At 37.8% G+C, this 1,052,360-nt stretch overlaps 5 protein-coding genes, 1 long non-coding RNA gene, 1 other non-coding gene and 2 pseudogenes across 16 annotated transcripts; 3 read left to right on the forward strand and 6 right to left on the reverse strand.

The window, feature by feature from the left end:
* Positions 1 to 718: 718 nt before the first annotated feature.
* Positions 719 to 184,748, reverse strand: KAT6B (lysine acetyltransferase 6B). 5 transcript variants are annotated; one of them, XM_058543124.1, is made up of 18 exons: positions 184,506 to 184,748; positions 173,720 to 173,789; positions 169,958 to 170,836; positions 69,576 to 69,684; positions 60,753 to 60,868; positions 60,429 to 60,510; positions 57,847 to 57,979; positions 54,124 to 55,055; positions 53,014 to 53,135; positions 51,068 to 51,183; positions 48,624 to 48,765; positions 45,226 to 45,387; positions 41,999 to 42,092; positions 11,611 to 11,842; positions 11,135 to 11,294; positions 10,196 to 10,540; positions 7,749 to 8,040; positions 719 to 4,641 (listed from the first exon to the last, which is right to left on the reverse strand). In XM_058543124.1, the coding sequence occupies exons 3-18, from the start codon at positions 170,576 to 170,578 to the stop codon at positions 2,093 to 2,095; spliced, it is 6,207 nt and encodes a 2,068-aa protein (XP_058399107.1). In that variant the 5' UTR covers positions 170,579 to 170,836; positions 173,720 to 173,789; positions 184,506 to 184,748; the 3' UTR covers positions 719 to 2,092. The 5 variants fall into 5 exon arrangements, with proteins under 5 accessions (XP_058399107.1, XP_058399106.1, XP_058399105.1 ...); XM_058543123.1 differs by lacking the exon at positions 184,506 to 184,748 and adding an exon at positions 184,192 to 184,293; XM_058543122.1 differs by lacking the exon at positions 184,506 to 184,748 and adding an exon at positions 183,087 to 183,540.
* A 103,380-nt stretch (positions 184,749 to 288,128) lies between these two features.
* On the reverse strand, positions 288,129 to 832,569 carry ADK (adenosine kinase). Of its 3 annotated transcripts, none has more exons than XM_058543130.1 (11): positions 832,504 to 832,569; positions 769,056 to 769,130; positions 742,032 to 742,085; positions 639,086 to 639,164; positions 545,074 to 545,246; positions 541,158 to 541,266; positions 447,624 to 447,794; positions 388,456 to 388,491; positions 373,149 to 373,263; positions 324,257 to 324,343; positions 288,129 to 288,947 (listed from the first exon to the last, which is right to left on the reverse strand). In XM_058543130.1, the coding sequence occupies exons 1-11, from the start codon at positions 832,566 to 832,568 to the stop codon at positions 288,823 to 288,825; spliced, it is 1,089 nt and encodes a 362-aa protein (XP_058399113.1). In that variant the 5' UTR covers position 832,569; the 3' UTR covers positions 288,129 to 288,822. The 3 variants fall into 3 exon arrangements, with proteins under 3 accessions (XP_058399113.1, XP_058399110.1, XP_058399112.1); XM_058543127.1 differs by lacking the exon at positions 832,504 to 832,569 and adding an exon at positions 791,451 to 791,595; XM_058543129.1 differs by lacking the exons at positions 324,257 to 324,343; positions 832,504 to 832,569 and adding an exon at positions 791,451 to 791,596.
* On the forward strand, positions 679,925 to 680,782 carry LOC131406853 (small ribosomal subunit protein uS5-like; annotated as a pseudogene).
* Positions 816,984 to 828,447, reverse strand: LOC131407079 (uncharacterized). The gene is made up of 2 exons (XR_009220444.1): positions 827,149 to 828,447; positions 816,984 to 819,697 (listed from the first exon to the last, which is right to left on the reverse strand). It is a non-coding gene; the product is annotated as an uncharacterized LOC131407079 (long non-coding RNA).
* Positions 832,570 to 832,825: 256 nt separating the features above from the next.
* AP3M1 (adaptor related protein complex 3 subunit mu 1) lies at positions 832,826 to 855,928 on the forward strand. Of its 3 annotated transcripts, XM_058543134.1 has the most exons (10): positions 832,826 to 833,098; positions 839,981 to 840,075; positions 844,035 to 844,310; positions 845,002 to 845,173; positions 848,550 to 848,687; positions 849,868 to 849,953; positions 850,634 to 850,767; positions 851,666 to 851,873; positions 853,168 to 853,312; positions 853,794 to 855,928. In XM_058543134.1, the coding sequence occupies exons 3-10, from the start codon at positions 844,038 to 844,040 to the stop codon at positions 853,892 to 853,894; spliced, it is 1,257 nt and encodes a 418-aa protein (XP_058399117.1). In that variant the 5' UTR covers positions 832,826 to 833,098; positions 839,981 to 840,075; positions 844,035 to 844,037; the 3' UTR covers positions 853,895 to 855,928. The 3 variants fall into 3 exon arrangements, with proteins under 3 accessions (XP_058399117.1, XP_058399116.1, XP_058399118.1); XM_058543133.1 differs by lacking the exon at positions 839,981 to 840,075; XM_058543135.1 differs by lacking the exons at positions 832,826 to 833,098; positions 839,981 to 840,075 and adding an exon at positions 833,256 to 833,785.
* VCL (vinculin) lies at positions 854,874 to 959,300 on the reverse strand. 2 transcript variants are annotated; one of them, XM_058543132.1, is made up of 22 exons: positions 959,040 to 959,300; positions 923,079 to 923,149; positions 902,259 to 902,409; positions 901,989 to 902,097; positions 900,199 to 900,321; positions 898,749 to 898,909; positions 890,592 to 890,682; positions 889,622 to 889,769; positions 885,707 to 885,860; positions 884,836 to 885,011; positions 881,710 to 881,900; positions 879,927 to 880,126; positions 878,359 to 878,487; positions 874,530 to 874,679; positions 872,835 to 872,943; positions 871,422 to 871,724; positions 869,809 to 869,933; positions 868,193 to 868,378; positions 864,678 to 864,881; positions 862,444 to 862,647; positions 861,957 to 862,061; positions 854,874 to 859,329 (listed from the first exon to the last, which is right to left on the reverse strand). In XM_058543132.1, exons 1-22 carry the CDS (start codon positions 959,205 to 959,207, stop codon positions 859,183 to 859,185), a joined length of 3,405 nt encoding a protein of 1,134 aa, XP_058399115.1. In that variant the 5' UTR covers positions 959,208 to 959,300; the 3' UTR covers positions 854,874 to 859,182. The 2 variants fall into 2 exon arrangements, with proteins under 2 accessions (XP_058399115.1, XP_058399114.1); XM_058543131.1 differs by lacking the exon at positions 864,678 to 864,881 and having other exon boundaries at positions 959,040 to 959,298.
* On the forward strand, positions 929,441 to 930,180 carry LOC131406854 (V-type proton ATPase subunit E 1-like; annotated as a pseudogene).
* A 59,296-nt stretch (positions 959,301 to 1,018,596) lies between the features above and the next one.
* Positions 1,018,597 to 1,024,440, reverse strand: PLAU (plasminogen activator, urokinase). Its single transcript, XM_058543136.1, has 11 exons — positions 1,024,337 to 1,024,440; positions 1,023,920 to 1,024,007; positions 1,023,435 to 1,023,468; positions 1,023,177 to 1,023,284; positions 1,022,671 to 1,022,845; positions 1,022,390 to 1,022,481; positions 1,021,983 to 1,022,202; positions 1,021,626 to 1,021,774; positions 1,020,896 to 1,021,036; positions 1,020,398 to 1,020,546; positions 1,018,597 to 1,019,739 (listed from the first exon to the last, which is right to left on the reverse strand). The coding sequence occupies exons 2-11, from the start codon at positions 1,023,974 to 1,023,976 to the stop codon at positions 1,019,563 to 1,019,565; spliced, it is 1,302 nt and encodes a 433-aa protein (XP_058399119.1). The 5' UTR covers positions 1,023,977 to 1,024,007; positions 1,024,337 to 1,024,440; the 3' UTR covers positions 1,018,597 to 1,019,562.
* A 22,521-nt stretch (positions 1,024,441 to 1,046,961) lies between these two features.
* On the reverse strand, positions 1,046,962 to 1,047,064 carry LOC131407747 (U6 spliceosomal RNA). Its single transcript, XR_009220615.1, has one exon. It is a non-coding gene; the product is annotated as a U6 spliceosomal RNA (small nuclear RNA).
* Between the last annotated feature and the right edge of the window lie 5,296 nt (positions 1,047,065 to 1,052,360).

Genomic DNA, 1,052,360 nt, shown 5'->3' on the forward strand with positions numbered 1-1,052,360 from the left:
CCTGATTTTCTGTGTTGACCACTGGTGGAAAAGTTCTTCCTCCAAGAGTGTGAAAGTAGTGACCAGCTTCACGGAGAGCCGTGAGCACCGTTCAGACACTTTGAGAGCTTAACGGGCCAGTTTCACATGGGTGCCGAGTCAAGCATTCATCTCTAGGCTTGTCACTTGAATAATCAGATGTTTTAACAGTCAGACCGAACTTTCTCTGAATTCCATAATGTTTGTGAACATGGACATTTTTTTTTTTTTTGGCCTAAACTTTAGACTTGAAAGAAAACATCCAATCACTCATTCACAACAAAGCAAAACTTTCACACCTTTTTTAAGAAAATGATTTTTCAAACACACAACTCCAAATTGGGTGCTTTTTTTGTATTAATGTTTATAAAAATGAAGTTTGCTACTACTGTACTAGGCCCTGAGGGGAGTTACTACAGACTGAACAAATGAGGCAAATGGGTATTTGTGCAGGATCTCTTTGCAAATGAAGATCAAAGTCAAAAAGAAAAAAACAAATTCACTTTATTTTAAAGACAATGATTGGCATACAGAAGGTATGCACTAGCATAAAATAAACTTTCATGAAAAGCATTAAAATCCATTATAAATTAATTTATTAAATAGGTATTTGGTATATGTGATGGTTTTATAAGATATTACTCTTATTTATTGCCAACCCCCTCCCCCAAAGTCAAAACAAATCAGAAAATCTCATAACTCCAATTTACACTAAATAATTTATTTTCCCAAAATGTGTATGTGTTTTGAGATGTGACACTTGATACAGTTCAATTGGTCATTCTCTATCAATCATAATATGACAGGACACAAGAGGCTAAAAATGGCTCATCATAATTTATTTTATGTTAAAATGTACAGCTTTTTTTTGTTTTTTTTTTTTTGTTTTTTTTTTTTTGAAGTGACTGACTAAAAAGAGAACAGATAAATACAAGAGTGTTGCTGGCTCCTATTTTATACAAGGATTTCGCCTCTCCTCCTTGGCCCTTACAGTCACCCTGTACAGGTACAAAGGCTACAAAAAAGGAAGCAATATAAACAGACACAAATAACTTTTTTGCTTTTTTACATGCGATTTGTAAGCTTAGTTTGAGCTATTCACAAGCTACTTCTCTATTTTTCCTTAAAAAATAACTCCAATATTTTATAAAGATAGAAAAATCTACAGATGGAATGAAAATGTAAAGTTAGAGGCATTTCCATAAAATAGCAACTTTACACCAAATTCACTATTTTTTTTTAAATCCTGCCAAGTATTTGGACATATATGAAATGTTTCAAAACCTGACAGATAAACACTGAGATATGCTTCATTCAATAAACAGAAGTCTGCATTTATAAAACAGAAAGCTGCCTTTTTTCCCCAAAGAAATCTGTCACCAAAATGGAAAAGGGTCTCAACTTTACACCAAACATTTAGCAATAAAACCCTTTTGACTAACCAAATGGGAATAGCTTTTATAGCTCTTTACAGTTTTATAATTAACAAAAATATAGTTTTTTTTAAACCCTCAAATTAGGGCACCCTAATCAAGGCAAAAAACTTAAGAAATGGCTTACTGTTAGCACAACACTTGTACAGTACTACAAAATGCACTGTCACTAACAAAGACATTAGCGGCATGCTGAAGTGTCACCTTAAACAAAATATACAATAACTGAAATGCTAAAGGCATTTACATGGAGTGGACAGGGAAGAAATAAAAAAGCTCTAGGTTCAGTATTAAAACAGATGATTGGGGGGGTGGGGCTTGATATCCACATTGTTTAATGGAAGCAGGCACGACAAGTGGCTGCCTCCAAACTGTAGTTCAAAGAGAGGCCTTCCTTTGCAGAGAATTTCATATAAAAGTAACAGAAACAAAGGTACCAAAAAAGAAAAAGGAAAAAAAGAAAAAACAACTTGTATAAGGCTTTCTGCTGCATACAGCTTTTTTTTTTTTTTTTAAATGGTGCCAACAAATGTTTTTGCATTCACACCAATTGCTGGTTTTGAAATCGTACTCTTCGAAGGTTATTTGTGCAGATCAATCCAAGAGTGATGCCCAGGGGGTTTTGTGATTGCTCAGGTTGCCTACCTTCTCATGTAGGACCCATTGAGAGACTGTTTGGACATGCCCGTGTTCATGTAGCCGTGATGCCCGGGGGCCGTGTACATCATATTACCGTGGGGCGGGGTCTGCATTGGCTGCTGGGCATATGGCTGGGTTCCCATCATGCCCATCTGCATCTGCATAGGGTATTGGGGCGTTTGATTCATGTAGCCATGGTTGCTGTGGTAGCCACTGTTCATCATCGGCTGGGACATGCTGTACCCATTCATGGCATTGAGAGTGTTCATGTTCATGTTCACAGAGTTGACATTGTAGGCTGGGGCGGGCATCAGGTTCACACTCATGTTCATGCCTCTTTGCATCGTTAAAGTCCGTGCAGGACCCTGCATGGCTACAGTCTGGGAGCGCCCATAGATTTGCGACTGATGGGTGGCAGCGGCTGGTGACAGAGATGCCGATTTGGTTCTCATGGAGACGTGGCCCTTGCTGGCAATCTGGGTTTGCAGTCTTTGGCTGTGGGAGATGCCAATATTTGATGCAGCCATGTTCCGTTGCAAAAGAGGCGGTGGCAGATTCATCGGAGGAGGAGTCAGGTTGGGGGGTGGGGTCATGGTAGCTTGTGCTTGGGGTCCCCCAGGGACGGAGTGTGGAGACTGGGAAAGCTGAACAAGCCCTGTGTTACTTAATGGTGTGGACAAAGAGGCACTGTTTGCATAGGAAGTTACAGCAGCGGAATGGCTGTAAGGCAATGAATGATCAATAAGTGTATTAGTTAACTGCTGTAGTTTGGCAAGGCTGAAGGTGGCTGATGGCTGTGGGTAATGCCCAGCCCCAAAATCACTTTGACCCATTCGTTCATATAAGCCAATGTTGGCATTGCCGGTCTCGGGGATCTCAGCCAGCTGCATCGGTGGGGTGAAGTTAGCAGCCATGCTACACTGAGCCAGCTGCTGGCTGCTGCTCGGAGGCCGCTCCACCACACAGCCTTGAGGAGACTTGACGCTGCAGGTCGGGGGAGAACTGATGCTGGTTTGTTGCAGCATGCTGCAGCTCCCGCTGATGTTGGACATCTGCTGGGTGACAGCACAGCTGCTCTGTGTCAGATTGCTAGAGGTGAGGTTGCTATAGGAGCAGCTGTTCTGTGAAGAGCCGTTTCCACAAATGCTGCCACCCATAGTGGAATCATAGCTGCTGGGGTTTTCGTAGTTCTCAGTTGTGCTCTCAATACTGCCCAGGTCACTAAATCCACTGTCCACAACTTGCTGTGAGTGATCTGAAACTGACGGAACATCCATCATTGGACTGGTTTCCATGTTCTGCAAAGATGGCACTGAGATGGCACTTTGATCTGGGCTGATTTGGGCATAGCTGTTTTCCAGGGCAGGAACGCTTGGGCTGTTGACAGAACGTACTGACTGGCCAGGATGGGAATGGACGGATGAAACCGGGCTACTGTGGTCTGACTGCTGGCAGTCATCCAGAGTGGCAGCGATTTGTGGACTTTGGTCTGCATGGGTGTAGTTCTGTAGGCTTCTACAGGCCTCTTGAGTCTCAGCACAATCCTGAAAGGTGTCATCCTGTTCACTGTTCTCCTGGGTCAAAGACTGAACTGCCTGGACTGTCTCAGAGTCGATTTCGATAGTTGCTGTATTTCCCTCTTTGAACTCAGAATCTACTTCTTCATTGTTCTTTTGGTCCTGCTTCTGTGCCTGTTCTTCTGGGGGTTCCTCATCAGATTCAGGAGCAGTTTCAGTGTCTCCAGCAAGCTCCTTAGGTTCAGTGTTACATGAAGCTGCAAGGTCAACGCCACAGTCCATTAAGACCTCTGGGTTTGAATGACCTGGCTGGACACTAAGGTCTAAAAAAGCCTCCTGGTTTTCCAGTACTTCTTTGAAGGCTTCTCGTGGGTGTTCTTCCTTCTCCGCTTCTGCAGACTCCATGTGACTGTCGTCTTCATCATCTGCATCATGACCCTCGTTCTGAGATGGTTCTTCATCCTCTTCCTCCTCCTCTTCATGATCATCCAAATGCACAGGATCTTCTTTGTCCATGCAGACTTCTGGTTCCTCTTTTTCCTGACTTTTAGCACCACCAGGATCTTTTTCTACATTTCCTTCTTCTTCTTCCTCCTCCTCTTCTTCTTCTTCCTCCTCTTCCTCCTCCTCCTCCTCCTCTTCCTCCTCAGGTTTGATTAGATCATCTTCTTGTTTTTCACCTGGTGATTTATTTGGACTTATAGGTGCGCATGTCTCCTCCCTTCTGTTTTCATCCGGAGGCAGCAGGGGTTGCACAGCTTCCTTGACCTCCTCCTCAATCCTGGTGGGAGTGGGGCTGATTTTGTCCTCTGGAGTCTCCTTCTGTTCTTCCACTGTTACTGGGTCATCAGGTTCCATGGGAGTTTCTGGCGGGGTGTACAAGTTCAGTTTAAATCCTGTCTTCCTCTCTTTGTTTGGCCTCCACTTAGACAGACCACGCTTTGTTCCTTTTGGCCATACTTGTTTGCACTTTAGAGGTTCAGGATTGTCTCTATTGCCTTCTTTCAAATTATCTGCATCATCATCGATATTGTCTTAGTGAGGAGACAGAGAGAAAGGGGAGCAAGAAAAACAAAGTCTTAAAAAGCATAACCATGAACAACTTGAATTCATTCTTCTAAATTAATTAGCAAACATTGCTTTCAATTCAGCAGTTTAAGAGTTGATAGTAAAGACATAATTAAAAGTAATATAGAATAATATTGTGGTCTAAACCGAGTAAACAACCTAGGCCTAGGAAAATAATATATGCTACACACACACTCTTAAAAGAAAGTTGTACTTTTTATAGGAAGCACATGGATAAAGGCAACTATAATAAACTTATTTGAGTTTAACAAACAAGACATTCTATGATGCAAAAGCCTGGAATTCCACGATGAAAAATAAAACCATTTGAACATTTATAAATTAGGAAATACAGGGGAATGGGGTTAATGCTAGCTCATATCCAAATCACCACTATACTAAAGAAATGAATAGAAGCCCAACTTGCATATTTATCCTGAGAAAGTGAACTTCTGTTTGTGGACATTTACTGGATTTAAATGATCTCAGATGACATTATTTACTCTGATTTTAATATTCTCTCTGGTATAAAAATAAACTATGTTCCTCTGAAACAAATGAATAAAATAACTAAATACACAAAACACAGATGTATCTGTAATCTACTAAAGGATCATCATTTTTACATGACACAAACTATACAGTATTTACCATGAAATTATTTTTTTTATTTTTTATTTTTTATAATTTTCTTTATTTATTTATTCCCCCAAAGCCCCAGTAGATAGTTGTATGTCATAGCTGCACATCCTTCTAATTGCTGTATGTGGGACACGGCCTCAGCACGGCCAGAGAAGCGGTGCGTAGGTGCGCGCCCAGGACCGAACCCAGGCCGCCAGCAGCGGAGCGCGCGCACTTAACCACTAAGCCACGGGGCCGGCCCTACCATGAAATTATTAAACATTTAAAATACAGGTATTCTTTTTATCACTCTTTCTATCCTCATTATATTCTGGATCAATCTTCTGCTCAAATGTATGATTTGAATATTAAAGTAAATAAGAAACAAACCATAACTATGTCAAGTTCATTTTAGTTCAGCTAATCTTATGTTTACTGTACCTGTGTGCACATATGAATATACATAAATATGTAAGTATATTTATATAAATATAAGGAAGCAAACAAATAAATATATGAATAAATATAAAACACCCAAGTCTTCTCAAGATCTTCAGAAAATTAAAGATCATACTGATCTCTTGGAGGGGTCAATTTAAAGGAAAAGAGAAATAGCCTTATTAGAAATATTATTTTGGAGAACAAAAACAAGATCTAATAATCAATGTGGAACAGAGATCCCTTTTGCCAGAATGGAGTGATTTCTAATCCAATCAGTGCAAAGCAGGGTACATTCTTAGCTCATTTATGTAATAAAAGGATTACACATAAACTTACCTGCAAATATTACATTCAAATTGGCTAGCTGAAAAGAACACATATGTCATGTGGACTGATTCCTTCAGAAGTGTAAAGTACAATACCTAGTTAACAGACATCTCAAGTGTTCAAATGGTTTCATTTCTCTTCACACAGTCAGGTAACAGCCATGCCAGTGCCCCTGGATTCCACATTCTTATTCCATATGCTATTGGACCTACCAGCTTTTATAGGAACACCTCTCTAAACAGAAGATGAGTTTTCTGATAACTACTTTTTAAGAAAGAAGATCTTGGGGCCAGCCCCATGGCGTAGCAGTTAAGTGCGTGTGCTCCGCTGCTGGCAGCCTGGGTTCGGATCCTGGGCACGCACCGACCCACCGCTTATCAGGCCATGCTGTGGCGGTGCCTCATATAAAGTAGAGGAAGATGGGCACGCATGTTAGCCCAGGGCCAGTCTTCCTCAGCAAAAAGAGGAGGATTGGCATGGATGTTAGCTCAGGGCTGATCTTCCTCAAAAAAAAAAAAAAAACCAAAGAAGATCCTGAAAGGAATCTAATGTAATATGGCCACTTAGAATTTTTAAAGGCAAATGGCACAAAGTGGAGAATGAAGGCAGTGATGATTCAATTATAGGCTCTTGAGAAGACAGCTAAGAAGTGGAAATAAGGCTCAATTTCTACAAAAAAATCATCTCCTACTGCAGTTCGTTGTTGTTGTTTACATGTTTGTTCATTTAAAGAAACTAAAGAACAAGGCTTGGTTTCTCTAAACCCAAGGTAAGATGCCATTCCCTCAGCAAAATATTGTCTGCAGCAATAGTATTCCTATTAATTAAGAAAGTCAAGTAGATGCTTGCTCAAGTTCTTAAAATTTGTGGCTTTTCAAAAGCAAGAGAGAGAACCTGTGGTTCTCAGGGAAATGAGATGGCCTGTTCCCTAGATGAGAATAAAGTAGAGTTTCAAATAGAGTCATTTCAGCAGTAGAGTAGGGAGCTTGTCCCACAAATCCTTATGATTCAGCTGGGAGCACAACTTCCCAGCACAACAGGCAAGGGACGGTTGCTTTTAAACAGGGCATCAAAGACGATGCACTGGTGTTTAGTATTTTTTCTAGAGGATGGGGTGGGGTATCCCTGCCAACAGCAATTGTAAAATCAGCAATTTCCTGATTTCTACATTATCCTATATTATCAAAGCTAACAGTGATGGTGTAGGTAAGTTTAGATGATTCTCGATAGTAATATAGCCTAAGACACTACTGATTATAAGATGCACCATCGATTTACTAATATTTGTTTTTCAGGACAAAAGAAACTACTGCATTCAATGTTCACGTTGATAATAATATATACCTTGATTCAGAAATACTAAGTGTGAAAAAAAATACATATTAGAATCAAGGAAATGCAGTAGGCTTCAAAGTTTTCGAGGATAAGCCAATTTCTGGAAAGTAAGATGAACCCACCTAGAGGAATGTTCTGGCCTTAGAAGTTGTTTAACATAAAATCCAATTCCAGGAAGAAGGGATAGAACTTTCTATAAATGAGAAAGGACAGATGAGTACTTATTCCTGGTGGGTGGGCACAACCTCAGGGATGACCTTGGATATAACTCCAGGATATAACTGCCTACTTTTTGGCAGTAATAGACAGATATTCACAAGGGTAAGATTTTTATAATTTCTCCACTTACTTCTACAAGGGTCAGTATTCTTAAAGCAATGATTGTCTTTTCCTTCCTCTTCCTCTGTTTGTCTTTTCTTCCCAGGCTGATGCTGGAATGCTTTTCTCAGGACTGGCTTCCTGCCATCTTCCTCCACTTCAATCTCACAGGTAGGCTCCAGCTGTGGCATTGGCCTCTCTTCATCTGAGTTGTCAAAGGGCTCATTCAGTACTTCTGTCGTCTCAGATATGGTCTCAGTCGTTACACTGCTGTTGATCCTCCTGCGTTTACGACCTCTTTTCTTCTTTAGCACAAAAGGCCTCTGAAATTAAATCCAAACATAACACATAAGAGCTCATGAGAAATTAAATGGTTGAGTTGATATGCAGCAAATATGTACTGAACACGTGCCTGAGAATCTTACACGTAGAGACTTCTGTAATGCCTTTGTACTTAACCTTCCATTTGATGTTTAACACCCCTCTTGGGCTCCAACTACACAGGCAAGTGTTTTCCAAATAAAACAGTTGTTTACTCAAGCAGATGCTGTGAGAGGGAACATCCTAGCAGCTTAACTGCTAAAGTTTGCTTTTCTAGCATATATTTTCCAACGGTACTTGCTGGCTTCCTTATCCTGTACACCATGGCTATTAAGTCATCAAGGACACCACTGTTTCTATAAATGATATAATAATCAACCAGCCACTGGGTCACTCATTTAATACTTGTTAACGGTTCAAGAAGCACCTACTACATGCAAAGCACTATAGGAAATACTATGGTGTACAAGACTAGCCTCCTTGTCCCCCATTTCATAGGACTTCAGGAACAATGAAAAGGGAAGAAAAAAGGCTACTTGAAGAAAGGATTACTCTACTGTTTAAAATGTTAACAGAGTCAAGAATTGATGGCTGCAGGGATGTTGGTAACTAATAATTTTACAAAATATTTCAATATAGAAGGCATTTAAAAAATTAACAGACGTGAGATCTGTTATTTATAAGATATAAATTTTTTTTTCTAATTGCACTAAAGGTTGGCACCAATGACTCTCCATAAATGCAATTATAAAATATTTTTTCCCAAGCAAAAAGTATTTAATGATACAAAATTCAAATACAGGAATAACAGGTAGATTTGCTGCTAAAATGTAATCTGTCAATAATGGGCCTGAAAAATTACTGAAAATACATTGTAAAGACGGTTCAGCATGCTTGGTTAAAACTCAAACTCTAAGTAAACTGTATCCAAGAATTATTGTGTCTCACGTTTTTAACTCTTTGAATGTTCAATGACGTGCACATATAAGCCAAATAATCATAGTCTGTAATTTAACATTTGGTTATCAATCCTCCCAGTTGGCTGCCCTCCCTAATCCACTAGAGTTTTCCCAAACATGAGTACAGATAATATAAAGAACTGGTTTTCTTTAGGCTGAGTCCATTTATATGATGGCAGTCCATATCATATCTTGGATGATTCTGGTTTCTGGTTTTTAAAACAGACTTCCTTGGTTATAAACATAACACGTGAAGGCATTTTCCTTGTAAGAAATCAAAACATTATTCATAAGCCCAAAGTCCAGTTTATGGGCTGCTCCTTTCTGCCAGCTCCCCACAGCTGCCCTTCTACTAGAAGACTGCCAGGCTTAGAAGAAAGCGCACCAAGCTGGGAGTCAGAACAGCAGGTTCTTTGACAGACACCACACAGGATGGCTTTGGGGCTGAGCCTTAACTTGTGTTTTCTGTATTAATCTTGGCTATACTAACGATATCTGGCCCCACTCTGTCACAGATAGATACTGAAGACAAAGATATCAGATCTGGGTTGAGCAATTACCTGAAGACAAAATCAATTTTTTACCTTCTGCACAGGGTGTATCTAGAGAAACCACCAGGCTACTAAGCTATGAGACATTTCACTAATGTGTACTTGGCCACAATACAAAATATCAGCATCAAAATGAAAGGCCTGAAATACCTTCTAACAATTCTATGTGAAGAACAAGAAAAAGAAATAGCACTGGGAGTGCTGGGCGTGGCGTTTGAGCACTCATCTGGTCAAACAACTCACCTCTAATGAATTGTTTGACCTTGGACAAGTCTCCTAGCCTCGCCAAGCCTTGGTGTTTTCATTAAAATTTGTGGAAGGGTGATTTAAGCGCTCTCCAGGGCCCTTTTCTGTTCCCATAGCCCGATTTACTCTAGTCCCACAAACCAGCAGGTGGCAGCAACTCCAAGACTAGAAAGCTGGCCTGTTCCTGGTTTCCTGTCACAGCACTAACAAACCTCAAAAAGTAAACACAATCATAACTGTAAGAGAAACGATGATGATATATGATCAGTGGGACTGGATACAAATAAACTACATTTAAAGAATAGAGAGTGAAACAAATACTAATAGATAGAATGCTTGCAAAGACAAATAAGATTTGATTGAAACTGACTCACAGACTGAAAATCTAAACAGACACATACCTTTCTCTTTATGGCAACTGACTGCGGTTTAGTCAATCTTGGAGGAGAGCTCTGAATATTTTCTTCTTCCTCCTCCTCCTCCTCCTCCTCTTCTTCCTCCTCCTCCTCTTCTTCCTCTTCCTCTTCCTCCTCCTCCTCCTCTTCCTCTTCCTCCTCTTCACTGCTCTCTTTAGACAGCTCCATCAGCTGCCCTCGCTCCCCTACCACTGGCCGGCTCTCCGGGGAATGCAAATATTTATTTTTCGATTGTACTTTTGCAGGTGATTGCCTACTGTTAGCTCTAGGTGACAGGATTTCTTGCTCCTCCTTTTCCCAGCAGCTGGCTTGTTCCATTAGCCGCTCAGCCTGAGGGGGGAGGGTAAAAATGGCAGGCCCGTGAGAGGGCAGTTAAGCAGCCAGAGCCTCTAAGGATCAAAGGCAAAGGATCGCTAAGTCATTTCTGATCTGGACAGTCAGGCAGCCAAAAAACATTCCAGCTGCATCATCTCAGGACTCTTTTGCATCAGTTAGGATAACAAATCAAAGAAGATTGGGTTTCATGGGATATTTAGCAGTATTAATGATGCAGCGAATTGATTTGAGTCCTTTATCACTACATTACATGCTTACTGGCATGGAGCACTTTAAGCAAGTTCATAAACACAAAGAATCGATTGACATTGCAGCCTTGGAGCTCAGCACCAAACTTGATCTGATTACATGCTGTCAGTAGTGAAAAATGCTGCTTTGTAATCAATGATAAATGTTTCATTTTTCATACTCAATTCAATAAAATTATGTCTTACCATGCAACCTCAGTTAGGATAAATTAGTGCCATATCATTTCACAAGTTCTCTCTACATAACCAAGCTTTTGACAATGATGTTAATGACTTTCTCAGCTTAAGAATGCTTCAAGATGGAAGTTACACAACTTAAGCTGATGAAGCCAATCATTACCTCTTTTTCAGCTTCTCGCTCTTCTTCAGAAACTGCAGCATTAGAAATTAAAATTGGGGTCCACCTCAGACTCTCTGGATCAAGTTCATTGGTCCGGGAACAGGTTTTCAGCTTTTCCATGTGACCCAATATCAACTTTTCTCTTCTAATGATGACAAATCTGTAATGTGATGAGGCAGAACAAAGTGCAATCAAAAGCTGAAATTTCATTTCACCTTCACATACTGACATATGCTAGCACTGACATTGCCTCGGTTAGGAAAAATCAGAAAGCTCATGAATGAAAGGGTATAGCAAATTGAAATCTGATTAGCAAAAGAGTGTCATTTCCTGTTTTCTTTCTAGGAGAAAGGTTTTGATAATACCGTTGGGGAACCTCTTATCTTTAACTGGAAGAATCTGCCTAACTCCAGAGGCCCTTTCTGGTATAAGATGCTTGAGAGGTAGCCAGGGTGGTCTAGGGCACCAGTACTCACCTGCCATCCCTCTTGTCAATCATGTGGAGGTGCTGCAGAGTGGTGGCGATGTCGTGTGGGCACATGCCCGTAGCCCTGCTGATCGCCTTGATGCTGATGTGCCTCTCATGGTGGTGGTAGAGGTATTCTAAGATGACACTCTTCCAATAGGCCAGGTAGGAGAGACGGCCCAGATCAGAGAGTGGCTTTTCAGGAGACCCTGCTTGGCCTTCTCTTCTAGAAAGCAAATAGCCTAGGGCAGAAAGAGCAAAAGTTGACCTCACTGCGGTGTTTTCAGACACTGGAACACGGGCCACTCGAAATAATATAAGTAGCAACCAGGTAAAAACACATCGGAGAAGCGCATTAATTTTATGTATGCAGTCTCTTCCCAGTGACGGTGATTTGACGTCGATGAAGTTTATGCTTCAGAACATTTTACAGTGGCACCGTAAGTCAATTCCCGTAACTAGCAGCAGCATTCCAAACACACACTGTGGCACAGTTAACAAAACTAAGGTTGAAGACATAACTTCTGGTAAGTCTCAGCATCCAAGTCTCCTACCAGCTTTAGATTCTTTCAAAAACTACATGTCAGGCACTTACTCAGAAATCCTGTCAAGGGACCACCCCAAACATTAACGAGCAAGTTGTTTTCCGCAGGAAGGACCTAATGACCCTTTGACAGCTGGGTCTTAATAAAAGAGAAGGGCCTCTGTTGACTCAGATTCTATATTGCTTATTACATTTAACTAGCAGGCTAATCTGAAGCTTTGTTTTAGGACTAATAAAGGAATGTCTTCTAAGTCAACTGCTACAATTCATATCAGCTCCACTAGCTCTATTTTCACGTTTTTCATGGAAATTAATTTATAATCCAACCCCAGAATTTGTTGCTCCTACAAATTAAAACAAAACAAAACAACCTCTTTAAAACAAACTGTTTTGTGTATACCCAGAAAATCCCCGAGCACGGTAAGCTTTCTGCAGTAACGTGCATTCTGCAGCGTTACTGTGAAGGTTCTTTGGCAAAGGAACTTTAAAATGAGAAAAACTTTAAATCCACTTGAAGGTAATGAATGAAAGCTGGCGGCTGTCTCAGTAATTAAGAGCCACTTATGGAGTAGAGAAGAAATGCTATAAACTAATGACGTCTACCTTGCTCTAATTATCTATTTCAGCAGCCTCATCTTCATGAACTTCCTAAATTTAAACAAACATCAACCACATACAGTAGGTGGCAGCAATTACAAAATCATGCTGCTCTGTAAACCAGCCAAATCTTCAGCATTTTTCTTCATCTACATTTCCAAAATGGCTGCATTCTCAAGAATTTTCTCAATTTTGGATTTTTTGTTGGAAGGAGAAATCAATGCCTCCGATGCATTTTCCTGCCTCTCAAAATCACTGTAAATAATGCAGAAATATAGGATAAGAAATCTAAGCTGACCCTACAGGGGTATAACCACAATATTTTGCATTTAGACGGTTTTAATCTGAATGCCATTATAAAAAGTAGGCATATATTTAACTTTAGGTTTTGCTGAAGTTTTTGACTTATTTATGTCTTTAACTCATGTTTAAGTGCAAGGTATCTGATTGAATGCAAACAAGCACCACAAAATTTTACAGTCAAATCACTGTCGACACGTCATCCAGCTGCACACAGAGGCTTTCAAGAGCAGCGTGTCAGGAATGCTAACAGTGATGGCCACTGTGCCGAACCCAGCCCACATCATGCCCTGTCAATATGGGGAAGAGCTCTCTGTCGCCAGAGTACAAAGGGTGCCCAAACCTCAGAACACAGATAATTGGCACATCCGTCACCTGCCTCCTAAGTGCTTAGCACATGCTGAGAAATTTACTCAGTCGGCTGGAGGTCCCAGCTCTGTACTCCAGTGCGGGGAGAGAACCATAGTATCGTGAATATGAAACTATTCCCCTTTTGTCCATAAGATCCCACAATTAAAAGTTCCCTGCAGTGACTGTGAAATTCTCCAGCCCCTCACTGGGTCTTATCTGAACTCCAAAGCTAGGGAGGGAAAGCACCCCCTCAGCCTAGCAGAAAGACTTCTGTCCAACCAAAGTGGTCAGAAGGTGGTATGTGCCCTCCCTACATTATGTCCCCCACCACGATGAGCAACCTTACCCAGGAAGCACATGTATTTTTTTTTTTTGGGGGGGGGAGGGGTGAGGAAGAGTGGCCCTGAGCCAACATCTGTTGCCAATCCTCCTCCTTTTGCTGAGGAAGATTAGCTCTGAGCTAACATCTGTGCCCATCTTCCTCTATTTTTATGTGGGACGCTGCCACAGCATGGCTTGATGAGCGGTGCATTGGTCCGTGCCTGGGATTTGAACCTGCAAACCCTGGGCTGCCAAAGCAGAGCACATGAACCCAACCACTACACCACCAGACTGGCCTCACACATATATTTCTTTGTTCTGTCTTCTCTTCCCACAATCTCTACTCTGGGCTAAGAGGAAGCAGCCAGAATCCCCCCAAAACATATTTGACACAGCTGTTCACGTTTTCACACACTGAGGTAGTACAGATACACCTTATCAGGGCCTGAGCCTAAACAAGGTAGGCCACTGCAACTATCAGGCAACTTGTGGTCTGTGGAGAGCATTTAGGTATGAAACTTTCAGCACCTGCTACTCCCACCATGTTAAGTGGCTGTCTCCTGGGACACTCCCTCCGACACAGTCTGCAGTCTGTGCTGACATTGCCACAGAAGAGTCCAGGGCCTGAGGGGACCAGGGGAGCGGGCAGCAGGGCAATGAGCCCCGACAAGCATGCGTACACCAAGCCCAGTAGACTTGCACAGCAAACACCTCCATACTAAGCTAGCAAAGGCTACAAAGCAGTAAAGCTACCAACACCTACCAGGAAGTGATCCTTTCCTGGGTGTGGGGAGAAAAAACTGCAAACCAAACTCCAACAGGAAACCTCAAGCAGGTTTTCAGGGATGATGGGCAGCAACAATAATATACCACACAGTACCATTGCCTGCAGTTCGTTTTTCCTTCTCTCTGACTCATGAGACCCTCAAGGAGCTCACGCCAATGAAAGGAACTTATTGTTATGCTAAGAGCCATCTGTAAGTCCACAGAGTCTCCTCCTGCAGGAGAAATTTTTTGTTTAAATGGAATCCATTTCAACAATCAAAATAACCCAGGATAAATTTCTGATTCCTTACTAGTTAAGTGAAATCACTTGTAATATATTAAAATATAGAGCTTAGAAGAAAAAGTTGTGTCGTGTCTACTCTGTGCACTAGGTGGATGTAATATATAATTTAAATTTTACCTGCAGCAGGCACTTTCCCTCAAAAAAGCTGTACCTTCACTATTCTGACCTTCATAACATGGAATGTTTTAAATAATGAATTTCTTGCCATCTTTTGTTTCCTTCTACTTTTTCTAGGCTCCTCAAATTACTATATAGCCCATTGACAGAATAATTTTTGGTAAGAACATTTACTTATTAAGTGATTATAGAGATGTGGTGGTTTAAGTTACAGCTCTTAAATTTAACTTACCAAAAAGATTCCAAATAATTGATCTAAGATGCAGGGAAATAAAAAGCACTTATCTTGGAAGCCGGTGTATTATCCTGAAGCATCTGAAACAAGTACAATACACCCCTGGTGAATAGATTCCCATGGTGCTCTAACACCTCGCCTTAACTCAGGATACTTTCAATCAGAAACCTGAACTATCCCTGGGGAAACCTGGCTGTTCAGACTGAAAACAAAGTGATATTTGGAGGACAAATCCCAGTAGCTGCAGTATAATTAATCGCTGGTGAAATTATTCCCTTTAAATTGTCTGTGAGCCAGAGGTGCTGGTGAACAGCACGTACTCTGTGATCAGGAGACTTGTAATTGAAAGCTGACTAGCCCATAAACCCCTCACCTACATCCACTATCCTGATACTAGCAAAAGCTGGCTTCCTCTTTGGCTTCACTGGAACTACTTACCCAGGGAAGGTGAGGTCTGAGTCTCAGTGTATGCATCACACACTTAATTCAAAAGATTATCAAGGTGTTTGCTTAAAGGGAAAATAAGGACAATGTGATGTCTGCAAAAAGTAAGCATTTCTAAGTTGGAGTACTGCATGGGACCCAAATTTATCTCACCTCTATTAAGGCTGACCTACCTGTAGTAAGAGAATCAGTTTTCATGTTAACTAGCCCTGATCCCGCGAATTTGAAATGGTTAACTCCCTCCCAGGGGGAGAAAAAAAAAGTGGTAGAAGAGTTGCCTTCGTGTAGACAGATGCATTAGGATAAGGAAGGAACTACCTAGACAAGGTCAAGATTTGTTTTCGCAGACCTAAATTCCCAAGTTAATTGAACTCCCAGCATATTAATTGCAAGTTAACCCTCGTTTAATATGAGACATTCCTTCCTTTTAAACTAGTAATATTTCAAGATTGCAGACTGGACCAGACGTGGGATAACGTACTTAGGCAAGGATAACGATTTACCCCCACAAAAGCAGCCACCCTCACCCTTGCACACCTTCATCTTCTACCACGTGGAACCAAACCATATGAACTTTCTCAAACACAAAAGTGTAAACTTTGGCAAGCTACTCCCAACTCCCATTTGTCTGGATTATGTGAATTTGGTCACTAGCTGCTTTTAGGAGAAGATAATCTTCAAGGATTACACACCTTTCATCAGACACCTGTTTAGCTCAGCAAACCCTGCTGAAAGGTTCCTATCAGTAGACAGCAGCGGGTTTGTGAGCCTGGGAACTGACACCAGGCCAGGGATTTATGGCTGCTCTTGAGCAGAGGAAATCCAATGGCTCTAACCATGTATCTCGTACTTGGGGATGGAAATTCACTGGTCCACACTCATCTGTTACTGGTTTCTGGGGTTAAGCAGCTCTGTGACCAAGTGGATGAATGGCATGTTATCAGTTTAAATCATGACAAACGAACTTGACAGGCTATTTATGTCTCCTCGCTGAAATTTTGCGGTGATTTTGCAATTAGTAAAGAAGGAAGCTGAGCCTTTGCTTTCCCATTGTTTAAGGGAATAGGAGTGTTTTTTTAAATGACCTGTGACCCTCCTGAATTCTTATTGCTTTCCATTTACTAAAAGATATAGATACCTCCCTAGCAAAAATGGAAGTTTTGAATTTTTCAGATATTTTATATTTTAAGAGATTGGTTTTGAAAATGTGGAAATTTAAGACATCTCTCCCCTAGTTCTATGGGCTTGAAGTAATTATACAACAACTTGAATAACTATTGCTTGACTTCTCAACAGACTTCTCAGTCTACTCTCTATATACTCAGAGGGTGGAGTGTGGTCCCCTAGACCAGCAATATCAGCATCACCTGGGAACTTGTTAGAACTGCAAATTCTCAGACCTACCAAGCAGAAACTTTGGGGGCTGGACCCAGTGCCTGTGCTTTAACAAGCCCTCCAGGTGATTCTGATGCACACAAGTTTGAGGACCACTGCTATAAACTCTGCTATAGAGCTGCTGGGTTTGATAAGCATGTGAAAACCATCTTGCACAGGAGGAGCCACTGAATAGACGGTGGGACTGAAGGACCTCACATAGGTGAGGAGACCTCACCCAGCTCGTAGGTGGTAGAGAACTGAGGACAGGAATCTCCAGAGCCCCACTAGACTGAAATTTAGCTAGAGGCCACTGAACTGCTGAGCGGCTTCGTCCATAGGTTCTATGCCTGTGCTTCTCAACCTTCACTGTGCAATCACCTCTTGCTACAAAGTGGATTCTGATTTGGTAGGTCTGGGGTGGAGGGGCTGAGATTCTGCATTTCTAACAAGTTCCTATACCATGGACCACGCTTGAATAGCAATGGTTTAAGCCATTACATCCGTGGTTCTCCAACTTTTTGGTCTCAGGACCTCTTTCCATTAAAAAAAAAATATTTGAGGGAACAGCCCGGTAGTGCAGTGGTTGAGTTCATGCGCTCTGCTTTGGCAGCCTGGGGTTTGCAGGTTTGTATCCTGGGCGCAGACCTACACGCCACTCATCAAGCCACGCTGTGGCGGCATCCCATATACAAAATAGAGGAAGATGGGCACAGATGTTAGCTCAGGGCTAATCTTCCTCAGCAAAAAGAGGAGGATTGGCAATGGATGTTAGCTCAGAGCCAGTCATCCTCACAAAAAAAAAAAAAAAAAATTGAGAGCGTCCATTTAAAAGGGCTATATCGATTCATTTTATTGAGAAATTTGACAAATATTTATTTATTAATTCATTAAAAAACCCAATACACCCATGTGTTAACACTTTTTTATGAAAAAAATTACATTTTCTAAAATACAAAAAATTAGTGAGAAGAGTGGCATTGTTTTACACTTCTCAAATCTCTTGAACATATGGCTAAAGAGAAAACAGCTAGATTCTCATATCTGCTTTAGTATTCAGTCTGTTGTGATATCACAGGTCATAAAATTTCTTGAACTCCACTGTACACTCATGAGAGTATAAGAGTGAAAAGGACAAATAGCATATTAGTGTTACTTTGTAAACAGTTATGACCTGCAGACTCCATGAAAGGGCCTTGGGGATCCCCAAGGGTCCCTGGACCATACTTTAAGACCATCTGCATTAAATAAAAGATGAGAAGAATTTTTAAAAGTTGGAAAACGAGGCCACAGGTATTTTAAAACAATATGGCATTTATTGATTACAGTATGACAGATCATAGAGGTACTATAGGTTGGTTAAGAGCAAGGGTTCTAGAACCAGACTGCCTGGAATGGAATCCAGGGTCTACCATGTACGAGCTGCGTGAGCTTGGGCAAGTTCTTTAACCTCTCTGGAGTCAGATCCCCCATCCATAAAATGTGGAGAATAATCATACCTATCTCTTAGGGTTGTTGTAAGAATTAAATGAATTAATACAAAGCATGTAGAACAGTGCTTGGCATATTACAGAAACCCTATATAAGTGTTAGCTATTCTTCTTATTATTATTTAACATACTGAATGAATGAAATCTCAAGGTGATCATTTGGGTGACTAGATGTCCTTAATGTAGGGGAAAGAAATGAAATTTGAAGAGAAGGAAGCAGACAGACTGCTCTATGGAGTCAGATTGAGAAAAGCTACCTTTCTTTTCCTACTTTTGTCTGAGGCAGCTGAAAACCACTCCATTCACTCCATTGCCTCAGACAGACGTCCCTCCCTCCCCCAGCTAACCATAAATTTAATTAATGGAAGAAGCAATGAAAAAAAAAAAACCTTATTCTGCCTCAGGAATGATCTCAAGAAACTGGCAACTGAAAGTTCCCAGCAGGCACAGTTCTGTGCCCCCCTCCAATTCCCTCTGGCTCTTAGGTTCTTAACTTCAAGGACCACCCTCAGGAAACAACAAGCCCATCAAACCACAATAACAATGACTGCTTGAAGGCTTCAGCAGAACCCAGAGACAGTCCCAGGACAGATGAAACAAAGACCCAAATGTTCTAGAAGACCCAAGTGTGTCCCTGAGAAAATGGCCTGAGCCAGTGAAACCCAGAGAATGGAGACAGCAGGTCTTTGGGGAAGGAAGGCTGGATGCCCTGGGTCACATACCACTCTTTCTCTAAGCCCCTTTTTAAGATCTCCCCTCTCAAAGATCCCACAAGCTTCAGCATACTGCTCTGGTACTGAGCTTCTCCTCAATTACATAAAGGGGCCACTGGTCTTTCTTACTGAACGCTCCCTGCCCCCAAGTCCACTTGGGAGAGGAATGATGTTCCTTCGACACCCCTAAGGTGTATGGTAGGTGCATGACTCCTCTGCTGCTGGGGTGTGTGTGTGTGTGCGCGCGCACCATGCTGGAATTTACTATGAGTTCGATGATTCTGTGAGTGGTGGATTCCCTTGAAGGGAGTGGTCCTTCTGTGTGTCAGTCACTCAGGGAAAAGATAGGTGCTTATATGAACTCACAAAGTGAACTCACAAATAGGGCATCAGGCGGCAGGAAAGGGAACTCTCCTCCCTCTGTAACACCCTTGTGTTGAGGAGGATGAACATCTGTGAATGAGGTTCTGAGTAGGGGGGTGACCAGGGCCAGAGACAGACCCCTGTTAGACAGCCACAGATGGCCAAAGATGAGTCAATGGTATTTTTATAACTGATAATCTAATTCAGTGAGAATGTCTCTCTTTATTTCTCCTTTTTCTATCCTCTAGTCTAGCCCAATGGTTCTCGACCCTAGCTACACATTAGAATCACTTACTTTTAAAAACTTTTAATGGCTTTTAAAACACCACAGATGTCTGGAAGTGAAAGTCTTGCTGTTGGCAGACAACATGATTTTATATATAGAAAACCCTAAGTATCCATCAGAAAACTATTAGAAATAATCAATAACTATAGCAAAGTTGCAGAGTACAAAATCGACTTAAAAAATCAGTTGTATTTCTATACTCTAATAACGAACTAACAGAAAGAGAACTCAAGAATACAATCCCATTTACAATCGCAACCAAAAGAATAAAATATCTAGGACTAAATTTAACCAAGGAGGTGAAAGACCTATACAATGAAAACTATGATGACATAAAGAAATGGAAAGATATTCCATGCACATGGATTGGAAGAATAAATATAGTTAAAATGTCCATACTACCTAAAGCAATCTACAGATTCAATGCAATCCCAATCAGAATCCCAATGACATTCTTCATGGAAATAGAACAAAGAATCCTAAAATTCACATGGGGCAACAAAAGACCCCGAATAGCTAAAGCAATCCTGAGGAAAAACAACAAAGCTGGAGGCATCACAATCCCTGACTTCAAAATATACTACAAAGCTACAGTAATTAAAATAGCATGGTACTGGTACAAAAACAGACACAGAGATCAATGGAACAGAATTGAAAGCCCAGAAATAAAACCACACACCTATGGACAGCTAATCTTTGACAGAGGAGCTAAGAACATGCAACAGAGAAAGGAAAGTCTCTTCAATAAATGGTGTTGGGAAAACTGGACAGCCACATGCAAAAGAATGAAAGTAGACCATTATCTTTCACCATACACAAAAATTAACTCAAAATGGATCAAAGACTTGAAGGTAAGACCTGAAACCACAAAACTCCTAAAAGAAAATATAGGCATTACACTCTTTGACATTAGTCTTGGAAGGATCTTTTCGAATACCATGTCTACTCGGACAAGGGAAACAAAAGAAAAAATAAACAAGTGGGACTCATCAGACTAAAGAACTTCTGCAAGACAAAGGAAACCAGGAACAAAACGAAAAGACAAGACACCAATTGGGAGAAAATATTTGCAAATCATATATCCAACAAGGGGTTAATCTCCAAAATATATAAAGAACTCACACAACTGAACAACAGAAAAACAAACAACCCAATCAAAAAATGGGCAGAGGATATGAACAGACATTTTTCCAAAGAAGATATACAGATGGCCAACAGGCACAAGAAAAGATGTTCAACATCACTAATCATCAGGGAAATGCACATCAAAACTACACTAAGATATCACCTTACACCCATTAGAATGGCTATAATCACCAAGACAAAAAATAACAAATGTTGGAGAGGATGTGGAGAAAAGGGAACCCTCATACAATGCTGGTGGGAATGCAAACTGGTGCAACCACTATGGAAAACAGTATGGAGATTTCTCAGAGAATTAAAAACAGAAATACTATACGACCTAGCTATTCCACTACTGGGTATTTATCCTAAGGACCTGAAATCAACAATTCAAAGAGATTTATGTACTCCTATGTTCACTGCAGCATTACTCACTATAGCCAAGAAATGGAAGCAACCCAAGTACCCATCGACTGATGACTGGATAAAGAAGACGTGGTATATATATACAATGGAATACTACTCAGCCATAAAAAAGACAAAATTGTCCCATTCGCAACAACATGGATGGACCTTGAGGGTATTACATTAAGTGAAATAAGCCAGACAGAGAAAGACAAACACCATTTGATTTCACTCATATGTGGAAGATAAACTAACACATGGACAAAGAGAACCGTTTAGTGGTTACCAGAGGGGAAGGGCGTTGGGGGGTGGGCACAAGGGATGAAGGGGCACATTTATGTAGTGACTGACAAATAATAATGTACAACTGAAATTTCACAATGTTACAAACTATTATGACCTCAATTAAAAAAAAAAAAACTACAGATGTCTGTATCTCACTCAATCTCAACTCTTGCCCATCTCGGGCCAGGCTGGTCTCAGATGCATTATGGGTTATATTAAACAAAACGTCTTGGGTACTATATCTTGCCCAGAATGTTAAATGGTGGTGCAACACCAATCCCACTTCTCCCCTTCTGCCACCCCAAAGGGCTGTGGAGGTAGCAGTGGTACCTAATGAGAGATCCACGTAGAAGGAAAAGGAGACATCTAAGAGTTGAGGCTAGGGAGGAGATGGTCACTTGGTAAAGAGAGCTCTGTGGCAGACTTCACAGAGGTTTCATTTATTTAAACATTTAGGGGCCGGCCCCGTGGCTTAGTGGTTAAGTGCGCATGCTCCACTACTGGCGGCCCGGGGTTCAGATCCCGGGCGCGCACCGACGCACCACTTCTCCGGCCATGCTGAGGCCGTGTCCCACATACAGCAACTAGAAGGATGTGCAACTATGACATACAACTATCTACTGGGGCTTTTGGCTGGGGGGGGGGGGGGGGATTGGCAATAGATGTTAGCTCAGAGCCAGTCTTCCTCAGCAAAAAGAGGAGGATTAGCACGGATGTTAGCTCAGGGCTGATCTTCCTCACAAAATAAATAAATAAATAAAAATAAATAAATAAATTTAAACATTTAACTGAGGAATGTTTGTTTATGTATGACCTGTCACCATCCCAGCAAGGTCCTGGTCTGGTGTATTAGAAGAATATGGTTTTTCTTTCTAAGAAGATGACCATGTATGAAATAGGTTCAGTCCCTCGGTTTCCTTGTTAGGAAAATAAGGCACCTCAGACAAAGGACAAAATGATCATGGAACAAGATCGCAGTATCAATATCGCTTACAGACTAAAATCATTTGGGAAAGGCAAGAATTTTTTAAAATATCTTTCCTTAAATATATTTGGGGAGTAACCAGATTCTTCATGAAGCCCATGGCCTATTATAAATCTAATAAAGCTCTGATTTGTCACTCAGAGGCACTTCCAATTAGGTTATGGGAAAGTACCAGTACCATGGCCTCCAAAGTGACGGAAATTAGAAAGATATGTCAGAACAATGTCCTTCTCTTTGACCTTCTTTGATTTTCCACAGTTCAAACCACCTTTAAATTTGGGAAAGTTTTAGGAAAAACAAATTTACAAGAAAAATTTTTTAAAGATGAAGTAATTTGGCATTTTAAAATTATTTCCTCTCTCACAAATAGGCAAAAGTCCACATTAGAGATTTCAATCTGAAAAACTATTTCAGAAACTAATTTAATTCTTCCAAGTTGAAACCTGGATAAAATTTTCACATCTAAGTTACAAAATCCTGGTAACAAGAATTTACCAGTGCAAAGTTATAAGATTTTAAACACTGCTTTAAACACATACACACTGCAAATAAAGCATCTGCTCCAAGCAAGTAACCACATGTATTGCATCACTTGTAAGACCATTCTCCTGTTGCTAAAATGTAACAATTGAACTTTCCCTTAAATAAACTACTAAAAGCAAAAACTAGAGTTTCTTTTGCCCACTTTTATAGGTCTGAGGTTCTGTGGGGGCAGCTGAGATAGTTCACTCTAATATCTAGTCGTCTGGTCTAATCCTACCCGGCAGACTGAGGGGGAGTGTTTATATCAGCGTGGACACTGCCACTGATTTCAGAACCGAACTTTGGGAGACAGGACGGTTAGAAGAGCAACTTGGCTTTCCATTTGCTCTCCCACAACCCCCTAAAATACTGTGTGTGTGCACGTGTGTGTGTGTGTGTGTACTAGCTTTAATTTTCAAAAACTGGACAAAGTATGCTATAATTCCAATTCTGGGTGATGAGTTTTCAGACAGCAAACACAAATATACAGCAAGCCTAAAGAAAGAAAAAAGCGGGAATACAAATCTCTCTAAAATGTTTCTTTGGTTTCAAAGTACATTTCAAAAGGGAATCTGTCAGTCTTTGACATAACTTTCTAAAATCAAAACACAGCCCATCACCCAATCTGATTGATCAACTGACGCTGAAAATGTAAAGCAGAGAAACTATCTCTAGTTGTCCTCAGGTCATCTAGACAAACAGTCTTATACCACTGGTCTATAGAAATCAAAAACTTCTCTTCTCACTTATTTATTTATCTCCCATAAGCTTTCCAACAGGATTTGAGGTAAAAAGCCTCTGGTGTCCCCACAGTGTTACTGATGAGCCCCATTTTGACAGACATGCAGCACACATGACATGCAGGCTGGGGATGGGAGCTGGGGCGGGATGAGGTGTTCAGTGAAGGGAGTAGCTGGTTCCCCAGTGGATGTGGTGTCATGTAGGTATCTGGCCTTTAATCCTAAAGGAATCTTAAAGCCCAAATTGGCTACAGTTAGATGTTAGCTGTTGGAAAAACAAAAACATATGAAATATCCTCACTAGCACTGTTAAAAGACAAAATTACTACCTCTTAGGTTAGTAGGCAATACCTTTCTCAAAATCCACTGTTTAGAGGGGCTCCCTAATACTAGCAGTACTTAAGAGTTGAGACTTCAGTAACAATATAGTAACATTAGCACAGCATTAGCCATAATAAGCTAATATTATCCCCACGAGCCTTTATCCTGTGTGGTCACTGTTAATCAGAGAATCTCCATTCAACTTTCAAAGGATTGGAATGGTTTAGTACTGTGTTCAACATTTGAGTGCCTACTGTGTCCTAGGCACTTTTCTAGTTAAGTTGTATATAAACACTCCATTTTCCAAATTTAATAAGGAAAAAAGCTCTGGGAGTTTAATTTGTTAACTAGCATGCAACTGCTGAACTCAAGAACCACAAACTACGTAAATAACAGGAACTCAAATAGACATGTTAACAGCTCAAGTTCATTTTTTAAGAATCAATTCAATATGCTACATGCAAGCAATCAATCACACTGCAATCATCATTTACAAATCAAAGGACAACGCAGATACTCACAGGGGATATACAACGAGGTGGAAGTGTGTGATTATGACGAGCAGATTGAAACTGTAAATTATGTAACTGTCTCTTGTAATTACCCTGCTTGAGAACCAAAAGAGACTTCCTGTATAATTTTGCAAGAGAATGGGGATGGAGATACAGAATCGCTTTTTAGTTGGCTTTAACCCTTCAACAGCTATTTAATTATGTGTGATGAGGTCAAAGAAAGTTTATGCTTAATTCATGAAAAGTTGGCAGGGAGGTATTTCAAAGTAATCCTCTGAAAAGCTCCAGATTATTAACAAGACCTGATGATTTCTCTTCCTCTTCAAGAAAGATTTCTATAAATTATTTGGTAAAATAAACAACATTTAAAACGAATTCACAGGCGTCAATTCATTTTATTTCCTCTCTAAAAACATTCATTATGGTCTTCAAGTTTTTAAGTGATGCAGCTGAAAAGCTGCAGGGGTAGAAGGCTGTCAGAGTCCTCAGACATGTCTTCCGCTTTGGTAGGGAAAAAAATCTCATTAACTTCCTTAAATTCAAGGGGAAAAGCTCCAAAACTGGGCAAACCACAGGGCAGGACTTCTAAGCTATGAACAGAGAATCATCTTCTTAAGAACGAAGGCTGTTTTTGCAATAAATAATCAGCAGAATCTCATTTCAGCATATTTTAAGACATTCTAGCCTTTTCCTTTCCTTTTCTTAAAAATCTAACTTTAAACATCTTTTCTCTTCTGTAAGCACTGTTTCTAGTGCCTAAAGATCTGCCCCAAATTGGAACTGCTGAAGACCCAGCATTCTAGGAGGAAGGTAGGGCAATTTCCTACACTTACAGCATCTGTCAGTATTGCTTTCCCTCATTTCAGATCTTTAAAAAAAAAGAAAGAAAGAAAAAGAAAGGCAAAACAGAAAGAACAAGAAAAGTTCCAATGCTGCAATGTCTCTTCTTTATCTCTTTTGGCCTCTCTGTTCCATATTTTCTCTTCAGTCCACCCCTATTCTGCACAGCCATTCCTTGTCTGAATCCTCTATTTAACACCATTCTGTTATCACCATACAACCCTTCAATTATGTTTCTTCAGGTTTAAGAGTGGAAGCATAATTTATAGGAATGCTATTCTTTAATGGACTTGACTCAACACTTGAGAAGATATGATTCTAGTAAATTTCAGTACATTTCCTTCTCATAAAAATGGTTCTGCAAAGTCAGACATGGAGTTGACGCCAATACACCACACACTTGTGTACTCATGTTTTGATCTTAAAGCAGCAAAGGTAAAAAACTCTCTCTCTTTTAAAAACATCACTAATATAATGTTACCAATAAATCAAAAAAGTTTTCCAGGTTTAAGAGTTACAAAAATCTAAGCTCTAAAACAGATATCATAGGGCGTGACCTCTCATTTTAAGACCATCACTTTCTTTAAAAAAACAACAACAAAAGCAAAAATAAAACAGATACATAAAACTACACTAAACAAATATATAGCTTAATGGATTATAAGACAATCACCCTTGTAACCATCACCCAGCATCAAGAAATAGAAGTTTGCCAGCTACCCCAAAAAACCCTCCATTTGTCCCATGCCAATCACGCCTCCTTTCTCCCTCATAAGTAACCACTATCCTGACTTTAATAGTAATCCCTTGTGTTTCTTTATACTTTATCATCAAAATATCCCCAGGCACTATAGTACAATCCTGTCCATAAAAAAGAAAAAAAGGTTTTTTAAATCTATGGGATCCCCCCTCCACCCCTTTCTTTTCCTTATAATTTATCTGTTGATGAACTGGGGCCATTTGACCTATCAAGTTTACAGAGCCTGGATTCTGCTGACTGCATACACACAGTGCAGTTCAATTGGTTCATCTTTCTTCTGTGCTCCCGCAAAACGGCAGCTGGACCCAGAGGCTTGATCAGACCTGGGTTCCATCCTTTGGCAAAACTACAAGGAGCCACGTTCCTTGATCAGGAAGCACGTAATTTCTAATTATGCCCCCTTTTGCAATATTTGCTGCTGTTGATATTCAACGTCTGGAGCCATTAGTTCACTGGCAGAATTGCAAAATGGTGATGTCTTAATTCTATCATTTCATTTAATTTCATTTGTTAGCTACAATAAGTTTATAAAAAGAAGCTTCCCCTCATTTACTATATGGTGACTAGTGGTATAGTTCATATAGGAAAGGCAGGTTAAATGCTTTATTCGCCAGTTTTCAAGATAATGAATTGGTTCTTATCATCCTCTTAAGTTTGTCTTTAAATGTCATTATGAATGTGTGAGTTTAAAAATCTGATGAGTTTCAATCAATTGCAATTATTATCTTTATTATTATATTTATTGTCCAGTGGGAGCCTCTTCAGGTTGAATCCTGAGTCCTTTTGATAAGAGCCTAATAATTTTTGCCTCCTTGCTGTCTAGTGTGAAAAGAAGGATCACTCCTTTGTATAGAAAGAACTCTTACTTCAATTTGAATGATGATTCAATTCGTCCCACAAAAAGGACATATGCAATACATTGTGTACAGTGAGGTCTACCTATTACGTTTTCTCAAGGTCTCAGCAACACTTTTTTCAACACCTTCTGCTGTATAATCACTCTGCATATTTTTTTCAATGTGGACAAATAGTTACATGCATCACTGAATTACTTTTAATCCACTCAACTATTTTTAAACACTTTATATTATAAACATTAACTTAAAACAATTTTGTTGAAAAAAGAAGCTCCTCTATGATGTTAACCCAAAGCAGGATTCAATACAAATAATTATAAGACTGAGGTTTTTATATTGGTAAACATGAAAATGTAGCACTAATATTAGAGTAGAAACATGTTAACCACAAATCTATGGGGGAGAAAAAAAATTAGATTCCTAACTAGTATTTTCCTAATAGAATTTTAAACAATTGAAAGAAACTCTTTTGCTTTACCCAAAACAAATTGATGTAAAAAAAAAAAATACTACCTTACAACCAGCTGAAATTATAAATGTGTTGGTTAGAAATACCATCATAAGAGGATGTTATCAAACTATCTTAGAATATTCTACTTCCAATATAATACTGCAAGCTGGAAAATATGTTTAAGGGGAATAGTTCCCTTGAAACCAAAACCAGGTAAAGCACCAATTTTAACCAATCAGAACAAAATCTTTATCTTGTTTTAATAATGGAAAAATGCTTCCCTTGCACATATCTTCACTGGGAAAATGGAAGAGAGTTGGAAGCATTTTCTCCTCTGCCCTGGCAGAGCCCTGTGTGCACCCTCACACGCAGCATCGCATGGCTGGGATGAATCCTCTGTGTGTCTGATCGTCCACTACCCTGTGGCAAGGGCTGGATCCTTTATCCTATGGTCTCATCACCTAGGCTGACCCTGGCAGAGTCCATGTAAAGCATGTTTGCTGAAGGAAGGGACGAAGGGATAAATAAGTGAAAAAAAACAAAGACTGAGAGGAGATCTGAGATCAAGCACCAATTCTGCCATAAGCTAGCCGGGTGAATCTGGTACGTGTTGTCAGTGACACAAAGAAGATTGACTAGATTTGGCCATTCATTTAGTCATTTACTCCCTCAACAAACCTTTTTGGGCACACACACTATGTGCGTGGCATTGTGCTCATGGCTTGGAGTTCAGCAGTGACAAGTCACTGACTTCACGATGGCGTTGGTAAGGTGCCATTAACGGTCGAAGATTACGTTTTTCTCATACCAATTATCTGAATGGAATTTGCCCATTAGTGGGTTTCAGAATGACTCACTGCAAATGCCTGTCAATGTTAGAAATCCCAACAGACAAAAGATTTGTAAAAAAATACACCTGCATGCCAAAACTTGAAAAAATTCTGAGCTATGTAAAGCAAAACGGTAGCTACAGACCGTATGTTTCATATTTATAATGTTTTCATTGAAGCAATGAATACAAACTATTCTATAAGAGCTATTTATTTGCTCTTATTTATGACAAGCTTAGTTAAAAAAAGATACATAAATAAATCGTTAGCTGCAGTGCCTCATTTCAATGCATTCAGTCAACTTCTAAATAAATCACTGAGAGCTCCACTTTCAACCCTGATGTTATCTTTAGCATATTAAATATATTGTACTTCAGTCCAATACATAAAACAGTCATGACAAAGGCAACATTATAATGAGAAAATAAGGAAAAATAGCCATTTTCCTTATTATATTATAAACTGGAATGCTATTAAAACATATGTCATCATTATACTTGATTACACAGGTCAAAACATGTCTTCCAAAACCCAGCAAAAGTCTGAGGATACAGCTGCTGGTCCTATCCTCCAACAAGTGTTATGGTGGAGGTGGGGGGAGGGGGTTCCTATCTTAGAAAAGGTTATAAAGGACTCAAGCACCATTTCAAAAGCATAACTTATTATTCTTTAATGATGGCCTTGACTGTGCTCACCCAGGGAGGATAGCTGCTTGGGAAAGCTATGCAAAGAGGGAAGCTTTCTTGACAGTTTCTGAAGACTAGAGTTGGAATTTTCCTTCTAAAATCAATGCATGAAGCAATGAATTATCTGACAAAAGTAAGGAAAAGCAAAGTGTCTCTTTAGCCAACTGTGTATAAATGTGAATTTTGTCACAGCTCTCATTTCTCTGCCCAAGATATATAGTAGATAACGACAATCTTCTTTCTGATGCAACTTAAATGATCCTAAGATAGAGGCTGCACTTGAACAAAAATACCAGACCTCAAAAGAAGTCAGGGCACATCTGACAACATTTGGGAGTAAGTAAACCACACCTGATTGATTATGTTCTAATAAAACAAAATTCTTCTCCTGAAGAATCACATATGAGAAGAGAAAATACATTAAGAAAGCTCTTCCCATGGTAACTGATTTAACATTTGTTTAACAATAATAAGGGCCTATTAAGTGCCAAGCTCTTCCAGGAGGTGAGACTGCAGCAGAGAACAAAGTCTCTACCCCCATGAAGCTTACTTTTGGTGAAGGAGATGGACAATAAATAATAAATATATAAAAGACATATGTAACTTTCCAAGTAACTTTGCACTTGCTTAGTCTAGAGCTTTTTTTTTTATGGTCAGTGTCACTGAAAAAAGAGAAAACTATTAAATAAAAATTGCATAAGGAGTTAAGTACCACATGCCAAATTTATAGCTCTTTCATTCAATTTGCTTAACTCCTCCCAGGGAGTCAGAGTGTTTCAGTCATATAACCTAAGAGACACTGTCATGGTCCCTCAAAACACACCTTTGATGCTTGGTTTGTGGGACTCATAAATGGGGGAAAGTGAAATATTTATCCTGCAGCCTACCCAAGAGAAAGTTTATTCCCCAAGTAAATGCTTCATGACCTCTGCCCCATCATGGATAAGACAGAATTCACCTATCTTGCTGGGGTAAAAGGATGAGGCTGCTCAGGGTGAGGTGACAGGCATCAGAGTTCTGGCCACCCTGGGGCTGAAGGTAGTACTGTCTGTCTCTTGTACCCATTCCCAGGTCACCCGTTGGGAAGTGCAGCCCTATGTCAACCACAACAGTGCAGAGATACCCAGAGACTGTCGCTAGAGAGGTGGGGTGTCTCACTAGGACCTGTGAGGCAAGGGCCCAGCTCCTGGGGAGAATCTGCTTACTCTGATACTGTACTCAACTTGCTCTCTGAGAGAGGCTAGTGACTCCTGTACAATCTTAGTTCCTTAGTGTTTACCAACAGTCAGGTAAAACATGGCTTACTGGAACCCAACCAACCCAATTCCTAAATTTAAAACTCCTACTTTCTATAGGAGATTGGCCAGGCAGTTTCAAAAATTTGTTCCAAAAGAGCCATTTTCAGGTAGGATGAAATCACCCTAAATCTTTGCATGAAAGTATTCTTAAGTTTTTCTTGGGGCCAGCCCCATTGCCGAGTGGTTAGAATTTTGCACACTCCGCTTCAGTGGCCTGGGTTCTCGGGTTTGGGTCCTGGGTACAGACCTGCTCCACTCATCAGCCATGCTGTGGAGGCATCCCACACAAAAAATAGAGGAAAACTGGCACAGATGTTAGCTCAGGGCTAATCTTCTTCAAGCAAAAAAAGGAGGAAGATTGCCAATGGATGTTAGCTCAGGGCAAATCTTCCTCACCAAAAAGAAAAGTATTCTTAAGTTTTCCTTAAATTGTGTTTTGAGAAGGTTTGTTAGTTCTTTTAAAGCAGACTATTGAAGGCACACTGTTAAAATCGGAAGTTGTTAGCTGGCAATCTGAACTATGAAATGTATTCCTGTATTTAGATGTCATATAATACAACATTTAAGCCAGTAGCTAGCATGTAAGATACAGCGGAAGAAGTTTTCTCTTTGAGAGAGTGGACATGATTAGCCTGCCTCTCAACATCAGACCCTGTTAGGTGGAGACGAAGTATGTGGCTTTCTTCCTAACTCTACTTGATGGACCTAGAAAGGCACAGAAGCAGGGAGCTAGAAACCAGACAGAAGATGCTTTCTAGTCCTAAGTGGTGCTTCCTCAAGAACCCAGCCAAGAGCTATAAAGAGGCTAAAGGAAAGATAAGCCTGGGACTATTTATGTACCTAACTAAAAGATCTCTGTCATTAGAACCAGAAAGGGGAAAGAATGAAGGCAGGGAAAATTAACTCGTTAATTTTCAGTGAGAAAGAGACTAGATATTAAATTGTACCCAAAAGCATCTTTCCTTAAAAAGTTTATTGTATTTTTTATTTTTCTTAAATCCAGGTGTGTGTATGTGTGTGTGTGTGCCATTTATAAGAAGAGAGAACAAGCAGAAGGACACTGCTAACCACACTGCGACATGACCAAGTTCATAACCTGGCAGGCACAAAAGCGGGTCGCCTGTACCCATCTTCTAGCAGTACACACTAATGACAGACTCAGTTTTTAAATAGCATACATTCCTCACGAAAGCCAAGGTGAAACCCTTCAACATATAAGATCATAGAAAAGGCCAACAACGAGGACTTCCTGAAGTGCGTGCCTAATTCATTCAATCACCCCTACTTCCTCCAGATAGAGTTCTCTTCCATGAAGGAGAACCCTGGGACAACGCACAATCTTTCAATACTGAATAAAGAAAGCCAAGAATTAAATCTGCTTCCCAGCTTCTATGATTAGTCTACAAATAGACACTAATTTTAAAAATGACTGAATGTACAGTTAACTGATAACTGACGTAATTGATAAGCTTGTCATCTATATATCAGTTTAAATAAACTATAGATGTAAGTTTGTAGACTTTTGGACCCAACTGTCAACTACCCTTTATAGCTTGCCCAAGATTAAGCCAAGGCTGAAACAAAGAAGAAAAAGTTAATATAAGATTTCGAGTTCTTATAATTCTAGTTAGCATATATGATTATTTTAAATTAGAAAAGAATGTTGAATTTCATCAACTGCCTTTTCTGAATTTGTAATAAACAACCCATCTGGATATCACTTTTTGTGTTCTCCTTAATCTTCCTGCATTATCACTCCCTTCTCTTCTTTCCACAAATGCTCCAGTCTATAGTTTCCTCCAGTCTCTCTGGCTTAAAAACAAAAACAACCAGGTTCCTGTGCTCCCAGCCCTTGATGGTCAAGTATTTTGAATCCACTTCTTTAAATTCCACTTAAACTACAGTCCTCCAAAGTATACTTCTTACACCTTATCTTAACATTCTTCTCTGGAGCACTGAACACTGGCTGGGGGGTGATCTTAGACAAGTTTCTTCGTGTCTCTGTGCCCTGAAAAGAGAGATGATAACAGTAACCAGCCTCCTCGGGTCTTTGCAAGGATTGAGTTAATGTGTGTAATTCAGGTGACAGGGCCTGACACATAGTAAGTGCTCTAGAAATGTCTGCTATAATTATGACTATTGTTGTTGAAATGCTGACCTCTTTTGGAGTCCCTGACACCCTTCTCTCCTGCTCCTCTTCCTACTTATGGACCTTTTTCAATGTCCTTGATGACTTCCTCATCCTCTATTAGCCCCTTAAACGTTGGAACTCCAAGCACTCCATCCTCAGCCCCGTTTCCCTGCACTCTCCCTGGGTTGTCCTCATCCACATGTACAGTTTCAACCACTGCACACCCATGACTCCTGGTAGCTCCCTCTAATGCACACCCCAGCTGAGCTCTGAACTCCAAGGAAAGCTGCATGTGGATGTCCAAAATCACAGCACAGGCAGCGTAGCCAAAGCTGCACTCACTGCCTTTCCAAGCTCAGTATTTACCGAGCATCACTAGGCACCAGGCAGAGCTCTACCTGCTGCAGAATGAACAGGAAAATACCTTCCTCGTTTCCACGCATCCTCATGCCACTGCCCTAGGTCAGGCCTTCAATGACTCTTGCTTCTTAAATTAATTTTCTTTTCAGTCACAGCAGAAAGTATGAATAAGAAAATAAAAATTGCCTGTAATTCTAATTCTAGAGATAATCTTTCCTTTGTATATACTTTTTACATAATTGAGAACATATTATATATACAATTTTGAAAGCCACTTATTTATCATAAGCATTCTCCTATTTTATTAACCATTCTTCAGAATATAATTCTTAATGGCTAATAATATTCCATTATACGGATGTACTATAATTTTCTCAGGGGAATGGTTCTCTCCTACCTTTGAAAATTGAGGCTGTTTCAGGGTTTTTTTTCCTATTGTAAATAATGACACTATGAAGGACAAATGTACCAAAACATTAACTCTTTGAGTAACAGAATTGTGGGGGATTTCCTTTTCTCTTGGTATTATATCTACATTTTTCTAACCTTCCACTATGAGTCTATATTGCTATAATTGGGGGAGGGAGGGTTAAGGGAAGGAAAGTCCACTATTGAAAATAAATAATGCAGGGGCCGGCCCGGTTGCGCAAGCGGTTAAGTGCGTGCACTCCGCTGCGGCAGCTCGGGGTTCACCGGTTCGGATCCAGGGCGCGCAGTGACACACTGCTTGGCAAGACATGCTGCGGCGGCGTCCCATATAAAGTAGAGGAAGATGGGCATGGGTGTTAGCTCAGGGCCAGTCTTCCTCAGCAAAAAGAGGAGGATTGGCAGATGTTAGTTCAGGGCCAATCTTCCTCACAAAAATAAATAGATAAATAAATAATGCAAAACAAAACAATGTCATTATATTAAGTATGAAATTAATGCATATTGACTCAAGTATGTTTATTTCCTTAGAATAAATTCCTTTCAAAAATAAGTGTTAGGTGTTTTTGATACACCTAAGTTCTGGAAAATGTCAAGCAATGACATCTGGAAAATGTCCACCAATTTATCCTTTCTCCAGTGTAAATATAATAGTGCCCATCTTTGTCAACTTATTTAGATTTGGGTAAACTTAAAAGTCTTTGCTAATTTGCTAGGCAAACATTGTAATCTTGCAGTTATTTGAATTTGCATTTCTAAATCACCAACAATTTTTTTTGACCTTTTAATTGGCCATTTATACTTGACAGGCTTCGGAGTGTAGTGGCTAAGAGTCAAAGTGCTTGGACTCAATTTGCAGCTATGCACTTATTTGTGTAATTGTGCCTCAGTTTCCTCACCCATACAATGAAGTTTAAAGTGCACATCTCGACCACTGAATGAGTCACTACTCTTAGGAAAGTGCTGGCACATATGAGGTACTCAGTAATGTCAGCAATGTTGCTGCCACCAATGATTTTCCTTTTCTGCATGTTCTGTGTTCATGTCCTCTGCTCATTTTTCTATTAGAGTTTATGTTTTCACACTAACAAACCTTTCCTATACTAGAGATATCAAACCTTTGCCTGGCACATTTGTTGCAAACATCCTTCCCATTATGTTTGCTTTTAAATATTAATACTTTTTACTACATAGAAGTTTTACATTTTTATACAGTCAAGTCCATCTGTATATTATTTTGTGATTTCTTTCATTGCTTTAATGTTTAGGATGTCCTCGACCATCTAAAGACAGGATAAATAATTATATATCCTTTCTTCCACTTTTTAAAATGTTTTTGTGTGTTTGTTTTTTGTTAATCATTTAAATCTTTAATCTACCCAGAGCTTCTTTTTTAGTTACTCAAACATCTAACATGTTTCCTCACATGGTCATGCTTTTGAATATGCTGGTTCCCTCAGCCTGGAATGTTTTCACTTCACCTTCTTGTGAGCTCTCAGTGTATACTGTATAAACATACTGTCTAGCAATTGTTGACTTGTCAGTGAGCTTGATCACTCAGCAAGAGCTATGTCTTCATTTTTATCACTGGTGTTCAGCAGAGTGTAGTCTAGGGTGCCCCAATCAACAAAGTTTGAATGAAGAGAAAAAATGAATGAAGTGACTCTTCTCCTCCTCCTCCACTGTCCAGTTTAGAAACAGATAAATGCATTTACACAAACACACAGGTAAGTGATGATGCCAACCTCTTTCACTACCGCCTCACACAATGTTCTGCAACCTACTGCTCAATCAGCTGGCTTTCCCTGGGTCTGGGAGGGTCTTTCCTAGATTAGCTAAGGAGGATGGGTTTTGCATCCTGCTCCCCAGGCAAGGTTCTGGCTCTGACGGCTTGAGTAAAAGACAATTCATTATCTGCTCCCCCATTGCCCAGCCAAGCAGAGTCTTAAACAACTACAAGTATATATAACAGACTATAACTGTTCCATAAGTATATACCAGTCAAAATATGCCCAAGGCTACTTACTACAGCACTTTAAAAATTGTGAAATATTGGAAACAACCTATATGCCCACACCTAGGAGAGTAGGAATAAACTATGTACATCCACACAATGGAGCACTGTGCAGCTGCAGGAGAGAAGAAGAAGATCTCCATGAAGTAGTTTGGAGTGATTCCCAAGATATGTTGTTAAGTGAAAAAAAAAAATGTAACAGACTATCTATAATAGGCTACCTTTTGTATAAGAAAGGAGGAGAAATTAGAAATACACATCTATCTTCTCATTTGTACAAAAAGAAACATGGGAAGGATAAACTAGATACTAATGAGATTGGTGACCTGCAGGAAAAGATCAGGGAATGGGAACGAGTGGAGGGAATGGGGGAGGCGAGTGACACTTCTCTGAGGATACCCTTTAATATAGTTTCTACTTTGAAAATCATGTTAACGTTTTAACATTCTAAAAAAAAGGCAATGAGAAAAAACTAAAGTGGACAACAGAAACAAATAAGCCTAACTGTATTTCAAATGAATAATATAACCACACTAAAGGGGGAAAAGTTACAAAGAACTAACCCCAGTAACATTTGAACACAGTATTTTGACTAAATGTACTCGGGGTAAAGTCAAAAAGAGCTGTATACAAATAGTGACCTCTAGTTAGGAGGTCTGTTTCTCACAGTGGTATGAGTTAGCAATTCTGAAGCTACTTAATGTGTATTCTAGGGCTGAGCACATAAGTAAATATACTGTAGATAATGGAAGTCAGGTTTCTCACTGTCAGAGAAGAGAGTTACAAATATGGAAATGTGAAAGGATAGAATAAAACCTTGTAGTGGTGTTGATCTGGAATGCGCAAGGTTACAGTGTAAACACATGATAGGGTGTGTGTGTACGTATGTATGCGTATATATGTGTGTATATATATATGTACACGTGTGTGTATACACACATACACACACACAGAATTCATTCTTTCTTAGTTCTGCCCCCTGAGAGGCCCTAGAAGCAGTGATACCCCAGTAGCAATAAGCACACCTAAGTGTCCAGCTCTTGGTTTCTATACTGTTCTCCACTATAAAAAACCAAGGACTGTAGGAGAAATGGGTGATTCCAGACCCAGGTCAGAGAAAGAAGATGAATCTGGAACATCATGTTGTACCAGAAAGTAAGGAAGTGTTCAAAAGGATGGGACATGTCAGAAGGACACAGGAACCAACTTGAAGCAGTTCCCACTGAATAAATCTGGGACAATCTGAACATCAAAATAAATAATGGCAGCAAGTTATAATTCATAGAATAAAATAAAAATTCATGAGTTCATAATTATATAAATAAATGAAGTAATTATTCAATTAAAAAATTAATAAAGAAAGCTCTTCCTTACAGTAAATGTCAACTAATAAGTAGAAGAAACAATGGAATTAGAAAACCACCAACTGGTGACTACCATAGTAATAACTATTTTAGACAAGAATCATAAATGAATGCTAAAACTAGTAGCTCAAAATTGGATGACAAACAGGATATTTACACAATCCCAAAGTATCTTACTAGATATTTACCGATTACAAAGGGGAAAAGGTTATTTTACAATGAAGAAACCTGGCAGACACCACTTTAAGCCAGTAATGTGACAAATAAATTATCGTATGATCTTGATACTGATAAGATGCACCCAGGAAGACACAGCATCACTTCTGTGGTATTCCTGCCAAAAATATGTATAACTTGAATCTAACCATGAGGAAACATTAGATCAGCCTAAATTGAGGGACACTGTACTAAAGAAGTGGCCTGTATACTTCAAAAATGCCACGGTGAAAAACGAAACAAAAAAATGACTGAGGTGCTATTCCAGATTACTCAAGAGACGTAATAACTAAATGCAACATGTGATCTTAGACTAGGGAAATTTTTTTTTTCCTAAAAAGGGCGTTAGTGAAAACTGGCAAAATTTGAAATTTGAACAAGGTAGGTAGATTAGATAATAGTGCTGAGTCAACACCAATTTCTTGATTTTGATGATTTGTAGTTATATATAAGAGCATCTCTGTTTTTAGAAAAACACACTGAAATATTTAGGGGTAAAGGTACAACAGGTCTGCAATCTACTCTCAAATGATTCAGGAAAAGAATTATATACATATCATTTATATATATATCACACATATATATATCAATATGATAGGGGGGCATTGGGGAAGGAGAGGAAGGGAGATTGAGAACAATAAAGCAGAAAGCAGATGTGAAAAGATGTTAACATCTGGGGAATCTGGGTGGAGAGTATGAGAATTCTTGGTACTGTTTTTGTCACTTTTCTCTAAGTCTGAAATTATTTCAAAATTAAAGGAAAAAATGGGGAGCTGGAGAAGGCACTGATGGGCAGCTCTGTCAGCAGGGGCAGGCCATGGCCTGGCAGGGAACACTCTAGTACCCAGCACTCAGCAATACCCTGGGAGGAAGAGAAGCTACCTGCCTTGTCCTGGGAGGCTCCAAAGCAGGAATAACAAGTTTTGCAGGAAGGGGGCTTCTCTGAATTCTTAAGACGTCTGGTAGGGATGGAGAGTGGTGTGTGTGGGTGTGTGTGTGTGGACAGAGATGGTGAGGATTTTTAAATTTTCTGACAGAGGAAGAGAGGGAATCTCAGAATCCAGATGAATGAGATGTGCTATCACCTTCAATCCATGACAGTCACTCCTCCCCCTCTACCCACTTAAGTTTGGGGCAAAGAGTCACAAAACCCACGAAGTGGTTTATGAGCAGGCTGGCAGTTGGTACCCTTTAGTCACTCTGGCCAAACTCTGCAAATGACCTTCTGGGGAGCCCTGCTCTGACAAATCCCAGACAAAACTGTCCTAGGAAGAGAAAAACAATAACTTACTCCAAGGGCAGCATTTGGTGCCGTGGATGGCCATTCCAACTCTCTTGACTGTCCTGGAGAACAGTGTTCAAAGCTTTGGATTCACAGTTCTTTATATACACACAACACATTATATTTCACCCATGTCTACGATCCAGTGTGCAAGTAGGCAGCTGGGCAGCTATGGCTTTCTTCCGGCTGGTATCTTGTTTCAGCTTCCTAAACTAGCAGTTACTATAGACAAAATGAAGATTTTCCTGCCTTACAATTTTCTTTGAATTACTGAAAATACCCCATGACCAAAAGACCCTCAGGCTCATGTACAAAATAAAAATAAAATAAATCCAACCATTAAAAGGTCCCTTAAAAAAACAAGCAGATTTTAGAAAACTTGTAACCCTGGTTATCTGTTTTGCCCTAAATTCTGAATTATGAGGTTGACAAGGATTATGAGAGGCCATGGGGTTTATCTCCTCCTTCTGCAAAAGATTAGGTCTAAATCGTTCTAGAAAAATATTTATCTACTATTATTTTAAGTAACTCCAAAGAATGAGATGCTGTCAATATTTTCAGCAGCCTACTCCATCTTCTTTAAAACCTTTGAAGTCAAGGAATTTTTTTGGTTTTAAATTGAATTTCTATTGGGTTTATACCAGTTCCCATTTTCTTTGAGTGTTATCAAATTCTTCCCCTAGTCTCCTCTTCTCTTAAGAAATAACACCAACTCCATTTCAACTTTATTCAAATCATTCGCCACACTCCTTAACCCACTCCAGTGTAGGGGCAATGCCAAGGGTAGAGGAAAGAGAAAATCTAAAATTACACCCTCAGCACTGCATTGCCTGGAGGCACCCTAATGGATGGCATTCACCATGATGGCCCTAAGCCACCCAGAAAGGTTCCATTGTGTTCCATAGTTCATGTTTAAAAATACAAGGTAGGGGGCTGGCCCAGTGGCGTAGCGGTTAAGTTCGTGTGCTCCGCTGCAGCAGCCTGGGGTTCGTGGGTTCAGATCCCAGGCACAGACATACACACCGCTCATCAAGCCATCCTGTGGTGGTATCCCACATACAAAATAGAGGAAGATTGGCAACAGATGTTAGGTCAGGGCCAATCTCCCTCACGAAAAAAAAAAAAAAAACTGGGGGCCGGCCTGGTGGTGTAGTGATTAAGTTCGTGCGCTCTGCTTTGGCGGCCCAGGGTTTGCGGGTTCAGATCCTGGGCGCGGACCTATGCACCGCTTATTAAGCCATGCTGTGGTGGCGTCCCATATAAAGTTGATGAAGATGGGCATGGATGTTAACCCAGGGCCAGTCTTCCTCAGCAAAAAGAGGAGGATTGGCAATGGATGTTAGCTCCGGGCTAATCTTCCTCACAAAAACAAAAACAAAAACAAGGTAGACTCTAATACAGTTTTCATTAAAATGGTTAACATAAAGATTTAGCATTTGAAGGGAATGTCTTTGTTCCTGGGTTGTTCTCTTACGTAGAAGATCTCAGTGCCAGATCATGCTGTACAAACAAGATGATACTGTATTTAGAGACTTGCATTTTTACCTGGTAAGTACCAGTCCATTTTTAATTTTGGGTAGAAAATTATTGTGGGCACCAAACCACTTTGGAGATTCAATTCAAATCAACAAAAATACATCTAGTGCAGTTTACTGAGTTCACTACCCTATTGAATACAAAGAAGAAGGTATTCAAGAAGGTTACAGTAAGTTGGAAGTATGACACTTACATCAATAATTACCACAAAAGGGTGAACTGAGTCTAACTGCTATACTACAGAGATGTGAGCCAAGAAGGGAAAGGGATGAAACTCCAGGAGGTGGGATCAAAAAGAAGAGGCTCTTGAGCTGGCTCTTAAATTCTTTTTTTAAATTTTTTTTTTATTATTTTTTTTTGTGAGGAAGATCAGCCCTGAGCTAACATCCATGCTAATCCTCCTCTTTTTGCTGAGAAAGACCGGCTCTGAGCTAACATCTATTGCCAATCCTCCTCCTTTTTTTTTTTTTTCCCCTTTTTCTCCCCAAAGCCCCAGTAGATAGTTGTACGCCATAGTTGCACATCCTTCTAGTTGCTGTATGTGGGACGCGGCCTCAGCATGGCCGGCAAAGCAGTGCGTTGGTGCGCACCCGGGATCCGAACCCGGGCCGCCAGTAGCGGAGTGCGCGCACTTAACCGCTAAGCCACGGGGCCAGCCCAGGCTGGCTCTTAACAATGGGTAGGATTTTGAACAGACAGAGGCTGGGGAAGGAGCAAGTGGTCATTTCAGGGAAGAGACTCCACAGACAAAGAATGGAAGTATGGGAACATGCTCAGAATATTTGAAAAAGAGGAAATCAGTAGATGAAAAAGCCTACAAAATAGGCTGGAACTAGGTGTTGGAAGATCTTGAATATTGAGCTAACGAGTTTGCCTTATTTTGTAGGTATGCAGATACTATCAAAAGTTTAAGGCCTGAATGGCAGCTATGTATACCAGAAATTATAATATTTATGAACAACTTATGAATGGTGGCCAAAAGAACTCCAGAACATGACAATTGGATTTGCCCTTAGAACTGATTACAACTAGGACTCTGTAAAATAAAAACGGTGAAGTGCTGCTAAGACGGCCCTCCATGGGATAACTAGATCAGAAAAGAATAAATAAGACTAGGGTAACATTTATTTTAATAACTAAAATGTTATCTGAAAATATAAAAATAATCAATGAAAAATACTTCAAAAAAGAATAATATCCTTCAATGTCAACAAATTATACAAATCAGTCCAAAACTACTAAACAGTTATTTTACACCCAGACTTTAATATTTTAATATCTAATAATACAGATTTAGACACAACATATTTCTTCATGATTTTCCTTGAGGATATTTACATAGTGGTTTTTGCATTTGATGTACTTTACGAAGATTACATGATTTCCTAAATTTTCCTTCTTCCAGTTTAAAATCAGACAAACTATAATCTGGTAATGAAGAAGTACACAGTTGCTAGTGATAGATTTTTACATGGTCAGAAATGACTATTATCATCAGATACGAGACCTTCGTGTTATTTGGATATTTTGATTCACTTCTCCAAATGTAGCCTTAACACTACACTTACACATCCAATATAACATAAACAAGGAGAAAAAAAACTACCAATATTTTTTTAAAATTATCCTGGGCATACTTTTATATATTATTCCAGTTTTAATTGAGGAGACTCAAAAGATACAAATGTGTATAAAAAATATTTCTTGGGCAACCTCTAGATACAAACATTGTAATAATTTCCATAACAGAAAAGGGAAATTAACAAAACAAGACAGTTATTTCTACTAGAGAGGCTCAAAGGATATGCTACCTAAAGAACTGTTTTTCTAAATAGAAATATCCCTTTCCTGCTCTGTACTGTACAAGATTATAGGCAAAATTTTAGGAAGCTGCAAATCTTTTAAATAACACTTCCTTTAGCTTTAATCGCAAATAATTGCCTCTTTTGGTGCTAATGAGCATGAGCACCACGGAACGGAATGTAATTCTGCCGGTTCATTCAGGGTAATGGCTTTGTGAGCTAGTGACACTGCAGAGAGATCTAGTCTCAATTTCCTAGAGTACAATAAGTGAGCAGCAGTAAATTTTTCACTTGAGGAAGATTTTCTAACCTATGTAAACATAAACAGAAAACCCATTATCTATTGATAAAAACAACAAAGTAGATTAAATAAAGTTTTATCTGTTACTCTTTCCTTTTACAGCCATCAGTTCCCTGGATCATGAAAGTAAATAAAGCACTTCACTTACTGAAATCAATGAGAAACCGTCCAAATCCTTGCCGTTGGTGCTGGGGCATGATCATTATGCAGGAGACATTATACTTCTGCTGGCAAAGCTTTTCCTGAGGGAAGGAGGAACAAATCAAGTATGTCAGAGCTCTGCTGAAGTGGGCAATTCCCTGCACCTGCCACCGTCCCTGTACAATAGTCCACTAAGGTGAGCCAATGTGTTAGGTCAGGATCAAGCAGAATAATCCTACTGTCTTCATCAATCAAACTATCAGCTAATGACAAAACATCAACTCCAGGCATGCCTCTCCATTATATCTTTATTCTTGAAAGTCAATACCATCAAATATGAAAAAAGAATCCAAGGAAATATGAGCCAAATGAAAGAGAACACAAACAGTATGGAAGAAATGCTTTCCTTGCTCAAACAACTTGGGAGATAGGGGAAAAAAAAAACATCCAGAGAGTCACTCAGCAGGTTAAGTTAGGACTTAGCCAGCTATCTTGCTAAATAACTTACAACTCTGCAACAGCAATCTGTCTTCTGCCTTTAATCAAATGCCCCAGTGAAACTAAAATAGTATATGCGTGGGTAGATTTGCACAAATATATTTCACCTATGAATAAAAAGTCAAAGTAGAAAGCTAGAGAAACAATTAGTTTGCATTTCAAACCAGGAAAACAAAACAAAAAAGACAACAGCAACAAGACACCCCAAAGCCTCCAAACAAAAGTGAGGACAAAATATTACCAACAGGCTGAAACCAGGAGGAAGACAGGGAAGAATACAGTGGGAAACAGTTCTTATAGTTAAGGAAAAATCTGAAATTTTCATGGCATGTGGCATCAGAGCAGCAATATTTTATTCAGAGTACACAGAAGCCGCCAAAACCTACACAGAGGAAATCTAGAAAAGGCTTTTGAGGTTGTGAATGCTCTGGCCAAATATAAACCACAAATAAGACTGACCACAAATGGTACTAACCACATCAAAGAATTACTTCAGAACACCCAGATCTTTCATGAACCTATTTGAAAGATCACAGGAAATGGTTGTGCAAAAAACCCTACAGGGCAAAATTAGATTTCTTTGTGAAAAAGACGTGCTCCCAACTTTTACACATTTGTAGCTGTCTATGGAGTCTCTAAGAAACAAAGGGGAAGAAATAATGTGTGTCAGTTTTCCTATGAAACTGGATTGTCCATCACTAGATATACACATCAGTGACAAAGGTTCAAATAATTAGTCTATTTTGCAAAGTTAGATAAATGGGTCACTTTTTCTAAAAAGAGATGTACTCTTGGTTAAAAGGATTCAACCTTGATACCATTCTTTTCTTTGTCCCAAACTATTCCTACCTTTAGGAGATTTTTAAAAATCCAACCCAACAATGGTCCTCCCCTCACCATCCTCCACCCTTTAACACACGTTACTACAGCTAAATTTTAAACTATGGACAAAATAACTGCTCCTTCTTCCCTTCCTGTTTAGAGTCATGTATTACGTGCTTGGAAAGTCATATGCATATAATGATTTACAGTGAACTTTTTCTAGGTCATCTTCGCCATCCTCTGGCTATAACCTCTAGAATTTGGTGTAAGTATAACCCCAAAAGGCCATAGTCTTTCACATTCCAAATGACATGTTAGAATATGGTTTAATTTGCATCTACAAGCCTTTAACATGGTTATTTTTTACATTAATTTTTGTTTTATTACACTGCCAAAGAATACTAGTATTCTGAGTATGGTAAGAAATGACAGTAGTTGCTGCCATACTATGAAAGAAACTGACGAAATGAGAAAAGTTTAGCTTGTTCTAAGTAAAATGTTGGGTCTCCTGTGAGAAAGAGAGGCAGAGACTCAAACCACAGGAGTCGCCATCAACTGTAGATCCAGATGCCAACTTGAGACAAGGCGGGACAAGGACAGCAGGCACCTTGAATTTATGTTTAAACTCAGATGCATTTAAAGAAACACCGCTTTCTAACAGGAAGAACAATCATGACCACTATTCTTTTTAACTCTTTGGAGAAAAAAGATCTTTACACACCTATATAACAAGTCAGACATTTTATAAATTATATAAATAGATCTCCTATTTATTGTTTTATTTTGTGTTAATTCTTTGTCATCTTTTGAATCTGTAACGTGCAAATTAACTTTCTTCTTTTTCGTTTTAGAGCTTTACCAAATATGTGGATTAAAATATTCAGGCTGTTTCCCATGAGTGCTATCACTTATTTGTATTTTTCTCTCCGGTCCCTGGGTTGATTCTTAAATTTAGAAAAACTACAGTTTGCAAAGGACCTTCATTTATATTCTATCTTTTGATCTTCCACGAAAATAACACTTCTATAAGGCATTCCATTTACATTATGCAAGAGTAGGTTCATTAAAATTCACTTATCTTATCACCTAATATGTAAAAATATATCATAAAATAAATAAAATACAGGGTTCGGATCATTTACCTTCTGCCTGGAAGTCTTAGTTACCCTCTTGGCACATTAAACTATTTCCTTGGTGCCTAAGAAAAGTTAAGGTCATTACCTGGTAAATATCTCCAAACTCAGCTTTCCTTTATTGCATATGAGTTATTGTTTCTCAGAAGCCTTTGAACAGAAGAATGTGAGAGAATCGCTCTGAACCAGTGAAAAAGACAAACTATATCCACTCAATATGTCAAGGGCTTCCCTGTGTTAACAGCTGGAGATACTCAGGCTTTCTAAAGGTGAGGCTGCTTTAGATCTTAAAACAATAGCACAGAGTGTAAGAGACGAAAGGATAAAACTAGTCATTATATCAGCTTGACTGTCCAAATGCCAACGTTCCAACTCATTGCGATACTGATGACCACAGAGGGAATGCAATGAGGAGAAACGAGAATCTCTTAAATGCTACATTACACTGAAACCTTCTGGTTGACACCATTTAGAGGGAAAAGGGAAATAAGCTTAACATTTAGAAAATCAAAGATACTAGGTGGTCTGCCAGGCAGCAACTATAAGGTTAGGTGGGTGCTGACAGTCAAGACAGCAAACAGTGATGAAGTCCTTTACACACTTCCTAGGCACAATGTTTATTGTTTTTGTTTTAAATGAGCTCTGAACAAGAATGTGAGCTTTTCAGAAACATGTGTCACTTATTCAAATTATAGTCATAAAAAAGCCCTGTTCAAAGAATTGGGCTCTACCAAAAACATTTTGCAAAAGAAAATGAAAGTCATACTGGCTCTTGTTTTACCTTAGAGAAGTATCCAACCAGATGACAGCCCTTTTCATCATTTTTTGTAAGGACATAAAAAAGGAATGGCTCGACATCATAATACAACGTTTTGTGGTCCAGGAAGAGCTTGGCTAACAAGCAAAGGTTTTGGCAATAAATTTTGCTCATATTCCCATCAACCTAGCAAAGAGAAACAGACAACATTATTTAACATAAAAATACCACTCAATGTAAAATTGTTTCTTTTACATGGTATTTTGGAAAGTATACAATTTTATTTCCAAATCCCAAACTGAGAGATTAAAACAGTCCATTAAACAAGTATAAAGTTAACCAGTAAACAGCTGTCAGTTGGCAAAGGAGAATTCCACCTTTTCTCTTAAATTAGAGTAAATTTAAGGTAGCTTAAATTTCTCTTTAAGCTACCTGAAGACAGGCCATATCACTAGCAGAGGAGTAATTTTTATTTGCAATTTATTATGAGTAAATAATGATCAAGCATGCCCTCTCTATCTGAACCAAGTAAATCTGAATTAAAGAAATGTAAACAGATCAGAATACTGCTCAATAAGTTAAACTTTATGTTAGTTTTCAAAAAGGTTTCACTTTAAAATAAATGAACTATATTATTCTGATTCCTCAGAAGTGTGGATTAGCAAAAGAGGCTTCCATTTTTATTTTATCCCAAGCATCGTTTTAAATATAATTGGAAAATATAAAATTTCTATGTTGGGAGTACTTACAGAGAAAGTGAGATGAATGTCAACCTACAATAAGTACCATAATTACCATCTACTTCTCTTCAAAATAAAAAAATCAAGCTGTGATACTGATGGTTATAGACAGGAGGCTAGGCACAGATGCCAATTTCTTTGATCAAATGTAGTTACTTGTTGAAAACACAAAGCACAGCAAATTCAAGAAGAATTTCCCTAGCACTTTTCTTAGGGGAAATGGATATTTGCTAACCAGAGCTCTTGAACAATGAACTTGACCATTCCCAAGTCTCCTGTGGACCATACAGGTTTCTCACATTGCACAAATTATTTTTAGACTTCATATAACTATTTCCCTTGGATGAAACCTAGGTCCCACACATAGCAACATAATCAAATATGGGCAACGGACACAGAGGATACAATTCTCTCTTTAATTAAAGGAAGTTTCTATGTATTTGGGAGTATGGTTCTTTTGGAAATGGTAGTACATTACAAAAAGGAAAGATGGAGATGTATGTATCTGTGAACCAGAAAAGCAGAGATGACAATGCTGAAGCAAAATTCTTATCAGTTGTGAAAAGTCTAATATGGCCTGCTTTCAAGAGAGATAAAGAGAAGACTGGAAAGTAGTAATCTGTGATTATTCTTCATTTATTTTATAAGTTACTTAGGAAACTACTAAGAGAAAAGTTTCCTACATGCTCTACTCTAAGTATTAACTCAGATTCTAAAATAGTGACCTTGACACTTATCCAATCCAATTCCTTCAATTATTTTTATGAATAAATTTTACAAATCTGCTCCTGATTTTTTCCTTTCATCTCTGTATGATCCAAAAGCACTTGCCCTGAAATAGCAGATCATTCTTATCAGCCATTCCTATCAGCCTAACAAGATTGATTCTCTTACCCCTGAGAAGACTCTCCCTGGATTTATGAGAGCTTCAACTCCACAGGCAGATTCACGCTGATTTATTTAACAATTACTTAAAGCCAACAATGTGTTTTGTCTTTTGGGAAAAATGAGACAATGATTTTCATTTTATTTTGGTTAGAAGCAAGGATCCAAGAAAGGCAATAACGAAGGAGCCCATAGGAAAGTTGAACTTGTGACATTAGTTAAGTCTCAATTGAGAACAACTCTGTTGTCTCAACTGGTTGGAGCTGCGTAGCATCCCAAGACTAGCAACAGGAAGGACAAGCAACATGAATTTGGCTTTCCCTCTAGCCCAGTGGTCCTCACTGGGGGTGATTTTGCCGCCCAAGGGACACTGGCCATGTCTGGAGACATTTTGGGTTGTTACAACTGGAGAGGATGTGGTGCTACTGACTTTTAGTGCGTAGTGGCCAGGGATGCTGCTAAACATCCTACAATGCACAGGAAGCTCCCAACACCAAAGAATTATCCGGCCTGAAATGCGAACTGTACCTAGGTTGAGAAACCCTGTCCCCACCCTTTACTAAGAACTAACATATAATCAAATCTTCTTAGCAACAATACCTTCCTTCCTTCAAGCTTGCCAAAAGAGCCTGCTATAACTAGAAAGAAGGGACTCAAAAAAACCCATAAGACACAGCTGGAGTTACCTGTGTTCTCTGATCGGTCTTGGGAAAAAGTAGTGGGCCTAAACTTGTCTGACAGAGGGAACCTGGTCCACGAGAGAAACCTATGCATGACCCTCCTATACTAAATATAATGCAAGACATTACAGACCAGAACTAAAGAGAAATGTGCGGCAGAATAATACATTTCAGTCTGAACAATTCAGAAAAAGAGAATCCTACAGTAAAACTGTATTTCAGAGATAGAAGATATGTCTGCTATGCAAGGAAGGCTTGTTCTGAGCACCCAGGAACAAAAACAATGCACCAAAATGAGTAACAGAGAAGAAAATAAGTCAAGGAAATAGAAGTGCTCAACTAGAGTGAAGAAAATAAAGGAGAGAATTAAGAAGTCCCATGAACAGGCAGTAAGATGAAAGAAAGGCATGGCCTCCTCACAGTACAACTGACTCAGCTAAACTGGATCCCTGAAACTAACAATAGAACATGATTAAACAATGAAACGATATAGAGGCAAAGACCTTATGCTACTAAATCAATTCTGAAAACACAAAACGTCTTTAAGAACCCACAATGACAAACACACGGCCACAAGGGGTTCCTGTGAACAGCAGAGTTCTCCAGGGGTGGCCATCCACCCAGACTGGGGGGAGTCCCAACATCTGCTGGGGTCTCACCAACAGGATTATCCACCCTGCCAAGAAATGGGTGGAAACACAGGTGGTTGTGTATTGAGGAGATATGTACAGCTGCTCAATTCCCTGCAAGAGTGAGCACCTGCCAGACATTGGCTAGAGCTGCTGAACAAAGCTAATTTCTCCTGCCAAAGAAAGTAGAATTTACAAAGAGCTGAGGAGATCATAAATTCACTGGTGAATATATCTGGTGCAGACAGGGATTTGGGGGAAGGCAAAATAAGTTAATGTGATGAAGTAGGAATTTATCATCAATATAACTGGTTGCTTAATATGGTTAGATAAACATTCCAAAACATGGAGATATTTTAAAGAGCTGTCTGAATTTCAGTGCCAAAATTGAATATACTTTGCACCTTCTAGAAACAAATCAGTACACAGTCAACACTTAGAAGTACTAGGTTTCAAAAGCTGAGTTTTTTTTATTTACACATGCTTACCTCAAATACTGAAAGGTCTTTCCTTCGGTAAATTTCATTTGCTGGAGGATGAAACCATCCACATTTCTTTGAGTGTCTTAACAAAATATTTTTACTTTTCATATATTTAAGACAGAATTCACACAGGTAAAGCTTTGGTAATCTGTTAAAATTTTAAAATCAAAGAATCAGATCGATGCTACTGTTCAGGGGAAAATATTAAATATTGTTCAATTTTCTCTAAGTCATAAAAAGGCTATAAAATAGTATTTGAAAGAAGTAGTTTCAAAAAAAAAGAAAAGAAAAAAGAAAGCCAGTAGTAAATAGAATGTACAAACCTTACATTATTTTTCAATATAATAATATTTGCTGTCTTTACTTTGTGAACAAATCATTTGTTTCCTTAGAAATATCCTACTGAAAGAAAGGTTTTCAGACTTGAAATCACTACTCTAAAAATCAACAATAAGATGGCATCCTGTCAGGTTAACTATGTATATTTCTTAAATTTCAGATTTAATGTCATAGTTTCAATAGTATATATGGTCAGTAGTGTAACTATAAGAATCTTTTATTCAGAGAGAAGTGAATTCATTATTTTTAAAAATGATATGCATACTTATAATGCAGAGAAGTCCTAGAATTGAGATGTTTCCATTTCTATTAATGGATGATGTAACTTTAAAGTTATTATCATAGTTAGATATGGTGTAAAGCAATAAATGTAGAAAAGTCAAAAGACATTATTTGTTTCTACCAATGCCACTGACTCTTTGAGTAACATTAGCCAAACAGTTTTCTCTCCCCTACCGACTTTTTCTCCACCTTAGAAATTATAACATTAAAAAAAATCGTAAGATCTTTTACTTGTACCCTATCACACTTAAATGGACATTGCTAGTCTTTACAAGAAAATGTTTAGAAGCACATTCAACGTCTTTGAAGTATAAGAATGGGGAAAAAGGTTTTGGGGAGAGTTAGATACAGACTCAGATAATAGTAATTTCAAATCTTGGAGTTATATGCAAATTTTATTCAAAGCTCTCAGAACACATGACTTATGATTACCCATGCAAATTAAAGCTCATAAGTGTCTTTTATTTTATTTTATTTTTGGCTGAGGAAGACTGGCCCTGGGCTAACATCTGTGCCCATGTTCCTCTACTTTATATGTGAGATGCCTGCTGCAGCACGGCTTGATAAGTGGTATGTAGGTCCGTGCCCAGGATCCGAACCTGCAAACCCCAGGCCGCAAAAGCAGACTGTGTGAACTTAACCACTACGCCACCAGGCTGGCCTCCATCATAAGTGTCTTCTAACAATTGTTCAAGAACACACAGCCAAGTGATACCAGCTGAGAAGAGAAACCAAGACTCCTGACTCTTAGTTTGCCACTTAACTTCTAGAACACCCTCCCCATTTTCTCCAGTTAGATGACTGGCCAGACATTCACATAGTAGAGAAAAGGACAATAACTATTCTAGAAGAAAAGCAAGTTTGTGATTATCAGAAACTTTGTAGGCTAAAAAATTTCAGAAGATACTAATAAAGTATACCCTGATGTACCTGAAATCTGTTTACAAGATATCCACTTTTAGATGTATTAATTCAGGACAATTTCACATCTAATCTTAGTTTAAGACAAGAGAAAACTCTAGTACCATTATTTTCTCTTCATTTTTAACAAGTTAGTTACAAACGGCTCTAAAACTCTAAAAGTAAAGATTTGGGTAAGGGTCTCTTAAGGCTACTCACTCCCAGATACTTTCTTCCATTTTTCCTTCTTTTGCTACATTTCTGTAAGAAACTTGAAAATAACATGCCAGAAATCAGAGACAAAACTAATAGGCCTAATTAGAAAAATGAAAAAGGCAAATGAGAAGAAACTATCCAATACTTTACAAAGGCTTTTTTTTCCTAATTTGGTTTCATATACAAATAACATTTACCCAATTAACCAAAGAGAGAAAGCATGGTGTAGAAGCTAAAAGGCAAAATTTACAATGCCTGTGTACCTAAGGAGTCTACACGGAACAGTGAATACTATAAAAAGGTGCTGGCAAAAGTAATGGTTTTGGAAACACTTAGAATCAGCTATCAAAATTTACGTCTTAAAAGTCATCTTATTCCTGCTTTAGAATCAAGAATTTTCCTTCCTCAGGGGCCAGGCTGGTGGCGTGGTGGTTAAGTTCGACACTCTGCTCTGGGGCCCGGGGTTCAAAAGTTTGGCTCCCAGGCGTGGACCTATGCACCGCTTAGCAAGCCATGCTGTGGCAGGCGTCCCACATATGAAAGTAGAGAAGATGGGCACAGATGTTAGCCCAGGGCCAATCTTCCTCAGCAAAAAGAGGAGGATCGGCAACTGATGTTAGCTCAAGGCTAATCTTTCTCACACACACACAAAAAAATTTCCTTCCTCACACATATGACATTAAAGTTATATACCTGCCAGGCTTATTCATTACCTTGCATATTCCTGTGGGTAAGGCGAGGAGTACCAGGTTTGGATTTCATATTTCCCAAATTCTATTACAGAAGGGTACCGGCCACAGTCTTCCACTCCACTTTCACACTCTATTTTCTGTCAGAGAGAGAGAAAAGAAAACAAATAAAATATAAGTAATAGAAGAGGATTTTTTCACTTACATTTTGGTTCTCTGACCAATGGATATGACCAGAATACTAATCTTAACTGTGAATTTTCGTGTTGAAAAAACACTATAGGTGTCTATGAAATAATAATCAACTTTGTGTAAGATTCATATATAAACAGATTAAGACCCTAAAAAACAGTATCACCAAGATAGAAAATGAGTATGACGTAAACATACACGAATGTCTATTGAACTGAATTCAACCATCTGTTGCAATGTATTAAAACTGAGGAAATCATAAGATGATGTGGCTGTTATACACTCTTACAATCTCTTGTTCCTCCACGAAGTAGTGTTTATCCCAATTGTAATTAAATAATCAATTGAGAAGTCTGGAGCTTAACATCCATCTCCTCTTACTCCCCTGACTCCCATGCAGTGAGCTATACGAGGTGAAGACTCTGCCTGCCTGATTCGCTGTGCTATTCCCAGGGTTTAGCACAGTGCCTGACACAGACAAGAAATGTTCATGAATGGAAAAGCCAGTGTTACCGTGTTGGAAAGAAAGGGCTTTAGATTTAACTGTATCTTTCAGATAATAGCCTGCTGCTGTTCATCATGTCTGTCTATGAATGCCAGAAGCAGGCTGAAAAAATGGTAATATTTAAGGACTTCAAATCTCAAAGACTGGGGGAAATTTTGACATTTATCTTAGCAAAAGGAAAAACAATACAAAGCATACTGATGGGGCAGAATGAGAAACGGAAATATCCAATAGCCTCTAAAGTAGAAACATCAGAAGTATTTCGCCCAAGTGGCTGCTACTAAAAATAAAGCTTAAGAACCTATGGATAGGGCTGGCCCCGTGGCTTAGCGGTTAAGTGCTCGCACTCCAATGCTGGCAGCCCGGGTGTGTCGCACCGACACACCGCTTCTCCGGCCGTGCTGAGGCCGCGTCCCACATAACAGCAACCAGAAGGATGTGCAACTATGACATACAACTGTCTACTGGGGCTTTGGGGGCAAAAATAAATAAATAAAATTAAAAAAAAAAAAAAAAAGTTGGGATCACTGGGCTATAAAAAAAAAAAAAGAACCTATGGATAGCCCCCTCCCCGCCAAAAAAGAAAGTGAGGTGGGGCAGGAGTCTATCCGTGACTACTGGGCCATAGCAACTGAAGGTGGTCTCCTGACATAAAAAAGTCACAGTCCATAACAAATTTGTCTTGAGAAGTCCAATAAGCTTTACTTTTCAATGTTTTGCTGACAATAAGCTAAGTAGAGTTAATATTTTAAGCAGAATCATTTAAAGAAATTTTTGGACAATGAATATAAAAGTGACTACCAACTGATCATGTGATACAATATTGCCTTCACCAATGCCAAAGAGTTAAAATTATGAGACATTTTTCATATGGCTGGCCATCTGTGTTGGAAGAAGCATTAGTAAATTTAAAAGCGACGGACTTCTTTTTGTTAATGATTTAAAATTGCTATTTTCTAAATCTGAACAAAAATAATCAGAAATCTATTGCTTCACACCTAGAAGCGTTTTTCAAAATCTGCCTCAACTACTGCTACTCTGGCCTATTTTCTGAGTCCAGCTGAGCCCTTTCCAACTTTTAAGAGTGGAGATAACTCTACAAAGTTATTGCTTTTGAAGGTACAGTCAACAAAAATTATCATGTAACAGTTAAAGAACCACAAGGGATTCTGAGGGAGAGTCTCTGTAAAATCAAAACAGCAATTTCATAATAGTCACACATACAAAAGTCACATATCATCCTTGTTACTATAATGTGGTATCCTGGCCTTACCTCCCAAGAAAGTTCCTGGGCCTGCTTAAAAACATCCAAATCCTCTTCAGTAACGGTATCCTTGTTTCCAATCACATTTATATCTGTACTTTCTTCTTTGATGCTTATTTTGATTTCATTATCTGTCATTTAAAACCAGCAGAAAGGGTATTCACTGACTTGAATCACAAGTAACCACTATATATAACCAAAACGGTACCAAATTAGTATAGTGGGCAAATAGGGATCCTTTTTTTTTTAAGCTTTATAAGCTTTTAGATATAAGCATTGCTCATAGATCCAGCAGTACCCTTTCCCTGCTGTGCCCAAATTTTTAATTGAATTATCACTGTCATCTTTTTATAGCTTCAATAAATAAATGAGGGACAGTAAGAACAACACAAAGCAAAATCATATTTTTCAACCAAGATTAGAAGTTATATCAATGTCTAGCTATGGAATTCCCACTATCACTTTTGAGAGAATAAAATCTACCACTTTGTCCAAATGACATTTTTGTTTTTTTGTTTTATAAATGGTAACAAATCTAATGGGCCAACTTGTTAAATGAAATTATGAAGTAAGTTTTCTCCCTAAGGTGAATACACAAATAGACACACACACATCCAAAAGCACACTTCACAGAATCACAGATCAGGCTTTGTTGAGAAGGAAGCAGGATGAACTTTGTCACGAGAAAGCAATGGAGCAGAGGGAAATGAGGAGCTGACATCCCCCCTGTTGGAAGCACTGACAGCACACGACCAAACAGGGCTGTGGCTGAAGAGGCGGCATGGGAAAGAACATGGCAGAAGCGTGACAGTGGCTAGTCATGCGGGACTACAAAGCCATAAGCAACGCTATGAAGGCATCTGGGGGTCCTAGTGTCACTACGAATGGAAATAAATAATAAAAGGTGGGAGAGTATTAGTTGGAAAAGCAACATTTTGGAGGTTTAGTCAGCATTAGAAAAAGGTCAAAGTTTCACTGCTTCTGTATGAAAGTGAAGTGAGAACAAGAGAAATAGCTAAGACCTATGTGACAAATAGGAATTGATTTATTTATTTTTTTCGGGGTTGGGGAGAAAGGGACGGGACGCAGGTTTGGTTGGAGCTTTGACCTTTTGCTTACCATCATCCTGATCAGGTTTAATCCTTCCGTCTGTCAAGCTCCCCTTCCCTGGTGAGGGGGTCCCCATCTGAGGGGTCACTTTATATTTTAATCTGCCTAGCATCCTGTGCTTTTTAAGGAAAGTTGTTCGCTTGAAGTGAGCAATTGCTTTAAAAATACGTCCTCTAGCCATCCCCCAGCTAGAGGAGGAGGCGTGAGTAATAAACCTACTTCTAATATCTCGTTTTCCAAAGAAATGGGCTTTAGATTTTGCCGTGGAAGATAATTCAGTTTTACGACGCATACGTTTGGGTGGTGCATAACTTGGGTGTCCCTTCTTTCGAGACTGTCCCTGAGTGGTATAGATATGAGAAAGTCCATCAAAGAGTGCCTTCAGCTGGCTGTTATTAGTAAGACTGCTAAAGGAGGGCACACTGGACTGGCTGGAAGAACTCTGCGGGGAGGTAGAAGAAGTGGAAGTGCTGGACTTTTGTGAACTGGGGCTCTGACCAGAGATGGGGGTTGGGGGTAGAAGTGAAGAAGGTGGAGGTTTTAGCTTTTGTGTGGTACCTGTAGCCAACACATGAGAAGTGCATGACTGTTTCTGAGAGACCTTTTTCCTTGGACGATAGTGCTTTGAAAAGTCTATTATTTCACCTCGTGATCTGCGACCATCAGGTGATGGTGTAAAAAACTTAGTAAGGCCATCAATGAGCCCTTTGGTTTTCTTGTTAACTTTAAGTGTAGAGGCAGAAATGTAGGTGGAGGTGGTGGTGATTTTGGTGGTGGCACCAGGCCGAGTGGGGTCTGTAACAGCCAATCTGCTGCTTGAGTCCTTCCCAGATGCAGCATGACCAGATGAAGGTGTGGTACAGACTTTAGTCTTTTGACCCCTACCAGGTGACCCCCTTCCTGTGAATGCATTCATGGATCCTTCATCACTGGTTACAGACCTAGGCAAAAATTTAGAGAATAGTATCAGCATTTAATAATAGAATTATAAAGGTATCTAAAACAAATTTATAGCAACTAGAGGCATTCAATGTGCTTAAACTTAAGAAACGGAATTGCAACCCTAAGAACTGTTTTCGTGTGTGTGCCTCCACTTAGATGTTTCTCTGCTGAAGCAGGTAGCAGCAACTGCATTTCATGTCATGATTCTCCCAGGGCCCATCCAACAGGTACTGGAAAAATCCATGTGGACCCAAGGGCAATATACGTTAAGAAACTTTTGGAAGAGACTAAAAGAACACCCAATGCTTTCATTATAATTAAATAAAAATGCTACCCCTTGTGTTGTCACAAGTAATTATGATTTCCTGAAATGTCTTTTTTAAAGTATTAAAGGAAATAAGTCCTAAGTGTTACAAAAGAATAAGCTTATCTCATCTTTACTTAGAAGCAATTTTAACTCAATTTGAAAATTATGTCAATCGAATTTGGGTTTTTTTAAAAATAGAAAACATTAAAAGATACCCTCTTTCTCTCAGCATTTTATGCTTAGAATGATAACCAATAATACTCTCTAAGTAGAGGAGACAATTAATTACAGCATAAAATATTGCTGAAAAAAGGACAACAATAGCAAAAAACTGAAGAAATGATTAAAGAAAAGCTACAGCGGGTCAGACATGACATGGAAAGTCTGGTGAAGAAGCAGCACATTTACCATGGTCATTATCAGACACTGGCGTCAGAATCTTTATACGCTGGTTCTGACTGCTAGTTCAGTTCATTTCACGCTGGTTCTGCCCATACAGCTGTGTGGTCACCAGAGACTGGAGGTCATTCCACTAACACAGCTGCTTACAGGAACAGCAGCTGCCTGCCTTCACCTCAGGCTAGAACTTGCAAAGCTACCCATTTTGCAGCAGAATTATATACAATAGAAACATTTGTACATGAATTATGGCAGTGCTGGGGCCCAAGAATGCACTTCAAAAATTATCAATTTAGCTGAAGGCTAATAATGAAGAAATGGAAGCCTGAAAATATGATACTGAATTATAAAAATATCTTAAGTAATTACAAATAGAAGAGCACATTTTAGTGGTCATCTTGTACATAAAGATTTAATGAACAGTTTTGGCAGTCTGCTGAAGGGGAGGCTGGTGCAGATCAACGGGTCAAGCTACCAGGCTCATCTAAGGTGGCTCAACCACCAGGAGCTTTGCCCGACGCCACCGATTCAGCCAAATCAGGTTAACGCTGGAGATCTCTAGTGTCACAGCGAGGGTTACCAATAAACAACTCATCCAGGCTACAATGTTTCGCATTTGAATGCTGCATTTGGACTGTATCTGGAATCGATTGCCCAGAAAGGATAATATGCTTATAAAGCATGTAAAAAGGAAAACTCCCTAGACTGTCTTAAAAATTCCTAAGCTCAAAGGACAATTTTGGACAAACAAAAAGTTAGGATTGGTGCCAGATGTAATTTTCAGCTGTGTCCTTTGTTTAGAAAGTTTATATCCTAATTTGGTTTTTTTAATTGGGCCCTGAGGATACAGTCCCATTTTAAGAACAATGCTTACACAGAATGAATGCAAAAACATATAATTTCTACTTCAAATGATGCTAATATGAAAGATTTTATTCACAAATGTTTCATGTTTGCCTCCAGAAATTAACAAAAATTCCACTTAAAACTGTCCACCAGTTAGAGGATTTTCATAGAAAACTCTAGAAAGGAACATCATACATTTTCTATGTCGCCTTTGAGAGATAAAGGTGCAGGAGGATACTGTTTTTCAGAGAGCAGGGATACAGTGAATTGCTTCAGATAAAATTAGGGGGAAAAGAGTAAGCAAGCGAGCAAGATACCTGGTGTTCGTTCACGGTGTGTGGTGTGTGCGGAGCACCTCATTTCTACATCACAATGGCCCTTTCACTAAGCCTAAAGAGACGGGCAATGGTCTTACTGATAGAACTGCCTCAGATATGCAAGTCGACTGATTTCATGTGTAAACACCTTATTTAATGCTGACAGTCAAATCTATACTCGATACAGGTTAAAAAAATACACCCATTTCACTTCTTCTCTTTTCTCTACTTCTCCAAGTAACTCCTGCTAAATGTTCTACTGGGCTTTAGTGGCAACTATATGGCAACAGGCTAGTGGAAATGGGGTTATCACAGTAGGTCATTGCAAATAGAGTATTTTGTATGTCTGTTTGCACACATGTGCACATACCAAATGGTCCTGTCTAACTCTTCGGGGACAAACATGAGGACAGTCATTTGCAGGTTTCTCAGAAGCTCCAATTTCATTAAAGGGATCCTAAAAAGTTGTAATACTAACTAAATCAGCATAGAAAAGAGAAGTATTTTGCTAAAATGTTATCTGGAGCAATAAAAAAGATTCATAATAGGCATGGACAAATCCCTCTCTTGTTTTAAAATTCCCATAAAAATGCTTATATAATTAAGCACTTCTAATGTACAGCCAGTAATAAAGTAGGCTGAATGACTGTTTCCAATTCTTACATTCTGCTTCCATCCTGCAGCTTGAAAAATGTCGCTTAGCATCACAAATACTGCCAAAAGAAGACCCCAAAATGCCAATTGTAATTAAAAATGTTATTTTCAAAAAATTTCCACAGCTTATGCTAATAGGAGAAATAGTCCTCATCCCTTGAGTTTGTAAAAATGATGCTAAAAAGTTAATGGAATCTAAGGGGGTTACAATCACCTATATTTTAAAGCACAACATAAAAGATTTCTTTTGATAAGATCTCAACCTACAACAATCGTTGCTTTAATTTATTTTTCGGTCGTCCAATGGGTTTTGCATATCGTCGTTTTATTTGTGCAGCTTTCTCATGAAGTAGTTTTCTTCCCTTTTTCTTTGGTCTGCAGACTTGGCAAATCCACATCCCTGAATTAATATATATATGAGAAAAATATTTTAATGTTTCATTTTAGGAGAGAGATTAAATATAAACTGCAGCTGTAATAAGCTGCCCAAGGATGCCTGTATGCAGAACTAGACTCCAGAAGGTGGATCGTTCCCTTTTGTTATTCTCCTCAGGAAGACGTCATTAACGGTCAGTATCCCCTGGGTCAAGTCAGTGAGAGCAGAGGGCTGCCCCTATCTCAGGACCCTTCCATTAGGCTTTTCCCAACATGTCACCAAGCCTCCCTCTACCACATAAACACACATGAAAACCCGATCATGTCAGATATATCTTTTGATTTGAGGAAGATATTTTCAAGTCAATCAGTTTTTGGAACTTCTGGAAAAAAATATTTGTTTTATCGTCTCTGGAAATTTTCCACACTAAAAAAAATTATCTGTATAAAATATAATTTTTAAATTAAAACTGAAAAATTTTAAGTACAATGGAACTACAATAATTAAAACTATACATCTGGCACAGGGAAATAGATCAACGGATGAGAACTGAAAGACCAGAACAACGGAAGCCTATAGAAAAATTCAGCTTATCCAAAAAGGTCTTATTTCAAATCAGTGAGGAAAGGATAAAATGATTCAGTAAGTGGTGACAGAACAAACAGTTATCTATCTGGAAGGAAAAGAATTATTTCCTATCCTTTATGAAAATAAATGCTAGGCAGATGAATATTATAATATGCCAAATTTAAATGTTACAAGTACCAGGCAAAATATGTGGATATTTATATAAGCTAAGCGTGACTGACATGTAAGACTGAAGCCATAAAGAAAATGATTCATGGATTTGACTACATAAAAATATAGAGAGCTTCTGCAAATCAGTAAGAAAAAGGTGAAAAACCCCAATAGAAAAATGATTAATGGATAAAAACAGGCACTTTACAAAGATGATATACAAACAGCCAATAATCAAACACAAAAAAGTTCAATCTCACTGCTTAAAGAAAAAAATTATTGGACATCTTTTTTCTATTATCAAATTGGTAAAAATTTAAAATAATAACACGATTTCATTGAATCTAAGACACTACTGACTATCAGATACATCTGATTTCAAAGACATTAAACGTAAATAAAGTGTGTCTTAGTCTCAATGATATATAGTAATGGTGAGTGTTGATCATAACACAGGGAAACAGGTATTCTCATACACTGGTGGTGGGTCCGAAAACTGATACACGCTTTCACGTACATAGCCTTTTCCAGCAATTCCTCCCCTAGGAATTTATCTTAAGGCAATAACTGTGTACGGAAAAAATTGGAAACATTTGTAATGTCCACCATGGGGCATTGGTTAAATAAGTTATGGTTTTTTTTATACATGGGGTTGCAAAATCAGATATGTTCAGGAACTACCCAGGTACAATATATGTGACTGAAGCAAGCTAGAATGTAAGACAATAGAGAGTAGTGAGATTGGGGCAAATTGGAGCACACATACTCTACCTAAGGACTCGAATTCAAAATTTTTAACATACTGTACCAGCTCTTCTATAATACATTTAGAGAACTCTTTAAAATATATATAATATGATATTGTACCAACAAAGCATATCTGTGTCCCACAGTCACCAAGTCTATAACCCCCACTCTATATACTATGGAGTTCTATATACTACACACTTATTAAAAACTATGTTTAGGAAAATATTTAACGATGTGGGAATGCTAGAATCTATTGTTAGGAGGGTAAAAGCATAATGTTACAAAAATATGTACAGAATGTTCCGTTTCTTTTTAAAAGGGTGTGTGGAGGCAGAGAAGGAATTTCTAATTGATTGTTCTTTTTATTTCTTTTTGTCAATCTGTATTTTCTAAATCTTTCACAATGAAAATTTATAAATTTTGTAATAAGGCAAAGTTATTTTTAATGTTTAACATATTATAAAATGAGAAAAAGGAGACTGAGGTAGGCTTGCTTACACAATAGAGACGAAAATCCTTATTCTATACGGATATATCTATAGGACAGTTCAGACGCTCATGTTCAAAATATCAACTAATGGCCAAGAAAATGGTGATGGCTCCTCTCATGGGACTGTGGAGTCATCACTATCACCATCATCAAAAATAGGTAATTTCCCACCTCTGAACACAGTACTGAATAATATGGAGAGTGTTCTAAACTTCTGACCTACCTAAACTTATTCTAATAGGGGAGTGCTTTCCAGAGAGGAATGGTCTTTTTTATCCCTGTTTCTAAATTAGAGTCTTTATTACATACATTACCCTCAAACTAAATGCTTTTACACTCCTCTGTTCACAACCTGTGCCAAACCCACAAGTATAAGGAAGGTGGGAGGGATGAAAATATGCCTCAGGAACCTGTCTACCTCTGGGTTGTTAGACATCGGGACAAGGCTAATGAGTAGGTAATAAAACACATTTTTAGTATGGTTTAAAAGTTCACCTTTTGGCATTCTGGAAAGTGGGGGGTCACAGCACTCCATATGGAATCCTCTATCACAGGAGTCACAAAAAAGCATATTATCCTGTAATATAGCATATTAGAGACTAATTGAGACTGAAACCAACGGTAAAGGCCACAAATTCTTATGTTATCTGACTTACAGTAATAAAATATAATGAAGGAGCACCACGATCCCTGTTGAAATTTGACATTTATGTATTTAAAACTTAGGAAAGAAAATAGCAACAGTCTACAAAAAAGAAAAACTTTAACACTGAAAACTAACAATTTACCTGGAGATGGACTATTGAGAGCCGTACTTACTGCATTTTTGCCTTGGATTCTACATGCACTGCAGGTCTTGCATTCGATGCACTGCCATCTTAAGGCCTTTACATTTGTTGTTAATTCAGGACAAAATTTCAAACAGGATGGGTGTCCTATAAGAATAAAAAGCAAACTGCTTTATGGGAATGGTGCCTGCCATTTTTTAAACTCCCATTCCCTAATACTTAATAGATAGCAATGACGCCAGCCAAAGAACCTTAAGAACTTGAAAATACAAAAAGATCAGAGAATCCAAGGTATACTTTCCTTTCTGCTTTTTCTTTCCCTGCATGTATCGCAGTGACTGTAAAAATGTTTTCCCTGAGAGAAATTTGGAAAATTTATACCAATTCCAATCACAAGTCTTGGAGAACTTGAAGATAACGTATGCTCAGATCATATTCTCAACCCTGTGTCTTCTGTTAAATCTCCTGCCCTCCCCATCTTCATCAACCACCATTTACCCAAAGTTTTCTGGTTTGCCAGACTGTGAGGGGAGTGCTGAAGTTCAAACAATTCCTGCTCTCTGTGTGTGATGAAATCATAAAACTTAAAACTACAGTTAGCTAAATAAAAAACTGGGGCTGCTTAACACAATACAACTATGAATGCCAAAAACAACAACAACAAAAAAAACCAATAGTATACAAAGAATATCCCATTGCTGGGATATAGAAGGAAGATACTATTGCCACCTTGCCCCCAAATTCCTGAATTTAAACTCTGGAAGTAAGAGCAGAAATAGCGAATTTGAGAACTAAGAAGCTGAAAGATCCAGGTCACTAGACTATGTCAAGAAGCACACCCTCAGCAGGCTTCCCCCATTTTTCTGAGTATTTAGCCTTTCCACACTGTTTTGAGCACACTTGTCATCTAGCAGCTCTCACTTCACAGAGGAAATCTGGAGACCCCCAGGGGCAACGTCATTCAAGGAAGCCAGCCAGGCTGCACTGAGGAATCGATTTCTCCAAAAGGCTTGGGGAGTGTGAGCCTAGACTCTTTGAAAGGCAGTTCAGTTTAAAATCTGATGGTCTTTTATCACATAAACCTGAGATCTCCAAACTTGATTTTATTTTTCTAAATCTGGTTTTAAAATAGTAAGAACATTAGTAAATCCCATGTGAAAGAACTTATAACCAAGCTGCAAAAGAAATCCGAGGAGTAATAAAAAAAGCAGATTCTGCAATTTCAAAACTGTTTTATAATTTCCTGACTTTGGCAGGCTCATTGTTTAAATATGTATTTTGGGTTGCTGCCAAAAAGGTCCTCCTCCCTAAAGCTTAACAGGTGCTTCATAAAATTCCACCCACCAGGAGATTGGGCTTTTTGAAGTAAAAACATTCAAAATCAATCATCAGTGCCGTTAATAAAAGCACACTATTCCTGAGTTAAAAAAAAAAAAGTCTCAACATCTGTATTTAAGATGTTGAGCAAATAAAATGTTGTCATAGGATTGCGACCTCAGGCAGAAGAGACACCCAGGCAAATGCATTTAACCTACCACACCACTCTTTTACAAGGGCTTCTCTCATTCAAATGAATGCCTGGGGGTAGGGAGGCGTTAAATATATAAAAATGATATCAATCACCTCTTTCTGCTCAGGAACAGCAAAGATAGCTTGCTTGTCGACTTTGAGAAGTATACTCTGAAGGGGGAGGGGAGAGGTCTACTTTGATCAGGGATTTTTTTTTTCCCCTTATATAGTGAGGGGGGTAAAAACTCAAGTTTTAAAGAACAGCAATTTAAATTCCATCCTTAAAATGGGTCCCATCAGTTTAAAAGTATACCATTTACTTTTTTTTCCTGCCTTTTTATTACTTCCTGTAAGTCATACATCACTAGCACATATGACCTCAATTTCATGCACTAAATTTTTCTCTACACTAAAATCTGCTTTTGTACTCTGTAGTTTAATAGTAACTAAGGTAATTCACATCATATTACAGCTTACTATTTATTCTCACATCTATTCTATGAAAAATACTTTTTAATAATTATACATTTTGAAGATTAATGGGTTTCAGCTACTTTCAATCAAGAGCGAGGAATATTCTTCCTCTTATTGCTTTCCCTCACTTTAAGCAATATTATTTATCTCAACTAGTACTATTTAAGCTATCCTATCAAATTCTAAAATCTCCAGCCTATCTTTCCTTTAGGCAGCAATCTTACCTTTATTTAGCTCAAGAGAATTGGCCATAGATCCCTTCCAGCTCTAAATTTCTAAGATTCTGTAAAGGATGCTGAGGGATGAAGAAATATTTCCATTTTATTTTCTCATGGCCAACTTTAAAATAACACAAAAGACTGTAACTGAGTCTTGATATACTACTCACAATCTATAGTAATTAGATAAAGGACAACAGTGCTATTGATAATGCAATTTCTTACCTCTCAGTTAGCCATTCCATAAACTCAACAATTCCCTCTAAAATTTGGGTTCTTTCTGCTGACACAGTTCTTGATGGTCTGTCTTTCTGTAGTTTGTTTCACTTTTGTGGTTTGTAATTTATCAGATTTCAGAGCATAATATGTATTCATTCACTCATTCATTCTTATTACAAACACATACTAAACACTAGTAGCTTATAACGGTTTCATCTAGCAAAACCAAAGGAAAACTGTTTAAAATTAAACAAGTACCGATGAGACCACAAACCAGTAGAAATGATTTTTGAAGGAACTACTGTGGGAGAAAAAAAGCACAGGCTCTGTAGTAGACAGAATAATGGCCCCCAAAGATGTCTCTGCTGTAATCTCTGTAGCCTGCTTGACATGGCAAAAGGGACTTTGCAAATGTGACTAAGGGTACAGGGTTTGTGATGGGGAGATTATCCTGGCTTATCTGGGTGGGCCCAATCTAACCACAAGTACTTAAAAGCAGAGAATCTTTTCCAGCTGGGTTAGTACAACAAGATGAAAGAAGGAGGAGGAGAGGTTCAAAGCAGGAGACAGACTCCACCCAGCTTTGTCAGCTTTGAATAGGGACGGGGGGGGGGGGGGGGGCACAAGCCAAGGAATATGGGCTGCCTCTAGAAGCAGGGAACGACATTCACCTGACAGCTAGCAAGAAAATGGGAATCTCAGTCCTACAAACACAAGGAACTAAATTCTGTCAACAACTTTGTGGTAATTTGTTACAGCAGCAGTGAAAAACTAATAAAGACTCAGACACTGGGTCCCTCGGACTAGCTATCTAACCAACCACCAGTCTATCTGAGACACAGTGAGGAAAAGGACAGACAATTCAGATCAATAGTCTAACGGGAAAGACAGACACTAAACACGAATTAAATTAACACGTGATGACAGGGTAGCTCAGAGATATGGAAGAATCTAGCAGGAGGTTAAAGGAAGACCTTCCTAAAGAAGAGACCCAAAGGATGAGTGAGGTTAGATGGGACCAGAGGAGGGGCAGGACAGGAGAAGTTAGCATGTGCAGAGGAAGAGAAGAGCATGGTACATTTAAGGAGTGGAAAGAGGTTGAATATAACTAGTGTGCATAATATGAAGGGGATAGTGATGTGGAATGGGGTTAACAGGAGCCCAATCTGGGAGAGTTTTTTAGGGCTATATTAAAGAATGGATTTCCTAAGGGTAATTGGTAACTACTGAAAAATTCTGTGATTAGATTTACAATTTACAAAAGTAACAGGCTGCAGTATGGAAAATGGATGAGGGGAAAAAGGGTCAAGATTAGATTTAGGTTATTATAATAGCAGACTGAGTGGGTTTGGTGGGGGTGTGTGGATATACTGAGGATGTGGGATATATATTAGGACACAGAATCAATGCGTTTTTGGTGATTCCTTGGTGTGAGAGAAAAGGACAGAGGATGGTTTGTGGAACTGAATGAGTAGCCGGTGGGTGCCATTTGCTGAAATGAGAAATCCCTGAGGAGAAGTTAGATGTTGGTTGTTTGCTGAGATTTCTGTTGTTATTGTTGTGGTCGTTGTTTTTGGGTGGAGGCAGCAGTGCAAGCCTGATAAGCTGTTTTGGATATTAACTCTGAGGAGCCTATGGGGCGTCCAAGTGGAGAAGTTCTGGAGGCATTTACATCTAAGGGTCCAGAGCTCAGAAGAAGACATGAAGCAAAGTAAGAAACACAGGGCCAAGGACAGAAGCCTGAAGAAACACTGAGGTGAGGAGATGCAGAGAGGCCTAGGAGCTAACAAAAGATGTGGAAGGAAGTGGTAGAGAGAAAACACGGAGAACACCGTATCACAGAAGCCAAAGGAAGAGAACATTTCAAGGAAAAAGATTCTCAACAGGTCAAATATGGCTGAGAAGAGTATTTGGTGTGGATTGAATGATGTCCACTAGATTCTCACGAAGACTGAAAAGCGACCTTTAGATTTGGCTACGTGGAGGTCACTGTTAATCCTGACAGGCACAATTTTAGTGAAACAACAGGCCAGAAGCAAGCTTTCTGCTTCCTGTTTCTCCACTTGGATGGACAATCCAGCTTTGGGCTTGTGGAGGGTGAGGCTCATCAATCCTTCCTCCTCCATTTCTATCTATTCCTCTTTGGATTCCATCTTTAGGTTTCTTTCTAGTCAAGGGTCTCCTTCTCAACCTCGTTATTCAAACTGTGTCTACTCAGTGTGAAACTGGATGACTAACCAACCAATCCCTGGGTTTTCTCACAGTGACCTTAACAAACTAGCGATCTTTTTTTTATACCTATATATCCATATAATGCACCACCTAGCTCACTCTGGGAGCAGAAGGTAGGCCAAGTTTTGTTCAGGGTTAACACACAAATAAAGACAAACCCAGAAGAGACTTCAGGTCTCCTGAGAGCAGATTGTTATTCGACCCCACAGCTCTTGCTCCCTTTACTGTACAAAGGTGATTTTTCTTTCTCTCCCAGCTGCATCACAGCAGTCTTTCTCTGTCTTCAGTTTCAACGAGCTTCCACTTAGAATGATGCTGTAATTTTGAACTGTACACTTATCTTAGATTTGCTAATTTGAAAACACACATGCACACAACTCATCTGTAAGTAAGATTTAACCACCCAGCAATCTGAGCAGCAGACACAAAATTTCATTTGGTATAATATCTAATACTTATGTGAAGCTAATTAAAGATAATTTGGTCTTAATGAGGCAAAGAGAATATAACAGTGTTAATTTCAAAGTAGGCTGATCCATGAAAGTCAAGTAAAATCTCTTCCTAGTCCCAACATTTCCATAGACCTAAAGACTATCTGATGATTCTCACATTCATATTAGTGGTTAGAATGATCCTCCACGTTTGTGTAATGTTTCATAGTTACTGATAATCTTCACATCATTACCTCACTGGATCCTCACAACAGTCCTGTGGATGCAGGGTGCAGACGTCATCCTCTGCATTTTACAGATATGGAAAACTGCAGTTAAACCTCCGGCAAGCAGAAGAGAACTGGAACACCACATTTGGGGCTCCTTGCATTATGCACCTCACCTCACATTTTTCCTACCTGCAAACTTGATTTTCAAAAGAACTTTTAGCAGGAAAAACAGTTAACAAAAATACTGCCCATTTGCAGCACTGAGCCATCTTAAAAATAGAGAAATTTCTAATTGGCTTTACTTTATGATGTAAGCAGAAGAAACATTTATTACTTCCATCTCTGAAATCTAAGTAGAGTCTAAATGTGACATCATACAAACGGTACTTCAGATAGAGGTGACCAAAAAGCAACAGGCACATATGGGAAACACATTTAAGAATGATCCTCTTTATGGGCTGCCATCTATCTATACTTCCTTTTTTTTTTTTGGTTTTATACTACCATGGGTATTTTTTTCACATAAACATCTTACATCAGGGATTCCTTGGATCATTACAAAGTCTCAGTTCAATCCTAGAACCAACAGACTCTTCTACGTGTGAGACAGCGGCCATTTCCATAAGGCCAACTAAAGGTACCAAAAACTCTGTAATTCCCACTTGAGAAACTGGACTGGACCATGACACCGGGGCTTCCACCATTATTAGTGGGCACTTTTGAGCCATGCCAGCCTATTTTATTCTTTTATCCCTATAATCACCAAGGTGTCATAACAGATCACTATAACTACAAGAATTCCCCCAAGCTCTCTAAGAAGAACCATATTTTATTTTGATCCTTCTATTTAAAGACTAGCAAATAACAAAGTCCACTCATCTGATCTACTAGATGAAGTAAATGTCTACAGTGCATCTCCCTGAGTTAGGAACAAAGGTTTTTTTGACTTAAGTAGCTAAATCCAGAATGGCACAGTACACTCAAGGGAAGATTAAGTGAACCTCAACACTAGAGCCGGATCCCACTGTGGAGTCCAGAGAAGCACTCTGAGCCATCCTCAATACTAAACAAAGGGAAACGATGACCCCAGGGCTTGAATTTCTGCCATGACCCATACCTCAACCCCAAGCTTCTGGCTCTTTCTACCTGAAGGGAAGGGGAAAGACTGGCTTACAAAATGACTCTAGCTATATAAGCCTCTAGACACTATTCTCAATCCATTCTTCTCCATTTGTTAAAAGAGAAAACAAGAGAGTGTTTTTGAAAAGAGAAAACATAACACTACACCTACACACCCTGGAAAAATAAGAAACTTTAGAGGAAAAAAATTTCAGTGACCTCAAAGTATAAAGGAGATCAAACCTCTCCTTTGGCAGGTCTTCAATCTGGGAAAGACAAGGGGAGATTGATTACATCAGAAAATCTAAGATCTGCCTGCTTAGAATTACACCTTTATGCCCTGTGAAAGAGGCCCTGAAGTTGTGATCTAGAAGATAATGATCTCGAATTCCTTATCAACTCATGTAAGTGTATCACCAGAGGTAAGGAAATATATGAAGGGAACTTTTCTTCCCACATTAAGTGCATCTTTAATCTGTCTTGGCGCCCAGACAAATAAATACTCAAGAAATAAAATAATGAAAGGTGTTTTTAAAGTACCACCTTAACAATCACAAAGGGTAAACCCTAGACAAGGGAACACCATTAAATTGATCAGGCAGTTAAACAAAAGAATAATTCATTCAGAATGAGCCTCGTGAGAAAACCCAAAAGATAACTACAGAGTCAGAACTGATGAGTGAGGCACTACCTCACCAGGATAAAACAGGGAGATTGTAGGGTTGAAATTTATTAAAATGAACATACAGATAATGTTTCCATGCCCTTTTGTCACTATCCATGATACCATGGGCAGGTAAAAGAATTTTAATGAATCTGTAAAGCCCATCAAAAAGAGTGTCAGAATGCATTTCTTAAGCAGAGTTTGAAATGTCTTATTTCCAAGGCTCTCCTCTCCTAGTCAGGTCCTGAAAGCTGCGGAACCACATAGGGCCTATCAGGTTAAACCTTCACAGGAGGAGGAAGGATCGTTACACAACAACGTCATTCTTCAGTGTGAAACATTTCCTCTATCCAACCATCAAGCAGCTGTCTTAAATGGTGATAAGATTTAAATTACTCACAGCAATCAAGGACAACAATATCAAACATGCCAAATAATAACAATGGCTGACATTTATAGTTCACTTACCATAGTTCTTGTAGACCCTGTGCTAGGCTATTTACTTGTGTTCTCTCATTTAACTCCCACAAAACCCAAGAGATAGGTGCTACCATTATCTAATTTTCTAATGAGGAAACTCAGGCTCAGAATGGTTAAATAACTAACTCAAGGAAGAGGAGCTGGACTATGGCTGGCTCTCAAGTTGGCTCTTAACCACTATACTATACTGACATCCTAAATGAGTATGTTAGGGTGTTGCGCAGGTTTGCTGTTGTTTCTAAAGATAACTATAACTAGAGAACTACTTGGTCATGAATTTTAAAATAACACTTTGGGGATAAAAGTTTCAGTAGTCTAGGGGAAGAAAATTTTAAAAATTAAAACGAAGAGATTAATTTTTAAAAATCCAATAACTTCCACTTAATTTGTTGATATATATATTTGTGTATGTGTACGTATATAAGTATGTGTATATGTGTGTGTATATACATACATCTAACCATATATCTATCTCACCTAGGCAACTATCACCTGCTTAACAAGAAGGAAGACTGGCTTGGTAAGACAAATTCTTTTAATGTAAGCACAATTTGACTTTTAATCTCCATTATAAAAGTGGAGATGTGGTCTTAAAATCTTATGCTGAGAAAAAGGCAGAGGTGACAGCTACCTTGAAAGCATTTTGGGTATTGGCGTTTGACAACGGTCCAGTGTCCCTACCCAGCAATTCCTTAATTTCAATATCACCTTCTGCATAGATCACTCTTTTCCTATCTTATTCTAGGCAATTTGAATTTCTTTCATGCCTGATGATTTCTTGATTCTATCATTGCAGTTTCCAGAACACTGTCCCTTTCATTTGGAGTCACACAGAGCTGGGCTGTTATATTATATTTCACCAGTAGGTGTCATGACCTGAAACACTATATATTCCAACTCAAATCTCTCTTAAATTGAGACTTCAGGTTATAGAAAACAAGTGATTCTGATTGTATTCAGCTTGAAAACTTAGAATTCTCTACATTGAATTTAAACTGCAATGTAGAATACTCCACACTGAATTACCAATGCTGGGTATGAAATCAAAGCTTAATTATAAATATTAATATATAGTGTTATATCAACATATATCTTTATGTCAGTGCTAATATACTCACACTTTTTTTCCCCTCTATCTGCACTTACTTTTTAAACTTAAAACCTACGCTATTACCAAATAATTGCTTTAAATAACAAACACAGTTTTGATAAAGAGATAAATGGCATGTAGCTATAATGGGGAGTCATTGTACATACACACAAAAAATACCAACTTACCACTACTGCCACAATCTGCACAAGAGAGGAGTTCTTCTGGTTTCTTCTCACGATTTGATTCTTTAGTCCCCAAACAGAAGCTACATATTGGAATGGGATCGGCACGGGGCTATGACAGAATTAAAATGAAAAAATACTGTTAGTTTTCCATTTCAAAATTAAAAACAAAATATTCAAGTCAAAAGCTTCTTATAAATTTAACCAAAAAAACCTGCTAAATAAGGTATTCAACATTTTCTGCTAATAAAAAAAGCTCTTAAATTATTTGATACTAAAGTATTACCTAAATAATATATTCAAGTGCAATATATAAAATTCAGAAGTAATTTTCATTATACCAATGAAATCTAAGACGTTTATATATTATATAACCTTCCTGAAATGAACATTATTAAGGATTCATTTGAAATCTCAATCGTACCTATAAGCTATATGCCTATAAAAAATTGATTCATCTATTCAGTATTATAATCTATGAATATCATCCAGTTAGGTCAGATTGTTTAAGCTTTATTAAACGTTTTAGTGCAGGTTACTATTATTCATCTATTAAACATTTGACATAAAATCTTGCTATGTTTTTAGGTGACATAGAGTTAGAACTAAGCAGGAACTTTAAAATTCTATAGGATCACTTGAGAAGATCAAAAGACCATTAACAAGGCCTCTCTGGCATGTCTTTAAAAGTAAACCACACCATGCCACACAAAGGAGATAAACTCTCAATCTCTGACATTTCCACTTTAATAAAAGAAACAACAGAACATTTGTCTAACCCCCTAGCACCCTCGAACTCTCACTAAGGAAACTGCTTTTAACTATGTATAAATCTGCATACATTTTAGTGTGTCCATTGTTATTTATGACTACCAACAATGTTAGTATTCCATACATATGAATAGTTGACTGTGCCTACAGATCTGGTCAAATTATTTTCAACAGCCAAAACTGTATGAAAACTAAAATTTTATTGCATATTCCAAGCCTTCACACATGTTGTCTGCTGGCCATCTGAATGTAACTATAATGTATTTGTATTTGAATCTCATGAATCAAAAATTCAGGGCAAGAAAACTTAGCATAATCACAAATGTTTTTTAATATAAATTAAAAACAAGATTTTGCTATGTCTAACTTTCTAAATATACATCAGCACAGAATAAACCTCATTTGTTCAGCTACTCTATCCCAAATGCCTAGTACATTGTCTGATGCACAGTAGGCACTCAAAATATACTTGCTAACTGAATAAATGAAAGAAACACATACTAGTTAAAAAAACCCTCATCTCTAAGATAATATTTCAAATGGTTATAATTCCAACAAATATCTTGGTTCACTGTGACAACATGTCATCAAAAAACAGAATTCATCTTATGACCAAGCATTTGTAAAATTGTTCAATATGACTGTTAATTTCACCTTACAATATGAGTGTTCATTATCTTGCCCTTGTTTTTGGTTTAATTTGTTCTTTTAATATGCACAGGCTTTACTTTCTGAGGTAACTATGCAAATGTATTTTTGTAGCCCCAGTTAAAAAGCAGAATATAAAACACTCTGTACTAGAAAAACCAAAAAAGACAAGCTACAGCAAATTGGTCACTGACTCCAGCCACAATTTTTTAAATGCCAGATAATCAGCACTGCATAATTATGGATTCACAGTTATTACTTGCAACCGCTCAACTGCAGTACCTTGGGAACACTTTTGTTCCTTTAAATAGCAATTAAAAGAACAATCTGGTTTTAAAGTGACAACATTCCCCTGATAGATTCTAGCTAAAACCCAGTCCTTGTACTAATGGGATTACTGCTTTCATTTGACATAACAATGCTCAAGCCATTGCTGCCATCCTTGCAGTGATAAATAATTTACAAAATGTCACATATCATTCATGCAATGAAACAAATCCAAATCTGCAATCCATTTTTCTTTCCCAGATGAATTTTTAGTTGTAAGAAAGACATGGCCATCAGCCAGCATTCAGCTCATTTTTCGTTTTTAACTAAAGGTAACATAAAGGACAAAGGTTGCTAGTAGTTCATGGCCAGAAAGACTGATGTCCCACACTCTTCCCAATAATAGAAAGCATAGATGCTATCACTTCACGCTACATTCAAGTGAACCCCTCCACGCTGAAGTATGCTCACATCCATTTATTTTAGGGATAACTATCTCACAATACTCTATAAAACCACTGCATTATACAGAAATGTCTGCCCTGCTGAATTATTGATAACTCAAAGCACTTTTTGCTAACCTCAGTATAGCCGAGTCTAATTAACTTTAAAAAATTGTCACTTGCATGAAATGAAACTTTTACAGTAATGCATGTAAATGGGTCCCAGAATTATTATGATTCACTATTCCCAATCAGACTACATATAGACTGTTTCAAAAAATAATCCCTGGTAATAGATTAAAATGGATTGCCGTCAGAAAGAGGTGTGAACAAATAGCAACTGGATTCTACACAAGTCACTACAGACAGATCATATTAAGAGGTCTGAAAACAGAATCAAAGATCTCCCAATTCTTAATTCCTTTCTTTGAAATTTCACAAAGGCTCCTAACTTGTTGATCACATGTGCTTATCAACATGCCTGTATATTTCAGAGAATTAACACTCATGAACAGGTTTAAACTCTACAAACTGCTCAGGAAGCACCTCTTCCTTGTCTCCCAAGTAATAGTCCTGGGGGAGCTGCTAGGTTAGAGGCCACTCATATACTATATATCTCATCTAATCACCTTAACAATCCTGCCAAGAATGTTATGTTATTATACCCATTTTAGGAAGGAAACTGATGATCTGAGAAGTTAGGTAACTTTTCTAAAGTTGTATAGGTTTAACTGTGGAGCTGGGATTTAAACACAAGTCTGTCTTCACTAAAGCCCATTTCTCACCTGTTCTACCTACCCTCCTCTTCTCTCCTCTCTCAGGAAAACAAATGTTTAAAAATTATCTTTCCATCAGTGGCAATAACTCTTTACTAATGTGCTCATAATCTCTTCCATCCAATTTGTCCCATGACCGATGGCATATGTTTTTAAAACTATTAAAAAAGCAACCACTAAGATGCTATACATTATTTATTAATTACAATGGGGGAAAGGTACCTTTACATGGAGAAATCTGGTAGACACCTCCTTAACCAAGTGATCAAAGCTATCACCAATATGGGACAAGCTGACATCATGCAACTGAGCGCTGCACTGAAGGACTCAGCACTGCCTATGCAGTATTCTTGCTGGAAACATCTACCCTGAATCTAATCATAAGGAAACAATCAGCCAAATCCAAATTTAGGGGCATTCTGTAAAACAAGTGGCCTGGACTCTTCAAAAAATGTCAATGTCATGTTAAGACCCAAAAAAGGTCAGAACCAATTTAGGCAACTAACAGGGTATGAAAACTAAATACGATTTGTGATCCTTGCTTGGATTCTGATTTAAAAAACAATACTCACAGCTATAAAGGACATTATTTGGATAATTACGGAAATATGCACTAAATAGTAGATAACATAAACTAGATATAACAAATTTCTTGAGTCAACATAATTATGATTGTATAGCAAAATGTCCTTGTTCTTAGGATTTATGTGCTTAAATATTTTGCAGTAAAGTGTTATGACATCTATAACTTAAGCTCAAATGATGCAGGGGGTGGAAAACCTATGTGTCTTTGTATGTGTGTGTGCAGAGTGGGAGAGAGAAAGCAAATGTGGCAACATATAAATGGCTGGTGAATCTATGTAAATGGTACATGGGTATTCATTATATTATTCTTTCCATTTTTCTGCATGTTTATAATTTTCCAAACAAAAAGTTGATGGGGAAAAAATTGTATCCCCTCCACTCCCAAAATAGATCAAGAATGAATTACTATATAGTTGGATTACAAGCGTTTATAAAATTAAATATCTCAACTCAATTACTGACTCACAGGAAATACAGAGGACAGAGGAACATGTCAATCTATATAGCAGGGGGATGCAAATACCAAAACTCCCGAGGACAAATGACCCAGTTTCTTCAACAAATAAATTAAAAGGGAGACAGAGTGAGCAAGCAAGGCTTATCAGCCAATCAAAATGTATAGTCCTTATCTTGATCAGGATACAAATAAATTATAAAACAAACAAAACAGGATGAGCTACTGAAGGAACTGGGGCTAGTTAGCCCTGAAGAGACTGTTGGGAGGGAACAAGATGGGTGTCTTCATGCAGGGGGAAAGGCTAGATCTGTTCTCCATGGCTCCAGAGTACAAAACTTGGACCAATAGGGGTTATTGCAGAGGGAATTAAACGTTCCAACAGAGCTGTCCAGCAACAGAATGGATTATTTTTTTCCTGCTTCCTTTATTTACTCATTTTATTTTTTAAATTGTGACAAAATATACATAATATAAAATTTACCAGCTCAACCATTTTTAAGTATACAGTTCAGTAGTATTTTTTTTTTTTAGATTTTATTTATTTATTTTTTTTCCCCCCAAAGCCCCAGTAGATAGTTCTATGTCATAGCTGCACATCCTTCTATAGTTGCTATATGTGGGCCTCGGCCTCAGCATGGCTGGAGAAGCAGTGTGTCAGTGCGCACCCGGGATCCGAACCCGGGCCGCCAGCAGCGGAGCACGTGCACTTAACCGCTAAGCCAGGGGGCCGGCCCCAGTTCAGTAGTATTAAGTATATTCACACTGTTGTACAACCATCATCACCACCCATCTCCAGAACGTTTTCATCTTCCCAAACGGACACTCTGTCCTCATTAAATACTAACTTCCCATTTCCCCCTCCCCCACAGTCTCAGGCAACCACTTTCCACTTTCTGTCTCCATGAATTTGACTCCACTAGGTACCTCATGTAAGTGGAATCATACAGTCCTCATGAAATGGATTATTCTTGCAGGATGGTGAAGATGCCACAGTGGACAAAGGAAGGAGCCTTGTACAAGTTAGAGGTCTGGGATTCTTCAAAGGTCCTTTCTAGAACAAATATTTTAATGGTTCTATGGCTGGATAATCTCTAAAGCTCTTCCCAATCTAATTTTTTATTGATTCCTCTATCATACTTGAAAAGACATTTTAAGAGTCTTCAGGACTCTCGACTTCAAAATAAAATAACCTTTTCTGAGCAAACATTCTTTAAATCCATGACAACGCGTTTTTGAGAAATTTTATATTTGCTTATGATTACTTTTGTTTCTGCTCTGAAGGAAATAACTTCATTTGTTAGTCTTATTAGTCTAAGAAACTGGACAAAAATAAATGAAAGCTCACGCACTAGATCAGAGCCAGGGGTATTCAGGCTCACATCCTCTTTCCGACAATGACACAAAAAGGAGTTTTGTCCCCATGGTCTCCATGCACAATGATCAGGGATATAGCCCTCTCTTTCCATAATCCCCTATGGAGTCATCTCCTTGAGTCATCTGCAACTTCTTGAATCTACTTACAAAACATACCATTTTAGTAATTCCAAGTGTTGAAAACAATTCAGCATTTTTCACTCATGTATTCGTACTTGTATCATGGGAAGACCTGGATTTAAATTTTGTTCTCTGAGCCTTAGATTTCCTCATTTGTAAAAGGGCACAATATTGTCCATGTTGTCTAGCGCTAGGGTTGCTAAAGTTCAAATGTGAGTGAGTGTGTGAAGTATTTTGTAAACTATAAATTATAGTTCTATTGAAACATTGTTACGATTATTGCAAAATTCACTTTGGCTATAAAAACAAAAAAAGCAAACAAATAACTTCAAGTCTTTAATAAACATCAGCACAAATGAATTGCTGTGGAGCTCAGAATTACTCTACAAAAAGACTTTGATTCTGTGAGCCCCCATCATCAATATTAATCTTAGAGGGTTTCTTTTGTTTTTTTTTTTCAAGAATGAATTAATCAGGGAGTACGAGAACAGGGTAGAAATGCCTCAACCGGGAGCCAAGAGGCCTGTAGCTGATTTAATAAAAGGAAAGCTCAAAGTAAAAGAAAAGAAAAAGGTGTCAAAGGAAGAAAAGCACAAATATAAAATCTTAAATGAATAATACCATAAAAGCGAACAAAGATTAATATAAATCCCTCACACTCAAGTAGCAAAAAGTTCATCTTTGGAGAATGTTCTCTACACTTTAGCTCAGACAACTCAATTCAGTACCTGCAAAAGAAGTTGTATGAAAGGGCTGTTTTAAGACTTTTCTGTATATATCTCTTTAATTTGCACCCCTGTATTATTTTGCACTGAAATTTGAAGTTTAGGTAATGCTTCTCTGTTTACCAAAATGCTTTTCTTAAATTTCTTACTTGCGCCAAACACCAACCCTATGAGACAGGCCTGGTAGCTCTTGCTGACTCCATTTTACAGGTTAAGTTAAATGCCTCTCTACGGTCACAGAGCTATTAAGACAGAGGGGCCCCAGCCTGCTGACTACAAGCCCTTCGCTCTTTCACTTTCCCCATGGTTGGTCTTTCCTTTCATTTGGAGCTTGATTCAGATACCACCTTATCAAAGAGCTATGCTATCCCTTACCATTCTCTCTGAAATTGCCCTCTATCAGCACCTCTGGATCCTCCAGGCCTTGCTTTATTTTCTGCACAGCACTCATCATCATCTGATATATTATGTATCATTTGTCTATTTTGTTTCATTTACTAAACTATAAAGGCTCCATCACTAGGGCAGAGACTCTGTTCATTGCTGTAGCTCCAGCCTCCAAGTACATTTTTGAATAAACGAATGAACAAATGAACAAACTGCTTTCAGGTTAGGAACCGGTTCCTCCAGTTTAACAGGTCCCAAAACACTGACTACTGTTCTTTGTTTTAATGTGTATCCTTAATGGCTACCATATGACGTATGAAGCAACCACTGATGGCAAGGTGGGTTCCATTACTATCTAATCTGAAGGTTTTTTTCCTACTCTGACCATTTGTAATCAATGACATGTTTGGGCATAATTGAACTTCTCTGGGTATAATCTGACAAGAGAGAACCAAAATTTAAAAATAGCTGGGAGGAAATTACCTGGCCACTACCACAAGTAGTAACTATTAGGGATCGCTCAGTAATAGTCACTATAGGTTGTGTTTAAAATAGATTTGGGGCCACGCCCAGTTGACAGTACCTAACTGTGACCCCTCCCCCTTCTTTCCCTCTCAGGAAAGAATACAAGTCAAAAAATAAAAAAAAGAAGTCAAGGAAGATGAATGCACTGCAGAGGTTAAATTATAATAAGAGAACGAATCTGTTCAACCTATTTAAAAAAAAATTTACAAACTCTGGTGCTTTATTATTGGTCATGAATTATTTTCCACAAACTTCACAACTGACAGTACTGGGACAGAGGTTGAAAATGGTTTGTGTTGCTTTTAGGGTAACATGCTAACTTTTTTTTTGGCCACTTCAGGACTCTACCAGACATTTATCTATTAAGGAGCTGGACTTCATTTCTTGCCACTTAACCCACTTATTCAAGTGATCTCTGTCTGAACAGATCAAGCCCACTCCTAATTAGGATACAGATCACACACACTCAGGGTTTTCGTTTATAGCAATCTGCTTAAGATGTGTTCCTTGGAAATATAGTAACTTTAAAAGCAGAAACTTCCTAAATTGTCTTATTTTTTAAGAGCATTGTCTTGTTCCTGATGGCACGTGCTGTAACTGTAATCAGTGCAGCCATTCCTCTGAAAGAAGGTTTAGTGACCAGCTCGCCTCATAGCAGATCCTTCAGTGCACAACAGAACTCTGTTTACGACGGTCTATCATCATGTTCTCTATACTCATGTACCCTTTTGTTTTATTCTAAGGCTATTCTTGCAATTCTGTCATGAATTTTTGACCTGAATAGATGCCTAAATAATTTTTTCCAGAAAATAATTGGAGATATACTTATTATAAGACTTTTCACAGACAACAATTTTACCATAATTTTACTCTCATAGATTTCTACTGTATCACCTCCCCTGCTCATTATACTTCTCTGTGGGTAATTGGTTCTGTGAGGGAGCACTACAGATTCAAGTTCTGTATTACTCTGGGCAACAGGATTTATTATTGTTAATGTACGGAGATCTTGGATGTGATTGCGTATTTTACCTCCTTGTCACAGTGAAGAGGATTCTCTTTATTTTAAGAGTGGCAACAAGTAAATTAAATCTAATAAAATAAAAATATTTAAAAGCATCCCTACACATATCCATAAATACATTACTTCTTTTTTCATTTAGAGAAACATTTAGGAACAAAAACAATATCAATGACCACATACTGGGAAATTCCCATAATCAAAGGCTGATTCAGAAGTACAGAATAATAAAAGCTTAGCCACAAAAGAGAAGGGAAGACTTTCTAAGAACATCAGCCATCACAGTTATCAATTGTGTGGATCTAATTGAAATGCTCACACTGTATCCTGTAGTCTAGAACTTGTTCTAATTAGGCAGGTGTGCCATTTATAAGAGTGCTGATTAAGGAAAGTGATTCTATTGGAAGGAAACAAATCTAATCCTGCACACTGCATTTAACAATAGCATCTCATTTGTTCTTTTTTGGGGGGTGGCGAGTAAATGAAGCCTACAAATTCGGAGCGGAGGAGGGAGTGGGAAGGACAATGAAACAACTGCCTTCCCCCAGGGTCTTTAATTTCTTATCTGGACAGAGACTTGGCTTTTCAGATTTCATCTGAAAGTCTCTCCACCACCCCAACCCTTAGAAACTGCAGATATTGCATTTATCTTCTTAAGAGGGATCAAAGTCTGATTCAACACAGCTGGAAATTCAACACATGGTTACAGGAAGTCTGCTTAGGATTTACAAACTATCCTCTGCGGCAAGTATGTCATAATATTAGCAATATAATACAAACGCTACTCTAGATTTTGAAAAATGGAATTTTAAAATCAATTCATATTCAAGTGTCACAAATCTTTAATGGTTTCTCTCTCTTTTTTTCTTTTTTTAGACTTTATTTTTTTTAGAGCAGTTTTAGGTTCAGAGCAAAATTGAGGGGAAGGTACAGAAATTTCCCATATACCTCCTGCCCCCACATATGCAGAGCCTCCCCTATTATCAACATCCCTCACCAGAGTGATCATTTGTTACAATTGATGAACCTCCACTGACATATCATTATCACCCAAAGTCCACAGGTTACATTAGGGTTCTCTCTTGGTGTTGTATATTCTATGGCTCTGGACAAATTTATGATGACATGTATCTACCATTATAGTATCATACAGAGTATTTTCACTGCCTTAAAAAGTCCTTGTGTTCCGCCCACTCATCTTTCTCTCCCCTCTAACCTCTGGCAACCACTTATCTTTTTTTACTGTATCCGTGGTTTTGCCTTTTCCAGAATGTCATATAGTTGGAATCATACAGCTGGCTTCCTCGGTTGCCCGAAGGCATCCATTTTAATCTAGATGTGGTGCCTATAACCCCACCTAGGCATGATGTGAGCGTAGATACTCTCATTACCAATTCCACCAAGAGAAATCTGCATTAACTGCTCAGAGGAGACACAGGCAACTGAAATGATTGTAATTAGATCCAAACAGGGAAGTAGAAGAGAAGAGACAAAGGTAGGTGGATATTAACAAGCTAGAAAAGTCATGTTAGTCACTTTCTCAACAATATCACCACCACCACCACCCCAACAATGTTCTACATTCACAGAGATTTACATGGCAGTTGAGATGCTATGCACTGTTCAGTAAGTCACTAATATTTACTCAGCATCCAAGTATGCCAAGTAGAATATAACTGGTATTCCAAGTGCTTGTCCTCACAGAACCAATAAAAGGAGTGTAATTCTATTACCACATTTAATTCTCAATAGCCCTGCGGGCACATAAACCATCTGGTGTACAGAATTTCCAGGCCCCTGACTTTTTTGCTTTGGGTTTTCCTCACTTTCAGACTACGTCTGACCCTTTCAATTACAGTAGTCATAAGCAGGAGGCAAAGAGGATTGCTAGGATAATTACTACCTGAATGTCAAGAGTTCTGACCTTGTTTGTTGGACTCTTCCCTAAATCTCTTTCAGTGGAGCCTCTCCATCTACTAATGCTTTAGGCCAGGCACCACCCTGAGCACTCAGATGAACATTATTGGTGACACTGCTCTCTAGTGCTCCAGCATCACTGCAGGCTGTATGGGAACTGCACAAAACATAAGCCCCTCCCCTACCCAAGCAAGCTACAGCAAGGCCAAGAAGAGAAACACCAGATGTGACAGGCTTTCCCCCCAGGGCAAGGATTTTTAAGCTCAATTTCTTAGAACTTTAAGAGTCTACACTGGCCTACTAAAGGATATACAGTAGGTGCAAAAAAGCTCTTTATTTTTGTGAAATCAATTTTTTTGCATATTTTAAGTCAAAGCTCAGTACACTATGAGCTCTCTGAAGGAAATTCTTGTTTGGTTCACTTAATTACCACACATAATGAGGAACCACACACACTGTAGATGCTTGATAAATATTTGTAGAATATATAAATGTAACGTTATTTCTCATACTTGGTACTTTCTCATCGTTTTCTATACTACATTCTTGCTGTAGTATATAAATGGTAAACAAAGAAAGAATAATAGAACAGCACATGGTTATGGGGGAAAACAAACACTTAATATATTTGCCCATTTAGAATCTTCACATCTACCCACTTACATTTTTTAAATTGTAAAATATACATAACATAAAAGGTACCGTTTTAACTATTTTTAAGTGTAAAGTTCAGTGGCACTAAGTACATTCACACTGTTGTACAACTAAGTTAAGGTATATTTTATATACAATGAAATGTACAGTTTAAAGAGCTTTGAATACACTCATATAACCCACATCTCTATCAAGATATAAAACACTCCATATTCCCAGAAAGTGGTCTCTTGCCTCTTCCCAGTCAATCCCTTCTCATTCTCCTTCCCAAGCAACCACTATTCTGATTTCTACCACCATAGTTTGGTTTGGTCTGTTCTAGAATTTCATATAAATGGAACCAGACACTGAATTCTTTTGCATAGGGCTTCTTTTCACTCACTGTATTGTCAGATTCATTCATACTGTCGCATATATCAGTAACTCATTTCTTTTTATTACTGAGTAGTATTTTATTGTAAAATATACAAAAATTTGCTTATTCTCTCTATAGGTGATCAGCATTTAAGCTGTTTTCAGTTTAGGGCTAAAATGAATAAAACTGTTATGAACATTCTTATATAAGTATTTTTGTGGATATGTGTTTTCATCTCTCAAGTAAATACCTAGGAGGGAAACTACTGGGTCATAAGGTAGCTAGATGCTTAGCTTTATTAGAAACCTCTAGCTAGACTATTCAAGAAAAAGAAAAATGCTCATTACCAATATCAGGAAGTAAAAGAGGATATCACTACAGATCTTGGAGACAATAAAATGATGGGAAATATTATAAACAGCTTTATGCCAATAAATTAGACAACTTAGATAAAACAGACAACTTCATTTGATAGACCAAATTAACAAAACTAACACAGAGGAAATTAAAAATCAGAATAACTCTAAATCCGTTAAAGAAAATGATTCATAACTTAAAACCTCCCTACAAAGAACTCCAGGCCCAGATAGGTTTGCTGGTGAACTCTTTCAAAGATTTAAGAACACAATACCAATCTTACATGATACATTTCAAAACACAGAGGAGGAGAAAATATTTCTCAACTAATTTTATGACAGGCCAGTATAATTCTGATGCCAAAATCAGACAAAGACATTACAAGAAAGGAAAGTTAAAAGAACAACCAATATCCCTCATGAACATAAACCCCCATTTGTTTTACTTCTTAAATTTTACTTTGAAAAAAAAATAAACTTTACTGAGATGTAATTTATATATAATAAAATGTACCCTTTTAAAGTTTGGACAAATACATATATCCACATAATTATCACAACAATTAAGAAATAGAACCCACGGGCCGGCCTGGTGGCCCAAGCGGTTAAGTGCTCGCGCTCCGCTGCAGCGGCCTGGGGTTCGCCAGTTCGGATCCCTGGCGTGCACTGACGCACCGCTTGTCAAGCCATGCTGTGGCGGCGTGCCATATAAAGTGGAGGAAGATGGGCATGGATATTAGCCCAGGGCCAGTCTTCCTCAGCAAAAAAAAGAGGAGGATTGGCAGATGTTAGCTCAGGGCTGATCTTCCTCACAAAAAAAGAAAGAAAGAAAAGAAATAGAACCCTTTTATCACCCCAAAAGTTCCCTCAAGCCCTTCTGAAATCCTATCTCCTCTGCAGACCCAGGCCACTACTGATCTGCCATCTACCACTATAGATTATTTTGCCTGTTCTAGAATTTCATATATGAAATCATATAGTATGTACTCTTTTGTGACTTTCTTACACTCAGCAGGTTTTTGAGATTCATCCATGTTGTTGCATGCTTGAGTAGTTTATTTTTTTTAATGTTACACAGTATCTCATTATATCAATATACCTAAATTAATTCATCCATTTATCTTTTGACGGACATTTGCACTCTACAGTTTTGAGCTGTATGGATGAAGTTAATATGAATATTTGTGTAAAAGTCTTTTTGCATATGTGTTTTCATTTCTCTTTGGTAAATACCCAGGAGTAGAACTGCTGGGTCATATGGTAAGTGTATGTTTAACTTTATAAGTTACTGGCAAAGTGTTTTCCAAAGTGACTAAACCATTTTACACTCCCAGTTGCACTTGGTATTGCGTCTTTTTAATTTTAACCATTTCAGAGAGTGTGTAGGAGTGTCTCATTGTGGTTTTACTTTGCATATTCTTGATGGCTAATGATGTAAATGTTTTCATGTGCTTAATGGCCATTCACATATCTTCTTTTGTACAGTTTCTGTTAGACTCTTCTGCCCATCATCGTCTACTGCAATACATCACCAGACCCTCTTTCAGTGAAAAACCTGTTGCCCTGAGAATGTTACAGGCAGTTTTCAGTTGTCACTCCCTTCAGAGACTGCTTCAGCTGCAGTCATGTCACCCAAGGACATGCCCCTTCCTGGGGTGGCTCACATCCAAGTGGTACAGGTCCTCATCACTGAGTGATACAGAAATATAAAGGCCTGGTCATCTTGGCCCAACTTTGTCCCAACTCTGAAGGACCAATCTAGCTCCAGAGCTACGTATGAAGTCAGCCAAGGCTGTTATTGAGCTGTACCACTGCTCAACTCCTCCCTCTACCCAATGCTGCTTTGTTGCCCTTCCTCCCACAAGAGTTGATAATACTAAATAATTATTAATAAATATTCTGGGGCCAGCCCCGTGGCTTAGTGGTTAAGTGCGCGCGCTCCACTACTGGCAGCCTGGGCACGCACCAATGCACCGCTTCTCCAGCCATGCTGAGGCCGCATCCCACATACAGCAACTAGAAGGATGTGCAACTACGACATACAACTGTCTACTGGGGCTTTGGGGGAAAAAAAAAAAGGAGTAGTATTGGCAATAGATATTAGCTCAGATCCAGTCTTCCTCAGCAAGAGGAGGATTAGCATGGATGTTAGCTCAGGGCTGATCTTCCTCACAAATAAATAAATAAATAAATAAATAAATAAATATTCTACACACAAAACTTTACTTCAGTGTCTGCTTCCTGAGGAACACAACCTGTAACACCTATTTTTTAAATTGGGTTGTTTGTCTTATTATTAAGTTGTAAGAGTTCCTTATATATATAATGGGTACAAGTCCTTTGTATGTATATATATACATACAAGACATATGTATTGTGAATATTTTCTCTCATTCTGTGGCTTGTTTCTTCATTTTCCTAATAATTTCTTTTGAAAAACATCAGTTTTTAATCTTGATTAGGTCTCATTTATCAATTTTTCTACTTTTTTTGTCTAGTCTAAGAAAAGTTGCAAAGGTTTTATCCTATATTTTCCTCTAGTTTCATGGTTTTGGTTTTTAAATGAAGTCTGTGATCCATTTTTAGTTAATTTTTGTGTATGGAGTGAGGTAATGGTCAAGATTCCCTTTTTTTCCATATGTATATCCAGTTATTCCAGGACCATTTGTTGAAAGATGTTTTTCTTCCCAGTGAATTAGTCCTTCGACTTTGGTCTTCTTTTTCAAAATTTGTTTTAGCTATTCTAGGTCCTTGGCATTGCCATATAAAATTTTAATCAGCTTGTCAATTTCTAGAAGAAAGCTTGCCGAGATCTTTATTGAGATTGCACTGGCTGCATAGATCAATTTGGGGTGTACTGACTTTGTCACATTATTGAGTCTTCCAATCCATAAACACAGACGTTTCTTCTTTTGTTTAGGTCTTCTTTAAGTTCTTTCAACAATGCTTTATAGTTTTCAGGGTACACATTTTGTCCATATTTTTCTAAATTTATCCCTGTATACTTTCATATAGTTTGATGCTACTGTAAATGGTATTTCAATTTCCAAATGTTCATTACTACTACATAGAAATACAGTTGGGTTTTGTATGTTAACCCTGTATCCTTGCTAAATTCTCTCTAGTTTTAGTAGCTTTCTTAAAGATTCCTTAAGATTTTCTATATAGACAATCATGTGGTCTGAAACTAGAGACAATTTCAGTTCTTCCTCTCAGTCTGCATGCCTTGCATTTTTTTCCCTGCCTTATTGCAATGGCTAGGAACTCTAGTACAATGCTGAATAGAAATAATGAAAGGGGACATACTTATCTTACTCCTCACCTTAGGAAGAAAGTATTTGGTCTTTCACCATTATTAATGATGTTAGCTATGGTTTTTCTTTTTTGTGTGTGTAAGGAAGACCAGCCCTGATCTAACATCTGCCAATCCTCCTCTTTTTGCTGAGGAAGACTGGCCCTGGGCTAACATCCATGCCCATCTTCCTCCACTTTATATGAGACACCGCCACAGCATGGCTCTACCAGCGGTGCGTCAGTGCGCACCCAGGATCCGAACCGGTGAACCCCGGGCCGCCACAGTGGAGCACGCACACTCAACCACTTGCACCACTGGGCCGGCCCCTGGTTTTTCCTTTTTTAGATGCCTTTCATCAGGCTAACAAAGTTCTTTCTATTCCTAGTTCGCTGCGAGTTTTTATCACAAATGGATTTTTAGTTTTGTCAGCTGCTTTTCCTATATCTATTGAGCTGATCATATGTTTTCTTTATTTTAGAATACTATATCAACCTTACATTTCTGGATAATCCCATTCTGGATAAAATATATTATCCTTTTCATATATTTCTGGATTTGCTAATTATTTTGAAATATTTTTGTGTTTTCATGAGGAATATGGTTCCATAGTTTCCTTTTTCTGCAATGTCTTTGGTTAGTTTTGGTATCAAAGTAATGCTCGTCTCATAAAATGAATTAGGATATGTTTCCTCCTACTTTCTGAAAGAATTTATCCAACATTTGCATTGTTAAATGTTTGACAGATTTCACCATTAAAGTTGTCTGTTGTCTAAGCCTAGAGTTTTCTTTGTAGTACACTTTTAAATTATAAACTCAATTTCTTTAATAGATATAGAGCTATTCAGATTTTCTATTTTGTGTGTGTGTCAGTTGTGGTAATTTGGGTATTCAAGGAATTTTCCCATTTCATCTAAGTTGCCCAATTTATTGGCATAAAATTGCTCATAATATTCCCTTATTATTCTTTTTTATGTCTTCGGTGATATCCCCTCTCCTATCCCTGGTATTGGCAATTTATGTTTTCTCCCTTTTTTGATCAGTCTAGCTAGAGATTTCTGAATTTTATTGATGTTTTCAAAGAACCAGCTTTTGATCTCCCCTATTTACTTTCAATGTTCTTTATTTGCAGAAAATGGTGATTCTAATGCAGAAGTCTGATTTGTTATCATCACTATCGTTATCATTATTATTCTAATACAACACAGAAAGCCATGAGGCTATTTAGAGGGACACTCCCTTTTCCTTGGATGTAGAGTAGGAGGTCCACTCACTCTACTCTGGTGCCACATCTATATCACTCTGGAGGTGTGTGGGTGTGGGAGTGGGGGCAAGGTTAGTAACAGCTGGTGGTTTAGTAAAAAGGAATCCTACCAAGAATTGCTCTCTAGACAGTGGTTCTCAACCAAGTGTGAACATCAAAATCACCTATATAGCTCTTTAAAAATGTACATACCTAAGCCACACCCATAGATTTTGATTCAATAGGTCTTGGGTTGACTTAGGCATCTTCATTTCTTAACAGCTTCAAGGAGATTCTGATGGTACTCTGGGCTGAGAGTCATAGCTTTGAATGATTAGGACATCAGGCAGTCGATGCTCAGGAGAGTCTAAGGAGTGGGAGAGTAAATACAGAGCAGTGAGGCTACTGAGAATTTGTTGCCCACTCTTATAACTATGGGTCTGAGGGCCCCAGAGACATAAATGAGGTTACGTACATGAACACACTTTAAAAGCGGGAAAAAAACGGCCAGCCTGGTGGCATAGTGGTTAGGTTTGTGTGCTCTGCTTCGGTGGTCCAGGGTTCACAGTTTCGGATCCCAGGCGCAGACCTACGCACCCTTGTCAAGCCATGCTGTGGCAGGTGTCCCATATAAAGTAGAGGAGGATGGGCACAGATGTTAGCCCAGGGCCAGTCTTCCTCAGCAAAAAAAGAGGAGGACTGGCAACTGATGTTAGCTCAGGGCTAATCTTCCTCACCAAAAAAAAAAAAAAAAAAAAAAGTGGGGAAAAAAAATACATGAGTTTTAAAGACATGGCTTAGTGCTAGGGCTATTTTGTTGATTTTAAAGTACTACATATACATGGTTTAAAAAAAATTCCAAACAGTACAAAGATATACAGAATGGAAAATAAGTTTTCCTCCTGTGTCTAACCCCTGGACACTCAAATCACCTTTCCAAAGGTTCACTGAGACACTTTCATTGATAGACCTGGCACATATAAACATATAATATCTTAAAGGAAAACACTTGAGGTACATAAACCAGCTTCATCCTAATAGATATTGAGGGTTATCACTACTCTTTTGCTTCTACAAAAATGTAAACAGGTACATTTGCATGTGCATATATACCTGTAGGATAAATTCCTAGATACGAGATTGCTGGGTCACAGAACAAGGGCATTTTTGACTGCATGAGGTTGTGCCACTGTATACTCTTAACATATTTTAACAAATTTTTTTCCTCGCCAATTTAACTGTTGAAAACTATACCATATTTTAACTTAAATCTGTTTTTCAAATCTACTCTTAAAAAATAGATTCCAAGAGCCAGCCCTGATGGCCTAGTGGTTAAAGTTCAGCATGCTCTGCTTTGGCGGCCCAGGTTCGGTTCCTGGTTGTGGAACCACACCACTTGTCTGTCAGTAGCCATGCTGTGGCAGCGGATCACACAGAACTAGAAGGACCTACAACTAGAATATACAACTATGTACTGGGGCTCTGGGAAGGGAAAAAAAATGGATTCCAAGATCATATTTTAAGTCACAAAGGAGTAATTTTCCTTATCTTCTAGTATATGATAACACAAATAAAGCTATGCCTCCACAACCATCCACAATTCATGGTTAATCAAAAACCAATGTTCTTATGCATCTTCACAATCTTTACATTGGAGGAGAAAAACCACACAAAGGCAAAAGCACTAGCAGAAGGACAGAGAGAACAGTAAATGAAACTCTACTCTCCTATCCAATGATCTTTCAGGATCAGCACATTAAGAACATCATCCTCACAACAAAAAGTTAATGAAAACATGATTATAAGAGGATTGCACTGTGTACATGTGTGTTTAAGAAAATAAGGGGTGTGTAATAACTTTTGAGACCATGAGTTAAAAGGAAACTCTCCAAAGTAAGTTTGACAGATCACTGAAACTTACGAGGTCACAGAAATTTTTTGCCAGCCCATAAAATTTCAGTATTCCTTTCCATATTCAGTGTCACAATAGAGAACAATCCAAAATCAGTTTGAGTACAATCTGAGAACAATCTGAAAACACTCTTGAGCATAGACTCATCTACAGAATTGTATCAGTATTGTCAGGCATGGTTTTTCTTCCTCCCTCCTTCCTCCCTCTTTCCACCATCTGTTCTTTCTAATTACCTACCATATCTTTATTTTGAGGGCCTGGCTTACATGATACTGCTGATAGTCATCTCTAAATTATTCAGATGATTTTGAGGATAGCTGGGAGGGAGGGGGTTAGGAAATGATGTAGATCAGTGCTTCTCAAACTTTAATATACAAACAAAACACCTAGAGATCTTGTTAAAATGCAGATTCTGATTCAGCAGCTCTGGGATGGGGCCAAAGATTCTCCATTTCTAACAAGGTCTGCGGCGATCTTGATGCTGCTGATCTGTGGCCCACACCTTTGAGTAACAAGAATATGGACACTTTTAAAAAGTAACCCCAGGGCCGGCCCTGTGGCTTAGCAGTTAAGTGCGTGCGCTCTGCTACTGGCGGCCCTGGTTCGGATCCCAGGCGTGCACTGACGCACCGCTTCTCCGGCCATGCTGAGACTGCGTCCCACATACAGCAACTAGAAGGATGTGCAGCTATGACATACAACTATCTACTGGGGCTTTGGGGGGAAAAAATAAATAAATAAACAAATAAAATCTTTAAAAAATAAATAAATAAAAAGTAACCCCAAAATTACTCACATTCAACTTTGAGATATGTTTTACCATTTCAATATGAGGATTCACCAAAGAGCAAAACCGTGGAGTTAATGCACAGGAGGAGCTATTGTAATTGTAGTAGTTGGTGTGTAGCAGTTGTAGTAAATAGCAGTAGTAGCAGCAGTAGCAGCAGTAACAGTAATAATTAGCAGCATCAAACATCTGAAGAGCACTTACTATGAACGTATATTCAGGTAAGCACTTCACTGATCATTTAAATGCCAGAAGGTAGGTACTATTATCTCCACATTACAGATAAGAAAACCAAAGTTAACTTTCCCAAGATGGTTAGCCTCCAGGACCACCGCAGTACCCTGTCTCCAGTTATCAAGGTCACCATCACTATATTGTTAGTAATGGACGTCATCATTTCTCAAGTTGACACATAGGAGGGGGCAATTGTTTAAAGGCCTTATTTTCTAGCTCCTATAAAGTCTAGCTTAGATAAATAAATAGATCATTGTAACTAATCAGTCTGGGTCAAGGTCAGGTAGAATTTAAACCTATTATTTGACACTACAGACAATCTACCCTTGGATAATCAAGACTGGCTGTACAGTCAGAGGCCATAGAGATGATAATGTTGTTGTTTTAAATCTCTTGGCTTTATTGGTTAACTAAGGAAGGTGTGATAGAGTGGAATAGCTTGCTTTTGAAGTTATCTGATGACTAACTTTGGTTACAATATGAGTTCCAGCATATTTGGCTTCAAAGCTACATTTTACGCTTTTTAGAGATCAAGCTAAACATACAGTTCTCAGTCACAAAGCCCTGTAGAGTAACCCGATCAGAGCAGGGGCGCTTTAACTCACTGCCAAATAAAAAGCATGATCGCCTTATTCCACACACACAAATACTATTCTAGGATAGGCCAATTAATCATGAATATAACTTTTCAGACATTACATAATTTCACATAGACTTGCTTCTAATGCCTGCCAAAGAAAACAGCAATTTGTATCACTAGGAATAAATCTACACTTGAAAAGAAATGAAAGTTACAAACGTGAAACAGTATAACTCTGGCCACCTCTTTTCATGCCACCCTCCCTCATAATTTCTCTACTAATTTTATTTCACAAAACCGGCATTAATAAAACAACCTAAAATGATATAAGCAGTAAAATTACATAACTAAATGAAAATAGAGAAATCCAAGTAATTTTATACCTATAAGAGTAGTAACCTCTAAGATATGATTAATGGCACTAAAAAAATATATAATAAAGTTGTATGCACACTGCATACTTCTGGGTCCTCCAATATTACACAAAAAACACTAGTATATTACACCATTTATTATTATTTTTAAAGGATTTCATTTTCCTATCTAAAACTAATCCTATTTTCTAAATAAATGTTTCACTGATACATCCCTGGTAAATCAGGAATAAGTGATTAATTTGAAAGCAATCCACCAATATCTACAGTCAACATTTTCAAATATAAATAATCAACATAAGCTTGGTAAGTAGTCTGTTTAGAAAATATTACCTGTCAGCCCAAGATTACCTTCAGCATGTTTACAAAATTCCTTAATATTTACAAGCAACAAAACTAGGAAAACAAAAGCAATTAATTATCCTCATGCTAAATAATGGCTGTGAAGATATATCAGACTTTAAAGGGGGTATGGATAAACTCATGACAGATTTATTTGAATAGTGCCCTTCTACAGTCATTTTTAAAAAGTGTTCTCCTTCACACTACCCTTTTTAAAAAAATTAATTTCTCTTTCATTTACTTAAAATTGGGAGGACTAGTGGGGTTGGTCCAGTGGCATACTGGTTAAGTTTGCACACTCTGCTTTGGCAGCCTGGGGTTCACGGGTTCTGATCCCAGGTGTGGACCTACACACCTTTCATCAAGGCATACTGTGGCTGCGTGCCACATACAAAACAGAGGAAGACTGGTACAAATGTTAGCTCAACGACAATCTTCCTCAAGCAAAAGGAGGAAGATTGCAACAGATGTTAACTCAGAGGCCAGTCTTCCTCAACAAAAAAAAAGTTGATTCTTAAAAGAAAAAAAAAATTGGGTGGACTAGCGCCTGCTTTTGAAACTTTCTTAAGGAAAATTTGTCACCATGATCATTATCAAGCAAAAGTATGCAAGTACCCATACATACATAGGGGCTCTGGTGCTTTTAAACCAAGACCAAACCACTAATAGCAGATCTTTAGTAGGTATGCAGAAACAACTGGTACCGTGCTTCACAACCTTTGTTTAAACTCTTGCCTCACCAGCCAGGATTTTGTTCAACTTTATGTGTTTTGCATTTAAAATATGTATTTTTGATATTCTAAAAAAGAAATTATATCACAATTCTGAATGTTTTTCCAAACTATGTAACTATGTATGCATATGCAGATGTGTGGACGCACATGTGCGTGTGTGTGTGTGTGTGTGTATAAACACGGGAGTGTGCTCTTCATTCTTTCCCGCCAGCTAATAAATAAAAATAATAACAGCTAATATTTATTGTATGCTTACAATGTGCCAGGTATTGTGTGAAGTGCTTATGTTATTTCAACAATCCCAGGTTGGTGTTATTATTGTCCCAGTCTTATTAAGGAGGAAACTATGGCACAGAAAGGTTAAATAACAGGCCCAAAGGAGCACAGCTGCAAGCAGCAGAGCTCAGATTCCAAGTCAGGTGGTTGACCTCAGAACCTGCTTTCTTCACTCCTGTGTGAGTCTCTAAATTAGGAACAGTAACCAGAACAGGGATGGGATATACTGTTATTAACACATAAGTCAAGGGCAAGGGTCATTTTGGAAGTTGGAAGCAGAGGTGAGTTTATAATGGGGGTAGGTATTAGAGGAAAAAGCTATGGGAGGTCTATTATTGTCAGAGTAGACGAAGAGGAGACCATCAGCAATTCTCAGCTTAATTCAAAATGACTTTTACAAAGATGGGATTTCAGGAGTTATTTAGAACAGAAGAAAAAAGGACAGTTTGTGGAGAAGAGAGTCTAAGAAAATGATAGTGCTTGGGAGATGGCTCAAAAGACTAATGTAATGAGTTCACAAGGAAGGTGCTACCTAGAGGAACTTAAAACAAATGGAGAGAGAGAAGGCTGGGGACCTAAGCAGCAGATGAGGGAAATGAGATAATCCAGAGCCTGCTGGTGACTGGCTCTGATGTATGGGGTGAACAGTTAGAGTAGATGCAAAAGGAAATGAGAAGCCACGTAAAGATTTAAGGAAGGGGCTGGCATGGTCAGGAAGTCCAGACAGCAGGAGGTAATAACAGCCCATTCTAGGAACTTGGAAGAGAAGGAAAGGAGAAGAGAACAACAGGCTTAGAAGCTACAGAGTTTAGTGGATTTCATGATGATTTCTTCAAGACTGGTGTTATTCTGGACAAGTCTGTATGCTGAGGGAAAGAAGTCAGCCAGAAACTGCTCTAAATACAACAAAGTCTTCAGAAAAAAATGCCAAGGCAAAAAACTTCCTAGTGACTCTGTCAGTACAGCTAATTGCCTGGCAATTACTGGCCATGATCATAACAGAAATTGCAGACATTTAAAAACTCTTACACTGTGAGGAACTACGCCTCAAAGCCCTTGAGATTTTTATTAGTATTTGGGCATGCTCTGAGCAAAGTTCTCTACCCATGTCACCAGAATAAAGATGATAATTTTCCAAAGAAAATTGTTACGCTATCTCTTCCATTAAACCAGTTATCCTCAGTGAAGATGTACATATGAATAATTTATATTCACCTGGAATGGTTAACGTGAGCATACTGTTCCAAAGACACAGCTTGTTTTCTTAACAGTCCAGATCATAGAAATTCCTAACAGTTATTTTCATTTAGTTAAAGGGATAAAATACAAACATTTACGGGGGAAAAACAACTTTAGTAGCTTATTGATTTAACTTTAGGAGTATTTTACAACTGAGTCCTTTTTAACAGCATACAACCAGGGGCATATGTCTAATCAATACTGAACATCTACCTTGCAGTTGGGGCTCATGAATTAATCAACATCACTCAAACTTAAACCATCAGGCAAAAATCAACAGTGACCTACATCTCTTTGAACACCATAGAACCACTCACAAACAATGTTATCATTTACGATAATGACAACAAACTCAAACCCTAACTGCAAGCACCCAAACTAGTGTCTCCACTCGTGATTTATATATTTCTAGGTTCTCTCTTTTTTCCAAGGAACTAATAGCAGGAATTAAGGTTGTCACATGCAACACTGCCTATATTGCTGTATTAGCCCCATCATGTAACAATACAAACCAAAAGCTATAGAAAGGGCAGTGGATAACCTCAAGGCCACACAGCAAAATTAGGGGGTATGGGGAATCTGGATCTCTCCACCCGATTCAATAGTCTATTGGTAGGCAAAGTAACCTGTTTCCCAATCAGCATGTGAAACAACACAGGAAAAAACGGTGTGTAAGCAGAAAGTCTTTCCTCATGAGCTGCAAATTATATAAAGAAGGTTTTATTTCTAATTATGGTCATATAATTACAGACACTTTAAGAAGAGCCTGTTTGTTCTCCCTGGTGTGAGCAACTCACTGATTTAGGCTCTCTTGAAGCCAGCAGCCAAGTGGCAGTGGCACAGATCCAGGAGTTCCTGGAGGAGAACAGATGGACAGCTATCCTATAAAAAGAGCTCCCTGATGTCACCAAGCAATGAGATGTGAGAGTTGGATAACCATACCATCCTCATTCAGGTATTACATGTATAAAATGAAAGGGTTCACAGCATAAATAGATATTTTTCTCACTGGGGAGCAGACAATACCATGGTTGGTCTCCCATTCTCTCTCATTTTCTAATGAGGCCTTCCCAAGGCTTCCTATTTAGCATAAATCTACTTCCTCTAAGGATTATTTTTTAGTTTACCATTTAGTTTGGTTAAGAGAAAATTCATAGTTCATCAAAGTTTTCAGAACATTACAGCAAGTTTCTGAAAGGTTGTTGACCCACATTCTAGTAAAGGAATTAAGGGCATAGAATTTGGAATCAGACTCCCTGGGTTTGATCCCTAACTCTACCATTTTCTAGTTGTGTGACCTTAGCCAAGTATTTGACTCCTCCTTTAGTTTCTACATCTGTAAAATGAGAATAACGATAGTTGAGTGAATTTCACAAGATCACATATTTAAAGTGCTTAAAAAAGCATATAGCACGTGGTAACTGCTCAAAAGATGTCAGCAGCTATGAGTTTTGTATTAGATGTAGATATTTTGGCCAATCAACATTTTTTTCAGCACCTGCTACTTACTTCAACTGTACAAGAGCACAGACTCTCGATCTACTATGCATAATTCCACAAACACACATGTTTCTTTCTTCAATAGTATATTCTGTGGAAAGTTGGCAAGTCACACTCTCAAATGTCAGTTCCTCTATCCCTTTTAAAACAAAGGAATGGTGAACAGTTTTGAAAATTAAACATGTCAAGAATTGTCACATGTCAATTATATCTCAATAAAACTGAGGGAAAAAAAGAATTGTTATTTGTTTATATAAGTTCATTTGGCTAAAGAAATATTTGAGCACTTACATACAGGACACTATATTTGATTTTAAAATTCAGGCTTTTCAAGTTTTATTTCATTAAAATTAGATAGAACATAAATTATCAATAGAAGTACAAAAGTTGGGTAGAGTCAATCCATAGGGCTTCTATAAGGAGGTGAATTTTGATGTAAATTTTAAAATGAAGGGTGGGAGAGAACAAACGGCAGAGGTGAAGGACAGTAGTCAGGGGTGGAAAGGGGAGGGTGGCGGCTGTGACGATTAAAATACACGGACTTGAGCAAAGATTCATGTAGGGACAGGAAAAGAAAGGAGGTCCTTTAGATGGAGAGCCAACTTGGCAAGAGCCTCAAATTAAGAAAAACAAAGCTCTCCTAACTGACCACCATGTGACGGCCTCACCACTCCAGAGCTCTTTATTTCCCCACAAAATGCTTAACACTAGTGGCTAATAAGCTATTGTCTAGGACATCCGAGCGCTTCTGTTTCCACCTGTTGAGTTCTGTGCTTAACTGTGTTTGTTTTCAAATCTGTTTATGTCAGTTATGCCTGTTACTATAATTAAGTATCTTAATTAAACACTATTTTCCAACATCCAATAAACTATGTGTACAAAAAGAGTTGTAGCCTCTACGGATACTTAGTTGAATGTTTTTAGACAGATTTGACTAACAGTGAAAAAAAACTGTACAAGATTTGGAGGAAATTACAAGCTAGAAGAATTCTGCATTCAGACTGCTTCACAAACACCTTTAAAGAAACTGAGACTGAAAATTATTGAGAAAAAAGATGGGAAACTCCAACCCACGCTCAAAAGAAAAGCCCAGAGCTTCCATCAAACAACTGGCAAATATATATACATAATACATATCTTCTAAGTTAAAATATTAATAAAATATTTACATAATACCATTTTTTATTCCTTACTTTTAACCAACTTTTTGGATTAACCAACCAATTCTTACCACATCAAATAAAAAGCTTTTACTGTAACGAAATCAAGTGCACCATGCCATCATTCTGGAAAGACAATTAGCAAAAAACTATACCCATACACAGGTGGGAAAAATTTTATTCATATACATAAATTTTTATATCTATACTCACTACGTCTCCTTTCAGCTAAGTCTATGTGAGTCAAAATAACAGGTAAATTAAATATAAACTTTGTTAAATATTTTGCCCACAAAACTCTAATCTGAATATTGAATTTAAACAGACATTTGCATTGTATAGACCCAACCTTAATACATTTTCATTTTACCTAATGCAAAATAAATACTTTATATCTAGCACAAAGAAGTCTAAATAGATATTAAGCATTTTCAAAGTATCTTAAAATAATAAAGATAAGATAGATACTGCAAGGATAATCAGTCTGTGAAAAGCAATCATTTTTCAAAAATATAATTTGCTATTGACTGATTTTGAGAGCTAAATAATATAAACATAAAGAATGGTAGCTACCACCTATTTGTGTTCACTTTTTTCTTAAGTGGGTTAAAACACAGATAAGAACCAAACCTAGGATGTATTAATAAGAATTATTTTATTTACTATGAATTCTTTTGAATATACACTTACTGCTTCTATATCTGAAACTATCAGCCCAGTAGGAGCCACATATTTTTTCCCATTAATTACCCAGAGCAGGTTATTAATCATAATTGCAAACAATTTGCCCAACTGATGGCTCCTTGGTTTTTCTGACATGACCATTTCACAGATAATTAGACTGTAAAACCACTAAATAGGGATTGTGTCTTGGACTATGTCCTGTCCACAATGATGAATACATGTGGCACTCAGTCAATGTATGACTAATGATAACACTGCCATTTGTTTATTTTTCAAATACTTTATGTTCACTGAAAAATATTTATCACAGGATTTCACTGTATGCAAGAGCATCTGTAGCACAGGATAGAAACGGAATGTTTTCAAAACAGAGCGCCTGGAAACATTAGCCAGAACTCAGGCGGCCAGTATTTGGGGATTTTTTGGCAGGCATATAAAATAGATCAGACATTCTGGTTAGAAAACTAAATTCCCCAGCAATAGGTAGAAGAAACCAATTTCATTTAAAATAAATGATTACATTTAAATTCCATTAAGAGGAAAGAATCTCTGTTTGATAGAGACAGGCATAAAATCGTGAAACACAGTATCAGATATAAGAGATGAGGCCCAAACCACCACCACTTCATATTATGTAGCATTTCCCATTATGGAGCCCCAAAAGCTCTGCAAATTTTTATCTAATTAATTATAAATCACTAAACAAATCCTGACAATGGTGAGAATGCAGCTTGGACAGAAACAGTCTGAACATTTCTAACTCCAAGTTCTACCACACAACAAAAGAGAAAAATATTCAGCGAGGGAAAACAAAGGTTCTTGGCTAAAAGCTCAACTCACCATCTTGTACTTATCAAAGTCATCTTAGGGAGGCATTATTCCAGGCTTTCTTTACTGTTGTCTAAAAACTAAAAAATGTACATGCGTTGGCCCAAGGTCAGTAGTCAATAAATACGTGTTGACTTGATGTCTTAATTTTTCAAGAAAAGGGCTATGAAGCCTTTAAAGTTTTAATAGCTATGTATGAAAACCAAAGATTTCTTTCTCCAAAAAGGTAAGTTCATATGTCAAATGACATAAATAAGCTAAGAATTTTAAAGTATAGAATAAAAACCAGGCTTTCCACTGGTGATTAAATCAGTGATTCAAGTTCTTGTTCCTGACAGGAGAATAGAAAATATTACAAGTATTTATTTCTTCTGTAGTAGTGAATTTTACTAAATAATATTTATCTTTCATCTCTCTTCCTTCTTACATGCATAGCACTTAAAACTGAAACCACACACTATTATACTTGATTACTATTCAAAATATCTAGCATTCTCTAACTGTTTCACATGCATAAATCTTATCCATTCAATCACACCACTAGTTTCTTGAGAGAGGTCTTACACTTTTTATATCCTCTTCAGGGCCTAATGCACCATCAGGATATAACAGACTTTGAAAAAACTACTTATTTATCAAGTAAGTAATAATTTAACCAGGGAAAGAGAAAGTAAACTCCTGCACCTGGCACAAGCAATGGATACATGCTTTATTCCAATATCCTGGTTCACAGAGTAAGATTAACAATTTCACAAAATTTGAGCCGAGTTAAAAAATTATTGCAGCTATACAAAACACAATTTACTTTTTCTTCAGTTTTGCATTGCACATCCTTGCATTATTACCCTTGATGAAATAGAGGACTGCCTAGTTAAAAGAAATTTTCAAATAATAAAATGCCAGGTAGGCCATTTCTTTTTCCTGGAGCACTCTGTTGATGAGTTTGGACGTCTGGCTCATGATCCGGGTTAGCTTGCATAAGCCTGTGGAGTCCTCTCGAGTTTAGGGCAGCTCAGAGGGTCTCCTGTATCTACGAGCACTGGAAAGCAGCACATGACCACTTGGTCTGCATACTTCCTAGGCTGGAGAACACAGGGTCAAAGAGCAAAGGTCACTGTGGAAGCTGCCAATAGTCTCCTGATAGCACTGAATTGGTGCTGGATCCTTGTAAATGGCAAAGTACATCAACAAAGGCAAATGGGTAGGACAAACAGCGTCTACTCCAAGCTAGCATGAGAAAGACATCTGAGGAAGGGTGAGGGGTGAGGGGCTGGGGAAATGGGCTACTAAGAGAACCCGGAGCCCCCTGAGGCTTTACGCCCACAACCCAACCAGTGAATAATCCAGCCCATCACTACTTGCTAAGATTCTGAATCAAAAAGGATTTCAAATTATCTTTTTCAAAAAGGAGATTTTCCGGCCGGCCTGGTGGCGCAAGCGGTGAAGTGCGCGCGCTCCGCTGCAGCAGCCCTGCGGCGGCTTGGAGTTCGTCGGTTCGGATCCCGGGCGCGCACTGACGCACTGCTTGGCAAGCCATGCTGTGGTGGCGTCCCATATAAAGTGGAGGAAGATGGGCATGGATGTTAGCCCAGGGCCAGTTTTCCTCAGCAAAAAGAGGAGGATTGGCAGATGTTAGCGCAGGGCTGATCTTCCTCACAAAACAAACAAACAAAAAAAACAAAAAGGAGATTTTCAATTTCCCCAATAAGTCTGTCAGAGCCAAAATAGGTTTCTTACAGAAGGCTCTAGTCAGCCAAGGAGAGGTGCCTCCTGCTGAGCCAGTGGCTCCCCAGTTCAGACTTCCTGAATCATTCAGGCTCTCATGAGAGGTTTCTTTATACCCACAGAAACAGTGAGGTCTCACTCCGCAGGGATCATCTCTAGGCAGTCCCTTGTCAGTTGAAAGATATAACTCCTAATTCATTAGCAGTCTGTACTAGTGGGGTGGTGGGTTGAAGAGATGTACAGAAGCCTGAAAGGGGCCTTGTCAAGCACCTATACTGGGTCAACACTAATTGGTAGAGAATTGTTTATTACATCAACATCTAGGTCAAACCTAGAACACTGGTATCCTCAGTAAGATTTTGTAATTATATTTCTGGAATGTGTATTCTAAGGAACAACAATAGTGTAGTAATAATTAATGTTGATTATGATGATTCCATTGCCTTACATTTATTGAATATGCGTAACCCTTACTTCATTATTACATTCGATCCTGACAACCCTGTGTGAGATGAGGAAGAATAAATATCTCAAAATAAAGGAATGGGACACAGAGCTGACTTGACTAGAGGTCACTCCTTCCTGGGAGAGCCAGAACAGAGGACTCTGGTGTGCACCGAAGAAGGTACATAAACAGGTACATTCATTCATTACACAAATCTCTGTCCAATACCTTCATGCAAAGTGGGAAACCAAGCTCCAAGATTTCACACATAAATATAACAGGGTCTTGTCCTTAAAAAGTTTGAGATGATATGGAAAGAACAAGGTGGCATTTAGGCTGGGTCTTGAAGGGTAGGTGGGCGTTGCTGGATGAAGAAGGCTAGAACAAACGTGTGGAGGCATGGACTCAAGAAAGGACTTGGGTCAGGTTATTAAAAAATATATATATATATAAAATAGAATAAGTAGTTTACATTTACTCTGATAGGCAATATAGACACAATGTCTTTTTTTAAAAAAAATAATACCACATTCCATTTTTAACTAGTCTAAAACCTCAAGTGTCTATCCAATTTCAAAATCAAATTCAACAATTATTTATTGTGTTCACAGTATACATGAATATACATGAATAAATATATTGTGATATTAGGTACCCAGTTACACAATCATTGTGCCCTGCACCTATTGTCATTGTAATTGCATGGCTATCCGTGTGATTATTTGTTTACTGGTTCCCCTGCCCTCCACCCTGCCGTGGGCTGTAAGTTCTAGGCAGTACGAACTGCATATGTTCTGCTTACCACTCCATCTCCTACACACATGCTGTGTCTGCGTCCCAAACATAAAGAGCTCAATACACTCAACACATTCTTTCAATGAATGAAAAAATGCATATCAGGCACTACGTTATAAAAGAATTCCCAGCAGAATAGAATGACACCTAAAAATTAATGATAACACTGTGTAATGAGTGTTATAAGACTTATTGTTAAAGAGCTTTGAAAACACAGATAAAAAAGGCAAATAATCCAGTTCAGATATCCTCCTACACATTCACCCTGTATAGACAGTTTCCACCCTTTAATAATTTGCTTTTATAACAAATACTCATCCAACAGAATCTATGTTATTCTGTGAAGGAAATTCAAGCAATAAAGGAGACTCAATTTCCAGGTTTAGGTTTCACGCTGTTTCACTTGCTCTATTCTCTGTCAACCACTGTGATTACCAGTGCCTTCGTCAGGATTATGAAAAAGAATGTCATTAAAAAGAAAGACTGGAACAAGACTAACCTTAGACCTGCTTATTAGGAAATCCTCTTCATTGAAATTAATGTAAATTTGGGGGATGCAGGGGTGGGGGTGGAGGCTAAGGGAAGGGTGTGGGTGGAATGATTATTCCACAATAAAAAAGAGATTTTACATTTTGGTTTGGACACAGAAGCTAAAAGGTCTCCTTTAGCATCCCCCCAAATTCCAATATTAGAGCTTTAGCTTTCAGATGTTGAGAAACAGTTTTATGTCCCAAAGGCTCAATTAAAACAAATTTGAAATAAAATAATTCAATAGAGCAAACTGACAGGTTCCATCATCTGATTTCATCATAGAGCAGTAGGAAGCATTTAACTGGCCTACGGAGATACAGAAGAGTGGTTCTCTTGGCTGGAAGGCACAAAATCCAACTTTCTGTTTTTGGCAAAAGGAAGAATGTCCAATCAGCATAGCAGGAAGCAAGTCATAGAATTTCTAATTTTAAAAAGTCAATTTCATGGTTAAGAAGTAATGCTTTGATGGTAATGAATATCTTTTCATTTTTAAAACCCAACCGTGAGAATTAAAGTAGGGAATACCCAACCAAGATAGTTATTTCCAAGGGTAATGTCCCCTCCTCTCAAAGTTAAAACTCTTAATATTCACTTGGCTTGGAATATGTTTTTTAGTCATTCTCATTCTTTGAATCTTTGCCTAATACAAGCTTTCATTTGGATACACCACTCCCATTGATGTTTATAAGAATGTCATGCTATTAACCTCTAACCCAATTAGTCACCAAATTGGCAGACTGCATTGCTATTTGGAAGCCAATAGCTTACGAAGGAAGTTAAAAAAAAAAAATTTGAGCAAAATGAACTATATTATGACTACTTTATTTATAGTTTTTAAAAAAGTATTCCAGGAAATCTACAGTAACATATTGAGAATAAAAGCAAGTTCAGGTTCTTTGTGTGCACTGGGGCAGGGACCGGGGCTATTTTAAATAACAATCAGTTAAAAAAATTTAAAGGTGCAGTCCACCATCCACCATACACCATCTTTCCACTTTACTCTCCTCCTCCTATCTCTGTTCATCTCAGTAAATGATAACTTCATCCTTCCAGTTACTCAGGCCAATAACCTTGAAGTCTTCCCTTTTTCTAACACTGTACATCAAAGTCTATCTACAAATTCTGTTGGCTCTACTTCAAAATATATCCAGAATCTGTCCACTTGTCACCATTCTCTCCACCATCAACTCTAACCTAAGCCATCTTATCTCTTGCTTGATTTACAGCAATACCCTCCTAGCTGGCCTCCTTGGTGCCACCCTATAGTTTATTCTCAACACAGCAGCCAGAATATCTTGATAAAACATAAATCCATCAGATCATGTCTCTAATCTGCTCAAAACCTTGCAAAGGCTTCCCATCTTATTCCCAGCAAAGCCAGAGGCCTTCCTTCCACTGGTTCCTGAGGCCTGGCATGATCTGGGGCCTCCATTCCCCTCTCTGCCCTATTTCTTACTACTCTCCTCTCTCCCTCCACCCCAGCCACAATGGCCTCCTTTCTGTTTCTCAAACGTGAGAGCACACTCTCATCCTCACGGTCATTGTACTTGCTATTCTCTCCATCTAGAACGCTTCTTCCCCAAGCATGGCATGACCCCTCACTTCCTTCTGAATCAAATGTCACTTTCTCAGGGAGGCCATTCCTAATCAAACTATTTAAAATAGCAATCTTGCCTCCCCAACCTTGTCACTCCCTAACTCTGCTTTATTTATCTCTATAGCATTTATCTCTAGCTGACATGCTATATATTTATTGTTTTTTCCTCCCCCAAAGCCCCAGCAGATAGTTTTATGTCATAGGTGCACATCCTTCTAGTTGCTGTACGTGGGACGCGGCACCAGCACGGCTGAAGAAGCAGTGCGTCGGGGTACACCTGGGATCCGAACCCGGGCCGCCAGCAGCGGAGCACGCGCACCCAACCGCTAAGCCACGGGGCCGGCCCTATTTATTGTTTATAATCTGTCTCTTCCTATTAGAATGTAAGTGAATTTCATGAGGGCAGAGACCCATCTATTTTGTTCCTTGCTATATCCCCAATACCTACAACAGTGCCTGACATACAGCGGGTGCTCAGGAAATATTGGTTGAATTAATGAATAAAAACATGAATGAATGCCAGATTTCTCTCGTTTACTTCTCCCACTCCTCTCCATACTACTTCTAACAATAGAAGTATTTACCCATGATTCATCAATAAAATTGTCTTGTGTTTATTTCTCAAACATCTGTTTTAAACAAAGCTCTTATTATCCTACCTAAGCCTAAACCCAATAAGCAACCAGGAACTTAAGAAACCAACTAACTTACCTTCTAGCTAAACATCAGGGACTTGACTCTTTCCAGTAATCTCTGCCTGCTTCTGAGGGCCTACAGTTTCTCCGCCACAGTGTTCAGACAGCGCTTCCCAATCCGAGTCATTCTCAGACCATCCTCTAAAATTTTGCTTCATCTGTGCTATTATTTTCTTAATATTTTTAACTTGGTTCACTTTCGTTCTTTTAAAAAAAATGTATGTAACAAGTAACTCATCTTAAGCAATACTGTCCATGAAATGACAGGTTTGAAGCAGGTTTTTTTCCCCTAATACATATTAAAATAAAAGTAGGACTACAGAAATGAAGTATTTGTCCATGGTCCACCACCGGTGGTACAATACCATACTCTAGGATTCACTGATACAAGCCAAAAAGTTTACCAGGGGGCCTGCAATACCTTTAGGAAGTAACACACACACACACACACACACACACACACACGGACACTCCCCTTTGCTTTACACCATGTAAGTTAAGAATTCTAATCACAATAGTATCAGACCGTCTACAGACTCAAAATATATCATGAAGAATTGTCTGAATTCCTGGTCAGATTTATTTAGACCATCAAAACTAAGCTCTTTTTTTTTTTTTTTTAAGATTTTATTTATTTATTTATTTCCCCCCCCAAAGCCCCAGCAGATAGTTGTATGTCACAGCTGCACATCCTTGCTGTATGTGGGACGCGGCCTCAGCATGGCCGGAGAAGTGGCGCCTTGGTACGCGCCCGGGATCTGAACCCCGGCCGCAAGCAGCAGAGCGCACGCACTTAACCGCTAAGCCATAGCGCCGGCCCCAAAACTAAGCTCTTAAAGAGAAAATCTGTTTAATTATCTTTGAGCCCTTTTGCAAAATAATATTTGCTAAAATGCTCCGGTAACAAGCAAACTTGCATGCTTTTCTGGAGAAGTTCTTTTTTTGAGCACCATTCTATCTGTCTGTCTTTCTATCTATCTTTCTTCTTTCCTTCCTTCTTCCCTCCCTCCTTTCTTTTCTTTTAGGAGGGGGTTGGTTGAAGCGAAAGGACCTGGGAGACATTTCCTAAACTTGATAGATTTCTTCATAAGAGCAATTTTGCAGTTTATTTCTAGTGCTTTATCAAATTTGACTTCTAAAGATTACTTGTCTATTTTAGAGAATCTCTGGTTGAGAACAATGATCTTTTACAGACTATAAAGCCATCCTTATATTCAAACATTTTTTAAAATGTGAGCAGTATTTTAAACTTGCTTCAGACAACCCATACAATCACAAGAGTTCTTTGAGGAAAAAGACTCAGATGGACATGTCTAGGGAAGCTAATACTAATGTGCTATTCTTCCAATGAAAAGGTTACTGACCTATCGGTAGGAGTTGTCTTTTCTGGCAGAGATGACAGATTTGCCTTGTCTTATCTACACTCCCTACTCTGTCCCCATAATGAGCCATGGCATACATGTGCAAGACAGCTGGCAAGGGGGAGTCTGGGTCTGTGGCCACAGGCCAGAGCAAAGCTTACCAGCCCATTCAGAGCCTGGACCTATGACCTGCGTCTCATTAGCACCTTGCTCCAAGCAACTGAGCTGCCACAAAAATCAACAGTGGCTTAAGCCATTTTGTTTAGAAGTGAAACAAATCAGGTCATTCTGACAACCAATAGTTCAAGCAGCCACTAGAGAATTGCCAAAAGTACAGAAGAACCAATGGTGAGGAGGAATTATAAGGGTCTTGAAGTCCTGGTTTTGAGGTGGCCCCCTGCCCCCCCAGCAAGGATGAATTTGGAAGAAGAATGAGAATGTAATAGGCAAGTCCATTTTTAATATACCAGGTATTCAGTGCACATTAATGAAAGACAATAAAAGAAGAAAAGCACGCCTATAACTTCCTAAGTGATACCCTTCTTACTCAGTGGTTAGAACAACACCTGATAGGTGCACAAAAAAGAGCAAAGGACAGTTTGTGCTTTGAAATTGCAAGCTTAAAAAACCTATGGTCTAAAAATACTTGGATTACAGTAATCCATTTATATTAGGAAACCATTTGATCTCAAGGCAAAATGAAAGAAACAAAAATAAATCCACAGCAAATCAAGCTCAAAAGAAATTATATGAATATTTTCATTACTAAAATTTTGGATTTCCAAAACATCCAAGTAATCTTTCCTTTTAGAATACACACAAATTAATTTTCAGAAAAGCTCCCTACGTACCATTTTATGCCAGAGTTTTAGTGGTTAGTATAACTAGGGCTATCCCATCTTGGGATGGAACAGCAAGGAGAGGAGAAAAATGGACATGGCATTTTTAAATTATAACAAATCTCTCTTTGAAGGACAAAAGCAGCCTTATAAACAAAGAAGAGAAATCACGGAGGTTGGAAAATTGTCCCTTTAATCGGTCAACTGACCAAGAGATGGTTGTAGAGAACCAACTATTCAGTTACCATTACATTAAATGCTATGCGAGATGGATAAGAAATACTAGACAAAGCCCTTATCCACAAAGCTTATGATCTGTTGAAAACCTAAGATTACCAAATGTTAAAAACCAAACAATCCAACCAAAATACTGAACTGTCTAGTTTAGGTAGTAAATGCTGGAGGCACTCTTCTGTTAGGCACTCACTTTTCTATTCTGGCCGAATAGAAAATTCATACCAATCCTCCTGCTAAAGACAATGTAAAAAGCTGGACAATATAAATATATCTTCACACAAGCAACAAAGAGCTAATGAGACAGAGTTAAATTATCTGTCCAAGATTGGTGAGGATAGGAGGCCAGAGAGATAAGCCCAACACTCAGAGACACTTTTGTCCTAAGGTTATTTGGCAATTCAGGAAAAGAAGCTGAGATGAAATTTTGGTGGCCTCTGAGGCCTAAGAAGTTGGGGTCTCCAGTAGGCCAACCCCTACTGTAAGCTGGGCCACACATAAGGAGGGAAGTAAATGATAAATAACTAGCCATACATGGATTTGCAGCCCAACTCACAACACTTGAACCATGGACCTGGATTAAGGAGGCCTTAAACTGTTCAACTAGGCATAAGACAAAAGCACATGGAAATTCTAGACCTCAAGTTATTTCTATAAATATTTTTTCAAAAATAATATCCAACATATAATCAGGCACATGAAGAGACAAGACACCATGAGTCAGAACTAGCAGAAACAAGAAACAACAGAATCAGATCCACAGAAATTTCAGATATTGAAAATACAGGCAAAGATTTTTTAAAAATTATGTTTACCATATTCAAAGAGATGAAAACAAAGCTTAAAGATTTGGCAAGGAACTGTCAACTACAAAATGTGACAAATTTGAAAAATAATTAAGTAAGAATTCTATAAGTGAAACATACAATAACTGAATTTAGGAACTCAATGAATGAGTTTAATGGTTGATTAGATACATTTGAATAAAGAATTAGTAAACTGCAATTGAGAAGAAATTATTCTGAGTGCAGCTCAGAGAAGAGAAGAAGATGAAAACTACAGAAGACAGGGTAAGAGACATAAGGCATCCAGTGAGAAATTCTAACATGTTTAATTGGAAACCCAAAAAAAGAGAAGAAAGAGGATGAAGCAGAAACAATATGTGAAGAAACAATGGTTGAGGATTTTCCTGAACTAATGAAAGATACCAATCCTCAGATCCCACAGAATAAATAAAAAGATATCCATATCTAGATATATCATAGCAAAAGTAAAAACCAAAGAAAATATTTTAAAAAGCAGCCACAGAAAAGGCAGTTGCCTTAGACTCACGAATAAAGGCAGAAAACAATGGAATATTTTCAGTGTGTGTCCAAAGAAAATAACCACCCAGAATTCTATACCTAGCAAAAATAATCTTCAAGAAGGAATACGAAATAAAGATAAAATTATTTGTGCCAGCAAACCTGTGCTCAATGAACTTCTTTTCTTCCTTCAAGACCCAGTCACTTATTTATTTATTTTTGTACCCCCTGAGCACCTAGATGCAATGCATTACACATGGCAGGCAGTCAACACATGCTTGCTGAACTGAACTGCCACCTTAACTCAAATATATTATAACTAGAACCAATAGAATGCATTAGAACAGCAGGAAGCTTTCTCTGTTTTCTTTGCTGCTATGTCTCTCATCTAAAACAGTGTCTGTCAAACAATAGGTGCTCAATAAATATTATAAAATGAATTCATATTTTTATTATTAACAGAATTAAAAAGATATTAGATGCTACATAACAGCTGAACATAATTATTTGTTCCCTGTTTCTCCAAAATCACAACAAAATTTTAATGTTGTACACTCTGAAATTAGAAACACTAATTACAAATTAAATGCTCATAGGTATGGTTAACTTGAAATTAAAAAAAAAAAAAAGCCAAAAACTTACCTCATAAGTATGAGGATAAACTCTTTATTAAAAAGCAATAAAAAAAGGTGGTCCCTAACTACGTTTCTAGTTTCATTTCTGACTATGCTCTGCACATTCCCTATGCTCCATTCATATTAAGCGATTTGCCAGTCTACAGAGTCACCAGTCTTTCATGCATTCACGCCAAATACTGTTGCCTCTGTCCACAATGTCCTTCTCTTCCCTGCCAGTTCTCCAAAAAGAAAAGTTCTCTCATTTTTTAAGACCCAGATCTAATGTCGTTTCTTCTGAAAAGGCTGCCTCAACACTGTCACCAGTGAGTTTGTAACTCTTTCCTCTCTATTCAGATAGTACAAAGGCCTTTTACAGAAGGTAGTACATTGTGTTGACATTACTTGTATATATGATGTCTACCTCATTAGAGCTGGAAGGTAAGGGCCATGTCTTTTCTATTCTTTTATCTCCCTACCCCCAAGCAACAATCTTAGTGACTAGGACATAGTAAGTATCTAAAACTGTTTCCTAAGGAGATGAAATATAAAGAGTGAGGAACTATATAACACATTGGAGGAGACAAAGAAGAAACAACAACCAAAGGCAACATGGGAACCTGGATTGGATCCTGGGACAGAAAAAATACAATAGGTAAAAAACTGGTGAAATTCAAATAAGAACTGTAGTTTACTTAATAGCATTGTACAAATGAATTTCTGGTTTTGATAGCTGTACTATGGTTATGTAAGTTAGGGGAAGCTGGCTAAAGGGTATGTATGAATTCTATTTTTGTAACTTTTCTGTATTATTTTCAAAATAATTGTTTTTAAAGTGCTTGCTTGATTGAATTATTTTATCAAATTTTAGAAACATCACCAAGAAATGTTCAGTTTTATATAAATTGCTCAGATTAACAATGTAAATAAATAATGGAACAGGTCAAAGGAACTGTTGCCATATCTATACTATCTGAATATTCACCAAGAATGAATTCATATGAACATGTATCAAGTATAAATAAAAAACAAAGCTAAGGGGGCTGGCCCCATGGCCTACTGGCTAAGTTCAGCACGCTCTGCTTCGGTGGCCTGCGTTTGGTTCCCGGGTGCGGACCTACACCACTTGTCAGCAGCCGTGCTGTTGTAGCAACCCACATACAAAATAGAAGACTGGCACAGATGTTATCACTCAGGGCAAATCTTCCTCAAGTAAAAAGAGAAAGACTGGCAACAGATGTCAGCTCCAGGCAAACCTTTCTCAGCAAAAAAAAAAAAAAGCCAGGCAAATAAATTATGTGAGAGGTACAAAGCAAATTTAATATAGCTGCAAATGTGTCTATGGCCAGAGCAGTGAATAAAGACACATGACTCTGAGCCACCACTATAAGCACTCTCTGGTTAATATGGAACTCAGTGATATACAGAAGAATATGTAAATCATAATACATGAAATCCAGAACTATTGGGCAGATACTTCATTCTGACACATCATTGCACATGAACCCAAGCTCCAAAGCACTGTGCCTTGCTACAGAATAGAATAAGAAAATGTGTCCCTGATAAAATTGTTGAGATTATAAAAATACAAATGTTGAGAGGTTGGTTTAACTTAGGGAAAAATATGAATTAACAAAGAAAGCACCAACTCCATAAAACATTTAGAACTACAGATAAAAGTGAAAGTGCAAAAGTGATCTACAAGACAAGTTACCATTAAGGCATTATGATGTCTCACACAGGGTCACTACACGGAAACACCAGTATAAAAAATTACAGATTTTAAATACCACCATCACAAGCAATATAAGTGAATTTTAAATCATCTTTCGAACATCAATAATGGTGGCAATGGGCAGCAATACAGGAGTGGTGGATTTGAATTGATCCACCAGCACAGGTAACCTTTTGGTTACCAAAACGTAACCAACTGAATTGTTTTAATTTAAGACAAAAGTAACTAGATAATTCTTTATCTGAAAGACTGATGATGAAGAAAGGAAACACTCTTTCATTCTACAGATATTCACTGCAACTTAATGTGTCAGGCACCGTGGTAGTGTTGGGGATACAAAAAGATATGGTCCCTGCCTTAATGGAGTTTACAATGAAACAATATTAATAAATGTGATGATCTTATGTTAGTGAAAAATAAGAGGCAATGGAAGCTCAGAACCTAGTCAGGGAAGGCCTCACGGATTCCAGTTACATTTACACTGAGATCTAAAGGATGAGTGAGAGTTAGCTAGACAAAGGGAGTGGCGGTGTGGAATGGGGTTCTTGGCAGATGAGGCAGCTTACGTGAAGGAAGATCTGGAAGTACATGGAGCACGGCATATTCAAGGAAGTGAGGAAAATTCAGAACACTAGAATGTACAGCGGGATGAGGTAGAACATACATTTTCAGCCTGTAGCATGATTCTCAAAAGTACATAGAGACTTACATGGATGCTTTAAACAACTGATTCTCTTAAACTACATACAGTTAATAGATCACTACTTTTGCCAAAGTAAGAACATGTTTTAATCAAAAGCTGTTTTTTCTGTGTGTACGTGTGTGAGGAAGATTAGCCCTGAGCTAACGTCCGCTGCCAATCCTTCTCTTTTTTTTTTTGCTGAGGGAGATGGGCCCTGGGCTAACATCTGTGCCCATCCTCCTCTACTTTATATGGGACGCTGCTACAGCATCACTTCATAAGTGGTGTGCCAGTCCACACCCGGGATCCGAACCAGTGAACCCTGGGCCGCCAAAGCGGAGAGCACGAACCTAACCATTATGCCACTGGGCCTGCCCCCGAAAAGCTGTATTTTTAAAGATGTTTTCTTTTCTTTTAAGGAAATTGTATAAACTAGACTTTGAAAGCAAAGTAGAATGTGTCAATGGAAAAAAAAATTAATTTGCACTGAGTATACACTGGAATCATAACTTAATTATACAGGACTTTTAAATTGTTGAATTAAAAAAAAAGATGGTTCATTATTAAAGAAATTCCTAATTTCTTGAGCCAACTGCCTGAAAAAGTTACCAATTTTGGTTTAAGTCCCTTACTCATAAGTAAATTTTCCTAAAATTTTCCAGAAGAAATAAATTGATTTAACCTTTGCAGTAAATAAGAATTAAATATTATAAATACTGAATTAACCAAATCCAAATTAGTTCTTAGCATTTAATATTGAGAAAATTATGTTGAAAGCTGTCCACACTGACCAACTGAACAATTCCAATTGAACAATTCTTCAATTTAAAAAGAATTCATTTAAATAATAAATCTGATTGAATTTTATTTCTCATTTTTTGTGAGAATAGCATCTGTTTTCTGTTCATAGGACTTTTAATTTCTGGAGTAACTAATCATACTTTGAGAAAGCACAGTGATACACTGTATGAAGAAACTGCTACAGACTTGGTAAATACATAACACTTAAAGCTCATGCTCCGCTTGAGGACAGGTCTAGTGTACCGGCCTGAGGGAACTGGATAAGCAGGAGATGCAGGCCCTGGGCAGAGCTCTCTGCTGGGGAAGCCCCTGAGTGCTCCCTGCAGATCTATTAGTGGGCCTCAGGGATACAAGTTTTCTTTCACCTTTGTGCACTCTCTCTCAAAAGGGCAAATTTCTAAAATACAAGTTGTTGCTTGACTTACGTTAGGTAGTGTGCTTCTTTACAAAAGATCCAAGTTTAATTCAACCCTTGTGAATTCTAGAAGCAATTAACATTATAAGAGTATTTAAAAATCTAAATCTATTTCCAAGTTTACCAGGGGGATGCTTAACTTCAGATTTCCCTAACAAAATATATCTGCAGAGTTCTCTAACATACAAAATAAGTACACTGAATAGTTACACCAAACCTCTCCCTCAAACTACTCACCTACCACTTTCTTTCTCTTCACACCCCAAATTCAAATCATACATCACATGACACTTATTTCCCTGCAGGATTATCATATAACTACCATTTATGGTTAGATCCATTTTTTCACACTTAACTGAACAACCGGATCAATAGCAACAAGGACACTCTGCTGTCAAAAGCAGACGGCCGCTCCAGCTGCTGGTTCCCCTGGGGCCAATGTTGGGGAACCATGTTTGAGAGCCCTGCCAGGCTGGCACAATGTGACACAATCACTCTGCTCCATCACAGAGACACCAACATCAGGCAGAGCACTAAATCACATGGGTCATTAATGAACTTGACCACAATTAGTTAATGCTACAGAATAAGAAATGAAGGAAAGTATCCCAATATGTGCACAAATACAGGACAATATTTCATAACTTCCTTTGTACTTGTAATTTTGAAAGCCTAAAAATTAGATATGGCTGCCCATATTATGAACTGCAATCACAGCTATTATAACTGATGTTAAAGAAGGAGAAATAGGAGAAAGCAAAATGCTCACATAATAAATAACTTTTCTACCATACAAGCAGAGTGCTAAATACAATACACATGGCTGAACTTTTGTGTAAATAGATCCACAATATAGGAAGTTATATTATCTGAATGACTATTTAATAGAAAATCTATTCAAAGTTAGAATTCCGCCTCCAATCCTATCCCCTTCAACCTTTAACTATCACACATATATATGCAGGACAATCGAGTAACATGCCCAAATAGCCTAGAAATTAGGATATTTGTAGGCTGAACTCAACAGCCACTGAAGAACACACTTAGACAGAAAACCAGTCTAGAAATCCTTTGTAATACAAAAGGGAATATAATTTTAGAAAACAGAATCTGCTTTTAAAAAAGTAATCTCAAACATTTACTGTGTTTTTCCCCCAGATTATGGACATAATACACATTCTAGAAAATGTATCAAAATATTTTTAAAAGAAACAAAATTTGAAATGGATGAAAGAATCTCAAATATTACAAAATAATAATAAAAAATCATGATGAGAAGAAAGGGAAGGCATGAAGAGAAACCAATGACATGGTTCTATAAAAATGGCATGGAACAGCAGGTGGATTAAGGTCTAAAGTGAGTAAAGATGGTTGAAAATTATGTTCAGTCAATTAAAAAAAATATGTTCACACATACACACAGTCACATACACATAATATGCTGTCATTTAAGAGCATGAGTCCCAAAGGAATACAAACAGTGTCTATCAATTGTCCTCACACATATGATACTCTGCTAGGCTACCCATGGAAATCAAAGAAAAATAAAGTTACTTTGAAGATTTCAGAGGAAGGATGTTTTACAAAATAAAGTACCCAATCTCAAAATATATTTTAAATAATACATTCTTTCAAGAATGAAGAAAATACAGAAGATCTTCCATCAAGAGTCAAAGAAAAAGATCTTGAAAATGGCAAGGGGTAGGCTAGATAAGATAAACACCTCAAACCCAAGATCAGGAAGAAATGGTAAGAGACAACATAGCTTCTCTGTGTATATGTAATTACTCCTTGCCTTCGTCCATAAAAGATGAGTGGTGATTCTGTTTTATACAAGTTTAAGTTTCCAGACCCAGACAAATTTTCTCTTAAACTCAAGAGGACTTTTCAGGGAGCCTGCAGATCTACAGTCCATTCAGTTTGAAAAGTCAGGGAGAGTAGCTGAGATGCCAGAAGTCCGAATATGAGCAAATACCAACAACAGCAACAAAAAAAAAAGTAAAGGAAGAAAATTCAGAAAATAATAGACAAGAAAATAACGCACTTATCCTCAGCAAAAACTTTAGAAACAATTAAACAGATTATTTCTGAGTACCCAGAAGCGAAGTATCTTTAGAAGCCAAGATGGAGTCACTAAGCACTAAATCTCAAAAACTAAGCTCCTTTCTCCTCCTGATAAGGTTATAGGACACTGAGTCACAGAAAATGCCACAGACAAAAAAGGCAGGTAAATTCTTTAAACTATTTTTTCTCTCTTCTCCATAATTATAGCATGAAAAGATAGTTAGGTGATTTCACTAATTGACTGAAAAACTACAATATAACCAGAGTAGACTGATTAATAGAGCAACAACAATGGGAGGTCTTTCCTTTGTCCCACCCTCCTCAACAGATATATGACCTCCATAAAGCAGGAGAGGAAAACAGAACATTAGGGGAAAAAAGAAACAGCTGAATACAAAAGCACATTAACCTCCTCCCCTTCAAGTAGTTTGGGACCTAAGTGGTTTGGAGTGGGGCTTGGAAGCTGAGTACACTGCGCATCCTGTAAATACTACAACTCCACAAAATTTCCTATGAAACAAAGAACAGATAAAAGAGCACTGAGCACTCCATGAAATATGCACAAAGAATTTGAGGGAAGAAATTTAGGTCTGCTGTAGAACCCAAGCTGGCCCAAACTTAAGTCAAAAAGTACCTTTGGCCATAGCACCCTCCCTCCTCATCCAGGAGGCCAGTATCCATACATAACCCAAGATAGCTAAAAGGAAAGAAGCACACAGTCACCAGGGAGAGGAAGTGAGGTAGGAGCTTATGCACAAAGTGGGAAGATTATCCAGGAAAGATGTGGGCGTCCAGTTCTGGTATAATGCTAACTCAAATCTGAGTAGTTCAGCTTGGTATCCAGCCAATAAAGAGCTGCACAGGGCACAATTCTGTACAATCAAGAGGATAAACTCTAAAACTGACTTCAGGGAACAGGCCTGGCCTTATTTACATTTTAATAAGGTCAAGATGACCATCTTTTACTATTACTTTTCAGATTTCTCACGTCCCCAATTACTTACTTTTCCCCCTAACCTCATCATATGTATACTTGTGAATATCATGATTAAGAAACCTTGGTTCAGGGGCTGGCCCAGTGGCTTAGCGGTTAAGCGTGCGCGCACTCTGCTACTGGCAGCCCGGGTCCAGATCCCAGGCGCGCACCGACGCACGGCTTCTCTGGCCATGCTGAGGCCGTGTCCCACATACAGCAACTAGAAGGATGTGCAACTATGACCTACAATTATCTACTGAGGCTTTGGGGGAAAAAAAAGGAGGAGGATTGGCAATAAATGTTAGCTCAGAGCCTGTCTTCCTCAGCAAAAAGAGGAGGATTAGCATGGATGTTAGCTCAGGGCTGATCTTCCTCACAAAAAAAAAAAAAAAAGAAAAAAGAAAGAAACCTTGGTTCAGAGTCCAAAAAGGAGAAAGGTTGGGGAAAAATCTGTAGTTCATTTGGGGAAGAAAAGCCAAGGCAGAATTTGAGCTGTAGTGGGCCAAGTCCCTGGGGCCTACCAGAGTAAAGACAGACATAAAATAATAAAAAATATATATAAAAGGAAAAAAGGAACCAAGAACTTATATTTAGGATTTAAGTGATGAGGTTATTTAAAGCAGAACGTATAAACTGGAAAAGCAGAGAATCAGGGGGAATATATTAGGTTGACCCATATAAAATTGCCATTTTTTACAGGTCAAAAATTGTCTCATCAGCAATTTTATAAGTTCAAATGAATAACTATACAGTGTGTTGCACTAGAAAAGATTGACTTATTCACTGTAACTTCACCGGAGAGCACCAGAATGAAGAGAAGTTTTAGGCTCAAAATGAAGAATGCACCTCTGACAAACAGGGCAGCCCACACTGGGAACTGGAGGTGTGCAAACCGAACAGGGTAACCCCCTCTCAAGAGATTTTTGTACTGAATGGTCTCTAAGAATCCCTTCTGAAATATTCTGAAAGTTCTTGCCCACTCAATCTAAGCAACTTCTGGTGGGTTTCGTTTTCCCTGTAGTAGGAGTAGAGAAGACAGGCAGACGCGAAAGGAGCACATCCTGAAAAGAGAATGGGACAAGAGAAACTCACGGAAGCAAGAAAATGACCATTTCCACCATTTTCAGCCCACCCTCTGCAGGACCGGGAGATCATCTTGCCTTGACCACAGTGAAATCTCAACCAACATCTGTAGACAGGAAGAAGAATGAGCTCTATAAGCAAGAGCTGTAAATTTAAAGAAAAAATTTAGCACCACTAAAATGTACTAAAGGGGTCTGGAATGGAAGGCTTCGCTGAGCAAAAGGAACTTAAACTGCAAAACTGCGACCAGGTAGGTTTGGGATGGGTAGTTTGAGACACGCAGAGTGGAGAGCAATCCAGGAGTTGAAGCTCAAGAAGAAGCCCAGCAGGAGCAGGAGACAACAAATTTAGCCGGAACAGAGAGTCTGGGGTGTTAAGTCAGGGAAAGTGGGCTGACGCCAAGACTGTGAACCATCTTGATTGTCAAGCTCAGGCTTACACTATAAGTCTGTTCACTATAGTCTTTCAAACAGTTTATAGACAAAATGGAAGACTGATTGCTTCATTTTTCTATTTTCAGGTCAGATTTTGCTACATTTTAGTCTTAATAGTTTACAATCCATCCCAAAAATGTCTCATTATTTTTATTACACCAATTTTTCTACACACTTCAACCACAAATGTTATTAGACCATGTTCACCTAGGATTTCCTCTCTAAAGAAAACATACACCTCAGCTCAAACATGAGAGGAGCAGTAACGGTATACATTTTTGAGCACTCACATGCAAGGCAGTGGCATTTCAAAGGGTGAGTGGAAGGAGTGGTTCACCCAGGGTGCAGGCAATAAGAGGGTACCTAGTCTGTAGAGAATTTAAAAACAGTAATGAACCCACTAAAAGTCAGTCTGCTTTTTGTTATCACTTTGCACTGGCAATTCTAAACAATTCTCTAACTCCTCCCTGCTGGGGCTGATGGCTCCCATCACAGCCACCTCTCCTTGGTCCACCACTAGTCCTAGTGCTCAGCGTCATATTAAGTGTTTTACTGGGACTCTTTTAACCCTCATTTTACAGACAGGAAAGGAGAGGCTCGTGAGACTGAGGTAAATAGGAGACGGAGGATTTACCCCAGGCAGCCTGATTCCCAGGTCTGCACATTTAACCTACATGCTACTACCACTCAGAGAAAATAAGCAAAAGGCAGCAGAAACCCCCAGTTCAGCTCAGCAGAGAGTCAACAGCTGAGTTTGAATGTCGTCTTCCATTAGCCTACCTCTTACTTTTTCTGTCAGTCAATCAACAACTGACCGCCTATAGCTCAGAGAACACTTTTTACTTATTAATTCATTGCCCATTTTTTGACAGTTTCCCTAGAAAGCGAGGCAGGTTAACTCGGCTACATCCCTGGCCACTATGGCCTGAGGCAATGATCTCTCACAACAGACAAGGATTGGCAAAAATCTACCTCCTGATAAACCTTCTGGACTCCTTAGCATTCCTTTTAATGGGCAAGGACATCTATTGTTTATGTACTGTCAAAATCCCCATAATAGAAATTTTTTTCTTAATTACTTTAATTTTAGACTATGCCTTTACCGGAAGTTATCATATTGAGAGAATGCAGAATATAAATAAGAAACAATGTGCTTGCATTTCTTCAATGGTTAATAATTTAACTGTGCAAACAACTCATTTCCTCTTTTCAGCTTTTCCATCTATTAAGTAGAATGCTAAGTTACAATTCTCAAAAGTTCAGTGAGGGTAGAATTTCTCTAATAATCTAAAATCTTTACAACATAAAACGACAAACAGAGGCCACTGCTGTCAGGATCCTGGAAATTACAGTGAAGACATTTCTGCTCATCCCATCCCCCAACTACCAAAGGGGGAAAGACAGAAATAAAACTGCCTTTTACAAATTTAAACTACAAAATCAACACATACCGAATATGAGCAGAACTATATAGTCACTTTAGAGATGCAAAATAGCTTCCAAGCCTGGGCTTCCAAACACTGGATGTGTTAACACAGCTAAAGAAAGAAGGTGTCAAACAGCACGGTGGTCAGTCAGCAATGGTGCAGAGACTAAGGCAGTGGTAGGCAGAGTTCTAAGATGGCCCCTAGTATATACGTCCTCTATAATTCCTTCCTTTTGAGTGTGGTCAGGATTGTGAATATGATGGATTTCACTCCCATGATTAGGTTACGTTATATGACCAAAGTGAGACAATTTTGCAGATGTAATTAAGGTCTCAAATCCATTGATTTTGAGCCCATCAAGAGGGAGATCACCCAGGGTGTGCCTGACTTAATCAGACAGAGGCTTTTAAAAGGATCATAGATTGGAAAGATTGGAAGTGTATGAGAGATTCTCAAATTGACCTTCAAGAAGCAAAAAGCTATGTTGTGGAGAGGGCCAAGTGGCAGGGTGACCTCTATGAGCAGAGGGCCTCAGTCCTACAACCCCAAGGAACTGAACTCTGCCCAAAGTCAGTGAGTTTGGAAGAAGACCTCAACTCTCAGATGAGATCACAGCCCCAGCTGACATCTTGATTTCAGCCTGGTGAGACCATGAGCAGAGGACCCAACTAATCCATGTCTGCACTCCTGACCCACAGAAACTGTGAGATAATAAATGGGTTGTTTTAAGCTGCTAAATTGTGATGATTTGTTAATACAATAATTGGAAACTAATACAGCGAGTGTCCAGATAAGGTGGCAGTGCCCATATAAACACTGTACAGGACATAGGGAAGGCATCTCTGTTGTGAGACAGAAAAACTGTAATTATCTAACTAACTCTTCTGGTTAGATGCCATGCTCACTAATACAAGCTTGGTTTCCTACACAGGTCTGCCTTCAGTGAGAAATATACTGACCATTCAAACTGAGTATCTTGGTCCCTGAGACAACTACTTCTCAGGCAAATAAACAAATAAATATACTGGCCTCTTGATTTCATACATCAGTTTCTTTAGCTAGGCTAGCCTCTACAAAAGAGCTCTGCCCTTGATATCCAGAAAAAAAGTAAGGATAAAATTTGACAGGGGCCGGCCCCATGGTGTAGCGGTTAAGCGTACGCGCTCTGCTGCTGGCAGCCTGGGTTCGGATCCCGGGTGTGCACCGATGCACCGCTTGTCAAACCATGCTGTGGCAGTGCCCCATATAAAGTGGAGGAAGATGGGCACGGACATTAACCCAAGGACAGTCTTCCTCAGCAAAAACAGGAGGATTGGCATGAATGTTAGCACAAGGCTGATCTTCCTCACAAAAAAAAAAAAAATTGACAAAGCTAAGAATCAACCAGACCCTGGACTGTATTAGTTTTCTACTGCCACAAACAGTGGCTGAAAACTACACCTATTTATTATTTCACAGTTCTGTAGGTCAGAAGTCCAGGCAGGCTCGACTGGGTTCTCTGCTTAAGGTCTCACAGAGCCAAAATGAAGGTGTTTGGCCAGGCTGGGCTCTTATCTGGACCCTCTTGGGAAGAAACCACTTCCAAGCTACTTTAGGTTGTTGGCAGCACTCGGTTCCTAGTGGTTGTAGAACTGAGGTCCTCATTTCTTTGCTGGCTGTCAGCTGGGGGCCACACTCAGCTTCTAGAAGCTACCCACATTCCTTGGTACATGGTCCCCTCCATCTTCAAAGCCAGCAACAACACCGTGAATTGAATCCTACTCATACTTCGAATCTCTCTTTCTTCCCACTAGCCATAAAAAACTGTTTTTAATGGGCTTGTATGATTAGGTTAGCCCACCTCAACACCCTCCCTTTTGCCATACAAGGTAATATAATCATGGGAGTGCTATCTCAGCATTTTCACAGGTCCCACCTATACACAAAGGGGAGGAGAGTATACCAAGGGCAAGGGTCACTGGGGGTCATTCTTAGGATTCTGCCTACCACACTGGACCATGGCAAATCCAACCAGATAATTAATGAATGCTACCCAGGGAGGGCTCCTGAAAGAACGAGCCAGCTTCCTACAGGAGACACCTCATACCTGATGTGGACTGCCAAACTTCTCGTTAGTTTTAAAGCAATCAGGATATTTCCCTATTCCTTTTCCATATCAGCATATTAGCTTATGCATACATATTGTTACTGTTTATTTCTCTGAGCTGAAACCTTATCAATGTATTTCGAGCACAAAGAAATTTTCATAAAAATTAAGCAAAAAGCATGTACTAGTTTACTGTACATCTATTTAGTATGAGGCACTATGTGAAACACTGTGAAGGATGGAAATATATACAAGTTAACTCCTCTCAAAGGGGTTGATAAATAATGCAAGTCAAAGAGAAGACAATATAAAATGGTTAATGATGCCACGCATTAATGTTCGTCAAAGGCCAAGAATTAATAAAATATTCACATCAAACTGCACAGCTTTTAATACAAGTCTCATAGCCAGAGTATTCCTACAAATGTCACTGGTGACAAGTAGATATGAAGACCTTTAAAATATTATGAATATGATTCTAAATTTTGGGAGTGTTTAATGTGCATATAATTTTTATGTGTAAACCAGAAAAAACATAAGAGGAAATATACCAAAGTGGTTAGTTATTTGAGTAGTGGAATTATACGAAATTTTAATTGCATTTTTATTAATTTTTTAATTTTCTCATTTTTTCCAATAAGCATGTAGCACTTTTATAACCAGAAAAAAAAATATATATATATATGTAAGCCTTCATATTGGGCAAGTCATGGTATTTGGTCCAACCAAGCTTTCCTTCAAGCCAAAATATGTCCTGTGCATAGCCCCCAACTCTAGAAAACCCAGGCAATTTTGGCATGGCACAAAAAAGACTAGTAGAAACCTGGCTATCTGGAATCTGAACAAGGAAACAAACTTGTTAACAGCAAGTACTAGAGCTGAAAAGATACAAGAGAGTTGAAACTAATAAGGGCCACAGCAAACTGTGGCATGAGAGGACAGGAATGATGAATAAGCAGAAGCTATGGGGTAGAGGAAAAGATACGGAACAGAGAGTGAGGAAGCAACAGATGAGAGCAGAGCAAGCAGTGTGCAGAGGAAGGCAAAGACAGAGCGAGACCAGAGGGGAGAAGAGGAGAGTGTATGGGCAGGTTGGTGGGCAGACAGACAGGAGGATCAAGGGATGGACAGACACACAGACAGAATACCAGAGCTAGCTTCTAGTTCTCCTAGGGCTCCTTTGATTTCTGAGAATTTTCCAGCCCCCTTTTTTAATAAATGATTTTTCATGCCTTTCAACCAAAATGAGCTCAACTAAAATGACATTAAAAACATTATTTCATGGGGCCGGCCCCGTGGCTTAGCGGTTGAGTGTGCACGCTCTGCTACTGGCGGCTGGGGTTGGGATCTGGGCGCGCACCAATGCACCACTTGTCCGGCCATGCTGAGGCCGCATCCCACATACAGCAACTAGAAGGATGTGCAGCTATGACATACAACTATCTACTGGGGCTTTGGGGGGAAAAAGGGAAAAAAGGGGGAGGGCTGGCAATAGACGTTAGCTCAGGGTCGGTCTTCCTCAACAAAAAGAGGAAGACTGGCATGGATGTTAGCTCAGCACTGATCTTCCTCACAAAACAAAACAAAAACAAAACAAAACATTATTTCCAGGGGCCGGCCCCGTGGCATAGTGGTAAGTGCGCGTGCTCTGCTGCTGGCGGCTTGGGGTTGGGATTCCAGGCACACACAACACACCACTTGTCAAGCCACACTGTGGCAGCGTCCCATATAAAGTGGAGGAAGATGGGCACAGATGTTAGCCCAGGGCCAGTCTTCCTCAGCAAAAAGAGGAGTATTGGCACGGATGTTAGCTCAAAGCTGATCTTCCTCACAAAAAAAAAAAAAAAAAAAAAAAAACCACATTATTTCCAGAAGGCTAAAAATTAAAACAAAAGACAAGTTTTTAAAAGTCTTCTAAAAGAAAATTTCTTTTTTTTTTTTCCCCCAAAGCCCCAGCAGATAGTTGTATGTCATAGCTGCACAGCCTTCCAGCTGCTGTATGTGGGACGCGGCCTGAGCATGGCCAGAGAAGCGGTGCGTCGGTGGGCGCCCGGGATCCGAACCCGGGCCGCCAGCAGCTGAGCGCACGCACTTAACCACTAAGCCATGGGGCCGGTCCAGAAAATTTCTTAATTTAGATTTTTTTTATTTCTTCAAATCTAGTTCCTCCCAAAAGCTGGTGGGAATCTGGGAATCTATGAATCTCCCCACTCCCAGCACTCACAAACAGAACAATCCTAGCCAGAAAAGGATTTGCCTATTAGCCACGCTATCTCCACCAAGACAGCAGCCTTATTAAATTACAACTGTTTGAACAAGGTCAAGCACTCAGAGTTTAATTCAAAGTGTTTCCAGGTATAATGCTGTCAGGTCAACTTAAACAAGCCAACAGAGGCTTGGAGCCTGATTAAATATTAAAACAGAATCTTTCACATCTGTTTTTACCCAAGGATGAAATTACTGTACATCACTTCAACCAGCTCATTAATACACTATACACACATCTTGCCTCAAAGGTTACAGGAATATCAATGCTTCAGAGGCCTGCAGTGAAACCTGCCCACACAGCCAGAAGTGAGGTCACTGCATACTTTACAGGATGTCAATATCTCTATCAAATGTGAGAGAGAATCAGTTAGACATAGACACATTTTAAATTAAAGGATGAAAACCTCCCTGAAGTTAAGCCAGTTGCTTTTGATCTGAACTTTTTAATCATTCATTCAGTTGGCTTTGATAGGTAACTTGATAGCACATGTTGAGCAAAAATTTTGATTCAACAGTAATTATTTTGTAAAATGGAGAATTGTCACATCCAAATAGATGGCCATGGTGATTACATTTTTAGCTTACAAAAACATAAATATAAAAGGTACATATAAATATTTCAAAGCACAACACTTGGACACTCAGAGTATATACTTTCATGGAGTATTTGGTAAAAGAGCAGTTGAAGATTTGCTGCTTTAAAAACTCCTCTAACAGAGAATGACACCTGAACAAACAGTCTAGAATTACTTCTCTGTGTTTAATGCCCCCATACCTGAACGCAGTGAACAATTTCGAAACTGTTTTGCAGGACTATCTATGTCATAGACTACAAGCTATTATTTGTAGCTGCTGTGCACATTTGCCACCCTCTCCTCTTTCTTTGGTACATCACTCCCTTTCTTCTAGGGAACTCTACTTCCACTCCTGGTCCTGGGGAACTGTCAATCACAGTGCCCTCACCCCCAGCTACATGGATGGGCACATCCTCCAAACCATAGTTCCCGGGCTTCCCATGACAGTGGCTGGTCTAAGCGGTGGGAACATGCCTCAGGCAAGCTATTTCTATATGCATATTGGGAGAGAAAAGTCTTTGGGGGCTGGAATCGCTCACCTGGCAGGATGTATGGGCAGCCATTTTCCCATCCCCAAGGAGAAAGCCAATACGCATAACGAGCATACATACAGAGAGAGCAGAGCTCAAAATACAGAGAAACAGCTCTGACCACATCCTCTGAGCAACAGGAGCCAATTGAGCCTAATCCACCTCCACTTTCTGTTTTGAAGATTAGATGTCTCTAGATAATATTAACATTAGTTAATGTCAGATGTATCTGTGTTTAGCTATTAGCAATAAGATAATAGAAAAACTGCTATTCTGACCCCAGGTGCAGCTAAACTCACACTTTCTCTAGGAAATCCTACTGATCTCTCTTTTCTGAAGTTGTACAGAACTTCAACTTCTACATTACCAACAGATTTTATCTTGCACTGCTTTCTTACTGTTTCATATATGTAACTGATTTAAAGTTTTAAATCTCTTGTTGCTACATATTAAAAAGAATATAAAGGCTGCCTAAATCTAAGATATTTTAAGTCAGTTTGTTCAATATAGACTAGGATAAGGATGATAAATTCCAGCTATGTAATATTTGACCAAAAATAACGACACTGGTATTGATGTGTTACTTGTGGAGTGTGTTTCATTGTGATATTGCCATACCTCACATATTCAGGTTTCTTTTCAAAAAAAGAGATGATCACTCATTTATTCAGGAGTAGAGGTCAACTTCACACCCAAAGAAGAGTGGTTACAGTGCACAGACCCCAAGTGATAAAACCTTCACAATCCAACTTACATACTCGAGGCTAAGGAAAAATTATTCAAGAACCCTTTGTTGGATAATGGAGTTTTTAAAATCCATTTAGAATGGTGATATATTGTCTAATTTTTTCATAGAAACAGCAGTTGATTCCATAAATATATGAAAAACATTTTCTTTCTTTGGATTAATTGACTATAAGTAAAGGAATGATTTGCGAGACAAAAAAATCAAAGGTTCATTTTTTTCCCCAAAGATATAATTACACTGGAAAATGAAGGTTGACTATAAGCAGAGAACTGTTTTATGCTTCTTTTTTTCTGCCATAGCACAATATGAAACAGTATTTCAGTGGGACAACCATGGGACGCGCAGCCAGGGGACCCAAGCTAGAGCTCTTGTTCTGTCACTGACCGGCCATGTGAAGACAAAACAGAGAAGGCACAAAACTTCTCTTGAACCTGTTTCTTTGCTGCACAAGAGTAATGCCCACCTTACTCACACCCACCATATAAGTGGGCAGTGAAGATCCATTGAGATGAAGTAAAAATAAATAAAAGAGCATCATCTGAAAGCAACACACAAATGTAAAGTCACTGTCTAGAAAAAATAAATTAGTTAATATCATGTGCCGCGTTCAAACATGATCCTAATCCTCTTCCAATTTTATAAATGAGAAAACAAAGCTCAAAGAGGTTAATCCTAACTCTTGCAAAGTCACACAGCAGGTACAAGAAGCAGGTCAGCCCACAGCACACGTTCTTCCCAGCACAACCTTGCCTCCAGTGACTACAGAACAAGGAAGTGGCACACCTCGACTCACGAGAATCCAAATTCTAGGTGGCTTTGCCTAGTTTACAGATGCATTTCACATTTGTTGAGAAGATAAAACGTCTATAATAAGCACTTCATTGTTGTTCTTTATTATTAACAAAGAAAAGGTTCAGCAAATATACACAGGAGCTTATTGTGTTTCGTAGAACAAAATAATTTTAAAGTGTCTGTTTGTCTGCTATGCCTGGTATGGTTAAGAAGCTAATTTAACATGGCAAAAAATATCTGCAACTGAACTATAGTTAATTTCCTATGGAGTTTTCAAGTTCTAAGAAACAAAATAGCTCCCAAATTTTCAATTTTTGAAGACAAAAAAAGCAACATAGATCCCTGCTTATAGGTTTATAGTGTTCATTTACTGAATGTAAACCATGAAGAATATATTTAAATTTTTAATAGGATGTATTTTTTATAGAAAAGCTGAAATTTTCTGACTAGTGATTTAAATCATGACGCAAGTTGGAATCATTTAAAAATCAAATCCATCTTGGATGAAGTTCACTGCTAACACACAAAATAGATGCTAGGTCTACCTTTTATATTCTGTAGGATGCAAGCAACATGGCTTGTTAGGAGGTAATAGAAAAAAGAAAGTCTCCAGGTAGTCGTGACTTACTGGATTTCCTCTGCCCACAATGCTTAACGGAAGTAAAAGGAACTAATCAAGGTAATGGGACTAAGGGATAGGAGGTATGCCTGTGGGCCACCACAGTCGGGAGGGGAGGGACAACACAATGGCTACTAGACTTGGGCCACCACTCTAGGTACACAATCAGATTGTTTCTGGGAGAGACATTTCGTGTCATGTTGATGTGAGGAGTAGGGGAGAAGAAAGGGCTCACTGAGGTGCATGCCAGAGTGTATGTCTGTGCCTGGGCTTGTTTCAAGGGTGGAGAAGGATACACTGAAACCAGAAGGTTAGGCTGCAGGATTATAATAAAAGCATTTGAACACTCAGGAAAAAATGCTTTTTGAAATCTTAAACCATTAAATTTAAAAATCAGTAGTTAATAATACACAAAGCAATTTGTTTAACAGAAAACAGAATTCCAATACAGCACAAACTTATAACACACACAAAATCACACTTGAATGATATAATCAAGCAGAGTAAACTATACTAAATGTAATGTCAATAAATTCTTTTTTGATTGTTGAGCCCCACCACCACCCCCAAAGAAAAGACTATAAGGAATTTAACAGAAGGAAATTAATCATCATAATACTTTGGTTCAATACTGATCTACAGTGAAATAATTTGGGCATTAGTACAGTTTACTTGAAATAAGATTTAAAGCAGCACATTTAAAAGAAGCAGAACTCATTAAGCAACCTCTCAAAAGGATCATTTCCTCTAATTATTGCTTTTATAACAGAAGAGAAAGGCAACCCAATGTAAGTTCATAAAATCTACAATTAGCTGCCAAAATCTTAGCAGATAAAATTAGAAGGGAAAGGATATTTAGAAGCACAATTGGGAAAAAGTTCTGTTATTTCTAAAAAGGCATTTGTTCTTTCTTTCTACCCATAATCATTTAAAGCAAACACTATAGGCCAGATATTGTGGTAGGGCCACAGCAAACAAGGAATAAAAACACAAGACCAAGCTGGGTGCTCCACAAGCTTAGTCTTGGGGTGGAAGTGAGGAGAGTTATAAAAATCCTCACAATACCTCTGGACAAGTGTTCTTTTTTTTTTTTTTTTAATAATTTTATTTATTTATTTTTTTCCCCCAAAGCCCCAGTAGATAGTTGTACGTCATAGCTGTACATCCTTCTAGTTGCTGTACGTGGGACGCGGCCTCAGCACGGCCGGAGAAGCGGTGCGTCGGTGCGCACCTGGGATCCGAACCCGGGCCACCAGCAGCGGAGTGCGCGCACTCAACCGTCAAGCCACGGGGCCGGCCCTGGACAAGCGTTCTAACCTAGGTTCTACGTAAGAAGCTATGGAAGAACGAAGCTGCTGACTGAATGGTTGATTGGAAAATCTTCACATCTGAGCTGAGTCTTAAAGGAGAAGAAGGAGAATGAGCCTGAAATATAAAGTAAAGCAAGATGGAAAGTAAGGCATTCCATATTCCATGCAAAAAAAAAAAAAAAAAACAAAAAAACAGTGTGTTAAAGGGTACAAAAGGATGAAATAGAATATTTTTAGGAATCTTTGGACAGAGGAGGATTGGGGGAGAATAAGGAAGAATGATGATGGGGTGCACAAAGCTGGAAAGACTGATAGGAACTGACAGGAACAAGATTATGGAGGAAGAGCATTTTAGTCAAACTCTGGAATTAATTCAAACTTTAGGTCTTACTCAACAGGGCCTACTGGGAAGATATCGAAGATCTGATCAAAACCTGTCATATAATTTCCTAAACGTTTCAGTATTCCAAAGTATTTAATAATTATAATTAATGTTGTTTTTTTGTGTGAGGAAGATCAGCCCTGAGCTAACACCATGCCAATCTTCCTTTTTTTCTTTTTTTTTTTTTTAGCTGAGGAAGACTGGCCCTGAGCTAACATCCGTGCCCATCTTCCTCTACTTTATGTGGGACACCACCACAGCATAGCCTGACAAGCGATGCATCAGTGCGCGCCCAGGATCCGAACCCGGGCCGCCAGCAGCAGCGCGCACACACTTAACCACTGCACCATGGGGCCAGCCCCTATAATTAATATTTTAACTGCAAAAACCATGATTAAAAGACAGAGTGAAAAGGCAACCTATGAAATGGGAAAAAACATTTTCAAACCATATATCTGATAAAGGGTTAATATCCAGAATATATAAAGAACTGCTACAACTCAACGACCAGAAAAAACAAACAATCCAATTACAAAATCGGCAAAGGACTTGAACAGACATTTCTTCAAAGAAGTTATACAGATGGCCAAGAAGCATATGAAAAGACACTCAACATCACTAACCATAAGAGAAATGCAAATCAAAACCACAATGGGAAATCACCTCACACCCATCAGGATGGCCGCTATCAAAAGAACAGAAAATAATAAGTGTTGCTGAGGATGTGGAGAAATCAGATCCTTGTGCACTGTTGGTGGGAATGTAAAATGGTGCAGCTGCTTTGAAAACAGTATAGAGGTTCCTCAAAAAATTAAAAATAGAATTAACACATGATCCAACAATCCCACTTCCGGGAATATATCCAAAAAAATTGAAAACAGTATTTAAAAGAGATATTTGCACAACCGTGTTCACTGAGGCATTATTCACAACAGCCAAGAGATAGAAACAACTCAAATGTCCATTAATGGATGAATGAGTAAAGAAAATGTGGTATATACATACAATGGAATATTATTCAGCCTTAAAAAAAGAAGGAAATCCTGTCATATGCTATAATATGAATGAACTTTGAAGATATTATGGTAAGTGAAAAACGCCAGTCACAAAAAGACAAATATTGCATGATTCCACTTATATGAGATATCTAAAGTAATCAAACTCTCAGAAACAGAAAGTAGAAGGTGACTGCTGAGGGCTTGGGGGACGGGGAAAAGGGGAGGGGGCATTAGTGTTTAATGGGTATAGAGTTTCAGTTTTACAAGATGAAAAAGTTCTAGAGATCCGTTGCATAACAATGTGCACACAGTAAACACTAATGTACTATACACTTTAAAAATGTACTCTACTATGTACTTGACACCTTAAAAATGGTTTAGATGGTAAATTTTTTGTTTTTCACCATAATTTAAAAATAAATAAATAAACCAATAACATCAAAAACAAAAATTATAACTAAAAATTGCAGGGCCAGCTCCGTGGCTTAGCGGTTAGGTGCGCGCGCTCCGCTGCTGGCGGCCCGGGTTCGGATTCCGGGCGCACACCGACGCACCGCTTCGCTGGCCATGCTGAGGCCGCGTCCCACATACAGCAACTAGAAGGATGTGCAACTATGACATACAGCTATCTACTGGGGCTTTGGGGGGAAAAATAAATAAATAAAAATCTTTAAAAAAAAAAATTAAAAATTGCAAAGTTGCAGGCTAATTCATAAGGCTAATATGGGATATGATCTGTATTAGCTGTAGCTGAAATTTACAGTGTTCAACTTATCATGAAATTTCAAGTTTCTGAGATGACACAGTAATTGCTGGCAAGTCGTATGCTTGAAATCTGCAGGGTACAAAATAAGGGAAATTGTACTTAGTGATAAAACCTAGCTCTAGGCTACTGGTGCCGAGATGGCTGATTGTGCCATCAAGGTAGGATTTTTCAGGATTTGGTAACTTAGAACTACTGATTTGTAACTGGAAGTTTTAAAAAGAAATTATTATCTTAAATAAAGTCAAACTTTCAGGTGTTAAAAGTCCAATCTGGTCTAAACCAAAACTAATTTCATCCAATGTGAAGCTTTTCCCCTGAGACCAGCAGTGAGAAAAGGGTGGGGGGCCAGAGAGCGAAAGAGGCAAATATAAGGAAAGGGCAACAAAAAAGTCTATCCACTTGTCTGTGGTCCCCTGGCCTGTAAAACATCTGCCACTTGCAGGAGTTCAAATGCCGGATCTCACTCATGAGACCCCTTCACTGGGACCTCCATGCTGCCTGAGGCAGGCAATGAGGGCCCTTTGGCTCCTCTCTCAGCCTCCTCTGAGCTCCTGCCCCTGTGGTTCACCCACAGCCTCTTTCTGCTAGAATCCTACACCTGGTAGGCAGTTTTCTTATGCAGAGAAGGTCTTTCAAGATGACTCACACTGCTGCCCACAGCTGCTGCCCTCCAGGTAGACCTCCTGGCCAGCAGAAAATGTCAAGCATTTGCAGCTCCCTCTCTGTACACACTGCCCCACTATGGTTCTACCCTGGGTAACTCCAGCCACACTGCTGCTTTCAGGTGAGAGGAAGACACTAGTCTCTGCGTTCACAGACATCTCCAAACTCCAGGAGAGACACACCACACTCTCTGAAGAACTCTTTCTCAGATTCCATTCTAATCCCACAGTAGCACCTGGCTGGTGACTGCAGTTCAATAAAATGTCAATCTCCTTTCGCAATCAACCCCAATCTCTTCCTTATTCTCTTGGGGCCTCTCTCGAATGACTAGGGGGAGGACAGAGAGAGGGAAACCCCCACTTCCCTCAGGGAAGAGCACTCTCTACCCTAGGAGTTCCTTGCATGTACTCCATTTCTAATCTTCTTGACATAGGCTGGGTTACAAGGTGGAGGGTGTAATAGTTGCTAGACCCATTTGGCCAACTCTTGTCAAGCTCTGCAATGGATGCTTCTAAAATCTCTCTTCAGACTATGTGGGGACTTACCATCTATCGGCTACAGCTTTGGGACTTTGGCCAAAATTTTAGACAACAGGAAAACGCCCACTTAAATCTTACCATATATATTTGTATAGTAATAGGATATAAAAATGATAAGGACTATATCAAACTGAGGTACTGTTATTAGGTGCCCAAAGTATCTCCATGAAGCCTAAAACTCCTTCAAGGACAGTCTGAAATTCAACTCTATTGAATATTCAAATAACTGCACAAATAACTACTGTTGCACAGAAAAAGATGTCAACACTGCTGAACCCAAACTGTTAGCTGGCAAGCAGTGTCACCATGCAATAGCTTGAACTGTCTGTCATCCAATGCTTAAAGTTCTAATCATGTGCACAAAAGGTGGTTAGACATACCAGTGCAAAATGTACAAAAGAAAAAGCTAAGCCCACCTGTATTAACATTGATGTGTACAACTAGGACTATCCAGGAAAGAAATCTTGGTAATTTCAGTAACTCTACTGCCACTCTTAACTATCCCTGCATTTTGTAACATTCTCTCCAGATTCAAACTCCAGGTGAAAGCAGCCAGCAGGCTGAGCCTAAGCAGTGAGCCCACCTCTGTAACTCACAGGAGGCAAGAACAGGAAATGCTCATTTGACCTGTGCGGGCTTCCACAGCAGAAGGCAGACCTCACCACGGCCCACCAGTGGGCAACCTATAGTGGACAGCAAATGTCCATTACAGATTCTATCATCTTCCTGAAAGAACTCAGAATATAAATCAAAACAACACTGGCAATGATAAACAATGTTATTTCTGCCAGTCAACATTACATGCTAATATCATTCTAAGAAATAATTTATAAAAGCATATCACTACCACAATCTGCCATCATCAGTCAGAATCAACAAAAAAATGACAGCTCCCAGAAGGGCTAAAATCATTAATGCAATGCTGATGACAAAGATGCTGGGAGATTATTTAATTTTTTATGTCAGATCATGTTAATTGTCATGTTGAAATTTGCAAACTGTTGCTTGGTAAAATATTCATTTACTAAAATAATAAATAATACATGTTGGACATATTAGTGAAATTACCATTTTTAAAAGCATCATAGAAACAGATGAAAAACCATTTCAGTGCAACTCCTTGTACCATTTAGGGAAAAACAAGAGAATCTGGTAAGTTACATTGTGGCAGAAAAAGCAAGAATTGCTACCATATTTCCTTACCCCAAACTGACCTTCCACAAATTCCTAAAGTCAGCTCAGTTCAGCAAGGCACCTGGGGAGCCAAAACCAAAATCCAGAAAGTTGACTGGAGGCTTCCTGCCAAAGGTAGCACTTGAAGCAGCAGCACCAGCTAACACTGAAATTGAGCTGGCCATGGAAAGGTAGCCAGGTTTAAAAGAAAGGCTGTTAAGGAATTGCCAGGACAAGAGAAGCTGTTCCAAATCGTACTGTAGTAAAGGTAACAAGATCACAGCTTTCCCTAAACAACGTTCACCATTTTCATCTCCTGTTAATCTTACTCGGTAAATCTTTCATGTTCACCTTTTCATATAGGGCTCAGTTCTTCATTTTCATTGAATGGGGATAAATACTAGGCTCTCCTATAATCTCATTTGAAAGAGAAGTGGTTATTTGCAAATGCTGGAAGGTTGGTAGTACAAACAAAGCTTGCAGCACAAATTTAATTTTGAAATTAAACCATTTATATGCAAAAAAAACCCCTATGCTCTACATATTTTTAACACAAGATTTGAACATATATCATAAAACCCTTAGAAAATAAACTTGAAGTGACTGAATTAAAAAAAAAAAAATCAAACCAATGATGGTATAAAAATACTTGGTAACCAAAAGATTAAATGTAAAACATGTGCCTACTGAATCAAGGTCAAAGTCCTAAACCTGGCATTCTCAGCTCTTCATGGTCTGGCCGTAACCTACGTTTTAAAATCTTACTTCCTACCACTTCCCTCCAGAGCAGAGCATACCCATCCTCCAATCTCTGGCAGGTCATCTCCTACCTGCCTTGTAACCTCCCTCAGATTTAAAAGTCCATTTACTCCTTTGGCTCTTCCTCACTAGGGCTTATTAGTTCTCTACCCAGACAATGCATTTTCCTTTCAATGGCATCAGGTAATGCTCCTTGGTTTGACCTATTTTCTGCCTCACCATAAAATTCCCTTATCCAAACAGTGGATGGTACACCATCAACAGGGCTTGCCTCAGGGAACCCCCAGCTGGTGGAGGGGTAACCCTACAGTGATTATCCCTGGCTAACCTGGCAGCACCTTGCAGACTGAGACCTTCAACCTCTTCACACAGAAAGTAAAGGTTATGATGGAGCAACTGGTCCTGGGCTCTAGAATCCTACTCCCCTCTCTTCTTGGATCTCAGCTCTCCATTCTCTCTCCCTGAATCTTCACAACTACTTAACTTCTTAATAGAGCTGAACAATCTCTCAGCCATCCAGGCCTTCAAGTGCTCAGATGAGGCTGAGTATCAAGTATAATGGCAGACGTAGAGAAACGGCTCTGACACAGATATCTAGGCAACTCTCTCTCTTCTAACATATATATATAATTCTACGTTACACAATAAGTAATACATTTTCACTGTTAAAAAAAATTCAAGGGCCGGCCCATGGCCAAGTGGTTAAAGTTCTGCACGTTCCACTTTGGTGGCCCAGGTTTGCCGGTTCGGATCCTGGGCGCAGACATATACCACTCGTCAACCCATGCTGTGGCAGCAACCCACATACAAAGTAGAGGAAGACTGGCACACGTTAGCTCAGGGCTAATCTTCCTCAGCAAAAAAACACTAATAATAATCAAATAATACAAACGATACAGATGAAGTCAAGTCTCTACTGACCTCCTCAAAATCCCATCCCTTTCCTTCCTTAGAGTCCTTTATCAATAAATTTACATATTATCTTTCATTAAATCTAAAATCTTATCACTTATGATACCATGTTTCACCAAGAAAGAAAAAAGTTTAACTATCCCACTAATTGTCAGATACACTGATTTCTGAAATGTTGAAATGTGAAAAACGTGTTTTAGAATCCATGAAATGTATCTAAATGGGATTTTAAATACATCTAAAATGAATTTATTTTACAGATTTCATGTATATGATACATATAGAATCTATAAAAAGCAATACATATAGAAACATACCTAGTTTTGAGGAATTTTTTTATATAAATGTGATGATTTTATAATTTTTTTCCACTAAAAATATACCTGGGAGAGCTTCACATACTAGTTGCATATAGATCTACCACACTCTTTTCCGGTGCTGCCTAATATTCCATATGCTGGCTGTACCACTGTGCATTTAGTTATTCTAATATTTCACCATTACTAACGATGATGGAATAAGTGTGTACCCACGTGTATTTTGCTAGAGGCAAAATTACTGAATCAAAGGTATGTGATTTTATTTTCATAGATACTGACAAACTGCCCTCCCAACAGGTCTGAACAATTTATACACTTACTCTATGTAAAGTATACCTATTTTTCCTCATTGCTGCAAAACAGAATATTATTAATCTTTTTAATTTCTGCCAATCTAATGAGAGAAAATCATACCTGATTATTTTGCAGAAGATTCCTTACATTCTTTATATTTAACTATTTTCTACTAGTCTATTATTTTTCTTTTAATTATATTTGCAGTTTTGCCTTTGGTGATATAGACATTTACAATTTTTTTTGTGTGTGTGAGGAAGATAAGCCCTGAGCTAACATCCACGCTAACCCTCCTCTTTTTGCTGAGGAAGACTGGTTCTGAGCTCACATCTATTGCCAATCCTCCTCGTTTTTTTTCCCCAAAGCCCCAGTAGATAGTTGTATGTCATAGTTGCACATCCTTCTAGTTGCTGTATGTGGGACGCCACCTCAGCATGGCCGGAGAAGCGGTGCATCGGTGTGCGCCCGGGATCCGAACCCGGGCCGCCAGTAGCGGAGCGCGTGCACTTAACCGCTAAGCCACGGGGCCGGACCCTTAAATTTTTAAACAGTCAAATTTACCCATCATTTCCCATCTTTACCCAAGATTATTTACATATAGGTAATATTTTCTTCTAATAGGTAACACATTCTTTGCAACCCCACGGGATTTTGGCCTGGCTGTGTCTGGAGGGAGATGGAATACACTCCCACAACCACACACTGGAGAATTTCCACACAGCTATCCTGAGACCACCTCTGAAAGGGGCAGGTGCCAGTCAGTGCTCTGCCAGCCTGTAGGCACTATTTCAGGAAGGACTAGGCAGTTCCCTTCCTTAATGTCTGAGACAGAAGCCTAACCCATTCCAGGCTATGTGTGCCAACCTGGTCAGCCTGACATTGTGGCCCAAGGCCATAGATCAAGGACCAGACACACAGAGAGGCAAGCATCCCATTATGTGGCTGAGTTCTTGAGCCAGGAGTGTCTGGACACCTTGTGTAAAGATTGCCAACCCATTCCCCCTCTCCCTCAGACTCAGATATAAGAGGCTGCCTGTCGAACTGCATCCCTGACCTGGCAAAAACAAACCCCAGAGCATTGGGTAACTCTGGTGACTAGATCCTGACAAGCCCAGCTGCCAAGAGACACTCCATGTGACACAGGCCCCTGTCCCCAGGGAGCCAAGGGGAAAAGGCTGGCTCCTTTCCCTCCACATCTGCACCATGAGATCAGATCATTAATTCCTCTGTGTCCAGCTCCCCACTGTTTACACAGTCTCCCTCTCTTACTCCATAACCTACTACTCCCCGCCTGTGTGAGCTTCACCCTCCAGGCCCTCATGACTCACCCAACTGCCAGAAAGAGGGCCCAGGACAGTTAGGTTCCAAGTTCCCTGACTCCAAGCAGCACTAAGTGAGCTCTGGTTAGTGGCATGATGGGAAGACACGGGACTGTAGATGAGTCATAGACTGGTAGGAACACACACCTCTCTACTATAAGTTCATGATTTATTTAGCCAAAGACATAGAACTTTAATGGGCAAATAAGGTGGCTACATAGGAGAAGCAGATGCAGACGATTTTTCTGTGGCTTTTCCTTTGCCCCTGGGTTTCCAACTAAGAGCACAGCCAAGTAAACTCAACAGGGTCTTGCCAGATTTGGAAAGACAAAAAAAAAAAAAGGAGAATTCTTGCTGTGATTTTTCAAAAGTCTGGCTTACCTAACAACCTCTATACTGTTTAAGGGAATATTTATATACATTACACACTCCTGGTTGTTGAGCCAAGCTCAGCATTATCAAGAATTCCTCCTCACCTAGGTGAAGGGGAGTGTGTGTAAGGAAGGATCCATGGCGGATGTCTCTGCCTCCAGCTTCCCAGAGTCTTGGGAAAGTCCATCTCCCAGAAGCAGTGAAGACCTGAGGCCCTGCTGGAACACAGCTGGAACTCAGTAGAGCTTCTCGCAGCGCACACCTGGAGAAATCGCTTGGGACTCAATCCCACCTCAACACTCTCTCATCTAAAATTAACCTTGCATGTCAGAGTTCATATGCAACTTAACGTTCCCTGATGTAAACAGCTCCTCCTTATGCTGATACAGCCCCAGCCATCCTACAAAGTACTGAAGCCAACTCCTAATGTTAACAGCCTGATGATAATACCCCATTTGGTATTCTGTACTCTAGAAGGTACCCCCTGCCTTGGACAGAGCTCACCCCATGGTCCATCAAAGCCTCCCTAGGAAAATGCAAATAGAAAGCTCCTTGAGTGGACCACCTAAATTCCATTCACCTCGCCTCTACATTTAGTACAGTTCTTTATGCATAAGAAATATTTTCTAAATATTTGTTCAATTAATTATATTAGAATTATTTTTGGAATGAATACTTGAGTTCTCAAAGAACTTCATTTCTCATATATTTAAGTCTAATAAACTTACATCTTTGTTAAAGAAGTCTCTGCCTTTGGCTAATGGCAATCCTATCCATTATCAACTTCAAATTTAACCAGTCTCAACTTCCCAACCAAAAACAAGGAAACTTGAGAGCCCAGGATGCCATTACACTAAATGGAGATTTTCTACATGCTCTTGATCTGTGCTGTCCAATATGGTAACCACTAACTACATGTGCCTGTTTAAATTTTAAAGAAATTTCCTCGGTCTCACTAGCCACATTTAAGGGCTCAACAGCCACATGTGGCTACCATACTGGACAGTGTAGATACAGAGTATTTCCATCACTCTTTTGGTCAGCACTGCTCTAGATGCATTATAAATGTTGAACACCCGAAGAATTCTTAGCTTGCAGCCAGGAAGTATCAGATCATCAAAGTGCTATAATTAAATTTAAAAATATACTGCTCCTTTAATTAAAACAACAGAAGGAAACACTCTCACTGATGAGTAGAGCTTTTATAATAATAGATTTGTCTCATCACAATGAAAAATTTAAATGCGGCATAACTCTCATCTATCTCTGGTTGCCAAAATTAATAAACTATGCAGAGGGCAATGCATACTTGGAGCTGCATGAATCCTTTCTCTGGACAGATAAAATTTTCTGGTTAATGGTCACTTAGGGAACTAATTTTTATATAACCCTTAATGCCTTAGGCAGAGTAGAGTGTGCAAACATCTAGAAAATTTTCAGCCCAGGGATTTCAAAACATATGCATACAAAACCAAAATACCTAAGTCTTCTACGAGTTCAGAATTTGAAGCTAGGAGAAAGGTTGCCATGAATATGTTAAGTGAGTATGTAAATTAGAACAAAGGAAGCACTTATGTGGGGCATCTCCCACTCCCACTCCCCACTAATGCCAACATTCCTTAACAGATAAAAAATACCCATAGGGAGTTAGAGAAAAGGGATCTTCTATTTCTACACTGCAATAGAAAAGTCTTCCCCCAACAGTGAAGCAATGAGAGGTATAATAAGTGCACAATGAAAAATAAATCAAAACTGAAGAGGATAATGATGGACAAAAGGATAGGCCTGAAGATAAAAGACAAAATAACAACTTACCCAGGAGTGTCAAGGTATAAAATAGTGCGCTAGAGTCTGAATTTTACACATTTGTGACATTTTCATTGGGCTGTCCACCACAGCATCTAATAAATTGAGCTTTAATTACCCAAGGTCACTCACCAATTCTTACTGAAATGTCCTGTACCTTAAGGACCTCTCAAGCAGATCACAAACAACTTGACTTTGTTTTCAGCTCAGTTTTCTGCTGGATCCTCAAGCCTACGACTTTCTACTAAAGGAAATTCAAAGGAAATACATCCCTAAGACACAGGAGGGCAGCTGGAGATATTAGGGACAGCCAACAACTGGGAGCTTGGTGATGTCAACTTTACCTTTCATCTCACCTTTTCCCCTCCACAGCATCTCACAGTCCTAAAACAGTGATCACCCTTTTACACCTGACTCCTGTGTCCTTGAAGAGCTATTTATCACCAATAAATCAAATTATATTTCCTCCTTTGGGAACATACATGTGACAAACCAGGAAATCCTCAGACCATGGTGGGTAGCACCATATCGGGCTCACATACTGACCTTGACTTCACTGGGAAATTTTAAGCGGTAAAAATTTCATCAAGGTAAGAGAGGAACAAACGAGGAACATTTTTCCCTTCCATTTTACACATCCATTATTTCAATTCCATTGCCAACTGTTCGTAATCTTTTTATAAACTCTCAGGAACTCAAGAGAAAACAGTGCATGAGTCACTATCCCAACAGCATATAAATGATAAGGAATACATCACCATATGCGTACTATCATTCATTGAAATTTTGTTTTAGCTGTTTTTAATAAAGAAGACCCATATGATCATCAAAAGTACATTGTAAGATTCTAGTACAGATTTCTGTACCAGAAATCTCAGAAAAAAGGTTTAAATTCTCAGAAAAAAGGTTTAAAACATTAAAAACAAAATTTTTTAACTAGAATTTATCAAATTTACTAAAAAATTTCTTTACTGAGACATTAGAGTAGAAATTAACTTTTTAAACAAAGACAACTTTTAAAAGTAAGCAATCTTACAAATGTTTATCTAACATAATCCAGGCATGCTGGCTACAGCATCTCTATTGACATACCTAAAAAACCACAAATTACTATGAAATAGGTCTGGAAACATGTGGTCCATGCAGAAAAAGTCTTTAACAAAGAAAGGTTTCTTTCTAAATTACATTAGTATTCACAAAGTGGAACAACTTGTTATGGAATCGCAGCATTAGTCTCATATTCAGTAATATCTTTAATAAGAGAATATGTCCGAATATCACTTATTTTTTTTTTTTTTTTTACAAAACGTAATTATCAGGGCCGGCCCGGTGGCTTAGCGGTTAAGTGCGCGCGCTCCGCTACTGGCGGCCCGGGTTCGGATCCCGGGCGCGCACCGACGCACCGCTTCTCCCGCCATGCTGAGGCCACATCCCACACACAGCAACTAGAAGGATGTGCAACTATGACACACAACTATCCACTGGGGCTTTGGGGAAGGAAAAAAAGGAGGAGGATTGGCAATAGATGTTAGCTCAGAGCCGGTCTTCCTCAGCAAAAAGAGGAGGATTAGCATGGAGGATGTTAGCTCAGGGCTGCTCTCCCTCACAAAAAAAAAAAAACAAAACAAAAAAAAAAAACACGTAATTATCAGAGGCTAGAATTCCAGGATATCAGATAAGAAGATGGCTACAGAATGAAATTATCATTAAATATTAACTAAAAGTCAAACATGCAAGAAAACATAAAATATGCATCAGACAGTTTTAGGATGAGGTTAAGGAAAAGAGGCAGTGAACCAGATTACTATTAACAGTAAGAGGAGAAATAAGAGGAATCGCTTTTCAAACAGGGAAGGGACAACAGCAGAGGAAACTCAAGAAGGGACAGAGCTCCAGGCTCTTCCTGAAGTAAAGAGGAGGATCCGACTCCCGCAGCCCCAGCAGACAGTCCAGGTCTCAGCTGCAGGCAGAGAAGCGGGGGAGGGGAGAGAAGGTTCTTTCTGACCCTATTTTCCATTCCATGTCACCCACTAAAGGTCTACATTAAGGCTGCTTTCAGGCCAACCGCAGCAGGAAGCCTGTTGAGCCCAGAGGGCCTCTAGTATGTAAAACTCCACCTCCATCTGTGTGCTAGCTAGTGGCATGCCTGCTACATAGATTTAACATGTAAATTCTGCCTGAGATAACACACAGTTCTTTTCATTATAACCAGTCAATTAATCAAAAGTATCAGTGAGTGATATCAGATTCTTGTGTTTTGACTAAAGGAAAGAAGGCAGAGAACAGAAGTTAAGGGGTGTTTGAAGCTGGCCAGAAGGCAAAGGCAGGAAGCTCAGGGCAGTGGAACTGCCACTGTTGAGTGACTGCAGGCTATGGGCCAGCACCTCACTTCATGCAGGTTATCTCAGTTAAGCCTCACAATAATCCTCCACTCTGAGGTGGAGGAGTCAAGTGAGGGCAACTCTGATGTATACCCACCAAATCTGGGAAGACTAACACAGTCTAGTAAGAGTCAAACTATAAAAATCTCTGAGTTATCAGAGATAACAGTCTCTTTAAAGAATCAGAGTAGGATTTGTCTGAAGACTCATCAATTTCACTCCCAGGTATATTCCAAGAGAATATAGGTATATTCCAAGAGATCTGAAAACATGTGTCCATCCAAAAACTTGTACACAAATGCTCACAGCAGCATTATTCAAAATAGCCAGAAAGTAGAAAAAACATCAACTCATAAATGGATAAACAAAATGTGGTATATCCATATAATGGAATATTATTCAGCAATTAAAAGGAATGCAGTACTGATACATGCTACAACTTGGATGAACCTGAAAACATTATGCTAAGTGAAAGAAGCCAGACACCAAAAAGGCCATATACTGTATGATGCCATTTAAATGAAATGTCCAGAACAGGCAAATCCATAGAGACAGAAAGTAAACTAATGGTTGCCAGCAGCTGAGGGTAATAGGGTATAGGCAGTTACTGTTAATAGGTACAGGGTTTCACTTTGGAGTAATGAAAATGTTCTGGAATTAGGTAATGGTGAAAAGTTACATGACTTTGTGAATATACTGAAAAAAAAACCCCACTGAATTGTACACTTTAAAAGGGTGAATTTTATGATATGTGAATTATACCTCAATTAAAAAAAGATTTGCCTGAAGACAATAACATATCCAAAGACTGTCCATCAGAAGGGGAGACTTGTCAGCAACAGTAGCTCAGAAAGTGGGGGGGGAACAAAAATGGCACTGTCTAGGGGAGAAGTTTCATGGGCAGAGGAACTAGAAACACTGAGCTCAGTCCCACTGGAAAGGCTTTTCTGAGCAGTATTAGCACTACAGAATCAATCCCAGGGGGGATTAATTGTGAACAGGGCCCCCTAGAGGTGGGTAACATAGCAGCCCTAAGATCCCTTGTCAAAATCTCACATGCACTAAGCAGCTCCGTGGAGTTCTGCTTCCAGTATGCTCCAATGATCCAATATCACTTATTTTGTATAATTTATTATTAAATTATTATTTGATATTATTAGATTATTATTAAAATTAAATTATTAAGCTCCCTTTCAATCTTTGTAAACCCAATCAAGGTGGCTCTATCCTCAAGAGATGACGCACTTCCATATTTTTAGACCAAAAGAATATGGGCAAGAACAACACCCTTGTTTTCCTAGTACTGTCCAGGTTATAACATTGAAAGTCCTGCATCCCAGGAAATCTCTCAATTGGGCAACTAGGACAGCTGGTCACCCTAGATAAGACCCTGAAGTTGGTAACTATACCAAGATAATGTCGCCCTAACAAGGGCAGATACTGTATAGACTGACTAATGCAAACCCATTCCCACCACCCTCTCCTTTGTCTTCTAACCAAAGAGACTAAATTCTTGACCTCCCTGACTACCTGCAGCTAGTGATGGCCATGTGACTCAGCTCAAGGCAAAGAAATACAGGCAGAAGCCCCTGTGGAGGGAGGGGGTTGCCTCATTTCCTGAATAAAAGGAAAAACCTCACTAGGAGAAAGCCTTTGCTCTTACCCTTGGCCCTTTCCCTCTTTTCCTTGCTGGAACAAAGAAGTGATGCCTAGACATGAAGAAGCTATTCTGTGATAGCGAGAAGAGCATGAGGAAGGCCTCTATGCTAAGGACAGTGAAGCAGAAAGATACAAAGACCCTGGGACCTGATGGCATCATATTATCAGGGGCAGCTGGCTGTCCCAGCCTTGGAGAGCCTACTCCGGGCTGCTGCTAGAGAAAAAGGACCCTACCTGTTCAATCTCCACTGAAGCTCTCTATTATTTGAGTTGAGCACATCCCTAACTTATATTACCTATGAAACTTAAGAAAGAGCCAGCAGGCCACTCCAGGCTTAAATGTAGTCACAGAAAACAACTTAAAAGAGTAAACTGTTCTCATTTTTTAAGCATTTTTTTTTTTATAGCAGATACGTATATTTTACCAAAAAAAAAAGCTCAGAAATGGAATAAGCCTTGAGTCAGACATGGGATAGGGGTGTACACTGGGTATACAACTAGGTAATTTTTTAAAAGCTGAAAGGTTAATAGTTTGTTTTCCACGGTTAGGAAATAGGTGTGAATGTCAAATCTACATCAAAATGGTCTCTTCAAAATGTTATGTGGCCTTCTTGGAGATATTCCGTTTTGAATCAATAAATCTTTTATTGCTTCAGTAGATACTAATCTTTCCACTTCACAGGTGAGAAGACTAAGGCTCAGAGATAAAGTAAAAGGCCCAGAGTCAAATAGGTAGAACGTGGAGGAGCCAGTATTAAAACCTAGCACCAGCCCAAAGACTCTCTCTTCCTCTGCCCCAGGCATGTGGGCAGTGAAGGAAGGTGCCTTGAAAGATGCACCATTTTGCCTAAATGAGGAGAGAACAAGTGGAGGCTCTACATAGTGGCACATACAACTTCATTGCGATTTCTTTAAAAAAAAAAAAAAAAGATTTAAACAAGTCTCATTTTATGGTAAAGAGGCTTTACTCTTTAAAGACTTAAGTTTTTTTTTTTGCTAGGAAGATCAGCCCTGAGCTAACATCCAATGTCAATTCTCCTCTTTTTTGCTGAGGAAGATTGGCCCCGGGCTAACATGCGTGCCCATCTTCCTCTACTTTATATGGGACGCTGCCACAGCATGGCTTGACAAGCGGTGCCTCAGTGCACGCCCGGGATCCGAACCTGCGAACCCTGGGCCACCGAAGCGGAGCGCATGCACTTAACCACTGCGCCACCAGGCCAGCCCCAAGACTTAAATATTTATATATATTAGATAATAAGGTATCTTGTGGATAAAAATAAACTGTCTGTTAAAATATTTACTTACACAACTATCACTTATAGGGAACAAAATGAGAAGTAAAATTGCTCAGAATACCCAATAATATGAAGAACAGGCCCACTTCCTGGGCTAATTCTTGAATGCTGGTATTCCCAGAGACCTGTTCTCTCCTCTGCAACCATCATCCTTCACAGACTCCTCTCCCCTATCCCACACAACTTAGATTTGAAACTAACACTTCAGTCCATCCTCTCAACCCACACAGACACTGCTCTATACCCAAGACCCCGGTTCTCCCTTACCTCAATTAGCATACCACTCCCTGCCACCAATTTCTCTACCCCACAATCAATGTTTCATGCTTCCACCTGTTATGTATCTAAAGCATAAATCTTTCCTCCTCTGCTTAAAAGTCTACTTACAGGGCCGGCCCCGTGGCTTAGCGGTTAAGTGCACGCGCTCCGCTGCTGGTGGCCTCGGTTCGGATCCCGGGCACGAACCGACCACCGCTTCTCCGGCCATGCTGAGGCCGCGTCCCACATACAGCAACTAGAAGGATGTGCAGCTGTGACATACAACTATCTACTGGGGCTTTGGGTAGGGGGGGAAGTCTACTTACAGAATAAAGTCGAAATTTCTTCACTGGACAGAACACTACCATCTTCATAACTTCATATTCCATCACACTTCCCCGTCCCTGAGCCATACCTTCTGTTCAGCCATATGCTACTTACCATTGCCCAAACATGCATTCTGGATCACACCCCCGAAACTCTGTGCTCGCTATTCCCTCTGCCTAGAATGCCTTCCCCATTTTGGGGCTGTCTGGTACACCCTGACACTAAATCTCAACCTAAAAGTTCCTCCCTCTGCAAAGCCTTCCCCAGCAAAACAGATTTCTCCTTCTTTGTGCTCTCAAGGTAATCTCTTCACCCCAAGCCCAGGCACTTAGCTCACAACATTAGCATTAGTTGTATGCTTAGTTATTGAGGCAACCCACTAGAGTGTCCCTGGTTGACCACTACGTACTATATCCATAATAGATAGGTACTTAGTAAATGAATGAACATGAAAGATTTGATGAGTCACCGACTGAACAAGCGACCTCCATTCATCTTTGAGTTTCTTAAGGGAAGGAGTGGTATCTTACCTATTTCTGTATCCCTAACACCAGCAAATCTGAGATGCCCAATAAATGTTTGCTAAACTCAGTATCATCATAGCTCCTTACAAAAATGTCTCCATTGAGGTGTGATTTAATGCCATTCTTTTCTGTGAACTGAGGAATGGGAAATGAGAAATGTCTACTTGGACAAGGGTTTAGTACCATTCAGGGAGACTTCATTTCGATACATGTATTTCTGATTTGTTGGAAATTTTTCTTTTTGTACAATCAGCATGCATTATTTTTATAATCAGGTATTTCCCTTTTGGGTGAGAGGAGAGAGAAGAGTGGGAAGAAAGACTGTCGATGTTATTATCCATAAATTACCCTTGAATTCAGAAAAAGCAGGAAAAAAACTCCCTCTCTTCAAACTTCTATGCTTCCATATCTAATAATGAGACTCATAAACCACATCTTTCTCTTTTGTCCTTAACTTCGCAGATGTTTAGAATTAAATTATTCATTCTAGACACACGGTTTATCTGTTCTTTCACCCTAATTATCTTTGATGCTTTGAAAAAAGATGAGTATATTAAGTACACTTTAATGACCTAAGTGACCTAAATCATTTTTGGAGGCAAGCATAGTATAACCACCATATAATAGCCGAAATTAGGCAGAGCCACTTTCTGCAGCATCAACACTGCAGTAAAGCCTTGAAAAAAATTATACATCTCCCAAATCTTGGCAAAATCATCCCCCCCACTTTCTAAATTATTTCAATGCATTTTTAACAAGCTTTTTAGTTTCCACTGGGATCTTTAAACCATCATGTATCTAAGCATCATTAAAATCTTCTTTTGTAAAGCAGCAGACTGCCCACATTGACACACAAAACCTTAGCTCTTCGTTATTCTGCTCCCAGAAACCCTTGTGGTTGGTTTCATTTTGCCTTGGAATAAAAGGTCTACTTAAATTGAGAAATAATTCTGTATGATAACTACCAAAGCAATAACTCCTCAAAATAAAATATTGCCTTAGTACTTGGAGATGCCTAAGAAATAGTACTACAAAAAGCAACAAAAAATGAAAGTGAAGATTAACTTTTAATTAAACAAGTCTTTGTATGAAAAAAAGTAATGCCAGTCACAAAGAAAGAACACTTATATGTATCCACATTCCCTACAAAACAGAACAGACATGGTCCTAAGAAGTTGAAGACTATTTTTCTACTGCCATAGTAAAAAAATGGAGATATATTTACATTTTCAGAGCTCTTCAAATAGTGGGCAATGTTGACACAAAGTTGCAAGTGTAAATATTTGTTCCCTTCTTGGTTTATAAATTTCATGTTGATAAAATTCTGTATATAGAGCCACTAATTAAAAAGGAATCTATTTGCCTTGTAGGATGCTTGAGGTTGTATGTTTATTCGAGATGAAGAAAATGGTGTGCACTAGAATGGAACGGGCATTAGAATTTTGAACTTTATTGGTTTAGTAAGTTCCTCCTGGGAAGGAAAAGAGATTTCATCTGTCAAATCTAAGAAGCTCCCTCAAATGATAATTTGTGTGAAGACGTAGCAGTGTAGTAAAAATTAATATCTCCCCTTGCCCTTGAAAGGAAGGAAGGATGATGTGTGATGAAGAAACAGCAAATTAAATGTTTCAGGAAAAGGAAGACAATTTTCTGTTACTTTTATTTTAGGGTCACTTGATAACACCTTTTACGGGGACCTAGTAAAACAAGGTCCTCTCCTTGTTCAAGATTGCTTTATTATGCTACTCAGAGAACTAGCTAAACAAAACCGATTACCACATAGCACACAGAGATAAACCACCAGAACTACTACTATTTACTTCTAGAATAATCTGGAATCCACACCTTAAGCTTGAATTGATTTCTTATAATAAGAACCATCACTGCAAACAACTATCAGTTATTGAGTTCTTATTATGTGCCAGGGACTGTCCACAGCACTCTATGTGTATTAACTAATTTGATTTACCAAACAGCTCTGTGAAATGAGTACTATTATCCCCAATTTATGAAATAAAGAAATTTAAAAAAACATATATCTCACACAATGAACTAATTTCTCAAGATAAGTAACTTTCCTTACTGCTAGGAGGTTCAGGACTCAAAAATAGGGAAGCAACTCTACATAAATTGATATTGGGCCCCCTCCTCCTGCCTCCACAAAACATCTTCTCTAGGCTCTGGCATGGCTTTCCTTCTTTCTCACTGATGCTCCTTCTTTCTCTTAACTGCCCTGGGAATCTGGGCTCAGGCCCCTGATCTTCTAATCTACTCTCCCCCAGGTAAGCTCATCAGGCCCCATTCCTTTAAATATCAGCTATACACTGATGGCTCTCAAACCTGTACCTCCAATTCAGACTTCTTACCCAAGATCTCTACTATCCAACTGACCACCCTGGGTCTCCATTTGGATGTCCAATAGGCCTCTCAAATTCACAGTCAGGAACAGAACTACTGATTTTTTTTTTTTTCTCAAATCACATTTCTACATCATCCTCCAGCCTTCCCTACCAGCAAATGGCATCATCCACCCAGATTCATCCCTAAGTCCCTTCCCTCTACATCCTACATCCAATCCATTATTAAGTCGTGTTGGCTTTATCTCCAAAAAATATCCTAAATCTGACCTCCTCTTCTTCCACTCTCCCTGGATCCCCAGATTAGAGTTACGTGGGCTATCTTTCTACCCCTCTAACACCCTTGGCTTGTTTTCAACTCATAGCTTTTGCCTGGGCTGCTGCTTTTGCTTGGGACATTGTTCCCTGAAGCAAAGCTGCATCTTCAGTTTCACTCAGGTCTGAACTCAAATGTCACCTTCTCAGAGAGGCCTTCCAAGACCAGTCCCACTAAATCTTTAGAGCACCTATCACTTAATAGAAATGAAGAAACCTTATGGTTTCACTTGGTAACATGTTTCAATGTAAGCTCCTTGAGGGTCATGTCTGTCCTGCTCATTGCTATTGCCTAGAACAACGCCTGGCACACAGCAGACATTCAATATTTGTTGACCTCGAGACTGGAAGTAGAGGATAAGTATGAAGCCAACTAAGAAAACACTGACTTACAGCCCATCAATCATTAAAGAAATAAACAACACAGGACAGCCAACAGCAGCCACCCAAGTGAGTTTGTCTTTTGCTTTCTTATTCCCATGGGGACTGCAAGACCTCTGTTTACAATAATCCTTTTGATGGTAACTCAAAGCAAATAACACGTTTTACATCATGACCTAGAATACACATACATACATATTTAACTAAAACAGAAGTTCCATGAAACAGTACTTACCCTTTGTACATGGGACATGCTATCATTTTTAGTGTTTTTTTCCCCCCTTTAATGCTGGCAGCAACCCACTACACATTGATTTCACAAACAACTAATGGGAGAGAATTCAGTTTGAAGAACACTGATCTCAGGCGTATGTTTTAGTCTTCTATGTAAAATTTCTGCCTACACCTGATAACTTCAAACGAGCCACTTCACCTCCCTGAGCCTCACCTCACCTATGAAATAAATCCCTCTGTTACCTATTCATAGAGTGTCTGACTTGAGTAGAACAGATTGGGGGTGACAGCTTAGAATTCAGTCTGTAACCATCAGACTGTGGGGCAACCTCTACCTCCCTCTCTCCCTCTTGGCCACCACATCCAATTCATCAGCAAGTTCCATTAGTTTCACCTCCAAAACATTTCAGATCTGTCTTCTTCTCTTCATCCCCACTGTTCACCCCAGCCATGCCTCCATCATCCCAACAGCCTCCTCCCAGACCTGCCTGCCTCTCTCACCCCCTATAACTCCTCCCACATTCAGCAGCCTCAGCGACCTTTAAAGTTCTATTTTAAAAAAATGTCAAGCCTGTAGAAAAGTTGCAAGAATATTACAATAAACACCCATATGCTCTCAACAGTTTGCCACCTTCTACTCCTCTCTCTCTTTTCTTTTCTAAATCATTTGAGAATAAGACGCAAAGATCATGACCCTTCACCTCTCTTGAGAACAAGGACATTCTCTTCAAAACCACAACTGGTTATCAAATTCAGGAAATTTCACATTGATACAATACTATTATCTGATATTCAGTCCACATTCAAATTATGCCATTTATTCCAATACTGTCCTTTATAGCAACTGTTTTTTTTTCTAATCCAGGATCACACATTTAATTTACTTGTCACGTCTTTCATCTCCCAGTGATCTTAAAAACACGAATCAGATCGTGTCTTTTCCCAACTTGAAACTCTGCTGCTCTTCCCTGGGTCTCTCTGCTATAGCCAGATGAACTGCCTTTTTCTTCCTCAAACACTGGACCTTTCCCTCCCTGAGCCCTTCAGCTCTTCCCACAGCTGACCCTGCCTCATCCTTTCATCTATCCTGAGGAACTTTCCAGAGCACAACGTCTATAGCCCCACTCCTTGGTTTTTCTCTCTCACTTCGCTCTTGATTTCCTTCATGTCACCTAACACAGTCTGTAACTACCTTATTGGTTTATTTGCTTATCATCACCTCTCCCAATATAATATAAATTCCACAAAAAAAGGGGGCATCTGTGAGAACAGTGCTTGGCTCAGAGTAGGTACTCAATAAATATTTTTGAATGAATAAAAGAAAGAATTAATAAATAAACTGCTAAAAACAAGAAAGTGCCCGTGTCTATGACATCACTGTAAGTGTAAGCCTTACACCTCAGTGTAAGGCTGCACACTGATAGGTACAAGTCAGTAAGACCCCTTTTCTTCCACAGGACAGTACAGTATGTGGTCACAGTCAGGGTGCATCTGACATTAACACTCACCCTAAGGTAAGCACTGTGAAGGTTACCAAGATGAATAAGAACAATATGGTTTAAAGTGCTGGAAAGAAACACATCCTCAGCTCAAAAGGGGAAGCCCACAGCATTACAAAGAAAGACCTGGCTCTGGAGTCAGAAGACGGATTTGACTCCCATCTGTGTGGCCATAAGTCTCTCTGGGCCTCAATTTCCTCATGTGTTTAGTAAGGATAATGCCTACTCCTTAGTCCATTGAGAGGAGAGGATGCTGCAAGAAAGAGACTGGGCGGGAAATTCCAGTTTCCATTTACTCTCCAAGGACTCAAAGGCCTCTCTTTTACCCCTAAGTTCAAAATTAGTTTTTAAAATGTCAGAGATTGAGATGACTTTTGTTTTTACTTGGTTCTTTCTACTTTTTTCCATCTGCAGATGTCTACAGATTATCTTAGTAAGATTTTTATAATACCAGGCTGTTGGCTTTCTTATACACCTAAAGTATCTAATTTTAGACCTTCCTAATAATCACTATATATCCCACAGGGTTATGTATAACATACACTGTCTCTTCTTTTAACCAAATTTTAGCCTCAGATATTGACAGATCATAATTTCTTTTACACTACAAACATTTGCATTGTTTGTTAGCTCACAAAAGTGTTTCACAGAAGAAAAATAGCAATTAAAGTGATCTCTTTCAATAGCCAACTTACGTTTAAACAAGCAAAATGAAAATGAAAAGATCAAATGTATCTATTTCAAATTAGCTGATATCTGATTAGGAGATTCACCGGTCATCGTTAAACAAAGAGATTCTTGTTGCCACTCATCCTAGATCAAGATACGGAGTAGCCCAAGTGAGAAGCTACTCAACTCTAAAATGCAAACCAAGGTCTGCAATTCTGATACCTGCCCTTAGGACTTCGTTAGGTCTCATGTTTAAAATCTTTGTACATTACCTCTGACACAGGATCAGAAAACATGACACATGTCTTCTGATCATCCTAAACACACTCTCCAAAAACCCTCCACGTTTGGTGAAAATCTGTCCAACTGTTTCTGAACAGATTGTGTGTTTCTGCAGTGGAGTAACAGACAAATGGAAACTTAATTTTAGCTAATAAATAGCATAACTACTTGCACTCATTCAACAGAGGTGAGCAAAGAGATAAGGTCTCTATCTTTGTGGAGCTTTTCCATCTAGAGGAGACAACTGAAGTTAAAAAATAACCAGACAGGGCCGGCCCCGTGGCTTAGCGGTTAAGTGCTCGTGCTCCGCTACTGGCGGCCTGGGTTCGACCCCGGGTGCGCACCGAGGCACTGCTTCTCTGGCCATGCTGAGGCCGTGTCCCACGTACAGCAACTAGAAGGATGTGCAGCTATGACATACAACTATCTACTGGGCTTTGGGGGAAAAAATAAATAAATAAAATTATTAAAAAAATAAATAACCAAATAAATCTATAGACTGTAATAATTGCTAATAAGAAAAAGTATAGGGTACTTTGCTGGAATTATTAAAGGGACTTCATTTAGATTGGGAGGTACAAAGAGATTAGGAAAAGCATTTTTAAAGAATGACATTTAAAATGGAAAATATTCATGAACTAATAGTACGGTTTTTAAAAAGCAGAATATATAGCTGCAGACATGCTTTCATTATAGTCATGGAAAAGGACATGCACGCAGGCAAATGTGAAAGAGAAAAACAAAATAGTTGTGTTAGGGTGGTAAGATTATGGACAGTGTTCACACTTCAAAATTTCTCTTTAATGTTGTTATATTATTTTTACCATAATTAAGACAAGCATCGACATAGAATCTAAAGGCCTAAAAGAGAACTTTTAGTTTACTCTTAAGCTTGACCGAAAAACTGTGGCTCAGTAACAAGGTTGATCTTCATTAAAACAGCAGCAGGGAAGAGGGGCGCATGAGCCTTGGAGGCTGAAAGTCCTGGACTCCAATATGGCCCAGCCAGTAATTAGCTGTGTGATACTCGATGAGTTACTCACCCTCCCCAGGAGGCTGTTTCACCATCTCTGAGATGGAGCTAATAAGACCTACCTCCTAAAGTTGCTGTGAGGATAAAATCAAAGAGTATATGTAAAGGGCCAAGTCCAGTGCCCAGCACCGAATATGTGCTTAATAAATGTTGGTGGACATTATGATGATTACAAGCATATAAACCTGAATGAAAACATGGGCTCTGAATCAAAAGTCTCCAGGGCACAACAGATGACCAAATTAATCAGATGACTTCTCATCAATCACTGTTAAATAATTTCTCTCTGATAATAAGCAAATCAACTAGTGGCTATAGTCATTTTCTCTGAGGCCACCTACACTGTACCCTGAGTGAAAGCAAAAAGATAGTCCAAGAAAAATTCTCCCAAAGGAGAAATGAGCCACAATTTTGCCAATTTACTAAAACAATTAAGAACTCCTTTATTAAAAATGAAGCCTCCTGAAACAGTTTCTAGAACTTGAGATAGAATCCATATAAAAATATGGCAGATTCAAAATAAAATAACCCCACAAACAAAAATTATGCTGCTGGACTTTGCCAAGAGATGATATCACTAAGGCATGTTTTTAGATTCCAGAATATTTACAAAAATAAACCAAAAAAAAACAAGAAGTCTATCACGCATCTTCAAACATAGACGCGGCCATAAAATTAGAATGCCTCAAACATCAAATATTATAAGATATTTTCCTCAACTTAACACATTAGGTAAAAAAAAATTCTCAGGCCTTCATCCAAACACTCAATGAAACCATTGCTTTAAATCATTTAGTTAATTGAGCAAAAAGTAAAAATGTTTTTGTTCATTCACTTCCACTGGAACAGAAAACGGTGTCAAAAGAGGAAAAAGGCTTTCACTATTGCTTTGTCGAATACCTGGATTAGACTGACCACCCTTTAAGACAGTCTTTGTGTACTTCAAAACCCAGACCAAGCCACACAGAGCAGCTGCTCACTGACCAACTGGTCTGCAGAATTCAATGAACGACAAAAGGTTACCTTAATTCAATAAGATAATCAGCACACATTTACCCACCACCCAGAGTCTAACCATCTGCAAGGCGGCAGAGCCAAATGCCTATAAAACAACTGGCAGCGTGCAGACATGTCCTCATGTCCCTCACGTCAATGAAATTTCTCTCTTAGCAACAGCTAAAAAGAAGCTGAGCTTTCAAAAAATTTCAAGATATCATGATCCAACAACTTGTTAGTAAGTTATTTTGAGTGCCACTGAGATTTCCAGGCCAGATGGGTAATATGTTTTATTCAATTGAGTCTTGTATGGGGATAACAAAATGTGAGACAGACACGATCTGGATCCTTTCATTGTTCAAGAGGCAAACCGACCTAGTAGCTTCCAAATAACAGCAGGACAATGTAGCAGGAAAGAAAAGCAAGAAGGAGGAAAAAAAAACAGCAAAAACCCAACTACAAAAGCAACTTCAGAGCAAGAAACCAGTAACAATTCAGACTGCAGAATCTGACATCTGCCTTAGGGCAGGATACCATTGAGCTAAACACGCATCTTGTAGTCATCAAAACTACCAAATAATGATGATGATGATAATTCAACATAGAAGTTTAAAATAAAAAAAAAGACATAATGTGCAATATAAACAGAATTCAACATGAAGTTTGTTTTCTTTCTAATACATTACACTTAAATCAACAGATGCAATATTTCCCAAAGTGTAAGATTCAAGATGCTTTGAGGCAAGACTTGAGATGATTTGAGATGATCTGAATCACACAGAATGAGAAAGCTCTCTCTTTCAATTGTTCCTTTTTCAATTTTCTCTCAGACCTTCTCATTAAGTCAAGTCTCAGTTTGGTGCTAATATATCTTTCACACCTCTCTAATGTTGGCTAATCTTCCTTTGAGCGAGCAGGCCTCAGGCTCAGACCCTTGGAAGATAACAGTATCCAGCCACATTTTACTAAAACTTTTTTTAATAATAACTTTTACAAGTTACCTTCTATTTATAACAAGGAATACTTGTTTTCCACTTATGGTAATGATATAGTTTCTTTTCTCAACAGATCTATTAAAGTAAAGTAAGTGAGGCAGTTTAATTTTTAATGAGTATTCTAAACACATTTATTTTTCCAAATTTACATTTTGAAAACCTTTCAAGCCTACGGAAAAGTTGCAGGGGGCCGGCCCCATGGCGTAACGGTTAAGTGCGTATGCTCTGCTGCTGGCGGCCCGGGTTCGGATCCCGGGCGCCCAGCGAGGCACCACTCGGCAGGCCATGCTGTGTCGGTGTCCCATATAAAGGGGAGGAAGATAGGCACAGATGCTAGCCCAGGGCCAATCCTCCTCAGCAAAAAGAGGAAGGATTGGCATGGATGTTAGCTCAGGGCTGATCTTCCTCACAAAAAGAAAAAAAGAAAGAAAAGTTGCAGTAGTACAATGAATGCTTGAATACCCTTCACCTAGATTCACCAGTTGTTAACATTTTTGCCTCACAGCTTTCTCTACACCTATATCTACCTATACTCACACATATATATTTATATACACATACTTTTGTTATGGTTGTTGCTGAGCCATTTGAAAGTAAGCTGCAGCAGCACGTCACTTCACCATTAAATACCTCAGAAGGTATTTCCTAACTCATAAAGACATACCAAAATGCCATCATCATATGAAGAACATTAACATTAATGTCTTAATTTCCGCTAATATCTTGTCCAAATTCAAATGCATCTAATTGTCCTCCAATTTCTGGTACAGAATTCAACCAAGGTTCATGAATGGCATTTGGTTGTTACGCCTCTTTAGTGGGGCAATCTGAAAGAAAATATTAAGAAAATAATTAATACGGACATATATGAAACTGGCAAAAATTGTAATGGAGGCATACTTTGGTTTGAAAAACACTGAACTAACCAATGCCTTGAGAGGAGTAGGAGAGAAGTAACCTAAATAATTAATAAAGAAAAAGAAAAACAAAACATCTCTGCTGTTAAACCAAACTCATTTATAGCACACAAAGCTATAAAGGAAAATATTTAAGACCTTCTCTTTTTTTATAGGGCCTTGAAAAAGGACGTAGTAAATCAAAAGATCACTGTCAAAACATACAATTATATGCCAAAATGTGCTTCATTAAAAATTCCAGAGCTGATACATGTTCAAAATAACTAGCTCATCTCTTTTATTGAATGGGCACTATATTCGGTACTCAAATGCATTATCTTATTAAATCTTAATTGACAGCCCTATGAAGAATATTTTATTATTCCTATTTATAGATGAGATGACAGAGATTCAAGGAGTTAGCATAGGTCTGTTTTCTTTCTATTATTAGAACTTTTTCAAGAAGAATGTACTTATGTACTTCTTATATATCTAAAAAAAATAAATTACAAAAGAACAAAAAATGTCAAAAGTATGAATCTATTTTTTGTTAAAATATGTATACAAATGTATGTATAATATTTATTTACAACTGCTTTAAAAGAGCTTGGAAGAATACATACAAATCACTAACTGTGGTCATCTTTGGAAAGCTGTTTTAAGGGGAAGAACACTCAGGGAGTTTATAACTTCTTAAAAGTCAAAAAATGCAAAATTTTAAATTTAAAATGCCCATATTCTTTCAGTCGTACTATGCGGCCACCAATACGTTTCAAGTACTATCACCCATTAGACATATTTGGTTTTAATTTAATGGTAAAAAAATTATTATATTATAGTTTGTTACAACAAAGATTTGGATATACCATGCATTACAATGTATTATATCGTAGCTTCTAAAATCCAATACTGTGTTTTATCTCTCTTGCATGAGGTTATGTTCTCTCTCCCTCCTTCTCCTTTCCCCTCTCCCTCCCTCCCTCCCTCCCTCTCTCTCTCTCACACACACACACACACACAAACACACACACACACAGACTCACACGTGCAGTCTGGTCCCCTAATAGGAGCGTAACAAAAGGATGGGCAACAGGGAATAAGCTTGCTAATAAGAACACTTCTTTACTGAATAGACATGTTTCTAAAATGTTACGGGCGAATTTATTAAGACTGAAATTTTTAAATATGCCAAGAAAATTTACTACTCAAAGGAATGAATTAAACTTACTAAACATGTGGGATTCATACTCAGAAAGCAAGGATGGTTAAATACTAGGAAACCAGTTATTATAATTAATCATATGAAAGATCAAAGGAGAAAATTCATATCTCCATAAATGCTGGAAAGACATTTGACAAAATTAAAAATCCATACCCAATAAAACTTCTTTAACATAATAAGTACATAAGCCAGTATCATGTTTAATGGGGATATATTGAAGTATTCCCCAAAAACATATCCACTATCACCAATATTCTCTAACATCAATAAGAAGGTATTAGAGCTGATAAAAATCAGACAAGAGAAAGATTTAAGATATATAAATTAGGAAAGAGGAATTAAAATTTTTACATTTTGCAAACTTGGGAAATTCAAAATAAACTAAGAATTATTATAAACAAAAAGAGAATTCAGTAAGGTGGCTAGGCACAAAATTAATATATAAAAATCAATAACTTTCTTATATTAAAAAAAGAGCCAATTAGAAACTTTAATGGAAGATTCCATTTACAATAGCAACCCAAAAAAGATCATACCTAGGAATTAATTTAACAGAAAGTTAAAATCCTTCATATACACTACCAACACTCTATACTCTCTACACATCCATACTCACGTACAAAAGACTTTAAATGGATGATAATGGTTATATTACAGAAATATTTACAAATGAAATGATACACTGTCTGGGATTTGCTTCAAAATAATTCAGTAGTGGCAGGGGCTAGAGGGAGTGGGTAGGGATATAACTGAACAAGAGTGGTCATGAGCTAATTATTTTCATAGCTGGTAATGAGTGAGCATTGCTCTTGATTTTTATGTATGCTTAAAACTCTCCACAATAAAAAAAATTTAAGTAAAAGAATAGATTAAAAAAGTGGAAAGATCTACCTGTTCTTGGATATAAGACTCAATATTATAATAATGCCATTCTATAAACTGAAAACTCCAATAAAATTACAACAAGATCTTTTGAGTACTAAACAGCTGATTCTAAAGTCTATGCGGAAAAATAAGCAAGCAGAATTAGCTGTGAAGATTCTGAAAAAGAAAATAAAGGAGCATTAGCCTACCAAGAAAGAAGGAGAGAGAAAATAAAAAGTGTTAGTGAGAATGCGGGGAAATTTAAACCCTCACACATTGCTTGTAGGAATGTAAAATGGTACAGCCACTGCTGTTGAAAGCAGTTAGGGAGTTCCTCAAAAAGTTAAGCATAGAATTATCATATGATCCAATAATTCCTGGGCATATATCAAAAAGAACTGAAAACAAATATTTTTACATGAGTGTTCATAGCAGCACTAATTATGCTGTCTACAAGAGATACACTTTAGATTCAAAGACTTAAATAGGTTGAAAGTAAAAGAATGGAAAAACATATACCACGCATACAGTAACCAAAGAAAGGTGAATGGCTATATTAATATCAGAAAAAAGACTTTAGCATGAAAGTTGTTACTAGAAACAAAAAGGACATTGTATATGATGAAAGGGTCAACACATCAAGAAAACATAACAACTATAAATACTTGTATATATGCACATACCAATAGCACCTCAAAATACATTAAGAAAAAATGACAATATTAAAAGAAGAAACAGATAATTCAAGAATAATAGTTGGAGTCTTCAATACTACACTTTTAATTATAGAATAATCAAGCAGAAGATCAGCAAGGAAATGTAAGTCTTGAATAGCACTACAAACCAACTAGACCTAATAGACACCTACAGATGTCTCCAACGAACAACAGCAGAATACACATCATTCTCAAGTGCACATGGAACATTTTTCAGGATAGATTATATGTTAGGCCATAAAGCAAGCCTCAGTAAATGTAAAAGGACTGAAATCATACAAGTATGTTCTCCAACCACAATGGAATGAAATTAGAAATCAATAACAGAAGTAAATTTAGGAAAGTCACAGCCCAGTGTAAACCTTTGGGCAATACTGAATGCGAGTGAGGTGGCTGGAGAGATCAGATGGCAGGTAGGGGCCAGAGTCTGATGGGCAACAGCTCAAGGCATGCCATACAGAAAACTCACTCTCTTCCAACTGTGTCAGATTCGATACAGCAAAGATCGCGGACAAACGCACTTCTACATCATTACAGCCAACAGCTAATCAGCTAAAATAAGCCCTTTTCTGAACCCTCATGTTCATAAAATGATCATAAGGAATTAGTGAAACACAGGCTGACATATAGGGCTAGCTAAGACCCTCTAGAGACCCACAGAATTTAAGGGGCAAATGATTTCAGTAATCTATGTATTCCAGAAATCCTTGGAAACGGTAATACTGTACCATGGAGGCCATTTGCCTCTTGCCTCCTCCCTCCTCCCCTACATTCCAAAGCAAAACTGGAGACAGCTCCACAGGTTAAATGAGGTTAAGTGAAATGCAAGTTGGAAAGTTAATTGAATTAAAATTTTCAAAGACAAAAGTGAAGCTGTGTATTGCGATCTAGATTTCTGGTAGATATAAAGCTATTATGTGATTTCTTTTTTTTAAAGGCATCATAAATTAGTGAGGAAAGTAAGAATTTTAATATATGATCCTGGAACATTCAGTCAGCTATTAAAAACAAAAGAAAGAGATGCTTACACCATTTACCAAAATAAAAATTGCAGATGATTTTAAGCATTTAATTATAACACCACTAAAGACAAACAAAAAACTATAAGGAACTCCTAGTAAATGCCTCTCTGAACTCAGGAGGGGGAAGAACTTTCTAAAAATAACCAAAAAAAAAAAAATCACAAAAATTGATAACAGTATACTTCATAGCTCAACTGAATAGTATTTACATACTCATAAAAATATAAACACTGAATACAAATACTGACCTAAGCAAAAACGATGACTTAATTATACTGAGATGAGAAGGGCAATGGGAAAGGGAAGGCTGTATGTGTATAAGAGACCTTTATCCTTATTTTCCTTGGCAAGAAGTCAATAGAAAATGTCTAAAATTGAAAATGAAGAAATAGCATTATAAGAATGTTGTTTAAAAATACAGAACTCTAACTTCCAGAAGAAATGACTAAATACAGTTGAAAGAGTTGAAGATGGTTGCCTCCAGGGTATAGGAATGAAGGATGGGGAGACAACCACAACACTAGTATTTGAGCAATGACCATTAACATAAAAAATGTTCAAGTCATTCATAATCAAAGAAATTCAAAGTAAAGTAACAGGAATCTACTCTTCCCTCTGGCACATTAACAAGATAAAAAGTGAGGTCCAGGAAACAAGGAGATGCCCATGGCCCCTCGTACTCTGCCCAAGAGTATAAATTGGTATGACCTTTTTGAACATTTTTTGACAATATGTTCCAAAAGTCTTAGAAAAAGAACTCATATTTATGCCCCAGTAATACTCTCTCTAATAACCTATCTTATAGGAAATACTTACCCTTGCATACACAAATTTTTAGTAATAATATTATTTGTAATAGCAAAAAAGTTAGGAATATCCTAAATATTGACCGAGAAAGACACAAAAAATACTACCAGCCATTTAAAGTCACACTTGAAAGAATAATCGAGAATATGGGAAAAGGCTCACAATGGATTTTAAATACAGAAAGATACAAAATTACATAGCTAGCATATTCCTCTTTTTATTTAAATATTACAAATATATACCTGTAGGAAAAATCAAACTATTAACAGTAGTTATCTTTGGAGTGAAATTTGCCATCATAGTGTATCATCCTTGAAACTTTCTGTATTTTTCTGTGTTTTTCAAAGTCTGTACAATGAGCAGGAGTTAACTCCAAAAAACACAGACTCTTTTTCTGATTATTTAAATAACAAGAAGTGGGGAAAAAAACAAAACACAGAAACATGGATTTTAGCCATTCATGGCCTATGTGACCAGAGCAAGTCTCCAAAAGGAGAGGCGATCTTCACTGGATGGTGATAAAAACACACCAACCTACGCTTTTCCTTCAAGAGCAGGATAGCCAGGGAGGAAGTGCCTGCTGCCCCTCCCACAGCCCTGGACTCTGCTCAGCTGCCCTTTCTATCACAGCTCAGGAAAAGCTCACTACCTCACTATCTCGGGGCCATGCAGTTGCCGCAAACTATCCCTATGCAGTCTGTGCTATTATTATCTCCATTTGTCAGCTAAGGAAACCAAGTCAGACTGTACTTGCCCAGTGGAAAAGTCAGGATTTAAACCTAAGCATTCTGGCTCCAGAGCCACTTCCCCATAAGACTCCTTTTAGAATGATCTCTTTCAGTAAAAACGAGGGCCCCGCCTAATTAACACTTCTAGACTGTTTCCTCAACCACAGAAGTAGCCCCTGTTTGTTCACCTATAAAAGAAGAAAGTTAGCCTTGGACAGTGACTTTGCTGCACATTGGCATCACCTAGGGATCCTCAAAAAGTCTGAATGCCTGGCTCCCACCCCTGAGAGTCTGATTTAACAGGTGTGGGGTGTGATCTGGGCATCAGAATGTTTTTAAAGCTCCTCAGATGATTCTAATGTGCAGCAAAGTCTGGGAACACTGGCCTAAGTCAAATGACCTGTTGAAGGGAGGGAGAGGTGAGAGGCTCCAGAAAATTACTCATAAATATATAAACCCAACATTTTGCATACAATTTCAGAAGTTCACAAACTCCCTGAAGGGGGTCCTTGGATCTCATCTTAAAACCCCTGAACTTGGTGAACTCAAAGATACGCTGCAACTCTAAAATTTTATTCTGGGCCGGCGCCGTGGCTTAGCGGTTAAGTGTGCGAACTCCGCTGCTGGAGGCCCGGGTCCGCTGCTGGAGGCCCGGGTCCGTTCCCGGGCGCGCACCGACGCACCGCTTCTCGGGCCATGCTGAGGCCACGTCCCACATACAGCAACTAGAAGGAGGTGCAGCTATGACCTACAACTATCTGCTGGGGCTTTGGGGGAAAAAATAAATAAAAATAAAATTAAAATTTTATTCTACAGTTGAAGAATTATCACACGACAGTTTTACTAAATTAATTCATAATAGAGACAAGGGGTGAATCTGATGATTTTTGGTTTTCTATTCTGAGGCACAAACTCTAAGTTCAATTAATCAGTGGTGTCCTTTGGTTTGTGTATTTGGAAGAAATGAGGAAAGGAATTAGCAGTATAATCTTACATCAGCACTGTCTGAGCTGTGTTGAACCAAATACAAAGATTTCTAGAAAAGTGAACAGCTGTTGTGAGGAGAAAGGGAGAGAAGAGGGCCCATCATCAAATTATCTTGGGACACTGTGGTTTAAGCAAGTTAAATTTCAAAACTTCTCAGAGACTGTAAATCTCAGAACATTATTAGCATCATTAACAGATGCACTTCTTTCTACCTCAGAACATGGGGTGGGAAAAGCTACCTTAAATGATGTCACATTATAAATGTTAAGTTTTTTCAGTTACTCCTATTACACACACTAAAAAGGCACTTAGAGGTCCAGGTTTCTAAGAACCTAATGTTAGGCTCTTTTCAATACCTTTTCTTTAAAAGAAGTTTTCCTTTATGAGGAAAATAAGAGGCAGTGTAGCGTAACGGTTAAGTGTACAGACAACGGAGCCAAGATGCCTGGGTTTGAATCCTGGCTCCACTACACAATAGCTATGTGACCTTGGGCAAGTCCTTTAGCCTCATGTGCCTCAGCTCCCTCCCTTGTAAACTAAGAACAAAAAGAAGTACTACTTCACTGGCGAGTTACTATACTTAAAGCACTTGGGCCAGCCCCGTGGCTTAGCGGTTAAGTGCGCGTGCTCTGCTGCTGGCGGCCTGGGTTCAGATCCCGGGCGCGCACCAACACACCGCTTCTCCGGCCATGCTGAGGCCGTGTCCCACATACAGCAACTAGAAGGATGTGCAGCTATGACATACAACTATCTACTGGGGCTTTGGGGGAAAAATAAATAAATAAAATTAAAAAAATAAATAAATAAAGCACTTTAAGTAGTGCCTGTCTCATAGTCAGCAATATGTAAATGTTAGCTGCTATTATTCATTCCTAAACAAAAGAAAATTTCAATCATTCTGAAAATGAAGATCACCCCAGTGGTCATTTGAGAAGGAATCACATAGCTGCATTCTTGGCATGTTTCAACTGGTAATTTTAATTACCATTTGAATATGGTTTATATTTTCTAACTTCTGTAATGCCTAGTACAGTGCTTTATATGTTACAAGAATTCAATAGATATGTTGATTTCATCCAAACAAATGAGAGGCCTAGAAGGCGGTTAAGTGGCTGTACTCCAACCTGTGTGCCAGGATTGAAACACCAGCTCCAACAATTCCTGTGTACTCTTGGGCAACGTACCTTCTCTGGCCTGTTTCTTCACCTGTAAAATTCGATTAATAACAGTACTAATCTCTCAGGGTTCATATAAAATTATTTTGTATATATTAAATAGTTAGAACATTATCTGGTACATAGTAAGCACTTGGTGTTTAATATTAAAATCTTCTTGCATGTTTTCTTTAGAGCCTTCAAATCTAATACGAACTGTTTATTATGCACACTTGACAAGGCAGAAGTACGTATTTTAACCATGTTCTTTGGCTTATGTTGTATATCACAGACAAAACGGGGAACTTAAATGGTCACAGACACAAATCATGGATTTTAGGAGAGTCAAGGCACTTCCTGCAAGATACATGGTGACATTCTACTATGCCAGATTAAAAGACGACCTAAAAAGTGGTGGCCTCGATGATAACTATTTCATTTTGCTCTGAAATTTTTAGAAGCTAGAAAAATACATACAATTTGCATCTGATCAATGTTCTGCAAACTGCCTGCAGGCTTGTGTTCATACCCTAGCAAGATTTATTGCTAACCAACATGCCATGCTAAATTGAAATCAAGATATTACACAGTTTTCCAATAAAGAGGTGATTTTATAAGTTGGTATAAATGCTTTGTGAGGATGTAATTGTTATATTTCAGTAGCTGATGGAAAATAAGATAAGATGGAAGGTTTACAGAGGGTCAGAGCTCATCAGATGAGAAGATCATCTTTTATTATCAGCTCTAGAAAGCACATTTATAGGCTGATAACTAAACAGTTATTCTTTAACAATTGGAACAGTCAGTATTTCCAAAGCATTCCAATTAACTGCAGCTACTGCCAAAGATTCTACTAAAACACTGTGAAATGAAAGGAAATGAAGAATTCTTGAGGTTAATTGCGTTTGTGAATCTTGATTTGATATTTATTTTTTCTGAGTTTTTACTAAGAACTGAAAGAATATAATATACATCCATCTTCATGATATTTTTTTCCAACTTGAGATATAACTGAGGTATAATTGACATACAACATTGTGAGCATGATATTGTTCTTTTTAAAATAAGTCAGTTTCTGTCTCAGTCTATTTAGAGTTCTCTAGTTGGGGATTCAAATTTAAATAATAAACATAAAATTCTTCAAATGTTACTTAGTCTTTAAAATGTCACCAAAGAGCCTCTTCTTATTAAGTTGACATACATTTTCATGCACTCTGTGGGCACTTAAATGAAAGACACTTCTCTACAACTTTAAATGCACTTCTCAGAAAACATTTTGGATATCCAAAATGTTTTAACAATATTGTTAAAAACTCTCAAGCTATTACTGCCAAATTCATTCTTCAGTTCTTGGACTTGTGAGTAAAGAAACACTAAACGGAAGCAGGAAGCAGTCCCTGTTCCTGCCTTCATGGAAATGATTCAAGATGTACCATCAGACCTAGAACTCAGGCCTCTTGACCCCCAGCCTTCAGCTAGCATTACTCCCATAAACCATGATTCATTCCTTTCTACGCAGACTTAGACCACGTTATGCCATAGCTCCAACCTTCAAAGATCTGCAACCCCCAATGCAAAAACTGATTTAGGAGAGGATACTAAAACCACTGTGTGGCAGGCAGAATAATACCCCCACCCCGGCCCCGAAACGTCCACTTTCTAATGCCAAGAACTTGTGAATCTGTCACCTTACGTGGCAAAAATGACCTTACTGATGTGGTTAAGTGAAGCACTTTAAGATGGGGAGATTATGCTGGATTATCTAATTGGCCCCAATCTAATCACACAAATCCTTTAAAAGCTGAGACCCTGTCCAGGCTATGGTCAGAAAGGGATGTGACTATGGAAAAATGGTCAAAGAGATGTGATGCTGCTGGCTTTGAAGATGGAGGGAAGGGGCCATGAGCTAAGGAATGCAGGTAGCCTGTAGACACTGGAAAAGGTGAAGAAACAGATTCTCCCCTACAGCCTCCAGAAAGGAACCAACCCTGCTGACTCCTTGATTCTAACCCAGTGAGACCCACGTTGGACTTCCAACCTACAGAACTGTAAAACAATAAACCTGTGTTGTTTTAAGCCACTAAGTTTGTGGTAATTTGTTATGGCAGTAATAGAAAACTAATACACACTGAATGCAAGGTTATTCACATGGTCTCAGAATATCACTGTACAGATTACTTATTAACAACAAAAGGGAAAAGATGCCTTTATAAAGAGAGATCTGGGACACCACCTTAAGCAACTGATCAAATAAGCACTGCCAGTAATGAGACAACCTGAAAGGATTTATCTCCTGATATGACCAAAGAGGAAACACGACATCACCCAGGCAGTATTCTTGCCAAAAATGTTTACCCTGAATCTAGTCCTGAGGACACAATCAGACAAACACTAACTGTGGGACATCCTGCAAGACACCTAGCCTAGACTCTTCAAAAATGTCACTGACAGGAGAAGCAAAAAAAAAGAGGGAAAACTGTTCTCTGTTAAAGGAGATATAACAACCAAATGCAATACATGATCCTTAACTGGATCCTAATCAAAAATAAAAGCTATAAATGACATTTTGGGGCCATTTGGGGAAATATAAACTATCATACTTAACACTTGTTTCACTACTGAATGTCTTACATGAGATAATAGTATTGTGGTTATACAGGAGAATGTTCCTTGATATATAATTATTATTATAATTTAATATCATAAGATCTTAATATCATAATGTCTGCTATTTATTTTCAAATAGTTCAGCCAAAAAATATAATTATGTGTATATATGTGTGTATATATACACACATATAAAAATGTACACACACATAGGGGAGAGAAAGAACAAATGTGGCAAAATATTAACAATTGATGAATCTAGAAAGAAATACAGCACTTATTGTACTACCCTTTCAACTTTTCTGCAATACTGCCAATTTTGTAAATCACAAAGTTAAGGAGGAAGTATCTCCCTGGCTCCCTCCACTGCCTACCTTTCCTGTCTCCTCATATCCTCCAGCAGTCTAACTGGACTAGCTTATGTTCTTCAGACAGCCCACACTCTTCCACTAGCAGATCCTATCTTCTGCTGCTTTACTCACATCTCAAGGCTCAATAGCTAGGGTTGGGTTTTGATATAAGGTAGAAGATCCTACATGATTTTAAAACACCAGTTTTGGAAACAAGTTGATCAAATATCAAATAGGAATCATCATTTGATGTCCTTAATACTGGATTTCAGTTTGAGCATTCTACGTCTCTCTTACTATTATTTCTCTTACCCCATATAATCTTGACTCTCTGTCTCTTGAACTCTATCATTCCCTTTATGAGCTGAGAGGGTCACAAGCATGACAGTAAACCATGGATAAAAATCAGGACTGGCCACATCAGAAACTACTACAGAAACATTCAAGTGCTGTCTCTGGCTCCCAGCCCACATTGCTCCGAGTGTCACAGGCAACCCAGACCAAGGCTCACCTCCTTCCTGTAGGCCTCATTGCTTTCCATATGGCAGCTTACTGACATCAAAGAAGATGGAAGAAATTATCTAAATTCACCAGGCTAGTCTCATTCCCTCCCTTGAACTGTGGAAGAGTCATTGATATCTCAATTACCTCTTCTGCAATACCTTTTTCCCTGCATGCTAAGATTTTGCAGTGCTAAAAAAAGGGGGGCTGCGGAGTGTACTGGACTAACAGATGGAGGATTAAGAACAAAGACCACCCTGACAGGGGGAACAAGAACTAAAATGTTTGTATACCTACAATAATAGTACAGAGGAACAAAAATTGAACTTGTAAATAAAATTAAGTTGCTCTTCTGAAATGCCTGTCTAGCTACAGACAGGAAAAGGCCCAGCATGGTTTCTATGTATGCTTATGCTGTTTCTAATAGAAAGGACACAATCAAGCCAAAACAAACATCTGCTAACCAGTTAAGTTTGTTAATGAAACAAAATTGCAGCTGGTTTTATCAAAGATCAAAAGTGAAGCAAATTAGAGAAAGGATGTATGAACAAAGCTGGTTTCTAAAAAATAATGGCTAAAGAATTCTAAACCCACTTGTCAAATTAACACAAATCCTTCCTGGATTTTGCTTAGACCACTGATTAGTATTTATTTTGTATCTTTGTAGAGACCAGCCTCACAGTTTAAATCTAACAGCATTCATTCTAGAACTCTGTCTATATAGTTCATTTTACAGATTTTTCAAACTATTACCTTTCATAAAACAAAAAAAGTTATACTCTACATTAATATTCCGCTAATTAAAGAGTCACTTACAAAAGGAAAAATAATAGTGTGGAGTCTGCAACTCATGGAGAGCTCTCTGGGCAAGTAGTCCAGTCCCAAGCAGAAGCATAATAACAGGGATCAGCATTTCACACCATGCACACTGGCCAGACCTCCTTTTCCTACACTTACAAACTCCCATCACCACCTCAAGACAGCAAGATAAGAGCACCCATACACAAATAAAATCATACTTTCCTCATGGCCCTGCTAACTCAAAATGTCACAAACAAATTACATGGCTGACTCATTTGCTAACTTCAATTTAGTGAGCTAATTGATGTTTATGTACTTAGAAACATTAATAGATTAGAAAGATCAAAGTACCTGAGAAGATACAGATTCACATTTTAAATGCTGGTGTAACTAGAGAAGAATAGTTTCATCAAATCTACTGTAGTTTAATGTACAGGCCAAGAAAATTAAGTTTATAAACAAAACAAAAAGCTATGAATTTTATAATCAAAATTTTCTATTGCAATGATAAAACAATTTTCTTGTGTATCTGTTATATATTACCATGTACAAAGATAAAATACATAAAAAGAATGTAGACCTTCATTCTGAGAAACATTGAAATGTACTATTTATTAAATAAAGCTTGAAGGGAAAGGATGAATAAAAATCTTTGCCATCCAAAATACAATGAGAATAAATCAGCAAACAGTACTTAATTGTTAAATAACTTCAAAGTTATAAAATATAGATTTTCTTAGCCCAGAAAGTATCACAAATGTAGCTGTTATAAGACAAATAAGTATATGGAATGCAACAATACATTCCTGAAAGCTGCTGAAAATATCCAAAATTAGTCAAAAATCCATACCCTGGGCCAGCCCTGCGGCTTAGCGGTTAAGTGCGCGCGCTCCGCTACTGGCAGCCCGGGTTCAGATCCCAGGTGCGCACCGACGCACCGCTTCTCCGGCCATGCTGAGGCCGCGTCCCACATCCTAGAAGGATGTGCAACTATGACATACAACTATCTACTGGGGCTTTGGGGAAAAAAAGGAGGAGGATTGGCAATAGATGTTAGCTCAGGGCTGATCTTCCTCACAAAAAAAAAAAAAATCCATACTCTTAGTATCCTCAATGCTTGGAAGATAATACCATTAGGAAATCAGAAAATAGACTGATCTATGTATCACTCAGGATAGAATCATGTGTTGTAGAAAAGGCAGCAATACAGTATCAAACACATCCAAGATCCAAAGAGTTAAAAAGAATGTTTAACACTCATTTTAACTGTCAAAACTCCTCTGACATAATGTTTCTACTTTACCTGAAGCCTATTTCATTAGAAGTCTAGACAAGTCCCATCTTGATAAAAGCTCAAAAGTGGAACAAGCTGTCATGCCTCAGGGTGCAACAGAAAGACTCATTCACTCTTCATTTTATCTTTCCCTTGACCCAACTAACTAGCTTGAGACAATCCAAGTGTTCTCTCAACAATGTCTCAAGAACTGGTACTATCTGCTCACAAAAGCAGTCCTCAGATACTCTGCTATTTTGAAGAACTTCTGAAGCTTAATTATAGGAAAAACATGAACTATAATTTTTTTTCCTTCCCTGACCCTGGAACAGCAAGCAGCTGATCCAGCTAGTCCCTCACATTATAATACGTCTCTGTCTGACTTTAGTCATTCTAAAACTGACTTTCATCCATACCAATCCTAAAATTCAGGTTACATGGAAGAATGTATTTTGCAATATTAGAGCTTAATCCAACTTCCGGCTGACTACACATAGCTAAGCACTCTGAGAAATGTGGCATCTGCAATACCAAGGACATCAATTCAAAGGAAAACTAAGGTCAACAGAGAGGAGGACATCTGGATTCTCTATAATTAGCAGATAAAAAAATACACACATTTCTGCCAAAAAGATCCAAAAAGATCGAGTTGTCTGAGACTATGAACAATTCCCCTAAGGCTGAGAGACTTCTGGAAGACTGCCACATCAAAGAACAATATGGACTAGTGAATGGTCCTTCACAAAGTACAGGCGATTGGAAAAGTCCCAGAGAGAGATGAAGAGGGTCTCTCTAGGGCATGGATAATGTGACTGGAGAGCAGAGGACAGAATGGAGAAAACTGAAGAAAGGAAAATCTAAAAATAAAGTTCTTCAATTTATGGCATTTACATAACACAAGAAACTGATGTAGGATGTACATTAATCTTATATTTATAGAAATATTTCATAATAATAACATTGCCAAAGGCCATAATAAAATATCTCCCGAAAAGGGAGTAGGGGACAAATGGAATAAACAACTGAACAAGCCAAGACCATGACAAGTGATTTTAACATCGTTTCCTCTCTCGGTCCCATTTCTGATCATCTGTGCTCCTTTTAAAACTCATCTTGGGGCTGGTCCCAGGGTGTAGTGGTTAAAGTTCAGCGCACTCTGCTTGGGCTTCATGGGTTCGGAGCCTGGGAGCTGACTTAGACAACTCGTCAGCCATGCTGTGGCAGTGACCCACATACAAAATAGAGTAAGACTGGCACGGATGTTAGCTCAGGGCTGATCTTCCTCAAGCAAAAAAAGAGGAAGACTGGCTACAGATGTTAGCTCAGAGCCAATCTTCCTCAGCAAAAAAAAAAAAAATCTTTATTTTTTTAATGACAGTATCATTGTTTTTGTAGTTATGTTTGAAGGTTTTTGTAAGACTCTAACACAGCTATTTCCTTTTTTCAAGAAAAAAGCATCAAAAGCCCTACCTGATATTAGTAGTGTCTCCCTTTCCACCTACAGCAGCCTAGAATGAGAGTTCCCATATTACGTACTACAATAGAAACATACCAGGATCTGACACTTAATAAACTTTAGGAAGATATTCTTAATAAAGTGAAATACCAAAGAATCTGTTTAAAATTGAACTAAACTGATTTTATAAAAAATGCTAAAGCCCAAACGTTCAAATGGAATCTTAATGCTACAGAGTGTGTGGTGATAAATGAAGTCTCTCTTAGAATATCTGACTTTCCACAGTCTTCATAATCTGACCTAATTGAGCTTTACCACTTTTAATGAGAAACACTAATACTATCTTTTAGGAGTTCCCTCACTAAGTCAAAGATAAAGTTTTATCTTCAGTGGTTTAATTCATTTCCACATCACCTCACCAAGTAGAGCTTTCTTAAACAAATACAAAGAAGTTATGCTAAGGAGCCAGTGCTGTAATATCCAATTTGAATTCTAGACTATCAGAAGATGTGCAATTACATTTCAGAAAGGAAGGAGCCCTTCTATTTTAACTTGCATTGTATTCCTCCTAGCCATCATGCATAGCAATGATGATGATGTTAAACCTAATTAGACATAGATTTACTACTTTCCCTACTGCTTTCCCATATTGCTAATATTATAAATAGCATCTGCTTTAAAAACGGTAAGGAGCTCATTGTAACTACCAAATTTAAAATGCCAGATATCTATTTGTTGGGAGAAAACTGCTTCTAAGCATTTGAGGAACTGGAAGAGCTATTTTTGCTGTTGATGAAAAGCCATCCCTGTTGACCAGTACACAGCCCAGCAGTGAAGAGCTCTGGAATCAGACTGTCTCCTTAGAATCTTGGCTTCACCACTCACCAGCTCTATGAGTGACCTTGGGCAAATTACTTAGGCTTTGCGCCTGAGTTTTTCTTTTTTCTTTTTTTTTTTTTTTTTCTTGTGAGGAGATCAGCCCTGAGCTAACATCCGCCAATCCTCCTCTTTTTTTTTTTTTTGCTGAGGAAGACGGCCCTGGGCTAACATCTGTGCCCATCTTCCTCCACTTTATATGGGACGCCGCCACAGCATAGCTTACCAAGCAGTGCGTCGGTGCGCGCCCGGGATCCGAACCAGCGAACCCCGGGCCGCCACAGCGGAGCACGCGCACTTAACCGCTTGCGCCACCGGGCCGGCCCCGCGCCTGAGTTTTTCATCTGTAAAATACGGATAATAATCTATGATCTTCACAGTTATTATGATAAGGACGTAATAAATATAAAGCACTTGGAATAGTGCCAGCATTTAACACTTAAGAAATGTTATTTTTGGGGCGGGCCTGGTGGCGTAGCGGTTAAGTGCGCACGCTCTGCTGCAGCGGCCCGGGGTTCAGATCCCCAGCGCGCACCGACACACTGCTTGTCAAGCCATGCTGTGGCGGTGTCCCATATAAAGTGGAGGACGATGGGCACTGAGGTTAGCCCAGGGCCAGTCTTCTTCAGCAAAAAGAGGAGGATTGGAGACAGATGTCAGCTCAGGGCTGATCTTCCTCACAAAAAATAATAAAAATAATAAATTTTTTTTATAATTAAATGAAACTGCTTAGCAAAAGTAACTAGAATAACAGCTTCTTTGAAAGACATTAGTTGACTAAACTGTAATTGAGATTACTCTATCTCTGTACAAACACTGCCATTTATATCATAAACGTCCTCCCACAATGCAAACTCTACAGACTTCTAGCATATCAAGAACTACAATAATCTGTATTCCGAATATATAAGAAAAAGTCCTATATACATGAAACTACAGTACAACCAATCTACATACAGATCCAAGTTCAGCAGCTGAAGCAAGAATAACCAAAAGCCAACCATTACCATATTACAGTTTTAGCATAAGAAACTCAAAATATTTTCTACAGTACAAAAATGTTCGCATTGGCTATTTGACATTTCGGATCCCTCGGAGAATCTGATAAACGATAAACGCTGACCCTAGAAAAACGTGGATACACATGACTTTACATTTGATTTCAGGGGATTTGTGGCCTACCTACTCCAAACTCATTCATGGATCCCAGGTTAAGAATTTCTATTACATTTACCTTATTAGCAAGTTTACACGGTTTTAAACTATTTACCACTTGTAATTTCAAAGGGCAATATATTATGATGTGGCTTTAATTACATTTTTTCAAGGAAAAGTGCTACTGTAATATACAATACAAACAATACAATACATTGTGGTCAAATTGATTTGACCTGATATTTATTTTTATTTGTTCTTTTTTAAGAATTAGATTATGATTATTCAACTCAACTGATCTCCAAATTTGATCAAGTAAAAATTCTAGGACACATATTCTCAGCTTTCCTTGTTATATGATGATGCTAACTGGACAATTTAAACATCAGCATCATAAAAAGAGCAGTAACAATTGCATGCTAAGCAATAAATTACTCTGTTCTCAACCCAAGACACTTTCAGACATGAATTTTCCTTTAGACTAAAAATACTTCCATACAGATGCTGTATGAAAAAAATTTGATAAGGTTAGCAAGACATGATGGGCAAGGTTAAAGAGAAGGATAAGAAAGGGTCTGTGGAAAATCTATACTGACTTCTCTATCACGAGTAAAGAGATCCCCTCTATCACCAAATCATTGAAACGTACTATTAAATGCTTAAAGCTGCCTGAATTAGTCCATGTACCCGATAATTATAAAACTTTAATATACCTTAGGGTAGTGTATATATTTTAAAAACAAAGATATCCAAATCCATCAAGAAATGGCTCTATATTCCCTTAAGGAATTTCCTCATGGTATAAGCTTTTGTAAAAATATTTAATGAGAAACAGAAGTGCTTAATGTGGCTGTGTCAGACACAAGAATTAGGATTTGAGTCACTTGCTGTATTTTTTTGAAACAAACGTTATTAAAAAGAAAATTTCGTAGGTTTACTTCTATCTTTATGCCCACATTCTCTCACAAAGAATGGGGAGTTGGTTACCCAAACACAAATACCACCAAAATAAATGTTGAGGAAAACTAATAAAATAAAAATACGGTTAAGAAATAAATGCTAGGGTTTAGATTCGTCCGTGGAAGGGCAAACCACCTGGTCCTGTCCAGTTTCTAGAGCTGGGCCTCCCTCAGCTTAAAGCACGGAGGGAAGCAGGGTCTAACTCAAGGGTTGGTGGCATCCAAAGAGGAAACACAAGCCGTCAGGAGCACAACTTTTCACAACACTGGTGTTTCCATCTTTCTAAAAATGTACATACAACCACACTTTCTATCAACAATGGTTAATGGTTTACAAGATGTAAAGTTAACTGATATCGATGTATCCACTCACCCAAAGGACAGACAACCCCAAAGCTGGAGGGCCTGAATGATTATCATAAACAATCTGCTGTTGCTCTACTTTGGTTTTAGTTTGGGAAGTAATTTCAGTAGCTCTGAAACGAAACACTGGAAAACCCTACTCAACCAAAGACACAAAATTGTAGCAGTAACTTAAGGGGAAATCTGTCACATATTTATAAATACTATAGAAATAACATTAGGCCCGGAGAGACCAAAAGAGTGTTAGAAAAGATACAGTATGAGACAAAATAAATATTCACTTTCACCCACTGAGATGTGGACAATAATAAATGACTTTAAATTGAAACAGGCAGGATATTTAGGTCACATATTAAAACAATTCCAGGAATGCACAGACTATCAGTATTAAAATAATTAGTCTACAGATTCTTCTTCCCTGAAAGTAGCAATACAGAGAAAAATATGTCAATTATACCTCAATAAAGCTGGAAAAAATAAAAATAATAAATAATAAATTTTTTAAAAAGGAAAATATACGATGGCCTTTCTTAGATTTTTGAAATATATATGATCCTGCCTTGAGGAAGGAGAATTAAAGTTATCTATCCTGGTCCCTTCAACCACTCACCGATTAGGAATTAGAGTTTAAAAAACAAATCCCATAATCATCATGTTAAATTCTTAGTCAACCAATGAGCAAGCCCTCAATACGCTGTACAACAATACAGAACAATTTATATTGTAAAACAATATATACATTTTAAAATATAAAAGGCTGCTCTGACGCAAAACATTTGATTTTATCAAATTTTACTCAGAACTTTTGTCCATATGAAATTTAACTGAAACTATACAAGTCAAACGGGTAATACTTCGAATGTATTAACATTCGCTCTTCACTTACCTGGTCTTTCTCATGGGGTAGAAGGCTGACAGGTGGGAGTGAGGATGGGAAAGCACTGGGATATTTGGGAGCCCCTTTGCCATCTAAGCTTCCATAATTGACCCTGTACTGCGGCCCGTCTTTCAGTAACCTCCCATTGTTCACTGCGCGTTTGGCCCCCAGTCGCAGCCTCTGCTGAAAGGCTGGGTTGGTGGTGGTGCTTGTGAGATCACTTTGACTTCTGAGATACTTCTCTATGTTCTTCAGGGAGGAGCCATTTGGCTCCTCAAGTCCTTCAATTGCTCTCCTTAAAAGTTTATTCCAATCCACGTTGCGGAGATCATTACATGATCCTCTAGACCCCTTGGTTGACTTAGGAAAAGTGCCTGGTTTAACTGATGAAAAGCGCCCAGGGTTGTCTGGGTCCTTATAGGAGGCAAGGCCTTTGTTGGTGACTTTGAGAACTGAGCCATCCTGAACACTGAGTTCCAGCTGTTCAGAGACTGTCTTCTTATCCAGCCCATGGGAAGTGCTCACTGCATGGCAGATTCTCTCTTCAGAGGGCCTTTGCTTTTGCTTTTTTATTTTCTGTATAGCTTCAAGAATCCACTCTGTATAAAGTGGGTTTGCAAGTTTTACCATGGTTGACAAATGACTTCTTCAATACAAAAGTTACCCATAGAGGTTCTCCTTGTATTTAACAGAACTTGCACATTTAGAAGTCATTTACAAGTCAACAAATGAGCCGAGTATTCCAGACCATATAAGCAACATCTTACAAACATCCATTCTTAAGAGATTAAAAAGAGGGACAAACAGGCGATGTTGATAGTTGTCTTATCTGACCAACACGAAAGACTGCATTCGGGTGAAGACCATCTTTAACTAGGAAATCAAGACCTTAAACGATAAAAGGGAGGGGAAGGCTCTTAATAATGGATCCTCTAAAAACAAATTAAAAGACTCTTTAGTATTACTTTTTCAGATGCAAAATGACCACAGAAGTAATGACAGGCAGGTATTATGTAACAAAGCTCAGTGACCATATTTTCCAACCAGAAATTGGGTCACAGTCTGAGAAGCAATTTTTTTTAGGATTTTTCACTTTTATTTATATGAAGTCACTCATGGGGCATTTAAGAGATGACATCTAATTTACATATTTAATAGATAAATTTGATTGAAATGAATAAAATTACATGAAAATGGTTCAAGATATACATCTATCATAAACATAAAATCAACATCACGTAAGTCTATGATACAAAATCTGATGGAAGTACCTTAAACTTACTTCAAGAAATCTTAAACTCAAAAAAAGGGCAATAATTCTAATTCTTCTATTTCAGCTAGATATTATATTTCCCAAGTCTCACACATTAGAAAATTTCCCAACTAGCCACTTCTATAGAATTATATCCTCTCAGCCCTTTGAAAAGAGTCTGTGACACTCTAACCCACAGGCTGGAAAACTGAAACTAATAATAGTAACATAACCCTTCACCTTTTAAATAATGTAGGAGTCTAGGTATCTTAGCACCTGGTTAGCTCAAGAAACTGCTCAGCACAAGGAAGGTTCGTACAAATCTGATTCCAGGTAGACAATGCTATTGCTCTGAGAGCCTCCTGGTGTACACAAAAACCACCCTAGATCTCCAATCTAGTATGGACTACACTGCAAAGAGCACCAGGAGAAAGTGCCTGGCCTGGGAGTCAGGTCAGATCTGGGCTCTAATCTTGCTCTCTACTGATAATATCCACATCTTAACTCTTTTTTTGTAGTTTAAAATTTACCAAGTGTGCTCACATACAATGCTTGTCATTTAATCTACAGGACGACTCTATGGGTAAACTGAGGCTCAGGGGAAACTGGAACTCACTCAAAGTCAGTCAATAGTGGACTTAAGGCTCAAACGCCATTATTCAGGAATCTAAGTCCAGCACTATCTTCACCTGAGCCACAACTGCCTGCTCTAGCTAGTTCTGCCTCTGCAATCAGACTAATGGTATGAATCCCAGCTCTACCAATGTCTAGCGGAGAAACTCCGAGTAAGTGACTTAAGTTTCAGTCACTTTACCTGTAGGGCAATAATAGTACATCCCTCACAGGATTGTTGAGAGAATTAAGTGAACACAGTATCTAATATTCAATACACAGAAGCTATCATTACTGCCATCAAATGCAATGTCTACACACTGTGAAAAATGCCTCATAAAATACAAAATTAAAGATCTCTCTGGTTATTTACTTAGATTTAATGTACCTAAAAAGGGAAAACAATGTCTCCTCAAAACATTAGCCAGATATACTGAAGAATAGAACATTTGCTCTCAAAGATTCTGTCGCTAAAAAACACTGGGCCTTGAACTATACTTTTTCACTCAGCTTGAAAGAGGCAGTTTTAAAAAGGACCGTCCTCTTTGCAATTAGTAAACTGTAGGTTCACTCCATTTTTTTCTCCTCAGATTCAGAAATTTGAGGCTGAAGGCACCTTGGAGGTCATCCAGTCCAACCTCCAGTTATCCAGTAAATGACCCCTTTTCAACATCCCCAAGTGATGGGTCATCAAGTCTCCAAATACTTCCAGTGATTGAGAATTTGTCACTCTTGGAGGCAGCTCATTCCACTGTTGGACAGCTCTAACTGTAACATATTTCCAGCTCACAGGAGCCAAAATCTGCCTTCCCATAACTCCTAAACACTAGTCCTAGTTCTCCTGAAACAATCTAAAGAAATTCTTACTAATTCTTTAATATGACAGGCCTTCCAATATTTGAAAACAAGTATCTTTTGAAAATTACTAACAATCAAACCCCATTCTACCTCTAGCCCCACCTTAGATCACACATACCCCAGTTCCTAACATTTCCACATACCACATGGTTTCCAAGCACTCCTTCTCTTGGTTGCTCACTAGTCTGGCTAATGCCCATCTTAAAATCTGGCAATCCAGGCATTATCCAATTATAAATGCAATCCAAGGTTTCACGAACTTTCTTAACAGCCACACAACTGGCTCAGGCTAAGAATGCAGTCCAACTAAAAATCCCAGATCTTATTTCAAAAATGCTGTCAAGCTGAGTCTTTTCATTCCCTTCCTTGCACAAGGAAGGGATTTAAAATTTGCTGGGATTTAAAATTTATTACAGTTCATCTTGTTGGTTTGAGTCTATCTTCCAACCTATTAAAGACTGTTTTGAATCCTGATGCTGTCATCTATGTCTTCTGCAAATCTAATAAGCATTCCCTTTTGTGTCATTATATAAATCATTGACAAAAATGTTAGACTTGGAACACAGTGTGTTTAGGAATGAAATCATTGGCTTTCATAGTGCAACCACTTTCACGATAGAACACAGGAATCATTATATGTAAGTTTAGAACAGGAAGCTGATCTTTCCAAAGTAAAATGATTTGGGGCAAAATTTCATTAGAAGACATTTCACTGTTTAAGTCATTATTTCATCTTTCATCATTCATTCAGGATGAATCAACTAATTTAATGTGACTGTGCAAAATACAACTGCAGGAAGCAGAGGGGTCACAGAAAAGCATCCAATATTGCAAAGTTGCTTTCAAGCATTTTGGTTACATAAGTAAATGAACATACATTAAAACAAAACACATTTCATAATTAATAAATACTCAAAATATACCTTAATAACAAGCTATTACCACAATCCTTACCCACAATCGAAAGAATCATTCATATCCATTACCAACACATTTCAATAAGACTGTCACTTTATATGTCAAAAATATAATAAAATAAAGGAAAATACCAGAATTGGAACTCCAAATATTTTAACAGTCCATGACAAAAATGAAGATTGTCCAGATCTTCAGGCAAATCTACCAAAAGAAAAAAAGTAAATGTTAATCTGGGCATAAGGACAACCCTCTAATCCAGCAACTACCTACGATCTCCACAACTATTCAACACCAGCAGCTGCAATGAGTTTATTAGTACACTACACTTAGTGATACACATCAACTCTTTCATACCACTAAAGGATATTTAAGAATATGAAATTCAGGACAGGAAATGAAGCCCCAAAGCAAATGCCTGAAGAAATAAATTTCACTCTTCTTTAAGGCCAGCCCTATTCTCCAAATTTTAAAAATCAGGTTTGTGATAGAGTCTAAGAAAGAATCCCATCAAGAAACAAAAAATCCTGCTATTATTTAAACAGCCAGGCAGGTAATAACATCTTATCTGGGAAAAAAAAAAGTCAAAAGTTGTTTGAAAGGTCAGTATTAACTTTCCCAGGCAACATTCACTATTTGTCCCAAAGGTCACCTGGCATCTAGGTACTGATTAGACTACCAGGATATGGCCAATAACTGCAAGTAAGAGGAGGATGTGCCAGTTTGCACAATAGTAAGTACGTGTTGACACAGGCCACATTTTAGGACAGTAGTGATCATTTTTACTTCAAAGGCAAAAAATAAATTTAAAATAACACTCTGAATAACTTTATTTTGATCTTTTATATAAAACAGCCAAGCAATGTTAGATCCTCCTTCTCCCGTCCCCCAGCCACAGACACACACCCCACTCCTCAATTTAATCTCAAAATTAGCTCTCATCTGACACCAACCAACAGAGTTAATTAGGCAGAAGCAGATGTATCTCAGCAGCTCTTTGCTACAAGCAGAATCAGTATTAAAAAACACACACACAGCTAGGAGAGGAACAAAATCAGAAGTCTCTTATGTGTAGCCAATTCTCAACTAAACACATGTATACTATCCACTGCAAATGTTTTAATCTTAGGCTGGTTTGTTTCTGACATCCCACTGGCCCCACTGTAAATTGGTGTATGCTAAGAGAATAGATTGAAACCCAATTTAATTTTAGTCTAAGCAGTATCTAACTAGAAAGACAAATCTACAGGAAAAAAAACGCATAGTTCATTCAAAAGCCAAATAGAAATGCTTTTTTTTCCTGATTCAGAATTATCCATGCCACTTCTTTTTTTCAGAGCACTAGGATTTGTTTCATATGTAGATAGGACATTCTATCACAAGTACAACGCTAAAAATCATTATTCTCTTGTCATTTTTTTCTATAAAAACTTGAAAGTTGGACTAAAAGTCTATCAAAAGTGAGCAAATCATTCCAAATTAATTCTAGGGACTCATGCTACATCAAATTAAATTACCCTATTTTCTGAGGTTTTGAATCATTTTATTTTTAACTACAAAATAATATCAGTAAATTATACGGTTGTATCATACAGTCTTATAATAAAACACTATTTACATCATTCATTACAGACTATTCTAAACAGATCTAGAGAAATGCTTAGTCCAACACTGAGCTTTTGGCTTCATTAGTATTATATAACTATCAACACTATTCAGAAATATTCATGTCAGCATAATAAGAGTCAAAATATCCTGGATCATAAATATTATGTGAAGCCTCCTCTAAGCTTTTACTAAAGCTGTGTGTTGTTTCAAAATCAATGTCATAACACTCGAGTCATGAGATCATGGATGAGCCAAAAACAGTGGTAAAAAAAATAAAGCTTAATAATAGACTTTACTCTTTTGTCATCCTGAGTTTTACTTGCTAATAGTTATTTTTAGCTCTCTCACTTTCATATGCTCCTGGATTGTTTTCATAGCCTATTATGTAACTGAGTGAGATCCACAAATCTTAACAGTATCTTCTGAAACAGAACATACTGACTTCTTTTCTTCTATAACCACCCAGAACAGACTACTGGCACAGTTGCTCAAAATAGTGTCCTCGGTTAACAAATATCTGCTGTCTGACAACATCAAACATCATCCATATGGTGATATTTGTTAACTTTCAAGTCCTGGATGCATCTATTTCCTCTAAAATTAATGCTCAAGGCCCAAAACGTGAATTGGGAGGTGAGGTTATAAATACTAATCAAAGGACAGTGAATAAATAGCGAGATGTTGTTCTGTGTCTGCAGAACAACAGGTTGGTGCTATGGGGATGAGAAGCAATTAAGAAGTAACAAAGCACTGGGTGGCATTTCCTCAAAAAGTTAAACATAAAATTACCATATGACCTCGCAATTCCACTTCTAGGTATATACCCTAAATAACTGAAAACAAATACTCAAATAAGTACACATACACAGATGTTCATAACAGCACTATTCACAACAGCCAAAAAGTGGAAACAGCCTACATGTCCATCAACAGATGACTGGATTAACAAAATGTGGTATATCCATACATTGGCATACTAGTCAGTCATAAAACAAGAATTAAGTACTGATACATGCTATAACGTGGATGAACCTCAAAAAGATGTTGTGAAAGAAGCCAGACACAAAAGGTCACATATCATATAATTCCATAATATATGAAACATCCAGAATAGATAAACCCACAGAGAGAACATAGATTGGTGGGGCTAGGGGGTGAGGGAGATGAGTAGAAACTGCTTAATGGGTAAGAGATTGTACATTGGATGAAAATGTTTTGGAACTAGATAGAAGTGGTGGTCACACAACACTGTGTATGTACTAAATGTCACTAAATTGTTCCCTTAAAATGGTTAATTTTATGGTATGTGAATTTCGTCTCAATAAATTATTTTTTTAAAAAGAAATAAAGCACTAAACTATAATAATACCAACCATTTTCTGACACCTACTGCAGGCCAGGCACTTCACACAGATTATCAAGTAAACCTTAAAACAACCCTGTGAGGTAGCATTGTTGCCCTACTTTGCAAAAGGAAAAGTGAGACATGACTTGGCCAAGACCTCAGACCACTAAATCAGGAAGGATTTTAATTCAGATGCTAAACCCTAAACTTTCCTGTCTCTCCAATGGTTTTCAAACTAGATTCCTTAGACCTCTTGTGAGAAAATGTTTTGGGCATCACCTGCAGGTGCCCCTTGTGGGTTAAACACTAGGGCCACAACCCCTTGGACCCAACAAAGCAGCTCCACCTTAACCGTTCTATATAGTTGGCTTCTCCACAAGATTCATTTCAAAGAAAGGGTTCCACTGATTACAGAAGGAAAAAAGTATGGAAACAACTGTGACTATACTTTGCTAAGTGTGGATGGGTAGAACACCATTTGGACGGATGGGACTTAAACTGGACCTTGAAAGACAAGACAGAACTTGGGTAACTGTCTGGTCTCTCCAATCAAATTCAAATCTTTCATGGCCCAGGGCAAACGACACCTTCTCAGTAGCCCCACAGATCTTTGTCTAACAGGAAGCTTTTAGCTTTCTTACTATTTTGGCATTCATTTCCTACTTTGTCTTATGCTTATTTGTGTACTGACCTCATCTCCCTTACTAGACTGTAAAATTCTTAAGAACAGGATTCATGGATTCATGTTTGATTCATCTTTGTATGTCCCAAGATTGCCCAGGACCACAACCTGAACATAAGAGGGGTTCAATGCCTATTTGTTAAATAAATGCATCAGTGAATGTGTGAAGGGAATCTAGGAGCAGGCACAGAAACTGAGAGAGAGTTGTCAGCCAAAATGGACACTGAGTCCATCCACGTGCATGCCTAGAGCAGGTATGTGTTGAAGAGGAATAAGAAATACAGTCGGCTGTCGCAAAAGCTAGGCTGAGGCATGTGAACATGACAGATGAAGTGGTGATACAATAAGGCATAGTGGAGTGCGCACACACACACACATATTTGTTGAATGTCTACATCACTCTAGCAATAGTATCCATCCAGTATAGGTTGGAGGGAAGAATGATTGAAGGAATAAACAAAAGCAACCAGTATTTCATCTCTTCAAATATCAACCTTGTTCAACTTATATTTATGAGTCTAACTCAGCAGCAAGCCCAGAGTAGGCACTCAATAAATGTCAGTTGAATTGAATATTTAATTCTCCATCTTTTTAGAATAATACTAAGTTCTTTCTCACTACTCATTAACATAGACACTTTTCAATTCATAAGCTAATAATGTTTTCCAAGGATTTCTAAGAGGCTAAATCACCATGAAAATTATCATTTCAACTAATACATATTATATTAATTGGAAGTTTAATTTTTCATGTCATGCTCTCCTAGTTGACAATATCCTTGTTATGTCATTAAACTATAATTGTGTAAATCTGCTTCAACAAACAGTAAGTGAACCATCAATAAACTATTACAGCTTCCATAATCCTTAGCATAGATTAGTTTCAACATCATCATCATAAATTAGTAGAGACATGTCCCAAATCTCCTGGTGAAGCCCATGAATTAGGTTTGCATAGTCATCCCTTCATTTAAGTGCTCAATAGTTTCAGTCTCTAAACTTTAATCACACTGTTAGGAACCTCCCAGGACATTTGATCCCTTGTAAAACAGAGGATTTTAGAGACAAGATGAAAAGTCATTTGAAGTCATCAGGCCTTTGGAGCCTGGGTACATTGATTAGTAATGATGATATATTATAACTAAGCACTTTCACTTAAGAAATAATCAATTAAATTTAGAGTGATGTTTTGCATCTAAAATTCCATTCAATCCTAGATTTCTTTCTAATTACAAATTAGCTTTAGCTGGGTTTTAATGACAAAGACTGAACAACATATTAAGAAAAAAATCTGACATCTGAATTTTTAAAAGATTACTTTTGAAAACAGATCATTTCAGAATTCAGTGTTAATTTTATCACAAATGTCTTCAAACAGGGCATCCAGTATAGCCTGAAAACAAATTAGGGTTCCCTTTGAGAATCTGAAAAAAATTATAGATCTATTTTTTAAAATGAACACATGGGGGCCAGCCTGGTGGCTTAGCGGTTAAGTGCGCGTGCTCCGCTACTGGCAGCCCGGGTTGGGATCGGCGCGCGCATTGACCCACCGCTTGTCGAGCCATGCTGAGGCGGCGTCCCACATGCAGCAACCGGCAGAATGTGCAACCGTTAATATGCAACTATCTGCTGGGGCTTTGGGGAGAGAAAGGGAAAAACAGGAGGACGATTGGCAATAGGTGTTAGCTCAGGGCCAGTCTTCCTCAGCAAAAAGAGGAGGATTAGCATGGATGTTAGCTCAGGGCTGATCTTCCTCACAAAAAATAAATAAATAAATAAAAAATAAAACAAACACATGTACAAACAGATATCTGCACACGATTTCAAGGGCTTACAGAACCTCTACGGCCACCCAAGAAACCCTGAACGTCCGTTATCTACTCTAACTTTACTTACTTTAACATACACAGTGAGGTCAATAATTTTATCCAGTTTCACAATAATTATCTCTATGTGTGCTTAATTAGGACATGTGACATTAAAAGTAAGAAAGTTATTCTCATTGGTTTTGGATATTATCAAATACAGCAGTGAAATCTTATTCAACAAGGAGGTGTGCTATGATGGGATGTATCTAGAGAATTCAGGGATCCAGTCTCCACTTTGCCAGCTACCTAAACTGTGGAATATTGGATATGTTATTTAATCAATCTCAATTTTCTCATCTGTAAAAATGAGAATATATCCTCGTTTTGCAGAACTGTAAAGATGAATAATTGAGATAACAAATATGAAAGAACCAAGGATGGTGGCAGACACATAGCAGGAACACAGTAAAATGCTAGCTTATAAAAGGAAAAAGGGCAATCCAGTCAGCTGGAGACCTGTAAAATCTAATCTGGCTAAACTTTGTCTATATGACCATTTTCTCCTAAGAGAAGAGGAAGTCAGCACCTGGCTCTTAGTTATAGATATAGACAAGTAGAAATTCAAGACAGAGGAAAAAAGAAAGTGAAGAAAAGCAAAACAGATTTGTAATGGTTAAGAATGGGGTCAAGAAGAGTATATTTTACTCATAATCATATATCTTTTAAGGTCAATAAAGCTTTTAGAAGATAATACTGCATAGAAGAATATCTACTTGACCTGAGGGTAGGAAAAGAGTCTTAAAATAAGACACAAAAGCACTAACTATAAAGAAAAGACCAATAAACTTGACTCCATTAAAATTAAGAACTTGTGTTCATTAAAAGACATTATAAAGAGAGTGAAAAGGCAAGCCACAGGACTGAAGAAGGCATTTGCAACATACACACACAACAAAGGATTTGTATCTAGAGTACATAAAGAACTTCTAAATAGCAATAAAAGACACAAGGTCCAATTTAAAAAAAATAAATAGGGGGCAGACTTGCACAGGAACTTTACAAATGAGGAAATCCAAATAGCCAACAAATGTATGAAAAGCTATTCAGCCTGATTACTAATCAGGTAAAGGCAAAGTTTACCAGATTAGCTAATTTGAAAAGCTAACAAAACTGAGAGTTGGAGAGGACAAGAAGCAATGGGAACTCTCATATACCACTGGAGGGAGTGTGACCTGGTACAATGCTGGAAAACAGTTTGATTGGTACGTAGGAAGGGTGAAGACAAGCATACTCCACAGCTAGGGTGACAATACAACTCACCTCATCCAAATCCAGACACTTTTAAGAATTAAAGGTGTTACATTAATAATTACACCGGGACAATAGGCATAAACTGGGATAAATAGTCACCCTGCCTTTGAAACAGCAATTCCATTCCTGGCGGCACACCTTAGAGAAACCTGTACACGTGCACCAGATGACAGGTACAGGAACGCTCAGAGCAGCTTTGTTCACAATTTCCCCAAACTGCAAACAACTCAAACATCTTGCAACAGTGGAATGGATGATACAAAAACTGTGGAAGACTGTGGGAGTCCTATAAAAAGGTGCTTAAAGGTGCTTTGGAAATGCAAATTAAAGCATTATAAGGAACAACTATCCTTTCATCACACTTCTCCATCTATGCATCATTTACCATTCTGCAAGCAAAGACTGATCACTATAGCTCACACATCCCTACTTTCATAAAAACAATTTCCTTTTCTCTCACTTTATACAAATACAGGCATCTGTATGCAGGAAAACTGAAGGTATCTTAGATACTGAAAAGTCACCTGTTAGGAATCCTGGCACTTAATAAAGCCAGGTCAGTTAGTCAGTCTTCTAAGTGGTATGTGCAAGTCCATGAAAGTTTCAAAATACATTAAAATTATTTATTCAAACTTCCTCAACTACTTTCCTCTACTCAGAGGCCTGGGTATGGCTGGTAGGCAAAACTTCTACTGGCCATGTCATCATCACCAGCCAGTTATTCCCCTAAGTTCCTCCTTGTACGTTAAAACCTTCCTCTGTCTCTATATTTTCTTCTTTTTTTTTAAACCATCCCTTCACCTCCCCAGCCTTGAAGCCTAAGCAGAAGTTCTCAGGTAAGAATCTTATCTTTTACTGAAACGTGCAATATTATCCTTCCCCTCTTAAAAACATAAAAAGACTGCCCCAATTCATTTTGATACATGTGTGAAGAATATAAATAAGATTGGAGTATTTTATTTCAGAGCTATCCCAGAAAATCTAAGGTACACAAGACAGGAAGAATGTACTTTACTCATAGTCATATCAAAAAAAAACAACACCGGGACCAGACCCGTGGCTTAGCGGTTAAGTGCGCGCGCTCTGCTGCTGGCGGCCCGGGTTCGGATCCCGGGCGCGCACCGACGCACCGCTCCTCCAGCCATGCTGAGGCCGCGTCCCACTTACAGCAACTAGAAGGATGTGCAGCTATGACAGACAACTATCTACTGGGGCTTTGGGGGGAACAAAACAAATAAAATAAAATCTTAAAAAAAAAAATAAAAAACACCTTTGTTGGAGCAACACAGAACTAATATTATCCCAACATAACTAATTCCTGTACATATATGTAAGAGTCTTCACATACTCTTTACCTTGAATTTCCTGGTACCTCCACCCCAAACATACTTGGTTCATTGGTTCTCTTTTCTTATTTTCCACATCTGTAATTCCTTATCACTACCTATTCACAACCTCTGTCCAATACTCTCTTTATCACATCCCAATACCCTCTCCCAATTGCAGGACTTAAAACTCCTTCATGGGGCATAGGAGGCCATTTGCCTTTGTCCCTTTTCTCCCACCACTCCCTGCACTCTGGCCATACCAACGTACTTACAAATTCAAAAATACACAGTATCCTTTCCCAAGGTAGTACAGGAGCCTCATCCTGAGACAGAAACCCTGCTCCCCCTCTCCCGCCCCACCTTCAAGACTCCAGCTCAAGTTTCACCCAAGAAATCTAGCCTATCAAACAACTCTGTCTCCCAAACTAACACCTTTGCCCCATCCTCAGTCCTGGTGCAGTCCACCAAATCACATTCACCCAGACCTACTGCCCAGCCCCACCCATCTTTCTTCACACCTACCGTCTTTTACCACTCCCCCAAATCCCCTGTCCCCACGCGATTTTCTGCTACACACATATTTTGCAAGTTCTAAGTAGCCTCCTTTCACATTTAAGTCTGCTCTGCTGTCTTATCATCTTTCGGAGACTCTCCCAGGCATATCCATCCCACCCTTCCATGTTTATTTAATGCTTCATATACCCCAAAGCTAGCAAACCTCCTTTCTATTCCAACATGCCGATTCACCCAGATATCTCTTTCCCACCACAGCAATTGTACCTGCTCCTCATATTCCCCCAATACTTTCCCCAATCCAATATCTACTCTGCACTGCGTTCTCAACTCTACTCCACATCCACCACACCCAAATCCATTCTTACTCTGCCCTCAGATAACTGCAATCTCACCCTTCTACATCATTTCAGCTGCCCTCACATACCCTTGATCCCCCCTTCCACATCTCCAATATCGTGCCTCTCCCGATTCTCCCTTCTGCACCTGCTTGGACACCTCCACTTTCCCCTCCCATCCACCCCCTCACCAGTCCTCCCCAAACACTCGCCGGCCTCCCACCGTTCCTACCAGGTCACTCTCACTCAGAAAACCCCTCCCAAGCCCCCCCTCACGCCGCCTTCCGACCACCACAGCCCCGCCCCCACCTCGATATCGCCCCGCCCTCTCCACCCTCGAGCCCCGCCCCTTGCCCTGGAGGCCCCGCTAAGGGGCGGGGCCTGTCCCTCCTCCCCTTTCCCCCCGCCCCCTACCGTCACGCTCAGGGGCAGCCTGACCCCGAGCGGCCCCGCGGTGACCCTCGCGCAGAGGCCTGTGGGAGGGGCGTCATAAGCCCCCGATTTCCCCCCCTTCCGCCCCCTCCCGTCCAGTCTCCTCCCCCTGGGAACGCGCGGGGTGGGTGACAGACCTGGCTGCGCGCCACCGCCACCGCGCCTGCCGGGGGTGCTGCCGCTGCCTGAGAAAAAAGCCGCGGCTGCCGCCTGGAGGAGGTACCGTCGCCTCCGCCACCGCTGCCGCCGCCGCCAGGGGTAGGAGCTAAGCCGCCGCCATTTTGTGTCCCCCTGTTGTTGTCGTTGACATGAATCCGACATGACACTGATTACAGCCCAATGGAGTCTCATTAAACCCGAGCCGCGGCCCCGCCCCGGCGCTGCTCCATTGGACGAGACCGCAGACACTTAGGGCCACCCGTTGGCCTACGGGTCTGTCCGTCACCCACACACTAACCACTCTGCAGCCCATTGGGGCAGGTTCCTGCCGGTCATCTCGCCTCCGCATAGACACACCCCTCGACCCATCATCCCCCCTCCGGCACCACCCCGGGGGAGGGTCCACTGCCAGTACCAATCAACAGACCGCTGGGCCCGCCTCTTCTATGCACCTATTGGTCCAGCCCTTTTTTTCTGTCCTAGACACCGCGCCACCTCTACTTCCACCTACCCGCCCCCTCTACCTCTAGAAATGGATTGGGTCTACTCACAGGAGAGGCACTTAGCCTTATTGGCTGCAGACAACGCCAATCAGAGGGCCTTTTCCCTCTCCCCTCCCCCACTCAACCCCAAACCCCCTAGCCCGCAGCTAAAGTTTGTGTGAGAGCTGATCGCTGGCGGCGGCCGCAGGATTTAGGGGTGGGCGCGGGCGGGCGCGCGCGGGCGGGCACGCGAAGTTAAAATTCGAGGTTCTCAGTCGCCAGCTCCCGCGGTAGAGCGCGCGGACGGGCCCGCCGCCCGGAGCGTTCCATCCCGCCCCCTCCTCCACCCTCTCCCGTCCCGTCCCGGGCGACTACTCGCCCGCCCCCTGGCTCGCATCCTTACCCCCCACACACCCCTACCCTGCAAGCCCCAGGCCGGGTGCAGGCGGAACGATGTCGCTGCAGCCTCCTCTCCATCCCACGCCGAGGGGGAGCAAGCCCCTACCCGCCGGGTGTGCACCCCCCGGCTCCACACTCGCCCGTGTCTGCAAGCACGTGCACCGTTCGCCGCTGCCTCCAGCCACCCCGGTCCCCGGCTAACCTCGCCTGCAGCCCGGCCAATCGCTTGCTGCCCTTTGTTGCTGCAGCCCGGGTCTCCCCGCTGCCTTCCTCAGCCTCCGCCTCGTCCTTTGCCAGCCGCCCGGGTCCGCAGCGCCGCGCTCCCCCCGCCCGGGACCCACCGCCGCCGCCTCCTTCTCCTCCTCCGCCTCCTCCTCCTCGGCTCCGGGCTGCAGCGCACAGAGCCCGAGGCAGCGCCGCCCAGCCCCGCTCCCCCCGCGCCGCCAGCTAGCCCGCCCGGCCCGGCCGGGGGCGCAGCCTGGACCCCGCCCGCCCCAGTCCCCGCCCCGGGGGTACCTGCCTCCGCCCTGGGGGGCTCCACTCGCCGCCCTCGGGGGAGGGCGGAGATGCCGGTGTCTGCGGGAGGATGGGGACGCCTGGGCCGTTTGGGGCGGGGAGTGTGCCCGCCAGGGCTGGGACTGAGAGGTGCAGTCCTCGCCAATGCGCCCCCCCTCCCGCCGCTGTGGGCCCCAAACTTCGTCCTCCGCCGGGGCCTTGCACCCTCGGGCGATCGCGCCAGTTTTGGGGTGGGGGATGCCTCGGGAGCTGTGTCTACCCTGATCGGGAGGAAGAGGGAGCAGTGACATTCAGCGACTGCGGACAGGGCACGGCGGCGGCATCCTTGGGTGGGAGTGGGGATGTCAGACGCGGGCTGGAGGGGGAAGGTGCCCCTCAAGATGCCCTCTCCCGGCCTGCGAGGAGCTGGAGAGCTCTGAGCTGCGTTCTGAGTGCTTTCTTGGGCGGTGCAGCCGGATGGCAGCGGTGCTGGGGGGCGGGGGGAGTCGGGGGAAGACCGCTGGGGGGCCCTTCCCCCTCTCCTCTAGCCAGCGCTCGAAGGAAGGCTGATGGCGAAGTTCGGTTTTCCAGGCTTCCCCTGGGCCCCCCGAGTTCCTGAGGCCCACATGAGGGAGGCTGGGGGCCTCCTCTGGTCTCTCAGGCAAGGCCACTCTGACGCTGCCCACATGCCTTCCAGCGCCCTCCAGACTCTGAAGAGATCGTCCCTCATTCTTCCCGGAGATGGGTGGGATATGGGCAGAGGAGACTTTAGAAAATAGGAAAAGTAGGCTCAAGAAATGGCTCCTACTGAGTTTGAGTATGAAGTTTTCCTTCCGAGGCGCCATTTCTTCCACCGGAGGGAGGAGAATTATGGCTTTGTAAAAGAACCAAGTTGCAGGCACGGTGGCCTGGGTGGAAAACCACCTGTTGACTGAAGTCTGTCCCTGAAGTCAGGGCAATCTTGGGCCCTGGCAGGGTGACACAAGTGCCAGGGAGAGGAGGCCCCAGGCTTCCTGCACTGGTTGACTCCAGCATCCTCGTGCCACTGACAGTGCAGCAGCAGCATCTCCAGCTCCCCGTTAGAAAGCACTGTACAAACTAGGTAGGTACTTTGTTAGAGCAACTTATCTCAGACAAACAAAACAAGCAGCACAGGCTTGTCAAATGCAGAGCACAATACACGCTTCACTTTTAAAGACGGTCTGCTCCTTTGGGGTGTGAGCTGCCTCTACTTATATGCTTCTTGGCAGCAAGGTGAGAAAGGAGCTAAGACAAAGGGCACAGAGTTGGATGAAAGTATAGAAAAAGGGAGGGGGGAGCAGAAGAGTTGTAATACTAAACGCAAAACTGTCACCGGTTCCATTATAAACCCCTTTTATAGGTGTTTTATTACTTGGTTGTTAGTTTTTAAAACACAAGCCTCTTTAGATTAAATCTTGGCATTCACAGGCTTAGCTCAGGCAAACAAAACACAGGGAAAGCTCGCCATCCGCCATCGATTTGGCTACTTTTGAGTTACATTACTGATCAAACAAACAAACAGCAGGTTGGGTTTCCTCAGAGTCTCTCTCTACCTCTTATTTAGTATCTTCAGTAGCTGGCTCAAGGTGAATTTTTACAAGCCATTAGTTCATAATTCAGTCTAGTTCATGTAGGTATTTCAAAGAGAAGGACATTTATAAGGTGTGGTTTTCTTATAATGCAGGTGCTGGGATTTTTATTCTCCAAGAAGTTACTAAGTAAACTTAAGAATCCTGGCAGACACGTTAGCATTTATGTTCTTTTTTTTTTTTTCTATGATCTGCCCAGATGCACTTTATTTTGTAACTTAGATTTGAGTGCCCAGACTGCATTTTATCTCAAGCAATAAAAATAAACCCTGTCTTAATTAAAAACAAGTTTCAAAACCCCAAATCTGTACACTCAAACTAAAGTATGCTAAAGAAGCAACCAAAGACAATAAAAGCCAAAAAGTCCACATTTAAGATGTCTTCAGCCAATGAATGGTGGGAGATTTATGAGCATCTAACACTTGTTATCACTAATGAGTTAGCCACATGGATTTCCAGTGCATCAAAAGTGAAGAGACACCTTAGAGAGAAATGGATCTTGTTCGCCTAAACTTGAGCTCCTGTAACCCCAGGAGCTGGCGAACACAGAACAGAGAAATATCTTGATGTATTTTCTGAGGTTCTTTTCTTAACAAACATAGTTCTCTAACAGGGGCATGGCAAGAAAAGGGAATGTGTTGCTTTCCCATTGATACTCCCCTCTAAGGTTACTTGTCCTCTGAGAAATCCTGGCTCTTCAGATAAGTGGGACTGGAAAGGATAACAGAGACACAGCCAGAGATACTTAATGCTACTCCTAAACCTCTCTGTTATCTATGGTATCTCAAGTCCTCTGCTGAGCTAAACAGCTCAATTAAGAAGTTAACCTAGAAATAACCCGAATTGAAAACCAAGCATTGTGCAAAATTTGCAAGCTGACTGTTCTGAAGGATTGTGCATCCACAGGCTCATCTGACCAGTCCTCCTCCCTCCCCCAAAACAGCAGCCGACGACGGCCCCCACTGCCAGAACTACTGACAACTACAGTTATACTGCTCAGTGTGATCCACAGATCACTGGCATCAGAATGATCTGGGAGGGCTGGCCCCGTGGCTTAGCGGTTAAATGAGGGCACTCCACTACTGGTGGCCCGGGTTGGGATCCCGGGCGTGCACCAATGCACCACTTCTCCCGCCATGCTGAGGCCGCGTCCCACATACAGCAACTAGAAGGATGTGCAACTATGACATACAACTATCTACTGGGGCTTTGGGGGAAAAAAAGGAGGAGGTTTGGCAATAGATGTTAGCTCACAGCTGGTCTTCCTCAGCAAAAAGAGGAGGATTAGTATGAATGTTAGCTCAAGGCTGATCTTCCTCACACACAGACACACACACACACACACAAAAAAAGAATGATCTGGGAATGAGAGCTTAAAACAGTTACCTGGGGCCGGCCGGGTGGCGCAGCGGTTAAGTGCGCACGCATCCCCTGCACCGGCCCGGGCTTCAGATCCCGGGCGCGCACCCATGCACCGCTTGTCAAGCCATGCTGTGGCAGCATCCCATATAAAGTGGAGGAAGATGAGCATAGATGTTAGCCCAGGGCCAGTCTTCCTCAGCAAAAAGAGGGGGATTGGCGGATAGCTCAGGGCCGATCTTCCTCACACAAAAAAAAGTTTCCTTAGCCTAACCCCAGAGATTCTGAATCAGTAGGTCTGGAGTGGGGCTCCCAAATCTACATTATTAGCCCATTACTTGACTTTAAGCTTATGATCACTGAATTTGAGAACCACTGGACTAGGCTGAACCCTCTTCTTCGCCAACTGAAAAGGAGTGTTTCTTCTGAGAGTGTCTAAGCCAGAAGATTATAGTCCCTAGTACTGGGATGACTCCATGGTCTCACCTATTTGTCCTTGAGTCCTGAGTAAGGGTAAAAAAAAAATAGAGTAGCTTCAGGAGCTGAAGGGAACCTGGAGGGTTTGATCTTTTGGGTTTGTTTACTTGCTCTGAGACAAGTCAGACAAACAGCCTGATAAGAGGTGTCACATCCACAGATGCACTAACAAGTCCTTCTGAAGGAAATTGGGTAAGGAGGCAGCAAGCAGGGATCCAGAAATGATTTGTCCAGGCCTCAGCCCAAGATGAATTCTATTTACATTTGATCAGTCACTTAAAAAACACTGGTCTATACCTCCCCTTCCAACTGCCACATGGAATCCTCTCTCTTCATTGACCGGAAACTCCTCCACAGTGTCTGGTAAAGTAAGTCAAGGGCAGAAGGGGTGTGGGATGACCAGTCAAACCATTAGTTTTAAATAGGCTAGCAAATTCAAGCTATAGCTCTGTGTATGAACAGCCTGTATTATCTTAAATACCGGTATTCTGCACCCACACCCCATTTGTGCTGCTCAAAAACCTTTACTGTCTTTTAAATGCATTTGGGATCAAGTCTAAACTCCTTAGTCTACTGCTAAGGCTATGCACATCTGCACCCAACCAATATCTCATCTCTAGTTTCTCCCAGCTCAGCACACTCCTCCATGCCCAGCACTCACTGTTCCCTCTGCAGCCATGCCCGCCCTCCCTACCTTATCTGATGAAGACCTTGAAGAAGGATTCCTCCAAATCCCTGCTGGGCTGCTGCCTCCTCTGACAAGTTTTCCTGGGCTTTGCAGGTGGCCCACAAGACTTTGAGCACACCTTTACTCTAGCCCTGGCACTTGTTAAGTGCTCTGTCATTATTTGTTGAATTATGGAATAAATAAAAGCATTTACCACGCTCTGTTGTCCCATTTAGCTTTCCTCCTGCATAGACCAGCTTGTTCATTTGTGTAACTACCCTAGTGCTGATGCATAGAAGCTACTTAATAGAGAAACACCATCCATACCTGTGGTTCCCATCCCTGGACACACATTAGAATCACCTGAGGAATTTTTGAACCAGCCTAGCCCTTAAGTCCCACCTGAGGCCACTTAAATAAGAATATCTGGGGGTGGGGCCCATTCGTCAGTATTTTTTTTTAAAGCACCCTATGTAGTCAGAGTAGAGAACCATTGATTTATATAAACCAGGAGGATGTCTCAGCATCGAGTGAGAAATTCTGAAGAAGACAGGAGAGGGGTAAAAGATCGTAAAATTAGCAAAATGTTACTGAGAGGACGGAGTTGTCAGGGATCTTTTTGTTTTTGTTTTGAAACTCAAAGGTGTGGTGGCCTTTCACTAATCATCACAAGAGAGTCTTAATAAAGACTCAGTTTTTGAGCCAGCCCTGATGGCCTAGCGGTTAAAGTTTGGCGCTCTCACCACTTCAGAGGCCCAGGTTCCTTTCTCAGTTGTGGAATCACACCACCCATCTGTCAGTTGCCATGCTGTGGTGGCTGCTCACATAGAAGAACTAGAAGGACTTACAACTAGAATAAACAACCATGCATTGGGGCTTTGGGGAGGGGAAAAAAAAAAGAGGAAGATTGGCAGCAGATGTTAGTTCAGGGCGAATCGTTCCCTACAAAAAAAATAAATAAGACTCAGTCTTTAGCACCAGACTATACTAAAGAAAATTTGAACTACCTCAATACTTAATTTAATAATTCCCAGTCATTTGGATTTTGAAATTTTGTGGGAACTGACAGAACTGCCAATTTTTAATTTTGATAATAAGGACATTTGTAAAAAGAACTAAGTGCCATCCACTGTCTGCATCATTTCATAGAAGAAAGGACATTTTAACCCCCAAAATAGAAAGAAGAACATACTCTCTAAATAAAAGCCCCTCCTGTTAAAAGGAAAGTGGGCAACTTTACATCGCATGTACATTTTCTTTCTTCCTCTTTTTTTCATTTCAATGCAGACAGTGGAACTTCATCTCTGAGTCTGGCTACCTGACCAGAGTACATTTAGGAATTACTGGACTATTTTGTACTTTTCCAGGGGTTCGATCTAATCACTAACAATTTTCTGCAATATGCACAACCCAATGTGCTCAACTAATGCAAGACAGTTTTCTCCCATTCTGCGTTGAGTACAGAAAGAAAATACATAGCTCAGAGGGCCAGTGGCACAGGAATATGGAAGAGAGCACCAAATTAAAAGTGGGACACCAGATTTTTATCCATCTCTGCCACCAACTCAAGTGTGTTCTTGGGCAAATCACAGAGTGGCATTGTCTTATAACTTGGATTTTCTATGAGACAGTAAGCCCCATGTGGGCAGCTGTGTCCTCAGAGCCTAGCACAATGCCTGGTACACAGTAGATGTTCAATAAATATTTGTTAAATTAATGAATAGATTAAATCAAGGGAGTTATTTTATGTTACCTCTAAAGTCTTAGCCAGGCCCCAAATCCTACAACTTATTTAAATAGTAAATTACAAATCACTGCCCTCAGTAATTTATTATTAACTTACCCTGTGATTCCCAAAAGGTCATTATTCTTGTATACAAAGTGCCTAAAGAATTAATGAAAGAATGAAACTTCTGAATAACTTTCTTTTTTTCCTACCACATTCTTAATTATAAAATTTTTATACATATATGTTATAGAAAGTGTGGATAATAAAGAAAAAGAGAGAAAAAAAGGGGAAAAATTAGTTGTAGGTCCTGACACTGAAAGATAATATTTTGGCACATATTCTTCTAATTTTTTACCTCAGTCAGTATTTCTGTTGTGACTGGAGGTTGGGATAAAATTTTCAGTTAAGGAAACTAGAGTAGTAAAAAGTAACTTACTAGAACTTACTACAATATTGAGCTCCCTCAGAGAGTTTGCATGTATCATAATCATTCCATGTCTGGCAATATTCTAATTCTTCAACAGAATTGCAGAGAGAGGGCCTGAATTATCCTTTCCAGTTATAAGGTGCTAAATGAAATCAACATCCCATCATTCAAGTTAGCAAGTCTAAAACATCCCAAAGAAGGCCAAGGGGATAAGTCTGGTGAGCCATTTCAGCAGCTTGATACCTTTCCTGGTATTAGCAACAAAAGACTTGGGAGAATGTGGTTGAGCTTGATCATAACACTCGAGGCCAGAAACTCCTTCAGGGTTAGGATTGGGTTTGGTTCATCTTTATATTGCCCAAATTGCCTTGCACATGCTAGTAATGAATGATGTTGAGTAAAATAAAAGGTTAAAGATCTGTTATCCATCTGCTTATCTAAAGCCTACCTTTTAAAATTCATAAATTAAACTGTAAACTTCATAAGCTTAAAGATTTCTTGTATAGAATGGCTATAAACATCATAGCCATTCATTGAATGTATGAAGGTTGGATAAATATATTTCCTAACCACTGTAAAAGAGTACTTCCTATTACCCAAAGTAAAACCACTTTTTCTAAGCTATGTTTGTTGGGGAGTGTCTTTAAACACTTAACACTGTAAAATTTGATCAATGGGTGTGGTTTATTTATTACATACCACATTTGCTATTTTTTTCCCTACTATGTATATATGTATATACATAGACTAGGAACCACTCCCATCTCAGTTTCTCTCTTTCTAAGATCAAGAGTACCATATTTTGAGGAGCTCTTCTCTACTGCCACAATTGTTTTAACTGCCGCCTTCTGGAATTTGCTGCCTATTAATCTGTTCCATGTACCTCACTCCAGTGGCTGATGTAACTTGGCATATCTACTGGCTGGGACCTAAATCTTCTGTTTTCTTTCAACTGCAATGGCACACATCGAGTGATAACCTTTATCACATGATAACCTTTAGTAAATAGTCAATAATGGCTCCTGATTTTGTTTCCTAAATCATAACCGATGACCTGAAATAATAACTCCAAGTTCAGTTTATTTGTAGTTTGTAGTATCTCAATCTATGGCAGAGAAATCAGTGTTCCCCAACTATTCCCTGTGCTTCCCTATATTTCATAGTCTTCCTTTCAATTAGGTTAGAACCATGTAGCTAGTTTCAGCCAATGAGTGATGAGCAGAAGTGGTATGTATTACTTCTGGGTCAAGGAAATTAAGAACTAAGATGACCGTTCTCCATTTCTCTCTTTCCCTTCTGAAGCATCTCAGAATCCATGTGTTCCAGATGAGGAGCTACAAGTTGGCAGGGCCACTATTAGCCTGGACCCCTGAGTGAATGAATGGAGCAGACTCCCCCCTCCCACCACCACTTGTTTTGACATGTAACAGGAGAAATAAATTTTGTTGTGTTAAGCCAAAGAGATGTTGAAGTTTGTCTACTACAGCAGGTAGTAATGTTGCATGACCTAAATTAATATATTCCCTAAATGCAATACTTCACAAACACCTTTCATAAGTTTCACTGACTGTGTCATTGAGGTAAACGCACTTCCTGCTCCGCTAATTATCCTCTTCTCCAAGCACCCCAGCTGACTGCCCATTGGCCATGGTTGTGATGGATATATCAGATATATATCAGATATATATGTTATGTTGGACCTTCCTCATAGTACTTTAGTAAAACTATTGATGAGATGGAGAGAGTTAAAAAGCAGATCAGTTTCTCCAAGTAAATAAAAGCTGTGAAAGCCTTGGGCAGCAGGGTCATTCTCAGGCTAGAATCTACTGCATTTTCCCCTGAAAGGAGAGAAAAGCAAGTCAGAATCACCTTAGTACTTCAGCGTGGCTTTGTTAGCTTACAAATAATTAACTTTCTCACCACTGTAAGTTGAGTTTTTTGGAAATAAGGATGTTTCTTGGGAATATGGCTGCTTCTTAAGAGAAAGAAATCCTACCCCAGTCCATTCAGTACCCTCTTTGCAGCTTCTCAGCCTAGTCTTGCAGCTCTAAGAAATGACAAATGACCTATGAGCTGATTTGCAAGGTGGCTAGAAGCATATTTTATTCCCATCAATTAAAGGAGTAGGGGGACTCATGTTTGGCATGGTGCTGTGTAATTCTGGGGCACCACTCAAAACCTCTAAAGATAAATAGTGTGGAAACTCAGGATGTTGAAGTGGACTGAGGGAGCATTGTTTGCTGAACATGGCTTTGGAGTGTTTGGTGTAACAATATTATTAATAATAGCTACCACTTATGGAGTACTTACAGTGCTAAGTGATTTCCCTGAATTGGCTCATTTAAGCCTCACAAAAATCCCTTTTAAATACTTCTATTATCCCCCATTTACAGACAAGGAAACTGTGGCCCTGAGGTGTTGAGCAGTTGGCAGGAGGTCAGAATTCCCACCCAGGCTCTTCAGCATTACACTCTACCTGCCCCTCAATGACGTCTGAACTCAAAGCCCAGGCCTGACGTGGCTGCTCCATGAGGGTGGCCTTGTGGGGCTGTTCAGGGGTCCAGGCAGCCACTGACCAACATGCCCTCCCTCCACTGCCCAGATGGCGCCTGTGGACCAGAAGCAACCCCGCGGCGCCCACGACCTCACCCAGGCACCGAAGCCCCAGGCTCCTGGCCAGAGAGGAGGTTGGCTCCATCAAAGATCGGAAGGCACGAAGGCAAGACGCTAGGGAAGGCAAAATGGCCTCTGGGGCAGAAGGAAAGAGTCCTGCACTTGATGGAAAAGAGGAAGAGAAGGTGCTGCTGGCAGCGACAGAGAAAAGAACCATCCCAGGCCAGGCCTTGAGGAGGCCTGTAAGTCCAACCACTTCCAGGCTGTGAAGACACTGGAATAACCACTTTTTGGCTTGCAAAAGCCTATCACTTAATTCCTACAAGAATTATTTTACAGAGAGAGGCGGAAGGAGCGAGGACACCACTGCTTCCTCCAAACAGCTGCTGAAGCAGGGGCTCCTCGGCAGCCCCGCGCCCACGTTGCCCTCCCCCGCCACCGGGCGATGCTCTGCGCCTTTGTCATTCCGCATCCCACGGTGCCAGCTAAGTCACTCAGCTGTCACAATCAGGCCTGGAGCTGCAGGATACAAAATAACTCCGGGGAGACCTCCCGGAGGCAAGGGCGGGGGCCGGAAGGCCCGGCCTTTTCGGCGCAAAAAGGAGCGCCAGCTGCATCTCGCAAGTTTCTAAATTAGCCAGGCTGTTGTTTTGCTTTTAATTTTTGTGTGAATTCAAGAATAGGTCGCGGATGTCTTGGCAGCGTGTGAATGAGACCCTTTCTGAAAGAATTCACCTTGCTGATGGGCCGCTGTCAGGCGCACAAAACTCGCAGTGAGCAGCAGGCTTTGACAGAAGCTTCCTGCTCGCCCTCCCCTGCCGGGTTACGTGGCCTCCCTTCCCGGCGGACCTGCCTCCCAGAACCTCGCGCCTCGGGGCCACCGGCTCCCTTCCAGCCCGGTCGGAAGACCCCGCCCCGGGCCTGGGCCTGGCGTGGCCTCTGCGCCCTCTGCAGCCAGGGAACCCGCGCCCCACCTTCCTCCTCCTCGCCGGACATGACCCCAGCAGCCTGCGCAGAAGGAAGAAGGGAAAGGGGGCAGAAGGTTCTGGAAACTGACAGGCTTGCCCCTGGACGCCCTCTGTACACTGCACCAAAAATGTGCCTTCGTCCGGGTGTCCCAGCCAGCAAGTCCTGTGGCCATCACCAGCCTGACATCAGCAAAGGGCCGTTCCAGTGATGATGGCCGCAGACATTTGTTGCTCTAGCAGAAAGCAATACATAGATGGTTCATCTTAGTGTTGGTTTGCTTTTGTTTGTTTGTTTTTTGTGAGGAAGAGCAGCCCTGAGCTAACATCCATGCTAATCCTCCTCTTTTTGCTGAGGAAGACTGGCTCTGAGCTAACATCTATTGCCAATCCTCCTCCTTTCCCCCCACCCCCAAAGCCCCAGTGGATAGTTGTATGTCATAGTTGCACATCCTTCTTTTTTTTTTTTATTTTTTTATTTTTTTTTTTTTTTCATTTTTATTTATTTATTTATTTTTCCCCCAAAGCCCCAGTAGATAGTTGTATGTCATAGCTGCACATCCTTCTAGTTGCTCTATGTGGGATGCGGCCTCAGCATGGCCGGAGAAGCGGTGCCTCGGTGCACGCCCAGGATCCCAACCCGGGCTGCCAGTAGCAGAGCACACGCACTTAACAGCTAAGCCACGGGGCTGGCCCGTTAGTGTTGGTTTTGTTTAAGCATCACATCTGACTCCTTGCTGTCACCTTTCTCAATCTGAATGCTCACGATTTCTCCCATGATAGCCCCAGGCCTCCTGGACTTGTATCTCCAGCCTAAAGCCAAGGAAACGGACTCCGACATGAGAGCCAGAACAACCCATCCGGTTGCCTGGGCTGCTGCTTTTGCCTGCAGGAGCCAGTATCTTTACTAAGAACTAGATAAGAATTGACATGTTACATTTTAAAGAAAGTTTTACGTATTTTAAAAAATATATAGTCCAACATGTACACTTAACAAAAGAGGAAAAGTACAAATAGCTAATAAACATATGAAAATGTTCAGATTCACAAGTTATCGAAGACCTGTGAGTTGCTATTTTTTCCCTTCCAATTTGGCAAAATGAAATATGAAATATGAAATATGAAAATATGGAATCCCCCACACTGGCCTGGGTGTGGCAAGTTTGGCACTTTCAGTGGGAGTGTAAACTGATATGAGGCTTCTGGAAAGTAATTTGACCATGTTTATCAAGAGCCTTAAAAATGCCCCATGCAGATGAGTGGGCTCTAAAGCAGGGACTTGGGAGCCAAACAGATGTGAATTCCCTGCCATTCCAGCTTGTGCCCTAGGCCAAGTCACTTCACCTCCTTAAACTCCTTTCCCCAAGTATGAGGAAAATGGAAGTGTTCCTCTCTGCCTCACAGGGCTGTTGGGAGGAGGAAGAGAAAAAAATACATGCTGCTTAACAAATGGTGATGATTGTTGCGATGTTTGCTATCATAAATTCTCTTTGGCCCAGTAATCTGGACCGTCCCGAGGAAATAATCCAAGATGTGGACAAAGATTCATGCACAAAAGATGTCTATCCAGCATTACTTATAATCATAAAAACATAGAAACAACTTACCTAGCATTAAGGGAAAAGTCAAGAAAATTATGGTACAGCCCTGTGATTTTATATATAAACTCAACTGATAGCATATGATATGTACTCTTCCTTACCTTGCTTTTTTCATTTAACAGTATGACATTTTGCAAGTTTTAAGTGTGTCTGCAGGGTAAGTGCCTAGCATTGGAAATGTTGGGTCAAAGGATGTGCATTTAAAACTTTGACAGCTATGGCCAACTGGCCCCACAGAGAGGTTGTTCCATTGCACACTCGTGACAGAGATATCCCAGAGCCTGTTTCCCCAGCTCTCTACACAGTGTTATCAACCTTTATTCTTGGCCAAGGTGAAAATGGTATCCCGTTGAAATTTCAATTTGCATTTCTCTTATTATGAGTGAGGTTGAGCACCTTTTCAGATGTTTAAGAGCCATTTGTATTTCCTTTTCATTGAATTGTCTGCTCAAGTACCTTTGGCCTCAGTTTCTATTAGGTAGTAGGTATTTTTTTTTCATTGATTTAGCCCTTCCGCTGACACATTATGCAAATTTTTTTTGTCCTCCAGTTTGTCACTTATCTTTTAACTTTTTTTTTGGTGGTTTTTGCCATTCAGCTTAAAAATATATATATTTTCTAGGTTCTAGGCAATTGTTCTTTCTGTGCTATGACACACCATAGTGTCTTAACCCACTGATTCTTCTCACTTTCTCTGAGCTCCTTGAGGGCAGGGACCGTGACTATTTAGTTCACCACTTGAACTCCCAGTAGGCACCCAAAAGTTACTTGTTCACTGACTGTAGTTCCACTTTGTGAGTGAGTGCCAAGAACCTGTGGCTTCCTAGGTAAATTTGCATAGTACACAAAGAAAAAACATTCTTGTGATCTGTCAGCTTCTGCCACGAAACAGGCATGTTGAACTTGTGCCAAAAATGTAGTGAATTTTCAAGGTATTACCCCAACCTCAGAGATCAGCAGTCTCAACATTCAAGGGCATGTGACTCCAGCCTCCCACCTGACCCAGTCCTAGTCCAGCCCGGTGTCTGACACACTCTCCCAGCTCCTCCCAGACTCGCTGTACTCTGGCTCTCCTCTGAGCAGGCTGACCCCCATCCACAGGGCCTGGGGCAGCTTCAGGAGACCCTCAACTTGTCTTCTGAGGGGCATAGGAGGAAAAGGAAAGTTCTTTTCTAACAGCAAAGAACAGGGTGGCCCAGATTGTGTCATGCAAATGATTAACTCTAATCTATGGAACCTTCGGAGCATTCCTGGCCTCCCCAGGAAGAACCAAGAAAATTCAAATTAAGAAAAAAGGAAAAGGAAGAGAGTACAGAACAACTTCTAGCCTTTAGCAGAGGTGGACGAGGCCAGGCATTGCTGCCAGGGTCTCATATATTACTTGCTGTTCAGGGGCAAAATTGGGCAAAGGTACAAAGTTAAACTTTGTCCCCAAAGCTGATTTCATTTTGGAGCTTGGACATCGGTATTGTTTTTCTAAGAGCCACATTCCATGAGCAAGGGACATCCGTGTTGACACTAGGAGGGCAGTGTTCAGGCATCCATGCTGCTCCACTTGCATGGTTAGCCCCCTCTTTGCAGAAAGCATGAATGAGCTAAACAATGACCCTTACCATACCAGAGATATTGCAGATATCTTTATATCTTTACATATCTTAAAAGGCTTTTTTGTTTTTAACTTTTTATTTTAAAAACATGTCAAATTTATAGAAAAATTGCAAAAACAATTCAATGAATTCCCATATACTCCTCACCTAGATTCACCAATGTTCTTATTTTTGCTACACTTGTTTTATCACTTTATACAATATATACTATTATTATTATCTTTTTAATGACCTATTTGAGAGCAAATTGTAGACTTTTACCCCTAAATATTTCCATCTTCACTGCTAACATTAAGGACGTCTTCTTAAATAATCACAGTAAAATGATCAAATCCAGAAAATTTGACATTGTTAAATTACTGTTATCTAATCTGCAGTTCATATTGAAATTTCACTAATTGTCCCAATAAATCCCTTTATAGTTTTTTCTTTCCTAAACCAGGATCCAATCCAGGATCACATGTTGCATTTAGTTGTTTTGTCTTCTTAATTTCCTTTAATCTGGAAGAGTTCCTCAGCCTAGTCTTTATGACCTTGATTTTTTAAAGATTACAGGCCAGTTGTTTTGTAGAATTTCTTTTTTAGTTTGGGTTTGTCTGACGTTTCCTCGTGATTAGATTCAAATTACGCACTTTTGATAAAAATACTATTAATTGTTAATGATTCTTGTATATTATAACCAAATTATCAGATGAGTCACATTTTGAAACAGGTTTTTCCATTATAGTTCATGTTAATTTGCTGCTTACTTTCTACTACGTTGTTTTTCTACATTTTGGTACTATCTCCTTTGGTAATCTTTAAACATGATAAAATAATTTTTCTGCATTTAGTGTTTATTCTTTTGAAGACAGATCAAGGTGTTTCTCTTGCTGGCTCACTCTCTTTTTGTTAGTTCTGTTTTTGCATCTGTTTATAATATTTTGGTATTGACAGTTCATTTTGAAATAAAAAAGTTGTTTCCCCCCAGACCAAGTCTCTTGTTCTTTGTTGTATCCCTGTGTCTGGCAACAATACCTGCCAACACTCAGGAAGACTTCGAGAAACATCGATTGAGTCAGTGAATTAATTTAGTGGCTACACACTGAATTTTCCAAATTCAGGTCCTATGCAGGAAATAACTTTGGTTATTATTAATTACTGTACACATTGAGAAGTATAGGAATTCAGGTATTAAAATTTTACAAAAATTTCTTCTACTAGGAATTTAAGTGTCTCAATCTTCTGATGACCCCCAAATCCGCCGTCTTTTTTTTTTTTTTTTAGATTAAATACATTTCTTTTTTTTTCGTGAGAAAGATAAGCCCTGAGCTAACATCCATGCTAATCCTCCTCTTTTCGCTGAGGAAGACCGGCTCTGAGCTAACATCTATTGCCAATCCTCCTCCTTTTTTTTTTCTCCCCCAAAGCCCCAGCAGATAGTTGTACGTCACAGTTGCAGATCCTTCTAGTTGCTGTATTTGGGACGTGGCCTCAGCATGGCTGGAGAAGCGGTGTGTCGGTGCGGGCCCGGTATTCGGGCCCGGGCCGCCAGTAGGGGAGCGCTTGCACTCAACCGCTAAGCCACGGGGCCGGCCCTCCACCGTCTTTGATTGAAACCCTACTTAAGCACTGGTGCATCTGAAGGAGGAAGGCTGGTGGGGTGGAGGGTTTGGCTGTTCTGAAGCCGGGCTTCTCTGGGGAACGGCGCCTCCCAGAAATGAAAACAGAGGGAGGCTGGGGGCGTTCAGGCTCTACTACAGGACACCAAGTCTGAATCCAGAGAATTTAGCCTAGTCACTCCTTGGTTTGAATTTTCTAGCTTGTAGGATGGTCCAGCTGCCTCAGCCAGAGGCTCAAGACACTTGCCATCTAGAGCCAGCCCACCTCTCCAGGCTCAGGCTTTCCCTCCCCATTGTTCCTCTACATCGCCTTCTCCATTCCCTCCCTGAACTTCTGATGTTTGGTTAATAGAGGAAAAGAGGCTCAAACTCACAGAGAATTAAACAAATTTAAATTTAAATTTTATAATGAAATATCAGTTTAAATTTATCAGATTGGCAAAGATTAGATAGATTAATTATACCCAGGAATATGGCAAAAGAAGTGCTTTTATACACTTTTCATACATTTTACAGCATCTGTTTAAACTTAAGATGCCTTTACCTGTGGACAAAGCAATTCCAGTTCTGGGACTCTGGGACTCAGTTCTGTAGAAATACTTGCACAAGTGCAGAAAGAATGAAAAGATGGACACTGCTCACACAACTGTCCGCCAATAGAGACTGGTTAATAGATCATGGCACAGCATATAACATAACACAATCTGGCTGTAAAAAAAAACAAGGTAGAGCTGCATGATCTAATATGGAACATGTCCAGGATATATTGTTAAATGGAAAAAGCAATTTGCAAAACAGATTAAAAAGATTAATAATATTGTGAAAATATTAGTTTATATGTTAATATATGCACAGCAAAACATCCGAAAAAACCTACACTAAACTGTGAACAATGATTATCTCAGAAATGTGGGATTATGGGAGGCTTTCACATTCTTTGTTCAGTACTTTTATGATGTTTGATATTTTTTTAAAAAATATTATTTAAAAATCAGAAAAAAACAAAGATTTAAAAAGCCCATGAGTCAAAAAAGTGGTAGTGTGTGGGGTCAGGGAGTTGGTGGGGGTCCAGATGCAACAAGATTGAGCATATGTTGGCAGCTGCTGAAGCTATGGGAGAGGTACATAGGGGTTCCTTGTATTTTCTACTTTTGTATATGTTAGAGTCTTCCATAATAAAAAGTGAAACAAACAAACAAACAAACAAAAACAGGAGCCAGCCCTGATGGCCTAGTTGTTAAAGTTCGGCCTGCTCCACTTCCTCAGCCCAGGTTTGTTCCCAGGCATGGAACCACACCACTCGTCGTCAGTAGCCATGCTGTGGCAGTGGCTCACATAGAAGAACCAGAAGGACTTACAACTGGAATATACAACTATGTACTGGGGCTTTGGGGAAGAAAAAAAAAGATTGGTAACAGATGTTAGCTCAGGGCAAATCTTCCCCCCCCAAAAAAAAGTTAAAAAAAAAAAAACTTGCAACATGTAGGGGAAAGCAAGTGTGTATGTCAGTTGCAAAAGGATACAGTTCTGTGGAGTTCTTTAAACATCTAAGTTTAGATTTTAGTAGGTAGAGAATGATGCTCATTATTAACTTTTTAAAAGTATGAAAAGTGATGTTTAGAAAGATTACTTTGTATAATTTGAGTTGGAGGACAGAGGGATTAGAGGTGAGGAGACAGACTAGAAATCGCTCTGCTACAGACCAGTAGCAGTAAGGTAGAAAGGAAGGGTCACTTGGTGGAGGTCGCATGCAAACGTCATGGTGACTGTTGGGGAGGGCCGAGGTGAGAGAGGTGTCCCAGGCAACATCTCAGTCCTTCTTCAGAGGCCCTGGGAGGCTAGTGCAGCCATTAACAGACTTAGACAGAGATCAGTTTCTCCATCCACTTCCCCCTCAGGGAAACCTCCCCACCTCCAGCTGCGTTTTAGCCGGCTCTAGCCTGGTTCAGGTGGGGCTTGAACAACTGGCTTCTACCTTGATTCCACTTTTTTCTCTCTATTCCTACCAACACCATTTTCTATTTCTCGTAGGGCTCCCTATTTGGCTATACGAGTTAGCAGGAGGTTTTTTTTTTTAATGTTCATTTATTCATCAAATATCTTTAATTATGTACCACAAGCCCAGACATTGTTTGAGTACACACAATAGTGAATAGAACAGACAAGTCACTTGTCTCCTGGAGCTTACAGTCTATTCTTCCATCATCACGTAAGTAGTTTTGTTTGTTTGTTTTCTCCTTTAAAAAATTATTATTATCATTGTGGTCAAATGTATATATCATAAAATTTACCATCCTAACTATTTTTTGTTTTTGTTTTGTGAGGAAGATCAGCACTGAGCTAACATCTGATGTCAATCCTCCTCTTTTTTTGCTGAGGAAGATTGGCCCTGAGCTAACATCCATGCCCATCTTCCTTTACTTTATATGGGACGCCACCACAGCATGGCTCTACAAGCAGTGCATTGCTGCATGCCCGGGATCTAAACCAGTGACCCCGGGCAGCCACAGCAGAGCGCGCACACTTAACTGCTTGCGCCACTGGGCTGGCCCCCTCACCATTTTTAAGTGTACAGTTTTGTGGCATTGTTTACATTCATATCTGGCAAGACTGAAACTCTGTACCTACTAAATAATAATTTCCTATTCCACTCCTTCCCCCAGTCCCCGGCAACCACCATTCTACTTTCTATCCCTATATATTTGTCTACTCATTTTTTGTTTGTTTGTTTGTTTTGTGAGGAAGATCAGCCCTGAGCTAATATCTATGCCAATCCTCCTCTTTTTGCTGTGGAAGACTGGCCCTAAGCTAGCATCCATTACCAATCTCCTCCTTTTTTTCCCTTTTTCTCCCCAAAGCCCCAGTAGATAGTTGTATGTCATAGTTGTACATTCTTCCAGTTGCTGTATGTGGGACGCCGCCTCAGCATGGCCTGACAAGCGGTGCGTCGGTGCGTGCCCGGGATCTGAACCTGAGCCGCCAGTAGCAGAGCGCGCGCACTTCACCGCTAAGCCACGGGGCCAGCCCTGTCTACTCTTGATACTTCATATAAGTGTAATCAAACAGTATTTGTCTTTTTGTGTCTGGCTTATTTCACTTAGTATATTGTCCTCAAGGTTCATCCATGCTATAGTATGTGTCAGAACTTCCTCCCTTTTTGAGGCTGAGTCAACCTTCCACAGTATGTATATACCATATTTTTTTGGGTTGCTCCCACCTTTTGGCTATTGTGATAGTGCATTTGTGAATGTGAGTCTACATATATTTCTTTGAATCTCTGCTTTCAAGTCCTTGGGTATATACCCAGAAGTGGAATTGCTTGATCATATCGTAATTCTAATTTTTTGAGGAACTGCTATACTGTTTGCCGTAGCAACTGCACTATTTTACATTCTCACCAATAGTGCACCACAGAGGTTCTAATTTCTCCACATCCTCGCCAACACTTGTTATGTTGTTTGTTTTTATAGTAGCCATCCTAACGGGTGGGAAGTGGTAGGATGGGTTTTAAAATATAAAATTTATTTACAACTAATATTGCTCAAAGATACATGACTTTTAATTCAAAAGGTTCTTTTCCCCCGTATTAAACCACTGTAATAGAGGCAGAAAGCTTTGGAGGGAAAAGCAGTTGAATCACCTTCTTTCCAGGAGTCTAATCCCAGTGTACTGAATGCAGCACACTTGGAGGGTTCAATTCAGTCCCTCTAGGGTTGTTCCTTAGATCAGTTTCCTCATCTATAAAATGGGAATAATAAAAGTATCTACCTCATAGGGTTGTTATAAAGATTAAATGAATTAATTAATACAAAGCACTTAGAACCTGACATATTGTAGGCTCTATATAAGCACCCGTTAAAATAATTAAAATGTTTTTCCACTTACGTGGCTTCTTTGAGGTGCTAATGCAATGTAAGAATTGTGTATTACACTGGAAGGAAACATTAATTTATCAAACCTTTACTGAAAGCCTGTATGTCCCGGATTGTTCTAGGCACTAGGAGGGGACATAGAAGATGCCTCAGCACTGCCCAGGGGCTGAGGCTCCCCAGTGAGAGCAGCTTCTGAACTTCAAGTTTCAGCTTCTCCAGAATTAAAAACACAACCCCTCTGGGGCTGGCCCAGCAGAAAAGTGGTTAAGTTTGCGGGCTCTGATTCAGTAGCCCGGGGTTCTTGGGTTTGGATCCCGGGTATGGACCTATGCTGCTTATCAATTCATGCTGTGGAAGGCGTCTTGCATATAGAGTAGAAGAAGATGGGCGTGAATGTTAGCCCAGGGCCAATCTTCCTCAGCAGAAGGAGGAGGATTGGCAATGGATGTTAGCTCAGGGCTAATCTTCCTCACCAAAAAAAAACAAACAACAAAAAAACCACAACTGTTTAGCTTGCACAGACCCTGTAGCAGCACCGCATGCTGGGCATAGTCCTGGGCATTTTATATGCCACTTCTAATCCCTACAACAACCTTGTAAAGCAGGGATTATTAATACCAGTTTACAGATGATGAAATTGAAGCTCTGAGGGGTTAAGTGACTTGCCCAAGATGGGGAGCATGGTGGGAGATAAGTCTAGGACAGAGGCAAGGCCAGCTCACCCCAGAGCTTGAGACCTTCAGGGGTTAATGAACATCCACCATTTACTGAGCTCTGCCACATGCCAGCCCAGGCTAAGCCTTTACACATGAAACTCTTCATGGGACTCACCATTTGTAGAATAATTCTTCCAGGGAAGGACTTTTACTAAAGAGGAATTGGAGGCAGAGAGAGCCTAAATCATCAGCTGGCAAAAAGTGAGTTCCTTCCCCTGTTGCCAGCCACCTAGGAGGGTGGCTCCCTAGGAGTTTTAAAAGGAGGCCTCTTGTATCAAGATCACCTGGGTTATATATCAACATGCAGATTCCTGGGCCCCACCCCAGGCGCATTCAGTAAAAATCTGCCTAGGATTTGGACGTTTCAGTAAGGTTTTCCCTGGATTCTGGAAATAAGGAGACTACAACTGTCCACAGAGAGTTAAACCATGAAATCAGCATTAAAGAATCCAGGCAAGATATGCAAAGTCACCTCCAAAGGGACAGATCAGACTTCCCCTTCCCTCTTAACACTAACCAGATTGATTGTATTAACAAATATAGAGGAAGAATGACTAGGAGAAAATGTTATGACCATGGCATAGAGGGGCATTTCTTAAACAAGAAGCAAAAAGTACAAGCCTTAAAAGAAAATGATTCAAATATTCAATCATATAAAAATTAAAAACTTCTGTAGAACAAAGGATGCATAAAAAAAGTAAAGACAAGCCAGAAAAGGGGAGAAGATATTTGCATTACAAATAATCAACAACAGATTGTGTATAATCAACAAAAGATCAGTATCTAGAATATATAAAGAACTTTTAAAAATCAATTTTAAAAAAGGTAGAAATATCTCCGTAGACTAATGATCAAAAGATATGAACAGGCAATTAGAAGAAAAGCCCAAACCACAAATAAACACATGAAAAGGTGTTCAACTTTACCAGGGACAGAGAAATGCAAATTAAAACCGCAAAGAGATATTTCAAGAGCTGGCGAGGCTGTGCAGCAAATGAAACTTTTATATACACTGCCAGTGTAAAGTGGGACGTACTCTTTGCAGAGCAATTTGGCAATAGCTAATAACATTTAAGAGGCAAATAGCCCACAATCCAGTAATTCCCCTCCAAGAAAAATTCTCCCACATGTGCTCCAAGGAACAAATACAAAAATGTCCACTGCAGCATTGTGTATAACAAAAATGGAGACAATTTAAATGTCCACTAATAGGAGAGTGAATAAATAAATGCATGATCCTACAACACTATGCAAAAATTAAAATAAATGAACCAGAGTTATGTGTAATAACATTTTAAAATGTAAGTCAGATCATATCTCTCCTCTGGTCCCCAAGCCCTTCACTGGCTCCCCACTTCATTCCAATGACAGCAAAATCCTCACACAGGCCTACAAGCTCCTCCATGATTGGCATTCCCCACCCCACCTATTATTTTTCTGACGTTACCTGGAATGCCCTCCATGGCTCTCTCCTTCAGCTCCATCAAGTCTTGGTTCAAATGTCAGTTTCTGCAAGAAGCTCTCCCCAGCCACTCAATTTACAGTTTACAATCGCAAATGCCTCTCCCCTTGATACTCTCAAGCTCACCTGCCCCGCTCTGCTTTTCCTTTCTCTCTAGCATGATCTCCTTTCAAACATACGATATAATTCACATATAATCTTTAATGTTTACTTCCTGTCTTCCCTTGCTAGAATATAAGTTGCACAAGGGCAGAGATCTTTGTCATCTTTGTTTATTGATGTATTCAAAACACCAAGAATGAACGAACATGGCTGAATCTCAAAATCATGTTCACCGATAAAATCATGATGCAGAAGGATATTTATGGTATGATATCTATATAAAGTTTTAAGACGTGTAAAACAACACTATAGATTGTTTATATATATATACATATGTAGTAAAAGTATAAAAACTTAAAGGAATGATACATTTAGAATAGTAATTATCTCTGGTTTTGGGGGTGACGGGGATGGATTGCAACTGATTTATAATGTTTTGTCTTAAAAAATTGATCTGAAACAGATATGACAAAATCTTGAGATTTGACAAACCTGAGAAATGAGATGTGGTATCAGTTCTGTTTTCTCTTTGTATAGTCTTGAAATATTTCATAACTTTAGAAGAAAGAAATAATAAATGAATCAAAAAAAGTTAGGTTGGTCATGCTAACCTCTACAAGGACAAGTCCTGGAGAGAAGCTGTCCCACAGAAAATCATTGCAGTTCCTTTAGCTAAAACCATCCTATTCTGAAAGGAAGGTGTCAGCTACTAAGCACTGAGCCACTAAAGACCAATAAGTGCTGGTGAGGATGTGGAGTGATTGGCATTCTCATACACGCTGGAAAACTATCTGTCAGCATTATTAAAGCTGAACAGTTCATGTCCCATGATGCCGCAGTTCCACTCTCCAGGATATGTCTAACGGAAATGCATATGTAAGACCTCAAAAGGCATGTACAAGAATATTCACAGCAGCATCATTCATTATAGCCCCAAACTGGAAACAACCCAAATGTCCATCAAGAGAAGAACAGATACAAAAATGGCAGTGTATACAGATACAACAGTGAAAATACATTAACTACAACTACATACACCACCACAGGTAAATGTTGAACCGAAAAAACTGGACGCCAAAAAAATACATACTGCGCAATTTCATTTATATACAGTTAAAAACCAGCAAAACAAATCTGTGGTTTTGGAAGCCCTGAAAGTGTTTAGTTTGGGGAGGAGGGAGGAGGTAGTCTTTGGGAGGGGTCATCCGGTGGTGGGGCTTCTTGGAAACAGGAATGTTGGATTTCTTGACTGGGGTAGGGGGTGGTTACAAGGTAATATTCACTTTGTGACAGTTCATTTAGCTGTACTTTTATAAATTTTACATTTATATGGCTGTATGTTCCATGAGTTTAGCAGGGACAATGCTAGTCTCCGCATTGTTCCAACTTCTATTTACACGCTATCAAGGTGCATCTCATATATATGTTATATGTCAACTTAAAATTTTTAAATAGAATGTTTGAATTACTTAACTAACTCCCCTTGTTCCTATTCCACCAATCAACTTTCTGAATATGATTTAGTTTCTGAAGGGAGAGAAAGTGCTAGCCGTATTATTTGGGTATTCCTCTCTTGGCAAGTTATGCATTCATCATTTCGACAACTATTTATCCACTGCCTGCCCTGTGTTGAGCCCTCTGCTACATGGAGGACATACAGTGATGAACAAAATCAGACATGGTGCTTGTGTTCATGGGGCTTACAAACACATGCTATATGCAGTGCTAATGAAACGCTCACATAAAGGGCACTACTTTTCACATTAAGTACATAAACTGGCTTTTGGCTGTGATGAATATTGCTGTTATAAAGTTTGTGTGCAAGTGTTTTGTGTGAACATGTGTTCTCATTTCTCTTGGTATTTGCCTAGCCCAGGAGCGGCTGTGTCATATGGTAACTCTATGTTTAACCTTTGGAGGATCTGCCAGACCTTTTTCTAAGGAGAGTGCCTTTACATTCCCATCAGCAATGTACAAGAGTTCCAGTTTCTCCACATTCTTGCCAATGTTTGTTATTTCTGTCTTTTTGATTGTAGCCATCCTACTGGGTATGACGTGGTATCTCCTTGTGGGTTTGATTCACATTTCTGTGATGGCTATGGTGTTAAAAAGCATCTTTTCACGTGCTTATTGGCTATATGTATACTATCTTTGGAGAAATATCTACTCAGATCCTTTGCTCATTTTTAATTAGGTTATTTACCTTTGTATTATTAAGCCAACAATATTTTACAGTTTTCTATGTAACATGTTGTACTTCTTTTGTTAATTTTATTCCTAAGTATTTTATTCTTTTTGAATAAAATTGTAAGTTGTAAATTTGTTCTCTTAATTTCATTTTTGGATTGGTCAATGCCAGTTTTAGAAATGCAGTTGACTTGAGTACATTGATCTTGTGTCCTGCAACCTTTCCAAATTTGTTTATTGGTTCTAATAGTTTTTTGGTGGATTTCACAGGATTTTTTGTATACAAGATCATGTCATCTGCGAAAGAGATAGTTTTATTTTTTCCTTTCCAAATCTGGATGCCTTTTTTATCTTTTCTTGCCTAATTGTCTTTGCTAAAACATCCAATACAATGTTGAATACAAGCGGCAAGAACAGACATCTTTGTCTTGTTCCTGATGTAAGAGGAAAAGCTTTCAATCTTTCACAATTAAGTATGATGTTAGCTGTGAGTTTTTCACAGATGGCCTTTTTCAGGTTGAGGAAGTTCCTAGTTTGGTGAGTATTTGTATCATGAAAGGATGGTGGATATTGTCAAATGCTTTTTCTGCAACTATTGAGATCATCATTTGTTTTGTCCTTTATTCTATATTCTACAAATATGGTGAGTTACATTGACTGATTTTTGTATGTTAAACCAACCTTGGATTCCTGGGATAAATTCTACTTGGTTGGGGAGTATAACCCTTTTGATATATCACTAAATTTGGTTTGCTAGTATTTTGTTGAGGATTTTTGCATATATATTCTTAAGGGATATTGGTCTGTAGTTTTATGTCTGATTTTGGTATGAGGGTAATACTGGTCTCACCGAATGAGTTGAGAAGTAATCCCCCCTCTTGTATTTCTTGGAAGACTTTATGAAGGATTCTTATTAATTCTTTAAACGTTTGGTAGAATTCACCAGTGAAGCCATCTGGTCCTGAGATTTTCTTTGTGGGGAAGTTTTTGATGACTGATTCAGTCTCTTTACTTGTTATAGGTCTATTCAGATTTTCTATTTCTTCTTGAGGCAGTTTCAGTAGTTTATTCTTTCTAGGAATTGTCACTTTCATCTAGGTTGTCTGATTTGTTGGCATACAATTGTTCAGAGAATACTCTTTTTTTTTTTGTACAATTAGTAATGATATGCTATCTTTCATTTCTGATTTTAATAATTTGAGTGTCATTTCTTTTTTTCTAGATGAGTCTAGCTAAATATTTGTCAATTTTGCTGATCTTTTCAAAGAACCAACTTTGGGTTGTTAATTTTCCTTGTTTTTCTATTCTCTATTTCATTTACTTCTGCTCTAATTTTTATTATTTCTTTCCTTCTACTTGCTTAGAGTTGAGTTTGCTCTTCTTTTTCTTATTTCTTAAGGTGAAAGTTTAGGTTATTAATTTGAGCCTTTCTTCTTTTTAATATAGGTGTGTAAAGCCATATATTTCCTCTTAAGCACTGCTTTCATTGCATTCCATAGGTTTTGGCATGTTGGATTTTCCTTTTGATTCATCTCAAGGTATTTTGTAATTTCCCTTGTGACTTCTTTGATCCACTGATTGTTTGAGTGTATTGTATAATTTCCACATATTCATGAATTTCCTAAATTTTCTTCTGATACAGATTTGTACTTTCATTTCATTATGATCAGAGGCATATTTGTATGATTTCAATCTTTTAAAATTTATTGAAAAAAATTTTATGGCCTAGCATATGGTCTATCCTGGGAAATATACCATGTGCACTTGAGAAGAAAGTGTATTCTGCTATTATTAGAGTATTCTATAGATGTCTGTCAGGTGATTTATAGTGTTCAATTCTTCTATTTCCTTGTTGATCTGCTACCTAGTTATTCTATTTGTTATTGAAAACAGAATATTAAAATCTTTATTATTATTAAATTGTCTATTTCTCCCTTCTATTGTGACTGTTTTTGCTTCATGTATTTTGGGGCTCTGTTGTATATATATCCATAGACGTATAATTGTTACATGTTCTTGATATATTGGCCATTTTATAATTATATAATCTTCTTCTTTGTCTCTAGTAACAATTTTTATTATAAAGTCCATTTTTTCTGATATGTATATTGACATTCTAGCTCTCTTTTCGTTACTGTTTGCATGGTATATCTTTTTCCATCTCTTTTCTTTCAACCTATCTGTGTCTTTGATTCTAAAATGCGTCTCTTGGGGCTGGCCCAGTGGCGTAAGCGGTTGAATGCACGCACTCCACTGCAGCAGCCCAGGTTTTGCCGGTTCGGATCCTGGGCGCGCACCAATGCACCACTTGTCAGGCCATGCTGTGGTGGCGTCCCGTATAAAGTGGAGGAAGATAGGCATGGATGTTAGCCCAGAGCCAGTCTTCCTCAGCAAAAAAAAGAGGAGGATTGGCAGATGTTAGCTCAGGGCTGATCTTCCTCACAAAATAAAAAATAAAAAAATAAAATGTGTCTCTTGTAGACAGCATATAGTTGGATTTTCTTTTATGCTTTCTGAAAATCTCTGCCTGTTGGTTGGAGTGTTTAGTCCATCTACATTTAATTGCTGATAAGGTAGGATTTACATCTGTCATTTTGCTATTTGTTTGTTGTATGCCTTAAGTCTTTTTTATTCCTCTAGTCCTCCATTACTTCCTTCTGTTCTAAGCAGATATTTTCTACTGTACCATTTTAATTTCATTGTCATTTCTTTTACCATTTTTTTAGTTTTCTTTGTGGTTCCTTGGGGATTGCAATTCACATCTTAACTTAAACCAATCCAGTTTGGGATGATTTCAACTTAATTTCAAAAATATACAAAAACTTTGCTCCTATATAACTCCATTCCCTCCCCCTTCCTTTGTGCTATTAGTGTCAAGCAAATACATCTTTATACAGTATGTGTTCTTCAACATATGTTTTGTATAGTTTATAATTAGTGCTTTATGCAGTTGTCTTTTATTTTATTTTACTTTTTTTCTTTTTGTGAGGAAGATTGTCCCTGAGCTAACATCTGCCAATCCTCCTCTTTTTTTTGCTGAGGAAGACTGGCCCTGGGCTAACATCCATGCCCATCTTCCTCCACTTTATATGGGACGCCACCACAGCATGGCTTGCCAAGTGGTGTGTTGGTGCATGCCCAGGATCCGAACTGGTGAACCCTGGGCCACTACAGCAGAGCACGCGCACTTAACCGCTTGTGCCACCAGGCCGGCCCCACAGCTGTCTTTTAAATTGGGGAGAAAAAGAGTTACAAACAAAATATACGTGTATACTGTCTTTTGTGTTTACTTATTTAGTCACCTCTTCCGATTCACTTCATTTCTTCATGTGGATTTGAATTACTCTCTAGTCCTCTTTCATTTCAGCTCTTTTGTTAATGCCTCCCTTTAATATTTTCTGTAGGTTAGGTGTGCTACTGACAAATTCTCTCAGTTTGTTTTTTTTTTTTAAATCTGGGACTGTCTTAATTTCTCCTTAATTTTTTCTTGCTGTTTTTTGAACAGTGTATTTTTCTTATTGTGGTAAAATGTACAGATCATAAAATTTACTATTTCAACCATTTTTAAGTGTAGAGTTCTGTGGCATTAAGAACGTTCATATTGTTGTGCAACCATCACCACCTTCCATCTCCAGAACTTTTTCATCTTCCCTAGTTGACACTCTGTATCCATTCAATGTGAACTCTCAATCCCTCTTCCCCCCAGCCCTTGGCAAGCACCTTCATTCAATTTTATGTTTCTACAAATTTGCCTACTCTAGTACCTCATATAAGTGGAATCATACAATATTTGTCTTTTTGTGTCTGGCTTATTTCACTTAGGATAATGTCTTCAAGGTTCATTCACGTAGCATGTGTCAGAATTTCATTTCTTTGTATGTATATACCACATTTTGTTTATTCATTTGTCTGTCAACAGACATTTGGGTTGTTTCTACCTTTTGGCTCTTGTAAATAATGCTGTTATGAAAATTGGTATACAAATATTTTTTGAGTTCTCCTTAGTTTTTGAAGGATAGTTTTACTGGATATAGAATTCTTGGTTGACAGTTTTTTCTTTCAACACTTTGAATATGTCATCCCACTGCCTTTCGGCCTCCTTGATTTCTTTCTTTTTTTTTTTTTTGCTGGAAAAGATTTGCTCTGAGCTAACATCTGTTGCCAATCTTCCTCTCTCTTTTTTTTTCTCCCCAAAGCCCCAGTACATAGTTGTATATTCTAGTTGTAAGTCCTTCTGGTCCTTTGATGTGAGCTGTTGCCACAGCATGGCTACTGACAGACAAGTGGTGTCGTTCCATGCCCAGGAACCAAACCTGGACCGCCAGAGTGGAGTGCAACGAACTTTAACTGCTAGGCCATCAGGGCTGGCTTGGGCCTCCTTGATTTCTGATGAAAAGTAGGCTGTTAATTTATTGAGGATCTCTTATCTGTGATGTGTTGCTTCTGCCTTGCTGTTTTCCAGATTCTATCTTTGTCTTTCACTTTCAAGAGTTTGCTTATGATGTGACCAGGTTAAGGTCTCCTTGAATTTATGCTACATTGACTTTGTTGAGCTTCTTGGATATGCAGATTATTGGCGTTTTTTCCTCAAATTTTGGAAGTTTTTGGCCATTATTTGTTCAAATATTCTTTCTGTCCCTTTCTCTCTCCTCTCCTTCTGAGACTCTTATTATGCACATGTTGATATACTTGAAGGTTTCCCACAGGTCTCTGAGGTTCTGTTCTTTTTCTCCAGTTATTTTTCTTTCTAGTCCTCAGACTGGAGAATCTCAATTGACCTAGTTTCAAGTCCTTTGACTCTTTTTTTTTATAACAACTTTATTGAGATACAATTTACATACTTACAATTCACCCAAAGTATACAATTCAGTGGTTTTTAGTGCATGCACAGAGTTGTGCAACAATCACAATTAATTTTAGAATATTTTTGCCACTGAAAAATAAACTCTGTACCCATTGGCTATCATACCCCAAAACCTCCAGCCATGGGCACCCACAAATCTATTCTCTTTCCTTATTTATTTTCCTGCAGTGAACATTCCATGTTTTTTTTTTTTTTTTAATAATTTTATTTATTTATTTATTTTTCCCCCAAAGCCCCAGTAGATAGTTGTATGTCATAGCTGCACATCCTTCCAGCTTCTGTATGTGGGACGCAGCCTCAGCATGGCCAGAGAGGCAGTGTGTCGGTGCGCACCCGGGATCCGAACCCGGGCCGCCAGCAGCAGAGTACACGCACTTAACCACTAAGCCACGGGGCTGGCCTGAACATTCCATGTTTTCAATTGAAGGGTTTCTAGGGAATGGATTTGGCCTGGTCATCGGACCCAGCCCACCCACTGCCTAAAGGGAATCAGGTTATTCTTTCTTCATTCCCCCATCTCAGAGACACAGGCTTCCTGCATCTTCCTTGTCCTCCTCCCTCACTTGCTTCTCTATTCTTCTGATCCACACCCTTACTTCTTCTTCCTGTTTGCCTCTTCTCCCTTCTTCCTCCTCTTTGCTCTACACTTTCCTTCCACTTCCCCTCTCTCTCCCTTGCTCTTCCCACATCTGCTCTAGTAATGCAACTTGACTTAGTGAATGTGCTCAGGTTTTGGCACCAGAAAGATCTGAGTTTGAATCCCAGTGTGAGTTTGGGAATGAACTTCTGTTGCTCACTTGTAAGATAGATTTAATAACAATTAACTTGCTGTGTTGTGGTGAGAAATAAATGAAATAATACATGTAAGATTGGCACGTGGTAAATGCTCAACAATAAAACATTATCTTTATTCATATATAAAGGTAATATTATAGAGTCATTATTTCTTCTATGACTATGTTATCAATTTTGTTTCCTTTTTCACCTTTTTTTTAAATTTTGTGTTTATTGCAGTAACATTGGTTTATAACATTGTATAAATTTCAGGTGTACATCATTATACTTCTATTTCTGCATAGATTACATCATGTTCACCACCCAAATACTAATTACAACCCATCACCACACACATGTGCCGAATTATCCCTTTCACCCTCCTCCCTCCCCCCTTCCCCTCTGGTAACCACCAATCCAATCTCTGTCTCTATGTGTTTGTTTGTTGTTGTTATTATCTACTACTTAATGAAGGAAATCATACAGTATTTGACCTTCTCCCTCTGACTTATTTCACTTTGCATTATACCCTCAATGTCCATCCATGTTGTCACAAATGGCTGGATTTCATCGTTTCTTATGGCTGAGTAGTATTCCATTGTGTATATATACCACAGCTTCTTTATCCATTCACCCCTTGGTGGGCACTTAGGTTGCTTCCAAGTCTTGGCTATTGTGAATAACGCTGCAATGAACACAGGGGTGCATGTATCTTTATGCACTGGTGTTTTCAAGTTCTTTGGATAAATACCCAGCAGTGGAATAGCTGGATCATAAAGTAGTTTCTATCCTTGATTTTTTGAGGAATCTCCATACTGTTTTCCATAGTGGCTGCACCAGTTTGCACTCAGTCCCTTTAACGTTTCTTGTAGCACTGGTTTCTTGGTGACAAACTCCTTTAATTTTTGCTTGTCTGGGAAATTTTTGATCTCTCCTTCCATTTTGAATGATAACCTTGCTGGGTAGAGTGTTCTTGGCTGTAAGTGTTTTCCTTTTAGCACTTTAAATATATCATGCCACTATCTTCTAGCGTGTAAGTTTTCTGCTGAGAAGTCAGCTGATAGCCTTATGGGATTTCCTTTGTATGTAACTTGACTTTCTCTTGCGGCTTTTAGGATTCTCTCTTTATCTTTAATTCTGGACATTTTGATTATGATGTGTCTTGGTGTGGGCCTCTTTGGGTTTATCTTGTTTGGGGCTCTCTGTGATTCATGTACCTGGATTTCTGTTTTCTTCCTCAGGTTAGGGAAGTTTTCATCTATTATTTCTTGAAATAGAGTCTCTGCCACTTTGTCTCGCTCTTCTCCTTCCAAGACACCTATAACACGGATGTTAGTGCGCTTGATGTTGTCCCAGAGGTCCCTTAGACTGTCCTCACTCTTTTTTAATTCTTTTCTCTTTTACCTATTCAGCTTGGGTAATTTCCTCTAGTCTTTCGTCCAGCTCGCAGACCCGTTCTGTATCCTCTACTCTGCTTTTGAGTCCCTCTAGTGAATTTCTCATTTCCAGTATTGTAGTCTTCATTTCTGATTGGTTCTTTTCTATATCTTCCATTTCTTTGTTGACATTCTCACTGAGTTCATCTATTCTTCTCCCCAGATCAGTGAGCATCCTTAACACTCTTTGTTTGAATTCTCTGTTGGGTAGGTTGCTCATTTCTGTTTCACTTAGTTCCTTTTCTGGGGTTTTGTCCTGTTCCCTTACTTGGAATGTATTCCTTTGCTTCCTCATTTTGCCTCTTTCCCTGTGCTTGTGTCTACGTATTAGGTAGGTCAGCTATGTCTCCTGCTCTTGGATATGTAAGTGATGCCTTAGGGGGCCTGCAGTGTTTTTCCCTCAGTTCTCAATGTTCCAGGGGTGACCCTTATGTAGGCTACGTGTGTCCTTCTGTTGTGGCCTGTTTGCTCTCCCTGTAGGCGCCCAGGGAGGCCAAGTTATGCTCCTGGCCAGCTGTTGTAATGCTCAGCTGCTTGTAGTTGTTGTGGGCCCTTCAGTCTCTTTATCAGGTGTGGGAAGCCCCAGTACAGTTGGCTGCAAGTTCTTTTTTTTTTTTTTTAATTTTATTTATTTTTTCCCCCAAAGCCTCAGTAGATAGTTGTATGTCATAGCTGCACTTCCTTCTAGTTGCTGTATGTGGGATGCGGCCTCAGCATGGCCGGAGAAGCAGTGCGTCGGTGCGCTCCCGGGATCTGAACCCGGGCCGCCAGCCGCGGAGCGCACACACTTAACCGCTAAGCCACGGGGCCGGCCCAAGCTGCAAGTTCTAATACCACATTTGTGTTGCAGTATTTCTTTTATGTGAGTAGGCCCCCAGCGTGGCAGGTTGTTAGGCTCAGGGCCTTATAATTGCTATAAGCCTCCAGTCTTTAGGTCTCTTGTCAGCTCTCTGAGGATTGCAGCTGGGTGGGGCTGGCCTCAGGCATGGGAGCACCCAATTGTTTCAGGCTTTGGAAGGTGGGGCAAACCCCCTATGTGGGTCTTTGAGAAGCACAAGTCTTCTGCAGCTGACAAGCCCTGCCGCCCACAGGTCCACACACACAGTCAACACAGTCCTGCCCCGTGTGCGCGCCCTCACCTCCCCAAGCAGACCCAGTGTCTCCCCGGGGGGAGCCCCACACACTCCACCACTGCCCCACACTCTCCACCTGCTCCTTGTGCACGCCCTGCAGAGAATCCAGTCACCAATCTATGCAGGCCCACAAGTTGTCCGAGGGCTTGTTGTTGGGTGGGGCCAGTCTCTAGGGTGGGCTGTCTGCCCTGGCTGAGCTGGATTAAATCGGTGCGCCAGCGGGTGGGGTAGAGGGTGGGGCAGACCCTGGGCTAGCAGGCCTCAGGGAGAACTCCAATGGCGTCTGCATCAGCACGCCCACACCAGGCCACAACAATGCCCGCCGCCAATGTCCCAGTCCCTGGAGAGGTCTCACCTCTCACCGAGATGCATTCAGGGCCTATCAGGTGAGTCTCTTTTCACCAAAGCACTGTGCACCTTTCTTTCTGGTGATTTTAGGTTGCTTCCTGAAATGGGTGAGTTTGCGTGTGGGCCCTTTAAGAGCCGGTTTTAATTTCTTTGTGTACCAGCTTTTCTGGGGGTACTCCCCAATGTTTTAGTAGCAGGCAAAGTCAGATATTATGCCACTTGTCTTGATTGTGCTGGGTCCACAAAATGCCCATAGCAGGGGCGCTCCCGGGCTCGGGCCACTCCTCCAGGGAGGGCTGTGGACCTTTGGGCTGTTCCCTGTGGCCGTGAGGCACTGCAGCTTGTGAAGGTGGCGTTTTTCCTCTCCAGAAGGGAGTTTCCGCCTCTTCTACCTCAATTAGGATTGTGCTTTGTTGCAGGAGTCCCTCTTATCCAGCCCTCAGCTCTGTCCCAGGGGTAATCCTTCCAGGAGTAGTTGTAAATTGGCTGTGTCCGCGGGAGGAGGTGAGCTCAGAGTCTGCCTATGCCACCATCTGACTTCCTCTCACCTGTTTCCTTTTTTTCTGATTGTTAAATGTTTGTATAATTTACTATCCATTTTTTTTTAATTTTTATTTGTTTAGTATTCCCCCAAAGCCCCAGTTGATAGTTGTATGTCATAGCTGCACATCCTTCTAGTTGCTGTATGTGGGACGCCGCCTCAGCATGGCCGGAGAAGCAGTGCGTGGGTCCGCGCCTGGGATCCGAATCCGGGCCGCCAGTAGCGGAGCGTGCGCACTTCACCGCTAAGCCACGGGGCCGGCCCTTTACTATCCATTGTTTTAAAGCATCTATTTCTTTTATGACCTCATGTCTTGATCCCTTTTTTCGCTTACCATGGCATATGGTCCCTATCTCTTTAATTGTCTGTATCCTCTGCTAAGCTGTAGATCCTCAAGGGCAAGGACCATACCTTGTTCACCATCAGATGCCTGGGCCTTGGACAGTGTCTAGAACATTACCGGGGCCCAAAAAACATTTTCTAAAGTTGAATGAATGAATGAGTGAATGAACCTGTTCCCATTCTAGGACAGAAAGAAGTGCCCAGCAGGCCCAGGACACCTGTCTCTGCTCTGGTTGTTTCCCAGATACCAATGGGGTATCAGTATCACTGCTTTACCATTAGCTGAGGGCCAACCATGCTATTATTTATTAAAAGTTTTATTTAAATGAACTTGCTGTTTTACTGAAAGATAGTCAAAAGGGAAATTTTTATCACTATCATAAGTAGAAAAGCCAGTATCACTTGTCTGTATTCATTAACATACCCATATTAATGTTCCAAATTAAAAAAAGATTCCTTTGTGTATCCCCTACAGTGATCTTGGGTACTGTACTTTGGGAAATATTACTTCTCATTCAGCACTTTTCCCACCCAATACACAGGCCATTTACTTGGCATATTGGAATTTCTGATTTTTCTCTGTCCTTTCCCTTCCCAAGGCCTGAGATGCTGTGTCCTATGGAAAATGAAATTTCTTTGGTTTCTCTTAACTTGAATTTATTTGGGGTCAACTCAGGATGGTCGAGCAGAGCCCGTCAGGCTTTGGGGTCCAGGTATGCACTCTGCTGCCCTTGGGGCTTGGCCCTTGATGTTCTTATTTCATTGCATCTTTTTGGGGCCCACCCCTGGGTGAGGCTGCCGTGACCTGCCTCTGAGCACAAGGCATTAGATTTTTATAATTTGTAGATCCGATTACACAGAAAGATCAGGATAAGGGCCCAGGTGAATACTTAGACCCACAAGGAAAACGAAACATGTCATTATTATATACCATGTCATTCTTTCCAATCAGCCCAGAACTGGTGTTTTATGTTATGGAACATAACGTATCTCTAAACATCATAGGGGAAATTTTTTCTTGTAAAATATCCTTCATAATTATATCACTTCTGCTGATTTGTAATTTCCATTAGAACCAAGTTTGCTGAGAAGTTCATAACTCTGCTTAGTTTCCATAAAGTGCCTTTTTGACAGGTACATTGTTGAAATTGATGCAAATCCTCTCTCTAAATTAAGTGAAAACTTGTTACGTCACTTTATTTAGATCGAGGAGGGATTTTGATCTGTTTTTGGAGAAAGCACAGAAAATTTTTTATCCTGCCACTTCTCACAGCTATAGAAGCTGTTTTACAAGGAGAAATTGGGGAAGTTCGCCTTGGTTTACATGAATAAGTACTGCTGAAAACTAGAAGGTCCTTCTCCTTCTGGGATGCTGAAGGGCAGAACTGCCAGGCGACAGGGAGCTGGGACTCATTACCCCATGCTCTGCTAAGGGAGAGCCGTTGCCTGCCTGCACGCGTGTGCTCCACCTGCAGGTGAGGCCCCCAGAGGTCCTGCCCCCAGCTCTGCGCCTGCTCCCTGGCTGTGGTCACCACAGTTCTTTTCTGGCATGAAGCAGCCATGAGTGTCAGCATCTTTGGTCTTTGCCTCCTGCAGAATTTGATTAGAAGAACCTTAGGGGCCCTTGTGAGAGGGACAGGTCCTCTGGTCAATCCGAGTGGCTGGTTTACTTTGCCAAACTGACAAGTGACTGTGACAAATAAATCACAATCACTAATTTTGAAATAGAAAGTCTAAAACTTCCATCTAGACTCTCTGAAAGAACATTAGCCAGAATTTTTTCTTCTAGGGCTACAGTGAAGTCAACGATAGAGTGGTTTTCTGCTTCCCTTGTGTAGGTCGCCTCTCAAGTGGGTGTGAAGGGGAAGGAAGGCGCATCTTGACACCTTCTGTTTGCATTTGTCCTTTTGAGCATTTTTGTTCCTTGGTGACAGCAGCTCAGTGACCACACAGAGACCCTGCCTTCGGTCTGAGTCACGCCCATGTGCTCACATTTTTGTGTTCACACAGAATAATTCCCATGAAGAGAGTTCACTGTCCTCTTGTTGACACACCAGTGATTGCCACTTCTCCCGACTCTAGATGGTGGCGTCCTATGTGTTGGAGGGGGCCGGGTTTCCTGGGCTGGTGCCCTTTGTCATCCTGTTTCTTCTACATGGAAAACCCATTCTTGTTTTCAATTGCCCATCTCAAATGCCATCTCAGCCAGGTTGTTTTTCCATTTCTCTCTACTTTAAATCTCCATAGCACTTTGTGAGTTTCTTCTAGAGCTTCCCTCACTCTGTGATATGTGGCCTGTGGTCTCTGCCCATTGGGTTGTGTGCACCTTGAAAACAGAATCTTTGCCGTCTGACATCCTATATCCACCCTCCACCCTCCCCAGAAGGGCTGAGTACATTATTTGTTGAATTAAACCAAACAGCATCTATCTTTGTTTCTTTATTTTCTATTTTTTCCCCCATTCAATCCCTTAGCTTCAGTCTTCACTAATTTCTGGATATACCTTCTCTTTCTATTCATTCATCTCTTCATTTGTTGAGCAGACATTTATTGTGTGCCTTCCAAGTGTCAGGCACTGGACTAGGCAGTGGGGAGTTCATAGTGAACAAAACATTGTCCCAGGAGCCAAGAAGCCCACCATCCAAGAGGAAGGATGGGGAGGAGGGAAGGGCACGCTGCATGGGGGGCTGTGGATGCAGTTTGGGGAAGTCAGGGGAGGCTTTCCAGGGCTGTGATGTCTAAGCGGAGCCGCTGGCATTGGCTCATGTATTCCCTATGCCTGGATGTATCCTCTTCACCCCCTGGGACCAACTCCACATGGCTCCCCTCCCCTCCAAACCCTTCTGGAGGTGGTCTCCTCTCTCATCCTTCAAGACGGTTGCCTTCCTGAGCCTCCAACATCCTGGTCTCTTTGTCAGCATCCAACAGCATTGGCAAAGTTTTGTTCTTGACCTTTTCCTCATTCTTCCTTTTTCGTCTCTCGCCTCGATGCAGATGACGTCTCGATATGTGTCTCTAAGCCCCCTCTTCTTGCTTGAGGTACATCACTACTTGCCTGCTGGATCCAGCCTTCTACAGACATTCTCCTATTTCCTCAAAATTTGGTACATCCAGAACAGATGTGGTGTTCTTCTTCTGAGTTCCCACTCCTGAGAATGATTCAGGGGATCGTGGTATCCTCCAGACATGTTAGGCTGAAGCTGGGGAGGAGGCAGGCTGTCACTTGCTTTTGTCTTTTTACATAACCTGATGCAAAGTCTACTCTTGTCATGTTCTCCCCCGCTTAGAGACATTCTTTTGTGACATGTATAACCATACTATTATTTGTCTCTATTCATAGTTAATTGCTACATCAAGAAGTTGCCCCAGCTAGTAGCCTACTTCTCAGATATGCACAACAGTGGCAAGGGGTTGCTGTGGGCTGAGCTCTGATTGGCTGGGTTTGCTTGTGGTCAGTTGTCTGAATACCAGTGAGCTCTGATAGTTTAGGGTGGTCACCTACTATTCACCAAATACTTTTAGCTCTCTGCCTCCTGTCTGGGACATGGAAGAATTGCATTTTTTGGCCCTCTTGTGGTTGAGTGGGGCCATGTAACTCGTTCTTGTTCATAAGCCCTGAATGGAAGTACGGTGCCTGGGCTCAGGCATTTAACTGTGAGTGCAAGACCCTTACCAGAGCTCTTTCTCTTTGCTGTGGCGACTGGCAATGTTTGTGATAACAGCCTGGGTCTAGAATAAGAAGACAGGGAGCAGTGGCCCCGGCCAGCTCATGATAGACACATAGCTCGAGTGAGAAATAAACCTTTGTTGTTATAAATCACTAAGGTTTGGGTGTTGTAACATAACTCATCCTGAGTAGCACTTTACTAGTGTGAAGCGAAGTCATATTTAGCACCTTTTATAGTTCAAGCACACATTTGTTTTTATAGGTGAATAGCTGACATATCCATTTCCATGAACTTTGTAGATGTAGTTCCCAAAAGCAATAGGTTTCTCTATTTCAAACAATGGCTGAAAATATATACACATTGACATAGCACATTTTACATAAACTTCACACTTCCACTGTGTGAAATCGGAGTGTGTTCCTCACTTAATGAGTAAATAAGTTAGGCTGGGACCACACTTACTATCGAGTTTGCCTTAAACTACAGCTGCCTCTGCCATCACACCACACACTTGATCTGCTGCTCAGATCTGACTCTGAGTCCACAGGACCCAGCACGTGGTGGCTGCCTTGTTTCCATTGCGGCTCGCTTTGATTAGTCAGAAGTGGTGTTTCCACTGGTGTCAGCCCCTCTGACCTTTCTCATTCCTGTTCCAACCTGCGACCAGAGTTTCAAGTTAGAAGGGCCGCTAGCTGTTACATACCTACCTCTCAAACCCCAGAATGGAGAGAGAGAAACCAGATGAGGACCATGTATTAGTGGCAGAGGACAGACACTCGGAATCCAAGCAAGCACAGTCCTTGCAGATCCTACAATAGACCAGGACTCATTCCCTCAGCCTCAAATGCTGTTCCATCTGCCTGAAGCTGGGTGGCTAACTCCCCCATCTTCAGGTCTCTGCTTAAATGTGGTCCTCCAATGAGGCCCACTCTGCCTCCTAGATTTAAAATTCCAACCAGCTTCTCTCACCTTCCTTAATTCTCTTTAACTCCCTAGCCCTATGTCTTTCCTCCATGGCATTTAACTCCTTATAACATCCATATCATTTACTAATTTGTTGTGTTTATTGTTTCTTTCTCTCTCCACTAGAACATGAGCTCCACAGAAGCAGGGAATTTTGTCTTTTTTTTTTTTTGTCAGTCTTGTATCCCAAGTAAACAGAACAGTGCCTGGCACAAAAAAGATGCTTAATGAATGTTTGTTGAATGAATGAATAGGGTGGGGCTGGGCATCTGTGGTTTTGACAGCCTTCCCAAGTGAGTCCAAGCAGAGCAGGGTGGAGAACCACTGCCACATAGTCCCTAGTTCACTGGTGGTGTGCGTAGTTCTTGCCCTTTTCTTGATTTGGACCTAAGTGGCCAAGCATGTTCTGGTTTATTCCTGGACAGCATCCCTCTCATAGCCGTGGCAGAGCAAGGAAATGCAGTTGGTTCTGTGTGAGCCCGTGATGGCTGTTCTCTAAGTGCTCGTGTTCTAAATGGACACATACTAAAAAGAACACAAATCACGTGATGCAGAATAATTTTTAGTGACAATTAAATTTGGGATGGAAGTGGAGGACACATTTCTTTCCCCATTAAATTTTCAGAGGAGAGGTCTCCCGTGGCTGTCAGGAGAGCGTTTGATGCCTATCGTATTGGTCTTGTTCTGAATATTGGCGTAGCAACAGGGAGACACAGTGCCATGACATCATCTGTCCTTTTAGGAGAGGAAACATCATAGGTGGCAAGCACACAGACTCTTTAAAAAATTTTTTTAAGTTCTTTTTATTTAAAGGGTACCATTTGTTAATAATTTTTTGCGTGATTTGTGCTACAGTCTTGTGTATTTTTTTTTTAATTTTTTGTTTATTGCAGTAACGTTGGTTTATAACATTGTAAAAATTTCAGGTGTACATCATTGTACTTCTATTTATGCATAGATTACGTCATGTTCACCACCAAAATACTAATTACAACCCATCACCACACACATGTGCCGAATTATCCCTTTCACCCTCCTCCCTCCCCCCTTCCCCTCTGGTAACCACCAATCCAATCTCTGTCTCTATGTGTTTGTTTATTGTTGTTTTGTTGTTATTATCTACTACTTAATGAAGGAAATCATACGGTATTTGACCTTCTCCCTCTGACTTATTTCACTTTGCATTATACCCTCAATGTCCATCCATGATGTCACAAATGGCTGGATTTCATCGTTTCTTATGGCTGAGTAGTATTCCATTGTGTATATATACCACAGCTTCTTTATCCATTCACCCCTTGGTGGGCACTTAGGTTGCTTCCAAGTCTTGGCTATTGTGAATAACGCTGCAATGAACACAGGGGTGCATGTACCTTTACAAATTGGTGTTTTTCAAGTTCTTTGGATAAATACCCAGCAGTGGGATAGCTGGATCATATGGTAGTTCTATCCTTGATTTTTTGAGGAATCTCCATACTGTTTTCCATAGTGGCTGCACCAGCTTGCACTCCCACCAGCAGTGTATGAGAGTTCCCTTCTCTCCACATCCTCTCCAACACATGTTGTTTCCTGTCTTGTTAATTATAGCCATTCTGACCGGCGTCAGGTGATATCTCATTGTAGTTTTGATTTGCATTTCCCTGATAGTTAATGATTTTGAACATCTTTTCATGTGTCTGTTGGCCATCTGTATATCTTCTTTGGAGAAATGTCTGTTCAGGTCTTTTGCCCATTTTTTAATTGGGTTGGTAGTTTTTTTGTTGGTAAGATGCATGAGTTCTTTATATATTTTGGAGATTAAGCCCTTATCAGATGTATGGTTTGCAAATATCTTCTCCCAATTGTTAGGTTGTCTTTTCGTTTTGTTGATGGTTTCCTTTGCTGTGCAGAAGCTTTTTAGTTTGATGTAGTCCCATTTGTTTATTTTTTCTATTGTTTCTCTTGCCCAGTCAGACGTGGTGTTTGAGAAGATGTTGCTAAGACCGATGTCGCAGAGCGTACTGCCTATGCTTTCTTCTAGAAGTTTCACAGTTTCAGGTCTTACATTCAAGTCTTTAATCCATTTGGAGTTAATTTTTGTGTATGGTGTAAGGTAAGGGTCTACTTTCATTTTTTTGCATATGGCTATCCAGTTTTCCCAACACCATTTGTTGAAGAGACTTTCTTTTCCCCATTGTATGTTCTTGGCTCCTTTGTCAAAGATTAGCTGTCCATAGATGTGTGGGTTTATTTCTGGGCTTTTGATTCTATTCCATTGATCTGTGTGTCTGTTTTTGTGCCAGTACCATGCTGTTTTGGTTACTACAGCTTTGTAGTATATTTTGAAATCAGGGAGTGTGATACCTCCAGCTTTGTTCTTTTTTCTCAGGATTCCTTTAGCTATTCGGGGTCTTTTGTTGTTCCATATAAATTTTAGGATTCTTTGTTCTATTTCTGTGAAAAACGTTGTTGGAACTTTGATAGGGATTGCATTGAATCTATAGATGGCTTTAGGAAGTATGGACATCTTAACTATGTTAATTCTTTCAATCCAAGAGCATGGAATATCTTTCCATTTCTTTGTGCCTTCTTCAATTTCTTTCAGAAATGTTTTATAGTTTTTGGTGTACAGATCTTTCACCTCTTTGGTTAAGTTTATTCCTAGGTATTTTATTCTTTTTGTTACAATTGTAAATGGGATGGTATTCTTAATTTCTCTTACTGCTACTTCGTTGTTAGTGTACAGAAATGCAACTGATTTTTGTATGTTGATTTTGTATCCTGCAACTTTACCATATTCGTTTATTACTTCTAAAAGTTTTCTGGTGAATTCTTTAGGGTTTTCTCTATATAAAATCATGTCATCTGCAAATAGTGACAGTTTCACTTCTTCCTTTCCAATTTGGATCCCTTTTATTTCTTTCTCTTGCCTGATTGCTCTGGCTAGGACTTCCAGTACTATGTTAAATAGGAGTGGTGACAGTGGGCATCCTTGTCTGGTTCCTGTTCTTAGAGGGATAGCTTTCAGTTTTTCACCATTGAGGATGATATTAGCTGTGGGTTTGTCATATATGGTCTTTATTATGTTGAGGTACTTTCCTTCTATACCTATTTTATTTAGAGTTTTTATCATAAATGGATGCTGTATCTTGTCAAATGCTTTCTCTGCATCTATTGAGATGATCATGTGATTTTTATTCTTCATTTTATTAATGTGGTGTATTACGTTGATTGATTTGCGAATGTTAAACCATCCCTGCATCCCTGGAATAAATCCCACTTGATCATGGTGTATAATCTTTTTTTTTTTTTATTGATGTTTTAATGGTTTCTAACATTGTGAAATTTCGGGTTGTACATTTTTGTTTGTCCATCACCCCATATATGACTCCCTTCACCCCTTGTGCCCACCCCCACCCCCACTTCCCGGGTAACCACAGTCCAGTTTTCTCTGTCCATGTGTTGGTTTATATTCCACATATGAGTGAGATCATACAGTGTTTGTCTTTCTCTTTCTGGCTTATTTCACTTAACATAATACGCTCCAGGCCCATCCATGTTGTTGCAAATGGGACGATTTTGTCTTTTTTTATGGCTGAGTAGTATTCCATTGTATATATATACCACATTTTCTTAATCCAATCGTCAGTCGAGGGACACTTAGGTTGCTTCCACTTCTTGGCTATGGTGAATAATGCTGCAATGAACATAGGGGTGCATAAGCCTCTTTGGATTGTTGATTTCAGGTGCGTTGGATAGATTCCCAGTAGTGGGATGGCTGGATCATAGGGCATCTCTATTTTTAATTCTTTGAGGAATCTCCATACCGTTTTCCATAGAGGCTGCACCAATTTGCATTCCCACCAGCTGTGTATGAGGGTTGCTGTTTCTCCACATCCTCTCCAACATTTGTTGTTTTTTGTCTTGGTGATTATAGCCATTCTAACGGGCGTGAGGTGGTATCTTAGTGTTGTTTTGATTTGCATTTCCCTGATGATTAGTGATGTTGAGCATCTTTTCATGTGCCTATTGGCCATCTGTATATCTTCCTTGGAGAAGTGTCTGTTCATTTCCTCTGCCCATTTTTTGATCGGGTTGTTTGTTTTTTTGTTGTTCAATTGTGTGAGTTCTTTATATATTATGGAGATCAACCCCTTGTCAGATGTATGTTTTGCAAATATTCTCTCCCAGCTGGTTGGTTGTTTGTTCATCTTGATTCTGGTTTCATTTGTCTTATAAAAGCTCTTTAGTCTGATAAAGTCCCACTTGTTTATTTTTTCTTTAGTTTCCCTAGTCTGGGTAGGCATGTCATCCGAAAAGATTCCTTTAAAACCAATGTCACATAGTGTGTTGCCTATATTTTCTTCTATGAGTTTTATAGTTTCAGGTCTCACCTTCAGGTCTTTGATCCATTTTGAGTTAATTTTTGTGAATGGCGATAGCACATGGTCCACTTTCATTCTTTTGCATGTGGCTGTCCAGTTTTCCCAACACCATTTATTGAAGAGACTTTCCTTTCTCCATTGCATGTTCTTAGCACCTTTGTCGAAAATTAGCTGTCCGTATATGTGTGGTTTTATTTCTGGGCTTTCAATTCTGTTCCATTGATCTGTGTGTCTGTTTTTGTACCAGTACCATGCTGTTTTGATTACTATTGCTTTGTAGTATGTTTTGAAGTCAGGAATTGTGATGCCTCCTGCTTTGTTCTTTTTCTTTAGGATTTCTTTAGCTATTCGGGGTCTTTTGTTGCCCCATATAAATTTAGTATTCTTTTTTCTATTTCTGTGAAGAATGTCATTGGGATTCTGATTGGGATTGCATTGAATCTGTAGATTGCTTTAGGTAATATAGACATTTTAACTATGTTTATTCTTCCAATCCACGTGCATGGGATATCTTTCCATTTCTTTATGTCATCGTGGATTTCCCTCAATAATGTCTTGTAGTTCTCATTGTATAGGTCCTTCACCTCCTTGGTAAGATTTATTCCTAGGTATTTTATTCTTTTTGATGCAATTGTAAATGGTATTATCTTTTTGAGCTCTCTTTCTGTTAGTTCATTATTAGCATATAGAAATGCAACTGATTTTTGTAGATTGATTTTGTACCCTGCAACTTTGCTGTAGTTGTTGATTGTTTCTAACAGTTTTCCAACAGATTCTTTAGGGTTTTCTATATATACAATCATGTCATCTGCAAATAGTGAGAGTTTCACTTCTTCGTTACCTATTTGGATTCCTTTTATTCCTTTTTCTTGCCTAATTGCTCTGGCCAAAACCTCCAGTACTATGTTGAACAGGAGTGGTGAGAGTGGGCAGCCCTGCCTCGTTTCTGTTCTCAGAGGAATGGCTTTCAGTCTTTCCCCGTTGAGTATGATGTTAGCTGTGGGTTTGTCATATATGGCCTTTATTATGTTGAGGTACTTTCCTTCTATTCCCATTTTATTGAGAGTTTTTATCATAAATGGATGTTGTATCTTGTCAAATGCCTTCTCTGCGTCTATTGAGACGATCATGTGGTTTTTATTCTTTGTTTTGTTGATGTGATGTATCACGTTGATTGATTTGCGGATGTTGAACCATCCCTGCGTCTCTGGTATAAATCCCACTTGATCATGGTGTATAATCTTTTTAACGTATTGTAGTATGCGATTTGCTAGTATTTTATTGAGGATTTTTGCATCGATGTTCATCAGTGATATTGGCCTGTAATTTTCTTTTTTTGTGTTGTCCTTGTCTGGTTTTGGTATCAGGGTAATGTCAGCTTCGTAGAATGAGTTAGGGAGCTTCCCCCCCTCCTCAATTTTTTGGAAGAGTTTGAGAAGGATAGGTATTAAGTCTTCTTTGAATGTTTGGGAGAATTCACCAGGGAAGCCATCTGGTCCTGGACTTTTATTTTTGGGGAGGTTTGTGATTACTGTTTCGATCTCCTTACTGGTGATTGGCCTATTCAAATTCTCTACTTCTTCTTGTTCCAGTTTTGGAAGGTTGTATGATTCTAAGAATTTATCCATTTCTTCCAGATTGTCGAATTGGTTGGCATATAGCTTTTCATAGTATTCTCTTATAATCTTTTGTATTTCTGAGGTGTCTGTTGTAACCTCTCCTCTTTCATTTCTGATTTTACTTATTTGTGCCTTCTCTCTTTTTTTCTTGGTGAGTCTAGCTAAAGGTTTGTCAATTTTGTTGATCTTTTCAAAGACCCAGCTCTTGGTTTTATTAATTTTTTCTATTGTTTTTTTGGTCTCTATTTCATTTATTTCTGCTCTGATTTTTATTATTTCACTTCTTCTACTGATTTTGGGTTTTGTTTGTTCTTGTTTTTCCAATTCCTTCAGGTGCATTGTTAGATTGTTTATTTGAGATTTTTCTTGTTTGTTGAGATAGGCCTGTATCGCTATAAACTTCCCTCTTAGAACTGCTTTTGCTGTATCCCATAAATTCTGGCATGTCGTATTTTCATTTTCATTTGTCTCCAGGTATTTTTTGATTTCTTCTTTGATTTCTTCGTTGACCCAGTCGTTGTTCAGTAGCATTTTGTTTAATCTCCACGTATTTGTGGCTTTTCTGATTTTCTTCCTATAGTTGATTTCTAGTTTCATACCGTTGTGGTCAGAAAAGATGCTTGGTATTATTTCAATCTTCTTAAATTTATGGAGACTTGTTTTGTGGCCTAATATGTGATCAATCCTGGAGAATGTCCCATGTGCCTTTGAAAAGAACGTGTATTCTTCGGTTTTTGGATGGAATGCTCTGTATATATCTACTAGGTCCATCTGTTCTAGTGTGTCGTTTAAGGCCAATGTTTCCTTATTAATCTTCTGTTTGGATGATCTATCCGTTGGTGTAAGTGGAGTGTTAAAGTCCCCTACTATTATTGTGTTACTGTCTATTTCTGTTTTTATGTCTGTTAAGAATTGCTTTATATATTTAGGTGCACCTACATTGGGTGCGTAGATATTTACAAGTGTTATATCCTCTTGGTGGGTTGTTCCCTTGATCATTATGTAATGCCCTTCTTTGTCTCTTTTTACAGTTTTTGTTTTAAAGTCTATTTTGTCTGATATGAGTACTGCTACCCCAGCTTTCTTTTCATTGCCATTTGCGTGGAGTATCTTTTTCCATCCTTTCACTTTCAGTTTGTGAGTGTCTTTAGGTCTGAAGTGTGTCTCTTGTATGCAGCATATATATGGGTCTTGTTTTTTTATCCAGTCAGCCACCCTATGCCTTTTAATTGGAGCATTTAGTCCATTGACGTTTAAAGTAGCTATTGATAAGTATGTACTTACTGCCATTTTTTAACTTTTTTTTTTTTCTCAGTTTTAGTAGTCCTTCTCTGTTCCTTTCTTCTTCTATACAGAATTGATGGTCACTTTAGTTTGACCTCTGTCTGAAAGCTGTACTCTTTAACTCCCCTCCTCCCTCATGTTTTTGATATCATATCTAACCTCTCTGTTGTGCATTTGTATCCATTACGTTCTAATCATGGAAATAGATAATTTTTCCTATTTGTGGTCTTTTCTTTTCCCCTTAAATAAGTCCCTTTAACATTTCTTGTAGCCCTGGTTTCTTGGTGACAAACTCCTTTAATTTTTGCTTGTCTGGGAAAATTTTGATCTCTCCTTCCATTTTGAATGATAACCTTGCTGGGTAGAGTATTCTTGGCTGTAAGTTTTTTCCTTTTAGCACTTTAAATATATCGTGCCATTCTCTTCTAGCCTGTAAGGTTTCTGCTGAGAAGTCAGCTGATAGCCTTATGGGGTTTCCTTTGTACGTAACTTGACATTCTCTTGCGGCTTTTAGGATTCTCTCTTTGTCTTTAATTCTGGACATTTTGATTATGATGTGTCTTGGTGTGGGCCTCTTTGGGTTTATCTTGTTTGGGGCTCTCTGTGCTTCCTGTACCTGGATGTCTGTTTCCTTCCTTAGGTTAGGGAAGTTTTCATCTATTATTTCTTGAAATAGATTCTCTGACCCCTTGTCTCGCTCTTCTCCTTCCGGGACACCTATAACACGGATGTTAGTGCGCTTGATGTTGTCCCAGAGGTCCCTTAGACTGTCCTCAGTCTTTTTAATTCTTTTCTCTTTTACCTGTTTACCTCGGGTAATTTCTTCTAGTCTTTCGTCCAGCTCACAGATCCGTTCTTCTGTATCCTCTACTCTGCTTTTGAGTCCCTCTAACGAATTTTTCATTTCCAGTATTGTATTCTTCATTTCTGATTGGTTCTTTTTTATATCTTCCATTTCTTTGTTGACATTCTCACTGAGTTCATCTATTCTTCTCCCCAGATCAGGGAGCATCCTTAACACTCTTAGTTTGAACTCTCTGTCGGGTAGGTTGCTCATTTCTGTTTCACTTAGTTCCTTTTCTGGGGTTTTGTCCTGTTCCCTTACTTGGAATGTATTCTTTTGCCTCTTCATTTTGTCTCTTTCCCTGTGCTTGTGTCTACGTATTAGGTAGGTCAGCTATGTCTCCTGCTCTTGGATAGGTGACCTTATGTAAGTGATGGCTTAGGAGGCTTCCAGTGTGCTTCCCTCAGTTCTCAATGTTCCAGGGGTCACCCCTATGTGGGCTACGTGTATCCTTCTGCTGTGGCCTGTTTGCTTTCCCTGTAGGCGCCCAGGAAGGCTGAGTTATGCTCCTGGCCCGCTGTTGTAATGCTCAGCTGTTTGTAGTTGTTGTGGGCCCTTCAGTCTCTTTATCAGGTGTGGGGAGCCCCAGCACAGTTGGCTGCAAGTTCTAATACCACATTTGTGTTGCAGTATTTCTTTTACGTGAGTAGGCCCCCACCGTGGCAGGTTGTTAGGCTCAGGGCCTTACAATTGCTGTAAGCCTCTAGCCTATTAGGTCTCTTGTCAGCTCTCTGAGGATTGCAGCTGGGTGGGACTGGCCTCAGGCACACGAGCACCCAATTGTTTCAGGTTTTGGAAGGTGGAGCAAACCTCCTACGTGGGTCTTTGAGAAGCACAAGTCTTCTGCGGCTGAGAAGCCCTGCCGCCCACAGGTCCACACACACAGTCAACACAGTCCTGCCCAGTGTGAGCGCCCCGACCTCCCCAAGCGGACCCAGTCTCTCCACGGCAGGAGCCCCACACACTCTGCCACCACCCCACACTCTCCACCCGCTCCTTGTGCACACCCTGCGCCGCTCAAGTCGGCTCAGTTGCCAGGCTGAAGAGAATCCAGTCACCAATCTATGCAGGCCCACAAGGTGCCTGAGGGCTTGTTGTTGGGTGGGGCCAGTCTCTAGGGTGGGCTGTCTGCCCTGGCTGAGCTGGATTAAATCGGTGCTCTAGAGGGTGGGGCAGACCCTGGGCTAGCAGGCCTCAGGGAGAACTCCAATGGCGTCTGTGTCAGCATGCCCACACCAGGCCACAACAATGGCTGCCGCCAATGTCCCAGTCCCTGGAGAGGTCTCACCCCTCACCGAGATGCACTCAGGGCCTATTAGGTGAGTCTCTTGTCACCAAAGCACTGTGCACCTTTCTTTCTGGTGATTTTAGGATGCTTCCTGAAACGGGTGAGTTTGGGTGCGGGCCCTTTAAGAGCCAGTTTTAGTTTCTTTGTGAACCGGGTTTTCTGGGGGTGCTCCCCAGTGTTTTAGTAGCAGGCACAGTCAGATATTATGCCGCTGGTGTAGATTGTGCTGGGTCCACAAAATGCCCACAGTGGGGGCGCTCCCCGGCTCAGGGCCCCGCGCCTCCAGGGAGGGCTGCATACCTGTGAGCTGCTCCCGGTGGCCGTGAAGCTGGCGGCTTGTGAAGGCGGCGTTTTTCCTCTCCAGGAGGGTGTCTCTGCCTCTTCTACCTCAGTTAGGATTGTCCGTTGTTGCAGGAGTTCCTCTCATCCAGTTTTCAGTTCTGTCTCAGGGGTCATTTTTCCACCAGTAGTTGTAAATTGGCTGTGTCCACGGGAGGAGGTGAGTTCCGAGTGTGCCTACGCCGCCATCTTGACTCCGCCCTCCGTGTATTTTTTTATCTGTCTTCTGTTTGCCATATTCTTTTCCTTAGGTTTTTTTTTTGAATCAATAGACTTTTTACAGCAGTTTTAGGTTTACACTAAATTGAGCGGATGGTAGGGCATATATGCCCTCCCAACATACTAGTTTCCCCTATTATTAACATCTTGCATTATGTGGTATATTTGTTAAAATTGATAAATCAGTATTAATACACTATTATTAGGTAAGGTCCATAGTTTATGTTAGGGTTCACTCTTTGTGTTGTACATTTTCTATGAGTTTTATATAATTTTTTTAATATAATTTTATTTTATTTATTTTTTCCCCAAAGCCCCAGTAGATAGTTGTATGTCATAGCTGCACATCCTTCTAGCTGCGTATGTGGGACACGGCCTCAGCATGGCTGGAGAGGTGGTGCGTCGGTGTGTGCCCGGGATCCGAACCCGGGCCGCCAGCAGCGGAGCGTGCGCACTTAACCGCTAAGCCACAGGGCCGGCCCTCTATGAGTTTTGACAAACGTGTAATATCATGCATCCACCATTACAGTATCATACAGAATAATTTCAGTGCCTTAAAAATCGTTCATGCTCCACCTAGTCATCTCTCCCTCCTTCCCCCAAACTCTTGGCAACCACTGATCCTTTTACTGTCTCTATAGTTTTTCCTTTTCCAGAATGTCATATAGTTGGAATCATATACTATGTAGCTTTCTCCAACTGGCTTCTTTTACTAAGCACCATGCATTCAAGGTTCCTTCATGTCCTTTTGTGGCTTGATAGATCACTTCTTTTTATTATTGAATAATATTCCATTACATGGATTACCACAATTTGTTTATCCATTCACCTTTTGAAGGACATCTTGGTTGCTTTTAATTTTTAGCAGTTATGAGTAAAGCTGCTATAAACACTCATGTGCAGGTTTCTAAGTGGACATAAATTTTCAACCCATTTGGGTAAGTACCTTGGAGCGCCATGCTGGATCGTACAGTAGGACTATGTTTAGCTTTGGAAGAAACTGCCGAACTGTCTTCTGAAGTGGCTACACCATTTTGCATTCCCACCAGCAATGAATCAGAGTTCTTGTTGCTCCCTATCCTTGCTAGCATTTGGTATTTTCTGTTCTTTGGATTTTTGGTCATTCTAATAGGTGTGAAGTTGTTTAATTCGCAATTCCCGAATGACATATGATGTTGAGCATCTTTTCATATGCTTGTTTTCCATCTTCATAACTTCTTGGGTGAGAATCTGTTCAGATCTTTTGCGCATTTTTTTTTTTTCCCACTGAGGCAGATTCGCTCTGAGCCAACATCTGTTGCCGATCTTCCCCTTTTTGCTTGAGGAAGACTCACCCTGAGCTAACAACTGTGCCAATCTTCCTCTATTTTGTATGTGGGTCACTGCCACAGCATGGCCACCAACGAGTGGTGTAGGTCCAAGCCCAGAACTGAACCCGGGCCGCCAAAGCGGAGCTCGCTAAACTTAATCACTAGGCCATGGGGCCGGCGCCTCTTTTACCCATTTTTTAACTGGGTTGTTTGTTTTCTTATTGTTGAGTTTTAAGAGCTCTTTGCATATTCTTGACATAATTCCTTTATCAGGTATGTGTTTTGCAATCTTTTTTTAATAGAACAGCTTTATAATTCACACACCATACAATTCATCATTTAGTATAAGTGTATAATTCAATGATGTTTAGTATATCTAGAGTTGGGCAAATGTAACCAAAATTAATTTTAGAACATTTTCATCATGTCAAAAAGAAACCCATGGCTATTAGCAGTCACCCCCTATTTCTCCCCAACACCTCTAGCCTTATGCAAGCATTAATTTACTTTCTGTTTCTATAGATTTGTTTATTCTGGACATTGCATGTGGAATCATATAACATGTGATCTTTTGTGACTAGCATCTTTCATTTAGAATAATTTTTCAAGATTCATCCATGCTGTAGCTTTTATCAATACTTTATTTCTTTATATGGGCAAATAATGTTCCATTGAATTAGTGTACCATGTTTTGTTTATTCACTTATGTTGCTATGGACATTTGTGAGGATGTATGTTTTTATTTCTCTTGGGTATATACCTAACAGTGTAATTGCTGGGTCATATAGGGCAGCACTATGTTTAACTTTTTGAGGAACTGCCAAACTGTTTTCCAAAATGGTGGCACAGTTTTACACAGCAGTAGTGATATATGAAGATTCTAATTTCTCCACCTTCTCATCAACACTTGTTATTGTCCATCTTTTTGGTTATTGTCATCTTAGATGGTGTGAAGTGGTATCTCATCGTGGTTTTGATTTGCATTTTCATAATGACTAATGATGTTAAGCATCTTCTCATAGCATTTTATTCACCATTTGTATGTCTTTGGAGAAATGCCTACTCTGATCCTTTTCCCATTTTTAAATTGAGTTGTTTTTTCTTTTTGTTATTTAGTTGTAAGGGTTTTTTATATATTCTAGACACTAGACCCTTATCAAATATATAACTTGGAGACATTTCCTCCCATTCAGTGAGCTGTCTTTTCGCTTTCTTGATAGTGTCCTTTGAAGCACAAAAGGTTTTAATTTTGAAGAAGTTTAATTTGTCAGTTTTCCTTTTGTGGCTTATACTTTTGGTGTTATATCTAAGAAGCTATTGCCTAAAGCAAAGTCATGAAGATTAATATGTATGTTTTCTTCTAAGAGTTTTATAGTTTTAATTCTTACATTTAGGTCTTAGATCCATTTTGAATTAATTTTTGCATATTGTGCATGTGAGGAGGGAGTCCACCTTCACTCTTTTGCATGTGGATATCCAGTAATCCCAGCATCATTTGTTGAAATGACAGTGCACAGACTTTTAATGAAGAAGCTAATGTTACCCTTGAAAGAGGCAGAATGGAGCTTCTTCAGCCAGGTCTTCTGATTCTGTATTTTCCTTTGGGGCCACTTTTGGGGCAAGTGCTGATAGTGGCTGTGGTCAACTCTTCCCATCTTTCAATGCTCATCTCCTTCATTCCACACCAATTTCCTTCATCTTCTAGTGCACTTAGAATAAAACAGAATCTCCATAAAAGGTCCTTACAGCTCTAGCCTGATCCACTTTCTGAGGCTTGAATCTTTCTCACAGGATCCTGGATAAATTGCTGGCTTGTCTCTCTTTAGATACTGGCAAGAGGCAAGTCACTTCTTTCAAAGTGGTAAGTTCAATTAGTGGATGGCTTGGTAATAATAATGATAATAACAACAACTCCAACCACTATTTTCTGAGGCCTTACATTATGATAAGTTCAGATCCTGGGCCAGGATCTGAACCTGGGCCGCCAGCAGCGGAGTGCGCACTTAACTGCTACACCACGGGGCCAGCCCCTAAGGACTTTCAAAATAATAATTTCGTCCCATTTACAGATTCAATTAAATACCTTTAACCATTTAAAACCACGTTTACAAATGTGATATATTTTTTGTCCTCTTAAAAGTACTTCAGGGGGCCGGCTGGGTGGCCCAAGTGGTTAAGTGCATGCGCTCCTCTGCGGCGGCCCGGGGTTCACCGGTTCGGATCCCGGGTGCGCACAGATGCACTGCTTGTCAAGCCATGCTGTGGCGGCATCCCATATAAAGCGGAGGAAGATGGGCAAGGATGTTAGCCCAGGGCCAGTCTTCCTCAGCAAAAAGAGGAGGATTGGCAGATGTTAGCTCAGGGCTGATCTCCTCACACACACACAAAAAAAAAGTACCTCAGTTGTCTAACTGATAAACTCTCCCAAGTACATAAGTAATTTTTATAAATCTAATAAATTAAATATGTAGATATGGTGAACCTAATTTTTCTGAAATGTTTCACTACTGTATATAAACTTGGTAAGATTTCTACTTAAAAATCATAAATCTAAATCAATTACCCGATTACACTTTTTTTTTCCTGAGGAAGATTTGCCCTGAGCTAACATCTGTTGCCAATCTTCCTCTTTTCGCTTGAGGAAGATTTGCCCTGAGCTAAATTCTGTGCCAGTCTTCCTCTGTTTTGTATGTGGGTTGCTGCCACAGCATGGCTGCTGGCAAGTGGTGTAGGTCCATGCCTGGGAACTGAACCCGGGCCACCAAAGCAGAGCACACTGAACTTAACCACTAGGCCATGGGGCCAGCCCCTGATTACACATTTTTGATACAAACACAAACTTATAGAAAAGTTGAAAGTACAGTCCAAAATGGTTTTTTCTGAACCATTTGAGAGTAAGTTGCCAATTTGATGCCCTATCACCTTCAAATATTTTAGTGTGTTTTTCCCTACAAAAAAGGACATTCTCCTACATAACCACAACACAGCCATTAAAATCAGGAGATTAACACTGATACGTTACTACTATTAACTCCTTAGAACCCATTCAAGTTTTGTCGATAGCCCTAATGATGTTTTTTGTAGCAAAAGGATCAAGTTCAGAACCACGTGTTCATTTAGTTGTCATGTCTCTTTATTCTCCTTCACTCTGGAACAGTTCCTCAGCCTTTCTTTGACTTTCATATTCTTGATATTTTTGAAGGTTGGAGACCGATTATCTTGCAGAATATTCCCCAGGTTGGGTAAGTCTGAGCCTCATGATGAGGTTCAGGGTATGTGTCTTGGGCAGAAGTATCGCAGATGCAATGTTGTGTTCCTATTGCCTTCTGTCAATTTGTGTGATTTCATTTTTTCTCATTACTGATCACGTTCACTTTGATCACTCAATTAAGGTGGTGTCTTCCAGTTTTCACTGTAAACTTAACTTTTTTAGTCCCTTTGTAACTAATCAGTATTTTGAAGCTATGTAAATATCTTGCTTTTGTAAAAGTTCTAATAAAACTTTCAATATATTCATTTATTTTTTTATGTCTGTATATTTCATATTTTATTCAATGGGTTATAATCCATTACTATCATTCTTTATTTTGATTCTCATATCATCTCTAATCAAGCAGGCTTTTTCCTTTTGACATATCTTGTCATTTTTTGAGCACTCTTGTGCTTTCTGCCACAATAAGATGTTGCAGGTTTATAGTGCACCTTCCCTACCTTAGCCCTGGAATCATCCATTTCTCCAAGCAGCCATGGAAAATAGTATTTAGAAGCCCAGACCGGGGCTGTAGGTGTGCTCACTGTCATTGGGGTGATGCTGCTCCCGGGTTCTTTCAGTCAACAGGAACAGAGAGAAACCTGGCTTCCATTACTCTTAATATGTGCATTTATTTGATCAATACCTGTGTACAAAATTAATCTCCCACCTGGGCTGCCACCCTCTTTTCCCTGCTTGGACTCTGACTCTCTACTCTAGGCTCCCCTTCCTTGGATCCCCTCCTGACCCTGCTTGGGATCTGACACTGCTCTGGGCCACTGCAGCTCCTCCCTTTCTTTCTGAAGGTACAGTCGATTCTCATTCATGGTTGTAGTGTTCTATCAAGTCACCATAAATACTGAATTAGTGAATGCTGAACCATTATTCCTAAGGGAAATATAGTATTAAGTTCCTGAGAGACTCTGGTCGTGACATTTTTGTCAACTGATCAACACATACCTCATTTTATGTGTATTTCTGTTTAAAGTACCCTATTTAATAGATATTGTTGATTCATTAACATTGAACTCACAGCCAACAGCACTGTAATCCATGCCTGAATGAAGCTTATCTAACACACATATTTTCTCTGTAAGGCTCTTCACAGCCTTCTTGCACTTAGGAATAGTAGACAGCATTTCAAGTCTGCACTTGGGCCATTTTAAACAGCGAAATCAGCAATAAAAAGGATAAAACTGTGGAAAATATGGCACTAAATAGACCAAGGAAAGGACACTTGTTTACAGTATGTGAGCTGAAATAAGATGGCAGAGCATGGTCTTGTTAAACCTCAAATGGGAAGGTGCACTGGGGGTGACAAAGTTTTTGCTGCTCTGTGCATGTCCATGAATGACTGCAAAGGTGTTGTTTTGGGGTTACAAATAAATTTTAGTGAGTAGGCGAATTTGCAAATACGGGATCCACAAATAATGAGAATCGACCTCACCCAGTGGCTTTTGGACTGACAGGGAAGGAAAGGGAAGGGAAGGGAGAGGAAGAGCTTGATTATGTGTTTGAAATTGAAGTCACAAGGCTGAGCTGTTATACAATAGGCTAAATTCTTTTGAGCATTATAAGTACATAAAAAACCAAATATGTACAAACATCTTAACTCAAAAATATTAATGCTATAAGTTTTCTTCTTTTAAACACTTCCATACTTAATTCTAAACCATACCAGGTTTGAAAGATACTTATCCATTAAGGGAATTATTATATTATCTCACACAATTTTTGGAGTTATCTTCTGATATAATTTTTGTTTGTTTGTTTATTGAGGTAACATTTGTTTATAACATTGTGTAAATTTCAAGTGTATATCATTATACTTCTATTTCTGCATGGATTACATCAAGTCCTCATGTTCACCACCCAAAGACTAATTACAATCCATCACCACACACATGTGCCTAATTATCTCTTTCGCCCTCCTCCCTCCCCACTTCCCCTCTGGTAATCACCAAGCAAATCTCTGTCTCTATGTGTTTGTTTGTTCTTTTTATCTACTACTTAATGAGTGAGATCATACAGTATTTGAACTCCTCCCTCTGACTTATTTCACTTTGCATAATACCCTCAATGTCCATCCATGTTGTCACAAACGGCTGGATTTCATCGTTTCTTACGGCTGAGTAGTATTCCACTGTGTATATATACCACATCTTCTTTATCCATTCACCCCTTGGTGGGCACTTAGGTTGCTTCCAAGTCTTGGCTATTGTGAATAACACTGCAATGAACACAGGGGTGCATGTATCTTTACGCACTGGTGTTTTCACATTCTTTGGATAAATACCCAGCAGTGGAATAGCTGGATCGTATGGTAGTTCTATCCTTAATTTTTTGAGGAATCTCCATACTGTTTTCCATAGTGGCTGCACCAGTTTGCACTCCCATCAGCAGTGTATGAGAGTTCCCTTATCTCCACATCCTCTCCAACACTTGTTGTTTCCTGTCTTGTTAATTATAGCCATTCTGACAGGCGTGAGGTGATATCTCATTGTAGTTTTGATTTGCATTTCCTTGATACTTAATAATGTTGAACATCTTTTCATGTGCCTGTTGGCCATCTGTATATCTTCTTTGGAGAAATGTCTGTTCAGGTCTTTGCCCATTTTTTAATTAGGTTGTTAGTTTTTTTGTTGTTGAGATGCATGAGTTCTTTATATATTTTGGAGATTAACCCCTTATCAGATATATGGTTTGCAAATATCTTCTCTCAATTGTTAAGTTGTCTTTTCATTTTGTTGGTGGTTTCCTTTGCTGTGCAGAAGCTTTTTAGTTTGATGTAGTCCCATTTGTTTATTTTTTCTATTGTTTCTCTTGCCCGGTCAGACATGGTGCTTGAAAATATGTTGCTAAGACCGATGTCGAAGAGCATACTGCCTATGTTTTCTTCTAGAAGTTTCACAGTTTCAGGACTTACATTCAAGTCTTCAATCCATTTTGAGTTAATTTTTGTGTATGGTGTAAGGTAATGGTCTAATTTGATTTTTTTGCATGTAGCTGTCCAGTTTTCCCAACACCATTTGTTGGAGAGACTTTCCTTTCTCCATTGTATGTTCTTGGCTCCTTTGTTGAAGATTAGCTGTCCGTAGATGTGTGGGTGTTTTTCTGGGATTTTGATTCTATTACATTGATCTGTGTGTCTATTGTTGTGCCAGTACCATGCTGTTTTGGTTACTATGGCTTTGTAGCATGTTTTGAAATCAGGGAGTGTGATACCTCCAGCTTTGTTCTTTATTCTCGGGATTCCTCTAGCTATTTGGGGTCTTTTGTTGTTCCATATAAATTTTAGGATTCTTTGTTCTGTTTCTGTGAAAAATGTTGTTGGAACTTGGATAGTGATTGCATTGAATCTATAGATTGCTTTAGGAAGTATGGACATCTTAACTATGTTAATTCTTCCAATCCAAGAGCACGGAATATCTTTCCATTCTTTGTGTCTTCTTCAATTTCTTTCAGCAATGTTTTATAGTTTTCAGTGTAGAGATCTTTCACCTCTTTGGTTAAGTTTATTCCTAGGTATTTTATTCTTTTTGTTACAATTGTAAATGGGATGGTATTCTTAATTTCTCTTTCTGCTACTTCGTTGTTAGTGTATTGAAATGCAACTGATTTTTGTATGTTGATTTTGTGTCCTGCAACTTTACCATATTCGTTTATTACTTGTAAAAGATTTTGGTGGATTCTTTAGGGTTTTCTCTATATAAAATCATGTCATCTGCAAATAGTGACAGTTTCACTTCTTCCTTTCCAATTTGGATCCCTTTTATTTCTTTCTCTTGCCTGATTGCTCTGGCCAGGACTTCCAATACTATGTTAAATAGGAGTGCTGAGAGTGGGCATCCTTGTCTGGTTCCTGTTCTTAGAGGGATAGCTTTCAGTTTTTCACCATTGAGGATGATATTAGCTGTGGGTTTCTCATATATGGCCTTTATTATGTTGAGGTACTTTCCTTCTATACCCATTTTATTCAGAGTTTTCATCATAAATGGATGCTGTATCTTGTCAAATGCTTTTTCTGCATCTATTGAGATGATCATGTGATTTTCATTCTTCATTTTATTGTTGTGGTGTATCATGTTGGTGATTTGCAAATGTTGAACCATCCCTGCATCCCTGGAATAAATCCCACCTGATCATGGTGTATAATCTTTCTAATGTATTATTGTATGCGATTTGCTAGCATTTTGTTGAGGATTTTGTGTCGATATTCATCAGTGATATGGGCCTGTAATTTTCTTTTTTTTGTGTTATCTTTGTCTGGTTTTGGTATTAGGGTAATGTCAGCTTCGTAGAATGAGTTAGGGAGCTTCCCTCCCCTCCTCAATTTTTTGGGAGAGTTTGAGAAGGATAGGTATTAAGTCTTCTTTGAATGTTTGGTAGAATTCACCAAGGAAGCCCTCTTGTCCTGGACTTTTATTTTTGGGGAGGTTTTTGATTACTGTTTTGGTCTCCTTACTGGTGATTGGTCTATTCAAATTCTCTATTTCTTCTTGATCCAGTTTTGGAAGGTTGTATAATTCTAAGAATTTATCCATTTCTTCCAGACTGTCCAATTTGTTGTCACATAGCTTTTCATAGTATTCTCTTATAATCTTTTGTATTTCTGAGGTGTCCATTGTGATTTCTCCTCTTTCATTTCTGATTTTACTTATTTGAGGCTTCTCTCTTTTTTTCTTGGTGAGTCTAGCTAAAAGTTTGTCAATTTTATTTATCTTTTGAAAGAACCAGCTCTTGGTTTTATTAATTTTTTCTATTGTTTTTTTTAGTCTCTATTTCATTTATTTCTGCTCTGATTTTTATTATTCCCCTTCTTCTACTGATTTTAGGCTTTGTTTGTTCTTCTTTTTCCAGTTCCTTTAGGTGCATTGTTAGAGTGTTTATTTGAGTTTTTTCTTGTTTGTTTGGGTAGGCCTGCTATAAACTTCCCTCCTAGAACTGCTTTTGCTGTATCCCATAAATTCTGGCATGTCGTATTTTCATTTTCATTTGTCTCCAGGTGTTTTTTGATTTCTCCTTTGATTTCTTCATTGACCCAATCATTGTTCAGTAGCATTTTGTTTAATCTCCACATATTCGTGGCTTTTCTGATTTTCTTCCTATAGTTGATTTCTAGTTTCATGCTGTTGTGGTCAGAAAAGATGCTTGGTATTATTTCAATCTTCTCAAATTTATGGAGACTTGTTTTGTGGCCTAATATGTGATCAATCCTGGAGAATGTTCCATGTGCATTTGAAAAGAATGTGTAATCTTTGGTTTTTGAATGGAATGTTCTGTGTATATCTACTAGGTCCATCTGTTCTAGTGTGTCACTTAAGGCCTATGTTTCCTTATTGACCTTCTGTTTGGATGATCTATCCATTGGTATAAGTGAAGTGTTCAAGTCCCCTACTATTATTGTGTTACTGTCTATTTCTCTTTTTATGTCTGTTAATAATTTCTTTATACATTTAGGTGCTCCTGCATTGGGTCATAGATATTTAGAAGTGTTATATCGTCTTGTTGGATTGTTCCCTTGATCAGTATGTAGTGCCCTTCTTTGTCTCTTGTTACAGTTTTTGTTTTAAAGTCTATTTTATCTGATATGAGTATTTCTACCCCAGCTTTCTTTTCATTGCCCTTTGCATGGAGTATCTTTTTCTGCCCCTTCACTTTCAGTTTGTGTGTCTTTAAGTCTGAAGTGTGTCTCTTGTATGCAGCATATATATGGGTCTTGTTTTTTTTTTATCAAATCAGCCACCCTGTGCCTTTTAATTGGAGCATTTAGTCCATTGACATTTAAAGTAGCTAGTGAGAGCTGGTCCCGTGGCGTAGCAGTTGGGTATGCGTGCTCCACTGCTGGCGGCCTGGGTTTAGATCCCAGGCACTCACTGACGCACTGCTTCTCCAGCCATGCTGAGGCTGCGTCCCGCATACAGCAACTAGAAGGATGTGCAGCTATGACATACAACTATCTACTGGGGCTTTGGGGGAAAAATAAATAAATAAATAAAAGTAAAAAAAAATAAAGTAGCTATTGATAAGTATGTACTTACTGCCATTTTTTAACTTTTTTTCCTCGGTATTTTAGTAGTTCTTCTCTGTTCCTTTCTTCTTCTCTTGCTCTCTTCCCTTGTGGTTTGATGGCTGTCTTTAATATTATGTTTGGGTTCTTTCTGTTAGTTTTTTGTGTTTTTATTATAGGTTTCTGGTTTGTGATGACCGTGGGGTTCATACACAGTAACCTACTTATATAGCAATCTTTATTACGTTGATGGTCTCTTTAGTTTGACCTCTGTCTGAAAGCTCTACTCTTTAGTTCCCCTCCTCCCACATTTTATGTTTTTGATATCATATCTAATCTCTTTTTCGTGCATTTGTATCCATTACCCTCTTATCATGGAAATAGATAATTTTTCCTATTTGTGGTCTCTTTTCCCCTTAAATAAATCCTTTTAGCATTTCTTGTAGTACTGGTTTCTTGGTGACAAACTCCTTTAATTTTTGCTTGTCTGGGAAATTTTCTCTCTCTCCTTCCATTTTTGAATGATAATCTTGCCAGGTAGAGTATTCTTGGTTGTAAGTTTTTTCCTTTTAGCACTTTAAATATATCGTGCCATTCTCTTCTAGCCTGTAAGGTTTCTGCTGAGAAGTCAGCTGATAGCCTTATGGGGTTTCCTTTGTATGTAACTTGACATTCTCTTGCGGCTTTTAGGATTCTCTCTTTATCTTTAATTCTGGACATTTTAATTACGATGTGTCTTGGTGTGGGCCTCTTTGGGTTTATCTTGTTTTGTGCTCTCTGTGCTTCCTGTACCTGGATGTCTGTTTCCTTCCTTAGGTTAGGGAAGTTTTCAGCTATTATTTCTTTAAATAGATTCTCTGCCACTTTGTCTCGCTCTTCTCCTTCTGGGACACCTATAACACAGATGTTAGTGAGCTGATGTTGTCCCAGAGGTCCCTTAGACTGTCCTCATTGTTTTTAATTCTTTTTTCTTTTATCTGTTCAGCTTGGGTGATTTCTTCTAGTCTTTTGTCCAGCTCGCAGATCCATTCTTCTGTATCCTCTACTCCGATTTTGAGACCCTCTAGTGAATTTTTCATTTCCAGGATTGTATTCTTCATTTGTGATTGGTTCTTTTTTATATCTTGCATTTCTTTGTTGACTTTCTCACTGAGTTCATCTATTCTTCTCCCAATATCACTCTTTGTTTGAACTCTCTGTCAGGTAGGTTGCTCATTTCTGTTTCACTTAGTTCCTTTTCTGGGGTTTTGTCCTGTTCCCTTACTTGGAACGTATTCCTTTGCCTTCTCATTTTGCCTCTTTCTCTGTGTTTGTGTCTATGTATTAGGTAGATCAGCTATGTCTCCTGCTCTTGGAGAGGTGACTTTATATAAGTGATGACTTATGAGGCCTGGCAGTGTGCTTCCTTCAGTTCTGAATGTTCCGGGAGTGACCCCTATGTAGACTCCATGTGTCCTTCTGTTGTGGCGTGGTTGCTCTTCCCATAGGTGCCCAGGGAAGCTGAGCTATGCCCCTGGCCAGCTGTTGTAATGCTCAGCTGCTTGTAGTTGTTGTGGGCCCTTCAGTCTCTTTATCAGGTGTGGGGTGCCCCAGCACAGTTGGCTGCAAATTCTAATAGCACATTACTGTTGCAGTATTTCTATTAAGTGAGTAGGCCCCCAGCGTGGCAGGTTGTTAGGCTAGGGGCTTACAATTTCTATAAGCCTCCAGCCTTTAGGTCTCTTGTCAGCTCTCTGAGGATTGCAGCTGGGTGGGGCTGGCCTCAGGCACAGGAGCACCCAATTGTTTCAGGCTTTGGAAGATGGGGCAAACCACCTATATGGCTCTTTGAGAAGCACAAGTCTTCTGCAGCTGACAAGCCCCACCACCCACAGGTCCACACACACAGTCAACATAGTCCTTCCCCATGCACGTGCCCAGGCCCCCTGAAGTGGACCCAGTCTCTCCAAGGCGGGAGCACCACACACTCCACCACCGCCCCACACTCTCCACCTGCTCCTTGCTCACACTCTGCCCCGCAGAGGTGGGCCCATTGCCAGGCTGCTGAGAATCCAGGCAGCTCACTTAGCAGGCCCACAAGTTGCCTGAGGGCTTGTTGTTGGGTGGGGCCAGTCCCTAGGGTAGGCTACCTGCCCTGGCTGAGCTGGATTAAATCTGTGCTCTAGTGGGTGGGGCAGAGCCTGGGCTAGCAGTCCCCAGGGAGAATTCCAATGGCGTCAGCCAGTGTCAGTGTCAGCATGCCCACACCAGGCCACTACAATGGCTGCCGCCAATGTCCCAGTCCCTGGAGAGGTCTCACCTCTCACCGAGATGCACTCAGAGCCTATCAGGTGAGTCTCTTTTCACCAAAGCACTGTGCACCTTTCCTTCTGGTGATTTTAGGTTGCTTTCCGAAACAGGTGAATTTGTGAATGGGCCCTTTAAGAGCTGGCTTTAATTTCTTTGTGAACCAGCTTTTCTGGGGGTACTCCCCAATGTTTTAGTAGCAGGCAAAGTCAGATATTATGCCACTCATCTCGATTGTGCTGGGTCCAAAACATGCCTATAGCGGGGGCGCTCCCCGGCTCAGGACCCACTCCTCCAGGGAAGGCTGCATATCTCTGGGCTGCTCCTGGGTGGCCGTGAAGCTGGCAGCTTGTGGAGGTGGTGTTTTTTCTCTCCAGAAGGGAATTTCTGCCTCTTCCACCTCAATTAGGATTGTCGTTTGTTGAAGGAGTTCCTCTTATGCAGTTTTCAGTTCTCTCTCAGGGGTAATTTTTCCACCAGTAGTTGTAAATCAGCTGTGTCCGTCGGAGGAGGTGAGTTCAGAGTCTGCCTACGCCGCCACCTTGACCTTTCTCTCTGATATAAATTTTTTTGGTTGCCTTATTGACTTACTTAAGGTTGCAAAACTACCAGAGAAGTAGGCTGCTGGCATTCTTGTTGGCGACTCTGACAGGATTCGGGAAATTAGCGTGTGCTGGAGCCACTTGCACAGGCTCACAAGATGGCTATGCCATCTCTTCCCAATCCTGTATTCCAAGCCTCGCATTAGTAGTTTGAAATTGGCTGTAGTGGGTGTATTTACAACATGGAAATCTGCAAATGCTACGAGTCAGGGCTTTTTTTGGAGAACTGGTTGTTAAACCTTAACCAGCATAACTCTGCTCTGAATTCTATTTGTAGTTGCTGCACCAGTGACTTCATAACCCAGAAAGGGAGTGCTCACATAGCCAGAAACCCTTCTCACCTCTACTCACAGAAGTCTTCAACCCTTATATCACTTGTTTGGATAATGCTTTCTTTGGATCTTAAGATATGTAACCTCAACTCTAAAGATTTGATGGATTCCTGCATTCTTTCCCCTTCCTAGGACCACACAACTCTTACAACCATGGAAATAAAATCTGACTGAGTCCAGACCCTCTTCCTTAGCTTTGTTCAGCTCACTCATGACCTCCAAAGTCATCCTACGTCCCCCCACTTCAACCTCTACCCCAGCGCACATCCTCCTGCAGCATCAAGCCCAGAATCCTCGTGCTATATATAAACTTTCCTCATTTCTTTTTTCTTGTTTAGGGTCCAGACGAAGCCTCCTTTTGCAGACAAGTCCTCTGGACTCACAGCTTGGGGCTCAGGCACCCCTTGCCCCTCCCCCACCTGCAGGTCTCCTCCAGCCGGGGGAGCCACCACAGCCAGTTCCCCTAACACCTGGCACCAGCATGTGGACAAAGAACTCATGCTGTTGTGCTGATCCTGGTGACTCAGCCTGTAAAACTGCAGGCCAAGTTGTTAAACCCAGATTCAGGTAGACAGCCAAACAGGGCTAAGGCTGCCCTGCATCTGGGTTTTGGCAGACAGAGCAGTTTCCCCATCTGTGGGAGGCTTACTGTGGCCTTTCCCTCCAGGAGGCAACGCCGGTATAATTTATTGGGCCATAATTGTTGAAAGGAACAGTCCTTGGGGCCATTCATTCAGGCCAAAAATATTTCTTTATTGAGCATTCTCAGTGTTCTCAGCCTTGTGCTATGTGGAGTGTGTGTGTGTGTGTGTGTGTGTGTGTTGAAGGGAGAGTCACAAAAAAGACCAAGACCCAGTTCCTCTTGTGTAGTTTACCAGTCAAGCAACAATAAAAAGCAAAATCTTGTAAATGCCAAATAAGTAGTAGAAACAGAAAATGCTAAAGAATTTCAAAGGAAGAACTTCACATAGTGACCTTCAATTTCACAAGGGTTTGAAGGATGAATGGGATTTAGTCAGTGAAAAGTAAGGCGAGGGCACCTCACTGAGAGAAGAGCTCATAGGCTGGGTACAGAAGGGCCTATGACACGTCCAGGGAGTGGCAGGTCATAAGTATGGCATTTCTAAGTTGGGGGCTCCTGGGGAAGGTCTCCTGAGAGAAGAGCTGAAGATATGGGGAGAGGCCAAGGGGAGGGGACCTCGAATTATAGGCAAAGGAGTTCGAACTCCATTTTGTAAGAAACAGGAACCTTCATTGAAAGTTTTTAAGGAGAGGAGTGGCATGATCTGGTCTGTGTCACATGATAGCAAAATTGGGATTTCTGCTCCCACCATTGGAGGTATTTTCTCTAAGAGGAGCTTTAGCAACGTGCTGAGGTTACCGGGCTGAGTGGGTCATGAGTGAAGGAAGAAGGTAGGGTGTGTGTGTTTCCAAGAGCATCTTTTCTGTGCTCACGTTGTCCAGTCACCAACTGCAGTAGATGTCAGAAATAATAACGTGATTCATCATCGTAATAATAACCATAAAAGTAATAAGTATAGGTAAAATTTATTGAGCGATCCTATGTGCTAGACCCTGAGCTAAGCACTCTACATGTATAATTTTGTAAAATACTTACATCAACTCTGTGAAATAGATACTAGTTTTATCTCCATTTTACAGATGAGAAAACTAAAGCACAGAGAAGTGAAGAGATTTGCCCAAGGGCACACAGACAGGAAGTGGCAGGGGGAAGATGAGAGCCCAGCACTGACTCTAGAGCTTGAGCTCTACCCTTCTACATTGTATACACCCCCTTCTGAGAAGAGGTGCTTCCTCTATGGAGCAGTCCCCAGGGTATCTGGGCAAGATGGCGAATGAGAGGCTGGATGTCAACCCAAGTAAGTGGTTTGGTAGGTGGTTGAAGGACCACATCTCCAGAGGGCGCTGGAGAATGAATTCAGAACGACCTGGAGGGAGGTTTCCAGTGTACGTCACAGGCTCTGACCAGCATCCTTACAGTTCAATTAGTTTAATGATGAATGAATGAGTTAATTAAGTTATTGCTAACTGGTGGCCCATAGGACATCTATTCTACAGACATTTTTGTCCCACATGCTGTTAAAAAAACATACAGTCAATGTTTTAAAATTTAAAATTCTTAAAATCCAGAATTCCAGATTTTCTTACAGAAGCTGGGGATCTGGCAATAGTGCATTTGCATTCCTGCAGACCAGCAGTCAGCTGGAGCAAGTAGCAGCTGCCACCATGCCAAGGCGCTCTTGCTCCCCTGTTCACAGAGCTCATGTCATTCACACGGTTGTGCACTTACACCCAGCCTCGGTGATCCACTTATGTTATTTCCATGGCCTCTATAGGTATTTGATTTTGAGGCCCTGTTGACAGATGTTTCCCCAAATAATCACAGGTGAAATGAAAGTGGGAGGAATAGCAAGAAAATGGATAACAACATCAAGATCCAGAAAGATCTAGTCAACAGATGTGCATCTAGTGAAAGTTTAATAGAGATAAATGTAAGGTCTTGTAATTGTCCATTAAATCAACTGTACTAGTAGGGACACAGGGATATGGCTTAACAGTAATAAACTGAAAAAACAAAAACCCCCACAAGTTTTAGTTGATAAAAACTTCAATATGAATCCACAGTATGATGTGTGTCAAAAAAAGCTGTGACTTAGGCTACATTAATAGAAGTATATAGCAAATGTTTGGCTTCCTTGTAACAGGGATTAGAGGTGTACTGCATAGCCTCCCAGGAAGAGTATGAATTAATTTCACAGGGTAGAGACTAAGGGAGGACAGATATGGGCTGCCCAGAGCTGTCCCAAGACAGAAGAGCTGCTCAGCAGGTGGTTCATTTCCTGGAAACTGGTGTGTTCAAGAATGAACGGGATGACCACTTGGCAAAAAGATGGAGTAGTGAGGGAATCATCAGAGGATGATTGGTCTCAGAGAACTTCAAGTCTCTTTTGACCCTCACATTCCATGATTCCAGGTATTAGAAGTCTCTTTGGAGAAAGGGATATGAGTATTAACCACTTTGTGCTGTTTCACATTTGAGAGCTACACATATGGCACTAGTTTAGAAGAAAGCACTGGTTAACTGTGAAAGCATATGGCAATATCTGATAGCTAAGGACTCCCTGACTTAGTCTCATCATCTGAGGGTCCACTGTGGCACTTCCGACATGGGTTGGGCTGAAGATGGCATTTTGCTCCACATCCTAGTTTTGTGGTGTGGCCAAACTTTGCAATGGAGACATGGTGTACATTTAGGAGAAACATAGGCTTTGAGGAATTAAGTGACAGCCACTATATACTAACAACTTGCCAGATATTGGGAGTCCTTGTGCAGTCTCAAACCAAATCTGGAAGTCTGCTCCCTGACAACACTTTGTAACCAAGGGGTTACAGTGGGTCAGCAATGGGTTTGTGGTATCCAATGCACATAATCACAGCACACATGAGGTGATGCTCTGTAGTGGGAAAGAACACAGGCTCTGGAGTCAGACAGCCTGGGATCAAATCCTGATCCAGGTTACTCATGTGGTAAAATGAGGATAATCACACCTACATACAAGATAATACATAAGGTGTTTGTAACTTGGTAAATGATCAACAGAAAATAACCTAAGACTTAGTTTTCTTTGTAAGTATTTTAAGACCAGACTTACTTTTTTTTGTTTTCATCCTATTGTGGCTTTGCCTATGAGGCTGCTTGCATTTCATGCTTCGGCTCTTTAAAAAACATGTGTTGAGGAGACTCGATGGAGGAATTAGAAGTTATGAGCTCCAATTACGGGCAGGATCAACCCACCGTTCACATGAAGAGATCATCACCAGCAATTTTGTGTGTGTGTGAGGAAGATTAGCCCTGAGCTAACATCTGTTGCTAATCCTCCTCTTTTTGCTGAGGAAGATTGGCTCTGGGCTAACATCCGTGCCCATCTTCCTCTACTTTATATGGGACGCTGCCACAGCATGGCTTGTTGAGTGGTGCGTCAGTCCACACCCAAGATGCTGAAACTGTGAACCCTGGGCCACCGAAGTGGAGCACGCGAATTTAACGGCTATGCCACCAGGCCAGCCTCCATCGCCAGCAATTTTAATAGGAAGTGCCTTATTCCATCTAACTCAGTATGTCCTGTAAGAGTCTCCCCAGGAGGAGTTTCTGTCACCAGCTCCTCGAAGTGCCACCTGTGGGTCCCTAAACATACCAGGCACATCCCCAACCAGGGCCTTTTTGCTTGCTGTTTCTTCTGCCTGAAACTTTTGCCTCGGATTGTGCATGAGTCAGTCTCTTTCTTCATTCACATATTGACTCGTCAGAGGAAATTTCCCTGAGCAGTCCAAATAGAATAGCATCTTTCCCCTCGTCCTGATTTTTCTCCTTTACCCTGAACACCACGTGACATATGATGTAATTATTTATTATCTTTATTGCCCCATTGAATGTGTTTTCCTTGAGAGTGGGGACATGGTTTTAAACAGAGCTCTTTTACCAGGGCCTGGAACCTGCTGCCAGACGTTAGGTCTCAATGAACATTTTTGGATTGTGTGGTTTACAGTGGCTTTCTGGATGGCTTTATTACTTTCCAGGAAAACTATACCCTAAACCATCCTGAGTTCACTCTGAGTAACGGGTCTGCAGCCAAACGGCAATTTCTAGAAAGAGAATGCTACCCTCTCAGCACTGGGTTGGGCCTGTTTTGTGGCTGACTTGACCTTTGCTTCCCTGCTGCTGATAAGGTTAACCAGTAACAGCAAGAGACTGAGAGCAGGCACACGGGCTCCTAGAAGAATGAGACATTTACTCACATAAAGGAAAAGCAAGACAAAGTGCTCTATTTCTACCGAGCTGCGGCACAGAATAATCCCTGGAAATGGGTAGCACTTCCCAGTCCTGTCTTTCAGTGGTCCAATTGTCTGGCACCACAGAGCTGGTAAAGCTGTTTATAGATGGGCTTTCGCACTCAAGCAAGGAAAGAGTCTCCTTCTGATGGTGCAGCTGAAGGTAAACCTTTAATATGTCTCATCTATACACAACCATTGCATTTTATTCACACAGAAGATCACGTTTACTCCTTTGGCCCTTAAAAGGCTGATCCTGTTGAAGCAATTATTCACCAGCAGTTCACGTGCTGTCTAAACCTGTATTTCAAAGCTGTGTTTGACATTGGAAATAAACTCGATCGGCTTGGAGGAGTTTTTCCTGTTGGCATTTGGCCTTGCTGAGCACAGGTAGCTTTTGAGCTGACAATTTAAACAATATCTTCTGATGGAAAGTGGTCAAATGGATATGGCTGTGGGTCTTAAAGGAGGAAATATTTTTGGATTACTATCGATATAATTATGTTTTGCATGACAATGTTAAAAAAATCTATCTGATAAAAGTAAACAACTCACAGGCTAGGGGAGTGAGGGCTGAAAAACAACACTTAAACTTTAGTAAGATAATTAACTCAGCAATTAGCTATATTTTGTATTCTGCATTTGTCCTTCATAACATGCAGCATGTGCAAGTGTTTGTCCTCGTCACCAGACCTTGCTGTAAGGTAACTCTGGCCACAGAGAATGGACAGAGGCTCCTGCCTTGAAACGCCTTTCCTTCAGGATAGGGGGGTGAAAATGTGGTGGATGTATGTGTTGATGACTCCTAGTATATTCATTTCCCATTTACTGAACTATAAAAATGGCTGAGGTCCAGATAGGAGAGAGGCAGAGACCATGGCCTTTTATTAAGGACCTTTAAGCGTGTTATAAACCAACTCTAGAACAAGGACACCCATACCCATTTCCGTCTTTGTGCTACCGACCCTGTCTCACTCAATAAGATGGTGGGTCCTTAAATGGTAGGGTCTATGAATCATTCCCCTTGGCCTAGAGAGTGCCTCGCAGAGGGTGCTCAGTAATGATTGTTGAATAGAATTGAATGATCACAAAACAGAATTTTAGAAACGGAGGGACTTCCGAGCATCCAGGCCAAGAACCTGATTTCACAGAGAAGGGCCTGCAGAGGTATGGTGATTTGCCTAAGATCTCATAAGGCTGGCAGTCACCAACCACCAGGGCTTTTGCTTCCTTGCAAGACCTTTTTCCACTAGAAAAACAGAAGTTTCAGAACTGGAAGTGGCCTTGGCATTCGTGAAACATCTTTCAGTTGTGTGTGTCTGTGTTTGTGGGTCACGACTAATTTCTTTCTACTTGCAGTACAAAAAATCATCCCTCTAAGGCTCTCATTTTATAGATGAGGAGGTTGAGGTCCAGAGTCACAACTCAGTTTCCCGGGGTTACCTGGTTGGCTGTGTGGCAGGCAGAGCCAGGACCTCCTCATTCTCTGGGAGCTAAGCCTGGGGTTTTCCTGGGCAACCGAGTGCCAGGCCCTCGAGAACCGATCAAAGCGCCCACAGGGAGGTGAGACTACGTCACCCAACCACAATAAAACACTCCCTGAGGGCAAAGACTTTAGGCCTGTGGTAGTGCTTAGCACATACTAGGTGCTCAGAAAGTATTTGTTGAATGAATGAAGTACTAAAGGTATTTTGAAGTGGACCATGTAGAGAATGGCTATAAAGTTACAGCATAAAAAACAACATATACTTTAACAGAACATTACACTGAAGTGAGCCTTGTCTTTCAAAGAATTCACCCTTCGAGGTGAATGCTACTGTTCAAAGCAGTTTTAAAAGCTCTCTTTTGGAACTTCTTCCTGAGTTTTTTAGTTAAGTCCTATAAAATCAAGGTTTCCTTATGTTATAGTCACATCTTTTTTTGACCTAAACAGACTTTTCTCAGTCAAATCCCCCATCGTATTCATCATATTTTATTTATTCAAAGATGTTGATTAAATGTCTTTCATATGCCAGCGTTACTGACTTCAAGATTTAGAATCCAATCATACTACATATAAGAGCAGTGAATATTCATTGAATACCAGGCAGTGTGTTTATAAGCATTTCACAGAAAATGATTTTTTAATCCCTACAACAACTTTAAAAGGTAAGTATGGAAACTGAGGCTTAGAGAGGTTAAACAGATTGCCCCATGGCAGAAAACTGGGAAGAGACGAGTTGGAATCCAGGTCTGACTCCAGAGCCCAGTGGTTGAACATTCTGATATTTACCAAGACAGAACACACTCTTCAACATGATTTTTTAAGAGCTCTGTAGTATTCAATCATATATGTGGACCATAATTTACCAAAGCAGCCTTCTGTTGCAGAATATTTCAGTTATTTCTTTTTTTTTTAATTTTTGTTTATTGCAGTAACATTGGTTTATAACATTGTAAAAATTTCAGGTGTACATCATTATACTTCTATTTCTGCATAGATTACATCATGTTCACCACCCAAATACTAATTACAACCCATCACCACACACATGTGCCGAATTATCCCTTTCACCCTCCTCCCTCCCCCCTTCCCCTCTGGTAACCACCAATCCAATCTCTGTCTCTATGTGTTTGTTTATTGTTGTTATTATCTACTACTTAATGAAGGAAATCATACGGTATTTGACCTTCTCCCTCTGACTTATTTCACTTTGCATTATACCCTCAATGTCCATCCATGTTGTCACAAATGGCTGGATTTCACCGTTTCTTATGGCTGAGTAGTATTCCATTGTGTATATATACCACAGCTTCTTTATCCATTCGTCCCTTGATGGGCACTTAGGTTGCTTCCAAGTCTTGGCTATTGTGAATAACGCTGCAATGAACACATGGGTGCATGTACCTTTACAAATTGGTGTTTTCAAGTTCTTTGGATAAATACCCAACAGTGGAATAGCTGGATTATATGGTAGTTCTATCCTTGATTTTTTGAGGAATCTCCATACTGTTTTCCATAGTAGCTGCACCAGTTTGCACTCCCACCAGCAGTGTATGAGAGTTCCCTTCTCTCCACATCCTCTCCAACACATGTTGTTTCCTGTCTTGTTAATTATAGCCATTCTGACGGGCGTGAGGTGATATCTCATTGTAGTTTTGATTTGCATTTCCCTGATAGTTAGTGATTTTGAACATCTTTTCATGTGTCTGTTGGCCATCTGTATATCTTCTTTGGAGAAATGTCTGTTCAGGTCTTTTGCCCATTTTTTAATTGGGTTGGTAGTTGTTTTGTTGTTGAGATGCATGAGTTCTTTATATATTTTGGAGATTAAGCCCTTATCAGATGTATGGTTTGCAAATATCTTCTCCCAATTGTTAGGTTGTCTTTTTGTTTTGTTGATGGTTTCCTTTGCTGTGCAGAAGCTTTTTAGTTTGACGTAGTCCCATTTGTTTATTTTTTCTATTGCTTCTCTTGCCCGGTCAGACATGGTGTTTGAAAAGATGTTGCTAAGACCGATGTCGAAGAGCGTACTGCCTATGTTTTCTTCTAGAAGTTTCACAGTTTCAGGTCTTACATTCAAGTCTTTAATCCATTTGGAGTTAATTTTTGTGTATGGTGTAAGGTAAGGGTCTACTTTCATTTTTTTGCATGTGGCTATCCAGTTTTCCCAACACCATTTGTTGAAGAGACTTTCTTTTCCCCATTGTATGTTCTTGGCTCCTTTGTCAAAGATTAGCTGTCCATAGATGTGTGGGTTTATTTCTGGGCTTTCGATTCTATTCCGTTGATCTGTGTGTCTGTTTTTGTGCCAGTACCATGCTGTTTTGGTTACTATAGCTTTATAGTATATTTTGAAATCAGGGAGTGTGATATCTCCAGCTTTGTTCTTTTTTCTCAGGATTCCTTTAGCTATTCGGGGTCTTTTCTTGTTCCATATAAATTTTAGGATTCTTTGTTCTATTTCTGTGAAAAATGTTGTTGGAACTTTGATAGGGATTGCATTGAATCTATAGATGGCTTTAGGAAGTATGGACATCTTAACTATGTTAATTCTTCCAATCCAAGAGCGTGGAATATCTTTCCATTTCTTTGTGCCGTCTTCAATTTCTTTCAGAAATGTTTTATAGTTTTTGGTGTACAGATCTTTCACCTCTTTGGTTAAGTTTATTCCTAGGTATTTTATTCTTTTTGTTGCAATTGTAAATGGGATGGTATTCTTAATTTCTCTTTCTGCTACTTTGTTGTTAGTGTACAGAAATGCAACTGATTTTTGTATGTTGATTTTGTATCCTGCAACTTTACCATATTCGTTTATTACTTCTAAAGTTTTCTGATGGATTCTTTAGGGTTTTCTGTATATAAAATCATGTCATCTGCAAATAGTGACAGTTTCACTTCTTCCTGTCCAATTTGGATCCCTTTTATTTCTTTCTGTTGCCTGATTGCTCTGGCTAGGACTTCCAGTACTATGTTAAATAGGAGTGGTAACAGTGGGCATCCTTGTCTGGTTCCTGTTCTTAGAGGGATAGCTTTCAGTTTTTCACCATTGAGGATGGTATTAGCTGTGGGTTTGTCATATATGGTCTTTATTATGTTGAGGTACTTTCCTTCTATATCCATTTTATTCAGAGTTTTTATCGTAAATGGGTGCTGTATCTTGTCAAATGCTTTCTCTGCATCTATTGAGATGATCATGTGATTTTTATTCTTCATTTTATTAACGTGGTGTATTACATTGATTGATTTGCGAATGTTAAACCATCCCTGCATACCTGGAATAAATCCCACTTGATCATGGTGTATAATCTTTTTAACGTATTGTTGTATGCGATTTGCTAGTATTTTGTTGAGGATTTTGCATCGATGTTCATCAGTGATATTGGCCTGTAATTTTCTTTTTTTGTGTTGTCCTTGTCTGGTTTTGGTATCAGGGTAATGTCAGCTTCGTAGAATGAGTTAGGGAGCTTCCCCCCCTCCTCAATTTTTTGGAAGAGTTTGAGAAGGATAGGTATTAAGTCTTCTTTGAATGTTTGGTAGAATTCACCAGGGGAGCCGTCTAGTCCTGGACTTTTATTTTTGGGGAGGTTTGTGATTACTGTTTTGATCTCCTTACTGGTGATTGGTCTATTCAAATTCTCTACTTCTTCTTGATTCAGTTTTGGAAGGTTGTATGATTCTAAGAATTTATCCATTTCTTCCAGATTGTCGAATTGGTTGGCATATAGCTTTTCATAGTATTCTCTTATAATCTTTTGTATTTCTGAGGTGTCTGTGGTAACCTCTCCTCTTTCATTTCTGATTTTACTTATTTGTGCCTTCTCTCTTTTTCTCTTGGAGAGTCTAGCTAAAGGTTTGTCAATTTTGTTGATCTTTTCAAAGACCCAGCTCTTGGTTGTATTAATTTTTTCTATTGTTTTTTTGGTCTCTATTTCATTTATTTCTGCTCTGATTTTTATTATTTCCCTTCTTCTACTGATTTTGGGCTTTGTATGTTTTTCTCTTTCCAGTTCCTTTAGGTGCAATGTTAGATTGTTTATTTGAGATTTTTCTTGTTTGTTGAGATAGGCCTGTATCGCTATAAACTTCCCTCTTAGAACCACTTTTGCTGTATCCCATAAATTCTGGCATGTCGTATTTTCATTTTCATTTGTCTCCAGGTATTTTTTGATTTCTTCTTTGATTTCTTCGTTGACCCAGTCGTTGTTCAGTAGCATTTTGTTTAATCTCCACGTATTTGTGGCTTTTCTGATTTTCTTCCTATAGTTGATTTCTAGTTTCATACCGTTGTGGTCAGAAAAGATGCTTGGTATTATTTCAATCTTCTTAAATTTATGGAGACTTGTTTTGTGGCCTAATATGTGATCAATCCTGGAGAATGTCCCATGTGCATTTGAAAAGAACGTGTATTCTTCGGTTTTTGGATGGAATGCTCTGTATATACCTACTAGGTCCATCTGTTCTAGTGTGTCGTTTAAGGCCAATGTTTCCTTATTGATCTTCTGTTTGGATGATCTATCCATTGGTGTAAGTGGAGTGTTAAAGTCCCCTACTGTTATTGTGTTACTGTCTATTTCTGTTTTTATGTCTGTTAAGAATTGCTTTATATATTTAGGTGCACCTACATTGGGTGCGTAGATATTTACAAGTGTTATATCCTCTTGGTGGGTTGTTCCCTTGATCATTATGTAATGCCCTTCTTTGTCTCTTTTTACGTTTTTTTTTAAAGTCTATTTTATCTGATATGAGTACTGCTACCCCAGCTTTCTTTTCATTGCTATTTGCGTGGAGTATTTTTTTCCATCCCTTCACTTTCAGTTTGTGAGTGTCTTTAGGTGTGAAGTGTGTCTCTTGTATGCAGCATATATATGGGTCCTGTTTTTTCATCCAGTCAGCCACCCTATGCTCTTTAATTGGAGCATTTAGTCCATGGACATTTAAAGTAGCTATTGATAAGTATGTACTTACTGCCATTTAAAAAAATTTTTTTTTTCCTCAGTGTTTTAGTAGTCCTTCTCTGTTCCTTTCTTCTTCTATACAGAATTGATGGTCACTTTAGTTTGACCTCTGTCTGAAAGCTGTACTCTTTAACTCCCCTCCTCCCTCCTTTTATGTTTTTGATATCATATCTAACCTCTTTTTGTGCATTTGTATCCATTACATGCTTATCATGGAAATAGATAATTTTTCCTATTTGTGGTCTTCTCTTTTCCCCTTAAATCAGTCCCTTTAACATTTCTTGTAGCACTGGTTTCTTGGTGACAAACTCCTTTAATTTTTGCTTATCTGGGAAAATTTTGATCTCTCCTTCCATTTTGAATGATAACCTTGCTGGGTAGAGTATTCTTGGCTGTAAGTTTTTTCCTTTTAGCACTTTAAATATATCGTGCCATTCTCTTCTAGCCTGTAAGGTTTCTGCTGAGAAGTCAGCTGATAGCCTTATGGGGTTTCCTTTGTATGTAACTTGACATTCTCTTGCGGCTTTTAGGATTCTCTCTTTATCTTTAATTCTGGACATTTTGATTATGATGTGTCTTGGTGTGGGCCTCTTTGGGTTTATCTTGTTTGGGGCTCTCTGTGATTCCTGTACCTGGATGTCTGTTTCCTTCCTTAGGTTAGGGAAGTTTTCATCTATTATTTCTTGAAATAGATTCTCTGCCTCCTTGTCTCGGTCTACTCCTTCTGGGACACCTATAACACGGATGTTAGTGCGCTTGATGTTGTCCCAGAGGTCCCTTAGACTGTCCTCACTCTTTTTAATTCTTTTCTCTTTTACCTGTTCACCTTGGGTAATTTCTTCTAGTCTTTCATCCAGCTCACAGATCCGTTCTTCTGTATCCTCTACTCTGCTTTTGAGTCCCTCTAATGAATTTTTCATTTCCAGTATTATATTCTTCATTTCTGATGGGTTCTTTTTTATATCTTCCATTTCTGTGTTGACATTCTCACTGAGTTCATCTATTCTTCTCCCAAGATCAATGAGCATCCTTAACACTCTTAGTTTGAACTCTCTGTCGGGTAGGTTGCTCATTTCTTTCACTTAGTTCCCTTTCTCGGGTTTTGTCCTGTTCCCTTACTTGGAATGTATTCCTTTGCCTCCTCATTTTGCCTCTTTCCCTGTGCTTGTGTCTACGTATTAGGTAGGTCAGCTACGTCTCCTGCTCTTGGATAGGTGACCTTATGTAAGTGATGCCTTAGGAGGCTTCCAGTGTGCTTCCCTCAGTTCTCAATGTTCCAGGGGTCACCCCTATGTGGGCTACGTGTGTCCTTCTGTTGTGGCCTGTTTGCTCTCCCTGTAGGTGCCCAGGGAGGCCGAGTTATGCTCCTGGCCAGCTGTTGTAATGCTCAGCTGTTTGTAGTTGTTGTGGGCCCTTCAGTCTCTTTATCAGGTGTGGGGAGCCCCAGCACAGTTGGCTGCAAGTTCTAAGACCACATTTGCGTTGCAGTAGTTCTTTTACGTGAGTAGGCCCCCAGCATGGCAGGTTGTTAGGCTCAGGGCCTTACAATTGCTGTAAGCCTCTAGCCTGTTAGGTCTCTTGTCAGCTCTCTGAGGATTGCAGCTGGGTGGGGCTGGCCTCAGGCACGGGAGCACCCAATTTTTTCAGGCTTTGGAAGGTGCGGCAAACCCCCTATGTGGGTCTTTGAGAAGCACAAGTCTTCTGCAGCTGACAAGCCCTGCTGCCCACAGGTCCACACACAGTCAACACAGTCCTGCCCCGTGTGAGCGCCCCGACCCCCAAGCGGACCCAGTGTCTCCACGGCAGGAGCCCCACATACTCCACCACCACCCCACACTCTCCACCCGCTCCTTGTGCACACTCTGCCCCGCTAAAGTCGGCTCAGTTGCCAGGCTGCAGAAAATCCAGTCACCAATCTATGCAGGCCCACAAGTTGTCCGAGGGCTTGTTGTTGGGTGGGGCCAGTCTCTATGGTGGGCTGTCTGCCCTGGCTGAGCTGGATTTAATCGGTGCTCTAGCAGGTGGGGCAGACCCTGGGCTAGCAGGCCTCAGGGAGAACTCCAATGGCGTCTGTGTCAGCATGCCCACACCAGGCCTCAACAATGGCTGCCGCCAATGTCCCAGTCCCTGGAGTGTTCTCACCCCTCACCGAGATGCACTCAGGGCCTATTAGGTGAGTCTCTTTTCACCAAAGCACTGTGCACTTTTCTTTCTGGTGATTTTAGGATGCTTTCTGAAACGGGTGAGTTTGCGTGTGGGCCCTTTAAGAGCCGGTTTTAGTTTCTTTGTGAACGGGGTTTTCTGGGCGTACTCCCCAATGTTTTAGCAGCAGGCAAAGTCAGATATTATGCCACTCGTCTCGATTGTGCTGGGTCCACAAAATGCCCACAGCGGGGGTGCTCCCCGGCTCAGGGTCCCGCGCCTCCAGGGAGGCTGCGTACCTGTGGGCTGCTCCGGGGCAGCCGTGAAGCTGACGGCTTGTGAAGGCGGCGTTTTTCCTCTCCAGAAGGGTGTCTCTGCCTCTTCCACCTCAGTTAGGATTGTCCGTTGTTGCAGGAGTTCCTCTTATCCAGTTTTCAGTTCTGTCTCAGGTGTAATTTTGCACGAGCAGTTGTAAATTGGCTGTGTCTGCGGGAGGAGGTGAGTTCAGAGTCTGCCTACGCTGCCATCTTGACTCTCTCCTCAGTTATTTTTATTAAAAATATTTTAAAGAATTCTGTGATGAAGATCCTTGGCCATAAATCTTTACATATGTTGCTTGACCTTTTCTTCAGAAAAAAATTCTAGATGCAGCATTTCCAGGTCATATTTTTAAGGTTTTTAACCACCTTCTATAGTATATGAAGCCTTGCTTCCAGTACTTAGATTATCATTATTTAAATCATTGCCAATTTGAGAGGTATAAAAAGATATTTTATTTGGATTTGCATTTCTGTGTTCATTAGTGAGAATAAACATTTTTTTTTCACTTGTATTCTTCTTTTGTGAATTGCTTTTTGTTTGTTTTGTCTAATAGGATATATGTCTTTTTCCTTCTGCTTTGCAAGAGTCTTTTTTAAGTTAAGGATATGAAGCTTTGTCTATCTTTCATACTGCCACATTTTATCCTTGTTTGTCGTTTGCCTTTTCATTTTTTTAAAGTCAAATATAAGTTTTAAATTTTTATGTAGGCCTATGCATCTTTTATGATTTTTGCTTTGGGCATTATGCTTTGAAAAACCTTTATGACTCAAGATTACATAAACACTTTCCATATTCTCTAGTTATTTAAGGTATTTTTAAAAAATAACATCTATTTGGAACTTTACCTTGATGATTGGCATGCAGTGTGAACTCTAGTTTAATTTTCCCAAACAGAAACCAACTATCCCAGCACTACTTGCTTGAATAATACTTTCTCCCTCTGATTTTTTTATTGAGAAATAATTGACATATAACATTATATTAGTTTCAGATGTACAACATAATGATTCGATATTTGTATATATTGCAAAATGATGACCACAATAAGTCTAGTTAACATCTGTCACCATATTTACAAATTTTTTTTCTTTTGATGAGAACTTTTAAGATCTCTCTTAGAAACCTTCAAATATGCAATAGAGTGTTATTAACTATAGTCACCATGCTGTACATTACATCCCCATGACTTGTTTTATAACTGGAAGGTTTTTTTTGTTTTTTGTGAGGAAGATCGGCCCTGAGCTAACATCTGCCAATCCTCCTCTTTTTGCTGAGGAAGACTGGCCCTGGGCTAACATCCATGCCCATCTTCCTCCACTTTATATGGGACACTGCCACAGCATGCATTACCAAGCGGTGCGTAGGTGCGTGCCTGGGATCCGAACCGGTGAACCCCAGGCGCTGCAGTGGAGCGTGTGCACTTAACCGCTTGCGCCACCAGGCAGGCCCCTATAACTGGAATTTTGTACCTTTTGACCCCCTTCATCAATTTCACCCATCCACCTACCTCTGATTTTAAATGCTATTTTTATCCTATACTAAATATTTGTATATACTTGGGTCTGTTTCAAGGTTTTAACTTTTATTTTACTGATCTGTCTATTCTATGCCAAATCTTGCTGTTTTAATTACTCAGCTTTATAAGAGGTTTTAATACTTAATTATGCAAATATCCCTTCATATTTCTTTTTTTTCCCCAAAAGTTCATTGACTCACCTCTCCCAAAATCTCTTTTTGATTTTAATGGGACCTCCACTACATTTATAAATTAGTTTGAGAAGAACTGACATCTTTATAATATTGCATTTTCTTATCCAGGGATCTGACATGTCTCTCGTGTAGTTATCTTTGTTTTGCTGAGGAATATTGGCCCTGAGCTAACGTCTGTTGCCAATCTTCCTCTTTTTGCTTGAGGAAAATTTGCCCTGAGCTAACATCTGTGCCAGTCTTCCTCTATTTTGTATGTGGGTCGCTGCCTCAGCATGGCTGCTGACGAGTGGTGTATGTCTGCACCTGGGAACCAAACCTGGGCCGCTGAAGTGGAGCATGCTGAACTTAACCAGGCCACGGGGCTGGCCCCTATCTATTTTTTATTAAAACACAACATGTTTTATTTTTTGTTTTCAGGAACATTTCAGAAATATTTTATTTTTCCAGCTTTATTGAGGTAGAATTGACTATTAAAAATTGTACTTTTAATTGTATTTAAGATGTACAACTTAATGATTTGATACATGTATTCATGTGAAATAATCGCCACAATCAAGATAATTAACATATCCATCACTTCACATAATCTTTTTCTTTCTTTTCTTTTTTTTGTTGTGAGAACACTAAGATCTACCCACTTAGCAAATTTCAAGTATACAATACAGTACTGTTACCTATAATCGCATTGTTGTACATGTATTTATCTTTTTTTATGTACCTTGGTAAAATTTTGCTCTTTCCTTTAAGTAGATCTTATATACATTTTACTAAGTTTATTCTTGAGTGATATGTATACATGTACACACACATACACACACACATAAACACACACAAATACACACATACACATTTTTGTATATTTATATAAAATTGCTACTTGAATGAGATCTTTTTTTCTCATTTTATTTTCAAACAGATTATTGATAGTGAATATTTATTTAGTCATTCAACAAATACTTATTGTCTACTGTATGCCGGGCACTATGCTAGACACCAGAACTATGCTAGTGTACAAAACAGACACAATCTCTATATAGTATTAATAAATTCTAAAATATTGATCATCCTTGCATTTCTGGGCCAAGCCTTGCTTGGTAATGGAATATTATTATTTTAATATATTGTACTGATGAATTAGATTTGGTAATATTCCATGTAGTATGTATATCTATAAATTCAATATAAATACCTTAAGTGAGATTACTCTGGTCTGGCCTGTGTTGTGTGTGTGTATGTCAGCTTTGTAAAGTAAATTGGAAACCTTGCCATTATTTCTGTAGTTTATATAGCATTGGAATTAAGTGTTTCATCCTTATTCCTTGACAATCACATTAAATCACAAAGTTCAAACTAGAAGGCTAGAGTTGAGAAAAAGCCCCAGGTTTTTTGAATCTCAGACTTTTGAAAGAATTTATGGAAATGCGACAGAATGGAGATTTATACAACAACAAGCCAGATGACAAGAAATGTATTTCTTGTTTTGGTCCTGTTCCCTCAGAGGGGAACAGCAGCCTTTTATGTTCACTCCTTGAAAGGACCAGCTTTTTTTCTAGGGAGGACAGCAAGTAAGCCCCCATCCTAGAGCTGTTCAATGCTCTAGGCCAGCACAAGACTGGATTGATGCTTTGAGGTAGAGGGGACAGATTGGCTGTGTATGAGATGAGTAGAAAACCAGTGAGGGCAAGCTGAGAGCAACAAGCAGCACAATTGCTATTTCTTTCTCATAGAACCTCCCCCATCAGACACAAATAGGAGTCCAATATCTCCCACGTCTGTGTCTTTCTGAATTTGTACCATTGCAGCTAAATCTATCAGGCCTATTCCATGCAGGCTGCGGAGTCCAATGTCAGGGCCAACCTTTGAGCCCAAAGCCCTGATTCTGTGTCCTTCTGTGATGTAATATAATCCCTCTCATTTTTATTCATATCCCTCAATGTGTCTTCCAATTTTTAAATTTAAGCACCATCCCCCTTACCTTCCCTAAGAACCTTTTAAGCACATGAGGCTCTTAAATCTCGTTCCAATAGCTCTTATATTAATTTTCTATTGCCAAGTAACAGATGGTCACAAATTAAGAAGATTAAAACAACACCCGTTTATTATCCCAGAGTTTTGTAGTCAGAAGTCTATGGGATTTGGCAAGGTACTCTCTTTCAGATCGCAAAATGCCGAAATCAAGGTGTCAGCAGGGCTTTGTGCCCTACTGGAGTCTCTGGGGAAGAATCCACCGACAAGCTCACTCCGGTTGTTGGTCAAATTCGGTTCCTTCTGGTTGTAGGGCTGAGGTTTCATTTCCTTTCCAGCTGGAGTCCCTCCCAGCTCCTTAAGGTTTCCCGTACTCCTTAACGAATTGCTTCTACATGTTCAAAGCCAGCAAAGGTGCAACGTGTCCTTCTCTTGCTTCAGATCTGAATTCTCCTTCTGCCTCATCTCTGCTGCCTCCTGCCAGAGAAAGTTCTCTGCTTTTAAAGGCTCATGTGATTAGACTGGGCTCACCTAGATCATCCAGAATCATCTCCTTATTTTAAAGTCTGTAACCTTAATTACATCTGCAATGTCTCGTTAACCATGTTACATAATATGCTTACAGGTTTGAGGGATTAGGGCATGGACATCTTCATGGGACCATTATGTTTATCAAAGCTTTTATCTCTTTATTTTCTATGCAGAATATTTTAGGATCATCTTTTCCTTTGAAAAAGAGTGGAAGACAGTTTCATGCTTTTGGAAAAAATAAACTACCAGTCAGTATCATGCCCCAGACTCACACAGATATCATGCTTTCAGCTTATGACCATAAATTTCTTTGATTCTGGCAACAAACTCAGTAAAATTCATTTGGTGTATTTAAGATTTGAGACAGCCAAGTATTGACACACCATTAGGTGGCACTTGATGAGAAAGCTTGCTTCTGTCTGAACCTTCCCCAGGCAGCAATCTGACAAGATGGAAAAGAAACTCTGATGTAAATGGGGCAGCGTGGGGGATGGCATCCTTAGTGACTGCAAGAAAAATCCTTAAAGGCAAAAAGTATCCAACGCTTGAAAGTAATCTGTACATTCAAGCTAACTTGAGAGAATTTAATTATTACTTGGCAGATGTAAATAGAGTATTTAAAATCTTTTATACATGATAGTTTTTAAAAATCCTGGGGTCACAAAATTACCTCTAATATATTTTTATTGGCTGTAACATTTGTCCTATGTTAACAATGAACAAATATTCCTGGAGCACTTATTCTGTGCGGGGCAGGCATATAACGAGCACCACTATGTCCTCTGCTTCCCTCTCGCCCATATTTTGCACTAAGCTGTGTTCCTCTGAAATAGCACTGTGCAACAGAAATATAATATCAGCCACATATGTAATTTTTAACAGCTTTTTTGAGATATAATTTACATAATTTATAATTTATAATTACCATAAAGTTCACCTGTTTAAAGCGTATGATTCAATAGTTTTTAGTGTATTTACAGAATTGTGCAACCATCACCATAATCTAGTTTTAGAACTTTTTCATCATCCCCAAAAGAAAGCTTGTACCCTTTAGTAGTTACTTCCCCTCCTCTCTACCCTCAGGCCTAGACAACCACTAATCCACTCTCTGTCTCTACAGATTTTCCTATTCTGGACTTTCTATATAAATGGGATCATATAATATGTAGTGTTCTGTGATAGCTCTTTCATTTATCATAACATTTTTCAGGTTCATTCATGTTGTAGCATGCATCAGTACTTAATTCATCTTTATGGCTGAATAATATTCCATTGTATAGATATAGCATATTTGTTTATCCATTTACTAATTGATGGACATTTGAGCTGCTTCTGATTTTTGGCTATTATGAATAATGCTGCTACAGAGATTCATTCACAAGTTTCTTTGTGTAGACATATATTTTCATTTCCCTTGGGTAGCTATATAAGGTGGAATTGCTGGGTTAGATGGTAACTCCATGTTTAGCTTTTTGAGGAACTGCCCAACTGTTTGCCAAATAGCTGTATCATTTTACATTACCAACACATTTATAATTTAAAAAATAGCTTTATTGAGGTATAATTGACATACAATGAAATGTACATATATAAAGTATATGACTTGGCAAGCTTTGATGTATGTATACACCTGTGAAACCATCACCACAACCAAGAGAATGAACATATACATCACTCCAAAATTTCCCTTGTGCCTCTTTGAAATCCATTCTTCCCACCTTTCCCTACTCCATCACCCCATTATTCCCAAGTGATCACTGATCTGCTTTCTGTCACTATGGTTGAGTTTGCAATTTCTAGAATTTAATATAAATGAAATCATACAGTATGTACTCCTTTTTTTCTGGCATTCTTCATTGAATATAATTATTTTAAGATTTATCATGTTGTTGAATATATCAGTAATCCATTCTTTTTATTGATGAATATTATTCTGTTGTATGTATATACCTCAATTTGTTTACCCGTTCATCCCTTGATGGACATTTGGGTTTTTTTCCGGTTTAGGGCTATTACAAATAAAGCTGCTATGAACATTCATGTACAGGTCTTTGTATGGACATATACTTTCATTTTTCTTGGATAAATACCTGAGTGGAATGTTTGGATTACGTGGTAGGTATATATTTATCATTTTAAGAAACTTCCAAACTGTTTTCCAAAGTGGTTGTACTATTTTATATTCTGACCAGCAGTAGATGAGAGTTCCAGTTCCTCCACATCCTCACCAACACTTGATATGGTCAGTTTTTTTTTTTTTTGAGGAAGATCAGCCCTGAGCTAACATCCATGCCAATCCTCCTCTTTTTGCTGAGGAAGACTGGCCCTGAGCTAACATCCATGCCCATCTTCCTCCACTTTATGTGGGACGCCGCCACAGCATGGCCTGACAAGTGGTGCATCAGTGCGCACCTGGGATCCGAACCCAGGCCGCCAGCAGCGGAGCACGCGCACTTAACCGCTACGCCACAGGGCTGGGCCCTGGTCAGTTTTTTAAATTCTATTGATTCTAATAGTTGTGAAGAGGTACTTTTTTGTGGTTTTAAAGTGCATTTTCTTTTTTTTTTTTTTTTGGTTAGGAAGATTGTCCCTGAGCTAACATCTGTTGGCTATCTTCCTCTTTTTGCCTGAGGATGATTGTCACTGAGTTAACATCTGTGCCAATCTTCCTCTATTTGGTATATGGGACACCACCACAGCATGGCTTGATGAGTGGTGTGTAGGTCCACACCCAGGATCCGAATCTGAGAACCCTGGGCCACCAAAGCAGAGCATGCGAACTTAACTGCTGCACCACCCGGCCGGCCTTAATGTGCATTTTCTTAATGATCAATGATGCTGAGCGTTTTTTCAAATGCTTATTTGGCAAAGTATGTGTTCAAATCTTTGTCTGTTTATAATGTTATAAGCCAATATGACCTGAATAAAAAAAACTCTTGATCTGTAAAACTGGGGATTTTTTAAATTGAGTTTTGAGAGTTTGTTATATATTCTTGCTACACGTCCTTTATCAGATATGTGTTTTGCAAATATATTTTCCCATTCTAGGGCTTATTTTTTCACTCTCTTGATAGTACCTTTTGAAGAGTAGAGATTTTTGATTTTAATGAAGTACAAATTATCAGTTTTTGGGATTGTGCTTTTGGTATCATATTTAAAGATTTTTGCCTAATCAACCACAAAGATTTTTGCCTATTTTTTATTTGTAGAAGTTTTATAGTTTTGGGCTTTATATGTAGGTCTATGGTTTATTTTGAGATAATTTTTGTGTACGAGATATACAAGATATAAATTATAATATATGAATTGAAGGGTTTTTGTTTTGTTTTGTGTTTTTTTGGCTTAAAAATATCCACTTGTTTCAGTACCATTTGTTGATAAAACTATCCCTTCTTCACCAAATTGCTTTTGGACTTTTAACAAAAGTCAGTTGCCACAGAATTAAAATTTCAGAAATAAACCCATACATTTATGGTCAATTGTTGTTTCTTCAGTTATTTTATTGGGGTCATAATCGTTTATAACATTGTGTAATTTCAAGCGTACATTATTATTTACCAGTTTCTGTATAGACTGTATCGTGCTTTCCACCAATAGTCTAATTTTTAGCTGTCGCCATATATATGTGCCCCTTTACCCCTTTCTCCCACCTCCCCACCCCCTTCCCCTCTGCTAACCACTAATCTGTTCTCTTTATCCACGTGTTTGTTTACCTTCCACATATGAGTGAGATCATGCGGTGTTTGTCTTTCTCTGTCTGGCTTATTTCACTTAACATAATACCTGCAAGGTCCATCCATGTTGTTGCAAATGGCACAATTTTGTCTTGTTTTATGGCTGAGTAGTATTCCATTGTACATATATACCACATCTTCTTTATCCATTCATCAATTGATGGGCACTTGGGTTGCTTTCACATCTTGGCTATTGTGAATAATACTACAACGAACATAGGGGTGCATAAACCTCTTTGAATTGTTGATTTCAAGTTCTTTGGATAAATACCCAGTAGTGGGATAGCTGGATCATATGGTATTTCTATTTTTAATTTTTTGAGAAATCTCCATACTGTTTTCCATAATGGCTGCGCCCATTTGCATTCCCACCAACAGTGTATGAGGGTTCCTTTTTTCTTCACATCCTCTCCAACAATTTTTTTTGGTGAGGAAGATTGTCGTTGAGCTAACATCTGTGCCAATCTTCCTCTATTTTGTATGTGCGACGCCACCATAGCATGGCTTGATGAGCAGTGTATAGGTCTGTGCCTGGGATCCGAACCTTCGAATCCTGGGCTGCCAAAGTGGCACATGCGAACTTAACCACTACACCACCAGGCCAGCCCCTGTTATTTTTTGTCTTGGTAATTATAGACATTCTGAAATGTGTAAGGTGATGTCTCATTGTAATTTTGATTTGCAGTTCCCTGATATTTAGTGATGTTGAACGTCTTTTCATGTGCCTGTTGGCCATCTGTATATCTTCTTTGGAAAAATCTCTGTTCATATCCTCTGCCTATTTTTTGATTGGATTGTTTTTATTGTTGTTGATGAGTTGTATGAGTTCTTTATATATTTTGGAAATTAACCCCTTGTCAGATATATGATTTGCAAATATTTTCTCCCAGTTGATAGGCTGTCTTTTCGTTTTGTTCAGGGTTTCCTTTGCCTTGCAGAAGCTGATGTAGTCCCATTTGTTTATTTTTTCTTTTGTTTCCCATGCCTGAGTACACAAAGTATTCGAAAAGATACTCCTAAGTCTGATGTCAAAGAGTGTACTGCCTATATTTTCTTCTAGGAGTTTTATGGTGTCCAGTCTTACATTCAAGTCTTTAATCGATTTTGAGTTAATTTTTGTGTATGGTGTAAGGTAATGGTCTACTTTCATTCTTTTGCATGTGGCTGTCCAGTTTTCCCAATACCATTTATTGAAGAGACTTTCCTTTCTCCATTGTATGTTTTTGGCTCCTTTGTCAAAGATAAGCTGTTCATAGATGTGTGGTTTTAATTCTGGGCTTTCAATTCTGTTCCGTTGATTTGTGTGTCTATTTTTGTGCCAGTACCATGCTCTTTTGATTACTATAGCTTTGTAGTACATTTTGAGGTCAGGGATTGTGATGCTTCCAGCTTTGTTCATTTTTCTCAGGATTGCTTTGGCTGTTTGGGGTTTTTTGTTGTTCTATATAAATTTTAGGATTCTTTGCTCTATTTCCATGAAGAAAGTCATTGGGATTCTGACTGGGATTGCATTGAATCTGTAGATTGCTTTAGGTAATGTGGACATTTTAACTACGTTTAGTCTTCCAATCCATGAGCGTGGAATAGCTTTCCATTTCTTTATGTCTTATCCCATTTCTTTCAATAATGTCTTATAGTTTTCAGTGTATAGGTCTTTCACTTCCTTGGTTAAATTCATTCCTAGATATTTTATTCTTTTTTCTGCAATTGTAAATGGGATTGTATTTTTGACTTCTTTTTCTGCTAGTTCATAATTAGTGTATAGAAATGTAACTGATTTTTGTAAGTTGATTTTGTACCCTGCAACTTTGCTGTAGTTGATTATTTCTAATAGTTTTCTGGTGGATTCTTTAGGCTTTTCTACATATAGGATTATGTCATTTTTCTATAGGTGGGATCATGTTGTCTGCAAACAGCAAGAGTTTTACTTCTTCCTTTCCAACTTGGATATCTTTTATTTCTTTTTCTTGCCTAATTGCTCTGGCCAAAACCTCCAGTACAATGTTGAATAGGAGTCGTGGGAGTGGGCATCCTTGTCTTGTTCCTGTTCTCAGAGGGATGGCTTTCAGTTTTTCACAGTTGAGTATGCTATTGGCTGTGGGTTTGTCATATACGGCCTTTATTATGTTGAGGTACTTTCCTTCTATCCCCATTTTATTGAGAGTTTTTGTCATAAATGGATGTTGGATCTTGTCAGATGCTCTCTCTGTATCTATTGAGATGATCATGTGGTTTTTATTCCTCATTTTGTTAATGTGGTATATCACAGTGATTGATTTGTGGATGTTGAACTATCTGTGCGCCCCTGGTATAAATCCCATTTGATCATAGTGTATGATCCTTTTAATGTTTTGCTGTATTCTCATCAGTAATATTGGCCTGTAATTTTCCTTCTTTGTGTTGTCCTTGTCTGGTTTTGGCATCAGGGTGATGTTGGCCTCATAGAATGAGTTGGAAGCATTCTGTCTTCTTCAATTTTTTGGAATAGTTTGAGAAGGATAGGTATTAAATCTTCTTCTAATGTTTGGTAGAATTCTCCAGAGAAGCCATCTGGTCCTGGACTTTTGGTTTTGGGGAGGTTTTTGATTACTGTTTCAATCTCTTTACTCGTGATTGGTCTATTCAGATTCTCTATTTCTTCTTCTTCTTTTTTTTTGCTGAGGAAGATTCGCTCTGAGCTAGCATCTGTTGCCAATCTTCCTCTATTTTTTATGTGGGCTGCTGCCACAGCATGGCCACTGAGAGATGAGTGGTGTAGGTCCACACCCAGGATCCGAACCTGGGTCCCAAAGTGGAGCGTGCCAAACTTACCCACTAGGCCACTAGGGCTGGTCTATTTCTTCTTGATTCAGTTTTGGGAGGTTGTATGAGTCTAAGAATTTATCCATTTCTTCTAGGTTATCCAACTTGTTGGCATATAGTTTTTCATAGTTTTCTCTTATAATGCTTTGTATTTTTGTGATATCTGTTGTAATTTCTCCTCTTTCACTTCTAATTTCATTTATTTGAGCTTTCTTTCTTTTTTTCTTAGTGATTCTGGCTAAAGGTTTGTCAATTTTCTTTATCTTCTCGAAGAACCAGCTCTTAGTTTCCTTGATCCTTTCTACTGTTTTTTTTTTTTTTTTTGGTCTGTTTTATTTATTTCTGCTCTAATTTTTATTATTTCCCTCCTTCTGCTGACTTTGGGCTTTGTTTGTTCTTCTTTTTCTAGTTCTGTTAAGTGTAGTTTAAGGTTACTTATTTGAGATTTTTCTTATTTGTTGAGGTGGGCCTATATTGCTATGAATTTCCCTCTTAGAACTGCTTTTGCTGCATCCTGTAAGAGTTGGTATGAGGTATTTTCATTTTCATTTGTCTCCAGGTATTTTTTTATTTCTCCTTTGATTCCTTCATTGATCCAATGGTTGTTCAGTAGCATGTTGTTTAGTCTCCACATATTTGTGACTTTCTCAGCTTTTTTCTTATAGTTGATTTCTAGTTTCATAGCACTGTGGTCAGAAAAGATGCTTAATATGAATTCAATCTTCTTAAATTTATTGGGGCTGCCTTGTTTCCCTACATGTGATCTATCTTCGAGAACATTCCATGCGTACTTGAGAAGAACATGTATTTTGCTGTTTTTGGATAAATGTTCTATATATATCTATTAAGTCTATATGGTCTAGTTTTTCATTTTAAGTACACTATTTCCTTGTTGATTTTTTTGTCTGGATGATCTATCCGTTGATGTAAGTGGGGTGTTGAGGTCCCCTAATATTATTGTTGCTGTTAATTTCTCCCTTTAGGTCTGTTAATAGTTGCTTTATATACTTTGGTGCTTCTGTGTTAGGTGCATATATGTTCATAAGTGTTATGTCTTCTTGGTGGAATGTCTGTTTTATCATTATATACTGTCCCTCTTTGTCTCTCATTGCCTTTTTTATCTTGAAGTCTGCTTTGTCTGATATAAATATGACAACACCGGCTTTCTTTTGCTTGCCATTTGCTTGGAGTATTGTCTTCCATCCTTTCACTCTGAGCCTGTGTTTGTCTTTTACTATTATATGCCTTGGAGAAGGTCTTTTTGCATTGATGTAATTAGGAGTTCTATTGGTTTCATATACTAGTAAGTCCAGTTTCTTCCCCAGGTTTGGGAGGTTCTCAGCTATTATTTCTTTGAAGAAGCTCTCTGCTCCTTTTTCCCTTTTCTTCCTCTGGCATACCTATAATCCTTACATTGTATTTCCTAATCGTGTCAGATATTTCTCAAAGAACTTTTTCATTTTTTTTAAGTCTTAGTTCTCTCTCCTCTTCCACTTGAAGCATTTCTATATTTCTGTCCTCTAAATTACTAATTCTGTCCTCCATAACGTCAGCTCTGTTTTTTTAAGGTTTCTAGATGGTTTTTTGTCTCAGTCATTGTTTTCTTCATCTCCAGAATTTCTGTTCAGTTTTTTTCTAGAGCTTCAATCTCTTTGGTGCAGTATTCCTTCAGCTCATTAATTTTATTCCTGAGTTCATTGAACTGTCTTTCTGAGTTTTCTTGTAACTCAATTGAGTTTCTTTATGACAACTATTTTGAATTCCCTGTCATTTAGATTGTAAATTTCTGTGACTTCAGGATTGGTTTCTGGAGACTTGTCATTTTCCTTCTGCTCTGAAGTGTTAATGTAGTTCTTCATGGTGTTTGCTGAAGTGATCCCTTGCCAGTGCATAGTGGTAGTATCAGGTGTTTGCTGAAGTGATCCTTTGCCAGTGCATAGTGGTAGTATCAGGTTGCAGATTCCACTTGCCACCTCTGGCGGTGGGGCAGGAACTGTGTTTTCTGAACCTGCCACATCTGCTGGAAGTTGTACCTATAGAGCTTGTCTGTGTTTTCCTGCTGGGGCTGCAGGCACTTGGCGGGTCACACATGCACACGTAGGTGCTCTCGTGCAGAACTGCTGCCTTGGCTGGGGACTGGCCAAGCTGCTGCACTAAGCGGGAGGGGAGGGATGCTTTTGTGTGCATGGGCCCACTTTGCACTCATGGGTGGTTGGCCTGGGCTGCTGCACTTGGTGGGGGCGCCCATGCAGTGGCTGAAGTGCACCACTTGGTGTGGAGCATTTCTGTGGGTCAGGCTGCAATTCTGAAAGTGAAAGCATAAGTATTTATGCACAGACCTGTCTGCTCCCCTGCCTCCTCTTACAGTAGTGCACTGGCTGCTGTGTGAGGACCTGTGACCTAGATCCCTGCTGCTGGGGAGGGGGTGGGGTTGTGCTCACCTCCTTCCACTGCTTCCCACGGATCCAGTACCCCCACCTTCAGATGTATGGCTGCATGGACCTCTCAGATGTCCTATTGTACTTTGTAGGAAATCCTCTGTTTTTTTTTTTATTGCAGTAACATTGGTTTACAACATTGTATAAATTTCAGGTGTACATCATTATACTTCTATTTATGCATAGATTACATCATGTTCACCACCCAAAAACTAATTACAATCCATCACCACACACATGCCTAATCATCCCTTTCACCCTCCTCCCACCCCCCTTCCCTTCTGGTAACCACCAATCCAATCTCTGTTTCTATGTGTTTGTTTGTGGTTGTTTTTATCTTCTACTTATGAGTGAGATCATACAGTATTTGGCCTTCTCCCTCTGACTTATTTCACTTAGCATAATACCCTCAATGTCCACCCATGTTGTCACAAATGGCTGGATTTCAGTGTTTCTTATGGCTAAGTAGTATTCCATTGTGTATATGTACCACATCTTCTTTATCCATTCATCTCTTGATGGGCACTTAGGTTGCTTCCAAGTCTTGGCTATTGTGAGTAATGCTTCAATGAACAGGAATCCTCTGTTGGTTAATGAATGTCCGGTTGGTTGTAACTTAGGGGAGATAGACTAAGGGAATAGTTCACTCCACCACAATGCTGACGTCACTCTGCCTGGTAAATTTTTTTTTGACAAGAGTGCCAAGACAATTCACTCAGGAGAGAATTGTGCTGGAACAAATGGATATTCAGATACAAAAGAAGGAATTTGGGCCTCTACCTCACACTATACACAAAAATTATCTTAAAATAACTCATAAACCTAAATGTAAGAGCTAAAACTATAAAAGATTTAGAAGAAAATGAAGAAATAAATATTTGTCACCTTGGGCTAGGCAATGGTATCTTAGACATGATACCAAAAGCACAAGTGACAGAAGAAAAAAAAATAGATAAACTGAGCTACATCAAAATTAAAATCTTTTGTGCTGCAAATGATACCATCAAGAAAGTGAAAGGACAGCCTACAGAATAGGAGAAAATATTTGTAGATCATATATCCGATAAAGGAATTCCATTCAGAATATGTAAAAAACACTTTCAACTTTCACAAAAACAAATAACCCCATTAAAAATGAGCTAAGGATTTGGAAATACATTCATCCAAAGAATACATATAAATGCCTGATAGCACATGAAAAGATGGTCAACATTATTAGTCATTAGGGAAATGGAAATCAAAACCACAATGAGATTCCATTTCACACCTACTAGGATGGCTACAATATTACAATGAAACAAAACCAAAACAACAAAACCCAGAAAGTAACAAAAGTTGATTAGGATGTAGAGAGACTGTAAATCTTGTACATCGCTGGCAGGAATGTAAAAATGGTTCTTCCACTGTGGAAAACAGTATGGTGGTTTCTCAAAGAGTTAAAATTACAATTACCAGATGACCCTGCAATTCCACTCCTAAGTATATACCCAAAAGTATTGAAAACAAGTACTCAAATTTGTATGACAAGATACTTGTATGACAATGATCATTGTAGCATTATTCACAACAGCCAAAAGGCAGAAATAATTCAAGCGTCCATCAACAGATAAATGGATAAACAAAATGGGGTATATACATGCAGTGGAATAGTATTCAGCCAGAAAAAGGAATAATGTTCTGATACATGCTATACCATGGATAAATTCTGAAAACATTATGCTAAGTGAAATAAGCCAGAGACAAAAAGACAAATATTGTATGATTCCACTTATACGGAATATCTAGAATAGGCAAATTAATGGCAACAGAAAGTAGATTAGAGGTTACCAGGAGCTGGTAGCAAAGGGGACGGAGAGTTATTGCTTATTGGGTACAAAGTTTCTGCTTGGGGTGATGGAAAAGTTTTGGAAAGAGACAGTGGTGGTGGTGGTTGTGCAACAATGTGAATGTAATTAATGCCACTAAATTATATACTTAAAATGGTTAAAAGAGAATATTTTATGTTATATGTATTTTACCACAATAAAAAAAACCATAGGAAGATACCACTTCACATTCATTAGGACGGCTATAATCAAAAAGACAAGCAATAACAAGTGTTGGCAAGGATGTGGAGAAATTGCAACTCTAATACACTTCTGGCAGGAATGTAAAATTTTGCGGTTGTTTTGGAAAATAGTTTGCAGTTCCTTAAAAAGGAAAACATAGAGTTTATGTGATCCAACAATTCTACAACTACATATCTAGCCAAGAGAAATTAAAACATGTCCACACAAAAATTTTTGCACAAATGTCCATAGCAGCATTATTCACAGTAGCCAAAAAGTGGGAACAACCCCAGTTCCATCAACTGATGAATGAATAAAGTGTCCTTTGTTTATCTTTACAATGTAATATTATTTGGCAATTGAAAGGAGTGGAATACTTATGCATGCTACAATATAGATGAACCTTGAAAAAATTATGTTAAGTGAAAGAAGCCAATCACAGAAGACCAAATATTCTATGATTCTGTTTATACAAAATGTCTAGAATAAGCAAATCTGTACAGACAGAAAGTAGATTAGTGGTTGCTTAGGGCTGAGGCGGCAGGTAGTGGGGAAATGTGAGTGACTGCTAATAAGTACAGGGTTTCTTTTTGAGTGGACAAAACTGTTCTATAGATTGTGGTGATTGTTGCACAACCCAGTGAACTTACTAAAAAACATTGAATTGTACATTTTAAATGAGTGAATAGTATGGTTTGTAAATTATATCTCATAAAGCTGTTAAAGAATCACTTGTCCGTATATATGTGGGTCTATTTCTGGACCCTATATTCTGTTCTACTTATCAATTTGTCTATCTTTATGCCAATGCCACACTGTTTTGATTACTGTGGCTTTATAATATGCCTTGAGCTGATCAGGTAGTGTAAACCCTCTGACTGCTCTTCTTTTTCCAAGTTGTTTTGCCTGTTCTAAGTCCTGTGCCCTTTCATATGAATTTTAGAATCAGCTTGTCTGTTTTCACAAAAAAGCCTGTTGGAATTTTTATTGTGATTGCATAGCATCTATAGATCACTTTGGGGACAGTTGATGTCTTAATATTGTTGTCTTCTGACCAATGAAGATATATCTATTTATTTAGGTCTTTAATTTCTCTCAACAGTGTTTTCTAGTTTCCAATGTAAAGGACTTTCACATATTTTGTCAGATTTATCCCCAAGTATTTAATATTTTTTATGCTTTTATAAATGACATTTTATTAATTTTAATTTCTAATATTTTTACTGTTAGAATATAGAAATACAATTAATTTTTGTATGTTTATCTTGTGTCCTTCAAACTTGCTAAACTCACTTATTAGTTCTAGTTGCTTTTTTCTAGATTTCATTGGATTTCTACATAGAAAATTGTGTTATCTGCAAATAGAGACAGTTTTACTTCTCCAATCTGACTGCGTTTTTTTCCTTTTTCTTGCTTGGCAACAGTGGCCAGACCCCCAGTACAATGTTGAATAGAAACGGAAAGAGCAGATATCTTTGTCTTGTTCCTGGTCTTAGGGAGAAACTATTCAGTTTTTCGCCATTAAGTATCATGCTAGCTGCAGGGTTTTTGTAGATTCACTTTTTCATGTTTCCTTTCTATTTCAAGTTTACCGAGAGTTTTTATCAGGAATGGATATCAGATTTTGTCAAATGCTTTTTCTGTGTCTATTAAGATGATCATATTGTTTTCTTTTTTAGTTTATTAATATGGTGAATTACATTGATTGATTTTGAATGTTAAACCAACCCTATATTCCTGGGGTAAACCCCATTTGATCATGATGTAGTAACCTTTTAATATATTGTTGGATTCGATTTGCTGAAAAAAAATTTTTTTAAAATTTTTGATCAATGTTCAGGTGATATTGGTTTGTTATTTTCTTCTAATGCCTTGATCTGCTTTTGGCACTGGCCTCATAGAATGAATTGGGAAGAATTCCATTGTCTTCAATGTTTTTTGGAAGAGTATATGTAGAATGGTATTTTTTCATCTTTAAATGTTTGGTAGAATTCATTAGTAAAACCATATAGGCCTGGAGTTTTCTTTGTGGGAAGATTTTTCAACTGCAAATTCAATTTCTTTAATATACACAGGGTGATTAATGTTATCTTTTTGTTTGTTTCAAAGTAATTTTTATTGAGATACAATTCATATATCATAAAATTCATCTTTTAATGTGTACAATTCAGTGGTTTTTAATACATTCAGGTTGTGCAACCACTACTGCTATCTAGTTCCAGAATATTTTCATCACTCCAAAAAGAAATTCCATAACCATTAGCAGTCAGTCCCCATTCCTCCCATGCTCCCAGTCACCAGCAACCACTAATCTACTTTCCGTTTCTATGATCAGATTATTACCAATTTAGCTTCAACAGTATACAAAATCTTTGCTCCTCTATTGCCTCATCTTCCCCTTTATGTTGTTATTGTTACAAATTATATCTTTATACATTGTATATCCATCACATATAATTATTGCTTTATGCAGTTTTCTTTTAAATAAGATAGGACAAAAGAAGAGTTACAATAAAAATATATTATTTAAAAAATATTTATCTGTGTAGTCTTTTATATTTACTATGTAGTTACCCTTACCAGTGTTCTTTCTATGGATTCAAGTTACTGTCTACTGTCCTTTCATTTCAGCCTGAAGGACACCGTTTAGTGTATCTTCCAGGGCAGGTTGGCCAGCAATGAACACTCTCAGCTTTTGTTTATCTGGGAATGTCTCAATTTCACATTCACTTTTTTTTTTTTGTGAGGAAGATCGGCCCTGAGCTAACATCTGCCAATCTTCCTCTTTTTTTTTTTTGCTGAGGAAGACTGGCCCTGGGCTAATATCCATGCCCATCTTCCTCCACTTTATAAGGGACGCCGCCACAGTATGGCTTGACAAGCCGTGCGTCGGTATGCGCCCGGGATCCGAACCAGTGAACCCTGGGCCACCGTAGCCAAGCGCGTGTGCTTAACCGCTTGCACAGACGGGCCGGCCCCACTTTCACATTCACTTTTGAAGGATATTTTTGCTGGATTCTTGGTTAATATTTTTTTTTTCTGTCATCACTTTGAATGTCATCCCATAGTTTTTAATTTTTAATAGATTTTATGTTTTAGAGTAGTTTTAAGTTCACAGCAAAATTAAATAGAAAGTACAAGGAATTACCATACACTCTTTGCCTCCCCTCCATACAGTCTCCTCCACTATTAACATCCTACACCAGAGTGGTACATTTGTTACAATTGATGAACCTACATTGAGGGGTTCAATGTAGGTTCAATCACCCAAAGTTCAGTTTATGTTAGGAATCACTCTTGGTGTTGTACATTCTATGGGTTTGGACAAATGTATAATGACATGTATCCATTTTTATAGTATCATACAGAATAGTTTCACTGCCCTAAAATTCCTCTGTGCTCTGCTTATTCATTCCCTGCCACCCCGGCCTCTGGCAAACACAGATCTTTCTACTGTCTCCGTAGTTTTTCCTTTTCCAAAATGTCAGATAGCCTTTCATATTGGCTTTTTTCACTTAGTAATATGCATTTAAGGTTTTATCATGTCTTTTCAATGCTTGATAGCTCATTTCTTTTTAACGCTGAATAATATTCCATTATCTGGTTGCACCACAGTTTATTTATCTATTCCTCTGTTGAAGACGTCTTGGTTGCTTCCAAGTTTTGTCAATTATGAATACAGCTGCTTTAAACATCTGTGTATAAGGTTTCATGTGGACGTAAGTTTTCAACTCCTTTAGGTGAATAGCAAGGAGCATAATTGCTGGATCATATGATAAGAGTATGTTTAGTTTCCTAAGAAACTGTCAAACTGTTTTCCAAAGTGACTGTATCATTTTGTATTCCCACCAGCAAGGAATGCAAGTTTCTGTTGCTTCACATTCTCATCAGCATTTCATGTTGTCAGTGTTCTGGGTTCTGGCCTTTGTGATAGATGTGAAGCTGTTATTTTAATTTGCAATTCCCTAGTGACATATGTTGTTGAGCATCTTTTCCTATAGTTATTTTTCATTTGTATAACTTCTATGGTGAGGTGTCTGCTCAGGTCTTTCCTGATGAGAAATTGGCTGTTAATCTTGTTTGAGGATTCCTTGTACGTTTTTATGTGAATCTCTTTGAGTTTATCCTACTTGAAGTTTATTGATTTTATTGGATGTGTAGATTAATGTTTGTCATCAAATCTGGGGAGTTTTCAGCCATTATTTCTTCATATAGTCTTTCTTTCTCTTCTCATCTTCTGGGATTCCTATTACGCATATGTTGGTACACTTGACGGTGTCCCTTAGGTCTCTTAGGCACTGTTCATCTTCATTCTTGTTCTCTCTGTTCCTCAGATTAGATCATCTCAATTGACCTGCCTTCAAGGCCTCTGGTTCTTTCTTCTGCCTGTTCAACTCTGCTGTTGAGCCCCTCTTGTGTATTTTCCATTTGAGTTATTGTAATTTTCAATTCCAGAGTATCTATTCGGTTCCTTTTTATATTTTCTATCTCCTTATTGATAATCTCTATTTGGTGAGATATCATGCTTTCTTTTAGTTCTTTAGACATATTTTCTTTTAGCTATTTGAACATACTCAAAATGGCTGATTTAAAGTCTTGTCCAGTGGGGCTGGCACAGTGGCATAGCAGTTAAGTTCGTGCATTCTGCCTTGGCGGCTCAGGGTTTGCCAGTTCGGATCCTGGGTGCAGACTTATTCACCATTCATCAAGCCATGCTGAGGCAGCATCCCACGTAGAACAACTAGAAGGGCCTACAACCAGGATATACAACTATGTACTGGAGCTTTGGGGAGAAAAAAAAGAAAAAGAGGAAGATTGGCAACAGATGTTAACTCAGGGCCAACCTCCCTCAAAACAAAAAACAAAAAAACTTAAAGTCTTGTCCAGTAAGTCCAATGTCTAGGCTTCCCAGGGACAGTTTTATATTGCTTGCTTTTTTCTCCGGGTATGAGCCCTACTTTCTTGTTTCTTGCATTCCTTTGAGTTGACGGGGATGAGACTAGGGCAAGTTAAAATGTCACAAAGCTCACTGTTCTTACCAAGATGCAGCCATTATTCTTAAAAAAGTGATCCTCAAGTTGCTTCAAGTTTTTAATTATTGTCCAGAGTCCTGAAAAAGTTGATTCTGACAGTTTTTGAGTTGCTTTTATAGAGTGACAGACTTTTGGCATTCTTGACTCTGTCATTTTCACTCATGTCTCTGTTCTAAGTCTTTAAAATCTGGTTTACTTTATACTTGCAGCACTACTCTTCCAATTAGCCACATTTGAAGTGCTCAAGAGCCAAATGGGTCTAGAAGCTATTATACTGGACAGTGCAGGTCTATAAGAAAGTTTCCAAGCAAAATTATTTAAAGAAACATAGATGATAAATGAAGACTCTAATCTAATTGCTCTCTTGTACCTGGACCAGAGTTGATTTTCACGGCATGGTAAGTAACCTATGAACCGTAGGTAGCAAATAACAATAGCCACCACTTCTTAAGCACTTTACTTAACTCCAGATAACATTTTAAGACTTACATGTATTAACAATTTTATTCTTTACAACAACCTAATGGGTAGATATTGTTGTGCTTTAAAGAGGCAGAAACACCAAGAAGTTAAGCAACTTACCCAATGTTTCACAGCTAAAAAGTGGCAGGATTCAAACCTTGAAAGTCTGGATTTAAAGCCCATGCTGTTAACCACCACTCTATGCTACTTAGCAGACCTTAAAGGAAGAATTCAGAGAAAACTTGTTTTGGCCAAGGGAGAACAGCGTGGGGAGGAAACAGCACTATACAGAATATTAAGAGCATAAGAAAGTTCCAAAACAGGCTTGCAAGAAAACAAACTCACATTTTTATTGAGTGCTATATACCTGCACCTAGCACATTACTTGATATTTAGTAAGCAGTCAGTGAATGTTTGTTGAATGAATGAATGAATGAGTGCTACATATTTATACATTGTGCTAGGTCTTTACAAATGTCTCTCACCACGTCATTTTAAAGAGGAGAAACTGAAGCTCAGAGTGGTGGTATCATTTTCCTAGTGCAGGGATTAGACTGGAGCCCACTCCTCAAATTCCAGGTCCCCTACACTACAGCTTTTTCTTAGTTGAGAAAGGAACAAAGTCACAAAGGATAAATGCTTACATCATACCACATGATCACATTTCATTTATGTGCATGTAGATTATGTGACTGGGGAGGGGGAGAGAAGGTGATCCAGTTGTGGCCATCTGGGTGCCCTTTTCTCTTGCCCACTTAGGGGACAGACTTCTACAAATGGAGCAGAATAGGGAAGAAGGAAGAGGTCCAGTATGGAGAATGTGAGCAGAAGTATAACTAGATAATATGAACAATTATAGCTGTTCTGGCAGCTAAAATCCTTGGTGACCTGCCATTCCTAAGTCTCTAACTCACTGCAGAGATGTGGAGAAGTGAAAAAGGCCTTCACTGAACATTTATTCAGCATCCACTATGTGGCAATGGATAGTCCAACCTTAGAAGACATATACATTAATAAACAATTATATGATACACCATGATTGTACAGACTACAATACGGAAATATGCAATGTACTTGGAGAGAAAAAAGGATGGAGCAGCAACTAATTGCCTGGGAGGTTTAGAGAAAACTTTTTAAAGGACCCCACTTTTGAACTAGATCTTTAAACATGAGTAGTTGTAGAAGGAAAACAGTAATCCAGATAGAGGCATGAGCACATTTATAATGTATGTTTGGGCTGGAGTGAAGGGTTATGAGCAGGGATGGCCGTAGGAAGGCTGTTAAAGTGGTTAAGGGTGGAGGGTCAAGGAATTACAACAGACCAGAGAATGTGATTGTGTTTCTGCTTTAGCATGGCATCCTCCACGGTGAAGGGGACTGACTAATGAAGGGGAAGAACCAAAGTAGGGGAAATTAATTAGACATGATGATCTAAATTACACCTGAGGGGATGAAGAGGTGAGGAAGCGATTTAAGAGAGGTAGAACTGATAGAACTTGGTGATCAATTAGATATGTGGGTGAGGAAGGGAGAAAGTCAGGAACAATTATTTCTATTAATGGGGAGAGAGAAAGTAGGAAGACTAGAATGGGTTGGGATGTTCAAGAGATGGTGAGTTCTGTTTTGACAATCAATGTGTCTGCAGAGTATTCCAAGGGGCTGGCCTGTAGGTTTCAAGCTTAAAGCTCAGGAGGGGATCAGGTTAGAAACAGAGATTTCGAGAGTAATTAGGTGACAGATGAATTCGTGGGAGTCAAACTGGTCACCTAGGAGGAACTTACAGAGTTACAAAAGGCTTGTGAGGGTGGAGGCTCCTTAACACTGAAGAGAAGGACAGAGGAGCTGTTCCTAAAGCAGACTAAGAAGAGGCTGTAAAGGAGTAAGATAATGAGGAAGAAGTGGTTGTGTAAAAGTGAAGGGAAAAGAAGTTTCAAGCGAGTGTGGTCCTCCAAGTCAGATGCTGAGAAAAGATGAGGTAGGGTAAGGACTGAAAATTGGCCGTTGGATTTGACAATTAGGAATTTTCTAATCAGGAGAAGGGATGCTTCAGAGGAGGTGGAAGCAGATTGCAGACGTTACAGGAGTCTGGGTGGGGAGAGGTCTGGTGGTGTTTGCAGGGGTGCTTCATGAATATTCCAATTACCAGCTTGGTTGGGGGATGAAGAGAGAGTGTTCCATACTCACAAGAGGAGCTTGGAGATTGTGTAGCCCCAAGAAACCATGCAGCAGCCAAAGATTGGCTCATTTTGTCATGTAATTCATGTTAAAAATTACATTTTGAAGTAAATAATGTTTGGTTTTGTATTAACGTGCAGTTTTTTCTTCTTCATGCGATGCTGCAATCATTCAAGTTTAACGGATTTTCCTAAGTACTTTATATTTTTCCCAGCATTAGGAAAAATTTCAACCATACAGAAATGTTGAAAAGTATTATAGAGCAAACATCCATCTATTTACTACCTAGATTCTGCAATTAATATTTTGTTATATTTGGGCCGGCCCGGTGGCTTAGCGGTTAAGTGCGCGCGCTCTGCTGCTGGTGGCCCGGGTTCGGATCCCGGGCGCGCACCGACGCACCGCTTCTCCGGCCATGCTGAGGCCATGTCCCACATACAGCAACTGGAAGGATGTGCATCTATGACATACAACTATCTACTGGGGCTTTGGGGGGGAAAAAATAAATAAAATCTTTAAAAAAAATATTTTGTTATATTTGCCTTATCACTTATCTACTCATATTTCCATCCCTCTTTCCATTCATCTTATTTTTTGATGCACTTCACTGTTAAGTTGAAGACATCAATACACTTCATCTCTATCAATATGCGTATCATTACTTACAGTCTGATATTTGCTTAGGGTTCTTTTTTTGCATGTGTATGAGATTAAAAAATCACACAACTTAAGTGGCATATTCCCTGAGTTTTGACAAATGCATACACCTGTGTAACCCTTATTAATGACATGAAGCATCACTGTCAGCTTAGAAAGTTCCCTCATTTCCCTTCCCAGTCAGTTTCCACTTCTCCCCTCTCCCACAAAGCCAACTCTTTTTCTCACTTTTTTCACTATGGGTTGGTTTTGCCTGCTCTAGAACTTCATATATATGGAATCTCAGTTTGCACTCTTTCGTACCTGGCTTCTTTCACTCAGTAAAATGTTTCTGAGATTGATTCATGTTGTTTCATCAGTAGTTAACTTCTTTCTTTTGCTGAGTATTATTCCATTGTTTGAATATACCACAGTTTTTATTCTCCTGCTGATGGAAAACTACTGTTTCCAGCTTTTGTAAACAATGAATAAAACCACTATAAATAGTTGAATACAAGTCTTTTTGTGGATATATTCTTTCATTTCTCTTGGATAAATACCAGGAATGGAATGGCTGGATCAAAGAATAGGTGTGTTTAATTTTATAAGAGACTTCCAGGCCTTGTTCCAAAATGGTTGTTCCATTTTACACTTCCACTAGCAACGTTGCTTCACATCCTCTCCAACATTTGGTGTTGTCATTTTAATTTTAGTCATTCTAGTGCAGTAGCATCTCATTGAGGTTTTAACATTCATTTCTCTCATGACTAATGATGTTGAATACTTCATCATGTGCTTACTGGCCATTCATATATTTTCTAGGGTCATCTGTTTGTCTTTTTATTATTGAGTTGTGAAAGTTTTTAATACATTCTGGATATAAGTTCTTTGTCAGACATATGCATTAAGAATATTTTATCCTGGCCTGTGGCCTGTTTATTCTTAATGGTGTTGAAGAACAAAAAGTTTAAATTTTTTTTTAGTTCAACTTATCAATATTTTTTCTTTTTTGGTTAGTGCTTTCAATGTCCTCTCCAAGAAACTTTTGCCTACCCCAAAGCTGTGAAATATTCTCCTATGTTTTCTTCTAGAAGTTTAAGTTTTAGCTTTTATGTTATGGCCATGACCCAGCTCCAATTTTTATGTATGGTGTGAGATCAGGGTCAAAGGCTCGTTTTTTTCCCATATAGATATCAAGTTGTTATAGCATTATCTATTGAAAAGACTTTCCTTTCCCCATTGGGTTGCTTTAGTGTCTTTGTGAAATAAACTACTTCACATTTAAATTTATTTTACTATTTATAAAATGTTTTTACTTACACATTCTCTTAACACTCTCACTGGAGGTGGATATATTTTCCTCATTTTACAGTTGAGAAAACCAAGGTTTAGAGTAGTTCAAGAACTTGTCCAAGGGGACACAAAGCCAAGGACTTGAACATAGAACTACTAATGAATCATAAAGAAATTGTTTACATTTTAAACCTATTTTATCCAGTGGAAATATTATTAAATGGACACATTTTCTGAGGGTGATGGAGTAACAGAAATGAATAAGTGCATATTTTTATATTTCAACACTGGAGGTATTTTTAGACTGCCAGCCAAACACATGCTTCCTTTGTAGGCTTGCGTATGTCTAAAATAATCTTTATATTACGCGTCTGTTTGAAAAGGTAAGAAAATACAATACTTGCTTTGCAAAACTGTGTAAGAATAATAGCTTTTAGCCATAAGTCTTACTCTGATTCTTTCAGAGAAATTAAGCAGTAAAGAAACATATGATGAAGACAGATGTAAAAACTGGAAGAAAACACAATAGCAACTCTAGCTCTTTTTTCTTTCTCTCCTACTCTGGTACCTTATATTCGGGAACCCAGCCTGCCTCCAAATGATTGGTACCACCTTCTTTTCCAACTCATGGAAGCAGTTTTCTGGCAACCTTGGTCACTTGGTGAGACTAGGCCAACTTCAACGTTCTAACTCTCCCGATCACCTATGCCTGCACCTTAGGGTATCAGTTTCCCCCATGCCTACCTCATCAGCCAACTGTGACACACAAATGAATAGCCTGTCTTTCTGGCTCACTCCTCAAGTAAGAACCACTTTTTCCCACATGCAAGAGGCAACACTGTTAAAACCACTGGTCCATAATATAACTATACTTTAAGGACGTCACAACTACAGCATCCATGCCTTGTGAGTTACATAGACTAAGAGGGTCACACAGCTATTTCAAGCCAACCTGGGGCCAGAACCCAAGTCTTCTTGACAACTTCATTGTTTTTCCCCCATACTATCTGTCCTCCCTTAAATATCTGTTAAACCAAGATGCTATAAAGTGGGGCTAGGTTAACTCCTCCTCATTCCAAGACAGAAAAATTCAGACCACAGAGGGGAATGCCTAACAATCAGTCAAAGGCAGCTTTCCTGAATCCCAGTTTGCTAGTAGCCTAGGAAAACCTTATTTTTCCTTTGTGCTGTATCAAAACAGAGAATTAAAAAAGTATGCTGTAAACTCAAAGATAAAATACACAAATCCCAGTGACTATCCTTTATTATAAGAAATGCATGTGATCTCTGTGAATATTACCAAATAGCATACTTTGTTTTGTTTTTTTTAATATATTTTTTAATTATTTATTTATTTTTTTCCCCCAAAGCCCCAGTAGATAGTTGTATGTCATAGCTGCACATCCTTCTAGTTGCTGTATGTGGGACGTGGCCTCAGCATGGCCGGACAAGCGGTGCGTCGGTACGCGCCTGGGATCGAACCCGGGCTGCCAGCAGGGAGCGTGCGCACTTAACCGCTAAGCCACGGGGCCGGCCCCCAAATGGCATACTTTGGAATCTCCAAATAGTGGCTGTCAGAAAAGCCTAGTTAGTGAGTGGTACTTCAACAATAGTCTTGGGGTAAGAGACTTTCTCATCCAAAAAGGGGCAGGAAAGGTTTGTCAGTGTCCCTCCTACTTATCTAAGAGGAAGACATTCTGTACTGCTTCTAATATGATAAAGATACTCTAGCATTCAAACTAATTGTTCTCGAGGGACAAAGTTGGAAGACTCACACTTCCTGATTTCAAAACCTACTCAAAGCTCCAGTAATCAAGACAGTCTAGAACGGCATAAGGTTAGACATACAGACCAATGGAATAGAATCAAGAGTCCAGAAATAAAACCTCACATTTATGGTCAACTGAATTTTGACATGGGGGCCAAGATAATTCAATAGTAGCTAAAACAGTCTTTTCAATAAGGTGTTGGAACAACTGAATATCCACAAGTAAGAGAATTAATTTAGAATTCCCTACCTCACATATATACAAAAATAAACTCAAAATGGATCACAGACTGAAATGTAAGAGTAAAAACTATAAAACTCTTAGACGAGAACAAAGACGTAATTCTTCACAACCTTGGATTAAGCAATGGTTTCTTAGATATGAAACCAAAAGTACAAGTGACAAAAGGAAAAATAGATAAATTGGACTAATACAAATTAAATATCAATTAAAAACATTTTGTGCTTTAAATGACACTATCAGGAAAGTGAAAACACAACCCACAGAATGGAAGAAAATATTTGTAGACCATGTATCTGAGAAGACACTTATATCTAGAATATGTAAAGAACTCTTACAACTCAATAATCAAAAGACAAATCACTCAATTTAAAAAATGGGCAAGGGATCTAAGTAGACATTTCTCCAAAGAAAAAATATAAATGGCCAATAAGCACATAAAAAGATGCTCAACATGATTAGTCATTAGGGAAATGCAAATCAAAACCACAATGAGATATCATTTCATACATACCAAGATGACTATAATTGAACAGAGAGACAATAGCAAGCATTGGCAAGGGTGTGAAGAAATTAGAACCCTTAAACCTTGCTGGTGAGAATGCGAAATGGTGCAATCCCTTTGGAAAAAATTTTGGCAGTTTCTCAAAAAGTTAAACATAGGGTTACCATGTGACCCAGCAATTCAATTCCTACATATATACCCAAAAGAACTGAAAACATATATCCACACAAAAAACTTACATGTGAATGTTCACAGCAGCATTATTCATAATAGCCAAAAACTCGAAACAACTCAAATGCCCATCAACTGATGAATGGATAAACAAAATGTGGTATACCTATACAATGGAATATTATTTGGCAATAAAAAGAAATGAAGTACTGATACATGCTACAAGATGGGTGAACCTTGAAAACATGCTAAGAAGCCAGACACAAAAGAACACACATTACATGACTCCATTTTTATGAATGTCCAGAGTAGGCAAATCTATAGAGACAGAAAATAGATTAGTAGTTGCCAGGGGATGGAGAATGGGGTGAATTGGGAGATACAGAGTTTCTTTTTGGGGTAATGAAAATGTTCTTGATTTAGATAATGGTGATGGCTGTGCAATTTTGTGAATATACTAAAAACCACTGAATTGTATATTTTAACACGGAAAATTTTATGGTACATGAATTATATCTCAATAATAAAAAGACAAGCAAGCATAAGAGGTCTTAAAGTTTAGCTAAACGTAAAACAAAAACTTGGCGGCCAGCCCAGTGGTGTAGTGGTTAAATGCATGTGCTCTGCTTTGGCAGCCCAGGGTTTGCGGGTTCGGATCCCAGGCACGCACCAATGCACTGCTTGTCATGCCATGCTGTGGCGGCGTTCCACATAAAGTAGAGGAAGATGGGCATAGATCTTAGCTCCGGGCCAATCTTCCTCACCAAAAAAAAAAAACAAAAAAACCTTGAATGCTTTTCTATGGTTTGAATTCAGTTTTATAAATATTATGTTTTCCTCTTTCAGCAATAATTATCATGATAAAAATAGCAGGTACTTATTAAGCACTCATTAGGCATTGTACCAAGCATGTTTTTTTCTTTTTGAGGAAGATCAGCCCTGAGCTAACATCCATGCCAATCCTGCTCTTTTTGCTGAGGAAGACCGGCCCTGAGCTAACATCTATTGCCAATCTTCCTCCTTTTTTTTTTCTTCCTTTTTTCCTCCCAAAGCCCCATTAGATAGCTGTATGTCATAGTTGCACATCCTTCCAGTTGCTGTATGTGGGATGCTGCCTCAGCATGGCCAGACAAGCGGTGTGTCGGCGTGCGCCCGGGATCCGAACCCAGGCCGCCAGTAGTGGAGTGCGCGCACTTAACCACTAAGCCACAGGGCCGGCCCCTGTACCAAGCATTTTATACTTGGTATTCTCTCTCAAATCATCTCAATGACCTTGTATATAGAGGTTATTATCCCATTTTATAGAAAGGAAATTGACACTCAAAAAAGCTGAGTAATTTGCCCAAGGTCATGTAAACGTAATTAAGTCTGACTCCAGAGGTTCTATTATATCATTTGTCTTCCTTAAAACAGTGACTTATTGGTCTCCAATGCTAAGTTATTTTTCAATGTATTGTATTATTCTTCTTTCTATCTCCATTAACAAGTTAGATATCATTTCAGGGCCCAGTATTAAGTAATGATCTTTCTTCATTAGTTTGTTGAGCACAGGGCAAAGACAGAAAAACATTCCTTTATGACAATTTTTATTTGTATCAAATTACAGAGTAACATAAGTATATAAGATAATAATTTGAATATTGTAATATAACATAATTTGGCAAATTATTTAATTATCCAAAGTTTATTACATGTTTGAGCAAGCACTGAAGAGATTATTTGGCATATCTTGGCAGGATAAATATTTCTGTACTTTGACCATTTATCATGTATATATGTGGTACATATATGTATGTGTGTGTGTATATGTGTCACATACACACATAGGTACTCCTAAATTAAGTATACTTGTATAAAAAGCTAAAGATTGATGTGTTAGGATTAATTTCTTTTTAAAAATCTATTATATTAAATTGCATCTGCATTCAAAGCAGAAATGTAGGGAAAAAAACTGATCAATTTGCTAAATACATGTGATTTTACAAAGTAACTGAAAATGAAATAAAAATTTCTATTGAAATGTTATACTTCTGTTTAATTGACATTTTTAAGTGGCACTATCAAACCATGGAAATAAACATTTTTTTAGGTTATTGAGAGAATAATGATTCTACTGAGCATTACTGTATCCTCTAAATTAAGAATGAACATTATTATAGTAGGAAAAGATGGCAGATAATTTTCTTCTTTATTGATATGAGAATTCTCAGGAAGCAATCAGGGTAGTGTCTGTACTTCTGGTCTTGGGTTTCCTGCTTTTCAATCAGTGGAAGTCTGGTTTCTCAGGAAAGGTGCAGCCAGTCCGCCTAATTATGACGCTTGCTGCATAGTGGCCGGCACGAATGCATTCAGTCAGGGGCTTGTCAGAGACCAGCTGAGACAGAAAACCTGGAACACAGACAAAAGGGAAGAAGGTGAGTATTGTGTAACAGTGTCAGAAATGTCATATTGGGGCCGGCCCCGTGGCTTAGCGGTTAAGTGCGTGCGCTCTGATGCAGGCTGCCCGGGTTCGGATCCCGGGCGCGCACAGACGCACTGCTTCTCCGGCCATGCTGAGGCCGCGTCCCACATACAGCAACTAGAAGGATGTGCAACTATGACATACAACTATCGCCTGGGGCTTTAGGGGGAAAAAAAAAAAAAAAGAAATGTCATATTGGGTCAGACCAAAAAATGGTCTATGCATCTATCCTTTTATTTAGTCTTGATAGAAAGTGTTAAACCTCAAGGGTTAGGGAGGTCTTCCCCTAAACATCACGAGCTTCCCCTAATATTTCTTTTAAAGAGCTCCAATTAGGACATGACAAGTTACCATCAAGTCAATCTAGTCTTTCTAAGTCTAAACTATCATGCTTTCCTTTAGCTTTGAGATTAGAAGGTTATGAGTAAGAAATACCAGCCAAATAATATTACCTTGGGTCTTTATAGCTGAGAAGTTATTAGTTATCCTTCTCCCCTTCTCTCTGGATTCCCCTTCTGTATCGTTGTTATTCCTAGCATATTGATATCTGGACAAAATTCTATCATCTGGATATCTCTCCAAGTATAAATTCAAGAGTTGAAAAGTTATGAAGCACCTTACATCTTCCTTTCACTCCCAGAAGTGACAGTGAAAATTTCTATAGTCAAGCACCACAGACCGGTATGACATTAAAATAAATATGATAAGGTAGAAAACAGTGTTGAGGACTTCTGCTTCTGACCAAGATAAAACGAAAGGAACCAGATTTACCCTTTCTCTAGAAACCACTAAAGACAAAGCATATGAATAAAGTTTTTCAAATATTGTACATTAGCCGCAAAGGATCCATGAAAGAAGGGAAACAAGCAAGGTAAACTGTAAAATTGCTCTAGCTTACTACCTAGAGAGAGTTACCAGGCTATAACACAAGGAGGGACAAGCTAGGTAGAGTCCAACAGTCTCAATGAGTAGAGAAAATGGAATTGGGAGTCCAAATAGGATAAAATTAAACATCTAGGCAGACTGATCAGAAAAAAAAGAGAGAAGACATAAATTACCAATATCGAGAATAAGAGAGAGGATATCACTATAGAATTTACAGACACTAAAAGAATAATAAGGAAATGTTATTAACAATTTTATGCCAATAGATTTGACAAGTTACATGAATTGGACAAATTCCTGGAAAGAAACAAACTACCAAAGCTCACTCAGGAAGAAATAGATAACCTAAATAGCCTTGTATCTATTAAATATATTGATTTGGCAGTTAAAAAGCTTCCCATAAAGAAAATTCCAGGTCCAGATGGTATCACTAGTGAATTTGAATAAACATTTAAGGAAGAAAAATAATATCAATGCTATATAAACTCTTCAGAAAACTGAAAAGGAGGGAATACTTCCCAACTCATTCTTTGAGGCCAGCATTACTCTGATACCAGAATCAGAAAAGAAAACTACAGATCAATAATCCTCATGAACATGGATACAAATATTCCGAAGAAAATTTTAGCAAATCAAATCCAATAGTATATTAAAAAAGGTAATAAATCATGATCAGGTGGGGTTTATCCTAGGAATGCAAGGTTGGTTTAACATTCAAAAATCAATCAATGTAGGGGCCAGCCCCGTGGCCTAATGGTTAAGTTTGGTGTGCTACACTTTGGCAGCCCGGGTTCGGTTCCTGGGTGCTGACCTACACCACTTGGCAGCAGCCATGTTAGCTCAGGGCAAATCTTCCTCAGTAAAAAAAAAAAAAAAAAAAAAAAAAAGAAAAAAGAAAAAACAATCAATCAAGGTAATTTACCATATAAACTAAGAAAACCATAAGATCATCTTAATAGATGCAGAAAAAGCATCAGACAAAATCCAATATCCACTGCAATAAAAACTTTCAGCAAACTAGGAATAGAAGAGAACTTCCTCAACCTGATAAAGGGCACTTATGAAAAACTTATAGTTAACATCATTCTTAATGGTGGATGACGAAATGTTTCCCCCTTAGGATCAAGAACAAGGCAAGAATGTTTGCTCTTAAACACTGTCCTGGAGACTCTAGTCAGTGCAATAAAGCAAACAAAATAAAAAAATAAAAGGCATCAACATTGAAAAAGAAGTAAAACTATCTTTATTTGTAGATGGCATGATTGTCTATGTCTCTGGTTCTCAAAAGTGGGCAATTTTGCCCCCCAGGGGACATTTGGCAAAGTCTGAAGACATTTTTGATTGTTACAACTGGGGTAGGGGTGCTACTGGCATCTAGTGGGTAGAGTCCAGAGATGCTGTTAAATATCCTAGAATGTCTATAATGCTGAGATTGAGAAATCCTGGTCTATGTAGAAAATCGTATGGAATCTAGAAAAAAGTTACTAGAACTACTAAGTGAGTTTAGTAAAGTTGCAGGATATAGGATCACTATACAAAAATAAATTGAATTTCCATACTGGTAATGTGTGTATATGTAGCAATTGTATATATTAGCAATGAATAATCAGAAATTGATATTAAAAATACTATTTACCATACCATCAAATATGAGAAACACCTAGGGATAAATCTCACAAAAGTTGTGTAAGACCTGCATACTGAAAATGACAAAACAATACTGAGAGAAATAAAAGAAATCTAAATAAATGGAGAGATATAAAGTGTTCATAGATCAGAATATTCAATATTGTTATCAGCTTTGCAGAAATTTTTCTACTGATTCAATATAATACCAATCAAAATTCTAGCAGGCTTTTCTTATAGAAACTGACAAGTTGATTCTAAAATTTATGTGGAAATGCAAAGGACTTAGACTAGTCACAAGACAACTTTGAAAAAGAAGACTACTTGATTTAAAACTTATTACAGGACTAAAATAATCAAGACATTATGGTATTGGCATAAAGACAGACATATAGATCAATGCAACTGAATAGAGAGTCCTGAAATAAACCTACTTCTATATGGTCAATTGAATTTTTTTTTTTTTAAAGATTTTATTTATTTATTTTCTTTCCCCTCAAAGCCCCAGTAGATAGTTGTATGTCATAGCTGCACATCCTTCTAGTTGCTGTATGTGGGACGTGGCCTCAGCATGGCCAGAGAAGCGGTGCGTCGGTGTGCGCCCGGGATCCGAACCCGGGCTGCCAGCAGCGGAGTGCGCGCACTTAACCGCTAAGCCACGGGGCCGGCCCTGGTCAATTGAATTTTGACAAAGATATCAAAGCAATTCAATGTAGAAAGAATAATCTTTTAAACAAATAGTCTTAGAACAGCTGGATACCACATGTGGGAAAAAAAAACCCCACTTCAACCCTTATCTCACACCATCTACAAAAATTAACTTGATATGGATCATAGATCTAAACGTAAGAGCTAAAACTATAAAACTCTGAGAAGAAAACATAGGAGAAAATCTTAATGATTTTGAATTTGCCAAAGATCTAAGTAAGACATAAGAAGCACAAACTTTTATAAAAGGGAAAATAATTAAGATTTTGCCAAATTAAACACTTTTATACCTAAATAACAAGAAACAACCCAATAAAAAATGGGCAAAAGTGTTGAACAAACAGTTTAGCAAAGAAGATAAACAGATGCCAAAGAAGCAAATGAAATGATGTTCAACCTCATTATTCATTAGAGAAATGCAAATCAAAACTATAATTAGATACCATTGCCCACCCACTACAATGATTAAAATTAAAAAGATAGACCATCTCAAGTGCTGACAAGCATGTGGATCAACTGGAACTCTCATACACTGATATGGGAATATAAAATGATAAGACCACTTTTGAAAACCATTGGTCAGTGTCTTAAAAAGGTAAACATGGGGGCCAGCCCGGTGGCATAGTGGTTAAGTTCGCACGCTCCACTTTGGCAGCCTGAAATTCACAGGTTTGGATCCCAGGCATGGACCTTGTCAGGCCATGCTGTGGCGGCATCCCACATGCAAAGTAGAGGAAGATGAGCACAGATGTTGGCTCAGGGCTAATCTTCCTCACCAAAAAGTGGGGGATTGGCAATGGATGTTAGCTCAGAGCCAGTCTTCCTCACACACACACACACAAAAATGTTAAACATACACCTACCATATGACCCAGTCATTCTATTTGTAGGTATTTAACTCAAGGTAAATGAAAGCATATATCCACACAAAAATCTGTAAAAGAATGTTCATAGCAGCTTTATTTGTAATAGCTCCAAACTGGAAATAATCCAAATGGGGATGAGAAAGGGTAGGAAGGCAGGATTACAAAAGAGCATGGGAGGGCTGGCCCCGTGGCTTAGCGGTTGAGTGTGCGTGCTCCGCTGCTGGGGGCCGGGTTTGGATCCCGGGCGCGCACTGACGCACTACTTGTTCGGCCATGCTGAGGCCACGTCCCACATACAGCAACTAGAAGGATGTGCAGCTATGACATACAACTACCTACTGGGGCTTTGGGGGAAAAAAATAAAATAAATAAAATTAAAAAAAAATTTAAAAGAGCATGGGAGTAGTGGATATGTCCATAGTGATGGTTTCATGGGTGTATACATATGTCAACATTTATAAAATTGTGCACTTTAAATACGTGCACTTTATTGTAGTCAATTATATTGCAATAAAACTATAAAAGAAGAAAAAATTGTTGTCGTTACAAATAAGGTAGGTCAAGAACAGAAGAATCTGGGGCTACTTTCCCCCTAGGGGAAACCTGAGCTGCTGTGGCAGTACACCCAAAAGAACAGATGATAATGAGAAACTGTTCTGTTGCCAGACTTCTAGGCCTTCTCCTAGGCCCTGGGCAGCCTGGGGGGTGAAGGTTAATTGAGAAGCTGTGGTATAATGACCTGAAGAGAGCATTGTAAGAGATTTATGTCCTTTCTTTTACCATTCTGACCACACAGGCATCTCCCTGTCAGATTTGGGGAATGCTCTGTATCTGATAAAATAAGTAAGTATTCCCAACCAAAGAATAAAATTAATTTGGTTAATAGAGTGATGTACTTTGAAGACATTTGCTTAGAACGTGAAAACACTCTGTCAAGAGGTTTAGTAAGAGTACTTTATCATTTGAGTTTTCAGGTAACAGTCAAAGGTCAATATTAACTTTCAGCCAAACCGTGAGACTAAAATGCTCAGCCTACACAGTGAATGGAGCAGATGCCAAATTCAGATCCAGATCAGTTTACAATGGAAACACGTCTATTAGAAGTCTTATAGGCAACATTTTTTTTCCTCATTCCTCCTGGTATGATCTTTGAAATATTTTTGTGAATCATAAGTACCAGCATTCTCTTTCTAAGAGAAGAGCTAGCTGATGACTGAAGTGAAGTACTCTGAAGAGACATTTGTTTTGACAAGTGGAAAATCTGGATACAGAAAAAAGCTAAGACCTTTGCCCCGGGTGAATATCAGTCTTTCAATAATCTATTTTTAAAAACCAACTGAGATGAACTACAGATATTATATAACAAATTATAAGTGGAACTTTCATAAAGTAGCTGATAACGAATCTCAAAAATTGTGTAAAACTGTTTAAGTAAACAAAAGGAGCTTATATTTAAAGAATCACAGGGAAGCCTTTTACAATATGAATAAATATCCCCGAGAAAGGTTTTTTTGTGTAAAATATACATAACCTAAAATTTACCATTTTAACCATTTTTAAGTGTACAATTCATGGCATTAAATACATTTTGCAATGTTTAACCATCATCTCTGTCAATTTCCAGAACTTGTTCATCACTCCAACAGAAACTCGATACTTGTTAAACAATAACTCTCCATTCCCCCCTATTCCTGGCCTCTGATAACTGCTATTCTGCTTTCTGTCTCTATGAATTTGCTATTCTAGGTACCTCATATCAGTAGGACCATACAACATTTGTCCTTTTGTGTCTGGCTTATTTCACTTAGCATAATGTTTCCCAATATAATTTTTTAAGTTTAGATTTTTAATTATTAGCTGGTCTAAAGTGTATTTTTAAAACACTTTATTTGGAAATAATTTCAAATTCAAAGAGAAGTTGCAAGAATAAAAATTGTACAAAAAGCACCTATATATCCTTTATTCAGATGCACTTATAAACATTTTGCTCCTTTTGCACACAAATATTCTCTCTTTATATAATTGTTTCCCCCTGAACTATTCAATAACAAGTTGCATTTATCATGCTTCTTTACCTTTAAATCCATCACTGCGTGTTTCCTGGGAATAAGGCTATTCTCTTATATAACAACAATCCAGTTATCAACTTCAGCAAACACTGTTATAATACTGTTATCTAACCTACTTTCCATATTCCGATTTTGTCAATGACCCAATAATATCCTTGATAGCATTTTTTTTCCTTCCAGGATAGAATCTAGTCTAGGATTTGTCATATTTTTAGTCTTCTTTAATCTTGAACATTTCCTCAGTCTTTCTTTGGCTTTTGCAACAAGGACGTTTTTGAAGCATACACACGGACATCCCTTATTCCCTTTTTAATAGAGTGACTCTCATTTTGGGTTTGTCTGATATTTCCTCACGATTAAATTCAGATTATGCATTCCTGGCCAGAATACTAGAAAAATTATGAGTTGTGTCCTTCTCAGGGTATCACATTTAGAGGCACATTATGTTCAGCTGCTGTTCACTGGTGATGTTAATTCTGATCCCTGATCAAGATGTTGTCCTATTTCTCATTGTATAGTTACTATTTTTTCCCTTCCATCTAACAACCAGTCTGTTGATAGACACTTTAGGACCATGCAAATACTCTGTTCCTCATCAAAAGTCCCCATCCCCTCTCCCGGACTTAGTATCCATTCATGATTCTTAACTGAAGCAACTTATACTGTGATGATTTTCCCACTCCAGCACTCCTTTCACATTTAACAGTCAGCTCTTGGCATTCTACTATATGCAAGAGCCTACCCTTTTACCTATTTGTTATTTTTAATCTGTTTATTATCAATAAGGCGGCACAGATTCTTTTTTATCAATGGTTTATAATTTATTACAACTCAATTCATTTGGTGCTCAAATGTCCTAGTTTTTGCCAGTGGCAGCCCCTTCAAACTGGCTCCAGTGTCCTTGGACATGCCTTCAGACTATTTTTGAGCACTTCCTTACTTTCTGGCATAATGTTCTGAGCTCATTTTATACCCACCCTACCCCAGGCCTGGAATCAGCCATTTCTCCAAGGATACCTCGTTCCTATTAGAGTCCAAGATGTGGGTGGTAGGAGCGTTCTTTGCTTCTGGACGCTGTCAGTGAATAAAGCTAGGAAGTATGGATGTATACACACTCACAGATATACATACACACTTATATCACAGACTTATTTTAGAAACTGAGTTGACATTGATACTTCCAATTCCAATCCATCCCAACAGGGTTCTTTCTTACCTTTCCCCATTCCATTATTATTATTATGTTCCTTCTTCTACAGTGAGAATCCTAGCTCTCAACAATATTTATTTATTTTCTCAGTTTTATAATACATCTAAAACAGCTTCAAAATCGCTTCACTCCAGATCTACTAAAAAGAGTTCAGGATTGGTTTGCCTTTCTCTCATGTACTCAAATACTGTGTTCAGTATGTTACTTAGATTAGTTTTCCCTTTTTACCCCACTTCAGGGTGGCTCATTGTACTTAAGATTGAAAAAAATGTTGGGTTCATGTGTTTCAGTTTGTTTTCAGTTTTAGTCCCCCACTTCTATCCTTGTTAATTTAATTTTTTTTTTTTTTTTTTGGTGAGGAGATCAGCCCTGAGCTAACATCCGCCAATCCTCCTCTTTTTTTGCTGAGGAAGACGGCCCTGGGCTAACATCGGTGCCCATCTTCCTCCACTTTATATGGGACGCCGCCACAGCATGGCTTACCAAGCAGTACTTCGGTGCGCGCCCGGGATCCGAACCAGCGAACCCCGGGCCGCCGCAGCGGAGCGCGCGCACTTAACCGCTTACGCCACCGGGCCGGCCCCTATCCTTGTTAATTTAATTTTTAAGAAATATGTAGGACATTAACATGTTTCCAAAAGTAAAAAACTCTAAAGAAGATATACTCGGAGAAGTGTCACTTTCTTTTACCCTTTGACGCTTCCCCATCCCTTGTAGGTACCCAATTTTACTTTTTTCTGGTTTGTCTTCCTGTGTTTCTTTATGTAAAGGTAAGTAGATCTTATTTCCTTTTTTTTTTTTTTTACACAAATGGAGATACAGTATATATACTCTTCTGCACTTTACTTTTTTCACTTAAAAATATCTCCTGGAAATTACTGTATATCAATTCATAGAGATCTTCCTCATTCTGTTTTACAGCTGCATAGCACCTAAAATTGTATGGATACACCATAGTTTATTCACTCCACCTCCTATGTGTGGATATTCGTATAATTTCCAATGTTTTGCAATTACAAATAATGTTGCAATGAATCATCTTCTGCGTATGTATTTTTGTGTCATTGAGGGTGTATCTTCAGGATAAATTTCTAGAAGTAAAATTTCTATGCTGAAGGGTACATACATGAGTAGTTTTGTTACATATTGCCAAATTCCCCTTCACAGGAGTTGAACCATTTTTATTTCCACTAGTAATGTTTAAGAGGGCCTATTTCCCCACAACTTCACCAACAAGTGTACTGTCAAACTTTTGAGTTTTTGCCAGTCTGATGGGTTAGAAATGCCATCTCAGTGTAATTTTAATTTGTTTTTCTCTTATTATGAGTGAGGCTGAACACCTTTTTATATGTATAAAGAACAAATATTGTTCTGTGAATTGTTTGTTCTTATTTTTTGCTTATTTTTCTATAGGATTTTTCATCTTTGCCCCCCTTATTTTTAAAAGATCTTCGAGTTTTAGAAATATTATTCCTATAAAGTATTTTTTTAGGTAGGAAAAAATACCAACGATAATAATATGCTATTAATATATACAAACACTGTATTAGCAAGTAAACAAAGTGCTTATTCGTATTTCATTCACTGAATGTGATGAATTATAAAGTGTGGTTGGCAAACACTATAGTAGATAAATATGGTTTGCGGATATACAAATAAAAGAAGCTTGCTCTCTTTTAGTAAAGATTTTGGGTCTACCAAGAGTTCAAGAAGCAAACTCTTAAATAACTGTCTTAACATGTGTGCTCAATATGAAAAAGTCCCTTAGGAGCCCTTTTGCTGGTGCCATCAGCTTATGGTCCTTGTAGTACTTCATCTTGAAATGAAGAGTAAGGCTCTGTATATATGCCTTTCAACATAGCTAAGAGAACAAGAGAACATAACACTGGAGAAAATGAAACATCAACACAGCTTTCCAAATCAAGAACTCATATGCTGACGTAGTTGTTGCCTTTCTACTTTGGATCCTTCTCTCTGTGACCTCTTAACTCCTCTCTCATCCTTTTACAGAGAGGCTTATCCCAGGGCCTCTTAGACTTTTCCCAACTTTAGGCCATGTCATGGACGTTAGGCCTCTAGCTGTTGAGGCATAGGGTGGGTAAAGGCTTCTTGCTGACACTGAATTTGGTTCCTAGGGCTAGTGTCGGCTGGCCCTGAATCTTGGAACAATCATAGATGCAGAGCTCTCAGAATAAACCTCTGTCCATTAACAATTGGTACAGCTTATTATCTTTTTGTTAATTTCATTTGAACTTTTCCTTCACTGATGTTAAAGAGTGCTCAATTTTAGTATAACTGAATCCAGTGTCTGAGATGAGGCCTAAAACATATATTTAAACTCTGCCGGCCAGCCCCGTGGCATAGCGGTTAAGTGCGTGTGCTCCACTGCTGGCGGCCCGGGTTCAGATCCTGGGTGCGCACCTAAACACCGCTTGTCAAGCCATGCTGTGGCGGCGTCCCACATAAAGTGGAGGAAGATGGGCATGGATGTTAGCTCAGGGCCAGTCTCCCTCAGCAAAAAGAGCAGGATTGGGGGCCGGCCCCGTGGCTTAGTGGTTAAGTGCGCGTGCTCTGCTGCTGGTGGCCCGGGTTCGGATCCCGGGCGCGCACCGATGCACCACTTCTCCGGCCATGCTGAGGCTGCGTCCCACATACAGCAACTAGAAGGATGTGCAACTATGACATACAACTATCTACTGGGGCTTTGGGGGAAAAATAAATAAATAAAATTATTAAAAAAAAAAAAAAGAGCAGGATTGGCATGGATGTTAGCTCAGGGCTGATCCTCCTCACACACACACACACACACACAAAAGAAAAAGCATGTTTACAATTTAAAACTCTGCAGAGAAGGTGCTAAACTACTTTCCTCAAAGCACATAGATGTTGAATGGCTGGTGTGTACAAAAGGCAAAGTGATTTCCTAACTTAAGTTGTCCATTCCATGTAGAAGAGATAACAGCATCTAGAATTTTCTTAGTGTCATTTACAGAGAATTGAGAAATATTGTCAGTAGGTATGGAAGCCTTAAGGGAGACACTTAAGAGCTAGGGATCTTAGAAGGAAATGAACAAAGTCCACAAGTCAATTTTTTCTTTTTCATATATGGTTCCTTCACTAATAGTTTTCATGGTGGCTGGAACTAAAAACCCAGTAGACTCCACTACTGTTAATTCAACATTCACAGCAAGAAGGATGACTTAGCTTTTCTGGTTGTCATCAAATAAGAAAGCTGTGCCACACTGACTTTATAAACTTGGAAGAATGAAGTTTTAATAATTCACTTTTTATAAGTGTTCGCATCTTGTATTATTCTCAAATTGTTTCCCCAATGATATTGCATAAGTACACATCAGTGACTATGTCTTTATTTCTTAGATAGTCCCCAAAGACCTTTAATATACAGTAGACCACAATATGTATATGTAGAGTAAAACATTTTAAAGCATTTTTGAATATATATAATTTGCTTAAATAATCTCATTTTATGCTAAATTTAAATTATTATACATCCAGGTGGTACAGTACTTCGTTCACCTGGCAATATATACAAATGTACATATGTTGAAAATGGATTTTAAGCCGTATAACTTAAAAGTCAGAGAAAACTAACACTGTGAAATAGAGTAATACCTCACATATAAGACTTGAAACAATAGCAGCTTTCATAGCTATGCATATTACACCTACAGAGAACCCTCAGGCCTTCACTAAGAGCCTAATTAATTTATATTTAAGAAAGTGAGGAAAAAAACCTTTTCCTCGCTGTAAAAGTAATACCCAATAACTGTAGAAAAAGTGGAAAAAACAAAATAGAATTAAGAAGTAAATACAACACACACATAGTACCATTACAAAGAATAATCAATGCTATTTAATATAGCATGGAGATCCTAACAAGAGCAATAAGACTAAAAAGAAATTAAGAATTATAAAGGAAGAAATAAGTTTGTCATTATTTTCAGTTAAGAGGATTGTATATAGAAAACTTCAAAGAATCTATGAATTGTTGGACTTAAGAGTTTTGAAAGATTGCTAGATACAAGAGAAATATACAAAAGTCAATTATTCATATATATATAAAAGCAACATTAAAACAAAAGGAATTTGAAAAAAGATACAAAAGCAACACAAATTATGCCAGTCTCTAATGAAGAAAATTATAAAACCTTATTGAAAGACATTATAAAAGACCTAAATAAATAGATATGTCAAGATCCTCTATAAGATTCATTAACGCAAATTCAATCAAAATCTCAACATGGTTTTGGGGAACCTGACAAGTTGATTCTATGTGTATGAGGGCCGGCCCTGTGGCTTAGCGGTTAAGTGCTCGCACTCCGATGCTGGCGGCCCAGGGTTCGGATCCCGGGCACGCACCAACGCACCACTTCTCCGGCCATGCTGAGGCCGCGTCCCACATACAGCAACTAGAAGGATGTGCAGCTATGACATACAACTATCTACTGGGGCTTTGGGGGGAAAAATAAAAATAAATAAATTAATTAAAAATTAAAAATAAAATTTGTATGAAAATGCAAAGGATCAAGAATAGACAAACACTCCTACTGAAGAATAACAAGGTAGGAAAGACTTGCCTTACCAGATTCGACACTTATAATAAAACTATAATAATAAATACAGTGTGGTATTGGCATAGATATAGATAAATAGTGCAAAGGAAAACAAGAGATAATCCAAAAACAGATCTATGCAAATGTGGAAACTCGAGCTACAACAGAGGTTAGCATTGTGAATCCATAGGGAAGGATGGTTTATTAGAAAATAGTGTTGAGGCAACTAGTTTTTAATTTGGAAAAATAAAATTACCTCATTCTGTATTAAAAAAACAATTCCAGATGTATCAAGGAATTAAATGTGAATCACAAAACTGTAAGACTTTTAGAAGAAAATAAAGAATACATTAATGTTGTAGAGGTAAGAAGGATTTCTTAAATAAGACACAAAAACCAAACTATAAAGTAAAAGATTAAAAAATCCAACCATGGTAAAATGAAAACTTCTGTTCCTCAAAAGATACATTTAAAGACAGAGAAAAAACAAAATTTGTTTTCTGTATACTAACAAAGTATCAGTTTCTAGAATATCTAAGATATTCTATAAATTAAGAAAAACAACCCAATAGAAAAATAAGAAAACATCTTGAACGGACATTTCAGAAGGAAACATAAGATGTTCAATCTCATTAGTAATGAGGGAAAATGCAAATTAAAACCACAATGAGATTCTACTATAAATGCGCTGGATTAACAACACTTTAAAAGTCTGGGCCGGCCCCATGGCTTAGCGGTTAAGTGCGTGCGCTCCGCTACTGGCGGCCCTGGTTCGGATCCCAGGCGCGCACTGACGCCCCGGTTCTCCGGCCATGCTGAGTCCGCGTCCCACATACAGCAACTAGAAGGATGTGCAACTATGACATGCAACTATCTACTGGGGCTTTGGGGGAAAAAACAAAGAGGAGGATTTGCAACAGATGTTAGCTCAGAGCCGGTCTTCCTCAGCAAAAAGAGGAGGATTAGCATGGATGTTAGCTCAGGGCTGATCTTCCTCACAAAAAACAAAATAAATAAATAAACTGTTAAAAAAAAAAAAGTCTGACAATACCACTTGATGATGAGGATGCCTTATAATCTTTATACACAGCTAATAGGAGTTTAAATTGGTACAGTGGATTAGGTAAATGGTTTGGCATAGTAAAGTTGACTAAGCCTTTTTTACAACTAGGTATACATCCTAGAGAAACTTGTGCCACTAGGACACATGTATAAGAATGTTCATAAACACATTGGTAATAATAGCAAAAAGCTGGAAACAACTCAAGTGTCCATCAACTGCAAACTGGATTAATTAATTGTAGCATATTCCTACAATGAAATTGAACAAATTATAGCTATATACATGAACATGGGTGAGTTCTCACACTGCTTAGGAATCCATAAATATGTGACAAATTTACAAGAAAAGTCAGAAAACAATACTTAGGAAATAGTTACTTCTGGTGCTGGGGACCTAATTGGGGTAGGGTATACAGGGGCTTCAAAGGTATTAGTAAAGGGGCTTCAAAGGTATTAGTAAATGTTCTATTTCTCAACCTGGATGTAGGTAGAGGCCTGCTCATTTATTATTATTTGTATTTGATTATACATATTAGTCAATATTTCAATTCAATACATAATATTCAATATATGTGTGTGTCTGTGTATACACACATATGTGTATACATATGTGTGTCTCTGTGTGTGTATATAGTGTATATATACACATATATATGCAATATCACTATAGATATTGTCTTTTTTAATTTCTTTTTTTTTTAATAATTTTATTTATTTATTTATTTTTCCCCCAAAGCCCCAGTAGATAGTTGTATGTCATAGTTGCACATCCTTCTAGTTGCTGTGTGTGGGACGCGGCCTCAGCATGGCCGGAGAAGCGGTACGTCGGTGTGCGCCCGGGATCCGAACCCAGGTCGCCAGCAGCAGAGCGCGCGCACTTAACCGCTAAGCCACGGGGCCGGCCCTGATTTCTTTTTTTTTTTAATTGAGGTAACATTGGTTTATAACATTATATACATTTCAGGTGTACATCATTATATTTCAACTTCTGTACAGACTATATCATGTTCACTACCAAAAATCTAGATGCCATTCATCACTGTACACATGTGCCTCTCTACCCCTTTTCCCTCCCCACACCCCCTTTCCTTCTGGTAATCACCAATCTGTTCTCTGCATCCAAGTGTGTGTTTGTCTTCCACATATGAGTGAAATCATATGGTATTTGTCTTTCTCCATCTGACTTAATAACACCCTCAAGGTCCACCCATGCTGTCGCAAATGGCAAGATTCCATCTTTTTTTTTTTCACAGCTGAGTAGTATTCCATTGTGTATATATACACCACATCTTCTTTATCCATTTATCCATTGACGGGCACTTAGGTTGTTTCCAAGTCTTGGCTATTGTGAATAATGCTGCAATGAGCATAGGGGTGCATTATCTTTTTGACTTAGTTTTCTCACGTTCTTTGGATAAATACTCAGAAGTGGAATAGCTAGATCATACGGTGGTCCTATTTTGGGGGAATCTCCATACTGTTTTCCATAATGGCTGCACCAATTTACACTCCCATCAATAGTGCATGAAGGTTCCCTTTTCTCTACATCCTCTCTAATACTTGTTATTTCTTGTCTTTTTAATAATAGCCATTCTGACAGGCGTGAAGTTTTGATTTGCATTTCCCTAATAATTAGTGATATTGAACATCTTTTCATGTGCCTATTGGTCATCTGTATATCTTCTTTGGAAAAATGTCTGTTCAGATCCTCTGCCCATTTTTTAATAAGGCTGTTTGTTTTTTGTTGTTGAGTTGTATGAGTTCTTTATATATTTTGGATATTAACCCCTTATCGGAGAGATGATTTGCAAATATCTTCTCCCAATTGGTAGGTTGTCTTTTTGTTTTGTTGATGGTTTCCTTTGCCGTGCAGAAGCTTTTTATTTTGATATAGTACTATTTATTTATTTTTTCTTTTGTTTCCCCTGCCTGAGGAGACATACTCAAAAAAACACTGCTAACATCAATGTCAAAGAGTATACTGCCTATATTTTCTTCTAAGAGTTTTATGATTTCAGGTCTTATATTCAAGTCTTTAATCCATTCTGAATTAATTTTTGTGTATGGTGTAAGATAATGGTCTATTTTCACTCTTTTTTTTCTTTTTTTTTGAGGAAGATTGGCCCTGAGCTAACATCTGTTGCCAATCTCCCTCTTTTTGCCTGAAGAAGATTGTTGCTGAGCTAACATCTGTGCCAATCTTCCTCTCTTTTTTGTATGTGGGATGTCACCACAGCACAGCTTGATGAGGGGTGTGTAGGTCCACGCCCATGATCTAAACCTGCAAACCCCAGGCCCTTGAAGTGGAGGGGGGGATCTTAACCACTATGCCACTGGGCTGGCCCCTCTACTTTCATTCTTTTTCATGTGGTTGTCCAGTTTTCGCAACACCATTTATCAGAGACTTTCCTTGCTCCACTGTATGTTCTTGGTTCCTTTTTTGAAAATTAGCTGTCCATAAATGTATGAGTTTATTTCTGGGCTCTCGATTCTGTTCCATTGATCTGTGTGTGTCTTTTTGTGCCAGTACCATGCTGGTTTTTGTTGTTCTTGTTTGTTTGTTTTTTCTGCTGAGGAATATTCGCCCTGAGCTAACATCTGTGCCAATCTTCCTCTATTTTTTTGTATGTGGGACACTGCCACAGCATGGCTGGTGAGTCGAGTAGGTCTGTGCCCAGGATATGAACCTGCAAAGCCGGGCCGCTGAAGCAGAGAGTATGGAACTTTAACCACTCGGCCGCGGGGCGAGGCACAGTACCATGCTCTTTTGATTACTACAGCTTTGTAGTATATTCTGAAACCATGGAGTGTGATATTTTCAGCTTTGTTCTTTTTTCTCAGGATTGCTTTGGCTATTCGGGGTCTTTTGTTGTTCCACAGAAATTTTAGGATTCTTTATGCTATTTCCGTGAAAAAAGTCATTGGGATTGTGATAGGGATTGCACTCAATCTGTAGACTGCTTTAAGTAACATAAACATTTTAACTACATGAATTCTTCCAATCCATGAGAACAAAATATTTTTCCATTTCTTTGTGCCTTTGATTTCTTTCAACAATGTCTTAATAGTTTTCAGTGTACAGGTCTTTCACCTCCTTGGTTAAATTTATTACTAGGTATTTTATTCTTTTTGTTGCAATTATAAATGGGATTGTGTTCTTGATTTCTCTTTCTGCTAGTTCACTGTTAGTGTGTAGACATGCAACTGATCTTTGTATGTTGATTTTGTACCCTATAACTTTACTGTATTTGTTAATTATTTCTACACCATATTCTATATATAGAATCATGTCATCTGCAAATAGTGACAGTTTTATTTCTTCCTTTCCAATTTGCATGCCTTTTCTTTTTCTTGCCGAATTGCTCTGGCTAGGACTTCCAATACTATGTTGAATGAGAGTGGTAGGAGTGGGCATCCTTGTCTTGTTCCTGTTCTTAGAGGGATAGCTTTCAGTTTTTCACCACTGAGGATGATGTTAGCTGTGAGTTTGTCATATATGGCCTTTCTTTTGTTGAGGTACTTTCCTTCTACACCCATCTTATTGAGAGTTTTTTTCATAAATGGATGCTGAATCTTGTCAAATGCTTTCTCTGCATCCATTGAGATGATCGTGTGATTTCTATTCTTCATTTTGTTAATGTGGTGTATCACACTGATTGATTTCTGGATGTTGAACCATCCTTGCATCACTGGAATAAATCCCACTTGGTTGTGGTGTGTGATCCTCTTAATGTATCGTTTATTCTATTTGCTAATATTTTGTTGAGAATTTTTGCATCTATGTTCATCAGCAATACTGGTCTGTAATTTTCCTTTTTTGTGTTGTCCTTGCCTGGTTTTGGTATCAGGCTAATGTTGGCCTCATAAAATGAATTAGGAAGCATCCCTTCCTCTTCAATATTTTGGAAGAGTTTGAGAAGGACAGGTATTAAATCTTCTTTGAATGTTTGGTAGAATTCACCAGAGAAGCTGTCTAATCCTGGACTTTTGTTTTTTTGGGAGGTTTTCTTTGGTGAGGAAGATTCACTCTGAGCTAACATCTGTTGCCAATCTTCCTCTTTTTTTCCTTGAGGAAGATTAGCCCTGAGCTAATATCTGTGCCAATCTTCCTCTATTTGGTATGTGGGTTGCCGCCACAGCATGGCTTACCAAGTGGTGTAGGTCTGTGCCCAGGATCCAAACCTGCAAACCTGGGCCACCAAAGTGAAGTGTGCCCAACTTAACCACTACACCACAGGGCTGGCCCCTGGGAGGTTTTTGATTATTGTTTCAATCTCTTTTACTAGTGATTAGTTTATTCAGATTCTCTAATTCTTCTTGATTCAGTTTTGGGAAATTTTATGATTCTAAGAATCTATCCATTTCTTCTAGATTATTCAATTTGTTGGTGTATAGCTTTTCACAATATTCTCTTATAATCCTTTGTATTTCTGTGGTATCCATTGTAATTTCTCCTCTTTCATTTCTAATTTTACTTATTGAGCCTTCTTAGGTATTGTGTTGTAGCTTGCTTTTTTTTACTTAATAATAACGTGAGACCATTTTTCACTTAAGAGATTAGCAAAGACAAAAATATTTAATACACTGTATTATCAAGGAGAAGTGAACATTCTTATATACTAGAGTGTAAATTAGCACTTTTTGAAGGGCACTTTGGCAATATCTATCAAAATTATAGCCAGCTCTGTGATCTAGTGGTCAAGATTCCACACACTCACCACTGTGGCCCAGGTTTGTTTCCCAGTCAGGGAACCACAACACCTATCTGTCAGCACAGGTGACCAGGTTTCAGCGGAGCTTCCAGACTAAGACAGACTAGGAAGAAGGACCTGGCCACCCACTTCTGAAAAAATTGGCCATGAAAACCCTGTGAATAGCAGCAGAGCAGTCTGATATAGCACTGGAATGTGAGAGGATGGCACAAACAGAATGGGCAAGGTTCTGCTCTGCTGTACACAGGGTTGCCAGGAGTCAGAATTGACTTGATGGCACTAACAACAAATCAAAATTATAAGTGCACACAGCCTTCAGCTTAGCAATTCCACTTCTAAGAACTGGAAGTGGCCTCTAAGCCACTACTGGCCATTTGTATGTCTTCTTTTTATGAACTGTCTGATGACAACTTTTACTTATTTTTCTATTGGGGTATTTCTCTTCTTTTATTGGTTTGTAAAAAACATTCCCAGTTTGTCTACTATAAACGTTGCAAATACTTTCCCTAACTTTGTCATTTGCCTTTTATTTTTGTTGCTATATATATTTATCTTTTCTTTAATAATTTTTCCATTGACTTTAGGCTGAGAAAGATCTTCCAAACCACGAGACCAGATAAATAATAGCCTATATATTTTTTCAGTTTGTTTATGGTCATTTAACTTTTTACTTCATCTGGAAATTATCTGAGTATGATGATTGATAGTGATAAACCTTTATTTTTTCCCAAAGAGTTCTATTTTTGTTCCACTACCATACCTTAAAAAAATCCATCCTGTTCTTATTGTTTTTAAATATTTTATTTTCAAATAATTTTAGATTTACAAAGAGTTGCAAAGATATTAAAGAGTGCTCCTGAACTCACTGATTTTAAATCCTGACCTTATTAACTTCCTACATGTGTTTCCTTCCATTTTTAGTCTATGGTCAGATCCATGCAATAAATTTCAGAAACACGTTTATTCAAAATAGTAAAAACACAAAAATTTTGTGTATCTAAAAAGAGATTATCATTTCCAGATTTCAGAGATGATTTTTATTTTCTCTGTTTGCATTTCTTATCTCCTAAATATTCTATAATAAGCAATATCACTTTTATAAACAGAAAACAGCCAATAAACATTATTTTAAAGAATAACACAGGAACATTTAACTATTTAGAAAAATGGTTATCAAGCATAACTCATTCAAGAATTTCAGCTCAGTGATGTTTTATCAGTTTTCCATTCATGCCTTTACAGTTCATCAATAATTGTAGCCACTTAGGCACAGAGCTTTCCATAAAGTAAATCGGTATAAGTATCAGTATAAATACAATGAAATTGGTCACTCTTCTTAAAAGATTCATCAAGGACATGAAGATCATCACTACTTTCTGTACTCTCAGGCGTAGGGAAACATAGCAGTGTTAGAGGAGGCATCTTGGGAAGTTTCTGAGGGAACCTTAGCACAGTCTTTTTCCCCAAATAAAGTCTTCATCTATAGAAGCTATATGCCAAGTAAATCAGTCTGCCTCTTTTGAAATAGAAATTCAAGGACCAATCCTTACCTAGCAGGGACTGCTGGGAGAATTCCTAACAGAAATAAGCAGAAAGGATCATTGTACATAATGTGATATCAATGAAAACAAGCTTTTTGGGAAAAACCGTTTGAGGTCACTGGCCTTGGACAGAGGTCTAAGCCTTAGCCCCTCAGGACGCTGTAATTCATAAAGTTGGGAAACATAGGACAGACACACAAACTAAGATATTGGTAAAATGAGATGGATGGAAGAAAGGTTTTTCCACTTTGACTTCTTTTTTAAATTAATAGACTGTTTTTTGGAGCAGTTTTAGATTTACGGAAAAATTGAGTAGAAAGTACAGAGTTCCCATATACTCTCTCATCCCCCCATCCCTCCGTTTTCCCATCACTAACATCTTTCATTAGTGTGGTACATTTGTTATAATTGATGAGCCAATATTGATTCATTATTAACAAATAAAATCCATGATTTATATTAGGGTTCACTCTTTGTGTTGTTTATTCTATGGGATTTGAAAAATCTATAATGACCTGTTAGCCGGTATGAGAATATCATACATAATAGTTTCATTGCCCTAAAAAACCCCCTGTACTCCACCTATTCATCCCCCACACCCCGAGCCCTTGACAACCACTGATATTTTTACTGTCTCCATAGTTTTGCCTTTTCCAGAATGTCATATAGTTGGAATCATCCAGTATGTAGCCTTTTCAGATTGGCTTCTTTCATTTAGCACTATGTGTTTAAGTTTCCTCTGTGTCTTTTCATGGCTTGATAGCTCATTTCCTTTTATGGCTGAATAATATTCCATTGTCTGGTTGTACCACAGTTTGTTTATCCAGTCACCTATTGAAGGACATCTTTGATGCTTCCAGGTTTTGTCAATTATGAATAAAGCTGCTATAAACATTTGTGTGTAGGTTTTTATGTGGACAAAAATTTTCAACTCATTCGCACAACCAAGAATCATGATTGCTGGATTGCTGGATTAGACGATAAGAGTTTGTTTTGTAAGAAACTGCCAAACTGTTTTCCAAAATGGCTGTACCATTTTGCATTCCCATCAGCAACGAAAGACAGAGTTCCTGGTGCTGCGCATCCTCACCACATTGGCCACACATACAAACTCAACATGTTGGTAAAATGATATGGGTGAAACAATGGTTTTTTCATAGTTTTAAATTCTTAATATTTACTTAAAAAGAAAACCTTCCAAAACAAAACCAGCTGTTTAAAAGTATATGCATTATATCGCAAACTCACTTATCTATTCCACTGCTTGGTAGACTTATTTACTTTATTGTATGTTTGTTGTCTTCAGAAAGCTACATGATTCACCTCAGACTCTGATGGTATTCTCCATGGCTTTGGCTCAGATCCTTGAGGACTGGGTCAATGATCTAATGAGTCATTTGCATTCCTGATTGCTATAATACTATGATGTCCTTACTGTCTCCATCCCTCGCCCCACCCCAGCTCATTCATTTAAGTTATCAATGTTGATATATGAGTAATATCAGGCTACACACTGTATAGTAGTGACAAGTTAATTACATAGTTATTAAGAGATAATGTGGGAATAGTAACATAAGTTATCATGTAATTACTTTTGTTCTCAGAGGCATTACCATGTAATTAAACCAAACCTGATGTAATATTTTACAGCAACTAACAGTGATGAATTCTATATTCCCCATCCTCCTCCCTGTAAAAAAATCTGCACTCAGGTCAATTTGATTTTTCAATTCTTTGTTTATTTTCCATCTTTCTTAGATATCTACACTTTAGTGATGATTTACGAGCTCTCTCAGACTGCCCTGCTATACCTTCTATACCAATAGTTACCAGGTACTTGCTGCCACATAGCACATGAAAGGCTGTATTTTTTTAAGGGTGTATTTTTATTACCTTTAGCTGTTTTAGGAAAGAGAATAAGATATAAATTAAAAGTTTGACTAGTCTGAATCCTCAACGTACTAGACTCATGCCACTACCACTCCTACACTTGATTTTTATTATAAGAAGTAAATGAAAAGAAAGTAAAAGCCCAGAGTGCTATCAAATGTACTTTGATTCATTCAATCAACCAACAGCTATTGAATGCCTACCATCACTAGGTACTGTGCTAGACATCAAAGGATTCAAAGATGGATAAAACATAGTGTTTGTCCTTGAGGATTTTATAGCTTTAGGAGAAAAAGCCATGTAAATACTTTAAAAATAATCCTGGCACAAGTATGGAGTATGAACTTACTAGGAAAGAGATTGTTGGCAGAGAGATCAAATAGGATCTACTGCAATATTCTAGGAGTGGTTCTCAAAGTGTGGTCCTACACTTTAGCATCACCTAAGCCGTACCCTAGACCTACCAAATCAGAAGCTCTGGGGCTAGGGCCCAGCAATTTGTCTTTTAACAAGTTCTCCACGTGATTCTGATGCATGCTCAAGTTTGACAACCACTGTTCTAGGTAATAGATAATAAGCACAGGAAGGAGAATAAACAGGTTTAGTGATTTGATGTGGGTGCTGACGAAAGCTAATAAGTTGACAACAATTCTGTGGCTTAAAGCTTAGGAAACTGTGTGAAAAATGAAACATGGGATATGTCCCAGTCTCAGTTCATGTCAAGCACTCTTCACCAGAGATTCTCATTGCCTTCTCTGTGGAGGAGCTACATTTTGCCCCACTCTCACCTGTAAGTGGAGGAATATCAGTAAAGATCCTAGGTAGGACAGGACAAGGGTGCTGTTATTTGATGCACTGGACACTCGACCGGGCATTTTGGCAAACCAAATTTATAGATCTACTGGATAACTTCAATACATTCTGTGAAATCTCGACTGGAGCTTCTGGCCTGTATGCCACCGCCTATTACAGAAGGAATTGATGTTCAGGATTATGATCTTAAGAATTAGTTTTCATATTTGTACTGTAGGTACTTAGGACAACTGATATTAGATATTGCCTCTTTTCCTAACACATGTGTTCTCTCCTTATTTACCTCTATTCTAAGTGACAGTAAGGGAAAGGTAGCTGTGATCAGTCTCTCTGCCACTGGATTAGTCACATATACTGTGCTAGCTGGGGTTAATCTTAAATCAAGGTGACCTGACACTAAAGTACAGCCTATCCTGCTATATTCTGACTCACTCCATCCCTTCTGACAAAATCCCTCAATAACCAAATTCTTAGATATACTGACCAGAATGGTTTTTATTTGATGGTAGGGGGCAAGTTTGTTGTAGCTGTGCCTGTGAGTGATTTATTTACTTACACACACAAATAATATTTACTGAGTTATTTACTCTATGCCAGGCACTGTGTTGGGTCCTAGGGATACATTGGTGAATAAGACACATACGGTCCTTGCTCTCTTGAAGCTTATATATATATATATTTTTTTTTTTTGTGAGGAAGATCAGCCCTGAGCTAACATCCATGCCAATCCTCCTCTTTTTGCTGAGGAAGACCGGCTCTGAGCTAACATCTATTGCCAATCCTCCTCCTTTTTTTTCCCCAAAGCCCCAGTAGATAGTTGTATGTCATAGCGACACATCCTTCTAGTTGCTGTATATGGGACACGGCCTCAGCATGGCCGGAGAAGCAGTGCATCGGTGCGCGCCCGGGATCCGAACCCGGGCCGCCAGTAGCGGAGCGCGTGCACTTAACGGCTAAGCCACGGGGCCGGCCCCTGAAGCTTATATGTTAATAGGAGAGATAAAAAGAAAACAAGTAATAAGTTAGTAATTAAGATAATAAATAAGTAAATAAGATAATTCCAGAGAATGTTCAGTGCTATTAAGGAAAAGGACTATGTGTAGCAGTCGAGAATAGTGAAGGGACACACATTAAATAGGATGATTAGAGAAGAGGTGACTTTTAAGTCAAGACTGAGGATGAGACAGAGATAGCTGTGGCGAGAGTAGGGGAAGAGTGTTCTAGGCAAAAAGAACTCCATGTGCAAGGTGTCTAAGGCCTGACAAAAGGCCAGTATAGCCAGAGCATGCAAGCAAAGGTGAGTGTAGCATGAAATACAGATGCAAGGATAGCAGATCATATAGATCCTTTTAGGCCACTATAGGAGTTTAGATTTTTAGTCTAAGTGCAACTAGAAGCCACTGAAGGGTTGTAATCAGGGGACTAAAATAATCCAGTTTTTTCCTAAAATGATTATTTTGGCTACTGTGTAGAAAATGGAATGGAGTGCAAGAAAGAGTGAATGTATGGACATCAGTTAGGAAGCTACTGTAGTAAAGTATAAAATAGGCCTGAGCTACAGTCATGGCAGAAAAGAGAGTTGAGATAAAAGAAATTTGAGATAAGATGATATGAGATATAGCCTTAAAATTGAGTCAAAAGAGCTCATTGAAGGTTTGGACAAAGGGAAAGAAAGCCCTCAAGAATGATTCCCAGGTTTCTACCTTGAGATATAGGGTGTTTGATGTTCCATGTATTGTTTGATACATGGAGCATGTTGTAGGGAACATTTTCAGAACCGTAAGTATGGGTAAAATGGTGTAGACAAGGCATGCAAACATACACATTTGTAGAGCCCACCCATCCATTACCTTTTTAAGAAGAATCGCCTCACCTCCAGCATTGCTGAGGGCCTCAGTTGATGTGTTTTGGGCGTGAAAATCAGCCCTTATTGCTAACTGGACCAAGGGGAAGGCATCTGACTCAAGAGCAAACAACTTATGGTTCTTCCCGTGTCCTACTTATGAATGACACAAAAAGTCAATTGAACTAATCTAGTGTTCTCTTTCAGGAGCCAGAATGGAAAGCAAAGAAAGACCATGAAGCTGACTGTGAGGTAGGAAGAAGCGGATATGCAATGCAGCTGAGTAACATTAATCTGTAAGCACTGGAGTGAAGATCCATGAATATCCACTGTTGGGGTCTCTAGAACTGATTTGAATCTGGAATCACCATCTGGCTCTACTCTCAGTGAAAACTTGTCCAGTTTTGGCTCCTGTTTGAGATTCTTCTTATAACAGGTAACTAATGAATCCTTACTGTGTCAGGCACTGAGCTTTATAAACATTCTTTAACTTTCATAATAACCCAAATGAGGTAGGTAATCATTATCCTCATTTTTAAAGATGAGGAAACTGAGGCTTAGAGATGTTAAGCAACTTGTCCATAGTCCCACAACTAGTTAATGGCAGTACCAGAACTCAAACCCATGTCTTTTGACCCATTGTCTTAACCACTCTGTTAAAATGCTCCCTTAACACTCGTGTGCTTCCTTACAATAAATGCCTTATCCTGAGCTAGATGACATGGGTTTCTGTTGCTTTTAACCAAAGGAGTCAGATGAAACAGGGCCTTAAAGCCAAAGTATGATTCTCTACTATATCTTGCCCCATCCTCCATGCCAACAAGCTCTCTCACATAGTTGTCATTCTTAAGAAAATTGAATAGAGCAAAATAAATTTACCGTACTGTGGGGATTTTGAAATGCACATATAAAAAATAGGATGATATATTATAATCATAAATCCATATCCTTTCTTTTTCCTCTGACTTCGAATACTTTAAGATAGAATTAAGATCTAAATACAACCGTGAAAAATCATTTTCCTCCTCTACCTTCTAAAAAATTAAAAGAAAGAGTTCTGGTGGTGCCCTCTTATGTAACAAAATTTTATAACGTGCTATTTCACGGCTTAAAGACTGAACTCAGGGTAGAATTTGGCTTGTAACTACATAGCATTTCAAGGCAAAGAAACCTTCCCCAACATCTTTCACTTTCCTTTGTGACAGACAGTCTGCTACTCCTAAGCTTTAGAATTGGTCATCCCTCACATATTTTTATTAGTGATTTAGGCATGCTGGGGCAGTAGTGCAAGAAGGCATGAGAAGTTTACTGTAAGGCACTGAATAAATGATTATAGATATGAGAAGAAGATATTTTAAATATAATGGTCAAACTTATTTTTAAGAAACTTTCAGTTTTGTGTTCATCATCCTAGGGAGTAATTTTTTTTCAACTGTGATGTTTTTCTAGCCATTTTCAAGAGGGCAGGTGGAATGTTTATATGAATACCTTTCATCGAATTCAATAGCTAATGCAGTTTCTATAGAAGGTAAGCAACTCCTTAGTCTGACCCTTGTCTTTTGCACAGAAGAGCATGAAGTTTTATCTTTAAGATGACGACTTACAGCAAGCTAGAATACTTTAGATTCTTCTTTAATGAAAGAAGGTCTTTAGCAACCAGGGTGGCATTGACAGTTTTATGTGCCTAGATCATGTTGTGCTACAAAAATGTTTAAGTTTAATAAAGATGCTAACTAGATATTTTTTTCTACAAAGACATATGTTTAAACATTTTATAATTGTTTTACTACTTCCTTAAAATTGGTTTTTCAGAAAAATCATGTACTTCTGCTGGTATGAGTATAGATGACTGTCTCTTTACATTGTGTTTTAGTCTTAGCCTAATTTCTAGAGTAAGAAAAAGTCTGAAAAACCTTCAGCCATTAAATTCATACATTTAACCAGTCACAGCCTTGAAATCTTGCTCTACCTGAAAGCACCATTAAAAATGTTTGACTATTATTACTAGAGGAAATTTTTAATAAAAGCTAATTAAGCTACAAAACTTCCAATCGGTTAACTGATTTTAGGGGCTAAATTTCTGGTACTTCTAATTATCCTCTGATGGCTTTACTTAGTGTTTCACAACCATGGCAGACGACAGTGAAAAACTGCAGTGAAATTCATCCACCCTGACACTGTGCTAAGCACCGGCTTCTCCCTCTCCCAGTAAAATCAATACTCTGTTTGAGTAAACACGTTTACAGCTTTATTAGGATGTCTTGCTTGTTCTGTAACGGCTACTTGAAGCTGTGGTAACAAATCGACTCAACTCAGTTAAACCTAGAGAGCTGGGTAAGAGGCCCATCGATAAGGTTGTTATAAAAATAAACTGCAGGAGATCAGAAAGCGGGAGCAAACAGTCAGTCTGGTAAATGTCAATACTTTCCCTTACAGAGGATGACAAAAACAGTGAGATCATGTGGAAAGTCTTTTTTTCCCCCTTAAAAATGTTTCTTGTTTCAACTGCATAAAGCATATCTACTTTTTGTGCACAACTCTTCTGAATGAAATTTTTGCTTCCTAATTCCCATGTGCACCTGGAACAGGAAGCTGATGTAAAGACTTGGTATTTTCCTTGCCATTTCAGATTCTTTATTTTCCTTCACATTTAGAGGTGTATTTTGATTTTCACGACTTTATTAAATCCTCTTATTCAAGTTATCTGGAGTACCTATGGCGGCTCAGTCTTACCTTCTTTTTATTGATGAAATAAAACTTTCGTCATCTACATTTGAGAGGTCATTTCAATGCAGTGTTCTCTCTTGCCATAATATCTGTGAAACCTGATGTTGTACCTTCCAAACTAGGCCTTCCAGATTTATGCATTTAACAAGAGCAAACAGTGTTAGCTTTAGACAGGCTGCACAACCTCCTGACTACGGTAGTACATAAAAATGTCTGCTACCTATTAGGAGCAAGCCTCCACAGTGGCTATGGCTCTACGAAACAAGACTCATATACCCTCTTTAGATGTTCACAGGTTGCTCAAAGAACTAACATCTGGCAAGAAATTCCCACTTCAATTTGGCTAGCTTAGACTACCCAGATGTGACAAAGTAATGGTTTCCCCCTGCTGAAAAGTGCTCAGATGTAAACTTTTTTTTTTTTCATTTTCTAGGTAGTCTAGTTAGTAAAATTTTGTTTTGTTTTGACTTCATATTGACTACCAACTAGTCATGAACTCAAATAACGTGTGACCCATATGTTAGAAAACACAGATTTTTATGGAAAAAGGAAATCAACAAACATATAATTTTGAAATAACTTAAAAAGCTACTACTGTGCCTGCCAAGGTAAGGTCTGACCTGGCAGGTATTTGCATAATGAAAACCAAAGCCTAAGTGGTGTCAGATGGTGCAGTGACTGATATGGACAGGAAGTCAATTCAGAGCAAAGGTTCCTTTACGATAGCTCAGCACAACACACTCTCCCACACAAAGTGAGCAATTGAGCAGTACGGTATAAAATATAGGCAAGTGGTCAGTGCTATCACTATAAGGATAACTTATTTCCTCTTTCTGGTGGCTGAAAATGGCAATCTGTCAAATTCTATTAACATGGCATGGGACATTGCATTTTAATTTAAAAAAAACCCAAAAAGTCAAAAAACAAAAAAAACTTTTAAATGCCCCTAATTCAGGAAACAAGCTCCTGAAGAGTACCACTAAGCAGTAAGTGTTACTTGTATAGATAAGGTGCTCTTCCCCCCCAACCCCTTTCAAAATACTGCTTTAAAGATCATTGCTCCTCATGGAACAAAAATGTACAAGACCAGGTTAGAATTTAAATTTTATACCTAATGTGTGATCTCTTGATGTGGTTCCCAAAATAAAAGTTTAGCATATGTTTCTGTTTATTGTTGAAGTCAAACATCTTGGATACCCACATGTCAAGAAAAACTACATCAAAGGCTTCTATTCATTTGGGATATTGACTCTTGACCTATATATTTCCAAGAGACCTGTATAACAGACTGCTTAACTGACAACTTTCATTTGGGTTATGAATATGTGTAATTACTGGATCATGAATTAATGAGTCAGGAGATATGCAATACTGCCTTCTAGTATTGCATATTTGTAATTAACTCCCTTTATTTGGCCCTCATTTTGCTCATCCATCAAATGGGGGCTTTTGAATAGACCATGGTTTTCATACCTAACATCAACTCATTCCAGGGAGCTGCTTTTTGAGCCACCAAATCAAATGTGGATAGGGTCAAATAGGGATTTGTTTAATCTCACTTCATTCTGATTCAGATAAGACCTCATTTGAACATAGTTTCACTAATGAAAATTAGCTTGAAAACCAAAAACCAAAAAATACAGTTTTTAAAAATATTCCCTTTCAGCACTAACATTTTAAGCAATATCATTAAAAAGAAAAAGACTCATCAGGGCAAAGTCAATTCTGCTGAAATAAGGAGATGATAAGCTTATTTATGCCCTAATTCATAAGCAAGATAACTAATTTTGTTACTATTTAACTCAATAGAAAAACCTGTACTTGATCAACTGACAATTCCTCACAGCAGGGTGGTTCTAAAATTTTAAGAGCATTTGATGACAAAAAAACTGGTTTTTAATTTGCCATTTATTTCATGCACTAAAAATAAAACATATATATCTCAACTTGATAAAATGGCAATGTTATCTGGACAATTAAATGAAAAATAAATTAAGAGCCTGTGTTCATACCCCAGGTTTGGGAACTCATATATCTGAAGTGAGAATAGCTGTGAATTTAGTAATCATGTTGCTAATTTTGTTTGTTTTATTCAGACATCCGCTGATAGTAAACAGCCTTACAACATCGGAGTTACATTTCATACAAATTTCCATATAGTTTGGAAAGTTGCTTCTCATGACTTATTTACCATGGGTAAGACTTCTGCTAGGTCCCAAAGTTGGCCAGGCTATGCATCAGCACTCCCAATATGTGATTTTATTTATTTTGATTATATTAATTACACAGCCAACGAAGGCACGTTGTAACAAATTCAAACATTGAGACAAGATTTAAAATTGAATACATTTAGCTTTATGAAAATTTACTATACGGCTCCTACCTTTTATCATTTTGCTTTCAACTGATGAAATCTCTTTTAGGTCAAAGAACCAGTCTACAGACTAGTGTTCAGAAAATCACTTTGGCTATTTCTCCTCATTTGGAGGGGAAGATAAGATGATATACTAATGGAATGCAATATAGCAAAATGATTAGGGGTAAGAACTTTGGTGCCTAACTTTGAGTTTGAATCCTAGCTTTCACTGTGACCTTGGGCAAATTAATCTCTTGAACCTCTGAGACCAGAGGAACTGTCCAGCTAAGCCTAGGCCCAGCTGCGAAGCCACAGATTTGTGGAGCTGAATAAATGTTTGTTGTTTTAGGTCACTAAGTTTTGGGGGTGGTCTGTTATGCAGCAAAAGCTAATTGCTACATGTTGCTTGAATTAGACTGATATGGTAGGTACAACTGAATCCAAATTCCTGTAATAGCAGCAAGGACCACTATTGGATTCAAATTAGTTCTATTTGACTGACAAATATTCTAGTCCAGGAAACCGACACACATATATTTTGTCATGTTGCAATTCTGTCTAAGAAAATTAACTTCAGAAATTTTGCTTCTGACATTTCCTCTGGCCCTCTGCCACTAAATAAAATCTTATGAATATCAACATTGTTTTCTTGGAATAAATATTTACCAATTATCTTCAAATACAGGAAACCTAAGGTTCATATTTGAGCTTTGGCGTCTGATAGCCTACCTGGCTCAGACTGTCTCTGTCTTATCCAATTCTCCAGAGGAGAAAGTCCTTTGAATTCCATTATCTATTCATAATTTCTTCTAGATAGAGGCCATCCAGGATACTAGATCTTTGAGGGAACATTCATGTTTGTGAGAAATTCCAGACTCCACCCTAAAATCATTCTGCATTCCACGCGAACCAAGTTATTTCTCTTTTTGTCACGGCTTGAGGATTATCTTTACCTCTTTTAACCAACAAAGGCTTAAACAATCTTAAGCAAGGTTCTTGAAATTTGGTCCTGGTTCAACATCAGCTTATCTAAATCTGTGGATGTGTAACAGTAGAGCATGTCATGAAGTGTCCTATGATTGTGCAAGGTGTGAATCTCTCTTCCTTTCCCTCCTGCAAGAACTTGAGCTGCTGTCTGTGGTGAATTTCATATTCCTAATGACCAGGTCAATTCTATACTTCATTTGATGGTTTTAAGGACAATTGCTGCTTAAGGCATAAAACATCAAAGATGTCCTGCTAGAGTTAAAAGATGGAAAGGTACTATTGTTGCCCTGGGGTGGGTTAAGAGTGTGCAGCTCTCATCTTGGTGACCATCAAGTAAATTCTCTGCATAGAGTGGGTCATATAATGGTTTTGGTTTTTGAGTGAAGAAGTGAGAAACGATATATTTAACACTCACCCAGTTATTTTCTAGTCTTCTGAGTTGGACAGCAAAGGAAGGAGGTGGTGCAGAAAAAAAAAATTTACAAGAATTCTGAACCACTTCTTTGCACAGCACAGTGAAGCAGCAATTAAGAAGAATGGGAGAGTAAGCTACAAATGTGTGGGAACAAACAAACAGGGTGAGAATAGAAAATACGAAGATAATTGAGAGAATCTCTAGGCTCTCAGAAGTATACAGAGGTGCAACATGAAAAAGAAGTAGCCTCCCTGTTCTGGAAACTTATATCTTTTTTTTTTTTTAACCAAAATTCTTTTCTGAACATGAATTATAATGTGAAATTAATGCTCCTTTTTATTAGTTTGGAAATAGGATAATTATTTACACTGTGATTGCTAAGTGGCTTTAAGAGTCATTTGCATATTGCAGGTAATATCTTTTAGGGTGATAAATCTTCTCTGCTAAAGCTGTCATGAGAAATCTGAAAATAAAATGTATTAGAGGCAGCACAGTAACTTTACTATCATTGAAAATAAACTGTTCTAAGCTACATATGGCTCTTAATCACATTAATGAAGCTTTTTTTAATCCCAAAAATGTTGGTCCTTGGGTGAAGTCTCTAGTCTTTTATCTGAGAGTTATATACACGTGCCTGGGTATAATCTGTCAAAGGTGTACTCACTTTTAGTCTAAAGATGATTTGTAGGTCTAGTCCATATTCCTACAGCTGCCATAAAACATACAACTAAATCATATTAGATTAACACAGGCTGGTATTGACAGCCCACTGGGAACATATTGATTCGGTCCCCTTTCATGTTATTTGTTATGATTTTTCTTCTCAGTTTCATTTACTGGGAAGACACAGGGGAAGAGATTTCACCGGGAACAATGACAGTATCTGTCACAAAATGTTCTCAATGTTTCCACTTGTTACTATGGCAGTGACAAAGAGGGTTCCAAATGAAAAGGCAGACCTGCTGTGACAAAGCACAGCAGGACAACAGGAAGAAATTTTCTCCTGACTTGGAAAATTAGGAAATCATACTTAGAGACTATACAATTTTCTCCATTTCCAAGGGTACAATCGTAGCACTTGGGCTTTTGAGGGAGAATGTGAATAGGGTAGTTCTATCAGGGCTGGCTAGTGACAAATAAAGGGCAAATGTTACAAAGAACTTAAGATCTCCAAATAGAACAAGGAGGTATGCTTGTAGAGGCTAGAGAGACTTGTCACTCACTAAACCCTTGAGATGGAACTACAAATTTAATTTATGTACCTTTGAGGTACTCATTTAAAAATTATACATGAAAATCTATGATGTAATCATTTATCTCTTATGTGGCTGATACGAACACATGGCACTCTGGTACTAGGATATGTAATTAGCACATGGTAGGTGAAGTAATGCTTTATCCAAGAACATGAAATTGGGACTGGTATATAGTAATGCAAAGTCACAAGAGACAGAAATACTCTTAAGCCAGCTAAACTTGAAAGTAATAGAATATATTAACTATCTAAAGATCGAATGTGTCAATCAGAAAGGAGATAGGTTAATCAGGCAATAAAGCAAAGAAAGAAACTACATAGTAAACGTAAAAGTTGCCATTGCCTCTCCATTCATGTTCACGGTAGGGGAGTATGTTTCAACAGCTGGAGTATTTCCAGTCCTAGTAGAAAGGCTTTCCCTGGTGTAGAAATGGGAGTAGGGGGTTTTAACCAATGAATTTTTGAGTATTTCCAACTAAAAAGACCATCTCTATTGTAAGATGGATGCATCAGCCTGGTGCTATAACTCCCTGTATTCAGATTCCATGCTGACCAAGCAAGTTTATGATCTGGCTTTTTCTGTCTCTGTAGTACAATTAATTCTACTGCTTAGCAAGAAGCTTCTGGTTCAAACTCACCGGGGACTACCATCCTTCAATTCTCTTCCCTTTCACTTTCTCTTTCTTTTCTGCAACAGTCTTACCCTAGAGTCCTCAGAGTTCTATCAGATAACAAAAGCTCCTGTTCAATAAATGAAGTCATCTATTTAGATAATACGAAGATTCTCTTTGGCAAAAGTAGCTTTTGTTAGTAAGCTGGTCTGTGGTTTTTAGTCCTAATGAGATTTCCCTAAAAGTTTAGAGAAGCAGTATAGTGCAGTGAGTAACAGCACTGACTCTGGAACCAGATTCTCTGGGTTTAAATCCTGGCTCTGCTACTTTCTAGCTATGAGACTTTGGGCAAGTTACCTAAACCCTCTGTATCTCAGTTTTCTCATCAGTAAAATGGCGTTAAAAATAAGCTACCTAAAGGAGCTTTTACAAACATCAACTGAGTTAATGCATGTAAAGTGCTTAAGATAACAATTAGCTTGTAGGTGCTCTATAAATGTTATCTATTGCTATTACCATATAGCTTGACTTACATAGAATCTGTGCAACATGCCAACATAAGTATTCTATGGTTAAAGTGATGTTAGAGTATTCATCTCCTTGCATCACTCAGTTTTCAGGATCTGATTATCCTGGGAACTGATCAGAATACGGTTAAAGTGAGAAAAATGGCTACCTAATTGAGGTATTACCAGTGAAGTCCTGCCTCATTTCAGCCTGCCTTCCACTTTCTCTATACTGATTTCAAGATATGTAGTGAAATCCAGTATGTGGATCCAGGGTATGATGAAAGTGAATCAAGTGAAGAAGCTGCCAACGTATTATACAAACGGTTGGCAAACTATATAGCCTGAGGGCCAAATCCAGCCCACGGCCTGTTTTCGGACATCTGGAGAGCTAAGAAAGGTTTTTACATGTTTAGAGTATGGTAAAAAACCAAAAAGAAAACAAAAAAAACGAGCGAGCAAACAATCAAACAAAACAAGAAGAATATGCAAAACAGCCTGTATATGGCTTGCAAAGCCTAAAATATTCACTATCTGGCCCTTTACAAAAAAGTTTGCAGATCCCTGTTCCACACGCCTTTCTTTTTACTTACCTCACCGTACCCCAACAACAAGTACATAACGAAGCTAGGTAAGCAGAGTCAGATAAAAGAGACGCTGAAAATCTTGTAACAAAGAGCCCAAGTACTTTGATAAGGTAGTTCATTTATCACCCTAACCACAATACAAATTGGTAGCTAGCTGTTCCTACTTCAGTATCCTAAGAATGGCTTCTTTCTCCCTCAAAAAATCTGTATGTTCTTACCGAGTACTGGAAGCCTTGTAGGTAGTTAGGTGTCTGTAAGGGAATCTGTTATTGTAGGGCCAGAGGTAGTGGCTAATCATATCTATGATGGCCTCACGATGTGTCCTACTAAATGTCAAAGAAATAGAATATTTACTTTTAAATATTTTAAAGTACTCAAACAATGCACATACAGGGTACAAGTTAAAAGTTTATGTACTAAGATTCCTGTTTAACCAATTTCTAACCAGGAAATCAATACTCTTTCCCTAACGTATTACAGAATTTGGCCCAATTCTGGATAAGATATTTTTAGCCTACATGGATTTATAGCTCTGAAGCAGAATGGAATAGAAAAAATAGCTGCTAAACACTAGAATTTAATCAATGATGAAGGCTTTCAGAGCAAAGAGATAAAAGATGCAAGCATGACAGTAAAGTAGAATGTTATCTGTGGTATGTACTCTTTCCAAAGAACAGGGCATGGGGCATGCTGCCAGTGGAAGGGTTGACAGCTCATTTAAGACTAGGCATGAATAGTTTCAAAGAAGGAAATATGAAAAATTTATGTCAGTGAAAAAGACCACTAAAATAGAAGAATACTAAGTTAAAACCATCACATAATCTTAAATAATTTTCCCACGACTCAACTTATCTTCCAAGGAAAGGAAGACAATGGTCAGCTCCATTTGCCTTTTTTTCCTTGTCTTGCTTGATGTTATGAGAAATAAACAGAGATAAGGAGGGACTTTTCTGGGTTATCATTCAGGAATCTAAAGTTTTCTAGAGACCATAACCTAGATTAACTACACTTAACTAGAAGGAGTTTAGACGTATCAAAAGAACCTTTGAACGAGATTTTATTTTTTAATTTTTATTTTATTTTATTATTTTTTTTGTGAGGAAGATCAGCCCTGAGCTAACATCCGTGCTAATCCTCCTCTTTTTGCTGAGGAAGACCAGCTCTGAGCTAACATCTATTGCCAATCCTCCTGCTTTTTTTTTCCCCCAAAGCCCCAGTAGATAGTTGTATGTCATAGTTGCACATCCTTCTAGTGGCTGTATGTGGGACGCGGCCTCAGCATGGCCAGAGAAGTGGCGCATCGGTGCGCGCCCGGGATCCGAACCCAGGCCACCAGTAGTGGAGTGTGCGCACTTAACCGCTAAGCCACAGGGCTGGCCCTGAACCAGATTTTAGATCAATCTAAGTCATCAGGTCAAGAATCTTCCAATTGTCTTGATCTTATTTTTGAGTTCCAAAAATGACTTAGTCCTTATACATTGTGCCAGTTCTTACCGAGCCTAAACCAGACAAAAATTTAACCCTTCCTCATACAATAAACATCCAATTATTGTGTTAGAAACAGATGTTTTAACCAAATGATATAATCCAAAGACATCATCCTTAGTTATTAGCATACTGTTTAATATTCACCACAACTTGTTTTAAAGAACAATGTGTTAACATTTAAGCCTGAAGGGCTTTGAATACACTATATACTGTACTTGATGTAGCTTGTTTATGCAATATTCTGACAGACACAATTAATCTTGCGAAAATGACTGGGGTATAGCATAATACTAAGTTATCTTTAAGCCAAAAGAACATATTTTTCCTGTAGTAAAATACCCTTATAATACTCACAACGATAGTAGCATATGGAAAGAATATTAGGAGTTAATTACTTAGAAGAAATTAAAAGTTATTAAATTCATAAATCTTGGCTATGTGGTAGAGACAAGGGTTAAAGGAAATGTTTAACTTATAAGTAAGTATGAAATAAACGAGTCTGTACCTCCAACAAATGCATCTCCAGCTCCATTGGTATCAACAATTTCTTTCTGGTCTTGATCCAAGACAGGAAAAGCAGTGACTTCACTTTCTGCAATTAGAGCCAGAGAAAGGCAGACTGACTTCTCTTTGCAACACTCAATATACACAAACTCACCCAGTAAAGTTTGAAGGTTCTTTATCATTCATCACTCAAAGAGAGACAGAATATGAGCTCCATATTCTGTACATGAGCACTTGGGAACCAAGGTACCAAGTCATCTATCTGCAAGCAATGGTTTTGTGGTAATTTTTAGCCTGCAGATCCTGTGTGTTTTGTTAGGGTTATATCTAGGTAGTTCACATTTTTTGGGAATGATTGTAAGCGGTAGCAGCACCTTTTTGGACAGTACAAATACTTGAACAGAAACTATGAGCTAAAGGAAGTGTTTGTAAGGACTGGAGCATGGATCTCTAATAAAGCTTCAGGCCTGACTGCATTCCTGGCAGTGAAATCTTGGATATAGTTAAAGAGCTGTAAATTTAAAAACTATAAATAATGAGGCTTGGGTGTTTCTCTACAGAAAATCACAATAAAATGTAACTACTATTCTGTTACAATACTTCATGCCAATGTCAAGCATTACTGATTTTAGTTGCTTGTTATAAATAACCTAATCTGGCTACTCTTTTACAAAAGAGTCACTATTTCCTTTAAACTAACTGTCAACTAGCAAAAGAGAAAGCTATCACTGAATGCACAGGCAGAACAAAAGAGACAGTGCAGTGCACTCTTGCCTTACAGCAGTCTGGACCAGGGCTTGGTTGTTTTGACTACAGAGTAACTTAATACAGTACTTTAAAGTTGGCACATGACAGTGGAATGGAGTTATTTGTGATGAAATCCGGCCTAGAGGATATCTGCAAAAGACTGCATAGTGCATTTTATTGGGGGCTGCAACTTCTGAAATCACAAATTTGCATCCCTTATGGGGACAGATGTGGCTGAAGACTTGTAAACTTCAATCTCACCTAAGATCAAGAGGTAGGGAAACGGAGATCTTAAGAACCTTAAAGTCTCAATAAAGAACCTAAGAATCTCGAAAAGCATGTCTTATCTGCCTTATGCTACCTGCTACTAATGTATACTTTCAAGAAGAGATAAGCATAGATATGATAAAAAAAGATCCTCCTGGAAAGACTGATATTCAAGAAGAGGACTCATTTACTTAGTCATCCCTTTTCACCATATGACTGTAGATGCTAAGAGACTCCATACCAGATGCATCTATTTAAACTCTTTAAGTAACTAACTTTTCATACTTTGTAACACCACGGCCTACATGGCAGTTAACAAGATTTTGATTAACTGGAAGTTAAGTCATAAAAATCCAGGATTTAATTTTCTAGGGAGTATGCTGTACATATTGCTATATAGGCAAAAAAAAAAAAAAAAAAAAAAAAGACGTAAGCAGACTTTATTAGAAATAATTAGGAAAGGGCTACAGTTTGATTTAGGAAAAGGTCTGTACCATAAATATTTATAAAGAAATCTGATTTTATTACTTCCAAGTACAAGTCATACTATAAAGGGAATTCACAACTATAAACTAAGAACAAACAGGCACTAAATAAGTAAAATGAGCTAAGTTAATGATACCATTACCATTTATAATAGGGTTACATTATGTAATAATATAACATGTCTATAAAACATTTTAGGTAATGTAAGAATTTAATATAAGAATTAATTACTGGATTACAGATGTAAAAATAATTACATATAAAGGTAAGTAAGCCACAATTAGATATAATTCCTTGAGTTCTATGTTTGAAAAAGTTACTGATTTTTGGTTGGATAAATCTTTATTTATGAATAAAATGTAATTCATAATGGAAGAGATTATTTTGAACTTTGTTCTTAAGAATCATGACTTCTTGGTGTAAATTACTGAAAATTCTAAATGAATGCAGTTTTACTACACTTTTTTCTGGACATACGTGTAGATTCTTGAGATGCTTTATCCTTCAGTGTCATATGAAGTTCAATTTCCTGAATTGAATTATTTTCTACCTTTTGTACTTATTAATACAAATAAATATATAAGAATAATAATGTAAAAGAGCTGTCATAAATCAGTACAGGCATAGTCTAGTTTACATTATCTTCTATATCTACAGAGTTATATTATGAGAACTACTTTCAAAATAATGACCCTGACAATTTGCAAGATCCTGAAATGTGTTCTAAATCATTGAAAAAGGATTAAGCAATGTTCAATAATATTTAAGTTCAGTCATATTTTTGGTACATTCTGCTTTTTTCAAATATGATGATTCTAAGCTGGTTTAGAGAGCTGTTACAAAAAACCCCACACAACTAAGTAGACAGTATTCACCAGCATGACTATTCCATAGCCTTCTAGACAACTTATTGTTTGAACATATGAAGTACCTCATTAAATCTGAAGACACATTTATAGGCATGGGCATTATTCAGTCAATCAGGCCCAAGACACTCACATGACTCTCATTGTGACCTGGTTAATTTAGGTGTAAAATGGGCCTGGAGTAGTGGTGGGAATAAGCAGCAAAAGCAGCTTTCTGCCTTAGTTGTAGAAAAATGACACTGTTAGTTTTGATCAAGTACTTCTACTTAAGGGCTTAACGTAAGTCAGAGCCATCATTTCTCAATTCTTCCCAAACTTTTTGTAAAGTGAGAAGGAAAAGGATTGGGAATAATTATTATTCCTATTTTCCAGATTTCTATAAAACCAGAAAATCATGAGCTTCCTCAAGCAGAAAGGAAATAAACACTAACAATTCAGTTGATACCAGATTTGTTTGGTGTCATTTACTAGATAAGACTCTCAGGGTCTTCATCCAGAACAATGAAATTTAGCTTGCTTAAAATACAAAATAATAAAATTCAAACATTCTCTGGACAATTTATACAATTTACTCTTTACTTTACTATGACAAGCCTACTACCTCATTGCTTAAGAGGTCAGTCTGGCTAGAATCAAATCATCTTCACACATCTATAATGCTAAGTCAATTATAGTAGAGATGGTTAGTTCACAAAAATGTCATAATACCTAACTGAAAAATAATAATAAAAAAATTCAGTCACTCAATGCTAAACAACTAGATTTAAATGTTTCTGTAGCCTTACCGCTACTAAATTAACTATATATTTTAGCACTGTATACATAGAACCTCGTGATAATTAATATCCTTAGAAAATTTTGATCAAGGTATTTTAAAATGCTACGTTTTGTCACTGTTTTATTGATGTCACCTCTAAATTGTAGAGAAGATATAATCGAAGAAGATACACAGCAGGATGAGAGGCAGGTAGGCAGGTGTTTTTCAACCTTCAAGTAGACTGCAGTCACCACTTCTGCCACTGCCTCTGACTGGGCATCACCAGGCATGGAAAAAACAGAAAAGTGATGGCAAGAGCTTCACCAGAAAGTGAAAAGTTTGACTAGGTAAAAACCAGAACTCTCAAGATTCTTAAAAGAGGCTTCTGCACCTTGGCCATTCTTTATAATTAGGTAATTTCCAGAGTATTAATGTTCTGTTTTTTTTTATTATTTGGAGATAATTTTAAACAGAAAAGCTTGAAGAAAAATATAGAGAACCCTCATATGATATTTATCCAGATTTACCAGTTTTTAACATTTTGCCATAATTTCTTTATCATTCCTCCCATATATACCCACATATTATATTTATTCTTTCAAGCCACTTGAGCATATATTATACCCTTTACTCCTTAATAATTCAGTGTGTATTTCCTAGGAACAAAGATATTCGTTTAGGTAACCATGGTATAGTTGATAAATTTAAAAACTTCATTTGTCATTTTATGTAATCTATGCTCCATATTCCAATTTTAATTGTCCTGTCTTTTATAGCAATTTTTTTCATCCAGAACAGGATTCAGTCCAGAATCACATATTGCTTTTAGTTGTGCTTGTTTTTAATTTAACCTTTTGAATAGTTAATGCATACATATAGTTCAAAAATATAAATATATAAAAAGGTATGCTATAAAAAAACTCCCCCTGACGTCTTATCTCCCATTCATCCAGTTTCTAGTCCTGCTACTTTCCAATCTGGTTTTCACTGTTATTGCTTTCCTGTATATCCTTCCAGAGTTTCTCTATGCAAACACAAGCAAAACACATTTTTATTTTTCTCCTTTTTATTTTTAAACAAAAAAAAAGTATCATACTATGCAGGCTGCTCTGGACGATGTTTTTTCTTTCTTTCTTTCTTTTGCTGAGGAAGATTCGCCCTGAGCTACTATCTGTGCCAATCTTCCTCTATTTTGTATGTGGGTCACCGCCACAGCACGGCCACTGGCAAGTAGTGTAGGGCCATGCCCAGGAACTGAACCTGGGCCGCTAAACCAGAGCACGCTGAACTTAACCACTAGGCCACAGGGCTGGTCCCTGGAGACCATGTTTTTTCACTTGGAGATCTTTCTATGTTGGTTAACAGAGAACGTCCTCATTTTTTATTGCTGCATAAGAGTCCATTGTATGAATATACTATACTTTATTTAAGTAGTCCTTTATCGATGGACTTTTAGGTTGTTTTCAGTTTTCTGCTATTACAAACAATGTTGTGAAGCAGTTATGCTTTTTATTTTAAAAAGTTTCTAAATTTAATTCTTTTACTTAATAGCCAAGTCAATGATATCATTCCTACTTTATATATGGAATTGACACAAGGAAACTAAGTAGTTATACAAATGGCATGAAATATGTCTGTGTCAAAGAATAGGAAAAAAAAAATGAGAATCCAGGAAATGCTTTTCTTTTAACTAGGATACAGACACCAGAATATGAGCAAAGACACCCTCGTCAGACTGCCCTAATAAACAGGGTAATGAAACAGATGACAAATTCTGCTAATAATAGAGATTTATAGAACAATTCTAATTAACAAGGACTTTTGGGGGAATGAAGAGCTCTGGGTTAATTTAATTTTCTGGTTAACTAAAGAAAAAGAAGAAAGTCTTTTTAGTTGGAAATCTTTCTAAATGTATTAATATAATATAATATACCATGACATCTCTACTTTAATTAGTTTAGTTTATTGAATTGAATGAAATTTTTCTTAACTTAGAATCTAGATGAAAAGGGAAATCTAGCATATGTGAAAGAAACTGTGAAGTATCCTACAAATAATACTTATTATAACTGCAACAGGAAATAACAACAATAGACAAACACCTAGAGACAGAGATTGGATTGGTGGTTGCCAGAGGGGAGGGGGGAAGGGAGGAGGGCGAAAGGGATAATTTGACACGAGTGTGTGATGATGGGTTGTAATTAGTGTTTGGGTGGTGAACATGGTGTAATCTATGCAGAAATGGAGGTGTGATGATGTACACCTGAAATTTATACAATGTTATAAACCAATGTTACTGCAATAAACAAAAAATTAAAAATAAATAAATAAAGATCAAAGAAGAAAAGGAACAAGGTGAGTTTAATTACCTGGAGATGGTTTCATGGAGAAAACTGAACTTAAGCTAGGTCTTTAAGATGTGGATAGTGAAGAGGAGAGGAAAAGAAAGTGCCTATGTCTGAGGAGGCAGAGAGAAAGAAGAAAGTTTGTATGTCAGAGGCGGCAAGAAATAATGCTAGATGGGTGGGGTCCAGCCATCTCCAGCGATACTTTGAAAGCCAGACAAAAGAATGGATTTGATACATCAGGGATGCACTGTAGCTTTTGAGTAAAGAAGTGACATTCATACGCTTAATGAGCACCAGGTACCGCACCTAAGTGCTTTATATAGTTCACGTATTCTTACAGCAATCTCATGAATTAGGTATTATTGACCTGATTTTATAAATGAACACATTAAGGCTCACAGACGTTGTCAACTGCCCAGGGTCCTGTGGCAAAGCAGGACTTGGAGACAAAAAGAATGAGAGAGAAGTAGTAAAATGTGATTCCAAAGTTGTCATTTGAGCAACGTTGCTACCATTTTTCTGAAAAAAAGATGATCAGGGAAAAAAACAGATTTTGATTAAGCAGTATACAGTAGTTAATTGACATTTAAATTCCCTTTCTAAGCCCTCTACTGATAACTAAATTTGACTAAATTAAGCACATAAATATGCCATAGAGAACAGAGGTAGTATAACTTTGTGGTTAAGAATATGAACTGGCCTGCCTGGGTTCACATTCCCAATTACTAGTAAATTCCTATTTACTAGCTTGTAACCAAGTTAAATTCTCTATGCCTCAATTTTCTCATGTGTAAAATGGGGACAATAATAGTAATCATCTCATAGGGTTTTTGTGAGCATTAAATCAGTTAATACATATAAAGCACTTAGAGGAAAAGCTGGCACAGAGTAAGCATTTAATGGATAAACGGACAAGAATATTGTTAATCTTAAAATGAGACTTTTGGGTATAGGGAATTCAGGTCTCACTTAAAATTGCTGCTTCTGAAGGCATGGTTTTGACCTTATGTACTACCTGACTGTGTATCATTGTTTGCTGTGAAGCCGCTTAGGTTGTTCATGTTTTCTTCTAATTTTTTACTAATGTCTCAAGTGCCGGTTAAAGTATTCAGTGCTAAATGGAGACAGATAAGAGAATAAATGAGTGTTTGCTTTGAATATAAAAATAGTTTTCTATAGAAAAGTGACCAAGAAAACAATGATAGATGGAATTACTGCTTTAAAATCTTATTTCCCCTTTGTTCAGCATATATTTATTTATTTTTACTTTAAGAGGTTTCTGATATCTTTAATAGGTTCACTAAATGAAGAATATCACTTTAATCTTATATAAAGCAGTTCATTTCAACCTGTTCTCTCTCTGCTTCTTTCTATATATTTGCTCCATTCTCATAACTGTAAGAATTGGTTTCCTCTGCTGGCTTAGCTCATAGGTCACTGGCCATCTATGGATTGTCTAACTTTGGTGAGGTTCCTATTCCTGATTCAGTCAGTCCCCAGAGAAGGAGCTAGGGCTCATGGCACGAAACTTGGCTACCTATGTAAGAGGGGCTACAGAAAAGGCAATTTGTTTGACGATCCCTAGCACCCAGAACTATGCTTGGCGTATTACAGGTTCTCAGTAAATATTTGTTCAATGAACAAACAGTGATTTTTCAAAAATACAAATCTGATCAAGTTACTCTCCCGTTAAAAACTCGTCAAAATCTGATCAAGTTACTCTCCCGTTAAAAACTCGTCAATGGTTCTCTATTGAAGTCTTAATTCTAGGACATGAATCCAGCCTACTGTTCAAACCTCATCTTTTGCCATTCCCTGACCTGTGATTGCTCTTTTGACAAACTCATAATTTTTCAAATGTGTCATACTTTTATCCCTGTGTACACACTAAGTTTATTGCTCAGATTGTCTTTCATTATTAGTTCCAAATCTCAGATAAGGCTTGTCTTCCTGGATGTAGCCCCTGACCTCTCAGGGTTCTGCTCCGAAGCAGAACAGATTACTTCCTCTTTTATGCCATCACTTACAGCCTTCACATACCTCTAAGAAAGTACTTATCATATTTATAATTACTTATTTACAAGCACTTTCTCTACTAAACTATGAGCTCCTTTCTCTACTAAACTATGAGCTCCTTGTGGGTAGGAATCATGACTTAATCTTATTCCCAGCTTAGTTCTGTACCTAGTACATAGTAGGTGCTTAATAAACATTTATTACTGAATGAATGATTACTCTTACTAGATTTCAAGTTCCTTAAGACTGGTCTCTGTTTCACCTACTACAGTATGAACTCACTATATATTTTCTGAATATCTTGAATAAGTGGTGCATAACTATAATATACTTCTCTAGGTTAGTTTAGTAAACCAAGTAAACTAAAGGTTCTAGTTGTCAATGATGCAGTCTTTTACAATTATTAGGATTTAATCTAGCATTCTAAATGTTTGTATGAAAGGAAATCATACAACTGAAAACTAGAGGGTAATGTGTTATTTCAATAGTGAATAAATTTAACCTTGCACAAGTCCTAAAAACCTTTCCAGATCTAATTGTGCTGAAGATATCCTGGAGAAATAATGAAAATATGATTTGATTGGCACCTTCAAATAAGTTATTTTCCATCATATAGAAATGAAGGCACTTTTATGACTCAACGAACCTAGGTTCAGACCTTGTTCACAGATAGAAGGCTCTGATATGGGGACTTAGATAAGGGACTAATCACTCGGATCAGCTCAAACCAGGGCAATCAAATGGATTCTAGTGACATGGTTAGAGTTCACCTCATGAGGAATATCATATAAGTCCATCTAACATCTATATGTATATGATCCTTCCTTATAAAAAGACCTTGGACTGTTAGGACTAGAACAACAGGAAGAGGCATTTATTAGATAATTTGGACCAAGGCATCATGATTATGGAAAAAACTGAGCGACCAAACATCAACAGGATTCTTAATTTTTGTGGTTTAGTTCTAATCACTGCAGTAGTAGGATAAAGGACATTATTAGTATTCTAAACGTACTCGTTGTTAAAATCATGTATTTCATTTTGAGTGCAACAGTAAAGATTTTCAAAATTGATATGCATATACAAAGTTGTACTCTCTTATTAAGGAAAAGCTAGTGATGCCACTACTGCTAATCTTGGACTTTCCATCAATAAGATTTCCGTTTGAATTGTTGATGGTGGCAATGGCAAACGTTTACAGTTATAAAAGGAAAAGCTGCATTAGATATGAGGGGACCAATGGCTCCTTTTTTCTCTTTATGGATTAGAGGAAATCTTAGAGCAAGAAAGCATTAGTGAAAATCCCTGATGTTTAGGACAATCTGTTTTGCAGGGATGATAATGCCTCAAGATAATGTCATAGGTTTATACTGAAAGAAAAAGATTTTTAAACATTCTATACTGTACGATAAAATTAAAGTTCACCAAAGTACGGAGTCAATTTCAAGGGGTGCCTTGACAAACACTGATAAAAGTTATGAGTACTATTTATCATCCAATAAACTGAATTGGATTCACAGATCACTTGACTACTTGGAGTACAGTGATAAACACCAGTAAACAACCATTTTATCCAATTTAAACAGAACACTTTTCTTTATTGCGTCATTTGCCAATCTCTCTTGCACTTAAAAGTAGATTAAAATGTGTAAACGTATGGTTAATTACCTGTTTAAAAATATCTCTCAAGTACAACATTTTATATTGCTTTTAAAGCTTGGTTGTACTCCTCACCATTCTTTATGAATAGAAGTTGCAGCATCTCATTTTTAAAAAGTTGCAGGAATAGTTTAAAGATCATACTTACGCCTATCAGGAGATTAAGAAGAACAGCACGACTCTATAAAAAAATGACAGGGGCTGGCCCGGTGGCGCAGCGCTTAAGTTAGCGCTCTGCTTTGGTGGCCCAGGGTTCACAGGTTTGGATCCCGGGCGTGGACCAATGCACCGCTTATCAAGCCATGCTGTGGCGGTGTCCCATATAAAGTGGAGGATGATGGGCACTGACGTTAGCCCAGGGCCAGTCTTCCTCAGCAAAAAGAGGACGATTGGCAGCGGATATTAACTCAGGGCTAATCTTCCTCACACACACACACACACACACACACAAAAAGATAAAGACCTTGTATCAAAACAGGCTGGTGTTTGTCATCCAATACTGTGCCAGTTACCCCTTATTCCTCTCAGAACTGGTCCTACTAATGCTGGTGCTTCCATTTCTGTCCCCAAAGTATTGTTCTAAATGTCAACTACTCTTCTCAAGCTGCCAAATAATTCTCACCCTCGGAATGAATAGAAGCCCTTAGGTGTCAAGTCTTTACACTTTGCTAGTTATGTTACAGTACTAATAGTTCTTCCACCAAACAATACAACAGTCAGTATCTTTGTTTCTGAGACTGGAAGAAGATGAGAGATAATTCAATTTAGGAACGTCACATCATATGGTTTCAGAGGATACTATTTATACTATAGTCTATGTACACAGCACCTGCTAGACTTGGCCTGTTCATAGACTACAAGACTATTTATACGTCCTCAGACGACCCAGAGACAATATACAAACTGGTCAGGCTATAGAAGTCAGTGCAGCAGGCTGGTGTCATTAATTGTGTGGTATGTGAATTCTTGACATTAGTTACATCTGGACAGAAGAAATTTGTGCTGTGCTATGAAAAAAAGTCTCTATTTTTAAAGTACTGACAAATTATGCTAGCATCCTCAAAGAAATAAAAGCAGCAGCAATGGCCTCACAGGCCACATCAATTAGTTCATCTATTTTAACACCTCATTTTAGATAAGTATTGTTCTATGTTAATGAACAATATGATAATATAAGTTCTATGATAATATACGTAAATGTTCTATGTGAGCTGTAGTACATAACAAGTATCAGCAATTACTTTTTATTTTACCATAGTGGCCGCTGATAATGAAAGGGAAAAAACACCAAGTTCTGGTTAGCTCATTCTGAAAGCCTAGAATGTGAGTGTCTGAGGGTAAGGTTCACATTTTCTGATAGTGATGGCAATACCCTAAATCTTAAGAGTAAAGGGAACATATACTGGACCACACAGGTGCCTTCTACTCCTTATATTCAGGTATCTTGCTTTTAAAGGTATGGAGACAGAAACCTCTTTTATGCTTTTAGGGAGAGTCATGGGCACAAGCTTTCACATTCTTTACAGTATACATGTGGCTGAGAAATATGAAAATGTGAACATTTTATCTAGTATATTCCAAGACTAGGAAGCACTCGAGACATCAGAAAACTCTTCTTTCTTGATTAGACACTTATACATTCAGTGGGAAGAAATGGGGATAATCATTGAAACCTAGCAAAAGCCTAATATATTAAGTACTCAATAAATATTTGGTGATTGACTAACTGAACTTAAAAGACTTCTAAGTTAGTAATCAAGTATATTTTCTAATAAACTGATTTTTATATACTATTTTAACAAAATAGAGAAAACTTCCTTAGATATTCCTTAGATATTTTTTTAGTGGTTAGCATGGGGATTACAATTAACATCCTAGATATATAACAATCTAGTTTCAATTGATACTAACTTAGCTTCAACAGCATACAAAACCTCTGCTCCTATATAGCTCCTTCACCCACTTATATTGTTGTTATAAATGGCATCTCCATACATGTGCCCATTAACATATATTTATAATTATTGTTTTATGTAGTTGTCTTGTAAATCATATATGAAATAAAAGAGGAGTTACGAAGCAAAAATACAAGAATACTGGCTATTTCATTTACCTATGTAGTTATCCTTACTGGACTTCTTTATTTCTTCATATGGCTTTGAGTTGTCTAGCATCCTTTCTTTTCAGCCTGAAGGATTCCCTTTAGCATTTCCTGTAGGGCAGGTCTACCAGCAATGAACTCCTTTATCTTTTGTTTAACTGGAAATGTCTTAATTTCTCCTTTATTTCTGATGGACTTTTTTGTCAGATATAGAACTTCTGTATTCTTTTTTGTGAGGAAGATCGGCCCTGAGCTAACATCTGCCAATCCTCCTCTTTTTTTGCTGAGGAAGACTGGCCCTGGGCTAACATCCATGCCCATCTTCCTCTACTTTATATGGGACGCTGCCACAGCATGGCTTGACAAGCGGTGCGTCAGTGTGCGCCCGGGATCCGAACCAACGAACCCTGGGCCGCTGCAGCCGAGCGCGCCCACTTAACCGCTTGCGCCACCAGGCCGGCCCCAAGAACTTCTGTATTTGTAAGCCCATTTTTGCAGATTGTGCATTACAAATATAGTTACCAAAAAAGCTAACTCGCCAAGTAGATTCTCCACAATTCACAATGCATTTTAATTTACTGAAGGTCCAAGAAGATAAAATTGTCGTGTGGGCAAAGATCAGTGTTGAGCTCAAGATAGGAAAGCTTTTCAGAAATTGGTTGCTGATTGTACTTTGATAACTAAATACACAAACCTATGATCCTTTTAGGCTCACCTAATTAGTATGAAATGAGTTCACTTGATTACAGCTGTAAATTAAATGCATAAGGTTTGCCTCATCTCAAAATAATTACATGTGCATTGTAATGTGAATTATGGAACATTAATTTGTAGTTTATCAATTACTCCCTAAACAGAGACCAGGACTCATTAGGACAAAGTTATTATCAGAGCAGTTTTGATAAATAGCTCCTAAAAAAAGTTCTTAAATAATGTTTGCACATAAGTTCTCTAAAGGAAAGGTGTACATGTGTCAGAGTTGGTACTACACAGGCATTTACTGCAAAATCCCAGCCTTGAAAAATGTGCTCCCTGAGGTATTCATGCGAGAGGCATATATCTGTATATGTATGTATATAAAATCTCCACCCTCATTCCGCATAGAGCTAGAATTTCTTCAAGTTTATAGTAGAGGCTGTAATTACTTTTTTAAAGAGTCTGTTAGCATAATGTTAAGTAATTACAGGTCAAACTATTACCTTGAACAAACCAGTTCTTAGCATCCCTCAGATGGAGGAAATGATTCGTTAACATATAGTTAAGAAAGTTTTTGCTATGTTCATTATACCCAAGAACCACAAAAAAAGGGACAAAAACTTTATATCTTTCTCTACTCTGGGGATACTTTACTGTAGCAGCTAGGTTTTTTTCTTCCTTATGTGATCTTAAAAAAAATCTGAAAAGGAAAGAAAAATTTGCTGCTAGAAAATGAATGGGGAATTATTAAAGGCATAAATACAGACTAATCAGAGGGAGAAAATAGTCTAACTCTAGACTTTTTCTTTTTTTTTTTTTAAAGGAATGACTATGTTGATCAACAGGGAAGAAACAGCCCAGTTCAAATGGGGCTCACTCAATTTAATACTTTTAATTTTTGGTCAAGGGGAGAAACCCCAAACACTTAAAATATTTCAAATACAATGTCATGAACAGGCCTCAGATTTTCCTTAAATATAAAATGAATTTAAGTAAAAATAGGAGATTTTCACATTTAAATGAGACAAACTTTTCAGACCAGCCTCTTGCCTCACTTGCTTTAAATGCCCCCCTTGTTTTTCACATTTTCCTATTCCTGCTCTCTTGTGAGACAACTCCCACTGACCACACCCTTAACTGTTACTGAGCTTATATTATTTCTCTTCATTTTTCTTGGATATTTTGCACTGTGTGCCAAAAGAAACTCTCTGTTGCCACAGAGCCCAAAGAATGCACTTGGCTGATTACTGTAAACACTAACATTTTGCTGGTTAGGAGCAGGGGCATTATCAGGCTTCAAATACGTCAAGCCTTGCCTCTGCATTTGGAATTTCTAACTTTGGCCACCACAGATTTTTTCTCACTATATTTGTACTTTTCTGCCATTTTCTCCCTTTAAATACAGAGACCGAGGGGAAGATCTCAGCATAATACTCCTGTTTTAATTCAGCCCAATTTTGGCCTAAAGCAAACACCTAATTACTCATGATTAATTCTAAAGAAGATAACCTACTTTCATGTTCAATGGATCTATGTTTGAATCTAACTAGTGGCTTCTCCTCATTTTTCACCGCCTTTCAGTCTTTTCTCTGTGTTAACTTAATCCCCAAAGTGACTGAGGAATCATAAACTGCCATTCTCCTACTACACAAAATATCTGTATTATGAAACTCACATTTCAAGGGACTTATATTAGTCTTGAATCATGTGTTCAAATTCAGATTAAATTCAGATCTCTTTGTAATAAATGACAAGATGCATGAGGGCACTGTAATCTAGGCAGCCATAATTATACAATTATTGATGAAATTCCTGTTGATAAACAATGCAAACATTAGGAAATACTATTTTGCAATTAAATGATGAAGAAAGCTGTTTATTGCCTTCCATTCTATCCTCGGTTAATAAGCTTGAAGTTGCAGATGTTCATGTATGCTGCATTGATGTTAAATGGTGCATGATGCTCTAGGTGGTTCCCATAACCTTGCTTTGTCTACTATGAACTGACTCAATTGATATGATAATAGAGAAAAGAGCTGGGCTGAACTGGCACAGTCTGCACAGCCTTGAAATTTGCCATTATTGGACAGCCAACTGCTCCTAAAAGTTCTTGTTCAGTTGTCACTGACAACAATGTGTTAGACAAACAATATTTTGAAATTAACCACTCAGGTGGGGGCATCACTTATTGAAGCTTTTATCCCATGAAACAAGGTATTCTCCATCAAGGCATTTTTAAAGCTAACAATAAGGAATTTTGTGATCTTCTTTAGGATCAATTACTATTAGATTTAGTACAAAGAGAGCAGACATCATTCAGGGGTCACAAAACAGTGGTAGCACTTGCAGCTTTTTGACACAGGAATTATATTTGGAGAAACACCTCTCTCCCTTTCACAAAACCTATATTTCCATCTCGTTATTAAATAAATACTATATTTTAGATTAAGAAATAACAAAATCTTGCTCAATATTGTACTTTACTCATAAAATAAACATCATATAAGAGACCCCATACAAGGACAGTAGATTGCTCTGACGCATGAAAACAAAATGACACTCTAGAGAACCTCAAACACTGAAGAAAATCCCAATACATTCCAAAAACATTTTGAGCAGTAATAGGAGAACTAGAAAAGTACCATAAGTATAGGGGAGAACTGGGAATCTCTGAGTTTAGAATTTACGAGAATATGTGATGAAGGAAAGGATAAGAGATAGTAAATGTAACTTTGGTTGGTAGACAATTAAAAGTAGGAAAAGAAAAGAATTGCAAATAAGTGGGAAGATGTAATTTAAGCTTTTAAAAAAACTGTTAAAATAAAAATCCCAGAAAAACTAATATGGAAAATTTAGTGCTAATGAAGGTATAACATAAAAGGGGAAACACAATTGCGCTGCCCTGTAATACCTAGAGGTCAATATTAAAGATTTAACTCCCCAAAGAGCAAATTCAGATCTGACTAGTTGGATAAGAGATGGAACAAAGGAATTTAGAGAAACACTAGATGAAAGAAACTGTGCATACAAGGAATTAATGTTTTAAAGAAGTGCAACAAGGATGATTTTTAAAACAAATCCAATTCTTTAGCTTAATTCAAGGATTAAACAATAGTTTGTTCTGATTTTTTGCTTTTAGTTGGTTTAAATCCTAAATTACAATGAGATCTTTCATTCTCAGCATTAATTTTATTTCAGGGAGACTAGAATATAAACTTGTGAAGGAAAATGGAGCCACTGGTACATTGTCTTCACTGCCCCTCCTTACTGGTTCATCCCTGTGGGAGAACCGTAGTCTGTTAATAAAGACTGTATGGTCATGTGGTGCATAACGACATTTGGGTCAACGACGGACCCATATGTGATGGCGATCTCATAACATTAGTACCATATAGCCTAGGTGTGTATTAGGCTATACCACCTAGGTTTGTGTAAGTACACTCTATGATGTTTGCACAATGACAAAATTACCTATTGATGCATTTCTCAGAACGTATCCCCATTGTTAAGCAACGCATTATTGTATTTCCTATCTGATTAACATCAGGCTTGGCCATATGACTTGCTTCAGCTAATGAAATGTGAGAGGAAGTAATGCAAAAGCTGTAAGAACTACTGGGTAGTTCTTTCATCATATCTTTTCCCCTCTAATACAACTAGCATGCTCCTGATTGGGGCTGCCCTTCAGCATCGGTCCTAGAATGAAGAAAACAGAGCAGTACCTCGGCTAACCCAATGAAGAACAAGAATGTAACAGAAAAAAAATATCTATTACTGAAAGTTATTAAGATTTTGTGGGTTATTTGTTAGGCTGCTGCCTTAGCCTAACCTGGTTAATAAACATATAAAAAAGGGTAGCACTGCAATTTGTAATCCTAATGGAATTCACAATTACGAGATGAAGGCTATACAGTAACTGCTTATTTGAATTTGATAATGCCTTCAATTTGTCTGAACCAAAACATAACATTAGACTAAACATTCAAGAGGTGCTCTTAAAGAGCATCTTGATGAATGTGGTACAGATGATAAAAATATGCCTATGAGGTCAGGGTTATCCCTGCTCCCTAATAGCTTCCTAAGCAACCCAGAAAGACAAAGAAATGTTAATATAGATTTAAGTAGGTTCTAGGGGCTTTTGATAATGGCAGACTAGGTAATTTATACCAACTGTCTCATCAAGAACAATTAGAACATCTGGACAAAATGTATCTTTAAATAATGTGCTTGAAAGCACTGAAAGCCTGATAAAAGAGTGAAGAATTACCAGGGTAGGATATAAGGCATGATGGAACCCAGAGAGGTGAGTTTGGTGTTTGATACTGCTAGGAGGACAAAATTTGGAATCTAGAACCTTTCAAGAGAGATGGCACTGGTAAAACCTCCTCATTTTAGGTTGGGAAACCAAAGGGCTGCACCTAGGCTTAAAGGTGAACAGGAAGTAAACAGGCCTAGGCAAAGGATTGTAGCTTAGCTTCCAATCATCTAAATTCCTAAACTTAGATCAAGATGACCCTAGTGTGCCAATGTTCCCAAACCTGCCAAAAGCAAACATGAATCATCCTATGCATCAAATTATCTCTACAAAAAATTTTCCAAATATAATGTCTCACTCATGACAAAATATAAAAGTAGCAATATAAGGAGGTAAGCAAGAAATTAAAACCAGCAGAAATTGCACAACAGAAAGTAGCCCAAAGTAGTTCCAGATATCGAACTTATCAAACAGAAACTTTGAAATAACTATGCTTACTGATCAAGAGTTAAAAACAAAACTGAGAACTTCAGCAGAGGACTATAAACTATAAAAAATGGAAATGAAATTAAGAACTTGTAGGTTTAAATAGAAACTGAAAATAAGAATTTAATGGATAAGTTTAACAGAAACTTAGAGACAGCTTAGAAAAGAATTAGTGAACTGGAAGACAGATCAGAAGAAAATATCCAGAATGAAGCACAGTGAAGAGGGATAAGATGTATGCTACATAGTTCCTGAAAGTGGAACTAGGACCAATAGCTAGAAGTTATTAGAAGGAAAATTTCTGTTCAACAGAAGAAAAAACTTTCTAACAATTTAGGGTTTATAAAACTGAAATGAACAGATCTGCTAGGTAGTGTTTGAGAGGGGATTCTTTTTTTTTGTTGATTTTTGATTGATTGATTTTTATTTTTTGCTTATTGCAGTAACATTGGTTTATAACATTGTATAAATTTCAGGTGTACATCATTATACTTCTATTTCTGCATAGATTACATCATGTTCACCACCCAAATACTAATTACAACCCATCACCACACACATGTGCCGAATTATCCCTTTCGCCCTCCTCCCTCCCCCCTTCCCCTCTGGTAACCACAAATCCAATCTCTGTCTCTATGTGTTTGTTGTTGTTATTATCTACTACTTAATGAGGGAGATCATACAGTATTTGACCTTCTCCCTCTGACTTATTTCACTTTGCATAATACCCTCAATGTCCATCCACGTTGTCACAAATGGCTGGATTTCATCGTTTCTTATGGCTGAGTAGTATTCCATTGTGTATATATACCACAGCTTCTTTATCCATTTGTCCCTTAATGGGCACTTAGGTTGCTTCCAAGTCTTGGCTATTGTGAATAACACTGCAATGAACACGGGTGCGTGTATCTTTATGCATTGGTGTTTTCAAGTTCTTTGGATAAATACCCAGCAGTGGAATAGCTGGATCATATGGTAGTTCTATCCTTAATTTTTTGAGGAATCTCTATACTGTTTTCCATAGCGGCTGCACCAGTTTGCACTCCCACCAGCAGTGTATGAGAGTTCCCTTCTGAGAGGGGATTCTTGAATTGAGTTGGGAATGAGATAAGATGATCCCTATGCCCTTTACAAGACCTTAGGATTTTATAAGAATTCAGAGAGTTAACACGGAGAAAAATTAAACTGAAGTGTCTCATGAGAAAGTTTGGAAAAGTATAGTATGATCCTATATATATAAAATTATGTAATGTGTGCATGCAAGCACTCAGTAGAAAGAAGTCGCGAAGGATAATCACTAAACTGTTAACATTTGTTATCTCTGAATGGGGGAATTTCAGTGGATATTTTATATATGGGAATATGCTGAGCATGGTATCAGTAACCATGAGATCAGAGCATTGCAACTAAAGTTATTACATTAGCATAGGGGTTCTCAAACTTTTTGGTTCTAGGACCCTTGTAATACTCTTAAAAATTGAGGACTCCAAACAGCTTTTGTTTATGTGAGTTATATTTATCAATATTTACTGTATTAGAAATTAAAACAGAGAAGAAATATTAATACATTCCAAACAAAAATATTAGTGAAAAGAGTGGCATTTACATTTTTGCTGTCTTTAATGTCTGGTTTGATAAAAGACAGCTGGATTTTCATATCTAATTCAGTATTCAGTCTGTTGCTATACCACACGTTATGCAGTCTCTGGAAAACTCTACTGAAATCAAATAATGTCTTAGTATGATTGTAAAGTAGTTTTGACTTCATGGAAGAGACACCTTGAAAGAGACTTGGAGACCTCCAATGAGTCCACACTTTGAAAACTGCTGCATTAAATTAAGGGCTACAGTTATCACTATGCTGGGATGGTAGACCTGCTCACTCTGCACAAGTGGTAAATACAAGAATATGTCAGTTCTGCTGTGCTCACAGCTGTGTGTAGTGGGATAGGTCAGTAAGGAGTTAATGCTCGGCAGCTTAGATAGTAAAAGATCCCAAACAGTGCTGAGATGAAAGCAACCTGGCCAACAAGAATATTTTAGACTTCTCTAGGCAGATAAAGTGCCACTGTGCTGATCTCTTTAAGTAATAATAGGCCTGAATTAATTATCCTAACCTATGATTGCTTTGCTGTTATAGCAAACAGAAGTAAAGTTTGATATAAATGCATTAGACAAAGTAGACTAGGTGAGGCCTGACGTGAGAAAACTGACAAAGGTCTCCAAAGTGAAGAAAGACTGATTTCCACATTAGAATCCTGGTAACTTAAGACCAAGATATAAGCCCCATCCAAGACCGATGGAGATCTGAAGCCTGCCTGCCTAGCATGGCAGTTGCCCCTTTCTGGAACACACACACACACACACACACACACACACACACACACGAAGGGTCTACGGCCCACACTCTACCATGAAAGGCATGATTTAGAATATTTTATTAGAAACAAAATTAACAGGCCATTGAACTTCTCTCCAACTAGGCTCAGAGTTTTGAAGACTTAAAAGAATCCTGTCGCAAGTGTTGTAGACACCATTTTCTTTCTTAGGAAGGTACAGGGTTTCCCAATTGCAGAGAATTTACTACAACAGCTTGGTGATGGTATTTTTATCCTTTTCCCTACGGTGCTAAACCACCAACCCTGACAATGAAATATCATTTTATATTTGATTAATCTTTAAAAGTAAAAAGTCTGAGACTCGTTCGTCTGAAATAAGGTTTATATCCTATCCTCCAAAGAATTCTTTTAATGATACTTCTATTACATTAATATCTAGACCAAGGGTTATCCAACTATGGCCTGTGGGCCAAATCTAGCAAAGCTGCCTACTTTTCTAAATAAAGTTTTATTGGAACACAGCCACACTCATTTATATATTGTTACATATGGCTGCTTTCACACTACAGAGGCAGAGTTGAGCAGTTGCAACTGAGATTGCATATCTTAAACTATTTACTATTTGGCCTTTTACAGCAAGTTTGCTGACTCCTGATTTAGACATATAGTTCATTAGAACTGAAAGATACATTAGAGATTTTCTAGTTAGTCCTTTCATTTTACAGTTGAATAAAATGAAGCCCAGAGAATTGAAAAAGCAGTACATTGAGCACACAGAAGACACCTGGAAGCTTCCTAGCACATGGGATTCTCTCTTTGCTATTTTCTAGCCTACTCATTCCACACTAGGAATGCTCTGCCTAAAAGCAAGAGTCCTGCCGAGTCTTTTAAAAGCCACATATGGTCTTGGCAAAGAAATTGTCTTTTCAACACCTGGGTAACCAGGCTGTGTAGGTCCCAGGAGTGTAGCAGTGCCCTCAGCATCAGCTCTAGCCAACCCCTGAGGAGTTAGATCTGAGCGAGAGCCACTTTCAAGGCCCTGCCTCATTAGTCCCTGCTGCCACCAATCTAGCTCAGAGAAAACTGATCCTTCCTCATGCCTGCTGCACTAAGGCCAGTCTTGGGGAAAGAGGTTTTGTTCATAGAGGATTTGTTAATTAAGTCATCACTGTACTAATGAAACCCCAAAGCTTCAGCCACTAGTAGTTTATGCTACTTTAGGGTAGCTAAATTCGTACAGTTAATTAAAAGGAGTATGTTTTTTTAAAAACTGATAATTTTTTTAAAAATATGAAAATAAGATACAGAAAACACATAGTATTTATCATCTTACCCCCTAATATAATCACTCTTGCTATTTTGATTGTATTAGCAGGCAATTTTATATTCTGATTTTTTTATACTTACACAAAAAAGACATGAATATTTTCACATGTAGTTGCTGCTATATTTTTGACTAAGTATTTAAATTCCAAGAACTGAGATTACTGTACAAAAGGATATGACTACTTTCACCTATTTATACTCTCGCAATATTATAAGGGCATCTGATTGACCACACCCCAAGCATCAAATAGCAATTCTTTTAAAAGATTCTCCTATATCACATATCTCAATCTGAACTTCTTTATGATAGTCGCTATGTCTTCTAACATATCTAGGTTCTACCTATAGAATTAATCTTTAATAACTAGAGTTCACATTGGTCTCAACCACAGCCACGATGATACTGTCAGAAAGCCATTAATAGTCCAATTTTAGTAAAAGCTAAAGTGTACAAAGGTAAAAAAATGTTTTATTTAAAGTATTTATTATAATCTGGGGCACCTGAGACATCGATCTTGCTGCATCTCTCACAAGGAAAAAATATTCCAAGTAATGTCATACTGATATTCTAAGAGCTGCCTAAAAGCCAGTTTACCATCTAGTCCATAGATACCAACTCGCAAGAAAAATAATCATCCAGAATCAGCACAGATTCACAGACACACATACACAAATCTATATCTTAATAAAGTGTATTACTTTAAGATTCTAGTTAAAAATCACTACACTCAATTCACTGTAACTCAGGTAGCTTAGATTGCTTCAAGTTTTTATATATATTTAAAAATGGCTTTTTTTAATACAGATAATGGTGCAGGACTCAAAATATTATACCTGACCATTCTAAGATTAAATTCATTTCTTTTATTACCAGCTTTATCAAGGCATGATTGACATACAATAAACTGCACGTATTTCAAGTGTACAATTTGATAAGTGTGAATATGTACACACTCATGAAGCCATGACCACAATCAAGATAATGAACATATCCATCACTTCTAAAAATTTCTGTGTGCTTCTTAGTAAGCTCCCACCTCTTCTTGCCCCACAGTCCCCAGGCACCCACTCATCTGGATCCACAGCATCAAAATCTGATTTGGATTTCTAACCAATTTCTCTGTGATTCAGGTAACACTGCCTGTACTCAGTGGGGTTTGTCTCCATAAATGGATATTTAATTTGAACAACAGAGGTTACTTTCTAGGAAAATTTCTGAGCTACTGATTCATTGGACCAACAGCAGCTTCAAGCATTCTGCTAACTGCCAGTCTTCTGTGAAGACTGCCAGCCTTGTCATATATTAACACATAATTACAGACCTCCAGCATTAGCTAATAATTGGTGGTTTTTGAAACAACAGTATTTTAAAACAAATGAAAGAGGAATTAATTTATTTAGAACCAAACCTTTGGAACATTCATAGCAATTCTGTCTTTTCTTCAGTTATTCTATATGTATTTAAAGATTTTTCTTTTCCTCTGAGTTAAGAAAAACATTCATTCAGGTGATTTTTCTTTTACAGTTTGTAAGTTTGAAAAGAACTGTGGTAATGGTCAATAATCAACTGTAGGTTGTCAGTTGGCTTTAAGAACGTATGATGAGGGCCGGCCCCGTGGCTTAGCGGTTAAGTGCGCGTGCTCTGCTGCTGGCGGCCTGGGTTCGGATCCCGGGCGCGCACCCACGCACCGCTTCTCCGGCCATGCCGGGCCGCGTCCCACATGTAGCAACTAGAAGGATGTGCAGCTATGACATACAACTATCTACTGTGGCTTTGGGGGGCATAAATAAATAAATAAATCTTTAAAAAAAAAAAAAAAGAACATATGCTGAGCGTTTGATATTCAGAATTTTATTGGGGCCGGCCCGGTGGCATAGCGGTTAAGTTCACGCATTCCGCTGCGGCGGCCCGGGGTTCACTGGTTCAGATCCTGGGAGTGGACCTACTCACCACTCATCAAGCCATGCCGAGGCGGTGTCTCACATAGCAGAGCTACAACTCTACAATCATGATGCACAACTATGTACTGGGGCTTTGGGAAGAAAAAGAAAAAAAGAGGAAGATTGGCAACAGATGTTAGCGCAGGGCAATCTTCCTCAAAAAAGAAAAAAAAAAGAGTTTTATTGATGAAACACATTTAGTATTCTTCTTCACACATACATAAAAAAAGACCTAGGTACTACATGAATATGCAGATAAAAAATATCTATAGGCTATATAATTATTAATACTGAATTTCCATTTCTTTGTATTATCATTCTTCTAGTCACTTAAATTCAAAATCTTAGGGTCATTTTTGTCTTCTTATATAGTCACTAAATCCAATTAAACCTTCTTTCATGATGTCTTTTGCCTTTAGTAATGTGATCCTTCTTCATCTTTCTAGCTTGTATCTACACTTAGCTTGTACATGTAGACACACTGAACCATGTCTTCCAATGCATGAAGTTCTACTCTTCTTTGCCTATGCCTTTGCACATACTGTTTCTTCTGCCTAGAATGTTCTTCTTTGTTTGGCAAACCTCAAATACCCATCTAATGTTAAATCTTGCATAAAGCACTTCTTAGACTCCACCATACAATTAGTCACTCCCTCTTCTTGGGTCCTTAACACCTTAAACATTCACCTATTACAACTCTTATAACAACGAATTGTGATTATTTCCTTATCTCTCTATTTTATATATTTGGAGTTCCTTGAATATAGAGACATCCACATACACAGTACCTTACTCAGTGCCTGGAACATAGTAGGTCCTCAATCCCTATATATGGGATGAATAAATTCTATTATCTTCTTTTTCGTTAGCTTTCCACTATTCTAATTCAAATCCTTATTGGTGCATATCTAAATTGTTGCTTCCCTATGGGTCTGCCTGATTATAACCTCTCCCTCCCTCAGTTGACTTTATCTAATAGCATGGAATTATATCTCCTAAACTACTGTTTTGATCATATTATTCCTCTGCTCAAAACCCTTTAATAACTTCCCACATCCTTTCAAATCAGACTCAATTCTTTAGTCAAGCATTCAAATTTCATTCCAATCTAACCCTAAGTTACTTTTCTGTTTTCTCATCTATTAATTTTCCTTATAAAAACTCTACACTAGTCATATAGAAGTAGTTGTATTTTCTGGAACATTTTGTAGCCTCTATTTTTGCTACATTATTCTTTAAAAAGTAAGTTCTCTATTGTTTGCACCCCCTTCTTTGAAAGTAGACTTTTGATTGAGATGTAACACATCTACAGGACAGCGTACAAATCGGAAGTGTGACCCTGGAAGTATTGACTCGCAGACTAAATGGAGAGAGAGAGAGGGTTCTAGCCATCCCTAATGAGTCCAGCCTGCAGCCAACACACTAGCTGAATGCAGCCACCCAAGTGACCACTCAAAACCAGTAGAAGAACTGCCCAGCTGAGCCTAGCCTTGATTGCAGAATTGTGATAAAATAAAACTGCTATTGTTTTAAGCTACTAATTTGTAGGGTGGTTTGTTATGTTGAAACATTCCCTTTGTGCAATTACTAATTCCCTCCAAAGGTAACTTGACTTTTATCTCCATTGACCCCAAAGGTAACTTAACTTTTATCTCCATTGACTTTATTATAAATGGAATAACATAGTACATACTTTTTGTTCATATGAAAATGTCTTTATTTTACCTTGATCCTTGAAGGAAAATTTTGCTGGATATAGAATTCTGGCTTGGCAGTTATTTTGTTTAGCACTTTCAAGATGTTGTTCCACTCTCTTTTGACCTCCATTGTTTCTGATGAAAAATCTGCAGTTTTTCATGTAATTTTTCCCTTGTACATAATGTGCTATTTTACTCTAGCAACTTTCAATATTTTCTCTTTATCTTTTGGTTTTCACAGTTTGATTTTAATATGGTTAGTTGCAGTTTTCTTTGTATTTATTCTGTTTGTGGTTCACTGAGTTTCCTGAATCTATAAATTCATGTCTTTGATCAGAATTGGGAAACTTTCAATCATTATTTCATCAAATATTTCTCCTTCCCCATTCTCTCTCTCCTTTCCTCCAATTACACATATTTTGACCCTTTGACACTGTCCCATAGGTTACAGAAGCACTGTTCATTCTGTTTCAATTTTTTTTCTCTCTGTTCCTCAGACTTGATAATTTCTATAGATCTATATTCAAGTTTACTGGCTCTTCTGTCATCTCAAAACTGCTGAAAGAGCATCTAGTGAATTTTTTATTTTAGAAGGCACAGGGTGATTACTTAGTTTGCGCAAGGTCATATAGATAATAAATATCTTTTTTTCTCCTTTACTTACAATATTATCTTTGCAAATAAATGTGTTTTCTTTCTTACTAGGCTTGCTAGGCATTTCACAGGCAGAAATTTTACCCAACCTAGCAGCTCTGTAGGATATTTTCACCTATAAATATGCATTTTGTTTTCCTTTGTAGTTCTGATATTGCATTAAATTTTGCATTTTCTTTGTTCCTGGATAGATATAGGAATAAAAATAAGGGTGGAGCCAAAGATTGAGACCTAGATGAAAGTACAATTATGTATGCTATTCCTATATCCTTGAGACAAGTACTTTGTAGCATTAAATCAAAGAAAAATAGTGATTTTTGTATTTGATTAAAGTTTTAACATAAGTTCAAAGTAAATAAAAATTTGAAACAAAAAAAGAAATTATATTTTTTAGTTCTAGAATTTCCATTTTTTAAAGTTTCTATTTCTCTGCTGAGATGTTCTAATTGTTCATTCACATGAGCAAATTTTCCTTTACATCTTATAGTTAAAATAATTTCTTTAAAATTTTTGTCTGCTAATTCCAACACCAGGACCATTTCAGAGTTGGTCTTTATTGGTTGCTTTTATTCTTCATTATGCATGTTTCTTTGTATATCTTGTAATTTTAGATTGTATCCTGAATGTGACGTTGTAGAGCAAGGGTCAGCAAATTACAGCCAGTGAGCTGGTCATCTATTTTTGTAAATAAAGTTTTAGTGGAATGCAGCCATTTGTTTATGTATTGTCTATGGATACTTTTGCATTATAATGGCACAGTTGAGTAGTTGCAACAGATACCACATGACCTGCAAGTTTAGACTATTTAATCTCTGGCCCTTTAAGAAAAAGTTTACTGACCTCTGTTGTAGAGACCAGTCAATTATGTTTCTAGGAAGAGGACTGATTGATTTTTTTTTTTTAAAGTAGGCAGTTAAACGTGGCTAGACTCAAATTCTAAACTGTGTGTCCCAGCAATGGACAACAACAGAAATCTCCATTCAGTTCTTTTAGCCTTTGCTGGGCTGCTAGAAAACTATCCTGCATATGTGCAATTCATGGGTCATTCAGGTATTTGAGTAGGTTGTTTATGCAGAATTTAAGACTACCTTTCTATGATTCTCTCCTCTCTGAAATTTCTTTGCTCATTTTCTTCCTGATGTGGTCACCCCAAACTCTTTATCTGCTCTTCAAGTCAGTAAGACTGTATGTTTTCTATCAAGTTTTACGCACGCCACCTGGTGCCAGTTTGGGCCTGCCATAGAGAAAAACGCCACAAAAATAGGAAACTTACTCAAGACCATTCCCTTCCTTCAATTATAGACTCCCCTTCAGTTTCTGCCTGATTTTCATTGTTCTCTAGTGTTTCCAGGTAGTTGCTTTTATAGAACTTTGTCCAGAGATATACCTGTTACCCAAGGAAGGATTGTCTGATAGGAGCTATTCCTACTCTAAGTTGGAAGTCAGTATTCACTCTTTTGGGTCTGACTTTGCCCAACATTATGTTTGTTATAGTCATTCATATTGTTGAGTATAGTGGTAATTCATCCATTCTCTTTTCATTATGTATTTCACTGTATTAATATAATATTCCATTTTACTGTTTATGGACATTTGGATTGTTTCTAATTATTTTGGTCATTACAAATAGTACTACTATATTTTTAATAAGAAAAGACTAGAAATAACTAAGATGTATATCAGAAGAGGAGCAGTATCCCATTGGAGCACCAATAAAATGGGATATTATGTAGTCATTAAAATATGGAATACTCTCCAAGATATATTAAGTGAAAAAGCAAGGTGTGGAACAGTATGAATAGCTGACTTCCAATAGAAGCACTGGTTGACTCTGGGAAAGGAAACTGAATAGACAGAGAACAGGATTAGGAGGGAGAGTTTCATACCATGTGAATATATGACACATTGAAAACAAATTTATTTACAAATTTATAGAAAACACACATAAATATATTGTGTTTATCTTCCCATGTTAATAAAAAAACTTTTATGGGGGCCGGCCCGGTGGCGCAAGCGGTTAAGTGCGCGTGCTCCGCTGCGGCGGCCCGGGGTTCGCTGGTTCGGATCCCGGGCGCGCACCGATGCACTGCTTGGTAAGCCATGCTGTGGCGGCGTCCCATATAAAGTGGAGGAAGATAGGCACCGATGTTAGCCCAGGGCCATCTTCCTCAGCAAAAAAAAAGAGGAGGATTGGCGGATGTTAGCTCAGGGCTGATCTCCTCACAAAAAAAAAAAAAAAAAAAAACTTTTATGACTAAATCAATTTCCACTTTATGGATATATTAATAAATTCTCTACGGTTGAACATTTAGACTAGAATGAATAAGATCTATGTTATGTGAAGCAATACAGAGAGATTTCTAGGATATATTACAAAATGAAAAAAGCAAAGCACAAAAGAGTATCAATAGCGTGCCACCTTTCAAATAAAAAAGAAAAGGAAATAAGAAAATAGTCATGTATCTGCTCATTTGGGCATAAAGAAATAGGGGAATGAAACGTCTATCAACTGATGAACGGATAAATAAAATGTGGTATATTCACATATAGTGGGTTGAAGAGTGTCCCCCCAAAACTCATTCTGGAACCTCAGAATGTAACCTTACTTGGAAATAAAGTCTTTGCAGATGTAATTAGTTAAGAGTGTCCTTATAATAAGGGGTGAGGACAGAGAGAGATACACACAGGGAACAAGGCCACGTGAAGATGGAGGCAGAGATTGAAGTGATAGAGCTATAAGCCAAAGAATGTCAAGGACTGATTGCCAGGAGCCACGAGAAGCTGGAAAGATGCAAAGATGGAGTCTTCGCTATAGTCTTCAGAGAGAACATGGTCCTGCTGATATCTTTATAGAGCAATAACGCAATATATGTCACTATCTGGAGACTTCTAGCCTCTAGAACTGTGAGAGAATAAGTATCTGTTTTTTTAAGACACTCAGTTTGTGATAATTTGTTACAGCAGCCCTAGAAAACTAATATACCATGCAATGGAATATTATATGGCAGTGAAAAGAAACGAAGTACTGATACATGCTATAACGTGGATAAACCTTGAAAATATTATACTAAATGAAAGAAGCTCGATACAAAAGACCACATATTGTAAGATTACATTTATATGGAATTTCCAGAATAGGTATATGCATAGAGACAGATTAGTGGTTTCAAAGGGCTGGAAGAGGGTGGAGGAACTGAGGAGAGACAGTTTCTTTTGGGGTGATGAAAATGTTCTAAAATTGATTGTGGTGATGGGTGCACAACTCTGTGAATATCCCCAAAAAACTGAATTATACATTTTAAATGAGTAAATTGTATGGTATGTGAATTATATCTCAATAAAGCTGTTAGAAAAAACAGATAAAATATAGTACGGATAAATCATAAACTAATGGGTTCAGTTGCCTACAAGAAGTGGGTTGAAAAAGGAAGGAAGAATGAGAAAATGGGATTGGGGAAGGAAGATTGAGGGGACAGTGATACTTCAGTGAGTACATCTTTGTGAATAGATACCATGGTATCTATCGAACCATGGTGACTTTCTATTTACCATAAAAAAAGTTAAGTAGGATATGGGGGGAACTCTGTGATGTTGAATTGGAATAGACAAAATCAGTACAAACTCATATTTTAAAAATATATACACAGATAGATATAGAAATTGACATGGAGGTGTGTATACATTCATATATTTCCTAATCCTATACAGAGAGAAGCCCAGAAGTAAAGACAATCTAGTTTCAATGAGAACAGCTAATGCCACTAAAAGGATCCAAGGCTTCTTGGAGAAATGGTTGACTCCATGGCTAGAGCAGAGAAGGTAGAAAACGAACTTAGAGCATCTTGTGCTAGAATATAAGAATGTCAAAAAATGATAGAAGCATGTTGAGAGGGCACAAGGGCCAACTTGAAGGCACCTTCCAAAGGCCAAATCTAGAACAATCTGAGCAACAAATAATAATAGTAATGAATTTTAATCCACAGAGCAATCTATGAGTCCATACTGATATAAATAAGTAAATGAATAAACAAATGGGGAGAAAAGAAAGCTCTTCTTGATATAGAATTCCAATTAATAAATGTAGAGGAATAATAAAAAATAGAAAATCATTATTTGGCTAACACCACAGTAATAATTATTCCTGATTAATCAATGGATATTAAAATTAGAGGTTAAAAAAGTATGATGAGAGCAAAAAAAAAAGAAAAAGATTACAGACATAATTGCAAAGTATCTCCCCCACAAAATGTTTATTAAGAAGGGAAAAACACTAACTTTACAACAGACAAACGTGAGAGGCACCACCTTAACCAAGTGATCTAAGTTAACATCACCACTAACGAGGCAAATTGGCATCATATACCTCCTGATATGATGCACTGAGAACAGCATAATATTATTTCTGTGGTATTCTTGCCTAAAATGCATAATCTGAATTTCATCATGAGAAAAGATTAGTCAAACCCAAATTGAGAGACATTCTACAAAATAACTGGGCAGTACTCTTCAAAAGTGTCAGTTACAAAAGACAAAGGAAAGACTGAGAACTACGCCCAACTGTGAGAGAATAAGAGGAACTAACTACTAACGCAATGTAGGATCCTGGTTTGTATCCTAGACCAGAAAAAGAACATTAGTGAGATAATTGGCAACATCTGTATAAGGTCTATAGCTTTATTAATAGTATTATATCAATATTAATTTCCTGGTTTTGATAATTGTACTGTGGTTACATAAAATGTTAATGTTAATGTTTAGAAAAGCTGGGTGAAGGATATATGGAAAATCTCTATTTTTGCAACCTCCTTACTGCAAAATGAGAAGTTAAAAAAATTAAAAATTTAACACCAGTGCTGCTATGAACATCCTTGTGTCTAAATCTTTGTGCACATGCTAAATTATTCCATAGGATTAATTCCTATAAGTAAAGATACAGAATCAAAGGACATGCATATTTTAAGGCTTTTGATATGTATTCTCAAGGCATCAACCAGGAAAGCTATACAAAATTTCTCCCACCAGTAGTGGGTCTCAGTTATTTCTCAAATTTCCAAGATGTACCAGACGATCTCTACGGTCATGTTTAGCTCGTATTTGCACCAAAATCTCACTTATATTCCACAAATCAGTTTACATGTCACTTTTAAAATATACTGTTGCCCTGATCACTAAAGTCAACTCACGCTTGCATTATCTATATAGTACATTTTTTGGTAAAATTCACATAATCCTTTCTCTATACTGTTTTTAATGTATATTTCACCTGCTTTATGTAAGTATAAGCTCTTTGAAGTAAGGGCCATATACCTTTGTTTCCAATATTACTCCAGCACAGTATGTTACACACAGCAAGTGATTCAATTTAGCCTTGCAGTAGCTAAACAAGTCGCAACTTGCTTCCTGTCACAGACATGTTCAGATACCTTATCTGCTGACATTTTAAGGTCCTACTTTTGCTTGCGTGAGCTCCTTCCTCATTTTGCCCAGCTTATGTCTTTCCCAGGTCTTTATAGTTCAGGCTGCACTTGCAGAGGTGGGTACCAACTCTAAGCCAGTCCGAATAAGGGCAGAATACAAATAAAAAGAAGGGCATGGAATTAACTTAGACATCCAGATGTAAGCTGCGATGGCCCAACTGTGACTCTGAAGCTTTTGTTCTACCTTAATAAACTGTCTTCTCCACTAACCAATCCTGGGAACTGCACTGAGCTTCAATCGAGATTCCCTATCCTCAGCCCTGAGTGATTGTCCTTCCTAACATTCCAGTCTCCACCTTTTAAAACCAGCCTGCTCTAACTCCAAGGTGTTTGTTAGGTATTTTAGTGCTTGCCAGCTCCTGGGAACCTTTCTATTCAGAAGACCAATACAGCTTTTATATAAGAACAGACCTCTCTGAATGACTCTGATTGCCTCCTGAGAAAGAGATTTTTCCGTTTTTCCGCTATCACTCCTAGCTCACATAATATCTTGGTGTGTTTATACTAGAATTGCTGAGGCTTTTGTACCCCCTCAGAGACTATACTTATACTTAGGCAAAGCCAGATTTGCTACCAACCCCTGTATCCAGAATATCTTATCTCAACATCCGCCTCACCTGGGTTAAGGTTTTTTCAGCCCTGCTAGCTCTTCTTTCCGGACTTGCTCATTTAACTGAATCACTATGCCTCTTTCCCAGACCGTTAATTTAACTTACTATAATCTAACTTATCACAGCTTTGGCTTGTAAACTATAGAAACAGCACACGAAGTCAACACCCAGAACCTTTTTGGTTGGCATGATTCATCTGGTGAAAAATTATCACCCAAATAGTATCTATTTAATGTTTCTATTTTCCTCTGTCACGTAAAATTCAGAGTAACTGGAAGGAAAAAGCTAGCTATGCTTTGAGGCTGAATTGAGACCAAGAAATACATAGTTACACATGGAAAGCTGAGTTGCAAAGAGATCCCAGACTAAATGTCAGTACTGTCAATGGTGACAAATATTTCTATGTTCTATAGATAAGCTTACAAGTGGCATGCTGGGTTGGGCATGCTTGCTATCACGTGTCAAAGAAACCTAATGATCCCCATTATGATCCACTTCTTATGCTGACACACCAACAAGCAGGTTTCTAAAAGTTTAGTGCAGCCAACTGTTCAGTTAAGGTAAAAAAAAAAAAGCAAAAAAAGCAAAAAAATATAATAAAAATTTCTCTTTCTCTCTTTCCAAAACTGTTCTTTGTACTTACAAAACACTCAATAAAACAAATGTGAATATGGATATCCTTTAGCAATGTAAAGATAGAAATTGATAAACCTGAGGCCATTTCAAAAGAAGGCTTTTTTGATTATCCTTTGTGTCAAATTCTCAAAGTAGTTAGAGCCCAGGCTCTTAAAAAGCTTAAATCTATAGGGATCTGCTATAAGGGCTTAAGATCTAAATGCTTTAACAGATGCCAGAATACCTGACTGCAAAACTACTGTTTATTTGATCATAACAAATAGCACTGTGGATCTTTCACAGAAATCATGCTACAATTGCTAATTTATGGTAGAAATAAAATGTTAATCCTACTGCAAGACACAGAAAGTCAAGGCCATGGTTTACTTTCTAGGACTCATGGGCATATTCAGATTAACCAGCAGTTTAGACAGAAATATGAACCTTGCTAGGGATCCATATAATTGTTCCAGGGAGCTAGACCCTTTTGTCTGGGCCTCTATCCACTGTTCTTTATCCAATCTTCCTTAAGACCTAGATACTGTCTAGATTTTTAAACAACACCTAAAAAGTCAATTAAAAACAGTTCTTTCATTAAAATGAAAGTCACAAAAGGAACAGTGTTCTATAGAAAATACAATCACAAAGATTTATCTGAAAATGTTTAAAAAAATCCACTTTGAATCACAGATTATAAACACATTATACATTTTATAAATGTAGACTCTTTAGTGAAGACATATTCCTACTGCTCTAAATTTTAGGTGACTCTACCATTTAGTTCTTAACCCCTAAACCAGGAATAATCTCCTGGAAATGGAGATATTTCTCTAATGTTACCTGCTGTTTCTATGTGGATTTAAAAGCGGGGTGAATATAGTTTATTTTATTTTCAACTTCTATTTCTAACTTCCAGTATTTATTATCAAAATTTCTATAATTTTATTAATAGCTACAGTATCTCCTAATTTTGTATAAACTGCAAATTTTATTAATGGGTTACTTACTCTTTTTCTTTAATTTAAGGGAAAAAAATGCTTTATAAGAGCCAGTCCAGCAGCAATTTTTTAAGAAGGCACTTTAATATAAACTTTCTCCATGACTGAATTCATTAGCTTTTTGCATTAGTCTTTGTTTATCATCTTTAAACCAAGCCAATCTTTATTAATTTTCTAAGGCATTTTCCCTAGTGCTTTTACCACAATTTAGATTTAGCTCTTTTTCTCTACAATTTTTCTAACCCTACCAAATTTGTCTCACTCTAACCCTATGGGATTGTTCACCACTAATATTTTTTAAAGGGATTATTGCAGCTTTTATTCTTTGGCATTTAATTGAAAAAAAAGAAAAAGATCTTCATCTTTAGTTCTTGTTGATTCCCCTGAAACAGGGCTTTATAAACAAATAGAAGTGTAGTTCCTTTCCTTTATGGAATTATGATAAACTGACCCCAAAAAATTTCTCAGCCCAAATGATCTCTTCCTTCTTTTTATGTACTTTAACCACTTAATCATGTACTGCCCAGCGTAGCATTCAAAGGCCTATCACAACTTACCATGTCATGCTTACTCACACCTCTCCCCAATATCTGATGTTCTCTGTGATACATCATACTCTTTAAGGCCTCTTTGCCTTTTGATTTTATTATCCCGTTAACTTACGTTACTTTGTAACCTCAACTTGCCAAAATTATAAGTATTCTTCGAAGGCTAGTTCAAACATCACCTCCTTTGTGAAACTTTCCCCAACTTCTTATTTTTTCTGTTCTCCTACAAAAATTAGTTCGTAAAAGTCATATACCACTTCTTATATTGTATTAGTGGATTATGTCTCTCCTAGATTTCAAGAAAAAGAGTTTTTGTGCTATTTATCTTTATAGCCACAATTCTTGACACATAGTAGGCACTCAATAAAACCATACTGATTTGAATTCATTTGTACTGTTACTGTACTATCTATTGATGTCTTGTTTCTCCAATTTGTCTTGCTTGAGGTTAGAGATTCTCAGACTTCTTTAAGTTCTGTATTAACTGGCACATTCTTAGCACATGATCAAGAATCTTTGAGTTGGAAGAAATGTTAGAAATAACACAGCCCATAACCTCAACCAATGCGAGAATTCATTTTACCAAATACCTTTGTTTAACTATCTATAATGATTAGCATGCCCATATGGATTAGTTTGCCCAGGATAGTCCTGGTATATTTAAAAGCACCGCTTTCACTTTCAAAAGTATCTGGGTTTGATGATAAGTTTCATGGTCATCCTAATAATGAAAAACTGCTTACTTCCTCACAAGTACTGGACAGCTGAGCAGCCATAATTATTACACCTTTTGAATTCTGAACCATGTGAATGTATTGCCTATTCACAAAACATTTTTTAAGAAGTTCCCCTTCTTAATAGGTGGGTAGGGGGTGGAATTCTAGGAATAAGGAAATAATTAGGAATATAGGCAAGATTTATTATGATAAATAAATCGAATAGACAGCTAAGTGCAAAATTATTAATTTGACAAAAAATTAGGACTTTTTTTGAGACTTTAGATTGTTTATTAAACCAGAAAAGCTCTAAACATAAGAACTTAAAATAGCTTAATAAAAGCAGGGAAAAGCTAAATAAACTTATGGGCTAAGAGTAAACAAAGGGGGGAAAATCCTCAGGAATGCTGGCTTCTATTGGGCTACTTTAAAAAACAATGAATCAAAAATGATGTGAGCTTCTAAATAAGATTAATTAGGATGAACTGTCTTGGCTAAGGCTTAAAACGAGTAAGATAGTTAAGTCTTCATTTAAGTACAGTTTTTAATATTCAATGTGCAACCACTTTATTCTTTTTAATGGAGGAAAATTTTAGCTGTTCAGTTATTTGAATCAGACATTTCTGCTACACCTCCAAAGATTTTTATCTGAGCCAAAAACTTGCATGTAGTGTTTCAGCCAAAATAAAATTTCACCGCCAAGTTGTAATCCTCTAAAAAATGAATTTTAGAGTCTAATTGAATTTCAGAAGAATCAGTCACTGGGTACAAACAATAATTACTCTGAAAAACATTCGGTAATATACCTCTTAGATAAATATCTATTTGTATTATATTTTCAAGTGCTTTCAATTATAGAAATTGATTATTTGGAGTTTTAAAAGAAGATGGATATATTCTCTAAGAACTATTTGAGCTAATGTGTATCTATATCTATAAATGTAGCTATCATCTAGATATCCATTCACATACACAAAATACATTTATAAGATATGTATACACGCCTTCACATCAGAATGTTTTTCAGCCCTAACAAATTCTAACTAAAGAGAAGTCTTAGAATTGGAGATTATTTGGCAGAACCTCTGAGAAACACAGTTAACAAAGTATGGACTAGATCATATATGGGCACTTTCTTGGGTCAAGCGGCCTCTGGATTTTTCCTACAAGAAGATTTATCCTACTAAAGTCTATTGGTATTGATCTTATGGTTAACTGTAACTAGGAAGCAGACAGTAATCCTTTAAATATACCTTCTGAGATACACTATAAGCCAGGGTTTTTCCAACTTTGGCACTACTGATATTTTGGGCCAGATAATTCTTTGTTGTGGGTGGCTGTCCTGTGCATTATAGGATGTATAATGGCATCTCTGGCATCTCCATCCACTAGATGCCAGTGGAATTCCCCCACCCTCCACTGCCCACCCAGTTGTGACAATCAAAAGTGAGGGGAGGGCCAGCCCCGTGGCTTAGCGGTTGAGTGCGCACGCTCCACTGCTGGCGGCCCGGGTTCGGATCCCGGGCGCGCACCGATGCATCGCTTCTCTGGCCATGCTGAGGCCGCGTCCCACATACAGCAACTATAAGGATGTGCAGCTATGACATACAACTATCTACTGGGGCTTTGGGGGAAAAAATAAATAAATAAAAGTTTAAAAAAAAAAAAAGTGAGGGGAAAAATTGCTCCTGGTTGAGACCCACTGCTATAAATAAATGAGGCAATGTGGTATAGAAGAGATTAGACTAGACTGGGATTCAAGAGGCTGGGTTCTAATCCAGCTGTTTTTGTCTATAATTTTGGGATCTTGGGGAAATTACCTAATCCAGCAGTACTCAAAGTGGGTTATGGAGGGTAGTATTGCTAAATCAGCCAAGAACCTTATATAAGAAATAGATGAGCCCACTTAACTTTCTTGGGCCATATATTTTCTCTTCTATAATAAAAAAATATTGACTAGGGACTTTAATTTAGGCTCTAATGCCATAGCTGGTAACAAACCAACTCCTATACCATAAACAGCTAGAAAAGCTGCAAAAATAAAAAAAATTTTAAAAATAAATGAAGGTCTGAGAGAGTTGCCAAGGTAGCCAAGACTTGATGGGGACAAGATTTTGGAGAGAAGAGAACTCTAAAAAGCTAGGCTGACATTCTAAAAGTTGATTTTCCCCTTGGGGTATATGCAAATTCTTGGTGCTGGGTGACAGGTTGAGAATTTAGGCAATGGGCTATTACTAAGAGGCAGAGAAGCCAACAGAGCTTTTGGCAATCTCCACGGCTGGTAAGACAAAAATTGGAGTTTGGGCTTGAAGGCAGTCAGAATTGAGGTGTCATGATCCTAAAGAGAAGAGGAACACAGTGGAGTAAGTCTGACACCTAGGGGTTTTCTCCTTTGAGGTATTTGTCAAATTTGTAAGGTAGTAGAACAAGAGGCCAAGACACTAAGCAGAGGACCTCTAAAAGGCAGAATAGTGTGTTTGGCAGTTGTATGGTGCCAAAGAGAACCCACCAAAGAGTAGGGACCCTAGTAAATACCCTAGGATTTCGGGTGAGATTTCAGGAGAGCTATAGCACAGAAGTGGGAGCAAATCAGAAGTAGATTGAGTCTTACAAAAACTGCAACCCAACCTTGAGTTGGCTCAGTCTTTGATCTAGCTTTACTCTAGCTGCCTTCTAATGGAAGACAATATCACCAATAGAAATGGCATAATTTATTATGCACAATGTTTAGCATATAATGAAAAATTATCAGGTAAATCAAGAAATAAGCCCAAAGAAAAGAAGACAAAAGAAACAGACCCATGGATGACTGAGATATAGTTTTTGGAAGTGCAATTTATTATTACTGTGATTAACATGTTCAAAAAAATAAACGACAAGGTAGAGGATTAAACTATAGAACTGGGATTAATGAAAAAATAATCAAATAATTTGGAAAATAAAATACGTGATTACTGAAATAAAGAACTCAATAGGGGCTGGCCCAGTGGTACAGTGGTAAGCTCATGCACTCTGCTTAGGCGGCCCTGGGTTTGCAGGTTTGGATCCCGGGCGTGGACCTACACACCACTCATCAAGCCATGCTGTGACGGCATCCCACGTACAAAATAGAGGAAGATTGGCAGTGGATGTTAGCTCAGGGCCAATCTTCCTCCCCCGCCCCCCCCCAAAAAGAGAACTCAATAGATGTGTTGAAGTGCAGATTGGATGAAGCAGAAGAGAAAGGATTAGTGAACTGAAAGCCAGGTCAGTGCAAAATATACAGGCTAAAGCTTGAGGAGGACAAAGGATGAAAAATACAAAAAAGAGCATAAAAGACATACAGGATATAATAAGAGGACCTAAGATATGTGTAATTGGTGTCCCAATTGGAAAGAGAGGGAGGCAGTATCTAAAGAGATAATGGCTGAGAATTTTCCAAAACTGATAAGAGTCATCAGCCATAGATTCAGAAGCACTAAAAACTGCAGCAGGATAAATACAAGGAAAATCAGAACCAAGTAGAAAGTTAAAGTCAAAGAAAAATTTTAAAAGGAGACAGAGAAAATGGACATATTATATTCAAAGGAGCAAGAATAAGACTAATAGCTAACTTCTCAACAAAAATAAGAGAATCCAAAAGATAATGGAAAGTCATCTTTAAAGAGCTCAAAGAATATACCTCCCAGTGTAGCGTTCTATACTCATTGAAAGGCAAAATAAAACACTTGCAAACAAACAAAAACCAAGAGAATTCACACACTGAGTGAAAGACTAAAGGAAGCTGTTTAGGCAGAAGAAAAACTACAAAATAATTCATAGTTATTGAAATGAAAACACGAAAACGCAGGAACAAAAGAAGAACAATGGAAACAGTAAATTCAACTGCATAAAATAATAATATTTTGTCAATACAAGGCATTGAAACATACATCAATTAAGGTAATTGACAACAATAATACAAAAGGTTGGAAGGCTCAAATGGAACTGTAATGTTCTAAAATCCTACCATTGTATGAGAAGTGGCAAAAGTTACAATTTACATTTGACTTAAATATGTCAAGGATACATTTTGTAACCTTTAGGGCAAACATTAAAAGGATACACAACTGACAAGCTAATAGAGAAGGAAATGAGAATAAAAAATATTGGAACAATCCAAAAGAAGCAGGAAAGTAGAGAAAAAAGAAGATAAACATGTGAGACAAAGAGAACAAAAAGAGTAAGATGTAAGATACAAATCCAATTATATTAAATATAAGTAGACTCCAATTAAAAGATAAAGACTGTCAGAATGAATTAAAAAAACCCAAAAACTGTATGCCAATTACGAATTTAAGGACATACAAAGGTTGAAAGTAAAGGGATGGAAAAAACTATACCACGCAAACACTAACCAACAGAAAGCTGGCATAGTTATACTAATAATAGATAGAATAGATATTGAGGCAAGAAGCATCATGAGAGGTAAAGAAGGATATTTTAAAATGATAAAAGGTTCAATCCATTAGCAAATATAAGAATTCTAAACTTATAACAAGTTATAAGATAGCTTCAAAATATTTAAAGCAAAATGTGACAGAACCAAAGGAAAAATATACAAATTTCAATCATAGTAGCACACTTCAATAAATCTCTCTCAATAACCTATAAAGGAAGCAGACAAAAACTAAACAAGAGTATAAATGATCTGGACAACAAACTTAACAAACTTGACCTAACTGCATATACAAAGAGCATATTTAAGAACGTCAGCATATACATTCTTTTCAAATGCACAAAGAACATGTATAAAATTGACCATATGGTGGGCAATAAGACATAATTTCAACAAATTCTGAAGAACTAAAATCATTCAGCATATATGACCACAATGGAATTAAACCAAAAATCATAAACAAAAAATCATTAGAAAATCTCCATATATTGGTAAATTAAGCAAAACTTTCTAAATAACCTATAGATTAAAGATGAAATCACAATGGAAATTATAAAAATATTTTGAACTGAAAATACTGAAAAAAGACATCTCAAAATTTGTAAATTAAACAGAAAATAGAAGAAAGAAAACAGTAAATAGAAATTTTAAAAATAAAAAACAAACATATAATACAGGAAAGCAACAAAGGCAGAGTTGGTTCTTTATAACACTAATAAAATTGATAAACCTTGTCGTGGCTATAAAAATGTGCCTCAGATCTGCCACGTGGACCATAACTGACTGATGGCCCAGCTGTGCTCTGAATCGACCAATGTATTCGTGCAAGGCCACGCTTCCTATGTGCATGGGACTGAGCACAGCAAGAATACTATGGAGATCTATTCCTGAGAGATGCGGGACTCATTTTGGCAACTTTGGCTTGAGGACTCCCCATTGGCCTTGTCAAGACTTAACTGTACTGCAATCCAAGCCTCTTTCAGCCCAATCTTCCTTCCTTCCCTCTCACCAACACAGGGGTCAGACTTGCATCACAATTTGACAGGTCTCCCTGACTCCTCTGATTCCCACCCTATTTTCCCTCACAGGTATTTCCATCAGTGAATCTCATGAATGCCTAACTTCATCTTGGCATCTACTTTTTGGAAAATTCAAACTAAAATAAACCTCTAGGAAGAGTGATCAAGGAAAAGAGAAAGAGCACAAATTTAATTCTCAGATCCGGAAATTTAAAAAGGAATATCACTATAGATTCTACAATAATTAGGAAAATGAGAGAATATCATGAATAATCTTATGCTAATAAATCTGAATATTTAGATGAAATAGACGAATTCCTAGAAAAATACAACCTATCAAAACTGGCATAGAAAGAAATAGAAAAAACTGAACATTCCTATTCAATTAAAGAAGCTGAATCTGTAATAAAACACCATGGTATAAAGTATTCTCTAGACCCAGATATTTTGATAGGTGAGCTCTTTCAAATATTTACATAAAAATAACATCAATCTTATAAAATTCTTCCAGAACAGAAAAAGGCACTTTCCAATTCACTTTACAAGGTCATCATAATGTTCCTACCCAAACTAACAAGGATGCTACAAGAAAGGAAAATTACGAGACAAACTCTCTCAGGAACAACACTACAAAAATCTGAAACAAAAGATCATCAGATCAAATCCAATGATATATTCAAATAATATCATGATGATTTTGGAATTATTCCAAGAATGCAAAAGTGGTTTATCATTCCAAAAATCAAGTTGTAACTCACATATTAAAAGAAAAAGGGGGAGAAAATCATATAATAATCTTAATAGATGCAGAAAAGTTATTTGATAAAATTCAACATCCTTTCATGATTAAGAAGAAATCTTAACACAACAAAACTTTTAGTAAACTTTTAATAAAAGGAAATTTCCTTAATCTGATAAAGAATATCTGCAAAGAGTCTATAGCAAACATTATCCTTTTTGATGAAATATTGAAGGTTTTACACCTGAGACTGGAAATGAGACAAAGACGCTCACTATAACCATTTCAATTGTATTCCTATTCAATGTGCTTTATTGCGTTAGTTAGTTCAGTAAGAAAGAAAAAACATAAGTACAAAAGATTTGAAAAGAAGAAATGAAACTGTCATTATTCACAGATATTATTATATACAAAGAAAATTCAAAAGAACCAGATACATTATCATACTTAATAAGTGAAAACAAGGTCATTAAGAAAAAATCTATATAACACTAAAAAATAGAAACTGAAATCTGAAAGGATGCCATTTAAAAATGGATAGCATCAAAAAACAAACAACTAGGAATCTTACAAAAGATATACTTACAAGACCATTACCCTGAAAACAACAAACATTTTGAGAAAAATTAAAGACTACCTAAATTAATAGAGGGAAATACTCTATAGATTGGAAGACATAATATTGTAAAGATGTCCGTTCTCTCCAAATTGATTACAAACTCAATATAATCTGAATAAAAATTCTACTAAGGATTAAAAAAAATTTTTTAGGGGGGGGTGACAAGCTGATTCTAGAATTTACGTAGAAATGCAAAGGGGCCAAGAAAAGCCGGGACAATCTTGAACACAGTTGGAAGACTGATGTTACCAGATATAAAGACTAATTATAAACTAAGTAATTAAGAGAGCGTAAACTGGTACAAGGATAGACAAAGAGAACAGTGGAATACAACAGATAGGCTAAAAAAGACTCACAGATATAGATTCTGAAATGTGGCAAAGGTATCAATTTAGTGCAGTGAGGGAAAGAATGTTCCTTTTAATGAATGATGATGGGTCAACTGGTTATTCATATGGGCAAAATAAATAAATCACGCCTTCTATCCCACACTACATATAAAAATTAATTCTAATTCTAGATGGACTACGGATCCAGATAAAAAAAGTAAAAAATAAAAGTTTTAGGAAAAAAGAACAACAGGAAAATATCTTTATGAGCATGGGCTATGCAAAGATTTTCTTTAAAAGAACAGGAAAAGCACTACCCAGAAGGGAAAAACATTATAAATTGGACTACATTAAAATTAAGAGCTTTTATTTATCAAAAGATACCATGAAGAGAGTGGAAAGGCAAGCCATAGAGTGGTAGAAGATATTTGCAATACATTTATCTAACGAAAGACTTGTATGCAGACTGTAAAAAGAATTATAAGTCAATCAGACAACCTACTACGGGCAAAAGACTTCAACAAGAACTTGACACACACAAAAAATGAAAATGCTAATAAGCAGATGAGAAGGTGGCCCATCTCATCACAAGAGGAAAATTCCAATTAAAATCACAATGAGATACTAGTATATACTAACCAGAATGGCTAAAATTTAAAAGATGGATAGTAGCAATTGCTGGTGAGGACGTGGAAAAACAAGAGTCATTCTACATGTTGCTGGTGGGACAATACATTGGTGCCATCACTCTGGAAAACTGGAACTAAAAAATGGAACTCTTCTGTATCACAACTATGGTGGTGGTTACATGATCTTATGCATTTTTCAAAACACACAGAACTTAACAATATAAAGGGTGAATTTTACTTATTAAAAAATTCAACCCACATATGAAAGGAAACCAAAATGGAATACAAACTATAACAAATGAACCTAACTGTATTGCAAATGAATAATGTAACCACACTGAAGTGGTTACTTTGGATAACAGTATTTTGACTAGACACCACAGGGCTAAAGTCAAAAAGAACTGTAAACAAACACTGTACTTTAGTAAGTAAATACGTTTCTCACAAGGGTATGGGTACACAATTCAAAACTACTTTAGGATGGAACAAAGAAGTAAATATATTTTAGATAACGAGAGCCAGAAGTTTCAATGTCAGAGGAAGAAGTTATAAATAAGGAAAGGGCAAAGGCTAGAATGAACTCTGTGTTGTTGGACTGGAATCAAAGGTATCAATTTGAGCTCACGGAATTTAAATATATAAACAGATAGATATAGAAATAAATATAGATGGGTGTGTATGCATAGGTTATTATATATACATATATTGCCAATCTATTTGCTAAGAGGGCCTGGAAGCAATGATACTCAAGTAGCAGTTAAGTGTATCTAGCACCCAGAACTGGGTTTCTAAAAAGCATTTGCCAATAAAAGGAAGTGAAGTTACTTGAAGTGGTTGGTTCCAGGACTGAGGCAGGGAAAATACAAGGGCCTAGAGCATCCTATGTTGTCAAATAGTAAGGTAGTGCACAAAAAGGAAAGGGACAGGGTCAGATAAAAAGTCTACAGACTGGGTAATTCTGTCTCAAAAAGAGGCAAAACTATTGGTAGCAGTAGAAGCCAAAATAACGGTTACCTTCGGTGGCGGTAATGATTAGGAGGGGAGCAGAAGGGGTGCCTTCTAAAGTGCTAGAAGTGTTCTATTTCTTGATTTGGTGGTAGTGAGACAGGTATGTTCACTTAATGAAAAGTTGTGCCAATTCTGTATGTATATTATACTTTAAAACAAACTATACAAGATATTCTATATTTTGATTATGGTAGCTGTTACATGTTATTTAATAAAATATATGTGCATTTTACTATATGTAAGCTATACCTCAATAAATCTGACCTAAAGGTCCTTCTAGAAATAAATACTATAATATGGCTAACATTTTTGCCTAGCGTAGGCTGTCTCCTATTTTGCTTTCTAGCTTTGATAGAAAGGTGGGAGTTGAAAGAAGTCTCATTTCTTGACAGGCCAGAGATCACTAAAGCATATAAACCATGCCCCCAGGACACTACTTTGTCAGGAAGGTGACAGTTCCACATAAGTTATTCTAAATTATTTTTGACCTGTTGGGTAATTAAAGGGACTTTGTGTTTTGTGGTTACAAAAATCTAAAAATAGAACATGAGCTAATAACTTAGTTGTTTATATTCATAGTTGAAAAATATATATTTTTTAGGGGCCGGCCCCGTGGCTTAGTGGTTAAGTGCGTGCGCTCCGCTGCTGGCGGCCCGGGTTCGGATCCCGGGCGCGCACCAACACACCGCTTGTCCGGCCATGCTGAGGCCGTGTCCCACATACAGCAACTAGAAGGATATGCAACTATGACATACAACTATCTACTGGGGCTTTGGGGGAAAAATAAATAAATAAAATTATAAAAAAAAAAAAAAGAAAAATATATATTTTTTAAAATATCATCTGGTAACAACTTTTTTCTATGAATGTTATACACAGACATTCTGAAAGAATGCTACCTAATTTGTTCTATCCACATCATCACCAGCCTATGCCAACAAGATCATCATTTAAAATTGGTTTGGCTGTAGTAGAGATAACATTTTCAAAAGGATTTATAATAATATTTTGTAGCAGTAGGAGTTGTGATGATATGCTGACATTATTCTTCAGCTGCTGAGATTGTTTTCCTTTAGAGTTTGCATTTTCTATTGCATACTTTCTGTGCTTTATGCCTACTAGAAGTGCAAATCGTATCAACCTTTTCTTATAGAGTAATGGACAGCATTGAGTGTTTCCAAAAAACATGAAAACTTAACTAGCAAAAAAGGTGACAAGTTTCCTTAAGGACTCAGGAACATGAAGACAAGTAACTTTAATAACCCCATTTACTTAGAAATTGACAAAGGGCACTATGATGAGACTATTTTAAATTATAAGCTCCTAAAAGGCAGGAGACTATTTAAAGTAATATGTAGATTGCTTGTAAGAGTGGATGAGTCCTTGATAGTTTCTGATTGATCGAGAAAGAGAAGCATTCACCAAGGCCTGACTTATTGAAGTCCTAGATGGTTAGTTGCTAAAAGGTTCTGTTTCCATCATTCCACAGGATTATAGGATGTCAGGTAACATTATCAAATCATCTAATCCAATGGTTCTCCAAGTGAGAAGTGGAGGTTAGACAGCATTGCTCTATCACCTAAAGGAGTTTTTTCAACAAATACACAACCCTACACTCCCCTTCCCCCAGACTCCACCACTCCCATTCTCATACATCTTCTTGAGGACGTATATGCTAATACTCTTCACAGGGATGTTATCAGATTGAGCGAAGGTGCTTTTATGAAGGCAGGGCTGTATTTACCAAAAGCTCACTAGGTGATTCTGATATGATAGCAGTAACCTTTCAGTTGAAAATGTCTGACCTAATCTATTTTTTCCCTTTGGGCAAAATTACAATTCAAACAGCCCAGAAAGAATTCTGAAAGTATTTAGAAAAGTCTACAATTTATTCTTCAGGGGACCTGTTTCATTGTCTCATAAGAGCCACTGTGTGAAATGCATTATTTTTAATTTAGAACAAAAGTCCTGTTGCTTTTTCCAACTTTTAGTGACATACTTAGTACAGAAACTCGGAGAAATTTAAACTTTCTATAAAGACATATAGGTATATATGTGTATGTATGTATATATTTAAAATATTTATTTTTTTACTATAATCCTTAATATAATAAGGTGTTAATATATAAAGACCTCATTAGTAGCTGCTGTCCAGGAGGTAATAAAATCTATAGTCTTAGTTGTTCTAAAGTTTATAGACACAGAAATTATTTCCTTGACCTGACTCTCATGCTACCTAACAGGTTCATTCAACATTTATTAAAAGGATCAAAATGGACAGAATCATCTTTTCCTTCCCTACCTTATTCCCAGCCTCTTACTCTTACCACTTTCCAGTGTCGTGTCCCCTCCCTCCCCCGACCCCTCTGCAAATCTTGGAACTCAATTAGTGTGCAAGCAATGAAACAATGATTGATACGTGACAAAACTTATGGGCTGGATGGATACTCAGTCTGAAATAGAGGTGGCCAAAAAAAAAACAGGGTAAGTGGAAAAGACTTCAGATTCACAGGCAATTTAGAGAAGAGGAATTCAAAGAATTACATTTATAAAATAAGAGAAAGTGGTTTATAGACACCATATCTCAAAAGGAGAAAGGTCTCTAGAATTAAATACCAAGGAAACTGATTTTGTTACATTATTGTTAAATGCCATACACTTAGCAGTGATCATTTAAAAATACTTTATAGTGCGAGGTTTAAGGAACAATGATTCCTAATTAGTGTTTTAATAACTGTGTTAGTGCTGCCTTGTGCCATTCTGGAACATCACTTATGGCAAATTAAGGGACACTTTCCCTTTCCATCTTCCATTACTATTTTAATGCTAGGAGGTGGGAAAAAGCTGATCCATATTCAAGAGGAAAGGAGGAAAAACAATAACAAATTGGCATCTCTTCTGTGAATTGCCCCACAGGCCAAGCATTTTTATGTTCTTAATCATTATTAAATGACTTAACATGACACCCAGAGTCTGGCGAATGATTGCATCCTGACATGAGAAGGAATTACAAATGAAATGAAAGATCAAGCCGTATTAGAGGATTGCCTCTGGGAAATGAAAATCTTTAATTCTCTTTTATTATTGACATTTATTTGGCTGCCATGAATAACAACATAGCAAAGAGATTCAGCTATGCTTGTGCACTGAATAGCTTATCCCAGGGCTCAAAACTGCATTAACATTTATCATGTTTGCTTTTGTAGCTGACACCACTGAACAGATTCTCTATCCATCTTGTATTTATCATGCATTGCAGATATAGCGCATCCTCTAATTTAAGTTCATTTTCATGTAGCAGGAATAGCAAAGATTAGCCAGTGCCTTTGCTCAAATAAATTCCTGCTGGTAAGCATTCCTAAGAATGGTTTAATAGATTTAATAAAGAACAAAATGAGTTGAAAAGGAAATTCTGCCATAGGAAGGGGACGCTAATTTAAAAGGTTTCAATTTTGGGAAAATTGTGCAAATTCACAATGAGGAAGACACTTGTATAATATATCTATCTAGAATATACAACGCCTTGAAATAAATGTCTCCATAAAGAGCAACCAAATAGCATTTTATGAATCTGAAGGCAGTACTACAGTGCCTATAAGATAAGAAGTCAGTATGTTCTTCACTTTTCCAAACAGTATTCATTGCTAAGACAGGAACAGGCCATATACTACAGGAAGACAGCAATTCAGATAGTTATTATCAATGTAGAGATACCTTTTCATAACTTATTTCTTCTCTCTCTTGTACAAATTAACAACACAGCTTTCCTGTCACAACAATAAAAGATTATATAGTACCTGGTATCTTTGCTCACATGATCCTCTTTGACTGGACTGCTCTCCTTTCTTTAAATCCTTCCTAGAATTCAAGGCTTAGCAAGGATATCAAAGTATCTTGGGAAAACCACTTAATATCTCTGAATCTTGTTTGAAATTTCGTTTTTACTTTTCTTTCTTTCCGTTTTTTATACTTTGAAGTATGGAAAATTTTAAACATACACAAGTGGAGGTAACAGCATAATGACCACCCCTCATATGTCCATCACTCAGCTTCCACAATTATTAACTCATGCTGAATCTCATTTCATCTATAACCCCATTTCACTATTTGCCACTCACTGAATTATTCTGAAACAAATATTTTTTGAAGTAAATCTCTGAATCAGGCTTCTCACCATTCTAAAATAAGAAAGTTGGAATGAATTAATTCTAGATTCCCTTCTCCCCAAAATTTGACAATAGTTTCTTCTTTGGCCCTTTTCAGGCTTATATATTTAATTCAGCAAAAATTTTCTTCATATTCACTATAACATCTTTCTTCAAGGTTTATTGATCTCTTTCTCTGAATCAATACAACCCATATAATCTGTAGCAATAATTAAGAAGTAAAATTATACTTCCTTTTATTCATATTTTGATGTGTATTAATTTTATTTCCTAGTTAGATCTTTAAGGCTCATATCTTAAATTTCAGTGCTCAGCAGAGTAATGAACCACCACAAAGGTAATAATTGCTACTGTTTATAATAATTTTTAATTAACTGATTGGTTTTAATCTTAATGGTTCAGACCAAATTAAAAGGTTTACATTTTGGCTTTAACAGTAGGTATCATCATCTTGACAATATTAATCATTTTAATCAATAAAATGTTTGTTTACTAGATGAAATTCTTATTCTATTTCTATGAGTGCTATAATATAGATGGGTGAGTAAAAACAGAAGTGAGGTTTTCTTCTTGAAGTTTAAAACTGAAGAATGAACTTATTTCTTGTTCATAATTGGATAAATTTATTTTATTCGAGTATAGGTATTTGGTGAGTAAAATATCTTGTTTTTTTCCTCCAAAGAAAGACATTTCTAGACTGACACAATATGTCCAAAATGTTAAAATAAATAAACTAAATCAAAGTGGATTTACTCAAATGAATTTTAATAAATTATCTTCTTGAAAATAAATTTTTTCTACTGAGATAGAAGGTAGGTTTATTTATTAAAATGAACAATCCTAAAATTTGTATGGAACCACTAAAGATCCCAAATAACGAAAGCAATCTTGAGAAAGAAGAATCAGGCTGGAAGCATCACATTTCCCAATTTCAAACTATATTACAAAAATATAGTAGTCAAAACAATATGATACTGGCATAAAAACAGACAGACACATAGATCAATGGAATAGAATAGAGAGCCCAGAAATAAACCCATGCATATGTGGTCAATTAATTTATGACAAAGGAGCCAAGAATATACAATGAGGAAAGGATAGTCTCTTCAATAAATGGTGCTGGGAAGACCGGACAGCCACATAAAAAAAAAATGAAAGTGGACTTCTATCTTACAACACACACAAAAATCATCTTTAAATGGATGAAAGATTTGAATGTAAGACCTGAAACCATAAAACTCTTAGAAGAAAACATAAGGGGTAAGTTCCTTGACATTGGTCTCGGTGATGATATTTTGGATTTTAGAAAAAAAGCAAAGGCCACAAAAGCAAAAATAAACAAGTAGGACTACATCAAACTAGAAAACTTCTGTACAGCAAAGGAAACCATTAATGAAATGAAAAGACAACCTATGGAATGGGAAAAAAATATTTTTAAATCATATATCTGATAAGGGGTTAATATCCAAAATATTTAAAGAACTCATAGAACTCAATAGCAAAAATAACAATCCAATTAAAAACTGGGCTGAGGATCTGAGTAGATATTTTTCCAAAGAAGACATACAAATGGCTAACATGTACATGAAAAGATGCTCAAGATCACTAAGCATCAGGGAAATGCAAATCAAAACCACAATGAGATGTCACCTCATACCTGTTAGAATGGCTACTGTCAAAAAGACAAGAAGTGTTGGTGAGGATGTGGAGAAAAGGGAACTCTTGTGCCCTGTTGGTGGAAATGTAAATTGGTGCAGCCACTATGGAAAACAGTATGGAGGTTCCTCAAAAAATTAAAAATAGAACTACCATATGATCCAGCAGTTCCATGTCTGGGTACTATCCAATGGAAACAAAAACACTAACTCGAAAAGATACCTGCACCTCCATGTTCACTGCAGCATTATTTACAGTAGCCAGGACATGGAAACAACCTAAGCGTCTATCGAAGAATGAAAAGATAAAGAAAACATGGTGTATATATATATAAAAATATATATACAATGGAATATTATTCAGTCATAAAAAAGCAGGAAATCCTGCCATTTGCAATGACATGGATGGACTCTGAGGGCATTATGCTAAGTGAAATAAGTCAGATGGAGAAAGACAAATATTGTATGATCTCGGCTATATGTGGGGTCTAAAAAAAACCTCAAACTCATTGATACAGAGAACAGATTGGTGGTTGCCAGAGACAGGGGTAAGTAGGAGATGGGGAGTGAACAAAATGTGTGAAGGTGGTAAAAAAAGGGAAAAAAAGTACATTGTTTTGAATAAATTATAATAGAAAGAATACAGAATTTTGTTATGAATGATTAATCTCTATATAGCTGGGTTTCTCACAGTTTCCACATGTACCTGTAGCCACTATAGTGTCCTCTCTCCCTTGGGTGAATATCACGATTCGCTGCCTCTTCGAGTTCACCTTTGGCAGAGCTTGTGTCTTTCTGGCCATTTCTTTAATGTCTTCAGTCTATTAATAAAAAGGAGGAAAAAGTTCTCATAACCAGTACAATAAAGCAAAACTTTATTAGTAGATTAAGGATTTAGCTTCTCATGTTTAAAATAAGAGAGACCTGAATATCTATTGAGAATTATTATTTTAAAATTTTTACCATATACAAAAGTAAATAGAATAGTACATAACCTCCAAGAAAAACTCACCATTGAGCTGCAACAAATTTAAATTTATGATGAATCTTATTTCATCTATACCCTCATCCATCTGCCTTTCATATTATTCTGAAGCAAATCCCAGATACTATATAATGTCATCTGTAAATGTTTAGTATCTATCTCTGAAAGGTAACGACTTAAACATAACCACATAATTGCTATCATATTTTTAAAAATTAACAATAATTCCTTAATATCAGCAAATATCCGGTTAGTTTTCAAATTTCCAATTAAAGACAGATTTGTAAAAAGATGAATGTTGAATTATTTTAGAAGTTTACAGAACAAAATTATGCTGACTATGGAAATACTACAGTTGCTATGATGCCCAATTTTTCAAAGAACTAAAATGAGAGAAAGATGCTAACCGTTTCCTCCAGACTCAATTTTCTTTAAAAAAGACAAAGTTTAAAAAATTACAAATTAATCTAGAAACCCCGATGCTATTTTTCATATAGCATAGGCCATGAAGTTTTACATCATAAATGTTCTAACTTAAAATCTAACTCTTAAGCTACAGGTAGGATTTTTAGAATCATGTTTTCAACAATTTTAGATGATTTAAAAATCCATGTCTGAATTCAGTGGGCCCCTAAAAAACCAGATTTTATTATAAAATAAAATAAAAAACCATGTCCATAGTTTGGGCTTTGTTGATAGTTTACTCTATCACTGTGCAAAGTTTCAAACAGTTATGGAGAGAGAAATACGTACCAGAGGGGAAATATATCTGAGTGGCATTAAAGAAGTTAATTAGGATATACGGGTCAGACAAATTTAGGTAACGAAGGCAGACAAGTCATACTGGTTACAAACTACATCAGAAACCATAACATTTTAAAAGGTATGACAATCTTTAGTGAAATATTTGTATGTTGTTTGTTCACTAAATACTTAAATTCCAGATGCTAGATGAAGCTAAGCTTCTACTACACTTCACATGATGATTCCAGAGGACTGTTGTTTCTGAAAAGAATAGCCACTTGTGGTAGGACATTGCTGCCAACCTTTGAAACATGCTGACTATTTCGCTTTTGGTTGCTTATTTTAGAAAAGAACTCAGCCTGAACTCTGATGAGATGAGAAAAGAAATTCTCTCAGTTTTGGTGGTAAGACTATTAGAAATGACTAGTAATAGCTGAAAGGATCAAAAAAATGCCATATAATAACAATGTCTTCACTGTCTTAAATGAATGTATACATTTAATTAAAATGACTCACATATATTCTCCCAATCCCCTTACCACACATATATTTTACTACTGAGGATTTTTGCTTGTGATTGAGTACAGTTCATGCTTAATAAAGATAAGAGGCAAACTCCAGAAACAGAATCACTTTATCATCTTGGGAGCAGAATCTTATGCATGTACTGGATGTTTTTTAAATAGAGGTCTTTTTTCAAGGTGGTATAAGTAATATATTAAGAATGACATTCCACCATTGTCTTCAGCCAATCCTGTTCGAAGATATATTTTTTATGGGCATTTTGGTAACCTAATCAAAGAAACCTTTCTTATGTCTCAAATTAAATCTTATAAAAATGGCAATTGAAAAAGATCGAAATAAACTTTCCAAATACAAAACATAAATCTTTACAGAAAAGTTAAGCTTTATTCTATTTGTATCACATCCACAGCTCATACAAAACCCCTCTGTCCCTCTGGGATCACTGCCAGTGAGCACCAAATCTAAATTTCTCACTATGCCTTGAGGAGCCATTGCCTTGCTCTCCATAGTGGATCTCCATCTAGTAAAAAAACTTTCCTGAAAACCTCAATTTTGTCTTCCCAATGCTACATATTTCCAGTACCCTATTCCCCCCACCTGCCTGGTAGTTGCTTCTCCCACATACGTGGGCTAACATATCTTACCAGAATGATGAAATTACAAGGGACTTTAGAGTATGATACACCTGGATTTACTATTTGTGTGACCTTGAGCAGGTAAATAAACCTCTCTGAGGCTCCATTTCCTCATCTACAAAACTAAGAAAATGATATTTACGTTAAAAGGTGTTGAGAATGAAGTATACTAAAATTAGTGGGCAAAAGTTTGAAGAGAATCAGGATATTTGCATCGTCTCAAAGTATCTCCCACTCAGATACTTATTCACTATTAAAGGAAAAATAATAATGTTACAGTGGAGAAAGTTGACAGACATCACTTTACCCCAGGGATCAAATTTAGTGATGCTAAACCTAGTGGGCAAAACAGGATATTTATGTAGTCCCAAAATATCACCCCCAGATATTTATTAACTACAGTGGGAAAACAGTAACTTTACAGAGGATAAACTGGCCAACACCACCTTAACCCAGTGACTAAGGTAACGTTACCAAGAATAAGACATTGGGACATCATATATGTCCCTGATATGATGCACTGAGAACGGCACATCACTTCTGTGATATATCTCCCAAAAATGCATAACCTCAACTTAATTATGAGAAAATATTAGACAAACTCAAATTGAGGGACATTCTACAAAATGACTGACAAGTACTCTTCAAAAGTACCAAGAGCATGAACAACAAGGAAAGCATGAGAAACTGTCATAGATAGGAAGAAACTAAGGAGACCTGACAAATAAATGCAATGTGTGATCCTGGATTAGATTCCAGAACAAAAAAATGAAATTAGAGGAAAAACTGGGGAAATCAGAATATAATCTGTAGTTTAGTTATTGGTATTGTACTAATGTCAATTTCCTGGTTTTGATCATTAAACCTTGGTTAAGTAAGATGTTAACATTAGGGAAAGCTGAGTGAAGGGTTTCTGAGAACTCTCTGTACTAGTTTAGCAAATTTTCTAAGTCTAAAATTATTTCAGAATAAAAAGTTATAAATAGTTGTGAGGATGAAAAATGATAACATAAGTTAAAGAGCTCAGTGCAATATTTAGAATATGCTAAGTACTTAATAAATATAGTTTCTTTCCTCAAATGAGTATCATTTTAATACTTTCCAAAACTGTCACATGCTGAGGTTGCCCCAAAGTCTCTAGAAAGGGCCTCAAGAGTTTTGAGTACTGAGAATTCAATTATGGCATCTAATAAGGGAGGGGAAAGAGGAAAAGGGGGAGGAGAAGTAGAAAAAAAGCTCATACAATTTAGCTATGAGCCTGTACACAGCTCTGAAATATATGTATATACTCATGTATATAGCTCATTAAATCTTTTTTTTTAAATTTTTTGTTTATTGCAGTAACCTTGGATTATAACATTGTATAAGTTTCAGGTGTACATCATTATACTTCTATTTCTGCATAGATTACATCATGTTCACCACCCAAATACTCACTGCAACCCAACACCACACACGTGTGCCGAATTATCCCTTTTCCCCTCCTCCCTCCCCCCTTCCCCTCTGGTAACCACCAATCCAATCTCTGTCTCCATGTGTTTGTTTGTTGTTGTTATTATCTACTACTTAATGAAGGAAATCATACGGTATTTGACCTTCTCCTTCTGACTTATTTCACCTTGCATAATACCCTCAATGTCCATCCATGTTGTCACAAATGGCTGGATTTCATCGTTTCTTATGGCTGAGTAGTATTCCATTGTGTATATATACCACAGCTTCTTTATCCATTCGTCCCTTAATGGGCACTTAGGTTGCTTCCAAGTCTTGGCTATTGTGAGTAACGCTGCAATGAACACAGGGGTGCATGTATCTTTACGCAATGGTATTTTTAAGTTCTTTGGATAAATACCCAGCAGTGGAATAGCTGGATCATATGGTAGTTCTATCCTTGATTTTTTGAGGAATCTCCATACTGTTTTCCATAGTGGCTGCACCAGTTTGCACTCCCACCAGCAGAGTATGAGAGTTGCCTTCTCTCCACATCCTCTCCAACGCATGTTGTTTCCTGTCTTGTTAATTACAGCCATTCTGACGGGCGTGAGGTGATATCTCATTGTAGTTTTGATTTGCATTTCCCTGATAGTTAATGATTTTGAACATCTTTTCATGTGTCTGTTGGCCATCTGTATATCTTCTTTGGAGAAATGTCTGTTCAGGTCTTTTGCCCATTTTTTAGTTGGGTTGGTAGTTTTTTTGTTGTTGAGATGCATGAGATCTTTACATATTTTGGAGATTAAGCCCTTATCAGAAGTATGGTTTGCAAATATCTTCTCCCAATTGTTAGGTTGTCTTTTTGTTTTGTTGATGGTTTCCTTTGCTGTGCAGAAGCTTTTTAGTTTGATGTAGTCCCATTTGTTTATTTTTTCTATTGTTTCTCTTGCCCGGTCAGACATGGTGCTTGAAAATATGTTGCTAAGACTGATGTAGAAGAGAGTACTGCCTATGTTTTCTTCTAGAAGTTTCATAGTTTCAGGTCTTACATTCAAGCCTTTAATCCATTTGGAGTTAATTTTTGTGTATGGTGTAAGGTAAGGGTCTACTTTCATTTTTTTGCATGTGGCTATCCAGTTTTCCCAACATATTTCTTGAAGAGACTTTCTTTTCTCCATTGTATGTTCTTGGCTCCTTTGTCAAAGATTAGCTGTCCATAGATGTGTGGGTTTATTTCTGGGCTTTTGATTCTATTCCATTGATCTGTGTGTCTGTTTTTGTGCCAGTACCATGCTGTTTTGGATACTATAGCTTTGTAGTATATTTTGAAATCAGGAAGTGTGATACCTCCAGCTTTTTCTTTTTTCTCAGGATTCCTTTAGCTATTTGGGGTCTTTTGTTGTTCCACCTAAATTTTAGGATTCTTTGTTCTATTTCTGTGAAAAATGTTGTTGGAACATTGATATGGATTGCATTGAATCTATAGATTGCATTAGGAAGTATGGACATCTTAATTATGTTAATTCTTCCAATCCAAGAGCACGGAATATCTTTCCATTTCTTTGTGTCATTCTTCAATTTCTTTCAGCAATGTTTTATAGTTTTTGGTATACAGATCTTTCACCTCTTTGTTTAAGTTTATTCCTAGGTATTTTATTCTTTTTGTTGCAATTGTAAATGGGATGGTATTCTTAATTTCTCTTTCTGCTACTTCATTGTTAGTGTATAGAAATGCAACTGATTTTTGTATGTTGATTTTGTATCCTGCAACTTTACCGTATTTGTTTATTACTTCTAAAAGTTTTCTGGAGGATTCTTTAGGGTTTTCTATATATAAAATCATGTCATCTGCAAATAGTGACAGTTTCACTTCTTCCTTTCCAATTTGGATCCCTTTTATTTCTTTTTCTTGCCTGATTGCTCTGGCTAGGACTTCCAATACTATGTTAAATAGGAGTGGTGACAGTGGGCATCCTTGTCTGGTTCCTGTTCTTAGAGGGATAGCTTTCAGTTTTTCACCATTGAGGATGATATTAGCTGTGGGTTTGTCATATATGGTCTTTATTATGTTGAGGTACTTTCCTTCTATACCCATTTTAGTCAGAGTTTTTATCATAAATGGATGCTGTATCTTGCCAAATGCTTTCTCTACATCTATTGAGAAGATCATGTGATTTTTATTCTTCATTTTATTAATGTGGTGTATTACGTTGATTGATTTGCGAATGTTAAACCATCCCTGCATACCTGGAATAAATCCCACTTGATCATGGTGTATAATCTTTTTAATGTATTGTTGTATGCGATTTGCTAGTATTTTGTTGAGGATTTTTGCATCGATGTTCATCAGTGATATTGGCCTGTAATTTTCTTTTTTTTGTGTTGTCCTTGTCTGGTTTTGGTATCAGGGTAATGTCAGCTTCGTAGAATGAGTTAGGGAGCTTCCCCCCCTCCTCAATTTTTTGGAAGAGTTTGAGAAGGATAGGTATTAAGTATTCTTTGAATGTTTGGTAGAATTCACCAGGGAAGCCGTCTGGTCCTGGACTTTTATTTTTGGGGAGGTTTTTGATTATTGTTTTGATCTCCTTACTGGTGATTGGTCTATTCAAATTCTCTACTTCCTCTTGATCCAGTTTTGGAAGGTTGTATGATTCTAAGAATTTATCCATTTCTTCCAGATTGTCGAATTGGTTGGCATATAGCTTTTCATAGTATTCTCTTATAATCTTTTGTATTTCTGAGGTGTCTGTTGTAATTTCTCCTCTTTCATTTCTGATTTTACTTGTTTGTGCCTTCTCTCTCTTTTTCTTGGTGGGCCTAGCTAAAGGTTTGTCAATTTTGTTGGTCTTTTCAAAGACCCAGCTCTTGGTTGTATTAATTTTTTCTATTGTTTTTTTGGTCTCTATTTCATTTATTTCTGCTCTGATTTTTATTATTTCCCTTCTTCTACTGATTTTGGGCTTTCTTTGTTCTTCTTTTTCCAGTTCCTTTAGGTGCATTGTTAGAGTGTTCATTTGAGATTTTTCTTGTTTGTTGAGATAAGCCTGTATCGCTATAAACTTCCCTCTTAGAACCACTTTTGCTGTATCCCATAAATTCTGGCATGCCGTATTTTCATTTTCATTTGTCTCCAGGTATTTTTTGATTTCTTCTTTGATTTCTTCGTTGACCCAGTCGTTGTTCAATAGCATTTTGTTTAATCTCCACGTATTTGTGGCTTTTCTGATTTTCTTCCTATAGTTGATTTCTAGTTTCATACCGTTGTGGTCAGAAAAGATGCTTGGTATTATTTCAATCTTCTTAAATTTATGGAGACTTGTTTTGTGGCCTAATATGTGATCAATCTTGGAGAATGTCCCATGTGCCTTTGAAAAGAACGTGTATTCTTCGGTTTTTGGATGGAATGCTCTGTATATACCTACTAGGTCCATCTGTTCTAGTGTGTCGTTTAAGGCCAATGTTTCCTTATTGATCTTCTGTTTGGATGATCTATCCGTTGGTGTAAGTGGAGTGTTAAAGTCCCCTACTATTATTGTGTTACTGTCTATTTCTGTTTTTATGTCAGTTAGTAATTGCTTTATATATTTAGGTGCACCTACATTGGGTGCGTAGATATTTACAAGTGTTATATCCTCTTGTTGGATTGTTCCCTTGATCATTATGTAATGCCCTTCTTTGTCTCTTTTTGCAGTTTTTGTTTTAAAGTCTATTTTGTCTGATATGAGTACTGCTACCCCAGCTTTCTTTTCATTGCCATTTGCATGGAGTATCTTTTTCCATCCCTTCACTTTCACTTTGTGAGTGTCTTTAGGTCTGAAGTGTGTCTCTTGTATGCAGCATATATATGGGTCTTGTTTTTTTTATCCAATCAGCCAGCCTATGCCTTTTACTTGGAGCATTTAGTCCACTGACGTTTAAAGTAGCTATTGATAAGTATGTCCTTACTGCCATTTTTTAACTTTTTTTTTCTCAGTGTCTTTCTTCTTCTATACAGAATTGATGGTCTCTTTAGTTTGACCCCTGTCTGAAAGCTCTACTCTTTAACTCCCCTCCTCCCTCCTTTTATGTTTTTGATATCATATCTAACCTCTTTTTTGTGCATTTGTATCCATTACCCTCTTATCATGGAAATAGATAATTTTTCCCATTTGTGGTCTTCTCTTTTCCTCTTAAATCAGTCGCTTTAACATTTCTTGTAGCACTGGTTTCTTGGTGACAAACTCCTTTAATTTTTGCTTGTCTGGGAAATTTTTTATCTCTCCTTCCGTTTTGAATGATAACCTTGCTGGGTAGAGTATTCTTGGCTGTAAGTTTTTTCCTTTTAGCACTTTAAATACATCATGCCATTCTCTTCTAGCCTGTAAGGTTTCTGCTGAGAAGTCAGCTGATAGCCTTATGGGGTTTCCTTTGTATGTAACTTGACTTTCTCTTGTGGCTTTTAGGATTCTCTCTTTATCTTTAATTCTGGACATATTGATTATGATGTGTCTTGGTGTGGGCCTCTTTGGGTTTATCTTGTTTGGGGCTCTCTGTGCTTCCTGTACCTGGATGTCTGTTTCCTTCCTTAGGTTAGGGAAGTTTTCATCTATTATTTCTTGAAATAGATTCTCTGCCCCTTTGTCTCACTCTTCTCCTTCCAGGACACCTATAACACAGATGTTAGTGCGCTTGATGTTGTCTCAGAGGTCCCTTAGACTGTCCCCACTCTTTTTAATTCTTTTCTCTTTTACCTGTTCAGCTTGGGTAATTTCTTCTAGTCTTTCGTCCAGCGCACAGATCCGTTCTTCTGTATCCTCTACTCTGCTTTTGAATCCCTCTAGTGAATTTTTCATTTCCAGTATTGTATTCTTCATTTCTGATTTGTTCTTTTTTATATCTTTCATTTCTTTGTTGACATTCTCACTGAGTTCATCTATTCTTCTCCCAAGATCAGTGAGCATCCTTAACACTCTTAGTTTGAACTCTCTGTCCAGTAGGTTGCTCATTTCTGTTTCACTTAGTTCCCTTTCTCGGGTTTTGTCCTGTTCCTTTACTTGGAATGTATTCCTTTGCCTCCTCATTTTGCCTCTTTCCCTGTGCTTGTGTCTACGTATTAGGTAGGTCAGCTACGTCTCCTGCTCTTGGATAGGTGACCTTATGTAAGTGATGGCTTAGGAGGCCTGCAGTGTGCTTCCCTCAGTTCTCAATGTTCCAGGAGTGACCCCTATGTGGGCTACGTGTGTTCTTCTGTTGTGGCCTGTTTGCTCTCCCTGTAGGTGCCCAGGGAGGCCGAGTTATGCTCCTGGCCAGCTGTTGTAATGCTCAGCTGCTTGTAGTTGTTGTGGGCCCTTCAGTCTCTTTATCAGGTGTGGGGAGCCCCAGCACAGTTGGCTGCAAGTTCTAATACCACATTTGTGTTGCAGTAGTTCTTTTACGTGAGTAGGCTCCCAACATGGCAGGTTGTTAGGCTTAGGGCCTTACAATTGCTATAATCCTCCAGCCTTTAGGTCTCTTGTCAGCTCTCTGAGGATTGCAGCTGGGTGGGGCTGGCCTCAGGCATGGGGGCACCCAATTATTTCAGGCTTTGGAAGGTGGGGCAAACTCCCTATGTGGGTCCTTGAGAAGCACAAGTCTTCTGCAGCTGACAAACCCCACCACCCACAGGTCCACACACACAGTCACACAGTCTTGCCCCGTGTGCACGCCCCAACCTCCCGAAGCAGACCCAGTCTCTCCAAGGCAGGAGCCCCACACACTCCACCACCGTCCCACACTCTCCACCTGCTCCTTGTGCACGCCCTGCCCCACTGAAGCCGGATTAGTTGCCAGGCTGCAGAGAATCCAGTCACCAATCTATGCAGGCCCACAAGTTGCCTGAGGGCTTGTTGTTGGGTGGGGCCCGTCTCTAGGGTGGGCTGCCTGCCCTGGCTGAGCTGGATTAAATTGGTGCACACAGGGCCTATTAGGTGAGTCTCTTTTCACCAAAGCACTGTGTACCTTTCCTTCTGGTGATTTTAGGTTGCTTTCTGAAACGGATGAGTTTGTGCATGGGCCCTTTAAGAGCTGGTTTTAATTTCTTTGTGAACCAGCTTTTCTGGGGGTATTCCCCAATGCTTTAGTAGCAGGCAAAGTCAGATATTATGCCACTCGTCTCGATTGTGCTGGGTCCACAAAATGGCCACAGCGGGGGTGCTCCCGGCTCAGGGCCATGCTCCTCCAGGGAGGGCTGCGTACCTGTGGGCTGCTCCCGGGTGGCCGTGAAGCTGGCAGCTTGTGAAGGCGGCGTTTTTCCTCTCCAGAAGGGAGTTTCTGCCTCTTCTACCTCAGTTAGGATTGTCTGTTGTTGCAGGAGTTCCTCTTATCCAGTTTTCAGTTCTGTCTCAGGGGTAATTTTTCCATGAGTAGATGTAAATTGGCTGTGTCCGCGGGAGGAGGTAAGTTCAGAGTCTGCCTAGGCCGCCATCTTGACTTCCTCCAGCTCATTAAATCTTAACTTCCCCATGCAGTAGGTATTATTACTACATCCCCATTTTATAGATGCAGAAACCAAGAGCCAAGTATATAGCTCTAAAGTACTCATTAAATCTCAACTACTCTAGGCAGTAGGTACTATTACCATATCCTCATTTTATAGATGAAGAAAGTGAGTCACAGAGAGGTTAAATAACTTCCTAAGGTCATAAATACACTAAGTAGTGGAGGCAGGACTAGCACCCACGAAGTCTGACTCCAAGGAATACACTCTTAATCCCTCTTCCATGCTATCCACAAATTGACCGATTCTATGAATTCTGGCAATGTGCATTCTATGGTCGTTATCATAAAACTATAGCACATTCATCTTAAATCATTTTTCTGCCACATTCATAAGTCACTGATGATCTTGTATTTAAGTTTGCCATTTTTTCTTAATTATTCTGGCTTGTATTTTACCCTAGTGAATTTCAACATTTGAATTTCAAGATAATTCTCATTTTCCAAGGTCATTTGGAAATCTAATCTCCTCCTTCAATATGTTAGAATGTGAAAAAGAAAGAAGCGTAGTTTATATAGTAAAGAATACCAGACTTAGAGAGCTGAGCTCTGGTTCTGGCTCCATTATATATTAACTATGTGACCTTAAACAAGTCATGTAGTCTATTTTTTATTTCTTGAACTAATATGGCAATACATGCCCTACCTACCCCTAAAGGTTTGTGTGAATATTAAATGTATTAATGATATGTTGGAAAAGGTTTTATAAAGTGTGAAGCATTTTATAAATGTAAAATTACGCTTTTATTGTCACTGGTGATCACACACCTTCAATTTAGCATTGTCTTCCAAATTAAAGAATATATTCTCTTCATTCCATTTTTAAAAAGCTGGTGATACACATGTTAAGCAATACTGTTACAATCTACCTACTCCGGTAGAATACCAATTGTGGTGCCCCCACACATTCCCTCACTTAACCATACCATATTTTGTTTTCCAACTAGAAACTTCTATAATAATCATGGTGTTCATATGATGTGTCAGTCTCCAGTATTATCTCATACTACCTCCCTCCTCACTCACTCCCTTGCAGTCACACTGGCCTTCTGTCAGTTCCTGGAGTACACAGTACATTATGCTGTTTCTTGTGTTTTGTTTTTTTTTTTTGCTCTTTCTTATTTGAGGGCCTTTGTACTCTTGTTCCCTCCATCTGAAATTTGTTTCCCTGTCTGTTTTGCTTTTTTTCTGCCATGGCTAGATATTCATATTTTTCAAGTTTTACTTCCTCAGAGAGTCATTCCATGACCATCGTATCTAAAATAGCAACTCCTCCTGTGTTCTCTTTCACAGTACACTCTCCGGTCATTTCCCTCTTGTCTTTAGGGTCTATCAAAGTGTTAGGCACATAGTCAGTGCTCAGTAAATATTTGTTGAATAAATGATTAAATGAAGAGAATTAGAAGACTATCTTATTTCTTTCCCTCAATCTAACTGTTTTAAAACTGTCCTCTTTTGGGACTCAGTCACCTAGGAAAGCAGCATTGCACTCTCTTAGCCAGCAGGACCTGACTTAGTGTTTTATTTCCAGAAACTCTGGGTGATCATATTGCATTCTTTATATTTGTGAGGAACACAGAAACCTTAGAAAAATCTTGGAGAATTCTTTGGGAATCAATACCTCCTGAATACTCTCTGTGGACTTTCTATCCAGTGCTGATCAATGGAACTTACTGTGATGATGTGTATGTTCTATATCTGCACTGTCTAAAATGGTAGTCCCTACCTACATAGGCTATAGCACACTTGAAATGTGCCTAATGAGGCTGAGGAACTGAATTTTAAATTTTATTTAAATAGCCACATGTGGCTAGTGGGTGCTGTATTGGATAGCACAATTCAACGCTTTCCTCTCTCAGTGGTTTTAGATGATAGGGTTGTTATTGGACAGAGAAAGACTACAAGTCTGGGATCCTCTGGGTAGAGTCAGGGGCTGTGGAGAAAGTTGGAAAAGGGAAAAGGATTGCTTTATTTCCTCTACATAGGGTCAGAAGTTTTATATTTTAGTGATCTAAAATAAAAAAATTAAAATTTGTTGCTTAGAGTAAAACTGAATAAATTATCCAGTAGAGAAGGTATGAATTCTCTTTATCATTTGGCACATACTCTATTGCACAGAGAATGAAAATACAAAGAATATTTATATTTAGGGTTTAGAGGTATTTTCTTCACTTTATTTAATTAAAATCAATTTTTAATTCAGCTTTCAAAAGTCTTCATAACGAAACATGCTTTTAAGTAGTTTATTTTTATTTAGGTTCTAAAAACACAAAACTTTAACCAGTTCAGCTCAAGATAAGGTAGATTTAAAAACACATTGCAGTCTGAACTGATTTTCCAGAATAATAAAAGGCCTCCTGAAACTTTTTACCCCAAGAATTGTCATTTTAAATTCTTAGCAGGTCTGTCATTTAAATCAGGCACTATGCAATTTTCCATCACCTATATATATAAAAAAATCCTCTCTCTTCTGCTTTGTGCTCTGCCTAGCTCCAGTTTTTATCTCATTCTCCAGTGCCCTCCTAAGCTGCCTCTTCTTACTGAAAATTACCCAATTCATTTTAAAGATTTTTTTTTAAAAAAAAGATTATCTAAAATTTTGCAGAGAAGCTAACCAGACTATCATAAACAATGCCACTGAGGATATTTCCTGATGAATAAACACTGGTTATTTTTAGAGGCATTTGGATTGGTCTGTTAGCAGACAGATCACTAGCGGCAATACTCAGCGGCTTTGGGAATTGATGGGGATTTATAACAGAAAATGAGGGTAAGACAGAGGAGCTGGTGGGAAGAAAAAAGTGCTCATCTTTCTTTCTAATCTTTTCATTTCTCTCCTCTCATTCACGCCCCAAATTTAGGGGTAAAATTAAAGTTGGGAGGGATAAAATGCAGATTTTGTGTAGTCTGTCACACTAGACTTGAGAGCACTGACACATTTTCATAGACATTAAACTGTTAAGATAAAGTGATTTATTACTGTTTGACTCTTTAAAAATATCAAGTTTCAAACCTATGCTTTCATATTACTATCTAATGGACTAAAGAAATTTTAATGACATTTAAAAATCATTGAATTTCTCTAGATAGCATTCCATACATGGATTATATTTTATTAACAATACTTACTTGAGGTTATTCTACTCATGGCTGTTATACATTCTGCAATGCTTGTAATATTTTAGGGAACCCATGAAGGGACACATCAAGACACTGCATGCTTTTATTCAATCTAACATATCACTGTCAACATCACCAACAGAGCAGTTTCGCTATGTTAGGAGGTAATAAGGTATACTCTTATTATAATCATCATCACTTTGCTTATATGCTGTAATCAATTATGGCAAATTTATGGTTAAAAAAATAGTTCTAGAAGCATTAAGTAAGAACTAATGGAAAGGCTAATATGGTGCTGGTTAGTACAAAATATACTACAGAATCATAATCATTTGTTACGCGTTATATTTCTAAGCATCTACAAATCTGTTTATTTTCTAGAACCAAAATACATTTTTTCATGTTAGCACAGAAAACAGACAGGGTACAAATTTATGTTCTACAAGCTTTTATCTGTGGAGAATTTTGATGTAATAAGAGAGAATATCAATTGTTAATATTAAAATTTATCATCAGTGAAACCTTAAAACATGACAGAAAACATCTACTTATATTCTCATGATCAAAACACTTGACTTTTAAATTGAATATTCCCTTGATTACATTTACTCCTGTATATCAATTGCCAGTTTGGGAAATTACAAAGTGAAACTTAAATTAGTTGAAAAAAAATATTTGGAAATCTTTACTGCTTCTTCTACATGTGATTCAACCCTATATTCACGAGAATATGGTAAAACAAAAAAAGCAAACTCCCAAGAAATTATCATAGTTCCCAACAGTCGAGTATCATGAGGCAAGGTTTCCTAACCTGATATAATTTTTTCATAGGATCTTGACAGTAGAATACTTATACCACATGCTCACTGTCTTCCTCCAAGAAAAGGAAGCTCTATGTCTGGTTGTCACGTCTTATGACATGGGTAACATGCACGTGTATTACAGTATTTTGTTGCTTGATAATGAATCTGTCTTTAGTACATTTAAATAGTAATTCCATCACAAATTCATACAACACCTTTATCTCTAAAGAGTTCAAAGTGAGCTTACTAATAGATCCAATCAATGCTCATAGCTTCTCTAGATGGCAGACAATACTGAGTACGCAAATAAGGAGAGTTTCTATATTCCAGCTCTAGTCAGATTAAATTTTTTAAAATTACTACCATGCGATGTTCCAAGTTGTTGTACAGAACACAGCATTCTACATAGTTCTGGCTCAATAAATATGATAGTCATAAAACTCACAAACTCAGTTAATTCTCTGTCAATTAACCTGGGGTCAGATTAAAGTCAGTGTTTTCTAACAATCGACTGGACGATGGATATTATATAGATTAAAATAAACACGGTCTTGTCTGTTATGCTAATTTTGCCAACAACAATCATATGGAGTTTTGAATCTTGACAGGATAGTACTTCTATTGGGAAAACAGAATCAGGACCTGGAAATTAAAGCCAATTATTGATATTTAGTTTCAGAAAATTTATATATGTTTTATGCTATTCCAAAAGAAAAGGAGAAGAAAAAAAAACATTCAAACAGGAAGTTTACATGAGCAGGATTTAAATTAATCACTTCCTAACAACTGTTAAGTACAACCTTTTGGAAATTAATTTGCATAATGATAATCTACATGTGGTAGGGTTGAAATTATTTAAACGACATTATATTTCACTATTTAGTTTTGCTCCACCACTGCTTTCGCAGTGAATCCTTATGAAATGTAATGCAGCTAATGAGGTAGCTTTTTAACTGAACAAACTGACAGGCCCCATATCTGCAGAGGCAGCTTGAAACCATGCCCAACCTCTTGGCTTCCCAAGAGGCTTTTCAAAATTCAATAAATAACATCTGTAGGCGATGCTGGGTGCAGACCTAGCAGAGTGCGTCATAACACTGTGCTGGCAGAACAAAGAAACCATGACGACTGCCAAGTTTCCATGGCAACCGCTGAGAGTATAATAGCACATCAATCACTGTCCAAAAGAACTTCATTATCAGCTAGAAAAAAACCTTTAGGATCTGTTTAGTGTGCAATTGCGGGTTAACTCACCTCAAAGCCTTGCTCTCTAGCAAAAGTGGCAGCTTCCTGAAATAAAAAAAAAGAACAGTTAATTATAAAGTGCTAGGTAATGAAGAAATAATCCATTTTGAAACTCATTCAAACAGTCTTCTTTTTACACAATTATCTCAATATACCCATATAGTTCAATTTTTATTCGTACACCAAAAAAGATTTCTTTTTTCCTTGGCATTAAAAAAAAAAAGCAGCATAATGTCAACACACTTCACAAGTTGCAATAAAGAAGATGTAGTGCATGTTGTTACTGTAGCTGTCACAGTGAGTTCAGGTGTTTTGACCCTGGCAAAGACAGACATCATCTGAAACCTAAAGAACATGCTGGTGGTTATGTTTTTAATTAAAACTATATCTTTCAGAAAGTTCTTCTGTAGAGAAGAATGCCTGCTAATGAATGTATAGATTCAGAAAAATCACCATTTTGCAACCCCTAATGAAATTTATTCAGGCAAGGATCATCAATGGATGTTAAATTCATTATGTGAAAGGATGATGGGGAACTGGGTATTTCATGGAATCAAAATATCACAGATTATATGCTGGTCACAGGGAGCAAAGTATAACTTTATAATGGAAGGATCAAGCTGTCATCACCTTAACCCAGTGATCGATCCTATCACTTACAAACATTAATATTGGGATCACCAAATATTCTGTGCCTTCTGTTATGATGCAGTACAAAGTACACAGCATCACCACTAAAGTTTTCTGACCAAAAGTTTTTAACATGAATTAATCAAAACTTTAATTCAATACTTTGCAGTCTGCAGGAAATACAGAGGATAGGAGAACAAGTTAAATGATACACTGAAAAAGCAAATGGACAAATCTGTAAGGTAGGACATTCTACAGGACAAGTAGCTTGGTCTCTTCAATCAGTCAACGTCATAATAAAGTGGGGAAGGGAAAAATGACCAAGAGCAACATACAGACCTTAAGTGATCCAGTTTTGAACAAGCCAGCTATAAAAGACATTTTTGGGACAAGTGGAGAAATTTGAATATGAAACAGGAATTAGATAATATGAAGAATTATCAATTTGATAAGGAAAATGTCCTTAATTTTTAGAGGTTTATCCTGAAGTATTTAGGGATAAAACAGCATGATATATGTAATATACTTTAGAATATCTTAAAAAAATTAAAGTGAAGCAAAAATGGCAAAATGTTAACAACTATTGAATCTAGATATACTCAGTATTTCTGGTTTTTTGTCTGCTGGAAAATTTTTATAGCAAATAGTCCAAAAAACCCCCCTATTTCTCTTTGATATGAGATGACAAGGTAACAAAAGTTGGACATTAAAAATATATAGTTAAAAATTTTAATACACAATTTATAGTTAAAGTTTTTCTAGATATTAAATATCTTAAGGGCACAATCTGATGAACATATGCTAATGCCCTTATAACACGTTATCAAATGACAAAAACAAGCTTGTATAACCAAATCCTTTCCCTCTCTTTACTCTTTGCTTTGTGCATATATTTTAATTTTAGGACTGATACAGAAAACGGAGGCAATATTACTTTTCAACTCCACTTCTGTCTTGAAAATGAAAAAACGTGCAGACAACTGTCAAGAGCCTCTACATCTTAACTTACATTCCTCCAAAATTATCTTTGCCAAGAGATATTAATAGAAGGATGGGATTTGAGCCTGAGTAGTGAGCAGATCCAACTCAACTAAAACGACTGCTGCACCAAACCATGTAAGGCAGAAAGTACAGTCAATGTCTCCAGCACAAATTTGGGTACTATCTACATGTTAAGGAAAACACTGGGAAATAAAGTATGTATGCACTTATGGTCCAATATACTAATAACATGTAGATTTAAAGAACCATTTTGAGGGTTTAAAAAGGTTGAAATGGATGATTACAGCTGAACACCGAAGTTAATAGAAAGTGATAAGCTGAAAGTACAACTCCTTAGGCTGTTCACGAGAGAAGCATAAGGCTGACTGAGTTAGCCTTAGTGATGTAGATTAAAAAAAAATTTAACTATGATCTTGACAATTGGTGCAAGAAAGGTTAGCCTCTTTGACAATTTACTTACAGCAGAATTTTGTACACCATATAGTCAATAATATTTGCCGGCCTGGATGTCAAAGAAAAAGATAAGGTTCAAAAGATATCAATGCAGTATTTTTCCAAGCTGTCCAACCCAACAATTAACCAAGCTAACTCTTAGATGAAAAAGACAACTGAAAAGCTCTGCTAGAACAACTTATTTATATGGAACTTCATCACAGCCATGAGGGAACCCTAGAGGACTAGAAGACAAAGTTAATATGAAGAATCTATATGACTAAAATTGCACTAAGACATAAAAACTCAAAATTCACATACAGTAGTTAAACTGCCTTTTTAATGTCCAGGTTTGCTCACACAAATGTAAAAAGCAATTAACTGTGATCTGTTATGGTATAGTAGAACTGACTAATTACAAGAAGACACATATATAAATGTCAGATCATTATTCGTTAAGGAAACCAGGCCCTAGGACACTTCCACATCTGTAAACCATTCCAAGTGCCAACATATTTCTGACAGAGGAAGGACATGCTGAAGAAAAGTCAACTCAGTTTTCTATCTTAGCGCCCCCTCACACAGGTTTGCAGAGCCGTGCCCTATCACTGAAAAGCTAGGCACTTGTTCTATGGCTTAAAAAGATCTTATCTCCTGACTTCCTCCCACCTTCCTTTGATCTTGGGCTGGTGCCCCCAGTCACTCCATTAGAGAAGGCAGCTGGCTCACATCACTACAGACTTTCCCACAGCTAACCTCTGATCTGAAGGTGTTTGTAGATACAGTGATGGAACAACATTTATTTTTCCCTCTCAGCAAAACAAATAAAACAACATAGGGGAACAGTTTGACTCAGTAAGAATTTTAAGCAGGATTTTAGTTCTCAGATTCACTGCATTAAGGGACAGAAAGAAAAGGCATTAGGTGAGAAAGTAGGGAAGAAAAAAGGGGCATAGATAGTGGGCAGAAGCTAGTAAGGCAGGTTCCAAATATCAGGGGTAATTCCAAGTGAACTGATCACACTAAATTGAAAAGGACTTTTTAGTGTGCCTTTGCAGTAAAAGTGAGAAAAGAAAACAAGCAAGTCCCCATCTGTGCCGCCCCAGGGCGCCACGTACTGAGTTTCACAAATCTAATGAAGCAGTCAGGTTAAAACCCAACCACAGAGTGGATGTGACATGTGGAGAACAGCTAGGGTTAGAATAGAGAAGCAGGGCGGTTCCTAATGCAGGTGATTATCCATGTGATAATCATTATATTTACAGGCTTTCCATTTTAGATCTGACATGAAAAATCACAAAGGAGGACGGATTAAGGAAATAACCGATACAGAGGCTTTCCTGCTCCCCTGAGAGTGTAGCACTTTCATTCACGCATGACAAGCAACAAAAGCAAAACCAAACAGCCCAGGAAAGAGTATTTCTGAGAAGGCTGGATTTCACATTAACACTTCTTTCCATTTTGATAACTTTCACTATTATTCAGTTTCTCAGACAGGTCACATTTTCAGAATCAGTTTCCATTGTTGTCTATGCTATAATACAGTATCATTTTTGGTTTACAATGAATGATATTCACATAATATGTCTTTTACAACAACAAAGTCATTTTTCCCATCCTGGAATTGAGTGTTGTGAATAAAATGACATATAATTAAAGTCTTAGACTCTCATCTACACCACACTATTTAGGATTTGCAGCAGGCTTGCTGCTTCACCGACCAGACTAAAAGGGTGCTAGTGAAACAACAACCAAGTATGATTTATTGAGGAGAGGTTTAAAAAAAAAAAGCTGAAATTCATGGTTAATGAAAACTATGGAATACTTACATTAAGAGCTATTTAAAGGGATCAGCAAGCTGCTATTAAAAAGTACAATCCTTGGATTATACAGGAAAGAAAGGAGAAACTCAACTGCGTGTTTGTGTGTATGGAAGACAACTATTTCCTTCATAGTCAGTTGAGGAGAAAACAATTTCTCTGCATTTTGTCTGATAACACCCCAGTTTTAATTTATAAAGTAGAATGATCTGTAATCAGTATTAAACCAAAACCATAACTTGTCCATATTCTTATTTCAATCCTAATTATTCGTTACTAGATATATAAAAATACAATGATTTCTGTATATTGACCTTATATCCTGAGACTTTGCCAAATTCACTTATTAGTTGTAAGAGCTATTATTTTGCTTCTGCAAGGAAAGTTTTCTATGTTCCTACTAACCATACCACAAAGTTATTTTGAGAAGTTAGCAAATGCCTGTAAAAAGAAAATTCATCTCTCTTTTCTCCAGGGTGATCTGAAGGGTACGACTACTAACTACGATCACTACCACAAGCTCATAACCCTTGCCCTCTCACTTCCTGCTCTGCGCTTCAAGCCACTGGACCTAGTTAGAACTATTATCTGGTTGCTTTGGTTGCTTCTGTTACCACTCTACTTTGTGTGTGTGTGTGTGTGTGTGTGTGTGTGTGTGTGTGTGTGTGTGAGAGGAAGATTAGCCCTGAGCTAACATCCACTGCCAATCCTCCTCTTTTTTCGCTGAGAAAGACTGGCCCTGGGCTAACATCCGTGCCCATCATCCTCTACTTTATATGGGATGCCGCCACAGCACGGCTTGATAAGCGGTGCATAGGTCCACGTCCAGGATCCAAACCCGCAAATCCCAGGCCGCCCAAGTGGAGCCCGCGAACTTAACCACTACGCCACCGGCTAGCCCCATCCCTCTACTTTTTAATCTTATACATGAGGGGTCCTGGGTGTAGGCTGAAACTTTATGGACTGAAACAAAAAGGGAGAAGGACCAACTTAGGACCAAAGAAAGGTAATTTCTGACTATCCATAAAAAGCAGCCCATCCATCCAAAACAAACTACTTTGTTGCTCCAATGCAAGGAGGAAGCAGAAAATTCAGTGGGAGTCCCCATGGTCCTCATTCAAGTCATAGGAGTCCAGAGCTTTGGGAAAAGTGAGGGGAGAAAGGAGTCACCAAACCAGTTCTGCTGTTTTACTTTGTTTGTTTATCTCTCCATCCAAAAAGTATTTACCTCCTAAGTATAGTTTTAGGCTAACAGCTACTATTATCCTAGAAGTATTTCACTGCTACAGCTGTTCTAGACCTTATAATGGTATTAGAATTTGACTCAATAATATTGGAAACAATACTGTAAAAATGCTAAATGGTGTGGTGTAGATGAGAGCCTAACACAGAATGTTATTGTCTTTCTCTCTCTCTATAAATCTACGTACAAAAATCTCTCTCTATAAAATTCATATATTTATATATATACACTTAGATGTATAATGCTGTCTTTGAATGGCTTTAAACGCAAGACAGTACTGGTCAGCAGGCAGTTACAGCCAAATGGAAAGTACAGGGCTTAGATTCTCAGAAAACCTATAATAAAGTTGCAGTTTTACAGCTCATTTGCTATATAATCTTGAGCAAGTCACTCAGTATCAGTTTATATCAACAAAGTTGAGGCCTACAACACCTATCTCACTGGATTCTTGCGAGGAATAAATGAACTATTTAATGTGAAACTGTAAAATCATTTTGCCTATTGAATTTAAGTTCTTGGTAAGATCTCAAACGAGTTCCGGAGCATTCAGAGTGCATTCAATGATTTGTTCTATCTGTGGGTCATATGTATAGCAGGCAGCCTCCAAATTGGCTCCCAATGATCCCTGACTGCTGTTATTCAAACCCTTGTATAATTCCTTCCCCTTGAATGTGGGCTGGACCTAGTGACTTGCTTCTACCAAATATATGACAAAGGTGATGAGATGTCTTGTTCATCTATCCTTTTGCTCACGTGCTCGCTCTGAGCTCTCGCTCTAGGGGAAGTAAGCTGCCACGCTTTGAGTAGCCCTAGGGAGAGGCCCATGGCTAACAACCAGTGAGGATCTGAGGCTTGCCAACAGCCATGTGAGTGAGTTTGGAAGTGGATCCTCCCCTAGCAGCGATATGACTATAGCCCTGGCTGACATCTTGATTATAGCCTTATGAGAGACTCTGAGTCAGAGTCATCAAGGTAAGCTGTGACTGGATTCCCTACCCATATTTTATATACGAGGAACCTAAGCCTTAGAGAGGTTAAATAGCCAAATTCAGATATTTTCTCATTCAGATTATGCTACTCCTTAAAAAAATCCTCACAAAAATAAAATCAAAGCAAGCATTGTCATCAGATTAATCACAGGGTGAGCAAATTATGGAAGGATAATTTAGATAAATACTATGTAAATGGTTTTGTATAACTGATTATGGTTAACCATTTCTTCAACATAGATAAACTGGGATATATTATCTTTTGCACAAAATTCATTTTTTGGCATCAAGTTTAGTTTCAATTTATAACGTCTTTTGTTATTCTGAAGCAATGGTTACCTTACTGAGATCAGAGTAAGATATTTAAGTAGTGCTAGAATCCTTGAATGAAAAAAATATTATTGAGTCAAAGTCTAATACCATTTTAAGGTCTGCAACAGCTGTAGCAGTGCTATACCTCTAAGTCACGCTGATATTTAATAATAAAGAACTATCTGCTGTTTATTTCCTTTCATACAATATATTATAAAGACTTACGTCACTTAAGCCTCTAAATATTTCCTCATGCTGCCTTTCATACTATGAATACCCTTTCTTTATGCTATCTACAAAATCATTTATATACTTTCTTATGAGACTACATTAACGTTATACTATTTTTAATATTATACTATTTCTGATGAGGAAAAGTTTTATTTTGTAAACAAAGTAAATGAAGGCTAGAGAAAATCATTAAGTAAAACACAAGCTTGGGAACCCCCTTTTAAAATAAATTTCACTCACGAAAATATCTGTACTGATTTTTCCAAGGAGTAAAACACAATTTTTTGGAGATTTTCAACCTGTGCTCTGACATTTATTACCATATGCTTCCTGTCTGCAGAATGCTGAATAGAAATATTATTTAACATTTATTGAGTGCCAAAAACTTTGTGGGGCAATGTATAAGCTATAAAGACTCTCATGGCCCCTATCCAATAGGTTTATAATAAAAATTAGATAGAGAGTATATAAATTATACCTCGATAAACATGACTGAAAAAAACATTAGGCAGCTAAAACACAAGCCAAAAAATTTAGGCTTAGTTTAGAACATACTTAACTCTTTCACAAAGTGATTTATTAGCTGACATGTCTATTCTAGTAAGGAGAGTTTTTCATTCCCACCTTTAAGTATATTTAAAGGTGGTAACTAAAGGAAAACAAAGTTAGGAAAAGTGCTTCATCAAAATTTGATTGATTAGCTATTTGGGCTAACTTCTAGAACAATCTAAGTTTTTCAGTTACTGAAAAAAGAGAAGAGACATGATAGCATAAGGGAAATAGGCCTGTTACTGGGCATTTTATTTCCATTTCTAATGAGATAATGTGCTTGGCACAAAGGAGACACTCAATAAATGTCAATTATTTTCCTTATCTCATTTGATCCTCATAGAAATCCCATAAAATAAGTATTTTTCTCATTTCACAGATGAAAATCTGAAAGTTCACAGAAATTACAGTTTGTCTGAGACCATATAGCAGGTAATTGCTATAGGTAGCATTTGGATCTCAGGCTTTCTGAACGTTCTATGCTGGTCTGCTACTGATGAACTCTTTCAGATTTTTTGTGTGCCTGAGAAAGTCTTTATTTCATTTGCATTCTCAAAAGATATTTTTGCTGGGTATAGAATTCTAGGCTGACAATTTTTTTCTTTCAGTGATCTAAGGTCTAGCGTGCATTGTTTCAGATGATAAGATTGCTGTCATTCTTATCTTTGTTCCTCTATATATAAAGTGTTAAAAAAAAAAAACTTGGCTGCTTTTAAGAGTTTTTTCTTTATCAGTGATTTTATGCAATTTGATTATGATGCTCCTTAGTGTAGTTTTTCTCCTTGTTTCTTCTGCCTGTGGTTCATTGAGCTTCTTGGATTTGTAGGTTTGTGGTTTTCATCAAATTTGGAACATTTTCAGCCTTTATTACTTTAAATATTTTTCTGTTCTCCCTCTCCCTCCCCAGGACTCCAAACATGTATATTAGGTCACTTGAAATTTTCCCACAGTTCACTGATGCACTGTTTATTGTTTTTCCAAGCCTTTTTTTTTCTCTCAGTGTTTAATTTTGAATAGTTTCTACTGCTGTCTTTAAGATCACTAATTACTACTTTTTCCTTCTGCAGTGTCTAACCTCATCCAGTGCATTTATCTTTAGAAATTGTATCTTTTTAAAATTTTCCATACTTCTCCTTAACAGGCTTATGCTTTTCTATACCTTCTTGAAATATAAAATATATTTAGAAATGCTAGTCCTTCTCAACTAATTCCAACATCTGTGCCATTTCTGAATCCATTTCTATTGATTGACGTTTTTACTCATTATGGGTTGTATTTTCCTGCTTTTCTGCATGTCTGAAATTTTTGACATTATGAATTAAATATTTTTGGTTATTGGATTTTTTTGTATTTCCTGTTACATTTTTGAAGTTTATTCTAAAATTCAATTAGGTTACTTGGAAATAGTTTGATCCTTTCCAGGCTTTTTTTTTGGCGAGGAAGATTGGCCCTGATCTAATATCTGCTGCCAATCTTCCTCTTTTTGCTTGAGGAAGACTGGCCCTGAGCTAACATATGTGCCAATCTTCCTCCACTTTGCATGTGGGACGCCACCACAGCATGGCTTGACGAGTGGTGTGTAGGTCTGCGCCCAGGATCTGAACCCAAGAACCCTGGGCCACCAAAATGGAGTGCGTGAACTTAACCACTACGCCACTGGGCTGGCCCCTACGCTTATTTTTAAGCTTTGTTAAGTGAAATGAGAGTAGTTTAATCTAGAACTACTTTGGTACCCTAGTGATGTAATACATTTTTTGAGTAGTAAATAAAATGTCCCATTTATTAGAGGTTTCTCCACTCTGGCTATTGAGGACATAAACTATTATCAGCCTGTGTGAGTCTGGGGAATGTTCTGCCTGCTCCTTTCCAGTAGTTTTATCCTTGGCCTTGAGTAGTCTTCTCACATACATGTGCTGATCAGTTTTCAGCTGAAGACTCCAGGGAATCCTCTGCAGATATCTAGTGTGTATGTCTGTCTCTGTGCAGCTCTCTCTTCTCTGGTACTCCCTCTTGCAAATTTTAGCCACCTGGGCCTCCTCCAACGCTTAACTCTGTTTCACTTCAGTTGGACCACTGGGTTTGGGATCCCGATTCCTGCACTGTAGACTGGAAACTCTGTTTAAGCAGAATGCTATGGCAACTGTAGGGATTTCCTCATTTGTTTCCCTTCTCTCAGGGATTACCAACCCGTGCTGCCTGTTGTCTAATATCTGGAAACTGTTGTTTTATATATTTTGCCTGGTTTTATACTGTTTAAGGAGGGGAAGATAAATCTGGTCCCTCTTACTCCATTACTTGCAGCAGAAGTTGAGTGTGGATCCATCCTAAAGATCCTAAAGTATCCTGGAACATTCAAGAAATCTGTAACTCTATTTATTAGCTTAAAACCTTATCTATCAGGCCAAAGACAACACAGATTGACCACTTATCTTAAGCATCTTGTACATTGGTTTTTACATCTTATTGTACAAAGGATATGGTTCCTTTATTTATAGCTCCTGTACTAAATCATAAACATTCTACTTTACCACCAATCTACATTTGAAACCCTCTGAAGAATAACTCTACTCAGTTCTAAACCCTCTTTTACTTTACATTTCCTATATTATTGTCATTTTTTTGCTTTTTGTCTTACCAAATAGAAAGCTCCAGATAACTAACAAAATCGTTCCATTGTTTTTCTCTGGTCTTCTCTTTCAACCAACAGAGGGCTGTACTACAATGTATGATCAATACATTATATCTAGGATCAGCAGCCTGCAGGACAAATTCAGCCCACTGCCTGTTTTTATTAATAAAGTTTTACTGGAACATAGCAACGCTCATTCATTTACATATTGTCTATGTTGTTTTCATGCAACCAAAGCAGAGTTGAATAATTCAACAGAGATCATACTACCTGGACTTTTACAGAGAAAGTTGAATGACCTCTGCATTATGCTATTAGTAGGATATTTTTAAGTTTCAAAAGAGACTTTTTTCTTCTTTATTGAGTTACCAATGAAGGGCTGAAGGTCCTATGGAGAGCAGGCTGCAGCCTTCAGCTTTAAGATAAGTAAAGTGTATATTTTTTGACAGGTCTTATTTCCTTCATTCACTGGCAAAAAAATCTAAAAAACCAAATCACTTATATTAATAAAAAGATAGTAAAAGACAAGATAAATAACTAATTCTTATGAGTTTAGCTACATGTTTATGCAGGACAATGAGAAAGGCATTACTGATCAGTGCTACATATGAGATAAAAAGAGGACGGGAAGACCTCAGATGGGGAGAGATCAGCATTTTTGTTAAGTGCCTGTCCAATAATTCTTTTCACTCAGTTCAAATGTGCACCAATGTCCTTTATATTTTCCATATTCCATGCATGATGTTTGCCAAGTTGTCAAGGTGTGACAATCACTGTCACTATAAATCCTACCCTCTATGCCCATTCTAATGGCCCTAACTTATTCTAGTTCTGGAAGTTTTGCAAAATTAACTCTCAGAAAATAAGGTAAAAAACAAAATGGAAACAAACAATATACAAAATACAGAAACGGACAAGTAAACAGGGTACAGTTGTTGTTTTTGAACTACTGAGAACAAAACGGCAAAGGTAAGGTATGAGATATAGCAGAGTAATATGAAAGTTAGAGAGAGCACCAGTGTCTAGCTGTTTTGACTCTAACTGCAGAACTTATCACAAAAGCTCTCCTATTCTTTGGGTCTCTTGGTCTTTTGAGGGAGAAGAGGGAATAGAATTAGAAATTCCAGTAACATTCAGAATCCAAAATATTACTGGATTTAAAAAAAGGGAACATATAGGACTAATTGTAATTTATTAACATAACAAAATATAGTAAAAACAGAGAAGCAACTAGTCTCTTACCTCTAGTGGGAAAAAAAAAAAGGTAATTCCTTCCCAGGTCCGAATTTTAATATATGGATTTTGTATAATACATCCCATCCAAATATAACCAATAACCAGTATTATTTTCTTCCTTCTTGCCAGCTGACTCACAATAATTATGCTCAGAGTATATTGCAATGCTGCTGTCTTAGAAACAAGTCCAACATAGACAAACTTAAAATTTTCACAATAGCCAGTGGGAAGTAGCAAGGACAGTCATGGCAGTAACAATCAACACATGTTTCTTAAGTAAAAAAACAAAAACAAAACTACAAGGAAGTCAAAGGAAAAAAATCAAGGTGAATGAAAAAGAAATCAGCCAAATGTACAAATCAGGCTATTTAAAAAATAATCACAGAAAAATGATAGAAAACACCCAACAAACCATGTAGCAGGTACTCAATAAATGAAAGGCACTCAATAAATTGAAAGCATGATTCACTTATCCTTGCTGAATATTTCTGAAAAGCTCATACTGCATTTGATAATGAAATGGGAGCCAATCATCTTAGCCTAGAAACTAGAATCAAGAAATGTCCATCTTTCTACCTCACAAACCTCTTGTCAGAATCTGAGATAAGACATTATCCAACCCTAGTGCTTTCCCGTGGTGTTCTGTAGTCTCCATGACAAAGGATGAGTTTTCACTGGGTATCAACACATTGGGAATTAAAGGTAATACAGCACAGAGGTAGTAACAAAGTATTTGTATTGTACTGAACATCGTAAAATGATTGGGCTAACAGATGGGATTTTGTTAACAGCAATTTTGACTTATTGTGCATAGTATTACAAGTTGGCGTCCACCTATATCCATCAAAGAAACTGTTTTCTCATTGGTCACCAATCTCCGCCTTTCTTCTTGACTTTTTTGTGTGTGTGTGAGAGGAAGACTGGCTCTAAGCTAACATCTGTGCCCATCTTCCTCTATTTTGTATATGGGATGCCAACACATCTGACTTGATGAGCAGTGCATTGGTCTGTACCCGGGATTCAAACCTGCGCACCCCGGGCAGCCTAAGCAGAGCACGTGAACTTAATCACTGTACCACCAGACCAGCCCCTCTTCTTGAGCTTTTTGAAGAGGACTTGATCTCTTTTCTTGGGAGAAGAAGGACTTCTGCATAGCATAAAACTTTGGAATAGTTATTTTAAGAAATAAAATAAGTACTTATTTCCTTCTATTCTTTCAGAGGTTTAATTTCAGTCTCTCTCTAAATTTCCTTGTATTGCCAATTATTCTTCATTTCCTGAGCAAATATTTTCCCTCCTTTGGGTATTCGGTTAATTTTATCCCATTTACTCCTGCACATTCAAGCTCTGGTTTGGATCTTTTGGATAATTTAATAGGTGAAAATGAGACTTTACTGATGTTTTAGAGGTTGAATTTTCCCACTCTCTTCTAGAAACCCTCCTCTCTATTTTTCTGTTGCCTATATTCTTTCCCTTTCCCTGCCACCTTTCTGTTGCTTATCTTCTTTCTCATTTGTTCAATTCCCTAAACATAGCCTTTCTCTAAAAATTCAGTTATCAACTTTTCAAACTTTTCTCTCTACTTTTTTTGGGGTAATTTTCTTTATTCCTTTAATTTGGTATCATCATTAGATATCCTGCCTCACTTTGACACTTTCTTTCTCTGCATCTGACAGTTTCCAAGTTCTGCCAAGTACATTTTATAAGCATAAGGCCTATAACATTTATAGCTTTGTTTCCATTCCCACCAACACAAACTTAGGTCAGTCCTGTACTACCTCTTGCCTAGATTACTACTATAGTCTCTTAACCAGTTTCTGGTTACACACTCAGTTTGAATGCATCTTTGCAAGTGACAATTAGATTCACCTTCCTAAATATCAACTATGATTAGCCTTTGCTCAAAAAGCTACTTCCTGCTTCCTGGTAAGAGTCCTAGTTTCACAGCCTGACTTTCAAAGGTCCTCCATAGTGTGCTGCTACTTTTCCTTTCTAGCCTGATCTTTTACTATTCCCTTATACAAGTACCAGATGGCATTCAAACTAGAATACTTGCTATTCTCTGAACATGCCCCAGGCTTTTTTGCCTTCATGCTACCTTGCACATGTAGGCACTAAATGAATTAGAATACCCTTCAACCACCCTTGTCAAAATCCTACCAATCCCTCCAGGGTTAGTTCAGCCATCTTCTGCTTAATGGAAGCCTTCTTGAATTGTTCATGGTCTCTCCTTTCTCTACCTCCAGAGGTGGCTTTCTGCATTGCAGAAGAGTTTTGCTCAATTTGTAAAAGTTTCTCTTATGGCAATTATGTGCAGACTAGAAACACAGTTATTTGTATAGACAGCTTAACTCTCCTACTAGATTACAAATTCTTAGTGCAGAAACTCTTTTTCACTTTGTATCTTCAAGGCATCTAACATATTGATCTGCACAGAATAGATAATAAATCCTTTGCTGATTTACCAAATGATATGGACAAAGCATTCACCTATATTAAGCAAAGCAATATGTCTGCATTAGATTAACATTCACTTGATTTCTTGTGGTTCATACTTTATTTTTGGGATCAGAGTTGACTGACTTAGTACTCTGTATATGCCTCTATTACGCTATTTTTTGCATTGCATTATAATTTATTTATATCGTCTATTTTACTCCCTCATTTATGAGCTTCTTGAGAACAAAGTTTTATACCATATCCTAGAATTATGCCTCACACATAGCATGAATTAAATAAATGTGCACTGGAATGAGTTAAACTGATTAATTTAAAAGAGTCTTATGAATAAGAGTAAAAGATCATTCTACTCATATGTACTGAGATTTTCACGAATGAGATCTAAGATTTGGCTAGAAACTTAGTAAGTTTCTGGTCTGATATGTTACATGAGCCTATTTATGCAATCCACATCTTGTGCCATATCTGCAGTTGTTTTGCTCTAAAAAGTTACCATGAAGGATTTTGGCATTTGTCTCATTTCCAAGTATCACACAAATAATCAGGGAAATAGTCTTTCCTGGAAGAATATTTTACTCTGAAAATTTTTTTATTATAATTATATTTTCAAAGATATATACAGTCCAGACATCACTGGCAGATACTAGATATCAAAGAGTACAATATAGCACAATAATCAAGATAAGTGCCAAAAGATTTATGATAGAAGTAGCAAAAAACAAACCAACAAAAACAGCTAAACAAAACCCATAAAACAACACCCTACATACAGATTAAATAACAAGAGTAAATAGTAAGTCCAGACTCAGTTTAAGGACTTGGTAAGTTATCAACTAAGAGCAATTTTACGACATGCTACTATTTTACTTTGTTGACATGCAAGATAATTAGAAAATGTACAGTATGTGGAATAGAAACAAAAGTCCAAATGAGCTTATAACCAGTAATAGCCCACTATGGTATACTTTCACAACTTTAAAATGACACCTTTTTTTTTTCTCTAGCATAAATAAATGCTAATGTATATCCAATGTAATCTATGTCATTTTTTCACTGCCAGTGCACGCATTATTATAGATACCACCAAATGTGTACCTCAAGACCCACTGCTAAATTTTCTCTTTTCAAAAGAAGAGATTATATACAATAAATTGATCTTACGTGTTAAGTGTTCCAAAGACAAGATCTGACTCAGACAGTGAACCCTTTGGAAATAGAAGCTAGGAGCAACGGTAACAAATCTAAACACCTTGTTCTGAAAGGAATGATCTGAGTTACATTTCTAATTAACATGTACTGCACCTCACAAACAAGGAAAGTCAATTCTTGATTAGCCAGAGCAGATTAGAGATGGTTTAGATACAAAAGGGGCCTGAGATGTGCTCACCAACCCAGTAGAGCTTAGCAATTAGGCAGTATTGCATTAACAGTAGCAGGGTGGAAGGAAAGTCTGGATTTAGGAGTGGGTTGCCGTAGGGGAGGGTACTATGTCTCCCACCTCCACTTCAAACAAAATAACTCACTATAATTTCACCATGGTTAACCTTCACCTGGACAACCAACACTTAACAGTGGTTTTATTATTATATAGAGAGATTTTCAGTTATCAGTAACTTCTCTTTCTGCTCTGCTACCTTCACATTATCCCCTGCTAATCAATAGATGCTGGTAATCTATTTTTCTTATTTTGAAAGGATGACAAGAGAGGTCAAGAGTCTCAAGAAAGCACGGGTATATTCTTGAGAAGAAAACTGTATAAACCGTGTATATGAGAGAACGCCAACAGTCTCAAGGTTTTTCAGGAGCATCCTAAATTACTGAGTGTGTTATTAAGCACAGCACCTGAAAACATAGCTGCCACAGAAAATAGCATAATTTTCTGTGTAACTGTGTGAAAAAAACATGCACACTCATTAGTGTCCCCAAAGTAAAATACGCACATTGTATATTCTATAGGTATTGCCTAAATTGTGAGATCTGGTAACTGTAATAGATTCAGAGCAGGTATTTAATAGTTGATGAATATTTCTAGTTTCCTTATAACCACTGTGATAGTGTTAGTCAGATACTATTGAGTGCTGGATAGGCATGATAGTTGTGGGGCTTCTCTTGGTTGTGACTACCTGGGCAGATTTTTGATTATTTGTTGTAGGAATAAAGGGGGTAGCAATAACTGTCTTTCATCTGCTTCAAGAATTTTAGCAACCAATGAACCTATTAGGCACCATTTATCTATTTATATGGCACTCTGCTAAATTCATCTGATTAATCAAAAACAAAGAAAGAAGGTGGCTGGCCCGGTGGCGCAGCAGTTAAGTGCGTGCGCTCAGTTTCGGCGGCCCGGAGTTTGTGGGTTCGGATCCTGGGCGTGCACCGACATACCGCTTGTCAAGCCATGCTGTGGCGGGTCTCCCATATACAGTAGAAGAAGGTGGGCACAGATTTTAGTCCAGGGCCAATCCTGCTCAGCCAAGAAAGGAGGATTGGCATCGGATGTTAGCTCAGGGCTAATCTTCCTCAACAACAACAACAAAAAAATAGGCAAGAAGAATTAAGGTAAAAAGAAATTAAAGTCAGAGTACAGTATGCTGCAACGAAATTAAAAGGAAAGAGAATAAAAGAAAAGGCTTTATTGTGGAAGTAGAATTTGATATAAATCTAGAAAGATAGGTAAAATTTTAGGTGAAGGTGTATATAAGGAAGAACACAGAGGTGTGGAAAGTGAGAGGGGTATCCTGAGAATAGTAAGTGGTCTAATTTGGCGGGATCATAAGGGATGAGCAGAGGAGTGGAAAGCACCAAGATTTGAAAGGTAGACTTAGTCTGTAATGAGTTAGGAAATTGGATTTATTTATTTATTTATTTTGGTTGAATAAAAGTTAATTTACATTGTCATAAGTGGTTTCCATTTTACTATTTCTTCTTTTTTAATTGAATACATTTGACATGTAACATTGTATAAATGCAAAGTGTACAGCGTGCTACTTTGATATATTTATATACTATAATATGATTGCCATTATAGTAATATTTATCACATTACATAATTATAATACAATATTATTGTCTATAGTCATTATACTGCGCATTAGATCCCTGGCTCATTTATTATGATTACAAATTTGTACTTTTAAATACCATCAGTCTTATCCCCCTGTCGCCATTCCCTGGTAACCACCATTCGACTGTTTTTTACAGATTTGACTTTTTTAGATTCCACATATAAGCGATATTATATAGTACTTGTCTTTTTCTGTCTGACTTATCTTGCTTAGTATAACATGCTTAAGGTCCATCCATGTTGTTGCAAATGACAGGATATCAGGAGATTGGAGTAATTCATTTAACTGTGTGGTAAGTAGATGGAGGAGGTGAGAAATATTAAGATTTTTGAGTAGGTAAGCAACATAATTAGGACTACACTTTAGAAAGATTAATTTATCTAGCAGCACTACGCAGACTGGATGTAAAAGGGAAGACAGATGAAGATTCTTAGATGCAGATCAGAAAACAAGTGATAAAATATTTTAACTCAAAGAACAAATTACAGAAATGACAAGTTCTAAGGAAAAAACAATATAATGAACTTAAGGTAAACAATCAGCTTGCTTTCCATATTTCACAAAATAGTGGTATAAAAAGAAAGAGTCCTGGACTTAGAATCAAGAAATTTGGATTCCAGTTCTTACTTTGCCTCTTACTTTATCTCTAGTGTGACTTTAGGCAAGACACAAATCCTCTTTCTCAGATTCCTCATCCCCAAAATGAGAGGCTTATAGCATTTGTAAAGTCCTTCTCACTCTGAAATTCAATGATCATAAAAATGAATTTTTAGAAGGTCTCTACCATCCACAGATAGCCTACTATTAGAGAGGGCCCCATATGCAGAAGGTCCAGAGATTCTATATAGAAATGACTGGCCTAAATCAGTGAGTAGATTTAAATATCTGTCATTTTCTACTGCTTATATCTTTCTGTAAAAGGTGAAGTAAATTTTTAGAAGACAGGAAAAGATTCATTCCTTCTTTCTAGAAGCCAAAAATTCAAGAAACCTTTCCCCTTATTCATGGGTACTTAAAATAAACCCTTGCCAAGAAAAACAAATGGTAAAATATGGAGGTTGGAAAATGTGAATCATTACTAGTATTAAAACCCACATTTAATAATTATGTTGCAGTTTGAAACTACTGCTGAATCCCATTAGGTTTAAACATAAATTCAATAAGAATTTATGATTTTATAAATGGCATTTAAATGTATTCAGAAGTAGAAATAAGAACCACCTGATAGAGAAGTAATTGTGGTTAATATGAAAAGAAGGAGAAAATAAAGACATAAGGAGGCCAGAAGGTGAAGGAGAGGAAGGCTATAGAAATAGGTTGAAAGTGAATGTACTATAGTAATGATTCTGTGGCTAAAGTTAGGAAGCAAATGCTTATAAATTTATCTTTTGTATTATGCTTTTTCTTATTTGACAGGATTCTGAATTAATACTACCATTAAAGATGAGGCACCTGTCATTTAAGAGGCAGAAATTATTTCAGCAGAACTTTGTGCCAAGTTGTTAAGGATTTTTAGAACATACGGAAATATGTACCACATGACTGAAAATAACAATTTGGCCTTTATTCCACATCCAATTTGGATTTTATTTAACTGTCTTCTAAAATTTTTATTCCATCTTGATTTTAATCATATTCAATAATCTGTAAAATAGAATTGCAAGGGGGGGAGGGTCTTATTACATTGTTCTCCTCCCCAAAACAAGGTTTATGCTTTATTCTTGATATGATCACTTGTTTAAAAATCACCAGTTTATAGACAGCAATTTTGAATTGTAAAAATCTTTAACTCTCTCATTCAGTTGTTAGGGAATAGTTATGCAAATATTGTTTCATCAACTCAACAAACACATGTTAACAACACAGTATTGTTTCTGGAGTACTACTGGAGCTAGGCTGATTTCTTTTTTTGTGTGTGTGTGAGGAAGATTGGCCCTGAGCTAACATCTGCCAATCCTCCTCTTTTTGCTGAGGAAGACTGGCCCTGGGCTAACATCCATGCCCATCTTCTTCTACTTTATATGGGACGCTGCCACAGCATGGCTTGACAAGCGGTGCGTCAGTGCACGCCCGGGATCCGAAGGAGCGAACCCCGGCCCCGGCAGTGGAGCCCACGCACTCAACTGCTTGTGCCACCGAGCCAGCCCCTAGGCTGATTTCTACGACCTCTGATTTAACTTTCCAGGCTCTAACTTCCCCTTTCTAAACTCTTTTACTTTAACCCAACCTTCTGGCTCCCAGGGCTTTAAAACCATATTTTAAATAATTTAGGATCCCACAAGGTCCATATATCTTTTCTCTCCATGCTACTAATACTTAGGAATTTTATTAGGGCCCCTTGGCTCAGAATAGGGAAGGAAAAGAGTAGGGAAGGAAAAGAGTGAAAATTGTCAATCTTGATGGGTCAACAGAAAATATTCAAAACAGGAAGCTAGATCTAAGCTACTTTTTTTTTTTGGTGAGGGAGATTAGCCCTGAGCTAACATCTGTGCCCATCTTCCTCTATTTTATACGTGGACCGCCTGCCACAGCATGGCTTGATGGGCGGTGCGTAGGCACGCGCCTGGGATGCGAACCTGGGAACCTCGGGCCGCTGAAGCAGAGCGTGCGAACTTAACTGCTACGCCACCGGAAGCTACCAGCTTGGATAAGATTCTCACCCACTGGGAAGCGGCAGAGCCACTGAACTTTAAGGGCTAACAGTGAGTGTCTCAGTAGAGTGAACGAAGATAGAAGATTGGGGAAGGGAGGAGGTTAATTCCCTGAATGTTTTACCTTGTGTGAGAGCTCTAGAGAGGTGAAGGAATGCACTCCAATAATGACATATTTAATTTCCCAAGAAAGGGATTTAAAATTCTATTTCATTTAATTTAAGGAAAAAAGAGATCAAAGTGACTTTGAGGGGGGAGGGACATGTGAGATTGAGGAGTAAGAACACAACAAACAGACAAAATGCCTACTTTCAATACAAAATAATGTACATATAACCAAGTACATGATAGCATAGTATACAAAAGTTGAGAAATACACACCAAAATAGTGAGAAAATTCAAAGAGTTTTTAGAAAATGGAAGAGGGTTAGTCAGAAAAGGTTTGTTAGAGAAAAAGGATTTGTGTGTAGGACCTTAAAACAGCATCCTGGGAAGAAAAACAGGGTACAAGAATAAAAGCAGAAAGTATTACAGGATGCTAAGAAAATCACAGGACTGGAGCACATAGGCCATCAAAGAGAACAGATGAAATACCATTAGTTTTCCAGGGCTTGAGGGGGTTTCGAAAATTAAAGGTAGAAGGTAACATAGTGTTTTCTTTTTTCAAGTGGCTTTCTTCCAAATCTTGATGGGCTCATTTAATTTAATTAATTAATTTAATTAATCTTTTCTAGGAGATTTCTGAGATTCTTGCTTTTGACTCTAAGCAAAGAACTGTTAGAAGCCAAAGATGCAGACAGCAGAGAGATGCTTGGGAAGTTGATAAGTGAAACAGGTTGTATTCTAGACATACTTGTTAGGAAATTATTATACAACAGTATCCACTAAAGTAGTAGCTTTCAAGGTTTCTTGACAGCAACCACAGTAAAATATTCACTTTACTTTGCAACTTGCCGTACACAGACATATGTATATATGCATTTATATAAATGTACATCCTTATATCTTTCATACTTATTTCATTCAGAATTGCTAATTTTGTTCCCTAAAGTGAAACTAAGAATATCATTTACAAAGTAATGTGCTTTTTGGAACCCAGACTTAAGAAAGTTCCTTGAGGGCATTTTATAGTGACTACAACATAGTAAGTGCTCAATATATTACTCCATCCTTTCACTTACCAAGCACTCACTATGCCCCACGGACTGTTAGGAACTTGTAATATAGGAGAGACTATGAAGGGAACTGAGTTTTGGTGGTGTGGGTAAAGAAGGAATCTCTCTGAGATTTGGTGGTGTGGGTGAAGAAGGACTCTCTAAGAGAATGATATTTAAGTTGAGACTTAAAGAATGAGTAAGAGTTAGCTGGGTGAATAATACTGAAAAATGGGATAAAAATAGGTCAAGGCAGAAGGAAGAACATGTGCAAAGCAGTCTGAGATGACAGGAGAAAGAGTTCAATGGTTTTTAAAACTGAAAATAGGCCAGTGTGGCAGGAGAACAGTTAGTGGAGAGACAATGTTAAGGATTCCAAATTTTGTTCTAAGCAAAAAAACAAAACAAAGAAAATACTCACAACACAACATAACCAAACAAAGAAAAACATTTGTTGAATGTAAAACCAAATCCAGAAACCGAATTTAATTCTGCCCTTGACCTGGTTCGCAGGATAGTTTTAAAGTTACAGAGCATAAAATATAATGCAAGTGTACTTGACACAAAGAACACTGATTTAATTTCTTGCCAAAGCAGGCATTTATTGAAAGCACATGTACTACACTAAAAAGAATCCTAAAACTTTACGTGCCACATTTGATAAGGGATCTAATTTATATTCTGGCATTCCGCAAGAAGTCTGGATTAGTGATGCAGCAACATAATAAGGACCTCATTTTCTCTGTTCTTTTATAGATATGTCATATTCACTTGGTCACTGGCAATTCCAATTAGTACAAACTGATGCACTAATTTCAAACAAAGGTCAAAGCTCTGGAACAAGAAGAAGATTATCTATAAAGAAAATGAAACAAATTGCTAATCAGTGACAGTGTACTTGTACCTATTCCAATATACTCTAGTCCTTGAATCCATCCCTAAATCAGAACATTTCATTGCTTTTCTACTGCTCCAGTTACTCTAGTTCTATACCAAGTATCCTACAGAAATATTTTTTTTAAAGTTTATATTCCTTTAAAAATGCCATATAGGCCTTATTTATTTAAAAAGTATTTATTAAGCATTTACTATGTGTCAGGCAGTGGGCCATAAAGAAAAAACATGACTCATGTCTTATACTTCCCCTATAATGATACTTTCCACAATTAATGCTGGTGTTTCCCTGTCTCATTTTCCTACTAGACTAACTTGCTCACCATTTTATCACGAGAAGTGCTTGGCACATAGGCTTTTAAATATTTTTTGAATTAATAAATGGTTTTTAGGAATCTTTAGTAGTGAGAAGGTTACGTAAATGCTCAAGAACGAGATATAAACAATTAAGCACAAAAAAACTCAGAACTAAATTTTTCACTTCAACTTAACTCTAGACCATAATATCAGAGGGTAAACTCTAGGGATCCATTATAAAAAATCACAAGGTAAAATTGGGAGGCAAGGCAATGGAGAAATAGTAAAACTGTTACTAATCCTTATGAGACCTCTTAAAACATGTTTCAAACCCTCCAAAGAGGACAAAATTCATTCTCATAAAAGCCATCTCTACCAAGTCATGAAGTATCCAGATTTTCAGTTTTGTACCCTAAGAAACATATTTCTACATACCAGGATCTCTCATATATAATAGCAGTATAAAGTGGTAACTAGCTAGTTTAATTGAACTAAAAATGGAATACTTTCAGTATTCTACCTACTTTCTTAGATAAATCTCATACAGCCTCAGGTGAAAGACTAAGTCAACTAAAATATATTCCTAATGAGATATTTCTTTTATTGGTATTAAAAAAACAAAAATAAATTTCATAGCCTTTCTGGGCTTCAGATTTTGTACCTGTAAAATGAAGGGATAGGTTCAGATGCCCTCTTAAGGAGATCCTTCTAGTTCTAAACCCTATTTTTTTTAATTTATTTTTTATTGAAGTATAATTGAGACATAATACTATATTAGTTTTAGGTGTATAATATAATGATTTAATATGTGTATACATTGTGAAATGATCACGACAATAAGTCTAGTTACCACCCATCACCATACCAAATTACAATTTTTTTTTTTTTGGTGAGGAAGATCATCCCTGCGCTAACATCCATGCTAATCCTGCTCTTTTTGCTGAGGAAGACTGGCTCTGAGCTAACATCTATTGCCAATCCTCCTCCTTTTTTTTTTTACCCCCAAAGCCCCAGTAGATAGTTGTATGTCATAGTTGCACATCCTTCTAGTTGCTGTATGTGGGATGCTGCCTCAGCATGGCTGGAGAAGCAGTGCGTCGGTGCGCGCCCGGGATCCGAACCCAGGCCACCAGTAGCGGAGCACGCGCACTTAACCTCTAAGCCACAGGCTGGCCCTACAATTTTTTTTTTCTTTTCTTGCGATAAGGATTTCTAAGATTTACTCTCTTAGCAACTTCCTAATATGCAATACTCTAAACCTTACTTTATGACCAGTGATGAAGCTTATTTTCTGTGGTGACTGGGGCTACTGTAGTATGATTACATTAACTGAAAATGATTTGTGGGGTTACTACATGGAGGGGAAGTATCTTTTGTGAGTTACAGTCAAGAAAATAATTAGTTTAAATTACATTTCAATGATTATGATGGCTTTTTTTTTTTGACACGTCCAACTTGGTCAGACTGAACTATCCTCCCCAGTTGTTCAATCAAGCACTAATCTACTTGCTGCTGTGATGGAATTTTGCAGATGTAATTGGAGCCCCTAATCAGCTGATGTTAAGTTAATCAAAATGAGATTATCCCAGGTGGGCCTGACTTAATTAGGTGAGACCTGTAAAAAAGAGCTTAGGCTTTCCCTGAGCTGAGAGACTCTAACCAGCTTACACCCATAGGGTTTCAACCTGTTCATGATCTTCCCTTTCCAACTGGACTTTGGTATTGCTTAGCCAGTCTCCAGAACTGCATAAGCCAATTCCTTATATCCATATCTATATAGTCCTACTGGTTTTGCTTCTTTGTTTTAACTCTGACACATATAATGATGCTATATAAGATATAAACAGTGAACAACTTAAAATATTTTAACTGTTCCCAACAATTTCAATGAAATGAGTGGATCTGAGGAGCAGACACATGTATATTGGGCAGATAAAGTCTATATTCAGATGAAACTTTGAGGTGTGCAAAGGTTACCTTTGATGCCCTATCCTCAGATTCACACTGTTTATCCTCTCCCTTTACCTCAGAGTCCTAGTCTTTTCATTGTCTCTTTTCTTCCCTATCCAAAATTGAGATGAGGGAAGGACGTTAAACTTATTCACACTATGGTATTAATATTTAGAAACATTTAGTATGCCAAAATTTCCAGAAGGTACTTCTATTTTAATAAGAGGGAAAGCTTTAACACAAAGGAGTAATTGGCAAATGGTGGAATAAGCAAGAAAATAAGTATGTTCTGGCGGACTTAAATTCACAAACTCTCAGATGACCACTTATTCCGCCTACTTGTAAACTGGTCATTTTCAGTTTTTTGGATGATTTCTTCATTTTATATTCTAGAAATAATTTCAGCCAAACCTTCCCCACTAGTAAAATATTCCTTAGCAGATAATATTGCTACAGAAAAGACTGACTTTTTTTTATTCTATTTTATTTTTGGTTTTGGGAGAGGGGTCCTTATACATGGTTGGGTAATTATCATGTATGTTATTATTTAACTTTTGATGTACTTATGCCATGTATTCCAAACTAGATCACGAGCTCTCTGAAGAGAGACTCATAACTTGCACCTTTAAAAAAAAAAAAATTCCACTATCTCTTTTTCTTGTAAGAGGTTAGCAATAAAACAGGTACCCAATAAGTATTTATTGATTTGATAATTTGTAGAACAGTATGTAGAATGAGGGTAGTTGTGGTTTGGCTTTTATCTAAAGGAATTTTTTCTGCTCTGTGTGAAATGCCAGTAGCAATGCCCTTCATAATAATACCATAACTTGGAAAAGTGTATGTACATTAGCCACAAAACTAATAGTAACTATAAAGACACATAAAAGACTAAATTAACTAAATTTTAGAAAAGGATAAATTACTTGTTTGTCACATGTAGTTTTTTACTTTTGGCTTACATGTTACTTTTACTTTATCACAATAATTAGAAGTAGCTGCTAATCATTCTAGAGAATTTGGTCTGTTGCTAGGCTAAAACATCATTGTTGCAAAAATGATTATATTCTTAGATTGTACATGCAGTACAACTCATTATCTAGCAGACACTTGGTACACTATAGGACTTAAATGGTTAGATTCTAAAAATAAGTGAATGAGTACATTACACTCATATGAAATGTACAATTTGATATTAATAAAGGTCAGAAACTATAAAGAACATGATTAACAAATTTGACTATATATAAATTTAAAACTTTCACGTACAAAAAAGTAACCAAAATAAAGTCAAAAGATCAACTGGGAGATATATTTACAAGTCAGCTAGAGATTTGTTTCCCTAATAAAAAAACAAACAAATAAACAAAAACACACAAGAAAAACTTAGTAGGAAAAAAACAAACAATCCAAAAGAAAGATGGGTGAAGAATTAAGAAGATAACAGAAGGTGAAAATACAAATGGCTTGTAAACATAAGAAAAGATGTGAAACTTCAACAATAACTCTAGAAATGCTAATTAAAACAATAAGATGTCATTTTATTTTATTTATTTATTTTTTTTGTGAGGAAGATCAGCCCTGAGCTAATATCTGATGCCAATCCTCCTCTTTTTTTGCTGAGGAAGATGGTCCCTGAGCTAACATCTGTGCCCATCTTCCTCCACTTTATATGTGGGATGCTGCCACAGCATGGCCTGACAAGCAGTGCGTCGGTGTGTGCCCAGGATCCGAACCTGCGAACTCTGGGCCACTGCAGTGAAGCGTGCACACTTAACCGCTTGTGCCACCAGGCGGCCCCCAAAACAATAAGATGTCACTTTAAATTTATCATTTCAGCAAAGCTTAAAAATACATTTAAATTGGGAATATGATTTGGTAGAAACTCTAAGGAGGGCAATTGGCAAAATTTATCAGAACTTAACATACTCATTTCCTTAAAATACTCAGCAGTTCTACTCGAGATTGAGCCTATAGAAAATTTACATAGAATCGAGAGCCCAGAAATAAACCCACACATCTATGGACAGCTAATTTTTGACAAAGGAGCCAAGAACATACAATGGAGAAAAAAAAAAGTCTCTTCAATAAAGAGACGAGAAATAAATAGTCGGTGTTGGGAAAACTGGACAGCCACATGCAAAAAAATGAAAGTAGACCATTATCTTACACCATACACAAAAATTAACTCAAAATGGATTAAAGACTTGAATATAAGACCTGAAACCATAAAACTCCTAGAAGAAAACAGGCAGTACACTCTTTGCCATCAGCCTTATAAGTATCTTTTTAAATATCATGTCTCCTCAGGCAAGGGAAACAAAGGAAAAATAAACAAATGGGACTACATCAAACTAAAAAGCTTCTGCACAGCAAAGGAAACCACCAACGAAACGAAATGACAACCTAATAACTGGGAGAAGATATTTGTAAATCATATATCCAATAAGGGGTTAATATCCAAAAAATATAAAGAACTCATACAACTCAACAACAAAGAAAACCCCAAACAACCCAATTAAAAAATGGGCAAAGGATCTGAAAAGATATTTTTCCAAAGATATACAAATGGCCAACAAGTACATAAAAAGATGTTCAACATCACTAATTATTAGGGAAATGCAAATCAAAATCACAATAGATATCACCTCATGCCCATCTAGAATGGTTATTATTAACAAGACAAGAAATAACAAGTGTTGGAGAGGATGTGTAGAAAAGGGAACCCTTGTACACTGCTGGTGAGAATGTAAATTGGTGCAGCCACTATGGAACACACTATGGAGATTCCTCAAAAAATCAAAAATAGAACTACTATACGATTCAGTTATACCACTTCTGGATATTACCCAAAGAACACGGAAACACTAATTCAAAAGATATATGCACTTCCATGTTCACTGCAGCATTATTCACAATACCCAAGACTTGGATACAACCTAAGTGCCCATCAACAGATGAAAGGATAAAGATGTAGTATATATATGCAATGGAATACTACTCAGACATAAAAAAGATGAAATCTTGCCATTTGCGACAGCATGGATGGACCTTGAGCGTCCATGTTAAGTGAAATAAGTCAGACAAAGAAAGCCAAATGCTGTATGATTTCACTCATATGTGGAAGATTAAAAACAACAACAACATCAAACAAACACATAGACACAGAGAATAGATTGATGGTTACCAGGGGCAGGGATGCAAGAGGTAAAAGGGCACATGTGTATGGTGACAGATGGCAATTAGACTTTGGGTGCTGAACACAGTGTAGTCTTCACAGAAATTGAAATATAATGATGTACACCTGAAATTTACATAACGTTATAAACCAATGTTACCTCAATAAAAAAATAAATTAATTAAAAGAGAATTTACACAAAAGTACACAGACGTATTCACTATGGCACTATTTCTAATAACAAAACCCAGAAACAACCCAATAGCATTCAATAGGAGAACAAACTACGGTGTATTCATACAATAATACAACGATTATAAAAAATAAGGAAGATAAGTCTGTACTGACAGGAAAAGAGGTCTAGGTATTTTCTTAGGTAAAAAACTACAAAGCAGAATTATAGTAAGATCTTGTTAAAATGAATATTTCTAATACTTTTTATAATAAAAAATAATCTGAAAGGGCATATCTAAAACTATTAACAGAGATTATCTCACTATGAGATGTGGTGGGATTATGAAAGAGTTTCTTTTCTGCATTACTATTTTTGTAATGTCCAATTTTTAGACAATTACCAAGAAAAAAGAAGTATCTCATTCAAGTTCGAGATAATGATGACATCTCTGGTCATCTGTTATACTTTGTTGGAAATTATCTGGATATAGAAGTTGCTGATATTACATAGTTTATGTAATACTAAGTTACATGATTTTTAAATTATAAAGTGGATGAAAAGGCAAACACAAATATTATACAATCAACATATATCCCCATCAGTAGCCAGTCAAATATATACGCCTATTTAGCTTCTTAAGTTTACTAATTTGTGTTTGAAGACCTATGATTCACCTTTTACAAACTTCAGTGAAGAATTAAGGTAATGAGGAAATAAAGCACTGGGTACCTTTGCTATCTATAGCATAGCTGTTTTTAGTAGTTTCAATAAAGAATACTTAAAAATTTTAATTTGTAGCTCCATTGACATTAGGTGTAGTGTAGTTGGCAGCTCAAAGTGAAATTTATTTAGTTATTTTATACATGTTAGAAATAGTTACAGAGTAGCATCATTCTCTAATATGTTGTGGCTCTTGGACTGTTTCAAATAAATATCTGGTCTGATAAGATCCACAGTAACAGAGGTGTGCTCCTATTCTATTTCTTAAGGTCTGACAGCATACTACATACTCTAAAGAATGCAAGAATAACAAAGAAGTGGGGACCTGACAGCACCAATCACAGAAATCTGAAGTTCTTTTCTATAGATACACTGCTGTGTAACCTACGCTTAAATCTTACAGAGCAATAATGGTCCTAAAAGGAAACTAATAGCATTCCTCCAGCTGTGCCTGGCATCCTTCTCTCCTCAAATTCTAAAACAGACTCCTACATTTTTTAACTTGGTACACAAAAGAAGACAGTAGGAGAAAAGCTAAGATTGGTTAAGGATTGGTCAATAAGACTGAGAAAATGTTTCCATGAAAGCTATATACACCCCTCCCACCAAATCTCCTGAGTGCAACTGATATTCCAATAGAAGATATTTGGCTAAATATTCAATAGCAGAGTCCCTGCTGGTCAAAGCTAGTGAAGCTGTTTTTTTAGCTCAGTGGCAAAGAATATATACCATATATTACAAGAGAGGTTGGAGACTTGAAATATACTCCTGCCAATTGCTTTTAACTTTGAAAGCTTTCTAAATCAATGATAAGCTATCTGCACTGAGAAGGGTACAGAATAGCCTCAAGTTGTATATGCAGTCCTTATGTAGAAAATAAGCATGGCTCATATGGCATATTGCTGTTCTCTATTTTAGAACTAGCACAGGAACCATGTGATATATTCATTGCTATGGTAACAACATTTCAGTAGTTAACAGGAGAGCAAACGGGCATGTAAAACATGTATAAGTTGTCAATATTTAAGTAATTGCTGCCCTGGAGCTGCAATAACTTAAACTTCCTTGTTACATGACTTATTAGAATAAAATTCTACCCCTTTTATTTTTTTAAATGAGATTGATAAGTCTTCACTCCCCATAATGCCTTTCCCTATTCAAGAAAACTAATGAATAGTTCTCTCATCCCAGGGTTTCAGTTGCTTCATAGAGAACTATTGTAATTATTATTATTATTAGAGATCTAGGTTTCTAAAACAGTATGTGCCATGTCCTATGTAATATAAGGATAAATGGAGTCTCTGCCTTGGTCAATAGGAAAAATGCTCTGCCTGTCTTCTCTAGGGGTTTGAGTCTACTGTTAGGACCAGTTCAGTCAGATTTTTAGGTTGATTATATGAGGAGAAATCTCTGATTTGGCACCAGAGTTATTTCAATCTTCTAGGTGCGTTCTGACCACAGCAACTGAGAAATAAGATCCTCCCAAGGGGCCGGCCCCGTGGCTTGGCGGTTAAGTGCACGCACTCCGCTGCTGGCGGCCTGGGTTCGGATCCTGGGCGAGCACCGACGCGCCGCTTCTCCGGCCATGCTGAGGCCGTGTCCCACATACAGCAACTAGAATGGATGTGCAACTACGACATACAACTATCTACCAGGGCTTTGGGGGAAAAATAAGTAAATAAAATCTTTAAAAAAAAAAAAAAAAAAAGATCCTCCCAAGATCTGATTATCCTTGACTACTCTTAGATCAGTCTCTGATTGTCCTGTATTTTAATGAGATATTTATAAGATTGTGCACTTAATTTTAAACTTTTTGTATGATGCCACTTAGGAATAGAAATCTTAAGTTTTCTGACAATTTTCTTTCCCCTACTCCTTTTGATCCATGATTCTGACTTATGAGACAGCTAATGAGATCCGACAGCAATGACTTAAAAAAATATTTAATGTGTTGAATGATATAAAAGTATAAAAGGTCAGCCCCTAAAATAATTTTTAAAAGTTAAAATCTATATCAAATTTCATATTAAGTCTGTGGTTACAATGACTATGACACGATGGTTTACACATAAAATAAGCTACATGTGCATGTACACAAAATTATGTTTTTACACAATAAATACTTTGGGGTTCTTTTATAAAGAATCACATTCTGTGGGAAATAAAACACTGCTTCACTACAATAAATATTAATATCAAAATGCACTACTGAAAAAAATCAGAATATGGTTATCATTTATAGTAAATGACAATGTTAAGTTTTACCATATTTTATAACTTGCTATTAACTTTGACCTGAAAAGTTTTTTATTATAATAATGTTCTAATTTAGAAAATACAGTATCATTTTATGGGAACTTGGAAGAAAATTACATGTTAAATAAAGCAAGTTATATTTATAATCAATATACTTTAACAAATAGCTATTCATATAGAAATTAAGCTGGAAAGAATAAATTTGTGTACAAAAGAGTAATTTATACACTTTGCTGTTTCAGCAATAGGAATATTTTCTTCAAACTCATTGGTTCAGTGGCACCATATGGAGCATGTTGATCTTCAGATACCAAGAATGTCTCCAAGATACATTTCATTCCAGTGTGTTAAAACTTTCTACCCTGCAGCTGTCATTATAACTATAATTCATACCCCACTATAAAAATGCAAATCACACAGCTTACTATGCTTGTAGAAAAAGAAGGGATTTCTAATAGTATCTATATTTCCAAGTCATAATTTCAACTCTTTGTTAGAAATGTTCCATACATTTAAAGCCACTGATGATTTTGCTGATTTAACTACTGCTACAGGTGGGGTCAAAGGACGAGAAAGAGGGCAAAGGAAAAGGGACCAAAAAACCCATTTCAACAATAAAATATAGCAACATAAATTAATAAACTTCACCTACATACAGCAACATGGATGAATCTTACAAACCTATTATTGGATGAAAAGGGCAAAACTCAGGAGACTATATACCATATTATACCATTTCTATAGGCTAAAAGAGAAGCACAACAATATATACAAAGAGATATATACACACACACATATACATATATATGCAAGAGATATTTAAATATATGTATACACATGCAAGGAAATGAAAATACAAAAGTCAGAACAGGTACTTGCTCTGCAGGAGATTGGCAAAAGCTTTAAATACTTCAAATAAGGAGGAAGTCAGAGGCATTTGCTTTGTAACATATGTTACATATATTCTTTGATATATATTAAATATTTCATAATAAAAGAAAAAAAGAAAAGGACAAGAGAAAAGAAAGAGAGAGTACATTGATGTATAATTACCCTCCTACGGGCCGAACATCAGAGTTTCCATTTTACTATAAGAAAGAGAAAGAGAACAGAGTACAAGAGGCTACCATGGGAAATTACCTTTGTTCTACTCAATAGAAAAGCATACACAATAAAGCAAAAGATTTATCCTTTTTCATAGAGGATCTTTAGTCAATTTGTTTATTCAATTTTTACTCAAAGCTTCATTTGTTTAGTCAATTTGTTTAGAGGATCTTTCACAATCTGTATGTCACATATAAACATATATAAAATAGCAATAAATAAAACTGTTTTCTTGGGTCCGGGCCCCATGGCTAGGGGTTAAGTGCGTGTCCTCCGCTGCTGGCGGCCCGGGTTTGGATCCTGGGCGCGCACCGATGCACCGCTTGTCAGGCCATGCTGTGGCAGCCTCGCATACAAAGTGGAGGAAGATGGGCACAGATGTTAGCTCAGGGACCATCTTCCTCAGCAAAAAAAGAGGGGGATTGGCATGGATGTTAGCTCAGGGCTGATCTTCCTCACAAGAAAAAAAAAAAAAGCTGTTTTCTTTTTCTAAAACACAGAGGCAGGATTTATTTTTCTTTTAAAAATGGTTAAAAATAAATAAATAAATAAATAAAAATGGTGAGACTTTTTTTTAGTAGAGATGTTTGCTTAGCTTGCAATTGGCTATTATTTATAACATTTTGTATTTTCTTATTATTGAGGTATAATTTACATACAATACGATGCAGATCTTAAATGTTCACCCAAAACAAGATAAAGAATATTTCCAATCACCCAGAAAGTTCTCTACTGCCCCTTACCAGTCAATCCCTATGGTTCCTCACAAAGAGGAAACTGCTTTCTGATTTCTATCATAGATTACTTATGCTTATTTAAATGGAATAATACAGAACACAAATATTCTTTTGTGTCTGACTTTTTTGCTCAAGATAATGTCTTTGAGATTTATCCCTGTGGTTGGGGGTATCATTAGTTTATTCCTTTTTATTGTCTAGTAGTGTACTATTGTATGAATATATCACAGTTTGCTAAAAAATTGTCCTGTTGATGAACATCTCTGTTTCCTGCTACGAATAGTTTTGTATAAGTGTTTGTGGACATATGTTTTTGCTCCCCTTGGGTAAATGACTTGCTGGGTCATAGGGTAGATGTATAGCTAACTTCATTATAAAAACAAAACAAAACAAAACAAAAAAACAACTACCAGTTTTCCAAATTTGTGGTACCACTGAATGGCCCCACCAGCGAAGAAGGAGATCTCCAGTGGTTCCATATCCTTGTCAACACTTGGGAGCCCTTTTAATTTTAACCACTGAAGTAGGTAGGCAATGGTACCTCCCTGTGGTGTTAATTTGTATTTCCCTAATGATTAACGATGTTGAGCCCCTTTTCACATGCTTATTGACCAATAGATTATTTCCCATTGTGAAGTGTCCAAGTCTTCTGCCCAGTTTTTTTCATTGTGCTCTTATAGGATTTGTAGAAGTTCTTTATATATTCTGTATACAATCCTTTGTCAGACACATGAATTGTAAATATTTTCTCCTAATCTGTGGTTGGGCTACTCATTATCTTAATGGTATCCTTAAAAAAAAAAAAAAACAGCTTTATTAAGGTATTAATTTACATACTATAAAAGTCATCTGACTTCAGTGCACAATTCAATGATTTTTGTGCAAATATCACCACAATCCAGTTCTCGAACATTTCCATCACCTCTAAAAGATACCTTCACACACGTTTATAGTCAATCCCTCTTCTACCCCCAGTCTACTATTTGAACTGCTTTAGGGGAGATATTTTGAATTAATGAGTCATTCTTTAAATGTAAGGTCATGATGTAAAACTAAAGCAAAAATAAAGAAGTATAAAATGTTTTAAAATCTTAAATAATGGCTGATAGCAGTGGCTTATGAAAACAATTTTTTGTTAGGTTTATCTACCATTACCACCTAACTTAATCTTTCCTATCAATGTAAAAAATTAGTGGAAAAGGCTAAGACATTTCACTATTTAATCAGGATAAAGGTGGTATATTTCATAGTTGGCTGTGAATTAACAAAACAAGTTGGGGGAAAAAAGCCAAGTGTTTCTACCCCTAAAAAGATCCTAAAATATGTATATATCATATGCCTGAATGTGTAAGTCTAAGGTATGTACGTTTACTAAGTAAATGGCATAAAATCAGAACAAATATGGCCTCAAAATATTCTCTAGCTTTAGTTAAATGTACGATTCTCTACTCTTGCTAATAGTTATAGCGTAGGGAAAAAATTACGGCTAACCATATTTCCTTCCATTAGTCTTCCCTGTTGAACTTCTCATAATTCTTAAGCCCACTTTGTATCTTGCCTTTTCACTTTCCTAATGATATCTTTTGATGAAAAGAATTTCTTAATTTTAATGAGTCCAATTTATTTTTTCTTTATTGTTAGCATTTTGTGTCCTTCATAAGAAATTTTTTCCTAAGACCATGATGATATTTTCCAATGAGTTTTTCTAGAAGCTTTATTGTTTTACATTTTATATTTATGTACATTCCATATAGAAGTGATTTTTGTTTATGGTGTAAGGTAGGGGTCAAGGCTAATTTTTTTCCATCTGAATATCCAACTGACCCCAGCACCATCTTTTCCTCTCTATTCACCAATGGCACCTTTGTTGTAAATTAGGTAATTGTATATGTGTGGGTCTATTTTTGAACTCTATTCTTTGTCTATTAGCTTATCCTTAAGTCATTCCCACACTGTCTTAATTACTCTTATTATATAAGATTGTCTTGATATAATGAAAAGTTAACTTAAAAAGTAATTCAATTACATTTGAGTATGGCATATTATAAACTAGGATTCAAATGGATATTAATAAGTAAAATGATGTAAAGTAATTACAAATACTACTATTGGTAGGCCTATATTATGTAACTACCAAGAAAATAAAAAGTCTTTACGAACTGATTGCTAGACTATCCTGACTCTCTACAGCCTATTACACCACGTCAACCCACATTTACTATGCCCCTATTCCAATCTTTTAAATAATGTAGGTACGTCAAAAGCACAGATTTAGTAATGTTACCATCATTGCTTAAAAATCTCCAATATCTTCCTATTGTTGCTGCAAGGGGGCAAGACCAGGGGAGAGAGCAATTATGAGGCTACTGTAATAATCCAGGCAAGTGAAAATGGCATCATCAACTAGAAGGAAGGCAGTGGAGGTGGTAAGTAGTAGTCAGATTTTCAATATATACTGAAGTCAGATTCAAAAGCGACTGTTCTGATTAAAGTTAATATGTGACAATGGTTATCAAAGCTCCATGATTGCAAATCACTGGATATCTATCACTGACCTAAAATGGCCACTCAAGGTCTGTAAACTAAGAATGACAACTAGACATCATAAACTTCTTCAAGATGCTCAAAGAATCCAGAAATAATCTCTTAGATGTCCAGGGCATATCTACAGCTATCAAAAGTACCCTTATAATTTCAATGAGTCAACATATATACTGTACACCTATTATATCCATGAACCTGCGGGGGATAAAAGTAATTCTAAACATCTTTTTGCCTACCCTAATCTCTGCTTTCTCAAAGAATATATAATCTACTATATAAACTAGATCACTTATACAAAAGATAAAAAACCAATGCTGTATAAGAACCAAGTGTAATAGCCCAAAGAGTGTTCTATAAACTCAGGGAGAAAATTAGTGAATAAATAAAGATTTCATAGAGGAAATGGGATCTATCCCTGAAGACACAACATAACCCTATCCTCAGTCAGGTTTTTAAGAACACATCCTCATTTTATACGATTTCAGAACAACGTACTCGCCCCTCATAATACACGTCTGTTTGTCATTATAAATTGAAGAGTACCTTAATTACATACGTAATGTCTGTTACTCCCACTAGACTGTAAAATCCATGAGGATAGGGACCATATCTGTTCTTGTTCACCAAAGTATCCCCAACATCTGACACAGAGTAGACACTTAATAAATTATTATGAAATAAATGAATAAAGGAAGGCAAGAAGTCTAAATTCCTCTGCCAGGTTTTCCAAGGTCATGGAAATTTGATCTTTTTCTACTTAGTTACAACTGGTAACCTTTATTCCAAAAGGCCTGGTTTTATTCACAGTGCAAACTCATTTCTTCATTTATTGAGTATTTATTTGAGAAATAGTGAGAAAGTATTTACTGAGTGACTACAGTGCGCAGGCACTGTTTAAGGGGTTGGGGATATAGCAGTGAATGAAACACAAAGTCTATCCTTGTTAAGCATACTTTCACACAAACTATACTCATTCTTGCTTCAGTGGCATTCTCAAGCCATTTCTTCCATATAAAACATCTTCTTTACTCCCTTCTATCACCTCTACCATGAAGTTTTCCTGGACACACAATCCTCTGGTAGGATTGTCAAATAAAATACAAGATGCCAGGTTAAATTTGAATTTCAGATATGCAATAAATTTTTGTAGTGTATGTCCCAAATATTGTGTGTCCCATCTAAAATTCAAATTTAAATGGACATCCTGTATTTCTATTTGCTAAATTTAGCAACCTCATTATCTGGTAATTTTCCCCTTTTCCAAATTTCCATTCTAGTTATATTCACAATCATAGAGATTAACATTTAATTATTGTCTTCTGTGGGATTTTTGTCTTTTTGCTCCATGTTGTTAGCACTTACAAATACTTGATAGATGGATTCAGAAATTAAAATTACAATGAAGATTTATTTACAAAGATGTTTTTCCCAACTGTGTTTGTAATACTGAAAAAATCAGAAACAGTAAAAATGTCCAACAATACAAGACTAATGAAAATAAATATTACATAGCCACCCAAAATGATAACTGAGAGAACAACTGATGACATTGGAAAATGCTGAAAATATAATATTAAGTGGAAAAAGGGACATAAAAGTATAATAATGGGAATAATTTAAATTTGTTAAAACTTTGCATATATTGAACAGATGGCTATACACTTTAAAAATGCCCATGCCATAAAAGAGAGAGAAAAACCAAGGAACTGTTCCAGATTAAAGCAAACCAAAGAGATATGACAAGTAAAGGCAGTGCATGATCCTGGACTTGATCTTGGAGTAGGAATACAAAATTGCTAGAAAGGACTTTCTTGGGAGAACTAGAAAAATTTGAATATGTACTGTGATTAGGCATATATATGTAAAGAGAGAGAACGCTCAAAGCATAGGGGAGAAATTATTTGTACTCTTCTTACAACTCTTCTCTAAGTTGGAAATCATTTCAAAATAAAAAGTTTAAAAATATGTACGGAAAAAACACTGCAAGGAAACACATGAAAAATTTTTAATTTTAATGCTAGATGATATGATCAACGTTAATTTTAACTTTTTTTGTATGTTTCTATATTTTTCATTCTCAACAGTGAGCATGCATTATTACTATAGTTGGAAATTGTTAAAAAACATCACTTAAAGGTTAAAGGTACTTTGATGAAAAATACAATTATTGACTCGTTAATTTGTCAAATTTATCTATTTTGATAGCCCTTTTGATAGAGAGCTCATAAACCTCCAGGATAAGAAATTATTTTTAACATTTTATTAAGTGATCATTATAAGATAAACTGGAAAACTGAATACATTCTCAATTACTTTCCTAAGAATGGGAGGTACTATAAGGTGAGTATCAAATCAGTTTGTCCATCTTCCCTTTTATTTCCACTTCTACTCTTCTACTCTACTATCCAGGATATTCTATTGTCTTACAATACAGGTAATTTTTAAATGCTCTAACTTGAAATTGATCTAGGTATTAGCAAGTTTTTAGAAATATTCCCTATACTCACGTTACCCTATTATACACAGAGATACAAGGAATCTGATAACTAAATCAGTCTTATCTTGGGAGTATTTTTATGATTGCTTAGAATAAAAGAAAAAGAAAGGAAAATCCCGAGCTCAGTTAATATAAATCCAAGTAAGAGTAACTAAAGAAATAGGGATGAGAATATTTCTAGAAAAGGCCTACCTCTTCACATGCCCTTGCCACATAGTAACTACTGCATTAAAATCACATTTTTAAAAGCCCCTCATAAATCTTCCAGTCTCACAAATCTTTCATTTCTTATTTGAAAAATAGTATGAAGTACCATTCAGTAGTGACAACACCGCTTGGTATATCTTTTTCACCCATTTTGTAGCTGTCTAACTGCCCTCAGCAAAAAGCAAAACTTCTGCTAATTTATTTTGTAGTATTCCTTGTGGTGCATTTCCGGGTTCCACATAACAAGAAATATAAACTCTGATTTCAGCATAACAAATGTGAAGTTTGATTATGAAGTACCCTGAATTGACCTCCTAAACAGAATTTCCCTCTTGGAAGAGGTAGAAACTGAAGAGGTCATTTTTGAATTAATACCATGCTGAGAGAAAGAAAACGTGTGTTTCCTCATTTTGTAAGAAATTAATTTTGTACAAACTATCAACTCAAGTTGGCTTGATGCTATAATAAAGAATTCTATTTGTCAAATTAAGAATTCTATTTTAATTTAAGTAAATTAGTACTAATATCCACTCTATTAACTAACGTCTCCATGTTTAATATTTAGTTTTATTCAGGTCAATTACTGAAAACATTTGTTGCCTCACAAAATGAATTATTCATTATAGCTCAAAAGGAATAGTAGTTTGACAAAAAAACAACAGTATTGGTAACATCCTACCTATCTGGCCTTGAAAATACACAAATCCTACGAGCAGTCATATTTCTGAATGAACATTAGAACACCCTTCCAAGGAAAAGGAATTAAAAATAGAAAGAGCCAGGGGGCTGGCCCAGTGGCGCAGCGGTTAAGTGTGCGCTCCACTTTGGTGGCCCAGGGTTCCCAGGTTCAGATCCTGGGCGCACACCAGTGCACCACTTGTCAAGCCATGCTGTGGCAGTGACCCATATGAAAAAAAGGGGAGGAAGATGGGCACGGATGTTAGCCCAGGGCCAATCTTCCTCAGCAAAGAGAGGAGGACTGGCGTTGGATGTTAGCTTAGGGCTAGTCTTCCTCAAAAAAAAAAAAAAAAATTAGAAGGACCCAATCAACTCTGGAATTTTTTTCTTTTTTTTTTGTGAGGGAGATCAGCCCTGAGCTAACATCCGTGCTAATCCTCCTCTTTTTTTGCTGAGGAAGACCGGCCCTCAGCTAACATCTATTGCCAATCCTCCTCCTTTTTTTTTCCCCAAAGCCCCAGTAGATAGTTGTATGTCATAGTTGCACATCCTTCTAGTTGCTGTATGTGGGACGCGGCCTCAGCATGGCCGGAGAAGTGGTGCGTCAGTGCGCGGCTGGGATCCAAACCCGGGCCACCAGTAGAAGAGCGCGTGCACTTAACCGCTAAGCCACCGGGCCTGCCCATCAACTCTGGAATTTAAGAAAAGATAGATTTAAGTCTTCTGTTTCTTCTTCTTCTTTCTTTCTTTCTTTTTTTTTGGTGAGGAAGATTGGCCCTACGCTAACATCTGTACCAATTTTCCTCTATTTTGCATGTGAGACGCAGCCACAGCATGGCTTGATAAGTGGTGTGTAGATCCGCCCCCAGGATCCGAACCTGTGAACCCCTGGCTGCTGAAGTGGAGTGGGTGAACTTAACCACTACGCCACGGGGCCAGCTCCAAGTCTTCTGTTTCTTAGGTAGCAATATTTGGCAATAGGGAGCTGAAGGCCCAGTCCCCTAGACTTCCATCTCTATACTATGGATTGAAACAAGAGAGGAAGAAGGCTGACAAAATGCTTTTGGTGGAAACCAGAGTTTCTGGGCTTGTTAAATTAGTACAAGGTTACCACAAAATTGACGCTTTTAAAACTATTCATGTTAGCTGGGACCCCTAAGCCAGACCTGAACTCCATATGTGAAAACATATTCAAGATCCCTATTTTGAAAAAAGTTGACAAGAAAGAGATTGTGATAAGTAACTGACTATAATAGCAGTGTAAACATTCTTAGAGATTTTAGAATATCTAGTGCAGAGTACAGTGCTTGACACAGAATATGCTCTCAATAAACTGTTGTCAAATTGAAAGACATTAAATCTCCAAGAGAGTGCCTTAAACTAACAAAAACAGAGTTGTTGCTTGTTGCCATTTTTCAGATGAGAAAATTAAGGGCTAGAGAATTTAAATGGATTTGTCATTGCCACACAGCTTAACTAGCTAACAGATCAGTGGTCCCATGACTCCCAGGCTAGCACTCTAATAACTATATCATATGGAAAATACATCTGGCATAGAGACAAAGCATTAATACGTGCATCTATACCATTAACTCTTGAGGATGAGGCTGACTGGAAATGACAAAAATTTGAAAATCTATTATCCAATAATAGTTGAAATCAAGACCAATGTAGATGAGCAAGGCGCAGATGCCCTATTTCATGATATCTTCCTAATTCTGAAAAGGTGAGAACTGAAAGTAATGTGTACAAATCCTAGTCACAAATAGCAATTATCTTATGTGTTATTTTAACAAGAAGATGCAATCATCCTGACTCTTTTTCAATCTCAATTTCAAGCTATTAGCAAATCCTGTTGCTTCTATCCTCAAAATATATCCAGAATTAAAACAAACAGTTCTTACTACTTCTGCCACCACTACCTTGGTCTAAACCGCTATCATCTTTTGCTTAGATTATTGCCAAAATCTAATAATGGGTCTCTTTGCTTCTGTCTTTGCCTCCTTATAGTGCATTCTTTCTTACTAAAGCCTCAGTTTCATGAAGGCAGGTATTTTTGTGTTTTGTATTCTCAGAACTTAGTACAGTACCCAGCACACAGTAGTCACTCAAAAAGTATTTGTTTAAAGAATAAATATAGCAGCCAGAGTAATCTCTTTAAAAGGTAAATCACATCACTGCACTTCCTTGTTCAAAAACCACACCCAATTCCCTCCTATCTAATGAAAAGTCAGAGCCAAAGTCCTTAAAATGGCCTCCAAGACCCTGAATAATCTAGCATCCCATCCACCTCTCACCTTATCTCCTACTACTCTCCTTTTCTAGCCACATTAGTCTCACTGAAGTTCACTTACTGTCTATCTGCCTGGAATACTCTTCTCTCAGATACATATCCTTCAAATCTCTGCTCAAACGCCACTTTTTCAGCGAGGTGTTCTCTGATCATCATCATATATATATGTTTTTATCTTATATATATGTTTTTATATACATTTTTAATGCCTAAAAGACAAAAATTATTTTAAAAAAACAACCAGAATACCACTATCCACCTAAAATTTTTAACAGTATTCCCTTAATAGTAACAAATAATCCAATCATGTTCATACCTCCCCCATTGCCTTATAAGTGTGTTTGTTTTTTCAAATAGTTTCTTTCAGTTGGGATAGAGACCCAAACAAAGTCTATCCTTTGTCATTAGATGACATATCTTTTAGGTCTCTTTTAATCTATAGATTTTTCTCTCTCTCTTTTAAAATTTTGGTTTAAAAAATTGAGTTATTTGTTCTATAGACTGTCTCTCAGTCTAGATTTCGCTGAATGCGCCTCTGTGATACTATTTAACATACTTCTTTGCCTCTTATATTTCCCATGGTAGTTTGATTTAGAGAGTTTATAGATTCAGGTTCAAATTTAGTTTTTTCCCTCCCAAGAATTACATAGGTGGTGTTGTATAGTTCCAACAGAATGTGCATAATGACTAAATAGAATGGAATCTCTACATACAATAGCAGAATATAGTCTCTATACACAATGAAAGCCTGCCAGAAAGACTGCTCACAAAATAGACAAAAATTGTAATCTACTATTTCAAAACAAGCTAAAAGACATACAGAAAATGACATAAAACATGAAACAGAATATGTTAGAATGAGAAAAATTCAGAAATAAAGCGACAGAACTTAGGAAAGAGAATTTTTTTTTAAAAATGTACTTCAAAAATGAATTGTAACCTAGAAGGAACACAGAATTAAATGCAACAATGTTTGTCTTAAAAGAAACAGAAAGTGAAAAGAGAAAATTTTAAAACAAAAATATATGAAGAAAGACATAAAAATTTTTGAGTAAAAAAAACAAATATTGAAGCCGGGCAAAGAAGATCCAGCATGTGGATAAAAAGAGTGCCTGAAAACAGAAAACCAAAGCAAGAAAATAGAAGAAATACCAAAAACTACATTTTAAGAAAATCTTTCCTGCAGAGAAAAAAAAAAAAAAATTTAAAACTATGCATTGAAAAGCATACATACTAAGTTTCTAAGAATTTTGACCCAGAATGAATGCCACCAAGACATGCTCTACTAAAATCACTTTAAAGAAAATCTTTGTGCAAAAAGGCATAAAGAGCAAGTGACTTATGAGGGAAAGAAAATGAGATTATCATCAGACTTTGACAGCAAAGAAAATGTAGCAACATGTTTAAAATACACAAGGAAATAAAATACGAGGCAAGGATTTTATATCCAGCAAAACTGAAGTTTCAAGTACAAAGGCTACAAATGGTTAACAACATGAGAGAACTCAAGGAATATTGTTCCCATGGGTCTTCCTGAGGAAATTAGTCAACTATAAGCTACAAGAAATCAAAACAACTAAAGAAATATCAACATAGGATTGGTGGCAGTAATTAAATATATAGCTACTTATAGAACTAAAAATAAATGAGAGCAAACCGGGAGATATGTATGTATGACCACATACTCTAAAAATGTAGTACAACTTATAAAAATGGGGGAAAATATAGAGATAAGTAAAAAAAAAAAGTTAAAATTATTTTCAGTAATCATATTGATAGTGGTAGTATTAAGATTATTATTGTGAGACTGTTGTATATGTCCTATTGCATAAAGTAAAGGAGCAAGTACGTGAATTTCTGATTCTATCATACTCTGTGTCCTAAAGAACCAAGATTCTTAGCGTGAAAGAAAGAGAATAAAAGATGTAAGAGAGGTTAGGTAAAAACCCTGTAGCCCTAAAGTTGAATTGGAAGTAACAGCATAAATAGTTAGGTTAAAAAATTAAATACACATACAGATGTATATGTGTATAAATATATATGCATATAAATGTATATGTGTACATACATATACATTTACATGTACATTTGTGTGCGTGTGCATATATCATACTCATATTTCCTAGCTCTGTCCATTGAAGAGGACTACAAACAATAAAGCAACAATCTTGCAGCAATGAGCATCCCTTACACCCAGATTGTGGTCTTTAAATAAACTTTCTTACAAATTTCTTAGTTTCCATTATTATTTCCCTCTGTCATTTCAAATTTTGTGTATTTATACTCTCTCTCATTTTTTATTGATTAGAGTACATAATTCTGCACCTCACTTATAAAGCTTGTGTAAATAATAATCTATTCGTTACACCCTTAATGCAGTATAATAAAGAATATATCTGGTCTTTGTCCTGGGTTCCCGGCAGAGGGCTTCAAAAACCCTTAGAATTTCCTAAGTGAAAGGAGTATCTTTCTAACGCTAATGAGGTGACTCATTGTGGGCCCCTAGATAGCTTCAGATTTGGGGCTGGAACTTTGGGTCAGCCCAGCCTCCAAAGATGGGGGGTGGGACTGGAGATTGAGTTTAATCATGTGGCCAATGATTTAATCAATCACATCTATGTAATGAAATTGCAATAAAAACTCTGGACACTGAGGCTTAGTGGAGTTTCTTCACGGGTAAACACATTGAAGTGCTAGAAGGGTGATATGCCTTGACTCCAAGGGAAGAGGGCATAGCAGCTCTGTATCCAGGATCCTTCCAGACCTTTCTCTATGCTTCTCTTCATTTGGCTCTTCTTGAGTTCTATCCTTTATAATAAAACTGTAATCATAAGTATAGTGCTTTCTTGAGTTTTATAAGTCATTTGGGTAAATCATCAAACCTGAGTAGGTCATAGGAATCCCTGAACTTGTAGCTAAGTTGGTCAGAAATGTAGGTGGCCTGGGGACCCCCAAAGTTCAGCTGGAGTCTGAAGTAGGAGCAGTCTTGTGGTGAACTGAGCCCTTAAACCTGTGGAGTCTGATACTAACTCTGGGTAGTTACTGTCAGAATTGAACTGTTGTCCACCCAGTTGCTGTGGAAACAACACTAAGAGAAAAAGCAATGATCAAGGAAAAGCAAAGTACACAAACATACATTGTGCAAGTTGTCACCTAATGCTAGTGACTAGAGGGCAGGGAAAGTGTTGTGTGCATTTTTAAACTACAAAAATAACAGGGCTGAGTATTTTTTTAGTTTTTCTCCATACATATCTACAGAGGATTTCTTCATGCTGTTCCAAAAGTTATAAATTTTAGCATTGTCGTTGAAATTCAAGAGCCAACCTAACATCCCATGTAATGTACAACTTGCTATTTTATGAAGCGAAAAGGAAGGTATGAGTCCGCAGTGAGGAGAATATTCAAGTTTATTTAACTACAGGTTAATCTCAATTTCGCATTATTATGTTACATAGAATACACAAAACTGTCAAATAATGGTTAATATTTTATCACCTAAAAAATGTATATATATATTTTGTTGAGGAAGATTCACCCTAACATCTGTTGCTAATCCTCCTCTTTTTTTGCTTGAGGAAGATTAGCCCTGAGCTAACATCTGTGCCACTCTTCCTCTATTTTACATGTAGGTCACCACCACAGCATGGCTGACGAGTAGTGTAGGTCCACGCCCAGGATCCGAACCCATGAACCCCAGCTGCCAAAGTGGAGCACGTCGAACTTAACCACTATGCCACTGGGCCAGCCTCCCTAAAGATATTTTAAATGTGTCAAATACAATCTAAAGTAGTTATAAAGTTTAGTTTGGTAGATTCAAATTTAAGATAAAATCTTAAATCTTTCTAAGATCAAAGTGGTGATTAAGTAGGGACAATCATATGTGTAAAGACAACTATTTTCTATAAGTTGCAAGATTCAAATTCTCTCAGCAAAGGAAAAAACTCATTCATGCACTGGTTAAATGTTTAATAAATACATATTATTTGTTAGGCAGGAGGACTATAATGAAGAACAAAAGTCTGCTGTGAAGGAACACATTCTAGTGTAAGACAAAACATATTAACAAGTAATTACTAAACAATGTAAGTGTTATAATTACACACAAAGTATCATAGAATCACATTTAAATAATGACTAAGTGAATAGGGATGAAGCGGGGAGAAGAAGAGGGGGGGAAGGTGTGAGGGAAGTAATATTTGAACTGAGTTTTAATGGATAAGTAGAAGTTTGCCAGATACAAGTGGAGACCGGTGAGGACAAAGACAGAAGGACTGGTATATGAAAAGACATGAAGGCAAAAATGAACACAGTGCATCTGAAAAACATGAATAGTTATGTAGTGCAAGAGAAAGAGGTGCTTGTGGGAGAGAAGTAGGGGACAAAGATAAAAATACAGAAACACAGAATGAAACTAAAGACTATATAATGGGGATTCATTCATATTCATCTAATATTTTTAAACAATCAAGCAAAAACAAGATGAAAAGAGTCTTTAAAGTCTATACATAAAGATGATCACTTTTTATTTCTTTGATTATTTCTACTGTGCTAAAATGAATTGGCTGGTAGGAGGTGAATCATGTTACAGTGTTAATTCAGTTTAATTCTTGCAACAAGAAAGTTTTTGAAACAAGACTAGAATTTTACCCTTCTAATGAATTCTATTTTATGGCAATACCTTATAAACAGTTGATGACAACATTAAAACAACCCCATTAGAAATGGGCATTCACATGCATTGCTGTTGGGAATGAAAACAGGTATGACTCTTTTGGAGAGGAATTTGGCAATATCTAACAAAACTATATACGCACTTATCCTTTGACACAACGATCCTACTTCTAAGAATTTACCCTTAAGAAATACCTATAACAATATAAAAAATATGAACACACGAGGTTATTCACTGAAAGTTTGTTTTTAATTGCAAAATACTGGAAACAACTTAAATGCCCATACACAATAGTGACTGACTAAACTATGGTACATTCACACAGTGGGGTACAATGCAGCTATAAAAAAATGAGAAAAAGCTCTATGAGCTTTTACGGAATGATTTCCAAGATATACTTAAGCAAAAAACAAAACAAAACAAAGCTAAGTGCAAAGAGAATCTACAGTGTGCTACATTTCATGTAAGAAAGAAGGGGATATAAGAAAATATACATATTGCTGCTAATTTGTGCTAAAAGAAATACAGGAATGTGAGCCAGAAACTACAAGATTACCTACAGGGCAGAGGGTAGGTGGGAAGAAACAGGGGAGGAAGAATGAGAGAATGAGGAAAGAAGTAGGTGAGAGATGAGGTCCGGGGGAATGACACTTCTGAGTAAACTTTTTGTATAATTCTGATGTTTTGAACCATGCACATGTTTCACATACATACATACAAAAAAAAAAATTAAAGTAATTCAGAATGTTGGGAAATCCAAATGGAATACAAACAGTAACAAATGAGGCTAACTGTAATTAAATAATATAACCACCATGACGGATTGGGGAAAAAAGAGCTAACATAAGTAACTTTAAAAAAAGTATTTTGACTATGTACTCTAAAGCTAAGGACAAAAAGAGTTGTACACAATTACTGAACTCTAATTTGTAAATTTGTTTTTCACAGCAAGTATTAATCTGTTGTTGCATCACAGATTACTCCAACACTTTGTGACTTAAAACAACAAACACATATTATCTCATAGTTTCTATGGATAAAGAATCCAAGCATGGCTTAGCTGGGTACCTCTTAATCAAGGTCTTTCACATGGCTGCAACCAAAGTGTAGGCCAGGACTACAGTCATCTTATCTTCGGTTAAGGAGGCATCTGCTTCCAAGCTCATTCATGTGGCTGTTGGTAGCCCTCAGCTCCTCACTGGCTACTGACTGGGGACATCAGTTCCTTGCCATGTGAGTCTCTCTTTAGGGCTACTCAAAACATGGTAGCTTGCTTTCCCCACAGTGGGGGCTCCAAGAGGGAGAGAAAGAGGAAAATTGAGAAAGAGGTGACAATACTTTTATAATCTAATTTTGGCAATGACATATCACTTTTGTCATATTCTATTTGTTACAAGTCACTAGATCCACAGTTAAGGATAGAGGACTCTATAAGATCATGAATACCAGCAGGAAGGGATCAGTGGGGGACATTTTATAGGCTGCCTATCACAGTCTGCCTTCTAGCCCCCAATTTACCCCCTCCCACATGCAAAATACACTCACCTTCCAAGGGTGGTTTTGCAATTCTGAAACTACTTTATATGTATTTTAGGTTTGAGCAAATAAGTCATTAAACTGTAAATAATGAAAGCCAGGTTTCTTACTGTCAAAGAAAGGAAATATGAATCAGAAAAGAAAGAAGGTTAGCTTTAACCCTCTGGTGTTAGATTGCAATTTGAGGTATCATTATGACCTCATGGTTTTTAATATAAAGATAGATAGATATAGATGTGTGTATGCATATACACACGTATTTCTTAGATCTGTTTGCTGAGAGGGCCCAGAACTCAAGTCACCTGGTAGCATTGCGCACAGATAGTTCCCAGCTCTTGGTTTCTAAATATCAATTTCTAATAAACCAGTCTCCAAGGAACCAGGACTCTATGGAGAAATGGATGATTCCAGGGCTGAGACAGGGAAAATACAATACAAACTTAGAACAACTTGTAGTGCCAGAAAGTGAGGAAGTGCTCAAAATTAATCAGGGCGACATCAAAAGAACAGAGGAGCCAACATGAAGGAGCTCCCAACGGCCAAAATTGGGACAATTAGAGAAACAAAATGATTGCAACGGATTATAACCCATAGAATAAAAAAAAAAATCCATAAATTATACTGATATAAACATATAAGTTAATAAATTAACAAGTGTGTGGGGGCAAGTGGCAGCTCTTCCTTACACAGAATTCCAATTAATAAATGCAGAAGAAACGATGGAAATAGAAAAATCACCATTTGACAAATACTACAATAATTGCTGGAGGCAAGAACCATCAATGGATGCTAAAAGTAGTGGGTAAAAATATACTAAAAGGACAAAATATTTACATAGTCTCTTGTATGTCCCCACAAGATACTTATTAACTAAATTACAAAGCAAAAAATAGTAACTTTAAAGTACATAAACTGGGTCAACATCTCCTTAACCAAGTGATCAAAGTTAATATCACCAGTAATGAGATAAGTTGAAATCTTTATATAATGTATGAAAAAAGACACAACAGCATTTCTGAGGAATTCTTGCCAAAAAAGCATTAATTATGAGGAAGTATTAGTCAATCCTACATTGAAGGACATTCTACAAAATAACTAGCCAGTACTCTTCAAAAGTGTCTGGTCATAAAAGAAAAAGAAAAACTGAAGAACTATTCCAGGTTAAAGAGACTAAGGAAACATGATAACTAAATGCAATGTAGGATCCTGGATTGGATCTGGATCAGAAAAAGGACATTAGGAGTTTTCCAAATGTGAACATTTTACATAACCATCGTAGAATCATCAAAGCTAGGAAATTGTTGATAAAATACTATTAACTAATCTACAGAACCTATTTAATTTTGCCAATTATCCTTCTAATGTCAAAGAAAAAGGCATAGAGAAAAATCTGAGTGGAGTCAAAAACCAGATTTTCTAAACATAGCCCAGTGCTCCTTCTACTATCATATAAATTTACAGGTTTTATTTATAAGAATAAGTAAATTTCATTAAATAAGTTTAATAGTATGAAATTTTTTAAATGCATTAAATAAGAACTTTAAATATTAACTCATTACTTTTACATCATGGCATACTAGACAATACTAAAACAGTCACAAATTTGTAGTACAGTAATCGAAAAAATCAAATAAATAAAAAGATTAATTGAAATACTGAATAACATAAAATGCATTACTGCATAAACTATGATTATCTCCATAGCAATTCAAACCATTTTAAATTACAGGGCTTCTTACCACTGATGGATGGTAGTTTGGGAATGATTTAAAAACTTTTCATTTTTAGAAAGGCAATGTAGTTGGTAAGGGGAAGGAGATGAAGGGAGTAAGAAAGGAAAAGTATGTTGGCGAGGATCAGAAGAGAAAAGGAGGAAAGGAGAGAGTTAAGTAAAAGGGAGAAAAAGAGATGCAAAGCATATAGTTAAATAGCCTTTGGCTCTTTCTGGATCCTTCCCACAGAACATCTTTACAATATGCCACTGACATTAGAAGCCTCCCTTATGCCACAGTGAATCTCATTTTTTTCAGACAAGTAAAATATATCAGCAAGACCCTAAGGAGAAAGTTAAATCTAGGAGCTCAGCAGCAATCTTATGATGCCATTGCCCTGTCTTAATTGAAATCTCATTATCCACAGCATAAAATCTAAATGTCAGAATTTTATAAGAGCACCACAAGTTTTTTTTTTTTTGAAGGGATTATGTATCTTTTCTGAAAACATCTTTTTCCACCTTCCTTGACTGATCTTATAACAACCTTCGATTTTGTCTATATTGTAGACTCCTCTCTCTACTTACAGCAAAGAAAGAAGAATGGAAAGATCTATAGAATAGTCTCAGGAAGGTGACTTCCATCTTTCCTTGAATAAAACAAGGTACTTTTGTATTCTACCCTTAAAAGGGTAAAATTACTGTTTTAGATACAGCCCTATTTCCTACATTCATGTTGGGAACACTCTGATATGAAGAAAGGAAAGATCATCTCTTCCCCTATCAGAATATGGACCTGGTGACAGCCTGGCTGTCTGAAAATGTTTGGAAATCATGTATCTTAAGGAATCAGATTTGACCCAAAGATGTAAAAATTCAAAGAGGAATTCTCTGAGGGTAAAACACACATAGATTTGAGAAAGTGTTTCTAAAAATTAAAAAGGATATCTTTACAAAGAACAGAAAGTCTCCTAACCAAAGAGAGAATATCTGAATGAATACACATGCATGTATAGCACTTATCACATTTGGCATACATAATTTAAAGCCTTACAGATTTTCATATTGAAATAGCAAATGACTTCCATTTTACAGATGTATAGAAACTGACAAAATAATTCAGATAAGATAGAGTTTACCAAAGGTTATTTACAATTAAAAGCACTATCAATGTCTTAAAATTATTAATTTTTGTATTGTCATTTTAAATACAATCAATGGCTATTAGAAAGATTAAAATGGATTTAACAGTGTAAACAACAAATATCGATAAAGGCTCTCCTCCCCAGCAAAATATATAAACGCAGAAGAAAAAGCTAACACATTCCATCTGGTTTGGTAAAAAGATGATTAGGGTTTACTTCTAACGAGATAGAGCCATTATTTAGGTTTACAAAACATAGATTCAAATACCTAAAGCCACTTTTACGTTTCTTTCAAAATGTCCTGATACATCAAGTAGCATTCCTGTTTTTGGCTGTACATCATTGTCCTAATATAATTGAAGAGCTACTCAACAACAACAAAAACACCCACAACAACTAAGCACAGAATTTTGTTCACTGTTTTGTAATTCATCCATTGATAAAATAGATATTAAAAAAAAAAGTTAAATCATCACTCCAGAAAGACAGTAATTCCAATTTTGCTGGTCTATATCGGAGGTTTTTAATACAGTGAATCCTTTGTAGAGTCAATAGGTTTAAAATGGGTTTCCCTGCAAGAAAATGTACAATGTGGGAATATTGCCAGCAAAAGGACTGATGAAACAGAGCAACACCTAATCTTTATAAATAGAAATCATCTGTAAGATTCAAACTACTAGATCTATGAGGGGGAGTTGTTTCCAAAATGTATCATTCTTAATCCATATGAACTAATTAAAGTGAATTCTTCTGCCAATTTTCAAGTTGTATTTTATTATTTAAACTCTCTTAACGTGCACTGTATAGGTGATGTGACGTTTCACTGTGGAATTAAGTGGTAACTCTTGACAAAGCAGTTATTATCATGAGATAATTGACCTTATTTGAGAGTTAAGCATCCTGAGGCAAAGTGTACTTAATCCTGGCAGGTTAATTATCTAGTGATTATGGAGACTTGAAAGTTATTACTCTTAAGAACCATTTTCAAGATGACACTATTCAAAAAAATTCTTAATTTAATAAAAACGAAAAACAAGAATAATAATCAAGTTCTTTAGTCATGTATTGCGAGATAATGACTACAAAGCAGCTTGCATTAGCAGGCATCAATGGATAAAATTACCTGCATGTAGAATGCCCTTTATTAAGCTGATTACATGTGAGTATAGTTAACAAATGGTTGTCGCTGAAGGGAAATGTTTTAAACTTTGAAAATGTCAGAAATAAATTAAAAATACAATGTAACATTTAAAGAATTTATATCCTAGAGTAGTTTCAAAACTACCTTAACAAGAACAACCAAAAAATTCAGATGCGCAGTTTAAAGTACAAAATGCAATGTAATAGGATACCAAGAATTTTTAATTGAGGCAACATAGAAATTTATCTCTATGTATTTCTGAATCTCCGCTAAAAGTAAACTACGCAAATTAAAATCACAATGAGATGCTACTTCACACCCACTGGGATGGCTATTGTCAAAAAAAGGGAAAATAACAAGTGTTAGCAAGGATGTAGAGAAATTGGAAACCGTGTGCATTGCTGGTGGAAATGTAAAATGGTGCACCTGCTGTGGATAACAATTTGGCAGTTCCTCAAAAAGTTAAACATAGAATTATTACCATATGATCCAGCAATTCCACTTCTAGGTATATACCCAAAAGTCCTGACAGCAGGCACTCAAATAGATACTTGTACACCACTGTTCACGGCAGCACTACTCACAAAAGCCAAAAGGTGAAAACAAACCAAATGTCCATTAACAGATGAATGGATAAACAAAAGTGAAACTCTAACACATGCTACAACATGGATGAACCTTGAAAATACTATGTTAAGTGAAATAAGCCAGACACAAACACACAACTATCATATGATGCTACTTATATGAGGTACCTAGAATAGGCAAATTCATACAGACAATAGCATAGTAGTTATCAGGGACACAGGGGTGGTGGGGAGTTATTGTTTAATGTGTATAGAGCTTCTGTTTGGGATGATGAAAAGGTTCTGGAAATGGACAGTGGTGATGGTTGCACAACATCATGAGTGTACTTAATGCCACTGAATTGTACACTTAAAAATGGTTAATTTTTTGCTATGTATTTTTTACTATAATGAAAGAAAAAAGTAAATTACATCATTTAATAATTATACTTTGTTTTTATCACATTAATGTAGCAATGGTAATCATGTGGACATCTCTATTTTGTCTCAGGATGTGCCCAACCAAATATCTGCAGATATTCTTTAGAGAAGAATATCCTTTTCCCTGGGCAAATCAAACAGAAAAGAAATGGGGGGAGGGGTGAGAGATGGGAAAAATCTAGCTTGAAAGGCACTACAGTTGAGCCTGTAACACTAACAATGAAAAAAAATAACTATCTAAAATTAATATGTTAGGTATTATATTGTTTTGGATCTCAGAACAAGGGCTTTGCTGATTTATAATAAAATTGGTCAGTGTTACTGAATATTAGAATGTGTGAGAAAATGAATCCTTAGTTTCTTTTAAAATATTATAAGAAAAAATTTACAAGATCATCTAGTATTTCTACACAAATCCCTCACTTTACATATGAGGAAATTGAAGGAACAGTAGTTGGTTAATAAGCCAGCAAATTGATTAAGGAAAAAAGTCTAAACATTTTATTAATATATAAAGATACATCATTTGCTAATATTTAAAGTAGGGTCAAGACTTTTAGTGTGTACCTTAGGATTGATATTCTAGAGTCTTTCTTATAGAACCAGATCCATAATTCATAGTTTATGAATTCCAGTTTGTTTCTTTAAAGCTGAGTGAAAACTTCAAGACATCTATGAAGCACCCATAAGTGTAGATATTTACAGCTTTTCTTCTTCCTGAACTTTTATACTTTTGATGCCCACATCTAATGCAAGGGCAACTTTTTAAAGCAATTTGTCTTTACTGAGTTTTGTACCCAAACAATTCATTAAACTAATTCTCATTCTATTTGCACTTACCTTTTATCAGATTATATAATAATTAAATAATTATATAATGAAGACAAACTGCATAAAAAAGGTTTAGAAACAAACTGACTCTTGGTAAACAAACAACTTTGTGGGAAGAGAAGTAACGTGGTACACCAGAGAATAGCCTAACAGCCACAAGTTTTCTCTCAGTCACTTGGCACTCCTCATTATGTTTCATCAAGGGAATGGGGAGTGCAGGTTATCTAAGCAAGTTAGTTAAGTGAAACTTAAGATGGGAATAAGATCAACACTCCTAATAAAACTACTAACACCACCAAACAAAAACTGAGTACTTTCTATGAGTCAAGTTGAAACTTTACAAGCATTAGAAAACCAGCCACAGAACTGTTGTGTAGGTTAAATGATGGTTTTTGTGGATACCCTTTGTAACTTTAAAGCATTATTCAGTGGTAGGGTATGATAATTTTTAATAGTCTGTAAAGATTAAAACTCATGATCAAAGCACTCCTCCTCTGGCTTGATATCATCATTGAAATATAAGGGGATTTTTCATGCAAGTAACAGAAATTTGATACATGGTGAACAAAAAAATAAAATGTTGGCACTTCATTTTAACATTGGTTCTTTAGAATTTTTTATTTGAATGACTCTAAATTAATTTTTCCTATTTTTAAACTTACAAAAATGAAATCACACAGTATTTATTCATTTAAAATAGCTTTATGAGGTATAATTGACATACAATAATCTGCACAAATTAAAAGTGTATAATTAGATAAATTTTGACATGTATAAAATCTTGAAACCACAACCACAATCAAAATAAGGAACACATTCATTACTTCCAAAAGTTTCCTTATGTCTGTCTGTGACCATTGCCTCATAGCACATCTCCATCCCAGGGCAACCCTGGATCTGCTTTCTGTCACTATAGATTAGTTGAATTTCCTAGAATTTAATTTAAATAGAATCATACAGAATGTACTTTACTTCTGGCATCTCATCTTTCACTCAGCGTAAATATTCTGAGATTCATCCATGTTGGTGCATGTATAAATAGCTCACTTCTTTTATAGTTGAGTAGTATTCCACAGTATGGATAAATAACAGTTTCTTTATCCAGTCACCAGTTGATGGACATCTGGGCTGTTTCCAGACTTTGGGTATTACAAATAAAATTGCTAAGAGCATTTGTGTATGTCTCTATATGAACATATGCTTTCATTTCTCTTGAGTAAATACCTAGGAGTGGGATAGCTAGGTCATATGGTGGGTGTATATGTAACTTTGTAAGAAACTGGAAAACTATCTTTCAAAGTAGATGGACCATTTTACATTCTCACCAGCTGTATATGACAGTTCTAGTAGCTCTATATCCTGCCAATATTTGGTATAGTCACACTATTTAATTTTGGACACAAACAGCTGTGCAGTTGTATTTGTATGAACTGTAGTTTGCTTTTTGGATGTGGATATTCAATTGCTACAGCATGACTTATTTAAAAAAACTACTCTCCACGGACTGGCCTCTGAAACTTCATTGAAAAATCAATTGTGGGTCTATTTCTGGACTATCTCTTCTGTTCCATGGATCTATTTGTCTGTGTTTAGGCCAATGCCACATTGTATTGATTACTGTAGTTTTTGTATAGTAAGTATTGAAACCATGGAGCGTAGGTTCTCTGATTTTTTTTTTTCCCCCAAAGTTGGTTTGGTTATTCTAGTCCAGTGCTTTTCCATATGAATTTTAGAATAAGCTTGTTGACTTCACCAAAAAAACCTGCTGTGATTTTGATTAAATTATGTGGAATACATTGACCAATTTGAGGAGAAATGACACTTAACAGAAGTGTCTTAAAATCCATGAACATGCTATCTATTCAGTTCTTTAATTTTTCTCAGCAATGTTTTGTAGTGTTCAGTATACAGGTTCTGCACATCTTTTGTCAGATCCCAAAGTACGTCATATATTTTTATGGTATCAGAAATAGTATTTTTAAATTTCAATTTCTGAGTGTTTGCTGCTAATTTAATATATGGAAATACAACTGGTTTTTGTATTTTTATCTTGTATCCCACAACCTTGCTAAACTCACTTTCAGTTCTCATAGCTTTTTGTTGATTTCATAGGATTTTCTACAAAGACCATCATGGTGTTTGACAACAGGGACAGTTTTACTTCTTCCTTTCTAATCTGGATGTTTTTCATGCCTTCTTAACACTGCACAATGTTGAACAGAAGTGGAGAGAGTGAATATCCTTACTTTGTTCTTGATCTTAGAGGAACGTATTCAGTCTTTCATCATTAAGTATCACGTTAGCCGTACATCTTTTGTGGATGTCCTTTATTAGGCTGAAGAAGTTCCTCTCTATTCCTAGTATTCTGAGGGCTTTTATCTGGAATGGATCATGGATTTTGTCAAACGTTTTTTCTGTGTCTGTTAAGATGATCATGTTTTTTTCTTTTTAGTTTTACCAAGGTGAGTTACATTGATTGATTTTTTAATGTTAAACCAACCCTGCATTCCTGGTCATGAGGAATTATCCTTCTTATATATTGTTGGGTTTGATTTGCTAAAATTATCTTAAGAATTTTTCATTTAAGTTTATGAGGACTATTGGTCCATAGTTTTCTTTTAATTCTTTGTTTGGTTTTGGTAGTGTTTCCCCCTCTTCAATTTGCTGGGATAGTTTATATAGAACCGGTATTATTTCTTCCTTAAATGTGTGGTAGAATTCAACACTGAAGCAATCTGGCCCTTGACTGTTCTTTGTGGTAAAGGTTTTAACTGAAAATTCAATTTCTTTAATAGATAACCTGAATAGCTCTATTGCTATTTCTTCTTGAGTGCACTTTGGTACTTTATGTCTTTCAAGGAACTTGTCCATTACATAAAAGTTGTCAATTATATTGGAATAATATTGTCTGGAGGGATCAGAGTAGTTTCTACTCGGGACTAATTTTGTCCCATTAGTGTTCTGAGTATTCTATTTGAAGCCCCATGAATTATGAGGTTATCAACTCTGGCTAGTGGAACAAGAATGTTATAGGCCCTATGTGTACTCAGGATTATTCCCTCTAATCTTTTCAGGTAGTTCTTTTCCTGCCTTCATAAGTTTCCTCACAAGTATGCACTGATCAGTACTCAGCAGAAGACTTGGGTGGGATGACTCGGTAATACTCCTGTGTTCTCTCTCTAGTAGCTCTTTCCTCTCTGGTACTCTGACTTGCAAACTCTAGCTGTCAGATTTCCTGAACTTTCAGCTCCTTTTCCTCACTTCAAAAGAGACTGCCAAGAAGGTTCCCCTCTTTGTGATGTGGCCTGGAAATTCTGTCTAAGCAGTAAGCTAGGGTAATCATGTGGCTCACCTTGTTTATCTCGTCTCACAGGGATCACTGTCTTTCATTACCTGTGAAGAGACAGCCTTGGTGGACAAGGTTTTTTGTTTTTTTTTTTAATACTAAGGTTATCAGAAAAGCTTTAAAGCATGATTACTAGCATATGACCCTCTGAAAAAGGGAAGGTGGCATCAGGTAGAAAATAAGAGCCAAGTGCGTTTGGTTGAAGCTAAGTGCTGACATTTTGAAAATTTATACTAAGCACAGTAGATTTTATTGTATTTTGGGGGGAGGGTAGATAAAACAATCCTATATGTATTCCCTGAGAAATATATTTTACATTTCATAGCATTTTAGAAATAAAATGTCTTTTTTGCCTGAAGAAAATTTATTACTACAGTATTCAAGGAGAAGAACAATGAGAGATGAGATTAAAAAGATAAAGCTCACAATATCATACTTGCTTTATATAATCAAATATGGTATCATTTATATTTATCCTTATTAAATTTCATCACTCAACTGATACTTCCAGTCTATTAAAATTTTTAAAAGTCTCATTTTGACATTCAAATTACTTGGTATTTGTTAAGGTATTGCATTATTTGCATTCTCTGTATTTGTATTATCTGCAAATACAGCTTTATCTGAATCATTGATAGTTTAGTTGAGCAAAGCTCAAGGTAAACACTGAGGCATATCACTAGAAATCTATTTATCAGCAGACTTTTTGAGACTGGTTTAATAAAATATCAAATATATCTAATTGCCCTATATCCAATGTTTATTATTCTATAATCTGTCTTACGACAGATCATCTCAAATATCTACACACCTGTTTATTGGTCTGCCATAATAGGTACTACATATCCGCTGAAATGAAATCAAATGAATACTAATCACACCAAAAAAGTAAAAAGTTGTCCTGACAAGACTTGTAGCCATGTAGCAGCTTGTAATTTTACCACTTCCTCTTCTAGGTAGGAAAAAAATGATTCCTTTGATTCCTTTAATAATCAATACTAAGCTCTAGTCAAACTGCAACTTTACTGCTTTGTAGAATCAATCTATTTTTAAAATGTGGTAAAATATATGACAAAATTTTACCATTTTAAGTGTTCAATTCAGTAACATTAAGTACATTCACAATGTTGGACAACCATCACCACTATCCATTTCCAGAACTTTTTTGTAATCCCACATAGATGTTTTGTACCCACTAAATAATAACTCCTAATTTCCCCTTTCTCCCAGTGCCTGGTAACCACTATACTACTGTCTGTCTCTGAATTTGACTACTCTAGGTACCTCATATAAGTGGAATCCTTATAGGAAAATCCAATAGCTGTCTGTTTGTGTATGGCTTATTTCACTTAACATAATGTTTTCAAGGTTCATGTTGTATCACTTATCAGAATTTAATTCCTTTTTAAGGCTGAATAATATTCCATTATACGTATGCACCAACTCATTCATCTGCTGAGGAATATTTGGTTTGTTTCCAACTTTTGGCTATTGTAAATAATGCTGCTATAAGCATTGGCGTACAAGTACTTGAGTCCCTGCTTTCAGTTCTTTTGGGTACGTACCTAGAAGTGGAATTGCTGGATCATATGGTAATAATTCTATGTTTAACTTTTTGAGGAACCACCAAATTGTTATCCACAGCAGGTACACCATTTTACATTCCCACCAGCAATTCACAAGGGTTCCAATTTTTCCGTATCCTTGCCAACACTCATTTTTTCCATATTTTGATAGCAGCCATCCTAATGGGTGTTAAGTGGTATCTCATTTTGGTTTTCATATGCATTTCTCTAATGATTAGTGATGGTGAGCATCTTTTCATATACTTATTGGCCATTTGTATATCTTCTTTGGAAAAATGTTTGTTTAAGTCCTTTGACCATTTTTGAATTGGATTGCTTTCTTGTTGTTATGTTGCTGAGATACATATTCTGAATATTAATCTCTTATCAAATATACCATTTGCAAATATTTTCTCCCACTCCATGAGCTGTCTTTTCACTTTCTTGATAGTGTCCTCTGATGCACAAAAGTTTTCAATTTTGATGAAGTCCAATTACTTTTTCTGTTGTTGCCTGTGTATTCAGAGTATTTTTTTTAAGTGATGACTATTTTGATATCATCAGCATTTTCTGCAAGCCTAGTCATTCTTGGGCCTCTATTCTTTTCTATTCTCCTAAGTCTCTACCAAACTTTTAGCATTGTTCCCTGTTCTATAAATGCTTTCCATCTTTTTTACACGTGTTTTACAAATGTGAGCTCTTATTAAAGAGTTTTCTGCGCACTCTGCAATGTTTTTTTTTAAGGCTCCTCCCCCCCTTTTTCCTAATTATGGTCATTTGGAATTATAAAATCAGAATTGAATTTTTGCTGGTATTCAATCCTCTCAAGTTAACTCTACTTCCAAAGTCTCATTCTTTGGAATCATATTTGTATTTTTAAAAAGTTTTAAACTTTCTCTTCTTAAAGTCTAAGAGTATATATTTAAGTATTGCCAGTCTGATCTTTCCTGACTATAAAGAACTCTGAGTTCAAGTATCAATTTTTCCCAAGGATTCTCAGACTACCATACTGATGACCAATTCTTTCATGTTATTTACAAGGCTAGAGTAGCACTTTCCCTAGTTACTTCCTTTACCTTTCAGAAAATAAAACTGGCAATAAGGAAAATCTAAAACATAGATTTTAGTCAAACGAGACTTCCAGCAGATACGTAGGAGTTTCAGGCCTTTAGCACTATTTCTTGCCATTATGTCAGTTTATGAATTGTCAGGAATGTAAGATTTCTTTCAACTGATTAGTGCCTTTGAAGATATTGACACCATATTATTTCTACAAAACAACCAGGTGACCTCATATTATTTCCAGGTCAAATTTTATGTCATTCTAGGCAGACAACACAGTTACCTTATTTAGACACAAAATCAGTGAATATAATTGAACTATGTTCAATATAGAATCAGAATCAGAACGGACTTCTGGGGTAATTAATACAACACCTTCCCTTCACACAAAAAGACCCCGAGATTCATGAAAGTTAAGTGACAGTGCCTAGGGTCACATGAAGAGACACTGAAAGTCTCTTTTCTTTTCTATTTCATGGATTCTTAAAGTCTACAGGTTAAACAGAAGTTATAAATATTAAATGAGCAAAAAAAAAAATATTTTCCACTAATTTAGAATAAAAGAAAGTATATTCTTTGTAAAAAGAAAAAGCTGCAAAAGTTTAAATGAAATTCCATTTCACCACCTTCAAATATAATACACAAATATCAGCAAAAATGATACTACTAATAAATTTAATACAAATGACAATATACCAATATTTACTAATAATTTATCAAATTAAATTAAATAGACTCACACTTTGAAGAACTACTTAACTTCATAAAACATTTATTTTAGACTAGATGTCCCTTACCTTAATCTGTGAAAATTTCAAAAGAAAACATTATTTTATTGGTCAGAAAACAAATCAGTTGATGTCAGGATGAGGGGAAGGGTTGACTGAAAGGGGTGATTAAAGTGTTTTTTATCTTGATTGTGGTCATGGTTACATGTCAGGTATGCATTTGCAAAAGATCACAGAAATGTACAGTAAAAAGAGTAAATTTTACTGTATGTAAATTATAAACCTCAATAACCTAACCCTTAAAAAACCAATGTTTTACTATATAAGAAATTAGTATATATTGAAGGAAATACTAAAAATACTGAATTAGAGTGATCCAAATTGAGGCACTCTTGTTGCATAATTCTCAAGTATATTTATGCAAATATTTTGCTTTTTATTTATATATTTCTAAACTTATCCACAAACCAGAAAAATGAGGTACTTCTTTAAAAAAAGTAACTTACCGTCTCATTTCCAAAAAGTATGTCAACATGAGGCATAACTTTCATCAACGATTCCTTGAAGAACTGACTAATAAATGGTGCAGACAGATTCAAAGTGAAAATTTTGTTGTTTTCAGAAGCCTGGCGAGCCACTTTTAGTACCGACTCTGGGGAAACCGTAAGAAAAAAACCCTGGATAAAGGCAAAAAGGAGGGGAAATTAGAAATGCAATCTCTACAGAGTCTCTCTCAGTGAGAATAAAGAAATCTATACAAAATACAGAAGCCTATATAATACAAACTTTAAAATACAGTTATAAAATGCAAGGCAGAAAATAGCATTTGATTCGGAGAAAAGTCTATCATATGAGTACTACGGGCCTGATGCATGCCATTACATCACAGTATAACACATTACTTATTTCATGTTAGATTGAAAGAATTTGGGGAATCTATATGAGAAAAAATATTTTAAAGGTCTCATTCAAGACAATAATTACATTTAAATTAGAAATAATAATGAAGGCAGATTGAATCCTTCCACCTTCTTATAAACAGTTTGGATTTTTGTAAGTGATATGGTATTTATTAAAAAATAAAATTAGTTTAAAAATGAAATTAGTTTACTAAGCTCATAGCTTGTTACCTTATGAAACATCTAAACTGATTTTTTAAGGAAGATTCTAAATTAGAATTTTCAAATAATGAGAAAATAATTCAATAATGAAATAGAAAAATATTTTAATTAAAATTTCATGTTGGGAAAGCTATACTTTAAAATGCTATTTATCTATATCTTAATCATTAATAAAAGTCTTTTAAAAATACATTTATGCTTTCTAGATGAAATAAACTATAAGCAAAGACAATGGATGCTCATAAGGAAATTGGTTTGAATAGTGCACAAGTGAGTGAAGGAATACACAAAGGGCTAAGAGAAGATAAAGTTGAGAAGGCCAGCAGAGTGAAGAACATAAAGTAAGTTAGGAGTCTATTAGGTGGGGTGCGGATGGATGATGGGTAATGAAGTTTTCTTGAAAGAAAGGAATAACAAGCTTGTAAGAAAATTTAGAGGAATGTTAATCTGGACAGCAACAATTCAGCAATAGTCAAAAAAGGCCTGCATTTGGCTCTGTAAAAGGAAATCATACCGGGAGTATTACATTCTAGACTTAGCAATTGTTTAAGATTGTAGGAGACAAAGGAGAAAAGAGTCAAAAGATGATGGAGATTTTGAATTTGGTTTTACCATTAATAGAATTAGAAAAATCCAGAATAAGACCTGGCTTAGATGTAAAGAGAGAATATTTAGTTGTGGTCAGACTACATTTGAGGTGTTAAGGGACTTCCAAATATATATCAGAAAGTTGGACTCACGAGAAAAGCCACGGAAGAAAGTGATGGTAAAAGTGGGGTAGTAATTACCAAGGAAGAGAACGCAGAAAAAAAAGAGGGCAAAAGGGAGGATGGAAAAGAATAAAAATCAGAGGGCAGAGGAAAGGAAAAAAGTAAAGGAGAGAATAAGAGGAAGGCAAATGAGGACAGTAGAAGTGACGACAGAGAAATCCAACAAGGGAAATTTCAGCAAGATATTTAAAGGTACCCAGTGCTATCAATTGGTAGAGAAAGAAAGAACTGAGCAAAAGCCACAGGATTTGATGAGGAGGAGAAAGTACATATGGTATGAAGGTAAAAACAGACAGTTGTTACAGAAAGAATAGTGAGAAAATAAGGGCAAGGATTATAAATTATATTGAAAGCTTTATCAGCAAATAACAGAATCATCAGAAAATTTACTACGCAATTCTTGTGTTCCAAGCACTATACCAAAAACTTCTTGTATATTAACTCAGTTATTATCATTTTTTCCTTATATCAAACCCATGAGGTGGATACAGTTATTATTCCCATTTTAGGAATAAAGAAGGCAAGATCGGAAAGTTTAGAAATGTACTCCAGGTCATACAGCTTACATGTGATGGAACTTGGATTCAAATGACTCCAGAGATAATGTCCCTAGTTTGAGCAGATAACAGAGAAGAAAAAAGCAGCAAGATATTTTTAGTGGGGGAGGGGGAGAGTTGTTTTTAAGAACAGGGAAAGTTTGAGCATTTTTGCTCTTCAATGAAAAGGATCTAGTAGACAAACAGAAAAATGAAGAGGCAAGTGAGGGAGGATTAGACAGAGCAAGGAACCAGAGGAAGTGATGGCAATGGAAACCAGAAGGGGAGAAGAGCTAGCTTATAAATGGAAAAAATAACCTTGAAAATACAAAAGAAACTTCTAAAAGTTACAAAAAAAGCTACTGAAATATTCACTTACAACTAAGGGACTAACCACTTCCATCATGCAAACTTTAAGAAGTTTAAAAAGAAAAAAAGATTTTTTCTTATTACTTTCAAGTTCCAAATTGAATACTAAAATAATACTAAAAAATTAATTTTGTAGCAGAAGTCACGTGTGCTGAGATTCCTCTTTGAAGGGTTTATTGCCCTTATAAATTCTGAGATATCAAGAGAGAATTTTACACTGTAATTGTCTCTTATTAAAGTATTGCTAATAAAATTCTAATAAAAATGTTTTCCTATCACAATAACATAATATTTTCTCACCATTTAAAAATTCCAATCCATTAATTCTTTACCAATATTCAACAATTCTAAAAGGTAACAAGTCTTTGTCTTAGGTAACATTATTTTAAAAATGTTTTCCTCTTACTTTTTTAACCTACTACCATGTCACTTGTAAACTATGAGCATCCAAACTGCTTTCTTTGCTATTTCTGTCACTTGGAGAATTAAAATGAACAGTTTACATAGGATCTTGTCTCCATAGTAATGTGTATGTACTTGCTTTTTAGTCTTTCATTTAATGAGGAGAGTTTAAAGCTCCCTATCCCCATTTCTCCCCAAACTGTTCCAGCATGAAATAAAAACCTCCCAGAGCTAGCATTCTGCCAGCTGTGGATTAACCACAGACAGCCATAGTATGGTCTACATAAATAGTAACCTGGTCAAATAATTAGGCTTCTCACCAACTTCAAACTGAAAATTTGATCTGTGCTAAAATACATCTGATTGTAATTTAAGGTACAGAACAGTATGCCTCTGGAGTCTAAATTTGGCCTCATTCCAAATGTGTGTATGTTGTATGTGTGTTTTACTTTAAAACGCAACACAAGAGTATTGTGATGTGGATAGTTTAACTTCCATTTTGTTAATTTTACAAAGAATACACAAAAAACCGTCAGCTTCTAAATGAGGCAAATTCACAATTTAATTTCATTTTTGAAAGGTCTCTTGTTTTTCTTTAAGTAAATATTTAGTATTTAAACAATTTAGGATTTGTGCTCTGTTGGAGTGCAAAGACTTAAAACTGATGCCAGCCATAATTTTTCTTCCCAGATTTATATCCTTTGCTAGGCCACATGTTCCAGACTGCAGTATCACCAAAAATATAAAGTGTCATTATAAAAAAAATTTTTTTTCAAGTGTCAGGTTTGCAATGAAAACAGACCAATAGTTTATATGGCTATAGTTTAGAAAAATAGTCTATATTATCAACAAAATCTTGTGATTTTTTAAATTAGGGATTTCAGTCTACACAACAGTGAAATCTGCTACTATTTGTCCCTATGAGCAACCAAAAGCAAAGCAGATTCTAACATTTAAGAGGTTAGATAATATTAATCTGAACTGAGAGTAAGCAAGACAATTTTATCCATTAAAATGGAAAACAAAAATGCAGGAGTAGGAGGGATGGGAAAAGACTAAGGCAGAGTCGAAGAACCATTTTAGCAGAGCCAGTCATAATGCTTGGAAATCTCAAATACATACATAGATTTGTCATCCAACCACTCTAAGGATTTCTCAGGGTAGTTTAAACACAGGGGAATGAGGGAAATTAAACTGTTTAACATACTAAAAGAAAAAGAAAGGAATTACTCTTTACTAGGGTTTACCTTAATTCAGGGCAATCACTTGGGGTTCTTTTTAATTGTCCTTACCTTACCTAAGAGCACAAACTGTTTTTATTTTTATTTATTTATTTTTTTTAATTTTTATTTTTGTAAGGAAGACTGGCCCTGAGCTAACTTCCATGCCAATCCTCCTCTTTTTGCTGAGGAAGACTGGCCCTGGGCTAATATCTGTGCCTATCTTCTTCCACTTTATATGGGACGCCACCACAGCATGGCCTGACAAGTGATGAATCCAGGATCCGAACTCGGGCCGCCAGTAGCAGAGCACGCACACTTAACCTCTACGCCACGGGGCCGGCCTCCAAACTCTTTTTATTATTTCCATCAAGTATCTGAGGAATAGATGCATGTGTGTGTACATATACACCTACGTAAATTTTAGGGATTTATAACTCTTGGAAGTTTAAGAATATTGATTCAAAAGGAAATAAAGCTATGTAAAGTAATCATACCTTATAATTATCAATTGTGAATACACAGTGATACAGAAAAAAAAGGTCTTTTGTTTAGAAAAATACTCTGATCAGAATATAACAGGGCAGAAATGGACACTATTTTGAAACATTCAGAGAGTGGATTTTAACCTATTTGGCTCTATCTAGATGCACATATGTAGAAAATTTTATATGCAGTGGCAGTAGGGGTGGGTCACTAACCCCATGAGGCACATCTATAAGTAATGGATAAGCACTGGATTTGACTGAAGGTTAAGAACTTGTAATTTAGTTTGTTTTCTCAAAAATACAGAACCACATAAATTCTAATTTATTTAAAGAGCTTGATTTTCTTTTTTTTAAAACATAGACAATCTGTAATAAAACAGAACTTCTGGAGTGGGAAAGTCTTTCAAGCTTGGAGAGAAAAGATTATCTAAAGATTTGCTATAGAAAAATTAAAACCTTCAGTTGGTTCTCTTCCAAGCCCAGGAGGGAAAAAAATGCAAACAAAAAACCAGGAAAAATGTCTACAGTAAATATGACAAAGGGTTAATATCTTTAGTCTATAAAGAACTTAAAAAATAGATCAAAAATTTAACATTAAAACACCAATTCCTAAATAAGCCAAGACCAAAAGCATTCCATTAAAAGAGAAATACACCAGTAAATAAATATATAGTAGTATTTGTAGTACAAGTATTTTATATATTTACAAGTTTATATATAGTACAATATATAGTACAATTTTATATATAGTACAAGTATTATATATATTTACAATTTTATAGTACAAGTATTCCTCCCTAGCAAGTAAACAACATGGTAGTAACTCAATGATGAAGAAAAGTTGGTGAAATTAATATATTAATACTGCTGGTGAAAATGCAATTGCCACCTTTTCAGAAAATAATTTGAAAACACACATAAGGAACCATAAACAAACTCATACTCTTTGACCCAATAATTCTACTTCTGAGAGTCTAGCTTTAGGAAATAATCCAAAATATGGGAAAATATACATTCATGAACATACCAGTATACTATTTATTTCATTGAAAACCTGGGAACAGTGTACATATTCAATGACAGAGGAATAAACAGTCAAGTAAGGATTAGCATATATACCCACTCTAAACCTGGCTATGGATCATTTAAAATGTGGCTAGTGCAACCAACAACCTGAACTTCAAATTTTATTTAATTTTAATTTAAATGTAAGAAGCCATATGTAGCTAATGGGCACATGCAATGTGGCTAGTATGACCACGGAACTAAATTTTTAATTTAATTTAATCTAATTTAATTTATTTAAATTTAAAAATGGAAGCAGTGCAAAATATTTTTCTGCTAAACACAATTTTATTGTTTTTGATCACTGAAAATTTAGTAAACAAACTGTGTTATAAATGTAAAATAGATACCAATTGCAAAGACTTAGTATGAAAAAAAGAATCTTAAAAATATAATTAATAATTTTATACGATTACATGTTGAAATGAGAAATATTTTACATATACTGAGTTAAATAAAATATATTATTAACATTAATTTTATCTGTTTCTTTTTAATTTTTTTATGTGGTTACTAGAAAATTTTGAATTGTATGTGTGATTCATATTACATTTCCATTAGACAGTGCTGCTCTAGAGAATACTTTAAAGTTATTAAAAATGATTACGAAAACTAGTAGAAAAAGTGGAAAATGTTTATGCTACATAAATGTTAAATGAAACATAACACATACAAATAGTGTATACAAAATATGGTTACAAGCTACACTAAATCAATAGAAACAAAAAAACTAAAAGAAAATACACCTAAAGTAAAAATCGCTAAATTTGAGTAGAAAAATTGCCGATAATTTTAATAATTTTTCATTTTTCAAATTTTGGTGATGTGGTTCAATTACTCTTCTGATAAAAACTGCTTAAAAGATAAAAATATTTTGTTCACTTGAAGTAAATTGGTGCACAAACAAGAGATGTTTATAAATAGTGAGAAGCTTAATTCAATAAACAAGAATAAGACCAGATAAACAGCTGGGATTAAGTCTACATTACTTCTTCGAGTAGACAGATAGCTGAAAAAGGAACAAACTACATAAGAGACTGGTGACTTTAGTAAGCATAAATCACTATTCACAGAAGCAAAAGAAAAAATACAGAAGGATGTAGGGTAACAGAAAAATATTTGGACAACCAGAGTGCCCCACCAAACCTAGACTAACTGATGAAGGAGGGCTGAAAGTACCAGATGCTGTATCATAAGATGTACCATTGTTGTTTTAAAGAACATAATTAGTTTGTTTTCCATGCCGTAACGAAGATGCCATAGTAACACTAGTCAGAGAACAGGGTTGAGAGAATGAATAAATTGGAAGCCAAAAATAACAAATACAACAATCATATAGTATATTTTCTCACTCTTAATGGGTCCTACATGTTTTGTGAATCTCCCAGAAAGTATAAAATGTATTTCCTTGTAAGAGTGGGAGGATCAAATATGAATTTCGACAAAGCATAGTTCCTATTTGCTTGTAAGGAAAATACTGACTTTTGACAATCATTAAGATAATGTATAAATCATTTACAATTACAATGTTATGATATGCACTACTTCATACCAATGACAGCAATAGAATTACTAAAAGAAGAAAGCCAGTACAAATATATTAGTGAATGCTGTAAAGCTTATATCTCCACTAACCAAATGTAATGCATCAATGGAACAGAATAATTCACCTAGAACTTCCTGCCTATGTGGCTCTTTTGGAAGCATCAATGAAATCACCCATTCCACATACATTTTAATCTTTATAAGGATTCAAATACCTGCAATCTTAACTATACCATGAATGCAGAAGTCAGCTTTTCTTCCATCCCAAATAACCCCCTCAAAAAGCATGTAATAGGAGGTAGCAAGACATAGTGAAAAGAAGATGGGTTTTAGGGGGACACACAGGAGGATATTTATCACAGCTTTGCTGAAAGTAAAATGGAGTGTGAGGCATCTTGGAAGTCCATTGCTAGGGGAAAAGATAAGGAAAATGTGGTGAATGAACATCATTATACAGAGATTAAAGCAACAGATTAGAAATATATACATCAGATTGGACAAGCTATATATAGGTATATACATACTTTTACGTATTGTATATAATATAAACACACATGCACACACCTAAAACAACATGATACATTTTGCGGGGATACAGGACACATATCAAACACATTAGAGTACCCATGGTGGGGAGAGGAATGGGATTAAGGATCAGGAATGATATGAAAAATAAAATTATAAGAGAGGAGCCATGCCTAAGCCAAATGATAATAATCTGACAGGGTCTGATTTTAACTCAATTCTCTGCACCAGAGAGTTTAAACAAATTAGTATACTTATTTTTAACAGTTTTGCCAATCTGACTACTTATTGACTATGTGATTTTGGGCAATGTAACTTCCCTAGGCCTCACTGTTTTAAAAATAGGAATAATATCTATCAAAGTCATTGTGAGAATTAAATAAGTGCTTAATACATGTCTGGCATGCTGCATGCACTCCATACATAATACTTTATTAATATTATTTCTGCAATAATATCAAGAACATTAGGGAGTTTTGTACTTCTAAGAAGGGTAAGTTCTATGTTATAGCTGTTAGCCACAATTGTGAACTAAAGTAGGCTTTTTAACTTCAATATACAGTTTGGTATTTCCTTTGAAATACAAATACATAAAACAAAATCCATCATTCCCTTTCCAAAAGCTCTCCCTGCCTCCTCTCTCTGTTTGATTTAATCATCCTGTATCCTGCTGACAGATTAATCACTCTAATCACTCTTCTTTTCCTAGTAAATTAAATCCAAATGCCTCACGCCCCAGCATTCAAAGCTCTCCACAATAGTACTCCCTTACATAGTAAACCAGCTGTAACTTATATTACTCCACAACATATGTCCTTGCTTCAATCATACAGAATGATTTGCTTCTCCCAAAATAAATCTTCTGACTCTTTGTGTTGTTTTCTCTTTCTGAAATATCCACTACCTCTATCTGTTGGAATTTTACCCCTCCATCAAGGCCTATTTAAAATCAAACTTCCATCCAACAAAGTATTACTGCATTCCCACCAGTGAGATGTACTCATTCCTCTTTGAACTTCCATAATAGGTAATATTATGAAATAAATATCCAAGGGTATTTATTTTATTTTACCTAATAATGAAAGCAACTTGCATTTGTCTTACCTCCCTGTAAACTTGACTGTAAACTTAAGGGCAAGAGTACTTTTTTATGTTTGCTACAGTACAAAGTACGATGTACAGATATTTTAAAGATATCTAAAAGTTTGTATGGAGCCACAAAAGACCCCAAACAGCCAAAGCAAGCTTGAGAAAGAACAAAGCTGGAGGCATCATGCTCCTTGATTTCAAACTATATTACAAAATTATAGTAATCAAAACAGTATGGTATTGGCATAAAAACAGACACAGAGATCAATGGAACAGAATAGAGAGCCTAGAACTAAACCCATGCTAAATCCATATGGTTAATTAATTTACAATAAAGGAGCCAAGAATATACAATAGGGAAAGGAGAGTCTCTTCAATAAATGGTGCAGGGAAAACTGGACAGTCATATGCAAAGGAACGAAACTGGACCACTATCTTACACCATACACAAAAATTAACTCAAAATGGATTAAAGACTTGAACATAATACCTGAAACCATAAAACTCCTAGAAGAAAAGATAGGTGGTAAGCTCCTTGACACTGGTCTTGGCAATGGTTTTTTGGGATTTGACACCAAAAGCAAAGATAACAAAAGCAAAAATAAACAAGTGGGACTATATCAAGCTAAAAAACTTCTGTATAGCAAAGGAAATCAACAAAATGAAAAGGCAACCTATGGAACAGGAGAAAATATTTGCAAATCATATATCTGATAAGAGGTTAATATCCAAAATATATAAAGAACTCATATAACTCAATCACACACCAAAAACCCCAACACAATCTGATTAAAAAATGGGCAGAGGATCTGAATAGACATTTTTCTAAAAAAGACATACAAATGGCCAACAGGAATATGAAAAGGTGCTCAAAAGCAAATCAAAACCACAATGAGGTATCACCTCACACCTGTTAAATGGCTATTATCAAAAAGACAAGAAATAAGTGTTGACAAGAAATAAGTAAGGACATGGAGAAATAAGGGAACCCTTGTGCACTGTTGGTGGGAATGTAAATTGGTGCAGCCACTATAAATTTAGTATGGGAGTTCCTCGAAAAATTAAATATAGACCTACAATATGATTCAGCAATTCCACTTCTGGGTATTTATCCGAAGGAAACAAAAACACTAACTGGAAAAGATATCTGCACTCCCATGTTCACTGCAGCATTATTTACAGTAGCCAAGCTATGAAAACAACCTAACTGCCCATCGATGGATGAATGGATTAAGAAAACGTGGTATATATACACAATGGAATATTATTAGCTACAAAAAAGAAGGAAATCCTGCCATTTGCAACAACTTGGATGGATCTTGAGGGCTTTATGCTAAGTGAAATAAGTTAGACAGAGTAAGACAAATACCGTATGATCTCACTTATATATGGAATCTAAAAAGAAAAAAACAAAACACAAAACCGAGCTCACAGATATAGAGAACAGATTGGTAGTTGTCTGAGACAAGGGTGCAGCGTGGGCGAAATGGATGAAGGAAGAGAAAAGGTATAAATTTCCTGTTATAAAATGAATAGCATGGGGATGTAATGTACAGCATACTGACTATAGTTAATAATACCATATTTGCATATTTGAAAGAAGGGAGGGGAATGGATCTTGAAAGTTCTCATTCAAAAAACAAATTTTTGTAATTACGTATGGTGACAGATGTTAACTGGACTTATTGTGGTGATTATTTTGCAATATATACAAATATCAAATCATTATGTGGTTCACCTGAAACTAATATAATGTTATGTCAATTATACTTCAATAAAAAGAATTCTGATTAAATTTTAATTTAGACTCTACTCTATATAAATTCCCATGTAACTGAAATGCTGTTTTGAAAAAAAAGAAAGATAAAGGGACTGCTGAATTTTCAAATGCTCAACAAAGAGTATATTCATTGTAGAGCTGAACAACTCTATAGTTCAGGGGATCTGAAACTTTCTCAATTAACAGCACTCTTATTGTACAAATAATTTTTTATGGTGCCCTAAGAAATACCTAACAGTTCTGGTTTTTTTAACATTCAGGTCCAAATAACTTAACAAGTACTGATATCTGAACAATACCTAGTTTGAAAAAATAATACATATAAATTTTAAAAAATATTTTTGTTTACTTCATTCAAAAATAACCACAAGGGGCCAGCCCCGTGGCTTAGTGGTTAAGTGCGCATGCTCCGCTGCTGGCGGCCCGGGTTCGGATCCCGGGCGCGCATCGATGCGCCGCTTCTCCAGCCATGCTGAGGCCGTGTCCCACATGCAGCAACTAGAGGGATGTGCAGCTATGACACACAACTATCTACTGGGGCTTTGGGGGGTAAAATAAATAAATAAATAAAATCTTTAAAAAAAAAAATCATGTAACAATGGATGAAAATTAAAAAAATAAAAACACAAAAAAAACAAAAATAACCACAATACTTACTAACGGGATACAGTGCTTATGGGCACTGCACACCTCTTCAAGCCTTGGATTCCAAATGGATAGTGCCACCCTCATTTCCTGTTCTACACTGATTTTCAGGAAGTACTTGCTTTTATTTTTTTATCACAGCAACCATTCCTAAAGATAGGACATCATCAGCAAGGATTGTATTGCAATCTAATGTTGAAAATTTGCATTACTCTGAGATAAAACATCCTACAGCTCTCTTGTAAGTTTGCTGCAGTACCTTCAGGTGTCTTAGTACACAGTTTGGGAACTCTGGCTCTAGTTGAAGAAAATACCTTGATAAGCATTTTTATTTAAGAGAGCTAAAGCCCTTCTTGGACATGATTCAGAGTATTTAGAAAATGGAAGTAATTTACTCTGCATGAAATAGCAGAAGTAAATCTGAGTATAAAGGTAGCATTCTGGAGAGCAGAGGTGAGAAGATTTTATATAGAGATGGACCCTAAGTAGATGATGGCAGCAGGGTGTCCTGAAGGTAAAATATAGCCAATGAAAAATTGCTGGTGATTGGGATGCCCTAATAACTTTAGTAATGCTGACACTTACTCTATTTTAATTTATTTCCTATCCTTTATAGTGTTATAACCCCTCTCCATTAACTTAAAACCTTTCATAAAAATTAGGTCCTCACCTCCCAAATATGTGTAAATAATTTTTCATATTTCTGCTCAATGAAGTTTGAACCTAAGAATTATTATCTCTTTGTCCCCAAATCCAGTGTCTAATGTTCTACCAATTTTAACTCTATAATAACACTCACAACCATGCCATCTTTCCCATTAATACAACCCTCATTACTTTGTAAACACTACTGCAACAGTTTCCTGTTTGGGGAAAGCTCATTCCCTCAAAAACTTTAAATGGCTCGTTTCCTAACCAATATTTCTCAAGTTCCTGACATGGCATTAAAAATCCTCTAAATGTGACAGTAGTGTATCTTTCCTATATTATCTCTGATGATCCATCTTCATGAAACTGTTACTCTGACCACATGGCGCTTCTAGCTAGCCCAAATACAAATTCTATATCCTCCTATATCCCTTCCTTTGCTGGTGATATTTATTCACTCTCTAGAATCTGTTCTTCACCTTCCACTTGGTCAACAAAGGAAGGGTTGGCAAAATGCTTTCTGTTAAGGGCCCAACAGTAAATATTTAAGGTTTGTGGGCCACATGATCTCTACTGTACTTACTCAACTCTGCTGTTGTAGCACTAAAGCAGGTATAGACAATACATAAAAGAATGAGCATGGTCGTGTTCCAATAAAATTTTATTCACAAGAGCAGGCAGTGGGCCAAATGTGGTCCATGGGACATACTTTGCTGACCCCCGAACTGAAGGAAAAGGAGGAAATAAATTACTAAGTGGAAATGAAAAGAACCACTCAGATAAAAAGACTGTTCCAGAGAAATGTTAACAGGAAATCCAATGTAGGGTGGTAACGCGAGTTAGCTCCCTCTTAAGAATAAAGAACATGGAGAAATGGAAAGTTCAAGTAGGCTTAGAGAGTGAAGCAAACTACATAATTACATTTCCTGATGTCCTCTCTTGAAATGAGAACATCTGACTATTTTCTGAGGTTAGCACTAAACTAACACAAGGCCCTTACTCTTGAGCACAACACTCAACTTCCAGAGGGTACTATGTTATCTTGTTTTAATTGTTGCTGCACTCCATCTCCACCCCTCAATCCCAATCAGTGCTTCTCCCTAAATGCCTCTGAAGATAACTGTTGAAAATAACCTCTAGCTTCCATAAGCAAGACAGGATCATTTATATAATTTTTCTACCCTGAGTATTCTTGTCTATTGGAAGAAACAAAAATTGTTAAACGGTGGAATGTTCTAATAAAGCTAACCAATTTTTTAAAGACATTTTTTGAATTTTTAAAAATGAATCAGGGCCGGTCCCATGGCTTAGCGGTTAAGTGTGCGTGCTCTGCTACTGGCGGCCCGGGTTCGGATCCCGGGCGCACACCGACGCACTGCTTCTCCGGCCATGCTGAGGCCGCGTCCCACATACAGCAACTAGAAGGATGTGCAGCTATGACATACAACTATCTACTGGGGCTTTGGGGGAAAAATAAATAAAATTATTAAAAATGAATCAGAGGGGCTGGCCGGGTGGCGCAGTGGTTAAGTTCACGTGCTCCGCTTCAGCAGCCCAGGGTTTGCAGGTTTGGATCCCAGGTGGGGACCTATGCACCACTTATCAAGCCATGCTGCAGCAGGTGTCCCACATATAAAGTAGAGGAAGATGGGCACGGATGTTAGCCCAGGGCCAATCTTCCTCGGCAAAAAAGAGGAGGATTGGCAACAGATGTTAGCCCAGGGCTAATCTTCCTCACAAACACAAAAATAGCAACAGATAGCATGTGATAGTTAAAAAAAAAATGACTGGATGAGAAATTTAGATATTCAAAATCTGGTCTAGGTTTTGGACAAGCTAATTTGAAACATTTGAGCAATATATTTAATCTTGATGAGCTTCAGTGTCTTCATTTGTAAAAAATATACAGGAGATTGGGTGGATGATCTTGAGAAGACCTTCCATCCCCAAAATTCTACAATTTAGTTAGGTCTTAAATTAACTGCTTTTTTTAATTGAGATGAAATTCACATAACATAAAATTAACCATAATTAAATGTCATTTAGTACATTCACAATGCTGTGCAACCAGTACATCAATCTAGTTCCAAAACATTTTCATTACTCCCCAAAAGAAACTCTATAACCATTAAGAAGTTATTCCACATTGCCCTTAGCTCCTGGCAACCATCAATCTGTTTTCTGTTTTTATGGGTTTATCAAGTCTGGGTATTTCAAATAAAGGGAATCATATATCATGTGATCTTTTATGTCTGTCTTCTTTCACTTAGCATAATGTTTTTGAAGTTCATTCATGTTGTAGTATATTTATTCTTTCTTTCTTTTTTTTTTTTGTGAGGAAGATCAGCCTTGAGGTAACATCCATGCCAATCCTCCTCTTTTTGCTGAGGAAGACTGGCCCTGGGCTAACATCTGTGCCCATCTTCCTCCACTTCATATGGGACGCCACCACAGTGTGGCTTGATAAGCGGTGCGCCGGTGCACGCCAGGGATCCGAGCCTGGGCTGCCAGCAGCAGAGCCTGTGTACTTAACCGCTATGCCACGGGGCCGGCCCCTATTTATTCTTTCTTATGGCTGAATAATATTCCATTGCATGGATATATCGCAATGTGTTTATCTGTCTGTCTGGTCATAGGCATTTGGTTTGTTTCCATAACTGATTTTTTTTGCATATTATTTTTAAAAGCAATAAATAACATAAAAACATGTACATATCAAAAGTACACTTTAAAAAAGATTTGAAGGGATTTTCTGAGGAAGGAGTGCCTTTTATCCAGAAATTGACAAATCTTAGTGAGCCAGAAATGGAATTAATTATGACTTCTGATTTATATAACTAATTAATTGAGGTTTTAATGAAAAATTTTAAAATACAAAGTTCTATCTAAGATGAAAAAGTTTATGAAATACATAGATCAGGCTCTGAAAGAGAAGTAATAGAGAACATAAGTGATCTTTCAGAACCTACACTGAGATGGTTGTTCTTTTTGGCCATATTTTATCTTGAAGTGATCTTAAGTAGTTACTTTATGGAACAAAAAATAGTGATTTGTCTCCATTACTACTGGACACAGTTGTTTTAAATCTGAGTTCAAGAATGGCAAAATGCAACTATTTTTCCGAGTAATTGTATTGGCTCTCTGAGGTTTGCATTGTTTATTTTTATGAAAGTATCACTTTATAAACAGAAAATGACTAAGCTGAAAGCTTTTGTTTTATCATTCCAAGTGGTCAATGTTTCTGTTCTTGATAAAAGCCAAATTTCAAACCATTTTCTGTGACATAGGAAAGAGCTAAACTGTCAGTAAATGTACTTTCATTGACCCTGACATTTTCTTCTTAGGTGCTGCCAGCCCGTCAAAAGGAGATTGCTTTTAGACTTGAATAATTTCTTTATTGCCAAAGCCAACTCTGATTGCTGCTGGATTAGCATCTATCTGCTTATAACAGTAGCACAAGAAGTCCAAAAAGTATAGACAGCCTTTGACACTAGATATGAAAATTTCATGACACTGGAAGCTTTGTATGTTAATCAGTATTATTTTTCAGAAATCATACATTATGTAGACATTAACTGTCTTCTGGCTGTTATTAAGCTATATGAATTGATATAATTTTTAAAATAAGAAAAGTGACTAAAATGCATTTTTAACAGTGATATAGGACAGTAGTTCTCAAAATGTAATTTCTGAGTCAGCAACTTCAGTATCATCTGGAACTTGCTAAACAATGCAAATTCTTGGCCCTACCCTGGACCTACTGAATCAAAAACTGTGCGAGGGACACAGCAAACTGTGTTTTCACAGCCCTCTAGGTGATTCTGATGCTTGTTAAAGTATGAAAACCACTGATCTAGAATAACGAAATAGCCATTCATTATCCTTAAGGCTTCTATCCATCTTAGAGAAACTCAAAATCTTTATGAAGATGTCAAAAAGGAGGCCCACTACAAAATATAAAACTTTGCTATAGTGTAGGAAAAAAGGTTGTGTTTCTTTGTTTCAAGAGGTAGCGCTAGTATTTTTTAGATAAAAATCAGAATTAGTTTCTCTGCAACTATCATCAGCCTGAACACAGCCTTTCTGCTATTATTTGGTTTATAATGGGGCTTCCGAGTTATTTCCCATGAAAAAAGGTTTAGCAGTTAAAAATATTCGATATATCATGGAGATTTCTCAAAAAATTAAAAATAGAAATACCATATGATCCAGCTGTCCCACTACTGGGTATTCATCCAAAGAACCTGAAACTAAAAATTCAAAGAGATTTATGCACCCCTATGTTCATTGCAGCATTACTCACAATAGCCAAGATGTGGATGCAACCCAAGTTCCCTTCTACAGATGAATGGATAAAGAAGATGTGGTACATATATACAATGGAATACTACTCAGCCATAAAAAAAGACAAAATTGTCCCATTTGCAACAACATGGATGGACCTTGAGTGTGTTACGTTAAGTGAAATAAGCCAGACAGAGAAAGACAAAGACAAATCATACAAATACTGTATGACTTCAATCATATGTGGAAGATAAACAAACACATGGATAAAGAGAACAGATTTGTGAATACCAGAGGGGAAGGGGACTGGAGGGTGGGTGAAAGGAGTACAGCGGCACATGTGTATGTTGACAGATAAAAATTAGACTACTGGTGGTGAGCATGATGAAGTCTATACAGAAACTGATACATAATAATGTACACCTGAAATTATACAATGTTATAAACCATTATGATCTCAATAAAATAATTGAAATAAAAAAATTTGATCTATTAAATCATTTTGCAGATGGGGAAATTAAAGCCCACAGATGTTGATCTACCTGCCCAAGGTCATTAGTTGGTCAACTAATGATCTGAGGAGGCACTAGAATTCCAGTCTACTGACTTCTATGTCTGCTTACTTGTTTATACACACCCCTGCCATGTTCCACAATTAATGAGAAAACTTAAAAAAAAATGATCACGGAAAATATAACTTAGAATGGGTTAAGATCAGAGGAAAAAGAACTACATGGCATAGGGGTCTTGAACTTGAATTTGGTTCTAAGTTTCTTGACAGCCAAAGCAAAGAGTAAGACATCCAGTTACCTAGCTTTCATTCTTGAAGAAATGAAAAATACCAATTTTGTATGAGAAATATTTGGCTCTAAAATATACTTCTCATATGGTACTTAACATATTGAACACTGATTAATGCAGAAGACTATGCTGTCCTCAATAACTTCTCAATAGCAAGTTCAACCTATTTATTGTAGCATTCTTCAACGAAAGAATATCAAAACAACTCAGTAAAAGCAATGCAGGTGTGGGTAAAGACCAAGTAAATAGCTTTCTGATGGTCCAAGCATAAAATATAGACTTTTCAGAGAAAAGGATAGACTATATTTTCCTCAAATAATCCTTGATCAATATCAATTCTCAAAAAGCAGGGTGAGAAAACAGTTGAATAGCAGACAATTTGAGGTTGTGAGGTTGTACCTTCTGTAAGTACATTCATGAGTACATTTCTCATTTGGTATGTGTCCATAACACCATGCCACCCACTCTATTAAAGAGATTTTAGAATTAATCAACTTATTTATCACGATAATCTGATCAGTGGTAAAACCATTATGATTTATATAAGGTAAATGCTAATGTAAGGAGATGTGTGTTACTGTTCTATAACACAATTTGCTCAAATAACAGTTCCTCAAAAAGGTCTTTATCAACTATTGTAGGCAGTACTTGAACCTCTTCAATCTTGTCATTTTTATCGGGCTTTTAAATTTATTTTTAAACATACCATTCATCACTACTTAGCATTATATTATACATCCACTTACTTTATTCTCTCTCTACTACTGGAATGTAATATCTATGAGGGCAGGAACATCTGTTTTGTTCCTTACTGCATACCTAGAACAATGCCTGACATATAGTGAGAAAAACATTTTAAATATTTTTTAAACGAATGAGTCTAATATTTAGAGTAGAGAGAGGAGTGGAAGAAGAGATGTTGTATAAAGTCAAAACAAATTAATCTGAAGAATATCAGGTAGCTAAAACAACGGTTGCCAGCCAAGTTCTGTCTCCCTCCAAAACAATACAGAACTAGGATGGAAAAATAAATCTACGAAAATACCATGTCCTCAGCATAACTTGAAGGCAAAAAGAAAGCCTAAACTTCACTATATGTATATGTATATGTACATATGTACATATGTATAACTATATGTATAAAAAAAGAAAAATCATCAAATTCCATTGCAAGATCTCTTACACTCATGCCCCACCCCCACTCCACTGTGAGGCTTTGTGGAGAGCAAAGATAGTTTGAGAAAAACTATTGGGTAAAGAGAAGGAAGCTGGTAACTGAGCCTAAGGCCAATCTAAAACCACTGTCAAGGGCCGGCCCCGTGGCTTAGCGGTTAAGGGCGCACGCTCCCCTACTGGCGGTCCAGGTTCGGATCCTGGGCACGCACCGACGCACCGCTTCTCCGGCCATGCTGAGGCCGCGTCCCACATACAGCAACTAGAAGGATGTGCAGCTATGACATACAACTATCTACTGGGGCTTTGGGGGAAAAAAATAAAATAAATAAAAATAAATAAATAAAAATAAAAATAAATAAATAGATAAATAAAACCACTCTCAAAAAGATGATATCCATCCTAAAAATGAAAATATTAAATAGGTATCCAGGTAGATCAGAGGAGAAATTTAAAAGTACACAGATTTGAAAAGGCACTCTTTGAAATGCATACTTCCTCAGGGAGAAAAAAAGCAAAAAAGAAGCCTCTTTGGCAATTGAGTCATATAAAGAGGAAAAGAATCAAAGGAGGGAAAATTTAGAGTTTTGAGAGAGCACAAAGTTGGAGAACTCACAATCCCTAACCCTCCCCTGAAAAAAATCCACTGAGAACAACTCCTATCCCCAATCCCCCCAAAACAAATCCACTAAAGAATCTGCACTTTGATATACTGATGGAAGAGGGCACTGTTATAGTAGGATTTAAAGTACCATAATACCACACACACACACGCATGCACACAATGAACAAGAGAAAGAACAGATAGCTAGCAAACATCAGAAATGAGAATCGACACATATCAACTGAGGAAAATTCCCCAAGGAAAACCAACCATGAAGCAAAAGAAAATAATAAGACAGCACCACAAATGGAATTAAATATACTCAAACAAGCATTTGAAGATATGAAAACCCACCATGAATCTGAAATTCAAAAACTAAGAACAGAAATAAACAAAACAACAAGAAGAGAGTTGACTGAACTCAGGAAAGAAAAAGGAAGACTAAGATAAAATCATCTCAGAAATGAAGAATAAATTACACGGTGCCCAAGGAAGAATAAACGCAAATGAAAATGTAATAAGAGACAATGAAGAAAGGCAGGAAAGTAAAAGAGAATGAAAATGAAGTAATAAAGAAGTAAAAAGAGTCAGAGAAAAATAATGGAAATAGAAGACAGGGAAAGGCGGAATAACATTCATATGGTTTGAGTCTCTAAAAAAAATAATAATAATACAAAGAAACAGAATTAATATTTAAAACTAAAATCCCAGGAAACTTTAAAAAAATAAAAAAGATCTGAATCTAGACATTGAAAGGGCCCACTGGACACCTGGGAAAATTAACCTGCAATGCACAACCTGGAGATATATCAGAGTAAAACTATTAGATTTAAGAATAAAGATAAAACCCTCCAGATCTCCAAGTACAATCAAATAACTTGTAAAGGCAAAATAATTAGCCCGGTATCAAACTTTTCAAAACCAACATACAAAGCATGGCAACAATGGAGCCACAAGTTTTTAAATACTCAATAAAAAGAAAGAATAAACCAAGGATTTTTATATCCAGCCTAGCTGTCCATTAAATACCAAAACTACAGAAAAACAGTTTTCAACACACAGAATTTAGAGAATTCTGTACCCATGAATCTTATCGAGAAATCTATTAGAGGAAGAGTTTTTAAATGATGGCAAACATTTAAAAATATATTCATGTACATCTATAACAAATAAAAATAGAGATAAAGGTAAAAGTAAGGTACCAATTTTATATGTTGGGACAAAGTAGAAACAATGTAACTGAAAAAGGGAAGAAAAGAGAGAGAGAAAGAAATAGAATAAACTCAAAGCCTGTTATATAGGCAAGAGATGAAAATTAAAGGATACCAACCAAATCAGATAAACCAGATAGTAAAAGGTTAAATAAAATAACAAAGGACTTAGAAAAGAACATTAGAAAAGATGTAAGTATAAACATAACTACTAAAACAAAACTACAACCTTCTTCAATAAACACACACAAAATATATTTTTCTTAATTTAAAAACAAAATTGTGTTTTTCAGAAGCAAATTTGATGAATGAACTGAGTGACATTATTCAAAAAGTCACTTCTCTTGTCTTAGGCAGGACTATACATGCTCAATGAGTAACAAACAGCACTGTTTCTGGAAAATATTAGGTGACTTATTAGTCACCTATATATAGAAATAGTCACATGTAAATAGAAATAACATGAATATTTATTTTTCGCCAAATATTAATAGTATGCTATTATTTTAATCTATAAATGCTGCTAAAAGTAATGCCATACTTTTGCTCTGATCAAATAGAATATTACTTATCTCAGACTATAAATTATTATTGATTCTTAAATACTTATTCAAATGGATTACATTATTTAAAAGTCAGAGATAAAGAAAACTTCCTTTATTATAGCTATTTCTAACTATTGGTAGATTTTTTTTTGGTGAGGAAGATTGTCCCTGAGCTAACATCTGTGACAATCTTCCTCTATTTTGTATGTGGGACGCTGCCACAGCATGGTTTGATGAGCAGTGTGCAGATCTGCACCCGGGATTCGAACCCATGAACCCCCAGCCACCTAAGCAGAGCGCGTGAACTTAACCATTATGTCACCAGGCTGTCCCCTAACTATAGATAGGTTTCAATGAAAGATAATTGAAAGATGTAGACTTGGTTTTAATATAGCATTTCTGATGCCCGAGTACAGGCATTTCTGCACATTCTCTTCTCAAAATTACATTCTCTACTCAAAACAATCTAGAGAATGAGAAACTAAAACAAAACTCCTTTGTAAATAAAACTAGAAGATACTGACAATCATGGATTACAATATGTGAAGGCAGAAAGCATATGGAGAAGTGGTAACTAGATTAGCAGAGTAAAGAAAACTGAAGCATAAATGCCTACAGAAGGAGATTCCAACAAGAAACAAGCTGATTCATCCAGAGAACCCTGTGAAGTTTAGAAAATGGTAGTATATACCAGATAGCTAGTGGGGCTGAAAATTAGAAGAGATGATTAAAAGTTGAACTTTCAGATTCCCATTCACACCACATATAGCCAGACAAATATCCTTCCCTTATCTCTGCAGGATAATGGAGAGAAGTTAAGCTAGGAAAGAACTGGAAAAGCTTCAGACTAAGGAACTCCAAGCATAAAGGAGAACAGAGTTCAGGATGAAGACCAAGGTGGTTATGTGAAAACCTATATACCAAATAGTCAGCCCTCAGCCCCTTTTCCTTACTAGCACTCTGAGCTTAAGCTCACTCAAGCAGAAAATTGGAGGATCCAATCTTCTCTGGAGAAACAAAATAGCCCTGGAGAAGACATACAAATTAACTCTCCTATAAAAAACCTGTCTTTCACTCAAATATTCTAAGAAGGTCAAAAAGTATCATCTTGTACATAGTCTAAGGTATTTAGTGCATTACTCTTAAATATAAATGGACAACCAGCATTACCAGATATTTGAGAAGAGTCTGACAAAAAGTGAAAATAATAGTATATATTATATATAATAGGGACACAATATCTCTGGTACCATCTAGATATAAAGAGAGAATGTAAGAAGATAAAAGACTGCATTTTCAACTGCAATTTTCTTCTGTATAATTAAATTTGTGGCTGTTGGTAAATCCCTGGCAATATTTTGTGAGTTAACATAGTTCTACACCATCATTAATCACATAATATATACCATATGTTGAACTAATTCAAAGTTAGTATATAAATATCTTTACAGAAACACTGATAAAATCAATATTGCAATGAATGCATAAAGAAGTTTTTATTTCCTCAAACATTTTTATCTAATTTGGAAAATCTTTCAAAAACATTTTAAAAAGTGTTTATTTTCTTCCTTATTGAAATATTTTCCAAATTCAGATGCCATGGATTTAAAAAGAAGGAATAAAGGGAAGGAATTTTTAAGTATATAGATTATGATTGGCAAAATGATTCATTTTCAGAACTATTGGTTAAATGCTCTCAAGATTTCAAAAATCTGGGCTCAAATATTACATTAAGATAAACCTGATGTGGGCTATTTGTGATTCAACAAACTTATAATAACTCAAATCATTTTACATGATTTTAAACAATCTCTTAAGAGAGCATTTCAAACCCGAATATATTATTCCTACTTATACTAGACTTTTTTCTCCCTGACATTTGGTAGTTTCAGTAAGTTAGATATAATATTGTCTTAGGTTTAAAAAAGAAAAAAACCTGTGCATTCCATTTTAACTGGATAAAATGGAAATTGGTTTAACTCTGAGTTAGCATTTAGTAGTTATATACACAACTTAGGTTGAGCCATCATACTGTGATCCAACTGGAGGATAATCAGAAAATTATCCCATCCTGCTCTGAGTCTGGCACAATAATAGCAGCATTTTCAGGACTAGATATATCCCTGTTTCAAAGTATGCCTTAGGAAACAGAATGCTATCCAAAACAGAATGTAGAGGGAAAATGAATTCTTAAAATCAGAATTTAATTCAAATCTAAACATTCCAAAGATTTTTTCATATATGTGTAGACACACACACACACACACACACATACACACGGTCTTGCCACTGGATATACTACTACATGTATCTGCACCCTTCCTCAAGTCATTATCCCAGCTGGGGATAAGTCTCCTTTCCTCACTTCTCTAATCTCTATCCAAAATTCACGACTTTCCTTTTTTGATCCAAATCCGCTGAATTTCTGAACACTATTATTTTCACACACCACATAAACTCTCTGCTAAGGATATTCTTATGAGTCTCTTGAGCTAAACCCTACCTTTTATATTGTGGAACTCAATACCTGGTTGAAAAGATGACTAAGCACATAAGCAAAGTGTTCTACATGAACTTTCTTCTAACATAAAATGTGTAATCACCTTGTCTGTGAGTCAAACTACTACACTGTGAACTCTTCAAAGGCAGTCCAGTCTTACAGTCTTACTCTTTCTTAGCAAAGATCCAGGTAATAACAACAGTAGGAACAGCAGCTATACTTTTTAGAACACCATATGTGCCAGGCTCTTTCATAAGTGTTTCAAATATATTAATTCATTTAATCATTGCTAAAACCGTAAGAGATAGGTACTATTATTACCCCATTTCATATCTGAGGAGATTGAGACAGATAGGTCAAATGACTCATCCAAGATCACACAGTTCATAAGTAGTGGAATCAGGGTATAAATCTGGACAATCTCAGAGAGCCTATAAGATTAGCCACTTTACCACAGCACCAAAATGTTTAATACATACCTGCTGAACAAAGCTAAACACTGAATCCCTGATAGATAGATTAAATGTCTTTAATGTTTTAAAGGCTAGTTTTCATTATCATTTAGAAATGAAATGGAAAATATTTTTTAGATTCCTCCATTTATAGCATCTCAAGTTTAGAAAATTATTTTTCTTAAAAGTTACCAAGAGGGAAAAAACTCTGAAAAGGATAACTCATGAAAGTTATAAAAAGCGTATTTAGTGTATTAATTTATTATTAATATTATATTTTAAAATGTGTTCTTTCCTTGTAGGTTATTCCTCAACTTTTCATTTTAAAAATTAACAAACTTATAGAAAAAGTTGAAAGAACAGTGCAATGAACACTCTTAGAGCATTTACTCATATTTACCAATTGCAACATGTTCCATACACATCTTTTTTTTTTCTGAACTATTGGTAATTAAGTTCCAAACATCATGACTCCTAAGTCCTTTAGTATGTATCTTCTAAGACCAAAGACATTTTCCTATAAACACAAAATATAATAGTGATACAATAATATTATCTAATATAAAGTTCATATCTAAAATTTCTCAAGTGTCTCAAAAACCTTCTTTGTAGCAAGTTCCTTTCTTCCATTAAAAAATTTTGGATGCAGTTTCAATCAAGATCAAGTATTACATTTGATTCTCAAGTTTCTTTAGTCTCCCTTAATCTGAAACAGTCTTCTCCCACCCTCTCCACTTTATCTTTCATGCCAATGGCATTTTTGAAGATTCCAGGCCATAGTCTTGTAGAATGTTCCACAGTCAAGACTGGTCTGACACTTTAGTATTTCAGACAAGAATGTAAATAGGTGATGTATTATACTTCTCACTGCATGCCATTAGGAGACACATTAAGTTATATTAGTTAAGATGTTATATTGAATCACTCGGTTAGGGTGGATTATGTCCCCTTTTTAAATGATTAAATTTAATGACTGAAAGTCCCGGTTGGCTAAAAATACATGATTTTTAGATAAGCCAAGTAATATGTTGAATGTAAAAGATAATTTTCTGTTAGTACTTCAACATGCTCTTTTTAACTATTCTACTATTTCTTCTCATTTTCTCTTCGGCATTTCCCTTATTTTCATTATTGAAGGCCTGATACTTTTTGCATGGGACATTGTGAGAGACTGTGAGATCTGATAGAAAGCTAAACACAATATATAATATTTTGATAAAGAAAATATGTGAATTATTTAGCCCATATTTAATATGGTATTTACAAATAAAGTGAAAAAGATTGTGGGAATTTCCTACAGGTCATACAATTTCAGGATTTTCAAGGAAACATTACTCAATTAGTTTTAAAAATCAGATAGGTTAAAAAAATTAACAACAGCCAAAAAATTAAATTGACCTAATCTACCATCCTCTTCCCAGTTTTAAAGTGCCCAGAAAAAAACCAAAATGGAGTATTTCATAAAATAAATCCTAAAGATTTCAGCACTAAAAATCATTTTAATCATTTAAAACTTTTTCCATATAAAAAATTTAATGTAAGTGCTATATTTTTGTTATTTTCTAGCAATCATTCATTCCTAAACTGAAGCATCAACCCACACAAGAACAAAATTCTTAATAGCAAATATTATCTTTAGCTTACACAAAAATTAAGTTCTAATCACTTAGTTTAATTACTATAAAAGGGCTTACTATAAAATATTTATAGCTAACCCTTTTCTACATTTAACTGCATTATTTTAAAGATTATTAATGATTTTGAGGGCTTTTAATTTTTCATAATGCTATCATAATCAGTGTTTACAAAACAACTTTATGAATACAAGGCAACAACAGGACTCTTCTAAAACCACAAAAACTAATCGTCATTAGGAAGCTACTCTGAATAAGGAGTTCCATACAATAAAAAAAGATTCAATGACAACCATGACACAATTTGATAACCTTAAATACAACAAATACTACATGCAGATTTGTGAAACACCACTTCTTAGAAGAATAAAAAGAGAAATGTTTGTTTTTCCAGTGAAACATAATAATAAGTACCCATTATCAAGGATAGCACGTGCTGGCAGGGTTACATTTGTTATTTCTAATTGTCACTAAAATCCTGTGAAGGAAATTTTATTTCATGTTATAGATAAAGAAACTAAGAACCAAAATGGTTAAATAACTGCCTTCAGACAAAGAGCCAGTAAGTACATGACTGAACTGGGACCTAAACTCAGATCTGACCTCAAAGGCCATATTCCACATCACTCTGTCTCTCAAGGAAATAGATTTTTATTAAAAGAATATACACAAATTTATGATAAAGTTTAAACCATTTATCGAAATCAGCACATTTAAAACACATACCATTAGCTTCAACACACTAATTAAAATAGAAGACTGTATCATGGTGAGTTTCTGGATTCTCTATTCTCTTCCATTATTTATCATCACACCAACGTGCCCATCTTCCTCTACAGTGTGTCGGTGCGCGCCCAGGATCCGAGCTGGCGAACCCCGGGTCGCCACAGCGGAGTGGCGCACTTAACTGCTTGCGCCACCAGGCCAGCCCCCAGCCTTGTTCATCTTTAAGAGGGTTTTAAGATCCCTTGAATTTCCAAAAACATTTAAGAATCAGTTTGTTAATTTACACGCACACACACCCCTACTTGTTAGGATTTTTACTACTAGAATTGCACTGAATCTATAGATTGGTTTGAGAACTGACAGTACCGAATTTTTACAATATTAGTCTTCTAATCATCTTAAAACAAACATCTTACAAACATCCATTAATAAACATCTTACAAAAAATGTATCTGTTTATTTTTTTCTTTAAGTTGTCTCAATATGTTCATAATTTTCTGTATAGAAGCCTTGTACATGGTTCATGAGATAAAGTTCTAGATATCGGATACAATTACCATCCAAAAGTAACAAAATTTTCTGGGCTGTAGGGAATTCATATCTTGAACTTTAACAAATAATGCAATAGTATTTTCCAAAGCATATAAGAATTATTAATCCTAATCTTGGTCAGCATTTGGAGTTGTTAAACTTTAAAACAGACTCTTCCTGGGGCCGGCCCCATGGCGTGGTGGTTAAGCACGCGTGCTCCACTGCTGGCAGCCCAGGTTTGATCCCAGGCGCACACCAATGCACCGCTTGGCAGGCCATGCGGTGGCGGCATCCCACATAAAGTGGAGGAGGATCGGCAGGGATGTTGCCTCAGAGCCAGTCTTCCTCAGCAAAAAAAGGAGGATTGGTGTGGATATTAGCTCAGGGCTGATCTTCCTCACAAAAAAAACCCTCAAAATAACAGTCTTTTCCTTTATGCTTTTTGTGTCCTGCTCAAGAAATCATTCCTTACCCCCTAAATCATATGGATATTCTTCAATGTTACCTTCTAGAAGCTCTGTTATTTTACCTTAAATATTTAGATGTACAATCCACTTGAAATTGCTTTTTGTGTATGGTGTAAAACAGGAATTCAGTTTCATTTTTTCTTTATTAAGAAATAATGACCCCAGCACCACTTATTGAATAATCAACCATTTCCTCACTGAGCTGCAATGCCAGCTCTTTGATAAATCAAGTTACTATGTTATAAGGGATCTGTCTCTGTCCTCTCTATCCTATTCCAGTGGTCTACTACTGTGCCAAGAGCACATTGTCTAAATTACAAAATCATAAAATGTTTGAATATATGGTAGGACACTTCCCCTTATTGTGCTTCTTCAGGAGTATCTTGATTACTCTCGGCTTTTTGCTGTTCCTCAGACACTTAAGTAAAGCTCCCAAAAATCTTATTCGCATTTTATTGGAATGGCATTGACTCTACGATTCACTGTAGGCAGAACTGACATTTTTAATGACATTAAATTTTTCAATTTATGAACATGGTATAAGACTGATATTTTTGATATTAGACTTAAAATTTTAATAACTAAATATAAGAGTATTTCCTTAATAGCTGAAAGTGACTAAAAACTATGAGGAATTTTCCCTAGATGTCACCAAGGCTTAATGGAAAGGAAATCTGATATAAGGTGCTTGAGGATAGTGGTAAGAAAACATAAAGTTATTTCCTATTCATATTCTACTAAGTTTAGACTGTTAAAAGAACTCGTGCATATATATCATAAGGATAATTCCTGCTAGTGTGGAACACATCCCCAACTCTTTCCTTATTTGAACTTCCTGTAAAGTAGCTGGCTTAGAAAAACACACCCTATTCAAACATGAGAAATCAAAAGGGAACCAGCCTAGAATCTGTGGATAAAAGAAAAAATAAACTGTCAAAATAAATGACATGAAAGACATTTAAAAGAAATATATAGCAAAGGAACACATAAGAATTATAACCAAATACACAGATAAATTTCATGAAGCAAAGATCCATAGTAATCAGAGATACAAAAGCAGGAAGAAGATATGATTAAAGATATTAACAGAAGGTGAAATATAAACTGGCTGGGTTCAAAGGAGATATGCAAAAGAAAAATAAAACCACCACAGAAACGGAAAGAAGACATTGGTAAAAATGTAGTAAATGAAATAGAGGTCAGGATTGGGTAAAGTAAGCAAAATGAATTGGGAATTAATGAAAGCAGGAAAATAAATTAGTAAGAAAATGATAGAAAAACAGAGGATTTTTAGGGCAGTGAAAATACTTGGTGTGATACAATAATATTGGATACATGTGATTATCCATTTGTTCAAACCCATAGAACTACAACGTCCAGCATGAATCTTAATATAACCTATGGACTTTGGGTGATTATGATTTGTCAGTGCAGGTTCATCAGCTGTAACAAATGAATCACTCTAGTGGGGGATGTTAATAATGGGGGAGGTTATGCAACTTTAGGGGTAAGCGGTATGTGGGAACTCTCTGTAGCGTCCTTGTAATTTTGCTGTGAACTTAAAACTGCTTTTAAAAAAAAACAAAATCCTTAAAATAAATAGGTCCAGAATTTACCAAAAAATTATAGAAACAATAAAAGAAAATCTAAGATAACAAAATGATGTTCCTAAATTAGAGTAATAAAACAGAACAGAAAAGTAGTCAAAACGTATTTGGAAATAACAGCATTCATCTCAAACCAAATCTCTATTTATATCCTCCCAGTAAGCCACAATAACAACAAGCAGGGCAAATAATAAGAGCATGTGACCATGTCTTCAGCATTACTAGGGCACAGAATTCAGGGAAGAAATGCAAGAAAAAGATAAAAGCACTCCAGAGACAAATTACAAAGCATCTGAGAGATAATATATTCAAATGAAAATATAATACGGGACACCAAAGAAATGAAGGCAAATAACAAAGAGAATAAAAATGAGATAAGAAGGAAAAAGGGTTAGAGAGAAAGTAGATGAAATGGAAGACAAAGAAGATCCAATATATGCATAATTAGTGCCCTTGAAGAAGAAATATAAAAGAACTAAACAGAAATAATATTTAAAATATAAGAAAAATTTCCAAAAATATGAGAAAATTTAAATCTATATATTTAAAAAGACTTACTGTGTACCTGGGAAAACTCACTACAAACAATAAAATGTGAGACATATCCTAGTAAAATTATTAGACTTTAATGACAAAGAAAATATTCTCAGGGCCTCTAAGCAAAAAGATAAAATTAATTATAAAGGTAAGAAAATTAGGCTGGCATTAGACTTCTCAAGAGCAATATACAAAGCAAGGCAATAGTACAGCAATATTTTCAAGAAATAAAGTCGAAGATTTTATATCCAGCCAAGCTGTCCTTCAAGTACCAAAGTTATAGAAGAAAAAGAGAACGCAAGGAATACTAAACACATGTGCCCCTTCTTGAGTTATCTATTACAAGACGAGCTTCATCCAAGCAAGAGATAACTGGAGAAAACTCAAACAAAAGACTGTTGATGAGGATTCACTATACTTAATTATGGAGCTATAATTATAAATTAAAATCTGGAAGGAAGAATAGTTTATAAACATTATATACTCCGAAAAAGTAGAAATACTGCAATTTAAAAACTGAGAGAAGGGAGAAAGAAAAAAGTAGAATAACATCACTGACTACTGTATAGGTAGTAGGTGGAGATCAAAGGATACCACTTAAAACTGATAGACTAGGTAGTAAAATGTTAAGTAAGAAAAAAGGAGAATAAGGGAACTACAAAAAGGTATAAATAAAAAGCTCATACTAGAAAGGAAATATAAACCTTCCAAAATACCAAAATAAAAAATTTTTAGTGGCCGGCCCAGTGGTGCAAGTGATTAAGTGTGCGCGCTCCGCTGCGGCGGCACAGAGTTCGCCAGTTCGGATCCTGGGCGCGCACCAACGCACCAATTGTCAGGCCATGCTGTGGCAGGCGTCCCATATAAAGTGGAGGAAGAGGGGCATGGATGTTAGCCCAGGGCCAGTCTTCCTCAGCAAAAAGAGGAGGATTGGCAGATGTTAGCTCAGGGCCGATCTTCCTCACAAAAAAAGAAAAAAAAATTTTTAAACAGCAAAGACAACACACCACATAGAGAGAAAAACAGTATCCATAATACATTCAGTAATTATAACAGAATAACATGATAGAGTTAAGGCCAAACATATCAGCAGCCTATTGAGAGAAAAGTACTTTCAAATTGCCTCAGGAAGCAAAACTAAACTTTTTGCTGTATAGCAAAGACACACTGAAACAGAGTGATTCAAAATGGCTAAACAGGATAGAGAAAGATAAACCAGGCCAATGGGAACAATAAAAAAACAGAAGTTGCAGTCCCGATATAAAGATATACTTGAGAAAATTTTCTAGAAATAAAACCTAAACCCGCAGCTGGAAAGAGGGGAACACTGACAAACAACAGATAACACTAAGACAAACACTAATAAAGGTATGAGAATTCAAAATTTAAAAAGAATCCTTTGGGGCCTGCCCTGGTGGCCTAGTGGTTAAGTTCGCTGTGCTCCACTTTGGCGGCCCAGGTTCAGTTCCTGGGCGCCGACCTACACCACTCATCTCTCAGTGGCCACGCTACGGCGGCCACTCACATACAAAAAGAGGAAGACTAGCAGTGGATGCTAGCTGAGGGCGACTCTTCCTCAGCAATAGATGGATGGATGGATGGATGGATGGATGGATGGATGGATGGATGGATGGATAGATGGAGAGATAGATAGATAGAATACTTTGGTGAACCAGAAAAAAGATCAAGGTACTTGTAAGGATGGAGGATAGGACAGAATCAGTCTGGTCTCATCAATTCAACAAATGTTTACTAGATATATACTAAGCAGTGAGCACTTATGTCAGCTCTTGGAATTCAGCAGTGAACAAATCAGACCAAATTCCTTTATTATTGATGTCTGCATTCTATTGGAGACAGACAACAAACAAATAAACCAAGGAATATATACAACAGGTGGTAGAAAAACAAAGCTAGATAAAGGCAACAGAGTTAACAATGAAGAGAGAAGAAATAAATATTACGTGCTCAGACTGTTCAAAGCATCATCTAAAGCCATAAGACAATGAAGCAATGCCTATCATCTCCTCAAGGGAAGAAAGGCTAGCTAAGAATTTTATATCTAACTAAACTGCCATTTAAGTATAAATGAAATGACAAAATTTTGAACATAAAAAGAACTTGGGCAATATGGTTTCTATGTGACTGAAGAAATCACTGAGAATAAGCTTTAGAAAACCAGAGATGAAATGACTATTATGAGAGGCTTGGCAATGAATGCTGATTCTTTTTAACTATTAAGAATAGGACCAAAAATTTTGAGTGGATGAGAGTGGTTATGATTATAGAACAGAATGTAAATGTTATAAACACTGACAATAAAGAAATATATAAAATACAGTAATTGAGAGAGGAATGTGAGAGACTATGAGTAAGATTTCCTCATCTTTTATAGCCAGAGGTCAAGGAGATTCTGAAAAGCTGATAGATCATGTCATCATAGTCTAAGTATACTTAAAAATACAAGAGAAAGAAATGCTTTGTAAGAAAAGGGAAGGAGGAATTCCTCATAAGAATCAATAGTTAATATCTAAAAAAAAAAAATTATTTTATATGAAGTTACAGATCTAAAGGTAATCACTAGAATAAAAATGCAGGCCTTACAAATTATTGGAAGAAACACAGACACAAACCAGAGAGAGGGAGACCATAGGGAAAGATAAAAACAAAAAAACCCATAAAGCAGAAAGCATAATATAAATGACAGAACTCAGCCCCAAAATATCTGCTTTAACTATATATTTTACATAATAAACATGAACTACTGAGTCACACAACAACACAAATGAGTCTTCAACACATTTTACTAAGTCAAAGAAGCCAGATACAATAGGTTACACATGGTATGATTCCATTACAAATCTGTAGAGAAATACAGATTTACAATACCGTAGAGAAAATACAAATACAAAAATACAAAATACAAAATACAAAACTGTAGAGATGAAAAACAGATTAATGTTTTCCAGGGGCTGTGGATGGGGGGAATGTTGTCTATAAAGGAGCAATAACTTTGAATTTTTAGGGCGACAGAATTATTTTGTATGGTTCTTTAGAAGTGTATTCATGACTCTTTATTTGTCAAGACCTAGAGAACTGTACACCACAATGAGTTATTTTTAGGGAATGCAAACTTCAAAATATCAATTAGGATGCTGAGGAAACCTAGATGGAATGCTAACAGTGACAAATTGGTCTAACTGTATTACATATGTATACTACAACCTTACTGAAGGTGGGAGGGAAAAAAGAAGCTAACTTAAATAACTCTGGCAAGCAGTACTTGGTTTAGATTCTGTAAGGCTAAACACAAAAAGAACTGCACATAAACACTGTACTTTAGTTGGTAAATTTGTTTATCAGAGGAGAACAATTTAGTAATTTTGAAACTATTTACAGGTATATCAGAGTTGAGCAAGTAAGTAAATATAAGTCAAATAATGAGTACCAGCTTTCTCACTATCAGAGAAAGAACTTACAAATAAGCAAAAGAGAAATGCTACAATGAACTCTGGTGCTGGATTAGTCAGAGATACCATTATGAACTCATGCTTACACACACACACAGATAGATAGATAGGTATAGGAGTAAGTATACTGTGTGTACACATAAGCAAGTAGACATAAATATATTTCCTAGTTCTATCTGCTGAGGGAACCTAGAAGCAACGACAGCCAGTAGCAATGAACACATCTACTGTCTAGATGTTGGTTGCTAAACACCATTCTTCAATAAATGAAACAAGAGTTCCTTGGAGAAATAGGCTGGGGTATGGCAAGTCTAGAGTATCTTGTAGTACCAGAGAGTAAGGAAGTGTTAAATGAAGGATAGGGTCTATCACAAGGATACAGAAGCCAATTTGAAAGAGCTCCCAATGGTCTAAGCAAGAATCGGAGCAATAAAATTAATATAGTATTGGATTATAACCCAAAGAATTAAATAAATATCCATAAGTTCGTATTGATATAAATAATGATTTTCCACTTATTGAGAAATAATTGACATATAACATTGTGTAAGCTTAAGGTTTACAATGTGATGATTTGATACATGTATATATGATGAAATGAGTACCACAATAAGGTTAGTTAACACATCCACCACCTCACAGTTACCTTTTTTGTTAATGTGGTGAGAACATTTTTGTTAACTAAATAATGATTGATTGAATAAAATTAGAAAGTCTGACAATACCTAAAAATGGTGTTCATTTAGCAAGAATATGGAAAAAAATAAAAGACGTCATATCAATTTCTTACATCATTCCCCTTTCTGCAATGATAGAAATGTTCATCTTCACTGTCCAATATGGTTAGCTACTAGCCAAATGTGGCTGCTGAGCACTTGAAATGTGACTACTCTGGTGGAGGCATTTAATTCAATTAAAAAATTTTAAATGTAAATAGGCATATGTAGTTAGTGGCAACCATATCGAAGAGTAAACTTCTAGATCTTACTAGGAAATACAGATGATAGAAGAACAATACCACAAGGAAACACTGAGCCAAATCCAGGATATGGAACATCATGTAGGACAAATGACCTGGCTTTTCTGACAAATCAATGGCATACAAAAAAAAAGGGGGGCGAAGAAGGGAGGAAAAGGGCTGTTACAGAAAGAAGAGTCTGTGAGAAAAATTAGATGACATCTCAATTGACGCAGAAAAAACATTTGACAAAATTCAACATTCATTCATGATAAAAACACACAATAAACTAGGATTAGAAGGAAATTATCTCAACATAATAAAGGTCACATATGAAAAGGCCACAGCTAATAGCATACTCAATGGTGAAAAACTGATAGGTTTCCCTCTAAGATTAAGAGTAAGGCAAGGACGCCCACTCTAGCCAATTCTGTTCAACATAGTACTGAAAGTCTTAGCCAGAGCAGTGAGGCAAGAAAGAGAAATAAAAGGCATCCAGATAGAAAAGGAAGAAGTAAAATTATCTCTGGAAAACCCAAAAGATTCCATAAAAAACCTGTTAGAATTAATAAGTGAATTCAGTCAAGTTACAGGATACAAAATCAACACACAAAAATCAGTTGTGTTTCTATACAATAACAATGAAGAATCCAACAAGAAAATTAAGAACATGATCCCATTTACAATAGCAAAAAACAGAATACTTAGGAATGAACTTTACAAAGGAGGTGAAAGACTTGTACACTGAAAACTATAAAACATTGCTGAAAGAAACTCAAGAAGACAAAAATAAAAGGAAACACATCCCATGTTCACAGATTGGAAGACTTAATATTGTCAAAATGTCCATACTACCCAAAGCAATCTACATATTCAATGCAATTCCATTAGAATCCCAATGACATTTTTTGTAGAAAAAGAAAAAGAATCCTAAAATTCACATGGAATCTCAAAGGACCTTTGAATAGCCAAAACAATCCTGAGAAAGAAAAACAAAGCTGGTGGCCTCATACTCCCTGATTTCAAAACATATTACATGGAATACCTCTCTACTTGCTTGATGGGATGCTGCTCGATTCATGAATCACTGAATAAAGCCAATTAGATATACAAGTTTAAAAAAAACATACTACAAAGCTACAGTAATCAAAACAGTATGGTACTGGCAATAAAGACAGACATACAGACCAAGGGAACACAACAGAAAACCCACAAACCAACCATCATGTATATGGTCAAATGATCTTTGACAAAGATGCCAACTCAACACAATGGGGAAAGGAAAGTCTCTTCAGTAAGTGGCATTGGGAAAACTGGATATACACATGCAAAAGAATGAAGATGGACCCTTACCTTACACCCTACATAAATTAACTCAAAATGGATTAAAGACTTAAATGTAAGACCTAAAACTACAAAATTCCTATAAGAAAACAGGGGGAAAGCTTCATGACATTGGACTTGGCAATGATTTCTTGCATAAGACACCAAAAGTACAGCCAACAAAAGCAAAAGCAGACAAATGGGACTATACCAAACTTTAAACCATATATCAGATAAGGGTTTAATATCCAGAATACATAAAGAACTCCTACAACTCAATAACAGCAAAATAATCCAAATAAAAAATGGGCAAAGGACTTGAATAGACATTTTCCCAAGAAGATATACAAATGGTCAACAGCATCTGAAAAGGTGCTCAACACTGCTAATCATTAGAGAAATTAAAGTGAAAATCATTAACGAAATATCACCTCACACCTGTTAGGATGACTACTATGAAAAAAAATCCCCCAAAACAGAAAATAACAAGTGTTGATGAGGATATGAAGAAATTGGAAGACTTGTACACTGTTGGTGGGAATGTAAAATGGTGTGGCCACTCAGAAAAATGGTATGGAGGCTCTTCAAAAATTAAAAATAGAATTACCACATGATCCATCAATCCCACTTCTGGGTATATATACAAAAGAACTGAAAGCAAGATCTTTAAGATCCGTGTTCTTTGAAGCACTATTCACAATAGCCAAGAGGTGGAAGCAATCTAAATTTCCATCAATAGGTAAATGGATAAAAAAAAATGTGATATATAAATACAATGGAATATCATTCAGCCTTTAAAAAGAAGGAACTCTTATTATATGGTACAACATGGGTGAAACTTGAGGACATTATGCTAAGTGAAATAAGTCAGCCACAAAACGACAAATGCTGCCTGATTCCATTTATATGAGGTATCTAAAATAGCCAAACTCTTAGAAAAGAATGGTGGTTGCCAGGGGCTGGAGGAGGAGGGAAAACAGAGGTGGTTTAATGGATATAGAGTTTCAGTTTAGCAAGATGAAAAAGTTCCAGAGATCTGTTTCACAACAATGTGCATATAGTTAACACTACTCTACTGTACACTTAAAAAGGTAAATTTTATGTTACGTGTTTTTCACCACACATACACATAGAAAATGAAAAAACTAGATGATAAAACACACACACAAGCCTTTTTTCGATTATTATTTGACTAAAACAACAACAAGTGTAAACTATAAATTATTACTGACACAAGCGAAATTTTAATGTAAACTAGATATTAGAATTTACTAAGGGATTACTGTTAATGTACATAACATATGAAGGTAGGTAATGGGTACCTAAGGGTTCATTATGCTATTCTACCTATTTTTGTGTATGATTTCAAATTTTCCATAATAAAATGTTCAAAAAATTATAGATTTTCAGAGTTGGAAGAGACTTTAAAGATAATCCTATTCATTTTCCAATTTTATGACAAGTGTATATCCAGTGAATTTATTAAACTTGCACATTATATAAATTAGTGGCAAAACTATGATTAATATTTGAAACTCAATTTGTGATCCAATGCTCTATCTAGTACACAATACTGACTCCTTTATAAAAGCTCTATTAACGAATACAGAATATATATCATAAACTTTACTGATTGCCTCTGTAGCTAGCTAAAATATTAAATAGTTAAGGCACAGCCCTTGTTTTGAAGAGACAGTGAGGGAAGGCTCTCTTTAAGAGTCGTAACTGTACATCTATCTACCTTCCTAAAGGCCTTTTAATACCACCAGCTATAACACCACCTTCTCCCTTTCCCCAGTCAGAAAATTGACCATCTGGGACTGCTGAACTGAATGGAAAAGGGCACTTGACAAGAGAAGTATAGTTGTACTTTAACAGTGTAATAAAATACAAAAAGTTAAGAGAAGGAAATTGCCTATACAGTGTAGTGAGAACTAATGAGGAAATGTGGTATAAAGGAAAAAAAGATCGGGTACCTGGGTTCAAGAACTAGTTGTCAGTGACTAAAGAGATATGTGACCCCTCTCTATCTAGTTCCATTAAGACGATAGTTACCTAATTTAATAGAAATGAATTGCGATCGCAAACAACTATCATACAAAAATATCTTTTTATATAAATTGTGATTCCAGAACACTACAAGATCAGCTTATGTTTAATACACAGTTTTAAACAAAAACAAATAGTGAAAATTAATATTGTCTTTATGAAAGAAATATCTGTCATGAAAAATTCAAATAGAGAAAAACATAAAATAGAAAGTGCAAAGTCGCCTATAATCCCACTTCCTACAGATAAAAATGAATAGTTTTACTCAACTACCATAAAGAGAAAAGATTTAATATATTATTTTTCTACTATGAAATTATCTGGATAATTTTCATGCACAGTTTTTACTGCATTGCAGCACTGAATGTAATAAGTCAAAAAATTTTATCTCATTCTTTTGGATTCTAAGTATTAGTGACTGGCGATCTGGACTGTGAAATCAAAGACACAAGGAAAGCCCTGGAGATACAATCTATTAACTTTAGGTTAACACTTGTTGTGGCTTTATGTACAATTAACTTAAGACACAGGTGTCCAGAAACTGCAGTTCATTGTTTTTCCCTGCACCGACTATGAAGTACCCTAGTAATTCATAGTTTCTTTGATACAGACTTACAACAGTGATATAGTGTTAGATTATTCAGAAGGTAAAGGGATCAGTGAAGGCATCCATGCATTTTATTTTAATACTAAAAGACGTTACTTACCTTTCTTTGAGGTCATTTACCTTCATTGAAATAGTGTAATAGACGAAATAATTGGAAAAAAAAATGTGAGTAATTATATTGCTAGATCATTAACCTATACTTACAAAGGGGAAACTTTTCTTCTATATTTTCCAAAATTATCTAAAATTAATCATTTAAAATATACACAGACAGGGGCTGGGCCGGTGGGGCAAGTGGTTAAGTGCGTTCGCTCCCCTGCGGCGGCCTGGGGTTCGCGGGTTCGGATTCCGGGCACGCACGGACGCACTGCTTGGTAAGTCATGCTGTGGCGGCGTCCCATATGGAGTGGAGAAAGGTGGGGACGGGTGTTAGCCCAGGGCCAGTCTTCCTCAGCAGAAACAGAGGAGGATTGGCAGATGTTAGCACAGGACTGATCTCCTCACAAAAATAAATAAATAAATAAACAAAATAAAATATACACATACAGAGTAATACAACCATGTATATACTCATTTATCATCTTACTCTTCTTGGGAAGATCTATAATTTCATAAATTAATTTTAGATTTGTTTAATTGGATTGAAGATTTTATTTATTGCATGTAAATACTACTAAATCACTAAATGTCTCATGTAACAGATATTAAATGAAGACATGACATTTCAGCTAATGAAGCAAAGCCATTTATCTTGAAATTTTCTTGCTATAGAAAGAGAAACCTTTAAACGTGGCCTTAAGTTTGCAAAAATCAGCAACTTTAATCTATCCACTTTCTTTTGACCTTTACACTCAACCTCAAAAAAATGTTCAGCAACATAAATTCGATCTCAAAACGCTGCTGCAGATCTCATTTTCTGCTGTTTTGCCATTAGGTATTTATGGGACTTGCTAGCGTTACAAGGGACTAGTAAAACGCCAAAGTAATCCTGCAGTTCCTGTGTATGAATTCAGCTTTCCCCTTTGAGATGATAACTTTTTTTCCCTTGCCAAGGCCTTTTCAGAATCGAGTATAAAACTAAGACTATAGGTGTAACATTCTCTTTTAAGAGGCAGGTTGGGTGAGTGGGGATAGGGCAGGGGGAAAAACATTAACCAGGTCTAGCAGCTCTTGAAACAAAATAATTTTTTAAGCCATTAAGTAGCTTGTTACACATTTGTACTAATTGAAATCACAGCATGATTACACAGGATAGAAACTGAGTTCAACGAATTCTTAAGTTTGAAGATCTCAGCTGTGTGCATGCCTCATCTTAACTACACAGGAAACCAGCTGCTTCCATTTATGAACTGTATTGAACACATGTGCTCCAGTATACCCATGACATAATGTGTCACACTATACTTTCAAACAAGTTTGCCGAGAAGGGGGAAGGTGTACAAGTAAGTCAATGAGACAAAAAAATATTATATATGCTTATTTTTTTTAATGTTAGTAAGGAAAGAAAAGAACCTCAAGTTGTGTTTCCATTAATATTCTTTACAATCCATTATAAAACATAAATTAAAAAATTAATGAACTTAAAAGGAAATCAATTCACTCATAAACATAGAAGTTAAAGTCTAAGTCTAAATCAAGTCTGAGACAAAGAGAAATATTAAATTAGTCAATCATACCTATCACTCACTCACTATGGACGAGGGGCTATATTAGCCAAAGGACACTGGGCTATGAGCTTAAAACTTTCCATAATTTATATAAAACTAGACCAAATTATTCCCATTTCCTCCATCTCAGTTAATGGACGTTCCATCCTTGACTCATTTCCTTCTCTCCTTAATTCCAATCCAACAGCAAATTCTATTATATCTACCTGCAAACTATATTCAGAACCTGATCACTTCTCACCACTTCCACTCCCAATAACCTAGTCCAAGCCACCGTGTCTCTCACCTGGATTATTGCAAAGCCCTCCAAATTGATCTGTCTACTTCTATCTTTGCCCCATCAGTTCCTTGTCCACACAGCAGCCAGAAAAATCCTATTAAATATAAGACAGGTTACGTCTCTTCTCTACGCAAAACCCTCTAAAGGCTTATTTCATTCAGAATAAAAAAATAAAGTCTTTACAACGGCCTATAAAGTCTTATTTAATATGCCCCTCAACTCTTTCCCTCTATAACTACATCTCTTACTACTTTTCCCATTGCTCATTCCATTCCAGCCATATTAGCCTCCTTGCTGTTTCTTAAACATGCTATGTTCCTGGCATAGAGCCTTTGTACTTGCTATCTCTTCCCTGTGTCTAGATTGTTTTTCACCCTGATATGTGTATGCCTCCTTTAACTTCTTCAAATTTTTATTTAAATGTTACCTTCTTGGGTGAGACTTTCCCTAATGCTCTTATTTGAAAGTGTAACCCCTCTCTCCAGGCCCCAGTACTGCTTATCCTCCTTTTCTGTTTTATTTTTCTCCATTGTTTTTATTATCATCTAATATACTATATATTTTGTTTAAAGTCTTCACTCACTAAAAAGTAAGCTCCTTGGGGGGCAGCACTTTTTATTTGTTTTGGTCTCTGCTATATTTTCAGCACCTAGAAAAGTGCCAGGCACATAATAAGCCTTTAATAGGAATGAATTAAGCATATAAAAAACATTTACATTTAAGTATTTCTAAAGGTATATTTTGAACCTCTCTGCCTCTGTACCTCTTGAGTAAAAATGATTAAAATTAAAGTTCATGGAGTAGTCTTTCAAGGTATGATGGAAATAAATACACACTAAAACCCTAAAATATCAACCATGAATTATTTACAGATGCTATTTTAATAGACTAAGAGCACACTCACATCAATATTCTTACAAAGATGAAAATTTCCAGAAACTAGAACAAAAAGAACACATAAAAATTTGAGTGTCATGTATAAAATATATCTTATGTATATTCCTGAAAGTTTTCTTGGTAGTCATTGTTCATTAATACAAATACTTTATATATATAATTTTGGAAGCATACAAGTGACACGTGTACAGAAGTGTCCAAGAATACACCAATTCAATTATAAAAGCAAAAGTCCTTTCTAATTCAGTAAACATCCCTTTAGGAAGTTTTGCTTATGATTTTTCTCTTACAATACATTTAGGATCTATATGGTCTCAAATAACAATCCGATTTTTTTCTAAAAACATTTCCTTGAGTTTTATTAGTATTTTATTTACACTTTGCCTAATTCCTTGAGGATTAAGTTGGTTTAAAAGGATGTAAAAAAAGACAAGACCATGACTAAAAGTTAGTGGTAAAGAAGAATAAACAGAATAAACCTTAAATGTATGCCATAAGCTGTACAACAGAGATTTGATGTTGCCTTCTAATAACCCTGGTAAAAAGGAGAAAATATAGTTATACAACTGAAAATGTACAAAAGATTGGCAAATCAGGGTAAATAGTATATAGAGGTTCTTTGTTTTAAAAATATACAAAGACAAAATAATGACATTAGACAGAAATTTCTCAAGAACTTTAGTTGTAGTTTTCCATGTTTATTGAGGAAACTTTAGTCATTACTATCTTGGAATTCCAGAAGACAGCTCTGAGACCATCACAAATCCTTAAATCCATGAATTATGGATATGCTAATTAAAACTTGTTTTTATCTTAAATTTTATATGCAAGTCATCTTTCTTTTACATGTATCTCTAAACTTAAAGCTAACCAGTTTTTTGTCTCTGCTATAGTCTTCTCATGTAAAGGTAATTTTTCAGAAAGAATCCAAGTTCTTATCATTTCAGAAGGGCAATTGCTATTTGATAAGCTGTAGAGAATAAAATATGTCAGATGCTACATAGTTGACTAGACTCATTCACTACCTAAGATCACAGCAAATGTGAGTCAAACCATGAAAGCTAAATTTGTGAATGGCAAGGAACTATCTTGTTCTCTTATTTTGAAGTAGAAGACTCAACTATGACTAAACTATAAGACTCTACCTGATGGGAAAAACACAAAAATTATTTGGATTTTTAAAATTAGATATGAAACATACATTATTTACTGAATTACTTTCTGAAACTTCAGTAGTTAGTTTTAGGAGAAAAATGTGATCTCTCTGTATTTTTCTAAAACCTTTTTTCCTATACTGTTTTCTCTGTAGATTGATCTATAGAATTTTAGAAAAGTTCTTTCAAATGTACTCTTTAAAAAAAGTTTAATTTTTCTGGGAATACCATGATAAAAGAGTTTTTTCTTAATATGCTGTATAACCTCTAATTTTCCAAATTGTTAAAAAAAATTTCATGTCCCCTACAATAAGTCAATAATTTAAATAGGCTTTATCGAATTTAAAATATATTAATGACATCAAAAAACTATCCAAAGCAATGTTCTTGGAGTTCTGGTATAAACACAAACAAACAAACAAAAAGACACAACAAAGAGATAAGACTGTTCTCAAAACCTATAAGGCATTTGTATAAGATTTAAAACAGACATATGCTTTCAAAGTCAAGAACTTTCAAATGCAACAGTTAATCCACATAATAATTCAACAACCAAGATAGGTTCAAAGTTCTAACAGATACCATATGCAACCTGTAATAAAACCTGAGTTAAGATATTTCAAGCAACAGGATAATTTCATTTTCCATTTTACGTACCCATTTATTTTTAGTTAACAGGCTATGATAGAGCACATAAAAATGCTGTAATTATTGTACAATAAAACCCTCATAGAGATAAGATATTTTATTAGTAGTCAAGAAGCTAAGATTTTGGGAGTAATATTGCAAAAACGTTTTTCTATGTTTACTACAGAAGATAACGCATACTGAATTTACCATTAATTGTAAAAAGTCATGAAGTCTAGTACCTGTTAAAATAAATCTAGCTAAGAAAGTAGATGAAACAGCAGGAGAGTGATATTTAGCCTAGAAAATGTATGAGCTCCAAACCAGCATCCATTATATTGAATACCTACTATATGTAAAGCTCTACATGAGTCATAAAGGGAATACATGTTTGTAAGACATTATGCTACTGCAATAGAGTTACCAAAAAAATTAATATTGACATAGGGAAGGATCAGAGATATATCTAAAAGACTCCACATTTTAAATAGGAAGGAAACAATTAAATGAAGTGCAAATAGTATTGTAAGGATATTTTTCCTTTCCAAAATAAAGAATCAAAGTCTTTGTTCTGACAATCATCACAACAGAGGGCTTCATAGGCCATTCAGAATACGAAGGTGAGAAAAGTTTTAAAATGGAATCAATGTGCAGATAAAATCAGATGTTAGCTGAGTAAAGCAAGAAGTATACTTATTGTTTTTTGCTAACAGTTTTTGAGACAAAGAAACAAGTGTCTGGCAGCTGAACCAGGAGTAGTTGGGAACTTAAATGGCATTGTTAAAAGGAAATATCATTTTCTATTTCTGGTTTCTCAAGTTTATAGTCGGTTTACTCTAAGGACTTACTCTAAGTATTCCTTACCTTAATCACAGAAAATGTTCTGTAAATTTAAAGACAGAAAAACTGGCAACCCCCACCAGCAGTATTTCAATATTACAATAGTGTCTTTTATTAGAAACTCAGTACTCTGAATTCATTCATCTGCTAGACAGAATTTCCTGGCTAACAGTCCATTGTGATGACATAATTTCTGACAAAGCCATTCTCAGTAAAATGGAGACTACTAGGACTAATCATTATAGTTTTACTTTAAATATTTTCTTAAACTGTTTGTAATTCACGGAATAAAAAGAACACTTCACAAAAACATTCGCATCACATCATGTCACTCTGAAGGGGCAATTTCACAAAGGAAGAGATACAAACAAAAACCTTGCAGATTTTCATGTTTGTTAGGGACAATTTTGCTTATACTACAGTTGTTTGCAGCAGAGTGCCTAAATTGTACACGATGGGGATAAGGCAAACAGGATAAGCTGGCACTCTGAGCGAGATGGAACCAATTACATTGAATATAAAATCATAATTGAAATTTTAGAAAAAACTAAGCACCCTTAAACAGGAATCTCTCTATTATTTGTATTATAAAAAAATCTAATGGAGTTAATGAACATCTGAAAAAAACTACAATCTTTTTACATTCTTGTAACTTGTTTTTAAAGCAACAATACTATATGTGTGTGAGGTAAAAAATAAAAATCAAACCCACAAATTAAATATACTGATGTCTGAAATTTCACAATTGCAGAATAGCAGACTCATAAGCACAACAAACGAAATAAGCTCCACCTTCCCCACCTCCAACAACCAAAATAGTGAGAGAGAGAGAGAGAGAGAGAGAGAGAGAGAGAGAGAGAGAGAGATTGAGAGACCGAGTGTGTGGCGTGTGTGTGTCTGTGTATTAGTAACATGTAGCTTATGGTACACAGAGGTATCAAAACAAGGACTTTTTTGTTTTTCCATCAAAAACTGCTTTTACTGGAGTAAGATTGGGAGAATAATGCTCAAAGAGTGCTCAATAGCAGGTGTTCTTTCCCAGTATTTTCTCCTTGAGGTAGAGGAACAGTTAGGTAGCCAGAGAGAGAAACAAGCTTCCAAACCCAAATTTCTTTCTAATTTGAAATTTGAAAATAAAACAGACTGTCTTCTATTTCTTAAAGTGTGACTGTAATTATGAGTTTTGATCAGTTAAAGTTTATGAGGACAAATTATGAGGACAAATACTTAGAGGGAAGCTCAAAACAAGAAGTGATCATGGAGTGGGGTGGGAACATATTGGGATATTTTTTTCTTTTTTAAATCATTGGGAGACAAGAAAGAACCAATAAAAGTTGGTATGGCAATTAAGCAAGAAGAAAAAAATAACTGCCTTATTTTAGCAGTGAAAATGTTTGACTCTTGACTACAGAGAACTGATTTTTTGTACCAGTATTTTTCCAAACAGTGTCCTGCTGAACCCTAGCGTCCCTTGAGATGTAAAAAGATGTTCTGTGAATAAAGGATTTTGTCACACAGTAAAGAAATCTGTTCAATTTGTACCTATCCTTACATTTTCCAGCTAATTTGAAAATGAAACTCTTTTCTCATGGAATATAATTTGGGAAAAATTGCTTTTCACCATATCTTAAGGTAGGGTATATATATATGTATGTTTAAAAAAATATTTTAGTCAAGTTCTGTTCAATTATTTCTTGTTTTTTCCCATATTAAACTTTAACTGATCAAAAGAACTCTATGGTTAGGGAAGAACCAGTAGGTGGTCTGTGGGCTGGTCCTAAAGGTAAGGTAGATGAGTATTTCAGAAAGCAGCATGGAAAAGAAAGCTATTTACTTTTGTTTGTCTTGGGGGCTGAGACAAGTGAGAGCTAGTAGTACAGGTGTGGTGTACAGAATGGTCTATACCAAACAGGACCTGCAATACCTTACTGGAAGTATGGGGCAATAAAATTTCCAAAGCCAAACTGAATGATAACATCCAACTTTTCTTTGGAATAGGTCTCAGAGTATCAACTCCTGAATGATAGAAAAGAGCAGTAACTTCAAACTGGGGTGTGGTGGTGTGGGACCATGAGAAATATGAGGGATAAATCTGTACTTAAAATTTCTTGGTCATCCTTTTAAAAAAATCATGGGAATTCTGCATTAAAATGTTTTCATACAAAATTTAAAAAATCACTCACTCCAAAATTTTACATCCAAGAAGATGTGACATATCCTTGATATTTTTCAAGTCAGTCTGAAAGGCAGGGGCTTAGGCCAATCAATAGAACAGTTAATAAATAGTTCGTTTGTTTTACCAAGAATAACAATGTTTCAAATATCAGTCTGTCATTCCACAAATGCTTACTCATCATATGTTACATGCTAACAACAGTTTTTAGAGCCACAAAACATTCTCTCCCTTCTCATCACAAAGGCTTGCTGGTCCTCAAAAATATCAAGCATGTGGTACTCTCCGTTGCACCTGCCTGGAACAGTGGTACTTTAGATATATACTTGCCCCCTCAAATAATTTCTGTCTGTCAAAAATCTTTTCCTTAAAAAGATCTTCCAAGAACATCCTGTTTAAAAGACAGCACCCCTAATCTCTGCCAGTCAAGCTCTTACCAACTTCCCTGGTTTATTCTTCTTTCAAGAACATACTGCCACCTGACTTCCATAAAGTACTCACTACCACTTGAATACATATACTATATAATTGTTTATTATGCCCTATCCTTTTCCCTTGCCTCTCTTGAGTGAGATTCCTAGAAGCAAGGATTTTTGTTCCTGCAGTATACCGGGTATCTTGTACAGTATGGACTCACTTAATATTTGCTGTTGAACCTCTGAATGCCACATGGACTTAAAAGAGGCAATATATTAAATGGAACTGACCAAGTCAGGAAATGATGATTGAAATGAAATCTGGTGGAACTGTAGAGTTAACTAGGTAAAGGAGGGTGGGAATATGAGACAGTTATTTGAGCAGAGAAGAATAAAACCTGAAAGAAGTCCAGTGTGGCTGGAGCTCAGAGAACATTGTATGAAAACAGGCAAGAGAGGCAGGTAGAAACCAGACAAGAAAAGGTTTTTTTGGAAGTGAAAAAGATTTTTAAATTAAATTCTCCCTTAAAGATTTGCTTAGAGGAAGAGCAGAGAATAGTTTTGTGGGTCTTAAAGCCAGGCCACTGCAATGTATGATGATAAAAATCATTTCAGAAATAATCATTTAACTAAGATGAAGTAATATTTTTCAAAAAAAAAGTTAAATATTTCTCACGTTACACAAATGAAAGTCACTTATGAATCACGAAATCAAACCTGGAACTTCCGATCATATCGTCTGAATTAACAAATCACTTCACTTCTTGTACAAATGAGAATGTCAGCTCTCAAAGGTGTTCCTGAACAACTAAGGAATAGAGCAGATATTACTCAATATAAATCATAAATGCAAGAGTTAACTACATCTTCTAAATTGTGAGGTTGCTTTGTACATAGTTCTATTCCAATGAACTATAAAGAACTGCCTTTATCATACCAAATAAGCTACTTGTCAAATATATTATTTCTTTTACATATAGATTTTCTTTTTATTAGGATCCAACTTCTCTTCAGCATTCTTTTGACTTAACTTTGGAACAAACATATATAAAATTTAAGAGAGTCTGGTAAATAATAAAAATATCTTCATAGCAAACATCTGGTGTTTCTTGTGGGTCATGCACTGTTGTAACAACTTACATATATTATCATCCCAATTTTGCAGGTGAAGAAAGTGAGGTTTAGATGTTAACTTGCCCCAAATCACACAGCTAGTAAACAGTGAAACTGGGGTTTATATCCTGATAATTTAACTCCAAGGCACACCCTCTTAACCAATACAATAGTCTTGCCTTAATACAGCATGAAGCTCCTAAAAAATATTTATTATTCTTACACATTTTAACTAAAAAATATAAAACACAAGAATGTTTCTATAATTGAAAACATTTCATATACTCATTGCATTACTTTACAACTTTTCCAAGTTACTTCAAATGCACTCTACTGATGGTTTCTTCACAATAATAAGTACACTAATGAAACAAATTGAATCAAGTACTGTTACTGAAACTATGCCATTGACAAACACCAGGAAAACAACTCTAATAAACAATTTTTTTAAATGGGGAAAGAATAGCAAAACAGTACCAATGATTCTCAGTATGTATGAATGAAGCCAAAAGATTTTTATCTAATCAATGCTGTAGCATTCCTAAAGACCTAGGTGGTCTTTATTTAGTGTTCTTACTTCAGACGTGCTAAAGAAAGGTCCATTCACTGCAAAAGTTAAGAAACCAAAGATATGGACATCTGCTAGCTATGAGAAAATTTTAAGACATTAATAAAACTCCAATTTAGAAAGAGTTCTGCCTCACTAAAAAACAAAAGCTTAAAAACATATATATATATGCTTTCAAAGTTTTTAGCAATTATTAAATAATTTTTATATTCAATTCTTGTCATTGTTTGTTCTCCAAAATCATTACGGCTTCTATCATAAATATCCAGAAGCTTAAAACAAATAGGTCTTATAAAACAAAACAAAAATTTCATTAGTCTTTTAAAAGTTGTTAATTAAAACATTATTGTTATTAAATTATAAGTTGTTACTTTTTCTAAAATCAATGAAATGTTTGCTTCAATCCCTTTTTCTAGAATTTTATAGGTTAGGGACGGAGAAAAATGAGAAGAAAAGGAAATAATAATAAAACGACAAAGTAATTTTTAAAAGCAAAATCACTGAAAGACCACTAATAACTTCAAGTGAAATGCCATATAAAAGTTTTTAATTGCCTTAAATTTGTGAAAAACTACCCAGGAGATCAACAAATTCCCATCAATGAACTGCATTATACTAATAAGAGACCCCTGGCCTCTAGCCAGAGAGAACAAACAAAATGAACCATTCTCACATGGCTGCAAATTATCCAAAAGGAAAAGAAAGGGACAGAGTCAAAGTAACGTTCGCCTTCACGGTGGGAAAAAGATCAAATATTGATCAGTCCAAGCTGAGGTAATTAAAGCCATAGCTAGGGAGGTAGGATGCATATTCTTAGTCCTACAGAAATGCATCTCAAATGTTGAGCAAATTAGCTACTCGCTAGTTGGACTTTTGTTAAAAAAAAAAAAAAATTCAATAAAACATCTGGATGGTACCAAGTGTTTATACTTTTAAAATTTAATAACTTCTTGACCCTTTAAGAAATCATCTTGTTTGTGTGATTTTTCAGAAAGATTTATAAGATTTTCTCGAATTTTAGTTAAACATATATCTATTAGCATGAGACTAATCATTTGCCCATGTTAAACTACTGTTTGCACAAATAATCAGAAAGTAAAATAACTTCAAAATGAAGACAATTTAAAAATCAGTACATCTGATTAAATATCTACACGCATCTATAAAGTATGAAGCTTACATAAGTTTTTCTAACTTTTATTATAGTAAAACCTAGACACTTCCTTTTTTATGAGGATATTACCACCACATTGTTGAAAACTTTAGAGGTTATAGTAACCTAAAAAAATCGGGAAAAATTCTTAATAGCCTACAGCAAGAAGCAAACCAGAAATTTGTCTATTACTTATTCAAAAAGATTTTTTTCATTTAAGAGCTATTCTAATTATAATCACTAAGTCCATATGTTAGTTAAAATCAAATATCTATATTAAAAACTTGTGGTCAGTCATGAGATAAACTAGAATCAACATGGAAATGCTCACCATGAATCAACTTGCCACAAAAGACTGCTCTCGAAAACACTGAATAGACTTATTATTATTACCGTTCTGTAGCAATATGAAGTTCTCATTTATAAATTTCCTGATATATATCCAAAGTATTGTGTTTCTACAGCTATTTATAAGTTCATGGTTTTATAATGTTGAAATGAAAATAAAGTTTGTATGCCTAACTTCATTTCTTCCCACCACATTCAGGTGTGTTGATCAATTACAGGCTGACTTCAAAAATTCTGCAAGAAATAGCAAATCATTAACAGCTCTAAAGAAGGCAGCACCACAAAGCTTTATACCATAAATTCAGTACTGTAGAAGCTGTCGATAAGTAGAATGAATGCCTATTTCCACATTCTAGCTAATGACATAATCCAAATGCAGATAAAATTATAGGTTAACCTGAAAATTTTAAATTAATTTATCTAAAATATGTCTTTCATGTTTTCTTGTCAACCAAGTCTATTTTCTTAGTTGCAAATTTACTGAAATAACTATTATTTGTTCAAGGTAGTGTCTATCTTTCTTTTAGTTATGTATGATTATATCTATCTTAATTTCTGTGTAACATATAATGTCTACACTCTGAGCAATTAATGATAGCTAGTCCACCATGATCAAACAGAACAGACAACTGAGACGTTTAATCAATATATAGGTTCTGATGAAGTTCTTTGAAGCCCCTTTTCCCAAAATATCAAACACAGGAAAGAGTAAGTGAATAATCATACTAATCATTTTTACACCAAGAGTTATGTTATTATTCTTTTAAAAAATACTGTATTTTGTTTTTTTTCCTTTCACTCTTTCTGGCACTTTACTCCTTAATTTTAGGATACTTTTGTTCTACCATTTACTTCTTTGTAAAAAGAGAATGAATTATATCCATTTGTACCAAATTCTTAATCCCAGTGAAGCTTTGACAGATGGAATGAAATACTCAAATAGTCACTTTAGTAGCTTTGCTTATATATTAGCTCTCCCATCCCCACCTTTTTCCTGAACTGCTGGAAAAAGTAGACCAGGTCATCTGGTATGAAAATGAACTGCAAATCTGGATGTCACCTCAGAAAAACAGGTTTCATTTCTAAATTCTTAGTCATATTTCAAGGAACAGAAATTATACTCATCTTTCATCATTAGCATTTTTCACTACATGCATAATCATGTGACAGAAGTCACCAGTACTCCCCAAAAAGTGCAGTTAGCAAATTGGTCCACTGGAACACTGCTTTTATTGTCTCTGGGAAAAAGTGGAAAAGTAAATACACTGCTTTGGATTTTGTTACCCAGTTTCAGACCACTTTACTGGCTAAAATAAACAATAAAACAATGTTTATCTTTCAGTAATAAAATCACTAAAAAGCCATCAGAGTAAGATGTTCTTTGCTCCTTCCCGCTCCCCACAAGGAAATCTCTGTACGTCATTGGTTGACTAGATATTATAAAATAAGGATAAATTGAAAAGAAAATCATAAAATAAGCAGAACTACTATTTTATTTTTTTCACAAAATCCCATGAAAAAATTAAACTATAAAAAAAAAAGCAGTAGAACCATAATTCTTACCAATTTTAAAAGCACAAAAAAGAGAAAGGGGGGCCGGCTCTGTGGCCTAGTGGTTAAGTCCAGTGCGCTCTGCTTTGGTGGCCTGGGTTCATGGGTTCTAATCTCAGGTGTGGACCTACACCACTCGTCTAGCCATGCTGGGGTCGTGACCCACAAACAAAACAGAGGAAGACTGGCACAGATGTTAACCCAGGGCTAATCTTCCTCAAGCAAAAATAAAAAGAGGAAGATTGGCAAGAGATGTTAGCTCAGAGTGAATCTTCCTCACCAAAAGAAAAAAAAAAAAAAAAAAAAGGAGAAAGGATGTCCAGTTGTTCCTTTGACATTTTTCTAATACTTAGAAGTAGAAACACGGTGGGAAATAAAGCAATTTCTATGTGTTAACAGAGCACTGACCTATAAATGAGATAGGAAGATAAAAAGATAGCACAGTTAATTAATCTTTAAACCATTTATCTAATAAACCTCTAATCCCCAAACAAATATTTGTACTCAGTAGGATAAAACTACAGCAGCTTTCCTTTATATTCAATTGCTTTGCTTTGTTCCACAGAAAAGCTATAAAGAGACGTCTTGTTCACTGAAAGATTTCAAACCAGAGAAATTTTATAATGATTTAAAACAAAATAACTGAACATAAACTTTAAATACATAAAGCAGGAAGACTGAAAAAATCAGTTTACTATTCTTTATTCAATTACATGATATATTTCAAATATTTTGGTTTCTCTTAGTCTCAAAGGAGATGTATTACAAAACTAAGTTTGGATTGCTTCTATATGCTGTTTTAAATCAATTCAGCAAGCAATATTTATTAAGTATCTTTTAAATGCAAAGCAATAAAGCACTGAGAAGAGATCCAAAACTGCATAATAATTCTTACCCTCAAAGGGTTTACACTCTTGTGGGGGAAGATGTGTTAAAATATGACTTTCTCCAATTTAGGAATTGGGACTGTACTGATTCTTAATACTAATTTATTTTATTTATTTATTTATTTTTTGTATGAGGAAGATCGGCCCTGAGCTAACATCTGCCAATCCTCCTCTTTTTGCTGAGGAAGACTGGCCCTGGGCTAACATCCATGCCCATCTTCCTCCACTTTATATGGGACGCCATCATAGCATGGCTTGACAAGCGGTGCGTTGGTGCGTGCACGGGATCTGAACCGGCACACCCCGGGCCGCCGCAGCAGAGCATGCGCACTTAACCGCTTGCGCCACCGGGCTGGCCCCCTCAATACTAATTTAGATATGGTGCTTTGACTCCAAGTACAATCAGATCTGGATGCATCTGATGGATCACACTATAACACGGATAGGGTTTAAGTTATTACTTAATCCACTTAAACAACAAACAACTGTTGAACACTTTTTTCCAGGTACTATGCCAGGCTGTGGGGATACAAGGATAAATAACACACAATACTAGCTTTTAGGAAGCTCATAGGCTACTTGTACTCTTGGTATTATCATCTTTTTATCCTCTTAGTCACCATACATATTCCTGCCTCAATCTATGCTTAATCACAAATGGGAACAGATCACTCCATTCCTGTTAACTAAATCACATTTATGATTCAAGTTCTACCTCTGCTATCAATCCTTACAATGACTTCACACAAAGCGTTTGCATGAACTCTAAGATGTTAAGATTTGAAAAAAAACTTAAGATACCTTCTGTTTCCTTTAAACTCATAGCAAAATACTAGGCACATAACAGATTCTTAAAAAATTAAAAGTTAAAAGAAAACGGAACATCATATAACATGCATAATACATAAAAATAAAGACCAAACACCTTGAATTTGCTATTTCTTTCATAAAAATTTATCCTCTGTGATGGTGTTTTTGATGTGACAACTTGGCTAGGCTACAGACTCCAGCTGCTCAATCAAACACTGACATAGGTGTTGCTGTGAAGGTATTTTTCAGATGTAGTTAAAACCCCTAATCAGTTGGCATCTAGCAAAGGCGTCAATAATCTGGATAATCTGGAAGAGCCAGACTGAATCAGTTGGAAGGCCTTCAACCCACAGCCAAGGTTTCCCTGACAGAATAAATTCTACTATGGAAGACAGTTTTGGCTGGTGGTGCCTGTGAAGTTCGAGCCTGCTGGTGATCTCTCCTTCCTGGTTGCCTGTCCTGTGGTTTTTGGACTACTTAGCCAGCTTCCACAATGATATAGGCCAACTACTCGAAATCTGTGTGTATGTGTATGTGTGTATATATACACATCTCACCTATTGGTTCTGCTTCTCTGATTGAACCTAGACTGATACAATCTCATTATTCCAAATGATATAATTATTATAGTAATATATTTTCAAAGAATGTGTACCTCTGCTTTTTAATTGGAAAAGTGGGCATTTTATCAATTAAGGAAGTCAGTATATATTATTGTATATGCATATATAAAATAAGATTTATACACATTTGAATTGAGGTGAAAGAGAGAACTAGTATAAATCTGAATGGGATTTCTAACAATTCTTGGCCTCAACTTCAGCTTTCAATTAAAGGGGCCCAGTTGTAGAGAAAAACTGAAGAGGAGTTCAAACAGTTTGTTTTCTACTGAACACTTCATTAGGCATTGACGAGTGTCACAAGGACAGAGAGGACATGGTTTTATCTGAAAGTTGCTTAACATCCTGGGGCAAGGCAAGAGGCGTAGAAAGCCTTTATAGAGGAGGAGGTGACATATAACGAATATTTATCATATGCCATACACTATATATATGCTGCCTCATTTAATCCTCATAATCCAATGAAGTAAACATTATTCTTCTTATTTCCATATAGGAAAGCTGAGGCTTAGAGTTGTCCAGGATCACATAGCTAATAGACGGCCGAATCAGAATTTGAATACAAGCCTAAAAACTCTAATGCTCCAACTTTTTCTTCTGCATTATAGAAGGAAATGATTCCCTAACAGTATAATGCATCATTCATTGAGAACTTACTATGTGTTAGACCATTTTATTAAGCACTTTTATGTATTTTTTTGACTTTTTACAACTCTTCGAGGTAAGTGCTGTCTTAACCTCCATTTTACAGATGAGGGAACTAAGGTGGGAAACTGACACAGAGTAGTAGGATATTAGCCAAAGCTTAAGAATCATCTTAATTCAGCACCCTGGTAATCTGGGAGTAGTCCCTAGCCAAGCTACCTTCTTCTGGAGAAGGAGGGGAGTGGAGGGATATTTAAGTACATATACCAAATAGTAGAGCTGCTAATTTAACAATCACCATGTATGTAATAAAAGGTGTTTGACAGAAATTATTACTGGAAGGGTAGAAGATTTGAAATGCTTTTAGTATAAAGCATTAAAAAACAAAAACCCAAACCCAAACTTGCTCAATGAAAATCAATAAATGAGGAACATGGGGTGCTTTGAGACTGATCATATATATGTTGGCTTACAAAACCAAAGTAAAAGTTTGCTTAAAATCATTGTAATATATAAACTAGAGCAAATATAGTTGATGAAACAAATTTACAATTGTCAACATATTCTAAGCTCTAAAAGCAACAACAAACTGAAGAATATTTGCAGATCGTTGTCTTCTATACTTCATTCACTTTATGTTACCTTGGAACCACTAGCATCCAGTGTTAACTGCAAATGTACAATTATCCACCCTCTCACTACTATTCTTCCAAATTACAGTGTTATATCACACTCCTTGCTAAAACGATTTTATGGTTCCCAACTGCTTATAGTATAGAGTTTGTACTCCTAAGCATGGAATATAAGGTCCTTCTGACATTTTTACTTTTCTACCATTACCCACTTTCCTACCATCTTCTCCCACCATTCTTCCACATGCAACCTAACTTAGTATTTCACAATCTGTTCCACAAGAGAGGTTAATAAGCTCTCTTTGAAAAAAGGCTAGGGGGCAAATAGATTTTTAAAAGCTGCATATCATATCTCTCTTGGAAATTCAAAAGGAATATCAGCCTGTTAAGGGGAGGGGATACATTGGAAGGATTTCTGAGAAAGTAAGTAAATTATACAAGGGTTACACAATTAGTGGTAGACCATCCTCGCACAAGAAAAAAGTTCAAGTAATTAGCATGAGTAAAGAGATAAATTATCAGTCTTAAATCAGTACAAAAAAAAAAGTTAAAGCCCTTTAAAGTATATATCATCCATTTTAGCATTCACCTGGCAGAATCTATTCCCCAATTATTTACTGGGTTTTGGCTAACCCACTATTTAGATGTAATAAAAAATACGCTTAAGACGTATACTTCAATTAATTAAAAATCACTACTGAAGTAAATCAAAATACTATATATATTAAAATATATATTTAGAGTTAAATGGCTCTTCTTTAAATAGGTAGAAGTTTTAAAAATGATAGAAGTTCAATGAGTGAACTGCAATTCCTTCCAGAGAGGAGAGCAGTTATAACTCTTTCACTTATACTTGACATTTTCCATTACCCTTTCTTAGAATTCTCAGTAAACAATTACTTGCACTCACTTTATGATTTAGGTAAGGCTCAACAGCCACTTCCTCCAAATAAGGAAACCAAGGTTAAGAGAGGTTAAATGCCTCAGAGCAGATCAGAGGTGGAACTAGCTATGTAACTACGGGGTTCTCAGGAAATAATTTACTCTTTCCTTCAAGCAGGTGTAAACATACTAAGATGTGATATTACAGATATTCCAAGTAGCTTCTTTTAAACCACTTTCTTTCACTCAAAGGCACTTAAAAAATATGGTATAAGAGTTGAAAAATATAAAATAATGGATATTAAAAGCATGTTCTTAAATGCAGGAATTATTAATACTATCAACAGCACTTTATTCTTTATTAAATAAAAATTAGATAATAATCGCCACGTAGTTATAAACTGGAAAAGTCTTCATTTGAGGAATTAATAATAAGAAACATAAGGTATTAATAATGAAATTAATTAGATACATTAATGGCATTCACACGTGCTATTAATACATTAATCACTAAGTACTCAAGATTTTTCAAGCTAGGCGCAGCTGATTTTAACAGAAGGTCTTTTCAACAGAAGCTGTGCATAACACCTGTACATTTCATGTCAGAATAGGGAGAGAAAAATATTTTTTAGAAAAACTACTGGCCAAGTGTCTAGAAACTAATTGTGCATGTAATGAATTCTTTATGAAAACACTGAACAATCTATTTACAACCCATTGTTAGCATTTTTTCCCTAAATTAGTGATTATGACATTAAAAAAATAAATTCTACAAGGATGTTTATTCTCAACGTCTTCTTCTTACTTCTTTTCTAACCTATACGCGTAATGTTCTGTGTATATGTGCCACTATAATCAGATGTGAAAATTATTATACTGTCACAGGAAAGGATTTTGTGATTTCTGGTGGGAAATAAAGCAGTCAGACAAATGAACCATTAGAGGGAAAAAACCCCATAATTTATGAAAAGTAAGGATCAAGATATTAATGACCATCATTCCTGAACTCACTGCAGGATGCTAAAGAAAAAGGATCTAAACCCCTTAACTCTGAATGGCTTCTTTAAAAGACCAGATCTTCTTTTTTCCACATTATAAATTATATGTTTATACTATAGTCATAGGAGAGATGTTGCCAGAGGGAGAAGCTGCCTTAAAGTATACCCTCCCCATCCCTTGCTACTTTCCATGTCTACTTGTTTTAATAAACACTTCAAAGTACTCCAGAAAGTAAGAACCATCTCATTTTTAACAGGGAAAGCTAGAGAACAACTTGAAGATGTATACTCTTGAAAAGTTCATATCAGTTAACATGATTGAGATCAAACAGAAGATGAGTGAGTCTACCAACTCCCAAGTATGTGTTTATCACAAAACAGACAATATGCCCCATTAAAAGTACAAAACCTGGGACCAGGATTTATCCTCAGGAAAGACTTTTCTTCCTCCTCTTTCACTAAAGGTCCTCTGCTTCCTACCTAATTAATGCTTCAATTTAGCTACATTAAGTGTTAAGTATTTATGGAATATTGTGGGAGATTAACCAGCATTTGTACATGAAGGTAACTTCCGTAGGGAAATGCGTTTTAAGCACTAAATAACTAAATTAAAAATAAAGTTTGAGCATATTGCTCATTTGTTCACACTGGATGGTTTGGCAAAGGACTGATGAAGTGCCAATGAGCTAAACATATTAATAGGTAGGTCAGTTGCACAATGAAATGGAAAGGCAAGTGAAAGGTGATCTATATGGCCGGCCCCGTGGCTTAGCGGTTAAGTGCGTGCGCTCCACTACTGGCGGCCTGGGTTCGGATCCCGATCGCACACCGATGCACTGCTTCTCCAGCCATGCTGAGGCCACGTCCCACATACAGCAACTAGAAGGATGTGCAACTATGACATACAACTATCTACTGAGGCTTTGGGGGAAAAAAAAAAAAGGAGGAGGATTGGCAATAGATGTTAGCTCAGAGCCGGTCTTCCTCAGCAAAAAGAGGAAGATTAGCACAGATGTTAGCTCAGGGCTGACCTTCCTCACAAAAAAAAAAAAAAAAAAAAAAAGAAAGGTGATCTATAACGCTCTAGTATTGATTATTCCTCAGTGGATTACCAACATTTGAGTTTCATTCTAAATACTATAATGTATTTAACCATTAGGGACCACAGTGGAATGAATAAGTTAACACCACCACGGTGTCTGATGAAAATAATAAATAAAACAGCAATAATAACACTTTTACATTATACATTTCTTCAAGGTGTTCCTCTCTAAATCTATTTAATACTACAAACAAATATACTTCTAAATATTAATCTCTTGGATGCTTTATTCTTAGGTGTGCCAAGAGGTCTAAGTAGTCTAAAATTTCTGTAATACTATGTTTTTTTAAATAACAGCTTTATTGAGATCTAATTCACATACCATACAATGTACACATTTAAAGTGCAAACTTTAGTGGTTTTTAGTACATTCACAGAGATGTGCAATCATTATCATGATCAATTTTAGAACCCTTTCCTAACTCCCCCCCGCAAAACACCCTGTACCTATTAGCAGTCACTCCCCATCTACTGCCCCATTCCCCCCAGTATGTCCAGCCCTACGCAACCAACAATCTACTTCTGTCTCTATGGATTAACTATTCTGGACTTTTCACATAAATGGGATTATATAATATGTAGCCCTTTGTAAATGGCTTCTTTCACTTAGCATAATGTTTTCAAGGTTTATCCATGTTGTAGCATGTGTCAGTACTTCATCCTCTCCCTTATTTTTTTGCTGAGGAAGATTTACCCTGAGTTAATACCCGCTGCCAACCTTCCTCTTTTTGTACGTGAACGGACGCCACAGCACGACCACTGACGGATGAGTGGTGTAGGTCAGCGCCCAGGAATCGAACCCAGGCTGCCAAAGCACAGCACACCAAACTTAACCACTAGGACACTGGGGCTGGCCCTAGTACTTCATCCTCTTCGTTGCTGAATAATATTTCATTGTACGGACATAATAAATTTTATTTACCCATTCATCAGTTGATGGACATTTGAATTGTTTCTTTTTAGCTATTATGGATAATGCTGTAATGAATATTCGTGTAAAAACTTTTGTGTAAACATAGGCTTTCATTTCTCTTGGGCATATACCCAGGAGTAGAAGTGCTATGTCATATGGTAACCCTATGTTTAGCCTTTTGAAGAACTGCCAACATTTCCACCAGCAGTGCATGAGGGTTCCACTTTCTCCACATCCTCTCAACACTTGCTATTATCCATCTTTAAGATTATAGCCATCCTAGGGAGTGTGATGTTGAATCTCATTGTGGTTTTGATTTGCATTTCTCTGATGGCTAATGACGTTGAGCATCTTTTCATGTGCTTATTAACACCTCTGTTTTGTGTATATGTGTATGTATGTGTTTTCAGAAAGTGGAAGTAAGGTCTTGAGTTTGTAAAGCTATAAGATTAGTACAAAGGTGATGAAATTACAGTTAACTTGTTACCTTTGACACTTTAGCTGAGGAAACCCTCACATATACTAAGTAAGCACTCATCCCTCTAATTTATATCGCAATAGATCTTATCCTTCCCAGAAGATTGGTAGTTCAATGAAGACAGCACCTATGTTTTCTTCATCTTTGTATGTGTCACATTACTTAATAGGACACACAGTAGGCAGACTCAATGAATGATGTTTAAATTAATAAATTTAATATCTTATCTCATATTACCTTCATAAATCCCTAAGATAGAATGGAATGATAGTAGTCAATCCCCTTTTGAAAGATGATGATCATACATAATTATGCTTTGAATGAGTGAGACCATTACAAAACTCCAAATTTCCTAATCCCAAATTTAGTACTCAGTATGCCTTTGATTAGGCCAGAGATTTCAAATGTTCAGATGATCTAAGTTTTAAAATATTTATATCTATAACAAAGTAGTGTCTTTACTTTGGCTTATGAACATAAATACTTAGTTCACTTCTTTTAAACAAAATGAACATAAAACTAGATATCATCTCATTAGGATATGGTAAAGCTTAATTAATTTTCTCACTAATTGTGAAATAAGTGACCAACGGAGTTTTTTGTTTCTCTTAAGTATAAGAGGCAGAATTGGGGAATGACTGCTTACATCTGTGAACCTATAATGAAGGCCTGAGTTCCAGTTCCAAATCTATCACTTATGAATTGGGTGACCTTGAGCAAATTATTTAACCTCTCTGAGCTGCAGTTCCTGCATTCGTCAAGTGGACAACAGAATTTAACTCAGAGTGCTACTGAGAGGAATAAACATGTAATGTACTAGGATATAGAAAGCATGTATTGAAGTAAATTATTATTATTCAAGGAAACATTGTAACTATGTACAACGTGGAAATCAATTTTCAAAGAAAAAAATTCTTTAACCTATACCAAGCCACTAGGATTAATCTAAATGTCTTAGCTTGGTGGGGAACTAGGTGACAGAGATGGGAAAAAGAAGAACTTGTATCTTTTAAATTACACATTATTTGCATATATTATATATTCAAAATAAGTCAATGTGAAAACATAAATAAAAAATAACTTTGACTATTAAAAGGAATATCTTGTTATGAGAAAACTATTTCTATATTATAAGCTGATAGAAGAACTTATATGACCTAATAACATGGACTACTAACACCAAACATATATGGTTACAGGAAAGTATGCATGTCTATATACTGAAATTGTCAAGTTAATTTGTAAAGCAAATGTGATTATTTCAAATTAGGACATTAATTTGAACATTAAATGAACATAAAATGGTTTAATATTAGAGATTTAATTTTATGATGCCCCTAGTATATTTGCTTGATTTATTGTACATTACACATTCGATAAACATGAAAATCATATTTGCTGATTTAAGTAAACATTTTCAATAAGAAGGTGAACTGTCTTTTGGAAGCCAAGACAGATTATAATCCATTAATACATCTTTCAACAAAAAAGATGAAATCTTCCACTGGTTAGGCTGATAAACTCTTTCGTGTCAAAACTAAGCCTCTTTATCATGATAACCCAGAATAATGGTCGGCTGCTCTAGGCACTTTATCTACTTTACAGATGAAAAATCAGCTCTACTTTCATGGAATTAGATTAATGCCACAACAGGAAATACTTCTGGAGCTGAACTTGCTTCATGCCTTCAAAGCTGCCTGTAAATTTAAAGTACTTCCTGAACTCAAAAGATAAGACAGAAGAAGGAAAAAGAAAAACAGTACAGTGACCCTTTTACTGAAGGAAAATATTGCTTCCTGAATAAGCTGTTGAAAGCTACTTGCTAAGGGCATTATGCTCTAGAAAGCCTAAGGCAAGTCTGTTTTAGTTGAACATGGGGATTCTGGTCATATATCAGACAGTTACTATAAATCTGCTCTTTCTATAATCCTTTTTGATAAACTTTCTTTAAGTCATCTTGGTGAAAGCTAAAGTAATAACTTTCTCAGCTTTTAATACATACAAAATTGCTCACTATTTTACATATAACATTTTATAAAGGATTATAAAAGTCAACATATTTGGAAAAATGCTGATCCCAAGCTCTAGAATTAAATTTTGGTTCAGAATGTATACCAAAGTCAGCAAATCCAGTAGACACCTAATTGGGCAGTCTAACCTAACATAAAAAAATAGGACACATTAAGTGGAACATGAAAAAGAGTTTTTAAAATGGTGATCATGACATGAAGATGAGAATTTTTATACAAAAGACACAAAATTAGGGAGAAAAGAATACTGGCTATAGGTATGCATTTGAACATGCCCACATGAAACCGAAGACAAACACAATAAAACAAATGACTACATGATCTAAAAAGGAAGTGAGAAAGGAGGAAACAGGCCCACTATGAAAACAACAAAGAAAATCAAGAGAAATACAACATCTATCAATTTCTACACATCTGGCTTCTTACAACATGCGCAGCACTGTGGAGTATACAAAAAGAAATATAAGATTCTAGAGACGCATAATGAATATACATTAAATATCAGGCACTATGCTAATAGCTAGAGATAATGTGGTTATTAAGACAGGCAAGGACTTTCTTTACTTTCTCATTTAGCTAAGATTCTAGGAGAGAAAAGACAAGATAACTGCCAATTGAGATAACTCAATAAAGGCAACAAGCATGGTTATACACCAGGTGGGGAGTGTACAATGGAGGTGTACAATGACCACAGCTCATGGAAGAGCGGGAGAAGCAAGTTTAGATAGGTGAGCAAAAGAAGTCTTGCTAGGAGGATGATATTTGAGTTGAAAGCTAAAGGGTGTGAACGGGTCAGCCCTTAGAAAACTTAGGGCTGTGGGTCAAGTGTATGACCACTTATTTAAAAAGTTGGTCAAGGGCATTCCAGAAAGAAGGAATAAGAGTGAAAAATTTAAGAAGAGCTTGGATGTTTGAGGAATGGTCAGTGAGGGAAGAAGTGCAATAAGACGATACGACTGGTAAGAGAAAGCCATAAGATGTAGGGTCTTGCATATCCTTGCAACAAGTTTGGACCTTATTCTATGAGCAACTGTCTGCTCTGCAAGAGATTTAAACACTAAAGTGTCTCATGCTGACTTGCATTTTTAAAAGATCACTCCAATTATTCTGTGGAGAATGGTTTGGAAAGACTTAAAAAATAAAAGTAAGGAGACCAGTTATTGCAATAGTCTAGGGGTAAAATAATAGTATCTTAGAATAGAATGGTAATTGCTGATAAAATTAGAATAAATGGATTCCAGATATACTTTAAAGATAGAGACTTCCTAAAGGAAAAGGAATAATTCAAGGACAACTCCTAGGGTTTGGTCAAGGGGCCCTGAGTCAAACCCTACAGTGATGCCATATATAGGCATACCTCGATGATATCGCAGGTTTGGTTCCAGACCACCACAATTAAGCAAATATCACAATAAAGCAAACCACATGAATTTTTTGTTTTCCCAGAGCATATAAAAGTTATGTTTACACTATACTGTAGTCTATTAAGTGTGCAATAGCATTATGTCTAAAAAAAACGTACATACTTTAATTAAAAAATACCTTGTTGCTGGGGCTGGCCTGGTGGCATGGTGGTTAAGTTTGCGCACTCCCCTTTGGTGGCCCAGGGTTCGCAGGTTTGGATCCTGGGCGTGGACATATGCACGGCTTATCAAGCCATGCTGTGGCAGGCATCCCACATATAAAGTGGAGGAAGATGGGCACGGACGTTAGCCCAGGGCCAATCTTCCTCAGCAAAAAGAGGAGGATTGGCAATGGACGTTAGCTCAGGGCTAATCTTCCTCACCAAAAAAACCCCACAAAACACCTTATTGCTAAAAAATGCTAATCATCATCTGAGCATTCAGCAAGTCATAATCTTTTTGCTGGGGGATATTTTGAAAGAAATCTCTTTTTCTTACCAGTAGGTCTCAACAGGGGGCTTAAAATATTCAGTAAACCATGTTGTCAACAGATGTGTGTCATCCAGGCTTTGTTTTTCCATTTATCGAGCACAGGCAGAGTAGATTTAGCATAATTCTTAAGGGCCCTGGGATTTTCAGAATGGTAAATGAGCACTGACTTTAAGTGAAAGTCACCAGCTGCATTAGCCCCTAACCAGAAGAGTCAGCCTGTCCTTTAAAAGCTTTGAAGCCAGGCATTGACTTCTCCTCTCCAGCTATGAAAGTCCTAGATGGCATCTTCTTACAATGTAAGGCTGTTTCCCCATTGAAAGTCTGTTGTTCAGTGTAGCCACCTTCATTAATTATCTTAGGTAGATCTTCTCAATAACTTGCTGCAGCGTCTACATCAGCCCTTGCTGCTTCACCTTGTACTTTTATGTTACAGAGATGGCTTCTTTCCTTAAACCTCACGAACCAACCTCTGCTAACTTCAAACTTTTCTTCTGCAGCTTCTTCACCTCTCTCAGCCTTCACAGAATTGAAGAGAGTTAGGGCTTTATTCTGGATTAGGCTTTGGCTTAAGGGAATGTTGTGGCTGGTTTGATCTTTTATCCAGACCACTAAAACTTTTCCCATATCAGCAATAAGGCTGTTTCGCTTTCTTATCATTCATATGTTCACTGGAGTAGTGCTTTTAGTTTCCTTCAAAAACGTTTCCTTTGCATTCACAACTTGGCTAACTGTCTGGCACAAGAGGCCTAGCTTTGGGCCTATCTCAGCTTTCGACATGCTTTCCTCACTAAACTTAACCATTTCTAGCTTTTGATTTAAAGTGAGAGACGTGCAACTCTTCTTTTCACATGAACAGTTAGAGGCCATTGTCGGGTTATTAACTGGTCTAATTTCAATACTGTTGTGTCTCAGGAAATAGAGAAGCCTGAGGAAAGGGAGAGAGATGGGGGAATGGACAGTCAGTACACCAACATGTATCGACTAAGTCTGCCATCTTATATGGGTGCAGTTTGTGGTGCCCCAAAACAATTACAATAGTTACATCAAAAATCATTGATCACAGATCACTACAACAAACATAACAATAATGAAAAAGTTTGAAATATTGTGAGAATTACCAAAAAGTGACACAGAGACACGAAGTGAGCAAATGGCACCAACAGACTTGCTCAACACAGGGTTGCCAGAAATCTTCAACTTGTAAAAAACAGTATCTGCGAAGCACACAAAGCGAAGTGCAAATAAACGAGGTATACCTGTATAGAGATGTATTAGACACAAGGGAGAAACAGGTGTACATCAAGTCTTCTGTTTGCATATAATCAAGTAACCAGCTGGACACTACATTTGGAGATCAGAAAAGAGGTATGTACTAAAAAATACATTTGGAAATCATCATCTTATGAATGGTATTTATAACTATGAGTATCGCTAAAATCAACTATGACAATAATGCATGAATTAATGAGAAAATTTCAGAATGTGTCGAACTTTTAAATTTATTGGCCCAAATTTCCTCCTAGAATTGTTTACTGATTAAATATCATTTTCATTTATAATACTAATGTGTGCCTTTTCTTCTTTTCACTTGATTAATCTTACCAGTACTTTATCTATTTGATTAATATTATTTAAAAAGCCAGGTTTTAGATTTAAGTCTCTCTCTCTCATTTTCTATTTCATTACTTTCTGTATTTATATTTATCATTTTCCTTTCCTCTTTTTTATTCTTGTGGATGCCTTAAGATTTTCTAGGCAAAAATCATGTTATCTGCAAATACAGTGTGTTAGTCCCTTCAGACTGCTATAACAAAAATACCATAGACTAGGTGGCTTGTAAACAACAGAAATTTATTTCCCACAGTTCTGGAGTCTGGAAAGACCAAGATCAACTGTTTAGTGAGGGACAGCTTCCTGTTTTATAGATGATCACCTTTTCTCTGTGTCCTTATATGTGGTAGATGGGGCAAGGAATCTTTCTGGGGTCTCTTTCTATTGTATTTATTTTTATTTTTATTTTTTTTGGTGAGGAAGATTGGCCCTGAGCTAACATCTATTGCCAATCTTCCTCTTTTTGCTTGAGGAAGATGGTCGCTGAGCTAACATCTGTGCTGTCTTCCTCTATTTTTGTATGTAGGACACTGTCACAGCATGGTTTGATAAGCGGTGCATAGGTCTGTGCCTGGGACCTGAACCCTTGAACCCCAGGCCACCAAAGCACAGTGTGCGAATGGAGCATCTTTTTAAAGAGCACTAATCCCACTTATGAGGTCTCTGCTCTCAAGACCTAATCACCTCCCAAAGGCCGCAACTCCAAATACCATAACACCGGCGATTAGGTTTCCTTTTTTTTTTTTTTTTAATTATTTATTTATTTTTTTTCCCCTAAAGCCCCAGTAGATAGTTGTATGTCATAGCTGCACATCCTTCTAGTTTCTGTACGTGGGACGTGGCCTCAGCATGGCCGGAGAAGCGGTGCATCAGTGTGCACCCAGGATCCGAACCCGGGCCACCAGCAGCGGAGTGCACGCACCCAACCACTAAGCCACGGGGCCGGACCACGATTAAGTTTCAATATATGAATTTTGGAGGAACACAAACAGCCTATAGCAGATAGTTTTACTTCTTCCTTTCTAACCTAGATGTCTTTTATTTTTCTTGCTTAATTGTTATGGCCAGAAACTCTACTACAACGTAGAACAGAAATTTGCTTAGCTCTAGATCCAGAACATTTTCTGCCATGTTGTTTTTCCCTAAAATTTTAATAGTTTGTATTTTACATTTAAGTCTGTGATCCATTTTTGATTGGATTTTTGTATAAGGTGTGCGGTTTACGTCAAGGTTCATTTCTTGGCCTATGGACATCCAATTCCTGAAGCAACATTTTGAAAAGGCTATCCTTCCTCTACTGAATTGGTTTTGTACCTTTGTCAAAAATCAGTTGAGCATATTTGTATGGGTCCTTTAATGATTTTAATTATAATTTTTTGTTATTTGTTCATTGGTTGTCCTAAAGCTTACAAGATACATCTTAACTTATCATAATCTCCTTCAGATTCATATAAACTTAATTCCAGTAGGATATAGAAACTATGTTCTTATTTAGCTTTATTCCCTCCTCCCTCTTGTGCTATTATAATTATACATATTAAGTCTATATGTATTTACAAACTAGCAATACATTTTTATACATATTACTTTATATAATTTTATGTGTTTTAGAGAAGAAAGCATAGCAAGTATATAATATAGAGTTTGTTATATTAACCTTCTTATTTACCATTCTGGTTCTCTTCATGTCTTCTTGCGCATTTAGGTTACCATTTGGTGTCATTTTCTTACTTCAATACAGCTTTGTTGCCACCTACCTCCTTTGTGCTGTTACTGTCATATGTATTCTATTCTGTTATGTTATAGGGCTAACAATACAATTATATCCATATTGTTGTATGCATTTGCTTTTAAATGAGATAAAGAAAGAATATGCAATTATATTGTCTTTCATAATTACTTACATAATTACCTTTATTGGTGCTCTTTGTTTTATTGTGTGTAAATTTGAATTACTATCTGTTATCACTTTCAGCTTGAAGAACTTTCTTTAGTATTTCTTGTAAGGCATATCTGCTAGCAACAAATTCTCTTGAATTTGCTTATCTCGAAAAATCTTTATTTCACCTTCATTTTTGAGCTATTTCTGCAGGAGAGAGGATTATTTCTTGATAATTCTTTTCTTTCAGCACTTTAAATGTGTCATCCCACTACCTTCTGGTCTCCAATGATTCTGATGAGAAGTCAGCTAAAAATCTTATTTGTGCTCCCTTTTATATGACAATTTTTCTTTCCTTGCTGCTTTCACAATTTCCTCTTTGTCAATGTCTTTCAACATTTTGACTATTATGTGTCTTTGTACTTATCTGCTCTTTGCATTTATCCTACTTGGCATTCAGTGAGCTTCTGGGATGTATAGATTAATGTTTTTTTGATACATTTGGAAAGTTTTCAGCCATTATTTCTTCAAATATCTTTTCCTTCATTATTTTCAGACATGGTAGCAGTTATAGCATAGAACCAGGCATCAAAATATTTCCATTCTCTAACCATGTGATCATGGATAAGATACTTAAAAAATTTTTTGTCTCAATTTCCTTACAAGTAAAGGGAGATAAATTATTTAAATTATACTCCACCTAACTCATTGGATTCCTGTGAAGACCAAATAAAATGATATCTAGTAAAAACAGCATACAAAATATTAAATAAGTGTAAACTTTTTTCCTCAAGGAAAAAGCCTTCATCTATATGCCTTTGATCTTATTCCATCCATTAGTTATCATTCTTCTATACTGCATCATCAGACTCTTTTGTTCAATCATATCTTTTTCAGCCAATGCAAATTCAAACATTTCTCTTATGTCTTTAAGCAAAATTTCCCTCATTCAACACTCTTTAAGTCTATGTAATCTGCCCACTATAACCATCTCTCTGGTCTAGGGATTCTCAAACTCTCTGTGGTGAAGGACAAGTTGAATTTTTTAACCCAGTCCAACACAGACCTATATATGGCACTACTGTGCATGACTCATTTACATATTGTACCACAAGAAACTTACCACAGGTGTTTCCCAACATTTGAAGCTATCCATTCCCTATTCAATGAGGAAGCCAGTGATCATGCACTTGGATGCTGGGAGCAATGCCAACTTGCTAAAAAGTTTCTAAATACTTACTCTTGATTTTTGTATTTAACTCACTGCAGACTGGGATCAAATGTTTCCTAGACCACACTTTGCTCTAGTGATTTTTTTTTTTTTTACTGTCACCAGTGGTATAACAGAGGTCTATTAGTTGGTTTACTCAGTGATGAATACTTATCTTTCAGAACCATTCTTCTCTAATTCCTCTGTTGATTTTAATTTCTGCCTTCACCACTTAGGAAGCATTCCTCAAAGTGCTGCTTTTGGTATTCTTCTTCCTATATTCTTTCTCCTGGTAATCTCAATACTCTAGAAGCTTTACCAAATCCATCATTATGGCTGACTCCCAAATCTGCACCTTTAGCTCTGACTCACTTCCCAAGAACCAGAGTTGCATTTTAGATTACCCATGGGTATCTCATAGGCATTTCTATTTCAATATGTCCAAAATCAAATTCATTACGTATCTAGACAGTCATTTTTTCCTCTGGATTTACTAAAGGAGCCATGATTCTCTCAAGTCACCCAAGATGGTAGGTAACCTCTAACTGGTTTTAGTCTGCCACATGCATTCCATTCCAAAGGCTCTTGTATTCTCTCCTGCTTCTCTTACCGGTATCTCAGTTAAGGTTCTTAACACTTTCTTGCCTTGACCTAGACTAAAGTAACGCTTTCCTAATTAATGTCCCTGTAACTAATCTCTCTCACCCCAGGTCAGGCTAACATTGTGAGCACAGTTTTGATCATATTACTTCCCTACCTACTCAAAACTTTTCAATAATACTTCGTTGCTTTAGCACTCCATGCTATAGCACTAACTTCAAATCTTACAATTAACTTATACAAATCAATTTTGACAAGTCTTCAATTCACTTAACATACCTAGCAATTGTAAACATCAGCAAATAGTTACCGAATGAATAACTTTAGTGATTAAAACATCTGGATTCAAAATGATTTTGAAAATAAAAAAAATCATTCTCTGTACTGTTTATATGATTATATGCTTTTATACCACTATTCTTCTTTTACTAAAACCATTCCATAATCAATGCTATTTTCACATGTCTAATAATATTGCTGCTGGCTTTACTCTTGGATGAACTACATTCTAGCCTCCTGCTGTTACTGAGAAACGCATTAAAGCAGGTCACGTGGTTTTCGACATGTCAGCAAATGATGGCTCAATTAGGCAGATAAGTATCTACAGCCCTCAGCAGAATCTTCAGTCCATTCTCAGCAGTTTAGAAAAGCACTCTGGTTAGCATTAGAGCTAAGGAAAGGAACACTTGTAATTCTTTAAGCATTCGATTAAATTTTTTAATTCAAGACTGGCTATTGAATGTTTCCAAACACAAACAGTGTGGAAGTAGACTTTCATCATGAATAAGCACTCTAAAATCTGATGTGTATGTAAATTTCTTAATGAAATGAGATTATGACATTTCTGATGCACTGTTTGCAATATAAACACTTATGGATGATCCATTTTGCTAATTTTCTCATCAACAGAATAATTCTATGTTGAGCTGCTAATTAATGGGCAGTGTTTGCTTGCATTGAAACAAAGGACTTCCAACTAAAAGATACATGGAGCTATTGCTCAGTCACCTTGTAGAGTAAAGCCTTACACTTAAGGAAAGGAAACCTCAGGAAGGCAGAGAACAAAGGAAAATCAGGAAGCAGAAAAGGTCTCAGAGTAGTCAAACGCCTAAATATTTAGTACTCGACTTACTTACTCTTTTCTAAAAATGTTACCTACCTAATTAGATTTTTTCATACCCTAAAAATTTAGTGATAATAAAAAAAGAAGTAGGTTCTTTGAGGATGATACATTACCAGCTCCAGAAGTGGTAAAATTATATATATCCACTCAAAATACAGTGGCAGTGTGGAGCCACTTAAAATAAAAGCAAATAAATGTACCATAGAATAGACCCATATAATAGCCCAATGAAGAACAGATATTATAGGAGCCGGCCTCGTGGTATAGTTGTTAAGTTTGGCGCAGTCTGCTTTGGCAGCCCAGGTTCACAGGTTCGGATCCTGGGCATGGACCTATACCACTCGTCAGCCATGCTGTGCTGGCAACCCAGATACAAAACAGAGGAAGACTGGCACAGATGTTAGCTCAGGGCAAATCTTCCTCAGCAAAAAAATAAATAAATAAAATAATAATAGTTATTATAGATGACAGTGTTGAGACATGAAGAAAAACTAAATTATATTCATGGAATTAATAAAGAAAAGAGACTATGAATTTGAAACATTTCTATATAGCTACATCTATATCCGAAAGAATAAAATTTAAAGAACGTTCCACTTAATATTTTGTTAGTTAAGATTCACTGCTGTCCTTGACAATTCTAGACAAATGATATATCACCAAAGTTTCAATAATACTAATAGCAGTTCTAAACTTATCTAAATGAAAAAGATTGTCTGTAGTCATTTATCACTGTTGCCATTACAAGGATTTAGTGTGAAACATCCCTCAATAACATGGAAATAAGCAATATTAATACTGCCTTTTAGTCAACGATAAAACAACAAAGTAGGATGAGATATGCGATATGGCCTGTTCGAATATATTAACAAATTTGAAGAAAGATTATGTTGAGGTTAGAAGTGGTGTTAGTGTCGATAGGTTATGAAAGAGGAACAAAGGCAAATGTTAATACTACCTGTTAAAGAAGAGCTCAGGAAGCCTTGGGCAACAGACTGCAATTTTTTAGGTCCCTACTGATGAGATAAAATGTACCATATTCAGATGCTATTTAAGATTAATTTTTTAAGTCCCCTTATTCTGACTCCATGTCATCACAGCAAAAATATTTAGCTTCCAATACATATTTGTCTATAGATAGAGAATGTGCAGATTAAGCAGACACAAACATTTGGGTTCATGTGATAATTATATTTCCTACTATAAATGAATAAAGTGACTTATTGGTTTTCATATATCATTCTGAACTTGGTAAACTGAATCATCTTTGCCTCCTCTCCCCTCATATCCAACAATCAACCTATCAAAAAATGTGAGATCTACTTCAAAACATATCCTGAATCTGACCCATCTTTAACACCTTTACTACTAGTGTAAGCCACCATCATGTACTGCATGGACTGTTGTAACAGACTCCTGATTGTACTCTCTTACCCTAGTATCATCTATTTTCTATACGGCAGCTACAGTGATTATAAAATATAACACAGAATATAACACTCCTTTACTCAAACTCTTCAATGTTCGCCTGTATTAATTTGGGAAAATTTAAAAACTTACACATCTTATAGATCCGACTCAGCTGACTTTCAGAGCTCATCTTCTTCCACTCTCCTTCCTATGTTCTCACTGCCCTCCTTGCTGTGTCGCAAATATTCCAGGCATATTCCCAACTCAAGGCCTCTGCACTTGTTCTCTCTGCTTGAAATGTGCTTTCCCCAAATAGCTACATAGCTTTTTCCCTCACTTCCTTCAAGCCTCTTTTCAATGTCACCTTACCAGTAAGTCATTCCCTTTTCTATCTGTTGAGAGATGGTAGAATGTGTATGAAATTTCTCTGTATTATTTCTTAAGACTGCATGTGCATCTCCAATTATTTCAAAATAAAAGTTTAATTAAAAAAAGGCTTGGAAACAAGAGCCAACTCCATGGGTTCAAATCTTGGGCTGGCTACTTACTAGCTGTGAGAGCTGGAGCAAGTTAGTTAACATCTCCATGCCTCTGTTTCTTCATCTATGAAAAGAAGGTAATAATAGTACCTACCCTCATAAGGTTATTTGAGGTAAATGAATTAATACGTGTAAAAAAATCTTAGAATGGTATGTGGCAAAGGGTAAGTGCTATATAAATATTATCTATTATTAACAATTCTTCAGATAATACTGTCCATCATATTGTCTATTATAACATGTGTCCCTTATTCACAGCTATATTCTTAATGCCTAAAACACTACCTGGCACATAATAAGCACTTGATAAATATTTGTTGAATGAACAAATCAAGGTTCCTGAGAGATATATTTGCTTTTAGTATACTGTTAAAATCACTCTTCTGAATCTCCAAGTTTGAGAACACCACTCGTCAAATTTTCTTTCTTTTTATATTTGTATAGTTGATTGCAATTGACCACAAACATTTTCCTCTATATTAGAGAGTTCCTCATTCTCCTCCTCTTTCTTGTCTTCTCATGAAAACTTTCTTGGTTTAATATTCATTAATATTACATCCAACTTGATTGAAAGAGCTGATGAATATATTTTTAATCTCTTTCTTCCCTACCTCTACTACAGATATGAATAATGGTAATAAGGCCACTTGTCTGAAGAACTGCAGGTATCTTCAAATAAGTCTAACCATCTTTCTCATGTATATAAAAAAATTGTTCAGAATTAAAGAATTGAGATATTTTGTTCCAAGTAATAACTGTATATTAACTATATATATAACTATGTATTAACTATATATATAAACTATATATAAAATACATATTAACTATATAACTACATATTAAATTGCTATCGTGTTAAATCTCAAGGTAATTCTATGTAACATAATTTAATGCTGTAAGAGGCATAAAGTCAATGTCGTAAGACATTTCACAATTAATACAAAATCATTTTCCTAGTTGAATAGTTTGAATAATATTCACTTAAAAGACTGGCTAAGTGTCATTTGGGACTCTCCACTATGAGTCCACTCTAAGATGTTTTTCTCAATTTCTCCTCTGCAACTAAAGGACAATTCATCTAAATTTTCAATTTTAAATGTACAAAAAGTTCCAAAAATAAAAATAGTACAGGGAACACCCATATACATACACCCATTAACCAAATTTTCCTGTTAATGTTTTACCCCATTTGCTTTATTATTTGCGTTTGCTACTATTCTGTCCTTCTCTATATATCTGTATTTTTCTAATATTTCCCTGTGATTTGATGAGATTACGTATTCTGAGCATTCTGCATAGGTGATGTTGTGTCCTTCTCAGGGAACCTCATTAGGAGGCACACAATGACCCTCATTGGTGATGATAATTTTGATCACCATGTCAGGTGTTGCCTGATTTCTCCACCACATTATTGCTTTTTTCTCCTCTTCTCTACAATGAACAAACTTTCTACTAGGAGATACTTTAAGACCACGCAAATATCCTGCTCCTCGTCAACATATCCTTTTAGATGTTGCATCCATTGATGATTTTTGCCTGATCCAATCTTTACCCTGGTAACTGCAAAATAATGTTTTTTTGTTTTTGTTTTTTTCCAACTCCAGCACACCCTCAACATTTGCCAGTCAACCTTCAGCATTCTACTGTAAGCAAGATACCTTCCCTTCCCTCTCTCTAATCTATTATTGGTACAGTCTCATAAGACTCTTTTTCCCAATGGTTTATAATTCATTACTGTATTTAATTATATCAACATTCAAATTGTCCCAGATTTGGCCAGTGGGAGACCCTTTAAGCTAGCTCCCATACAGTTATGATAAAAAACCCATCATTGTTTTGAGCACTTCCTTTGTGACATTACAAGATGTGTATCTTGTATCTACTTGGCCCTAGATCTGGAGTCAGCCATTTCAAGGAGGAATCCTGGCTCTTTTTAGGGGGTATTGTGGGTTGAATTGTGTCCCACAAAAAGATATGTTTAAGGGCTAACCCCTGATATCTGTGAATGTAGGCTTACTTGGAAATAGAGTTTTTGCAGATGTAATTAAGATTAGATCAGACCGGACTAGGGTAGGCCCTAATCCAATAACTGGTGTCCTTATAAGAAGACGGAAATTTGGACACAGACACACCAGGAAAATGCCCTGTGACAATGGAGGCAAAGACTAGAGTTATGCTGCCACAGCCAAGGAATACCAAAGATTGCAGGTAACCACCAGAAATTAGGAGAGAGGCATGTAACAGATTCTCCCTCCGCCCCTCCAAGAATTCACCAACCCTGTCAACACCTTGATTTTGAACTTACGGACTCCTGAACTGTGACAGAATAAATTTCTGTTGTTTTAAGTTTGTGGTAATTCGTTATAGCAGCCCCAGGAAACTAACAGAGTGGGAAATGCTGCTAGCTGTGTCATTACTACTTAAGTGACTTTGTTCCTTTGCCCATCTGGCAATAGAGCTAGGAAATAAATGCACGTATATTCACATATACATACAGGCATATACAAACATACACATAAATATACTTATATACATAAGTGTATACATTTACACAGCTATCTCTAATCCAATCCACCCCCACAGTGCTCTTTCCATCTTCTCCTATCCTATATTTCTATGTCCTTTTTTCCACAGTGAAACACAGGCTCCTAACAATACCAATTCACTCATTTGCTCAAAATAGTTTTAGAATCAGTTTGCCCATACTACTAAAATAAATAAACCTACTAAAAAGAGTTCAGGATTTGTTTGCAATACTTGCCTCTTCTCCTACTCTGCCCCAAACTGAGGATACAGTCCAATATTGTGTTCATAAATTACTTAGATTAGTCCTCCCTTCTTCCATCATTTCTTTCTTTTTTACCTTCAGTATGGTTATAGTATTATCTGACTTCTGACAAACAATTAAGTTCATTTCTTTCAGTTTGCTTACAGTTTTAGGTCCCCTATCCTACTGATATATTATTTTACCTTTGGAATAGGTAGGATATTGACATGCTATCAAAATTCAAAACTATACCAAAAAAATATACTCCAAGAAGTGTCATGGCCTCCCGTATCTCTTCCATCACACTTTCCTTTCTACCACGTGTAGGTTACTGATTTTATTGTTTTCTGCTTTATCCTTCCTGCATACATGCATGTTTTATTTTCCCTTTGTCTTACATAAAAGATAGCACTATATATGCTCTTTTGTGCTTTCCTTTCCATGTAATATTTCCTGGAAGTCACTCCATATAGGTTTATGAAAAAGCTGCATAGTACTCTATTACATATACATAGTACAGTTTATTCAACCAATCTCCTATAACTGGTCATTTATATAGTTTCTAACATTTTGCAATAATTAATAATGCTTCAATGAATAATCTTAGCAAAATTATTTTTATATGCAAGAAGGACTGGATTCTTGGATTAAACTAATTCCTATCTGTGCAGATATTTATCTTTACTCTCATGTGTAACTGAGTGGTAGAGGTGGGGTTATTGTGGAGGAATATTTAATGACATGAGCAAACATTCATTAAATAATAAAAAACAAAAATCATATTATGAAATAGTAGATACAGTATGATGCAAATTATATAAAACCTCAAAGAGAAGCTTACACGTATGCATAAAAAATAAACATGTGTGATGGGATTACGGGAGATTTTAATTTTCTTCTCTGTACTATTTATATTTCTCAAGTTTAATGTAATCATCATGTATTATGTTTACAATAAAAAATAAAAACAATGAATTAGATTTGCAAACAAAAAGGAAGAGTTTATTTCTGGTAGAAAAGCTGATTTAAGTACTGTAACACACCCCTTTTGCTGAACACAACAATAAACGATGAATTAAAATAAAAAGAAAATAAAAGAATCTTTTCTGTTTTGAAATATATTGCTGGGTTGACACAGGATACTCAGAAGGCTAAAACAAAGTAAAAATGGAAATCCAGGGAGGAAAACAAACACTCAAAACATGTCTTTCATTCTGGGGATATGCCAAACCTAGTGAATTGAGCTTCAGTTTTCACAGCCATGTACAGATTTGGCCAGTGGGAGACCCTTGTACAGAGCTGGTGGTAGTGTGCTGGAGCCGGCTCGTGAAAGCTAACCATACACATCTTTCCCAAACTCACGTTCAGAAACTTCACGTTGGTAGCCTGAAATCAGCCATAATATGAAATTGGAAAACATTACAAACCAGGAGCCAGTTTTAAAATATTTACCAGGACATTACTTAGCGCAAGGTTTAGGAGAGAAATTCTAGGTATATCAAAGACAGGGAGTCTAATTGGAGATCCCCACATAAAGCTGGGACTCTAAAGAGCTGCATGCTTGGCCTAAGAGCAAAATAGAATCATGCCTATCCCACAGAAAGAATCAGCAAGGAAATGTGCCTGTTTCAAACTTGATGCTGGGTGGAGGTAAAAAGATCTTCCCTGAAAATTTAACCACGAGCCCACCCTATGAAAGTTTATGGATCTGGAACTCATGCTACCTATACAGCCCACAAAACTTGAAGCCTAAAATTTATCTGAATGTGTTCCCAGGTTGACAGTATCCCCAGGCTTTTGGCAGATTCAAATGCAAATCCTCTCTTTGGAAACATTATCTTCCTCTCAGCCTCAGAAATTACCACAAATAATGAATATGAGCTCACACAAAGAAAGGAAGGCAGCCTGAGTAAGAGCCAGCAGAAACAACAGACAACAAAATCAGAACTGCAAAAGTTTTAAATATTAGGCTGGGCACAAAATAGAAAATAAGTAAGTTTAATATGTTTAAAGAAATAAAAGAGAAGATTATAAATAGGAGAAAAGAGTGAGAGTATTAATATAATGAAATAAGAAGCAGATTTGAGAGAAAATGAAAATGGAGAAAAAATGAAGAATGAGAAAATGAAAAATAAAGTAATGGATATTAAAACTCAATGGACAGGTAAAACAGAATATTAGACATGGCTGAAGACACAATTAGAAACACCAGAAAATAGATCTGAAGAAATTATCTGGAATGTAGGAAAGAAGACAAAGATAGGGAAACTAAGAGGTTAAGAGATGTGGTAGAATGATTTGGGATACATATGTAGTTAAGCTATAAAGAAAAGCATGGGAATATTCTCCATAAAATTCAAGATAATATTTACCTTTGGGGTAGAGAGAGACATGGGATCATGAAGGGTACATAGAGATTCAAAGATACTGGTAACGTTCTGTTTCTTAAGATGGGTGGTAGGTACCAAGGTTTTTTATTTTTAAATAGAGTGTTCATCTGGGAAAAATTTTAGATTTACAGAAAAACTCCAAACATAATAAAAAGAGTTCCCATATACTCATCATCCAGTTTCCCTAATGTTAACATCTTACATTACCGTGGTACATTTGTCCAAACTAAAAAACTAATTTTGGTGCATTACTAAAGTGCAGACTTAATTCAGATTTCACCCCTTTTCACACTAATGTCCTTTTTTTGTTCTGGATCCAATCCAGGGAACCACTTTGTATTTAGTTGTCATATGTCCTTAGTCTCCTCTTTTCAGTGACAAGTTCTTAGTCTTTCCTTGTTTTTCATGACCTTGACAGTTTGGAGGAGTACTCTTTAGGTATTTTGTAGAATGTCCATCAGTTTGGATTTGTCAGATGTCTTCCTCACGATTAGACTGAGGCTATGGGTTTGGGGGAAAAACATAAGATACTCTATGCCTGTGTTGTATTTTCCCTGCACCAGCCCTAGAATCAGACATTTCTCCAAGGAATGCTGGATCCTTTTGCTGGAGAATGGTATTTATAAATCCACATCTGGGTGCTGGGTGCGTCTGTTGCTACTGGGGTATTACTGCTTCTAAGCCTTCTTAGTGGACAGAACTAGGAAATATACGTATGTATACTAATCTATGTACACACATACATCTGTAACGATTTCTGCATGTACCCATTTATATATATTAAGCTAAACATGAGTTCATACTATTATCTCCAACTCTAATTCAGTACCACATGGTTCATTCTAGCTCTCTCTCCTCATCTGTAATAACCCTCTCTGACAATGAGAAACCTGAATCCCACCATCCGTCATCTATTTAGATATCCATTCAACGCCAGTATATATGCAAAGCAGGTTCAAAATTCTTAACCCATATCCCTATAAGAAACAATTTTATCAGCCAGATTATAGTCTTTCTGTAGTGTTCTTTTGTCTTTAGCTTTACATTTTCCAGTCAAAACACCATTTTCCAAAGTTACTTAGGTCAGTTCCTTTTTTCCCTACTCCTTCCAGTGAGGTGATGCCACATATTACATACAGGTAGATTCATTTGTCAAGGTCTGCACTCCATCCTCGGTTCCCCAACATTTAAAAAATTCATATAGTAAAGTAAACTCCTTGTGATGTACAATTCTATAGGCTTTAACAAATGTAGAGAATCACATATCCACAACTATAGTACCACAAAGAACAGTCCTATCACCCTGAAAATTGACCTGTGTGTTCTCTTTGTAGTCAACCATTTTCCTTCCCCATCATTTGTAATTTTAATATCTGAAATGATTGAAAAGCAGAGTACAAAAATTAAAAATCATGATTATTCACAGAATAAAACCTAAAATTGTAAGAAAAGTCACTGCTTGAAAGTTATTAGCATTGAGAGCTTATAATCTACCACTTTAGAGTTCTAGACTAGAGAAAAGACATGTAAGTTCCTTAATTAGCTTTTCCATGGTGTTATTCTAAAACATGTGAGACTATGAGATCAACTTTGATGTTGTTCATAGTTGAGAGTTGGATTCTGGTCCCAAGCACCTATTTTCTGCATTTATATATCCCACGGAAGGAACCTGCAAGCTTTGTTCACACACATGTTTAGCAATGAATTTTTAATGGTTTACTAGAGAAATATTAAAAAAAACAAAACTACATTGTGGCAACAATAAACTAGAAAACTATCTCACAGGCTATTCAATTTGCTATATCAATTATGTGATTATTTGGTCTTAGATATGATACAATAGCTGCCCCATATCATAGATCTAAAGCATTTAATTTCAGAAAGATAGCTCCTCAAGTAGACTGACAGATAAGAGAAGAATAAAAATTTTCAGGTTATTATTTGCACTCTCTCTTTCTTAAACACACACACACACACACACACACACCAGGTATGAAAGTTTTCATTATATTTACATTTAACTAGTGTGGTAAGTCTGTACAGATTTCACATACAATTTGAGAATCATGTCCCCAAAGGCAGGTCATCTGGGAAGGTGATTAACTATATAGGTCTAAGCAGCTCAATCTACTTGCTAGCAGTATCGTCATGAATTAAGGACTTTTAAGTTTAGCTCTCTCCCCCTGGTGGCAGTGTCTGCATTGATAACATTTTAAAAAATATTTGGATAGTATCAATGTTTATGGCTGCTACAGTCAATTATAAGTAGGCAATTTTGGGATAGAAGTAGATTTAAATGAAATAGAAATAGATCTCAAAACTCTTCTAAAGGAAGCACTTGTATCCTACAGTTTTTCTTTTTTTTCTTTCCAAAATGCAATTACAACTATTACAGCACTGTAAATTACATGCTGGGGTTATCTCAGTAGGTATCTGCCAAATGTAAAACTTACAGAAGGTCTTCAATGTAATAATGATGTTTTATCATTTTAATTACAAACTCTTTAAAAAACTCCCTAAAGTGTACCAATTGGGGTGGTCTAAATTAACAGTATCTTAGTAGCCCAAGGGTAGTAAAAATAGATTGAACTACCAAATTTCATCATACTTATAGCAGCTGTCTTCCTGCCTCTAGGAAGCTAAGTATTTAACAAAGCAGACAGCTTGGCATTGGCATCTGATTAGCAGTGTGTGTATTGTCAGATAGAATGTGCTTGGCTCTTTTGTTCCAGGGTTTGATTAGAAATCTGGAGAGCAGTGGCATCGTGTAACTTTATTCTTAAGGCTCCTGAAAGGTAAATAAACTGTGATGTTTCCTCTGGTATTATACATGAAAAACTGATCAATGCTTTTCTGGTAAATAGGGTTTCTTTATCAAACCCTAGAAAATTTAAATTATAAGGAATTCTTTTTTTAAAAACACACCAAAGATTGGTTGAAACAGACAGATTTTAAAATCATTTTAGTTAAATATTTTATATATTTAAAATATTTTTACAATAGGGTGCTTTGAGTCATAGTCCTGTAATTAAAACACTGTTGGTGGGGAGGAAGAATGGTTATTTTAGAGCACGTAAATACAAGATTCTATTCCTAAAAATACCAACAGTCTAAATAAAGATTCAGAAAAATTTTTTAAATGCATATGAACATCTTTTTGGAAAAATAACACTGTCTTGTAAGAATAATATTGCTTTGACGTAGGTGCCTAAACATTAAACTATAAAAATGTGACTATCATTACCTTCTCCCTACAAATTTCTTTGAAAATTTATTACAAATGATTGTGCTTATTGGCAGAGTTCAAAATCAGTAGAGTCCATGCAAACAATCTACTTCAATGAGAAGTACATTCTTTTACTCTATCAAATCCATCGGAGGTAATCAGACTGGATGTTTTATTCAACAGGGTTGAAGAAAATTGTTCTACAATAGGTTAATTCAAAATGGCAGCATAGAAAATGCATCTGTCAGTGGGGATCAAATTACAGGGCAAGCTCCTCTCAATGCTTAGAAAAACAAGTCTGCAGTTCTACAGATTATGTGCCTGTGTGTGTTTAAAGGGGTGGGAAAGGAGCTAAATATCTGAGCTAACCTCCAATTAAAGTCAATCATAAAAACAGCCAATTTAATGAGTGCGGATTTCTTTGGGTAATTATAACACCAACCACTTTTTTCTCTTTTAAATCTGTAATTCTGCCTTCTTGTTATTGCTTGCTTTGTCATTAATCGCCTCAGGACCTTGATTTCCTAGCAACAGACTGCCACCAAACATTTGGCTCCTGTTCAACATTTTCTTTGTGAAAAATGGCACTGCTGTTGCCGCCTGGGCTGCTGCAGCTAGACTGGCTGTGTAAGTGCTCTAATAATGTATTCCACTGAAAAAAAAAAATCACATGATACGGGGTGCAATGACTGAGCTCAGTTAATTACTGAGCTGGGAAGTTTATCTACAATCTAAAAGCTGTGTTGAGGGGAAGAGGGATATGAGGATTAAAAAGGTGCTTCTTCCATTATCAATAATTTGCAGGTGAGAATTTACAAAGAAATATTTTATTCTTGAGTTGACAGCTTTCTGTTTAAGTTTATTTAGGAAAGGGTACAAAAGGCCAAAGTCCCTCAAATGTTGCCTGACAAATTCTTTCTCTACGAAATAGTCCCAAACACACAAAGGAATCAGAACAGTTTGCTGTAATGTTAAAAAGCAAATTAACCTATGTATTTGTCAGCTGTTTCTTTTCTACTTAAGGCAAAAATCACGTGTATATGCAAATATGCTATGAGATGGCAGAATAAGGTTTTCTATGAACACTAGACATGATGAAAATAGAATAACTCAAAGTATTGTTTTGCTATATTGTACACTTAAATAACTATTTTATAATCCATAAGAGAAAAAAGATGTTTATCATTATTTTTGAAATGATTCAATTGGGATTGAAGGAAATCAGACCTCATAATTAGAAACCTAGTGATAAGGCAGATATTTTGCCACTTTTTTACTTGGTAGATTTATTGAAATTCTCCATGCCTCAGAAATACTACCACTCCCAGTAATGATAGTTATGGAAATTAACATGGCATGTCAGATACGGTTCGCTGATACCTTGGCTTTAGTTCTCAAAAATATAGCTTTATAAGACTGGCATGTTTCAGGATTGCTGTAAGAATATGATAATTTAATATGCCCAAGAGTATACTAAGTATTATGGAAGCATCTGTGAAACTAATAAGTCAGTGGACATTCCGATTCTTACCAATGTCTACATATTGTATTAAAAACTTCCCACAAAGTATAGTCCCAATTCAGCTCATCTGAGGAAATGAAAATGCTACATTCTTACCTGAAAACACCACAATGACCAGCTTGATAGACTGAGATAAAAATAACATTAGGGAATATTTATAAAGGAGTACTAGCATTAAAAGCTCTTTGGTTATATTCAGGTGGTTAAAATATGCAGATACTTTTAGAAGAGAGCAAATGAATTAAAGATATTTGATGATTTTATAGAATTCTGCTTATCACTGGCACTAAACCACATCATTTCACCATTGAGTCTGATTCCTCACTTTAATGTATTTTTACAAAAACCAATTCTCAGTTGATAGAAGAAAGCAAATATATATTCACAATCAGAAAAGTTGCAGAAATCCAGAATGGACATTTTCTAAAATGGAACATGACTGGAATTATTTATCAATTTAATTCATTATTTACTACGACAGAGGTTCTTGACCTGGGTTCCATGAATTAGCAAAAAGTCTTTTGAAATCTATGAACTTCCAAAAATTATAGGAAAATTTTATAAGTAAATAAATTTTTCTGGAAGGGTTCAAAACTCAGAAAAGATTAAAAACTACTATACTAAGCATATCAATCGACCTGAGAAATTCTAGTTGACATTTGTAAGTAAAATAATATTTTAAAGATTCAATTTAGTTTATTATAGCTGTCAAATTAAATAAATGTTAACCTTAAATGAAGATACATATCTACAAAAATAATTATTTTTGAGAGATGAATAATGGAATATATAGTGCTCTCTTTATTATATGTATATCTTTCTGGAAAAGATGAACTAAAATTTTTACGGTGGGTTATTCTACCGTTTTATATTTTATTTGACTGTGACTGTTTCTGTCATGTCCCTTAAACTTAACAATAATATAATACAAGGTGGTCTTAAATTCTTTATAGAATGAAGAAAGAAATAAATACTTGGAAAAACAAATATACAAAATGACTAGTCAGGACAGCAGAGTTGAAGAGGGGTGGGAGTTTGGACAGAAATTAGATGTTTGGGGTGAGTGTATTACAGGGGAAGATGGGAGTTACAGAAAAAAGTATTCGAGGGTTTATCACAATCTAAAGAAAAACTTGTGCCAGAAATCTGTATAGAGGACAAGAAGAATGCAGCTTAGAAAAGCAGCAATCAATCTTTCAGAACATCTTCAACTATTTAGAACTTGCTAATGTTCCCAATTATATTAGGACAATGTCAGTGAAAAAGATAATATGAATATGTCCTAGAAGTCTAGAGGGTTCCCTCCAGCTTCCAGAAGCTATTTCCAAGGGGTGCAGAGAAAACACATGATAGATACAAGAGGTTAGAGCCAAATGAGCCCTATCATATAGCTGATAAACCTGTATTGGTCTGAAATTGGGTAAAAGCAAATCTGGATTTATATATGAACTTGCCTTCTTAAGTAAGTACTGGAAAGAAAGAAAACTGTTTTCTTTTTTTTTATCCACTTTACCAAATACAAATTTTTAAAAAACTTCATCTACTACATGTCATCCACTCAAATCAGAAAAAAAAGAATGACATTTTAAAGAATTGACCCAAAAACATGGTAATATTATATCTAGAACAAATAAATGAGAACAAAAGCTTAAAAGACCCTCTTTAGAGTACCTGCAAAAGGGAAAGAGGTAACACCCAGAAATCAAATTAGACTTATTACGACTTCCATTACATATGTCAAAGAACAAACAACAAATTCATTATTTTTCTAATTAGGAACAATTATATCATTTGTAGCCATAATACCTGGATATCATTGAAACCATTATGAGAGATGTGGATATAAGATTGAATCCAGGGACCATGGGGAATAACTGCTAATGGGTACAAAAAGTTTCTTTCTGTGGAGATGTGAATGTTCTAAAACTAGATTATGGTGATGGCTGCAGAACTCTGTAAATATACTAACAACCACTGAATTGTACATTTTAAATGGGTGAACTTTATGGTATGTAATATCTCAATAAAGCTGTTATAAAAAGACTAAATTCAATTTTATTTATCTAGAAAGACAGAGACAACAGAACATATGGGTTAAATAATATTAAGCTATAAAGATTCTATAATGTATACAGTAAAATATGTTGGAAAACAGATACACTTCTACAGATACTAGACTGTTTATGTCCAGTTTACATACAATTTCAAAGATATGACAACTAGCACATAAAAATGTACACTTGCCATCATGATGTTTATAAATATTCTCTCTCTTAATCATGTTTATTAAAGAGATTTAGTAAACATTTCATTTTCCCAAGCAATTGCTGATTGGTCTGAAATATATAAATAAAGTAAATGGAAGTGGAAACATTTCAGTAGATGGTTTGTTAATTCATTTGGGGCTCTGTATAAGGGCCTACTGTCTTAACAACTAAGTGCTACACACATGTTTATTTTCTTACCATTCTAAGGCAATTAGCATATAGTGTGGTTTCCAACCTCACATAAAATTCTAAGGCTTCATTATAATGCCACAAGTCCAATACAGAAAAACTTTCGATCTTTATCTTTAGAGCTCATAGCTTCTTTAACTAATACTACCCTACTCCTTCTAAGTAACAAGATTATTCTGTTCAAGTAAAAATAACCTTACTTTAATGTTCCACAGATTCCCCTCCTTAGTAGAGTTTCACTTTTGATAGCTGCCAAAAATAAGACTTAAGAAAAATTACAGGACCATAGGAGTAAAGTGCCCAACTTGGAGAAAATATTTATCTATAAAAATCACAAAGTATTAGTCTAAAAAAAATGATACTGTTAGATTTAACCTGCCCAAAAAACCCAAGAAATTGGGGGAAAAAAACAGAGAAATTGGAAATGAATACAAATAGGATTTCTGTAACCACATTCATTTGAAACATTTTCTAGCAAGAATCAAAGATTGTCCCTATTAAGGAAGAAGTAACAACAATAATCATTTGTGTAATTCACTGAACAACAACAACATATGGAAAATTTTTTAAAGTTAAAAATTGACCTCTAACACTAATGCTTAAGAAGCAAAATATTAACAGTCTTTTTCTTGTATCTCTCTACATTATACCCGAGTTAAAGAAAGATGTCTTTACCACATAGTCTGGGGCTTTACTTAATGGGATGTCAAACTGGCACATAAAATTCTAAACCCCTGCATGACAAAGATTCGTATATACTAAGTGTCAGGAATTATACACAAACATGAAATGCTCCAGACAGAAAAATAAAATCCCCACATATTTCTTCTCATCTTATTTTTTGAATTTATAAATGTAACAGTTAAGGTCATCTGCAAGGACACTGTCAAATAAAGGCTTAACAATTCATAGTTAATCCCTAATGAAGTCAACGAAACAGTCCAGAATAGGATGGTCAAAAACTGGAGCAAAAAGTACAGGAACAAAGCCAAAAAGGTGACCGCTGATTTGACTAATATAACGGGAGTTCCAACACCTAAGAGTTCAAAAATAGCATTTAGAACACTGATAAAACGAAAAGTCAGTGGTAGTTCAACCATCCCACCTCCTTAACTAAGAAACTCAGATGAGTATTATAAAGATCAATTAATAAATTCCAAAAAGTACTTTGAATTCTATCTAAATGTTTTATAAAGAACTGTAACATTAAGTCAACTGTCATTCACAAAATAGCTTAAATTTTTTAAAAAATCCATTAGTTTACTTATTCTGCCAAAGTGTATTGTTTATAATAGCACAGCTTTCAAAGGATATTACAAAGGCTTTTGTCTATGGTCTAATAAGGTTCAAGGCAATGAGTCTAAGTAATAGTCCATAAGTTAGTAAAACTTTTCTATCTTCAACTGTCCAGATTTTTTTGGGGGGGAGTATAAATCTCAAATACATATATATTAAAGTAATAGTTCTCCTTCCCTCCCTCCCCCCACCTCCGTCCCTCCCTCTTTCTTTCCTTCTTTCTTTCTTTCTTTTTGAGGAAGATTAGCCCTGAGCTAACATCTATTGCTAATGCTCTTTTTTGCTGAGGAAGATTGGCCCTGGGCACATCTGTGCCCATCTTCCTCTACTTTAAATGCGGGACACCCACCACAGCATGGCTTGATAAGTGGCATGCAGGTCCATGCCCAGGATCCGAACCTGCAAAGCCCGGGCCACCGAAGCAGAGCGCACGAACTTAACTGCTATGCCACCAGGCTTGCCCTTTCATTTCTTTTTATATTACTCTAATTTCTATTAGGTTACCATTACATGACAAATTCACTCACTTTCAATAGAACTTTTTTCAAATCTTTTCACTACAGAGCTAAGACTACTAGATGACATGTACTAAATTTTGAGCATAATCAAAACAATCTTTCACAATTTCTAATCAAGGTTTACTATACGCATATCTTTCAGTAAATACTGTCAAAAGAAAACCCAGTCCTAAAAAAACTGCAATTACATATTTCATTATACATTCATTCTAATTGTTATTCAACGTTTTAGAAAACATTTCTAACATAAAATTTCAAATATAAGATTTCTTAGACTACACTTCTTACAATTTATCACAACACCTCATTTTAAGGAATTTAGTTATTGCTTTCAGATTACTGACAAAAATATTTAATTGTAACTGACTCTAAATAACAGTTCTACTAAGATAAATTATTACTCATGGTGTCATTAGGAATTTTAGTAGAAAAGCCAACTAGGCCAAACAAAATGAGAGATGTAAAACCCACATAGTTGTTACTGATTACTGCTTGTCCTTCATATACAAATACTCCTATTTCTTTCTAAGTATGAACTTTATTCCTTTCTTGCAAGCTTGTACACTTCTCCAACCCAGGTTTTTTCCACTCACCTATAATCATACTTCCCTTTATTCCAGAAGCAAACATTATTAACACTTGAAAACCCTACCCTCTACAAAAACCACATTTCCCAATGGTAAGATTCTAGGCTGAAAAGAGATAAAAGCGGTCAAGATAGAGTTATAAAATAAATACAGAGAAAAAGAAAGATCTGTAATAAGCCACAGGAACTGAAAAAAATCACAGAAAGAAGGAAAAAGGCATAGGTGTCAAAGGAAAATTCAAACTACAAGTCCCATATTCTTATATAATTATTGACAAACTATGATTCACTATTCTTTCATTTAAAGTGCTTAATTTTCCATCAGTAAAAAAGGGCACACATCTGGCTGACTTAGTTTATGCAAAGTAAGTCACAAGGCACTGAAAGCTTTTATTAAACCTATTTCTTAAATATCTGCTTAATCTCTAAAGTTTAAAATTCTCCCTATAATGAGCCTCCACTTGTAAGCTGATTAGTGCTTTATAGTGTATTTGAAACTTGGAACTTTTTTCTCAAAAAAAAAATTTATTAGAAATAATGCATAGATTTCTACGTAACATCCCACTGTACTCACAATGTAGTCCAAAACACAATAAAGGGTTGACTGACAATATCAGAAAAAATTACTGCAACATTAATAATTACACTTAGATGAACAGTTATATATTAGCTGAGAGCTCTTAAAATTATTTTTAAATGATAAAATGGTAGCTAGGGAATTTTATAGACTCTATAATAATATTTTGGGGAGCTTTGCAGGTTGAATCAACCTCAAGACTAATTTCTCACCATAACTTGGAATTTCTGCTGTTACTTGATTATTTTCTATAACACATTTATCAGTGATAGTTTTCGTCATTCTGACATTCACATAGTTCAAGGAAGGAAAAATAAAATTTGGGGATAGCGAAAGAAAGATTTAACTAGGTTAACTGAGAACTAAATCTACAGTTTAAAATATATACCATCTTCCAAGAAAAGTCAACATAGAACAATGGACACAGAGATAAGTCATAGTTAAGTTATCAGCAGGTCCAAATTCAAAGAAAAAGTTAGGCAATCTTGCAGAAAGAGAGGGTCATCTAAAAATAAAAAAAACAAATCAACTTGGGAATTTCCGTTTCCAACCAAGATGGAGTAATGGGGAATGGATTTATACTCCCATGTTAAACAACTATAAAAATGGGCAAAACACATAAAACAACAATTTTCAGACATTGGCCAATAATCAAAGAAAGGACAAAATAAGGTGAACCCTACAATTACTCAGTTATTCCCTGAAGAGAGTTTCCAGGCTGTCGTGCAGGCAGAGAGAACCAAAACAGAGTCCAGTAGTCTCCATTTGGGGAGGACAAGGTGCCTAACACATGCAAGGGCAGAATACTGGACAGGAGAGAGCTGCTTCAAAAAAGAGGCACAAAATGAGAACTCTGGAGATCTACAGGGGTTTCTCATTGAGCCTTCAGCACATATGCATGAGGAAACAACCCAAAGCTAAGGTAAGAACTCGGAAAAAAAAAAAACATGTAATGGAATTAGTGGACAAAGACACTAAAACAGTTGTTATAACTATATTCCATAGGTTAAAAATGGCAGATGGCAACATAAGTATGTAAAGTAGACAGGGCAGGAGTAAAAAAGACCCAAATTAAACTTTCAGAGATGAACACTATAATGTCTGAGATAAAAAATATACTGGATGGGATTAATGGCAGATTAGACACTGTAAGAGAAATGATTAGTAAACTTCAAGACATAGTAATAGTAATTATACAAAATGAAGGACAGAGAGAAAAAAGAAAAAAAATTGAAAAGATCATCACTGAGCTATGAGACAACTTCAAGTAGCTTAATATTAATTGGAGTCCCCAAAGGTGGATGGAGGTAGGGAGAGAAAATTACAGAAAAATTTCCAGAGTGAACAAATCCCAATCACAAGGAGCTTAAAGAAAACTAAACCAAGGTACATCATAATAAAATTGATTAAAATCAGTGGATAAGAGAAAATCTGAAAAGCAAACAGAGGAAAAAAAGATACATCAGATAAAGAGGAACAATGATAAGACTGACAATAGACTTCCTTTCAAAAAATGAGGCAAGGCTGAAGACAGTGGAGAAACAGGGACTGGATTTATCCTCTAGCTTGAAACCACAACAAAAACTTGAAACCACAACAAAAACAAACACAAAAACAGACATGACGAATGAAACAATGGTTTTTAAGACAGTGGACATCAAGGATGAAAAATAATGATCTTCAAGAGATGGGAAGCAATCTAGGTGGGCCCTAAGATTGAAATAGCTTACTGCCTTGAGAGAGTTCTCAAGCTATAGCACAAGAAGAGGGAACTGGAATGAAGCCCAGTGGGTTGAGGAGATAAGAGTCTAGGAAGACTAAAGCAGTTAAGAGTTCAGGGGCCAGGATACCAGAGAAGAGAAAACATTGCAGAAAACTCTGGAAATCCGCAAAGGGTTCCCCTTGAACATTTACCAGAGTAGAGGCTGGGAAAGAACCATCTAAAACTATTAGAGGGAAAAGGATTAGAGGGAACAGTACCTGCAGCACACATACCTCTGAGAATAGTGCCTGTTTCTATCATCTAGAGCAGAAAAACTCATAACTAATGGGGCATTTAAGAGAACACAGGAAAGTCTTGCCTCAGTGGTAGGGAATATTAGCTTTACACCAGAGTTTCTTAACCTTGGCTCTTGATATTTTGAAATTGATAATCCTTTGTTGCGGGGTGCTGTCCCATGCATTGTAGGATGCTTAGCAACATTCCTATTTTATACCTACTAGTAACAAGCTGTAGTTATCATAATCAAAAATGTTTCCAGACTTTCCCAAATGATCCTAAGGGATAATATTGCCTCTGGTTAAGAACCAATTCCATTGAATGAGCACTACTCTAGATTCAGCTAAAAAAGCACAAGGGCAAGACCCAAAAGCACCAAACTTGTTCCAGGCAACAAAACTTCACCCCAGAAAAAATCTCAAGAAGATTTATAGTAATACAAAACTATCCTGCACCCAAAAAGGTGAAATTCACAATGTTTGATAGCCAACGATTACTAGACATACAAAGAGGAAGGAAAACACAACTCTTAATGAGGATGATAACTAATTACTCAAAGCTACCCCAGAATTGACAAAGATGTTAAAATTAACCAAGAAAGACATTAAAACAGTTCTTTTAACTGTATTTCATATGTCCTAAGTTAAGTAGAGACAAGGAAGAGATAAAAGACCCAAACCAATTTTCTAGATATGAAAACAACAAATGAAATGAAAAATACACTGGATGGGATTAATGACAGTTCAGATATTACAGAAGAAAATATTAGTGAAGTAGAAGGCATAGAAAAAGAAACTATCCAAAATGAAACACAGAGAGGAAAAAGAATCCACAAAAAAAGAAAAGGGTGGCATCACTGAGCTATGAGACAACTTCAAGTGACCTAAAATATGGGTAATTTGAGACCTAAGGGGCGGGGGGCAGAAAACGTATTTAAACAAATAATGGCTGAAAACATTACAAACATAATAAAAACTATAAACCCACAGCTCCAAGACGTTAAACAAACCCCAAGCACAAGAAACATGAAAAAGAATACACTAACGCATAATATAATCAAACTAATCAAAATCAGTAATAAATAGAAATCTTAACAGCAACCAGGGTTGAGGATGTGTGGCATGTTACGTCTAGAAGAAGTAAGGTAATGATGTCAGATTACTCATTAAAAATAATGCAAGTGAAAAGACAGTGGAGCATTTTTCAAGTACTGAAAGATAAGAAAAAAACCCTGTCAACCTAGAATTATATAGCAGGCAAAAATCTCTTTTAAAAATGAAAGTGAAATAAAGACATTTACAGACATACAAAAGCTGAAAGAATTCATCACCAACAGATCCAAGCACTTGAAATGCTAAAAAATGGTCTTCAGGCAGAAGGAAAATGATACCAGATGAAGAGCACTGGAAATGGTAACTAAATGAGTAAACATACATTTATTATTTAAATCTCTTTAAAAGATATCTGACAATTTAAACAAAAATAATGTGTTATAGTGTTTATAACATATGTAACAGTAAAATGCAAATTATATATTAATAAAGCTGTTTTAAAAAATAAACAATTAAAATTTTAAAAAATTAAAACATGTGACAATGACAGCATAAAGGCTAGGAGACATGAAATTGAAGTATGTTATTGTAAGGTTCTTATACTATATGTGAAGTCACACAGTATTATTTGAAGGTAGACTGTGATGAGTTATAGACGTACACTATAAACCCTAATGCAATCACTAAAATAGCAAAACAAAACAAAAATACTGGATTAACTCAAAAGAAGGCAGGAAAGAGAATGAAGAACCAATGGGACAAACAGAAAACAAATACCAAGATGATGAACTCAAATCTAACCATATCAATAATTACACTAAATGGGAATAGTATAAAAATCCCATTCACAGGTAGATTTTGTCAGGTTGGACAAAAAATAAGATCCAACAATATGTTGCCTGCAAGAGACGCACTTTAAAAATACACAACAGGTTACAAGTAAAAGGGTTGAAAAAGATATACCATAATATCAATAGTCAAAAGAAAGTTGGATTGGCTATATTAATACCAGAGTTTCCTACAGAGTAGATTTTAGGACAAAGTATATTACCAGGAATAAATATTTCAAAATGATAAATGGGTCAAATAATCAATCCTACACCTTTATGCACCTAATAACAGAGTTTCAAAATACATGAAGAGAAATCTGACAGAATTGCAAAGAGGAATATACAAATTCATAATGGTAGTAGAAAGAAGAGCCAGCCCTGGTGGTCTAGTGGTTAAGACTCAGCGCTCTCACCACTGCAGCCTCGGTTCCTTTCCAGATTAGGGAACCATACCACCCATATTTTGGTTGTCATACTGTGGTGGCTGCAAATTGTTGTGATGCTGAAAGCTATGCTACCAGTATTTCAAATACCAGCAGGGTCACCCATGGTAGAGAGGTGTCAGCGGAGCTTCCAAAGTAAGATAGACTAGGAAGAAGGACCTGGCCACTCACTTAAAAAATTGGCCATGAAAACCCTATGAATAGCAGTGGAGCACTGGCTAGTATAGCCGCTGGAAGATGAGAGGACGGTGCAAAAAGACCAGGCAGGGTCCTGGTCTGCTGAACACAGGGTCAATAGGAGTCAGAACCGACTCTATGGCACTAACAACAAAGTAGAAGGAAAATCTCTGAGAGATCTGCATATTTAGAAAATAAACAACACACTTCTAAATAACCCATGAGTCAAAGAAGAAAGCAAAAAAGAAAGTAGAAGCTAAATGAAAATGAATGAAGAAGGAGGAAGAGGAGTAGAAGAGAAGCAAATAAAATCCAAAGCAAAACAGAAAAGAAGAAATAATAATCAACCTGGACTTAGATTTTCCATAAAAAGTGCTAGAAGACAATAAAACAATGTCTACAAAGTATTTTGTTTCACAAAATATTACATCAAACAAGTGGTCATTTATCTATAAAAGCAGTAAAAAGTAAATAAAAGCTCAAGAAGAAAGGAGCTCTGAGTACTTCCTTGAGGGGAAAAAATGATGACAAAATGCAGCCAAGTGAGAGAGAATTAAAATAAACAATTAAGGAATAGGGGTAAAGTAATTGGTGATAAGCATTTAACTCATTTAAATATAGAATTAAGACTGTAAGAATTATGGTTATAGAACAGAAAGCAAATGTTTAAAGACTGAAAATGTAAAAATAAAATAAAAATATAATTATAAAAAATCAAGAGGAAGGATGAAACACTGAGTGCTAGTTTTCTCATTTTTCATAGAAAACTAATATTGCTTAAAAAAGGAAATAGATCGTTTAGAAAAATGAATGGCTTCAATTCCATAATCTTTTTCATAAAATTTTCCTAAATATTATAGTTTTAGGCTATCATAAGAAATATTTTTTGTAAGAAACAGATATATGCCAATCTGATGCTAAGGTGAAGAGCACCTGAGATTTACATTTTCAAAAATATAATTAGCTATCATCATAACCAGTAATCTCTAATCATCTACTAACAAGGAATTTGGTTTAAACATGGAAAAACTGAGTTTACATGCTATAAATGAGACACCTGCTCTGAAGATAAAAAAGCATATCAACACTTTATTTAGGGGCCGGCCACGTGGCTTAGCGGTTAAGTGCGCGCGCTCCGCTGCTGGCAGCCCGGGTTCGGATCCCAGGCGCGCACCAGCCCACCGCTTCTCTGGCCATGCTGAGGCCCTGTCCCACATACAGCAACTAGAAGGATGTACAACTATGACATACAACTATCCACTGGGGCTTTGGGGAAAAAAAGGAGGAGGATTGGCAATAGATGTTAGCTCAGAGCCAGTCTTCCTCAGCAAAAAGAGGAGGATTAGCATGGATGTTAGCTCAGGGCTGATCTTCCTCACAAAAAAAATAAATAAATAAAAACACTTTATTTAAACCAAAAGAGAATGTTGGTATATGCATATTCCATTTCAGTTTTTTATCAGAAAAGTTTTTGATGTGAACTTTGCATTGTAGGTTCACTGCATTATGTGACAGAGAAAATGATCAAGATTTTGAATTTGCTTAATGCTCATGACCATTACTAATTTATGGAATAGTGGGAAGAAGAGTTGAGCATGTAGATCTGGTTTATTTTACGTAATTCAGACTGGTCTTAATTATGGAATTTTGTTGAATAGATATACTGAGTTGCTTCCTTAGATCAATAACTTTTTATAATTAAAGAGCTTCCAGAATTTCAACTTATTAAAACTCAGTAGTTAATGATGATGATGTGAGAAGACTGCTTACCCTATAAACCTGAAAGTATGGAGGAGTCCACCTGATTTGTTGAAGTAAGCACAGATATATCTACTCAATCTAAACTTGCAGTTTGAGCATATGCTAAGAAAAGGCTAGACTGGATGCTCTGAGTTCAAAGGGAATTAAAGATTTAGAAGAACTGCAGAATGTTTTTGTGGAAATAATATTACATTTCAGAAGAGATTTCACAGCTTTTAATGAATAAGAATTATCATTGGTTGTTAGCAAAATAATTTGTTAAATTGCACCAAGAATCTATAGCATCCCAGGTATCCAATATGAGTCTACTGCTGGCATTATATGTGCATAATTGTTAAAACTATGAGTAGTTTATAAAAATTTGGGGTCCAATTACCATATTTGAAATAGAGAGAATTGTAATTTTCAGGTTAAAAATACTTTTCCCTCAATATACTGTCATATTTCATAGTCAATATAAATAATATAAATAATGTCAAACTTTAAATCATGTGCTCTTTGAAAATCAGACTTACAAATGGAAGGTAGTTTGAAATAGCACATGAATCCCCCCTAAAGAATCATACTACAAAACATTAACAAAGAAATTAACAAAAGACATTAACCAAATTGAGATCATTTTGAGAAATCAAATAAAATAGAAGATAATCAAGAGGGAAAAATTTTTAGTTTCTGAAATGTTTTCTCACACACTGGCAGAAGAGGTAACGTGACTTTCTTCTATATAATACTCTTAACGTAAGCATTTATTTGACAGTTATAAAGAGGTAGGATTTGCTATACAGAGGAATCAATAACAACCTTGTAAAGCCTACAGCAGTGCACATAAACATGCTGTAGGAGACATTAACACCAGACTGAAAGAAATAATTATATTTTCAATAAACATGTTCCTACTGGATAATCAATTTTTTGCATGTTTTACCAGCTGTTTCACAGCTCAGGTAGTGAATGGCAGCAGCTGTTATATCAAAACCATAGATTATAGGCACATGAGGTGCTTTTAATTTTTCACAGGTATCTAGTTATTCGTGATCAGCCACATTTAACTCACATTAAATAAAAACAAGGTATTCAGCGGGTGATTAATTCAGGAGGATTTTTAGTACAGTCTTATTGTAGAAATGAATTCTTAACCAATTATTTTTATGTCATAAGACTTAATAATTCAAATTATATACTGCCTTTATTCTCAGATTTAAGAGACTTGTCACGATCAATGTTTCTGAAATATTAAATTAAAAGGTGTCATGGTAATTACTATGGAATAAATAGCAATTAAGATTTTTTAGGCAAATAAGCTCAAACTGTTTCCAGTGAATAGTTATACTACTAATATTTTCCCACACAATGCATGCATCATTCATAACAAGTAGCCTAAAAACATAAAATGTAAATTTGCAGAATTACCTCAAAAGATCTTAAGAAACTGATTTAATACAGAATTTGATAGTACTTGTTTAAGAAACAGCTATGTATAACATATCCAAAAAGAGATAGACTTGAAGGTAAATAATACAAATTATTTTACCATACAATGATCATATTTCTGTTCTGTATTTGTAATGGTAAACCTAACATATGCTTTGAGAAGAGTAAATAATTTGCAGGATAAGTAAAAGGCAATTATTTAAAAATTTACATCAACTAATAACTATAATTTATAGTATAAATATGTACCAGAAATTTGAATTAGGTAATACTTACTGCTATATAATAAACTCTTGCTTTTTCTACCAACATCCAGTTTTTCTCCACATCAAGATGTTTTTCCTTTTTATAACAATTGGCAGCAGCAAGATTAGCTACAAGGGATCTAAAACAACAACAAAAAGCAAGTAGGTTTTACTTATACTATAACCAGTCTTGTCAATTAACAATATCTTTGCGAATTTCGCCGTATATTTTGTTGTATATAAAATTAATTTTGTTTTGAGAACTTTTCAAAATTTCTATGTAGTCTTTGAGAAAAACAGAGATGTTAATCCTTGTTCTAAATACCCCCTGGTATTTTGAGAATCTGCCATCTAAGTTTCTTTTTGATACTAAAACGATAAGACTATCTATTTTCTACATTTTAATAGTTCAAAATGCAGTTAAGAAATAAAGCTACCATGCTGTTATGCAAAAAATATATATAGATGCAAATAAAAACTTTTTAAGTATCAACATACTGTACATTTATTATTTAATCTAATCCTTTAAAAGCCAAAGATGGGATTAGTTTCACAAAACACACATATAAATGTAGACCATATTTACTATGAGAAATTAATTTGAAAACCATTACATTTTAAGGACTGGAATAAATTTAAAGTAGTTTCTATAGTTGAAAACTCTGTGCTGGTTCAATTTTGCGGCTGAAAAATCTAAACAGGATACTGCATTTAAAATCTTGCTACAAGCGCCACGTAGAGCTTTTTATTATTCCCCAACAATTAAATGTAATAAAATAATTATTTACATTACATACAAATTAATAGAAATACTTTTCCTCCTCATTCTGACTCAGAAATTAGAAAAAAACTTGCCAATTTTTCTTTTTCTTTGTTTTTCCCAGTAATTCTATTGAGAGCAAAAGGGTTTATAACATTGTGCTATTTCAGGTATACATTATTACCTAACAATTTCTGAACAGACTTCATCATGCTCACAACCAGTAGTCTAATTTTTGTCTGTCACCGTACATATGTGCCCCTTCACCCCTTTCAAGGAGCCAAGAACATACAAGGGAGAAAGGAAAGTCTCTTCAATAAATGGTGCTGGGAAAACTGGACAGCCACACACAAAAGAATGCAAGTAGACCATTATATTGCACCATACACAAAAATTAACTCAAAATGGACTAAAGACTTGAATGTAAGACCTGAAACCATAAAACTCCTAGAAGAAAATACAGGCAGTACACTCTTTGACATTGGTCTCAGCAGCATCTTTTCAAATACCATGTCTATTTGGGCAAGGGAAACAAAAGAAAAAGTTAACAGATGGGACTACATCAGACTAAAAAGCTTCTGCAAAACAAAGGAAACCATGAACAAAATGAAAAGACAACCCACCAACTGGGAAAAAACATTTGCAAATCATTTATCCAACAAGGGGTTGATCTCCAAAATATATAAAGAACTCATTCAACTCAACAACAAAAAAACAAACCACCTGATCAAAAAATGGGCAGAGGATATGAAGAGACATTTTTCCAAAGAAGATATACAGATGGCCAACAGACACAGGAAATGATGTTCAACATCACTAATATTTAGGGAAATGCAAATCAAAACAAAAATGAGATATCACCTTACAACTGTCAGAATGGCTATAATTACCAAGACAAAAAACAACAAATGTTGGAGAGGATGTGGAGAAAAGGGAACTCTCATGCACTGCTGGTGGGAATGCAAACTGGTGCAGTCACTATGGAAAACATTATGGAGACTTCTCAAAATATTAAAAATAGAAACACCATACGATCCAGCTATCCCACTACTGAGTATTTATCCAAAGAACTTGAAATCAATGATCCAAAGAGATTTATGTGCCAATTTTTCACTTTTTCTAAACAAATGGTAACAGTTATGATTTAAAAAAAAAACACAAACACATCATCTCATCACTTGAGAATTTGGTAATATAGTTGGTTCTTGTGTTAAGAAAAAAAAAATCAATTCTCTTCCAAAACATATTTCTACTCATCAATATGCCAACTGACTACTGAAGGATACATCTGTTTATATTCAATTAAATGAACGAAAATAAGAGTAATATGCATCAATATATTCATATGCAAAATAACTATGTTACAAACTTTAGAATAATTAGGACTAATTTATAAAAAATATTTTACTAATCATGACTCTAGTAAAATTTCGATAAAAATGGTTACTAAATAAAAGCAAACATTTCCAGTACCAGCTATTAAACTCTATTTTAATCATAAAACTACTCTTTGATAGGAAACTACATAATTCTCCAAAAGAAAAACACACATATTCTTACTCTCCAAATGTATTTAGTTCAGTTTGGAGAATGAGAACCTGGATTAAGAAGAATACTACATTATCCAAACTCTTTGATTCCCAAGTTTTGGACAGTGGTAGTAAGAGTTACCAGCCCTATCTAAAACAATTTATCCAAGTCTATGAGGTTCCACAATTTGGACAATGAGTTAGATAGTGAGGGTTTCCCCCAGGTTTTGACTTCCAATATCATCTGAACAAAACTGATCGCCATAAGCATAATATTAGTATATAAATTAAGCTGTTGACATCTGGGACACCTAATATTATCATAACCGTTCTTTAAAATAGCAACTTAGCATACACAAACAAGTTAGCAATTTTACTCCAACCTGAGTGGTATCAGAGGCAAAACAACCCATTTCTCACTGATGGGAAAACTTCGCACCTGTGTATAAAAGTTGGTTTTTAGAAAAACTTTTGAAAAAGGGAAAGGTCTAAATAAGTATATTTCAAATATGTTTGAACAATGGATGGTTTTATTTATTGAAATCTTAAAAATCATAAAGTTCTCCTACACACAAAAAATAAAGTTAAAGGAAAGGTTTGAAAATGGTTTTGGCACTCTATTTTTGAAAGTTATATTTTAGTTATTTAATGACTGCTGCCCAGAAGAGTGTCACGTCCTTAACATACATTTATTGGAGGCCAAGGAGTGAACAAAAACAAAGGGAGTAAGAAAGGGGAATGGAGCAAGGGGAGGAGAGGAAAGGGAGGAGATTAAGAAAGGAAGACACGAAGCAAATAGAAAGGAGGGAATGGAGGAGGACAAACTAAATATTTCTAGCTATAAGGAATGTAAAATTTCCAGTGAATCACTACTTAAAAATAGAAAATCTTTGGTGATTCTAACAACATAATAGCTAGGAAAGTTATTTTGTTTTTCCTTTGCAAAGGAGAAAAAAGCCTATGTTGATGAGCAATATGGTAATAATGCTGTTAGCGATGCATGAATGTATTGAAGGAAAATGTCCATGTAGCTCCAAAAGGCACAAATACAACGAATGCATGGAAGGCCCTGAGAGATATATTTCAAATTCATATAGAGAAGAATTCTCTAAGTAAAGTTGTATAGAAATGTAACGGGTTGCTTCTTGAGTGGTGCCTTACTCATGACTGAAGTTTTTTAATATGGATGGATGACTATTTGCCAGAAAGGCTTTAGATGTCCTAATTCATATGAGACTGGATATAATGTAGTATTTTATATATGTTAAAAAATACATATGTATATGTATGTGTGCATTTGAATATTCCACTCTCAGGATATGGTGAAAAGAACATTCTTTCTAATTCCAGTTTGGCAAGAAACTAGCTACAAGACATTGAATAAAATGTTTTCCTTTTCTAATCCTAATTGTAAAAAGTAGAGACTAGACTAGATAATCTCAAAAATTTCATTCTATTATGCCTCATGAAGACAACAGCAGGTTGAACAAAGGCAATTTTTTTTAAAAAAGAAAAAATTATAAAAGGAAAAAAAGTTTACTAAATATTAAAAGCAATTATAAGCATGAGGTCTACATTCCAAATGCAGATTGGAATTCAGATTCCACCAGTATTTAAAAAGCCAATTAGTACAAGGCTTCCCTTGGAATTACACTGACCTGTTGTCACCAGTGATGCACACAGCACAAGTCCCTGTTGGTTGCTCATTCTGCTCATAGTAATGAGCATCCACATGGGCTTCAGCAGCTTTTTTCTTCAGGATCTCCCCAAATTTATCCATTCCGATGCATCCAAAAAATGTTGCTACTCTGTGTGGTTGCTGAATCATCCACTGAAAAACAGGAACATAATTTTAACGGGTCAGAAAAATGGAACACATAGTTCAGTATTCTGCCATAGATGGTGGCATAAAACAGATGCTTTGTTAGAAGCTGTGGCTGTTATGAGTGGAATTCCAATCCTGTACTACCACTTAGGATAACAAATCTGATACAACAACCACATAAAATCTTATTATACTACTTTCAGGGAGAGAAATAGAGCATAGTGGTTAAGAGCCCAGAATCTCAAGTCACATACACCTTAGGTCAAAGCTGGCTTGATATAGGAAAATAATAGTGAGTCCCAATACAAGTTGTATAGGATTGCCTTTAAAAGCCCAGAATCTATACTAAAGATTGTCTGGGTTCATATCTTGCCTCTGCCACTGATAAGCTGTCTGAGTAAGAGCATGTCACTTAACATTTCTATGCTCATTTTCCTCATCTGTAAACAACGAAAATAATTATAAATATACCTCATAAGGTTGTCCAGGAACTTTAAGTAAATGTATATGCACTTCTGAGCATAGTACCCAGCACATAGTAAACAACATATACTGGCAGTGGTTGTCAGTATTATTGTCATACTTGTAGTAATTCATATATAAGTTAAGCTAAACTTGCTCACGTCTAATAAGTTGTTTTAAAAATACAGAAACAGGGGCTGGCCCAGTGGCGCAGGCGTTTAACTACGCGAGCTCCGCTGGGAAGGCCCGGGGTTCGCCGGTTTGGATCCCGGGTGTGCACGGACACTGCTTGTCAGGCCATGCTGTGGTGGCGTCCGACATAAAGTGGAGGAAGATGGGCACGGATGTTAGCCCAGGGCAAGACTTCCTCAGCAAAAAAACAGGAGGATTAGCAGATGTTAGCACAGGGTTGATCTCCTCACACACACACACACACACACACACACACACACACACACACACACAAAAAAAAAAAAAATACAGAAACAAAGAGCATTAAAATTTTTAATTCTAATCTCATCTTTCACTAGTCTCATAAACTTTAATTTCTTTGCTATAAATTAGTGACAGTGGATTTCTTTTAAAATGCATACTTTTCACTGATATGAAATGCTATCTTTCATAATTAGCTCAAATTTCTGAGGTTTCTAATACTTCTATTAGCTATTCGAAAGCCACCATCTATTTTGCTTCTAACACTTATAGTTAGCAAAATACTCAATATACAAAGTCAAATGACATCAAAATCTTATCACATTATCAAATATTTGGAGCATAAAAGAAATGCATGTATATTTGAGAGTTAAAGGAATGAAGAGAGAAACAAAAGGTAACAGAGAGAAAACCATAAGATAAAGATATAGTAACTGTCTGACGATCTAGCAATCTTACTTCTAGGGATTTATCCTGAAGATAAATGTCCACAAACATAAAACAAACACATGTATAAGTATTCTTTGAGACATTATTTATTATGGCAAAGTGTTGGGAACAACCTAAATGTCCATCCATAGAAGACTGGTTGAATAAACTATGACAAATCAATTCAGCGCAATACCACAAAGCAATTTAAAAAAATAAGAACAAAGAAAAGCTATATAGAATAATCCATCTATATGGAGTAATTGCCAGGGTATTTTGCTAACTTAAAAAAAAAAAGAGCAGGGTTCAAAAGTGTGTGTAGGAGGAGGAAGTCAAGATGGCGGTGAAGGCAGATTCTGAACTCACCTCCTCCCGGGGACACAGCCAATTTACAACTACCCGTGGAAAAATTACCTCTGAGACAGAACTGAAAACTGGATAAGGGGAACTCCTGCAACAAAGCACAATCCTAATTGAGGTAGAAGAGGCAGAAACTCCCTTCTGGAGAGAAAAAGCGCCGCCTTCAGCAGCCTCAGCGCCTCAGGGCCGCCAGGGAGCAGCCCAAAGGTACGCAGCCCTCCCTGGAGGAGCAGGACCCTGAGCCAGGGAGCGCCCCCGCTGTGGGCATTTTGTGGACCCAGCACAATCGAGATGAGTGGCATAATATCTGACTTTGCCTGCTACTAAAACATTGGGGAATACCCCCAGAAAAGCTGGTTCACAAAGAAATTAAAACCGGCTCTTAAAGGGCCCACACGCAAACTCACCCATTTCAGAAAGCAACCTAAAATCACCAGAAAGAAAGGTGCACAGTGCTTTGGTGAAAAGAGACTCACCTAATAGGCCCTGGGTGCATCTTGGTGAGAGGTGAGACCTCTCCAGGGACTGGGACATTGGCGGCGGCCATTGTTGTGGCCTGGTGTGGGCGTACTGACACAGACGCCATTGGAGTTCTCCCTGGGGCCTGCTAGCCCAGAGAATCCCCACCCACTAGAACACCGATTTAATCCAGCTCAGCCAGGGCAGGCAGCCCACCCTAGAGACTGGCCCCACCCAACAACAAGCCCTCAGGCAACTTGTGGGCCTGCATAGATTGGTGACTGGATTCTCTGCAGCCTGGCAAAGGAGCCGACTTCAGTGGGGCAGGGCGTGCACAAGGAGCGGGTGGAGAGTGTGGGGCGGTGGTGGAGTGTGTGAGGCTCCCGCCTGGAGAGACTGGGTCTGCTTGGGGAGGTCGGGGCACGCACACAGGACAGGACTGTGTTGACTGTGTGTGGACTGGTGGGCAGCAGGGCTTGTCAGCTGCAGAAAACTTGTGCTTCTCAAAGACCCACATGGGGGTTTGCCCCACCTTCCAAAGCCTGAAACAATTGGGTGCCCCCGTGCCTGAGGCCAGCCCCACCCAGCTGCAATCCTCAGAGAGCTGACAAGAGACCTAAAGGCTGGAGGCTTATAGCAATTGTAAGGCCCTGAGCCTAACAACCTGCCACGATGGGGGCCTACTCACTTACAAGAAAGACTGCAACAAAAATGTGGTATTAGAACTTGCAGCCAACTGTGCTGGGGCTCCCCACACCTGATAAAGAGACTGAAGGGCCCACAACAACTACAAACAGCTGAGCATTACAACAGCTGGCCAGGAGCATAACTCGGCCTCCCTGGGCGCCTACAGGGAAAGCAAACAGGCCACAACAGAAGGACACACGTAGCCCACATAGGGGTCACCCATGGAACACTGAGAACTGCGGAAAGCACACTGCAGGCCTCCTAAGCCATCACTTACATAAGGTCACCTATCCAAGAGCAGGAGACGTAGCTGACCTACCTAATATGTAGATTTAAGCACAGGGAAAGAGGCAAAATGAGGAGGCAAAGGAATGCATTCCAAGAAAGGGAACAGGACAAAACCCCAGAAAAGGAACTTAAGTGAAAGAGAAATGAGCAACGTACCTGACAGAGAGTTCAAACAAAGAGTGTTAAGGATGCTCACTGATCTGGGGAGAAGAATAGATGAACTCAGGGAGAATATCCACAAAGAAATGGAAGATAGGGGCGGCCCCATGGCTTGGTGGTTGGGTGCGCGTGCTCTGCAGCTGGCGGCTCGGGTTTGGATCCCGGGCGCGCACCGACGCACTGCTCGTCTGGCCATGCTGAGGCCGTGTCCCACATGCAGCAACTGGAAGGATGTGCAACTGTGACGTGCACCTATCTACTGGGGCTTTGGGGAGAAAAAGGAGGAGGACTGGCAATAGATGTTAGCTCAGGGCCAGTCTTCCTCAGCAAAAAGAGGAGGATTGGCATGGATGTTAGCTCAGGGCTGATCTTCCTCACAAAAACAAAAAAAGAAGAAAGAAATGGAAGATATAAAAAAGAACCAATCAGAAATGAAGAATACAATACTGGAAATGAAAAATTCACTAGAGGGACTCAAAAGCAGAGTAGAGGATACAGAAGAACGGATCTGTGCGCTGGACGAAAGACTAGAAGAAATTACCCAAGCTGAACACGTAAAAGAGAAAAGAATTAAAAAGAGTGAAGACAGTCTAAGGGACCTCTGGGACAACATCAAGCACACTAACATCCATATTATAGGTGTCCTGGAAGGAGAAGAGTGAGACAAAGGGGCAGAGAATCTATTTCAAGAAATAATAGATGAACACTTCCCTAACCTAAGGAAGGAAACAGACATCCAGGTACAGGAAGCACAGAGAGCCCCAAACAAGATAAACCCAAAGAGGCCCACACCAAGACACATCATAATCAAAATGTCCAGAATTAAAGATAAAGAGAGAATCCTAGAAGCCGCAAGAGAAAGTCAAGTTACATACAAAGGAAACCCCATAAGGCTATCAGCTGACTTCTCAGCAGAAACCTTACAGGCAAGAAAAGAATGGCATGATATATTAAAGTGCTAAAAGGAAAAAACTTACAGCCAAGAATACTCTACCCAGCAAGGTTATCATTCAAAATGGAAGGAGAGATCAAAAATTTCCCAGACAAGTAAAAATTAAAGGAGTTTGTCACCAAGAAACCAGTGCTACAAGAAATGTTAAAGCGACTGATTTAAGGGGAAAAGAGAAGACCACAAATAGGAAAAATTATCTATTTCCATGATAAGAGGGTAATGGATACAAATTTCCAAAAAGAGGTTAGATATGATATCAAAAACATAAAAGGAGGGAGGAGGGGAGTTAAAGAGTAGAGCTTTCAGACAGAGGTCAAACTAATGTGACCATCAATTCTGTATAGAAGAAGAAAGGAACAGAGAAGGACTTCTAAAACACTGAGAACAAAAAAAAAAAAAGTTAAAAAATGGCAGTAAGTACATACTTATCAATAGCTACTTTAAATGTCAATGGACTAAATGCTCCAATTAAAAGGCATAGGGTGGCTGATGGGATAAAAAAACAAGACCCATATATATGCTGTATACAAGAGACACACTTCAGACCTAGAGACACTCACAAACTGAAAGTGAAGGGATGGAAAAAGATACTCCAGGCAAAGGGCAATGAAAAGAAAGCTGGGGTAGCAGTACTCATATCAGAAAAAATAGACTTTAAAACAAAAACTGTAAAAAGAGACAAAGAAGGGCATTACATAATGATCAAGGGAACAGTCCAACAAGAGGATATAACGCTTGTAAATATCTACGCACCCAATGTAGGTGCACCTAAATATATAAAGCAATTATTAACAGACATAAAAACAGAAATAGACAGTAACACAATAATAGTAGGGGACTTGAACACTCCACTTACACCAATGGATAGATCATCCAAACAGAAGATCAATAAGGAAACATTGGCCTTAAACGACACACTAGAACAGATGGACCTCGTAGATATATACAGAGCATTCAATCGAAAAACCGAAGAATACACGTTCTTTTCAAATGCACAAGGGACATTCTCCAGGATTGATCACATATTAGGCCACAAAACAAGTCTCCATAAATTTAAGAAGATTGAAATAATACCAAGCATCTTTTCTGACCACAACGGTATGAAACTAGAAATCAACTATAGGAAGAAAATCAGAAAAGCCACAAATACGTGGAGATTAAACAAAATGCTACTGAACAACGACTGGGTCAATGAAGAAATCAAGGAAGAAATCAAAAAATACCTGGAGACAAATGAAAATGAAAATACGACATGCCAGAATTTATGGGATACGGCAAAAGCAGTTCTAAGAGGGAAGTTTATAGCGATACAGGCCTATCTCAACAAACAAGAAAAATCTCAAATAAACAATCTAACAATGCACCTAAAGGAACTGGAAAAAGAAGAACAAAGAAAGCCCAAAATCAGTAGAAGAAGGGAAATAATAAAAATCAGAGCAGAAATAAATGAAATAGAGACCAAAAAAACAGTAGAAAAAATTAATACAACCAAGAGCTGGGTCTTTGAAAAGATCAACAACATTGACAAACCTTTAGCTAGACTCACCAACAAAAAAAGAGAGAAGGCACAAACAAGTAAAATCAGAAATGAAAGAGGAGAAATTACAACAGACACCTCAGAAATACAAAAGATTATAAGAGAATACTATGAAAAGCTTTATGCCAACCAATTCGACAATCTGGAAGAAATGGATAAATTCTTAGAATCATACAACCTTCCAAAACTGGATCAAGAAGAAGTAGAGAATTTGAATAGACCAATCACCAGTAAGGAGATAGAAACAGTAATCACAAACCTCCCCAAAAATAAAAGTCCAGGACCAGACGGCTTCCCTGGTGAATTCTACCAAACATTCAAAGAAGACTTAATACCTATCCTTCTCAAACTCTTCCAAAAAATTGAGGAGGCGGGGAAGCTCCCTAACTCATTCTACGAAGCTGACATTACCCTGATACCAAAACCAGACAAGGACAACACAAAAAAAAGAAAATTACAGCCCAATATCACTGATGAACATCGATGCAAAAATCCTCAACAAAATACTAGCAAATCGCATACAACAATACGTTAAAAAGATTATACAGAATGATCAAGTGGGATTTATTCCAGGTATGCAGGGATGGTTTAACATTCACAAATCAATCAACGTAATACACCACATTAATAAAATGAAGAATAAAAATCACATGATCATCTCAATAGATGCAGAGAAAGCATTTGGCAAGATACAGCATCCATTTATGATAAAAACTCTGACTAAAATGGGTATAGAAGGAAAGTACCTCAACATAATAAAGACCATATATGACAAACCTACAGCTAATATCATCCTCAATGGAGAAAAACTGAAAGCTATCCCTCTAAGAACAGGAACCAGACAAGGATGCCCACTGTCACCACTCCTATTTAACATAGTACTGGAAGTCCTAGCCACAGCAATCAGGCAAGAGAAAGAAATAAAAGGGATCCACATTGGAAAGGAAGAAGTGAAATTGTCACTATTTGCAGATGACATGATTTTATATATAGAAAACCCTGAAGAATCCACCAGAAAACTTTTAGAAGTAATAAACGCATATGGTAAAGTTGCAGGATACAAAATCAACATACAAAAATCAGTTGCATTTCAATACACTAACAACGAAGTAGCAGAAAGAGAAATTAAGAATACCATCCCATTTAAAATTGCAACAAAAAGAATAAAATACCTAGGAATAAACTTAACCAAAGAGGTGAAAGATCTGTACACCTAAAACTATAAAACATTGCTGAAAGAAACTGAAGAAGACACAAAGAAATGGAAAGATATTCCGTGCTCTTGGATTGGAAGAATTAACATAGTTAAGATGTCCATACTTCTTAAAGCAATCCATAGATTCAATGCAATCCCTATCAAAGTTCCAACAACATTTTTCACAGAAATAGAACAAAGAACCCTACAATTTATATGGAACAACAAAGACCCCGAATAGGTAAAGGAATCCTGAGAAAAAAGAACAAAGCTGGAAGTATCACACTCCCTGATTTCAAAATATACTACAAAGCTATAGTAACCAAAACAGCAGGTACTGGCACAAAAACAGACACACAGATCAATGGAATAGAATCAAAAGCCCAGAAATAAACCCACACATCTATGGACAGTTAATCTTTGTTTTGTTTTTTTTTTAAGATTGTATTTATTTATTTTTTCCCCCCAAAGCCCCAGCAGATAGTTGTATGTCATAGTTGCACATCCTTCTAGTTGCTGTATGTGGGACGCAGCCTCAGCATGACCGGAGAAGCGGTGCGTCAGTGCGCGCCTGGGATCCGAACCCAGGCCGCCAGTAGTGCAGCGCACACACTTAACCGCTAAGCCACGGGGCCGGCCCTGGACAGCTAATCTTTGACAAAGGAGCCAAGAACATACAACGGAGAAAAGAAAGTCTCCTCAACAAATGGTGTTGGGAAAACTGGATAGTCACTTGCAAAAAAATGAAAGTAGACCCTTACCTTACACCATACACAAAAACTAACTCCAAATGGATTAGAGACTTGAATGTAAGACCTGAAACTATGAAACTTCTAGAAGAAAACATAGGCAGCACGCTCTTCGACATCAGTCTTAGCAACATATTTTCAAGCACCATGTCTGACCGGGCAAGAGAAACAATAGACAAAATAAACAAATGGGACTACATCAGACTAAAAAGCTTCTGCACAGCAAAAGAAACCATCAACAAAACGAAAAGACAACCTAACAGGTGGGAGAATATATTTGCAAACCATACATCTGATAAGGGCTTAATCTCCAAAATATATAAAGAACTCATGCATCTCAACAACAAGAAAACTACCAACCCAATTAAAAAATGGGCAAAAGACCTGAACAGACATTTCTCCAAAAAGATATACAGATAGCCAACAGACACATGAAAAGATGTTCAAAATCATTAACTCTCAGGGAAAGGCAAATCAAAACTACAATGAGATATCACCTCACACCCGTCAGAATGGCTATGATTAACAAGACAGGAAACAACATGTGTTGGAGAGGATGTGGAGAGAAGGGAACTCGCATACTCTGCTGGTGGGAGTGCAAACTGGTGCAGCCACTATGGAAAACAGTATGGAGATTCCTCAAAAAATCAAGGATAGAACTACCATATGATCCAGCTATCCCACTGCTGGGTATTTATCCGAAGAACTTGAAAACACCAATGCATAAAGATACATGCACCCCTGTGTTCATTGCAGCATTATTCACAATAGCCAAGACTTGGAAACAACCTAAGTGCCCATCAAGGGACGAATGGATAAAGATGTGGTATATATACACAATGGACTACTACTCAGCCATAAGAAACGATGAAATCCAGCCATTTGTGACAACATGGATGGACATTGAGGGTATTATGCAAGGTGAAATAAGTCAGAGGGAGAAGGTCAAATACCGTATGATTTCCTTCATTAAGTAGTAGATAATAACAACAATAATCAAACACATAGAGACAGAGATTGGATTGGTGGTTACCAGAGGGGAAGGGGGGAGGGAGGAGGGCGAAAGGGATAATTCGGCACATGTGTGTGGTGATGGGTTGTAATTAGTATTTGGGTGGTGAACATGATGTAATCTATGCAGAAATAGAAGTATAATGATGTACACCTGAAATTTATACAATGTTATAAACCAATGTTACTGCAATAAACAAACAAAAAAAGTGTGTGTATACGCTTTAAGAAAGAATAAGAATTAAGAACATATATATTCTTTTAGTATATACAATATTCTTTTACAATTCATAGATCATTTTAAATTTGCTTATTTTATAAAAAGAGACACAGGAAGAGTAAACCAGAAACTAGAGAAAACGGTTTTCTATAAGAGTGGGTGGCAAGGAATGGAATACAGAAATAGGGATAGAAGAAAGACTTCTCTGAATGTAACACTTCACATAATCTTGACTTTTGAAGAGTTAAAATTTTACTTTCTTGAAAATGAAATTCAATTGGAAAACAATGATAAACTTCAATACAAAAGAAACAAAGAAATCAAAGAAAATAGTAAATTGTAAAATAACCACATAGAAAAAATGAAAATAACTTTTCAACATACTATTAACTTTTCAACATACTAATATAAGGAACAAAAATAAAAAACAAAAAATCTTGAACTTTAATAGTAGGTTTATTGTTGGTAATGCTATCTGCAAAACTATTTTGCGTGTATTGTAGGACAGTGCAAATGAATATAAAGTTGATGCTGTTGGGAAGCAGGCTTGAACTTTTGGGAACTAGGCTTGCACTGCAGGAGAAGAGCAATACAAATATGGTATGGGGCAAAGGAAGAAGGTTTCAAGCGAGAAATTTGACGGATACCATCTTAATCAAATGATTTAACTTAGTGTCTTCAATAAGGCAACAAACTAACCTTATATGCCTCCTGCTGTGATGCAATGAGAAATATGCAGTATTACTTATGTAGTATTCTTGCCAAAAATGTTTAACCTGAATCTCATCATTATGACACAATCAGGTAAGTCCAGACTATGGCATATTTTATAAGCAACTGGCTTGGACTCTCAAAAGAAGGAAATGCCTAGAAAGACACTCCCCAACCCCAAATAAAGGTGGAAAGACTGTTGTAAATCAAAGCAAATTAATGAAATACGACAAATATATGCAATGTATAACCATTACTGGGTCCTGGATTGAGAATAAAATCAAACAGCTATAAAAGACACTATTAGAATAACTTCTGAAATTGGAATACCTATTATATGTATCAGAAAATAGTATTGTATCAATTCTAAATTTCTCGAATAGAGGATAAATACTTCAAAATGGTTCAGATGGATTTATTTATTTATATAAAGAAAGAGAAAGCAAACGTGTTAAAATTTTAATAATTGGTAGATCTATGTGTGAAGGGTATAGGGAAGTTCATTTTACTATTCTTTCTACTTTTTCTGTAAGTTAGAAAATTTTCAAAATTAAAGGGTCGGTCAAAGATATTATAAATAAATCAACCATTCCATTTAAAGACTAATAATAATTTAAAATTAAGTTATTCAATTTTCATTTATTGAAATGAGTAAATCATATGAAGCAGTTAATATCTTAAAATGCATCAATAATAATGCCTAACAGATTTTAAATACTTTAAACCACATTTGGGGTAAGTATAAATTTAACAGCAGAGAATATGTGCTGTTCTATGAATTACTTTTGTTCATGTAGAAAGCACGGTTAAATGATCGACTTTGTTTTATGTAGTAAAAAACAAAGTCAACAGCAAATTTTACTATGATTATTTAAATAACTTAATATGCTATCAAAATAATAGGAAACTTCATTCAGTGAAAGTGAAGGCATTATAATGTAATTCAGCCTAATTATAATCAAAGTTTACATGTTCAAACTATAATCTGAAAAGGGGTCTATTATCAACTCACTACCAGGCTTAAATCTGACTTACAATACTTCCATAATCAGGATTTAAATGAATCGAAACATCTTGATTACAAGTCAATTTTACTTATACCTGGGAGACAAAAATGGACAAATAGAAATATTCAGCAGGTTTTGTTATAATTCCACTATTGAAAATTTCACCATAATGGCTAACATTCTGGCTATTTCTGACATTAGCATATCAGGACACTGTCAAAATGTGAGAACTTTATACTTCTGATCAGTTATTTCCACTCAAAAGTTAGTCAATCTAAAAAATGAGAGTTTAGTAAGCCAAAATAGACACACAAAAAGAAGAGAAGCCATGTTCACTGAACTTAATAACCAAGCTGAGTAAGTAAAGATGTTATAATAAAGAAAGCTGAAATAGATTAAAAGTATCAATTTTTCAGTTTACAAATTAATTTGCTAAGAGTTCTGTTAAAATTTTAGTACACCTGTATCTCACACACAATGTTACCAACACCTAACCAATCTATTTCCTACCATTCTGATATCCAATCAACAAATATTTAATGCATGTCTACTAGACATGCATAACTATGACATATAACTATCTACTGGGGCTTTGGGGGCGGGGAGGGGAAAGGAGGAGGGTTGGCAATAGATGTTAGCTCAGAGCCAGTCTTCCTCAGCAAAAAGAGGAGGATTAGCATGAATGTTAGCTCAGGGCTGATCTTCCTCACAAAAAAATAAAAATAAAAATAATAATATTTATGAAAAGTTTGCAGAGATTGCAGAATTTTCAGACATTGGACAACAGGCAGAGCAGGACTCTGATCTCTCATAGAAAAAGATTTTGATTGATGTTGCATTGAATCTGTGAATCAATTTCGGGAGAATTGCTTTCTTAAGAATGTTGAGTTTTCTAATCCATGCACATAGTACTATAGCTCTCCATATATATAGACTTTTTTATCCTCAGCAAGCTTCTGTAGTGTTCTATGTATAGGTCTTGCACCTGTTTTCTTAAATTTGTCCCAATATGTGTCATTTTTTGATGCTATTGTAAATGACATTGTTTTCTTAATTTTAATTGTCAACTGTTCCTTGATAGTATATAGAGTTACATTATACTTTTGTGTATTCATCTTGAATCCTGAGACCTTGATAAACTCACTTTTTAATCCTAGAGCATTTATGTAGATTCCTTGTGATCTCATATATTCCTTAAGCATGTGCAGGTTGATATCCAGCCAGAGCCTCAAGAGTTACTCTATACGGATTTCAGCTTATTCCTCTCTGAAACTTTTTCATAATTGCTAATCTCCTTTTGCTCCTTGGACGCTTAGCTGCTTGAACACTTAGCTCTGTCTCCTCATTTCAGCGAGAATGCCAAGCTCTGTTTTGCTTCTTCCTCCCTACACTGTAGTTCAGAAATTGCCTCCTGGCAGAGAACTTGCCTGATGTCAGAGCTCACCTTGTTTCTTTTCTGTTAGAGATCACAGTCCTGCTCTGTCTGTTGTCCAATTCAAAATTATGCAGTTGTTTCCTTTTGGAGTTTTTTTCTAGTTATTGACAGCACAAGGGTAATTCTAGACCCTGCGACTTCCTCATGGCTGGAGTTGGAAGTTAAAGATAGGTGTTTAAGGATGTACTATAAGTAAATAAACAAAGAGAAGCTGGGCCATTTGTTTTAGCTAAAAGAAATATCAGAACAAGGTTGAGTCTCTTTCCTGGAGAATCTGAAAAAGTAGTGGTTGTGACTTTGTATTGGGAACACTGTCATTTTCATCCTTTTATCCTCTAGTAGACATGCAACTATGTTTATTTATTTATTTTTCCACCAAAGTCCCAGTAGATAGTTGTATGTCATAGCTGCACGTCCTTCTAGTTGCTGTATGTGGGACGCGGCCTCAGCATGGCCGGACAAGCGGTGCGCGGGTGCGCGCCCGGGATCCGAACCCGGGCTGCCAGCAGCGGAGCGCGCGCACCCAACTGCTAAGCCAAGGGGCCGGCCCTATAAATATTATTAAGATATCAAAAAGCTGATTCTATAATCAACAGTAAAAGAAAAAGGAACTCGAATAGCCAAAGGTTAAGAGGCATGTCAGTATGATGGAAACAAACATTGCTAAATCCCAATTTCTTCAAATATAAAATGTGGATAATATAACCTACGATCTTGCAAGGATGTTTTAAGAATTAGAAACAGACTAACAAGACATGCAGATTAGTTCAGTAAATGACACCTATTATTATAGTTGGATCACTTTTATACAGAGAATGAAAGGGTTTCACTATACTGTAAGTAACTACACCTAACTGGAGAACAAAGACACAGCCACGATCGGTAACTTTAAATAAATACGTGAATCAGTTGAATTCAATTTTAAAAGCACTAGTAAAGGCAAAACGTTACCAGAAAACACCCAGGAGGGAGATTAATTGCAGCTGAGGGGATCAGAAAAGGCTTTCAGAAATGGGTGACATTATCAACTGGTCTCTGAAGGATGGGCATAATTTTCAAAAATGGCTATGAACTGGAAAGAAAGTAGAGGCATAGAGCACTTGCCTCCCTTCCAGTCTTAGGAATTTTACCACGGTGTCCCTAAGGCAAAAGAAATTCCATTCATTAAGTAGTTAGTTCCAAACAACTTAGTAAGTATTTCGTAACAATTTAGTGCCTGTCGCACACTGCAAAATTCTCAAACCTTGGAATCAGACTGGTCACCAACACCCTCATTTCCTATTTCACATTGATTTTTGTGCAGTACTTGTTTTTTAACCACAGAAACCACTAAAAACCCAGTTTTGCAAGGTATATGATGCCACCAAAAAGAATGTAGCAATCTAACGTTAAAATGGAAATATCTGGAGCTAGTGGTTCATGCTGCATCTGACAGATGTCACTGTTTGCCTAGAAAATTTAAAAAATCTCACAGACCCAATGTGGGCTTGCTACAGCACCCAAGCGGCCTTAGCACACAGTTAGGGAAATAAAGGAGTATAGTGTTGACAAAAACAATGAAGAGGAGAAATAAAGAATTAATAGGAGTATAATGACAGAGCTGCTATGCGGGAGGGAAGAAACTGATGGGAAAAGTAGATCTAGGCCAGATCATTAAATGCCACTTTAAGAAGTTCAGGCAGCATTCTGTAGGTAGAAGGGTGTACACGAGGGTTTTTGAGCAAAAGAACGAGATGATAAAAGATGATGCCTCATTAAGGTAAGGAACCAGGAGGAGAAAATTTATAACTGAATTTAAACGGGGGTTGAATAAATGACATATTAAGCTTCACATGAAGAGTCTTTAACAACACATGGAAAGGTTTCTATTAATATTAACCTCACTTTCTAGGTGAATTTCCCTTTGTCACCTAAATGCAATCTTTAGGACAATACAACTGACAATGATTCTCAAGAGCCAGTCACTTCTAAGATATTACTATATACTTTAATTCAATTCACAATGGAATGATGAAGAATGACACCTAGATACTAAAATAGTTGCAAGATAAGCAAAAGATAAGAAATTTTATACGAGAAAACTCAATGAGGCATTTCTGGAAAACCATAAAGCACAAGTAAAAGAAATTAAATGTCAAAACTGGGAAATAACAGCAACAAGCAGATTGCAAACGGTAATGAGGAAATCAAAATTGAAGTAGTTGGTTAGGAAAACAGCATATATCACACAGCTTAAAAGACTGATTCTCTCAAATGATTGCTATGCCACCAAGTGAGACAGAGTGAAACACAAAATTTTCATAAATATTATTAAGAATCCATTCTCCCTCAATAACTAGTATGTTATACTCCTTTCCTGCCAAAACTGCTCTATATCCCCTGTTGGCAAGCATCCTATTGATAAAAATTGATTCCCAATAATCCTACTATTATCCCCAACAATGGATGGGGATATTTTTATTGTTAAATACTGTTAACATCTATTTCTCAGAAGAGATTTTAGGAAACTTTGGCCTAGTAGGAAAAAAACATAAATTTTAGACTCAGATATATATATATGCCATTTGATGGCAAATTACACACTCTATCAGAGATAGATTTTTTGCAGAATTATTGTGAGAAATGAATAATATATCATAACCAAAGTGTCTAAACCAGTGCCTGTTAGCGAGTACTGATGATGATGACAATAGCAGGGCACTGAAATACGACAAAAAGAAATTTTTAGTCTAACTTCATTCAACTTATTCCATAAATATTTTCTGATCACCTACCATTTGTTGAACATTATTGTAGTAAATAATGGATAAAGCAGCATTTCTCTATTTCTTTTGTAGGCTTCTTTTTCCCCCACCTCTTAGTGTTTCACAGGCCTGTATCCAAGGATTACCTGCTCTTCTCACTCTATATGTTTTCTCTGAATATGATCTAATCTACTCCCATGGTTTCAATTACCATCTATACACTGAGACTCCTCACCTCTATTTTTAGTTTAGACCTGTCTTCAGACTACTGACCCAAATATCCAAATGCCTATGAACCCTATTTTGTCTACTAAATCTACACATTTCTACTTCTATCTCCATTAATACCACTTTAGTGCAAGCCACCATCTTCTCTCAGACTACTGCCAAAGCATCTTTAAAAAATTTTTTTGTTGAAATATATTTACATACCATAAAATTTACCACTTTCCAGTGTATAATTCAGTTGTTTTCCTTATATTCACAAGGTTGTACAACCATCACCACTATCTAATTCCAGAACATTTCATCACCAAAAGAAGAAACTTGAATCCGTTAGCAATTAAGCCCCATTCTTCCCCCCTACTCTAACCCCACAACCATTTGCAATAGCTCTTTAACTCATTTCCCCGCCTTCAGTTCTGTTGCCCTTCAATCCACTGCACTTTGAGTGATCTTTCAAAAATATCCTTCAATAGTTATCCATTTCTCTTAAGCAAAGTTCAAACATAAACTTTATAATTGAATTATCAACTGTCTCTCCAAGTTTATCCTATGGTATTACTCTCTTGAATGCAATTTTCCAGTACACTGAATACTTCATTCTATTTGTATTCTGTCTCATGTTCTCTCTCGCTTCCTACTTAGGTTTTCAGCCTCACTTTCTTGGGTAAGCTCTTCCTGAACACTAGCGTATACGCCCATGTCTTATGTTGCCATAGCAAACTATATTAATCCCATCATAAAATTAATTCCACTTAATCGTAATTTCCTGTTCAACACACTGTTTTCCTGGCTTCTTTGAAAGAGCTATAGGGTGTATATCTACATCTAGAAGAGTGTCTGCCATCTTTTACACACTTAATAAATATTTGTCAAATGAATGAACAGGAAACCCTCTTCATAATCCTCTAATCCTCTCTTCATAAAGCTTACAGTTTAGGGTTATATAAAAATTACAGACAAAAGTACATTACTATTATTATAAGATACATATAGAGAAAGAGCTATTTAGCACATGGGAGTAGCACCTACCTTAGAATCTGGGGAGTGGCCAAAGATTTCCTAAGGGAAATAAGAGAAACTCTGTCCAAGATGAAACTTGTAGGAATTAAGGGACATGGTGGGTCTTGGGTGGGATAGTTAATATTCAAAGGAAGAAGGATGACAAAGAAGATTAGAAGTAAAAAAGTAAATTCTATAGAATTATAAAACTAAAAGTAAATTCAGTATTCCAAAAGGATTGTGGTACCTTATAGATGCAATGAATAAAGATGAATAAGAAATGTTCTTAGAATCAAAATGCTTAAAATATCTTCCTTAAATCTGTATTCTAAAGATACAGCATTTTCTAAAGCACACAATAAATGCTTACTGAATATATCATTTGGAGATATCATTGGAGATACCATTTGCTATCATTTGTAGATATCACTTGGAGATATCATTAATAATACAACCATTAAATCAGGTTAAAGGTTCAGCATAGGACCTGGCATAAGGTTGGCACAGAATAACTTTTAACTGTTATTATAATTCCTACTATTGTAATCGTTATATCAGCATCAACAACACTATTGTTATTGTTATTTCTAAGGCAAATTGTTAAATATTTAGAATACTAAGAAGGAGTCTGAATTTAATTTTCTGAGATTTGTAGCCTGCCTGAGGTCCATGCGCCCCATCAAGGTATGTGTGGGATGAAGGCGGTAATCTATAAACTCCCTGAAATTGTAAAGAAACTCTGATGTATTTTTTAGAGGAAAGGATTCATAGATTTCATCAGATTCCTAAAAGGGACTGGGCCATCCAGACCAAAGAGACGGGGGGTGGGAGGAAGGTATAGGGAGAACACAGCTATAACTAGGGAGGAAGGCATTTTCTTTGTAAGCAGAAGAGTAACAAGGTTATACGACTGCACCATGTTAACCAAGAAAACCATTTAATCCGAAGCTATCCACATTAAAAAATATTGTATAAGTTATGTGTTTTTAAAACAACTGATATTATCTGAAACTGTTACTAAATTAATTTCTTTAAGTATCAAAAATAACTAGCCTGGATTGGGGCTGGCCTGGTGACGTTGTGATTAAGTTCGTGCTCTCCATTTTGGCAGCCCAGGGTTTCGTAGGTCTGGATCCCAGGTGCGGACCTGCACACCACTTATCAAGCCATGTTGTGGCATCGTCCCATATACAAAATAGAGGAAGACTGGCACAGATGTTAGCTCAGGGCCAATCTTCCTCACCAAAAAAAAAATAAATAAATAAATAACTAGCCTGGATTTATTTCCACAGGTTTCCAAAACTAGGTGATAAAAAATAACACAGTGCCTGAATATGGTGTTATAATAGGCTTCAGGTTTTTATTCAATTTGACTTTCACCAGAAGCCTGTAAGAAACAAGATTTCTATCAATTGGATAATATATATTCTACTTCTATGTTCTTCCAAAATCTTAAAAATCATGCCTACTTTTAGTTTCTTGCTTATGCACAATGAAGTATTTTAGGTTGGAATACAAAGAGATCTCTTAAGGAGAAATCAGATCTTTAAAGAAAAAAAAAAATACCTCTGGAAAATGTCTTCAGAAACAGAATTCAATATAGCATTCCCACAACATCAATGGAAATTGTTAAATTCCCTTACATAATTAAATGATGTTTCAAATACATACATACATATATATATATATGGTAATACGCTGCTGGGGTTCAGGACACACTAATCCAAATTATGGCACATTGGCTGAAGGAATTTGAGAAAATGGTAGAAGCAGAAAGGTCACTCCTGACCTTCCCTCCCCTTCTCCTCTGAAACAGGTCATAAAACCCTCACGTTAGAGGTATCCTCCCTATACCTGGAGGATAAGAGCATCCTTATCTCTGAAGACAAAGGGATGCCAAGATGAATCCTAACAAAAAGGCCTTGCTAAGTTTCCCCCAGTTTACTACACTTGTCTCATACTCTCTGACCTATCATATTTCTACAAGATTTCCCACTCTTCATCAAACCTCACATAAAAATACTCAGGCCAAACTGTTTCTTCGGCTCTTCGTTTCCTTATGAAGGTTCCCAAGTCACATAAAATTTATATTAAATAAATCTGTATGCTTTGTCAGTTTAATTTTCAGACCCAGCCAGGGACCCTAAGAGGGTTAAAGAAAACTTTTTCCTCCCCTACAACCCTTAAGCAACTTCAAATTAAAGCAGATTGTAGCAATAGTTGTTCTAGAGTTTAAAGGACATTTTTATTCAACCATACATCATAATTTAAAATAATTTCTAAAATCATTTTATCATTTTCCCCATATATTCCAAACACCTTCCCCCGACAACTTAAGAAAAACTCTGCTAAAATCAAATACAAACCAAAAGTTCAGCTAAAAAACACCATAATTAGCCAAAGATGAGTTAGAAACAATACAGTTAAGAACTAAATTAATGAGTACTTAGTATACGTTGGGCATTACGCTAGTCCTTTACCTACTACGTTATCTCAGTTAATGTGAACTACCAAGCATGAGGTAAATACTATTCCAGTTTCACAAGTGAGGAAAGAGAGGGTAGGTCAGTGGCAAAGCTCAAGTCTGTATGATTTTAGAAGGTGTACTCTCATTCATTAATCTAGATATGAGGAAAGAAAGAGAAGTAAAGAAAATCATACTAGAAGGAACGTCATCAGACCTCAGATATAGAGCTGGCTTGGAAAAGAGTAACCGTGTGACTTTGTATAAGTAACTTAATCTCTCTAGCTATCATTGTCCTAACTTGTAAAAGTGAGGAAATTATGGTGATTTTCTAAGAAAGCCATCACTTCAAGATACGAAAAAACAGAAAAATATACTATATATAAAACAAGAGAAAAAACACCATACAACTTTACTGTGGTCAATTACAATTGGGACAGAGAGGTGAGGAGGGTAAGAAACCTTTAGAGAAAACCACAGTGGTCTTGAGAGGTAAGAATGTCAGTCAGATGCATTCGCCCAGAAATTCTACAAAATCCAAAGAGCAGGCCAACTAATAACCAAAGAGCAAGAGAAGAATTGAGAAAAATCCTACTCCTTTACTATTTCTAGCGTTCATGTTATAAAAAACAAAATCCCTCAAGGCAGTAAACATCTGCCCATCAACACCTATCAGCAGCAACATCAAAAGCATAAGGCAAAGGTCAAGTCAAAGTTTATTGACAATGATGAACTATGACAGCCTCTATTAAATTACCCCTTCCTTCAAGATGTATGTGATCAAAGCAGCAAAGATATTTTCACTCAGTCACATAACAAGCTATTTGTTGAGATTGAAACATCTGGTCAATATCTCCTAACACTGCAATTTCATGCACGGTTAGCATTAGGGCACATTTCTTCTCCTCTTCTTACAGAGTCCATAAGGGTGGCACATATGGCTGATCATTTCATTCAAAAAGGATTCAGTTCAAGGCATTACACACAATCGTCTGTGCTTTATGGTGTTTTAAGTCTACCTGCCATCGTTTTCCATCATCATTGCTCACTGCTGTTCTCTTCTACTACAAAAGCCTGCAAATATGACAGAGCACTTAAAGCTTAACAGCTTTCCTCCACTGGAGTTTAGAAAGCATTTAAGGCAAAGGAATCTATAAAGTGGCAGGTCATTTTCTATCGTTAAAAACTCCCAATACATTAAACTATTTACCAATTTATTTACCATTTAAGCAAAGATCTAGTACAGATTAGGAAAGTAATTTTTAATGTCAAATCAAATGCTTAACTTTCTACATGACAGATCTATGAAAGTATACTCTTTTGGTATAATTTTAAGTTCTAATAAATGACTTGAAAAACGATATTACAGGAACATTTAGAAATTTATTTTACAGGGGTTTTCAGAGTATTATTTTTTAAACTTGACAAAGAGCAATTCTATACTAACAGAAAAGGGATGCTACAATTTTATCAGTCCCATATGCTGAAATCTTCCACTTGAAATTCATGCATTGGTTGTCATGGTAACAGGGCTCTTTCTTAAACACTTCGAGTAGTAAACCTGAACTCACACCATAGATTTCTCTTTTCCCCTTTCTTCCTTTGGGATAATAGCTTCAAGGGAAAAACAGGGTGGAAGTAGGGGACATCTTTAAAGCTACTGTTTCACATTTCCTTTGACACATCTCCCTGATAGTACAGTAGTATAACTGTATGAGTGTAGTTATCTTCTGAAATATAAAGATTTGCCTAGACATTAATAACGAAATGAATTTCAATGAGGAAATATTCTTGTAGTGATAAAGAATTATTTATGAACACCTTACAATAAGTAATATGCAATAGCTGATTAAGGAAGGAGAATACCAACAAGACTGAATTAACATCTAAGTTAAGAGTAATGTCCAGAGCTGCTACTCCAGCATATAATGTAAATATTTTGTTTGTTCATTTGTTCATTAATTTAGTTAGTCAATCCAATCTAAAGCCATTTATGGAATGGTTCTATGCACCAGGCACCACACTGGCAGTGGAATACAAAGTTGAATAAGTCAGACGTGGGTCCCTATCTCACGGAGATTCCAAACAAAATAAAACGCAAAGCAAACAAAACAAAAACATTAATCAGAAATAAAATAATTCTAAGAAGTGCCATAAAGGAAAAAACAAATGGCTGAGAAAGACAATGGGTGGGAAAGGGGCAAGGAAAGAATCTACTTTAAACAGGCCTATCTGAAGACATTTCAGTTGAAACGCAAAACATGCAAATGAGCTAATCAGGCAAAGAGTGAACTTGGGGGTTGGGGAGTTTTCCAAAAAGAAAGAAGAACAAGTGCAAAGCTTCTGAGGCACAAAAAAAGTTTGGCATATTAAAAAAAAAAAACTGAAAATCAGTGTGGCTAGAGCTCAGTGAGGCAGATGGAGGGTAGCTAAGATAAGTTTGGAAAAATATTCAGGTTCCAGATCATGCACACCTTCTTGGCTACGAAGAGGAGAACAAATTTTATTCAGGGATCAATAGGATGATGCCACTGAAGGGTTTTAAACAAAAAAGCAAAATTATCAAATTTAAATAAAGATCACTTTCGCTACTACATATAAAAGAATTTTATACTATATATAAAGGGATTTTATACTGTGTATAAAAGGAGAGGCAATAAGAAGATCAATTAGGAGGGTGTTATTCACATCCCACAGACAGTCCTTTGGAAAAGCTTATTGGCTCTATTCTCAAATTATTTCCAGATTTTAACCACTTGTTTTTTTCAACCACTTTTCATTAATTCCACTGCTACCACCCATCCAAGTTACCACAAGCTCTTGCCTGGATTGCTGGAAGTTTCCTAACCTCCACGCTTCCATCCTTGATATTTTCCTTTTAAAATTTAAGTCAGCGCATGTCATTCCTTTGCTCAAAACCCTGCAATGCTCTCCACATCACTCGCTAAGAAGCAAAAATCGTTACATTAGTCTATGAGGCCCTACAGGATCAAGCCACTCTCCTTTACCTCCTATTGCCTCTCTAACCTCATCTCCTGTCACTTGTTATATTCCACTCCAACCACAATGAACTCCTTGCAGGATTTTGAAACATGCCAAGGATGCTCCCCTCCGCAACTGCTGACATCTATACTAGACTGGACTTCCCCAGCTAGCCAGATGCCTCTTGCCTCATCTTGAAAGTCCTTACTCAAATCTCACCTTCGCAATAAAACTGTTCCCCATGTAAAATGCTCCTTTTGTTCCAACATTCCCAATACCACATGCTTCTACTTTTTTTTTTTTAAACAGTTTTATTTATTTTTTTTGTGAGGAAGATCAGCCCTGAACTAACATCCATGCTAATCCTCCTCTTTTTGCTGAGGAAGACCAGCTCTGAGCTAACATCTATTGCCAATCCTCCTCCTTTTTTTACCCCCATAGCCCCAGTAGATAGTTGTATGTCATAGTTGCACATCCTTCTAGTTGCTGTATATGGGACGCGGCCTCAGCATGGCCGGAGAAGCGGTACATCAGTGCGCGCCCGGGATCCGAACCCGGGCCGCCAGTAGCAGAGCACGTGCACTTAACCGCTAAGCCACGGGGCCGGCCCCACATGCTTCTACTTTTTATCCCTATTCTTTATCACCTTCTAATTTGCTTATGTATCACATTTATTATATTTCTCTCTCCCGTTCAAATATGAGCCCCGTGAAACCAAGAATTTTTTTTTTTTTTTTTTTTTGGTGAGGAAGAGTAGCCCTGAGCTAACATCTGTTGCCAATCCTCTTCTTTTTGCTGAGGAAGATTGGACCTGGGCTAACATCCATGCCCATCTTCCTCTACTTTTTTTTACATGTGGGACGCCTGCCACAGCATGGCTTGATAAGCGATGAGTAGATCTACGCCCGGATCTGAACCTGCGAACCCCAGGCCGCCAAAGCAGAGTGCGTGAACTTAACCACTATACCACCAGGCCAGCCCCAAAACTAGGAATTTTTATCTGTTTTTCTTACCAAGGCATCCCCAGAACTTGACAGATAGTAGATACCCAATAGGTATTTGATGAATTGTATCTTATCAACATCAATAGATAACAAAGGAGAGACCAATAGATACCAAAAATTTATTTTGATGATATGCATCACATATTCATCTAAAACAACATACTTGTTTATTTTAAAACAACAGTAAGAGTTTTACGAGAATAATATTTCAATAAACATTAGCTATTAATATTGAGGGATGCATGTTCTCACTGGCATTATTTAACAGTGTTATAGCCAGGACAATTATATCCTAAAATTAAATAAAGCACTAAAAATATCACTAAGGTGAAAGCATAATGTCACAAAGCTCAAAAGAAATGGAAAATTTAAAAGCAAACACTTATTTTCTGCATATTATGGGAAATAACTCACTTACTCTTCATTATAAACTCTATGAGATAGGTACAATTATGATCTCCCTTTTACAGACAAAGAAACTGAGGCACAGAAAGGGTAAATAACCTCCCCCGGACTTAAATCTAGACATTCTACAAACAAAATCCAAGTTTAAACCACTATTCTGTAATGATCATTGAAGAGGACCCACTAAAAAATAGTAAAGAGAGTTCAGTAAGATATTCAGTTACTACACATGCGCTTTAAAAACTTTCTCATTAACAATCTATTACAAAAATAATAAGGAAAAAATTCTACATACAATAGTAGCAAGAAACCACACTTGAACCCAGTGAAGAAACTAAACTTGGATCCATTGATCAATCGTTGCATTGCTAAACGTGGAACAATCAGATGTGATGATATAATAGAAATTGAGATATAGAAATAGAAAATAGAAATATGAATATATATTCATGAATACATGAATAGAAATATGAGATATAATAGAAATGACAGAGTACCATTTTTAAAAGATTCTTGCTTAAAGAAATGAAAGCTCCATCTAATCAAACCTCTAACTATGAGCAAATACCAAATATGAAGCAACTGACCAAATCCAAAAGTAAGATATTCAAATAGCCTAGTTTCTCTAAAAAAACTTTAAAAAGGGGGAAGCAGGATAATTACTAACTAAAAGATACAAGGTATAAATTCAGTGTTTGAATTGTTTAGATCCTGATTCAAACAAACCTATCAAAAGTGTATATTTTTGAAACAATTATGAAAATTTGAATCTGAATTGGATAATGAATAAACCAAGAAACTAATATTTGGGGCCGGCCCTATGGCTTAGCAGTTAAGTGTGTGCACTCCGTTACCAGCGGCCCAGGTTCGGATCCCGGGCGCTCACCGAGCACTGCTTGTCCGGCCATGTTGAGGCGGCGTCCCATGTACAGCAACTAAGAAGGATGTGCAACTATGACATACAACTATCTACAGGGGCTTTGGGGAGAAAAAAGGAAAAAAAAGGAGGAGGATTGGCAATAGATGTTAGCTCAAGGCCGGTCTTCCTCAGCAAAAAGAGGAGGTTTGGAATGGATGTTAGCTCAGGGCTGATCTTCCTCACAAAAAAAAAAAAGAAACTAATATTTTAGGTAATAGTATAGTGGCGTTTTTTTTTTTTTTTTACGTATCCTCCTTGGAAAGGCAATCTAAATAGATGAAATGACAAGATATCTGGGATTTGCTTCATAGGAGAAAGAGAAAAGACAAGTTTGGCAAAATGTTGGTAATTACTGAAGCTAGATAACGGGTACATCAGGTTCATTATACTATTCTACTTCTGTGTAGGTTTGAAATTTTCTATAATAAAAAGTTAAATATATATATACACAAATGGGAAATTAAAATGAAAATCTTGATGTAGGATAAAAAAGAAGACAAACATATATTCTAAAAATTTATTATGAAAATGCTATTTCTACTCAGTGAACCTATAAATTCCAATGTGATATTTTGAAAACACCAATATGATCCTTAAATTCACCTGAGAGGATAATAGGAAAGTACATTCTCACAAAGATGAGTAATAATGATGGGGGGAGTATTTACTGCCATGTATTAAAATGTATTATTTGGCAAGTGTAACTGAAACAATTTGATACTGACACACGTATCAATGAAAAAAAAAAAAAGAGTTCAAACACAGACTCAGGTACCTATGGCAAAACAGTATAGGATACAGAAGACATTTCATTGCAATGACAAAAGAGGGAATTATTCAGTACCCTGAGCTGGGATAAGTACATAACCATTTTAGCGGAAAAAAACTCTTTTATCTCACACTTGAACCAAAAATGTAAAAAGACCAGAAAAGTAGAAAAGTCAACTACTTATATTTTAATAACTTGAAGACAGAGACAGATTTCCTATCCATGGTATGAACACCAAAGAGTATAAAGGAAAATACTGACAGCTGTCACTAGATAAATCTTAAGATCACTATACAGGAAAAAGAAGTATACATATACGATGGGGCGGGGGGAGGTCAGTGTCCTTAATGTGTAAAGCACTCTTAAAAATCAATAACAAAAAGATCTGCAAGTTTGTCACAAGAGTGGTGGTGCTTGACAGAGTGATGCCCATAGATATAGACGATAATACATACATTCCTTTAAGGTAAGCAAAGAATCTAAGTATTTCAAATACCCAGAGGGCTGTACATGGTAAGAAAAACAGCAGCACTTTGCAAACACAAGAACAACGTTCATCGGCTTTCAAGTCTGCATTAAGGACGCCACTGTTGATGCTATTTCCTGTTCAGAGTGAGGATGCCAAGAGGTCAAGAAGCTCCCTTTGCCATTCTCATTGTACTGCTGAGGTGCTTATGCCATCCTGGCTGCACCTGACTCTAATAAGAGACTTGAGCTTTGAGCCTGACTATCCACCAGGTGTAAGTAAGTGGTGACAACTATATCTGAGTCCCAAGTACTGATTTGTGAGGCCAGGTGAATCAAAGGACAACTTCCCAGGCATATCTCATATCTCTGGTGAGCCCACACTTTAGCCCACTGTATCTATTCTTACAATGAAATAAACAGCAATGGACAATAATCATATGTATTTTTTTGCACAGTAACATCAGACAATTAAAATGCATTGAGTTCTTTTAGAAAAAAGATTTACATGCAAAGAGTTCAAGGAGAACCTTAGTAGCTCAATTATAACATCACCAAAATAAAAATGTTACTGGGCAGCCACCATGGAATTATACACTTGTTAATCCAAAAAACTTCTATGAAGCTCTTACTATATCTAAAGTACTCTGTGAGGGAACACAAGCTTGAATAAGACCTTGAGGAGCTCACAGTCTAGTGGGGGAGGCAGTGTTAGGAGAAAAGGGAGAATTCCCTCCCACCTTTCCCTTAAGGTTCTTACAGCTGGTCAAATAATTAAAAAGGCAGGTTAGCAGGAGAAAATAAAAGTTTAATAACATGTATACATGGGAGAAACTTGGGAAAAACTGAGCAACTCGGTCATCTGGCCAAAGCTGCTAGCTTAAGTATCTTCAGCTCAAGACAAGGAGGATGCTGGGGGTAGTGGTTTGGGATTTCAGATGGGGAGGAAGACAATTTACATGGAAATGGAAATGCAAATGTTTGCTAAACAAGTTTTGCTGGGCCAAAAGTGGGTTTGTTGGGGTCTTTCTAGTACACCTATTTTACATTATACTATAGCTATCATATGGCATTGGCTCCTTCCTGGAACAGGACTTCTATGTTAAATTCTTTTGGGCAGTTTGGGAGAAGATCAAATGTTCTTCCTGACTCTTCTGAGCCTTTATTGTCTTCAGCTCGAAATAATCTGCATACCAGAGTGATGCATCTTGCAGTGGCCTGCCCTGAACCCCATCAGCAGCATGGAAACAACTGAAATACAACAAGCATTATAATAGAGGTATGCATAAAATATTCTGAAAGCATCCAGAAGTTTGAGGAGTAACGAAAAAGTCAAAGAGAAAATGACGAGCTACTTCTTGAAGGTTGATGATTTGACCACATTGAGAACAAGAAAAATAAAAGTAAATTACACATAGAGAAACTTATATGTGTAAAAACACAGAGGGATACTATGTTCATGGCTTACTCAGGGAATTAGTAAGACACAAGATCCATAACAACATATTTTATGAAGCATTAGTAGTCCATAACACTGAAAAGCAGGCTGGGATCAGAGAGTTGCATGATAAAAATGTATTTAAGTAATATAATTTTGGCAACAGTGTTCAGAAACCAACCAAAAAATGTTGGGAGACAATTCTCCATGGGTCTATCATGTGTCGGGGAAGAGGGAGAATCCCCCTCCACCCTTTCCCTTAAGGTTCTTAGGGCTGGCCAAATAATTAAAAGACAGGTTAGCAGAAGAAAATAATACCAAGTTTAATAACATGTATACATGGGAGAAACCAGGGAAACTGAGTTTCTCAACACAATGGCAGAGATTTTCATCTTAAATACCATCTTTAGCTAAAGACAAAGGAGAATGTAGGGGGCGGGTAGTGGTTTGGGATTTCAGAGAGGAAGAAGACAATTCACATGGAGAGGGAAATGTAAAAGTTTGTCAGACAATTCTTTGCAGGGCCACCTGTAGAGAATGTGGCCAGAGAGACAGGAACTATAGTAATCAAGAGTATGTAGATTTAAGTCTCTCCTTCCATACTAATAAGAGTTTCTACAGAGACAAGGCCATCCCCCCCACTTCCAGTACACAGAGGGAGATACCTTTACCAATGGAGATTTCCCTTATAAATGTAAATGTTTGTCTGGCAAATCTTTGCAGGGCCACCTAGAGAATGTGGCTTGGGAGAGACAGAATTTTTCATAAGATGAGCTTGTTGGTGCCTTTCCTATTGTAACATCTATTTTACATTATATTACAGCCATCATATGATAGTAACTCCTTCCTGGAACAGGTCTTCTATGTTAAATTCTTTAGGCAGTTTGGGGGAGATCAAATGTCCGTCAAAGAAAATAGTCAAGGTAAAGAGATATTTCAGGGTGGCCAATTTTGATCTCCCACATGTCTCTGTAGGTCTTTATCAGACTTCGTTCTCTCTTTTTAAGGATGTTTATATAACAGCCTTAGAAGAGAAAGATAGTGGCTTTATCTCAGGGTAAATGTTGGGCAGGTTTCCAAGAAGCACCTTTAAAGACTGGGGTTTCCTAAATTCAAGATTCCTCAATTGTGATGCACATTATCTGCAAGCACAGCTTCCACCTAGGTCAACCTTCATACTATCTCTGAGTTAGTGAGGTGGCAAGCAGAACTGATGGCAATATGAAACTCATGCTGCCTGCTATGCCCTGAGTGAAAAATTCATTTGTCTCTGATCCAGGAGGCTCTTGTTCTTCTGTCATCTTCTATGAAATTGTGGCAAACTAATTTGTTACCTTGCAAGTGGGACAAAATCCAAGACATTTCACAGTTATTGACAAAAAAAAAGAGGAGGACCAGGACAGGACACAGGACGACCAATTACCAGGCCACGTGGTATTATGGAAAACAGACAAGGATCTCGACCTAAAGAATTCTAAGGAAAGGAGAAAACAGATGTAAGAAACATTTTTTTTTGGAGGCAAAAAGGACAAGACTTGGGACTGATTAGGTGTGGGAGGTAAGGGAGAGTGTAGGCTGAGTATGACTATAATGACTCTAATTGGATGACTGATGGATGGTTATGTCATTAATAGAGAAAGATAACATAAGAACATAGGAGCAAGTACAATGTGAAAAGCCAGAGAACTGTGAGCTGAGTTTGAATATATGGAATTATGAAAATATTCATGCAGAGATATTTACAGGAACATTGGGAATAACAGGTTTGTAGTTCCAGGAAGAGGTCAGGAATAGAGAAAAAGCATTGAGAATCAGCTATTCTTGAAGAAAGGTCTGCAGATCCTTAGAAAACCCTGAGAACTTGTCAGAAGATCCACAAAGTCAACTTAATTTTCACAATAATATTAAGATATTATTTGCATTTTTCACTGTGTTGACATTTGCTTTCATAGTACAAATTCAATGATGGGTAAAACTGCTGGTACCTAAGGACAAAGAGAGACAAGGGAATGAACCTGTACCAGTAGTCACTGAATTCTTCACAATCCCGTGCTCATAATAAAAAGACACCCATTTAAGAATTTTTTGAAGAAGCAGAAAAATCACCATTTTTTATTAAACATTGACTCAAATACACGTCTTTTAAATTCTCTGTGTGAGGAAATGGGAAGTATGAATGAAGTACAATGGTTTCCTGAGGAAAAGCATTTGTGCAGTTGAGTTTCTACATGAACCAACTGCTTTTTTTATGAAAAACTATTTTTATTTGAAATAATGATTGACAGACAAATGATGATTATTCAGACTTGAGTTTCTGGCAGACATTTTCATGAAAATGAAAAAAAATAAGCCTGTCACTTAAAAAAAATAACTGTCAGGATTTATTGCTAATAATAAAATTTGAGCTTTCAACTGAAAATCATAATTGTCTAAAACTCATATCCACCATGGTGAGAGTCTCAACACATAAAAGACTATTTTCTTGAGATTGGTAGTGATATTGACAAATGAGACATTTTACAACATTTGCAAGATCTGCATAATTTAATAAACAAAACCTTTGCAAATGGCCAATGTATTGTACTAAAAGTCAGGTAAGGCAGAAGATCTATTCAAAGAGTTAAACAGACCAAAGGATATATATTTTTTAACACAACAGCTTTGTTTAGATACCATACAATTCACATTTAAAGTGTACAATTCAATGACATTTAGTATATTCACAGATTTGCGCAAACATCACACCAATTTTAGAATATTTCTAAAAAGAACTCCTCATCACTTAGCCATCACACTCCAAAACTTCCATTCCCACAAGCCCTAGGCAACCACTAACGTATTTTCTGTTGCTACAAATATGCATATTCAAGACATTTCACAGAGATGGAATCATGAAATATGTGGCTCCTTTCACTTAGCATAACGTTTTCAAGGTTCATTCATGTTGCGGGATAAATCAGTACTTCGGTTCTTTTTATTGCCAATATTCTATCATATGGATACACCACATTTTGTTTACCTATTCATCAGTGGATGGATATTTGGGTGTTTCTACTTTTTTGCTATTATGAATGATGCTGCTATGAACACTCGTGTACAAGTTTTTATGTAAACATATGTTTTCATTTCTCTTGGGTATATACCGAGAATTGCTAGGTCATATGGCAACTCTATCTTTAACCTTTTGAGAAATCGCCAGACTGTATTCCAAAGAAGCTGCGCCCTTTTACAATCCCACCAGCACAATTTCTCAACATGCTCATATACAAGAAATTTTTGTATATGCTGTGACATACAGGTATAACTTCATTATTTTGTATGTAGATATCTACTTTTTCCAGCATCATTTGCTGAAAAGGTCATTCTTTCTCTCATGGACTGTCTTGATATTCTTTTAAAAAATCAATTGACCATAAATGGATGGATTTATTTCTGAACTCTCAAATCTATGACAACTAAATTTGACAAAGGTGCAAAGGAAATTCACTGGAGAACAAATAGCTTTTCAACAAATGGTGCTAGAATTATTGGATAGTAATATACAAAAACAAAAATCTTCAATCCATCCCTCATACCATAAACAAAAATAACTCAAAGTGGATCATAGACATAAATGTAAAATCTAAAACTAGAAAACTTTCAGAAGAAAATCTTTGCGATTATGAGTTTTTTGTCTGACCGATGGATTTTTAAATACAAATTTATAACAGACACTGAATAAATGCTAGTGGTATTATAATTTTTTTTATCATTGGCCACTTAGTATTCCATACATAGAAATATCATAATGACTGTAATTTTTCCCATACTGTTGAACATTTAGATTGTCTTCAGTTTTCTGTATTATAAATACTGGCTTAGTATATTTACACGTTACTTATGCACATATCTAACTATTTTTATATGATACCTAAACTAGGAATTACCAGGTCAAAGATTATGTGTATATTAAATTTGTAAAGATATTGTCAAATTGCTCTACAATAAAGTGTACCTTGCTTTCACGCCCATACAGAAGGGTATAAAAATGTCCTCTACTTTCTATCATCACTACCACTAGATTCTAATCAGTTTATTTTTAACAATGTGACATAAAAATATGGTAACTTTTATTTTAACTTGTATTTTTGATTGTTAATTAGGTTGAAGAGCTTTTCATTCACTTATTAGCCATTCATATTTCTTCTTAGTGAACTGAATTACCCATCATATTCTTTGTTTACTTTTCCAGTTTGGTTTTTCTTTTCTTCTTTATGATGCCACAAATCCAAGAATCTGTTTATATATTAGAAACATTAACTCTTCGTCTGATACATCTTGCAAATATTTTCTTCCATTTCATCTTTGTTTATGAAGTCTTTCACCAACATTTTTTTTGCATTTTTACGTACTTTAATCTTTATGACTTACGAAATTAAAAACAACAATAATTGACAGAAAAAGGTAAGCCAGCAAACGGTACAGAGAACAGATGACTCGAAGAGGTTATAAGAAAGGAACAAAGAATGAGTGCTATTTGTCCTGAAAGCTAATGGAAGAAAGAAATTTTCAAAATTGAAGGAGTAATCAATAAATGAAACACTCTCAAGTGGGTCAACTAGGATCCAGATTTTTAAATAGTTATTGGGTTTGGCAATTATATTATTAGTGACTTTTGCAAAAAGAATGTTTTCAGAGAGAGATAAGGTTGAGATCTCACACTGCAGTTAGTGAATAAAGAATGAGTGGGAGGTGTACCCGTGGTGACAATGAATGTATATTACTCTGTCTAGACATCTGGCAGTGAAGGGAAAGAGGGAAAAGGCTAACAGTTTGATGTTCTAGAGAATGAAAAAGAAAATGGAATTGAGTTAAAAAGACAAAATTTTATAAACAAGTTTGAAACAAGGGGGAGAGAAGGCGAAGAAGTTGAAACCTGCTGATTTCTATTGTATTTACAGAGCAGGATATGAAATTGCTTGCTGAGAACAGGGTAAGATAGTACAGGAGACTGGGAAAGATTTGAACAAAAACAAAGAAAAATGAAAACTGGAGGAGAAACTGCATCTACATACTGTAGATGCAGACATATGTGAGCCCCTTACACAATGCCTAGAAAAATGCCCTTGTACATAGACAAACTCAATGAATAAGTAAAAAATTTAACTAATTACGAGATAATTAAAAAATATACATACTTCAAAGGAAATACAGTTTTTATATTAGTTTTTAATGTATAAGTTTTATGTAAACCAGTATACTAATATAATTACACTGTGACATGATTTCCTAAGGAGAACATATAATTTCATTTACTTACTTTCTATAGAATCAGATAAAAAAAGTTTCAGATTAAGGGGCTGGCAAGTTGATGAAGTGACAGCAACTGAAATTTATATTTGTAATACAGCATGAAACATTTGTAAATGATTTTAAAAATGGAATCTTTAAAATTTCTCAAGGCACTTAAATAATATTTTAATATATATACAACCCTAGAAATAAGAATCATTTAAAATATTATAATCTAAAATGTAAGAATAATAAGAAAAATTAGTCAAGTTTCCATTTAAACTATATTACCAGGAATAACTGTCAATAAAACATTTCCATAATAAAAGCAAAAGTAAAAAGTACCAAAATTGCTAATCAATGGTAAAGCCTGTACCTAGAGTTAGACTGAAGACTTTACTAAATGTATTCTGCTACTAAATGTATTCTGAAAATGATTTTTTAATTAAACACCGAGGGGAGATTGGGTAAGGATTACAGAGGAACTTTCTGTACTATCTTTGAAACTTTCTGTAAATCTAAAATTATTCCAAATGAGAACTTTATTTTTAAAAACTAACAATGAAATAATAGTTTTATATTTTTTAACTTTTTATTTTGAAATAATTTTATACTTATAGAAAAGTTGCAGAAATAACACAGAGAATTCCCACATACCTTTCTCACAGTTTCCCCTAATATTAACAAGTTATATAACAATAATAAACTTATCAAAATCACGAAATTGCTTTCATATTTTGAAGTGCTTGCCCGCACATCATAAAAATCTTCTCTGTGTCATAAGGTAACGTATTTATTGCAAAATTTCTTTGACATGGTTTGTTGTTATTCATCTCAGGTGATAAAGAAAAGGACACATTTCCATTTGCAAGCAGAGTAAAAAAGAGTAGTGTTTTCACCTATCAATTTTATTCTTTAACTTTCTAGAATATATTCCTATTTTGGAAATGGGTATCCTTCAAGTGGACGGATAACAAAGTATTTACTTAAAATTGTATAAGACTTATATTAATCATCAAAAGAATTTCTAGAAAGAAAAGCTACCATTTCTAAAAATATTCCAGGAAGAGCTAAGTGAGGATTTGGAGACCAGGAACTTGTAATAGGACCTACCCATATAATATTATTATAATTTTCATCTAATAGTCTCAATATCCATGGTATGAGTGGTGGATGGTTAGTCAGACTGATCTAGAATTGGTGGCTAGGCATTGTGAAATAAAAGGACTCAAAAATTGAATGAAAAACTTGAGTGTAGTCAAATGCACTAAGTGCAGTGAAATGGCAGATTTGGGGGCAGTGAAGCTTAGAGGTACAAGGGCTAGGAGAATTCTACATAATCACAGAACAGAAATAACAGGAGAAAAGTCAGGAGAAAAAGATGAGAGGTTTAGTCAGAGAGTAGAACGTTAAATTTTTAGATTTCATATATAGAACTGGGGGGGCTGATAATGTACAGCATGCAGACATGATAGAGTATGATTTAAAAAGAACCACGTTCGGGCCGGCTCTGTGGCTTAGCGGTTAAGTGCGTGTGCTCGGCTACTGGCAGCCTGGGTTCGGATCCCGGGCACGCACTGACGCACGCTTCTCTGGCCATGCTGAGGCCGCGTCCCATATACAGCAACTAAAAGGATGCGCAGCTATGACATACAACTATCTACTGGGGCTTTGGGGGAAAAAAGGAGGAGGGTTGGCAATAGATGTTAGCTCAGAGCTGGTCTTCCTCAGCAAAAAGAGCACGATTAGCATGGATGTTAGCTCAGGGCTGATCTTCCTCACAAAAAAAAAAAAAAAAAAAAAAGAACCACGTTCAACAAACTGTGAAACTAGAATGATGGCTGGGTTACAACTCAAGTCAGACCACTATCAATTAAATTATTCTTTATCTTCTAGTTGGAGAATCCTTGATAGATACCTATACAAGCCTCAGTAAAATTCACTTAAACATCTTTAGACTACAAAAATATAAAATAAATTATTAAATGTTCATTTTATCCTTCTTCTGTTGAACCCATGGGAAAACACAATTTAATAAAATGCCAAAAAAAAAGAAATGTTAAAACTGTCTTGAAAAGAGGATTTTAGAGCAGGATTGCCATTTCACAACATATTTTATTCTCAGTTTCTCAAATAATGTCTAATATTATTAACTTGAACTGAAAATATCATAAATGAGTTATTCATAAAAAAGTATTATTTCTTCAAAAAAGTAAGATAAGTGATTTGAAAATATTTTAAAATTCAAGAAACATATTCTAAACCAATGCTATAATGAAGTACTAAGCATTCAAAATGCCTGCTGACTCAGTACAGAAGGATCTGAAGCATATGTACAAAATCATGCTGGCATTTAATATAAAGTTATTATTCTGAGGAGAGTAAGAAAAAACAATGACTGACAGAGTATAACTGATGTAAAAGTATGAAAGAATTTTTATTAAAATAAAAAATACTGATCATCATAAACGTCCCATTTATTAGACAGAGTTAAGGATTTAAATAAGAATAACAGAGGATAACAGGAGCACTAAATAACTAAAAATTTAGTATAAAACAGGCAACTATTACTTCAAGGATTATAATTCTTCATTTAGTTAACTTTTAATAACTACAAACACTATATGGACTCCCAGGAGTCAACTGGTATCAAAAGTCACAAATTATTAATAGACACACAAAAAATAGAATATATCAGTTCCATAATAATTTATTACCCATTTCACAGAAGTAATTGGTACACAGTGGAAATTCCCTGATAGCTAACACATATATCTTATTAAAAGATGTAATTAACCTCCAGAAATTATATGCAATGACAGAGAATAGGCATTCAAATTAAGTTTCCAAAGGAACCTTTTAGATAAAGCAGAAAAATGTTATATCTACAAACTTTTCATTTGGAAAATAGTGGAAGTCAGATTTATTACACCTTTGAAAAATTTGGAGGAAAAATGAGTCAGATATTAAGGATGTATGAATTCTCTCTTGCAAAAACTATTTTCTTTTATACATTGATTGTAAATGGATATGCCAGCATTATGGCTAAATCTTCCAGTTTTTCCCGAACATAAGTCAAAAATAAATACACATCCTTTCAAAATGCATATGTTAGAAATATAATCTAAACCATTTCAGAAAGTTGACGAGAACTGACTTTATCTTTTTTTGGGGGGCTGGGGGGAGCAAACCCCAGATTATGATTTTTCCAATATGTAAACATGGCTGATTTTAATTTTTCCTTTCCAAACCCAAAAGCTGCAATTGCTAATACATACATTTCATTGTGAACTTATTTTTCATCATAATGTGTTGAGTGAAAAAGAAACATGATTAAAAACATGTTAGACAACCAGGAAAGCTACCCTTTAAGATATTAGAAATTAACATTACAAACTAATATTAGACACTAAACAATTAGAAACTAATAGTTTAACACATCTCCACAATAAAAATTGCAAGACTATTTTGAACTCACCTTAAAATTACTCTATATGATTTTTTAAAATATTAACAAAAGATTCTTAATAATAAGTAATTCTTAAATATCCTCTAACCTAAACACACATATCCCAAACTCACCTCTAACCATAACCTACTGGATCAATTGTATATCACAAAAATTTGTAGAAAACAGTCAAAAAGGCTCAAAAGATGCTGCTCATTCAAATTTTAGAAACCGATTGCTGGGAAGATGGAGGCACAGGAGGACTCTGAACTCACCTACCCCCACAGACACAACAAATTTACAACTACCCTTGGAATAATTACCCCTGAGAGAGAACTGGAAACTGGATAAAAAATCTCCACAACAAGGGACAGTGCTGACTGAGGTGGAAGAGGAAGAAATACCTTTCTGGAGAGGAAAAAAGCCACATTCTAGCCATGGGGCTTTATGGCTGGGAGCAATCTTAAGGAACGAAGCTTTCCCTGGAGGAACAGGGAATCTGAGTGGGAGAGCTATGCTACAACAAGCAGCTTTTGAACTCAGCACAACCGAGATGAGTGTCATAACATCTGGCCTTGCTGGCTATTAACAACAACGGGGAATACCCTCCGAAAAGCTATCGAAAATAGGAGAAAGAAAAGCCTGCTCTTAAATGGCCCACACACAATTCACCCATTTCAGAAAGCAACACAAAATCACCATCAAGAAAGATGCACAGCCCTTTGGTGAAAAGAAACTCACTTGATAGGCTCTGGGCACATCTCGGGGAGGAAGAAGGTAGCTGGGACCACCTGCCCAGGAACTGAGACATTGGCGGCAGCCATTACTGTGACCTAGTACAGGTGTGCTGACACAGAGGCTGGCAGACACCACTGGAGTTCTTCCACTGGCCTGTTAGTGCAGGGGTTTGCTCCACCCACCAGCGCATCGATTTAATCCAGCTCAGCCAGAGCAGGCAGCCTGCCCTAGGGACAGACCCCACCTATCATCAAGCCCTTGGGCAACTTGAGGGCCTGCATAGGTGGGGTGTGTGGGATCTCTGCAGCAGTGTGACTGGGTCTGACTTTGTGGGGCAGGGCATGCGTGTGGTGTGGGCCTGTGTTGGCAGAGTGTTGATTCTCTGCAGCAGGGCAAGTGGGTCCACTTCAGTGGGGTGGGGTACGCACACGGGCAGGATGGCATGGATGGGGTGTGTGGGCCTGCGGGCGCTGGAGCTGGTCAGCTGCAGCAGACTTGTGCCTCTCAAACAGCCACACAGGATTCTGTTCCACGTTCCAATGCCTGGAACAACTGTGCCTGAAACAACTGTGTACTGCCATGCCTGGGGCCAGCCCCACCCAGATGCACTACTGAGAGAGCTGACAACAACCTTGCAGCCCAAGGCCTACAGCAACTGCAAGCCCCTGAGCCTAGCAAACAGCCAGGCTGGGGCCTACTCACATAACAGAAAAACTGCAGCAGGAACGTGCTATTAAACCTAGCAGCCAATGTGCTGGGGCTCCCCTCGCCCAATAAAGTGACTGAGGGGACCGTGGCAGCTGCATGGTGCTGAGCCTTACAACCAGCTGGCCAGGGGGACAGTCTAGCCTTCCCGTGCACTGGAAGCTAAGAGCAACCCCGCCACAACAAAAGGACACATGTAGCCCACACAGGGGACACTCCAGGAACATTTGGAACTGACAACGACAGGGAAGCACATTGCTAGCCTCATAAGGCATCTCTTACGTAAGGTCATTTCTCCAAGATCAGGAGACATAGCTGATCTACCTAAAATGTACATATAAGCCCAGAGAAATAGGCAAAATGAGGAGATAAAGGAATATGTTCACAATAAGGGAACAGGACAAATCCTCAGAAAAAGACCTAAATGAAACAGAGATAAACAATTTATCTGATAAAGAGTACAAACTAATAGTCACAAGGATGCTCACTGATCTAGGGAGAAGAATAGATGAATACAGTGAGAACGTCAACAAAGAACTGGAAAATATAAAAAAGAACCAATCAAACTGAAGAATACAATAATGGAAATGAAAAATTCACTAGAGGGAATCAGTAGCAGAGTAGATGATACAGAATAATGGATCAGCAAGCTGGACGAAAGACTAGAGGAAACCATAAGCTGAACAGAAAAAACAATTAAAAAGAATGAGGACAATCTAAGGGACCTCTGGGACAACATCAAGTGCACTGATATCCATATTATAGATGTCCCAGAAGGAGAAGAAAGAGACAAAGGGGCAAAGAATCTATTCGAAGAAGTAATAGCCAAAAACTTTCCTAACCTAAGGAAGGAAACAGACATTCAGGAACAGGAAGCACATAGAGCACAAAACAAGATGAAACCAAAGAGGCAATCTATAGATTCAATGCAATCCCTATCAAAGTTACAACAACATTTTTCACAGAAATAGAACAAAGAATTCTAAAATTTATACAGAACACCAAAAGACCCTGAATAGCCAAAGGAATCCTGAGAAAAAAGAACAAAGCTGGAGGTATTATACTCCCTGAATTCAAAATATACTACAAAGTTATAGTAGTCAAAACAGCATGGTACTGGCACCAAAACAGACACACAGACCAATGGAATAGAATCGAGGGCCCAGAAATAAACCCATACATCTATGGACAGCTAATTTTCGACAAGGGAGCCAAGAACATACTATGGAGAAAGGAAAGTCTCTTCGATAAACAGTGCTGGGAAAACTGGACAGCCATATGCAAAAGAATCCAAGTAGACCATTATCTTATACCATACACAAAATTTAACTCAAAATGGATTAAAGACTTGATTGTAAGACCTGAAACCATAGAACTTCTAGAAGAAAACATAGGCAGTACACTCTTCAAAATTGGTCTTAGCAGCATATTTTCAAATACTGTGTCTGACCAGGCAAGGGAAACAAAAGAAAAAATAAACAAATGGGACTACAGCAAACTAAAAAGCTTCTGCACAGCAAAGGAAACCATCAACAAAATGAAAAGATAACCTAACAATTGGGAGAAGATATTTGCAAACCATGTATCTGATAAGGGGTTAATATCCAAAACACATAAAGAACTCATACATCTCAACAACAAGAAAACAACCCGATCGAAAAATGGGCAAAAGATCTCAACAAGCATTTTTCCAAAGAAGATCTACAGATGGCTAACAGGCACGTGAAAAGATGTTCAACATCCCTAATTACTAGGGAAATGCAAATCAAAACTACAATGAGATATTACCTCATGCCTGTCAGAATGGCTATAATTAATAAAACAAGAAATAACAAGTGTTGGAGAGGATACGGAGAAAAGGGAACTCTCATATGCTGCTGGTGGGAATGCAAACTGGTGCACCCACTATGGAAAACAGTATGGAGATTCCTGAAAACTTAAGAATAGAACTACCATACGACCCAGCTATCCCACGTCTGGGTATTTATCCAAAGAACGTGAAAGCACAAATGCGTAAAGATATATGCAGCCCTATGTTCACTGTGGCATTATTCACAATAGCCAAGACTTGGAAACAACCTAAGTGCCCATCAAGAGATGAATGGATAAAGAAGATGTGGTATACATACACAATGGAATACTACTCAGCTATAAAAACAGATAAAATCTTGCCATTGGCGACAACATGGAAGGACCTTGAGGGTATTATGCTAAGTGAAATAAGTCAGAGGGAGGAAGTCAAATACCATGTGATCTCACTTATTCAATAGAAGATAAAAATAACAACAAACAAACAAACACATAGATACAGAGATTAGATTGGTAGCTACCAGAGAGGAAGGGGGGATGGAGGAAGACAAAAGGGGTGACTGGGCACATGTGTATGGTGATGGATGATAGTCTTTGGCTGGTGAACATAGTCCACAAAGAAATCAAAATATAATGATGTGCACCTGAAATTTACATAATGTTATAAACCAATGTTACCTCAAAAAAAATTTTGGCGCGCTAACTCAAAGCATTACGGTAGGCAAACACATTTAACAAAAAAACAAATTGGTCAAGGCCATGAATACTAAAGGCAGTTCTAGTTTCCAAGGAAATAATGCTAATATCTCTAACACTCTACTCCACTCTCCTAACTTTTGTTCAGTGATGTTCAGTCATTTTTAGAAACCGATTTATCTTGTGATTAAAAATTGAGTTGACCTTAGAAAATTCATTTAGTGTTATATGGACATAAATTCCCTTAATTTTTTGGTTTGTTGATTTAATAGCTTTATGGAGGTTTAAATAATATAAAATTATCTGTACAAATTAAAGGTGTAAAATTGTTTATGTTTGGACCTATGTATATATCCAATGTACAATTAATCATTTTTTTCTTTTATGGATCATTCTATTGGTGTCACATCTAAAAAAATCTGTCCACTTAATTTCATTCAGTAACCTTGTAGTTTTAAGAATATACATGTTGTACATCTTTTGTCAGATTTGTCCCTACGTATTTTATATTACTGATGTTATGATAAACATTTTTTATTAAATTTCAAATTTTTTGTTGCTAGTAGAGAAAAATACATTTGATTTTAAAATATTGATCTTGAATCCTGTAAAGGTATTAAACTCAATTATTAGTTCTACTACCTTTTTGTAGATTCTATAAAACAAGGTATCCAGATGATCATATCATTGACAATGACAGATTTACTTCTGCTTTTCTAATCTAGATGCTTTTCTTTTTATTGACTAATGGCTCTGGCTAGAACCTCCAGTCCAATGCTGAATAGAGGTAGTGAAAGTGGACATCCATGTCTTGTTCCTTATTTTAGTGGGAAAGCATTCAGTCTTTCAACAGGAAATATAATGTTACTATTGGTTCTTCATAGATTCTATTTATCAGGGTGAGAAAGTTCTCCTCTATTCCCAGTTTACACAGCGATTTTATGAGGAAAGGATGTTGGATTTTGTCAAATGCTTTCTCTGCATCTATAGACATGATCATATGGCTCTTCTTTTATCATTATTTCAGGTGGAAGGGTAAATCCAGTACTTAGTTACTCCATTTTGTTAGAAAGAGGGAGCCCCAAATCTCTTTAGTTTTGAATAATAAAAAATACACTTTGAATCAGTGAAAGCAGTCAAGTATGCAAATATACACCTCATATTCATTAGATAAGACCTGCTTCTAACACTTCATCTATTAATGAATTACCAGGTCCTTAGATAATATAGCTAAACTTAGTCTAAATGGTTACCAATACCCCACAGCAAAATATGGCATTACATTCCAATATACTGTAATGACAAGAAAATAACATTTCAGACAGAAATTTGAAGTAGACCAGTGAATTCTGGCAGAACTAGAAAGCGTAAACACGAAGCCACTTAAATCAATAACATGTATCATAGTTATGTTAGAAGCATCTGATGTGTGATATTAAGAGATGAATGATGCTGCGATATTTTGATTTATAATGACCATTTATACATACATGGTCATTCAGATGACTGAAATACATTTCCCAGATATATTTGGTCTTCATCCACAATTCCTGGCTCACATTCTGAAAATTCTTGGAATTTCCTAAGTGAAAAGAGTGATTACAGGTGTCTTTTGTTATGTTAATGAAGGCAACTTTTGGAGGATAGGTGCTGGTTGCCAGGAGAACCAGACATGTGATCAGATGATGGGAACTTTTAGTGCCACCCCCTGATTTCTGGGGAGGAAGAGGGGCTTGCGGTGTAATCAATTGCCAATGGCCAATGACTTAGTCATTCATGACTGCATAATGAAGCTTCCATAAAAACCCATAAGGATAGCTTGTCACTCCTTTTTTTCCCTTTTTCAGAAAGATTCCATGTTGGGGAAATGCTTCCACATGCCATAGTGCTGGGCCCCAAGCTCCAGGAGGACAGAAGCTCCTTTGTTAGGGACCCTGCCCTATGTATCTTTTCATCTGGCTGTTGATTCGTATCCTTTAATATCTTTTGTAATAAATGGGTAATCTAGTGAGTAAATGGGTTTTCTTGAGTTCTGCGAGCTGTTCTAGCAAATTAATTGAACCCGAGGAGGGGGTCGTGGGAACCTCTGATTTATAGTCAGTCAGTCTTAAGTACGGGTAACAATCTGGACTTGCGATTGGCATCCTGAGTCAGAGAGTGTCATTGGAACCTCCAGTTTGTAGCTAGGTGGTCAGAAGCACAGATAACAACCTGGGCTTACAACTAGTGTCTAAAGTGGAGGGTAGTCTTCTGGGACTGGGCTCTTTAATTATGGAATCTGATTCTATCTCTGGGTAAATAGTGTCAGAACTGAGTTGAATTCTCTGACACCCTGCTGGCATCTGGGAACAGCTTATTCGTGCGTGCGCGCCCACACATACCCACGTTGGAATTGGGTCCAGGAACCCCTTTGCAGATGCACAGCCTCATTTTAATGTCAGTTAATGTTCACAGAAAAATAAATTAAGAAATATTAAGTTTAAAAAGAAAGACTTCAAAAAGTCAACTAGATTAGCCTCCCCGACTCTAACCCATTACAGTTGATTCTCATTATTCAAGGTACTTATGTTGTACAAAGTCACCACAAACACGGAATTTGTGAATACTGAACCATTGCTCCTAGAGGAAATACAGGGTTAGGTTCCAACAATCCTTTGGTCAACATTTTTTTGTCAACCAATCAATATCAATACATAATTTTGTTTTACGTGTTTCTATTTAGAGATCCATTATTTTATTTATATTTATATATACATATATAAAAATGAAACTATATCTATATATAACTATATATAAATATATGTGTGTGTATATATATACACACATATTAATATTTGACTCATTAACATTGAATTCACGGTCAACAGAACTATAACTCATGCCTGAACAAAGCATGTCTAATAGCATTTTCTCCAAACGGCACATCACAGCCTTCTAACACTTAGGAACACCAGACAGCATTTCAGCACTATGCTTGGGGGCCATTTTCAACAAAAAAATCACCAACAAAAAAGCACAAAAATGCAAAATATATGGCACCAAATACACCATGAAAAGGACACTTGTTTATAGTATGAGCACTAAAACAAGAAGACAGGGCCGGCCCGGTGGCTTAGCCGTTAAGTGCGTGCGCTCCACTACTGGCGGCCTGGGTTTGGATCCCGGGCGCGCACCGAGGCACCGCTTCTCCGGCCATGCTGAGGCCACGTCCCACATACAGCAACTAGAAGGATGTGCAACTATGACATACAACTATCTACTGGGGCTTTGGGGAAGAAAAAAAGGAGGAAGATTGGCAATAGATGTTAGCTCAGAGCCGGTCTTCCTCAGCAAAAAGAGGAGGATTAGCACAGATGCTACCTCAGGGCTGACTGCCCTCACCAAAAAAAAAAAAAAGAAGGCAAAGCGTCACCTTGTTTGACCTTAATGTACACATCAGCTGACTCAAATTTTTTGCTGCTCTGCATTAAGTCTGTGAATGACTGCAAAAGTGCCCCAAATACTGATTTTGGAATTACAAATAAATTCCTATTGAGTAGGTGAACTCGCTAATATGGAATCTACAAATAATAAGGATCAATGTACATATAGTGGGATCCACAATGGCCTTTATCAACATTTTAAATCAATGATTCTTAACCATTTTTTGAGTCTTGAATTCTTTTGAGAATAAAAGCTGTGTATCCTCCGAAAAAAATCACACATTAAAAAATTATAATTTCATTGGATATATGGACCTCATACAGGTCCATAAAGGAACCTCCATTCCAACTGATAATCCATGAACCACAGTTTAAAAATGCTAGCTTTAGAGATTCTAGGCAAAGACTTTTTAAAGTGTCCCCTGATAACCATTTTAGAGTTCAACTATTGCTTAACTCTTCATATTTACAAATAGTCATCGCTATACCTATCATCAGCTTATGTTTTCTGAATGCATAGTACAACAATTGGGGTTTATCAACTAGATACAATATACAGTGTCATAGAAGATAAAATGCATCTGCAATTTTCATGCTTTCCAGAGAAGACTTTTCTTGCCTTTCTTGCAGAATTACTATTTTTAAAAAAATCTACAGAACATAAGCAGAAAAGCAATACATAAACTAATTTAGAGAGCTCTTCTTGCTTCTTAAAATGCTCTAATTTTGGTATATGAACACAAAGTGTAGGTTTCATAGTACATTGATATTTATATCAGCTTTAAAATTTTATTTGGTTTTCTACATATGAAATATCTAAAAATGTTGATTGTAATCCAGTATCACTTCAGTCTCAAAGAAAAAGTCTGACTGCCAAAAACACTTTTATATCTGACTTACAACTGACACATTAACCTGGTAAACATTTGTGAAGTACTAACAAGAAAGCAAGCAATATTTTTTAAAAAGAAAAATGAATAGAGAAAACAAATGTCAGCAATTACTTCAGCATTAACCAATGACAGCTAGTTAATCGACAAAGGAAATTACACCCTTTTTATAACTGTATATTAGGGTATGAGGAACTAGTGCTAAGTGGAAATGTTCTATATTAAAAATTTCAAAAAGTACTAGATATTTTTAGTACAAAGATTAAAATATAATTTACTGCATTTTAAGTACAGAGGGTTCAGACATACTGATGATATTCAAGTAATTATTAAAAACGTGACCATAATAACAGAGAATTTCAAAGGTCAAAATATGGCTCTTTGATAATTATTAAATCTAGCAATATCCTGTATCTGATCCTCTAAAACATATTTCTGGGTTAAAAACAAAAGACAAACAACCAAATAAAAAATGGTTAAATAAGCTGAATAGACATTTCTCCAAAGAAAATATACAAATGGCCAACAAGCACATAAAAACGATGTTCAATATCATTAGTCATTGATATGTTTTTTATAAACATATCATAAAAGTCAAAATATGATTTTTATGTGCACAAATTGGAACCCTTGTACATTGCTGGTGAAAACACAAATTGGTGCCACTACTGTGGCAAACAGTTCAGCAGTTCTTTGAAAAATTAAATGTGGGAACATAGGACCCAGCAATTAAACTCCTAGGTATATACTGAAACAAATCAAAAACAGGCATTCAAAAGGTAGAAACAACCCAAATGTCCATCAACTGGTGAACAGATAAAACATAACATATCCATACAGTACAATATTATTCAGCTACAAAAAAGAATGGAGTGCTAATGCATGTGACAATGTAGATGAACCTCAAAAATATTATAAGTGAAAGAAGCTAGACATAAAAGGTCACAAAATGTAATGATTCCCTTTACATGAAACATCCAGAATTGGTAAATCCATACAGAAAAATACCTGACCAGTGTTCGTCAGAGGCTGGCAGGAGGGGAGAATGAGGAGTGATTGCTTAATGGGTCTGGGGTTTTACCTCTGGAGTGATGAAAATGTCTTGGAACTAGATAGTGGTTATGGCTGTACAACACTGTGAATGCAGTAAATTCCACTAAATTGTACACTTTCTAGAAGGGAAGGAACAAACTAGAATAAGGGAGGAAAGATTGTAGAAAATGGTGATGCCTGGGGTAGACTTCATAAGACAGCCACACAGATAAAGGAGAGGAAATCATGAATAGTGCCTGTGACACTCCATCTTAGTACTAGAATATATCAGAAAGAGAGCTAGAATTCATTTGCTAAGAGGCTGTGAGAATCCAAGAGAAAATATGACAGCCTTGGGGTAAAGACTGAAAGGAGAAGAAAAGAAACATTGTAGAAGGCGTAAGAGTGGGAAGATCCAGCTATGGGAAAAGGAGGTGGAGGAACCAGAAAAGGTGGAAAACCTGAAGAGAGAGGTATCACTGAAGCTAAGCAAGAGAGAAAAAGAGTTTCAACCTGGTGGTAGAGTCAACACTGATAAATGCCACAGATAAGTCAAATGAGAGAAGAACTGAAAAGAATTCAGTGGATTTCACAACTAAAAAAGGTCATGAGTGACTCTTGCTACCTGGGTGTCAGAGAAGTGGTGAGAGCAGTTGGGTGAATAAGAGATAAAGGAGGTAGACTACATTTTCAAGAAATTCAACTGAAAAGGAAAGAGGATAGATAAGGATAGATAGATGTTGGAGAGGGATTTTCTTATTTTATATTGGGATGGGAGAGAATTTAGGCACATTTATAACAAAGACAGTGAAGACCAAGGAGGGGATAAAATTTGAAGGCAGACTCAAGGATGAAAAGAAAAGTACCAATGAGGAGTGTTGGATACAAAGGAAAGAAGGGAAATACCTATTTCTCAAATTCAGTAGTCCCCTTTTATCAGCAGTTTTGCTTTCTGTGGCTTCAGTTATCCATGGTCAACCACATAATGAAAATATTAAATGGAAAATTCCAGAAATAAACAATTCGTAAGTTTTAAATTTCGCACAATTCTGAGTGGCATGATGAAATCTCACGCCATCCCACTCCGTCCCAGGACATGAATCATCCCCTTGTCCAGCGTATCCATGCTGCATATGCTACCCGCCTGTGAGTCACTTACTAGTCATCTCAGCAATCAGATCAGCTGTGGCAGTAATGCAGTACTTGTATTCAAGTAACCCTTATTTTACATAATAATGGCCCAAATCGCAAGAGTAGTGATGTTTGCAATTCAGATATGCCAAAGAAAATTTATTGTTAACAAATCTCTTACTGAGTCTAATTTATAAATTAAACTTCATCATAGGTATGTATGTATAGGAGAAGACATAGTATATACAGGGTTCGGTACTATCCACGGTTTCGCAGTAACAATAAAGTATAGGTGTGGATGCAGTTACGTGTGACTATGTACACGACACTAAGAACACTTCTTGGGGCCGGCCTGGTGGCGCAGCGGTGAAGTGCACACACTCTGCTTCCGCGGATCAGGGTTCACAGGTTCGGATCCCGGGCGTGCACCGACACACCGCTTGTCAAGCCATGCTGTGGCGGCATCCCACATAAAGTAGAGGAAGATGGGCACAGATGTTAGCCCAGGGCCAGTCTTCCTCAGCAAAAAAAGAGGAGGATTGGCATCGGATGTTAGCTCAGGGCTGATCTTCCTCACAAAAAAAAAAACACTTCTTGATGGCTAAAATGATTGCTTAGTAGAAGCTGAGAAGCTGTGTCCTGATAGAGGGCTAGGAGGCTGAGTAGGAATTTGAAGATAGGAATAAATTATTAAAGTAAATTCTAAAGAAAATAAGAAAGAAAGCTGACTAAAAGCAAATAAAAGACTTGAAAAGAAGGTTGAGGGCCCGATTCATTCTGGAAAACTGAGTTATTTTGTCTCTACAAACAGCACGATTTTATACAAGTTTCTACCCATCACTTATTCTGCTTTCATCGTGGTTTCTTCTGGCATGATATATGATTTCAAGTAAATATGATGCAGAATATCATAAGTAACTAGTCAATATTTACAAATTATGTCTGCTGGTAAAATTTTTTTCATAATTAACCATGCTGGTTCCAGATGTACTTCAAAAAATGGGCTATATTTATGAATGGATCTGTAGAAATGTAATAAGCGTATGTTAATGAAAGTTTATTTATAACAAGAACACCTTTGTCTTTCTCCGGTAGCCAGAGGGTAAAGAATCCCTAGCTCTGAGGATGGAAGCTGTAGTATGTTTCTTATCTCCTACTATGAAATATATATAATGCAAATGACATATATATTTGGGTAGATATGAAGGGGTTTATAGTGTGCATATTCATAAAGTAGTAATCCATATACTTTTGCATAAACTATTTTCTAGATTTTAAAAATTGAACAAGCTATATTTTTCTGGTCACAAACTTAATCTTGACATACATTATATATACACACACATACAGATATATGTGTATATATATATGACAATAAAATTTGAAATAAATGAACCATAGGTTTGTATTAGACATAATGTTAAATCAACTGTTCTACACATCACAGTTTTAGAAGCCTATGTTAACGCTAAACTAAGGAATTTCCCTTAAATGTTCCATAAAGATAACTTATATATTATGAATTACACTTCAAAACACAGGATTAATAATACCCAAAATATCACATAAGCACTGCCACCTGAAATCAACATTTATAGATATGAGGCAATCCCATAACAAGTATGAAGATACATTCTAATTTTGCATCTGTTACAATTATGAGATAAATTTAGTTTTTAAACTTTTATATTATAAATAGGGAATTAAGTCCAGTTTTTTAGTTTGCATTACAATCCTAAATACTGAGAAAAACATTAAATTAAAAAAACTCTATTTTTATTCTGTGGGCATTATTAAGTGGATTCCGTTAATGAATAATTTATTTTTATTCAAGGTCACTACACTTGTATTCTTCAATACATTCTGAAATATATGTATGTATACACAAAACTTTATTCATATAAATAGAATGTCACCCCTAGGTATTTTTTATAGTTTAACATATGAGGATGTGGAGAAAAACATTCAGACTGCTCATGGGTCATAGACCATAAACATGCAAATGTGGTGTGAAATATTTATTTTATCTGCTTACACCAAATACCAGTCATTAGCACCATATTTTCTAGTTATGTTATCCACCTATGTAAGGCCTCGGTTCAAATTGCAGTTCTGCTACTTACTAATCGTACAGCCCTATACTTCTATAAACAAACGTTAATTCAGAAACTGTCAAAGGTCTGATATTTAACCCTATTTACACACTAAATAATTAGTCAGCCAGTAACTGCCTGTCGGTCTCTTCCTCTACACACACACACACACACACACACACACTGACAGAAGGATATGAGACCTCTGAATCAGAAAGACAATTTATTACTCATGGCAAAAGCAGCAGCCAGAGCAATAACTTAGTGCTGCTTTCCTGAGCTCCAATCCTCACAGGGCAATGCAGTGAGGGCTAGATGTTACTAGTGCATGCAGCAGAGAGCGTCGCAGGAGAGTAATCCCAAAATTAAGAAACTCTGATTTTCTACGTGATTTCTGCTCTGCTCCAGAAAAAAAGATTATTCATTACTCTAGTATATAAGCAAATCTGCTATAGGGAGGGAAAGGTGAGGTCTTTTATTTTTAATTTCTTGGGATATTTCCAAGGAGGGACATGCTACTAGTTCTACTATCCAGAAATTTCTCCTTACACAAACATTGGCACTGTAAATGCCCTCACTTAGAAGACTTGGACTATGCAGGAATGTGAGAAATCTATGAACTATCTCCCAACATTAAGTTTCCCATCTGTAATGATAGTAAGATACAATGAAGTTATACTGAAGTATTATAAGGTTTAGATGTAAGTTGCCTAATAAAGTGACTAGCATATAGAATAACTATTTGAGACAGGAGGACTTAGAATAGGCTTCCTAGAGATGTACTAAACAGACGTGCTCTTGATTCACTTGGTACAAAATGAAAAAACCTTACTATTTATAACAAAATACAAATCAACCTATGAAATGAGTGTCTATAAAATAACCCAGTAATATCTACTACACAAACAAGATGAAGAAGATTCCTCCATTTATGCTAATTAACCTCTTACACTGATTTTCAAGCTGTGGTCTGTGATGCGCTAGTAGATGGTAACTGTAATTGGTCACAACTATCATTTTCACATTTGCCAGAATAGAATAAAAAAATCAAAGTGTGCTGGCAAGGTACTAAAGGTAAGAATTAATTAGTGAAAATTTTCAGTTATATATATACACACAGGCATCCTTGGAAGTAATGGAAACTGCATTTCTTTTTTTTTTTAATTTTATTTATTTATTTTTTCCCCCAAAGCCCCAGTAGATAGTTGTATGTCATAGATGCACATCCTTCTTGCTGTACGTGGGACGCGGCCTCAGCACGGCCGGAGAAGCGGTGCGTCGGTGAGAGCCCGGGATCCGAACCTGGGGCCGCCAGCAGCGGAGCGCACCCACTTAACCGCTAAGCCACAGGGCCAGACGAAAACTGCATTTCTTAGTGTGGATTGGCAAACATATGCATTTAGTTATATAAGACAAATAAGTAGCACTATATCCAAGAATTGTGAATTTATAAATAGTACCTAATGTTACTAACAAATAAATGCTTAAAAAATAAACTTGAGGAAACCTCAGTTTTCAATATAATGAAAATTAGAAAAGATATAGACCAACTGTCCAATTTTCAACTGAAGGCAAGATAAAAGGAATTGACCAAATTATAATAGAAAAAAATCAGATGGTGCCTGAGTGAGAAGGGCTAAATATCTTAATGGAAAAGTTGGATAACGTTAAAAAGCCTTCTAAGGACAATATGGTCTTCTGTTCAGCTTCTGCAAATTCCATCTGTAAATATTCCCCAACTCATCTGACTCCACACCCTACATTCCTAGAAATATACTAAGCATTAAAGAAGATAAAAGCCATATTAAACAACCACTACCCCAAAGGGGCTTATAATAAAACAAAATTAAGCCTTACTCCATACACATTATATCGTTAACTCTTGATTGCATGGGCGTTAAGTGTTTACTTTATATATTATCTAAAATGTTTTTCTTCTATCCTTTTGGGTCATTTCATTATTCTTTCAGGTGACAGAGAAGTTTTCAAAAAGTCAACTTATCGACATACTTTGTTAATAAATCTAAAAAGTGAAATGATGAAAAAGCAACTATCTTAACTAATAGGTGGTTTACCCTGTAAGAATAAATTTAGTCAGGAAAGCTGGGTTTGAACACTTGGCCTTACTTATCACAATATCTAGTCATATGAGCTTGGCCAATTAACAAACCCTTAAGATACGCGTATAAAATTAGAAAAAATTTGACCACAGACAACCAAATCCATTGAATGAATAAATACTTGTAATTAAGTTTTAGTGATTTACCACACAGTCTTTTGCTTGGACTTCATCAATGTATTACAAATGCATATGGTTTAAATACTCATTATCACACACAGTGGAAGCAGAGAGTGAAAAGTAAGAAGCAATAAGATATCTAGCAACTCAAACTTAATTCAAGTGCTAATAGATCTTTCTCGTTGAATCTGATACAGGCAGGTTTTTTGTGTGTGTGTGAGGAAGATCAGCCCTGAGCTAACATCCATGCCAATCCTCCTCTTTGTTTGCTGAGGAAGACCGGCCCTGAGCTAACATCTATTGCCAATCCTCCTTTTTTTTTTTTCCCCCTTTTTCTCCCCAAAGCCCCAGTAGATGGTCGTATGTCATAGTTGCACATCCTTCTAGTTGCTGTATGTAGGACACGGCCTGGGCATGGCCGGACAAGTGGTGTGTTGGTGCGCGCCCAGGATCTGAACCTGGGCCGCCAGTAGCCGAGCTCGCGCACTTAACCGCTAAGCCACAGGACCAGCCCTGATACAGGTTTTTTACTTAGATAAAAAATAATTTCAGGGCCGGCCCCGTGGCTTGGCGGTTAAGTGCGCGCGCTCCGATGCTGGTGGCCCGGGTTCGGATCCCGGGCGCGCACCGAGGCACCACTTCTCCGTCCATTCTGAGGCCGAGTCCCACATACAGCAACTAGAAGGATGTGCAGCTATGACATACAACTATCTACTGGGGCTTTGGGGGGAAAAAATAAATAAATAAAATCTTAAAAAAAAATAATAATAATTTCATTAAAAATGGAGAGATGCCATGAAATTTTGGAGCTATGATGGACCTTAGGAATCAACACTAAAATAATCATTTAACAGATTAAGAAGGTGAATCACTTGTCCAAGATCACTCAGCTACTTGGTGGCAGAGCATGGAGTAGACCCTCTACCTCACGAGTTCCTATTATACCTGTCACTTGTTATGATTGTTTCTATCATCCAAAATGTTTATAAAGTTTTCCTTAAGACTACACAGACATCTTCCTCTGAGTAGCCACAAAAGAGTTGAAGTTTATCGTGTTTTTCCATAAGCAGTATTTCAGAGGTGATATTCATTCAAAAACAATAATTGTTTTAATACCTATTCAAGGACTTCATGGACAGTCATCAAAGAATGTTAAGGTTGAATGAACTGTGTCACAGGGAAATTTTTACTATTTATAAAGGAATTGTGTAGGGATCACAGAAATGCAATTTTTCCAGCAAAAAAATTCACACAGACACTGGAATATTTCTGTGAGAGTCAATGAGGCTGTGCCTGTGATTCATTTCAGCGCAGCACAGGATTCGCTATACTGATAAGAAGATAAAAATTACTATCTTGCCTCTGGCAGGAACTTATTCCAGATGCTCAAGAGAATGATGAGTTCACTTTTTCCTACTCCCATATGAAACCTCTGCTCAACAGTAGTAATCAGTAGAGAGACTAACAAAAATCAGAGGTTTAGTTGCTTGTGTTTCAATTCATTCACCAATTTGTTGAATATATATTATTAAATGCTGCTTTAACATCATGCTTTTCATAAAATTAAAACCTTTTTTTAATGCAGAGATTTAGAGCATTTCTATAATTTTTTATTTATTTATTTTTCCCCCAAAGCCCCAGTAGATAGTTGTATGTCATAGCTGCACATCCTTCTAGTTGCTGCATGTGGGACGCAGTCTCAGCATGGCCGGAGAAGCGGTGCGTAGGTGCGTGCCCGGGATCCGAACTGGGCCGCCAGTAGCGTTGGTGCGTGCCCGGGATCTGAACCCGGGCCGCCAGTAGCGGAGCGCGTGCACCTAACCGCTAAGCCATGGGGCCGGCCCCTAGAGCATTTCTAAAGATTTCTGTTCTATACCTTTTTTTGTAATTCAGAAAAGCATTTTTTAAATCCCTAACAGACTTTATACACAAAATCAAATACTCTGAACATTTCAAAAACAAGATTGCTTTCTTTTTTTATATTATAAAACAATTTTAACTTTGCACTTAAATGATTTTAGTGTTTATTTCCACTTTAAAGAGATTTTTTAAGGAAAAAAATACAAGAAATGTAACTCAAAAGTCAAACTGGTTAAAAACTGGAAATCAGTCAAAATTTAGATTAGCTTACATTAATTACAAGCTAATTAATCAATTATATTAAACGAGGCCCACCCATGTTATAATTACACTCTATTTATAAGTATCACTAGTGGAGTAAAATTCCAAACGGCAATAAACTGTCAAGATAAATATTTAATCTATCAAAGAAAAATCTAAGTGGCACATAAATTTAACTACAGAAAAATCTAATTGGCACATAAATTTAACTAAAAAATTATGATTATATTTAATACTCATTTCTCCATACCAGAAGATAACCTTATAAAATATAACTGTTATACCCATTATTCAATAAGATTAAAATCCAGTATTCATGGAAGTACAAATCACTATTTTAAATTCTTTTTGTGATATGTACCACGGCATGAAAAGAAGCGAAATAAACATGAGCTTTTCACTCACTAGATAACAGAAAATTTTAAATGCAACGAAACTTAAGGTTATTCAAATGTGTTTCTCAAAGGCATTAATAAAAACAAGCTAGGTTTTATATAAAGAAGATGTTTTATGGAATAGTAGTATACTGACTGATTCCATGCAAATAAGATAACGGGACTAATTTCACATATTCATATCAAAAGTTCTGATAATTATATATAAAAGACATTTATGTGTGTCTAGAGAAGACACACTTTAGAATAAAAGTTACAGACAGACTGAAAGTAAAAGGGTGAAAGAAGATGTATCATACAAATAACCACAAGAGAGCTGAAGTGGTTATACTAATATTAGACAAACAGACATATAAAAACATGTTAGGTAACTTAGATGAAATGGACAAATTCCTAGAATGCCACAAACTACCGGAACTGACTCAAGAATAGATAGATAATCTGAATAGACCTATATAATAAGAGATTGAATTAGTAATCAAAAAACTACCCACAAAGAAAAGCCCAGCCCAGATGGCTTCACCACTGAATTCTTTTTTTTTTAAATTATCCAATTAATTTATTTTTTCCCCCAAAGCCCCAGTAGATAGTTGTATGTCATAGATGCACATCCTTCTAGTTGCTGTACGTGGGACGTGGCCTCAGCATGGCCGGAGAAGCAGTGCGTCGGTGTGCGCCCAGGGTCCGAACCCGGCCGCCAGCAGCAGAGTGGGCGCAACTAACCGCCAAGCCACGGGGCCGGCCCTCACCACTGAATTCTAATAAACATTTAAAAAAGATTTAATATCAATTCTCCACAAACTCCCAAAAAATAGAAAAAGGAACATAACTCATTTTATGAAGTCATATTACCATAATATCAAAACTAGACACAGAAATCACAAGAAAAGACAACTACAGACAATATCTCTTATGAATGTGATGCAAAAATCCTCAATAAAACAAATTCAGCAACATATAAAAAGAATTATATGGGGCAGGCCCAGTGGCATAGCGGTTAAGTGCGTGCACTCTGCTTCAGTGGCCCGGGGTTCACAGTTTCGGATCCCAGGCGCACACCAACGCAACACTTGTCAAGCCATGCTGTGTAGAGGAAGTATGGGCACGGATGTTAGCCCAGGGCCAATCTTCCTCAGCAAAAAGATGAGGATTGGCATCGGATGTTAGCTCAGGGCTAATCTCCCCCCATCCCAAAAAAAGAATTATATAAGATGATCAAATGCAATTTATCCCAGGAATGCAAAGTTGGTTTAACAACTCAAAATCAATTAATGTAGTACATCATACCAATAGAACAGAAAACAAAAATCACACGATCATCACAACAGATGCAGAAAAAACATCTGGTAAAATCTAATACCATTTCAAATTAAAAACATTCGACAAACTAGAAACAGAAGGGAACTTCCTCAATCCGATAAAGGGCATCTAAGAATAACCCACAGCAAACATCATGGTGAATAACGACGATGCTTTCATCCTCAGATGAGGAACAAGACAAGGATGTCTGCTCTTACCACTTTGATTTGACATTATACTATAGGTGCTAGTCAAGGCAATTAAGCAACAAAAATAAATAAATAAGAGGCTTCCAAACTGGAAAAGAAGAAGTAAAACTATCTCTATTTGCAGATGACATGTTTTGTATACAGAAAGTCCTGAGGAATCCACTGAAAAACATTAGAACTAATAAATGAGTTCAGAAATGCTGCAGGATACAAGATCAATATTTAAAAAATCAATTGTATCTCTATACACTAGTAATGAACAATTCAAAAATGAAGTTAAAAAGACAATTCAACTTATAAAAATATCAAAAAGAAGAAATATTTGGGAATATATTTTTTAAGTGCAAAACTTATACTCTGAAAACTACAAAACTTTGTTGAAAGAATTTAAAGATCTAAATAAATGGAAAAACACCCCATGTTTATGGATTGGAAGACTTAACATTATTAACATGGCCAATACAACCTATATCGATCTCTATCAGAATCCAAGCTGTATTCTTTGTAGAAATTGACAAGCTGATTCTAAAACTCATATGGAATTGCAAGGGACCCAGAATAAGCCTGGGGGAGGACTGGCGAAATGATAGCTAATGGGCATGGGGTTTCTTTTTGAGGTAATGAAAATGTACTAAAATTAACAATGGTGGTGGTTACAGTATTGATGAATATACTAAAAATCATGCAACCGTACCCTTTAAAAGGGTGAATTGTATGGTATGTGAATTATATCTCAATAAAGCTACTTTTAAAAAAGTAGCATGAAAACAAAGTTAAAGAACAGTTTAATTTCCTTTAGGGGAGAGGAGTTCACTAAAACGCACCAAGGAGTGGTGACACTTGTGCTACGTGTATGTTTTACTGTTCCCTAAATCTTTAAAAATATGAAAATACACAGTAAACAACAATTAATCGCAATAGCACAAATCTGAGCATGCTGGTGTTGCATTGCATATTTCTGTACTATGGATATTTATAAATGAACAATTGTCAAAACAATGTTCAATACAATGACAGGCAAAAAAATAAAAACACAAAACTCCAAGAATAGTTGTTTGTATTATATAAGCAACTACACGACATGGGAACTATCATTAGAGCCAACTATGATAGATTTTGGATTAAGGAAGTCCAAACAGAAAACTTTGAAGAAGCCATAAGCAGACAGCAAAAGAAAACAAATGAACAAACAAAAACAGAGACAGCAAGGAGCAAGGGTAATGACTACAAAAATCCTTTCAACATATTAAATATACCATGGCAAGTATAAGAAATTTTGGTAAAAACAGTAAAAATGAAAATTTAAATGTCAAAGAAAAAAATCCAGGACATCACACTGAATATACTTGTGGTAGTATACTTTCAAGGAGAAGAAAAATAACTATAAGTAGAATACTATAACTTTGGATGTCACAAGGCTATAGCACAAGAAAATGAGGATGAGCATTCATCAATCAAGTGAGTCATAAAATTTCTCTCACTCTAAATTTCTGACATAAAGGATAAGGGTATATGTCTAACGAATATAGTTAGTCTTAACAATCATTAAAAAATATTACCTAGGGAAGAAGTTTGTGGTATTTTTTAACAAGTATTTGAAAGACAATGTCCATTGTTCTACATATGGCACTATTCCTGGCATAGTTATATTTTGCAAATGGACAATAATCAAATATTGATTAAATGAACTGTTCCTGTTAAATTTGCCAGCCATCTTAATTGTTCAAAATTATGTATTTATTCACAATTGGTACTGCACAGCATGTTATAAAAATGATTAAAACAGTAAGAAAGCACATTGAGTGGAAAACAATTCTCCCACAAACAGGAATTCCTCAATTTTCCTACACTGGTTTCCAGCTTTATATATATTCTAACTCAATTTCCCTTTCTATTTGTGTTTATTTCTTGATTCTATTCTGATTCCCTGACCTGTCAATCTATGTACCCAGATATTATATATATATATATACACACACACACACACACACACAGAAACTATATATCCTAGATTTCCCAGAGTAGTCCAGACTTCTGTTCACTTTATCAAAGCAAATGGTATAAATGCCCTCATTTTCATAAAAGATCTATTTGCTTACAGTGTTAAATAGTAACATTCAGTTACCAAATCAGGAATCAGAGTACATCATCTGAAACCTGGTTTAGAAAATATTTTAAGAATGAAAAGGTACTAGGTGCAGAAATGAAAACTGTCAACTACTTAAACTGTCAAAAAAGTATATCGGAATATAGGGAAACAAGTGAGTTTTTCTCCTATATAAACAATGCAAAATGCAGATACATGATGAAACATCAAAAACATTTCCTTACATTTTCAACCAGTATGCTATACCTTTTCTTTCCCCTCATGCTCACCAAAAAACAGGATTTTTCTGGTCAATAGAGTTGAATCCTAAAATTATGCTAAATGAATATAATTCAATATGTATATTTTAAATCAATCTAAAGACAATTTATAGTAATAGAATACGTTAATATCAGCTCAAATAGTTTACATTCCCTCATATGTAGGAGAAAAATGACCCTTCAAAATGGAAGGGAATTTCATCAGCTGGTTTAAAAATAACAATGAAATAAAGAGCAGAACAGACAAGACTACTCTTGGCCTCTGGCTTCCTTCAATATAGAAATATTATAAAGGGAAGAGTAAGCCAGCACTGATATAGTACAGAAACCTCCACTTTAATAAATCATTTTTTCAGGAAAAAGAGAAGTCTGCAAAATCTGTGAAAGTGATTTATCTTCAGGTGAATAAAATGAACAGCAATTGATCTTGTACCTAGGGAGTGATTCTTCTTCTACCAGTTACAAATATATCTCTGTTAAATATCACTAGAATAGGTTGGGTGGTCTCATGTTTTGAATAATTTATTCGTACATTTAAGATTTAGGATGTATTCTGAAGTTTTATACTGAATGCCACCGTTTCAGATGGGTGATTAACTTGCCTACTATTTGGTCACTTTGTACCTCTGTAAAATGAATCTAGCCTGGCATAGGAGCACATATGAGTGGCACCAAACACAGATTTGCGGAAAAGAGAAGTATCAGAGGTAAGACCTCCACAAGAAAGTGATGTTTAAGCTGAGACATGTGAAATGGGTACAAATTGGTGAAATAAAGGTTACAGGCAGAGGAGATTGTCTATTTTATGCCAATGAGATGGGTGACCACCAAAAGTTTCAATTTGTAACACAATTCTGAAGAAATCATGAGTGTTCTCTAATTTAGCCTATAAAGTGGGTCATTTTGAAAATAAAACTATTTATATTTATATTTGTAATCCTGGAACGCTCTGAAGAGGTTAAAAAAGTAATAGACATAAGAAAAATAGTTTACAAAATTAATTTTCCTGCAATTAGTTTCAGTCTTTTAAGCCCTCGTTTTTTAAAAAAATATATGTATCATGGGATTATTCAGTCATGAAGAGAGAATTAGCTTAGATATAAGATGCAAGGGTGTAAATAACACTTACTGAATGACCATATACTAATTTTAGATTCATAGGAAGTTGCAAAAACAGTACAAAAGGCTCCCACATCGCTTTCTCCCAGCTTCCCCTAATGATAACATTGCACAACCATAGTTCATTTTCAAATCCGGGAACTTGACATTGGTACAATACTAAACTACAGATGCTATTCAGATTTCACTAGTTTTCACACACACTCTTGTTTGTGTGAGTGTGTGTAAAGTCTATGAAATCTTATCAGCTGTATAGATTTGTGCAACTACTACCACGATCAAGATACAGAACTGTTCCATCACCACCAAAAAGACCCCTCGTGCAACAACTTTATATTTACACTATCCCCCTTTCCCCTTCATCCCTAAACTCTGGCAACCACTGCTCTGTATTCCAAAACAGATATATATTTTTTATTTATTTTAAGAATGTTATATAATTGGAATCATACAGAATGTAACCTTTTGAGATTGGTTGTTTTCACTCAGCATGATGCCTTTGATATCCATGCAAATTGTTGTCTGCATCAATACTTCATAGCTTTATAAAGCTGAGAAGTATTCCATTATATAGATATATCACAGTTTGTTTATACGTTCACCTGTTGAAGGTTATCTGGATTGTTTACAGTTTGGAGCAATTACAAATAAAGGTGCTATAAATATTTGTGTAGCAAGTTTTTGCACGAACATAAGTATTCATTTCTCTATGATAACTCAGGAATGTGACTGCTGAGTCAAATGAAAATGTAGTATGTTTAATTTTATAAGAAATGTCAAGCCCTTTTCCAGAGTGGCTGTGTCATTTTACATTCTCACCAGCAACGCATGAGAAACACAGTCATTCCATATTCTCACCAGTACTTGTTACTGTCAGCATTTTAAAATTTTAGCTATTTGAATTTACATGCAGTGATTTCTCATGATTTTAATTTGCACTTCCCTGATGGCTAAAAATATTGAAAATGTTTTATATGCTTATTTGCCATCTTATATATCCTCTTTTATCATTTAAACATTTTAAATACATGATCTGAAGAGGGAATATACAATAATATCTCCAAGTGTACAGTCAGTAAACTCTTCTAGGTAATTAAATGGTATAACAACAGGGACAGATATACAAAAAGTTAATCAAGCTCTATTTATAAAAAGTGGAGACAAGCGTAAGTATAGAAAATATAATTTATTCATAAAAATATCATTATAGGATGATTTGATTAAAGTTATTTATTATGATAACTTAGGAAAGGCACTTAAAAGTCACAGGGCATGCACCAGATGCTGCTAGTGCCCCTCCCATGTCCTTTGGACCTGTTTCTCCTTGCTCCAGATTACTTCTATTTTATTTTATTTTATTTTATTTTATTTTATTTTATTTTATTTTATTTTTTCCCCCAAAGCCCCAGTAGATAGTTGTACGTCATAGCTGCACATCCTTCTAGTTGCTGTATGTGGGACGCGGCCTCAGCATGGCCGGAGAAGTGGTGCGTCGGTGCGCACCCGGGATCCGAACCCGGGCCGCCAGTAGCGGAGCACGTGCACTTAACCACTAAGCCATGGGGCCGGCCCCTCCAGATTACTTCTAACAGTTAGTGTCTTCCTCTATATGTCTGAGAGCTTTTCTTCTGAACTGGTGAAAGCTGGCATGTCCACCTGAGCACTCAGCAGGTGCACAGTTCTCTGGACTGCACTCCACAACCAATAATAGGAAATACACTCACACTTCTGGTGAATTAATTCTGAAACTGATTTTGACACTGATTTTTCTCAAAATTTCCCCACAGGATACAGCTCCAGCAACCTATCATGACTTAATAACGTTTTATTAGCTGCGCTGTCTTCCCTGAGTCACCTCCTGCCACCCTTGCCAGTGTTACCCATATCTCCCAAACAGGCCATTTGTCCTAAAATCCTTGCCCTAGGTTCTGCTGCTGGGAAAACCTATACAAACTACTCACCACAACAAAGTACGTACCCTTAAAAATAAAAATATTTAAGAGAGTAGTGACAACTAATAACATGTATACACTTTTCTTTTTCCACCTATTTACTTATTTTAAAACTCTCTTCAGGGGCCGGCCCGGTGGGGCAGCGGCTAAGTGTGCGGGGGTTCACTGGTTCGGATTCTGGGGGCACACTGACGTACCGCTCATTAAGCCGTGCTGTGGCGGTGTCCCATATAAAGTAGAGGAAGATGGGCACGGATGTTAGCTCAGGGCTGATCTTCCTTGGCAAAAAGAGGAGGATTGGCAACAGATGTTAGCTCAGGGCTGGTTTTCCTCACACACGCACAAAAAAAGACTCTCTTCAACTGTAAATTAACAGCACTTTTCTCTGCATATTGAAAACATAATTTCTAACATGCACATTACATCAAAATTCAACAGTGATAATTTATAGATTTCTATGACTATAAATGTAAGAAATTTTCATCCTATGAAATGTAATACAGTAGTCCCCCCTTATCTGAGGGAGATACGTTCCAAGACCCCCAGTGGATGCCTGAAACCACAGACAGTACCCAACTCTATACATACTGTGTTTTTCCCTATACATGCATACCTATGATAAAGTTTAATTTATAAATTAAGCACAGAAAGAGATTAACAACAATAACTAATAATCAAATAGAACAATTATAACAATATAATAATAAGTAATAAAAGTTACTGTAGATCTTAGTAACCTCAGCATACGATTTTTTTTTCTTCCCTTATTAAGTCGAGAATTTTCACCTTTTCACTTAAAGGAAGCACTTTATGGTTTCCCTTGGGCACATCCAAATTGCCAGCAACACTACTCTTGCGCTTTGGGGCCATTATTAAGTAAAATAAGAATTACTTAACACAAGCACTGTGATACTGCAACAGTTGATCTGATAACCAAGATGGCTACTAAGTGACTAACGGGCAGGTAGCATATACAGCGTGCATACGCTGGACATAAGGATGATTAATGTCTGAGGTGGGACAGGATGGTACAAGATCTCATCACACTACTCAGAATGGCACACAATTTAAAACTTGTGAGTTATTTATTTCTGGAATTTTCCATTTAATATTTTCAAATTGCAATTGACCAGAGATAACTGAAACCGCAGAAAGTGAAACCACAGATGGGGAGGACTTCTGTAATTTCAGCTTCCAGATTCAATTTAACATGATTATAGAGACCATGAAAAACAAACACATCAAGGGTTAGTATAAAGCTGCAGTAATCAGCATGGCATGATATTGGAGAAAGCATAAACATATAGATCAATGGAACAGAATACAGAGTATAGAAACACAACTATACAACTGATTTTTGAAAAAAACACAAAGGCAATTAAAGTGATTTAAAAAGATTTCAGGAAAGGGTACTGGCTAGAACAACTGGATATCCATATGCCCAAGTGGGGGGAAAAAGAAGAACTTTGTTCTATATCTCATCCTACACACACAAAAATTAACTCAAAAAGGATCACATGCCTAAATGTAAAAAGTAAAACTATAAAATTTCTAGAAGAAAATATAGGAGAAAATCTTTCTGATCTGGATTAGCCAAAGAGTTCTTAGGTATCACATAGAAGCATAATCAATAAAAAGCAAACTGATAAATTGCTAAGAACTTCTGCTCATTAAAAGATACTATTAAGAAAATGAAAAGACAAGAACAGACCAGGAGAAAGTATTTGCAAATCATATATCTGATAAAATGCTTGTATTCAGAATATACAAAGAACTCTCAAAACTCAACAATAATGAAAATACAATTTTCTTCAAGGGGCAAAGATATGAACAGACGTTTCTCCACAGAAGATACACACATAGCAAAAAAACACATTAAAAATATGCTCAACATCATTAGGAAACTGTAAGTTTAAAAAGGGATACTACCCTACCACTACTATAATGGATGAACAACAAAACCTAACGATACCAAGTGCTGGCAAGAATGTGGAGTCACTAAAACTCTCATGCACTGCCGGTAGGAATATAAAATGGTAAAGCCATTTTGGCACACAGTTTTGCAGTTTCTTATGAAGTTAAACATACACTTACCATGTGACCCAGCAATCCCACTTCCAGTGAAATAAAAACGTATGTTAACACAAAAACTTATACACAAATGTTTATGGTAGCTTTATTTATAATCACCCAAACTGGAAACATTCCAAATATTCCTCTACTGGGGATGGATATACAAGCTGCAGTACGTCAATATGATGGAAAACTACTCAGCCATAAAAGAAACAAACTACTGATACACCACAAAAGGGAGGAATCTCAGACGCCCTTATGCCAACTGAAAGAAGCCAGATTCAAAAGCTATGTACTATATGATTCCATATATGTGTCAGGAACTTAGGTGAGCTCAAGAGAGCTGAGGTGCCAGGTTGGGAGTAGTCCACCGAGATAAAAAGTCAAAACGAAAGTAACATTCAAGTCTTTCATCACTTACTGTGATACTTTAAGAGGCTAAACCATAGAAAGTGCCAGTTCCCCACTGTTCCATTTTCCCCCAAGGACCAGGATACTGGTCAAGGATCAGGTGGATCAACACAAATGTGGGGGTTGTTTCATTGCCAAGGGAGCCCCCAACAAAAGGCTCCTGCAGTTTTATGACCCTGGGTCCAGGGGAAGGTGGAAGGGGAAGAGCTAGGAGTGGAAAAGTACTGAGTACTAAGTCAGTAGAGAAAGATGTCTTCAAAGTTTCCCCCCACTTCCCCAATAAGAAGGTCTTAACAGAGGTATCTAAGGCAGACCTTACTGAAAGCCCCAGATCAAGAGGCCTCTGAATGAAGGTGCTTGGGCTAGGGAAGCAGATATGTGCAAGAGCATGACTGGCCAGAGGGGCAGAGTCCTTGAATGCAACTCCCTTCATAGACTGCAATGCACTGGCTTTGCACCAAGCCTGGTGTGGGGAAGGCAGCTTTCTCACGTAAAGCACACCAAGTAAAATCTTTGTAAATGCCTATGATTGGGCCTAAAAAAATCGTACGTAGGATTTTGGCCAGGAGCTGGATTCCTCAATACGAAATACTGGAAAAGGCAAAACTATAGGAACACAAAACTATGAGATACGGGATTTGATTTTACCCTGTTTAAAAGCTAACACAAAAGTCTGTTACTGATTCATGGACGAGGACAGAAGACATGAGACTCCTCGGTCAAAGACAAAAGACTTTATTACTCACAGCAAGGCACAAGAACATAAGCATATGTGCACCAGTTCCCCTTCCTCCAAGTCCTAGGGGGGTCCGATGATATGGTTCAGATAGATGCTATGGATGCAGTGAGTTTGCATTGGCAGGTGAGGAATATCAAGCTTGGGGAATCCACCAATTTTATAGCAAACAGCAACTAAGTCTGCTCTTTGTCTGGGGAGAGACAGTTACCTCATATCTTAAGTTAACGAGCTGTATAAATAACGCTCAGAAATGTCCCAGGAAAAAGAGCAGTCAGAGCCTTACAGTCTTGGCACACCAAGCTAGGATGACTGTCTCTGCCAACAAAAACATAGGAGTGATTGCTAGGAGCTGAGGTGAGGGAAAGGTTGACTACAAAGGGGCACGGGGAAGTTTTGTGGCGATGGAACTATTCTATATCTTGTTTCTGGTAGTGATTATACAACTGTATGCATGTGTCATAAGTCACATAACTGAACATTCAAAAGGTCAAATTAACTGTATGTAAATTATTTCTGAATTTTAAAATGGAAAAAAAACAGAAAATCTTAAAAAACAACAAAAAAGATATTTAGGACTTTGTGTTAACATCCCCTGTGGCCCTTTCTGCATGTCTCCTTTCACTTGCCAACTACTTAACGATGTTTCCCCAGCACTCATTTACAATTCATTAATTATACTTTTAGATATACCTAACCCACCTATTCAAACTTATTAAACTAGGACTCACAGTTTCTAAATCTCTTGGTTTTTACAACAATTTTTGAGAAAGAAAATAGCTTAAATTTGTAAAACAAAATAAAAAATTAATAAAGTTTACTGTTGCCTTTCAGCTTTCTAAATTAAGATACCCAAAATACAGTAACATGGCAAGCTTCCCTTCACCCTCCTTACCACCAATATTAACTGACAAACAGAATACATTTTCAAAATCATTAAATTGCCATGTTCATGTTTCTCCTATTGACCAGTGATCTAAATATTCATTTTAGTTAGGAAGGTTTTTAATAGAATGTAACATCTGTTTTATGTTACATGGGAGACAGCAAAATTCTTCCTCTCTGACTGGATTATTAATGCTCATACCTTCTATGGAGTTATTCTCTTCATTTGGCATCCCCACACTAGCTCTCTAAAGTGTAACATATCCCCTGATGTAATACATTTTCCTGCTAACTGTACAATACTGTAGATACCATAACTTTAATGTGACATGCCAGTATTTCTTTTTTAAACCACAAAAGCATTTCTTATTCTCAATCACAAATTTAAATTTCCTGTATATTCCCAGCTCTCCAGGCATTTTTCTTTTAAAACAGCTGAATAAAAATAGATGATTTCAATTTTTTGATTTGTCATCTCATTTTTTATAGACCTCTCTCCAGCTCGTAGAACAGAAAAGTGAAAAGATATTTGCTCAACTTAAGCTTAAGAAACATTGTAAACTAGTTCTACTTCTTAAGAGTGATATAAATAAGTCCATGACACATGTAAAATTATTTAAAATAATGTTTGCACTAAAATCAAGACAATTACCTTTAACAAACGCATTCTTCCTGTGTTCAACTCCAGAATTATTTTTACATGAATATATTTTTGTCTTTATTTTTAAAACTCCTCAAAATTTGACATATATTCCTCATTTTGTTTCTGAGATTAACACCAAGATTCATCTGAGACCCATCTTACATTTAATTGATTAAAACAAAGATAAAATAATATGCCAAATGAAGTTGCTCTATTTCTATTACCTTCAGTTTTTCTTGTTGTGCAATATTTTGTCCATTATGAATGGATTCTGACAAAATTGAGACAAACCACATCACTACTGACGATTCTCAATTAGTTCTTCAGTTCATTTCCCTTGCCTAACTCCAGGAAAACTACATATGGTTTAAACCACTGGTATTTTTTACTTTCTGCCAATACACAAACCATGCTTTTTTTGTGTTGAAAACATTCCCATGAATAATTATAATAGTCTCCAAAGAGACCAGATGGTAATAAACTCTAGAGCAAATCTGGAAGCTAACCATAAATTTACCTTTCCATAGTCTCAACCATCATAATATAGTTCTTTGTGCTATGCCATTAAAAAAATACTGGTGATAGAAACAATATGAGTATACTTTGTACTTAAATAAAAAGATACAATCATGTTAGGTCTTTGATAACTACACACACCCCTCATCTTATACAGTTATCATCAATTTTTAAGAGAGCATCAACTTGATAGAGTACGACATTACTAATCACATTATATAGTGATTTTTACATTAGCAAAATTACTATTAAAGTAAATCTCAAGAAATATGATCTACCTAATGGCAGCACATGATTTGAAGTTAAAAAAAGAGGCTAATGTTATATAGAATTGACACTGATTTTTATTTTGTTATTCTTCTGGAGAACAATTAAATTATTCCGGCCATGCTATTTCAACTGAAGTAAAAGACCTGTATAATCTTATCACTCTGGATAACAGTATCATGCTTGTGAGAAATAAAAATCAAGAGTGGATTTCAAAAGAAGAAGCATGATTCAAAACTTTCAAAACATACTGTAGTATATAAAATTAAATTTCCTTGCATCTGTAAAAAAATAAAAGTTAGCCAAAGAGTAGCTTATTTTGTACTTTTCGAATTAAGTTACATTATTAATGTATAATAATTAGCTGCATTTTCTGTATTCACTGTAATATTATAATCTATAATGTCTCTGGTATTAAGTAATTCTTACAGCTCAAAACAATAAATATATAAAATTATATGGCGATGGAAGAACAGAATGAAAACAAAGAGAAATAAAACATGAGGAGAGAAAAAGAAAGTTCAAATAGAAACAGGAAATATAACTTGGGGGGAGGGCAGAGATTGCAGAAAACAGAGATTAAAAACAATATCTGTCCAAAAGGTATTTTACCTTTTTCTTTGCTATTGTAAATAAACTTTATAATTTGTATAAATAGTCTATTAATTTAAGGGCCTCAATATTTTAATTTTAAATCTAGATAATTTATTGATTCTTTGTAACAGTTTTCACTTCATTCTTTTGGGGTTTTCCACAATAGATTCAACAAAGTGTTAATTTATTTCCCTATTTTATCTATAAAATATGATGCTGGCATTGGAGTTGAGAAAGATATATTCTCTCATGTTAAGGAAGCATATATCTATTATCACAAATAGATGCTGTTTTAGCATCTCCAGAGAAGATCCCATTTCTCTTTTGTTGTACTGATACATGATGAAAATAATAGATATTTTAATATTAAACCATCCTTGCATTCCCAGAATTAACCCTAATTCCCAACTTGGTCATTGACTATCAATGTGGTGCTAGAGTCTATTTCCATAAATTTTGAGTTTTTTACAATAGTCATAAATAGTATTAATCTATACTTTCAGTTTTATGCTCACTTCTTTTTCTTTCTGCTATCCTTGTTGGGTTATGGAATCAATGTGAGACCAACTTGAAAAAAAGGAATCTAAAAGCTTTTTTTCTCCTATGCTGCCAAATGGTTTAGAATTATTTTAGATTATCTGCTTCTCACAGGTTTGGTGTATTTTCCCAGTGAAGCCACCTAGAACTATTACTCTTGCAGAGACGAAAGTCTTTAATAATCTGCTCTATTTCTTGTATGAGTATTATTTCACTCACTTTCTCTTTTTAGAGTGAATTTTGGCAATTTACTTCTCTTGGAAAATAGTTCATTCCATCCAAGTTAATTCATTTCATCCACAGAAATGTAAATGTAAACTTTCAATGGGATATTATTTTTCACATATCATATTGATAAAAAACACACTGAATACACTCTGAATTGGTGAAAATGTATTAAAACAAACACTTCATTTAGTTCAGGTGGAAATAAAAATTGGTAAAATGTTCATGCGGACAAATTTTGCAACTTCTATAAAAATGTACCATGCCAATGCTCTTTCACCCAGCAATTCAATTTCTATGGAATAAATTATAAAGCTATACTTACACAGACAGAAAGTGAAATGTATATTAAGATACTCACTGAAGCATCTTTGTAAGCTATCTAAATGTCCAAAAATAGGGTATTCATTAAACAAATTATAATACTGTCAAAGAGTGGACCATTATAGCCATTAAAGAGAATTAGCCAGATCTATTTTGTACTGACATGGGACAATCTCCAAGATATATTATTAACAACAAAAAAATCCAAGATATAAAAACAATGCATATAGTATAACATATGCATAAAACACACATCAATAGATATTCATATAGTTGTAAAGGAATAGAGTATTTCTGGGAGGATGCACAAGAAATTTGTTATAGGGATCACACCTAATGCCATAAACTGGGGAAGTGGAGTATGGGCATAGGAAAAAACTCTACTTTTTGCTATACATTCTTTTGTATATTTTAGATTTTGGACTTTGTGTATACTAGTTATCTGTTGCTGCCAAACATAGCGGTTTAAAGCAAGAAACATAATCTTACATAGTTTTTATGGGTCAGGAATTTGCGAGTGGCTTAGCAGAGTAGTTCTGGCTCAGGGTACAGGTTTCAATCACTATCTGAAAGTAGAACTGTTCCTGTGAAAACTTTCATAAGCTGAAATGGTGTAAAGCAAAGAAGCAATTAACATTAATTTATATGGCTAAAATTTCTGAGTGTTCCTAAACCCCAAAAAATAACCTACCAAAATAAATTGAGATAAAGCACAGATGCTCACAGACACAGTTCAAAGCTATGGCAACTTGATGTTGACATGCCGAGTGTAGTTCCCGGGGAAAGAGCTTGGTGGCATCACTCTTACTGCTCTGGCCGTGTATTACCTCTATAACAGTTTGTTGCAAAACACTGAACGCTATTTTCACTTTTCACCCTTTTTCATGTAAGCAAAAATCTTCTTCGGATTTCTTTCAGTTAGCGAAAACAGATACTAATGTCTTTCATAAAAGGGAAGTGGTGTAAAGCAAACTTTCAGATAGCGGGGGAAACCCGTATCTCATTATGTTGCAGCGAATAAATCAGCCAGGACTCCAATCATCTGCAGATTTTTTTTTTTTGAGGAAGATTGGCCCTGAGATAACATCTGTTGCCAATCTTCCTCCTTTTTTCCTTTTTTCTCCCCAAAGCCGAAGTAGATAGTTGTATGTCATAGTTGTAGGTCCTTCTAGTTGCTCTATGTGGGACACCGCCTCAGCATGGCTTGATGAGCAGTGCATAGGTCCTCGGCCTAGGATCTCAACCAGCAAACCCCGGGCCCCCGAAGTGGACCACGAGAACTTAACCGCTATGCCACTGAGCCAGCCCCCATCTACAGATTTGATTGGGCCTGGCTCCTTCACATGGCTAGCATGTTGGTGCCAGTTGGTGGCAGAAAGCCTTAGGTCCTCCCCATGTGGGCCTCTCCATAGGCTGATTGAGTGTCCTCATGACGTGGTGGTTGACTTTCCCATTATGGGCATTCCCAAAGAATGTGGAAGCAACAATGCCTTTAATGATCTAGCCTCAGAAACAGCACACCAGCATTGCCACACATTCTACTTGTTAGAAACAATCACTAAGTCTTGCCCATATTCACGAGCAGGGAAATCAGGCTCCACCTTTTCAATGAAGGAATGTCAAAGAACTTGTGGATATACTTTTAAATAACCAAAACGTGGATATTACATTTCGGAAAATACAAATAGAATAATTTTTTTTATTGGTGTCATAACAGTTTATAACATTGTGAAATTTCAGTTGTACATTATTATTTGTCAGTCACCATATATATATGCCCCTTTAGCCCTTATGCCCACCCCTCAATCCCCTTCCCCTCTGGTAACCACTAATCTGTTCTCTTTGTCCATGTATTTGTTTATCTTCCACATATGAGTGAAATCATATGGTGTCTGTCTTTTTCTGTCTGGCTTATCTCACTTAACATAATACCTTCAAGTTCCACCCATGTGATTGTGAATGAGAGAATTTTGCCTTTTTTTAATGGCTGAATGGTATTCCACAAATAAAATAATTTTTAAAAATTAAATCAAAAGATTCAATTAATTCTGTGGAAGACAAACTTTTATCATGAATCAAAAAGATGATGGAAAGTGTTGGGAAATTTAACTTTTATGACATGATAACACACATTTCAAGCCAAAATGAACATATGCTGACATCTAAAATCCAACCCACATACTGCGCTTCTGAGAAGTCACAAATAGGTAGAGCAGCAATTTAATAAATATATAACTAAAGATAAGTTTGGAAGTATCTGGGAATATGAATAAAGGACTATTTCAAAACTGGTTTTGTCCAGTTCAATTTATCAATGTGCACCATCTACTTCACATCAATGCTTTGTGAAATGATGGGACATTAAATCACATAATCTTGAAGTCTTTAATGATGATGATGACACTGAAATCTAATAACATCTATCATAATAATGCCTTTAGGCGCCAGCACTTTATCTACTAGTACATAGTACTCATATCTTTATTTTATACTTTACCCTCACACCCCTAAATGTACAGTGTACACTTTGCAGTGTACAAATGAGAAAACTGAAGCACAGGAAGCCTAAGTAAACTTGCCCAAGGTCATATGCAGCAAGTAAGAAGTTTGTCGTGTATTCTAAATATATGGTTCCCAAAACTAAGCACTACATCAAGAAATATACTGTACTTAGTGCATTTTCCTTTATTTGAAATACTGTTTTTACATTATTTTCCCTTACATTGTGTTTTGGTGGCTCTGTAAAACTACATAAAATAACTGAATTTACTTTAAAAGAGAAAGCAAATGTTTTCTCTCCCAAATAAATATAAAATTGAAGAACTATGTACAAACACTGACTCACATACCACTGGAAGAAAACAAAAAAGAGGTTATTGTCATTTTTTCCTTTCTCTACTTTTCAATTTTCTAACGTATTATAAGTTTAATAATTAAAACCATTTTAAAAAATTTTTAAGGAATTCTACAGATATGGGGGTAAGAGGATAAAGTGTACATCTGCCACAACTTCTTTAGAAGTCAGGTTTAATTACCTATAGATGAGTCCAACAGCAGGGCTTGCTTCTCCACCTACTACATAGTCTCTCAAAAAGTATAAGCTCTGTCAAATCAGAAGCTTTGTACATGTTCCAAGCCCTGTTCATGACTTGTAGCCATTGCTGCTATAAAATTAAGATTCATCCCTTAGGGGCCTAAAGGAGATGGTTAAGAATTGATAATTCCTGCTTTAAAAAACTGCAACACTAACCACACTATTAGTGACTATGATCTTTGACATTTAGTACAAATTTCCTCAGGTAGGATTAAATCTGTAAGTTTGGGAAGGGAAAATGACTCACTATAAATAATTAAAGAAGTGCTCTATATACTTCAAGTTTTAAAATTTTTCATCATTTAAGGCACATGACACATTTATATAAATGATTCATAGCAATATTACTTTTCAGTTCCCCAACATTTTAAGTATTAGTTTCCTATGTTACTTATAGTTAGTCTACCTGATGAACATTTCATTTGATTTTTAGTATAGAATAGGTGACAACTGTTACATAAAGCACAAACTCCTAGTTGTCAATAAATATGACTAATTACTATTCTTAACAGAACTGGGAAGTTATACAATCTACTTAACAAAACATATTATTATAATTATTCATATCTGCTTAAAAAGTATGCCATCTTCACAAAGGACTATAATTGGATTGCTTTAATAAAATCAAATCTAAGTCTCTTATTTGTCAGATTTTCAATTCCTAAAATTCTCAAAATTTTCATAGTTTTCTGTTACATGTTGTTAAATCACTTCTAAATACACAAATAGTAAATGGCAAAGTAAATTTAACTACACACCACCTGCAACTCACCTGCTTCTACCAAGAACGGAGTTTCTCAGTGGTTAGCTAACATCCACCCATCCAACCAATCTTCTTCTCCCTTATTAGAAAAGTCTGCTGCGAAACCTTACAGGCTAGAAGAGAATGGCATGATATATTTAAAGTGCTAAAACGAAAAAACTTACAGCCAAAAATAATCTACCTGGCAAGGTTATCATTCAAAATGGAAGGAGAGATCAAAATTTTCCCAGACAAGCAAAAACTAAAGGAGTTTGTCACCAAGAAACCAGTGCTACAAGAAATGTTAAAGGGACTGATTTAAGGGGAAAAGAGAAGACCACAAACAGGAAAAAATATCTATTTCCATGATAAGACCGTAATGGATACAAATGCACAAAAAAGAGGTTAGATATGATATCAAGAACACAAAAGGAGGGAGGAGGGTAGTTAAAGAGTACAGCTTTCAGACAGAGGTCAAACTAAAGTGACCATCAATTCTGTATAGAAGAAGAAAGGAACAGAGAAGGACTACTAAAACACTGAGGAAAAAAAAAAAAGTTAAAAAATGTCAGTAAGTACCTACTTATCAATAGCTACTTTAAACGTCAATGGACTAAATGCTCCAATTAAAAGGCATAGGGTGGCGGACTGGATAAAAAAACAAGACCCATATATATGCTGCATACAAGAGACACACTTCAGACCTAAAGACACTCACAAACTGAAAGTGAAGGGATGGAAAAAGATACTCCACGCAAATGGCAATGAAAAGAAAGCTGGGGTAGCAGTACTCATATCAGAAAAAATAGACTTTAAAACAAAAACTGTAAAAAGAGACAAAGAAGGGCATTACATAATGATCAAGGGAACAATCCAACAAGAGGATATAACACTTGTAAATATCTACGCACCCAATGTAGGTGCACCTAAATATATAAAGCAATTATTAACAGACATAAAAACAGAAATAGACAGTAACACAATAACAGTAGGGGACTTGAACACTCCACTTACACCAATGGATTGATCATCCTAACAGAAGATCAATAAGGAAACATTGGCCTTAAACGACACACTAGAACAGATGGACCTCGTAGATATATACAGAGCATTCCATCGAAAAACCGAAGAATACACGTTCTTTTCAAATGCACAAGGGACATTCTCCAGGATTGATCACATATTAGGCCACAAAACAAGTCTCCATAAATTTAAGAAGACTGAAATAATACCAAGCATCTTTTCTGACCACAACGGTATAAAACTAGAAATCAACTATAGGAAGAAAATCAGAAAAGCCACAAATACGTGGAGATTAAACAAAATGCTACTGAACAACGACTGGGTCAATGAAGAAATCAAAGAAGAAATCAAAAAATACCTGGAGACAAATGAAAATGAAAATACGACATGCCAGAATTTATGGGATACGGCAAAAGCAGTTCTAAGAGGGAAGTTTATAGCGATACAGGCCTATCTCAACAAACAAGAAAAATCTCAAATAAACAATCTAACAATGCACCTAAAGGAACTGGAAAAAGAAGAACAAAGAAAGCCCAAAATCAGTAGAAGAAGGGAAATAATAAAAATCAGAGCAGAAATAAATGAAATAGAGACCAAAAAAACAGTAGAAAAAATTAATACAACCAAGAGCTGGGTCTTTGAAAAGATCAACAACATTGACAAACCTTTAGCTAGACTCACCAAGAAAAAAAGAGAGAAGGCACAAACAAGTAAAATCAGAAATGAAAGAGGAGAAGTTACAACAGACACCTCAGAAATACAAAAGATTATAAGAGAATACTATGAAAAGCTATATGCCAACCAATTCGACAATCTGGAAGAAATGGATAAATTCTTAGAATCATACAACCTTCCAAAATTGGATCAAGAAGAAGTAGAGAATTTGAATAGACCAATCACCAGTAAGGAGATCGAAACAGTAATCACAAACCTCCCCAAAAATAAAAGTCCAGGACCAGACGGCTTCCCTGGTGAATTCTACCAAACATTCAAAGAAGACTTAAAACCTATCCTTCTCAAACTCTTCCAAAAAATTGAGGAGGGGGGGAAGCTCCCTAACTCATTCTACGAAGCTGACATTACCCTGATACCAAAACCAGACAAGGACAACACAAAAAAAAAGAAAATTACAGGCCAATATCACTGATGAACATCGATGCAAAAATCTTCAACAAAATACTAGCAAATAGCATACAACAATACGTTAAAAAGATTATACAGAATGATCAAGTGGGATTTATTCCAGGTGTGCAGGGATGGTTTAACATTTGCAAATCAATCAACGTAATACACCACATTAATAAAATGAAGAATAAAAATCACATGATCATCTCAATAGATGCAGAGAAAGCATTTGACAAGATACAGCATCCATTTATGATAAAAACTCTGACTAAAATGGGTATAGAAGGAAAGTACCTCAACATAATAAAGACCATATATGACAAACCCACGGCTAATATCATCCTCAATGGTGAAAAACTGAAAGCTATCCCCCTAAGAACAGGAACCAGACAAGGATGCCCACTCTCACCCCTCCAATTTAACATTGTACTGGAAGTCCTAGCCAGAGCAATCAGGCAAGAGAAAGAAATAAAAGGGATGCAAATTGGAAAGGAAGAAGTGAAACTGTCACTATTTGCAGATGACATGATTTTATATACAGAAAACCCTAAAGAATCCACCAGAAAACTTTTAGAAGTAATAACGAATATGGTAAAGTTGCAGGATACAAAAGCAACATAGAAAAATCAATTGCATTTCTGTACACTAACAACGAAGTAGCAGAAAGAGAAATTAAGAATACCATCCCATTTACAATTGCAACAAAAAGAATAAAATACCTAGGAATAAACTTAACCAAAGAGGTGAAAGATCTGTACACCAAACACTATAAAACATTGCTGAAAGAAATTGAAGAAGATACAAAGAAACGGAAAGATATTCCGTGCTCTTGGATTGGAAGAATTAACATGGTTAAGATGTCCATACTTCCTAAAGCAATCTATAGATTCAATGCAATCCCTACCAAAGTTCCAACAACATTTTTCACAGAAATAGAACAAAGAATCCTAAAATTTATATGGAACAACAAAAGACCCCGAATAGATAAAGGAATCCTGAGAAAAAAGGACAAAGCTGGAGGTATCACACTCCCTGATTTCAAAATATACTACAAAGCTATAGTAACCAAAACAGCATGGTACTGGCACAAAAACAGACACACAGATCAACAGAATAGAATCGAAAGCCCAGAAATAAACCCACACATCTATGGACAGCTAATCTTTGACAAAGGAGCCAAGAACATACAATGGGGAAAAGAAAGTCTCTTCAACAAATGGTGTTGGGAAAACTGGATAGCCACGTGCAAAAAAATGAAAGTAGACCCTTACCTTACACCATACACAAAAATTAACTCCAAATGGATTAAAGACTTGAATGTAAGACCTGAAACTGTGAAACTTCTAGAAGAAAACATAGGCAGCACGCTCTTTGACATCGGTCTTAGCAACAACTTTTCAAACACCATGTCTGACCGGGCAAGAGAAACAATAGAAAAAATAAACAAATGGGACTACATCAAACTAAAAAGCTTCTGCACAGCAAAGGAAACCATCAACAAAACAAAAAGACAACCTAACAATTGGGAGAAGATATTTGCAAACCATACATCTGATAAGAGCTCAATCTCCAAAATATATAAAGAACTCATGCATCTCAACAACAAAAAAACTACCAACCCAATTAAAAAATGGGCAAAAGACCTGAACAGACATTTCTCCAAAGAAGATATACAGATGGCCAACAGACACATGAAAAGATGTTCAAAATCACTAACTATCGAGGAAATGCAAATCAAAACTACAATGAGATATCACCTCACGCCCGTCAGAATGGCTATAATTAACAAGACAGGAAACAACATGTGTTGGAGAGGATGTGGAGAGAAGGCAACTCTCAAACACTGCTGGTGGGAGTGCAAACTGGTGCAGCCACTATCGAAAACAGTATGGAGATTCCTCAAAAACTCAAGGATAGAACTACCATATGATCCAGCTATTCCACTGTTGGGTATTTATCCAAAGAACTTGAAAACACCAATTTGTAAAGGTACATGCACCCCTGTGTTCATTGCAGCATTATTCACAATAGCCAAGACTTGGAAGCAACCTAAGTGCCCATCAAGGGACGAATGGATAAAGAAGATGTGGTGTATATACACAATGGAATACTACTCAGCCATAAGAAACGATGAAATCCAGCCATTTGTGACAACATGGATGGACATTAAGGGTATAATGCAAAGTGAAATAAGTCAGAGGGAGAAGGTCAAATACCGTATGATTTCCTTCATTAGGTAGTAGATAATAACAACAATAAACAAACACATAGGGACAGAGATTGGATTGGTGGTTACCAAAGGGGAAGGGGGGAGGGAGGAGGGTGAATGGGATAATTCGGTACATGTGTGTGGTGATGGGTTGTAATTAGTATTTTGGTGGTGAACATGATGTAATCTATGCAGAAATAGAAGTATAATGATGTACACCTGAAATTTTTACAATGTTATAAACCAATGTTGCTGCAATAAACAAAAAATTATAAAAAAAAAAAAGAAAAGAAAAGTCTGCTGCATAGCTGCTAATTTTCACGTTGAGACTTTTGATAAAGAAGAAGATTCTGGTTCATGATGGGGTGGACAGCAATTACTACCAAGTAAGGCCTATGAAAATGCGGCTAAGGATTGTACCACTACATAGTGGATTATAAATGCTTTCTATGAGAAGGATGCAGGAAGGAGAGTAGAATGAGAAGGGTTACTTAGGCCAATTCTTCATTTTACCTCACCAACCCCTGAGTATACAAGCATACATTTATCTTTAGGGCCAAATATATCCAGAGTTTAATTTCAAAACCAGAGAAAAGCTTACTTTACCATTGTAATTATTTCAAATTCCATTAACAGAAGATCAGGCCTTTCATTTCATAATAGCATAAATGTTACACAGGTACATATTTAAGTAAGTTTAAAAATCAATGTGAATACGTTCTCTTGAAAATGCCAATGATGGAATGAGACTCTTGACTGGTAAGGAAGTAAAATTAAAAAACAGGAAGTCACTGCCTCTAAATGCAAGGCAACAATGCCTCTGAGGAGGAAAAGGAGAGACAAGAAATGAGGGATGGGGGTTCTCAGTACGTGGTCATCTCTAAGCAGCAAAGCACAGTGTAGTGTCTAGGAAGCCAACATTTTGGCTCACTTTCTCACAATTAAAGATGAGTACCAGGCAAACTAGTAGAACCTGGAAAGTAATAATCACAGACACCCACTTGACAATTCATTATTATAGATGGTAAAATTTGATACTACACTACAATATCCAGACCATATCTACGAAGGATGAAGAGTAGCCATTAGACAGCAACAAAGATCCTTGATAGAAGGGATACAATGGAGACAAGTCTCACATGCACCCTGACTTCTACCCGAGGATACTTCTCAAACCATGGTACAGGAAAATAGAGTAAAATATGGATTGGCAGTCTCATTAAGAGGAGGAAGCAGACCAGAGTTCAGGGATGTCTCAGACATCTGGGATTTAACGAGCAGGGTACCAGAGAACAGGGAGCTGCAGAGAAAGAGGCCCCCCAAAATTGTGTAAAAATGTGCCTTGAGAGAATAAACCCTAATATAAATATAGACTTCAGGTGATAATGATGTGTCAATGTATGTTTATCAATTGTCACAAATGTACCGCTCTGGTGGGAGATGCTGATAATAGGGGAAGCTGTGCATGTTTGGGGGCAGTGGGTACACGGGAAATCTCCATACCTTCTGCTCAATTTTCCTGTGAACCTAAAACTGCTTTAAAAAATCAAGTTTATTTTTTTAGCCACCGCCCCGCAATGAAGAGCAATTTCCTAAGATTTAACACAAACTCTAAATATTTTAACAGATGTATAATTCATTTACTAATTCAAGATTTTTATCAATAAGCTATTAAAGTACTGCTACAATAAAAATCCTGTCGTAAGAATTTTTTTGACATACTTGGAATTTCTTCCCCAGGGGAATCACAAGAAAAGTTTTATAGTAATACTCAAGTTAAAATTAGAAAAACACTGTTTTCCTATACATATCTTTTTTTTCTTTGTGGCCATTTGAAATTTTTGGTTTTTTCACAACTTATATTAAGAATAGGTGTTGAGGTGTTGAGTTGATTACATAATTGTTTTCCTTTCTGAGCCTATTGCTGAAATATATTAATATTTTTCCTTCTTTTATTACTTTTGCATTCACCAAAATACAAGCATTATGAGGGCAGGCACACTTTGTCTGCTCTGTTCTCTGCTGTTTATCCTCAGCATCTCCAGCATTCTGTCACTTAGAAGAAATTCCATGAACATTTTTTGAGTGATTGAATGGATTAATAGACATAAACCTATATGAGAAAGCTGTATTTTTATTTATTGTTTGATTCTGTGGTTTGTACTAATTTCATTTAGTTTTTTGACTAACAAATGATCAGGAAACTCTCGCTAACACTAGAAGAGTTGGCTGATTTCACAGCCAAAGCAGTTGCAACCCAACAACTATCGCTTAACTCATTGGCCAGAGTAGTTTTAGATACTTACTTGATGAGCAGGGAGATGACTGTGCAGTAACAAACACCTCCCGTTGCACATGGATAAACACCTCTGGGGAAGTAGAGACCCAATTACATAGAATTAGAGAGCAAGCACATCTGCTGCAACAATTTTCACCCAATAACCCACTGTCTTTTGACATTCACCTGGTTACCCTCTGGTCTGGGCTCCTGATTTAGAACTATCATACAAACTGGGCTTGTTGTATTGTTCTTAACCCTGCTTTGTGTACTTGTGGTTGAACTCTACTTATTGCCTGTCAAACCTTTGTAAACATGACTTACCTAATAATGTGATGTTAGGTCAACAATTTGAATATGATTTCTAACAGTTATGACCTCAGACAACTATAGATCTTGAATAAGAGATGCCTGAGAGTTCTCCCTCTTAACTTTCCTTGTTACTCAAATGTGGCCTCTCACTGGAGTGGTTTCCAACCACTATGCACTTTCCCTTCAACATGGGACATGACAACCAGGAAAGGTCCTCCCTGGCAGCGAGGGACAAAACCACTGCATGCAGAAAACCTGACTCTTGATCAATGATGCTTTTGAAGAAAAAATCTTGATCTAAAGGGGAAAATGTGAAAATTAATAAAGAGAAACCTCATTTAAAATGGAGTCAGGAGGCCAGAAGGGGGAGTTCCCATGCAGTAGCACTTGAGGTCAATTATAGGAAAGACAGTCAATTACAGACCCCATCAGAAAGAAGTCTTCAATAGGAAAGATTCATCAGTTACAGGAAGAAATGTACATTGCATCCCAAACAGAAATCAACTACCCCAGCAACTCAGCCAGTGAGAAGCTATCACCACCCTGAACTTTTGCTTTTCTCCAATGGACTTTAATTCCAGACAACCCCGCCCAATTTCCTCCTTTGTCTCTACAAAATAACATTTCTCTCCCTCATTTGTTGGATTTGCCTATTGCATATCCCAAACTGCAATTCTTTGGCTATTCCTCAATAAACTTGTTTTACTGGTAAAACAATTGGCTATTTTTAAGGTTGACAAGGGGAAGATGAAATTAATCATAGAAAATCACAAATAAATGTACAAACTCAGCTGGGCTAAGCTATATAAAGAGATACGCGTGCTCCTAGAAGAGATTATAATATGGGGAAATGAAAAGTCAGAAAGATCATTTGTCTGAGGAAATGACAGCTGAATTGAGAAACGATGAGGTAAAAAAAAAAAAAAGGTATGGTAAGGACCATTTTAGGCAGAAGAAAGTACACATGGGAAGATGAAAACTAACAAATATCCAACTCTAAGACCAAAAAGAACATAAAGGTTCAGAGGAACTTGATAAACAGTAATGTTTGGACTGATTTGTGATTTGCTAGCATCCAGAGGCGTTAGAGCACTTCATATACTTTTAGTGGCCTAGCCCATAGGAGGAAAAAGAGTCTGATTAAGTTTCGACAACATGCTGTGAGCTTTCCATGATGTTTATTTTGCTTAAATATTTACATGAAAATCTAAGAAGAAATATAAGAAAAAGTACTGAATACACACTGTGGAATTAAGAATGTGCTAGGGAAGGTAAACATTTATGAAACTGCCTTAGGTGCAATAATTAGAGATTGATCATTATCTCCTTGTTAAAAATACTGTTCTTTTACAAAGGAATTTACTAAAAGTTTCCTTAAGTAAAAACTTATTTAGAGCATTTACATTTGCATTTAATTAATTATAAAATGAATGTAAACTACATCTTTATATAAGTACTAAACTTAGATATGAGGAGACTAACATTTTCCTCTGCATTCAGGTAGCTATCGATGAATAATCCTTATTGACTCCAACCAACCAACAAATCTTCTAACAGCAGACAACAAAGAATTTCCAAGTCACTAACCAAAACAAACTAGCTAACTAAAACATTCAGGAGCTTAGAGGAGGATTAAACTTTATTCAACTTCTTCATACCCATAAGAACCAATCCACTAATGAGTTTTAGGCCCCATTGCTTTCTTTTCTATTTTTGAGAGAATTTGTTTTGAGATAAATAACTGTGAAGGAAGGAATATCTGGTATATTTCATTGTTTTAAATACATTCTCATCAAATTGCTGGAACTACAGATTCAGCTTAATTCAACTAATGGAAAATTCCTGCCATATACATTTTTCAGAGTGTAATAAGAGCTCTAGTTTATTGAGCTCTCATTAGGTATAAGTATGGTCTAGGTATATTGTTCACATTATATCATTTAATTCTAACAACAAACTATATTGAGTTAGATACCATCAAAAAAAAATTTCTGAAGGATTTTGAAATGGACTAAAAAAGACTGCAGATGTCATCAGTGGAAGCCTATGCACTGTTTCGAGCACAGCCTTCTAGACTATCTGATCCTACGGGGTTTACACCTTTTATCATCTTTGAGCTATTTTACGAGTCTGTAAATTATACACTACCTATAGCAACAATTCTTGTCTATAAATCAATAAATTAAATCTGACCCTGTAGAGAGACAACTGAAACCTGCCACCCCACCAAAAGTCAGTTTTATAAAATTTGCAGATTGATTTCATGGACCACACATCTCTGGTCTTTGAATTCTCCTTTAAATGAGTTGCGACATCTTACCTGTTCACTCATTAATTATAAGTTAAATAAAATTGTTGACGTGTTCATTTTATAGATACACGAGTCATAACTTTACTCTTTAACAATATTAGCCTGTAGGGGCCGGCCCCGTGGCTTAGTGGTTAAGTGTGCGTGCTCCGCTGCTGGCCTCCCGGGTTCGGATCCTGGGCGTGCACCGAGGCACTGCTTCTCCGGCCATGCTGAGGCCGCATCCCACATACAGCAACTAGAAGCATGTGCAGCTATGACATACAAGTATCTACTGGGGCTTTGGGGGAAATAAATAAATAAATGAAAAAAAAAACCATATTAGCCTGTAAAATTACTGTGATTATTCCTATTTACGAAAAAAGGAAACTGAAACTTGAAGAGGTTAGGTGACTTGCCCAACTTTGCACTTGCCCAGCTTTTGCTTAATTCCACAGCACATCCCCTACACCCCTAATCACCATGCTTTGCTAAAATTTAGACTATTTGGTTTTTTACCTTGTTATCTCAAGTATCTCACCACCAAAAGTACCAAAGAACACTGAAATACTCTAGAAAAAACTTTTCTTTAAAAAACACAGCAGCTGACAGCACCACTATATAATTTAATTGGCAAAGACCATCCTCATTGTCCAACCAATTAACTTTTTTTAAACTTTTTTTTCCCAGGAAAGGTCTGACTTTATTTTTCAGTTCAAATAAATAAATACATTATCCATGAGACATTTATTTTAAAAGTTTCTGAATTCTAATTCCAAAATAGAATGAAAAGCAATGGAACCAAGGCAACAGTTTCATCCCCTGGATGAAATTATGTGCCGTCACTTGCAGTATTTCTTACTGAAGCTCTCTCTTTGCTTTTTCTCCTTAGGCAGGAGAGACAGTCTCAGACTATACCCATGTTTAATGTCATACCCTGGGACAATGCACTACATTAAAGTTTATAAGAGTAGAGGTATGCTTTTCTTTTATAAAGGGATAATTATGATATATATGTGTAGATTTCCACTAGACAACCTCAGAGCACAACCATAACTACTGAGACAAAACTAAAAGCATGTTTTACTAATAATGGTAAAAGAATCTCTTAATATAAAGTATAAAACAAGGTGTAAAGAAAAAAAAACTGAAAGAAGAGAAGGAGGGAAGGAGGAAGGGAGAGGAGGGAGGGTGTAAGGGAGGGAGTGAGGGAAGGAAAAGAAGAAATACAGATTTTGCTTTACATCAAAGAATCTGACATAACTTAGAAGAATGTCACAAACACATTAAAAATATCATTTAGGAAAACAAAACTGCTGTCTTCACTTTATTTTAGCTACTACAGTCTCCCACAATCTAATTCAACAAGGAAAAAGATTAGCAAAACGAGGTGTTAATTCATATTTAAATTTTTTTCTACTGCAAGGAGAACTCACAATTTGAATAGTCAACTTTATTTTGTGAGAGCCAAGTTATTTAAAATTATTTATTAATCTTAAAATTGGCACTAACAGGAACCTCCTTTTTAATGACATAAAGGTTTGATGAGACTCTGTGTTACATCACCATCTGCCACATCCTGCTCTGATATTTATAAATACAGTGGTGTTATTGAAGGTTCTACAACTGCTCCAGGTGTAAGGCATTAGAACTGAGAATTCTCTTTGATCACTCCAATGTCGTTTCTTCTTTTTAGATCTAAGCAGTCTGGACTGTTCCCAGATTCCCAGAGATATGTCTAGTAAAAAGCCTTTTAATCTCTAACTCCTTTTTTCAGGTGAAATAGGTCACAAAAAGAGATAATCAGAAATAATATTTATTAATACAGAAAAATCACATAGGTAACTATTTTTTTAAAAAAGGTCTATAAAAGAGAAGAAAGATGAGGCTCTTAGTTTAAATTTTTAAATACTATGACTCAACTGGAAATGCTATATGGTTCTTGAAATATCAGCTTTATAATTTTGGTTCAACATGTTTTATTAATTCAAACATAATTCTTTAAACTTTATTTAAAAAATGTTTTAGGAACTCAATGTACATCGAGTTTGGGAAAGCTTTAAAACACAATTCCGGAAACTGGTTCATTACCTGACGTTTGCATCAAAAAAACTATTAAAGCACTCCCCCTCCCCACAGATGCAATCCTGTATAAAAACATAAACATACTGGTACTTAGTTATCTTAAAATTTAATTAAAAACAAAACAAAAACTTGGTTGAAATTGCACGTGAACTTAAATACAAATATATGGCTTATCTAACTGGGAGAGAGATGTAAAATTCCAAGATTTAAAAGTCAATGATCAGACCACCAGGTTAGGAATTAAAAGATGGAAGTAAGGATCTAAAAATTCAAGAAGAGACCAAGTTAAATGTTTAATGCTTATGTGAAGAAAAAAATAAAATTCATTACTGATGGTTTTATATATATGATTAAGGAAGAAAATCTGTAATTAGGAAAATCTGTCATCTCTACTACCTAAATAAAAATGGAGGAGAGTGGGCTATTTGGCAAGCAACATATGCAAATTTAGTAGTTTGCAAAAAAGATCTGAAGTAGAGCAAAGAAAGAAGTATTATTTTATCCCAAAGATCTTTGCTTTAAATGAGACAGAAAAACATACTTTATTAAGAAAGATGGCAGTTATTAAAGTAATAGGAAAATGGTTATTCTTCATTATCAAATAGCATCATAAAAATCCACATAGCTTCAAGATTTTGGGAGATAACAGAGAGAAAAAATAATTTATTTCAATAAAGATCTGCTTATATTCCAGTTAACAGAGAATAAGAAGGCACTTAAAATATTTGATCAGACACCCAGAACATCCACAAAAATGACAAATTTTAAACAAATACAGAACATTAGAAAAATCAGTAAATCAATTCACAGGAAGCATAAAAACAAGTGAACTTATATAATTTAAAACAATATAGGAATATCACATGAGCTGGTCATCAGGCTTCTGAAAAATTCAGTAAGTCAGAAAAAAGCATAAATCTCCAAGGAGCAAAAAAGTATTAAACATCAAGGAAAACTGCTCTCCCTAAGAAGCATGAAAGAAACAGTTGGTTTACTCAGAACTGTATTTAAAATGGATACTTGATGCTCTCTGACAACCTACAATTCTTTCCAAATTGAAGCAGACTGTAAGTAGCAGTGAAGGTATGAGAAACACTACTCAACATCTCTAACATATAGACAAGTCAAAACTCAAGTCCTCTAAGGAAAAGAGAAAAATCTCCAGTATGGACAGCAATCAGAAGTTTCCAATTAGAATACTTGGGTTCTAATTCTGTTTTGCTCAGTTACCCACCATGGCATTTTTGTCTACCTTATTTAATCAGAATCCTTAAGCATTGTAATGGAGATCATATCATCTTGTCTGTCTCATAGGCTGTTGTGAAGATCTAATGATTGAGAGTATACAGTCATATAAAATAAGGATTGCAAAGAGGTAATATAAATAAGTTAAGTAGGGCAGGTTTAAGAAAACCAATAGCTCCAGTGTAGGAATAGAAAACAATATGCCATTGGCCTTGACGTAGAGTGACCAACTTTTTAGAAAGCCAACCCAGGAACAGACATACCAGACAAAATATATATATAATGATATAAAAAATAATTATGGAGCAAATTGGTAGAGTAGGCAGCTCCAAATTCTTTCCACAGAAACATCAAAAAACAACCATAAGGCAGACCAACATATGTATTATGGGAATCCCAGAAGAAAAGAGAGAGGAGTAGAAAAAATATTTGAAGATATGATGGCCAAAAACTTCCCAAATTTGGTGAAACACGTGAATCTACACATCCAAGAAGTTCAATGAACTCCACACCAAGCTCTGATTAAATTATTGAAAGACAATCTTGAAAGCAGAGGGAGAGAAGTGACTTGTCATGAATAAGGGGTTCTCAATAAGATTAAAAACTGATTTCTCGGGGCCAGCCTGGTGATGTAGTGGTTAAGTTTGCACGCTCCGCTTTGGCAGCCCAGGGTTTGCCAGTTCGGATCCTGGGCGCGGACCTATGCACTGCTCATCAAGCCATGCTGAGGAGGTGTCCCACAGAGAGCAACTAGAAGGATGTACAACTATGACATACAACTATCTACTGGGGCTTTGGGGAGAAAAAAGGAAAAAAAGGAGCAAGATTGGTAACAGATGTTAGCTCAGGGCCACTCTTCCTCAAAAAAAGAAAAATCAAAACAAAACCTGATTTCTCATCAGAAACCATGGAGGCCAGAAGGCAGTGAGATGACATATGTAAATTGCTAAAAGAAAAAAACCAAGAATTCTAAGTCTGGCAAAAATCATCCTTTAAGAATAATTGCACGTTTGGATCCCGGGTGTGGACCTACACCACTCATCAAGCCATGCTGTGGCGGCAACCCACATAGAAAATAGAGGAAAATTGGCACAGACGTTAGCTCAGGGCCCATCTTCCTCAAGCAAAAAGAGGAGGATTGGCAACAGATGTTAGCTCAGGGCCAAACTTTCTCACCACAAAAAAAAAAAAAAATCCTTTAAGAATAAAGGAGAAATTAAGGCATATTCAGATAAATAAAAGCTAAAGGAGTTTGTTAATAGTAGACCTTCCCTACAAGAAATGCTAAAAGGGGTCCATCAGGCTCAAATGAAAGGACACCAGATAGTAATTTGAAGATATAACAAGAAATAAAGAACACTGGTAAAGGTAACTACACAGGTAAATATAAAAGCCAGTTATTACCACACTTTTGGTTGCAACACTTCTTTTATTCCTATAGGATTTAAAAGGCAAATGAATAAAACAATAATTATAAATCTATATTAATGGGCACACAATGTATAAAGACGTAATCAGTGACAATAACAACATAAAGGGGGAGGATGAAGATGTAAATGAGCAGAGTGTTAGTATGCTATTGAAACTAAGTCGGTACTATTCAAACCAGGTTGTTGTAAGTTTAGAATGTTAATTGTAATCCCCAAAGTAACCACTAAGAAAATAACTAAAACACATACAGAAAAGGAAAGAAGAAGGGAATCAAAAGGTACACTACTGGGGCCGGCCTGATGGTGCAAGCAGTTAAGTGCTCACACTCTGCTGCGGTGGTCCAGGGTTCGCCGGTTCGGATCCCGGGTGCGCACCAACGCACCACTTGGCAAGCCATGCTGTGGCGGTGTCCCATATAAAGTGGAGGAAGATGGGCACGGATGTTAGCCCAGGGCCAGTCTTCCTCAGCAAAAAAAAAAGAGGAGGATTGGGAGATGTTAGCTCAGGGCCAATCTTCCTCAAAAAAAAAAAAAAAAGGTACACTACCAAAAATAAAAAATGTATACAAATGAGTACTTGTCATGGACTGAACTGTGTCCTCCTGAAATTCACATGTTGAGGCTCTAATCCCAAGAATTTCAGAATGCAACTCTATTTCGAGATAGGGCCTTTAAAGTGGTAATTAAGTTCAAATGAGGCCCTGATGGTGCGCTCTAGCCCAATCTGACTGGTGTTCTTATAAAAATAGATAAGAACACACAGAAAGACAACAGGAGTATGCACAGAGGAACAACTATGTAAAGAGGCAGCAAGAGGAGAAAGGACTCAGAAGAAACCAAAACTGCCAACACTTTGATCTTGGACTTCTAGCCTCCAGAATTATGAGAAAATAAATTTCTCTTATTTAAGCCATCCAGTCTGTGGTATTGTTACAGTAGTCCTAGGAAACCAATATAATATTTATTTGAAATTACATATTATTCTGTATTATTTACTTTTCTGTCACATAAGTGCTATTATTTAAATAAAACAATAGAAACAAAAGAAACAAAATACTAATGGTGGCAATTAGCAATAATTAAAAGTAGGACTAATTAAACAAATACTGTGTGTGAGAAAAATATAACAATCGTTATAATGCTTTTTTTGTTAAAATAAATATAGCAACTTAACTTTTCTTAACTCTTTATTGGATATTTAAATTTTATAGGCCACATTGTATATTCTTAACACATGTAAATGTAAAATTTTTAATAAGAGTAAGTACAGTTAGATTAAACAGATATTACCAATATTTAGAAAAAATAACATTAACGTTTCTTTTTGTCCTATGAAATAACAGAATATTTTTACTCTGTTTTTCCTTTCCAATAATACTTCCCTGAATTAACTAGAACCATTAGGACGTCCTTCTTTTATGTGTGGTTAAACTGAATATCGTTAAATATACATTTCACTGACTTACAGCTCTGCTCTTATCAAGTCCACATTCTTGGTGTGACTCCAATGTGATGACATCAGCTAAATATGCTCTCAACAAAAGCATTTGAGCATGAAATACTTAGGATTTTACTTACTAGCAATAGCAGGTATTTGGATATATGAGAATTAGTTTCCAGCTCTACAAAATATCCATCAACTTTGCATCTAAATGGTTGTTTTGGTATTCCAATTGTTTATCAATCACATCATTTGCATTTATAGATTCATTATATATGCTATCCACATCTAAAATGAACATCATTTCAAAACACTCAGAAACACATTGGTAATTTCAATTTGTGCTGTCAAAGCTGGATTCCAAATAAGTTACAGTTTTAGTAAAGAAACTGAGAAAGTATAATTTAACTTGGATGCCCTTTTATGGTGACTATTTTTCCCTCTTGATTATGAAACAGTCATATTACACGAAAATGAGTCATGTGTTTGTTGTATGAGCTTTTTCTAGTCTCCTTATGGCCTCTTCATATATCATCAAACACTTTTGGAGAAATGGCATATAAATTTCTGTTTTACTGTAATCTTTTTCTCATTCTCATCCTCAAGGTATTGCCAGATTAGACAAAGACATTCTTCTTGTCTCGCATTTTAAAAATATTTTACGGGGCCGGCCCTGTGGCTTAGCAGTTAAGTGCGCGAGCTCCGCTTCTGGTGGCCCGGGTTCGGATCCCGGGCACGCACCGACGCACCACTTGTCTGGCCATGCTGAGGCCGCGTCCCACATGCAGCAACTAGAAGGATGTGCAACTATGACATACAACTATCTACTGGGGCTTTGGGGAAGAAAATAAAGGAGCAGGATTGGCAATAAATGTTAACTCAGAGCTGGTCTTCCTCAGCAAAAAGAGGAGGATTAGCATGGATGTTAGCTCAGGGCTGATCTTCCTCATACACACACACACAAAAAAATACTTTACTGCAGGACATATTTTCTAAGACCTGCAACAATTATAGCCTCTTTTAGGCACACGTCCCAGGAAAATATCTCCTTCTATTTCTTTAAAGTCAAAAATCACCTCATATGCATCTGTACATATTGAGAAAACTAAAAAGTGACCAAAAATACTCACTATGAAAGCAACAAGAGGTAAACAAATCACACTCCTTTTTAGCAGTGTTGTATACAAGATGCACAGGATATTTAGCAGGTAAGATCTTTTTATTTTCATTAATAAGTTCACACTGGATGGAATATGACAAAATTTAAATTTGCACTGTCTGTCAAATATGCAGATCAAAAAAGTCTAGAATTGTATTTGGACATGATATCAACAATATTTTGTTTTACATTGCCTGTGGTTTCATTAAAATTTTCAAAAACATGATTCAACAAATCAAAGTATCTAAGAGCTAATGGGAACATTTTTTTGTTGACATGATTTGCCACATCAATTGATATATCAAAGTATGGTTGTTGGTAAGATCTGACATAATGAGCTCTACATTGTAAAGTGTTAACCTTTACTCTCCATATGACTTTCAGTTCTTCTTTCACAGAGTTGGTGATTTTTACAAATAATGTTCCCTTTCAATGTTTCTGCATATTTTTCTATAGCTACTATGTCCGTGTAAGTTATTGTTATTAAACTACCCAACAAGGAGAAATCCATCTAAACCTGGTGTTGTGTGGGGAAATTACCTTGAAGCACTGGTAGCCTCCAAGTACATAAACAAGAAAGCTATCGCGGAGGGCAGAGAACAGAAAGGGCTTACTAACCAAATTAACATCTTGATGTTATGGATTTACTCATTTAAAACACAGCAAGAAACAAGGGAAAGAACTGGGGTAAGTTAGTACTCAGGTGTACTACCTTAGGATACAATCAAGTATAAGGACCACCCTACCTGAATGTTCAAACATCCTGTCTCTCTTTTTACCTCATTAGCCTTTCCTGATGATGATGGTGTAGTTATGAGATCAGGGTCACAGTTTGAGCAAGGAGGGTGCCACAGACAGTAGTGCTTAAGATCAAAGATACACGCTCACTTGCTCTCTGGGAGAGACTCAAGAGCAAGGAGACCCAAGCTTGGGAAATAGCCTGCTGAATAGTCCAGGATTTATTTGCCTTTCCTGGGTAGAGCACACCTAGAAGGGGTGCAGCCAGAATGAGAACATACTAAGTTTCACTAATGAGTGATCAACTTGGGGTGATATAACTGTCCGCTCAGTGGTATGGTCTTTCCATCCCTTTCTACCTATAAGTAATACTCTTGTTTGTTACAACACAGTTTTTCTTTATTCTATCTTCAGCAGTCTTACAGGTTACAAACTTACTCGCGATTTATATTTAACACATCATTTGCCTGTTTCCCAAGATACTTGCCTATTTACTATCTGTACTTAAAATATCCTATGAGTTTTGCCTCAATTTTATGAGCTACCACTTTACTTTCTATGAATTTCATCCATCCTGTTTTTCTTGTTTTTACAGAATAATTGAATACTTTCAAAATATATATTACATAGAACACACAGAGATACAGAAACACATATTACACATGGTATATACCAACAAAAAAATACAGAGAGAACTCAATGGTCTATGAATACTTAGATGATGACTGAATTCTAATCTTATCATAGATCTTATTATATTTTAGATCTACAGTTCACAGTATCTAGCAGATAGATAGTGTAGCTCTACTAGACTGATATCTGCTTCCCAATATTTGCTTCTTCAATAATCTAGAGTGATAGAAAAAATGGAAAGCTGTAATCCAGTTGTTTTCTGAGGTGAAGGAGAACTCAAATGGGTAAGAAAACAAGACAATAGCCCAAAACCAACCAATCAAACACACTAACACAAAACAAAACTCAGCACCTTCCCTGGTGGGCTGTTCCTGTCAACTCCTTTCTATTGGATTTGCCGAGACTTTTTAAAACAGCTTTAAGCTCAATCTCGAAGTCCTCATTCATTCACCATGTTAGATACAACCAAGGCTATGCCAGGATTGTTCACTCTAAGGCTCTAATATTTTTTCAAATTGTACTTAAAATTTAGATGAGACAGCTTAAGTTACCAGTTACTACCTAGCACAATGACTAGCATATAGTCATCATCATCATATATATAGCAGATATAGTCATCATCATCATATAGAATATTGATGCTCAATAAATATCTGCTTTATGTTCCAAAAAAATCTGTTACTCCTATTAATGATTGCCAAGGAAAATCTGAGAAATTCTCCTTCTAAAGGAAAGCACTTCTAAAAGAATGTTTTTCAAAACCGTGTGGTTATACTAGTCCTAAACTATAATTTGGCAATTATGTAGTTGGATCATCGATCAGATGGAAAGGAAAAGTACTCTCAAAATATTAGGGGAACTGAAAAACCAAACAAGATGTTCAATTGAGGGCTAGATTGAAATAAGCATTTTTAAGTGGATGAGAGCCATAAATCTGGTTGTTCTGTCCATGAATGGATAAATTTAAGCTTTTTTAAGATGAAGAAAATTCAGAAAACTGGGTGAAAAAAGGCTTCAACCCTAGCGGTTTCCAAACTTTCTTTTAAAAAGTAGTATAATTTTTTTAAACATTTGTTATCTCATTAATTCTTACAACTTCCATCTGAGATAAGCTTTAACCTCCACATTTACAGATGAAAGGCCCAGAAAAGTTGAATAAATTGTTCACGGCTTCACAGCCAGCCAGTAAAGTGACAAAAGCTTGAACTCAAACTCAGTTCTAATGGACTCCCATGGTCCAAAGAGCAAACCCATGCTTTTACATTGCCTAGTTGATTGTTGAATAAGCAAATGAAATCTGTAACTTGAATCAGGCTGATATCATTCCCTACTGAAGCATTTCTAGAAACTAATTTTTAATTTATTTTTTAATTGTGTTGAGACATACACAAAATTTATATTCTTAATCATTTTTAAGTGTACAGTGCAGTGACATTAAATACATTCACATTGTTGTGCAACCATCAACACTATCCATCTCTAGAACTCTTTTCATCTTGTAAAACTGAAACTATACCCATTAAGCAGTAACTCCCCATTTTTCCTTCCCCATAACTCCTGGCAACCACCATTCTACTTTCCATCTCTATGAATTTGACTACTCTAAGTACCTCATATAAATGGAATCATCAGTATTAGTCCTTTTGTGACTGGGTTATTTCACTTAGCATAATGCCATCAAGATGCATCCATGCTGTAGTATGTGTCAGAATTTCCTTCTTGTTTAAGGTTGAATAATATACCATTGTATGTATACACCACATTTTGTTCATCTCTTCATCCACTGAAGAACACTTGGGTTGCTTCCACCTTTTGGCTATTGTGAATAATGCTGCTATGAACATGAGTGTAAAAATATCTCTTCAAGACCTTGCTTTCAACTCTTTTGGGTATGTAACCTGTCTTAGTCTGCCCGAGCTGCCATAAAAAAATACCAAAGACGGAATGCCCTAAACAACAAATTTATTTCTCACAGTTCTCGAGGCTGGGAAATCCAAGATCAAGGTACAGTGAATTTGGTTCCCGGAGAGGACTCTCTTCCTGGCTTGGAGATGGCCACCTTTTCGCTGTGTCCTCATGTGGTTGGGGGAGGGAGGGAAACAAGCTCTCTGATGTCTCCTCTCATAAGGGCATTAATCCCTCATGATGGGACTCCTCATAACTTCATCTAACCCTAATAACCTCTCAAAGGCCCTATCTCCAAATACTATCGCACTGCGGGTTAAGGGCTTCAACATATTAATTTGGGGGGACACAAACATTCGGTCTATAGCATTCTCAGAAGTGGAATTGCTGGATCAGATGGTAATTCTCTTTGTAACTTTTTGAGGAACCACCATACTGTTTTCCATAGCAGCTACACCATTTTACATTCCCACCAACAGTGTACAGGGTTCCAATTTCTCTATATCCTTGCCAACACTTGTTATTTTATGTTTATGTGATAGTGGCCATCCCAATGGGTGTGAGGTGGGCAGTATAACTTTTAAAAGAATTAAATCTTACATTAAAGCTAACATACAAAATAGAAAGTAGAATTGCTCTGCTTTTAAAACAACAAATTTAGAACAAATCTAGCATTACCCTTGCCTCCTTGTGACGGCCTCTGAGAGCCTTCACCAACAGTTCGAAAAAAATCTTAGAAAACAGACTGATAAACCAATCTTATGCTGGGAAATGGGGGTTCAAGCTGGAAAACTGCTATTCATGAGTATCTCTTTCAGTTTTCGTAGTTCAAATTTAAAACTTCCTAAAATCTAGGACAAGAGATAAAAATCCTATAGTGAAAATGAGAATAGTCGTGATTCAACTAGAAATTGAACATCACATTGGAGGTATACTTGGGAAGAAATATAGAGTTTTAGATTCAGGTTTCCGAAAACTGGAGAAATCACATATGTGAGTATTGATCTATTTTTATTCTGGTTCTTGTCAATTTGTTTGTTTGTCTTTTAGGGGTGGAGAGGATTACTCCTATAACATCATATTATACTTATTACTTTATAGTTCTATCTCTCCACCCCACCAACCCCATCCCCAAATATATTTTCATTATAATGAAAGCTTCAAGAGCATGAATCAAGTCCATTATTAACTTTCGTATCAACAACATCTAACAGATTACCTAGCACACAGTAGGAATTTAATAAATGATGAGGAAGAAAGGGAGGAAGAACAGAAGAGGAGAAGTTAGGACAGTGGTTAAAGAGAAAAGAAATGGTCAGTTTTGCAGTGTCAGGTAGAATTTTGTAAACAAGGGAAATTTCTTATTTATCAATGTATCTGTTACATAGCACAGAGATTTATACATATCAATACATGCTGGCTGAACTAAACTGAATTGCTTTGCATATGGTATAAAAGAAAGATTGCTAGTCTGGCAATCAGGATAAGATTTCAATCCCAAATATACCACTAATAACAAAATAAAAATATTGGATGAGCCACCCAAAACTTTAAATTCCATTTACTTCCTTGCTAAAGATAGGAACAAATACACCATTACTTGAATACATTGTTACACTGAAGTACTGTGAAAATTGCAAAATAATAATAGGCAATGATTGTTTTATTAATGAGAACAATATCAGGTAGAAATCCAATCGAGAGCTCAATATTAATTATATAAGTAATAAACTTTGGGAAAGTAGAAATTGATGAAGATCCTCAAGAAAGGAGAGAATTTATTAGTGGATAGCTAACAGCCTCCCAGATCTAGCAGGAGAAAAGACTGAAGAGTAGTAGAATGTGCTTTGATAGAATGAGGCTTTAAAAATATGTGTCATGGACAGAATTGTGTTCCCACTTGAAAATTCATAAATTGAAGCCCTAAACTACAATGTGACTATACTTGGAGACAAGACTTTAAGGAGATAATTAAAGTTAAATGAAGTTCTAAGGGTGGAACCCTCATCTGATAGGACTGATGTCCTTACAACAAGAGGAAGAAACACCAGAGATCTTTCTCTACGCAGGCACAGAAGAAAGGCCATGTGAAGACATAGTGAGAAGGCAGCGATCTACAATCCAGGAAAAGCCCTCACTAGAAACCAATTCTGATGGCAACTTGATCTTGGACTCCCACCCTCCAGAGCTGTGAGAAAATAAATTTCTGTTGTTTAAGCCACCCAGTCTATGGTATTTTGTTATGGCAGCCCAAGCGGACTAATACAATACCTAAGGACAAAAAGTAAATTGTCCTTTTTCTAATACCTGAGCTGACAAAGTAACCAGCAAGATGTTTTAACAAAAACAATACAAATCAACTCACAAATACAAAGACCTTCTCCTCAGGCCACTCCACACAAACGACCACTTTCAAGAATAACTTTTACAATCGAAAATATTTTACTACTATGATTAAATTTGAGCTTTGGAAGTATGTCGGATAATTACACTGTATGGCTAAATCAACTAAGAGTCCAAAAAAACCAGAAATTGTTCAACTTTTATTTGTCAGTTTTCTACTTCTTCGGTCTTTGAAGTTAATTAAAATTCAAAGGCAAAGTATTAATCAATGAAAAATCAAAATGACCTGAGTCCATCAGAGTTAGCCAATTACTGCAGTGAGTGAGATTTTGAGCTAGTTTTCAAATCAGAAAGGTAAGAACCAGCCGTACATTAAGCTTTTCCTCTCCTTCATAATTGGACGTTTAAACAGAATACTAACACTCTCACTCAAGATTAAGTTAGGCTGGTGACTTGAAGAGTATATATCAAAATGAGATTAGCCAATTACCCACTGGTTATGGATACGGATATATAAATTTATACATACATACACACATATATATACATTTATGTATGTATATATGTATATAAAAGATATGCCCAGATATAGATATATAAATATACATGTAGCTATATATAACAAGTATATTGTTATAGGAATATCCTTTCTAAGCACTATATGAAATGCAGAAGCCATAAAGTTTAATTATATTAAAAAAACTAAGAACTTTGGCACAGTAAAAGATACTATAAGCAGAGTTAAAGTACAAATAACAAATAAAGAATAAATATTTTCAATTTATAGAATAAAAAGGAATACCAGCCATAAAATATCAGGAGTTTCTACAAATCAGTAACATATGAAAAATTATTAAAAAATAAAGTCAAAAGATTCAACAACTAATTAAGAAAGAAAAAATGTAAATGAACAATCAACATATTAAAAGATATTCAAGCTTACCAATAACCAAAGGAATATCAATTAAAATAAAATAATTTTTGTTGATTAGACAGGTAATAACTGCTAAAATCCCAATTCAAAACCAACAAAACTATTCTATAGCAACAAAATATAGACTGGAACATTTATAAACAATGACCAAAAGCCTAGGATCATTTTTGAATCCATTTCTTCATAAATTTTAAAATAATTAACCCACCTGGGCCACCTTCATTGAATTCTGGGTAGAGCCACCAGCATGATATTCGACTTTGAATTTTTTTACAAGTTCATCAAACCTATAGGGAAATCACAGTAGAAAAAAGTAAGTTAGCATCTGTCAGTTGTCACAATGTAATATTTTCTGATTAGAAATGCATCAAATCACAATTAGTGGAATTTTTTGAATTATAAAATTATATTGAATAAATGAATTAAATATTGTATGAAAAACAACTTTGCTAAATTTCCATACTTAAGAAATTTTTTCCACAAATATACAACTATAAGAGTTTAAAATATATAGGCTGTCCATAATTAACATATAAACTAAACAGAAAATAAAAATACATAAATTATTGTTTATAAGCAATGTATATTTTCCTATATTAAGTGCTGATCTCTAGAATCCATACAAACGCATATTCTAATACATTTTAAAAGTTTCAGATACCATAAGGACTATTAGTTTATAATTTAAAGAATCAGGAAACCATACTGAGTTGTTGGCATGATTCTAGGCACGTTGCTTGGTGACAGTTTCTGTATCTGCCAAATAAAGGCACAGAGAGAGATGATCTAAAGCTTTGATACTTTACTATTTTGGCATCTGATAAAAGCTATAGAACTTCTCTCCAGGAAAATATATGTATTCACCATATATGAAACTTTTCATATAAGATGATCTATGTACACCCCTCCTACTACACATACCCAATCAAAGGAACATGGACAATGATTCTAAGTCTTAAATTAGATGGCATTATTCTGGATCACAAATCAATATTCCCTACTACATGACTCTAACATGTTAGATACTATGGGAGATGTCCAAGGGGCATAAGTACGTACTTTAATGTCAAAGGGTTTACAAGCTTTGGAGGGACAAAAGGATGAATACACAAGAAAAAATAGAGAAAGGCAGAAAATCCCAAGTTACTGAATAATACAATGTATGCAATGTAGAGCCAGCCCTGATGGCCTAGTGGTTAAAGTTCGGCACGCTCCACTTTGGTGGCCCGGGTTGCGTCTGTCACACCATTCATCTGTCAGTAGCTATGCTCTGGCGGCAGCTCACACAGAAGAACTAGAAGGACTTACAACCAGAATATACAACTATGTACTGGGGCCTTGGGGAGGGGAAAAAAAGGAAGATTGGCAACAGATGTTAGGTCAGGGTGAATCTCTCCCACAAAAAAACAAATGTATGCAGTGTAGACAGCAAGTGCTACAAAAGGTCAGTCAAAGAAGAAAGAGATCGGCATGTCAGTACAGTATTCAAGGAAGATTCCAATCTTTCTGGAAAGTATTTTCAAAACTTTAAAAACTTAAAGTATAGAAGTAGATTCTTTTACTCGAAACATTTCACAGAACTTCAAAATATAATAAAAAAGAGATAAATGTAGAGATGGTCAGATTAGGAGTAGGGAAAATGTAGTTATATCCATTCCCATTTCTCCAGTTATCTTGGGGATTCCATCTATAAAACCCTGAGACAGCAATAAACACAATTAGCAAACCTGCCGACAACTTTGACAGCAATATTTGTATACCACTAATAATACTAATGTAATAATAACAGTAGAGAAGGCAAAGCACATAGGCACAGATGTAGTTAGGTGGGTAGTTGTGGTAGTTCAGGGGAACTTTTTTTCTAACTACTTTCTGAACCAGATATCGGCTAACAGAGATGTTATAGACTGGACAAGAAAGGGAAAGTGAATGGCAAAGTAAACAGAGTGATCAATTGCTAAGCTCATTTGAGGTCTCTCCCCTTTCAAAAGCCAATTCTTCCAAAGATTTTGGGTCCTATTTGTAGTGGGTTGAATGGTGGCCTCCATAAAGATATGTTCCCCTAGAATCTGTGACTGTAACCTTAATTGGAAAAAGGGTCTTTGCAGATATAACAAAGTTAAGGATCTTGAGGTAAGATCCTCCCTCCTGCATTACCCGGGTGGGCCCTAAAAATCCAATGACAAGTCTTCTCATAATAGACAGAAGAGAAGGCACAGAGAAGACTACGTGAAGATGGAGACAGAGATTGGAGTGAGGTGGCCATAAGCCAAGGAAGCCAAGCAATGCCAACACCCACCAAAAGCTGCAAGAGGCAAGGAAGGATTCTCCCCTAGGCTCTTCAAAAGGAACACAGCCACATCGAAACCTTGATTTCAGACTTCTGTCCTCCAGATCTGTGAGAATAAATTTCTCTTGTTGTGAGCCACTCCAATCTGTAGTAGTTACAGCAATATCATCCTTTCTTACTGTCTCAAGAATCTCTTTCCTTAAGCTATAGCCTTCTCTATTCCACCATCCATTTCTTCCTTCAAACAACTAAGAATCAAGTAGCTATAACATTTTGGGAAGACCCAGATGGGCCTAAATTTGTTATAGATACTAAAATCACAGTAAACCAACTATTTCTATTGCTAAGAACTTGGGAAATGTATTTCTAAGAACTGTAGTGTAAAGTGTAAAGTAAAATGTAAAATGAAATGTCTATTTTGGAAGGCATACATCATACTGCTCAACAGCAATCTGACTACAGACTGGAACACTTGTTGCATCACTTCCTGTGTGACCTTGGTCACATCAATGAATCCTTCTGCGTTTCACTTTCCTCACTGGTAAAAAGGGGCTAACAGTACCCACCTCATAAACTTGTAGTGAGCGTTAAAAAAAATGATGATTTGGATAAAATGTTTAAAACAGTTACTTTGTCACTTTAGGCATATAGTAAATACTACATAAAGTTTGCTATGGAACCTAACCCTAAAACCTCAGAGGGTCCTGAGATCCCAAAAGTTTTAGAAAAACTGAATAATAGTTAAAAAGGTTTCTTTGCCTCAGAATCTCTCAAGGTCTTTAATATACTGATATGCACTGTGAAAATTCAAGATGGAGATAGAATACACACATTTCCTAAGTTTATTTGGTCATGTAATTCTTTTTCTCTAGAGCATCTAGCAAAGCTCATGTTCTTTTTAAACCATAATAGTCTAGAACCATGTTGGTCCAATAAGGTAGCTACTAGCCTTCTATGGCTATAGACATTCAAATTTAAGTTAATTAAAGTTAAATAAAATTCAGTTCATAAGTCACACTAGTCACATTTCAAGTGCTCAACAGCCACGTGTGGCTAGTGGCTATCATACTGGATGCACAAATACAGCACATTCTCAGTATTACTAAAAAGTTCTACTGGATGGTGCTGGGCGAGTTCAATAACAAAAACAAAGTAAATAACAGAGTAAACATGATCAATTTTAGAGCTGAAAGGGACCTAACAGAATGCCTTCATTTAACAAATGGTGAAAGTGAGGCATAAGGTATTTGAGTAGATTGCCAAACAAAGGTCACACATAGCACACTGGTGAGTCAAAATCAGAACAGCACTCTTAGAATTGCAGTCTTAGAATTAACTGTTAATTACAAACACACAGAAATCAGTGTATATGTCTCCTCATTCCAGTCAACTAAGAGTTTGCTATACAAACCAAAACTTTGCTTATTGATGTTATCTTTGGAATCAGTTCAAGAGGTATAAAAATTATACGACCTCACATTTCACGATGGATGACGAAGCATATGTTCGATTCCTCTTCCAAGTCTTACTGGATGTCAAAAAACATGTTTTATATATATATAAATGAACAAAAGTATAACAGCACCATAAAGCAAGGAAAGATGCCACACACAGACCATAAATTTGAGAAATAAAATTCTAGTTTAACAGAAAGCAAATGTAATAGAATAACAAAGCAGTGACAGGAGACTTAATAGTAGGAGTAATTTCTTTAAACACTATATTTGGAACATCAGGGTAGCTGCCCAACCATTGCTACCTTATCCACAAAAGTAAAATTTATTTGCTCCAATTTGTCAAGGTAAAGTCCTCCTTATTCTGACAATCGTGTGGATTCCTGGCCTATCTGCCAATTTTTTTTCTTTTTCTTTCTTTTTATTTTTTTGGTAACAGCTTTATTTAGATATAACTCACAGACCATACAATTCACTCATTTAAAGTCTACAGTACAATTGCTCTAAATATATTCATAATTGTGTAACCATCACCACAACTTTAGAATATTTTCATTAACTCAAAAAAAAAAAAAATCTTATACCCTTTAGCTATCAAAACCAAATATCCCCATCATCCTCCCTCACCCTAAGCAACCACTAATCTACTTTCTATCTCTGTATTTTTGCCTATTCTGGACATTTCAAATAAATGGAATCATATAATATGTTTTTGTCAACTGGATTCTTTTACTTAGCATAATATTATCAAGCTTCATACATGCTGTAGCATATATCAGTACTTTATTCCTTCTTATGGCTGAATAACGTTCCATTACATGGATAAACCACATTTTGCTTATCCATTCCTCAATAGATGGATACTTGGGGTGCTTTCATCTTTTGGCTATTGTGAATAATGCTGCTAGGAACATTCAAGTACAAGGTTTTGTGTGAACATGATATTTTCATTTCTCTTGGGTATATAACTAGGAGTAGAACTGTTGGATTAAATGTTTAACTTTCTGAGGAACTGCCAAACTATTTTCCACTACCTACCTAATTTTTTTCTGAGACAATACAGGGGAACCTGCCTATTTAATTACATGAAAAAGGAGCAACTAGAGAATAACTGAGTTTCTATAAATTAACTTTACCACTGTTGAAATTTTTTAAAAAATCAATAGTTGAATGGATGACCTGAGCAATAAAAATGGACATGAATAAAAAATAAGAAGATAAGAGAGCTGAAGTTAAGGAAAATACCTAGAAATTGGATAGAAAACATAAAAAATGAAAAGCATGAAAGAAAAATTAAATGGCACAGAAAATGGATCCAGTGGCCCAAGAGCCATTTAACAAGAATGACATCTATGCAGAAATAGAAGCAATAAAAAAATAAATTAAAAAAAAAAAAAAAGAATGACAGAAAGGGAGATAGAGATAATGAAGAGTATGAAGGAAATACTAGGAAAAATGTTTTCAAAACAGAAAAAATGTATAATCTTCTGATATGTCCAAACACCAAGAAATTTTACTAGGGAGCTGGGACTGGGATCCATACTGGGACATATCTTGTTAGTAACATTTCAGACCTCTCATATTAAGAGGAAAACTTAAAAGCTTCTGGAGTGAAAAATAACAGATTACCTAACAAAAATAACAATCAGAATAACATCAGACTTCTTAAAGAATATAGGATGCTAAAAGACAATGGAATATTGTCTAGAAGACAATGCTAGAAGAAAAAGATTTTCAAAATAGAATTCCATATTAACTCAGATTATTAACTCAATAGTAAGAAAAAATATTTTCCTATCCTTCTCCCTTTATGAAAAAAAAAAATACTAAAGAGCAGGTATGCCAATGGAAAAGGAACATAAGAAAGAAGATGGCATGGGGTTTAAAAAAAAAAAAAAAGAAAAAAGAAGAATTGTGTATGATTTAGGAAAGGTAAAGGAAATCAGAAAGAAATTTAGAGGGTCTATTATAATTTATTATGTGTAAAATTCTCCCTTAAGTGGCCAAAATTTTAATAACAAAAGATTGTATTTTCTTTTCTATGAATCCATCCAATCACACTACTTGGTTCTACAGAGAATAATATTTACCTAGTTATTTGGTAATGATGTTTTGTTTTGTTTTTGATTTTAGAATCTATGCAGCCATAAAACATACAACATTTAATTATACACACAAAACAGAATGTAAAAACATTGACATTATGAAGATGGGAGAATGGAGAGATGAAAGGAAAAGTGTCCAAATTCTCCTTTAATTGAAAAGAGTCCATAAGTATCTCAAATGTTAATAATTAAATTTTAAAAAGAGATTTCAAGTATATTGTTTACAGTCATAAAGTAAATCAGTAGAAAAATTAAAATATATAAAATAACATAAATAAGACAAGGAAGGAAAAGTGAAAAATAGTTTAAGTGCACTATATTCTTCATCTTCCAGATGAGAGTCAATAGACATGTAAATTTGTTAATTCAAGAAATGGGGCATAACTACATTATTTAGATTTATAATGGTAAACTATAACAATTAACTACTAGTGTTTGCAGCTCTATGGAGTGGAGAAGAAGGAAAATTTTTTTAGTTTAGTTTCGTTTTCTATAAATTTCTTAAGGGTATCTAAAATAATGTTCAATTTAAAAAATAGTCATGAAGTGAACACCTGTGTAACCACCACCACCACCATCACCATCACACACAGATAGGTAGGTAGGTAGGAAGGTAGGTAAGCAGGTAGATAGATAACAATATATATTATACATGCTTGACAATTTCTGGACTCTTTATTCTTACTAATTGATCCATAAGTCTACCCCTGCAAAAACTCCATTTTGTCTTAATTGCTATTGCTTTATAAGTCTCAACCAAAGGACAAGTGCCCTCACCTTGTTCTTCTTCCTGAGTACTTTGACTATTCTTGATCCTTTTGTACCTCCATGTAAATGTACAACTAGATGTCAATTTCCAAAAAACAACTTGTCCAAATTCTGACTAGGATTGCATTAGTTAGATAGATCTATACAGGGAAAAGTGTTATCTTTCCAATATTAAATTGTCAAATCCATGATCACAGTATATACCACAGTATATTCATTTAGGTCTTTAATATCTCTCAATTAGGGCCGGCCCCGTGGCTTAGCGGTTAGGTGCATGCACTCCGCTGCTGGCGGCCCGGGTTCGGATGCCGGGCGCACACCGACACACCGCTTCTCCGGCCATGCTGAGGCCGAGTCCCACATACAGCAACTAGAAGGATGTGCAACTATGACATACAACTATCTACTGGGGCTTTGGGGGAAAAAATAAATAAAATTTAAAAAATATATATCTCTCAATTAGTTTCATAATTTTTGCCATAAATCCTGCACATCTTTTATTAGAGTCACTACTTCATACTTCCTATGTTTTAACACTATTGTAAATGATATTTGTGTAAACCTAATTTTTATTTGTTGCTAGTATTTAGAAATATAAACTTTTATATTAATTTTTTTATTCAGCCAAGTCGCTAACATCTCTAATTTCAATGATTTATTTGTGTTTTTGCCATACATACATAATCATCATTTGTGAATAGTGACAATTTTTTTCTTCCCTTTTCTTGCCTTAGTGCAAGGACCTTTAGCAGGACCAGGACCTTCAGCATAACATGCATAGAAAATAAACAGCAGTGGGTGGTAATGGGCAAACTTAGTGTTACTCCAAATTTTAGCCTGATAAATCCTCATGAATCCTCAGGAAAGGCAAGGGAGGTCTATTTCCCCAAACTGAAAGTTTTAGAGAGAAGTGTTTAATTTCTCACTTTGATTTATTTTTACTGTGTGTATGCACTGCTCTACTAAAGAGCTAAATTTTTTAAATGTTACAGACCTATATCTACTGATAGATATTTTCCGTATATTCAAAAACATTAAGCTACCAAAACATACACACAATATAATCCAACCAAATTACAATATACGTGTGTATATTGCAAACAAAATTATCCAATACACATGTGTACTAAAAAAGGGACCTGGAAGAGTATAACCAAGGCCTTAACAGTGGTTAGCTCCAAAGTAGGGGAATTACAGATCTTGTATATATTTGTTTTGATTGTCTGTGTAAAAAGCACATAAACTTTCGTAATAAAAATATTTTTTAACCTAGTTCATTTTATAATGGAAGAATATACCAATTTTCCACACAATTATTTAAAAAGAACTACATATAGAACAGAGCCAAATAATAAAAAGCACAGAGCAAAGAAGTAAGCGATTCGGAATGAAAGAGGCAGGGACAGTTTAACATTTGAACTGGAATTTGACAGATAAGAAAGAAAAAATATTCAGGGCTGAGGGTAAAACAAAAAACGACATATTCAGAGAAAAAAGTTGAATAAGACTAAAACATAGGTCAAAATCAAAGTAGTAAAAACTGACAAAGAAAAGGTAACTCTCTCTGCCAGGCTAATAAATTCATACATTATTCAGTACGCATCTAGGAATTATTAAAATCTGTTTATTAATAGCATGAAAAGCAGATTTTTTAAAAATGATTATGGCACTGTTTGGAGGACAGGGTAGAATAAAGAGAAGCAGATCACCTGCCTTTAGAATAGTTCATACCAAAGAATATCAGATGCTGAGCTAAGGGGCTCAAGACAAGTGATCCAACTAAGGAATCATTTCTGAAGAAGGCAGAAAGGAGAAATTGACTATAAAGTATGAGTTTTGGGAACAATGAAAATGTTCTCTTTTGGCGATGGTTACACACTGTATACATTTTCAAAACTCATAGAATTTTACATATAAAAAGGTGATTTTTACTCTACATAAATTATACCTCAATATACATCAATAAACCTGACATTACAAAAAAAAAATGAGAGAGAGAGAGAGAATATACTACCTAGGGAACCAATCAAGGAAATTCCAAAAGACTATTTCTCTCTCTCTGCGTGTATGTACATATGTAACGTATCTACGTACTGATCTATACAGAAAGACATACACACAGACACACAGAGATACACATTAAGCACATTTGAAACTCAAAACAATCCTGCAACAAATAAGATTAATACAATTATCCCAATTCTCTAAGTAAAGACACAAATTTCGAGTTTTAGTGACTTGTGTTTTAAACTTAAGTTTCAAAATATGGAAAGGCTTCAAGAATAATACAGAGAACACATCTACACCTTTTACCAAGATTCACCAATTTTTAAGATTTTGCACATTTTCGCTTTTTCTCTATAGCTACATAGATGAATATTTAGTTTTTCCAAATCATTTTGGTGTAGGTTGTATAGATAATACACTTTTATTATTTATAATCCCTCTGTGAAAACTTCCTAAGAAGATGAAGTTTCTAACTAGGAAATCACTTGATTTCACATGGGTTCTCACAGATATCTCCAATTCCAACCCAACACAATCCAAAGCCATTGTATTCTCCTATTCTTTGTCATCTCCCTTTCTGTTATGTATCTCTCTTCTTCCATAGTGAGATCTCTTGACCTGAGGTCTAGGACAGGGCTCAGTGCCCCTAATGGACAAGCTCCTTACAGGGCAAAAAGGAGAATCTAACTAGAATGGACTGGGGATGGTGCACCGGGAAGAGGGCCTGACTGATCCTGCTCTATGTCCAAAACACAGGTCTGGAAACTATGTTGGACTTTTTCTTTTCAGGAGTGATTGTGTCAGTTCTAAACTACCTTCTCCACATCTCTCCCTTCTTTTTCACACTCTCTTAAGCCTCCCCCTGACCACTGCTCTCCAAAGGTACCGAAGTATAGAAGCAGCAAGGGCTCTACTGGAATATGATGTTTCTTTCTCCACTTATAAGAAATTTGAATACTTAGTATGTTCTGTCTCCTAGCAATTCTGAAGGTACAGGTTACATGTAATTCTATTTGTGTCCCTTGTTTTAAGAAAGATGAGGAAATTCAGATTCATTATCCTCCAAGCCCAGTTTAAGTGACTTTTGATGGATTTCTCAAAATTAGTTAAGTGGCAGACTCAGGACTGGGAGATCCATCCAGTAATTAAGAAAACATTAAAATCATATAAAATAAAAATAAGAATATTTAGAATAAAATACCTTATGACCCCAAAACTGAATGAATTACTTTTTTAATTAAAGGTAGTTGTGGCTTAATTATTTTTAAGACGGATCCAGAAGATGAATTCTAAAAAGACAGAAAAATAAAAGAAAAAGAGAATGATAAGGAAAGAAAAAGAGAAGAAATTAAAGAACAGAAATAACTCTTTAAATTTTAATGTGTAATTTTTTCTAGTTATCAGATATGAAGCACATACTACTTGAGAAAGATTTCATGATTATACCTTATAACTTAGCATCAATCATTCTTATACAAAAAAAAGTCCTTATAAATAAGATATAAGAAGAATTATGAACAGGAAAATATCCACAAAAATCACCCTTTATAATTTCTACTTCTATCTTAGGGCAATTGCTTCCCACTTTCACAGTAACTAAAGTCTCCTTTACCCCAGTCTTGGGGGAAAAAAATGTGAGCTCAGCATACATCAGAAGATAAAGAAGATCTGACATTGTGCTAACATCACCACAGCATAGAAATAAACATCCAGAATTTGGGACATTTCAAAAAGGAAGACATATGAGGGACAAGACACAAGAATACAATCTTTATAGTACAACTCAAAAAATTTAACTTCCTTAAGAAAGCATTTATAATTGTCAAGCAGAATTTTTGATGAAGCTCTTTCCTAGACTTCTCATCTAAACAAATAATAGATGAAAAAACATCAGTAATTCTAAACAGGTTACACTTATTAAGACCAAATGTTAATAGATTAACACGGGGGAAAAAATCCATAGGCAAATTGTAAGATTCAAAGCTTTGAAATCTTGTACCACAAATGTTTAGTGAGGTTGAAAAAAATTCACTTAAACGTCAGTTTGATAAAAGCCAAAAGAACATTTCCCACATGTGTTTATATTTAAGCATATTCTAAAAAGATGGAAAAAGTAACAGTCATTCAAAACTAAGGTTAAGCTATTATTTCATAAGGATTGTAATTTAAGGGTATTTCTCCAACCTCTAATTTTATTCTTTGATAAGAAAGCAGTTTTAAGCATGTGTTGCTTAGATAAGTCCTTATTCAATTCTAAAATGTTTAAAGTTTTAATTATTCCCACTGTAACTCTGAAGATGAAGTTTTTTGCACGTGAGATAATCAAATATACTGTTGAAAAGCACTTTGTATATGAGTATAGATTAAAATACAATGAATTATTCCTAAATTCAGATGCATGATATGTCTATTAGGCTTCTACCCATTATAAGAACACATAACAAAATTTCACTAAACCAATTTACAATTTTCATTAAATAGTAAAATTGTTTGACATTTAGTTTTAAACAATACAAGAAAAAGCCATATATAAGAAATACTGCAGGACAGTGCTTGTCAAAATGAGATATGTAGTCTCCTGGTAAGCCTAGAGTGTCATCCATATGTCCACAGGTGGTTCAAAAACACAAATTATACTTGTTCCTCCTTTATTGATTTGTTTTAAGCTGTTATTTCTATCAGAGAATCCATGGTTTATAATGGGGACTTAGTTTCTCTGATCATAGAAAAATTCTAGAAACATATGTAACAGATATGGAGAGGAAGTATTCAAGCACTAATGAATTACTTTTTTCTCCCAAACTTTAAAAAATATCACTCATCAGAAACACTCAGTCAAACATTTAAACCTCTTATCAAAACATAACACATGGAACTTCTGATTCTGAGTAGCATATAGCAGGTCACAGCCAGCATTCCTACTGACAACAACTAGAAAAGTCATATAAATCATACATCATTAAAGGTACTAAAGAGCCATGGAAATGAATAAATTTCCAGGGAAGTGAGAATTGTTCAGAGGGCAGACCAGTATTGGCAGCAGTTTCTCCAACCTACTCAAATTTGTAGTCAGTAGCATGTGGCAGGAGAGACAAAATTTGACATCAGGGACCTCAACACACAGCTGGTTTGCCCTATTTGCTGAATTCTGAAGCTGAATGGTAAGCTAAAGGTTAACCAAAATGACCAAAAAGACAGAAAGTTCTCCCAATTGGTCAGTGCTTACAAAACAAAGACAGGCCAGGAGAAAAGGAACTAAAAACATAAGAGATAAAGAAATGAAAGCCCTAGGAGGAATGGAGAATAAAAACTAAAGATACATAGATTTTCTCTAAGGACTGGGAGAGGACATATATCTATAATTGTTACATACAGAAGCTGAAAATTCAGACTTAGAGCTTAGCAGAACACTGAGATGCGAGTGGAGGGCCAGGGGGTAACAAAAGTGGGTATTTCAGCCATTATACAGTACTAAAGCGATAAAATTGGAAACTGAGGACCTAAAACAAAAGATCAGTTTCCCACTTAAGATAACTGCTAAATTTTAAATGTGGGTCAGGCAGAAGGCTAAAGAATTAAGCTAGAAACCTCTGAGAGCAGTTCTGATGATCTTGTCCTGGTGGAATGTTTCAGAGCTGATGAGACAAAGAACCAATGGTCTCAAACAAAAGTCTAGAGAGTCAAGCTCTAGAAACAGAGGCAAACAAGGTAGATTTAATCCATCAAAACTGAAAATCAACTTTGACCTAGCTTAATCCTTCATTTTATTAAAGCAATCAGCCCTCTCGTCACTAACAAAAAGAAAAAAAACAAAAGAAAAAGTTTCAGAAATGACTCAGATACTGGAAATGAAAGCAACTTCAAAATAACTATGATTAATATTTTTAAGAAAACAAAGGAAAGGATGCATAAACTAGATGAAACAATGTGTAATTTCAACAGAGAACTGAAATTATAAAGAAAAAAAAGAACAAAACAGGGGGCTGGCCTGGTGGCATAGTGGTTAAGTTCATGCGTTCTGCTTTGGCGCCCAGGGTTCGTGGGTCAGATCCCAGGCACCAACCTACGAACCTCTTATTAAGCCATGCTGTGGCAGGCGTCCCACATATAAAGTAGAGGAAGATGGGCACAGATGTTAGCCCAGGGCCAATCTTCCTCAGTAAGAAGAGGATTGGCAACAGATGTTAGTTCAGGGCTAACCTTCCTCACAACAAAAAAAAAAAAGAAGAATAAAACAAATATTTAGAACTGAATAATTTGATATATGAGTTTAAGAACTCAGTGAATAAGTTTAAATTTAAACTATTCTCTCTGTATCTTCCTACCACTTAGCCCCAGACATGGGCTCAGTCAGAGAATGTGCAGCAGAAATAGGAAAATAAAGCCTCAGTTTTCTGGCTAGAGGACCAAAAAGGAGAACTACAGGGAACCACAAAGTACTAAAACTCTTAAAACATCTAGAAAAAACAAAAGACTCAGCAAAGAAACAGAAGATATAAAAACAACCAAATGAAAATTCAATAACTGAAATTTTAAAGCTCACTAGATGGGCTCAATAGCAAAATGGAGAAGACAGAATTAAGATTTAGTACACCTGAAGATAATCAATAACAATGTTCCAGTCTGAACAACAGAGAGAAAAATGACTTTTAATAGATGAACAAAGACTCGGACACCTATGAGATAATACTAAAAGATCTAAAGTTTATATCATCAGAGTACCAGAAGAAGAGACAAGAGCAGTGCAGAAAAAAATTTTGAAGAAATAATGGCTTAAAACTTCCCAAATTTGATTAAAGACACACTCCTAACAGGCTTAAGAAGCTCAAATACCCCAAATAGGATAAACTCAAAGAAATCCATGCCCAGACACATGAGAAGAACATAGAGGGTAGAACTGGGTAGAATATCAATATTTAAGAGGAAAAGGTACCAGCAGAGAGGAAGGGAAACACTCACCTACCAAAAAAAGCCAGGAGAGAGTGAGATTTCAAGAAGGAAGGAAGGAACATTCGGCATACCCAAATTCCTTACTAAAGACATGTAAGACAAATTTGATATCAATATGATCAAAATATGATTTCATATTGCCAGTTATCAGGGTAGGCAGCATTCCTTAATGGTTAAAAGCACAGGCTCTGGTGTCAGACAGACCTGGCTTTAATTTCATGTTCATCTAACTGTCTGACAGGGGGCAAGTAACTTAAATTCTCTAAGATTAGGTTTCCTCATTTGTAAAACATGGTATTAAAGACTGTGTCTGTTTTCCCATTCCACAATATTTAAGCATACTGCCTGAGAGATACCAGGTACATACACGCAAAAAAAAAAAAATTTAATAAATGAATGAACGGATGGATGGATGGACAGATGAACTATGGAAAGATTAAATGAGAGTCTTCTTGCTGCTGCTGCTGTTGTTGGATTTTTCAGAAAGTGTAGACGATCAAACTAAAAATTTTTTAAAAATTAAGTTTTTTCAAAATTTTTTAAAAAGAATTTGACATTGATTTGGATTTTGCCTATGTCCCAGATACCTACTAGACACGTAGGTAGAAAATTAAGGCAAAAGCACTCAAAAAAACAAGAAGGTACAACATTGTTATTAGAGAGAAATTTAACCATAGGACATAAATTTTAGGTTAACACTTAGATATGATGTTACCTGGAAAGAAAAAACAAAATCAAATTATTTGTAAACAACTGAGATCAGATAACTTGCTCCTCCTTGCTTCTCCTACAACAGGCTCAAGATGAAAAAAAAAAAGTGTGTGTGTCTGTGTATAGTGCACTATTTCACTCTTTTATTTACTAACTCCTTATCTTTCTTCCAATTAATACAAAACACTGCCACTCTGTTGTGAGGATTATGCCAGTGCCTTCAACACAGTAAGCACTCAATAAATGTTACCTATTTTTGTGACTGTGGAGAAATAACTTAGTTGCTGATTTTGCAGAGAATATTCAATCAGGCTATCCTCTGAAAAAACTAAATAATTGACATCTTTAAAATTTTAAATTCAAACTTCCCAACATTTTGGAAATCACTTGATACAGAACATTCTCAATCCCTACTTTACTAAATAATGAAGAATAAAATCTATTGCATAACCCATGAAACAATTAACCAAAGGTCACAGCTATACAAAACAAACACTAACTACATAACAATGTTGATTCAAAAGCACATACAACACACAATTTTATTTTTTGCATTATCATTAATGCAATTCTCATTTTGATATTATTTTTTAAAAGCAAGGATTCTGAAAATTTATCAGTACAGAAGTTCTATCTTATGCACGTCTTTGCAGCAAAAAACATTAAAACCAATATGAAAAGTGTTTGGATACTGAGATTTTTCTTTCATCTTCCAAATACTACAAACACAAATTCCAATAAGGAAAACCACAAGTTTGCTGAAGTTTAAAACATCTGGGGAATATCTTAAGATATTCATTCTTAAGAGCTCCATGTTAAAGAACAGCCTGAAGGGTAGATGATAATTCTGCTCTAAAAGTGGAAGTGTGTTTTTAATCCCATTGAATACAAACAGACTTAAAAAACAGAAAGAAAGAAAAGAAAAAAGGAACTATAATTCGAAAGCAAAGTGCCTAGAGACAAAAATGCTCCGTAAAAGGAAACTTTTAAACACTAGGGCTCAATTATAAAATATATAGGACTTAATTATAAAATAATCATGAGACTATAATGATTTTAGAGACATTAGCAACCAGAAGGTTAACTGTCAATAACCCTTTGTAACTACTGACTAAAGAATACCAGGTGATGGGTTCAGATTACAAATATTCTTTTGTGAAAGATGTTTCCCCAGCTGTAAATTCTCACGGGATAATAAACTTCAGAAAGCTATTGTTGGGCCGGCTCCATGGCTTAGCGGTTAAGTGCGCACGCTCCACTACTGGTGGCCTGGGTTTAGATCCTGGGCGTGCACCGACGCACCACTTCTCCGGCCATGCTGAGGCCGCATCCCAAATACAGCAACTAGAAGGATGTGCAACTATGACATACAACTATCTACTGGGGCTTTGGGGGGGGAAAAAAAAAGCTATTGTAAGGGATAAATGGGTTAATTTATATTTAAAAAAAAAAAAAACTGAAGCTGTATCCTTCTTTTGCATCAAGTTAAGATAACATTAACACAAAAGTTTGTTTCATAAAAAGATTATTTGGGGGCCAGCCCAGCAGCATAGTGTTTAAAGTTCAGCACGCTCTGCTTTGGTGGCCCGGGGTTCATGGGTTCGGATCCCGGGCGTGGACCTACCCACTGCTCATCAAGCCATGCTGTGGCAGTGTCCCACATACAAAAGCAGAGGAAGATAGGCACAGATATTAGCTCAGGTCCAGTCTTCCTCACCAAAAAAAAAAAAAAAAAAAAGATTATTTGCTAAAATATTCAATATAGAATATATCAAGACATGATACATGAGATCCTAAAACTCATATTTCCCACAGAATTTAAGATAAAACTGCCCGTGAAGCATATTAATTTGAAGAAAGTATTCAGGGGGCCGGCCCAGTGGCACAAGCAGTTAAGTGCGCGCGCTCCGCTGCGGTGGCCCGGGCTTCGCCGGTTCGTATCCCGGGCGCACACCGATGTACCGCTTGGCAAGCCATGCTGTGGCGGTGTCTCATATAAAGTGGAGGAAGATGCACATGGATATTAGCCCAGGGCCAGTCCTCCTCAGCAAAAAAAGAGGAGGATTGGCAGATGTTAGCACAGGGCCGTTCTTCCTCACAAAAAAAAAAAAAAAAGAAAGTATTCAGACTGTTTTTTAAAACAACACCAACACCAGGTTCAGTACAATGTGGAATATAAATTCTTTTCAGTACATATTGGATTTCAAAAGTAAAAAACTTTGAGCAAACCATCATCAGTCAATTTGGAAGCAAAAGCAAACTAAAAAGGCTAACAAGGCAAAGCCCTGAATTCTAATGTTATTCAGCTACTACAGGAGAAGAGTGTTTGTTGCAGGATACCCTACAGGATATACTCTACTGACATAATTTACAGGTAAATCTTTCCCAAGACTTCAAAGATTTAAATTACACTATGTAGACAATAAACTATTCCAAATTTGAACATTTTTAGTATTATCTAAATTTAAGAACTCTAAAATGAGAATAAAGGACAATCAATCCAATGCATAAGTGGTTTTTAATTAGACATACTATTATTCTTTCAGGAGGAGAGTGGTGGGTAAGAAAGCTTTCTCTGTAAAAGATCAGGGAGTAAATATTTTAGGCTTTGTGGGTAAACAGAAAAACTCAAGGATATTATTTAGGTAGTTGTAAAACAATTTCCAAAGAAAATTTTGCTGATGAAATTAAAAATATAATTGAGTAACTTTGTTTTGTTTTGTTTTGTAATTCCGGTCTACTAATGAGAGGAAAATTCTTTTGGAGGGAATAACATTTCATTTAATTGGTGTTCAAAGTTACTGTTCCCTATCATTAAAAATGATTGCAAATGTTCATCTGTTAACATTGATCTATAATGAGATTTTACATATTTCAACTTTGAAAATGTCTTTTCACACGGACAGATACTGGCAAATACTGATATCAGTCCACAAGCAGATGATTTTAATTGAGCATATTCATCATGTAGAAGGCATTTATAGAGTTGCCTTGATATTTGTCTTTTAGCCTGTCACTACATTGTAGATTAATCAATTCCAACTCAAGATTAGGTGAAGGCTCCTCAATTGCACTGTTAGAGGATTTTGAAATAAGAAGTTTCCTTTGTACCTCCATCAAGGTCTGAAAAATACTGCTGGAACTGTAGTTTCAGCCTGGAAAATATATCTGCTACAAATGTATGTGGGAATGGCGATATCACTTCTTGTTGTAACTTCTGACAGAATGAGATGTATATAAAATAGTTTGACATTACTTGTGATTCAAACTACATGTTTGAATCATGTTGCTGTCAAATGACTACCATTGTATGTTTCACATATCAGTGCTGTTTTGCCTCACAATTAAGAAATATCAATTCTATCATTAAGAAACAATATAAAGTCTTAAGCAAAAGTTAATTTTCAAAGCCATTCAATGTTCCATAAAAGTAGTTAAAGGAGCTCTTCTTGTCTAGGAAAATTTGAATCTTGACTGTGAGGTCAAAAAAACTGTAGTAATCAAACTGCCGGGCGGTAGGGCAAGTCAAATAGCTCAAATTTCTGACAAAAACTTTTGCAACTATCACTTCGTAAGATCAAATAAAGTTCATTGTTTATATTACTATTCACTAATAAATGACAGATTCAAATATTTTCCACAATTTTTTAATTGTATTAATACAAGAATAGCCATAGGCTTTAAAAAGCTTACATTTTCACAGACTTTGTAAATATGTCCAATTAACTCTTTTCCTGTTCCACATGTATTTTTACACCATTATTTGTAACACATCTTAACAGATTCCACTTCAGAAAATACTAAAATAGTGTCTTAACTTCTTTGAAAATAATCTTGCCTGCAGTTGTTCCACACAGGCTTTTTGTGGAGGCTAATTAATTCTTCAATTACTTGAAACTCTGCATTACTTCTTTGAATAAACAACTGAACAGTGTCAGTAAACATCTGTTGACTCATCAAGAGCCAAGGAAAACCACTCAAAATCATTATCTTCTTTTTTACTGATGTTGCTACCAATGTTCTCAATTCTTAAAGCAATTATTGTCGCCAAAAAGCTAATAGTAAACAAATTTTTTTTCTCAACACTTCGCCTATTTCAATAAAACACAGCTTAATTAACTCACCATTGGTAAATGGCTCTCTTTGCCTGACTAACGAATGAGCCACTCCGAACCTTACTTTGGGCACATCCTCATTTTTACTTTTGTGTATGTGTGTGAAATTTTTCTGCTGTGATGAGATATTATATATTAAATTTTCTAATTTTTAGGAGAGTTGCTTTCTTGTGAGTTTGGAATACTGTAAGCGTTTAGCCTGGTAATGGCAATGTATATCATATTCTTTTAATAAAGCATAATAAACCCAATGTTTTACTGTCTAATTTAATAAAATAATTCATGGTCCACTCTCACTTAAAACCATGAGATTCAGTCACCTTTTCTTGTTTTGACTTGACAGTAGGCACTAGTAACAAAAAAATAAAGTATTATGGCACAGAAATACATGTGACACTTGAAACACTACTGAATTATAACTGCATCACTGAGATGTGTAGTGTCAAGCAGCAGTGTGAAGCAATGAGAATGCCACATCAAATCTCAGTTGCAACTACTCTACTCCGCCATAGTGGTGGGAAAGCAGCCATAGACAATACATAAATGAATGAGCATGAATGTCTTCTAATAAACTTTAATTATGGACACTGAAACTTAAATTTCATATAACTTTTCTATCATAAAATATTATTCCATTTTTTCCCAATCATTAAAAAATATAAAAACAATGCTTAACTTACAAACCACACAAAAAAGGTGGTGGGACAGATTGGGCCCATAAGCTGTAGTCTGTCAACTCCTGTTTTAGAGAAGTCACTTATTCACTTGGGCTCAGGTCATTCTTCTATAACATGTAAATAAAAATAACGATTGTTGTACCACAGAGGGCTATGAAAAAGATCATCAAAGACAACGTGTGAGCAGGTTCTGAAACTGTAAAACAAATGAATGTCAACTAATTCTATTTTGCATTCACAAAATATTGATTGTACAACATTCAATGTACTATGCTAGGCAGTGCAAAGCACATGAGCACAAAACGTGGTCCATATCTTTTATTTTCTATGAGTTTACACTGTAAGTATGAAAATACAACATAACCAAAAGAAATACTGAATAGCCTGTGTTAAATACCACATGAAGTCAATCCAATTCCATAAACATGATGGAACAAACACTAAGCATTTCTCTTGTGCAAGATACACGGGCACTTTAGAAATTCACTATACACACACAAAACACAAACATTTCACCCACAAACTCTTTTAATAAAGTATGTATTTCAGCAACCAATCTTTCCTAGAGTTTGTTCCACAACCACCAGCACCTACAGTCACCCTCTTTTTAGTGGCTTCATAGTTTTCCATTTTATAGCTACACTCTAATCTATACAATAAATATTTAGGTTTTGTCTGGTTTTTTTGCTTTTAGAGGTAACACGGGAACAAACACCCTTATATATACATACAAGGTCATAGATCAAAGAGATCAAAGGGAATTTAAAATTTTGATAAAAAATATAAATTTTTCCTTCAAAGAGGTTGTGGCAATTCATATCCTCATCATATTATGAAAGTGCCCATTCTCTATATCTTTGCCAACATAATATAAGGATTATCGTAACATGTTTATCTTTAATTCCTCTTATAAGAGAGGATGAATATCCTTTCATATGTTTAAGTGCCATTAATATTAACTTTTCTAGCTATCATCTGTTCACAGACATTGCTCATTACTAATATGTAATTGTTGGTCTTTTATTATTGCTTTCTAGAAGCTCTGTCCATATTAAAGAAGTAGAATATGGACTCTGATACAATTGGCAATTATTTTTATCAGTTTGTAAACTGTCTTCTGACCTGACGCAAATTTTGCCATGTATAAAAAATTGTATTTTTATATGGTCAAGTGTCCACTGCAAGAATGTAAAAAAAGAACTGCAAATTAAACCCAAAGAAAACAGAAAGAAGAAAATAACCAAGAGTTAAATATGTAGAAATAGAAAATAAGCATGCGCTATAGGGAAACAACAAAGCCCAAGCTGGTTCTTTGAAAAGGCTAATAAAATTGATGAACCCTTAGAAAGAAGGAACAAATAATCATTAGCAGAAATGCAAAAGGGTACATCTCCATAGGTCATACACATATAAAAAGATCACAGAAAGATACTTTGAATAAGGGTATACCAATGCATTTTAACATTTACACAAAATGTACTAATACTTATAAACACAAATATTAGCACAGCTGATACAAGAATAAGTGCAAAAACCTGAAAAGTCCTTTAACTATTTTTAATGGCATATTCCCACAAAGGAAACTCCAGGTCTAGACAGCATTTTGAGTTAATTCTACCAAATATTTAAGGATGACATAACACCAACCATAGGCAAAAATTATACAGAGAGTAAAAAAAGAGAGGAACACCAAAAAAGAGTATCCACATTAAAATTAAGAACATTTATTCACGAAAAGATACCATTAAAAGAGCGAAAAAGCAAGTCTCAGAGCCAGAGAAGGCATCTGCCAAACAAAATGAGTCATAACCTGAATATATAGAGAATGCCTATAAATCAATAAAAAATTATTAAACATCCAATAGAAAACTGGGAAAAAGAGCTTAAACATGCAATTCACAAACAAGTATATCCAAATGGTCAATAAACAGATAAGAAAATGCTAAACTTCATTAGTGGTCATGGTCAAGGAAATACAATTAAAACAATAATGAGGGGGCCAGGCCCGTAGCATAGTGGTTAAGTGCGTGCGCGCCACTGCTGGTGGCCCGGGGTTCGGATCCCAGGCACGCACCGAGGCACTGCTTGTCAGGCCATGCTGTGGTGGCGTCCCATATAAAGTGGAGGAAGATGGGCACGGATGTTAGCCCAGGGCCAGTCTTCCTCAGCAAAAAGAGGAGAATTGGCATGGATGTTAGCTCAGGGCTGATCTTCCTCACAAAAAAAAAAAAAAAAAAAAAACAATAATGAGATACCACTACTCACCAACCAGTACGGCTAAAACAAAAATTATAAAGACTGAAAATACCAATGGAACAACTGGAACTCTCAGTCCAGCTGATGGGAATACAAAACACTGGAAATCTTTTTGGCAGTATCTAGTCAAGTTTAAGGTAGGCATAGTCTGTTGACCCAGCATTTCCATTCCTACATATAATTCCAACAGAAATGTCTGCACATGAACACCAAAAGACACATACAAGAATGTTCACTACTAGCATTATTTGTAATAGAGCCAAACTAGAAACAACCCAAATACCCATTAACAGGAGAATATAAAAGTAAATTGAGATGGACTTTTACAGTGGAATAGGATATAGAAAAGAAAATGAACAAAGCACTACTACATGCAATGATGAGGATAAATCACACAAAGATGAGCTAGAGAAGCCAGAGACAAAAAATACACACTACATGATTTCATTTATTTAAAGTTCAAAAGCAGCAAAGATAATCTCTGGTGTTATAAGTCAAGAGGGTGGATACCTTTGGGGTGCTTCTGGGCTGCTGGCCAAGTTCTATTTCTAGAACTGGATGGTGGTTAAACAAGTATGTGTTTACTTTAAGGTAATTCTTTCAGCTGTACATATGATTTGTATACTTTTCTATGTGTGTTATTCTTCAATTCATAAAAAGTTAATAAAAGAAGAATGAAGGCTGAATTTTGCAAATGCATTTTTAGCATCTATGAAAATAATCACATAAAATTTTTCCAAAAATCTATTAATATGGTGCATTGGTCTGGGTCCAATCAAAAGATTAAAACCACACAGTAAATTAAACAGGAGAAGTTTAACACAAAGAATTATTAACTATGATAAAAGAGTAACTACAAGATATAAGAAAACTCCATACGGCACTCTAGGGCTAAGTGCAAATTTTTCCTTCCTAGTACCCAAGGAAGGAAAAACTTGTAAAGGATCAGACCTCATTTGAGAAATTGTGGTTTGGCCACTAGATAGCAGAGTTCATTGCTTTAGCTGGTCTAGAACTGCTAAGCAAACAATAGAAACCCTCTGGGAAGCAGCTGGGGAGAGCATGGTAAATCATATTAATAGATTCCCTAATTCTAAACTATCCTTTCATTTTAGAATAAACTCCACTTGTACTAGTCTCTTGATATATGGCTATAGTCTGTTTATACTCCTGTTAATTTATCACTTGTGGCTCTTTGTATATAGAAAAGCATAAAAAATATATTTTTGTGTATCAATTCTGTAATCACCCACCAAGTGAATGTTCTTGTTTCTAGTTATTTTTTAGTTGATATTTTTTGAGTTTTACAAAAATATAATCATTTCATGAGCAGATAATATTTCCTTTCTTTACTATTTCTATACCTTACTTATTTTTATCAGAGTGTCATGATCTGACTTATGTTTTTAAAAAGTCAACCTCTCGGCTGTGCTGAGAATATAATGAAGGTGGCAAGGGTAGAAGGAGAGAGACTAGTTAAAGGCTATTGTAGTAACAACCCAGGCAAAGGATGACGGTGGCACAAAGTGGGGGACAGATGACTGTAGCAGTATAGATGGTAGGAAGTGATTAGATTGACGAAATATTTCAAACGTGGTCCAGTAGAATTTGTGAAGGATTAGATATGTGCTATGAGAAAAAGAGAAGAATCAAGAACAACTCTAAGGTTTTTAGCCCTAAGGACCAGAAGGATAAAGTTGTCATCAAGCGAAATAGAGACGGCTGCAGGTGGAACAAGTTTTGGGACAAAGATTAGAAGTTTGGTTTTGTATACGTTGAGTTTAGGAAATCAAAAATATAAGCACATTCATTAAATAAATGCCGAAAGAACAAATCAATTAATCAATCTCTCAAACATGACTGATTCTCCAATATTCCAAAATTGCTTTATTAAGAACACATAGAGTTATGCCATAGGACACACTCCATTTCACGGCAAAAAAATGATTCCTTGAGACTTGCAAAAAAGGATAGAGACTTCACAATGGGTGCTATGTTCCCATGGCCGAAACTGGCCTATACACCAACTGCCATGTGCAGCGAGAACCAAAATGCAGGCTTTACCAAGGCAGAAATAAAAGGCCCAAATTCCCCTCCATTATATTCCATATGATCTTTGTAAATGAATAAAACAAGTAAAGGACTGGTATTCTTAATATAACAGACAACACTAGGTTGACAATAGTTAAAGACAGACGATTGATTGATTAGATAGATAGATAGATAGATAGATAGATAGATAGATAGATTAATTAGATAAATAGGTAAGTAGATAGATAGCTCAATCGACAGATCAATCCATGTTAAATAAATACATTTGAGGAAAAGAAAAAAAAAGTCCCACAGTTTGTGGTTCTAGTGATGCAGTCATTCTGTGCCCAAGGAAGAAGACCTGGGAAGTTTACTTCAAAAGTGACATCTTACATCTTACATTAAAAATTTGAACTCGAAGATCTTAAAATTTTCTATTTTTCAGTATGATATATTCTTCTCTATTCCATACTACCTCCTTTCATTCCTGCAAGAAAAGTCATGAGGAACAAAATATTGTGCAGATGAGAAAACTGAAGTATGCAATCTTAGTGACATATAAATATAAAGGTAGCCAAAATTAGAATCAGTATCTCCCACATCATTTGCCACTTTCTCAAAGAATTTCTAATATTATAAACCTGTCATACTAAATTAAATATGAGGTAACAAATAAAACTATAAAAATTTGGCACATTATCAAAAATTCCAATGACGTATTTTGCAGAAATAGAAAAAGATCTTAAAATTCATATGGAATTTCAAGGGACCTCAAATAGCCAAAACAATCTTGAAAAAGAAGAACAAAGCCGGAGGACTCACATTTCTGAACTGAAAACTTACAACAAAGCCACAATAATCAAATAGTGTACAATGGCATAAAAATAGACATACAGGCAAACAGAACAGAATAGACAGAGCCCAGAAATGAACCCTTGCATATATGGTCAAATGATTTTTGATAAGGGTGCCAAGACCATTCAAATGAGGAAAGGACAGTCTTTTCAACAAATGATGCTGGGAAAATTGGATATCTACATGCAAAAGAATGAAGTTAGACACTTATTTAACATCATATACAAAAATTAACTCAGAAGGATCAGAGACCTAAATTTAAGAGCAAAAACTATAAAACTCTTAGAAGAAAACAAAGGGCACAACACTGGATTTGGCAATGGTTTCTTGGATATGACATCAAAATAACAGGCAACAACAAGGAAAACAGACAAATTGAACTTCATGAAAACTAAAAACTTTTGTGCAGCAAAAGACAATATCAACAGAGGAAAAAGACAACCCACAGAATGGAAGAAAATATTTGCAAATTGTATATCTGATAAGGAATTAATATCCAGAATATATAGAGAACTCCTAAAACTCAACAACAAAAAAATCAAACAGCTTGATTCAAAACTGGGCAAAGGACTTAAACATTTCTCCAAAGAACACACACAAAAGGCCAATAAGCACGAGAAAAGATGTTCAACATCACTAATCATTAGGAAAATGCAAATCAAAATTATAATGAGATACTACCTCACACCCATTAGGATGGCTACTATCAAAAAACAAAATAACAAGTGCTGGCAGGTATATGGAGAAATTGGAACCCTTGTGCATTGTTGGTGGGAATATAAAATGGTGCAGCCACTGTGGAAAATAGTACAGTGGCTCCTCAAAAAATTAAAAACAGAATTATCATATGATCCAGCAATTCCACTTCTGGGTATATACCCAAAAGAATTAAAATCAGGGTCTCAAAGAGATATCAGAACATCCATGTTCATAGCAGCATTATTCACAATAGCTGAAACGCAGAAGCAACTCAAGTATCTGTCAACGGATTAAAGGATAAACAAATTGAGGTATATACATATAATGGAATATTATTCAGGCTTTAAAAAGGAAGGAAATTCTGACATATGCTACAACATAGAAAAACCTTGAGGATATTATGCTAAGTGAAATAAGCCAGTCACAAAAAGACAAATACTGGATAATTTCATTTTTATGAGGTACTTAGAGTAGGGAGAAAGAGAAGTTATTGTTTAATGGGTATAGAGATTCAGTTTTAAAAGATGAAAAGAGTTAGTTATGAGATGAATGGTGGTACATTATCAATGTATTTAATACCACTGAACTGTACACTTAAAAATGGTTAAGATGGTAAATTTCAAGTTATGTGTATTTTACCAGAATTTTTTATTTCTCCAAAAAACTGGAGAAAAAATTAAGCAGATTTTTTTTTTTTTTTTTTTTTTTTTTTTTTTGCTGAGGAAAATTCACCCTGAGCTAACATCTGTGGCAAAACTTCCTCTATTCCGTATGTGGGCCACCACCACAGCATGGCCACTGACCAGCGGTGTAGGTCCATGCTCAGGAACTGAACCCGGGCTGCTGAAGTGGAGCACACCAAACTTAACCGCTAGGCTGCCAGGACTGGCCCAGGCAGATATAATTTTAAAATATTTTTTAGGGGCCAGCCCTGTGGCTTAGCGGTTGGGTGCGCGCGCTCTGCTACTGGCGGCACGGGTTCAGATCCCAGGCGCGCACCGACGCACCGCTTCTCCGGCCATGCTGAGGCCCGTCCCACATACAGCAACTAGAGGGATGTGCAGCTGTGACATACAACTATCTACTGGGGCTTTGGGGGAAAAAAATAAATAATTAAAATTATTAAAAAAAAATATATATATATATATACTCTTTAAAAAATCAATACGGGGGCCCACCCGGTGGCATAGCAGTTAAGTGCGTGTGCTCCGCTGTGGCAGCCCAGGGTGCACAGGTTCAGATCCCAGGCGTGCACCAAAGCACCGCTTGTCAAGCCATGCTGCGGTGGTGTCCCATATAAAGTAGAGGAAGATGGGCACGGATGTTAGCCCAGAGCCAATTTTCCTCAGCACAAAGAGGAGGATTGGCAACAGATGTTAGCTCAGGGCTAATCTTCTTCACACACAAAAAAAATCAATACTTTAATAATCACAATACTTTCCTCAGTTACTGACAATTATCATTAAGATTTGACCACTGCTCTATAGCCTGTATATAAAAGAATTTCATAGAGTTCATGCTGGCTTCCCACTTGTCTGTAACTCATAACAATCTACACAATGCTTTGGTAAAAAATGTTTTCTTTTTGTTATATGTGACATCAAGATTATTATTTTTTTTATCAGCTGAAGATAATGAGCAAAATGCTTCTATATCCTTTAACATATATTTTACATATGGGCAATAAAATGTATGACAAAACATTCTCCATTTTAAGTTTGTTATTTGGCAGAAAATCTCCCACAGCATTTAACTTATTATTATTATTATTTGCTACAGACTCTTCCTAAAAGAAAGAGACAGCCCATTTTCTCCGATGACTCATTAACTAAAGGCACAGTAGAATGAAGTGTTCCAACTTAAAATACCAACAGCTAAATATAACCTCTTCCACAACACTGGAAAATTCAGTGCCTCTCTTTAGTCTATAAGAGCAATCTTAAAGGGTCACCCTAACAAAACACATTTAGCACATTAGGTGATCAGCAAGAAGAAAAATCCGGAACAATGTAAAGTTTTCAAAAAAAGCATTCAGCAAAAATGGGGGAAACTTTGCAAATCACAAAAAAGGAAATTAATTTTTTCTCATTCTTTAGGTAAAACACTTACCTCTTTCATAAAAGCATTTAACACCTTAGGAAATGAACACTGGTCACAAATACTAAAATTTATCTACTGGTCCCTAGCGTAAGTTGAAAGGTTTTTCAGTCATTAAACAAATGAGAATCTAGTCACAGTTATTTCACTTGAGATTACTCTTTTGAGGAAGAACAGTGAAATACATTGTAAATCTTACAAAAATATTCAACCAAACTATTTTTTCTGGATATTTATCTTGCCTGTAAAATAAAAATGTAAAAACATTATCTGAAATTACTAGTTAATCAACAGTACCAATAGCTTTTCAAGTAAGCAAGAAGAAAACCTAGCAGGAGACCATTACAAACACAGTAAGTCAAAATAAAAAAAGAGGAAGAAGTATAAAGAGGAAGTCTGACAAATTGAAGATGACTCTCAGAGACAGACAAAGGAAAGAACTGAAGAAAGAAAAAATCTGACAGCTTTTGAGGCCTTAGATTTAGTCATCCCTAAGGGCCCAACTGTTCCCATACTTTTGTGTACATGCAGTTTAGTGACTTGAGTTGCTAAATTCCTTTTTTAGCCTAAGCTAGTGCTAGTAAGGTTTCTTGTCATATGTAGCCAAGAAACCTAATAGAGTGTAAAAATATTATTTTAAGAAAGAGTAGGGGCCGGCCCCGTGGCTTAGCGGTTAAGTGCACACGCTCTGCTACTGGCGGCCCGGGTTCGGATCCCAGGAGCGCACCAAGGCACCACTTCTCCGGCCATGCTGAGGCCAAGTCCCACATACAGCAACTAAGAAGGATGTGCAACTATGACATGCAACTATCTCCTGGGGCTTTGGGGGACAAAAAGGAAGAGGATTGGCAATAGATGTTAGCTCAGAGCTGGTCTCCCTCAGCAAAAAGAGGAGGATTGGCATGGATGTTAGCTCAGGGCTGATCTTCCTCACAAAAAAAAAAAGAAAGAGTAAACTACTAATTGTCAATACGTCTACAGAAATGCATCAATTTCCAGGTGTAGCATGACATCATACATTCCAGCCTCTCTCCTTTTTCCACAAAGGAGAATGTTCTTTCCTTTATTTCAGGGGTGGTGGCAGGGAGCTTTTAAAAATCATCAACGTAAGATTCACTATAGGAGATCACTTCAGAGACAACTTTTTTGAAAACCAGCACCAATTTAAGTATAATGATAGCAACTTTCCTCAAGTACTCACCTCTTTCAAAAATGTAGCATCATTAACAGAAAAATTAGTTGGAAGGAATACAAAATGGTAACAGGAGTATTCTAGTCACGGTGGAATTACTGATGATCTTTATAGTTTTCATTTTATTTTTATGTATTTTCCAAATTCTCAACAATCAGAAAGAAACTTTTTTTTTTTTTAAAGATTCCCCCCCCCCGCCCCAAAGCCCTAGTAGATAGTTGTATGTCATAGCTGCACATCCTTCTAGTTGCTGTATGTGGGACGCGGCCTCAGCATGGCGGGAGAAGCGGTACGTCGGTGCGCGCCTGGGATCCGAACCCCGGCCAACAGCAGCGGAGCGCACGCACTTAACCACTAAGCCACGGGGCCAGCCCGAAACATTACTTTTTAAATAAGGGTACATTTTATTTTAACCTTCATCATGGTTCAAAGGATATCTTTGCTTAGGCTTAATCTTCACATAGTTTTGAGAAGTGAAATGTTTATTTAGTTCAATTCAACAAATATTTATCAAATATCTACTACGTTTTGTAAAGCAGAGTCTCATAACAAAAATGATATGTAGTTCATGGAAGAAGCCATAAGAAAGACTTCAGTGAATGTATGTTTGCTTATATAGGCTTTGTGTGTATGTGTTTGTGTGTGAGAGCTGTTTGAGTTGCAATCAAGTTTAATCCAGGCTTTATGCCACAACTTTATGGCTCAATTCAACAACGAAGTACGAGCTGCTTCAATTTGATATTTTCATTTCCTACCCACTGACATAATTTTCAAAGTACCCACTCTCCCCTAATCAGTTGCAATACAGGCTTATGAAACATTACTTGCTTTTCATATAAATAATCTCTTAAATAATTTAAGGCAAATAACTTCCATGGATATTAAGAAAGAAACATGAAGTAGCACTGTTACTCATTTTAGATCCTATTTTCTACTATATTTGTTGTCAAGATTCCACTCTACAGGTATGTAAAGAGACACCTGTAACATAGTTTAACTTCACTGCAGTATTTTAATAGTCTATATATTTTGGCAAAAACCAATGAGACTTTCAGGTAAATGACTCTATAGTGAAGTATATTATTGTCACTTTTGTCTTTAATCACAATACTGATTTACATGATCTCTAGTAAAAGTTTATTTTCAGTGCTGGAGAGTGTGAAAACTGGGAGTTCAGAAGCTGTTAAAACTCAAGAGGTTCAACTAGATGGGCAAGTCCTAGAACTTTCCACCGTGCCCCCTCCTAGGACCCAGAATGTAACGGCCCATGGGTATTTAGTTAAGGCTTGATAAATGAAAAAGGTCTCAATCCCTACAGTTGGCCCAGGTGTTTAAGACGACATTTCAAAAAAACTGGGGGACAATTTAGGAAGCAGCTTACCTAAATGTTTATTCGGAGTCTATTAAGGCCTTAAGGATATCCTACATTATGTTCCATATATTATTATTAATATGCTTTATCTCAGATTGATATAACCACACTCCCAAGCTGAGTATAACCTGAGAAATCATTCTTCTCACTCATTATTTTCCTGAGGAAGATTTGCCCTGAGCTAACATCTGTTGCCAATCTTCCTCTTTTTGTATGTGAGCCACTGCCACAGCATGGCCACTGACAAGTGGTGTAGGTCTACATCCAGGAACTGAACCCAGGCTGCCGAAGTGGAGCGTGCCGAACTTAACCACTAGGCCACCAGGGCTGGCCCTCTCACTCACTTTTAACACTACCAAATCTGTTGATTCCACCTCCCAAATAGCCTTCAGTTCCACCTTTTTCCCCTTTAATCTCATTGCCATATTTCAAGACCTCCTTATTTCTTATTTGGGCTATTCCAACAGTCTAATAAGTCTTCTGTATCTTTTTTTTTTTTTTTTAGGGTACATTGGTTTATAACACTATATAAATATCAGGTGTACTGCCTGCAAAAAGATCTTCCTCTAACCCATTCTCCACATTGTTTAATCACTTAGGTCCCTTATTTAAAATCATTCCCATCACCTACTAAAAACAAATCTAAACTTCTTAGGTACGTAAGTAATACAACCTGGTTTAATGCCTTTATATCTACTAAAATCACTCTCAATTTCCCAACTCAGTCATATTGAGGTGTTCCCATAAAATGCTTTCTCATTTCTCTGCATGTCTTTTGCAAAGACTGTTCACAAGTATAACCACGCCACACTCATACCTTCCTACCTATCACTTCCTTTAACTAACTTCATACTTGTCTTTAAAGACTCCACTTAAGGCATCATCCTCTCTGTGAAGTCTACCTTCACTGTTAAGCCTTCAGTCCTAAACTAGATATCTCTCCTTTATGCTCTCAGAGGTGACTTTTCAAATATTTATCGTAACACTTATCACTTTTTTATTAAATTACTAGCTGTGTGACTACTCAGAATTCTCTGATACTCAGTTTGCTCATCTGTACAGTGATTAATAGTATCTACACTGAAGGACTATTATAAGGATAAGTCCAGGAAGTGCCTAGCACTTAATAAAAGTTCCAGTAAATGATAGATATACTGTGTCGTTAATATTTTTCTCAAAGCAAACACCTTAGCATTCATCTTCCTTACTCCAGCAGCTAATACAGTACTTGGCAAAAAATAAGCTGCCATACATCTGTAAAGTAAATAAATCTATGTTTCAGAAAGATAGCTCCTATAGCACTGCAGAAGATGGAATTGAGGAAGTCCTGCAACAGACCCTTTAGGACCTCAGAAAGAATAAGAGAATCACTTTTAGGGTGTTTTCAAAACCTAATACACACTACACAGAGAACCAGAAGATTTGGCACTTCTCAATTGAGAATTACTACTGAAGGGAGCTTCTCTTAACTAAGAGGGGGAGGGGATGATTGGATGGGGATTCAATTCCTCATGACAGAAGAGGTGGAAAGAGGGAACTACTGGAAAAACAGACACAGAGAAGAGAGGGCTACAGTACTTAATTCAAGAGATGATGAATCAGGCAACCATGAAAGTAGCAAAGAGGGGTGAGATTTGAGAGCCATTTCAGGCGGTAATAAGAGCTGGTGAACAATCTGATTATGAAGGTTGAAGGAGAAGGATCAAAGATGGCTAGTATGACAAAAGTTAATTGTGATAAAAAGTCAAGAAGCAAGGCACACAATTAAACTGACCCAGGTTCAGAAATTGGCAGGGTCAAAAGGGAGAGAGAATTGAAGGTAATGGTAAAATGTAGTTGAAATAACTGACCATGCCACTCACGCTGGATAAAGAGAATAAAGTGAAAATAGGAAAGAGCTAAACGGGAAGCTTATTCAGACTTTTTTTTTTTTTTAACTTTTATTTATTTATTTTTCCCCCAAAGCCCCAGTAGATAGTTGTATGTCATAGCTGCACATCCTTCTAGTTGCTGTATGTGGGACGCGGCCTGAGCATGGCCGGAGAAGCGGTGCGTCGGTGCGCGCCCGGGATCCGAACCCGGGCCGCCAGCAGCGGAGCGCGCGCACTTAACCGCTAAGCCACCGGGCCAGCCCCAGACTTTTTTTAAAAGCAGTTCTGGGCAAGGACTAGGTTCAGAATGTGAAAAGAAGGTTGCTGAAGTGGAATGGAGATAAAAGTAGTTATAATAGAGGAGTTTAAGGAAGTATGATAACTGGTGCTAGAAATGTCATCCACATGAGAACACAGAAAATAGAATATTTGTAAAACAGGTACCAAAGTTTTCCAAGAATGTAAAAGGGTCTAAAAAGGTGACACTCTCAAAGCATCCCAACAATCTTTCCTAAGGTTGATCTAGTGTTTGCCTTATTGAGTAAAGAAGTTAAAGCTTGCTTCTGCTTCCTCTAACTTACTGCTATCTTCTGGAATAAGACTTCCCTATTTTCTGGTATTTTTTTCAAAAGACACTTCACAGTTTGTCATGGCTGGAAGAGTACATTCTACATCAGGTGACTTACATATTGTAAAACAAAAATAACAGCAAAAAATCTGATTTTACACTAAATAACATACATTTAATAATCTTATACTAGAAGATATCAATGAACAATTATTCCTTCTACAGGTTCTAGTGAGAATGACTTAAATGAAAACACAAAAAAACCTTCATGTATATATTTGATACAACCGTGAACACTTCTGTAATACTACGTTTTCTAGGAAACTTTAGCTGTTCTCATCACCATACTATATCAATGGTTATTCTTATTACTATGTACAGCTTTAAAAGCAACAAAACAATTTCTTATTAAGTTGGTTAAATCCAACAAAGGAATAAAACTAAATCTTACAACCCTTAAAAGCTTAAGGGAATTATTATAATTTATGGCTATTCATAATATTTCAGTACATTTTAAATGATTCAGCCACAGCGTCTTTTCATAAGTACGTTGGTATCACCATGCAATTTTAATCCATATGCTTAAAGCTCTTTCACAGTTTATAGGAACAAAGCAGTTTTGATTCACAAATAATGCCCTGCAGTCAAATACTCATGAGGTATTAATTTACAACTTCATCTGTGATCAGTTAAACTGCATGTGAAATCTTAAACATCCTTAAAAAGCTCACCACAAATAGTTCAGTAAGAGATTTTTGGGTTAACATTACTTTAACAAAAAACATGTAAGATTAAATTCTATTGTAAAATAAAACCAAATGCCACTTGCTTTTAAGGATAAGCCACTAACAAAACAATCTTTTAAACTGTCACCTTTTGCATCTAAAATATTAATTAAAAATGTAACACCAGTATCAAAAACATATGCTTCAAAAGCTTTGGTAGGACAAGTCACAGATAAAAAAGAAAACCAATTTCATGAAGAAAATGTACATATTTCAACAAATAAGATGTTTCTTTAATCAGTCCTAGGAGCCACATTTATTAAAATATCAGGTCAACCTGAATTATACCAAAAAAAAGATTAAAATTACCAGTTTTACAACAACTAAAATGTCAGAGCCACATAAGTTACAGGCAAAGACAACAATAATGAAAGAATATGATATAAATTTCCAATTCAGCTTATTTTAGTGAAAAACAATAATCCCTAACGTCTCAGAAACCTGCAGTTTTGAGCTTTAGAATATTTACTTAGGATTTTTTTTTTTAGCTAGCTACAAGTAATAGTTATTTTGATTGGTTTTTTAAGGCAATCAGAGGAATTATTATCTCATATAACAAAATGTCCAGAGCTACAGCAGTTCTAGGATTAATTTGTACTCAACACTACCATCACAGGCCTAGGTTCTTTCTATGTTTTCCCTGTGCCATCCTTAATGTGATGACTTTTGTCCCTTAGTGATCCAAAATAGCTGCAAAAGTTGCAAGTATCACTTTACATAATGTCCAAAGACCACAAAAGAGACAGCCCCTTCCTAATGTCTCTTTAACACAAAAAAAGGAAACCTTTCCCAATAAACTTCTTCTCAAGTGTTACTGGCCACTCATTACTAAATTAATCACTGGCAAAGGGAATGAAATAACCACGACTGGCTTAAATTAATTCAGATTCAGCCCGTGAAGGTAAAGAAGAACCCAGCTTCCCATAAAGCATATGGACATCTAAGTGATAAAAACTAGAGTATCAAAATTTTTGTGTGTGTGTGTGAGGAAGATCAGCCCTGAGCTAACATCCATGTTAATCCACCTCTTTTTTTGCTGAGGAAGACCGGCTCTGAGCTAACATCTACTGCCAATCCTCCTCCTTTTTTTTTCCCCAAAGCCCCAGTAGATAGTCGTATGTCATAGTTGCACATCCTTCTAGTTGTTGTATGTGGGACGCGGCCTCAGCATGGCCGGAGAAGTGGTGCATCGGTGCGCGCACGGGATCTGAACCCAGGCCGCCAGCAGCGTAGTGTGCGCACTTAACCACTAAGCCATGGGGCCGGCCCTAGAGTATCAAATTGACTGTATCAAAAGTGAAGCATCAAATCAATACTATTTTCATACATTCATATAATAATATACACTGGTCATTTTGTCTTTACATGCTTGAAATTAACATTATATATATACCAACATGGCAACCCCTTTTGTAATCCTTTATTTTTATTTATTTTTTATTTTTGAAAAATGTTTTTGGTGGGAAGATTGACCCTGAGCTAACATCTATTGCCAATCTTCCTCTTTGGCTTGAGGAAGACTGTCACTAAGCTAACATCTGTGCCAATCTTCCTCTATTTTGTATGTGGGATGCTGCCACAGCGTGGCTTGATGAGTGGTGTGTAGGTCCGCACTCAGGATCTAAACCTGTGAACCCCAGGCCACCGGAGCAAAACATGTGAACTTAACCACTATGCCACCAGGCCAGCCCCATGTAACCCTTTCTGTCTCAATTCTCATAAACTGAATATCTCACTAGAAATCTTAATTATATACAATAATTTTCCATCTAAATTAAGAAAGACAAAATAAGATAAAAGCAGTAATTCAAACTATGTATCAGAAAAAAACAAGGAATTGAATCCATGTATGAACTTCTGATTCCTCCTGAACCCCACTAAAACTACTCTCAAAGACAAAAATAACAGAAAAGCAAACAATGGTGACAAAAATTTGGATACTAGAAAGCAGAGTGAGGAGCAGTGATTAACTCAATAGACCTAAGAAAGTTGAATCCTAAACAGCAGTAGAGAAAGGCCAGAAGAAAGTTGGGAAGCAATCAAATTTACACTGGCATACCCCTAAAACACACCACACTGGTTGGCATTAGGAATCTCGAGGAATGGGAGTAAAGGTAGGGCATAAAAGTTTGTTTAAAAAGCAGCTAGACTTCCAGATCCCATCCTGTACTCTGCACATCTGGGCAAACACCCTTTTTTCTCATCCAAGCAGAAGACTGGAGATCCATCTTCTAGAGAGGGTAAAAAGAGGGCTGGAAAAACATATTAAAAACATAAAGATTAACTGAAAATTGACACAATAAACTTTGGGACCTCCAATTTTCTTCTCCTTCTTGGCTCCAGAAGGCAGGAAGTTGGAAAAGGAACCTTTCTATAATCGAACTAGTCTACGAAACAATCTAATGATATCGACATAGAATTCTGCTACAAGACAGCCTAGCCAGATCATTTAACAATGGCATAAACAGTTGACAACTCCTACCCATGCACAGTTATTGTCTTTCAATTTCCCACTCTTAAAAATAAGCAAAGAGGCAAGTTATCACCAGACATTTAAAGAAAATTTCTACTGTGAAAAACAGATGCTAAAATAAAAACTAAAAACGACAACTAGGAGAAAATGGAGACATGCATTAGGAAAAAACTTGAAGAAAAAGCCTATCCTATCATTAATATCCTGAGAGAAATCAGAGAAGATACTGCATCCATGAGACAAGAACAGATGCTACTAAAAAAATATATATATCAGAATAAGAACCCTCTGAAATTAAAAATATGACAGTAGAAATCAAAATTTCTCAAAAAGTAGAATAAAATTAGAAGAGAAAAGATAATATCGAGGACCAATCCAAGATGTCCAATGTCCAAATAATTAGGGTTCCAAAAAAAAAAAGAGAGAGAGAGAGAACCAAGGAAACAGGAAGAAATCAAATAAGTGATTCCAGAAAAAGAAAAATAAATGATTCCTGGAAAAACCGATTTCTCAGAACTGAAGGACATGATCCATATCAAAAGAATTCACCACCAATGTGTCCAGCAAAATGGACGAAAAGAGATTCATGCAAAAACATTATCAGGACAAAGAGCCTAAAGGCTTTTGTAGGAAAAAACAAATGTTTCAAAGGATCAAGAATCAGAACGGCATCAGATTTCACTGCAGCAACACTGAAAGCTAGAAGACAATGGAGCATTGCCTGGAAAATACAAAGGCAATTTTGACGAAAAACAAAAATGAAACACACTACTGAGACTTAGAATAGCTTTGCACCAAAAATGTCTGCTTTATGTAAGCTGGTTTTACAACAGCCAGTACCCCAAGTGAGAAGTAAGATCACTCAAATCTGAGCAACTCTAAATACTTCAATTCTATAGAGAACAAGAAAAATGGAGTTGTGGCTTAATTCAGGATGCTCCCAACTCTCACTGAGACTCCTGGGGGGCCGGCCCAGTGGCGCAAGTGGTTAAGTGCACGCACTCCACTGCGGCAGCCCAGGGTTCGCCGGTTCGGATCCTGGGCACATACCGACGCTTGTCAAGCCATGCTGTGGCAGCATCCCATATAAAGTGGAGGAAGATGGGCATGGATGTTAGCCTAGGGCCAGTCTTCCTCAGCAAAAAAAAAAAAAAAAAAGAGGAGGATTGGAAGATGTTAGCTCAGGGTCGATCTTCCTCACAAAAAAAAAAAAGAAAGAAACTTCTGACTAGAACCTCTAATGTTCATGGAACACTTCCTTTCTCCTACTGGAATCAAGCAAAATCAAAGATAATGAAAATAACACTTTTTTATTTTCAGTAAAATTTTGTTGTTAGTGCCATTGAGCTGATTCCACCTAGTGACCTTGCATACAGCAGAGTGGAACCCTGCCAGTCTTTTTGCACCATCTTCTTATCTTCCAGTGCTCTATCAGACAATGCTCTGCTGCTATTCATAGGATTTTCACAGCAAATTTTTTTTCAGAAGTGGGTGGCCAGGTCCTTCTTTCTAGTCTGTCTTAGTCTGGCAGCTCCGCTGAAACCTGTCCACCGTGGGTGACCCTTCTGGTATTTGAAATACCGGTGGTGTAGCTTTCAGCATACAGCAACATGCAGCTGCCACAATATGACAACCGACGATGGGTGGTGTGGTTCCCTGACAAGGAAATAACCACTAGACTACCATGGCTGGCTCCAGTAAAATTGGGAGACAAATATAGTCAGTAGATATTGCAAATTTAAAAGCAAAAGATGGAGTAATCAATGATGGTATGAAATAACTATAAGTGTAGACTGTAAGCTCTGTCAAAAGTAGCTGCCACACAATAGGAAGAAAAGTACAGGGTGCGGCAAGAGGGTTCAACAGTGGAAATTCACTAGAAAGAGTCTGCAAAACCATACTTTTTGAATGTAAAAGGAGTACAATGAAATGTATAATTATATCACTAATTTTCCTTAGAAATAAGAAAGTCCACTATCATCACTAACATTTAACATTATAATAGCCAACACCATTAAACAAAATAAAGGAAACTGGAGGTATAAATATTGGGAATCAAGAAGTAAATATATTACTATTTGAAGCTTTTATTACTACATAGCTAAAAAAATTTCCAAAAAATATTAACAGAAAACTTAAAAACAAGAAGAGAAGGTGGTTACGGTAGACGGGTAAAAAAAATTAACATAGAAAAGTCAGTAACTTTCATTTATATAAACCAAAATTGGTTTTAAAAGATCTCGATTGGGGCCCACCCAGTGGTGTAGCGGTTAGGTTTGCGAGTTCCACTTCGGCAGCCCGGGGTTCGCCGGTTTGGATCCTGGGCACGGACCTACTCACCACCCATCAAGCCATGCTGAGGTGGCGTCCCACATAGAAGAACTAGAAGGACCTATAACTAGGATATACAACTATGTACCAGGGCCTTGGAGAGAAAAAAGAAAAGAGGAAGATTGGCAACAGATGTTAGCTCAGGGCCTATCTTCTTCTTCAAAAAAAAAAAACAAACAAACAAATAGATAAAAGACCTTGATTCACACAACCAATAAAAAAGGTAAACTTTAAGAACGTATAATACCTATAAGAAAATAAATGTAAAACACTTCTAAAGTCATTAACAGAAGACTTGAAGCAATGAAAGGACAAACCATATACTCTTACGTAGGAAGACTCAATTTACCTTCAGTTAATTTCTAACTTTAATGTAATAACCACATCGAAAGCAACAGGTTTCAGGTTTTTTTGTTTTCGTTTTTGTTTTCTGTGGGATGAGTGGTGCAGATGAGACAATAGGATAAAATGTTGAAAAATAAACAAAGATAAACTGGGAAGCTCAAAAAACCTTAAAGATATGAGGAAGAATAGCCCAATTAGGAATAAAATTATTATAATGCTTCAATAATTAAACTGGCACACAAATAAAAAGCCATACCAATGGAATATGAGAGAAAGTCCAAAAGCAAACCAGAATAAACATGGAAATTTAGATATGACAGTAGCACATGGGTAAAGTGACATCTCAAAATAATGAGGAAGAGATGAAAGAGTCAATAAATAGTATGGAACAACTGAATAATCAACACTAAAAAAATAAAGTAGGATCTACATCCCATACTGTGTATGAGGATAAATTATAAATGGATCAAATCTTTTTTTTTTTTAAAGATTTTATTTATTTATTTTTTTCCCCCAAAGCCCCAGCAGATAGTTGTATGTCATAGCTGCACATCCCTCTAGTTGCTGCATGTGGGACGCCGCCTCAGCATGGCCGGAGAAGCGGTGCGTCGGTGCACGCCCGGGATCCGAACCCGGGCCGCCAGCAGCAGAGCACGTGCACTTAACCGCTAAGCCACTGGGCCGGCCCTAAATGGATCAAATCTTTAAGAGTAAAAACTAAATTTAAAAGTTTTAAAAGAAATAATTAATGAATCCCATTATGTAACAATAAAAATTAAATTAGCAAAAAAAATGCAAATTATAATCTCATAAAAGTGTTTGCAACTCATATCAGAGAAAAAGGGCTTATGTTCCTAACGTATAAAGAGCTCCCAGAAATCACTAAAAAGAGCAAAAAATCCCCAAAAAAGGAAGTGTGGTACAGAGGATAAGGTATGAACAGACATTTCACAGAAAAAGAAGAGCAAATTTTTTTAAAATAAGATCCTCAACTTAACTCATTAAAAAAATATATAGACAAATTAGAGGTAGGCTGACATACCATTATTTAGTGATCAAGCTGGCAAAAAAAGAAAAATCACAAGTTTAACAACTCTGTTGGTAAAGCTCTGGGTAAAAGGCACTCAATTTTTTTTAAATGTCAAGAAAGGAGAGAAAAAAAGGACAAAAAAAAATCACAATGATGCTAAAAGGGAAAGATTTTAATATTACATAATAAAAATCCAACTAATAGTTGTTATAGAAGATACATTAAAAGCATAAGGACATCTAATGCTCTAAAGTGAAAGGAGGAAAAAGATATACTGGTCAAAGGTTAACAAAAAGAAAGAAGATTAGCTGTAATTATTATCAGATAGACTTCTAAAAAAGATATTAATTAGGATAGAAAGAGTCACTACATAATGATTTTTTTCAAGTTCAGTACCCCAAGAAGACAGTAATTCTAAAAGCATGTGCCTCTAATAGTCTCAAAATATATTAAGCAAAAATAAATAAATCTGAAAAAGAAACAAATCTAGCATCACAGTATATTTCTACACACCTCTTTCCATTATTGACTAGTCAGGCATATAAATAAACAAAAAATTATATGCAAGAAATAACAATTAACAAGCCAGATCATGAGTGATCACATGATGACATATGGAATATATAGAATTCTTCATCCAACAATTAGAGAATGTATATTCTTATCAAGTACACATAAAATATTACAAAAGCAACCCCATACTGGGACATAAGACAAATTCAAAAATTTTCAAGAACTTGTTCTCTACAATGTGCAATTAAATTAAAAAAACAGACAACTTTTTTTAAAAGCCCATATTTCAAATTTTAAAACAATTCCAAAATAATTTCAAAAAGTAATCTTAAAGGAAATTTTAAAATACTTAGAAATGAATGATAATTAAAACACTCTCTCAAAATCTGAATGATACAACACAGAAGGTGTTTTGAGAAAGATGTATAGCATTAATTGCAAATCTTAGAAAAGAAAAAAAGCTGTAAATTAATGAGCTAAGTGTTCATATTAAGATATCAGAAAGGGAACAATAGATAAACCCAAAGAAAACAAAAGGAAGGAAATAAGAGCAAAAATCAATGAAACAGAAAGCAAAGATACAACAGAGAGCAACTTAAAAAAACACACATAAATAACTGCATATACATACAGCAGAGATTAAATAGATAAAAGACCCCTGACCAACAGCAAGTAAGCAAATGGGGACCTCAGTTCTACAACTCCAGCTAACTGAATTCAGCCAACAACTTGAAAGAGCATGGAAGCGTTCATCCGTAGAGGCCCCAGAGAGAAATGCAGTCCTGCCAACATTTTGATTTCAGCCTTGTGAAACCTGAACAGAGAACCAGCTGAGCGAGACACACTGTACTGACTTCTGACTTACAGAACTATGAGATAATAAATGGGTGTTATTTTAAGCTGCTAAATTTGTGTCAATTTGTACGGCAGCAACAGAAAACTAATACACCTTCCTTGCTAGACAGTTAAGTGCTGCTCCCTAGCCTCTACTGTTCCAGGATTCTGTCACCCCTCTTGCTGCTAGAGTCCACTTTTACAAAAGTATCTTCTACATCAGTCCCCATCTACCGTAAACAGCCACTCTTGAGGCTTCCCTATGATGCTGGTGCTCCCTTCATTATTGCATTTCCTTATTTAATTAATGATAAACAGAGTGTCTTTCCTGTCTTATACGGTAGATCCATTCTAGCATGCTCACTTCTCTGAGGCTTTTGATCCCTTGCTCCACTGTCTGCCATGCAGCTCTGACACCTCTACTTCATTTAATATGGGCCATCACTTTTTCCAAGCTTCCAAGAGCCAGTGCAGCAGCATATTAGCACCAGCTCCAGTGGCCTTTGTCAGAGTGTTAATTGCTGTGTCATTGGAGAATGCTACCTAATCATCAGAGCTTTGGCTTTAATGTTGACCAAAATCAAAGGTTCACAATATTTAGTTTAATCCCAAATCCAAAAAAAATCAAAAGCCTTTCCTTCTTAAGTGCTGGATGAGAAAGACCTGTATTTTTCAATCTATCTTTAAGAATATGGCTTCTTCTCTGAAAAAACACCAAATGGCAGATGGCGCTGGTGCCACAGGAGGGCCTGGAGGCCCCAGAGGCCCTGGAATGGGGAGGACGCAAGCAGCTTCCGTGGAGGCTTCCTCAGGGGTGGCTGGAACCACTGTCACTGCCGAGGATAAGGAGTGGATCCCCATCACCAAGCTGGGCCACCTGGTCAAGGACATGAAGATCAAGTCCCTGGAGGAAATCTCTCTTCTTCCTGCCCAACAAGGAATCTGACGTCATTGACTTTTTCCTGGGGGCATCCCTCAAGGACAAGGTTTTGAAGATTGTGCCTATGTAAAAGTGGACCGGTGCTGGCCAGGAAACCAGGTTCAAAGCATTTGTTGCCATCGGGGATTACAGTGGACATGTCAGTCTCAGTGTTAAGTGCCCCCAAGGAGGTAGCCACTGCTATCCATAGGGCCATCAACCTGGCAAAGCTCTCCATTGTCCCCATGTGGCGCGGCTACTGGGGGAACAAGATTGGCAAGCCCCATGCTGTCCCTTGCAAGGTGACCAGCACTGTGCTCTGTGGTGGTGCGTATCACTCCTGTCCCCAGGGGTACTGGCAACATCTCAGCCCCTGTACCCAAGAAGCTGCTGCTGATGGCTGGTATCGACAACTACTACTCAGTCAGGGGCTGCACTGCCACCCTGGGCAACTTTGCCAAGGCCACTTTTGATGCCAACTCCAAGACTTACAGCTATCTCACTCTCAGCAAATTGTGGAAAAAGGCCATATTCACCAAGTTTCCCTATCAGGAATTCACTGACCATCTTGTAAATACCCACACCAGAGTCTCTATGCAGAGGACTCAGGCTCCAGCTGTGGCTACCACACAGTTTTTTACAAGAAAAACAAAGTGAATTAAGCCTGTTTAAAAAAAAAAAAAAAAAAGGAAAGAATATGGTAAAAGCTCTAGACCTTCTCAGAATAATGCACATCCACAAAAAAAATTTGCATGGATTTTACGAAAGATTCAAGGCCAACGTGAAGCCCATACACATCCATGTCGCGATCTAGATTCCCTAAAAACAGACACTGAGCTAGTCTGGGATACATGATGTTTATTAGGGATCAATCACTGTGAAAGGAAGAGGAGAAAAGCAGGATTGGAAAAAGCAGGAAGTCAAATTATGATATAGGCCTCACAAAGCCTCAGGCAACCTGGGATGGCTCTCTGGAGGTACATTACTTGTCAGAGTTGTCTCAGGTATAAACAAAATGGCTGGGCCTTTACACTTCTATCTTGATCAGTTGAAAGATGAGAGCTGCCCTGGGAATGGTGGGACCTTAGGCAAGGAGACTCTCTGCAACAGAGGCAGACCTTGAAGGAGCTGACAGCGGAAGGCTTTCTGATTACCTTCTTCCCCACGGTTGGGCTGCAATTCCTCCTTAAAGGAGGATCTGGGCTGCACAACTCCATGTCTACCACACCTTCACTTAGGAACCCATTTCATCCATTCTAAAAATCCTCTTCTCTCTTGTACTTTCTACTTCTCCTCTTTTCTATTTTTAATTATACCAGTGTGTTTTCTTAAGGCAAAAGCCCAAGCATTTGTAGCAGAGAGGACCTGCACTGTAAAGATCTCACAAGAGGTACACTACAGGCCCCAGGCAGATGGCAGTTGGCTATGGGTAGAAGGAGCCCCACTCAGAGACAACAGGAAGCCCTACTGACCTAAGTTCATTTGTAAATTGCTGGCTAAGGCTACAAATGAAATAAGTAATTACATAGGAATAACTGACAAAATGAATAACTGACAAAATGATCTAACAGCAAACCTCTGTAAGTAGAAGACTTTTCACCACACTCAACTGGAACTAAACATGGGATAGCTTATAATTTATCCATCACAACAGAGAGCAGTAAAATATCAATATTTGGGGGTTAGAAAATTAAGCATTGTATTATAAATAAACTTTATTATAAATAAACTATCTTCTAATTATAATCAGAATTAGAAAATAAGGCATATTTTTAATTTTTTCATCATACACTATTTAAGTATAACCTTCCTTCATACAACAATTCTTAAGTTCTTACTGTGTGCCAGCCACTTCCTAGGAGCTGGATATAGACGTCAACAGGACAAACTCCTGCCTTCAAGGAGCTTACATTCTAGTTAGGAGAGACAGATAATAAACAAGGAAACAAATAAACAGATATCTATAAGTGCTATGAGAAGTGTCATTTGAACTGAGAACTGAAAGAAGTCCAAAAGAGCCACAAGGAAGAGCATCCCAGAGAAAAGAAACAACATATGTAAAGGTCCCAAGGTAGGAATGAGCACCTGTTCAAGAAACAAAACAAAGATCAGTATCATTGAAGCATGTGAGCAAGAGTCCTCTTACACGAGGTAAGAGTTATACTCAAAATGTCAATGTCAGGATCAATTATCCTTCCTCCTACTTCATCTGTTGTTTATTGTTAGAAAATTATGTAAATGCTTGAGACTGAGAGCTGATAAGCAAACACTCTCAGATCTTGCCAGTAACTAATGCTGCTTCCTATCATTGTCTACTCTCCTTATATTATAAAAAAATCTACATTTTCATAGAAATTGAAAAGAAGAAACAGAAAGGAGGAATGAAAAAACTTCTCACATCCCTTACAAGGAAAACTAATTTTATATGTAATGCAAAAGATATTAGCAACACTTCCCCTTTATGCAAATATCTACATATATTTTGACTGAGTCACATTAAAGACAGTAAACAAATCATCTACACATCAAAACACAAATGTATTCTGAATAATTAAGGTTTCCCTACATGTTAAATCTCTGCAAATAATTTGATATCAATCAATTTGCAGTGTAGTTGGTTTGTTCCAGGAAAAACCAGTATTTGTTTGCTGGACTTATCAAAGAGAAGTTTAAGGTAATACAACAATGCTAAGTGGCTTGTCACACCAAATAATTACAATTTTGATACACACTATTAGAAAGAAAAGCAATGATATATTTAAAACAAAACTGCCTTAAAATACACCTTAATAAAAACGTAAAAAAGAAATACTTTTAATATATAAGCATCAAAACATAAATAGGTAAAGTGCTTAATCAGTAGTGTTAGATCTAAAATTTCCAACATTAGAAATGACAATTACTGCAAGATATTAACCAAGGTCTGTCCTGACTCCACGCCTCACTTTGAACAACTGCCTATTTGGAGGTACCAAAAACCTCCACAACTTCATATTGGGGTGAATATATGTTATAGCAAGAAAAATTACCAGTACAGAAGCCCCTATTTACAAGTTAAGTTCCATTTGTTCCTTAATCTAAGGTGACCAGTCCCCATATACATTGTAATCCTCTACTTCTAACTTGCTGGTACATGTATTCTATCTCACTTCTTTCTCCAAAATATTTCAGTTTGGTCTACACTAAAAACTGGTCGTGAGAGATAATTTCTCTCTTCTTTATGATCTCCTCACAAGTGTCAGAAGAAACTTTTTAGAAGTTTATCCACAATTGCTGCCCTGCCACTTACTTGGACATCACATGGATTTAAAGGGGCTGAACCTTACAGAATTATCTCTGGCTGTGACAAGTTTGATCAGCAGCACCTACACACTGCTTTAGACTTTAAATTCTCAAACTCTTGGTCTTTTAACATAAGGTCAATAGACATCTAATACTGATGCTCAGACTGCTAAAAATTCAAAAGAATTTTTACCAATGTCTCTTACTGATTACCTACAATTGCGTAGGCTAGCAGTTCTCAAAGTACGGTCCATGGATCACAGGTGTACCTAAAATTCTTTCAGGGAATTCACAGGTTAAAACTATTTGTCTTTTACAATGTTATTCTTGCATGACTGTACAGCGAAGTTTTCCAGAGGCTACATAATATGTGATGATATCACTCTGGTGGCTAATGGAATGGATGCTTGTGTATTTCTGTTTTGTTTTGAGAATTTTTTGAAGTAATAGATCTAGAGTAGTAACATGTGTGTTTTTAGAGACCAAGTCTTTTCTCAGCATTTCCACTGTGCTCTTACTAGCTATACCTGTATAATCTATGTATCTGTGTGAGGCCATATTTCATTTGTATACTTCAATCAAAACAATATATTGCAACAGATTGAATGCAGAAGCAGATGAGGCTCCACCTGCCTTCTATTAAGTCAAACATTAAAGAGATTTGCAAAAATGTAAAACAATACCACCCTTTTTTCAATATTTTTTGTTTTGGAAAATATATTTATTTTTCACAAAAATGTGTTACTTATCTTAACATATAATGGGTTTATTACATTTACCTTTAAATGTATTAATACATACATTTGGGGTATACTTTTCACATGTTTAATCACCAGTTTTGTCTTCAAAACAATTCCTGTTGTTGCATAAACCAATTTGCACTTTTTACTCTGTTTTTTTTTATTGTGGTAACATTGGTTTATAACATTATATAAATTTCAGGTGTACATCATATTTCGATTTCTGTGTAGATTACATCATGTTCACAACCCAAAGACTAATTACAATCCATCACCACACACATCAATTTTCGCTTTTTAAAAGAATTTCTCTACTTTTAATTACCATCAGATTGATATCTCACTCCTTATTAGAATTTCATATTCTTAAAGCTTTTACACCTATATAATATTCTTAAAAGTAAACTGTAATTAAAACACCAACAAAGCAAACACAGCACAGAATAATGAACACAATAACCAACAATGAAACGACAAGACACATCAGTTTACAATATCCTTTGGTCTGATGTGGCTTTATTTTTGTTTAAAAAAATTTCATATGGTGAAAATTGATAAAAAGAACTTTTTAGTATTTTACATTGATATTTATCAATTCTGAATAAAAGGTACCAGGATAATACAGCTTTTAGCTAGCCACATTTAAATATGCCATAAGTCAAATAATGATGTACCACTATGTCATCTTATAAGGAAAATAATTAGTTCTTTTTTTCTTTTGAGGAAGATTGGCCCTACGCTAACATCAGTTGCCAGTCTTCCTCTTTTTTTTTTTTTCTTTTTTCTCCCTGAACCCCCAGTACATAGTTATGTGTCACAGCTGTAGAGTTGTAGCTCTTCTATGTGGGACGCCGCCTCAGCATGGCTTGATGATAAGTGAATAGGTCCGAGCCCAGGATCCAAGCCAGGAAACCCCAGGCCGACGAAGCGGAATAAGTGAACTTAACCACTACGCCACCCGGCCGGCCCCAATAATTATTTCTATTCCATCACTATCAAGACTTTCATGTGTATTGCTAGTTATTGAAACGTGGGTTACCAAATATCTAATGTTCAAATAGTTTAAAAACCATTATGGAGGTTCTTTTCTTGAGACTACACAATAGTTAATCTAAATGGATTATAAAAGCCTTATAGTTGGTAAAAAAAATTATGATAAATACAAGCAATATTTTCTAATAGAGATGAATGGTAATTGAAAAATTAATGTTACATTTAAAATACATTTCTGAATATTATACACAGCAATGAAGCACTTTAATTAAAAAAACAAGTTTAAACCATATTTAATCATTCATCTTTCTGAACTCTTACTGCCAACTTCCTTCTATTCTTCAAACACATGAAGCAGTTTATATTATTTCCCCAAACAATAAGACCATTTATCATAATTTCACTATATTTATTGCTGTCTTTAAAGATAATTTAGGGCCGGCCCCATGGCTTAGCGGTTAAGTGCGTGCGCTCCACTGCTGGTGGCCCGGGTTCGGATCCCGGGCGCACACTGACACACCGCTTCTCCGGCCATGCTGAGGCCGCGTCCCACATATAGCAACTAGAAGGATGTGCAACTATGACATAAAACTATCTCCTGGGGCTTTGGGGGGAAAAAATAAATAAATAAAAAATTAAAGATAATTTATATTTCCAAACATAGATTAATTAAAAAAACCTAGCATGAGCTAAATTGCACATTCAATGCAAGTATAAAAATACAGGTAAGTCATGAATAGGACACAGTATCTATCATCTGTTAAGCATTGAAAGTGGTAATCAACAAATTAAATTACTAATTTAAAAATTTATCATTATAAAGCTACTACATTTGTAATATTCAGAGATTATAAACTAATATAAAACATATAGCAAGTGTTGATAAAGCTCAAAAGTGTCTGGCTAATAACCATGCTTAGAGGTAAATTAACATTTCTCTAATATCTAATATATGCCAGGCACTAGGCTAGGTATTTCACATATATTGTCTTATTTCATCATGGCAAGAACTGTATCAATAGGTGTCATATCCCCACTTTTGCCAAGGAGGAAACGGATTCTGAAAAGTCACAAAACTAATCAGTAGCAAAGATAAGACTGAAGTAAAAAATACTGGTGAAATGAAATCAAAGGAATGAAAACAGTTTTAAGACAACTTTCTTAAAGAAACGACTGCCATTTTACAACCATTCTTTATAGTCCCATAACAAGATTCCAAATTTGCTTTTGGGGAACCATCTTTCCAACACCCTTAACCCCTAAGGTTCCAGCAGTGCTAATTCTATCTCCAATTGCAGGAATAGGTATGTAGCCCAAGCCAAGCCAAACAGACCTATTATGATCTAATACCACAACTCTTCTTGGAACCACTAGAACAGACGCAAAAAAGTGAGAAAGATGTGAGCCTACAGCTGCTGGCAGCTACCCTACCTCCAGGAGATGAGAGCCTATTTGCAAAAGGAACCAATACCAAGGGAAACAAAGCTAACAGTTGAAGAGGGTCCAAGCAACATTTGAGCCACTAGATCAGGCTTCACCTGAAATCAGCCATACCATGATCTTTTTAATTATGCGACCCAATAAATTTCCATTTGCTTAAGCCAGTTTGAGTTGGAAATTTCTGTCACTTGTCCAATGCACCTATCAATAAAAATTTAATGGCATATATCATCTCCAGAAATCAAATAATGTATTTATTTAATTACTCTCAATCTGAAATCTAAAAAAAGATTAAAAGGAATCAAGGAACTATTTTCAGTATTTCAAAAAGTTTAGTGGAGTTGTACACTGACCAGGCATGAGGCCACTACAGCTTATTAATATACCAAGTTCTTTCTGACTGTATCATTTCAATATGAAAAGTTCAGTTATCTTGTTTTTTTTTTCTTGTGTGTGAGGAAGATCAGCCCTGAGCTAACATCCATGCTAATCCTCCTCTTTTTGCTGAGGAAGACTGGCTCTGAGCTAACATCTATTGCCAATCCTCTTCCTTTTTTTTTTCCCTCAAAGCCCCAGTAGATAGTTGTATGTCATAGTTGCACATCCTTCTAGTTGCTATATGTGGGACGCGGCCTCAGCATAGCCAGAGAAGTGGTGCGTCAGTGCGCGCCCGGGATCCGAACCCGGGCCGCCAGTAGCGGAGTGCGCAAACTTAACCACTAAGCCACCTGGCCGGCCCAAGTTATCTTGTTTTAATATGAGTTCTACATAGGAATAAATTTTTTTGTATAATCTTTATTTTTAAATTAGAAATAAATAGATTGTTACTTTTAAAATACAGTTTAGGGGCCAGCCCCCTTAACAGTGTAGCGGTTAAGTGCGCACACTCCGCTGCTGGCGGACCGGTTCGGATCCCAGGTGCGCACTGAGGCACTGCTTGTCAGGCCATGCTGTGGCGGCGTCCCACATAAAGGGGAGGAAGATAGGCACAGATGTTAGCCCAGGGCCAGTGTTCCTCAGCAAAAAGAGGATTGGCATGGATGTTAGCTCAGGGCTGATCTTCCTCACAAAAATAAAAATAAAAATAAATAAAATACAGTTTATTTGGTGGACAAACTGCTTTAAAACAGGAAATTTTTCAAAATAATCACTGGAGGAGAAAATATCAAGAACTATCACATTACTTTGAAAAATACTAAATAAAACAATTCACACCTTTAATATACAAGCAATTCCTGACTAACCTCTTAATTTGTGACTGCCTTTCTATCTCTCTACCCTGAGGCTATTTACCCTCCTGAGACATCAAATAAGCAGTCTAGGCTAATGGCACCACCTAGTGTCCTGTACTGGTCACTTTCTGACATACCGTCTTCTACTTCTTTTTGCTGCTGAAGGAATACAGGCTAGTCTCCCACTGTTTTTCTCTTTAATAATTCTTCCAAAATCCATTTCTTATTCATATGTACATACACATTGTCCTAAGTCTCCTCTCATCTTTCTCTCAACAATCGTCCAGTTACTTTAGGAACAACTATTTAGTATGCCCTTGATTGCTGCCAGGTCCTTAGTATTTAAATGTAGGTTATCATCACAAGTACTTTGTAAAGTTACTACTATGAGTATCTCTTTCACATGCCCAAGATCACATCATGGGACAGGGAGTGTGGCTCCAAAACCCATTTGCTTAATTACTACTGATAAGGCCCATGCTGCTTTTCCTTAATTCTTCTTTTCATACTATGCCCAACCACAAACCCAATTTATAAAATTAGTGGATTCAGCTGTATCTCAGAAGAAAACAAATGCATTAAAGGTGAAAATTAGATGTAAAAAAAAAATTAGTCTTAATCCACCACTTGAAAGTATCTAGAAGTTCTTACTTTCAAAAAGGTATCATCCATGTTTTTCACTCTTTGAAAATTAAGTCAAGCTTTCTTCAAATACCATCACAGCAAAAAATGTTCTTGTTCACGTCTGCTGGTTGGACTAATATGATTTTCTAATATTTTGTATTATGATAATCCTCTAGCTTATCATCAATCAGTTAAATCAATTTTGGAGAAAGGACTTAGAGCTAATCATCATTGTTCTTTTTATTTTAAGAAAATTCAAATGAAATATTGGAATAAGCATAAACAGACCAACAAAACAGAATGAGAACCTAGAAACAAGACTCACTCATGTACAGAAAACAGAATATATGACAGTGGACTGTTCAAAAAATTATGCCAGGACAACTGGTTATCCATATGCGAAGGAACTTAGTCTCAAACTCTACCTCACACCATACACAAAAATCATATTCAAGTGGATGAAAGATCAAACTCTATAGAGCACATATAGGAAACTCTTTGACCTCGGGGTAGGAAGAAATTTCTTAAACAAGGCATAAGAGACAAAGTATAAAAAAAAAAGATAAATTTGAGTACATCAAATTTTACTACTTGTATGAAAAGAAAGACACCACAAAGTTAAACATAATCCACAAAGGGCACAGATACATGCAACAAATAAAATCAAAGAATTAGTATCTATAAAATACAAAGAACTTCTACAAATTAGTAATTTTAAAAATTCCAACCAAAAAAAAAAATGAGCAAAGGACACTAAGAGGCAATCACAAAACAGGAACTTTTAGGCAAATAAACAAATAGGAAAATATGCTCAACCTCAGACATTTTTAAAGTGTTAAGTTAAAACCATAAAGAGATACATTTCACACCTATCAAAATAGAAATAAATTAAAATTTCTATTCATACCAGTTCTTAGCAAGACAATTGAGAAAGGGAATGCTCAGATACTGCTGGCAAGAACAATTCAGCAATATCTAGTAAACTGCAAGATGTACATGACCAACAATTCCACATACAGGTAAAAATCCCAGGCAGCACTGTCCTATAGAGCTTTCTGGAATCACGGAAATAATCTGTATCTACAATACCCAATACATTAGCCACTAGTTACATGTGGCTGTTGAGCACTTGAAATGTGGCTAGTGTGACCAAGGAACTAAATTAATTTTATTAAATTTTAATTAATTTAAATTTAAATACCCACATGGGGCTAGTGGCTACTGGACAGTACACTCCTAGAGCATCTCTCACATATGCATACACATACAAACACAAGAACCTTAACTGCAGCAGTGTATCTAATACTGAAAAACTTGTAAGTCCTCAATTAGAGAACAAATTGTGACCTATTCATACAGCACTATATAGGAGAAACTAAATTATATATATAAATAATACATTAACATATATAAATCTCAAAAACATAATACTGCACAAAAAAAAGCAATGTGAAAGACAGACACAGTAAAATAGCATTTACATAATGTTTTAGAACCTGCACATCAATCCCACATATTGTTTATGAATACATACACATACAGTTTAAGTATTAAGAAAGGTATTACAGATAAAAACACCAAAAACAGCTAAAAATACCAGTGACCTTTGGGATAACAGGGAGAATGGGATTGCAGAGAGGTATACAGAGGCCCCCAATTGTATCTGTAATGTTTTATTCCTTCTCCGCACCACACACAAACTTTCAACAACTACAGCACAGTGTTAAACTATTGGGTACATGGGTGTTGGTTTTAGTATCATTAAATTTTTCTATATACTTAAAACATTTCATAAGGAAAATCTAAAAACAAGAAAATCCATGCTATAAACTGTAGAACACAATCACTTGCAAGTTTGAGAATTCCTGTTTATTCTTTAATTTCTCCCCATCTCATTCAGCTTACTAATTAACATCCATCACTAAGCACAATGAAATCAAATTTGTGAAGGCCTAAAATACCCAACTGTATTTTCATGATGAAGCATAGCCTGTCACTAAAAATGTTTTCCACTTCCTAGGAAAAGCAGTAAAAACGCAAGGTTTCTCTTTTTCTTATGACTTTTTGACTTATTCAATTCCCATATGTAGTATTTGTGAAAATCAAGTATTTCAGCATGGAAAAAAAACAAAAACAAAAACAAATTGCTATATAAGAATTACCCTTGGGATAATTCATGGATTCCTGAACCAGGCCATTTAGCCATGAGGTCAACTATAACATATGTTTTAAATAACATTTAATCTACTTTGCTGACACTCTCATTAAATGTTTATGTTTTGCAACAATTGAACAACTTATAAGGATCACATATTAGGTGTTTCTGCCGAGACATTCTGCTCTCTCCTAGTTTTAAAAATCAAAAGCTAATAAATGTGTTCATGAAAATAGAAACAAGCAAACATCACATTCCATTTAAAGAAAGCCTGTCTCTGAATTCAAAAGTTTCCTTGAATTAGTCAACCCTCCTATTGTTGAGAAGCACAAAATACATGTTTTATCAATTAGATTCCTACCAAACCGTAGGACTGTAAGTTTCATGAGAGCAAGTATAGTATCACTATATGTTATTGCGTAACACAATATGACTGAATTAATAAATGAATAATCAATGAATGAAACTACCTATTTATCATCAGTATCAAACATGTTCCACGTTAGTTTGTTATGCTTCATGACTTGGGTAAGACAAAATAATAAGGAAAACTGGAAATAATCGTGTTTGAAAAAGCAACTCTAATCCAATGTTGGAGCTTCACACCAGAATTTGAAATTCACATAGAAGATTCTCAAAGCTTCTACCTCCCTCTGCCTTCAGTACCCCACCCTCCATCTCTCAGAGGAAGCACTGATAAACAGGGTGAAGGCCAAATCCCAATTTTAAGGTTAAAATCTCATGTCCTATGGCAAGGTCTTCACTCAGTGCTCTATTTGGCTAGTGCACTTACCTTTGGCAACAACCCCTCTGTCTGAAAAATGACAAAGCCCAGAGAAAGGCTTGTAGGGGATGGTTTAGCCCAGCCACTCTCAGCCTAAAGGAAAAGAGATCTTTTCCTTGACCCATTAACCCTTGAATTGATTCTCTCATGCTGTTTCTCCACCATTAGAATGCTAAGATTGTAAATACCAATATCAGCGTATGAATGTAGGAGAAAATGGCCAAAAAGGTCTGCCTGCACAATGAGTACAAAAGGAGTCTTTGCAGAATGTATTACAAATAGCCAATAAAACAGAAATGCTCTCAACCTCAACAATAATTAGGGGAAAGAAAACCTATTAGAACTGTTAAATGTCACATTTTCACCTACCACATTGGTAGCATGTGTAAATAAACACTATTATACTCTATCTTAAGTAACTAAAACAACTTTTATGAAAGACAATTTGGCATCTCTCAAAAATTAAAATGTGTATTCCTTTTAGGTATAGCTCATTTAAAAACTGGCAAAATTTTGTAAAAGTACATGTAAAAAAATGATACATGTGAGTAGTCTTGGTGGTGAAAAACTAGAAAAACCCAAAAGTATTCATTAACAGGAAACTGGTTAATAAAAATAATTCATAGTTTCAGAGAAAAAGAACATACAAAATGATAGAGAGGAAATTACCAAAAATGTATAACAAAAATGGAGGAAGGACATTAGTCTCCAGATTACAAGGGCCAATCACATGCTCAGCACAAGGAAAAAAAAAAACAGCCATACTAAGAAAAATCACATAAAGATGTTTCAGAATCCCAGGGGGAAAGTGAAGATCCTTGCCAAGAGTTTCCAAAGAGAAAAAATAGCACATATAAAGCTCAGAAATCAGTAGAACATCAGTCTTTTCATCGGCAACACTGACTACTAATGGAATAAGGCCTTCAAATTTTTGAGGAAAAATTATTTTCGACCTACAATTCCATACCTAGTTGAAATATCAATCTAATATGAAGGTAGAATAAAGATATTTTAGACTTCCAAGTACTCAAAAGTTTTATTTTCTACCCATTCTCTTTTCAGGAATCTCTGAAAGATATACTTCAGTAAAACAAGGGAATAAACTAATAAGAGGGAAAACAACCAAAAAGCAAATTATCCAACAAAAGAGCACAGGATCACAGACACGGAGAGTTAAAAAAAAAAAAAAAAAAAAAAACTGATTGAAGTAGAATAGAGGGTTGAGCGAGAAAAGTCTCCAGAAAAAGATATTAATTGAGCTTTGGGACTTATATTTAAGCACTTGAAAAAAAAAATTTAATGAGCTCTGCCTGAGAGATCTGTTGAAACAGAGAGGGAAATTAGCAATTAGGCCATAGGAAACTAAGCAAATGAATAAGCAAGGCAATAAATAAAATGGGAAGGGAGTCGAACACAAAAATTTATTTAAGTAAATGAATGTAATATAATGTATTACATTATTCAACACCTACATGGTCATTATAATGTAAATACTGAATATAGATTATTTATAGGTTCAACCAAAATTATTATATAATTTTTCAAAACTTGAGGAGTAGATATGTAATATGGTCTTGATGGTGCTCAGGGCAAGCCACCCCAGAAGGTACCACTCTGGTATTCGGATTATTTCGAGCTGAAGACAATAAGGACTCAGAGAACTCAGGAAGAATATTTGAGTTTCCCCTCCCAAACTGCCTAAAGAATTTAAAGCAAAAGGTCTGTTTCAGGAAGGAGTTATTATCATGATGGCTGTAAAGATAATGTAGGATAGAGGTTACAATAGGAAAGGCACCAAGCCTCTTTTATCAAAAACTCTGTCTCTCCCTGACCACATTATCTATAGATGACCCTAAAAAGAATTGTCTTCCTGGCCTCTGAAGTCCCAGACCACTACCCACCCTCAACACATTCCTCGCCTTTAGCTGCAATACTTAAGCAAGCAGCTTAGACAGAGGAACGAGTTGCTCATTTCTGAGTTTCTCCCATGTATACATGTTATTAAACTTAGTATTATTTTCTCCTGCTAACCTGTCTTGCTGATTATTTGGCCAGCCATAAGAACCTTAAGGAAAAGGGCAGAGGGAGATTCTCCCTCTCACCCATTTTGGCACCCAACGTGGGGCCACACTGGCTGGCAAGTTGCCTTCTCTGGCTGGAAGACCTGCCTTCTCCCTGGACTACTGCAGATGATGAGATACGGGAATGGCTGAGGAAAGCCGGCAAAAGGTAAGACTTCTTAGCACGTCAGCCTCCTGGAATCTCTATCCGCGGAGTCCGGTGGAAGGAAGTGGTGAGAATTTTTTTCTCTTTCTAAATTTAGATTGGCAGGAGAAAATATTTGGGAAACTAGTTTCTTGTGCTTTTAGTGACTCTTGGTTTAAATTTGGTAGAGTACTCTTGGTTTTGATCTTGATCCCTTTTCCTCCCAGAGATAGTCTCTGTTTTTCTCTTTTGTCTCTGTCTTTGTGTCGTGTGTCATAAGAAGGAAATACCATAGGGTAGGACACAGGCATAAGCCCTATAAGCCTGCTGTCTGGGCCGGCCCCACAGACTGGTGAGTTTGCGGGTCTCACCAGACCGGCGTCTATTTAGACAAACTTTGCTGTGGGTTAATATGCACGTGAAGTGAAGGCCATTGCCAAGGGCATCTTGGAAGCCAAAAAGGCCACAAATTTGGTGGGCACGGGTCGAGCAGTTAAGAGCCATTAGGGTGCTCGCCGCTTTCAGAAGACTCCTATGACAGGATAAGTTGGGTCACGGAACGGGGTAGATGACACAGGTCCCCCGTCAACTGCAAGAAAATGTCCGTGCAACGACGAGGTACTCTGTAAAGCACACAGTCCCCAACCCCGCGGCACCCCCACCCCCAGGTATTATTCTGGCTCTAAGAGACCTAAGGCATGGCTAAAGCTGTCATTGTGCACATAAGAAAAAAACAGATGAGGTTTTTCCTTCTGTCTTGTTCTGTGTCCTGAAAAAAACTTGGCTTTGTGACCAGTGAGAATATGCTCCTTGGTCTCCATCATACGGAAGGTGCATTTACCGGAGTGCACCTTGGTGGCCAGTTGAGTAGACTGGGGTTCCGAACTGTCTCTTTGTCCGGCTGTGCCAAGCTCTCAGGGGAGTTTGGCAAAAAGGGCCCAGTCCATAAGGGCTTTTGTCGTCTTAACCTTCGTTGCCCGTTAGTGCTGGAAAAATCCCATTCCAGTATCGCCCGCCCCGTGTCACAGATTAGCGGGTCTGTGACTGGAGGCGTCCCACACGATTGTGGGAGACCGGAGACACCGTTTTCACTACACCATCCTTACCGCCTGTGCAACGAAGGTCTTTACTTTCTCTGAATATCTTTGAAAGTGAATTCTGCAGATCATGGGGGCTACATCATCTGCGCCCTCACCAGGGACGCCTCTTGCGTCCATGGGAAAGATTTATTCTAAGCGTGAAAAGTTACCTCCGGGTTTTTCCTTAAAAAGGCTTATTGGATTGAGTCACTATTGGAATAAATATACAAATGAAGATCCTACTCGTCAATGGCCAGACGACGGATCCTTTGAATTGGAAAAACTTCTAAATTGGGGGAAAAAAATTGTTTTGAGAGCTCTCACATAATTATTTAATTGGTACCTAAGAATTAAGGGCCAGAAAAAGGAAGGGAAAAATTTGAATAGCCTTAAGACCTTGACTCAGGTAACAACTGAATTGAGAACATGTAAAAGTGTAAGTGTTGATAAGATTATAAAGGTTAGAATGTTTGAGCTAATTTTATATAAAGAGGTTACATCAACTTTGCCTGAGTATGTTTTAAAATGTCTGACTGGGAATGCTTCCCTTGTCCAAAATTAGAAGACCAAGACCTATTGATAAAGGACTTAATGATAACTATGTTTAGAGGTATAAGAGGTGATGAAATTTACATGAAATTTTGTAGAAAAAAACTGATGTTATTTCTATTACAGAACTGGTTAACAAAAATACTAATTTAAATGATGGCTAATTTTATCTGAAGTCTTAAGAAGTCTTGTAGGCAATCTAAATAATTATTGGGAATAAATAACTAAACCGTTGTGAAAAAGATAAATGTTGGATAAACTTTAAACAATAATTATGTGTTATGGTGGTTACAGCTTCCAAACTCTTTTTGGTAACTTAAAACTTTAGAGTTTTGCTAAATTTTATGATAAAAATTCAATTGAGTATCTAGATCATTTCCAAATAACATAAGATATTAGACATTGATTGCTAAATGTACGTTTGTCTACTTTTGGCTTTTCATTACAGGAAAACTAAAAGGTGTTTTGGGTCTATTGATAAACATGTGTTTTATTAAAAGATTGTACTACAAAGTAACATATTTCTAGAAGTTATGAAGTGTTTATAAATTTTCCAAGCCACAAGATACTCATGTAAAAGAAAGTTTATATTTGTTTACTTAGTTTTTACTTACAAATTAAGGTTTCTAAAGGTTAAAATTTCTAATTAAGGGCCGGCCCCGTGGCTTAGCGGTTAAGTGTGTGCGCTCCGCTGCTGGCGGCCCGGGGTTAGGATCCCAGGCGGGCACCGCTTCTCCGGTCACAATGAGGCCACGTCCCACATACAGCAACTAGAAGGCTGTGCAACTATGACATATAACTATCTACTGGGGCTTTGGGGGGAAAATAAAATAAAATAAATAATAAAAATTAAAAAAAAAAAAAAGAAACCAGCTTAAAAAATAAATAAATAAAATAAATAAAATAAAATTTCTAATTAATATATGTGATTGAAGCTACTAAAAATTAAGAAAAATATATCTGTACAGGGAAAATAAGATATATAAAAAAAGATACAAAGAATGAAAATATTTTGTTTGATTAAGAAAGATAAATTTGTCCTCAAGTACTAGGAGGGAAAAGAAAGACATGGTACAAATTCTGAATGTAAAAAAGAAGTTATAGAAAGTTTGTGGAAGAGAAATTCTGGAAAAAGAGTTTTATGCATGGTCAAGTTGGCTAAGATTAAAATAAATTTAATTAAGTAAATGAGTTTTAATAGCAGAAGCAAGCTGGTGCAAAATTAAAATTTGGTCTTCTATCTCTTAAAAAGATAATTTGCTTAAACTTGATAAAGAGGTTATAAAGGATTTTTCTTTACCTTTGGGTAAGTTTACCTAAAAAACAGAAAAAACAACAAAACAAAACTGTTAAAATAATTTCCTGTGTTCAAAAGACTGAGGTCTCTCTATTAAGGCTTTTTGGACTGTTAATGCTCTGCTTGCTTTGACTTTTTTATATTTTTGACAAGCTCCCCAAAATTCATATCTTAAATAAAGTCTTTTTTTTCACTTTTTTTTTCTTTGTGAATTTTCAAAGGGCCCTGAAACTTCTCAAAGAAATTTGCTCTCTTCCTATAAGGAGGAAGATACTAAACTTATTAGGCTTATTCAGTATGTTAAACTACATAGAAAGCATTGTCAGACAAGTGATGATAAGCCTGCTTAGGTAGTATTTTGTGGGTAAATGTTATTGACATAGGTGTTTTAAAATTGTATAACATTACTGAAATTCTGATCTGTCCTGGTTATCAGTCATAATTCTGGTTATTATTATTTTAAAGTGTTGTATGTCACAAAATTAACCAAATTTCTTTGCCAATTGCCATTTTGAGCTCTTGTTTACAGACTTATTTCTTGGCTCTAATGCTTTTGCAGAATATGTTTCAACTTCAAAAAAATTCATAGAAAGGACTTTGACATTTACACTGGAACACAGGTTTCTGACAAACTTTCTGATCATAAAACTGAACTTGGTAAGAAATTACACAAATCTGATGGAGAGACTGATGACTTCATGAAGCTGCTAACAAAAAGACTGAGATCAAAAATGGATTACACAGGACTGAATGAACTGATAAAGATGATTATAATTTTTATGATTTTTCATTTCAAGTATTGCTAAATTTTTAATGTTTTGTTTTTTCAGATTTAAGGAAAACTTTTTCTCTTTTCTCCTGAGCTAGCTATGACTTATAGCAATTTGGTAAATGATACTTTTGTAAGTAAAATTGAAATATTTATCTTTTTCTCTCTACCTGATCCCTCCAGGATTCGAAAACTCTTAGTGAGTATTGTTGTTTTCATGGCAATATAGTTATTTGCATAAGTTCAATAAGAATCTGTTCTCCTTATAACAAGACACAATTAAAAATGCTGGTTATATTACCAAGGTTGTGACTAGAACATCATATTTGTGATATAACCATACAGCTTTTGAAGAATAAAGATTGGACTTTATAAAATAAAGCCACGTAAAAATATTGGCCTGGTACCTTATGTTCCAAGCAACACTTACCAGGATAAGTAAAGAATGTCACTTATCTGGCAGGTACAAAAAACCTCGAAATATTTTGGGGGAACCTCAGAAGAGAGGAATTCACCCAAATCTGTAGGTATTGCAGGCAAAGTCTGATGACAAAATCCTTGGCTTGGCTTTCCTGGCCTCGAGAGGCCTTTGAAGTTCAATGTAAGATTCCTTATAAAAAGTTCCAGCAAAGCAGATTTAAAAGAGCCTATGTGATCAATTGCTATTCTTGCTGTACTTATGTAAATAATTGGGCCAACTCTATTGAAACTAGACTTATTTTGCAAACTAGTTAGTTTTAATTCGGCTATCTTAATAAAAATGAGGGTGATTTTAGAGAAAAAAATTATATTTCAGTAAAAACTATAGTATACATTTGCGGATATTAGATCCTAGTTTTGTTGTCTTTTGAGGTTTTTGTTTTATATCTGTTGACTAGACTAGATCCTGATTTCTTCTAGTCTCCTAAAATATCTAGCTACAGATGTCCAAACTAACGTTTTTGATTTTTTCCATCATTTTCATTTGGAATCACTGAAAACTGAACCTGCCCTTTTTCCTGAAGCCTTACAAACTGAAGCTGATGGACTTGATATAAACTTGCGAGATTACCCGATGACATCATCAGAGACATTTTAAACTGCAAAAGATGCTTTGACGCTGACATCTAAAAATCTTCTTAACTGGCTGTCCTCTAAACTCAGAAACTGCTTTACAACTTGCTCCAACCATTAACCTTGTTTTTCTTTTGTTTACATAGAAATGCTTCCATTAAATACTTGATTGCTTGCTTCCACAATATAGGCGTAACCTTGAGAGCCCACCTGCATCACCACCTTCTAAAATGAACTTAATTAAACCGATCTATTATCAAGACTAAGAAATGTGTTCAGTGAGATGAAACAATCTACCAACTCAGCTTCTGGACTATGAAACTTCTTTAAGTTTCAAAAGGACTGTGAAACTTCTAGGGAGGTTTCAGAGGAGGGAACGGATGGTGCTCAGGGCAAGCTACCCCAGGAGGCACCACTCTGATATGCGGATTATTTCGAGCTGAAGACAATAAGGACTCAGAGAACTCAGGAAGAGTATTTGAGTTTCCCCTCCCAAACTGCCTAAAGAATTTAAAACAAAAGATCTGTTTCAGGAAAGAGTTATTATCATGATGGCTGTAAAGATAATGTAGGATAGAGGTTACAATAGGAAAGGCACCAAGCCTCTTTTATCAAAAACTCTGTCTCTCCCTGACCACATTATCTATAGATGACCCTAAAAAGAATTGTCTTCCTGGCCTCTGAAGTCCCAGACCACTACCCACCCTCAACACGTTCCTCGCCTTTAGCTGCAATACTTAAGCAAGCAGCTTAGACAGAGGAACGAGTTGCTCATTTCTGAGTTTCTCCCATGTATACATGTTATTAAACTTGGTATTATTTTCTCCTGCTAACCTGTCTTGTTAATTATTTGGCCAGCCATAAAAACCTTAAGGAAAAGGGCAGAGGGAGATTCTCCCTCCCCCCTGACAGTCTCAAGCCCAAATAACCATAAAAAGGTCAATAGGTAACATCTAAAATTGGTTAATCAAGAAAAGTTGAGTAAGTATATTATTTAGAAATAGGATAGTATCAGAAGGAACAAGCTAATGGTATTGAAAGTGGCTGCTTCTAAAGAACGGAAGGGAAGGCAGGAGACTGATATATTTTATCACAAACTTTTTGGCAATAGTAGGTTTTCTTCCCATATGCAAAAATTACTTTAATATAAAAAGTTTCTAGTATTATCAACTTTGATGATGTTAAAATTTTAAAAAGCTGAGAGATAAAAGGCAGCGAACACATCTAATAAATCATGAAATATATGTTTTCCTTTATTATTAGGAGATACAAAATAAACAATTTAAGAACCGAAACAGTGATCAAAACTAGGAAGGGTAAAGAAAAGGTAGAGGTGGTGTGAGATGAAGACTCATCTAATCACAGAACACAGAAGAGCAGAAATATCAAGAAATATTACATAATCCTACTATAGGTATAAGCACTCCAACCGGAATTAGTTAAAAGTGACTGCCTTTGGGGGAGTGGCAAGGGTAAATGCAGGACAGGATTTCTCTTGTTTTTCATTACAAGACCATCTGTTCTATTTGATTTCTAACCATGTGCATATATTACCTTTGAGCTTTTAAAAAGTTACCCTGAGATATAATGGATCAAATACCCATGGGGTTCCCTGAAACTTGTTACCAAAAATAACTTTCTCAAAAGGGTGAAATGCATTTAACATAGGCTTCACAACCTAGAAAATCCCCATCTAGAACATTCTTATAAAGAAATACAAGATAGGTGAACAAAAAAATATAAATTTATTGGGAAGAAAGCTGGGCAGGGCAAGATTTCGTATTCCCAATAATACGAACATGTAGAGAAAGAACCACCAATGATATTTATTCTGAATCATTTAATCCAACGAGCAGCTGATTGAGAAAAATTATTACATTGAGTTCATAACTCATTCCTAAGAATTCTGAAGCACACTTAAGTCACCACCTCAACGAGAATAAAAGCTTAACGAAAGACCTCTTTCCTAAAGATTTTCAAGTTAATTATATCTAATCATCTTATTTCTTTAACATAATTCTAAAAAAAATACACTTAAGCACATGCTTATATGTTCAAAACAAACTACCAATAAATATCTGTATGGGCCACGACAAGAAGGGAGAAAAGCAATGCACTACAGTATGTCCTTATATTATATTTATATGTTAAACAACCGTGCTATAGAAAATAATTTAGTAACATTAAAAAAAGGTAAAAATTTAAGGAAAAATGTAGAATATAAAACTATTATAGTGATTATATAATATCTTTAGATATTAATACCATATCATCCCACAGCACTCAGCAATGAACATAAATGGCAGCTGTAAGTCTTCATTTTTAAAGAGATGAACCTTAGTTTATCAGAGTTGATAGGTGAATTGCTGATATTATGATCCTTTATTTTTTCCCAGCTAAATAAAATGCTTCAAATTTTGATTACTTCTAAATCTGTTATATTAAGTCTGAAACCGATTAATGATGTACTGTACCTTGCTAAGTAGAATTAAATTAGTGTATAATTGATTAATGTACAATTGAAGCAGTTGTAGATTTACCAACTTTAATTAGGATGGCTTATTACAGATAATTTTACACTATAATATGAGAGAAAATAGAAGCAGGAAGTTCATTACAACCTTATATTAAGATCAAAGATACAATATTATAGATTAGAAAGGGCTACATGCTAATACCAAATACTTTCAAACTAAATCATTTTAGTCCAAATCCTTTAAAAGGAGAATACTGATTATTAATCTTTTAGCCTAGATTTTTCAAATAATTACACTATTTAGGGTAATCTACAGAATAGGTGTTGCTAACTTATGTAAGTGAATGAAAGAATACATCCTAATAATATTTTGTCTAGCTACAACACTAAATTACACTAAAAAGAACACATATTACAGTATTTAAATATTTCTCATAACTCCTTTAGAAGGTATTCAAGCAACAGAAAATCCCCTAAGTCTTACCCAGAAAAAAAAAAATTTACCAACAAAGAAACAAAGTAAGGAGAAAGAGCATCTCAGCAACAAAACACAGAAGTAGTGTCTGCAGTTCTCTCAATACCCTTGTGGGTGGTAACTACAGCCCAGAAAGTTCCACACATAAATTACTAACTCCCTCTAGTTTAAAGCCGTAGTAATTAGGTTCATTATTTTACATGCTAATGACAGAGATAATAAGTTTGCAGTGAATAATTCATATACTACCAGCTCTGTGATGCTCATTGCTAATAGTTTATTTACAGTACAAGTTACACTGCATTTTTTCTATAGTTTAAATTTATTGTCTAGATAAACAGGAATCATTTAGTGTGGAAATCTAATTTACTATCAGTAAATGATAACAATCTTAAACATACATTAGTTTGTATATTTGTAGTATAATTTTTGCTCATTATTCATAATTAGTTATGATAATCAAAACACCATAAGAACGTCTTGTAGAAAGATTAAGGTACCTATAGCTATACAGATGATTATTCTAACAATATTGGATAATGATAATTACCTAAAATGATTGATATCAATAAATTGTGAATTCCTTTAGTATCACATATTTTTGAATAAGTATTAATATCACCACACTCCTTACTTAAAAATGTACATATAAATTATTTAGGAACTTTGAATATCAAAGTACAAATGAGCCTCTTAGATTTCTTATTATGTAAATAATTACTGTAAAATAATATCGAGTGTAAGATTAAATTAAGTGACCGATAAAATTGCAGTTGTCTTCTATTTTTACCCAGTGTTGTAATGGATTTATATCACACTTGCTGTATTTATGTTAACAAACTAAAGATAAGGTAATTTTAGTCTCTTTCAAAATGACTTTCTTATACACACTTGCAATAACTCATCTCATCCTCTACATATATTATGAAAACTTTCCCATTACTATATACATGAATTATTGTGACTTCAATATCTATAAATCAGATATGCAAAATTTTTTCTATGACTTTTTATACTTCTGGAATGATTCCTTCTAAAATAATTTTATTTCTAAGCTAAGACTCTTTTAATATGCAGGTAGCATCAATGAAGACAGGTCAGGTAACGTTCAGGTAACATTTATCAGGTAATAACCGCAAAATCTCAGTGGCTTAAATCAATAAAGTCTTTTTCTTGCTTATACTGGATGTTCATGGGTGGTCTAAGGGCTCTCCACTCCATGTCTTTTCATTTCAGTACCCAAGATGATGGAGCAATCACCATCTCAAGTTCTGCCAGTCATCATGGCAGATGGAAAGACAGCTCTGAACACTCTTGCTCTGGTAATTAAATACTCCAGCTCACAGAAAAGACATTTCAATTCTGCTCATAACTCATTAGCCCAATTATCTAAGTAAGTTAAACCTTGAAAAAGTTTAAACGTTTAAAATTTCAAAAAAAATTTTTTTCTCAAAGACATCTACTTCACTAAGCAGGTTACGAAGATAGGTAAGACAATGTTCATGAAGGTCTTTGAAGACAAATAGTACTCCAAGTTCCTTTTTGTATTAATTTACCATCATATCCTAACAATCAGTTCTTGCCAAATCTGTGAAAAGTATAACCAGGATAATATCAAGCACCCTTTCAAAACTGCAAATTTGAACCCATCACCTGCTTAAAATCCTTCAGCCTTCTTAGCATCACCCTCCATGAAATGATCCCTGTCTGCTTTTCTGTCATCTCAGAATACTCAATACAACTCACAAAATGCTCCAGGGAGACAAAACTAATAAATATGCTGCTTCAGGCTTCCCTGCCTTTTTACATGCTGTCCACGTCAGAATGGTTTCTCTGCCACCTCCACTTGATGAAATCTTACCCTTCCTTCAACTAAACTTAAGCCCATCTCCACTGTGAAGCTTTTCATGACTCTCATCACCACAACACCCAAACAATTTTGTACTCTCTCAACACTGATTCAATATCTCCACTGTGACTGTCCATTGGCCACCCACTAGATTATGAGCTCCTCAAAAGGAGACACTGTCTTATTTACCTCTGAATCCCTAGCACTTGACATTTAGTGGCTAATATACAAATGTCTAGAAAAACAACTAACATTCTGTAGTGCCAAATGAATGGTCTTAAAAGAAAGAAGCATGTTTTCATAAATGAAGAATAACTGTCCTGACAGTTCATAGAGAAATAACCACAAAAGTTAAGTTTGCTCAATGAGTTCCTTTTAGTATCTAAATGCTAGAGTCAGTTTGTTGGTGGCAATTCTGATAAAATTAAAGTTATATGACATTCGGTTCATTTTTCCTTCCATCATTCCCCAGACTTTTATTTATTCAACTAAGATTTACTGAATGCCAGGAGCTGTGGAGAGGTTCTAGGAATGGCATTAAATATTAATGGAGATGCTGTCACTGATATACATATCAGACAAAAATAGCTTGTTCAATAGTATGCTCACTGATGTCTCATCTAATTTTTTGATAGTTCACTTTCACCATCACCATAATAGAAGGGTTAATACTGTGCAGTGTAATTTTATATTAACACAATTAATTCATTGTAGTTATGAATAAGTTTGGAACCATTATTATCCATTGGTCATAGAAGTGTCAACTGGGTTTTGCTTAAAAATCTTTTTTTTGAAGTATATTATAGAAAAACATTTTTCAAGTTCACAATAATTTTAAAATTAAACACTTTAATTAAACAAAAGCAAGTTGACACTAAAATAGATGGCTTTCTGTTTAGAAGAAAAAATGAGGAAGTAAAAAATAAAGAGGCATATTCAAATTTAGTTGCTGCATCTAGAAGAGTAAATATTGAAAATACCGTGCAAAAAATTAATTAAAAGGATAAACCCCAAGTATTATTTGTAATGATATTTTGTAAATGAAAGATTAATATCTTCAAAAGTAAAAAGAATTTGGAAAAACAGCATGTTCTACATTCCTGAAATATTTTCAGAGAAAGAAAAAAGACAAAGTTATCACCTCAATTCTTAGTCATTCTTGTTATCATGCTTTAGTTGCCTAACTCAGGGCAAAAAAAAATGACTCACATGGCCACTGAACATTTTTTTTACTTTGAGCATTGTGCAGCCAGAGAATGTATTTTTTGAAAGTATATTTGTTTTAATAATAAAAGCGCTGATAAATTAAAAGCTAGATATTTTGGTGATGATACACTATTCTGTACCACTGCAGAAGATCAAGAAACTAAAACTCAGTTTTAGTCTGGCATAAATTTCATGCCCAACTTGATAGGAAGTCTTTCAATTTATGTCAGATACATGCTGGAGAAGCATTTAATGTAAGATTTTTGTATTGTAGAAATTTTAACCTCTCATTCAACTGGTCTAAATATATTTATAGAATTATAAAATACATTGCTGGGCCAGCCCAGTGGCTTAGCGGTTAAGTGCGCGCACTCCGCTCCTGGTGGCCCAGGTTCGGATCCCGGGTGCGCACCGACGCACCGCTTCTCCAGCCATGCTGAGGCCGCGTCCCACATACAGCAACTAGAAGGATGTGCACCTATGACATACAACTATCTACTGGGGCTTTGGGGGGAAAAAAAAAGGAGGAGGATTGGCAATAGATGTTAGCTTAGAGCTGGTCTTCCTCAGCAGAAAGAGGATTGGCATGGATGTTAGCTCAGGGCTGATCTTCCTCTCACACACACACACACAAAATACATTGCTGATCAATACAAACTAAACTAAAAAAAAATTTACAGGAATTATAAGAGATGGAGCAGCAAATATGACTAGAAAAGAGTGGAATTACTCTTAAAATTAGGAGGCTACTAAAACAGAGTTGGTTGGAATCACTGTTTTATATAATAAAGCTTTAGCACAGAAATTCCACCAAATCTCATGGGTAAAATGTAATAAAAGCTGTTAAGGTAATGAAAGGAAGCTCACTGAATAGCTGACTTTCTAAAATATTTTGTTCAGAGATCGGAACTAATCACACCCACTTAGAATACAATACTGGAGTGCATTTATTGGTTGTTGAGAAAGAAAATACTAAGCAAAGGGGATAGCATAAAATGCAGGAATAAAATATCCTTTTTTGTTCAAGTGAACAAAAATCTCATCTGGCAAATATTGTTGAAAAACTGAGGGACAAAATGGGCATCTTTAACTGATTATTTTCAACACTCAAAGAAATAAACGTGAAATTATAAGGAACGAATAATGACATATTTTAATACGTCAGACTTACCCAAGGATATCAAAAGACATTAACGTTATAGTAAATAAAACTTAAAAGTAAACACCCTAATTATTATATATTATTAAGTTATTATATATTCCCATGCTTACTGAAGAGAACATTATTAATGAAAACAGCTTTGAACTAATTGAGATGTTTTGTAACTTCTCTGTGTAAACATTTCATGATTAATTTCTGAAAGAGAAATTTGAAACATTAAAGAAAGCATTTGGATAAAAGATCCATTTTTAAAACCTTGAATCAATAATTATATAAATTTGATGCCCGAACAGAATGAATTATTTTAGATTAGAACCAAAGAGAAATTTCCATTGCTGAAATAGAAAGAGCATAAGACTGTTGAAAACAACCTACTAGTATGAACAAGGATTTCAACCTTGACTTAATTAAAAACATGGGAAAGTCATAGGCTCAACAGTGTACCAAATAAACATATTGTATTGTTTTTGTATGCAGTGACTTGAATGAATTTATGAATAGGCAAGAATAACCATCATACAAATTTCTAAAATTGTATAAATATTTCCAAAACAAAGTATTTCTAAATATTCATTTTTTATTGCTCATTTTGGAGATTTTTAAATCATATTCGTCATTAACTTTGTTTTATTTTTATTTGATTATATTTAGTAAGAGTAAGTATTATTTCATGAAATGTTAGTTTCAATCAAAGGGTGGTGTGGGTGTGGCTATGTGTGTACTGCAATGATAAATGTATTTATTGCTATGAGTTGCAGTTGACAGTATTTTGATAAGCACTACCCAAAATAAACTCCTGCATATCTACAACAGGAAGCACATACAAGAATGTTCATAGCAGTATTGTTCATAAACGAAAAACAACTGGAAATGACATAAATGTCCATCAACAGGTGAACAGAAAAATAAAGTAACATACGTTCATGCAATAGAATACTAGTTAACAATGAAAATCAATGAACTACAGCTACATATATCAACAAGGATAAATCACAGAAACACACAGAAACGTATTAACTTCATATAGTATAAGAACAAGTATAACTGAAGAACATATTGTTTAGGAATACTCATTTATGGTAAAACTATAAAGATGAGGAATTATTTAAAAAATTTTTTTAAATCTATATTCAGGAGAATGGTTACTTCTGTGAGGGACTTGGGAGAATGAGATCCAGAAGGAGCACACAGGAAGTCTCAAAAGTACTGATAACTTATTTCTTAAATTGGGTGATGGGTTTGTGAGGGTTAATTTCATTAATATGCTTCACAACAGTACACATATTCTTTTGTTTATATCAAATACTTTTTAAGGAAGATGTTGAAAAAATATATGCCAAATTATTGGCATTGGTTACCTCATGAGTAAGGAACTGTGGGGAACTTTTGCTTTCTATATATTTATGAATCATTTTGATCTTTCACAAGGAAAAGGTAATATATTTGGAACCAAAAAAAAAAAAAGACTTTTTATAATTTTGCAATTATAATAATTAAAAAATAAGAAATAGAATGAGAGTTTACCGCAGTTATACTCTCCAGAGACAAAGCTGTTAATAGTTTGGTTATAAAGTCATGCAAGGCATAATGCCATTACAGTCAGCGACGGACAAATATACAATGGTGGTCCCTTAAGGTTATTACCATATAGCCTACGTGTGTAGTAGGCTATACCATCTACATTTGTGTAACTACACTCTGTGATGTTCGCACAGCAACAAAATCGCCTAACGACACGTTTCTCAGAACATACCCCCATGATTAAGCGATGTGGGACCATACTAGTATTTTTCAAATGTATAACAAAACTTGCATGTACATGTTCAGTACAAACGCTTTTTTTGTGTGTGTGTGAGGAAGACCAGCCCTGAGCTAATATCTGATGCCAATCCTCTTCTTTTTTGCTGAGGAAGACTGGCCCTGGGCAAACATCCGTGCCCATCTTCCTCTACTTTATATGGGACTCCGCCACAGCATGGCTTAACAAGCCGTGCGACGGTGCACCCCTGAGATCTGAACCGGCGAACCCCAGGCTGCCACAGCAGAGCACGCGCACTTAACCGCTTGTGCCACCAGGCCAGCCTCTACAAATGCATTTAAAATAGATTTTATAAAATTATATAACTTATAGTTAAGTGGAACAAAAGTAACCCAAAAGCCCAGGTTTTTTAGGAAAGTTATACTTTTAAATATTTAAAGATTACAGTAGTTCTTTATAGATATAGGCACATAGAGATATCGAGAGCATGTGCATGTGAGCATACTACATTTAAAAATTTTTCTTCGTGTAAATTTTTTTATTTTCAATAGAGATGAAAGAATTAAAACATAGTTTCTATCTTCAAATAATAGACAATTTATAGGAAGCAGCAAACCGAAAATAACTTCAATACAATGCAAGATATTAACATGTTGTGGGAGTGCAGGAGAGGTTAGCATGATGGAAGCAAGGAGACAAGGGGAAGGCTCTCAGGCTCCCTTTTAAGGAATCCTAAATTGTAAAAGACAAACAGAAATTAGCCTTCTGGGGAGAGCAAGAACTTTCAGGCAGAGAAGGATGATGTAAATACGAAAGTGAAGGCACAAACAAGAAACTACAAACAGGGGCCGGCCCGGTGGCCCAAGCGGTTGGGTGCGCGCGCTCCGCTGCGGCGGCCCGGGGTTCGCTGGTTCGGATCCCGGGCACGCACCGACGCACTGCTTTGGCAGGCCATGCTGTGGCGGCGTCCCATATAGAGTGGAGGAGAATGGGCACGGATGTTAGCCCAGGGCCGTCTTCCTCGGCAAAAAAAAGGGGAGGATTGGCGGATGTTAGCACAGGGCTGATCTCCTCGCAAAAAAAAAAAAGAAACTGCAAACAGAGCACCTGAGGCTAACCAGAAAACTAAAGCCTGAATACAGGAAGAAAATAGATAGGGGTTTTCAATCATTCGAAAGACTGTCCTGTCGATCTTGAATCACTGATCCTATCCAGACAAAGTTAATCATTCCCTCCTCTAAGCTAGCTCTGTATCTTATACACATTGCTTTATTATTTCCTTTAGTATACTATATGATTACTTACTATTATTTGTTTACATTAAATTCACTCACAGTTCTCTGATTATATCATCATAATTATCATTACTTTTACTCCTAATCTACTCTATTCAGAAATCACCTTCTCATGGCGCCGGCCCCATGGCTTGGCGGTTAAGTGCGTGCGCTCCGCTGCTGGCGGCCCGGGGTTCGGATCCCGGACGCACACCAATGCACCGCTTCTCTGGCCATGCTGAGGCCGTGTCCCACACACAGCAACTAGAAGGACGTGCAGCTATGACATACAACTATCTACGGGGGCTTTGGGGGAAAAAATTAAATAAATAAAAATTATAAAAAAAAAAAAAGAAATCACCTTCTCAGTTGCCTCTATCCTTCCCCAAGAGAAGCCACTATTCGACGCCTACTACACCTTCAGTTTTACAAGCTGCTTCTTCACTAAATATAAACTTCATGAGGTCAGGAACTGGGTCTGTTTTATAGACTACTGTAAGAACAAAACCTAGTACAAGACCTATCATGTCTTGAATGAAGTCACCATAAAGTGAAACTGAAAATGGAAGCCAGCACAGAGAAAATAAAACGTGGGTTCCCGATGACTGCAAAGTTGTCATACCAATCTGGACTACTTACCCCCAGACTTCTTTTACATGAAAGAAAAACAAAGTTCATCTTGTTTATGTCACTGTGTATTTGGACTTTCTAGTGTATGCAAACACAATTGTAATCAACACAACATGTGAATTGGTGATTAATATCTGATAATGAAACATACACAAAAGGTCAAAAAAAAGTGTTCCATCTCTTATGAATGAAGTTTAACATCTTCTTATACATGAGTTGTCAGTTCACATTTTTTGTTTTGGTGCTGCAAACTACCAAGTCCTAAACTGTATTCAGTATTTTGGCACTTCATGTTAGAATTTGTCTTTCTGGAGGTATTCTCTTTCAACCTGAACTGGTGCACTGAAATTCAATTCTGGCACTAACCACCCAGAGTTACCGCAGACCCCACAAGTTAAAAGTTCACAGCATGATTCTCTCACATAAGACACCATCCACACTTGTGACTGACTGCCTACAAATTTGGGGGTTTCCATTACCCCTTCAGGTTCAATAACTCACTAGAATGACTCACATAGCTCAGGAAAGTGCTATACTTACAATTACGGTTTTATTACAAGTAATACAACTCAAGAACAGCCAAATGAAGAGACAAATTAGGCAAGGTCTGTAAGGGTCCTGAACACAGAGCTTCCATGCCCTCTCCCCACAGAATCAGGGCATGATACATTCCTGGCATGTATTTTGTTCACTAACAAGGAAGTTCTGCTGAGCTAAATGTCTAGAGTTTATATTGGGATTTTAATACAATGATTAATTAAATCATTGACCACATAACTGAACTCAATCTCCAAGCTCCCTCCCCAGAAGTTGGGCTGGCTCAAAGTCCCAACCTCTAATCACATGGTTTGGTCTTCCTGGGTGCCCAGCCCCCTTCCTGAAGCTATGTAGGAGCCCACAATGAGTCACCTCATTAGCATAATGATAGTGATACTACAGTGATCCAAACAGCTCATGACTAACAAAGCACTTCTGTCACTTGGGAAATTCCAAGGGTTTTAGTTGCTCTGTACCAGGAACCCAGGACAAAAACCAGACAAATTCTCAGATATTATACAACAGGTATGATTCTGTCTGTTCTTCATTAGCTGGCACACAGTAAACGCCTTCTTCCCTCTCATCAAATCTCTCCTATTCCAATTCTAGAAGAGCATTAATGAAGGAAATATCATCAAGGTGCCACAGCCATGTACCAGAAATAATCTGATGAAGTGTTAAGAGAAGATATTATCACTCAAACCCACTATAGCTATTAAAATCCCCCAATTCTCTGTTCATTTCAAACTTTTTACCTCTATCTTCTTCAAACATAATACTGAAACATGGTACTCGCTTAACTGTCATTTGACTTACCTATTTCAACACTTACACAAAATAAATCTAGTTTTTGTGTCCTATGAGGAATGAATCCAGGTTTTGTGGGCCAGAATCTTTTACAACTTGGGGCACTCTCTTTAAGGAAAAGAATACAAAATTAGGTGTAAAGTAAATATTTATTTAGAATGTGAAAATAAATTACAACAAATTACAAACTTAAAAAAGCTGACATGCCACAAACATCATAAATTCCAGAAAGAATGACCTGACCAATTTCTGTAATGAATGCTCTTATTTTCCTACATTTCTGGCTGCATACTTTTGATTGCCTCTTCATATAACAATTCTATAATATTAAGAGAATAGAAAGATAATTCAGTCTTTCTGCTCATGTGTTTGATCAATTTTTATTGTTGATAATTTAGAAAAGTTTACATCAGTTTTACAACTTATTGCTGATGAGGTCATATACATTCTTAGGAATGTTGTCAGATTTAGGAAAACCCCAGTCAAGTTTTTTTCATATATAAGCTCTAAGATTTAAATAAATGTTCCAGACTAGCTTCTGACTCCATATACTTAAACCACGTTTCTCTTCCTCTGCCTAGATACTTCTGGTACCAGACACAAAGAATGTATTCATGTTGCTCTAAGAGGCCCTGGTCCCGTCTATGTATCACAAAGCCATTGGCACAGTGGGCAGTAAGAATATTCCTGGCAGTCAGACCCAGGCCAGAATAGCTAGTGATAACTTAACCACACACAGAAACAACTACAAACCATATACTCCATCTCAATGTACCCTCTATGAAACTTCCCCTTAACCAGATCCCCAAAATGCCTCCAGCTACTCTAATGCCACTCAACATGAAGGTATGATAAAGGGAAAGTCAAAGTGAAAAAGGAAAACAGTTTAAACTGGTTAAAATGTCTAACTTTTGCAAATTTTACAAAAAAAATTATAACTATGTAAACGCATTGCTTGGGATCCTCAAAGGGCCTTGGAAGGGCCTGTGTAAGTGAGGGACCCTGAAACTTAAGTTAACTGACTACAAAGTAAATCCATCTCTATTTCCTACCCTAATTTGAAGACCTATTTTCTATACCTTTTATCTACAGAAACTGTCAAAATAATCAGACTTATTTCCACAGTGATACTTTGCTACTGTAACATAATAACATCCGTAAAAAAAGAAAAGAAACAGGCCCCAAATGGAGTCACTTGTGCTAAGCCCCACATCAGCGAACCAAGCCTTAATATCTAAGCTAATTACAATTTCAGCCTCTCCCAGGAATGTGACCTTTAACCAGTCAATGTGGAATTACCTGGTCAGCACTGGTGAGGTAATCTGCCTTTTAGACTCCCACCATTTCCCCAAAGGAAGGTGACCTTGCCTGAAACAATCCACTCTCTATAAGAAACTTCCTTTTCCGCTCTCCTCTGTCCACAAAAGCCTTCCATTTTGTACAGTTCTTCCGAGCTCCTTTCTATTTGCTAGATGGGTTGCTGTCCCATTCATGAACTGCTGTATAAAGCCAATTAGACTGTCAAATTTACTCAAGTGAATTTTGGTTTTCTTAACACATCTATTTTCTAGAACATAATCATCTCTAGCTTCTACCCCAATTAAATTAGGCACATTGACACTAAAATTGTCTACTAATCCTGTTTTAATTATATTAATAGTATGCAAGCCTTACAATGGCTTTCTATTGTACTTCAAAGCAAGGGTAAACACTTTAGACCCCAGTTAGGTTTCTGTCAGTGGTAAGTATGGAAAAAAAAATCCAATTCAAAATGGCCTAATAAATTTCCTTATTTATTTCACACAACCTAAGAAATTTCCTCTAATTTCATATAAGATTTAGTCCTGAGGCAGGGTAGCTTTAGGATTGGGTCATTTAGCAACTCAACAGGAGCATTAAGGATCCAGGTTCTCTCTGTCTTTTCACTCTGCCATACAGTGTTTTGATTTTACACTCAGATCAGTGTTTTGATTTATAGCCCTCATATGGTTGGTTATATAAGGCCCATAATTCTAAGCCCCCATCTAGATGGATAACATCGAGAAATGGCGGGGGAGGGGGGAGTTTCCCAGAAGCCCCTCATCAAACCTCCCCTCATGTCTCATTGGCCAGATATGAGTCACATGCCCATGTCTTAACTAATTACTAGCACAAAAAATAGGACAACCATGATTGACCTAGACTGATTTACTCAGGATTTACTCAAGTCACATGGTAGAGGGGTGAACCCATATGCACACACACAAAAGAAGGATTTGCCACAGGGACAACAGCAGTAATGAATGGCTGCTGGGTAAGCTTTTTATTAAGTAAATTGGATAGCTAATCTTGACATTAATTACAGAGTTTAGCTATGACATATTTGTTTATAGGGCAAGGATAGATGATGTGTTGAGATCCATTACAGTTCTAATGTTCTACAAGACAAGCAAATAGCATAGCGGTTAAGACTGTGGGTTTTAAAGTCAGACTGACCTGGGTTTGAATATCCATCCTACTACTTATTTGCTGTAAAATCTTGGTCAAGATATTGGCTCTCTTCTGAAAATCCACATAGTAGTAATATTTAACTCATGCTGCTATGAGAATTAAATAGTGATGAATGCAAAATGCTTAGCATTTTAGCTAAGCTTCATAGGAAGCAATCAATAAATTTATCTCAAATTTTAACTAATATTAGTCTATAACATACATAATTATTGTGATTTTTGCACCAGTAATTTAGAATTTGTCATAACTAAAACATTGCTTATTTCCAAACCAGAAAAATTACTGACTCCACCTCCCATATTTTATAAATAACAAGCTAAGAGTTTAAGAGATTTATCAGCTATCCCTCTCCTAATTCTTCTCCTTTCCCTTTCACACACATTTCCTCCACTTACAACTTAAATGCCTCCAACATTCCTTTAAGTTTACTCCAAACACAACATTACAAAACCAAACTCATTACTTCCCCCAAATCACATTGCTCTTCCTTTCAAAGTTAATAGCATCACCATTTATCTATACAGATGCTGAAGAAAATTTCAAAATCTTCCTGGATACCCTCTCTCCTCATCGATCAATCACTAAACCCTGTCAATCAAACCTCTGAATTATATTTTGAATCCATCCCCTGTGTTCTAAAGTCACTACTACTACTCTATAAGAGATCCTCATTATCTCATTCATATCTATTATGAAGAGTTTTCAAACTAGTACACCTGCCTCCAGTCTCGACTTCTCTTTATTTCATCCTGTATTCTATCAATTATCTTTGTAAAATGCAGACTAAGGACATCTGCCTACTTAAAAACCTTCCACAGGTCCCAAATACCTCTCAACCTCACTCAACAACTTAGCCTAGTATATAAGACCTTAAAACCAACGACTTTAGCTTAGTATATAAGACCTCTCACAATTTGGCTCCAACCTACACTGTGTAGCTTCTTCTCCTACTTCACCTTCCATGACATCCCTAGTTTTTCAACCAAACTATGCAATACGTCAGCATTTTCCAAATATACTTTGCTCATTCATACTTCTGTCTGGTCATGCAGATCCCTCTATTTGGGGCATAGGGATAACTCCTCCTTTGTTCATGCTGATTCTTCTGTTTCCAACTAATTTCTACTCAAGGCCTAGCTCAGGTATCTGCCTTTGAGACAGGTTCTTGCATCCCTCACAGCTAGAGGAATTTACTGCTCATATAGAATTTTATACATAATTCTATCATAGTAGTTATCACACTGTATGATAGCTAGCTATTGCCTGTCTATAATCCTGGAGAGACTGAATTTTTTCAGGAGGGAGTTATATTTTACTAATCTCTACATTTCTGGTATATATAATAAACATTCAATAATAAGCATTAACTAGATGAATAAGTAAATAGTGGCAGAATAAAAACTCAAGTCATTAGACTCCAAGTTCAAAGCTTTTTTACTTTACATTTTAGTAGAAATACTTACTGAATGAGAAATTTAATGCTCAAATCTGTCTTCTCCATTAGACTGTAAACTCTAAGAATGAAGGAAAATTATTGTCTAACACTCTGTGTCCAATGCCCAAAGTAGGGCTTTACACCGAGTAGAAGATCAATAAATATTAGTTAAATGAATATATACATGAATTAATTAATAAATAAAAGAAAACTTTAGCATAATTGAAGAATGGGGCAATCACTTATTTTGTCTAATAACGGGTTAACAACGAAGCCCTCTCATTCAGCTCTGGTCAAATTTCTTAACTATTTAAACACCACATACAGCAATCTTATTTACACTGTAAAACTGAGGGCAAGATTCTACAGTGCCACGAATCTTATTTTGAAGAGAAATTATAATCTACATCAATCAATATCTATTGCTTCAACTTGGCTCATTTCACTCATTCATTTCCTACCTGAACTCTGTAGCAGTTTAACTTAACTCCTATGCCATGTCTTCAATAAATGTCTGATAAACAAATAAAATTCTGTGTGTGTACAATAAGACTATAAAAATCTCAAATTCCTTTTGTAAGTATTAAGGATATAAATGATATATAGAGAAAGATACATGCATAGACACAGAAACACAAACACCCACTTGCAAACGAAAATAAAGCCAAATATTCTGTTATAATCCATTCACTTCTAGTAGTAGTAAGAACATGTATTTTCCTCTACTATGCCAAGAAAAAAAAGTTAAAAATATCAGGTTTGATCCTCCTCCCCAACACTATGTTAAATTAAGAAGTACAATGTTTTAATACAGTCATCATTTTAGTGATTATATTACAAAGAACCCTACAACTTATAAAACTACCAAAACTTGAGGAGCATTTCACACAAATATTGGTTACAGAATAGTTTATTTTGTTGGAATACATGGAAAAGGTACAGACAGAAAAAGAGTTACAAACAAGAGGGAAAAATATTCATGATCATAAGCAAATTAGAAAATAAAATACACCCCAAAATATCATCAATTCAATGTACATCTTCAAAATGGCTTTTATCTTCCTTTCTAATGTTTCCCGTCCCTTTCTCTTCCAAATTTCTGTACCAATCCATCATCTCTTCAAATGGCTTGCAATAAAAGGAACAAACAAAACACACACTCCTTCTAAGAGAATCAATTATACTGTTCATGGCAAGACCACAGATCCATAAAGTCTTCAGGTTTATTGACTAGTCGATATAAAAGTGGAATGTATCTGCTAAAGCCATTGCCTTTTGAAAATGAACTCATCATTAAAACAAGTTATTTGCAACAAATATACTCAAACATAATAATAGAAAGAATCTTAGGTGGCCGGCCCCGTGGCTTAGCCGTTAAGTGCGCACACTCCGCTACTGGCAGCCCAGGTTCGGATCCCGGGCACGCACCCACGCACCGCTTCTCCGGCCATGCTGAGGTCGCGTCCCACATACAGCAACTAGAAGGCTGTGCAACTATGACATACAACTATCTTCTGGGGCTTTGGAGAAAAAAAGGAGGAGGACTGGCAATAGATGTTAGCTCAGAGCCAGTCTTCCTCAGCAAAAGAGGAGGATTGGCATGGATGTTAGCTCAGGGCTGATCTTCCTCACAAAAAAAAAAAAAGAAAGAATCTTAAAGCTTATCTAATCCAATTAACCACATCTCCTTGATTCATTTGCCAACATTCCTACCAAGTAGTCTGGTCTATACTTAACACCTCCTCAGAAAGGGTACTCATCACCTCCAAACCAAGTTGATTCTATTTTTATATTTCTTTACTCCTAGAAAGTTTTCCTTTATTGAGCTAAAATGACTCAGTCTGTGTCACACACCCATTGGTTCTTCTATCTTTGAGGTTTCATAAATAAATCGATAAATCTAATCTCATTTCCACATAAAGGAAGCCCTAAAAATGAAGAGGGCTATCATATATATCCTGATTCCCTTTCCTCAAGTTAAAATTATCAAGATTTTCAATCCATCCTCATGACGCGGCTTTACATTCCTTCAACAATTAAAAAAAAAAAAAAGAAATGTTTTAGAATCCACCCTCTCAACCATGAGATTCAACATGAGAAATAACACACATTGACCAAAAGAGCAACATGGAATTATTATCCTCTTAGTTTTTGAAACCTAAGAATAGAATATCTTGCTCTTCTATGACTGGACAGCCACAAACATCTAGGGAAGCCTGTAACCTATGTTTTATTGCTGACGAGGGGAAAAAAAAAAACAAGTAAAGAAGACAGTAAGAGAGTCTCTAAAACACAAGAGGCTACCTTTTTGCCCTCAACTTTATTTTTTTGACACTAAGGCTATACTATTTCATGTACCAATTCCGTTTTCCTGCTGAAAAGTTCATACTTCATAGCAGGGTTATACTAGACATTTTATGTGTTAAAAAAACAAAAAACAAAAAAACTACCATTTTATTGTAGCTGAAAAATCAGGTCAATATTCCCAATCTATTTATATACATAATAAAGTTAGTTATAATATCAAACTGAAAAACAGGTTAAGGAGGTCAGAGTTGGTATTAGGTTAGAAAATATTTAAATAGCAAAACAGCTAATAAAATAAATCAAAGCAGTCAGAAGTCAGCAATACAAGTATCAGCTAAGCCAAAAACTGGCTGAGTACACTTGTCTAAACCACTTAACCTCTCTGGGCCTCAGAGTACCCTCATCTGTGAAATGAAGATAAAGAATTAAGGTCAGAAGGTCTCATTATGCTTTGATCTCAGTACCTCTTTATACTTTAAAAAAGTATTGAGTACTTCAAAGAGCTTTTATATTTATCCCTGTTTACCATATTAGAAATTAAAACATAAAGCTTTAAAATGTCTATTAATTTTTTTAAATAACAGAAGCATTAAATGTCAACATAAGTAACATTTTAGGGGGGGAAAAAAAACTATTTCCAAACTAAAAAAATTTAGTGAAAAGAGTAACATTGTTTTGTAATTTTTGCAAATCTCTTGAATGTCTGGCTTAATAGAAGACAGCTAGATTCTCATATGCTGTGCATTCAATCAATATCACATGCCATGTCACCTCTGGAAAACTACTTACATTCTTGAGAGAAGGAGAATGAAAAGAGCAAACAATGTCTTAGTATCATTTTGAAAATAGCTCTGCCCTTACTGACCCCCTGAAAAGGTTTTATGAATCCTCCTCCAAGAGGCCCTGAACCACACTTTGAGAACTGCTGGACTAGACCATCGCTAATTCTCAAGACCCCCGTGAAACCAGAATGATGACAAGATTTTTTTGATTTTTTAAAAAATTGAATACACACTTATCTTTACCATGAAAGAAGGCATCACTAGTATGATTCTAAGAGATTTCAGAGAGATGGCCCTTTTTAAAACAACTATAAAAAGCCATCTGAGAAAAGAAGTATAAGATAAAAACAATAGTATATAGAACACTTTTTGTCACTATGAAAATTCCTACAAGGAGGAAAATCTATCTAAATAATTTTCTTTGTATTAGAATACTAGTTTTAATACCTGGCATGACAAAATGACTCTTTTATGTAACAAATATATACAGAACATCTACTATATATATGTAAAGCACTGTGCTAAGTGTTAACAAGGGAAACTAAGCAGGAAGAACTATACTCTTGTAGGCGAGGTCTGACATATACTCCAAAACTATTATACAAAGTAAAACAATGACAAATGTTATGAAACAAGTTAAGATAAAGCAGTATGGTGGTTCACAATCTTAAGGGTATTATGAGGATGATGTTAATTATGATTAAACTATTCATTCATAAAGTCTAGGAATGTAAGAAAATATACTATCTGTATTTACTAGCCTATAAAAATGTTTCACTTACTGAATTCAAAGTAATATACGTACCTTTGCAGACAAAATAAATGTAAGAAATAAAAGCAAGCTTAATCTCTAATTTCACAGATGGCAGTAACATCATTGATAGTATAATCAAGAATGACTTTGGCAGATACTTATAACAGCACCTTTATGCTTCAATCACATGGCCAAACACAAACACAGAGTGATAATAAGATCAGAAAAAGTAACTACATTAAAATCCTAGAAACACTGGCTACGTCTTTCACTGAAATACTTCAATGAAAAGTATCTATATTTCATTCACTAGCCATTTTAATTATAAGGGATAGTCAGTCAATTGCAACATCTAAATGAACAGTGTACCACATAGCTTTTTCTTCCTAATACACAAATTTAGAAGAGTCATCTTTTTCCTTTGTAAAAATAATGAATTCAAGCCTAATTTTCTCTCCTTTAGTTTGGAAATGTTCAAGAACACATAAAATAATCAAAACGTTTCCCTTTTTTGTAAAAAACTTTGTAACTCAGTTAGATAGTAATATCGTTTACTTGAAAATGTAAAGCAAGCTGAAACAAATTTTGATACTACACATCTCCCGTTATAAATAATTAAATTTTTCATGCATATGGAGTTAAAACAGTTACGTTAAGAACATCTACTTGATATTTTTAGACTAAATATAAGGTTCTCGCCATGCTAACTCTAGCAATAGTCTCTATTAATGAAGTTTATCTTCATTAAGATAAATATACAGTCCTGAATATAAGTTTACAAGTAAATACTTCTTCCCACTGAGCTCCTCTAACTCCCAAAATATTAAGTCCAAAAAATATTAGATTATTCCAAACACTTTTTAAAAGTTCTATATACATTTATCCTTATTTTCACAGACAAAATAGGCGAAATAGCACCATCTGGTGCTTATTTTTAAAATAATTTTCTACATTTACTTTAATACTTCTTTGAAAACACTGCATAACAATAGGGAATCATAAAGTACTGTGAGTGAATAATGAAAAGTAGCTTGATTAGGAAGCAAAAGTATACTTGAAAATTGAACCAAGGCTGCAGCATTGTTTTGTTTTTTAATTACTAAGAAGTTAACTGTTATTGTATGCTAAGGATAAAATTGTAATGTTAAGGATAAAATCTCCTCAAAACTTAACCTTCTGGTCTTAGCTTAAAAAAGAAGCATCAATTTTTTGTGTGTGCGTGTGTGAGGAAGATCAGCCCTGAGCTAACATCTGATGCCAATCCTCCTCCTTTTGCTGAGGAAGACCGGCCCTGAGCTAACATCCACGCCCATCTTCCTCCACTTTATATGGGATGCTGCCACAGCATGGCTTGACAAGCGGTGCCTCGGTGGGTGCCCGGGATCCAAACCCCGGGCCACTGCAGCGGAGCGTGTGCACTTAACCACTATGCCACCAGGCCAGCCCCAGAAGTGTCAACTTTTAAAACAAAAATAATTTATAATTTTTATATAAATTATTCAATACTACATCTATACTATTCAATGAAGAGCATGAGAAGTAAACTATTATAATAATTTCCACAAAAGATAGTGCTATCGGTTATTTATGTTTATTTTAGGGTCTATTTTTTTTAAAAATAGATGTGTCTAAATAATCAACTGAAATATTAAGGCTGATCTCAAGGTTTATTAACAATAAAAGGTTTCTGAGTACTAACGGTGTACTAGACAAATGGTCAAAACATAAATTAGGTCATAATTTTATGAGCTACACAGACATGTAACAACTATGGAAAGGAATATAAACAAACTGAAGACAAAAACAGAAATAAGGTGGAGTTATTTATTTTGGTAATTTTCATATCAGACTGTTAAAGGTGAAATGGAGAAGGAAAGCAGGATCAAATACTAAAGCCAAACAAAAAGGCAGCATATTTCTTAGATGAACTTTTATCTAAAATGATAAAAGTTACATATTATATGTTTCCAATAACTATTGTTAAACCACACACTATGTTACACTATGCTAGGCACTGTATGTACAATGGAAAGCAAACAAAACATACAGAGACACAAACCCACTTTCTCAGGGAGCTTACAATGCAGCTGTCATTTTTCCCTACTGTGTGAGCACCTTTCAAATGCAGCAATTTTTCTCCATTTTAATTATGCTGTTGTTTCCTAATGTAAAGGAATTGAGCATCTCAATTTATACAACTCACTAAAAATATGATGACCATTATTAACTTTCGCTTCAACACCAAAGACAAAGTTCATCTCTGCTCCTTGTACTAAAATGACAAACTCATAAGAACAATATTTTTTGGTGAAAAAAATGCCCATAATATGTTGAAGTCTTTAAAACAACAGAAATACTGATGGCTGAACCAGAACACCAGAGAAAATCTAAAACCAAAGCCTGAGGAGGAGGAGGGGAAGGAAGAAATAAGAAGCAAAGCAATTTATTTGCAGAATTGCCAAAAGACAAACATTTCTGGAGACAGGGGTTATGCAACCATATTAAAAAGCAGAGAGATTAAATAAAAGTCGGCACACTGAACGATAAAATAAACCTTGTCTCTCATACACACACACACACACACACACACTACCCTCCCCATCCTTCGTCCTTCTCTAACTCTCCCTCTCCCTGTTTCACCCCTTTCTCCCTCTTATTTGACAACAAATAAGGAGGAAGGATGAGGTCAGCATGCAAATAAAGTTAAGCTCTAGAAATGTTCTGATAACTCTATTTTTAAAAGAATTAAATTATGGATCAAAATCTTTCCCATATTTTCCTAGAATATTCAGTAGAAAGAAATCAGAATCATTTTAAATTATCTAACAATCCCTCTATAAATAAAAAGAAATGTATCACCATTTTGGATTATGCTTTAAAAATTAACATCATTTTCCTAAAATTCCGAAAGCACCACTTTCCTAAAATTTAACTTCCAGTTCAAGTAATACTTACTCCATAACCCAAAGGCATTTAATTCAACAGCATTTAATAAGCAGACCTATGTTCTATACACAAGCAGAACTGGATATGAAATAGTAACAGGCTTCAAGAAGCTCAGTCTAATATGGAAGACAACACAAATTATACAGCACAACAAAAGAAGCAAATTTATTAGAGGTGAAGATGGAGCTATCTGTAAGAAGCTGGCTAAGTTTGGAAGTTATCAGGCAGATAACATTGGGGAGGTGCAGGACAGCACATGCAAAAACAGATACAAAAATAAGCAATTAGCTCTTCCTGGGGCTTAAGGTGGAAGAGAAGGCTGTTGGTTGGGGAGAGCACCTCAGCAGAAAGCCAGATTCAGACCATCAACTGCTTCCAAGTCATGCTTAGTAACTTGAAATTCACCCTGTAGGCAATAGAGAACTATCTAAATGTTTCAATAACATGGTCAAGTGATGGGACAAATTAGCATTTTATAAAGGCAGACAATGAGTAGGGCAGAAACAGAAGTACAACAGACATTAAAAGAATTCAGGGTCGGCCCCATGGCTTAGCGGTTGGGTGCGCGCACTCCGCTACTGGCGGCCCGGGTTCGGATCCCGGGCGCACACCGACGCACCGCTTCTCCAGCCACGCTGAGGCCGCGTCCCACATACAGCAACTAGAAGGATGTGCGACTATGACATACAACTATCTTCTGGGGCTTGGGGGTGAAAAAAAAGGAGGAGGATTGGCAATAGATGTTAGCTCAGAGCCAGTCTTCCTCAGCAAAAAGAGGAGGATTAGCACAGATGTTAGCTCAGGGCTGATCTTCCTCACAAAAAAAAAAAAAAGAAGAAGAATTCAAAGTATGGATAGGAGAGAGGATGAGATTGGAGGCAGGGTAATCATATAAGGTGCTACTGTAACATTCCAGGCAAGATTTATGAAAAGAAGAATGAGTAGAGTTGGAGACATTTAAGCATATTTATTCACTAAAAATGTACTGAGGGGCCAGCCTGGTGGCGTAGTGGTTAAGTTCGTGCACTCCACTTTGGCAGCCCAGGGTTCCCAGTTTTGGATCCCAGGTGCAGACCTGCATACCACTTATCAAGCCATGCTGTGGCAGGTGTCCCATATATATAAAAAAAAGAGGAAGATGGGCACAGATGCTAGCTCAGGGCGAATCTTCCTCAGCAAAAAGAGGAGGAGTGGCAACAGATGTTAGCTCAGGGCTAATCATCCTCACCGAGGAAAAAATTTAAAAAGTATTGAGCTCCTAGAATATGCTTCATAGTGCCAAGCCCTGATGACACAAAGATAAAGTATCCTTGCCTTGGGGTAGCTCATAATTTAGAGGAAACAAAGAAAAGTAAACGGAATTATAAAACAATCTAACAACTCCTCTAACACAAAATCTGGGCATAACTCAGATTTAGGAGATATTAAAACAAGATGACAGGCCCAAAATGGAGTCACTTATGCTAAGCCCCACATCATCAAACTGAAACTTATTACAGTTTCAGCTCTCCCAGAAATGGAATTTTACACCAATCAGGAATCACCTGATCAGCACTAATTAGGTGATCTGCCTGATACACCCCTGCCATCCCCTAAAGGAAAGTAACCTTGCAATACCCAACCCACTTTTTTGCCTAGTATAACTTCCTTGTTCCCACTCCCTTCTGCCTATAAAGTCTTTCATTTTGTACAGTTCCTCGGAGCTCCTTTCTATCTGTTAGACTTGATGCCACCCAATTCATGAATCATTGAATAAAGCCAATAAGATCTTGAAAATTTACTCAGTTGAATGTTGTTTTATAACAGAGGTCAAAGTTTTCCAGACAAATAAAGATCTGAATCTTGAAGAGGATTTGGAGTGGTGAGAGGTGACCTACAAGGAGGTTTTTAGAGAGAGCAGTGTGCACTGATACATGGGCAAGAGAGACATGTTCAATGAACTGCAAATAGAGGCCAGAAGTAAGAAGTAAAAAGCAAAGGAAATTCTTTGGGCTTCATCCTGCAGACAAAGAAGAGTCATTAAAATGTTTTTAACCTGCAAGAAACAAGATCAGATTTTCAATTGAGAAAAATTGTAATAGGCCAAATGTAAATAATGTGCATATTTGAGCGTCCCCAAGCATAGGAACTAGTTTTTTAATTCACATGAATTACCTGACTTTAACCATACAAAAGCTAATGGTGACAAAAGACCCAAAGAGCTATAACTGATTTAAGAGTACTCTCAATTCCACACATACACTGTGACCTTGAACATGTTCCAATTTCTATTCCCCTATTCTTCATAGGAGGAAATATTACTACTACTTCAAAGAGGTCATGACAATAAAGAATAGAATACTTATTCACTAGGTAATTCTATTTCACTTGAGCTTTCTCAACCTATATTCAAACTAAAAATCCATGGTTGAAAATAAAGAATAAATCTGCTTCTTTTCTGAAAGCGCATCAATTCAAAATTCAATATGCTTCCATAATGCATATACATATTGGGAAAATGAATATGATTTGGAAAAACAGAAAGAACAAAGAACTAAGAAGAAAACCTGAGTAACAGTCTTTTCCTTGCCAATTATGATTTCTATGCCTCAGCTTATTTATTAGTAAAATTAAAATGGCACTAAGTGTCATCTACAGCTGAAAATATTCAGGAAACTGAGGTATATTTTCATTACTGCTATGAGAGGAGAAAGGTGTAAGTTAAGCATTAAATAATATCCTATGAATAACTTTGCATATGGGAAATGGAATCATTCATTTTATGCTGATAAAACACAATTTTTACCACCAAAACTTTTGCACATAAAATGGCCATAAGCAGAGGGCCTTAGAATCATAACACCCTAAGTCTTTAAAAAAAAAGGGTTCCTACAGATTGACATTAAACTTTATGCTAAGTCATTATTGGAATTAAACCTGTATAATGGCTTTAATTACTCTGCCTTACAAATGTGGATGTTCAAAGGGTAATGATTAATAACAGTGATAAGCTGTCAACAATACCAGTTACAAAGTCAATGAGATAATCCCAAGAATCTTAGAAAATCTTATTGTAGTCTTACAGATAAGTTTTGTTTTACAATATCAATAAATCATCCCAGATAGAACAAAGAAGATAGTTAACAGACCTATACTTTCACATAGGGGTTTCCCAGATAGTGAAACCCGAAATTAGCAAAAAGAAGTGCTTCATCTCATACGGTATTTGTTTTTCCAAATAACTAACAATGGGTTTACAAGGTCACATTATCACAGTTTTAAAATAAATACTTGCCTTATGCAGGCCCAGGTAAAATGATTATGAAAATACACATATAACTTTAGAATACACTTTACAGACCACAAACCTAAGGTAAGAACACCAGAAAATTCTCTCAATTACACAAATTAATGGAAGACAATGAAACATTATCACAAATCAAGTTCTTAATCAAGTTAGTCAACAAATAAAAGGGCCTAAGTCCTAGGAATACAAATGATAGTTTCTACCCCTAAAAAATGTTTAATCATTTTCAAATATCTGGTGAGATGTTCTATAGAAAACATAGTAAATTTACACTAAGCTAACTCCTGAGGGCATAATTAGAACCAACAAGGGAAACAAATAAGAAAGATGCAAATGATAATAATAACAGCTAAAAATAATATGGAAGTTTTGAAGAGAGATTGAAAATTACTCACTTCTCAGGAACACTGCAAAATTAGATACTATTGTAATCTTTAAAGAATTGTAGCATTATTATTTTCTAAGTCTCACATATTAACAAAAAAAGCTTTGCAGAGAAATGAAAAGCACAAATGTACGCAAGCATTATGAAAATTAGGGCAGAACTTTCCATTTAAGAAGTTCTTCACATGCAAAGCAAATTGAATTTTTGTGGTTTGGTCATTACAAACTGATTCAAAGATACCTAAATTAGAGTATTTAAATTATACAATCACCTACTAATATTAAACATTCTTACATATAGTAAGTACTAGAATATGACAGTACATCTTGCTTTTTCCAGAGATTATTGAATTCTACTTTCACTCTTTCTTCAAGTCCACTGAACCCACAGTCAACGCTTTCATCCTTGGCTAATCTATACCTCTTTGCGTAGAAGATAATATTCTTCATTTATGGAGAAGATCTAATCCCACCTTTGCTGAGTGACTGAATAAAATAATTCCAAACAACAAGTAACTAAATAATAATATATAGTAGTCTGGAATAAAAGTCTCAAAACGACTAAGACTTTAAACAAAAAAAAACTTATTATAATGATGTTTTTAAGAGGAGGTAGAAATGTGACCAGCTTCCCCACTGTGATCCCTTTAAAATATGCACCTCTTCTCAAATATAAAGCACTAACGAAAGCAGCAATTTACTCTGTAGTACACCATTCTTCTGAATGTATTTTTCTACATTTCTTAGTTTAGAGATAGCAAACCATTTTGTTTATTTTTAAAGTGTCCTGCTTGGTTGCTGAGGATGAAATGAAAGAAGCAGCTGAAAATTATGTCAAGACAAAAGGAAGCAATATTTCTCATGAGGCCACATAAGTACGCACATCCCCTTTCAAGTCTGAGGATAACACAAATCTTCCATGCTTTAAAAAATATTCACTCAATTTCACACATTCACTGTCAGAGAATGGGTTTAAATTTTCAATTTTTAAAAATTTTAACTTTCTTCAATGTGCAGAGTAATAAGGAATAAAGACTATAACAGAAAATAGTTTGAGGAAATCTCTCACTGAGGCAGTTCATAAGTCTGGCCCTGGTTGCTATGTTCCCGGGGAAATCAGATAGGCCATTTTATTTAACCACTGTGAGCACTGCACCGTTAATTTCCAAACCAACAGCCACTTCCCTCTACCAGTGGAACTCCAAATTTTGTTCAGTTATTAGAGACCCTTGTGCTTTAGCCTATGGAATGATTCATGATTGGAGTAAGTCAAATCATGATAATTCCATTTTCTTTGCCAATCATTGGTTTAGGAATGGGCATGTGATGCAATGGAAGTCAATGATAAATTAAGGAGAAATCTGCTGGGGTAATTCTGGGAATGCTCTTCTTGCTCTTAAAAAGGAACACAAGATTTTCCTGTGAGTCAATAGATATTGTCAACTACATCCGACCTCTGGAACCGCACCAGCCATTTGTAACTATGAGGAGTACCAGCCTAAAAGAACAGTGGGGATGGTAAGCAGAAAAACATAAAGACTTAGGGCTCCCTGACGATGTTCCTGAACCACTGAATTAACCAACTCTTACCTCCAGATTTATTGTGTTAAATAACAAAAATTTTCCATTTATAGGTTAAGTCATTTTGCTTTGGGTGTCTGTTACTTATATAATACTAGTCTATGAATATCCTGACTTTATAGAATACTAGTTCTGAAAAAGTTTCTGCTCTCATCTACCACATATTTAAAAAGAAGAAAAAAATTCTAATTAAAGAAACCTAAAATTGGCATAAAAAAATTCTCTCAGAATCTAGACCTAAGAGAGCAATGACAGAAATTATTCGAAACTTAATCACCAACACTAGCTGGATACTGGAATTAGAGGCACTTATATACAAAGTCCATTTAAATATTGGAGGAAAAAACAGAAAGTTTTTTTGCTCTCTGCTAAGAAAACTTATGTCAGTAACATTTAAGGAATGAGAGAGGAACCTATCTTAAGAGTATATATGATTTTCTTAAAGGAGTCTGCTGTTAAATTTGATTACATTCATGAAGACATAACAGATATAAAAAACAAAAGTCTTTTTAATTAACTATCAACCTTGTTGTAAAACCAAGAGCAACAAAAATTATTGTGAATAAACCCACTTCATGGTGAAATACACAAATAAATATATGAATTGACAACACCATAGATACTCTACAGGGCCGGCCCCGTGGCTTAGCGGTTAAGTGCGCGCACTCCGCTGCTGGCGGCCCAGGCTCGGATCCCGGGCGTGCACCGACCTACCGCTTGTCTGGCAATGCTGAGGCCGCGTCCCACATACAGCAACTAGAAGGATGTGCTAGTTGCTAATACTGGTTTGCCTGATGGTTTGCACCAAACTAATCCCAGAGTATAGGAAGGGTGTGCAAGAGAGAAAGCTACCAGAAAGAATTAATATCTGAGTTAAGCTTTAAAAGATGAATAAGAGTTAGTCAAGGAAGATGAAGGAAGTTTCCTGGTTTTCGTTTAAAAATGTTTTAGCTGTACTAAAAAAAATACCTACCACAGCCACTGCTGACCCGGCTCAGGTGATTCCCAAAGTACAGTACATGCACCACTAGTGATACCTTAGACAATATTTTTTTAAACTTATTTTGAAATAATTTGAAACTTACAAAAAATTGCAAGAATTGTACAAACAACTCCTGTATACTCTTCACCTACATGTACTTAATATTGACATTATAACACAATTTGACTTATCTCTCTCTCACTATATATATTACTATTTATTATTATTCATAATTATCAATAAACCATTTGAGTACATTGCAGACATCAACACCCTTTACCCCCAAATACTAAAAGGACGAGCACTATTTTTTTTTTTTTTAAGATTTTATTTATTTATTTTTCCCCCAAAGCCCCAGTAGATAGTTGTCTGTCATAGCTGCACAGCCTTCTAGTTGCTGTATATGGGACGCGGCCTCAGCATGGCCGGAGGAGCAGTGTGTCGGTGCGCACCCGGGATCCGAACCCCGGGCCGCCGGCAGCAGAGCGCGCACACTTAACCACTAAGCCACGGGGCCGGCCCGAGCACTATTTTTCATAACCACAGTACACTTATTAATTCAGGATGTTTAATATTACTACAATGCTATTATCTAATCCATATTCAATTTTGCCAGTTCTCCCAATGATTTCCTTTATAACATCCCTCCTTCCCTCCCAGGATACAATCCAGGATCATGCATTACATACAGTTGTTATGTTTCTCTGATTTCTCTTAATCCGGAAACGTTTTTCAGTTTTTATCTTTCACAATAGTGACTCCTTTAAAGAGTACAGGCCAGTTGTTTTTTTGAATTTGGGTTTGTCTGATGTTTCCCTTACAATCAGATTAATGTATTTTTTTTGGTAGGAATACTACACGTGATAGTCTGTCCTTCTTAGTGCATCACATCAGGAAGCACACGATGTCCACGTGTACATAAGACAACTTTAAGTGGCAAATGTTTTTTATTTTAATAGTTCTATATATAAATAAATGTATAAAACTCATGATTTCACAGATATTAACAAGATGAGGCTAATTTTTTAAGTTAACAAAGAAAAATTTAAGTAAATACTGTAGGAAGTACTAACATTGGGAAGTACTACTATATATGTGACACATATGTTAAACCAAATTCACAATGACAGGGACTTAAGTAGCCAATAATAACATAGAGGAATTCCACTCCAGATTTCTTCTAGAGGGTAACGGAAGATGGGTTAGTTATCCTTAAAGACTATGAGAAGGTGGGGCCAGCCCGGTGGCACAAGCGGTTCAGTGCGCGTGCTCCACTGCGGCGGCCTGGGGTTTGCCAGTTCGGATCCCGGGTGCACACCGACACACCGCTTGTCCGGCCATGCTGAGGCGGCGTCCCACATACAGCAACTAGAAGGATGTGCAACTATGACATACAATTATCCACTGCGGCTTTGGGAAGAAAAAGGGAAAAAAAGGAGGAAGACTGGCAATAGATGTTAGCTCAGGGCCAGTCTTCCTCAGCAAAAAGAGGAGGATTGGCAAGGATGTTAGCTCAGGGCTGATCTTCCTCACACACACACACAAAAAAGATAAAAACTATAAGAACTCCCAGAAAAATATTTATATATCCATACAAACATTTTACTGACATAGGAAAACAATATTACTTTTTCAAGGGCATAATATACACTTGAAAGATAATGAATGATAGATTTGTTACTGGTTCAATTCTATTCTTTCAAACAATTCTCTGATATCAAATTCAGTCAAAGTCAAAAAATACAAAAAGAATAAGAATCATCCTTGAATTTCTTTGTGCCACCATAATGCATGCCTGTGATTATGTAAACTATAATAATACTTTAAAAGAATAATAAATGTTTAGTATTAACCAGAGATTCAAAGATAATTATCCTACAAAATTGTTTAACAGTCTATTCACCCATGATCATAACAACATCCTTCAATCCTATTTAGAGGAGAGTACAGTTAAAATTTTATAAATTGAAAGAGCATATATACTTTAGTTCTTTCTTATCCTCATTATTATGTTGTAGTCCCTAGCCTTACGGTTGACATCAGTTTGCCCATTTTCCTAAATTCCATTTTAGAACCAATCACATGCCCCCTGCCCTCATTCTAGTAGGAAAAAACATCTTTGAAGAGCTAATTACACAATTTAATATATAAATATAAAATAGTTTGGGGGAGAAAGGAGAAAAAGTGATGGTGAAAGAAGTATCCATACTCCCACAAAGGGAAAGTGGTGGTAGGATTTAATAACAAAGGATTTTCCTTACAAGAGCATGAATTTACAGAAACTGAATATGTGAAACATATTTTCTGCATTTCTTTATTCAAGTTTGGGATCTTGCTAAGATATTTCTCCTTGCTCTTTCTACCATGCAAAATGTTGTTTCTTTTCTGCAAAACAAAAAAATCCGTTAACGAACATTTCCCATCTAATTCAACATTGAAAAAACTCAGGGGAAAAAAAAAGGATAATTTCAAATATGATATATAGAATCCAAGATAATTTCAACCATGATACATAGAATTCAGTTAAACTCCAAAACTTTTTTTTTCCCCCAAATCTTCTACCAGGCTTTTTTCTACCTCCTCTGGTCTTACCAAACAGACCTACAGACCTAGAAATCACAAGTCTCTCTGGCCTTCCAAAACAAAGCATTAAAGTAGTAGGAATGTTTGAGGAAGGTGACTTAATTTCGTATATGCTATTAAAATTTAGTATACCCGAAGTGAGACATTTTTATAAAGGTAACATTTTCATAAGAAAAACACTTGGAAGTGATTAGGAAATAAAGTAAAATTTTACAAGAAAATTTTAAAATCTATTCTAGATAATGTTTCAATCACTTTGCTAAATAATTGAAAAAGTCAAGTTGCAATCTTAATGAAGTTCTACAGAGTGAGCTATCATCACAAGGAATAAATTTATAATACACAGAATTTTAAGAAAAGACCTACTCTGTTGGAAATACTGGATTTCCACTCATCAACATGAGCTCAGATGATCCTCTAAGATTTTACCTTAACTATCAACCAACCCAAAAAAAACACAGTATTACCTACAAACTATGGCATATTTCTAGTAAACCATATTAATACTTATGAAATGTAATATCTATCATAAATCCCTTTAAACACTTTGTGAAGTAGTTATATTTATTCTAAATAATACAATTCCTCCAAAAAAAGTAAACAATATTCTTTTTCCTAAGTCACTGAACTTAGGCAAAGTACAAAGCAATAAAAAATCTGTAAGCTGGGCCAGCCCTGGTGGCCTAGTGGTTAAGTTCATCGTGTTCTTCTTTGGCAGCCGAGGTTTGGTTCCCAGGCGTGGACTTACACCACTCTGTTAGCAGCCATGCTGTGCTGGCAGCCCACATACTAAAATTAGAGGAAGACTGGCACAGATGCTAGCTCAGGGCAAATCTTCCTCAGCTAAAGAAAAAAGAAATCTGAAATCAAATCACAGTATATCCTTTACTACTATAGGACAAGTTATGGAGTCTCTCCAAGCCTCAGTTTCCTGTAAAATGGGAATGATTATAATATCTACCTCATAAGGTTGCTGTGAGGATTAAATTAGAGCATAAAAGTAATTAAAATAATGCCCTCTTTCCTTGTTCTTTAGTACATAAGTGTTAATTGTTCAATACTTTCCAAAAAGAAATCAATAACTATAGTTAGTAGAAAAAATGTTTTCAAGGATTAGATTAGCTGCTAATAGATACTATTCCCCAAACTCCCAGAAACACATCATTCCCAAAAAGTCTGACTCAGTCCTTAAGGGGATATAGACAGTGTTAGCATAATCCTTACATTATTTTTCAGGTGTATATCTATCATAGCTTCATTCTCAAAATATTCCTGTTTGTTGGAGAACAAAGAGAAAAAGAATTCAACATACCAGTAGTTTCTGTTCTCTCCACCCCATGTCCCAATGAATATTCACCCCATAGATATAACAGCAAAATATTGTCAAGTAAACTGTAGCAAAGGATAAATGGACAATACATGGACTGAAAACCTCTGGATAAAGTTTCAGGAAACACCTTACTCCTCTGCCCACGAAAAATCGAAGAGGTAGAGAGTGAAGATCATTAACTTTTTTTTTTTTTTCTGAAGAATTTTACACTACAAACTCAAAAAGTATACCCAGAAGGATTACTGAATAGACTAAAAGCAAATTAAAGAAACCATTTTCTTAACGAATAATAATGAAATAGCAAAGTACTAGTCTAAACCCACAGTGATATCTGAGAGAGAGCTTCCCCAAGAGCAGAAGCCAGTTCAGGAGGGTTTTTATAAACATCGTCATACTCACAAAAACCTGTATCATACTAACCTTTACATGGTTCTTCATAGTTCAAAACTTTTTCACACATATTATTTCACCTAATCCTCATTAAACCTAGTAAGATAAAATGGAATTATCATCATTTTACAAATGAGGGCATTAATGGGCCAGCCCCGTGGCTTAGCGGTTAGGTGCACGTGCTCCACTGCTGGCGGCCCGGGTTCGGATCCCAGGCGCGCACCAAGGCACCGCTTCTCCGGCCATGCTGAGGCCGTGTCCCACATACAGCAACTAGAAGGACGTGCAACTATGACGTAGAACTATCTACTGGGGCTTTGGGCGGGTGGGGGAAGGAGGAGGATTGGCAATAGATGTTAGCTCAGAGCTGGTCTTCCTCAGCAAAAAGAGGAGGATTAGCATGGATGTTAGCTCAGGGCTGATCTTCCTCACCAAAAAAAAAAAAAAAAAGAGGGCATTAAATTCAGGAGATTAAGTGATAAAACAAGTGTGGTAGTTTTATAGTGTCAGCTAGAACTACACTTCCCGGAATTTCCTTCCCTACATGGTTTCAAGTTAGGATTAGCCACAAAAGAAATTCATGTACAAATTGGCGGGTGCATGTGAGGCAGCAGCCATTTCACTCCAAAGGTAGTTACTGGTTAGAAGTAGTGAAAGACAGAGAAAAAGGTGTGGGCGGAATTCTAATTTGTCCTTAGTTATCCCCACTCTACCTCCAGCTCCCCTTCCCAACCAGGCCCAACTCTATCACCAGATGGTTCACTGAAAACTCAGAGGTGGTAGCTGCAAAGAGCCAACAACCCACCAACCCCCTTCACAGTTCATCCTAGCAGTTGGACAGAGTTAATAATTTTCTTTTAAACAATAAAATATTTAGGCAAATCTTGCAGAGTTTTCATAACCCAGGTATAACAGATAAGAAGAAACTGAAATCCTGTATTTTCAAACTGAGAGCACAGTTAAAACTTCACCAAAAAAGTGAACTCTGGTCACAGATTAGTTGAGAACCACTTGTGGAAAATGTACAAAAGCCTGAAATGAATTCAATCAGTGCTAGTTTGAGATTCTTACAGAAGTCCCCTGACTGTATTAGCAAAACCAGGAGCAAAGAAACCTAACACAGATTTATTACTTATTCCTAGAAGCACAGCCTCATAAGCGCAAATGGTGAATGTTACTATAAAAAGCTTTTTAGGGCTGGCCCCATGGCTTAGCGGTTAGGTGCGCGCGCTCCGCTACTGGCAGCTCGGGTTCAGATCCCAGGCGCGCACCGACGCACCGCTTGTCCGGCCATGCTGAGGCCGCGTCCCACATACAGCAACTAGAAGGATGTGCAACTATGACATACAACTATCTACTGGGGCTTTGGGGAAAAAAAAAAGGAGGAGGATTGGCAATAGATGTTAGCTCAGAGCCGGTCTTCCTCAGCAAAAAGAGGAGGATTAGCACGGATGTTAGCTCAGGGCTGATCTTCCTCACAAAAAAAAAAAAAAAAGCTTTTTAAAGATCAATTTAAAAAGCAATATAGTTAACGGTTACCTTACTAAGACTATGACTATATATAAAATCAACAAAAAAAACCTGTTCTCATGTAAGAGACATTTGTAGCTTAGGATGAAATGTTCAATGAAAGTATCATACATGGAATCAAATAACTTAGATCAAAAAAGACTGTCTTCTAGAGAAAAGGGTTCTAGCGGTGACAAAGACATTAATGATGAAGATTCTCAATGTTGAAGGAAATGAGATGGGCCGGCCCCGTGGCTTAGCCGTTAAGTGCGCGCGCTCCGTTACTGGCAGCCCAGGTTCGGATCCCGGGCGTGCACCGACGCACCGCTTCTCCGGCCATACTGAGGCCGCATCCCACATACAGCAACTAGAAGGATGTGCAGCTATGACATGCAACTATCTAGTGGGGCTTTAGGGAAAAAAAGGAGGAGGACTGGCAATAGATGTTAGCTCAGAGGTGGTCTTCCTCAGCAAAAAAGAGGAAGATTGGCATGGATGTTAGCTCAGGGCTGATCTTCCTCACAAATAAATAAATATTTATATTTGCCTTTGGAATTTGTCCCTAACTCCAGCCAACTTGTAACTTTCCTCATCTGAATCTTTATGATCTGATCTCAATATTCTATTTAAGGTAATATACAACTTAGATATTCATAAAATGAACAGATATTCATGGAAACAAAATGGCTCTACAACTGTAGATACGTCCAACAATAAGAAAACCCATCATTACAAAATCTCCAATTATGAACTGTTTTCAAATGTGAAATAATATTTAATTGGAGAGTAAGTCTCCATTTATAAATGCAGTAGCTTTTCTTTAAATAGCGTCCAGCATAGTGGCTGATAATTGGGTGAAAAAATACTTAACTGAATGAAATAGTGATGTTTTTATAATTTATTTTAAATTACTCCATTTATAAAACTAAAACTCAGACCAAGAAAAATCTGTAAAGACTAACGAAACCACTTCATTATTGGACCATGTATAGAGTAAACCATAAATTCCATAGTTTTGGATTAATCCCATCACAAATTTAACTGCTTGGCCTTCCCTACTTAAAATCACCCTCCAGAATCTTCAGTATGTAGAATACTAAAAAACAGGAACTTGAGAAAAACTATTCTGCTTAAAGAAACAAGTGTTATTCTCATTGCTGACCAATCTTCCCTGTTTTGTTGCATGTCAGCCTTCCCCAGACAGAGAAATAACAAGTATATTTGTGAAGCATGAGTGACTAAGTGTATATGGAATCTGAATCATCACATTTTGGGAACTAAGAATATTTTTAATGAAAATATGGTTAATATTTTTTTTTTTGAGAAGTCCACTTTTTTTTTTTTATTGTGGTAACATTGGTTTATAACATTATATAAATTTCCGTATAGATTACATCATGTTCACCACCCAAAGACTAATTACAATCCATCACCACACACATGTGCCTAATCATCCCTTTCACCCCCGTCCCTCCTCCCTCTCCCTCTGGTAACCACCAATCCAATCTCTGTCTCTATGTGATTGTTTGTTGTTGTTTTTATCTTTTACTTACGAATGAGATCATACGGTATTATGTTAAGCGAAATAAGTCAGAAGGAGAAAGTCATTATATATTCTTAATGGTACATTTTCAAAAAGCAGGGTAATGTGATGGTGCCAATGCATTTTTACAATATTATGATGAATCAAGACTGTCTTTAACAGATTAGAACTAAGAAGCAATAATAACATTTTATGAGAATAAAGCATGGAATTATTAATTGGATAATTAAATTTTGTTATATATCTACATCTTTTATGATATTTTAAAAAGCTTGGTCTTAAGCACAAAGAGATCTTAGCTATTGTAATTGTAAAAACACAAATGAGATCATTTATGAGCAGCTTTCACGAAAGGCTGGTGTTCAGTTTTTTTAAACTAATATTCTGCTCTTAGAGTAGCATATTCAACTGAGAGTTTTCTTTAGTGTATAAGTCAAAAACTACAAGGCACAGGGCCAGCAGAAAAAGAATTAAGATAATCAACTAATGCCAAATCAATCAAGTGACAATACTAGCAAGTATAAGAACCTTGCTACGTTACCATTAGTTATTAAGGAAGACTTCATGTTATACTAAAAAAAAAAAAATTATGCCTTTCAACCTTTAGACCCTCATTATGTTCGCTCACTTAGTTCACCAATTATGATTATAAAGTTGAAAAGGTTCATCTTATAATAGATAAGTATATTAAGTTAACACTTTAAACTTAGGGGATCTAGAATTTCTTTCATTAAGTTCTTTTTTCTCATTATAGAAATAAGACAACTCATCAGAAAAGATTTAAAATACACATAAAAGTAAAAAGAAGAGAATAAAATTCACCCATAACCTCATCGCCTGGAGATCTACTATTTTACTATAATTCTCTTCTAGGATATGTACAAGCAAGCTTTTTCATCTAATCATCATGATATTAAATATTTTCCTAAAAACATTTTAATAACTGAATAATATTCCATAATTTATGCACAGGAAAAAGAGAATAGGTCATTTAAGACTAATTCTGCAGTATGGCGTCTGTCCTTTTAAGATGGTCAACAAAATTTGTGTTTGGTATAAAAGGTGTATATATTAAGTTTTTTGTTTTTTTTTTTTAAAACAATGAATACTCTTTTTTTTTAATATAATTTTATTTTATTTTTTTCCCCCCAAAGCCCCAGTAGATAGTTGTACGTCATAGCTGCACATCCTTCTAGTTGCTGTATGTGGGACGCGGCCTCAGCATGGCCAGAGAAGCGGTGCATCGGTGCGCGACCAGGATCCAAACCCCGGCCGCCAGCAGCGGAGTACTCGCACCCAACCGCTAAGCCACAGGGCCGGCCCTATATTAAGTATTAAGACACAAGTTACATGGCTCCTAATAAGATTCTCGACTCCTTTCCATCTTTTTTTAAACTGAAATAAAATAAGTAAAGCAAAGAGTAACCTGGAGAATATGTAATTTTTTACTTTTTTTTAAGCAGTAATAAAACAAAAAGTCTAATAACCTAAAAATCTAATCCAATCAATAAAATGTATTTTTCCTGTGATAATAACATATAACTTTTTTTTCTAGACCACTTCCATTAGATTAAACATTTGAGTTATTAACCTATCATAAGACTACATACCTTAAACAGTTTTTCTAACAATTATGGCAGGTGTGAGCTAAACATCTACCTCTCTTTCCTAGTCTCTGGTATGACCAACGACACTCATCTGGACCAGAGCTGGCAAAGATGAGGGACATAACTCATTTTCCTCAGAGTGAATCTAACACACAGCTGTATATGTAGATGTGGTAGAAAAATAATAACTCCAATGTACTTTTAGTGATAAATATTAATTTATAAAATAATTACTATGTAACACAGTCAAAGAGGAATAGAAATCTGCAAAAAGAATGATAAGAACAGGTATTTAACAATCATATCCAGAAGATGTTCCAAGAGGCCTGAAATAAAAGAAAGAAATTTCTAGAAAAAGACATAGTATTGACACTTATTCAGTAAGTTCTACACCTAATACCATTAATGAGACAGGACTGCCCTTCCTAAGTCTAATACCTATCTAAAAGAGTTAGTAGGCACTGTGAAAAGAAAGGATCATCTATCCAAATTTAACACACTCTACGTGTGAATAATATAAATATTAATTTATATTGGATGAAAATATAATTTGAAACCGTCAATCATTGTTTCTAAGCTCAGTCATCAAGCAAGGCTGATATGAAAATTCATTTGGCCAAAAGACATGTAAAACTTCTTTACTGAAAACTACAAAGCACTGTCAAGAGACATTAAAGGACTAAATATCGTTAAGATGTCAATTCTCCCCCAAATAGATTCAATATAATCCCCATGATAATCCCAAAAGGCTTTTTTGAGGAAACTGACAAGCTGATTCTAAAATATATGGCAATGTAAAGGATCTAGTACATCCAAAGGAATCTTGAAAGAAGAACAAAGTTGGAGGACTTACATTAATTTACTTCCTACAGCGTGTTACTGGCAAAAAGAGTGACAGGTAAACTGATGGAACAAAAATATTTCTATGATTATTTGATTTTTGACAAAGGCACCAAAGCAATCCAGTGGATAATCAAAGTCTATTCAGCAATTGGAACTGGAATAACTAGATATCTATATAGGAAAAAAAAATGATCGTCAACCGCTACCTCAAAACATATGCAAATGTTAATGATAGATCATAAAACTAAACATAAAAGCTAAAACCATACAGCTTTTAAAGAAAAGAATATAACAGTATCTTATAAATTGAGAGTAGGCAAAGGTTTCTTAGATAGACCAAAGAAATCAATAATCACAAATGAAAAAATTGAGAAATTAGACTTCATAAAAATTAAAAACTTGCTTATCAAAAGACACCTTTAAGAAAAAAGGTAAGCCATGAACTGGGAAGAAGAAATTTATAAAACATACATCTGACATAAACTGGTATCCAGAAAATATATGAATTCCAACAACTCACCAATAAAAAGACAAAACAACCCAATTTATTTGAAGGGCAAAAGATTTGAACAGATACTTCACCAAAGAAAATATAAATGGCCAATAAGCAAATGAAAAAGTGCTCAATATCATTAATCATCACAGAAATGCAAATTAAACCACAATAAGATACCACTACACACCAACCAGAATAGCTAAAATTAGAAAGACCAACAAATACCAAATGTTGGCGAGGATATAGAGCAACTGGCACTCATATTTTGCTAGTAGGAATGTAAAATGGCATTCCTTTAGAAGAAAATCTAGTAGTTCCTTATAGAAACAAACATACTGTTAGCCTATTGACTTAGCAAATCTACCCGTAATTATCCAGGAGAAATAAAAACATATTCACAAAAAGACTTGTCCAAAAATATTAACAGTAGCTTTATTCATAGTAGCCAAAAACTGGCAAGAGCCTAGGTGTCCACCAACAAAAGAACAGATAAACAATGGAATATTAATCAGCAATAAAAAGAAATTAACTAATACATGCAACAACACAGATGGATCTCAAAAATACTGAGTGAAAGAAGTATTACATAAGACAAGACATAATAGGATTCCATTTATAAGAATTTCTAGAACAGGGAAAACTTAATCTACGGTAGGAAAAAAATCATAACAATGGTAATTACCTCTGGGAGGGTAGAAGCAGAGATTGACTACAAAGAGGCATAAGGGAACTTTCTGCAGTGGTGGTAACGTTCCATACCTTGGGTTACAAACATTTACGCATCTGTCAAAACTCAGCAAATGTACACCTGACATCTGTGCATTTCATTGCATGAAAATTTTACATGTAAAAGAAAAAACCTCTAAAATACTGAACTCTAGATGATGGTATACATGTTGAAATATTTAGGGGGAAACATACTGATATCTGCAATTTACTTTGAAATGCATCCAAAAAACAGATGAAGTAATGGATGGAGAGAAGAATGAATAGAGAGGTGATAAAGTTGTCTCCCCTTATCCACGGGGGATACATTCCAAGACCCCCAGTGGATGCCTAAAACTGCAAATAGTATTGAATCCTACACATACTATGTTTTTTCCTATACATACCTATGATAAAGTTAGTTTATAAATTAGGCACAGTAAGAGATTAACAACAATAACTAATACTAAAATAGAACAATTATGACAAGATACTGTAATAAGTTACCATAGATCTTAGCAATCTAAGCATACAATTTTTTTCTTTTCTTATTAAGTTGAGAACTTTGATCTTTTCACTTAAAAGAGGCACTTTACGGCTTCTCTTCGGCATCCGAATTGCCAGCATCACCACTTTTGTGCTTTGGGGCCATTATTTGGGGCCAAATAAGAGTTACTTGAACACCAGCACTGCGATATCACGACAGTCAATCTGATAACCAAGACAGACACTAAATGACTAATAGGCAGGCAGCATATACAATGTGGATATGCTGGACAAAGGGATGATTCACATCCTAGGAAGGATGGAGCTGGATGGCAAGAGATTTCATCATGCTAACTCAGAATGGTGTGCAATTTAAAACTTATGTATTGTTTATTTCTGGAATTTTCCACTTTATATTTTCAGACCATGGTTGGCTGCGGGTAAATGAAACCACAAAAAGTGAAACTGCGAATAAGAGGGAGACTAATGTATAGGAGAATGCTAATGATAAAATCTAGGTGGTGAGTATTTGCATGAATATATACTGGATGTTTAAAATTTTTCATAATAAGAAAAAATCAGTCTACCCATGCAGGTGAACTATATCAAAGATAGCTAATAAAATTTTAATGAATTAACACATTAATACAGGCTATATATTAAATAATATGAATATATTCTTTAAAAGCAGTTTTCTGGTATTTTTAACATCGGTCATAGTCTACAAGGGTCAAAGGAACCTCCCGATTGACTAATTACCTAAACCAAAAGAGCTCTGTTACCAGACCTATAAATAATAACCAACCAATGGTACAGTGATAACCACCTACCCTCACTGACTATACTTGGCAATAAAGAAAGAAACTGCATAAAATTTCTTGACAATATATTTGAGAATCCACTATGGAGATTATAATCAAATGAAGAAAGAACAAATATAAAAATATTGAAAGGTTAGCATAACAATGGGATGTATCAACTATTAAGAACTCTGAAATGGGGCTGGCCCCGTGGCTTAGCGGTTAAGTGCGTGCGCTCCGCTACTGGCGGCCCGGGTTCGGATCCCAGGCGTGCACCGACACACCACTTCTCCGGCCATGCTGAGGCCACATTACATATACAGCAACTAGAAGGATGTGCAACTATGACATACAACTATCTACTGGGGCTTTGGGGGAAAAAAAAAAAAGGAGGAGGATTGGCAATAGATGTTAGCTCAGAGCCGGTCTTCCTCAGCAAAAAGAGGAGGATTAGCACAGATGTTAGCTCAGGGCTGATCTTCCTCACAAAAAAAAAAAAAAAAAAAAAAAGAGTACAGACTCAAAATATGCCTTTAAAAAAAAAAAAAGAACTCTGAAAAAATCTTCAGACATATTGGTCCTACCGTTTTATGATTAACAATTATTACAATCTCTTCAATAAGAGAGAAGAAAGAAAATAATTTGGAAGTTTCAGGACAGAGATTTTAAAAAGTAGTTAGAAAAACCATTACTTAATCTCAAGAAGAAAATAACAGTCTTGAAGTATTCTATCTACAAAAAAAAAGTTATTCTCCATACAGATGAGGACAAATGAAGATTACATTAAACCATAAGAACCTGAGTTAGATATTAAAATAAAACATCTTAAACATTAGGGAGTGTCAAACATTAGGAAAATTCCCCAAAAAAAAGCTTGTAAAATGCACCAATATATTTATAAACAGGATAGAACCTTAACTATTATCAAGAATAAGTGTGGTCCAACCTGAAGGTGTAGTTAGCCTCAAATTCCTCAAATTCTTAATTCTACATTATTATTTGACATGAAGTGTTTGCATAATAAGGTTATCAGAACTTGCTTACTGCACAATGGGGAAAATAATAGACTAGCTAGAAAATAGAAACATCTAAATTTCTTTTTGGCTTCACCCTTTGGATAATCTTATGATACTGAAAAGGTTAGGATGAATTTAAATAACTCCCAAACCTGTAATTTTTAACTAAAAACCTCACAGTTGCTATGAGGTAGTAATCTTTTAAATACTACTATACAGCAGAAATATAGCAACAGGGATATCCCAGAATCATATACAGACAGTCCTCAACTTATGATGGTTTGACTTAATTTTTCAACTTTATGATGGTGCAAAAGCCATAAGCATTCAGCAGAAACTGTACTTCAAATTTTGAATTTTGATCTTTAAGCTAGCAATATACCACACGATACTCTCTCGTGATGCTGCGCAGCGGCAGTGAGCCGCAACTCCCAGTCAGCCACAAGATCACAAGGGTAAATAACCAATACACTTACAACCATTCTGCACCCATACAACCATTCTGTTTTTCACTTTCAGTAGAGTATTCAATAAATTACATGAGATATTGAACACTTTATTATAAAATAGGCTTCACGTTGAGAGATTTTGCCCAACTGTAGGCTAACGTAACTGTTTTGAGCACATTTAAGGTAGGCTAGGTTAAGCTATGATGTTTAGTAGGTCAGAGGTATTAAATGCATTTTCGACTTACGATATTTTCAACTTGCGATGGGTTTATTGAGATATAACCCCATCGCAGGTCAAGGAAGATCTGTATACAGTTATTTTTATCCCAAAGATAGAACCCTAAGAACATTAAAACTTTAAAAAGAAACAATATTTTATTCCCATTTCAAACGTTATATTTAAAGTGTTTTACCTTACACTAAATAATAGCCAGTCATTTACTTTTTAATAGAGCAACAAAAGAAACAAAATTATATTTCTCCACCTTAAGCATGAGGGTAAGGAAGCCAACTGAGTAAGAGCCAGCAATTAACAATGACAACTTAATATTTTATCTGGGGAAAGAAAATGAAATGACATATTTCCCAATATGCCCTTGGTCTAGATAATGGAATTCAATACTACATATTTTAATGTGTATACAGGAACTATTATTTCCTGTGTTAACCTTATGTAGCATAAATTATCCTAATCCTAATAGAATTAAGGTCATAGTGTTAATTATATCTTTATATTTTATATAATTTTAAAAATCAGATTGTTTACATACAATCTACTCCATAAACAGAGTAAACTATGCATAACCTTAGGTTTAACACACTTACAGTTCCTTGTGTTTGTCTTCAGCCAAGATTTGGTCATTTGGTTTCAGAGAATACCTATAACACAGAAACAAAAATATACTGGTCATTTAAACATACAAGTACGTTTGCCTCCTGGACATCTGACTGCGGTATCAACACACAGTCAGTTGACCCCTATCAAACAAGTACTACTACTCTGTTACAGGTCTCTGTCTTAACAGATAAAACATAAAAAATGCCCAAGTTCTTTGCTGTTCTATTATTGACTTCCACAGACACCACCCCAAGAACTGAAGGGAGATCAACTTGACCATTCTTTGAAAACATAAGGTATCTCCAATAATCTTCCATAGTGAATCATCTGTAATGTTATATTCATCCAGCAGGTCAAAATTCAAACTACTATAAATGTTAAGTATTTAAGAGTTCATAAAACAATATACAGTTATTCACTCATTAAATACATATAAACATCTACTGTGTACCACACTATGTACTAGGTAGTGTGACATAGAAGGAAAAGTAAGTTTTAGAGTTCTTGACTAAACCATTTACTAGCTTAATGACCACAGGCAATTGTTTTACCTCTTTAAGTCTCAGTTTCGCTGTCTACATATTTGAGGTTGCTAGAAATATTAGAATAGGGATCTTTCCAATTACTGTATATTTGTACTGCTGAAGGTAAACAGATTTTCTGAGGAATACACAGAAACAGATAGTAAACAACAATGGACAGCAACTCCCGCGTCTTCAATTTCCACTTGTATTCAACCCTTTCCTAAAACTAATCTGCCTGACGGTGGATCAGAGGTCCAAGTGGAGAGGTCATATAGATTCTCCTTCTTGCCTCCCCTTTCACAAGCGCCTTTATCCATTTTATAAAAAAATGGCATACCTCTCACCCGTCCTGAATGGAACTGTATTGCATTGCCTGGGTGTAAAAATCTCTGAAGTGCTAAACAAGGAATGATTCATATTTTGTCTGCAAAGCCATAAACTGACTACAGGGCTTCCTGTTTTATACATTATTGCTATAACGAATGAAGGTAGAAATTATAAACAGGGAATTGTGTTAAGATGTTCTATTTTCAGATATATTACGGAATGGGGCAAAAGTTGATTATAATTTTCATTTAAAAAGTTTCTCTCTGGGCCGGCCCCATGGCTTAGCGGTTAAGTGAGCGCACTCCGCTGCTGGTGGCTCGGGTTCGGATCCCGGGCACGCACCATCACACTGCTTCTCTGGCCATGCTGAGGCCGAGTCCCACATACAGCAACTAGAAGGACGTGCAGTTATGACATACAACTTGACATACAACTATCTACTGTGGCTTTGGGGGAAAAAATAAATAAATAAAATTATAAAAAGTTTCTCTCTTCCATCCCATGTTCATCATCAAAGAATGCATTACTTTTCAGGAAGAGTCCTGTGAAGCAAAGCTAAGAGTTTCCAATAAGAAATGAGAAAGATAGTGTCAATTTATTTCTTCCAGGAAGCAAACTTAAAACAAGGCTCCTTGCCTGTTCACTTACATACCAAGGATTAAATATCAGAAGATGGTTGTCATAGGAACACAAATCAAATCATGTATTTGAATTGAAAAATGAGGCCAGACTTTTTCTATCATGAAAGTAAATCTGACTGGTTTGACCATGAAAAACAATTTTGCCCTCAGGTTCCAAGGCAGACAATGGCCTTAAACTGAATGAATGGCTTTGACTAAAACATATTTAAGTCACTTGATAAAAACATTTTATCAAAAAATTATCCTTTTGACATAAGTATATTAAAACTAACAATATTTAACTTTTCCCAGCACTTCCTGAAATGTTCGGGTAAACATATGCCTATAAGTAAAACACTAATAGATACAATTACTAGTTATTTAAGATGACTTAATAAAGCCTTTTTTGGTATACTTCCCAGAATTGCATGTCTCTAATGACTCTAATAACTGGCAAATCAGGTGGTTTCTAACTCTTTGTTTCCAATAAAATTGAAGAAGGACCAAATCAAATTATCAGCTGATAGATAAAAATATTTTTTGATGACAGATCATTTGATGATAGAGGAGTTCAAATAACCGAACACAGCTGAAACAAAAGTCTGTCCATTACCATCCAATTAATTACGTGAACTTTTTTCTCTGCACTTACACCTCTAAAAGAAAAAAAGGGAAATAAAATTGATGCTGAACATTGTCTATTGTAGCAAAGAGTATTATTTATTCACAAAAAGTTGAACTAATTGAAAAAATGTAAAGATTAGCTTCACCCACCTCATTAAAAGATGCATTTGCAATAGTTTTTTATTTCTTCTGTTTAATAATTAACAGTTAATACATTTATGTTGTTTTACTAACTATATGCTAATTATAATTTAATAACTAAGAGATTTTTTAAATTCAATTTACACACATTTTTGTTGAAGAGACTTATGATAGGATGATCAATACGCATGAAAGGCTTTAATGCACAAATACATTACCTTCATAATGTATGCACAGTATATTATATGCAAAATATAATTCATGCATAAAGTACATTATATAAGGATAAATCTGGTGGGGAAAAGTGTAACAGAAATACAAATTTAAACAGAGAAAGGAATATAAAATTTTTAAAGATTAAAAAAAGAGCTTGTTCGTGTATTTTCATAAATGGATGATGGTAGGTATCAAACCACTGGTATTTAGAGTCCACTAAAAGAGTGATTTTTCAGTTTTATTTAAGATTACAATAAAAATTCATAAATATTAACTTAGCGAGGAGGCACTTGTTTATCAAAACATTTTTATGGAAGTTAACAAGTTTGAAACCAGTGGATTTGATAATATCTATATTTTAGCAAACTGCTTGGTATATATACAATAGGAACTTGATCAATGTTACTTTCCTTCCCTCTTTAGCTGGCTAGTGATAGAGAAATAACAAATATTTCTTCCCCTTAAGGAATCTCACAATTCAGTAAGCAAATCAGAATAAAATAACTGCTCACAGTGTGATAAGTGTTACAATAAAGTTAAGTACAATGTATAGTATTCATACAAAAGAGGGAGTAATAAGTCTCCTCCTTAAGAGAGTCAAGAAAGGGACAACTTTTATCTGTTCCCCAACTTTCTCTTCCTTCCCTATCATCTCTCTTCTTTGCTCCTTCCCCCTAAACAACCTTCCCTTTTAAAGTCTCAGGATAAGAATTTCAAGGGAATAGTGAAGGAGGCCTGAAAAAAGGGTCTACATAGGCAAGAAACAGGCAAGAATAGCCCAACTTTGATCAAAGTGCCAAAAGAGAAATTTTACTCTCCTAATTCACATGATACATCTTTAGGTCCTCAACAATGAATTTGCAAGATTCATTTTGAACTGTTCTCCAGGCCAATTACTTCTCTAATCCCAAACAAGCTCAAAGCTGTCACTTTTCCCATAGTATTTCTTTCTCTGATCTGATTTCCCTCTGCCCCAAACCAGGTAACTTTCCATCACATCTCAGTAACCTTTATTCTTCTTCATCTTTGGGGGCTTTTATCAATTTTATCTTCCTTAGCTCTTCCTTGACTCTTGCACAGTGCTTCTTAGGAACTTAGCCAAACATATATTACCCAGAATTAGCCAAACTGCAAGGTTTGAGGACACGGTACCCAAGACTGTCCTCACTTCTGACACCATCTGCAAGTTCAGGGGGTTCCCAAAATCACCCTCAGGTACAATAATTCACTAGAAGCACTCAGAGAACCCACTGAAAGCTATTGTACTCATGATTACAAATTACAAGGAAAGAATACAGGTAAAATTAGCCAAGGAAACAGATATATAGGGCAGTGTTTGGGAGGGTTCCAAATGCAAAGTTTCCATGGTTTCCTCCTCAAGGAGTCAGGATGCATTATTCTCTCAGCATCAGTATGTGACAACGTAGTGGCGGTCCAGTGGTGTAGTGGTTACGTTCACGCACTCTGCTTCAGTGGCCCAGGGTTCGCGGGTTTGGATCCCAGATGTGGACCTATGCACTGCTCATCAAGCCATGCTGTGGCAGAGACCCACATACAAAATAGAGGAAGACTGGCACAGATGTTAGCTCAGGGACAATCTTCCTCAAGCAAAAAGAGGAAGATTGGCAACAGATCAGAGCCTATCTTCCTCAAAAAATAAACAAACACACACACACACATGCACAAAACAAACTTAAGAAAAAAATATGTGACAACGTGGTACAGTGTTGATATGTGACAATATGGCATGGAATATTTCCAACCAGGGAAGCTCACAAGAGCTTCCGTGTCCAAAGTTTTTATTGGGGCTTCATTATGTAGGCACGATTGATCAACTGAGCACTCAAGTAACTTAACTCAGTCTCCAGGTCAATTGATACCGCACAACCCAAAGCCTAACTCTAAACCACATAACTGGTCACAACGGTGTGTGTGGCCAAACCTGCTCATAAACAAAAAAGACACTTCTATCAGGTGTGATGTAGATTACCTCCCAGAAGCCAAGGTCAAAGGCAAGACCTCTCTTTGGGCAAGGCCAAATTCTTTACTATACATATGGCTATGTGTGTATGTATCTATTTACATATGTCTATAAACATACTGATGTGTATTTATGTGTATTTCTTTATTCATAAATTTCCATCTAGGTGTGCATTTTTCATAGAATTCTCCTTTATAAATACCCACTTTACCCAATTTTAGTTAGGTAAATAACTACACGGAATGTCACTAAAATAACGTATGGTTATTAATTATCTATCTTGCTGCCAAAAAAATAATATTTAATTTAAAAAATGGAATATCTGGGGCCGGCCCCATGGCTTAGCGGTTAAGTGCGCGGGCTCCGCTGCTGGCGGCCCCGGTTCGGATCCCGGGCGTGCACGGACACACTGCTTCTCCGGCCATGCTGAGGCCGCATCCCACATACAGCAACTAGAAGGATGTGCAGCTATGACATACAACAATCTACTGGGGCTTTGGAGGGAAAAAATAAATAAATAAAATCTTAAAAAAAAAAATAAAAAATGGAATATCGATTTAGTTTGCAAATTAGAAAAAAGGCACTATTAGACAGAGGCGACTTGTTCCTCCGGGAAACTTAAATACATTTCCAAAGCTCAAAAACTACAACCAAACTCCATAGTTATATATGGTTATTTGTAAGGGAATAAAAACTTTACAAAACACTTTACAAATGTACACAAAAATCAGTACACACCCATAATTGTAAAAATTATGTTATAAACTAAAAAGACTGTCTCGAATCCATCTTGAAAGTAGGCAAAGTACCAATTATAATTATAAATATAAAGGTAACTATACCATCAGGACCATAATCCTTACTAATGAGATGGAGCTATTTCTCAGTGAAACATACAGTTAAGTGTTTCTTTAAATGTGGGACAATAATCATATATCATTCTCATTTTCATTTAGTATGTCCTATTCTGCCAACTTAACTGCCTTTTGAATCTCTCTATCACATTTAACTTATTCTCCGGATATTCAATTTTTTTAATTAATAAACTTCAAAGGGAAAATTCAACTTAGTAAGACGTAGAAAGTAGAGATCTATACCTCAACTTTCTACCACGTCTTTCTCAGAATGATACAAAGCACAGCCTATTTTTAAGTCGGTGTTTGTTTCCTAAAGACATGATTAGATAGATGCTCTGCTTTTATATCCATTTCTTAGATTCAAACATGGTATAGTGGTAGTTCTCAACCTTTTTTCTACCTGCATTTACCAGAGGGAAAAGATACACACTCCAAGCAGCAGAAGATGAGGAAGTAGAAAGAGCACAGGGAAGGGCCCTCTTTATCCTGCTGCTTACCTCTACAAAAGGAACTCAGGATTGACTGAAAGAACATTAGATTGAAGGTCTAAGACCTGTCTTATTGTCCCGATTCTGCCATTAACTAGCTTTTTGAAGTAGACAAGCCATTTAATTTCTCTAAGGAAGATAAAACTACCTATGTCACAGGGTTGGTATGTGGATCAAATAAGATCATACATGAAAAGTGCCTAGCACATTATTTAACATGTAATAAATATACATTCTCCCCCACTTTCTTCAAATGCTTCCACCTCTGTAAAATGAATAATTGAATTAGTTCAAAAGGGGGGGAGGGCAGTTTAAAGTATCTACATGTTTTGAAACAGTTACATGACCACAAATTTCCATTAATGAAACTTCAGAGAGTTGTGCATAAGGACATCGATCAGAGTATTATTTATGGAAAAGTAAAATTGTAACAATCACACCATCCCAAAAGTAACAGACTGCATCAATGAATAATAGTACAACCATGGGGAAATAGTTCAATACTAAGTTAAAAAAGCATGAGAAAGAAGAAAGATGGCAATATACTCCTCAAAACAACTGGAAACATACATGTCAAAATGTTATATAGCATTACAGATAATTTTTATTTTCTTCTTGTGCTTTTTCAAAATGTAAATAAGTATATTATTTTTAAAATTAGAAAAAATATATTAAAAACAAATACATGTAACACTTTACAAGGTGGTTACAACATTCATCTGGATGTAGCTTTTACTTAAACTTTTCAACCAATGAACATGTAAGCCTCCAAATATTAGTTCAAAACTCAAAAGTTTTCTTGTACAAAAAATTTTAAATATATTTAATTTAAATACTTTATTGTATCACTACTGACAGCAACAGGTCACAAGTTAAGTAGGAAGAAGGGAAGTGGGAAGGGAGGCAGGAGGAGGGTGAGAGGAGAAGAGGAAGTACACGAGAGGAGGATAAGGAGAAGGAGGAGGAGTACTTTCACTCCACCCTGTCTGAGCTATTTAAGGAAGACACACTCGAAGCAAAAAGAATAAAATTCAGTAATGGCATTCCCACCACAGGCAATGGGAAAATGGTATTGTTATTTAGGTTTATAATTAAATGTCAGAACACATAAACAATATGTATTTTATTTGTATATATAATGTATATTATATATAACTATTATAACATAACAATGTAATGTATATTACAGATAAGTATTAAGATATGCTAGATCAGCAGTAATTTACAACTAACAGTTATAAAATAAAGTTTGGGCCTTTTATAAGAGACTGAAACAAACATTTTTTTTTTCTTTTTTTGGTGAGAAAGACCAGCCCTGAGCTAACATCCGATGCCAAACCTCCTCTTTTTGCTAAGGAAGACTGGCCCTGGGCTAACATCCCCGCCCATCTTCCTCTACTTTATATGGGACTTCCACCACAGCATGGCTTGACAAACGGTGCATCTGTGCGCACCAGGGATCCGAACCTGCGAACCCCAGGCTGCCGAAGCAGAGCACGCTTAACCGCTGCACCACCAGGCCAGCCCAAAACAAATCTAATTTACTCAATGTGCTCTTTCCCTAAAGATTAACATAACAGAATTTCAGGCCTAGAAAGGTACTTGAAGAGAAAGGTACTTGAAGTCTAGAAACAGCCCAGTCATAAGTGAAATATCCTACCCAGTGTCACAGATAGTTAATGCCAAGCTAAGACTTGCTACATAGCAGGATGAGAATAAAATATTCCATAAATACTTGCCATTAAGATTGGCCTCCGAGAATTAAACAAATAAAATTTCTAGAAATCTACAAATATTACCAAATAGTCCAAACACTCCTAACAATATCCTGCAAAGTTTTACAGAATTGGCAAAATCAATCAGGTAGAACAATGTGGTTATGGTGAGATTTTAAACAACTTAACATCTTTTTGTGTGTGTGTGTGTGTGTGTGTGTGAGGAAGATCAGCCCTGTGCTAACATCTGCCAATCCTCCTCTATTTTTGCTGAGGAAGACTGGCCCTGGGCTAACATCCGTGCCCATCTTCCTCCACTTTATATGGGACGCTGCCACAGCATGGCTGGCCAAGCGGTGCATCAGTGAGCACCAAGGATCCGAACTGGCAAACCCCGGGCCGCCGCAGTGGAGCGTGTGCACTTAACCGCTTGCGCCACCGGGCCAGCCCCCAACTTAACATCTTTAATTGGCTATTGGAACTAAAAAAATAAAGGTTGATTAAAACATATTAGAAAAGAAGAAAAGGGAAACCAAAAGTGTTAATAACCAAAACAATGTTTCAGACTAAAGCTGAAATTTAAGAGGCTTATAAAGAAACAGATTAAGAGAAAACCACAGGGTTAAAATGAAAATAATAGCTAAAAGTTACAAGGTTTATGAAAATAATATTTTAAATTCTCATTAGTAAGCTGGATGAGGATTAAAACTCAATTAGAAAAAGCTGAAGGAAAAAGAATTAAACTAGATTTAAACCTAAACAATAGAATTATACTCTTTGTATTCTTAAATTTTTCTTTCCTTATGCTTTTTATTCAAAAAAAATACCATTGATAATTACTCAAAATGACTAGCCACATATTTTCACTAAAGGAAATTTTTAAAATTTGGTACTTCTGAAATGTCTCTGCTTGGCTCTTGGGCCACATCAATAAAACTAGCCCACTTTATATGACACTTCCCATTTATTTCTAAATACATTTGTTTTGCGTGAGGAAGATTGGCCCTGAGCTAACCTCTGTTGCCAATCTTCCTCTTTTTGCTTGCTTGAGGAAGACTGTCCCTGAGCTAACATCTGTGCCAATCTTCCTCTACTTTGTATGTGGGATGCCGCCACAGCATGGCTTCATGAGCGGTGTGTAGGTCCATATCCAGGATTCAAAGCTGCAAACCCCAGGCCCTGAAGCAGAGCGTGCGAACTTAACCACTATGCCAGCGGGCTGGGCCCTCTAAATACATTTGAATCTGGTTTCTGTCCCTATCACTCCACTGTGATTTACCTGGCTGAGGTCACCACTGACATCCTATTGTCAAATTCAGTGAACTCTTGTAGGCCTTATGTTACTAGACATCTCTGTTACACCTGATATTATCAAACACTCTGTCATACAAACTCACTATACTTCATGAGACTCACAGTTCTCCCACTAACAGCTCACTATTTCTTCTTCCATCTCCTTCCATAATTCTTCTTCATCTATCCATCCACCAAATGTTCTATCGTGTGGCCCACTTCTCCTTTTACTTTATACCCTTTCTCTAGAAAGGCTCATCTACTTGTTGCTTTAAATACCACCTATATAATGATGATGATGATGACAATGATAATAATAGCTAACATTTATTAAACGGCATTGTGTCAAAGTACAATTAAATACAATGTTTATTTATTGTACATCTCTCCAGCCACGAATCCTCTACCCACCGGAAACAAATCAAACTCTCTCCTAAATATGCCCACCTATATATCACATATTCATCTCATGCATGAACAAAACTGAACTTAATCTCTCTACCCCCTCTAACACATCCTCCTCCCATACTCCCTAACTCAGTTGTAAATATCACCATCTACTCAGTCACCAAAACCAAAAGTTGGAATCTCATCCCTGACTCCTTTGCCCTATTCATTAAATCAATCATCAAGAAGACTTTTACAGAAAACCTTTATAGAAGAAGATCTTTATAAAAACTAGAACATTACTGAACTTTCTCCTAACCATTCTATCCTAACTACAACGATCAAGTCACCAGCTCTCAACAGGTCTATCACTACAGCCTCTTCTAATCTATCTCCTCAAAATCCACTGACCTACTACAGACACAGCAATTTATAGACACAGCGATTTATATAATTCTAAATGTGAATCTGACCATGTCATCCCCCTGATTAAACTCCCTCATGTTTTCTCCATTGCCCATAACAGGGACATGAGAGATCCCAAGCTCCTTAGTAGCCAATAATATTAGCTAACATATCACAAATACATAAATTATCTCATCCAATCCTCACATTATAATATTCCTATTTTCATATTCCTATTATAATATTCCTATTTTACTCACAAGGAAACCGAGCTTTCATAGATTAAAGAACATAACCAAGGTCATACAACTGCAAGTGGACCAGAGCGCACTCAACCTCTATTCTATAACGCCACAGTAATGAAATGATTTCTTTCTACATCTGTCTCCTCAATTAGACTACTAGCTGCTTAAAGGCAAGAAACTTAACATTGTATTCTCAGTATCTGGCAAAATGCTGACCACAAAGCAGGTTCTCCAAAAAATTTGTACTGAGCTGAAATGAACTGCTAAAAACGAATCCATGTTTAGGGAAGCCTTAGGATTATCATTTTCCTCAATATTCATGTCAGGTCTGAACATCAGAGAATCTACAAGAAACACCATCTAATAATCCCTGGGGCAAAATGAAGACTTCATAAATGAGTCTATGTTCACTTAGTATCCATAATTTAGGTCTTAGATGAGGAAGCCTCAGAGTAATTCAAGACCAATCACTTAATAAGTGAAATAATATAAAGATTCAGAATCAAACACCAATACCAATACAAATCTAGAATTCTAAAAGAGAGAATTAGAATAGCCCAAGATCATCTTTCTCATAATGCAGGTGACAAGATAACCAAGTTAAAGAAAATATTCAAACTTCAGTACCATTTTCCAAATACGAGCAATAATCTAGAAAATATTATTGAAAAAATATTCTCCAGGGCCGGCCCCATGGCTTAGCGGTTAAGTGCTCGCGCTCCGCTGCTGGCAGCCCGGGGTTCGGATCCCGGGCCCGCATTGACGCGCCGCTTCTCCGGCCAGGCTGAGGCCGTGTCCCACATACAGCAACTGGAAGGATATGCAGCTATGGCATACAACTATCTACTGGGGCTTTGGAGGAAAATAAACAAATAAATAAAAATTAAAAAAAAAAAAAAATTGAAAAAATATTCTCCTCATAATAGCAACAACCTTATTTTTAAAATACCTACAACAAACCTAACAAAAAGTGTACACCTATGAAGAAAACTATGAAATTTTGCAATAAGACCTTAGCTGCCCTATCTAATATCATAACCACTAATCACATATGACTATTTAAACTTTAATTAAAATTAAATAAAATTTTAAAATTCAATTCATCAATTGCACTAACCACACTTCAAATGTTCAAAGCTAAACATGACTACTGGTTACCATGCTGGACAGCACAGATACATTTTCATCACTGCAGAAACTTCTAGTGGACGGCATGTTGTAGAGAAAATAACTTATCCTGGACTTCGTTTTTACTTTAATTACTTCTACATGGTTTGAATTTTTTCCTTTAAAAAACATTTATTTTTATGATTTTTGAAGCTAACAAATTTAGCAATGATCATTACCATAAGAAATCTAAAAAAAAAACCTAACCATTTTGTACCCCTGTATTTAATGTATTTAGAGCCTATGTGTTATTGAAATATATAAAAGAATACCTAAAATAAATGGAGAAATATATGTACAGATAGAAAAACTCTTATGGTAAACCTCTTGTTTTTCCAAATTAATCTTTAAGTGCAATGCAATTCTAAACAAAATCTCAGAAAGAATTTTGGTAGAACTTGACAAGCTCATTCTAAAATGTATGTACAAAAAAACCAAGAATAACTAAGAAAATTCTTGAATAAGAACAAAGTGTAAGGGACTTGCCCTATCAAACATCAAGATTTATTGTAATGTTTTAATAATAAAATAAAGATAGGGTTGCATTAGTTCAAGGACAGATAAAGAATTGAGAACCTAGAAACCGAGCTATAGATAAATAAAAATCAGCATTGCAGGTCAGTGGGTAAGGCAGGATTATTCACAATGTAGTGATATAACAGTTGACTTCCCATAAGGAAAAAAATTTTTTTAACTGGATCCCTACCTCACATCACATACAAAAATCAATTCAGGTCAATTAAAGACCTAAATATACAAAGCATAATGTTAAAACTTGTAGAAGAAAATATCACAAAATAGCTTTATAAATAATTAACTAGGGGCCTGCCCTATGGCTTAGCAGTTAAGAGCACCCGCTCCGCTACTAGCGGCCCGCGTTGGGATCCCAGGCGCACACCAACGCACCGCTTGTGCGGCCATGCTGAGGCCGCGTCCCACATACAGCAACTAGAAGGATGTGCAACTATGATATACAACTAGCTACTGGGGCTTTAGGGGAAAAAAAAAAAAACAATTAACTACAGGGCCAGACACAGTCCTACACCACTTGTCTGTTGGCAGCCATGCTTTGGCAACGGCTCACATACAAAAAGAGGAAGATTGGCAATGGATGTTAGCTCAGGGCCAATCTTCCTCAGAAAAAAATAATAAGAATAAATAAAAATGATTTAAAAAAAAGAATTAACTACAAAAGTATCAGAGCATTTCACAGTTTTAAAACAAAACTATATCTTTTAACTTTACATATGGAGTCTCATTTGACACTCCAAACATTGTTTCACCTTCAAACCTAATAGACACTCATTTATAGAAGTAATTCATCTTAATTTATACAAATAATTAAGTTGTAAATTTTTGGCATTGAATAATCAGCACTGAAATTTATGACCAACTATTATTACTTTGAGTATTTTTTGGAGTGAACGTTAAGTAATGTCTTTCATGCATACTTACATTAATCAAGACTTACCTACAGTTTGTATGATTATATTAGTAAAGATTTAGATCTGTGAGAAAAACATCTATTTTCTCAACTACTCTAGCTTCCCTTCTTAAAACTGAGTATTTTCAGGGGCCGGCCTGGCGGCTCAGGGGTTAAGTGTATGCACTCTGCTGCAGCCGCCCGAGGGTTCGCTGGTTCAGATCCCGGGCGCGCACCAAGGCACCACTCATCAAGCCATGCTGTGGCAGCGTCCCATATAAAGTAGAGGAAGATGGGCATGGATGTTAGCCCAGGGCCGATCTTCCTCGGCAAAAAGAGGGGGATTGGCATCGGATGTTAGCTCAGGGCTGGTCTTCCTCACACAAAAATAAAACAAAACACTGAGTATTTTCATGTCTAATGATGGTTTTTATTTCCCAATTACCATTTCATTAATTCTCTCATTCCTCTTACTTCTGTGGTATTTATCTGGTGTCAGGAAAAATCAAGACAAACCTGTTTTACATATTCCTTCCCTCCCTTTTCCATCCCTATTAATATATATCTCTTCCTTTACTCTCCATAATTTAGACCCACACTCATCTGGAAGAATTTATATGTTCCACGTTTACTCCTCCCCTCACACCCACTGTGTCTCTTCAATATACTAGAAAAGATTATTTTCAATAGCCTACTTCCTGCCACAAATCTTCCTACTTATTTTCAGTTGTCATATTTTGGCAAATTGGACACATTAAAATTCACTAACTTAATTCTGCTTTTCTTTCAATTAGATAAAGATCCTGACTATTTCTTATTCCAGGGGAAAACTAGCTTTACAATCTTCAAATAAACAATAGGATGTTCTAGAAGAAATTTAATTTTTGAGTATCAAATAATTATCTAATTGATATTTCTGAATCATGGCAACACTTGCCCTATTCTGGAAACAAGTCAATTGTACGCAACATACCAACCTCCCAATACAAGAAGTGCATTGTTTTGAAAACTTAGTCAAGAAGAGAATTTTGAGTCTTCCAATCTCTCACAAAGGATTTATTAATCTATTCTAATGCCCTAACTAAAACTAAATATTAACAATTTTGGGAACAAATTACATTTTCTCACCTACACTATATCTATAATTGAAGGAAAATAGAATTTCATTAAGTTTATAAACCTTTACATATCTACCATAATTGTACACCAAAAAAAATCTGGATATGTAACTAAGTTTTTCACTTTGAAATTAATACTTGCATTGTAAGGTAGCAGAAAATAAAGAATATAGGTTTTATAATGAAAACAAACCTGTATTTCAAATCTCTGCATTATGACTGATGCATTTTTTGGTTGTGAACATATTTCTTAAGCTCTAAGTTATTCTTTTTGAGGATATCTACCTCATACAGTTGTCATGAGGACTAAACTGATACCATATAAAAGGACACCTAATACAGGCTGAATAAATGCTATTATTACCAGATAATCATTGTTAAAAATTACTATACTCTTATTTTTCTCCTTACTCTCAAAAGTTTTTCAGATAGATAGCCTATGTCCCTTCTTTAGATTCCACCCTTTGTGGTGCACTAGTCTAATTTGCAAAGACCATTAGCATATGATGGTTCTTGTTCTTACAAAAACTGCTCTGAAAAGCTTGACAAACACAGCACATGAAAAATATATCTGTCAAGAGATTTTCACATATTAAGGTACATGGGGTAACTACTCGAGTTCAAACTGATTCAGCTTGAGCTAAAGAAGCCTGACTTATGGCCTATCAAACATACACTGTATCTCTGCTTTAACCATTAAAGTAAAGAATGCACTCTCTTAAGATAAGAATGCATACTTCCCCTTCTACGCCCTATCCTATCTGTAATGCCCTATTGATAATGCCCATATTAGGCCCTGTCCCGACATCAGGGTCAAGTCGACCTGCTAATTTGCAACTGAATACCTTTTTGAATCATTGATGAATATGCATCCTGGGTGTGTTTAATATATGTTCTTTGTTCTAAAAAGGTATAAGACTGTACTGAAAATCATGCTTCTCCAGAATGCTTTCTTCCTTTGTGGAAACTGCCTTCTTGGGTTATAATCCTTATTCTGGCTCAAGTAAAACTCTTCTTATCTCTCTTATCTATAGAATGGTAATTGGTTATTTTGTGTCAACAATCTGCTTGTGGACAGTGGCTGACCGCGTGTAACTGAAACCTCCGAAAGCAAAACCCCAGATAAGGGGGGACTACTGTATATAAAAGATTTATTAAGATACTTTTCCTAATTGTCTCTCTCCCCAGCAATGTTTATAAATGCCGCATGCAACGCTTATGCTATGGATATTTAATTATAAACCTAGTACAAAAAGATTATTGAGCTTCCTTTCAAGTAAGAGATTATTAGAAAGCAGAAGAGAATAAGTAAATGAGAGCCAAGAAAGTCATAGGAATTGTAAACTAAAGAAAAAAACCTCTTTTATTCAAAACACTGCTTTTTTGAAAACTTTTAAGATCATCATATTAATTATATAAATTGTTAAAAAAACAAAGGATGAAGTCAGAAATTAACAATAGACTTGAACTAAAGGAAAGTAAGATAATCATTTATTTATCTAGCAATTGCTCGATGAGGTAGAAACCAGGCTTACTCATTTTGAATCCCCCAAATCTGGCATACAGTTATTATTATTAGTTTGTACAATATGTTCTAATTACCGATAATTTAATAATTTAGTTAAGAAATAAAGGTAGTTAGTGTTGCATGGTGGAAGATGCAACAAATAAGGATCAAGAGATACAGATTCCATCTCAGGCTTGCACCGCTAACTGTAATCATGAGCAAAACATTTAACTTCTCTGAGCCTGTTCCTCTGTTGTAAAACGAACAAAGAGGATTAAATTATCTCCAAATTCTAATCCATCTCAAAAATTCTATGAGTCTACAGTTAATTTCCTGCTGTTGTTCAAATAGTGAAATACACATGCACAACCCTTAGACTTTCCCTTAAATATGGCAGAAAGACTACTCTTTCTTCCAACACTCTATTAAAATGATAATAAAGGTTAAAAAAACAAGGTAAACATTCACGGATCAAAAAGAATAGTAATGTAAGCATTAATGGTCAAGCAGTTTCCATAATTTTCAGAAAAAGGACAGAAGACGAGCAATTTAGCAGAGCTGAAGAAATTAAAATCTCAACTGCAAATCAAAGAAGCTACATACGATTAGCAAGCCTAGTACACCTGCAGAAGCCCTAAGTCTCAGAGGAAACGGACAAGGCATGGAGCTAAAAGTAGGGGAACCAACTACCATCTCAACATCACACCCTATAATTCCTAAAATAAATTAGAGATTTATTCTCTGGAGAAACCAAACAGAAGCATATCTGAACTAAAGGACAACAGGCAAAACAGAGGAAGTTGGCAGGGACAGCTGACACTGCCTACTTAATTATGTTACCTCTAGCCCCCTTTTCCTGGCCAGCTCTAAGAATAAAGCAGCCAGGCTTTATTCTTCAGAAAGGAAATTAGAGGACTTTTCTGTAAAGAAACTGAACAGCCTCAGAAAACAGACTTCCAAATACTAATATTAGGGGTCACTCCCCCCAAAATAAGCTTTTAGCATAATCAAGCCACAATAAAAGTCCCATCAGTCAACAAGCCCAACCCATGCATACCAATCTTCTAATGAGGTTCTGAACGTGGGGTATGGGGTGATGGGTGTGTTTGAAAAAAATTTTTTTTGCTTAATTTATTAGTGCTCTTTGGCTGTGTAACAAATTCACTGACAACTTAGCAGGTTAAAACAACAGTCATTATCTCTCACAGTTTCTTTTTTTTGTGTGTGTGTGTGAGGAAGATCAGCCCTGAGCTAACATCCGTGCTAATCCTCCTCTTTTGACTGAGGAAGACCGGCTCTGAGCTAACATCTACTGCCAATCCTCCTCCTTTTTTTTTTCCCTTTTCCCCCCAAAGCCCCAGTAGATAGTTGTATGTCATAGCTGCACATCCTTCTAGTTGCTGTATGTGGGACACAGCCTCCGCATGGCCTGAGAAGCGGTGTGTCGGTGCGCGCCTGGGATCCGAACCCGGGCTGCCAGTAGTGGAGCGCGCACACTTAACCGCTAAGCCACAGGGCTGGCCCTCACACAGTTTCTGAGGGTCAAGAATCCAGGGATTAGCTGAGTTTTTCTGGCTCAAAGTCTCTCATGAGGTTGCAGTCAAGCTGTCAGCCAGAGCTGCAATCATCTCAGGGCTCAACAGAGGATGGAGAGTTCATTTCTAAACTCAGTTGATGTGGTTGTTGGCAGGTCTCGGTTTCTCACTGGCTGTAGGCCAGAGGCCTCCTATCTCCAGCCACTTGGGCCTCTCCACAGGGTAACCTGAACATCCTCAAAATATGACAACTAGCTTCTCCCAGAATGAGTAATCCAAAAGAAAGAGAGAAAGACAGAGAGAGACAGAGAGTCAGAGTATCTAAACAAGTGCGAGAGCACCCATGATGGAAGACGGTCTTTTACAACCTAATCTCTGAAGCAGCATACCATCACTTCTGCCATATGTCTTTGGTTACGCAGATCAGCCCTGGTGCAATGTGGGAGGGGACGACTCAAGGGAATACCAGGAGGAGGGGATCATCAGGAGCCATCTTGGAGGCTGGCTATCACAGTCTGCCCTCTCACCCCCAAGGATCCCTGCCTCCTATTTTTCACATCTATGTGTAGTACCTCTCCCATATTATACAAGGTTTTAGTCTGTATGACCAACAGCAAGCATACGGCAAAAATGACACCATGTCACTTCCAAGATTAGGTTATAAAAAGGAGTGCAGCTTCCATCCAGGAAAAATGACTCTTTTTTTTTTCTCTCTCAAATCACTGGCAATAGGGCAAACAGCTGCCATGTTTTCAGGACACTCAGAGGCCCAGGAGGTAAAAAGCTGAGGCCCTCAGTCCAACAGCTCTGAGACCAGCCAACGATATGAGTGAGCTTGGAAGCAAATCCTTCAGCCACAGTTGAGGCTTGAAATGACTGCCACCCTGGCCAACAGATTGACTGCAACTTCAGACACCCTAAGCCAGAACCACCCAGCTATGCCACTCTCAAATTCCTGACTGTCAGAAACCGTGTGAGATACCAAATGTCTGTTATTTTAAACGGCCAAGTTTTGGGGTGATGTGTTACACAGCGATAGTTACCTATTATTACACAGCAATAGACAACTTTACTAAAAGCTTTTAAAAAAAGTTGTAAAAGCAATTCAGGATTGTTACAAAAATCTTAAACTGTACAGAATGTTGAAATAAAAGTACCCAACCTAGCCAACCTACCCTCCCACGACTTTCTCTTATTCCTATGCAAATAAATGGAATGAGCTTTTTAATGTCTTACCCTTACATACGAACAGACAGCCAAAGATCATCTAATACTGGAAGAAAGCCTCCATCATGAAGGAGAAAGACCACAATAAATAATCAGAAAAGAGCAATCCATAGGGAACAAAGATAAAGCAGGAAATAGAAGATAAATCTTCAAAAACCAAACAAAACTATCTCTAATTAATATGTTTAGACAGACAAGAGAAAAAAAACTGCAACCATAACACAAGAACAAAATGTTACAAAATAATAATTAACTAACACCAAGGACAAAAGAAAAGATCTTAGGGGCCGGCCCGGTGGCTTAGCCGTTAAGTGCGCGCGCTCCACTACTGGCGGCCCAGGTTCGGATCCCAGGAGCGCACCGACACACCGCTTCTCCGGCCATGCTGAGGCCGCGTCCCACATACAGCAACTAGAAGGATGTGCAACTATGACATACAACTATCTTCTGGGGCTTTGGGGGAACAAAAAAGGAGGAGGATTGGCAATAGATGTTAGCGCAGAGCCTGTCTTCCTCAGCCAAAAGAGGAGGATTAGCACGGATGTTAGCTCAGGGCTGAGATGCACTGGATGTTGGAAGACAACGGTACATGCCTTCAAAACTCTCAAAGAGGGGCCAGCCCAGCGGCGCAGCAGTTAAGTGCACACGCACCGCTTTGGAGGCCCAAGGTTCGCAGTTTCGGATCCCAGGCACGCACCAATGTACCGCTTGTCAAGCCATCTGTGGCGGCGTCCCATATAAAGTAGAGGAAGATGGGCACGGATGTTAGCCCAGGGCGGATCCTCCACAGCAAAAAAAAGAGGAGGACTGGCACTGGATGTTAGCTCAGGGCTAATTTTCCTCAAAAAAAAAAAAAAAACCTCTCAAAATTATACTTACCAATCAACAAGGTGTGAGGAGAAAAATTTTTTTAAAAGATCACCAGACATACACAAGGATTCAAAAAATGTACCATACATGTACTCATATACTCTTTCTCTTAGGAAGCTACTGAAGGATATGCTACATACACACACGCACACAAAGAGGAAACCAATAAAGAAGATATGAGATGCAGGAAACAAGAAATTCAAAACAGGAACAAATCAAAAGGACATTCTGGGAAGACTACTGTTTAAAAAAAAAAAGTCTAATAATACAATCAGTTTAGTTTGGAGCACAAAGATGGAAAACTCTAGAAGGGCGGTTACCAGAGGAAAAGATGTTGATAAGACTTACAGATTTCAAGGATTAGGAAAAGGGGAGGGAGAGGGAAGAGGTTAATAGGCACATGACAGATTTAATAGAGAGATATGAAAATCTGACTAAGTGTGCAAATGAACACAGGATGCAATAAGTAACTGCAAGATAAACAAAAAGGTTTATAAGTAATCACAGTCCACAGTTTAGTTCACGATGATTATTGATCTGTTTTCACGTAATATAATAATATGAGGAAGATGAAGAGGAAATGGTGGCAGGTAAAACAGAGCTAAATCCTTAGCTGTCATAATAGGAATCAATATATAATATCCAACATTGACAAACCAAGAAAAAGCTAGAGACATGGACCTCAGATACCCCCTAAGCTTGGGACTTCTAGGTAGATGGTATGCATGAGAAATTAACCTTCAATTCACCTAGTCTCACAGTAAATATTCAGGAATGTACAGGGGTTTTTACCAGTTACTAGAACCTGGTCAGCAAGAAGATAAATAATCAGAGACTCTTCAACAATTAAAAATATATCAAAAGAGTATAAAAATCCTATTAAGAATGGCAAAAGCAAAGTTCTCAGAAGGTCAGAGAGAATTCTCTCCACCAACACCCAGTAACATGATTAGGTGATCTCCTCCCATAGGGACATGAAGACCAAGTAAGTGTACCCCTCCACACAGAGTACTACTGTGTCCTCGGTTCTGGAAGCCATCCTAATGGAATCATGTTCTTGTATCCTTTCCTTATATTAAAGGAACTTTTATCCTTTGCCTCTCCAATCAACCACACTTATGGAAATCACACAGAGCAATATCAGTATATTATTTAGAAATAGGCGGATACCAGGAAAAAACTGCTAGTTGAATTAAAACCTTTTTCTTCTAGGGGCCAGCCCCGTGGCACAGTGGTTAAGTCCGGCATGCTCTGCTTTGGTGGCCCAGGTTCTCGGGTTCGGATCACGGGTGTGGACCTACACCACTCGTCAAGCCATGCTGTGGCGGCGACGCACATACAAAATAGAGGAAGACTGGCACAGATATTGGCTCAGGGCTGATCTTCCTCAAGCAAAAAAAAGAGGAAGACTGGCAATGGATGTTAGCTCAGAGCAAATCTTCTTCGCAAAAAACAAAAAAAACTTTTCTTCTGAAAACAACAGCACTTATGGGGAATGGAGTAAAAGCAAGGGGAGAGGTAGAAGACGCAGAAAAGAATCAACATTTTTCCTGAAAAATATTCGATACTAGTTTACTTTTTAACTAGTACTAGTTTTACATTGATAAGTATTTTTTTATTGAATAGGTCAAACACTTTTTTTAATACTTTATCAAAAGAATTTTGATAGTGAACTCATTTTCATAGTATAAGATACTAATAAGTATATATTTAATTCATTTGTTATAGTACCTAGCAAATTATTCCTGGATAATTTACACAGTTCAAATGTAAAACACTTATCTGAACGTGGTCTAAAATGTAAGCCAAACATAGTCTACTGAAATAAGGAACACTTTCAAGTGTATTTTGGAAGAAATGGTCATGGATATAAGAATAGGGAAGTTTCTACCTTTTATTTTAGAGTCTAAAAACTTGCTTTTTATCTCCAAGTACTGATTTCAAAAATCAAAGTTAAAAAATAAAACCCTCCCAAAATAAAAAAATAAAACTTCAGCTGGCCATTTACGATAAGCTGCTAATGAAACAAAGAAGTTGCCTGAGCTCCCAGAAATGACAGCACACAGCTGGCAGATCATAATCATTCTGATCACATTTGCATGAACTTTCAAAAACAAACATCTAAAACATAGTGTAGAGTAAAAAACAGCAAATTACCTAAGACTACACATAGTATTAGCCCATAAACAGAAGCATATACCTCTCAGTTATATATGCCTAAGAGATGTCTCGAGGCATGTTCATCAAAATAGTAACACTGGTTACACGTATCACAAAATTTCAAATGTTCTACTTTCTCTTTGTATTTTTATATGCTATTTGATTTTTTTTTAAATAGTGACCAGCAATTAGTTGATTTCCTGAACAAAACATCTCACGCTAAGAAAACAAAGGAGATCTAACTTCAAACCCATGAAATTCATGTTCAATTATTTTATTTTGTTTTGTTTACAAAGCTTTCTTGGGGTGTAACTGACATACAATACACTGTATATATTTAAAGTATATAATTTGGTAAGTTTTGATACACGTTTATACACATGAAATCATCACACAATTGAGACAATGAACACACCCCTAAAAGTTCCCTCTTGTTCCTTTGTAATCTCTCCTTTCCATCCTCCACCACAATCTGGCCCACGCACATGAAACCAATGATCTGCTTTCTGTCACTACAGATTAAATTTTCTATAATCTCATACAAATGGAATCATACAGTACGTATTCTTTTCTGTCTGGCTTCTTTCAATGAACACAATTATTCTGAGTTTCATCCAATCAATACTCTATTCCTTTTTTATTTCTAACCAGTATTCCACTATATGGGTAAACAAACTATTTAATGATTCAGGTAACTTTCAGGTTTAGCTATTAAAAACAAAGTTACCATGAACATTTGTGAACAAGTTTTTGTATGGACACATGCATTCACTTCTTTTGAGTAAATACCTAAGAATGGTATAGTTGGATCAAACAGTACATGTATGTTTATAACTTTTTAAGACTCAAACTCAGTGCAGCATTTTACATTCCTATGAACAGAAAGTTCGTTTTCCTCCACATCCTGACAAAAATCTGGTATGCTGTTTTAAAATCTTAGCCATTCTAACAAACGTATAGCAGTGTTTCATTGTGGCTTTAATTTAATTTCCCTAATAACTAAAGAAGTTGAGTATCTTTTCATGTGCTTATTTGCCATTCATGTATCTTTGGTGAATGTTCAAATCTCTTGCCCATTTTTTTATTGGGTTATTTCTTTTCTAATTGAATTTTGAGAATTCTTTATATATTCTGATGGGTAGTCGTTTATCAGACATATGCTCTGCAAAGATTTTCTTCTCAGCCTGTGGTTTGTCCTTTCACTCTCATAACACTGTCTTTCCAATAGCAGAAATTTTTCATCTTGATGAAGTCCAATTTATCAATTTTCCTTTATGGAACATGCTTCTGGTGTTATATATAAAAAATTTTGGCTTAAACCACAGTCACAAAGATTTCCTCCTATGTTATCATCTAGAAATTGCATAGTTTTAGGCTTGCCATTTAGTTCTATCAGTTAATTTTGTATATGGTACAAAAATATGCATCCAAATTCATTTTTCTGCACATGGATATCCAATTGTTGCAGCACCATGTGTTGAAAAGACAATCCTTTCTCCACCAAATTGCTGTGCACCTTTGTCAAAAATCAGTTGTCCATTTACATGTGGGTCTATTTCTGGACTTTCTATTCTATGACAACAATACGCCAATATCACTGTTTGGATTACTGTAGCTTTATAATATTTCTTAACATCGGGTAGTAGCTTTTTTATAAATTCCATTAGATATTCTACACAGATGATCATGTCTTTTGGAAACAAAACCAGTTTATTTCTTCCTTTGCAATCTGGATGTCTTTTATTTCTTCTTGCTGATTGCCCTGACTAGAATCCTCCAGAACCACTGCATACATTTTGAAGTAGTGAGAGTGGACATCCTTGAATTGTTTCTGATGTTAGGGGAAAGCATTCAGTCTTTTGCCATTAAGAATTACGTTATTAGTAGGCTTTTCCGTAGTTTAATTTTTAGGAGGTTAAGGAAGTTACCTTCTATTCCTAGATTGCTATAAGAAATTTCACCAGGAATAGATATTGGATTTTGGCAAATGGTCTTTCTGTGTCTACTAAGATGATTATACGATTTTTCTCTTTTTAGTTTGTTAATTTGTTAATATAGTGAATTACTCTAATTACATTCCAAATGTTAAACTTACTCTACATTCCTAGTAAGCTATTTAACTCTACAATAAGTGATATACACAGTGATATCAGTGTAAACATGGATAAGTGATTTTCAACTTTCACTATCACCTTGTTTTAAAAGTTGGTAAGACAGTTACAGATAGATGACAGAATGAAAACATATCAGTCTTAATATAACAATAAAAAATATAAACAGAAGTTAGAACGTAGAAAGAGGGAAGAATTAGCAGAGGGAAGAAAAGGGGCACTGGTAACTTCATCCTACATAATGAGAAGTCAAGGAATTCTATTGACAGTTGATAGACTGAGCTAGTCCCAGTGGCCCAGGTCAAGTTCCATGTGCTCTGCTTCGGTGGCTCAGGTTCAGTTCCCAGGCATGGAACCACACCACTTGTCTGTCAGTAGCCATGCTGTGGCGGCTTCTCACATAGAAGAGCTAGAAGGACTTACAACTAGAATATACAACTATGTACTGGGGCTTTGGGGAGGACAAAATAAAACAAATTGAAAAAAAAAAAAAGCAAGTTGACAGAACAAGACATTATAAGAAATTTGTGTATATTATATTATTTAAAAGTACAAGGTAACCAAAAGAACTAAAATCATTAACATAATTGCATGAAGGAGTGTTTCTGATTAGCAAAGTGTATTTTAAAAATTTTTATTTGAATTTCTTAGGATAAGACACATCCTCCAGTTTGTCCTAGGACCCCCAACCCCTTTCCTATTTACATTACAATAAGCCAAATTTACACATTTATAAATTCTTGCCTGATCCTTTGACATTTGAGTTTATCCAAATAAAGAGTTATAGAGATAATCTCCAGAACACTGAAAAACAGATTTTGTTAAAAATGCTTGTCCCCCAAGACCAGCTGTGTTTCTATATACTAGCAATGAACAATCCAAAAATGAAATTAAAAAAACAATTCAGGGGGCCGGCCCCATGGCATAGCAGTTAAGTGGCCCGCTGCTGGTGGCCCAGGGTTTGGATCCCGGGCGCGCACCGAGGCACTGCTTGTCAGGCCATGCTGTGGCAGCATCCCACATAAAGTGGAGGAAGATAGGCACGGATGTTAGCCCAGGGCCAGTCTTTCTCAGCAAAAAGAGGAGGACTGACATGGATGTTAGCTCAAGGCTGATCTTCCTCACAAAAAAAAGAAAACAGTTCAATTTAATATAGCATCAAAAATAATTAAATACTTAGGGTTAAACTTAACCAAGGAAATGCAAGACTTGTTCACTGAAAACTACTAAATATTGTTGAAACAATTTAAAGAAGACCTAAATAAATGGAAAGACATCCTTTGTTCATGAATTGGTAGACTTAATATGGTTAAAATCACAATATTTCCAAAACTGATCTACAGATTGAATGCAATCTCATTCAAAAATCCAACTGCCTTTTTTGCAGGAATGGACAAGCTGATCCTAAAATTCATACAGAATTGCAAGGGACTCCAAATAGCCAAAACAATCTTGAAAGACAACAAAGATGGAGGGCTCACACCTCCTGATTTCAAAACTTACTACAAAGCTACAGTAATCAAAACAGTATGTTTGGACAGACGTATAGATTGACGGAATAGAATTGAGAATCACGAAATTAACCTATACATCTATGGTCGATTGATTTTCATCAGGAGTGCCAAGAGCATTCAATGGGGAAAAGAATAATCTCTTCAACATATGGTGCTGGGACAACTAGATCTCCACAAGCAAAACAATGAAGTGAACCCTTAACACGTATCTTCTATAAAAATTAACTCAAGGGGCCGGTCCCGTGGCTTAGCAGTTAAGTGAGTGTGCTCCGCTACTAGCGGCCCGGGTTAGGATCTGGGCGCGCACCGACGCACCACTTGTCCAGCCATGCTGAGGCAGCGTCCTACATACAGCAACTAGAAGGATGTGCAACTATGACATACAACTATCTACTGGGGCTTTGGGGAGAAAAAGGGAAAAAAAAGGGGGAGGATTGACAATAGATGTTAGCTCAGAGCCGGTCTTCCTCAGCAAAAAGAGGAGGATTGGCATGGATGTTAGCTCAGGGCTGATCTTCCTCACAAAAAAAATAAAAAATTAAAAAAAATTAACTCAAAATGGACTAAAGACCTAAATTTAAGCTAAAACTATAAAATTCTGAGAAGAAAACATAGGCACAAAGCTTCATGACCTTAGATTTAGCAACGGATTCTTAGATACGACAGCAAAAGCACAAGCAATAAAAGAAAAAATAAACAAACTGGACTTCATCAAAATGAAAAATTTATGTGCATCAAAGGACACTATCAAGAAAGTGAAAATAACCCACAGTACATCTGATAAGAGTCTAGTATCCAGAATATATCAAGAACTCTTACAACTCAACAACAAAGACAAAAACCTAAATTAAAAAATGGGTGAAGAACTTCAATAGACCTTTTTCAAAAGATATACATAACGGCCAATAAGCACATGAAAAGATGCTCAACACCATTAGTCATTAGAAAAATGTAAATAGGGCCGGCCCGGTGGCTTAGCGGTTAAGCGCTCGCGCTCTGCTGCTGGCGGCCCGAGTTCGGATCCCAGGCGCACACCGACATACCGCTTCTCCAGCCACGCTGAGGCCGCGTCCCACATACAGCAACTAGAAGGATGTGCAACTATGACATACAACTATCTACTGGGGCTTTGGGGGAAAAAATAAATAAATAAATAAAATTATTAAAAAAAAAATGTAAATAAAAACCACAATGAGATATCCCTTTACATCTACTAGGATGGCTGTAATTTCAAAAAGGGAAAAGAACAAGTTTTGGCAAAGATGTGGAGAAAATGGAATCCTCACACACTGCTTGTAGGACTGCAAAATGGTGCAGCCAGTGTAAAAAACAGTTAGGTGGCTCCCCCAAAAGTTAAACATCGAATTACCATATGACCCAGTGATTCCACTCCAATGTATATACATATCCAAGAGAAATGAAAATATATGTCCACACAAAAACTTGTAACAAATGTTCACAGCAGCTTTGTTCATAATAGCCTAAAAATAAAACAACCCAAGTGTCCATCAACTAATGAACAGATAAACAAAATGTGGTATATCCATACAATGGAATAGCATTCTTCCATAAAAGGAATGAAGTACTGATACATGCTACAACGTGGATAAACCTGGAAAAACATCATGCTAAGGGAAATAAGCCAGACACAAAGGCCACATATTGTATGTTTTGATTTATACGAAATAAAATGTCAAGAACAGGCAAATCCATAGAAACAGAAAGCAGACTGACAGTTCTCAGGAGACAGGGCATTGGGTCGGGATGGAGAAAGGGTAGGGAGGGATAGTGAAATGACCACTTAATAGGTACAGGTTTCTTTGTGGGGTGATGAAAATGTCCTGGAATTAAACAGTGATGATGGTTGCACAACCCTGCAAGTGTACTGGCAGTCAATGAATTGTACACTTTAAAATGGTTAAAATTACGAATTTTATTTCAAGTGACTTTTACCTCAATAATTTTTTTTAAAAAAGTTCCCCTGGGGACAGACCTTGGGATTGTTCAAGGGAAAAAGAATCTTGCTTTCTCATTATTAATCTTTTTTTACTACTTAATTTTTCCCTTGTACCAAACAGTCTCAGACAGCCAGATAAATAAATACAAACTGATTTCTCAGCTAAGTTAACAACATCGAAAATTACTATTACAGGAAAAATAACAGAGGTTCGTGGCCTCTGAATTATGTCCTGCATATTCTTCTTGTCCTCTCTAATCCTATTTCTTCTACCATATATGTTATGGTACCATTACAGATGTGTTCACTGACAGTAATTTTAAAATTTGAGAATTATATCATTAAGTACATCATATGTATTTCTTTCTTGGAAAGAATAAAAAATAAAATTTCAAATGAAAATAGCAATAGGAATGAACAAATATAACTAAATTTTCCCAGGGAAAATTGTGGTCAATTACTCAATAAATTAACAGGTTTAAATTTTCTGAGTTTTCCTCCAATTGAGGTGTTATACAGTAAATTCAACTCTAAAGTTTTCATCAGTTTTTCTTTAGATACAAGTTCTACATAGTACAGATGAAGAAGTTAATACTTACTTATCAAGGAAATTCTTATCCACTACAGCGGAGATGTCAAGAAGAGGATTTCCCATTCCAAAGAGAACATTTTCGCTAAAAAAAAACAAACAAAATACAAGTTAGAAATACTTCTGAAAATAAGCTGATGTGTAAAATGCACAAATATAAAAATAAATATCTTCACTTTACCTTGAAAATAAACCTAACATACTAGTTTATTAAACTTTTTGATTTGCCTATTACAAGTAGGACAACATTTCAGAGGTAACACAAAGTGATTTAGAAAGGATGATGACTTTTAAATTGGATGAAATAAAATATAACAAAAGAAGAGACCAAATCATGTGATTTTTTTCATAATAATCAACAGTTAATGATTGAGGCTAATTAATTTCAATTTTTTAATTAATTAATTAATTAATTTTTTTTTTGCTGAGGAAGATTTGCCCTGAGCTAAGATCCGTGCCAATCTTCCTCTATTTTGTATGTGGGTTGCTGCTACAGCATGTCTGCCACCAGTGGTGTAGGTCTGCACCCAGGAACCAAACCGGGCCGCCAAAATGGAACACCCCTAACTTAACCACAAGGCTGGCCCCAATGTTCATTTTTTTTTTTTTTTTTGAAAAATGGTCTACCACAACAAAATTCTATACTCAAAAAACATAATAGATAATTAACTGTCTAACTAGTGAGACACATAATTAGCGAAAATTATTAGGCAAAATGCAGCAAGTCCCTGAGGAGTCCAGGCAAGAGCCCTATCCTTGACAAATGGAAAGACTGTGGTGGGGCCTTCACAAGGGGTATCATAGATGGTGGGTATCGTACATTTAACAGACTGAAGAAGCCTGTTTTCCAAAATCGTTCACAGTATGGCTCAAAACTGAGGAAAACACAGAACTCCACCACAAGTGATGCCTTAACAGGAGCCCAACTGACAGCATGAAATGGACCAGTGGCCATGGGTGGGTCAGCCTCAATGGGAGGCATTCTTCTAATTTATTCAATAAAATTTGCCTCTATGTAATTTCTCATGGGTCTCCAGTTTGCTGAAGATCTGTTCCAGATGCCCCCAAATCAGTTACGATCCTCACCATTTGGAGACTATCAGTAACATCAACAGGACCAGTACCCCAGAGTCTAAGAGAATGAGGTATAGAGGAGAGTGATGCCAGTATCATGCAGAATGACTTGTTCCCTTTGTCTGTCCCCTCTAAGTTACAACTAAAGGGACATTCATTAACCAAGAGGATTCCCTGCACAGCAAAATAGGACATCTGAGAGATCCATGCAGCTGTGCATCTGAAAGTGTGTGCGGAGGATCCCCAGGAGGCAGAGAACCTAGGTGAGTGCACCCCAACCCCTCCTCCTCCCCAGGGGCAGCAATCTAGGCCTTGGGTCCTCACACAGTGGCCAGCACGACTATAAGAGGAGGGCGGGGCAGTCCAGCCCGTGTGAACACTTTTGGAGTGTTCACAGGAGAGTGCACAAGGTGCCATGGGGGCCCCGCCCATGGAAACACTCTACACTGAGCGGCCTGCCTCAGCCCCATGAAGGAGCCCCCACCAAGCTCAGCAGCTCAACAGAGCCACCCATGAGCGCAGAACCAGCCCAAGCACAAAAGAAGCACCCCTCCCCTCCCACCTAGCACACCAGCTCAGCCAGTGCCCTACCAAGTCCAGTGGCTCTGCACCAGAGTGACCCACTGGCAGAGCAAAGAGGCTCCGCCTGCACATGCGTGCATGACCTGCCAAGCAGCTGCAGCCAGCACACAAACGTAGAGAAGTCCTACTGGCCCAACTGCCAGCAGATGGGGCGGGATGAGAAAACACAGCTCCTATCCCTTCCCCCCCGACAGTGCAGGTGGAATCTGCAACCTGATACTACCACAATTGCACGAGGAAAGAATCACTTCAGCAAACACCATGAAGAACTACATTTACACTTCAGAGCAAAAGGAAAATGACAAGTCTCCAGAAATCAATCCTGAAGTCACAGAAATTTACAATCTAAATGACAGAGAAGTCAAAACAGTTATCATAAAGAAGCTCAATGAGTTACAAAAAAATTCAAACAGTTCAGTGAGCCCTGGAATAAAATTAATGAGCAGAAGGAATACTTCACCAAAGATATTGAAACTCTAAAAAAAAAAAACCAAACAAATTCTGGAACTAAAGAAAACAATTAATGAGATAAAAATAATCTAATATCCATAAAAAATAGAGCTGACATTATGGAGGACAGAATTAGTGACACAGAGGACAGAAATGTAAAATGCTTCAGGTAGAGGAGGAGGAGAGGGAACTAAGATTTTTAAAAAAAGAAGAAATTCTTCGAGAAATATCTGAGCTAATTAGGAAATGCAACATAAGGATTATAGGTATTCCAGTGGGAGATGAGAGGGAGAAAGGAGCAGAGAGTTTGTTCAAAGAAATAATAACTGAGAACTTGCCAAACCTGCGGAAGGAACTGGACTTACAAGTATACAAGCCAACAGAACTCGTAATTACATCAATGCAAAAAGACCCTCTACAAGGCATATAACAGTAAAACTGGCAAAAGTCAATGACAAGGAAAAAATATTAAGAGCAGCAAGGCAGAAGAGAATAATCTACAGAAGAACTCCTATCAGGCTTAATCAGTTGATTATCTCAGCAAAAACAGTACAGGTTAGGAGAGATTGGAATGATACATTCAAAATACTGAAAGACAAAACCTTTCAGCCAAGAATACTCTACCCAATGAAACTATCCTTCAGATACAATGGAGAAATAAAAGCTTTCCCAGATAAGCAAAAGCTGAGGGAGTTCATTGCTACTGGACCTCCCTAACAATAAACGATCAAGGAGGGCCTCATACCTGAAACAAAAAGGCAAAGATTTACAAAGCCTTGAGCAAGAAGATAAATAGACAAAAATCAGAAAATTGCAAAAAAAAAAAAAAGGAAAATTGCAGCTGTCTATCAGAACAGGTTAGCAAACACTTAATTATAACATAAAAGATAAATGAAAGGAAAGCATCAAGAATAACTATAAACACTTCATTTTAATCATAAACTCACAACACAAAACAGAATAATTTGTGACAACAATAACTTAGACGGGGAAGAGGAAAGGGATGGAACCTGCTTAGGCTAATGGAGAAAGAGCCTATCAGAAAAAGGATTATCTGATCTACGAGATCTTTTATACAAACCTCATAGTAACCTCTAAACAAAAAATCAGAGCAGAGCCACAAATCATAAATAAAGAGAAAACTGAGAAAACCATCACAGAAAACCACCAAACTGAAACGGAAGTCAGAAATACACGGGAAAAGAAAAAAGGGAAATACAGAACAACCAGAAAACAAGAGATAAAATGGCAGTATTAAGCCCTCATATATCGAAAATGACTCTACATGTCAATGGATTGAATTCTACAATCAAAAGACAGAGTGGTTGGATGGATTAAAAAACAAGACCTGGGGCCGGCCCAGCGGCGCAAGCAGTTAAGTGCGCCAGTTCAGATCCCGGGCATGCACCGACGCACCGCTTGTCAAGCCATGCTGTGGTGGTGTCCCATATAAAAAGTAGAGGAAGATGGGCATGGATGTTAGCCCAGGGCGAGTCTTCCTCAGCAAAAAAAAGAGGAGGATTGGCAGATGTTAGCACAGGGCTGATCTCCTCACAAAAAAAAAAAAAAAAAAAAATTCCATGATCATCTCAATAGATACAGAGAAAGCATCTGACAAGATCCAACATCCATTTATGACAAAAAATCTCAATGAAATGGGCATAGAAGGAAAGTACTTCAACATAATAAAGGCCATATATGACAAACCCACAGCCAAGAGGATACTCAACGGTGAAAAACTGAAAGCCATCCCTCTGAAAACAGCAACAAAACAAGGATGCCCACTCTTACCACTCCTATTCAACATAGTACTGGAGGTTTTGGTCAGAGCAATTAGGCAAGAAAAAGAAATAAAAGGTATCCAAGTTGGAAAGGAAGAAGTGAACGACATGATGTGGAACGACATGTTTGTGGACGACATGATCCTACATATAGAAAAACGACATAATCCTATATATAGAAAACCCTAAAGAATCCACCAGAAAACTACTAGAAATAATCAACAACTACAGCGAAGTTGCAGGGTACAAAATCAACTTGCAAAAATCACTTACACTTCTATACACTAATTACGAACTAGCAGAAAAAGAAGTCAAGGATACAATCCCATTTACAATCAGAACAAAAAGAATAAAATATCTAGGAATAAATTTAACCAAGGAGTGAAAGACCTCTACACTGAAAACTATAAGACATTATTGAAAGAAATTGAAGAAGACACAAAGAAATGGAAAGATATTCCATGCTCACTGACTGGAAAAAAACATAGTTAAAATGTCCATATTACCTAAAGCAATCTACAGATTCAATGCAATTCCAGTCAGAATCCCAATGACATTGTTCATGGAAATATAGCAAAGAAATCTAAAATTTATATGGAACAACAAAAGACCATGAATAGCTAAAGCAATCCTGAAAAAGAAGAACAAAGCTGGAGTCACCCAATACCTGACTTCAAAATATACTACAAAGCTATAGTAATCAAAACAGCATGGTACTGGCATGAAAACAGATACACAGATCAATGGAACAGAATTGAAAACCCAGAAATAAAACCATACATCTATGGACAGCTAATCTTCAACAAAGGAGCCAAGAATATACAACGGAGAAAGGAAAGTCTCTTCAATAAACGGTGTTGGGAAAACTGGACAGCCACATGCAAAAGAATGAAAGTAAACCATTATCTTACACCATACACAAAAATTAACTCAAAATGGATTAAAGACTTGAATGTAAGACCTGAAACCATAAAACTCCTAGAAGAAAATATAGGCAGTATACTCTTTGACATTGGTCTGAACCGCATATTTTCAAATACCATGTCTACTCAGGCAGGGGAACCAAAACAAATAAATAAACAAATGGGACTACATCAGACTAAAGAGCTTCTGCAAGGCAAAGACAAAACAAAAAGACATGGGGCCGGCCCCGTGGCTTGGCGGTTAAGGGCAGGCGCTCCGCTGCTGGCGGCCCGGGTTCGGATCCCGGGCGCGCACCGACGCACCACTTGTCCAGCCATGCTGAAGTGGCGTCCCATATACAGCAGCTGGAGGGATGTGCAGCTGTGACGTGCAGCTATCTACTGGGGCTTTGGGGAGAAAAAGGAGGAGGATTGGCAATAGACGTTAGCTCAGAGCCAGTCTTCCTCAGCAAAAAGAGGAGGACTGGCATGGATGTTAGCTCAGGGCTGATCTTCCTCACAAAAAACAAACAAAACAAAAAGACAACCCACCAACTGGGAGAAACTATTTGCAAATGAAATAACCGACAAGAGGTTAATTTTCAAAATATATAAAGAAATACAGCTCAATAAGAAAAAGACAAAAAACCTGATCAAAAAATGGGCAGAGGATCTGAACAGACATTTTTCCAAAGAAGATATACAGATGTCCAATAGGCACATGAAAAGATGTTCAACATCACTAATTACTAGGTAAATGCAAATCAAAACTACGAGATATCACCTCACATCTGTCAGAATGGCTATAATTAATAAGTTTTAGAGAGGATGTGGAGAAAAGGGAACCCTCATACACTGCTGGTGGGAATGCAAACTGGAAGCCACTATGGAAAACACTATGGAGATTTCTCCTAAAATTAAAAATAGAAATATCATACAATCCAGCTATCCCACTACTGGGTATTTATCCAAAGAACATGAAATCAACAATACAAAGAGATCTATGCACCCCTATGTTCACTGCAGCATCTTTCACAATAGCGAAGATGTGGAAGCAACCCGTGCCCATCAACTGATGAATAGATAAAGATGTGGTCTATAGACACAACAGACTACTACTTAGCCATGAAAAAAAGACAAAACCGTCCCATTTGCAACAACACAGATGGACCTTGAGGGTATTATGTTAAGCGAAATAAGCCAGAGAAAGACAAACTCCGTATGATTTCACTCATATGTGGAAGATAAACACATGAATAAAAAGAACACATTAGTGGTTACCAGACGGGAAGGGGATGGGGGGATGGGCAAAAGGGGTAAAGGGGCACATATGTATGGTGACGGATAAAAACTAGACTACTGGTGGTGAGCACAACGCAGTCTATAGAGAAACTGATATATAACAATGCACACCTGAAATTACACAATGTTATAAACCAATATGACCTCAATAAAATAAATAAATAATTAAAAAAAAAAACTTAAAAAAAAAAAGAGCGAATGAGGTATAGCCTATAATTATAGTCCACAATGATTTAGAAGATTGAATTACAGTCTCTTAGTAAAACCACAGACCAAGCAACTATGGCTGAATATACAATAAAGAGACATTTGTCCCTTTTTCTATTTAAAGAAAGCTGGATGGGGGAGGGTTAAAAGATAATATGTTTAGTTATTCACACTTAAGTTGTATTTGTGATCAAAATAAATGTCTAATATAAAAAGAAAATACTTTAAGAGTTTAGAAGATGAAGGATCAACAGGCAGATACAGTAAAACCTGACCATCATTTCATTAGGAACTTCTCTGCCTTATGTGTGTATTGTTATTCAAACAATAGAAACTCCTAGAACTTTTTTTTAAAAAGCATGGGAGAAGTGTTCATTGGGTTGCTTGGCTGTTTCTTTTTATTCACTCTTTGTAAGTGTTCACTGTGTACAGTCATGTAACCACCACAAGAATCAAAATATGGAACATTTCCATCACCACAAAAAAGTATCCTCTTGCCCCCATGTCAACTTCTCCACCCCCAAATGGTCCCCTACTGGTTTTAAGGACTATAATTGGGACACTTCTTTTTAAAAAGTCAATCCTTTGAACATCTCCTGTATTCCCAAAATAGTTTATTACACTCCATTTGAAAATTTAGCAAAGACAGTATTACTACTAATGCACCCTCTCTGGGCCTACGGTTCCTATGGTCAAATAAGTACTGAGGAAAAAAGAGCACACTGAATCACAGTAACCATATTTAAACTCATATTCCTCAATGTACTTGTCCAGCAAAACTTTTTTTCTGAATATAACTGGACAAGAATACATTTACACAAAGAACAAGAATCTGCTGGGAATGAACTGCTCAAGTCTAAGACTGGAAATAATTTTTATGTATTATTAAGAATGATGATTAGAAAAAATTTAACTGGCAAAGTATTCTTTTATTATTTATCATTAATAAAAAAAAGTAAATGATAATAATGTTTGCCCTGTTATTGCCAAAAAATATTACAATTCAGTTAAGGTCATTTGAACCCATTCTTATAATAAACGAGAACTGTGTGCTTGTCACCTGTTCCTTGCCATCCTTTCTTTCACCACAAATTTCCTCGCTCAAGAGATCCAGGTGGAATTGATCCATCCTAGTTCACAGAGAGTAGGGGTCTGATTGGCTTAACGCGGGGCACAGCAAAGCCTAAGCCAATCAGAGAAATCACTGTATTTCTCTAGCCTTAGTGATCAGTTCCTTCCGAGATGGGCATGTAACCTAAGCCAATCAAATCAGAATGAACCCAAGATTTTTTCTAGGAATGCTCAGATACAGAACACCTTCCCTTCTAACAGATATAAATGCAGAAGATGCTGGCAGCCTTAAGTACCTCAAGGTCCCAAGATGGCTACCTTGGGATCAATTTGACACCACAGAAGGCAGAATGGAAAAAAGGTAAAGAAACCAGGTTATTGATGAAGTTGTTGGACCACTGAATTAAGCTTTACCTGAAACCTATACCCTCTTTGGATTTTTCAATTACATTTGGGTTAATAATTTTGTTTATTCCAATTTGAGGCTGGTCTTCTATTACTAACATGTAAATTATCATATTTCATTTTGTGAATCTGCATTAATTTTGTAATACATTTTTAATATAAAGCTGTAATATAGACAAGGTTGTTAGTATTTGCATTATGAATCCATGTTCCATTAATTTAAGTTCCTCCGACGCTAAAGTCTTTTACTTATTAATTCTCAGGCAGATTTCTTGGTTTCCTTTTCCTTCTCTTTGTGGAGAGAGTTATATGAATTTTAGTTTTACTGTCATAGAAACGTAGAGCTTAAAAAATGTGTTCATTTGACATTTTCTTTGTAAATCTCCAATAAACTGTAATATTAGAGTTTAGTTTCATACACTTAAATTCCTACTTATTCACATATATAGGCTGCTTTGTGTCTTACTTTGTGAGGGGTCAGAATTGGCCACCCCAAAATGTGTCTCTTTGGCTTGATTATTTTTAAAGACAAAAGACTCTGAAAGAAACTTTGACCTTCCCCCTAACTGCCTAAAAGAACTTAAGATACACAGCCTGTCCCCAGGACAGGCCATCACCATAGATAACTCTGGGTATGATAGACTGGGAGGATCCTTGCTAAGCAGATCCCAGGTCACATTGTCTATAGATGGCCCAGCAAACATTTGTTTATCAAACATTGCTTTTCCACCTCCATGTAAATTGCCTTCCCTCCCTTTGAAGTCCCAAACCACTACCCCCAACACCCTTCTTTGTCTTTAGCTGAAGATGGTATTGAAGGTGGTGGCTTCAGCCACCTTGGCGAGTTACTCAGTATTCCTGGGTTTCTCCCATGTACACATGTTATTAAACTTTGATTTTCTCCTGTTATTCTGTCTCACGTCAATTTAATTCTTAGATGAGCCAGAAGGACCTAGAGGGTAAAGGAATAGTTCTTCCTCCCCTACAGATATTGCGCTTTATAATAAGAAATATATATTTGGTCTTCATCCCATTCCTGGCACCAAGCTCCTAAAACCTCTGGAATTTCCTAAGTGAGGAGAGGAATAAGGGCGTCTTTTGTGAGGTTAATGAGGTGACTTTGGAAAGCCCCTAGGAAACCTAAGGATGAGGGCTGGTTGTAAGGGGAATCAACCTGGTGATTAGAGGATTGGAATTTTCAGTCCCACCCCCCAACCCTCACCCCCACCTCCAGGGAGGAGAGAAGGCCTGGAGACCAAGTTCAATCACCAGTGGCCAATGATTTAATCAATCGTGTCTATGTAATGAAGCCTCCATAAAAACCCAAAAGGACGGGGTTCAGAGAGCTTCCAGGTTGATGAACACATGGAGATTTGGGGAGAGTGGCTCATGCGCAGAGCATGGAAGCTCTTGTTCCTTCCCACATACCTTGCTCTATGCATGTCTTCCATCTGGCTGTTCTTGAGTTATATCTTTTTAAAATGTTGAAATAAATTTCTAGGCCAAAGATGGAGCCACTCCTGCTCAGAGTGCTCCATCATCAAACCAAGGTTTCATGTTTCTATATATGGTCCACTTGACCATAAACAGAGTACATCCAGTCTGCTACTCCCCAAACACCAAAGCAACTCTTATTTCCTTCTTCCTTGATCTTTCTAAATAAGGTCAAATATGCAACCCCAGCCAATCACGCTCTGTTTCTGCTTTGCCCCCTTCTAACACTCTGTAAAACTTGCTCTTTCCCAAAATCCCTTGGGAAGAGCGCTCCATTGCTTGTGAGGCACTGTACTCCCCAATTTATGCATTGTTTTCCCTTGAATAAAGGACATCAAAATTGTTACTAAATTGTTTTAGTTTTGTCATTTGACAATAATAATCTAGTAAGTAAAACAGTACTTACTAATAGTACTAATACTTTACTAGTACTAGTAAAACAGCAAGTAAAATGTTTCTCTGAGTTCTGGGAGCCCCTCCAGCAAATTAATTGAACCCAAGGAGGGGGTCCCGGGAATCTCTGATCTATAGCTGTTTGGTCAGGAGCACAGATGACAACCTGGACTTGCAATTGGCATATGATGTGGGGGAGGGGGCAGTCTTGTGGGACTGAGCCCTTAACACATGGGATCTAATGGTATCTCCAGGTAGATAGTGTCACAATTGAGTTAACTGCTTGGTGGTGTTGGAAAACCCACATGTTGGACTTGCCCTATGCATCTCTTCCATTTGGCTGTTCCTGAGTTGTAGCCTTTAAAATGAACTGGTAAACATTAAAAAAATAAAATAAAATAAAATAAAGGATGGTGTCTTAGGCTAGGTTTTCCCAAAAGCAGATCCCAAGACAAAGGCTTATAAGCAGGGAATTTATTTGAAAAGTGATTTCAGAAAAGCAGGAGTGAGGGATAAGGGAATAAAACAAGGAAGGAGGAAAAGCCTATAAAAATGCGCTATTGAGGCCGGCCCAGTGGCGCAAGGGGTTAAGTGCGCCCACTCTGCTGCGGCGGCCCAGGGTTCGCCGGTTCAGATCCTGGGCGCGCACCGACGCACTGCTTGTCAAGCCATGCTGTGGCAGCGTCCCATATAAAGTAGAGGAAGATGGGCATGGATGTTAGCCCAGGGCCAGTCTTCCTCAGCAAAAAAAAAAGAAGAAGAAGAAGAAGAGGATTGGTAGATGTTAGCTCAGGGCCGATCTTCCTCACAAAAAAAAAAAAAAAGTGTTATTGAGTTGGCCATGATTGCAGGTGATATTGCTCATTCCCACCACTACAAGTAACTGTTGATCAAACTTTTCAGGAAACTTCATGAAATGTGCTTCAGAGATCCCTGTCTAAAGGACAAAAGAGAAAGAATTTATACAATGACTACTGTTCCCCACTGCAAGAAGTACACAGCATGAGCCCTGATGAAAGATGCTGTCAGGTTGTAATTATCCGAAGCCTGTGTGGAACCTGTTGCAGCAACGGTGGCTAGTGTGAGAGGGTGGGACAATGGAATTTAAAGTAGCACATAAGAGGTATCTTCATACAGAAAGTTAAATAAAAACTATACAATTATTTCCAAAAGCAAATGACTTTAAACTACTCATGTCAGGTTTTCCTCTCTGTCATTGTAGGTAACTGAGAAACTACTATATGACTTCATTCTAATATAGCAAATTAACTCTGTTAAAAACACTAATTCTTTAAAATGGCTAGTTTCTTAAATACAAACACATATAAACTAGTATCCAGGCCAGTAAATACTAAGACATATATTACCCTTCTTAAATGATGAAGATACTATGTAAGTAAACATTCATTTTGACCTTGTTCTGCTAGATGTGAACAAGATGGGGTCCGGTCTATGGCCAAAAACTATGACTGACCCGCACTGGGATTACTATTTTGTTCCAAATGTTAGCAGTGTTTTTTCCTGGAATGGAGGCTAGGATGAAAGATTCTGAATGACCCTTTTTTTTGGTCAGTAATTTTTTCAAGTCTCATAATTCAGGCCTCTGGCCAACATAAACCTATAATTATTATTTTGTTGGATAGCTAACAAATTTTATGCACTGACATAATTATTAGAGTAAAAGTTCCTGAGAAAAATTTGTCTTAGCTCTTGAAATTTTACTGTTGATTAGCTCTCTGGCCAGCAAAAATGTTTACTTACACTATGGTGCCAAAATACTTGGGGGAAAAACTGGAGAGAAACAAAAGACAGATAAATGCACAATCTCAGTTAATTTTAACACCCCTCTTTCAATAATTGGTAGAACAGACAGACACAAAAATAAGTAAGACTCACACTACTAGATAGTATCTTAGAGAAACGAAAACTTAAGTTCACACAGAAACCTGTACACAAATGCTCATAACCGCTTTATTTGTAACAGTAAAAAACTGGAAACACTCCAAATGTCCTTCAACAGGTGAAAAAGTAAGCAAACTATGGTACACTCATACAATGGAATAACAGCAATAAAAAGGAAGGAACTGTGATACAACAACTTGGATGGATCTCAAAGGCATTATGCTGAGTGAAACTAAAACCCATATCTACGTGTTACACACTGTATGATTCCATTTATATAACACTCTCAAAGTGACAAAATTACATTAATGGAGAACAGATCAGTAGTTGCCCGGGGTTAAGGCTGGGAGAAGGGTGTGACCATAATGGATAACACAAAGCAGTTTCTTTGTGGTAATAGAACAGTTTAGTACCCTAATTGTGTTAATGGTGACACAAATCTGGACATGACAAAATTTCATGGAACTATACATACCACCACCCAATAAAAAACAGTGTATGCAAAAACTGGTGAAATTCTAATAACATCTCTAATCAACTTAATAGTACTATACCAACATCAATTTTCTGTTTTTGGTAATATACTATGGTTATGTAAGATTTATCATTGGGGGAAGTTGGGTGAAGAGTGCACAGGAACTCTCTGTACTATTTTTGCAACTTCTTGTGAGTTGTAAAGTATTTTAAAAGAAAGAAAAAGGATATAGAAAAATATTTAAAAAAACAATTGGGATGACATCACCAGGAATGGCAGAACAAGGGCTTCCAAAAACCCTCTGTTCCATAAAAGCAACAAAAACACTAGCAGAAAATGTCAAAATCAACTTTCTCAGAACTCTGAAGATTAACCAAAGGCTTGCAACAATCTGAGGAGCACTTATTTTAAAAACAATGGCTGAATCGCAGTAAAAAACAGCAAGCTTTGTGGCATTTTAACTTGCCCTATTCCCGTCCCCCTCTCCCAGCTCCATGATAGCCTTAAAAAGTAACAGCCCACTAACAGTTAGTGGTTTTCACCACTAACACAGTGAAAACCAGAAGCCTGGCAGCCACTGGAGGGGTCAGAACAGGATTGGAGCTCTTTCAAAGCCCCATTTTCAGAGAACTGCTATTATTTGAGCTTACTGGCAGTTCCCTAAAAAACCCTACTCCCACAGCTTCTCATTATTGGACCCAAATCAGAGCTTGCCCAGTCCTAACAGCCTTTTCTCCCAGGGGTGTTTGTCAAAAACAATCAGCTGTAATTGTTTAACATCCCAGCTGTCCGGAGCAGTTAGGGTAAACAACAAGCTAACCAAAATACTTAAAAGGAAAACTGGGGGCATGAGATGTCCATAAAGGGTTTTAAAAAATTCTGAATATTCCTGAGAATCTAGAAGGCCACATACATGTGCCCAGAGCTGTGGGCATGATCAAGAAAGACCTGAAAAGGTCCTAAGCAATCATCTCTGAGCATGAGACTCTGCACAAGCAGGAAATAAAGGCCATAGCAGAGTTGTAAGCCTGGCTGAGTGTTGAACATATGCCTCAACAAGTACATAGAGCCTCTCGGCAAAGATTGGGAGAAATAAGTATTGGCAAGAATGTAGAGAAATTGGAATCCTCATACACTGCTGTTGTAAATATAAAATAATGTAGCCAGCTTAGAAAATAGCTTGGCAGTTCCTCAAAAAGGTAAACATAAAATTACCATATGACCCAGTAATTCCACTCCTAAGTATATACCCAGAAGAAATGAAAACATGTGACAACACAAAAACTTGTACATGAATGTTTATAGTAGCATTATTCATAACAGACAAAAAGTGGAAATAAAAATATCCATCACCTGATGAATAGATAAACAAAATGTGGTATACACATACAACAGAATATTATTCAGCTATAAGAAGGAATTAAATACTGATACATGCAACAACACAGATCAACTTTGAAAATATTATACTCCGTGAAAGAAGCCAGAGACAAAAGCCCAAATATTACATGATTCCACTTACGAAATGTCCAGAATACAGCAAATTCGCAGAGACTAAGTAGATTAGGGGTTGCCAGGGGATGAGTGGGAGAAATGGAGAGTGACTGCTAACAGGCATGAGGTTTCATTCTGGGGTGATGAAAATGTCCTGGAATTAGACAGTGGTGAATGGCTGCACAACCTATGAATATATTAAAAACCACTGAGGTGTACAGTTTAAAATGGTATATTTTAAGGTATGTGAATTATATCTCAAATGATAATAATAATTAGCAATAATTAAGTAAATACAACAATTAAACTATTTGATCTAATTGGTATTTATAGAAAACTACACCCAACAACTGCAATATTCATTTATTGAACGAAAGATGCCAAAACGTCTACACTAAAACCTGAAAATATTGCTGAGCAAAATTAAAGACTTCAAAAACACATTAACATTCACCAAAATAGACCACAGGCTATTTTACTGAGATAAAACAAATCTCAGTAGGTATCAAAGGACTGAAATCATAGACAATACATTCTCTGTATACACATACAGATGTTCTTACAATGTATAAACAATATATTCTCCAATCATGGAATTACATTGAAAAACAATTTTTAAAAATAACTAAAAAATCCCCAAATAATTACAAAATAAATAATTAACTTCTGAATAACCTATGGATCAGAGAAATCACAATCGAAATTTGAAAATAATTTGAACTAAACACACATATCAAAATTTGTATGATTCAATTAAAGAAGTATGCAGAGGGGAACATTTTATAAATGAAATGCATATATTAGAAAACAAGAAAGGTTTACAATCAGTGATCTAAACTTCTAACTCAAAAAAACTAGAAAAAGAACAAATTAAATCCAAAAGAATAGAAGCAAGGCAATAAGATGAGAGCAAAAATAAATGAAATAGAAAACATATTACCAAAATAGAAGTTCAACAAAACCAAAATCTGAGTTTTTGAAAAGACTAATACAATTGATAAACCCCTAGCAAGACTGATCCAAAAAAGTTGAAAAGGAAAAAAAAGGTAGCAATATGAGGGATGAAAGGGGGGACATAAAACAGTTCCTACAGGCAATAACAGGATACTAAGGGAATATTATGTGCAACTTTATAACTATTCAACAATTTAGAATAAATTTTTTTTAAAATGCAACTTCCCAAAACTCACACAGGAAAAAAAGGAAAATCTGAATAATCATATATCAGTTAAAGAAACTGAATCTGTAATTTAAAACCTTCCGCCTTTTCACCCAAAAAACAATCCAGGCCCAGATGTCTTCATTGAGGAATTCCATCAAAAATGTAAAGAAACAATACCAATCTTACAAAGCTACAATAATTAAGACAGTATGGTATTGGCATAACAACATACAAATAGATCAATGGATCAGAATAGTGAGTCCAGGAAAAGACCTATACCTATCTAATCGATTGATTGAGAAACCCTTACACCATAGCAAAAAATTAGTTTAAGATTGGTCATAGATCTAAATGTGAAAGCTAATATTATAAAGTTTCTAGAAGAAAACATAAGAGAATAGTTTCACAACTACGAGATAGGGGTAAGGAAAGATTTCTAAGAACACAAAAGGCAACAAGCATAAAATAAAATAAATTAAATCAATGAACTCGATTTCACCAAAATTTAAAACTTCTGCTTCCAAAAGACATTAAGAAAACGGAGGGGCCGGCCCAGTGGTGTAGCAGTTAAGTGCGCGAGCTCCGCTATGGCAGCCCGGGGTTCAGATCCCGGGTGCACACCGACGTACCACTGGTCAAGCCATGCTGTGGCGGTGTCCCATATAAAGTGGAGGAAGATGGGCACAGTTGTTAGCCCCAGGGCCAGTCTTCCTCAGCAAAAAGAGGAGGATTGGCAGATGTTAGTTCAGGGCTGATATTCCTCACAAAAAAAAAAAACAAAGAAAATGGAAAGGCATGGATCAGACAGGGAAAAAAATATCTGCTACATATGTACATGTGTGTCTGTAAAATCTGACATATAACTTGTATCCAGAACATAAAAAGAACTACAAATCAGCAACAAAAAGATAACTCAATCAAAATATAGGGAAAAAACTTGAACTGACAGTTCAAAAGAAAGATAAGCAAATGATCTATAATCACAATAGCATTAGCCATCAAGGAATCGCTAACTAAAACCACCTTAAAATATAACTACACACTCACCGGAACGGCTAAAACAAAAATGCCAAACATTGTCAAGAATTCGGAATAAGAGGAACGCTTGTAATAGCACTGGTAGGAATGTCAAATGTGTTCGGTTTTCCATTTTGGAAAACAGTTTGGTGGTTTCTAAAGCTAAAAATACGTCTACCCTAGAACACAGCAATTCCACCCCTAGGTATTTACCCAAGTCCACAAAAATGTTGATAGCAGCTTTCCTAATAGTAACCAAAAACTAGAACAACTCAAAACCCATCAACCGGAGAATTGTTGCTATTCCCATATAATGGACTATTACTCAGCAATGAAAACAAACTACTAATACACACCTCAAAATGGATGAATCTCAAAATTATTACTGAACAAAATTAATCAGACACAAAGAGTACTTACTGTGTGATTCCATTTATATGAAGTTCTAGAATAGGCAAAACTTATCTCTACTGACAGAAGTCAGAAAATGGTTGCCTGGGTGGGGCAAGGAGTGGGATTGATTTTGAAAAGAGGCAGGAGAAAACTTTCCGGGGAGATGAACATGTTTGTATGTTAACCTGGGTGGTATTTACACAAATATATATATAATAAATATATAAGATCTGTAATTTTACTGTATGTAAATTATATTGTTGGTATTTTTTTTAAGTGAACAGACTAGGGAAATATTTGTGTCCCTTAGGCTATGTAAGGCCAATCCTTCTATTATATTCTAGATCCTATGCATTCTTGCATACTCAAGGAAATGATTTCTTCCCTCTGTCCAGCATCATCTATTTTTTGGCTTTCTATTGGATCATTCTTTTCAGCATACAAATATGTTGAAATTTCAGATTCGCCCTCAAAAAAGCCTCAACTCCACATATATCTCCAAGTACTATTATTTACTTGCTCCCCATTACAGTAAAACACTTCTAAAAGATTGTCTATACTCTGTTAAATAGCAAGTTCCCCTAAATGAGATAAAATTATTCATTTTAAATTCAATTTTCAGGAGCACATGTGTGACATAATAATGACTAAAATTTATATAGCAATTTGCAGCTTATAAAGCATTTTTATATATTATCGCCTTTAAATCCTCACAATAAACCTATGGGATAAGTATTGCTATTATCTCTGTTTAACAGAAACAAGAAGTTTAGAAAGGTTTTATAAACTGCTAAAGGTTAGACAACAAATAAATGATTCCTAACTTCAAATAACGTGCTTTCTTGTTCAATATACTACATTTAGACACTCACAACTCTTAATACAATAGAAATGACCAATGAAAAATAACCAAATCTAGCCCAAATAGGCAAATATTCCATTATCTTATGGTCCTACTTCAAAGAACTTTTTTTTTTTTATAATTTTATTTATTTATTTATTTTTTCCCCCAAAGCCCCAGTAGATAGTTGTATGTCATAGTTGCACATCCTTCTAGTTGCTGTATGTGGGACGCGGCCTGAGCATGGCCGGAGAAGCGGTGCGTCAGTGCGCGCCTGGGATCCGAACCCGGGCCGCCAGCAGCGGAGCGCGCGCACTTAACCGCTAAGCCGTGGGGCTGGCCCCTCAAAGAACATTTCAATGACCAAAATATATTACAACAAAATTATCGTAGTGTATAAGCAGATGGCCAGAAAATTTATTATCCAAACAGGACACTTTTGAGAGTAAAAGAAGAGCTATTAATAATTACACCAAGATAACAGGCATGACCCAGGATCATCCTGGGCAAACTGGGACATATGTTCATCCTTTTTATAAGCTAGCTTTTCTCTCTGAAAATAAGAAGCCATACTTATGTTTTATTACAGTATTTTTTTTTTAATAATTTAAAACCAAGTAGATATGAAGAGGTAAAGAGACATGATTGTTAACCAGTGTTACAGGAAAGGGTTAACATTCAAAGAGTCTAGACAACCATTTTGGTTCCATTTTATCTTTGACAGTTCTGCTTAATGTAGCAATATTGTGGCTGGAAAGATTTGGAGTTAGAAAACCCTGTATGCTTTTTCAAACAAAGATGACCTATTTATAAATATGAGCATTAACAGCTGACACAACATTGCACAGTTCTGTAAGAAAAGCATTCCTGTTTTAGTTCTTCAAAATATTTCATAAATGAAACAATTTAATTTTATTTTTAAAAGCTCATTTGCCTCACTAAGAAGTCCCACAGCATAAAGTTTGTGAAGTAATCTGAAATTTACAATTCTTATAAAAGACACAGGTCCTGAAACGAGTTTGAAAATTCTCCTTAAAGGCTCTAAAGAAATCAACTCAACAAAGTAAGGCAGTTTCAATCTTTGCCCGATTTTAGTCTCCATATGAATGTTCTCCATCTGAGTGGCTTGGCAGATCATATTGGACGCACCTCAAAAAGATTTGAGTGTTAGGAGAAAAACATCCCAGAACCCCACCCACAGCCCACACAAATTTTCCAATGTAGGCCTAACCCACAGAAGCGGTTTCAGAATCATCATGTAGGGCACAATCACGTAGATTCCCAGAAAAGACGTAAACCAAATCTGACCTGTCTGGGCAGGCCAAAGAATAGGCCTCCTCTACTCCATAGCAATTACTCTCCCTGTCTCCCTACCTCATTTTCCCAGTCTTTCCTGGCATAAACTCAACCTATAAGCAATGCCCAAAACCAGACTAGACACTGATGTTAGGAAAACAGGTAATATTCATAGGGATATTTTGAAATAGTGTTGGTCAGTGAAAAGTACATAAAGTAGGAGTCAGAAGACCTAAGTTCTGGGGCTGACCTGGTGCTGTATTGGTTGAGTGCACACGTTCCGCTGTGACGGCCCAGGGTTCGGATCCCAGGCGTGTACCGACGCACCACTTGTCAAGCCATGCTGTGGCAGCGTCCCATATAACGTGGAGGAAGATAGGCACAGATGTTGGCCTGGGGCTGGTCTTCCTCAGCAAAAACAGGAGGACTGGCAATGGCTCAGGGCTAAACTTCCTCACAAAAAAAACAAAACACACACAACCAAAAGAATAGCTTTGAAAAAAAAAAAGAAGACCTAAGTTCTATCTTAAGCTCTACCACTGCCTAACCAGGACATATCACCTCACTTTGGGCCTCAAAGTCCATATAAAGAAAAAGAGCAAAATACACTCCAAGATTCTCTTCTAGTTCTGACATTCTACATTTTCCTATGTCTCCTGAATTTAACTGAAGCATCAACTTTCCTATTGGGCCAATTAAAAATTACAAAAGTATCAATTTGTCAAATATGTTCTATCATTTCCCAAATGAAGACCAGTTGGAATGTGATATACATAAAGGATACAAATGGTTCTTCAAGGATAATTGGTTTTAGAGGCTGTAAATTTAGACTCGTCATCAGCAATGATGTAGTAGAGTAGAATACATATAATAAAAGTCAGAGAAGTATCTCCAGCCAAATCCATTCAAAGATCTTTAAGTTTTTTTAAAAAAACTCTTTTGATTTAAATCATTATTTAGGAATTTCTAATAGTTGAATACTACACTAGAAAAGGCATTGAACCAAGTATCTAGAGATCTGGGTTCTAGTTCAAGATATGCAACTATCTGCGTAAACTTCAACAAATCACGATATCTCTTGGCTTCAGTTTCTTCAACTGTAAAATGAGGGAATTATCTAGGTAAGTTTGCTTCCTGTTTAAAAATTTAAGATTTAAACATTTCTTTTGAGATGACACCATTCTCTAGGGGGCTCAAATTGCTTTTAACAAGTTGAGAATACTGCATTTATAAAAGGTCTTAAAATTTAAAAGAACTTTCATACCTACCCAACAACACTGTGGGATACATATTAGTATCACCATCACTGAGTATTTCACTAAAAAAATGTCCAGAAAAGAAAGAGAAAAAGATCAGTAACTCAGAAAAAGACCCTTAACTAGAACACAGGTTTGTTGATCACTGGTCCTCATTGGTTTCCAATCCTATATTCTGTCACAGGCATTGGAAAGCGTCACATATTACTATATTTAGCAACAATTATTTTAAGTGTAGTGTAAAAAACAACATTGGACGTGAGGTCATATTTTGATAATTTGTGACCTTAATCACTCTCCTCACCAGTAAAAGCGGGTAAATAATACCTATCTTTTGGGCTACTGTTAAGACTGGGCACAAAATGGGAACATGCCTAATATCATGACTGTGAAAACTAATGCATTAAATGCAGTCCTCACTGGGAACTGGCTAGTATCTATAGGATTACCAATTCATTCAAAACTGTCACCGCAAGTATACAGAATTGCTTCAACTTCAATAGTCTCCCTGCCTACTCCTAAACCTAAGTTATCGAGTTCCTTGGAGGATTAGAGGAAAGCAAAAGAGTTACTATAGTTGTCTCTCACAATACTTTCCAATTTTTGTCCATAGAAGCAGCTTTTTCAGGAAATTTAAGTAGTATACTGTTTCTGTAAAAGCATCATGCAAAGCACTAGATCATGGCTATCTGGATTCAATTCCTAACTCTGCCACTAAGTGACTGTGCACAAGGCACTCAACTTTTCTTGGTCTTAGTTTCCTCAGGTATAAAATGTGGTAGCTGGTTTAGATAACATCTATAAACCTTTTTCCCAGTTGTGTCACTATAGTTCAAGACTATGTAAAAGGTAGACTAACATCAGAAGAAACAAGCATAAATGTTAACTATTAGCAGTTATCTATCCCTCCATAATAAGTCAAATAAGGCTGGTGTCAACCTTTAAGTCTTTTGAAAACAACCACCACTCAACTCCTACATTAAAAGACGCATCCTGTCGGGCGGCCAGCCTGGTAGCATAGCCATTAAGTTGGAGGTCTTTGCTTTGGCCATCCGGGGTTCGCAAGTTCCAATCCTGGCACAGACCTACAAACGACTCATTAAGCCATGCTGAGGCAGCGTCTGACATAGGGCAACCAGAAGAATGTACAACTGTGACATACAACTATGTACTGGGGCTTTGGGGAGAAAAAAGGAGGAAGACTGGCAACAGATGCTAGCTCAGGGCCAATCTTCCTCAAAAAAAAGACGCATCCTGTTGTCACTTGCCAAGCAGCAGAAGCTTTAGATTTGGGTGTTTCTCCACTGAACGGCAGCCAGGAAGACGATGGTCAATTAAAATTGAGTCCACATAAGAAGTGATTCTTAACATAGAAAGTATTTGACCCACACTCCTAATTGGCAGCAGGCTGCCATGACGAGAGTGGGAGTAAGACTAGGGACAGGGAGGATTAACTCAGTTTAACAGCATAATCCTAATTCATCCTAAAATACTGTCAGCATAAAAGCTCGATTTATATGTCCCAAAAAAACTTACTGTGAAACCTTTTCATGTGGGTCTCCATCTTTCAGCATCTAAATTTCTCCTTCTGCATAATGAGGTAAGTATTCTTTGTCTACATTAGTATAGGATTATGCAATTTAAGAAACAGAAAATGTTTCCAAATTCAGCACAGCTGTATCTTACCTTATCTCACCTGAGGGTTAGGTTCTCAAGTCATTTCTTAAATACTGCATAGTCAAAATTACCACTGAGAAACTGTTAAATCACCAGGACTTAGGCTGCTGGAAGCTCACAGACCAAAAATTAACTTATTTTATTCTCTTCATGTGTGTGCTGGGGCCTCCCTTTCTCTGGGACAATGAAGGCCAAAGTCTACTTTAAAAGAGGCAGTTCAAAACACTGGTTAAATATGTCAATTTCTCTCTCTTTAAAAATAGTTGTATTGGGGCCGGCTGGGTGGTGTAGCACTTAAGTGCGCGCGCTTCGCTGCGGCGGCCAGGGTTCGGATCCCAGGCGCGCACCAACGCACGGCTTGTCAAGCCATGCTGTGGCGGCATCCCACATAAAGTGGAGGAAGATGGGCAGTCTTCCTCAGAAAAAAGAGTAAGATTAGCAGATGTTAGCTCAGGGCTGATCTTCCCCACACACACACACACAAAAATAGCTGTATTAGCATAAGTCAAACTTTCAGTCAGTGCTATGCACAGAAAGTGGACAGGCCCATTATCCTGTCGCCATTAACCAAAAAAACCCTTCAAAACTCAGGAAATGCGCAGTTGGCAAAAAGTCTCCTGATTATTGCTTTCGCTTTCAATATATACCCACTATCTCACAAAACTCACTTCACTTGTGACTTAGATAAAAGTAGATAAATCTGGGTCTTCGGGTACCAGAGTACTACTAATTCCAGTCATAAGCGAACATTTTAGGGACATGTAATTTCACAAGCTGGGGGCAATCTACCTGCATCAGAGAAAGGCCAACTTTGCAGGTCTGCACATGGCCACCAACGAAGTTCTGTCAGAAGGCACGACATGCAAGCATGGACACACACGATGCACGGCACACTTCCTCAGGCCCCAGGTCACCCCTCGGGGGAAAAGGTAGCTACATTTTTCATGAAAAATCCACTAGACACACAAGCAAGCTTCAAACCCTGGAATCTGGCCGAGAGTCACCTCAGCGGTGCGGCTACTTACAGGGCTCCGCCATATGCCACAGACCCAAAAACTTCTGAGGCAGGTAGAAATGACCAACTGAAAAGTGCAGAAAGAACCTCCAATACGAGGGGGACTGGTGGCAGGGGAGGCTCCACACCATCCAAGAAAAGGGACGACAGTTCTCATGCAGTCGGGAGGCTAACGCCCAACAAACGAGCACCTTAGGCTGCCGCCTCTCTCATTACCTGACGGACGTCATGGCTTCACCTTCCTGCCCCACGCAACAGCGCTCGCGTCCGATGTTCTGCGTCCGCACCGGCAGCAGCAGCAAGTACCACAGCAACTGCTCCTCTGCTCAGGCTCTCAGCGACGAAGAGCGCGTCCCCACACACCACGCGCGCGGGCGGCCCCCACAGAGCCGGCCCCACGCGCTGATTGGCCGCGCCCGGAGGGGGCGGGCGCTCCGCCCGGGTCCGGTGGCCTCAGATGATCCCTGGGCGCCGGGGGCCTGGGTTAGCCGCCCGCACATCTCGTGCCGACTTGCTGGCGCGCGGCCTAGCGGGCTGGCTAGCGAGCGCGGTAGCCATCTTGAGTCCTGGTAACAGCGTTCCCCCCATTCGCGAAAATTACGGGGCATGAGGTTGGGTGCCCGCCTCAAAAATGGCCGCCCCGACTGGCGACCGGTTTGTCAGTCACACGGCCACGGTTTACCTCGGCAAGCTCAGGTTGCTTTAACAGGACTTGGGACGGGGACGCTATCAGGACAATCTTCGGGGATAGGGTTTAACAGCCTGCCAAGCCCATCTGCAGAAGAACAGCAGCCGCCTGGGAAGCCTCACCCCCTGAAACTCGAACACGTGGCAGTAGTAGCACGATATGTTAAATTCGAACTCACAGCCTTTAAAAGTAAGTTGCTGAGTGTGACGGTCCTCAAACGTGCTGGGACTTCAGAAACACTTAGAACAACTTATTTAATATGTAAGTGTTCCGGGCTCACTGTAACCTTTGTGAATCAGAATCTAGAAGGGTGAGGCCCGGACATTCGTATTTTTAGCAAGTTCCCAGGTAATCCATGTACGCATAATAAAGTTTTAAAACCTCTGGGCCAAACTAGCCCACTCAGACTATCCTGCTTGCCACACTTTATTGTCAGATTACCTACCTCACTTTCCTGAAAAGTATGCAGCGCTCTGAAGCACGTATCTAATGCCATACGAAAAAAAATTGGAAAGACCCTAACTCTTGGCCCTAACCTTACAATTTAGTGGGGTAAAGGGTTAAGAAACTGATTCTGAACCACTAATAATAAACAAGTAAATTAATTCCAACTGCGGGAAGGATGGGAAGGGGAAAATCAGTAAACGCTTTATGACCTCAATAGCTTTTATTTCCTCTATTAATTCTCTGTACAATAATATTTATATTAGAGTACAACTTCCAGTGGCATTCATTTACTGACAATAAGGATGGTGATCAATTCCATAGGTCTGAAATCAGTTACATCAGAAACACAACCCAACATCATGTGATATTGAAATGTGGCTAATGTGACCAAAAGAAATGAATTTTTAATTTTATTTAATTTTAATTAGTTTAAATTTTAAAACCAAAGCAATGTAAAATGTTTTTCCATTAAACACAATTTCCTTTTTATTGGACTACATTTCACCTTTTAACTGTTGAAAATTTAGCATCCAGACATTGTAAATATAAAATACATGCCAGATTTTTCAAGACTTAGTGCAAAACAATATATAAAATATCTCAGTAATAATTTTTATATTGATTAAATGTTGAAATAATATTTTGCTATACTGAGTTAAATAAGATATATTAAGGTTAAACTCTCTTTACTTTTTCAATGTGGCTACTAGAAAATTTAAAATTATATGCATCTTGGGCCGGCCCCATGGCTTAGCAGTTAAGTGCGCTCGCTCCGCTGCTAGCCGCTGGGGTTTGGATGCCGGGCAAGCAGGGGCGCACTGCTTCTCCGGCCACGCTGAGGCTGGTCCCACATACAGCAACTAGAAGGACGTGCAGCTATGACATACAACTATCTACTGGGGCTTTGGGGGAAAAATAAATAAATAAAATTATAAAAAAAATAAAATTATATGCATCTTGCATTATAGTTCTACTAGACAGTGCTGTTCTACTGTCTAAGTTATCCTTGCTTCTTTTCTTACCTATCATTGCCCCACTGACAGAATAATAATGTTCACAAAATGAAATTAGTAGGGAGATCAGTTTATACTGATTTGTAATTCGTTGCTATCTAAAACATCAAATATTCCAACAGATTTCAAGTGTCCTTTGAAAATGCTTTTTTCAGCATTGTCTCTTTAATTTGGGAAATGCCTATCTAGAATGAGGCCATGGACTATATATCTGATGTTTTCGGTCCCTGAGTAAACTCTGATATAAACAGAGCTATTCTTGGCTGATGGAGACTTTAACCAAATGTCCGTCCATAAGCAGAGTTAGTCAATTGTTCCTCTGGATTAAACAGGATATGAATCAAAGCAGCAGCAGGATATCAATTTGAAGTGGTGGAGACACTAATTCAACAGTTTCTCTCTTCCTCTTGTGGAAAATGTTAATAGATAAGCCACATGAACTAAGGTCAAACCAGGAATAATCCTTTTACACAGGATTTCAAAACCTCAATGTAACTTTTTAGTATGGGGTGTAGTATGGTGCTTCTCAAACTTTAATATGCATACACATCACTTGAGGGATCTTGTTAAAATAAGGGTTTGACTCAGTAGGTCTCTGTGGCCAAGATTTTGTAATTCTTTACGTACCCAGATCTCACCAATTGCTTCTGGTCTGTGGGCCATGCTAAGTAGCAATTGTAAAGGAAAATAGCAAGGTTGTAAAGATAGCAAGACAGATGTGGTTTGGAACCCCTGCTTGACTTCCTACAAAACTGCATGACCTTGGGCTGGTTCTTAACCTATTTGTCCCTCAGTCTACCCATTACATGCTTTTCAGGGCACTGTGAAGCTTAAAAATTAATTCTAGTAAAGTGTCTAATAGAGTCCTTGCCACATAGTGTGATTATTACTTTCTTATGATCAGACTAGTTAAAATTACATCTCTGGGAAGCATGATATGAAAGCTAACATGAACTTGGCCCTGTGAAAAATAAAATGCACTTTTACTTATGCCTAACAATACTTTAGTAACTCCTACTTTTTTTTTTAACTTTATTTATTTATTTTTCCCCCCCAAACCCCAGTAGATAGTTGTATGTCATAGTTGCACATCCTTCTAGTTGCTGTACGTGGGACTCCGCCTCAGCATGGCCGGAGAAGCGGTGCATCGGTGCGTGCCCGGGATCCGAACCTGGGCCGCCAGCAGCGGAGCACGCGCACTTAACTGCTAAGCCACGGGGCTGGCCCAGTAACTCCTACTTTTGATTTTTAATAAAGTTTTCTTAAAAAACTAATTTTAGTAGCATAACATGTAGACTTGAAACTTTATTTTTTTAATGAATATATTAAATTCTATGTCATTAAAGGAAGATAAGGGTTTGCAATATTCAAATATTTAATCAAAGCCATATGACATTCAAAGATTTTAAAAAAACAACTTATTTTTGATAAGTGACACTTTGCAACTAACAATCAAAACCTTAAATGTTTTCTACTCGATCAGTTAACACAACTTTCAAAAGTTTATTCTTTTAAAATATATTTAGGTACCAGTTCATTTCAGCAGGTGGAGACACAAAAATGTTATTTCAGCAAATGGGGCTCATGTGTGATTATTCATCCAGAGTCAATCAGGTAGGGATACAAAAGTAAAGACATGTTTTTCCAGGTAAAGGCAGAAGTTCTTTTTATTCACTGCACCGTTCTTTCCTCAGCCTTTCTCACTGTTTTTCTAATCTTTCCCTACCCTCTCTTCCATGCTGTCTTTCCCAACATGCGTGTGCACACACAGACAGCTACTGAGTAACTACTACTTAAGCTCTTTTGATCAATTTTTTAAGCAATTTATTTCAACCCTATTCTTTTCACTTTCAGGAAAAGTGGTCAGTTGAAATTTTTAACATTCATTAACCTTCTTACAATTTAAATAGTTGAACAAGATAAGTAGGTCAGATAGTTTGCTCTTGGAAAGATCCATAAGTAAATATTCTATCAACTGTATCTAATCATGTCATTAGTCGGCTGCTATAAAAGCAAACAGATAGCTAACTCCAAATAGCTAAATGCCTCTGGATAGCATAACAAACATGTGGACCCACCCTACTAATTTCAACAAATGCTTCAAGCCCCAAAATAATAGCAAAATTCTCTTCAAACACAGTTTGTTGTTAAGGGCGCAATAAAACAAGCACTTTCATACATTGTTAGTGGGAATATAAATTAATACATTTCTAGAAAGCTTTTTGGCAATATGTGTCATCAATTCCACATTTTAGGCATCTATAATAAATAAAATAGAACAATGTGAACAAAGATTTGTATACCCAGTCATTCATTTCAGCATTAATAATAGCAAAAATTTGGGGCCGGCCCAGTGGCACAAGCAGTTAAGTGCGCGCACTCCGCTGTGGCAGCCCGGGGTTCGCAGGTTCAGAACCCCGGGCACGTACGGACGCACCGCTTGGCAAGCCATGCTGTGGCGGCGTCCCATATAAAGTGGAGGAAGATGGGCATGAATGTTAGCCCAGGGGCCAGTCTTCCTCAGCAAAAAAAAGAGGATTGGCAGATGTTAGCACAGGGCTGATCTTTCTCACACACACACACACAAAAAAAATTCATTATATCCTACATAACCAAAAATAGGGTAATGGTTAAATAAATTACAGACAAATATTATGGAGCTACTATAAAAACGTTTCCACAGATTTTTAAGGACTTAAGAAAATGCTCATGATATAATGTCAAATGAAAAAAGCAAAACAAACTAAAGGAATGTAGAGTATGATCTTGACTGCGTTAAAAAAAAATACATGCTAGGCCAGCCCAGTGGTGTAGTGGTTAGGTTCATGTGCTCTGCTTCAGCAGTCCAGCGTTCACGGGTTCAGGTCCCAGGCAGGGTTCAGATCAAGCCATGCTGCATTGGCATCCCATATATAAAGTAGAGGAAGGGCCGGCCCCGTGGCTTAGCAGTTAAGTGCACGCGCTCTGCTGCTGGCAGCCCGGGTTCGGATCCTGGGAGTGTACCGACGCACTGCTTCTCCGGCCATGCTGAGGCCACGTCCCACATACAACAACTAGAAGGAGGTGCAACTATGACGTACAACTATCTACTGGGGCTTTGGGGGAAAAAAAATAAATAAAATTATTAAAAAAATAATAAATAAATAAATAAATAAAGTAGAGGAAGATTGGCACAGTTGTTAGGTAAGCATCAATCTTCCTCAGGCAAAAAGGGGAGGACTGGCAACAGATATTAGCTCAGGGAGTCTTCCTCACCAAAAAAAAATACGTGCCATACATGCACAGAAAAAAGATTGGAAAGAAACACACCAAAATGTTATTATTGGTTTCTCTGGAAAGTGGGATTATGCATAGTTTTTACTTATTTATATTGATCTAGCTTATAAATTTCCTACTATAGGTTTTATTAGCATAAAATTTTTCTATTATTAAATTTTAATTATCTTTCTGAAATGGTTTAAAAATACAAAACTTTAAAACTTGTATTTTTTTAAATCACAAACATCAAAAACTACCCTTATATTTGGGGGAATTGAGCTTATTTTATAAACGTCTCATCTTTTCATGTATAAAGATTCCTTAAGACAGAAATAACAAAAATAAAATGTCTTCATGATTTTCTTAGTTAATTTTTAATCTTAACTTGACAAAAGTTAGAAGTGTAAATACTGTAACCATGGGCCTTCCAGGACCAGTTCAACTGACCCCATCTCTTATCAACAGAGTGATTAATAATTGCCTTTCAGGAAATCTGCAAAGTCACGTAGCCAGAGCACGCACAAAAGAAGAAATCGTGACCTAAAATGAGAGAGGAACCAAAGAGCCTCCTTCCCATGGAATCCAAGGACAGGGAAACAACCGGAACTTGAAAGTTGGACTCTTATCAGAAGGGAGGAGTCCCTCATTCAGGAAGATTCAGTGTTAAAATTCCTTCCTGACCTCATCAAAAAGGTTCAGAACCCTATCATAAAAGTTTAGAACCTCATCACAAATGTTTAGAACCCTGTCATAAATGTTTAAAACCTTACCATAAATGCTTGAAGCCCACCAATCAAAACCTGTCCCACCAGCATTTCCACATGCCAGCCTGTTCTCCCCAACCTCTTAAATTTTGCCCCAGGTCCTGAATCAGGGAGACAGATCTGAGGGCACACGCCCCCTGTTCTCCCAGCAGATCCATCTCACAGAATAAAGCTGATCTCTTTTCCCAAAGGCTGATGCCATAATTAATTGGCTTGTTTACGCACATTGGGCATAGAACCCCAATTTTGTGTGGTAACAATACCACTTTTAGAACTTTGCATAGCCTTTAAGAGGCCAGCTGTCACAACACTGAATGTGGAATGTCTTCTCTGCATGTTACTTAAAAATACATCTCCTCATTTCATATGAATTACAATACTGATAAAATAATATTTTTAAAGCAATCTATATCATACTCCAAAAAGAGATTGTCTCCCTAAAATAAGTAGTATGCCATAGTGTAAAGTTCAGGAATCTAGAAATAAGGAGATGGATATTCTAATCCTGGACCTACCAAAAAACGTTATGCTCTTTGACCATCAGTTTCCTTATCTGAAACATAAGGGAGTTTGGTATAGATGACATTTTAAGTTCCTTTCAGCTCTTATTGGACAATGAAAGAAAAAAACATCCACTTGTGTCTCAATACAAACTGGGATGTTTTTTAAAGAGTTGACCAGGGTTTTTTTATATTATTATTATTTTATTTATTTATTTGTTTTGCTGAGGGAGATTTGCCCTGAGCTAACATCTGTCACCAATCTTCCTCTTTTTTTTTGCTTGAGGAAGATTATCCCTGAGCTAACATCTGTGCCAATCTTCCTCTAATTTGGATGTGGGTCACTGCCACAGCATAGCTGATGAGTGGTGAAGGTCCAATCTTGGGATCTGAACCCACGAACCTGGGCCACCAAAGTGGAGTGAACTTAATCACTATGCCACAGAGCTGGCCCCTAAAGAGCTGATCAGTTTTAATGCAATAAAAAGCATGCAATTTTAGTTAGCTTTCATTATGGACAAGGTTATTCAAAGAAACACTGCTAAATGTATTAACTCTTTTCGCCAAAAGACATTCTCCATTGAGGTCTACTATTTTTATTTCCTTTTAATTATCCGTAGAGTCTTATGTCACATTTCACTTTAACATTACATATTCAAACAGAATATAATCTTTAAATGGAACCTGACAATTATTTCCCAGGAGAATTTGAAGAATATAATAACATTTGATTGACTGAACTTTATTTAGTAAGAATTCTTAGCAAAACTCCCTCCCAGGAACACCTACACAGTGCTTCTTTATTTTCAGTGAACTACAAATCTCTGAAATTCAAAGAAAACCTTCAATCTAAAAGTACAGGACAACAGTACTTCCCAATTATTTATGCTGTCAAGAACATATTTTTAAACTATACAATTGAATATCACTATCATTTCATAAAAGAAAGGACATTTTAACATAAAAATGTGTGAAGGACATCAAAGAATAAAGAATAGCCCTTCCCAAAGTCTTGCTGGTAATCTTATTAAGTGTATTTTCTATATAAAAAATTTTTCTTAAAAAGACAAATTCGTCCCATTTGCAACAACATGGATGGACCTGAAGGGTATTATGTTAAGCGAAATAAGCCAGACAGAGAAAGACAAACACCGCGTGATTTCACTCATATGTGGAAGATAAATTAACACATGGACAGAGAGAACAGTTTGGTGGTTACCAGGGGGAAGGTGGTTGGGGGTGGGCACAAGGGGTGAAGGGACACGTTTATATGGTGACTGACAAACAATAATGTACAACTAAAATTTCACAATGTTATAAACTATTATGACATCAATAAAAAAAAAAAGCAACAACGAAGCAACAGGATCTGTTGCCAATGACAAAATTCAAGCTTAAGTGAAAATTAGCATTTTAGAGAACTTGTATCCACCACGTGAGTCTGACAGCTTCCAAACATGTAAGGCTTTTTCTCATGAGAGCAGTGGTGATGTTAACGTGTACAATGAAATATGTCAATGTTTGGAAAATGTGCCTAACTCAGCAAACTAGTATTTTCCAGATGACAAAAACATGATATCCCAAAATCACACCCAGGGAAAGAGCCATTCAAAGTGGGAAACAGACCAACGGGTGTAACAGAATGCCAATGGCCATTGATACTACGGCTTTGGCTTTCACAGTGTGACGGCCTTTAAGAAGCTGTCATTTTTTCAGTTTTGGTGTGATATCAAAGAAGAATTCCACAGTTACCCTAAGAGGCAAATTTCTTCATATACTTCACCCACAATAACACATTGTGACAGATGGAATGCAGAAGCAGACAGGAGAATCTAGCTGTCTTCTATATAGAAGCCAGACATTACAGAGATTTGCAACAATGTAAAACAATGTCACGCTTCTCACTGAACTTTTTGTTTTGAAAAAGTTATTGTTCATAAAATGTTATTTGATTTAATACATAATTATTTGATTGTTATTTTTAGTAAGACTGTATCAAGAAATACTTTTAAATGAAAAAAAATTTTTTGGTTATTTGTATTTCATCATAGATCTGGTCTATGGTACTTCACAAACAACCTTTTAGGAATCATTCACTCATTCAACTCAACAAATATTTATTGAGCATCTACTTTACTGCTCAAGGAACTAGAGATTCAGCAACAATCAAGACCATGCACTACCCTTTTAAAACTTACATTCTGGTGAGGGGATATAGATGATAATCAAATAAACAAATAAGAACATCAAATGACCATAAGTGCTATGCAGAGAATTAAAATCAGCAGATCAAGATAGAGAAAGAGTCCTTTAGATTGGGTAGTCAGGGAAGGCCTTCAGCAAGAGAGATCTGAATGACAAGGAGCTAGGTGGCGGAAGGGCATTCCAGACAGACAGCATTAAAATGATACCTGGAAGGCCAGTGTGAAAAAAGCCTAGGGAGAGAAGAAAGGTTTGTGGTCAGAGCAAGAAGCAGATCATCTTAGCTTTTATGAGCCTAAGAAGTTTTGATTTTGTTATAAGCATGACAGGAAGCCACTGTAATTAAGTTTTAAACAGAGGAATGACATGATCTGATTTTGTTTTAAAAAATCACCCTGGTCATAGTGTAGAGAATGGACTACAGGAATATGAAAGCAGAATGACCAAATTAGAAGCCTATTATAGTAATACAAATGACAAATAGTAGTGGCCTGAACCATGAAGTTAGTGGTGGACACAGAGACAAGTAAATGGACATTTTGGAGGTCGAATGACAGGGCTTGCTGGTGGACTAGATATGAGGGACTAAGAAAAAGAAGGAATCAAGAGTAACTCCTACATTTTGGATTAAATTGGGTAAATTTGGACTAAATTGGGTAAATGATGCTACTGGTTACCGAGATAAATGGAGAAGGCAATAGAGAAGCTCAGAAGGCTGGAGTTCTGGGAGAGGTCAAAGGATGGAGACAGAGACTTGGGAAACAGATTTTTCTTTCTAGTCTTTCTTACTCCATAGTGCCTACTATTTTCTACTGATAGACTAAAAATAAATGTCCAGAATTGTATATGCAGTTTCATTTGAACAACACTCTAAAAGGAGAAGCATTCTACCTTGGCAGTCAGCCATGAGCAGCCCATAAGTGTGTGTGTATATATATATATAGTAGAATAATAGGTAAAACTTACCGAGTGCTTAATACATGCCAGGCCCCATGCTACTATCTTTCAAGTACTATCCCATTTGAATTTACAACAACCTTATCAGGAGATATTTTATTATCACCATTTTACAGATGAAGAAATTGAAGTTCAAAGAGGTTAAATAACTTGCCCAAAGACACACATTACAGAACAGAAATCCAAACTCTGGTAGTCTGACTCCAGAATTGAAACTAATTACTACCATACAGTAGTCTCCCCTTATCTACAGGGGATTCGTTCCAAGACCACCAGTGGACGCCTGAAACTGAGGATAGTACCGAATCTTATATATATTATGTTTTCTCCTATATTGTACATATATACCTATGATAAAGTTTAGTTTATAAATTAGGCACAGTAAGAGATTAACAACAATAACTAATAATAAAATAGAACAATTATAACAATACACTATAATAAAAGTTATGTGAATGTGGTCTCTCTCTCTCAAAATATCTTATTGTACTGTACTAACCCTTCTTCTTGTGATGATGTAAGATGACAAAATGCCTACGTGATGAAATGAAGTGAGATGAATGATGTAGGCACATGATACAGCGTTAGGCTACTACTGACCTTCTGACAAAATGTCAGACAGGGGATCTTCTGTTCCTGGATCACAAGTAACTGAAACCTCAGAAAGCAAAACCACGGATAAACGGAGACTTACTGTACACAGTGTCACTAGAATAAATCCAAGATAGTCTGATATAAGTCTGAGGCTTTTATAAATATCCAAATTTCAGAACACCACACTACGATTTCAACTCATAAGATGTAGTGATCCACTAACAGCTGTCTGATTAGCTGGAGCACCATATGAAATACTTTCAGAAATTGCTTCTTTTATTTCCACATATGCTTATTCATAGATTAAACATGAGCAGCCAGTGAATCTGCCATTTTTGTCTTTAATTTAGCCAAGACTTCTAATTGTCACCAAGAATCATTTCTTAGACCTCTTCATTTTTTAAAATTTCAAACACAATTTCATTTCTGTGAAAATCGAGAGATTTTTTGACAAATAAAAAACATTTTTTTTTACCACTCTGCAAGAATTTAGGGGCACACAAGTAGCAACTGACTAAATTTTACTATCAAGCTAAGTAAATCCCCCATTCCAGCCATTCAGTTTGTGCAAATCAAATTTAGGTTTCAGTAAAATTACAACTTATTTCTTATCAAGATCTTTCAAGACTCAGAAGTTGAAACTGCAAGTGTTCACAAAAGGTTCCCCAGGAAAAAAAAAAAAGTATACATATGTATATATATATAGTCCTTGGGTATATCCTTTTTCTAACTCCTAGTACCTACTGATTTCTATAAGAGTAAAAATAATGGGTCTCAAATGAATATGGTTTTATCCAAAAAATATCCTAAGGAATAATAATTTCTACCTGGTTGTTTTATAAATGACGGAACTGGTTTCTAAAAAGTTTTCTTTTATTCAATGTTTTTGGGTTTCTTTTTTCTCTAAGAAGTAACCTAACGGGCCGGCCCCGTGGCTTATCGGTTAAGTGCGTGCGCTCCGCTACTGGCGGCCTGGGTTCAGATCCCGGTTGCGCACCAACACACCGCTTGTCCGGCCATGCTGAGGCGGTGTCCCACATACAGCAACTAGAAGGATGTGCAACTATGACATACAACTATCTACTGGGGCTTTGGGGAGGAAAAAAAAAAAACAGAAGTAACCTAACAATAGGAACCACCAATCCCATAGTCTCCACAAATGAAGACTGACCTAGATTTGGAGGTCCTATCTTCACCCTACTACATGGACAGAGGGTCATCTTCTCTCACAGTCTGTGGAACAGGACCCAGATTGGCATTGGTTCTCATCTGCCTAAAGACTGACCTGAAACTGGATTTCAGGGTGCAGGAAGAAATACAGTGTAACATTCAGAGCGAAACCCTACACTATGGAAATAGGATAGACTGTTTTCAGCAATGACTAGGCATTTAAAATCGAAAGACTTGAAGGAGGTTTACATGGTGGTGGAGGTGGTAGTGATAGGAGTCTCCATGTTATTGGGAAACATGGGAGGGAGAGAAGTGCAAAGAACCCACCAAAACTTGTATTTCAAAAAATGTAAACTTTGAAGTGTCTTTCCTTATGTAATACAACAGATATTCTAAGTCAACTGGAATTAAAACTACAGATATAAATGCTATATACACTATAGGACTCCTTGGAATGCTATCAATGGAGATTACTTCACCCTGTGGTTACTTAATGGGATCATGTAGTCTCAAGTGAAAAGGCAAGGATCACTAGCTTTTGGGGTGGGTTGTAATGCCGGTTTCCTAATGATTTATTACATATCTGAGAGAATCAGGCATGAAAGACATTAAGAACAAATTATTTGATGCCTCAAAAGTTGTAAAAACATTCGTCAAGAAGTGCAGTGTGATGGGATTACCAATATCAGGGTTTGCTATGTGTTTATATACACATTGTATGTACAAATAATATTATTCCAAAAATTGTTATTTTGGTGTAACTAAGTATCTATATCACTTTGCTAGGAGTTGAGGTAAGACATTTGTCTTCACAATGCCTATTCATAAGTTTAAATACACTTAAGTTCTCCCATTCCCATTTTATTTTGGAGTAGGTTTTAATACTTATTTTTATTTATTTATTTTATTTATTTATTTTTGTGAGGAGTTCAGCCCTGTGCTAACATCTGCCAATACTCCACTTTTTTTTTTTTTTTTTTTGCTGAGGAAGACTGGCCCTGGGCTAACATCTGTGCTCATCTTCCTCCACGTTATATGGGACGCTGCCACAGCATGGCTTGCCAAGCAGTGCGGCGCTGTGCGCCCAGGATCCGAACCGGTGAACCCTGGGCCACCGCAGCGGAGCACGCACACTTAACCACTTGCGCCACTGGGCCGGCCTCAATATTTGTTTTTAAATGCTGGCATTCAAACCCACAGAATTTCATTCTAAGATCTTATCATTTGTTCACATTCTCCTCCTTAAATACTTTGAAAGAAATCCTGACTGTCATCATGTCTTCCTAAGTGGGAAAAAAAAAAGCCTGGGGTAGAGAAGCATTTAAGATGAATGTTTTTTATCTGAAAAACAGGATGTCTGCACACAGAGGCAAAGCAGAATTACTCAGCAGCATACTTGATCAACCAGCCCAACCCATTCCCTGAAAGCCAGGGGTTACACCCAGACACTGTTTCAAGATTTGAGATTCTAAATAGCCAAGTGTATGACAAGACAAATCTTTTTGCTTATATATTAAGAGATTGCTGCTAATATTCCAAATATAGGCAGATACTCTGAAATGGGCATTTCTTTAAATTCCTGTAGTTCTATCACAGAGAATAGCCCTCCTGTGGAAAGCACTATGTCAGCTAAAGGAACAGTATATCACAAAACCTGCATTTTACAAGAGTGGATGAATTCTTTGTTTTTTTATTGAGGTCTGATTGACACATAACATTATAATAGTTTCAGGTGTACAATGTAATGATTCGATATTTGTATATATTGCAAAATGATCCCTACAAAAGGCTAGTTGACATCTGTCACCATACATCGTTAGAAAATTCTTTTTCTTGTGATGAGAACTTTTAAGTTTTTAAGAACAAATTTTAATATTTTTATTTTCTTTACTGAAAGGTGGGATGGAGGGGTGGGAACAGATTTCTCACTCTTTTGGGTTTCAACAAAAACATAGCCTCAGACTGCCTGTATGTGAAGGGAGGGAGTAATTAAAGCTAAATGTAATTTTCAGGCATTGTAAGAAGGCAGCTCCTTTTTGCATGTCAAATAGACTTTTTCTTTTTATTGATGTCATAATAGTTTATAACATTGTGAGATTTTAGTTGTACATTATTGTTTGTCAGTCACCATATAAATGTGTCCCTTCACCCCTTGTGCCACCCCCCCAACCCCCTTTCCCCTGGTAACCACCAAACTGTTCTCTCTGTCCATCTGTTAGTTTATCTTCCATATATGAGTGAAATCATACGGTGTTTGTCTTTCTCTGGCTTATTTTGCTTAACATAATACCCTCCAGGTCCATTCACGTTGTTGTAAATGGGACGATTTTGTCTTTCTTTATAGCTGAGTAGTATTCCATTGTATATATATATACCACATCTTCATTATCCAATCATCAGTCGAGGGACGAGTGGGTTGCTTCCACTTCTTGGCTATAGTGAATAATGCTGCAATGAACACAGGGGTGCATATGCCTCTTTGGATTGTTGTTTTCAGGTTCTTTGGATAAATACCCAGTAGTAGGATAGCTGGATCATAAGGTATTTTTATTTTTAATCTTTTGAGGAATCTCCATACTGTTTTCCATAGAGGCTGCACCAGTTTGCATTCTCACCAGGAGTGAATGAGTGTTCCCTTTTCTCCATACCCTCTCAAACATGTTATTTTTTGTCTTGGTGATTATAGCCATTCTAACAGGTGTAAGATAATATCTTAGTGTAACTTTAATTTACATTTCCCTGATGGTTAGTGATGTTGAACATCTTTTCATGTGCCTATTGGCCATCTGTACATCTTCCCTGGAAAAATGTCTGTTCATATCCTCTGACGAATTTTTTTTTTTTTGAGGAAGATTGGCCCTGTGCTAACACCTGTTGCCAATATTCCTCTTTTCTCTTTTCTTTTTTTTTCTCCCCAAAGCCCCAGTACATAGTTGTGTATCATAGTCGTAGAGTTGTAGCTCTTCCATGTGGGACGCCCCCTCAGTGAGGCTTGATGAGTGGTGAGTAGCTCCACACCCAGGATCCGAACCGGCGAACCCCAGGCCACCCAAGCAGAACACACGAAATTAACTACTATGCCACTGGGCCGGCCCTCGCCCATTTTTTGATCGGGTTGTTTTTTTTGTTGTTCACTTGTGTGAGTTCTTTATATATTATGGAGATTAACCCCTTGTCGGATATATGATTTGCAAATATTTTCTCCTAGCTGGTGGGTTGTCTTTTCATTATGATGCTGGTTTCATTTGCCTTGCAGAAGCTCTTTAGTCTGTTTATTCTAACTTTTGTTTCCCTTGTGCAAGTAAACATGGAATTCAACAAGATCCCTCTATGACTGATGTCAAAGAGTGTATTGCCTATATTTTCTTCTAGGAGTTTTATAGTTTCAGGTCTTATCATGAAATCTTTGGTCCATTTTGAGTTAATTTTTGTGTATGGCAAAAGAAAATGGTCTACTTTCATTCTTTTGCACGTGGCTGTACAGTTTTCCCAGCACCATTTATTGAAGAGACTTTCCTTTCACCATTGTTTGTTCTTGGCTCCTTTGTTGAAGATTAGCTATCCATAGATGTGTGGTTTTAATTCTGGGCTTTCAATTCTGTTGATTGATTTGAGTGTCTGTTTTTGTACCAGTACCATGCTGTTTTAATTATTATAGCTTTGTAGTATATTTTGAAGTCAGGGACTGTGATGCCTCCAGCTTTGTTGTTCTTTCTCAGGATTGTTTTAGCTATTTGGGGTCTTTTGTTGTCCCATATGAATTTTAGGATTCTTTGTTCTATTTCCATGAAGAATGTCATTGGGATTCTGATTGGGATTAAATTGAATCTGCAGATTGCTTTAGGTAGTATGGACATTTTAACTATGTTTATTCTTCCAATCCATGAGCCTGGGATATCTCCATTTCTTTATGTCATCATCAATTTCTTTCAATAATGTCTTATAGTTTTCATTGTATAGGCCTTTCACCTCCTTGGTTAAATTTATTTCTAGATATTTTATTCTTTTTGTTGCAATTGTAAATGGGATTGTCTTCTTGACTTATCTTTCTGTTAGTTCGCTATTAGAGTATAGAAATGCAACCGAGGGGCCAGCCCCGTGGCATAGCAGTTAAGTGCGCGTGCTCCACTGCTGGCAGCCTGGGTTCGGATCCCAGGCGCGCACTGATGCACCACTTGCAAGGCCATGCTGTGGTGGCGTCCCACATAAAGTGGAGGAAGATGGGCACGGATGTTAGCTCAGGGCCTGTCTTCCTCGGCAAAAAAGAGGAGGATTGGCATGGATGTTAGCTCAGGGCCTTTCTTCCTCGGCAAAAAAGAGGAGGATTGGCATGGATGTTAGCTCAGGGCCTTTCTTCCTCGGCAAAAAAGAGGAGGATTGGCATGGATGTTAGCTCAAGGCTGATCTTCCTCACACACAAAAAAAAAAAAGCAACTGATTTTTGTAAGTTGATTTTGTACCCTGCAACTTCGCTGTAGTTGTTGATTATTTCTAATAGTTTGCCAATGGATTCTTTACGGTTTTCTATATATAAAATCATATTATCTGCAAACAGTGAGAGTTTCATTTCTTCATTACCTATTTGGATTCCTAATTCCTAACTGCTCTGGCCAAAACCTCCAATACTATGTTGAATAAGAGTGGCAAGTGTGGGCACCCTTGTCTTGTTCCTGTTCTCAGAGGGATGTCTTTCAGTTTTTCCCTGTTGAGTATGATGTTGGCTGTGGGTTTGTCATATATGGCCTTTATTATGTTGAGGTATTTTCCTTCTATACCCATTTTGTTGAGAGTTTTTATCATAAATGGATGTTGCATCTTGTCAAATGCTTTCTCTGCATCTTTTGAGATGATCACGTGGTTTTTATTCCTCATTTTGTTGATGTGGTGTATCACATTGATTGATTTGCAGATGTTGAACTATCCCTGTGTCCCTGGTATAAATCCCACTTGATCATGGTGTATGATCTTTTTGATGTATTGCTGTATTTGGTTTGCAAATATTTTTTTGAGGATTTTTGCATCTGTGTTTATCAGCAATACTAGGCTGTAATGTTCCTTCTTTGTATTGTCCTTGTCTAGCTTTGGTATCAGGGTGATGTTGGCCTCATGGAATGTGTTAGGAAATGTTCCATCTTCCTCTATTTTTTGGAATAGTTTGAGAACGATAGGTATTAAATCTTCTTTGAACATTTGATAGAATTCTCCAGAGAAGCCATCTGGTCGTGGACTTTTGTTTTTTGGGAGGTTTTTAATTACTGTTTCAATCTCTTTACTTGTGATTGGTCTATTCAGACTCTCTATTTCTTCTTGATTGAGTTTTGGGAGGTTGTATGACTCTAAGAATTTGTCCACTTCTTCTCGATTATCCAATTTGTTGGCATATAGTTTTTCATAGTATTCTCTTATAATCATTCATATTTTTGTGGTATCTGTTGTAATTTCTCCTCTTTCATTTCTAATTTTATTTATTTGAGCCTACTCTCTTTTATTCTTAGTGAGTCTGGCTAAGGGTTTGTCCATTTTGTTTATCTTCTCAAAGAACCAGCTCTTTGTTTCACTGATCATTTCTACTGCTTTTTTTGGTTTCAATTTCATTTATTTCTACTCTAATTTTTATTATTTCCCTCCTTCTGCTGACTTTGTGCCCTGTTTGTTCTTCTTTTTCTAATTCTGTTAGGTATAGTTTAAGATTGCTTATTTGGGATTTTTCTTGTTGGTTAAGGTGGGCCTGTATTGCTATGAGTTTCCCTCTCAGGACAGCTTTTGCTGCATCCCATATGAGTTGGTATGGTGTATTTTCATTTGTCTCCGGATATTTTTTGATTTCTCTTTTAATTTCTTCAATGATCCACTGGTTGTTCAGTAGCATGTTGTTTAGTCTCCACATCTTTGTCACTTTCCCTGTTTTTTTTCCTGTAGTTGATTCCTAGTTTCATAGCATTATGGCCAGAAAAGATGCTTGTTATGATTTTAATCTTCTTAAATTTATAGAGGCTTGGGGCCAGCCTGATAGCATAGTGGTTAAGTGCACACACTACACTTCGGTGGTCCAGGGTTCGCGGGTTTGGATCCTGGGCGTGCATCTATGCACTGCTTATCAAGCCATGTCAGAAATCCCATATAAAGTAGAGGAAGATGGGCACAGATGTTAGCCCGGGGTCAATCTTCCTCAGCAAAAAAGAGGAGGACTGACATCAGATGTTAGCTCAGGGCTGATCTTCCTCACAAAAATAAAAAAATAAATAAAAAATAAATTTAAAAAAAATTATAGAGGTTTGCCTTGTTCCCAACATATAGTCTATCGTTGAGAATGGTCCATGCGCACTTGAGAAGAATGTGTAATCTGCTGTGTTTGGATGGAGTGCTCTATATATCTCTATTAAGTCCATTTTGTCTAGTTTTTCATTTAAGTCCACTATTTCCTTATTAAATTTCTGTCTGGATGATCTATCTATTGATGTAAGTGGGGTGTTAAGATCCTTTACTATTATTGTGTTGTTGTTAATATCTCCTTTTAGGTTTGTTAACAGTTGCTTTATGTACTTTGGTGCTCCTGTGTTGGGTGCATCTATATTTATAAGTGATATGTCTTCCTGGTGGAGTGTCCATTTTATCATTATATATTGCCCTTCTTTGTCTCTCATTACCTGTTTTATCTTGAAGTCTACTTTGTCTGATATAAGTATGGCAACACCTGCTTTCTTTGTTTGTCATTAGTTTAGAGTATTGTCTTCCATCCTTTCACTCTGAGCCTGTGTTTGTCTTTAGAGCTGAGATGTATTTCCTGGAGGCAGCATATTATTGGGTCTTTTTTTTTAATCCATCCCTCCACTCTGACTTTTGATTGGAGAATTCAATCCATTTACATCTAGAGTGAATATGATACATGAGGGCTTAATGTTGCTATTTTATCGCTCATTTTCTGGTTCTTCCACATTTCCTTTGTTTGTCGTCCCATGTGTTTCAGACTACCAATTCAGTTTGGTAGTTCTGTATGGCAGTTTTCTTAGTTTTCTCTTTATTTATCATACGTGTTGCTGTTCTGATTATTTGTTTAGTGGTTACCATGAGGTTTGTTGATTCCATCCCTTGCCTCTTCCCCTTCTCAGTTATTACTGTCACAACTTATTCCATCTTGTGTTGTGAGTTTGTGGTTAAAATGAGGAGCTTATATTTATTTTCAGTGTTTTCCTTCCCTTTATCTTTGATGTTATAATTAAGTGTTTGCTAACCTATTCTGATAGAGAGCTGCAATTTTTCTGATTTTGTATACCTATTTTTCTCCTTGTTCAAGGCTTTGTACCCCTTTGTCTTTTTTTCTCAGGCATGAGGGCCTTCTTGAGCATTTCTTGTAGTGGGCGTCTTGTGGCAATGAACTCCCTTAGCTTTTGTTTATCTGGGAAAGTTATTATTTCTCCATCATATCTGAAGGATATTTTTGCTGGATAGAGTATTCTTGGCTGCAAGTTTTTGTCTTTCAGAATTTTGAATATATCGTTCCATTTTCTCCTAGCCTGTAAGGTTTCTGCTGAGAAATCCACTGACAGCCTGATAGGAATTCCTTGGTACATTTTCTTTTTTTTTTTTTGTCTTGTTGCCCTTAATATTTTTTCTTTGTCATTCACTTTTGCCAGGTTTACTACTATATGCCTTGGAGAAGATCTGTTTATGTTGCTATAGTTAGGAGATCTACTGACTTCATTTACTTGTATTTCCAGCTCCTTCCCCAGGTTTGGGAAGTTCTCAGTTATTTCTTTGAATGAGCTCTCTGCTCCCTTTTCCTTCTCTTCTCCCTCTGGAATACCTATAATCCTTATGTTGCATTTCCTAATTGAATCAGATATTTCTCAGAGAATTTCATTTCTTTTTAGTCTTAGTTCTCTCTCCTCCTCTATCTGAAGCATTTCTGCATTCCTATCCTCTATATTGTTAATTCTTTCCTCAATATTGTCAGCTCTGTTCTTTAAAGATTCTGGATTTTTCTTTATCTCCTCCATTGTGTTTTTCATCTCCAACATTTCTTATTGGTTTTTCTCTATAGTTTCAATCTCTTTTGTGAAGAAGTTTTTTATTTCATTGAACTATCTGTATTTTTTTGTAACTTGTTGAGCTTTTTTATGATAGCTATTTTGAATTCTCTGTCATTTAGATTATAAATTTCTGTGCCTTCAGGATTGATATCTGGGTGCTTGTCATTTTCCTTCTGGTCTAGAGATTTAATATATTTTTGCATACTGTTCGAGGGTGTGGGTTTGTTTTTCCTCATAATGAAAATATCTGGTCGCAGCTTCCAACTGCCACCACTGGGTGAGGGTCAACAGCTGTGTATTCTGAGCCCGCCACAATCCATGGGCGCTCTGGTCGACCGGCTGAGCTGAAGCACCGGGCCGGGGGAGGGGTGCTTTCTTTCCCCTACCCGATCCCAGGGGCTTCTCATTCTTCCCTCGCTATCTGCTCTCCTGGGATGCTAGCTTGATGAAGAAACCCCTGTGTAGGAGTTTCCCATGGGCTGTGAGGGAACTCGGTGAGTGATGGTTTTCCCACAGAGGGCCGCCCCTCCCGCATCTCTCTCTGAGAGCAACGCCGACCCAGAGTCGCTGCCATCCGACGAGGTAAGGAGCTCTCCTTACCTCCTTCCACTTCCTCTGAGGGTTCCAGCACCTCCACCTGCAGATGTAAGGCTGTGTGGGTCTCTTAGACATCTTTTGTGTTGTGTGAATGTCCTCTGTTGGTATATGAATGTCCTTTTTGTTCACTCCGCCATGATGCTGATGTCATTCATCCCAAATAGACTTTTTAGGTATTGTTAGAAAACAAACATCTTAAGACTCCACAGAAATTTTTAAACCTTAAATTATTCTTCAAAAACCTAAAACCCTCAGTATTCCATGGAAAAATAATATACATATTTAAATTAAACTCTGTACTTTGAAACCAAAAATAGAAACACTTTCCAAACTGGTGTTAAGGCAGGGGAAAGACTACTAAAAGTAATCATCTTTCAAAGGACAATAACAAAATCAAAAGTTTGAATATATAATTCAGTTATGTTTTTAAAAATTATTTTAACATAATTGTGGCAGATTAAAAATGGTCACAATTTCTTGGAAACAAGAGTCTATGTCCCCTCCCATTGAATCTGGGTGAGCCTATGACTCCTTTGACCAATAACTTATAGTGGAAGTGATGTTGTGCCCGATTCCAGGCTAACCTTTAACAGGACTTCCAGTTCCTGCCTTGGTCTGTTGGAGCCCTGGGCTGCCAGGTAAGAAGTCCAACTATCAGGCTGAAGAAACCACATGCAGATGCCCTCAAACTACATGGAGAGGGAGAGGAGCCCAGATGAGCCAAGCTTTCCAGCCATCCTCACCAAAGCACCAGGAAAGTGGGTAAATACAATCTCCAGACCAGAACTGTTGTCAGCTAAATACCTTCAAGTGATCCTAGACAATACCATAGGAGCAGAGGAATCAATCAGCCAAGCCATGTCTGAATTCCTGACCTACAAAATCATGAACTCTAATAAAATGGTTGTTATTTTAAGCCACTAAATTTTGGCAAAGAAAACCAAACTCGAAAAATACATTTTGCATTGCAACCTAGTACTCTATACATATACATAACTGAAACAATGTTTCACAAAGCAATACTTACCCGTACCATATTCAATGCATTGATATTTTCTATTCTATTTTCCTTGTATAAAATACTAGTTGTGCTACACCCAAATTGATTCATGATCTAGTCTGAAAAACATTTTAGTCCATATTACTCACTCCACAGGTGCATACACACATCTAGACAGAAACCGCAATAGGACCCAGGTGTCCTGATTCCTCATCCAAAACTCTTCTCCTTGCACCATGCTAACAGCCCATAAATATGACAGTTCATAACAAGAAGTTTCTCACAAACACATACACAGCTCGGAGTTGAGTAAAAAGCTGAAAAACCGAGATGTCTGAGGTTGGAGGTTATGTAAAAATCAGAAACAGCTAAGAGGAATTGAGCCTTTTCCTTTTTTATCACTGTCTTTTACCTCCTTCTTCCTGTTCACAGATCTGTATTTCCCTCCTCCTACTTCCGTTTTCCCATGGTTATCAAGCATTACGAAATAGGGTGTTTTTTTTTTTTTTAATTTTATTTATTTATTTTTCCCCCAAAGCCCCAGTAGTTGTATGTCATAGCTGCACATCCTTCTAGTTGCTGTATGTGGGACGCGGCCTCAGCATGGCCAGAGAAGCAGTGCGTCGGTGCGCGCCCGGGATCCGAACCCGGGCCACCAGCAGCGGAGCGCGTGCACTTAACTGTTAAGCCACGGGGCCGGCCCCGAAATAGGGGTTTTTAAATATCAGCTGAATTTAATGAAATGTTATAGTCCTATTCTTAAAAGTAGGCTAACTGAACATTTCATCATTTCTTTAAAACTGTTGCTTTTTAAAAATTATTTTTATGAGGTCCAAGGCTAATTGTGGCTGTAGGTCATTTTTAATGAAAAAGAATTTTCTTCACTCCCATCTCAGATCTGATAGAACATTTTTATAAAATTTTAAATTATTAATAGTATTAAAAGATTAATAGCTTTTCAGATTACTAGAAATTGTTTCATGTATAATACAGGAATAATTTTTGAAGCAAAGGGTTTGCTTAATTTTTTTAATTGTAAACTCACTGTTTACAATTAAACAGTGATTTTTTTACTATTGATTCCTATTGCTAATGTTTATACAATACCTGAATATTGCAGCTAATTGCTAAAAATCTTAAAATAAGACAGATTCAGTTTGAATCCTATCTCTGCCACTTACTAATGGTGTAATCTTAGGCACATTAAACTCTCTGAACAGGGCCGGCCCCGTGGCTTAGCAGTTAAGTGCGCGTGCTCCGCTGCTGGTGGCCCAGGTTCGGATCCCGGGATTGCACCGACGCACCACTTCTCCGGCCATGCTGAGGCCGCGTGCCATATACAGCAACTAGAAGGATGTGCAGCTATGACAGACAACTATCTACCGGGGCTTTGGGGGAAAAATAAATAAATAAAATCTTAAAAAAAAAACTCTCTGAACAGTAATAGTTACCTCATATTATTACAACAATTAATAATGCTAAAGTCATAAGATTCAAATTATTAATATCAGGGAAAAGTACAAAATCTCCAAAGTAAATTAAAACTTATTAGAAATTGTGCTCTGAACTGGAACATTTTAACTTTTAAACATAAGCAAAATTGATTTGCCCAAGGCTTTTAATTAGAAAACACAATACACTCAAAATTCAAGTTCAATGAGTTAATCTATTTGCAAAGCATACCATTAAGTATATCCCACAAGGGAATATTTATTCGTGGGGGGGGGAATTAATGTGTGAATAAGAGAACTTGAAAAACAAAAATCTAAACAAGGTTACTGAACACACTGCCGCAGAATTTCTTTAAGTAGTGTGCTTATCGGGCCGGCCCCGTGGCTTAGCGGTTAAGTGTGCGCGCTCCGCTGCTGGTGGCCCGGGTTCGGATCCCGGGCACGCACCGACGCACCGCTTCTCCGGCCATGCTGAGGCCGCGTCCCACATACAGCAACTAGAAGGATGTGCAGCTATGACATACAACTATCTACTGGGGCTTTGGGGGAAAAAAATAATAAATAAATAAAATCTTTTAAAAAAAAAAAGTAGTGTGCTTATCTAGCACATACAGAATCACTTTGACAAGTTCTCAATTTGAATCGTCATAGTGTAATATAAATAGCAAGAAATGTGAGTCAGATGTCCTGAGTGTGAAATGAGAACTCACTATTTAGGGACTCAACTTCTCTGGGTCTATTTCCTCAGCTGAAGACAGTTACCTAGTGGCGTTCTTGTGAGGATCAATAAGAAAAGGTAAGTGAAAGTGCTTAATATATTCTTTAAATATGTTATTCTTATCTTAAAAAAAAACAACAACTGATACTTCATTTCTTGTTCCAGAAGGTAGGACAATGGGAATCTCATCTCAGATACTTAAGAGCTTTAAGTAACTAGCTGTGTTACTTGACTGATATCACTTAACCTCTCGGGGCTTCAATTCTCTCAACTGTACAATGTAAATATTAGACTGATTTAAGTACCTCATGAGGCACTAACAATCTAGAGTCTAAAACACGTTCAAAGAGTTTTCAAAAATCACATGAAAATGTGAACTACCATTTTAAACCCACATCTGGCTGATACTGAGATTTGCTATTGTTTTCACACCTCAATTCTATGATTTACAGAAAACTTCAACTCTGGGAGGTCCCACCCTACTTGGGAATCTTAGCCATCTCCTCCCACTCCTGCTCCTACCCTTACTCCCACCAGCATTCCCAACCTGTGTCTGGAAATACCAAAGTAGCTTCTCAAGGGATTCTCAGCCTAGGAGAGACTGCTTTAACCTGTTTTATGAGTATAAAGAAGCAACATCCTGGCCAACAAGAAATCATTTAAAGAACTCTGAATCTGACTTGATATCTACAGGATACTAACAAGTCTTCTCATGAATGTAGTTTATTCAAGCTTCACAGAGAACTGAGGTCAAAGGTTTCTGGTGTGTGTGTGTGTGTTTTCCCATTAGTGGAAAAATGTACTCCTCTTCCTTTATTTGTGCTGAATCTAGGGGAGGAATGCTACACAAATAGAGGAAGAGGCGTGTTTAAAGAAGGGATTCCTACCTAATGGAGGAGGCTAGGCAAAGATAACTTTAAGATCCCTCCCAATTCTAAGGATCTGTGACTCTAAGTCTAGAAATTTATATATTTCTTTATAGAGCACCCTTACGATATTCAAACACAGGGATGAATGCACCCAAAGAAGTCGAACCTACCATGCAGAAAAGAACCTATACCCCCTCCCCCCAAAAAAGACAAATCTTTTGAGTTATTTTTTTACTAAAATACTATTTTTTGATACTAAACATTTAGTACTACTTACTGAATTTAATAACATAACTATGTTTTACTGTAATATTTCAAACCTAAACAATCCAGTTCTATACATTGGATAAGCAAGTGCCAAGTAAAACAAACAAGACAAAGCAGAATTTTGTCAGCATACTTTAATGGGCAACATGCTATCCCATACTAAAACATAACATAATCCGCTCATCTTGAGTGTGTGAGAACAGAGACATAACCAAGGGTATAAGTCTGCATCACTTCTATAGCCTAACAGCTTTAATCTTCAACAAAACTGAGAACTAAAAATGATAACTAAGATCTCAGCTCTGTTTAGGAAAAATAATTTCTGAAAAACTCCATTTTAGGGGGAACCTAAGACTTCCTCAGTCATGCCTATAAAATAAGAAAATGTTCAAATCTCTAATGTGGTTAACTTCAAAGACAACACATTTAAATCGTTTATTCTTTTTTTGTTTTTTGTGAGGAAAATCAGCCCTGAGCTAACATCCGTGCTAATCCTCCTCTTTTTGCTGAGGAAGACTGGCTCTGAGCTAACATCTATTGCCAATCCTCCTCCTTTTTTTTCCCCCCCAAAGCCCCAGTAGATAGTTGTATGTCATAGGTGCACATCCTTCTAGTTGCTGTATGTGGGACGCAGCCTCAGCATGGCTGGAGAAGTGGTGCGTCGGTGCGCGCCTGGGATCCAAACCCAGGCCACCAGTAGCGCAGCTCACGTGCTTAACCGCTAAGCCACGGGGCCGGCCCCTAAATTGTTTATTCTTAAAGGAGATAACTTTCTTGTATTTCAGTTTGTTTACTCAAAAACTTGACATGGTTTTTCAGACTTTAGCTCTAGGGTTCAGAGAGTAAAACAGTTCAATATGCTAGAAAATCTAAGACATTTGAATTTGATTCTTTTGCTATATTTTGTTTTCAAGTGACCCCTCCTGGATGAGTCAACAGAGACAAATTTCTTTAAAATACCATTTTGTGGTATTATCCTTTGGTTACATAGTATGCTATAAAATTAATAACAGTATTGCTGACCTTCAGTGCTTTTGGAGTTCTAATTACATTGCAGATAGTCTCACTAATTAAGAACTTCCTAACACAGAGGGAAACAATTCATCATTCTGATAGGTCACTGAGATCTTCTTTGTATATTCACTCTTTCAGAAAATTTATTCCTCTACCAAATAAGCAATTCTACTATATTTACAAAAGAAAGAAAACACTGACCACAGGATCTTAATAAAATGTTACTGTTTATATGTTTATATAGAGGAAGTATATTTATCCTGAGAGAATTCTCCCCATGGACAAATGCAAGAAATGATTATTATAGTCAAAGCTCACTACAGTCAGGAGAAAGAACAGAAATGTAATCCAGGAGTGCATCTCTTGCCTCTACTGTTCTCCAGTACTGGATTTATTTCACACACAAACTCACTCCATGTAACAAGTAAAATGAAAGGTCCAAGAACCATGAAGTATTTTCAGGTAAGGGTTCTCTCTAACAACTCTTACAAACAGATAAGAACTTACAGCTAATACATGAATCCATTTTACACCACTGAGTACTACAAACATAACCCTAAGACATCTTTAAAGAGTTAGCATTCATTAATTCAACAAAAATGTAGAGCCTGTTATGTTGCAGTGAAGTAATCAATTAGGAAGCACTAACAGTTATTCAACTAGTTTCCTTATTTCGACTATCAGTAGACAAGACAGAACATGCACATACTGTACATACCAATAATGCAAAGTATGCAGTACAAACAGCCAGAGAAGGAGCCATTTCCAGGCTGTGTGACTAGGAAAGTTTTATAGAGAAGACAGATTTTGCTAGACCTCAACGAATGAGGTTTTGAGTGGGGAGATTGTTTTCATAAATATTTTCTGTACATGCTATAATGACACCACCTCCCTCATTCTACAAGGTCCTGGTGGAGTTGTTGATTAGAGTGTCCCTCTCAACTTCCATCCACTCCCCCACATAAACAAACATCACTGGCTCACACACTCACCCATACCCACTGGCATGTGTGGGCACGCGCATGCACACACGCGCACATACACACACACCAAGGGATTAGGAGTGAAAATATAGCCAAGGCTGGCCAAAATCCCCATCTCTGATACAGTAATTGGTTCAATGGTGGGTATGTAACCTAGGCAGAACCAATCAGTGTATTCTCAAAACCGATACATGCATGTGGAAAGTCTCTTCCATTGGGCTCATTGAGATTTTGGCTTGGGGTTGAGAAAGACCATCTTTCTTGTTACATTGAGATGGCCTGTGTGAGAAATAAATCCAATACCAGAGGATAATAGAGGCAAGAGATGCACTCCTAGAATGAGTCATATTTGGCTGGACTTCCCAGATGTTAGTAATTGAGTCTCTTAGAGACTTAGAAATGGTTCTACTAGGGATGCACCCAAGTCCAGCCTCAGCCTCTAGAAGGCAAATAGCCAACTAAGTACTTCAATATCATTTCTGATAATTCCTAATTTTGTGAGTGACCACATAGGCTACCTTCATATCTATAATCCTATATTTTCAGATAACATAGAAAAATAGTAGGGCTTACTAGTAACTAAATGTAGCTTACTGACTAAATAGTGAGACTGTTAATACAGTAACCAAATTGATGTGCCTTGAGCAGGTAAGAATTTCTTACATGATAGTTGCTGTACATATTTTTTTATTCTATTCTAAAGAAGATGCTGAAATCGGCATGCACGCAATTAAAGCCAAAATGCAAATGGAAACTCAGATGTTCTTATGTTGAAAGCTAATTACATTGCTTTCTAGATAACATATTTTTTTAAGAAATCATATGAAGCCACAAATACAAACAAAAACATCAGAAATAAAATATAGGAGGGAAACAACTTTAAATCTGCTTTGGAAGATATTCAAAAAGTATCTTCTGGGGGACAGCCCTGTGGCCGAGGGGTTAAAGTTCTGCGCGCTCCACTTCAGCAGCCCAGGTTCACAGGTTCGCATCCCAGGTGTGGACCCACTCCACTCATCAGCCATGCTGTGGAGGCATCCCACATGCAAAATAGAGGAAGACTGGCACAGATGTTACCTCAGGGCTAATCTTCCTCAAGTGAAAAAAGAAACAAGTATCTTCTTCAAGCAGTACGTGAAACTTCAGTTTGTGAGACCACTTCAATGAAATAAGCCTTCCAAATCTTCAAGTCCAAAAGTTGAAGACAAGTCGTTCCCTTAGTCAGTTACTATTGGAGAAGAAAAGCCTAATAACTCAACAACATAACCAGTACCAGTATTACAGTAGAGCTAGCCAAAAGAGATCTTTGAAATAAGCATCTATTTAGTAATGTAGAAGTGTAGAATGGGGATTATAGGAAACATCTAGCAACTGACTGTGATGAAAAATGATCGTTCCTGCACAATAGCCAACTTTTAAAAGCTGACTATTTAAATTTTAAGCTATTTAAATTTTTAATAAAAGTCCACAATCCTTTTGCTGAATCCTTTGGGCAAGATATGTTTTGGGGCCAGAATTTTATGGGATTCAGAAGTTTATGGATTTTAGGGAGGTAACACACTGTATGTATGATATATTTTGTAAACTGCCCAGGAGGGTTTCATGCAGTATGCCATTAACAGACTAATATTTCTACAGCAAAACATACATTTGTATCAGACAAATAAACACTACAGAGAGCCTAATATCGGTTCAAATTTTGCTACCAAATTAATTCATCTTAAGCATTTTAAAAAAACTTCCGGTTTTCAGAGTTTTTGAGATTTCAGAAACATAGATGAAAAGATGAAAACCTATACTAAAATCATAATACTTATTTTACAAAGTTTCAGATTAGTATCCCAGAGGTCCATTCTGTAATGGTGATATTTAGCCACTCAGCACTCAGCCAAATTATGTATTCCGTGCACATCAAATTTCTCCAGGTTAAAATCAAGAGTCCTAAAAACAAAAAAAACAAAACAAAACAAAAAAAATCAAGAGTCCTAATATACATGTTCAGTGTAGAAAAGTTGTAAAACACAAAAAAAGAATAAACAAAAACAACCCACAATCCTTCCACCTACAGACAACTAATAAATTTTTGGTGTCTCAACTTTCAGATTCTTTCTATACATATTAATATAATAATTAGGATCAAAATCTCTATGGTTTTAGTGTGGATCTTTGTTTTTATCTTACGATATACCTGGAATATCCATTCAACCTAAGGACTTTGATCTTTCTTAAATTCTGGAAAATTCTCAGCCATCATCTCTTCCAATATGGCCTCTCCACCATTCACACTATTTTCTATTTTTGGAACTCCCAGTTAGATGTGAGCTGGTGCCTCTCAATTTATATTCATATCTCTTAATTTCTCTTTACTTTTCTGTGCTCCATCTGGGTGAATTACTCAGTATTATCTTCCAATTCACTAATTTTCCCTTCAAATATGTTTGGTCTCGAGTTTAACCAACCTATTTTTTGTTCTAATTTCAGTAACTCCACTTTTTCTTTTACACAACCATTTACTTCATATCTACCTTTTTTTGATACATAACATGTTTTGTAATGGCTCTCACTTCTTTTATCTTTCTAAGGATCTTCAAAATACTTTAAGTCATTTTGCAATTGCTCTAATAATTCCATTAGATTTTGAATGAATTTATCTCCTGATGGTTGTATTTATTTTCTAAGTAATGGTCTTCCTCATATGTTTGCATGCTTACTTTCCCTTCCTTTTTCTAGCGGTTTTCAAGTAGGCCAACCCCTCTTCCAGAGCCCATGCCCTCCAAGCTTGGTGCTCTTGTAGTAGGTCATAGTGGGGAAATTACAGTTCCCAACTCTGAGCCATCTGGCAGCTCAGCCACTTCTGTGTCACCACTTCAGGTCCACAGCTTTTTAAAGCAACAGCAAGGAGCAGAAGCTTTCAGCCTTCTTTTCATCTAGCCCCAGCCCAGCTCTGAGTTTCATCCAGGGTATCAGACCCCAGTTCCCCTCCACAGAGTTATTTCCACCAGTTCCTGAACCCAGAGTCTAACTGCATGTTTCCTTTCCATTTTAGTCCCTGGAGGTATTTATCTTGTTCTGGAGTACACCTACATCTTTTCATTTTTCTTTCACTTATTTTATTGAGGTCATAATGGTATATAACTGTAATTTCAGGTATACATTATTATTTATCAGTTTCTGAATAGACTGCATTGTGCTTACCACCAATAGTCTTAATTTTTATCCGTCACCATATATATGTGCCCCTTTACCCACCCTCCCAACCCCCTTCCTCTCTGGTAACCACTAATGTGTTCTCTTCATCCATATGTTTGTTTATCTTCCACATGAGTGAAATCATATGGTGTTTGTCTCTCTCTGTCTGACTTATTTTGCTTAACATAATACCCTCAAGGTCCATCCATGTTGTTGCAAATGGGACAATTTTGTCTTTCCTTCATGGATCAGTAGTATTCCATTGTATATATACACCACATCTTCTTTTTTTTTTAATTAATTAATTAATTTATTTATTTATTTTTCCCCCAAAGCCCCAGTAGATAGTTGTATGTCATAGTTGCACATCTTTCTACTTGCTGTATGTGGGACGCGGCCTCAGCGTGGCCAGAGAAGCGGTGTGTCGGTGCACACCCGGGATCTGAACCCAGGCCGCCAGCAGTGGAGCGCGCGCACCCAACCACTAAGCCACGGGGCCGGCCCTACACCACATCTTCTTTATCCATTCATCTGTAGCAGGGCACTTGGGTTGCTACCACGTCTTGGCAATTGTGAATAATGCTGCAATAAACATAGGGGTACATAAATCTCTGAATTATTGATTTCAAGTTTGTTCGATAAATACCCAGTAGTGGGATAGCTGGGTCATATGGTATTTCTATTTTTAATTTTTTGAGAAATTTCCATACTCTTTTCCATAGTGGCTACACCAGTTTGCATTCCCACCAGCAGTGTATGAGGGTTCCCTTTCTCAACATCCTCTCCAACATTTGTTATTTTTTGTCTTGGTAATTATAGCCATTCTGACAGGTGTAAGGTGATACCTCACTGTAGTTTTGAATTTCCCTAATAATTAGTGATGTTGGACACCTTTTCATGTGCCTGTTGGCCATCTGTATATTTTCTTTGGAAAAATGTCTGTTCATATCCTCTGCCCATTTTTTGATCGGGTTGTTTGTTTTTTGTTGTTGAGTTGTATGAATTCCTTATCTACTTTGGAAATTAACCCCTTGTCAGATATATGACTTGAAAATATTTTCTCCCAGTTGGAAGTTTGTCTTTTCCTTTTGTTCATGGTTTCCTTTGTCTTGCAGAAGCTCTTTAGTCTAATGTAGTTCCATTTGTTTCTTTTTTTCCTTTTCTTTCCCATGCCTGAGTAGATATGGTATTCGAAAAGATGCTGCTCAGGCCAATGTCAAAGAGTGTACTGCCTATATCTTCTTCTAAGAGTTTTATGGTTTTAGGTCTTACACTCAAGTCTTTAATCCATTTTGAGTTAATTTTTGTGTATGGTATAAGATAATGGCCTACTTTCATTCTTTTGCATGTGGCTGTCCAGTTTTCCCAACACCATTTATTGAGGAGACTTTCCTTTCTCCATTGCATGTTCTCAGCTCCTTTGTTGAAGATTAGCGTTCCATAGATGTGTGGCTTTATTTCTGGGCTTTCAATTCTGTTCCATTGATCTGTATGTCTGTTTTCGTTCCAGTATCATGTTGTTTTGATTACTATAGTTTTGTAGTATATATATATATATATATATTTTTTTTAAGGCATATTATTATTTTTTCCCCCCAAAGCCCCAGTAGATAGTTGTATGTCATAGTTGCACATCCTTCTAGCTGCTGTATGTGGGCCGCGGCCTCAGCATGGCCAGAGAAGCAGTGCATCGGTGCGCCTGGGATCCGAACCGGGGCTGCCAGTAGCAGAGCACGCGCCTTTACTGCTAAGCCACGGAGCTGGCCCCTGTAGTATATTTTGAAGTCAGGTATTGGGTGACTCCAGCTTTGTTCTTCTTTCTCAGGATTGCTTTAGCTATTTGGGGTCTTTTGTTGCTCCATATAAATTTTAGGATTCTTTGTTCTATTTCAGTGAAGAACATCAGTGGGATTCTGATTGGGATTGCACTGAATCTGTAGACTGCATTAGGTAATATTGACATTTTAACTATGTTTATTCTTCCAATCCATGAGCATGGAATATCTGTCCATTTCTTTATGTCTTCTTCAATTTCTTTCAATAATGTCTTATAGTTTTCAGTGCATAGGTCTTTCACCTCCTTGGTCAAGTTTATTCCTAAATATTTTATTCTTTTTGTTCTGATTATAAATGGGATTGTATTCTTGACTTTTCTATCTGCTAGTATGTTATTAGTGTATAGAAATGCAACTGATTTTTCTAAGTTGATTTTGTACCCTGCAACTTCGCTGTAGTTGTTGATTATTTCTAATAGTTTTCTGGTGGATTCTTTCACGTTTTCTATATATAGGATTATGTTGTTTACCTATATGTAGGATCATGTTGTCTCCAAACAGCAAGAGTTTCACTTATTCCTTTCCAACTTGGATACCTTTTATTTCTTTTTCTTGCCTAATTGCTCTGGCCAAAACCTCCAGTACTATGTTGAATAGGAGTGGAGAGTGGACACCCTTGTCTTGTTCCTGTTCTCAGAGGGATGGCTTTCAGTTTTTCACCATTGAGTATTCTGTTGGCTGTGGGTTTGTCATATATGGCCTTCATTATGTTGAAGTACTTTCCTTCTATCCCCATTTTATTGAGAGTTTTTATCATAAATGGATGTTGGATCTTGTCAAATGCTTTCTCTGCATCTATTGAGATGATCATGTGATTTTTATTTCACATTTTGTTAATGTAGTGTAGCACACTGATTGATTTGAGGAAGCTGAACCATCTGTGTGTCTCCGGTATAAATCCCACTTGGTCATGGTGTATGATCCTTTTAATGTATTGCTGTATTTGGTTTGCCAATATCTTGTCGAGGATTTGTGCATCTATGTTCATTAGCAATATTGGCCTGTAATTATCCTTCTTTGTGTTGTCCTTGTCTGCTTTTCTTATCAGGATGATGTTGGCCTTGTAGAATGAATTAGGAAGCATTCTGTCTTCCTCAATTTTTTGGAATAGTTTGAGAAGGATAGGTATTAAATCTTCTTTGAATGTTTAGTAGAATTGTCCAGAGAAGCCATCTGGTCCCAGACTTGTGTTTTTTGGAAGATATTTTATTACTGTTTCAATCTCTTTACTTGGGATTGGTCTATTCAGATTCTCTATTTCTTCTTGATTCAGTTTTGGGAGGTTGTATGAGTCTAAGAATTTGTCCATATTCCATTTCCTCTAGGTTATCCAATTTGTTGGCATATAGTTTTTTGTAATATTCTCTTATAATCCTTTGTATTTCTGTGATATCCATTGTAATTTCTCCTCTATCAGTTCTATTTATTTGAGCCTTCTCTTTTTCTTAGTGAGTCTGGCTAAGGATTTGTCCATTTTGTTTATCTTCTCAAAGAACCGGCTCTTACTTTCAATGATCCTTTCTACTGTTTTATTGGTTTCAATTTCATTTATTTCTGCTCTAATTTTTATTATTTCCCTCCTTCTGCTGACTTTGGGCTGTTTATTCTTTCTCTAGTTCTGTTAGGTGTAGTTTAAGATTACTTATTTGAGATTTCTTCATTGATCCAGTGGCTCTTCAGTAGCATGTTGTTTAGTCTCCATATATTCGTGACTTCCCCAGCTTTTTTCTTGTAATTGATTTCTAGTGTCATAGCATTGTGGTCAGAAAAGATGCTTGATATGATTTCAATTTTCTTAAATTTATTGAGGCTTGCCTTGTTTCCCAACATATGGCCTATTTTTGAGAATGTTCCTGTGTATTCTGCTTCTTTTGGATGGAATGTTCTATATATATCTATTAAGTCCACCTGGTCTAATTTTTCATTTGAGTCCACTACTTCCTTGTTGACTTCATGTCTGGATGATCTATCCATTGATGTAAGTGGGATGTTGAGGTCCCCTACCATTCTTGTGTGGCTGTTAATTTCTCCCTTTAGGTCTCTTAATAGTTGCTTTATATACTTTGGTGCTCCTGTGTTAGGTGCATATATATTCATAAGTGTTATGTCTTCCTGGCAGAGTGTCCCTTTTATCATTAGATACTGCCCCTCTGTCTCTCACTGCCTTTTTTTATCTTGAAGTCTGCTTTGTCTGATGTAAGTATGGCAACATCTGCCTTCTTTTGCTTCCATTTGCTTGGAGTATCATATTCCATCCCTTCACTCTGAGCCTGTGTTTGTCTTTAGAGCTGAGATGTGTTTCCTGGAGGCAGCATATTGTTCAGTCTCATTTTTTAATCCATCCAGCCACTCTGTGTCTTTTGATTGGAGAATTCAATCCACTGACATTTAGAGTGATTATTGATATATGAGGGCTTAATACTGCCATTTTATCTCTTGTTTTCCGGTTGTTCTATATTTCCCTTGTTTCTTTTCCCTTGTATTTCTGACTGCCATTTCAGTTTGGTGGCTTTCTGTGATGGTTTTCTCAGTTTTCTCTTTGTTTATGATTTGTGGCTCTGCTCTGATTTTTTGTTTAGTGGTTACCATGAGGTTTGTATAAAAGATCTCATAGATCAGACAGTCCTTTTTCTGATAGCCTCTTATCTTCATTAGTCTAAGCAAGTTCCATCCCTCTCCTCTTCCCCGTCTAAGTTATTGTTGTCACAAATTATTCTGTTTTGTGTTGTGAGTTTATGATTAAAATGAAGTGTTTGTAGTTATTTTCGATGCTTTCCTTCCATTTATCTTTTATGTTATAATTGTTTGCTAACCTGTTCTGATAGACAGCTGCAATTTTCTGATTTTGTCTGTCTATTTATCTCCTTGCTCAAGGCTTTGTAAATCTTTGCCTTTTTGTTTCAGGTATGAGGCCATCCTTGATCATATCTTGTAGGGGAGGTCCAGTGGCAATGAACTCCCTCAGCTTTCGTTTAATCTGGGAAAGCTTTTATTTCTCCATTGTATCTGAAGGATAGTTTTACCAGATAGAGTATTCTTGGCTGAAAGGTTTTGTCTTTCAGTATTTTGAATATATCATTCCAATCTCTCCTAGCCTGTAACGCTTCTGCTGAGATAATCCACTGAAAGCCTGATAGGGGTTCCTCTGTAGATTATTCTCTTCTGCCTTGCTGCCCTTAATATTCTGTCTTTGTCATTGATTTTGCCAGTTTTACTATTATATGCCTTGTAGAAGGTCTTCTTGCATTGATGTAATTAGGAGTTCTATTAGCTTCATATACTTGTTAGTCAGGTTCCTTCCCCAGGTTTGGGAAGTTCTCAGCAATTATTTCTTTGAACAAGCTCTCTGCTCCTTTCTCCCTCTCTTCTCCCTCTGGAATACCTATAATCCTTATGTTGTATTTCCTAATTGAATGGATATTTCTCGAAGAATTTTTTCATTTTTTTTAAGTCTTAGTTCTCACTCCTCCTGCACCTGAAGCATTTCTATATTTCTGTCCTCTAAATCACTAATTCTGTCCTCCATTCTGTCCTATGATGTCCTCCATAACATCAGCTCTGTTTTTTAAGGTTTCTAGATTGTTTTTTTCCTCATTCATTGTGTTCTTCATCTCCAGAATTTCTGTTTGTTTTTTTTAGAGTTTCTATCTCTTTGGTGAAGAATTCCTTCTGCTCATTAATTTTATTCCTGAGATCATTGAACTGTCTTTCTGAGTTTTCTTGTAACTCACTGAGTTTCTTTATGACAACTATTTTGAATTCTCTGTCATTTAGATTGTAAATTTCTGTAATTTTAGGATTGATTTCTGGAGACTTGTCATTTTCCTTCTGCTATGGAGTGTTAATGTAGTTCTTCATAGTGTTTGATGAAGTGATCCTCTGCCAGTGCATAGTGGTAGTGTCAGATTGCAGATTTCACCTGCCACCTCTTGTGGGGGGGGGGTAGGGGTGGCAGGAGCTGTGTTTTCCAAACCTACCACATCTGCTGGAAGTTGTGCCAACAGGGCTCATCTTCGTTTGCCTGCTGGCTGCAGCCACTTGTCAGATCACACACACACATGCAGGTGCTCTGGTGCTGATCAACTGCGTTGGCCGGACACTGGCTCAGCTGGCACGCTAGGCGCATGGGGGCAGGTGCTTTATTTCACAAGCATGTGCAGGTCACACTATGTTTGGTGGGGTGCCCAAGCAGTGGCTGAGCTGCACCACTCGTTGTGGAGCGTTCCCACGGGCCAGGCTGCATTCCAAAAGCAAAAGCATTGGTTTAGATGTCTAACCCCACCTCCTCTTACAGTCACACACCAGCTGCTGCATGAGGACCCATGACCTAGACTGCTGCCACTGGTGATGGGGAGTGGATTTGCTCACCCCCTTCCACTGCTTCGCAGGGATCGAGCAGCTGCACCTTCAGATGTATGGCTGCATGGATCTCTCACGTCTTATTGTGCTTTGTAGGGAATCCTCTGTTGGTTAATGAATGTCCATTTGGTTGAAACTTAGTGGGGGAGAAACTAAGGGAACACCTCACTCTGCCATGATGCTGATGTCACTCTTATCATTTTTCTTTTTAAATCTGTAATTGCTACATTTGGATCAGAGTAGGGAGTCAAAAGCAGAATAAACAGTACCATAATAATAACAGCTAACATTTACTGAAGACTTACTATGCGCCAATTTCATATTCATTTTCTCATGAAATATTCTCAACAATCTTTTGAGGTAGGTACTATTACTATACCCATTTTATAGGTGATAAAACAGAGGTACAAGGCCAGTAAGCAATCTTCAAGATTACCAGCTAATAAGGACCAAGAGTCAAATCAGTTGTCTGATTCCAGAGACCATGCTCTTAATCACTGCTCTACTCGCTTCCATCCTGACCAGAATGCTCTTTACCATTTTGATTCTCTCTCTTCTTTTTTCCACTTAACTGTGAACATTTTGCACACAGGCAGAATTTTAATCGATGGAAGGGAAGTGGAGCCATATTACAGGTAGAAAGCAGCATATCAACCTACTGTTTTATTTAGTGTTATTCAGTCTAGGCCTACACCTAAAATAAGGAACTACTTTTCAACGCCCATCTTTTTTCCTAGAGCCCTTCTCACTTTCCCTGGGCTCCAAGCACTTCAGGCTTGCCCCTGAATATCCATGACCATCTAAGCAGGCTTTCCTCTGGCTCTGTCTCTCTACCACCCTCACTCTGCTCTACTACATATTGCCCAGGAAAGGACCTGATTAAGGCATTCATACAAAGTACCTCAGGAGACTTTTGTCTTCCATTTTCCCTCATAGCTCAAAGCCTTAATCTTAAAGGATTAAATTTGTGAATATAAGTGAACAGCATGCTATTTCATCCAAAAAGAGCCAAACTCAATTTCAGGCTGCGTTAATAAAAATATAAGTTCTAGAAAAGTGAAGGTTATCAGTCCCACCCTATGTTGTGCAGATTAATTCATTCAACAAACATTAACTGAACAGCTCCTAACGACCAGGCACTGTGCAACACTAAGGACACACAATCATCCTTTCTCTTTTCCAGTCTGCATATATTTTCCTTATTTAATCCTCACAATGACCCCTCCAAGAACAGTGTGTTCAGTTTATAAAAATAAAGTAATCTTCCAGAGAATTTTCTGAAAGAGAAAAAAATGTGGTTTGGAAGAAGAGGTTACTGAAGTTGTTGCTTGGTCACCTAAGATACTTACAGACTTTTATTCCTAGGGTTACCATGCAATTTTAAAACACAGGGTCCTTAGTGAGGTACGAGATGGTGGCGGAGGGGAGTCCAAGTGAAATGGTTAGGAAGCAATAATTTGAGAAAAGCTCAACATTTGCTGATTGGAGAATTGCAGTTTGTTTCCTTTTTAGTATTAAAAGTCATGACTCAGAACACTCTTTAATTGCTAATGTCAGAGAAAGTTACAATGTGGGCTCTTAGGATTCAACTCTTCCTAACATCAACTTCAGAGCTTACAAATATTTGCTATGATGAATAAGTAAAGCTATGCCTGAAGAAGATTAGGCAGAACTTGAGAGTGGAAGTAGAGACACTAGTTAGGAAGCCAATACAAAGTCTAAGCAAGACACAGTCTAAACTTGAGTTGTTGCAGCAGGAATGGAAAAGGAAAGGCATTTATAAGACATTACTGAAGAAGAAAAGACCAACTTTGATAACTACATGTGGATGGAAAATGAAGCAAATATCTAAGTTCTAAACTTTGGAGAAACAGCAGTTAGTGGTGCCGTTAACAGATGCAGGAACCATAGAAGAAGGTGCAGATTTAGGACAACAGGTGTATTTAGTTTGGTACATATGACTTCGAAGTGTCAGCAAGACACTCAGAAGGAGATATTGAGCAGATAGTTAAAATTAGGGTCTGAGAGCTGAAGGATATAGAGATAGAAAGATCACACCTGTGAAACCCTCCAGTACAAAGCCTGGAATCCCTACATCTTCTGCTTTAGCCAAACCAAACCATCTGTAGTTCCCCAACAGAGGCAGCTCTCCTCCATCTCCACCTCTAAACAAACATTCCTATAAAGCCACATACCCTACTTTATACCTGGTTTATTCCTTGTCATCTTTCAGAATGCTCAGGTATCATTTTCCCAAACCCTACTCATTTCCCACCAAAAGGGTGGTACCTGAGTCTTACCTCTCTATATATATGTACCTAATATTTAGCACTATGCCTAAATTAGCAGGCACTTAAAAGTCTGACTGAAAGAACAGACTTGGCATGTGCTCAACAAGACTTGGAAGGAACTGTATCCTCTTAGATGTGACCACTAAAGAAATGAACTTGGATGAGATTTCCAAAGGAGAAAAAAGAACTATGTGGTCCTAGATATAGGTAATCATCATGGAACATCTTCATCTAGGGAGCAGTTCCCGAGAATGCTTCTGAACTTTTTTCAGCCCTAAATATCTCACCTGTAACATGGGGATCACTACTGCTACCTCACAGATTGCTGGGAAAATTAAATGAGATAGCATATATAAAGCAGGGAGTATAAAGTCTGGGACTCAACTAATGTTCCCTTCTGTTCCCCAACCCAATGCAAAACATGTTAGAGCCTGCCTATTTCTTTGCAACTTTAGTAACTGCTTTCCCCTGAAAAGCAATCCAACCTAGAAAATAATGGATATTTGAAAAAGAGAGGCTAGACTTGTCAGATGCTTTCCGTAGAGCAGAGTTTTTTCAATCTCAACACAACTGTCAATTTTGGCTGGATAATTCTTTGTTGTAGTGGGCTCTCTGTGCATTGTAGGATGTTTAACAGCATCTTTGACCTCTACCCACTAGATGCCACTAGCACTCCCCACCAAAAATGTCTCCAGACATTGCCAAATGTCCCCCGGGGGGCAAAATTTCCCCTCATTGACAACTGCTACCTCAGAGCTAAATGAAATTCTCACAAAGCTCTAATCCATTCCCTGACATCTACAAATATATCTCATAAATGTATTTGTTCCCCACTCACTGATTCTACACATTAAATTATGCTTAGATTTTATAAGCCTTTCTCCTTAAAAGTTAATCGGAACTGTTAACTAGCCCCTTAACTGTCAAGCAGTCATCAGAGATAATGCATGCAGTCTAACCACTCAGTGCATTATCACACTGCAATCCTTAAAGCCAAACTAATATAATGAAAGTAGGAAGAACCAATTCCAAAAGGTCTTTACACAAAATTAAAAGATTTGTCCCAGTACTCAAGCGTCTCATCCTTAACTTCATGTCTAGAGGTGGCACTAACTAAGTAGATATTGTATAAAATGAGTTTTAGTTGCCTAAGGACTTTTACAAATTTTAAATTACACTAATGGCATATATAAAAATATATATATATATAAAATGCATTATATGTATTTAAGAATTATTATGTATCATATGCCCATATATTGCAACAACATAAAAAGTTATGTACACTAACAAAAAAACAGAAGCAAAAGTAGAGAAACAAAAACTGAGTTAACAGTTCACTAGGGTTTCTGGATAAACTGCTCTAAGTTAATAAGTATAGCATGGTAATTAAGAGTACAGACTTGGAATCAGACTACCTGGATTAAAATCCCAACCCCATCACTTACTAGATAGGTGACCTTGATCAAGTTACTTAACCTCTCTATGGCTCTTTCCTCCCTGGTAAAATGGAGATTATAGTATCTACCTTGTAGGGTTGTTGTGGGATTCAATCAGTTAAAATGGATAAAATGCTGAAACAATGCCCAGCACATACTTAAGTATTAAACATTAGAATTTATCATTATTTTTAAGGATGCATAGGCAGAGAAAAGTGTATCTTGGGTGGCTGTATAAAAATAGGCATAGTAGAGTCAAACAACAATCAACTTGCACGCATATGCTCTGGATCCGTATTTCAGTTCCTTATCTAAGTGTTTAATTTGGGCTTCAATTTCCTCATCTGTAAAACAGGAAACCACTTTGACAATGGATTAGCATAAGGGAAAACCTAAGGCCGTATGTCTAGTAAGATAGTAGGGAAAAGTTGCATCTGTCTTCCAACTCGGTAGAGGAAACTTTATGTAGGAGGTGCCTTTTAAGGAAATATTCTAAAAATGGGCCCAGAAGGGAGAGCACATGCCTCGCACCCAGGTAAAGCCTTTGCTTTACTCTATAGTTTGAAAGCTTAAAATAAAAATAGAACATCTTGAGTTGTTAAAAAAAAGTTTATTTTCTTCGTATAAGGTAGGTACGGGTAGGAGGAATGCATTAAAGGCACTGGTCACTGTCAATTCAAAACAGCATGAACACTCCGCCAGGCCCCTGTGAACTTTTCTTTTCAATTCTGAATGATTCATTCTTTTGGAGGAAAAAAAGGGTAATGTTGGAAGAAACAAGATTTCTCTTTTATAATCAGGAGTGTCCTAATAGTTTTAAATCAATTTGATATGTCTATTTTTAGATTAAAAAACCACTGCCTCCCAACGAACATTTCAAAATCAAGGACTGTGCGCGCTGCATGTTATACTTATTAGGAAGGAATATTTTAGCAAACAACTTTTTACAAGTAAAAGTTGCATCATCAAGCACATGTGAGGCAGGTGTTAGGGGCAGAACTGTCCCCATTGCTGCCAAAACGTGGAAAGAAAAATCAACCTTTCCTATCCATTCAGCCAAAGACGGCCCCGGTAAAGCCTCGGAGGCCGGGTGTATGTCCCTGATAGAGGGTCTTCAAAGGTGCCAACTTTCAGAGTGTGAACGAAAAGAAAGGTCAAATCGTCCTCTTGGGACACTTGACGAAAAATCCCCGATAATTCTTTCTTTGCCTCAGCGTAGAGCAGCAGCTGGGCCTCCTCCTCGTTAACCCCCAGCGAAGAGGAGGCGGCCGCGTATGACTGCTCTGGTCCAATCTCCTCCTCTGGGGGTCACAGTACCGACAGGGAGGGCTCCCACGTGGCGCCCGCAGCCTGGCCACAGCTGGCTCGGCCTTCCCACCCCCACCCCTCGGCTGGCGTTCTGATTGGCCAAAGGCGGCCGGAGTCGCTCCAGAGCAGCGGCGATTCGGCCAAACTGGGCGGGCACCGCTTGAGGGGTCGCAGCCTTGCGGGCAGCTCCCCGAGCAGCCGGTCCTCCGTGTTGGCCCCATGCCCGCAGCGAAGGCACCACCCAGTGCCGGAGCCGCGCAACCCCACGTGGGCCCTGGTTAGCGGCAGACGCCGTCGCCCTCCACCCTACGTCGGGTAGCCCTCACCTCAGCGCTCGCGGCGCCTCCACCTTTAGCTTCTTGGGCTTCCGCTCCTCCTCAGCCGCTGCCATCTTCGCGCTCCCACCCTACTTAAGCTCCAGCCCACGCCCCACCCCTTCGACTCTCTGGCCCCGCCCCCTCCTCGCATCACCGCCTCCTTTCCTCCGAACCCCGCCCCTCCCGACTCCTCTAAGTCCGTGCCTCCCCCACCCACAGCCATTGGCTCTACCCGTCGGTTGCACCAATTGGCTAAAACATAGCCCTCCTGACCCCGCCCACCGGACAGTAGGGGGACCCCAGACTGAGTTAGGCTGCGCATGAGCGCCTGAGTCCATATGGTCAGAAATCGCCCATTCTTCTAGATTCTGGGTGATCTAGAAGATTTAGATCTTAAACATCAAGAGACATCTTTCTTCTCATTCACCGTCTTCCCGCTTGTTTAATCTTTTCAAGACTGTGGAACGAGGTGGTTTCTTTGAAGCTGTCAGTAAGGCAATCTACTGGGCACTCCACCTGCGGGGTCCTCACGGCCCTCGAAGCTTCCTCAGCCTCCGTCCGGAAAGGACCCGGCGCCGAATCACTGACAGGCCCAGGTGTTGGGGTGAGTGTGAGGGGAGGGGAGTCTGCGGACAGGGGACAGCTCGAAAACTGGGGAGTAAGCTGAGTAGCTGTGGCTCCGGATCCCAGGCTGGGCTGCAGGAGTATCTCTGGTGCTGTGGGCCGGGACCGCTCCTCCCTCCCGGCCTTCCGGGCTTCCTTGCCAGGAGGGCCGGAAGGGAGCGGTGCACCTGGAGCCCAGGGTTCTCCGGCCCCAGGCCCAAGAGGTTCAAGCTCTTTGGGGTCCCTCTCCGTGCTCTGGCTCGGGAAAAAGTCTTGTCACCCACAATGAGCTGGAGTACTGACGACTCGGACCTCAGCCCCAGGCTTTTGCTGTGGAGGACAAAACCTCTGACTGACCTGAGCGGACGTCCTGTTAGAGGGTGGCGCCTGGATGAGCCTGGGGTGGGGAATACAGTGAAGAGGGTGTTGCAGTTCTTAGAAGAGAGGTGACGGAAATCTAAACTGAGGAGGTGGCAGTGAGTATGGAAAAGTGATGAGCGATGTGGCTTGCTGGATTTGGTGGATTTGGGTTGAAGCTGAAGCTTATAGCCTACAGGTTAAGAAAGTGGTGCCACTATAAAATTGGGATATATCAAGTTTGAAACCGTGGTTTAAGTGGAGATGGTAGAAAGATTAAAAAGAAAAAAAAAAAAAAGCCTGGAAAGTAAGCCGGAAAGAAATTTTCAAGGTGAGGACCAAATCAGGTGAAGTTTCACATAATAGAGTAAGAAGTGTTCGTTTTGTTTGGGGGAAAGTTATCAGTTATGTGAAATGCTGCAAGGGTCAAAGGAGGAAGTTGAAGTCTGAAAATGGGTCGTTGGATTCGATGATTAGGAAGTCATTGGGCCACTTGAGAGAGCTGCTTTAAATAGAGTAGATTACTGAGAGGAGAGGCTGCAAGTGTAGACTTAATCCTTCTTCATTTGGAGCATGAAGCAAAAGAGTTTTGAGGGTGGCAAGGTCTCTAAAAGGTTTGGGATTTGTTTTTCTAAAGAATACAAGGCACATTATGTTTTGGTGCAGAAAACAAGTAACCAATGTATAAGATTAAAGATTCAAGAGAGATAAGACCTAGGAAAAAAGGGAAGGGAATGGGATCAAAATTACAAGTGGATTGGTTTTGGAAAGAAAGGAGGACACTTTCAGTTGAGACCATGGGAAAAGTGGAGGAATGAAGTGAGTGAAGAAGTACCTGAAATTTACATATCTTTAGTAGGAAAGCTCTCTTTACAATAAGATTAACTTTTCTTGCTGAATGTTAGGATTTTTACAATATTTCTAAACATTCAACATAATATACTATTGGAGTTCCCTGCAGACCAGATGTTTTTAAGTAGCTCTATAATATCTCAATTTATGAGTAGCAAATGATATTTGTAGAGAAAAGGAATTCTCTCTCCCTCTACAAATGTCCTTCTCTCCTATTACACAGAGATAATAGAGCCATCATCTTCCTGCAACCGAATACACAAACCTCCCCTTTTCTTTAAAGAAGAAAAAGGGTCCCTTCTTCTTAGGGAAGGCAAATCCTTTCACTTAGTCTCCCAATACCATCCTTTTCTGTCTTCTCAGGGTCCTCTTTTTTTCACTTATTCCCTCTCTCCTCCTCATTAGCCTTTCCCCCTTTACTCACACCTTTCCTTCAGTATTTAAAAATATTCTTCCTTTATGAACCACTCCCATTTACTTTCCTGTCTTTTCATCCCCTTCACAGCTAGAGTTCTTGAATATATCATCTACTCTCCGTATGTCTGTTTTTCCCACTTTCTCAGCCCACTGCAGTATATCTTGTTTCCATCATTGTACTGAACTACCACTGAAACTATTTTTACTAAGATCACCAATGTCCTCTATGTGTTAAATCATACATTCTCAGTAGGGACAAATATTGCTTGTTGTGAGGCAAAAAAATCATGCTATTTTTATGTATAAAGCACAGATATATTTACAATATGTAAAGAGATATACAGATATATATTCGGTGGTATTAAAATTTTATGGAGGAGGGGTGTGAATGAAGGGAAGTCTGACAAGTCCCCTTAGCAGGCAATAATGAAAAGAAAGTTGAAAAACACTGTTAAATCAACAGTCATTTTCAGTTCTTCTTGTAGCTTTAACTCTTTGTGCTATTTGAAATGTTTACTACTCCAATCTTCTGGTAACACACTCTAGTTACTACAAACCGTTACCCTCCCCCCTTTGTTTCTTATCCCTCTTCAGCCACATCTTCTTAGTTTTTTTATTTTTAGGCCCACTTTATGGACTCAGCTGCTACTCAAATGTTGGAGTTCCTTCCATAGGCTCTCTTCTACTATGCACATTCTCTCTTTGTAGTTTTATTCTTGTAGTTACAATTCCTCTTAACAAACAATCATGATTACTCACAAATCTATCTCCAACTTGGCTTCTCTCTGAAGCACCAGACCTATATATACAATAGCCTTTTGAATATATCCATTTGGGTCAAATATATCCAGAATTGGGGCAGATTATACAGGACCAGGGCTAAATGCCTCATTTCCCTCTCATCTCCTCCCCTTCTACCACCTAATCTTTGCGCAGGCCTAAATATTTCTCTTATCTCTTCTTCTTCTTTTTATTTTTATTTTTTTTGTGAGGAAGATCAGCCCTGAGCTAACATCTATGCTAATCCTCCTCTTTTTGCTGAGGAAGACCTGCTCTGAGATAACATCTATTGCCAGTCCTCCTCCTTTTTTTCCCCAAAGCCCCAGTAGATAGTTGTATGTCATAGTTGCACATCCTTCTAATTGCTGTATGTGGGACGCCGCCTCAGCATGGCCGGAGAAGCGGTGCGTGGGTGCGTGCCCGGGATGCGAACCCGGGCTGCCAATAGCGGAGCACGCACACTTAACTGCTAACCCACTCTCTTATCTTTTCATTTTACTCCATCCCTACTGTCAACACTCTAGTCCAGGCTACCACCATAACTCATCTCTCAACTGGTGTCACAATATCCAGTTGCTCTATTATCCGATTTCCACAGTGCAGTCTTTCTTAAAACTGTATATTGGATTGCATGAATTCCTTACCTAACACTATAAGAAATGACTTTATGTTGCACTGAGAATGAGGTGAACCAATCTCTGCTTATCTTCTTCTCCAGTCTCAGCTCACCTTTTCCCTCCACCTTCTAAAATTGCTACATCTCTACTGGATTTCTTGTGTTCTCTCTCACCTCGAAGCCTTGTGAATTTCTATAGCACACTGTGTTTCCTTTATCATAATAGGAATTGCCTCTTACTGTATTAAGTTGTTTGCCTTCTTTGCTGAACTCTAAATGCTGTGAGTTTAGGGACTCTATTTTGTTCACCCTTGTATCCCCATTGTTTAATATGTAAAAAGTATTCAAAACTACTTGTTGAATGAATAAATGGCCAAAATATTGGCTGAGAATTAGAGGAGCTAGATTCTTCTCTGGTCTCATTCTCTAACCTTGAAAATAGGCCCTCCTGTGCTTACATTCTGTTACATATAGAAGGAAGACATTTTCTTTTTTAGACACTATCTTCCAAGGATATATTGACTATTGTAATTGCATTGCTTATGAATCATCAGGATGAGTGTATTCAACATTTGGTAAAGAGGATTTATGAAGTATTTAAACTGCAGTCAAAGCCCTGATGGAACTACCTCTGAACACAGTTTCTCTCAAGTGGCTTTAAAATAAGCTAAGAGAATTCTGTTTTCTGACTCAAAAGTCGCTAAGAACAAAAAGATGGTTATGATGATGGTGAATGTGTAGCTTTCCTAGAAAGTTTATTAAAATAATGAAAGAAGTACCTGCAGCTACTAAAAGGATAAGTAGCTAAAGAAACAGGCTAATTTACACTGCAGCATGTGGTATTTATTTAATTGTTATATGCATTAGGCCCTTAGTTATAATATGGAGAGAAGAAATAAGCTCTATTTTCCTATAATAGAAAGTTAAGATGTGTTTTAAAGCTGAGCACTGTTGAGAACAAGAAGTGTTACGCTTTCATCTCAGCACTAAGGATAACACTAAATCCAGATGGCTGGTTTAACTTACTATATTCTTCTGAGACCTGAACTATGGCCAATGAAAACAACTTTGGGGGAAACTTTTCCTGGAAAGAATTTTTCACCAGTTTAAGAGGATGAGTAGAAATCTGACTCCTAAAATAAAGAAACTACAAAGTCCCTTGCTTCAAGAACAAGCAGCTCTTTTGGGGTATATTGTGGCAGTGGAGTACCACAGATCCACATGAACTATACTTCCTATAGGATGAATGGTTTAAGAAGATAACCTATATCAGCTCTTTTAAAGACTTTATTTATTTATTTTTCCCCCCAAAGCCCCAGTAAATAGTCGTATGTCATAGCTGCACATCCTTCTAGTTGCTGTATGTGGGACGCGGCTTCAGCATGGCCGGAGAAGCGGTGCGTCGGTGCGCGCCCGGGATACGAACCCCGGCCGCCAGCAGCGGAGCGCACTTAACCACTAAGCCACCAGGCCGGCCCTATATCAGCTCTTTTAAATGTAACTTCTGCTCTAAATAATTTATTAGAACACATTTTGGCTTCTTTTTTTTTTGCTCAGGAAGATTGACCATAAGCTAACATCTGTGCCAGTCTTCCTCTATTTTGTATGTGGGTTGCTGCCACAGCATGGCCGCTGACAAGTGATATAGGTCCATGACCAGGACCCGAACCCAGGCCACTGAAGCAGAGCACGCCGAACTTAACCACTAAGCCACGGGGCTGGCCCCCACGTTTTGGCTTCTAACTAAAAAGAAGCATATCCTTCAGTTCTTCCTCTTAAATTATTAGCTCAAACAGCACATTTCCTGCCCAGTCCAGTATGGTAACTACTGGCTACATGTAGTTATTTAAATTTAAATTAATTAAAATTAAAACTTCAATACATCAGTTGCATTTGCCACATTTCAAGTGCTCAGTAGCCACATGTGGTTAGTGGCTACTACATTGGACAGCACAATATAGGACATGTCCATCATTACAGGAAATCCTATTGGACAGTGCTGCATTAGATTGTATTCCTAATAATTAGTATCTAGAGGCAGGTAAGAACAGAGGCTCAGGATTCAATTGGATCTGGGTTTGAATCCTACCTCCAATACTTATTGTATGACAAGTATCATAACATTTCCGAGACTTTATTGTTATCTGTAAAACGGAGAATAAGAGCATTATTTATAGCATTAAGTTGTGAAAATTAATGAGCTAATGTAAGTAAAGTGCCTAGCATAGTATATGGCCCACAATAAGTACTCAATACATGTTAGATATTATTAATTCATTTATCTTTAATGAATAAAACACTTTGAATGGAACTGAAAATTAATTTTTGCAAAGGATGCCATATTCCATAGCTGGCTCACCTGAAGTGCTCAAATCTTGATCTCACTGAGTTGATTACAGTGTTCTACTTTACACCACACTTTATATTTCGGATGAAGATTTTATTCCAAGAAAAGGCATCATAATACAAATTTAGTTGCATATCCAATCACTGGATATTCCTGTTTCATTTAAAAAAGAAAAGTGTATCAGCAGAGGTTATAATTAAAGTCAGTAGGTTCTGTGTAGCAGGTCCATGTATTGCAATGGCACTATTTTAACACCCAGATAGAAATATAATGCTGCCACAAAGCAAACCTACTAAACAATGCATCTGACTAGATGAAGTAGAAAAATTTAGCAGGTTTCGGATAGTAATCTGGAAAAATATAGTAGGTCTGAACCCTGAGATGTCAGGGTTTATTGCTGCCAATTCAAATTGATTGCTGGGCTAAATGGAGATGGCTTTGAACAAAGAAACATTTTTTTGTTTCTAATAAACAGGAACCCTAACTATTAACAGCATTTACATTTCATTAATACAGTAATTACTAAAACACATCTTAGTAATTAATTTTATTTACTTGATAACTATTGAACATGTGCCAAATGGAAAGGGGAAATCATCACCAGAAAGCCTTTTTTTTTTTTTTTTTTTTTTGGTGAGGAAGATGGACTCTGACCTAACATCTGTTGCCAATCTTCCTCTTTTTGCTTGAGGAAGATTAGCCCTGAGCTAACATCTGTGCCAAGCTTCCTCTATTTTGTATGTGGGACACCGCCACAACATGGCTTGAAGAGTCGTCTGTAGGTTTGCACCTGGGATCCGAACCCATGAACTCCATGCTGCCAAAGCGGAGCGCATGAACTTAACCACTACGCCGCTGGGCCAGTCCCACCAGATAGTCTTTAAATTTTATTTATTTATTTATTTATTTTCCCCCAAAGCCCCAGTAGATAGTTATACGTCACAGCTGCACATCCTTCTAGTTGCTGTATGTGGGACTCGGCCTCAGCATGGCTGGAGAAGCGGTGTGTCAGTGCATGCCCGGGATCCTAACCCGGGCCGCCAGCAGTGGAGCACACGCACTTAACCGCTAAGCCATGGCACCGGCCCGCACCAGATAGTCTTTATTTATTTATTTATTTTTTTAAAGATTTATTTATTTATTTTCCCCCCAAAGCCGCAGTAGATAGTTGTATGTCATAGCTGCACATTCTTCTAGTTGCTGTATGTGGGACGAGGCCTCAGCATGGCGGGAGAAGCGGTGCGTCGGTGCACGCCCGGGATCCGAACCCGGGCCGCCAGCAGCGGAGCACGCGCACTTAACCGCTAAGCCACGGGGCCGGCCCCCAGATAGTCCTTAAATGTCAGCTGCTTTCATAAAATAAATGACTTCCTCTAAAAAGAACTGGTCAGGTTGATGTCATTGTTTTCTGTGTCAGCAGAATTGGATGGATCCGTTCTGAAAAGTCTTTCGTCTTGGAATTTATCTTCATGAATAGAAACTGTATTCATAGATTTTAAATTCTTTCTCCTTAGGCTACATTTATCATACAGTACTATAATTTTGAATGAATGGACCACTAAACACCTGATACTGATGTTATCCATATCAAAGAAAAGAACAAGTTAAGGTAATAGACATTTTCCCACTGTCCCCCATATGGCAAAGGCAAAGAAGTGTTTATTTGAAGCATGACTAACACTCAGAAAAGTATACAAGTCATAACATAAAGCCCAATGAATTATCACAAAATGAATACAACTTGTAACCATCATCTAGATCAAGAAATAAAACCTTAAGAGCACCTTAGAAGACCACCCCAATGCCCTTCTTGTCACTACCTGCACTCCCCTCCATAAAAGAAACCATTTGATTTCTCAAACCATAGATTAGTTTTGCCTGTTCTAGAACTTCATATAAATAGAATCATACTGTATGTATCCTTTTGGGTCTGGCTTTATTTGTTCAATATTGTGTTTGTGAGATTCATCCATATTTGTTTCATGTAGCCATAGTTTATTCATTTGCATTGCTACATGATATTCCATTTTATAATACACTACACTTTATTTTTCCATTGTACTATTAGTAAAGATTTGAGTTGTCACAGGTTTTTGCTATTACAAATATATTTTTATACATGCTTTTGGTGTACATTTGTACACATTTCTGTTTAATCCATCTGGGAGTGGATTTATATGTCACAAGGTATTGAGAATACTTTTTTTTTAGTTTGAGATATAATTCATATACCATAACACTCATTTTGAAGTGTACAATTTAGTAGTTTTTAGTATATTCACAAAGTTGTGCAACCATGATCTCTATTTCCAGAAGATTTTTATCACCTCAGAAAGAAATGCTGAGGCGGCCCTGTGGCCTAGTGGTTAAGTTCAGTGCTGTCTGCTTTGCGGGTTTGGATCCCGGACATGAACCTACACAGCTAGTCAGCCATGCTGACCCACGTATGAAATAGAGGAAGACTGGCACAGATGTTAGCTTGGGGCTAATCTTCCTCAAGGAAAAACACAAAAAAGAGGAAGATTGGCAACAGATGTTAGCCCAGGGCTAAGCATGCTAAGCAAAAAAAAAACAAACGCCAAACCCACAACCAGTAACTACCCATTTCTGCCCATCTGGCCAACCTGTAATCTACTTTCTATCTCTTTGGATTTGCCTATTCTGGGCATTTCATACAAATAGAATCATACAATATGTGACCTTTTCTGTCTAGCTTCTTTCACTTAGCATAATGTTTTCCAGACTCATCCATGTTATAGCATGTATTAGTACTTTATTCCTTTTTATGGCTGAATATATTCCATTGTTTGAATATTTATTATTTGTTCATATCAGTTGATGAATCCATTCATCAATTGATAGACATTTGGGTTGTTTACGCTTTTGGGCTATTATGAATAATGCTGCTAGAAACATTTGTGTACAAGTTTTTGTATGGACGTATGTTTCCAGTGCTCTCGGGTATATATCTAGGAGTAGAATTGCTAGGACATTTGGTAACTCTATAACTTGTTGAAGAACTCAAACTGTTTTCCAGAGCAGCTACACCATTTTACATTCCTATCAGCAATGTATGAGGGTTCCAGTTTCTCCACATTCTTGTCAACACTTGTTATTGTCCGCCTTTTGATTACATCTAGCCTAGTGGGTATGAAGTGTTATCTCATTGTAATTTTGATTTATATTTTGAAAAGACGTTGGGCATCTTTTCATGTGCTTATTGACCATTTGTCTATATATCTTCTTTGGAGAAATGTGTTTTCATATTCTTTGCTCATTTTTTTTATTGGGTTATTTGTCTTTTTATTATTGAGTTGTAAGAATTCTTTATAATAGTCCTTTGTAAGACATATGGTTTGCAAATATTTTCTCATTCTCTGGGTTGTTTTTTTACTTTCTTGATAATGTCTTCTGAAGCACAAAAGTTTTTAATTCTGAAATAAGTCCAGGTTATCTGTTTTTTCTTTTGTTGCGTATGCTTTTGGTGTCATATCTAAAAAAACCGTTGTGGTGTGAGGTAGAGGTCCAGTTTCATTCTTTTGTATGTGGAAATCTAGTTGTCCCAATACCATTTGTTGAGAAGACTATTCTTTCTCCCAATGAATGGTCTTGGCATTCTTGTCAAAAAGCAATTGACCGTTTATGTAAGGGTTAATTTCAGAACTCTTAATTCTATTCCATTGATCTATATGTCTGTCCTTGTGCCAGTACCACACAGTACCTTTGTAGTTTTTAAATCAGGAACTGTGAGTCCTCCAAATTTGTTCTTCTTGTTTGAGATTGTTTTGGCTCTTCTTGGTCTCTTTCATTTCCCTGTGAATTTCAGGATCAGTCTGTCAGTTTCCACAAAAAAGGCAGCTGGCATTTTAATAGGGGTTGCATTGAATCTATAGATCAATTTGGAGAGTATTGCCATCCTAACAATATTAAGTGTTCCGAACCATGAACATGAAACATCTTACCATTTTTTAGATCTTTTTAATTCCTTTCAATGATGTTCTATAAAATTCAGTGTACAAGTCTTTCACTTCTTTTGTTAAATTTAATCCTAAGTATTTTAATCTTTTTGATGCTCTCACAAATGGAATTATTTTGTCAATTTCATTTTCAGACTATGCATTGCTAATGTATAGAAATGCAATTGATTTTTTATATTAATCTTGTATCCTGCAACCTTGCTGCTCATTTATTTGCTCTAATCATTTTTGTGTGTGTGTTAGTTTTACTTCTTCCTTTCCAATTTGGAAGCCTGTTGTTCCATTTTCTTGCCTAATTGCCCTAGCTAGAACCGCCAGTACCATGCTGAATAGAAGTGGTGAGAGTGGACATTGTTGTTTGTTCTTGATATTAAGGGGAAAGCTTTTGGTCTTGAACCATTAAATATGATGTTAGCTATGGGAATTTCATACATGCTCTTTTTTTTTTTTTAAAGATTTTATTTATTTATTTATTTATTTTCCCCCAAAGCCCCAGTACATAGTTGTATGTCATAGCTGCACATCCTTCCAGTTGCTGTATGTGGGACACGGCCTCAGCATGGCTGGAGAAGCAGTGTGTCGGTGCGTGCCCGGGATCCGATCCCGGACCGCCAGTAGCGGAGCGCGCGCACTTAACCGCTAAGCCACGGGGCCGGCCCATGCTCTTTATCAGATTAAAGAAGTTTCTTTCTTTTTTTTTTTTTTTTGTGAGGAAGATCAGCCTTGAGCTAACATCTGATGCCAATCCTCCTCTTTTTTGCTGAGGAAGATTGGCCCTGGGCTAACATCCGTGCCCATCTTCCTCTACTTTACATGGGATGCCACCACAGTATGGCTTGACAAGTTGTTCATTGGTGTGCACCTGGGATCCAAACCAGTGAACCATGGGCCGTTGAAGCGGAGCTCCCGCACTTAACTGCTGAGGCACTGGCCAGCCCCAAGAAGTTTCTTTCTATTCCTGGTTTGTTAAGTGTTTTTATCATAAAAGGGTGCTGGATTTTTTTTTTTTTTTTTTTTTTGGTGAGGAAGATTAGCCCTGAGCTAACATCCGTTGCCAATCCACCTCTTTTTGCTGAGGAAGATTGGCCCAGGGCTAACATCCGTGACCATTTTCCTCCACTCCATATGGGATGCTGCCACAGCATGGCCCGATAAACGGTGCATCAGTGTGTGTCTGGGATCCTGACCTGCAAACCCCGGGGCCGCTGAAGCGGAATGCATGCACTTAACCGCTACACCATCAGCCGGCCCCAAAGGATGTTGGATTTTTGTCAAATGATTTTTCTGCACCTTTTGAAATGATTGTGTTTTTTTGTCTTTTATTTTATGAAAATTGTGTATTATGTTGATTGATTTTCCCATGTTGAACCAACCTTGCATTCTTGGAATGAATTTCACTTGGTCAGGGTTTATTATCTTTTTTAGAAGTTGCTGGATTCAGTTTGCTAGTATTTTGTTGAGGATTTTTGCCTCTATATTCTTAAGTGATATTGGTCTGTGGTTTCTTGTATTGCCTTTTTCTAGTTTTGGTGTCAGGATAATACAAGGATACTTTTTGATGTATGCTAAATTTCAACTTTTTTTCCCCCAGAAAATGATCCACAGTCTATTTCTCATAAACTGTTCTGGTGACATATTTCTGGAGAAGCACTGGAAGAGTGTTGTGAGCCAGTCTGTCTGTGATTATTTCTTTGAAGCTCAAGAGAAAGCTGCTGATGTTGAAAATGTACCACCTGTCATTTCAACACCTCATCACTACCTCATCAGTATCTACCGAGATAAGCTCTTCTTTGTGTCTGTCATACAGACTGAAGTGCCACCTCTCTTTGTAATTGAGTTCCTACATCGAGTTGCTGACACTTTTCAGGTTGGTTATTCATCAAATCTTTTGGTCTTAAATTACCCAAGTTAGGTAGAGGTAGGACACATGATTATATTCTTTTATTACCCAGCTTTTGGTATGTTGTCTGTCTGTCTGTCTCTCTCTCTTCTTTTCACCTAAGCATAAGTTCATAAACTGTTCTTTGTAGGGTATACAGTAGCACACATGGCTGTTTCATTTACTGTTTTAGAAGAACAGAAGAATCTCATGGTCATGGAAGCCTTATTTTTTATATGTATTGCAAATTATGTCATCAGGAAACAATAATGCCCTCCACATACAGTTCTCTGAATGGTCTCAAGATTTTTATTGCTTATGAAATCTAGTATTTACATTTTATTATTTTCTCTTGTCTTGCTGAATATATCAAAGAATTTGAAATTTATCTGTGTGTTTTGGGGTACCTAATCAGGGCAAATGAATTTTATTGTTCACATTCTGTTTAATGTTTCAGTGTACTTCTGGCATAACATATAATAGGAATTCAATTCAATCTAAAAGCATGAAGAAAATATTGAGGAATAGTATATAGTACTGTAGGTTTGTTTTCCCCTCCGTTTTACATTCATCTTAAACAATGAATTATACTACTCTAAGTTTGTCCTTCAGAACAAAAAGTGTTTAGCAAGCCTTTCTTCATGGCTTCCGTTGTGCAATATTATGTATGTTTTGTTAGGACTACTTTGGTGAGTGTTCGGAGGCTGCAATTAAGGATAATGTGGTCATAGTCTATGAGCTCTTGGAAGAAATGTTAGACAATGGATTTCCACTGGCTACTGAATCTAACATTTTGAAAGAACTGATTAAACCACCAACAATTCTACGTTCTGTCGTCAACTCTATTACAGGTAAGGTGAAAACATACTCTATTAGGAACTGAGCAATGAAAACTTTATCAACACCTCATTCTTGGTTATGATCTGGCAGATTCTTAAGGTAGTCCATTTTGGCTGGAGTTAAAGTTAGTGGTACCGTTAAAATGGATATATATTTCTTTTCATCGAAAGAGGCTAGCCTTAAATAAATGATAAAGAGCTTTTGGTTATTACTCTTTTATTATAGGTTTTTCTACAAGACCACAACAACATTATTACTATTATTTAACACTAAATAATAAGGCTGAATAAATTGTCCCAGTTAATCCTAAAGAAGCCAATATAGTGATGGATGTTAACTTACTGTGGTAATCATTTTACAATACGTACCTATATCAAATCATTATGTTATATACCTTAAACTAATACAATGTTATATGTCAATTATATCTCAATAATACTGGAAAAAATAAAAAAGGAATATATGAGGCTACTTAGAAGAGCATTTAATCTATTTATAGACTGGCATTTTAATATTTAAAATAGTATTATTTTATGTGATATGATGCAGGTGTTTAATGCTATAGTGGTAATCATTTTGCAGTATATAAGTGTATCAAATCAACACGTTGTACCTTAAACTTTTTTTGTGTGTGTGAGGAAGATCAGCCCTGAGCTAACATCCATGCCAATCCTCCTCTTTTTTTTGCTGAGGAAGACCAGCCCTGAGCTAGCATCTATTGCCAATCCTGCTCCTTTTTCTCCCCAACGCCCCAGTAGACAGTTGTATGTCATAGTTGCACATCCTTCTAGTTGCTGTACATGGGACGCCGCCTCAGCATGGCCGGACAAGTGGTGCGTCGGTGCGCGCCCAGGATCCAAACCTGGGCCGCCAGCAGCGGAGTGCGCACACTTAACTGCTAAGCCACGGGGCCGGCCCCTGTACCTTAAACTTAATACAGTGTTTTACGTCAATTATATCTCAATAAAGCTGGAAAAAAAATTTAAAAATAGCATTTTTTTTTGTGAGGAGATTGGCCCTGAGCTAACATCTGCCAATCCTCCTCTTTTTTTTTTTTTCCCTGCTGAGAAGACTGGCCCTGGGCTAACATCCGTGCCCATCTTCCTCCACTTTATATGGGATGCCGCCACAGCATGGCTTGACAAGTGGTGCGTCGGTGTGTGCCCGGGATCCGAACCAGCGAACCCCGGGCCGCTGCAGCAGAGTGCGTGCACCCAACCGCTTGCGCCACCGGGCTGGCCCCAAAAATAGTCTTTAAAACTGGCATTAGGCTGCTACCTCATAATTACTAGAGTATAGAAAATTTAAGACTCTCCACCACAGACTACGTACTATCTCCTCCAAGTCTTTGTTTTATACATACAGAAGATGTATTAAAACAAAAAGAGAGAGATCTCATGCATTATTTGTAGGCCTTGTACTTGTGTTATAAGCTTCCAATTTTGGTTTAAATCTTCAGTATAGCTAAAAATTAAGTACTCCAGATGACAATATTCTTTTGAAAATATTAAAGTCTTCTAGAGAAGAATTTCTATGAAATGTTACATACTGCTCCAACTGTACTGTCCCCCACTGTAAACGCCTCTCCAAGTGCACTGACTGACCTAAAAAATGGGGCAAGAGAGGCCTATAAGAAAGTGATTATTTAACAGCTTTTCATTCATGCTCTGTGCAAGGCTGATTGTAAGGAGAGATTCAAGGACAGATAAGATGGAGCATCGGTGCTCCTAAAACTTACACTCTGGATGAGAAACTGGAAAAAAAATTAAAATACATAAGTAACAGTATAAGATTTTGAAAAGTAATTCCATACTTTGTAGATGATGTTGTGACACTGGAAAGTACATATGATATAATATCAAATGGAACAAAAAAAGTTACTCTTAATTATACATAAATATTCATACAGACAAAAAAGTTCTAAAATGTTTACAATGATCTTTTCCAGCCAAGGAACTACATATTATCTTTATTTTTGCTTTATACTTTCTAATTTCCAAAATAAACACATCTTATAGTCAGAAAAAAGTTACTAAAATATAGAATTAAAAAATATAATATAGATTAGTAAGGCAATACATTATAAAGTTCAAGAGAATAGTTCGGTAGATGAAGTAATTCCTCCTGAACTGTAGCGGGTGGCCCTAGGGCAGGGCCCTGAGGAATCAATAGAATTTAGGAAGAGAGGGAGGAATAAGAGCATTCTTTGTGGATGGATGGGCCTGTATGAGAGAAAACACACACAGAGTGAAAAACTTAGTTGTATTAACCCATTTAGCAGAAGCGGAGCTATTTTTTAGTTGAATAGTGAGAGAGAAAATTAAAAAGTTAAATTGAGGAAGCCCTTGAATGCTAGGCTAAATATTTAGCTTTTATCCTAAAGCCAGTGGGGAAACATTGAAAGTTTTGAACAGGAAGATTAAAGGAAACAGTGTTTTTAGAAAATTCTCGAAGGCAACAGGTTAGAGACAGGAACACCAACCATAATTAGACTACAAAATTGTATATATAGTATGATTGCAACTATATTTTAAAATATAATCAGAAAAAAGCAAAATTATCAAAATAGAAAAGAATAATAAATGTACCCTAGTTTATAAGGGAAATGTTTGAAGAAATATACCAAAATGTTAATGGTAGTTGTATTTTGGTAATAGGAAGATAGATTTTTCTTTTTAGCCACTTTTCTGATCTTTCCACATGTTGTTGTTGTTAAGTACCTACTACTTTTGAATTGGAAATGTAAATCAAAATGTTAAATATGTCACAGCTCAAGGATGTATGTTTTGGACAACCGGACTTATTTTCAGACCTACGTCCATTTACCAGGAAATTAGCCATATATTGAACATCAGCCATGTTGCAGCCATATGGGTGGGCTGACCTTAAAATGAGAAAAGGACAGAGTATGTTCTTCATCCAGTTACTCCACTGAGGCCTGCCTGGCAGCATCTCTTGTAGAATTTAAGCTGAATACCAAAGGGCCTAGTTATCACTCTGTATTCTCAGTGGAGACATTTTATCAGCAGAAGGTTTTGAAACAACTAGCCTGTTTTTTCATCAGTGGCAGCAGGATGAGATTCTGTTGTTGAGCCACTGGAATTAGGTTAGGTTACTGTTAGCACACAGGAAGCAAAAGATCAGTAAATGAATTTAACCTGGTTTGGCAGATGGAGGACCACATGGCCTATTTCTGTCTCCTAGAAATTTGATCGTGTTGGTATGGATATGTCTCTGACAATTCTGGAAACCATCTACAACTTCAATGAAGAAAAACGCAAACATTAAAGAAGCAGCTAAAGCATTTATTTATTTTTTTTTCTGTTAATAGCTTTTCTGATGACCGTTTTATACATTAGCTTTGCTTTCACCTTTTCTGGTTTCTAGGCAGTAGTAATGTTGGGGACACACTCCCCACTGGGCAGCTGTCCAACATCCCATGGCGCCGGGCAGGGGTCAAGTACACAAACAATGAAGCCTATTTTGATGTCGTTGAAGAAATAGATGCAATTATAGATAAATCAGGTAATTGTGTGCATATGGTCTTATTGGGGAAAAACAGTTCAGCTGACCTAAGTTGAACAGGAAATTGAAATCCCTTGGCAGTATGGTTTCAGTGGAAAGGTATTTGTTTTCTAATGGGTTAAAAATCTGTTTATTTTGCCCAGAGGTTCCGTATAATTTTCATAACCACTATTTGAGAGATGCCAAACCTTTGTAAATCAGATCTCATGCTGCCGTACTTTAAGCCTTTTATTACCCTATATACCTCTCCCTCTTGCTATTTATTCATTCTAACATTTATTGTATGTCTACCGTACACCATACTTTTGCTACTACTTTATGTGCAGTACATCTAGTAAAGACCCCAGACAAAACAATAGTACTCTTCAGAATCATAAAAATTCTTTTTTATTTTTTATTTTTTTAAATTTTATTTATTTTTTTTCCCCAAAGCCGCAGTAGATAGTTGTATGTCACAGCTGCACATCCTTCTAGTTGCTGTATGTGGGACGCGGCCTCAGCATAGCTGGAGAAGCAGTGCGTCGGTGTGTGTCCGGGATCCGAACCCGGGCCGCCAGCAGCGGAGCGCGTGTACCTAACCACTAAGCCACAGGGCCGACCCTAAAAATTCTTTTTTAAAACACGTAGTCCAACCCTCACATTTTATACATAAGGAAATTGAAGCTCAGAAGATTAAGTAATCTGCTCAAGGTCACACAGCTAGTTGGTGTGTGAAAATGAGTTACTGTGAATTATAGCCAATATCTTTTCTTCAGTGAGTGCCCTTTTCATTATCAAATTCTTTTGTACAGAATAATAATAATGCCTCCTATTTCTTAAAAGTTAACATATAGCTTAGTCCATTTCATGATAAACTTGCCTCATTTTTAAATTCTGTTAAAAATATTTTAACTTCATATCTAGCAGTCTTACAAGGTTGACTCTATAAAAATAGAGACAGGTATGATTTTCCTTAGAATTATCATATTCCAATCAAAGTTAGGTATGGGCCACAGCACTTAGTGAAGAAGCTGTCTGAACTGGTGTAATGGATCCTCTCTCCCCTGACCTGTTAATAGATGTGCAAAGCTTCCGTATGTCTGACACCCAAGAGGCATCTCCATTACTTCAGATACAGTGATAGCCCCAGTAAAGACGCAGATTCCAGTAATGTTATCGCCCTTTTTATCTTTTTCTTCAGGATCTACAGTCTTTGCAGAAATTCAGGGGGTCATTGATGCTTGCATTAAGCTATCTGGAATGCCTGACCTTTCTCTTTCTTTCATGGTAAGTTCTGTTCTCCTGTTCTGTAGCTCCTTGCATGCCTAATACATATGAATTACTAAATAAAATGATAAATACTGAGACACGTTTGTGTCTTAGATTGCCAGGATTATTTCAGAAATATTCCTAGCACAGCTTCCCTAAACAATAGCTTACATGATGACCATGGCCTTTATGCTTTGAAAGGCTGAGGAGAGGTCTTTGCCTAAGTGTGCTAGAAGTGGCTTAAATAGCCGGCTGGCTTCTGCAGATCTGCAGTGGCATTTGTATGAATTATTTGCTTTGCTGATATGAAAAGGTATTGATCTTTTGCATCATTTTAGACTTGGCATGACACACTACTAAGAACAATCAAGAGAACTGAGTTCTGGTGCTGTCTTTGCCACTAACTTGTCCTGACCTTGGGTTGTTTGAACCTCAGTTTTTTCATCCATGAAATGAAAATGATACTACTTACATTTTCTATCTCATAGAGTTATGGAAATTTAAATAAAATAATGTATATAAAATATTTGCAAACTTTAAAGCATTGTGAAACTCTAATGTTGTGTTGATGTGGTTATAATAACAAACCCTTACATGATTGCTTTATCTTTAGGGAGCATATTAATTTCTCATCTCTGAGTAGAGCTGCCATATTTGTTATAGTCTATGAATGCAGCTGTCTTCTGTTTTCCTGGCAGAACCCAAGGCTTCTAGATGATGTCAGCTTCCACCCCTGCATCCGGTTCAAGCGTTGGGAATCTGAAAGAGTTTTGTCATTTATTCCTCCAGATGGAAATTTCCGACTCATATCATATCGTGTCAGCTCACAAAAGTATGTTGATGCTTCAACCAGAATCTGCCGTCATATATCAATGTGCTGGGTAGAACTCACCTTTCCCTGTTAACATGCTGACAGTTGGATACTTGAATTCATCATTGCTCCCTTATAGCCATGGCTCACCAGAAGACTCAGGAAGAACTGGTGAAAATATGTGTTTAAAATAATCAGTGTCCCTTGAATCTAAGAGTATAGAGTAGTAGTAAATAAGACGATAGTAAAATATGTACCTGAGAGCAAGCGTTTTGGACCATGCGTAACCTGGGCAAAACCATGAACCCGTGCCATAATTTTACTATGGTCTGTAGATGTCATCACTGACAAAAGTACCTGTAGCGCCCCAGGACATCCCCCAACTAATTGGTGTCAAGTCATTCTTCTCTGCACTGAGGTTTAAATGAATGATTTAGTGTTGTGGGTTGTAGCTGGTTTGTCCCTTGAAAATACCAGAAGGTATTTGGGTAACATCAGGACAGGACTCAAAAGCAGAGGAATTGTTTCTTGGCTTTTACCACATAGAAACTGCTTTATTTAGTTTGTATAACTTTAAATTATCTTTCTATGCGATCTTAATTCATTTCTTTAAGCTAGGGCTATTTGCCCCAACTTTTAATACTATAATTAAGTTTCAGATTTCTATCTTGATTTGTATGCTTATTGCTCAGAAATTAGATAATTCCTAGCGCAGTGGGACCAGAACACTATGCTGCACTCAGTGCCCCCACCCTGGTGTAGATGCTGAATCTGCAGTTCTGGGGGTATAGGGCCCTATAGTGGAGTTAGAGACAGGGTAGGATACTCTGGACTGAGGTTTGCAGGCCACCTCCAGAGCTGTCTCATACCATTAATCGTGTGTGTGTGTGTGCTTTTGTTTCTTTCTTTCTCTTTTTAGTCTAGTGGCAATACCAGTGTATGTGAAACATAGCATCAGCTTTAAGGAGAACAGTTCTTGTGGCAGATTTGATATTACAATTGGACCAAAGCAGAATATGGGAAAAACTATTGAAGGAATCACAGTGACAGTTCACATGCCAAAAGTTGTGCTGAATATGAACTTGACACCAACACAAGGCAGCTATACATTTGATCCAGTTACCAAGGTACAGCCACCTCAAATCAAGAGTGAACAAGTGTTGCTGCAATGTTTATTTTGTGATTTGGGAGGGTGGGGGGGCAGAGGAAAGGGTTTAGTGTCTTAGTTAAAATGAAAGTTTCTAACAAAACCTAGACAGCATACTGTGCTGTGCTTCTGCCACTGGCTGTGGATGGAATCCTGCATCTGCTGCTGAGTAGAACAAAAAAGTGAGACTCATTCTGTCCTCTTCAGAGTGTGCCTTTACTCATCCATTGATAATCCAGAGACTCACTCATTCTCCAATGAGGAAGAAGATGTAAAAGCTTTTTAAAAAGAGAAAAGCATTATATGGATATAAGCAGATATCATTTTAGTCTATTAATTGTGAAAGTTTTGTAGAAATTTATCCTTAAGACCTTTCTCTTCTTTTTTAATTTAAAAGCATTGTTTCATACTCTTCCACAGGGGATGTTTGCTAGGAAAGCTGCTTCCTCATCCTACATAAACATGCCTCAAGCAGAAGGTTTTCAGAGAAACTGTAAAAGATGATTTTCTCTCAGCTTCTTGCTTGGGGTAAAAAATATGATTCTTTTCAGCAACAGTCATTGAGCTGCCTGATAAATGAAATGCCTTATTTTTTAATAAAATCATAGAATGTTAAAGATCGTCTAATCCAGTCCTGAGGATTCGAAGAACATCCACAGAGACCACATAGGGCTGAGAAGTGAAAGGGGGAGCTTCAGATCCCTAGCCCTTCACCCCGGCTTCAACCATAACAGTTCCACTTTCTCATCTATTACTGAGCATCTACACTAAAGACTTCATTTGAACAAAGGGTTCCACAGCTAAATGTTTAGAAACACCAATTTAGGTCAGTCTTCTCATTTTACAGAAAAATAAACTGAGGCCCAAAGAGAAACAGTGAAGGTCGTATAGTGGAAAGAACATTTGAAATCAGATAGCCTTAGGTTCAAATCCCAACCTTGTCTCTTAACTAGCCATGTGACCATGAGCAAGTCATTTGACCTTTGAGCCTTAGTTTCCTTGTTTGTAAATGAAGACAAAGTCTACATCACAGGCTTCTATGAGATAACTTATGAATAGTGGTAAGCATAGTGCTATATCCAAAAGTAGATGTTGGTTCTCTATCCTCACTCTCCAAAATCATAGAACTAATTAGTGGTAAAACTTAGTGACGATCTTAGGTCTCTTGTTTCCAAGACACTGTGCTTCATTTTGCACAGAACTTTGAACCTTGTCTTTGTACATTTGTCTTTAATAAATTCAGATTTTTTTTTTTTTTTTTTTGTCTTTTTAAGATACTAACATGGGATGTAGGAAAAATTACTCCACAAAAGCTCCCAAGTCTTAAAGGACTGGTAAATTTACAGTCTGGAGCACCCAAGCCAGAAGAGAATCCAAGCCTCAACATACAGTTCAAGATCCAGCAGCTTGCTATTTCAGGTAAAGAAAAGTTTGACTTGTGTTTAAAGGTAATTGGGTTTTGCTGAGGTCAACTATTAGGAGCTTAGAAGGGTAACTAACATTCCTTCTCTAGAAAGAGCAACAGCTCCAGTTTGCCTTTCACACTGTACTATGGGGCCAGTCTCTCAGGTATGATGATTTTGGAGAGCACCTTATTTCACACAGCTTCCCTTCGCCCCCACCCTCATTGAAGTAACAAAGAAGGAGTTATTCATACTCACAGAAAGTAGAATTATCCTTAAAAGACATTCCTTGGCCACATGGGAATCTGAACTAAAACCATACCCCCACAGTGCTATAATTTGTGAATGGTAGAAGGGACATTGCTTCTAAATGGTGAAAGGGACACTGGTTAATGTCAGATTTACTGTGTAATGCTCATTGCTAAACAAATATTGTAGTGGTTGGTGTGACCAGGATAATCATTTGTTCCTTTCCTTACCTATTCTTTTTGACACAGGCTTAAAAGTAAACCGCTTGGACATGTATGGGGAGAAATATAAGCCATTTAAAGGAGTCAAATATGTCACGAAAGCTGGAAAGTTCCAAGTGAGGACATGAGAAGAGGCCAAAATTCCTCAAGATGTGTTTGTTTTCCAAGTGTCATTACAGTTTATTACTATTAGGTACCAAGTGGGTGGGAATACATATTCTAGTTAAAGCATTTGTGTCAAGCTACACACCACTAACAAAGTTGCTTAGTAATCAGTGTAGGGTTCTTAAGGAGCTTTAAGCTAAGGTAACTTTTGAATGACTTAGCTTATTTTGTATCTTTTCACTTAGGAAAATTTTGGAGTTGATTTCCTCTATAGGGGGGCACCAGCTGGAGGCTGCACACTGTAACAGTAAAGGCAGAAGGCTACAGAGATAGCCTCTCTCCTAAAACAAGTGAACTGGTCTCAGCCAGCAGGAGCTGTCTTAATTTGTAATGTGATATGTCAAGTGCAGCCAAATGTCACACTTGATCTTAGCCATCCCAAATCAGCATCTGTCCCAACAGAGGAAATTTCCCCCACCCCGAGAAGTTTACAGAAAACTGCCTCTTCAAGTGTTTGCCTTATTCAGCTTTTCACTTGTGCCATTAAGCAAGCACTGTAGCAAAAGCCACTTCCACATGGCCCTGGCAGGGAGCACTGCTGCTCCATGCTCCATTCTCACTGTACTTGGTATTGTATTTTTTATAAATAAGATTTTTATGTAAAGCTCAGATTTTGATTTACAGGGACCTTGCTGCAGTAAGTACCATCTCAGTTTTGTGGCACTGGTTCAGCTGTTCGCACAGTAAAAATCATTGGTATCAAAGGGGTGAATGCTTTATTAAGGTCATAAAAGGGAACACTACTTCTGCTTTTAGGAAGTTATTGCAAGCACAAGCATTTGAGATTTTAAGCAAATTAAAGTAGTAAAAGAGAAACTTAAGTGAACCTTTGCCATCTTCATGTTTTATAAAGCTTATCCAATATGACTTAAACCATAGTTAGCTTAAAAGCCTCTTGCCCCAGTTCAGTGAAAGGAGGAAAATACACCTGCCTCAGTATCATCAGTCTTTTTTTTTTTTTTTTAATCTTTTTTATTGTTGTTTTTAAGGGCTTGAATTTGCCCGCAGCCCTTGTTTTCAGGGGGAACTCCCTTTTCATATTGTGTTCTTCCCAAGGCTATAGTCAATAGATTCCTTCCTGAAACTATTGCCATAATTGTCGCTGGAGTACTTAAATGTCTCTACTGTATGTGGAGGTACATTATATTGAGGCAGAAACAAAATCCTTAGTAACGTTGATGAAACCGTGTTGATCATCAGGGTTGGCAAGTTGGTCTACAGTTGTATCATTTCACTCAACTTCATTGGCTTACAAGTCTTTGCCCAGTTATTTTGCCTTATTAGACATGAAGAATGGAGAAAGGCTGAAAGTTACGATATAAGTGCTTGTTCTTCATGTTTCCTTCTTGTTCTTACTTATGCTATTAGTTTTCTTCTCCTTGTGACTCCATTCTTTTCACTCTTCTCAACTTATAACTCCCTTTCCCTTATCATGCTGAGGATAGCCCTGACACTCATCCATTCTGCTGTCAAGGGCTAGTGGTTGGTGCTGGTAGAGGGAGCCCACTACACAGCAGCATTCTTACCTTTGCTTGCCTAGGGCATCCAGCCTGCCTTTCATCTAGGAAAGATTACTTTTTGCTACTTTGGTATTTCTAGGGTAACCAGTATCAGCTTGGCAGCTTAAATAAAAATGTTGCCAAATATTTATTCCTTTTGCCTAAGGCTGGTTACCCAGTTCAATTGCTTTTCATTTTTAATGTCTTTTCAGAGTTCATATCTCAAAAGAAAGAGCAATCAGTACATCTGCTTTTCTTTCTGCACAATCCCTAATCTCAACCATCTGTACCTGGACTGTCCAATTTTTTTTCTGTGCTGTATTCTCTTATATACAGGCAGATTGTATGCCAAGAGTCCCTTGCCTCAAGCAATTTCTGCTAAAACTTTCAAGTAGACTGTTTCCTTTTACAATTAAATTATTGTATTTATTAATTTGAATCTAGTAAATCCTTTCTTTAGCTCTGGCTATACTGTCAATAAAAAGATGAAAGCAACAAGTTGATTTTTTAGCTTGACTATTGATTGAGCATTCTCAAATGGGCATGCCTCAGTGTCACAGCAGGCTGAACATGATCAGATTTTGTTCTATCATTACACAAGGTGTGAGGGTTGCTGCCAAGCACTTCCAAGTGCTCCTCTCTTAACTGCAGTATATTAACAGCCATGTATACTTTCTCTAAGCATCACCCTTCTGGCCACAGACTGATCCAAGCTTCCTCTCCCTACCACCACCACCTACTAATAACAAAGATCTATGAATACGTAGTACTATTGGGATATTTTTTAAGCACAGAATTCCAGCTAATCCCAGAATAGACCTGTTTTTTAAATTCTTAAAGGAGTATATTCCAAGAGCATATGAAGTAGATGCTCATTTTCCGCATAAAGGAGTCACCATCATTTTGTTCAAAGGGAATTCATGTGATAGTTGCATTCCTTAAGTGGTGCTATAGAAGAACCCTGGGAAGATGCTGGTCTTATTGTCTTTAGAGTTATCTGATTTGAGAAAACAACTAAACTGAAATGCAGCTGGAAGGCAGCACCAATGAACATACGGTGAGCAGCAAAAATGAGACCATGACTACTGTTTTCAGATATTGCTGAGCTAATTCAGTAGCCTTGGACATTTCCCTTTAACTCAAGCAGGCTGGAATCTGCCTCCCTTGTCAGCAACTTCTGTGAGTTAAAGCAGCACTACCGATCACCCTTTAATGATTGATTTTTACCCCTTTCAGATCTAGAAAGGCAAAAACTGATGTCCCAGTTGTTCTCCAAGAACCTACTCCTTTAGTCAGTGTTTCCTCAAGCACGAGGAACATGTGCCCAAAAGCTAGCTCTGCATCATAGCCCTGGTGGATCCCTGACAACCCTATTGTTCTAGTCTGAGCTTTGCAATATGTAAAACAGACCTGTGGTATTCCTGCACATGTAACAGCTTCAGCTTCTTATGGGGTAGTGATGGTCTCCGTGAATAGCTAGACTCTTCTAAGATGAAGAGAGATGACTTCAACCAGGGGATGATCCACATCATCTGGCTGCTTTCTCCTACTGTTAACCTTTGTCACTTCTTCTAGTGTATAATCCCCAAAGTTGTCCTTTATTACACAGATCCTTGTTAAGTAAATATACTACTGCTGGTTTCTACTTCTTCCAGTACAACATTTGGATTAAATAAAAATCTTTAGTTTCCAGATCTTGAGGATTAGTTTTATTGGCTAGTCTTCAAAACAAAGGAGAAACTTGATCTAAAAGTTCTGCTAAAATAACATACCCATCATTTAAAGCATTATTTATACAAATGCACTTTATTGTTTTAAACAGAACAAAAGAAGAGGCAGAAAATATTTGCATATAACAAATCCTAGATTATAAATGTAGTTTCTTAGTGGTGATGTCTCTAATCATCATTCAGGGATCTTTTTTTTTTTAATTTCTTCACTGTGTCTTGAGCACTGATATTAGAGAAAAGCACATCGGCATAAAGTGTAAACCAGTGTTTCAAAATGCTGGAAGAACTTGGAGAACAAACATGATTTTTCGTATTTCCTCTAAGTAATCTTTAGTAAAATAAAAGGTGATCTTTGGCATAGATTCATACTTTAAAGGCATTAATATTGCATTTATATCAGGTAAGCAACTATACAAATATGCTGAGGGCCTTGAAAATAATCTTTATCAGTTAAAAGGAAATAGAGGAAGCCTGAGTGTATGGTACCAACTTAAGTTTTACACATTCAGTGTTGGATCTAACACACACTGGAGGTGCGAAGGAAGGACATTCAGGCAAAAGTTCTTACTCCTTTACTCATCCAGTTCTGGCTTTGGGAAGAAATATGGTTTCACGTGCTGGGGAATGCTTAGACAGCAGTGATAAGTGCAAAAAAGGAAAAATTGCCTTCTCTCACTTTGCTAATAGGAAACTTATTACGGTGATAATTAAATATTATACCCATTACTCTCTTGAACAGTTGTACTTGGGAGGGAGGAGAGGATGCAAGGGGCTTGGTTGTAGTTGGTTGAGAGAGGTAGGAATTAATGAGGACTATTTCCCATTGATTCATCCCCAACAGCCAGAATTCCAGTCTGTAAGTACCACTGTCCCTTAGGTAGGACGTGTCCTTCAGATAGGATTGCCTTTCCATTAAACACTCCTGGGAGGCAAGCACCAATTCTTAGGACTGAATTTCAAAAGGATAAAAAGGATCTTTCAGAATTACAGATGAACAAATACATATCTTAAAAATCTTCTTTAGGAAGAGTGTGGGGGAAGAATACAAAAGCCAGGGGAGGAGACATGATTTGGTTAAAAATTAAATGCAGCATTTCAGCTCAGAAAGAACAATAAGAGCTAAGAATGAATGATAAGGCCTCAGCACAGACCTCTGCAGGCAGTGACAAAACATGGAGTGCCTGGGAATGGCCCTGCTGGAAGGATGGGCAGGGCCACATCCCAGCCACTCTGTGCCTCCAGTGGCAGAGAGCACCAAGACACACAGTGTGTACGTGGGATGGCTACCTTGGCAGGCCGAGGCGGAATATAGGACAGGAAGTTTCCCTAGCACAGACATTGCTCAGGGGCACAGTAAAGACAGAATCATGTGATTCTGTGATTTCCTCCTGACGAGTAAAATTTGGTTTGGTACAGTGGGAAACTAGAAGGATTAAATTGGGGAAGGGCAGGAAGTGAGTCCAGGCCCCATATGCTGGGGCTCCCCCAGAGGCCACCTTCCCCTGCAGCAGCGAAGCTCACTTCTGAAAAGGACCCAGGTAGCCCAGCCAGGGAAGGCAGGCAGGGTCAGCAGCAACATGGAAAACCCAAAACAAATTTTGGAGGCACAGTGATTTCCTTCTTAACTGACTTGCCTGGGCTCTGGGTCTTGGGAGCCTGGCAGGAAGAATAGGGGAAAGGAAGCAGAGAGGGAACTGTCCCCTAGGGAACAAGGGCAGAGCAGGGTGTCTGGCTAGTGTTCACTCTTGGATTCTGAGCTTATGTGAGGTCCATAGGCTAGAAACCCAGTCTGCCTATTGGAACAGAGTGTGCACGAGTATAACTGTGTTTGAGAATACAGGCTTTATACAGAGACACATTTCAAAGTGTCCATGACAAAAGTATAAATGTTTTCTAATGTGAAGAGGCCCCATTCCTTTCTGTTATGTCAGGCCACGATGTGGCTTTCAACCCCCCAGCAATTCGGGGTGGCTCCTGGGACTCAGATCATTTCATTCTGTCTAGCCAGGTTCAACCAGGTGCCTACTGGTACCAGGGAGTCTTTCTAACCCAGCGCAGTGTAAATCCAGCATCTGTTCGAATTTTGATTGAAGCTGCTTCTGCTTCTCGAACAGTCTCCTTCACAGACTGCATGAGGTTCTGGGCATTGTGAACCAGCATCTCTGTGGCCTGCAAGGAAAGAGGAGCTCTCCGTTACTTGTAGACCCTGATGCAGCCCTGCCCCCGAAACAGGCTTAAGCCAGGGGTGGACTGCAGTGTACCGTACCTGCACCTGGCATCCCCTGTACTTGTCACATCACTGGTGGTTTAGCTGGATCACCAAAAAGAACCCCATCTTTTTAGTTAATTAATTTTTAATTAGCTAAATTAATGGTCCATTAATCTTTTAGATTAGTGTACTGTACCCTCAAATGGCCTGTAGCATATACTCTTTCCTCGTCTTCAAACAAGCTCCTGCCTTGGGCTCTTGCTGTTTCTTCTACCTGGAATGCTCTTCCCACAGGTATCCCATGGCTCACCCCTCACCTCCTTCAGATCTTTGTTCAGTTGTCATCTTAGTGAAGCTTTCCCTGATCATCTTATTTTAAATCACAAATCACCTTCCCAACTCCCAGCATTCCTTATTCTCCAATTCTTCTTTTTTTTCCCATAGAACCCGTCATCACTAACTGATGTACTATATGTTTTACTAGGTTGTTTCTATCTGATTTTATCTAAAATTTAAGTTCCATTAGGGCAGAGATTTTTGTCCGTTTTGTTAACTGCTGTACCCCAGTGTTAGGACAGTGCCTGGCACATAAGCGGTATTTCATAAATATCTAATTAATAAATGGAAAAAACAACCAAATGAACAAACCAATCACTTTATACATCCATGAAAATCTAAATAAGTAAATCTTCTAAAACACATAAACTTGCAGGACTGGGATCACACTGGTATACTCCACTATAGAAAGTCAGGGAACTTATAGATCCATTGGCCCAGTAATTCTTTTTTTTTTTAATTCTTAACTATTTTTGACCCACAGACCTTTTGAGGATTTAATGAAGGCTGTGGTTTCTCTTCCTTTCTCCAGAAAAATGTTCGCATGTGCAAAATTTGTGCATGCAATTTCAGAGGGTTTATGGGCTCTGAGAGGCGTAACTATGGGCTAGAATTCCAGAACAGTTGATCTTTTCACTCAGTCAACAACGAGGATGAGGCCCAGAGAGGTTCGGAGACTTGCCAACCAAACTCACACAACAGTTAGGATGAGGACTCAAAACTTCTGACTTGCAATCCTGTGTTTTTTCCATTCTACCACACTGTCAGTTTCTACCTGTTTTTAATTGAAATATTTAATGCAACATAGTAGATATTCTCAAGATACATGTTGGTTAGTTAATTGATTAACTAAATAATAAGGTCTGAAATTCTGAGCCTTATCCTTCCTTCCCTGTTTTCTCCACTTCCTCTTCTTGGGGCAGAAGAGATCACATGACAGGAAAGAGCTCAGGGCCCAAACCCTGGCTAGAATACATGGAAGTTAGGGGTGAAGATCCAGTTCCCATGGTTTGGGAGAAGACAGGGTTAGGGTGAGAACTGTTGGATTGAAACATGGTAGTGAAAGCAGCACTACTGGCACCAAAAAAAGTAGCCTCCTCTAAAGTGCCCCTAGCCCCTGTCTCCTGGTCTAGAGATCAGAGATGGTTTCCCAAACTATTTGTGAGTTCCTCAAGGGGAGGGATTGTGTCTGTTTTCTTAACTCCCTATACAGTGGCTAATACAGTGCCGCATGTATACCCCATGTATGATGAGCCTTGTCTGGGTAGTTCAACCAAAGATGTGCTGCCTGCCATAAGAAGAAATTGGGAATCTGGCTCACAGCAGAGCCCACTAGAGGGGAGATAAGGAGAGGGAGAGGTGCTCAAATGAGGGCTGTCTGAAATATCTGGGCCACATTTCCAGGAGGCAAGGAAGGAAGACAAACTCCAAGAAATGCTTGCTAAAGTATGTACATACAAGAAGCATCGCTTAAGAGAACCCTCCCACCATCCTTATTTCAATCTCTGTCAAAAAAACCAAAAGTGGGGCCGGCCCGGCGGCATAGCAGTTAAGTGCGTGCGCTCTGCTGCTGGCGGCCCAAGTTCAGATCCCGGGCGCACACCGATGCACTGCTTGTCAGGCCATGCTGTGGCGGCATCCCATATAAAGTGGAGGAAGATGGGCACAGATGTTAGCCCAGGGCCAGTCTTCCTCAGCAAAAAGAGGAGGATTGGCATGGTTGTTAGCTCAGGGCTGATCTTACTTACAAAAAAAAAAAAGAAAGAAAGAAACCAAAAGAGAAGTACCTCCTTTGAGCTGTCATTTCAGCCTCAGCACAGGAGCCTGAAAAGCCTACAGTATTCATCCTCCCTCAGGTACTTACCCAGAGAGCTAGGAAGCAGAAATTCTCTCCAGCCAGAAAGATACAGTGGGTGGGAGTAAACAGGCACTGAAGGCCTCAAGAGAGCCAAACCTATTCCCGGGAGGAAAAGATCTGAGAAGAGTCCTAACTGCTACTGATTCAGACACTTAATCTCCCTAGGCCTCAATTTCCCATCTGTAAAATGACAAAAGTTACACAAGAGCTTCACTTCCCCTTCCAAATTTCTGACGCATTTCTCCAACACAGGCGCCCTCCTGAGAAAGTTGAAGACTCCATCCCACATACTAAATGCTCGGTTCACAGGTAAAATTTCCCCAAAGCTGAATTAAATTGCTATAAAGTAGCACAGAAGCTGCTGGCAAGAAACTAGAAGCAGCAGACACATACCTGCTCAGACTCCTCGTCACTGATGTTGGTCCGGCCCAGCATGGTGGCCTTTACCGTGGACAGGATTTTGAGCTGGGTGCTTATGGTTGGGATTCGCTCACATACCTAAAAAGAAAATTTAATTTAGTATGTTTCTACATTTGTCTTGCCCACAAGTTCCTTGAGGGCAAGACTTATCCACCTCTGTATTCCTAGTGGCTGGCATGCAGAAGGCACTCAAATTAGCAGCAGGATTCCACTTGTTTTCTCCCTAGGATCAGTAGATTGCCTGTGTCCAGAAATAGAAGCATTAAAATTCTTTGATTTGATTAGGAAATAAACTTTCCTGAATTTGTTTTTCCCAAATACACATGTGTATTTCCCCTTTCTGCTATTTCTTTCCACTCTGAAGTGCCACCTCCTCCTTGCTCATCCACTTTTCTCTCTTCTGCATTCCTCCCTCCCACATACCCCCACTCTGATACACATACACACTTTTCCTGAGTACCTGTAAGAGGTTGGTTCTAATGCGCTTATCTGTGCACTGCTTGGCAACCTCCTTGGCCAACCGAGTCACCTCATCTGAGGCCTTGGCGATGTCCTTGGCACATTGAATCAGTGCCCGCTTGGTACCACTGCCTCCTCTTACCAGCCGAGACATCTCAGCCATCAACAGAGCCATGCGCTTGGCTGCTGCAATGATGTCATTGCCCTAGAGAGAAGCAAAGATACAGTGTGAGCTCAGCCCACGCTCTGGCCAAGTAAGGGAAGGAAGTAGAAGCACAGAGAAGAGGAGAGAGCCTGCTGCTCTAGCAGCCCTCTGGAAGAGTGAGAAGAGGATAAAAGGACTGTTCTTGAGTGATATGGATAGCACAGGAGAAACAGACAAAGAGAAGAGCGAGCCAGGGCACTCACCCCAGCACTCAGTGAGAGAGTGAGAGAGAGAGAGAGAGAGATCACCCAACTGAAAAAAGGAAGACCTGGGTATTAGTCTGAAAGGGCAACATGTGCGCCCCAGGCACAGCACTAAACAAGCACTTCAGCATCTCCAAGTTAATGTCAATAAAATGGGGCCAAGAATTTGGTTAAACAGGCATTTTCCTTTCTACAGGGGAAAAGCAGTAGAGCTGGCCTGAGGGGAAAAATACAGAGGAGCCTTTCCAGACGCTGAAATCATCCTCTTCATCCTTACACTTGTTACAAATAGCAGCCAAGGGCTGTCACAGCTGAACTAGAATTTAAAACCCCAAGTAACTATCATCAGCCCAGTGAGAAAAAAACATATTTTCTGACCTAGACTGCTCCTGCCCTCCCTCTAGTGGCTCTTGTTTGTCCTGCTAGCCTTAAGGAACATGTTATTTTAATTTTTCACATTTAAAAAGGCCCAGATCAATTCTTCAATCCCCTCAGCTAAGTGGCTTCAATTAAAGAAACCTTTAGCTAAGAGGATGCCGCGCGACTTATCAGGAAAATAAAAATCATGAGTCAAGCTGTAAATGGAACCCATCATGCCAACTAATAGCAGTTTATATTAGATTTTGCATTTTGGTTCATTAAAACCCTCATGAGTCATAATAAAGAATTGCACAAGTAATTTACTTTATGCCCTCAAAAGGTTCATCTTTTGGCTAGTAACAACCAAAAATAACTGCTATGTTTGAAACAACCTGAAAGGCCAGGCCCTCCACATTTTTCCCCTCATGCTTTTCAATTTCTCTATGATGCAGTGAGGCAGACACAAACCATGCCACTGCGGGGCACTCTGTGAGAGATCGCCACAGGCACCATGAAGTGGCTGATCATTTATGCTGGAAGGCGTGTAACATCTCAGGCAGTAATTGAGGCCAGAGAGAACACAGGTATGGGAAGAAGTCATGAGAACAGGGGTGTGTTAGACAAGGCCATCTGGGCCCATCTCTTGCAGGGCAGACCTGGGATCATTCTAGGACTTCATGACCTTGGTTAGAAGACTGTAGTGCAAGGGTTAATTATTACCCAACACTCTTCAAACCCTTTCTTCTTGCAACATGCCACCTTCAAAGGGAAAAAAACTGATCACCCCCACCCCCACACCCCAAACTAGCCTTGGTTCAGTCCCCAAAGCCAAAGCTCTGCTGCTTGTCCTGCAGGTTTGAGCGCTCACTGTTCCCCACTCCCATCCTCTCTCACTGAAACACCTGGACAAGCAGTCAGTGAAGCCCCCTTCCCTGTGGGTTCCCATTAAGGCCAGCATCTGCCACACAGCCAAGAGCAGGGCAGCAAGCAGTCCTCCCCAGAGACCCTGCCATATAAAGCTGCTTCTCACCCTGATCAACTCTGCCTGAGCCATCAGTGAGAGGTCAGCAGGGGAGGGGGATGGCAGGCAAAGCTCAATGGTCAGGCCAGGTGACTTTTTAATGGTTTACAATGGTTCCTGACCTGCAAGTCATTGAGAGATGCATCAACGGCTTCCCAAGGGGTTTAAAGTTCCCATAGTGGCCGCAAGGTCAGTAAGAAAAGGAATCCTTTCAAAAAGTGACCCCATCTCTCTCTAGACCCCAAACATAAATGCAGTCCAATTAATCTGGCATTAGCAAACCTATCAAACTTGTGAAGCCTCCTAACAACAAGGTGCAGACAAGACAGATGCCCACCCTGCTCAGACTCACAGGACCCGCACAGATCATGAGTGATGCAACGTGTCAAGGCTGCACATGGCCGGATGCATATGGAGCAGCCCCAACTGGGGGTGCTAATCAGTACCTTACTAGACCACTTGGTAGCTTCCCGATGCAATGACTGAGCCGCGGCCAGAATGGGTTGGTTGACCGGCTGATTGGATGGCATTAACAGCAGCTCAGGTTCGTAATCGTCTTCCATGTCAGGGGGGACAGGGAACCCAACAGCATCGGCCGCATCTGCCTCAGCTACAACACTTATACCCACCTCAGCGGCTGGGTTACCCGGCTTTGTCGATGGCAGGAAGGATGAGAAACAGGGACAGTGTTAGTAAGAGTAGTAGGACTTGGGGAACTGAGCTTCAGCTGGTTTAGTAACCAAAGCTTGCCTAGGATGGGAAAGAAAATGGCATATTCTCCGGGAGCCAGATGAACCAAGCTCCACAGAAGGGGGAATTCTCAGGCTCCAACACTAGCCCAAGCTACCCTGTTCATAGTGAGTGAAGGAAAGAGACTCACTCCAGTGGCAAAGGGTTTCCAGAGAAATATTTATACAAAGAAAGCAAGTGGCATTCCTTTTTTATTTACTTACTACCAAAGTTAAACTTGCCAAGAGTAATTCTCATGACAGAACATTTTTGAGAAGCTAAACAACCAAACAACAGTAGCTGATTACCTTTAAAAGGAATCCAGAGAAAAAAAGTAAACGCAGCCACACAAGTTGCTTTGAACAGAACAAAGTGACACCCTGCTGGCATGGACACTGTTCTACATGTTCCTGGACACAGGCAGTGACTTGGATCAGCTCTGCAGCTGCCAGCCACAGATTATTATTTCTCTCAGGAGTTAAAAGTCCCAGAATTAAAAACGATACATTGGAGACAAGAGATATATCAAACAAGGAAAGAGGCAAGAAAGCAAACATGATGGTGAGTGAAAAGGACTTATCGGGTATGCCACAATCATCCAGCTGGAAGAAGCCTCAAGAAGACATGTCATACAGGCCTCCATCTTAGGGAAAACCCGCACCTCAGACCAGCTCTCTATCCCCTCAAGGTCTTCAGAGACAACGCTTCCACAATCTCATATTAAATCCACTGCTAGTACCAACTCAGAAAGCTCTTCTTTGGGTAAAATAGAAATCTCTCCGTTGCAAAACAGGGTTCTCACTCACCTCAAACTCAATTTACATATTTCACAGATAACTCGTGGACTTGGCAACTCACCAAGGCTGAGCTCAAAGGAGCCCAAAATTGGTGCCCATGAGAGAAGAGGATCCATGAAGGGGAGAGAATGAATTTAATACCAGGGATGAGGATTCTGAAAGGCCAGGGGAGGAGGCAGGGGGATCAAATGCTGAAATAGGCTGGAGAGGAAAGAAAATAAAAAGAATTGCCTCAATGAAGCCAAACCACTTAAGTGATGAATGGTGAACACTGGTTCTTTATATCAAACATGTCTCTCTAATCAAGAGGAAGTAGGAGTTTGTGTGGAATTTTACTGGAGGTTGCTATCACTCCTAAAAGTCTTATCCTGCACAGAAGCTTGTCTCCACAAGGTGATGACAAAGCTGGAGCATTCAGGGCCAACGAGGGGTTCAGGTACCATCGAAATCCTAACCTCTGCCTCAACCAGGACTCATCTTCATTCCTTGGAGGAGAGGCCAGCTCACTGCTGCTGGGATTCAGAGTCCCAAAGTATACCAAGACAGATAGATTGACAGATACACAAACACATACCACCACCCACCTCCCCAAACACACATGGTTCAAGTACCTCCTGACTTCACACAGCTCAAAGTCAGCAATCCTCTGATGCTCCAAACCTCCAGAGACAGTCAGACCTAAGGATTTCTGGCCACAAGTGGCAGAATGGGGTAAATAGGTAGGCCAATGCTGTCTGCCCCTTAAATTTTATCTTTACCTTTACAATTCATGTATATTTTGTGTTCCACTTCCCAATGTATCTGGGTTTATTTGTAATGAAATTTAAATTTCCTTTAAAATCTTTGAGTAAAACCAACTTTCTTTGTCACCTCAACCCCACTCCTCACATGCCTGCTAATGGTCCTAGGTGTGCATGCCCCACTTAGAGAGATATGATTATAAATAATTCCACTGGGGCTGGCTCGGTGGCATGGTGGTTAAGTTCGCACGCTCCACTTCAGTGGCCCAGGGTTCACGAGTTCGGATCCAGGCGCAGACCTACACACCGCTCATCAAGTCATGCTGTGGTGGTGTCCCACATATAAAATGGAGGAAGATCGGCACAGATGTTAGCTCAGGGACAATCTTCCTCAAGCAAAAAGAGGGAGATTGGCAACAGATGTTAGCTCAGGGCCACTCTTCCTCACCAAAAATAAATAAATAAATAAATAAATAAATAAATCCACAGGTTAGACCTGACCAGCAAAGTCACCATTCCTTCTTAGAACCTGGGCTTACAGCTAACGGTTCAGAAAAAAAGAATTAAAAAACCAAGGTCTGGGGCCGGCCCCGTGGCTTAGCGGTTGAGTGCGCATGTTCTGCTGCTGGCGGCCGGGGATCGGATCCCAGGTGCGCACCAATGCGCCGCTGCTCCGGCCATGCTGGGGCCACCTCCCCGGCCATGCTGGTGCCGCGTCCCACGTGCAGCAACTGGAAGGATGTGCAGCTGTGACATACAGCTATCTACTGGGGCTTTGGGGGAAAAAATAAATAAATAAAATTAAAAAAAATATATTAAAAAAAAAAAACAAGGTCAATTTCCTAGCCTGAAGAAACCCAAGATCAGCTGCATGTGCAGGAGGTCCCTGGGGAACTACATTCAATACAAGAGCTTGAGAAGGCTGAGGGTGTGAAAAGAACAAAGGCAAATGGTCGGTGGGAGTAAAGATCTAGGGTCATATTAGAAACAGTTCAGAACTGACTTAAAACTACATTTCACTGCAAGGTTAGTAATAATATCTAGCTCTTATCTACAAAAGCTACCACTCACTTTTCATCATTTAGGGGAAAATAAGCAAAAGTTATTCATGAGGCATGACTGCCGTAGCATCCAAATTTTTACCAACCACGTTAATATTTACACTTTTAGATTTGTTTAGTCAGAGTTAGCCTGGAGCTGTCTTGAGTTGAAGAGTAAGATGATTCTGAGAAAAGGGCCAAGCACATGGCTTCTAAGACAGCAATCTACTTGCTTCTATGAAAAAAAAGAAGGAAAATGCAAACATTTCATCTAGCTGTAGCAGAGCCCACAGAAGACAGTGTCATGTTTGGAGTGCTGATAATTAGCGAGAGAGCATCTAAAAACATTCAGCAATACTAAGGAAGAAAAGCAATTTCTAAAAGATGCCAAATGTCCAGCATCAGGACAGCTGACACTCTAATGGACAGAGGAGAGGAACCCTCAAACCACAGGCATCCTAGCTCTCATTTTTGCTGCCAGAAGGAGAAATCATCAAGCATCAGAAACATCTCACTAAACAACTAGAATAGGATCATGCTATTGGCAACAACAGGAACCAAAGCAGAGAGAGGGTGACTTTCCAAACAGACTCTTCTTCTGGGCTGTGTGCATGGTTCTTCATCCTTTCTCAACAAGAAAAGCTTTATTACTCACCTTGCTGGACCATTTGCGAGCTTCATCATGGAGCTGCCTGGCAGCCATCATCATTGGCTGGTTTATCACCTCCCCAGCTTTCTGCTCAGGGAACTCTTCATCCTTCTCCTCCGGTGGTGGGGGCCTGGGAGGAGGGACCTCACCCTCAGGCAGAGGTGGTTTGGGAGGAGCAAGCTCATCTGTCAGCTAAGAAAGAATCACCAAGTTGTAAGTAAAGCCTTAGGAACTACTCCCCCCTAGAATTCTTTCCTTTCCTCTAAAAAGCATCCCCAGAAAAGACACCCACATTCACTCCATATAAGACCACCCACACTGAGCACAAGGACCACTTGCTTCAATCTTAAGAGAAGCATATATTTTTCCTTTTTTTGACATAAAAAGCTAGCAGCTACTGTTTTGGACATATCCCAGTGAGGCATGCACAGCACTACTGGACCAAGGATTCTCAAAGATCTAAGTTCTGGTCCTGAGTCTATTGAGGGGCAGCTACACAGGAAAGTAACTTCTCCCCTTGGCCTCAGGTTCCTCATCTGTCAATGAGGGGCAGCTAGACAAAATGGCCTCTAAGATCTTGATTCTGAATGTCATGACTCTATTGATTACAAGAGAAGCCATTCTCCATAAGAGCCCTCCCCCTGGCCCTAACCACCCACCACCCACTTTATTTGATTGAAAGAATCAAATAGAGTTGGAAGCTAGGGAAGCACTGTTTCTTAACTATGGGCACAATGATCCAATTTTGTCCTCAACCAACTTAGAAACTTACATCTTTTACTGACACTAAATATGAGAAAGAAAATCAAGGAGAATAAACCAAATTATTGCCTTGATAAGCTATTCTCAAAGGCAAGCTATTTCCAATGCTGTTAGTTAATGTCTAAAAATAATCACTATTTCTGATTCTAGGATTTGTATATGCAAGATATTGCCCAGCTAACCTGTTCCTAAACCATTTACCTATGGAACAATAAATTCATGGTACTTTGGGGGACATCAAAAGATTTTAAATTATAGTTGGGAAAAAATAAACTTTTCTTGCAACTAGAAGGATGTGCAACTACAACATACAACTATCTACTGGGGCTTTGGGGGAAAAAATTACAAAAAAGAAAAATTACAAAAATAAACTTTTCTTAAAAAAAAAAGATTGTATTACTTTTGTTGCTAAAAAAAAAGTCAAGGAAAGGAAATAAGAACATACACAAGAGTCTAACCACCTCAGTTTTGCCGTCATCTCATCAACTGGGAACACATGAAATCTCCTCACCACATTATAAGCTGAGCAGATTATTTTCCCACTGCTCACTAACTTGCCCACTAACTCATCACTCATCGCCTCCACACTTACCAAAGCCAGCTCCGCTGCTCCCGTCACTCCTCATCAGAGCAGGCCAACACCACAGACCCCCACCTACCCAGCACACCCCATGCATAAGCACTGGGTGAGGACTCCAGTAGATTTAGGAATGAAAGTCAAGTTGTACCCTTGCCTAAGCTCTAAGTAAAAGCTAAACAAAGCCACCTAGTGATTGAGGATCCAGAACAGTCTACCTCTCTCTTGCTACAGTCCCAGCGCCCCGCTGCTCAATTCTCCCCATCTCTCTGAATTTACTTACGCGGAGCTGCTCAAGGTCTGGCGGAGGAGGCGGGAAGTCAGGCTCCTGAGGTTGGAAGGCTTCTCTGACCTTGGCAACAGCTCCCAGGATCCTATATCCTGAGTCCAGGAAGCTCTTTTGCAGGCCTAAACACAAGACGCCCTCACTTTTGGCTGGGCAGGTCAGTGCCCTTGGAGCACTGTCTGTCCAGCAAAAGAACTCGTTTCCATTAACAAAAGCTGGATGTGAAGCTGCCAGTAAGCATCACAGGCAATGATTGAAGGGAAGGGAGATAAGAGTAAGGCAGATGCCCTGAGGCCTACAAAGAGTCAGAAGTGTCACAAACCACCTGTGCCCTGTAGTGCTCAGGGGGCCTTCTTGCCTATACTACTAACAAGTACTCAGGACACTCCGGGGCGTGAACACTGTGGACTCAGGTGGTGCTCATCACCTCTCTTATGATGAAGCAGTCAAGAGATAAGCCTGCCCAACTCAGAACAGGGCAGATGTCAGTCTCAGATTGGGCACACAGTCCCTGGAGTACTTCTCACCTTTCTCCCTACTCCTTTGCTCCACTTGGCATTCAGCATATTAACCCCTAGGTTGAGCTGCTGCTACCGTGTCCAGTCACATAGAATTTAGGAATCTACTCAAGCTATTAGAAACTCCAGTTAGGAAACTGAGCATGTCCTTAGTGATGGTGGGTTAAAGATACTAGAAAGATTCTGCCTGGGCTAGGGATGAATAGGGCAGCCCCTCCTTCCCACTCTCTCACATTAACTGGACTCTACTCATAGACGAAGCTAGAAACATTGGATGCTCAGAACAGGAAGGAATTCAGATGTTTCCAATCAAAGGAGTGGTATTATCTTTAGTAGTACTGAAAACATGATCAAAATTCAGCTAAAGAAAACCTAGATTCTTTGGTGTAGGACCAGGATAATCACCTAGGAGACCACAGGTCAACTTGAGCTCCCCAGATTTGATAGAAATGGAACATGTTTTCCAGAGAAAAAGCATTTTAAGAAAAGTAATGCTGGGGGCCAGCCCTGTGGTGTAGCGGTTAAGTGCGTGTGCTCTGCTGCTGGTGGCCTGGGTTCAGATCCCGGGCATGCACCGAGGCACCGCTTGTCAAGCCATGCTGTGGCGGCGTCCCATGTAAAGTGGAGGAAGATGGGCACGGATGTTAGCCCAGGGCCAGTCTTCCTCAGCAAAAAGAGGAGGATTGGCATGGATGTTAGCTCAGGGCTGATGTTCCTCACAAAAAAAAAAAGAAAGAAAAGTAATGCTGGTTACATAAGCTAAACAGTTGGTAAACTGTTTATCATGCATCTTTTGAGAAATTTCCAAAATAATGACTAAACAGGGCCAGGAGCTATTTAGTCAGACATTAAAAAAGTGCAGAGAAGTTGGTCCAGAGTAACTTACAACAACCCTGCCAATGTTGCAGAAAATATACTGTTCAATATCTTTTGTACAGAAAAAGATTAATCTAGCATTCTCAAACTAAGTATCTGTAGTTTTTGCTCCCAGATTTTGTATGTGGTGCTTGTGGGGTGCATATTTTCTCCCCACTCTGTCAGCTTCCTGAGTTAACTTCTCAGCTGAGGTGAACCACACCATGCATTGCTTACCAGGATCAGAAATGTTTCCGGCCACAGCCTTTGCATCCATCACCATTGGGGAGATAGTTTTGCTCAATTCATCTGAGGCAGCTTTCACAGCCTCACGGAACTTGGGATCCTCCGAGTTCTCCACCTCCCTCTTAGCCACCAACAAGATCCGGTTGGCCCGACGAGCAATGCTAGTTGCCCCAGCGACCAGCATCTGAGGCTGAATATTGGCCATGGCTACTTTACACTTGTCCAGGTCCTTTTTAATTGCTTCTTCAGAAGCATCCAACAGAGATTTGGTATCAATGGCTTCGTCCACCAGCCCTGTCAGGAGAACAGAAATGGAATTTAGTTTCTATTTTAGAAGAACAGAGATTCCAAAAGCCTGTTGTCCACTCGTTTCTCATGTGAAAGTACAACACCCAGAATTCTCTCCTTTAGCTCAAAGCCCTTCTTATACAATCAAAACCTTCCAGGTGAATACCATAGTTAAAAAAAAGATGAGGATGTAGCAGCCCAGGAGGCCATATAGACTCACAGCATTTACACTAACTATGGTCACTGGCCTTCTTGTATCTACCACAGACAACAGGAAATGTAACGACATCAGGAGGAAATAAAAATAAAAATTGCGCCCGAAACCTGCACCGCATCACCACCACATTATCTGTTAACAACATTTTCTCCCTTCCTGTCTCACTCCCAAGCCATCTGTTGCTTGTTGGCAGCTTGTAGTGCCCAAGATGAGCCACATGGAGGATTCCAGTAACTCTAAGAGCCTGTTTCTTGTTTCTGTTACCTCTCTTCAGATACCTTAGGAGCTCCACTTTCATCTCTGCCTGCAATGGACCCCTGTCACAGCAGGTTCTGCAGGGAAGCAGAAGAGCCTGCATTCCTCATTTCTTCCCTCCTCTCCTATCCCTCCCTCCACAGAGAATGAAGATTCAGAGGTGCCACTTCAATCGCACAGACACAGGTTTGCTGGTGGTTGGTCTCTCCTTCTTTTTAAAACTACGTAGTTGATAAGTTGGAGGAAACTCTGAGACAAGTTGTGTTAAATGGTAGCTATTGTAGTTACTTGAAATGTGAACCCATTGAAAATGACAGGGACACTTTCTGTATCCAAAAACACTGCCTCTCAGCCTCTGAAACCAAACTCTGGCTCAGACTGAGCAAAGACACTATTCAAGGAGAAGATAGGAGCTGTAACAATAAACATCACACTGGGAGGGCAGCATTAAAATAAAAGAGACTCAAAGAGTCTCTCTTCAGACAAAGTTGCAAGGCTTGAATGAGAAACCGCGGCTGTACACTGTCGAGCACATGACCGTCCCTTTATCCAATTACAGCTGAGTAACATAACCGGTCTTGCTTGAGTTTCTCAGAACTCATTCCTCATGGATTAGACAATAAGAACCTTGCACACAACTCTACCTGTCATTTTCTCAACATTATCGATCCACTGGTTCTTCATGGTCTCAAAATGTTCATAAGCAGCTTGATTTCCAGGATTCCTAAGTAAGATGCGAGCAGCTGAGACGACCTGGCAATGACAGAACAACCTTTAAACACCAGAGCACCCTCCCACTGAAATACAAAGCTTCAGCGAAGCTTCCTCCTCTTTACCTGCAGATGGCGCTGTAAAGCCAAAAATCAGCAAGTCTCTTTTCAGACTGAACACATTAGGTTTGGTTTCATAAATAGCACCCCAGAATAGGCCCTTGCAAAAGGTTTTACAGTCACAGCCTGATTTTAAGAAAGCAATAAAGTTACAAAGTAAATGGGTGTTCACGTCATACTTTAGGACATACACAAAACTGACATATATTTAAGCCCTTGATGTCAACTCTTCCATTTTAAAAAGCACCATGAAGATACTAAAAATTACTTAAAACTGATAGGAATATTTATAAGAAATAACTGTCTACAGTTAACAAAGTGCTTTCTTATCCATTATCTTACTGAATCCTCACAACAAGCCTGTGAGAGAGACAGGACAGGTAATTTCTCCACTTCGCAGATGCAAATACCAAGGCTCAGAAAATTTAAGTGACTTGCTCAAAAGCTCCCACCCAGTCAGAGCACTTGAGGAAGGAACTAACATTTATCGAGTATTTGGTAAGTTTCAGGCTGTACAAGCATCCTCTTAATCCTCAAAACAATTCATCAAGAAGGAATTATCTCCATTTTACAGATGAGGAAACTCAAAGTCACAGAGAATTTAAGTCCAGATCTGTTTCCAAAGTCCTTGCTCTTTCTACAGTTGGTGTCTTAAATCTAGTCTTCTATTTCTCTTTTTTAGGAATCTGAGTTTTATACAGAAATCCTATGTTTTACATTCCACGTTTTATGCAAGTTTTTAAAGAAAGTTAGACATGTTCATATTTTATGCAAGTTTTTTAAAAAAGTTGGACAAGTATGATTTTTCAAGAGAATCTAACTTGTTATCATGCCATGTGGCCAAAAGTTGAACAATTAAGAGATGTGCTTATTTCCCCTGTCTCTCCCTGCACGTTCCCACCAAAGCCAGTATCACAGATTGTAAAACTGCTGAATGAAAAAATAATGAAGTTTCTATAATTTGATTAGAATAAAAAGTGCACAAACACCACACTAAACGATGTTGAACTGATATTTTTAAAAACACCGATCATGTATTAGAACTTTAATTCCTGTCCAAATTGTTTTCTTTTGTTCCCACTCTTTCAGTATACTGTTCACAGCATACTAGCTATATCTTGGTTATATAATTAAGTAGGAAAAAGAAAACAAGTTATGGACATAACTGAATTTTTAAAAAATTCCCTTGAAGGGATGTAGGGAAAGGCATAAGCTCTAAAATCAAAACAAACTAACCTCTCAAGATTATCCAAATATTTCCCTAATTATATGTGTGTGTGTGGGGGGGAGGGTGCTTTACTAGTTTTTTCTACTTTCAAAACTAATCTATAATCATTGTAAAAAATTCAAACAATACAAAAATGATTTTGACACTACGGGTATGTGTGTTTTTTTCATGACATTTTACATAAGTGTTCAAAAATGTATAGAAACCATTCTGTAATTGATCTGCTTTATTGAATACTATATGGTAAATATTGAAATGATGAAGAGTGAGCAAAACCCAACCTGGGGTGTGAGTTCTCGGGCCGTCTTCACTGATGCCTGAATGCCTTCCACCGTTGATTTATTAGCAGTTCCAACAGCAGCGGCCTTCTCTGCCGTGGCACCAAGCCTTCCTGAATGGTTTTCAAAGTTAGCTGCTCTCTCATCAAATACCTTGAGGAAAAAACAAACACATTAAGAAAATTTATTTCAATAAAACAGGTCAGGCAGCCAAAGAAAAAGTCTCTCCTTAAGCAGAGGCAGCAACTGCTCAAGCAAAGACTTTAGAGATGACAGCAAACCCTAGTTAATAAGACAACAGTCAAACACCAAGCCTTGGCCTTGCTATATCTCCTCAGAGGTTTGGCCATAAGCATCATGTGCACGCACACACACACCCCTGAATTTCAGTGCAACCAGTGCTTACCAAGCGCAAAGAGGACAGACAGCACTGTGTGGTCTGCAGTAAGGAGTTCACAGAATGTGAAGACAAATAATTCCCATTTCCAAAAGGCTCATCCTCTAGTTTGAAGAAGACAGACAAACCCACTCCAGGCTCCAGTGTAGGCGGCTGGCTGCATTAAAAGCCAAGAATATCCATGGAGTCCTAAACAGAGCTCCAGCCTCCTCAGGGCAGCACCCTCACATATCCCATTACCATTAATGTTGTAAAAACTCTGCCCTGACCTCCATGGGAAAAACAATAGCTGGTGCTCACACTCACGCCTGACACAAGGGTAAGGATGGCTGACTTTTACTACCCCCAACGTAAAACCATCTACTGAATTGTTCATTCAGCTCTCACATTTTAAAAAAGTTAACTTTTCCTTCAACAAAGATATTATGCAAGGTTGCATACCATGAAGGGGACGATTTAACTTAGATAAAATGACAAAGCTCTTCTGTCATCTGTTTGGATAACATTATTAGAATTGATGCTTGAAAAAGCAAGGTATACCAAACAGCACTGGGTCAGGTTTATACTATACACAGAGCACGTCAGGAACTGCCTGGCAGAATGCATCCTCTTCTTTGCCTCGTCCCAAGGGTCTACCTGCCTACACTTGGAGACTAGTTCTGGCTCCCGGCAGGCAATCTCTAAAGGTCTCTTGGCTCAACAGTAGGCTCCAATCTCATTGTCAGGGTTCTGTATTTACCCACTCAAGTCTCTTCCCTGTCCTGGCCTCTTGTTTGGATTCAGCTACCTGGGTTCTTGCCATTTAATGCTCAGAATCTCTGCCTAAATCTCTGTCCCTGCCTCCTGGCCTCAGTCCTTGTTTCTCTCCTTGGCTGATCTCTCACACTCTGGATCTACAGGGCTTTTGCCTACCTTGGTTGATCATCTCAATCCCAGCCCGTGTCTGCTGCTCCCCCTGATTAAACTGTCTGCTAAGCTTGCTGTTCTTGTGACTCAATCAAAATTTACTGATCACCTGTTATGTGCCAGACCCTGGCGTAGGTGCTGAAGATACAAAGATGAATAAGACATAATTTCTGTATCTCAAGGAGTTCACTCCTAGTGGGGTAAAAAAAGGCCCATTGGCAGATATTTATAATAGAGTGTGCTATGTGCAATAATAAAGCTAAGCACTGATAGCATGGGAGCAAAAGGAAAGGCTCTTAACCTATCCAGCAAGTAAAGGATAATAGGATAAAGGATAAATAGCAATTAACTGAAAAAGAAGAAGAAGATAATTAGGCAGAGAGACAGAAAAAACAAAGACATGGAAGGGAGAAAGGACAGAGTATGCAGGAAACTATAAGCAATTAGGTATCGCTGGGGCATGAACTGAGAGGCAGGGGTTTGTGGGAAATAGATACAGAGAGAGTATTAGAAAGCAGATCACAGAGCTCTGGCTTTATTCTATACGAAAGGGAAGGCCCACTGAAGGGTTTAAGCAGGAAAATATCAGGGGTCAGATCTGTATTTTCATTTTATTCATGGCCTAGTGACAGATTCAAAGAAAACCAGCCAGAGCTGAGCAGTCATACAGGCAGCAGGGGACAAGGTTCAGAACTAGAGAGTGGCAACATGAATGGAAAATGGAAAGGATTCAAGAAATATTTGTGAAATCAAATTCGCTTGCCTTAATTTACTGGTGTGGGAAGATGAAGGGAAGGAAACAGTTAATAGTGACTCACAAATAAATTTCCAAGAGAGAGAACAGGAGGATAAGACACACTAAGGTACCTATGAAACATCTAGGTGGAGATTACCAGCAGACAGTAGGATCTACTAGTCTGAAACTCAGAGAAGTCTGTAATGAAAAACAGCAAATCATCCTAGCCTAAGGGGACCATGAGCTGAACTGCCCAGTAACCTAGGCTAGAGAAACAAAATGGGGGTCATTAGCAAACAAGAGGAACACAAACCTCTACCCACTAGTTCTACTCTGTCTTGGCTGCCTGACCCAACCCCTTCTCCTTTGCTGCCAATACTACAGAGGCTGGAAAAGTAAATACTTGCTTTCTTAGATTCCTTTGCATCTTGGGTAGCCATATAATAGAGTTCTAGCCAATGACACATAAGCAAAAGTCTCCTGCAGGATTTCTTTACTTTCATTCATTCAGTATCAATGATGGGCCAAGCACTGTTCTAAGAACTGGGAATAAAGTAATAACAAAACAAGGTCCCCGCCTGCATGGAATTTTCATGCTAATGTGAGGAAGACAGACAAACAAAAAACAAGGTAAATACATCAAATGTTGATAAATGCTAAGGAGAAAAATAGGATATAGAGATTAGGAAATTCCTGGGGTGGGGTTGCTATCTTAGGTGATCACCCAAAAGTGACATTTCAGTAGAAAGCTGAAGAAAGTAAGTGAATAACACATATAGTTATCTATGGACATACCAGAGAGAACAATAAGTACAAAGGCCCCAAGGCTAGAACACATAAACATAAAAAAGAATACTGAGAATACAATGCAAGGAGGTCAATGTAGACAGAGGAACATGAGGGGGAAGAGTGATACCACAGGAGGTCAGAGAAGTAGATGGGGGACCAGATGCAGGGGTGTGCTGAAGCCACTTGTACCAACTCACCCAGCTCACAAGAGCCAAATCTGCCCATCTCTTTCCAACTCTGCTTTCAGTGACTTCACATTGAAACAGCCATGATGGGAATGTTTACATTATGGAAATCAACAAACATTACAGATCAAGGCTTTTTGCTCTTGGGGTTTTTTTCCTGGAGAGCTGGTCTACCACCACATCACTGGCCTTACTGTTCATTGTAAGGACTCTGGCTTCACTCTGGGTCAGGGAGGTGTCATTGGAAGGGTTTGAGTAGAAGAATGACATCAAATGATTTAAAAGGATCACCCTGACTTCTGTGTTGAGAATAAAGTGCCCTAATAAAAGGTATAGTTGTGACTGGAATGCGCCCATCCCTTATTTCTTACTGCCTTGAACATGATGCCTAGGGCTGCAATCGCCATCTCACACCATGATGAAAAGACCAAGAAAATCACAGAAATGCCAGCTTTCCTGGTGTCAAGTTGCTGAAACAAGGCTATCTACCTCCATGTTTCTTGTTATGTGATGAGAATAAAACCCATTTGTTTTAATCTCTGATGGTCAGGTCTTCTACTGCTTGCAACTAAAGATATGTCCTAAAGACATCCCTAACTGATATATTTGGTGACTAAGAGAAGAGGGTGCGGGGCCTTCCCTCTTCTACCCTTCCACTCTTCATCTGCAATTTCCCAACCACCGTCCCCGATGTACACTGTAATCACATTTTACCTTTACAAATAAATAATCAATCAATGAACGCATAAGTGTGCGTGTGTGTGCGTGTGTGTGTGTGTGGCTGGCAAACAGAAGAAATGGAAGACCTCAGATACCCACCTCTTCCCTATTGGGTGCATCAGGGGGTGCAGTGGCCGCAACTGCCAACAGCTTGATGGGAGTTGTGGTATCGCTGAAAACATCTGACACCTCCTGAGTCATGGCCTCCTGCATCTGGGCTTTCAGATCCTTAAAAATATTGTTTACAAATAAAAATTTCCAAAAATATCCAAAGAGCACATATGCCAATGTTCTCACTTCACTGACACATTCATTCATTCAATAAATATTTATTGAGTATCAACTATGCACAAAGCACTGAGCTAGCGTGGAACAGGTGTAAGATATGAATCCTGCCCCCTAAGTGATTAGTGTCTAATAGGAGAGGTAAGACACGACTCACATTTCCCTAGAGACTGTTTCATGCAATCAAGAAATTTTACTTCTTTTCTTGGCGGCCTCTAAGAAACAATACTGAGAATCATGGGGTTGAGCCCAAAGAAGGCCCTAGGACGAGATGCAGTTCCTCACCACTCCCAGTACTGGACGGGCCTGATAATGACCACAGTAACTAGACGGATTGTTTGGTGGGTGCGGTGCCAATTTTCCTCTTCTATTAAGAGGAAAGAAATCAAGAATGGGAATTTTTTTGATACATGTTTTTTCAATTAAGTTTATGGAAAAACTTGATAACTAATATATCTATCCATTTCTTAACATAGGTCTAAAGAAGTCATGAAAAATCTCCTTTTCATGGTTATCACACTTAGTCCAATCTATGTTTTCTGGATTTATACAAAGAAGTCTCAATCGCCCCCACTGTTTCTTTTTTATCTTTTGTGAGGAAGATCAGCCCTGAGCTAACATCCATGCCAATCCTCCTCTTTTTGCTGAGGAAGACTGGCCCTGAGCTAACATCTATTGCCAATCCTCCTCCTTTTCTCCCCTTTTTCTCCCCAAGGCCCCAGTAGATAGTTATATGTCATAGTTGTACATCCTTATAGTTGCTGTATGTGGGACGCCACCTCAGCATGGCCAGACAAGCGGTGTGTTGGTGCGGCCCCAGGGATCCGACCCCAGGCTGCCAGTAGTGGAGTGCGCACACTTAACAGATAGGCCACAGGGCTGGCCCCACCCCCACTGTTTCTTAAGGTGAGTGGCATGTACTGGCTGGTGATACCTGAGATGATTTTAGGTGTTATATAGACAAATGTTTTTATTTTAATAATTATGTACTTCTTTTAAAGAATATTAGAAAAAAATATAACTAGCTCATCAAGCTCAAGATTCCAGGATTATTATAAAGTTTTCTTCTAAATAAATTTATTTAAGTTTAAAAAAGGAATCCATTTTAAGAAAAATATTGAGTAAATAAAAAGTACAGGTGATAGGTGGATAGAGCAAATTCAAAAGAGCTCTTGATTGAGTGAAATGTGAGAAACATAACTTCAGTTGCTGTCACTGGTGAGCTTTTTCCTAATAAGCTGTGGATTTCCTTATATCCTTGGTCACACTCTTTTCACTTTCCCTACACTCAAGAAATTATATATTTAAAAAAACTCTCCCTCCCTAGTTTTTCAATAGTAGTAAGCATAAGGAATGTAATGATATACACGCCTAAGTTCTACCTTTAGAGAGTCTTGGAGCTGAGATGCAAGTGCTCTGGCCTGAGGACTCTCCCCTTCCCCTCTGGCAGCCAGGTCAGCCAGCTGGGCCGTCAGCTGGTCCACTCTGTCACACTTTGCAAGAAGATCTTGGCGATAAGGTCCCATCATGACATTAGCCAGACGATGCCCTTCGGCCACAAGCCCCCGGATGGCAGCCTGACCTGGACCAAGAGGAAAACACTGAAACTCACATAGACCTGGAGAAGGTAATTACAGTGCCATTCTGGTGAGTGTTTTTTTGTTTTGTTTTGTTTTTTAACAGTAACATTTAGTGGGTTTTTTTCCCCTAACAATAGGAAAAAATATGAGAAATACAGAAAAGTATAAATAAAAATAGATAAACCACTCATAATTCTATCACTTGGAGACTGGCATATTTGAACATTTCCTTCCAGTCGTTTTTAATGCATTGCAGGTCCTATTTACACATACAAAATTGGGATTATACTATACATTAATTTTTATTCCTTGTTTCTTTTTATTTAATGCAAGCAGTTTTCCACATCATTAAACATTCTTCAAAAATCATCATCTAAAATTTACGTAATATTTTATCATATTAACCATAATTATTTGGCCATTTGCTTGTTATTAAACATTTACACTGTTTATATACACTCTTGTATGTAAATCCTTAGAAACATCTCTATTTCTTTTTTTTTTTTTTTTTAAAGATTTTATTTATTTATTTTTCCCCCAAAGCCCCAGTAGATAGTTGTATGTCATAGCTGCACATCCTTCTAGTTGCTGTATGTGGGACGCAGCCTCAGCATGGCCGGAGAAGCGGTGCGTCGGTGCGCGCCCGGGATCCGAACCCGGGCCACCAGCAGTGGAGCGCACGCACTTAACCGCTAAGCCACCAGGCCGGCCCTCTAATTATTTCTTAGAATAAACTCCTATAAGACAAATTGCTGGATCAATGGATATGAACTTTTTTAAAGCTCTCAACATATAATACGAAATTAACATTTGAAAAGTTTGTGCCAATTTATTCCTCCACCAGTGAATTATATGTTAGCCTAATTCCCTAACACTGGGAACCACCAATTAAAAAATTTATCTTTTTATCCAATGAATACAGTAAATGAAGTAAATAGATCCCTCAACTTCAGCAGGCTTGCTATCATAATATGGCCTAAATTTCTATAGATCCATTCCTAAAATCTCCCAAAAGTCAAAATTCTAGGTTGTCAACTCTACAGGTGACTGGGTGATACAGGAGCTTTCACAACTGAATAATAATCTTGGTAGTTAAGTGTCTTTTACTTATTTTTAAAAATTATCTTTAACTGAGAATTTTCTAAGGACTGTAATAACAGAAATACAATAGAATGGACAGATACATAGACTGGAAATAATTAGTTCAAAGTTTTAATTCCAACCTGAGGACTTTTCTTTTTCTTTTTCAATTTTTAAATTAATTTATTTTTTTATTGCGGTAACATTGGCTTATAACATTGTATAAATTTCAGGCATACATCATTACACTTCTATTTCTGCATAGACTGAGGACTTTTCTATTTGCCCATAGCAAAATCATTTATTTGCTAATACTTCTTAATTAAATCACAGGAATCTTATTGGCTACATTTGGAAATGAAGTCACACTGTAGAATGACTTACTCACCAGTGGCTGAAGAACCCCTTCTGCATCTAATTATAGATGATACAGGATCTCTATCAACAACTTGCTTATTTTCACTGAGACCAGTTTAATGAGGGCTGACTGCACTGACGACCTTACCGACTCCCCGGTCATCCACTGTGGGATTATCAATCCACCGCTGTGCTTGCTCAATCTTGCCCTCAAGGTGGACAGCTGCTTTGGTGGGTCTGCTGTTGGCCACAGCCCTGTTGGTTTTGGTCTGTAAGTTCTGCAAGGCCGTAGCCACCTGTTTGGCCAATGCTCGGGCCTCTGGTGAATCCCCTTTCCCCCTGCAGAGGAAAAAAAACAGCCATCCTGTCACATACAGACACTATTTACATTGAGATGACTTAATTGCCAACAAATGCTAATGAGGTGACAAATTACTAATGATTATTATTAACTTAGTTTGAAAGGAAAGAGGTTTATCTATTTGGCCCTTAAATAAGAAATTAATAAGATAAATTCTGATTGTTCTGTCCTAGTTAAGACAGTTAAATATGTCCTCGTTAAATATGAGTTTGGGTCAGTCTGGCTCAATCAAGCTCAACCATCAGGTTGACACCTCAGGTTAGCTGATACCTCAGGCTGCCGTCTCAAAACACTGGTTCCTCTGGAACTAGGTGAGCCCAAGCAGCCATGTTTGCTGTATAGTAGTAGTTGAAGTAGTTATAGTAGAACTAGTAGTAGTACAATCTTTTGAGTCCTAACTCTGCCAGGTACTGTTGCAAAGACTCTTCTTATATTATTTAATCCTCACAACAACCCTATGAGGTAAATACCAGCATTATCCACGTTATTTAAAAAACAAAACTAAGGCACAAAAAGGTTGGATAATTATCCAAGGTTCCAACACTTACTTTGGTGGAGTCAGGATTCAAACCCAGGCACTCCGTCTGACTTCAGAGTCCTCACTCTTTGACACTATATGTATTGCCTTATGTTGGTATCAAATAATCCCCAATCCTTGCCATAACTGATTGAACTGGGTAGTTATCTAACTCAAACACAACATGCCCACAGTCAGATAAGGCACTCAATTTGATTCTGGTGGTCTCCAAGTCTAGTGTGAATAAACATCACCTGGGATCTTATTTTTAAATGCATTGTTAAAGCCACCATCAAAAGAGAATCTGATTAAGTACATCTGGGATGGGGTCCAGGAGTCTGCATTTTTAACAACCTTCCCAGGTAATTCTGAGATAGGTGGTCTTTGGTCCATACTTCAGAAACATTGCATAGTCAACCAGTGGTGAGATCTAGAGCTGGAAAGTCATATTAAGCCTGAAACATGGCAGGTCAAAGCTAGATGAAGAACCCAAATAAATAAAGTCAACACAAAGTGAAACACACAAAGCACACCACATAGCTAGTAAGAGGTGGAGGGAGGTGCTTTCAGTTGCCACAAGATCTGGCCATACTTCAAGCTATTGGGTTCCATTAGATGGCTCTATATATTTTCAATAAACCTCCACTTTTTACTTGAGTTAGTTCCTTGCAACCAAAGAACCTCAACAAGAACATCAACACAGAAATAAAAAGACAACCACATTATATCACAAAGGGAGATATAACCGCCCCCAAAACTTTATTCCAAAGACTTCAGATTCTAACCATTATGAACATAACATTTATATGTTCATTTTATATCTCAAGTTCACTTGGTCATAGAAAAAAAGTAAACTTCAGGCTAATCTTACCTATCTCACCTATAAAAATGAAAATAGTAGCCTACGTGCCAGAATGACTAATTTAAATACTCTCTTAAGAGCTCCTTTTTTATTCTAAATTTCTATACTTTCTCCACTATAAAGCTGGACAAAGAAGGTATTTACCATGGTTCTGATCATGGCTACTCCTGCCGCCAGAAGATTATGTATATGTATATATTATAGCAATAAATAATGATGGCATGTGACCACACATGAAGGTCTGCTGTTATCACCATTACCATTAATTCTCTCTTCATCATTAAGAAACATTAATGAGTTCCTGCTATGTATATGGACTTGTGTTAGGGTCCTGAGAACATAGTTTCCTCCTTTGAGTATTTTTAAATCTAATAAGAATGTAAACAGATTATATTAATGGGCTAATATTAATGAACACAGACCTCACTGTGTTGACATTATATTTTACAATTGTCAAATTATACATTTTCCCCACCTAAATAATTCAAGATTTGGGGTGTAAAACAGTGATGCCCAAATGATTGAGCTTGATATATAATCAAATTTGAGCTATTACCTAAGGTGGTCTCTATCACCACAACCTCCTGCCTAAAGTATGTCTACCCTGCTCCCACTCATTTCCTATTTCATGATCCTAGGCAGGAATTTGCTTTCTTAGCCAACATTGCCCTCTTAATCAATATAAGACTTGAAAGAACTCTGAAGCACCTCTTTGGAAAAAGGTTTGGCACTCTCCCATGGAAGAACAGGAAATGAAACACGAAAGTGAAATGAAAAGCCAAATCTCACAAGATACTTGACTATGGTTATCCATGCAGAAGTGGCGGGAGGACTAAGGTGGGAAAGAAGCAAATTGTACACTTCTGACATCATACCCTTTCTTAATGTTCTTTTAGCATTGCTGTAGGTTTTCTTTTTTAAAGAAAGAAAAATATCTATCAAAGGAAGAAAGCAACGCCTCTTTTCTATCTAATCAAAGTAGGTGCCATGAAAGCCTTTAAGAGAAGAAACTGTGGTGAGGATGTCATATTTAAGAATCTTTTCTAATTGCTACTTCAGAAATAACATTGCTAGGGAAGGAAGAACGTATCTTCTTATGCCTTCCCCCTCCATCCCACTCCCCACACCACACCATACACACACATGCACGCGCACACACACACACACACACGATTCTTTTCATAGCTAGCCACAAAAATTATTTTCCACACATGCCTAGGATACAGATATGTCACAAATATTATGTAATAGGAAAAGTCATAGCTTAGAAATTTAAAAAATAGATCTCAAAAAAGGAGATCTTAGCATCCTAAATTTATTAATGTAAAACTATGTGATCAGCAATAAATCATTAAACTTCAGTTATGTCAGTGATAAAATACAGTAATATCTGACCTAGCCATGTCACACAGGATCGAGGAGAATATAGTGGAAGAGTATCATGTGTGCATTTAACCTACAGAATTCAACTATATAGGTGCTTAAGGGAAAAAAGAGAGAGATTAAAGGGCAATTTAAGTGATCAAATACATACTGTCTTCGTAGATCTGCTAATTTAGAAGTCAGAGCAGATATTTCTCCGAGAGAACGTAAAATGTCATCTCTCTCTTTAGGATCATCACATAATTCAGCTATTTTCCGAGCTTCAGCCAAAGCCCCTCGAATCTGTTCTTCTCCTTCTGGTCCACCATTTGGATCTGCAAGCCAGTTCTACCCACAAAGAAATGGAAAGTGAAACACTCTGATCTACTCACAAACCACATTTTATTAAACTTACCACGGCCATCAGAAATATTTCGAAAGTAATCACAAGGCATACCAGTAATTGTTTTTGTCATGCTGATCCTTATTATTTTACATAGGTTCTTAGCTCAGGTAAAATCAAATCAATTCCTCATCTTTTTAAAAATGATTTTTTTCTTCCCCATTAAAATAAAATATCTTCACAAGCTTTATCTTATCTTTGAATTAATCACACCTTATTAATTCTTCAGTTTCTCAAACATTTGTGTTTCTTTGTGAAATACTTGAAAATTATTTTACAATGGTATCAGAAAACTTGAACCCTTAAACACTGCTATGACCAAATATTGTTGTGAATTCTGAGATGAAGTTTTAATATATTGTAATCTACATCAGGAACTAGGATTCTCTCGGTACTCAGAGTGCTTACTTTTAATTAATTGAAGTATTCAAAATCTCTATCTCAAAATATAGATAAACATTAGTCTAAACCTGTGGTGGCAGGGGAGGTGTTAACGTTGGTGACTGCTGGGAATCAGTCATCACTTACAAACATCCACTATCCACCCCCAGTAAATTAGAGAGCGAGAGATACAGGATATTTATGGAACATTTCTCCTTCTCTTTTATTTCCCACCCTCCCTGAAAAGCATCATTACTACCTGAGCAGCATCGATCTTCTTCGCAATGCTCTGCTTTGAGTTGGTCATGGCTTCCAGCTTGCGGGCTGCATTTTCCACTTTTGCTGTGAGCACATCCAGACCCTGAGACACCTGCTGGGCTTTCTGCATGGCCACCGGTGAGGCGCCTTGTCCTCTACTCAAAACAGACAGATGCTGTCATTGTACTCTCTCAAATACTTAACAGCAAAATATTACTAAAAGCACAGTATATGTCGTTTTTGTTTACATGCTTGTCTTTTTCCTTTTCTCTAGTAAATCTGGGATAATACAAGAAAACACAGAGATAAGCAAAGCAAAAGGCCCAAACCATCTACTTTCTCCTTCGCTTTTAAAAATACACGTTAGGGCCGGCCCCGTGGCTTAGCGGTTACGTGTGCATGCTCTGCTGCTGGCGGCCCGGGTTCGGATCCTGGGCGCGCCCCGATGTACCGCTTCTCTGGCCATGCTGAGGCCACGTCCCACGTACAGCAACTAGAAGGATGTACAACTATCTACTGGGGCTTTGGGGGAAAAAATAAATAAATAAAATAAAATAAAAAATAAATAAAAAATAAAAATACACGTTAGCTTTGTGGAACTGCATAACCACTTTAAAGATCAGGCCTGCAAATTTTGATAATAATGATTCTCCTCCTGGTGGTGATTACGCAATCAAGCCTAAATTTCAGGGGGGGGATTGTGCTTGTAATCTTATTGCCAAACAAACATTACTTTGTTACCATAGTAAAGTGTGCTTTAGAAATAAACAGGCCATTAGATTGTCTTATTTACTGGCAAATATATATTGAAAATGTTTCAGGAGGCAGCATGCACAGTGTTATTGAAAGCACCCTACACTAGGACCAAGCAGATCTGTGTTCAAATCCTGACTCCTGGTACCTATGGAACCTTGTTCACAATGTTTAACCTCCTTGGGCTTCAGTTTTCTAAATTATAAAATGAGAGGTGGGTAGGTAACAATACTTGCCCTGCTTACCAAACAGAGCGGCTTTAAGCAAAAAGATATAATTGAAAACCCTTTGGCAATAAAGCAATACCCATATATAACTATTATTATTATTGAATTGTCATTATTATTATAATGAACCTAATGATAATCTTAAATGTCTACCTTTCACTCCTATGCAATCTGTAAATATCAAAAGCAGTTAGTATTGAGGAAAAAAAGCACATGGTGACAAGAAACCATTGTTTCCCATCAAGTTCCTAAAGAACTAATTTCATAATTCCTCTCTCAGAAATGGTATGCTACTACTACAAAAAAATGATGTGAGTTAGCAGAAACTTGTTTTCCCTTTATAAGAGACTTTCCAAGTCATAACAAAGTTAGATTTGCCATCTTTTTATAAATTCAGATTTTTTTTTTTTAAGATTTTATTTATTTATTTTTTCCCCCCAAAGCCACAGTAGATAGTTGTATGTCATAGCCGCACATCCTTCTAGTTGCTGTATGTGGGACGCGGCCTCAGCATGGCCGGAGAAGCGGTGCGTCGGTGTGCGCCAGGGGTTCTGAACCCGGGCCGCCAGCAGCGGAGCGCACGCACTTAACCACTAAGCCACGGGGCCAGCCCTAAATTCAGATTTTTTAATCCACCCAGCCTGGTAAACTCAATGATAGGAGTGGCAACTTTATCATTTGGTAGAATGGCGTGGCTGATCATCTTAACCTGAGCTTCTGATTTTAGAATGAATTCTAAAATATCTTTGCTTCCCTTAATAATAGTATGATCTGTCATTCATTTAGCTATCCTCTTTTTAAATTTATCTCTATTTTTCATCTATACCAATACTTGAGGTAATAAACTCAATAATATTTATTGCCAGGTATATATATCTTTTATTTGTACTTTGACACCTCCCTTTTACATAGCAGAGGAGTGGAAGACTTTGGGGAAATAGTCTTTTTATGATTTAATTTGCTTTTTTCCTTCAAATCTAGTAATTCATGATGAGGAACCTTTTTGATATAAGAGTTTAACTGTGAAAAAGTAAAAGTATTTATGGGCTACATAATTTTTCATTCAAAATAAAAAGTTTAGAGTCCCATGAGGTGGAAATACATACTTATAATCTAGAAACTCTAGGTGACTGAATAGAAGAGGATCAATGAGGAAATTGTTACTGAGTTTCGGCCATTAAAATGTTAAACAGCCAGGCATAGTTAAGAACGGATAACAGGGAGATAGTTTTCCAATCTTTCATTGTGAAAGGATATTGCAGGCTCCAGTATGAAGCAGGCTCATAGCTGCTCCTTCCTCTCTAGCCTTTTCTCTTTACAGATTTATGGTCGATCCCATACAGCAACTATCTCATTCTCTTGCTTAAATTCATCTTTCTCTAAATACATACAACTGTGTATTAGAGAATTCCAAGTGAAAACTGTCTACCACACTGTGAAAAGGCAGCAGACAAAAGAGCCAGCAGTGAGAAATTAGAAGAGCCAAGAATCTTGTCAAACTACGTTGGTATTTCTCCAAATGGGAACAGAACTTCTTTTTGTCCTATCTGTAAAGTTCTGTCATGCTCATGACAGTGGAGACTACTCCACAGCAGGAGAAAAAGGCTCACTGAGCTCAATGAGATCACATTTATTTATGCTGTTCCTTCTTCCCTTCAAGATAGAGACTCTTAACCTGAAACCCATGGAGCTTCCAGGGCTACAGTGAATCCCTAGACCCCTGGAAATTATAGATAATATTATATGGGCATGTTTACACGCATTTTTTTAGGTAGAGATTAATGGCTTTCATCAGATTATTAAAACGATCTTGGTCCAAAAAGGGTTAAGAACCACTCTTTAAATATTGTATTCTTCTTTTTTTGTTTTTGGTGGGGAAGACTGGCCCTGCACTGACATCTGTTGCCAATCTTCCTCTTTTTGCTGAGGAAGATTGGCCCTGAGCTAACATCTGTGCCCATCTTCCTCTATTTTGCATGTGGGATGCCGCCACAGCATGGCTTGATGAGTGGTGCGTCAGTCCGCACCTGGGATTCAAATCTGTAAACTCTGGGCCTCCGAAGCAGAGCACGTGAACTTAACCACTACGCCACCAGGCCGGCCCCAAGAATTGTATTCTTAAGTCTATTATGTTAATACATTTGAGACCAGGTGTAATAGTGCGCAACATGTCAAAGAGTGTTTCTGAGGCCTTAGTTTGTATGGAGACCCTGTATATTCCAATTATCTCAAGATGTTTCGTGACATTCTCAAAGCAAAGTTAAACTTCATCTACCCTAGTGTCTCATCATACTTCAATTTTTCTCAATGTTCATATTATAAAATTCCTAAAAATGGGGATCTCTTAGAACTGCATTCACTGTATGTATGAGTTCCAAACAAACCTATATTATACTGGGTTTTCTTAATAGCAAACTATATATATTTAGCTTATGGAGGAAAAAGTTCTAAAAGCCAAGACTTGAGGTGGGTAAAAGATAGGTAAAAGAATTATAAAGCCAAATGAACAGTGATGAAATAGAAACTCAAAAGAGCCCAGAAATGACCAACTTAGAGGATAGCCTATTTAATTGATTTTAAAAATGATGTGAAATAATTCCAATGTCTTTACTCTTTATGTTTCTTCCTACCTATCCTTCATAAAAGATATCCACACACCGCCCCTTATTTTTCATAAGCCAATGGCTAGAAACTAGAAAACCAGATTTCTATTTCTATTTCAACTTTATTACAAGGCACCTGCATATTTTAAATGTTCAGCAAAGGGAAAATTCACTTCAATCTCAAAAGAATTAGTAGACTATAATATCTATAGTATTTATTAGTCAAAGAGAACTCAGTAAAATTAGCAGAAACTTGCTATCTGAATCACTCCATTAGGAGGGAGATCCTATCTGTTACCCACTACTGCTCTGGTAAGAGCAGAGGAATTTTACCTGGCTCGGAGGTCAGCCACTTGATCAGTCATCTGCCCTAGCATTTTGCAGGTTCCCAAGATCTCCCTGCGTTCTTTGCCTGCACAGAGTTCACCAACTTTTCCAGCTTCATCTAAGATCTGCCTGATGGCCTGCTCACCAGCATCCCCTAAAATAAAAAGATATTCAATATCTACATTGTTGACACATTAATTATTTAGAGAGGATGCTTTACAAGTCATTTCATTCATGAAGGAACGGATGATTTTAAACAAGACAAGTGAATAAGGCAATACGTCTGATAGCTAACAGCCAAGTAGTGCCCTTACAACCATAGGGTGAAGTTTCAACCACAGATACTGCTAAAAAAGATACTTGGAACCATATCCATCTGGAGATAATAAGCAGCTTGTGGTAAGAATATGGGTGACGAAAATAGGCCCTAACAGTTTAATAGTACTTAGCACCTCCAACCTCCATTAGGCTCTTCACATTCATTCAAATATTAATCTAAAACTGAATAAATATTAGATTAGAAAATCCATAAAGCCTAGCTCAATGACCTATTTGGGTCTTATCTTTATATAAGTCAACTTTACTTTCCAATTTTTATTGGCATCATCATTTAATCTGCTTAAGTACTTTATTGACATAAATGGAAATCTGCCCAATGGGAACTAGAAGAGAAGAGCTTTTATTTAAAACAATTACCTTTCTGATTCAAGGAAGGAGTGAACCAATAATTTGGCAAAGAATGCCCAGTTCAGCTTGGTTTATTCCTCCCTGATGAGGGGTGGTTAGTCTATGCCCTTCATCCTTTTAAAAATTAGTAATGCTTCAATTAGTGAAAACTATCAGAGAACGGAGTATGCCCCAAATATTGTACTAGTTATCTCAGGATTATGAGACTATGGAAAGATTTCTTTCTTTTTTTTCGCTTGGTTTTTAGCTTTTTGTTCTATCTATCAGAAAAGTAGAACCAGAGGATCACCTGGGGAGGCACTGGGGTCACGGAGCCAACCTTTGGCCTGGTTCAGTTTGGAGTCTATGGAGGCCAGTGCTCTCTTCATGGCTTCAGTGTCCTTTTGAAGAGAAATACCACAATTATTTTCTCTGCAAAAATTGAGATACCATGATACAAAGTAAGACAGAGAAGAAGTTACAACATACAATGGCTAATGTAGTCCTACAACAGCCTTAAAAATATTCTCATCACACCATAATGCTTATTTCTGTCAAAATGCAGCATCTTGCATGCAAATCTTCAGTTAATTCTATTCTCTTTCCTGGCCTCCCTATTGCTAGACTGTGAAAACTGGTAAAATCGCTCAAGCCAAAAGATGTTTAATGTCTTCAGCAGGAAAAAGCAGTGTTGTCACATGCCTCATTATCAGCCTTTCCACTAGTCAACATTCATCTACTTTAGCCCTGCCAAAGCCCTCCCCGCTTCAGGGAAGCCTCATTAGCATGTGGTGCCACAAATCACAGTTCTTTTACATCTTGTTTTGAAATACACACACACTGGATGATGTTTCACTATATTTAATTAATTTGAAAAACTTGGAATTACTGGTTGGAAAACAAATGAAAATGTTAATCCAGCAATTTACTTTTAGTTCCACAAATAAACCACTAAATGTAATACGAGAAAGAAGTGTTTTTCTGGCCTTCCCTGCCACTCCTCATTCTTAGTTCCCTTACCATCCCTAACCTGGAAGAAGAGGCAGGATAAAATAAGTGGGTCTCAATTTATTGTTTACAATCAGGATTCATAATGACTAGCATAAAACTAGCATAAAATCTCCCAAGATACAGCATGAGAAGCTGAAACAACAGACTAGTCACTTGAAAAACATACACATATTTTCATGAAGTTTTTAAAATATAGAAAAATGCAGAGAACAATATAACAAATACTCATGTACCCATTCTCATAATTGACAGACAGGCCATCTCTTAAGTCTCTATTTAACACCTTAAAAAAAGAAAGCCTATCTCCCTTTTGCTCTAAAGAACTGGCTCTTATAGAGTCCATCCATCAAAGCACAGAGTTAACCTCTGAAATTCTAGGCAATACCTTAAATCCCTACCTTTTATCAATTTCCAGTCCTGCAGAACTGGGGTTCTTAAGGTGTTGTACCACCAGTTTTCCACACGGGGGCACCAGGAGCATCCTCATTTCCAATACAAACAAGGCCCAACCTTAGCACAAATAAGCCCTGGAAGCACTCATAGTTAGGCATAAGGTCAGCAGCCTGACCCCAGCTTTTCCAAAGTACCTATTCAAATTATAGGTTGTTCTCCTGTTGTAACCTTGGCTATCTAAGGCTCTAAATAGCAAATTCTCAGTCATAGCAACAAAAGAGAAGTGAACTAAATTACTGAAAAAATGGAAATAAAATATTATCAAGTTACATGGAATTATGGTAGCAATCTATCAATAAAAGGCAGAGTCATAGGAGGACCTATTTCAAAATCCATTTCTAATTATACAAGTAGACGTGGCATTTTTTAAGTGTTTTGATTCTCAAACAGTTTAAATATCTGCTCCTCCCCCATCTTGTTCTACATTAATCTATACAGCAAATCCTGCCTTCAAGTCAACTTTAGCTTAATTCCAAAATAGCAAGGCCCAAATCAATATCTTTTTAAAGAGAGTCTCAGGCAACTCCCAACCTCAGAGAGTTGGATAGCCTTTAGGGTCTAACACGCGTTATAGGACTTTGCGTGGGTACAGATTAAAAAAAAAAATCACGCTCTCTTACCTAGGAACTATGTGCACACTCTGAAGAAGAGAAATTATATTCATGTAAAAATACTTAATTTAAAATGTATTAATAACTATTTTTCTAACACATATTTTCAGTGAAAAAAACATTTATTACATTTCAAAAATCTAAATTCAAGGGGAAACAACGATCAGAAATTTTTTAGTGTCTACTCTAGTATTAAAGGCTACTAGTTAGGAAACTAACTTTAATTGAGCATTTCCTGCATGTTAGGTTCTGTTCTGGCATTTTTTTCCCTCCCTTCATTGAACTTCAAATTTAAATATCATTTAATTTACAAATGAAGAAACAGGGCATCAGTCCTAGAAAGCCAATTTGGTCTCAGGTTTGTTGACATCAAGCCTCATTTTTTTTGGTGAGGAAGACTGGCCTTGAGCTAACATCCGTGCCCATCTTCTTCTACTTTATATGTGGGATGCTGCCACAGCATGGCTTGACAAGCGGTGCGTCCGTGTGCCCCCAGGATCTGAACCTGCAAACCCTGGGCCGCTGAAGTGGAGCGCGAACTTAACCACTACGGCCACCAGGCCGGCCCCAAGCCTCATTATTTTACATGAGATGAAACTGAAGAACTTTTTTCTTTTACCAAAGAGAGTTGCCTAAGATTCCACTAACCTTCTACAATAATCAGCAAATCTGTACCTTGTCAATTTTGGCTTTGGTTAATACTGTCCAGAAAATAAGCTCTAGAAATCAAATTCATAATCCTCACTAACCTAAATGACCACTTTTATTCTCCATTGTCCCAAAATGATTTCAAAGACAATGGAAAAACTGGCTTTGCTCTATTCAGTATCCTCAAAAATCATTGCCTTTTTCTCCCTAATAAAGCATGAATGGCCACCACACTTCAAGGAAAGAATCTGATTCTCAGGATGTAATTTACTTTTGCGTGGAAGATGTGACAACATCCAGAAGTTAAAGTTAAGAGATGTTCATTTTCCCCTAAAAAGAATCAATGGCAAATCTGGAATGAAGCTACATTTTTAAACTGGGAATTTCAATTAGTTACCAAAATTTTTAATAGCATGAATTTTAGACAATTTTGGAGATATAAAATAGTCACTGAAAAGGCCAGCTTAAATTCTTTCTGGAATAGGGCAAGCTGTAAATAGTCATTTAAACACAATACATTTTAATGTCATATCTATTAAAAACAAAAATTTCTATGGGAACAATTTTTTTTTGGTCTCCTAAGAATCTCATATATATTTCCTTTTTTTTTTTTTAATAATTTTATTTATTTATTTATTTTTCCCCCAAAGCCCCAGTAGATAGTTGTATGTCATAGCTGCACATCCTTCTAGTTGCTGTATGTGGGACGCGGCCTCAGCATGTCCGGAGAAGCGGTGCGTCGGTGCGCACCCGGGATCCGAACCCAGGCCGCCAGCAGCGGAGCATGCGCACTTAACCACTACGCCACGGGGCCGGCCCCTATATATTTCCTTTGAAGAGCAGTATTTATTACAGAATTGACGGAATTCTGTCATAAGCAACAAAAGAAGTATAATAACATTGGATCTAATATAATTCACTAAACAACTAGCACTAGAAGTCAATTTTGAGACACATTTATAACAAGTGAAAGTAATCATAACCCTTGTGTTCAACTATACTATGTACAAAGCTTTTAGTTAAACCTTGTCATGTAAGTCTAAGTACCCAGAGCACAATCTGGGTATGAAATAGAAGAGAAAAAACCCGCACCTTCACTTGGCTACTTTTCTCTGTAAAATCTCAAATTTCGGAAAGAGAAAAGTCTCCATCAATCTCTTCTCTGGGTTTTTGTGGTGCTGTTCTTTTTTTTTTTTTAGGGGTGTAAAAAAAATAGATCTAGTTATGCAGCTTTGGGGACAGCTGGCAGGTTTCTGGTCCCCTCCTTCTATGGTCCCTTTTACTGTAAAACTCATATGAGTTCAGGTTTTAAATGAGAAAAACCACAGAGCCTTGGCACTCGCCCATGCATACCAAAACGTAGAAGGACAACCTACAAGAACTCCTTTCTACATGCTTTCCCAAGAACTGAACCACTCCTGAAATTTAATAGAGTTAGACCTAAAGAACACTGAATAATACTGAGAACCACTGAGTTCCTCCTATAGACAAAGAGGAACTGCAGCAGGGAAAGAGAGGTCCTGCAACCCCAGGCTCTTGAAAATTTTAAATATGGGACTAAGGACCCCTTCTCTTTCACTGACAAATCTACTTTCCCTTTTTCCACGAACACCTCCCCTCTCTACCCTTCACACTCCATTCCATTCCTGACCACACTTCCACTCCCAAATCAGTGTTTTGAACAAAGATGTTTCTGCAAAGAATAGACTGGGCAGTGGAACAAAACCTTACAAATTATATTTAAGTGATGAGGGAAAGTCGTCTACCCTCCCGGGATCAGTTCCTCATCTGAGACTTCAGGCAAGTTACCCTCCAGGGATCAGTTCCTCATCTCTAAGAATACCTTCCCAGCTCTAAGATTCTATGCCACCTATGAGCGTACAATCAGATGTACCAACTAAAAGATCATTTGGATCAGAAGGGAAATGTCAATTCCTTTAACATTTTGTGCTTTTCTCCTTTTTGTGCGAAGGGGATAAAATATCATAAATGCCTGAATTAACTATTTATCTCAAACTTCAAGAGATAAATCTTTCATTGTATTAACTGGTAAAATAAAACACTAGAAGACTCATAAAAAGTTCACATACACCTTATTTTTTCAAAAATGAAATAAAAATCAACCCTTAAATCCCTGTGGTCTGCAGTAAGGGCAAGTATTATAGGATCACATGTTCTAACCAATATTTCCTCCTCTGGTAGAGGAGTAATCTGTGCAAGACATCTGAGTCAGTCACGACATCCGTCCCCACCAGCCTAGGCCCACAGTGGGAGGAGACCCAACACAGGAACTAACTCTGAATAATCGTATCTAATGACTCAAGGTACAGTTACCGGAGCACCTGTGAAGGGTTCAAGACTTCTTAGCAATGAAATGCTTTTTAAATTTTTCCCACTTCCTTTTAATTCTCAGCATGCATCCCAATACAAGTAATATAAATACAAACAAAAAAGATTAAATATAGATTGCTAAATTTATAAAGGGTAGAATTAGAATTGTGTTGAATTCACAAATTCTTTTGTTTCATAATGTATTCCCAGGAAAAATGCTAAACTATTTTTTAACGATCACTGTAAGATGATTATTGATGTAAGGAGGGGAAAATTTTTACTTTCAAAATAAAATGAATGTTTAAAGTCAAAGCACTTTTAAATCTGTAAATCTGCAATTTGAATTGTAAGTATACAGGGTAAAATAATCGGCTATTGCATTGCCTCTTTAAAATTTTAACTTATTCAGCGAGACGCACTTTTACCAAGAATTTTTTCCACTTACTTTCTTCCCCCACTTTTCTAGAGGAACCATCACTTTCCAGGAGAAAACTGCATCAATGGGGAAGCATGAAACAAGTATGGTAAGACAAAGTTAATTCTTTATTGGTAGGGGCAGAGGAGGTAAAAGACACCATAAGTATTAAACAGAATGAGAACCCAGGGGTCACAGACACAAGGTCTGATTAATTCACTGCTTACAGCTGAGCAATGAAAGATGAATAACGTTACTAAACTGAAAAACAACCAAAACCCTAGTTACGAATTTCCATTTTCAAGGTAAAATTTTTTTCCACATATTCTTGCAACTAATAAAACGATTACTCTTAGTGGATAAGGGGAGGTAGAGTAGATGTGGATGGGATCGGGAGTAAGATTTGTCATGCACATCTTTTTATAGCATTTTGATTTTTGAACCAGGTAAATGTATAACAAAAGCAAAATGAGGTTAAAAAATAAACATTTCTTGCTCACCCTGATGTCATTATGTACTTGAGCTTCTTTTGGCTGAACTAATTTTATTTGCTGTCTTTCATTCTGCATCCTAACAATCTGATTCCTTCCAGATCAGCATACAACTGAGACAGCTACAAGACTGTACACAGAGGAGACCAGGACTATTTCCCTTGTATATCCCCCCCAAGTGCCTAATCCTTGTCCTGGAAAACTCAACTGACCACATTCTTTTCTTAAAGCAGCAGCTCTCAATGGCACTTGCACAAAATACAGCTCAGTAACACTTATTTACTAAATGATGGATGACTTTTCCCCTCTGAAAATAGAGAAACATTAAGACTGCAATGTCTGCTCCTCATTTTTACTGTTTCTCATCTGCTAGAAGCAAAGGCAAGAGAATAAGGAAAGAGATTAGGCTAGGGGAACACGAAGTCAGGGAGAACTATCGCTGATTCACAGCTTAGATAGCAGAACATGCAGTGAGCCATGGACTGAAGTCAGGAAAAACTTTAGATATCCCTTACTTTTTTCCTTTTGATTTTGGAGGCTAGGAGTAATGTGAAGGACAGGTGCCCCATTTAAAATCTCTAGGCTACCCTTTTTATTATGGCTTAAAACCTCAATGACACTTCTCCAAAAGCAAAATTCCAGAGCCTGCAAAGGAGACTGGTAGGAGAGGCAAATATAGAGAAGGCATCAGTTGGAAGTTTCCTTTCCTAAGAGCAAGGTCCACAGGTAACTTAGAAGTCACCAGCTACCTGAGGAAACCCGTCCCTCAAATGAAGTCAGTGGGATGACCAGGCCAGAACATTTCTCAAGAACCTGTCAAAGAGATAAAAGCACCCACCAAATATGGAAAGCCTGGTATCCCATAGTAATGTCTTTCTTTTTGCTTTCCTCAAAAAAATAGCTCAATATGAGCCAGAGTCAGTCTGCCCAGCACAGCCCTGAGTCCCATATTATATTACATTCTGACGCATATTCGAGCACAGTGTTACCAGCACACGGAATAAGGCACAGCACACAGCACAAGAAAACCTCAGACATGCTTTTTCTCTTTTTAAGTGAAAAAGAAACTAGAGGGCAAGAGAAAGCTTACCTTCTAAACGTGAGAAAAAGAATAAAACAAACAAGAGAACAAAAAAAGATGCATAAAGAAGTCATAACAGGGAAGTGAAAGTTGTTAAACATGCAAAAGCAAAATTAAGTAAAATATCAAAGACTTAAAATGATTTTACCATATAGATTTAAAAATACAGTCTTAGAACTTGTTTAAGAACTTCGAGCCTCTGCAAACAAATCCGTAGTTAAGATAAGCTGACTAATTTCTTCAGCATATTTGGATTTGCCTTCTGGGCAACAAGAGAGAGGGCTGGTGATTTTAGACCCCAGCTTTGACTTTACCTTACAGGTGTCCTGGAGGACAAACATACCCCTACTGGGCACCCAATGGAAGTCACACTACAAAATCCCCTCTTTAGTCTGCTGCCAGCCTGCTGGGTAGCCTGGAGACAACATTTGGGTCACACATGGGCAAGCTGGATCCTGGAGACAGCATGTTCCACCCACTGCCTGCATCTTGGGCTCCTACACGGAAAGTATAGACCCCAGCATCTCTGTTCCCCCAGACAGTCACTAGACAGGGAGAAGCAAACCAAACCAGATCAGCAGCAACACAAAATGACTGCTGTTGGGCTTTAGAAGGAAGCTACCAACTCTTTTGGAGTTCAAGAAGAAATTCTAGGCAAAGAGTGAAGGGACCCTGCAAATTAACTGACAAATGTGAAACTAATATTTTAATTAAGCTTTCCTTAGGGAAAATGGAATGATGAAGGGACACACCTAGAAATGCCAACAGTTTCCTCTGTAGATTTCTCTGGGTCAAAGGTTGGTTAAGGAAAAGTTTTCCATAAAATTCAGTCACAGGCATATTCTGTATCTTACTTAGTCACCTAGCAACAACCGCCCACAAAAAAAGGCAGGGCTCCCACCCAGGGGAGCCACTGTGGAGGAATTCACCACACCAGAATTCCTCCATCAGCCCAATCAATGAGACTCTAGCCTCAAGGCAAAGCTACACATCTCAGCCTTCAACCAACATTCATCCCACGTAACTACTTATTTGTTCTACCTTGGAGCAAAGGAAATTTGCAAAAGCAGCAAGTAACCCATGAAACAAAAGTGAAGAAATTATCTCATAATATCTGAACAGTCTTAGTCTACACACGATACAAGATAAAATACAGTTGTGCACCGCATAATAACATTACGGTCAACAATGAACCGCACATACAACGGTGGTCCATAAGATTAATACTATATAGCCTAGGTGTGTAGTAGGCTATACCATCGAGGTTTGTTTAAGTACATTCTATGATGTTCATACAACAAAATCACTTAATGCATTTCTCAGAATGTATCCGTGTCATTAAGCAACACATGACTGTATGAGACAATCAAACCCCCAGGAGGGGAGAATTTGGGATTTTGCTGATTTCTCCTCCAATAACACTTACCTTGCTGGCCCAGGCATCTTCATCCCAAGAAGTGAGTTGTAATACACGAATGATCTCATTAATTTCAGCACTCATCTTTTCTACAGTAAAATTGCGATTCTTCAAAGCTTCCTCTATTCCTTGGTTTTTTGAGTTTTTAGTTGTTACAAAAATCTTCATAGCTATAAAAATAAACAAAAGATCAGAAACTAAGCTTGGAATTTAACCTTGCTGTATAAAAATATCACACAAAGTGTTCTACACTTTGAACACATGTTTTGGGCTTCTAAGGTCTTAAAAAGAATATAAAAACAAACACTGCCAAGTCTGCCAATAAAGTTCCTACATCAGTAACCTTCATTGTAAAGAAAACTCAAGGTACAAAACATTGTAAAGAAAACTCAAGGTACAAAACATCACCAAATACGATCAGGGAACTAATTTAACATGCACGTACTAACGACCTACAATCATGGAATATCCAATATCCTTCTAAATCAGTTATCATCCCAACCCTAACACTGGCACCATCTAAAACAAACCTAATGGGACAAGATAAAAACAGTCAGTAAAACTGTAACTGGAAGATCTTGCTGCCCCCAATCCTAATGGAAGATCCCAAAGTGTTGAGTTTATCTTCCAGGATTTCTCTCAACATGTAGCAGGGACTTTCTAACCCCCAAAAGCGAGGAAGAAGAAAACAATAAAAATACTGTGAAGCGCTAGAGAGAGTATCTTTCCATGAAATAATTAAAATTATAAAAACAAAGATTCATCAACACTTTATTGAGTTACCCAGATTAGAAAGAAATCCTCTTCCTAACAACTTTTCTGCCACATAGATCAGTTGGCCTCACTATTTCCCAGAAAGATCATAAGACTCTATTAACAAATTTTTGTTTTCTGGTTCATGTAAGGGCTTTCTGAATTCTTACATTCATGTCTCCTTTTTTAGCTACTACTTGAAATGCCAAAGCAGGAAGGCAATTGTTGGAGGTCACAGTGACATGCTTCATAAGATTTTGAAAATGCTGCCCTCTGAGAGTTAATCAACCCACAACTTGACTAAGATAACTACATAAACCATAATGTGTCTGTACATACTAGATACTCAATAAGTGTAACTCCCTTTTGCTAGTTGAGAGAGTAGCCACCACATTTGCATTTCTGGGCTCTACTCAATGGGAAAGTGGTCCCAATTGGTGTAGACCACCAGCTCTACAACATAGAGAACAGAACTAGGCAACAGGAAGGGCAGTTTCCAACAAAGAGCAGGAGGAGAGCATTAGAGAAGATGAATACTGGTTCTTAGCTAATCAGCTGCAGTCATCAGGTAATATCCAATCTATCAGGTCTCATTTTTACCCAGGCTGAAAGACATGCAACCACACAGCAAAAGAAAATGAACATCAGAGTTTAGAACACGTTAACATGTTTTTTCTCTCTAAGATAAAGGACAGGCAGAAAATACCTGAAATGAGAACTGGCAGCAATTCTTTCACGGTGTTCATTGAGTTCACCAACATCACTCTGTGCTCCTGGTGAGTCAGTTCCTGCTGCCTCTCATCAATCATCTTGGCCATCTTAGTCATTCCTGGGGCATAAGAAATAAATTGTGCAGGGTGAGTAGTGAAACAATCCAGAGTCTGGCTTTCTGAGCCTAAATCTATTATGAATTACTATCCAAGTCCAAACTGATCATTTACTTATTTAAACAACAGATACTATCACTGAACTCTAGCATTTATGATACAGAATTTCTCAGGACAATTTTAACTTAATGCAACTTTATCTTTTCATTAAAAGTAACTTATCAAATGTAAATCCTAAATGTGACATAATTTTCACACATTTGACATAAACACATTGACAAACATAAAAATATATTGACATGAATAAATATACATTCATAAAAAATAAATTCACAAGTGGGGGAAAAATATTTTGCCTGGCTACCATGTGTACAGGTTTCATGCCATGTACCTGGCCACTGCGCCTGTGTATGTAAGAATATCATGTGAACTTAGTACTGAGACTCTAATGGCTGAAAAGAATCTTTAGAATTATAATAACGTGTTTTGTTTTCATCTTTATATTTTTCTGTACTTTCCAATTTGTCCAAAATAAGCATGTACTACTTTTATAATTAGAAACAACTAGAAATATTATAAAAATAATTATAGTGATGACAGCATCTGAAAGCATCTGGTGTTTTGGAATCAGCCTGCTAACCCTTTTTGTTTACTTTGGTTATTATTCAAAGGTGCTATGTGATTCGCTAAAGCTTTGATTTTCAAACTGCTCTTAGGATTTCTTAAGTAGTTTCACAGATCGTCAAGAGTACCAAAGGAAGGTGGAAAAGGGGGGGCTGCCCCTGCTTCATCCAGAGTAGCACCATTTTTGTCTTTTATATGTTAGGATTCTACATAAGATTTCATTTGAAGAAATAAAATTTTTTCCCAGTGTTATGAGAAAATTTAAAGAGTACTGCTCTAAAGCCATTTCCCGGTGATCTTCAATGATGGCTCAGAGAAATTCTTAATTGCCATAAGTTTATGGAATGACTACACCGGAACCTTACAAAAATACTGTTAATAAAAATCATTTCGCATAAAACAAAAGCATTTTATAAGGTGATACTGACCAGTTAAACAGTTGATGTGTCTTGTCATTAGTCTCATTCATTAAGGACCCTCAAGTTCATGTTATATGTCTATAACATCAAAAGCTGGTAACTGTTCATGTATTTTTGAATATTCAGTCCTCAGATGACTAAATAATCATTTCAAAATGAGATTTAGCCACAATAGTTCTTCTCTCCTTCTAGGTCTAATTACATTATGCAGCTTGGGCTAGGGCATGAATCCATAATAGTAGGCGGGCTAATTAGCAAGTGCTACAGGCCAGCTGGCAGACAGTGAAGGAATGCTGTATAACGTGGAATGGAGAGGTCAGGATTCAGGGTGGCCTTAAGCATTACAGTAATAGAAAAGTATTTCCTACCTTCTCCAGCGACATTTGCAATGTCTAGTTTAATTCATTAGACAGGGCCAGGATTTGTAGAAAGCAGATTCAGCTTTCAGAGACAATATCTCCTCAGTAGAAGCACAGCATCAACTCCATCAGCAGAGTAGAGACACCTAAAAGCCCAATGTGTCACTACCTATCTTCTGCAAAAAGTAGGGGGAAGTGCCCCTTTCCTCTTGATCAAACATGGAGAATCCATAAAAATTTTCATTATAAAAATTGGATATGACTAACCTGGTCCAAGATTCTTTGTGTAAGTGACCAAATCTTCCATAGTTTCCACCACCTCTGCCACTGTAAGATATTCCAAAATTCCTTTGCAAACTCTAATAATTTTACGAACCTGAAAATATATTTCAGGGTATTTAGTCAAGTGAGTGAACAATAAGTGAAAACATGGTAATTCAGATGTGTAGCTATTCAACATTTTCTCATCCTAAACAATCATCAATCCTCCATTATTATTTTTATGATGAGGCTTTTTGTGGGGAAGAGATTGCCTACCTCAGCCTCATCAAAGGTGAGGAGCAGGTCTGACGTGCCCGAGAGGATGCCCCTTGACCCATCGATTAGATAATCTCGAGCAGGCACTGAGTAAGGGTCTGACTGAAGCATCTGGGCTGCCTGGACAAGCTTGGTGCAAGCATTCTCAACCCTGTGGGGAGGAACATGGCGTTAACCCACTGGCAGAACCAAGCAGAATATCATATGCAAATGCAAAGACTGTAAATGGATGCAAATTCACATTTTTCTCCCCATGGAAAATAGCCAAGACCAATTTATAATAGAACCTAAGTTTTTAGCTTTTAAAATTTACAATTAAGGGCAGCACATTCATTCATTCACTGCACTAATCCCCTATTTTTTCTTATTTCCTGGCAACAAAAAATGATGAGAAAATGTTTCGGACCTTTTACTTTAGGGTGCTATATCTCTGTAACTCCTTGTTTCCTTACTCCTCACCCTATACACACTGCCATTAAAAGATACTACACAGACAACTGAAATCTTTTACAACAGTTTCAAATTTAACATCTGGAAATAAAATGCCAAACCACTGTGTTAAGTGAAACCTAATAATCAGACAAAGCAAAGGAATAGGAGAAAACACAAAGAAAAGGCACGAGGTAATGATAAATTTCTCATTCGTCCAGCTAAATGCATTTGTTTGACAAATCCATTGGACTGTTTGAAAACAGCCCTATAACAGTACATTGTTAATTAAAATGTCTCTGGCATTAATAAGTGAACCAATTATTAATAGTTTAATATTAATATAGTTTAATATAACTTAGATGAGCTGAGCAGCCAAAAGTGTTTTTTTGGTGGGGGGAGAGGAGTTCACTTAAAAGAGGAACCCAGGGCTGGCCCCGTGGCCTCGTGCTTAAGTTCAGCACACTTTGCTTCAATGGCCTGAGTTCAGTTCTCGGGCGCAGACCTACACCACTCATCGGTGGCTGTGTTGTGGCAGCAACCCACATACAAAATAGAGGAAGACTGGCACAGATGTTAGCTCTGGGCGAATCTTCCTCAGCAAAAAAAAAAAAAAAAATGTTTAAATGAAAACTTTAAATATTCAGAAGTATTTCAAAAGTCCTTTAGGAATAGCCAACCACTCACTGAAGATCACTAGTTGAAGAGCACTGAGCTTTGCTTCAAGGTTTTTTAGAGCCATTCCTTCTAACTGAAACACCTCTCTCTTTCCCCTCTTTTGCTTGACTGACCCCTACTTGTTCTCTAAGACTCTGCTTTTAAATGCCTCTTACTTCCGGAAACCATCCCAAATCTATGAGTACCTCGCCTATGTGCTCCCCATGAGACTTATCACACTCTCTCAATTTAGTTTTCTCTATCTCCCACAAGACTATAAATTCAGCAAGGCCAAGGACCTTGCCTATCTTGTTCATTAATGTATTCACAGAGTAGAATGCCTGATACATAATAAAAGCTCAATAAATATTTATGGTTTTTTTTTTTTTTTTGAGGAAGATTGGCCCTGTGTTAACATCTGTTGCCAATCTTCCTCTTTTTTCTTTTTTCTCCCCGGAGCCCCAGTACATAGCTGTGTAGCATAGTTGTAGAGTTGTAGCTCTTCTATATGGGACATGGCTTGATGAGCGGTGAGTATGTCGGTGCCCAGGATCTGAACCAGCAAACCACGGGCCGCCAAAGCAGAATGTGCAAACTTAACCGCTACACCACCAGGCCAGCCTCAATATTTGTTGAATGAATGAATGAATGAATTTTCAACAAGGCAATCATGAAATCATCTGTCCCATAGAAATTATTAACTTTAAAAAGTCACAAACTTGATTTTATTTCCAGGTAACATAAACCTTGATGAAATTATAGCAAACAAACATAAGCATCATAGAATGCAACTGTTGCATTACAGCTATTTGCAAGGATCTAGTTACTGCATAAGTGTTTCAAATTTGGAAAAAACAAAAAATAAAGGAAAGTTAGGAATAACTATCATGGAGAAAGGAAATAGAAAAAAAAAAAGGATGAAATGGAAAAGCTCTGCAGGAATCAATTTGGTTCTCCACTAATGGTTCCCTTGTGTGGTAAAATGATAGGGCCAAAACAGACACTGTACCATTTTTTTCCTACAATAAGACATCTGATCTGTACATTAAAATTTAATGACATTCATAAAAGCCAAACAAATCCCACCATGACTAACCAGTAGTCAGAAACAGGAAGGAGTCTGTCTTGTCTGCAGAAAACAGATTTTATTTAAACATTCAAGCTGCCTGGCTTCTTAAAGCGATCCTCTATTTTTTAATACAAATCTCAATTTTTTAAAAAGCATTTTAGAAAATGACACTAGGGATAATGTCTGTTTCCTAAATAATTATATATCTTGACTATATACTAATAATATCAATTTAGATACTTTAAATCAATCAACTAGCACAGGTTTAGGCTTCTCTCTGCCTTTGAGTCTTTAACCTAAATTAACAGAAAATTCTTATGCTTTAGATCAATAGGCCAATGACAGCCTCAAGGGACCTGAAATATGTTCACTCATAACCCACTAATCCATTCTTCCCAGAATTACCATATGATATATCTTGATACAATTTAAGAGATGTAAAGGTTCCAAACTACTCAGTTCCATGTGATTTCAATTATCGATAATCAAGAAGCTGATGCTTAATATTTTATTTAAGAAAAATAAGAGAAAAACAGATTCAGAGATTATAAAGATTGATTGTCACAAGTCATTTTAAAGGTTCTTCTAGACTGTATCCAGAAGTGAGTCACTAATCTTAAATTCCTTTTGTTTCTTTCATATATTAGTTCATCTAACATATTGAGGACCTACTACATGCTATATGAGTCCTAGAAATAGAAAGATTTTTTATAAGTCCCTACCTTTAAAGGGTTACCACTTTGGTAGGAGGAGACATACATGTAAACAAACAAATACAAATTAGTATCTAGAAGTATGTCCAGCACACGCTGAGGGGACATAAAAGTGGGAGTAGTCATTTTTACCTGAGAGATTAGGAAAGTTGAGATGCAGAAGATGACAACAACTTTGTTCCTGCCCTCAGAAGCACAGCACTACTTATAAAGATGATTCTCTTCACAGAATCTCTGAGTTGTTTTTCCAATGTAATGATTTCTCTCTCTGTCTGTCTCTGTCTCTCTCTCACTCACTCACACTCACACACACACACACACACACACACACGTCTTTTGTGAAAAACAACATGCATTGGCAATACACCTGGTTTGACTACGAAGGGCAGTCTACTATCACAAAGTGCAGGTAACTCACTCACCCTGAAACCAAACAATCTCAATCTGCTTCTGTAAAAATCAATCATCATATCCTAGATCACTGTTTTAGCTGAGGAAAGGAGAGAGCGCTTTGGGCAAAATAATAGAAAAGAGACAGTCTGATGGGCCTATTTAGACATACACTACTCCATAATTTCAAAAGCTCTCTAAAACATTCAACAAGTTAAACTTTCACCCCACTCCCAAAAACATGTTGAGGGGGGCAATTATCCTACATCAAATTCACTGTTTTACTAAAACCTGACCTTAGATGGTATAGCCATTTAGGTTATAAATACTGTCACAAAAAATGCATCCTGTTTGCTAAAGGTTGAAGTGCTATGGAGCAGAACACCTGAAAATCTGATTTCATGGAAGTCGGATTACCCAAGGAAGCAGGTGTTTACATCTTGGGACCTGTCCTTTCAAGAGAGAGAGTTGGTCAGACCACAAGCATATCCAATCACACAAAGCACAGATGACACTTGGGAGATACAAAGGAAACAGGTGGAAGGAAGAAAGAGAACACAATTGGCTGGTCAAGGAGGCTAGCCCCACTGTGGCCACCGCACCTGGCACCTCCATTTCCAACCAGGCTGGCCCTGGCATAATTATTTGGCAGGCAAAACTGACTGGAAGGGCTATTCCTGCTCTCTTCTTAGCCTGTGTTGAGATTTTCTTTCCCTTCCATCTGGGCAGGGTCTCTCAAAGATCAAGAATGGCCCAGATCACTTCCAAGTTTGAGAAGCTCACAATATTTAAAAGTGAAGAAGTGCCAAAACAGGATCAGAAACATGGTGGTATATTTAAGTGTTCACATTTAATACTATTAAGCACATGATAAACACCTTTTAGGACTCCCTCTTTTTCTCTATGACTGCATATATGGTATCACTGAAGACAATATTAAAGTCCAGGCCCTTCATAAATATAAGACCTGAGTGAGAGGCCAGGGAAGGGGCACGCCCTCAAACTTTCTCTGCTTTCCCATATTTAGAGCCTACCCTCAGCCAAAGGTCTGATGTGAAAATGACTGCTGAGGCCTCAAAAATTCTCCCTTCACTAGGTATTTAAGCATTTCAATTGTTAACCTGAGGAATGAGCTCCAATAAAATTTCAGGCACCAGCAACTGGTAGTTCAGCCTTTGTAGTATCCCTCAACTAGGAAGTACTGCCTCTATAATCAATTCATTCCATTCTCAGATCTTTTTGTCTATGTACATGTGATTAAAAAATAACAATAAAAATAATATATGTGAAGATTTCAAAAGACTCAGGGAGATATGTGAAAACAAAGTTTTCTTTTATATACTAGCCATTTGGCACAAATTTTACTTTAAAATAGCATAAGTAGATTCATTCTGTGGCATCCCAGCACTAGCCAATATGCTTTGCTCCTGGTGTTGCCATTTTGAGAAAGGTCAAGGATCCTCAGCCATTAGTCATCTAGAAACCTGAGTGAAGGCCATAAGCAGTTACAGTTTTTAGGAGGGAGTCAGGAACACAGAGTACAATGACAACCTGTAATCTAGTTCAAGTAGCAAGTCCACAGCACCAACTCACCCACGTGCACACTGTGTGATAACACTACGACATGCTGTTCCAATCCCGTGCTCCTAGGTTTCAAGATCCTATAGGCCTCATCCACAAATTATTCCTTTTCCTGTCATAACTCAGTGATAATACAGGACACTGCATGTGCACATCCAAAACTAAAATTAAAAACCACAATGAGTCATACTGAAAACATTCAAAACCCTTTAAAGGCAACACCAAACTCTTTTTGCTAGAACGTGTACATTGAGATAATGAAGCTAAAACACACACATAAACACCACGGGCTCACTGAATTCTTTTATTTCAGATGAGATTAGGAGGGTAGGCAGCCAGTTTTGACTTCACCTCCAAACAAAACAAGAGTCTGTCAGCACCAAGAGATAACTGCATGTTAGGAATGGGAGGGTTAGAAGTATCACTGCTGCCCAAGCTATATGCTCCTCAAGTCTTTTTTTTTTTTTAAATAATTTTATTTATTTTTTTATTTTTCCCCCAAAGCCGCAGTACATAGTTGTATGTCATAGCTGCACGTCCTTCTAGTTGCTGTATGTGGGACGTGGCCTGAGCAGGGCCGGAGAGGCGGTGCGACGGTGCACGCCCGGGGTTCCAAACCCAGGCCGCCAGCATCGGAGCGCTCGCACTTAACCGCTAAGCCACGGGGCCGGCCCTATGCTTCTCAAGTCTTGGTAGGAGCTTATTTGAAGGTAGGGTATGAGTCACAACCTTTGAAACCTTTAAAGCCTGAATGATTAGTCCTAGTCTTTCTGCCCATTTCCTTCACCCCCTGTTCAAATCTGGCATCTATGAAGGAAGAGGAGATTCTGAGCCTGCAAGGCTCAGTCAAGAACTCTGCTACCTACAGCTCCCTCAGCTCCTATGATCCTTCCTCCATCTCATGCTCGGGTTACAGCAGAAACAGATGAATGTATAAGCAAGCGTGTCTTACAGATACTAGTAGTTTTAAAATGTATGTCGATGCTGTTGTGATGAAGAAAATAAAAAGTTATTTAAAAACATTATAAATTCATTGTATCTTTTGTTCTTATACATTCTTAATCAACTGATAATAAAAAGTCTCAGTATTATTATTTGAAGTTCCCTATGATGAAAAAAGTTAACAATCACTGTTCTACGGCACAATGTAATAAATGAGTTAGAGGTGTAAATGCCTAAACACAAAATGAAGTGGAATAGATGCAAACAGAAAATATTTTTACTTGTGAAGAAAACTGCCAAAACCTAGACTATGGTTTGGAAAAAAAGAACAAAATGTGGAGATACAAGTCCACAATAGGCTAACTTCAATCAACAGTCATTCTAAAAAAGGGTAATAAACAATAAAATAATTAATAGAATTTAGTATCCCGTAGAATTATAAATTTGTAACCACTTAATAATATTGCTTTAAAATATATAAAGCTAGAACTGACAATATGAGGAAAACTGACAAATCTACAATTACTACAGGAGATTTCAACATATCTCAATCATAAACCAATAGTTCAAACAGACAAAATAGTAAGGTTATAAAAAGTTTGATCAATAATATTTCTGTGTTGACCTAATTGACATAAAGAGAACCCTATTCTCAAGCAAAAGAGAATATACTTTCTTTTCAAACACACATAGTATACTGACCATTTATTATGTCACAAAAGAATTTTCAAGAACTGATACTATACCAACCATGTCTTTTGGGCACAATGCAATCAAATTAGATACATAACAATAAAAAATTAGTGAAAAGAACTTTAAAATCTTTAGAATGCACTCCTAAATAATGCATATGGTTAAAGAGGAACTCACAACTAAAATATTTAGGGCTGAACAACTATTAAAAGTACCTGTAGCCTTTTCTAAACTTGTAGTAGGACTTAGAGAAAAATAAGAGCCTAAATATATTTATTTAAAAACAAGAAAGATTAAAACATAAAGATTGAAATATTGAAAATAAAGTATTCAAATAATAAACTTAGAAAGTAATAATAAATATGAGAGAAGAATTTAATGAAATAGATCTTTGGGGGAAAAACTCATAAAACATAAATCTCTAAAAGAGTGATACGAAAAAAGGCAGAAATAAATAACACTGAACAAAAAAAGGATAGATAAAATGGATAACTTCTTAGAAAAGTATCAGATTACCAAAGTTGACTAAAAATGAATTTAAAACCTGAATTAGATAATAAAAGGAAACTGAATGAGTAATCAAGTTTCTTCCTCCAAAATACATTAGGCCTAGAGAGTTTTATTTAGATGCAAGTTTTGCCAAACTTTCAAGAACAGATAATCTTTATCTTATGTCAAGTGTTTCGAAGACTAGGAAGAGATCTTATTTTACGAAGCTAAAATAACCTTGATACCAAAACTGGATAAGAAAAGAACAAGGAAAGAAAATTACACATCAGGCTCCCTCATGAACAAAGAAGCAAAATTCTTTTAAAATGTTAGCAAATTGAACTTAGCTCTGTATTTTATTTTTTACACCACAACCAACTAGAGTTTATCTAAAAATGCAAAGATAGGGCCGGCCCCGTGGCTTAGCGGTTGGGTGCGTGCGCTCCGCTGCTGGCAGCCCGGGTTCGGATCCCAGGCGTGCACCAACGCACGGCTTCTCCGGCCATGCTGAGGCCGCGTCCCACATACAGCAACTAGAAGGATGTGCAGCTATGACATACAACAATCTACTGGGGCTTTGGGGGGGAAAAATAAATAAATAAAATCTTTAAAAAAATAAATAAAAAATAAAAATGCAAAGATGGTTCACCATTCAGAAAATATATATCTGGACAGCTAATCTTTGACAAAGGAGCCAAGAACATACAATGGGGAAAAGAAAGTCTCTTCAACAAATGGTGTTGGGAAAACTGGATAGCCATATGCAAAAAAATGAAAGTAGACCCTTACCTTACACCATACACAAAAATTAACTCCAAATGGATTAAAGACTTGAATGTAAGACCTGAAACTGTGAAACTTCTAGAAGAAAACATAGGCAGTATGCTCTTCGACATCGGTCTTAGCAACATCTTTTCAAACATCACGTTTGACCGGGCAAGAGAAACAACAGAAAAAATAAACAAATGGGACTACATCAAACTAAAAACCTTCTGTACAGCAAAGGAAACCGTCAACAAAACGAAAAGACAACCTAACAATTGGGAGAAGATATTTGCAAACCATACTTCTGATAAGGGCTTAATCTCCAAAATATATAAAGAACTCATGCATCTCAACAACAAAAAAACTACCAACCCAATTAAAAAATGGGCAAAAGACCTGAACAGACATTTCTCCAAAGAAGATATACAGATGGCCAACAGACACATGAAAAGATGTTCAAAATCACTAACTATCAGGGAAATGCAAATCAAAACTACAATGAGATATCACCTCACGCCCGTCAGAATGGCTATAATTAACAAGACAGGAAACAACATGTGTTGGAGAGGCTGTGGAGAGAAGGGAACTCTCATACACTGCTGGTGGGAGTGCAAACTGGTGCAGCCACTATGGAAAACAGTATGGAGATTCCTCAAAAAATCAAGGATAGAACTACCATATGACCCAGCTATTCCACTGTTTGGTATTTATCCAAAGAACTTGAAAACACCAATTTGTAAAGGTACATGCACCCTTGTGTTCATTGCAGCGTTATTCACAATAGCCAAGACTTGGAAGCAACCTAAGTGCCCATCAAGGGACGAATGGATAAAGAAGCTGTGGTATATATACACAATGGAATACTACTCAGCCATAAGAAACGATGAAATCCAGCCATTTGTGACAACATGGATGGACATTGAGGGTATAATGCAGTGAAATAAGTCAGAGGGAGAAGGTCAAATACCGTATGATTTCCTTCATTAAGTAGTAGATAATAACAACAATAAACAAACACATAGGGACAGAGATTGGATTGGTGGTTACCAGAAGGGAAGGGGGGAGGGAGGAGGGTGAAAGGGATAATTCGGTACATGTGTGTGGTGATGGGTTGTAATTAGTATTTTGGTGGTGAACATGATGTAATCTATGCAGAAATAGAAGTACAATGATGTACACCTGAAATTTTTACAATGTCATAAACCAATGTTACTGCAATAAACAAAAAATTAAAAAAAAAAAAAAAGAAAGAAAAGAAAATATATATCATGTCGTAGACCAGAGACCATCTTACAGAGTAAGGGATAAAAACTGCATGATCATCTCAATAGATACAGAAAGAGCATTAAATAAAAACAAGCAATTATGATTAAAAAACTAAAAGGTCTTACTTCAGGACACAATAAATTAGGGCAAATTTTTCTGGGAGAAAAGCTTAAAAAGTAACAGATTATTTGAAGAAAATGATTGAGGAAAAAAATTGAGAAGCTAAGGAAGAAAGCTAATAATCACCAAATGTCTTTTTTTTTTTTCCAGGTATTTTCACAAACATTATCTCACTCATTTAAGCTTCACAATAACTCTTACATTATAAGATGAGATTCTTATAATGAAGAGTGAGAAAGAATCTCTTTTTTTTTTTTTTTGGTGAGGAAGATTGGCCCTGAGCTAACATCTGTTGCCAATCTTCCTCTTTTTTTTTTTCTTGCTTCAGGAAGATGGTCCCTGAGCTAACATGCATGCCAATCTTCCTCTACTTTGTTTATGGGATGCCGCCACAGCATGGCTTGACGAGGGGTGTGTAGGTCTGCGCCCAGGATCTGAACCCACGAACCCCGGGCCGCCAAAGTGGAGCCCGCGAACTTAACCACTACACCACTGGGCCAGCCCCAGAGAAAGAATCTTAGAATACTGGAATGAGCACAAGCCTGGGAGTCAGACAGCACAGGGTTTGAATCCTTCCTCGGCCATTTACGTCCTAGGTAACCTTCAACAAGTTACTGAACTTCTCTGAGTCTCACCTTCCTCATCTGCAAGATGAGGTGAATTAAATACCACAACTTAAAGTACCCAGCTCATAACAGGTATTCAAGAAATGGAGCTATTTTTGTAAGGTTCTTTTGCTTCTACCAAGGAAATAATAATAAAGATTTTAAATACATGTGGGGAAAAAAATTTAAACCCTGAGAACTTCTTAATTTGGGACTGGACTCATCATAAAGGAACAATCAAGGTAACAGGGAATACTCGTATCTAATTACTTTTAGTGTTTCTGTTTGGTTTTACAGGGTAGGGGTGGAGCAGCCAATGACCTCAATTCATCTATAAAATAAAGCAGTTGGATTAAATAGTCTCTATGATGCCTTTTAGCTTTAAAAATGTTAAGACTTTGGGGGTTGGCCCGGTGGCATAATGGTTAAGTTTGTGTGCTCCACTGCCGTGGCCCAGGGTTCACAGGTTTGGATCCTGGATGCAGACCTACACACCACTCATCAAGCCATGCTGTGGCAGCATCCTGCATACAAAATAGAGGAAGATTCGCACAGACGTTAGCTCAGGGCCAATCTTTCTCAGAAAAAAAAAAAAAAAAAAAAAGCAAATTTTATGACCTCTTTACAGCTTAAGAGTTACAAGACACTGCAGTACATCGCAAATTACTTCTGCAATAGTCTTTCCGCAGAAATACTTAGAAAAAGTGTAAACTGTTATCCTCTAAAAGTGGTATAAAGTTACTACTGCCTGGAGAGAGAGGGATGGACTAAGTGACTTCTTGGAAGGTCAGATTGTGGAAAGAACATGGACTTGGAAGCCACAAGATCACCAAAAGGTATTATGTCCTACCACTTACTAGCTGAGCCACCTCAGGTGAGTTAAAATTTGTCAAATCTCAGTTTTCTTGTCTGTAAATGAAATTATTAATACCTTGAAGTTGGTATTCTCAGAATTACATGAGAAAATGAAAATACATAAGCATCTGGCCCAATAATATGTACTCAATAAATGTGAGTTCCCTCGGCCCGTTGAGTTACTTTCAATCGTGATTTTTAGACAATGTGTCTATAGGCAATGGAAACCAAAGTATTACATGTTTCAAGTTTTGTTTATTTCTTAATCTTGAAGGCTATACACAGTAAACCAAGGATCAAAGCTGTTTAGAACTTAGTTAATAAAATGACTCAGAGTTCATTACTGAGAAGACTCAAAACTTAAATCATTTTTGTTTGAGAAAGTCTGTGAAAAACAGTAGTACCCAACTATGTTTAATGTGGCAAGTTCAAAGGTAAACTATTTAAAGTTTGAGTGCTTGCTCTAGGTCAAAAATGCAGCAAGTCAGCTGGCATATGTGAATGATTATCTCAAAGAAACCTGGTCATCTATCTTAAGAGATAAAATCTTCTCTTAAAATAGTAATGGAAAAGATCACAAAAAACTCAAGTTAAAAACACAAAACACTAGAATCACACATTAGCCCCAGACAAGCAAAGTGCATTGAGTGGTATGATCAAATAATTAATTCCAAAAAAAGATATTCTGGGCACTTTCACCGAGAAGAGTGTTTAAAAATACAAATTCCATCACAAATTATTTTGAGTGTTCAAGATCATAAGCAAAGAAAAAACTGAATATAAGGGCTGGTGATCTAAAAGTATGACACTACTACTTTAGGTCAAAAGAGATCTAAATTAAGTGTAAGCTTGTTTTAATCCTTTTCAAATTTCTTCTTTGTACATGAATATCAACCAAAGTAAAATTGTGCAAATATATAACGTTAATTGTGCTTAACTAATAAATTTTATGGGCTAAAACAAGGCAATTTCCTAGGAAATATGATAAATGGCAATCATGCAGATTTCCAATAGTACATACATCCTTTCACATAGTATTTTAGGAACATCCTTTGGTTCAACAAGCCTAGACATTACAATATGTTTCAAAAATAGTCCAAGCTGGTGAATTAATCCAAGTTTTGATGATCTCAAGCAGACTGTTCAGAGCAGCACTGAGACAGCGAGTGGCAACACTTCACATTTCTAAATGAAACTGTCACTTGCCTGCCAACAGACAAAGCGCGTTATGCCCTTTTTAAATTCATACCACAAAACCACCTCACAAGTGATACCTTTTGATACGTTTGGATACTAAACACCCTTGGATAAGGTCCAAGAACGGCCTCCCTTATCCATTTCTGCTCCATTGCAGAAATAAGAAATTCCATTGTATACCGCAATAGCAATTTTTCTGAGGCAAAGAAAATAGTTTGCCATAAACAGTTTTTACATACAAGGAATCAATTTGAAGCAAATCCACACTGACCGAAAATGAATCTGGTCGGTTTGACATATAGTACTGTCCTTCACTAGCACCTATTATTCATCCTGTATTGGTTATGAATCTTCCTGAGAAACCACTCTCACCTTGTCATTCTACTGCTCGGAAACTGCAAAGCTTCTCTGCTGCCCAATTCCAAATTGCTCTGCCTGGCTCTCAAGGGCCTTCGTCACCTGGCTCAACCTACCTACCTAGCTTAGTTCCCTACTCCCCGCATGACTGTTCCTCTCCTCACAGCCCCATGACTGGCTCATGCCACTCATTCCACCCAGACTATTTTCCTTTCTCCCCACATACGTCCTCACTCACAGTATTTTCCTTTTTCCCTACATCTATCCTCCCAAGTCCAACTTTCTACATGAAGTCTCTTTCCACTATTCCTACCTATAATGATAGCTCTCTTTCTCTGAATTCCTATTATAGTTAAAGCCAGTGTGTATTACACCTCTTTAACTTGAAACTTGTTAAAGCCTTTTTTTTTTTTTTTTTTTTTTGCTGAGGAAGATTCGCCCTGAGCTAACATCTGTGTCGATCTTCCTCTGTTTTTTAGCGTGTGGGCCACCAGCACAGCATGGCAGCTAACAGAGCAGTGTTGGTCTGCGCCTGGAAACCAAACCCAGGCCGCCAAAGTGGAGCGTGCTAAACTTAACCACTAGGCCACCAGGTCTGGGCCATTAAAGCATTTTTTTTAAATCTCTTGGTAGCAGAACTTTTCCACCTTTGTTCCTCCATGATATACAGAAGAATAAAACTCAAATATATGACACACCCCCACGGGTCTACCTGGGATTATGTACAATTTCCAGCCACCATAGCTGTAATTCCACTAATTTCTCTCCCACTTAAGAAAGCATAAGAAGCCAGTGAATATATTATACTTCAATCAAAGTTAAAAGAAAAAAAAAATACCTAGTGAGCAAGAATGAAAGAGATGTTATTATACATGTGACCTTGAATACACTGAATTTACTTTTTAAAAAAAGTAAAGCATTTGCAAACTTTGGTACTTTATTACTATTAATAAATAACTTGTAATACATCTTACAAGTGGTCCAACAGCTATTCTATGTAGCACTTAGCATGCTAGACACATAAAAAGCAATCAATAAATATGTAATTAACCAATTAATGTCTCTAGCCCATTAATCAATCAATTGCACATAAATATTGCTGCTGCTGCTGCCTGATGATGATTGACGATGATGATGCAAAATACAAACACGGAATACAGTAGCTGAATCTCCTGCTGACAACCTCTAAAAGAACAAATGACTTCTTTTTTTCTCTTTTATTATTTATTTATTTATTTTTTAATGAGGTAACATTGGTTTATAACATTATATAAATTTCAGGTGTACATATATAAATTTCAGGTGTACATCATTATATTTTTATTTCTGTGTAGATTACATCATGTTCACCACCCAAAGACTAATTACCATCCATCACCCTACACATGTGCCCAGTCACCCCTTTCACATTCCTCCCTTCTCCCCCCTCCTCTGGTAAGCACCAGTCTAATCTCTGTAACTATGTGTTTGTTTGTTGTTGTTGTTGTTTTCATCTTCTATTTATGAGTGAGATCATACAGTATTTGACTTTCTCCCTCTGACTTATTTCACTTAGCATAACACCCTCAAGGTCCATCCAGGTGGTCACAAATGTCCAGATTTCATCTTTTTTTATGGCTGAGTAGTATTCCATTGTGTATATATACCATATCTTCTTTATCCATTCGTCCCTTGATGGGCACCTAGGTTGTTTCCAAGTTTTGGCTGTTGTGAATAATGCCACAGTGAATATAGGGGTGCATATATCTTGACACATTTGTGTTTTCACATTCTTTGGATAAATACCCAGCAGTGGAATAGCTGGATCATATGGTAGTTCTATTCTTAATCTTTTGAGGAATCTCCATACTGTTTTCCACAGTGGCTGTACCAGTTACATTCCCACCAGCAGTATATGTGAGTCTCCTTTTCTCCACATCTTCTCCAACACTTGTTATTTCTTGTCTTGTTAATTACAGCCATTCTGATGGATTTAAGATGAAATTTCATTGTAGTTTTGATTTGCATTTCCCTAATAATTAGTGATGATGAACATCTTTTCATATGCCTGTTGGCCATCTGTATATCTTCTTTGGAAAAATGTCTGTTTGGATCTTTTGCCCATTTTCTAATTGGCTTGTTTGTTTTTTTGTTGTTGAGATGTATGAGTTCTTTATATATTTTGGAGATTAACCCCTTATCAGATGTATGGTTTGCAAATATCTTCTCCCAATCGTTAGGTTGTCTTTTCAGTTGTTGATGGTTTCCTTTGTAGTGCAGAAGCTTTTTAGTTTGATGTAGTCCCATTTGTTTACTTTTTATATTGTTTCCCTTGCCTGGTCAGACATGGTATTTGAAAATATGCTGCTAAGGGGCCAGCCCCATCGCTTAGCGGTTAAGTGCATGCGTTCTGCTACTGGCGGCCCGGGGTTCAGATCCCGGGCGCACACCGATGCACTGCTTGTCCAGCCATGCTGAGGCGGCGTCCCACATACAGCAACTAGAAGGATGTGCAACTATGATATACAACTACCTCCTGGGGCTTTGGGGAGAAAAAGGGAAAAAAAATAAAGGAGGAGGATTGGCAATAGATGTTAGCTCAAGGCCAGTCTTCCTCAGCAAAAAGAGGAGGATTGGCATGGATGTTAGCTCAGGGCTGATGTTCCTCACAAAAAAATATATATATATATGCTGCTAAGACTGATGTCAAAGAGAGTACTATCTATGTTTTCTTCTAGAAGTTTTATGGTTTCAGGTCTTACATTCAAGTCTTTAATCCATTTTGAGTTAATCTTTGTGTATGTTGTAAGATAATGGTCTATATTCATTCTTTTGCATGTGGCTGTCCAGTTTTCCCAACAACATTTATAGAGGAGACTTTCCTTTCTCCACTGCAAGTTCTTGGCTCCCTTGCCAAAAATTAGCTGTCCAGAGATGTGTGGGTTTATTTCTGGGCTCTCGATTCTGCTCTATTGATCTGTGTGTCTGTTTTTGTGCCGCTACCATGCTGTTTTGATTACTATGGCTTTGTAGTATATTTTGAAATTAGGGAGTGTGATGATTCCAGCTTTGTTCTTTTTTCTCAGGATTCCTTTGGCCTTTCTGGGTCTTTTGTTGTTCCATATAAATTTTAGGATTCTTTGTTCTATTTCTGTGAAAAATGTCATTGGAACTTTGGTAGGGATTGCACTGAATCTGTAGATTGCTTTAGGAAATACAGATGTTTTAACTATGTTATTTCTTCCAATCCAAGAGCACAGAATATCTTTCCATTTCTTTCTGTCTTCTTCAATTTCTTTCAACAATGTTTTATAGTTTTCAGTGTACAGGTCTTTCACCTCTTTGGTTAAATTTATTCCTAGGTATTTTATTCTTTTTGTTGCAATTGTAAATGGGATTGTATTCTTAATTTCTCTTTCTGCTACTTTGTTGTTAGTGTATAGAAACTCAACCAACTTTTGTATGTTGATTTCGTATCCTGCAAATTCACCGTATTCACTTATTATTTCTAAAAGTTTTTTTGTGGATTCTTTAGGGTTTTCTATATATAAAATCATATCATCTGCAAATAGTGACAGTTTCACTTCTTCCTCTCCAATTTAGATCCCTCTTATTTCTTTTTCTCGCCTGATTGCTCTGGCTAGGACTTCCAATACTATGTTACATAAGAGTGGCGGAAGCGGGCATCCTTGTCTGGTTCCTGTTCCTAGAGAGATAGCTTTCAATTTTTCTCCCTTGAGGATGATATTAGCTGTGGGTTTGTCATTTATGGCCTTTATTATGCTAAGGTACTTTCCTTCCATATCCATTTTATTCAGAGTTTTTTATCATAAATGGCTGCTGTATCCTGTCAAATGCTTTCTCTATGTCTATTGAGATGATCATGTGATTTCTATTCTTCATTTTGTTAATGTGGTGTATCACACTGATTGATTTGCGGATGTTGAACCATCTTGCATCCCTGATGCCACTTGATCATGGTGTATGATATTTTTAACGTATTGCTGTATTTGATTTGCTAGTATTTTGTTGAGGATTTTTGTGTTGATGTTCATCAATGATATTGGCCTGTAATTTTCTTTTTTTGTGTTGTCCTTGTCTGGTTTTGGTATCAGAGTAATGTTGGCCTCGTAGGGTGAGTTAGGAAGCTTCCCCTCCTCTTCAATTTTTTGGAAGAGTTTGAGAGGAATAGGTATTAAGTCTTCTTTGAATGTTTGGTAGAATTTACCAGGGAAGCCATCTGGTCCTGGACTTTTATTTTTTGGGAGGTTTTTGATTACTGTTTTGATCTCCTTACTGGTGATTGGTCTATTCAAATGCTCTATTTCTTCTTGATTCAGTTTTGGAAGATTGTATGATTCTAAGAATTTATCCATTTCTTCTAGATTGTCCAATTTGTTGGCGTATAGCTTTCATAATATTCTCTTATAATCTTTTGTATTTCTGAGGTGAACAACTGACTTATTATAGGGTGAGTATAACCAATATTTTAACAGTACAGCATGGCCATTATACTCTTGAAGTCTATGAATATTGCAGCAGTTTCTACGGCAATCATCATGCAACCCTATACCTCTTGTGCAACAGTGTGGCTATTAATGCAATCTTGGGTAAAATTAGTAAATTGTAAACTCTATCTACCAGTGTAGTCAGGGATCAGATAACTTTTGCTCCACCCAAGAGAAAGCCTTCCTGCGACAATGCAAATCTTGCTCTATATTAAAATAGCTCTCACTTTTACAATAAGGAATTGCCCCAGCATTGGAAGTCTCTCATTGACAGTTACAACTCAAATATATAATCTTTAACTGATATTAAATCATTCTCCAACATTCCAACATGGCTTTAATTGCCAGTCATACAAATAGATTATGATTTGATTTTGAGACCCCCAAATCCTGAAACTGTCAAAAATTCTGAAAATGTCATAACCTTCCCTGAAAAATCTCTAATTATATATCAGATTACTTAGGAATAAATCTATCTACAGACCAAGAGTCTTCTGTTTTCTCTAACCCTGACATTCTAACATTCTAGGAGTGGAAATTGATCTAAGAATAAATTTTTAAAGCTTATTTTATTCTCTAGTGTTGCCAAAGAAGACACTATGTAGAAATCCTTGTGAAAGTGGATATCAGAGGAAGCTTCAGTCTATCATGCCCTGGAAACTTCGAAACATCAACCAAACAGCCAAAAGAATGTCTTACTCAACAGTTCCAAGGATGTCATTAATTGCTTCCATCTGTTTCCCTCTCTGTCCCCTCCCCCTCCCAGTCAAGGCGTCTACTAAAGTTATTTTCTGCTTCATTTTGCATTCTAAAGAAAGGCATAAAGAGCCATCATGTTTTAAACTGCAGAATATTTATTTGCCCCCAAATTTGTTTGACAACCACAGCCATATTGTTTTTGTACTCTAGGCTATTTTCAGATAGCATTTCAGAGTGTAGTATATTCAGTTATGTGCTTTTTAAACACTGCTCAGCAAATATTTCAGTTGGTCATAACAGTGTTTTTCCCTGACTCCCCAAGGAGACCAGGGTTTTTCCCCATGGTATAAAGGTTAAAACCTCTGAATGGTTTCGTCCATTGATGATCCTTACCTAAATGAATTGTTTCATTAAAAGTTGCACAATGATGACTTTCTAATTCTGTCATTTATTCCACATTTATTGGTTAGAATTCCCCTCATCAACTAGGGCTATTAGGCTACTGTGAAATAAAGTCTGTACAGGAAAGGCAGGATAGTTACAAATTTTTTTGTCTCATGATGAGAACTTTTAAGATCTGTTCTCTTAGCAACTTTCAAATATACAATACAGTACTATTAACTATAGTCACCATGCTGTACATTACATCCCCAAGACTTATTTATCTTATAACTGGAAGCTTGTACCTTTTGACCACCTTCACCCATTTCACCCACCTCCCACCTCTGGCAACCACTAATCTCTGTATCTACGAGTTTGCTTTTTTACGGATTCCATATATAAATGAGATCATACAGTATTTGTCTTTCTCTGTCTGACTTGTTTCATTTAGCAAAATGGCCTCAGGGTCTACCCATGTTGTTGCAAATGGCAGGATTTTCTTCATTTTTATGTCTGAATATTTCATTGTGTGTATATACCACATTTTCTTTATCCATTCATTCATCGATGGACGCTTAGGTTGTTTCCATGTCTTGGCTACTGTAAATAATGCTGCAATGAACATGGGGGTGCAGACATCTTTTTGAGCTAGTGATTTCCTTTGGATAAATACCCAGAAGTGGAATTGCTGGATCATATGGTAGTTCTATTTTTAATTTCTTGAGGAAGCTCTGAAAAGGCAGAATAAATGCTTAATTCTTTTCTTTAAATTACCAATTAACAGAGTAAGGGTTGGTGTCGTAGTTACCACCAAGGGTGATCAATGAAGTTTTGTTTTGTTTTAAAGTTATCTACTTTTTAAAAAAATGTCACAATTAGGGCACACTCCTTAATGTGCCTACATCCCCAAGGAAGCCTGTCAGAGCACATAGCATATTTCAAGGGTATATCTCTGGGAATGAGCAGAAATGAGTTTCCAAAAAAATTCACTTACCAATCAAATGATATTCATAGACTTAAATGTCAAGGTTGAAAGAACTTTCTGTAGGGTTATCTAGTCCAACTACCCACCTGATTTTGAAACCGCCTGTACACTATCTCACCATACTCTTACCTTCCAGGGGGTGAGGGACAAACGGGTACAAGCTAGAGCGGTGTTTTTAATGTAAGGTAAATGCAAATTTAACTATGTTTAGTGACAGCATAGGATTTCTCTTCATATTACCATGCTGACAGAATGGCACATAAACAATGTAGGCTCCTGTTGGTTAGAGCTGGAAGAAACCTTGGAGGTCACCAAGTCCAATGAAAGCAAGTTAAAAAAGATAGTCCCACAAAACAGGCTCTACAAAAAACAGCTGCTTCTGGTACCTTACTTCCTGACACATGAACATTTTGCAGAATTAACAGAAACATAGTTCTGTAAGCACCCACTCAAGTAAGTTAGAAATAAGAAGACATCAGTATGGGTGAAATTTTGCATCTGTTCAACGAAAATAATAGAACACAAGGAGGATAAAAATAAAGGAACACTTCTTGCTTTATTTAAAATTGTGATATATAACATACATACAGAAAATTGCATAAAACATATGTATAATACAATGAATAATTATAAAACCATTACTCATGTAACTCAACACTTAAGTCAAGAAATAGAACATTATTACCACTTTAGAAGTCCCTGTGTGCCTCTCCCTGAGTATAACCCTCTTCCTTCTGCCCAGAGGTAACACTACCCTGACTTTTGTGATCATTATTTCCTTACTCATCTTTATCTTATGCTATATAAATAGGCATCCCTAAATAACTCAGTTTATTTCCACGTTTTTGAATTTTAAATAAATGGAACCTACCTACCTATCTGTCTACCTGTCTATCATTCACTTCTTTCAATTATTTTTGAGATTCATTCATTCTTTTCTTTTTTAATTCAGGTGACATTCATAAAATTAACCATTTTAAAATGAAAAACTCTCATTCCTTTTTATTACTGATTAATATTCCAATTTATGACTATACCACGATTGTTTTTATCCATTTTACTGTAGATAGACCAGTGGGTCATCATGAACAATGTTGATATCAATATTTTTGTATCTGGATCCTAATGTGCATAGGCATAAGTTTCTCTAGGAGACACACCTGGGAGTGGAATTGCCTATCTTCTGCTTTACTAATGCCAAAGTGGCTGCACCAATATATGTTCCCAACAGCAGTGTATGAGATTTCCAATTGTTCCACATCCTCATCAACAACTGATATTAGCATTACCAGACTTCTTGATTTAGGGGTTTATAATAGAATAATTTGTACTTCTCTGATAACTAATGAAATACAGCACCTTTTCATAGGTTTATTGGCCATGTGGAGTTCCTCTCTTTTGTTTTTTTATTTTTATTTTTTATTTTTTAAAATTTTTTGTTTATTGCAGTAACATTGGTTCTTTTGAAGTGACTATTCAAATCCTTTGCCCTTTTTTTTTTTTTAACTAAATAGACTTATTCTTATTGACTCGTAGAGGTTCTACTTTTTTTTTTTTAATTGTCTTATACCTCAGCCTTTACTTTTACTTAGGACTTGACTGCCATATAAAACAAAGTCATTAATCAAAGGCAACATAATCAAGAACCTGACAAGCTTTAGCTAATCAAAAGTTAGTATCTCTGCTTGCCTTACGTAGGAGAGGCCAAACGTCTGGAAATTATTTGCAGGAGTACTAGGAGATATGTAAATATAACTTAAAGTTAAAATCCTACTAAAATATGTTACAGTAATTTTTTTTTAAGTTTGTATCTACAGTTATTCCCTTATCTCCAAGCAAAGGTGTTTTAACATACAATTTAGATTCATGCATGCTAAGGTCAGAATGTTTCTGAATCCTTTCCATTCTGGAAAACAAAACTCAGAAATAATGGTTTTATTAGAAATTATTAGGTCAAAAATGCCTAACACCAATGAATAAAATCAACAGTAGGAAGCCTGAGTGTTGAAACATGAAAAATTGAAATTTCAATTGCAAACAGAGCTTTATATGGTTTTTTAAAAAGTTGCTCCTGGAATCATTTTTCTTTCCTAACAAGAGGATTATTTGGCTTAGCAACAGAAGATTTTTAATTACTCACTTAATAAATGCTGGTGGCATATCTCTCTTTAAAATCTGATCTTCCGTGGTTTGAACGGTCTCTTTTCCAACCTACAGGGGAAAAAGATTCACAATTCAAATATAAATTCTCAGACTTTAAAACTATTACTTAAACATATTTGAAACATATACTTTACACATAATCTATCATTTGAAATTATCAAGATTGCTCCCATATATGCTTCCACAATATACTTGGATAATAATATGGAGTACAAGCATAATATTAACCCTTCTTCAGAGTAATTAATTTGAAGGCATCAGTGAGCACAGTGAGAATAAAAGAGAAATTCATCATTGAGAATATACATGTGTATATGGGTGCATGTTGAGCTGACAAACTGCTACATCTCTAAAAGAGTACATGAAGTACATGAATCAAGTTAGGTAGGCAAAGATGTCTATACAGAAAAAAACTGACGTTACCAAAATGGAAAAATATGTGAAGCAATTATGACTCTGAAACTAGAAACCAAATGTATGAAAATATACAACTTTACTAGTAATTAACATGATTTTTCCCTACTTATAAAGCAACTTAAAAAGAAATAATATGTAATGCTGAATGCTACAATGGAAATAGACAGTTTTACACCCTGCTAGTGGCAATGTAAATTGGTATATTCTCATGGGAAAATCATTTGCTAGCGTGTGTTAAGAGACATAAAAAATGTCACATCCAGGAATTCTACTTATGAGAATATATCATATAAGCAATAATACCAAATGTGGTAATAACAATATTCACAAAAGTATTCACTATCATGTTAGCTATAAAAGCTAAAACGTTTTTTAAATAACTTATCCAACAACAAGGAACAGTTAAGTAAATTAAGATATATCTTTAGATTGAGTACTGCGGGGCCATTAAAACAACGGTTACAAAGACTCAGCACTGGGATGGCGCAGTGGTTAAGTATGTGCACTCTGCTTCAGCGGCCCAGGGCTCACAGGTTCAGATCCCGGGTGCAGATCTATGCACTGCTTATCAAGTCATGCTGTGGCAGGTATCCCAGATATAAAGTAGAGGAAGAAGGGCACAGACATTAGCTGGCAGCCAATCTTCCTCAGCAAAAAGAGGAGGATTGGCAACAGATGTTAGTTCAAGGCTAATCTTCCTCACCAAAAAAAAATAAAATAAAAAGACAGCACTGGGCCGGCCCCGTGGCTTAGCAGTTAAGTGCGCACGCTCTGCTGCTGGCGGCCCGGGTTTGGATCCTGGGCGCGCACCAATGCAATGCTTCTCCGGCCATGCTGAGGCCGCGTCCCACATACAGCAACTAGAAGGATGTGCAGCAATGACATACAACTATCTACTGGGGCTTTGGGGGGAAAAAAATAAAGAAAGAAAATTACATAAAAAAAAAAGACAGCACTATGAGAAAATGTTTATAACACTATATTTCATTTAAAAGGAGGAATAAAAAATAATAAATACACTATGATTACAACAAACCAAAAAAACCCATACCTATAAGGTCATGTATAAGGCAAAACAAAATGTCAACAGTGGTTGTATTAATGCTTGGGAAATTTTGAGTGAATTTGTATCTGTATTTCCTGTTTTCTAATTTTCTGAAATGTGAATATACAAATTTTGTAATTTAAAAAGTAATATTAAAATGTTACTCTGGATTATTTAGGTGCAATTATTTCCTACCTAATAATTTTAGTAATTATCTACCATTTTATATAAATCTTCCAAATAATAATGGCCAAAAATTTTTTAAAATATCAAAATAATAAAAGTCACACTAAACAGATTGTATGTACATGCATGTGTATTTATTATACCACAAATGGTACACATACTTAACTTTCTTCAAAATTATTCTTATGTAGGGCTTGGATGTCAATTTTTCTTTCACTATATTACATAAAGTACTCTAGAAGAGGTAAACTTTAATATAGCAAATGGTGAAATTCACCCATTTTACCAACATAAAACTACCTAGGAGTGCTAAGTCATAAATATAAACCACATTTTAATGTGAAATCTGTGAAATTTTTGAAAGCCAGAATGTATCTCAACCCTACTATTTAACCATTTAACTTTTGATTGAGTTTAAGGAAGAAAAACAAGTAAGAAAAATCCCTAAATGCATAGTGAATCAGCTAAAGACAATAACACAATGAACTACTCTCAGAGAATACAAGTCATGCATAAGTTAATGAATACGAGTTTTTTCTCTCAAGTTAATAGCTCAGAAAAAAGCAACACACATACACCACTGTGTAATAGCCAGTGCTTTTGTAGACAATAGACTGTCTGTATCATAATAAAAGCCTTACAAATCAGCAGCTGGTTCTCTAAAGTTTCTCAGATCAAAACATGACAGAATATTTCCAGATGTATTGTTCACTACATTTTCCAACTAAAATCAACCATTCAAAAAGCTGTGGGCCAAGATTTCATGAAGTAAAAAACGAAGTTCAGCAACAAAGTCACTAGTTCATACTAATTATAAAGCGCTAAAAGGATATTCACATTTACACACATGAAGATTCCTTTTATTTTACACACACACAGAGAAAGACAGAGAGAAGGGAGGGAGAGAGGGAGTGAGTTTCTTTTATATCTCCTTTAGAAAATATTCAGTGCTTCAGTGTTATTAAACATTTATTAACCATAACTACATGCACCAGGCACTGTTCTAGGTACTTGGGATACAGCAGGGAGTAAAAATACTCATCCCTCCTTGCCTATTCATTCCTCCCCGCCCCCAAACCCTTAGCAACCACTGATATTTTTACTGTCTCTATCATTTTGCCTTTTCCAGAATGTCGTATAGTTGTAATCATACATATGCAGCCTTTTCAGATTGGCTTCTTTCAATTAATTTAAATTACCACATATGGCTAGTGGCTACCATATCGGACAGCTCAGGTCTACGGGACTTGCACTGTCTCCTAAAACTGGTCTTCCTGCCTCCAGACTCTTCCTTCTTCTAATTCAATCTTCACAGCTGTGGTCTCTTCACAGAAGCAAGGAGCTGGGGCTGGAAAGACAGGAGTTGCAGGTGGAGAAGAGAGGGATCAGACAGACCAAGCAGAAAGACAAGCACAGGCAAAGGCTCGGATGTGTTTGAGCACATGGTTGACTAGACAAGAAAAACAGGCTCGTGTGGCTTCCGCAAAGGAAATGAGGCTAGAAAAGAGTCAACCTGGGAAAGGCTTTGTATGCCAAGTGAAGGCAGAGAGGATTGTGTAATTAATCTGCCCATTTATTCAAAGGTTGTCATCCTCTGTTCTAAATCTTTCCAATTCACTATTCTATCACTTAAGTATCAAGTCAAGAACTTCCAAAGAAGCCAGGTGCTAAAGATATATAGAACCAGAAAGGCATCTCCTACATGAACAACTGGCAAAGCATATCTAGGGGAGCCCAAGACAAAGCTTTGCATTTCTAAGCCATCAACCAGGAGATGACAAGGAAAGCACTTTCCTCCTCTCTTTCACACCATTAAAACAGAAACAGTTTCTTCCCCCCCCCCCCCCCCAAAGCCCCAGTAGATAGTTGTATGTCATAGTTGCACAGCCTTCTAGTTGCTGTATGTGGGACGCCGCCTCAGCATGGCCGGAGAAGCGGTACGTCTGTTCGAGCCCGGGATCTGAACTCAGGCCACCAGCAGCGGAGCGCGAGCACTTAACTGCTAAGCCACGGGGCCGGCCCAGAAACAGTTTCTATAGCACCCAACTTTAACAAATAAAAATAGGGTAGAACAATGAAGAAAGGGATTAATTCGCAAAATGCTCTTTGTTAACCAATAGGAATCTTCACGGCTTGTGGAAAAACACTATTCCTGGAGGTCAGCCTTAGTATGGGGAAGCATATGATTCCTACTACAGGCTACAACTTCGCAAACAAGCAGTTAGTAATCATCTTAACAAATGCTTCCTGCACCTGTGCAGTACCGAGTCATAAGAACACTTGGCTGGCTAAGCCAAATGTTTTTACTACATACACGTTAAGAGCACACGCATGGGAATTTGGTGACTTGGTTTCTCGTTCCTGCTTAGCTAATAAATGGCTATGTGACCTCAAATAAATCACTTAACTACTCAAATATTTATTCTACCACTACATGATCTCTGTGTCTCCTTGCTTGTCCACTGTGGGTTAGACAAACTCCCTTTTAGCTCTCTGATAAAGGAAACTTACCTTTAAATTTATCTTTTCTACCTTAAGTCCTCATTTACTACCTAAAATTCCTTTGGGGAACAAGACAAGGTATAAAACGATTAATAAATACAAAATTTAAAAGCTCTCACTTCCAGTATATTTTATCTGTATAAATGATGATTTATGATTTATGATTGCGAGATTAAACTAAAGTAGATGCCTGATTTTTTAACCTTAAAATAAATCTTATTCCCTCTGGAAAAAAGACCTATATGTTAAAGGGTAAAAAACAAATCGCAGAGAAAAGAATGACACATAGGTCTTAGTTATAGTCTAAGTTCTGAGCAGGTTTTCCAGATCAGCATTTAAAAGAAACGCTTTCCAAGTAATCTAACTTTATAGCAAACACATTTTATTGCTTCCAAACTTTATTCCATTGCTGAAACTCAGATTTGTTGGTTCTATTCACTGCTAAAATTATTTCTCTTTTATTTTCTTCCTCAGAGAATTGTCTTTAACTCTTGAGGCCCAATTCCATTCACTTCAATAAACACTCAGTAAGTGCCAACTATGTGTCCGATAGGTGGTGGGAAGAGAATGAGATAAGAAATAAAGCATCTTTAGACATATAAACTGAAATAATGGTAGTGAATGAGTAAAAGGCCTGGGGGCATTTTCAGGGGGCTTGGCAGGAAGCCCTGTTTCTTTTGAAGAGCTCTTACTCTGTTCAGTAATTCAAACATCTTTTGTTCAATATGTGACTTTAGTTCAAAATTCTATGTGAGGGGCCTTCTGTCTTCTGTTGTTGTTATTTTTACTCCTTTTATCACAATCTACTCAATTTGGTTCAGTAATGTAGGAAGATTTGGTTTCTTTCCAGCAAAACTGGCTTGGCTGGTTCAAGTCACTACCCAGACTAAAAAATACGTTAATGTAGATGTCTCGCTTAGTTAGACTAAGTACAAGAAAACAGGAAGACAAAACACAGCAGGGAGGACTTGTGTTATCGATTTGTACAATGTAAGTGGTAATTATAGAGCAATATATTAAAAAGGTGGCAAGGAGATGGTAATCAACAGAAGTTCTTAACATATTTAGACAAGAAGATACAAATGATGAAAATGTAAGCCTAACTTAAAGTTACAGTGGGCCAAGCTACAAGGCCAATTGACTGTGACCAATTCGTTGTGACCAGACAAGGGAATGTGCACCCATCTGCTTGTACTTAGTTTAGCTCAAATCAATGTTTCTTACGGTGTAAGTTTTAGGCTGGTCAATCTATTAAACTGAACAGCCATTCTGTTGTGCAGCTGCATCCAGTACCACGCCTGGGCCTTACAAGGATAATGATAATGTATGTGACTCACCATCAGCAACACCTTTGGTTGTTTTCCTGCAGTGGTGACGGACTTGTGATCCATCCACCCCCTCACTGGTACCTGCTGTATCATTCACAGATGATACATTAGAGTCAGCTGTTTAAAAAGTCATATATTCAGAAAAACTAGGATTCTCTTACTCTGATTTCCAGTTCATTCATTAATCAAGCGCTTATTGAGTACTTCCTATGTGGTAGGCACTGTATACAACACCGTGTGTAACGGGAATACCAACATAAGCGAGACTCAGTCCTTGCCCTTCAGAGACAGAAAAACACTTAAACAAATCATTGTAACACAGTGCAATGCATGCTCTGATAGAGTTACACCCAAGTTTCAGCTCTGCGTCAGTGAGAGAGGGAAGGTTTCACAGAGGAAAAGAAACTCTAGGAAGGCTGATAAGAGTTCTCCAGGAGTAATGGGATTTGGGGAAGAAAGGAGACCATTCCAGTAGTGGGGCAGCATATGTGAAAGCATGGCCAGTTCAGGAAACACAGATCTACATGGCTGGAACACAGGGTATTGGGTGGGGAGAGGGTATGGAGAGAACAGAAAGTTGGAGAAGCAGCAAGGAGCCACATCAAGGATGGTGTTGTATGCAGTGAGCTTAGACTTTATTCTCTAAGCAATGGGAAATTATTTAATGGTTCTAAGCAAAAGACATTATTAGGTTTGCATTTCAACAAGAAAAAATCAGTAGCAAGAATGGGCCAGAGGGATGAAAACTAGGAAGACAAGTTCATTTGTTAGTTCACTTATTCAATCAAATGTTTATAGGGCTTCACCTCTCTCTTGCCTTCCACCGTCTCCTTCAAACCTAAATTCGAGCCAGTTGCCCACTGGCCTAGCATCACTTTCACCATGGCCCTCAGCAATGCTGACATGCAAAAGCAGATTAAGCATACGATGGCTTTTATTCAACAAGAAGCCAATGAGAAAGCAGAAGAAACAGACAAAAAGGCAGAAGAAGAATTCAACGTTAAAAAAGGTCATCTTGTGCAAACCCAAAGACTGAAGATTACAGAATACTAGGAGAAGAAAGAAAAGCAGATTGAGCAGCAGCAGCAAATTCAGATGTCCAATTTGATGAATCAAGCAAGACTCCAAGTCCTCAGAGCAAGAGATTACCTTATTACAGACCTACTAAATGAAGCAAAACAGAGACTCAGCAAAGCGGTAAAAGATACAGCCAGGTACCAAGTTCTGTGGATGGACTGGTCCTCCAGGGTTTGTACCAGCTGTTGGAGCCCCGAATGATTGTTCATTGCAGGAGACAGGATTTCCCTCTGGTAAAGACTGAAGTGCAAAAAGTGATCTCTATGTACAAAATCACCACCAAAAAAGATGTTGATGTCCAAATTGATCAGGAGGCCTACCTGCCTGAGGAAACAGGCGGTAAAGTTGAGATCTATAATGGGGATTGTAAAATAAAGGTTTTCAATACCTTAGAAAGCCAGCTGCATCTCACAGCCCAGCAGATGATGCCAGAAGTACAGATAGCCTTGTTTGGTGCAAATGCCAACAGGAAGTTTGGGCTAAGCCTTGGGAGGTGGAGTTCATCCACTGCTCTACTGCTATGAGGCGGAAGTTTCTGATATTTGAAGAAACAAGATTATCTACGTAGCTTCCTCTTTGCTGTTCTAATAAACTGTATTTATCAGTGGATACCCTTCTGTAGCTAATGCCCATGGCCTAATTGTTAACAATGGCAGCAAGTTTCACTTAATATAATCAGGAAACCTACCTCTAAAGCTTATAAAAGTGACACAAATTTTAGTTGGTTCTGCAGCATGAAGGCAAGGCGACCAGACGGTGGTTGCATGAACTTCACTGAGTCTTCTGCTTTTCCTCTGGTTCCAGTTATCTAATCTAGAGGGTGATGTGTATGGTGTTTTCTGCCATTAAGTCTCTGCTCTTTAGGTTTAACATGCACGTGGGGCATGCATTCCTTCCAGCAGTAGTAGCTTCACTGTTACCTGTTTGGGCCTAGAAGTGTTTCTCATCTATAAATGTGATTTAAAATCTAAGCCATGAATACGCTTTATTTATTAAAAGGTTTATGTGGGGGGAAAAATATATATATACATATATATATATTTATATAACATACCAAGTGCCAGGCATTAGACAGTGATGAAGAAAATACACATGGACCCCAATCTCATGGAGCTTAGAATCTTAGTGAAAGACAAACTAAAACAGTAGCAGTATGGATGGATACGAGGGCAGATGTAAGAGATGCATCTACATGACACTCACTCCATATGGAGGGTGAGGGAGAAATCTAGGATGACTCCCAGGCTCCTGACTCAAGTGACTTGGTAATATAGGAAGACAGCCAGATCTGAGAAGGAAACCAATTAGTACCTATGGAATGTTCAGATGGAGATAAGCAAATGTTCAATAAGCAATCGAATAGATGGTTCCTTAGTTTACTTGCCTGGACTGAAGAAATAGATTGCAGTTGGTGGAAGCACAAGCTGGTGAAAAGAGCAGAGATGAAAATATCTGAGAGGTGGGTAAGGCGAGTGGTAGAACTGTGTCACGCCAGCCAAAGGACCAGAAAGTTTCATGAAAGTGAAAGAACAGTCAATAGTGTCAACTACCAGAGAGGCTAGTGGTTTCTAGCATATTCACAGAATTGTGCAATTCTGTGATCAGCACAGAATCACCACAATTTTTGAACATTTTCATCACCCTAAAAAGAAACCCATTAGCAGTCACCCCCTTCATTTATCCCCAACTCTTCCCCATCCCCATCCAGCCTTAGGCAACCACTAATCTACTTTCTGTCTCTATAGATTTGCCTATTCCGGATATTTGATATACATGGAATCATACAATACGTGATCTTTAGTGACTGGCTTCTTTCATGTTGTAGCATGAATCAGTACTTCATTGTTTTTTATTGCCAAATAATATTCCACTGTATGATTACACTGCATTTTGTTTATCGTTCTTCAGTTGATGGACATTTGGATTATTTCCACTTTTTGGCTATTATGAATAATGCTATGAACATTAGTGTACATGTCTTTGTGTGGACATCTGTTTTCATTTCTCTTGGGTATATATCTAGGGGTAGAATTGCTGGATCATATGGTAGCTCTATGTTTAACCACTTGAAGAAGTGCCAGACTGTTTTCCAAAGAGGCTGTACCATTTAACATCCTCACAAGCAATGTATGAGGGTTCCAATTTCTCCACATCCTTGGCAACACTTGTTATTATTTTTTTTATTTTAGCCATCCTAGTGCAGTGGTGTCTCACTGTGGCTTTGATTTGGATATCCCTGATAGCTAATGACGATGAGCATCTTTTTATGTGCTTATTGACCATTTATGTGTCTTCTTTAGAGAAATGTCTATTCAGATCCTTTATGCATATTTTAATTAGGTAACGTGTCTTTTGCAAATACTTTTTCCCAGTCTGTGAAATATCTTTTCATTTTCTTTCTTTTTTTTTTTTTTTTTTTTTCGGCTGAGAAAGATTTGCCCTGAGCTAACATCTGCTGCTAATCTTTCTCTTTTTGTATGTGAGCCACCACCACAGCATGGCCACTGACAGACAAGCAGTGTAGGTCCACACCTGGGAACTGAACCCGGGCCGCCAAAGCAGAGCATGCTGAACTTAACCACTAGGCCACCAGGGCGGGCCCCTTTTCATTTTCTTGATGGTGTCCTTTGCAGCACAAAAGTTTTTAATTTTGATGAAGTCCAATTTATCCATTTTTCCTTTTGTTCCTTGTGCTTTTGGTATAGTACCTAAGAAGGTTTTGCCTAACCAAGGTCATGAACATTTAACTCGTATGTTTCATTCTAAGAATTTTATAGTTTTAGCTCTTACATTTAGGTCCAGGATCTATTTGGAGTTTATTTTTGTGTGTGGTGTAAGGAAAGGGTTATTATTCTGTTTAAACAGGAGAAAACCAAGCATGTTGATAAGCTGAAAGAAAGGAGGCAGGAAACAAAACATTAATTATGAAGCAAGGTCCCTGAAGAAGCAGGGATAGAATCTGGAGAGCAGGTAGAAAGACTAACGTTTACCAGGAAGAAGACCACCTCTTCCTCAGAGACAAGAGGGATGGTGGGGCAACCGAGTAGAGACAGAGATATAACTGTAACTGTGGGGTCTATGGGCCATATCTTCTTAGTAATTTACAAGGCATATTAGTATGTTTAAGGATCTAAGATAACCTTCAACCAGGAAATCTGTTTAATTTTGTTTAATTCACCATTTTCCAAATTCATTTGACCATGAATTCTTTATTTCTTAACACCTACTAACCTATGATAGAATCAGGATTTGTAGGATATACTTAGGCAAATAGTGATCTAGGCCAGGAGTTGCAAACTAGTTCGCAATTAGTGGCCTTTGTGCAGAATTTGGGCCAAGGGTGGTTTTTGTTTGGTCCACATTTTTTTTTTTTTTTTGTGAGGAAGATCAGCCCTGAGCTAACATCCATGCTAATCCTCCTCTTTTTGCTGAGGAAGACCGGCTCTGAGCTAACATCTATTGCCAATCCTCCTCCTTATTTTTTTCCCCCCAAAGCCCCCGTAGATAGCTGTACATCATAGTTGTACATCCTTCCAGCTGCTGCATGTGGGACGTGGCCTCAGCATGGCCCGAGAAGCGGTGCATCGGTGCGCGCCCGGGACCCGAACCCGGGCCACCAGCAGCAGAGTGCGCGTACCCAACCGCTAAGCCACGGGGCCGGCCCTATACACATTTTTTTTTAATCATGAAATTGCACAAAGATCCAAATCTCTGACATTTCTTACAATATCAAAAGATTTGGCCACATTAGAGCTGCATTTCAGCAAGGAAACAATTTGCTAGAACCCAAATGTCCCATATGGGGAATATACTCTCTGCATTACTTCCTATAATCTTAACATCCAGACCATTTCACTCATTTATGTCACCACCAGGTGCCTGCGGGTATCTGGGTTTATCATTCCTATCCTAGGCAACCCTCTCAGTATCTATACAGAGTGAAAACTTCCTGAAGCCACTCTTAGAAATTCCTTATCTATCTCCTCTCTAAATATTTTCTTTTATAAAAGTGCTCTTCTTGTGAGAGCCATGAGAAAGATTGAGAAGTATTTATGTCAAGAATGACAAAATGGCAGTGTATGGGCCAAGTGCAACCCACAGACCTATTTTGTTTGACCTGCACAATATTTTTTAAATGGGAAATTTCACATTAAAAAGAAACATAGAGTTCCAGATTTTATTGAATATCAGGAAGATCTGGTAACACTAGGCCCTGTTTCCATAAGCCAACAATAAGTTGAAGAAAGCAGCAGCTTTCTTCAATCAGGGCCTGCATTTTTCAGTTCACCACAGTCCCTACCGCTCCCTAGTGTCCTACAACTGGCCTGATTCACTCATTACCTATTTGGCCCTGCAGGCATCTGAGTTTGTGCCTCCTGATTTAACAAAAAGATTCAGTCTTAATTAGCACAGTGCATGAGGCAAGCTCCCCAATATCATGAGTGTCATATGAATTTGACTTATGCCTCAGCTATTTCACTAATAATGAAACATCCCACTTTCCCCCAAATATATATCCACATCAAAAAAAATGACTAGAAGGAAACACAGCATGCAAAGTAGAATTTCAGATGATTTTTATTTTCCTCTTAATCCTTTTCTGTACTTTCCAGATTTTTAAAAAATGAGTATGCATTGCCTTCATAATCAGAAAAACATACCCTAAATTTCTGAAATGTATAAACAATATTCTTGGTAAATAACAATCTATAAAGTAACAATAAACCACCAGTGCCTAAAAGGTTCAAATTTTGACCAATTGCCAAAAACTTAATTTAAATGTGCATCAATGAGAACATAATCAAATGGGTTAAACAGCAGATGAACCATGTCGGTGGCAAGTTCTAATGTCAGGCAAGCTCATTTGATGCAACACACTTTTCTTAGAACTAGTGTTAAGTTGCCTTGGCAGCAGCTGTTTATTCTAACCTAACATGAGACTGAGTGTATCAATTAAGGCTAGATAAATGTTAGCAGAGCAGCCTTGCTCACTAGATCCCTATTTATGAAGATGCTGTGGCAGACTTCCAATTTGCAGATACTTCATTCTCTCCCTCAACTCAGGATTCTTCTGCACACTTCACAACCACTTACACTTGTGCTCTGCACGGTCACCAATTTAACAATAAAGCAGATCCTCAGCACAGGGAACTTCTCCCCATCACCCACTTTCTCCCCAACTCTTTCAAAAAAAACACAAGATATGCTCCTTCTATGTCACAGAGAATTTCAGAGTGAAAAAGAACATGGCAATAAAGTTGCCGAACTTGAATTCTAATCCAAGTCTCTTGCTCCATTTCCTGTGTTCTCAGGTACACTTCCTAACTTGCAAGCAAGGCAAGTTAAGGGACAAATATTCCTATACTCGCTTAGAGTTTATCAAAACCTACTTAAAGGGATTTCCATTTTGGCTTCATATATACATAAGCAAATGCTACATAACATAACATAAAGGACTCTTTTATAATTCTGTCTTTAGTGACAGGAAATCAAGCAATAATCATGGGAAAATAAAAGGATTGTTTTTTACCCCATCTCCTTTAGTTTTTCCAACTTTTTTAGTTATTAAAAAGATTACTTAAATGGGAACTCAGTCCCACTAGTTTCATAATTAAGTAACTACCACATATTCATAAATACTGGTAAAGAAAAGATCCTTGCATGATCTGACTGTAATCTTTAGTAGATGCTTCAAGCAGAGAACAAATTCCTTAGGGTAAGGGTCTGGACTGTTCTTTCCCTCATAGCCATGACACACAGTGACTGGCACATAAGTGCTCAGAACATAAGTGCCAACTGAAATAAGTAAAACGATAAAGATAATTAGTAAAATAGGTTAACATTTAACTCCACCATTTTCATATCTGCCCATATATACTCTTTAACTTCTCCATTCTAATTCCTTCTATTCCTGCATAATTAACTCAGGAAGACCTTCGTTTTTTTATTTTCATTCTCTCTTCAATACATCTATAAACTAACCCTATATGACTCCACTAAGGTTACTAGCTGGGCTCCCATAAACTGGTAAAAAAAAGTCATGGATAAAAACACGAAAAAAAGAAAGCTAAATATTGCTAAGGGAAATTAGGTCAATTCTACCACCTGTCCCATCTGTCTCATACATGATTATAAGCAAACAATGCATGTGGATGTCCTTTGTATACCATCAAAGTGGTATCAAATATAGGATGTCTCTGTGCTATAAATGTTTAGTCCTTCAAGTATCCCAGAGGTTCCACCAGCGTTAAAATAGACCCTATCTCCTTCCTCACTGCACTCTAACCAAATCTGCTTTTCTCAAAGTACTATCATTCCACAGAATTTAAAATATACTCTTATTTTTTTCTGTTTTTCTGCTTTCATAGCTAGAATTGCAAACACATTTTTTTCTTAACAGTTTTAGTTCACAAATGTGCAGAATTTCAATTACATTGTAGCTTTTGCAGATAAGCTTGGGTATGCAACCACCATTTGTAACATGGAAAATGTCCCTATGGAAAAATAACTCCAAACCAATTTGTAAATGGCATTTTGAAACGCAACCCATTTTTACGTTAGGAAAACTGGGACCTAGTCCCCATCCTGGAAGGTAATATGGAGCAGTGGGAAAAGAATTGAGGCTCTGGAATGAATCTCACCTTGTTCTGCTATTACTAGCTCTGTGTCCCTGGGCAAGTAACAAACAATCTCTTGGAGCCTTAGTAAAATGGGAAAAGTAAAATCTCTCTCAGGGCTAAAGGATATAATACATATGTAAATCACCTAAAACAGGGCCTGAAAGATAACAGGTGCTAAATAAACATTAGTCCCTTTTTCATTCCCTCCACCATTGCAGTACTCATTTGTGACTTTCATTTTCTCCTTAAAAAAATTTTTTTTTATTGAGCACATGCTGTAAGTCAGGAGCTCTTTATTACCTCATTAAATCCTTGTAACAACCCTAGAAGGTAGGTACCATTACTACCTCATCTTACAGATGAAGAACAGAGGCACAGAGAGGTGAACTGACTTGCCTAAAATCACTCAAATAGCGGTGTTGACTTCAGCACACCCATGCTCTAATCCTAAACCACTTTACTATGTTTTTTTAAAAAATAAGGTAGAGGGGGCCAGCCCAGTGACATAGGTAGCTGTTGGGTTCGCGGGATCCACTTTCGGTGCCTGGGGTTCGCGGGTTTGGATCCCAGACGAGGGCGCTCCGCTTGTCGGGCCATGCTGTGGCGGCGTCCCATTTAAAGTAGAGGAAGATGGGCACAGGTGTTAGCCCAGAGCCAATCTTCCTCAGCAAAAAAGAGGATTGGCATCGGATGTAAGCTCAGGGCTGATCACACACACACACACACACAGAAAATGAGGTAGAGAGATTCAATGATGTCTAATGTTTTCTGCTGTTATACTGCATGATTCTATAATTCTGTGGAGCCATCAGACGGCAAGAAGGAGAATCAAAACTTCAAGTTCACAATGGGCAAATATAAACCATCAGGATGCAGTCTAACTGACTGGTTTCAGTTGTTCTGGTCTTCCTTCCCAGAAACTGGCAAGTTTCCACAGTCAAGAAGGGTTAGGCTCGCTAGGGCTTCAGCTTCCTAACTGTCACTTGCTTAGGAATAATCAGCTGAGTCAACCTGGCCTCAACTAGCTTTTAGAACTGAACCAGGACGGACCAACAAAGCAGCCTTTTTTTTTTTTTTTTACAGGTCTGGTCAAACCTGAAATAATAACCCAATGGCAAAAGTCTTTAAGTGTTGTTACTAATGTTGGGAAACATCCTGCTTACTAATTGGAGATTATTCAGAGTGACTTTTACCCTATAGTAATTGAATTTGGCTCCAGGCCATAAAGACATTCTGGCCCATTTAATTAAGTCCATAAGCAAATTACTCTATTAGCTCAAGCTACAAATACCTTTCTTACAAGCAAGCCAGAACCGGAAATTCAATGTTTTGTAACACAAACGTGTCAAATGGTTAAGGCTGCCAATTAAAACGCTCATAGAAAAAACTCTTGTTTTATGGTACCTATGTTAGTTAAACCCCCCAAGTTTCACCTTTAGGCTTTTCTTCTTAATGTTTTTATTTTTTCTTCTCAACTACTACAAACATAATTTAGTGTGACCACATATGGGCTGAGCACAGATTCAGTTCTAAACTTGCTGAAAAGTGAAATAGGAGAACGACTGCAGCACATCCAGACCAAACCAGCCAAGATGCACAGATAGAAAAAAGCTGTCAACCATCCCCAGTAATACTATTAGTGTTTGTGCCTTGTGCAGATTATATGTCATCACTGTTCTCCACATAACATTAATAGATTACACACAGCCTTGGTCTAAATCAGGAGAAAGAATTTTACAGGAATATTAAGTTTACGGTCACACGCTGAGTAACGATGTTCTGGTCAACGAGGGGCTGCATATCCAACGGTGGTCCCATAAGATTAGTACCAAATAGCCTAAGTGTGTAGGAGGCTATACCATCTAGGTTTGTATAAGTACACTCGATGATGTTTGCATAATGATGAAATCACCTAACGACCCATTTCTCAGTTGTTAAGCGACACAAGACTGTATTTACTTCTGTTTCACTTGCTTACTAACACAAAATATCAATACTGCAGCCTAAATGTTGAACAGTTGCCACAGACAACTAAACCCATTAGTAAGTTCTGGCCCTACCATCTTAGATAACCTATTCCCAGTTGGGCAAAAGGAAGAAACAGAATTAGTCAGAATTCAGAGAATTACATTATAATGAGAGTCCATTCATCTATCTAGTTTTTTTATTGTTTTTGTTATTGTTTTAAGGAAAGCATTAAAGACAAAACTCCCAAAGCACCTAAACACTAAACTACAACCCTTTTATCTTCAGTCCTTACTAGATATCAAGTTCACTCCTAATGATTCACTGCAGAACAATACAAGTCTATATTTAGTTCATAAATGGAAATCTTCCCGAATTGAAAGTTTACATGGAAGATATAACAGCAAAGAATCCCTGGAGATTGAGAAAGAATGTGGAAGGTTTTCATTGTTGAATTTGATCTTAAAGTGTGAATTCCTACCTTAGCAGGCAAGTTTCCATAAGCCTAGTAATCAATAAACATACTAAAGGCTTAAATAATCATCAAACAATTAGTTAATCCTCCTTAGGGCAAATCCAAGTTCTCTCCCCAGGGCATACAAACTTAATCAACTGTTGGGTGGATATGGTGTAGGTAAACTCCCTATGAATTCTTCTATATAGCTGATCCTATCAAAAATATTACTCTATGGTGCTGTATTTTCTTTCTTTTTCAATAAAAGTAAACTAGAGATGTTGAAAGCATCTCTTGTATCCTGACATTTTTAGATTAATTCATTCTTTAAATTATGTCCTGAGAATTCTGTGTGTAAGGCAACGTGCTGGTGACACTTCTTCAGGTGACACAAAGATGCACAGTTAGGGAGTTTATGGCCTGGAATAGCATCAGGACTACATAAATGAGTCTGGTGCGTGCCAACAGGGGAGGTATAACTTAGCACTGCTGGGGGCTGGTGGACAGTGAGTTCAACCAGTTGCTGAGATAAGGGCAGTCTTCAGTATTTGAGCTGAGCCTTGAAGCATGGATATAATTTCTGGAGGGAAAGGTATCTTAAGTGGAAGGAAATGTAGTATGTGCATAGAAGCAGAAGTGAGAAGGACTGGAGTTTGTTCATGAAACGCCAAGCAATGTCACTGGACTAATACAGGCTTCCTGGGAGGCGCACTATGGTGGGCTAGGACCAGCAATGGATTCTGATTTTGGCTTTTCCACTGCCAAAGGTACCTTCCTTAGACACACTGTTGATTACGTCTAAGAATACATTCTCATTTTTAAAATGAGAGAGTTGGATGAGAACATCTCTGAGGTCTATTTTCAACTTTATAAATCTATGACTCTAAGTTGGGGGTCAGCAACTTCTTCTATAAAGGGCCAGATAGTAAATATTTTAGGCTTTGTGGGTCATATGGTCTCTGTCACAACTTCTCAACATTGTTGTAGTGTGAAAGCAGTCATAGAAAGTACGTAAATGAATGGGCATGGCTGTGTTCCAATAAAGCTTTATTTATGGATAGTGAAACTTTAATTTTATATAATTTCATGTGTTGTGACACGTTATTCTTCTTTTGATTTTTTTCCAAACATTTAAAAATGTAAACACTATTCTTAGCTCCTGGGCAGTACAAAATTCAGCCCATAGGCTATAGTTTGCTGACTTCTCCACCCCATAGAGAAATAAGAACAGAAAGGGAGTAGAGTGTGATAGCCCTCAAGAGCTAGAATAAGGAATTTAGATTAATTTAGAAGGCAATGGGATGGAGGTACATGTTTCTGAGCAAGAAAGGGTTGAGATCAGAGCTGTACTTAGAAGGTTTACTTGGCAGTCATGGAGGGGAGTAAGAGATTAGTAGATAACTATCAACAAGCAATAATATTAAAGCTTAATCTAGACTGCTGGCTTTAAGGAAGAAGAAGAAAAAAGATATGGAAGGAAAGATCAACAGAACACTACTTGGAAAAAAGAAAGGAAAAGGTTTACTTATCTGGCAAACATAATAAAAAAGGTCAATTTCCAGGCAACAAGGGGGAAAAAAGATGATTTTGCATTCCCATTTCTCACTGCCATCAGTAAAATATCTGACTGCAGTAGACTAATTGAGGAATTTGCCTTTTTATGGAAGCTTTAGAACAAACAGCCCGAGTTAGAGCTTCCAGTTCAAAGATAAGACTTTTCTGGTCTATTTGTAGTTTTCTGATAAAATGTAGCATTCATGTTTTGGTTTTAAATGCAATAGATACGACAGTTTTAAAGATGGTGTTTATTTATTTATAGCTCCTTTTACTACAGAGAATTTCCAGCAGCCTTCTCAAATTAAGAAAGAGTATTCATCTGCTGTACATAGATATATCATTGCCGTCGGAATTTTAAAATCACTCTGCTGACTGTGACTCAGAATTTATATCTATCTTTTCTGGCTCTGATGGAGGAAAAAACTGCAGCACTGCAAATACAACCAATTCAACATTAGAGTATCCACCGAGTGCAAGTAACCCCACTCCATGGGAGCACTACATGCCTGGAAGGCACGTGAACTCAAATATGGAAGCTGGATGGGGTCAGAGGAAGGAGGGGTGCAAAGAGACATGCACATAAGTAACTAATTCATGACAGTATCTGACAAGAAACATAGTCAAGCATTATGGACACACAGCAAAGGGAGAGATTAATTTCAGCTGAGCAGCCTGCTGAGCTAAGCCTTACAGCGTGGATATAATTTCTGGAGGGAAGAAGGCATCTTAGATAGAAGGAAATGCAGTATGTGCACAGAAGCAGAAGTGAGAAGGATTTGGATTTTGTTCATGATACGCCAAGCAGTCTCCACAGGCTTCCTGGGAGGGGCACTGTGGTGGGGTAAGACTAGCAATGGATTCTGAATGCTGAATTTCAGAATGGATTCTGAAAGAGCTTCATGGAGAAAGTGACATCAACACTGGACCCATTTTAACAAGAAAGGAAGGGTAATTGCAGGCAGTGAGAATAGTGCAAACAATTAACAACAAAAAGATGTGGAAAAATATTAGACTTATCTTTTTCACTTCAAAAGCAGTACGTGTTCATTGTCAGGGGAAAAACATGAATTGTGGTAAGAAAAACAAAAAAATTTAACCTGAAATCCCACCACCCAATCCCACTACATTTTAGTACATGCTCTTCCACATATAGGATAACACAAAACGGTATCATTCTAAACATTCCCCCCACTGGTTTTTGCATAACACCTTTTTTTTTTTTTGAGGAAGATTGGCCCTGTGCTAACATCTATTGCCAATCTTCCTCTTTTTTCTTTTTTTCTCCTCAAAGCCCCAGTACACAGTTGTAGAGTTGTAGCTCTTCTATGTGGGAAGCCGCTTCAGCATGGCTTGATGAGCAACAAGTAGATCCGCGCCCAGGATCCGAACCGGCGAACCCCAGCAGCCAAAGCAGAACACGCAAACTTAACCGCTATGCCACCGGGCCGGCCCCTGCATAACATCTTAACAGCACAGATATCTGTCCATGCCAGCTTGAAATACATATCAGAGTGATTAAAAACCACAGGCATACCTGAGTTCAAGGGCAAGTATAGCTCTTCTCTTATAGACCCTCCTTCCAGCTCCCAAATCAACTTGATCTTTTTCTGTTTTCCTCCATGATCTCTACAGGTGGATCCATGCTACTAGCCACTGTATTCAATTTTTCTTTCTTCTGCATGAGATCAAAAAGGTATGGCTAAGACTTGTTTAATACATAACTTCAGGGCCAGCCCCGTGGCTTAGCGGTTAAGTGTGCGCGCTCTGCTATTGGCAGCCCGGGTTCCGATCCCGGGTGCGCTCCGACGCAACACTTCTCCGGCCACGCTAAGGCCACGTCCCACATACAGCAACTAGAAGGATGTGCAACTATGACATACAACTATTTACTGGGGCTTTGGGGGAAACAAAAAAAAAGAGGAGGATTGGCAATAGATGTTAGCTCAGAGCCGGTCTTCCTCAGCAAAAAGAGGAGGATTAGCATGTATGTTAGCTCAGGGCTGATCTTCCTCACACACACACAAAAAAATACATAACTTCAGTAAAATCATTGTTGACATATTTTAGATTTGATAAGGATTCTAGGTTTTCTATCCTGCATTTCAAAGCAAGCTCATTTGCATGAATAAAATACTTCAACTCTGGTCCACTTACAAGCTCTGGGCTCTATGAGCCTTAGTTTTCCTCACCTGTAAAATGGGAATAATAACCACACAGTGTTGCCCTGAGGATAAACAAAATAATTAGAAATTTTTAAAACTCATTTGTTCTACTGGTGCATTTTTTAAATTGAGAATACTATGAATCCAAATGTAAATTAAGTAATAAAGAGACTGTCTCTAGAATTTGCCCCCTCTTTCTCTATCCGCATTCCTCTCACTGCTTGAAGGCAGCCTTCACTATCTCGTGGATGGATGGCCATCCAACTCCTGTATCTCACTCTCCAATCGACATATCTTCTTCACCACTACCAGAGTTATCTTACAAAAACCCAATATGGCCACATCATACCTCAGGTTAAAATCCCTCCATTGCCTAACAACCAGTGCTTAGAATGTTCCCTTTCTAGGAATTATCCTATAAATGTACTTGCACATGCATAATATATCTGTCATTCATAGCCACACTGTCTGAAATAGAAAAAGATCACAAATAACCTAAGGTCCTTCCATAAGAGTCTAGTTAAATAAATTATGTTACAACCATCAACGGACTATTATGCAACTGTCAAAAGAAAAGAAAGCTCTATACATACTGTTAAGAAATGTTCTCCAAAATATGGTAAGGGAAAAAAATCAAGGAACAGGACAGTATAACAGGTCACCATTTGTATAAAGGAGGAATACATATTGCCTGAATATGCATAAACTATCTCTAGAAGCATATCCTGTGTCCATTGGTTTCCTATGAGGAGGAAAACCAGGTGGCTGGAGTTCAAGGATGGGAGGGAGACTATTCATTAAATACTTTGCTAAACCTTTTAAATTTTGAACCAGGTGAATTTTTTCCTTATTCAAAAATTGAAGTTAATTTTTTGATTGATTAATATGGCATATACGTCCCTTCACAAGCTAGCACAATCCACCTTAGTAGTCTCATTACTAAAGCTTCCCCACTCCCTAAACTGCACGTTCACACCTTTGTATCTTTGCATTCGCTCTGCACAGGTTTTCCCATTTTTCTCTGGTTGACAAACTTCCTCATGCTTCAAACACTGCCCCTCTGAGATAGACTGAACTTCCCTCCTGTCTTCCTGCCATATCTTGCAAAAGGGCCTTTGGCCTGCTTTGATTACATGTTTGCTCCCTGGCATCAGCAGATAGGTTCACAGTCCTACATGAGTCCATCAGAAGCTTATACCCCTCAGGGACAAAGTCCATACCTCAGATGGCATTAAAAGAGTGATGAAATAGCAGCATTATTCACAATAGTCAAAAGGTAGAAGCAATCCAAGTGTCCACAGGTGGATGAACAAAAGGTGGCATATACATACAATGGAATATTATTCAGCCTTAAAAAGGAAGGAAATTCTGGCATATGCTACAACATGGATGAACCTTGAAGACATTATGCTAACTGAAATAAGCCGATCACAAAAGGGCAAATATTCTATGATTCTGCTTAGATGAGGTACCTAGAGAAGTCAAATTCATAGAGACAGAAAGAACAGTAGTTGCCAGGGACTCAGGGCAGGGAGAAATGGAGAGTTAGTGTTCAATGGGTACAGAGTTTCAGCTGGGGAAACTGAAAAGGTTCTGGAGGTAAATGGTAGTGATGGTGACACAACAATGGCACACACTGAACACCTAAAAATAGCTAAAATGGTAAATTTGATGTTATGTATATTTTACTGCAATAAAAAAAATAAAAGAAAATAATCAGAGACTTCTACAGTCTCAAGACAGTAACGTTATCCTGGCATTTCACCAGACTTCAAAAGTGCCTTTCTATTCTCATCTTGGTATTAAGCTCTTGTAGTTTCTACACTTCAAGATGTTTTTTATCAAACCAAAAAAATGAGAATAAAAACAATCTTTTAGAAAAGGAATCATGAAAGAACAAGAGACTACCAAAAGCAGATTTTGAAAAAAATAAAAACAGAATCCTAGAAGTAAAAAATACTGTCATTTAAATTAAAAACTCAGTGGACCCACACATCTATGGACAGCTAATCTTGGACAAAGGAGCCAAGAACATACAATGGGGAAAAGAAAGTCTCTTCAACAAATGGTGTTGGGAAAACTGGACAGCCACGTGCAAAAAAATGAAAGTAGACCCTTACCTTACACCATACACAAAAATTAACTCCAAATGGATTAAAGACTTGAATGTAAGAACTGAAACTGTGAAACTTCTAGAAGAAAACATAGGCAGTATGCTCTTCGACATTGGTCTTAGCAACATCTTTTCAAACACCATGTCTGACCGGGCAAGAGAAACAAGAGAAAAAATAAACAAATGGGACTACATCAAACTAAAAAGCTTCTGCACAGCAAAGGAAACCATCAACAAAACGAAAAGACAACCTAACAATTGGGAGAAGATATTTGCAAACCACACATCTGATAAGGGCTTAATCTCCAAAATATATAAAGAACTCATGCATCTCAACAACAAAAAGACTACCAACCCAATTAAAAAATGGGCAAAAGACCTGAACAGACATTTCTCCAAAGAAGATATACAGATGGCCAACAGACACATGAAAAGATGTTCAAAATCACTAACTATCAGGGAAATGCATATCAAAACTACAATGAGATATCACCTCACGCCCGTCAGAATGGCTATAATTAACAAGACAGGAAACAACATGTGTTGGAGAGGCTGTGGAGAGAAGGGTACTCTCATACACTGCTGGTGGGAGTGCAAACTGGTGCAGCCACTATGGAAAACTGTATGGAGATTCCTCAAAAAATCAAGGTTAGAACTACCATATGATCCAGCTATTCCACTGTTGGGTATTTATCCAAAGAACTTGAAAACACCAATTTGTAAAAGTACATGCACCCCTGTGTTCATTGCAGCGTTATTCACAATAGCCAAGACTTGGAAGCAACCTAAGTGCCCATCAAGGGACGAATGGATAAAGAAGCTGTGGTATATATACACAATGGAATACAACTCAGCCATAAGAAACGATGAAATCCAGCCATTTGTGACAACATGGATGGACATTGAGGGTATAATGCAAAGTGAAGTAAGTCAGAGGGAGAAGGTCAATACCGTATGATTTCCTTCGTTAAGTAATAGATAATAACAACAATAAACAAACACATAGGGACAGAGATTGGATTGGTGGTTGCCGGGGGGGAGGGGGGGAAGGAGGGGGGTGAAGGGGATGGTTTGGCACATGTGTGTGGTGATGGGTTTTAGTTGGTGTTTTGGTGGTGAACATGATGTAATCTGTGCAGAAGTGGAGGTGTAGTGATGTACACCTGAAATTTTTACAATGTTGTAAACCAATGTTACTGCAATAAACAAAAAATTAAAATAAAAATAAAAATAAAAAATAAAAACTCAGTGGATGGATTAAATGGCACATTGGACACAGCTGCATGAGAAATAGCAAACTAGAAGAGCTGAAGAAATTACCAAATGAAAAATATAAACTGTAAAGAGACATGGAAGATAGAGGGAGAAAGTCCAACATTTTTCTAATTAGAGTTCCAAAGGGAGAGAATAAAATGAGGGAAGAGGCACAAATTCAAAGAGATAATGACTAAGAATTTTCTCAGATTGGTAAAAGAAATCAACTCTCAAAATCAGGGAGCCCCCAAAATCCCAAGAAAGATAATAAGATCTTAAAAACCCCAGGGAGAAAAGTTGTAATCTACAGCAAAGCAACAACTTGAATGCAGAAACACTGGAATAATATTTTCAAAGTGCTGGGAAGAAATTATTATCAGCCTAGATTTGCATATCCAATGAAATTATCTTTCAAAAAGAGGACAGAGTAAAGGTATTTGCAGACAAATAAAAATTTAGATTGTGTACTGCCCAAACACCCCACTAAAGCTACTAGTGAAGGATGGACTTCAGGAAGAAGGGAAATGTACCTGGAATGAAGGTCTGTTGATCATTTCTCTTACATCTCAAAGAAAATGGTAAACGTGGGTAAATGGGAAAAAAACAACTATATAAGACAACAATAGTATCCAACTTATGGGGTGAAAAAAGAATCAAGACAGAAACAAAATCTTAGACAACCATATATAAGGAGACAACGGAATTAGAAGTATTTTACAATCTTTATATTACTTTGGAAGACAGTAAAGATGCTAATAATTTAAGATTTTGAAGTTAAATATGCATGTTAAAAAATTTCCAGAAAACCACTGAAAGACTAGAAATAATAGGTATACCTTCCAAACTGGTAGTTAGGGTCCCCCAACCCTCACGTTTAACTCCAAAGAGATTCTAGCCCTTCTTTCAGGCAAGAGCTACTAAGCTCATCCAGTACCTGGCACTAAATATTTGTTAAATTAATTTGGCTCTTCCAGAATAAGATGAATTCCATTTCACGAATGCATCCTACTTCTCAACTATACCTGGAAGGCTGATTCCATATTATTATTTTAGTGAGCAGCCTGACTACCCCTTCAGCTTTTTCCTTTTTAGAAAATGAGACAATGAATGCCTGGGATAAAAAATCTCGAAGCTTAAGCCTCAATTCTTGCTTTTAAATTGGGGAGGGGTGGGGGGAGATACATTTCCCCTACACTAAACAAAGGAGATATCAATCAAAAATTTAGATGTTTGATTTTAATCATGGGAAACTAGCAATCAAAGGCTCAGACATCTAAACTGTGAGTGATATTTTCCCCACAGTTGATAAAACTGTATATTCCACAACATATGGAATTCTACTGAAAGCTTTCACTGGCACTTTGCCTTGTTGAGTAAAAGTTAGAAGCTATGCTTAGACATTCAAAAAAAAAAGATCAACACTGCCTTTTCATTAGACTAACACTTAAAATATGACTTAAAAATCATGGAAAAATATATTAATATTTCTAACACTCATTGAGCTCTTAGCTATGTGTCAGGCATAGTTCTAAACATTTTTATAAACTCATTAATTCTCACAGTAATACACCATGAGCCTGGTACTATGATTAGCTTTGTTTCACACAGGAGAACCATGAGAAACAGAGATTAAGTAATTCCCCTATGGGGGCCTGCCTGGTGGCATAGTGGTTAAGTTCATGCGCTCCGCTTCAGCGGCTGAGGGTTCGCAGGTTGGGATCCCAGGCGCGGACCTACACACCACTTATCAAGCCATGCTGTGGCGGCATCCCATATATAAAGTAGAGGAAGATGGGCATGGATGTTAGCCCAGAGCCGACTTTCCTCAGCAAAAAGAGGAGGGTTGGCAATAGATGTTAGCTCAGGGCTAATCTTCCTCACACACACACAAAAAAATTCCCCTATGTTATATACCACACAGGCGTCAATCAGTGGTGGGATTTGAACCTAAGGAGTTTAGCTCCGGAGCCTTTACTCTTAACCATTCCACTCTACTACCTCCCAAGCGTCTGTCACGTTTGTATGCTGATTTACCTTACATCTATATCTAAAGTCTGACTTTGATATTTGCTAACTCATAACAGATGCATTTTGCCAAAGTTGGCTATTCTGTTCATTTGCAAAAGATAAAAACTAATAGAGAATTCCAAATCCATGTTATAGTTTCATTTACACTTACATATTCTGCATAATTCTGTATTGGGCAGGATTATCCCCATCTGTACCCCAGGACTCTGCTTGGAATTTATTGATTCAGGAAACATGAATTGGATGATCCTACCACATTCAATGCCCTGTGCTAAGCAATGATTTACAGCTCCTTTCCTAATTGGCAGTTAAATTTCACCAAGATTCACCCACAGCATGCCATATATTTTTCCAAAGAAGCTTAAAACAGTTTTTGGTAGAGAAGCAGCAAATGGTCTTCCCATTTGTTCATTCTACAAAGATTCCTCAAGACTCTACTATGTGCCAAGCACTATGACAGGTGCCGAAAATTCAAGGGCAAACACAACAGAGCCAATATTTACCCCTGGGGCTCTAGTGGGGGTAGATGTTAAACAAGTAACAATCACACAAATAATTACTTACAACTGTGATAAGCACAATAAGGAAAAAAATATTGAAAGCATATGATAGAGGGACCTAACTTAGTTTTGGAGATAGAGTCAGGGAAGTTGTCCCTAAAAACTTGACATTTATTATGGAAGTCAAGGATTTGTAGAAATTAGTCAAGTAAAGAAGTGCAGAAGAATAGTTCAGGTGGCGGAAACAGCACACGTAAAGGCCCACAACAAGCACTGTGCTTTAGAGGAAATGGAAACCCAATGTGCCTGGAGTGTCACACAAAGAGGGCAGCTGAGGCCAATGTTCAAAGGTCGTTTCCTAACTATAAGGCCCTGCTCACTCTGCTGCTGGCCCTCTCACATTTTCTCCATGGCTCCAAGGAATAAAAATTGTATTTACAGTACTAGTGCACAACACTTTAAAATGAATAATTTAAATTCTGCAATAATTTCATTGGTGGAGAGGATATGGATAAGATAAATCTTTCATAAGATTATGAATTTCATCTGTATTTTAACAACTCAAAGCCAGCGACCACATCATATATCCTACTATCATTCAGAACATCTAGCAATGTGCATAGCTAGAGTCTGATAACTAATTTTGTTCTTTGGGGAGAAGAGTTGTAGGATAAGGAATTTAAGTGTTATTAGTCGAGATATTTTTCTATACGTATAAGATTTACTAGCCCATTCATATATCCTTATTTACTTGAATTGTATGAATAAAAACATGTTGTCTACCTTACAGATAAAAGATGAGCCAATTTTCCAGGGATGGGGTGGGGATAGAGAGATGGCTAGAATATAGGGAAGCTAGATAATAGAGGTCCCTCAGCTCTAAGAACAAAGGTGCCATTTTTCTTTCTTCACAGAAGGCTTACTCGTGAGAATAAGTTAAGCTTATTTCAAAAGAAGGAATGACTTTGACTTGGATTATGGCCAGCTACAATGAAATTCAGCCACTTTCCCCTTAAAAGTCATTCAACTGGAAATCTTATCAGTGGGAAATTCTCTAAGGACCAAAGACTCTATTTTCTGCAACTTAACGATATTTGTAAAACATTTTTAGTTCTAAGATTCACTACCTCTCATGCCCTAAACACACACACACATCCTACGCTCATACCAATCCAATGAGCTGACTTCTGATAGAAGTGACAGAATTCTTTGAAATCTAAAAGTTCAAATAACAAACACAATATAATATCACTTATGAATCTTCGTTTCTCTCTGTGATTACACAGGCATTTGTATATAGCAACATTTGAGGGCGCGAGCAGAGAATCACCATGACTTCTAATAGAGGCAAGAGACAGTGTGCTATCTTCATGGTCATGAAAGAGCCTAGAATGACTAACTGGTGTAGCGAGTATCAAAGAACAACACACTTATTGAAAGAATACCATGAGCAAGGGACTGCAATAAGCACAGCACTGGGAATATCAAGAATATAACCCAGTCCTTGCCCTCCAGAAACCAATCATCTTAAAGAGAGACACCCTAGGGGAGTAGGGAGAGAGGGGAAAGAAAAACCACATGGGGCCGGCCGGGTGGCATAGTGGTTAAGTTTGCACGCTCCGTTTCAGCAGCCCAGGCTTCGCAGGTTCGGATCCTGGGTGCAGACCTACACACTGCTCATCAAGCCATGATGTGGCAGAGTCCCACATACAAAATAGAGGAAGATGGGGACAGATGTTAGCTCAGGGCCAACAGAAAGGAAGGGAGGGAGGGAGGAAGGAAGGAAGGAAGGAAGGAAGGCCACAATCAAATCAATCATCCAAAGACTGATGACCCAGCAAACAAGGACACAAAATCTACAAAGCTTTTACCAAGGAATTGGAAAGAAGCCAGTGAATCTCCAATTTCCTATGTCTAATTATACAAGTCCCCTTTTATCCATTACTCTATCATACTCTATCCCTTATATCTGCACATCATGCACATACTTAAAGAGATTTAATCAACTTAAAGACCCCATATCTTTAATAAGTATGTTGAGGTTAGAAGTTCTCTCAGGATCTAGCCCATTATTTTGTAGTTATTTCATTCCACACTTACTGAAACAGCAGTTTGCTAAGTAGAGCATGGCTCCCTAAACAGCACATTACAGAGAAAGTCTTAGGATGTTGTAACAGACTGGGTTTCCTCACTTTTCTTTGCAAATTCTTGAGCAGGAATGTGAGTTAAAGGGTTTTGGGGTGTCTTTTTAATGGTGAAAAAGGATAAGAGCTGGTGCATCTATATATAGTTTGTATTTATATCCAGAGAAACACAAGTTGGTTTGGAGTAGACAGAAAAGACCAAGAGAGAGTAAAAGACAAATCAAGTTCAAATAGACTGAAAAAGGCTGAGAAACACTGAGAGCAGATCGTGACTAAAGATAGATTTTCTAAATTTCAACCATGAAAATGTAATACTTTCGTAACAAGAAAAATTTTATTCTTTTTGAAAGACTATATGAAGGCTCAACGTGACAAAAAATGATTACTAACAGTATACTGTTCAATAAAATACTATATTATTTTTAGTGTTGTATGAAGGATAAAACACTTTAATTAATTATGATGATAAAAATACAAATGAACAATAATTCTCCACTTATATATTAATCTCAATTCCCTTCCCTAATAAACTTTTTTGTAAATTGTTAAGTAAGGTAAGACAGCCTTCCTCTCCATCACCATTCCCAGCGGAAACTGGGTAAGTATTAAAACGGCTGAAAAAATAGAAAAGCAGCCACCTAGATCATTCAAAACACGTTACCTGAACTTAACTATGTGGCCCAATATACCCAAACACATATTACAGGTCCAGTGTAAAAGGAATAGAAAGATAGATTAAAGCCTCCAATGGGAAGTCTTTCCTCTGATATTTCAACTTTCTTCTCTGGGTGTTACAGATTTGAACTTTACTCCTTAAAGCTCTCTCTGAAATATTTATACTACACAGCACTGAAGGCTTAAAAAAGCCAAGGCTGAAATTCATGTTTTCTTCCTCTAGTTCTGTCTATATGGGAAAGTTTAAGGGCAGACCTGCCTGAAAGCAACATGAACTGATAAAATGACCCTTCCTCAGCAAGAATCCTGAGCACGGAGCATTATTCTAGAGAGAAACCTTGCTATGATACCAGCTAATCTCTGACATTTACTCATGAAGGACTGCTACTTTTTTTGATTATTATGTAAAAATATACCCCACTGTCATGTCCACATAAGGTTCAATAAAAAGGTTGGGCCCAGATCGGCCAGAAAGCAAAAAAAAAGCAGATCAACTTTATGATATCTTTGTCTCCTGCCATATGGTTAAAGAAATAAAGATCTTTTAATAAGGAATTCATGACTCATAGTATGATACTACACAGTAACCAGCAGAGCTCTAAATAACACATCAACACCTGGTCTAAATTGTTAAATTTTAAAAAGACACTTCCAATTTAAACAGAAGGCAAACTCTCAATGCCGCTTTCAGATAGGAGGCAACATTTTCTCACGTTATGAATTTAGTAAGTGGCCTGCATAGTTGAAATGACTCTGAAACAGAGAACCACAACCCAAAATAGCTTGAACACTCTTGTTATCTCAAACAATGGGCAGTTAGCCATTCATTCCACCCTCTTAGAATATATTCTACTTGTTTCAGACAAAGCTCATTTTAAATTCGATGAGACTATTCAAATTCGGCTATATCAGATGTTTGAAAGCTGGGGATGGAAACTATTCATTGCACAAAAACTCCTATTACAATATTTTGTAGACAAAAAATGACTACTGTATATATGTTCATTTAATTTAAAAAAAAGTTATATTGTACACCTATGACCAGCCTGACACTGGAAATAAAGGGGTGAACACAACAGACATGGTCCCTGCCACTGAAGAATCTACAATCTAGTGGAGAAGACAAACACTGACCAAGTATGATGACTGTCACTAGAGAGCACATACACGCTATGCTGGACTCTAGGTTGTGGATAATGAGGATATTCTCACCTACCCACTTCCTAAGTTTGCCGTAAAAGACCAGGAAGTTGTCAGAAAGCTTTTAAAATAATGTCCCTCTCAGTTGTGATACATATAAAACATAAGCATTTTATATGTATATAAATAATGTGTAAACAAGAATATAAAACAACCAGACTACTTTTTAAATAAATATACAAGAAATATTAAAATCCAAATAAGTCCCATCCCCATAAAAGCAGTTGCTTTAATGCTGCCCTTACTCTCGGACTGTGACAGAAGAAGCCAACTTAAGATACCATAGGACTTTAACTTTTATTTTGTTCACTTAGAGTTATACCAGTGCTATTTATGAAACAGCTTTAGAAAAGCCAAACTTTCCACTGTGTAGCTATATATAAACAAATAATTAAATTGGGACTCCATTAAAATTACAAACATAGTTTTAGAAACATACTGTGTTCTTCTGTTCTCTCAACCACATGAGTAAATGTTAAGCATTATTGGAACAAAGTTCACATCTGTCTCATTCTTACATCGCTTTTGATCTAGAGACAAAGTTTTTCAAATTCAATTTCATGATTCCCCAAAGAATCCACAAACCTACTTTAAATACTATTTAAATACAGAAATCCTACAAACCTACTTTAAATACTATTTAGTTCTGGGCCGGGCCCGTGGCTTAGCGGTTAAGTGCGCACACACCGCTACAGGCGGCCCGGGTTCGGATCCCAGGCGCGCACCAACGCACTGCTTCTCCGGCCATGCTGAGGCCACGTCCCACATACAGCAACTAGAAAGATGTGCAACTATGACATACAACTATCTACTGGGGCTTTTGGGGGGAAAAAAAATACTATTTAGTTCTAACGGGCTTCAAGCTAAGGAGCCGTATATACTATAAACAACCTTTATGTTGTTTGCAGGCATAAATACTTTCGTGCTGATCTGTATCCACTCTTATTTTAAAAAAGAAATGCTGTGAAATTGAATGTCACCATGAAACAGAACCCTTCCTTCACATCATTCTTTTCATATAGGCTCTTCATGCAGGCCATGTCAAAGCCAGGCTTTAAACAGAATCTTGCCAGGCCCAGAACAAATGGAAACTCTATGACTAAAAGCATTCTTGTTGCTTCTAATTCTAGGTGGAAAACTTCCACTGATATTTAACAACTTTGCTTGAAGTGGACATTGAATGGCAGAGCAAAAAAGCAGAAGATCCGGAGTAAGAGAAACAGTTTGAGTCCAAGCTCCACCACTAACTAGCTGAGTCACTGTGGGCAAGCTACTTAATTTCTCTGATCTACAGTATCCTCATCTGTAAAATTGGGACCATAGCAATACCTACCTTAAAGGACTACTATGAGATTATACATATGAAAGTATTTTATAAAGGATTATACAAATGTTCTTATTATTTACCTCATTAACTTTTTCCTTAATATAGGAATTATATGTTAATTTTAAAAATTGGAAAATACAGCAAAGTATTAAGAAGAAAAAAAATCATTCACAGGCTATCACCCAAATATTGTTATTTATTTTAAATGAAATAAGTCCAACATGAACCAAAAGAAATTAAAGCAAAAATAATTTCAGATGTTAATACTGATAATTCACAAATGACAAAATTAATTGCTGATCTCTTTTTAAGAGCAAAACAGTCTTTCCCATCTATCAGTTTAAAGTAAAGACAATGCTGCTATTTGTCACAGAGCTGGTCCCCACAGGGTATGATATATGGATGAGGCTCATAAACATCAAGGCCACAAAATCTCCCAAAATAAATATTTCATGAGCCCAAGGAGTAGTTACAATATATGCCCTCAAATGCAATGGAGAAGACAAAGTGTCTGAAGCCCCATTAATAAAACAGGCACGACTGTAGGGTCACGAAGACTGACAGATTTCTAAGGCACCACTTCAACGGAAAAAACCAAAAATTTATATACCATGCTACAAGACAGGCAGTCTAAGACTTCTGACTTTTACACACTGCTTATTGAATCCCATCCTTGGAACTTCTTGTATCCCTTCTCATTTTTCCTTTCCCACCCACCTTCTCCTAGCTCCCCTCCTTGTTTTATTATTACATTAGGATTACTTTGTTTAAAATGGCCTTATTCTATACAATGGAATATTATTCAGCAACAAAAAGGAATGAAGTTCTGATACATAATACAGAATGGATGAACCCTGGATGAACCTAGAAAACATTATGGTAAGTGAAATAAGTCAGACACAAAAGGCCACATATTTTATAATTCCATTTATATGAAGTGTCTAGAATAGGGAAATCCACAGAGACAGAAAGTAGATTGGTGGTTGCCTGGGGCTAGAGTGGTGGAGGATGGGAGAGAATGAGTGACTGCTAATGGGTATGTTTCTTTTTGAGGGGACAAAAATGTCCCAAGATTAGATTGCAGTCATGTTGCACAACTCTGCCAATATACTAAAAAATACCGTACATTTTAAATGGGTCAATTGTATAGTATGTGGATTATATCTCAACAAAGCTGTTTTTAAAAAACGGTCTTGTTGAGGATCCTGAGTTGAAAAAAGGACATGTAAATAAATATTCCCATCCTACCCCCTCCCTAAGTGCGGAGTAAAAGTGACAACTCAGTTGTGATAAGACATGTATATAAAGTGGCCAGATTACTTTTTTAAAAATAGTGACAGGTTTTTTTTGTTTTTTTGTGAGGAAGATTAGCCCTGAGCTAACATCTGTTGCCAATCCTCCTCTTTTGCCTGAGGAAGATGGACCCTGGGCTAACATCTGTGCCCATTTTACTTCACTTTTTATATGTGGGATGCCTGCCACAGCATGGCTTGATAAGTGGTGCATAGGTCCATGCCCAGGATCCAAACCTGCGAACCACAGGCCGCCAAAGCAGAATGGGCAAACCTAACCACTACGGCACCAGGCCAGCGCCATAAATGGTGACAATTTTTATAATAATTTGTTTTTTTGTTTTTTGCTGGGAAAGATTTGCTCTGAGCTAACATCTGTTGCCAATCTTCCTCTCTTTTTTTTTTCCCCCTCCCCAAAGCCCCAGTACATAGTTGTAATTTCTAGTTGTAAGTCCTTCTAGTTCTTCTATGTCAGCCACCACCACAGCACGGCTACTGACAGATAAGGGGTGCGGTTCCACCACAGGAAGCAAACCCAGGCCCCTAAGTGGAGCATGCCAAACTTTAACCACTAGGCCATTAGGGCTGGTTCCAGATTACTTCTGTTTAACAAATATACACAAAATTATAAATCCAAATGAGTCTTGCCCCCCTAAAAGTTTAGTTACCTTAATGATGCCCTAAGTCAAAACTTCGTCCTCAGATTCTGATAATTCTGTGCCTTTGTTTGGGTAGTTTTTTCCACTTGTAATGTCTTTCTTACCACATCTTTAAATGTTCAAATCCCACTTGTCTTTAAGGCCAGCTCAAATGTCACATCCTCCATGAAGACTTCTCTATGCTCCCATCAAAAGTAATCTCACCTTCCTTTGAAGTTCCATGGTACTTCACTTCCTCAGGGCCACTTAGGACTTTCAATCTAGTTTTATACTTATTCTGCCCAGTATCACACTTATTGCTTTGACATTAAAAAGGGGTCTCAATAAATACCTATTTGGTATGTGGCTGACTATTGCTTAACAATTGATAATTTCATCTTCACCTGGTAATTTTAATTTTGGAAAGATTCAAAAGTCATTTAGACTTAAGAATTGTACATAAAGAAGTAGGGCTAAGGAATGTCCACTTCAGATAAAATTTTCTTGACCACAATAAAACAACACTAATTTGATATATGCATGTAAATCTGAAAGAAATTCCCAAAGAGAAGCACTGGAATAAAGATATAACCTCCCAAGGTAACTGAAAGAAACCTGAATTATATAAATTCCAGAATATTTGTTCAAAAATCAGTTTCATTATTTTATAGTAACATCATGTTTTTTCCTCACAAATGTGAGAGTTCTGTTATCAAGTTCTACTAATTCTTCTTCTGCTATATTTTTAATTAATTCCTTCTCCATTTTCTGTTACTCCCAAAGTCCAGCCCCTCACTTTCTTCATGACCAACCAATTTAAAAAGTCTCCTAATTTATCTCCCTTCCCATAGTTCCTTCTTTCCTTCAATAATACTTATCAAGCCATCCTGTGTGCCAATGTTGAGGGTAGGAAGTGGGGAGCACATAAAGAAATATCAAATGAGGCTTGTTCTCCACACACAAACTAGTCGGGAGCTTGACACATACATGATCCGTCACAATACTCAGCACCATATGTACATACAAGGACCACAACTGACACCTAGAATTCCAAGCAATGGGTAAGTCCCCTGGCCTCCCCAGAACACAATCTATATAGTCTCCCTCACACACTATTCTCATCCTCTCCTCCCACTCTCTTTGTCACCTTATTGGATAAGCCTTCTGTTAAACTGCCCATGTGTCATGCATCGACTTCATCTCCAATTTCTCGCCAACTTGCCTCCTGAGCTAATCAAGACAATCTACTTGCTGTAAGCTGCAAGTGACTTACTCACAAGTACCTTTGTTCATGAATGACTATCAGCACAACCCTCCCCACTTTCTCTCTACTAATTCATATCTACCACCAATCTCAAGTCCCTTCTTCTGTATGTATTGGGAAGTACGTTAACTACTATGTGTAATTTTTTTTTTCAGCTTATGACTGGCCTGATTTCTTTTGTATTTGTCTCACAGTATCTATTACAGTGTTTCCTAACTAAGGGTGTATATCACAACCACCTACGGAGCTTCTTAAAAATACAAAGACTTTGACCCTACTCCCTAGAGAGGTCCTCAGTAAATCGGAGGCGGGAGCTGGACATCTTTATTTCTAAAAAGCCCCACTGGTGATTCTGATGCATACCCCAACCTGAGAACCACTGATTTATTACAAAGCTTTCTATACAGCAGACATTCAATTCTTATTAATTCATGCATTGAAGCTCATAAATAACTTTTCTCTAAATAGCCTAACCAGATATCAACCCCTAGACTACATTAGGTCTGTTCCAAGCGCAACATGTGGTTTTAAGATTTCATTTCCTGAAGTACTCCTTGGAGGGACACTATTACCTTGTCTCTTTACATTGTTTCCTATTTGTTGAAAAAATGGAGGCCTGGAATGCAGCCATGTTAGACAGCACTACATAAGAATGTACTCTGGAGTCTTAGATTAAAATTAGTTATAAAAAGAACCAGAACAATGTAGAACTAGACATTTTGAATGAATACAGCGTTCTTACTGAATAAATACTTACTAAATCTTTACAGAAGGAAGATCAGAAATTTGGTCAGTTCTGTCTCCCCATCTTCCTAGTTTACCAGTCTCCTGAACTGCCTGAGACAGTTAAGGGGCCCCTGAAGACTGAGGAAGACTTTCAGCTGCTGAAGTGCCTCTAGTGTATTAAAGCGCTCTAATCAGATAAGTAACCTAAGCCCCACCCAGACCCACAGTTGCTCCCAACCTGCCAACTACCCTCACACACACCATTTACACAGCTCAGCTCAGTGGAGGAGCAGTATGAACTTTTTCCAACTTGTTTCAGCAGCAGTCTGAGTCACCCACCCAGAGTGCCCAAGAAGTGTGATATTAGCCAGGGGAGTGTTAGAAAACTGGTCACAGCGCCTCTTTTCCCATTTCAGAAGTGGGCTCCGCCTCCTCCAGGAGTCACCCCAGTTATTAGCCACAGCTGTGGGCTACAGGGGTCTGCAGAGCCACTCAGCCACCCGGGAAAGTCGTGGACTGGGAAGATGACGCCCCGTACTTCTCTCCGGCAGGGGCCGCAGATCCCAGATTCCACAGGCCTCTCCCAGCAGCTCCATCTTGCTTCCTGCCAGGAGGAGGGGCCGAGGAGGAGGGCCCCCAAGTCTGGAAAGTCCCCAGTGGGAGGAAGCCGTTTGACAGCAGGTAAAGCCAGGTGGAAATCTCCACGGGAGGGAATAAAATGAAAGGCAGCAGGGTTAAGCGAAAGGGGAAAAGGGACTCGTAGTCATGAATTACTGCATAAAGAAATTACCCGGTGTTGGAGGGTGCCAGAGGTGTGAGCAGAAGTAGAAATGCCCAGGAAGAAAGGAGGCGACGGAGAGAAGGGAGGCCAGTAAAACAAGCGGACAAAGGGCCAGACGCGGGGAGCGCTGGGGAGGGACAGAGGCCAGGCAGGTCTCAGTATGAGGGGCAGGAGTATTAGAAAGAACAACGTGACTCAAACAAAATCCCTGGAAGGAAAAGCGGGGAATCAGCACGGGAGCCCGCCAGCCCACAGGCCAGACTGGGGAGGCCTAAAAAGGAGCTGAGAGCAAGGCTGTCAAGGAGAGGGGCGACAGCCTGCTGGGGGAAAGGGACCATCAACATCCTAACAACTATCATTTACTGAGCGCCTACTACGGTTCATACGCTGCGCTAGGCACTTGACAAATACCACCTCACTGAATCTTCACAACAAACCCACAAGGCAGGCATCATTATGATTGCCCCCATTTTATAGATGAGGAAACTGAGGCCCAGAGAGGCTCAGGGGCTTGCTCATGGTCACAGAGCCGGGGAATCGGGATTCGAACCCATAGCCATCTGGCTCATGAGCCCACGCGCAAAGCCACAGGCAGCGAGCGGACGAAAGGAAGCCGCGAGGTGGACCCGGGACCCGGAGATGTCTCCCGCCCCCGCTCTCCACCACAGGCCCAGCGCGCTCACCCGGACGAGGTTGCTGACGGCCGCCTGCACGGCGGCCACGGGCGCGGTGAGGTCAGGGATGGCTTTGCCGTCCACCTCCCCTTCCTCGTGCATGATCACCAGGTGCGAGATCTGCTGCGCCACCGGCTCCAGGATGCTCTCGATCGTGCGTGTATGAAACACCGGCATCGCGGCGGCTAGCGGGGCGGTGAACCGCGGGCTACAGAGAACTAGGAACCGCGGGGCCGAGAACCCGCAAAGACACAGACTCGGAGCAGCGACTACCGAGTCCGGGCTTCCCTCGGCGTAACCAGCCCCGTGGGCGCCCCGCCCCCTCGCGTCACCGCGCCCAATGGCAGAGCCGCTCAGACCCGGGCCGCCACTTCTATTGGCCCCGCTTTGAAATGCTCCGCCCCCGCGCCGCCAAGATCCCGCCCCGCCCCCATTCCCAAGGGAGGGGCCTGGGATTGGGGCTGCGCCGCAGGGATCGCGACCGGATTCCCGAGCCCTAACGCGGGGCGCTCCTTATAAGGACATGGTGGGAGCGGAGCGTGCGGCTCGAGTCGGGGGCCCCGCCCCCTCGGGCCGCCTCCGCCTCGGCTCTGCAGAGCTCCGCCCCTCTGCAGAATCACCTCAGCCGGGCGGGGTCTCCTCACCTCAGGCGGCGCTGGAGTCTGACGAGACCAAGGAGCTGTAGATCTCCTCGCGCTCTCCTCAACTTTTCCCTTCCCTTTGACACCCTCGAAATACCCTTTCCATTTCCTCTCAGTAATACATGGAAACGTTTTTGTTAAAACATTCAAACACCGGAAGTGCACAGAGAAACATGAGCGTCTCATTCATTCACACAGACACTCCACCCACTCCCTTCCTCAGAGACATTCTCGGTTAACAGTTGATGTGTAGCCAAACTGACCTAGACCTTTATCTATTCATTTTCTTGTACGTACATATTTTCTAAGAAAGTGGACATTAAACTTTTCCTGGAACTTGATATTTTTATCCCCTTAATTAAAATTCCCTGGTTATCTTTAGCCGTTGGTAAATATACGTCTACCTCATTCTTTTTAATGGCTGTATGGTATTCCATTGCATGAAATCAATTTTTATAACCAATTTCCTAGTAATGGGCATTTAAGTTGGATTATGTTTTTCACTATTGAAAAAACAATTCTGCATGAACATCATTGTACTTGCCTCTGCGTTGTGCAATATGTATTTAGGACAGATACCTAGAAATGAAGTGAAAATGAAAAAGTATGTATGTTTTACATTTTGATGGATATGATCAAATTACCTAATCCTCTCACAGCACGCTTTGTATAAGACATCTTCTGAATGTCCTCCTCACCTCAAATTCTCTTTTGCCCAAGCTCTCCCATGCTGAGATGAAACACTTTCACTAATACCTCCAACCAGAAGATCCTCAAGTGAAACGAAAATATTTCTCAAGGTCTCACATTTTGCAAGAGGCTAAACTGTGTGTTGTCCCGTACAATTTTTGAAACTATTTTTTGTCTAGTAATATATATCCTGTTTCTGCTGTGCATGTTGCCCGATCCTGCACTTTTCCTTCTCATAATACCTTCACTTTTTTCTTACTGTTCCATGTCCTTATAGGCAATGGAATTCTATAGCTCTCTATTTTAAGCTAACATTTATTTAATACCTTAAAAGTTCTAGGCACTATATAAGCCCTTATTTAAATTAAGGTATATGCAGTACATACTATTTTATTCTCCCCCATTTTATGGATGAGGAAACTGAAGCTCTATAGTTTGTCAAAAATTTCACATGGGACCAGCAACTCAATTTGTGGGGCCCAGTGCAAAATGAAAATGTGGATCCCCTTCTTCACAAAGCAGAAAAAGGTGCTGTTAAAGATGTTAAAATGTAAAGCTTGTTCTTTTCTTTGGCAGTTTCTCTCTCAATCTGTAATGGTATTTTTTGTTTGCTATTTATTGTCACACTACCTCAGCAGGGGGATACCTTTGGGATGAGTACAGACCCCCATGGGGACTTGGGGGCCCATGCAACCCACTAGCTGCCTGGAGCCCCCTCCTGCCAGCTGGTGTGCTGTGCCCAGCTAGGGACAAGGAAGCCAAGCCGGGCATCTCTCCTTCCCACAGGCCTCCCTCCCCAACCCAAAGCAGATAGGTGACCTCCAAATGTATCGTAAGCTCCACACGGAGACTCACTCAATAGCTGAATCAAGGGAGAACAAGAGGCTCACCCCCACCAAGTCAACCGCCAAACATGCTGTGGCATTGATTGCTCAGGTTGGGAATGGCTACCGCCATGCCTTACAGCTAGACACTATGGGGAGCACACACACAACTCTGCCCAAGGCAGGGCAGATGGCAGCTGTGGTTTCTGGACGGGGTGGGTTGGGGGAGGCTGGGTGGGGTCAGGGAGCCATAGGTTGGGGGAGCAGGCAGCTGAAAACCCATCCAAGGGAGGTGGTAAGAGGCAGGACCATGCAAAAGCTGAGGCTTCAAGCCCATGGTGCATGCTCCATGGTCCCTTTGGACTTCTCTTCTAAAATACAAACTCAAAGACAAAATTATTAAGAATCAGGGTAGTGACCGCAGAGCATTAGACCCCAAATGTGAAGCTCTTCTGAGTGCAGGGCCCTATGCAACTACACTGACTGCGCGCTCATGAACCTGGCCCTAGTTACACAGCTGGTAACCCGGGTCTGACCAACACTGGCTAAATTACTAAACAGCTCCCTGGGAACTCCCATTCCTTATGCAGCCTCTTATCAAAACTAAAAAAATTTTTGTCCCGTCTACCACAGCTACCAAAGCTGTTTTCTCTGCTCGTTATTTCACATTAGTAATGGTAATAATTGGGTGATGGAACTATATACGATTTTTTCTGTAATCCTCACTCTGCCTCCACTCTGATGATTGTATACTTATGCGCAGTTTAACGTATTCTTCTGCCCTGTGTATTTCCTGCAAATTGGCGGTGAGATTCAGAGGCCTGATAATGCAATAGTCTTGTAACTGTAATATATCATCCCTGCCTCCAGGCTACTCCTGACTGGCCATATTAACCTCCCTAAAATACCACATTGCACATCCAATCCACATGCTCCTCTCCATCCACATCCATATCCACTTCTGTCCCCCTCCTCTCCCACATTCACATGCACCCTCTAAAATCTTCCATGGCACCTGTTAACACATGTTGACGTCAATGCCCTCCACATTCTGGGCTCAAACCAAGCCTTCTCCTTCCCCACCCTGACCCAAAGACGGATGGGTTAAATGTTGTGAAGGGCACAACCTTGGAGTCATCCAGAGCTCAAGCCATAATCCCAGCCTTACAACTTGATTGAGATAGAACTCTGGCACATGGTTTTCTTCTCTCTGCCTAAATTTCTTTCTTTGTAAAAGTAGCATAATACCACACTCATAGAGCTGATGTAAGGATGGGCGAATGAATTTGTGTAAAGCACCCAGGAGACCCTCAGTAAAAAGGAACTATTATTACTATTATTGGAGAGTCACAAACAGACATATTCACAATCTCCAAAAATCCCTGGTGGATTTCACGTTTGAGCTTTTGCCTACATTTCTTTTCTACCTAGAAAGCTCTCTCTGTTTGTCTACATCTTACCTACTGTGGTAGGTAAAATTCTAAGACATCATCCTAGATTTCCCACCCCTGGTATAATCCCCAGGACTGTGAATGTAAGAGATTTTACTTCTGTGGTTAGATGATGTTGTATAGCACAATTGACCATAAGATAGGGAGATTATCCAGGCAGGCATGACCTAATCATATTAGCCCCTTTAAATCAGAGGGTTTTCTCCAGCTGGTCACAGAAAAGGAAGTTAAAAATTAGAAGCACAAGAAGGATTTGACAAGCTGTTACTGGATTAAAGATTCAGGAGGCCACATGTCAAGGAATGCGGACAGCCTCTAGGAGCTGAGAGTGGCCCCTGGGTGACAGACAACAGGGAAACATGGACTTCATTCCCACAGCTGCAAGGAACTGAATTCTGCCAACAAGAATGATCTTGGGAACAGATTTTTCCCCAGAGCCTCCAGATGAGAACTCAGTCCATTTGACTCCTTGATTTCAGCCTTGTGAGACTGAGCGGAGAACCCAGCCACCATGCAGGACTTCTGACCTATACAATTGTGAGATGATAAATGGGTGTTGTGAGGTAATTTGTTACATAGAAATAGAATACTAATGCAACTACCTTCAAAGCCCACTTCTTCTAGTCCTTTTACTATGACTTCCCACTACAAAGCCCTGGCATGAGCTGTTTATACAAATCCTGTCTCCTTCATAGCACTTATCACAATTATCCTTTTATTATATGACCATTTTACATTTCTCTCCTGTCTGTCTATTACAGAGGCTGCTAGATGTCCCCCAATATCTGTTCTGCTCTTCCTCCACAGTAATGGAACCCCAGATTTATAGCTGGGCACTTAGCCTCACAGCTCCAATTTGACACTTGGTAAGTTACAAAGCTTGGGTTTTCTCATCTCTAAAACATGGATAATAATGTTTTCAATCCCATTGAATACAAAGGACTTAGCATGTAATAAGCACTCAAAAAACGTTACCAGAGAGAGAGAGAGGTCAATTCATAGCCTGCACTAGACTAAGAACCATCATGAAACTAACTCACAGATAATTTGGTGAAGACCATGTGGTCAAGTTCCAAGCGAGAGGAGATTACCATGGGCCTGAGGTTAAGAAAGAGTTTATGGGACAGTGGAACTGAATCTGGCCTCAGAGGAAGAATAATATTTGATTAGGCAGGCGAGAGGGCAGACATTCCAGAATGAGCAAGGCCTGGAGGTGGGAGCATATTCCAGGACAGTGATTAAATTAGTCAGACTGAAGTGACTGTTCCCACAATTCAAAGATAAGGATGGAAAGGTAAATTTCCACAAGATTATAACCTACAGAGGTTAAGGACTGTGTGACATTTGCTCATTTGTCGTGGCTGCTCAACATTACTCTTTGCCATGTAATTAGTTTGAAGGCCGCTAATGATAGGGAACATTGTAGGATATGTAAAAATTTAGCATTTCTCAGTTACAAATAATTGGGGAAGAGTTTTTGATGGTGGCAATTATTTTACACAGTGCCCTATGACATGGGAAACTTTAGATTATTTTAAGTCCATAGTAATTCTCTGAGGTAGGTGGAAAACAAGAAGTACAGCTCACTTTTCTTACATAGACTGGGAAATTGAGACATAGTAGCAACTGTCAGTGTGAGTATAATCTGTGGAAATTTTAGTCAAAGATAGAGCTGGATGTAAAACCTGAGTCTTCCATGTTTAGTTGGGATGCTCAGTTTCACTCCATGTTTCTGTGCTCTCCTCCTAATTAGTTTTTGGACTGCTATGTATCACTTATATGTCTAAGGATTTACTTACATCTTCTCAGTATACTCCGGTATGCTTCATGCCCACGTGGGTGAATCTACAACTTACACACACACTGCATTCCCCAACTCACCACAGAACTCACAACTCGCCCCCAACTCACTCTCTCTCTATCTAGACCACCTCACCAGCCCCTTCCCCACACTGTCCGCACATCAGAACCACACAGTGGCTCAATCAGTAGTTCTTCCTTCCCCTCCCCAAATGCTGCATGTACACCACACCACACCCTCCACCCCCACCCAAAACCACAACCACTTCCCCCATCACTTTGAAAACGATGTGATGTGGCTCTTCTCTTTTGTTTTTCACCCCAGCTTTATTGAGGAATAATTAACAAATAAAAATTATATATACATTTATATGTGTACAACATGCTGTTTTGATATACACATACATTGTGAAATGATTGCTGCAATCAAGCTAATGAACACATCCATCACCTCATATAGTTACTTTTTTTTGTGTATGGTAAGAATACTTAAGATCTACTGTCTCAGAAAATTTCAAGCATACAATACATTATTGTTAACTATAGTCACCATGCTGTACATCAGGTCTCCAGAACTTATTCATCTTATAACTGAAAGTTTGTACCCTCTGATTAACATCTCCCCGTTTCTCCCCAACCCCCATCCCCTGGTAACCACCCTTCTACTCTCAGTTTCTATGAGTTCAATTTTTTTAGATTCCACATATAAATGAGATCATGCAGTATTTATCTTTCTGTGTCTGCCTTGTTTCACTTACCATAATGTCCTCCAGGTTTGTTCATGTTGTCACAAATGGCAGAATTTCCTTCTTTTTTAAAGCAGAATAATATTCCACTGTATGCTAATACCACATTTTCTTTACGCTTTGATGGACACTTAGGTTGCTTCCATGTCTTGGCTATTGTGACTAATGCTGCAATGAACATGGGAGTGCAGATATCTCTTCAAGATCTAGATTTCATTTCCTTTGGATATATACCCAGAAGTGGGATTGTATTTTCCAGAGAAGACATCCAAATGTCCAACAGGTATATGAAAAGGTGCTCAACATCACTAATCATCAGGAAAATGCAAATCAAAACCACATTGATGTATCACCTCATATCGGTTAGGATGGCTATTATCAAAAAGACAAAAAATGACAAGTGTTGGCAAGGATATGGAGAAAAGTGAATCCTTGTACACTGTTGGGAATATAAATTGGCACAGCTGTTAGGGAAAACAGTATGAAAGTTCCTCAAAAAATTAAAAATAGAGGGGGCCGGCCCGGTGGCGCAAGCGGTTAAGTGCGCGCGCTCCGCTGCGGCGGCCCGGGGTTCGCTGGTTCGGATCCCGGGCGCGCACTGACGCACTGCTTGGTAAGCCATGCTGTGGCGGCGTCCCATATAAAGTGGAGGAAGATAGGCACAGATGTTAGCCCAGGGCCGTCTTCCTCAGCAAAAAAAGAGGAGGATTGGCGGATGTTAGCTCAGGGCTGATCTCCTCACAAAAAAAAAAAAAAAAAAAAAAAAATTAAAAATAGAATTACCATACGATCCTGGTTTTCTTCTTTCTTGACCAATTTTTAAAAAATTCAATGTAGATTTAAGTTATTTTCAGCTTTACACTTTTTCCAATTTGTCACTTTTTTTTTTCTTTCCTGACGAAGATTCGCCCTGAGCTAACATCTGTGGCCAATCTTCCTCTATTTTGTATGTGGGTTGCCACCACAGCATGGCTGAGGACTAGTGTAGGTCTGTGCCTCGGAACCGAATCTGGGCTGCAGAAGCGGAGCACGCTGAACTTAACCACCAGGCCACCAGGCCAGCCCCAATTTGTCACCTTTTCTATTGCACTTCAACCTGCTACATTGTGTGAGAAAGCTACAAAGAAGGCTATTAAAAATTATGTAAAATTACAGCTCCCAGAGATAACTAAAAGCATTTTAATTTGTTTTCTTTCCTCCTTTTTTCTGTTCATATATATTTTTATGTGTGTGTTCCATTTTTTTCTTGTACAAATCTTTTTCTTGAGATAGTTTACATACTATAAAATTCACCCTTTTAGAGCATAGTGTTCAATTTTTATTCCTGCTATTTTCACCTTAACATTATTATGTTAAGGACATATGCCTGTGACATTGAATGTTCTTCAAAACTTGATTTTTTTTTTGAGAGGTCAAGTTTTTTTTTTTTTTTGAGGAAGATTGGCCCTCAGCTAACATCTGTTGCCAACCTTCCTCCTTTTTTCCTTTTTTCTCCCCAAAGCCCTGGTAGATGGTTGTATGTCATAGTTGTACATCTTTCTAGTTGCTCTATGTGGGGATGCCACCTCAGCATGGCCTGATGAGCTGTGCGTAGGTGCACACCCAGGATCCGAACCGGTGAACCTCTGGGGCCACCAAAGCAGAGTGCATGAATTTAACCACTTTGCCACCAGGCCAGCCCCAAAACTTGATTTTTATAGTCAGTTTACAGCCCTACTACATTTGAAGTGTGCAAGAATCATAATTTATTTAAACATCTCCCTATTATTGGACATTTAGGTTGTCTCCAACTTTTCATTACTGTACATAATGCTTTGAAAAATAGACGAGTTTTCATTTTTATAGGCATTAAATTTTTATCATTGTTTTTTTCTCTTTTTTTTTTTTTTGGTGAGGAAGATTGTTCCTGAGCTAACATCTATGCCAATCTTCCTCTATTTTGTACATGGGACGCTGCCACAGCATGGCTTGATGAGTGTTGTGTAGGTCTGCACCCAGGATCCAATCCTACAGACGCCAGGCTGCTGAAGCAGAGCACTTGAACTTAACCAGTACGCCACCAGGCTGGCCCCTAAATTGTTGCTTTAACACATTTATTACTTATGAGAGGGGCAAATACCATTGGTTGCCTACCTAATAGGCCTTCTCTCCTTCATCCCTTAGCTTATAGAATCTAATATTTTGGAGAGGTATATCAGTTTTCTATTGCTGCATACAAATTACTCCAAAACAATAATCCTTTATTCTCTCTCATATTTTCTGTGGTTCAGGAATTTGGAAGTGGCTTGGCTGGGAGGTTCTAGCTCAGAGTCTCTCATGAGGTTGCAGTCAGATGGTAGCTACAGCTGGAGTCATCTCAAAAGCTTCTTCAATAACATGTCTGATACCTGGACTAGGAAGGCTTGAAGAGCTGGGGGCTTACATGACAGATCCCTTCAAGCATCTCTTTCCATTTCTATATGGTCCCTCCGGTGGTCTCTCAAGCGTGCCAGCTTCAGGGTAGCCAGACTTCTTATATAGGGCTCAGAACTCCAAAGGCATGTCTCCCAAGCAAAGAGCTAGGCAGAAGCAATATCACCTTTTCTAACCCAGCCTTGCACGTCACAAATATCACTGCCCACCTGAGTCATACATAGCCCACCCAGATTCCAGGAAGAGAACCTAGACCCCACTCCTTGATGGAGAAGTATCAATGTCACATTTCAGGAAAACATAATCTGCCAGAGAAGGCAAATATGCTCAGAGAAGGTGGGCCCCCACGTAAACCTAAGGGATGAACCGTGCTTTGTCTGAACCAAGTATGGTAATCTCGCTCTTTGTTGTTAGTATAAAAGACACTGCTAGTTGTCTCCCCAAAATTTATTTTCCCTTCCTCCTATCAGAACCCAGCTAAATATACTAAATTACCCAAGCTCTCTTGCAGCTAGGATACACAAATGATAAATTCTGCCCAATGAAACTAAGCTAAGAGATCTAGGAAACCTTTCATTTTCCTGATGTAGGTACTTGCCCCTTTCTGATGCATAAGAACACAACTCCAGGGGTCATCATTGATAAGCATGAGCCAATCAATACAGTCTATCTACCTGCTCATAGTGATTGAATCAAGAATGAGCAATTGATCCAATTTGGTCCAATATGAGAAAGAGTGACTCCCAGGTATAGAAGCTACAAAGATATCGGCTCAAAGGAATTGGCTTATACCATTATGGAGGAGGGCAATTCCCAAGATCTGCAGAGTGAATTGGCAATCTGGAGACCCAGGAGAGCAATGGTTTAGTTCTAGTCCAAGTCGGAAGGCCTGAGAACCAGGAGAGCCAATGGTGTAATTCCTGTCAAAGGCTGGCAGGCTCAAGACCCAGGAAAAGTCCATCTTTCAGTTCTAGTCCAAAAGCAGGAAAAAAGCCAATCCCAGTTGGAAGGCAGTCAGGCAGGAAAGAATTCTCTCTTACCTGGGAGAGGTTCACCCTTTTTGTTCTATTCAGGCCTTCACTTGATCGGATAAGGCCCACTCATGTTAGAAAGGGCAATCTTCTTTACTTAGTCTATCAATTTAAATCGTCTCATCCAAAAACACCCTCACAAAAACACCCAGAATAATATTTGACCAATTATCTGAGCACCCCATGCCCCAGTTGAGTTGACAGAAAATTAACCAGCGCACTGAGCAAATTAATCCATTTTGTGGTTTAAGCCAGTTTGATTTGGGTTTTCTTTCACTTGCAACCAAAAGAGACTAAACTGATACAGGGCACCTACAGTGCACCAGGCTGTGCTAGGTGTACAGACGTGGTGAATAAGACAGATAGGGCTTCTAGTCCAGCAACGTGGGTAGGAAAGCCATTGCTTTTTTTAAAAAATGTTTTTAAAACATAACATTCAGGTGACTGCAGCCTGGTTGATATCTTGACTGCAACCTCATGAGAGACCCAAACCAGAACCACCCAGATAAGCTGTTCCTAAATCCCTGACCCAGAGAAATTTATGTGAGATAATGTTTTTGTTGTCTTATGCCATTAAGAGTTCAGGTAATTTGTTAGACAGAAATAGATATCTAATACACCACTCCCCCAGAAGTATCCACTAATTTGATTTCTGTCATCACCACAGATTAGTTTTGCCTGTTCTTGAAATTTATATAAATGGAATCATACAGTCTGTACTCTTTTGTGCCTGGCTTCTTCCACTCATCATTATATCTGTGAGATTCACCTCATACTTACATCTAGTAGTAGTCTGTTCTTTGTTATTGTTGTATAGTGTTTCATTTCATGAATATACCAAAATTGATCCTTTCTACGGTTAGTGGACATTTGATTTTTTTCCTCAAATTTTGGCTATATGAAAAAAACTTCTGTGAACACTCATATCTATCTTTCATTGGACACATACACTCATTTCTCTTGGAAGTCATTTTTTTCATGTAATATTTCTTGCTTCTTCTAACTTTCCCATGCTACTGCCTACTCTGATATTTTACTTATTAGATTGTCCTGCTGTTCTTTGGAAAATTACTGCAAATTCAATTATATCTTTTAAATATTTCCAAACAACCTTTAATTTGTACATTTTAAATACTTGTAATGGTAAAGGAATAATCAAAGGACACTCTGTTTTCTTAGCTGTGCAGAGAATGAGTTCTCCATATCTCCCTCATTCCCATGGGTTTTCTTAATCCATCAAATGGAACTTTCGGTCCTTCTAGATATTATGTGCAGAGAACTTTTTTCAGCAATATTTTTGCAGATCCCAGATTAACCCTAGTGAGTAAAGCTACTACATAACAAAATTGTTGAATGGCTAATTTTTGCATATGCCAGCATTTCTCAAAAATTTTGGTCTCAGAACCTCTATACACCCCAAATTATTGAGGACCCCAAAGATCTTTTGTTTATGTGATTATGTTTATTGATATTTACTGCTTTATTTTTATTTTTTTTATTTTAGTTCTTTCTTCTTTTTTTTAAATAATTTTATTTATTTATTTATTTTTCCCCCAAAGCCCCAGTAGATAGTTGTATGTCATAGCTGCACATCCTTCTAGTTGCTGTATGTGGGACGCGGCCTCAGCATGGCTGGAGAAGCGGTGCGCCGGTGCGCATCCGGGATCCGAACCCGGGCCGCCAGTAGCGGAGCGCACGCACTTAACTGCTAAGCCACAGGGCCGGCCCGATATTTACTGCTTTAAAGAAATTGATAAAACTTTTACATATTTATTTATTTATTCATTTTTAAGTAACAATAATAAAACCATCATGTGTTAACAAAAATAACTTATTTTATGAAAAATAATGTGGGCCCCATGAAAGTGTCTGAGAGACTCAAAGGGGTCCCTAGACTACACTTTGAGAACCATTTGTCTATACTGGTGTGTTCCTTTCCCCTATCATACCATATCGTAGCAATCATCTCTTATTTTGACTTCCCAGCATCACATCCATCTTTATTTGGGGACAAAACCCTTCTTTCCTAAAGAAAACCTATTCAAGATGGTTCAGATGACACTGATCACACCCCTATTCCCACTTAGTGATAAGCGTGTGACCCATGATTGGCCAGAAATCCTTGGGAACTTTCATGCTGAGTAATTAGAAAATTCTCTCTCTCTCTCTCTTTCTCTCTCTCTTCCCCCCAACCCACAGATTGTGAATCATGGCCTGACAATAACTTTCTTCCCCATTAAGTGGAGAGAGCCATCTAAGAGATGGAAAGACCCAAGCCCTGACGACATCCTTTGAATCACTAGAGCAAGCCGTGACTGAAAAATCTCTCCTCCCCCTTCTCAGTTGTGTTAGCAAGTTTGCTTAAATTAGGTTTCTGTCACTAATAGGAGCCCTGATTAATACACATTGATAACATTTACATATCAATTATAATCTTCAATATTTACGTGTAACACGAGAATTTCAGGCACTTGCCTGTGGTAGGACAACAGGCAAAATATTTAGGGGTATGGAGTCTTCCAGACATCTAAGTCAGTAGTTCTAAAATTTGAGTGCACCTCAGAATCAAATAAAGGTGGTTTTTCAAAATACAAATTTCTGGGCCCTACCCAGAATACTCTGATTCAGTAGGTCTGTGATGGGGCCCAAGAATCTGTATCATTAGTAAGGTCCCTTGGTTATCCTGATACAATCAATCCAAGATCTGGCAGTTGGTAAACACTAACCCAGGAGGCTACCCACTCCATCTGTAAGAACAATACTTGCTACAATGTGGATCTCTATGCTTCTACAAAGAAAACTTCCTTGGCTGGTACAGGAATGCCATGATTTTCAGAAATTCACTTAAGCAAAATCTTGAAAATTATAAATTTAGTAAAATGTTCACACAAGACATAGCACCTATGTACTTCCCATCCCCTTTCAGACAAGATCATATAGGAGTTCCTTACTATCTTCTTTAAATTTCTATCTTGTCCACATCTTTGTCAACTAAACTGTTAACAGTATGTGTCACACAGCCCAACTCTGCACAGCATCTGGCAACTCAGCAACTTGCCAACCATAATAAACATTATGTCTATGTGCTAAAACCTATCAATGAGGACATCAACTTGAATACCATTAGGTTGGTCACCAAAGAAAAATCTAGGAAACTCAAGCACAACTTTCTAACTAACTATTCATTGTCAGACTTTAGCTGGTCTAAAGTGGTTGGGTAGATTTTCAGAGAAAATCTTCAAGTCTTCACTCTCAGAAATGTTTGGGAATGGTGTTTCCAAATAAGGATTTTGTATATCATAATTATAAAGGTTTTGTTTTATGTTCCTTCAACAAAATGTGTTGCTTTTTTCACATAGAAATGTACCATCTTATTAAATTTATTTCTAGGCTTTCATAGTTTGTTGATAATTGGAATGGCTTTTTTTATTACCCCTTTCAGGAATTTGTAATTTACAGAAAAGCTATTTTAAAATTTACTGTAAGATAAATTCTCTTATTAATTATAAAGTTTATTTTTGGTAGAGTCTCTTGGGTTTTCTTGTTATGCAATCATATCATCTGAAAAATCAAATTTATGTTGCCACTTTATTTCCGAGATATATTCCCAAATATTTTCTTTTCTTATCTTATTGCGTTAGCTACAATCTTCAATATGTCAAATATAGTGATAATGATGGTCATCTCTTCTTTAATGATAATTATTTTAGTATATCACCATTTAAAATGATTTTACTCTTTCTTTGATAAACAGTAAAGACTATGTTTTAGTCAGAATATAAATTAACCACCTAAATGATTGTAGAGAGGCATGTTATCCATTAAAAATGCTTTTTAGCTGCAAATAACAGAAATCCTAACTAAGACTGGCATAAACAAATAAGAAGTTAACTTCTAATTTTGACCAAGATAGAGTAACAGGGACCAGATTTACCCTCTTGCTTAAGAACTAGAAAAAAAAAACAGACAAAATATACGAAACAATCATTTTCAAACATTGGATTATATGCAGTGCATGAGAGTGATCCCTGAGAGAAGGGAAACAAGTGACTTGAGCTTTGCAATTGCCCTGGCTCACTGCTAGGGAGGAGGAACCCAAAGAATCCACAGTCTCCCTGAGATGAGGAGGTTTCACTGGGAGTACAGGGAGGTCAAGGAGGCTGTAATTCACAAGAAAGAGTACCAGAAAGGAGAGAGCTGTATTGAAAGAGCTCTGGAGATCTGCAGAGGATTACTTCTGAGTTTTCAACTGGCTACTCTTCAGAACATGCATGTGAGAAAACTACCCAAGGCTGGGGAAAGAACCATTTGAAAGAAGGTGAAATAATTCATACAGCTCACATGGGATTGAGAATAGTTCATATTACCAACAGCTAGAATGGGAAAATCTTGTAGTACATGAGGAATTGGGTGGAATACTTAAAAAGGTATTGCCTCAGTAGTGAGCCAAAATTAACCCTAGAATAAAGGCTGTTTAACCTTAAATTATTAACAAACTTAATTAAAGAAAGACTGGAAAGGATCAAATTTTTTCAAAGTAACTTAACTGCATTCTAGAACAAAACTCAAGAAAAAAAATTTTAAACGAATATCCACCAGCCAACAAGATAAAATTTACAATGTCTGGTATTTAATTCAAAAATTGCCAGGCATGCAAAGAAGCAGGAAAATATAGCCCATAATTAGGAGAAAATCAATTCATTTAAACCCATCCAGAAATTATATAGATGATAAAAGTAGTAAATAAGGTTATTAAAGCAGTTATTATAACTATATTCCACAAGCTTAAGAAAGAAGAGATAAACATAATCATGTTAAATAGAAACATGGAAGATAAAAACAAAGACCCAATTAGAATATCTAGAAATGAAAAATATAATGTCTGAGATGAAAAATGCACTAGATGGGATTAATAGCAGATTAGACACTGAAGAACTTGAAGTGAACCTGAAGACATAGCAACTGAAACTATCCAAAATGACACACGGAGAGAAATAAGGCAAAAAACAAAATAAATAGAGAGCTTCAGTTAGGTGTGGGACCACTTCCAACCACCTAATATATGTGCAATTAGAGTCCCTGAAGGAAAGAGAGAATGGGGGTGGGGGAGACAGAAAAAAATTTGCAGAAATAAAAGCCAAAATTTCTCTAAATTTCGTGAAAACTATAAAGCCACAGATCCAAGAAGCTCAATAAATCCCAAGTACAGGTAACATAATGAAAACCACACCAAGGCACATGATAATCAAATTCCTTAAAACCAGTAATAAAGAGAAAATCTTAAAAGCAGCTAGAGAAAAATGAAACTTTACGTGTAGAGGAACAAAGATAAGAATAATGTCAGACTTCTCATTGGTAACAATGAAAGTCAGAAATTAGTAGAGTGACATATTTAAAGTACTAAAAGAAAAAAAAAGCTGTCAACCTAGAACTCTATGTCCAGTGAAAACACCTTTTAAAAATGAAGGCAAAATGAAAACTTTTTCAGACATAGAAAGCTGAAAAATTTTGTCACCAGTAGACACGCACACAAGGAACGTTAAACGAAGTCTTTTGGACAGAAGGAAAATGATAGTTATACAAAGGAATGAAGAATACTGCAAATGATAAATCTGTGGAAAAGTACAAACAAGTAGGAATTTATTTTCCTCACATAACAAAAAAGTTGGAAATTGACAGTGGGTGAGTTTAATTCAGCTGATGAGTTCTCAAGGATTCTAGCTCTTTTCAATCTTCACTCTGCCATACTTGATATTTGGACTTTTCTTCCCAACATCTGTTGCCTCAAAGAGGCCTTTTCTTAATATGTTCCTATTCATGTATCAGGGAGGGAAAAACTTTCCTGGGAGACTCTCAGGAGACTTTTCCTTCAGTCTTTTAGCTGAATAGGGAGGCTGGAAAGTGAGTGGCTTGTTTTTACAACCTCTGTAACGGGAGGTAGGAAAGAGAAAGGGTAGTTAGGAATGGTGGTTGGGCTAACCAAATAATAGTGTTGCCATAGGGTATTAACTAAAGGTGTTAATACGTTTGGAGTTAAGATGAAACCCAAAGGGTAATTATATGTCATATTATGTAAGGACCATCCATTAAGGCAGGGGCCCAAAGCACAAAGACAAGTTTCCACAGATAGACTGGAGAGATTGGACCCCCACGCCCCTGCAACCCTAGATGAATCTGGAACCTACAGTAATTCAAGATTCTACTCTTCATGGCTACTCTCTATTGAGTGCACAACAGATCCAAACAAGCCACCTCAAAATGGAGAAGCTTCACCACACATTTCTACCTGAGAGTTCCAGAAGGAGAAACCGTATTATCCATTGTCTGCTCTTTGGTCCAGAGCTGTTCAGAACTCTTGGACCACCCACAGAGTGCTCCTTTCCTTCATCAATACTAAGTGAGCCAAAGGAGAAAGAGCAAATGAATTGTCCACCTTTCTTCTTCTTCCTTTACGTCTCTTTTATGTTCTCCAGGTCAAGAAGGATAAAGTTAATAAGAGAATCCTAAATCATTGCCTTTGTTCTCTCTTCTTTTTTATGTAGCCTTTGGTTAAAGCCATCTGCCACTTAGGAAACTTAAAAAAACAACTTGATTAGGGCTTTAAAATTAAAACCCAATTCATTTCTCACAGACTTTAGATCTTAACTTTAGATGCCACTGTCTCTTCCAGTCCAAAGATAACTTAAAAATTTGAATAGATATTACTGAGCAGAGGGGTCTGGAAAGAGAGCAGTAAGTTCAAATGCTGTAGGAACTAAAACCAAAATAGGATGTTATCATGTGATTTGGGGCTAGAGAAAAAAATTTCATCATCTTAAGCAAATTGTAGTTATTAGCCCAAGAAATTAAGACAGAGAAGACCAAAGGTAGAAAAATCTAGATTGAGTTCTGCCTCTTACCCTCTGGGAGCTATAACACTTAACACTCAATATGTTCCTTGTATCCTTCTTCTGTTAACCTACACACCCATTTGCTTTGGAGAATTCTTCTCCTACATCATATGACCCTTGGGGCTCTTAGTTACAGCTATCTCTTTTCTCTAACCACTTCCCCTCACCATTGCCAAAGTGGAGTGAATATGACCTAGAATTGGCCAATCATAGTATCCCACCTCTTTGGTAATAGTCAACCATTCAAAAGTGGACACATAACCCTAGCAGAGCCAATCAGAATCCTTCCCTGAAATTGATATGTGGGTATTAAAAGAGAGTAATTCTCTATTGGAGTTACTAAACTTGAAAGATGTGAAATTGGATTTGTTGGAGCCAATTTCCCCAGAGGCCTATCTGGAGTAGGAAAAAATGACACCAAACCACTGAGAGAAGCAGGGCACAAAGATAGGGAAAGAAGAAAAGAGTTGGCCCATTGTTTGGGCCCCTGAATCCAGTTATGCTTAAAGCCAGAGCCTGCCCTGAACCACCTAAATATAGGAACAAATAAATTCCCTTCTGCTTTCGTGAAGTTAAGGCAGGATTCTCCCATCTGCAGTCAGAAGAGCCCTGGTCAACGCATAGTGCTATTCCCCAGTCTTGTCTATGTCCCTATTCTGAGAAAAGGGAAGAAAGAGTATACTAAAATGGTTTGCACCGGCTTAGAAAGAAGATAAAGTTATTAAAATCACCCAAAAAAGAGAGATATTGCTTCCCTTTTCCTACCAACCCCCAACACACACCCTTCAGCATCAGGTACATGTTTAGTATTTTTATTTGGAAACTTATTTTGAGAACAGCATAATATTGTAGTTCGGAGTATCGTGGATAATTATATTTTCTAAGAGAGCTCTTGTTTTCTCTCTAGTGTGTGACCTATACAAACTTTGCTTTTTAAAAAGAGGTTTTATTTTTACAACATTTTCTAAAGATACTTATAATCAGCGTGTTTTAGAACCTCCTAATCTGGTAATTTTTAATGGAAGTCACTGAAAGAATGTAAGCCAATAACAGCAAAATTCCTGAAACGCAATTTATTCTCCTAAGCAAGGGAGACTTACATTACTCTTTATGCGCTCAGGAGTGATTGCTCTGGAAATTAGAGTGGATTCATAGATCAAGTGATGCTGGAGCATGGTATTTTATAGAATGATAGAGAATCTTGGAAAGTGGGTGAGAAATAATTAGCATTAACTGTAGACCTGTTGTAAAGCAATCATTTTACCTAGGTAACCCAAATGCTTGGGCTTTCCCAGTCTAGGACTACAAATTTCAGCCATGTGTTCATTAATACTAAAACAAAAACTCAATATTCATTCCTCTGATTGCCAAAAGTCACCACTTCAATGTGACTCAGTGGGAGAGGGCTATCTATTGAGGAGTCAGGAATAGGTCTGTAAGATTCTGTTGCTCTGGCCTCCTTACCTTGTGGTCTCTCTCAGGGACCCACTGCAGGGGACACCTCTGTTCCCCCCGGTTCTCTCCATGGTTACCCATAGGCTGTGTCAGGCAAGGAGGTATTGCTCTCTCCTCAGCTGCTCTCTCCCATATGTGGCAGTTTTAGTCAGGAATCAAATGCACTAAAAACGCCATGTGTTGCAGAGATAGAATATCTCACAGAATCCAAGAGTAGGAGGTACAGCCCAGCCTTGTAAGAGACAGAACGAAAGGGAGTAGGGAGTGGTCAAGTACAATGGCAGATATCTTCCATCTCTGTGTCTTCTTCTGGAGCTCTCATTTCATGGGCACCTGCTTCATTCTCCTCCCTCTGTACTGCCTTTCTTTACTTTTTCATGCACAGAATGGAAAATGACTGCCCCAGCTCTCTTGGTTCCCTCCCTATTTTCTCTCACAGGCATTTTCCCTAAAAAAGTCTTGAACATTTAATACCATCTTGATTCTGCTTCTCAGAGCACCAGGACTAACACATCCAGCATCAACACATTCTGGATTATTCAGTCTTGAAAACTACCGTGTGAAGGGCAGCAATAGCTGAGAGCTGTCATTGTCACATGAAGTGAAGTTCACCCCTGAGGTCCCTCCTACAGTCTTCATGGTTCCCTCATAAAAAACAACTTAAAAAAAATTGACACAACTCTCTAAGAATGAGCAATAATTTATAGGCATAGGGAAGCCTAAAGTCATAGAGGAAAGAACAGATTCCCCTTCAATGTCACCAGAAGATACACCTAATTTACATTATCAAATACGTATTTTCTTGATCGAAAACCACTATGTTTGAGTCTGTTTACTGTATTCAAATTTTCTCCCAAGAACAATGGGTGGATACTTTGTACATCTCTTCATAATTTAAAAAACAAAGCCTCCCTCTGTTCTGGAGGCTTTTCCAGAACAGAGGGCAGTAGGTTCTCAGTGTGTATCCACATTGACCTGTTTGTAACTTCTGAGTAAGAGTTTTTATTTAGCTTTAAAAATCTCAAGATTCAGTCTCAATTGCACATACATTGTCTCATGTAGGTCTCATTTAACCATAAAAACAATAATGTCTTTCATGCATCTTCGTTTTACAGAAGAGGAAACTACATTTCAGAGAAATTAGGAAATTTACCCAAGATTGCTCCACAATGTCTTAGAGACAGAAATTAAACCCAGCTCCTTTTAGCTCACAATCTCACATCTTTCCAGCGCTTTCAGAGATGTCACTGAAAATCTAGTTTGCTAAAATCTTTGTTAATGATAATATATGGAGCTTTAAGGAAACTTGCTTGTCCTTTTTGTTACTTAAGAAAATGAATGGTCTGTGAACTGCTTGGTCAGAATAGTTAAACATACATAAATGCTTGCTATATATTGCTTAAGTTTCCGACATATTGAGGGGAAAAAAAAGCCCCTTTTCTTCTCTTCCTTGGGCAAGTTTCTCCTTCCCTTCATTGGGGTCAAGCTTCCCATGGGTACCCAGTAAGGGGTGGAGATTGGCATGTCCTGGGTTAAGCAAATAAATAAACACAGATTTCTCACTGTCAGAGAAAGGAGTTACAACTACGGAAACTGGGAAGTCTAGAATATACCCTGGAGTGTTGCATAGGAATTGGAAATATAAGTATCAAAATCTTATTAGATAGACAGACAAATATACTTGTATGTAAGTGTGTGTATATGTGTTCTAGTTCTGTCCACTGAGAGGGTCTAGAGGCAATGGCATTCCAATATCAATGAGCATATTTAGATTTTCTAGATACCGTTATGCACTAAAAAGAACCAGGGCTCCTTGATGTAATGGCTGACTCCAGGATTGAAGCAGGGAAAATACAAGATGGGTTTGTAGCACTCTATGACCCCAGAAAGTAGAAAGTAAAGAAGTGCTTGAAGAATGTTGGAGACATGTCCATAAGATACAGCAGGCAGCTCGAAGGGGCTCCCACTGGTCAAGTCTGGGACAACTTAATTATTAAAATAAATAATGATAATAACAGATTGTAACCCTATGAGTAAAAGAGAAATCCTGAGTCCATACTAGTATTAATTAATTCATTAATTAGAGAGAAAGGAAAACTAAATCCCATCTAATAAATCTAGAAGGAATGATAGGATTAGAAAATCCCCATTTGGAAATCATCAGAGTAATAATTTATACAGGTTAGAGTCATTAATGGATGCTGCAACTGGTGAAAATTCAATGAGAAACAAGATATTCACAAGATCTCAAAGATTCTTACCATGAAATAATTATTAATTACTTTACTATGGAGAGCCTGGCAGACACCATCTTACCTAAGTGATAAAAGTTAACATCACCATTAATGGAACAAATTCACATCATGTGCCTCCTCATTTGATGCCCGGAGACTAGCACAGCATCACTTCTGTGATATTCCTGCCAAAATGCACAAATTATAAAGAATCGTCAGACAAACCCCCTTAATTATGGAACATTCTCAAAGCAATTGGCTTAGGCTCTTCAAAACTATCAAGGTCATGAAAGATAACTGAGAAACTGTTCCAGACTGAAGAAGGCTAAAGAGATGTGACAACTAATGCAACACATGACCCTAGATTGAACCCCGGACCTGTAAGGGACATTATTGAGACAATAGGTGAGATTCGAATTGGGTCTGTAGGTTAGATGATATTACTGGATCAATGTTAATTTCCTGATTTTGATTGTCGTACTGTATCCTTGCACTCAAGAAATACAAATTGAAATACTAAAGGGTAATTGTGCATCATGTCTACAATTTATTCCCAAATGATAAAGAAATAATAAGTGGAGGATCAAGGTGAAAGATACACGGAAGCTCTGTGCACTATTTTGTAATTTTTTCATAAATTTGAAATTATTTCCAAATAAAACACTTTAAAAATGAAAAATCATGGCAGTTTCTTCCCTGAAGAGCTCTAAGAGCAAAGCCCACAAACACCTGTGGGATTAGGAGATTCGGGGAAAAGAAAACAAAAATATTCATTTCAGTTATTTATGGCTACATAATAAACCACTCCAAAACTCAATGGCTTCATTGTATTATCTGTCGTGATTCTGTGGATTGATTGGCCTCAGCTGAGCAGTTCTCTTTCATGTGACGTCAGATGGGGCTTCAGTCATCTGGGAGTTCCACTAGGCTGGAACATCCAAGATGGCACACTCACATGTCTGGTGCCTTAGTGAGGATGGTTGGAAGGCTGGGCTCAGGCGGGCTGCTGGGATGGCTGGGTCTCTTTCTCCATGCATTCTCAGGATCTCTCCATTTCTACATGGCTTAGGTCACTTCTCCATGTGCTCTCTTCAGCAGAGTAGCTAGACTTCTTACATGGCAGTTCAGAACTCTTTTCAAAAGTGCAAAAGCAAAAGATTGCCAAGAATTCTTAAGGCTTAGGTCTAGAACTGGTCCAGTATCACTTTCATTGTATTCTATTCGTTAAAATGAAACAAAACAAAAAAAGTAGGGAAATGTTCAAACATACAAAAAGTATATGAGCTTTCAAGTACCCGTCATCTAGCTTCAAAATTCTGTATATTTTAAATCTAATTAAAATTATTAGTAATTTTATTAAAAAAATTAGTCATAGGGTCAATCCAGAATATATGTGGAAGGAGATTACCCAAAAGCAAGGATATCAGGAGGTGTATCAGGGGCCATCTTTGGAGGTTAGCTACCATGCCACCACAGCTAATTTACCTCTCTCCTTGGCAGAAATCTGTTATATTTTAAAATCACGTTAAAGAAGTAGTCTTTAAAAGCCAAATATGAACCAAAGCAAAATAAATTAAAGCTTTTTTTTTAAAAGAGACATACTATACATTCTTGTATAAGTTATTTCTTCTTCCCTCTACCTGAACAGTATGTAATTTTGTGGTTGTTTCTTGTGGTTTTTAAAAATCTGCTTTCTCTTCTCATTATAACCTTGTCATATCTGAGCAGCAAACTATCTTAATTTATGAAGATGTTCTTGATTATATTTTTATTAATTCTTTAGATTTCAAGAACAGGTTGAAATAACCAAATGAGTTTTGATCATAACGTCCTTTCACTATCATGAATTGAAGTTTTAGCAGCTTTATAGAGATATAATCTAAATACTGTAAAATTCATACATTTAAATTATACAGTTCAATGGTTTTTAGTAAGTTTACAGAGTTGTGCAACCATCACCACAATCAATTTTAGAATATTTTCATTACTCCCAAAAGAAACTTGCTTCCCATTTTCAGTCACTCCCCCCTATGCCACCCCTCCCCTACCCCAGTCCTAGGCACCACTAATCTACTTTCTGTCTCTACAGATTTACCAATTCTGGAAAATTCATATAAATGAAATCATACAATATGTGGTCCTTTGTGACTGGCTTCTTTCAAATAGCATAATGTTTTCAAGGTTTATCCACGTTGTAGCATGTATCAGTACTTCATTACTTTTTATTGTTGAATAATATTCCATTGTGTGGATATACCACGTTTTGCTTATCAATAAGCAGTTCATGGGCATTTGTATTGTTTCCACTTTTTGGCTATTATGAGTAATGCTGCTATGAACATTCACGTATACCTTATTTATTTATTTATTTTGTGAGGAAGATTAGCCCTGAGCTAACATCTGTTGCCAATCCTCCTCTTTGCACTGAGGAAGATTGGCCCTGGGCTAACATCCGTGCCCGTCTTCCTCTACTTTATATGTGGCCCGCCACAGCACGGCTTGATATGCAGTGCGGAGATCCACACCCAGGATACACCTGCGAACCCCGGACCGCCAAAGTGCAGCATGCAAACTTAACCACTATGTACACATTTTTGTGTGGACATGTGTTTTCATTTCTCTTGGGTTGACATCTGGGTCCATGAATATTTTAATATACTTTATAATATATTAATTTATACAATTAATTACATTTAATTACTTTTATATATTTAATTTTATAATACCTGGACCACTGATATTTTTATGAGAAAGCAAATGGTTATTTTCCATTTATTAAATTTCACCTTTCTAATATATGGTAAACTGCAAATAATAGTTTGAGGGAACAGGATTAGAGAAGTTGACAGAATATTTATTCAAAGTACAAAGGCAATTAAGAGCTTAGAGGTTGAAGTGTAACTGCATGGTTTAAAATCCTGATTCTACCACTTACGGGATGTGTGACCTTACTTAAGCTCTCTGAGCTTCAGTTTTCTTGTCTGCAAAATGGAGGAAAGTATAATAACTACCTCATAACATTGTTGTGAGGATTAAATCAGATACCTCAAAACCTAGTGCTGGATACATTGTAAATATGTATTAATTGTTAGCAGTTATTATTAATAATTTATATACTGCTGCATTTTTACATTTTTATAATGAACATGCATTGCTTTTGAAATTTTAAAAACAATTTGAAAATGTGTGAAGTCGATATATTAATTATCGCATGTTTGCTAGTTTAAATACATTCTTACATTATCAAATCACGCTTTAAGCTGGAAAATAGAGATCCGACCCTGCTTCCTTGGTGTCTGTGTTTTAGATTAACTAAGGAAATGGAGACTGTGGACTTAAGGTCTGAATTGTGTGTTAGTTATTCTTTTCCATTTTATAAATCAAGGAGGTAGAATTTCCTGGGCCAAAAATTCATGAAGCTGCGGTGCCATTTTACCAACATTGATTCTGAAACAAATACTAACAATATTAAATTTCCTAGTCTACAAAGAATTACTTTTTTCATTCCATTGATCATTTGGATCTTTGAAACAAAGCAATTCTAACTAAATTTCTTTTTGACCCCTGAGGCTTTAGTTTTAGTGCAAAACACAAGAACTCTGTTAATAATCTAGCCTCTTGCCAAAGATCCTGTCTCATGCTCCTACAGCTGATTTGAGCATTCCATTTTAATTCATTGCTTGTGGAATTAGTATTATATGATTTCTCTAGTGACTCCAATCCTAAATAATAATATCCCTCTAATAAGGTGTTCTATTTATAGGGCTTAAAGAGAAATTAGATTTTTAAGAGAAAACAGCAGCAATACTAGAAATAACTATTAAAATGTGCTCTAGAAGCCATTTTCTGACCTGTTTTCTACTGCTTTATTCATGTTTCTGGTCAGAAGAACAGGAGTACATAATAAGGAGCTTATGAGGCCCTCACCCTGGCTAATCCCACCCATGCTTGGACTCAACAAGTGGCCACTCACTAGGATCTCCAAATGGGTTACCAGGGCCGTTTTGCAGACCTCAGGAGACCTTTTAACCAACCAACCTGTAAGTACCTACAAGATAATAAGCACTGTGCTCAAGGCTATCTTTACGTGTGTGTATATAATAGCTCTATTGAAATATAGTTTATATACTATGCAATTCACCCATTTAAAGTGTACAATTCAATGGTTTTTAGTATACTCACAGAGTTGTGCAACCATCACCACAATCAATTTTAGAACATTTTCATCACCCCAAATAGAAACCCCATACCTATTAACAACACTCTCCTTTTCTCCCCAGCCCTAGGCAACCACTAATCTATTTTCTGTCTCTATACATTTGCCTATTCTGGAAATTTCATATAAATGGCATCATATAACATGTGGCCTTTTGTGTCAGACTTCCTTCATGTAGCATATTTTCAAGGTTCATCCATGTTGTAGCATATATCAGTAATTCATTCCCTTTTATGGCTGAATAATGTTCCCTTGTATGGAAGTACATTTTGTTGTTTCCTTCTTAGCTATTGTGAATAATGCTGCTATGAACATTCATGTGCAAGTTTTTGTGTGATCATGTTTTCATTTCTCTTGGGTATATACCAAGGAGTGGAATTGCTGAGTCATATGGTAACTCTATGTTTAACTTTTAGAGAAACTGCCAGACTGTTTTCCAAAGTGACTGCACCATTTTACATCAAGGCTATCTTAAGGTCTGCTTGGTCTGGGGTTAATTGTTGTTCCGTTTGGTACGGCCTTGGGAACAGGCCTTTGCTGTTCAGGTAAGAAACGTCTGTCAAAGATTCTTACTATATTATGATCTGAATTTAGCAATCTAAAAGAGTATGATTTTTCAACAGTTTTCAAAATAAAATGATTAGCATTCTTCTGTTTAGAAAGAAAAAGAATAATCCTATTTATCACGTTCCCAGAATTCTGTAGACTGTTATGGAGCACTTGCCTCTTCCCACCCTAAGAGCAAGGAATAGTGATATAAATCAAGGAGCATGGCAAAAGAAAATATGTCCCCATTATCATTAGGTCATTCTTCATTTCACAACAATATCCCTGGTTACAGAAGTCAGAAGTTCATATGGGCTAATAAATTTTTATTGTAGTCACTCATACCTTAGCACAAATTACTTTCATAATCACACTTTCCTCCTAACTCTTGGTTAAGTACAGTCAACTCAAACCAAAGTGTTCTAACAGTAAAGGAAGTACTGAAAAAAAAATGAAAAAGGAATAATTTTAGAGCCTAAGAAGGGTGATTTAGAACATACTACATACATTATATTTATTAAATCATTTATTCCTCATAATAACGCCATGAGATAAGCACCATTATTTTTACTTTAAAAGAAAGGAAAAAAGGCTCAAAAAGTTAAGTAACTTACCAAAGATCACACAGATTGTGTGTGGAGAGCTGGGGTTTTAACTCAAATTTATCTGATTCCAAAGAATCAGCACATCCTCTTTCTATTCTGGACAGAGAGCAGACACTAGTGGGACTTGGACGCTGGGAAGGAGGGAATGTGGAGAGTAAGGGTGTGCCAAAACCAAATTTTGGCTTTTCTACAAATTTTTTTCCTGTCCCTGGTTGCCACAACCACTTGCTGGCAGCACCCCCGACCCCCAATGGTTCCGCTGTGCAGAAGCGCTAACGCATCCCTAAATGCTTCCCGGCTTAGCGTTGCTACTGTGCTTGACTAAGTTAGGACTCCAGCAACTGCTGCGTGAGCCACACACACTCCAGCAAAACTTCCTTATTTGGAAAAGTCTTTTCCATCGTATTTGGACAGAAAGAATACAATCTCACATTTAAGAAAAACAAAATGCCTTGACCTACATCAGAAGGGGCATTTGAAAACACTGAAACGCAGAGAAATGCCCCAAAAGATATTTCTTAATACTTTGCTCAAGCGGAAGGTGGGAAGGGGGAGGTGGTGCTTCATCAGAGAGTTAAGATAAAATTCACAAATCCCTCTTTCTTTAACCCCAGAAGCCGTTCTAGTTAGCAATAAGCTTTGAATCTCAGTTATATGAAATTTAACACACTTTTTACTAGAGTTAAGAAAATATACATTTTGCAATTGTTTACGCTATCAAAGCCAGGAGGGACCTAAGTGGCAGGAGAATGTACTTTCTTAGATATGGTTTAGCATTGCTTCTAACATCTTGAGCAGAGGTTATATTTGAAAAGGCAGGACCAAGGTGGTAGTTGCAGGATGGGCCAGTGGGGTCAGCCTGAGTGTTAGCTCCTGTCATTCCTGGAAACTGCCTAGGAGCAGCTTGGTGGAAAGACGAAAAGAGGAGATTTAAGTCAAGTCTCAATTCTCCCACTAAATAGCTGGATGAACTTGGGCAAATTACTTAACTCTTCAGGTGGACCTCGCTTTGCACTTCTCTGAAGAGGGATTGGATTAAATGATCTCCAAGGGCCTTTCCAGAACTGACTTTCTGTTGTATGATTTCCATGATTGTGGAAAGGGCTTGTCTAGGCTAAAGTGTGCAATGGAAACCATGAGATTCCCATACCCTCTAGACCCACCTCTGATTTCCTGACTTTCCTCACCCCCTCAGCCCTTCTGGAGCACAGGCCCTTAGTGTTGCTTCCTGGCTTCTTGGAGCAACCTCCCAAAGGACCAGTTGGTACACAAAGCACAGTAAGCCCCATATCTTCCCCATTCTTTGTCAGATCTTATCTGCCCCATGTTCTATTCCCCTAGAATCGGCTCTCCTCCTGCTCCTGGGTGATGAGGGATTAAATTAGATAAAATAATCCTCATTGATATTTGCCAAGATGTACCCCTCTCACACAAATACCTTAAAAATAATGGGAATCTACATGCTCCCCCTCAAAGGTCCTAATAGCTGCATTATTCATTTATGTGGAAGGTGAGTGTTGATGGAGGGGTCTTCCTATGGCCCTCAAATTAAATTAAGGTTAAATTGCCTTCTTTGATTAGGGAGACTTGGAGAAGTTGTCTTATCTTGGCAGGAATATTGTAAACTCAAGATGGAGATTTTGTTTTCCTTGGCGTTAATCTGCAGCTAATGCCAGTGAACATTATCCTTGTTTAATTACATTCACTAACCAACTGACACAACTTCCCCTGGGAAGAAGCTTATCCGACTCTGACTCATGCTTTACAGCATGTTGGATTTGAGGAAATGGATAATATACGCCCCGCTGGCTTTGGAATTTTAAACAGAAACCCACATGCCGCTGAGTCTCTGTCTTACTCCCAAATATGGGAGAACGTGTGCCCCAGCCGCGGTTGCAGGAGGCATGCTCAGTGTGACAAAAGGCAAAACCCACGGTTTGTGCTGAGCGCCAGACCAGGCGTGGAGAGCCAGAGCCAACATCCATTTAAAGGAAAAGGAACAACCCCAGGAAAAGGGAGGCAAGCTGCCATGGATAAGGACTGTGTCCCTTTTCTAGAGTTGTCTTGATGATGTCATGGCAGCAAATATCTTACTAAAAGTAAAATGCATCCCTAGCAACCACACACTAAAGAGGACGGTCTTCCAGGGGCCAACCTTTAGAGGCTTTTAGAGCAGTGCTCACAGACACAGCCCAGAACAGGAGATGAAGTGATATGAGCCTTGTGCTGAGCTGATCAGGTCACCCTGGACCCAGATCATGGCGAGAAACCCTCCAGCGGCCAGTGTGCCCCAGGATTCTCTGAGAATCGGAGATGTTGCCAGGGTAGAGCTAATTGGGGCAATTGCTCTTGTGTGTGAGCTGAGGGTGCAGGGGACAGTATCCCAGAGTAGAAAGAGATGGCTACTCAGCTGGAGGCCAAAAAAAAACCGCTCACAGTCTGCTTCACCATCAACCCCCTTCCATGGCTGAGCCCCTCCCTCCTTTGCCACACCCCCTAACGCTCCTCTTACAAACTGTCTTCCAATACAGGGCTGTCCTTTTTCTTCTTTAAAAAAAACTTTATTGTTTTTATTAAAAAAACATGTGTTTTTTGAAAAAAGTCAAACAATATAGAAATGTAACAATAACGGTTCTCATTTACAGAATGTTTTCTTTGCATAAGACACTGTTTTAAAGCACTTAATGTGCATCATTTTATTCAAACTTCATAATATCCCTACAAAGTCAGTTTATTATCATCCCTATTTACAGATAAGAAAATTAAAGTTCATACAGGTGAAGTAACTTGCTCAAAGTCACGTAGCTAGTACCCAGCAAAGCTGAGATTTGAACTCAAGTGCTTGTCTCCAAAGGCTGTGTGCTTAAGTATTACATATGCCGCCTTAAAAAGTATAAAGAAATGTCAACCTCAATCCACCACTCAAAGATAACATCTGTTATTGTCCTTCCAGACCTTTCTTTACCTACAGGTGTCTGGTTTTTTTTTTAAGCTGATTTTAGTAGAATAAAATCTGGGGTTGGTTGGGCTTTCAGGAAGAGGGGGAACGTCACCCACTGTCATTTACCTAGATTTCTCTTCCCCTTAAAAAGTTCTAGCTAAGAGAATCTGCACTTGGCTGAGTCCTGAGCCTTCTGAGCCCTCTGCTGGTCTCTGAGAGGCTCGGGTGTCTTGCTGGGAGCATCGTGCCAAGGACATAGTAGGCACTCAATTAATTCTCTCCAGTGGTTTTGTCAGGGACAGATTCTTCTGTGATCCTTGGCCTCTGCTCCAGTATAGGTATTTAAGAGCTGTGGGTTCCCTCCCTCTCCAGATGGTGCTGGTTGGTGTTGGTGTTGGTGTTGGAGCCAAATAAAGAACCAACTGCCCCAGTGAGCCTAGAAGTACAGACATGTCATCACTCTGGTGAGCAAATTAATGCTATTACTGCTGTCGTGGGACTGCCATTTAAAGCCCTTGCTGAATTTGTAATCCTGGTCTTTCTCATGGCTGCTGATGAAGAGAGAAGCTTTGGGGGCAGAGAGAGTCACAGGCAAGGTTGAATGTGTGTGCTGTGGGATAGGGGGAGCAGAGTGGGACCTGGATTCAATGGCAGTTCTGGAACTCGTAGTCACTTCTGTCACCTGGTCAAGCCTGGCTTCAGGGGGCTAGAGGATCACCCCTATCCAATGAAGGGGCTGACTTCTGGGGGCAGTGACATTTCTGTTTGGTCATGAGTCCTAAGCTGAGCAAGCAGAGCAAGTGCTTGTCACAAGACAGGCAATGACAGAAGCTAATCAGGGACTCAGGAAACCTGTCTTTCCTTCCCACCTCCCACTAACCAGCACGTCCCCTGCCACACACACAACCACACACATTCTCTCTCTCTAAAAAAAATGATATCATGAATTGGTAAATTTTGCATTGTGTATATTTTATCACAATTTAAAAAAATACCAACCCAGCTTAAATATTCTATTCTCTCTCCTTATTCCCATGTCTACATATTCCTCAGTTTTGTTTTTCCTAAGCACTGTAATAAACATTATTGCATTTGATTCCCTCAACTTGTGCTATAACAAGAGTGGTTATCATTCGTTCTCTAAACCAGGGATTAATAATTTTTTCTTCTTTGTTAACTTTTTGTGGAAGTATAACATATATACAGAAATGTGCACAAATCATAAATATACAGCTCTATAAATTTCTAAAAGGCAAACACATCTATGTAACCAAAACCTAAATGAAGAAACAGAACGTCACTAGCACCCCAGAAACTCCCTTTCACCCCTTCCAGGCACTAATTGCTCAAGGATAATCCCTATTCATAGATTAAAGGCATAGGTTAATTTTTCCTGATTTTGAACTTGGCATAAATGGAATGATAAGTAGGTACTCTTTTATGTCTGGCTTCTTCCATTTAATGTTATATTTATGATGTTCATCTTTATTGTTGTATGTAGTTATAGATTATTTATTCCCGTTGCTGTATAGTACTCCAGTATGTGAATTCACCATTTATTTATCCATTTATCCCATAAATCCACCATTTATTGTTGGTGGACATTTGAATTGTTTCTAGTTTTTAGCTAATACAAATAGTGCTGCTGTGAACATTCTTGTACATGTCTTTTGGTGAACATATGTTTTTCCAGAAATGTAATTGCTTATCATGGGGTATGCATATATTCAACTTTGGTAGATATTGCCAAACAGTTTTCCAAAGTGGTTGTACCAATTTACATCCCACTAGCAATGTATGAGAGTTCCAGTTATTCATATCCTCAGTAACACTTAGTGTTGTCTGTCTTTTTTATTTTAGCCATTTTGGTGGGTGTGTAGGACTATCCTATTGTTCTTTTAATTTGCATTTTCCTGCTGGTTAGTGAATTGAGTAGCTTTTCATATATTTATTAGCCATTTGGATATTCTAGGGACTTTTAAAAGTTTTTTTTCCTGGTTATTAAAGTAATACATGCTAACTGAATAAATTTTGGCAAATACAGAAAGGAATCATGGTGGCTTTGTACTATGTCAATTTAGCTAAACTGGAACCATGTTTTCGGAATTTCTTTCCTAGTCAAGTTCTAGGCTAGGGTTGGCCCCAAGCAAATTTGCACATGATCTGGAGGGCAGAAGCGAACCAGCCGTGTTTATGCTCAGATCTGTGTGAGTCAGGCGCTGTTGCCCCTCACACGTCTCACCCCACACACGTCTCAGATGTGCTGGCTCACCTCGCTGGCACGGACAGCAGCTGGCCACGGCTCCTTCAGTCCCCGCCAGATCTCGCCCTTCAGCTTTTCAACTCCTGGGCTAACTGCATGTTTAGCTCCATGACAAAAAACCCAGCTCCTTTTGCAGGTCACTCACATCACTGAAGTTGGAGATTTTGGAGGCAATGAAGACTGATGCAGGTTCCAGTTCACCCTCTTGGGCGCCACACTTTTCTTGCAGGTTCCAGTTTACCTTTGCTCTCCCATACTTCATGTTTGTGTATTTATTCTGATTACCTATCCTCCTAACTTCAGGCCCAGAAGTATAAGCAACAATCTCACACAAGCCATTTGTTTTGTGTGTGTGTGTGTGAGGAAGATTAGCCCTGAGATAACATCCAATGCCAATCCTCCTCTCTTTTTTTTTTTTCCTGAGGAAGATTGGCCCTGGGCTAACATCCGTGCCCATCGTCCTCTACTTTATATGGGTCGCCGCCACAGCATGGCTTGACAAGTGGTGCGTCCGTCAGTGAGCGCCTGGGATCCGAATGAACCTGAGAACCCCGGGCCGCCGAAGCAGGAGCTCACGCACTTAATGGCTGCGCCACCCCGCCGGCCCCGCACACAAGCCATTTAACCAGCTCACACAATTGCATAACGTCAAATCCCTGTAATAAACCTCTTACTCTATGTCATTCCTACTAGTTCTGCTTCTCTGATTAAATCCTGACTGATACAGGCATTAAGAAGAAAACTAAATTCACCTGTAATCCCACACCCAGAAAGGACCACTGTCAACATCTCAGTGTGCATTCTTCCTATGTGGAATATTTCAGTCGAAGAGAACGAGCCCCGGAGAGGTTAAGGACTGCTTAGGGCTCGACTAGCTGGTGGCAGAGCCAGGCCTTCAGAAGGCTGGTTTCATCCCTGCTAATCTAGTGTTGCTTCCATTGTGTCTCAGAATCCCTGAGTGACCCTTCACTCCTCCAGCCTTCCGGGGGCCCTCTAGCTCTGAGCACAAACTCTGAGCCTGTGGGAGCAGCTTTTGAACACATTTTCCTGGGCTTTGCAGCCACTTGCTTTTACAGCGTCCACATTTTGTTCTGACCAAAGTGCAGGAGTTCCATCTTCCTGTTCCTCTTCAAGAAAAAATGTCTTTTAAAACTAGAGTCATGCTGTGTCATCTACATCTGGAGAACTGACTGAGAAGTGATGACCACCAGGGGGCCGGAGAGAGTCCTAAGGCCTTCCCCTCCCCTCCAAACACAGCTCCCCAGATGCCAATTAGAGGTGTAGTTCTTTGACTTAAGCATTACTATCTCGATTTCTCTTTTAAAATATAAGTACTCCTGAGAGAGGTAACACATGAAATCCTTAATTCTTCAGAATGAATGATTCCCCAGATGCAGCGATAAGTGATTAGGATCATAAAAGCTTTGGTAGAGAGCAGGCTGGGCAGGGGGCAGCCAGGCAGAGGAGAAGCCAAAGACAAACGGGGCTTACTTTGCAATTTGGCCAAGAGCCTCCTGGACTCTGAGTTTTACGAGAACAAGAGTCAACAGGGCTTGTCTGCTCAAACTGGAAACTTGGGCTTTGTCTCTGCTTCTCACCTGGAGGGTAAACCCACTAGGAGGACAGATTTGCTTCTCTGAGAACAGAACCAGAGAGAAGCAACTAGAAATGGAGTGCAATTTAGAAGCTAGTGATGATGAGAAGAAACCAGTGACACATTCTCTCCCAGAATGTCGGTTCTGCCTGGCTGGTTTCTTGAAGAGGAACAAAAAGTGGATGTTGTAGTTAAGATTTCTTGCTTTGTTTTCTTTTCTCTTCCAATGGCTATAGATACTGTTGGCTTCTTTCCTGGTATGCTCCTATCACTGCCTCCTTCCAAGTAGGGGGGACAGCTACCCATAGGTTGGCTGCTAAGCTGGGAGCTCCAGGCTGGCAGGGAGGCCATGGCCCAAAGCACAGGAGTGCCCAGGGGTAACATTATCCTGCCAGAGCTAAAAAAGGAACTGGGTGTTTAGGATAACTTCAAGAAACTCGTGGGCGTTTGCTCTGTCAGAGAAACAAGAAACCACAGTGAGATAATGGATAGCTATATTCAGGTCTCAGATTATCAGCCACCACTGCTGCTTCCTCTTCAGAATTCAATGAAACATCTTTCTAGTCACTGGAGCCTCATGGATTCTGCAAGCGTGACAACATTAAGTAATGTGGGGTTTGGGAGCCCTGGCTGGGGATCTGATATAACCCAAAAGTGAAACTGTTTTTTGGGGGTGAGGCTTCAAGTGCCTGTTGCTAGTGAAGTAGGTGGCCGGTGAGGAACTAACAGTGAGAATAACTTTTGCCAAACTCTTAGTATTTTTCAGGCTCTTGCACTAAGAGATTTTTGTGCATTATCTCATTTGACTCTTAAAACCACCTTATGCATAAGACAAGTGTTGGTGAGCATGTGAGAAATTGGAATGCCTTGCATACTTGGTGGGAATGCAAAATGGTGTAGCTACTATGGAAAGCAGTGTGGAGGTTCCTCAAAAAATTAAAAATAGAACTACCATATGATCCAGCAATTCCACTTCTGGATATTTATCCAAAAGAATTGAAATCAGGATCTTGAAGAGATATTAGCAGACCCATGTTCACTGCAGCACTCTTTACAATAATCAAGATCTGGAAACAACCTAAATGTCCATCAAAGGATGAATGGATAAAGAAAATGTGGTATATACATACAACGGAATATTATTCAGCCTTAAAAAAGAAGGAAATCCTAAAAATATGGACAACATGGTTAAGCCTTGAGGACATTATGCTAAGTGAAATAAGCCAGTCACACAAGGACAAATACTGTATGATTCTACTTATATGAGGAATCTAAAATAGTCAAACTCATAGAAGCAGAGAGCAAGACAGTGGTTGCCAGGGGCAGGCTGGAGGGAGAAATGGGGATTACTAATCAACAGGTTTAAAGCTTCAACAATGCAAAATGAATAAGTTCTGGAGATCTGCGTTACAGCATTGTGCCTATAGTTAACAATATTGTATTGTACACTTAAAAATCTATTAAGATGGGCCGGCCTGGTGGCACAGTGGTTAAGTTTGTGTGTTCCACTTCAGTGGCCCGGGGTTCGCAGGTTCGGATCCCGGGCGTGCACTGAGGCACCACGTGTCAAGCCATGCTGTGGCAGGCATCCCACATATAAACTAGAGGAAGGTGAGCACGGATGTTAGCCCAGGGCCAATCTTCCTCAGCCAAAAGAGGAGGATTGGCAACAATATTAGCTCAGGGCTAATCTTCCTCACACACACACACACACACACACACACACACAAATCTGTTAAGAGAGTAGATCTCATGTAGTGTTCTTACCATAATAAAATAAAAATTTAATTAAAAAACAACCCTGTGAAAGGGGCCCTATTATTATCCCCATTTTATAGATGAGGCAAGGAGATCAGAAATGTTAAGTAACTTACCCAGTGGTCGCAGTGGTAGAACTGGGAACCAGAATCAAGACTTGTTTCTCTCTCTCTCTCTCATACATACACACACGGTACTTTATTGAGCTATCACTTACATATACTTAATATGTATATACCCATGTGGCCACCACCCAGATCAAGATTAGAGCATTTCCCTCACTCTCAAAACTCATTCCCTCATGCCCCTTTCTAGCAAATACTCACTCCCTCTAACTCCCAATGTAACCAATATTCTGACTTCTATACTCATAGATTTGTTTTTACCTATTCTTGAACTGCATATGAATGGAATCATACTCTTGTATCTGGCTTTTTTTGCTCAATATAGTGTGTCTAGGATTTGTCCACATTGTTGTATTTTGTTTGTTTCTTTTTATTACTGAATAGTATTCCATTTTATGAATATACCACTCAATTTATCTGTCCTCTTGTTGATGAATATTTAAGTTGTTTCCAGCTTTAGACCATTTTCAATGACACTATCATGAACATTCTTCTTAGGTAGGAATACATTTAACTTTATTAAATACTGTCAGACAGTTTAGCTGCTCTACATCCTTGTTAACACATGGAATTGTCAGTCATTTCATTTTAGCCATTAGAGTGAGGGTGAGAATCAGCTCTTTCTGATTCCAAAGCCTATGCAGCATCATAAAGCTCTGGATCTGAGCTCCTGCTACATTCATAGCTCTCCGTCTTGGGTGGGAACAAGGGGCCTAAGTGCCACTTATATGCTGACAGCAAGGATGGAAAGTGGCTCCCCAGGACAGTTAGGTCCCAGGAAATCTGCCTCCTCCATCATTTCTGAGGGGTGCCCATCAACTTCAAGATTGAGTGTGTACATGCCATTTTATACGAAAAGCTCTCTTGGAGAAAGCTCTCCTGTGGCTTCTGGTACAAGTGTGTGCGTAGTGTGTGGCCAGTGTGGTCAGAGCCTACTGTGACGTCCGCCCTGTTCTTTGCTAATGACTTGGAGTGGTTCAAGCTGGAACATCAGACGGCTCTCAAGGATGGGGCCTGGCCCAGGAAGCACTGTGGCCTGAAGCCTAAAAACCCTAGAACTATTTTCTAGTTTGGCCTCATCCCCTAATGTGGCCTTGGGCAAGTCATTTAACCCTTCTGTGACTCAGTTTTCTCAACTATTAAATGGGGCAACAATGCCTGCACTATATTCACACAAGGATCTTCAAAGGCTTCTTGCTGTTCCTAGAATGTCTGTTTCTCCAGCCCATCTTCTCCCCATGTCCCCTGTGCTTCTGCCACACTCACCTATTTAATGGTCATGAGCAGCATATCCTCTTTTACTCTTCCGTATCTTTATAAGATGTATTTTTATACAAGGTAGTCTCTTTTTCTGGAATGCCCTCCCCCACCTAATCCAACTGGCAAACTCCTCCTCGTTCTTCAAGACTCAATGTATAAGCAACATCTTCTCTGTGAAGCCTTTCCTGGTCATTCCCTAGCTCTCCTGGCAGATGGATGGCCACATAATACTTCGTGTTATACATCCTCTCACATCACATTGTTTTCTTGTGAGTCTTCCCCATCAGACTGTGAGTTTCTTAAAAAGAAAAAGTCCTAGCACTGTAAAGCCAATAGCAGTTGCTCAATAAACATGTATTGACTGAATGAATAAATCTTAAATGAAAGGAAATACGGAAATATTAAAAAAGGAAATTAAGCCTTCATCATTGTCTCTGATAGTAAAAGAAATATATACATATTGTAAAATATTCAAGCAATAGAAGTAGAAGTTTTCCCTAATCCACCCCACAGCCAGAGATAGCCCTACCAGCAACTTTCTTTCAGATCTTTTTCTATACACATATAAACTTTTTTTCCCAAAAATGGGGTTATACAGTTCTGAACCTGTTTTTTATTTATTATATCGTGAATACTCTTTGGAAAATTTTTTAAATTATTGTTCAAATATAAGTTGAAAGAACAGGTCTCAGACTTGGTAAAAGTCTTGGTCAAGGAGAGAAACTTACAGACTGAATTTCCTTCTCCATTCACTCCTCTGAGAACCCTAAAAAGCCCCTTATTCATTCATTTTAATTACAAAAGTAACACATTGTGCACTGTAACAAATTCAGACAATACAGAAATGTGTAAATAAAAAGGTAGATGTCTTCCATATACATATGTATATACGATTTTTAAAAAGAAAACTGACTGTACTATTTGTGTTCTGTAACTTGCTTTTCTCAGTTAATAGCTCATGGACATCTTTTTTTTTTATAGTTCTACCATTTTATTTATTTATTTATTTTTTGAGGAAGATTGGCCTCGCACTAACATCTGTTGCCAATCTTCCTCTTTTTCTTTTTTCTCCCCAAAGCCCCAGTACATAGTTGTGTATCATAGTTGTAGAGTTGTAGCTCCTCTACATGGGGCACTGCCTCAGCATGGCTTGAGTAGGTCCATGCCCAGGATCCAAACCAGTGAACACCAAGCCGCTAAAGCAGAATGCGCGAACTTAACCGCTATGCGTGGACATCTTTCTATACCTGTAAATATACACTTACCTCATTTCTTTTTGATAGTTGTGTAGTATTCCACTGAGTAATGTAACATGATTTAGATGTTTTCTAACCCTCTGTTAATACAATATATCTGTTCAATAAATACTTATTGAGCACCAATAAGAAAAATTAAATAAAGTATGGGGCTCACGGTGACAGGTTTATCAAAGGATGCTGTGTGAGCCCAGAGGAGACACCCAGACTGGGAGGCCTGTATTTGATAGCTCCTACAGCATTGAGGATGGAACTGGAAAGCATGAATCTAAATGGCCAGCTGCCCAGCACTCTCTCTTCCACCCAGGCCTTGTGTTTCACTGGCTAGAACGAAGCAGGGTCCAGGACCCCCAGAGGGAGCTTCCAGAACATGAGATGAATGGAGCAAGCACAGTTTGCTTTAGATGAACAAATTGGTTTTGCAGCAACAGGAAATTTCTCTCATACTTTAAGTCCTAAAATAGAAGAAATATGCTGGGATGCACAGGGATCTGGGGAATTTGGTTAACATTGTGAAGTAAATTTGATGTGCATTTTGAATCTGACAGTCTCAACGTAAGCTATTACACACTTCTCAAAAAGGCTTTTATTGAAAATCAGGGAATGGCCACAATCAAGGAATGTTCACACGGTAATAGAATGGAGGACAGAAAACACCTCTAAGTATTGCTAGTCTCAAAGGTGCAGGAAATGGAAACTTCTTGCTCTGTTGTGGAGACTGTAAATCAGGCAGCCCAGAAGGCCAAGTGCAGCCTGGCCCAGCCTTCCTCTTCAGCCTCGCTTCCAGATTTTCTCCCCAACGCTGGCCCTGGTGTTCCTCCAACTCAGCACACTGCCACCTCAGGGCCTCCACACAGGTCTTCTCTTTGTCTGGGAGGCCCCTTCTCACCAGTGTCCCCCAGACCTCCCGTCTTCCTAGTCTGTTCCTATTCATCCTTTAATTCTTAGCTTAATGCAGGCTATCTCTGAACCCCCAGTACAAATTAGGTTCCTCTGTCTATATTCTCTGACAATTCCGTTCTTTTCCGTCAGAGATATTTGCCACAATTGGCAAAATATGTTGATTTATGTGATTATTTGTTTAGTGATAATGTCCTCCACTAGGAACTGTGTCAGTTTTGTTCATAGCTGAATTCCTAGAGTCTCATAAATGTCTGACACAAATTAGTACCCAATAAATATTTGTCAAATGAATGAATGCTTTTAGAAGGCAATCTCTATCAGAATTGTGAATGTGATAATGGGTGACTTAGGCATCCCACTGAAAGAATCTATCCTACAGAAATAGCACAACTGCACTAAGGTATCGGTGCAAGTGTATTCATGGATGCATCACAGGTATTAGCAGTGGTTTAGAAAGTGCCTACATTATGGTACATCATTCAATGGAATACTATGTAACCATTCAAAATAATGACAAATATATACATTTACTGATATGAAAAATGTCAAGGGAAGGATGAATAGGTAGAGCATGAAGGAATTTTAGGGCAGTGAAACTACTGTATGATATGAAAATGATGGATGTGTGTCATTATACATTTGTCAAACAAGTGTACCACTCTGGTGCAGGATGTTGATAGTGAGGGAAGCTGTGTGTGGATGGGGGTAGCGAGTATATGGGAACTCTGTACCTTCCACTCAATTTTGCTGTGAACTTAAAACTGTTCTTTAAAAAGTCTATTAAGAAAAAAGTCCTTGAGCCATACATGGGGAATCTACTTTTTTGTCTACATATTCGTATTTTCTGAATTTGTTACAGTGCATGTATATTAATTACTTTTATAATTAAGATATCCCAAACATCAAAAAGAAAGGAAGAATAAATACTATCAGTCAATACATACAGTCCACACTGTCCATCTGCACATGTGTAGTAACAGGCAGACATACAAACATGCTCAGAGCTCTCTGACCGCCAGTAATAGCGTCCAAGCTTTTCCCTGAACACCCACAGGGCCACACACTTTTGTTGACTGTGGACCTTGCAGAGGGAGAAGAAAGCTGCTCATCTCCGAGATATTTGTTTAAGCCTGGCCCTGTGAGAGGATGAACCTGGGACCCAGTGGGGGTTGGAATCTGTGCAAGACATAAGGCAGGTGTCTTCTGAGCCTGGCACCCTGTTCTTTCAGGCAGGCCCAAATGAGTTTTCTTCTCATAATTATAAAATTTACACATTTTTATTGTGAAATATTGAGAAAATACAAAAAAGTATAAAGAAGAGAACCAATCTTCTATAGCTCCACATCCTACTAATAATATGACCTAGAGATAATAACATGGTGTAAATTTTTCCAAACTTTAAAAGTCACACATATATAAACACATATGTAGACACACATCCTATACATAATATATACCTGATTGATATATTGACCTATTTTTATGCCTTTTTAAATGTCTTTGGGCTGGAGCTGACTTTTACCTTTTTTTTTAACTCTTTATTTTGGAATAATTTTCTATTTACAGGAAAGTTGCAAAGAGTACAGAGAGTTCCCGTATAACATTCACCCAGCTTGCCCTAATATTAACAGTTTACATACACCTAAAAATGGTCCATTTGCCAAAACTAAGAAATTAATGTTAGTATAGTACTATTAACGCAGATACAGACATTATTCAGATTTTACCAGTTTTTCCACTTATTTCCTTTTTCTGTTCCAGAATACCACATTGCATTTAGACAAATAAGTTTTCACAAATTTCACCTGCTTCTTAAAACACTCCTTTTCTTTCCACACCACGTGTAGTGCTAACGTGGAGTCAGAGTGCCTTCCTTCATTTTTCTATCTCCTTGCTTTCAGGCTAAATGTTTGCTTTCCTTATGTGCTTCTCCATAGACTGCCTTAGGGGACCCCATATATATGAAGTCTCCCCAAAGACTCCTTTGGTCAAACAAATCCTGCTCATTGCCCCCTTGCTGAGTAGGATAATTCCAGCCAGGAAGTTCATCCATCAAGAGACATCTCACCCAGGACTGGGCTGAATCCATTGTGTCCTGGCTTCCCTCAGTGTGCATCTTCCCTATACCTTCCAGTGTAATTCCAACTCCATGACTTCTCTGGGCATGTCGCCTGGGGGTCTCGGCCTTTACCTACTTTCTCACTCACACAACCCCTGTGTTACCTTCAAGTGACCCCAAGATGCCTGAAGCATTTTGTGATGATCTTTGTGGTCCTTCCTTTGAAACGTCAATCCAACTTTTATGTAGCCACTAACTATTCCAGTCATTAGGGGAAGCTCCACATGCCCTTATTATTGACCATTTGTGTGAAACTTTTTGAGGGCAAATTTGTGTGTGTGTGTGTGTGTGTGGTCTCTGGTACAGAAAGTTGGATAAATCTTTTCAGTTCATGGTACATCATTTCATCATTGGTAGGTAGGTGCCTTCTTGTACTTTTTTCCCACTCATCCCTTCTCTTCATCCCATAAGGGTCACTCACCATACTGTGTTTAATCTATGTCCTTGGGTATATAGGCACTCCTAAAAGATAAACAATGCTCTTTTGTGGATAGATGTGACTTTAGCTTACATAAATGGTATTATACCATAGATCATATTGTATTTATTTTTACATGACACATATTCTTTTTTTAAATTTTATTTATTTTTTAGATTTTTCTTTTTTATTTATTTTTTATTTTATTGCAGTCTGTGATCAAATTGGTTTATAACATTGTATAAATTTCAGGTGTACATCATTATACTTCTATTTCTGCATAGATTACATCATGTTCACCACCCAAATACTAATTACAATTCATTACCACACCCATGTGCCTAATCATCCCTTTCGCCCTCCTCTCTCCCTTCTTCCCCTCTGGTAACCACCAATCCAATGTCTCTATGTGTTTGTTTTTATCTTCTACTTATAAGTGAGATCATACGGTATTTGACCTTCTCCCTTTGACTTATTTCGCTTAGCACAATACCCTCAATGTCCATCCAGGTTGTACATGACACCTATTCTTAAGATTGTTGTGTAGCTCTAAGCACTTCTGGTTCATTGTGTCTGCCTGCTGCACAGTACTGCAAAGCATGCATCCACACATTTCACTCCTCCATTTCTCCAGTGATGAATATCTAAATTGCCTCTGCATACAATCCTCTGACAAATTTGCTTGTTTATGTTCCATTAGAGGCCTGTGTGAGAGGTTTTCTGGGGCAATGCACCCAGGAGTGGGACCACTGACTCTTTGGGTATAGCATATTTCGATTCATGAAATAGAGTCAGATGGCTTCTAGAATGCTTCTACAAGTTTATACTCCCACCAACCATGGTTCTCTTTTCCCCACATCCTTGCCAGTACTTGGTAGGTAATATACAACTTGTCTAACTTTTGCTAATCTAATTAACACAGAATGATAACATGTTTTGATTTGCATTGCTCAGAGTGCTCCTAAGGTTGAGCATCTCTTGACACGCTTGCCGTTGTGATTTCCCTTCTCTGCTTCCTAATCTACCCACTGCTCATTTTTCCATCCGATTTCTGATCTTTCTTGTTGATCTGCAGAAGTTTTTACACTCTAGATAGTAATCCTTTGCTAGCTTTAGACACTGCAAATGTCTCCTCCCAGTTTGTCTTGGAGGTGCCTATTTTCCTGTGCCCGAACTCACTCTCAGGGATTCAATGCAATTCACTTGCTGAGATCCAGCCTTTCATTTTCTGCTAAATCTCTCAAGCGTTAGTCACCCTCCTTGATCCAGGAACAATTAAAGTATCCCCCTTTTGTGAATCCATTTGTTAAAAGTATTTAGGTTGGGTTTATCCGTCTAGCCTGTCCTCCAAAATATCCATCTTGGTTGCTATAAAATTCAGGTTAGTGGTTGCTTGTGGGAGGAGAACAGGGGTTGTGATTGATTGGGATGGGGCACGTGGAGGAGCTTCTGGCAAAAACATTTCTTTTTTGTGTGTGTGTGAGGAGATCAGCCCTGTGCTAACATCTGCCAAGCCTCCTCTTTTTTTTTTTCCGAGGAAGACTGGCCCTGGGCTCACATCTGTGCCCATCTTCCTCCACTTTATATGGGATGCCGCCACAGCATGGCTTGCCAAGCAGTGCGTCGGTGCGCGCCCGATATCCGAACCGGCAAACCCCAGGCCACTGCAGCGGAGCGTGCACACTTAACCACTTGCGCCACCAGGCCGGCCCCAAGACTTATTTCTTAACTTGGATGGTTTTGCCTTAAAATAATCAATTAAACTATGCATTTTATTTGTATGGTTTTCTTTTCCTATGTTTTATTTTACAATAAAAAAGATTAAGGTATATGTCCTTCAGTTACCTTTCATTTTTCTACTACTCTGACTGCAAGAGAAAACTCATTTTTCAAACAAATCCAGTTTCTCTCTGAGTCTGAGCAAACCTGATTCCTAGACACACTGCTCCAAAAATGGGCTTTTTCAATTATTAGAAATCTGCTTTTCCTCTTGACTGTCCATTGATAAAACCAATCACCCTACTGTGGTTGAGCCATAGTCACTGTCCTGTGAAATCCACAACCATGACAAGGGCCTGTGCAACCAACCAGCCAGGGCTGACCTGGGCACATGAGTGGGGAGGGCATGATTTCAGGAACCCCTGAACCTGCCTCATGAACCCAAGAGGTTAGCTCTGCCCCAGCTCTCGATAGGCCCTGGGTAATATACAAAACAAGAGAAAGAGGATAGAATTGGAGGAGGCTGCTACCACTAGCCACTTAAGGGCCCCAAACTTCACACATAAGTGTCCTTAGTCCGTATGAAACTAAGCTGCTTTTTCTACAGTTTAAAGTTTCCATCTGCAATATTGGACGAGAAACAGGGTGAAGGGGGAAAAGCAAGCTATAGTGGCATAAACTGCTTTACTTATGATGATGAAGACCTCTTTGAAGTGAGCCTTTGCCAGACCTAAAAGGTTCTATTTTCCCAATAACCTGATACCAGCTCCTGTCACTAGCCATGGCAGCTGCATTAAGCTGTGGGCTCCCGTGTGTTATTTTTATCCCAAATACTCACTGGAACCCACTTGGTCACCAGTGTGTTCAGAGAAGGGTTTGGGGGCCTGAATGCTACCATCTACCTCACAGGGATAAATGCCCTATGGGCAAGAAGAAGCATTTTTATCATCTGTCTAGGTAAGCCTCCCGTATGCCCTCAAAACAAGATTCTTCTGTAAAAGTAGGATCAGAGAACTCAGCTGTGGCCAGGAGGCCTTAGCAAGCCTTCCTGTTCCCTCTCTCTGAATCAGAGAGTTCATGACCCAACCAGCTGCACAGAGGAGGATGGTTGCCCTTCTCAGAGAGGCTAGGCCCTTTATGGTCACCATACGGAGGCAGCAAGCGGAAGAGAAGAAATTGGGTCATTAATCCCCACTCAGCAACAGAGCATTTCTCTCCCTGAGCCTAGCCTCTTGCCCACAGATCTGGAGTCGCATCCCTTCCTCAGCACCACCATGAGAACAATTTCTTAAACCCAGAGCATGAGGTAGTCAGAGCTTCTCTTCTTTGAGTCTCTTCTGACACCAAGGCCCTCCTCAACTGCCCACCAGGCCATCCCACCCAGCCTTTCCTTTCCCATCCAGAGTTTGGGCCCTACCCCATCCTTGGTTGCCTTTCACCCCCAGCCCAGCAGAGGCCGCTAGAGTGATGCAGATGAAGCCAGAGTTGTTAGGAGCAGTGAAAGAAGGGCTCCAGCAGGGCCCAGGGGCCATCATAATACCCTGTCCTTCAGAAGCTCTCAGTCCAAGCACCCAGCTAGAATAGGCACTCTGAGCTCCTGCTTAGAGCTCCCCTTATCCTTCTCAGAGGTGAAGATAGGGGCAGACTACGTCCATTTTATTGTTTTAAAAAATATGTTTACTACTTCCATTTTTAAGGCTTCTGATGTTTTTTTAAAAGCCAAAACAAAGTTACTAAAGTTGTGGTCTATTTCAATGTTTATACTTTGCAAATTAAAGCTTGTGACACACACACACACACACACTATATATATGCATGTACACACACATACACACATAAAATGCAACATAATGGTGCAATTCACAAGCTGTATGAAAATAATAATGTGTAATTTACAGCACACCATAGCTGGCATGGTCTGGTAATGGGACAAGTTTGGGATGCATGTCTTCTGCTGATCTTAGTGAGTGAGGCTGAGTGTAGCTCTGTGATAGGTACATAACCCCATACATTGAAGGCCTGTATTTGAGGCCCTTCATAAATGTGAGGCCCTAGCCAAATGGCCTTTCTAGTCCACTGCCCATTCTCCACCCTCACCCTCCATGGACCAGGTCTCAGTGAAATTTTACACTAAGTACAGAGTGGAGAAGAGGAAGTGGGGGGTGGTTCAAAAGTTACTGGTCCCGCTCTTCCAGCTTCCAACCTGTCACCCTCAGTGGAGAAATGCTCTCAGCTGGCTTGAGGAATACAGCTCCCGACTGTTCTCTGTACATCCTGCATCCCCAAAGCCTCCACTCTGGTCTATTATTTCCTCCCCTCAGGCCCCAGAGCCTTTTCCTGTGTTTGTATTGTTTTGTCAGAGCAGGAAGCCTTCCTGGAAATCCTCCAGAAATCCAACATCCTCCTCCTTACTCAGGGGACACTGGCCTTAGGCATGCACGCCACCCCACCCACCCCACCTCAGCTCTGGACTGAGGCCAGAACAACAGGAAGCCATCTTCCCAGGGACCCAGCATCTTGCCCTCTGGGTGAGTATCAGCCCCGGGCCTGCCTCCCATCTTCAGCAACATTCAACAGCAACTTCTTGCAGTAAGAAACAACAATAAGGGAGAAAAACTTGAGGTTTTGTAAGGAAATTTGAAAAATGTAGGAGAGCACTAAGAAAAAAATAACTCATATTTTCACAATGCTGCCCTTTTTTGTGTCTCTTTTTTTTTTCACTCAGGGCCTGAAGGCTGAGCACCATGATTCCCCCACCAGATTTGTTGTTTCTGGTTGGTGCTCAGTGCTCTCAACCTCTTCCTCCTTGTTCGACTGTCAGAATCCCCATCTCATCTAGTTGTCGCAGGAGGTGATAAGGCTAATGTGAATGACTGGCAAGCCCTGCAGTGTGTTCCCTCTCCTTGGAAGGTTGCATTATAGACTGACAGCTCAGGGTGTCCTAAACAGTCTGTGGAATGCTAGTCTTGCTGGATGCTCCCGGACAAGGGGGTTCTGTGGTCAAATATTTTTGGGGGGCATCATTTACAGGTCCACAATCCTTTATCTACAATGTTAAAGTCCAAAAAGTCCTAAAACTAAAACATTTTTCATAACTCAGGAGCAAAACCTGACTTATTGTTTTTCAGATTCTTTATTTAACCTGCTTAGTGTGAATATCCACGTTTTGCTGCCAAAGTATGTGATTACAGGGCCTGTCCTACTCTGTGGGGGATGCTATGGAACAAACAGCGTATTCACCATATTACCTTATTAAAATCTGAATTCCAGATACTTCTGGCCCCAAGGCTTTGGGTACTGATTGTGAATGGTATAAATCCCCTTACTGGACATTTATCTTGTCCATAGCATTTCAATGGTTCTGAGAAGCCTCGTTGTAGACAAAAAACTAACCTCACAGAGCATTCCCCAAACTTATTTGGCTACAAAACTCTTTGTTCCACTTAATATCTATTAACACCTCACAGAATTTCCATGTGGACACTTTGGGAAACAGGGGATGTTCAGAAGAATTTAGCTCTCTAACAGTGGTCTCTCAGATGTAGGAACAGGGTAGATCTTCCTGAGACCTCTTAGATCTTAGGCCCTAGGGACAGTTTTTCCTTATTCTGAGAGCGAAGACTGGACAAAACAAAATGCTAGAATAGGGAAGACTGTGGCAAGACTTTGATGACTAGTATGGGCCTGGGACAGGGACAGGGCATGCTGGAAAATCCAATTAGGATAGATACGTATGTTGAGAGTGAAACCAGAGAGCTGACAAGAACCAGGAGGGAAACTGTTAAAAGTTCAGCTATAGATCAGAAACCAAGAGATATGCAGAATTTAAAGTGCTCAGGAGTCCAAGTACCTAAAACAAAAAATCCTGGACACTAAGGCAACCCTTTGCCTCATCCTATGAGCTTTTATATACCTCCTATAGACCTCCTATAAAGACCTACACCCATTCTGGAGTTTACAGATAGAAACATAAGCGAGAGCTCCTGGCTGGTGTGTTAAATCAGTGAATAGGCAGCTGACTCACCTAATGTCCTCTCTTGACCCAGGCGGAAGGGATACTAAGGAACTTGTGAGAATAGCAAATTCAGGCAATAAGGGTTTCCAATATATAGCACAGTAGTCCCCCCTTATCCATGGTTCATTTTACCCACAGTCGACCACAGTCTGAAAATATTGAATGGAAAATTCCAGAAATAAACAATTCATAAGTTTCAAATTGCTCGCCATTCTGAGTAGTGTGATGAAATCTCGCGCTGTCTCGTTCCATCCTACCTGAGACATGAATCATCCCTCTGTCCAGCCTATCCATGCGGTATACGCTACCTAGTCACTTAGTAGCCATCATGGTTATCAGATTGACTGTTCTGGTATTGCAGTGCTTGTGTTCAAGTAACCCTTATTTTACTTAATAATGTCCCCAAAACGCAAAAATAGTGATGTTGGCAATTCAGACACCCCCAGGAGAAGCCGTAAAGTGCTTCCTTTAAGTGAAAAGGTGAGAGTTCTCGACTTCATAAGGAAAGAAAAAAAATCATATGCTGAGGTAAGAAGGAATCTTCTATCCGTGAAATTGTAAAGAAGGAAAAAAAAATTTGTACTAGTTTTGGTGTCACACATTAAATATGTGTGTATAGGAAAAAACGTAGTATATATAGGGTTTGGTGCTATCCATGGTTTCAGGCATCCACTGGGGGTTTGGGAGTGCATCCCCCACGGATAAGGGGGAACTACTGTACTGCTTGTGTTTCTGGTCTCTTGGTTGCTAGATGTCATTATTTGTTGAAATTATGTATTAATCAAAAATGTTGGGCTCGGGTACCATGTGTCAGCAGGACCAGAGCTGGGAGCCCTAGCCTGTCAGAATATGCTTGTGAGGAGGTGTCCATCTTGGCTAGTACCCTTTAATGGTCCTGGACCTGTTAGGTGACAGGAAACTCTTCCGAGTTAGCTCTGGGTAACTCGAAGACAATTCATTAATGGTTTTCTCTGAGCTCTTAAGGCTAGTGCTTGGGAGCAACAGGAACACACTGGGGAAAGGATGTGCTGAGTCCATCCCAGGCTTTGCTGTAGCTGATCCCTGTCTCTTGCTGCTGTAAGTACAGTATATATGAGGCCGTTTTTTAAATGTCCCTTCCAAAACTCTCATGCTCACCCTCTGGCTACCTCCTTGTGTCTGCCCTCTACAACTTATTCTCTATCTCAGGATTTCTTAACCTTGGCACTACTGACATTGGGGCCAGATAATTCTTTGCTGTTTGTGCATAGCTGTTCTGTACATTGTAGGATGTAGTGACCCACTAGATGCCGGTAGCATCCTCCCAGTTGTGACAACCAAAAACGTTTTCAGACACTGCCAAATGTCTCCCGAGGGGCAAAATCACCACTCCCTGTTGAGAACCACTGCTCTATCTAAATGGGGAGGTAGCATGGCAGACTGAGTGAGTCCCTGGGTAAGAACCCAGCTCTGCCCTGGGCTAGCTGTGTGCGAAGACATCTACACTATTTCCTATGTGACCCTGTAATATTTCCTGCTGAATTCAATCTCTCTGAGCCTCAGTTTCCTGACTCATAAAATAGAGAAAAATGATAGTAAATATCTCATAGACTTGTTGGGAGGATTAAATGAGCTAACTCACGTAAAAAGATTACAGTGCTTGGCATAATAGAGCATTCCAATACCTGTGGGTTACTATTAACCCTGGTCCCCCAGGGCTCCACACCTGCCTTCAAAGTGACCACTAACTGACCTTAAAGTCACCTTGTAAAATATTTCATGATCTGACCTTACTTCTAACTTCATTTCCCCACACACTCCCTCCAAACTCAACACTTGAGACCTATCGATTGCTTGTAATTCCAGGCAAGCAGCCAAGTTCTTTATAGGCCCTGGGGTATTTGCACATGTTGTGTTGTTCCCTATGCCTGGAACTCTCTTCCCCTCCCCCGGCTAACTCCCCTGCACCTTCAAGTCTCAGCTTGGACAGCCACAGGTCCAGGAAGGCTTCACCTCCCTGAGTCTGGGCAGAGGAGCCTTCTTTGCAGCTCTGTGGTCTCTGTACTTCTCTGTCATTAGGCTTCTGACACTGTGTGGTTATTGCCTGCCTCTCTGTCTGAATCCTTCTCCCAGCTGAGATCTCTGTGAAGCAAGGGACGATGCTGTGTTGCTCTGTGCAGAGTCTCCAGAACCTAGCACAGGGCCTGATGTCCAACAGGGACTCCGTAACATTTGTCTAGTCAATGACTAACTTTATGAACTGCTGTAGCACTAAAATGAGAAAGGACTCTCTTTTTCTCTTCCTTCCCAGATAACCATGTATTATTCTTTTCCATTTGAATAGATAGTACTTGCAAATGGAACAAAATGTAAAAGTTATCAAAGGGCATATGGAGAAGAGTAAGGCTCCCTTTCCTGTCCTTCAGCCGCCCGATTTCCCTTCCTAGAGGCAACTACAGTACCATGCAACCTTCTAGAGATGTCCAACTATGCATTTTAAATGGAGCCTTTGTAATTTAGCTATGGGGCTTTCCTAGGTGCTACCCCACTCTCAGGACTCCAGTCTGGGCAGTCAGCAAGAGTCCTCCCCAGTCCCCAAATCCCACTTGCCATACTCAAGAAAATGGACTTATTAGGGCAGGAAGCAAACTTTTGATTCTCCTCAAAGGCAGCAAGGTACGAGGTGGCAGAGGACAGAGGTGACAGCAAGGGGGAAGTCTGGTAGATCCCAGCATGCTCACTACCCCAAAATCTCCTAAACTATCTACACACACACTCATACGCGTGCACACTCACACAGGCACGCAGAGTAAAAGCAGAAGCTAGAGGGACTCTCCAGGGGACTCTCTAGAGCACTGTCACCTGCAAAGCCCCACCCTCTGCCTCACTACCTTGAGAAATCTGAGAGACGGGAAGGATCAGGCCCAGCTCAGGCTTCCTCCTCCCTCTGTATAAGAGGAAGCAAACTTCAATGCTTAGTCATTTCCCATTGGGTTGGGCTTTACCTGGGATCTGAGTCACCAACCAGGTGCCAGGGAGGGAGAAGTGCTGCCAGACGTGACACATCCGCCTGCCTAGGGAGAAAGTTTGCCGTTGGGGGTTACAAGGACCACTGTAAATCTGACCATGAATGCTAAGAACCCCTGCTGCTCTGTGAGGAACTTTGGAGTCCCGGGCCAAGGGCAAGAGCTTAGGGTAAAGAATCAAGAGTACAGGGCTCCTTTGCTTGTCTAACACCTTTTCCTTTCTGTCCTCTCACCCCCCTCCACCCAGGGCGAACCAGCCATCCTGGCCTGCATCTCCCAGTACCTCAGTGGGCAAAGCCACAACCCTCCTGAGAGGGCATGGGTAAAGGCTGCTACAGTCCCAGGCACTTAGTGAGCTCTCAACAAATGTTATTTCCTTTCTTCTTTCTCTGAATTGAGGAGAAAGTCCAGGGCCTGAGGAACATCAATAAGCATGCTGATCCCAAGGCAGCCTCAGTGACTGACCAAACATCTCAGCCATGCCAGTGGCTTCCTGGAGCTGGCAAGCGGTGACCATCCCAACCCTGGAAGAGGCTGGACCCTAGACTGGGGATCTCCACCTCTGCCTAACTTTCACTGTCCTTGTAGCAACTGTGTCCACTCCCATTAGGCTGCGCTAATTGTAGTAGGCTGAATAATGGCCTTCCCAAGATGTCCACATCCTAATCCCCTGGATCTATGAAAATATTACCTTACTATCAAATGTGTGCCTGCACAACCTCTTGATAATGCCTTAGAAGGATCAAAAGATCAGAGTAGTCATTCACACAGAGGGCTCTTAGAAGAGATTAGGCGTGTGACTCGTGGATCTCCGCAACCATCTTAGCAGTATCCAGAAATAGAGATAGGATCATTCAGGAAAAATTTGTGGAGGAGCCTCTTGTCTAATGGAGTGAGTTCCTGTGACATACATGGGAGACCCACGTCTGTGAGAATTTTATACTAGCAGAACCTCTGCCAGCTTGGACTGAGAGGGACAGAGAGAAGAAAACATGAAAGAAGGCTGTTAGACTCTCAACATTATATAGGCAGGAAACAGGATGATAAAATTACTTAGATGCAAACATGAGTTATCCTTCAAGAAAAAGAAAGAATGACCCTAAGAAAAGAGGGGCAAGCCCAGAGGACAGAGCCTTGAGCCACAGAAGATTATTCCCAGGCCTTGAAACCTTAAAGGAGTTTGCCCAGCCATATTTTGAAACCTCTTGGGACCAGTGACTTGTTTTTCCCTTCAATTTTCTTCCTTTTTGAATGAGAATGTCCATATCTATTATCCTATGCCTGTCTCTGGGAACAGATAACTTGTTTCTTGAGTTTCATAGGTTCACAAATGGAGACAAAATGGGCTTCAGGACGGCTTATATCCAGTGCTTCACTTATACTTTATTTAGATTATTTAGATGATGATATTTGGGGCTTTTGAGCTGATGAGATTTTAGACTTTGAGTCGGTGCTCTAATGGGTTGAGATTTTGGGGGATGTTGAAACGGAGAGAGTGTATTTTGCATATGAGAAAAATATAAATCTTTGGTGATCAGAGGGCAGACTATGGTAGGCCGAATAATGACCCCCAAGAATATCCACATTCTAATCCCTGGAATCTGTGAATATGTTAGCTTACATGGCAAAAGGGACTTTGCAGATGTGATTAAGATCTTGAGAGGGGGAGATTAACCTAGATTATCTGGGTGGGGCCAATATAATCACAGTGTACAAGGGGATCCTTATAAGGGGGAAACAGGAGAGTCACAATGAGAGAAGGAGATGTGATGAAAGAAGCGAAAGCTGGAGTGATGTGGGGTCATGAGCCAAGGAATGTGTGTAGCCTCTAGAAGCTAGAAAAGGCAAGGAAATGGCTGCTCCCCTAGAACCTCCAGAAGGAACACAGCCCTGCTGACCCATTTTGGATTTCTGACCTCCAGAATTGTAAAATAATACGTTTGTGTTATTTTAAGTCACTAAATTTGTGGTAATTTGTTACAGCAGCAATAGGAAACCAATACACTAACCCTCTTCCTACACCAAGCTTCGCACCACTCAAGCCAACCTACTCACTCTCCCATCTGGGGCCCCTTCCACCTTTCTATCTCCTCTGAACTTCCAACTTGACATTTCTAACTAACCTCCTCACAGGCTTCCACCAGCTGTTTCCTTGGCGCTCCTTCACTTTCTCCTATTTCCTGGCCCTTTCCAGATCTGCATCATCCCTTAACCAGGTGGTTCTTAGCCCTAACTATACATTAAAATCACTGGGGTGGGGGAAGGAGGGACAAATTGTAAAAAATACTGAAGCCCCAGCCCAGACCAATTAAATCAGACTCCCTGGAGGTGGGGCTCAGGTATCAGGTCATTGTTAAAGCTCCCGAGGTGATTCTAATGTGCATCCATCATTGAAAACACCTGCTAATCTGTTCCTCAGGGTTATCAAAGTTTCACACGCATAAGAATCACCTGGAGAACTCTGACTATAGATGCCAGGGCCTCAGGCCCAGAGAGGCTGGTTCAATACATCTGATACTCAAATCCTGCTTTTCTAACAAGCTCCTCAGAAGTTCAGATGCAGGCGGCATTTGGAACTTTGAGAGGTATGTCCACAGCCCACCGTCTGCTCCCTCCCCAGGAGACTCAGCTAATTAATAAGATGAATTCCTTAGATAATGGTTCTCAATCTTGGATGAAAATCAGAATCACCAAGAGAGCTTGCTAAAACTACAGTTTCCCAGACGCCAATCCAGTTTTGTTGAACCAGGTTATGGTTAACCAGCTCCTCAGGTGGTTCAGATGCATACTGAAGTCTGAGAATCAATGCCTCAGATCAGTGTTTCTCAAACTTGAGTATGTAACAAAATCATCTGGAGGGCTTGTTAAAACAGATTGCTGGGCCCCATCTCTTGAGTTTCTGTTTCAGCAGGTCTGGTTTCGGGGCTAATAATCTGCACTTCTAACAAGTGCCACGTTATGCTGAAGTTGCTGATTTGAGGACCATACTTGGAGAACTACCACTTTAGATTGATGTTCTGAGCAAAGTGTTCATCACACCCTGTGTCTCTACACATACTTTCTCCCCATTCTCTCAGCCATGCAAGAGCCCAGCTGAGGAGAAAGGACTGAGGCAAGTGCTTGAGGGAGTCTTGAGGGGGCTACAAGAGAGGGTTGTTAGAGAAGGACTTCTGGTGAGCTCACCACTAGGGCATCCTGGCGTAATTCTAATAGCTCTCCAAGGCCAGGGATGGTGGCCAAATTCCAGTGGAGAATAAAAGTGATCTGATCAATAGCTGTTAACTCCACATATACGTCAAGCCCCACAGGGACTCAAAAGCCTAGAGCTTCCCTGGCAGAGCCTCTCACCCTGTGACGGTAAAGGCTATGCGAGTCTAGCGAGGAATAAGAGAAAATCTGAGGTTGGGGCTGACCATTGCCACCAAGCTAATTAGGGTAAAAGCTAAGCTGGAGCTATAGAGTCCTGCTCACCGACGGTGTTGATCCCAGCTTACACACATGTTCTGGAGAGAGAGCTAAAGAGACCACAGAGTGAGGCTGGGAAGAGCCAGGTGAGAGAAGAAAGTCATTCTCTATCCTTTGTGTTAAGAGAGAGTGAGAAATTAAGAGCAATTTGCAGACTACAGAAAAGGGGGTTGGAGGGATTAGGCTGGGAACCCCGCTAGCCAGAGTTCTTACAAAATCTACTTTATTCTCACATCCTGAATGCAGAACTTGGTTATGTGCTAAGTGCATATGATCTGCTCAAACATCAGAAATCACGTCTCAGTTCTAGGAAGCCAGAAGGCAAACAGCTAGATCCAGCGTCTGCTGATCCCCTTATACATACCACAGACCCATCCACTAATTCACTGACAGTGCATCACAGGACTGGGAGGTTTTGGAGAAGTTCCTGGAGTCAGAACCACAGTCACAGGGCTCAATAGACCTAGGGTATTTAGGGACCAGACACCAACTCCTCCAGGTTTGAATGACATCACCATTTGGTGATTATGGTGATAGGGAAGTTCTCCAGTTGAGTGGACAGGGTCACTGAGGCCATCAGCAGGTCTAGCTTGCCCTGAAGATACTGATCCTAAAAATTCCACCAGTAGTAACTCTAGCTTGGTCAACTACCTACTAGCTATGGCTTTAGGGAAATCACTTATGATGGAACCACAGTTTCTCACCAATAAAATTATGCAGTATCTTACCTGTCTGAAGGGAGGAAGCTAAACCAAATGATACCTCCTTCCTCTTCTTCTTCCACTCCCAGGCAGTCACCAAGTCTATCCTATCTCCTGAAAGTCTTCCATATCTGTACCCTCCTCTCCCACCCCGTTGCCACTGCCCTGGTTCAGACACTCTTCAGCTCCTACCTGGCTAATTGTAGCTGTCTCTGAACTGATTTTCCCTGCCCACAGTCTCATCTAGGCCCAAGAATCTTCTTTTAATCAATCTTTCATACTGCTGCCACATGCTCCAAATTTTTAGTGACTCTTCATCACAATAAAGTCTAAAGTCCTTCATGTGGCAGACAGAGTCCTCTAGGACCTTAGATTCCGGCTGTCATCAATCCTGCCAGCCAGATCACCTCTCCAAAGCTGGCGCTATACACCATCCACTTGAACAACTTACAGTTCCTTGAGTGCCCCATGCTTCCTCCTTCCTCTTTCCCTTCGCACATGCTGTTTGCTCTGCCCGGTGTTGTTTCTCCCTTCCATATTTGCTCTTCAAGACTCCACTCTTAGCCCTCCATGCACATCTTGCACATCTCCTTCATAGCGGTGCTCTCACCATATTCATTTGCTTGTCTGTTCCCTGAATTGACCTTTAGCCCACTGAAGCTGAGACTGAGGCTTTCATCTCCACAGCCAGTGCACAGCACAGCGCCAGGCCCATGACCAACGCTCAGTCAGTGTTTGTGAAGTGAATGAGTGAAGGATGAATCAATGATCAATGAGTATCTTGAGTCCTCTCCCAGCCCCCAAACTTCAACGACTAGGCCTGAGGGCCCATCTTTTAGAAGTCCTTTTAAAAAATGCAAACCTCCTTGGGCTGGTAGCATATTAAAGTTAATGAATTATTTTAGACCTTAACTAGGTGATCAGGCAGAACAAGGGCACTGAAAAAATGCCCAAGGAAAAGAAGTATAAAGGCAAGGGTGGAGAGGGCACCAGAGACAGATTCCACCCACATTTCCTTTTAAATGCAAATAATGTCTCACATGTACATACAGTTTACAAAGAACTTTCACATACTTTATCTATGATGCCTCAATCCAGACAGAGAGGTTGGATGAGTGTTATTATTAACCACATTATACATATAAGGCTTGGAGAGATTTGCAATACCATAGGAAAAGGCTTATGACAAAATAGTCAAAAGAAAAGGGCAAGATATAAAATTGCATATACAGTATGAACACAGCTATGTAAAAGAGAAGCAGAGAAAAAAATGGAAAGAAATATATCAGAATGCATTTGTTCAATAAATATTTATTAAAAGTCTACCATATTCTAGACATCATGCTAGGTGCTGGGCATACAGTGGTGATCAAAAACATGCTGTCCCTCATGGAGGTTGCAGTTTGGTGGGAAAAAGCAAAATTAATCAAATAATGATGCAGCAAATGTAAAATTGCAGTAGTGACAAGTGCATCAAAGAGGTGGTACATGGTGCAATGAGACTGTAGACGAAATAGCAGGATCTTGTATATCGATACAGGCAGCCCAGGAAAGACTCCCTTGAAGAAATGAGCTCTGAAACAAGAGGAAGAACTCAGCTAGTCAAAGACAGTCAGAAAGAAAGTCCCAGGCAGAAGGAACATCACGAACAAGGGCCCTGTGGTGAGAGAGGGACTAATGAGTAAGAGAATGGTTGAGTAGGGCAAGACTAGAAGAGCTTGGTGCCACATGGAGCTAGAAAGGAAGTAGGGCCAGACCCTGCCCCAGCTAGGCAGCCACTTTTATTTTTTTATTTTTATTTATTTATTTTTTTTGTGAGAAGGTCAGCCCTGTGCTAACATCTGCCAATCCTCCTCTACTTTTGCTGAGGAAGACTGGCCCTGGGCTCACATCTGTACCCATCTTCCTCCACTTTACATGGGACGCCGCCACAGCATGGCTTGCCAAGCAGTGCGTCGGTGCACGCCCGACATCCGAACCGGCGAACCCCAGGACGCCGCAGCGGAGCGCGCGCACTTAACCGCTTGCACCACCAGGCTGGCCCCTAGGCAGCCACTTTTAAAGAGCAATGGGAATCATTAAACATATTTGCATTTTCAAAGAATTTCTCACTTTAGATGAGCAGAATGGATTGGTGGGGGTGTGGCAGGGACTGGAGGAAGAGATAGAATCAGTGAGGCCACTTGGGAAGCTGTTGTGGTAGTCCAAGCAAGAGTTGATAGTGGCTTGGGCTCAACTAATGGTGGTGGTCAAAATGGAGAAAAATGGATGACTTCAAGAGCTATTAGCGAATTGCCAAATTTGGTGATGGATGGGATGAGGGGGATAAGAGGAGAGAAACATTACAATGACTCCTAGGTTTCTGGATGTGAATGGAGGTAGTGCTATCACCTGAGACAGAGAGTGATGGAAGAAGTCCATCAGCTTGGGACTTGAAGATACGGCCAGCTTGGAGCAGACTGAGTTTGAAGTGCCCTATGTGTGACAACCAAAAGAGGGTGGCAAGTAGACAATGGAGAATAAGGGTCTGAAGCTCAGAGGAGAGGTCTGGCTGGAGATAAGCATTTGTAAGTCAGCTGTTTCTTGGTGATAATTTAAGCCTGGATGTGAATGCGACTGCTTGGGAGAAAGTTTAGGGTGCAAAGATGAGAAGGTCTGAGATCAGGTGTTGGGGAACCCAACATTCCAGGCCAAGTAGAGGACGTTGAGATTGGAAAGGAGACTCAGAGATGTTAACAATGGCTGTGGAATGCTATGGAAGCATTTTACGTTTATGGTTACTTTTACAATCCAGTGGAAATTTTTAGGTAAGAGAGAAAAAATAAAACTTTTTATAGTTCCTTGACCTTAATTAACTTTCTAGATTTTGAAAAAAAGTACTTAAGGGCAAGAGGTGATATTCAAAATATTTAACTAGCAGGACTCCAGAGTACCAACACTTCGGTGGGCAGCTGGAGGAGACAGGAGTCTCAGAGGCCCCTTCTGTGTCAGGCGTTAACCCTTTGATTGCTGGATCATGAAGAAGTGGAGAGAGACTGGGAAGCAGGGGGCCACAGGGAGGGGTTCTTGGGACAGTGGCTATTTAGTGATTGAGCAGTACTGGTGCCTGCTGCTGAGTATCAGCCCTGTTTAAGGGTCCTTACCAGCTGGATCCCACCAGCTCCTTCCCCTACTACTCTCTGCCTGCTCATTGCCCCCCAAACTCTTTTCTCTACCACAGCAGTTTATGCTTTATTTCTTGAGAACATCCTGCCTTTTCACGCCTCCACGATTTTCCCCATGCCTAGAACGCCTTTCTCCTCCTCCTTTGGCAAATTTCTTTGCATCTTTGAAGCCCCAGGTAAAATATCACCTCCTCTGTAAAGTCCTCCTTGATTTCCCAAGACAAAATTAATTGCTTCCACATCATTGATCCATGCTCTTTATACATACTTTTATTATAGTGTTTATCACATTGAACTGTGGTCATGGATCTGTCTCCTTCGCAAAGCTGTGAGCTCTTTGAGGACCTGGACTATGTCTCATTCATTCTTGTAACCCCAGTATCCAAAACAGTGCCTGGTGTTTCATACCTAAAAAAAAATTTTTTTTAAAGCTTGTTGAATGACTCTCAATGGGACTACAAGCTCAGAAGGGGGCCTATACTATCTTTTCTCCTGATTTGCTATTTAAAACTTAGCAACAGTACTGACACGTGCTACAACATGGATGAAAACATTACGGCAAGCGAAAGAAGTCAGTCCCAAAAAACCGCATATTATATGGTTCTATTTATATGAAATGTCCAGAATAGGCATCTCATAGAGACAGAAAGCAGAGTAGAGGCTGAAGGGATTGGGGAGAAAAAGTGAGTGACGGCTAACAGGTATGGGTTTCTTTTTGAGGTGATGAAAATGTTCTAAAATTGATTGTGGTGATAATTGCACAACTCCATGCATACACTAAAAATCATTGAGTTGTACACTTTACGTGGGTAAATTGTATGGTATGTGAATTATATCTCAATAGTGCTGTTATTAAAAAAACACCTCAGCAGCTCCTCTCACTGTGTCTGATTCAAAGGGAAGGCTCAAATGTTTGCTGCCAGGGAGGAAGGTGGACACACTCGGGGGGAGTGTGGAGGGGTCTGTCCAGGGATGCGGATGCTGTGGGGGGTCCGCTTGGGACAGGCAGAGCGTAAGTGGAAATCAAGTTGAGTCCTGATAATAGAGTGGGCCACAGAATATTTCAGAAGGAGGGGTTCTGGTGAAAACGGAAACCACTTCAATGAAACCAGGTTTCAGCAAAAAAGGCTGAGGTTAGCTTGAGAAGGGTGAAGTTTTACTTTGAAACTGGTGGCTGAGTGTGGTCTCCTCTCTTGGCCTGGGAATCTTTTAAGAGGAAAGAATTATAATCCAGGCCAGGGTTGAAATTCAGATACGCTTAGCCTAGAAACCCAGCATTCCTGAAGTAGGCAGCTTGAAAGGAGGGCTGCTCTCCTTTCCCAGGTTGGGCTCTGCTGAGAGGTCCTATGTCGTAGTGCTGGGCCTGTGCGCTCTGGAGCCCACCGTCTGAGCCTGAGTCCGAACCCTGGCTCTGCACTTAGCAGCAGCATTGCCTTGGGCAAGTCATTCAATCTCTCTGTGCCTCCATTTTCTCTACTGTGAAATGGGGCTAATGATCACATCTTCCTCCTGGGATTGTTGTGAGCATTAAAGCAGATAATATGTGAAGAGTTTAGCACAGTGTCCAGTACATAGCACTAGAAGATGGCAGTCCCTAAAGTGATTGACAGAGTAGGGTCTGGAGCCATGAAACTGGTTCCTGGAGAAGTGGATGATCCCTGCCAGCCCTGCGTGAGGTCTACACGATTCAGGGAAGAGGCAGAGGTGGCTGGGGGGGTTGGGGTGGTGGCTGGGAAATGGTCTGGAGAGTTAGCGTGTCATTGCTCAACCCCGCATGTGGGGCTCATACTTCCTGTTTTCAGTGTCTGTGAGCCCTGATGCTGGAGCTGCTCATGCTGGAACAAGATCTTTCTTGGCCCCTGGGGGAAATGCAGAGGCTGAGCAGCAACTCAGCCTGGGCTGGGCCCCTTAGCTTCACATCATGCCTTTTCTTTCCTAGCAAGTTTCAGCTCCCACAAAACAATACCAATGTAACCTTGGAGTGGAAGAGGGGAGGGGGTTCCCATTCAATTCTACAAAAATTTACATACCTTTGTAATAATAGCCACTGTTTTTGTGCCTTTTCTAGGTGCCAGGATTATGCTAAGAGACTTATGAACTCATGAATCTTTATAACAATCCTAGAAGGTAGATATTATTATCTTTTTTACAGATGAGGAAACTGAGGCACAGAGAGGTTAAGAGTCTTTCCCAAGTCACACAGCTTGTGTTAGAGCCAGGATTGTAGTCCAGGCCACCTGACTCCAAAATCCATGCTCTGAACCACCGCATCATACTGAATAAGACAACGTGCTAGATTATGGGGATTAAAAACTGGGTCCTTGCCCTCCAGGGGCCCATGGACTAGGGAAGCCTGGGAGACCTTGCATCCCCAAACCCCACTCAGAAAACTGACTGTTCATGCAGGGAACACATGCTGACCACGTCTTGAATTTAATGGGCTTTTCACATAATCTGGCCAATTGTCCCCACAGGATGTCAATCAGGGGTGATAATCAGAAACACCTGGGGAGACCTGGCACCAGCCCTGACCTGAATCACAATCTCTATGGGTGGAGCATAGGCTTGTTTATATTTTTAAAAGATTCTCAGATGACTTGCTTAAGAAACACTGCCAAAACCCATCAAAATAGCTTGGAAATTCCAATATTTTGGCATCCAGCTATATCTCCTGGCCTGCCTTCTATACCCTAGTTCTTCAGAAGCTGATGTTTAGTTCAAAATATATGGTCACATCCATTAAGATATCACCCAGCTTTAGATTCTGAGCCCCCTGATATTAGGGATAGCAATGACTAGTCATGAGCTCCATTAATACACTGAGAAAACTCAGCACCAGCCCCACGCACAGATGATGGGAAATTACGTTTTCTGTTCCCTGAATGCCACAGACTCAAGCTGAGCTGGGTTTTGGATCAGCAATTTTCACTCATGCAGATGTTCTCCTTGGTTGAGATCAGCCCAAGGGATCATTGGGGTGGAGTGAAGAGAATATGGTGGGACTAATTCCCAAGAGGATCACCGTGTACAGTTGTATAAGATGTACACTGCACAAAGGCTTCAGGCTGAGGAGGGAATTGGGAATTGATACCCAGCCTGCACACTAAGCTGTGGACCCCTGACTTGGGGCATCTTTTTGTACTTTATGTGCTATGGAGGGCCTTCTCTACAACTCTCCTAGCCTCTACTTCCCAAAGCCCCATTAAGTCCAGAGATGCAACTCCACAAGAAACTCTGGGGTGCATGCCACCATCGTCATGTTCAACTTTTTATGCTCCCCAACTCCCTCACATACAAGCACCAGGGAAGAGCCAAAGTCTTCAGAAAAATCACATTTTATTGATCATCTTTATTCAAAATTATAAAAATAGATATAAATAAAAATAACAGAATATAATTATTAAATAGTCAGTGTACAGGAGTGGTCCTCACCCCACTCAGTGAGGATTGGATGAACTCGGCTAGAAGGTCAGAAGAGATAACTGGCCAAGAAAGGGACATCAGTGTGAAAGTGAGACTGAGACACCTAGTGCGGGTCCCGGGCCATGCCCCAGAATGATACATCCATAGGCATTGTCAGGTGGGAGACCCAAGAGGCCCCAGGAGTGACCCATGACCTCTCCAGACAGACTGTTCTACGTGGCATCACAGTCCATACAGTTTAGGGAAATATCTAGACTTGCAGTCAGACACAGGAACACACCAGCTCACATTGAGACTCACAGTGCATGCACACATGTGCAAATATACACACACACATATAATATTACCTGATACATTCATGGAATGCCAGAGCCCTTCTTTCAAGTCATTAGTGTCTCTAATCCCTAAACCACTGTTCCCACACTGGCCAAGCTCCCTGAAGAGACCTCAGTTCTGTTACACTTCGTAATGGGGAAATTATTCATTTCCCAACAATGGGCCTCACGAATGCCCACTGCTGGGGGAGCTGGCTCTCCTTCCACCCATGCACAGGAGATGCCATTGTTAACTCCAGGAGGCTTCAGTCCAGAAAAAGACAAACTACTGGTCAATACCATCCTGGGTCAGGACCACCCCTCCATCCTGGCCAGGAGGTATCTGGGCGCCCAGCACCCAGGCCTGTATCTGAGGGTAAAGCTATTTTCGCTCACCCTGGTGGGCAGCACAAGTAAAACCATCTCTGCAGAGCCTATGTTCCTCAGTCTCTTCCTTATATATAGCTGGTACAGGTGGCTCTACTGCAAAAATCATGGTCAATGTGGGAGGGTGGTGCCCCTCTCCTCCCTTGGCTCCCTGGGGGCCCTCAGAGGGCTAGGTCATTCTCTTCCTCGGTGTGAGTGCGGATCCAGGGCAGGAAGCGTGAGATCCTCGTGTAGACGCCTGGCTTGTCCTTCATGGCACATCCACGGCCCCAGCTCACGATCCCAGTCAGAGTCAGGCGGCCTTGGATGGGGCATACCAGCGGGCCCCCTGAGTCTCCCTGTTAAGCCAAAGACACAAAAGGTGAACCCTGGGAGAAGAGAGGAGGCGGCCATCTGGTCCTAGCACCCAATCATGCCTGAGAGAGAAGGGAGTTTCCTAGAGTCAAAGTGCTTAGTGACTCCCCATTTCCTACCACACCAAGTTTAAAATCCTCTGCTTGGCTTTCAAAGCCCTATTATCTGCCACTATTCCATCTACATTCTCAGACCCTCCTTCTCCTCCCCGCTCTGTGCTCATTCTCATTTTTTTATCTTTCAATTGAACTGCTCTCTTTTCTTCTCTCTGCCTCCTCAGTTTCCTATTGAATCACATTCTCTTTAAAGCCTCCCTTGTGTGACCATCCAGTGGGCACTCACCTCTCTCCTACTGATCATTTATAATTCACACCACACCCTGAGTACTGAGTTGTATTATTTTCTATTGTTTTCTCTTTCTTAGTCCCCCTCCCTCACCTAGTCTGAAGTGCCTAGCACAGAGCCAGGCTCATGACAACTGTTTGATAAACGTATAAGGATTTAAGCCTTTTAAGACCTGGGCTCCTGATTCTGGGTTTTGGGGGCTTTGGCTGGAGAGACACCTCCCAAAGCTGACAGGGACAGGCCCAGGAGCCCCGGGGAGATTTGGAGATGATGGAGAGAGATGCTTGGAACTCTCACCTGGCAGGAATCTGTTTCCCAATGAGGGTCAGCAGCACACAGCATTTTGGTGGTGACTTCAGAGCCGTAGTAGTGGGGCTGCTGACACTCCTGGTGGGAAACCAGCTTCACAACAGTCATTTTCAGCTGTTCTGGATAGAGATAGCCAGCTAGATGGAAGAAACAGGGGGAATTTATGTAAAGATGTATCTGTCTAGCCCTCCCACTGGGATTTTCTGCCAGGGAGGGGACCAAAAAGTGTCCCTACCAGAGAAAGCCCTTATTCTTTTTCCACCCAAATCTGAGCCTTTACCCCATCTATAGCCCCTCACCCCCCATCTATTTACCTTTATGATCCATCATTTTCTAAACAATGTTCCCCACTGCATCCCTGGACCCATCTGCTGCCTCCACGATGCTCCCGTCTCTATCTCCACAGTCCTCCCTTGATCAAGCTGAGCTCACTTCTAGGTTACAACACTCCCCCAAGACCCTCAGGCAGCCCCAAATATCACTTACTGGAAGTCTCTTTTCCAAAGCCAGTGATCTCACAGTTTGTGCCAAAATGGTCATCGCCATATGGTGGGGGCAGGCAGATGGTCTGTATGGACCGGGATGGCTGTGCACACTGGCCCGAGCTGGAACTGATCTTCAGCAAGGCTGGGGGAGGGGCAAGGGGTCAGGTGGTCACCATCTCTCCCCACCAAATGCTGAGGGAGTGGCTTTCTATCCCTAGGTCAATTAGGGTCAGGGCTCATCCTGGGAGATCTGCTGATAGCTTGTCACCCAAAAGAAGCCTCCCCTGTCCCATGCCTCGAGGGCTTTGTCCCAGCTCCTACAAAGGCTGGGACACCCAGGGCTGACACATACAACTGTATGGGTTTTTTTCTGCAAAAACCCCTGGCTGAGGTAGCTGGGCTAAAATCCAGCCCAATGCTCTCTCCAACTTCTATATCCTGGGACAGACAGAGGCTGCATTCAACAAAGGAAGGGGCATTCCAGCCCAAGCCATATGCCCAAGGGGCCACTGCCACCCAGAGGAGGTTATCTGTTTGGAAATTCAGGAACTCTACAGAGGAGCACCAGGCACCTCATATGTGTCACTCTGAATCCTTCTCCATCACTCCCTTTGTTGTATAAAGCAGGGTCTTCAAGTTCCCCTACAACCTCAACCTCCCACCTGAGTCTCTTCTTGGACCCCACTTCCCCTAACCATCCTTATTATGGCAGTTGAGGGTTTTCCACTCACCGATATCATTGTGGTGAGCAAGTGTGTCAGCACTATAGCCCTCATGCAAGATGAGCTTTTCCACCTCAAACTTCATCTCCCCAGGCGTCTCGGAGTTAAGACTTGACCGACCCAGGTAGACAGTGTAGTCCTCTTTCTTTGGGTGATTACTGTGGGAGGGAAGACCTGTCAGACAGTCTGATCTCATGAGATCCTGTCACTTCCCCTCCACACCACCTCAGAGCATGACTTGTTCCCAAGGCCATGGGCTGCACGGAGAGGGGCTGAGAACTGAAGTGGAACCTTTCGCTGGGAAAGAGAAAGGGATGTGTTCGGGGTAGGGCAGGAGGGTCAGAGAGAAGAGACGGGGGGACGTACATGAAGCAGTGTGTGGCGCTGACCACCCAGCAAGGACTGATGAGGCTGCCGCCGCACAAGTAAGTGACAGAGCCTCCGCGGTGCCTCTTATAGATGGCCGCAAACCAGGGCTGGTTCTCGATGGTGGTGAATTCTCCCCCAACAATCTTAAAGCGGGGCCTCAGAGCCTTCTGACCACATTGAAATTCTGCTTTTTCCGGAGGAGAGGGGGTACTTTTTCCTGAAGGAGAAAAAGAGGGATGTCTTGGGGAGGCAGGTAGGATAAAGTGCCCCTCTCCTTGTCCTCTGACCTCCCAGTTTTTCAAGGCCTGGCAGGCTCCTTCCTCATCCCTCCTATGATGGAATGAGGGGCTGTACGAGTTTGTCCCCTTCCACCCTACCATCATAAACAGGTCAGTGACACTCACCAAAAGAGCAGTCCTGCACCATGCACTCTTGGACAAGCTGGTTTAGGCCAACCTGCACATAGCACCAGGGCCTTCTCTGGTTGTCTGGGTTCCTAGCAACACAGAGTGGAAGGGGGTGTCATACCAACCCAGAATGCCTTTCCTGCATCCTCCCCTGCAGGGAAGACTCAACTAGAGGCCTTGCTTTTCTCATGCTGTGGCCAGCACTCTGGAAGCAGAAGGGGATGGTAACAAGGGTTTCTGTGAGGCCATGGGGAGGGTCCTTGCTGCCCCCACCTCACCTGCAGTAATTGTGTTTCCCCAGGCCCAGCTGAAGGGCATCAGGTCTGTGGGCATGATATGTTTTCATAAGGACTGCGGGAGAGTTCCACTCCAGGCAGGGCCGGCCCCTGATGTCAGTTTTGGCCTTCCCTCGGTAAGAGCGACCATTCCCCTCATAACAGGTTTTTGATGTATCTACAGAAGAATGTGAGGATGAGAAAATATTAGAATAAGGAGGAAGTTCAGACAGGCATTTTAGAGATCCTGCCAAACACCGCATGATTTAAACCTTGGCAGAAGACACTAGAAAAGTGTCTCCTTCCATCTCCATCTCACATTTGTGCAGCCACAGATTCATGAGACAGTGTGTGTTTATGTTTGACTGTGTACATCACATAGGGATGAAGATGTCCCCCACTCCACCTCCAGCTCTTAACTCCTGCCTGCTCTTGCATCCCACCCATCTCTCCCTGCCACAAAATCTCTGGTGCCCCCTCCTCCCCACTTAGAATCAGGATCCCCATACCTATTTCACAGTGTTCCCCTTGGAATTTCTTTGGGCAGTTGCACCGCTGAATGTTGGAGAAGAACTTGTAGGACACACATGTTCCTCCATTCAGACAGCCACAGTTTGCTGCAGAGCACAAAGGTGGGGGGTAAGCAAGGAGTGTGGGAAGAAGCAAGGGGGAAGCCAGCCCTGCAGCAGGGTCAGGGAGGGGCTGCCCCCTGAGTCTTTTTCAAGATGTCTGTGCAGCCAGATATTATGCAAGGGGTGGATACTCACATGCACTGGACGCTCCATGAAGTTTATGGCTGCCCTGGAAGAGAGGGGAGGGGAGGGGGAAAGTTCACTGAAGGTCCCACGCTCCTGGGATTCCAGGGTGTGGATAAACTGGCCCCAATCCCAAAACTCACCCTTCCCACCAGCTCCCTCTCTCCTCACTCTGTTCATATCTAACTGGCCCTCAAATGGAAGATCATAGATTTCCAGCAGGGAGAAATGGATTGACTCAAGCAAGCTTCACATATCAGGTGCCAGCAGGCTGGGGCAGTCCCTGCGGTTTTTCCTCCTTTGCCGGCAAGTGAGAACTCCCTTGGTTCTCAAGGCCCCCATTGCCACACTTGTCCTATTTTCCTGGGAGGGTCTGGCCCTGCTGTTCATGGAATTCGGAGGACTCCAGTTCCCTATGCAGCCCCTTCCTTCCCCTGGCGCTGTTCAGGGGTTCAGCAAACCCCGCCGCCATAAGTCAAAGCAGAGAAGCCACTCACTTCAGAGTCGCTCACGACCAGGACACAGAGGAGCAGGCAAGCCAGCAGGACTCTCATGGTGGCGAGGCTGAGGCTCTAGACAGCGGCTCTGCAAGGAAAGGAGAAGTCAGGGGAAGAAGCGGAGGAGCGAGAAAGCGGCCCGGGTGGTTACTGCAGTTCAGGGCAGAAGCCCCTAGGTCCCCTGTGAGGCGAGCCCGCGGTGACCAGGCTCCCCAGGCCCGGCCGTCTTTCCTTTCTCGGGCCTCAGGGGTCCCGGCGCAGCCTGGACCGGCATCCGGGGGGAGACGCATGGACACGGGGAGCGGTGACTCAGCCGCGGCCGCAGCCGAGCCGGAGCAGCCGGGGTAGGGGGAAGGGAAGCCAGCGGACGGGGCCGCCGCGCATTCGCCCCGCGCTCCTAGGGCGGCGCGCACTCACCGGCGGCTGTGGCAGGAGGGCTGCGGAGCCGGGATGGCGGGCACAGGTTGACACTGACACTTAGCCGGGCTCCGGGGCTCCAGTCTCTGCGCTGTGCTGCTAGCCAGCTGCGCGGACTCTATATTAGGACTCGCCCCAGCCTGGCCCCGCCCCAGCCCAGGATCGCCCTTTCCACTCCCTTCCCTCCCCTTCCCGGAGCCCGCCCCGCGACCTGGACCCCGCGTGCTTCCCCAGCCATGACTGAGAGTGTGGGGCAGCGTGGTCCCCAGGGGAGGAGACATGCGAGGTCTGAATTGTGGGATCTAGAGGCATCTAAATTCGCAGCCCGCTCATCCCAGCTCATCCCATTCATCTGGCCTGGGCCCCGCCCCAGTGCCAGGCCCCGAGGTGCAGAGAGGAGAGGCGCTGCCGGGACTTTGTCCCGGTACAGCTCTGATACCTCCTCCAGGATCCCCTAAATCAGCTGTTCTCCAGCCTTTTCACACTCGACCGCCAACTGCCTGGGAGACTGATTCAGACCCCTGGATATATAGGGGCAGGGTCCGCAGCTCATATAGCTATGAGTTCTCTTTCTCAACGTGAAAATGCACGTGACACGCACTCGCTGAAACACAGACAAAAAACCTGCTAACAGGGGCTGCTTCTGTCGAGTGCCGGCTCCCCTCAAATCTTCAACACAACCAGCGGATAAGACAAAGCTGAGTTTATTGCTTACTGAATTTAGGGATTTTGGTAGTGGGGAACGAGAGAGGGGAGGTAAGGTCGGATTTCATGGAGAATTTGCAGTTTGTTTTAAGGGTGGTCTTTGAAAGTGAGGGCCTGATAAGGATTGGATAAGGATCATGATATAATATTGTAGGATTGTGAGAACGAGGTCTTAGGGCACAAACTGTTGATGCTTTCTGTTGAAGTGTTGATGGGTCTTTCAGGAAGTTCCTACAATGAACAATCCATCTATTTGCTTGGGCTGGAGTATAGTTAGTTGATAAAGACAATGGAATAGTAAAGCCTTATTAATGTATACAGTAAACTGTGGAGGGGTAGGAAGTTCTGTTTTCACCTCTGAAGAGAGGAATTGGGGAACTGGAGGACAAAAATGAGAAGATTTGTTTTTCACTGTATGCCCTTTTACGCTATTTAAATTTTTGAAAACACATCCTTATATCACCCATTCCAAAAAGATGATTACAGAGTTCTGAATGCACATGTATTTAGTATTCTACTTCATCATACAGCCTTGTTTCTAATAAGGTTAAATAATTGCTTATCAAATAAGGTGGGCCTCCAGAAAGACAGACCATGTGTAAAGGACTCTACCCGTTCTTCCTGCCTGATGGTGAGCGCACACACTTGTGTACACAAGCACATGCACACACACATGCACACGCACATATCCCTCAGGCACAGTTGAAGGAGCACAGCAGGGACTCCAAGGTTGGGTCACCCGCATCCCTTTCCCCTAGTGTTGGAACCAGGGCTTGGGGTCAATTCCACCTAGCAGGGCTGTCTCCCCTAATGGGAGAGGAGGGGGCTGAGTCCCTATAACTCTCTAGAGGTTCAAGGCCAGGCCCAAGGCTTGGTCCCTCTCCCCACCTAGGCCTACAGCATTTTGCTGCCTAGCAAACCTGGACTGGGTCTGGGACCACTTGAATGGGGCAGGACAAGGGCAGGGAGAGTGCCAGGAAGGTAGGAAGGAGGAAAGACTCTTTGCTCTGCTCCAGCCCAAGGTCTCAGGATGCCAGTCTCTGCCTGGGGAAAGTGCAAGTTAACTTTCCAGCTGTCACGAGGCAGGTGACCCATAGTCCTCCAGAGAGAGCTTTTCTGTGCCCGGCTGAGCTGCCAGCCTCCCCAGGGATGGACTAAGTCAGAGGAGCTACAGGCCTCGGAGCTGGCCTCACTACTTCCTCTAGAAGACCGGGACATGTTTTGTTTAGATTTAGAATACATTAATTGTAAATAAACATGATCAAAATGTAAACAGAGATGTTGCAGCCTGAGGACTTACCCTGAAACTCTTAGGTTAGTTATCAGGAAATTCCCAGCAAACTGTCTCGTGAATCACACAGCTCCCCAGCAGCTCTCATGACTCCAGATTACTTGGCTGGAGGCTGTCATGCTGAATCTCAAGAGTAGGATGACCTCATTTCCTCCCTGTCAAAGAGGCTTGGAGACCGTTATGCAGCGTGACATCCTCTTCCCCCTCCTTCCCCCTGCTGCCTCTTCACCTGGTTGAACAATCCTAGAGCCTCTAACTCTTCACAGAACTTCCTTTTCACTCTGTGATCTTTGGCGCTCTCTGAAATCTCTGTGTCTGTCCTTTGGTGCACAGTCTGTGCTAGTCTTTCGGTTCTTGGAGGGCATAGACCACATCTTAAATACCTTTGTCTCTCCCTCAGCACTTGGTGTGTGCCTTGTTCACGCAGGTGCTTTATTATAAATGAATCAGGAACAAGTGGAAACAGAGAGCTTTGGGGCACCCCAGAAGTTTCCCGCCTCTCTCTGTCTTTTTTTCCTTGCCATAAAAAATAGTACCGGCATCGTTTCTGTCTTGTGCTAAAAAGCACTTTGATATAAACTATTCTCCTTTAAACTCACAACTTCTTTGTGATGTAGCTGAGAATTGTTATTCCCATTTTGCAGATGAGGACAATGAGGTGGACAGAAGATACACAGTTGACGAGCGGCAAAGCCAGCACCCAGATTTTCATTCCATTGCTCTATGCCTCCCTGCCTCCACAAGAGAGAGGTACAAGACAGAATGCTGTGAAGAGATGGGCCAGATGATGTAAGATGTTCCAGCTCGGAGAGCCATCTTACTGGCTTTTGAGAACTTCCAGAAACACTCCTCAGGCTATGGGCTCTGAGCTCCTGGGAGGGCCTTGCTGTAATATGAGTTACTTGCTCATCTGAGTTGCAGGACCTAACTTGGTGGTCTAGGCTATCTGAAGTTTCTATCAAGGATAAAAGAATAAGGAACTGAATGTGTATGATTTCATTCTTTCCTGACTCCCAGAGTAAAGCCACCAGCTCCCTGCCTCTGTGTCTCAGGAGTCCAGATCTCCTGAGTCAGCAGAGACTAATGGAGGGGCCCCCTTTCCTGAAGCTGTTCATAAAGGGGCAGGCAGATGCCAGATGTGCAAGGGGACCAGGATGTCCGAACTTGGCCCTGAGACTGTGTCCAGGTAACTGGGCTCCTGAAGGGCTATTTTCTGACCAGCAGAACCCCAAAGGAAGTTCACGTCAAGTCGTAGGATGTATTCCTGGATTGCTGTACCAAGAAGGTTCAGCTTGGGTATAGAAAGAGCACAGTGTCTAGCCTCAGGTCTGACACATCTAAGTTGAATGACCTTAGGCAAGACACTTAACTCTCTTGGTCTCAGTTCTCCAACCATAAAATGAGGCAATGCCTGCCCTGCCTGTGCCTCACTTTGAGGACTGAATGAGATCATGCTTGTGTGTGAAAGCATTCATTCACCCCATTATTCATTCATCCAGTATTTATCACGGATCTACTGTGTGCCAGGCACAGATCTAGACGCTAGAGATAGGACGAACTTTGGAAACTATAATTCCTACCCTGAGTGCCTCCCTTGCCTTCCTGACTATGGCTGTACCAGCCCAGAAGACCACGCCATTCTGGAATCCATCCCAGAATTCCAGCCAAGTGGGGATGCTATGTCCTTAGCTAGCAGTTCCCAGCAACTGGCCAGCTGCATGTGCTGCTCGCCCCCACAGCCCTAACTCCCACTTCCTCCCACTCCTCTCTGTTGTCTGCGGCCTGAAGCTCTTCTCTCTTTCTTACACGGGGGCAGATGGACTCCTCTGCAGTTCTGGGAAGGAGATGCTAATTGCTGATCACATAGCTTCCTTGGATCTGAAGACTCCTTCTCCCTGCGTGTTTAGTGTTAAGGGCAAAGATGCTGTCGTCACAGCAGGCACTGAAAGCCACGTCTTGGGACCGTAACATGATAGGGGAGGTGCTGGAACTTCTAGGCCCCCAGTGGCCTGTGGAAAGAGTGGGGCGGGGAAGCCACATTCTTGCTTCCTTACTCATGGAAAGCAAAGAGCCCAGGGGCTGCACCCTGAGGTTATACTTTGTCGTCAGTAGCACTATGAACAGAGGGACCAAGTTGGTCCCTCCAACTTCAGCCTATGACCCCCTACCCTTCCTCGCCCTTTCCTGCTTCACCATCTCTGGCCCAATTCCTAGCCCCACCCAGGCCAGTCAGCTCAGACTTCTGCATGAATATTTTGAGCCTTGGTCAAATTTTTTCTTTGTCTCTAACTTAAACCCAGTTACTTCCTAAGTCAAGAACTTATTGCCTTCAAGGAGTGTTGGTCATGGCTTTCCAGACCTTCTGGATTCTGACTCCCTCACCAGGAACCAAAGCTAGGCCCTGGTCCTAGAACTTCTGCTTAGAGCCCAGGTTACCATGTTAGATGGCAATGGCTGCTTAACTGGAAGCTAAGTGGGATACGGAGGAACAGAGGGCTGGGATGGGAAACCAGAAACTGGTGGGTTTGCCGAAAACTGCCAAAAAGTCAATGACGTTTAGAGAAATAAATGCAGCCGGGAGCTGATATACTCAAAAATATTGTTCAGAAGAAAACCAAGATAATATCCATAGCCCATATGATGTATAATTTCATGTGCTTATGGCCCTCCTAAGCTGGATTCTATATGCTTCTCTGTCTTTAAAGCAAGTGCCAGCAGTTCCCTTTCCATTACACAGAGAAGGAAATAGAAGACTAATGAAGGGAAGTGAATCATCTGAATTCATTCACTGAAAATGATGGGATTCAGAATTCACCGACTTTTGAGGAACCTCATGACACATTTTCACCCTGTCCCCTCCTATTCTGAATCCTTACTCCTCCCTTCCTGACCACCTTCAACCCCCATCCTCAGTTTCTGTGTCTTCCTACCCACTTGCAGAAGGTGCCTCTTTTCTCCAAGCAGTGATTGATAACAGTGTAATGAGGCAGCCAAGTCCTGGGGAGAAGTCAGTCTCCTATTAGAAGGTACTATAGGGGGCCACCCTGATGGCATAGTGGTTAAGTTCATGCGCTCTGCTTTGGCGGCCCGGGATTTGTGGGCTCAGATCCTGGGCATGGACCTACACAGCGCTCATCAAGCCATGATGAGGCGGCATTCCACATACAAAATAGAGGGAGATTGGCACAGATGTTAGCTCAGGGACAATCTTCCTCACTAAAAAAAAGAAAAGGAAGGTACTATAGGACAAAATGTGTGGAAGTCTGTGGGAAGAAGGAGCAGGAACATAGCAGGGAGCCCCTGAGATGGTGCATATGCAGAGTGAGAAGGTAATGGAACCAGGAGACTCCTGTTTGCTCTACCAGCAGTGATGATGGGAAGTGTGACAGGAACTAAAGAAGAGGAAGTCTATTCTCTCCAAGGGGATATTATAATCTACCCTTTGTTAAAGATAGATAATAACAGCCGACCTTTATTTGTTTTACATTCATTTTCTTTTTCAATCTTAGCAACAACCTTTAGGGACAGTACTATTTTTTTAAAAAATAATTTTATTTATTTATTTATTTTCCCCCTAAGCCCCAGTAGATAGTTGTATGTCATAGCTGCACATCCTTCTAGTATGTGGGACGCGGCCTTAGCATGGCCGGAAAAGCAGTGTGTCGGTGCGTGCCCGGGATCCGAACCCGGGCCCACCAGCAGCTGAGTACACGCACTTAACCACTAAGCCACGGGGCCGGCCCAAGGACGGTACTATTAATATCACTATTTTATGGATGAGAAAACTGAGGCTCACAGAGTATAAGCAGTTTACCCAAGGTAACACTATATGTAAATGGTAGAGTTGGGACCCATATCAAGACCTGGTTGATTCCAGGGTTTGGAGAACTATCTCTGAGGCAGTATGACATTCAGTCAGGAAGGTGGGGGTGCTTGTCCTTATACCTGGAACTCTTCCTACTTCTAATCCACGGTGCCACCCCAGCGTAGCCCCAGCTGCCCAAGTCATGTCTGTGTTGGTTCCTGCCTACCCAGCTCAAGCCAAATGTTTATCAAAAAAACATTTGATAAAAATGTTTTTCCTTTTGCTTAATATGGCCAGCCACAGTTGTGTCTGCTGAGTCTGGTCAGAGAAGTGATCTTTGGGTCTTCTGGCTGTGTTTATATATCTTTATGGATCCCTGGAACCATCAATGTCCAGTCTTCCTTTTTCACAACCATTATTTACCCGTATTTATATAATGGAGATACCCTGGGGTTTTTCTGTGGTAAAATAACAGTAGCATCTATTTACTGAGCATGCATTTTATTTCACAGGCATTGGGTAACAATTCTGTATGCATTATGTCATTTAATCCTCAATGAGGGAGATGCAATATCTTCCCCACTTTATGGATAAGGAAATGGAGGCTCTGAGAGGTTAAAGTCACACAGCCAAGCCAATACCTGGTAGATCAAACTCAGCTTTCTGACTCCAAAGCCTGTGTTGATAATCACTATGATAGTATTGTCTCTTTATCCCTTCTTGAGAAAAAAAAATACCCTGTTGAGTAGGTGCCCAGGAATCTGTAATAATAATTATTCACTAATGTTATGTTTTCCAACCTTGTCTGCTGATAAGAATCACCTGGATTGAAGGTTTAAAAAACATAGAATTATAGAATTGAAAGCCCAGAAATAAAACCACACATATACGGACAGCTAATTTTCGACAAAGGAGCTAAGAACATACAACAGAGAAAGGAAAATCTCTTCAATAAATGGTGTTGGGAAAACTGGACAGCCACATGCAAAAGAATGAAAGTGGACCATCTGCTATCGCCATTCACAAAAATTAACTCAAAATGGATCAAAGACCTGAAGGTGAGACCTGAAACTATAAAACTCATAGAAGAAAATATAGGCAACACACTATTTGACAGTGGTCATAAAGGAATCTTTTCAGATGACATGCCTACCCAGACTAGGGAAACAAAAGAAAAAATAAGCAAGTGGGACTTTATCAGATTAAAGAGTTTCTACAAGACAAACGAAACCAGAATCAAGATGAACAGACAACCCACCAGCTGGGAGAGAATATTTGCAAAACATATATCTGACAAGGGGTTAATCTCCATAATATATAAAGAACTCACACAACTGAACAACAAAAAAAACAAACAACCCGATCAAAAAATGGGCAGAGGAAATGAACAGGCACTTCTCCAAAGAAGATATGCAGATGGCCAATAGGCACATGAAAAGACGTTCAACATCGCTAATCATCAGGGAAATGCAAATCAAAACAACACTAAGATATCACCTCACACCCATTAGAATGGCTATGATCACCAAGACAAAAAACAACAAATGTTGGAGAGGATGTGGAGAAACAGGAACCCTCATACACAGCTGGTGGGAATGCAAACTGGTGCAGCCTCTATGGAAAATGGTATGGAGATTCCTCAAAGAATTAGAAATAGAAATACCCTATGATCCAGCTATCCCACTACTGGGAATCTATCCAACGAACCTGAAATCAACAACCCAAAGAGGCTTATGCACCCCTATGTTCATTGCAGCATTATTCACTACAGCCAAAAAGTGGAAGCAACCTAAATGTCCCTCCACTGATGATTGGATCAAGAAGATGTGGTATATATATACAATGGAATACTACTCAGCCATAAAAAAAGACAAAATTGTCCCATTTGCAACAACATGGATGGGCCTGGAGGGTATTATGTTAAGTGAAATAAGCCAGAAAGAGAAAGACAAACACTGTATGATCTCACTCATATGTGGAATATAAACCAACACATGGACAGAGAAAACTATATTGCGGTTACCAGGGGCAATGGGGGTGGGGGATGGGCACAAGGGTTGAAGGGAGACATATACATGGTGATGGACAAACAAAAATGTACAATCCAAAATTTCACAATGCTATAAACTATTAAAACATCAAAAAAAAAAAACACATAGAATTTCAGGTTACTTCCTTGGAAATTCTGATTCATTAGTTCCAGGATGGAGCTTAGGAATCTGATTCTTAATATGCATGACAGAGGATTCTTACCACCAAACAAGTTTTGGGAAAATGTCAGTCAATGCATATCTAGGGAGCGTTGGTTTATTTTTTCACCTGGGACTGTGCATTTAATTACCGACTTTCTATCTGCTGGGGCTTCTACTCCAGCCCCATCCTTTGAGATGGGAGCCAAAAGAGAGCGTGGAGGTGGGAAAGGTCCGGGACTAGAAGGCAGACTTTTGGGCAGAGTTTCCTAGGCAGGGATGAATCAAGGAGGGGATGTACACCTGAGAGCCTGGTGCCAACCCAGCCACCCTGAGGTGACTTTTCTAAAGAATCTGTTCTCTAAAAGTTAATTGCTTCAGCATTTTGTACTTGTTCTTTTTTTAGATCCTAGTGATAGTTACATTTAAAAAATGCCAAATGGATAGCTAAAGGAGGGACTTTTCCATATGGAGACTAAAAGAGCTTGGGGAATCAGAGTAACCCTCAAAGTCACAGCAGTAGATGAAAAATTGACTCCCCAAGACCCCAGGAAAATTAGGAGAGACAGAGTAGACATGAGAACAAAGCAGAGTTGAGAATACCTGTACTTACTAGTACTTTTCTATCTATGATATATCCTTACAGTTCCTGTGCTGGCCCCCTTCTGAGCTTCTCAAGGTCAGTTTTTTTTCTAGGTTCTTCTGGTTCCACCTGAATAAAACTGGGTTTCCAGAGCATTGTCCCTTTGCAGGAAGGGTGGGAACTACCCCCAGCAGCAATGGGTCCAGCAGCTTGTGGGATGACCACAACATTTGCATTTTTAGTCAAAAAGGAAGCAACAGTGACACTCTCCCCATGCAGACCCTCTGCTCCGTGGCATAGTGTCCTAAAGATTTATTCAATCTATACCATGGCAGTCAGCCTGTCTAATTATTTATAAAGAAAATTCTGCTTCAAGTTCTAAAAATAAAAGAATTGAGCTCAACTCAAACTGTTAATTTCATTCAATCAACCAAAAATTATTTTCAAGTATCTAAGGTGTGCCCAGCACTGTGCCAGGCCCTGAAGGCACACAGAAGAAAAGACATGATCCCTGACCTGGAAAAGCTTAAAATCTGGTAAAGAAGACAAAATAAATATACATGAAACAATTTAAAAGCCAGTAAGCAGGATGGTTACTATCAAAAAAACCCAGAAAATAACAAATGTTGTCAAGGATGTGGAGACATTGGAACCCTTGTGCACTGTTGGTGGGATTGTAAAATGGTGCATACAATTTTACAATTTCCATATGGAAAATTGTACGGCAGTTCCTCAAAACATTAAACATAGAACTATCAAATGATCCAGCAATCTCACTTCTGGGTATGTATCCAAAAGAATTGAAGGCAGGGTCTTGAAGAGATATTTGCACACTCATGTCATAGAAGCAATATTCCCAATAGCCAAGAGGAGGAAGGAATCCAAGTGTCCATCAACAGATGAATAGATAAGCAAAATATGCTATACACATACAATGGAATATTATTCAGTCTTAAAAAGGAAGGAAATCTCATCACATGCCACAATGTGGATGAACCTTGAAGACATTATGCTAAGTGAAATAAGCCAGTCCCCAAAAGGCAGATATTGTATGATTCCATATATATCTTTAGATACAGAGGTATCCAAAGTAGCCAAATTCATAGAAACAAAGAATGGTGGTTACTAGGGGATAGGGAGAGGAGAAACGGGGAGTTGTTGTTTAATGGGTATAGAGTTTCAGTTTTGCTAGATGAAGAAGTTCTGGAGATCTGTTGCACAACAAAGTGAATATACTTAACACTAATGAACTGTACACTTAAAAATGATTCAGATGGTAAATTTTACGTTATGTGTTTTTTACCACAATTAAAAAGAAAACAAAATTGTTAACATTAAACAGTCTGACCACTGACCATGAATGCAGTAGAAGCTTAGAAAACAAAGACACTGAAGTTAGAGGTTTTCTGGACCTGAACAAATCCTAAAGGATGGGTCATGTTGGGATTGGTAGAGAGCAGGAGAAAAGGAGTTCCAAGCAAGAGTCCTGGAAAAAGACAAGCCTGGAATAAACATTGTCTATATTGTGGAGAGTAAACTCTGTATGTGCTTAACCGTGGGGTATGTTTGCGTGTGTGTATGTAGATGTATATACAAGCAGTGAGAAATCTGGCCCGATGATGGAGTTGACATAAAGGTAGAGCGAGGTCAGATTATAAAAGTCTTAAAAGCCAGGTAGAAGACTTTACTTGATACCATAGACTCCAGAAAGGCACTGTAGGTTCTGGAACAAGGATGTGTATAAGGTTTTTAGTAAAGCTGAAAATTCTCACTGGTCTCAATTGATATAAGAGAAGCAAAAGAGAGTAACTTGGATTTTGTGTAGGCTCAGGCTAGAGAGAATTGGGGAATGATAAACCCCTGGGGTGGGTACAATGGTGGGAATGAGAGTGAGAATTGAAATGAGAGGACACCGGAGGGGAAGTGAGAATGCAAAGGACTTGATGAAGACTCCTACATACAGCTGTCTTTGTTCCTGTTCTTTAGGAACTTTTGTTTTTCCAGACTCGCAGGATCACATGTTTTGCTTCAGAAAGAGCCTAAGAAAGTTCCTTTAAAGGGCTGTACCGTGAAACCCATATTTGAAGGCCAATACGATAGTCTCATGGATTGGAATGGGAAGACTGAGGGTAGAGAGCCCCACTGCCGTATCCCAGTGGCACCTGTCAAGTACAAAGGCCATATCGCTGAGCTTGAGCTGAGAGCTTCCTCTTGAGGAAGGGGGTGACTGGCTGTGGCAAGGGCTGTGGTTTCAGAGTCAGAGAATGGAGCTCCAATCTTAACTTGGTTGCTGACTCCATCTGTGAACCTGGCTGAGTCACTTCCCTCCGTAGGCCTCTGTTTTCTGTTTAGCGGAATGCAGAATGACATTTTTCTACCTGCTTTCACAGAAGACAGAAGTGGTTGAAAGAACAAGAAATTTACATCAGGCGTCTCTAAGCAAACGGGTGAGGCCTGGGCTGAAGCAAAGCCCAGGATGTGTGAGGACATGGGGCCCAGGTTTGACGTGCCCTGCTCTTGACATCAGAAGTCCAGGGGGAGGACGTAACTACTAAACAATATAAACAAATGTTGCCCCAGAGAGCCTGGGTTCTGGGAATATGAACAGGGAATCCTGACCAAAATTCCAGGTCTCCAAGTTCCCCTGAAGGAGTCATGAGGCTCATGCAGGAGGTGAATCACCTCACCCAGGATCTGTCTTGGAGATCTAAACCACCTAATACGAGCCCCAGCAAAGGAAGGGGCTAGAGGGAGGCTTGATTCAAATAGCTTGGGGGTTGTAGCTAAAATATAAGCTGTTCCCCTGGATCTTGATGAGACCAAGAAACAATTTTACCCAAGGCTCTGGATGCTGTTCTAGTTCTGAGGTCAGTGGCTGGTCAAAGCCATAAAGTCAGTCCCCATGGAGTCAGCACAGTTGTCTCTGGTCTGGAAGACTGCATGGAAAAAGGAGCTCAGAAGATTGTGGGCCTAAAGAAATTGAATTTGTATTCTTCCCAGAGTCTGCATTATTTCTTAGTCCAACTCTCCATAAGCAAAAGGCAAAAAGATGGGCAGCAGCTCTTTAGAGCCTGGAAGAGAGACCAGAGGGTTTAGGTCAGAAGTGTGTTGGCTGTTCATCAGCAATGATGGTTTCTTTACCACAGGGAAATATCAATCCTCAGAGCCAGGGGAGGCTCATGGGATGCCCAGGGGGAGGAGCAGACCCTGGGAATCTGGAACACTTGGACTTGTGGAGCCCTGTGTTCAAAAAGGATCTCACATACCACTTCACACCCATTAGGATGGCTATTATCAAAAAAGTGGAAAATAACAAGTGTTGGCAACGAAGTGGAGAAATTGGAACCCTTGTGCTTTGCAGGTGGGAATGTAACATGGTGCAGCTGCTGTGGAAAACAGTTTAGTGGGTCCTCGAAAAATTAAATGTAGAATTACCATATGATCCAGCAATTCTACTCCTATGTATATTCCCAAAAGAATTGAAAGCAGGAACTCAAACAGATACTTGTACACTCATGTTCATAGCAGCATTATTCACAATAGCCAAAAGGTGAAGGTGAAAGGAATGCAATTGTCCACTGACAGATGAATGGAGAAACAAAATATGGCGTATGCATACAATAGAATATTATTCAGCCTTAAAAAGGAATGAAATTCTGATACATGCTATAACGTGGATTAACCTTGAAAACATTAAGTTTAGTGAAACAAGCTAGACACAAAAGGCCACATATTGTATGATTCCACTTATATGAGGTACCTAGAACAGGCAAACTCATACAGATGGAAAGTCAAATAGAGGTTACCAGAGGTTGAGGGGGAAGAGGATAGGAAGTTATTGTTTAATGGGTACAGAGTTTCTGTTTGGAATGACAAAAAAGTTCTGGAAGTGAATAGTGGTAATGGTTGCACTACAAAGTGAATGTACTTAATGCCATCAAACTGTATGGTTAGAAAAGTAAATTTTATGTTATGTATATTTTACCACAATATAAATAAATAAATAAATAAATAAATAAATAAATAAATAAATATTTTCAAAAAATGGTTAAAATGGTAAATTTTATGTTATGTACATTTTGCCAAAAAAAGGCGGGGGGTGGGGGGGCTCCCATGACACAGGGATCTACCAGGCACTGAGAATGAGACTCAGAGACACAGGACATGAGAATGTGGCAGCAAAGATATTCAAAGTCATGAACTGAGATGGGAATGGAGACTGGAATAGAGACAAAGAAACCTGTCAGCGAAGGAAAAGGGTAAAGTGTGAGAGTCAGAGATGAAAGACAGAGAAGTTGACCAAAATGGAACCCTGTTAGGGGGTAGGGCTGAGTATGGAGAAAGAAATGGGAATCGGCAAGTCTGATTTTAAAAACTTATCGTAAGTCTAGTTTTTTCTTCGTCAGGCATTTAGGTTTCCATGTTAAATTGCCTCAGGGCTTGTGGTGGATGCTTCTGGGACCTTGATCCACTCCACAGTGGTCAGCTGGCAGTTGCCCTCTGAGGCTTCCTGTCTCCTTTTAGAACTGACAGACACCACAGTGAGTCAATCGTACGAAGGCTTGACTCATTTTTGACCCAGTTTTGGTGATTAAACACAATACTCTGGATTTGGCACTATGGCTCAAAAGGTATGGTGGGAGCACGGTTGCAAGACCCAGGCTCCTAGCTGCTTCCTGTCAACATCCCATTTCTTTGGAAAGGTTGGAGTGAACGACATTTAAAGTTAGAGAGACTTGGGTTCAAATTCTGGCTTGCCTTTTATGAGCCATGCGACCTTGGGCAAGTTACTTAACCTCCATAAGCCACGATTTCCTCATTTGTAAAATGGGGCTACAGAGCTCCGTAGCCTTGTGGTGGGGATTAGAAGAGACAATGTATGAAGAGCTTCTTAGCACATTGTGTGTCACAAAGAAATTCCCTAGTAAGTTAAGGTTATTATTATTATCACCACCGTTATCTGTACATTGAGATCTTTGATTATCTAGGATCACTTTGCCACAAGAGTAATGGAGACCTGTATCTGGACCTTCAGTAACCCAGACTCCCAGCGCCCTGGATTTAGAGCATAAAGACCTGAATCTGATCTGGGCTTCCTGATTTACTAGCTGTGTGACCTTGGGCATTTTTCACACTGAGTTTCAGTTTTCTCGTTTGTAAAATGGAGATGATTACATAGAGTTGTAAATGTCAAATTAAATAATGTGTGTGAAAGCTTTATAAATAACAACAACTACAAAAGCACAGATGTATAATGTACTCAGGATTAGAAGCAAGAATGTGTTGGGGCCAAGATTAGGGTAAATATGGGAATTAAGGTTGGGATTGGCACCAGGGCTATAAAAATAATTGTGATCAAGATCAGGGTTGGCATTGGGGGTGAAAGCAAAGTTTTGAGATAAACTAGGGAGGGAGTCATGAGCAGGGTCAAGGTAGGGGGTTCGGTGGGGTTTTGGGTTTGGGCTAGGAATCCAAGCTGGATGGTGTGCACTGTCTGAGCCCTGAGGGATAGAGCAGTGCTGTGCAGTGACTCAGAGGCAGCTGCACTGCCTGGGATAAAGCTCTAATCCAGAGATCTTGTTTTGGGGGAAAGTAGAGTATGGGACTTAACAAGTCCTGAGAGATCTGCAAAAGTGCAGGCCTTTAAGGAGATAGTCTAGTTGCAGTAGTTCACCCACCTCATTTCCTTCTCCTCCCAACCTGGTAGGAGGCTAATTCACATTAAGTATCAGCCTATCTCCAGGTGCATCCTGCACAGTGCTGGTCCTCACAGTGCTGATCATCCCTCCTCCATCATCCATCCATCACCTTCATCCACCATCCATCATCCATCCATCATCATCCATTCATCTATCCATCCAGCAAAGGTTTATTGAGTACTTACTACATGTCTAGCAATTTGCTAGGCCCTAGGGATCCAGCAATGATGGAGGCAAGCATGTTGTCTGTCCTCGTGGGGCTTCAATCTAGAGGGAGAGACAGATAATACAATGAATTTCCGTCTTCTGCACTTGTGTGTGTGTGAGGGGGAAGGGTGGTAGATTCTAAAATCAGTTCATAAGGCAAAGATGGCAAAATTGTTCTTGAAAATCCCTTAAGTCACCAGGACCTTGGTGTTTAGAAGCGCAAAACCCAAGAAATAACATTGATTTCTCTTTGCACTTTGGGTGTGACCCTGGGGCAGTAGATGTCAAGATCCGGCTTTAATGGTGGAATAAAGGAATTACTGTATGGGCATCTGGAGCTTAATTCTCTTGGGGAACTCCAGGAAACAGTGTAGAACATGTGTCTCAAAGTCATCTCACCTGAGAGGCAAAGGCATTAGTGTATTTATCCACCACACCTATCAGTCATTGGTTGGGGGCTGCTACGGTGTGGGGCCCTTTATGTGCCCAAAAAGGTTTAAAAAAAGGAATTTCTTGGGGCCGGCCTTGTGGCTTGGCAGTTGAGTGAGCGCGCTCCGCTGCTGGCGGCCTGGATTCGGAGCCCGGGCGCGCACCGACACACCGCTTCTCCGGCCATGCTGAGGCCGCGTTCCACATACAGCAACTAGAAGGCTGTGTAACTATGACATACAACTTTCTACTGGGGCTTTGGGGGAAAAAAAATAAATAAATAAAAATTAAAAAAAATAATAAAAAATAAAAAAAGGAATTTCTTTGTTTCTTGCTCTTGCAGCTGAGTGTGTATAGTTGGGTTTGAGTAAGTTATCTGCATTAATGATGGGACTCCAGTGTAAATACAAATTACACCAATATGTATGTAATTATTATAAATATGTTAAGGAGGAATGCAGTGCACTGTAGGAAGGTACAACGGAGGCACAACATAGTAAGGGGTGGAGAAGTAAGTGATATGGAAGGCTTCACTGAGGATGTGACATTTGAGTCCTAAAGGGTGAATATGAGTTAGCCTGTCATAAGGTGAAAAAAGAACTTTCCAGGCAGAGGAATTGGTAGGAAGCAGAAGGGAGCTCAGTGCACCTTAGGAGCTGAAAGCTAATCAGGTTGGGGATGTTGAAGAGATAACAAAGGGCCTCCCTGATTCAGTCCCCAAAATGAGGACCTTTCCACACGCTCTGACACAGTGTACATAACAGCATGGAGGTAAGGCGGTCTGAGACTCAGAATTAAATAGTTCAGAGTACAGGGCTAGAGAAACAGAAGTAATCAGTCAACATCTTTTGGACTCATTGGGCTAGCTGCCCTGTGGGATGCAAAAAAGAACACGAAACAAGCTATTAGAAACAGAGACCGTCAGATTCATAGTGGAGTAGTCTACCCCTAGACATAAACCAGGGGTCACAAACACAAACACCCCAGAAGCTAAGCAGGTAATGTAAAGAGTAAAGCAGGCTGAGTGTAGGACAATAGGGATGGGTAAGGATTATGGCAAATTGGAGAGCTCTTGTCTTGTTTAAAGGGGCAACTGCTATTCAGCTCCTGCTAATTGTTGCCAAGTGGGATCTAAGGACCAGTTCTGCTAGATCTTCCACATTATAACAGATGCTGTCAGTTCCAGCTTCCTGGCCTTTGGAGCCCACTCTTCCCTACTGTACAGCAGGCTAGATATTCCCCAGGAATTAACACCATCATTACCCCTCCTCCCTCACACCATAGCAGCTCCCAACCAACGACTGATGGGTTTGGTGGATAACTATGCTAATACCTTTACCTCTCAGATGAGATAACTTTGAGACACATATTCTTTTTTTTTTTTTTTAAGGAAGATTGGCCCTGCACTACATCTGCTGTCAATCTTCCCTTTTGTTTTTTCTTTTTTTCCTCCCCAAAGCCCCAATATATAGTTGTGTGTCATAGTTGTATACTTGTAGCTCTTCTGTATGGAATGCCACCTCAGCATGGCTTGACGAGTGGTGCATAGGTCTGTGCCCGGGACCTGAACTGGCGAATCCCAGGCCACTGATGTGGAACACATGAACTTCACTGCTACGCCACCAGGCCAGCCCCTGAGACACATATCCTACAGTTTCCTGGCGTTCCCCAGGAGAATTAAGCTCCAGTTGCTCATATGGTAACTTCCTTGATAGCTTTCCCTTATTGACTGCCTCCCTTCCCTTCCCTGTCCCACTTCTCCACTGCTTGACCAGAGTTTCCTAGGATTACCCTCCAAATAAACCACTTGCAACTGAAGCCTTGTCTCAGGATCTGCTTCTGGGAGAAACCAAGCTAAGAACACAAAATGTTAAGAAATATTTGGATTTTTTTTCCATGTTCAAACTTCCCAATTAAAATTGTGCATGTCAGGGCCGGCCCAGTCGCATAGTAGTTAAGGTCGCATGCTTGGCTTTGGCGGCCTGGGGTTCCCAGGTTTGGATCCTGGGCATGGACCCATGCACTGCTCATCAAGCCATGCTGGGGCGGCACCCCATATACAAAATAGAGGAAGATAGGCACAGATGTTAGCTCAGGGCTAATCTTCCTCACCAAAAAAATTAAAAAACAAAAAAAAATTGTGCATGTCAACAAAAAACAGATTTAGGGGCTTGATTTGGCCAACAGACCATCAGTTTGGGATTCCTGACATAAACTAAGACTTCATCTGTCTTTCTTATAGCAATCACCCAGGAAAGGAACACATTTGCTAAAGCAAATAAGAAAGAGTTTGATGAGGAAGTTCTAAGGGTAGAGACTCATGCATCGTGGAAATGACTGCTTAAAATACAGGGAATTCGAGAGGGGCTCAGCAGTGATGAATGCTGCTGCTAGAACAGCAGCTCCTACCCATGGCTCCCTGCTGCAAGTCTCTTCGTTTGAATCTAGCCTCAGCAGCCACCAGGGTAAGTCACAAGAAGGCCCCAGGGGAAGTCTCAGAGCCCAGGCAGGCCCAGCAGCTGCCCACACCAAACTGGGTCTACAGCAAGAGTGACACACCAGGGCCTGCTGGCTGCAGGGTCCTCAGAATCAGACTCTCCTGGTTGCCAATCTGCAACCCTCCCTGGCACCATGAGATAGCTGCTGGTCTGCAGGATCTTAGCCCAGCTTGCCTGGCCTCTTGGTGCAAGGAAAGGTCTCAAGATTGTGGGTGTGAGGAGCTGGTGGGGGCAGCAGTGAGCCCTCTCCCCTGGCACCTCTAGCCAAGCCAGCTTTCTAGGTAGTCATCCAATTCAACCACACAAAGTGCTGACAGGAGGTACTGTCATCCTGGTGCTGCATAGAGGAAGACATGGCAGGCCCTGGAGGGTGGAGAGATGCACCTGGCTGGGATGCCCAGTCAGGCCCATGGGTGACAGGCAGCACCTTATGCCCCAAGCTGTCACCCGTGGTATTTGTAAAGCCTGTGCTATTTTAGATTCTTTTGTCATCATTGCAGGCAAACTGGACTGGAGGAGCCTGATTAAAAGGGAAAGAACCGGTTTAACAGAGCTAGGGGTGTGGGGGTTGCTTCGCCGAGTTGGCACCATAGCGCCAGGCAGAAGAGATTTGTGTCAGTGCTTCTAAGGGTCAGGACTGGGTTAGCATTCCAGCACTGGCTTCAAGTGCTAAGAGGCAAAGAGGAGGACTTTGAGGTTCAGGGCAAGCAGCTATAATTCCTGTCTCAGGAATAACCATGACAATAATAATACTTTATTGTAAATGTGTTTTACAGCATATAAGTTACCTTCATAGACATTATCTCACCTGATCCTTATTGTGTGCAGTCCTATGAGGCAGGCAGGTATTATTTGTCCCACCCTAAATATAAGGAATCTAAGACTCACCAAAGTAAGTGACTTGCCCAAGGTCAGTCTTTAACAAGTGTCAATGGCAGGGCCTGAATCAATTGCAGAAGGGGGTATGGGAATGCAGCCCTGCACCTCTAGAGGTCTTTGTAGGAAGAGGGGAACTCAGGGAGAGAAGAGGAGCCTTGGCCTTCTGCTGCTGGCCCCAGGGAATGTGGGGCTTCATGGATCAGTGGCTGAGGAGTGGACCCACCCACAGATCCTTGTGGTGGTCTGGCACTACAGGGCGATCACAGCAGGCCTCAGGGCAGTTTCGCCTGGTGGGTGCGAAGGGTTTTTCTGTTCCCCTCATGCCACCTCCTGAGTCAGCTCTCTGGCATTGCCCCGGCAAGTCCTGGGCCCCACGCCCAGGCAGTGAGGAGGCTGGCAGATGGCCCAGAGAATGCTGCTGTCTTAACTCAAGCGAAGTCCTAGTTAAGACCCCCTTCCCGGAGGCAGCCCAACAATGGCTGCATTGGGAGCTGCGACTTGTGTGCACAAGGTGAGTCCCCCTCACCTGTGAACTTCCTGGCATAGGAGGCATTGGGCATGCGCCTTTACCTGAGGGCTGCAGCCCAGGAAGGGATGCAGGGACCAAATACATTTTATAGACTGGCTGGGCCAGGCTCTTACCCTCAAGCCCTGCTTGGGTTTCTGGTCACATCCAAATAGCTAGGGAGGGAGTTGCTTTTGGACAGAAAAGAGGGAAAGAGAGCCAAGACTTCAGCCTGAAGCTGCCTCAGCTGTTTCTGGGGCTCTGACTCAGAAGCTGCTTCTCAGGAATGTTGAGCACATGGGCCTCTGAGCCTCGTGTCCAGGCACAGTGGAAAGAACAGCTGGGGCGTGAGGGATGTTTTACCTTCCTCTCTCTTCTCTGAGGACACCTCTTCCAGAGAAACCCCACCACAGGACAGATTGAGGGCTCATCTTGGAAGGCCCTGGTCATCTCGTCCAGGAAACAAGCCTCCCCAGACCACGTCAGCCCCCAGGGATCAACACTAGCAACAACTGCCTGCAGCAATGAATTTACACTTATCAAAATGCTGCGTTGCATGTCTCTACCCTTCTCTCTAGTTATTTTATCTCCCCAACTCTGTTGTAACTTCCTTGACCTCATGCTGCTGGGCAAGAAAGAATGCCCTGAACATAACATTCATTTGTTAAATATATTGATTGATAACGGGAGAAAAAGGAGCAAAGAAAAGAAAGAGGCAAAGAGAAATCAGTGAGGAAGCCAGCAGTCTGGGTCACACCCCAAAATGTGGGGAATCGGCTTCCCTTCCCAACCAAAGCTCCCAGGCCACTTGCAGAAAGGAGAGCAGAAAAGCTGTGGTGAGGTGGCCTGGCACTTCCTCACCCTCAGCACCCACCCTAACTCCAGATGCCCTCAGATCTGTCAGGAGCCACTGGGAATCCTTCACCCTGAGAGAGGAGGGGGCTCTGCAGTGCTTCTCCAAATGTGGGCAAAGATTCTTTTCTCTGCCTCTTGCCTTTATTTCATTTCTCTAAAGCAGGTAGATATCCCATAGGATAATCCCCAGTGAAATGAGACCCAAGGAGAACTAACCCTGGAACAGAAATCATGTCAGCAGCTTATTACACAATACAATAATTTTAGGTTTAATTGTCTGCGTACCTCCTTAGATCATAACAGCTGAGAGGGCAGGAACAGAGTCTGTCTTGTTTACCAAGCCAGTCCCAGAGTTTAGACACTACATAGTACACAGTGGGCGCTCAGTAGGTTGCTCCATACACGTGTGTTGATCTGGCTAATTGAGGGGCATCTGGAAACTGCCAGTACACTCCTGCTATCTAGCTGCCATCAGCAACTTTTATTCTGGAGCTAACTCATCCCAGGTCCAGGAATCTGATATCTATTGGAAAAAACTGAAGCCAGGGATACTGATAGGCTGTCTCTGGGGCGTTGGGTTCTAGGACAGACCACGTTAGAAAAGACTGCTGGGTGGGGTCGGCTGAGTAATCTACAGCCCTGCTGACTCTCTAAAACCGGGCCTACCGCGGCCTCTAGTGGACAAGCGGAATCACTGCCCTTTTGGGGTGGGAGGTCCAGCTTCCTCACCTCTTTGCCCCCAGGATCTCCAGGTTCTCCATCCTTGGACCCAGAGTCAAAAGCATACAAGGTGGTACCACCAGCAAGATTATGGACCATTTCAGAACAATAGATCAGCCATCCAACAGACCAATCCATTAAAAAGCACCCATATGTACAGTACGTAGTATTCTGATGAAAGCTATGAGGAGAGGAGAGAGGGAGATACATGAATAAGACAAGGGCTCTGCCCTTAAGAAACCTATGAACTAACTGAAAAACTAAAATTTTTAAAAAGCAAACAGCAAGCCCATAATCAGGTGCCAAACATTTCAAGAGCTGAGTTCAGAGAATCAGCACAAGCTCTCCATGCCTCAGTTTTCTCATCTGTCAAATGGGGATGATAAAATATACCTTGCAGGGTTATGTAAAGATTAAAATAAGACGATGGGGAGAAAATACAGCATTATTGTTGTTGTGGTTACTCAAGTAATCCATGTTCATCATAAAAAAATCTAGAAAGGACATTTAAGGAAGAGAAAAAAGTTCACACTAATACTACTATCAGAGATAAGTACTATTAATCTAATGACGTACATTCTTTTTTTTTTAATTTTATTTATTTATTTTTCCCCCAAAGCCCCAGTAGATAATTGTATGTCATAGCTGCACATCCTTCTAGTTGCTGTACGTGGGACGTGGCCTCAGTATGGCCGGAGAAGCGGTGCGTAGGTGCGCGCCCGAGATCTGAACCCGGGCTGCCAGCAGCGGAGCGCGCACACTTAACTGCTAAGCCACGGGGCAGCCCTAGCGACATACATTCTTAAGCACGTTGAGCACGTCTATAGAGGCAGAGGCATTCTGAGAGTGATGTGTAATCACAAGATTGACTAGAATTACAGAGGATCTAGAAAGTTATACATGAGCTTTCTTACTTAATTCTGAAGAAAACAGTATTTCAGCAAAATGTGACCTACTGAAAGTGGTATTATTTCCTGCAGATCTCTGCCTCTAAGCTCACCTTAGCAGAGGGGCCTTCCCTGAGGACCCTGTATTAAACAGCACCCCCTGTCACTCTCCATCCACCTCCCTGCTTTATTTTTCTTCATAGCACTTGTCACCACCTGACATAGTAAATACTTTGTTTGTTTATGGTTTGTCCCTCTCACCAGAAGGTAGGCTTTCTGAGGGCAGGGACAACTTCTATTTTGTCCACTGCCATACCCCCAGCACTGAGACAGTGCCCTGAAAAGAGAAGGTGTTTGATTAATATTTTCTGGAAGGAAGGAAGGAAGGAAGGAAGGGAGGGAGGGAGGGAGGGAGGGAGGGAGGGAGGAAGGAAGGAAGGAGGGAGGGAAGGAGGGGAGGAAAGAAGGGAGGAAGGAAGGAAGGGGAATATAAAATGGAGTTGGCAAAGTTGGGAGGGCTACTGCAGTATCTCTGGAGGGTGAGGTAGGCCCTGTCCGGGACGGTGGAAGGGAAATGGAAAAGATGGAATGGATACAAGGACATTTAAAGGGAAAAATATACTTTGGTTCCTGATGATACACGGGATGATAATGATAACAACTACCATTTATTTAGCGTCAGGCACTGAGCCATTCACCTACAAAGATTATCATTATGTTATTATAACAACCCTATAGTGAAAGTTAGGACATCTTTATGTTACGCATGGGGAACATGAAGCTCAGGGAGTTTAAGTAACTTGCCCAAGGTCACACAACTAGTAAGTGGCAGAATTCAAACCCAGCTCTGTCCCCTAAGTGAGATAAGGGATGAGTCAAAGTTGACTCCAAGATTCTGAACCTAGGTCATTGGCAGGACAGTCACGTCACTGTCAGAGCCAAAGGAACTGGAGAAAAAAACTGGTCGAGGGTGGCAAGGGGAATAATTATAATAGCTAATATTTATTGAGTCCTTACTATGCAAGGCACTGTGTTTTTTTGTTTGGTTTTGTTATTTTATTTTATTGCAGCCACATTGGTTTATAACATTGTATAAATTTCAGGTATACATCATTATATTTCTACTTCTGCATAGATTACATCATGTTCACCACCCAAATACTAATTACAATCCATCACCACACACATGTGCCTAACCATCTGTTTCACCCTCCTCCCTCCCCCCTTCCCTTCTGGTAACCACCAATCCAGTCTCTGTTTCTATGTGTTTGTTTGTTGTTGTTTTTATCTTCTACTTATGAGTGAGATCATATGGTATTTGACCTTCTCCCTCTGACTTATTTCACTTAGCGTAACACCCTCAATGTCCATCCAAAAATATGGAATGCTTCATGAATTTGCATGTCATCTTTGCGCAGGGGCCATGCTAATCTTCTCCGTATTGTTCCAATTTTAGTATGTGCTGCCGAAGTGAGCACACAAGGCACTGTTTTATTGTTCTTATGTACTAATAATTTACTCCTCATAAAACCCTACGAGATGAGGACTATATCATCCCTATTTTTCAGATGAGAAAACTGAGGCACAGAGAGGTTTTAGAACTTGCAGGATCCCACAGTTAGTAAGAGGCAAAGCCACGACTTAGCCTCAGTATTTTTAATCACCATGTTATATTTGGGGGGACAGCAGGACATTCAGGTGAGAATATCTGGTGAATAACCAACTGTAGCCCAGATCTGGGATCTAAGAGCCTCTGGAGTCCAGAAAGGTAGACACTGGTCCTTCCTGAGGTCCATCCCTGACTAGCCTATAAGCCCACCCACGGCCAGACACTGTTTACGTCTGGCTGGCCCCCAGCTTTATGTCCTGTTTCTCTCTTCTTCATACCCTTCCTTCCAGCTCACCTGACCACCCAGTTTCCCAAACACCTGCCAAGCTCTCAGTATTCACACTCTTTTCTCCACCAGCAATGCCCCCTCTCCTCCACCTCCATCTGCCAACATCCTTCCCCTCCTTCCATCTCCTCCATTTAAGTCTTTTCAGATTGTTCCAACTGATCTGATGGCTCCCCCTTTAAACATCCCATAGTACTTTGCTTTTACCTTCCATGCATTTATTGAGCACCTACTACAACCCCGGCTCTTTAGACATAAGGATACCAGAGCGAACATGAACAGACACAGACCCTACTCTCATGAGGTCTATAGTCACCCAAACACATGTAAGGTTCACTTGGGACAAGTGCTTTGAAGAAATGATGGATGGAACTTTTGGGGCTGTCATTACAGGGATTTGATCTGGTCAAGAGGCCAGGGAAAGCTACTCTGAGAAAGTGACACCTGAGCAGGGAACTGGAAGACACACAGAGGTGGGAGAAATGCAATTCAGGCAGGCCTTTGTGGTGTGGTCCTAATTTTTCAATTTGTATCATTGTTTTATTGTCACGCTCATCTTCTTGCCACCCCATGAGTAAATCTCCTTTAAGGCAGGGCCTATTTCTGGCCCATCTTTCTACTCCCTATGAGATTTAGGACTGACGCTTACCCAGGGCAGGGAGATATTGCCTAAATGGATGGAGGGGACATTGGCTGTTCTGCAGAACCCCTGGGCACACCACAGCAAGAGCCCCTGGAGTCCTGAGAGGCCATTCTGGGCCCATCTCCGTCACCTTCCTTTGAGTATACATAGAACAGCGTCACTTCCTGCTCCAGGCCCAGTTTTGTGTCTGCTCTTGGTAAAAGTATCTTCTGGCATTGAACTAGGGTTTCAGGTCTTGTGCCTTTATGAGCACGGAGGTAGCCTGCCCTTGTGACCTATCGAGTTTGGAAGGCGCACTAGGGTGGTTGGACCAGGACAGTGGGATTTATTAGGGCCTCTAGGTCCTTTTCTCCTACTGCTTCCCCCCTTGCCCGCTCCGCTGCTGTCACACCAGCCTTCTTTTCACTCCTCGAATATACCTTGGCCATTTTTATCTCAGGCCTTTGCTGCAGTTCCTTCCACCAGGAATGCTCTTGTCCCAGATCTTCAAATGACTACCTCCTTATCAACATTTAGGTTTCCCTTAAAAGTCACTTTTTGAGAGCAGCCATGTCGGAGCACCTCAGTTAAAGGAATTCTCTATACCCACCTCACTCTCTATTCCATCGCTTTATTTTATTTTCTCTGTAGAACTTACTCCAGTCTAAAATGGCCTCTTTCTAGATTCATTGCCTGCCTGCAAGAACGTGAGTTCCATGAGGGCAGGGATTTTGTCAGATTGTTCTCTTCTGTTTCCCAAGTGACTGGAATAGAGGAGGTGCTCAATAAAATGAAGAAAGGAATGAATGAATGAGTGCCCCTCTGAGTAAGTGCCTGGATTCGGGACTGGGACTAGATTGGGGTAAGTCCACACTGGGTTTAAGATTCCAATCTAGATCCCATTGGTGGTATGAGCACATCTGAATTTAACCCCCATGCCATTTGCTGCACCCCCATCCCTTTCTATTCATTCCTCTTCAATCATACCATCCCAGCTCTACCACATATTAGCTGTTTGCCCTTAGACAAACTACTTTGCCTCTAAACTTCAGTTTCCTCTTCTGTAAAATGGGGCTGATGGCTCTTCTACTCACAACGTGGTGGTGAGGATTAAATGGAATAGCTTATGTAGAGGTCTTAGTGCCTGTGCCTTTCGTGTAGCAAGCTCTCCCTAAACATTAGCTACAGTTGTGGTTTTTATCATCTTCACCACACCCCTCTTGGTCATTCATATTCCTCTCGCTTTCCTGTCCCTTCCGTTCCCTCCCTCCAGCACCCTGTGTGCCTCAGGTCTGCCCACCAGGGGGCCCCACACGCTGCTCTTCCTGCACTGGCCATCCGTTGGTGCAGGCAGCCAGCCTCTTACCTCAGCACTTCCCTTTTTCCTCTCGTGACAGCTCTGTCACCTCTCCACTGCTGCTCCCTCTCCATCCCAAATATCTCAGCCCCTTGCCCTCAAAACTTCATTCATTCCACAGATAATTATTGAATGCCTACTATATGCCAGGCTCCGTGCTAGGTGTTGAGGATACAAGCAGAAAGATCAGGCACCCTCTGTCTTCAAAGAGCGCACAGTCTATAGGGAGATGCTGGAGGGGTGGAGAGGCAAAGGGAGCCCCGACCTGGATTTGGGTGTGGGAAGGTGGGAATCAGACAGCCCTTTGGAACCAGCCCTCTAGCTGGAAAATGGAAGAGAGTTCCTCCCTGCCAGCCCCTCAGCCCCTTACTCAAAATATCTCGGCTCCTCACGTTGCATACTCTTACACCACACCTGAAATACTGAGCTCAACTCATCCTCAGCACCTCAGACCCTGTTCCAAATACCTCAGTTCCTCACACCAAATGCTTCAACCCTCACCCCAAATATCCTATCTCTCACCCCAAAATCTCATCCCTTATGCCCAATCCTTCAGGAGCTCAGCCCCTCACCCTAAATACCTCAACTCCTTTTTATTTTTTATTTTTTTTAATGATTTTATTTATTTATTTATTTTTCCCCAAAGCCCCAGCAGATAGTTGTATGTCATAGCTGCACACCCTTCCAGCTGCTGTACGTGGGACGCGGCCTCAGCATGGCCAGAGAAGCAGTGCCTCGGTGCACGCCCGGGGTCCGAACCCGGGCTGCCAGCAGCAGACGCCAGCAGCAGAGCACGTGCACTCAACCACTAAGCCATGGGGCCGGCCCCTCAACTCCTTTTTAAAGAAATACTGCAGTCACCAATTTAATCTGTGGTTCTTAACCCTTTTTTCAGCTCTTAGACATAGGAGGGATGAGAAAACACTCCCACTAAGGACAGGACAATGGCTCAGCTGGGAGTAGTTCTCATGGGGAATGGGTCATATCAACTTTTCTGTGCATGGTTGTGATTTGATGTGTCTTCTAGGGGAGAGGGGGGCATCCCTCACCCACTACTAGTTTGGGGGTTGCTTATGTAAATATTTTCATTTGTCTTTCTCCCTCTTTCCTATGTCCATTATCACATCTTCTCACTAGTTTCAAGTGCTTCACCACTAATAATTTTCTCAGTCCTTGGAGAGACGCCATGACTTCATCACCCCTAATTCTCCAAAACTAGTCATAGAATCTTAGAATTGGAGGGGACCTCAGAAGCCACTGGTCAAGTGGGTTTCAAACTTCTTTCAGGGACTTTTTTTAGCCAGGGACTCTTTTCCTCAACAAAATCTTACGTCAAACCCCAATATATATGTTGAGCAGCTACTGAGGCGTGACCATGTAACCCGTAGGGTTCTGTGGAATATGGATTGAAAACCCCTCATGGGTTTTCAAGACTGAATTATCTTCAAATTTATTTTACATCATCCCCTAACAGGCAGATAACTATTTTTTGTGTCCAAGAGTGTCATCCCCCTTGCATTTAAATACCTCACTTCCAACTGCCCCATTTTCCTCAGGTTTGAAGAATAAGTACATTTATACTCTAAAACTGCATTCCAAAATTAGGGAGGGAAGCTTCTCTCATTCAGGCGGCAGTCCCACGGTGTAATTTTCGGAGTCTTCAAAGAGAAAGATCAGCAGAATGATGGAGGGTCCCACCGAATGGGGCCCCTCTGGTGATTATCAGGGCATTGATGTCCTGTATAACTCCTTGTTCCCGGCACTGTGGGCATGGCCTGAGTGCTGGTGCTGCCTAGGGTACCGGCTGCAACCAGAACAGTGCAACTCGAGGACCCCATGAGGTTGCCATAGATACTGATGCACAGGGAGCTGGTGAACTCATTATTTATATGTATCTTCCCTCTAATTGCTGTGGGGTAGCTATAGGTTGTGTGGGTGCTACAGCAATGGGGATCAAGGAGGGTGTGTGCGAGGGTGTGTGTTTGTGTGTGAACACAAAGGTTTCTATAGGCTCCAAAGGTTTTTGTAGGCTCCAAACTGTGGTCACGTCAGTGTGTGAGCTGTGGAGAGAAGTAGTGAGGAGGGAGGGAGAAGTGGGATAGACATAGAAGGGAAAAAGTAGAGAATGATTTGAGCTTCCTTCCAATTGTGAAAATTCTAATTTTCCACTTTATTTGTAAGTTTCACAAAGTAAGAGGCAGTGTCAAGCACACAGTAGGCAGTTGATAAATATTTGTTGAAAGGCGGCTAGCTCCACTTACACAGTACCATGAGTCATCTTTGAGGCTTCACCCCAATATTTTTCTCATCACTCTTCCTTTTACCCAGAGACTCAATGCAAAGTGCTTTATATGGTTACCCTAAAATACCCAGTGTAGAAACCTCACCCTCAGCTGGGAAGATATCCGCTCCCACAGCAGGCACATGAGAAAGGCTGGGGTTGTAGTCCTGTTTGTACATTTTCTTCTGGGATACCCTTCTGGGACTCCATGCAATCCTAGTCTGTGCTTGTTCTGACCTCTCCATCTTCTCACTCCACCTTACATTAATGAATATGAAGTTTCAGTATCTGGAGGTCAGGAACCAAGTCACGTTGATGATTAACTAATATGCAGCCCCTCTTTCTGGAGTGCAGGCTAGCCGTCGCTTCTGCCTTTAAGGTAGATGACAGAAACTAAAGATTTACTCTCATCCCCAGGTATACAATCTCATCGCCCTGCCTCACGCTGGGCCTTGGAACCGGCCTCTCACCCCAGTGCTTCAAGATAGGAAGTGGCCTTACTCCCCAGCGCCTTACTTCCTGTTGCCCTGGGGAGGGGTGGGGCATAAGGTTCTGTCACCTCCACCCTTTCCTTCAGCCCTTTCCGCCCTCCTTCCAGGCAATCTGTTAATGCTTTT

The sequence above is a fragment of the Diceros bicornis genome, chromosome 6 (genome assembly GCF_020826845.1).
Source record: "Diceros bicornis minor isolate mBicDic1 chromosome 6, mDicBic1.mat.cur, whole genome shotgun sequence".
NCBI classification, from domain to species: Eukaryota; Metazoa; Chordata; class Mammalia; order Perissodactyla; family Rhinocerotidae; genus Diceros; species Diceros bicornis.

Excerpts from the sequence above, each read along its gene's own strand:
- KAT6B (XM_058543124.1), bottom strand. The coding sequence starts at position 170,578 with ATGGTAAAACTTGCAAACCCACTTTATACAGAGTGGATTCTTGAAGCT. Across the intron at positions 60,869-69,575 it reads TGCAGATTGTGGCAGTAGTG|GACACCCATCCTGTTTGAAA; the intron begins GTAAGTTGGTAT and ends TTATTCTTATAG. Across the intron at positions 51,184-53,013 it reads CCCAGGAACTTTCTTGGGAG|AAAATAGAGTGTGAAAGTGG; the intron begins GTAAGGCCAGGA and ends TCTCTCTGACAG.
- VCL (XM_058543132.1), bottom strand. The coding sequence starts at position 959,207 with ATGCCGGTGTTTCATACACGCACGATCGAGAGCATCCTGGAGCCGGTG. Across the intron at positions 902,410-923,078 it reads ATGCCACCAGCATTTATTAA|GGTTGAGAATGCTTGCACCA; the intron begins GTGAGTAATTAA and ends TCCTCCCCACAG. Across the intron at positions 859,330-861,956 it reads GTGACGAGGAGTCTGAGCAG|GCCACAGAGATGCTGGTTCA; the intron begins GTATGTGTCTGC and ends CTTTCCTTGCAG.
- AP3M1 (XM_058543134.1), top strand. The coding sequence starts at position 844,038 with ATGATCCACAGTCTATTTCTCATAAACTGTTCTGGTGACATATTTCTG. Across the intron at positions 849,954-850,633 it reads ACCTTTCTCTTTCTTTCATG|AACCCAAGGCTTCTAGATGA; the intron begins GTAAGTTCTGTT and ends TTTTCCTGGCAG. Across the intron at positions 850,768-851,665 it reads TATCGTGTCAGCTCACAAAA|TCTAGTGGCAATACCAGTGT; the intron begins GTATGTTGATGC and ends TTCTCTTTTTAG.
- PLAU (XM_058543136.1), bottom strand. The coding sequence starts at position 1,023,976 with ATGAGAGTCCTGCTGGCTTGCCTGCTCCTCTGTGTCCTGGTCGTGAGC. Across the intron at positions 1,022,203-1,022,389 it reads GGTGCAGGACTGCTCTTTTG|GAAAAAGTACCCCCTCTCCT; the intron begins GTGAGTGTCACT and ends TTTCTCCTTCAG. Across the intron at positions 1,021,775-1,021,982 it reads AGCGCCACACACTGCTTCAT|TAATCACCCAAAGAAAGAGG; the intron begins GTACGTCCCCCC and ends TCCCTCCCACAG.
- ADK (XM_058543130.1), bottom strand. The coding sequence starts at position 832,568 with ATGGCAGCGGCTGAGGAGGAGCGGAAGCCCAAGAAGCTAAAGGTGGAG. Across the intron at positions 639,165-742,031 it reads GAAGACAAACACAAGGAACT|GTTTGATGAACTTGTAAAAA; the intron begins GTAAGTGTGTTA and ends ATTTCCCTATAG. Across the intron at positions 545,247-639,085 it reads ATTCAATGAAGGTGGCCCAG|TGGATGATTCAGCAACCACA; the intron begins GTGGGTTAATTA and ends CCTGTTTTTCAG.